The following is a 1,153,433-nucleotide window of genomic DNA, read 5'->3' as shown; positions in this document are numbered from 1 at the left end:
GAATGGACTACAACCGTCCTTAAGCTATTGTCTTAGCTCAAAACTATCCTTCTGTTCTCTTCTTTATGAAATGAAGGCTGAAAACTTGCAAACCATATTCCATTTCTCCTTCTGCCAGTCATCTATTAGACTTTTTCCATAAGGGTACTCAGAAAGAGATAAGGGACACTCATTTCTTTCTATTCCTGTCGGCTATTCCCAACAATGCATCTTTATCACAGCAGCAACAAATCACTATAGTAGCAACAGTTGGTCTCTGCAGTTTTTCCATTATATCCCAACCAATCTCATGACTCCCTTTCAGAGATGGCAACAGTAGCCAGCCTGTGCCTCATCATAAGAATTCAGAGTATCACCCTGGCAAAGCCTAATTCCAAAATTATAAGCTTTTAAAGTATATCTTCTTGGGACTCCTGGGTGGCTTAGTGTTGAGACCCTGCCTTTGGCTCAGGGTGTGATCCCGGATACCTGGGATCGAGTCCCACATCGGGCTCCTTGCATGGAGTCTGCTTCTTCCTCTGCCTGTGTCTCTGCCTCTCTCTCTCTCTCTCTCTCTCTCTCTCTCTCTCTCTCTCTCTCCCTCCCTGTGTCTCTCATGAATAAATAAATAAAATCTTAAAAAAAATAAAAATAAAAAATAAAAAAAATCTTCTCTTAGTTCCCTTGAACCTATGGATCATAGGTGCATCCTCAAGTTTTCCTTTTGCCTTTTCACTTCTCCAACACTTGGTTAACACAATCAGTTATATCATGTGTCCTCTGTTCAAATGTATTTTCTCTTTTGACAGGACCCTGCTTGATACATATTAACAGCCATTCTGTCTTAAAATATTTTCCATATTTTTCTCTTCTGAATCTCCCTTAAACATCCTTTATTCAGGCTTCCTACATTTACTCTCACTGAAAGTTTCTAGCCAGTAATCAATGACATTCATGCTACTAAATCAGTGGTCGTGTATTGGTTCTCAACTTACTTGACCTATTTATATAGCATTTGACTCATTTGCTCACTCCCATCTCCTTAAAATATGTTCTTCAATATTCCAGGATAACACATCTTTATAAATACACCATAAATATTCTCCAATCTCCATAAGATTTCACATTTGCTGATTCTTTTTTATCTCCCTGATTTCTTAATACTTCAGTTCTTAATACACAACATAGAATAGACAAGTTTGAAAAAGAAAAACAGAAAAGATAACTTACATTTACAAACATTAAACATAGTATTACTTAAGGTAATGTGTGAATACACAAAAAGATCATAGACTAGAGTCCAAAAACAGGCCCACACATATCTGGTCACTTAATATTTGACCAAGTGTCAATTTTCATAAGAAAAAAAATGGTTATTTTAATAAGTGATGGATATCTGCATGGAAAAAAATAAACATCTTCTACCTCACAACATACAAAAGTTAATTTTCATTATATCGTAAACTTAAAGTCAGGCTAAAAGATAAAGCTTCTGGAAGAAAACACGGAAGTTATTTCTGATGTTGGGTAGGGTAAAAATTTCTTGAACAAAATTTTGTTTGTGCTTTAAATGAATAAAGCATAAACAAAATATGTTAACACACCTCCATTTAAAAGGAGAAAAAACTCCTTTCATGAAAGATTAAACCACACATTAGGAAGAAAAAATATATGAATATTTATACCAGTAAATATAAATATATATCATAAATATATAATATATTTATAAATATCAATTTATATAAATCTATATTCACATAAACAGACAATACACACATATACATATATATGTGTATAAAGCAAAGGCCTTATTTCAGATATATATACATTGATATGGTTATATAAAATAGGCAAAATATGTAAACTTCCATTTCTCAAAAGAATATATCTAAATAGACAATAAACTTATGAAAAGTTAATTAATATCCTTACCACAAAAATGTTACTTTTCTCTTAGACCTTAATCCTAATATGGCTTCATGTATTTCATTTTCTGAACCATCTGATACCCTTTCCTGAGACCCTTCCATTATACCCTATAAAACTCAAGGTCAGTCACCAGTAAATCCACTATATCCTAAATCTCTGCATTTCATTTTATCCCGTGATCTGAATGAGGCTTAGATACCAATTTTATCATTCTTAAGGATAGTATCATTGAAATAAAAATTTAAAGACCTAAATAACTGAAAAGATATTTCATGTTCATGGTTCAGATGACAATATTTTAAGATGGTAGTACTCTTGAAATTGATGTATAGATTCAGTGAAATTATTCTCACAATCTCAAAAAAGTTGCCCTTTCTGGAAAAATTGGCAAGCGGATTCTAAAATTCATGTGTAAATGCAAGGGATCTAGAATAGCCAAAACAATCTTGTAAAAGGAGAACAAAGTTAGAGAGCTCACACTTTCCAATTTCAAACTTTACTACAAGGCTAATCAATACAGCATGGTACTAACATAAAGATACACAGATACACCAATGGACTAAATTGAGTCTAGAAATAAGGCCTTATATTTATAGTCAATTGGTTTTCAATAAGCTGTCAAGAAAATTCAATGGGGGAAAAACAGTCTTTCAACAAATAGTGTTGGGATAACTATATATCCACATGCAAATAATTAAGTTGAATCATTATCCCACCCCATATAAAAAAATTAACTAGAAGTGAATCATAGACCAAAATGCAACTGCTAACATGCTAAAACTCATAGAACAAAACGCAGAATTGAATCTTCATTATCATGAGTTGGCAATAGTTTCTCAGATATATCAAAACACAGGCAACAAAAGAAAAAATAAATAAATTTGACTTCGTCAAAATTTAAAATTTTTGTGTATTAAAGAAAACCATCAAGAAACTAAGAAGACAATCCATAACCAATGAAGGAAATACTTGTAAATCATATATCTTCTAAGGGTCTTATATGCAGAATATGTGAAGAACTCTTCCAACTCAACAAGAGCACAACACAATTTAAAAACTAAGCTAAGGATTTGAATAGATTTTTTTTCTCTAAACAAGCTATATAAACTGCCAATAAGCACAATGATGTTCAACCTCATTAGTCATTAGGGAAATGGAAATCAAAACTACCATGAGATACCACTTCATACCCACTAGGATAACTAGAATTAAAAAGTCAGATAAATGTTTACAAGCGTATGGAGAAATCAGAACACTCATAACGCTAGTGAGAATACATAATGGTACATCCACTTTGGAAAATAGTTTGTCCATTTCTCAAAATGTTAAGCATTTAATTATTGCTATCTTTTCAGTTTTTTTCACTTAACTATCCAGTAAACACATCAAATATAACACTTGTCTAATCCTTGGGTACTGATTACCTCCACATCCAAGCTCTGCTTACTGTCATCTTCCTTCTCACAGAAACTCAAAAATTCTATCCTCCAGTTGTAAAAAAAAAAAAAAAAAAAGCAAAAAACACTTGAAGTCATTCTTGATTCTGACCTTTCTCTAAACTCTCACATCTACCAGGACATTGAAATTGACTTTGAAAGTGCCAACTTTATAAAATATCTTGAAACCCACTAATTCTCATTACCCCTCACCTGATGCTATACTATGTAACCCAACACAGTCTTGCTAATAAATTATTGCAATCATCTTCTATCTTCTCTCTTTACTGACTCCTCCCCATCCCTTTAGTGTATTTTCTACACAGTAGTCAAAGGGATCAAGTCAAAGTCACATTTGTCCTTCTGAAATTCTGTAAGTGTCTCTGTCTGCCCAAATATAAAACAAGGGAATTTAAGATCTAAATAAATGAACTATATATATTTAATATTTCTTTTCCCAGTGAAAATAGATAAACAATTTCACTATTATATGATGGAAAACCTTCACTTTATTTATATTGAGAAAGCAGTCCTTTGGCAGTCCATAACAACTCTTTTTAAAATTAGATGAAAAGATACAGTCGACATTTATAAAGCACATTCCAAGTACATCATGCTGTGATTTTTCTTCATAATAAAAGAGATTTAAAAATTTCTTGGAATGATAAAGATTATAAAAGCCACTAATTCTTTGACTAATCATATAAATATCTGGTGATGCTTGAATGAGAAGACGGACATGGTTGAAGATAACACCTGGCCATGAATTTCAAAAAGGGCTTATACAGCTGTAAAACTAGACATTAGATCATTGTTTAGAAACAATACAAAGCATAAGCATTTTGCATTAAAAGTGCAAATATTAAACATTAACTAAGATTTCTTTACCATATTTCAAAAAGTAATTTGGAGTTCAAAAGCCTGAGAGAATTATCAATACTATATTGTTGATATATTATTAATATTCACATTTATTAAATCTAGTATAATATTTGGCATAAAAATATTTAGTAAAAATTTATTGACATTTTCTCTGCTTTCCTCTTAAAATGTCATAATAGCTATTATATATGCTCATATGCCATTTTTATAAAATCAGAAAAAATTAATTTTCTGTGTGAAGATAATCTCTTATAAAATGTGAATTAGAATTTAATTTTTCTCTGGTAAGTTGCTTTAGCACTTATCCTGGTATTTATTTCATCATTATTGCAATAAGTATTATTCCATATATCCATGAGTCTTCTAGAAGATTAGAATGACTATTTTAGACAAATGAAAATAATCTTTAAGTGTCTTTTAAAGGTTGAGAAATGGGAATTTAAAAATTCATGGAGAAATAATTAGTGGTATAAATTACCCTTTTTCTAATCTTAGATTACATTATTTTAGGTAGCATTAAGATAGGAAAAAAACAATTAAGCAATGTTATAAAAATAACTTAAAAAATAACTAAATACTGCAATTGGAGGTTATAGGGGGTGCCTGGGTGGTTTAGTTGGTGGAGCATTTGACTCTTGATTTCAGATCTTGATCTCAAGGTCATGAGTTCAAGCTGGATGTTGAGCATGTAGACTACTTAAAAAAATTAGAGGTTGTGGATATTTCTTCATAAGGGTTCAATCCCAACCCTTCTACTTTCTAAAATTGTTCATCAGTTAGTTTCTCTGAACCGCAGTTCCTCATCTTCAAAAAAAAGATAATGTTTACAATCTTAAAATTTTAAGAATAGAATTTGTGAAAGAATATTGTAAAGAATTTAGCATAGTATAACCACACAAAAATGCTTATTAAATTATTATTAAATCATTCAATAGAATATAAGCCACTACTTACAATTAAAATGTGACTGAAGGTCATTCTCAATCTATAAACAAATGAGTAGTCATTATATTACATGATTTAATGTCTGCTACTGAGTATAAATAATTTCATACTAGTCATTTTATGCATATGTGACACAATCAAAACATTATAATAGAAAGAGTCTGGAAAAGGAGTCAAAATAAAAGAGTAATACATAATGAATTAATTAAGAAAATTAATGAGTTACTCACATGAATTTAATAACTGAATTGTATTACTATCATCTCCAGGTAGCTAATTCTTTTGACCGTGAGAATGTCCTTATAAAGTATTTCCTTGGAATATTTCTGTTAGCACCTTATGTCTTTTCTCTTGTCTTATTCAGATGTCAGTGTTTTAAGACCACATTTCTTTTAAGATGCCTGGAAACGTCCCCTAAGTGGTTTTGCCATTTATCCATTGTGTAGCCTTGAGCAAGATATGAAGCTTTTTTGAACCCAGGCTTTCTCATTTTTAATAGGGAGCTCAACTGACATTCACTATTGAATTTAATATTTTATAAATGCATTGTATATTTTTTATTTATAATAATGTTTTACTGTTATTTTAAAAAATAATTTCATTTCTTTTAGATCACAGAAAAATCGGCATATGAAGGGAAAGATCATTATTAAAGAAATTCTGTTAAATATGTATGTCAATTTAAACTGTATATTCTGGGGATCCCTGGGTGGCACAGCGGTTTAGCGCCTGCCTTTGGCCCAGGGTGTGATCCTGGAGTCCCAGGATCGAGTCCTGCGTGGGGCTCCCGGCATGGAGCCTGCTTCTCCCTCTGCCTGTGTGTGCCTCTCTCTCTCTCTGTGTGTGTGTGTGTGTGTGCCTATCATGAATAAATAAATAAAATCTTTTAAAAAAATAAACTGTATATTCTTAAACACCTCACAATTCTAACAATACTGGCAAGCAGAAACTGGGAAACATTTATATGGGTTTGTAGACTCTAAGAAAGACCTTCATGGGTGGGTTCCTTTGATAAAACATGGCAAAGTTCACAATCATAGGTAGTATGCATGATCAGTTTATCTAACACTATTGAAAATTCTGGCTAGAACTACTTTTTGATGGGGCAAATTATAATCTTTATTTCTCCAACTGGGTCCCATAGACATTTGAATTTGTAACATCTATGCATAATATCCCAGGAGAGTGTAACTGCCCCACAAAAGACTTATCTGAAAAATATAATAAAATATACTTAAATATTACATATACTTCCCCAAATGTTTTTAATCACAATGCCTGGAAAAATCTTAACTAAAAACACAGTATAAAAAGTGCTTTTTGAAGCTTTTCCTTGATTTTCAAGTCAGTCTCCATATTTCTACAACTCAGCCATGTCTCTGCTCCCAGAGTCCTGCATAGAAATACATAAGATTTTCATGCTCAATTTCTTCACTTTTGTGTTGGAGATCCTATAGGAGTACATCTTTTGCTGTTACATCTTCTTTAGCAACCCGTTAAGGAAATAATGATTCATATTTTGCCTAAAATAAAAAGTTTAGATGAGAGTATAGAGTCATTGTAATAACACAAAAGAGATGGATAGTCTGACACGCTTTTCAAAGCTTATCCTTGGAAGCTCTGAATTTTGTTTTCAAGGAGGATTAATAAATGCTTTCATCTCAAAAAGAAAATTCATTGTTCTGAAGACATTTTTGTAAATATACCAGTTTGATATCATATGACCTAGCCAATATCATGAAAGTCACTGGAGATATTGTTTGGGGTGTCAGAAGATTTTCCAATGGGCTTCTCCTCTCTGTAGTGAACCTCTTCACCAACATCTTCATTAACAGTTTACTCCTAAGAAGTTTAGTTGGGAGTTTTTATCCTGCCCACCCATTATCCACAACAAATCTCTACAGAGTTGATATGGTAAACCTTCAGCCTTTATAGCAGAAGGCACTGGTACCAACACCATAGAATGAGCAAAGACAGAATGAGGATCTAGAATTAAAATCAGCAAAACACATGCAAGAATGTTATTCTACTCATGAGCATAAATAGTATATTTCTATTTTTTCCTTAGTACTTAAATAAACATGAACACGATCTAAGTGATAATCACATTGAACATGTGACTATAAAACGGACTCTCCCTGATTTTCTAGTAATCACTATTCCCTGGGTTAGGCACACCATTACCAGATACAAGGTAACGTATGATTTACTTCTGGCTATAACAAATCAGGTCTAAGTTGTTTTGCTTTTAAATATTTAATAAACTCAAATTAAATATGTGTAAATATTTGTGCACAGTTATTGGTTTAATGGCTATGTAGTATGGATGCTGGAATCACATAAAATAGTTCAAATCCCAGGTTGAGTAATTAAAAACAATGTAGCTCAAGAAAATTATTAAACTTCTCTTGTTGATTTTACCTAATAGTGTTGCATGTGTCATATGAAATAATGTATCTCTAATGTAGTAAGCACTCAATTAATTCTGCTATTGCTGTGTCATTTCACATATTAATGGGATTTTTCCTCCAAAAAATTTCTTTGCCAAGTAAATAAAATCAAACAATTGAGCATGGAAAAATAAAAATATTGATTTTTGGCCTAATCTTCTGACTCATTTATATAATAGAGAACATATATTTGCAGAAATAGTTGAACATCAAGTTACTCTTGTGTTCTTCCGTTTAAAAATAATTGTCACTTGACGTTCCTATACTTTGACTACTTTTAATAATGCTTCCATAAAGATGGGAGTGCAGATATCTCTTTAAAGATTCTAACTTTGATTCCTTTGGATATATACCCAGAGGTGAAATTGATGGCTCATATGGCAGTTCTACTTTCAATTTTTTGAGGAAACTTCCTATTGTTTTCTATATGGCCATACCAATTTATGTTCCCACCAACGGTAAAGAAGGGTTTCTTTTCTCCACATCCACACCAACACTTGCCATCTTTTGATTTTTTGATAATAGTCATTCTAACACGTGTGAGGTGATAGCTCATTATGCTTTTGGTTTGCTATTTCCCTGATAATTAGTGATATTGAGCATCTTTACATATACCTGTTGGCCATTTAACTTTAAAAAGGGAGGAAATCAAGGTGTCTGGGTGGCTCAGTCAGTTAAGCATCTTCCTTCAGCTCCGGTCAGGATCCCAGGGTCCTGGGATTGAGCCCTGCCTCAGACTCCCTGCTCAGTGGGGGAGCCTGCTTTTCCCTTCTCCATTTGCCACTCCACCTGCTTATGCTCTCTCTTTCTGTGTCAAATAAATAAATAGAATCTTTAAAATAAATAAACATTTAATTATTTATTAAGATTTTATTTATTTATTCATGACAGACACAGAGAGAGAGAGAAAGACAGAGACACAGGCAGAGGGAGAGGCAGGCTCCATGCAGGGAGCCCAATGCAGGACTCGATCCTAAGACTCCAGGATCACAACCTGAGCTGAAGGCAGATGATCAAGTGCTGAGCCACCCAGGCACCCTATTTATTTATTTTTAAAAAGGAAGGAAACCCTACCATTTGTGACAACATGGATGAACCTGGAGGACATGATACAACATGAAGTAAACCAGACTAAGAAAGACAAATATTTCATGATCTCATTTACATGTGGAATCTTACAAAGTCAAGTTCACAGTAACAGAGAGTAGAATGGTGGTTACCAGTGGCTAGGATGGGGAAAATGGGGAGATATTGGTCAAAGACTGTAAGCTTATAGCTATGAGAGGAAAAAATTCTGGAGATGTATAGCATGGTGATTGATTATAGTTAATAGTAATGTATATCCTATACTGGAAATTTGCTAGGAAAGGAGATCTCAAGTTTTCTCACCACACACACACACACACACACACACACACACACACACACACACAATTGTAACTGTGAGATAATGGTATGTTAATCAGCTTGACTGTAATAATCATTTTGCAATGTATATCAAATCATCATGTTATATATCTTAACATATATAATTTTTATTTTATCAGTCTTACCTCAATAAAGCTGGGGGGCAAATTTGCAGTAAAATTAAGTGAAAGCCTTTCTGCAAGTAACTGTGTAATTCTCTATAGCAAAGCACAAGAGAAAACCGATTAATGGGTTAAAAACTATCAAATGGGCTAAAATTATCAAATGATAACAGGAAGGAGTTGATTCACTGTAACAAATGTAATGGAAAACAGGACGGTGCATATGAAGAAGGAATTCAGGGCACCCGGAGTGGCTCAGTGGTTGAGCATCTGCCTTTGGCTCAGGTTGCAATCCTGGGGTCCTGGAATTGAGTCCTGCATCAGGCTCCCTGAAGGGAGCATGCTTCTCCCTCTGCCGATGTCTCTGTCTCTCTCTCTGTGGCTCTCATGAACAAATAAATAAAATCTTTAAAAAAAAAAAAAAAAGAAGAAGGGATTCGAGTGTGATGTCTGCAAATCCTTCATCTCTCTACAATTGTGTTATTAAAGATTCAGAGGTACAAGGAATTTTCACATTAAAAAATGTGAAAAATACTTCTTTATATTGTCTAATTTCTTTTTTTTTTTGTATTGTCTAATTTCAATCCCTACAGACTCATTATAAATTCTATTTCTATCACAAATTTCTTCTGAAGGAAGAAAAGAAAGCAATGCCTCAGTGCCTCGGCTGAGGGTCTCCTTTGTGGCAGCTGCAGCTGTCCAGCTGCCCATTGTCCTTCTGGGGCTGGAGACTCCATTGCTGCCCCTGCACCAACTCCGTGCACAAACAGACCAGGGCAGGCTACCCAGACCCCCACCCACCGTGGCCCTGCCTCACCGGGGCCCCAGGCTACCAGGCTTTCTTTTCTGTCTCCCCTCCAGCAGCCCAGCAGCATCTCCAGGCATTTTTTTTTCCTCCTTAACTAACAGTGCAGGTGCAAAAAAGTCCAGACTCTGGGGGACGAGAGGGGATGGGAGGAGAACTATCATCACAAAACAAAAGAATAGGAGGTTGAAAATCACAATAAAACTGGAAGCAAGAATGATCTTGTTAAACAGGAATTCTTCATTTATCCCAAGTTATCTGTCTTGGGATAAATTGGAGAAGTTGCCTTTCTTGGAGAAGTTGGTGTGTTCCATACAGAAGATGGGTAACAGAGGACCCCTGAGCTAGTGGGTATGTGGGGGGTGGTCTTGGGTCTAGGCTGACTCAGGGGCAAAAGAAAAAAAAAGAAAAAAAAATGGTGGGGTGACTCCAATGGTGTCTCCAATGGTGACTCCAGAAAAATCTTAAAAACAGCTTTCACACTTTAAGCCTGGGAAGGAAGGTGATATGAGCAAGAGGTACAAGACACCACTTTATCAACTTCATGCCATATGATTTCAAATACTTCTAGTACTTGCTAGTCCTAGTTTACATGGACCAAAAGATCTCAATCCTTTTCCCTACATGCAGAAATCAATCTCCTAGACCTTTAATTATTTCATTTGTCTCCTTGGAATTCCATATTAATTGTCCAAATGTTTTATTTTTTTAATAATAAATTTATTTTTTATTGGTGTTCAATTTACCAACATACAGAATAACACCCAGTGCTCATCCCGTCAAGTGCCCCCTTCAGTGCCCGTCACCCATTTACCCCCACCCCCCGCCCTCCTCCCCTTCCATAACCCCTAGTTCCTTTCCCCAGAGTTAGGAGTCTTTATGTTCTGTCTCCCTCTCTGATATTTCCTACTCATTTTCTCTCCTTTCTCCTATAATCCCTTTCACTATTATTTATATTCCCCAAATGAATGAGAACATACAATGTTTGTCCTTCTCCAATTGACTTACCTCACCCAGCATAATACCCTCCAGTTCCATCCACGTTGAAGCATATGGTGGGTATTTGTCGTTTCTAATGGCTGAGTAATATTCCATTGTATACATAGACCACATCTTCTTTATCCATTCATCTTTCGATGGACACCGAGGCTCTTTCCACAGTTTGGCTATTGTGGACATCGCTGCTAGAAACATCGGGGTGCAGGTGTCCCGGCGTTTCATTGCATCTGAATCTTTGGGGTAAATCCCCAGCAGTGCAATTGCTGGGTCGTAGGGCAGGTCTATTGTTAACTCTTTGAGGAACCTCCACACAGTTTTCCAGAGTGGCTGCACCAGTTCACATTCCCACCAACAGTGAAGAGGGTTCCCTTTTCTCCGCATCCTCTCCAACATTTGTGGTTTCCTGCCTCGTTAATTTTCCCCATTCTCACTGGTGTGAGGTGGTATCTCATTGTGCTTTTGATTTGTATTTCCCTGATGGCAAGTGATGCGGAGCATTTTCTCATGTGCATGTTGGCCATGTCTATGTCTTCCTCTGTGAGATTTCTCTTCATGTCTTTTGCCCATTTCATGATTGGATTGTTTGTTTCTTTGGTGTTGAGTTTAATAAGATCTTTATAGATCTTGGAGACTAGCCCTTTATCTGATACAGCATTTGCAAATTCTTCTCCCATTCTATAGGTTGTCTTTGAGTTTTGTTGACTGTATCCTTTGCTGTGCAAAAGCTTCTTATCTTGATGAAGTCCAAGTAGTTCACTTTTGCTTTTGTTTCTTTTGTATTCCTGGATGTATCTTGCAAGAAGTTACTGTGGCCGAGTTCAAAAAGGGTGTTGCCTGTGTTCTCCTCTAGGATTTTGATGGACTCTTGTCTCACATTTAGATCTTTCATCCATTTTGAGTTTATCTTTGTGTGTGGTGAAAGAGAGTGGTCCAGTTTCATTCTTCTGCATGTGGATGTCCAATTTTCCGAGCACCATTTATTGAAAAGACTGTCTTTCTACGAGCGGATTAGTCTTTTCTCCTTTATCGAATATTAGTTCAGAGTCCACTTTGGGGTTCTCTATTCTGTTCCATTGATCTATGTGTCTGTTTTTGTGCCAGTACCACACTGTCTTGATGACTACAGCTTTGTAGTACAACCTGAAATCTGGCATTGTCATGCCCCCAGATATGGTTTTCTTTTTTAAAATTCCCCTGGCTTTTCGGGGTCTTTTCTGATTCCATACAAATCTTAAAATAATTTGTTCTAACTCGCTGAAGAAAGTCCATGGTATTTTGATAGGGATTGCATTAAACGTGTACATTGCCCTGGGTAACATTGACATTTTCACAATATTAATTCTGCCAATCCATGAGCATGGAATATTTTTCCATCTCTTTGTGTCTTCCTCAATTTCTTTCAGAAGTGTTCTATAGTTTTTAGGGTATAGATCCTTACCTCTTTGGTTAGGTTTATTCCTAGGTATCTTATGCTTTTGGGTGCAATTGTAAATGGGATTGACTCCTTAATTTCTCTTTCTTCAGTCTCATTGTTAGTGTATAGAAATGCCATTGATTTCTGGGCATTGATTTTGTATCCTGCCACGCTACCAAATTGCTGTATGAGTTCTAGCAATCTTGGGGTGGAGGCTTTTGGGTTTTCTATGTAGAGTATCATGTCATCGGCGAAGAGGGAGAGTTTGACTTCTTCTTTGCCAATTTGAATGCCTTTAATGTCTTTTTGTTGTCTGATTGCTGAGGCGAGGACTTCCAGAACTATGTTGAACAGCAGTGGTGAGAGTGTGGACATCCCTGTCTTGTTCCTGATCTTAGGGGAAAGGCTCCCAGTGCTTCCCCATTGAGAATGATATTTGCTGTGGGCTTTTTCGTAAATGGCCTTTAAGATGTCGAGGAAAGTTCCCTCTATCCCAACACTCTGAAGGGTTTTGATCAGGAATGGATGCTGTATTTTGTCAAATGCTTTCTCTGCATCTAATGAGAGTATCATATGGTTCTTGGTTTTTCTCTTGCTGATATGATGAATCACATTGATTGTTTTACGAGTGTTGAACCAGCCTTGTGTCTCAGGGATAAATCCTACTTGGTCATGGTGAATAATTTTCTTAATGTGTTGTTGGATCCTATTGGCTAGTATCTTGTTGAGAATTTTTGCATCCATGTTCATCAGGGATATTGGTCTGTAATTCTCCTTTTTGGTGGGGTCTTTGTCTGGTTTTGGAATTAAGGTGATGCTGGCCTCATAGAACGAATTTGGAAGTACTCCATCTCTTTCTATCTTTCCAAACAGCTTTAGTAGGATAGGTATGGTTTCTTCTTTAAACGTTTGATAGAATTCCCCTGGGAAGCCATCTGGCCCTGGACTCTTGTGTCTTGGGAGGTTTTTGATGACTGCTTCAATTCCCTCCCTGGTTATTGGCCTGTTCAGATTTTCTATTTCTTCCTGCTCCAGTTTTGGTAGTTTGTGGCTTTCCAGGAATGCATCCATTTCTTCTAGATTGCCGAATTTATTGGCGTACAGCTGTTCATAATATGTTTTTAAAATTGTTTGTATTTCCTTGGTGTTGGTAGTGATCTCTCCTTTCTCATTCATGATTTTATTAATTTGAGTCTTTTCTCTCTTCTTTTTAATAAGGCTGGCTAATGGTTTATGTATCTTATTAATTCTTTCAAACAACCAACTCCTAGTTCTGTTGATCTGTTCCACAGTTCTTCTGGTCTCGATATTGTTGAGTTCTGCTCAAATCTTAATTAACTCTCTTCTTCTGCTGGGTGTAGGACCCATCTGCTGTTTTTTCTCTAGCTCATTTATGTGCAAGGTTAGCTTTTGTATTTGAGTTCTTTCCAGTTTTTGAATGGATGCTTGTATTGCCATGTATTTCCCCCTCAGGACTGCTTTTGCTGCATCCCAAAGATTTTGAACGGTTGAATCTTCATTCTCATTAGTTTCCATGAATCTTTTTAATTCTTCCTTAATTTACTGGTTGACCCTTTCATCTTTTAGCAGGATGGTCCTTAACCTCCACGTGTTTGAGGTCCTTCCAAACTTCTTGTTGTGATTTAGTTCTAATTTCAAGGCATTATGATCTGAGAATATGCAGGTGATGATCTCAATATTTTGGTATCGGTTCAGATCCGATTTGTGTCCCAGTATGTGGTCTATTCTGGAGAAAGTTCCATGTGCACTTGAGAAGAATGTGTATTCAGTTGAGTTTGGATGTAAAGTTCTGTAGATATCTGTGAAATCCATCTGGTCCAGTGTATCATTTAAAGCTCTCATTTCTTTGGAGACGTTGTGCTTAGAAGACCTATCGAGTATAGAAAGAGCTACATTGAAGTCACCAAGTATAAGTGTATTATTATGTAAGTACTTCTTCAGTTTGGTTATTAATTGGTTTAAATATTTGGCAGCTCCCACATTCGGGGCATATATATTGAGGATTGTTAAGTCCTCTTGTTGGATAGATCCTTTAAGTATGATATAGTGTCCCTCTTCATCTCTCACTACAGTCTTTGGGGTAAATTTTAGTTTATCTGATATAAGGATGGCTACCCCTGCTGTCTTTTGAGGACCATTTGAATGGTAAATGGTTCTCCAACCTTTTATTTTCAGGCTGTAGGTGTCCTTCTGTCTAAAATGAGTCTCTTGTAGACAGCAAATAGATGGGTCCTGCTTTTTTATCCAGTCTGAAACCCTGCGCCTTTTGATGGGGTCATTAAGCCCATTCACGTTCAGAGTTACTATTGAAAGGTATGAGTTTAATGTCATCATGGTATCTATTCAGTCCTTGTTTTTGTGGATTGTTCCACTGAACTTCTTCTTAAACGGGAATTGTAAGAGTCCCCCTTAAAATTTCTTGCAGAGCTGGTTTGGAGGTCACATATTCTTTCAGTTCCTGCCTGTCTTGGAAGCTCTTTATCTCTCCTTCCATTTTGAATGAGAGCCTTGCTGGATAAAGTATTCTTGGTTGCATGTTCTTCTAATTTAGGACCCTGAATATATCCTGCCAGCCCTTTCTGGCCTGCCAGGTCTCTGTGGAGAGGTCTGCTGTTACCCTAATACTCCTCCCCGTAAGGGTCAGGGATTTCTTGTCTCTTTCTGCTTTAAGGATCTTCTCTTTATCTTTGGAATTTGCAAGCTTAACTATTAAATGTCGAGGTGTTGAACTTTTTTTTTATTGATTTTGGGGGGGGGGGAATCTCTCTATTTCCTGGATCTGAATGCCTGTTTCCCTTCCCAGATTAGGAAAGTTTTCAGCTAGGATTTGTTCAAAAACATATTCTGATCCTCTGTCCCTTTCGGTGCCCTCGGGAACCCCAATTAAACGTAGGTTTTGGGATCCCTGGGTGGCAGAGCAGTTTGGCACCTGCCTTTGGCCCAGGGTGCAATCCTGGAGACCTGGGATTGAATCCCACGTCGGGCTCCCGGTGCATGGAGCCTGCTTCTCCCTCTGCCTGTGTCTCTGCCTCTCTCTCTCTCTTTCTCTGTGACTAACATAAATAAATAAAAATTTTTAAAAAGTAGGTTTTTCTTCCTCAGGCTGTCGTTTATTTCCCTTAATCTATCCTCATGGTCTTTTGTCTCTTTTTTCCTCAGTTTCCCTCTTTGCCATCAACTTGTCTTCTATGTCACTCACTCGTTCTTCCATCTCATTAAGCCTCATCGTTTGGACTTCTAGCTTGGATTGCATCTCATTCAATTGATTTTTAATTTCTGCCTGATTGGATCTAAATTCTGCAGTCATGACGGCTCTTGAGTGCTTTATGCTTTTTTCTAGAACTACCAGTAGCTGTATAATAGTGCTTCTGAATTGGCTTTCTGACATTGAATTGTAAGCCAGATTTTGTAACTCTGTGGGAGAGAGGACTGTTTCTGATTCTTTCTTTTGAGGTGAGGTTTTCCTTCTAGTCATTTTGCTCAGTGCAGAGTGGCCAAAAACAAGTTGTATTGGGAAAAGGAGAAAAAGAGAGGAGAGAAAGAAGGAAAGAAAAGAGAAAAAAAAGGAAGAAAAAAAGAGAAGAAAAAGAGAAAGAAAAAGAAAGAAAGGAAAATAAGGGTGGGGGAAGCAAACAGAAATCAAAAAGAAAAAAAAAAACACACGGGGGAGTATCCTCTGATTCTGTATACTCTAAGTCCCTTGACTTCCCCTGGAACTGGTCCGTCTCGCTGGTCTTCTGGGGGAGGGGCCTGCCGTGCTGATTCTCAGGTGTCAGCACTTGGGGGAGCTGCTCTGCCCCTGCCTGGTGCAGGGCTCAGTGGGGTTGTTCACCCCGTGAGGCCCCAGGAGGAACAGCCCCAGTGACGGGGCCAGCTCTGCAGCCCTGGAGTCAGCCCCCGCAGTAGCTCCGGGGCTCTCCGTCTGCAGGGCCTGGAGGCTCCGGGGCGGGGCCGCTGATCTGCTCAGCTTGGGGCAGGAGCGTCCTCGCTGTCCTGGGCCCTCCCGGCCTCTGCCTGTCCCGGGGGCGGGGGGAGGCCGGATCCTGGGCTGTGTCCTGGTGCCCTGGGCACTCTCCCCGGGGCGCAGGTGCCTGTTAGTGTCCCCGGGAGCCCGAGGGCATCCCCGCCCTCCTGGATCCTGCTCTAACTCCCTGCGGGCCCCTTTCCCCCGGGAAGGTTGGTGCAGCTCCTGCTCCTCCGGGACGGGGCTCTCCTGTCCTGGGGACACTCTCCCCGGCCTCAGCCCGGCTCCTCGCGGGCCCCTCCCCCTTGGAGGCCTTTTGTGTCTTTATTTCTTTCTCCTCCCCACCGTCTTCCTACCTTGATAGAGGCGCGAACTCTTCCCACTGTAGCATTCCAGCTGTTCTCTCTTTAAATCTCAGGCCGAATTCGTAGAGTTTCAGGATGATTTGAAGGTTATCTAGGTAATTTGGTGGGGACAGGTGACCTGGGGACCCTACTCTTCTGCCATCTTGCCCCTCCTCCCCTGTCCAAATGTTTTAAAATCATAAATCTAACAATAATATGAGTAATTGCATGTTAATGTTAGCAAAACTTATGTTAGCAAAAATTAAGCAAGTAAATGTCATCTCGGGAAAGTTGTTCTTTAACCTCGGCAATCTTGAAGAGTCAAGAAAATGACAACACACAAAGTCCAATTTTCAAAGATACTATCTCCAGGAATAATTATAAAATGGTCAAAATCTTTAGATCCTTCCACCCCAGGCTCATAAAGAAGTGGTTACTTCTTCCTCGGGCCTGCCTGCACTTCCATCTCCAAACTTCTGAGAATCTAAGTTCTTAGCACTTATTCATGTAAGTAAAATGAAAAGACAGCACTTAAACAGAGCTTAAATGTAAAAGATTAAAAAGATGTAATGTAAAAGATTACATTTGAGCAGAGTTTAAAAATTTTAAAATAAAAATGAAATCACACAATTTTAGGGAATACTCTGGCATCAGTGAGCAAATGATAGATAAATCAAATGGATGAATAAAAAAAAATTGGCCTTTGAAGTTTCCAAGCCACAAGGACAACTGGCAAAAATACTGTTCAACCACGTCTTTGGGTATGTACACAGGTTACTGGCCTCTGGTCTGTCCTTTGAAGACTTAATGAACCAAACATCAGCATTGTGTGTGAGGCATTTTAAGTAAGCCATTGGATTTATTTGGGGGTGAACTTAGATGTCTTGATTTTTCCTTATGTCTTTGTTTCCTTTGGCTTTTCTCTTGCTGGCAAACGACATACCTCTGTTCTTGTTTGTGAATGTCTTTATTGATTCTGTTGTCCATTTATTTTTCTTGCACTAAATTTTAATCCCTGGTATATGCTTTGAGTGAATTAGTCCTTTGTTGCCATAAATGACCTTAGTCTATGCTTTCCTTAGCGGATTTCCAATGGAAGTTGATTATACCTCCTAATATTGTCACAAGGATTAAGGAATCATTTTGTAAGCTTCTGAGTTGGCACTAAATTTCCTCTAGCATTTAAAATTCTAAAAGTCTGTTACATTAAAAAAAATCATGTCTAGATTCTGATTCTCACTGTAAAAGATATTACCACCTTATCTTATTTTTCAAGTGGTTTTATGTATTGGCATTATTTATTAAACAGTAGAGGCCAAATAACTGACACCTACCCATCATGTGCTAGATTTAAATAGATACAGAACCTTTTTGACAGAAGCCTGAATTTTTCAGAGTTTTACACCTCCATACTTATAGAAAAATGCCAGATATTCATCCACACTTATGATTAAAAATGAGTACCATAATCACAAATCTATTTAGTATAATTTGCATCTCAGCCCTAGCATCTGTAGCCTTTCATATTCTTCAACATATTTAGTTGGCTAGAATTAAGCTTGAGTTATCTACAGTTATGTGAAATTTATTTTACATGGCATGGAAGAAAATTTAAAACGTATCATGATAAATTACAGTTTATATTTTCTATTAGGAAAAACAGAATTACATTGAAGAAAAAACACTAAATATATGTATACCTGATAAGGAGAGCGCCCCATGTGGTAATGGCCAAACATCTGGCCTGCATTGGTAAATGCTTACCTTGTTTTATGGCTGACAGATAATTTATGTCATGGGGCCCATCCTGTGCCATCGCAGTCATTACCAGTTGATCTAGTCTTAAAATCTCAGTAGAGCATTCTATCTATATACAATAGTGACTGGTACTTAAGATAAAATTTTAGTTTCTTTAGCCACAAAATCATTTAGGTAAAATATCCAAGGATAATCATATTCACCAGGAACTAGTATTACTCACATGTTCAAGTCTGAATACACATTTCATTCAGTAATTTTCTTTACATTTCAATAATTCTATGTTAATTATTTGACTGTCCAAAAACAGACAAGAAAAAAAACTTAATCCTGCAACAAAACTACATCACCAACCATATATTCCCTCCCTCACCCCTCAATTTGTCTATCATACACACACACACACACACACACACACGCACACACTGTGCTTGAAATATCATTTCACTTAGGGCCCTCTTGGCCTGCTACCTGTAGCTTATTCTTATCAAGGCAATGTAATTATATATATTCTATTATCCACCCCATCTATACACAAATAGAGTTATACAATTTGTAACACTGATTGGCTCTATGAATAGTTTATGGATACAGAGGATTGTGCATCCTTAAGTAAAATTATTGACTATATAGAATTATGAATGGGGATCCTCAGATACCTGGTAATGAAGCTGTAATTATAAATTACAGAGAACTGATACCATCGAGACTATCTTTAGATCAGTGAAGCTCAAAAATTGCTGAGACATCAGTAACAGTTATAAGACTTGAAGTTCAAAGGGAGGCCATGATTGGTCACTGAATTGATTATCTGTTAAAGAAATCGAGTGCCAAGAGTCAAGAGATTGAGATGAATGAAGTGGGAATATTAGCAATATTAATAATAATTACACCTTCTATTTCATGATTACCCAATATATGTAAAACGATGATACAGTACTTCCTAGAACATGTTTCAATTCTCACAGCATGTTGGTTCTAAACCTCAGGAACTTCCTGAATAATATCTGAAGCTGGATCCTGTACATGGATAACAAGGGGAGACAGAGGGAAGAATGGTAGACCACTCCAGACTAGCAGGTAGCAGTTATAAGAAGGAAGAATCTTAAAAGTTTATATAAATTTAACTGGGTTCAGTCACATAAATCATCCAGATGTTCTCAATAACATATTGCTCTCTCAAGGTGGCATCCTTTAAAATGACTCCAGCTATGGGAGTGGTAGACACAGTGCACCTTCTAAGGACAGAGGAAAGCCTCCAATTCCCCTGGTCCAGCTCTCAGATAGTCAGCAGAAAACTAGGGCTGGAAAGGTTGAATAGATCACTTGAAGTCATGTAGTCAATATATCACAGATCTAGAATGGTCTGATGTCAATGCAGTTCACTCACCCTACTAGAGAAACAAATGACGACAGTCCAGGTGGCTCAGCGGTTTAGTGCCGTCTTCAGCTCAGGGCCTGATCCTGGAGACCCCAGATCGAGTCCCATGTCGGGCTCCCTGCATGGAGCCTACTTCTCCCTCTGCATGTGTCTCTGCTTCTCTCTCTCTCTCTCTCTCTCTGTGTGTCTCTCATGAATAAATAAAATCTTAAAAAAAAAAAAAGAATGAAAAAAATCCTCAGAAAATCATTAGTAGGTTTATGGGAAAAATTCATTCAGATGAAGTATAAGGAAGGTTTATGGCAAGGTATTAATGCCATAGTGTAATAATAAATACAAGTTAATTTATGCTGTGATAACAACCCCAAAAGCCCCAGGTATTTGCACATGATATATACTTTGCTTGAAGTTTTCATTCCACCTATGTCTGCCAGGTGAATTCCTATTCTTCTTTCAGGGCCCAGCTCAGGGTTTCTCTGCCCTAAAAATAGTCCACTCCATCCCTAGTGCACATGTAGCATGGCGATACCTCTATTCTATTCTTATTAAACAGCATCTCACCCATTTGTTTATAAGTAATTCTCATCTATTACATGTTCTGAATACAGTATCTCTAGATCATTGCCAATACTCAATAAATAATGTGTGGTTGTAGGAAGAAAGTCATCTGCATTTTATTTTATTTTATTTTATTTTATTTTATTTTATTGTTAATATTTTATTTATTTATTCATGAGAGACACAAAGAGAGAGAGGCAGAGACACAGGCAGAGGGAGAAGCAGGCTCCATGCAGTGAACCCGACGTGGGACTCAATCCCAGGCCCCAGGACCACATCCCTGGCTGAAGGTGGTGCTAAACCACTGAGCCACCCAGACTGCCCAGTCATCTGCATATTAATAGGCGATACCAAAATTTACCAAAGAGACTATATCATGAATATTAAACTATCAATAAACCAGGAAAAGTTTGAGAAAAAAATGTAGGATAGCAGGGGATGGCCATATAGGCAGTAGCTTTTTATTCTTTGTGAATACATCTAACATTTTTCCAAGTAATTTTTTCTTTTATTTTTTAAAATGCAACCCAGTCATTTTAAATTAGAGGGTCACATATTTGTGAACAAGATTGTGAGGCTAATTTCAAATTACCTTTACCTCTTAGAAACTTCTTCCTGGAAAATGAAATGTGTCAGGTTTCCCCTAGTTTATTGGAATTATTACTATGGTAAACAACGCATTTTCACACTTAGCAGCATTTACTTTCCATAGATACCCTGGAGATAAGCATATAATTTGTCCCATTTTATAGAGAAGAGAACAGGGTCAGAGAAGTTAGGCAACTTGCCCAAAATTATATGGTTGGTAAATGCCTGAAATGGGATTCAAACTCAAGACTTTTTGATGATGGAGCCATGCAATCAACAATGCCATTTTGCAATAAATGTAGTAAATAAATGTATCATACTCATGTATTCATTCTAATAAATCATCCTACCCTACATTTAATCAAGGATCTTCTCACACTTTTTTTATCCAAAGAGCATTGATAAGTTATAAACTTCAATTTTGATCACTTAGGTGACAGTTTGATGAAATTGTACTTGACAAACAGCTGGGGTTTTTTGACAAATTTAGGGCCTATGTTGGGCCTGGTGCTGCACAGTAGTTACATATCCAGAAATCTTATGACCATTCCTCCTACTCCGACTGGCACGTACCACTGCAAAGAGTATGTCCCTGAATTCTTTGGTACTTTTGGCATTGAAAGGAAAAAAAGCAATGCTTTGTTTTCTAGGAACTTCTCCTACCAAGAATTTCCTAATATCACGATGGAACTGCCAGAGATTTCAAAAATACATTTTCCTAAGTGCATATAATTGGCCCTAGGCCAGGTCTTCACAAGTATTCTTTTCTGGACTCTAATTGTATCCATCTGTGCCAAAAGAATTTTTATCTGAAGGCTCATCTAATCTCTGAATCTAGGTCATTTCTCCAAAGTCCCTGTGAAGTGTACAGCCAGGAACTTCATTCCATCATCATCCAACATAAACGGATTCTTATAGTCCCTTACAGACATATTTTTATAAGGAAATATTAAAGTGTCTTCAAAAAGTTTTTTTGGATAGAAATTTTACTGTTTATTCCAGCTTTCAGTGATTTTTCTGGACTTAGAATTTGTGTGAAAGCCCCTAACAAAAGCAAATTGCTTGTTTCAGCAACAAGAAAACCCAATGAATATACTTCGTTGGGGCACATAATTAACATAACTACTCAGTAAATCTTACCTTCCAGAGAAATCAGGATGAGTAATTACTAAAGAAAGAGTGCCCAGGTAGTTCTGCTGTGCTTGCAAACCAAACAGGCCATGCCACCTCAAAAGGATTTCCCACAAAACTTTTCATTGACATTTTTAAGAGAGTCATTTCAACCCAACCTAACACTTATTCAAAGTCCAGGCTTAGACAGATAACCCAACCTCAGACATTCTGCAAATTATTGCACAATGTTTATTCATGGACTATTTTAGTCTCCTTTATAGAGATTAGTTGCCAATTTCATGAATCTTTCTCAGTAATACTTTATTCATTCATTCATACCTTCAGGGCTAGAACTTATTTTGTAACTTTTTAAATTAATTTTTCTCAAAGACAATATTTTTTTCATCTTTACCTGGTAAATGACAACATTTCTTATTATATTTTCCACAATAATGTAAAGTACGTGTCATAGCAGAAAGGAACATTTTAATAATAAATATCATTATCCTATATCACAAAATAATAAATGATCAAAATATTGAAAATATAGAAAATAATAATGTCTTAAATTCTCATGTGTGGATGTCATACAGGATAGAAAAGAAGACAAATACATTTCAGACCCATGCCAAAACACTATTCAATTAACTAAGTGATTTTTATAAGGGACGCCTACTGGCTCTGTTAAGCAACACACTCGATTCCAGTTCAGATCATGATCTCATGGATCATGGTCAGGTGCTATGCTCAGCAGGGAATCTGGATTCTCTCTCTCTCTCTCTCTCTCTCCCCCTACCCCTCATCTGTCTCTCTCTCTCTCTCGCTCGCTCTCTCTCTCAAAATAAATAAATCTTTGAAAAAAACAAACTAAATGTTCTTTTAAAATGTGCACATATATGAAAACACAAACACCAATGGTTATAGAATAGGTGTTTAACAAATTATGTGTTTCACTATAGTATGGTTATTAAGAAGATGATTTTGGACTAATACAGACTCCAGTTCAGATCCTGCCCCCTGGAACTCATTAATCACATACCCTTGTGAAGATTTCTGAATCTCAGTGATTCCTATATTAGCCACCTATAAAATGAGAATATCACTATCTAAAACTCAAGGTTGTGGAAGAATTAAACCAATTGAGCTGATTTATATATATGAAATAGTATACCACCTGGCATAATCTACATGTTAGCAAGCAATATTTTTGTTCTAATTACATCATCATTCAGAAACAGAAGGTGAATGTGACGCTTAATAGAAGTGATAAGTAAATGCATATTTGGTATACCATCTATATATGAAAAAATAGAGAAAGCAAGAGCAAGAAGCTATGGAAGGTAATAGCACATACATTTAGAAATTTGATGATGAGGGATCCCTGGGTGGTGCAGCGGTTTGGCGCCTGCCTTTGGCCCAGGGCGCGATCCTGGAGACCCAGGATCGAATCCCACATCGGGCTCCCGGTGCATGGAGCCTGCTTCTCCCTCTGCCTGTGTCTCTGCCTCTCTCTCTCTCTCTCTCTCTCTCTCTCTCTGTGACTATCATAAATAAATAAAAATTAAAAAAAAAAAAAGAAATTTGATGATGAGAAGCCCGGGTGGCTCAATGGTTTAGCACTGCCTTCAGCCCAAGGTCTGATCGTAGAGTCCTGGGATCGAGTCCCACTTTGGGCTCCCTGCATGGAGCCTGCTTCTTCCTCTGCCTGTGTCTCTGCCTCTCTCTCTCTCTCTGTGTGTCTCTCATGAATAAATAAATAAAATATTTAAAAAAAAAGAAATTTGATGAGGCATCCAATATAGTCATGAATTTAATTTCAGAAATAAAGTAGAACGCTTTGTAAGTAATATTACCATTTATCAGAAATCACATGCAATTCTTATTTGGCAAAAGTAGATTGGTAATTTATAAATGTTTCTGACTGCATGATCTAAAACATCCATTAAGCAGATACTTTATGAAGACACAATATTGATATTTCCACAGAGTTTCTAAACTTCTGGAAGCAGTCTTGATGAGGAACATTGCCTATGGCACTGATTTCCTAGCTCTTGGCTTCTGCTGTTTTAAGTGATTGTTTTTGCAGATGGAAAATCTTGGAAAAGAAATAGAGAAAATTAAACTTCCTTCATTGAAATGTGACCAGAACAATAAGCACTGTTCTTAGGCGACCTTCATGGTTGATAAACTCAGCTGAGGGCACTTAAACTGTAGATTGGAACAATAATCCTGGACATACTTCCTCATATCAGTATGAGTTTCTTAAGAATATTGAAAACACAGAAGTAAAATGTCTGGCTTAGTATCTGTCTTAGAAAACTCCCAAATGACCTAAGGCAAGACTCTGAAAATCCAAAAATTGGGAGATATTAACGATAACAGAAAATATGTCAGGGATTATATTATTCAAGACATATGAGAAATCTTCAGTTAATAATGAGAAGGAAATTTTAAGCAAGAAAATCATGATGTTTGTTTAAGATATCTCAAAAGCACATGGGAAAAAATTATCTAGTATCTTCATTCCATAGAGAATGGTATAGTGAAAGTATTACCTTTGGGAAAAGACCTGGATTCAAATCAGAGTTTTATCACTAAACAACTAAGTCACATTGGGCAAATTAGTTAATGTCTCTGAGTCTCAGTTTCCTTGTAAGTAAGATGATAATGAAAATACTTTCCAGATTCTTATGAGGATCAATTGAAAAAAATGTATTTAGAAAACAGCTGAGAACCTGGTATAAGGCACTAAACATATGTCTGTTTCACATATCTCTAAACACCTACACCTTCAGCAAAAATTGACAGTTGTGTGAGATACACCATGTAAAATACTTCTGACCAGGGCAACAAAACCATATTATTTGGGTAATTCAGGCACTATTCATTATGTGAAGGCATTAGTTTGCTGAAGTTGGCTTTTATTGTATCTTGAGATTGGATCCTTAATATTAGGGATTTTAAAAGCCATTGTCAAACAATTGGAAACTTGAAATGGGCCCTGGTGGAAATTAGGAGATACAACAAAAAAGAGGTTTTCTGTTTGCTTGTTTGTTTGTTTTTTCTTGCTTGCTTGCTTGTTGTCAGAGATCCAGTTTACCGGCACATCACTGATTAAGGGAAAGAATGAATTCGAGGGTAACATTAGTTGGTAAAAGGAAGTGAATTTTCCTTAATAAAACGTTGAAATTTGTATTTTGGAAAATTTTTCAAGAATATTTTTAATTGACAGACGAATTGATTGATAATGTACATCTTAGTTTTGGTTCAGGGGCCTACCTTTTTACCAAGGTGCTCTGTGGAGCTTCTATTTCTCATATGACACTTGCTTTTCACTCTTGCTCTTCTGCACTAAGTGCCATTCAATTTCCCATGCTCGTCTTTGTAAGAAAAGGTATTTCTGTATTATGCTTCATTCTTTCATACGTGTAACAAATATATATTCTGTGTCAATCTTGTGCCATGCTGGGCATGAAGCCTACTTTTAAAAGAAGTCTTTTTGGAAATTAAATTTCCACAGCTCTGGTTTATCTTATTTCCTAACTTTGTATTCCACAAATGTGTGCAGTGCTAAACTTCTGGTGTATGCATTGCAAAACTGCCAGGTGCTTCTTGCCCTAGTGAGATCTCTGTTTCTGTCTGCTTCTCTCTCTCTCTCTCTTTCTCTCTTTCCCTCTTTCTCTCTCCCTGAAGCTTAATTAGAAATGCTTTGCCATGAGGTGGGGGGTGGGGGGGAGGCAATTTTTATAAAGCATATAAAAAAGAATAGCCAGCAATAATTTCCCAAAACAGATTCTGTATGTAGGACCTTGGAGTTTTCCTATTTAACAATTTTATGCCCATTATATCAGAGAATACTGGTTCTTATTCAATATATATCTAATTACTAAAATACATGAGAGTAATAAGTTTAATGAAAAGTTTAGTTTTGTATATAAGACCATGGCCAAATGCACAGAAACAATAATGTTCACAATTCAACACATGGTAAATGAGAGTAGCACATTAGAGTCTACTTCTCAAAAGTAATCTATTCTTTATAGTGATTCAGAACTGGCTAATGTGATGAGAAATTATTAACACTCAATGAACTACGATCAAATCTTTAGAACATGTCACTCAAAGGTAATATTTCCATGATGAAAAACTTGGTAACTGTCTCAGGCTGAGATCCCCAGGAAGCAGACTGAAGTGGGGATTAACAGGCAGGAAATGTATTAAGGGCCCTTGGAATTAACATCTATGGAATGAAGGGAAGGAAGTAAAGTCAGGTTAAAGAAGAAATCAGCTGTTATATAGTCAACAAAGGCTTTAGTCAATCCCAGGGGATTCTGGAGCTGGGATGACCAATGGCCCAGTCTTCAGTATATTAGTTAGATGGTGTTTGTTGGCCAGGGAAGGAAAAAGCCTTTGAGGGAGGCAAGTGAGGCTGACCACTGTGAGCACTCCCAGCAGCTAGGGCAGTAAGTCCTTCACTCCTAAATAGGGCTCTGGTTGGGGTATCACAGCGCCCATGACAGAGACTAATACAGAATTCTGAAAAAAGAAGAGTTAGATTTTTTTTTCCATCAATAATTCCAAAGGACAGGGTAAGGTAAGTATGAGTGAGCAACTGACCAACACCAGTAATTCAGACAGAATTTTTCCCAGAATTTTTCTGTGGAGCAGGATGACAGAATAGTATCTCACAGCAATTTTATCTACAAGTCTTCAATTCTGAGTTTATTATGTGGAATGAACTCCAGCATACAGTTCCCATATATGGTATTATTTTTCACAAACTTTTTATTGATTGTTTTCCTACTTCTGATCCTTCTACCAATTTAGCTCCCATTTCTTTCCTTAACTCTTCAGTTAGACTTGACATTGAGTCTTATTTTCCAAGCAACAAATATCAGTTCTCCTTTTACTGTTCAAAAAGCAAGCAGGAAAAAAAAGAGTATAGACATTTCTAAAATTGCTAGGGTGTGGATTAAGACATTACAAATAGAGAAACGCATAATTACAAATGACCACTGCTTCCCACCAAACTCTTCATGTAAGTTTACCAGAAATGAGGTAACAGATTCTATTATAGGAAAGTATTTAAATCAAGTCAGAGGTATATTTTTTTGTTTGGAATATGAAAGACACTGCATTAGTAATTTTTGTATTGTAATATGCCTAGGAACAGAACGAGTTTCCAAAAGAAGAGTAATTTATTAAACAATATGTCACATTGACAAACACTTCAATGACTTTCAATATCTATCAGTGCTATAAGTAACATTTAATCTCACTCTGTAAAGTGTATTTTGGACTTTCCAAATCATAGGAATTCCCATGCAATTTTTTGACAAATACTTGAGTATTTATTAAGGGTCTGGCACTATTCTAGGCACTGGGATAAAATAGTAAAAAAAAAAAAAAAGATTCTGTTTCAATGCAATTATATCATAGTAATGGAAGGTAAAAAATAAAAACAAGTAATTATGGATACTACTAAAAAGAATAAATAACCAAATCAGTAAACAAATAAAGTAAACACATTAGATGCAGGCTTTGCAAAGAATTTAAGTGAGATGATATGACAGAGGTGACTTCTCTAGGTTGGGTAGTCTGGAAACATCCTTCTTGGAGTGACTCCTACATTGAATGACAAGAAGGCTTTGGCTCCTCAGTGATCATAGAGAGAGCATTCCAGACATGGATAACATGCAAAGGCCTCAAGGCAGGAATACATTTAATATGTTCAAAAATCAGAAAGAAAACTAGCATGGATTGGAGCTTGGGGAACAAGGACAGAAATGAGAAGCAGTGAAGTGAGAAAACAAAGCAAGAGGCAGATCACTGTGAATTTTGTAAACTGGAGTAGGTGGAAGAAAAATAAAATAAATGGAGTGGAAAACAAAAGAAGAAAAGAGTAAACAGATGGAAGAAGTCAAGGAGAAGGGAGGAGGAAAAAAAGAAAGGAAGACAAGACAGCAAACTTTTTGGAGCCATAAAATACCACCTTTATTGGATGCCTGGGTGGTTCAGTGGTTGAGCATCTACCTTTGGCTCAGGGTGTGAGTTCCACATCAGGCTCCCCACCAGGAGCCTGCTCTCCTTATGCCTGTGTCTCTGTCTCTCTCTGTGTCTCTCATGAATAAATAAAATGTTTTTAAAAAATGCTATTGTCAGAAAGCATAAAATCTGGTTAAGGAGATAAACTCTTCATGTAACAAAAAGACAACCAACAGAATTCTGAGGAAGAATTAAATCAGACTGGGCTGGGGTACTACTGCCCTTGACTGGGACCTTCACAAGAAGTCCCATGACCACAGCATGGCCTTGGCTAGATGTCAGGGGGAGAAAGGCAGAAATAATGGAAAGACATTAATCTCACATCAAGTTATAGGCCACACTCTATGGAATCACAGGCAGTTCACAGTTTTTCAGCCCAACTTTAATTGTGTCTGGCCTCTCAACTACTCTGAAAGTCATGGGTCTTTACCTTATTTTTCTTATTATCTCTATTACTGAACAAGTTACTCCTGGAAATTATACTTTATTTATTTTTAAAGATTTACTTAGAGAGAGAGAGAGAGAGAGAGAGTATCAGTGGCAAGAGTTGACAGAGGGAGCAAGAGAATCACAAGTAGATGCCACACTGAATGTGGAGCCCAACATGGGGCTTCATTTCACGACTCTGACATCACATTCTGAGCTGAAACCAAGAGTCAGAAGCTAACTGACCAAGTCACCCAGGAGCCCCCTGGAAATTATACTTTATAGTCATAATTCACGTGCGTATACCTACAAATCTGAAATATAATAAAGTTAGACTCATAAAATCAAGCAAGAGCCATGAAGCTAGAATGTTTTGCCATAGTGGACATGTGATGATTAATATTCAGCAACGTACACTGTTAAACAGAAGGGACATTTTAGTAAAGTCTCACAGAAGTTAAAAGTAAACACTCTGTAATAGAAAAGACAGTGATTGACAGCTTGCTTATCCTCCATATTTATTGCACAAATTAATAATAAAGAAATTGTTAGAATCACCTATCGCCTTGATTCAGCTGACATTCACTATTCAACTCTGGAAATATATGAAAATACTTTCATTTCTTATCATTTTAATCTGTTAATTATCTTTGGAATTGTGCTGTCTCTCTTCTCTCTGGTTAGGCAGCTTGGTGCTTTGGAAAGACTACTTGATTAATAATCAAAAGACCTGCACACTAGCCACAATTCTGGTACTTTTTTGACAGTGGAAGAAAAATTAGTAATTTCCATGAAGCAGAAATCAAGTCTGTTTTATTAAGTTCTCAAAACCCATTAAGGACATGGATACAGAAGTTACACAATAAGTATGTGTTGTATGAATAAATGAATGAATGAAATTGCTGAATCTTCTGTACCTCAGCTTTCTCATTGAAACATGGTAATAAGTATACTACGTACCTTGACATGTCATTAGAAGTTCCTGAAAAATTAGAACTCATGCAAGAAAATCATTTTTATTATAAGCAGCACTAAAATTCAAACTCTATTTTCTTGATCTGCAGAATATTGACCTACGTCACAATGGCTCTCTGCAAGCTTCTTAACTGATTTTTCAGGTTAGTTGAAAGAGGTAAAAAGCAGAGATAACACTTTGAAAGGACTACTATATAACCCATTGTTATTTGTGCTTCATCATCTGTTATTGGAACAGAGCAAAGGTAAGGATCATTTTAATGGTACATAATCCAACAGTCATATGTACTTGGCACTGTTGTGTGTTTTTGTACTTTTATTTGAATAAAGGGGTGTCTGGTGTTCTGGTAATCAAACTAAAACAAAGTAATGAAGTCACAGTCACAATATCTGCTTCAGGATTTCCTCCTTGTAAGGTCTCTTAGTTTAAGGTTCCTGTGTCTTAATCCATACAGATTGACATTGCTCTGGATGTGTGTCACCTTTTTCTCCTCTGAATAAAGAAACCTATTTATTTCACAAAAGCCATGGAATAACCTACAAGGTGAATGACATTGAACAAAAAAATGAAGAAGTCAACATAGCTGAATGGGAGAAAGAGACACAGACAATATCCACACTTTGACTAGTAAGAATTAGATGAGAGCCCTTGGCTACTTCCCCTCTTGCACAAAAGTAACTTTGCCACCAATAATAGGAGCTATCAGATAGGAAGGCATAGGTTGTTCATTTCCATTTCAATATACTATATAACTGAAGAGTTTCAGCTGCTTTTCTTTAAAATACTCAATTAATGGAAAATAAAAACAAAAAGAAAACAATAACAGAAACCTCCTTCCAACTACTTTAGATTTGAGGACTGTAGCTAGGTGAAACTAACAATCCTCAAGATAATGTTTACAGTGACTGTATTTTGGCTTTGCAATACAGTTCCTAGCTTCTTCAGCACTTGGCCTTAACAACTTTCTGGCTCAGTAGTGTCTAAGACCCCACACAATGCAACAGAAAATCTCCAAGACTGAGACCTTAATCGTATACTAAATTTAATCTGACATTCAGAATAGACCAAGTTCATTAATTATAAATACATGCCATCAGGCAATTTAGAGCCACCTTTCTAGCTCATCCATTCAACCAATCTACTGGATTTTCCAGACAACAACTGGTTACATTAGCCACTCAGGTCTAGTTAAAATCTGCAATAACATCTGAGGCAGTCTAACTATTTGGCTAAATTAAAAAGAAACTTTCATAAATCTTGGGAAAGTTCCTTTCTAACAGATATAAAATCCTGATTGTGGCTATGCTGCTTTAGTAAAGAAAGGGGTCTTATTATGTTTACTATTCCTTTTCTTTGTTGCTCTTTCTTTTTTGGTTATGCAACAAATAGCATATTCATTTTAATAATAAGCCTTGCAAATTCAAGAAGTTTCTCATCCTACTAAGAATGACAAATTTATTGAAAGGCAATAATGTTTTCCTGCATGAATAGCTGCCATTAGTTGCTCAAGATTAAATTAGCCAAATAATTCTTTCAATGGAAATTAACTGATGATATATGGCACCACTTATGATCTTGGACTATCTACTAGAATGGGGTCTATACTAACAGCAAAGAAAAACAAGACAAATGCCACACATACTATGAAGAAAATTTAACAATGAAGTACACATCATAACAGCTATATTTTAAATGCTAAAATCATATTTAGCAAAAGACACTTTTAAACACAAAATATTCACCACTCCTTTTTAAAATGTAGGCCATCATGCTTTTTATTCATTATTTATTATTTGTTAAATTATTTATTCCAACCAACATGATCATATGGGACACATATGCTATAGATACATAGAAATTTAGCATTTTTTAAGGATTTCATTCCATAGGTAGACAAACATATACTGATATTTTCAAGGTTGAACTTAAATAAAATTAGTTCATATTTACTCAGTCCAACACAGACAAATCAAAGAATCTTAACTTCCCTGAACTAGGTTTTGAAATTTTGTCTTTAAAAAAAAAAAGATTTATTTATTTATTCATGAGAGACACACAGAGAGAGAGACAGAGAGAGAGACATAGGCAGAGGGAGAAACAGGCTCCTCTCAGGGAAGCCAATGTAGGACTCATTCGATCTCAGATCCTAGGATCACGCCCTGAGCCAAAGGCAGGCGCTAAACCACCATTAGTCCTTGAATAAAAGCTTAAAAGTTACTCTATTACTGTATTCATTTTAAGGACAATAAAAGGAGCAGTATTAAATTATTCTAGTGGATTTAGTCATAACCGAAGCAAAAGCCAGGAATGATCACAGGGAAACATTTCTCAGAGGATAATGTAATGATATTACTAAAAGTGTGGGAATCCCTATACCACCTAGATGATTAGGAAAGGGGTTATTAGCTAAGTCATTGTCTGAAACCCACTGAATCACTGGTCCCTTTGAAAAATGATTGGTCATTCTTTTTTAAAGATGGGTTTTTAAATTTAAGAGAAGCTTCAAGCAGCAGAGCTGAAAGATTAAAAGGACACAGATCTTGCATGGGTCTAGATTTCTCTACTTAGGCAAAGGATTGAGGTAAGATATCGAAATCTTTGTTTTCATAGTTTTAAGAACCCAAATCAGTCAACTCTGCAGGATAATCTACCAAGGTCACCCTAAATGCTTATATAGATTAATAATATGAATTAGGATGGGAGCTTTTACATCTGGGTGACAAAAGATAATATGTTTCCACAGGTTGCACTATTTATCAATATTACAGTTTCATTTTATAATCTCTTTCCCTGAGTCAGAAAAATATTGACTCAGTTGCTCAGTTTAAATATATTTTATGTTATTAGACTTTTAAATGAACTTTTATCTGTTATTGGACTGCTATTGTCAGATCTTTATTGTAGTATTTTTACTACTACATTAAATACACATTAAAACTGTTTTCATAATAAAGACCTATTTCACTGACTCTAGTCATGGGCCTCCCATGATCAGAAGGACCCATTTCCTTAGCTATAGAACAGCACAAGGGATGAGGCCATCTTGTTCATTAACTTATTTAACTATATCACATACCACCAAATGAATCATTTAGTCAAGCTAAAAGGACAAACAAATAATTCTGGTTTTTATAAACCACTGCTCTGAGAAAAAGAATAGGTTCTGTTACAGATATTTATAAATCTGCCTTTTTTATTTTAAATCCTAATATATAAGTATTTACTATAGAATTCACTCAACTACTCTTCTGACTGAACAATACCAACGAATTATTGTTACCATGATTTTTACATAGAGGGTATATTTAAAGCTCAATTTCACAACTTATTTTCTAGATATTACATCTGAAAATGAAAACCATAATTCTTCTTGGGCTACTAGGAGCCACAATGTCAGCCCCAGTAAGTGATTTCATGGTACAACTAAAATCATCGTGTGAAACCTTTAACAATTCCTCTTTGACCATCTCATGTTTTTTTTATTTTTTAGCTTATCCCACAGCGCCTTATGTCTGCAAGCAACAGCAATGAGGTTAGTTTCAATACCTACAACAATCTCTCCATTTTGTTTTTGCTTTTGTTTTTTAAGGGAACCCAGTGCAGAAGAGACAAAAACATTTATTTGCTAGCTCTCTCTCTCTCAAATAAATAAATCTTAAAAAAGCTGGGAAGCAGGGCCTGAGTAGTTCAGTTCGTTAAGCAAGGTAAGCATCCAACTCTTGATTTCAGCTCAGGTCACAATCTCAGGGTCATGAGATAAAGCCTCACCTCAGACTCCACTCTCAGTGGGGCGTCTGCTTGAGATTCTCTCTTCCCTTCTCTCCCTCCCCTCATGCCAGCACTCTCTCTCTCCCTCTAAAATAAATAAATAAATCTTAAAAAAAAAAAAAAAAGAAAACCTTTGTTAATTTATCCTGCATTCCTATCCACTAGCTCTTAGATCCAAATGCATTTCCAGTGCTCATGTTTATTTGGTATACCACGTTATTTCTGGAATATTATTTTGCTCCCCATGTAACTGTAAACTCTTTAAAGGCCGAGACAGTGTCTCGTATATCTTTTTATTCTAAGAGCACCCAATATAGGTGTATAGAGGTGTTTAACAGCTTAAAAATTACTGACTAAACCACTGGAATGGGCTGAAGTTGTGCAATCTCAGACCCAACAGGGGAGAGGTAAATTCCAATCTCTAATCACTGCAATTTATACAAGCCTAGTGAGAAAATACCCCTAGCAGGAAACTGATGGATCAGCCCTGGCTTGTTCTATATTTGTAGTAAACTTTGTTCTTAATAGTTTTAGCATGTGTAACCATCTTGTTTTCATATCATCTTTCCTTTTCCAGTTACTTCTGAATCTTAATAATGCTCAACTTCAGCCACTACCATTTCAGGTACCTCGATAATTATTTTAAGAATATCTTTCAACTGCCTACTTCTTACAGTACTTGGTAGAGAACAAAATGTTTCCTGATTTCATTTCTGAAATTTCCATTTTTAAGGTTATAGATTTATCCCATATATTCTAATGACCATTTGTTTGAAAACAAAAGTAAACTCTGTAATCTGATTAACATTTATTTATTGAAAACTTGCTAAGTGCCAGGCACAAATTCTCACAACTGGGAGACAGTTAAATGAACTATTTATACAAAGTCATACTCAGTTGTTAAAATATATGTATATTTAAAACCAGTCTGGCAACTGCAGAAAGCACACTCGTTATCCACTTGATTCTGCCCCATATTTTTTATGACCACTGGGAATTTAGCATTGTTCGTGCTATTTACACAGCTCATATGCACTAAGATGCTGTCCTTTTTTATAATGCAGCAATGGAATTACAGAAATTATTTCATTTTGAATTTTTCTTCCTCAGACTGATTTTAAATTCTTTTTGAAATGAAAGATAAATGCTTCCTTTCTGTTATGTCCTTCCAGGGCCCATTTAATTCATGGATTCCTCCTTTCTCTGGGATTCTACAACAGCAGCAGCAAGCTCAAATTCCAGGGCTCTCGCAATTCTCTTTATCAGCTCTTGATCGGTTTGCTGGACTGTTCCCAAACCAAACACCTTTCCCAGGACGGGTTAGTTTTGCCCAAGGAACCCAGGTGGGACAGCAGGACCCCTCACAGCCTCAAACACCACCACAGACCCAGCAGAGCCCTAATCATGTAAGTTGGGCCTCCTGTTGTTCTGGGGAGAGATAACACATGATGAATGTGAAAATGAGTAGGAATCAGTTTTAAAATAAGACAAGAGTTAATGAGAAAATTTATTCTCATAATTTGTTCTACCATCACTGAAAGTACTTTATCTTTTCTGATTTCTACATGAAAAGTACCATTTAAATCAGCTATTCTATTGTAGCCACAAGTCAAAAGTGTTAAAAATATGTCTTAGAAAAGATAATTAGGGAAATTTAATCTTTAAAGAAGAAACAATTTACATTAATGATATACATATAATAGATAACCTTTGTTGTCATAAAAGTCTTTAATAAAAATTACAAATGTGTATGGCTAGATGTAAGAAAAAGCTCTGGAATTTTATGTTAAAAAGTCAAATATAACTGGGGTGTCTGGGTGTCTCAGCCAGTTAGGCATCCAACTCTTGATTTCAGCTTAGGTTGATCTTAGGGTCGTGAGGTCCATGTGTGGAGCTCTGTGCTGAGGGTGTAGCCAGCTTAAGATACTCTCTCCCTGGGGATCCCTGGGTGGTTCAGCGGTTTGGCACCTGCCTTCGGCCCAGGGCATAATCCTTGAGTCCTGGGATCCAGTCCCATATCAGGGTCCCCGCATGGAGCCTGATTCTCCCTTTGCCTGTGTCTCTGCCTCTCTCTCTCTCTCTCTCTCTCTCCCCACCCCCCTCTGTCTCTCATGAATAAATAAATAAAATCTTTAAAAAAAAAAAGATATCCTCTCCTTCTCCATGTGCTTGGGCACTCTCATTCTCTCTCTCAAAAAACAAAGTCAAGTATAATTTTTTATGCCTTTTTTGGCAGGTTATGCCCTATGTGTTCTTCAAAATGCCTCAAGAACAAGCACAGGTAAATGAATAGAATACTATCACTCCTACAGAAAAGATGGCTATATATACTATCCAATGCTTTCTTTTATATTTGAGAATATATATACTATCCAATGCTTTCTTTTATATTTTATCTCTGACTCCTATAGCACAGCTATGAAAACTAATTATCATAATTATATCATAATCATAATTATCACTATCTAATACCGCTATTGCGAGGCTGGCATCACTTTGTTAATGTTAGGCTCACTTAATAACTCCTGAAGAAAGGACAGCTAAGGAGAGTCCCCAGAACCCCTGAGTTTCTGAAGCATGACTGCATTGGGAATTAAGAGCTCACTAAGCTGTAAGTCATGGTCCCTTTGCATGACATTTGTACTGGCATTTGAGAACTCAAGAGAAATAACATGAGCTGACTTTGCCCCACCCTACATTTCTTTCAAAGGGAGATGCATTAAACTGATAAAATATGATGGAGGAAAAAAAATATGATGGAGGTATGAAACACTTGCCACATTATTTGGTAGAGCATTCTGCTCAAAATATTTCCAGGTTCTTTTACATTTTCAATTTAATTTCATATTACAATCAAATGGTGGTGATTTCCATTAAATAAGAGACCTGAAAAAATGAATTCCAACTAGTGTGATCATGAGAGTAAAATAGAAAACCCTCTCAAGATTAGTTTCACTTAATTGACTTTATAATAGACTAGGTTCAAAGAAATAGGGACATGGATAAATTATTCACCAGCAGAATACTGATCATTTCATAAAAGATTACACCACTTGGTTCTCATGTAATCATAATTATGTATTTTTGTTCCATGCTCATTATAAAATAAAAGTTACTCCTAGACATTACGTCATTCTATGCCAGAGCATTTAGAGAGGTAGGTATATGGTAAGTGGGATTACTTCATTTTAAGGATCAGTGAATTAAATCTAAATGAGATTAAATTCCCAATCCTGATGCAAGTAAATAGCTGAGTTGGAATATAATTCTTCATCCTTCCTTTAACCACTAAACCAATGGCTCTCCACCCTGGCTTTGCATTAGAATCTCTGGTGTAATTTTGAAAATTACAAATGCCTAGACCCTACCCACACCTAATGAATCAGACCTGATGAGTAGGTCACAAATATGATTATCTACTAAAATGCTGAAAAGGCGATTTTAGTTCTTAGCCAGAAGTAAAAACCACTGCATAAAATGTACTTCTCAAACCATAGTTGCTTTTTAACTCTTATGTTTAATATAGTCTCTTACTTAATTATGCAAGGAAACAAACGTACTAAACTCTATGTATGTACTAAGATCCTCATTTTCTATAAACACATATGTATGTTTAGACACACAGGCATAAATGGAAGCCAATACATGATAATATGGGTGGTAAAGTTGCAGGTGATTTCTTTTGTTCCTTGTCCATTTCTGGATTTTCCAAATACTCTAAAAATGCTATGGATTATCTTAATAAAATGGAAATTATTAAAATCAACAAATTATTGAGGATTCACTCATTATCACAGAACTTTTTTTTTAAGATTTTATTTATTTATTCATGAAAGACACAGAGAGAGAGAGGGAGAGACACAGGCAGAGGGAGAAGCAGGCTCCAAGCAGGGAGCCTGATGTGGGACTTGATCCCGGGATTCCAGGATCACACCCTGGCTCAAAGGCAGGTGCTAAACTGCTGAGCCACCCAGGGATCCCCTCATAGAACTTTTAATACCATTCCTATAGAATACTGATTCTCAAAAAATATAGGGAAAATGTCCAGTAAGTCAGACATGACTTCTTAGGTATTCACAAAGTAAACTATACGTAAAGTTTGTATATAAAGTACACAATTTGTGTACAAAGTCCAAGGTGCCCTTTCTTAAAAGCATATTATTTTACTACTTCTTAATGTGTTTGACCAAGCAACCTTGAAACAAAGTCCAGTGTCATGTGCAATATTAGTTATTTCTTAAGTTTGACAAGGACAGCTTCATGAATTATTTTGTTTTAGATACAAATATTTGTTACTAGATATAAAGCAATTTTAAAATAATACTGACATTAGAAGATATTTTTTAAAGGTCTATGCTGATCTAAAGGAAGCTCTCATCTACTTTTCTGTTTACAAATAGATGCTTCAGTACTATCCAGTCTACATGCTCCTACCCTGGGAGCAATCTCAACAAACAGCCCCACAGTCACCTCCACAAACAGGACAGCAGCAATTTGAGGAGCAGGTACTACTGTTTGATTTTAGTCTGAGAATAGAGGAGATATGGTAAATTTTCAAAGAGACTATATGAGTATATTTACAGCAAAAGCTCATCAGCCTGAACTGATGGTCACAAAAAGATATAGTGTGTTCTCCTCACATATCACTAATTTGGAAAGACTTGAAGGCTGGATTTTAAAAGAATGAAGTCAGTGAGTGGACTTCAGCAAAATCAGTGACCAAAAGATGAATCATCTTGGAAAAATTCTAACTTTTAAAAAAGCTATCAGCATCCCTCGTGTTCTATTTACATATGGTTATCATTAAGAAAAAAATTTTTTCCGTGGTGGAAGGCACCCATGATCACTAGATACAATTAGACAACCTTAATACTGAATTTTGTGGAATTCTAGAATTCTAATATAACTTCCGGTGGCCCATACATAACTAGATTTCATTTAGTTAGAATGGAAAAAAATTGAATAGTTTATCACCACTCTAAAACCAAATTAGAGAAAACTGACAATTATGCTTCAAGTGATTGGTAGTAGTAATTCTAATTAATTTGTATTAATTTAAAGACAAAAGGAGAATTTTATTTATTTTTTATTTTGTATTTTATTTATTTATTCATGAAAGACACAGGGAGAGAGAGAGAGAGGCAGAGACAGAAGCAGAGGGAGAAGCAGGCTCTATGCAGTGAGCCCAATGTGAGACTCGATCCCATGTCTCCAGGATCATGCCCTGGGCTGAAGGCAGCACTAAACTGCTGAACCACCTGGGCTGCCCGAAAAGGAAAATTTTAACCCTAGAAATCATATGGTATTAAAAGGATGCTTGGTAATTTAACAATAACCTTTACCACCTAGAACATATGAACTTTAAAATAGGATTTAATATAATATAAAAATATATATAATTTTAAGTAATAATTTATTATAGACTTATGACAAAAATCATCACAGCAAATCTAACATATTTTCCAAAAATCTGACAGATGCCATTCTATACTCAGTTTGGATATGTTCCAGTACAAGTAGAACCTGTAAGTAATGCATACTTTTCATTTAAAAAACAACTAACTTTTGAAACAACTTGCTGTGTAACATATTAAATCAGTGCCCTTCAGACAAAAACCATCAGGAACACACCTATAGTTGAACAAAATTGGATTTATCTACTCATTGCAATGAGGGAGGACCCACGTGGGGAGCTGTGGGGTGTCTCAGTAGGATGGTGACTGGCTGTTCAAAGGGCCTGGGCTTCTGTCAGGGATTTTGGGGAGAGTTCAAGGAGTAATGGTTCACTCCGAATCGAGTATTCTCAAGAAGTGATGGACAATTGTATGTTTAAGAATTAGACAATTCTTACCTAGAACATAAGAACAGAGGGAGGCAAAGACTCCCTGACTGGTAATGAAGGAAGGGTTACTCAGATTATCCAGGATATGAGGATGCCTGCTATTTTTTGGCTTGCGTAGTGACCTTGCTTTAGACAAGATCACAAAGTGGGTTTTTTTGTCGCACTTCATCACGTGCAGACATGACTCTGTCTGATGTTGATATTCTGTAGGATTGTAATGTTTGACAGAACTCCAGGGCCTAGCAGACAATGTCCGGTAAACTCCCGATAGCACAAGCAGAGTTGTGTGTCTTATGTCAGGAGCTCCTTTTTCTCAAATCTAAATGATTATTTTTGTTTTTAAGAAACTAAAATTGAAGAAGTTGGGAATAGTGTAACTGCCTTGGATGCAAAACCCACAGATTTTATAGATGAAAAACTTAGACTTTTTTCAACTTTCCAATGTTACAGGTTATGCCAGGAGGACAGCAGCAATTAGCCCTAGATCCCGTCCTAGGCACAGCTCCTGAAACTGTTGTAATGGTAAGATCCTGTACCTCACTGTGCTAGCTATCAGAGATCAGCAACCGGCAGTCTACAGGTTCCTGCACTATTGTTCATCTTAATGGACTTTATTATTGTTTTTCCATCAACAATTATTACTCCTTCCACCTATAATCTTTTATCGGTCAAGATTCAATTTACTCAGTTCATCAATTATTCACTACTTTATATCAGATACATTCCCAGGAATTAAGAGACATCCACATTTGATGATATATATTTATAGTCATTCTATGATAGATTATAATATAAAAGATTAATAAATCATTTACTTCTTAAATCAATGTTTTGCCTTGCATCTCAATCCTGTTGCTTTATAGTCTTCCTAATTTTGATCTTGTATTTGAACCTGTAACCACTTTGTGTTCTTTCTGATTCTCCATAGCCAGCAGGAGTGATACCATACTTACAAAAAGAAGTGATAAACTTTAAGCATGCCAATGGAGGAATTTTTGTTCCTTCAACCTCACAAACACCCAGCACTACAAATTATTTTGCTCCTGCTATTGACCCAACTATTACCCCAGAGTTGATGGAAAAGAAGGTAGAGTAATCAAATATTTGTTTTATGTAAGAAATTGTTATCTAATAAAAAAAGAACTTGTTATCTAATAGAAAATATAAAGTTAGTGCTTAATTTATAAGATTCAGTCATAGAAATAGTGAGAGTTAATGATATAGTAAAATAAATTGTCTTTACCTTGAATAGGGAGGTCAATAATTGATTATTAAGAATCAATTAATTAGAATGTAATTTAACTTTGATTTAATAAGAGCTTCTTATGAATGTCCTTGTCTCACTAGGCCAAGACTGATTACTTAAAGGAACCGTAAGACACTGTCTTAATCATTCAGAGTTTTTGGTAAGTATCTGCCAAAAGGCATGCATTATGTTACAGGACACATCCTAAATCAAAAGAGAAAAAAAAACAGCTGTCAGGGGAACTATTGAAGAGGTCTTACCAAAATGAAACAACAATAACAAAAATTAGTGATTATATAATTCTACAAAGCTAATAAGAATTGTGGGACTTTAGTAATTCTTTTTAAAGATTGATTGATTGATTGATTGAGGGGTTAAAGGGGCATAGGAAGAGAATCTCATGCAGACTCCACACTGAGCCCAGAGCCCTATGCAGGGCTCATTGTCATGACCCTAAGATCATGACCTGAGACAAAATCGAAGTCTAACAGACTGAGCCACCCAGGCACCCCAGGATTTTAGCAATTTTTTAAAAAATAAAAATAAATTTCTTAGAATCACGTGTGCCTATGCGATAAATTTGGTATAAACTCTGAAAACACAAATAGTAAATATACTAGGTCCATGTAAAACACATTCTACAAACACAATGTAGAGCCAGTTCTCCTAAATCATCACTTTACCTTACAAACTAGAAGTTGTCACAATGCCAGTATATTTGTATTAGACTGGAATGAAATAAAGTCTCAAAATGATAAGAAAAATTGCACAATCACATGGAAATTGAAAATTCCATGATTCTCATATCAAACACAACCTTAATTAACTACCTGTCTTAATGGGCCAGTTGGCTGTGGGGCACATAGGTGTTTGATAGAAGGGGAGGCTAGGATAGCACCAAGAGGTAGAAAATATGCACTAAGAAGCAAATAATTTGGCCTGAAGGGAAAAGTAAAAGGTAAGAGTGTTTTGAAATATCCTCGCTGCTGCCTATGAGTCTTTGTTGATTCCTTCTTCTATAAAAAATGAACCTCAGCATTCTTCAGTTAAAAAAAAAGTCTATAAAAGTACAGAGTGAATAGATTATCACCTCTTTGGAAAAGTCTTTCTTCTGTGACATTTTGTACAATGCAAGTCAATTCAAGTTATTTAATCAGAAATACTAGGATTTCTGTATAGTGTGACCCTCATTCTATGTGACAACAGTGCCAGAAGTAATTTTCTAGTTTTTATTAAGCATTTTGGAAAATATCTAGGAAGTGTTCCAGAAAACAGTCTAATGGCATTAAAATGCACTCTTATCTTATTTTTCAGAGAAAAAGTTATGGCAGTGCCTCGGATATCATTTCAGGCCATTTGATTCCTCAATGCTAACATCAGTTCTTTGAAATATACAAAATACTCTTCTCTTGAAATTCTTTTTACTTATAGTTTTACACTCTTTAAGGAAATCATAGAAAATAATACAATCATATAAGTCTTGTCTTTACAAAATTATGCTTCATTTTAAATATCTTATCATTGTATAATCTAGAAAATAACAATGAAAATAAAGCTAATAAAGATGGATCAACTAGATCATTGTATTTGTAATGTATTAAAGATAGCTCTGGAAAATGAGAATAAAGATACGTTGTTGTTGGATTTACGAGTGTGGTGATTGTGACTAATGAATTGAAGTATGTACCTTTGACATACCATCTTATTATTACCCCCAGGGCCCATTCAGCTAGACTCCTAATGCACTTCTCCTTAGAATCAAAATTATTTGGTGGCAGATATCACGAAGTGCATGCTCCCAGTGAGACATAGCTAATAGAGAGATGGCTATTCTCACCGAAAAAATAGATCCCTAATATGTACGCTGGTTTGAGGAAGCATCATTCTGTACAGAATAGGGCACAGATTTCAGATTCCATCAGATCTCATTTTCATGTGGTTTTGAGCCTTCAGCAAGTCTCAGTATTCCCAGGTGTAAAATAGAGATAACAATACCTATCTTTTAGTACTTGTGAAGATACTACATACACATATATACATACATGTAAGATACTTGGCCATACAAAGTACTCAGAAAATGTAAATTTTTCTCCTTTAACTTGTGACTATGGAAGTACTAATTTCTCAGCTTTGGAGCTTCAACTGAAATTCTGAGAAAACTGGCATTTAATATGCTTTACATACTTGTATGCAGGTGTGTGCTGACGTGTGTGGGGGTATGCACAAAGAAAGAAAGTCGAATGTATAAATGAGTGAATACATCAATGTTAAGCATTAGGTGGTTTAAAACAAATCTGGTTAATATTCTAGGCTTTAAAGTTGATCAAAATTCCTAGAATCATACCTTCTCCAGAATTTAGTGACATTAGGACTCTGAAAACTGCTACTTTCCCTATGGAAGAGCAACCAATAATCACCTATTCTATTTTCATCTCATTTTTTCTCCTTTTCCCCTAAATTGGTGAGTTGGATATAACTCTGGGTGGCTAACTGATCTTTTAATATTGGACATGACATAAAGATTCACACATCAAGATGTCTGCTAAAGCAAGTATTCAGCACTTAGGGACATTGTGTCCCAAAATTCCAAGAGTTCACAAGGTCACTGAAAACAATTGCATGAAGTAATTCATGCTGAGGGTTTAAAAAACATTCTGGAACATAGCACACATTCAATCTCTTTAAGGAGGAGGAGAAAGAAGACAGAGACTAAAGAGAAGAGATGAGCACAACATAGCTATTCTGTTCAAGGGTGCAGTGAAGAGAAGCAGGACTCAGGGAAAACTGAAAAAACTCTAAGCATCAAAATAAAATCAAGTTAAGAGTTTTGCAATATCATGGGTTACAATAATAAGCACTGAAAATATGAGGTGGCATCCTGGTCATTAGGGGCCCAAATAGAACAAAAAGCAGAAGGAGGAACTTGCCCCTTTTTTCTGCCTCACTCCTTGAGCTGGGACATCTCATTTCATCTTCTCTGCTTATTGAGCTGGGACTTCTAGCACAGGTTCTCCTGGTTCTCAGGCCTTTGGACTGAATCTGAATTACACCATCAGCAATCCTGGGTCTCCAGCTTGCATATGGCAGATTGTAGGACTTCTCAGCCTCCATATCACGAGTCAACTCCTCATAATGAATCTCAACAAAGATATTACAGATACAAACACAGATATATAGTTCACCCTTGAACAACATGAGGGTTGGGGTGCCAACCCCCCACACAGTAGAAAATCCACAAATGACTTTGACTTCCCCAAATCTTAACTACTAATAGCCTACTGCTGACCAGAAGCCTTACTGATAACATAAGTAAGGCATATTTTGTATGTTATTGTATTGTAGTTATTGTATTCTTACAATAAACAACAGAAAAGAAAATGTTATTTTAAAAATCATAAGGAAGAGAAAATACAGTTACAGTACTACTATAAAACAATCCACATTTAAGTGGACCCACACTGTTCAAACCCATGTTGACTGAGGATCTGCTGTAGATACAGAAAACAGATATGTTATACTGGTTCAATTTCTCTGGAAAACTCTTACTAAAACACTTTGGATTCTTTTGAATATTTAATAATTTTTTCATTGTACGTTGACTTTGTAAATGATAAATAGCAGAGACTGCATTTTGTTGCATTCTTCCAAAGAATGTTGCATTTTGTGCTAACATAGTTAATATGGTGGAGGATCCACACTGGTCTTGTGGAAGCTTTTTTTTTTTTTTTAACTTATTCATATATTCATTTCACTTTTAACTTCAGTGTAACTAAGTCCTATCAACATGGCCTTTATACCTATGGGTTGCCCTTCTGGTACTTGAATAGAAAAGTTATGATATTTATCAAGCTTCTCTAAGTTGATGGAACTCTAATTCCTAACTCAGTCTCCACAGCAATAGGAAGTTGCTGAAATCTCTACTCTGCTCTTAACTTTCCAGCTATTGTTTTTCCCTGGAATCCTTGATGTCTTGCTTTGCGTAGGCATATTTTAGTACTCAGCCAAGAATTTGGGAAGACTTTAAATATCTATTTTGAGGTTTCCACCTCAGACAGTCCCTCTATTATGGGACCTCCCCACTCTGACATCCCCAAACTCTGTCCTCTGATATCTCAGGGACTATCATTTCCTCACTGAGGAAGCCCCCACCCCCATACCCTGCAGATGAAGAATGTCTATAAGGGAAAAGTAATATAAATGTAGATTTCACCTTTCTTGCTAGAGTTTAATTTCCTTAAGGTTTCTGCCTTTGGTCACTCACCATTGCTTTCCAACTGGTGTTTTTCATATTATGTCCAGAGTTTATATAATTGTGTTAGCAGGAGGTTTATGTCAATATAAACTTTTCTGTCACAGAACGTGAAAGTCTGTATTCTGAATATTTTCCTTCATAAGTATCTTTTGAATAATTTATCTTCACTGTCTCTACCTTTCTGAAGGCCATGCTCATCTTTTATGAGGATTAATATTTACCACCTCCATATATGTTCACCCTAAAACAGAGTGATCATTCAAAAATGGAACTTTGACCATGCTAGCCCCTTGCTTAAAACCATGCAATACCCTCTCATTGGGTTCTGCTTAAACACCAAACTCTTTTAATTGGTTTAAAAGATTCATTTTATTTGGTTCTGCTAATACATCAGTCATAAACCCTTTGATCATTACATTCCAACCAAAGTAACCCCTTCACATATAAAATATTCCGCGAACCCTTGATATCTGAAATTTTACACTCTGAACCTCTGCCTGGAACATTATTACTCCTCTTTCTTTTCATTTTCATATAATATCATTTCTTAGGTCTTTACTTTTTCTGGTATATTCTTTCATAAATTACTTGTATTAACTTGAATGCCTGTTTTGTAGTTCTATCATGCCCATATTCCCTTAGTCATTTCTGTTTACTTGTATTTTCTAATAAGCTATAAGTTCTAGTAAGGCATTTACAGTGCCTTTGCTACTGAGTACTATAGAGCGATTTCCATAGTGCCTTATAGTTACAGGAAAAGAAATGCCTAATAAAATAGTAAGTTAATGACTATAACTCAGTTTGAACACAACCTGGTTCTCTCCAACAATAATTTCATAACTTAAATAGTAAGAGCCAACAGCTGAGAAGTCCCATTTACTAATTCTCCGAAAAAAAAAAAGACATGAAAATGTCACCAACATACTTTGTATATCAATCATATCAATTTCTATTAAGAATCCTGTATATTTGATAGGTCTTAAAACAGTGTTTAGCATTTGCCTTCAAAAGTGTCCAATCATAAAAAAATATTTTTTGTGGCTGATCCAAAACTTCCCTTGCTCAGATCAAAGTGTATTATCTTTTTGAAAATACAGTTACTATTTTAAGTATATAAAATTAAAAGACTATCTTTGTTATATATTGTAGCCTTATGTCCAAAGGAGTTGGAATGTAACCTCTTCTGATATAAAAACAGTTTTTAAGGGATCCCTGGGTGGCGCAGCGGTTTGGCGCCTGCCTTTGGCCCAGGGCGCGATCCTGGAGACCCGGGATCGAATCCCACGTCAGGCTCCCGGTGCATGGAGCCTGCTTCTTCCTCTACCTATGTCTCTGCCTCTCTCTCTTTCTCTCTCTGTATGACTCTCATAAATAAATAATAAAAAAATAAAAATAAAAAAAAACAGCTTTTAAAATAACAGATTATATAACTATTTAAAATCTCTACAGCTGCCTTGGAATTCACTAAGTGAATTTTCCCCTAATTCATTTCATGTTACTTATGTTATGGTTAGGAACTAATCCTTCATTCCAGTTATGCAGTTTACTAGATTTGTGATCTTAGGTATCTAACTTTTTTGTTGTTTTCTTTCTTTTTTTTTAAGAGCTAAACTTCCAAGCTGCACTTTCCCAATCTGTAAAATGGGGATAATTACATAGCTTATCCCATAGAGCTATTGCAGATATAGCATATTTCATGTAAAGCATTTGTTAGCTTCTAGCACATAAGCATTTTTGACAATGTTACCTTAAATAATGTAAGCTAATAAAACATTTTCTAGCTTATACTAGGATCAAAATGATCCTTTAGGATCCTAGTATAATTAGAATCTCTATTAAATACAAAAAGCTTCTCATAGTTTAATAATTCAAGGATAAAAATAAAAGGGGGAAAATTCTTGAAATTCTGGACCATACATGGTGATCAGGTATGTACCTCAAAGAAACTAGCAGTTCAAATTCAAAACTTTTGATTTCAATACATTGCCATACAGAAAATATAATTTTTATTTAAACTTTTAAGCTAGGAGGTAAATAGGAAAAATGTTGTTACTGTTCTTTTAATGCTGAATAAATGGGTGGTTATAAAAGGTTAAATGATGTATTAAGTAAGTGGAGAGGCATGATTCAGATCCTGGATTTATGACTCTACTGGCCACTTTCTTAATCTCTGCATGAAAAACATGTGTCAGGGAAAAATGTCTATTCAGGAGGAACCACAGGCAGTATCTACAGAGCTCTGTATAGAGCAGGGTAGTAATAGCGTGTTTAGGTTCTATGCAAACATTTTAGAAAAAGTGTAATATGCATAGGAGATCATTAATTTTTAAATTTTGTATTTAACCAATATTAGTTTGATTTTGAGAAAATAAGCTACATATTTTGTAGAGGGAAAGGGAAGTTTTTGGAATGGGCTACATAAGTATATATATATATATACTTATATATATATATACATAAGTAAATATATATGTATATATGATGGAATATGGCTATTTCCATCGTTTGAGTCATGTGAATAATATCAAATTATTAATAGAATTTGGTATAAAATTTAAATTATGCTGATAAAACCATGTCTCAAGAGTTTAGGGACAGTTAATAAATGGAGATTTTTAGCTATTGGGCTTTGAGTTTCAAGCTATAGTATGATTGATAAAGAGCACAAGAAATATCCAAAGCAACTTCTGATGAGGCTAATTTGTTCACTCAATAAGTATTTCTTAGGCACATAATTAGTGCCATGGTAAACTAGGCCCATTCCAGGGAAAGTGTGGTGGTCATGGCGCTGTCTGGCCGTGACTCTGGCACTTGCTGGTGCTGACTCCAGGCATGAGAACTCTATGATCACCTTCCTTTTTAACTACCGGAAGTTAAATGTGCCATGGACATTGTGGAATTGACAACCACTCAGATTCTACAACACTGACATCTAACTTTTTTCTTTTGCAGGAACCCACAATCACTAAGGACACTTCTAGTTTGAATATATAACATTTACAGGGGCTTTGGAGATAATTCATATTGATTTGCAACCTTTCTCTTAGAAGGAAGATGTTACAGACTTTTTTTAAATTAAAAATTCCTCCTGAATACTGAATATGTACGCAACTTTATTAAAGGTTAATTTCTCACAGTTTTCAATGACCAGGAAAAAAAAAAGACTAGAAAGCCCTGAAGAATGTGCATGTATTGAATTTCTACAAACTTTGTCAGCCACAAGATGTGGAACAAGGTATTTCTGCTCTCTTATTGAGTTAATCCACTGATAAGGCTTCCCATAGTGTGGCTTAAAGTGTACATTCCCTTACCACGAATTCTAATCCTTTAATGAGAATAAGCCTATGGGTCCTTTTTTTTTTTTTTTTTTAATATATAACATTAACTGTTAAACCTGTTCCGGTAGGTATTCTCATCTCCACTTACCACCTCATCTGAGTATTATAATTGAAAAGGCACAGAGAGGTCATCTAGCCATTCCAAGATCCCCTCTGCTATCCCACAGCCTGTAGTCACTCCAACATCTCCTTGAATACCTGGAGATAAGTTTTTTTAACTTTTAACTTTTTTAACTTTTAAAAAGTTTTTCCTTACAGATTATTTTAATATTTTTGAAGTATAATTGACATATTAGTATCAGGTATAAATCTAATGATTCAATATTTGTATACACTGCAAGATAATCACCACAGTAAGTGTAGTTTCCCCATCCCCATATTAACTTGTGCAGTATACTGTGCAGTATTATTGACCGTAGTCACTCTGCTGTACATTACATTCCCATTACTTATTTTATGACTATAGACTTGTGCCTCTTGATCCTCTTCCCCCATTTTGCCCATCCTCCAATCCTCCTCTCTGGCAACCACCAAATTGCTCCATACATCAGTTATTTTGGTTTTATTTGGTTTTGTTCATTGGCTTGATTTTAGATTCCACACATACGTGAAATCACACAGTATTTGTCTTTCTCTGCCTGACTTGTGTCAGCATAATATCCTCAAGGTCCATCTATACAAGATTTCTTTTTTATGGCTAAGTAGTATTATTCCAGTGTGTGTGTGTGTGTGTGTGTGTGTGTGTGTGTGTGTGTGTGTGTGTGTGACATCTTCTCAATCCTTTTCCATCAATGGACATTTAAGTTATTTTCATATTCATATCTTGATGTATTCATTTTCTTCTGCAATCTGAGTACCCCAAAAATAAATCTAAGCTCTCTTTCACATGATGGCCTGTCTAGCTTATGATGGCCACTCACAACCTTTTCCTGGGGAAAACATCCTAGTTGCTCTTCCTTGGGTTACTCTTTCCCTTTGAAGGATACTCACATGCTGAAGATATTGCAGAGGGATTTTTGTATATATAATTTTTGTTCTTTTAGGTAAAGATGTTTTCTGTTTATTAGATTTTGTCATTTGAATTAAGATTTAGCAAGTGGAAGTAACAGCAGCTTCTACGGCCTGAATTCAGCCAGAATTACAGCTTGTTAGAGCTTGGTGAGTTGGTGTGGAGGGTGCAACCAGAAAGAGTGATTATTCCCTCCTGATACTGCTTGATTTCAAAATTCCACTACTTACATTCAGATTTAACTAACATATTAAGCCCCTATCCAGTTCCAATTACTATGTAATGTGCTTTCCCATACCTTTAGCTGAGGAACCTGAATATCTAAAGAACCTTGACTATGCTTGGCAGGAAGATGTCTCAGTCAAAACTTCAGCTCTGGTGCTCATAAAACTATCATTTATGAAGTCAGACACCATGATGAGTGTTTTTAGACATTTCATTTCACTTCATTACTGGTTCCAGAGATAATTATTTTTATATTCATTTTTTTAAAGATTTATTTTAGAGAGAATGAGACAGTAGGGGGAAAGGCAGAGGGAGGAGAAGAGAGTGAATCTTAAGCAGGCTCATGCTCAGCATGAAGCTGACAAGGGGCTGGATCCCTGGACCCTGAGATCATGACCTGAGCTGAAATCAAGAGTCAGATGCTGGGATGCCTGGGTGGCTCAGTGGTTGAGCGTTTGCCTTTAGCTCAGGTCGTGATCCTGGGGTCCTGGGATCGAGTCCACATTGGGCTCCCCTCATGGAGCCTGCTTCTCCCTCTGCCTATGTCTCTGCCTCTTTCTGTGTCTCTCATAAATAAATAAATAAATAAAATCTTAAAAAAATAAGTTAAAAAAAAAGAGTCAGAAGCTTAAATGAGCCACTGAGGTGCTCCTTGATATTCTTTATTTTCTTAAAATTACAACACTACCAAACATGCTTTCCAATAGGTTACAATCAATACCAATATATATTTACAAAATATTTTAATTATGGAAATTTAAGTTTTTTTTAAAAAATAAAAGCATAGGGCAACATTATGTGAAACAAAATGCTCTGAATATATGACACAAAAACTGAAAAGAAACCACAAATAGATGTATTTGGTAGCCACTCATCTAAAGTTTTGATGAAACTGTTGTTGCTTATTCCCCAATTTCAACATGTTGTGATACTTGATGAGTCAACCAAGTAATAACTGATCCCAGGGAGAGGCCTTCAAGCCACAAGCTTCTCCATTCCATTCACTTCTGAGTCTATAAAATAGCTGTAGTATTCCTGGGCCAGTCACTTCTCATTTCTTACAACATCCAAGAGAAGGAACGGGTTGCAAAATTTGAGGTAAGAGAGGTCTCAAATATTGTAAACTAAAGTAGATAGATAGATAGATAGATAAATAGATAGATAGATAGATAGATAGATGATAGATAATAGGTGATAAATAGATAACATATACTGTCAAATGTCAAAATTAAATTTATTGAGACTGTCTCACAATGGTTACTTGAATTTGTAAGCTTAGTAATTAAATAATCATTGTGTGTATCATGCTTTATCACTGTACACCTGACAGCACCTATTATAATGCTTCATGCTTAAAATTTATTCTTTGTGTGTGTTTATTTATGTCTGTGAGGAATGTATGTTGTGCATGTGTGTAATATTGCCTATTCTTCCAGTTTTCCTATAGAATTCTGAACTTCACTGGAATTTTAATTCCTTATCTCATTATAATTATAACATCATCTGGTATTTTTTTAATCCCAATTTGAATTTTGATAAATATGATCAAAAATAAAGACAGAGCTCAAAACTTGATTACATTTTTTCTTTTATATTTTATTCTTCTGTCTGATATTTAGGAAGCATTAAGAGGTGATGAAATCCCCAAATCACCTCGAAGCCACTCCAAAATAATAATAATATGAGCAACTGATATTTTCCTGAATGTGAAAGTTTAAATTTAAATAATCTTCAGAAAATTTTGTAATGTGTTGACCTATAATTGTATAAATACTTAATTGAGCTCATTTTTCTCAAAAACTTATTATCAATTATAACGAATATAACAATTTGTATCATAAGATAAAGAGTCTATAATCAAAATATAAAATGAAATGTTTTGGAAATGTCCTTTCCCAAATGTCAAAAATAGATCCCTCTAAACAGCATGGAATTTTTTGGGTTGCCTGAGAACCAAACCAAATTTCTGTCACTTAAATTAATTTCATAGTCATTATTACATTACTTTGAACTTCCTGATCAGTAAATAACTGCTTACCCCCACACTACCATTCTCTGTATAAACTGAGGGAGTATTTCATTCTAGAAACTACTTTTATTAGCATATGCAGAGATAATTCTAAAATGATATATGAACGTTTGTTTTTAAAGGAATTGATGTAACATAGTTATAAAGTTGCAAAGTACCTTTGATTTTATCCAAACAACAATCTGCTCCATTAACAAATAGATGGATGCCCTAAGGTTAGGTGACTTGCCTAAAGTCAAAGAGTTGTTAGTAACATAATCTGTACTACAACTAGATCTTCCAAATTTATGCTAACATTTGGCCTTTCTCTTGACTTCTAGGACATTTCTGAGTAAGATGAGAGTCCTCCTTCTGATCACAGCCATCCTGGCTGTAACAGCTGCTTTCCCGGTAAGTATCCATTTCTATATTCCAGAGTATTTATGAATTGTTTTGTCCTAATTCATGAATCCCAGGAATATTTTTCCTCCACAGATTATATTTCTACTTTATAAACATGCCTGATATCTGCCCCTTTAACATGATATTCTAGAAAATACTGTAAACCATATATTGTTCAGTGCCTAATTCAATTTCATATAGCCTGATACAGTGGTGAATTTTAAACATTTAGAAAACATATTAACACTTTTCAGAAAAATGGTTACTATAATAATTTCTGGATACTCAAATTCTTGATTTTAAAAAATGGATAGTATAAAATAAGATTAGGTAGTAGATAAATTATGTCCTTCATAGACAACATTGTGTGTTTCATCAATATGAGTTGAACTAATTTTACTGTTTGAGTTTTAGGTCTCTCAAGACCAGGAAAGAGAACAACGAAGTGTAAGTTACATTTTTGCTTTTTAACACGTAAGATTTCTGTGTGAAATATCCATACTGTGGTTAAAATTCCTTTATCTAACGCTCTCAAACTCCAGAGCAAACCTTAAGGAGTTTAGGTATTATTAGCACTCCACAGAATAGACTTCAAGAATTTGATCTTTGTTTGTAAAAAGGGAATTATATCAGCATCTCATGTAACAGTGGGACCCAAACAAACTTGAATCACTCTGTGATAAACCGGGTTATGATATTTTTGTTAGAATTATCTACGCTAATAGAAGTTCATAATTATTCATGCCTCCACTCTGCTTAATTCTACAAAACTCATTCAAGAAAAGCTAAATAATAATATTTTTTAAAAAAAAAAAAAACTTGAGAATTAGGGGCAACCCAGGTGGCTCAGCAGTTTAGCGCCGCCTTCAGCCAAGGCATGATCCTGGAGACTTGGGATCAAGTCCCATGTCGGGCTCCCTGCATGGAGCCTGCTTCTTTCTCTGCCTATGTCTCTGCCTCTCTCTTTCTCTCTGTGTGTGTGTCTCTCATGAATAAATAAATGAAATCTTTTAAAAAACAACTTGAGAATTAAGAGATGTGTATCAACTTTGATGATCCCACCAGTGACAAATTCATTAAAGAATTATTTTAGTTTAAACAATCAAAAATTTTTAAGAAAAAGAAAATAAAATTTGAAGGGGGGGTTGTTTAGGGATTTGTTTATACTACTAGAAATCCTATTATCTGAAAGGAAGAGTAGTTTTGAGGTCAAAGCTATAAACAGTGTTTAAAGATACAGAAATTGATAGAGGTATGGACAGAAGACAGAGAGGGAAAGAGGAAAGAATGAAAAGAGATAAAGAGGAGATTGCATCTAACACAGATTTGAGTAAAGAGCTTATATAAAAGCAAAAGTAGAAATCTGGTATCACCTCATCAACCCTCCCACTCCGACCTTATAGCAATTATTAGGAAAATTTGGCTATCAGTAGAAAGGTACAAAGATATAGTTTTCTTTAAGCAATTTCCTAAAGTTTTCTAAAATGATGCAAATTAAATAAATCCCTGTTCATAGTACACATAGAAAAGGTAAATGATCCTAGAATTTCTAAAATCTCTATTTAAAAGTGAAGATCCACATGTTAAAAGGCTATTTTATCTCTCTTAGTCATAAAGAGTAAAACAAGTCTTTTTAATTTCTTTCAACAGGTCAGTGGGAGTGACGAATCACCTTTACAGTTTTATGGGCCCCCTTACCAATACCCATATGGCCCATATCCACCATTCCTGTATCAAAGATATCCATGGTTTAGATATTATTTTCCTTTTCCAATACCTCTCTCTGTCCCTACACCTACTCCTCCTAATGGACAGTAAATAAGAAAGGAAAGTCCCACTACAATTTAAGATGAAATAGTGGTAAGTATACCCAGTACAAAGCATGTTTTTTAAGTAGTTGCCTGTGAATTATAATGTATCATTCTTTTAAAAATGTTACAATGTTCCTACTTATCCCTTTAAGTTACAATTTGTTTCAATCTTTTTATGTGGTAGACATTGTTAGGTCTCCACTCAGAGTTACATACTTGAGTCTTTCCATGATCAAGAGATCAGGACAGTTTGAATATCTCATTTGCTATGATGTACGAGAAATAAATCCTTTCCTTTCTTACTAAAACATTTCTAACTTTTTAAACATCTTCTACTATCATCAACATTTGTGCTTATTTGGGCTAAGTCAGAGGTCTAAAGGAGTCAAAATTTCAACCAAAGTGGACATCGCAATAGATAAACTTGTGGATCTAGGGTCTAAGGCAGATTTCAGCCTATTTCTTAGAAAATATGTATTTTTCTAATTAATATTAAAACTTCAAACCTAGCTTCTGTTGGTCATATTACAATAAAATCCTAAAGGCTGGATATCCCATGTATAATAGAGGCCCTATCATCTCATCATCTCAAAAACAAAGTTACTAGATGAATTGACGGAATGTAGACTACAGATTACATTGGGACCAAGAGGGCTGTTTTAGGAAAATAAAAACCTTTCAGCTAATGCCTACCACTAAAGGCCTCTGCCATCTTTCCTGCAACTACTAGTCTTGAGCAGAAAGTTTCCCAGTCCTTGACCCAGATTTACTTTTGAAGTGCTCTTCATAATTAAGAAGCAAAAAATGTATAAGTTCACAAGCAAGTTACCCATTTGGATTAATAACTGAGTGCTTATCATTTATTTCAGGTCACTGTAAAATTGAATGTGAGCCACTTCCCTGAAGAATCAATATTCTTGCTAATAAAATAAAAATAAATGTAATTGAAACAGCATACAGTATTCTCTTGCCAATATCCTTAATGGGCTTCTGTAGTTAATTAAATAGAAGATCATGGTTTCCTATTTTCTAAACATGCTTTACTGGGAAGAATGCAAAATACATTTTAACAGATTTTAATATACATTTCTTTTTGAGAGAGAGAGAGAGTGCATGAACCAGGTAGGGCGGGGGAGAGAGAGGAAGAGAATCTTAAGTAGGCTCCATGCTCAGTGTGGAACATGACCCTGAACTTGATCTCATGACTCTGAGATCGCAACCTGAGTTGAAATCAAGAGTTGGATGCTTGAGCCATTCATGTGCCCCCTAACACACATTTCTTGATGACTAGCTATTCTATGGAAAATATGGGGATTGAGGTGACCAAAAATTAACCAGTCCTAGGAATACCTTGAATAAAAAAAGTCTATCCAGCAGCTTATGCTGTATGGTTGCATCAATTGCATTAACAAGTGCCAAAGATTGGGATGCCTGGGTGGCTCAGTGGTTGAGCATCTGCCTTTGGCTAAGGGCATGATTCTGGGTCTGAGGATCGAGTCCCACACTGGGCTCTCTGCAGGGAGCCTGCTTCTCTCTCTGCTATGTCTCTGCCCCTCTCTCTCTCTCTCATGAATAAATATCTTTTTTTTTAAAGTGCCAGAGGTTGATTTAATTCAAAAAATATTTGAGTAATTGACCCTCAATTATTCAGTTGTGTCTGTAATTATATACTGTAGGATATAAGCTTGATGTGTTGGCAAAGGATATCAAAAATGATCAAGTAACTTCTCTAATTTCAAAAAACTGATAATGAATAAGATCCTAAAAATAGGTTCGATATCATGCTTGTGGGTTACAAAGTGCTTTTTTGAATCATTACATCAACAAATCATTACATAATCTCTGTTCAGTATATGTGCTGCCGAAGCCAGCATTACATAATCTCTGTTCAGTAATCACATTTCATATGTGGGGAAACTAAAGATCACGAAGGTCCTACAGACCTACACAAAGACCTAGTACATAGTAGAAACCCTGAGCTTCTTTTTGAATTCCTGTGCCATCAGCCAGCCTTTCTTATAGCCCCAAATGTTACACCACATTATCACCATTCCCCACAACTGGCTTTCATTCTCAAAGCACAGCTTTGATTATGGTGCTCTCTCTTCATGCAAGGTCTTTTCCTGTTTCACTATTTAAATCCAATTTATTGAGGGTCCTGGGTAGCTCAGTTGGTTAAGTGTCTGCTTTCAGCTCAAGTCATGATCCCAGGGTCCTGGAATTGAGCCCCAACTTGGGATCCCTGCTCACAAGGGAGTCTGCTTGTCTCACCCTCTTTCTTTTCCTTCTCTCTCTTTCAAGATCCAAATCCAAGATTATAACATTCATGAAAAACTTTCTCTTATTACTCTAAACAGAATGAATCACTAACCACTTTGACCTTCTTCCATTATATTTTTATTTCTTTTTTATAAATCTTATTATACTTAAATTTCTAATAAAAACATTCATTTACATTTCTGTATCCTTCTCAAGGAGACTGTAAATTCCTGTAGTACACAATAATCTAACTGTTCCCCAGTACTTAAGGGGAGTACTGGGTCCTCAGTGAATGTTTAATAAATAAAATACATTATGAAAATATTCAAATTCCTAATGCTAAACAAAAGAGCTTTTTCATATCTCTGACCTATATGGGCACATAAATTAACAGATTATTCCTCTTTGTCCTCTTTGTAAAAAAAAAATTAAAATCAGTATATCAGTGGTAACATTTCTCTTACTCAATTATTTCTCCCTTATTCAATTACTTTGCTAGTTTTGTTATTAGCAAAACAAATTGGGTAACTTTGTGTCTATCCATACCTCTACAGAAATTGTAGTGCCCATAAAATTTGAAGTCATGAATAAAATTATTTGTCACAGGACAATGCAAAAATCATAATATATATGTGTGTATATATACACACAAATGCACATACATATATATATAATTGTACATAAAATTTTATATATATATTACATGTATAATCACAGGATTTAACATTTGTGTCAGCTATGGAAAAAACAATTTCAGATATTTTAGTTAACCAAATATATATTCCCTTTCATATAAAGTAAATGCACACAGCAAAGATTTTACAAACTTCATTGAAGAATGACTTCTGATAATCGGTTTCCATAAATCTCCTGATGGACATTCTAGAAACAAACCCCTAAAGGAGGAAAAGGTAGCAAGTGGTGAAGGAAATAAACTTTTCTGCAGTAAATGACAAAAACATCCAACAAGATTCTACTTGCACAATGAGCCTCTTATTGTGTCACAATGACAATCTTTGTCCCCACAGGTCAGGAAATTAGAAAAATATCCTTTCCCTTATAATTCCTTTTACTAAGGGCAAGAAAGGGAACTGAGTTGGAAAAATTAGAGAGGAAGACAAACCATGAGAGACTCCTAACTCTGGGAAATGAACAAAGGGTTGTGGAAGGGGAGGAGGGTGGGAGGGAAGGTGGGTGGGGGGTTGGGGTAACTGGGTGACAGGCACTGAGGAGGGCACTTGATGGGATGAGTACTGGGTGTTATACTATATGTTGGCAAATCGAACCTCAATAAAAACAAAACAGAAAAAAGAAAAGAAAAATACCCTTTGAACAAAGACTACACTTCTCTACTCCAAGTTAAAATTGTTCATAGCTAACAGCCCTAACATTAATGAGGGAAACTCTGCCATGATCCATAAGTTGGCTACAAATTAAGGCCAGCCTAATGAGCCTCTTGGCATGACTTGTATAGGGAAACTGCTGTCTCTCTTGGTTATTTTGAGGTATCAGACGTTTCTCAAACATTAAATATTAATTCTTTGGTATTAACATCAGCAATCCCAGTTAAAACTATGGGAGGGAGAATAAGAGGACCAAACTATCCTCAACATAATTTGGTAAATGAATTTTATAATAATTATTTCTTGAAAACGCCAGTTTAAAATATCATTTGCTTAACCAATAGAGCCAACCAGGCACTGCTCAAATATTATTTTTAATGACATTTGGCTTCATTGGGCAAAGTAAATGAGAACAAAATATGGGAATAAAATAATTTAGAACCTGTTTCTAATGAATAAAAAACTAATATAATGTTCTCTTAATCTTAGGAATATCCTCTGACCTGAAAAACAAAAGAGAAGGTGATAAATATCTTATATCTTGTTCAGTACATAATACTTCTTATAATTTTTCATATAGAGAACCAATATCACCTGATGAGTTATTTCCTTATATAAATGGCTAAGATATCCAAGAGATAATATTTCTCCAGAATTCTACATGAATTCAGTAACATGGTAGCAGAGTTATTCTTCTGGGTAAACTTCTGGCCTAAGTTTGATCAAACCAAGGCAACTGAAAGAAAGTAGCTGCAATAGAACAAGGTGAAAAGTGAGGTAGTGGCAGCTAAAGGGCTCCTTCTTTCAATATCTTAAGAATGCATCCAATTTCTCTCAACTATCCAAGACTTAAGTAGAGGAATGAAATACAACCAGGGGCACACTGATCTCTAGCAGCAATCATTCCAAGCGAGAGCCCAGTGAGAACTGAGATCCACCAACAATCAGAGGGAAGTCAGTTCTAATGCTCTCAGGAAAATCAATCCCAGAAAACTTATCTCTTATCCACATACACTGGCTCTTCAGTGAAATAAATCAGAATTCCAGGGAAAACAGATAATATACCTGCCTACTTCTGCAGTTCTTCATGACCAGGTTCTGGCATCATCCAGAAGAAAGTAATGAATCCCATATTTTCAAGTGTATAAAAAGCTATTGAGGTGTTTATTTACTATACAGATTTCCAGGAATGCTCTTCTAAAAATTCTGACTCAATAGTGTGTGCTACATAAGAATTTGCAACTTAAGCAAGTATCCAGATAATTAATAATTTGTGCAACAAACATTTGAGTGCATAAAATATGCCAGACATTTTAACTAACTCTATGCAGTGGTGAACTTAGGTTCTCATGAAAGAAGACAGAGAATAGTACATGAACATATATAAATTTTGAAAATAATTTTATGTTGTAATATGTTATGAAAAACATAAAAAGATAAAATAATAGAGTGATGAAAAGAAGGAAAGGCCTTTTTAGAAAATGTGCCAAGAAACATCTGAGAAGACATTTAAGCTGAAATTTAAATAATATATATAAAGGAGACACTATTTGAAAAGTATAAGAGTAAGTTTCAGAGACTATGAACACAAGTAAAAAGTTCCTAATTCAGGAAAGAGTATAGTACCTTCAAAGAAAGAAAGGTTATTGAGACTGACACATAGTGAGAAAAAAAAAGTGGTGGAAGATAACTTAAGAGGGATAGAGACAATAAATCATACAGAAACTAATAGGTGCTGATAAAATGCTTGGAGTTTATCCTAACTGCTAGAGAAAGCCACTGACTTTAAGTAGGAGAATAACCATATCAGGTGTATGTTCAAAAGATAACATTTTTATAACTATGTGAAGAATGTTTGTAAGGTGACAAGAGTAAAAGTAGGGAGAACCAGAAAGTACTGAGATGGTCAAGTGTGAGATGTCAGAAGCTGGGAATGATGAGAGCAACAAATGTAAGACTACAAAGTGTTGGCAGCTTTCAGGTATATTGTTAAATAGTGCTTATAACTGTTTTAATGGCTTATTGAGGAGGGGACAAAAGATGACTCATGGGATTTTTTTGTGTGTGTGTGTGTGTGTGTCTTCAGCCACACAGAGTATCATGGCATCATTTACTAAAGAGGAAAAAGCTAGTAGAGGACTTGGTTGAGAAAAAGGATGTGTTTGGAAATCAAATACTGTTTTGTTCATATAAATGTGGGGCATCCATTTCACATGCAACTGGAGATTTGTTTTAAGAGTTTTTATTTATTTATTCATGACAGACACACACACACACAGAGAGAGAGAGAGAGAGAGAGAGAGGCAGAGGGAGAAGCAGGCTAGATGCAGGGAGCCCCACACGGGATTCAATTCCGGGTCTCCAGGATCACACCCTGGGCTGAAGGCAGGCGCTAAACCACTGGGCCACTGGGGCTGCCTCTGGATGGAGATGTTAAAGCTACTGCTGGATACCTGAATCTGTAGTTCAATGAAGTTAAGAGAATGTGTATCATATTTAAAACCATAGGAATGAGTAGGTCAACTATAAAGGTATTAAAGAGAGACAAAAGGTAGGAGAGTGGTAAACTCAGGAAGAATCCATGAAAGTTTTCCCAAATGTAGAGTCTGAGAAACATAAGAGGAACCAAAATGTTAATTAAAAGCAGCCAATAATTTGAGAGCTAAAAACAAAAGAATAAATCATTACAGGTCAGAAGGAGCAATCACCATGCCAATGGCTCCAGAGATTGATTAAGAGAAGAATCTAAACATTTCCAATGGATTTGAATAAATAGAGGTCATAGTTAACCTGGCTATATATTTTGAATGGTATGAGAGGAATAAAAGACCTATGGAGTAAATAAAGCAAAGAGTCCTAGGATCATATTGGATATATAATGCTTTACAAAACTGAGAGCTTTCTTGATTACCTTTTTTAAAAATCTGTGTTATTATAGCAAGCCCAGAAACTCTGGGATTCTAAAAGTTACTAAAGCATAAATTTATATGTGCACTAATGCCAAGGTCAAACAACACTCATTCTGGGATCCAGATGATATCCAATGTCTTCTTAGGGCCTCAAAAGGGTCTCTCCACCTATGTCCAGCAGAAAGCATTATCTCTATACATACTCTCTGCCAGCAGAAACTATGATTGTCTACTACATTCTTCAAAGTGCCCTGTTTTTAATAAGAACTATATAAGTGTGTACTGTTGATTTAAATGCATTGTGTCATATTCCATTTTGCTAGTGTTGAAAAATGTTAAGAGCATTTTACATTACTTTCCCAGAATTTTCACATACAGCAAAGTTTTCCAAAGCATACAAATTTCTGCATTAAAATGTTAATTTTCTGGTGCCTTAATTAATCATGTTCAAAGTTATGTTAGCTATTTACATTGCACCTACTATCACAAACACTGTTATATTTCAAGTACATGATAGAGTATTGACATCAGCCTGGTATTAATGAAATAGCTGAGAAATAAAATGAGATAGAAAAAAATACAATCACATGCTGTGAATACCACAAAAGAAAAGAGATAAGGTACATATCAGGTATGAAAAATGATAACAGAAGAAGGATTTGTTATGGATAAAAGAAAGCATAGGTGTCAATGATCACCATCTTATCACAAAATGATTATTTCATTGTGCTTGAAATGTGAACGTATGAACTCACAATCACATCTTACCCAGCTCCACTACGTCGTTATATAAACAGACATGATTTGGGACCTAAACAGAAAGAAGCTATAGCTAGACTAAGAAGCACTGCTGGCCCTTTCCCCACAATTCAGGGATGTTTCAGGAGTAGACTATGATCCCTGAATTGAATAGATGACGAGGTCAAGGCTAGTGAATCAGTTTCAGATTGTAAACACTCTTAAGTTTTAGGACCTTGTTTATCACTATTCCAACTTCCTGAGATATTTCACATCCATGGGAGTTCTGATCTTCCTTTTACTTTTCTTTGGAAATTACCAGAGAATCTGAGTTGCTCCAATGTAGAGTTCAACTAGTTCATCTATACCAGCCAATCAAAACTCTTTAGCTCTCTTAGACTGCCTTAGGTCAATATATACATGCGGAATACTCCGTGTCACTAGTACTCAAGTAAATGTTAGACTGTAAGTTTCACAAGGGCAAGGATCTTGGCCTGCTTTGGTTACAATTTATTCCCAATGCCTGGGACAGCACCTGAGCTAATGTAAGAACTCAACAGGGCAGTCCGGGTGGCTCAGTTGGTGTAGCACCACCTTCAGCCCAGGGCGTGATCCTGGAGACCCGGGACTGAGTCCCACATCAGGCTCCATGCATGGAGCCTGCTTCTCCCTCTGCCTGTATTTCTGCCTCTCTCTCTCTCTCTCTCTCTCTCTCTCTCTGTCTCTCATGAATAAATAAATAAAATCTTAAAAAAAAAAAAAAGAAGAAGAATAACTCAACAAATACCCAGTGTTTCAAGAAGGTCAGATTATTGTTTGAGGTAGATGGGTGACCCCACTGTAGAAATGGTTTTCTCTTGGTATAGGTAAGGATTCCTAGCATTCCCAGGTGAAATAAAATTACTGAAATATATTTTCCCACTAAAACAATATTATTAAATGTGTTCTGACGTCTGATACTTGTGAATAATACTAATTTAAATAAATTCTGGTATTTGTGAATTAAATACTCAAAAATAATATCATTCTATGGCTCTAAATCAATGACTGAGAAATTATCACATAGAAAAGAATGCCTTCATAATTTGGAGACTGACCAGTCCATAATTTTCTATCACTTGACCCTGACAACCAAAGAAAAAAGGTGTGATTAAACAGTCTATACAGAATGTCTGGTCTTAATACCCAGACAGCTTGTTTTAGCAGTTTTGAATCTCTGCCATCTTTCTGCAAACAGCAGAAGCCAATTATTCTGAGAAATAGAAAAATCTCAAGTCACTCTGTACATACTCAATAAGCATTCATTCTATGATTCTGAACACTATTCCTAACTTTCTAAGACATGAAATAGTTCTAAGAAAAAAAACAAGAATATAGGCAGAGCTACAATGCTGATACTGTTTCTTCTATTCTGGCAGTCTTACATTGATTCCTGTAAATACTTCAATCTTGCCAAGACCTCACAGCACAATTAACATTTTTTCCCCAGAGAAATGCAAACAAAAGAAAATATCCTTTTCTGAAATAGCTAAGCAAATTACTTGGTTAGCTATTTTACCAAAACAACCCCCATATTGGTGGTTTTATGATACTTACTATATATGTCAGAATGAGCTATCCCTAAAATAGAGCAATTATCCTCAACTCAATAATTTCATTTTGTATATCAAGAGTATTACCTGTATTACCAAAACCTAAAAATCTAAAATAAAATCTGATTCTTAAGAGCTTAATCAATGAACAAATGTATACTGAATGATTACACCATGAGTTTACTGAAAACTGTATGTTGCAGCTCAAATGCAAATGGCTATTTTATATTAATTAAAATATGTCACATTAGATTTAACTTGTAAGAAATTGTCCTGAGTGTATAAGAAATGGTCATTTTTCTAATTTTCAGAAACCAATAGTTGTAATTCTATAAAGAAGATCAACTAGAGCTCATAATATATGCAGTATCACTTGATATCTATGTCTTAAATGAAAAAAAAAACCTTAAAATATGAGAGTGTTGTGGTTAGCTATTTTTCATTTTTACAACAGCTTTAAATGCAAATAGGTAGGGTTACTTAAGAATACAATTAATTTTTTTAGAACTCTTCTGTATCTTTTTATGAAACATAAAAATTCATTCCTTAAAAAGTGTAAGTAGTCTTTCTGCAGGTTTTACAAATGACAACTCTATTTCCCCCTCCACATTTCATTTACTAAGATTGACCCAAAGATGACCCTACTGTGATCAATCTTTCCTTTTTGTCATCTTCCTATTCAGTGAAATGTAGGAGGAAAATAAATCACGTGAGCAAAGCACTAATACCCTTTAATAAGTCTTCAGTTATTTATCTTGGGTCTTCCCTACAATCGAGAGGCCAACTCAACCTACCGCCAAGCAAGAAAAGGTAAAGGAAAGGTAATCATATTGAAACATCCAGAGAGAGTGATTCCTTTTCACAGTAGGTGTTAATAATACCACCAAAGTTATTTTAGAAGCACATTTTCTTCCTTTATGCTTTTATTGTTAAGCTTGAATATGTCTTGGCTTCATTTTGACATTAGTTTCTAACCTAAACCTTAGATTCTGAATGATGTTATGATCAGATTTACTTTTAACTTCACTTTGGGGTAAAGGTCAAGTTTTGATACTCATAAATTACTAAAGAAAATGTAAATTCTAAAGAACAAGGTAGAGAGGCAAACCCAAACTCTTAACTACAGAGAACAAACTGATAGTTACCAGAGGGGAGGTGGGTGGGGGAATGGGTTACATAGGTGAGGGGGATTAAGAAGTGTACTTGTGATGAATACCTGGTGCTGTATAGAAGTGTTGAGTCAAAATATTACACACCTGAAACTAATATTACACCACATGTTAACTGTAATTTAAATAAAACTTTTAAAAATTCATAGAAACTAAAAAAATAATTAAAAAATAGAAAATAAGGTATTTAAGACAAAGAATCTATTTCAACAGACAGATGTGGAGAGTTAACTTTTCATCAAATGACATGTAATAATAATCCAGATTGATCCCTTAATTAATTTCAAATATAATGTTATCTTAAGGTCAAATTTTTATTTTTTATAGTATAACTATTGTTTTAAAACATGCTCTTTTGTATCGTCATGAAAGCTGAATAGTTCTACTATTTTACAAATTATTTCTATCTTACCAAGTGATGAGGGCAAATTCAAGTACTCATTGGTTTAAGTAGCTGAAAAGTTATGTATGGTCTTATCTGATTTCTGTTTATGCTAAAAAGGAAGGAATTATTATCATTTTATAGAATGTTGTGTGTGTGTGCTTGTGTGTGTATTATAACTTTGTGGGAACTGAACAGGAGTCTTATTCACCATAGAAATTTATTGTTCAGTCTATAATTTTGAAAGCTAAATCATCTATGTTCATAATACTTGCTAACACTAGATCTTAATCATTCCAACCAAAAAAAAAAAGAAATAATAATTATATGACACGCTAGGGGTATTAATTATCACTACAATGGTAATCATATTACAATTTATAGTATGTATCAAATCAACATGTGGCACACCTTAAATTTATACAGTGCTATATATCAAATATATTTCAATTAAAAAGTTAACTGTCAAGTAAAAACTTACTCTTTATGAAATTTGAATATGCTGTAGGTTGTACAGATTTGATTCCATATGAGCACTTTTCTATCCACTGATATCCCATCAACAGTTTAGTAGACAGCCTTAATCATTATCACCTGGGAATGGAGGCAAATAGAGTTTGATGTGCTTCCTCTTTCCAAGCCTGGGTCTTAACTCTGTGACCCTTTGTCATAAAACTCTGTTTGCAGGACTCGAGTCTATTACAAGTATGGCAATAACAAGAGTTATATATATCAAGTATATCATAAAGAATGCATTTTCAGGATCCACCCCCTTCCCTTCATCTTACATGTTCCCATTAGATCGATCATGGAATTACAGAATCTTAGAAATCAGTTAAACCTTCATTTTATAGATTAGAAAGATAAGGTCCAGGCAAGGGAAATTACTTTGCCAAAGTTATACAAGCAGAGGTAGGGACCGGGCTAGAACACAGTCCTCCAAAGGAATGTATAGTCACAACACTCTCCAACATAAAACCACACAGCTAGTTTCTGTTGTTTACAAAACCATGCCTAACTTATTCACCTGGCATTCAGGGCTTCTACTTTTGCTGCCCTAAACATTCTTTTCTACTTTATCTTTCCCTTCTTATAAAACACCACTCCATTCAAAATGTTTATGGATATCCCCAAGGCTTTCTTCTACACTTGAGAAGGTTTTGTCCGTATTTCTCTCTCCATGGACAAATCCCATCTATATGCCATCTCCTTCACAAAGAATTTGATGATTCTTTTAACTGAGACCTTCTATCTGCAGAAAACCACTCACGGCATTTTCCACTTTCTTTCCCCTTACACTGATTTGTGTATGTTTTAATGCTCTTCCTAAAACTGATGCTAGATGCTGGGAAAGCCTGTATCAGTCACCCTAATAATCTCGTTTGGTTTTTCTAAAGCTTACGATAAAGTTTCCACATTGGCTAATCTACCCATAAATCTGGCTTTTTTCCTCCCTTAAAGCAAAACAAAACAAAACAAAAAAACAAACAAAAAAGTCCCAAGTCACTTCTAAATTATAAAAGATCCTTTTAATTTAATTTTTTTATTTTTACTTTTAGGTGCAATGATGAAGAGATTTTTCCTAGTTGTGAATATCGTTGCATTAGCCTTGCCATTTTTGGTGAGTCAATTTCATCTAGTCAATTGTAGTAAGACTTTAAGAAAATTTTATTTAAAAGTTCTAATTATGCAAATTTTTCTAAGTGCAGTTGTACTTCATAGAAAAAAATAATTGCATACTAGCTATATTTTCTTAAAAGCAACTTATTTTTCATTTATTTTATATTACAATATTAAAGTCATGTTCTCTTATATATCCTTCTGGCTCTCAAGAATTAAGAAATCACACTTCATTATGTATAAAAATTAAAATTCTCAGAGTATACAGAAAATACATTCTGGGGGAAAAACAATAGTGGAAATATTTTAAAATTACAAAATGCTCTAAAAATAATTCCTAAAAAATAAATACATAAATCATATTTCAGATCAGAAATTACTTAAATTAAATTAATATCTTAGATCCTTTTTCTTTAAACTAAATCCTTAAAACATTAGGAACTTGGTTAAAGATTTTCCACCAGTATCAAAGACCTTAAACACATCTACTTTTAACATTCAAATATCATTGTGTCTTTTGTTATACTCCTCTCATTATGTCAACTGACTCCTCCCCAGGGATAGTATCCATAAACAATTCTATGGTTTTCAGACATTTTCTTGAATTGCATGCTGTATGTCAAAGCTATTAGACCAAGAAAAAGATTTGGCTTTTTTTTTTTTTTTTTGACTTGCTTTCATGTGTGTTGGCTTTTGCTCTGTTTCATTTTCACATTCATTCGGGGATCCCAGGCACTTATTTGCCAATAGCAAGAGCAAGAAAACAAACAGAAGATGTTATATAACCATCTCTTAGATTATACATTTTGGAAGACACTATTGCTTGTTTCATAATTCATGTATTACTAAATTTAGACTTGCTTTTAAGTTGATATCCATTAAATAATTCTATTAGGTAAATTCTTAGAGTCAAACTCTAAAAATTTGTATTATGGCTTTCACATTTATTTACTTTCATTTATTCTTTTCAATTTATTGTAGCCACCAGCACATTGCAAACCTGGGTTCTTTCTTTGAGGGACAGGATTAAAATTTAAATAAGGAAATTATTCTTTTAGGTTTATGGACACAATTCCAACTTGTGTTGTGAGGGAGGGGGAGAGGAGTTGTGGGTTCTCACATACCACCAAGTAATTTTTGGACACCACCAGAGTGTTGAAGAATCTGACTCAATTCTGACACTATCTTCCCAGAGATAGTGTCAAATTTCACAAGTTAAGGTTTCAGACCTACAAGACCTCCCACTTCAGACCTTAGTTGCAAGCCCGGGCTGTTACCTGTAGTTCTGAAGACTGGCTATAGATGGGAAGTTCCCACAACTCCCTTCTTGGGCTTGGTTAGTTAGCTAGAGTGGCTTACAGAACTTAGGGAATGTTTTACTTACTAGATTATGGGTTTATAAAAGGATATAACTCAGGAACAGTCAGATGGAAGAGATGCACAGGGCAATATATGTGGGAAGAGTTGCAGCCCTCCTATACCCTCTCCAGGAAAGTCATTCTCCTTGAATGTCCATGTGTTCACCAAACTGGAAGCTCTCCCAATTCATCCTTTTGGGCTTTTGTGGAGGCTTCATTACACAGAAATGACTTATCAGCCATTGACAACTGATTCAGCCTCCAGTCCCTTAACCTGTCCCTGGAGGATCAGGAGGTGGGATTGAAAGTCCCAACCTTCAAATCAAGTGGTTGGTTTTTATGGCAACCAGCCCCTATCCTCAGGTGGGGTCCAAACGTCATTTCATTAACATAATAAAATACACCTTCTTCCCCAAGGCACCCCCATCACTTAAGAAATTATAAGGATGGGGATCCCTGGGTGGCTCAGTGGTTTAGTGCCTGGCTTTGGCCCAGGGCGGGATCCTGGAGTCCCGGGATCGAGTCCCACATCAGGCTCCCCATATGGAGCCTGCTTCTCCCTCTGCCTGTGTCTCTGCCCCCCTCTCTCTGTATGTCTATCATGAATAAATAAATAAAATATTTTAAAAAAAGAAATTATTAGGGTTTTAGGAACATAACTGTGCCAGAAACTAGAATGAAGACCAAATATATATTTATTACAAATTGCAGTATCACATGATCCACAACTTCCAACTCTATGGCAACCTCTTCCTGAGCAACTTGAGCCTCCTCTAGCTCCCAAACACTCCTTCCCATTTTCACAAAGGCTTCAAGCCAGAGGGACATAAACAAATAATTCAAAAAAGAATGAAAATTTATACTTATAGAATTTTGGAAGTAAGGCTTCCAGGACCTTGAGGGGGCTAGCTATTGTTGGGAAAAAGTCATTTATTACTGTCTAATAAAACCTGAGTTTTGAGACTCTTCAAATGTATATTGGTGGGTCACATGCTTGAGGGATAATTGCCAACACGTATCTTGAGGGATTTAGAGGTAAAAGAAATTTCTAAAGGAATTTTTATATGTTAAAGTAGACTTCCAGGATCCTGGGGCTCAGGATCAGGGGCAATAAGGCTAAGATTGTCTTCTGCCCTGAGCAATGTATCAACATTGAGGCAGTTGAGTCTGTAGAGGAATGTCACTCTGCCTGATTCAAGGACTTGTCATTGAACTGTACATAGTAAGGAAATTTAATAATTTTTATTTTGCCTTTCTTTCTGACATCATTATGACCTCATGTCAAAAGTTTATAAAACCACTGTGAGTTTCTAAAGCTTTAAGTATATGCCTATGGAACTTGTTTTCTCTCCTGATTCCCTATACATGTTGCAATCCAGAATTAAGAAAAGTAATATAAAAACAAGTGAAAGTTGATTTAAAAAAAAAACACTATTATTTATATAACATTTATATGTTATGTGAAAGGCAATTTTTTAACCTAAATAAATCTCATAAATATCTTAGTAGGAGAGCAGAAAGTATACTCAATGCTCCTCTTATTTTTAACAATATACATTCAAAAGGCAAACAAAATCCCCCCAAAAAATCCAATGTACATTCAATACAAACTTAATATGTTATTTATATTTTTCATTTAAGCAGCTATCATGTATATTTGTTGGCATAGGGGTCTGATGATCATATTACTTTCAACCTTAAACTCTTCTCCCCAGTGTTGATTTTTAAAGATTTTAATTAGTTTATTGCTGTCACTTCTTGAGTAGTTCATAGGACTTACAGATTAAATAACCATGGAAAATGCTTTACAATATTTTACAGTATTAAAAACATGGAAACCTTTAGTCTTTAGTACAAAAGATTTATAAAACCACACACACAAAAAAACTGGACTCTGCCTAATATTTAACTTATTTCTTCTTTCTGTGAACCTCAGCAGGGTGCAGAGGTGCAAAACCAGGAACAACCAACTGTAAGTTTATTTAAATTATTTCTAACAGAGATAAGAACTCTGACGTGTAATATTATACAAAGTTCAATGATATTTAAATGCCTTACATCTAGAAATTAATAAATAAACCCCATAAAATAATCTCATAATCTTTGAAAAAAATATCACCTTAGCAACCAAATGTATGAATCAATCTCAATATTCATTTGAAAATTGTGGATTCTTTTTATAACCCAAGTCATGTGTTTTTGGTTTTCATGTTTATTTTGCAACACGAGAAAACGGTCTTAAAGTTTAATATTGGGAAAAGAGGAAAACAAATGTAAAGTTTAGTATCTTTCCTCACTGAAGACTTGGGGAAAGATCCCTCTCTGACCCATCTATGAATACTTCTCATATGTTTGCACTGACCTCTTTTTCCCAAATATGTTTGAATGAACCCATTTAAATGTGTCTCCTTTCAAGAGAAGTACTTGCTTTGCAGCATAATTTTGTTGATTTGTTTTTACTCATATGAAAAGGTCTAATGGCATATTTTTATAAATGCACATAAGAGGCACACAGAGGCAAAGAAAAATAGAAAATTCCCTAACTGAAAAAAAAAAAAGAAAATTCCTTAACTGATTTTTAGTGAATAAAATGAAGCTGAAAATAATCCAAAGTATAAATCCAGGCATCCTCTCACATCACATTATTTTACTACTCTGCTATAATTAGTTTAGAAAAAAAAAAATGTACCCTGAGCCTAATCTCTAGATAAATAAATTTGTAAAGAATTACAAATATGTGGTAAGAATACATATATACAATGTAATTATATACAAAAATTATATGAAAATATATATATGCACATATACTTCTGTGTGTGTGCTACGTTTAAACACAGTATGTCAAAGCTCTCTGAGACTTTTCTAGCTGTTGTACTTGCTATAATGCCCCACATTTACTGAACACTTTTCATACATGCCTAAACCTAGGCAACGTGGTTTTACATTATGGATTACCTCAACTAATTTGTTTGAAGCAAACATTTTGGGGACATCTGGGTGACTCAGTGGTTGAGTGTCTGCCTTTGGCTCAGGTCATGATTCCAGGGCCCTGCGATGGGGCTTCCCAGAGGGGACCTGCTTCTCCTTCTGCCTCTGTCTCTTCCTCTCTCTCTGTCTCTCTTATGAATAAATAAGTAAAATCTTTAAAAAAAGAAACTAACATTATTTTTAGTGTTTGCTGAAAATCATAAAGTGGAAGGGAAGAGGACAAATCTGTATCTTTGTAAAATAATATAGTGATTGAGTTCATTACTTCCAGTATTGTAATTAAAGTCAAACACCGAAATATGTACTTCAAAAAGTTCTGATTTAAGATATCTCTATATTCTAACCTACAATAATGCCATCTGCATAATGTATTCTTTTTACAGTGTCGTGAGAATGATGAAAAACTGTTCAATCAGAAAACTGTCAAGTATATCCCTATTCATTATGTGCTAAATAGCTTTCCTCACTATGAACCCAACTACTACCCACATAGACCAGCTGAACCAATTAATCATCAATATGTGCCTTATCCATTTTATGCAAAACCTGCAGTTGCAGTTAGGACACATGCCCAAATTCCTCAATGGCAGGTCCTGCCAAATGCCTACCCACCCACTATGATGCATCGCCCACAACTACATCCATCATTTATTGCCATTCCCCCAAAGAAAATTCAGGATAAGACAAGCATCCCTACCATCAATACCATTGCTACTGCTGAGGCTACACCTATTCCTCTCACTGAACCAAAAGTGAACACTGCAGTCACTTCAGATGCTTCCTCAGAATTCACCATCACAAGCACACCTGAGACTACCACAGTTCCAGTTACTTCACCTGTGGTCTAAAAACTCTGAGGAAACACCAAAGAAGACAACACAGGTAAATGAGAAAAAGACAAAAATAAATAGTACAGACAAGATTCATGTATTTATCAGTATAATCATAATACCTAAAATAGTATAATAGATAAATTAAGCCTATTATGAGAGTAAGCAAAATGAGTTCATTATAATTGTAATTTGGTGGTGCCATAGCATTGATATACTAGATTCTGTTCCAATAAGAAATGAAATATCTTCTTTTACAAAATACAGAAAAATTAGAGATTTTATTAGCAAACTTTATTTCAAAAATTGGAACACTCTTAGAATCTACTAGTTTTGTTTCATTCCTACTCATACACAAGGAAAGTAGAGTACCATATTATGTTAAACTTACAATTTTTCTTATTTCAAAAATAAATTTTTAGAACATTTATATAGAATATGAGGGTGAAAACATTTTAAACATTTAACCATGTTCTTGCACTCTTAATTTTGCCCTGAATCAAACAAAAGGAAGTACATTTCCATGCATTCCTTTAATTCAGACATCATTTCTGAAAGTGTCCAGGAAGCCAGGCACTCAAAATTTCTTGTATTCTAAGATGAACCCATGGGAAAATTGGAATTCCTAGTTTTAAAAGCACATATGTACTAAAGGAATACTTTCAGAATCTTAAATGTGATGCCAACATTTCCATTTATTATTTGGATCAATGAATAATGGCAAAATCTAAACTGAAATTTATGGAAAGAAATTAAAGGGAAAGATAAATAACATAGAGAATAACCAGTATGTGAATAATTTGGGGGAGAAAGTTATAAAATTTTAAGGTTCTTTGAAATAAATATTTTCAGTGCATCACATTGTCTACACGTTATATAACCTGAAATACAACACAGTGACCTGTGATACAAGGGAATAGTATTAGACCAGAGAGGGTATTTGTTTCATCTTTGTGACTTAGGCAAGTCATTGCTCTCTCTGAACTTTCATTTTCTCTTAATTTTGGGTTCTATAGGGTTCAAAGTGACAGTGCATATTGTGGAAAGATTGTAAAAATGATCAGTCTACAAAATGTATTAAAAGAATAAAATCCGTAAATGCTAAAATTTACTTTTAACCAGTATCTTGTTCTTACTAAATGGCAGAAATGTTACACAGCTATCTCAGATTATCCTACAGCAACCATATGGGACAGATTATATTATTATCTTGAATTCACAAATAAAAAATAACTGGCCCATGGATATTAAATAAATTGCCACAACTCAAAAGTTCAAAACTGGGAACCAAACCAAACCTGTCTGGTTTCAGATAGTAAAGCAAAATTACTATGCTATTTCTACACAGACTGTCTAATGCACAGAAATAGGGAAAACACATTATGGTTTTCTTAGACCAATGTATGTGCAAATTATATTATTTAGCTCTTATTTAATAGGACACATGGTAGGAAAAAGAAAGTGAGATGCTAGATAAATTTTTGACTTATTAAAATTTAGAAAATAAAATAAGAAAATTAATAGACGCAACATGAAAGCAAGTAGTAAAATTATATATTTTATTGATTCAAAATGTTACATGATTACGTTTTTAATGAAATAATCATTATTTCAGAAGTTATGAGTAAACTCATAAACTTAAATTTCTAAGTTAAAAACAGTGCATAATATCACTTATAAAGAAGCATATTAAGGACATTGTCTTAGTGTAAATATTAAGCAAAGTCAATTATTTTCAGTTACTATAAGCCAAGTTTAAATATTTAAATTTATAAAATCCTTGGAAACAGATATATGAGACAAATCACTTAAATAAGAGTCTACATGAGAACTATTAACATACTATTAGCCAAATTCCTAAACTTTCACCATTTTTTATAGGTCTTGCTGAAACCAAATGACTACTCCAAAGTCTTCCTTTGGACACTCGTCTAAATTCATTCAAGAGAGAATGTGATTTTGATGAATTTGGCTCCTTTCTCTTCTAATCTCACATTTTATGTCCAGATCACATTTAATTTTTTGTTTCTTGCACAATAAAGCAATTTGAATGCAAGCGGATCTCTTAGTTGAGGAGTCTGTGGATTATACCTCAGGGATCTTTGAAACCTTGAAATTCCAAGGGAAATTTAGTGTGAATTTGAATAAATAAGTTTATCTGGGGGCAAAGTTCATAATGTTATCCAATTCTCAAAGTGGTCCATGGTCTAACAGTGATTAAGAATGTCTTCTCTAGGATGACACCGGAACATCTAAACTTACAAGTACATCATCAGAACTAGAAAAGAACTAAGTTAACATTTTCCAATCCAAGGGACCACAAAGTGACTCTTGGGAACCCTGGAAACTACATCAGCTTCTGTAATTTTGCCATGGATCTGTGTTTGTAGTTGTGGTATCTATAGCCTGCCTGTACCAAAATTGGCTCCTGGAAATTATCTAAAATTAGCAATACTGTGGAGCACTTAAACTTAATGATAACTCTAGGGCAGCCTGGGTAGCTCAGCGGTTCAGCGCAGTCTTCAGCCCAGGGCCTGATCCTGGAGACCGGGGATCGAGTTCCACGTCGGGCTCCCTGCATGGAGTGTGCTTCTCCTTCTGCCTGTGTCTCTGCCTCTCTCTCTCTGTGTCTCTCATGAATAAATAAAACAATCTTAAAAAAAATAATGTTAACTTTAGAGTTTCCAGGGTTTCATATCTATCTGTCCAAACATAAACATGGGTATGTGCATGCACATTGCGTGCACACACACACACACAAGGAAGCTTCTGGAATTGTAGTCTTCCAGTCTACAAACATTGGTGAATACTCAAAGTCCAAAAATAGAGTTTTCCCTTAAACACATATTGCAAGGTAAATGAATGGGTTGTTCATGTGCTTGCTCCATATTTAACACATCCTGCCAGAGAAAATATAAATTACTCAACCCATACAAAGTGCTTACTGTCACCCTTCTAATATTTTTGTGAAACCCTCAACGGATGTGTTATTATTTAGGAATGATCTTTAGCCCTTTACCAACTCATTCATTCAAATTCTAGAGTTTGGAAGAGGAAGAGAGGCATGGTCAGGAGCATGGGATGGCTGGACCTCATTTGCTAGGACTATTAACTATTAATTTCTTGAAAAACAAAGCAAAAATGTGGAAGAGGTAGAATTTATTTTATTAGTTAAAAATATTTATCATCTAGTAGGTACAAGGTACTGTAAGAATTACAGTACTATATAATGATATTTAATAATAACAATGACATTTAATAATAATATGCAATCAGTATACCCTACAGACCAGTCAATATTCTATTTGTTTACATATATTTACTAAATTAATATGTACCCATGGACTACATGTTGTTGTTGCTGCTACTACTGTCGTTATGCTAGAGAAATGAAATAATTTTCCCCAAGTGGGACTGGGGTTTCAACCCAGATAGTTTTGCTTTATTTTTTTAAGAGAGAGAGAGAGCAAGAGGGGAGGGGGACAAAGGGAGAGTGAAAGAGAATCTTAAGCAGGCTCCACACCCAGAATGGTCTGACACAGGGCTCGATCTCACAACCCTGAGATCATGACCTGAGCTAAAATCAAGAGTTGGAGGATTAACTAACTGAGCCAAAAAGGCACCCCACAGATAGTTTTGCTTTAAAGTCCTTGCTCTTAACCATGTGAACACTACTATATAAGCATTTCCAATCTGGTAGGTGAAATAAAATATGAAGCATACTTTGAAATTTTTTTTAAATCTTACATATAAAGCTCTTTCACATATATTAATCTGCACCAATAATCTCTTAAAATAATTTGTTACTGCTCTTCATTTTCTATGTGTGAAAACAACTTCAAAACAGACATAGAGTAGTGAAAATTTATGGGCTTTGGATTTGGATAGAACTCAAAGTTTCAGCAAAAATTATCCTTACCGTGTGACCTTGAGCAATAAATAGAATAAAAATTAATATTTTTGATTCTTTGATATATATGTGTCAGGCTTTGTAACAAGGATTTTATAGGTATTACTTTATTCCATGTAGTACTCTGTTAGATACTATTATTATGCTCATATATAAATGAGGAAACTGAGATTCAGATTAAGTAACTTGCACAAGACCATAAACCACTTAGTAGAGTTTAGCTTGAACTCTAGCAATTTAATGCACCAGGCTTCATTACCTTATTACTAGACTATACAAACTGTAATCAGAGATATTCATTAATGTGCCATATATTCACTGGGCATTCAGTCAATTTTCATTCTTTTATCCCTAAGTTCCCTAAGTAATATTTCCAAGGACATCCATTGCTCACAAGGTAAAGTCAACTTTTATGATTTTGCTATCACCTTCCCACATCATCTCTTTTCCTTACATCCTCATATCATACACTCCAGTGACTTAAAACCTCTGGTGGCTACTTTAGCTGCACCAATTCCAACACAAGCACTTTTCTGAAGCTGCTCAAGTTCTTCTGATAATTCATTTTTTTTATGACTATAACTGCAACACATTTATTTTTTTCCTTTTTTTAATAATAAATTTATTTTTTATTGGTGTTCAATTTGCCATCATACAGAATAACACCCAGTGCTCATCCCGTCAAATGCCCACCTCAGTGCCCGTCACCCATTCACCCCTACCCTCCCCCCCGCCCTCCTCCCCTTCCACCACCCCTAGTTCATATCCCAGAGTTGAGTCTTCATGTTCTGTCTCCCTTTCTGATATTTCCTACCCCTTTCTTCTCCCTTCCCTTCTATTCCCTTTCACTATTATTTATATTCCCCAAATGAATGAGACCATATAATGTTTATCCTTCTCCGAATGACTTATTTCACTCAGCATAATACCCTCCAGTTCCATCCACGTTGAAGAAAATGGTGGGTATTTGTCATTTCTAATGGCTGAGGAATATTCCATTATATACATAAACCACATCTTCTTTATCCATCATCTTTCGATGGACACCGAGGCTCCTTCCACAGTTTGGCTATTGTGGACATTGCTGCTAGAAACATCGGGGTGCAGGTGTCCCTGCATTTCATTGCATCTGTATCTTGGGGTAAATCACATAATCGAAATCTGATTTCTTGGCTTAGAGATCATATATATGTGTGTGTGTGTGTGTGTGTGTGTGTGTGTATTTAAAGATTTATTTACTTATTTTAGAGAGAGTGAGGCGAGTACAGAGGGAGAGAGAGAATCTCAAGTAGACTTGCCTCTGAGCATGGAGCCCAGGTGGGGCTCAGTCTCACGACACCAAGACCATGATCTAAGCCAAAATCAAGAGTCAGACACTTAACTGACTGAGCCACCCAGGTGCCCCTTGGATATCACATTCTTAAGAAAACCTTTCCTGAACTTCCAAAATCAAATGACCTACTACTGTGCTACCACAATATCCTGTTTCTGCCAGTTCCTTCCCCCTTAGTACTCATCAAACACTGTTACATTATCCCTATTATCCCTATGAGCATAGGAACTCTATTCTGCCCACTACTATATCCAAGGTAAAGACTTGATACAGTGTAGGAACTAAGTAAATATTTGTTAAACAAATGAGTAAATAAAGGAATAAGTAGATTGTTAATGACTGAAGTTGAAATACCCATTTAGGAGGATTAAATAACCTAGACCTTCCTTGCTGAAATCTAAAAAAAGTAAATGTTGACTTCAGCAGTTTATTTGTGATCACAAATCAAACCACCAAAGCCAGTGATATTGTTAAACCAACTTTAAACTCAAAAGGGAATTACTACAAATCATTATCACCAATCACAGCAATATAAAAGTATAAAGAGAGAATGTTTTTATAACTTACTCTCAATTTTCAAGGAAAGAAAGCTGAATGTCAACAGAATGATAATTAAATTGCTATATCAACATTATGTATTATCTTAACTTTAGCAGACTATTTAAAAGAAGGAGATGACAGCATGTTCTCTTCCTAATATGATATACTTGAGGAGTGGCCACATGCCCATATTAATGAAATCATGACTATAAAGTCAGACTGATGAACAAAAACAGACTTAAAATATCAAGAATACTCTTTTTTTAAAAGATTTTATTTATTTATTCATGATAGACAGAGAGAGAGAGAGAAGCAGAGACACAGGCAGAGGGAGAAGCAGGCTCCACGCTGGGAGCCCAACACGGGACTGGCGCGGAACCGCTGAGCCACCCAGGGATCCCCAAGCATATTCTTTTATGTGCATATTTTATTGACTATATTGAAAAATCCCAGAAACTCTTGAAGGCAAGATTAAACTCTTATACGTTCCTATAAAATAATATTTGGCATTAATATAGCTATTTTCCATATTTAAAAATCATTCTTTTGAATCACTCATCACAAAATACCTACAACCATTACTGGGATGTTAAGACAGAACTTTAATGAATAAAACCTTTAAATATTTCAGGCCATAGAAATGATAAATTTTAAACTACTGATTTCAACTAATAGTAAAAATAATTAAAAAGTTATAAGGAATAAAATAATTTTTCTAAAATTTATCTTTGAAACATATTTCCACAAAAATACTCCATGAAAGTAATTGATGTTGTCAACATATCTGACTTTCTTTTAATCAGTATTAACCATTAACCCTTGTCAACAGTAATGATATTAAAGTTTTCTCAATCTCTCCCCAGTAGGAAATAAGTAGGAGGGACATCAAAGTATGAAAGGTTTGTTTATTGAAAGGGTGCTTACTAGTTTTAATTTGGAGACAACATCTACTAGAGAAGAATCAGCTTGGTAAAGAGAAGATAAAATCTGCCCAGAACACAGAGGAGAAACCCTCTTCTAAGGTATCTAACACAGATAAGAGTGTGGAACATAAATTTTTCATTAGACTCTGGGCTTTCCATAGTTTGGACACAAATGTAATAGTTAAACTAATCATTGAAATGATATGCTGACTGAGATAAACTGAACTTGTTTCTAATATTATACTAATTATTATGGGAACTGTTCATACACCATCAAAAGACAGAGTTTCACTTTTTCTGCAGTTTAATCAAAGCTTATTCGTATGAATTACTCAAATTCTATGGCCAAATAGCAACCTTTGATAAAATGCAAGTTAAGTAAAAATCATAAAGCAAGTTTGTCTTCATTAAGTAAAAACTTCTGTAACAGGAATGCTCCATTCTGCCTAAGACACTACTGAAAAAGTGGGTGCCAATTTCAATGCTTGCTTCAACCCTTCCAGGCCTCTATAGAAATATTGGCTTAAACATCCTAAAAGTATGAATTATAATTTTTAGCTAAAACTTTCTAAAAATAATTTTTACTTAAATAATAGGCTTTTTCTTATATTTAAAGAAGCATTATGACGTTAACCCCAATTACCCTCATATTATTAGAACTTTATAAAGGATGCAGAAAGCCCTTAGGTAACCAGCAAATTATTTAGTGATAGTACTGCTCCCTGAAAAGTCTCAATATCATGATTTACTAAAATAATTTACACTATTTACGCTATAAAGTATGGACTGTCTTTATTCTTAATTTCCTTTCTTCCTTCCTTCCTTTCTCTCTTTCCTTTTTTGCTAGAGTCTATGAAGAAAAGATGAAGATCTTCATCCTATCTATGATTACCTTGAACCTTACTACATTCTTCTTGGTAAGTTTTCAAAGCTCTTCAACAAGAAATTTTTTCCGTTTTAGAAAAAGATAAAGAGGTTCATATCAATCATATGCCTCCAAAAAAATCTTAGAGTAAAATATCATTGTGTTTGTAACCAAGATAAGGCATGTTTTGTTGCTTTAAAAAATTTGCCATGAACTCTGATTATTATATCCCTTTCTATATATTCATGTAGTGGGATTATAAAACATCAGAAGCTTATGTCCACATAAAAATATGCACAAGGATGTTTATAGCAGTTCTATTCATAAGTACCAGAACTTGGAAGCAACCACGGTGTCCTTTAGTGGTGAGTGACTAAACTGTGGTACATCCAAATAATGGAATATTATTTGGTACTAAAGAAAAATGAGTGGGCTGCCCGCCAGGTAGCTCGGCGGTTTGTCTCCGCCTTCAGCCCGGGGCGTGGTCCTGGAGACCCGGGATCCAGTCCCATGTCGGGCTTCCAGTGTGGAACCTGCTTCTCCCTCTGCCTGTGTCTCTGCCTCTCTCTCTCTCTCTCTCTCTCTCTCTCTCTCCTCTCTGTGTATTCTCATGAATAAATAAATAAAATCTTTAAAACAAAGAAAAATGAGCTATCAAACCATGAAAAGACATGGAAAAAATTTAAATGCAAATTACTAGGTGAAAAAAACCAATCTTTCTTTATACTGTATAGTTCCAACCATATTACATTCTGAAAAAAGGCAAGGTACAAAGAATTTTGGGGGCAGTGAACCATTCTATAAGATACTATAGTGATGAGTATATGCCATTACACATTTGTTAAAACCTACAGAATGTACATCAAGAGTGAAATCTAATTTAAACTATGGACTTTGAATAATGATGTGCGTATGTAAGTTCGTTGACTGTAACTAAGGTACCATTCTGGTGTGGAATACTGAAAGTGGGAGAGACTGTATATGTAGAGGCATGGAGTATATAGAAACTCCCAATACCTTCTACTCCATTTTGCTATAAACCTAAAACTGTTCCAAAAAGTAGACTTAAAATAATAAAAACAAAATTTGAAAAAAATTAAAAATGCTTACGTTTTTTTCTTTTTACTAGTGAATATTTTTAAATTCAACCAATATGACTCATGACCAATGCCACGCATTTTTAAAAATTTGCATACTTTTTTATTTGCAGACAAGTGAGAGTCTTAAAACTCATGACCAATCAAGACAAAAGCTATTAAGGCTGAATTCACCTTCCAAAACCAGAAAACCAAAGTCCTCTCATGCCCAGGCTGCACTAAGACAAGCCCAAGCCCAGACATCAAAGCAGCCATCAAGTCAGGCTCCACTTACTGAGACTCAACCAAAATCATCTTCATCAGTTTTACCAAACCAATTCCCAGTATCTAAATTTGAAAAATCTTCAACTTCCAGGTCTACATCCAAGCATTCATTATCTTCCCAAGATGCAGCAAAAAAGATCCACCTTTACTAAAAAGCAATTCCTAGCTAATAAAATTGTACAAAAACAGCCACAATCAAAATCAACTTAAAAAAAACAGAACACAATCCACAAGTCTGCATGCAAACTGATTTTGACTGGCAAGTCTGAGTCCAAAAATCCATCTCCCACCAAAACTTCTATAAAAAGGAAGAAAACTACTAAGCCTAAGCAGAAACAGTAAAAAATTATCAAGTCTCTACCCAAGCAGACATCATTTTCCCACAATATGGGAAAAGGGTCTTCAGTTGCTAGTATTACACGAAAATCAGCTGTAAAGACAGAAAAACTAAAGGCTTCCACTGCCACACTTGCACTTAAATAGACATCATCTTCCCAAGGTGCAGTAAGAAGCCCCCTGGTTCCTAAGTCTAAACGGCCAACGTCTATAGTTTCTAAGAGTGAAACAAAGAGAGCTTCTTCCAAGAGGTCTCCACCAAACAATTCACCAGGCTCCAGGTCTGCTTCAAAAAGAATTGCTAAGTCCACAGCCAAGTCTCAAGGATGCACTTCTGCCAGAAACCAGGGTCTAGCTTCCAAAAGCAAACCAAGGAAAATCAAACTTTTGCATTCTGTTAACCAGTCTCTAATAGATCCAGAATTCCTAGGTGATCCCAAGCACTATGTGCACAAATCTCATCCACCACTATCTTGTCTAATAAAATCTCCTCCATCTTGACCTCAAACTCCTGCATCTAAACCTCGTATGCCTTGTCAAAGTCAACCAAAAAAGCAGTCATTTGAGAGCTCTGTAGGGGCAGTTCCTGCATCACCCACAGCAACAACTACTGTCTTTGCAGATATTACCACAATAGCCACTGGAAATATTAATGATATTACTACTAGCATAGCTCAAATTACACCTAATGCAAAAGACCACCCTCTCACCTGCTACTACTATTTCTGCATTTCAAATCACCACCCAGTTTGCTGATACCACCACCACCAGACGAGAGACCACTATCCTTGAAGGTGACATAGCTATGGCTGCTGTAACCAGCAATACTGCTATGGCAACCACTTCTGCAATTGACATCACCACCACCAATAGTGGTACCACTACTGAAGAGACTCCTGTGACCACTTATGTGACTAGCCCCATAGCCACTACAGTGAGCACCAACAGTGCCAGTGGTACCGTAACAGACACTGCAGCCGCTGCAGAAGTTCTGAAAACTACCACAGCTGCTCCAGGAGTAAACTCATCCACCCCTGGCACTGCTCTGCTTTTGACTGATAACCCCTAAAGCCACCACTGTTACCAGTACAACTGCTGACACTGTGCCTGAAGATGTCACCAACCCTGAAGAGTATTCCTATGACACTAAAGATTATGATTCAGCCTCTGAATATGAATATGACCCAGGGTTTCCTGCAGATCCCACTGCTATCCCAGAATCTAATGCCACAGGCCTGCTACGCCTTTAACTCCAGAGGCCCCTTCTTCTAAATAAAAGGCCTCAGAACCTAAAACTGATAACACTACCCAGAACCCACAGGGGATAGCTACTGCGCATAGCCCCTGAAGATTGACCTAATACTCCAACCAATAATCAAAGGTATGAAATACTGAAGACCTGAGCAGTGAAAATACAATAATTCTTTAAGTATACTGTATTATACATTTTAGCCTTTATTCTTTGTCTATCGCCCACATATCATTTCACATATTTGAAATACCATAAGAATTGTCATTGTGTTTTTTAAAAATATTCTTTAATCTCTACACTCAGTGTGGGGCTAGCATTTACAACCCGGAGATCAAGAGTCATATGCTATACCCACTGAATCAGCCAGGTGCCCTGAGAACTGTCATTGCATCTTATTAGGATGACTGAATTCATTTTACAGCCCTCAAAACTTGACATATAAGGATAAATTTATCTTTTACTCTCACTCCAGTCTAAAAAGTCCTTAATGTCTTAAAAGCAAGAATCCCTACATCCTCATAATTCCTCTCTTAAGCAATGAAATCTCTCATTCACTTACCTTGACTATATTATTCCTCCAAAATTTATCTCTTATAGTTCAAAATAATAATTTATTAACTTGGTTAATTTCATTTTATGAAAGGAAAGAAACACTTACAAATGTTACCTATAGAATAATAGGAATCCCTTATGCAGGGTATGAGACTTCTAGGATACCAGAAAATCAGAGGCAGAGATCTCATTCAGCAAACCTGGAAAATAAACATTCTCTCTTCCACCGAATGAAAGCTGGCACTGGTAAATACCAAGAGGGTTCCAGAGGTTTATAAATATTTCTTTACACAGAAAAGACTATTTAAATTATTCTTGAACTATGAATCACTGGAAGAGCAAGAAAGACCTTCTTAGATCCAGTAAGATGCTGTCTTGCATGGACAATGTCACTGGCATCTTTGTCCAGACCACTCCTCACCACTGTAACCACACACTCATAGACTGGGTCCCACTGAGAACTACACTGAGAAATCCTGCCTTATCCTTCCCCTCCATACCATCACACTTCACTAAAGCCTCTATATCCTCTATATAAGTAGGGGCTTGATTCTCTTGTATAGGGCCTGTATGTGTCTGTGTAAGAGAGGGAGAGGAAGAGAGAAGGAGATGTGGGGGAGGGGAGTTGCTTGTCAATCTATAGCTCATCTGAAAGGCTACACTCATATTTATTATTTCCATTTCCCACCACAAATTCTTTCTTCTTTTCTACAATGTGGATTCAAATGGCATATATACAACAGTCATTTAGAATTGAAAGAAAAAGAAAGGGGCAGCCCCCGTGGCGTAGTGGTTTAGCGCCGCCTGCAGTCCAGGGCCTGATCCTGGAGACCTTGGGATCGAGTCCCACGTCAGGCTCACTGCACGGTGCCTGCTTCTCCCTCTGCCTGTGTCTCTGCCTCTCTCTCTCTCTGTGTCTCTATGAATAAATAAATAAAATCTTTAAAAAAGAAAGAAAAAGAAAGATTGTTTTTCTTATCAGGCTGAATATATTTTAGGTTTATCAATTTTTATCTTAAAAATATTCCTTCTCAGGAATATTTTACCCCACAGGAAATTTTTAAATCAGTGTATTCATATTGGATGGGCACACCTTCGTAATCTGGATTGGGATTATAAAAGCATACCAAAATTAGTAGATAAGATGTCCCTTCTTTTAACAGCCTTTGAAGATAGTTTACATGTAGGTGAAAAATATAAGGATCTCTGAAGCATAAGCTTACATTTGGATCTCTTCCATAGCTCCATGAATGCATATGTCTAAAAGATTTCTGCTGATATTCTCATTCTTAACACTTAGGAACTTTTATAGACCCAAAATGTTGTCCAAGGTTATTTACTGTGTAAATAGTTTTTAATTTAATTTTATTTTCAGATAATTGGATATATTAACACAATTTTGAGCATCTACAAATAGCAAGACTCTGTACTAAGTGCTATGACACAGTACAAAAAGGCCGCAAATAGTGACAATAGTCTAAAAAAGCTCAGACTTAAAGGTGGACACATAGAATATGTGTCTAACTAATGATGGAACAGTCCAAAACGGAAGGGGCGATTTCTTACAGACTGAGAGACCAGGGCAGTGATAATAGGAAACAAAGAAAAGTGTAGGAATAAGGTGTTCTTCGAACTGGGTCACAGGTTGAACTTTTACTTTCTTATTTTTTTCTGATTTAAAGAGTACTTTTAACAACTGAGCTAATGACTAATAAATAAAACATTTTAGAAAATAGGAGAACTCATATAAAAGTCCATATTTTCCTCCAAAACACAAAAGATCTGGTATTACAGCCATGTAATCTAGCATAACTGTCAACCACAGCAATGCTACTCAGAGTGGTCTGCAAATCCACAAATTGATACAGACCAGTTAGGAGTGAAGAATATAAATCAATGTTGTTAATGCACACAGTTGTTTTTTTCAGCTTCCTTTATCTTAATAGATTTATTCATGTTTTCATTCCTTCAAGAAATCAAGACTTTCTTGCTAACAAAAGTATTATCTTCTGGTGCAAACTCTTCACCTAATCCCTGACCCATCCTTTGAGTATCAGTGAACTGGAAGTAAGAAATGGCTACTCTTTTCTTTCTTTTTTTTTTTTTTAATTAATAAGTTTTATTAATTCATTCATGAGAGACACAGAGAAAGAGAGGCAGAGACACAGGCAGAGGGAGAAGGCTCCATGCAGTAAGCCCAATGTGGGACTCGATCTCGTGGCTCCAGGATCACGCCGTACGTAGGCCGAAGGCAAAGGTGGCTCAACCACTAAGCCACTCAGGCATCCTGGACCCCTTGTTTTCATAGAGGAGGCATGCTCTCCTCTGGTCTCCACCAGGCCTACTTCGCAGATTCATTATTAACTAGGTCCTCTAGACATTTAAACTTGTAATCCTTGCTCTTAACAATGAAATCACATGTTTGAAAAGGAAAGTAGAATTTCCTTAGAGACGATTTAGGATTGGAGTGGGACTAGTAAAGGCTTAATGGGGAAACTGAGGAAACAATTTTGTAAGATATTAAGTAATAAATAACAGTAGAACTTGATAATTGGTATATTTGGTAGGATAGAGGTGAAGAAGTAGCTTATTATATTCTGGTTTGGATGACGAGTTGGAAGGTAATACCACAACCCAAAACGGAAAAAGTCAGTTTACAAGAAAGAACTTACTTTGATTTAGACTCTACACATATCCCCTCTCTTCTAACTCTCTGAGCTAGACTGTACACCTTTGTGTCCTAAAAACTGAAAGTATGGCATTATTTCAAGTACCCATGGAGCATTTACAAAAATGAATCATAGATTAGGCCACAAATATAACTTCCTCACATGTTACAAACACAGAAATCCTACAATTGGAGACCTCTTGAATGCAACAAAACTAAAAACTAATTTTAAGTCTAACCAAAAATACCCAATTATTCTTCCAAAAGAACAAAACTGCAATTAAATAGCATTAATAAGGAATTAAAAACAAAACTGAGACTAAATAATCAAGCTAATGGGATGTAACCAAAGTTACATGAAGAGGTGAAATGCTATATTAGTATCATTTGAAGATTAATCAAAAAGCTACACTCCTACTTATTTATCAAATGAATTTCAAATAGGGTAGGGGGAATATAAAAAGAGTAAGATTTTTTTTTCTAGTTTTACTGAGGTATAATTGACAAACACAATTGTATATATTTAAAATACACAATCTGGGTGGCTCAGCGGTTTAGCACCTGCCTTTGGCCCATTCCAGGGTGATCCTGGAATCCCGGAATCAAGTCCCACATTAGGCTCCCTGCATGGACCCTGCTTCGCCCTCTGCCTATGTCCCTGCCTCTCTCTATCCTCTGTGTCTTTCATGAGTAAATAAATAAAATCTTTTTTTTTTTTTAATTTTTATTTATTTATGATAGTCACACACAGAGAGAGAAAGAGGCAGAGACACAGGCAGAGGGAGAAGCAGGCTCCATGCACCGGGAGCCCGACGTGGGATTCGATCCCGGGCCTCCAGGATCGCGCCCTGGGCCAAAGGCAGGCGCCAAACCGCTGCGCCACCCAGAGATCCCTTTTTTTTTTTTTTTTAATTTTTATTTATTTATGATAGTCACACAGAGAGAGAGAAAGAGGCAGAAATAAAATCTTTAAAAAAAAATAAAATAAAATACACAATGTCATAATTTGCTATATTCCTACATTGTGATGTGATTACCATAATCAAGTTAATTAACACATCCATCACCTCAAATGATTATTTAAAAAAAATTTATTAAGTTCAGCACTAATGGTGATGAGGGTCACATAGATTTTCACATTGTCTTGGAAGCTGACAGCACTTTTGAAAAAGAAACAATTTCTACTTCTCCAAATGGTGACAATCTCAATGATGGTTATATTTCAATATAATATATACAGTGCATAATGCTCAATCACAGTTTGAAAAAATGTATACAAGAGTATATATCAAGAACCAAGCTAGAGAATCAAATATGTAGCATGGCAGTAATTAAGAAATTGTTTCCAGTTTTTTTTTTAATTAATTTTTATTGGTGTTCAATTTACCAAAATACAGAAAAACACCCAGTGCTCATCCCGTCAAGTGCCCCCCTCAGTGCCCGTCACCCGTTCCCCTCCAACACCCGCCCTCCTCCCCTTCCACCACCCCTAGTTCGTTTCCCCGAGTTAGGAGTCTTTATGTTCTGTCTCCCTTCCTGATATTTCCCAACATTTCTTTTCCCTTCCTTTATATTCCCTTTCACTATTATTCATATTCCCCAAATGAATGACAGCATACACTGTTTGTCCTTCTCCGATTGACTTATTTCACTCAGCATAATACCCTCCAGTTCCATCCACGTTGAAGCAAATGGTGGGTATTTGTCGTTTCTAATGGCTGAGGAATATTCCATTGTATACATAGACCACATCTTCTTTATCCATTCATCTTTCGATGGACACCGAGGCTCCTTCCACAGTTTGGCTATTGTGGCCATTGCTGATAGAAACATCGAGGTGCAGGTGTCCCGACATTTCATTGCATCTGAATCTTTGGGGTAAATCCCAAATAGTGCAATTGCTGGGTTGTAGGGCAGGTCTATTTTTAACTCTTTGAGGAACCTCCACACAGTTTTCCAGAGTGGCTGCACCAGTTCACATTCCCACCAACAGTGTAAGAGGGTTCCCTTTTCTCCGCATCCTCTCCAACATTTGTTGTTTCCTGCCTGGTTAATTTTCCCCATTCTCACGGGTGTGAGGTGGTATCTCATTGTGGTTTTGATTTGTATTTCCCTGATGGCAAGTGATGCAGAGCATTTTCTCATGTGCATGTTGGCCATGTCCATGTCTTCCTCTGTGAGATTTCTCTTCATGTCTTTTGCCCATTTCATGATTGGATTGTTTGTTTCTTTGGTGTTGAGTTTAATAAGTTCTTTATAGATTTTGGAAACTAGCCCTTTATCTGATACGTCATTTGCAAATATCTTCTCCCATTCTGTAGGTTGTCTTTTAGTTTTGTTGACTGTATCCTTTGCTGTGCAAAAGCTTCTTATCTTGGTGAAGTCCCAATAGTTCATTTTTGCTTTTGTTTCTTTTGCCTTTGTGGATGTATCTTGCAAGAAGTTACTGTGGCTGAGTTCAAAGAGGGTGTTGCCTGTGTTCTCTTCTATGATTTTGATGGACTCCTGTCTCACATTTAGATCTCTCATCCATTTTGAGTTTATCATTGTGTATGGTGAAAGAGAGTGGTCCAGTTTCATTCTTCTGCATGTGGATGTCCAATTTTCCCAACACCATTTATTGAAGAGACTGTCTTTCTTCCAATGGATAGTCTTTCCTCCTTTATCGAATATTAGATGACCATACATTTCAGGATCCACTTCTGGGTTCTCTATTCTGTTCCATTGATCTATGTGTCTGTTTTTGTGCCACTACCACACTGTCTTGATGACTACAGCTTTGTAGTACAACCTGAAATCTGGCATTGTGATGCCCCCAGCTATGGTTTTCTTTTTTAAAATTCCCCTGGCTATTCGGGGTCTTTTCTGATTCCACACAAATCTTAAAATAATTTGTTCTAACTCGCTGAAGAAAGTCCATGGTATTTTGATAGGGATTGCATTAAACGTATAAATTGCCCTGGGTAACATTGACATTTTTACAATATTAATTCTGCCAATCCATGAGCATGGAATATTTTTCCATCTCTTTGTGTCTTCCTCAATTTCTTTCAGAAGCGTTCTATAGTTTTTAGGATATAGATCTTTTACCTCTTTGGTTAGGTTTATTCCTAGGTATCTTATGCTTTTGGGTGCAATTGTAAATGGGATTGACTCCTTAATTTCTCTTTCTTCAGTCTCATTGTTAGTGTATAGAAATGCCATTGATTTCTGGGCATTGATTTTGTATCCTGCCACACTACCAAATTGCTGTATGAGTTCTAGCAATCTTGGGGTGGAGGCTTTTGGGTTTTCTATGTAGAGTATCATGTCATCGGCAAAGAGGGACAGTTTGACTTCTTTGCCAATTTGAATGCCTTTAATGTCTTTTTGTTGTCTGATTGCTGAGGCGAGGACTTCCAGAACTATGTTGAACAGCAGTGGTGAGAGTGGACATCCCTGTCTTGTTCCTGATCTTAGGGGAAAGGCTCCCAGTGCTTCCCCATTGAGAATGATATTTGCTGTGGGCTTTTCGTAAATGGCCTTTAAGATGTCGAGGAAAGTTCCCTCTATCCCAACACTCTGAAGGGTTTTGATCAGGAATGGATGCTGTATTTTGTCAAATGCTTTCTCTGCATCTAATGAGAGTATCATATGGTTCTTGGTTTTTCTCTTGCTGATATGATGAATCACATTGATTGTTTTACGAGTGTTGAACCAGCCTTGTGTCCAAGGGATAAATCCTACTTGGTCATGGTGAATAATTTTCTTAATGTGTTGTTGGATCCTATTGGCTAGTATCTTGTTGAGAATTTTTGCATCCATCTTCATCAGGGATATTGGTCTGTAATTCTCCTTTTTCGTGGGGTCTTTGTCTGGTTTTGGAATGAAGGTGATGCTGGCCTCATAGAATGAATTTGGAAGTACTCCATCTCTTTCTATCTTTCCAAACAGCTTTAGTAGAATAGGTATGATTTCTTCTTTAAACGTTTGATAGAATTCTCCTGGGAAGCCATCTGGCCCTGGACTCTTGTGTCTTGGGAGGTTTTTGATGACTGCTTCAATTTCCTCCCTGGTTATTGGCCTGTTCAGGTTTTCTATTTCTTCCTGCTCCAGTTTTGGTAGTTTGTGGCTTTCCAGGAATGCGTCCATTTCTTCTAGATTTCCTAATTTATTGGCGTACAGCTGTTCATAATATGTTTTTAAAATCGTTTGTATTTCCTTGGTGTTGGTAGTGATCTCTCCTTTCTCATTCATGATTTTATTAATTTGAGTCTTCTCTCTCTTCTTTTTAATAAGGTTGGCTAATGGTTTATCTATCTTATTAATTCTTTCAAAGAACCAACTCCTAGTTCTGTTGATCTGTTCCACAGTTCTTTTGGTCTCTATATCATTGAGTTCTGCTCGAATTTTAATTAACTGTCTTCTTCTGCTGGGGGTGGGGTCTATTTGTTGCTTTTTCTCTAGTTCCTTTATGTGTAAGGTGAGCTTTTGAATTTGAGATCTTTCCAGTTTTTGAATGGATGCTTGTATTGCGATGTATTTCCCCCTCAGGACTGCTTTTGCTGCATCCCAAAGATTTTGAACGGTTGTATCTTCATTCTCATTAGTTTCCATGAATCTTTTTAATTCTTCCTTAATTTCCTGGTTGACCTTTTCATCTTTTAGCAGGCTGGTCCTTAACCTCCACGTGTTTGTGGTCCTTCCAAACTTCTTGTTGTGATTAAGTTCTAATTTTAAGGCATTATGGTCTGAGAATATACAGGGGACTATCCCGATCTTTTGGTATCGGTTCAGACCCGATTTGTGACCCAGTATGTGGTCTATTCTGGAGAAAGTTCCATGTGCACTTGAGAAGAATGTGTATTCAGTTGAGTTTGGATGTAAAGTTCTGTAGATATCTGTGAAATCCATCTGGTCCAGTGTATCATTTAAAGCTCTCGTTTCTTTGGATATGTTGTGCTTAGAAGACCTATCGAGGGTAGAAAGAGCTAGATTGAAGTCACCAAATATAAGTGTATTATTATCAAAGTATTTCTTCAGTTTGGTTATTAATTGGTTTAAATATTTGGCAGCTCCCACATTCGGGGCATATATATTGAGGATTGTTAAGTCCTCTTGTTGGATAGATCCTTTGAGTATGAGATAGTGTCCCTCTTCATCTCTCACTATAGTCTTTGGGGTAAATTTTAATTTATCTGATATAAGGATGGCAACCCCTGCTGTCTTTTGAGGACCATTTGAATGGTAAATGGTTCTCCAACCTTTTATTTTCAGGTTGTAGGTGTCCTTCTGTCTAAAATGAGTCTCTTGTAGACAGCAAATAGATGGGTCCTGCTTTTTTATCCAGTCTGAAACCCTGCGCCTTTTTTAAATTTTTTTTTTTTTTTAATTTATGAGAGTCATACAGAGAGAGAGAGAGAGAGAGGCAGAGACATAGGTAGAGGGAGAAGCAGGCTCCATGCACTGGGAGCCCGACGTGGGATTCGATCCCGGGTCTCCAGGATCGCGCCCTGGGCCAAAGGCAGGCGCCAAACCGCTGCGCCACCCAGGGATCCCAACCCTGCGCCTTTTGATGGGGTCATTAAGCCCGTTCACGTTCAGAGTTACTATTGATAGATATGAGTTTAGTGTCATCATATCTATTCAGTCCTTGTTTTTGTGGATTGTTCCACTGAACTTCTTCTTAAAGGGGAATTATAAGAGTCTCCCTTAAAATTTCTTGCAGAGCTGGTTTGGAGGTTACATATTCTTTCAGTTCCTGCCTGTCTTGGAAGCTCTTTATCTCTCCTTCCATTTTGAATGAAAGCCTTGCTGGATAGAGTATTCTTGGTTGCATGTTCTTTTCATTTAGGACCCTGAATATATCCTGCCAGCCCTTTCTGGCCTGCCAGGTCTCTGTGGAGAGGTCTGCTGTTACCCTAATATTCCTCCCCATAAAAGTCAGGGACTTTTTTTCTCTTGCTGCTTTAAGGATCTTCTCCTTATCTTTGGAATTTGCAAGCTTCACTATTAAATGTCGAGGTGTTGAACGGTTTTTGTTGATTTTAGGGGGGGATCTCTCTATTTCCTGGATCTGAATGCCTGTTTCCCTTCCCAGATTAGGAAAGTTTTCAGCTAGGATTTGTTCAAATACATATTCTGGCCCTCTGTCCCTTTCGGCGCCCTCAGGAACCCCAATTAAACGTAGGTTTTTCTTCCTCAGGCTGTCATTTATTTCCCTTAATCTATCCTCATGATCTTTTAATTGCTTGTCTCTTTTTTCCTCAGTTTCCCTCTTTACCATCAACTTGTCTTCTATGTCACTCACTCGTTCTTCCACCTCGTTAACCCTCGTCGTTAGGACTTCTAGCTTGGATTGCATCTCATTTAATTGATTTTTAATTTCTGCCTGATTGGATCTAAATTCTGCAGTCATGAAGTCTCTTGAGTCCTTTATGGTTTTTTCTGGAGCCACCAGTAGCTGTAAAATAGTGCTTCTGAATTGGCTTTCTGACATTGAATTGTAATCCATATTTTGTAACTCTGTGGGAGAGAGGGCTGTTTCTGATTCTTTTTTTTGAGGTGAGGTTTTCCTTCTAGTCATTTTGCTCAGTGCAGAGTGGCCAAAAACAAGTTGTATTGGGAAAAGGAGAAAAAGAGAGAGAAGGAAAGAAAAGAGAAAAAGAAAAAAGAGAAGAAAAAAAAGGGGAAAAAGAGAAGAAAAAGAAAAAGAAAGAAAGGAGAAAAAAGAAAAAAAAGGGTGGGGTGGAGTGGGGGAAGCAATCAGAAATCAAGAAGAAAGAAAAAAAAGCACAAAACAAAACAAAGAAAAACCAAACAAACAACAAAAAATAAAAACAAAAACAAAAAAACAAACAAACAAAAAAAAAAACACGGGGGAGTACCTTCCGATTCTGTGTACTTTAAGTCCCTTGACTTCCCCTGGAACTGGTCCGTCTCCTTGGTCTTCTGGGGGAGGGGCCTGCTGTGCTGATTCTCAGGTGTTAGCACTTGGGGGAGCTGCTCTGCCCCTGCCTGGTGCAGGGCTCAGTGGGGGTTGTTCACTCCGTGAGGCCCCGGGAGGAAGCCACAGTGGCGGGGGCAGCTCTGGGACCCTGGAGTCAGCTCCCGCAGTAGCTCCGGGGCTCTCCGTCTGCAGGGCCTGGGGGCTCCCGGGCGGGGCCGCTGATCTGCTCAGTTCCAGGCAGGAGCGTCCTTGCTGTCCTGGGCCCTCCCAGCCTCTGCCTGTCCCGGGGGGAGGCCGGATCCTGGGCTGTGTCCCGGCGCCCTGTGCTCCGGGGCCTGCGCTGTTGGATTCGCGCTCCCACTCCGCAGCCCCCTCCGCGGAGCCGCCGCCCGAGCCCCTCCGAGCTGTTCCCGGAGCCGCGCTGCCCCCTCCGTGCGGAGCTTCTTCCTCCACCCGAGCCGCCGCCGCCGCTGTGCTGCTCCCGGAGCCCCGGATCCCCGCAGCCCCGGATCCCCGCAGCCCCCTCCGCGGAGCCGCCGCCCAAGCCCCTCCGAGCTGCTCCGGGTCCCGCCGAGCGCTGCAGCCCTTAGGGAGCTGGGGGCGCTCTCCCGGGGCGCAGGTGCCTGTTAGTGTCCCCGGGAGCCCGAGGGCATCCCCGCCCTCCTGGGTCCTGCTCCACCTCCCTGCGGGCCCCTTTCCGCGGGGAAGGTTGGTGCAGCTCCTGCTCCTCCGGGACGGGGCTCTCCTGTCCTGGGGACACTCGCCCCGGCCTCAGCCGGGCTCCTCGCGGGGCCCCTCCCCCTTGGAGGCCTTTTGTTCCTTTATTTCTTTTTTTCCCGTCTTCCTACCTTGATAGAAGCGCGAACTCTTCTCACTGTAGCGTTCCAGCTGGTCTCTCTTTAAATCTCAGGCCAAATTCGTAGATTTTCAGGATGATTGGATGGTTTTCTAGGTAATTTGTTGAGGACAGGTGACTTGGAGACCCTGCTCTTCCGCCATCTTGCCCCTCCCCCCTGTTTCCAGTTTTAAACTCTCTCTTGATTTACCGACACACAAAATAATTTAATTTTCTATTGCTATAGAGAGCAACACTTTCAACCCCATTAAAAAAAAAAGATACTTGACAGATGAATCATTTGAGGAGATAATTATGGAAAACTATATAGAAACATACATTTATTTATAGTACTTAATAAAATCTACATTGATCTCCAACTTCATCTGCCAATACACTTTTCAATTTTGGGAGCCATTATTCCAAAGTTCTGTCATTCTCCAATATGAACATACAGAACATACAGCTGTAGCTGCGTATGCTCTACTATGTTACTACTACTACTAATAATAGCTAACACCTCTACAATGCTTAATATGGGCTAGTCACTGTTGTAAGTATTTGACATATATTAATTCATTTAATCCTTAACAATCCTATGAAATAAGAATTATCATTATTCTCATTTTTTTTAGAAAACTAAGGCATGGAGAAGTAAGCCATTTGTACAAGATCACACTACTAGGCAGGGCAGCAAGGATGAAACTCAAGCATGTCTGGCTCCACAGCATGTCTGACCACTACCCAGAACAGCCGCTCAATTTAAATGTTTAATTTATAATATTCATATTCTGGTATTGATTGAGATTCTCAATATTCTTCATTTTTTAATTTGTAAATATTTTTTAATTGAGTGAAATCTTATTATAAACTATCTTACTGGGCAAATAATTAGTAGAGTTTTCCATGATTCTTTATAAAGCTCAGAAAATGCTTTTGAGAACAATGACATCGAATAATTTAAAATAGTAGCTAATATTAGAAGTATAATGAAAGATGCAATCCTGCATTAGAAAAATCTATTATCATTAGAAAGTTGCAGCTATTCAATAAAATTGCAAATTGCTGAAGTTATATTAAAATACTATAAATTAGTTTGAGGCAGACAAGAAGAAGGTATGGTAGTGAAGATGAAAAGATACAAAAAGAAATGCACATTCTAAATTATTTTTTCAGGAATGGAGTAAAGAATCTGTATTAATTTAAGGTTAAGGAATGTTATTAGTATATCCTAATTTATAGACATACTATATTAACATATGCATTTAAAGGTCTTGTCATTTTTATCTAAGTATCTTCATATTATATAACAAGAGGGGAGAAACAATATTATTTCAATATTGGAATCTGTAAAAGAATCTACAAAAGTAATAGAAAGGCATAAAGAAATAGTTTTAATGATTTTTTTTCTATATTTAGGAATGATTTTTAGGAATGATTTTTTCTATATTTAGGAATGATTTTTTTTCTATATTTTTTCCAGGTCTTGTTCAAACTCGATCAAGCATTTTTGCTATAATAAATGTTTCTCAGTGATTCAGTAGCACCTGTATTCAACTTAAATGTGATATATTTTTAGGTCATAAAACTTTTCCCTGCATTTTGTCAGTGTACTTTCAAGTTTCTCAAGAATAGTCATCACTCTTTAATAAAACTTTTGGCAAGCAAATTAATCTTTGAGTGAAGAAATTTTAAACAACAAGATTAAACTAAAATTAGTATTTTATATCATTTATAATTTAATTTTAAATATTACTTGAAGCGCAATCTAGTTTATTTTCAAATTTTAGGAAATAGAAAAACAAACAACACAATTATCCTGCCACCCAGGAGAAAAAATGGTCTCCTAATCCAAATGTGTACATCTCACACTGCCACAAAATATTTTCTCTACATGTAAGGACAAGTTCTGTATCATTAAACAGCATCACAGATAGAAGGCTTCATATTATTAATGCATCATAATTTACATAACCAATTTTCTTTTTAGGTAGATATATTTTCTCTTTTTTCTTTTACTGAATAGTTGTATGACACACGTTTCTAGGATCCAAAATCATTTCTTTGGGATAAATTTCTAGACATGAAATGAATGAAGGCAACAAAACATTATACAGACATTTGTCTATAGAGATTTTACAAACATTTTATATTCTGATTGCTGATTTTTGAAAGCTATAAAGGGCTAGTGGCAACTGTAAGCAGTGAAATGGTTTGACCTAAAACTATCACATCCTTGAGATCTTGGTGTGGCAGAGACCTATTAGGAGAACATTAATATAAGCAAGATTCTCCAAGCCAATGATGGTGGCTTGGCTGAGGAAGGAAAAAGAAGCAGGACTCTAGATACTCTTTGAAGGACTTCTTGATGGACTAGACAAGGTATGAGGTAAAGAAAGGGTCACGATGATTCCCAAGATTTTGGTCTGGAAAACTGAAAAGATGGTGAAGGCTGTAATTACAGCAGGTATAGTTTAAGGGAGATCATGAGTTCCATTTTGAATACATCAAACGTGATATTTCTCAGTGATCTAAATAACAATATCAAGGACACAGTTGGATACTCAAGTCTGAAGTGTAGAAGAAAGATCAGGAATGGCAAGATTATATATTTAAGAGCTGATCCCATAGAATAGGCATTTAAACCCATGAGACTAGATAAGATCACCAAGGCAGTGATTGTAGATAGAAAAGGGAAGAGTCAAACAACAAGCTCTGGGACACTTCAATATTAAGGAGTTTCTAAATAAAACTCTAGGTTATTATTTTAGTTATTTTTATTAATAATAAATTGAATATGTTCTCTTTGATTAAATGTCTGAATCCCTTGGTGTTAACGCTAAGGAAGATAAAATAATTAAACAAAGATAAACATATAATGTTAATAAGGGATATTTTCCCACTGCAAATATTGTTAGTCAAGAGGACACCAAGTGAGAGAAAGCATTCAATACAGAAGAAATAGCTAAAGCAAAGATCAAGATATTTTTCTTAGAAAGTTACTAAACAAAACAACTTATATTTCTGATCTCTGCAGACCAGAATCTCTTCACCCACAAACCCTCTTGACTATGTCACAGTATCTGAATAACAAAACTATATGGAGAACTAATGGAGAACTAATAAGAAATAAATAAATAAATAAATAAATAAATAAATAAATAAATAAATCAAGCAAATCATATTATGGATTAAATCAGTGTGACACCCTTAAGCGTATGTGACCTTTCTAGTTTGAAACTGATGATCTCAAGTCTCATGAAGGGACAGTATTATGTATTGTTCTGCTACTAACATGTTTATTACATTGTTCTATTACCCAGCAGACATTCAAATCAGAGGCTTTCTAAAAGAAAGGTGAGTTAGAAGACATGTTCTTCCAATAGTAGAGGAATTGCCTAGCTGAAATATATTGGATCTACCAAAAGTGTTCCTTTGAAAAAGCAGGCTACTCATTTCCTTAATTAGTGCCATAATCATTGTTTTGATGTACTCTCAGTACCAGTCACAGAGCTTAAAAGAAAATGTGTTTGCTTTCTTTGAATGAATGAGTGGGATTTATTTAAAAAATGCTTTAATTATGAGATTTAGTTAAAATCTGTATTTTAACATACAAGCCAATTAAGGTAGGGATGCCTGAGTGGCTCAGTGGTCTACCTTCAGCTCAGGGCATGATCCCAGGGTCCTGGGATCCAGTCCTACAACAAGATCCCTGAGGGGAAGCTGCTTTTCCTTCTGCCTATGGCTCTGCCTCTCTCTCTGTGTCTCTCATGAATAAATAAACTCTTTTTTTTTTTTAAGGCCAATTAAGGTAAACAGGTATTAATTCAATTCAATATATAAATGGTTACATTTGTTAACCAGACCTACAAACAACTTTACAATGTATTTTATGCATTACTAAACATTCTCATTTAGATCTAAGAACATCTTATAATGTGAATTAGGAAAATTTTTTACAGGTAAGTTAAATGATCTCCCTTGGTTAACATAGGGAGTAGCAGCTAGGGTTTATACAAAAACCCTCTCATTCCAAGGACAACCTCATTTACCATCCAAGAACTATCAGAATTACTTCTTTAATGAATTTTGAAATATACTGATTTATTTTCTCACATGCATTTCCTCAGGCACAGAATTTTTTGCCATCTCTCCAGGATTGTGATTTAATATATTTTACATGTGAAAAATGGAAAATGAAAAAATAACTAGTATCCAGGGAAAGTAAACTTTGTATAATTAAAAATACATAAAGTACTTGTTAATGAAATAATTCTGATACGGACTTCCTAACACATTGACAGGAAAGGTATTCTCTATATTTTTCCAAATAAAATTATTTAAGAAAATATTTCAATACATTTTAAGCAATTGGAAGAATTCCTTTTTTTCTTCCAAAATATTTTATTTATTCATTCATGAGAGACAGACAGAAAGGCAGAGATATAGGCAAAGGGTAGTAGGCTCCCTGCGGGGAGCCCGATGCAGGACTCTATCCCAGGGCCCCAGGACCACAACCCGAGCCAAAGGCAGACACTCAACCACTGAACCACCCAGGTGCCCCACAATTGGAGAATTCTGATTGTAGTTTTCTCCTGGAATGCTTTCATACATTGATTATTCAGCTTTACCAAAAATATATACAATTACGCAAAAATAGTCTATTAAAGTCCTGAAACTTTATAGTAGAAATATAATATTAATTACTATATAATATTAAGTTACTAAATGTTATTCTTTGATAAAGATTTTCAAAACAGAATGATAATAGCCTAGAAATTGCAAGATAAATTATTAAGGAAAATCATTAATTATCACATTCTACACTAATTAAATGCAAGGATTCATATGGTCTTCAAAAAGAATATGTAAAAAAAAATCTTCTTTTTCAGGAACTATCTACTTATCTGGTTGCTGTTGTTTCAAGATTAACCTGGAGCTATCCCATCTACATGAATTGTCATCCTCTATCCCCAATAGTACCATCCATCTACCCCAGAAAAGTTAGAGGGAAAGAGAAAAAAAACTGAATTATTCTACCAAATGAAAAACCACTCAATTAGTCCCCAAAAGGCATTAAGACATTTGGGGACATTATTCAGGTTCAAAAAAAGAACAATTCTTAGGACACGGGTGGCTCAGTGGTTGAGTGTCTGCCTTCAGCTCAGGTCCGTGACCTGAGGTCCGTGGCGTCCTGGGATAGAGTCCTGCATCAAGCTCCCCAGAGGGAACCTGCTTCTCCCTCTGCCTATGTCTCTGCCTCTATCTGTGTATCTCTCAAGAATAAATAAATAAAATCTTAAAAAAAAAAAAAAAGAACAATTCTTGATCAGGATCCAGGGAAAGCATAAAAGCATAGCTACCGGGGTATCCAGTTAGATAAACCTAGCTCTAGGACATCCTTGTTCCAGATTTCTTTATAAATTTCTCTACCAATTCCTCAAGGGAAGAAAAGAGGCCCGGAAAAGTTAAGAGATCAAGTCGGGAGCACAGTGGATTTGGAGAGCTGTGATAAAAAAAAAACAATAGAAACAGTTCATTAAACTGTTCAATCCTTCACAAGAGACCTGAAAGGAATCAGATATAGATGGTGTTAATTCTAAGGAAACGAGTGTGACTACATGCAGGAACTCTGCATGCTTATCACTCTGTTTTATCAAGTTATTTTTAAATTCTGCTTACTAACTATGATAGGCAGAATAATGGCCCCCAAAGATGACTACCTTAATCCTTAGAACCCATGAATAGGTATCCTCCCTGGCAAAAGGGACTTTGTATATATGATTAAGGACTTTAAAATGGTGAGATTGTCATAGATTATCCAGGAAACATCCCTCCTTACGAAAATTATTCTTTATGAAATGTGCCTGGGCCTATTTTAGAAAACATCAAGACTAAATGCCTCGTTTGTTTTTGATGTTGATTAGATGTGTTTTCTAATTCAAATTCATCTAGGTATCAAGCTCTTCCTAGTTTAAAATCTGCAGTATTCATTTGTCTGCTTGAGCTGTAGATTGGCTGATTACTGGATACTCTGAGTAAGGATTTCTTGTTTGGTTCTCCAAACTTAGTGTTAAGAACAAGGGCATTGATTCCCTCAGCCACAAAGGACCCATGGTCACTTTTGTTCTTGGTAAGCTGGTATTCAAGTAAAAGGAGTAAAATAGTTGTTCTGTGTGTCCTGGAATGGTATGGTATGCACATCAAAAATACCTGGAAATTGCAGGGCCCATGCATTACTTTGTAATTGTGCTAAATCTTCTCTCAGTGCCTTTAGATCCACTCTCTACCTTTTCCTCTCTGCCCCCAGAGGCTCACCTGTGTGAGGTGACTCATTAAGCTCCTAACTTTCATACTTCTTGCTAGATTCAACTAATTAGTGAGTACTAAAATGGAATGAAGGGAGAAGGACATTCCCAGATTATCTCACCAGTTTCAAAATGAAATAAGAATGGATGAATGGACGAATATTTAGGTATGAAGGGCATGATATGAAGAGTGTGGATTTGAAAAAAACATGTCAATATAGAACCAACGGCACCTACATAATTCTTCTGTCAAGGAAAATATGGACAGACAATATTAACACAAAAAATGAACTTTAAATTTCTCTCAAAAGAAAAATTATAAAGTCATTTATATATTATAAAGTCATAGGGATTATGGCAAGATAATGGATTTTTTTTTATTTTACCACAAATTTTACTTTACTATAGGTAAATTTTCTTCAACGCTGTTGAATTAAGAGCCCAAATAGGGGGATCCCTGGTGGCTCAGCGGTTTAGCGCCTGCCTTTGGCTCAGGGCGTGATCCTGGAGTCCCGGGATCGAGTCCCACATCGGGCTCCCTGCATGGAGCCTGCTTCTCCCTCTGCCTGTGTCTCTGCCTCTCTCTCTCTCTCTCTCTGTGTGTGTGTGTGTGTGTCTCTCATGCATAAATAAATAAAATCTTAAAAAAAAAAAAGACAGCCCAAATCGTTCCAAATTTCTATAACTGAAATATGGTGTTTCACTACTTCAGAAACAGCACCATATTGTGTTAAAAGTATCTCTATTTAAATTCTGACTTAATTATTCATTCAACAATCATTTACTTTCTTAACTTATAAACTATTGAGTGAGATCATATTTGATCAATTCTTGAAAAGCCATAATTTTGAGGTTGCTCATGGTAATAATGCCAAGTTAAATGATGAAGACTATGAGCAAAAAGAAATTGGCATTATCAGATAATTACAAATGCAAAAGATAAAAAACATTTCACACTGAAATTAACTGAAATAAAAATTATATTTTCTAGAATTTTTATATGAACATATATATCATAATAAAGATGTCTATTTAATAGATTTTATTGTTCCCCAAATGACACTATCCCTGCAAATCCTCATCTGTTTCTGAACTGTTACCCACTATTTTTAATTAATCTGACTATAGCTTCAAAAGCTATATATCCTTCAAAAGCATATATGATATATTTATTCTCCTTTCAAATCTTCTACTAGGTAGTCACTTTACATTGTCTTGATTTTCTAAACATTACATTTTAGATCAGATAGGCAAGTTGGTCTGAAACTCCCTTCTCTAATTACTGAATATGAATCACATGACAGCAATTATTCTACTTTTTACTACATAACCTGACAGAAAAATGTCTAAGATCATGCTGTTAATACACAAGAATTTAATAAGAATATATGCAGATATTTTATATTTATTTAATTGGTGTTTAAATGTAAAATGATTAATAATATTTTGTTTCAATAACATTAAAAACTATGCAATGTATTTTATTAAATTGCATGGAAACTTGGTCTACTTTTCTAAAACTTCTTGAATATCTTTCAGTTCACACTGAACAAGGCATGAGTAATTCATAGTTTATGATGTTATATGATGTAATTTCCATGTAAGAACTGTCCTTAAAAAAAATAAATATAAACTCAAACTCAGGGAATATGCAGACCAAAGTTTTTACCTTCCAAAGTCCTTTCTACCATATTCCAATATCTAATCAAAATAAAAACCATAAATTGGAACACCTATAATACTGACTTCATAAAGGAGAATGTTATGATTAATGTTCCAGAGTAATGATAAACATAAAAGAGGAAGGAGGTCAACTTCATTATGAGTCAAATCAGTGTATCAGTAATAAGTACACATAATTTTATTAACTTTAAAGTGATTACCTTGATTTTCAGAAGAGACAATACTGTGCATTGTTATTGCATAGGCTTTATTATGGTATCGATTATCACGCAGGCACCTAACCATTCAGGTGCAGCCAAACCCTGACTTCTGATCTTCACAAGATTCTTGGAAGAAAAGGTGACTGAAGAAAGTTTGTCCAAAAGAAATGGCTAAGTGGAAGTGTGCTTTCTCTGTTAACCAGGTATCAATGGATCAAAGCCTCTCTTTTTTGTTTGTGTTATATTTCTTTCCAATAAATACCTAGCTCCTCAAGGCAGAAACTAAGTCTCTCTTGTTCCTACTGAATCCACAATGCCTCCTATAGATGGACATCCAATAAATATCTGTTGAATGAATAAGTAAATCAAAGTTGTCATTTCAAGTCCAATAATGCTTAGACTTAAATTATATTAAATACCTCTATAAATAATAAGTTATAAAAATTCAATATATGAATAAGTTATATATAATAATATTGTCATAAAGTGTTATAGAGTTTTACTATGTAAACTTAATTTACATCTTAATTTAATCCTAATAGCAACACACGCATCTTAATTTAATCCTAATAGCAACACACGCATCTTAATTTAATCCTAATAGCAACACACGCAGGTAAATAGAATGGGATTGATCTTTCTGTAGATGTGAAAATGGCATTTGCAAATAAGTCTATCAAAATTATATAGAAACAAAATGACAGAGCTAGGAATTATATCTAAACCTCCTGATCGCAAATTCAGCATTCCTTTTATCATTCTAGAATTGCCTTTAAATTTTTTTGCACTTTTTTCTAAAATACACTGATGATTTTTCACAGCTACATTTCTTCAGAATTAGTGTATTTGCCATTTGTTCTGGTATTTAGCTTAATATGGAGGAATATGTAAAAACAGTAACTAAATCAATATAAAATTAATAAAAGTGAGTATGCCTAATGGAAATTATCTATATTTCTCTCATTGCATGGTCACCTGCAATTGCAAAAGTATTTAGAAAGTAAATTACTAGATAATTTAGTATATGCTTTTCAAAATTTGGGAGCTTCTAAGTTAAAAGGTCATGAGGAAGGAGAATGGGGGCACAGCAGGATAGACATATTTCACAAATTTCCCTAATGTGGGCACTTGGAGTTTACGTGTTAAATAAATGTGTTTTAACTCAATGGAGAGAAAATTATTTATATCCTCTTATTACATTCTCTCAGACATTCATCTCTTCAATTCTATTAAACTTTGAAATAGTGAAATAAACTGCAAAAGTAAAAAAATAAAAATAAAAATAAATAAATAAACTGCAAAAGTAAAGTTGTTCAAATGCCAAATACTGGGGAACATTTGACAATATATAAATTATCCTACAACTACAAATAAGGAACTGAACCATAGTTTTCTTAAAATTAATAATATACCTACCACATTAATTTATGAATTTTGTTAACTATCAGATTTTATTATTATCTCTTCAAAGTAAAAGATAGAGTTCTTAATGTTCCTGAGTCAGAAAATCAAAAGGGCAAATATTTCAAGATTGAATTGAAATAATTCCACATGCACATTTTTTTTCCTAGCCCCCACTCCCTACCACAACCAATAGGCAAAAAGTAGGAGGTACAAAGGGAAGGCATAGTTGCCTTATTAGATGGAAGAACCTTTCAATTAGTTCTTTTTACATCAAGTCTTAGAGGCACCGCTGAGTCAAGAAGAAGCAAGTCCTGACCAAGACCCAAAGGAGACACCCCTCTCAAGGTAATTGTATGGATATGACACTGCTTCCAGGGCACTTTTACTCCATAATATCCTTTCCTTTATTAACATCTGGTTTCCCAATCAAGAAGAGCTAGGGGGCACAGATGAATTCAATTTTGGACAGGCTAGATAAAAGGCAAAATGGCAAAACCAAATGAAGATGTCCTTGAAAGATTTTGACATATAAATCTTGATCAATAAGCTTAGAAGTCAGCATAGAGATGGATGCTGTTTCCAAGTAGAGGCAGTAAATCACACAGAGACATTGCTATCCAGTGAGAGAAAAATAGGACTGATACCAGAGCCATAATATGGGTAAGCAGGGAAAAAAGAAAACCCATGAACAAACCTAAACAAAACAAAACAAAACTTCAGAGAGGTCAGAAGAATAAGGTGGTTGCGCAAAAGCCATGAGAAGAGGGAAGGACCTGGCAAAGGCAAACACTGGGGAGAATTCCATCCTGTAAGATAAGAATTAGATGGACAGTAAACACATTATTAGATAACTTGACTGGAACTGTTCCAGTAAGCAGATGGAATAAAAAAACTTTTTGCATTGAATTTTATAACAGAATATGTAAGGACCTTCGAGGAAGAAAAGAGTATCACGCGCGCACGCGCACACACACACACACACACACACACACACACACTGTGGGTGACAGAGAGATACCACTGAAGATCAATGAGAGGTGGGGTTGCAAAGCACCTTGTAAGCCACTTAAAGAATTTTTTAGGGGGGAGGCTACAGGATAAAGAGTAATGGGAAACCAGGAAAGAGTGCAACGAGGGAACTAAAATAATCAGATCTGTATTTTATAAAAATCATAGTGACCATAGTTAATTAAAAGCAGGGCTGTCGGTCAGCAAAGAAATTATTTTGGTAACCGTGAAAAAGAAAACTCAGTAAGTCAGGGACATTGAATTGATCTCCTCTATCTCTCCATATGCTAGAACAGTGCCTACTACTTAATAGGCAATAATATTTGCTAAGTTAAGGAGTGGCTCAAATAAGATGTGATACTAACTTAGCTAGGATGCTGTTGGTGAAGATGAAGAGAAGCAAAGGAATTCAAAACTCTGTCTAGAAAGTAAATAGAGATTTAGTGATGGATGGACACAACAAAATGAGTGGAAGAGTCAAGGCTGGCTTGGGTTTCTAGCTTACACTAACTACTAGGTGAATACTGTGTCATTCATTGACATGGGGACACATGGAAGAGACTTCTGTGGGGGAAGATGATGATGGAAACTGATTCGGTTCAGACCCAGATTGAAACACCAAGTGGTTTCACAGTTCTCCGATGAGTCTAAAAGGTGATCTGGTGGCACTAACAGCCACTAAAGCTGTAGGTTCCCATTGCATCATCATAAGCCATGTGCTACTAGAGACCAGCTGATTTATACTGAGCGTCTCTATGGTAATTCCTAAGACAGGTACAGGATGCCTTTATTTTCCATTTTCCTTTCAAAATATTCTGGAATCAGCGGTCTTTTTTTCCTATATACTCATCCTCATAATCCGGCATCATGGAAACATCATACACTTTCCACCCATAAAACGGTCTTATATTCAGAAGAACAATACGGTGTTAAAAATTAGGGATCCCTGGGTGGCTCAGCGGTTGAGTATCTTTGAGTTGAGTATCAGGTTGAGTATCCTGAGCCTTTGGCTCAGGGCATGATCCTGTAGTCTCAGGATCAAGTCCCAAATCGGGCTTCCTGAGCAGAGCCTGCTTCTCCCTCTGCCTATGTCTCTGCCTCTCTCTCTCTTTCTCTGTGTCTCTCATGAATAAATAAAATCTTTTTTAAAAATTAGACTAATACAGGTCAGAAACAGATTTCATATATTCAATAACTTTAATTGTGATGTGCACCTCACCTAAAAATGAATTATCAGTAGGTACAGTACATAATAAAATTTTATAAAACATTTTCAGGTAAAGGATCCTGTAGACTAAGATGTAAAAAGGTGAGGAGGAGAGCAAAAGTCAAATAGTGTCATAGAATCCCAGGATTTCATGGAGACTATCCTTCAATACAATAATATTGTGCACCATGTCCCCATCACACATGAAAGAACTGAGTTCCATAAAGCTGGCCTCTCAGCCTAACAGCACACCATGTACCTTCCTAGAACTCTCTTTATGTCACAACTGCTACGATTTTCCCAAATGATGGGATTTGGGGGGAGAGGGCAAGCAGGGCGTGTGTGTGTGTGTGTGTGTGTGTGTGTACATGTGCTTGTGCAAATAAACATGCAGTACTGCATAATGGATAGGTAAGGGATTTCTTATTACAAAACCTAATGGAGGATGAAAGTCTCCTTTTAAGTGAGAATTTAAAGAAAAATAATCATCTTATTAGCATACCAAATGGAAAAAACTGATTTTTAGTGGTTTCAAATAATGATAGTGTTTTCAAAAAATATATATAGGTATCTTCTCATTTCACATCCACATTAAGCTTAATTTTAGGAAAAAAATTCTTGACTTTTAAACTTGCAACTAAATTGTAATTTTGTATCACTAGGCAGTTTGGTAAAACCTATTCCTTCACTGTCAAGTACATAACAAATCTTTCTCTTGCTTCTTCACTTATAGGGGTAAAAAGGACAGGATGAAGGCTTTAATCCTGACTGGGCTCATCCTGGTCTTTGCCATTTGTTTCCCGGTAAGATTCTATACATCTGAATACAAGAACTACTTAAAACTGAGAACTACATTAAGATGGGGTTTGGAGTGAGATTACAGCACTGTATTTTTAAAAACAGAACAGAGTCACATGACATGAGAACAGGAACGATTACTTCTAATACTATAAAAATACGTTTATTCAAAATCACCAGAAATTTGAAGAGAAAAAAACAAAGCAAAGGGAGATGTGGAAGGGAAACAGAGAAAAAGAGGGAGAGAAGCAGAAGAGAATGACTGTTAATTGAGGTTGGTAAGGTATGAGAAAATCTCCACATACATTTGGAGGACTAGAACTAAATTTGCAAATTAATGACCAAGACTTCCAGTGTCCTTCTCGTCCATGTTCACTCACCACCTTCATTGTAAGGAGATTCCCCTGTGAGGTGAAAAATGAGGATGAATTTATCTGTCTCTCTTTTTTTTTTTTTTTTTTAATTTATCTGTCTCTCAAGTTTGTTTTTCACTCAACCTCTGAGTCTATTATTATGTTCCCATGATAAAAAACTGCAACACGTTCTTCCACACAAGACACAAACACAGTGAGAAAGAAGATAGTCTCTTCTTTTGATATCTAAAATAGACAATTATTAACACATTTGACTCATCTGAAACATGATTTGTGCAAATAGGTTTTTTTGTACCTCTTTGAGTGAGCCTTGGTATTTTAAATTTTGTGGCTTTTGCTTTACCCTTTTAAATCTCTTGCAGAGTTAAAAAAAAAAAATCTTCCTCAGGGCACTTGGGTGGCTCAAATGGTTAAGCATCTGACCCTTGATTTCACCTCAGATCTTGATTTCAGGGTCATGAGTTCAAGCCCCATATTAAGCTCCATGCTTATAGAGGAGTCTTCTTTAAAACAAAACAAAACAGGGATGGCTGGGTGGCTCAGCATTTGAGCGTCTGCCTTCAACTCAGGGCTTGATCCCAGAGTCCTGCGTTGGGCTCCCTGTATGGAGCCTGCTTCTCCCCCTTCTTATGTCTCTGCTTCTCCCTCTGTTTCTCTCGTGAATAAATAAATAAATAAAATCTTTAAAAAAAAAACTTTTTCTGCTCTTCTGACTTACATACTTACATACTCACATACTATTTTTTAGTTCCTTACATTTCTCTTTGATCAGAGCACAGCATCCACTATTTTTAGAATTACTGGTGGTCAAAAAAAAAAAAAAAAGAATTACTGGTGGTCTTCAAGTGTCTGTTCCATGCCATTTTAACCAACCATGCTTTATTCAAGAATCCTTTCCTTTTCTGCCATTACTATTATATCCCTGTCATACTGTTCCCAGAACATTTAATGCCTCAGACAAAGCTTTTCCAATCAAGAGAAACTCATTTTTGTTGCAGTTTTTAATATCCAACTTTCCAATTCAACACCAAGTATTTATTTTATATAATTTCTAAACTAGGGTTTAGGGTTTAGGGTTTCAATGAGATGCGTGTAACATGGTTGCCCTACGATGTGATTCTTTTGCCAATTCCTAAGGGAGATGATTTCATCCTGCAATTGTTAAGCAAACAACAAGTTTTAATAGATTTAATGGGGTATTTTTATGAAACCAGTGAGTTGGATTTCCCCAAATTAGATTTCTATATTTTGTTGGATTTTCTCAGTAAATACTAAAAGCATTGAAAGTAGCATTGAGGTACTTTCTCTAATCACCCACATATTGTGCCTTGTTCTTTTAAATGTATAGTGCAGTTTATTCTAAATTTATATGGCACTTAAAACCAAAGCACCTTCCAAACTAAAGAGCAGAACAGCTTCTGTAACTAAAGTGAAAATACAAAGCAATTAATTGAATGGTTCATTTGGTAATATCTTTTATTCTCTCCTCCTGCAGTTCAGTGAGAGTCAGCAATCACAGCGCCGGGCAAGAGGGAAGACAATCAATAGTCGATCAGTGCGAAGTTCCCCTGCCAGGACATCACAAAACAGATCTCCATACACCCAAGTCAATAGGAAACCTCAAATCCGTTCTCGTGCCTCTGTCTCATCTGTGCTGCCTAACAAAGCAGCCAGCCAATTATCTTTAAATTCTAGGATATCAAGTAGAAAGAAAAAAACTGTCCTGACAGCAAAAAGGCAAAGTCTACAAGTCAGGCCTAAGAAAAGTACATTAACTTCTGCCAATAAAAGGCTGACCCCCCTTTCGTCTGGTTTAACAGGACGAAATATTCCACGGAGCACAAGTAAAACTCGAAAACAGCCTAAGAAAAATCAGAAGACAACTGCCAAGAAACAGTCAAAAAGGACTGCAGTAGCACCAAAGCCATCTTTAGCTATAAAGAAAAGTCAAAATGCACCTAAAAGACCCCCGTCCACCTCTGCCAAGAAGCAGCTGAATTTCCCAAAAGTAGCTAAGGTGGCATCAAAAGGAACTTCAGCTTCAAAGAAAAGTTCACAGAAATCAAAGAAAATCCAGTCTCCACCTGCTAAGAAGAAACAGTTAAAACGACGCAAAACTAAATCAGCTCCAAAAACAGATCTAACTAAGAAGAAATCTCAAAATATTTATAAACTAACCATGTCTGTATCCAAAACACAATCTAAGTCCACGACAATAAAACGTTCCCTCAAAACTTCCTCAGCTCCAAAGAAAAGACCAACTAAATCTCGCAAGACTCCATCATCATCTGCCAAGAAAAAACAGAGTAGGCAAAAAGCAGTTAAAGCAGTCCCCAAAAACAATGTAGCCAGAAAGAAAACTCTAGGGAAACAAAAAAATAAACAGTTAATGTCAGTCAAAAAAGGGCCAGCTAAGGCAACAGCAACAAGAGCAGTTTTAAAAGTCAAAAAGAAAAATCTAACCGCATCTAAAAAGACAGCATCTACACCTGCCAAGAAAAAGCTCAATCAGCCAAGAAAAGTTGCAACAAAAAGGAAAATATCTAAAGCCAAAAATAAAGTGTCAACAAAACCCAAAAACTTTAGTGCACCTGCCAAGAAACAAGTGAATCAACCTAAAGTACTTAAATCAGTATTAAAGACACAACCAACCTCAAAAAAAATACCAAAGAAATTGAAAAGCTCCTTGTCCAAAACTGCCAGGAAGGGGTCAAATCAATCAAAAGAAAGCAAATCTCCAGCTCTCAGAAAAACTCCAGCCAAAAAGAAAAATCTAAAAAAATCTAAACCAGATGCTAAAAAACTGTTCAATGGGTCTAAATCTGCTCAAGCTGCACCAAAAAGATCTTTAGCCAAGAAGAAAATTCAAAAGAAATCTCCACAGAAAGGGCCCACAGCAGGTAAAAAAACTATGAAAATAGTTCCTGCAAAGAGTAAAGGTATAAAACCAACTAAAAAAAGGCAGCCTCCCCCTCTAACAGCAAAGAAAAGGCTAAGTAAATCCAAAAAGAGAGGATCTAAACCTCTTAAGAAAGGTGTAAATCAACTTAAACCCCTCAAAGGAAAAAAAAGACCATCTTCAACAGCAGGCAAAACTGTAAAACCAAAAAAAGGGAAATCTATACTTGTCAAAAAGAAGTTGAAATCATCTAAACACAAAGGATCTAAATCTGTTCAAAATCCACAGAAAAAGTGCCTACGTAACAAAGTAAAAAAACCATTTCCATTAAATGTACCATCTAAAGTTCATCCCTGTCTACAACCAAATCGACCACATAAGTGTCCACTGACAGCTCATCAAATCTATCCACCTCCACCAAGACCATGGCCAGGTGTCCAACACCCCCATATACACCAGCAGCAGCATCACCGACCTCATTTGCCTCATAAGCCACCCTGTCATAAACCAAAACCTCCAAAAAGGCCAACAGGAACAGAAGACAGTACAACTGGTAGCCTGACCAATGCAATCACCACGACACCTGGAGCAGTCACTAATTTAGCTTCCATCACTAGCACCACGTCCAATAGCAAAACATCTCCATCAGTTGCTCCAACTAGTGTATCTGACACTGCAACTGAGGGATCAAATGCAAGCACCAGAGCACCTGCAACTCTATCTCCAACGGCTCACACCATGGTCCATGTGACGTCATCTACTAACTCAGCAACAGATGTTGCCTCCACCACAATTGCCCCAGCATCTGTGTTGACCTCAGTGGAATCCACATCCCAAGAGTCCACTGTTTCTAGGGCTGCAACCTCCATGAACGCAGGGGCTACTTCCACCACTGCACCTGATTTTACCACAGAGGTCTCAGAAGCTGAAGCGAACACAGAAGAAGATGCCACTCTCTCAGCTACGGAGGATTCCACCACTCAAGCTGCCTCTACAACTTCAGCAAACACACCTCCTGCTACTGTTGCCACCATTGCTGCAGCCACAACCCCTACATACGTTGCAGCCACAACTGTAATACCTCCCACAACCCCAGGGATTGGTGCCACTAACTCCAGTGCTACCTCATTATCAGCTGGTGCTACCACAGCTCTTGCTTCTGCTACTACGGGAATACCCAGAACTTCTACCACTGCTTCTAGTTCTGTCACAACAACAGCTATACCTGGTGCCACTACCACAAGTGCACTAAGTCCTACAACCACCGGTGTACCTGGTCCTGCCACCGGAGCTGCATTGAGTCCTGCATCGAGTCCTGCCATCCCACCAGTGGCCGAGGCTACCACTGAAACAGCAGTTGACACAACCACTGAAGCTACTTCCCCAGTAAGCGAGGAAGTCACTGAAACAGCCGATGACACAACAGTCAACACAGCTGCCACCACAATTTCACCTAATGGATTAACGACTGGGGCAATGGACTCGACAACCTTGGAAAGAGACATCTCTCTCCCTGTTACTACAACTGCTGGATCTTCAAACTCAACACCTGTGGGGACAACCACCACTACCACAGCAGCAGCTTCTTCAACCCTAGGGCTGGATACGACCACCAGTGGTACAGTCACATCCTCGGCCTCCAGTGATACAACTGCTGCTACCAGCATAACTGTAGTAGGCGCTACCACTCCAACCCCTGTGATGGCAGCCTCCACTGTTGAACCAGTTGTGTTAACCAATGCAGGTGAAACCACTACCCAGAGCTCTGATGTTACAGCTCCAGGGGAAGAGGCCACCACTGAACCAATAGATGACACAACCACTGAAGCTGCCACAACTGCACCTGCTGAGGCCACAACTCTCACAGCTAACCCTGCATCCTCAGCAGATTTCACATCTCCAGCTGTGGGTAAAACTGGTTCAGCTACAACCAAAATATCTGGAGGAGCTACCAACACAACCACAGCAGCCTCCATAACTCCAGGGGTTGATGCCACCACAAGCAGCACCACCTCTCCTTCCATCACTGGTACCACATCTCCTTCTGGTGCCACCACAACTGTACCAAGTTCTGCCTCTACTACTGAATCTGGTGCACTGACCAACAGTGAAACCACCACCCAGACCCCTGGTGCTCCAGGTGATGAGACCACTAAATCAGCAGATGGTACAACCACGGCAGCTATCACCACTCCAGCAGAAGGTACCACAACCCGTTCAACTGACTCCACAACCTTAAAAGCAGGCACTACATCTGTTGCTACTACTGCAACAGCTGCGTTATCTGCAACCACAATTCCTACAGCAGCTAGCACTGCAACAGCTGCAGCCTCCACAGGGACTGAAACTACACCTTTAGCCCCAGATGCCACCACTACTGCCAGTATGAGTGTAGCAGCCACCACCACCCCTGCTGAACCTGCTTCTTCAACCACTGAAGCTGCAACTCCTACGGAGGAAAACACTACTGAACCTTTAGGGACAGCGGCCACTACAACTCCATCAAGCTCCACCTCCGCCACTGCACCAGAAGATTTAAGCACTACACTGGATTCTACAATGCTGGAACCTGAAACAACGGCCCCCACTGATGAGGCCACAGCAGATACTACTCTCCCTGAAGGAAGTACTGATGCTGCCACAACTCTTGCAGGATCCACTGCACCTGCAGAAGAGAACTCTACTGCTCTAGCCATCACAAGAGTAGCAGCAACGCCCATATCTGAAGCTAATACCATTACCACTGCCCCAGTGACAACCAGTAGGCTCACAACTACAGTCACCACAAATACAGCATCAACTGAAACCACCTCATAAGAAAAGCAATGCCATGGTGCATCTCAAGCATCTTGATAACAGGTAAAACACTGCATGCAAAGATTTAGATGAGGAAATTCAATAGTGCCCTATATATCTCTCAATGCCTTACTTAATAACTAGTTACTCTTGATATGTATAAGTTTTGATTTTTTTGTAATTCTATGAAAGAGAGAAGATAGTCTCTCATTTTTCATATAGGACACAGAGGTTGGAATTTTCTCAAATTCGGAATACACAGTGCCAAGACCAGGACTAGAATCCAAATGTCTTAATACTTTTTTTTTTAAGATTTTATTTATTTATTCATGAGAGACACAGAGAGAGTCACAGAGAGAGAGGCAGAGACACAGGCTCCACAGGGAGCCTGATGTGGGACTCAATCCCAGGACCCTGGGATCATGCCCTGAGCTAAAGACAGACTCTCAACCACTGAGCCACCCAGGTGCCCCCAAATGTCTTAATACTTATGTCAGAAATCTTAGAATTCTAGAATTAATCCCAACAGATCATTTAGTAGGCAACTGAGTCCTAATCAGTTTGTTTCTTTTTCAAAATAAAGATTACTGAACTCTACTACTCTAGAAACTATACATTTTTAAATAAAATTCCTGGGGGTTGAGGCGGAGTCTGATGAGGTCATAGTGTAAAAACAGATAGTATTTCAGAAAGGGAAACTGGCAAGTATACAAGCTCAAGTGCAAGAATGAGTATCACAGTCAATTGACTAAATAGTTGAACTTGATTGGACTATACCAAAAGTGTCACCTCAGTAAAGGTCAGATTGAAATGAGTGAATGTTGCTACTACTGATAAGGAAAATCCATGGAGGAGAAAAACAATTAGAAAAATTTATAAAATAAACTTTCATCAAAATAGAATACAATGAAACAACTAAGTCTAGATTAGAACCATGATCTAAAACTCTTAAGATACCAGGAGCAGATCTATTTCAGAGAAAGGATTACTGGAACACATAATATCAAATTTTTGTATAAAGATTTTTTATTTTTTTGCTTTTATTTTTTTAAAGGTGGATGAAAGTATTCTAAGTTGTAATAATGATGAAGCAGGCCTTAAGCATGGCAACTAGCCATGCTTTAAATATAGGACATCTACCTAGATATGTTTTACTTTACAATAGAATCATAAGCTGTCATGAAAATGAGAGTTGTGCTGGAAAAGGAGAGGGTATACAGACTGGAATTTATTTTATGTAATTAATATAAAATAGCAATTTTAAACCAAATAGATAATGCTCATTGGACTGTCGAAATTAATTTTATATTTCTCAACATTTTTTCTAGGTCACAATTTTCCTAAATATTAAACTTCTCACCTTAACTTTTGCCAATATTGCCTCAAGAATTGACTGCAATCACACTTCAGAAATGAGATCATTCTAGAAATTCTGCTTCTTTCACTCTCTCACTTCTTATGTGTGTTCATTTACTTTTTCAGCTTTGTTCAATAAATCATTTTGAAAATCATTTGTTCCCTGTATGTATTTTGTATCACTCTCACATGTTTGGAAATAAATGAAAAGATTAATATGCCTGTCCTTCTAAAAATGATTCCAATAATGAGCAATACTTAAACATAAGGTTGATGGAGACCTTAATATTCCCCTCAGCTTGACTAAATTTTAGACAGGTTTCTTCCTGGGACACCTGGGTGGCTCAGCAGTTGGGTGCCTGCCTTTGACTTGGGTCATGTTCCCAGGATCCGGGATTGAGTCCTGCATTGGGCATCCTGCGAGGAGACTACTTCTCCCTCTGCCCATGTCTCTGCCTCTCTCTCTCAGTCTGTGTCTCTCATGAATAAATAAATATATCTTTTAAAAAATGGACAGGTTTCTTCCTGACTCTAGACCCATCAAGTCTTAGAACAATTCTTAATTCTTTATCTCCCTCTTTGAGTTTTTAAAAGCCTCTTTCCAACTCTACAACCCAGAAATATCTTTCCTAAGGACCTAGAAGCCAAGGAAAACAGCGCCCCTATTTCCCAGTCTCTGTGGGAGGGTAGGAGCCCATTTAGATAAGCACCAACAAACACACAGTATAAATCTATGTAAAACATTTGCCAACTCAAGAATTACATAATTTGCTCTACACATTCCATTTATCAATGTATCCTCATAACATCAACTGGGTAGTTTCCCACTAGCTCATCCCAGCACTAAGAAACCTCCCACCTTTTGTTTTCTGTAGAGTTGATTATTGAAATAGTCTTGAAGTCTTCCTTGTCTGTTAATTAACTTTGTCCTGCAATATTTGCTTTGACAAGGTAAATGTGTGGAATGCAGAAACTATAAACAAAGTTTGGGTTAAAATTTCCATCAGACAAGCTCCACAAGAAGTCATAAAAAGAATGAAAAACAAGATCAGGCCGACTAACATAATCTGAAATGTCTTTCACATTATGTCTACTCTTACATTTTGGAAACTGAGAAGATATGAACAAGTATACTTTTAAATGTATAGCTAACTTTAAAAGAAAGTAATAACAAGGGAAACCCCTACAATACAAAAATAAAATGAAAATAAAATGCAGGGAGGACATGTGCATGGACTCTAAGGCCAACCTCAAGGATGTGGCTGGTCTTGGTAACCCAAGGGTTTGAATTTCAAAACCCAGAGAGAAACACAAAAGAATGGGCATTGAGCCCACTCCAGACAGTTGAAATGAAGTGTCTCTACATAAACCTGGGACTCTTAGAAAGTCACATCCTTTCACTGGATTCAAAACATTTTGATCACTGGTAGAGGAAATTGAGAAACTGCACTATACCCACTTGAGTCTGAGAAATTAAACAGAATTTAAGAGACATTGGACATAGATTGAAAGCGCCTATTTCCCTCCTAATAACATAATAAAGACAAAGGAACAGAGGCAATATTCAAAGATGGAAGGGTTGAGAATCAGTCATATCATTCACAGTTTTACGAAAATAACAAATGTAGATATTTTTATTAAACAAAGAACACACATAAATCTTGAGCTAATCCTCCCCTTGAGCAGCATCTTGGTACACATCTTCCTCAACTTATGACAGGGTTATGTCCTGGTAAAACCATCGTAAGTTGAAAATATAATAAGTTGAAAATTAATTTAATACACTGAACCCACCAAACACCAGAGCTTAGCCTAGATGACCTTAAATGTGCAGAGAAAACTTACATTAGCCTACAGTTGGACAAAGTCATCTAAACAAAGCTTATCTTATAATAAAGTGTTGAATAGTTCATGTAATTTGTTGAATAGGAAAGTGAAAAACAGAATGGTTGTATGGGTACAGAATGGTTGTAAGTGTGTCAGTTGTTTACCCTTGTGATTGCATGGCTGACTTGGAGCTGCAGCCCCTGCCACTGCCCAGCATCAGGAGTGCATCTTGCTGCATACTGCTAGTCCAGGAAAAGATCAAAATTCAAAATTCAAGTGAAGTTTCTACTGAATATGTATCACTTTTGCACCATCATGAAATTGAAAAATCATAAGTTGAACCATCACAAGTCAAAGACCATCTATGTTAATCACTCTAGTGAATTCATTAGATCAGTCCTGACCCAAGGACACCTTCTTCACAAATACACATCGCAGAAATAATGGTCATCCTGGAGGCTTTAGTACTGTCCAGCGTGTCTGTATATCTGAAGTACTCTTGAGGTTACTATTTACTTTCCAAAAGAGTAACAACAATAGCTGGCGATTCCTGAGCACGAAAAGGTCCTAAGCATTTTATGTGTTCGTCAAATGAGCATGGGGTGTTGTATGTAAGTGATGAATCACTAAATTCTGCACCTGAAACCAATATTACACTGTATGTTGCCTAACTGGAATTTAAACAGAAACTTGAAAAAGAAAAAAAAAACCAAAACTTTCAGATCTTAGTAACAACCCTATGAGGTTGGTTCTATTGCGAGGCCTTTTTTACATATAAGAAAACTGAGGCTTGGAGAGTTTAAGTATTTTGCTCAAGGTCAAACAGCTAAGAAGTGGTGGAACTAGCATTTATAAAATTAATCTATATTTAACATAAATAAAGACTGGGACACCTGGGTGGCTTAGTTACAGAGCTGACCCTTGGTTTCAGTTTAGATCATGATTTCAGGGTCCTGGGATCGAACTCTGCATCAGGATCCATGCTCAGCTGGACAGTCTACTTATGGATTCTCTCCCTCTCCCTTTGCCCCTGGCCTTTCTCACACACTTGCTCTCTACCAAATAAATAAATAAATAAATAAATAAATAAATAAATAAATGTCTTTTAAAAATTAAATAAAATAAATGAAGATTAACACACAAATATTTTTTTTTACTTAAATTCAATTTGCCAACATATAGTACATCTTTAGTTTCAGATGTAGTTTTCAATAATTTATCAGTTGCATATAATACCCAGTGCTCATCACATCACATTTCCTCCTTAATAATGCCTAACTGGGTAGTTATCCCATCCACCCACCCACCCACCTCCCCTTCAGCAATACTCAGTTTGTTTCCCAGAGTTAAGTCTCTCATGGTTTTTCTTCCTAATTTTTCTCTATTCAGTTACCCCTCCTTTCCTTATGGTCCCTTTCACTATTTCTTATATTCCACATATAAGTGAAACCATATGATAATTGTCTTTCTCCAACTGACTTATTTCACTCAGCATAAAACCCTCCAGTTCCAACCATGTCATAGTAAATGGTAGGTATTTATCCTTTCTGATGGCTGAGTAATATTCCATTGTATACATATCTTCTTTATCTATTCATCTGTTGAAGGACATCATGGCTCCTTCCAGTTTGGCTGTTGTGGACACTGCTGCTGTGAACACTGGGGTGCAGGCATCCTGTCATTTCACTACATCAGTATCTTTGGGGTAAATACCCAGTAGTGCAATTGCTGGGTCACAGGGTAGCTCTATTTTTAGCTTTTTGAGGAACCTCCATACTGCTTTCCAGAGTGGCTGCACCAGCTTGCATTCCTTCCCACCAACAGTGCAAGGGTTCTCTTTTTTACACATCCTCGCCAACATTTGTTGTTTCCTGTCTTATTAATTTTAGCCATTCTGACTACTGTGAGGTGGTATCTCATTGTGGTTTTGATTTGTATTTCCCTGATGACAAGTGATGTGGAGCATTTTTTTTTCATGTGCCTGTGGTCATTTGTAGGTCTTCTCTAGAGAAATGTCTTCTGCCCATTTCTGGACTGATTGTTTTCTGGGTGTTGAGTTTGATAAGTTCTTTATAGCTCTTGGACACTAGCCCTTTATCTGATATGTCATTTGCAGATATCTTCTCCCATTCTGTAGGTTGCCTTTTAGTTTTGTTGACTGTTTCCTTTGCTGTGCAGAAGCTTTTTATCTTGAAATCCCAATAGTTCATTTTTGCTTTTGTTTCCCCTGCCTTTAGAGACGTGTCTTGCAAGAAATTACTACAGCCTAGATCAAAAAGGTTGCAGCCTATGTTCTCCTCTATGATTTTAATGGATTTTAATGGATTCCTATCTTTCATCCATTCTGAATTTATATTTGAAAATATAACTAATTTAATTGCAGGTAGCATCTCTGACATAGAAAAGCTACCATGAGCTTTCATCCACTCAGTTGCCCAAGCTACAAATCTCAATATTATCCTCACCTTTCTTAATCCTCACCATATTCTATTGATTCTCTCCCAATTATTTTGTTGGGTTTTTTTATAAGTTATATTTTCTTTTCTTGCCCTTCATAGAGACTTACGACCTCTAATTTACACTGAGATTAATAGATTGCAAATTAGTCTTCCTGCTTCTAATCACTCTCATTCATCTTTCTCACCATTAAGGCCAAGAATGACTGAAATATACAAGGCACCACAACAGAGTATCATGGCTGCACAGAAATGAGTTCTGAGAGGTAACAGGGGATAATATTCTATAGGGCCTTTAAGAATTTAGCTTTATTTTTAGTAAGATGAATAGTCACTGGAGACTTTGAACAGACAAGTAGCATAATCTAATATTTAAATGAAACACTATACCTGCCTATAATGATAATAGAAAGTAGAAGCAGAAAACTAGTTAAAATACAAAAGCAGTAATCAAAGTGAGAACTGATTTAAATTTGGACTAGGATGGTAGTGCTGTTCCTGTGAAAAAGTCATCAGGTGCTAGATATATTTTGAAGGCAGAACCATTAATATTTGCCTAAGAATTTGAGAATATGAGAATAGCATTTGAATCAGTTAAAATAAAACAAATAATCAAGGAAGACTATGACCTGAACAACTGGAATTAATGAGTTGCTGTATTAGTTTGCACATGCTGACATAACAAAATACTTTAGAGTGTGTAGCTTAAACAATACAAATTTATGTTCTGACAGGTATAGAGGCTAGATATCTAAGATCAAGGGGCCAGCCAATTCAATTACTGGTAAGAAATCTGTCTTGTAGATGGCCTTCTGATTTTGTCTTCCATGACCCTATATCTGACGATGCACATGAAAAAGAAAAGATTTTTTTCCTTCTTAAGGCCACAAGACCTATCTAGTTAGGGTCTCACCCTTTTGTCCTCACTTAACCTTAATTATCTCTTAAAAACCCAATCTGCAAATTAGTCACACTGGTAATTAGGGTTTTGACATATAAATTTTAGGTGTACATAATTCAGTCTCTAACAGCTGTCAACAAACAAGATGAAGGAAACTATAGAAGCTTCTTTATTAGGTGGTTTTTGGAGTATATTAGAAGTTTTGTTTGGATGTAGCATCTAATTAGTTCTGTTAAATAAGAAATTGGATATAATATTCTAGAATTTAGGCTACATGTTTGACCTGGAGACATCAATTTGATAATTGTTATTATTTTTGTATTTAGAGACATGTTAGTCACAGGAGTGAGTATCCATAGAAAAGTGAAAAGATTCAAAAACTAAACCATGGAGTACTCCAAACGGTTAGGAGATAAGGAAGAATCAACAGAAAAAAAGCAAGGAGAGACCAGTGAATTAAAAGAAAGCAAGAGTATATGGTACCATGGAAATCAAGTGAAGAAATGTTTCATGGAGAAAAGCATTATCAACTGTGTCAAATGTACTGATAAGTCAAGTAAAATGAGACCCTAAAATAAACAACTTGATTCAATAACATGAAGGCATATGAAAAACTTGAAAGAATGAATTACCAGAGCAGCTTACTCAGGTAGAGTAGTGAAGGCAAAAGCCTTTGCATGTAGATTGAAAGAGTGGGACAAAGGAACTGAAGACAAGCTTTATTTAGTGATGTTGTTATAAAAAGAACAGAGAAATGGGGTATCTGAAGGAGAAAATTAAATCAAGGGGGAAAAAAAGGTCTGTTCTTTTTTTTTTTTTTTTTAAGGTCTGTTCTTATTTTTTGTTTGGTGGAAGAAAAAACATTATATCCATATGTTGATGATGATCAGCTAACAAAAAAGGGAAAATAATACAGGAAGGAGGGGATCACTGGAATGAAGTCTTTGAATGGGCAGGAGGGGTGAGAATTGGTCTAAAATGGAGGAGCTGACCTTAGGCCTAACTTTGGAGAACTTATCTGTACTAATTGGACAGAAGACAGAATGCATGAATTCAGATTATAGAGAACACAGAAATATGGTGGTTGAACTTGTGAATGTTCTCTTTTGATTTCATCTATTTTGTTTTTCATGAAATAAAGAACAAGGTCACCAACTGAGAGTGAAAATGAACAGGAGGTATTAGAAATCTGAAGAGGAAAGAAAAGCTATAATAAGATTGAGAAAGTGAATGAATTTGGATTGGTCATTCTGTTTACCAATCAGCATTAACAAGTACCTAGACATTGTGATCAAGTATGCTTTTCTCTGGGCACAAGAGCAAAGTGGATGGAGAGTTATGTTTACTCTGAATTGACGTTTTCCAAACAAGTATAATGAAGCAAGAAAAGGACAAAAGAGTTAATGGTATGTGAAAGGGAGAGATTATAGTAGTTTTTCATAAAATATGAACTGAATAAGGAGAACAGTGAAGACTCAGGGAGTAAGGAGAGTTAAAAGTTGGTATGATTCATAGACTGTAGGAATTCATGAAATTAAAGAATTGTTAGAATCACAGTAGCAGAGATAGGTTAAAAAGTAAGACATTTCTAACAGGGATCATTAGTCATGAATGGTATGTTTTAGTTGTGGCCATGAGAATGAGTGGTTAAGACAAAGTAAACAAGCATATTGGAAAAAACAGTCAAAGAACTGAGAGGACAAAACATTGAAAAAAAAACTATGTAGACACTGAAATCACCAAGAATTGAGAAAGCAGTGGTTATAAAAAAAAGTTACAGTAAGCCAAGGGATAAAATTTGTGATCGTTGGGCAGCCTGGGTGGCTCAGTGGTTTAGCGCTGCCTTCAGTCCAGGGCCTGATCCTGGAGACCCGGGATCGAGACCTGCATCAGGCTCCCCGCATGGAGTCTGCTTCTCCCTCTGCCTGTGTCTCTGCCCCCCACCCCCCGTGTCTCTCATGAATAAATAAATAAAATCTTTTTTAAAAATCTGTGATAGTTATTTTTTTGTGTTAACTTGACTGGGGTAAAGGTTGCCCAGATTAAATATTATTTCTAGTTGTGCCTGTGAGGTTGTTTCTGAATGAGAATAGCATTTGAATCAGTTAAACTCAGCAAGGTAGACGACCCTTCCCAATGTAGGCATCCATCATCCAATCCTTTAAAGGCCTGAATAATGCAAAAAGGTGCAGAAAAAGGAAGGAATTTGCCCCTTTATACCTCCTACTGCTGCCTAGAGTTAAGACATATACCATTAACTACCCTGGTTCTCAGGCCTTCAGACTTGGACTAGAATTATACACCTCAGGCTTTCCTGAATCACTAGCATGTAGATGGCAGATCATGAGACTTCTCAGCCTCCATAATCATATAAACCAATCATATAAATCTCTTCCTGTAAAAAAATAAATAAATAAATAAATAAATAAATACATATATATATATATATATATATATATATATATATATATATATAAAATCATTGGTTCTCTTTCTCTGGAGAACCATGATGAATACAAAATCTTTACAGGGGGATCCCTGGGTGGCGCAGCGGTTTGGCGCCTGCCTTTGGCCCAGGGCGTGATCCTGGAGACCCGGGATCGAATCCCACGTCGGACTCCCGGTGCGTGGAGCCTGCTTCTCCCTCTGCCTATGTCTCTGCCTCTCTCTCTCTCTCTCTCTCTCTATCATAAATAAATAAATAATAAAAAAAAAAAGTTTTAAAAAAATAAAAAAAAATCTTTACAGGAAGAGGCAGACTGAATTCAGTCTGAGTTCAGTCACTAAATGACTAATTGGATATATAGTGAGAGGTATATAATGATGCAAGAAATCTAAGCTGGTGAAAGTTTGAAAAAAGACACAAAATGGTGTGAAGCATCAATAAGGAGCAAGGGAGATTCCTGATTCACCTCTGAGTTCAAAGGTACAAGGACTATGGAAAAGCAAAGAGGCAAGACAAAAAATAGTGACAGGTAAATAAATCCATGTTTTCAGATTCGGGAAGCTAGGTTTTGGATTTCGTAAAGGACAAAGGGCACAATAAGATTAGTTTTCATGATTTCAAGGCAGATGTGTTAAGTTTGGGACTAGAAAAGGGTTGAAGTCTTAGAGCCTTGAAGTCACTCATATATACTGAGACTTTAAGACCCAAAAAGGGCCAGTCTTATGAGATGTTACTCATGAGTATAGTGACATAAGGGAAGATTTCTTTACCTCAGAGTTCCTAGGACTTCCCTAGATCTCTGTTGATCTTACTCTTGTCCCAGGCCATGGATGCTACAAAGAAGTATGGAAGTCAGACATTCTCTCTTCTTAACCCCAAACACCCCTGAGAATTCTCATTTCTGTGCCATTTTTCACACTTTTTCCTACACCTAATAAGTACCCCCAACCCAACTCCAGTCTCAAAACACCCAAACTTCCAAGCCAAGAACTTTTCAAAATTTCATTTCTTCTCTTTTGAAACCCTAAAATTATAGCCCTTTGATTATACAACTCACAGGCCAGATTTTGCTTATCTTGCTTCCCCATTATGTCACTCAGGGCCTGGAGCTGAACCTTAAAGCTAACAAGGGCTCAATTAATACTTGAATGCATAAATAAATAAATAGCAATAAATATGGTTATTTAATCTTTCCTCTTAGAATAGATCATAAATTCTTTGAGAATTACACCAGTGCTTTTTACAGATACTCAATAATACCTGTTGAATTGCTATGTATCCTCATCCATTAAACACATGATGCTGGTAAGCTTTGTGAGTCAGTAAAATAAAATAAATATTCTGTGAAAATTAATTAGGGCCATGCCTGTAAGCTTCACTTTTGCCATTTAAGAATCATAACTACATAAAGACACCAATAACCTGTTTTCTAATCTGTGGCTCCTCCTTTGATATAATTATTTTAGTATATGAAAAAGTACTGGTGTTTGCCTACTTAGGCATTACAAAGGACAACTTCCAGAAATAGTGAGTAGATCATAAACTGGAAGGTATGTGGATAAATAAATGAATTGTTCACCTCGATGAAGGGGAACAATGGATGAGAACTTCCTGGACTACAAAAAAAAAAAAAAAATCAAAGATGAAGTTTCTTAACAAAGACTTGATTTTCTTGTCCCAGGTTCAACTTTAGAAATGATAAAGCAGAATTCTAAGCTATCTCAGGTATTATAAAGATGAACTTGTGCCAGCCAGGAATTCTGAGTCTGGTGGCTTACTTGAAAAGACCTGTAAATATTATCTGTAATTGGATGAACATTTCATCCTTAAGTATGTATTACTTCACTAGCTTTCCAACAATTAACGTCAAGTACCATGAAGAACAATATTTAATGTCATGGGAATGGTATTTCTAAGCTACTAAAGTGATAACATTATAATTGTTCAACTCATGACACACTGCTTTTGATCTGAAGGTAATTATGTACATAGAAGTTTTGTACATCAATACTCTACCTGATTAAAAGAACAATCCAGGCAGGGACAGTCTGGGACATAATTTGGGGATTTAGTATTTGTTCAATGTGTAATAAAAGAATGTCAGCCATAGAAAAGTATTAAGATGAGCCAGGGGGTAAGGAAAATTGAGGGAGCCTAAAGGAAAAACAAAAGTACAAAAAGCTTGACTTTATTTGTCTTTCTACTTAGTAACACTCATATATCACAACCATTATTGAGTTTTAGGGTTACATGATATGAAAGAAGTATGCAGGGTAAAAGAAAAAATTATAATTGGCAGTAATTAAATCTTCAAATGAAGATTTGTCTTCAAATGAAAAGAAACAGCAAGCCAATTAAGTTCAAACTGAGTCTCTATTTTGTCTGATAAAAGTACTATTGTACCATGCCTTCCATAGCATAAACTGAAAGTCAATAAAAACTTAAGTTCAGATTTTTAGGAAGGATTTAAAATATACACCAATGAATCACGTCAGCAAGTGGCACAATAGGGATGATGTATTTTGGTAGATTCCATGTAAATGGACAATTAGTCTCAGTCACTGGAGTTAACAGTTGTATCAGCCAATGCTGAGTTGAACAAAGGAACTAGAAGCCTGGTTTCTATATAAATGACGTAGAAAAGAAAAGACAAAATATAACAGAGTATGTTATTTTTTAAAAATTTCTTCTCCTATATTATAAACATATTTTTCGAACACTCAATGAAACACAATTCTGTCCTTACAAAAACCACAGCCTCATAGGGTGAATCCCAATGTAAACTAATTAATGGAAATACATGTTAAATGTATGTTAAACTTTTGCTATGGAAGCAGAAGAAGGAACTTATGTTTAAAAAAAAAAAAAACAGGAAAAAAGGAAATGACACTAGAAACTAGACAGTTAATTTTTAAAAGGCTTCAAAATAATTAAAATATGAGCCTTGCCTCCTTTCAATTTAAAGATAAGATAATAGGTTCACTTCCTGCCTGAGAAATGCATGCCCAAAAGCCAAAAGACACTTCCTCTCTTTTGTTTTGGGATTAGTTCAGAAGCAATCCTTTATAGGAGAAGCTTTTACTCTTCCCATTAAAATAAAGGAAGAAGAATGAGGAGCTTGCCTTTCTTTCTGAGATTTAGACTTTGTCAGCATGGATTTTAACTTTGTGCACTGCTGAACCAGGCTTATTTGATCCAGAGTTGAAGCTAGAAGACGGCTGGAAGGAAAGGTAAATACTTGAATAAATCAGGTTTGGAGCCATTCTTTCTTCAAATATATATACTTTCTTATAAGCCTTTTGTATAAGGGACCTACTTGGAAAAATTGTAAATTCTAGCTGAATAAAGATTCAACAAATTAACTTTTGTCTAAATAGTCCTGAAAAAAAGAGCAAGAAATAGATATCAACATGAGAATAAGGGTGAATTTCTACAATGAAGTCCCTACTGAAAAATATGGTCCAAAATGTACTTTGTAAACACTTACTCCTGGATTCCCTGTAAGTTATAAAAAATAGCTAAAATTCTTTCTATTCTCACTGATGGGTTAATATTGACCGTAGCAAACAGTATTCTATCCCACATACGGTCATTTCTTTTTTATTATTTAAGATTTTTATTTATTTATTTATTTATTTATTTATTTATTTATTTATTTATGAGAGAGAACATGCACACAAACAGGCGGGAGGGCAGAGAGAGAGGAAGAAGACTCCCTGCTGAGCAGAGAGCCTGATGTGGGGCTCTATCCTAGGACCCTGGAATCATGACCTAAGCCAAAGACGTTACTCCTGGGATAATGACCTGAGCCCAAGGCAGGTGCTGAAGCACCTGAGCCACTCAGGCACCCTTGGCATATTGTCATTTCTAATAACGAACTAGATTTACTTTGGATACTGTCTATCTTATTAGCAAGCCATCATTTTAATGTTTAATTAATTAGCTAATAATATTAAAATATAATAAAAATTATTTATGATGTTTTCTAAATTGTGATTTCAATTGTCAGTGAGTTAATGTAACATAAGACAATCTTGCCCTTAGTTGCAGAGAATACCAAGACAAGATGAAGATTCTAGTGTTAAGTGTGACCATCTTGAATTTTGTGACTTGCTTCCCGGTAAGTTTCAGTATTTTGGATAACAGTATCCTTATGAAACTAAAAATTAGATGGAGGGAAAACATCGATCATTAGCTTATGTTTAATGCAGAAAGAATACTTTGCTGAACAAAATACCATTGTATTTTTAATGTTCTATTTTCCTCCCTTAAAATTAATTATATACATAATGAAGTAAAGATAACAGAAGTTATAATATGTAACAGTAGAGAATTTAAAGGGATTCTGTATACTTCTTATACTATAAGAAATTCCATACTGAAAGTCTGCTATAGGACACTTGGATTTATACTTGCAGAGGCTAATTAATCTTAATATATGAGCTGTTCCTTTTTACCTTGATACTATGTATTTCTGACTTGATTAACCTAACAACTTATGGATAAAAAAAAAAGCACAGACCTACAGAATGTTGCTTTATTTGATCAATTTAGCACTGTGACTACTGATTTCAGGTTTTTAGTAAAATATAATCAGCAAGAGGAACCTCATAAAAATGTTGTACTTCTTTCCCTTTAGTATAATGGGAATCAGGAAACACACAGTCAGACAAATTATTTGTCTGCCAAACCACCTTTGTCTGCATCAGAGAGCCACAGAGCAAATCAACTCTCATCCATCCTCAGAGCAAAAAACAATTCTGCACCTACAGATGATTCAAATAGTTACTCTGAGTCTACTGATACAGTAACAAGGCACTCTGGATCTCTTTCAGAGAGAAACCACTCAGAGACTCTTCAAGCTAGTATGTATAACTTTCCCCCATTTGGAAACGATGTACCAAGTAATCCTTCAGCTAACCAGACTTCAGCTAGCTTTGCTTACGTTGAGGGTCCAGAAGACAACTCTACTCAGGCAGAGTCTCCAATGAGCAATGTTTCACCTTCATCTGCTGCTATGCAGGATACTTCTGCTGTCAGTGTCATAATTTCCAGATTTGTACCCAATTCTGCAATAACACGGAGGATGGTGGCTGTTTCTGAGGAAAATAGCATCTCAGCACCTGTATCCATAACCACCCACCAGTATAAGTCTGATTCCATTGCTATTCCCCACTATCAGGGAAACACCAAAGCAACCCAGAGTCTTGAACCCTTCTTGCTCTCCACTAGAAGATCTAAGCCATTCTTTGCTCCTAATCATGCTGCATACATACAAAACACTAAGAATGAGTTTAGTGCCTCTGCAGACGAGAGAAACACTGCCATATCAAATTCAAACAACCTCCTTGGAACTTATACCACTACTGGTGAGGAAGAAGCAAGACTAGAGAATATATTCTTCACTGATACTACCACTCTTACGAAAGAAGGCAATACAGCTACAATTGATGCTACAGACATTCTAGAAGATTATACAACTCTGCTTGATGTTCCTGACATGGAGGATGAAAATGTAATTATAATTGACACTACTTACCTGGAAAGATATGGCAAAACTATGAGCAACTCTCCAGATGCTCCACAGAAAGACGATTCTGTTGTAATTAATGCCACAGACAAAAAGAATCACCACAGAACTACAGTTAATACTCAAATGCGTAGCGTTTCCTCTGCAAAAAATACCAATGACTTTGAATCTTATCCTATTCTGCGTACTTATAACAAGGCTGATATCAAATCTAGCATGGCCACCACTGATGCTGATGAAGCCACTTCCAATATCAATCCCATTAATACTAAAAATTCTTTTCTAAATTATAGAATGTATAAGAAAAACAATAATGCTATTAGTAATTTCAATGATACGAAGACAATGTTAGATGTAGCTAAAAATACGATGCATGCAGGGGACTTAACTTTTTCCAAAACAAATGGTATCACTTCTACAAAGCATTATGCTAACCCTAACTCCATAGCACCAACAACTAACATTAATTTTAAAACAGCTCGGCCTTCAAAGGAAAATACAATAATAGATGGCAGACATACTGTACAGATGGAAAACAGCATGACACCTAACAATAACAATATTGCTAAAGCAACTGGATCTAAACTTGATGACCCAGTAACTGAGTTCCATTCTAATATTCCTGCCAGTGTACATCTTAAACTTGATAGGAATTATTTTAAGTCTGTGAGCAATGATGAAATTGAGGAAGTCATTCCTGTGGTCCAACAGACTACAAATATGGACCAAGATGATGTAGTTACAAAGGAAGTCATCTTTCTTCATCCAGACATTTCCACAAGAGAAATTAGAAGAAAAGTTTACTCTCTTAACCCTGGTGCAGATTATGGCCAAATAGCCGGAAACAAAATCATCCTCCTTTCTGATATCCCTGATATGTTCAACCCCCTATTCAAAAATAAAATAAGGCTCTTTACAATAGACAGCAAAAACCTCATTAAAAATAGAGGTGACCATAGAACCCCCACCACAATTTCTGCAAATAACACCAGAGCCAAAATGGATGTTGAAAGAACTAGTGTGCTTAAAACAGCCAATTTCCAGAGCAATATCACTCCTATCATCACTCCCCCTGGAACTGTTGGAACCGTCTATTTTAGTGAAGACCGTGTAGCTGACATGACCACCTCAGCTTCAAAGCTCAGTTTCACTCCTTCAGATAAATCTACTGATTCTGTGGATGAAACCATTAGCCTCTCTACTAGTAATAACAATGCCAGTGGTGGTTCAGGTCCCAACCCTGAAACAGACTTTCCTATTAACAAAGGAGACACTTTTCTGTCAGTAGCTGAATCATCCACCCTAATGCCCAAAGCCCAAAATAATCAAGTTCAAAACTCCCTGCTAACTAAACATGATTCCTTGACTGATGCTTGGATATCAGATTCTGTGGCTAAAAATTCTCATCTCATTAGTGATGCCATTATGCCACGAAAATGGAAAATTAATAAAGTATCAGTAGATCCATTGAACATTCCATTGGAGTCTACTTTCCTTACAGCTGATTTCACCTTTCCCACTGACGAATACAGTACAGGTAAGGGGCCCACAGATATGACTGACAAGTCTGAACTGATGATTAATAAGGCCACCAGACCAGAAGGAAGGTCCACTGTAGCCCTTAACTCCTTGCCTGCAAAAACAGCTGGTATTCATACACAAAAACAAAGATTTAGAAGTTTGATAGACAAAGAAAGGCTTAATGAAGAATTAACTCCCTATATGGAAGTAAAATCTGCAGTGGGAGAAGATGGTATTTTTCAGATAGAAGATCTTTTACCTGAACATAATTCCAAGTACTCTGAATCAGGAAGCAGTGACTTTGAAAGGAATGGATTTGTGGCTGTGCATAGCACAAAACCTCTTTCCAAATTAAGTAGTAATATACTTACCACTGAAGTAACAGTAAGTGACAGAGACCTTACCACTCCTGAGGAAGAAAATGCTGATGTTCTATATGTCACTAAACCTGCAAATGGCAAAACACATTTTAAGACTATAGTCACCAAAGCAACAGTTAATGGTTTGAGCAAAAGTGCATCTGTGAAACAGAATGTGGAAGCAGCAGAAGGTGCTGAATTCCTTCCACGTAGCAATTCTATCCCCCAAAGTGGAAAGGATCACCACATACTCTCTAATTTATACTACAGTGTCATCACTGATAATCCACTTACTATCATCAAAGAGAACCCAAATGTTGCTCGGAACACAATGCAACATAAACCATTACTCTTCACAATGGATAATGCAGACCTTACTGATTATAGAGATGACTCTCAAACCCCTGCTGCCACCCCATCAAGCAATGCTAAAAGACTGATCAATAAAGGCAAAAGGGCTGGGACAGAAATAACAACTATCCCTCTTGGCCATCCTACTCTAGTTGATGATATTTCCAATGAGGATAAAAATACTGATGCTGTAACAGACTTGGCTTCAATAGCTTTCATCTCGCCATTAAGGAAAGGCATTCTGACCATGAATGAAGCTAATACTCATAACAATAAACCTAAGAAACTAGGAACTGACTTTACCATGTCCAGAGGAGATCCCAAGGTGTCTACAGATGATGGCACTCTATTAGCAGCTTATTCCTCTGCTTTTATGCCATCTGTTGACCCTTACAGTCATCCTCAAGCAACAAATCCTATAAAAAAGATCTCTTTGGCAGATATTATAATACCAAAAAATTTTCAAAATAAGTCTACCCCAGCAGCTTTGACAGTGGCTGTCACTGCCACTTCTCAAGGAGATGCTGACACCATGCTTTACAGTGCACAATATGAATCTAAGCACCCTTTTAAGGCAAATATAACAGTGAACTCTGAAGCATATCCTCAAAAAGACATAGGTATTATGGCAAAGGAAGAAGGTGGACTTGAAGAAAATGTGAGGAATAATGTTTATGGTACACCTATTGCAGGTGATAATGTTCCTAAAGACAACAACTTGACAGCTAAACATTCTCTTCACTCTGGTGTATATCATTCCACCAGATCCAAAGGAACAACTAAAACCACAGCAGACCAATTTGAATTTGAGAATCCTGCATCATTTTATAAGACTGAAGTCTCAAAACCTCTACTTAGAAAATTTGCTCCAGAGTTCCAAAGAAAAGTGATTGTGAGAAACAGTAATAGTGATGCTGAATATGACACATCCTTTGGTGGTGATATTCTTTATCCGATGATGAAAGAAAATGTTCCAAAAGGCTATATATTTTCCCCTGAAAGATCTACTTTTATAACATCAGATTTTAGAATTCCAATGAAAGATAATACAAACCCTGTTCTGGAAGGCACTGTATTATTAGGTAAAGGAATTTCTCACACAAATTATGCATCCTATACTGATGAACAAAGTGATCCTGGAACAGAAAAAGACCAAACTGGTACAGATAGCACAAAAAATTCTCACACAGGCATTATACCTGTGACCTTCTCCATTCCTATTCCCTCTGAAGACACAAATGTGAAAAATTATTACCATATATCTGGAACAGGTACTCCTGTATCCCTAGGATATGCAAATACATTAAGAGATGATTCTTCTATTCTTAGGCCTGAAACTACTCTGGCAAAGGAAAATAATCTAGATGCTATGGACCTGATCGTCATTGAACCTGATAAAAGTGATTCAGAGTATATTTCAAATAAGCATTCCCTTGAACTAGAGAAGGAAGAAAAGAGTTTTATTCAAAAACCTATTTCATTTATACACAGACCAAATGGACTCGAATTTCATACAACCTACCCTAAAGCTGTGGCCTCAAAGAGTCTTCTGTATAGAATAACTCACCCTGAGTTTGAAACTACAGAAAAATATCAAACTATTATTCTCAAAGAAGAAAATTCTGACTCTGATATCGTTGCCACTTTTTTCAAAGATTATACCAAAAACTTCAACACTCAACATCTGGAAAACATGGCACCCTCCCTAATGGATGCTGAGACTTCTTCCTCTGAGTTTCTAGAAAGATCATCTATGCAAGAGGAAACTATAAGTGAAGATGATGCTGTCATCATTCTCCCTGAAATTTCTGATTTGGGAAATAAAAAAATCCAGTATTTCTTTGTACCATACACAGAAACAACTGTTACCATGGGAGAGAGCAGCACATTTGGCACTGTGCCCACTGATCATGCTGAAATCATTACCCCCATAAAAAGTCAAGGTCGTTTCTATAGGAAAGGCATTTCATCCATTGTTGGTAACCCAATTGCTCCAGAGTTGGCAGACACCATCAAATCAGAAAAATCAAAAGTCAATGAAAATAAACTGGACTTAGCTGAAATGATGCCTTCACAGGATCACATGCACCTCTTGGCTCAGGATATTGCCTCTCAAGCTAAGAATATCTCCTATGTCGGTGAAGTTACTAAAGGTATCATCAAAAAAGATTCAATAGCTTCTCTTAATCCTGTTAGTGCCACCAAAATACCAACAAACGTTACCATTTCACCTAACGCCCCCACCTTTGACTCTAAGGAGAGCAATAAAAATGGTAACTCTACCCTGTCTGAAATAGATGATGTCCTGTCCATAAAATTAAAATATCTACTTATTCCTAATCAGAAAAAACCTAGAATTACAGATGCTCTTAGTCAAAATGATGATTCTTTATCTAATAAATCAGTGGACTTAGAGCCACTAGGTGAACATTCTATTATCACTGACCAAAACAGGGAAGTCACCAAGGTGCAAAGTAACCCTCAGCTTTTCTCCATGGTCTCCTCTGTTCCTCTGGAAGATCCTACTACTTCTTCAGAGAACCCTATAAATGTAGCCACTGGCATACCTACCACTGAAAATGAAGGCATTTCTGATAAAACTGGCACCATGGCCATTGCACCTAAAACGGTTTTTCAACCCACAATTCACGAAAAAGAGCAGATAAATAAAAGTTCTGACCAAGCTGTAAACCACCATATAAATAAAGCAGTTATCAATCCATCTGCTAAAGAAATCACTGCCTCAGGAACTGGGACGAATGCATTCTTTGGTAAAGATAAGGCTATTGTAGAGGATGAATCCTATAATTCTGATGCCCAAATTCCAGTAATCTTAAGAGAGGTAAATTCAGTGAACATTAGTCCTTTCATTCTTAAGCCTTATGTTGCTTCTGCTGAACATAAAGTACCCAGAACTTTAAAAGAAACATTTTACCCTGATTTCACAATGAGCACAGCAAAGCTAAGAAAGGCCAAGGCTGAGGGCTCATTTCCTCTTGGTAATGATAACTTAAAGAAGTCTGTCACAAACTCTAATAATAAATCATATCCACCTGTGAAACCAACTCTTCCTCCTACTGGTTCTGTTGATGATAATTCTGAATTTGATCCAGCGCTTGTTGCAGGAGAGAGCAACATAAAAATGACTGATGAGTCTATTATAGCTAGAGATATCATTGTTCTACCTGACAAAGAAATAATTTCACCTGACAATATTATCTTAATTGATGACATAAAGAACATTATAAATGGAAAAAGGCATGTAAACTCTATAGAAAGTGATAATGCTGCTCAATATGAAGTAATCCCTTTTACAAAGGACTTTTCAGTAGAGTCAGATGTGGTTTTTCTGGAGGATGAAAACAATCCAAATGATATAAATCTAATGACCACTGGGCTTGATAGCAATACTTTTAAATATATATCCGAGAAAAATAGCTTTTATGTTGGAGAAAAAAGAAAGAGCCTCACAACAAAAACATCTCTCTCTGTTCAAGGACTCCATGGATATGGATCTCATGATCCTTTCCCCACTGTACATGTCCCTGAGAGTCTCCCGAATGAAAATCCTGTAGAACCCAAAACTAAACAAAAATACCAAATGTTGATCTCCAGAAAAGGAAACCCTGATTCTGACAAAGATAGAACCTTTCTCAAAGATTATATTGCCAAATTCAAAAGCAAGTCACCTACAACCATGAATTACTTACCCACAGAAGGAAATAGTAAAATCTCCCCCAAGTTTCCTGATGATTTATCTCTGGAAAAGGACACTCTAAATGGAAATGACATTATCATCACTCTTCCAGAAGGCAAATGGATTGAGCATATCAATGCTACAGACCCAGAATCAACAGAAACTATGGGAGAAAGTAAGACATTCCCAGATGAAATCATTGATCTCACCTTGAGCACAACTCCAATAACAACCAAAGGCCAGCTCTCCAGGGGATATGTCACATTCACTACTCTTTCCTACCAAAGGGAACCTGAGATGTCACCCAAATCAGAATATAATCAAAATAAACATTTGAAGACAGAGAACTATAATTCACAGAATGCCACTGTTCCTTCAACTACATTCAATGTCAGCCTTAATAATAATGAACTTCCCTTTATTGATAAAAATTCTGGGAATAAAAAAAATAGAGCTTCAATATCCTCTTCACCAATGAGGACAACTCACACCGTTGGCGATACCACTGCTCTTTCACTTGAGAACAGTTATGAAGGGGGTGATTCTATGCAACCTGATGAAAATAATGATAGGTCTAAAGAACTTCCATCTCTACTAACATCTGAAAGCATCATTCTTAAGCCTAAAGTCTTAGCCAATGATTCTGTTCTAATGAGTGGTAACTCCTTGACTGACCCCTCAAAGTCAGTAGTAGTAGCATCAGAGACAGGGATTGAACACCTTGACTTCATTCATGGAACTGATATTTCAGAAAATCAGGACATTAAAATTCAAACAGATTTTCAGCCCTATCTCTTGGATTCAAATATTCCTTCTAATGATTCAGGAATTTTTACAAGGAATTCCACAGATGATGAGGCTGATTCAGCACTTCCTGTGGAAAGAGAAACTGTTAACATTTCTGAAGTTAAAACAGATGTTCAACCTCGGAGTACAATGATGAGAGTGGTTTTGCCTAGAGAAATAAGCCCCATCTCTTCTGAAATTAAAAAAATGGTTGGGCTCCCTAGTAAGGAAGACACAGCTGCTAAATTTGATTTAAATCACATTACAAATTTCATTCCAACTTTGGAAAAAACACTTCCTTCAGTCTTTGAGCCCAATGCTCTCTCTAAGACCAATAACAAAGAGGACAAACACAATATTTCTGAAGCAGGAAATTTTGTTTCAGGAGATTCAAGGACATTGAAAGATAATCCTTTCTTTGGTAAATTTAATATTTTTGCTACACCTCAAGCTCCTCCCAATACAAAAAGAATCCTTTCAGTTGATTCCACCATGTCTCTGGAAAAGACTTTAAAGCCTAAGTATAAAAACTCCTCTCCTCCTGAAGAAGATGCAGACGTAGCAGGTTTGCTTCAGAATGTTCCTACTGGATCCGATGTGCCACTATGGAAATCAATTCTTTCTCCTAATTATACAATGTCTGTGAGTTTACCTAAATATTCTGAAATTCATCCAGTTGTTAAAATAAATGAAGCTACAACAACAAACACTTATAATAATACTCCATTTGAGGAAAGAAGTACTCCGTCCTACAAAGCCATCATTTCACCTAGTACCAATACTTCAACAAAAGGCATGGTGAACACTATTTTTAATAAAAGATTTCAGATAATCACTGAATATGAAATAGTTCCTACTACAGAAAACATTTCAGACATTACTTTAGATGGTGAAAACATCTCAAATACTGAGGGTGTGATAAGCACTGTGCCTAATGAAACAACCCTTGAGTATGCCACAAATAAGAATGTACTAGAACCAAAGGAAGAAAAATATAATCCTATTATTAAGAAAACTACTCTTGTTTATGATCCCCAAATACTTAGGTCTCACCAATTCTACTCCAGTGGTGATGCCTCGGAACATTTATCTCGAGGAGCCCCAACTGAGATTAAACCTAAAGAAATACTGCAAAATTTGGTATCTAGAGAGGAACATACCAGCTCTGATCTTGATGCTATTGTTCTCAAAAGTTCCACTGACAATTCAAATTCTCAGGCTCCCAGATCTGTGACTCACCCCCCAACTCACACAAGTGAGAGTATTCACGAGTTTCTAGGCAAAACAACCTTGAAAAGGGACACTTTACAAGGAGATGACACCATCATTTCCCCTAAAGACAAGATAATGGAATACACCCTTGTTCCAGACCCAGAAATAACAGCAACCATGGTAGAGGGAAGGATTTTTCCAGATGAACCCATGCACCTCACTGTTACCACCTCTCCATTTAAAACTAAGAATCAATTCTTTAGAAAAGTCATTTCACCTGCCATATATAACACTGATGTCCAAGGTAAAGCAGACAACATCTTATCGTCCCAAGCAGACACTGTTAAAGGTAAAACTAATATGACAGAGATGCAACTCTCAACGGATGGCATTATTCCTTTGGCTGAGTTCAATGTCATCCCTAAGGACAAACTTTCTTTCATCAATGAAGATACTGAAATTTTAAACAAAAGGACTTCAGTCTCTTCTTTACCTATGAATACAGTCAACCATGTGGATGAAACCACTACTCCTTCTACTGAGAGTAGTTATGAAAGAGGTGATTCTCTGCTGCCAGAAGACAATATTAGGTCCAGGGGATTCCTACTTCTACAAATCCAAGAAAAGGCCATGTTCACTCCTAATGTGTCAACTGAAAATCCTGAAATCTCTGACCCAGTGACAAATACCTCCTTGGCTAATTCTTCAATTTTATTATCAAACACACTTAAGACAATTATTGAATACCCTAATTCTATTAATGATGGTCATAGTCCCAATAAAAATAAAACTGACCTCAGGCAGTACTCCAAGAGCTCAACAAAACTTCCCACTGGTTCCACTATTTTTTCAGACAATTCCACAAATAATGAGTTTTATTCACTGTCTTCAGTAAATAGAGAAACTACTGATGGCTCTAACACTAAGACAGATAAAATACATTCTGAACCTCAAAGAACAATCATGAAAGCCTTTTCTCCTACAAAAGTCTCTCAACATAAGGTCCCTGAAGAAAGAAAAATAGCTAATTTTTCTGATCAAGAAGCTCTAGCTGCTAAATATGATTTAAGTCACATTCCAAATGCAACCAATCTCAGAAATGCAACCATTCTCAATTCAGCTATGAAGAAAATCTTTCCCTCAGTAACTGAGCTTACTACTCTGTCCAAGAGTGACAACAATGTGGAAGAGGAAGTACACATTTCTAAACCAGGTAATTTTTTCCCAAAAGATGCAAGTACATTGAGAGATAATTTTTTCACTGCTAAATTTGATGCGACCTCTACTAAACCTCAAGCACCCCCCAAATTAAAAGGAATATTTTCAGTTGGTTCCACATTAACTCTTCCAGAAGCTTCTAGGTCTAATTATCAAAGTTCTTCTGAAGATGCTACTGGAGAAAGGACCATCACAAATACTCCCATTGGGACATATGGCCTACCACCATGGAAACCAACTCTTCCTTCTGATTTCACAACATTCGTGAGTTTATCTGAGTATTCTGAACTTGATCCGGGTATCAAAATGAAAAAAGACACTACAACAAAGACTAATAATAATATTCTACCTGGGGAAAGATATAGTCCATATGACAAAACTATTTCTTCACTTCGTATCATTCTTTCAAAAAAAGGCATGAAAAACCCTATGAATACTATTAATAACAATAAATTTGGAGATAAGACTTTTATAGGAAAAGATATATCCACTGAAGTAGTTCCTTTTACAGAATACATTTCAGAAAAGGCACATGACACCCTTTCGGCAGGGGAAAATATTCCAAATGATGAGGATATAGTAACTATTATACCTGTTGACAGTGCCCTTGATTATGTTGCAGATAACTATGTCTTTGAACTAGTGAGGGAAAGAAATGGTGCCCTAACAAGTAAGACCACACTCAGTAATGACTACAATGTACTTGAGTCTCTTTCACCCCATGCCAGTGCTGCAGTCTCTGAACATGCATCCCAAGGATCTCCAACTGATATCAAAACTACCAAAAAACACCAGAGCTTTATTCCCAAAGACAAAAATCTTAATTCTGATGATGCTACTACTGTTCTCAAAAGTTCTTCTGTCAATTTTAATAGTAAGGCTACCAGATCCATGATTTATTCTCTAACTGATTCAAGGTGGATTTTTTCACCTGAATTTCCAGGTGAAATAGTTGTGGAAAACAGTCCTCAAATTAGTGACAGCACCACCATCATTCTCCCTAAAGGAGAAAGAATGGAGTACTCATTTGTTCCAGACCCAGAATTAATGATAAGAACGGGAGAGAGAAAGATTCTCACAACTGATTCCATCAGACCTGCTGGGATCACCCATCTTACAGAATTTAAGGACCAATTCAACAGGAAAGGTATCTCATTTTCTTTTTATAATAATGATACCCCAAATGAAGCAAAACCCATATCAGCCATATTGAATGCAAATAAGCATAAACCAAACTTGGCAGATATGCCCCATTCACAGAACAATATTACTCTTTTGGCTGAGTTTAATGTCATTCCTGATGATGATCTTCTCTTCATTGGTAAAAATACTGAAAAAGCAAACAACAGAGCTTCAATCTTTTCTTCATCTATGGATAAGGCAGCCAGCACTGTGGGTGATTCCATTCTTCTTTCCACTGAAGGTAGTTATGAAGGAGGTGATTCTACATTACCTGGAGATGTTAAATCTAGAGGGTTCTCATCTCTATTAACATCTGCGATGGTTATTCCTAACTCCTTGCCTGAAAATCCTGAAACCTCTGGCCTAATAACAGATCAATTCTTATCTGAATCTGTAATAAATAGGTCAGAAATGTTAGAAAGAGCAATTGAAAATGTTGATGTCATTAATGGAGGTGATGTTCTAGAGAGACAGGTAATCAGTCAAGCTGACATTCATTCCTATCCATTGGCTCAGAATATTTCTCCAACTGGATTGATTACTTCTTCAGGTAGTACCACAGATGGTGAAGTTGATTCATTTTTCTCTCTGAATAGAGATACTCCTGAGAATTATAAAACTAAGACTGACAAAATACATTTCAAATCTCAAAGAGCAATGATGAAAGACTTATCCCTTAGAGAAGAGTCTCAAGATAGTGTCTATGAAAGAAGGAAAACAGCTAATCTTTTGGATCAAAAAAATCCAGCTGCTAAACTGGAACTACATAATTTTACAAAAACAACAGTTTTCATACCAGCTATGAGGAAAATCCTTCCATCGGGAACTGAACCCAATCCCCTCTCCAAGAGTAACAGCAATAAGGAAGATTCTTTCACTGTTAAATTTAATGCTACTTCTTTCGAACCTCAAACACCTCCCAATTTAAAAGGAATCTTTTTAGCTGATTCCACATTAACTCTTCCAGAAGATGTTAGGCATACCTCTCATGATAAAGTCACTAACACAGGAGGTTCCATCACGAATACCCCAACTAGACTACACGGTCTACGATGGAGGTCAACTTTTCCTCCTTCTGATTTCACAACATCCATGGGGACTTCCAAATATTCTGAACTTGTTCCTGTTACTAATATGGGAAAAGATATGACCAAAAAGACTGATTATAACATTCCACATGAGAAAATAATTATTCCATCTGATAAAGGTATCATCTCGCCTATTATTACCTCTGAAAAAGACATGGCGAGTACTTTACAAGGGAATATATCTGAGCATAAAGATCTTCCAAAGAGAGGGATGGCAGCTGAATATGGAATCATTTACTTTCCAGAAGACATTTCAGAACGGGTGGATGACATTTCTTCTGAAGGCAAAATCACTCCAGTATATATGGACCATACAACTATTATGTCTGATAACGGTGGTTCTGAATATATCTCAGATATACATGCCTTCGAATCAGAAGACAGAGCTAATAATTCCCTGACAAAAATGGGTACACTCATGTATGTCCCCAAGACACATATGTCTTATGCACCATATCCCACAGTTGCTGCTTCAAACAGTCTATCTAAGACAATATCTCCAGTGTTCGAAGCTAAAGAAAATTACCAAGCTATAATTCCTAAACAGGAAAACAGCATTGACGCTAATGCTATTGCTCTCAAGAATTCCAATGCTAATGTCAATACCAAAACTCACAGACCTACAACTCACTTCCTAACTGATACAAGTATAAAGTTTCCTTCTAGTTTTTCCAACAAAACACCTGCAGGAAAAAGCACCATAAATGGTAATGATGACACTGTAATTCCCTCTAATGGCTTTGACTCAGAAAATAAAATAACAGAATATTATTCCCTGTCTCCAAATGTAAAACCTGTAATTGACAGCAAGACATTCACAACTGATACCACTAATCTTGCTTTTGAAAATACTGGTAATTTTCTCAGGAGAACCATTTCACCTACCATTCATAAGACATTTACACTCAAGAGAGCAGACACTACCACATCTAGTATATCTGATCTCACTGAAGATCAAACAGGTATAGCTACAGTATCTGGTTCAAGGTTTAGTAATTTTCCTTTAGTTCGGCTTTCCAGTGATGACCTCTCCAATGTGAAAGAAAACAAAGGAGGTGGAACCAACACAGTTCTTACTTTCTTTTACCCTTTGAAGAAGATGTCTGCCAGCATGTCAAACGTTCCTGTTATTTCTACTAAGAACAAAAATAACATTGGTCATTATAGCCTTCCATCATCAGAGAGCGTCAGGTCTCTAAGACTTGCACCTATGGGACTACCTGAAATTCTCATCCTAACTTCTAAAGATTCTGCTAAAGAAACTGCAGCCTCCAAACTTATAAAAGGCACAAACGTATATTACCCAACACTGTTAATATCAGCAGCATCAGAGCCTGTGTCTATAGACTTACCTTACTTCAATAAAGGCATTGCCTCAGACGGACAAAACACTAAAAGTCAAATAGACCCAAAGGCTTTCCCTTTGGTCTATACTGTTCTCCAAGCTGATTCCACAGGTTCTTCAGACAATATGGCTAATGCCGAATCTAACACATCTGCTAGTATTGTCACCAAGAGCAAAATTTTTGATATTGATGCCTTTGGTGATCAACATTCAGAACCCAAGAAAACAACCATCAAGTTTTCTCCTCTTTTTCCTAATGAATACAGTAAACCAAATTTCTATTACACAAGGGAAATAACTAAAGCTTCTGCGATGAAAGACACAGCTGAAGTGAATCACCTTATAGATGTAAGTAGAGCAACAGGAAATGATCCGGTTATTCAGGTGGAAACAAACTCTCTAAAAGATGCTAACCTAAAGCCTTATCTTGTAAATAAAAATATCATTGATGATAATAAATCAGGTAATAAAGATGATGACATTGTCCCTGTTGCAGCGTACTCAAGCCTTCACAAGTCAAAGAATTCCCTCCCAGATGGATCTGTTCCTCAGGAAACTTACTTCACTACCAGGAACTCAAACTTGCTCACAGAAGTGATCACCATTATTCCTACTGAGAGAAAATCTTTATCTTACACAGAGATCATTCCCATGGTAGAAGAAAATTCTTGGTTGGAATTTAATTAGCCAATTTCAGCACAAAAAATTCTAAATTTCAAACTTCAGAAAGCACAAATGATACACAAGAATGCACTGTCAAGATAAAAAAATTTTACCTAAATTTCAAGAAATTTCTTTTGTAATGCAAGCTAACAAGGAGGTTGAAGGAAAGATTTTCTTTAGGGCTGATATTCTTCAGTCACATATAGAAACAATTACTCTAAAGGATATCCCTGAGAAGCCTACAAACAACAAAGAAGACATGAGTGTCATGACCCTGATATATATGCCATCTTCCTTGGAAACAAAAAAAAAAATTGACACCACAGGCCAACACATCTTTCAATTACAATTTCCTTACTTATGAACCCAACATTCCAATCACTGGAGGGTAAGAGAAAAAAAAATGTGGATCTTGCTATAATCAAATATCCAGATATAATTGCTCCCCTCACCTTCCTCCCTGTTTCTGAAGCCTGGGAATTCTCTCACAAATGAAGATATTGAACCTGAAACTTCCTCAACAACTACATTCCAATAATGATTGTATAATCACTGCACCTAAGGTTAACTCTATTTTTCCAATAAATTTATAAAATTTGAAGTTATATAGACTCCTTCAAAAGTAGGAATTCCAGTGTCAATTGGAGACACCACTTACCTCAACTGATATTTTTAAAATTGCATAAGACATATCATCTGATAAATTTCAAGATATTCTCCAGGCAAAGACAGTCTTAAGAGTATCACTATGATACTGGCATTTTCAAAGTCTGTATCTGAGGACTCTTCCTAGCCAAGTATCCCTGAAAATCATAAATTGTCAAATAACCTTCCTGAGGCCTTACTGAGACTCTTCTTTTGTTACCAGCTTCCTCCTTTTCACTTAAAAAAAATTTAAAAAAAAAAAAAGCTTTTTTTTTTTCATCGTGGAACTGAAGAAGTTGTTACTTAAATATAAACTTAATGCTTCTCTGAGAAAAGAAAATTTCTTTCCATTAGTATAGTAGACATTACAACTATAGAAGAAACAACTATTTAGATAAAATGAAACTCATCTATACAATATGATCCTCTATCCTTAGTCAAGTAATATCTTTGGTGATAATGATCTATTGGTCAAATAAGAGTCTCCTGAGTTCCCTAGAGCAGATGACTCCAGTTCCATGCTCAAAATTGCCATAATTCCAGGAGTCCTGCTAGAATTTTCACATATGCTTCCTGCTCTTTGATGGATGATACATACTCTCAATGGAAGGTATTCTCTTTAAAGTCAATGGTTTTAAGAAAAAAAAAAGATAATGGTAATAATATCCTCTATAGGAAAGAAAATACTTATTATGCTATAATCAATGTGATCCCACCTCACAGCTATATTAGTTGAAACAGTTTGGTGTTGTATATTAGTTGAAACAGAGCACAACAGTAATCCCTGAAATTAAACATAAGGTGACAAATTAAATGTTCATAAAAATGAATATTTTGCTCCTTATTCTAATATTATTCAATATATACCAAGTACTCCAAATTGACTTCCAGTGATTATACAGCTAACACTTCCAACTTTTTTTCCCCTTTTGTACATGAAAAATATTCCCCCAAAAAGGACACCAAGTCTTCTGTTTATAGCACGCCTTATCCTGAATCAAGGCTCACAAACTCTAGATAAGGAAAAAAGGAGAGGTTAAAAAACCTCCCACTGAGTTAGCCAAGTGAGAAAATGGCTTTACCTTGTGATTTCCTTTACTGCCACTGGAAATGAGTTAGAAAATAAAGAAGCTGTGCTTGTCACTAACTTAAGACATTCCTCCCCATCCCTGATACTGACAGCATTTTCCATGTCAATAAAGACAATGAAGGGGAGGTGGGGGGGGGGGTGAATGGGTGATGGGCACTGAGGTGGGTACTTGACGCGAAGAGCACTGGGTGTTATTCTATATGTTGGCAAATTGAACACCAATAAAAAAATAAATTTATTATTAAAAGAAAAAGACAATGGGACCCTCCATAGTGACATCACCTTGAAGCAAAAACATTTCTGGATAAGCTGTATCTTAAAAGGGAAAAATGCCCATCTTAATTCTACATAGAATGGTGAGATAATCTACACCAGGCCAATCAATTAAGAAAAGACACTGTAAACTTGGAAGTTGAGTCCAAATCTAATGAAGAAAAGCATTTGCCCTTGACATGGAAACTGCTACTCTGGCTGATGCCACTAACCTTTTTCAGATTTAGTTGTGTCTAAGTATGAAAATTCTCTTTCTTCTAATGACACTGGGCAAACACTAACAGTAGGCTACAATCTCCTTTCATCTAAGTAGCTAAACATTAAGAATAATAACAAAATGATGATGGCTGATACAACTAATATCATTATAGAAAACACTCCCTCTGAAACTGAAGATATAATTCTTAAAGCTAATACAGTTATTCCATACTTCAATTTTGCTTCTTGGTGAATTTTGACATATAATGCCAACTTCCTGGCTTTAGGTTGAAATAACACTCTCTGTAGAAAAATACTCCTAATGAAATTAAATCTACAAAACCTGACATTCTCATTGTTAAGCATGTTAATTCAAGAAAAAGTAAGAACTGCAATGAAGAAGAAAACTACAAAAACCCTAAAAGGCCAGTAATTTATTATCTTTCTTGAAAAAATGAGAATTCACTTTCTGAAGAAGAGAACTAACTGAAATCCCTGCTACCTAGTTACCTTTTGCAACTACATTCATGGCCAAAACTGCCATTAATGTTTTTTAGACATTTGAATACCATAAATCTCAAGAGAAGATGCTTAACCTCAAAAAAACATTGTTAACTTATTTGAAAGACAGATAACTTAAAGCTAATGCTTATAATCTCATGGCTCCTAGAGTTTTCCCCACTAACACTAAACCCACAAATACCTGGCTGACTCTGCTATGTCTGTTTCAAGTGACACCAGCTCCATAATGGAAGGTAGATCCCTTATAAAGAAGAACATGATAAGTCCAGCTATGAATGATCATTTCATAATCACAGAGGATTCTATTGTCTTTTCATCTAATACCAATAACTCTTGAAACTAGATGGATCAAAGCACAGAAACAACCTACAAGGAGAGCCTGTGCCACTGGCCCTATGGTTGATGCAACAATCACCATGATGACCAATGCTTCAATCACTATAATACACATCACTCTCCTGCCTAGGGATACCACTGGGCCCAGGGAAAGACCTGTGAGTGTGCAGAGTGCCATTTTGTCCCATGGCTGAAGATGGTTTGCCAAAAATTTATTCTCATCCTCCAACAGAAAGCGGTAAAACAACAACTGAAGCAACCATTTTCTTTGGGGCTGACAACACCATTCCGAAATCAGAAAAAAACATTACTTCGGAAGGAGACCACATTACTCCAGTAAATGACTATACCCTGGAAAGTGATTTCTCAACAACAGACAGCAAGCTTACATCTCCAAAAGAAAAACTAAAATCAGAAGATAATGTTGGCTCTCATATTATTAAATCATCAACCCATGTGGAAAAAGAAATTGCTACTCTGACAGGCATGGTAAACTCCATAGCTAATGACTCTATTACTGAAAATTTAATTCCAGTGAAAATTGGTAATATCTCATCACCAGGTGCAACTGTTTCTTTAATAGATTTTTCCACTAACATGGCAAAAGAAGATATTCTCTTGGATACCACTGACCCAGCGAATGAAGATGTCTCAATAACTTCTGAAGTCTCTGGCACATTAAAGGAAGGCACCACCAGCATTGCACACACCCCTAATCTTCCAGCTAAGAAGGATAAGCCTGATGATAACAATCATAGTTCCTCAGTAAAATCCAATGTCACTGCTAATGAGGCGGTCCAGATCACCAACTCGTCTATTCCTGAGGCTGAAATCTCTACTGCTACTGAAAAAAATTTCACTATTCCAGACATAACTGCCCTTACAGAAGAGAAAATAACTGAAATTGACTTAAGTCTTCCAGAGAATGACCTCAATCCTGTGCCTAAACTAACGGACTCTGATGAGGAAAAGTTCATCACTGTGTTTGAACTCACTACCACTGTAGAAAGAGACAAAGATAACCCTGAAGATATTCTGCTAACCGATGAAGAGTCTATGGATGAAGTCAATGTTTGGATGGAGAAAGATATCACAAATGAAGCAGAGAACCATCCCATTCTGCTCACTGCTGTGGAATCCAGATATGACTTTGTAATCCCTACATCAGTAGCTATGAACCTCACGGAGGATTCATCTACCCTGACAAATGAAGATTTGTCTGAGAATAATGCAATAGAATTTGTAACTAAGGACAGCAAGCCACTTTCAGAAACTACCCCTGATCCAGATACCCTAAGTCATGAGGAAGATGCCTTTACAACTGAAATGGGTGTCTTTAAGTTACTGAAAGAAGAACCAGATGAGTTCCTGATTTAAAAGCAGCAAAACAGATGCCACACAGAATTGAGCAACAATTCTAGACAGCTAGTTTTAACATCTAAGAAGTTTGCCCACCAAGCAAAAATCTTAATAAATTAAAGAAAGTGAGCATTTAAGGCAAGTATTCGACTCAGAAAAATGTGGATACTTAACAAAAGAGGTCGTCATTCAGTAGAATATATTTATGGAAACTTAAAAACTCAGTATACAAGAGTTCCCCGAGTACCAAAAAATTTAATTCAATTATTATCCAATTATTTATCTTAATATAAAATCCTTAATCCCAGCTTTCAGGCATATGCAGAGAGCAATAAAGAAAGCTGACTTCCTGCCTACATTTAATGATGTATGTCATTTTAGTTAACCCTTGAGAGCATATTTTAGTGTGAGTTGAAGAGATGAGAACTAAATTAACATATCTAAAAAATTATTGTAGTATTAAAAGTTCTGAGATGCTAATTCTAAACAGATTTTTTTCATGCAACCAATGATTCTCTTCTATTTAAAAATATATTTGCAATCCTCCATAAGAATTAAGGTTATTCAGTAATTTTTAGCATGTAAAAAATGTAAGAAATAGTATAGGGTTCCTGGTTCATGTTGGATGCAAACTAAGTCAAAATGATATTTTATAAACATGTAAATTTGTCAAAAACAATATTGTGTACAAACATATGAATCAATTTAATTTTCTTTCTGTAAAATTTCTCTCCTGAATTTTTGTCAATTTTTTTCAGGTCTTAAGCACTGATAACGCACTCTTCTTATGCTTTTGGTTAGCAATTCAAGAACATGTATCTTCATTCTTTCCTGACACAGACTTTTAAAATAGGTCTGTTTTCATTTTGCTGATTTTTCTTCAATAAATCTTTTGACAGCAACTGATTTACTGTGTGTAAATGTGTTTGATATTCTAGTACAGAATTCCTAAATTACAAGAAATGTAAGTACAGTTGATCCTTGAACATGGGAATAAGAAAGGCTGTTTCCCTACCAGTCAAAAACACACCTATAACTTCTGAGTCTCCCCAAACTAAGCCATTAAAAAACTACTGTTGACTGGAATCCTTACCAATAATATAAACAGTCAATTAACAAATACTTTGTGACTCTGTTATAAGCTGTAGTCATACAGCTAATAAAAAGGAAATATTATTTTAAAAATCATATAAGAAAAACATTTAGAGTATTGTACCATAAAAATCCAATATAAGTGGACCTGTGCAGTTCAAACTTGTGCTGCTCAAGGGTCAGTTGTAAAATTAAAATCTATTGTTTAAAAAACAACTTAACTTTGGACACCAAGGACAGAATTATTCTACAGAGACTCGACTCATAATTTTATTGAATTAAAATAAAAAGAAAAACAAAGCCAAAACACTGGGTAAATAGTAAATGGCATACTTGGGGGAGGGGGGGAGTATAGAGGAGGGATGTATACCATTAGATAGACTATAGACTAGAATAATTATGGAAGCATGTTAAAACCCAGAAACACATCTTAACATAAAAATTTAGTATATGGTAAGGTGAACTTCAAAACCATAAGATATGATGAGTAATTAATCTTGCCTTAATAGTTGAGTATTTGAGGAAAAATTAAGCTGCAGTATTAGGATCACACTCTAAAATAAATTCTACATGAATCAGAGACTTAAATATAAAACCATACAATAGCATAAAAGAAAATACATGTATATTTATTCAAGTGGAGTTGAGAAATCTAAGCATATAAGAAATGACAAAAAGGAGATTTATAGATTTGACACCAAAATAGGTAAATTTTGTACAAAAGAAAATCAACATAAAATTAAAAAGCAAATAATAATTCGGGAAAAATAACTGCAATATTCATGGCAGTGAAAAGGTTATTATCATCAGTCTCTGAAGAGCTCCTAAAGAGAGTGTGTTTTTTGAAGAGAAAATATTTTAAATGACAATAAGAAATAAATAATTCATGAAAAACAAATTGCCAGTAAACATATAAAAAGCCAATGATCACAGTATTCCAAGAAAGTGAAATTATTAGATATTTATTTTAAACCATTTAATAACTGAAAATGATCATTTTAAATATTCATTGTTGGATAGTGCAAATTTCTCCACCCTTTCTGGAAGGCAATGTGGAAATATATGCAACAAGCATTAAAAATATTTAAACTTTTTAGCCTATTTTGCAACTAAGAATTTTCTTAAGAATTAGAGACCATGGGGGATCCCTGGGTGGCTTGGCGGTTTGGCGCCTGCCTTTGGCCTAGGGCACGATCCTGGAGTCCCCAGATCGAGTCCCACGTCGGGCTCCTGGCATGGAGCCTGCCTATCCCTCTGCCTGTGTCTCTGCCTCTCTCTCTCTCTCTCTCTCTCTCTCTCTCTCTGTCTTTCATAAATAAATTTTTTAAAAATCTTTAAAAAAAAAAAAAGAATTAGATATCATGAAAGTAGCTAACCGTTATTATAGGCTTTATTGTGTTCAACATTTAGAATAACATTTGCTTTTCATGACAATCCTATAAGGGAGAACAATATTATACTCATTTTATAGATAAAGAAACTAAGTCAGGAAATCTATGTAACATAGCCAAGCCTCGTAGCTATTATGTAGTAAAGAAGGCTTCAAACCAGGCAGTCTTCCTGCAGAGCCCATGCTCTCCTCATCACTATGCTCTATTGGCTCTCATAGTTTTACAAAAAAAAAAAGATATTGCCAGAGGGATTCATGTAATTTTTTAAGGTTTATAAAAGAGATACACTAAAAATAATCTAAAATTCTAGTGACGTGAATGGAATTGGTTACATTTCTGTATACCCATAAGAAGCAACAGTATGCACTTTTTAAAAATGGTCTGCAAAAGAGAATTCATTCATTCATTCGTTCATTCATTCGTCTCCACACCCAATGTGGGGCTTGAACTCACAACCCTGAAATCAAGAGTCATGTGCTCTACCAACTGAACCAGCCAGGTGGCCCAAAAGAATTTAATCACATAGGGGGAAAAGGGGAAAATCACACTAAACTCCTAAATGAAATTTACACAGTGATATGTGTAACATATATATATAAATAGCTAGATACATATAATACTTTAACAGTGATCATCTCTAGGAAGGAAATGGAGGTGATTTTCATTCTCTCTGCTTTCATGCATTCCAGAATATAAACTACACCAGGGTGTTGAATGATTGTCAACACTATCAGCCAGAAAATTAGAGTGCCAATCTATATCTTCCTACACCTAATAAAAATATTAGCTAGTATTTATTTACTTTGTGTCAGACACCATTTTATTCCATTTTAATTTATAAAATATTTATTGTTTACCTACTACATTCCAAGCACCTCAGAAGCCTCTTGTTGTATGCTATAGTGAAACAAAGGACACAGCCCCTGCCATCACGGACATTAATCCACTGGAAAAGATAAATATTAAACAAATCTCAAATAATCACACATGGAGCAATACCAACTATAGATTGTAATGGGTCTTACAAACAAGATATTATTTTTAAAAAGAGAGAGAGATTATAGCTGCAGGCTTCACACAAATTTAAATCTAGAGAAGTTGTCTCTGAAAAAAGTGAGATTGAAGCTAAAGATTGAAAAATGTGAAGAGTTGAGGACACAACATGCCTAAAGCCCTGAGGCTAGAAATGTCCCAAGTTTCTCAAGGAAATGAACAGATTATGTGATGAAACATATCATTGGTTGAAAAATAACTCAAATTGAAACTGAAAAAGTAGGCAAGAAACAAATCATGTGGTGCTTGTTGAAAGCTATGAAAAGGTTTTAATAATTTTGTCCTCAAAACCACCTTAGTCCTGAGATAGGTGGCAAGCTGAATAGCATTCACTACTTTATAAACTGCAACCATAGTTCCTTTATGGACTTTGTTTAAAAAAAATAGTTTGATAGTCTCCTTTGAGATATGAGGCCCTTGAGGCATAAACTAGACTAGAACAACTTAATTAATGTGGTCAGTTAAAACAAGATAATGGGAAATTTAAGTATAAGACAAAGATAGGAGAAACACAATACCTGTGCAACTGGCTAGAGTCTAGAAAGAAGAGTGTCCAGTGTTGTATGTCAACTATACTTCAATTTAAAACACACACACACACACACACACAAATTTTAAAAACAGTGGCCAGTGAGATTACTGGTGGCCAGTGGACACCAGACTTTTCAAAAATTGGATGCTTAATAATCAATATTAAATTGCACAACTTCATAGTAAAATTTCTCCTCACCCTGAAATTTCATTAAACATGAAAGAAACAAGGACTTGAATACGTGATTCTAAGTAAAGGAAATGGTGGGCCTGAGGAGACACAGCTAAGATATGGAATTAAGGAATGGATGTAAAATGATCTTTATTCCCAAATGTACTAAATAGTGATGACCCTTGAAAGGAGTGGAGGCATACAGTGGGTGGACAGTTGGGATAGTGTCATTTTACTGATGACCAAAGTAAAAACAAAAAAGCCACTGAATCAAGATAAGCAAGCCAGTAAATGGCAAAGCTTAGCTCTCCAGATTTTTATGACTCTAAAGCCCAAGTTCAAAAGTCACATAGCTTTGTGTGAGTTGTTCAACAATCAATCATTCTCAACATTTAACCCTCCTTCTTTCTCTATTTAAACTGCCACTCCCTTCTTTAAGCCTGTCTACAATCCTGTAACTGGCAACCTACCTCTCATTTTCTTTCCCATCAATTAATGCCCCAACATCCTCACCTTTCTTCTAAAGCCCTTGACTTGCTCCTTAGGATAAAGTATAAACTCTTCAGCAATGCACACAAGCCTCTCCATGTTTTTTCCTCTGCCCAACTTTTTCTTCAACCCATCTTTACTTCTGCCCTCCCTTCACACAGTACACTCTATCTACACAAAGTACAAATGTATACTCCCTGAGAGCTGAGATCCCTGACTACTGAGCTAAAGAGTACCTAGTAGATAGGAGATACTCAATAAATGTTTATAAATGAAGAAATGAGAGGAATTAAAGTTTCCTTAATGTGAGTGACATCTGTTTTTGACCTAGCTTCTAAACTCTGCCTGCCATAAAATTTTCTTTGTAAGACATGCAGATTTTTTGTTTTACAACTCCTTTCCTTTCACGCATGTTTAAGTGAGACAGATCCCACCCCCAACTCCAGCAATGAGCTAATTACTCTGTGTCCCATACACCTTGCCACAGTTATTCAGGGATAAGCACATAAATCAATCAGAGAGGGGGGGGGGGGGGGGAATGTATTTGTGGAAAATGAGCTTCTAATAGAAACATCAATCTGGAAACATAAAGTGCAAGGAGCTTCTGGAGCCATCTAGGGATGATCACAAGGAGGCACACGGCTGAAAATAAAGCCAATGCTGAAGAAATAAGAGCCAAGAAATATAAAGAACTGAGTTATAGTCACATCATATATCAAGCCTTCATAGAATAAGCCAGGTCTGCTTATTTACCTGAGACATACATCTTCCATTTTAGTTAAATGAGTTTGGGTTTTCTGTTGGTTAAAACTGAAGCATGCTAATAACTAAGAACTCAAATAGTTTCAAATTTCTGCATCATTCTTCATCATACTCTCTGTCCCTAGAATTCTCTGCAGTTTCACATGGTAAATATTTAACCATCTTTCAAGACTCACTTCAAGCGATAGCTTCCCTAAACACCCCTAGGTATGATAACTTAATGATAACCCTACCCACCATATATATTCTTCAATAATATCACTTATAACACTTTATTGTATTTAATAAAAGATACTCCTGAATCTGAAATAATCCTATTCAGTTTCCTCTGACATAAGATCCTTCTGTCCAAAGTTCCTCTCTGTCCTAATGTAACCCCTGTTCACAATCCATGCTGTAACTTGTATCCACAGCTATCCCTACCCTGTGACATAAATCTCTTTTCCATGTCTTAAGGAATTATTGATCCAATATGAGAGAGAGTGGGAGAGAACCAGTTATAAAGTGAAAGGATTCCTGACCACAAAGAAAGACAGTTCTAAAGAGATGCTATACATAAGGATGCATTAAAGAACATTTGTAACTTCAAGGTACCAGAAAGACTGGGGAATTGGGCCAGTATGTGTGTAATATGTGTGCATTGCCCAATTCTACTTGTTGCAGATTAGAAGTAAATAAATGATACATGAATTAAATTTTGAGTATGCAGTCTATTTCCAGAAGACTACTGGTATGTTCTTTTGCATTTTTCACATACGCTTTAAAGATAACAGAAATCTAAATTGAAATTGGCATTCCCCTTTCCTCAAATTTCTTTTCTAATATTGCCTATCTCAAGCAAAAAATACTATCTGCACAGCCATCCAAGCCAGAAACTGGCACTCTTCTTTTACACCACTCTTTATCATTTTCCATGTGCAACAAAAACAAAAGTTTTCACCTCTGGGTCCTCAGGACTCCACTTGCGTTCATTCTTACCACCCTTCTTTATCTTAAGTTTTATCCTGAAAAAAAAAAAAAAAACATGTTATAGGACAAACTGATCATGCCACTTCCAGCTCCATACTCAGAATGCTCCACTGACTTTCCACCAACTTTCATATAAAATCTAAAATCCCTTTGCTATTTGCCAGGTTCTCCACAATCAGGACATGCTAACCTATGCAGCCTCATGATATGCTACTGTCAACATTCTCTCTTAAATCTCAACTAGGTAGATCCTCTGTTGGTTTCTTTAGAGTATGAAAAATGCTCTTGTCTCAGATCACTGAACATGCTATACTCCTCCTGAGACAGTCTTAAAATCCTCTAAATGTGATTTCCTCCAACCATGTAGGCTTCTATATTCTCCCATAATATTGTCTTAAGGTATAAAATATCTTGCTTAACACACCATTTTTTTTCCAAATTGCCTGTTGTATTGATTTCCTAAGAAAGCTGTAACAAATTACCACAAACTGGATGGCTTAAGACAAAAATTTACCCTCTCACAGTTCTGAAAGTTCTAAGTCTGAAATCAAGGTTTCAGCAAGGCCACTACTCTCTGAAATTTCAAGAGGAGGATCTTTTCTTCCTTCTTCTAGCTTCTGGTGGTTGCTAGCAATCCTTGATTCCCTTTGTCTCTTTTATACACACATTACCACAATCTCTGCCTCCCTTATCACAAGATATTCTCTTGTGTGTCTCCATGTTCAAATTCCTCCCCACTTATAAGGACACTGGCCATTGGATTAGGACTCTTAATTCAATATGACTGCCTCTTAACTTGGTTACATCTGCAAAGATTCCATATCTGGATAAGGTCATGTTCTTAGGTACTGGGAGTTATGAGCCCAACATATTTGGGGATGGGTAAAAGACACAATTCAACTCAAACACCTGCTTAAAGTTTGTCTTCCTTACTAGACTGTATGTATGCTTGATAAGAAGATCACATAATTTATCATCAAAACCAAAATACTTTTGAGACTGAAAGAAAGCAGTATTAATAATGATCCCACAACAACAGGCATAACCTAGAATGTCTCAAATAAACAGAGCTGATCACCCCATCCTAAGAAAAGAGATCATATCTCTGTTATCCACTGCTCACTTCTGAAAGCTTTGAACACAGGAGATGCTCAATAAATATTTATTAAATGAATCAATTGAATGAGTGAATGGTGATTTCACTTATTATGCTATGAATGCTCTCAGAGAAAAGATGATATGAACTGGATACTTCGAGATAAATATGAGTTTACCAGGATAAGAAGGGATCATTGGTTTCAAGCTGAAGGAAGCAAGGGCAAAGGCAAAACTCTAGAAGAACAGAGTTGACCCTTAAACAACACAGACTGAAGTAAGTAGGTCCACTTACATGTGTATATATATATATTTTGGTAAATACAATACAGTACTGTACATGTATTTTCTCTTCCTTCTGATGTCCTTAGTATTTTCTTTGTTCTAGCTTAGTTTAAGAATACAGGATAATAATACATATAACATACAAAATATGTGTTAATCAACTCTTTATGTTATCAGTAAGACTTCACCAGTAGACTATTAGTAATTAAATTATACATGGATTTTTGACTTTGTGGAGTGCTGGCACTGCTGACCCCCACATTGTTCAAGAGTCAGCTGTATTTAGTGTGCTCAATAATACTGAAATAAGTTTATAGCACTGATAATTTGAAAGAGAATGGTAACAACTATACCAAATTGTGACTGATATTACAGCCTCTCAAAAGCAAAAAGAACCAAACTGTGTCAAACTATGTGTATTAGTCAGGGTTCTCCAGAGAAACAGAACCAATGATGGATGGATGGATGGATGCATGCATGCATGCATGCATACATGGATGTATGTAGATAGACATAAAATTTTAAGAAATTGGCTCATGTAATTGTGGAGACTGGCAAGTTGAAAACCCATAGCACAGGTTGGTAGGTTAGAAATTCAAGTTTAGAGCTGATATTGCGATCTTGAGTCCAAAATTGACAGGGCAAGACTGCAGGCTGGAAACTCAGACAGGGATTTTCTGTTTCAGCCTCTAGGCAGAATTCCTTCTTTTTCAAGAAACTTCAGTCTTTGTTCTTCAATTGATTAACTGAAGCTCATCCACATTATGGAAGGTAATCTGTTTTACTTAAGTTAACTGATGATAAATATTATCACATTTATAAAATATCTTCACAGCAACATCTAGACTAGTATTTGTCAAGGAACTAGGCATCATAACCAAGGCAAGTTAACATAAAATTAACCATCACATCATGTGTTAGCAGCTTAGAGTTAAAATTTTACACAACAGGGGCACCTGGGTGGCTCAGTCAGTTAAGCTTCCAACTCTCAGTTTCTGCTCAGGTCATCATCTTGTAGTCATGGGATCGAGCCCTGCTTTGGACTCTATTCTGAGTATGGAGTCTCCCTCAGATTCTTTCTACCCTTCCCTCACCCCCTCCTCACTAACGCTTGCATGTTCTCTCTCTCAAATAGATAAAATCTTTTTTAAAATTTTCACATAACAGCTCATACTTCCTAAGCCAGTTTCACAGGAATTCATGGCTTTTTTGCTGGGGGGAAAATAAAAAGAATTTCAGGGTAAAATGTATTGCTGAAATGTTGGGGTGAATATGAGAATATGTATATGAAGTGTCCGTGGAGCTATATTTTCATGGAGCTCCAGTAAACGTGTCTAAGCATGAATTATTATTATCAAGCATGTTACATGCTCTATGTAACATGGTTTGGGAAATTCTGTTGCATAAAACGGGAGGCATTATAAGTTTTAAGTAAGGGGATAATACAGTAATTGTGTTTTAGGAAGATTATTTGCATAGAAAAGTAAAAGTTGGACTGGGGATACAGACGAAGCAAGAAGCAGAGACAAGAAACTACAGCAGAAATCAGCAAGAATAATTATCAATTATCAATATAAGTATATTCCATTTGTACTACTAACCAGAATGAGAATCAAATGAGGACAGTCTTAACTACATAAACTTTTTGACATGAAAATTTTACATAAAAATCTGAAAGCTCGGGGATCCCTGGGTGGCGCAGCGGTTTGGCGCCTGCCTTTGGCCCAGGGCGCGATCCTGGAGACCCGGGATCGAATCCCACATCGGGCTCCCGGTGCATGGAGCCTGCTTCTCCCTCTGCCTATGTCTCTGCCTCTTTCTCTCTCTCTGTGACTATCATAAATAAATAAAGATTAAAAAAAAAATGTTTAAAAAAAAAAAAAAAAAAGGCTGAAGCCTTAAAAAAAAAAAAAAAAATCTGAAAGCTCTAGCAAGTTGTCCCTACCCAAGTTGGCTGCCTCTCTTTAATAAGAACAAGCATCCTTGTCCTGTGAGCTGAAATCCTTACATGTTCTCTCAATCTAGAGAATTTGGGATTAGATAAAATTTACAACAAAGTCAGAAAAGCAAAGAAAGTTCATAAATATTAACTTGGTCAAAAACATTATTTATCACCTAAAGTTATGCCAGGAAATCTACCAGTTATCAATATTCAAAAATGCCTAAGACAGTTCTCTTTATAGCTTACTCACTATAATAATTAATCAAAAATTTTCTTCAACAGGAGTCAAACACACTTAAAAATATCTTGCTTCAGGAGAAAGAAAAGGCTGTGAAGATAAACAAATCTGGGTTAAAATACAGGTTTTTACAACTATGAGCTAGCTGTTTTTTCAAGTCTCAGTCTCTTCATGTACATAGTTATAATCTAGGTCTTCAACTTGATTTGGATTTTAGTTTGCCCTCATTGCAATTAATTATCTTAAAAAGCCAAAACAAATTGTGAACAAAGTGAAAACCAATAATCAAAGAGACACTGTGTCCAGCACCCTCAAATTCAACTTTAAGAGAAAAAGTCAAGACGTTCCTGTTTATTTTTTTTTAAGATTTTATGTATTTATTCATGAGACACACAGAGAGAGAGAGAGGTAGAGACACAGGCAGAGGGAGAAGCAGGCTCCATGCAAGGAGCCCAATGTGGGACTCGATCCTGGCACTCCAGGATCACGGGTCCGAAGGCCAGCGCTAAACCGCTGAGCCACCCAAGGATCCCTAAACATTCCTGTTTAATCTTCAATTCATCGCTGGGTGAATTAATGCCAAGAAGACACACCACTGTTAACTGCTACCTTGAAAGAAAAGCACTAAAATCCCATTACCCACCAGTAGACCTTCCATGTGTAAGTACATGATGTTTACCTATCATGCTGGTAATAGAATGACATTTTGGGGAAAGTAAAACTTATTGACATCAAAGCAAATATCAAATTAATATAATGCACACATTTTGTATTATTCAGTAACTGGTGCATTCCTTCTGAGCAAGATAATCACTGCAGTGCACAATAATATCGTACTTGACAATTTAATTAAAGAATTATTAGTCTTGATGTTAGCATATTAAGTTGTGTCAAAATGGTTTACTAGCTTTTTCTCATTTTTATGTCCAGAAAGGCAAGAAAAGAAGGCAATATTTGCAGCTGCACCCCAACTACTAATGCTTAATGTTGACCTCATTTTACAATCTCTAAAAATTCACTTTCAGGAATGAAGTATTTTTTCTTACAAAGCTAAAGATGAACACAAAAGAAGCTACCATCTTCAAATACTTCCTACCAGCTCAGAATTCACATTATCAAATGGTAGTGAGGCAAATAAATATAGACAGCAGTCTTAATTATGAAAGTGTTCACAGACCTAGGGCTTATAGTCAAGTTTCAATAATTACTGCTTTGTTACTAAAATGTCAAGTTCTGTAAGAAAACATCTGAAATAAAGGAAAGAAATTGACTCCAAGTATTATCTTTAAGTTATAAAGAATAAGCTTTCAATTCTTCTGATGCACAGTTAATTAGCCATGATGATTCTGAGAAAAATGAAAAGGAAAAATGTCAACTTCTGAAGATTATAACACTCCATTTTTTGCTTCAGGAAACAGTTTGGATTAGCCCAGAAGTAAATGCTAAAATAATAATAATATATTTTGCTTAGCAATAGGAATAAAATAAAAAGGATAATGCGGGGGGCGGGGGGGGGGGTATTTCTTTATAAGGCATGAGTCACCTGAACTCTTTCTCCAAGCTTCCGGACTTCAGAACCTAAGGTAAGGCTGACATTGCTGGAGAAGCAGAAAAAGGATCCCCTGTTGTGGTATCTTTTCTAAATTTTCGAAGACTTAAACCAATTTTCCTCAGACTTGGATTATATCTATTTTCTTTTCTTTTTTTTTAAGATTTTATTTATTTATTCATGAGAGACACAGAGAGATGGACAGAGACATAGAGGAAGAAGGAGGTTCCTTGTAGGGAACCCGATGTGGGACTTGATCCCAGGACCCCAGGATCATGCCCTGAGCCAAAGACAGATGCTCAACCACTAAGTCACCTAGACATCCTTGATTATGTATATTAGTGTAATCATCATAGGCTCTCCAGTTTCTAATTAGTATAATCATAAGATCTCAGACTCTTTTCCACAGAATTCCAACACACAATGCATTTGAAAGAAAATATCATAAATAGAAAATAAATGGAAATGCTTTAATAAATTCAGCAAACTACAAGTTCTATCCACTTAATATATTAGTAAAATGTTAGCAATTTCAGGAAATATTATATTAATAAAAATGGCTAAAGGGGATCCCAGTTTTAAAGTGGCTCCCTTTTAGACATGAATCTGTATCTTAGTTTTGAACATATAAAAACAAAAGTGTTTTCAATGGCAAGAACATATATTTAAGTTATGCAAGAAATCATTGAGCCTGATTTTTTAAATTTTTAATACTTGAATGTTTCCATTCTATTTATCTTTTAATACAAAAGGAAGGGCATATAAATATCTAAATGTGCTTTATATTTTGCTTGAGATTGCGATTGCTTCACAGATGAAGAAACAGTTATTAATATGGGTTTCTATTCTTCTTCCTGGGAGTACTGAGATTCGACAGTTTTGTCAAATAGATTAATCACTCCATTTTAAAAACAGAACCTGGGCCTCAGGAAGGCTAAATAATGTGACCAGGGTTTGACATCTGAAGTTCAACTCCAACGACTATTGATCCAGTGATCTTTCCCTTAAAAATCAAAAGATACCCTATTGAATAAAGTCATTAAAAGATAGTAATTCTTCATCAAATGCATTGTGGCTATCATGTTTGTAAAGCTGTAACTTAAAGATTAGAAAACAGTCACATCTGAACCTGAGATTTTCTAAGTAAAAATAATTAGCCATTAATTCCTCTACTTAGCTACTTTTCTTCTTTGGGAGAGAAATTAGTTAAGTGGTGACAAAAAATGATTCATTACTAAAATATGATATATGAATGCAAAGTTATGAAGAAAGGATAATTTTATAATAGCCCTCAGAGAACTGCAATTGGAGAGGTTTGGGTTTGGTTTGTTGTTTATTTTGCTTCTCCTTTAGATAGGAGAACCTAGCAATAATGATCATACGAAAAGAAAATAAAAAGTTTAGCAAAAATGTCAAATTTCTAACAGTTACTCAGATAATAAAAATAATACTAATGATACTATTAATATAAATATCTCATATTTCTACCTATCACATTTTTTAAGTTAACATTTTAAATTTTTTGTCTGAAGTCTTAAGTGTGTAAGGTCAAAACCATGCCAGGAGACTATTTTAATGGCAATTTCTCTATTTCTTTTCTGTGTTTAAATTATAAAACCAACAAAAGATCATAAGAATTTAATAACAAAATCCACATATAAGTTAAACCATCATGTCACACTTATTTTATATTTCACTTACATTTTCCTGTGTTGTCTATTTGGATAATGTACATACAGTATAGTATTTAAACTTTTCACTTGTGTTACTGGATAACTTAGTATGGTAGTTAAGTTTTTCACTTATCATTACAACAAGCATTTTTTAAAATTTCTATCAAGTCTTCATGATTATCAGTATCTGCATTTTTTTACCTATAAGTAACATTAAAATGACTTAAATTTTTTTTCTACTGATTAAGTTATCAAAGATAATTCTCAAGACAGAGTCTTTAGGTTAAAGGTACAAACATTTTCATCTTTTGTACATTGCCACACTGCTTTTCAAAAAAAAATCTCAATTAATAGAACTAACAGCTGTGTGTGAGTATATAAACCTCACCATCTTGATCATAATTTGGTTTTACCTTCTCAAATACCTCTTCAATAATTGTAAAATAGCAGCTCAAAAAGAAGCTGCATATGCTCTCAAGAGGAGAACTTTCTTGACAATGAGACAAGAATTATTTCTGATTACATTTTTGTCTACAACAGGTATTGCCATAGGGGTTCATTATTCATAACCTTTGCATGTATTAGTTGTACTATTCTTCTTATAAGTGATCATTTTTATTATACCATAGATACATTATATGCCACAGATATGCCTTACCATGCATGTTTTTCATTTGGTTGAAATTTAGCAAAATGAAATATTTATTTTATTCTCTCACCACCAATAAAGCATCATCTTCTGCTGCCTACTTCTAGAAGATACTAAGACATTAAAATGAAGGTTCTCATTTTGATTGCTGTCATCTTGACTTTCACTGCTTGCTTTTCGGTAAATATTGAATATCTTCACCTGTGTTTATTTTCTTATTTAGTTCTTAATCATAAAGTGTACATTCAATTTATTTTATGTCAACACAGCTTTACACCACACAAACCTTGTTTAATTTTATTTTTTTCTAAGGCTTTAATTTAATTTTCTTTGTGATCTTTTTTTGACCTTAGGATAAAATCAACATTTTAATTTTTTTCCACATTTGTAGTCCTTAGAATTCCCACATGTGTAAGCAGGATGCTGTAGTGTTATGATTTTAAATTGTGTATTCAGATTCCACTCCTGCAATAGCTTGCCTAAAAAGTCTTTGGTAAAACCTTGTTTTCTTTCACAAAAAGAAAAATGTGTGAAGAAGAAAACTGATTTTACAGAACACTATAAAATAGATTTTTTAATCATATAATGTATTTCACATGGATCAAAAAATTAAGTAATTCTAGAGATGATATATAACTTTTCAATCAAGAGCATATGCTTGCTGTCCCCTTAACATTTTTAGATTTATTTACCTAAATCTAGCACCTAAGTTACATTATCTAAAAAGTAGGCTACATTATATAACACTTAACTGCTTTTCTCTACCAAAATGACAGGTTGGCTTTTTCTTACATCAAGTTCCTAATGATATTGGTTCTATATTGGTCCCCAGGCTCAGCACCTGAGTAAACGGTAGTTATTATGATAAAAGGAGTCAAATCTTGCACTACCTGTAAACTTGTTGGCAACACACTCATGAGAATGTAGAGGGAGAAGAACACTTCTGCCTAAAGACCTCCAGAAAAATTGATCATCTTTACCCCAAGAACTGTGTACTCCAAACTGTTACAAGGTCCCTTATATTTAAAGATAACACTTAAAATTCTAAAACTGTATTCCATTCCATTACCTAACCCAACCACGTATTACCCTCAAACAAGTTCTAGTAAGTATTCTTAAAATGTCATATATGCTCTGGGTCTAATTTTTTATATATATATTTGTATTCTCCATTTCCATTTCAGTCAGCTGATGCACATAAGCAAAAAAACTCCAGGGTAAGTTTTATTCATATTTCTAATTATCTTTTTATATTTTCATTCATAATCAAAAGTCAGTTATGTCTGAAGGGTAAGGTACAGTTTCTTTTATTCACAACCTAAGGAAATGTTGAGAGTCCCTCAAGGGGAAAATTTCTGTGAACACCAAAACCTTGCTCAATTGTCTGCTTCTTTGATACATATAAATGTGCAATGGGAGTAGAGCACACAAAAAGCAAATTTTACCTAGGCTTCAGTACCACAAACTATCTACATTTGTCTGTTCAATGTAAATACCTTTCTCTTTATAAATACTAATGGCTTTATAGTAAGGAACATTTCCTATGATCCTACAAAATGCAAACATGTAGTTTCTTTTCTCAAAATCAATAGCTTTCAAAAGAAAAAAAAAGAAAATTCAGAATCATCTGGAAAGACTTTTCATAACTACAAATCCCTGTTCCCACTCCCTGCCATCTTTAATGTTCATAATCCCCATTCCATGTCACAATGGAGGTAGGCTGCACAGCAAGGTGTTTTAAGTGAAAATACTGTCACATCATTCTCTTACATCCTCCAATCTCTCTTTTGCCAATTCCAAATACTCTAAATGAATCCTTAAAAACAAAAACATTCTCCTGTTTTTAAAGATGGATAGACAGTAAAATAAACAATGCCTGGGTTTAGTGACCCAACTTATTTTGATATTTAGAAAAAAAAATTCTAAACCTACCTTGAAAGTTTATGACAATTTTGGCAACTTACTTCTCCTTCATCATAAAGTCAAGTATGAGATTATTTCTTAGAATTTATTCACTTTAAGAACTAATGTTTCATGAAGAGGCAGGGGAGTGTTGTTTTTAGACTCCCAAGGATTAGCTTCTGTCAATAAAGACAAAATGAGAAGCAAGGGCCTCAGTGGACACCCTAAGGTAATGTCATGTTAAAAGTCCATATAACTAAAGGCAATTAAAACTATCCATGGCTTTGATGTAATGAGGCTTTCACTGCTTAATTATGCACTGACTAATCTAAGGTACTTCTAGCCTTTAATGTGTAAGATTCTGTGCAAATGAGTCAACCACATGGGTTCACAGAATGCTCTATCAATCTCATATTTTGGGTCTACTAAAAAAGAGCAATATAAAGCTTCTGTAGTTTCCTTTTATTCCCTATTCAGAATAGTAAATGAATTATGCTTTTTTCCAGGATGAAAATCAGAAAAGCATGTTCCAATAGGTTCTCCAGGAAACACTAAAACACTAGATGAATAAATGCTAAACACACGTACACATACACACACACTCTTTCATGGTGAAGTTTGAGAAATACAGCACATTCTTTGGATTTGTTAAATATTCACAGCATATTATATAAATAACTCTAATAAATCCTGTAGCAAAGAAACATGTTTACTTTACCCAAATCTTTTCCACAGTTATTTGACCACCAAAATCTTTTACTACTTTGTCTATAATGGATCACATTTTGGGAAAATCTATAATAAAACTATTAGGCTTTAAGAATAGCAGAGATACTATTGTACTTTATATTTCACCAAAGGTCATAATTTAAAACTCTCTACTCGGTAGGAACACCCATCAAATTACTTATGGAATGAAATTAGAATATTGACACAAATTTAAGTGATAAAACAAATCTATTTTTAAAGCCTGAGGTCAGGCAAGTTTATGCATCCCACCTGTATAAAACAACTGTGTTTCGTATTCTCTCTTAAGTCTAGTGAAAGCTCCGAAGAATATTTTAAACTACCTAAACAGTTAAGGTCTAAGCTGTCAAGAAGATATTCTGCAAAATTCCAACGAGCTCCTGGAAGTTCATGTGGTCACTCTGTTCGTCATGAACCCCCCAGAGGCCACCATCCCCTCCACCTCCCTCACCATCCCCACATCCCACATGGACCGTCACCCAGACCTACATCGCCACCTGAGAACATTGTCTATCCTAGTTCTCAAGCACCATCAGCCCCTTTTAGTGCTCCTCCAACCATAATTTACACCACTGCCACTGTGCTGCCACCACCACCACTGCTTTCACTGCCTCTGCCCAAAACACTGAGAGTGTTGCATCCAGCACTAACAGCTTCCAGTGCCCTCCAACCTGAGGACATCACCAATGCCCTTGAAGCTGACACTACTACCCCTGCCCCAGTAGCTGACACTACTACCCCTGCCCCAGTAGCTGACACTACTGCTGTCTATCAGCAACAAGAGCTTCAGTAAATTCTACAACTGTCCAAGATTACAAATGCACCAAAGCACAAGGAGACAAAGACAAACTAAGGTAAACAATATTTTCCAAAATATTTTCTAACTAAATGAGTAACTTTAAGACATGTTGAAATAAGACCAGGGAGTTTTTCCCATATCAAAAAAAAAAAAAAAAAGTTTCTAACTCTGCCATATGAATTAGGAACTCTTAATCCTTTTTTATTTCAAAACTAAACTTGGGGGTGGGGGGCATCTGGGTAGCTCAGTTGGTTAAGTGACCAACTCTTGATGAGATCCACATTGTACTCAACACTGGGCAAGGAGCCTGCTTTAAGATTAAGATTCTGTTTAAGATTCTCTCTCTCTTCTCTGCCATTCCCCTACCATTCTTCTCTCTCTCTCTCTCTCTCTCTCTCTCTCTCTCTCTCAAAAAGAAGCAAACAAAAAACCATAAAAAACTATATTTAGTCTTGAGTTGATAAGTTCTATCTACAAACCCAATGCTAGCAAATTCCTACAAAAGAAAGATATGTTAAAAAGTCCACTAATGTGTATGCATTTGACCTTCTGTCCCCAATGCTAAAATGTGTTTTATTTTCCTGATATAATCACTCATAATTAGGGCCTTAGTAAATAAAAGTTAATTTATACTTCAACGTGTATGAAATCCCACAAAGTGCGGACTTGACATAAAGGAGTGCTCCTTTTCTTCTTTCAGGACTTACCAACTCTAATAAGTTTAGCAAATATTACAATTAGCCTTTTGAGAATAGAAATATAAACTAAATCACAGCCCAAAGAAGAACTCTCTTGCTATACTGACTGAAACATACACATCATCCTTAAGAAACATCAAAGAAATTGGAGAACATCACATATTGCTCTATTTCTTTTTTTAAAAGATTTTATTTATTTATTCATAAAATAAATGAGAGAGAGAAGCAGAGTCATAGGCAGAGGGAGAAGCAGGCTCCATGCAGGAAGCCTGATGCAGGACTCAATCCTGGGACCCCAAGATCATGCCCTGAGCCAAAGAAAGGCAGGTGCTAAACCGCTGAGCCACCCAGGGATCCCCACATATTGCTCTATTTCTAAATACAGGTTGATCCTAATTACAAAGATAAATGAGAATTATCCCAATTATATAACATAAAAAGATACCAATTGCAGAACATTTAGAATAGTTCCAACACTGTTATTACACTGAATTGTCCTTGTACTAATTCTCATTTAATACTCATAGCACGCTTGTAAAGTTGATATCACTGTCTCCCTTTAAAGATGAGGAAGCTGAAGCTATGAGAATTTATGGGACTTTCCAAAGACTACAAAATTTAAATGGCAGACTAGTCTTCAAACTCAGATCAATTTAACTCAGGAGTCCCAGCTTCCATGTTCTTTCTAGCATTCAGCCATTGTAAAACAACTGGATGGAGCTAGAGAGTACTATGCTAAGAGAAATAAGTCAGAGAAAGACAAGAACCATATGATTTTACTCATATGTGGACAAAAGAACAAAAGGGGGGGGGGAAGGAGTGAGAGAGGCAAACCAAGAAACACTCTTACCTACAGAGAACAAACAGAGGGGAGGTGGGGGGGGGGGAATGGGTGAGATAGCTGATGAGGATTAAGGAGTGCATTTGTTGTGATGAGCACGGGATGGGTAGCATATGGAAGTGCTGAATCACTATATTGTACACCTGAAACTAATATTACACTGTATGTTAACTAACTGGAATTTAAATAAAATTAAAAAAAAAAAACAATGGAAGAAGAAAGAGCTTACATACTTTTAATTAATGGCTCATGGTATTTTGTTTTGTTTTTACAGATCCTGAAAGACTGAATACTGATATATTATGATCACCATCTATCACCATTTTGATTTTAACAAAAATACAGGAAAAAAATACAAAAATAAAGGGATGTGGGTTCTTATTGTTTCTTCTTTAGTTTTGCTATACTGTACAGATTTCCAAAAATAATATGATTCATGCATTTGATCACATGTGTCGGTATCCTTTTCATTTCTTGTAGAGTGATGGAAGTATTACTGGCACTTTCATTCTTTCAGATGGTTCTATAACACGCAAGGTATGTGTCCAGAAAAATTTAAATATTTCATAGGCAAAAAAAATTATTTGAAATCACTCCATATAAGAGTCTGTTAAAATATTACAAGGCTCAGAAATGGCTTTTCTTGGTGATATAAAATACCAGTGCAGTGTTATGCTATATATTGGCAAATTGAACCCCAATAAAAAAATTAAGAATAAATTAAAAATAAAACCTATTTCAGGCTGAAATTCAAAAAAAAATACCAGTGCATTTAGTCATAACAAAATAATTACATGTAAGTAATTTGTATAAACTATAATTTATATATATGTACATATAAAGTTACATCTATGATAAAAGTTACAAAGAAGTGGTGCGAATGCAATCCTACCCTCAAAGAGATTATAATCCAATAGGACACATTTTCAAGAAATATAGAAAGAGTAAGTTAAATTTCTACAATCTACAGAGATTCTTTTTCTGAATATCTCAAACGCTATTTCTTCATCTAAAGAGGTATTTTTTCCAGGGATTGTTCAATTGATACTGTGTACCATTCATTCCATGAATCATTTCACACAGAAATATGTTAGATCAATTTCTAGTTGATAAATTAATTCATCCAAATGATTTAGTAAAATTTAGATCTAGGTCAGGGAACAGAAGAATATAAATATAAGCAATTCTATCACTTATTCCTCAAAGATTCAAGTGGTAAAGATAGAAACAAGGCAATGAACTCAAAGCTGTATAAGGAATATATAGTAAATATTATATGAAAGGCACAAACAATAATGAGCAAACAGGGGAGGAGATATTTACTCCCCTTTAGGAAGAGCAAACACTTGTGAAAAACCTATAATGGATAAGCTATTATAGGAGACAGAGATAATCACAAAATCTTGGTATTGAAGGGTTGAAAGTAACTTCAGTAGCTAAGGACACACAACCCAGTCCTGAAGGAGTAGGAAGTGAAGGTTAAGATGGTACATAACTATGATGAAGGTCACAAAGAAACGATCCCCAAAATTTAGTACTGAATTTCACTGAGGAGATTTTTTTTCCCCAAGTTTCATGGAAGACATGAAAAGGGAAGGAATGATTTTAATAGGCAGGAAAAAAAGGAGCCTCACTGCTGGATAAAAACAGCAAATACATGAAGGCAAAAGGCCAAATAGCATTCATATCCACACCCCCTAAATATTTACTAACCTAACACTATTGTGAGGCTTGCAATTCTGGGAATTCAAAAATGGATAAAATACATACCACACTGTCCAGTTGTACCTAATCCCACCAAACAAAGTTGGCCATGAATACAGGACGTATCTAGAAAAACAGATATCAGAATGGGAAGTCATCATGTTATCATGGAGCAAGACTAGGAATTTGGATTAATTCTAAAGAAAAGAATTAGGGGCACCTGGTGGCTTGGCAGGTTAAGTGGCTAACTCTTGGCTTCTTGGTTTGGGCTCAGGTTATAATCTCAGTGTCCTCTCTCCCTCTCTCACTTTCTCTCTCTAATAAATCTGTTTTTAAAATTTTTTTAAAAGAAAAGAGAATTAATATTTTACCACAGAAGACAACTGTAAACAATATCTATAGAAAATATCTTATAAACAATAAAAACACTTCACTTCTTACATGTCCGAAACTCCATTCTAAAAGCTTGACAAACAATATCATAACTCTACAAAATAATAATATTGACATTCTAGACATAGGGAAACTGAGGCACATAGAGGTTAATCAACTACCCAAGGACACATAGTAGGTTAATCAAGAGCAGGCATTCAAACCTAACTAATCTAGCCCATGTTCTTCATTTCTGCCAAAAATGTCTAGAACAACTGAAATGAAGAAACAAATTAGGGATCTATTGTGATGGGCCAGTCAGCTTTGTGTTCTGCTTATCCTGGAAACTTGTAAGGGAAAAGTTTCGTTCAAGTAGGACTGTGCAAATCCACATTAATGTAATTCATAGTGTCTTTATCATCAGCAATAGTTCAGAGCATGTTTCATTTTAATCATAAGTTCTCCTATATGTTTATTATTGTACAGTGAAAACGAGAAAGGAGGAGAAGTGAAGGAAGGAACAGAACTGGAGGGAGAAATGCAGGAGGAGGAGTGATAAATGTAGAATCATAAGAGAAACCCATACTTAAACCAGAGGAAAGAAAAGCAAGAACAGTACATAAAAAAGGAGCTATCAGAGGTGAAAGAACTAAGAAACTTTTTATAAAAGCCAAGAGTAGGGCAGCACAGGCGGCTCAGGAGTTTAGCGCCGCCTTTGGCCCAGGGTGTGGTCCTGGAGACTGGGAATTGAGTCCTGCGCCAGGCTTCCTGCACGGAGCCTGTTTCTCCCTCTGCCTGTGTCTCTGCCTCTTTGTGTGTGTGTGTGTGTCTCTCATGAATAAAAAAATAAAAACGCCAAGAGTAGAAAAAGGTTTCACAATGTTTCAACACTTTTTAAAAGAGAAGAAAAAACTAAAGTATAAGGAGCACATAAACAACAAAATGTTTAGAAACAAGTTTCAATGTTGTCCAAATCACAAAAAAGTTAAGGGGTAAAAAGTAAATGATCAACAAAAGAGGATTTGCATTAAAGAGACCAAAAGAGACAAGCTGATGGCTTGAAAAAGTAATCCAATCAAAAGCATCACTTTGTATTAGGAAAGATGAATTAGGAATTATATACAGTTGAAAATGAGAAATTGCTCAATTTTTAAAAGTTAATAAATAATAAAACTATATCCCAGAGAAAGCAGAAGGAATCAGGCTTTCTAAGAAGAAAACTGCTTCTTTACAAGGAAACAAATAGGGGATCCCTGGTTGGCTCAGTGGTTTAGCACCTGCCTTTGGCCCAGGGAGTGATCCTGGAGTCCCGGGATCAAGTCCCACATCACACTCCCTGCATGGAGCCTGCTTCTCCCTCTGCCTGCTTCTCCCTCTGCCTGCATCTCTGCCTCTCTCTCTCTCTATCTCTATCTCATGAATAAATAAATAAATAAAATCTTAAAAAAAGAAACAAATAGACTCTCACAAGTGGAAGCCAGTGATTTTTCATCCATCCTCAATCACATGGAAATGAAGTGGACTTATCATTCTCTCAGCTGTGACCTCCCAACTGGAGTAGATGGTACTAGTGTCCCTAATAATTTATTTCCACTTCCCTTATAGAAAGAGAATTTTACATTTCTACTCATTGCCAGCAGGCATGCAGGGCATCCCGTCCACATACCCCACACAGAATATACCTCCCTATCTCATTGCCAGGCTTGCACTAGGACCTGCACTGGCTGCTGAAATGTGAGCTCAAGTCATGGAATGCAAATTAAAAGCAGGAATTCCATCACACCTGCTCTCTTGCTATTTTCCTTTCTACTATAAGAGCTCCATATCCTAAATAGAGACTGTTTCTTCAACCTGGTCCTAGAATAAGAAGATACACACAATGGAGCTGCAGAAACATCCCCCCAACAGTTGCCAACATGTGACCTGAAAGATTTGTTTTTATTAGACATTAAGATTTTGGTGTGGTTGTTACTGCTGTAAAGTCAACTAGGCATAGAGACCATTGCTCTTTCAATCTTCTAAAAAACTATTCCCAATTAAATGAAGGCTGTGCCATTTAGCCAGTCCTCCTCCTTCATGTCTTCACTACTGCTGTCAATCAAGCAATGATTGACACCACTCTCACTCTGCAGAGAGTAGGATTGACAATGTTTATCCCCAGTGCCACCATAGTTCTGGGAAATGTCACAGTCCACATTGACCATCCATTAAAATCCAGGTTACTCCATTCTTTGATCTCATTTTTTCCTTTTTTTTTTTTTTAATCTCCTCATCTTGAACGATCTTTACATCTCTTCAGTTACACAAGTTACCTGGACCTTCCTATCATCACACAGATATACCCCACTCTTAAAGTCATATATCAAGACATACCTGATCAAAATATCTTTGGTCAAAACTTCCCATTCTCCCAGATATTGCACTCAGTTATTCTCTCTATAGCAACTTTTTAAACTCTTTCTATTCTCCAGTTCCTGGACCGTTTACCACCTCCTTAGAGTATCCTCTTCAACTTTCTTTCATATCCAACTTAGATTTTTATAATTCATCATTTCAAACACTAGCTTGCAAATATCTTCAACTTTTTAAAAATGTTTTTTCTAATAGCTCACAAATCTGATAAAATCCCAATCTTTAATAGAAATAATTACTTTCTCTGCATGTATATGCAATCTACCTAATGGTGCTGAGGAAAATTACACAACTTTACAGACAACACTAAAATTTGAGGCCTTGAAACTCAAAAGGCCCCTCACATCTGCCTGGCAATCCTACTCCATTTCCCATTTTCCTCTCCAATTTTTCCATTTGTCTATTGCTAATATCTTCCACATAACAGACCTATAGACTCAAACCCATCTCACTTCCAGTTGAAATATTTCTGACAATTCTTACTCATATTTTTCATGGCAGTTCCATCTGTTGTTATTTATTCAGGATTCCTGAGAAGCCCTGTTTTTGCTATTTGCCCATACTACTATTATATCCTACAGCCTGGGTTCAGTGTTAACTACATACAAACTATTCTTTTTTTCATTATCTTGTCTCACATATCTCTACTGTCCTGAAATAACCTTTTAATTTTATGCATATGTCTTAGTCAAGTTTAACCCTCTTGGCTAAATTACCAACTTCTTCCTGTAATTTTACCTGATTAATGGCATTATCCTTGACATTGTTCTCTTCTTCACCCCCCTAATACACATCCTTATATCCCTTCAAAATCTCTTGATTCTGTCCATTTCTCTGTAGTCTCATTACCACATCCTTAGACCATCTGGACAACTGTAACAGCTTTCTAGAAGGTCTTTCTTCTTCCAGTTTGACATTCCACTATCCACTCTCCATATAGCTCTAATGCCTGGAGTAGGCAAAATCAAAAATATCTGTTAAAAAAACTAAACCTGAATATGTCAATTAGGTACTGAAATCAGGAGTTATTCTTCACCTAGAACAGTGATTCTCTATTGGGAATTATTTTGACCCCTAGAGGACATTTGGCAATGTCTAGAACATTTTTAGTCATTACAGTTGAGAGAACCTACTGGCATCTACAGGGTAGAATTCAGGGATGGACAATACAGTCCTCCACAAGAAAGAATTATCTGATCAAAAATGTCAAGTGTCTAGATTGAGAAGCCCTACTGTAGACTATGTCCAATTTTAGATTCTTTAAAATTAGAAATCAAGGCAGGAATTTAGGGACATCAACGGTGTTAACTGAATTAATAGCTCCAATTTTTCACAACTCCCTTTATACAAGCCCAATGATTGCACCCTCCTGCACTGTCTCCAGGCTTCATCGTTAGCATATTTTGGCATTACGACATTGTAATGTAATTACAGAGATCTGTAAATATTTTTTTTTATTTTTATTTATTTATGATAGGCACACAGTGAGAGAGAGAGAGAGGCAGAGACACAGGCAGAGGGAGAAGCAGGCTCCATGCACCGGGAGCCCGACGTGGGATTCGATCCCGGGTCTCCAGGATCGCGCCCCGGGCCAAAAGCAGGCGCCAAACCACTGCGCCACTCAGGGATCCCTCAGAGATCTGTAAAGACATTTACACATTTCTGTTTATGTTTCTGAATTCCTCACATCACTATGAGAACATACCCAGACTACTTGAAGGCTAAGAGAGACATGTGAAATACAGCTGAACTGTTCTAGTCAAAGCTATCCTAGACCAGCCAGCCCCAAACAACTCACCAGCTGAACATAGACACTTAACCAAGCCCAGAGAAGAGCAACAAAGCCTAGTCAGACTAGGGAAACTTCCAAGCAAACATGTAGACTTACGAGAAATATTAAACAGTTACTGTGTTAAGCCATCAAGTTTTCCAGTGGTTTGTTACACAGAAATAGCTAACTAGTATACCCTAAAAATCAGTCTATATCTCCTGGGCCCATTCTTCCCTAATCAATGCCCTAAACTAGATACTACGCATATGCCTAAGTTGAGGGTTCAACTTTCTCTGGACCTCTGTTATTCTAATAATTGAGTCCTGAGTGTGGTCCTCAAATATTTCTGCCTTCTAACCACAGGAGACTGAAGTATCTTTACACAGTGTAAGGGTGGCCTTCTGGCCTTCACGTCTAATCACTAATAGCCTTTCCTTATCTTTTTCCCAAAGTATTAGTTGCTCCCAATAATAGTTTCCAGTAAAAATGGAACTATTTCCAGCCTTTAGTTGCTCACAGTATAATTTATGAAACATTTGTGTTGTAATTATCTATGATTATCTACTAACACTGCAGTTTCCTAGGACCCACCCCAAACCTAATAAATCAGAACCTCAGCCACTGAGTCCCTGTATGTTTCGGGGGGCATCCCTGTATTTTTAGTTATCACTACCTCCTAGGTACTTATCATGCACATTAAGATTTAGAACAAATGTGTGGGACCGTGAAGACGTCCAGAAGGAGATTAATGGGAAAGCTACTGAAACTGGCCTTCAAACAGCTAACACAATGTGTTCAAAGGTCATACAATTTTATCAAATTTGCAAGAGTAAGACACTTAAATTACCATCAGTTAACACTGTCTTCTCTTACTATTCCAAATTCCTCTTGGGCACACACACCTCCCCTCATATAGGTGGACTTTGAATGGCTCCGACCACTGTGTATCCATATTTCTTCCTATAAGATGACCTTGGAGTAGCTGCAGGTATTTTCTAATTATAATTTCATATTCTTTTTCTTAAAGTCAGCTTCCAAAATTACATAAGCAGTAGGTCCCTCAAAAGTTTCATCTGCCTGTAATGGAGACAACAATTTGATTTTATCATTTTACAAAGGAAAAAAATAAGCCCTTGAACTTTCCCAAGGTTCATAGGTGGCAATATCAATTCTGGGACTGAGGTCTTTCGAATTCCATCTCAGAGAACAAGACGCTATTTCCCCTCAAAATATGAAGTTGTTATTTAAGGTATTTGTACTAGCTTTTAGGCTATGACATGTAAATCTTCATTATGTTTTAGAAGACTTTTTATTTTTGGAGTCCTTAAAAAAATTATAAGTACCAAATTCTTACCAGTAGACTATGAGAAATTCTTTTAAGAATAAATCTTATTAAACAAGCCTGATATAGCCTTACTACTAATTCTGCCCCTCTCTGAGGCTCTTTCTCCATTTAAAAACAAGGATGTAGGGGCGCCTAGGTGGCTGAGTCAGTTGACCATCTGACTCTTGATTCTGGCTCATGTCATGCTCTCAGGGTCATGGAACTGAGTCCTGTGTTGGGCTCTGCGCTGGGCATGGAGACTGCTTGAGATTCTCTCCCTCAGCCCCCCACCCCTGATCACTTGCTCCCTCTCTCTCTAAATAAAAATAAAGAAATCTTTAAAAGTCAAGGTGTTAATTTTTTCACATGTCTTAATCTTATTTTGCATATTAAGTGAAAAATAAATATAACATGATTTATTAACTAACAAATGTATTTATAGTTTAAATTTTTAAAGTATTTGATCTAGTTTACAGAGAAAACATGCACACAACCATATTTAGAAAAATAAAATATGAAAAAAGGAAATATATTTTGGAAATTAAGATAAAGCCAGGACATATCCTAATATCTCTTTCTAATAGAGGTCTTGTAGGGATAACAAAATTTGTCTGATTACGTTATTGAAGTTATCAATCTAGCAAAAATGTGATTAAAGGGCAACTATATACGTATTTACAGTCACATACTGGAGACATTCTGGTTAAACTGTGAAGGTCACATTCACATTTACTGTAGAATCTGTTCTCTGCTTGAAAATGAATGAGAAATTTTCTCATGGCACTTAACAGGAAGGAAAGATACTTCTCTTAAGCAATCACTGTGATTTTATTTTATGATATTGTGCATTTTTTATCTGATTGAATTTTTCTTTTAACTCTGGCTGCTTGAAAGTGCAGGGAAAAATTTGTAACCAACTTTCTGGCCTGAGTCTGATGCAGAATCTATGCTGTACAGTCAGTTACAGCTTTTCTGCAATCTGCAAAGTCTATTATTAATCCTACCTCATTGTGCTTGACTTTTTCAATTCAATAGAGTAAGTTTTCTCTTGGGACCTAACAGTATCATTAACAATCCTACACAACAAATACTTCCACACAAAATTTTTTAAGCAATCTGTAAGTTCAATAGCATGACACATATTTAAAATGTTGTTAACCCAGAAGCCAAATCATCTACTTCTAAATAATCTAAGAGAAGCATTCATACGTTTTCCATGGGTCCAAAGAAAAGAGTTATTACTAAGGCTGCAAAACAGGACAGCGGACTTCAAATATGTTGCTGTATGACTGGGTTTAATTCTGCTAAATTTAATTACATCAGGAAAATATTTTCTTCCTGTCACATAAGTCTCTGAACTAACAATACATTAACTCCACTGTCTCCTTGAGTTTTCTGTGACCAGAAACTTGATTTTTTAAGGTAATGTTCTAGAAAAGTATTCATTCAGGATTAAAGCCATGAATTCACTGAAGATTAACTTGAGTGATTTTTCCTATTTATTAACAGATGTGTGCTTTTGTTGGCTTATGTTGCTCTAATTTTCTGTTGCTCATAACCCATTCGGAAATCATCTTTCAGTTTTGCCAATGTTCATCCTAAGTACTCCAGAGCCAATGATCCATTACAAGGTAGATCACACATGCATTCGAAACACTTGGCTATTAAATATATTGGCATCCAAATAATAAAGAAGAGATACTTATCTTTTGACAAACTGAATTATTGTCAGACGAGAAAGTAGTTTATTGAACTTTCTATGCTAATTTAGAGATAGAATCATCTTCACTATTTGGGCATTATAATTGTTCAGTAACTAATAAGGGCCTAAGGTTAGCATACCAGTAATACATTTTATTATACATAATTATGTCAGAATTTTTAAGACAGGGGGTGGGGCAAGATGGCAGAGGAGTAGGGGTCCTCACCTCACCTGGCCCCATGAATTCACCTGGATAACTTTCAAACCATCCTGAACACCTACAAATCTGACCTGAGATTTACAGAGAGAACAGCTGGAACACTACAGAGAGAAGGGTTTCCACTTCTAACAGCTAAGAAGGCGGAAAAATAAAAATAAAAATAAATTAAAAAAGAATCCAGTGGACGGGGTGGGGGGGCTGGCCATGGCGAGAGCCCCCGGGACAGGAGAGCCCCGCCCGGAGCAGCGGGAACCTCACCAACCCCCCCCCCCCACCGATTCCTCCCCGGAGAAGCCTCGCAGGGACCTGGGGCAGGGCCGGGAGGGGCCGCGAGGCCTCCAGGCTCTCGGGGTCACTCACAGAGGAGGGGGCCCAGGGAGAGCGCTGCACCCCTAGGCCAAGCTCGGGAGAGGGCTGGGGCTCCGGGGAGGCCTCGGGGAGAAACTGGGGGTCGGGCGGGTGCTGGGGGGGCCTCGGGGAGAAGCCGGGGGTCGGGCAGGGGCTCGGGGGGTGGGGGGACTGCACCTGCTGCCTTTGGGAGCCGTGGCCGCGGGAGCATGATACCAGCGGCACAGGCCCCATCCCAGGGCGCCAGGGACACAGCCGGGATCCTGCTCCCCCCGGGACAGGTGGAGGCGGGGAGGGCCCAGGACAATGAGGACGCTCCTGCCCCAGGGCCCCCAGCTGTGCAGGGCAACGCTCCTGCCCCGGGGCCCCCAGCTGTGCAGGGCAGCGCCCTCACCCCGGAAGCACCCAGGCCCCTGCGGACCGGGAGACTGCGGTGGTTCCTGGGGAGCTGACTCCAGGGCTGGGGACCTGGCCATGGCCAGTGGTGGTGTCCCTCCTGGGGTCACCCTGTGCCTGGGGGGGATGGGGCCTCCAGGGAACAAGGGCCTCACGGGGTCAACACCTACCACCGAGCCCCGCACCCGGCGGGCGGGGGGGCAGCTCCCCCAGGTGCACACACCTGAGAACCAGCACAGCAGGCCCCTCCCCCAGAAGACCTGCTGGAAGGACAGGGGAAGAGCAAGTTCTGGACCAAGCAGCACTAGGAAGCTCCAGGGGAAGTCGAGGGATTTACAGTATATAGAACCAGAAGATACCCCTCCTTCTTTTTTTTTTTTTCATTAAAAATCAATTAAATGAGATGCAATCCAAACTGGAGGTCCTAATGATGAGGGTTAATGAGATGGAGTGACATAGAAGACAAGTTGATGGCAAGGAAGGAAGCTGAGGAAAAAAAAAAAGAAAAACAAAAGATCATGAGGAAAGGTTAAGGGAAATAAATGACAGCCTCAGAAGGAAAAGTCTATGTTTAATTGGGGTTCCAGAGGATGCTGAGAGGGACAGAGGGACAGAAAGCATATTTGAACAAATCATAGCTTAGAACTTCCCTAATTTGGGGAGGGAAACAGGCATTCAGATCCAGGAGATAGAGAGGTCCTCCCCTAAAATCAATAAAAACCATTCAACACCTCGACATTTAGTAGGAAACTTGCAACTTCCAAAGATAAATAGAAAATCCTTAAAGCAGCAAGAGATAAGAGATCCCTAAGTTATATAGGGAGAAATACTATATTAACAGCAGACCTCTCCACAGAGACCTGGCAGGCCAGAAAGGGCTGGCAGGATATATTCAGGGGAATACTTTATCCAGCAAGGCTCTCCTTCAGAACAGAAGGAGAGATAAACAGCTTCCAAGATAGGCAGAAACTGAAAGAATATATGACTACCAAACCAGCTCTGCAAGAAATGGACCCTCAACTCTATGGTCAACTAATATTCGACAAGGCAGGAAAGACTACCCACTGGAAAAAGGACAGTCTCTTCAATAAATGGTGCTGGGAAAATGGGACAGCCACGTGCAGAAGAATGAAACTAGACCACTCTCTTTCACCATACACAAAGATAAACTCAAAATGGATGAAAGATCTAAATGTGAGACAAGATTCCATCAAAATCCTAGAGGAGAACACAGGCAACACCCTTTTTGAACTTGGCCGTGTAACTTCTTGTAAGATACATCTATGAAGGCAAGGGACACAAAAGCAAAAATGAACTACTGGGACTTCATCAAGATAAGAAGCTTCTGCACAGCAAAAGAAACAGTCAACAAAACTAAAAGACAACCTACAGATGGGAGAAGATATTTGCAAATGACCTATCAGATAAAGGGCTAGTATTCAAGATCTATAAAGAACTTATTAAACTCAACACCCAAGAAACAATCCAATCATGAAATGGGCAAAAGATATGAACAGAAATCTCACAGAGGAAGACACAGACATGGCCAACAAGCACATAAGAAAATGCTCCGCATCACTTGCCATCAGGGAAATACAAATCAAAACCACAATGAGATACCACCTCACACCAGTGAGAATGGGGAAAATTAACAAGGCAGGAAACAACACATGTTGGAGAGGATGTGGAGAAAGGGGAACCCTCTTACACTATTGGTGGGAATGTGAACTGGTACAGCCACTCTGGAAAACTGTGGAGATTCCTCAAAGAGTTAAAAATAGATCTGCCCTACGACCCAGCAATTGCACTGCTGGGGATTTAACCCAAAGATACAGATGCAGTGAAACATCAGGACACCTGCACCCCAATGTTTATAGCAGCAGTGTCCACAAGAGCCAAATGGTGGAAGGAGACTCAGTGTCCACTGAAAAATGAATGGATAAAGAAGATGTGGTTTATGTATACAATGGAATATTACTCAGCCATCAGAAATGACAAATACCCACCATTTGCTTCGACCTGGATGGAACTGGAGGGTATTATGCTGAGTGAAGTTAGTCAATCGGAGAAGGACAAACATTATATGGTCTCAATCATTTGGGGGATATAAAAAATAGTGAAAGGGAATAAAGGGGAAAGGAGAGAAAGTGAGTGGGAAAAATCAGTGAGGATGACAGAACATGAGAGACCCTTAACTCTGGGAAATAAACAGGGGTAGTGGAAGGGGGATGGGGTGACTGGGTGACCGGCATTGAGGGAGGCACTGATGGGATGAGCACTGGGTGTTATACTATATGTTGGCAAATCGAACCCCAATAAAAAAATCCAAAAAAAATTATCCTGAATCATTCTGTTGTGCATTTGAAGCTAATACAAGGCTATATGTCAATTATCTTCAACAATATATACATTTTAAAAAGTATTTGATGTGTGAAATAAAATCTACCTATCTAGTACAAAAAAAAATTTTAAGACAATGAAATTAAGCACAAAAACTTATAACTAAGATCAACTCTCAAAGTGGGGCTTCTTTGTTCCTACACCATCTATGACTTCAAAGAGATTTTTTGACTCCCTAAAGATTTTTAAAACACTAAACATTTAAATATTCTGTGACTTTAACAACTAGCATTATGTCTTACACCCAACAGGTATTCAATAAATGTTGAATGAGTAGATGAATTAATAAAGGAATAACTAAACTCTGTGACATGAAAATCAGAAATATTCACATCTTACAAGTTAAGGAATTGAGGCATGATGAGGTAAAATAACTTGTCCAATATTATCCAGCAAGTAAATCTGGTATTGGGCTTTGAAGTAAAATGACCTGACCATAATTTCCCTTGATTAATCTCTGCAGCATACTATAACATATAATGTTAGTTATGTATATGAAGGTTATTTAGATTTGGAAGGCAACATCGAATACTGGTTAACTCAGTATTCAGACCTGAAGTGAGCAGAGGTTGATTCATTACCATCCATGTGTAAAACAAAGATGATGACAACTCATTTCATCCTGTCATATGCTCTATGGTAAAGGCTTAACAAATAAGAGCCATAATATTATCATGTAACAATTTATAAAAAAAAAAAAAGGACAAATTGTATTATGACCTAAAATATGAAAAATTTTTCTTAAAGCCTGAGTTTATAAATAATATAAAGCTGTGGATTGTTTTTTTTTTTTACAAAATTTACTAAATGATAGTAAAGTGATAGTACAAGTCCTGAAAGGGTTGCCCAAAGCTGTAGCTTTAATGTAGATAATCACCTCAAAATAAAAATATCTGTTTAATTTCCCAATAATCAAAAACTTTAACATGTCGCCATATTTTTTGTTAAATTAAATTTCTCAAGTTAATAGCAAGCACCAATGTAAATTAATTTTTTTAAGATTTTATTTATTTATTTCAGTGAGAGAGCACAAGTGGGGGTGGGGGGGGAAGGCAGAGGGAGAAGCAGATTCCCTGACAAGTGGGGAGCCCAATGTGGGGCCCAATCCCAGGACCCTATGACCATAACCTGAGCCAAAGGCAGATGTTTGACTGAGCCACCCAAGTGCCCCACCAATGTAACTTTTTAAAATACAATATCAGACTACTGTTTAAATTCTTCATTAGCAAAAGGAAACATCCTTAAAAATGTCCATTTAAGGATCTTTCAAATAAATATCTTGCAATAATTACAGACACAGTTACGGTTGAAAAACTGCATGAATCTTGGCTACCACTAGATATTTTTTTTCTTGCTATTTTCAAATCTCAGATCAAATCTTTACCCTGGAATTCATTTTTCTCATCTTTCGAAAACATTTACTAAACTAATCCAATGTTCTATAAATGGAAGAAATAATAAATAGGACCAGATATGTGAAAATGCCCAAGTATAAAGGAGTAATACAATTTCATTATTTCAGTTGAAAGAGAAAATAGAAACATGAAACCCACAAGATATAGCACAGTGGTCCAAACAATCAAGCAATATATTTGACGTACCCTGTACATAACTGGCTACAATACTAAGTATGTGATATTTAGTAACATCTATTTAGTAATGGCCTCTAATTTTAATTCTAGGTGTGTTATTTGCAACGACATGGATGGAGCTATAGTATATTATGATAAGCGAAACAAGTCAGTCAGAGAAAGACAAATACCACATGATTTCACTTATATGTGAAATTTAAGAAATAAAACAGATGAACACAGAGGGAGGGAGAGGGAAAAAAAGAGAAGGGAAAAAGAGAAAGAGAAGCAAACCATAAAAGACTCTTAACTACAGAGAACAAACTGAGGGTTGATAGAGAGAGGTGGGTGGGAAATGGGCTAAATGGGTGATGGGTATTAAGGAGGGTACTTGTGGATGTTGTATATACATGATGAATCACTGAATTCTACACCTTAAAGTAATATTACACTATACATTAACTAACTGGAATTTTAATAAAGGATATTATGAACAACCTTACAGCAAAAAAATTATCTACTTAGATGAAATGTCCTTTTAAAAATTTATTAAATAATATAAAAAGAAATAGAAAAATAATAATTCTAGGTTTTTCCCAACAAAGTCTAGAGAGAACTTTTTATTGAGTTCAATTTTAAAACAACGTGATTTTTTAAATTTCCCACATAATGCAGCTAGCTTTTAGATAAAATTGGAAATATGGTGATAGTAACACATAACAAAAACTGACCCATTAAAATTACTTGAAATAAAACAGCTTATGCTTGTTTTTTAAAACAGAGGCAATGGTGCACCACAAGCTCTAGGTTATTTTATTAAGACAAAAAGACATTATGACTCTTTGTGTGATATGTTTCCTCAGAAAACACCAAATATTGAATGGGTCAAAGCTCCTCCGAAATGAAAAAAAAACATGCAGAAAAAAGATTGCAAAACTGGCAACAACAACTTTCCCGTCTTTTGTTTAAAGAACATCAACCCACAAGTTATTTTATCTTCCAACTTAGTCTTACCTTTATTATCACAGAAATCCACTCCAGTATATATAAGAGTTGAGATTTCTTGCTCCTTTCCCTCCTGCATTTGTCACCTAATTGGCAGGAGTCATTGTGACCAGTGGAATAATCAGCCCCAAGAATTCTCTCACACAACGGTAGGTACATGGAATATGAACTGAAGAACTCTTACTCTGAATATCAAATTGTTCTCAGACTTTCAGAGATGCCATCTTCATGGGCTTTTTATAGAACATTCATTTTCACCAAAGGAATAATATATACCTTACATGAAATTTGGTAAGTCATAATATGCATTGAATTTTAAGAAACTTTAGGAAATTCTGTATGTCAGAGTAAATGCTGGGCACTTGGAACAATAAATCCATTCAATTACTTTCCCCTATGATGTACCTTAATGCTTTTGAACTTCATATTGGCTGGAATACCAACACAGATATAACTCTGAAAGAACTATATTCTACAGTATATTTTTATTATTGGTTTTGCTTTTTTTTCTTAACTTTTTATAAAAATGTATCATAGGAAAAGGGATGCCTAAAGAAAGGACCATTTGCACATTTAATAAAATATTCACTGAAATTTTGTCCCTAGGATTCTTTCAAGATTAGGACTGTTCAACCAACACATTTAACCAATGGTCAGAACTTGTCAGAAAACCAGTCTGCATAAAGGTGTATTGAGTCACTTTCCCAGAACTCAGGTTAGCATATACTTGAAATATATTGTAAATTTAAGACCTATTGAGAGTAAAATACTTAGACACCTCTCTTTTCTCTTCCCTGATCTTTGATGTATCATATATGAATTTTTATAATTAGAAACTGCTCATCATAGACTAAAATAACTTGAATTATTGTTAAAACTAAGATATATATTATGTGATAATTTTTCTTTAAACTACATCCAACCGGGTGGTTCTTTTCCTTTCCTTATTTTTGAGATGCCCCAAGAAATTAAATTAAAAACATATGATCTAGTTAAAACATTAATACCTCAAACATAAGCCTGCAGAAATCTATAAAATAATGCAACCACTATGTAATAATACCAAGATGTTCAAATACAAAAAGGTACCATTTCAAAGTGGTTACTTCTGAAAGCAAAAACTTTAGTCATCAAAGCTTCCATTGAGTAAAACACTTTAAGAACGACCTTTTGACATTACCTCCAGTGTTCATTTACAAGTCAAAAGTGAAAACTAATTCCACCATTTTATAGTTAAATGTTATAAGCCTACCAATATTGCTCCAAAATAACACTAGGCAAATTTCTTAAAATGCTACAGTACTACTCCTGTACTAGGTCATAAACAGAGTTGGAATAAATTCCAAATAATTTTTTTTTTCTTTAAAGGAATGCTGATCAGCCATTCATTGTGCTTACTTTCAGGGGTAATAGTAAGAATGAAACCACTATGCCTGATCATGGGCCTTTTGGCTCTTGCAACATGTTTCTTGGTAAGTCTCATCAATCATGTTTTCACATTTTTCTCACAAATTTTAATTCAGATTTCTTTTTACATGTTTTAATGTTACACTTTCTTATATATTAGTAGCTATCAATCATTGATGAAACATAGTTCTAGTGCTTAAATTTAAAGTCTATTTTAATTTAAATAGGCACACATGGCTTAGAGCTACCATACTGGACATTTTTATTAATATTTTATTTATTTATTATTTATTTACAGAGAAAGAGAATGAGTGGGGGAAAGGGCAAAGGGAGAGGGAGAGGGAGAATCTCAAGCAGATTTAATGCTGAGCAGGGTTCCATCTCATAACCCTGAGATCATGACCTGAGTCAAAATCAAGAGTTGGACACTTAACCGACTGAGCCACTGGACAATTTAGATCCATGATATCAGACTGCATTATACAGACATGTATAGATGCGGGTCCTCATATATTAATAATTTCACAAGTAGACAAAACAAGTTTATTTCAAATTTTTGATCCAATATACTTAAAGACACTATATGAATATCCTTGAATATGTTTTTGATTTCACTAGGACTTTTTCCTTATCTATAAAGTGAGATACTCAAAATAAAGTTTTTCTCCACATAGGGTTCATGTATCACCTACATCAAAGTAGCCCAACTCACTTATTCAAATATAGTACTCTGGGCCTCAACCCAGAATGAATAAGGGTGTCTTAGAGGACGGAATATGCATTTTGCCATGGACTCAGGAGTTACAGACATTTATATTAACACCTATAATGTATAAAGGATCAAGTAAAGCAACACAGAAGCTCCTAAATATTCAAAGTTGCAAGAGATTTTAAAAAGCCACAGGTTTCTGGGCTTTTTTTAAGCATTAGAATCATAATTTCAAAATAACTATGGAATTAATCTCTTCTCAAACTGAAATTAATCTACCCCTGTTATTTCTACCAAGGAACTGTAAAATCTATTAAAAATCAAAAATCAAATGGAAGGGAAAAAACTTATTTTTTCAGAAGACTACAACTCCTACAAAACAGGCAATGTAAATTTATATCATTCTAAAACATGAAACAGTGCTTCTTCTCCCATCTACTCTCAGAAACTTGAATAAAAGCAGGTAATTAAATAGATCATTCAGGCAGTCTGAGCTTGACCATATTACTTCTACGTGCATTACAGATGTGACATAATTTTTGATAAACCAATTAAATATATTTAAAGGTTAGGTCTTACTGACGCGATTTTGAATATATGTCTCAGTATATAAAAGAAACACTTTATTTTAAAGGATCAGGCTTTGATTATCTAAACAATGTTTGGGTTTTTTTGAAAAATAAACCTTAGAGTTCCAATAATATAAGAAATTTAGCATAAGCAGTTTATTTTTATTATATAAAAACTGTTTAATAAAATTTAAGGTTCATTATTTTTAAAACTCTCTTAGCAAACAGGATTGAAGGAAATTTCCTTAATCAGATAAAAGTTATCCTCAAAAGGATGAGGTTGTCTTTGGGACTCAGCTCTAGTATCAGTCTGTTCTTTCCTGATCTAACAGACCGGCTGATCTTCTCCTTGCCCCATTCTGAAAGGGAGAAGAAAGGGAGCCACACAGGTCATCAAGATGTCTCCTCACTCCCACAGCATAAGCAGTTTAAATAGAAATAGGCTTTTCACCAACTTAATTGTATGAGATTCACGATGATTAATAACTACTGAAATATAGAAACACAAGGGTAGAATAGAATATCATTTGTTTACGAGAGGGTAAGTAGAACATTGAGTCTTCATTCTGTTATAGGTAATTTTCCAAATGCTTTATAGACATTAACCCACTTAATCCTCAAAACAAATCTAATAAAGGGACTACTATTAATCTTATTAAAATATAAATAAATTTAGGTTCAAGGTATCTATGTCTTAGCTGGATTGTTCATAAACCAAGTAATACAGGAAATTAGCTGCAAATACATAGCTTTGCTATAAAGGAAAGTGGTGAAAAGAGAGTGATAGCAACACAGAAGTTCCCGGTTGAAAGTGGAGTCTTTTTTAAAAAATAAATTGAACATAAATGAGGATTGTTTTCTAAAGGAAACAAGCCAGTTAAAAGCCAAATATTTAAGTGCAAGGGGAAAGGGAAAAGTGACAGAGCTCTGAGGGAATAGTTCTAAAAGAAAAGGAAATACGTAGATTTTTAATGACTTTGTGGTGTGTGCCCAGTAAAGTAGTGAAGTTTGTTTCTAATTGCTTGCATTGTTTTGGAGTAGGAGGAAAGTTATACTGGTGGGGTGGCTGAGGGCTCAGCAGCAGGTAGAGAACCTTTTTTTTTTTTCTTTTTAGAGGCAGAGAACTTTAATAAAATTGGCATAAATGTGGAAAATTATAGGCCTCTGAAGAATAAGGGTTAGTCAACCTTAAGACACTTGAAAAGATTGCAGGGCAGTGCTAAGGGACCATAAGTTTGTGATGGTACATCTGCCACCCTTGTTCAAAAACCTGGAATTAGGAATCGGGGAGACAGATGATTTAGAAGATGTAATCATAAGGTTTATGTTTTGCAAGGGCAAAGTGCCAAATGAACAAATAAAAGATGGGGGACAGCAAGAAAGAAACGCAGACATGTGTCCTGAATAAACCCTCAGCAGAGCAGGACTTGTGCTTTCATACCCTACAGCACTGGCTTAGTTTCCCCCCATTCTTCTCCCTGTTCTACCTTATTTCAGCTTCCTTACAAAGTCTGTCTTCCCAATTACATGATCCTTAGTCTTTCCTCTATCCAAAAATAATCACTCTAAATTTCTAATGTATTTGTTTCCTTCACTATTTTCCAACTATTTTCATTTCCAAAATCACTTTTCAAAAATTGTAACCACTATACTAGGTGTTAACATAACAAATAGTAGCATATAACATTTATTGAGCACAATACCTGAGCTAACCAGTACCCTAAGCACTTTATAGGTAGTGTTTCACAATAAATCTGACTCGAATCTGAGACACCTGACCCACCTGACATTTCAGACAACCTCAAAATTGTCTCAAACTTTCAGGCGGCGGGGGTGGGGTACTGCATCTTTGGAATTTTCTTCATTAAAAACCAGGGGTAGGGGGGATTCTATAACTAAACTATAAAAAGTTTTCAAAACTTTACAAAGCCATTGAAACAAAATTAAAATTATACTTAATCTTAACACCTAGAAATAAACATGACTACCATTTCTTTAAAAAAAAAAAAAGGTAGGTACTTATATGAACATCATTTTTCAGATGAAGAAAGTCTCAAAAAGGATTCAACATCACACAGTCTCTAAGTAGCAGAGGCATTAAGCTCTATCATTCTGCTTCTGTTTGGGCCATTTTGTACTGCCTTGTAGTGTAGCTACTTAGTCTATAGACTCACAAGAAGCATTTTTGCATGCCCACAGCTCCTACTTTAGCGTACGGCACAAAATAGATGCTCAATAACATGTTTCACAGTTTTTGTGCTCAAAGCCTGAAACAATCCTGAACTCTTGAATAAGATATAAGAGATAGTTTCCCCATTTGGAATTAATTCCAATGACAGGCTCTACCAAAAGCACAGAATAGGATTTTACCTACAATTTTTTTTTTTCCCATCAATACAATCTCCGCTTTCATTTGAGAGCCAAAGCATTTAGAGGGTGAAAGAGAAACTCTTACTTTTACACAGTCTGAAAGTCTATACTAAAGAACTTAGATACATATATAATAGTTTTCTATTGCTATATAACAAATTACCACAAACTAGTAGCTTTAAAAAATTCATTTATTATCTCACAGTTTCTTTGGTCAGACTCTGGCCTTGGCTTGGTTGGATTCTCTGTTCAGGGTCCCAAAGGGCTAAAAAGGTACTGTCAGAACTATATTCTTTCCTGCAGCTTAGGGTTTTCTTTTCAAATTTGCATGGCTGTTGGCAGAATTCAGCCCCTTGTTTAAAGGACTGGGGTCTCCACTTTCTAAATGCAGGCTGTAAGCATGGGGCCACTCCTAGCTCCATTTACTTCCATGTAGTCTTCTCCACATTTCTTTGCTTTAAAGCTAGTAGAAGAGCACATGCTGCAGCTTCAAATCTCTCTGACATCTGTGTCTGACCTGTAGAACCTATTTCAAAAGAACTCACCCAGTGTGGTCATGCCAGTATGTGCCAGTAGGGAGCGGGAATCCTGGGAGCAGCCTTAGCATTCTGCCTGCCACAGACAGTAGACATTTGCTTGACGTTGAAATACCCGATTAAAAATTGTTCACTTCTGTTTTCCCACAGCCCACTGAGAGTCACAGTGGTCCCAGGAGACGATATCCTTCTAGGCCACTGCCGCCTCCTCCTCCTTTTGGTCTAGGATTTGTTCCACCCCCTCCTCCACCTTATGGCCCTGGAAGAATTCCACCCCCTCCTCCACCTTATGGCCCTGGAAGAATTCCACCCCCTCCTCCACCTTATGGCCCTGGAAGAATTCCACCCCCTCCTCCACCTTATGGCCCCGGAAGAATTCCACCCCCTCCTCCACCTTATGGCCCCGGAAGAATTCCACCCCCTCCTCCACCTTATGGCCCCAGAAGAATTCCACCTCCTCTTCCACCCTATGGCCCTGGAAGAATTCCACCTCCTCCTCCACCTTATGGCCCAGGTTATTCATATCTACCTTTCCAACCAAGGCCTTATCTGCCTGGATCTCCATTCATCCCACATATTCCCTTTATTCCTGTACCCCAAATACAAACTACAACAGGCTCCATTACAACCACAACAGATGCCACTACCACCCAAACAGACTCCACCATCCCCACAACCACTGCTTCGACTGCCCAGGAGACAACCACTGCTTCGACTGCCCAGGAGACAACCAGTGCTTCGACTGCCCAGAAGACAACCAGTGCTTCGACTGCCCAGAAGACAACCAGTGCTTCGACTGCCCAGAAGACAACCACTGCTTCGACTGCCCAGGAGACAACCACTGCTTCGACTGCCCAGGAGACAACCACTGCTTCGACTGCCCAGAAGACAACCAGTGCTTCGACTGCCCAGAAGACAACCAGTGCTTCAACTGCCCAGAAGACAACCATCGCTTTGACTGCCCAGAAGACAACCATCACTTCAACTGCCCAAAAGACAAGTCAGCAGAACTTTTTAGATAAAATTATTTCATTTTTTGGATGAAAATGAGATATTCCATAAGCTCTGAGATTTGGGGATGAATAATTTTAAAAAGAAACTACAAAACAATCCACACAAATATGACAACAAAGTGAAAATAAAAAGTTGAGCCATAATATGAAACCACCAGTGTTATCATGAGTGCCAACAGTTTATCCCCCCGTTTTCCACCCCAGTGAAAATTAGTGCTGCCAGAAGCCTGGCCTTATAACATGAAGTGAAGCACATAATTAGGGAAAAATACAGTAAGATATCTAGACTTATACTTAGGGTGACAGAACTGGAAAATAGGCCCCCTTGACCACAATCCACCATACAACTACAAAACACAAAATAACATATTAATAGATATTTAAATCAAATAATCTTAGGTCTCCCCACAGCATTCCCCTGAAATATTCCTAAGTACCACCTGATCATTAATTATAAAAAAGCTTTCATATTAATCCACTCAATTCCAGAATAGAAATGTCTCTCTAGCAAATAAAAAAAAATGTAAATTAAATATGGGGCACAAGTCTTGGAATTTGACATGAAAACTCATTTTCCAAGCTAAGGAAGAGAGAGATGATTTCAGACATTAATAATAAAAGGCTGATGGCTGAGACTCCAAAAACCTTCCTTTGCTTCCAACTATTAAGGTTTTAATCAAAAGTAACGAACAAGGGGTAGTGGAAAAGGAGGTGGGCTGGGGGTTGGGGTAACTGGGGAGGGGGGCACTTGGCGGGATAAGCACCGAGTGTTATGCTATATGTTGGCAAACTGAACTCAAAGGAAGAAAGGAAGAAAGGAAGAAAGAAAGATTGATTTAAAAAAGTATTTTGGAAATGGCCTTATTATATCCTGAGAGCTATATCTTTCATACATTTTTGACTGTTAAAGTATAAAACTCCATTTTCCTTCCAGGCCACAACTACTCACATGGTCACCAGACACATGAATCAAAATTTCTCAAAGATATCTAATGTAAGCATAATTTTGTTTATATGTACTTAATGTTATCTTTAATCCCATAGATAGTTGTTGAGAATCTACTATGATACAGAATATGTTTCAGTAGTTGAGGAAGTAGCAATAAGGAAGGCAGTCAAAGTCACCACCTTCATGGAGCTTCCACTGTAGTATTACCAAAAAAAAAAAAAAGTTAACACACATATATGTAAGAAGAGAGAAGTGCTCTGAAAAATAAAGAGAGAAAGGTAAAGAGAGATTTGTTTTATAACAAATAAAACGTTGAGATAATAAGAAAGAACCTCTCTGATAAAGCAGTATTTAAGCAAAGGCTTGAAGAGTGTTAAGAAGTAAAGTATTCAGAGATCTAAAAAAAAAGAGTATTGAAGGGAGAAAGGATCCACCATAGAAAGGTCTGAAATAGCAGTGAATATTTTTTGCAAGAGCACCAGGAGAATGTCAATGTGACTCACACTTAGTGAGAAAGGAAGAGTTGAAGTGAAAAAATACCAAGAATGCAGCAGAGACAGACTACATCATAAATGACCTAGGATTTAAATTTTATTCTAAATGTATCTGAGGTCATTAGAGCTTTAAATAAAAGAATAACATTATCTAATTAACATTTTCAAAACTTCATCCCTCTGGCTGCTCTATGAGTACCACACGATAGAGCGAACAAGAATAGAGGCTATTTAAAGAATCCTGGTGAAAGGTGGGGGCTTGACTAGAGTGGAATCAAAGGTGGGGGCTTGACTAGAGTGGAATCAAGTTTGATTAAATCGAGAAGGGGAGAAGCGGGCAGACACAGAAACAGGTTAATGGTCAGACATAGAAACAGCTTAAAAATATTCAAAGTACTTAATCTGGACCTGGGTTTTAAAGGAAAAGTAATAATCTAGAAATAATTATATTCTGGGCCCAAGCAAGCATGTGAATAATGGTGTCATTTAGTGAGAGAGGTAAGACTGGAGAAGACTCAACACAGTAAAGGCTTGGAATATCATACTTCTGCACTGAATATGTTAAATTTGACATCTTTAAATTCTGTATGATTTTATATTACTGTAATAACACTATTACCACAAATTTAGCATCTTAATACAAACGCATAATCTTACATTTCTATGAACCAGAAGTCCATGAAATAGCAGGGCTCAACTACTTTCTCTGCTTGGAGTCTCACAAGTCTGAAGTCAAGGTTATTGGCAGAGCTGCATTCCTTTTTGGAGACTCTAGAGAAGAATGTTCCAAGGTTCATTAATCTTTCTTATACATCTCTTCTGCCTCACTCTTCTCCACATCTCTGACCATACTCAAAGAAATATATATACTTTTAAGAGCTCACATGATTAGACTGAGCCTACCAAAATGTTCCGGATAAGCCCTCTATAAAGATCTATATCTCAATAACATCTAAAAAGTCCTTTTGCAGCAGTATCTACATTGGTATTTGATTAAATACTAATCTTGAGGGGCACATCCTTAGAAATCGACCTATAACAATTTCTAAGTAGAGATACTTAGCAGACATGATGTAGGCAAGAGCAGAATAAATGAGAGGATTGAGTTCAACCAGGATCCCCGTACTGCCAGGGAAGAATGGCAGAAAGATAGATGGAGAAGAGGAGCTATTCAAGGAATTTGGTTATATATAAGCTAAGTTATACCACAAAGGCTGATGCAAGTTTACAAATTGGATATAATGACAGCTCAGATTTGGCTAAGTATACTCCTACTTTGTATTATTATCAAATGTGTGAACAAGCAAATAAAACAATACACAGAAATGAAGAAAATGTGGTATAAGTGACTTCCTGGCAGTTCTCTTCTTTCTTATATAGGCATACCCAAATTTTCGAAGTCTCAACAGCCAATGGAGACTGAAATATCTACCAGATCACAGAACCCAGACTTTAAACTGTTTCTGCATGAGGAGGGGTACATGAGCACTGAAAGGGGCACTATAGTGCCTTTTAAGAAATCATTTGCTGAACCAGTTATTGAACTTATCATCTATATTTTATTTCAGGGGGCCATCAAGTCAAATCAAGGTTTCCGAGCACTGAGTATGGACATGGTCCATGAGGGTATACAAGAAAACGATTATAAAACTGGACTATATAACCAAAGCTGGACAACAAAAACAAAATCTACAAAGACATGAGGAGTGTATTCAATATACTTTATTGCTGCTTGTCTTCAATTCCCAGCAATTTATATGTAACCTTTTATGTATCAGAAGAGGAAAAAACTAAAAATTACATTTCCAAGACACAGCTGCTATATCTGAATGTGATTGGATTCAATCCATTGGGAAACATTTACATGACATTTAGAAGACAGAAATAGGACAAAAGCCACCTTTTTACTGGTAGGATTACTGGCAAGCAAGAGCAGAGCTGTTAGAAGTGTCTGGCTGTTGCCTCATGGGTATAAAGCAGTTCAGCTATAATGGTAGTAGTAGCAGGTACATCTTTGTGCTCTCTGAATCACAACTATAACCGTACAGTCTTCGGGTCAATAGACAGTGGAAGCCCCGTAACTGTCACTGCTTCAATCACGCTTTCCAATGCTTACTAAAACATAGCTATCTGTACGGACTCCCTTTCTATGTGAAAGAATGGTTTATTTTCTTGAATAGAACCCTCACCAACACAAAAGAAAGACAGGAAACAAGGAATAGAGGATACAGTCAATAGATAGCAGACCACTATCTAATATTGTATTGGTAAAAGAGGATTTTAAAGAATCATTAAATAAGGACAGTAGTGAAAGGATCTGGATATGCCTGAAGACAGAAAGCAAAATTTTCTGGAGACATATAGTTTATAGTGAGTGGGATAAAGAGCATTTCTATAGGGTATTGTGAGGAAGAAGCCAGGTTTAGTTAGTTTATGATTCAAGGGAAAACCCCAAGATAGAAGAACACTTGCTCATAATAGAGACTTGACACAGTGAAAGGCTGATACAATCTCTTTAGCCCATCACCAGAAAATCATTCTCTCAGATACAAATAAAATTCCTTTATTTCAAATCTGGGACTTTAGAACCTCCTCTTTGGCCCATTTTCCTGTCTTTCTAAATTTCCCTTCCTTTCCCTCTACTGAATATCTTCTTCAATATCACTATAAATATCACAATATCAATTTATGTCCTCCTGATTTTTCAGTGTATGATTGCCATTTGGAATTTACTTATATCCATTTTCTGCCTGGATCTTAATGTTGAAAAAATTATAGAGACATCAGTGAATATTTTTGAGTTACTAATAAATTGACTACAACATTTAATACTAACTACCAAGTATTATAAACCTTTTACATGTTTGAAATTTACTGCAAAATACATATACCAAAAGACAGATTAAAATAGATTAAGTATAAAAAGTTAGCCCTTGAACAACATGAGAGTTAAGGGCACCAAGCCCCACATAGTCTAAAATCTACATATAACTTTTGACTCCCCAAAAACTTAACTACTAATAGTCAACTGTTGACTAGAAACCTTACCAATAATATAAACAATTAATATATATTTTATATGTATTATATATTATATTCTTATAAAGTAAGCTAGACAAAAGAAAATGTTATTAAGGAAATAAGGGAAGTATACAGTACTGTACTATAAATAATTTATGTAAAAGCGTATCTGTTCAGTTCAAATCCATGTTGTTCAAGATTCAACTACGTGTGTGTGTGTGTGTGTGTGTACTGCTCTACAATACAGGTTTTATATTTTCCTTCTTGAGATGAGGCTCAAAGAGCTAAAATAACTTGGCTAAGAACAAGCATCTCATTAGTGGCAAAGTCAGGATTCCAACTCAAGTAGATCCATATTCTTTACACAATGCTTACAATTTCCAACATTTCCATCTTTATCTTTTGTTATCACTAACTCCCACTGTCCACTTTCTCTGCTCCCACTCCTAGGTCAATGAAACTGCTGCAGAAGCTCAAAAACATGCTGTCTGGATAGGCTACATAATCCTGCCATTTACTACAGTAAGTCCATTTTACCTACACTCTCTTCTCTGCATTGTGAGCAGCCCAAGAGCAAAAGTATAAATCACTCATCTTTAGAAACATGCAAATTAAAATCTCAAAAATGTTGTAAATGAAAACAGAATTAAACCTCAAGCCAAAAAGATATAATAACATAAGGAAAACACCGTGTATGAAACCATTCTTGTTATCCTGAGTACACAGGACCCTTGCTAAGTCTACTTACAAGGATAAAAAAATAATCTCACTTTGGTTCCTTGTTAAGTACTCCCTATTTCATTTACTGACAGTAATGCTGGATAATGTTTACTTCATAATAGTCACCTTCTGAAGGTGCCTCTCCAAATGGCTTATGTTCTACTGTGATGTCATTCAACACTGCCAATTACAAACAATATGGATGTAGCAACATAAAGATGGTCAGGTCTTTAGAATATTTCCTATCTGTCCAACTATCCCAAGCTGCTCTTGAAGAATCATATCATTAAACAGTGGGCTTAAGAAATTCACAAATATCCAGGAAAATTCTGCACAAATATTGATCAAAGGGGCTTTTATGGAAACATTTATTCAAAAGAGTCATCTTGAGGGAATGTCAAATCGCTTAGAGAACTCTTAAAGTGAGCAGAGGAGTTTAAATGTCAATTCAGATTATAGTAGAAACTCTACAGTGTCATAGGAAAATCCACTTCCCTTTTCTTTCTGGACATACAGCTAGATTATATCTCCCAATCCTCTTTCAATGAGGTGTGACCATGTCCCTAAATTTCAGGCCATGAGATGGGAGCAGAAAGTGATCTGTCACTTCTAAATCCAGCCATAACTCTTTCCTGTATGTTCTTTTAGGATCTTTGCATTTGCATTTGTGTTTCATATCCTGAGACCTCTCCTGAAAGCTTCTAAGTTTTTATAACTCCAAACATTATCTTTCTTCCCTTAGCCTTAGGAGTACTAGCTTCTTTCTATCTCCATGGCACCTTAGTGTTCTCACTTTATCTATTCAATTACCAAGTTAATAACTTGTAATGCCTAGTTAATGATATTTGATATTAAATTCTCTTTATTAAAAATAACTGGTGTTATTTGTATCTCTTGATGGTATCATGACTGATACTGTAACAAAGGGGCTACAACATCTACTGGGCTCTATTAGCAACAATGGTCTCAGGTTCAGACCATAATGTTCAAACTCCCACAACAAAATGTTCTTCACCAAGTTAAGTGTACTTAGCATTCCCTTAGAAAGCATACAATACATGTAACAACACAACATACTTGGTAAAAGCTTGGTAGAGATTTGATGAATTTTATGCTTCCTATGTCCAACTTTGAACCTGAGATATACATGGTCATGAGAAACAAGTCTGAATATGATTGAAAAACTAAAGTTCAGAGAAGCCTTAATTCTTTATTGATTGCAGGGGAATTTGATACAGTTAGTGGGCCTTGGAGGCTGAGGCTAGAGGGATATTTTTATGGGTTTACTATGTCAATCTAAACTATGGTAACATCTCACCTGTAAATGTGATGTCTTGGACATCCGTCTTAGCAACATACTTATGGATATGTCTCCTCAACCCAGAGAAGAAAAACAAAAATAAACTTTGGAGAGGATACCAAATTAAGAAGGAAAGCAAAGGAAACCATCAACAAAACCGAAAGGCAACTACTGAATGGAAGAAGATATTTGCAAAATATACCCAATAAAGGAGTATAACTCAACACCAAAAAAATAATAAAATAAATAAAGTAATCCAATTTAAAATGGGCAGAAGACATGAACATTTCTCCAAAGAAGACATACAGATGCCCGACAGACAGACTCTGAAAGATGCTCAACATCACTCATTATTGGGGAGATGCAAATTAAAACTACAATGAGATATCACCTCACACAAAGCAGAATAGCTAGTATCAAAAAGACAAACATTAAAAAAAAAAAAGACAAACATTGGCAAGAATGTGTAGAAAAGGAAACCCTCATGCACTGTTAGTGGGAATGTAAGTTAGTGCAACTGCTATGGAAAACAGTACTGAGGTTCCTCAAAAATTAAAAATATAAATATTATGTGATCCAGTAATTTCACTACCATTTACCCGAAGAAAATGAAAAGACTTATTTGAAAAGATATATGCACTCCTATGTTTACTGTAGCATTATCTACAATAGTCAAGATATGAAAGCAACTCAAGTATCCATTGATAGATGAGTGGATAAAGAAGATGTGGGGTGTGTGAGAGAGTGCGTGTGTATGTATTCAAATATTATTCATACATAGCAAAGAATGAGATCCTGCCACTTGGAACAACATGGATGGACCTAAAGGATATTATGCTAAATGAAATAAGTCAAAGAAAGACAAATACTATATGACTTCACTTATATGAAATCCAAATAAAACAAACAAACTCTTAAATACAGACAACAAACTGTTGGTTGTCAGAGGGGAGGTGGGAGAAAGGGAGGATGGATGAAATAGGTGAAGGTAATTAATAAGTACAAATATCCAGTTATAAAATAAATAAAGGTACAGCATAGGCAATATAGTCAATAATATTATAAAAATCAGGGCACCTGGATGGCACAGTTAGTTAAGAATCTAACTCTTTGTTTCAGCTCAAGGCATGACCTCAGAGTCAAGAGATCAAGTCCCACAATGAGAGACTAAGCCCCAGGTAGGGCTTCATGCTCACAGGGGAGTCTGCTTGAGATTTTTTCTCTCCCTTTCCCTCTGCTCCTTCCCCGGCTCATGCATTCCTGTTCTCTCTCTCTCTCTCTCTCTCTCTCTCTCTCTCTCTCTCTCCCTTTCTCTCTTTCATGAATAAGTCTTTAAAAGGGGCACCTGGGTGGCTTAGTCATAAGTGTCCAACTCTCAATTTCAGCTCAGGTCATAATCTCTGGGTTGTGAGATGAAGCCAACCTCAGGCTCCTCACTCATCCTGGAGTCTGCTTGTCCCTCTCCTTCCCCCTCTGTTCCTCCCCACCTCCACCCTCTCTCCCTCTAAAATAAATAGATAGATGATAGATGATAGATAGATAGATAGATAGATAGATAGATAGAATCTTTAAAATAATATTATGTTTAAAAATGTGATAGATGAGTGACTACATCTATCATGGTGAACACTGAGTAATGTATAGAATTGCTGTATATATTGTTATATACCCGAAATTAATATAACATTGTATGTCAACTATACTTCAATTTTTAAAAAGTCTCCAGTACAAAACTCATCAATTTACATATGCCAATAAACTGCCTCAAACTACAGTGGCTTGAAACAAACATAAAAAATTATCATCTACAAGAGTAACATAAAGACACTGAATGACTTGGAGGAGACAGGGCGATGGAAAAAGCATACCATGCAAAAACACATCCAAAAGGAAGCTGACATACCTATACCAATAGCAAAAGAAATAGATTTAAAGATGAGAAGTATTATTAGAGATAAGAAGAAAAATTTTCCAAAAGACTCCACTCCAAAATTGCTAGAATTCATATAGCAATTTAGCAATGTGGCAGGATACAAAAATCAATGCACAGAAATCAGTTGAACTTCTATACACTAACAATGAGACTGAAGAAAGAGAAATTTAAAAATCAATCCCATTTACAATTGCACCAAAAGCATAAGATACCTAGGATAAACCTAACCAAAGAGGTAAAGGATCCGTACTCTGAAAACTACAGAACACTTCTGAAATAAATTGAGGAAGACACAAAGAGATGGAAAAATATCCCATGCTCATGCTTTGGAAGAATAAATATTGTGAAAATGTCTATACTACCCAGAACAATCTACACATTCAATGCAATCCCTACCATGGACATTTTTCACAGAGTTGAAACAAAAAACCCTAAAATTTGTATGGAACCAAAAAAGACCCCAAATAGCCACAGGAATGTTGAAAAAGAAAATCAAAGCTTGGGAGCATCACAATGCCTGACTTCAAACTTTATTACAAAGCTGTGATCATCAAGACAGTGTGGTACTGCCACAAAAACAGGCACATGGATCAATGGAACAGAATAGAGAACCCAGAAATGAACCCTCAACTCTATGGTCAACTCATCTTTGACAAAGTAGGAAAGAATATCCAACGGAAATGGTATTGGGAAAATTGGACAGCCATGTGCCCAAGAATGAAACTAGACCATGCTATTACACCACACACAAAGATAAACCCAAAATGGATGAAAGACCTAAATGTGAGAGAGGAATCCATCAAAATCACAGAGCAGAACACAGGCAGCAACTTTTTTTACCTCAGCCACAGCAACTTCTTACAAGACACGCCTCTAAAAACAAGGGAAACAAAAGCAAAAGTGAACTATTGGGACGTCATCCAAATAAAAAGTCCCACTCTTGATTTCAGCTTGGGTCATGATCTCAGGGTAATGGGGTAAAGCCCTGCCTGGAGCCCCTCCTGGGGCTCAGCCTGGGGTTCTGATCAGGGCTTCCCACTCAGGAAGGGTGAGTCTGCTGGAGATTCTCTCTCTGCCCCTCCCCACTGCTCCCCCCATGCATGCACGTATGTGGTCTCTAATAAATAGATGATAGATAGACTGATAGATAGATGATAGATGATAGATAGATAGATGATAGATGATAGATAGATAGATAGATAGATAGATGATAGATGATAGATAGATAGATAGATAGATAGATAGATAGATAGATAATGATAGATGATAGATAGATAGATAGATAGATAGATAGATAGATAGATAGATAGATAGATCTTTTTTTAAAATCCTGACAGAGGTATTTAAGAATACCTTCAGTGGAAGATTCATTTCTTGAATTTTCAACTTGTGGTTATATAAACTGAGTTATCTGAAAAAAGCTAAGATTAAGCAGCAGTTTCATTGTTCCAAAAAAGAATATCCTGCCCAGGTAAGTATTTATAAGTATATTTGTTAAGGATTTTGACTTTGGAATTCTAACTTTTGCTCATATTCTCAAGTATATCATTCTCTGGTGTAGTATACATGTATACATATATAATAGAATATTATTCAGCCTTTAAAAAGAAGAAAATCCTGCCATTTGCCACAACTGAATGAATCTAGAGGGCATTATACTAAGTGAAATAAGCCAGACAGAAAAAGACAAAGATTTCAAAGTTCACTTATATGTGGAATCTAAAAAGAAAAAAAAAAAGTCAAACTCTTGGAAATAGGAGAAAAGTGATTGCCAGGACTGGGGGTTGGAGAAATAGAAGTTGGTAAAAGGAATACAAATTTTCAGTTATAAAATTAGTAAGATCTGAGGATCTAATGTGACTATAGTTGATAACATTGTACTGTATAACTGAAATTTGCTGAGAGTAGAACTTACATGTTCTCACCAAAAATAAAGGAGGAGGTCAAAGAAGAGAAGGAGAATAAATACGGCATGTATTGGTTGTGTTAGTTAACTCAACTGAGGGGAATCCTTTTATATATGTATCAGATCATATACTTTAAATATCTTATAATTTTGTTATCTAAAATACCAGATGTATTTTAAGAAAAAAAATAGATCATCAATAGTAAGACTCACCACAATTTCTGGAAATGCATGTCAAGAGGAACATTCATATTGACTGCCCTGCACATTTGCATCCAATTTTGCAATCAACTGACTTTTTTGCTAATGTATTTTAATGATCTCTAAATTCAATTATAAATAGAAAAGTATCAAAGACACATATAGACAGATTTTACATTTCTATTATTCTTGTTTGACTTGGGGTTTGTAATGTTTTTAAACTGCCTTTCAAGACAGCATACTAGAAAAATCGATTTTAAGGGGGTGGCCTCATGAATATATAGCTTAGAATCTGTGGACTTCTCTTCCTATGTCACCTTCAAGGTTCATACAGATGATAGACACCGTGTTGACCCCAAGATAATCTGTCAGCATGATGGTACTTAAATTTTGCCTTCCCAGAACATAGGTGCCATGTACTTTTGATATATTGCTTAAAACTTCAATCAAATTAAGAACAAAATCTCTTTCTACAAATTCAGATACTGATGGACAACAATTGGCTTTTGGGAATCACTTGACAAAAAAAACAGATCAAGAAAAGATATACATTATACAACTCTTTTTCCCTTCAGATAAACCTAACAGAGGAATTATGTTTTTTTATTGTTAAAAAATAATTGTATTATGTTATTTTTTTACAATAGTCCAGTCACATTGACACTATCCAGGTCATGAATCTACACAAATATATTTGTTTTGACTAATTTTAACAAACATATCAAAGGTTTACCCAAGTATGTCTCTCCAAATTAGTCACCACTGGAGGCCACAAAGATTTTCCAAATATGTTATTTTCAATAAGTATTTGAACAACTATCTGGAAATTTTACTTTTCATGAAGCAAAAGTCTCATCATTTTGTTATAAAGTATCAGAAACATAACAATACTGCTGTGTGTATATATGCTGTTTCCTTTCCCCAAAATGTCAAGCACATATTTAAAAGGCTGTAGTGTTATTTATCATGTAACAAAATGTGCATCAGAATCCTTTCTAAATTCTGACTTGAAATCAAGAAAAATGATGTTGATCAATTTGACTAATCATAGATAATCACTGAATGTCTTTCAGGGGCAATATTTAAAAGTTAAAAAATTATCATTCATCTCCAGACTTGTAGTCTCTTATTGCATCTTTCAGGGTAAGTCCCCCCAGTCCTAAATACTCTTGTACACTTCTTATTAATTATAACTTCAAACAAATTTTTTATACTAATAATGTTATCTTTCTTTACATAACAATAATAAAAGAGAAATAAAAACAGAAAAAGAAGGGTCATTCATTCAAGAAACACTTAATGTTAATTGCAACTTTTGAAAAATGCTTCTTGGTTTTTGCTTTGTTTTAAGATTTTATTTATTTATTCATGAGAGACACAGAAAGAGAAAGAGGCAGAGACATAGGCCATAGAGGGAGAAGCAGGTTCCATTGCAGGGAGCCTGATGTGGGACTCGATCCCATGACTCCAGGATCATGCCCTGAGCCGAAGGCAGACAATTAACCACTCAGCCATCCGGGTGTCCCGAAAAATGCTTTTTTGAAAAGTATTTCATTAGGCTCTAGAGAGGATCCAAAAAAACATAATTCAAAATAGCAGTGATAGACTCCATAGCCAAAAACATCAGTAGAATAATATGAACCTCAGAGAAACAATAGTTACCCTAGTGTATATTGATGTTCAAGTCAGGTTTAGGGGCAGCAGAGAGAAAGGACTCAGAGTATCTTTCATTTCTTTTTTTTTTAAGATTTTATTTATTTTTTTTTATTCATGAGAGACAGAGAGAGAGAGAGGCAGAGACACAGGCAGAAGGAGAAGCAGGCTCCATGCAGGGAGCCCAACGTAGGACTCAATCCCAGAACTCCAGGTTCCACCCTGAGCCAAAGGCAGACGCTTAACTGCTGAGCCACCCAGGCGTCCCTCTTTCATTTCTTAATAACTGACAATCCACCATGTGCTGAGCCTAGTGCTAAGTGACACCAAGAATACAAATACTGAATTCAAAATCACAATCTTCATAGTACTTAACTGAGAGAAACTATTTGGGAGTCCATCTACGTTACACAATGAACAAATATATGTGAAGTTTCTTGAAATAACACAAATAGAGGAGGGGCAAAAAAAAGAATATCTGGCTTTGGGGTCACTGATCTATTACTAAAATATTTAGACTAACCATTTCAATACACTATATCCAAAACAAGAGGATAATGCCAAAAACATTTTAGGATATAACCTGTACTTAGGGACTGAAATTACATAGGCATCAGAGGAGCACTGGGTGTTTTTCTGTATGTTGGTAAATTGAACACCAATAAAAATTAATTTAAAAAAAAAAAAAAAAAAAAAAAAAAAAAAAAAAGAGAAAATGAAAAACAAATACCACACAAAAAGGACTGCTACAACTAAAACATCTTAATGGAGAGAATTTTGGATTTTCCATCTTCTCTCAAGAACTTGAACAAAAACAGGTTGCCTTAAAGCATATTTAATGATCTGACCTAGAAACTGGTTTTGACATTGTGATTCTTCAGATTGGAGAAGAAACTATTTTTAAGAGTCTAAATGTCAAACACTAGCTTTGACTAATTAACACTTGAACAAGTATTAAAAAATATCAACATTGGAAAAGAAGAAATTGTATGACTAAACAATTGTTTAGCATTCTTAGTTATTTTAGAATTATTTCCTTAACTAGTTACTTTAAACCAATGTATTCACTCACCCATTACATATTTAACTCCTACATATCCAGAACAATGTTACTTGCTGGTACTTTAACAAATCAGTCAAAGTCTCTGCTAATCCTTGTGGAACTCATACTCCATTTAATCATTCTTAATGATTTAGACTATCAGATGATGAAACTGCAGGAAAAAAAGTGCAATTACATTTGACTATGGACAGGCTGTATAATATCAAAAGCTACCACATGGGGAGTACTTATCTATGCCAGTAGTATGTTATAGAAGTGTATTATTTAATCTCCCCAGCCATCCACTGTGACCGTTATTATTAGCCTTTTTTAACAAATAAGGAAATAGAAACTCAAAATAGCCATGTTTCACTATGTTTCCAATAAGCCTTTCTTTTTAAAGGTGATTAGTCCCAGATGTAGACCAGTAAGAAGACATACTCATCATTTTTCTAAGGTTTTAAAATTCACCATTCACCACCTCTAGCCAGTGGAGAAGGGAAACTAGTGGGTTATAAGCTTGTAATGAGGAAAAGATAGAAATGATTGACAGAAGTCAGCAATCTACTGTAAAACGTGCCATTTTTCACATGATTTCTCCCCTCTTCTGCTTAGTGAAGGTCATTGTGAGCTTGGTTTCCATGCTCCTGTACCATCTGGGTTTCTCCCACCTAGGCATTAGCTGCTCAGCTTCCTCTTGATCTTCAAGTTTCTGTCCTCAGTCATTTCTTCTTCTCTCATTACTTTCTCATCTTATTGATGAGACCCAATGGTACTTTCCAAATCTGTATTCCATATTCTCCAGCTTGGAGATCTCAATCTGCATTTACAAAGTGCCATTGCTTTTCACTGTCAAAATGATTAAAAACTAATTCCGTTTTTTCTTGGTACCTTTATCTTCATTAATGACAGTGCCTATGACTTAAGATCTTAGAGTTCTGAGTCCACATCTATTCATTCAAAAACATTTACCAAGATCCTAGAAAGTACCAGAAACTGGAGATAGAAATATGAACACTATAGGGACATTGTTTTTTGTTTTGGGTTTTTTTTTTTTTTTTGAGAGTGGGGTGCTACACAAGTACAATACTACATAATATTGTAGATGATTATGGATTATTATGATAAAAGTGCTAAATAAACCAAAAAGAGGAAGAATACCTAACTGACCTCCCACTCTCCCCTCCAAAGTTGCCAGAGACAGAGAGCTGAGGAAGAAAGATACTTATCTCTTCCTTCAACAACAATAAAAAAGCCCATAATTTTAAAAAGCAGAAAAATACCAAAATAAAAAGTAACTATCACTGGGACAAGATAATGATGAAATTTGCTTTGGCAAAGCTTCACAAACAAAAATTTGGTTGTTTGCATATTGTATAAAGGCATTTGCTGTACAGTTCTTTGAATTTCCAAATTAAAGTACGAGGAGTGGAGAGAAACTACTTAAACATTTTGAAAAAAGGCAATGAACTTTCCTGGGGGATAGAAATTAGGTAGGGAAGGAGTGAAGCATTCTCAGCTAGAAGAAACACCTGGACAAAAGCACAAGGACAGGAACAGCTCCTTATGTTGAAAAAACAAGAATAGTTCTATATAATCAAAGCAAAGACACATACAGAGTGGCAAGAGATGAGAATGGAGGGTATCAGTGTCTTTTTTTTGTTTGTTTGGTTGCAAACAACAGGGATCCACTAAAGATATCTCAAGAAAAAGGAAGCCAAAGCAAGAATAAATGCAAATTAGAACTGAAATACAAACCCCGGTGGCCCTAAGACCCAGGCTCTACTTCTCTTGGCATCCCTACTTCTCTCTGCACTGCTCTCTTTACTCACAGTTTGCATGCTCCTAGTTTAGCTTGTGTGTGGCTCTTATTAACACCTCCCTTTCTATCTGGGTCCTTTCATCTTCACATTATTCACAGTTTAATTACCACTTTCTAACTAGGAAACATCAGTATTTCCTAGTTCAAGTTATAAAGAAACAGAATTTTATTAAGATCGTTTATTTTTCTTAACTTGGCAGTAGGTCAAAGGATCCTGGATAGCAAGTGGCTTGGAAGATCCTGGTTTCAATAATCTTTTAATAATCCAAATAAATGTAGCTGGAGAGAAATTAGTCATGTGACAAAAATACAGTTATAGCTCCTTCTGAAATGACTTAAGATTTTTGAGTCATCACTGATCTCTGTAAAAGAGATTCAGTTACATGTTGAAGATAGAAACCAGAATAAATAGCAAATAAAGAGTAGAGAGAGAAAATCCAGTCTAGCCTTCCCCAGTATCTGACTAGGAATGAAAAAGATAAGCTAGTGATGATAGCAACAGAGGTACATGAGGTTGAAAATGGGATTCTTTAATATATGAGGTGTAAGTTGGTACTATAGACTGAAAGAACACAGCCAGGGATTGAAAAGAGGTTGAAATGAAAAATGAAAGGTGATGATTAGCAGAGAAAATGCCCTGGGGAGGGAGGGGAGATGGATACAGACTATAGGTGAAGAGGTTGGTCATAAACAGGACAAGGAAAGAGCTGGATATAAGTGAATTTTATGGGTGTGGGCAGAAAAGTAAAGTTCTTCATTTTTGTGAAATAGAAGGCAAGATCATCTTCTATTGGGGGGTGGGAGGCAAGAGGGATAAAAAATAAATGTAAATGCTGAGAAGATAGCTTTGTAGGGGAAAGGGGAGAATAGATTAGCACTGCTGAGGAGCCAGATTAGGGCAGACCCTGTGAATCTCCAGTGTGTCTAATATTTAGGGATTTGTGGTATTCAATGTTCACCAGCCTCCAAGTAGAAATAGACAAGGTAGTTTTTTGTTGTTGTTTTGTTTTGGTTTTGTTTGTGTGTGTGTGTGTGTGTGTTTTGTTTTTTGTTTTTTTGTTTTTTGTTTTGTAGACAAGGTAGTTTGTAAAGAGTTGATCCCAAAGCTTGATGTTTCCTAGGGTAGCATATCAGAAAGACACAGAGGCAGGGAGCTGAAGGTTGCAAGGGAGTTAACAGAGTCTTCTGTCTCAAGAAAGGGACTTGTATTTTCCTGAAAAGAACATTTATTCATGTTCTTTTCATTTTAATTCCCCATTTCAACTCCATTATTTAATTCCCCATTTCAACTCCATTATGCTCATTTCAAATGCTATCTTTTCCACAAAGTAATCTTTAATCCTTTTTTGCCAAAATTAAATTTTTTCTCCAAATTGCTATTGCATCTAGAATTGTTTTATTTATCAGCTAATTCTTAAACTGTTTCCAGATCTATAAACCACAATACCTGTTAAACACAGTGCAAAATAGCTCAAATTTATAGAGTCCTTACCATAATTTACTGTGTCTGAACACTATATATAGATTACATAAAATCCTATCAACCACTACATAAGGTAGGAACTTTTTCTAGAACCATTTTTGAAATGAGGAAACAGAGGCACCTGGATGGTTCAGTTGGCTAAATGTCTGCCTTTGGCTCAGGTTATTATCCTGGGGTCTGAGATCAAGCCCCACATTGAGCTCCTACCTGTTTCTCCATCTGCTGCTCCCCCTTGCTTATGCTCTCTCTCTCTCTGTCAAATAAATAAAAATCTTTTTTAAAAACATGAATGAAATAAAGAAACTCTCTCTCTGCTGAGAGTATAAGAGAGTGTAAGAGTATGAGAGGGAGTATAAGCACCTTAGCCTGCAACAGTGGAAGGACTGGCTTTAGCCATAGACTCCAGTGTCTTACTCAACGCACTATTCTACTTCCCACAGACTTTTTACTGTATCATCCCATATTGTAGTTGAAGGATTATAGCTCCTACTAGATTTCAGATTCATGTACAGAAGTGTTCATGTCTTAAATCTGTTTCCCTTAGTCCCTAAAAAGGTAATGGAAAATAAGAAAGCATTTTCTGGTTGGTTCCACTGGAGCATTTACCTTCATTTGAAAACAAAAAATAAATGATAAAAAATAAAAGTATATTCATTAGTGTTTGAACTTTAATCAAATTTAGAAAGCTTTTTTTGTTTCTGTTTGTTTTTTTACCTCTCCAGCCCACTGAAAGTCAAACAGTTCCAAGAGAACCATATCTTCCTGGCCAGCAGTCACCATCTCCTCTGATCTATAAGCAAAGACAGGTTCCACTAGGCCTCCCTCCTCTCTATGGACTTATTATTCTATCACCTACTCCTTTTCCTTTCATTCCACCAAGGTGTGTTCTACTACCTCCTCCTTTTGGTCCACAAAGGCACATTCTATCATTTCCTTTTTTTGGTCTACCAGGGCATGTTCCTCCTCAGCATCATCATAGTCCTCCTACTCCTACTCCTTATCCACCTCCAACTCCTTCCTCTGATTCAGTACATATTCCATATCAGCCCCTACATTGGGACCTATGAGACAACCTCAATCCTTTCCAGGTAATCCGAATCCAACTTTCCAACCAAGATCTTACCCTCCAAGACCTATTAATATGTCTTGGACAATACCTTCCCAAATTCTGTATATCCTATACACTGTTTCTTTCCTAACCCTAAATCCAATCACTACAACCAAAATTGCCACTTCAGAACCTGCCACCACAACAGAAACCACTACCACTTTCACAAAATCTACCATCACAGCAATCACTACTATAGAAGCCACCAGTACAATAGCAGTCATGACTACTTCTGTGGAAACTATTACAATAGAGCCACCATCACTTCTACAGAACCCACTATAATAGCCAGCTACTATCACTTCCACAGAACCTACCACTACACCAGTACCTACCATCACTGCCACAGAACCCACCGTCACCATGACAGAAGCCACAGGTTTCTCAACCATACTTATCTCTTCAGCAATAGAACCCACCTCCACATCAGCAGCAACCACTACCATAGCATCTACCACAGCTACTACTGAAATTATAATCAACACACTCCCTGCAAGAAACTTCCAACTTCCAAACCAACTACATCAAGCAGTAAAATTTTTAAGTTTCTTGGATAGCCTCATATCCATGTTTGGTTGAAAATTGAGAAATGATATTTTCCAAACTGATCTGAGCTTTTAGTAGAAATGAACCTCATTTATTTCAATGTAACCAACTCTGATCTAACCAGAACACTAAATTTAAAAAAAGTATCTGAGCTTCCTTCAAGCCGCCTGGACAAGCCTGCACCTGCACTGATCTCCCCAGTCTGTGTGAGGAATAAACCTTTTCATATCTGCCTGGTCTGTGTGGTGTCAACAGTGTCCACATCCAAACCAACTGACAGGGTAGAAAAGGGATGGGGGTCATTCCTATGGAATGAGGAAAAGCCTGTAAAAGTGAAACTTTTACAAGTTTCATACTAAATCCATTTTTGTGTGTACTTATATAATTCTCTTTCTAAAACATCCACTCTGATTTTTGAGCAATGATGCACAAAATTCATATTTTCAAAAGAATATTAAGCAGGGAGGTTGCCTGGGTGGCTCACTGGTTGAGTATCTGCCTTTGACTCAGGTCATGATCCTGGGGTCCTGGGATCAAGTCCCACATCAGGCTCCCTGGAGGGAGCCTGCTTCTCACTTTGCCTGTGTCTCTGCCTCTCTGTGTGTGTCTCTCATGAATAAATAAAATCTTTTTTAAAAAGAATATTAAGCAGTCTTAAGAGTTTTTATGTACTTCTTAAAAGTATAAATATTCTGAAATAAATTTAATTTACAAAAAATTCAACTCATAAACTTTCCAAGAATAAATTTGAGTCATAAAATGAGTTGTTCCTTAGAGAAAGCTTATGTCATTAGACAGGTATTCCTTCCACATAATGTAAACAATGGAAAGATTCATTATAGTATTATTTCTCAAAATATAAGATCATCCATGATAGATGTTGTTCTGACTTGCATAACACCAGAAATATCACTAATACTAAAGCTGTTTTCCACTATGTTAAACTATGAGAATCCCATTTGGTAGATGTAAATCTGACTCCGGAAAAAATAATAATAATAAATAAATAAATAAATAAATATATATATATATATATATATATATACACACATACACATATATATATATAAATCTGACTGCTTCTTCACATTTCTGGCTTTTCCTGATCAATCTGATTCAAATTTTCTGGTTAGTACTATTCAATTTGATGTCTGTGTACTGGATCCTGCTCTTTTTCTGACTTCATATTGTCAACTGATCCAAATGCAACTGTGATCCTTACTTCATGATCTGGCTTGTTTTTGTTTTTTTTTTTTAATCTTGTGGTATATCTGGTGAGTGATTTCTTTCCATGACTCATCATGTCAGGATATGAAGGGCACATAACAAGGAAGAGTAAGACAGAACTTAAAGGAAATCTAAAATATGGCACAAACCTATGCAACAAATGTGTTGATGCCAAAAGATCAAGGAGTATAGCTAAGTCATAATTACTTTATAGTCATTCAAGGAAAAAATAATTTCAATCTTACTTTAAGGAATAATCAGAGCTTAAAACATCATCCATGGGTTTACTTCACTGGAAAAGCCCTATGGAATAAGAGGACCCAATGTGTACAGAAACCATACATCAAATCTCTGAGATACACATCTTACAACTGTGTATGCTACTTACATGAATGACTAGTAGGAAAATATGGGAATATAATAAAGTCCCCCATTACTGGGAGACCACATTAAATGCTAGACCAAAATTATTCCCACCTTCCAAACACTGCTTTGAAGTAAACATAAAGCAAATCCCAGATAGACAGCTAACCTTTATTTAAGAGTTTAGACTTAAACTTCGGCAATATTGTTCAAAATTGCCAATAAATCATAAAGCAACTCTGTGAAAATACAGAACTACTGGCCCTTCTACCAGTTGAACATAACTTTATACCAGGGTTCATGGCTTGTTAAGCAGGGAAAGGTAGATTTTAGCTTTCCCCTCTATTTCTGGGCATCTTCAAACAGTGAACTTACACAACTATATTTGGTAGCCTTGATATTCTCAATAATAACCAGATAATGAGTACCACTATCTCAATTCTTACACTATTGTTGACTTTTGATATCACACACTAAAACTGATGGAGAGAAAGAATATATCTGGGCTCTCTCTTTGTCTCTAAGTGCTCTAAGGAAGAGGAAATATATTTCCTTGGACACATACTGATATAATCACCTGGTCCAGTTGAGACCACTGCTGTTAGGTACTCTTCTCTACTGTCCCAAGCCCCAGTCTTGGACTCTCAGTTGTCTAGGGACAAGGAACTAATCTCTATTATTCAACCAACATAAACAGTTCCTGAAAGGAAAGATGAAGCAGTCAGTTCCTTCTCCAAAACATGGAGTGATCGATCCAAAGTCTAGAAAAACACACTCTATACACCAAAAGAGTAAATATGTTGAAAAGCCAAGAGGTATAGGACAACCTGAAAGGCTTTCTGTCCCTCAGCTAGAAAATAAGTAAGATGCTGCCATAGAACACAACAAAGACCAGCTCTCATTGTAATGAGATGCTTCTGGTAAAACAGGAAACAGCTTCAACTGAGCAACAATACTTTATGAGCCTTGAAGATCAGTATGCAAAAGGCCTGCTGATCCAGGAACAAGAAAGAAACCACTATAATAATTTCAGACATCTGTCATGTTCCAAAGAATAAAGCATTCTAGAAAGTAAAAAAAAATAATTGCCCAATTCATCCTTGAAATATGGCAATTCAAAGGTTCCCACTCCTCATGGACATAGGTAGTATTAGCTGTCTGTGACGTTAATTGAAAGAGAAGGGATTAAAATATCAAATGAGCCTTTTATTGATAAGTACAAATTGTTTCTCTAACCTCTTCTAATGTACACTTCTAAGGACATTAGCTTAAAGACAGAATTAATTTTATGGTATCTTTCTTAGTCCCAGAAAAATCTATTGGTAACATAAAAGTTCTCACCTCCCTACATCACCAAGCAATTAGATCATAAAAATATTTTTTATTTATATGAATTTTAACAAATAGATCATTTGTCTTAGTTAAGAAGTACTGGCACAAAAACAGACACATACATCAATAGAACAGAATAGAGAACCCAGCAATGGGCCCTCAGCTCTATGGTCAACTAATATTTGACAAAGCAGCAAAGACTATCCACTGGAAATAGGACAGTCTCTTCAATAAATGGTGCTGGGAAAATTGGACAGTCACGTGCAGAAGATGAAACTAGACCATTGTCTTACACCATATACAAACTCAAAATGGATGAAAGATCTAAATGTGAGACAATAATCCATCAAAATCCTAGAGGAGAACACAGGCAACACCCTTTTTGAACTTGGCCACAGCAACTTCTTGCAAGATACATCTATGAGGTACAAAAGAAAACTCCAATTCAAAATGGTAACTTTGAAAGTTTCGATACCCAGGTTTGGTCAAATTGTATAGAGTTCTTTTTGGAAGAAAAAAACAATTTCATGCAGATACTCTTTCCTAGAATGAGAAATAGTCTAACATGATACCAGTGGAAAAACAAAATGCAATAAAGAAAAACAGAAGTAAATATTGCTTAGCCCTACATAAACAGTATAAATTCAGACAAAGGAGATATACTAGGAGATAATATCCTGGAGATGGTGACCTCCTAAAGGCATGAATCTGGGAAGCCTGAACTAGATAGAAGGACAGGTAGACAGATATTTCTGTCTTTCAAATTATACTATAAACAGAAGCATTTAGCTAATTACAGGGGAAAAAGAGAATCAAGTTCTTGATTTTGAATGAGTCTTAATTGCTCTCTATTGTAAAAATGTGGCATATGTGTAGCATGCTTAGAGACATATCCTGAAAAGTCACCATCTAATTCCTTCATTCCACTGACCCCAGCATCTAAACATCCTTTTTTCAAATAATTATATTATATGGATGTCTAAATCAGCTGAACTCCCTTCTCTCCAGGGATTTTCCTTAAACAGCCGATTTCCAGACATCAAACATCACACTTTCTCTTTAAAAAAATAAAAAATAAAAAATAAACTATCTGTAATTTGAGGAAATGAGACGCCAAAAGGATAAATCAAGTTACTTGCCCAAAGCCACAAAGGTAGTAAATGGCACAGTTGAAGTTCAGAGACAGGTAGTTTGTTTCCAGAGACTGTGCTTTTTAACCTCTAGTCTATTTTTATTTCTCCCTACATAAATTCCAACAAGTCCGGAATACATACATGCTCATTAACATTTTGCAAATAGTAAAATGGTAAATAAGAATGTTATACATGTCTTTAAAAACAAACCAGCATTAAACATATCTAATGAATTTCCCCTGTCCTTTTCTTCAGGCTAGCAGTTCACAGAAAAGACAGAAGAGGATAGAGCCCAGTTAAGACACTTTCCTCTGTGGACTAACAGCTCCATGTCATCATTTCCTTTCCCTCAGGTCAGACTCATCAGATTCTATTTAATTCTATTCCGTTCAATAAACAAAGTTCTGGAGTACTCCAAAACTATTTTAAAACTTTTGCTTCAAAAACAACCAAAAAAATCTTATCAAATTTACCTGATCCACAAAGTGTTCAGAAACCCTAAAACCACATGAATTTACTACATAAATCAAGGTCTAGCACTTCCAAATTTCAGCCAATTAAACCTGCTAAAATTTTAGGAAAAAAATCTAACTCTTACCCTAGGAACAACATTCTGTAAAACTTAAATGGACCCCAAATTCCTTCCTCTAATAAAAGAAATGGTCAACACCAAATTAAACTGCCAATATTAGGTCAGCCAAACGCATCAGGACGATCAAAACTTCATGAAGTCACAGCCAAAAGGAAAAAAATTCAACAAAATAATATCTCAAATCTCACAGCAAGCTAACCAAAGAAGCCTTTAAATAATGCTAAATTAAAACAATCTAGCCACCCAAAATCTGACTCATAACTCTGTGTTCAACAAAACTACAAACAATCCAAACCACAATCAACTTAAACAGGTAAAAGAAATGGACCAACTCAAATCAAGCTATAAGTATTAGGTCCATAGAAAACTCGTGGCCAAATTTCACTCAAAAAATCATAAAGTAGGGGTGCCTGGGTGGCTCAGTTTAGTTGAGCACCCAACTCTTGATCTTGGCTCAGGTACTGACTTCAGAATAGTGAGTTCAGGCCCTGCAGTGGGCTCCAAGCTGGGTGTGGAGCCCACTTAAAAAAAAAAAAAATCACAAAGTAAAAACACAGTCACACAAAAACTGTCAAAAAACAAACTAGTCAAGGAAAATAGGCCGATTTGACCAAACACAACCTAGATGCTAAAAACTTAAGCCAAATACAGGGGTTGAAAAGAAAAGCAAACCATCAAAACATAATCACAGACCTCTCCCACTATGCTCTCAGCATTCTCATTCTGGGCAGCCAAAACCTCAGCCAAAGGGGTCTTCACTTTGGCATCCTACAGGACAAAAAACATTATTCTGTTCCACTGTATATTTGTCCATGTAATCACTAAGCTGTACATCTGCAACTAATATAACATTGTGTGTCATCTATACTTCAATTTAAAAAAGAAAAGAAAAGAAAAAATTCAACTGCCAGGTGCTTTTAACAGATCTGCAGGAAAGACTCCTTCAAGGGTAGGTACTTGGGAATTCACAAATGAAGACTTTTAAGTACAGACTCAAGATTATATCCTTAAACACTGCATTTCTAGCAATTAATGTGAAAATTTACTGATTAGAAAATCATTTCTAAATGCTCTTTTAGATAAAGATAGGATCATTAATGTTATTTTTCTAATCTTCAAAGTAGTTATTTAATAGTATAACAAAAAAATTCATGAGGTTTCATAATACTTATATTAGTGAAATCTACATGAAACCTAACTTATTGACCATCCCTTGATTTCTCTCCATAACCTTCTCCAGGCAAATAGTTATAGCATTTGTAACATTTATTATCTAAGTAGACATTAGTTCTAATATAATTCATTGTATGTGGAGTTGGCTGTTATCTTTCAGAAAATAATGGTTACATCTAGGTTACCTGTATTTGGCTAAGAATAATTCCAAAAGAGGAGAAAAAAGAACAAAAAAATCCTTGATCTCATAGGAAAAAACAGTCTTGTCCCACATAAGGTCTTACAAACAATAAAACCAAGAATATATGAAAAATATATTCTTATAAAAGACTTTCTTCTTTGGATTGTGTAAACTTCTGAACAAAAACTTATTTTCCTGATTTACCATTATATTTGAATTAAACCATGAAATTCAGAGTTGAATAGTCATGGATTCAAATACTTATTCATTCACTTTACAGGCGTATGGTTTCGGATAAGGCAATTAAAGCTTTTCCTCTTTGTAGTGTGAAGATCCTAACATCAGCCTGATTTATGACTCATCATGATTTAGTGAAGTTATTTGCAGACAGAACAGACTCACTGGGGAGTAAGAGTCTGTTAAGTGGTGACTTTTCTGTAAAACAACTAGAGCAACTGCAGATGCTATTATCCCGGGTAGAAGGTGAGATCTTACCTCCCAAATCCTTTCCAATGATAGCAATGTATACTTCTTTTTTTTTTTTTTTTTTTTTTTTTTTTGCAATGTATACTTCTAAGGTTCTTAATTCAATGGGAAATATTTTAATCATTCTGATTTTTAAAAATAATCTAAAGAGATTATTTAGACCAGCCAACCTTTAGAAAATTCACACAAACCATTTACATTTCATTCTTAACTAAGTATATAATTACACTTAAATATGATGATAGATAATTTGTTAAATCCTATGTGATTTAGCTATATATCCATTTCCATTAATATAACATTTTTACAAAACACAAAATATCAAATTTATAAAACAAAAATTTTAACTATAGCCAGTTTACCAAAAATGTAGTATTACTTCCACTATAAATATGTAAACATTGTCATAATCGTATTTCCTAACATTAAAAGGGTTCAAATATTCTTTTGTATTTCATATACTTTACTGAGTATTACATATTTCTTCTACAATTCTAATAACCATGTCTCATAAAAATTACTTTTTATACTATTCTTTTATAGCTATAATTATTCTGGGACAAATAGAGAGGATCTCCTATGACAACTAAAATAGATATTAGGAGGCACTGGGTGGCTCAGTTGGTTAAGTGTATTCTAATTGATTACTGATGTATAACAATAATTCATAACAAATCTAGAAATAAAACTTCAATTTCCATCAAAATAGAATTTGGCTTTGAAGGAAAGATCCAGTGAGGACCCAAAAAGGAAATCTTAATCCATTCATATGGAAAATACAGCCAGTGGCAAACTCCAGGATTTCATGGAAAATCTAAGTTTAAACATGTTTATTAAAAATGTAAGGTTAAAAAAAATAATAATAATAAAAAAATAAAAAATAAATAAAAAATAAAAATGTAAGGTTAATTAGTTAAAACTATAAAATTAATCTGTAATTTTAAAAGTTCTTGAAGGAAAAAGAATAACCAAGAGATTATAACCAATACAACCAAATTAATGAGTTTTTTAAATTAAGTATAAAATATAAAAAAGGTTAAGTGTAAGTATAACTAGTCATAACTAATATAAATGTGTTCAACTTCCATATTTAACTTGGGATTTTCATAGTTTTCAAAAGGATAAATTAAAAAATTATCCATTTATATGTTCTCTCCAAGATTCACAATCCTAAACAAAGTGACACCAAAAGGTTGAATATAAAAGAACAAGAAATTCTATGTTTAGACTATAAGAGTGACTAAAAGAAATCTGAGAACAGAGAAAGACAAATTTTATATATATCGTGGAATATATAAAAGCTGAACTCAGAAACAATAAAACAGTGATTACGAGGGGCTGGGGAAATGCAGATGTTGGTCAGAGTACTAACTCCCAATTAAAAGATAAACAGGTTCTGAGGACCTAATGCACCTTGTAATAATAGTTAATAATACTGTATTATAGACTGAAAATTGCTAAAAGAGAAGATCTTAAATGTTCTCATCACAAAAAAGTAATTATACGAAGTGATAGAGATGTTAGCTAACAGGACAGTGGCAATCATATTACAGTATATAAATGTATCAAAACAACACAAGGTGCACCTTAAACTTATATGGTGGTTATATCTCAATAAAGCTGGAAAAAATAAAGTGTGTTTCCTTCAGGTAAAAAAAAATTTCTGATATATCAAATAAAAAATTATGACTCTTCTCTCAAAGGCCTCATCCAATCTATCAGCAAACTTTGTTGGTTCTCAAGTACGTCTAGAATCTAACCTCTCTTGCCACACTGCATCCACCCTTGTCCACCTCAGCATCTCTGCCCCTGATAATGCATATTACTGGTCTCCCTGCTTCCATCTTTGCCTCTTTCCTGTGGTCCTCGCAGTATCATAACCACAGTTATCCTTTTAAAGCAGGAGTCAAATCATATCAATGCTCCACTCAAATTTTTCAATGACTCCTGCCTCATCCAGTAAAATGTTAGGCTCTATGGGATCTGGGCCCTGTTTGCTCTATATCATCATCTCTTTATGCTTCTTCCCTATTCACTGGTCCCCTAAGCCTTACTGGCCCCCTTGCTGGTCCTCAACCAAACTAGGCACACTTCTGTCTCAGGGTTGCTACACTTGCAGTTTTCTCTGCCAGAAATATTCTTCCAGAAACCACAGAATTCATCCCCTCACCTTCACATTTTAATTAACTGGCATTTTTCTCAACAGGGCTATTAGAAGGTGGAGGAGGGACAGTAAAGTGTCCTTCATATTGAGAAGGCATTTTGAGACAGAAAAACAAAGCAAGCACTCCAGACCATTCACACAGTTTTATTTAGGATAACTTACCGACAGGTGGACATTACAAGTGCTACACAGCTATTCTCTGCAAAGTCCAGAGCTTACCTTATAGAGTGAAGAGCATTGTGGTGAGGTTAATAAGTAGTTATCTAAAGTGATGCTTATCTGTGCACCAGAGGAAAGCTCAGAACACATTTTCCTGAATTCCAGCCAGGGCATGCACTAACCATCAAGGGGCCTGGAACATGTAGCCCTGAGGGAGGTCACTGTACAGACATGAACAAGATGAAGACAGCATTGTCAGCACTCTGCAGAGTATAGATGATGATCATATGTTTAAAATTACAGTGTCCCCTCCACTAGCACTTCTGACTATCAGAAGTGGTATATGGTATATATACCATTGTATATACGTATACCACAACTTCTTTGATAATATTACCCAACTATGTTTTTTCCACACAAGGTATTGCCTTTATTACATAAATTTAATATCACACACACACAACCTAGAAGGAAATCTCTGTGAAGCAGGGGTTTTCTTTTTTCCTTCTTTTTTTATTTAAATTCAATTAGCCAACATATACTACACCATTAGCTCCAGATGCAGAGTTCAATAATTTAACAGCTGCTTATAAACACCCAGTGCTCATTACATCATGTGCCCTCCTTAATGCCCATCACCTAGTTACCCCACCCCCCCACTCACCACCCCTCCAGCAACCCTCAGTTTGTTTCCTACGTTAAAGAGTCTTGGGCAACCCTGGTGGCTCAGCAGTTTAGCACCGCCTTCAGCCCAGGGTGTGATCCTGCAGACCCAGGATCGAGTCCCGCATCCAGCTCCCTGCATGGAGCCTGCTTCTCCTTCTGCCTCATGAATAAATAAATAAAATCTTTAAAAACAAAAATAAAGAGTCTCTCATTATTTGTCTCCCTCTCTGATTTCTTTCAATTCTGTTTTCCCTCCCTTCCCCTATGATCCTCTGCGCTGTTTCTTATATTCCACATATAAGTGAAACCATATAACAACTGTCTTTCTCTGATTACTTCACTCAGCATAATACTCTCCAGTCCCATCCACATCAATGTAAATGGTAAGTATTCATCCTTTCTGATGGCTGAGTAATATTCCACTGTGTGTGTATATATATATATAAACATATACACATTCTCTTTATCCATTCATCCATCAATGGACATTTCAGCTCTTGCCATAGTTTAGCTATGGTGGACATTGCTGCTATAAACACTGGGGTGCAGGTGCTCCCTCAAATTTTGTTTTCCAGAGTAGCTGTACCAACTTGCATTCACCAACAGTGTAAGAGGGTTCCCCTTTCTCTGCATCCTCACCAACATTTGTTGTTTTTGGACTTCTTAATTTTAGCCATCTGACTCAGGTGAGGTGGGATCTTAGGGTAGTTTGATTTGTAGTTCCCTGTTGAGCATTTTTTCAGGTATCTGTTGGCCATTTGTATGTGGGATTTCTTTCTCATATTGACTGATACAACCCAATTCTTAGAACAGAAACAAAGTAGAAATTTCATAAATACAAGTGAATATTTTTCCATTACTTTAATCTACTAGGTTTTGGTCTGATAAAATAAAATTTTAATTCAGCAAATGTAGAAGACATTGCTAGCTCTTCATCAATAAATAAATAAATAAATAAATAACCACTTCCTCTTGTCCTTGGGCACAGCTAGACATATCTCATTATCCCCTGTTATTAATTGGTCATATGACTGAGTGCCACCACATGGAATATGAGTAGAAGTAAGGTAGTCACTTCCAGGCCAAGGCTCTTAAAGGTCTGTCTACTCTTTCCTCCTCCATTTCTCTTTCATCAGCTGGATAAAGGTGTTGATGGGAGGCTAGCAGATGGTGGGACTACAAAATGAAATAAGCCAGAGTTCCTGAATCACCACATGAAATAAAGCTGCCCACTGACCTAGAACAGCAATCTTAAAGTAAATAAATAATTTTCTGTTAAGTGTGAGCCATTATATATATTGGATTCTATTTAGCATCACTCCATCTAACATGTAGAACATCTACACTGTACAATAAAGTTCTATGCAAAGTGCTATAGAACTACAGAAGATACAAAGATGAAAAAGATACCAAGTCTGCCACAAAACTAAGTAGCAGACAAACGTAAATTACTAAAAGCAAACTTACGAATGTCATCAGTGGGTAAGAATATTTTTAAATAAAAGAGAGAATATTATGAGAAAATAGATTAAGCTTAATTTTAAAAGGGGATCCTGGGAGAGTACTTAAAAGATTACATAACAATGTCTAAAAGAGATTGTATGAAAGATCTCTTTAAATGAAACTTTAAATCACAAGAGAGAGAACAAACTCAAAGAAATCCCATCAAATAGCATGCTTAGAGAAAATATGACATATACCCAAGGTCAATGACCTATGAAAATGTCAGAAAATGCTTGTTGCATGAATAAGTTTTGTCACCCCCGAAACATTTTGAAGATATAATAAAGCCAGATTTTCTTGTGCTAAATAATATCCTGGAGCAATTAAGCAATTCTATAAGGAACTCTGATTACAACACCAATGTCTCCAGATGAACAGAAGATAAGTTGAAGGCATCATCAAATATCTAAAAGTATTTGTCCAGAAAATAAAAGCCAGATCTAAACATAACTTGCATGCTCCAGCCAATCCAACTCACTAAGTCACAATATAGTTCTTCAGGAAGAATAGATATCCAAGAACAAATGCCAAGTTGCATCAGTAGCAACTACCTGTCCTTTGAGCAAAATGTCTCACTCCAGACATGATCTTCTCTGATGTCCAAATGAATCTATCAGTAAAGCTACAAGAGCCTTCTCATGGCACCTCCCTTGTCTCATTGTTCTATTTCTCCTGGGCTTGCAGATGCCTAACCACAGGGGCTGCTGAGACTCCCTGACCTCTCTAAGAGGAAAGATCCCACTCAGGTGGGTCCTTCGAACCCATGTAAAGTGGGCTTTAATATAGATCCAGGTTCAAACCCTTAAACATTATTTCCAGGGGCTAATAAGCCAGCAATGTTGTTAAGTTTTTTACATATTTACACATATCAGTGAAGAGAAAAGCATCAAATAATTCATAGTGATATTACTTATTAAGAAACCCTATCTTCATTTGCATTAGTTTCCAAGGGCAGCCCTAAAGAAGTACACTCTTCATACTCTTCAAATACAAAATTTATTGCCTCACAATTCTGGAAGTTAGAAGTTCAAATTTAAGGTATCAGCAGAGTCATGCCTGCTGCCTCTGAAACCTGCCTCTTCTAGCTTCTGGTAGCTCCAAACATTCTTTGGCTGGGGTAGCATAATTCCAATGTCTGCCTGTCCTCATATGGCATTCTTCCTGTGTCTTCATATGGCCATCTTTCTATAAGGACACTAGTCATAATGGACTATTAGAGGCTCATCCTACTCCAGTATGACTTCATCTTAAGTGATTATATCTGCAATGACCCAATTCCCAAAGAAAATATCACTCTGAGGTACTAAGAGGTAGGATTTAATATATATTACTGGGGGCACAACTCAACCTATCAAATTATTTAGCATGTATCTCTTGTCATCTTTTCCTAAAATTTTAATGCCAAATAACATTTAGTGTGGGTCACATGTATTTACTACCTGTCTTAATGTAAGAGTTTGCATTTTAGCTAATAATTTTAGGTTAATAAATGTTGACATTATTAAAACAAGACAAATCTGAATTCTAAAAAAAATTCATTAACGTAACATTAGAGTTCAAACACTTCCCAAATTAAAGCTATGGACCCATTTTTGGTAACTATGAAACTCTCACGAAAACAGAAGAGAAAATATCTCAACAGATCCTTCACTGACACTTCAATTGCAAACCACGGATAACCAGATGCAAGAAAAAAATGAAAGAGAGAAGAGAGACACCAACAAAGTATGACAGGGAACTAAATTATGGGGTACTAAACAATAATCAAAGTTCAAAGAGATGAAAGAAGAAGAAAAGTTCTACAATGCTGGTAATCTCATCAAATATGGCTTCATGAAGGAATTTCATTAAGGATGGCTTCATAAATACAACTTGAGAAGTCTCATTTTGATGGATAAGTAGTCATATATTATGTCAGATGCAGGAGAAAAAGAAAAATGACAGATCTCCAAAAGTGAAGTGAATGATAGGTATAAAAGCTATGAATAACTTTTATTTTAATTGTACATCTAATATTCCAAGTATTCCTCTACATATCTTTGAAATATAGGGAGGGGGTGCAGAATGTGACCCAATCAATGCTGCCTGAAGTTATATTTTACATTTCTAAAGTAAATTATATCCTCTGTAAGATATAATAAAATCAGGCTCAGCAAGCAGATATTAAGTGCCTGATTTGCACAATATTCTATGCTAGAAGCTGTGGCCAATACAAAGGAGAACAAGTCCTCAAGCACATCCCCGAGTCAGACAGATGTGTACATTACTATAATAAAAGATATACTGAGTATATGCAAAATAAAACAATGTACTGGGATTTACAGAATAAATAAAATAAGCTCCTATCATTAATATTTTATAATACCACTGTCATGCCTTCAATCCTTTTTACGTTCTTTTCCAATTTATACATTTTATCTTGGATAAAATGAGCATGATTATAACAGGCTTTTTTTTTTTTTTTTTAAGACCATAGGCGGAAGCCTGGGTGGCTCAGTCATTCAGCACCACCTTCAGCCCAGGTTGTGATCCTAGAGACCCGGTATCGAGTCCCACATCGAGCTCCCTGCAGGGAGCCTGCTTCTCCCCCTGCCTGTGTCTCTGCCTCTCTCCTCTCTGTGTATTCTCATGAATAAATAAATAAAATCTTTTAAAAAAAGACCATAGGCTTTCTTCAGAATTATAGAAACTTGGTGTTTTGCAACCCTTCAGGCACATAGATTACCAAAACCTCCTGAAAATCTAAGTTGGCACTTGGAAAACCTGGCACCATGAACCACAACACAACTGTTCATCAGGAAGGAAGCCAAAGGACAACTGTCAAACACAGTAAATGACAACCACCTATTCTTTTGTTCAAGCAGAACCCTTCAATCCAGTCATGACCTTCTCTTCCATCAAAATATTTCCTATCCCTAAGAAGAATGGAATAGGGAAAACAACAGGTTATAAAAACCACAATTGCCTCACTGGTTCTTCTTACTCGATTCCTTAGTCTTCACTTATTCCTAGATCATGAAGATGTTCAAACACAGTCACTGACAGGAGTAATTTGACCACATCGGGAACAAAAGATACTGCAAGAGTAAGTACTAGTAATTGTCAATAGAGGCTTTTGAAAAGACTCAGAGTCAGTTCTTTTAATTTAGGATTTTTCAAGTCAATAAAAAAAATTTCCAGGCATAGGATGAATTTCTCTTTTCTTTAAAGATTTTAATTGTTTATTTCAGAGAAAGGAGAGAGAGAGCACGCAAGAATGAGCAGGGGTTGGGGCAGAGGGAGAAGCAGGCTCCCCACTGAGCAGGGAGCCCAATGCAGGGCTCCATCCCAAGACCCTGGGATCACAACTTAAGCCAAAGGCAGACACTTAACCAATTGAGCCACGCAGGCACCCCGGAATGAATTTCTGATATGCCTTTAATGAAATTGTAGTCAATGATGCTGTTTTTACATATTTGGAATATCTGGTATATGTGGTAGGATATGATAAAGAATTCATTAAGCCCTATTTAGAAGAGCAAGTCCTATCTAATGAGTATTTCTAGACTCTTCTTCCAAACTTTTGATGTCAAGTAACTTGACTCATTTAATCATAGGTTTAAATTAATTGAATGTTTGTCTTAACATAATAGCAGAATATTGTTCATATTATTTCTACTCAGAAATTTAACTACAGCATCTATCATAGTATGGAAAGAGTAAAATTTTTAAAATATCAACTATGTAATTTGCTTACTCCATTATTCTTGTTCCATGGTTTAATTAATTTCCCAGAGAGCAGCACATAGAACTAACAAAAAATAAGACTATATTAGGGAAGAGATGCTCCCTGTCACAAAAAAAGTTTTCTTTCTTGAGAAGTTTTTGGGAAAAAAATACATTTTTTTAGATCGTCTGCAATAATATATGTTTTGCAGTTAGAAAATCATGTTTTCAAATCCTAGCTTTGTCACTTACCAGCAAACAAGTTGCTTAAACTTTTTCTTAGTATTTCTATTATAAATGAAGATAATTTTACCTACTTCCTAAAGTTGTTTCTAGAATTAAGTAACCAATGCAAATAAAACATGAGCCCATTTCTCAAAACAGTTCAGTAAATGGTAGTTACTCAGTAAATGGTGGACCTGTTTTCGAGACTGGAGACTATGTTCTCAAGACATACTGCACTAATGGGTCAGAAATCATCATCAGCTCTCAAATCCTTTAACTCTCACATCCCATGACTTCATAAAGTGAATTCCCAGTACAATGAAATATCTGCTTTAATCATACTAGCTCTTATACTACAGTAGTAGAGACAATCATAACTTAAATAATACAAAATTAAATAAATCCATTACATAGTTGCTGTCTAGACAACTAAGAATGAGCCAATTCTTGTTCTTTCAGGGAGCAGATGGGAAGGATGAAAGGGCTCTACTTGACACTGGGCCTCTTGGCACTCACAACCTGCTTCTCAGTAAGTACCACCAAGTCTACTCTGCTTTCATATATGGTTTAAAGACATTAATATGCACCTTAAAGCCATTAATATGTAATCTGAATTTTTTTTAAGATTTTATTTATTTATTCCTGAGAGACACAGAGAGAAGCAGAGACATAAACAGAGGGAGAAGCAGGCTCCACACAGGGAGCCCCATGTGGTAGTTGATCCCCAGACGGGGATCACGCCCTGAGCCAAAGGCAGACGCTCAACCACTGAGCCACCCAGGCACCCCTGTAATCTGAATTTTTTATATTACTAAGCAACTATATTTTTCGATTTGGAGGGTGAAATAAACAACTGTAAAAATCATTAATTCAACAACAAATAATTATTGAGCATCTACCAAGTACTACATACTATTCTAGACACTGGAATACAGTAATAAGCAAAATAAACAATAAATAAATACATGATATGCTAGTGGTAATAAATGTTAAGGAAAATAATTAAGCAAGGAAAGGTGATATACAGAGGGATCAGGCTAATTTTTTTTACTGGATAGCCAGGGAGCACCTCTGAAAAGATGACTGAAAACATGACTTTAAAGGAAAGAGCTGAGGGGAACAAGTGAAAGTGTGCCTGATATTTTCAAGGAACAATAAGGAGGCCCACATGACTGAAGTTGAGTTGAGAGAAAAATTAGTTTGAGATTATATCATAAAGGTAACAGAAGCTAGATCATATAATGCCTTAGAGGTCATAGTAAAAAGTTTTTTACTCAGTAAAATGAACAGACACTGGAGGGTGTTAAGTGAAGGTATGACATGATCTGGTTTATGGGTTTTTTTAAGATTTTATTTATTTATTCAAGAGAGAGACATAGAAAGAGAGAGGCAGAGACACAGGCAGAGGGAGAAGCAGGCTCTATGCAGGGACCCCAACATGGGACTCGATCCCGGGTCTCTAGGATTACGCCCTGGGCTGAAGGCAGTGCTAAACTGCTAAGCCACTGGGGCTGCCCTGGTTTATGTTTTTTTTTTAATAAATTTATTTTTTATTTTTTTGTCAACATACAGAATAACACCCAGTGCTCATCCCGTCAAGTGCCCACCTCAGTGCCCGCCACACAGTCACCCCCAACCCCCGCCCACCTCCCCTTCCACCACCCCTAGTTCGTTTCCCAGAGTTAGGAGTCTTTCATGTTCTGTCTCCCTTTCTGATATTTCCCACTCATTTTTTCTCCTTTCCCCTGTATTCCCTTTCACTATTTTTTATATTCCCCAAATGAATGAGACCATATAATTTTTGTCCTTCTCTGATTGACTTATTTCACTCAGCATAATACCCTCCAGTTCCAACCACGTCGAAGCAAATGGTGGGTATTTGTCGTTTCTAATGGCTGAGGAATATTCCATTGTATACAAAACCACATCTTCTTTATCCATTCATCTTTCAATGGACACCAAGGCTCCTTCCACAGTTTAGCTATTGTGGACATTGTTGCTACATACATCGGGGTGCAGGTGTCCCTGCGTTTCATTGCATCTGTATCTTTGAGATAAATCCCCAGCAGTGAGTGCAACTGCTGGGTCGTAGGGCAGGTCCATTTTTAACTCTTTGAGGAACCTCCACACAGTTTTCCAGAGTGGCTGCACCAGTTCACATTCCCACCAACAGTGTAAGAGGGTTCCCTTTTCTCCGCATCCTCTCCAACATTTGTGGTTTCCTGTCTTGTTAATTTTCCCCATTCTCACTGGTGTGAGGTGGGATCTCATTGTGGTTTTGATTTGTAGTTCCCTGATGGCAAGTGATGCAGAGCATTTTCTCATGTGTGTGTTGGCCATGTCTATGTCTTCCTCTGTGAGATTTCTCTTCATGTCTTTTGCCCATTTCATGATTGGATTGTTTGTTTCTTTGGTGTTGAGTTTAATAAGTTATTTATAGATCTTGGAAACTAGCCCTTTATCTGATAGGCCATTTGCAAATATCTTTTCCCATTCTGTAGGTTCTCTTTTAGTTTTTTTTTGACTGTATTCTTTGCTGTGCAAAAGCTTCTTATTTTGATGAAGTCCCAATAGTTCATTTTTGCTTTTGTTTCTTTTGCCTTCGTGGATGTATCTTGCAAGAAGTTGCTGTGGCAGAGTTCAAAAAGGGTGTTGCCTGTGTTCGCCTCTAGGATTTTGATGGAATCTTGTCTCACATTTAGATCTTTCATCCATTTTGAGTTTATCTTTGTGTATGGTGCAACATACCAGATGCTGTGTTGAGAATAACCTACATTTTGTATTGATCTATGTTTTCAGCAGATTAGTTACTATGTTGAGAATTAACTGCAGGAATTAATGATTAGAAGTGAGAGGACTAACTAGGCAGTTACTGCAGTAAAAGATACTGATGGCTTAGGGCACAGTGGTAGTAGTAGAGAGGATCAGAAGTCATCATATCCTGGTTATATTTTGAAGTACAGCCAACAAGATGGACAAGGTGGGAGGCATGAGAGAAAAGTCAAATTTGACTCCAAAGTCTTATCCTAAATAACTAGAAGGTAGAAGTTGCCATCACCTAGAAAGGGGAAGCTTTTCCCAGAAACTTGCAGAAGTCCTGGAGGTCAGAAGTTCAGTTTTGATATAATAATTATGAAATTGTTATTAAATAATTCAATTAGAGGAGCCCCTCAGTGGCACAGGCAGTTGAGTGTCTAACTCTTGGTTTCTGCTCAGGTCATGATCTTAGGATTGTGGGATCGAGCACCATGTGAGGCTTCAAACTCAGCAAGGAGTCTGATGCATTTCTCTCTTCCTTTGTCCCTTCCCACGCTCACTCACACTCTGTCTCTCAAATAAATCTTTTTAAAAAATAAATAAGATCTAAACAATTCAAGTAGAGATTTCAAGGAAGCAGTTGGATGGAAGATTCTGAGTTCAAGGGAAAGATCAAGAGGATGTTATAAATTTGTATGGTATGAGATTAAATGAGATAACCAAGGGAGTACTGATAGAGAAGACAAGAGCACCCAAGAATGAACCGTAGGCCTTACAAAACTAAGACATCAGGGAGAAAGAACCATGCCTGAGGAAATTTGAGTGCTAGTATTTATGAAGCCAACTTAAAAAAAAAAAAAAAAACTATTCCAGAAAGGAGTGATTAGCTGTGTCAAATGCTGATAACAGATCAAGTAAAATGAAGACTATGAATTGACCACTGGATTTAGCTACATAGAGGTTATTGGTTATCTTGTGAACAATGACTTCTGTGAAAGAGTAAGGATAAAAGACTGAAGAAAAGACTGAAGGGAGTTTAAGAGAGAAGTACATTTGGAGTAAGAATAGTTAACTCTTCCCAGGTGTTTTTCGCAAAGGAATGTGTTATAGCTGGTGGGGAAAGTAAGTCAAAAAAATATGTTTTTACTATAGAAAACAAATTGATGATTACCAAAGGGTGAGTAAGTAAGGGGGTGGGTGAAATAGGTGATGGGGATTAAAGAGTACACTTGCCATGATGAGCGCTGGGTGATATATGGAACTGTTGAAGCACTATATTATACACCTGAAACTAATACAGTTTTTTAACTATATTATAGGAATTAAACTAAAAAAAAAAAAAAACCAGTCTGGTCGGCTCAGTAGGTTAAGCCTCTGTCTTTGGCTCAGGTCATGATCCCGAGGTTCTGGGATAGAGCTCTGCATCCGGCTCCCTGCTCAGGGAAGTCTGCTTCTCCCTCTCCCTCCTGTCTCCCCTCACTTCATGTTCCCTTTCTCTCTCTCTCTCAACCTCTCTCTCCCTCTCAAATAATCTATTAAAAAATAATTAAAATTTAAAAACACAATATTATTTTCCAAAAAAAGAAATATGTTTTTATACTGATAGAAATATTTTTGGAGGAGCAAAATATTGATGGAGGATAACTGCAAGAGTAACATCCTTGAGTAGGAAATAGGGAGTAGGTTTTAGAGCACAAGTGAATTAGAGCAGGTTTACATAGAGAGCAGATTTATATCTTTGGTGACAAGTGGGAAGATGACAGTAGATGGGTGAAAATGTCAGTAGGAGGGTAGGTGTTGTGGAAGTTTGAAGAAGTTCTCCTCTGTTCAGTTTTCTTAGGAAAGAAGAAGCAAGGTTATCTATCAGGTGAGAATAAGAATAGAAGAGGTTTGGTAGTTTCTTAGGAAAGAAAACAAGGCAAGAATTAACTTTACAGAAAAGTAGAGGAGTGAGGACACTAGGGATTTGTCATTATCTGGCAGAATGGAATACCCACCTAGGGAATGTGCATAGAAGGAAAAGAGAAGAGATCCAAAGTCACTATACCATGCACACAGGCAACATTTAACTAGATTACCAGGTGTCCACCACTTTCTTTGCCCAATATAATCATAAGGCATAGAATTTTAGGATGAAACTTTTACTTTAGCAAAGCATTAATGTCTCTTGTTAATGGAAACAAATGAATAATTCAGCTTCATTCTTAAGGGACTCTATCTTTTCTTTTATCATTTTCTGGTTATTTTTATTATTTTTCTCTTTAGTTTTTGATATTCTACAGTTCCACTATAATGTATATAGAAAGATTTCATTTTGTGTATTTATTTATTTGGTATCAGACTTCTTAAATCTATGGGTAGGTGTCTTTTAGTAGTTCTAGAAAATTCCCAGATGTTATCTCTGAAATAATACCTCTATCCCATTCCAAGAAAGTTATGTTAGCCTAGTCCTTGTCACTCCATCTTCTATTTTAACACTTTTTATGTTGTCCATTTATTTGCTCTCTGTGTTGCATTCTGGATAACTTCTTCATATTCCCATTTTTCTCTTGAGTTGCACCTAATCTGTAGTTAAGTATGGATATATTTAAATGAGTTCTTGGTTCAATCACTGGGTTTCTTTTTTCCTTTCCTTTCACTTTTCTTCTTTTAAAATTTACCTTATTTCATGGTATTTTGTTCCTGTACATGTTTTCAAAATATCTTTAAATTTTTGTCTGATAATTCCATTATTTGGGGTCCTTTGAAGGTCTAATTCAGCTGTTTATTGTTTCTGCTGATTATTATTGATGTGCTTTTTTTCCATGTGAAGTCAATTATATTTGAATATAGGCTTCTCATTCTTTGAGACCTGGAATAAAGGTGAGTTCCTCCAGAAAGAAAATCTACATTTGCTTCTGTTAGGTGCCTGGACAAACAGCTAGGTCTGAAATCACTCTAAGTTCTTAACTTAAAGTTTCTTACATCATGCAGAATGTGAATTGAAGCTACAAAACCAAGGGAGTGACAACTTGTTTTCCAAATTCTTAGTATCAATATCCTTCTTTACTCGTACTTAATTTCCAATAAGCTGGTTTTTCTTGCTATCTTTTCTTAAACTAAGTCCATTTTGACACAATTGTCATTTCATAATATGTTTTATGTCAGCGCGGAATAATCATTCAAAAAATGTATTTGTTCCCACATTTCTTTCAAAATATCAAGTGTTTTATTTTCTGTAAAATATTTACTTATTTTGTCTGTCAAAAATAATTAGCTTTTGTCTACTCATCTTACCACTCAGTATTTAGTTCACAATAGTTGTCCTTTATTTCTGTAATTTCCCTTTCTCGCCACCCTAATACAGTGTACAATAAATACACTATAAATAAAATAGCCACCAGAACCCAAAGGTACCCAACCTCTAGTGATAAAGAAAGGAACAGTAATAATGATTACATTGCAATGTGTCTATGTCAAGATAGTAATATTCAAAGAAAATTCTAGGGACACTTGGAATAGGCACCAACCCCAGTAATTTCTCTAGCATTTCACATTTTTACCCTTACTCACTACTTACCACCTCTCCTCAGACCATGTGTTGCCACATCTGCAGAGGCTTGAAAAACTGGTTCAGAGTTGGCAGTATGAAATTTACCAAAAAGAAATTAATAATAGCAGCCAGTTTTTGTGGACTCTTATTGCATGCCTAATATATATTAACTATTTAAATGTTTATTTCACTTTTTACAAGAACCTTAAAAATAGATAAATTACTATAATTTCACAATGTATATATTATAAACCAAACCACAGACTGTTTAAAAAAAAAAAAAGTGTCCCAAGGTTGCAGAGCTGGTCAGTGTCAAAACCAGAATACTGAAACAGGTCCATGTGATTCTGTGTTTTCACACATTAACATATATAGTATTGTATCACCCAGTAATAAATTGTTCTTTATTTCAATTTTTCAAAACCAACTTGAAAAGAACGTAAGAAACATAATAAACTAACATCAATTTTTTAAAAATACATAGGAACTTAAAGTTGACTACAAATCACTTTAGTCACTAGTCAATATTAGTCAGTAGTGTAGGCAGTTATTCAAACAAGTGAAGTGAACTGAGTGCACCAACAGGGCAGCTGAGGCCTACACTAATTAGAACACACCCACCTCACAGGGCTGTGATGTTAAAAGATGATTTGATAATAGAAAGTGCAAAGAAATGATCCTGGTTTATAATAAATACTCAGTAAACACTAGCTTCAATATAAAAATAAATTTAATAAAATCCAGGAACATATTAATGGAGGACACTGAAAAAAACTGAAAATGTTCAAAAGAAAAAATTCAAGCAGGTGAATGATTTGAAAATTTTTTCATACGGCAATGGAATGGAAGGAAACAAATGATATTTAGGCTGAATAAGAGAAGTCTTAAGATGACTATGATTGCAAACTGTCAAAAACTTTTTCAATCAATGAATATTTTTGTGGCCTTTTTTTATAAAAGACACCTTCATTAGCAAAGAAGCAATAAATAGTGTATAATTTCTGGCAGCAAGGGACTACACTTTAGTGCGGTAAAAAATGATATATACAAATACATAATTGCATGTCAATGCAAAATAGAAGAGATGCCACCCTCAGAACCAGAAATCACTTTCAGCAAGAAGCAGCAGGTAGTACCTATAGTATCAAAGGATGTGTAGGATTTCTGACAAGCAAAGATGTGAACCAAGGGTTTTCAAACCCAGAGAATTACCAAAACATACAGAACTAGTAAATCAGGTCAAAAATTAAGCAAACATAATGCAGAATTTATAAGTTTAAATTACAGGGGCACCTGGGTGGCTAAGTCAGTTAAGTATCTGCCTTCAGCACAGGTCATGATTACAGGGTCCTGGGATTGAGCCCCTACTGAGCTCCCTACTCAGTGGGAAGCCAACTTCTCTCTCTCCCTCTGCTGCTCCCCCTGCTTGTTCTCTGTCTCTTTCTCTCTGTCAAATAAATAAATAAAATCTTTTTAAAAAATTTTTAATCTTTCAAAAGTTCAAATTACAGACTTGAATCAAATCATAAGGAGGTAAAATAATCAATTCAGTACTCTAAGAAAATTCAAAAATATTAATTCTGCAAAACTGTTGATTTAGAGGACGGAATGTAGCAAACTGCAAAGATTAGAGGAAGTTTCTATGAAGATAAATTACCAAGTTGTCTAGAGGATGTGCCAAGAAAGATTAAAGAGGAAGTAGTAGAGAAAAATTATTTGGACAGCTATTGTACAACAGAGGTTCTTTATATAAATATATTTTATAAATATATAAAGCATATTTCTATTTATATATTCTCTAGTAAGTAGATACTGAGTACCTAAAACACACAAGTCCCTTAACTAATGGCTCTGAATATAATTTGCTTTAGCCCCTCTATGAGTTGGAAGAATTGCAGTCTAATAGAAGACTCAGAGCTTCACATTCTAACTCCATAGCATCAGTCAGGGATACAAGATTTGGCAGGTTCTGTGACTCCAGGACAGCAGCCACCATGTGATATTCGAAGGGTCCTCCTAAACCAAAGTTCTATTCCCAATACAGCAGCTGTCTCAGAGAAGAGTTTTCCCTATCATTCAATAACAACAGAATTTTACCAATGCATAAGAAAAGCTTACTCAAGATTTTGAATCCATGAAATTTTAAATGAGGGTTAATTTATACTAAATGCTTTTCCTTTCTTTTTTTCCTGTAGACAAGTACAACACAAGAGAGACGAAATAGGCTGAAAAATAGACTACAAATGAATCCATCTGCACAAGCATCATCTTCACCTCAGCAAGTACTTTTCTTAAGGAAAAGAGGTAGAATTCCCACTCAGCTAAATCCATCTGCACAACAAAGACTTGGAGGCTCTCGAGCCTATTTAAATCCCGCTGGTCCAAAGAGATCTCCAAAGATGAAATCTAGTCAAACTTCTGCTGTACAGCAAATTAGCCGAAAACCCTCAAATTACCTGAATTTTCCAGTTAAAACAAGATCTAGAACTATCAAATTTGATGTAAATAAACCTGCCCAAAAGTTAATTAAAAGTAATAAACCTCTCATGGATACCTACACTCATTTAAAATTAGATAAATTCAAAATTCCTTCATATCAAAAAAACATGAAGCCCAAAACTAAGCTAAACTTATTAAGTAAACCAAGAATACCTAGCCAACCAAAATCTCAGTCAAAAATACCTGAACAAAATCAAAATAAACGCAAAAAAGAACAGCGTGTTATAAAGAGAAATCACCTAAGTGGGACTAAAAATCACCAAATTAGCCAACCAAAAGCTAGTCAAAAATCTGCCCATCAAAAAAGCCACCAACTCCAAAATAACATAAATATAACAGCTCACAAAAGATCTAGCAATACCAAATCTCATCTACTCAAAACTAAAATATTACCAAGGAAATCTAAATCTCTTTCCAGGGTAAATAATCAACAGAACTCAGATTTGACTAAGTTACCCGCAACTTCAACTGGTAAAAAATATAGTCAACGTCAAACAAGGCCACAAAAATTAGGTCCACAGAAAACATCTGGTAAATCAAAACTTCTAAAATACAACAGAAGTAAAGGTAAGAAGGTAAAGCAGAAAACTGGTCCAAATAAACCTGATCCAACTGGACCCAGACATGATCAACCTGGTCAACCCAAGCCTGGTCAAAAAAATTACAAACAAAATGTCAACCATCTCCCACATCAAATGAATTCAACAGCTCCCCTCAAAATTAACAAACCCAAATCTCAGCAAGGAAAAATGGTTAAAAAGTCTCCAAGAAAACCTAAGCCTCACTTTATAACCAAAGTTGAGCAAAATCCAAAAAAATCTAATTCTCCTGTAGTTTTAGTTGGTAAACGAAATGGCCAGCACCAACCTAAACCACAAGCAATAGGTTCACATAAAATATATACTCTATCAAAGCTTCATAATAATGCAATCAAGAAACAACGAATGAGTCCAACAAAGACTTCTGAACAAAAGAAAATTAACCAAAGGAAGTATCATCTAAATTCTACTAAAGAATCTGGAAACTCGAAACCTGTTGCAAACAGATCAAAAAGAACCAAAAAAGTGAAAAAACAATCTGGCCAACAGAGACCAGTGTGTAGACATTGTCCATCAGGCCAATCAAGACCTCTTCAAATATTTCCTATACAACAAAATAGCTACCAACTTTCAAATCACAGGAACTCATCAGCTCTTAAAAAACCTAGAATTATCAAATATCAGCCAGGCAAAATTACTAAAAAGTTATCAAGGAAACCTAAACCTTCCTGTGGGACAAAATTTCAACAAAAGCCAAAAGTACCCAAACGACCTTCAATTTCAAATGGTCCAAGGAAAGGTCATGGTCAAACCAAACCACAACCATTAAGTCCCAAGAAAATATTCAGCCAAGCAAAACTCCATAAAAATCCAACCATAAGGCAACAAAAGAGTCAAGTAAAAACTTGTCCAAATATTCCCAAACATCATCAGACTGGGCCCTTAGGGCATCATTTGAGTAAACCAATAAGAAAACAATCTGGCCAAAGAAAACCGAAGGCAAAAGCAACCAAGCAGAAGAAAAGCAGGAAGGCAAAGAATCCACCCTATTATTCAAGACCTCCCCACCCAGTCCCTCAATTTCATCTCCCTGGTCAACCAATACCTAGACCAAAGGTGCCCTATCCTAACCCACTTTATATTCATCTGTATAAACCCATCCAACACCCTGCCTCACACATACATTGTGGAAAGCAACTAGGTAAAAAGCACCAACTTCACCCACACAGAACTTGTCAAAAGCCAGCACTGAAACCTAAACCTGGATTTCAGCAGCAGCATCCAGGGATACTTCCTACCACACAACCTGGAAAGTTGACAACAAATCTCAATCCAAAAATTTCTAAAACTGTATCCTCGGGACCATTTTTAGTGACCACCAAAGCCTCTGCAGCCATTTCATCTGGATCAACTAGCAGAAAGCCCACCACAAACTCACTGGCATCTACCACCAAATCTTCCTCAACTTCTAATCCAACAACCACAGCCACAGAATCCACTGTTTCCACCAAACCTGTGGTTAATACTCCCAAATCCTCCACAACTGCAAAGTCAGCAGTTCCTACCAACAAATCTTCCAGCACTAATAAACCTTCTACAACTATCACTACACCTACTACCACAACCAAAGTTATCTCCTCCACCAAATCCATCGTGAACTCTATGCCTGCTGCCTTCACAATCAAATCCACGACAACTTTAAAACCTGTGATTTTCACTACCAAATTGACCACCTCTCCCAAGCCTGAAGCACCTACCACCAAACTTACTACCATCATTAACACTGTAGCTGACACCAGTACATCTGCCACTGTATTACTTAAACCAACTGAAATTCCTAGTTTCTCTTCCACTGGCCCTACTACTATAAAACCTGCCCAAATGACCAAATCCGTGGTGAAAACCACTGAATCCCTTCCTACTACCACCAAAGTCAACAAACCTACCAGCTCAATATCCATCACCAGAAGAACTCCTGCTTCTAATTTCTCAACAATTGTGGCAGAAACTACATCTCCTCTCACAAAATCAGTTTCTCCATCTTTATTAACCACCACTCCACCTGCTACTACCACTGTTTCACCTGCCAGTACAGCCACACTGTCCTCGGTCCCTGCTACAACTCTGGCAGGAAGCACTAGCACCTTAAGAGCTGCAAATACTACAAAGATGCCAGCCACAACCATAGTTTCTCTCTCGACAGCATCACCAAGACACACGTCTGCTGCCACCACAGCTGACCCTACTACATCTGCTCCCAAAGCTACTTTGCCCCCTCTCACCACAAAGGGTGTTCCCAACAAAGTAGGTATCTCTACCACATCTGTTGCTTTAACCACTCCTGCTCCCTCTGCCCTTCCTTCTTCAGTTTCTTCTACCTCCATCACCAAATCATCTCTCTCCCCCACGGCTGCTGCCACCAATCCCACATCCATTGCTGAGGACACTACAGTTCCCGTGACCACAACACAGGTTTTCACCAGCACCCCTGCTGATATTACATCTATTTCTACATCTACGGGTTTAGAAGTTGGTGACACTACCTCTGACACTACAGCCACAACGCCCATGGAAACTACTGCTTCTCTTTCTAAAACCACGGATGCTCAGTCCACCGCACCTGCTGCTCTAGGCACAACAAAATACACAGTGATCACCCCTGAAACAACCACGAATCTTACTTCCACCACTACCACTATTCCTGATATGTTGCATTCGACTACCAGAACAGACGCTGCAGCTCCACTCACCGACACAACCCAGATCACTGCAGATGAGACATCAACACCTTACTCTAGCACATCTGATGACACTACACTTGATTATCAGCCTGAGCCTCCTGACTTCACCTCTGCTGCTTCCTATACATCACCTGCCACCACACAGCCCTCCACCTCCAAAGACATTCCCTTGGCTACACCTGCTGCCACTACAGCTGTTCCTACTGCTCTTCCTAAAACCACCTCTACTACTAACACAGATCTTGTTACCACCCTGCCTGCTGCCTCAAATATTTCCACTCCTTCCAGCACCATTCAAGCTGCCACCTCCAAAGCTGTACTTCCAACCACAGCCACTGCCACCTCTATCTCTGGTGTCACTAGCCAATCAGCTTCATCGACCTCACTTGGAGCAGCAGCATCCACAAGTATCACCTCTACTACCACTAACGTGCCTCCTCTGACCACAGAGGCTCCTACCACGGTTTCTTCCACAGTCACTCCTTCCTCTGCTGCTTCTGTCACCACACAAGCTGCCACACACGTGTCTGCTCCTCTTAGCACCACACACAGGGCCACAGGTATAGCCCTCCTCCCCATGTCCTCCACTGGACCCAGCACCTCCCTTGCCAACACAACCACTGCTATTCTTGACACTTCCCCTCAGGTTGCCGCTATCACTTCTCCAGCCCCCACTCCTGCTCCTTCCACTCCAGGTGCCTCCACTTCTGCTGCCACCAGCACTTTATCAGCTTACTCCATGTCTTCTAGCACTTGGCCAGCTTTCATCACATCTCCTGCCCTCAGTTCATCAACAGCCACTGCGACCACTGCTGAAATCACTACGGGTGCTATTTCCACTACTTCATCTGACTCCTCTGCTCCTCACTCTACTACCATAGGAGACACCACAACCTCTCCTACTGACATTGTACCAAGCACCCTGCTCACCACAGATGATACGACAACACTGAGCTCTGGCATACTTGATGACACCACTACCGACTATGACCTTGACACTACCACTGCTGCCTCTGCCACCATTCACCCTGCCACAACCTCTCCAGCTCCTTCTACCACCTCAGAGCCCAACACTACCACTAATGATCACTCCAGCTCACCTGCTGCCACAAACATTTCTTTTCCCTCTTCCACTATACAGTCTGTCGCTACTACTTCTGATACCACCCCAGCTGCCACAGCCACATTTGCTCCTGCAACAACCACTGCATCTCTGACCACAACAGTAGCTGGGGTCACTAATAAGCTGGCTTCTTCCACCACAGTTGGAACACCTCCAGCAACATCCATAAGTACCACATCTGTGGCCACCAGCATTCTGGCCGTGACCACAAAGGGTGCTGGCACCGATGCTTCCACATTGATTTCCACCAAACCTACCTCTGCTCCCTTTACCACATCAGCTTCCACCTCCACTTCCCCTGCCGCCTCCAGCACACCCCCTCCTAACACAACCACTCCTGTCTCATCTACCACAGTCAGGACATTATCCTCTGCTGCCACCAGCACATCATTTACTACCATGACAACTTCTCCTTCTCCCACCACTCAGGCTGACACCACCACTGCAGCCACCATCACACCTGCCTCTACCACCCTCCCCACAGCCACCTCCACATTGACTACCACTGAGCCCATCACCTCCACTGTGGTCTCCTCATCACCTACTACCATCACTAGTGCTTCTGCTCTTCCCAGCACCTCACAAAGTGCCACTAACACAGCTCCTCCTACCAGCTCATCCACTGCAGCCACCATCACACCTGCCTCTACCACCCTCCCGACAGCCACCTCCACGTTGACTACAACTGAGCCCGTCACCTCCACAATGGTCTCCTCCCCACCTACTACCATCACTAGTGCTTGGGCTCTTCCCAGCACCTCACAGAGTACCACTAACACAGCTCCTCCTACCAGCTCATCCACTGCAGCCACTAGCACAGCTCCAGCCAGCTCAACTATTTCTCCTCCCTTAACCACCACACAGTCTGTCTCTACCAGTTCCGCTGCCACATCTGTCCCTACCACACCCACTACTACAACCTCCCCTGTCACAAATGTTGCCACCTCCACCGTTGAAGTCAGTTCCTCATCCGCTGCCACTATGACACCTGCTACAGGCACACTTGCCCCTTCTACTTCCACACAGCCACCCACCAACACAGCCCTGCTCTCTATCTCCTCTGCTATGAGCTCCATCCCTGCCACTACAATCAAATACTCCTCAACCACCACTCAGGCTGACACCACCACTGCAGCCACCATCACACCTGCCTCTACCACCCTCCCCATAGCCACCTCCACGTTGACTACCACTGAGCCCATCACCTCCACAGTGGTCTCCTCCTCATTACCTACTACCATCATTAGTACTTCTGCTCTTCCCAGCACCTCACAGAGGTGGGAATCTTCGCCAACATCTGTAAGCACTATACACATGGCCACTCACAGCACCATGGTTACTACAGCCAATCCTACCACATTAGCCTCTACAACCACTCCAGCTACTTCTACAGGCACACAGGCTACCACTGCCATGCCTGGTCTCACTACCAGGTCTGCTATTATTAGCACCATACCTACCACCACAATGACTTCAGTTCTCCTGACCACCATGTCTAGCACTTCAACCACTCCTTTCTTTAGTGTCTCATCAACACCCACCATGCCTGTTGTCACTACAGCTGCAACCACAGCAGCACCCTACATCACTTCAACTGATGCATCCAACACACCTGTTTCCACCAAAGAGATCATCTCTGACACCCCCAAGACTCCTTTGCTCACTACTACATCTGATTCTTCCACACTTGATGATACTGCCACTCCTGACACTGCAACTCCAACTATTATGACAATCAGTACTGACATCACAGATGATGACACTTCAACACTTACCCCTAGCACATTTTATGAAACTATACCTGATGGTGATGATGGCACTACTAAGAATAACACAGACGAACCCACATCAGATGATTTTACAGAAAGTCAGACTCAAACTGAATCATCATTTACTGCCTGACTACCATCGAGCACGATTTACATGGATTGAATTTCTGAACCAAATTTAACCTGAGACAAAAATCTTAGCCCTACTACTCTTTCAAACATACTAAATTTTCTTCTAACTAAAATAATGTTCATTTCTATTCTTAATATTTAAAGGAAGTTTAAATAGCATAAATGTATTTCATTTCAGTGAAATTTTCTATTGCCTATGAAATTAAGACTTAGCTTTAAATAGTACAAATCATGACTTTTTTCTCAAATCTATACCCAAAAGAAAGATTTAAGGAAATTATACCTAAACATTAATGGTGTTTGTTTTGGCGGATGAGATCTAGATACTTCAGGACTGAGACAGAATGGAATCATATTTGACCAAAGAAATTCCTATACAGAAAAATCCTATCCAACACCTCTCCCGAAACCTATCCAATTCTCCATATCACCCAATGAATTCTACAAATCCATTCTGGACTTTATAGATACCCACAAATACACAAATGTAAATCTTTAAGAAATATAAACAATTTTAAAGTAATCAAACTGCAAGCAAGTCAATTTATAAAGAAAAGTTAATAAGTAATTACTTACCAGTTATTAGTATCACAAAGAGATCCTAAGTTAAAAGAGTCTTTATCTGGGGTGCCTGGCTGGCTCAGTCAGTTAGGTGTCTGCCTTTGGCTCAGGTCATGATCCTAAAGTCCCAGGATGGAGCCCCTCATCAGGCTTCCTGCTCAGTGGGGAGTCTGCTTCTCCCTCTGCCCCTCCCCCTGCTCATGCTCGCGTGCTCTCTCTCTCTCGCTCTCTCTCTCTCTCTCTCAAATAAATTTTTTAAAAAGAGTCTTTATCCGTGAAGGTGCAAAAGCAATTATAAATGAATTAAAGGGATCCAGCATCATCACTGTTTGAAAATCAATAGAGACCACAGGAAATATAAAATGCAAACAATCTGAGCTCTCATTCACATGAGACTGGCCATAAACATGCACATGGCTGCTGTTACCCAGGGCTCATTTGAATGATAAGATTAAGATGTTGTCCAGGAAGAATAAGCTAGAAGCAACAAAAATTTAATTAAGATTAAAACTAATGTGAGAAAACTGAAGATATATTGTTGACATTTTCATTTTCTCTCTAATAATACTTAGACTCTGAAAAGATAATTTTTAAAAGATAATTTGTAGTTTTGAGGTGCACCAAGCACAGATCAGTCATTCATTAATCAAAATTATGAAATGGTTAAAGGTAACCTTTTACAAGGTGACAACATAACGCTAAAAGGAATTAAATGAATTATACATGAGAAAATTTAATATGGAGTATATATTATTCTTTACCCTACAAATTTATTTCTAAGAATTCTTATGAAAGCCAATCATTTTTAATCCAATCATATCAAAAGCACTAAAAATACCCACTATATAATACCTAATACTTATAATAAGAAAAAAATCACCTTTTCTTTTATCTGCTGGGAAGCACTGAATTTTTATTCATGGCATTTGCTTAAAGAGTTATCAAGGAGAGTATGAAAAAATAATTATAAATTCACTCCCAAAATGGGATGCCTGTGTGGCTCAGTGGTTGAGCATTTGCCTTAGGCTCAAGTCAGGGCATGATCTCAGGGTCCTGGGATCCAGCCCTGCATCGGGCTCCTCGCCAGGAGCCTGCTTCTCCCTCCACCTATGTCTCTGCCTTTCTGTGTCTCTCATGAATAAATAAATTAAATCTTTAAAAATAAAATTGACTCCCAAAGACTATGATTGTGTATCTTTCACAGATTATACATAATAGCGGCAAGCACTAAAAAATTTACTTCAAAGCCCTTTAAGCTCTTTATTAGTTAAGCATAATAAAGGTCTTGTTAAATAAACAATGTCTGTTAGCATTACCAAACAGAAGTAAATGCCTGCCACTGATAGGAAAGCTACAACCAAAAAAAAAAAAAAAAAAAAAAAAACCCTCTTTTTTTATTTTCTCTAATAAAAGTTTTAAATGACCATTTTTTCCATTTGTTGTACATAAAAGAATCTTAGAGCCCCTCCATTTTGATTAAAAGGATATGTATGATAAATTAAATGCAGTGATTAGATCTAGCCACACATAAAAACCTCAGATGCACCTCCAATACTTTCTTTACAACCTTATAACTCCTCAGTCTGGACAGATATTTGACTAGAATATATACCTGCAAAGAGTAACCTAAATATAACACATTTCCTACATTTTTCAAGTGAGGGGACAGCCAAAAAGCTTCTGAATTTGTAAACTCAAACTTCTAAAGATGTAAATTAGATGATCACATTCTACTTATTTATTTAGTTACAGTTATATATGTTTAAAATCATATGTTATATGGGAAAAGATACTAATTTTTAAATGATGCTCTTTTCTGTTCTCACATTCATATAATTTTCTTCAAACTCTTCTGTTTCATCTTTGATGCACCATGAAATACATCTCATATCATATACACACCATTTTTAATATTTTAATGCTAGTCACTCACCACTAATGTGCCACAAAACATAGTTTGAAAAACACTGCATTAAGAGTTACATTTGAGCTAGACTAATGAATCATCCAATGAGCATGGGTCACAAGCTACAAAATCCATTAACGTGTTGGGAATTTAGTTTTTTGAAAAATAACCTTTCCCCTGTTGATTACCTCTCCTTTTCATTCTAGTTTCTAGTCTTTGAGTGTGAACTGGCAAGGTTATCCTCCTTACCTTGCTGTCACGTCTCCAGATCTTGGCTAAGCAAACCTGAGTCCATTCTTCTCTGGGACTGACCTAGCACTGTAACCATCAAACCTATTTTGACCCGGATTCCAATTTCAACATTTTCAGTGCAGAATTTTCAACTACTCTTCCAATCCTAACAGCTTCTTTGTCTCACAATTAGTTGTCTTTGGCTGTAAATGGTGCCTGGACTCCAATTAATCCTGTAAAAGCCAAGAGCCTCTTCCCATGCCAAGCCAGGGCAAGTAAACCAATACAGCAAGAGAGTCCAGGGGAAAAACAAACAAACAAACAAACATGATCTACTAGAAATTAAGAAATACTCTCAACCCCTGGGACAAAAAAAAAAATCAAAATTACTTATAAAGTATCTAGAAAGTTAGGAAGAGTTGAACACTTTCAAAGCTGTTTATCAAAGAAAAATCTAGCCTTAAATATTATTAGCAAAAATAAATACGACTACAACAAACTAAAAAGCTTCTGTTCAGCAAAAGAAATAATCACAAAATAAAAAGGCAACCTAAAGAGGAGAAAAAACATTTGAAAATCATATATTTGATAAGGGGTTAATACCCAACATACACAAGAAACTCATACAACTCTAGCAAAAAAAAAAAAAAAAAAAAAAAAAAAAAAAAACAGAAAACAATCCAATTTAAAAATAGGTAGAGGAATTGAGTATTTTTCTAAAGAAGATATACAAATGGTCAACAGACACATGAAAAGATACTCTACATCACTAATCATCAGGGAAATGCAAATCTAAACCAAAATGAGATATCACCTTATCCTTATTAGGTTTTCATCAAAGAGATAAGAGATAACAAGTGTTGGCAAGGATATGGAGAAAAGGAAACCCTAGTGCACAGGGTGGGAACGTAATTTGGAATAGCCACTCTGGAAAAAAGTATGGAGGTACTCAAAATATTCAAAATATAACTACCATACAATCTAGCATTCCCACTTCTGGGTACATATCCAAAGGAATCAAAACCATTATTGTGAAGAGATATCTGCACTCCCATGTTCACTGCAGCATTATTCACATTAGCTAAGGAATAGAAACAACCTGTCTGACAATGTATGTATGAAGCAAGAAATATAAGGGGGGTGTGTGTGTGTGTGTGTGTGTGAGAGAGAGAGAGAGAGAGAGAGAGAGAGAGAGAGAGAGAGAGAGAATGTGTGTACACACATACACAAAAGAATATTACCCAATTTAAAAAGAGGAAATCCTTTCGTTTGTGACAACATAGATGAATTTGGAGAACATTATGGTAAGTGAAATAAGCCAGAGAAGGGTGCCTGGGTGGCTCAGTTAGTTAAGCATCTGCCTTCAGTTCAGATCATGATCTTAGGGTCCTGGATCGAGCCCTGCTGTGGGTTCCCTGCTCAGTGGGAAGTCTTTCTCCCTCTCCCTCCACCTCTGCCCCCTACTCATGTTCATGCTCTCTCTCTCTCAAATAAATACATAAAATCTGAATGAAAGAAAGAAAGAAAGAAAGCTAAAGGAAGACAAATACTACATAATAGCACTTAATGTGGAATCTAAAGAAAAAAATAGTTAAACTCAGAAATAGAGGGTAGAAAAAGTGGCTTCCAGAGGCTGGTGGGGGAAATAGGGAGAGGTCAGTAAAAGAGTACAAACTTTCAGTTACAACAATAAGCTCTAAGGTCTAAAGATCTAATATATAATATGGTGATTTAGTTGATAACACTATATTATATAATTAAAATTTGCTAAAAGAGTAGATCCTAAATGATTGCACAAAAAAAGATAAATATATGAGATGATGCATGTATTAATTAACTTCATGAGGGAAATTCTTACAAACTGTATAGGTGTATCAAATCACCATGATGTACACTTTAAATTTCTTACAATTATATACGTCAATTTTGCCTCAGTAGTGCTAAAATTAAAACAAGCAAACAAACTCTAGCTCTTCTCTAAATGTAGGCTCCCAAAGCTTAGCCCAGAGTGGGCAAGGCTAGAGCTCACATAGTTTACCTACTAGATGATGGCTGCTCACCTGCTACCTGCCAGACTTTGCTAGGTGCTAAAGACACAGAGGTTAATCAGGCAGATATGGCCCTGCTCCTTTGGAGCTTGTGATCCAGTCAGGAAGTCATCCAGGAAGCAAAGAATTATACAAAGTTTTAGTTACATTGTGATAGTCTATGAAAGCCTGGCAACAGTGAACTTAACCTAGTCTGGAGCTATGAGAGAAGGCTTCTCTAAAAAGTGATATTTAGGCTGAACCTTGCACTAGGCAGGAGAAGCTAGATAAAACTGAGGGGGAAATAGCCCTACACTGATATTGTCCACCTGTCCACCAATGTGAAGGCTTTTCTATATACATTAAAATACCAAGTACAGTGAAGCTCCCAGAGCCACCTTGGAAATTTCCCCATGTCACACCAATGTGATATCAAAAAGGTTCTGAGGAGCCTCTTTTTCTCTCTGGGATCACAAAACCATGAGACCAAGAACACCAGGAACACTCACTCTCCAAAGTCTACTGTGCAGGATAGAGAGCCTACACAGTTTTGTTTTGTTTTTTCCATTGCAAACTTAGGCACAAGCAGCAGTATAAATATAGTGCCACATGCCAAACTCTGTGACTGAAAGCTAAATTAAACATAGTGGTATTCAAACAAGGAAGGAACGCTGGACAAGAGGAAACTGAATATCGGCTTTGGGAGATTTCTCTAATTGATAAGATTACTTTAACAACTGTGGTTTTGAACACTTCTATTAATGGCTATGATTTTGAACAATTAGCTAGTCTCCTGGCTAGAAGTGATCCTTCTTAAATGAAAGATAAATCACTAGCTTAAAGTAAATAAATAAAACTGGCCATTGTTCTTAAAAAAACATATTAAGCTTTGCTCATAATTACTTAAACTATTAAACTTGAACATTATTTTAAGTATTAAATAGCAATTATTAGCCAATACTAATTGTTGGTTTTATTTTTATCATAATGTTTAAATTTGAATTAATGGTGAAAGAGTGAAATGTGGTGGATTGTGGGCAAAATGGCGGAAGAGTAGGGGTCCTTGTTTCGTCTGGTCCCCCTAATTTATCTAGATAACAATCAAACCATCTTGAACACCTAGGAATTCAACCTGAGATGTAAGGAAAGAATGGCTGGAACTCTACAAATAGAAAAGTGACCACTTCTTGTACGATAAGAGTGCAGAGAAGAGAAATGGAGGGGATATATTGGGAGATAAATGGTGGGAAGAGTGAGACTTTATAAACTGGCTATGGGAAAATGATATAGCCCTGGAGCTCAAAATCAGAACATTCAGAAATCTGTTCTTATGAGAGTCTTCCCTACCTGAAAGGTGTTCAGTGGTGAAGTAGGGCACAATCACAAGTGGGATAGTGGGGTCTCAATATTCTCGGAGCCACAGAAAGAACAGGGGTACTGAGCTGCCAAAGTCCTAAACATTGGAGCCAGGAAACGGATTAGGTCAGTGAGCCCTGGAGGAGGCTCAGCTTGTTTTGCCATAAACCACAAACCACAGCTGGATCAACTGACTGCTCTCTGTGTTGGGTCCCTACAACGTCTGGAACGCACCAACTCTCTGCTTTCATCTGGGAGAGGCGGAGCAGGTGTGTACTCCACCGGGTGAATGCTCTCTGTCCCAGGGCCCTGCAATGGACAGAACTGGGGCAAGCGTCTGCCTCCAGCAGAAGAGCAGAGTGGGCAAAGGCTCTCCCTGCTGGAACACTACAAATTACACAAATCAGTGCCCCTCCCTCCCCCAGAGTAAGGATCTAAGTGGGCTCCACAGGAGTTTGTAGAGTTTGGCACATACTATAATCTCTCAGCTCCAAGGATCAGGATGAAACCATTTTTTTTCACCCTCAAAAAAGGCACAGAAAGCCTTCAGGGAACAAAAGCTTACACTGAGCCCACCGCCTTGGAAAGGCGCAGTGAAACTCCACCCAGACACCTGGGAATCAGTGCAGCAGGCCCCTCCCCAAGAACAGCTGGAAGAATAGGGGAACAGCAAGTTTACTGACCAAACAGGACTGGAAAGCTCTAGGACCACGGGAAAAGTATACAGAACTTGAGGTTTTCTTTTATGATTCATTTATCTTTAAGTTTAAAATTTTCCTATTTATATTTTTCTTTTTTCCCCACCTCAACTAGTTTCTTATTTTATCAACTCCTTTTTAAGTCTTTTCTTTTTTAACTTTCATATTTTATAATTACATGTTACAGATGTATTATTCATTTTTTGCTTCCTTTCAATATATTCAATTTTGGTTTTGTACATATATATTTTTTTTTTTTTGCTTTCTTTATAATTTTGGAATTTAGTATCTTCTAACACAGACTGAAATATACTCAGGAACAAGTAGATAACCTTGTTTTGTCCACTCTGTGAGATTATATTTTCTCTCCACCTCTCCTCCTTTTGCCCCCTTTTTTTTTTTGTTTCTCTTTTTATTTGTTTTTTTTTTTTATTTGTCTTTTTTCTTTTATTTTCTAGTCCCTGACCTCTTCACAATTGTCTAGTGTATATTTTGCTTGGGTCATGGTTGATATTTTTTATTCTGCTCACTCAAACAGCCATTCTGCACTGAATAAAATGACTAGAAGGACAATTTCACCACAAAAGAAAGAACCAGAGGTAATACTCTCTGCCACATATCCAATAGATATGGATTTAAGTAAAATGTCAGAGATATAGTTCAGGATTACAATTATACAGTTACTAGTTGGGCTTGAAAAAAGCTTAAAGGACTACAGAATCTCTTAGTGTAGAAATGAGAACTAATGAGGCTGAACTGAAAATACTCTAACTGAAATGCAGTCTAAACTGGACGCTCTAACAGCTAGGATAAATGAGGCAAAAGAAAGAACAAGTGACACTGAAGACAAGCTCATAGTTAAGAAAGGAAGCTGAGAAAAGAGAAAGAAAAACAACTAAGAACCCACAAGGAAAGGCTCCAAGAAATAAGTGATAGTTTGAAAAAAAAAAATCTGTATTATTGGAATTACTGAGAGCATAGAGAGAGAGGAAAAGAAGGTATATTTGATCAAATCATAGCTGAGAACTTCCCTAATCTGAGGAAGGAAAGAGGCATTCATATCCAAGAGATAACAAGGAGCCCTTCCAATGTCAACAAAAGCAGATCAACATCCTGACATATAATAGTGAAGCTTGTAAATATCAGAGATAAAGAGAAAATCAGAAAGCAGTTCAAGACAAGAGATTCTTAGCATACAGGAGAAGAAATACTAGATTAACAGCAGACCTATCTACAGGGACCTGGCAGACAAGAAAGGGCTAGCATGATGTATTCAGGGTACTAAATGAGAGAAAAATGCAGCCAAGAATACTTTATCCAGCAAGGTTGTCATTCAGAATAAAAGGAGAGATAAAGAGCTTCCAAGATAGAAACTGAAAGAATATGTGATCACCAAACCAGCCCTGTAAGAAATATTAAGGGGGGGATCATGTAAGTGAGGAGAGACTCCACAGAAACAGAGAAAATCTGCAGAAACAGGGACTATACAAGAAATACAATGGCATTAAATTCATATCTTTCAGAGTTACTCTGAATGTGAATGGGCTAAATACTCCAGTCAAAAGACACAGGTATCAGACTGGATAAAAAAACCAAGACTCATCCATTTGCTGTTTACAAGAGACTCATTTTAGACCTAAAGTTACCTTCAGACTGAAAATGAGGGTACAGAGAACCATCTACTATGCAGATGGACCTCAAAAGAAAGCCGGGGTAGCAATCCTCATATTAGATAAATTAAATTTGAAACCAAAGACTGTAATAAAGATGAAGAGGGACACTATGTCATACTTAAAGGGTCTATCCAACAAGAAGATCTAACAATTATGAATATTTATGCCCCTAATGGGGGAGCAGCCAAATATATCAACCAATTAATAACCAAAGTAAAGAAACACATGGATAATAATAATAATAATAATAATAATAATAATATATTAATAGTTGGAGACTTCAACACTCCACTCTTAGCAAGGGACAGATCATCTAAAGAGAAAATCAACAAAGAAACAAGGGCTTTGAATGACACACTGGACTAGATGGACTTCACTGATACATACTGAACATTCCATCCTAATGCAACCGAATACATACTCTTCTCAACTGCATATTGAACTTTCTCCAGAATATACCACATACTGGGATGCCTGGGTGGCTTACTGGTTAAGCATCTGTCTTAGGCTCATGGCCCGATCCTGGGGTTCTGGGATTAAGTCTGCATTGGGCTCCCTGTGAGGAGCCTGCTTCTCTCTCTGCCTATGTCTCTGCCTCTCTATCTCATGAATAAATAAATAAAATCTTTAAAAAAAATAGACCACAAACTGGGTCACAAATCAGGTCTCAATTGATACCAAAAGATTGGGATCATTTCCTCCATATTTTCAGACCACAATGCTTTGAAACTTGAATTCAATCACAAGAAGAAATTTGGAAAGAAGTCAAATACATAGAGGTTAAAGAGCAACTTACTGAAGAATGAATGGGTCAACCCAGAAATTAGAGAGAATTAAAAATATTCATGCAAACTAATGAAAATGAAAGTATAACTGTTCAAAACCTTTGGGATACAGCAAAGGCAGTCCTAAGAGGGAAGTACTTTACAATACAAGACTCTCTCAAAAAATTAGAAAAATCTCAAATACACAAGCTAACCTTACACCTAAAAGAGCTAGAGAAAGAAGAGCAAATAAAGCCTACACCAAATAGGAGATAAAAAATAATAAAGATTAGAGTAGAACTCAATGAAATGGAAACCAGAAGAACAGTAGACAGGAACAACCAAACCAGGAGCTGTTTCTTTGAAAGAATTAATAAGATAGGTAAAACACTAGACATATTCATCAAAAAGAAAAAAGACTCAAATTAGTAAAATCATGAATGAAAGAGGAGAGCTCACAACCAACACCAAAAAAATACAAACTATTTTAAGAATGTATTATGAGTAACTATATGCCAACAAATTAGGCAATCTGAAAGAAATGGATGTGTTCCTGGAAACTTATAAACTTCCAAAATTGAAACAGGAATAAAAAGAAAACCTGAACAGACCAATAACCAGCAAGGAAACTGAAGCAGTCATTAAAAACCTCCAAGAAACAAGTGTCCAGGGCCAGATGGCTTCCCAGGGGAAATCTACCAAACATTGAAAGAAGAAATAATGCCTAACCTACTGACGCTGTTTCAAAAGATACAAATGGAAGGAAATACTGTATGTTGGCAAAATTAATTTAAATTAAAAAATAATTTAAAAAAGAAATGGAAGGAAAACTTCCAAACTCTTTCTATAAGGCATTACCTTGATCCCAAAACCAGACAAAGACCTCATCAAAAAGGAGAATTACAGACCATTATCTCTGATGAAAATGGATCCAAAATTCTCACCAAAATACTAGTCAATAGGATCCAAAAGTGCATTAAGAGGACTATTCACCATGACCAACTGGGATTTATTCCTGGGATGCAAGCATGATTCAACACACACAAATCAATGTGACAGATCATATTAATAAAAGAAAAGACAAGAACCATATGATCCTCTCAACTGATGCAGAAAAAGCATCTGACAAATATAGCATCCTTTCTTGATTAAAACTCTTCAAAGTGTAAGGATAGAGGGAACATACCTCCATATCATAAAAGCTATCTACAAAAAGCCTACAGCAAATATCATTCTCAATAGGAAAAAACTGAAAGCTTTTCCCATAAGGTCAGGAAATGACAAGGATGCCCTCTCATCACTTTTGTTCAACATAGTACTGGAAGTCCTAACCTCAGCAATCACACAACAATAAGAAATAAGAGGCATTCAAATTGGCAAGAAGTAGTCAAACTCTCCCTCTTCACAGATGACATATTTTATGTGGAGAACACAAAACACTCAATCACAAAATTGCTAGAACTCATATAGCAATTTGGCAGGATACAAAATCAATGGACAGAAATCAACTGCATTTCTATATGTTAAAATGAGACTGAAGAAAGAGAAATTAAGGAATCAATCTCATTTACAACTGCACCAAAAGCATAAGAGACCTCAGAATAAACCTAACCAAAGAGGTAAAGGATCTGTACTCTAAAAACTACAAAACAAATTGAGGAAGACACAAAAAGATGGAAAAACATTCCATGCTCATGCATTGGAAGAATAAATATTGTGAAAATGGCTATGCCACCCAGAACAATCTACACATTCAATGCAATCCCTATCAAAATACCATGGACATTTTTCACAGAGTTGGAATAAATAACCCTAAGATTTGCATGAAACCAAATAGCCAGATGAATGTTGTAAAAGAAAAATCAAAGCTTGGGAGCATCACAATGCCTGACTTCAAGCTGTATTACAAAGCTGTGATGATCAAGACAACATGGTACTGGCACAAAAACAGATACAAAGATCAATGGAACAGAATGGAGAACCCAGAAATGAACCCTCAACCCTAAGGTCAACTCATCTTTGACAAAGTAGGAAAGAATATCCAACGGAAAAAGGACAGTCTCTTCAATAAATGGTACTGGGAAAATTGGACAGCCATGTGCCCAAGAATGAAACTAGACCATTCTCTGACACCATGCACAAAGATAAACTCAAAGTGGATGAAAGATCTAAATGTGAGAGGAATCCATCAAAATCACAGAACAGAACACAGGCAGCACTTTTTTTTACCTTGGCCACAGCAACTTCCTGTAAGACACATCTCTAAAGATAAAGGAAACAAAAGCAAAAAAACGAACAATTGGGACTTAATCAAGATAAAAAGCCTCTGCACAGCAAAGGAAATAGTTAACAAAACTAAAAGACAACCTACAGAATAGGAGAAGATATCTGTAAATGACATATCAGATAAAGGGCTAGTAGCCAAGATCTATAAAGAACTTATCAAACTCAACACCCAAAAACCAAACTAATCCAGTCAATAAGTGGGCAAAAGACATGAACAGACATTTCTCCAAAGACCTACACATGGCCAACAGGCACATGAAAAAATGTTCCTCATTACCTGTCATCAGGGAAATACAAATCCAAACCACAATGAGATACCATCTCACACCAGTGAGAATGGCTAAAATTAACAAGACAGGAAACAACAAATGTTGGCAAGGTTGTAGAGAAAGGGGAACCCTCGTATACTGTTGATGGGAATGCAAGCTGGTACAACCACTCTGGAAAACAGTATGGAGGTTCCTCAAAAAGTTAAAAATAGAGCTACCCTAAAACCCAGCAATTGCACTACTGGGTATTTATCCCAAAGATACAAATGTAGTCAAACGAAGGGGCACTTGCACCCCAACGTTCATAGCAGCAATGTCTACAATAGCCAAACTGTGGAAGGAGCCTTGATGTCCTTCAACAGATGAATGGATAAACAAGATGTGAGATATACATATCCATCTCCATACACACACACATATAAACAATGGAGTATTAGGAAGCCATCAGGAAGGATGAATACCTACTACATACATCGGCATGGATGGAACTGGAGGGTATTATGCTGAGTGAAATAAATCATTCCAGAGAAAGACAATTATTGTATGGTTTTACTTAATATGTGGAATATAAGAAATAGTGCAATGGGCCATAAGGGAAGGAGGGGGTACGAAATGGGAAAATAATTAGAGAGGAAAACAAACTATGGGTGACTGTTAACTCTAGTAAACGGAGGATTGCTGAAGAGGAAGTGGGTGGGGGAGGGGTAACTGGGTGATGAGCATTAAGGAGGGCACATGATGTGATGAGCACTGGGTGTTATACTATATGTTGGCAAACTGAATTTAAATAAAGAAAAAATAAATTTGAACCAATGAATGGAACAGAAACAAAAGAAGAAAGTAAAATTTTCAGGGAATCCTTAAACTTCATTCACTAATCAAATCTTTTTAATTTGCTTGCTTTGTTACTTTCCTATTTTTTTATCAGGGCAATTTAATAGGTGGCAGCATGACAGAGGAAATAACAGAGTAAACTGGGAATCAGTGTATCAGGGTTCTAATCTAGTTTTAGTTACTAATTAAATTTATTCCGTGATTTTGAATTTTAAATAACTTAATTCTTTGTAAATAAAACACTTAGTTGACTAGGTTATTTGTAAGTTTTTCTGTTGTTTAAGGGTTCTAAGCTAATTAAATAGAAATTTACTTCCTCTTCACATCAACTCTAATCATTAATTGCTTACGTAGGATTGTTATTTCCAAAATATAGCTGACTAGATAGTCAAACAGTGGTGGTTTGTCTAATGGGAACTCAGAGAGGTATGGGTAAAAGGGTGAGGATGATTTGTCCCAAAGGGAATTTGGCAAACCTCAAAAACTTGATTGTCAATTTTCATTCTACATGAATGTCTTCTAGATTTGGAGTAGTAAAGTTGTAGAAGAGAAAACACTCTAGTTGTTTTTGCTATCAATATACTACATCCTCAAATAAGATAAACCAGAAATACCCTATTTCATCCACCATCACTACCAGGAACTGCAAGAAAATAGACCTTGATGCTGAAGAAAGAATTAAAAAAATAATAATAACCCCAGAGAAGATGTAACTACAAGTCATCCTTGCCCAATTTAGCAGACTAAATTCATGCAGTTCATGCAATCAAAAAGATTCATTCTGGACAATGCTATAAGTCAATCTGACCTAATAGACCTTTATAAAAAAACTCCATCAAACATCAGAATACAAATTCTTTTCAAAGGAATGTGGAGCAGTCACCAAGACAGATCATGAAAAGTTTTCCTTTTTTGTGGGGGATGGAGCAGAGTCAGGGAGAGAGAGAATCCCAAGCAGGCTCTATGCCCAGTGTGTGAGCCTGACATGGGCTCAATCTCACAACCCCAAGGTCACAATCTGAGCTGAAATTAAGAGTCAGACACCCAAGCAACTGAGCCACCTAGGTGCCCCAATCATGAAAAAATTTTTAAAGTCTCAATATACTAATCTTATGAGATTTGATATCATACAAATGGTCTTCTCTAACCACAAAAAAATTCAGCTAAAATTAAATAATAGCAAGATAGATGAAAAATCTCCTAAAAATTAGAAATTAAATAACATTCTTTTAAATTACCCACCTATTAAAGAATAAATCAAAGAAAAAGTTAAAAAATATCTTGAACTAAATGAAAATAAAAACACAACACATGTTAAATTTGTGGGATGTAGATAAAGCAATGCTTAAGGAAATTTCATATTAGGAAATGCTTATATCAGCAAAGAAGAAAGGTCTCAAATCAAAGATATCAGCTTCATTTTAGGAAACCAGAAGAAGGACATATTAAACCTAAAATGGTCTGAAGAAAGAAAATAATACAAATGAGAGAAAAAAAAAAAAGAAAAGGCTATAAAAATAAAGAAAATCTATTAAACCAAAAGCTACTTCTTTGAGAAGATGAATAAAATTACTGAACCATTAGTCAATCTGATCAGATAAAAAAGAGAAGACACAAATTACCAAAATCAGAGAGGAGAAAAACACTACAAACTCATCAAACATTAAATGACTAATAAGGAATATTATGATTGACTTTTGACAGGTTAGATGGAATATAACAATTTCCTCAAATGACACAAACTACCAAAGCTCACACGGGAAGAAACAGGTAAACTGAATAGCGCTATATGTATTAAAGAAATTGAATTTGTTATTTAAATATTTTCCCACAGGCAAACTACAAGCACAGATGGCTTCACAAAGAAGTTCTACAAAATATGTAAATAAGAAATAATACCAATTATTTTTTTGAGAGAGAGAGAAAGAGAGAGCAAGCAGCGGGGAGGGGTAGAGAGAGAATCTTAAGCAGACATCAAGCCCAGCATGGAGCCTGATGTGGGGCTTGATTTCACAACACTGAGATCATAACCTGAGCTGAAATCAAGAGTAAGACACCTAACCAACTAAGCCACCCAGGTGTCCCAGAAATAATACCAATTCTATACGAAGCCTTCCTGAAAATAGAAGAGGAGATAATATATCCTAATTCATTTTAGAATGCCAACATTGCCCTGATACTAAAACCAGACAAGACATTATAATAAAAAAAAAACTACAGGCCATTTTCCTTTGTGAACATAGGTCAAATCAAACAATATATAAGGAAGATGATATGTCATGAACTAGTGAGGTTCATCCCAGGAATAAAATGTCAATGTAAAAAAAAAAAAAAAAAAAAATGTCAATGTAACATTCAAAATCAACTAATGTAATTCACCATATGGAAAGATTAAAATGAAACCATATGGTCATCTCAGTGAATAAAGAAAAACCATAATTTAAAATAATTCAACATTCCCTCATGACAAGAGTAGAAGAGAATGTCCTCAAACTAATAATGAGTACTGGCAAACAAAAAAGCCGTATCTAACATAATACTATTGGTTCACAAACTGGCCCCTGGTAACACAGGACAAGGAGAGATGGAAGAGAGAGGAAGACCATTCCAGACTGTAGGTAACAGTTTTAAGAAACAAGGGAACTTATGTACAAGGCTTGTCTTATATTCAATTGAGAAGTTCTCAACAACACATTGTTCTCTCAAGGCTGCATCCTTGAAAATGGCTCCCATAAGTGCAAATGATGTGGGTGGGGAGGAATGTACATTCCAAGGACAGAAGGGTTGATGAGCTTGATTTCACAGGTCCACTCACAGGACAACCAGAAATCATGTCCTCCTCATGACCTCCTCCAACACTACAGCCCTCCTGACCTATTTTTATAACCTTCCACAGAGCTCTCTTCCACACTGTGTCCAAAGTAGTCAGCAAGGGGTTTCATTAGCATGGAGGTAGGAAGCATGGTGGCAATAATACAGACATATGCAAGAGGAAATACAGATTAAGATAATGATTCCGAATAATAAGTAACAATTTTTTCTACCAAGAGCCTTATGATCCAAACCACTGATTTAATAAGTCCCTCAGTTTGGGAATTCACTGGTGTCATGTGATTTAAAGAAGATGACACATTAGCAGACTCATTCATCAGGTATGAACATACAATTTTCTGTTTGAATAAGGTGACAAGTGCCTTCTTATGAGGCAATAATAATGTCCAAGACCATTCTGTTTGGATTACTGCTTTTCTCCTGAGAGACATCTCAGTGTTCAGTAAAGATAGGCTATGTCAGCTATCATTTAAGGCTTGCTGGGTGAATTTAGTAAAGAATTCTATGTAGCTTACAACATCCTCCAGGCCACTGGAGGTAAGAAAGCAGCCAAATTACCATACTACTAGAAAATAAAAATGCCCACCTAGCTTTGAGGACAGGGAGATTGGCAGCTTTAGAAATTTAACCTGGTTAATACATGTTGGCCAAGGGAGGCAGCGCTATTAAGCATGAGGATATGCCAGATCAGGACTTCAATCTTCTTCCCTTTCTCAATGCTGCATGTTCCATTCTAGGTATAGTATATTTCAACAAGTACAGCTTGTAGTAGGACAGTGGGATCCCAGTGAAGATTGAGTAATTCCCCTTTACCCAGAGGTATAAAGTAACTCAGCCATCCTAGGAGGACATCCCATTCCAAATTCTAGTAGACATCACCTTTACTAGACATGACAGAGTTTGGCATTCTCAGCAACATACCTCACTGACCAACAGTAAGAGTCAGACCAATAGCTGTCTCCAGCACTTTCCAAACCTTTGTGGTGTTGGGTGTCTTGGCAAGGGTCCCCAATTTTGCATACAAGGCCAGAGGCCTACTGGCTTGTCATCCAAATACATTAATGCCTAGGATATGAGGGGATGGAGAAACATTTATCAAGCAAATGGATGTCAAAAGAAAGCCAGAATATCAGACAAACTAGACCTTAAAACCAAAACTACAACAAGAGACAAAAAGAGGCACTATATAACCATAAAGGGAACAATCCAACAAGATATAAAAGTTGTAAATATTTATGCAACCAACATGGGAGCACCCAAATATATAATAAAAAATTAATAAAGGATACAGGGAGAAGCTAAGATAGTGGAGTAGTAGGAGGACCCTAGGCTTGTCTACTCCCTCAAACACAGCTAGATAAATATATTAAAGCCAGGGACCAAACACTTCCCATAGCAGACAGGAGAGCATCTGCAGACAAATGACCTGAAGGATAGAGCAGCCAAAACACAACAGCAGAGTACACAGAGAACAAAACAGAAACACTCCCTGAAGTGCCAGATCCTGGGCACTACATGACCACTTTTCATAAGGCTATTATTTTCAAAAGCAGGAGACCCAAATGATTTTTCTAACACAGAGAAGAAGGCAGAGTCTTAGACAAAATGCCAAGACAGAGGAATTTATCCCAAATGAAAGAACAAGATAATGCCACAGAGATCTAAGTGCAATAGATGTAAGCAAAATGCTTGTTGAAGAATTTAAAACAATGATCAAAGGATTCTCACAGGGCTTAAGAACAGAAAACATCAATAAGAATTTTACCATAGAGATAAGAGAGTTAAAAAAAATTAATCATAGGTGAAGAGTGCAATAAAAAAGATTGGAAACAGGCTGGATGCAATGAACAGCAGGCTGGAAGAAGCAGAGGCACAAATTACTGACCTAAAAACAAAGTAATGGAAAGTAATAAGAAAATAATAAGGAAAGTAATGGAAAGTACTAAGGAAAGTAGTAAGGCTGAAAAAAAGAACTATGCAACAAGAGAATGGACTTAGGAAACTCAGTGACAACATCAAACATAGTAACATTCATATCATAGGAGTCCCTAAAGAAGAATAGAAAGGGGGCAGATAAATTATTTGAAGAAATAATACCTGAAAACATCTCTGAACTGGGGAAGGAAATAGATATGCAGATTCAGGAGGCACAGGAAGACTCTCATCAAAATCAACAAAAGCAGGCCAACACCAAGACATATTATAATTAAATCTGAAAAATATAGTGATGAAGAAAATATCTTAAAAGCAGCAAGACTAATAAAAAAAAACCACAAGACGAAAGAAGTCCTTAATTTATAAGGGAAAACCCATAAAATGAGCAGGAGATTTTTTAACATAAATTTGGCAAGCCAGATGTCCACAATAGCCAAACTGTGGAAGGAGCCTTGGTGTCCATCGAAAGATGAATGGATAAAGAAGATGTGGTTTATGTATACAATGGAATATTACTCAGCAATTAGAAACGACAAATACCCACCATTTGCTTCAACGTGGATGGAACTGGAGGGTATTATGCTGAGTGAAATAAGTCAATCGGAGAAGGACAAACAGTGTATGTTCTCATTCATTTGGGGAATATAAAAAAATAGTGAAAGGGAATATAAAGGAAGGGAAAAGAAATGTTGGGAAATATCAGGAAGGGAGACAGAACATAAAGACTCCTAACTCTGGGAAACGAACTAGGGGTGGTGGATGGGGAGGAGGGCGGGTGTTGGAGGGGAATGGGTGACGGGCACTGAGGCGGACACTTGACGGGATGAGCACTGGGTGTTTTTCTGTATGTTGGTAAACTGAACACCAATAAAAATTAATTTAAAAAAAAAAGTCAAGTATATTCTATGCAGTTAAGCTATCATTCATAATAGAAGTAGAGATAAAGAATTTCCCAAACAAAAACTAAAGGAGTTTGTGACCACTAAACCAGTACTACAAGAAATATCAAACATGGTAAATACCAAGAAAATCAATCCAAGGACTGACGAAACAAACTGCACAACTAGTGGGAGAGAAGATGCCACATCATTGAAGGCAATCTGGACACAGTGTGAAAACAGTGACCTGAAAAACACTTAGAGGATGCATGAAAGGAAATTATTTGTTCTTCTAGGAAGGCTTCCCTGACAGCAGCAAGCATGAACTCCCCTCTTCAGGGAAAAGGGAGCTGACTAGCACCATTTCCCTTCCTCATCCCTCAGTATAAACCAACTGTAGTAAACAGCACAGCACCAACATTGGCTGCATAACCTGCTTACACCAAGTCCTGCCCCCCTGCACTCTGCTGGTACTGCTTTTCTCAGGCAAGGGTGCCTAAGTATCAGTACAGGGGGCTCTTCCCCAGAAAACCAGCACAATCCCCCACATACACCATGTCTACTGAACCACAGAGTTCTGCAAGCTTCAATTCTAGCAGAAATAGCATCAGATCTCTTTTAACAAACAGACGAGAGCACAGTTAGTTAAAATTTGCCACAATATCCAAACACTCCCCATTGCAGGCAAGAAGAAACTGCAGAGGACTGACCAAAGGGACAGGACAGCCATAACACAGCAGCAGAGTGCTTGCAGCACACACCAAAAACACCTCCTGAAGTACCAGGCCCTGAGCATTATACAATCTCTTCTTCATAAAACCATTACTCCAGGAAATATAATAAGATTTCCTAACACACAAGAGAAGACAGACCTTGACAAAATGGGAAGACAGGAATTCATTCCTAAAGAAAGAACAGGTAAAGGTCACAGCCAGGGTCCAGCTGAAACAGATATAAGTAATATGCCTGATCTAGAATTTAAAGTAGCAATCAAAAGGATATTAGCTTGGCTTGAGAAAAGCATAGGAGACATCAGTGATACCCTTACTGCAAAGAAAAAAGAGCTTAAAACCAACCAGGCTTAAATGAAAAATACAATAACAAAGATTCGAAACTGAATGGATGGAATAACCATAAGGATGGAAGAAGCATAGGAATAAATAAGTGATACAAAGATAAGAATTGTGAAAAATAATGAAGCTAAACAAAAGAGGGGAAGAAAAATTGTGGATCATGAAAGTAGACTTAGGGAACTGAGTAACTTTATCAAACATAGTAACATTCGTATCATAGGAGTCCCAGAAGAAAAAAGAGAGAGAAATGTGGGTTGAAGATTTATTTGAGGAAATTACAGCTGAAAACTTCCCTAATCTGGGGAAGGAAACAGACAACCAAATCCAGGAGGCAGAGAGAACTCCCACCAACAAAAAAGCAGACCAACATTAAGACACATTATAATGAAATTTGCAAAATACAGAGATGAAGAAAAAAATCCTGAAAGCAGCAAGACAAAAGAAGTTCCTAACTTGCAGAGGGAAGACTACTAAGGTTAGCAGGAGATCTGTCCACAGAAACTTAGGAAGCCAGCAGAAAGTGGCATGATATATTCAAAGTGCTGAATAAGAAAAATCTGAAGCCACTAATACTCTATCCAGCAAGACTATCATTCAGAATAGAAGAAGAGATAAAGAATTTCCCAGACAAACAAAAACTAAAGGAGTTCATAACCACTAAACCAGCCCTGCAAGAAATATTAAAGGGGACTCTGTGAGTGGGAAAGAAAGACCAAAAGTGACAAAGACAAGAAAGAAACAGAGAAAATCTCCAGAAACAATGACAAAACAAGTAATAAAATGGCAATAATAAAATATCTATCAAGAATTACTTTGTATGTAAATGGACTAAAGGCTCCAATCAAAAGACATAGTATGTCAGAATGGATAAAAAATAATAATAAGATTCATTTACATACTACCTGCAAGAGATCCACTTAGACCTAAAGACATCTATAGATTGAAAGTGAGGAGACAGAGAAATATTTAACATGCAAAGGACATCAAAAGAAAGCCAGAATAGCAATACTTATATCAAGCAAACTAGATTTTAAAACAAAGACTATAACAGAAGACGAAGAAGGGCATTATATAATAATAAAGGGGTTTACCCAACAAGAAGACCTAACGATTGTAAATATTTTTCCCTGCAACTTGGAAGTACCCAAATCTATAAAGCAATCAATAACAAACATGAAAGAACTCATTGATAATAAGAAAATAATAGGGGACTTTAATACTCCACTTACATCAATGGACAAATAATCAAGCAGAAAATCAATAAGGAAACAATGGCTTTGAATGACACACTGGGCCAAATAGACTTGACAGATATATTTAGAACCTTTCCTCCTAACGCAGCAGAATACACATTATTTTCAAGTGTATATGGAACATTCTCCAGAACAGATTATACACTAGGTCACAAATCAGGCCTCAACAAATACAAAAAGATCGAGATCATACCATGCAAATATTCTAACTCCAACACTATAAAACTTGAAGTCAACCATGGAAAAAAAATTTAGAAAGACCACAAATACATGGAGGTTAAAGAACATCCTACAAAATGAATGGATCAACCAGGAAATTAAAGAAGAAATTCTAAAAAAAATACATGGGAACAAATGAAAAATAAAAACATGGCAATCCAAAACATTTGGAATGCAAAAGGGATCATAGAAGGGAAGTATATAGCAATACAGGCCAACCTCAAGAAGCAACAAAACTTCAAATAAGCAACCTAACCTTACACTTAAAAGAGCTATAAAAGAACAATAAAAAAAAAAGAACAATAAATGAAGCCTAGAGCAACAGAAGAGAAATAATAAAGATGAGAGCAGAAATAAATGATTTAAAATAAAAAAAGAACAATAGAACAGATCAATGAAACCAGGTGCTAATTCTATGAAAAATTAATAAAATAATAAACCATTAGTCAGACTTATCAAAAACAAAAAAGAAAGGACTCAAATAAATAAAATCACAAACAGAGGAGAACTCACAACCAATACCACAGAAATACAAACAATTATAAGAGAATAGTATGAAAAAGTTATATATGCCAACAGATTGGGCAATTTGGAATAAATGGATAAATTCTTAGAAGCATATAAACTACCAAAACTGAAATAGGAAGAAACTGAAAACTTGAAAAGACCCACAAACAACAAAGAAATTGAATCAGTAATCAAAAATCTCCCAAGAAACAAAAGTCCAGAAGTCCAGAAGCCAAATGGTTTCACAAGGGAATTCTACCAAACATTTAAAGAAGAGTTAATACTATTCTTCTCAAACTATTACAAAAAAAGAAATGGAAGACTTCCAAATTCATTCTATAAAGCCAGCATTTTGATTACAAAGCCATAAACTTCACTAAAAAAAGAACTACAGGCCAATATCTCTAATGAACAGGAATGCAAAAACTCTTAACAAAATACTACCCAACTGAAACCAACAGTACATTAAAAGAATCATTCACCACAATCAAGTGTGATTTACTCCTGGAATGCAAAAGTAGTTCAATATTCTCAAATCAATCAACATGATACACCACATTAATAAAAGAAAGAATAAGACCCATACGATCCTCTCAACAGATACAGAAAAAGTATCTGACAAAGTACAACATCCATTCTTTGATGTTCTTGAAAAACCTTTGAAGGTTTTTTCAAGGACTGGTGGAGCTATACCCCAATAGGGCCTATATTAAAAATCCATAGCTAATATCATCCTCAATGGGAAAAACTGAGAGATTTCCCCTAAGGTCAGGAACAAGACAGGTATGTCCACTCCATTATTATTTAACATAGTACTGGAAGTCCTAGCCACAGCAATCAGACAACAAAAATAAATAAAAGCATCTAAATCGGCAAGGAAGAAGTCAAAGTTTCACTATTTGCAGATGACATGATACTCTATATAGAACACCTGAAAGACTCCACAAAATACTGCTACTAACCGACACACAAATTCAGTAAAGCCTCAAGATATAATGTACAGAAATATGATACAGGGATCCCTGGGTGGCGCAGCGGTTTGGCGCCTGCCTTTGGCCCAGGGCGCGATCCTGGAGACCCGGGATCGAATCCCACGTCGGGCTCCCGGTGCATGGAGCCTGCTTCTCCCTCTGCCTGTGTCTCTGCCTCTCTCTCTCACTGTGTGCCTATCATAAATAAATAAAAAATTTAAAAAAAAAAAGAAATATGATACAATTCTATATACCAATATTGAAGCAGCAGAAAGAGAAATCAAGATATTAATCCCTTTTACAACTGCACCAAAAACCTTAAGATATTTAGGAATAAACCTAAGCAAAGAGATAAAAAGATCTGTACTCTGGAAACTATAAAATGCTTACGAAAAAATTCAAGAGGACACAAAGAAATAGACATTCCATGATGATGGATTGGAAGAACAAATATTGTTAAAATATCAATGCTACTCAGAGCAATCTACACATTTAATGCAATCTTTATCAAAATAATCACCAGCATTTTTTCACAGAGCTGGAACAATTAATCCTAAAATTTGTATAGAAACACAAAAGACCCCTAATAGTCAAAGCAATCTTGAAAAAGAAAAGCAAAGCCGGAGACATCACAATTCCGGCCTGCAAGTTATATTACAAAGCTGTAGTGATCAAAAAAATATAGTACTAGCACAAAAACAAGACACATAGATCAAGGGAACAGAACAGAAAACCCAGAAATGGACTCACAACTATATGGTCAACTAATCTTCAACAAAGCAGGAAAGAATATCCAGTGAGATAAAAGCCTCTTCATCACATGGTGTCAAGAAAACTGGCCAGCAACAGGCAAAAAAAAAAAAAAAAAAAGAAAAAAAGAAACTGGACCACTTTCATATCCCATACTCAAAAATAAATTCAAAATAGATGAAAGACCTAAATGTGAGACCTGAAAACATAAAAATCTTAGAACATAGGCACTAACTTCTCTGACATAGGCCATGGAACTTTCTTCTAGAGACATCTCCTGAGGTAGGGGAAACAAAAGCAAAAAAAAAAAAAAAAAAACTGTAGGGATTCAAGATAATAAACTTCTGCACAGCAAAGGAAAGAATCAACAAAATGAAAAGGCAATCTCCAGAAAGGGACAAGATATTTGCAAATGACCTATCTGATAAAAGGTTAATATCCAAAATATATAAAGAACTTATAAAGAATATCCACAAAACAAATAATCCAGTTAAAAATTGGGCAGAAGATAATAAAACCTTAAACAATAAATAAATAAATAAATAAGCTCCAAGTTGAAACAAATACTATGCTTAGGAATTGTAAGACTTAAATGTAGTTAAGATTCAATTCTCTCCAAACTGGTCTACAGACCAAACACAATGCTAATCAAAATCTCAATATATTTTATTGTAGAAACTAACAAGCTGATTCTAAAATGACTGTGGAAAAGTCAAGGAATTAGAATAGTAAAACAATTCTGTAAAGGAAGAAAAACTAGGAGTTCTTATACTTCTTAATGTAAGACAATATAAAGCTAAAGTAATCAACATGATGTGGTATCACTATAAAGACAGACATAAAAGTTCAATGGAACAGAAGAGGCAATCCAGCAAGAATCCACACATACACAGTCAACTCATCTTTTGTAAAGGTACTTGTCCTTGAAACTCCTAACTCCTAAAACTAGCCCTTTAGGCTGGATACCAGTTAAGATGCAGTGCTCTGCTGCTGCCTTCCTGTTGGCCTCCATTGCCAAATGTTGTATCTATTCCTTTCTAGATCCTATATTGCTGTCTCAAAACTGTCTGTCAGGAGACTCCCTCTGGACTGTAATCCTTGGTGCAAACTGCTTACTTTATATTTATTGTCTGTGACCTTTAATGCCATTTTCTACCTGCGACACCAAACTACTTCCAAGAAACTGCAGCTGCTCCATCCCCAAAAGGCCCTTATCAGTCAATGTATCAGATCCAAATTCCTGCTCCACATGACCACCACACCATTAAGCCATCTAAGTCAACCATGCCTAGACATGCTCAGACATACAGTGGGACATATGAAATCTTTCAATCATGTTCATGTTCTCTGAAACTGGGCTCACTATACTGGTAAAGTCCATGAAAGATATTTAAGTTGCTATCATTTAGAAAGTTCTGCCTTTAAAACACCGAGCTAGTTATATTCTCCAATGACACAAGCCCTTGTACATAATTCTCCTATCCTAACACCCTGATATTATTTAGCCTGTCATGTTTTACAACTAACAAGCACAAAGATTTCTTTGTAACCTCATTGTCTCAAGGCAATCCAGGGTGAGATGTGGCTTTTCTTCAGTTTCTACTTGTACAGTGGTTCAAAATTCACTTTATCGGGTATAAATGAAATGGGTTAGTTTCTTTGGCAAAGCTCTATAAAATATCTGTGATTTTATTTTATTCAACCTGAAAACAGCTTTTGTTTGTTTTGTAGAGATTTTTGGTGCTGTGGTTCTGCATATGAATCCTACTTTGAGCTTTGTGCCAAGGTCTCTGCCAACTGCAAGTATTTCCTTTATACCTGTGACAATATTGTGAGTTAATTTCACAAGTTTAAGTGGGAAGAGATATAATGGGTTCCAAACTGAATATAAATTTCCCCACTGCGCAGAAACAAGGATGTCATGAAATAGTCTACCTGTATAACACTGTAAGTCTGTTTCTTTGGTGCAACAATTCTGGAATGCTAGCATCTAACAGTTACAAAGTAACAGCTAACATTTATTGGGAGTTTCTTGTGAGTCAAATACTACTAAGCATGTAACATGCATCATCCCATTCAATATTCACAAAAACCCCAGAGGTAAATCGCATAATCACATACATACATTACTAACGAAGAAACTAAATCTCAGAAGAGCTGAATAACTTACACAGTCATGCAGCTAGGAAGTCGGCCGGCAGAGCCCAGACAATTGAATAAATAGCCCAATAGTACATCACTCTCTACAGAAAAATACCAATCTTTTCCAGAAAATATTCCTGGGTTTTGTTTTCCTTCAAAGGACTTTTCAAACTAGGCAAACCCAAACATTACAGGTGAAATAAATTTTCTTTTAAAAGTTCCACTAATTAAAGCAGAGATAAGCAAACTCTTTCTGTAAAGAGCCAGATACCAAATGTTTTAGGTTTTGTAAGTATTTTCTGTTTGTTTGTTTTTTCAATCCTTTTAAATATATAAAAACCTGTCTTCATTTGCTGGCACAAAACCAGGCCACAGGCCACATAAGACTTAAATGCTACAGTTTACTAAATCCTGCTTTAGTAGTAAATTGGTTACTATTTTCACTAAACCTAAATTATAATATACATTTCATTCTATGATTTTTCCATAGACTCATTTAGACCTTTGCTTATTATTATTCTCTTTAAAGATCTTCTTTTGCTTCCTTTCCTAATGTTAGCAAAAAATAAAAGGAAAAATATGGATTTCCAGTATTTCCATGCAACTTTGCCCAGTGACTATCACTTTAATTAGATGTCTCCATTTTGTTTTAATTGGAAATCAGTTCTGAGAGTATCTCCTTCATAATGTTTACCTAATCTATCTTTTGGATCAAGTAGAATTTAAACACAATCTTTCTCAGAAATTGCTTGAACAAAGGATTGGGGTTTTTTAAATATTATATGAAATTGAACTTACAAACAGCTCACTATATTTAATTACACGTACTTTTAATTTTACACTTAATTACTATATTTAATTATATTTTATTTTTTATTCCTTCTTGAAAAAGAAGGAATGTTTAAAAATAATAGTTTTCAAGCAAGTTTTTTAGAAGACTATACCACATTTTTTTAAATTTTTTTAAATTTTTTTATTTATTTTTTTATTATTTATGATAGTCACAGAGAGAGAGAGGCAGACACACAGGCAGAGGGAGAAGCAAGCTCCATGCCAGGAGCCCGATGCGGGACTTGATCCCGGGACTCCAGGATCGTGCCCTGGGCCAAAGGCAGGCGCTAAACCGCTGAGCCACCCAGGGATCCCCAGAAGACTATACCACATTTTAAAAATCATCGTCATCAGAGACATCAATTGACCTTCCTCTTGTGCTCAGAAAGTGAGATTCTACCCTTTATAAACCTTCCTTCACAGGATCCGATATACCAGAAAAGTCATTTCCTCAACTATTGTTTTATTTATTACATATCTGCACTAAAATGATATGGTAATGAATACAAATGCTGTTAACCCACTACACGAGTCAATCTGAGAAATTATTTTGGGGGGTGGGGGCGCCTAATCACAGACAGATGCCAAGAATCACCTTCTCCATTCTTGCTGTAAAACGTCCACTAATCAATCCTCTCTCTACTACAGAATGACATGTATCCCTTCTTGCCCTTTCAGTCCAAGACCTTCTTATCCCATGCCTCTGTCTCCAATATAAAATGCCATCTTTAAAGTAGACTTAAAACTTCAGAAGCAGGTATAGCAATTACAAAAATAACTGTAATTTCTCTCAATGAGGAAGAGTCTTAGTGGAATGATTTACCTTAGGTTTTGCTAAATCGAAGCAAGAAAGAAAGAATCAAAATGCAATCCTGAAATCAAAAAAAGAATTAAGAAAAAAATACCTCCAGGGTTAGTTTTAGAAAACTAAATCCATAAGTACATAGCTAATACAAAAGATATAGCCATGACAAAGAAAAGATTGACAAGCTAACTTAAGTGAGAGAAAGGGAAAATACCAAATGAGATATTATACTGAAAAGTACAAATTATTTATCTAACCTTCTAGTAATAGACATGCTTAGAGAAAGCAGTATTAAGATTTCAATGTTACCATTATCCATTGTTGGTCCGCTGGCTTAGTTACATCAAGCAAAATGAGTGCCCTACAAATTTCCAGAATACTGTACTTGCTTCCTAAAACATTGATAATTATGAAGTATATGGAATTACTTTGAAAACAAAAAGGACAGATACATTTAGGATATTAGGATTGATAATACAGATAAAACAGACTGTGCTGGGAAATCAAAAACTAAAGAAGATGCAAATAATGCTTTCTTTTTCTCTTGCCTGTATAGACCTAGGTCATAGAGTCCCTGCCAAGACTAGACAAAACTGAAACGTTGCTTTCTACCACTTTTCCAGGCCAATTTTCCAGTGTCAATGCCAAATTTGCTTCCTTGTTATTTCAGATTATTTCTGTAAACCTGAAAAGACCTCCTCAAAACTCTAAAAGGAAGTCAACTCTCAAATTTAGTAAAAACAGAAGATACATTTCAAACCACAAAAATAAATCCCAAGATAACATTGATATAGTAAAAGCTATCTTAATCCGCTGATTTAAATAATTGATATTCTCTGTACTCTAATTATGTCTAAGAAGGATAAGAAAACATAAAATAATCTGAAAAATCCATGGGGTTGGCATCAGGGTAGAAAAAAGATTGGTAAAAGCCTTCTACTATGAATACTGCGTTAATGGACTTTGCTATTAACCAACATCTGATACTGATTGAATCAGGTGAGAATTTTTTTTTTCTTTCTGACAATGAAACATTTTGGTGTAGAGGTAGTAGTTTAGCGAGGAGCAGAAAATCAGCTATCATTCTGTACTCCAGAGGAGCAGAACTCAATGGGCAGTAAGCTGTTGGGGCTATCAGTTGAGTTTCATGTCACAACACCCAGTAGTAATTTAAAATATGACATAATGCTGATTTAGTCTAGATGTTGGTAATTTCCATGCATTGTTTCCAAAAACTGTATCACTGATATGGTATAATTGCTATGGTATGATTATGAGTTCCTAAAATGCCAGGCAAGTGGCTCCCACACTGCAAGAATGTTCAAAGAATAAATTATACTCATTATTTATTTAAAAATTTTAAAAGAGCTAAACAGCACTGGATTCTTATGCTTTTCCAATATTTAAAGAAAACTAAATCTTCAGGTGAGAATCAAGACTGGAAATAAATATTTCTGGAAATCTTATCAATTTCTTATCAGGTCATTACAAGTCATCAACTAAGTGAGTAAGAACTTAAGGTAGTTTGAGAATTGTTCTAATGAAGACATGGGCTCAGAAAAACTTGCTTCATATCAATAAAAATTCTACCCCACAGTTAATTTTGACCACAGCAAGCATTATGGTAAATACATATCACTGGTTACTAGCAAAAAGGAGGGAAAGAAACTGATATTATAATCTATATCCATTAACTCAATGCCATGTTAAAAACTACTACTTCCCAATGATGCCAATCGAGCTGAAGGCTTACAATTGTAAAGCACCATGTGAGACTCTTTAAATTATCTAATGTTATTCTCACAGCAATTTTGTTAGATGACACTCCTACTTTGTAGATAGGAAAATGAGGCTTAGAGAAATTAGATACCTTGCCAAATACTATATTGCTATTAAATGGAGAAGCAAAAAATCAAACCCAAACAATTTACTTCTGAACCTACCCTTATCCTGGAATCAGAAGTGAAAAAACAAACTGACTAGCTAGAAGTACAGTCACAGCTTCAAAATTGTATTCCAGTTTGATGATTTTATATAGTAGAAGTATTTAATTCGGAAATCTTTATAAAAATGGTTCTTAGGCGTCTTTCTAAAAATGTCTTATAAGACAACTGGTCTAATCATTCAAGAGATCATATCATGGGAGACAGAGGAAAATGTTTTAGAATTAAAGAAACCAGTAAAACAAGTGAGTGTAATGCATGGTCCTTATCTGAGTCCTGGTTAGAACAAAACAACTAAAATTAGTTTTGGCAAAATTCAGGAAATTTGCATATGGACTGAGTTTTAGGTTATATATGTGAATTACCAATGTCGTTGGATGTTACTGTTGTTGTGTTATAAAAGGGTTTTTTTGAAGTTAACTATTTAAAAAAATATTAATGAAAAATTTAGAGATTAGTTCTCATAATTAGCTATCATGATTTCTCAAGTATTACAGTAAATCGATCAATTAAGCATTTATAGCAAAAGGTTAACAACTGAGAAATCTAGGGAACAAGTGTATTGTTGTGCATTATATTACTGTCTGCACTTTCCTACATATTTGAAGTTTTCTCAAAATAAAAAGCCAAAATATTAATAACTACTCATATAAAAGAAGTCAATGTTTATCTTTCAGGTGTGAAACAATTGTTCTTTACCAGTATTTAGCATCATGTTATTTTTTTAATCCTCTGACCTAAGCTAAATCATCTTTCTTGACAGAGGAAAAATGGTGCTTCATCACATGAAACTGTCAGAGGGAGATCACACTGCTTACTTTGAGAAGCCAACAGGAAACTGTGGAAGATCTATTCCTTCTTGAAAGACCTGGGCCATGGTTGTCCAACTCTTCCTAGGTGTCATCATTCACTATAATACTTCTCATCAATCAGGTAAACTATTCACTGAGAAGCTCTTATTGTTACCATATTTATCAGGAAGAAACTGATGTACAAAGGACTGCTGTCAACCTGGGCAAATTACAACTATCCTCTCTTTGTTTTTGAAATCAAATTCCCTGACAGAAATGACCTTATCCTAAATCCAATAAATTTCCTATTTCCAAAAAACTCAACTGAAGAGCTATAAAACCTGAAAATTCTCTTGTCCTTTCTCCTCCTTTGCTTCCAGTTACCATCCTAAAAGGATCAGCTGAAGGCCATCAATTGCATCGAACATCCTAAGAAGAAAGAATCACACCTAGCCAGGTATACGGATATTTTAGATATGTTGGGGACTAATAATATATCTAATGTAAACTAAGCAGCTTTCAAGTTACATGCATATATTGAGTAATAGCAGTAGTTGTTATAATAGTTATTCTCCTCTCTTCTTGTGAACTGTTAAACTGTGTAATAACAGATTCAACTCATATGTTAATAGAAGAAAATATCATCAATGGGGAATATTTTTTAATCTCAAAAATAAAGAGAAGACACTCCGACAAGATATGAGGAATCTAATAATATAATAATGACAATTCCTTTCTCCACTTGGGCCAGATGGTTTTCTTCTGGGTATACTAGTACTATAATAATTACCACCACTAAGCCTTTATCATGGATCAGACATTGTGCCCAGTATAATCTGCAATATATATCATTCCAGTTAATCTTCAGTACAACCTTAAAATGAAAGTTTGCAATTCACTCAAAGTCACACAGTAAGTGGCAGAGCTGTGATTTAGACCAATTATGACTGACTCTAACACCCGTGTGATAAACAGCAGGGTTCTCTTGTGAGATGTAGTTGATCTGACAGCACACCACATTGACGTGTGCACACGAATTTACTTGCCCTAACAGTATTGTCTACATAATGATTTTACCTCTCAAACTGACATGTACATCTTGTATAAATGATCAAAATAAGAAAAATAGAAGGCCATATCCTTCCCTTATGCTCTCTTGCTACAACCTAAAGCCAAAAGTAAAATTATTTTGGAAATATCTTTTTAATTGATTAAATCTGTACTCTGTACTGACTACAATGATATTATAATGAATAAAACATAATTCCATCCTTTAGAGATTTAGAAAAGGGGCATCAAATAGAAAAACCTTCAGCAGAATGAAGTTTGGGAAAGAGTCCATTTGATAAGGTTCTTGATCCTAAGTAACAGCCTTATAACAGAGAGACAAGGAACACTTTCTTTGCTTAAAAGAACATCATAGAACACTTACAAAATCATAAACATTTACTGCTCAATAAATATCAGATTATTCGATGCTTCATCAAAAAGGGAAATTCCTAGAACTAAAATAGAAATAAGAAGGAAACTATTTTGTTCTCTTATTAAACTTCCTAAGATCCTGCCCTTCCTAGGCAATCTTTAGTATCAGTGGAAAATGCCCCTACTACAAACTAGTTAAAAGAATAATAATAATTCCTGACTCTCCTCCATTGCTTTCTCGCTTAAAGAGTGTGTTTTAGCTTGAAGTAATTTTGCCTCACCGCTACGGAGTGGAAATATATACATAATTTTTAGAAACCATTGCTGTCTTTGAAACCGTACCTTCTAACAAAACTAAGTAATTTATCAAAACGCATTCCACCTCTCACAACATCCTAATAGTGAGCAACCTTTCTGCTTTCCTCAAGAGTTAACAGAAAAAGATGAAGACTCTGACACTGCTGGCATGCATTTGTGCACTGACTGCTTGCTTCTCAGTAAGTATTCATCCAAATAACTGTTATTCTTATACATCAGTAACATTTAGTGCATATATACCTAATTGAGACTTCAAAAGTACATGTACGTGTAATTCCTATTTCCGAGAAGCTTAACATCTTTTGTTTTCTGTAAAACATAAGAAAAAGCTAATTAAAGGAAAAGGAAATGATTCATTTCAATTATGTTAATCAATATTTCCATACCACTAACTTTATCATGGGTGTGATAAGATGGAGATACAGAGAAATCAATCATATAGGGCCTCACTGGTGTAGAACATGGATTCTATTTTCAGATTATTAGGAGGTCTCAGGATGACTAGAGTGTCCACAGAGGAAGGACCTGACTCTGGGTCCAGGGAAAAAAATAAATTTCAAGGGACAAAAACTAAGGTAGAGAAACCAGGCAAGAGGCTAAGCTAAGGCAGGGCCCAGATAGAAGATGGTGGTATCTTTTACTAAATGTCAGCAATTAAAACAAAATATGAGGGTGAATTTAAGACATACTTTGATTAAGTCTACCATACCTTATGCTGCTTAGGTGTGTAGTCAAAGAAAGAAATGAACAAAAGAGTTTTGTTTTAGATGTGTTAAATTTGAAACGGCTATTAGACTTCTTCAAGGGGATGTCAAGAGGCAACTATACACTGTCTGGAGTTCAAAAAGAAGTTTAAGAGTGAAGTTTAAATTTTAAAGATATTTGAAGCCACGGGACCTTATCAGATAACTTAAGAAAACATGTAAGAAGTTTGGATATGGATAGAAAAATGAAGGAAGCATAAAAAGGGACAGGAAAGAACAGTTTTTAAAAGCAAGAGAAGATTACAAAATGGGACTCTACCTTTTAGACATTTACCATCCAGGACGCTCGGATGGCTCAGTTGGTTAAGTGTCTGCCTTTGGCTCAGGTTGTGGGTCCTAGGATCAAGCCCTTCATGGGCTCCTTGCTTTGCTTCTCCCTCTCCCTCTGTCCCTCTGCTCCTCTTCCATTTGTGTATTCTGTATAAATAAATAAATAAGTAAGGTCTTTTAAAAAAAGATATCTAGGGTCTACTGGGAAAGGAAAATTAAAATTAGTAGTGATTCAAGGGGATACATGATGTAATAAAGAACCATATTTACCTCTAAGGCTATATACCTATACATATTTGTTCACTTTTATTTTGACAAATTTGAAGAAAGGGTCAAGAAGTGAAACACAGATTTACTAAATGCCGCTGAATAGCCTCAGAATACTATGGCTATAAAAACAGATATAGAAGGCAGAAGAACTGCTAAGGTAGACAGAATTACTCTTGGGTACTCTCCTATTCCTCACTTACCACATAATATCCATTCCCCCACTATCACCAAAAATATTTTGGGCTTTACCCTGGACCCTAGTGTTGATTTCCATGATTACAGCACAAAGTGCACACAAATGGCATTCAGAAAATGTGGGTTTATGCTCATTATCTGAACATCCAGATGAATCTTTGAGCTGTAATCTATCTATAGGACTCCAATTTCCCTATGTGGAAATAGCAATAACAGTATATGCCTCATAAAGCTGCTAAAGAATAAGTAAGAACCACATGTGTTTAAAAATTGTAAAGGAGGGCGGCCCAGGTGGCTCAGCAGTTTAGCACGGACTTCAGCCCAGGGTGTGATCCTGGAGACCCAGGATCGAGTCCCACCTTGGGCTCCCTGCGTGGAGCCTGCTTCTCCCTCTGCCTGTGTCTCTGCCTCTCTCTACCTCTCATGAATAAATAAATAAATAATCTTTAAAAAAAATTGTAAAGGAGAGTACAGATGTAATAATTATGATGTAAAATTGCTATAATCTCCATTTACAAATGTAGACATATTCTCCTAAAATTTACTTTATCTCTTTGGTATTCAATTTCTTCATCTGTATAATGAGGATAATAATAGGACTTACTTTCAGGTGTTGCTAAGGAATTAAGAAAATTTACATTTGTAAACCACTTAAAATAGAGCCTGACACAAAGTAAGTGCACAAAAAGCTATGATTTTTTCTACAAAAATAAATGACAGATGTGAACAGGCAAATGAGGATAACTTAAATATGCTCTTCCTGGCTTAACTATATTTAGTATAAGTACTTCCATCCTTCAATCTAAACTCAAACCCTTGAGGGATTTTCAACTCCTCCCCCTCTCAAGCTTCCCTAATCCCAATTCTAATAAAAAAGTTATGTCAGGGCCATCCACAACTGCCAATCATAATGATAATTGGTCAATATATCTTAAGCAAACTAGTCAAACTGGTCATGTTCTGTGCTAAGCTGACATTAAAGTTAATATGACTTTAATTTGTCTTCATCAAAACATCACAGATATTATTTTGGTCATCTAAAAATTAAAGTAGCTGAAACATTTTCATATCCTAATTAACACAAATGTTAAGATTTTATTTAGTGATGAATTTGGCTTTTTTATTGTCAATTCCACACATTTGTTCATTTAGTAAATATCTAGTGGGTGCCTAGTATGTGCCAGGCATATTTCTAGGTATTGAGCAGAGATTAACAAAACAAAATCCCCACTCTCATGAAGCTAATCATTCTGATTAATCATGAATAAACAGCATTAACTATTTCAATGCATAGAAGTCATACAATCAGCCTCTGGATCTGCAATTTAATTTAATTTTAATGACTCCATAAATGGGTACACTGAGATCCAGTGAAATTAAGTGATTTGCCCAAAGTCACTCAGTATTAATGGCAGATGCAGGACAGACCCAAACCTCTCCTGATGATCGGCTGTAGTGTGTTTCAAACATTCTCTAAGACCTGGGAGTTCTTCACACCATCCTTAAACACCACACAAAAAAAGTGGCGACTGAGCTGGTGGAATTCAAGGCCCCCAATCTTGCTTCAATCAAAGCAATTTTGTGATTATCTGGATCACATATTGAATCTTGAGGAAAAATTTGCCTGAACATGTGACCTCCTTATTTTATATTAGAAAACTACTGCCCTATAATAGAGTACATCTCCCGAGAGGTTCCATGATCAGAGGAGCATCCTAGGTTCAGAGCTGCAGACTCTCATTTATATAAGAGAGCTATGCAAAAATACCAGTTATGTGGATCAAAAGCCAATATTTTACTTTATGAACATTCTCAGTTGTGAACTGAAATGTCTTGGATAATTTAATTTTTAAAACAATTAATGCTTTCCGAAGTTATTTTTAAGGCTGGGTATATCAGTCTCTGAGGAAGCTATATTAGCTGAACAACTCTGCTAATCTCTCAAAAGTTGTCACCTTTGCCTGTGCCAAACTCTGTCTCTTAAGAAAGCTTTATAGTGTGGGACGAGAAAAAGTGGTGAAGCATAGGCTGGAAAGCCATTCAGGTATACTGGGAAAAAAGATCAAGTACTGTGTGTGGAGTTGAACTAAATCAGTGTTCTCTTCAGATATGAACGTGTTTGAGAAATCATGAGAGCTACAGGTCCTCCACAGACAAAAGACAGAAACATGCAAAATTTTCCTACAATACCATAGGATTCATTGACCCCCTAGTTTCTGCAATTATAATTTTTATAATGATATAATTAAAATGTAATGGCTGGGTGCCTGGCTGGCTTAGTTGGTAGAGCATGCAACTCTTGATCTTGGGGTTGTGAGTTCGAGCCCTATGTTGGATGTGGAACTTACTTTAAATAAATTAGTTAAATATATTTTAAAAAGATAATAGCCAAAGTTCTTTTTCCAACTGAAAAAAAACTAAAAACTAAGTTTTCTTTGATGTGGAGGTCATAAAGGAAGTGGTATATTTGTTAAATTGGTTGTTTGGGATTTTGCTGTTTTGTTTTTTGATGATGGCAGATATGAAAGGTGTGATTGAGAAAAGACTCCTTAGTCCCAGGCGAATGCCTTTGAAGTTTCATGATCAAAGTGCAGCAAACAGGGTGCCCTTTTGTTCAGTCCTCAGGCAGTAACCTGATCATTCTCTACTATAGAAGAAACTATAAGCACAAAGGACAATCTAGCTAATTCTCTAGACTTGAACCCACAGGAGTATATCCGTTGTAGCTAGCGGGGAAATAAACACTTGACAAAGTGAAACTCTCTAATAGCAAGTTGTTCTTGAGATTTGGTAAAATTAGAACAATTATTCAACCCACCGCTATCTGGTTTCCATTCCTAGAGCTCCATAAATACTGCCCATCCAACATTCAGCAATAAACCCCTACTTGATAAATCAATGGGTGTTTTCAGTTCTTGCATTTTCTTTCTTTCTACAGCTCTGTGAAGGTCGGAAAAAGCAAGGGAAAATACATCACAAAAGGAATAATGTCCAACAATATACATTTGACCGCCGATTACCAACTCATCTCAAATTTCACCCTAACTGGAATATATTAATTCAAAAGCATTTAATTTTTGGTCCACACAGATACCCAAAGCTTCCAAATCCAAACAGAAGAAAACCAAAGCCGAACCGTCCCCAGCCACCTAAGTGTCCAATTAAAAATAACACCGTTGTCAACAGTAGCACCTCAGAGGCCAACACTCAAATCCCATCTTTGAGTCCCATAACTACTTCCAACAAAACTGTTACATCTCCAGGTGTGACTTCTACTAATAATGCTTCCACCATATCTCAAAAAGAAGATACCGATACAGGCCCTTCTGCAGCTACCCCATCAACACAACCTTCCCCTGCCCTGCCAGACACCACAGCTGCCCCACCTACATCCTCCCTAACTACACCAGCACCACAACTTTCCTCGACTCTACTGGACCACACAACTGCCCCAAATACCACACCTAATCCTGCCCCAAATACCACACCTAATCCTTCCCCAAATACCACACCTAATCCTTCCCCAACCACTCCTGCTTCTCCAACTTCTAAAACTACAACTGCACCCACCACCCAAACTACTACCCCAGCCACTACTCTAACTACTACTGTTGAACAAACAACCTCACCTTCCAGCCAAAATGCAAATTATCGACTCCTGCAATATATTTATGAGTTAATAAAGTACATTTATGGTATTATACCAAAGAAATAGTACATCATACATTATGAAGTGTTCTGTTGTCAGACATGAGTTATGAGTTACTTTTGCCACCAATCTCAAAGTGAAATAACAATATTCTTCAAATTTAAAGCACTATCACTAATCTTTTAATCTATTTACCTCACATGACTTATTAACAAGAAAAACCACCTCTATCTCACAAAACAAGCGCATAACTTTAATAGATCACTTTGTGGAACCTATAGAGACAGCCTACTGAGGGGGGAAAAGACATTAACTAAAGAGACAAAATTACATGGATCAGGAAACATTTATTTTTCCCTAAATGATGGAAACCATAAGGCCACTATTCTATACCCTCAACCAAGAACCCACCTGAATTGTCTAATCCCACAAATATAAAGGGATAATATCATGTCTCTCAAACAAAAACATGTAAATATAGATTAACCTGTATTGTAGGTTAATCATTGTATTACTGGTTAGAGACAAAAATTCTTTAAACAATCATCCTAAAGCCTTAAATCCAATTCCATTCCACAATATGTGAACCAAGGAAGGGAAAGTTGATTTGAAGTGAAGATTTGAAGTTAGTGAAAATGAAATCTGGCAGCCAAGCACAAACCAGGTCCCCGGCACTATGTATTTGAGAGCATATGATTGTTTAGACTTATGGTTGATATTAATTGTATTATATCTAAGTTAATTTGCATCCAATGTACTTGATTCTAGCCTCTGTGAATCACAAGAAAACTTTTTGTGTATGTTCACATGGTGGTAATAATATTTTACTATGAATTCAATTAATTTCATCTTACTAATTCAATTAATTCAATGTGAAATGTATTCAGCAGCAGAATATTTTCTAAAACTTTTAGCCATACATTTAAACGTGTTTTAAAGCAAACCATACTAAACTACTGCCCTGATGTTACGTTTGCAAAACTGTCTCTGAAAATAAACCCTGATTGTAGTCAATAGGAGAATAAAAACTATCTACTTGGCATAGAGAGATAATGTTAATTTGGGATGTGGAGGTATTTTTACTTTGTTTTACTACTACTGAGAACTCTGATGATTTTATTTAGATTTTTTGTCAAATAATAAAGACTTCTCATGGCAATCTGTTTTCACTGTGTGTATCTGCAAGCCCCTTATCACTTAGATTCTGAGAAGGGTGAAAATGAACATCTGCATTTTTGTCAACTCTACCACCAATTAGCCAATGACCAAACCATCCCCAGCCACCTAAGCATCCAGCTAAAAATAACACTGTTTTTTAGGTAGGACACTCAATATCTCTGAACACTGGGGGGTTTTAATCCTTTAAACAAAGTGGTTAATTTACTTAGATTAACTTAATCTTTACTTATTTTTAACTTACAAATACATTTCCAATCCAAATTCTGTGTTTGCCCTGTGTTTCCCAGACTGACAATAAAAGACCCCTATTCCTTTCACTTAATTCTGTTCCTTCGGTTTCATCTCAGACTAGCTTAAAAGGAACTATCAGAAAGAGAAATTAAGAAAACAATTCCATTTACAATTGCATCAGAAATAATAAAGCACCTAGGAATAAATTTAACAAGGAGGTGAAAGAACTATACACTGAAAACTGCCAGACACTGATGAAAGAAACTGAAGAAGACACAAATAAATGAAAAGATATGCCCTGCTCATGAAGTGAAAAATTAATATTGTTAAGATGTCTATCCTACCCAAAGGAATCTGCATACTCAATGCAATCTTTGTCAACGTTCTAGTGGCATTTTTCATAAAAATAGAAAAAACAATCCTAAATTTGTACGAAACCAAAAAAGATTCTGAATAGCCAAGCAACCTTGAGAAAGTAAAACAAAGCTAGAGGAATCACACTTTATTTCAAACTATATTACAAAGTTACACTAATTAAAGGTAATGGTACAAACAAACACACAGATCAATGAAACAAAATAGAGAATCCAGAAATAAACACACATATGTTTGGTCAATTAACTTAGAACAAAGGAGCCAAGAATATACAAAGGGGAAAGGATAGTCTTTTCAGTAAATGGTGTTGGAAGAACTGGACATTTATATTCAAAAGAATGAAACTGAAACACTATCTTACACCATATACAAAAACTAACTCGAAATGTATTAAAGACTTTCATATAAGACCTGAAACCATAAAACTCCTAGAAGAAGACATGGGGGTAAAATCTTTGACATTGATCTTGACAACAATTTTTTTTAGATTTGATATCAAAAAAATCAAAAGCAAAACTAAGCAAGTGACAAGCAAGTGACTAAGCAACATCAAACTAAAAAGATACACAGAAAATGAAACCATCAACAAAATGAAAAGGCAACCTATGGCCGAGAGAAAATATTTACAAATCATATCTGATAAGGGGTTAATATCTAAAGTATATAAAGAACTCCTACAATTAATAAGGAAAAAATCTGATTTAAAAATGGACATAACTGAAAAGACATTTTTCTGTAAAAGACATACAAATGTCCAATAGGTATATAAAAGTCACTCAACACAACTGATTATGAGGAAATGCAAATCAAAACCACAATGAGGGGCACTTGAGTGGTTCAGTTGGTTAACAGTGTGCCTTTGGCGCAGGTCATGATCTCAGGGTCCTGAGATGAAGCCCCACATCAGGCTCCCTGCTCAGCATGGAGTCTGCTTGTTCCTCTCCCTCTGCCCCTCCCCTCCACTCATGAGTGCATACACATGCACCTTTGATTTGTGTCAATGTGGAAGAAATATAATTTCCAATACCTGCATTCTTCCTAGGGAGAAACTCCAGGACAAGTAGAGTTGGTTGGGTCTCAGGTGCCAGGGTGATATGTCCCATCCGAAGCAGCTCAGAGCCCAAAAAATAATTGAACACATGCCACGGTCTTATATAGGGCATGGGGCAAGGCAGGTGGTGTTGTGAAGATGGGGAAACCAAGGTCGTGCAAAATCACAAGAGCAGAAGCACAGGGTCCAGACCTGGTAAAAAACTGGAATGGAACAGATTCAGAGAAAAGGAAAGAATGGGTTGAAATGCTTTGAAAATTAGACTGACTCTTGTTTTTTATAACCTTCTAGCACAAATACATGAGCTGGTCATCCTGGCTTAACAGTACAGATGTGCTGTGTAAAAAATGAAGAATTAAGATACATACACATGACCTATTTATTCCTAATCTATATAAATAGAACACACTCCCTAGATGTTTTCAGTTTTACTAATAAAATAGAACCTAGAAACTTTTGCAGTCTGTTGTTGTCTTTCAACAAAATGAAGATGAAATAAGGAAGTATTTACTATCTAAAAATGTTTTATGAGTTTGATACAGTACAGTGTGCAGTCTTTAGTACTGAATATATCATGTCTCCAAAATCTAGGTTCTAAACAGGCTATAGCTCCCAAAGTTTTGTAAGACTTCCACAAACTTAACCTATTTTCATATTCAACAATTTCATTCCTTCTCCTCAACCTGTGTCCTCCCTGAGAGAATTCCAGCCAATTTTACAAGAGGCAACCAAAGAAATATTCTCCTGTGACTTCAACCAACAGGTTAAAAATTATATAAACTTTTTAAAGAAATGACCAACAGCAAAGAACAGTGCCACCCAGGGTGGCTCAGTTGGTTCAACATCTGCCTTGGCTCAGGTCATGATCCCAGGGTCCCAGGATCGAGCCCTGTGTTGGGCTCCCTGCTCAGCAGGAAGTCTGCTTCAACCTCTCCCTCTGCCCCCACCCTGCTCAGGCACGTGCTCTCTCTCTCTCTCTCTCTCTCTCTCTCTCAGTGAATAAAAATCTTTAAAAAAAATCTTTAAAAAGACAAACGATCTCGAAGTAAAAGGGAAATGATACAGAAAAAAAGCCCTAAAACACATTTAGTGTAATTAGAGAATATTAAAAAACAAGAGAAAACTAAAAGCTTTCAAAAGAAAGAAAAAATCAGATTGACATAAGATTCCTCATTATCAATACTGAGTGTAAGATGACAATGGAGTGGTTTCCAAAGTACCGATGGAACAGAACCCAGAATTTTATATTTAACTGAACTGCCATCAGCATATGAGGCCAATAATCTCAGGAATTCAAAGACTCAAAGGCTTTGTTACACAGAGTTCTGCCATGCAATAACTGCCAAAAAGGGTTTTTAATAAAAAAAATTTTTTAAATAGAGAAAAACCCAAGAAATATTATAAGGTATATGAAGTAAAAATGGCCATATATGGTAGTAAAGTTTATACTTTTCTTTTAAGATTTATTTGAGAGAGCGAGTGAGAGAGAGAGAGCATGCACATGTGCGCAAAGGCAGGGTAAGGGGTAGAGGGAGAGGGAGGAGTGGGGGGAGGAGCAGAGGGAGAGGGAAAGGCGGACTCCCCACTGAGCAGGGAGCCTGATACCAGCTCAATCCCTGCACTCCAGGATCATGACCTGAGCTGAAGGCAGGCACTTAACCAACTGAGCCACCTACACGCCCCTAGACTCTTTTAAAACGATTTAAACATCCTTAAGAAGTTATACAATGAACAACAGTATAATCCCAAATAACATAGAAAAAAAGACAATAAATAGGAGTCAAAATTAATTAAGCAGAACACAAGGAGAGAAGAAAGAAGATTTAAAAGCCAAAGGTTAGTTCTCAGCAAAAACTAAAAAACTAATCTTTAGTAAGACAGATCAAGAGTAGAAAAGGCACAAGTTAACAATATTGTAAGTTAAAGTAATTACACATAAAGTAAATATTAAATGTGAAAAAAAATTTTTAGATTTTATTTATTTATTCACGAGAGACACAGAGAGAGAGAGAGAGTCAGAGACACAGGCAGAGGGAGAAGCAGGCTCCATTCAGGGAGCCCAATGTGGGACTCAATCCTAGGTCTCCAGGATCACACCCCGGGTGGAAGGCAGGCGCTAAACCTCCGAGCCACCCAGTGATCCTTAAAAGTGAAAATTAAAAGTAAGGTAAGACAATGCCGTGAGCAAATACATGCCCAACAATTTTTTCAAATTTACTGAATGGACACATACCTACATTATATCTTTACAGACTTAATTAAAAAGAAAAAAACTCAAGTAGTCCCATAACAATTACATAAATCTGCAATGCCTCTCTGGGATAAAGCCTTCAAGATGCCAAAAACACCGTAAAACATCTAGGAGAGAGATGGAGCAGAACCGGTGGCGATTTTAGGAAGATATTTAATATATAACAAAATAATTGTATTACTGTTTTTCAAGGTATTTAAAAAAGAGAACTATTTTGATACTAGGAGAAAGGATACTAGAGGAAGTTCTTTTTAAACAAAAACAAAAATGAAGTATGACATCTATGTACAATTTTAATAAAGGTCCATCAGTGAAACATAGAAAGAAAAAAAAAAACAGAAAAACAGAAAAACCTTTCCTCAAAGGAAAAAAGTAGCCCCAGATGTTGGATCCCGGGTCTCCAGGATCACGCCCTGGGCTGAAGGTCGCACTAAACCGCTGAGCCACCCAGGCTGCCCACCGCCCCCCCCCCTTTTTTTTTTTTTGACAATTGTGAGTCAAATGCAAGCTCTTTCAAGTAATATCAAAGATTAATTGATTCAATATGTGTTTTTTTTAAAGATTTTATCTATTTATTCATGAGAGACACAGAGAGAGAGAGACAGGCAGAGACACAGGCAGAGGGAGAAGCAGTTGGACAAAAAGTAGGTCTGCAAAATTGTCAATATATAGATTAGTCCAATTTTAGACAAACTTTTCCAGACATTAAGATAGAGAGAGGGAAAGCTCCCCAACTCAACTGTGATACCAGAGAAAGGAAAAATACAGGCTTATTTCACTCATAAAGAGATGGGGAGGGGGGAGCAATAGGATATTAATTCCTAAGAAACAACCAGATTGAGTTTCTCTTCAAAAAGAACATGGTTAAATGTGAAAGGAAAAAAAACAATCGTAAATGTAATTCAATGCATCAGAGAGATGTTAGAGACCAACTGAACATTTCCATAGATGTAGGGAAAGAAACATTTAATTAGTTAAATGTTAGCTTATTTTTTTTAATTTAATTAAATTTTAATTTTTTTAATTTTTAATTTAATATTAAATTAGAGATATAAAGGAACTTCCTTAAGCTGAATAATATGGTTTTTTTTTATATAGAAGAAAAACATCATTCTAAGTGAAAAACATTACACAATTTTTAAGTAATTGTTCTTTTTAAGCCCAAGGAGGGGCTTGAACTCGCCCCTCTAAGATAAAGACCTGAGCTGAGATCGAAAGTCAGACACTTGACCCACGGAGCCACCCAGGCACCCCTAGATGTACTTACTTCAAAGTTCAGTGTCCTGGGGACCCCTGGGTGGCTCCGTGGGTAAGTATGTGCCTTCGGCTGACGTCATGTTCCCAGGGCCTTGGGACCAGGCCCTCAGCGGGCTCCTTGCTGAGGGGGAGCCTGCTTCTCCCTCTTCCTCCGCCCTCCCCCCCTCCCCCCCGCACTTGCGCTCTCTCACTCTCTCTCTCAAATAAATAAATAAAATATTTTTAAAAAAAAATTTTTTTTCGATATTATGCAAGAGTGCTATGGCATTGAAGGGCCGGCCAGTGCTGTCAAACAGAAAAGGAAATTAGACCCAAGTACTGAAGGACAGAACTAAAACCTATTTACACATCGCATAATCATTTATACAGAAAAACTAAAATAGGGACGCCCGGGGGGGCCCGGGTTTAGCGCCGCCTTCAGCTCAGGGCGTGACCCTGGGGACCCGGCATCGAGTCCCACACCCGCTGCCTGCGTGGGGCCTGCTCGCCTCCGCCTGTGTCTCTGCCTCTCTCTATGCCACCTCACGAATAAATAAAATCTTCAAAAAAAACAAAAAAACACTAAAATACGGGCAAATTATTTAAAATGGGAAAACTGCAAGTACCTAGGGTAAGACTCACCTGCATTTCTAGATATTTTGTTTCCGTCGTCCAAGAAAAATGGACGCCGTCGTCGCCTCCGGGTAGCAAGCCCCCACCTGGGCCCGGGCAGCCGGGCCCTTTCCTCACAAACCAGCCCCGCGGGAGCGCAGCACGGCTGGCCCGCATGCGCAGAGCGAGGCCGCGCCTCGTCTTGCGCGTCACGTGACAGGCGCTGCGAGCGTGGCGCATGCGCTCTTGTTACTAGTGGGCAAACGTAGGAGGTGGCGGCTCTCCTGGCCAATCTCCTGTTACATCCTTACCCCCTGCTGCCAGCCCCACACACAGCCTGGTGGTAAATCTGGTCCTGTAGGTTATGGGGCTGGGCGCTGTTCCCAGGTGGGCTTGTTCCTCCTGATCAGGAAGCTACGAGCTGTGCCCACCCACCCCCTGCGCATAGGCAGCCGCGGCGGCAGCTCCTGTGTCTGCGGCGCCAGAGACCGAAAGAGGCGGCAGCTACCAAGGAGGAATCACAATTTGAAACAAAGTGCAGTTTACGGTAATATTAGGAAATATGCACCCAGAAATAAGTGTGAGCATCCTGAGACCGCCATGCTGGAGAGGTCTCAGGTAGGCCCCCTGGTAGGCAGCACCGGCCTCACAGGCCTCTCTGCAGAGGCCCCGGACGCAGGCACGAGAGAAGCCTTCGCAGACCAGATGGCCACGACGTCGCCTCAGCGGACACCAACTAGGTACCGCATATTTCCCTTCTCTTCCCTTGCTGCATGGTCACAGCGGGCTGCGAGCTCCATCACCTGAACAAGGTACGTAGCTTAGACGGCACAAATAGTCCCTGAGTCCTACGGGCTCGCACTCCCAAAAGCCTAAGTCACTGCAAGTGGAGTTTTAAAGAGAAAAGCTTGCCCCACACCAGAAGACATTCCCCCGAGACGGGAAGAAAAAGGAAAACCTTGAATCCCAAGCAGTGGAGAACCAGGGCCTGCTCCGCGCATATCTGTGCATTGCACAAGAAGACAACTCACCCGTAACACTCACAGGATGATTAAATCCCAACATATTTGCAGCCATTAAAGTATTTTTTCGTTTATCATAGTGGACCCAGACTTTTTAGCGAACTAAACTATCTTATCTAAAGCAATTTTCCTTGATAAGGTAATAATCAAAGGAACAGTCTTAAAATTATATGATTGCACCCTCTCAGACACATGTTAATTATGAAACAATCATAGAGTAAGGTACAGCTGGCCCTTGGACAAGGGTTTAAGGTACCAACCACTCATTTGAAAATCTACCTATAACTTTTGACTCCCCCAAAACTTAATTACTGTAAGCCTGCTGGTCACCGGAAGCCTTTCAGATAACATAAACTGTCAATTTAACATACAGTTGTGTGCTATATGTGTCATATATGGTATTCTTACAATCAGGTAAGCTAGAAAGAAGAAAATGTTATTTTAAAAACCACAAAAAAGAGAAAATACGTGGTCCATACTATACTGTACTTTTAAAAAGAAAAATCCACTGATAGTGGATCCATATGGTTTAAACTCATGTTGTTCAAGGCAAACCACATAGATATGTGGGGCCCATAAAAAAGTATTGTGTAATCTGTGTTTTATGCATTATTTGAGAGTATTCAATATTGCCGTAGAAGGCCAGAAAAACAAGCCAAATGGATGAAATCCATAAGAAGTGTTTAGCATAATAGCTTATGAAGCATCAGCAAAACATAACACGGCAGTGCCTCCTTTGATTGTGCTTCACTTTATTGCCCTTTGCAGATACTGTGCTTTTTACAAATTGAAGGTTTTGTGGCAACCCTGCATGGAGCAAGTCTATCAGTGCAATTTTTCCAACAGTAATTGCTCGCTTTGTGTCTCTGTGCCACATTCTGATAATTTTTCCAATATTTCAAAATTTTTCATTATTATTATGTTTGCTATTGGTGACCTGCAATTCGTGACTACAACTTGCTGGAAGTTCAGATGATAGTTGCCATTTTTTAGTAATGAAGTATTTTCTTTAAGGTATATACAATGTTTACACTCATGCTCTCTCCCTCTCAAATAAATAAAATCTTAAAAAAAAGAAAAAGAAAACATTAAAAATAATGCATAGTAGAATTTCTAATGAAAAAAAGAGAGTGCTATAAAGCTTTCAAGATAATTCTGACACACATCTACTCAGAAGCAGATTTTTATTTAGGTTCTTTGCACTGCATTTTTCAAAGCATTGAATTCTAGACTTTTTTTTATCATAATTTCTTAGAATTCGATTAGGCTAAAGAAAATTTTAAAGCGTTCATTTTATTTTGTTTTTAATCTGCAAGTTACTTGTCATCATTCATCCTAACATTTACTGAGCGCCCATTATGTGCCAGGCACAGAGCTGGCTCGGAGAAGAATCTTTCCCCAAAATATTAATCAAGACAGCCTTTCATTTTGAGTTCCTCTTACCCGTTTCTCTGATCTACCAGTCTATTTCTCCATAACAGGACTCCTGATTCTAAATTATAAAAGTCCAGAAACTAGTCAGATAAAGGTAATAGTCTCCTTTGATAATAGGAAAGAGGAATGAGATAAAGATGGGGGAAAAAAACAATGCTTTAAATTTTTTTCTTTTTTTTTTTTTTTACAGACTTTATTTATCTTTTAATGAGAGACACAAAGAGAGAGAGAGAAAGGCAGAGACACAGGCAGAGGGAGAAGCAGGCCCCATGCAGGGAGCCTGATGTGGGACTTGATCCCGGGACTCCAGGATCACACCCTGGGCCGAAGGCAGGCGCCAAATCACTGAGCCACCCAGGGATCCCCATGCTTTAAATTTTTATTTTATTTGTTAGTTATAACAAATACATTTTGTAAATATATTAATAATTTTAAAAAGTTTCTTTTACTGGGAGCAATGAAATTAACTATTGTTTTTATAGGTACTTAATACTATACAGAAATTCAAAATTTTTCTTGTGTTCAGTTTATTTTAAAAATAGGCTTTGGAAAAAAAAATAAAAATAGGTTTTGGGATGCCTGGGTGGCCCAGCAGTTGAGCATCTCCTTTGGCTCAGAGCATGATTCTGGTTCAGGGATTGAGTCCCCGCATCAGGCTCCCAGCAGGGAGTCAGCTTCTCTCTCTGCATGTGTCTCTGCCTGTCTTCTCCCTCTGTTTATGTCTCTGCCTCTCTCTCTCTGTGCCTCTCATGAATAATTAAACAAAATCTTTAAAAATAAATAAATAAAAATAAAAATAGGCTTTGTAGGCAATCGTAGCTGCAAACATGACCTCACAAGTAAATGTAGATCCAAACAGAACATTTGGGCCATACTAATCAAATTATCATGCCCATCTTGGATTGGTTGTAACTGTTGAATCATGACACCTGTTTTCCATTCAGTTCACCAAGTCTTATAAGTGTTTCATTATATCTCTTTTCCTAATATCAATCAGTTTTTCTCATAAACTAATCAGATGGTCTTGTATTTTTAACCCACTGAAACTCTCCATTTGGAAGGTTTTCAAATAGTTTAGAGTATTATTTTCCAAGTTTTTTAAGCATGAGAGCTTATTTAGGAGACACAAATAATTTTTGACAACAAAACTTATAGGGATATTTCTAAAACATATTTTACGGGACACATAGGTGGCTCAGTGGTTGAGCATCTGCCTTCAGCCCAGGTCATGATCCCAGGGTCCTGGGACTGAGTCCTGCATCAGGCTCCCCACAGGGAGCTTACTTCTCCCTCTATTTCCTTTCTTTTCTCTTCTTTTCTCAACATATATCTTCCCACGCATAATACCAAATTAAGCAAAACATTGTGACATGCGCCTTATTATACTAACTCAGTAGTCTACCAACAAAAAACCAATGTTCCTCAGTAAAAACATGACATACGAATGTTTGACATTTGAACCTAATTAATACCTATATTAGATACCAGTAATGCTTATTTTAATTTTTAATTAAAGACAAAGTTCTAGAATTTTCTTTCCACATTTAATTGATCATCTTACACATATCGCCAGGTGGGCTCACTCCACCCTGGAGATTTTCAGGAGGTGCAGTTAGTGTCATGACTTCTCCGAGATCCTTCAGCTTAATTTAAGAAACTTCTCTCTTCCCTGAGCACAGATGAATGAAACAAATAATGAAATATTGAACACAAGTATTAAAGCAACTTCCAACATGAAGGACAGTTTGGAGTAGTACAGAAAAGAAAAAGGAAATTCCAATACAAAGGTTATATTTAGCACAAAACCTGTAGTTTTGTTAACAGCCTCTCCAAGTTCAACAGTCGTTTGACATAGCATTAGCATTAATCAATAATTAAGATGCTTATCTAAATAAGAAAAACTTATGTGTCCCAAATGAACACATAAAAGGAACTTAAAAATATACTAAAAGTTATACTTAGGAATCACGCTTTTTTTAACTAGAAGAAATAACTTGTGAGAGTGCCTGGGTGGTTCAGTTGGTTAAGTGGCAACTTTGGCTTGGATCATGATCCCAGGGTCCTGGGTTGGAGCCCCACATCAGGTCCCTGGTCAGTGGGAATCCTGCTTCTCCTTCTCCCTCTGCCCCTCTGCCATCCTCTGCCACCCCGTTAGTGCGCGCTCTCTCTCTCTCTCTCTATCTCGATCTCTCTCTCTCTCTCTCTCTCTCAAATAAATAAATAAATAAAACCTTTTTTAAAAAACAGAAAAACTTGTGTTAATGTAACATCTCTCTGAGTTTAACTCTCCCACATAACTGTCTCCACAAATTTGGTCATTTAATGTCATAATATTATAAACAATCCACCTATTTCATTCAGTTCATTTCACTTTAATTTTTCACAAGTATTGGGTGTTCAAACATTTGATTAGAGAGTGAAGACTCTGCATCACACTGCATAAGACATTATACTGTCCCTGGAATTTAGCATGGAGCGATGGTGGAAATCTGAGATGAGTAAATAGCTCCTGTTTGTATTTACTATTCCTTTTAAGTTTGCTTACCTCGCTAATATTAAATATAAATGAACTCTAACCCCAGATGTCATTTCCAAAAAATAGACGATCTTAAATTCTCCTGATATTTTAGTTGCTCCAGAAAACATGGTGGAGACTATATAAAATATTTAAGGACAGCAAGGACACTAAGTTTCCATCACCTACAGGTCCTCTGATAGACAAACCCCAGGGAGTCAAGAGAGTTAAGAGACTTTTCATAATGAACTCTGAATGTACAATCTGTTCACCGGAAAAATATGAATCTCTATTTGCCTAAGAAAAAAATACACGTAAAAGGATGCCTGCCAATATCTACTCACAACTACCCATTGTTTCAGAAAAGATCACCAGACTTGAAATAAGTTCATCAAAAATTTTTGTATCACCAAGAGAAATCCAGCAAAGGGATTGTGTATAATCACCCATATTTTCCTACAAATTCTCCTTCTTAATCTTCTTTTTAATTTCTAGTTATCAAGAGGACGCTCATATACAGTAGCTGTATAGCAAGAAGGAGCTCCTAACAGGGTAAGTATGTGGATATTTGGAAATATCCATTCTATTTGGAAGGTACCTAAAATTCCTCAGTTTATAATAGAATTCTTAATCAAAGGTATATATAGGAAATGCCAGAAGATTGTAATTGCAAATGATCCAAAAACTGAAATGTGCCCTAAGAAAAAGAGGTGGTGAGACATTTTTTTTTTTTTAAGATTTAAAGTTTTGGGGGCACCTGGCTGGCTCATGTGACTCTTGCTCTTAGGGTCATGAGTTCAAGCACCATGCTAGGTCTAGAGATTACTTAAATATATAATTTTTTTTTAATATATATAAAATTTCAGCAACTGAATGTGTCTGAGAAAAGAGCTTTTGTTGTTTTGTCAAACAGTTCTTTTGGAACAACTCTTGAAACAAAGATGAAATGCAAATCCAAGACCTTACTGTGGTTTAATAAGTCCTGCATTATATCTCACTGCTAGCATTTCTCTAGCTTTATCTCAACCAGTCCTCCTATTGACCACTATCCTCCTGCCACACTGGACTTCTTGAAATTTAGCTGTCTGTCTGCTTCAAACCATCTTCCCATACTCATTATCTAGCTAACTTTACTCACGCTACAAATGTCTTCCCTTTGTATTCCTTACCCCCTTCAATTAGAATTGTCCCATTACATGTCTTCTCATAGCACCTGTACTTCTTCTTTACTGCACTTATCACCATTTCTAATTGGGTATTTATTTGTGTCTTTATTTAATTGCTGCTTGGCTCCCTAATTTGTTCTCTTAGATATGTAAGAATTCTGCTTTGCTCACTATTGGATTCTTCATGCACCACATAATCCTGCCATGTAATAGACTTGTAATAAATTTCCATCCAATTTTCTCTTAAATAAAATTTTCTTCCTAGAATAGCTTAATGTTCTGTAGTGCTCACTAGAACAGGTAATAGAAAGCAAACTAAGTTAGGTTTGTCAAAATAAATGTCATACTGAAAGACCTCCAAAACATCCTGTGGCATTTTTTATCTATGCCAAACATGAAGTGAACAGGAACAAAACACTTTCTTCCTTTAGATGTTTTTTTACTGTGATTTTTTTATTTCCATGATTTATTATCCCTACAAAATAAAAAATTAAATTATTTAACCAAACACTTGCAATAATTAAACATTTATGTAAATATAATCTTCACGTAGCCATTATCTCTCAAAAAATAAATGTTATTTCAAGCTAACTAACTGAACTAATTGAAATATCTGAAGTTAGAAAGTCATGTATAGGACCTCAGTCATTTCTGTGTGCAAAATCTTTAGGATTCAATTTTTTTTAAAAAAAACTTCATTTTAAAAAACTCAGCTTTAAAATGAAATAATGACTATCTTACAGTGTAAAAATAAAAACAAAAAAACTAATGTTTAGTCTATAGTAGAGCCTTATCTCAAAGAGTAGTGCACATTACTCAAATTAAAAATATAAGAGCATTTAAAATATTTGCTTCCTAACCTACCAATCCTTCTCACTCTCAACCTACGCTCCATGGAGAGACATCTATTAGTGTGGGAGGTACTTTGCCAGGCACTAAAAATACAGAGATTTGGGGGTTTTAAGTTCCAATCTAAAGAAGAAACTTACAATCTGGATGTAGGTAGGGGTGGTGTAGGAAAAAGAGTAGATAATACAGTATAGTTTATAGGACTGTATTGAGCATAATGTGAGGGCAATGGAAGGCTTAGGAGCTCTGGCAAAGTTTTAAAAGATGAGTAGAAATTACCTACTCATGGGAGCAACAGGAGGCAGAGAAGCCATTGCAGGTTCCAGGTAAGAGCAACAAACACAGCAAGAGCACGGTGTACTTAGAAAACTGCCAGTCCTTTATGCTGGCATAGCTGGCTTAAAAAAATACATTAGACAGAATGCAGAAAACCTTGCACACTTTAAGAGTTTGGATTTAGTCCTGAAGCTGTGGAAAATAAACAAAGGAGCAACATGAAGGCATTCATATTTTTGGAAGGACATTCTGGTTACAAAGGGAAAGGAGTTGAAGGAAGGATGGAAAGTAGAGTTGAGTTTCAGTTTGGAAAGTATTATATAATACATTTAGAAATGGTGAAAAACTGAACTACAGATGGGGACATAGAATAAGGCAAAAAGACAGGATCAGGAAACCTTAATGAACTGAATAGAAAAGATTTGGTCACTATTATGACTGGTGAATCCTGCTGAAATGTGTGAGGGGAATGTGAAATGAAGAAGAGTTTTGCTAAGTTAAGAGTCAAAAATGACTTTCATATTTTTCCTTTATATTAGTATGTGAATGGTAATGTTATTCAGAAACGGCTATAGAAGGACATGAGGCGGGGTGAGAGAGACACGTTACTAGTTTAGTTTTGCAGATAGTCCCTGTTGGAAATGCGAAGGGAAAATCAAGTGGAAGTAGGACATACAGTTTTGGAGCTCAGAGAGAGATGTGTTGCATAGATAGAGATTTGGGAGGCAATGGCCTAGAGCTGCTGAAGCCCCCACTTGGATGAGATTGCTCAGAGAGACACATACAATAGGAACAAAGGACCCTCCTGAATGCACTGCTTTCTCTTTCAGTTCTCTTTATTTTTTCCCCTTCCTCTGCTGCTGTGCTTTCTTTCCTTTTTTAAAAAATTTTATTTATTTATTTGACAGAGAGAGAGAGAGCACAAGCAGGGGGAGAGGCAGGCAGAGTGATAAGCATTAGCAGACTCCCCACTGAGCAGGGAGCCCAATGTGGGGCTGGATCCCAGGACCCTGGGATCATGACCTGAGCTGAAAACATACTTAAGACAAATTAATTAAGGGCAGGTCCTTAATTAATCTGCCTAATCTACTGAGCCACCCAGCTGCCCTGCTCTATTTTACCCTACACTTCTCTATCCTCTTCTCACAGCTTCCATCTCTCTGTACTTCTTACATAATATCCCATTATGAGGAACTTACTTTTGTTTTAATGATTTCTTAAATATATAAGAACCTTATGTGCCTTGTGTTTAACTTTTAAGTAGGTTCCATGTCCAGCATGGAGTCCACCACAGGGCTTGAACTCATGACTGTGAGATCCAAACCTGAACTGAGATCAAAAATCCAACGCTAAACTGAGCCATCCAGCCACCCTCATTGTGTTTAACTTTTAAAAAGGCTCAAGCAGGGACACCTGGCTGGCTCAGTCAAAAGAGCTTGCAACTCTTGATCTCCAAGTTGTGAGTTTGAGACCCACATTGGGTTTAGCAATTATTTTAAATAAATAGATAAATAAATAAATAAATTTTAATAGTGAGTGAGCATTTCAATTTCTACTTTCTTCTATCTAAAGTTAGCTAGACTAAATTGTACATGATACATCTAAACTAATCTGGGAGAACATAGGAAGAATTGCATAAAATTCTGACTCCAGTATCAGTCTTTAGGTATGATTTTTCATTTTCAACCCAAATAGGAAAATTATGATGCATTTCCTTGTTTGTGTAATATATAGCTATGATCTGCCTGGAAATGTCAGGAATCCTCATAAGATAAAAGGAGTTTTAGTTTATAGACAAGCTTTAATTGCAGGAGGAGAAATGCTCTTTCCAAAAATATCAATGTTTGAATTATTTGAGGTCTTATTTCATGAGTCTTTAAAAAAGAAAATAAAAAGTTGATCTCTGCATTTATTATAAATATTCTTCATCTTCATCATCAAAAGTTTCATTCCTATCATAAATATTGACTTTTCCAAGCTATACCTGTTGAGCAAATAAAAATTTTGCTCCAATCTTGAATCAGTGTGCCTAACAGAATAATTATTTTGGCTTTTTCAGAGAATAGCAATTAAACATGAAAATCATATTCCAAATTCTGTGGGTTCTGAGCATTTGCTTCTCGGTAAGTCCTGTTCATCACAGTGATTCCTCAGCCTTATCCAACTGTAGTAGTGGACAATGACTTGCAATTATCTTTTTAAAATTTTCACTATAGTTTGTCTTTGATTCTAAACACTGTGGTAAAGTGATGCATAATCAATATGTGATTAAAAAATACTGATTTTTGCATGGGCTTAATTAATCAACTATGAAGACAAATAGCAAAAAAAAAATGGGGGGTTACAAAAATTACTTTGGAACAATAGCACTGTTGAAACAAGAATCTAAAGTATCAAGTGACTAAAGCAGAATTTCATTTAGATATATATGCTCTAGTATAATTATTTAAGGAAAAAGCATCTAAGTGTTTTTCTTTTCTTTTCTTCTTCCACTTGTCCTCATTTCATCACATTGACAGTAGTTCAGAATTCAGGAAGAAAGCTGCTGAGGGGGTTCAGGTTTGAAAGTCTGTATGTAGCACATGGGCTAGAAATCATAGTAGAAGCCATGAATCTGATAGACCCTACATCCCAAATGTCTTCCCTAAATGTTCCCAATCCTTCTTCATGCTAACTGCAATCAGGCTCTTCCTTTAGAGCCTGGTTTCCCCTGCACCTTCCTCAAGTAGGGACTGCTTTCTTCCCTCTTCCTCACTTCACTAGACCTGTTGTGATGGCTGACCTCATTGCCTTTGATCACTGCTTCCAGCCTGTTCGTCCCTCCCACATTCTTTTTCTTTGAAGATTTTATCCATTTATTCATGAGAGTCACACAGAGAAGCAGAGACATAAGCAAAGGGAGAAGCAAGCTCCCTGTGGGATCCCGACTCAGGACCCATTCCCAAGGCCCCAGGATCATGACTGACCTGATCCAAAGACAGATGCTCAACCACTGAGCCACCCAGGTGTCTCTTCCCTCCCACATTCTTGAAAATTACTAGCTTTGAATTTCCCATCACCTATTATAGGACCCATGAGCCTGTCCAGCCTTAGTCATCAATTGACCCAGGTTGCTGATCCTCATTCCTCAAGGGTTTTAGCACTTGGCTCATTATCATTCTCTGATGTTATTCCTGTCTCAATTATTGGTAATTTCAGTATCCCCATAGAAAATCCTTCCAAACATCTACCCTCCATTGCTGATCCTACAATCTAGAAAGATCTTATTATCCACCCAACCAACACTTCATTCTTTCCAGGCCTCTCCTGTTTTGTGCACTAAATCCTCTAAGCCTATTTTGTTGTCTAACTTTCCTTTTGTCCTCACTTTTCTCCATAGCCAAATTAGAGTTCATGATCTACCAGTATTAACCCCTCCTTGCTTTTTCTTCTGTCCATATACTTTTTCACTATTCTAGATAACTAGCACCTTTCCCTCTCCTCTACACTTCCAACACCTCTTCCTCCATCCTCTTTCTCAGCTGATGAGTTAATTCCTGTTTCACCAAGAAAATAAAAACAATTAAAAATGAACCTTCACAAGTTCCTATCACCATTAGATATGTAGATATACCATATACTCTCAACCATACCTATATATTTTGAGCAGCCCAAACTCTTGCTAAGGCCAAACTTACCCTTATGCACCAGATCTCATGCCTTTTTGTCTACTGAAGGGCATCACCCCTAAAACCCCCTTTCTCTCCTCCCTTTTCTCACTCTTAACTAGATTATTCTCAACAACATGAAAGTTTGTTCTTCTACTTTAACAAAGAAAACAAAACAAAGAAAACTTCTACCAACTCCCCTCATGTCTCTCCCAGCTTCTGTCCCACTTGTGAAAAATTGTCTGCACCCAGGTGTTCTTTCTCCTCCAACTTTCTCTTACCCTCATTCCAACCAGTCTTTATCTCTACCACCCCAGCTGTTCCATTTGGCAAAGTTAATCACTTTGTCCTAGTTGAATCCCTTTCTTCATTTCCACAAAACCAGTATCCATGTTTTACTCCTACTCATGGCCATTCCTTCTCCTTTGCCTGTTCCTCCTTATCTGCCTGACCTTTAAATGTTACAATGCCTTGAAGTTCAGTCCTTAGACCTCTCCTCTTTTCTATCTACATTATCCTCTAAGTGATTTGAATCCATTTTCGTTGTCTTAAATAATATCTACATGCTGATAACACCAAAATTTAAATTCCCAGCCAGACCTCTTTCATGAATTTCAGAAGTTATATATTTAAACTCCTATTCAGCACCTATACTTGGATGTCCAATAAGCTTCTTTAACTTATATCCAAAACTGAGCTGCTCACTATTCCCCATTTTATCTAAACCCTCCTATAATCTTTCCTATGTTTATTTATGGCAACTACATCTTCCAGTTGCACAGGTCAAAATTTATGGAATTGGGATGGCTGGGTGGGTGGCTCAGTGGTTGAGCATCTGCCTTTGGCTCAGGGAGTGATCCTGGAGTCCTGGGATCGAGTACCACATCGGGCTTGGATCCTGCATGGATCCTGCTTCTTCTTCTGCCTATGTCTCTGCCTCTCTGTGTCTTAATTTTATTTATTTAAATAAATAAAATCTTTTAAAAAGAAAACAAAAATAATGGAATTATCTTTGATTCCTCTTTTTTTCCTTTGTGCCCTTCATCTTTTTCAGAAAATCTTGTGGGAGTTATCCAGAATCAACATCTCACCACCTCTACTACTCCACCCTGATCTGTACCACTATAAACTCACACCTGGCCTATTTCAGGCATTTTCTGACTGGTGTCCTTGCTTTCATCCTTGCTCCACAGTCTCTGGTCAATATAGCCAAGTTACATTATGTCACTGGTCTGATCAAACTTCCCTACCACATTCTGAGAATAAACCAAGGTATTTACAGTGTCCTCCAAAGGTCTATATGATAGCTTCCCCATCTCCCATTACCTCTCTAACCTCATCTCTTACTTTTGCACTTGCTATTCCCTTTCCCTGGAATACTTTCTGCCAAGAATTTACATAGCTTGCTCTCTTGCCACCCTTAAGTCTTTGCTCAAAGGACTTGTATCCTTTCCAGCTACCCAATTTTAATTGGAAATTACCCCATCTCAGGACACCCTTACCATCTTTATTTTACACCATGGCATTTATCATTTCTTAGAAATGATAATTATTATCATTTATATTTATATTATACAAAAAATATTATTATTATTTTGTTTATCCTATTGTCTCTACCACTAAAATATAAACTCTAATAGGCCAGGAATTTATTTATTTTTGTTCATTAATAATACATCATTAGCACTAGCAAATATGTAATAGATATTTATTAAATATTTGACAAATGATTGATAAAGATCACTCAAAGAAAGCATGTAAAATGAGATTAACTCACCCAAATTTCCTTTTCCTTCCTCCTTTCTCTTCATTTATCCTCCAAGTATATTTATTTCTTAATTACCCATGATAGGAATGACACTACATTAAAATTTTACATTAGTTTTTCTTAACTAATGAAAAATTTTAAAGATATTAAAAATAGTCAAAGGTGCTTATGACTTTCTTTTCTAAACTTAATTTAATTCTATTTGGCTTAGTGTCACTCTGAGGTGATTTTTTTAATGAGTTTGCAAAGGAATATAAACACTAATCTTTAATTTAAAAAATTTCTATTCTTGGGATCCCTGGGTGGTACAGCGGTTTGGCGCCTGCCTTTGACCCAGGGTGCGATTCTGGAGACCCAGGATTGAGTCCCACGTCGGGCTTCCAGTGCATGGAGCCTGCTTCTCCCTCTGCCTGTGTCTCTGCCTCTCTCTCTCTCTCTCTCTCTCTCTCTCTCTCTCTGTGTGACTATCATAAATAAATAAAAAAAAAAATTAAAAATTTTCTATTCTTACTTTTCATCCTCAACCCAATATCCAAAGGGATGTAAACACTATCCCTTAATACAAAAATCTACTATTCTTGCTCTTCATCCTCAGATCAATCAAAATTTTTCTCATATTATATTTTATTTAACAAATGTGTTGGACTAAGATTGTATGAAATTTTTTAAAAGCTTTGTAATAGAGAATTGTGGATGACTATAATAATATATATGAGTTCGGTTTTCAAGGTCCAAATATATCAACAGCAACTTCTTTAACTGAAACATATAATAAATAAGAGTTTATTGAATATTGTACTGCTTTTAAGCAATATGATTAATGTATCCTAAATTAAACTTCTTTTTCAGTAAAGAAAGAATAGCTTATTCAAGACTAAGTTATTCAGAGTCTGATATGTATCAAAAATTATAGACTTAAGATGACATGAGAAATAAAAAGATGATTATTTCTTCCGGGAAGTTTAAATTTATTGTAGAATCTTTAGAAGTTTATAATTTAGATAAATATTTAATTTTTTAACATGAGATCCTGATTACTATTATAGAAACAGAAACCAAATTCTACGGAAGAGAGAGAAATTAATTCAAATTGAGGGAATCTTTTAAGATTGTCTGGAAAAACAACATTGAGTACATAATGTGCATGAATGGCCAAAGGTTTCATCTTCATTTGTACCAGTAACAAGATCTTGTCTGTCTCACAAATAGATAAAAAAATAAAGGAGATTCTCACTTGTTTAAATGCATGCCTTGTCTTTTTATGAGCCAGAACCATAACTATTAGGAAAAAAATGTTATTAATTCTTTGAATTTAATATTTTGCAATAGAGATATTAAGTAGAATTGATTTTGCCTATGTCTTTCTTCAGGCCAGTCAGAGTCAAGAAAGGAATAATGGATTCAATCAAAGACGACAGTTGCATTCATCTGGTCGAAATCTAGCTCGATCACAATCTGCTAAAGCCAAGCCTCTTCCAAATTCAAATCCACCAAGATCCATCTTGTCTCAGTATCACCAAAACTTAGCTAGCCAGTCACTAAGCAGATCAACCAATTCAAAGTTACTTCCTCCTAAAAAGCAACTTCCTTTTAAGTCATCTATCCCAAAAAAACTAGCAAAACTACAAACTCATTCAAATAAAGCTAGCCAACCAAAACTAGGTCCAACTGAGAACAGTTCAAAAACTCAAAGTAGGTCTAGGCAGTCACAAGTTTACCAAAATAACTCTATTCAAAAAAGGCCTCATTTCAAGTCAACTATTCACAATAGACCCCACTCATTACATCCTGGTCAATTACGGTACTCTAAAAAACAGCCTCAAAAATCCCAATATCCTCCAAATCCATCTATTAAAAAAGTGATAAAGCCATTCAAATCTCTTTCAAATACAGCTCTTCAGCAAAAACCTCAACTAACGAAGCATAATCCTAATTCACACACTCTACAAAAAGCTAGCCTAAACAAGCCACATCCAAATGAATTTGTTAAAAGAAGAACCAGACAAAGAAAGCCTAATTCAAAAGCACTTGTCCAAAATATACCAAGCCACACCAAAACTCATCTAGAAGCACCTGGTGGAAGAAAACGTATACAGCCGCTCAATCCAAGAAAATGTCTACAACCATCTAGTCAAGGAAGACGTCCACAGTCATCTAATCGAAGACAACACCCACATCCACTTGGTCAAAAGATACCAAATCCACTAATTAAAGTACCCAGACAAGTTAAGCCTTGTATTAGGCCACACATTCAAAACAAACCTGAATCACACCACTATCATCCACATGTACCTCTTTCTCCAGACAACCCATATCCATCTCCCTTCATTCCCAGCCTGAAACCTCAGGTGCAACCAACTAGCAAAGTGGTAAGCACCAGAACCCAAGTCTTAAACACAACTCCGTTTGCTGCCATTGCCACCACAACTCCCCACTACACTCTCAGCTCCAACACAATCTCAGCTACAACCACAAACAAAATATCATCTGATCTCATCTTCAAAAGTACAACTCCTTCTGATATCACAGTTTCCAGTCCTAAAACCCAAGTTCCAGTCACCATTCCATTCACTGCTGCAACCACGTCTAATGCTCCAACTACCGAGATTTCACCTCCCCTTGTTACTGCCACTACTCTTCCTGCCACCATGCAAACAACTCCTTTTACCATACATACCATACTCAAGATGACCACTGAGTCAGGATATGAAACAACAGAACTTCCCTACAGCAGCACTAACCCTGATAATAACTACATATATGAAACTACAGAATCTTATTACTATGATGAATTTGATGTCTCTAATTCTGAAATTACAGCATCCACCTATACCACTCCAAAACCTGCCTCTACCGCCAACGAAATACCAGTTTTCTAAAGTATATTGCTGTTTAACTTCATGATTATGTCTTTTTCTTTAAAATAATTTTCCATAGTATTTAAAAAGACAATAAAAATGAAGCAAGTGAAATTATGAAGTATTTTGTGATTTCATTAGAAAAGAACACTCTAGGGATCCCTGGGTGGTGCAGCGGTTTGGCACCTGTCTTTGGCCCAGGGCGCGATCCTGGAGACCCGGGATCGAATCCCATATCAGGCTCCCGGTGCATGGAGCCTGCTTCTCCCTCCGCCTGTGTCTCTGCCTCTCTCTCTCTCTGTGACTATCATAAATAAATAAAAATTTAAAAAAAAAAAAAGAACACTCTAGTTAGTCATTCTTAACTGTTACCCTCCTTTTCCACCTCCGCCACTGAGTGCTCTGAGTCCACCAAGTGCTCAATGAGAGAATTAGATAATTTAAAGTACAAATAAAAACACTTCTGAATCATCTTTAAGACTGAAAGCTTAGCATTGGGTTGGAGAGGGGGAAGAAATTAGTAGACTTTCAGGGATTTCTTTGAAAATTGTAATTTAATTTGCTCTAGTAGAAAAGGATAAAGGAAATATTGTGACCTGCTTAAAGGTATAGTGGCAGTCAGATTAGTATTGAGTCTTATTCCTCTTCAAATTCTTCATCTATTAAAATGATAATAATGCCTTATCTTATAAAATAGTTGAGAAATTCAAAAGAAATGATGAACCTGACATAGGTATCTGGCACCACTTTAGAGTAACCATTTAGAGTAACCACTAAATGGTTGTTATTGTCAGAAGATCATGTGAAGTTATTCTGTACACCTACACATGAATTGGAACTTTCTCTGCTTTTCATTGCACATTAGCTGAGCACTTGGCAGGCATTCTTCCCGCAGTGGGACAGGTTGTTATTGATCTTGGCTTCTTTAGAACCCATTCATCTGATCTGTCACACCTTGGAAAACCAGGCTACCTTGCTCCATACAAAAAGTCAGGTAGTTCGATTAGGTAGATAGGTTCTTCAGTCCTTATTAGCTCTTGATTTTTATCATTTTCTTTAGTGTGTCTTTCAGAGATTCAATGCAAAATTGGATATTAAAGCAAAATATCACTTAGAGAATTCAGATTATATGAATTTAAGCTTCACTTTTGAGACTTATATTCTATCAAATTTGCCCTCTAGGTTGATTCTGCTTTTGAGGAAGGACAATAAAGTGAAATATTTTGGAAAAGATTTGTGTCATGTTATGTCACATGCTGTGTAAACTGGATGAAATACAGTACAGCAAAAGAAATTTTTCTAAATTTTTACTGAATTTATTTCTGAAAATAGGTGACTAAAATGTCAGTACATACATCAAAAGCACCACCAGGCACTGAAAAAAATCATTGTAGACATCTTTACCTCGTTTCTTCGAAAAATACATGTAAATTCTCCTCTAATTAGAGAGACATTTTTATTTCTGAAGACATGTCTCTCTCCTCTGGGTTATCTGTATTTAAAATGTTCTCTTCTTGGATAGTGCTCATTTAAAGTGGCAAATTATTTTGCTTCCCTTCTAGAGATTGAAGTATTTCTCTTTTTTATGTCAATCAATGAAAGATGTCTAGGACTCCCAAATTATTGATCACCATCTGGGCTTTTATCCCCATATGGATCTATATATGCCATATTAAAACCAGATCTCTCACCCTCCTGTTGGCCTCTGCCTTTCCACTGTGCTCTCTAAACTCAAGTGAAAGTCAGTTGTGAGCACAATACCATGGATTTTCAGTCTCTATTCAGAAAGTTCCTGTCATCCTATTTCCTTAACTGGGACTAGGTTCCTCAAAGTAGACTTCCCAGCCTTGACTACTTTTTTCTCATACCTCCATGAAGCACAGGACCTGGAGATAGGATGTATGGGTACCTCATAGCCATTCCTAGATTATTTCCATTCTTTTTCCCTCAAAAACCCATAATTCCCTTAAAGTGTGTGTCATCAGAGTTTACAAATACTACTCTCCCTTTTTGTAGTTACCTGTTCTGCCTTCAATCACTTCCAGTCACTGAACATTTTACTTCCCAGATCACTAACTTTTTCCCCACCATTGCTTTTTCATGCTTGGTGACTCCAACGATCACATAGGAGATTTGCTTAAAACCTGGCCTCACTTCTTTCACCTCACATCCAATGATTCTTTCCTCCTCCCTTTCCCATGGTTAAACCCTGGGAATCAATTACTGGACCTCTGCCAAATTCCCAGTTCCAAGCTTTCTATTCTGTAATCACCATCTTCTATCTTTCCAGCTCCAGTACTACCAATCTCAATAATTCTTTGGTGTATCTGGCCTTTAATCAACTCACCTCCCCAGCTGGGCCAAGGTCCATCACCTCCCTTCTGTCCCTTTTTCTCTTCTTACATAACTGTAGCCCATTAATATTATATTTTTATTTATACACGCTGAACACCTTCTTTTACGTATATGTATTTTTACATAAAACTCTCACTCTACACAAGCATAAGGTGAACTTCAACATCACTGCATATGCCCTTCTTTTCTAATTCACAAAATTCCAGGCATATATACATTATAACCAGAGTGTGATGAAACATTAGAATAAAGGACCTAAAAAAATAAAATCTATCAAGATATTCCCTTGTGTCTGTAACTTGAACCTGGTGGTTGTACCAGGCTTATTGCTTAATTTCACCAAAGGTAATATGTCCACAAATGTTGCTGACCCATGGATATCAGTCAAAAAACAAGTATAGTTTTAAACAAGAAAATAATGTGGAGAAAATAAGGCTTGGGGTTAATAATTCTACCACCTGAGTGCATTTTAAGCTATAGTATGGGAAGATAGTAAAAGTATTAACCAAACAAGATGAAAAGTAAAGCAAGATTAGAAGAGCGGAAAGAGCACCAAAGCACAAAACAAAGTCTAGAACGAGGAAAATGTCAGAGGAAATTAGCAAGACTGAGGTCAAAGCTGAAGATGAAGAAAGAAGGACAAAAAAAAAAAAAAAAAAAACCGTACACCTTTCAGTAAACCCGACAAATGCGTGGTAGTTCCCTGATGGATACAAGTGCTCGCTTGTGGGAGAGTTTACAAAATTATTTTTAGTATTGATGGTATATCCAAATGGAGATGTTCACAGGAAGCTAAAGAGCTGAAGTTGGAAAGAGAGATAAGGTTTTAGGAAAGAAAATGGAGATTCAATCTGTGTAAAGTACATAAAACCATGAGAACAGATTAGCTCCTTGAGCATTATTTGCAGAACAAAACAGGGATTGTTACTTCATAGTAACTGTTATTTTCTCACTAGCACTTACCAGAATTAGATATATTCTTAATATAATAAAAATATAGTTGTAGATTTTTTGGTATGTTTACTTGCTTTGTCTGTCTCCTTCACCTGTCTATAACCTCCACAAGGACAAAGAACATGTTATTTTCTTCTCTACTACATCCCCAGTGGAGCAGAGCTGAATCTCAAGAAATTTTTGTGGGTAGATAGAATGTAGATAGATGGATCCATGAAGAAACAACATGAGCTTTGTGGGAAACCCCTCCAAAAATTATTTAAGGCGATGAAAAATCAGCTTTCAAATGAATACATACCTAACCTGAACATCCCTTCTTCTCAGTCTTCCTGGGATAGAATGGTACATAAACTCTCCAAGGGAAAATATTGAAACAACTAGGAAATTAGGAAAACAGGATGTGCACTGTTACTCCTTCTACACCCTCTGAATCACCATCTTCTTCATTACATTTTCCTGCCAGAAGCCAAGGCTGTCTCCTTCTCTCTATCTCAGTTCTCAATCAAGATACCCAGCACCTTCTGTGGTTTAGACCCAGGGCCAAAGGAACAGGTCTACCTCAAATAAGCAAGACAAAAAGCCAAAGCCTCATGTTAATGTTGGACTCTTTATGTGATCCATACATTTCACCGAATCACAGCACTCTATGATGAAAGAACATTAAAATACATATTTAGGATTACTCAAATTTACTGTTGAATTTACTTGTTGGAAGAGGTTACCAAGGGGATATGACAACTCGTTGACCCACGAGATGGATGTGGGCCAATTAGAGACCCTTCACCCTCTCCCCTGTTCTTGAAATGTGTTTTCTGCTTGACTTTTCCACACTTGAAGCTGACTCAAGGACACAGCCTTGAGATAGTGATGGCTTATTGCAAAACCTTGACAGTGTACATAGCTAAACCCAGTTAAGATCTCTATAGAAGTTTTTAAGATCCAGGTAGGTTGGCATGGTGATATCCTTGTCTTTCAGCCACCCAAGATAAGTCCCATATGTAAGTTCCCTTATGAAAACTGCCACCAGCAGTCTGGAAGTGGCCTGCCTTTCTTTGGTTTTTCTTTGCCCTTGTATGGGGGCCAGTCTCAGATTTCACCTAGAAAGCTCCCAAGGATGAGAACCCATACTAGTTCAAGAGCACATGTCACACATGAGTGCACTTTGAAATTAAGTCACTGTTGTAAAAGCAATAAGAAAATGGCACATTTAAAGATTTAAATCAAGAACACTTTGTCTTTGACCTTCACCACCCTATCCCAAAGAAACTAAATGGGCAAATAAAACTCAGATCTCCTTCCTGACACAAAAGCAGACTAATGTCAATTGAAAGGTTAATAGACTGAAAAGACTGAAAATTCTAAATGAGCCGTTTACTATAAAGCATGGGTGTTTATCTAACCTTTGTATTAACATACTCACTGAAGATAATTGAAATGCCAACATTCTTTATTGTCAGTCCTTTAGACCTGTTTTGTCAAAGATAAGGGTTGATCTTCCTTTATATGTTAAGGAAAATCAGTATTTGCGCACATCTTTTTAGTTTTCAATTTCCATTATAATTTGGGACACCTCTATCCCACAGTTAAGATACTCTAAGGAAAAAAAAATAAAAATATAATCTAAAAAAAGATACTCTAAGGAGACAACAGATTACTGTGTTATCATATCAGATTAGTAACCATAAATCTTACCTACACAGGGATTACCAGCACATCATCTTGAACTTCTTAATTAAACTATTCATAATATGTACTTAAATAGGAAATGTCTAAAATTGTTTAAAAAGTTATTAAGTCAAGGATTTCTTATTTTTAGCATGGAAAATTTTCTCTCAACCCCCAAAGTTTTAACTGGGTGAAAGAAGTATTAGTAATAAAAGCCATTAGCAATATGTATAGTAGACCCTATCATCAACTGTGTTTTCCCCACTGAGAGTCTGGGCAAATCATGAGGAAAAACATATGGGATTTTGCAAAATGTTAGCATATCTAGCAAATAGAACTTTAAAAACTTTGAGTAGATCATGACCTACCATTTGAATTACCTATTTCAGCAAATTGTACTTAAAATAGTTATTTGTACTTTTGCATCGTTACTTTTTTCTAATAATATTTACCTTTACATTTAGCCAACCCATTCAACCCACTTTGAAATATGCAGCAGAAAAATTAAAGTCTTTCTGGTCAAATAGGTTGGAATTACCCACTAGTTATTTAATTACTTTGGACAAATTGATTCCTCTGATTCAGAAATCAGAAAAAAGAGGATAACAGTACTTAAATATCCTAGAATATACTGACACACAGTAGGTGTTCATTTAATTTTAGATCCCTTCAGCTATATATAAGTAAAGTGTTAATGCTGTTATCTATAGACTTTAATATGAAATCAAGGCAAAGCCATACATTTAAAATAATCTGAAAGAAAGAGTCAGGCTTTAGCTATATCAAGTAAGTTTTCCAAGACATGGTAAAATTTAAAAAAGCAAGTTTAAAAATAATATGTGTACCATAATCTTATGTTTTGTTAAAATATCAATGTTAATATTGTCAAAGAATTGTAAAATATGTACAAATATATATCAAATTCTTAAAAAATATCCTGAGGCACCTCGGTGGCTCAGTCAGTTGTCTGACCCTTGATCTCAGCTCAGGTCTTGATTTCAGGGTTGTGAGTTCAAGCCCCACTCTGGGCTCCATGCTGGGCATAAAGCTTACTTAAAAAAACATATCCTGAGAAGTGGAGGTGTTTATGGAGGGCTTCAACTTTCTAAAACATTATATACTTCCCTAATATCCAGATTGTTTTAAAAGTAGTTACTATGAGCATGCACTATTTTTGTGTTAGAGAAATTAATAATAAAAACAGATTTTAAAATAAAAGCATTTTAAAGAGATTCTTTTTTTGCTCATCCATCTATGACCAAAAGAAACTGTATGTAGATTCACAAAAACCAAGTCTCAAGTTAAGCTTCAATTTTTCCAGAAAATCTATTCAACCTTCTAGTTTTAATTTTATCCCTCCCAAGAAATTTCTGAAGCTATCATAAGTTCATAGTTGAAGTTCAACAAACTGCATTTATCCTATCTTTGGCAAAGATCACTTCTTTAAAAGAAATTAAGAAATCACCTAGCTAAGCCATCCTCAGAGAAAAGGAAATATAGATAATTCTATGCTCAAACTACACCCTTAGAGGCTCTAGATTCTCTTACACTTTTTTTTTTTTTTTGTCTATCCTGTGCATGTCCTGAAGTTCTATGTACTATAAGTCAATAAATATTTTGATGGTGATAAGGAAAATGATTATGATGATAATAATGATGATGACTAAAATATCAGAAAACCTGTAAATATTATTATCTTTACTATTTCACCTTTTGTTGGAGGAACCTATCCTCAGATGCTCAGTGAGTTTGTTATCCATGACTTCTGGGTACATCTGGAAAATTAACCCTTGTTTAGTTCAATAGCAAGTACCTTTTAAATTGAACTTGGATGAGGCTGTGGTAGTCTGAGAAGGATGAGGTGGATGAATGAAAAGTTTACTTATTACTGAAGGTCTTTGCATTATATTTTAGAGTGATATTGAGGAACACTAAAATTTAGATGATGCTGATCCAGGTAAGGCAGTCTTCAACATTTATCCATGCTAACTATATAAAGGACTAATTCGACATTTTGTATCTGTGTATACATCTAGACCTAGAAAAATATGAACAAGTTCCCAGAAGGTGGATACAATTCCCACTCACCAGCATATTATCATCTGTACATTCTGCCCCTGCTGTGAAAGTCTGGGTGGTGATGAAGATGGCCTTAACGTTCCACTCAGCTTGACTAGACTTTCGACAGATTTTTCTGTCTACAGGCCCTTGGCCTCCCTCTACCTGGAGCATTTACTCTACTACACTTAAAATTGCCAATTCTTTTCCTGCCACTTTGAAAACTAGACAAATTATCTCATGGTCTTTTGCCAGTTTTACAACCCAGGGAATGTCTTTCTCTAGGACCTAGGAAGCATCTCTTTGAAAGGTAATTATCCAGAATTAGAGTATCCTCGTCTCCTAATTGTCTATGGGAAAGTAGGAGCCAACCTCCTAAGTACCTAACAAGTCTAACTACCTAATGCCAATGAACAAATACAGATGGTTAATCACATTGACCAATCCTCCCCTGCTTCAATGTCCTCCAATACTTTTCCACTGGCTCACCCCAGGGCTTAAAAACCCTCCCACTCATTGTCTCAGTGGAGTTGAGTTCAATCTGTCCTCCTCTTGCAATACTTTTGAATAAAATATTCCCTGCCTGTTTAACTCTTCCCAGTGCAATCTTTCCTCAACAACCAAGTTCATATCTCTCTTAGAGAAAGCTGCTGCCCTCTCTGCTTACAATCCTGACTGTGCTGACTTCCTCCTATAAGAAACACTGCTTGAACTACATGATGTGTCTGTTGGGTCCTTCTATCCATATCTCATAACATTTGTTGGTTTTAGTTTCAGAAAAATGTAATGCAGGAAAAGTAACATTCAGGAAAAATCCAGTATGTTTAAATCAATCTATATATTTTATATAATACATACAAAAGAGCTATGATTTTGCTCACACTTAAAAATGTGATTTATTAAAAATGTGAAATTCATGTTTCAGTCATTTCTAAAACCTCCTAAAAAGCCAACATAGGACCACTGGGTGGCTCAGTGGTTGAACATCTATCTGCCTTTGGCTCAGGTCATGATCCTGAGATCCTGAGATCAAGTCCTGCATCAGGTTCCTTGCAGGGAGCCTGCTTCTCCCTCTGCCTATGTCTCTGCCTCTCTCTGTGTGTCTCTCATGAATAAATTTTAAAAATCTCTTTTTAAAAAGCAATATAAACTGATAAATTATTGAACACTACATTTGAAACTAATGTACTATATGCTGGCTTGAATTTAAAGAAAAAATAAAATAAGATTCACATTTATTAAAAAAAAATTTTAAAGCCAATCTAAGCTAAAAATATATCATTCAGGCTTACAAAAAAAAGTAAATTTCAAGTGATCATGTGCTTTGTACTTCTCAAAAAGTACCCCATAGAAGAGTGTCACATGAAAATAAATTTTCCAATCAGATAGATTTGAAGTATGTTAGAGGAGACATATTCATTTATTACAGGACTTCTGGGAGACTCGGACACACTCTGTAGTGCTGTGAACCTCCGGAAGCTTTGTAGTATGCAGCCACTCCTGAGCTTACCCTAACCATGGATCCCTTCTTTACGGAGCATCCTGTGGGAAGAGTAACTATTGACTGAAAAATGAAAAATATTACAGTCCATTCATTGCACACTTCCCATGAGACTAGCATTGCAGTGGGCATGTAAAGTTATGTGCTCTGCCCATAAGGAAATTTGCCTGTTTCAAGATACTGAAAAATAAATTTAAAGAGGCTGCTCTTGTGGCTTTTGAGCTTTAAAACCAAAGAGTAATTTGCAGTAGAAAGTCTCTGAACAAAATAATTCTAAAATATGTTTGAGTAATCTATCCTTGATATTTTAGTAGATTATCTGGTTTGGGCTTTTAGAATCAAGTTTGTTAACTACTAAGATTTAAAAAATGGAGAGGGACACCTAGGTGGCTCAGTGGCTGAGCATCTGCCTTCAGCCCAGGGTGTGATCCTGGAGTCCCGGGATGGAGACCCACGTCCGGCTCCCTGTGTGGAGCCTGTTTCTCTCTCTGCCTGTGTCTCTGCCTCTCTCTCTCTTTCTTTCTCTCTCTCTCTTTCTCTCTCTCTCTCTCTCTCTCTCTGCCTCTCATGAATAAATGGATAAAATCTTTTAAAAAAAAATAATAGATAGGTTAAAAATAATACAGTACATTTCTTATCAAGAAGTTCCAGAAATCCGATTCGGGGTCAGAAACCATTACAGAATATTGGTAAAAAGATGACTACATTTTCCTTAAAAAGTTAACTCTTTTCAGCATCGTTTTTATTTACAAATAGGCTGATCACTATTCTTTTCATTTCACTTTTTGCAGAGAATTTTATTTCTGACCATTGACAGGAAGGGAACAGGAGGTGTTCAGGGCTTGAGAAAAACAGCACACCAGCTTCTCACGAAGCAGAGCCTGGACAGAGGCATCCTCTGCTGGGAGGCTTCCTGAAGTGCAGATCCCGGTCTTGGGTGGGTGGTTTGCTTATTGGCTCATTTGCTTTTACTTTATTTGCTATTTTATTTGAGGAGTCGCTGTCTCTCTTTAAACTGTACAATCTAAAAAAAAACAAACAAACAAACACTAGAAACCTGCAGTTTAGAAGTGATAGCAAACAGCATGCTGTATCATATTTTAAGTTCTTGTGACACAGGATTATTTTCGTTTCATTCTTTAATTTGCTAATTGTATGACTAATGTACAGTTGCACCTACAAAGACATAGAAGCATGTGGTTTTGAAAAAGAGTGTGGATATCATCAGCAGAGGCTTAAACAAAATAAAAAGACAGTATTTGGACATGATTTCTGAAGATCAACTGTGTTAGGAGCAAGATTCTCTTTTCCAGAGTGAAAGCAGAAGGTCACAGATAATCTTCCAAGACAAACAGATCAATTCTAGGAACCACCGGAGGGTGGACCTATAGTCCTTTAGCTTTACCAAGGACAATAAGAAACATCCTGCACAAATGCCACAACTTTGTCAGATAGCTTTCAAACCAGTCCTAGAGAACACATGGATTTTTTACTGTTTTTCTTCTCATTTTCTCCACTTACGTTAGTATTGGGCATGTATCAGGAACAGTACTCATTAAGGATTGATAAATTTTATTTCTTCATTGAATTACAAATGTAGAAGGGGAAAGATATGCTACTTTCAACTGGCTACAGTGTGCTCCTTAGAGGAAGTAGCATTCCTTTTAGAGAAGGAACTGCTGCTTCTTTTAACACTCTTGATTTTGCAAAGATAGAATTGAGAGCTAATCTGTGTACTGGGATGTGAGCAAAGAGAGGGAAAAATTACATATTAATATATTAGAAACATCAAAATTTTCTGCTACTAGTCAGCAAGAGAGAAAGGTTGGGAATCTGGAGAGGAGTTAGCTAAACTACTCCCAGTATCATCTAATTACCATCTAATCCGTGCGTGTTCTCTAGTGAGTTTTTGAGCCCAAGGCAATACAGGAGTCCCCAGTATAACTGACTGGTAATGCTGACAGTCTGTAACCCACACATGCTTAGAACACAGACATCTGCAAACAAAAATTGAAGAGGCAGCAGTGGTAGGGGATGGAGGGAGAGAGCTCTTCACTCTTATGAAGAAGTGACCTATTATTGCTTAAAACCAGCAGCAAGAAAAAAAAAAAAACACAGCAGCAAGGAGACCCAATGAACATGTCCTTCCCACAGATGCCAATCCACTGTCTGCTTAGCCTTGGGTCTCAGACCCTAAACAGAAGACAAATACTAAGTATCTACTATGACCAAGAATAATGATAAATGTTCAGAGCCATAAAAATTTTCAATTCTATAAGGTGAAAACAAAAATGCTTGTTTTATAGAAAAAGTATTTAAAGATTAGCAATATTCCTTAATTTGCCTGAGGCAATCCAGCCAGCAAGTCCCAAAATCAGGATTTGTTTTTTTTTTTATTAATTTTTATTGGTGTTCAATTTACCAACATACAGAAAAACACCCAGTGCTCATCCCGTCAAGTGTCCACCTCAGTGCCCGTCACCCATTCCCCTCCACCCCCCGCCCTCCTCCCCATCCACCACCCCTAGTTCGTTTCCCAGAGTTAGGAGTCTTTATGTTCTGTCTCCCTTCCTGATATTTCCCAACATTTCTTTTCCCTTCCTTTATATTCCCTTTAACTATTATTTATATTCCCCAAATGAATGAGAACATACACTGTTTGTCCTTCTCAAAATCAGGATTTGAACACAAATGTGTCCAATCCTGATACCCTATTCTAGTCAGAAGAATATGCAAGTAAGTAGTAGGTCATTAATAAGTAGTACAAGGTCATTAGAAGTGGATGTTAGTGCTGTGAAGGAAATAAGCAAAGTGGTGTGATGCAAGGTGATGGAAAGCGCTTCCTTAGGCATTAGTGTTCTAAAAAAGGCCTCTCTGAAAAAAAGAAATATAAGCCAAATGGTAAAGATTGAAAAGGAACCAGCCAAGAAAACATCTAGAGATTAAGGATTCGGGAAGATGGAAAAGCAAAGGCAAAAGTTCTGACATGTTTGTGGAAAACAAAAAGGAATTCAAAGTGGCAAGGACATAATGAACCATAAGAAGACTAGTACTAGATGAAATTAACTAAATTATTTTAAGACTTTTTCTAATTTAAAAAATTTAAAACATTTAAAAAGAGTTTATAGACCATAGTAACAAGTTTATACTTCACTCAAAACTCAGTGAAAGTCTGCTAAGGATTTTAAGTAGGGCAAGACAATATCAAATATCCAAGTGGAAGCAGTGGTTAGTGAAAAAGCTATTGCAGTAGTCTATGCACAGATATTGATATCTGAGACCAGGAGGCAGAGGTAAGAACCAAGAAATTAGTTTGGAGGTTACCATATCAATTCATGTTAAAGATAACGGTGTCTAAGACGGTGTCTTAGAGTAAATCAGTAGTTCTTAACTGGGTGCAATAATGCCCCCATCAGGAGACACTTAGCAACATCTAGAGACATTTTTGTTTCACAACTGAGGGGATGCTACTGACATCTAGTGGGTAGAGGCCAAAGATTCTGCTGAACATCCTACAATGCACAAGATTGTGTCCCTTCAAAAAAGAATTATCTAATCCATGATGCCAATGGTGCCAAGGTTGTAAAACATAGAACTAGATGAGACTTGGTGGGGGGAAGAAGAGGACTACAGAAAAATCGAGAGATTTAGGATATATTTTTGAAGTAGTACTGTTGGTACACAACAAAGTGGGTAAAATAAAGTACAAATCCTAGCTGTTTGACCTGGAAAACTGGGTAGGTAATGGTGGCATTTACCAAGATGGCAATGATTTGGAAAAAACAGCTTGGGAGGAAAACAGAGTGCAGTCAAGTAGTCAGTTTGAAACATTATGTTCAAGATAACTATAGATATCCAGATAAAGATCTTAACTAGACCATTAGGTATAAGGGTTTGTGCTCATAGGAAAACTCTAAGCAAAAATATAAAATTGAGAGTTATCAGCATTTGAATTGTATTCAAAGAAATAGAATTGAGTGAGAATACAGGAGGAGGGAGGTGGGAAGAGATGAAAAGAGAAGTGAAGGGAAGACAGTGAAAGAGAAGGCAAGGGAAGAATGATTAACACTAAGCCTTGAGGCACTCTAACTTTTCTAAAGACAACAAAGAAAATTACAAGGAACAATCAGGGAGACAGCAGAAAAACCAGAAGAATGGTATCATGAAAGCCAAGAGAGGAAAGGAAAGTATTTCAAGAAAGAGGCAATGGTTGATGATACAAATGCCACCAAAAGGCTGAATAAGATGAAGACCAAATACTGCCCCTTAGCACTAGAAGAATAAGGGTCACTGGGAAGAGAGAGAAGTTTCAGTGGAGTGTGGGAATGGAAGCCATTGTAAAATGAGTAAATGGAAAGTGAAGTAACAGAGACAATGTAAACAATTTCTGTGAGAAACAGTCAAGAAATAAGGCAGCAGCTGAATGGAGATGTAGAGTCAAGAGAATTGTGCTATTTCTTAATGTGGACCATGTTAGTGTGCTGATAGAAATGATCCAAGAAAGAGAGATGGAGAGGTAGCTGGAAAAGGAAAGTCCTTAAGAAAGTAAACAAAAAACAAAACAAAACAAAACAAAACAAAAACTAACAACAGCAACAAAACCAAAACAAAAGTAGAGGAGTTGTCCACTAGCTGGAGTATTGTAACAAGAATCAAATGAGTCCAGGTGCAGCTGTGTTAAGAAGATAAGAGAGTTCCCCTAAAATGGCTTTTATTTTCTCCATGTTGTTTCAGTCCGGGAAGGTGAGGTTGTCAGCTGGAAGGAGTAGGGAAGAAGAAGGGATCAGAAGCAGGAGAATCCCAAGTGAGGATCCCAGCTAGTCTCCCGCTCGCTGGCCTGTGACTGCTCAGCAACAGGCCTGCGTGTGCAGTAATGCAAGCTCCCCACCAGCCACCACCCTGCGAACCACACCACTGTGGCCAAGATGCTAACAGGCACGGGGGATGATCACACAGCGGAACGATGCCCGGACCACCAGCCTCTTGTCAGCATGCTCACTAACACTCCGAGCCATTATGTTATGCACTCTCCAGCCTAAAATCTGTCTCTTTCCCTTCTCCCCCAACTCTTAGTAAATGACCTTGCCTACCATTTCACAGAGCAAAAAAGAACCCATCAAATTGATTCCCTCAATTTACTGCCACCTTGTCTACAAATCTATCCATATCTGTTCCCATCTTCTCCTTTATTTCTGGTCCGATGACCTAGTCAGAAACCAATTCCTCCAAGTGTGCTCTAAAGGCAAAAATACCCTGCCTTCCAGAGCCTTTATTCCTCGTCCTTCACCAGTTGGCAGTGGAAGTTTTCAAAAGGCAGAGTTGTCTACAAACATCACACCACCCTGTGTCCTCCTCGTTATCTCCCACTCTCTTCTCAGCATCCTCCAGCTCAGCTTTCACCCCATGATTCCAATTCCTCAGTTCATCATTGACCTACTTGTTGCTGACTTCAAAGGACATATTGCCGTCACTGCTGTACATGCCCTCTTAGCCACTCTCCACACTTTGATCACTTTGTCACTTGCAAAACTCTCCTACTTTGCCTTGTATAAAACCATCCTCTCCAAGTTTTTCTCCTAAGAAGCTGCTCCCTCCCAATCTCTTGTACTCCTCCTCTGTCCACACTTGATGCCTGGCATGACCGAATCTTTGGCCTCATCTGTCTCACTTTACATGACAGGTACCAAACTGACAATCTACCAGCTCAATCCTCACTGTCGGAAGGGGAGGCGGGCGGGGTGTCAGGGGGACCGGGTGACAGGCACTGAGAGGGCACTTGACAGGATGAGCACTGGCTGTTATGCTGCATGTTGGCAAATGGAACTCCAATAAAAAAATATACAAAAAAATCCTCACTGTCTAGCACAGTGTCTGAAAAATAGGAAATACCTAATAGAGATTTTTAAATAATTAGTTATAAGACCAGGACATATTTGGGCTTAAGGTAAGGGGATAGGGACACACAGTGAAACTGTCACTAAAACAAGCCCCATGGCCAGGGATTCCTCCCCATCCCGTATTGATAACCAATTAACATAAACCATCTAGTCTGAACAATTGATCAGGAAGTGAACAATTGACATTTCAGCACTTCCTCAACATGTGATGATTTAAAAAAACAATTACAGTTATTTGGAGGGGGCACCTGGGTGGCTCAGTGGTTGAGCATCTGCCTTCGATTCAGGTCATGATCCCGGGGTCCTGGGATCAAGTCCCACATCGAGTCCCCACAGGGAGCCTGCTTCTCCCTCTGCCTGTGTCTCTGCCTCTCTCTGTGCCTCTCATGAATAAATAAATAAAATCTCTTTTAAAAAGTTATTTGGAGTTTTTAATCAAGAAAAAACTACCACTAAATTACATAGACAGATGAGAGCCAGCTTAGACCTCCTAGTAAAATGTGGGTCAAATAAAACACACTGCCATCAGTTTTTTACTTTTTTCTCCTCTAAGATTTAGTGACAGTTTTTTATGTTTACCCTTCTCTCCAATCAATCCTACGACAATCAGCAAAGGAAAGCTAGAACCAAACATAGAGCGTAATCCAATTCACCTGCATTCAGTCCAAATTCATTTCAATGCAAGTCTGATCAAATTTCTGTGTTTTTTTTTCCCCCAACCAACTGAGGAGAATAAAATAGCTCCATCCTAAACTCATTCGGAAATAGTTGGTCAGCCAAGACTTGGCTCTATACAAACTTGTTCGAGGCCAGCTAATCATCAGAGGTCCAACCCATCCAAAAATTCATCCCCAAACAGTTGGCCATTCAAAATCTAGTTCTACACAAATTCATCTGAAATCAACTTGTCAGAAAAGAGTTTCCTGTCCAAAGCTCATCCAAAGGCGGCTGTTTAGACCTGGAACAACACAAATTCGTCTTAGACAAGCTGACCCGCAAAGGATTTTCTTGCCCGAAGAAGTTATTCAGCAAGGAGCTATCTCAAACCAACTCATCTAAAACAAGTTAATATACAAAAAGCTGTATCATTCAGAACTCGTCCAAAGAACAGCTGCCTCTCAAATTCATCTAAAACTAACTTATTAGAAAAATGTTACCTTGTCCATAGCAGCTCCAAAAACAGCTGTTTAGTTAAGACCTGGATGTACACAAAACTACTGAAGAAGAGCTAAGAAGCAAAGAGCCAACCCATCTAAAATGCATCCAAAAGCAGTTGTTTCATCAGGTGCAGCCTTCCTTATTGTCATCCAAGAACATCTATTAAGCAGAGAATTGTCTTGTTCAAAGTTCTTCTTATACCAGCTATTTAGTTAGCCACTGTTCTACAAAATGCTCATATGAAACCCTGTAGTCAATCAAAATCTCATCTATCAAAATATTTTCTAAAATCTGTTATTCATTTAAAAACTCATGAATCTCAATCTTGTCCAAAGCTACCTCAAAAAAATATATATCTGATTTCACCAAACTCCATCCAAATCTGCAAATCAACAGTGGCCTTGGACGAACTCAACCTTATCAAAATGAAATTTTCCCTCCTTGTGATTCTCTGTTCAAGCCCACACCCAGATCTAATGTTTTCATTTTCAAGCTCTCACCCTCAAACACAAACTACTACTAAAACTTTCATTGCTCCTCCTACCACTACTTCTGAAGCAACTTCTCCCATCACCACCACATGTGCAATTGAGCTCCAACTATCATTCCCACACTAACATCTGTTATAACCATAAACCAAACCACTCCATCCTACAACAGCCCAGAAGCTGGCATCTATGACAATTATTTTGAAACAAAGCATCTCCCTGTGATTGCATCTAACTTTAAAACATAATCTCCATGTGGCACCACAGAATCATATACTAATGTCCCATTTGACTTTGAAACTATGTATTTTCCTAATTATTTTGACAAAACTTAAAGCAACTCCCCAGTTGGCAATATTGTATGGATTCTGAAACTACATAAATTCCCAACACCCTTCCAGAACCTTAACTAATCATCACACCATCATCTGAACACCGAAATTATGAATTAATCCATGACATGGGTACTGCATCTCTTATCCCTCCCTTCAGCATCTTCATTTGTTGCCATTTGCAGGACATTCTTTTCCATTTCAGAAAATCACCTATAATCAAGCTTATTTTTTTAAATCCATAAGTATGTGCTCTTAATGTTGAGTTGAAATTTTTCTACATAAACAGAGTACAATGTTACCATAATCTATTGACCTCAACCTTATAGGATATAGAAATTTGATATAACATATTCAGCATTTCTAAAATTACATACTGAACTTTATTACCTCGAGAAAAGGGGAAATCCACTTTGTCAAAAAGTTTGGACATATTTTTCTGATGCCTAATCTGAACAAAACTTTAAAAGATTAGTAAAAACATAGTTACATTCTATTTAGTAGAATTTTAGGTATACTTAATTGAGCAGCTGTCCTTCTGACATTCACAAAAATACTCCATAAAAAAGTGGCTTTGCTGCATATTTCCAAGCACATGCCCTAATTTCCTCTGAAAGAGTATAAACTAGTCAACAATTATAAAGAATTTTGTAAATTTAAAAGTCAAGCAAGTGTTGATTCAATTCAACTGAGATTAATTTTTCTACCACATGCAGGATACTTTGCTGGGTGCTGCAATAAGCAAGACACAAAATCTTCTTTGAAGTCTAATATCCCAACATGAGCATAAATAGCAATAGCATCAGCCAAAGTAGAATAAAATAAATAAGAAAGTCACAAATTCCCAGAAGTTTTCAGAAAAGGTAAAGGCTGACGCCTAAATAGGGGAAAGTAGAAAGACTTAATGGAAATTGTAGCATATGGAAGAATCTTTAAGGCCGAAGAGAACATTGACAGCAGAGATTAAAAGTGAGACCCCAAGCAGAGGGAATAGCAGGAAGAAATGGAGAGAAACAAGAGGAAAATACACTAGGGATGTCTTCTGACCCTTAGTGCATATTTCCATTTCACCTGCGCACTGAACAGTGATCAGACACTTGCTATATTTCCCAGAAGAATTCAAGCAGGAATTCTGACTTACTCAGTTTTGTGCCCTAGCTCCTAGTACAATGCTTGGTCCAGCACAATTTAGGTTTGTGTTGAATAAGTATCATTGGAATGACCATGCATCAGGGAATGCTGACTGCAGTTTCCACTTATTCCACTTATCAAATGAATCAAATTTATTTGATTTATTCCACCAAGCTCTGGATGCAGCTAATAACCATCTTGAATCCTGTTAACACTATGGTTGAATGATTGAGTGGTGGAAGGAGAAAGAGAAGGTTTCCGGTCTGCCTTACTCTTTCATTGTCAAACAGGGTCTTAGGCTGGGATTCATAGAGACAACCTTGGTTAAGGGTAATTCCAGATCTTCCCACAACCATTGGGTGGCATGGAGTTGGGAAGATAGTACATTACTTGTCTTGAGGAAGCCTAAAAAGCTCAAGGATGACAAATCACTAGACATTTCCACAAAGATTCCTCTAAACCAGAGATTTTTAGGGCACTTTGGTGGCTCAGCCAGTTAAGCATCTGACTCTTGATTTCAGCCCAGGTCATGATCTCAGGGTCGTGAGATCGAACGCTGTGTGGGGCTGGGCATGGAGCCTGCTTAAGATTTCCTCTCTCCCTCTCCCACTGCCCCTCCCATGCTGCCAGTACTCTCTCTCTCTCTCTCTCTCTCTCTCTTTCTCTCTCTCTCAAAAATCATAATAATAAAATAAACCAAAGACTCTATCCTGACCTATCAGGAGACCCATGAAACCCCTAAAGTTTTCTGATACATAAGCATATGCACTTTTCTGAGAAGATGGTGATTCAATCAGATTCAATCAGATTCTCAAAGAAGTCCATAACCTAAAGAAATAAAACTAAAACCAATTAGAAAGATCAAGAAATGTCTAGACCTGTAGGTCTAAAAGATGTCATCTGCAGTTCATAAAACACTTTCATGAATCCTGATATCTTTAGTCATTTTAGAAAAATAAGTTACCTCACTGTTTTTGCTGATGTCTCTGTTTTATAATGATTTAGGAATTTTTTCCCTTTTGTACTACATATTTCTTGACACTCAACTCCATAATTATATTATTGTAAGTTATCTGATTCCAGACTTAAAATTTCTTGTCTAAAAAATTACTCAGCCTTCTGAATTTCCCTTGTTTATTTTGGTCAAGTCTCACAGCTCAGTTTTCGAGCTAGGGCGTGTCCCATTCTCACTTGGGGCTGGAGGCATGTCTGCAATAGGAGCTGTCAATTCCTTGAATTACCTGAAGCCCAGACAGTCACAGTGATTCAGTTCCAATGAGCTGTTCCCTAGCACTGTACTTTAGGCTGGAGATAGAGCACAAGTCTCCTCACCTAAGTCCAGAAATAATAGTGCCATAATAGTCAACTCTGCCTCCACTAAAGAGAAAAAAAAAAACTTAAGGAAGCCCCACTTTTCACACATTCATTGAGAATAGTTTCCAGGGAAAGTGAATTCCCTAGTGTCATGGGCTTCTTGAATATTTAATTTTTCCACACAGTGTGGCTACTTGAATATTTAATGTTTTACCACCACCACCAAAATGTAAGCTCATGAGGATATGGATTTTTACCCCTCCCATTCACTTTTATTTCCAGGGACTGAAACGTTGCTAGCAGAACATAGGCTGAATTTATGCTGAATTATGGGTTGGAAGAACAAGTTGATTGGATAAATGAATGAGTGAATGAATGAATGTATTGAAAGCCTCTGAGAACATAAAGTTGCTTCCCTTTCACATCCTTTAGCACTTATGCTCCACTGCTCCTCCCAATCTCATCCCCTTTCCAGGCTATTCTCTATCTCATCAATTATATTTTTTCTTCAAATCCATTTAAAACCCCATCTCTTCTCTGAAGTTTTCTTTCACCTCAACCTTGCTCCAACTCCCTGTGGCATATACCTCTACCCTTTATTCATGAACATGTGGTGACCATCTGGTTTTTTGTAATGTTATTAACATAGAAGACACTAAACGAATATAAAACAAGGCACTAAGGACTCTCCATCCAATTCAAAGGAAACATACAGTCAGGAAATAATAAGGGAGTCTTATAAGATAATGTCTAATTAAGTGCCAAAATGAGTAATAAAACAAACAAAATGGTACAGAAAGTTAAAGAATTAGGTATCTCTCCAACCCTGTCTTCCACTTCCACCTTCACTCCATTTTGTTCCAATGATTTGAAACAATAACATCATCCCTCCATACCTAGACCCTTGGATTGCCTAGATGCTCTGCTTGCCTTCTTAAAGAATTTTTTTAATCCTTCAAAACTCCAGCTTAGGGTCACCTCCTTGTTAAGCTTTTTCTGCCTTTCTGCCTCCAACAAAATTAACCATGCTCTCCTTCATACCTGTGAATGATCCTATTACTTCACTTACCAAGTATATACTAGCTAACCTTTGTGTTCCCCCTCCTAGACAGTATTCCCTTTCCTATCTGACAATAACAAAAATAAACTGAATAGTTACAGAAGAGCTTTCTGGAATGTCTCATTGTCTCAGACAATTTTCCATTGATAGTCTTTCTGGACCCCAAAACAAGCCAAACTTAAGATGGCCTTCCAAGCAAAATCCTGGCATGACACAATACATCATTGACGTGTACTTAGAAGTTGTTGAAGAGACCCAACCAACCTCCATAGAGACATCATTAAAGAGGTGTCATATCTCAAAATCTCCCCATGCAGCCTGGGGCCCTGAAAACCTATGGTGAGCACTTAGTTGTTCTTTTTTTTTTTATGACACAAACCTCAGGAGGCATTTGTGTTTTATTCAAGTTTCAGGATCTTTTTCCTTGTTGAAAATAAAGCATACCATTCAACATTTCTGGATGGCAATCAACCTTATCTATTGAAATTAAAAACATAAATATCCTTTAATTCAGCACTTCTAGGAATAAAATCTACAGAAATACTCGCACATCTGTGAGACAGGTTTTATAAGGATGTTCATTATTCCACCTTTATAATTATAAAATACAATGGAATGGATTAAATGTCCATCAAAAAGAAATGTTATGTGTCATAACATAACCATTAAATAAATGAAATAAATCTATATGTACTAACATATGAAGTTGTCCATTATTTGTAAAGTAAATAGAGTTGCAAAGCAATGCATAATAGGCCTAATTTTTAAGTATGCACAAAGCTACACATCTTGATGTTTGATTTATGTGTTCATACAAACATGACAAAACAGATACATCTGGGAAGTCATTTGGGAAGGAGATGAAGAGAAAGAGGATTGCAATTTTTTATTGTCTGCACTTTCTTTAATTGCACAAGGTATGTATTCTTGAAAAACCCTCTATTCAAATGGTAGACATTGGGTAATATAATGTCTGCAGCTAATAACTCACCTAATGAAGTGTTGGGAAATGAAAGAAACCAGATGATTTCACAGACAGCTAAGTCCTGATTGGCCTCTCAGTTGCCAGCCTCCTGGAATTGAGTTTAAATTCCTTCTACAAACTTACAACTCATCAAAGGGTAAAATTATTCACCAAGAAACTGGAGAAATCAACTGGACTTTGAATATCATTTCACCTGTACATTTTGCCAAGTGGAGAGAAAGGTAATGTTAACTGATCATATTTCAAATAGAACTTTTTAAAAAATGTCTCCTCTGAAAAGGGAAAAAATAGAGTGAAAGATTGATACTATTTTGTTACTGTAGGTAGCATTTTGAAACATGAAGACTATGATTCTACTACTTTATCTTCTAGGATCAACTCAGTCATTACCGGTAAGTGCAATCTGTCTATTTTATTATCATTTGGCCTCAGGCCCACCACCCACTGCTTGTAGACCTATCTTTCTTCCTGCACTCCATCAACACTGCTCTGTCCTGTGACCCATTCCCTTAGTTTTCTGTTTTTGTTTTCCAAGGTGAAAATGATAAACTAATAAGGTGGCAGTGCATATTTCAACATACTTAGATTTTTTTAAAAGCATCCACTCTAACATGATAGAATTTCAATTATGTTGGCAGAACAGTGGGGTAGAAACTAGGGGGAGGGGGAAGGAATGCCTTAAATTATATCTACTCAAAGTGGCTAATTATTTTACTTTCCAAAAAGAATTTAAGACTTTCTTGGTAACCCATTATGTTCTCATAACTAAAGAGGTAAACTACATTTTTTTATTTTACAAATTGGAAGCATGAAACATATAGACTATATAAACTCTAAAAAGATTACCAAATTGTGTGACTATATAAACTCTGAAAAGGGGGATCAAAGTGCACAACACCAGGGGAATATTACAAAGTGGCCAACTTTTTTTACTTAGAACATTAAAAAATATATTCACATGTAACAAGTGTTTAAAAGAAGGAGAACTAGTGTCCGAATACATACTCCAATTGTCCTCCAATATTTTATAGACACAGATGTGGGTGGTTTGGATCTCTAAATGGACTTCCCTTTGACCATTTGAGATGCTTGAGTGTGGACATAGAGAAAAAATTAGATGCAATTTTCTATGAAATAGGAGAACACAAAGAGACCATTCTTAATTGAACTCTCTTGACATGTCTATAGTCATCCACACAATCAACAAATACTTATTGAAATCTCTATGTACCAAATATTGCACTAGCTGCTGAAAATACAATGGTGAGGGGTAAAAAAAAAAAAAAAAGACATGATCCTTCATGGTGTTTGCAACGACTGTAGATACTAATAAAGATTTTTTAAATAAATGTTGTTATAAATTATAACTATGACTAGTTCTATGAAGATGAATAGGGTATCTTATGTGGAGGGGTTAGAACCAATCTCCTTTTATTTCACTCCAAATATACCAATGTCCTTCTTTAAAGAAGTTGTCTGCAAAAAATTATTTTTGAAACAAGCTAAATTAGCAATTCTTTTGTAAAATACAGATTTTTCACTTCAAACAAATTTACCAAAAAGTTCTTCGAAATAGGGTATCTTTAGTGTATTTAAATTACCATATAATTTGTGAAAACTCAAGATAAATAAAACTTTCCAGGCATACAGCCACTATCATTCAAGGTTGACTGAGGAGTTGTGTGAAGGTTAATGCAGATTGCTAAACACCAACGATATGACAGCAGCTGGCAAGTTAGTGGTGCAGGGGGTGCAGGGGGTGATACTGACATGCCTTTAAGGTACAGCAGTGGTATTTATCAAATGAAAAATCAGGACACATGGACAAGATATTTTTTATTATTTGTAAATGAGTTTATTGAATTATCATAAAGGTATAAAAAATGAACCAAATTTTAAATGTGGACACATAAAAGAGCCTAGTGATTATTTTTAGCAGATCCAAAGCTTGGAAATAGGGTACACATTGGTGATGGAGTAGAATGCATATTCAGGAGAGTGGCTGGGGTAAGTGACTTTGATCAATAAGAAAGTAAACTCAAGCAAAGACTTGAAGCAGGTGAGAGAGTGAGCCAATGTCTAGGGTAAGAATATTCCAAACAGAGGAAACAGACAGAGGTGATGTTTTGAGGCAAGAGTGAGCCCATCTGCCCAGAGATAGCAAGTATCTTTGATGGCAGCAACAAAGTGAGCAAGAGGAAGTGGGATGGGATGGAAGGTCAAAGAGATAATAGAGGTCCAGGGCATGAGGACTGTGTAGGCCATCATAGAGTCTCTGGCTGTTACTCCAAGTGAAAATGGAAGCCTATGGAGGGGTTGAGCAGAGAAGCGAAAGAACCAGACTACTGTTTTCTTTTTTTTTTTAAGATTTTATTTATTTATTCATGGGGGACACAGAGAGAGAGAGAGAGAGAGAGAAAGAGAGAGATTGAGGCAGAGGGAGAAGCAGGCTCCACACAGGGAGCCTGATGTGGGACTCAATCCCGGGACTCCAGGATCACACCCTGGCCTGAAGGCAGGCACTAAACCACTGAACCACCCAGGCATCCCAAGACTATTGTTTTCAAAGGAGCACTCTGGTTGCCATGCTGACAATAGATTGTGGGGAATGAAAAGCATGCATACATAATCTTAAACCTTAAAGGGACCTCTAAGGGTAGATAATACCAATCTTACCTCTTACAACAGAAGGGAAAAGTCCTTAGTGAAACCAGTCAGTGGCAGCTTCAAGATACAGCCAAGTCACTCAAGGGCTGATACAGTGCTGGAGGGCCATACCACTCTGCCCTCTGGGATGCAAAGGCAAACTGGAGTTGACCAGGCCAGGAGGCTTCTACCTGAATGCAGAGAAGCTGATGAAAAAGGATTTATTTATTCGAGGACTAAGAGAACTTGCAGGGATTCTGGTACAGGCTCTGCTACTTGCCATATCACCTTGGGCAGGTCACTTTGCTTCTGTGAACCTTAGTTTCCTCATCTATAAAACAAAATGATACAACTAGATAATACGGATGTCAATGACATTTTCATACCTGCAATTAGGTTATTTTTAATACACTAGGAAAATACCCAGGCCAGGGACAAAATTGAATTTCCATTACAGGAAATGACTTGTCAGGCACAAGGCAGAAGCAGGAAGCTTCATGACAATGCAGTAGAAGTTATGGCAGTTTACCTCAAGCATGGGGGAAAAGCAAATACAGAGCTAATGTGCTGACGATGTTTTTCATGTCCTAGAAAAGGAGAAAGGCAATTCCAGAAAAGAGAAGGAAGCCTAGGAATTACCACCATGTGCTCAACCCCACCTTAGATCCCTCCCCACCACACCCTTCTGCTGTGGCATTTTTCCACTCTACAATCCCATCTCCTGTCATACATGAAACTTTCCAGGGAATTAAAACTACTCCAGAAACACACAAAGCCTAAAAGCAGACATTTCTGCATTTGTGACAACTTTTTACGTCCTGGAAATAAATGGATACAAAACCCCAGACCCAACCCTGCCTCATCTAATATTTGTTATCACAGGCACAGCTCAACCCGGCTTTGGGACTTCCTCCAACGAAACTGACTCCACACCAGGCAACACTGCTAAACCAGCAACAGCCAAATCAGGTAAGCGTCTACAGTGGAGAACATCTGCAGACCAACAAAGGGAGCATGTTAAGACTAGTAAATTTAAAATCAAGATATACACCAAGTATTATGGCTGAACAAGAGAGGATGACTTTCTCTTGGGAAGAAAAAAAAGAATCAACATGCCTTTTGAAAATTTTGAGCAGGAAAAGCAAAACATCTTCATTATTTTTCTTTTTGTCTCAGTAATAATTTGGTTTAGCAACCAATAGTAAACTCTGAAAAGCAATAGCTACACCTATAGACAAAGCTTGGTCATCAATGCTCTTGAAATACTGTGACATAATCATATGTGGTAGCTGCCGGAGCCAGCAGGGATTAAGATACTTCTACATAAATAACTGCAGATTTCCTTATAACCTTTTTAAGTTCTTTTGTTACTGATGAGCTGATGTTACCATAAAATCTGTTTCTTCAAAGCATATTGAAAGACTTTTGAAATCTACATTGTCTCTTGGCTACGCCCTTCTTCCGACTCCAACCCTTGTTCTGCTCTAAAGGATCCCTTCTTACCTACACCTAAACTTTGTGAAATAGTACAATAACAGCAAAGTCTGAAGCCTTTTTTAATTTATGGACATTAGAGAACACTCAAGACAGGACCACATCTCACTCCTTAAGGAACCTGAAGCTTATACAATTTAGGGGTCCTGTTTAAGAAAAAGAACACAAAATTAGATATGTAAAATTACATATGAAAGTGTATGAGATAAGAAATAAGAGCCAATTACACATTTTTAATCTCAACACACTGCTACGATGCCTCTGAGGGCCATGGAAAAGATCAACACTGATAAGAGGTCCCAAAGCTTAACCTCCATTTACCTTCATCCTAAATCCACCTGTGACAGGAGTATAGTACTTGAGGATATCCACCATTGGCAGTGTGCTGGAAACAGACAAGCTCTGTTCTTACCTCAATTTCAATGCCCTACAGGTCTTCCCCTCTTTAAGTCTAATACCACTGACACAGATGTTCACACTGGCATCAGATCTGCAGCTGGTAAGTACCCTTAAATCATTTTAATATCCACTGTTAAATATAATACCTAATGTTGAGTATATCCACAAACACACACACACACACACACACAACACACATTCTTTGTGGATAAGTTGAAAAAGTACACAGAAAAGTCAGAGCATGGGATGCCATTCAGTATAACATTAAAAATTCCTCCTAGTAAATGGGCTTTTAGGGGAATTAATCAAATTCTCACATATTTACTGCTTTAGTTCTTCTTATGTCTTCTTCAAGGTCCTCTGTGCATTCCCCTGACATATTTTCCTCACTGGCTTCACAATGTCCACACACCTACACAAACGCTATAACTCCTATCATCATCCCAACAAGAGCAAACCAGAAGGGGTAGAAAGATCTTCATCCTTCTCAAGGACTATCTGTATAGTTGACTCTGTCTGGGAGAGGAAACATAATAAATTCCTCTCCTGATTAAGGTGGTCAAATTTAAATACAGTATTTAGGCCATATTCAGACTAGATATTTCATTGTGACCCTCACCATTTTTATGGGACTACCTATGAAGGAATTAATTTCTTTATAAGAAAGTTAGCAAAAAATCCCATGAACCATAATTATTATAGTCAAAAGGGGAAAGTGAGGATAAAATCATCCAAGTAATCCTTGAGAAAATGCGTTCATATGGGAAAAGTTAGTCCTGCACATTAGGGTTGTACCAGTAGACTAAGTAAGTCCCCGAAGTCTCTACATCTAATTCCTAATGCAATAGTATATCACATACTAGTTTTTATGTGTGAATAGTAAGTGTATACATGTGCCTTGCAAATCCTCCCTTCAAGCATATTTTGCATTTGGTAAATACATTTTAGTTTCTTGAATGTGCAACACATGGCACAACACAATGACAATCTTCTCCGTTGTCCTACAGCTAAATCCTGCTGCAGGGATGGCTTCTGGTACCCAGACCCTCCCACTCAGCCTGGGGGTACTGAACACACAACAGCAGCTGCAACCCCAAGTAAGTTCAAGACAGGAGTTCAGTTCAACTTCAGGGAGTATATTCTATCTAGAAGCCTAAAGGGGAGGAAAGAATTTTTTAAGGTTCTTACAAATTTTACCCAGAAGAGCACCTGGGTGGCTTGGTCAGTTAAGCATCAGACTCTTGGTGTCGGCTCAGGTCATGATCTCAGGGTCCTGGGGTGGAGCCCCACAGCTGGTTTCATACTCAGCATGGGGTCTGCTTGGGATTCTCTCTTTCCCTCTTCTACCCCTGCCCTCTCGTGCATTCCCTCTTTCTCTCCCTCTTTCTCTCTCTCTCTACCAAATAAATAAATAAATAAATAAATAAATAAATAAATAAATATTTTTTTATATATAAAGTTTTTATTTATTTATTCACAAGAGACGCACAGAGAGAGAGAGAGAGAGAGAGAGAGGCAGAGACACAGGCAAAGGGAGAAGCAGGCTCCACGCAGGGAGCCCGAAGTGGGACTCGAACCTGGGTTTCCAGGATCACACCCTGGGCTGAAGTCGGTGCTAAACTGCTGAGCCACCCAGACTGCCCAATAAATAATTCTTTAAAAAAAAAGTTTACCCAGAAATTTACAGAGGGATGTTCAATTAAACATAGAACATTTTTGGCAATTTGCTCCTTGATGAAAACTCACCAAGAAAGCTGAGCACACCACCCTATAACTTCTCTAAAATACATTTGTAATGAGTAACAGGAAAATGTGAGGCACTGGGGAAAACTGAAAAGTAAACAAATATAAAGGAGGAAATCGAGAGATAGCAGGATTCTTTTCTAGCTTGCTCTTTTCTATAGAAGACTTTCTGGATGACCAGAATCATCCCAAAGAAAAAAATCAAGAGATGAATTTGCATCAAGTCTAATCTTTTTCTGTGCTTGTTCCATGCCCAAGTCCCCAGTGACTTCCTAGTTCCTTCTCCCCTCCCATCATTACTGGCTTTCAGGAAACCCTCCCCCCAAAAAACCCTCTGTCACTAAGATTTAAATGGCATATGTAGAGCATCACTCTTACCAGAAGTGTTGTGTTTTAACAAAAGACAGCCCAAGATTTACCTTCTTGAAACTTCTCTAAATACCTTAGTGACTGGAGAAATACATAATGATCTCTTTACAGCTAGACTAAATTGTTTAGAGGTAACTTATTCTCTGTGACAGATTAATCCAGCCCCTGTCTTTCCCACATAATGATCTAATTTTTTGTAGAAGTGTCTTTATGTATTATATATATTGTGTGTTAATTATAGAGAATTGAGAAAATTTAGAAAACCAAAAAGAAAAATAACCCACCCGTAATCCTACCAGCCAAAACTAAACACAGCCAGCATTCTAGGGTATGTCCTTCCAGTTGTTTTTCTACACATATAAGTACATTTTTTAAAGAAAATATATTCTTACTATGTCTAGTGTTCTATAATCTAATTTTTTCACTTAATGTATTTTGAATAGTTTTTGTATTTTGAAATATTCACTTATAAAATTGTTTTGATTGTTTAATGTTCTATCATACTGCAAAAATTTGTTTGTTTGTTTTTTAAAGATTTTATTTATTTATTCATGAGAGACACAGAGAGAGAAAGGTAGAGACACAGTCAGAGGGAGAAGCAGACTTCATGCAGGGAGCCCAATGTGGGGCTCGATCCCGGGACTCCAGGATCACGCTCTGCGTCAAAGGCAGGCGCTAAACTGCTGAGCCACCCAGGGATCTCCAAAATTTGGTTTTTTTAATCAAAATTTTTGCTTCTGTAAAGAGTATTACAGTGAAAACACTTTAACTAAGTCTTTAACCATATCAATGATTATTTCCTTAGAATCAGTTCTTAGGAATAGTATTTGTGGGTCTAAAGATACACAAAAGTGCAAGACTTCTAGTACATGTTCCCAAATTATGAAACATAAATACAGCAATGAGCCAATATATTCTAATTATCTTCCTACCTCTCTGGACACCTCCAGGTCATATTAAGAGCAAGCTTGTATTAATTAGTAAATGTAATCAAAGCTGGGTGTAATTGACAAAATAATTTGAAGTTGCTTAATTTAAATTCTATATCATATGCAACTGATACTTTTCTCTGTATTTTCATTGTCCAAAATAACAGTACAAGAAACCCTATATTGCTTCATTTATTCCTCTTTGTGAAATTCTGTGACATAACTAATTTTTACATTTTACATTTTTACATTTTTACATTTTCTTTTTTAATATTGAGATGTATATAAATCAGCACTTACTTCTTACAGATATATTAGAGCCTTCACTCAAAGTATTTGCCGCTTATTTATATCTTAATAATAAAAGTGATCCTCTGAAAAAGACTAGAAACACAAGCAAGTAAAATGAGACTCTCTTTAAACATGACCCTGATGTAATCCATATGCTAACTCTCCAGCTTCAGTTTCAATTGTTACCCAGCTCTAACCTTGAAGTCCAATTTGGCACATCTTCATATTCACCGAAGAATATCCACTGCAGTCAAAGGCTTTAGTAGGCACTGTAGATGATCCTGAAGGTTCAGCAGAGAGGGTGTGACATTGCATGCTCCCCAATATGCAATAATATAAATCAATCACCATACTTAGTAGGGATTCTTCAATGTCTTCAGGATATGCCACCACCAAGTGTCCCCATATGTGACCTCCTGTGCAGCCCCAGCCCTTCCAATCCTGAGTCTCCCTATGCAGCTGACCTACATCCTCTGCCAGAAACCTGGGCACCTGTCCACAGCTCTTATTTATCAACATGAGGCCAACATGATTAAGGATGAACTCTAAAACCACAAAACCCTGGCCAAATCCCAGCTCCCTAGTTATACGTGTGTGGTCAAGTTACTTCACTCTGCGGCTCATTTTCCTCATGATTTAAAACAGGGATTAAAGTAGAACCTATTTCGAGGGCTGTTAAAAGGATTACATAAACAAATAAACATAAAGCACTTAGAATAGTACCTACCACACAGAAAACACTCAGTGTTAGCTATTTTATTTCAAACAATTCCTCCACCAAAATCTAATACAATTTTTTTCTCTTTACTGTTATATTGATGAACAACTAAATTATCTTTTATGACACTTCATATTCACATATCTGTGGTTTCCTATTTGTATCTTTTTGTTCTTTCTAATTGGCCTTTAAAGAAGAAATCTCAATTATGCTTTTTTCCAAATCCTCAGTACCCCTTCCCTTCAACCCATTTTCCCATCGCCATTCTGAAGAATAGTTGGGCTTTTTTTTGTCAGTAGCCAAGGATCTGACTGACAGTAAGGCTTTTTCTTAAATGTATGTCCTAAATATGTGTGTGTACCTTTTGGCATTATGGGTATTACTGTACAAACTATCCTGAGAAATAACAAAGTTAAGAGTCTCTACTTCATAAGACTTCTACATCTTTTGGGTTGGTTAGTGTCAAAATTCCATTTGGATAACTTTCATGACTCTATGTGAATTTCTATAAAAATAAAAATAAATTTTAAAACCCTAATTCTCTGTACAAATTCGAGATTAGTTCTTAGAGTATCAGAGCATGCCAACACCTCACCCCAATCTTTTCAACTAAAACTTCGTAAAATTTATGTGGTTATCAGTGACCTGTGAAGTAGTTCTCACTTACGTCTAAGAACTCTGCCAGTATCTAGATGATAGAATGATATTAACTGTAATTTTCTACCAGTGCTCTATTTTAACAGCAAAATATCCATCCAGATTACCATTATGAGACTAAACACATATGCTTCATTAAATCTTTGTATTTTAAAAATCCATTTTTAATGTGTCTTCTGAGATGTCATATAAAAGAAACATATGCATTCTACTATTCTTATTGCTTGTACAGTTTGGAGATAGCTTGAGACCAAAATTATTTTTTGCCCATTCTATTCAGTAACTAAATGTGCTGCCTTGGACTGATTTCTAAATCTCTCTGGGTCTAATCTGCTTTTTTCAAATTGGTTGACTTCCAATTCCCAATTAACTCTATGAGTTTCTACCTATGACTGTAGCTGATACATTGGTAACAAATATTTATTCAATGAATATTCTATACTTTTAAGAAGATCTCAGTATTTATATCATCTGCTAGAACTTATCTTTGAATATAATTTTTATTGAATTTTTCACTCTTTTTCAGATGTTACCAGTTATTGTAGCACACCTTGGAGCCCATGTAAGATTATTCTATAACGTAATTTTTATTTTATATCATCTTAGTTTGACATATGTCATCCTGCCTCAATTCACCAGATAGTTGCCAAATTTCTTATTTACTTTGCACTGTATAAACACTGGTTATGATGAGCTAACCCTTATTGAGCATTTATTATACATCAGACACTGTTCTAGGTATTTTATTATTTGTTATATACTATCTCGGTATTCATACCAACCTTTGAAGATAATATTTTTATTTCTAATTTGAAGAACAATTGGAAATACAGTTCGTCAGTTACAATCACACAGTAAATGTCATGGATGAACTAGTCAGCCCCTTAAACCATACAGCTAAGAAAAAAATTAATTAATGGGACTGATCTAATGATTAATGATTTGGGGGATTTCTTTTTCAATCTCAAATTTACTTATTAACTATGTATCTTTTCCCTAAAAATAATACAAACACCTTCTTTTCTCCTTATTTTCCTTTATGAAAGGTAATACTACTTGAGATTACTGATAAAATTACCAAGGGTCAAGATCATATAGGACCCACATCAGGTGGTAGCTTTAAATTCTGAAAGCAGAATCAGATAGAAAGTCTGTATCAATTTTTAATTCCACATCTGGGAACACAACCCAATGAAATAATCTGAAATATAGCAAAGGTCTATTTACAAATATATTAATCAAAATAATAATATGTGTGATAGAGAAAAAAATCGGGTGCAACTTAAATTTAAACAAAAGGAAAATGATTGAGTAGGTGGTGCAACATAAGAGCAAATACTTTGTGACCATTCAAAAAGTACATTTATTTGAATCTGTCACTGGTAAGGTTAAATAATAGTTGGTGTATTATTAAAAGAAAAAATAAGACCCAAATTACATAAAGAGCTTATATAAATTATATAAATAACTTCTATTATATAAAAAAGAAATGTGTGAAAAACATGTAGAAGAAAATCCATCAGGCTCTGTATGACAGGATAGTATTTTTTTCTTTGTTGCTTTCTGCATTTTCCAAGTTTCCTCCAATGTACATATATTACTTAATAGTAGAAAAATATATGTTTTAAAATTCAGAAGACTTCACATCACTCAGATCTTAGGTATTAGCAGTCCAATATCATAAAGTGACTTGAATTATCTGAAACAAGTCATAAAGGCAATTAAAATACTGTTGAAAAATTTTAAATCTCTTTACAAATTTTAAAGTATTTTAAGTTTTTAAATTATATTATACATACCTTACCTCAAATATATTAAACTTTGTCTAACAACTTGTGTTATTATTTTCCTTTTAGGGTGCTATCCTGAGCTCAGAGGAATTGGTAAAAAAAAAAAATTAAATTACTAGCATTTCAAATTCTTCTCATGCTATCACAATCCTGCTTTCTGTCACCACACAATCTCTTTTTACCACAACGCTTAAATCTGGTGTATATTATCGTAAAATGAACATTTTTTACAGATCCTTGCATTGAGATACCTTTGTCTAGCTGAGGATTTCATATCCTTCTCCAACTACTTTTCCATTAATTTGACTTAGCTTTTGTTTTCCATATGTTGATATTAGATTCTATTCTATCCAGAAGTTCAATGCATATTTTTAACTTTATATGATTAAAATCTAGGATTATCAATGATCAAAAAACATGCAATGTTGAATAATATACTTATTGGTATTTGTTGCAGGAAAAATTAATTTCTTGGCTTAAATTTTTAATATTTATGGGAAAAGTTCTAGCATTTTATCCTGACGGATGAACTCTTCCCTATACACATAAATAACTAGAAGGCTGAACCTAAATAATACTCATCTTACCATCATTAGATACTTCTGTATCTTTCCCCATAAGTCATTTTTAGAAAAAAATGAATTAATGTGATATCTAAACATGACACTGAAGAGTTGAGGCATTATCTGGGAAGACAGGTTTTCTTTTAAATCTTTCTATTATGAAAAAGGTAGAGATTTACTAGATTGTTCACAAATAAAATCAAATAATGGGGCTGTTTTTCAACACTGATACATGAAAGCCCACATTTACCATTAATAAGCCAATTTTAAGAGACACCTTCTAGATCTTTTATATATATTGCCTTTAATCCTCACCAAATTACAAACTACAGATATTTTTTAAATAAACTTTATGCCCAGTGTGGGGCTTGATCTTAACCCCAAGATCAAGAGTTGCATGTTCTGCAAACTGAGTCACCCAGGCACCCCACAAAGCGCAGATTTTTTAACCCAGGTATATAGATAACAAAACTGAGGCTCAGAGAACTTGAGCTATGTTGGTCCCAAGGTCAAGAAGTAGTAGATTCAGATCAAAAGTCATTTTTCTATCTGCTATACCAGTGGTTTTCAAACTTTTTAAAGTAAAACCCACAGTAATAGCTGTATCTTTAATGCAGCTAACACACAAACACACACACATACACACTTCATGAAATAGTATTTACCCTTACTGTATGGAATGCACTTGGTAACTTATATCTATTCTTTGTGTCTTATTTTTTAATGATAGGCCTTACCACCTTCTTTATTTCAAATCTATAGATGCCATGACCCCCAGCTTGAAAACACTGTGTTTCACTCCTGTCTCTTTTCTGGCATAAGTCTAATTCTGCCTTCAGTACCTGGTAAATCTAAGACAGTGTTTTCCAAACTTCAGTCTTGGATCACCAAATCAAGACAATTCAGGGTGCTGATAAAAATGTAGATTTCTGGATCCTGCCCTAGATCAGATCAATCAGAATCTCTCTAACAATGGAGCCTGGGAATTTAAACAAACTTCTCAGGAGGCTCTTACACAAACTAACAATTAGGAACTATGCCCAAAAAAACTGGCCTATATCTTAATTATGAGCCTTCAAGCCTTCCTATTTTATGTCAACATCACTGGAACTGAGGAGTTTCAGAGAACAAGTTCCTGCCTGAACTTTCTCCAAATCACGTTCATACTAAATTATTTCTTCTTAGGAGAAACTTATTACAGTAATATTTTCCAGGAAAAATAAATAAATATAGGCAGCAACAATGTTTATATCCAGTATGCAAATCACTGACAAACCTACACAGAAGAGTTCCTTTAAGTAACCTCAAGGAATACACAAGTTGCTGAACTGACAAGAAAAGTATTTCTGACTGAATATTCAATGCCCTCAAAAAAAATCAAAAGAAACTTGAAAACATGCAAACCATGAGATGAGGATTGATTGACTAATTAATTTTTCCCATTAATTTTTTGTCTCTTAAATTCTTTAAAAACTTCTGGGCAAAAGAGAGACTATAATTTAGGTCAGTAGCAGAGATATAGCCCAGCATAATTGTATGGATTTTCTATCTTAGTTCTACCTCCATGTACACCTGAGATGAACAAATTATTCATTATTCCTTTTCCCATGACTGGCTTGGTTCTGATTTATCCTTTCTGAGGAAAATAAAATACAGCATGGAATTAGTCATGAAACCAGCACCAGGCTTGATCAGGAGAGGGAAGCATTTCTTCTGAGAAATGCCTAATCTTTATTATTTTCTCTGACTCTACTACCCTTTCCATCTTGCATCCCTGCCCCAACTCACTGCCCTTGAAGGAGAAAAGGCTGGTTGACCAGCCTTAAAATGTGTCCTTTTGACTTTGTTTGCCTTTTCCTTTCCTCATTCCAGCCAGGGTCCCCACAAATCTTCACAGGCCTCATTTTTCAGCCACTGTTTCCTGGAGCCATCCTGCCTACCAGTCCAGCTAATCCAGATGCCCAGAATGGAATCCTTCCTGCAGGGCAAGCAGGAGGGAATCCTGCCATCCAGGGAACCCCGGAGAGCTTCTCCACTACTCCCAGCGACACAGATGATGACTTTGGAGTGACCGCCCCTGCAGGCATCCAAAGGGGCACACACACTACCCAGGAAACCACCAGTGGGCCACCAAATGGTAAATTTTCTGAGCCAGGAAAATGCTGCAGGAGTCACCGCAGAGTGGGAACAGGGTTCTTTGTCTTGCCTTGACAAATACAGATCCTAATAAAATCAGGGCTCCCTTTTACCTCATACAAATGATTCCAGCAATGTGAGGGAATATTTTTACTGGGCCACCAATCCTATTGTATCAACCCAGAAAGGAGACATTTAATTGCTGGCATTTAATAGAAAATATTTAATAGAAAATAACACATTTTCTATTGGACCTGGAAGTCTTTGGAAAGAGACTGTGCTCTCCCTTTCTTATCTCTCTCTCTGACCCCCAAACATAGACAGGTCTACAACAGACACAGTTAATCAATCATTGTACTCTTGTCCACTCACTGATCATGGATGATACACAGAAATTCTTAACATAGTATTACAAGCAGCCACTAGTAATAGTTGCAAAACTAAGCTCATTAAGCACCAACAAGCAGAGATAATCATTTAACGTGTAGGGATGTCTAGAACCCAATGTCCTTGGAAATAACAAAAGAATGATTTGATATTGATACTCTTGCTCCTAGAAAAGAAATTTGATCTCAAGTAACAATGTTTAAATCTGATATGATATGCTTTTACCTACCTTTAAAAAGTGTTTTATTTTCTTCCAGGAACTCAGTAAGCTGTTTTGAATTTTTTCAACTAAGCTGCCTTAAATGCGGTGATACATGCAAATAGATTGAGACACACTAGAGACTGTCAGAAGAAACTCTTAGTTTACCTAACTTTCTTGAAATTTCAGAAAACATATTTCTCAGAATATGTTCAGAAGAGAATAATGACTTCTGAAAAAAAAATTGAATGGATACATTTGCCTTTGAAATGTAACACTATGCCACCTTGGACCTGGAAGATATACATATTAAACATATTTTGAAACTGACCCTTTTTCTTCTTTGGGGATGGAAGGGTGGACCCTTTCAGAAATTACATTACCTCAGGACACTTAGATCTTGCTGCAGATGGAGGACTTTCTTCGGAGTAGGGATACTACAGTCATGGAGGGGATATTCAGCAATATAAGGATAAGTTCTGATTTCTTTTTTTTTTTTTTCAGGAAGACTTTTTTTTAAAAGATTTTATTTATTTATTCATGAGAGACACAGAGAGAGAGGCAGAGACATAGGCAGAGGGAGAAGCAGGCTCCCCGCTGAGCAGGGAGGCTGACAGGGGCTTGATCCAGGACCCAGGGATCATGACCTGAGCTGAAGGCAGATGATTAAGCACTGAGCCACCCAGATGCTCCTGGGAAATCTTTTTCTAGCACTTTTAATTAGTGTCACATGGCACTAATGGAAAAATAGTTTTGGAAAATTGAATCCCGATTTATTGTCCTTTGGCTGTGAAAATCAATTTCATAAATATTTACTATAGTTTTTTTCTTTTTCAGTGGGAATTTATGAAATTGATTTTTTACATATGTACTGCAATAGCAAATATATTCCTGGCAGAAAAGATCTACCCTTTAAACAAGGCACCAATGAAAACTGAAATCTCCACTTGCAACTTTATTCTCTGGTAGAATTTTCCACAGCCCAGCTTCTGGCTTTAAACAGTATATTGAGCTTTTTCCTCTACCATTACTACATATTTCTGCTTCCAAGCACCACAAGACAAGTTCATATTTCAATACCAATTCTTGCCTTTCACTCTGGTGTCCCAACATTTGATGGGGTGAGTCACTGGGGCAGTAGGGTAGGAACATTCCCAAGAGCCATTTCTGAAATGAAACAACCAGAGCAACTTCATAGTCACAAACCACATAAATATACCCCATTATACCCAAATTCAGTGTATTCCCAAATCAACCTTTCTTAGGCAGATCCCCAAAATGCCTATGATCATTTCAATGCCATTTGACACAAGACGGAATAAGATGAAAGGAAAATCAAGGTGGAGAGAGTCAGATGTTTTCACTGGTTGTGGTTAAAATATCTTACTATTTCAAGAGCTATAAAACATAAGACCCTGTAAGCAAATTACCGGCATCGTCTTAGGGCCTTGGAAGGGAACTATACAAGTTAAGAGCACTGGAGCGTAAATTTAAACTTCATTAGCTTCATCATAAATCCATCTCTGCCTTCCCACCTTTATCCAGATCTAAACATGCTCTCTGCCCTTCCTCCCCCGGTATTTTGTGAGTTTTTTTTACATTAATCTTATTTATGTCCTTATATTAAAAGGGCAAAAATGTCATAATAATATCTATCTTGTTCTAGGTGACAAATTGTTCTTGGAGCACAAAGAAGGGGGAAATAATATATCCTGAAGGCATTCTATGTGGAAAGTACAAAATATTTTTAGAAAATTGAATTCTAATTTACTCTTCACACGATAATGGATACCAAAGTCTAAAGATCATCTAGTAGAAATATATCATGAACCATATATGTAATTTAAAATGTTCTAGTAGCCACATGAAAGAGGCAAAAAGAAATAAATGAAATTAATTTTGACAATACATTTTATTTAACTCAATGTATATAAAATGTTATAATTTGACATGCATATGATATTTAAAAATTAATTATCTGTTTTAGATTCTTTTGGGAGGTTCTAAACCTTTATATTTTTTTCACGTTTTAAAACTTTATTTGCATATTTAAAAAATTGTGCATTCCAGTAATCAAAATCATTTGGACAAAAAAATGGCACTCCAATTAAACTGCATTTTAACAGCCTGCGGGATGCTCTAGATCTCACCGTCCTCCCATCCCACCCAGCTTCTTCCTTCACCAACATGCAAGTCATTTTCCTTCCCTGCCAGCCAGCCAGTCAGGCAGATGGGAAAGGCAGGCACCTTCGCCGTCAGTAGTTCTCCATTCTTTGATGTGAAAAGGGGCAGCACAGTCATTTAAACTTGATCCAGGGGATCCCTGGGTGGCGCAGCGGTTTGGCGCCTGCCTTTGGCCCAGGGCGCGATCCTGGAGACCAGGGATCCAGTCCCACGTCGGGCTCCCGGTGCATGGAGCCTGCTTCTCCCTCTGCCTGTGTCTCTGCCTCTCTCTCTCTCTCTCTGACTATCATAAATAAATAAAAAATTAAAAAATAAATAAATAAACTTGACCCAACCGCTTTGCATCTTACAAAGGTAAACAGCTAAAAGAAGTACAACAAGAAGGCATTGCGGGATGCACAGTGCAGTTGGCGCACGTCCCACTGCGGTTCGCCTGCTTGCTTCTCCGGTTCAATCGCTTCTTTCCAAGGCAGCGGATTTTTCTCTTGAGTTTCTGTCTTCTTCGATTTCGACTTCTCGAATTTCTCGATCTCAGCCATATCGGGTTTGTCAGACACGGTTGCAGAGGAAGCGGAGCGAGGCGCACGAGCGAGCTGGAGAGAGGAGAGGGACCCGCTCCGCGCTGCGGCCGCTGCCAAACCGGCTCTGAATCTTTAGAATCAGATGAGTATTTCTGCTTATATCTCAGTTTAAACCAGTTACACTTCAGGTGCTCAATAACACAGGTAGTGAGTCGCTACCATACTGAGCAGTGCGAGTCTAGATTTAAGGAAAGAGCCACAAGTTTTAAAAGTAGAACTCCCATTCAACTGATAGGAAATCTAAAGCTTGGAATACGTTGCATGTCCAAAGTCACAGAGGAGCTCGTATTTGGTGGAAATGGCATTTGAACTTGGGTTTGCATAACAAGTTATAAAGTCGATAGAAACTGATTTAAATTTCCAAAAATATAATTTAATCAGTAATGCTACAGGAAAGACCAAATCATCTTTCTTTTCTCTCTCTCTCTCAAAACAAAACAAAACAAAACAAAAAACAAAAAAAAATGATACTATAAAATTGTTGCCATATAAAAGACAAAGAAAAAGTCAGAAGTAAATAAGAATGATCTTTTCAATAAATGGTGCTAGAACTATGTTATCATATTCAAAAAAAAAAAAAGAATTTAGACACTGACCTTACAACTTTTACAGAAGTTAACTCAAAATGCACAACTATAAAATTCCTATAATATAGCACAGCAGAAAATCTAGATGACTTTGGATAGGGTGATGACTTTGTAGATACAATACCAAAAGGACTATATGAGAGAAAAACCAGGAAGTTGGACTTTCATTAAAATTAAAATTTTCTGCTCTGCAAAAGACAATGTTAGGAGAATGAAAAGACAAGCCATAGACTGGGAGAAAACAGTAGCAGAATTGAAAAAGGACAGTTATCCAAAATAGTCAAACTACTTATAAAATTCAACAGTAAGACAACAATCCAATTTTTTAATGGACAAAAAAATCTGAACAGATATCTCACGAAAAAAGCTATACAGATAGCAAATAATTATATGAAAAAGAGAAAAAGCTCAACATCACATGCATGAAATTACAAATTCAAAAAACAATAAGAGACTACTATGTGCCCATTAGAAAGGCTAAAATCCACAACACAGGTAATACCAAATCTTGACAAATGTGTGCAATAATAACAAGATCTCATTTCATTGCTGGTGAGAGTGCAAAATGGCATAACCACTTTGGAAGACAGGCTAGTGATTTCTTCCAAAACTTAACATACTCTTAAATGATCCAGCAGTTGCACTCCCTGGTATTTACTTAAGTGAGTCAAAAACTTAAGAATCTTCATACAAATTTTTATAGTAGCTTTACTCATAATTGCCAAACTTACAAACAACCAAGATGTCTTTCAGTAGATGACTGATAAACTGTGGAATATCCATATAATGAAGTGTTTATTCAGCTATTAAGCCATGAAAAGTTAAGCTTTTGAAGGAAACTTATATGCTTATTGCTAAGTAAAAGAAACCAACCTGAGAAGAATACATGGTATATGATTCCTACTAGCAGGCAAAATAATGGAAACAGTAAGATTGGATTGCAGAGGTTCAGAGAGATGGAGAGCTTAATAGGTGGAGCACAGAGGATTTTTTAGGACAATGAAAAAAACCTCTGTATCATACTGAGATGATAAATAAATGTCATTAGACATTTGTCAAAACCCATGGAATTTATAACATAAAAAGTGAACCCTAATGTAAACTATGGAATATAGTTAATAAAAATGTATCAGTGTTAGGGAGGCCCTGGGTGACTCAGCCAGTTAAGCATCTGACTCTTGATTTTAGCTCAGGTCCTGATCTCAGGATCATGAGATTAAGCCCGACATTGGGCTCTGCACTGAGTGAGAAGTCGGTTTGAGATTCTCTTCTTCTCCCTTTGCCCCTCCCCCAATGTATTCGCATGTGTGCACGTGCGGCATGCTCTCTCTCAAAATCTCCCTTCTCTCAAAATCCTCTTTAAAGAGTATCAAATAAATAAATTTACAAAATATCAGTATTCAATCATCAATTGAAACAAATGCACCCCCCAATGTAAGATATCAGTAATAAGATTCATGGTTGGGGAAGGGGAAAGAGGACAACGGGAACTTTCTGCACTTTCTGCTCAATTTTCCTGTAAACCTACAACTTCTTTAAAAAGGGTCTGTTAACTTTTTTAAGATACCCAAAAAAGCATTTGTTGGTGTTTTAAAATATTAGCCCACAAGGCTTATAAATTCATAGTTTGCTAGAAATGATCAAGCCAAGAGATAGCAAATACCTCCCCCTAGTGGTCCTGAGACGGAAAAACTAAAAGTGTATCCATAAAATAAAGGCAAGGAAAAAAGAATAGCCCTATTAGGAGAAGAAGGCACTTTTAGAAACAAATTTAGTCTCAAATCTGATAGATATCCATAAAATCCAAGTTAGAACTCACATAGGAAGAATGCTGAGGAAAGGTCAACATCTAAGGAAAATCAGAAAGTGTATAAGCAAAGTAAGTGATTGATGCTTTATACCATAGGAGTGACCTGGAAAGGAGGAAACAAAATTCCATAACTCCTCCAACTTTCTAAGTACTCCCTTGGGTAAAAAGACCCATACAGTCGGGAATGAAATCACACTAAAAGAGCCATAAAATGCAGCCTCATTCTCCCAATGAAATATTGGCAGACCTCACCAATTTGTAAACATTTAATCTAAGATGTTAGGAGCCACATTCAGGAAACTTAACAGAATTAAGCAAACATAAGTTGAACTTTTAATTATTAATATATATAAAACTTTAAATTTGTAAAACTAAAACTATGTACCTAGCATGAAATGAAAGTGGTAGATTTTAAACCACACAGGACAAATAATTACAATTATTAATTTCAGAGAAAAATTAAGAAATTTCTTGCCAACCAAGAAACAGACCCTTAACTATAAGAGAACAAACTGATGGTTACCAGAGGGTCGGTGAGTGTGGGGATGGGTTACACAGGTGATGGGGCTTAAGGAAAGCACTGTGATGAGCACCAGGTGATGTATGGAAATAGCAAATCACTATTTTGTACACCTGAAACTAATATTATATATATGGTAACTAACTGGAATTTAAATAAAACTTAAAAAGATTTTTAAATTAAAAAAGAAAGACCAACTAGTTTGAATTAAACTTCCTTTAAATTTATAACCACAAGAAAACAACACATATAAGAACATCTTATATTCCTTCTGGAATCTACTAAACATTTTTAGAACCTAAGAGCCTATACCATTTTATTTTGGTGTCCCTGTGCATCTGAGAATAGGACAATTTGAGAAGTCATAGAAAGCAATCCTGAGAAAGTTAGGACATATAAGATCACTTTCTGTGCAGATAATGCACTCCTTCCCACTACCATTTCAGGCTGTCACTGGTTTGGGTGGACAGGTACATGTTGCAGATTGCATCCTCAGTACCCTGGGAGCAACTTCCTAAAAGGCAATATGTATTTCTTAAAACTTTTCATGTCACCCTAATTCTAAGCTTCTGACCTATGTTCTATTTATTAGGTCTTTTTTTCTTTTTCAGCTGTGTCTAATCTGCAGCTAAACCTGTCTATTGTTTTCTAATTTGGTTTACTGGCATTTTCTTTTTATAAATTTTTTATTTATTTATTTATTTATGATAGGCACACAGTGAGAGAGAGAGAGAGAGAGGCAGAGACACAGGCAGAGGGAGAAGCAGGCTCCATGCACCGGGAGCCCGATGTGGGATTCGATCCCGGGTCTCCAGGATCGCACCCTGGGCCAAAGGCAGGCGCTAAACCGCTGCGCCACCCAGGGATCCCCGTTTACTGGCATTTTCAATTCTAGAATTTCTGTTTGGTTCTTTTTGAAATCTGCTATACTATATCTATAGTTTCTTCGTCCCTGACCAGTTTTTCAAGCTTTGCTTTTATCTCTTTGAATATAGTCTCAGGTTTTTCAAAGCAAAGTATAATCCTAGTTATCTTGATTCTAATTTGGTCTCTCCTATTTTGTTTTTCTTCTCTTTCTTATTCATGTGATCTTGCCTCCTATTGAATCAAGTTACCTTTGATAGCAGGTCAAATGTTGTTACTAAAAATCTTTGTAGAAACAAGGCCAGAGAATATTTTTGTTTCTTTCTGCTAGGAGCCCGGAGGAACATCAGTTTATATCATCTTCACTCAATTTGAGAGTTTGAGATTTTTCTGGTCCTCTCAGATAATAGAAAGCCTGGCTGCAATTGTTCCAGGACTTACTTCATTCTGGTGCAGCCCTAACAACAGCAGACAGTAGCTCTCCAGGGCTCCCATCTTTGGTGGGTCCTAGATTTTGACTGCTGTCCCCCTAGCCTAGCCAATCTATTAAACATGTAGGTCAGCCACTTCCAAATTTGCCACCAGGGCAAAAATGGCTCTGAATGCTGGACTCCCCTCTTTAGATTTTTTTTTAAGATATTATTTATTCATGAGAGACACAGATTGAGAGAGAGAGAGAGAGAGAGAGAGGCAGAGACCCAGGCAGAGGGAGAAGCAGGCTCTATGCAGGGAGCCTAATGCGAGATTCAATCCCAGGTCTCACGCCCTGAGCCAAAGGCAGGTGCTAAACCGCAGAGCCAACCAGGGATCCCCCCCCCCTTTAGATTTCCATCCATCTCCTGGATCTTGGCCTACTAATTCCTTATTATGTGATTAACTCTTGGATGGTTTAAATTTTTTTCAATATACCATTCATGGTTTTAGTTTTCTCAAGCAGAGAGAATCTGCCTAAACGACTTAATCTATCATTACTGAAACAAGAAATCCATTTCTAATCTTTATTTCTAACCCATTCCACAGTATCTTCAGCAGAGGGCAGATCTACTAACAATCAAAAGGTGTATACTGCTTGTCTGCACACTTAATGCAATCTCTATCAAAATATCACCAGCATTTTTCATAGAGCTAGAACAAACAATCCTAAAATTTGTATGGAATCACAAATGACCCTGAATAGCCAAAGCAATGCTGAAATAGAAAAGCAAATCTAGAGGCATCATGATTCTGGATTTCAAGCTATATTATAAAGCTGTAGTCATCAAGACAGTATGGTACTGGCACAAAAGCAGACACACAGATCAATGGAACAAATAGAAAACCCAGAAGTGCACCCACAACTATATGGTTAACTAATCCTCAACAAAGCAGGAAAAAATATCCAATGGAGAAAAGATAGTCTCTTCAACAAACAGTAATGGGAGGGGCATCTGGGTGGCTCACAGGTTAAGCATCTGCCTTCAGCTCAGGTTGTAATCCCCGGGTCCCAGGATCAAGTCCCGCATCCAGCTCCCTGTGAGGAACCTACTTCTCCCTCTGCCTGTGTCTGCCTCTCTCTCTGTGTCTCTCATGAATAAATACATAAATTTTAAAAAGAGCAAAAGTTAGTCACTTAAATTTTACCATTCATATAATAATACTCCCATTAACACTGATTAATATTTTCTAGTTACTTTTTTCTGTGCATATTTTGTGTATTTTTTTCACAAAGTTGAGTTTTCACCACAGTAGCATATAGTATTAATGCAACATGCTTTTTCCCCTTAATTATATATCATAAATATTTTCCCTTCACATTATTTTGCCCCCAAAACCCCATAGTTTTACTGTCTAAATTGTATTCCGCCTTATTAGTGAACCATAATTCATACAATCAATCCCCTAACATTTTTTTTAAGATTTTATTTCAGAGAGAGAGGGAGATAGTGAGAGAGAGCATGAGCAGGGAGGAGAGGGAGAAGCAGGCTCCCCACTGAGCAGGGACCTCAACTCAGGGCTCTATCCCAAGACCCTGGGATCAGAAGGCTGAAGCTTAACCAACTGAGCCACCTAGGCACCTCCAACCCCTTAACATTCTTAAAGCGGTTTTGTACTTTAAGAAAATCTTTAAGTATCTCTATTATCCACATAAAAAGTGAAATCGGAATTCCCTATGACTGTGAGAACATTTTGCTCCTTTTCCCTACCTGACGTTGGTTATCAGTGGGATGATATTTGGCATTTTTTCCTTTATCCTGCCCCCGTGGCTGTGATATTATATATGTGAACAATAACAGAGAAGGGATTTGGTAAGAGAAGGAAGGAAATGAGGGAGAGAGTTTTAGAAATAATATCAACTGAAAGCTAAGATGTAGTTCTTTTGGCAGTGTGAAAGGTCTCACTAGCTCATAACCTCCACCATGGTATGAGAAACCACCCCCCCCACACACCCCCGGCCCCATAAGCCCTATCCAGTGAACAATCAGATGGACTAACAAATGGCTCTGGAACCTTGGGACCAAAAAAAAAAAAAAGGGTGGATCCCTAGATTAAAAGAATCTAGAGACCATAAAGAAAATTTAGGTCCAAATGGAAAGTTTGTTTTTTCTCCTACAAAGTATAAAGCAGTATGGAATCATAAACAGTTATTTCCATGAAAAATGGAGGGACTCTTGTCTGTGAGTAACAGATAGGGTTGACCGCACCCAGGGCCCTTCTGAGGGGTGTGGGTTGTAAGACTTGACACTGACCTGAAGGACTGTCCCTTACATTCTTGTGGATACCGTGTATGTGCGTCCTCAGCTGACGTCAGATTACTCAGTAACATGCTGTCTCCCCTCACCACCTCCGGGGGATGTAGTTGTGGGGTTGCAGAGAAAAAACTCACAATGTATAATAACTATAGACACGTTTCTTTATCATTACTCAAATCAGACTTTGTGTCAGCAAGATTCTCCTAGTTAATTATCAATCATTTCCCCCTCCACGCCCCGTCTGCCCCACGCACTGTAATTGCAGTCTGATTTGCTTCTCAAAGGAATGTCTCACCAGGCTAATTGAAGCCAGTTGCACCAGTGCAATCCTCAGAAACATGCTTAGGGAAGCTTCAAACCCATGCCAGGCAAGTGGCTACTAGATGAGTCTGCTGGAAATTCTGAGCTTACACATAACTTATCTGATCAAATCTCTAAACCATTACAAAAGTATGGACATTTAAGTTTGTTTTAATCATAACGAATTATTCTAAGTGCTTTAAAGAAGTCAAATAATGGGGACTCTGTAAAATTCAGAGTACATACATGACATACACAAAAAGGAAACCACCTTATTTCACATTCTGCTTTCTTGCACCCTCTATTTTTGTTAGCGGTACCACGATATTACAGATCACCACAGCTTATAACCATTAAGACCTTTATATTACCATCTTCTCTTGCCGATCACATCCAATCAGATGCCAATGCTCTCCACATCCAAAACCTGCTTGTAAAATCATAAAGAAGATTAGATGAGATCACCTATTTAGAAAACACTCAGCAAACTCTCTGGCATATTGTAAGAATGCAACAAAGGTGGGGTGCTTGAATAGCTCAGTTGATTGAGCATCAGACAGACTCTTGATTTCTGTTCAGGTCATGATCCCAGGGTCGTGAGATCAAGAGCCCTGCATCGAGCTCTGCTCTCAGAGCTAGTCTGCTTGGGATTCTCTCTCTCCCTTTCCCTGTGGCCTTTCCTCCACTCATGTTCTCTAAATAAATAAAGGAAGAAAATCTTTTTTAAAAAAGAATGCAAAAAAAGGCTGGATATTATCATCATTATTACTATTATTATTATTATTGCATAAGGATTACCCAGTTTTCTGACCTGTAACGGCAAAAGAATTTGACTTTCCATTTTCACTTTTGGAGAGTGTAGAAAAGCTTCACTTTCCCAATTATTGGCTGAGTGCCAGCCAATAACTAACTGTGGCCTTGGAACTTAGTGAACATCCCAGAGCCTCTATTTAAATTTATAAAACAGGGATGCTAATAATGATTACCTTACAGCTTGCAGCTTACAGTTGGTGAGTATAAAGTGAGATATAAATATAAAACTTTCTTCAAAATATAAGGAAATATATAAACATGTGCTTTTTAAAAAAAATTTAAATATTTTATTTATTCATTCATGAGAGACACAGAGAGAGAGAGGCAGAGACACAGGCAGAGGGAGAAGTAGGTTCCACACAGGGAGCCCAACGCAGGACTCGATCCAGGTCTCCAGGATCACGACCTGGGCCGAAGGCAGTGCTAAACCGCTGAGCCACTCAGGCTGCCCTAAACATGTGCTGTTATTTCCATCCACTTTTTTTAACTATAAAATGAAAATAAGCAGACTGGACTATGTGATGTTCAAGATGTAACTCTATTGATTGTGAAGAGATGTTCCAGAAATGCCTATGCCAAGAGAGATTTAGTATATTAAGTAATTTTCATTCCCTAGGAACAGTGCTTTGCAGACCCGACCATGAAGGAGAGGCTATATACAGCCAAGGCCTCTGTGTTCTGTAATAGAAATGATCACTGGGCAGCCCCAGTGGCTCAGCTTCCCCTTACTAAATATTTGGGGGAGATGACTTTAGGCTACCCAAATATCCTGTTTCTCCTTAAATTTTTAGCACTAATTGTCACATCCATCCGTGGATCTTTCCAAAAGGCAAAGATAACTGTGAGATTCTAATGGTGAATTTCCTTTTCCCTCATTTCTTCTCCTTTTTTTATTTATTTTTTTTATTTTTAAAATTTTTTTTTAATTTTATTTATTTATGATAGGCACACAGTGAGAGAGAGAGAAGCAGAGACACAGGCAGAGGGAGAAGCAGGCTCCATGCACCGGGAGCCCGACATGGGATTCGACCCCGGGTCTCCAGGATCGCGCCCAGGCCAAAGGCAGGCGCCAAACCGCTGCGCCACCCAGGGATCCCTCTTCTCCTTTTTTTAAATTGGAATTCTTACCTAAGGGAAAGTTGTCCTTTCCCAAATAAACTATATTTGGTTTGTCACCAAGAGCAGTCATTCTTCCACTCTTCACATAGTTTACGATCCAAATGTCCTGGCTACCTTACAGAATTATCATAAGAAATGAATATGATAGAACATGATAAGTACTCAATGGATGTGAGTTCCTTCCCTTCCACTACCCTTTGCTTAAAGAATGCCTAGATGGCCACAATGTCTGAGCCATGCAGTTAGCACTCAATCAGCCAGAATGAACTTTATAGACATGTAACCAGATCAAATAGATTATAAGGCCCAAGATGAGCAGATTTCCTTATGGTGACATAGACTCATAGTCCTAGTAGAGTATACTATATAAAGATAATCCAAAAATGTATTAAATAAATGGATAATGGGTATTTGATGGCTGTTAAGAGGAGAGATATAAATACCCATGGGCCCTAAATAAGGATTAGTTTAAATATTCTTCCCTTATTCAGAACATTTTTTTCCTGTCTCTCTTTGGTGCAATTTCTTCTAGATAAATTTAAATTTCAATGCCAACCGATCTCTACCTAATAATTCATTCAGGTCCCTCATTAAGGTATCAGTTTTTTCGTATATCCAAACATCTGAGAAAATAGCCTTAATTTTAAAACAGGCAAATGATGGAAACAGACAATTTATAAAGATGATCTAGAAGTGGGCAATAAACATATGAAAGAAAAAACCTCAAAAGTAGAACTTCTGCAGGTTCAAGTAAAAACAAGTTACTGTTTTTGCCTTATCAGATTAAGAAAATATATTACATCAGTGCATCTCAATGGTGATGTGAGTTCAAATCACCAAAGGATTTTGTTAAAATTTAGATCCTGATTCACTGGGGCAGAGAAAGAGCCAGAGTCTGCATTTCTCATTACTTCCAAGTGATGCCAATGTTGCTGAACCTGGGGACCACACTTTGAACACTCAGCAATCTCCAACTATAATGATGAGGATTGGTGAAAATATCTGGTGCCATATGTAACTGATTCTGTTTTAGATCAGTACAACGTTTTGGAAAGTAGTTTGGTTGTGTAACTTACAGCAATGCTTCCCAGTCCTGGCTGTACATTAACATTTCCTGGCAAACTTTACAAACTATATATGCCCAGATTCCATTCCAGAATAATTAAATCAAAATCTCTGGGAGTGGGGCCTACTAATAAATATTTTCTTTTTAAAAAAAGATTTATTTATTTATTTATTTATTTATTTATTTATTTATTTATTTGCTTGTTTGTTTATTTATTTGAGCAGGGAGGGCCAGAGAGAGAGAATCTTCAAGCAGACTCCCTGCTGAGCACTGAGCCCAACTCAGTATTTGATCCTATAACCCTGAAATCACAACTTGAGCCAAAATCAAGAGTTGGAAGCTTAACCAATTGAGCCATGCAGGTGCTCCAGTAGTGAGTATTTTCAGTCAAAAGATAATATTTTACTGAATGAATAAAATTGTGATTATATGGATAATTAATGGAATGTATGTGTTAAAAATATGATGTAGGAAAATGCTGACAATATAATATTGAATTTTTTTTCATCTTTATGGAGGTGAATTAACCCATTGAACTGTAAGATATTTAAAGTGTACACTGTGGTGATTTAGTGGACATATACATTGTGAAAGAAGTCCCCCCACCTAGTTAATTAACACATCCATCACCTCACATATTTATCTTTCTCTTTCTCGTTCTTTCTCTTCTTTCTCTTCTTTCTTTCTTTCTTTCTTTCTTTCTTTCTTTCTTTCTTTCTTCTTTCTTTCTTCTTTCCTTTTTTCTTTCTTTTTCTTTGTTAAGAATAGTTAGATTTTACTTTCTTAGCAAATTTCAACTATACAATACAGTGTTATTAACTATAATCACCATGTTTTACATTAGATCATCAGATCTTACCCATATTACAGCTGGAAATTTGAACCCTTTTACCAAGCTCTCCTATTTCCCCCTACCCCTACTGGCAACTACTTTTCTACTCTCTGTTTCTGTGAGTTTGAATTTTTCTTTTTAAGACTCTACATGTAAGTGATACAGTGCAGTATTTGTCTTTCTCTGTCTGGCTTATTTCACTTAGCATAGCATAATGCCCTCCAGTTCATTCATGTTGTTGCAAAAAAGATTTCCTTATTTCTTATGGCTGAATAATATTCCATTGTGTGTGTGTGTGTGTGTGTGCATCTCACATCTTCCTTATTCATCCATCCAATATAATACTAACTGAATTATAGTATAATTTTAATTATTGACATTAACTCAATAGTTTAATTATCTAATGCCTGTATGTGCCAGGCGGTATTCTAGTAGGTGCTTGGAATAGTTCAGTAAATAATACAAAAATCCCTTTCCTTAAGAAGCCTACATTCCTCAAGATCATCTTTCAAAAATCCCTTTCCTTAAGAAGCCTGTATTATGTATACAAAGAAAAAAGTGGGGACAGCTAAATGTGAGTCAAAATTAGTTGTAAGCAATCTTTACTTTCTCCTTTAAACTTTCATGTTTCAAAATCAGAAAAGAATAGGTATTTTCCTCTAATATATTATCCACATGGTATCAAGATTATTTAGTACTCTAAGAGTGAAAATGAAATGTCATTGAAAGACTTATCCCCCCTTGGGACGCCTGGGTGGCTCAGTGGTTGAGCGTCTCCCTTCAGCTCAGGGTGTGATCCCAGGCCCGGGATTCGAGTCCCATATCAGGCTCCCTGCAAGGAGCCTACTTCTCTCTCTGCCTGTGTCTCTCCCTCTCTCTGTGTGTGTCACTCATGAGTAAATAAATAAAATCTTTTAAAAAATTATCCTCCCTTGACAATTTCAAACTCATGTTTCCTTTTTTTGGCAATTGCTTTTCCATGGCCAGAAATGTCCCCCTTTCCACATTTTATTCTGATCCTGACATGGACCTTGGACTCCCTCTGCTGGCCGGATGGCATCAGAGACGAAGACTGAACTGTGAACAAACCTGGAAAAATCATAGTACAGTAATCACCATATAGGATTCTCCCTCATTCACTCAATCCGAAGACACTGCCAGCGAGGTGCCAGAAAAACAAAAGAAGTAAGATACAACCCCGGTCCCTGAAACTCTCCTATACTTTTCTCCAGAAAATTACCAATCCCAGGAGATTTCTTGTGCATAGATTGCCTAGAGAGGATGATTGGTATGTATTCATGCTGGGCTATGAAAACAACTTACATTTCTGTGAAGATCATGGACATCCTTCTACAATATACTCTGGAATGCACTGAAATACCTAAGCTTCCATTTCCCTAAACCATAGCAGTCACCATAAGGAGACCTAGAAACTAAAGGAAGTGATCCCAAACCATGGAAGTCTAGGGTAAAAATAGGGTCAGTTGTCCCAAGAAAAGTTGAGTATGTTTTTTCCTTAACTTAGACATAAAGATTTGCATCGTCGCAAAACTATAAAATCTCACAAAATGAAAATTCTAGCACTCTGTTCTTACCCTTTTCATTACGTGACTAGTAGCTATCGATTTGATGTGGTGAGCAGACATGATATCCTAGGAATGACATTCCCGAAATGAATATTCCCTACAACTGATGTTATAGCCACAGATGTCCATGGCAAACAGTTGGGAGTTGAGCTCTCCTTAAACATCTATTAGTGAGTCAATACAACTTGCAAACTCACTGTTTTTTATCCAAGGAGTTTGATCCTTCTGAGCTGTGATAATATAATAATTACAAAGACATGAAAAACTATGATAAATGATAAAGGCCTTAGAACATTCCAATAACTTCTCAAGACTTTTTGAATAAAATCTGTAGCCTGAATTTAAAAGTCTCTACCAGTTGGCTCTACCCAACAGAAGGCCTTCTTCTTCTCCTTCAAATCCACTCTACTACATTAGTTTTAAGTATAACTTAATTCAGCCTAAGCCTTTTTCATTCTTGTATAGTAACAGAATCTTGGAGCGGAGGTGGAAAAGCCCTGTGGGTGTATTTCGGCAGTTTTTGCAGGCATTTTTAACTGACATCCCATAGAAACTGCTGCTGATGTGTAGTGTCAAGGGGCAGCTCTGCTAATTGTTCTGCAGTATACAAGGATGTGCCAAACAAGGAAGATTTGGTTCATATACTACAGGACTTTCAAACGCCCCACCAGATTTCCATGGAAGTAAATAAAACAGTTTGTATATATGAGCTTAGGAGTCAACTCTTTGATATATAACACAATGGATTTTTGTACAATATTAACATACACAGAGTATGTTAGGCCAGCTCCTTCCTTTTAATAATAAAAATAGTATACTTTGTTTTTGTATAAATTTTTCCCGGGGATCCCTGGGTGGCTCGGCGGTTTGGCGCCTGCCTTTGGCCCAGGGCGCGGTCCTGGAGTCCCGGGATCGAGTCCCCCGTCGGCCTCCCGGCAAGGAGCCTACTTCTCCCTCCTCCTGTGTCTCTGCTTCTCTCTCTCTCTCTCTCTGTGTCTATCATAAATAAATAAATAAATCTTTAAAAAAATTTTTTTTCCCGAAGTTGCTGACCATTATGGAAAATCTTGTCTCCAAATGCAAGCACCACTCATGGCATTGAACCCACTCTGTACCATCTGCATTTGTAGCTTGTGCTTGCAAATATTTTTTAGTGAAGATGTGAGATAAGTATTAACATTAATTGAAATACATGAAATGTACATTTTCTTAATAGTTCTATTACTTTAATTTTGTGGCATAATGGTTTCTTGTTACATATGTTATGAAAATTACAACTTGAAATTTTTTGAAATGCTTGCTATTCTTCAATCTCACTTTCTTTTTTCAACTTCACAACACATCTGTATTGTCCCTTAAATTGCTATTTCTTTGTTCAGTAGATCTCTAGTCTTCTGTTGACTATCAAAGCATATGGTCTCTTTGGTCCCTTTGGATATTCAAGACAGAATGTACACCTCAATGTGTCGTTTCATGATAGAATTGATTTACTGCAATATTCCGTCTTGCCTCCATCCCATGGAACACAGGGAATTATTTTGACACACATTTATAAATAAGGTCCAGCTCATTTACAAGAATACCATACTTCCTCATTTTCTCACATCAACAATCTGTAATTTGTCTTGACATGTTATCCCTGCTGCAATTAAGGTTATATCTCTCTTTCTCTTACCACATATAGACAGGTCTAGTCTGTCATTACCTACCCTCGCACTAGTTTTTATTCTATGTCTACTGTACCTCTGCTCTTTCATTTTCCTCTACCTCTTGTTCAGCATCGCTTCTAATTTTACTTCTTCTAACTCCTACCTTAGTCATTACAAGTGGTTACCAACAGTGCTCGCTTCAGCAGCACATATACAAGTGGTTACAAACATCTGACTACTTCATTTTGGCTGCTTGTGTAGTTGTGCTTAAGGACTGTATACTGAAATGCACACTACTTATACTTTTCTTCTTTAAATTGAGTAAGAACATTATATTTATATTTAATATAATCTCATTTTTTAATTGTGTAGGCATGTAGGCTATGGAATGAATTTAATTTCAGAAAAGCAAATATTTATTAGAAGAAGAAGCTTCAGGTCTGAAGAGAACAACAGGGTATGCTATTTGCCACCCCTGACCTTAGATACCTTATCCCTCCTCTCCGTCCTGTGGTCCTATCTGTTCTTCAGGGCTCATTCAACTAGACTGGTAGCTTCTAGAAGGCAAAATTATTTGCCTTTCTCTACCCCTCCAGCACATATTTTGCACAAAGTTGGAGCTCAATAAATTCAGGTTGGGTAAATAAACCAACTTTTAAACTGTACATGATAGCGTAGCTCTTGGCACATCCTTCTACTATAACACTTACCAGACCAGGGCAACCCGGGTGGCTCAGTGGTTTGGTGCCTGCCTTCAGCCCAGGGCCTGATCCTAGAGACCCGGGATTGAGTCCCATGTCGGGCTCCCTGTATGAGGCCTGCTTCTCCCTCGGCCTGTGTCTCTGCCTCTCTCTTTCTCTCCCTCTCTCTCTCTCATGAATAAATAAATAAAATCTTAAATAAAAAAAAAAAAAACACTTACCAGACCAAATCCATTCTTTATGTTTGACTCTCACAAACTGTTAACTCCTTGAGGAAAGGGACCATGATTAGTCACTTTTGTCATTTCAGCATCAGAACACACTGACTAGTTCATAGAAATCATCCAGTGAATGTTTGCGAATGACCAAACAAATACATTAATTAAATCCATGAAACAGAGCCAATGTAACTGAAGATTATGTAGAAACAACTGGATGGAATGAATGCGGTTGAGGTCACTGCCGCAGAGGAAATCCCAGAATGGAGTTCCCGTAATTTTACTTTCAGATTCAGTATCATTTTGTCATGATATCATGCCTAATTTTCAATCCTTTGTAGAAATTTCTTCTACAAGGGAATTCTTTGAAAGAAATCTGAAAGAAAATAGAGGTTAAAAAAAAAAAGATAAATCCTATGCCAGGGTTAGAAAGCTTTCATCCAACCGAGACACCTGCACCCCAATGTTTATAGCAGCAGTGTCCACAATAGCCAAACTGTGGAAGGAGCCTCAGTGACCATCGAAAGATGAATGGATAAAGAAGATATGGTCTATGTATACAATGGAATATTCCTCAGCCATCAGAAACGACAAATACCCACCATTTGCTTCAACGTGGATGGAATTGGAGGGTATTATGCTGAGTGAAGTTAAATCGATCGGAGAAGGACAAACATTATATGGTCTCATTCATTGGGGGAATATAAAAAGTAATGCAAGGGATTAAAGGGGAAAGGAGAGAAAATGAGTGGGAAATATCAGTGAGGGAGACAGAACATGAGAGACTCCTAACTCTGGGAAACAAACAAGGAGTGGTGGAAGGGGAGGTGGGCGGGGCATGGGGTGACTGGGTGATGGGCACTGAAGGTGGCACTTGACGGGATGAGCACTGGGTGTTATGCTATAAGTTGGTGAATCAAACTCCAATAAAAAACATGCAAAAAAAAAAAAAAGAAAGAAAGCTTTCATCTTCATTTGAATATGAGAAAGATGTATTTAACAGAGTTTTTAAGTCTAAATCTTGTAGTGTTAAAAATAATCCTAAGGGGCACTGGGTGGCTCAGTCCACTAAGCATCCAACTCTTGGTTTCAGCTCAGGCCATGATCTCAGGGTCCTGGGATGGAGCCCCACATGCAGCTCCATGCTCAACAGAGTCTGCTTGAGATTCTCTCCCTCTGCTCTTCCCTCTGCTCTCTCTCTCTCTCTCTCTTAAATAAATAAATAAATAAATAAATAAATAAATCTTTTAAAATAATAATAATTCTCAATGTCTGAACAAGTTTATTCTGAAAGTCATAACCACTTCTGGAAGCTTCAAAATGTCTGCCAGGCCTACATCCCCTTCTAAAAGTTTCCTTAATTCTGCTTCACATCTTTCACCCTGCATTCCTGGATACCGCTCATTGGACTAGGGATGGGTACTTTTTCTGTCCAGCAGCCTATGGAGGTGACCAGAGTCAAAAGCTCTGCCCAGGGCAGATCTCCTACGTGGACAGATGACTAACTGAATCAGGTCCTGTCAAGAAATCTACACTGGAGATTTCGGAAGAGGCAGTTAGTAGCAGCTGGATCCTTCAGAGCACCACAGACAATAGCTCCACATGGGTGACTGCCACTAGAAGAGAAAGCCAGGGTGGGGTGCCCACAAAGTCTTGAAGCTGCCAGGATATGCCAGAGTAATTACAGGGTATAGGAGGACATCCCATCTCCGTGATCCCTGAAAATGCATCTGTTCCTACTCTGCCTTCGTTAATTTAGAAGCATATTTCATCCTTAAGGTTTATAATAGTATAGGCCACATTACACTGTAAACTCTGTGAGAGAGTAGAAAGACAATTTAGCTACAGTTCTCCTGCATGCTGCAGTGAAAAGCTCTTAAGATTGAGAGCAGGCATCGAAAACCACGACGCCTTCTTAAGCAAGGCCGGTAACATCCATGAGTGAAGCCAGCCAGGTGTAAGACAAAGCAGGAGGATGCTTGCTTGCCCTCTTGCACCCCAGCTTTGGTCATAGTTATCATTCAGAAGGATAGACACTGTTTTCTGGAACTTCCAATAACACACATCCACCCAGTACATTGCAAGAGCTTATTAATATTCATTATTGTTGTTTCATATCATTTATGATATAAATGATAAGTGTTAGCAGCAGCCACACTTCTATAGGAATCATCTGGAGAAATGAAACTACTTAGCAAATTTACATTTTCTAATTCCTAAATATATATATTTATCTCACAAATGTTTTTAGGTCATGCTTTTTGAAAAATGCTGCTCCAGTTTTTTCACTGGTCTCTTAATTGAATCACAAGAACCCTAAAATTTAAGGTATGCTGACTCTACTGGTTTACTCTCTGTTAATGATAATTTCTTTGGTTTTGGGGGGAAAGATAGTCTACCCATTTCTTGGGTTTTTCTAGCCTATATTTTCCCTGGGTAATTACCCCCAGAGACATCTTCAGACATTGCCTATCAGACAGAAATGTGGATTGAATATAATGTGATCTTCTCCAAGATGGTTCAGGCCTTTAATCAGAGACTGCCAGTTCTAACCAGTACTTCCAAAACAAATCAGTAAGTTTTCTTGCCTTTGAAGGACTGGTACAAATGATGAAGTTTAGGTAAGAAATAAGCAAGGCGACTGTACCTAAAAAAGCAGTATGGCAACACAACATACAGTGCAGAACACTTATACCGTAACTTGCAACTCCACACTTCAGTGTGGTAGCAACTGTCTCTTTTTTTCCCAAAGATTGTGTTTATCTGAGAGAGAGCACATGCACACATGAGCAGGGGGAGAGGTGCAGGGCGAGGGAGAAGCAGACTTCCTGCTGCGCAGGGAGCCCTACATGGGGCTCAATCCCAGGACTCCGGGATCATGACCTGAGCTGAGCTGAAGGCAGACGCTTAACCAACTGAGCCACTCAGGAGCCTCAGAAACTGTCTTGTTTTGTTTTGTTTCCTTTAAAAAAAAATTTAGAGGACCTCAATACCAAAATGGAAGTAATTCAATCAAGAGTGTAGGCTTCCTTCTGTTTCAACAACAATGAATTAATATTGTGAATTAACATTATGAATTAATATACAACATATTCAGAGTACATTAAGGTCTCAAAGTAAATAATGCTCCATTAATCTAACCTGCTGAGATCCAGTTTCTTATGGAGCAACAGCATGATGTAGGAGCAAGGAGATAATACCATATACAAATTTGGAAGTGAGACTGAGCTGGACGCAAATTCTGACACGCTTATCAGATATATATCTTTGGAAATCGCCTTAACCTCTCAGAGCCTGTGATATCATCTCTAAGGGTGGGGATAGTAAGGCTTACTTTATAAAGTTGATATGAGAATTACATGAATAACCTAGGAAAGAACCTGTCCACTATCTATTATTGAGCAGACATTTAATAAATGGCATTTTTTCTTGTTTCTATCCCATCTTCCCCCAGAGCAATGCAAGGGTCAGCCCAGTTGCACACAGAAGAAGACAGAAGGAGAAGTGACTTGAACGTCCTTAGACACGATACTGAGGATGAAGGGTCTTTGCCCTTATGCCTTGCTGCCCCTTCATCTGAGGCAGATCTGTCTGCAGTCACCAGAGTGGCCAGATACTAGTTTATTTATTTACCAAGTCACTTATTTAACAAATACCAAGCCCTATTAAGTCAGGCTACATGTTTACGGTGGGAAAGCGGTGGGCTTTGGACTCGGACTAAATTAGAAATTTGGTTCTACAATTTACCTGCATAGCCTTGAGCTCCTTGATGCTTATTTCTATACCTAAACAAGGATCATAACAGTACCTGTCTTCTCAAGTTGTCACAGAGAACAAATATAATAATATAGGGAAAGTATGAGGCACAGAGTGAAAGTACAATTTAACAGGTAGCCTTCCCCTGCCCCCCTCATCCGATGCTAGATTTTATTACATCCTGGAAAACACAGTGCAACCAGTCAGGGATAAATATCTCCTGCTGGTTTAAAGAGCAAATACATGTGATTCATCATGTGTACTTTCTCTATATTATTTTTTGCTTGTTTTGTATCTCTCTGCACTTCTGTGTTTCAACCAGAAATGCTGAGACAACAGAAGGAAAGCAACAGGATCTTTGTCTTGTCTGAATACGAAATCCTGGCTGCTTTCTGGCAAAAGTCAGTCTTATACTTGCGGGTCAACTGGTTTCAAGTCCTGTGTTTTTACGAATATCAAACATTACCTTGCTATATCTAAAATTCAATAAAATCCTCCAATCCTGACTCTTATAGTCAGGAAACTTTTTTTAAAAATTTCAATGACGTTTAACCCAACATTTCACACATGCTGTGAAATACAGTGTCTCAAGGTCAGAATAAGATTCCTGAATCACTGGGACACCTGGGTGGCTCAGTAGTTGAGCATCCATCTTTGGCTCAGGTCATGATCCCGGGGACCTGGGATCAAGTCCCACATGGGGTTCCCCCTCATGGAGCCTGCTTATGAGGGATCTGCCTATGTCTCTGCCTCTCTCTGTCTCTCATGAATAAAAAAAGTAAAATCTTAAAAAAAAGAAAAAGATTTCTGAATCACTACTCTAATCCATGTGTGTCTAGAAATAAATGAAGTCACTTTTCAGAAATTTACTTCTCCTTGGGGTAACTGGGTGACAGGCACTGAGGAGAGCACTTGCTGGGATGAGCGCTGGGTGTTACACTATATGTTGGCAAATCAAACTTCAATAAAATAAAATAAACAAATAAATTTTTAAAAGAATTTTACTTCTCTTTAACTTAAAATTAAATCTAAATAAGTAATTATGTGAAACACAAGTTTTCGTATATATTATATAACCAGTAATGCTCTGTTCCTTGGGCTTATCAGGGAATGAGCTATCTCATATAAGTGAATTTTCAAATAAACAAAATTTACAGTGGACTCACTTCCTACTCCACTTCACCTCAACCTATTTAGAAAGGAATTCTGGAAAACAGAGAAGAAAATGGAGAAATGGGGGAGGAGGGGCAAAGTTCTGCATTTCAGATTCAAGGCAGTGTTAGGCTGAAATTAGAGGTGTTTTCAGCTGGAAATTTTTGTGGCCTTTATTCTATAGTTATTTATTTAAAACTGAAAGATTTTTAAGAATTTGGTCTTAGATGTCTCTGGGGCAAGTATAGGCCTTTAGCATTTGTCAATAAAGGGACTCAAAACAAAGAAAACAGGGAATTCACTGATACACTTGCTCTAGGTTCCAATTTTAAAGGAAGGGGCTATAGGGACACCTGGGTGGCTCAGTGGTTGAGCGTATGCCTTTGGCTCAGGTCATGATCCGGGGTCCTGGGCTCAAATTCTGCATTGGGCTCCCTCAAGAAAGCCTGCTTCTCCCTCTGCCTATGTCTCTGCCTCTGTGTGTGTGTGTGTGTGTGTGTGTGTGTGTCTTGAATAAATATAATCTTTAAAAAAAAAGAAAAGGAGGGGGAATAAGAAGAGTCTCATCATTTTCTTCTGGTTTGTTAAGCCAGCCAGGGAAGGAAAAGAGACAACTCAGGGCCAGAGCTCTTTTTATCTACGAAAACATTGCTTGTGCTCACCCTCAAAATTGATAAAGATAAAGAACTCCAATACATTCCATTATTTTAGAGACCAAACATCTATAATTCTACCTCTCTGCTTCCTAGATTAAAAGATTAAAAACACCATCTAACCTAATTGTGACAGCAAGTGACTATCACATATCTGTTTTAACAGGGGCTTCTCGGACATTAACAAACAGTAGATTCAGGCTGTGTTTTTTATGTATCGTTTTGTTTTTTATCTTCATTCTTGTTCTCAACTATTATTTCTGGTCACTATAAGTGTTTATAAAACTAGAAATATTTCTCTGTCCTTTTCTAATGATATGAATGTGTTAAAATGATGACATTTATTTGAACTATAACTCAAATTAGGATAAAGAGGAGGTAACAAAATTTCTTGTAAGTATATGGACTTTAGCACTAGGTGCTCTCTATTTTTGGTGGCTTTGAATAATTTTTTGCTTATTTCTGAGTTCTTGAATATGTTATAGATAGCTGCAAAGATAAATGACACTTGAATTAGTGAGGTATAAATCCCCTGGATAAATATTATGCTCCCCTTTGCTTGATTCCTTTCATTCTCTCACACCTTACAAATACTCAGTAAACTCTGTAAGGTTTACCTTGAAAAATATCCAGAATCTAACCATGTTTCAATACTTCTACAGCTACTGTTATGACCCAAGCCACTACCATCTCTGGCCTGGATTATTAGTATCTCTCCTACCCTGTCTTTGTGCCTCCACCTTTGGCCCCTTCAGTGTATTGAACCTGGCCAGAATAGTCCCATTATGATGTCAGATAATAATGGGCCCCTCCTCTGCTCAAATGAGATCCTACATGATTTTCCCTCTTATAACTCTTTCTCATTCATCCTTTTCAACCAACATTGACCTCTGTCACCAATCTTTAAACACAGCCAGAACAATTGCTCTGTGTACAGGCTGTTCCTCTGCCTACAATGGACTTCTACCTCATTTCTTTCTCAGATGGCCTCTTCACACTGAGACCTTCCATGGCCACCCTACCTAAAATTTCAACACACTACCAACAATTCCTGTGCTCCTTTCCTGCTTAATCCTTTCTCCTCGGAACTTATCAGATTATATTTTTACCTATTCATCTTGTTTATTGGCTATTTCGCCCACTAGCAGATGAGCTCCATGAGGGGTTTGTGTTGGATTTTGTACCTTAGTACCTAGAACAGTGCCTGGTACACACTAGATTTGAATGTGTAAGTGAGCAATTTCAACTTCTCATTTGGAATTCAAATATCCAATTAATAATTCATTTTATATATTCAGCTCTTTATCACTGAGAAATTTTAAATGTTTTGGTGCAATTTGGCTCCAGCATCAAACAGATTTGGATTGAACCCAAACTGCCACTTACTAGCTGTGTGACTTTAGGCAAATTACTTAATCTTGCTCAACTCAGTTTCTTCATCTACAAAATGTTGACAGTAATAGCACCTGCCTTGTAGAGTTGTTATAAGTACAAATGAAATAAATGTCCAGGACCTTGAACATAGAAAAGACTTAATAAATATAATCTATTATTTTCATATACATTAATTTTTAATGTATGTATCCAAATATCAGATTTTTACTCTGTAAGAATGTTTCTATAGTTAAGTCGCTCCCATTCTAATAACCTCCTTATATGACATCCCTTTAATATTTATGCTATATCAGGAATAATTTGCATTAATTGCATGCTTACAATGTACCAGACACAGTTCATTTACTCCTATGTAGACTCCTTTACTGACAATCTTTTACAGAGGAGGAAACTGGGGTACTGAATGCAGAAGTAACTTATCTAAAACATACAGCTAAAGAATCATGAGGCTCTACCCCAGCCTTACCACCCCAGCCCCCCAAGTACACATTCTTAGGAATTCAGCACTTCGTAACTCATCTTCTCTTACATGATAATACTTTTCATAAGGCTCATGCTAATTCATGTATCAATGTCGAGTATGGTTTCTCTAACTATACTGTAGAATTTTGAGGAACAGGAGCTTAGGAGTCTCTTTATTGTCATTAAATTTAATATGACAGTCTGTTCATAGCCTTTAATATGCTCTTTAACAAACTCAGCAATTAAAAGACTAACACAGAACATGTTTCCTGACTTGCTTTCCAATGATCTATACCAGAGTAAAAAAAAAAAAATTATTCGGACAGGGTAAAAAAATTCTTCAGGCAGGATAGAAAAAAAAATTCCATTTCTGCTGTAAAATTGACTCTGATGTCATCATACAGGTCAAGTTTTGAAGACCTGAAGTCATTCTATATTGGCTTGTGGTCAACACTCTCATTCATCCAAAAGTCCTTCTGAAGTGCTTTTATAATGGCTGTCAACTGCCAGATAATAATCCAAAAGAGAAATAAATGAGTCAGCATTTTAATATACAAAGCAAGCAGGTGTGTTACCTGGCAAGGTGCCTAGGGCTACTGTATCATTACACATATTTCTGCTTTATTAAATTCCTTTGTTTGTAAAGGGCCAATGCCAAATTTATTCCCTGTCAGAGTTTCCAGGTATGTGACTTTGGAATCCACCATGCAAAGGAAAAGAAATGGAAAATGAGTTCGACTTAACTCTAATAAGTATATATGAAGTAAACTAGTTACTGTGAATTATAAAGCCTTTATAGGGAGGCATTTTAACATATGTTTTTAAATGTCTATCAGAAAATTTATATCAAACATGGTTAAGAGATTGATTTGTATTTGTTATATAAGGTGTTTTATAATAAATGCTCAATGATACATAGAAACACATATAAGTTGATAAGAATATTGATTTCCCTCTGGCTAATAAGCAAAAACGTGAACAATACAAAAGTGGAAATATAGTAGTAAATAAATAGGTGAGGAAAATATTTAAACTTGGTAGTGATCAAATAAATATAAATTAAAATGCCAAGTCATGGGCAGCCTGGGTGGCTCAGCGGTTTAGCGCCACCTTCAGCCCATGGCATGAGCCTGGAGACCCGGGATGGAGTCCCACGTAGGAGTCCCTGCATGGAGCCTGCTTCTCCCTCTGCCTGTGTCTCTGCCTCTCTCTCTCTCTGTCTCTCGTGAATAAATAAAATCTTTAAAAATAAATAAATAAATAAAACAAAATAAAAAATAAAACATCAAGTCATCATCACAAGAAAAAATTTTGTAACTATGGTGATAGATGTCAACTAAACTTATCGTGGTTATCACTTGCAAAGTCAAATCATTACATATTATACCTTAAAATAATATAATGTCCCTTGTCAATTATACCTCAATCAACAACAACACAAGAGCAAAAAAGAGAAAAACACACACACACAAAACCACCCACAAAACACTGTACTATTAAATTATGGGAAAAATTAATCGGTTGAACAAATTCTGACAAGTGAACTGCTATACATAAATTGTTGGTAATATATCAACATGAATAATTCAGCAATACTTACTAAGAGTCATACAAATATGCAAGCTTTTAACAAGGAATCATATTCATGGCAAGTTATGTTAAATTAATTCAAAATATAATTTTTTAAAATATCAAGTAATTAAAATATTTATGGTGAAAATTAGAAACAATCAAAGATCAAAAATAGGAGTTTTAAGCATCAGTTTGAAGAGCTATTTCTCAGGCAATTTAAGATATAAGATTATCCCCATAGCTAATTAGTATTTATAGAGCATAAAGCCTAACATAAAACTATACTTACATGATATTCATAATGATGCTAAATATGAATCCAACATGGCACAAAAACAGACACATAGATCAATGGAACAGAATAGAGAACCCAGAAATGGGCCCTCAACTCTATGGTCAACTAATATTCGACAAAGCAGGAAAGACCATCCACTGGAAAAAAGGACAGTCTCTTCAATACATGGTGCTGGGAAGATTGGACATCCACATGCAGAAGAATGAAACTAGACCACTCTCTTGCACCATACACAATGATAAACTCAAAATGGATGAAAGATCTAAATGTGAGACAAGATTCCATCAAAATCCTATAGGAGAACACAGGCAACACCATTTTGAACTTGGCCACAGAAACTTCTTGCAAGATACATCTATAAAGGCAAGGGAAGCAAAAGCAAAAATGAACTATTGGGACTTAAGATAAAAAGCTTCCACACAGCAAAAGAAACAGGCCAACAAAACTAAAAGATAACCTAGAGAATGGGAAAAGATATTTGCAAATGACATATCAGATAAAGGGCTAGTATCCAAGATCTATAAAGAACTTATTAAACTCAACAGCAAAGAAACAATCCAATCATGAAATGGCCAGAAGACATGAACAGAAATCTCACAGAGGAAGACATAGACATGGCCAACAAGCACATGAGAAATTGTTCTGCATCACTTGCCATCAGGGAAATGCAAATCAAAACCACAATGAGATACCACCTCACATCAGTGAGAATGGGGGAAATTAACAAGGCAGGAAACAACAAATGTTGGAGAGGATGTGGAGAAAGGGGAACCCTCTTGCACTGTTGGTGGGAATGTGAACTGGTGCAGCCACTCTGGAAAACTGTGTGGAGGTTCCTCAAAGAGTTAAAAATAGACCTGCCCTACCACCCAGCAATTGCACTGCTGGGGATTTACCCCAAAGATACAGATGCAGTGAAATGCCAGGACACCTGCACCCCAATGTTTATAGCAGCAATGTCCACAATAGCCAAACTGTGGAAGGAGCCTCGGTGTCCAATGAAAGATGATGGATAAAGAAGATGTGGTCTGTATATGCAATGGAATACTAGCCATCAGAAAGGACGAATACCTACCATTTACATCGACGTGGATGGAACTGGAGGGTATCATGCTGAGTGAAGTAAGTTAATTGGAGAAGGACAATCATCATATGGTTTCACTTATTGTGGAATATAAGAAATAGTGAAGGGATTATAGGGGAAAGGAGGGAAAATGAATGGGAAAAATGAGAGAAGGTGAAAAAAACATGAGACTACTAACTCTGGGAAACGAACATGGGGTAATGGAAGGGGAGGTGGGCAGAGGGATGGGGTGACTGGGTGACGGTCACTGAGGAGGGCACTTGAAGGGATGAGCACCGGATGTCATACTATATGTTGGCAAATCGAACTTGAATAAAAAAAATAAAAAAAAATATATGAATCCAACATGTGTAAGTACTGTCAGGAAAAAAATGAAATCAGTTGGTGAGGTAGTAAAATCCTATCTAATGTCTTTCTTTTATATTTATATAATTTTTACCATCATCATGTTATTTTTCTGGTTATTATTCTTGATTATGAAATAGAGGCCACTAAAAATATGAATTTCAAAGATTGCAGCTTTCAAAATAACTTTGACTATATTATTAGCAGGCAAAAATACTTCAAATTTTATTCCCATGCTGTAAGACTATATGGTAACAAAGTATCAATAGATTTCACAAAAATTTGCTATCCGTATTTTGTGAGATTAAAAAGCAGATATAAACTTTAGCCCAAACCAACATGATAATGGGCTCTACAAAACGCTAAGTAATAACACTCAGGAGCATGGTCTTTGGAGATGGACTGCCAGCTATGCTACTAACTCTGAAGAACATAGTACCTTCCTAAATCCCAGTTTTCAGAGTATTTATTTCATGAGGTGGCTCATGAAGATGAACTAACATAAAGTTTATAAAGCATAGTAAGTACCACATGGTAAGTGGTCAAGGAAATAAGCTATTAATATTATATATAGTAGACTTTAGCATAAGATCCATGAAACCTTTATTATTCCTTATGTTATTTTAATATACAAAATCATCATTAAAAATTGGCCATCCCTGACCTGACCATACTCTTTGACCTTGTTCCTTTCCAGTAAAGCTTAATGCATGACACTCCATCAGATTCTTTCCCTAGAAAACTTAATACTTATCAATTCACTCAGTCACCAGTTACTGATTGAGCATTTGGACAAATATCCTTCCTTCAAGGCTCAGCATGAACCTATGCCCATCATGCCTGACCCCAAAACCCCAAAGAATTTCTCCAACCTCAAAAATATTATAGCATTATTTTATAGCAGAGTTTCCCAAACTCACCACTACTGACACTTCAAACTGGATAACTGTCTTTGTGAGGAGTATCCTGTACATTATAGGATGTTTAGCGGCATGTCTGGTCTCTACTTACTAGATGCCAAAAGCAAACCACCTCCTCCCCTGCCAGCTAACTGTAACAACCAGAAATATCCCTTTATCCCCCAGACATTTTTAATTGTTCCCTGTTAGGGCAAAATCATCCGTGTTTGAGAATCATTGTTCTGTAGCATTCTTATTTTAGCAGTTAATCCATGTAGGAATATCCTTTTTGATATTATATATGCTTTTTAATTAAATTATTACCGGTTTGCTGTATTTTAATTAATTATTTTTTACGTATCTCTCTTCTTTGAGTAAATAACTGATAGGCATACTGTACTGTTCTTCTTTGTGTTTTCCGATGATTGATTGGTCAGTAACATATGCTATTGGATGACTGATTCATTTTGGCATGGTGTGTAAGAGTGAAATGCCTGTGTCTAAATTCTGGCCCCACCACTCACTGACTGTCGCCTTGGGCAGCTTAGCTCAAATCTCTAGAGATCAGTTTTATCATGTATAAAAAAGAGAGAATACTATCTTCTTCATAAATTCATTGTGAGGGGATCCCTGGGTGGCGCAGCGGTTTGGCGCCTGCCTTTGGCCCAGGGCGTGATCCTGGAGACCCGGGATCGAATCCCACATCGGGCTCCCGGTGCATGGAGCCTGCTTCTCCCTCTGCCTATGTCTCTGCCTCTCTCTCTCTCTCTCTGTGACTATCATAAATAAATAAAAATTTTAAAAAATTAAATAAATAAATAAATAAATAAATTCATTGTGAGAATTAAATAAATTAATATACATAAAACACTAAAATAATGTCTGCCCACAGTAAATATGATTCAAATATTACCTATTATAATGTACATATGACATCAAAGGATGCAACTTAGTGGAGTGAGTGATTTTTGTTCCCACAGGAATGTTTTATATGGTTAAAAAAAATTTGAGAATCTATCCAAAAAATTAAAGGATCACATGCAAAGTAAAGTGTTAGGACCTATAACAAGCAATTTGTCACAATGTAGTGTATGAATGATTGCCAAATGACTGACAAAATACTTGGAATCAGAGAAAATCAAAGTGGAGTGGAATGGAGGGGGAGGAATCACAAAACAGGAAAATTTGACTGGAACTTTGAAAAACAAGCTGTGACGAGATCAGAAGAGAGTTTAGGAGAGAGAAAGATTCAATCAAAATCTCAAGAGGAGAAAAACCTTGGCATATTCTGGATGGAGTGAGTCTGGCTGGACTTGTGAGTCTGGCTGGAGCAGAATGTTGAAAAGGACCATAGGTTGAAAAAATGCTCAACATCACTTAGTGTCAGGGAAATGCAAATCAAAACCACAATGAGATACCACCTCACACCTGTCAAAATGGCTAAAATTAACAAGCCAGGAAATGACAGTTGTTGGTAAGGTTGTGGAGAAAGGGGAACCCTCTTACACTGTGGATAGGAATACAAGTTGGTGCAGCCACTCTAGAAAAAAGTATGGAGGTTCCTCAAAAAGTTGAAAATAGAGCTACCCTGCAACTCAGCAATTACACTAGGTATTTACTCCAAAGATACAAATGTAGTGATCCAAAGGGGCACCTGCACCTCAAAGTTTATAGCAGCAATGTCCACAATAGCCAAACTATGGAAAGTGCCCAGATGTCCATGGACAGATGAATTTATAAAGAAGATGTGGTGTAGATATACACCAGAATATCACTTAACCATCAAAAAAATGAAATCTTGCTCTTTGCAATGACATGGAAGGAACTAGAGGGTATTGTGCCAAGCAAAATAAGTCAGTCAGAGAAAAACAATTACATAATCTCACTCATGTGTGCAATTTAAGAAACAAAACAAAGGATCATATGAGATTGGGGTGGGGGATAAAATACGACAAAATTAGAGAGGGAGACAAACCATAAGAGACTCTTAACCATAGGAAACAAAGTTAGGGTTGCTGGAGGGGAGGCTGGTGGGGGGATGGAGTAACTGGGTGAGGGACATTAAGGAGGACATGTGATGTAACGAGCACTGGGTGTTATATAAGATTGATGAATCACTGAACTCTACTTCTGAAACTAATAATATATGTTAATTAATTGAATTTAAATTTAAATTTAAAAAAGAAAATGACCATGTGTGAGAACAAAGCAAAATTCAAAGTCCATGTTTTGTCTTATGCAATTGACATGCTCATTAGCAATCAAAATCATTCTTAAAATAGTCACAGCCAAGGCCCACAATCCAACATGAAACAGATTTGCAGCATGTTTCTTTTTCAACAAGAACAAATAATAATTCATGATTGTTTAATATTTTCTGCATACCAGGTAGTGTGCTGAGCAACTTACATTCCTTAGTATGCTTGTCTTAAATAAACTAAGTTAATGCCATCCTATGGTAGACCACATTTCACAGATTAAATAATTACTTGAGAATACTATATATATATATTCAAGTAAAGTATCTCACCCAAAGTCACATGATCAATGTCACAGAAGAGTTTAAAAGCTGTGCTGCAGCTACTGTACTGACATTTTCCATAGGATCTTCTTTCTCTGGCTTTCTCTTTGTAACTTTTTCTGTAGTACATATCCCTTTATATATCTCAGATCTTGTCATTCTGAGCTTTCTTGTTTTTGCTCTACACTGGACATAGCATTTTTTTAATTGGTGCTCTCATTTTTCTTTATAAACGTCTGGTATTGATCAGTATAACATAGTTTCCATCAGCTGAAACACTTCCTTAATGTCTATAATCACTGCCACTCATTCATATGTTCTAATTTCCAAATTTCTTTGTACTTAAAATATTTTTCATAGAATGTATTAGGATTATATTTTATATTTGTCAATTTTCTCAATAACATAAATCAAAAATAAAAAACTATTTGCTAGCTGCAAAATGAACTGGTTACAACAGTCATGATTACTATACCAATGTACAGTCTCATGTAAAATGGGAAATAAGATTGGAAATGTGAATTGAAATGTTAATTTGACTGTCTAGTTATAGAGGGTGAACTTTACAGCTTTATGGATCTTTAGAAAGTTTTTGAGTGGAGCTGGGAAATGCTAAAATCAATATTTTAGGAAGCTAAATTGGATATACAGGAAATTGGAGGAGAAAAAACTAGCAGGTAAACATCTGGAAGACAATAATCCAGGACTAACTGTAAAGGTCATTTTTAAAAGGTAAAAGTAACATCATTTGTAGTATATTAGATACTTGGCTTAAGGGAAAGCAGACTATAAGAATTCTACCAAAACATTATTATTAGCACTTTATGGTCATGCTCATAAACTATAGAAGACATACACACACATATTCCATTTCCTTAGTTAACCGAAAACTAGGAAGCTTAATCCCATGGATTCAGCATCAACCTCTATACGGAGGAAATGCCTTCCATCAGGTCCCTTCTCTACTCTCCTTGGAGCTCATAGACCTAACTGCCTTTGCTTCTCCTCCTTTAATACACACTCACACACACACACACACACACACACACACACACAGTGTCTTTGTGGTGCCATGTTTCATGTAGCTTCTCTCATACTAAGGACAATCGCCTATTTATTGAGCACCCACTGCATGGCACCTGCTGTGTCTTTATCATCTCACCAAATCTTCAAAACAAACTATAGTAGTAAATGATCATCCTTATATGAAGAAGGAAGGAAGGAAGAGATGAGGGCTCAGAGAGATTAAAGGACTTGATGAAGCACCAGAACTGGAATTAAGAGAAATGGGGAAGGTAGAGTCAAAAATAATACTTTTATTTCAGTAACATTTTGCTATTTACAAAACATATTCATATTCCTTATTTCTTTGCATCCTAAAAATATTCTGTTACCAACAGGAAATGGAGCTTTCAGGGACAATTTCTTAGATAACATTATTTGAAGATGTCAGGCCTACACTTAGGTATGAAGACATCTTTCTCCCAAAATACCAGCTTCCTTGGCGTTCCCTGTAATTGGCAACACCCCTACGTCCCTAAAGAGTATACTGACTCATCCCTTCTTAAGAAACTAATCTTAAATTCTTATCCTCACCACATCTGAAATCACATCTTTGGAAAGATAAGGAGGGACAGAGAAATAACAAAAGCAGTTAAAATTCAATCCATATCCAAGACATTCTTATCCGTTCATGGAGAGAAAACTCATCCATGTTGATGTTAGCCTTTTAAGTAACACAAATATGACTAACCTGGCTTGGTCCTAAATGTGTAAAAGTGGGTCTATCTAAGGAGTGAGATGAGGCCCGTGGACTTGATTGATTCATGGAGAATGTTTTTATTTATATCCCTCTCCCCACAGAGAACTGGGAGATGCACTAAAGATTTACCTGAAGCGGTCCTCTCAGAGGGTCCAATTTAAAATCCCTTACAAAAGCTTGGCTAAACACCAGTCTATTATCTTCAGGTGTAAAACTATCTAGGAAATTCTGAAGAAAAAATTATAACATATTCTTTATCCATCTAATATTTTCAGCTCAGAACATTATTTTTTGTTTCTTTCTGGACTATGTGTATTTAGGGTAAGGGAGGGGAGATACTTTTACTGCAACAAATATGAGGGTGAACATTTTGAGAATATCGGCACTGGGCTAGCTTTATCTGCAGATAAAAACCTGCACAAAACAGATCATGGTTAATTTTACACCTATTTTACATATATTTCCTTCAGCTCACCAAAATGATTGTCTTCAGAACTTATGTCCATTATTCCTTTACTGTCTTCCCTGAAATTGAGTTCTCTGAATAAATACAAGGGTTGGTTTACAATTAAAAATAATGAGACTCCACAGGGCCAACGTCCTTGCATGCAATAAAAGGGTGTGGGCTAATTATAGGAGCAGAGTTTATTTTTTTTCCCCGTTTTGCTTCACTTTGATTGGTGGATTGGCACTTTAAATAAAGGTTTCTGGTCTTCTCTGAATGAGAGATACAGAGCAAGTCCTAGGCATAGTCCAGAAAAAAATTTAATCTTCTTTTCTTAGAACTGTCTTGATTGGCATCACCAGGCCCTGAGAACACAGTGCATGTCAGCATTGAAGGTAAAATGTGATTTTATGATTTCCATGTGATTCCTATACGTTCTTTTTTTCTATCTCCAGGCATCTTCTTCTATAAAGAGGATTTTTATTTGTCACCAGAAGCTGAATAATACTTTATTGTAAACCATTAGCATGTTCCAGAGAAGACATGTCTAATACCCTACCAGCTAAAGAAAAGAAGACTAATCTGTAGACTTTTTTATTATTATTTGCGATTATTAGTAACACTACCTAATTTAGAAAGGTATTAAAAGACGAGCAAATCTCTTGACTAGTCAGATTTTTGTTCATGTAAGAGTAAAGAGGCTTTTCAAGTTATGGAGTAAACTTAAAGAGATAATTCATTTTAGAAAGAGGAACACTTGGGGCACCTGAGTGGCTCAGTCGGTTCAGCATCTGCCTTAGGCTCAGGTCATGATCTTGGGTTCTGGGATCAAGCCCTGCATCAAGCTGTCTGCTCAGCCACGAGCCTGCCTCTTCCTTTCCCTCTGTCTCTCCCCTGCTTGTTCTCTCTCTCTTTCTCAAGTACATGAAATCTTTTTTTAAAAAATTTAAAAATTTAAAATACAAAGACAGAAGAAAACTCAATTTTGAGACATATTTCCCACTAATACCAAAGACAATTAAAATATTCAGTTCATTCTTATTTTTAAAAATGTAGGTTTGAGCATGTTTATCTGGGTAACTGAAACCTAGAATCATATACTCCAATATACCTGCAAATAAAGGTCTGCTATAAAATAATTGTTGGTTGTATTATATTTCAAATGCATTTCAAAATTTACTCTGAGAGAAAAAAAAATTTACTCTGAGAGAAAGTAATGTGAATGATATTTAATAGACCAAATTTTTACATATTGGAAAGGATTTTCAAATTCATAGTTCATTTACAAAACGTAATACAACATTTAAAGACCACAGCACAGAAGTTGTTCCTACATGTTCATTTAGGTTGTGGCTCCATTGAAAAAAACAAAGTACTTAGATGTTTTTTAATTGTCAATTCATTCCAAAAACTAGTAAATACAAATAAGTTGTTTTGAAACATTTGGTTGTGTTTTGTTTTTGCTCTTTGAAACTGATCGTTTGCAAGAACAGAGATGTGGCTCATTTGAAATATTGTCTTTTAGCTGTTCTGAAATAAAAATTGATCTTATTTAATTCTCCAACCTAATTCTGTTTCAGATCCCACTTTTCAAGATGAAGGACCTGGTACTGATCTTATGTCTCCTGAAAATGAGTTCTGCAGTGCCGGTAAGTCAGAGTTTTGTAGATTGTACCCTAAAAGAGACATTGTTGGCTACTGAACAATACTGAAGGATATAGGCTGAAGTCCATGCATGGACTCATTTTGAATTGATCCATCGGTAGCCTTCCTACTGAGTCAAAGGTAATAGTCACCCAGAAATCAGTCTTACTATCCAAAAGCAACAAGTCAAATATATAACTTTTCTATTCAAAAAGATATTAAAGTATTCCAAAGGCAATTTTGCAGCCTTATTCCATCATTCAAGGATAAAGGACTTATGTGGCCTCCACAACATCATGACACAATTTTATTATCAACTACTTGTGACCTTTATGTAATTGAAATGGAGAAGTTTCTCCACAAAGGTTAAGTACATTTTCTTCATTTTAAGAAGAATATTTAGCCAAGTTATGATGTTATAAAACAGAGCTAAGTAATTCCATTTGAAGACAGTAACTAACCAACAGATTTGCCTGATCAGAAGAGATTATGTGGCTGAGAGCTGAAGTTTCTTAAATCAAAACATGCCATGGCAATGGGGCTAATTCTATGTTATAGGCCTACACAGTTCACTCCATCACATATTGATATGATCTCATATGAATACAATCTTCAAAATACTGTACTCCAGCCAATAAGCTATGTTTCTGTTTCCGTGAAGATTTTATTCAGCTGCTATGTGCATTTGGCAAATATGCCTTAGCACCTGCCACGTATCCAGTGATGTTCTGGGCATTGGGGGCATGAAGGTAAATATGACATGGTCTCTTCTCTAGAGGAACTCATAGTTTAGACCCAAACAAACCTTAAAATACTTCCCTGAGAAAAAAAGTTTAGCTTACTTGGGTTTTTTAAAGTTAAATGTTTCAGAGGAGGGGGAGGAAACTGATTACAAGGATAAAAATCTCAATTCTACAAATAAGAAGAGTTCTATTCCATTACTCAACATGAACTTCAAGTGAAAGAAAAACTGAAGTGACCACCCTAGCTTACCTTTGTATGATACTGACATTGGGGTCAGCCTCAGCCATCCACTATCTGTCTAATACTTTGACACTCTTGGAACCTATGCTAGACCACGCCTGTGTCAGTCAGGTCCACCCTGAGGAATACAATTGCTTAGGATTGCCACCTGACTGCTTGTCAAATTAAATGTTCTTCTCCTTTTACTTCTTTGTTGGAAATGTATCCTCTGTCCATTTACATTCATGTAAATATTGTTTATTTTTTTATAAATTTATTTTTTATTGGTGTTCAATTTGCCAACATATAGAATAACACCCAGCAAAAGATACAGTCAACAAAACTCAAAGACAACCTACCGAATGGGAGAAGATATTTGCAAATGACGTATCAGATAAAGGGCTAGTTTCCAAGATCTATAAAGAACTTAGTAAATATTGTTTAGATGAGGACTTGGAGCAAATGGAAAGCAAAGTGTACTTTGTCCTGGAGGTGGATGTGTCCAAGATACCCTATTTGTGTACTGGCCAATGGCAGGAAAGAAGGTTTTAATCTCACAGTTTCCTCAAATGCTGAACAACTTGCTGACTGCCCCCCACACACACACCCTTCACTCTTCATGTCTAACACAACTAATCTTTTCCTCTGCTTGGAGTATTTGCTACACATTTATAATTCCTTTCCAGCTATCCATTTCTAAAACTAAATTATTTAGAAAAATTTGCACCATGATTCAGAGGGTGAGATTTTACCCTTATAAAAAAGCAGAAAGTAGAGGGTAGATAACATACTCAGGAAACTGTTCCTGAGCTTCTTACTCATAAAAAAATAAATAGTCCCAATATATTTAGTGGACACTCCAATATTTGTGGTATAAATGAAGGAAGGAAGGCATTAAGAACCAGTGGCCCCAATAGTAAGGATTTCCAAAGAACCAGAGACCCTCAAAACGTACTCTAATTCTTTTTCTTCCATTCTTCATGTTTTTCTACTGGTATTTGTGCCATTAATAAGGATTGCTTTAGAAAGAAAAATATCTTAAACTTTAAAAACATAGTTTAAGTATAACTATATTTTTGACAACTTTTAGATGAACACATCAAATATAGGAATACTTGATGCTAGAATGTTTTTTATTTTTAAATATATATATCTTAGATGAATGGATAAAGAAGACGTGGTTTATGTATACAATGGAATATTCCTCAGCCATTAGAAATGACAAATACCCACCATTTGCTTCAACGTGGATGGAACTGGAGGGTATTATGCTGAGTGAAATAAGTCAATCGGAGAAGGACAAACATCATGGTCTCATTCATTTGGGGAATATAAATAATAGTGAAAGGGAATAGAAGGGAAGGGAGAAGAAATGGGTAGGAAATATCAGAAAGGGAGACAGAATATGAAGACTCCTAACTGAGAAACGAACTAGGGGTGGTGGAAGGGGAAGAGGAGGGGGGTGGGGGTGACTGGGTGACGGGCACTGAGGGGGGCACTTGACGGGATGAGCACTGGGTGTTATTCTGTATGTTGGCAAATTGAACACCAATAATAAATAAATTTATTATATATATATGTATATATCTTGGGGCAGCCCTGGTGGCTCAGCGGTTTAGAGCCACCTTCAACCCAGGGCCTGATCCTGGGAACCCAGGATCAAGTCCCACGTCGGGCTCCCTGCAAGGAGCCTGCTTCTCCTCTGCCTGTGTCTCTGCCTCTCATTCTCTCTCTATGTCTCTATGAATAAATAAATAAAATCTTTTGGATATGATCCAAAAAATATAAACATAGAGCAATAAGCTTATACATAAAATAATCTTTCACAAAAGATGACAGAGGATTTGTTGAAGCCCCCTGACTAGATGGCAAGTAAGGTTTTGCATTTGGTTTTGCTGAATGCCATGATCCCATGCCACATTCCATTAATCAGAAGCATGTAGGTTTGCCAAAAGCACAAGAAAATTGAGGCTAAGTTTGTCCCTTTTGCTTCTCCATGGGATAATTTTTAGGATACAAAGTACTCTTGGTTTTCTATTTTGTAGCTTGATTTTACTTCTTGTTTTTGATGTAACCTCCAACAAAATCAAATTTCTCTGCATTAAGATACAACAGGTAGATGGTTCATGTGGAAGCAAAATTATTAAACATGATGTTAATTCCCCAATTAATTTAAATTCTTCTTTCTTCTGCTTAAAAGCTCAAGTCAAAAGCCTTCAGCTGGTCTTTATGCCCTGAGTAGCTTTTTATTTCCAGTGTACTTTTAAGGAAGTTCTACCAGAGATCTCAGAATTATTCTTATTTCCTTCTAGGTGTTTCCTCAGCAACCTGGGACACCAGGCATGGCTAGTTTAAGCCTGGAGGTAGGTACTGTCAGAGTATTTACATATAATTTTTACATTTATATGGACCTAGTGAGAGAGAAATACCAGGAGCTGGTTCTGTTTTCCCAGCCAGAAGTCAGGGGCAATCTAGAGAAGCACCAGAGAAGTGTTATGACATTTATTAGAGCCTCATCTTATCATTTTACTGCAATTTTAAACTCTCAGATATTTTAGTCTTTAGAATGTCATCTGTGTGTGAATCAGATCAATACTTATATTTAATACCTAATATAAATTATATTTACATAATATAACTACTACATTAATTAAAACATATTGTTCTGAAGCCACAAATGGTTTATATCTATCACCTTATAGTATCTTATATGACAATGTTCCCATGAAGAAAATTTACCTTACAAAATGTAGTTGTTTATAAGAACTACTGTAAATAACATTAGCTTTGTTCTGTGGTACCTGTTTCATACCTTGTGTCTATCTTCCTGCATTTCTCATAACTAATAACACTGTTTAGAAAATCTCAGCACAATAGAAATATTCGACCATGTGAATAGAAAATATTGAGTTATGAGTAGAAAAATATGCATGAGATTATAAATTTTTCATAAGACCTTGCAAAGTGTTGTTTATATCATGACAATGTAGGGGAATCACTACTTACGTAGGCTAGAAGCTGATTTCAAATGGAAGCTAATTTCATTGAGTTATTTTTTCTCACTTTCTAGATTAAAATCAACTCAAAGCACTCTAAACCTCTTCCCATAAAATTGAAATTGACTTTTTGTTGAATTGGCAGCATTCTTGACCATTTATGCAGATTCCATCATTTTCCCCAATGTCTTTTATATTCATTATATTGAGGCCTTTTTTATTTGGAAAGGAGGTAAGGTTTATATTGTCTTGTCTTGTCTTGTTTTGTTTTGTTTCCCTGTTTGGCTGCTAGATTTATAAAAGGCAAAGTAAGTTAAGTTAGGGTGGAGGGAGAGTCAATGAAGTAATATTCTCACAATCAAATTTCAGTTTCCATTGCATGAGCTATTTTCCAATGTTTCAATGTGACCTCCTAATTTGATTAATGATTAATAAATCAAGTTCACTAACTTAGTAGCAATAACAACAATGGCACAACCACATTTAACATTTCCACTTTTCAGTAATGATTTGTGCTTATTTTTATTCAAACTGACACACCACAAACTTTGTGCTAATAATACCATATGTTGAGAAAACAGTTGTATCATACAGAAAAGGAATATTTGTGCAAACATTAACACACTTTTTTTCTTTTAATAGACAATGAGACAGTTGGGAAGTTTGCAGGGATTAAACATGCTTTCTCAGGTAACCATAGTTTCAAATATTTCTTATTGCAAGAATTAATGGTGGTGATGGTAGTGATATTAATAGCAACATAAAAATTCATAACATACGTTAGTGAATAGACATTATCCCAAATATTGGAAGAAAAAATGAATAATTGAAATAACCTAAAACAAAATAAGATCCTGGGATGGGATGGTAGGTAAAGCAATATTGAATTTTCTTGAGTAAAAAAAAAAAAATCCTATTTTGTACCATCAATTTTATTAAATGTCCCAAAATATGAGAGCTTAAAAAGCTAAATCTCAAGTAGGTTTATGGGAATATTCCAGTTGACTCAGAATGAAAAGTAAATGTTGGAAGAAAGTATTTACCCATCCATATTAAATTCACCAATGTCACACTTACTTTTGCTATCTCTACACTTTCTATGGATATTTAGAAGATGAAAACTAAGCCAATACTGAAATATAAGCATGCTTTTTTTTCCCCTGCATGTCTTTAGTATTCAAGATTTGGTTTTGGAAAATCATTTAATTCTTTGTGGATGCATGGTCTCCTCCCACCGCATTCTTCTTTCCCATGGATGAGACCAAGGGAACATGAAACTCAACAGGTAAGTTTATTGTATCAATGTGCTTGAAACTCCAAGCTTAAAACTATTCCCCTATTTGCCTTCTCTAAATTGTCACAAACTAGCTACAGACCAATAATAATAATGAACAAAAAATTATCCAAATATTAACCAATCAAAACTTATCATTGTTTTTAGTACTTAGGAAAATTTAAAATAAAGTAGTCCAAACTTTTGACCTATTTATATATTCACTTCACATAGGAAGATATGGTCTCCAAAAATGAGACTTATGTTAATGACACGAGCAATAGCAATAGGTAAAGTACCCTTCAAGATGGAAACAGACTATGCCCTGAACAATCCTCATTTTGGTCAGGATTCCCAAAATAATTTTTCAAAGGCATGTTTAAAATGATGCCAAAGCCCTGGCCAAAATATCTTGAACCCTACAACAATCAACAAATACATCAATCAGTTAACCATTATTTATTAGTTGTCTAATAAATGCATAAGCCAATTGGTAGGTTGGGAGTGAAAGTGAAACGGTTCCAAGGTTCTGATTGGGAGATATGATAAGACAACATATTACAAGGTACTACATTGTGAGGTATAGAAAATAAAAGCCACAGGAGTTTAGAGATGCACAGTAGTTGAAGAGGCAAAGCAGAGCCAGATTATTGTGAGACTTCCATACCACGTTGAGGAGCTTGAAAATGACTTAAAAAATAACAGGGAGCCATTTACCACACTTAATTTCAAAAAGGAGCAAATAAACATGGTGGTTTTAACAGGAATCTTTGATTCCAGGTGGCCTTCCACGACAAGTAGCATTACTCACCAAGCCACATTTAGTGGGACAATAAATTATGTAAAAAGTGACTTTTTCTCCACTTGATTGTTTCCAAAATGGACTCCACAATGCAGGAATTTGATTAGTATTTTACTTAATGATCCTCCCCCTTTCATTAACTCAAAAAATATATTATTTATCATGTGCCAGGCACTTGTTAGGAACCATGTTAAGTCCTAGGGCTATAAAGACAAATAAGACATTTGTCAGTGGACTGGGGGCAAAGATATATAACAAAGTATTGTAATCCAATGAGAGTGGTAGAATAGACATATCCAAGGAAACTCAGGGGTGAAATGACCATTCTATCAAGAAGTCCAATAGCTTTCCATATTCTGGAGCACAGATAGTCCCAAAGGAAGTAAGGGAGACACACCAGACTGCCCCAAATAACACTGACTGTTATTGGTGTAATAAATTGCATAATTGCAATTTTTTATGCAATGCACAATTGCATAATTGTGTTTCCTACAACTTCAAGACAATTCCCTCAGACTCTCTTGAGAGTAGAAAGTTCCTCAAGTCCTTTTGCTCTAGAAATTCTAGAGACCATAGTTCAGTGAGCTATCGCTTCCTGACACTCCTTTCAAATTTCTCTGCAGTATGAATATTCTTTGCCTGTGCATCCCCCACCTCTCCCATCGCAGCCATCCCTGCAGCCTCAACAGCCAGGACAGAAACCCTTCCTCCAGTCTGCTATTGTAACTGACATCCAGGACACCGCCCAGAAGGGGGGACCTCAGCCTCCAGTTTACCAAGGACAACCGCCCTTGCAGCAAACAGAGGGGCCAATGCTTGAACAGCAGGTGGCACCATCAGATAAGCCACCAAAGGCGGAGGTAATTCTCTGAAGTCAAATTGGTATTACCCACTAACTCAATGAAGGAAAACTGATTTGCAGAGCACATTTAAATAATCAGAACTCTCAGGCTAATATATGACAATACAAATATGTTTTTGGAGTTGACATGTCTGGGAGTAGAATATAAATATCCATTCCTGTCCTTTGCCATCAGAGCTAAGGCATGGATTCTAAAAATCCTGTGCCTGTAAAATTTAGTTTCTTAGTTGCAAAAAGATGAAAGCTTTCAGAGGAAATAGGACAGTCCAGAGAAGTCCATGGCTTCCTATCAAGATCTTTTTCAGTGCTGGAAGGATTGAGAAGAGCAATTGAGGCCACAGCACTGCATGTAGTATTTTGGATTATTATTTCTCTGTCTGATAGAGAGAAGACAATCATGTAATGATGTAAGGAAAAGAGCAGTGGAAGAAAAGGAAGGTACCATTTAACCAATATGTTACAGGCATTTAACATTACACCATATCATCCTGATTACATTCCTATAAAGATAGATATCATCATCCTTTTTAAAAAGAAGACAGGTTATAAAGACTTCGACAGGTTATAAATTTTGCTGGTATTAAGAAAAAGTAAAGTGATAGAGTCAGGGCTCAAATAAACCTGGCATGCTCTGATTCCAAAACTAATTACTTCCTACTCTGCAAAACCAAGCAAGTTCGGGGTAAACATGCCTCATCTCCCTGCCCATTCATTTGAGACAAGCCAGTGAAAGGCAATTGTTATCTCTTGGGTGTATTGCTCAAGACTAAATGAAAGTGAAAATCAGGAAACTCATTTTAAATTGTTTTATCATAGTCATAAATAAGGTAGGAGTGTGCCCAGTTCTATTTTTATGGTTTAGTAATTTTAATGTTTATCTGTAATGCAGCTACCAGGAATGGATTTTGCTGAACCACAAGGTCCATCAGTAAGTATAGATTTCAGTGAGATACTTTCTTGGGAGAAATATCTATACTTCAAGAAAAAAGAGTGAAAAACTTTCATTGCCCCATTTATCCATGAATAATGAAGTATAATGGTTTCTTTGGTTTTCTTAAATATCAAATACTTATTTGTTATTCTAATCCACCTGAAAAGGCATTTCCTATAACTCTTAGAAATGGCTGTTATGGGAGGTTTGCCTATGTTATTGCAAAAATGAACTACTAATTCTATTTTCAACCACTTCCAGGTGTTCCAAATAGCTCGTTTGATATCTCGGGGACCAATGCCACAAAATAAACCATCTCCGGTAAGTTTTTAAAAATATGTTTCTACCTACAATTTACTTAAAATTTTTTTTTGGAAAATAATGATTGTCGTATTTATATTTAGCTTTATCCGGGAATATTTTACATGTCCTATGGAGCAAATCAATTGGTAAGTCTGTATCCTACAGAAAGTATCATTTTAAATTAAATGTTATCTTAAGAGCTAAAATTATAAAATCTAAGCCTCACACAAAATAGTTCATATTCTCTGAATGCCTAAGTTGGTGACTGAAATAGCAAGGAAGCACACTTTCTATTTGAATAACTCTGGCCAGACTCGTGCACACACACACACACACACACACACACACACACACACAATGACATTTTTTAAAAAGGTACATTTTCTTTCTGGATTATCCAAATTGGCTACATTTACTCAATAATGACTCATCTCTCTACTTTATTCTTATTCTGGGCACAGCATTAATATTAAGGCTTTAGGAAAAACTAAGTGACTTTTAGCATTGTCTTGAGTAGCTAATAGGATGATAGGAATCTTCTGTAATAAGATGCACTGTTCCTTTTTGAACAGAACGCTCCTGGCAGACTTGGCATCATGAGCTCAGAAGAAATGGCTGTGAGTAATGTCTTCCAACTTTTCCTAAAATAGTGGTCCTGGTAGAACAGTCACAGATGACTTGCTGCAAGAAGCATTGGCCATGAAAGTCATTGAATACATTGCACAGAACTCAGATTATTCTATTGCAAAACCAAAAACTTGATTCTTCCACAAAGTGCAGAGACTTCCCCATGTTTCCCATAGTCATTTCTGAGAGTGACCATTCTGGAACATAGGATTTTGTTCCATTTCTTGAATATGAGCAGAAGAGAAACCTCTCTTGAAGAGGTTTGAATAGCAAATGCTTCAAACCAAAAAAGATACATGTGATTAGTACAGAGTTCCCGCTTCTTCTAGAGCAATTAACCCCTCAAAACAACAAATTCAACAGTGTTGCAAATAATTTTGACCTCAAAATTGAAATATCAAAAAGAAAAATAAAATGAGCACGTTTATATATTATGTCGTGCTTACCACAAGTGTAACCACCATCTGTCACCATACAACACTATTGCAATATTGTATGCATCAAACCAGTGTGACATTACGTATCACTGAAAGAAAACTCGCATCCCAGCATTCTTGAGTGCCTTCTGTGAACTAGATGCATAGAAAGACACTACAGAGGCAAGATAAATTAGACAAGATTTCCGTTTTCCAGGAGTTTACTGTCTTATCAATGGAAAAGATAGATACAAAGGCAGATAGTGTTAAAATTATATGATAATGAGCAACAGAGCTATGAGAGAGAAAAAGGGGAGAGGCAGTTAGCTCAGCCCAGGGGTTCATAGTTCATCCCTTGAGGAGATGATGTGAGGAGGGGACATTGAGAGAGTAGAGCTAAGGAAAGGTAGGAGAAAAGAATATTGTATCCACGTACCACCAACGCAACTGGCTGAAAATTCAAGAAAGTGTTAATTATCATCTTAACATTTTAATGAATATATTTATACTCTGCCTCTTGCTCAAAAGATTTTGCTTATGAAAAACTCACAATAAATGTAACCAAAAAATTGAAGATATAATTTAAAATGAGTTAAAAGTGTAAAAGATTCATTAATTAAATGAAATTACAAATATGCAAGTTACAAAACTGCACAATCTCTGTAAATAGCCCAAGATATTGGGTTGGACATTTTTAACAGCAAAGGCAGGAAAAGGAAACATGAACAATTCTACAGTTCTGTCTACAGGAAGAAAATATTTCCATTCTTCCAGAGAAATCAAGCTTCTTTTTCTTACACATGTTCCGAAAGAAAGAAAGAAAGAAAGAAAGAAAGAAAGAAAGAAAGAAAGAAAGAAAGAGGAAGTGTTATGTGAGGCTTCATTCATTTGAGAAATGATGTTGACATAATTCTCTAAAAATAACCCTCAACAAACTCAGCCATGGGATCTGTTTTTGTTTGGTTTTTTTGAGGATGGTATTGCCTATTTTGTCTGCTTATTGTTTTCTTAAATATAATTCAAACTACCTTTGCCCATAGCCTTTGTTCTGCCCTGTGTCCCCACTTCTGACATTCCTACGTTTTCAGCCAGACATGGCAAAGGGTCTCCATCTGTCTTTCACAGAAGTGAGCATCCAGAGAAGTCAGCATCCTCTCCTTTATGTGAAAGCCAGTTTAGTAAGAAACGTGCTTACACAAAGCTATCGGCCAACAAATTGTTCCCTATCAGTTTTTTATGATTTCTTGGTGAATCTGACCAATTATGATTGCATGGTATACTTAATAATATGTGATAACCCTATCTTTGGTCAATGGTTTTTTTCCAGGGAGGCAGAGGAAGCCCCATGGCCTATGGAGCCATGTTCCCAGGATTTGGAGGCATGAGGCCTAACCTTGGAGGGATGCCCCACAATCCAGGCATGGGCGGGGACTTTACTCTGGAATTTGACTCCCCAGTCGCGGGAACCAAAGGCCCTGAGAAGGGAGAAGGAGGGGCACAAGGCTCCCCCATGCACGATGTCAACCCAGCCAATCCAGAAAACCCGGCTCTCCTTACCGAGGTAGCACCTGGTGCCCTAGGAGGGCTTCTTGCTCATCCAAAGGACAATGATCCCAGCCTGGCAAGAGGCCCTGCAGGGCAGAGCGGGGGACCCCCCAGGGTCACCCCGGCAGACGCTGACCCACTGATGACCCCTGAATTAGCTGATATTTATGAGACCTACGGTGCTGATGTGACCACACCCCTGGAAGAAACGCCCACGGATACCACAGTGATCCCAGACACTGAGCAAACATTGATGCCAGAAAACAAGGCCCAGCAGCCCCAGATTATGCCTGACGGGTGGCATTTCCAAGAGCCCTGAGAACCTTAAGATTATCAGCTACCTTCTGTATGCACATGCTCCCCAGCTTTGTCCCCATAGTATATCTTTTTGCTAACACACTTCCTATCCTTTTGCACCAAAGGCATTAAAAATGCTAAGCATATATTAATAAATACAAGTGGCTAGAAATAGTGTAGGTCCCCTTCTTGCTTTCATTCTCTTTTTGAAATAAAATGTGTCGACCGTCTCTGTGATTTAGAAATACTATTAATAACATCAGAGCAAGTCTAAGGGCCTCTGCATTGGAAAATCACTGTCTCTCAGCTATCCTAGGCCTTACGGAATTTCTCTAACTAGCATGATACTGTTATATCCAAGAAATGTGACATTGCTTTGGAAATGTTTCCCTAAGCAAAGGCACATATTCTAAGAATGATGAGATATATCATTCAAACATTATGAAACAGGGATTGATGAGCAATCCCTGACTGGTATTACTGAGTTTGGTATATTGGATTTAAAATTCTCATTTGTAGAATATTTTATTTAATCTACTAAAAACACCTAGCCTATTTTAAATAAAGAATTTTTCTCATTGAAAATATCAGGAATTATATGTTTATTATTTACATATATTCAAATAGTTAAGAAAGGCATACTCATTCCCTACCCTTCCTACTCTTTAGCCCATTTTATTTAATTTGTTCATTCTTTCATGGAAAGTTTATGGAGTCTCTACCAATGTCCTTGGCACTGGCTAGGCAACAGGGACACAGTCCCTTCCCTCAGAGCTTACAATGGGGACTTTTGATAAGTAGACAGCCAGCCACGATTTGTTTTATAAAAACAGCCACTTTGGGCCAACTCAAGTACTTTACATATATTATCTCACAACAGCACTGCAAAATAGATACTCCCAAACCCACAGTACATGTGAAAAGTGCTATGAAAATGCCAAGCCCAGAGTGCCCCTGAGGCCACAGAAGAGTCATTTCACCCAGCCTAAGAGGCACCGGAGGGCCTGGGAGCAATCAGATGAGTTTTCTCAGAACAGTATTGAAAGCATTTGCAGAGCAAGGCCTCCAAGAGTAAGAAACCCAAGAAGAGTCAAGTGGGTGCCACATGAGAATTAGCTCATTCCTGTGAACTACACTGGAGCAAAAAAAAAGGAACCAGAAAGTGGTTGTTATTTGTCACCAAAGCTAGGTATGTGTCAGTCAGAATTATTCACCTATATTAAGAGGTTCTGAGACCAGGTCTGGTCATCTGTGGAAAGTAGCCTTCTGCCCCATTCTGTCCACCTCCTCCCCAGTTGCCTAACCAGGTCTTAGACTCAATGGAACTCAGACTCCCCTCCATCCCCTGTGGAGATTCTGCGGATGCAGCCCAGGAAAGGAGCTCTGATGCCTCCAGACCTTGGGTACTTCAGAGTCTTAGCAGGAACATACAGCTACTCCCTATTGTCTGCCTCTTTTCAGGCAGAGCTCTGCTCACCTCCACTCTGAGGCTAGAGCCAAAGGAGACCTGTAGGAGATTGAAATTCAGTGTATGTCCTGTAGCAGCTCTGACAGAAGTGCAAGGGTAGGAAAATGAGTTCCACAGTAGCCAGCAGATGCCCATTGAGATCCACCTTAGCAAGCCAGTCTCCTACTATGCGGTATGGTAAATGACAGATCTAGGTTCAACCTTGATCTGTGAGCCTTTGGAAGTGAGACTTAATCTCTCTGATCCTGTTTTTCATTTCTATAGTAGAGCTACAACCCAACCCACCTCCCGAGGTTGTTGTGGAAACTTTATGATGTAAAGTCCTCAGAGAAAATCACTGAGTCCCAGCAATTTTCTCCTTTTCTTACTGATCCTTTTTATAAAAAAGAATCCAGCAAAACAGCGGCAATGGGAAGAGAATGGAATTGTTTCCATTACCTGGTGAATTGGGCTCTCCCATTTACCCTCCACACACTGCCTTTTGGCTTCTTCTTTACAGTTCAAAGCATGCGTTTGTGAGATCACATATGCTGGCTTCCCTGGTGAGTGTTGTCCTAGCAAGGGCTCAGAGGTGGCTCCCCTACTGGCAGACTGGGAGTGTTAATGAACAGTTAACTGGTAGATCAACTTTGACAAGGGGGGTTACTGTGCTGTTGAGCCCTTGAATAACCTCTCTCCTTGCCACCATGACCACCTCAAATACTGGTCCAGTGAGTGAACACCAAGGTGGCCAGGGAAAGAGGCAAATGTCACCCACAGGAAGAGCCATCTTAATTATTTAGAATTCCTTCACCATGGTTTCCCTCTATCGGGCATTCACATGAGAAAAAATGTCTTCATAGTATGTCCTATGCAGACAGGCTCCATTCTAGACCTTCTTATTACAGATTTTCCAATTTTATCCTTTTTAAGTCCCAAACCAGCTGACCAATCTGGTACTGACACTGAGTCAGTATGAATCTGTATCTCAGGCCATCTCTCCTTCCAAACAAAATAGACAACCAGACATACCTTTTTCAATGTCCTGCCCACTGAGCTGGGTCGTGGTGCCCTGGCTGTGCACTTCCAGCTGATGCTAGAATCCCATACAGAAATCCAACCCAGGGTCACATTCTTTCCTCTCTATTAACTGATCATTGATGGGGTAGCCATCAAATTAATTTCCAAACTGGGACACTTTTGATAATGAAAAGTGTTATCATAAATGATAAATGAATATTGATAGCGGGTATAAACCACCTAGGGCAAATCAGGACATCTGTTTTATGGTCTTTATTTTATTTTTGGTTTTAGTGTTATATGGAACTCCCTGTGAAGCTAAAGGTGTGCATTGAGGGAAAGGCATCAAAGTTATAAAGGGGAAGTGCATGGAAGTCTGAACCACTTGCTTGTGCAATTCACTTGAGCCCTCCAGGTCTACTGAAGCCCAGTGTCATTTATATCATCTCCATTCACAGTGGAATGCTGCTGTTTATATTCAGTTTTATGGTTTCAAAGGATCATATATCACCGAGTTCAAGATAGGCAACTAAGCATAATTACTTGGCGCCATATAATCAGGCACATCCTCTCAGGGTCCAGTAGCAAGGCAAGAACTTCTTTTCACAAAAAGAAACTCTAAAGTTCTGTGCTATTATTCTTCCATCAGGGCTTGCCAGAGGTTCCCTACGCTCACTGATACTTCCTATACTTTAGGTCCCTGAGCCATAATGCCCAAGTGACAGGGAAGTTTATGCTACAGCATGGACCCCTTTCTTGCCCTAAATTCTACTCAAAACTGGCAGCCTTTTAAGTTATGCAGCGATATGTGTTATCTTCAAGAGACAAAGTCCACCAAGCACTGTGCTTCTCTTTTCTTGTAGGGTGGTGGAAGCTGCCACAGCTTGCCGTCCACTTTAGCTATCCTGATGTGCCCCAGGCCACCAGACCTCTAGAAATGTCAGCATCCCTGTGAAGTGGTGCAGCGTGTATCTTCCACCTTCTGGCTTGCTATTTATGCTCACCAAAGCCTATGCACTGTGCCTTCAGTGCACTAGACTGGTATGGTTTCCGATGGGATCTGAAGCTGCTCTAGCACCCTTAGGATGGTATCATGATGCAGTGTAGGAAAGCTGACATTGTCCCGAGGCGAGATAGTAAAAGTCTATATTGTCTCTGCCTTTTTTTCTTTTGCTTTGTAAGTGTATACATTTCTTTTTTAGTTTAAATTCAATTAAATTAAAAAAGAAATGGAGCAGCCGGGGTGGCTCAGCGGTTAAGCGCCGCCTTCAGCCCAGGGCCTGATCCTTGAGACCCGGATCGAGTCCCACATCAGGCTCCCTGCAGGAAGCCTGCTTCTCCCAATGCCTGTATCTCTGCTTCTCTCTGTCTTTCTGTGTCTCTCATGAATAAATAAAATCCTTAAAATAAATAAATAAATTCAATTAATTAATGTATTAATTGATTTCAGAGGTATTATTAATTTTAGAGTAGTGTTCAGTGATTCATCAGTCTTGTGTAATACCAAGCGCTCATTACATCAGGTGCCTTCCTTAATACTCATCACTCAGTTACCCCATCCCCTCACCCCTCTCCTCTCCAGCAACCCTCAGCTTGTTTCCTATGATTAAGTCTCTTATGGTTTGTCTCCCTCTCTGATTTTGTTTTGCCTTATTCTTCCCTCCTTTCCCCCATGATCCTCTGTTTTATCTCTTAATTTCCACATATGAGTGAGATCATATCATGATTGTCTTTCTCGGATTTACTTATTTTGCTTAGCATAATACCCTCTACTTCCATCCACATCATTGCAAATAGCAAGATTTCAGGATGCCTGGGTGGCTCAGTGGTTGAGCCTCTGCCTTCAGGTCAGGGCATGATCCGGGAGTCCTGGGATTGAGTCCCACATCAGGCTTCCCACAGGGAGCCTACTTCTCCCTCTGCCTATGTCTCTGCCTCTCTCTCTGTGTCTTTCATGAATAAATAAATAAAAATCTAAAAAAAAAAAGGCAAGATTTCACTTTTTGATGGCTGAGTAGTATCCCATTATGTGTGTGTGTGATATACCACATCTTCTTTATCCATTCATCTGTGCATGGACATCTGAGCTCTTTCCATAGTTTGGCTATTGTGGACATTGCTACTATAAACATTGGGGTGGAGGTGCCCCTTCAGATCACTACATTTGTATCTTTGGGGTAAATGCCAAGTAGTGCAATTGCTGGGTCATAGGGTAGCTCTATTTTCAACTTTTTGAGGAAATTCCATTCTGTTTTCCAGAGTGGCTGCACCAGCTTGCATTCTCACCCACAGTGTAAGAGAATTCCCCTCTCTCTTGTTGGCATCCTTGCCAACATCTGTCATTTCCTGATTTGTTAATTTTAGCCATTCTGACAGGTGTGAAGTGGTATTCATTGTGGCTTTGATTTGTATTTCCCTAAGGCCAAGTGTTGTTGAGCATTTTTTCATATGTCTGTTGGCCATTTGTAGGTTTTCTTTGGAGAGATGTCTGTTCATGACTTCTGCCCATTTCTTGATTGGATTATTTGTTCTTTGGGTGTTGAGTTTGATAATTTCTTTCTAGATTTTGGCTACTAGCCCTTTATCTGATAAGACATTTGCAAATATCTTCTCCCATTCTGTCAGTTGTCTTTTGGTTTTGTTGATTATTTCCTTTGCTGAGTAAAACATTTTTATCATGATGAAGTTCCATAGTTCATTTTTGTCTTTCTTCCCCTTGCCTTTGGAGATGTGACTAGCAAGAAGTTGCTGCAGCCGAGGTGACAGAGGTTGCTGCCTGTGTTCTCCTCTACGATTTTGATGGATTACTGTCTCACATTTGGGTCTTTCATCCATTTTGAGTCTATTTTTGCATACGGTGTGAGGAAATGGTCCAGTTTCATTCTTCAGCATGTAGCTGTCCAATTTTCCCAATACTGTTTTGGAGAGACCGTCTTTTTTTCCATTGGATGTTCTTTCCTGTTTTGTGGAAGACTATTTGACTATAGAGTTGAGAGTCCATTTCTGGGTTCTCTATTCTGTTCCATTGATCAATGTGTCTGTTTTTGTGCCAGTACCACACTGTCTTGATGATTACAGCTTTGAAATACAGCTTGAAGTCCAGAATTGTGATGCCACTGGCTTTGGTTTTCTTTTTCAACATTCCTTTGGCTATTCAGGACTTTTTTGGTTCCATAAAAATTTTAGGCTTATTGGTTCCAGCTCTGTGAAAAAAGTTGGTGGTATTTTGATAGGAATTGCACTGAATGTATAGATAGCTCTAGGTAGCATTGACATTTTAACAGTATTTGTTCTTCCAATCTATGAGCTTGGAATGTTTTCCATCTCTTTGTGTCTTCCTCAATTTTTTTTCAGAAGTGTTCTGTAGTTTTTAGAGTACAGATCCTCTGCCTCTTTGGTTAGGTTTATTCCTAGGTGTCATATGGGTTTTGGTGCAATTGTAAATGGGATTGATTCCTTAATTTCTCTTTTTTCAGTCTCATTGTTAGTGTATAAAAATGCAGCTGATTTCTGTGCATTGATTTTATATCTTGCTACTTTACTGAATTCCTATATGAGTTCTAGCAATTTTGGGGTGGAGTCTTTTGGATTTTCCTCATAGAGTATCATGTCATCTGTGAAGAGTGAGAGTTTGACTTCTTCTTTGCCTATTCAGATGCCTTTATTTCTTTTTGTTGTCTCATTACTGAGGCTAGGACTTCTAGTACTATGTTGAACAATGATGGAGAGTGGACATCTCTATCTTGTTCCTGACCTTAGAGGAAAGGCTCTCAGTTTTTCCCCATCAAGAATGATAATCGTTGGGATGCCTGGGTGGCTCAGCAGTTGGGCGTCTGCCTTCGGCCCAGAGCGTGATCCTGGAGTCCTGGGATCGAGTCCCACATCAGGCTCCCCAGGAGGAGCCTGCTTCTCCCTCTGCCTGTGTCTCTGCTTCTCTCTCTCTCTCTCTCTGTCTGTCTCTCATGAATAAATAAGTAAAATCTTTAAAAAAAAAAAAGAATGATATTCGCTGTGGACTTTTCATATAAGGCCTTTATAATATTGTCCCCACCTTATAAAATCATCCATATTTAATAACAAGCATTAAAACCTGATTTTTAAAATTCAAATACAATTTACTACGTTCTATAGAAGGACACAAATTAAAGACCAAATGTGGACACATCAGAGACTTGACTTGAAAGACCAAAGATGGCTCTACATGCATTGAGGATAACAACACTCAGCAGTGATTGACAAGAAAAATAGGAAAGAAAGAACAAAGATGTTTCAAGACAGTCTTCAAAGACACCCCCAAAGACATCAGGGGAAATTTGCTGGAATGATGTAGAAGCCCACTTAGATTCTGCAGTCTTCTACTGGTGAAGGAAGAGGGGCCGGGGGTTCTGTAGGGCTGGCCACACTAGAAGGGACTGCTTCTTATTTTTCTTACTGACTGGAATAGAAAGAAAGCATTTCCTGAATCAATAACTAGGTGCCATAGGTTATGCTGATTTGCTCCAATAAAGGTTCCATATCTACAGCCAGCTACAGCTGTCATCACCTGACCCAGTTTGCAATAATCCACCATGGTTTCCCATGACCCATCTACTTTTTGCAACAGCCAAACAAGGGAGTTAAAGAGCATGTGGAAAGACACCTTCCCTGTACCCGGCAAGTCTCCAGTGATGACACTAATCTCTGCAATGCCCCCTACAGGACTTGCCATCTTGTTGGGGGCATTGCAAGAGAGGGTACAGTTCCAAGAGCTTCCTTCCTCTCATCTCATTTTCATTCCATTCATGGGAGCCTACATGGGATTCTGTTGGTTCCTAGATACGTCTATTCTCCTGTACATCCTGGGACTGGAAAATTAGTATAAGATCGATCCCCTGGATCCGGACTAAGACTCCATCTCTCAGCTGATTTTTATAAGACTGAACTGGTAAACTATGAGGGCTTTGCAGGTTCAGAATCACCCTCTAATAACCTCCTGGCAGTCTGGGGATTTGTCCCTTCCTCTACTCCATCCCACACACCCTAGGAAACTGCTTCAGGTTCTTCTGGAGAAGATTTAGAGAAAATTCCATGACATATACATGTATTCTTTTCTCACAGAGACCTGATGTTCCCTCAGTTGGGGCGCTGTCAGTCTGGAAACTAGATAAGACACTATGAATCCCACTAGGTGACTAGAGTTAGGCTCAGGGAGTACAATCCTTTTGTCTTTTCGTGTCAAGAAGCATCTTAACAAAATGTCCATCTATTTTTATCCAGAAACCCATGATCTGCTAGTCATCATCACAGATCCCTGTTGGTCAAAGCTCCCTGATTACCATTCCATCCTGTGGCCTATCGTAATAATCACATACTCCTTGTCTGAAGGATAAACACCATCACATAATTTTTATGCAGTACATGAATGACTTTATTGTTACTTATATCAAGGGATGCTTGTTTCCCATTTAGAGTTGCAAAAATGAGATTCCTTTTAAAATAAAATTTTTGATGCTTAAAAAATATTAAGTAAATAGTACAGGTTATAATAAGATATAACAATCACAAAGGCAGTACGTAAATGGCTATGTACATGAATAATGTTTGGGAAAACACTAATGTAATTCAATTTTCTCATTTATGGTTGAGGATACTCAGTGCCCAGAAGAGTAATGTTTTCTTTTTCAAGTTCTAGTTGCTGTTAGAGGCTGAAAATTCCAGGCCCTCAGATGCCCCATTCAGTGCTCTCCCACATAGACCCCTCATAGCAGTTGAGCATTCATTTGAGAATCTAACAAAAACTATACATCATATTTCCTCTAAAAAAATGGAGAGAATGCATAAAATTCTGCCCCCAAAATTTCAGTGATTACACAGATGACCTAAAGTGTAATCATTCAAATACCTACCATAGTGCATGAGCTTAAACACATATTCACACTGACTCAGACTCAAAATCTGAATGTCATTAGAATTTAAATATATTTCTCTTTGGGAAAATAAGTCTCAAATACATAAAAGCTTTGAGTCCCTAAGCATATTCCACTTCCATCCGAAACTGCTCAGTACTGAAGGGTTGACTTGTACAGACAACAATGTGGTCAAGAGCCAAATGACATCCACACACACAGACTGTGCTGCATTTGACAAAGCAGAAGACCAAACCAGGAGTTTAGACAATTCCTTTCTTCCATAAGCATTAGAGACTGGAGAGAAAGCAGAAGTCCTGGCAGCATCACTGCACAGAAGCCAGACATTAGAAACACAATCGCCAGCGTTGAGAAGTGGATATTATGAGGCCACTGGTCATAACACCTTTGCTGATGCATTCAGCTCTGCCCTGCGCTTTCATCTTTCCCCAGGCTTCAGCAGCTTTCCACCCAGAGACCCACCTAACAACCAGGTTGATAATGACTTAAAGATTAGCTGCAGGGAGTGCAGGGAAGGAAATGACTGTGGGTTTTCCAGAGTGGATAAGAATTTACATTCTAATTTATTCACAAACTAGAAATGTGCAGGTAATATTTAAAGATGTTTTTGGAAAAACTGACATAAAAAAAGGTCAACCCTAGAGTTAAGTGTCTAGCACACTTTGAACTGATGTTCATTTCAATATAATTGTCTAGGACTACGTGGTCTCTGTGCAGGGAGGAGGAGCCAATCCAAGAGAACAGAAGCCATAGCAGCTCTACCAGCAACAAACTTGGCAAAAATCGAAGATAGATAGGAAAGAAGGGAGGAATTCTGATGGAGATTGTCTCTCTGTCTTGGATTTCTAAGGCTTTCTTTCATATTCAACCAGTGCCCAAATATGCCTAGGGAGCTACTTTCAAGCCAAACTTATGAGATGTAGTTTTCTCTTTAACAGTATATTCTTTAAAACATAGTATTTCTCTCTCTCTCCCTATCTTTCTCTCTCTCTCTTCCTCTCTCTCTCTTTTCAGTTTTAGAAACATTAGTACAGAGCATACATTTTTGTGGCGGGTACCATGCGGGGTCTGAGGACTGTTACCTACCCCAGTAACCTGGAAAATACATTTGGTGACCAAAGATTCAAGTGAACACCATGCATTAAGCACTGTTCTATGCATCAGGAAAACAGTAATGGACAGAATGTCAAATCTGTGGTATGGTGTCAAATAATAATAGCTCCATGATGAACACCAAAGCAGGGTGAGGGGAGAAAGAGGAAGAAGGGATGACAGTGTGGTCAGGGAGTGCTCCCTGAGGAGGTAACATTTGAATGCAATGATTTCAAAACTAAAAGGTCCTTAGAGGAAAACTAGTCATATACACACTTTTAAAAATAGAACACTGAATGCTAAATAAGTTGCTCAAAGTGACACAGAGAAGAATATGGGACCCACAACTGAAAGCGAGCCTGAATGAAGCATTTCTAGTCTGGTGTTCTCTGCTACCTTCTACCACAGTCTGAGGTACCTTCTTAGCTTTGGTGTTACACAGATAAAATAAAACACATGAATCAACCCTAACTCTATGCCCAGATTCAATTAGAACTTGAAAACATTCTTTCCTACACAAATACTGTACAAGAATATAACATAGTAGTTTGATTCCCAATTCTGTCCTTCCTGGCTGTGACCCAATTACTTAACCTCTCTGTGCCACAATTTCCTTATCTGAAAACAAAATAAAACACTCAAGGTTAAAAGAGGTAATGACTTGTACATTAAGTAGTCAATAAACACTGGGTATTGTTGTGCTTTTTAGAGCTGCTGATGTATATAATATCATCTATCACGACTACTAGAGCAATTAATAAGGTGCTTTGTATTTAAGATCTGCCTCACCTGCTAGCTAGCTCTCTACTAGATAAGCTGTCTGACGGCAGGGCAGGGCTATTTATCTTGTTTACCCCAGTGTTCCCAGACCCGAGAACAGTATCTGACTCAGAACGTGTGCTCAATAAGTATATACTAAATAAATTCATGAATTTAAAATTCATAATTACCATAGTCATTGGGAAGGAAGTAAAGCTGATGAGACTTTTGCCAGGACAAACTGCCAATGCCCACTTTGACTCAATGAGGCTTCACTAGAACTTGCTATTTGTTGTCAGAAGAGAGGGCTTTAAGTAAGCCATAGGGTGGCTTTGCATCATATAAGCAGCTTCATCTACGTGGCCCCTACTGCATACTCCCCATAACCACTTATCATAAGAAGCAACCTTAGTGAAGCTCTTTGTCTCTCCCATTATCGTTATTTGATGTATTGAACATCAAACATGGAATATGGTATCAGTTGCTAAAAATTGCTGAAAATAAAATGTGTGCTGAAATGGACACTAAATTTAAAGTCAATGCATCCAAACACTGAGCCCAATCAGCAATGAAAGCCTGGAAAAATCACCTAATCTTAGTTCCCTCCTCTACCCAATAAAGAAGTTGAATTACTAGGTTTTATTTCATTCCAGTATTTACTCAGTGCCTACTATATTCTAGGTGTTAGGGATTTAGTAATAGAAAAACAGGCAAAAGTCCCTGCTTTTATTGCAAATGAAAGACAGACAACAAAATGTAAGTTAAGAAAATATGTGTGAATTGATAAGTGCAATAGAAAAAAAAATAGAGCAGAAAGAGAATTAAGGAAGATGATGGGGTGACAATCTTCATTAGGCTAAGCATCACTGAGAAAGTAGCATTTGAGTGAAGACCTAAAGGTGAGCCATGTCAGCTCTGGGAAGAAGCATCCAACCAAAGGGCATTGCCAGCACAAAGGTCCTGAGGCAGAAGCACATTTGATATCATGATAAAGTAACAAGACCAGTGTGGCTGGAGCAGAGGAGAAGGATAGAAGACTGGAGGAGATGGACATCAGGTGAGGTCAGATCACATAAGCCTTTGTTGCCATGTAAGGACTGTCTTTAATGCAGGCTGAGAAGAGGAGTCATGATCTGACTTATATATGTAATGTATCACTCTGGCTGTTGATTTGAGAATAAAGTGAAGAGGAGCAAGAACCAGAGCAACTACTAAGAGAGTAAGAATGGATCACAGTGGATGGAGATGGTACAAAATGTCTGATTCTGGATCTATTTTGAAGGTATGGTTGACAGGATTTGCCCAGGAATCAGAGAAGGGTTTTAGATCTATGAAACTAGGAAGACATAGGCACATCCCTTCAGGTGATTCTAAATTATCTTCTGACTCTGAAACTCTATGATTTGGAGAATCTTCTTCTCTTTTTCCTGTCGTGGAAACTTCCACTCAATTAGAAACTAGTTCTTAAAAAATTAAAAATATGTGATATCTCTTTTAAACTATTTTCTCTCTTCAGAAGGCTTTGCAATAAAAAAAAATCTGTGACAAAAACTTTTCATTAAAAACAATGAAAGAAAAATGCTAATTGTTTAAAACCCCAAACTGTTCCAGTTACTTATCTTTGAACACTAAATTATGCTAGGTCCCTACACTTCTTGTGGATAAGGCAAGTACTGAATTGCTGCTGGGCCCAGAATGATCTCATTGTCAGAGGAAAGTAAAAGAACCAAGACTGGCCTTAGGGCAGACACAGGGAAAATTGACTGTAGGTGACACTCTGACTTACTAACTCTGGTGGTCTCATCAAGGGGTGCCCCTTGTGTCATTGCATGTCTAGCCCTGTGATGATGATATTGTGGAAACAGAAAATAAAGGCACACAGACCTCTGTGCAAACCCACCCTCTGTCTGTGGAGCCTCAGTCCAGATTTGTCTCTTAGTCGCCCTGAGCCTCCATCCCCACAATCATTAAATATCTACCATTCAGAGTTTGAGCAGAAATTAATATATCTGAAGTACGTAACTTTATCCCTAAGTCATATGCTAAACAAATGAGTGGCAGCTCCTTGGAATCCAAAGAGTTGACCTAACATCCTGAGGGTGGGCTTCTGGGATTCATTTGCTATGAATAGATGGGTGAATGTGTGTGGGGATGGGTAGGAAATGGAACCCACGCCATACAAAAGCCATAAGCAGAGGGCTGCACCCCGTACATATGGGCCTGTTTAGGGAGAAGAGTTTGAAATCTGTATACTGTCTCAATGTGGTTGTGTCAGTGTAGATGCTAGCATTTTCTGGAAAAAGTGATTAGATGATGTCTGGTAAGAAATGATGTGATAGACTCAACAAGTTTCAACTCACTCAATTATCTAGTCTGCTCTAACTGTTCATTTAAAAGCTGAATCACCTTGCCCATCCATCATGTACTACCCTCCCAATACCAAGAGGCAGCCTTTTGCTTTCAAGAGAAGGAAGATTTTTTTTTTTTACTTGCCATGCAATTGAACTTTAAAAAGCCATAATTTGTGTTAGTGTTTGGAATTGAAACTTCACAAACCATTTCATTTAAGTTCATATCCCACTTCATTTTTGCAGACAAGTCCTTTACAAAATCTTGGTCCTGGTATCTTGACACCACTAGTGAAAACATGCATACTGTGTAAGTCTATCCTATTTAGAGTGACATGGTTAACCACAGGCACACCTGGGTTCAAATCCCCATTCTGCCACTTAGTCTTGGGCAAGTTATTTAATTTCATTAAGATTTCATTTTTTCAATGGTAAGATATTGGTGGAAGGATCATAATACCTATCTCATAGGGTTTTGTGAATATTAGATAAGAAAAATCCTCTAGGGGCTCCTTGGTGATTCAATTGGTTAAGCAGCTGTCTTTGGCTAATGTCATGATCTCAGGGTCCTGGGTTGGAGCCCCACATCAGGTTCCCTGCTTCGAGGGGAGTCTGCTTCTCCCTCTCTTTCTGCCTTTCCTCCTTGCTTGTACTCTCTCTCTCTCAAATAAATAAATAAAATTTTTAAAAAGAGAAAAATCTTCTAAAGCATTTAGTACAGTGCCCAGCACATAGTAAGTGAGGTTATTACTTATACATATTTCAAGGTTCTATTACTATAAAAGAATGGTAATTAGGCAGGGTTTGTGGTTATTATTTTATTTCATTAATTAAATTTTTATAGCTATCTCTTCCAAAAGGTACTTTAGACAACAGCAAGAAATAGTAGTAAGGCTAGTAAAATTAGAAGGTAGGCATAAGCAGAAAAGTAGAAATAAGCTCAAATGGGGCCAGAGGTGGATTGACCATTATATTTACCAAGCACAGGGCCCTTAGAGGGGTTGTGTTCAACATAACCATGAGTTTTTATGAAATTTGCTCACAATTAGCTACAACTACTCTTTCTTTTGACTCCTGTGGTACCTCAATTACAATTCTCCTAAATTCAAATGGCATTGGAATAGCTGTGGACATTTGGGGGAAGTTGTGTTGGGGAGACATTTAATTTGAGTTTCATACAGTGTAGATAGGTGATCCTCAGTCAACTCTGGTATGTAGCTAAAATATTGCTAGCCACCTCCATGTACAAATGGCTTCTAGAAATGTTCCTATTTCCCATGCTTCTCATGCCCACTCATTCTGCCTATGACCCAAACATGCAGGACCAGAGAGCATATTGTGATAGGAATATGTCCCTGGCAGCTGACACTAGAAATATGTATGTAGAGGAGAAACAGGTCTTGAAACATACAGATGCCATGATAGAGGTCAGGCAGTTAGTAAAAATATTGTTTTTTTCCAGGTTTTGTGATGTTTGCACTATCTGTAACTGTTTTAAAATCTGAAATTTGGGGAATCACTGGGTGGCTCAGCAGTTTAGCCCCTGCCTTCAGCCCAGGGCATGATCCTGGAGTCCTGGGACTGAGTCCCACGTCAGGCTCTCTGCATGGAGCCTGCTTCTCCCTCTGCCTGGGTCTCTGCCTCTCTCTCTCTCTCTCTCTGTCTGTCTCTCATGAATAAATAAATAAAATATTTTTTAAAAATCTGAAATTTGTTGCAATTTCTTTTCTTAGCTAAACAAATATTTATTTTCTTACCTAAATTTTGTGGGCTTTTTCCTCAAAGAAAGCCTCCAAAATTGTACTCGCTTAGGTCTCGTATAATTTGGGTTCACCATTAAGCATCAAATTCAGCTGTGAGTTTCCTAGTAACCAGAATATTACATACTTATAATTATAGCAAGAGAGGAAATAAATCATCACAAAACTTATAAGAAAAGAGATCAATATTTCTCAAAGGGAAAAAAAAAAGCTATGGAATGGAAGGTCACTGATCTGGATTCTCCCAGTAGCAAAGTGACCAGAAAAATAATATATATCAAGGACAGCAAGGCTTTTCATGAAATAAAATTCTAGAAGAAATTTCCTCTGTAGACACTTCTGTATAATGCATAATAAGTAATACAGTGCAGCTTTCAACATTATCTTAGGGAAAAGTCCTTTGCTAGGCTTAAGATCGGTTTGATTAGCCCTGCTAACCTCTTCCAGACTTGCCTCTCAGCACTCTCAGCCCTGGAGTTCTTTTCCAGACATTCTAGATATCTCTAAGTTGCTGAGATTCGGCTTTCTCTTCTTCCTCCAGACTTTACCAGTGCTGTTCTTTGCATACTTTTCTATGCTCTTCTGGCTATCTTCAGCTCAGATATTCAATTACAGCTTATATCTCACTTCTTCTGGGATGCTTTCCATAGAATCGCTCTCATGTGCTCTGAACATCACCAATTTTATTCCTTACTACACGGTGTTACACCTGATATTGCAAAGTCTAGATCCACCATTGAATAAATTGCCTCTTAAAGGCACAGACAATGGTGTTCACCATTCTAACGCCACTCACTTGCACTGTGCCCAACACATACTGGAACTTAATAAAGGTAGATTTCCTGTGTCTATCTCCCATTTGTGAGCTTTAGTAAGTGTAACATAATGAAGGTGATTTTTTAAGGGAGCTAAGCTAATCCAAGTGTGGGCTACCAACTGACCCAGGGACAGACCTCGGGGTTCCCAGTAGAGTGGCTCGATAGCTCTTTTTCCAAAACTATGTTCCTCAATTATGCATTTCATCAGAACTGAACAGCAAATATTTTAGGATTCTCTTAGACTGGAAGTCCAGCCCACTGATACACTCCTCTACTGAGGAAGCACAATGTCATATGCTTGGGAATAAGACAGGTTTTTGTTAAAGAAACTGAAACACTATGAAGTCTAATGACATTCCCAAAGTCCCAGGATTGGTGAGTGATCAATCAAGAACTAGAAACTAGCTAGTCTGACTTCCTGTGATTTTTCTCCACAGTTAACTCTTGAGACACCTAAATAGAACAATGGCAACCATTGTTATGAATGGAAAAGCTAGAAAAGTTCTGTCTTCACGTTATTGCTTCAATTCAGGCCAAGGCAGCAAGGAGTGGAAGATAGAACAGGGGCTCTGGAGCCACACTGTCTAGTTTTAGCCACCTACTGGCTGTGGAACTATGAATAATTTAATTCTTCTGTATGTTTCCTCATAGTAAAATATGTGTAATAATAGAAGCTGTCTCATAGGGCTGTAGTGAGGAATAAATGAGTTAGTCCACAAAAGGTGCTTAAAACAGTTCTCAATACACAAAGCAAATGGTCAACAAATATATTATTTCTACAATGAGATGAAATCACAATCAGCTTATATGAAGTATCCAAAGTAGCAAAATATCTAACACATATGAAGGACTCAGTAGGAGTCAGGTTCTGTTCGAAAGCACAGTGTACACATTACTCAATATTTTGAACTGCAAGGCCTGTGTTCTTAGCCTCTGGGTTACATTTCCTTCTCAGGGTGAAGAAGGAAGATGAAGAACAAGACAGTCTCCTTTAGATTCTAAATCATTTCAACACTGATCTTGAGAACATACAAGAGAGTTATTATTCAGAGCTCCAAGAAGTAAACACTACCTCTGAGGGTGGTCCGAATAAATAACCACCCACCAGCAGTAACTCACTGACATCACAAAATAACTTTTGCATTTGAAGACCAAAAGCTGGACGTAAACTGGATAAATCTAATCAACTTTATGATCCCGTTCCTTTTTTTCTATATTCTATTTACATATGTTTGATTGCTCTGGGGGTGTGGGGGTGGGCCTTTGGCTCAGGTTGTGGTCCTAGGGTTCTAGGGTCAAGTCCCACATCAGACTTCCCATAAGGAGCCTACTTCTCCTTCTGCCTATGTCTCTGCCTTTCTCTGTGTGTCTCTCACGAATAAATAAATGAATCTTCTTTTAAAAAAAAGTCTTCGGGACTTTTTTGGTCAGTATTTCTGGTCAGTATTAAAACAGCTATTAAGCAAGCTCTAACCATAACCATGGGTAACATTTATATACCTATTTACTTATAAGATTTATTTGAGCTTTGTGCTATGAACTTTAAATGAATTACCGCATTAAATTCTTAGCAAACCAATGAAGGAAATACTGTTATTATCCTCCACTTTATAAATGAAGAAACTGAGGCTTTAAAAGATTAATTGGGGTGCCTGGGTGGCTCAGTTGGTTATATATCTGCCTTAGGCTCAAATCATGATCCCATGGTCCTGGGATTGAGCCCCTGCTCAGAGTCCCGGCTCACTGGGGAGTCTGTTATCCCCCCCACCGTCCCTCTGCCCACTCGTGCTCTCTCTTTCTCTCTCTCTCAAATAAATAAAATCTTTTTTAAAAGGATTAATTCACTTGACCAAGATTTTAAAACAAATCATGGAAGTTGGAGTTCCAACCCAATGCTGAGTTCTGACTCAGAAAACTTCCTTCCTCGTACCTTGTGTAGGATGAGTGGGCACCAAAGCTGGGGCTTCACATGAAGAGGCCACTCAGGAAATGTTTGTAGAATAAAACATTATCAACCATTTAATCTGCGAGAGTTCAACAACACCTCCTCTTCTCCTACGACAGAAGAGTGTCTCACATTTAGAGCCTAGGCATATGCTATTCAAATGGTTCCAGAGAAGGATGCCTGGGTGGCTCAGTGATTTAGTGTCTGCCTTGGGCTCAGGGAGTGGTCCTGGGGTCCTGGAATGGAGTCCCACATCGGGATCCTTGTGTGGAGCCTGCTTCTCCCTCTGGCTGTGTCTCTCCCTCTCTCTCTGTCTCTCATGAATAAATAAATAAAATCCTTTTTTAAAAATTGGTGGTAAGATACTTTTAAAAAAATGATTCCAGAGAGAAGTCAAGGTCATGAGTACTTAGAAGCTATGTGGCCACCAGTAACGATTTCCTAAGACACTACTCATCTCAAGTGTTTCATTCACTAGTCCCGCAGTGTTAAGAGTGTCCTACTAATAACAGTCCATAGGACTTAGCGCCACAGATGTGCTTAGAGGAGGATCTATTTGCTCTGAAAACTGCCTTTATTCCTCTGAAGTCCTTAGTAAATCATGACAAGGTATAATGTAAAGATAGTAGAATTAAAGTAAGATAAATAAATCATTATAAAGTGTAATGTAGAACGAGAGTACCTTCATGTACTGACCAGTCACTGATCATCACTCAGTACCTAATCGATGCCAGGCACTTTGCATGCATTATTTCATCTACTTCTTAGAAGAAACTTAGTACCCTTATTTTACTAAACAGGAAAGCAAACAGCTGGATATTTGTAAGAGGTTTAAACTCATGCCTGCTAACTCCAAAGCCTGGCCTCTTTCCATTATAGTAAGAAACCAAAAGACTTTTCTGTTCCTACTAGTTTCAAATCTAGGACAATGAGAGAATTTTAATAAATTGAGGCAAAAAAAAAAAAAAAAAAACATTGGGGAAGTCAGAGACCTTTGGATGATATGGGCTCTCCTTCAGGTAAAAAAAAAATGCATTTACCCCCAAATACACAAATTCATATATACAGTTTCTTACATTTACAAATCCCAGTTAGGAGGTTAAGAAGACTTGTTTTATAGACAAGAAGGGAAACACAGATTAAAATTAAAGGAGACACACTTAAAATTTTTTAAAGGCCAAATAATTAACACGATCACTCGTAGTTGTAATTGTTAAATTGTTAGGACAGAAAAAGAATTTATAAAATCAACAGAGATGATTGGAGTAAAGGGAAAAAGTCACAAAAGACTGGTTTCGAAATATTTTATCAAGTTAAGCACTTCTTCAGTGTTTTGGAAGAAAAAAAGAAACTTGATTGTTTCTTCTATCCTACTCACCACTACTAAGAATTCACCCATTCAGTAGCTCAGCTGGATATTTAAAACATTAATTATTTCATGGCCATTAACCAGCCTTGTGGCAGAGGGAACAAGGGTAAATAAAGAAAGTAATCAAAAGTAGGGGCACCTGCCTGGCTCAGTTGGTGGAGCATGTGACTCCTGATTTCAGGGTCATGGGTTCAAGCCCCACGTTGGGCCTAGAGCTTACTTTAAAAATAAAAGTGAAGTTTAGTGACAACTCAAAATAACCTAAATGGCTAAGGCCAAAAGAAAAACTCCAGTCTCTCTAAGAAGGGGACAGCAGAGGCCAGTGTCACCCAGCATCATGATTCTCATTTCACCAACATGAATACACAGTCCCCTAGGTGTCCTACCACTTGCAAATTTCATCTCAACATCCACAGAGTACAAATAGCAATATAGCTGCTACTCAGTTCCTACAAAATCCAAGACAGACAGGCATTTGCAGCAGGTAGACCTTTGTATATCTTGAATACAGACAGACTTAAAAGGTATCTAGAACCTAATTTAAAATCAACCCCCCTGGTGCAATTATATTCATTGTGGTACTAGATTCAGGGAAATGGTGGGAGGTGGATGGGAGTGCTAAGAAATGCAGGATTATTTGGCCCAAGAGGAAGGATAAAGCACCCCTGGCACCTTAGAGGAAGAGCAGCCCCCTGTGAAAGCACTGGATGAACTGATTTGCACAATCATACCGAGTAGGAACCAGTTGTTGGCATCAAATTAGAATATTCTTAATTTTTAAATGTTAGCATTGAAATAAGCAAAGATCACCACTACACATTTTTTCTCTTGTGGAGCTATAAGAGAACAGGGGAATCCAAGTACAGCAAAGAGAGCAAATTTGCTCTTATTAACGAAAAGTAAAAATTTCCCATTCTTTAGAAGTGAAAGCTTTACTATTAAAAGTCAGATTTCAAAAAACATCCATAACCTCTTCAGTAAATTTCTTGACTCATATTTTCATGAGGTTGTATCATCATGAATAGCTGAAAGTTCATTTATCATTTTGCCTATCTGATCCAAAACTCTGAAGCCCAAGTGACTCAACTATATTTGACTTCAAAAAGAACACTATGTCCTGGTAGCCTTATGTAATACAAACCAAATGAAGTCACTGAGTAGTCCATGTATACAACATTATGGCTAATTTTAATTATGTATTAAATAAATATTAATTGAATAGATGACATTACAGTATGTGTATATATTGGTCTGATTTCAATGATAGTCAATGATTTATCACAACAGGATATAGTTAATATTCACTCTTGTTCCCTAAATATCTTTGTATAAACAAAGTTTCTATACTTTAAAAACCCCAAATTCATCAAGGAAAGCATCTTCTAAATCTTACAGCTGTAAGCTCATTTTCCTGGACTGTTATTATACATAATAAGAGACTTGATTTGACAGCTCCTATAATAACACATTATAAATTTACATTGGATGTGTTTTTTTACCTTAAACTCTTGTGATGGCAAAACCATCTTTCTCAAAGCTGATTGGCTATACAGGTCTACAACAGAGCTTAAATGTGACCTTGCTATCCCAAGCTTTCCTACAGGAGGAATTTTTTTTTTTTTATTTTAAGCCTTTTTGTTACACAACATGACATCTTTATGAAGCATTTTTGTTTTATTATTAAGAAATAAATGTGTCTTGCTCCTTGAGATCTCCTTGGCTTCAGCAACTTGTATTTATACTGTAGACCAGTAAGAATATATTTCAAAGACAGGCTAACAAAGTTCAAGTAAAAGTTATTTGTTATATATTGGAGCTACTAACTGGCATCAGGTGAGTATTAGAGATTATCAGCATAAATAACAGAGTGTGAAAAATGAACTGAATTCATAGATATTGATTGACGTCCTTATTGCATTCTTTGATGTTGGTTATATAGTCATTGTCTGCATACTGATCTTCTGATAAAACTTTAAACTATGTTTATTTACTCAATTGTTTTTCTTCTAACTTTTCTTCCAACCTATTTAGATCTCATTTAATATTATGCTTTTGTACATCTCCCTGTAGAGCAGTCAAGTTTTGTCAACATTGCATTAGAAGTATCTTAAAATGCCGTTCCTGGGCCATTTTCTCTCTGATTTAGCTTTTACCCTTCTCTTAAAGCAACAAAGACTTGGCTTGATTTTGAAGCCCCTCTATTAAGGTGATAGTTGGAGAAAATAATTAACATGACATGCGCTGCCTTAGAGCTGAAGTTTTGTTATTCATTTCACTTATTTGTCTCATTTCTGTGTTTGAGTTTCTTCTCATGCCAAATCTGTATTTTTCAAAATTTTGGTGAAAAAATGTTGCTGTTTCAGTACAGGCATGGAGACTCTCTTCCTAAGCTAGATAACTTGGTGAGTATTTTAATTCATTTTTTATAATATATACAGGTACATATCAACTAAATATTAAATATTGTATGAAGTACACTTGAGAGGGTAAAACACTATTAAATGTCAGGGAGAAACAAAGATGGGATGAAAACTTAAGAACTTACATAGTCTTTGTACTCCATAGCAACCATTATGCATATTATTTTCTGTTAAAAAAAAAAAGCTAATCAGAGACTTTCATCCAATCATGAACTTTTAGAGATGGAAGGAAACTATCAGTCATCCAGTATAATATATTAACTTTACAAAAGAGAAAATAAGTGGCACTTAGTACTGGCAAAATAAAAAACTACATCTTCTTATTCAAGTGTGTAACACTATCAAAAAATCTCAGCAACAGCTACTATAGAGATTAAATGGATGATTAGGTAAGAGAGAAATTAAACGACCAAAAGTTACCCAAAATCTGGGCCATAATCTTAGAAAGTAGATTTAGAAAAGAACACATTTCCCAATATTCTCTTTGTTAGTTTCCTTGTGTTCTTGTGAGCCTATACTGGAAACACTAGCTTTAGTTGTTATTTTTAATTTTCTACAAAGTCATTATTCTAAAAATCTTAATTAACAGGAAAGGCATTTACATATTACTGCTTCCTTTGTTTAATTAAACTCTCCTGATTCTTCTGATATATAAAAGGTAATTGATTACACTTATAATTTAGGAAAATGCTGAAGTGTCCTTTAATTATATTGCTCCTATGGGAAGCAAACAGAAGGATGGCATTGGCTCAAAATACTTCTAGATGCATTTCATGCCCAGAAAAAGGAAGGAAGAACAAAAAAGACTGAGCAACTACTGGTGTCTATATGCTAGGAATTGTGTTGTATCTGATGTACCACAAAAATAAATCATTCTGATTAAAACTTTCATTCTCCTCTATTGCATATGCAAATAGTACAGAGTTTTCTTAAGGAATTACACAAGTAAATACTTCAGAAAAAAACCTTGTTCAAAGATGTAACTACAAGTCTTAATTAGACAAGGCTTGCATAAATAACTAGAGGGCGATAAATGAAATCCATGAAAACATTCTCAAACTTCACATGTAAGTTCACATTCTCAAACTTCACTTCTACTGTCTTCAATCTTTTCCTCCATATATTTAATCAAAGTATCTAGCAGAGTGATAAATATACCTTTGCCTATATTTTCCTATTTCTCTGACCAGCCCTTGAATGGAAATGATTTTTTAGATGAAATAATAATAAAAGCAATAATAAAAACAATAAAGGAAAGAATAAAAGGATAGAATTCTGGAATATTCCAGCTTATTTAATTAGTCTCTATATAATGGAATGTTGTCTATGGCATCTTAGAAAGTAGCTCAAAGTACTGGTTTTGGATTCCACCCTTACTGAAACTGAGATCATCCTGAATGGTGATTATACTCGGACATTACTATGCTGTTCTAAACCAGCCTAGCAACTAGCACCTCAAAGTCACCAATATTCATATTGTTCAGGTAAACTCCTAGTTTCTAAAGTCCATATTCCTGTGCTGTAAACCATCTCCCATCTTCTCAAGTATCAATCTTCTTTCTCTCTCTCCATTTTCTCTTTCCTTTTTAACCTGACCCTTTTCATAGTTTAGAACAGTACCAGGTAATAACTAGTAGTTTCTTATAAAGCAAAAATGGCAGCCGAGGCCCCCACCATGGTCTATTTCTGTGTTCTCCGTGACAGACAGACAGCTGGGCAGAGTGCCAGCAGTGGAATCATTTCACAGTCCAAAAATAAAATCCAGTTTTGTATTCCAGGTACCAAGTGGAAAAATGAAGATTCTCCTGGTCTTTCTAGGTCTGCTTGGTAATTCTTTTGCTATGCCAGTGAGTATCAAAATTTTTTTAGGACTTTTCTTTGTATTCTATTGTTGCATAGCTTGGAGATAATTATTGGGTTTATTTCAACTGGTGTTCTGAATTTGTCACCAATATTCTCTCACTACCAGATGCAAATGCCTCGAATGCCTGGATTTAGCAGTAAAAGTGAGGAGGTATGTATATTAATTAAGTCTCTGGGGAGAAGTTTTCCTAAGCCCTGTCCTGAGAGTCCATTAAAAAAAGGAGAACTTTCTGTTATATAAAATTTCTTACGAAAGAGACAGAAAGAGGGAAATTTGAAAGACTTAAACTCTCAAGTCAAGGCAAAGTAGTAATTTCCCCAGCAGCATACACACTTACATACTTCAATATTCCTTTCCAAGGTTAGTGTAAATATGGGTTCAAGTATAATTAATGTTCGTTTCTTTGCTAAGTTTTCAAGCCAGCAAAGATTGACATTTGTACCAAAGGTTTTCAGAAGGTAGACACATAAGCATATAGTATCTTCTACATGACTCATAGCCAACGTCATTAGCCAAATTCAATGTACATCCGAAAGGAGAATCATCTTTTCATAGAATTATCACATTCTCAAGTCAAGAACTTCAAAAGTTGAGTAGAACATTCAAAAACTTCAAAGTTGGGATCCCTGGGTGGCTCAGTGGTTTAGCGCCTGCCATTGGCCTAGGGCGCGATCCTGGAGTCTCAGGATCGAGTCCCACGTCCGGCTCCCGGCATGGAGCCTGCTTCTCCCTCCTCCTGTGTCTCTGCCTCTCTCTCTCTCTCTCTATGTCTATCATAAATAAATAAATAAATCTTAAAAAAAAAAAAAAAACTTCAAAGTTGACAAGATTTTTATTTTCTGTATTTTATTTTGATTCTTCTCAAAATAAAATTCCAACTAAAAAAATTAAAGTGACATAAGGTTTTAATCGCATACTTAATTTAAATTCATGCATAGCTAGTAAAAGACATTATGACTGCTATATGTTAAAATCAGAAATTCAACTTCTTTCTGATGATCTGTGGGTTGATTAGATAAAAAGTTTTCACTTTGTATTTTTGGATTCTTTTGGTCACAGATGATGCGATATGGTCAGTTCAACTTTATGAACTCCCCACATGTAAGTTCTGCTTTGTATTCTGACAATTTCTTATTTATACACAGATAATTACATTATAAAGTTTGTTATAGCTAATAAAGATACCAATCCAGTGTTTTAATTACAGTGTAATCATTATAAGACTTTTAGGGATCCCTGGGTGGCACAGCGGTTTGGCGCCTGCCTTTGGCCCAGGGCGCGATCCTGGAGACCCGGGATTGAATCCCACATCAGGCTCCCGGTGCATGGAGCCTGCTTCTCCCTCTGCCTGTGTCTCTGTCTCTCTCTCTGACTATCATAAATAAATTTAAAAAAAAAAAAATTTAAGACTTTTAAGGGAGAAAAGTCTCACCTGTCTCCTTACCCCAAATTTTCTTCTTATTCATTATTGTTGTTCTCTTATGTAAATAAAAATCAGTTATTAATTGCCAACCTTCTTTATATTCAAGAGAAATGGGTTCTGGGAAAAGATCACACAACATACATTCACAAATAATAAGGACAACAAATAGCATAGTAAATACTCCAGTTGTATGTGTGTGGGGGATAAATTTCATGTGGATTATCTTGAAAGATAACACTAAAATTATATAGCAATGATTTTTTAAAATAAATTTGGGTTAACCATTAGTGCTAATTCTTAGAACCAACTAATAATGAATCATGTATCAGTTGGATCTTTTGGCATAATTTTTCTGAAAAAATTACATGACAGTATAGCAATATTATGTCACTCTGGACATTTGTGGTGATCCTAAGAACCACTGGGGGGAAAGATCAAGAACTCCATCAATTTCCTCTTATTCTGTTATTCAAGCCATTCTCTTTGAAACCTTCTCACCTACCATCGTCGTCATCCTTGTCAATTTTCTCTTCAAGTATTGACTGACCTCACTCTTTCAAACTCTCATTCTCGGTTCTAGTGACTTTGCCCATGATTTGAAATTTTCATCAAGTTAATTGGCATGAAATTCTGCATCATAATGCAAGATTCACAATTTCACCTTCCATTAATCCACATGGCGTTTACAATGTATTTGTGTTATCACCCAACAGATAGCAAGATACTGATTAGTGGAGACTGGGAATAGAGACTGGTGTTCAACTAGAGTAGGAATGTTTGAATGGGAACTGACATTATAGGAGGTCAATTCATAAATTAGCTTCTTCAGATTATAACTACTTTTGCTTCCCTGCCAGCCTCAAAGTTGTGGAGATTCTGATAAGGAAGAAGGAATTAATGAAAATTCACCAATAACCAAAAACCATAGGCACCATATAAAGATGTTCATACAAAGAATTTGTATTCTCTCTCTCTTCATTATTTTTTTTCTGTTTGTCACTCCCACTTCCTTTATCTTCTTTCTGCTTTTTCTCCTTTTCTAGTTTATAACAAGTCACAGGAGTTTTGAGTTTGATGTCAACTCCTCTGTAACCTGACTTGTACACTTCTTACGTGAGTCAGTGCTTCAGAGTTAGAAAATTATCAGCCAAATTCTTAAAATGAAATTTCTCACCTAATTCTGTCTTTTGCTTTGTTTGGTTGGTTTTCTAAAAAAAAAAAAAAAAAAAAAAAAAAAAAAAAAAAAACTGAAATTATTTCCATAAGACAACATTTAAAGAAATGCTAAAGATCTGGAGGCTTCCATTGTTAACTTTCATAGAATTTTTAAGAAGTTTGGTTGAGTTTTAGAGACTAACATTAGTGGATGAATAAAGGTGGAATCTCAGCCCTTCCACAATTTGACTGTTATTTGCTATCTTTGCAGATGGCACAGCTGGGCCCCTTATATGGGAATAGTATGCCTCAGCTCTTCCCACAGTACCAGATGCCCATGTGGCCTCAACCACCACCCAACACGGGGCACCCACAGAAATCTCCTTCAGCACTCAAACGCCAAAAGAGCAAGACTGATCAAGCCCCAGAGACTCAGAAACCCCAGCCTCAACAAAAAAAACCACCACCAAAGCGACCTTTAAAGCAGCCACCACCTACCCCAGCACAGCCAGAAGAGGAAGGCCAGCCACCTCAGGTGAGGCTTGCCCTGCAAAATTCCAAACCAGAGTCAATAAGTGGCCTCAGAGGGATTTGGAGAGCTATACCATCCCCACATACACAATTTATCCAATGTTCCTTAATACAGGTACTGCTATGTATGAAAACGAATCTTTAGCTTTTACATTCTTCTAAGGTGATGCTGCACCACCTACTGAAAATCGCCTGGCAGGTTCAGCCTGCCAGCCTTTGTTTGATTAAAAGTTACCAAAATAGGGGCAGCTCAGACAGTAGAGCATGTAACTCTTGATCCATAGTCACAAGTTTGAGCCCTGCGTTAGGTATACAAATTACTTCAAAATTTTTTTTTCATTAAAAAGAAAAATTACCAGGGGACCTGGGTGGCTCAGTTGGTTAAGCATCTACCTTAAGCTCAGATCATGACCAGGGTTTTGGGGTAGCCCTGCCTCAGGCTTCCCACTTGGCAGGGAGCCTGCTTCTCTCTCTCCGTCTGCCCCCCATTCATGCTTTCTCTCTCTCTCTCAAATAAATATAAAAAAATATTTTCTTAAAAAAATGACCAAAATACTATAACCTTAAAGGGGCTATTTTTAAAATGCAGAGACAGCATGGTATTGTAACATGAAGAGTAAGGGAAAAGAGATTCAAGTTCTATCCCCAGCCCTTATTAGTTGAATGATCTTGAGCAGTCATCTTACCCTTCTGGACTCCAGGTTCCCTATGAGTAAAGAAACAATCTCTAAATTCCTTCCAGATCTATGCTTTGATGATCCCAAATATCTGAAAGGTTAACACTGCTTCCAATTCTTCTGTGTGGCATAAGTAGTCCTGACAGAAAACAAGAAGGTGTGCAAATGGTTTCTCAAGATACTATCCAGTGTGAAACTTCTAAAATGCTGTCTCTTCATCAATTAACAGATATATTTATTTATTTATTATCAGACACTATTATAGATGTAGAGAATATAAAACTGAATGAAAAGACACTCCTGGATCATTTACCAACTAAGAGATTATAGGCAAATGACTCAACTTCTCTGAACCTCAGAATCTTTAGTGGAAAGGAAATGTCTTTGGCACATGTCTTCTGTGTTTAAATGAAGATTTAATTGGTTTACCTCTATAAAATGCTCAGCACAGTACCTAGAACATAAGTGTTTAATGATACTAATACTAACTGTTGTTGTTGTTGTTGTTATTTTTATCAACTCAGGCCTAAAAGAAGGAAATCACAGTTTAATGCAAAGGGAGATGCAGACTCCCAAGTATTGAACAATTGTATTTAATAGGTTTGTTTCGTTTTCCATTTATTCTTCTCACTTCTGCATCACTGTGATTCCTGCTTTCTCTTTAGGCATTCCCACCATTTGGCAATGGGCTATTTCTCTATCAACAGCCACCATGGCAAGTTCCACACGTGAGTTTTTTTCTTTATACTAGAAGTGAAAACTAATGCTAACATGTTATATCTCAAACTGGTATGAGTTCATACTCTCTAAATGGAATACCATATGCCAATCACGTGGCATATGGCATATGGAGAGTATGAAAAAAAATCATCATATCTGTAATCATGTAGGAAAAAAATGGTTTAATGAATTTTTTACTCAGATTGGTACATGAACATTTGAAATCACCAACTACTAATAACTTAATGAATTGATTTTAAAGGATTGTGTTACTTCACTACTATCCCCCCACTTCCCTAAGAGAATAGAAAATACAAAGATTGTCTTTATTTAATGTAATGGGAAAATTGATACAAAATAGAGTTTGAAAATCGTAAGATAAGCTATGATTAGATTAAGAGCTTTCTATGATATCTTATTAGTTCTAGCCACAGATATTTCATTATAAAGAATCTTACAAGATTAATATTTACAAGAATCCTTTAAAGTTTAAAAGTATTAAAATAAGGATGCCTGGGTGGCTCAGCGGTTGTGTGTCTGTTTTGGCTCAGGGTGTGATCCTGGGGTCCTGGGATCCAGTCCCACATCGGGCTCCCTGCATGGAGCCTGCTTCTCCCTCTGCCTGTGTCTCTGCCTCTGTCTCTCTCTGTGTGTGTCTCATGAATAAATAAATAAAATCTTTAAAAAAATAAAATAAAATAAAATAAAATAAAATAAAATAAAATAAAATAGAACATAATATTAAAATTGCATCACAGGCATTAAAAATCTAAATCACAAAATAAACTATTTGAAGTAAAGAAAAGTTTAAAGGACAATTGTTGTTTAACTAACAGAAACAGCAAATATTTGATGATTTTTTAATTTGCTTATAGCATTGGTTTTTCTTGCCTATAACTCTATAGCCAAGAAGACTCTTTATCAATAAGGAACGATTCACTCAAGGAGTAAGAGTTCCTTACTTTTTTTTCTTTAAAAGAGTGACTTTTTTTTTCATTGGCCCTACTGAACTAAGTATTTATTTATTTATTTATTCCCAGTACCCTTGAACTATTGGAGTAGTTTTCTTACTGGTTACTCTGGGCATAATTTTATATAAGTATAAAGTATTTACTAACTAAGGCAGTACCAGGTAAAGATTCAAAAAGCAGGTAAACATGATTCTCATGCTCAACTATGATCCCACCCACATAGAACTTCCTGAAGGTCTGTGGGAGTTGGAATAATTTTCTAAACCTTCCCCTGAGCAAACACTCAGCCTCCAAGTTTGATTAGGAAAATAAACCTTGCTCAAATAAAAAAAAAAAAAAACTTATAGTAATAATCCAGGAGAAATTGTCAGTTTGTTATCCTAAATGTAACACAGACTCTCTAAAAATAGCATCATTATTTAATCTCTATTGTTATATGTTCTAATATGGATGTTTAGATCCTAACAGCACTCAAATCTCTCCCCCCCCCACCGCCGTGTGTGTGTGTGTGTGTGTGTGTCTGTGTGTCTGTGTGTCTGTGTGTCTGTGTGTCTCTGTGTTTGTGTCTGTGTCTGTCTGTCTGTCTGTGTGTTGGGGGTGATGGGATGGGGTGACTGCTAGGAGATGCAACCATACATAGTATTTTGAGTAGGATAATCTAGAATCCAGCTGAAGCCTTTGTATTTGCCAGTGTTCACTGATGGATTATAATTATAATAATTAGAATTAATAGATAGATTGTGAGAGCTAATGACTCAAAAGCTGAAAACTAACAATGCTAACACCCAATCACTGAGTTGGACTATTTTTAGATACCGTGAGCTGTACAAGCAAATGGCAGTATAGAATGTGGTTTTCTCTTGCATTCATTATGTTTTGCACATTTCAGAGGGTACCACCAGGTTATGGACGTCCGCCAGTCAGCAATGAAGAAGGCGGGGTGAGTATAAGTAGAGCTACATTCCCCATTAGGAATTACAATCCATTAGCCTGTGCTTTTTAATTCCTATTTTTAAAATTCAACACATGAATTTGTAGCTCAAGTGCCTGTGATATAAGAAAAAAGCTAGTAACAAAAATAAATACATCATTTCTCCTCTACATGTACTGAACTCTCTCCCTCTCTCTCTCCCTTTCTCCCCCACTCCCTCCCTCTCCTTATCCCCCTTCTTCTCTCTCTCCCTCTCTTTTTCTCTCTTTTATTCTCTGTCTCTCTCTAAGAAGGATAACCTAATAACCTTTGCTCTAGAGTCTTTGGACTCTGGACAGTGATGGAGCAACTAAAAAGCAGAGAAGGAAGGAAACACATCCTAGAAAGTTACCCCCAGAAGGGAATTAAGTAATCATCTAACTCCTTCATTGAACAAATAAACTGAAGCCCCAAAAAGGTAAATTACTATTCAACTACTATCCACTGAGTTAGTGGATAAATTGAACCTAGAGCTCGTTTGACACCCCATCCAATGGCTTCTCTACCACACCACACTAGAAGAGCCAAATGCATGTCACAGAGTGATACATTGTTAAAATATTCTAGCCCCTGTGTCATCAAAAAAGTCATTATAGTGATTGTGGCATGGAAATCCACCCCTGGAGCTTACTTCCCTTTTTTCTCCCTAAAAATATGATATGTCCTCAGTGAAATGACTCTGGAGGATGAGGGGTTGGAAAAGGGAGCAAGGAAGGAGTTAAAATAATGACATTGGAAGTAATGGCATGAGGTGCTTTTAAAAAGGTGTGCCTGGCTGGCCCAGTTAGAAGAGCAAGCAACTCTCCATCTTGAGGGCCTAAGTTTGAGTCCCACGTTGAATATGGAGATTGCTTAAATAAACAAACACACTTTAAATTTTTTTTAATTAAAAAAGTGTAAAAAATAAAATAAAAATATCCTTTTGAAACTAGAATTGCCAGATAAAAATGATTCAGATAATTGCCTGCAACCCAGAAACTGGCACTTCAAATTTTCAAAACAATAACATGAGAAAATAAAAGCATAAGGGCCCAGGCAGTTAGCATAGGCATGAAAAAGTCTGTTTTCCTCCTCCTGTCATGTCACTTAGCATAATGTCCTCAAGGTTCATCCATGTTGTCATCTATTGAAGTTTCCTTCTTTCTTAAGGCTTAGTAGTAGTCCATGGTGTATTTTGACCACATTTGCCTTTTCCAAGGTATTTACTAAGTACCAGGCACAGAGCTTTATATATGTTATCTCTTTTGACCCTCATGACAACCTATGAGATAGATATCCTTTTATTATCTTGAGTTTACAAATAATAAATATATATAAACTGACGTTAGCCCTGAATCATACTATTAATACTGGAGGAACAGGGATTTGAACCCATATCTGTCTAGAGCTCCACTCTTTAGGCCATGCCATGCTGCTTTTTATGTTATGATATGGGGTTTAGAGTTTATCTTGTAAGGTAAGGGCAACTTTAAATAATATTTAAAGGGGAAAGTGACAGAAGTTCCACCACCCCCCACCCCCAGCCTCTACTGTTCTGACGGCAGTGGAGAGACAAGATTAGACGGAAAATTATACCCGGAGTAACCAGTAAGAAAACTACTCCAATAGTTCAAGGGTACTGGGAATAAAGGAAGAGGGACAGGATGGAAGTTTAGATTTTATAGAACTTGGTTATTAATTGTCTGGGGGAAATAGAGAAAAGGAGAAACCCGGAAAACTGGGTAGATAGTGGCAAATGTTGCTTAGATATAGAATATGGGAGAAGGAAGTTTGGGGGGGGGCATAGTCCATTGCAGGTACCCATGAGATCTTCAGTGATGCAGTCTTGCTGCTTCAGCCTCAGGAGGGAGTGTCATGGGCCAGACTTATGGCATTGGGGGTCACTGATATGCATCTGTATTGAAAAAATTGGCCTGCAATAGACTGTTTGAGGCAGGTGTACAAAATGAGAAAAGAAGAATGAGAAGGAGAGAAAATGGAATCCTTTGCTAAAAAGACAAAAACCTCTCAGATTTAGGATCCAGGCCTAGGAAAAGAAAACTGAGAACTAACAGTCTGAAAGAGTACTCAAAGAGAGAACCAGAAGGGAACAGAAAGAATTAACTTTGAAGAAAAAAAGTATAGCTAATGGTTTTAAAAGAAGCATGTGGCTAATTTCTCTATTACAGTAAAAAAATTCCACCCCACAGCATGGTGGGAAACAAAGAGTAATTACCAATTTCTACCTTCTTCCCTACAGAATCCTTACTTTGGATATTTTGGATATCAGGGATTTGGGGGTCGTCCTCCTTATTATTCAGAAGAGATGTTTGAACAAGATTTTGAAAAACCCAAAGAAAAAGATCCTCCTAAAGCAGAGAGTCCGGCTGCTGAGCCCTCAGGTAATTCAACAGGTCCCGAGACTAATTCTACTCAACCAAATCCTGGAGGGAGTCAGAGTGGAAATGACACCAGCCCAACAGGAAACAGTGGGCCTGGCCCAAACACTGTGAGTAATCCTACGGCTCAAAACGGGGTTATCTCACCCGCTACAGTTAATATTTCAGGCCAGGGAGTACCAAGAACTCAAATCTCATGGGGACCAAATCAGCCAAATATTCATGAAAATTATCCAAATCCTAACATCCGAAATTTTCCTGCGGGGAGACAATGGCGTCCCACTGGTACTTTCATGGGGCACAGACAGAATGGGCCTTTTTACCGAAATCAACAGGTACAAAGGGGTCCTCGGTGGAACTCCTTTGCTTTGGAACGCAAACAAGCAATGCGTCCAGGAAATCCAATCTATCGTAAGGCTTATGCTTCTACTGCAAGAGGGAATTCTCCTAATCATGCAGGAAATCTGGGGAATGTCAGAAGAAAGCCTCAGGGACCAAATAAACACCCTATGGGAACCAGTGTCGCTCCTCTGGGTCCCAAACATGGTACTGTTGTCCACAATGAAAAAATCCAAAATCCAGGAGAGAAACCAGTAGGCCCAAAAGAAAGAATAGTCATTCCGACAAGGGATCCATCTGGCCCCTGGAGAAACTCTCAAGATTATGGAGTTAACAAATCAAACTATAAACTGTCTCCCCCTGAGAGTAATGTGCTAGTCCCAAATTTTAATTCTGTTGACCAACATGAAAACTCTTATTACTCACGAGGAGATTCCAGAAGAGCCCCAAATTCTGATGGACAAACCCAAAGCCAGAATTTGCCCAAAGGGATTATTTTAGAGCCAAGAAGAAACCCATATGAATCAGAAACTCATCGGCCAGAATTAAAGCACAGTACATATCAACCTGTATTCCCTGAGGAAATTCCTTCCCCTGCAAGAGAACATTTTCCTGCTGGAAGAAATACTTGGCATCACCAAGAAATCTCTCCATCTTTTAAGGAAGATCCTGGGAGGCAGGAGGAACTCTTACCTCCTCCTTCCCAGGGCTCTAGGGGAGGTGTTTACTACCCTGACTATAACTCTTATGATCCCAGGGAAAATTCACCATACCTTAGAAGCAATAGATGGGATGAGAGAGATGACTCTCCCAACACAATAGGGCAACCCAAAAATTCGCTGTATCCCATAAATACTCCAGAGCTGAAAGAAACAGTCCCTTACAATGAAGAGGACCCAATTGATCCAACTGGAGATGAAACTTTCCCAGGACAAAGTAGATGGGGAATGGAAGAGCCAAGCTTTAAAGAAGGTCCAACAGTTAGGCACTATGAAGGCGAGCAATATACGGTAAATCAACCAAAGGAATACCTTCCCTATTCCTTAGATAATCCATCAAAAACCAGGGAGGATTTCCCTTATGGTGAGTTTTACCCCTGGAACCCAGATGAGAATTTTCCATCATATAATACAGCTCCCACTGTACCACCACCTGTGGAGAGCAGGGGCTATTATGCTAATAATGCTGTCAGACAAGAAGAAAGCCCTCTGTTTCCTTCTTGGAACTCCTGGGACCACAGGGTTCAAGCCCAAGGACAGAAAGAAAGGCAGCCATTTTTTAACAGAAATTACTGGGATCAGCCAACAACTTCACACAAAGCGCCCCCTAGTCCACCACACCAGAAAGAGAACCAGCCCTATCCTAGTAATTCCCCAGCTGGGCTTCAGAAAAATCCAACATGGCGTGAAGGTGAGAATTTGAATTACGGCATGCAGATTACTAGGTTAAATTCACCAGAGGGAGAACATTTGGCTTTCCCAGATTTAATTCCTCCAAGTTACCCAGCAGGTCAAAAAGAAGCACATGTATTTCACCTAAGCCAGAGAGGCCCTTGCTGTGCTGGTGGCTCCCCAGGACACAAGGACAATCCACTTGCTCTACAGGACTACACTCCACCCTTTGATCTTGCACCAGGGGAGAATGAGGACACCAGTCCTCTGTACACAGAAGATAGTCATGCTAATCATGCAAGAGATACCATCTCTCCTGCCAGCAACCTACCTGGCCAAAGAAACAGCTCAGAGAAAAGAATGCCTGGAGAAAGTCAAAACCTAAGTCCTTTTAGAGATGATGTGTCCACTCTGAGAAGGAACACACCATGCTCTATGAAGAATCAACTGAGCCAAAGGGGAATTATGCCGTTTCCTGAAGCCGGTTCCCTTCAATCAAAGAATACACCTTGTCTCACAAGTGATCTTGGAGGAGATGGCAACAATGTTTTGGAAGAGATATTTGAAGACAACCAGCTCAGTGAAAGAACCGTTGACCTTACTCCTGAACAACTTGTTATTGGTACACCTGATGAAGGCCCTGAGCCAGAAGGAATCCAAAGTGAAGTGCAAGGAAATGAGGGTGACAGGCAGCAACAAAGGCCATCAAGCATCATACAGTTACCATGCTTTGGCTCCAAAATAACAAAGTATCACTCCTCCAGCACAGGAACTCCATCTAGCATCGGAAGGCAAGGCCCATTTGATGAAGAGCCGATTATGCCTACCGAAAATCCTAACTCATTGTCTAGGTTAGCTACTGGGGCACAGTTTCAGAGTATAAATGTAGACCCACTTAGTGCTGGTGAACACACTCCATTTGATTCTCTTCAATTAGGGACCAATCCACAGGACCATGTACAAGACTGCTTGCTGCTTCAGGCCTAGGGATTATTGCAACAAAACACTCTTTGGGGAAAGAAAATATGTGATATTCTACAGTGGTTCCCCAACATTCCCCGCTCCCAGACTCAGTTAATTATCTGACCCTCTTGGTGATCCTTAAGTTATCCCCATTCCAGCAATAGGCATAGTGGCCCAGGTGATGATGATGAGGTTGGGCCTCCAGGGGTTGCTAGATTCCATACTGCCACTAGTTAACACAGACCTTAAAAAGAAGCAGAAAGGCTATGACCTCCATCACCTTGAAACTTGGAAGCCACTTGTCTGGGTTGGTTTCCCTTTGTTTGTCGATTCTTTCTTTTTCTTTCAAAGTTCCATACTTGCAAAGTTCTCTGGTTTTGCAAGACAGAAAGGCAGATGAACTTTCCATTTTATGTATGGATATCTATATATCAGTATAATCCAAGTGATTGTACAGTTTTTTTCTTATGTTGGTCTTTGTCAAGCTTTTTCCTAGCTAATATTTTTCTGACATCTTTAATCTCCCACACTTCCCTCTTTATCATTTCCTTTCTCCCTTCTGTGTTTTCTTTCTGTCAAAATAGCTTCCTAACTTTCTTTCCCCATATTTCCCACCTTCTGTCACTTTTTACATACTACGCTATCATCAACCATCACTAGTCTTGACCTCTACCTTCTTCATTATGCTTTCCCCTCTTCCCATCTTTCTGTTCTGTCTCCCAATGGATCACTTGTCAATCAATCCTTTTCTTCTCTGAACTTCTCCCCTTCAATTTATCTTTTTTCCTGCTACACCATTTTCATATCTTAAGACAATGTATCTCTCTTGCTTTTTGTGTCTACTTTCCAAATTCTATGCTAGTTTTTTGATCCAGTCTAATTATCATTGTAGAACATATTTCAGAAAGAGTAAACACTGGTACCTCCTTTTGTTTTTTAACTTTCTTATGGCCTTTACCAGATAGATACAGCTTAGCCAGAGGAACACATTCAAGAAGTATGGGAGAAGACAGGCTAGTGACCTAGAACTAGCAGCCTGGAGACAAGGCTTAAGAATGTGGGGAGGGAAACCCTGCCACTCTGGGACTGAGCATCCAGATAAAAAGTGTGGGACTTGTGACACGCCATCACCAATTCATATTCTGCAGGATCTAGAGAATACGTTTTGGGAAACACTATCTTAATCAAATAAGAGAAACACTCAATGGTCAATTTTCCTTAATAGTTTAAGTGACTGTACTGGCATATGCTACTACCAACATAAAGTCTTATTTTTCATGTCCTGGTAGAATTATTTGCAGACATAGTTTCATTATATCCTGATTAAATAGTGTAAATTATTTTGTAAAGTAGAGATTTCTGTATTGCCTTGCTAGAATACATCCAGGGGTTTTGTTTTGTTTTTTAATAATGGCATTTTGGCCTACTATCAGCATATTCCTTCCTAGAGGGGAAGAATGCTCAGAATTATCTAGAAAGTTACTTCTAACTCTAAGGAGTTTCTCAGGAGAAAATTTCCTATAAGAAGATCTGAGATACTTTAGAATATACAATATTGAAAACACCAAGAGGAAAGGAATCTTGTCCTTTGAGTCTACGGAAGGTCTTGGCACAGTGTCTTGCACATAGTATATACCCAATAAATATTGATTTACCAATTTTAAAATGGCTTTCAAAACTCCCATGAAAATCCTGTGGTGTGCTTTTCCTGTGGGTAAACCATATGAGATACTGAATTAGCCATGTCATATTCTGTAGCTTTATATACTCAGCAACATTTGCAGAACATAGAATCTCAGGGTAAGAAGGGATCTTAGAGGTAGATTATTTAGGTAGATCTTAGAGGTATTATTATTTAGTCACTAAAATCCCCCCACTCACACTTTTATATTTTAATCACACACTGAAAAGTCATTAACTTTTTCTATATAAAACTGTCCCTAAAGAATTATCCTCATCAAAATAAAAGTACATTTTTGTTTCATTTTCTTTCTAAATGATCTTTAATCTAGATATGAATACTTTCATTGTAAAATCCGCATTCACTTCAATATTTCATAAAATATATGAATCATATATTTGTTTTGGCAGATGTATTGACACATCTTCACCTATGAGGCACCATGGCTTAAATTATCATCTAAGACCTCCATAATGTAAAATGTAAAAGCACAATGGGACAGAAATATCAATAGATATTGAATTTGAGGATACAGAGTGAAAAATAAGGGGAGAGGGAAATTCTTCTATAGAAAATCACTCTCTCTCATCAGCTCAGGTATCCTTGTACAAAACTGGACACCAGGCCTGAGTGACTCACAGTAAAGTGATTAGTCTGTGTGTTGTTGGCAAGTTATCAATAAACCCTAAGGTTAAGATGCCTACAGTGAAGACACAAGGCTCTGCGAGTGATCCCCTTTTTTTCTACCACCCACATCTCACTGCCACACCCCCACCTCTGTGGCAAGTTCCTATGTCTACAGGCTGTCACCTGCTGGTTCTAAAATGACTGGCTATATCCTGGTGGTGTCTTTAGTCAATAAGTAAATAGAAAATAAGAAAATGACGCCTGAGGATAACAAACATGGAAGATAATCCAAAATGAACACACACCTGTTTTACAAGCTTTTCTGTCTCATAGCCTACAATAGATTTCTCTAGAAGGTATCGGCCATAGATCCAGTTGGCTGGGGAAATCTTACACTTTTTCACTTGAAGTAGGAAGCAAAGTAGAATGATGAAATGTGGGGACAGCTACCTCTAAAAACTTGGCCTAGTCGCCATGGTCATGGAGGTTCTTTCTCTGGTTCTCAGATCCCCTGAACATGTTTTACTTTAGTCACTCATATCAGAGTCTCAACTTTATATAATTTCAAAGAAAATTCACAAGGCATGACCTTTCAGCTATTTCTCTCACTTGCTTGGCACGTCTCTGCCTTTGCTTCCCACCTGTCTCCTTCAGTCATGACCCTAAAGACCCTTAAGAAGATTCGTCTTGCCCTCAGGAAACCAAACTTTGTTTCTAAAAACCAAAAGGGGAACTAGAAATGTTGGACTTAAAATCAACAACTTTGTCCCTCCTTCACAAAACCTCAAGGATTTCATTGTGACTCAGGCCAACTTCCCAATGAAAACTCAGAAGAAAACAACACTTGATGGAAAAATAGGTCGTCACCACTTCACAACGGAATATAGCTTTTGGTTTTGGCCACCTGTTTTTCCTTGCCTCTGCACGTCACCCCCCATCCAATAATATCAGCCACTGGACCTTTTCTCTCATTTTAAATTCATAGCCAATAACATTTAGAAACAAGATTCAGCTGGTAACAAAATTTCATGCTGGCAGAGGAAAATGCTTCAAATAGAGAAGGAGGCAACCGAACTATAATTTGACACAGACAAAATTGTGAAATTGATGCAGCTGCCCTCAATGCTCCGTCACCTGCTCGGGCAAGGTCCTCTGCTCTCATAGCGCTCCAGCTCATCTGCCTGAGGACCCAGCACCCTGTCTTTCTGTGCTTCTTCAGAACTTGGACAGTAATTTCCTCTGAGTTTATCCAAATAACCATGCACAAAGCAGGTATTGGCCGTGATTAACTTGGCAAAAAAATTCCTTCCCAAACGTTGGCTAATATGCACTTGGCTAATATGCACACCCTTAAAGAGTGAAGCTAATCATTTCATATTTACAGAAGAACAATAGGATAATGGCAGGAAATTTTATTTGGATGGGACCTTGTCAGTCCCTGAGCTATAAAATCTCGCTGGCAGCTGTATCTCCAACAGAGGACTCAGGTTCTCTCTGACAGTGTCCCATGGTACGCGAGCATTACGCAAGCTTTACTGTGCACATGACTCCTGATAAGATGTAGATTTTTATTTCCTCATCTAGAATGGGGACCTTTGATTCTGTATTATGAACACTATGAATATCACCAGGTGATGATGAATTAGCTACTTGGTAGACCAAAGCTGGAGTGGCAAAATGATTGGCTATTTCCTATAAATAAGGAACAACTGCACACTCACCAGGTGAGGGACAGAAAGGTCTTGACCACTGAAGAAACTGAATATTACCAACTTGAAGGGACATGCATAAATGAAGCATGTAAGCGGAATAGAGAACACAAAGAGAAAGAGAAGCAGGCCAGTCCTACATTCACATTATGCTTCTTCCTGTCTCTCTGCATGACTCCTGTTATTTCCAGCAAGTTCCACTCCCGTTCTAATTCATTAATAAATCCTTTAAGACTACCCCAGCCCCAATATCCTCAGCTTCCCTGAGGGCTCACAGCACATCATCTTTTATATTTAATCACACATTGTCTTTTATCACTATTGCTTTTTTCTTGTGTTAGTTCTGCCTATAGAAGGAAAAAGAAAATTCCTAAAAAGTGAGGCCCACTTCTCATCCTCCTTGCATATCCCTCATAACATCTGGCACTGTGCTGAGCACAGAATGGATGCCAAATAAACATCACTTTTTCTTTAAATACATTTTATAAATGAATAGAAATTCAGAATTTCCCAAAATTTAATAATTAATTAAAAATAAAAATTAATAATGATTAATATTTTTGTAATAATAAAATACACACTCACTTTTGAATATTTGGCAACTAATGAAAAGTAAAAAGAAATAAATATTTCCTTTTAAAAAGCAAATAAAAATAACACATAATCCTACCATCTAATGTTAGTATTTTGTCCTATTTTCTCTCATATGTGTGTATGGGGAACAGGGGTCTTAAAGTAACTCCTTTATGAAATATGCTACATTTCCCTCTTCACATTATATAAGCAATTTCCATACAATTAAAAATACTGAAAGCTTCATTTTCATTGCGAAATGTTCAGAAATATACCTTTCTATCATTCCTTTTAATGCTAGATGCAAAGTTTATTGTAAATTTTCATTATCATAAATAATGTTGTGATAAATATCTTTATGCCTCTTTGTCTATTTTTTATTATTTCCTCAGAAGTGGGATTACTGAGAGAAATGGTCTGAAAATGTGTTTTAGACAGGATAACATAGTGAGAGCAATGGCTTTGGAGTCTGAGACTCTTGGGTCCAATTATAGGTTCTCCATATACTATATTTAAAATCTTAAGAAGATTATTTCATCTCTTTATATCTCAGTTTTGTCATTTGTAAAATGAAGACCGTCCTTATTTCAGAGGGCAGTTTCGAGCATTAAATGAAAGGTGTATTAAAATGCACATGCAGGGGATCCCTGGGTGGCGCAGCGGTTTGGCGCCTGCCTTTGGCCCAGGGCGCGATCCTGGAGACCCGGGATCGAATCCCACGTCGGGCTCCCGGTGCATGGAGCCTGCTTCTCCCTCTGCCTGTGTCTCTGCCTCTCTATGTCTATCATAAATAAATAAAAATAAATCTTAAAAATGCACATACGTTGTGTTTCACAAATTAACCACTAGGGGACAACAGAGGTTTCGGAAGTTACCGCTGTGGTTCCCGAAAGGCAGCCGCACCCGGGAACCTGGAGACCCGCTGCTTCCCCGATGCGTCCCAGAACTACTTAATCAGAATCTCTTGGGGTGGGGTCCAGCAACCTGTTACAATGAGTCCTCCGGGTGAGTCTCCGGGTGAGTCTCGTGCGTTCTAAAGTTTGAGAATCACTGATCTAATCCATGTTTACATTAGTCCCTGATTTGTTGCCTGGGCCGAAAGAAGAGCAAAAAACAATTCATACACAAAAGCAATTGTAATTTACAGGTTAGTAACTGCTACAACAGCTACAACAGCTGTACTGACATACATAATGTATATCGAGTCTTTTGTAGAAAAAAACGGTAAGATTGGGGGCACCTGGGTGGCTCAGTAATTGACCGTCTGCCTTTGGCTCAGGGTGTGACCCCCGGGGTCCTGGGATCCAGTCCTGCATCCTGCTCTCTGCCCGGAGCCTGCTTCTCCCTCTACCGGTGTCTCTGCCTCTCTCTGTGTGTCTCTCGTGAATAAATACATAAAATCTTTAAAAAAAACAAAAAAAAGCCTGTAAGATAGTTATTTTTATTCCCATTTTTCAATGAACTTGCCATTAATGACCTGTCATTTAGTCACCAAGTATAGTCTGTATTGGCCAGGGATTTACCCATATACTACACTGCTACCCAGAAGCCAAGACCTGGGAAATATATCAAAGGTTAATTTTCCTATCCCACTGCTTCTAGGTTAGGGAGTCCATGCATATCTGATTATGAATGTGTGTACGTTGGTATATTTGTGATTGCAGAACTGTGATTATTATTCATTTTTAATATCGAGTTATATAAAACAATTAGAAATGACAATAGTCTTAAAGTGAAAACTAACCACTTGGCTTGGGTCTACTGGCTTCTAAGGCCTTGGTACCAAGAAACATTATTCCTAATGTCAATGTAATTTTTCTCTACTGGTTCACTTAAATGGCTAACTTGTCAAGAACTATGCAGAAGGAAAACATTATCACCAATAATATTCACTATGCCTATCTTTTAAAAATATCCATTTAATTCAAATTAAAAAGAAAGAACAGAAAGTACAAAAAATAGTTGACTTTTGAGAGGTCAATGCATCGGTCACATTAACCTCAAAATGCTGCATGAGTTGTTAAGAAAATGTTATAGTGGGAATAAATGACTGCCAAAGAGCCTCTATCAATATTTGTTAAAACCATAGCAGTGATTCAGTTTTCATCACCACTTACTAAACAAGTGAACCAATCAAAATTGTTTCCTTTGGTTAAGAGTCTCATATGGCAGCAATGTCCACAGTAGCCAAAAATGATTTCTACTGAGTGTGCAGAAAAACTAAAACAAGGATGGGGAAAGAGCTGAGGAGCCTCTTCAAAAAGGGCCTTCCCCTAAAAGCTCTCACAGAGAGAAAAAATATTTTTGTAACTGTAAGAGGTGACGGATGTTACCCAAACCTATCGTGGTAATCATTTCACAATAGTCATTATGCTGTACATTTTAATTTACACAGTGTCATATGTCAGTAATATCTCAATAAAACTGGGGGTAGGGGAGGGCAGAAATGTAGGTTCCCAAGCCTCCCGGGAACTTTTCTGGTATAATCTGAAAGCAGCCCCTTGACATAGAGATCAGAGAGACTCAAGAAAGAAGCAGGCCATTCCATGTTGGTTGGTGGCAATTTTAATAATAGCAAAGGGAATTCACATACAAGACTTGCCTTGTGCAGCAGCAAGAAAACAAATCCCCAAAACCATCCATCGAATCTTAAAAGCTTATAAAGAGGTCTTAACTGGGCTTATTCCCCTATACTATCCAGGTGTTTTCAACACCACATCACTATCTCAAGGCGATGTCCTCGGGGCAGACTCCCCAAGAAGCAAGAAAGCCAAGGGGAACCGACATTCCAAAGTCAGGGGAAGGGGGGAGAAGACCCTAAGTGCCTACATCTAGCTCACAGGTCTATCAGTGATCACATCTGTTTTCAGTCACATTCCCCAACAGGAAGTCACCCATAAATTCTCATAACATCTTGAACACTGTTTGCCTTTATGAGATTCTGGCAAATGACTGTCGTTATTTATGCATATGTCTTGTCTTCTCAAGTAAGCTGTATTCGTGTTCATTCATTTGACAAATATGTATTGAGCATCTCAGTATACCAGACAGTGTGCTGGGTGCTGGGGACACATCACTGGGCAAAATAAAAATGTCCACCCTTATGGACCTTATACCCTAGTGGAGGAGAGAGGCCGTAAAATGATAAATAAGTAAATTATAGAGTCCACTAGTACATGGGGAGAAAAAAACCAGGATAAAGAAATGAGGTTTGCAGTTTTTAAAAACAGGGTGAGCTTCATGAGAAGATTAAAACTGAGCAGATGTCTGGAGAGTGAGTAGTGTTGACTGTTTTGAGGGCACTTATCACAGCTTAATCACCAAAAAATGTAGTACAGTTCCTTACATGTGATAAATATTTAATCAATGTTTACTGATTAAATAAAATTCAAAAACGTGGCTAAAACCACACACTAGATTAGTCAAGAATGGTGTGTCTTTAGTACATCAAAACTATGATTCCTACTGATACTAGAATGTCCCAGCTTTATCCCTAAGACAAAATAAAACAAAAACAAAAACCTAACACTGAATAATCAGTATGAATACAGTGGAAGTTATGTAAATTTACTGTTACCATTAAAAAAAGAGAGAAAACAGAACAATGCCTCTTCAGAAAACTGACTTTTACTAATCAGCCTCCTATTATTTTAAATCCAGAGTAAGCATTTACATTCCACATAACCTTTGGGTATATACATCAATTGTTCTTGGCTTTCTGCCCTAAGAACTCTTATGTGCCATGATCAACACTATGTTTGTCAAGAGGGACCTTGCCTTTTAAAGTTTAAATTACAAAGCTATTTCAAATATGTTGTGTATGAATTCAGTGATTAATGCATAATTATTTCATACTTACAAACTGTTCATCAGTAGTAATTTATATTTTAACTTATATACAACAAAGTTAATACGAGTAAACTTTTCAATAAATTATTTCACACAGGTATATGCTTATGAATCTATTTAATTAAGCTGTGTTAGAGAATACATATTTTTATACATATTTCATTAGATTCAGTTACAACATAGATTATTTCCAATGGGTATTTCTTATACTACCTTGATTATCAAAAACAGTTTGTATCATCTGCCACCAAACCTGTGCTATGTCAAAAGATATTTTTCTATTATCCATTTAATTACATCACTTTCAGCTCATCAGTTTCTTAAATGGACATCCTATTTTAAATCATTTGTGAATTCCCAAAATATGTTTTCCAATTATTATTTCTCTAATGAAGATATGTAACTGACCTATATTTACATATGTTTTCTCTACACAGTGATACATTTTAGAAAGAGAATAGTGTGGAAGGTGCAAAAGCTCTGGCTCTCCAAGGCAAGGCCAAAAAAAAAAAAGTGATATTTAGTTATATCTTCTGATCTTTACTCTTTGAGTTTATTATAAGTATGAGAGATTTCAATATTAGAGTGAGAACATACAGTTGAGATGTAATTTCAATAAAAATAATAATGTTACTATTCTACTGGGGGTAGTTTTATAGTATCAAAAAAACACCACGGTTTCAAATTCATTGGTAGTAAACATATTAGCTTTCTGGGCCAAAATGAAGAGCCTTTTAAGAAAAGGAGCCGTGCAGTTAGCAATGATGTAAATTAGTCAGGGTAGCAGGAATCCGGAGTCAAGGCTGTTTCCACCATCTTGGTCTGACCGCCATACATAATTGGGACCCGATTTGTGTAGCATTTGTTTCTGTCATAAGTGTAGCAGGTCTCAGTGTCTTCATCACAGAAATTGCTCTGCGAGGCAATAACTACTTGATTATCCAGCTCCACTTCTACAAGATCACATTTTTTACAGCTGAAAAATAAATAAATTCATTAGACAATCCCCATCAAATGTTGCCTCAGAATCTGAGTGACTGTTCATTCCTATCCAAAATCAGCTAGATCTGACAACGGACAAAACATAACTTCTTTCAGACCTCAGCTACTCTCCAATACAGAATAGTTTATAGGATTTTTCAATCTTTAATATATAAAAGTTAGTTGAAAGTAAACAATGTAATTAATGCTATGATAATATGATTGTTTTGTCTATACCATACAGCAACTCCTATTCTGTTAGGTTTGTTTCCACCTGTATACTGGGATTAAACAAATTTTCTATGGTGACAAGGAAAGCAGAATATCTTTAGGAAAAAGAAATTGTTTGCTGTTGGATTCCATAGCTTCTAAAGAAAATCTGCATGTTAATATGTCTGAAGTCCAATTATTTTACTATTAAGACAAACTGGCCCTTCCTGTACTAATGGCAATAATATCTTATTTAGAATGAATTTATAGCTAATTTTTATGTGATAAAGTCATAAATTTATGATATCTAATAATTAACATAGAAATTAATGCATTCAAAATCTCAAATTGTATTGGTAAATGTTTGCACCCCATATTTTCAGAAACATTCCTACTAACAAATTTAAAGTTATTAACTTCTATATCTATGTTAGCATGAAGGAAAATCGCTTACAGGTCAGACAAATGGTACACAAATTTCGTTCTCACTGGTGAGGTGGGATCAGAGATATTCTCCCTATTGTTCAGAGGAACACTAAAAAAAAAAGAAAAAAGAAATCAAAATAATGAAACAAGCAGATATTGCTATTTTTGGTAATAGGTATATTGCTGAGACAGTACCTACTATTTCATCGGGAATTTAGTACATTTAGCACTCTAAACACTCTAAAAGCACTCCACAGTAATACTACTGCTCAGATTTCACAGTAATTTGCCATATTTGAAACATTTCTCATTCAAAATAAACCTCACAGAAACTCCTCTGTCAATGATCATTGCTCTCCTGGCAAATCCCTATTTTTCCTTCAAAAACCAGCTCAAGATTTACCCTCTATATAATGATCCATTCTCACTCCTGAACAAACTCCTTCCTCTTGTTTCACTGAAGTTCACATATCTTTATTATAACAAATGCCATATCATAGTTGCTTGTCTACAGAGAAGTTGCTTCCCCAGACTACATAAATTCTTTGAGGCAAAGCCACTTATGTGTTTTCAGTGCCTTTCTAGATGTGTGGTGTGTATAATATGTTCAATATTTCTGGAATAAATGGACAGATATTATTATCCGTATTTTTGGAATGCAGAAATTATAAGCCAGAGATCTCAATGACCTACCCAAGTTCACACAACTAAATAGTAAAGCTGTAACTGGACTCGAGACCTCTTGATTTGGTGATGTTCCATGAAAAAATAAGTAACACTTATCAACTAGTTGAGGTGATTTCATTAATTTTTACATTTTTTCATATATGTCATCATTCCTCCACACATGCACCCCTCCCTACCAAGTGGCACAAAGGAAAACGTGAAGAGGGATTTAGCAGGACTATCTACATAGATATCAAGCCAAAACCTTAGATATCATCCCTGAGTTCCCCCCACCCCGTGATGATCGGTATCTAATCCATCTCACAGTTCAACTGATCCGGATTCTTGTTAATCTGTGCACTTGGTTCAAGACACCGCCATTTCTCTCCTAGATTGTAGCAATACGGTCCTTTAGTCTTGACCCCTCCAACGTATTAGTCACATTATTGCCAAAATGGCCTCTAAACTACAAGCCTGATATTCTCGGCTTAACAGTGTTTCCACAAAGAAAACAGAATAGCCCTTTGATGGCATAGAAGGCACTTCAGGATATGCCTCCACCTCTCCAGCCCCATCTCTCCCCATACCACCCTCTTTACATGCCAGCTATAAACAACCACCTGCAATTCCACAAATTTACCATGCTTTTCCCATCTCGAAGTCTTAACAATAACAAAAACGATAAGAGTTCTAACATTAACTAAGTACTTACAGTGTGCCTGGAACTAGGGAAAGCATGTTATGTGATGATCTCATAAAACCCGCACAGCAACCATTTCCTTTTCCTGGAATGACCTGCCTCAACTAGCAACCCTGTCATTCCGCACACACATTTACCCGGTTAACTCCCACTCAACCAGCTAAAAGCGTCTTCCACTACTTATTCCAAACACCCCTGCCTGACTCCCACTGCCACTCTCCCTTCACCCTCCAGGATTGGACCAGGTGCCCCTCTTTAGTCTCCTATAACATCGTGTGCTTATTCCTGCCATAGCATTTACAATACTGTATTGTAATTGCCTTTTAAATCCTTTAAAGTTCCCTATTAGACTGTAAATTGTTTCATGGCATGGACTGTGTTTTATATAAATTGTTGTATCAGCTCCAATCCTCAGTGGAATTCAGTAGAACTCAATAAATGTTTGCCAAATGAATGAATGAGTGAATGGATTTATTCTTCATTAAATTATAAAGGCTCTAGTAATATCAGAAAAGGCTTTAAATAATGAGAAAGATAATAAACACATATGAGTGTCTACTATGGGTTTTCAAACACTGTCCTAGATGCTTTTGTCTATTAGCATATTTAATTTTGTCCATTTAGCATATTTAATTCTTGCATATTTGGCAGCGTGGGTGGCTCAGTGGTTTAGTGCTGCCTTCAGCCCAGAGCGTGATCCTGGAGACCTGGGATACAGTTCCACTTCGGGTTCCCTGCATGGAGCCTGCTTCTCCCTCTGCCTGTGTCTCTGCCTCTCTCTCTCTCATGAATAAATAAATAAAATCTTTAAAAAAAATTCTCACATGAAGTCTATGTGTACATATACATACATAGATAATTATCTAACAGGTTCATGTAAGTGCTACATATCAAAAAGAGGAGTAGAGGGGCACCTGGGCGGCTCAGTTGGTTAAGTGGCTCACTCTTGATTTTGGCTCAGGTTATGATCTCAGGGCTGTGAGATAGAGCTCCCCAAAGAGCACCAGGCTGGGCATGGAGCCTGCTTAAGTCTCTCTCTTCCCTCTGCCCCTCTCCCCACCCCACTCTCTCACGTGTGTGCTCTCTAAAGAAAGAAAAGGAAAGGAGTAGAGACATAGGTATTACGTTCAAACAATGGCTAATATCAGAAAGTATCTCTGCTTACAACATGAAGAAAAAAGAAATTTAAAGTGCCACGTACATAATTCTGATGTTTCTCTCCACAATGTCTTCATTAGGATCATCGGGAGAAGGGATGATCCTGGAAGTAATCCGGGCACACTTACATTTGTTGTCAACAAGAACAGTCCTTTCTTCTTCATCTTGGGCTTGAAAGACAAAACATATTAAGAAGAAAGGGGAGAAAGGCCTATTCGTATAGTTTTATTGAGTTAATTTATCTTTTTTCAGTAGAAAAATTAAGTCTTATGATCAGTTTCAGCTTTCTCCCCCCCCCCTTTTTTTTAAGATTTTGTTTATTTATTCATGAGAAACAGAGAGAAAGAGACATAGGCAGAGGGAGAAGCAGGCTCCATGCAAGGAGCCCGATGTATGAGACTCAACCCCAGGACCCTGGGATCACACTCTGAGCTGATGGCAAAAGCTCAACCGCTGAGCCATCCAGGAGCCCCAGCTTTCTCCATTTTTGTTCTCTTTCCTAATCTAAAATGCTAAGTGGAATCTCACAGCATCATGAAGGAAATACAAATGCCCTCCAAACAAATTGTTTTCTTTTTCCCTTACACCAGTCTGTGGGAACTTGGGCTAGTTTTCACCTAATACTTTTAACAGAGGCACAGCGTTCTGAATAATGTAGCCTTGTAAAAATCAGTGCCAAATGACAAAATAATAGACTAGATTTCTCTCAGGCCAAAGTAATTATTCAAAAATGAACAAAAAATAACATCAGACTTTTAAGTCCCAGTTTGAAGTGTAACATCCTTCTTGAACTCCCACTTACACACTTTTTTTTCTCCTTAGATTGAATAAGAGTTAGGAACAGGAGAAAAAAAGGGGGGGTGGGCAGCCCGGGTGGCTCAGCAGTTTAGCGCTGCCTTCAGCCTGGGGTGTGATCCTGGAGACCAGGGGTCAAGTCCAACGTCGGGCTCCCTGCATCGAGCCTGCTTCTCCCTCTGCCTGTGTCTCTGCCTCTCTGTGTATGTGTGTATGTGTCTCATGAATAAATAAATAATATCTTTAAAAAAAAAAGTTAAGAACAGGCTCATTTGGGGGCACCTGGGTGGCTCAATGTTTGAGAATCTACCTTTGGCTCAGGTCATGATCCTGAGGTCCTGGGATCGAGTCCTGCATCAGCCCCCCACAAGGATCCTGCTTCTCCCTCTGCCTCTCTCTGTCTCTCTCATTCTGTGTCTCTCATGTATTAAAAAAAACAGACAAAAAAAAAAAAAATAAAACAGGTACCATCTTCCCCAATATAAGCCTACTTTGTGAGACCTTTAAATATTCTCCACTATAATTTTCCCAAACTTGATTATATTCTTCTTTTTCATAATAACAATCAGGTTATTATTGCATAAGGGTTCAATCAAATAAAATAATAAGTGCTATATTTATGAATATTTCTTATAAGAAATTATTTTTAAAGATACAGCATAGATAGATGTTAAGTGCTATAAATTTGCAAAAACAATTAAACAATAATAATGATGTTTGATACATTTTTGTTCTATTTTGTTTTTAAATTAAAGTTTTTATTTTTAGATCACTGTAAATTCATATGCAGTCATAATAAATACTAGAGAGAGAACCCAAGTACATTTTACCCAGTTTTTCCCAGTGGTAACATCCTGTAAAACTATAGTACAATTTCCCAACTAGAATATTGACTTTGATAGAATTTACTAATGTGAGCTTTTACTCAATGTAGGGTACTTAAACAAAAAAACTTATAACACAATACCATAAAATTAACCCATTAAATATGTTTTTTTATTTCTATAATTTTAACTAAACGACCTTTAAAATTTCCTCCGATCAAGCCTCAACTTAAAAAAATATTTAGCACATTAATCCAAGTTATAAAGGTTAAATGATCGGGATATATATAATTGTAACAGGAAGTCTAATTATTTCAGAGGTGTTCCAGAGCAGAAAGGACCTAATTACAGTATTTCAGTCCTGATGATATCAGTCATTACAAAAACACTTTAGACCATTGTTTTATACTTCTAATTGTTGGAAGTACTTTACAAGCATTATTATGGCATTATTCATAACTTTTTAATACATCTTCTGATAAAAGTGTATAGTATTGGAAAAGAAACATCAGGAATTCAATCCAAGATAATAATATAACTCTTCTTAACATTTTGAAAAGAATGAGATGACTTAAATTGTATTCTCTTTGCTGCTCCTATATTCCTAAATGTTTTTTCTTTTTTAATTTAAATTCAATTAATTAGCATATAGTGTTTTATTAGTTTCAAAGATAGAGTTTAGTGATTCATTGGTTGCACATAATACTCAGTGTTCATTTTTTCAAGTGCCCTCCTTAATGCCCATCACCCAGTTACCCCATCCCCCACCCACCTCCCCTCTAGCAACCTTTGGTTTGTTTCCTATAGTTAAGAGTCTCTCATGGTTTGTCTCCCTCTCCAATTTCATCTTATTTTGTTAAATGTTTTTCTCAATAAAACACAAACGAATGTGTAATGCCTGACCAAAAATACAGACTGAGTATGAGACTTGACTATTAAGTCTTAAATAGAAAATTTCTGTATTTTACTTATAGCATATAACTTATTTTCTTACCAGAAACCTAGGAAATAGCTATCACTTTTTATTACTATTTACTGTTATCACATAAAAATATTAGGCAGCCTAATATATCTACCAGAAAATGTACAAATACAGTTAATTCACCAGGACTTATAAAATTCTAACGTTCTCACTGACAGGCAATATTTTTCCAAATAAATCTGTTGTTATAGATTGTGCCTTGCTTTATCCAAGAGTACCTGAGACATATACCAGGTGCTCAGTAAATATTGTTAAATTTAATTTAGTTCAAACAAATAAGAAAATATACTTAACAACACATACTTGATATGAACATAATGAGTTTACTAAAAGGTGGTTCTTCAATACAGGCAAAATAGGACAGAAGTTAGGAGTGTGGGCTATAGGTCCAATAGCCTGGGTTCTACCTACCACATGTTTACTGTGTGACTGTAGGTAAGTTATTTCATCTCTTTAAATCACAGTGGACTCAACTATATGTTAGAAATATTAATAGTACCTATCCTCAAATGGTTATTGTGAGAATTAAATGGAATAGTACATGTAAAGTAGTAAGCATAATGCCTGGAAAATAGTATGTACTCAATAAATGATAGATCTTTTATATATATTTTAGGTATATAAACATGTTCATAAACATGTATTTATTATGTATAATTATAAATACTGTACATGTTTTAATACTATCATTGTGTTTAAATATTATTAGAAATTTATTATTTCTAATGCTAAATTAGTTAAAAATATATGTAAAATGACTATTCTTAATTACATCATACCCTGTTCTGAAATAAGAATAGTAAGCTCAGTGTTAGAAACAATCAGGCCAAATTATATCACTTCTAACGCATTACCCTTCTCGGTGAAAATTACTACATATTCAGAGTGTATTCCATTTTCTACATTAGTTTGAAAGGTTAACAAACAAAATAACCAAAGTTATGCCATCAAGTCATAGGCAACCTGTGTAACATTAAACATTGTTAAAGTTTACATAATAAATCTGTAGGCTCAGATCCAGGAAAGTTGTTAGAACTAATATCAGTCTCTGGGGAAGTAAAATCCCAATGCATTCCATATTGTAGTTATAGTAATTATTACTTCATTTCTCCAAAATATTTATTTAAGATACTCAAGGAGATGATTACTTATTTTCAAGATTCAATATGAATATTTATATAAGTATAGCTATCAATACTTATCCAGAAATACATATTTTCTAAGTTATAGTAGGCAAATGAATAAGAGAAAAAAAAAGAATAAAAAGAATTACAGTGAATCTTCTCTACAAAAGATCACTGCCCATATAAAGATTAAGGTATGTTAGAAAAAGCAGCCAGCTAGCTAGCTAACCAAAGCACAAACACAAATGTTTAAATCTAAAGAGCAGATCTGTGTTATATTTTTCCTTTTATGTGGGTTAATTTTCAAAATACCACATACCTGTCACAAGAACAGCCTTAACAAAAATGGCTAGGACTCCCCAGAAAAGCAAATAGTTCTTCATCATGACTTCACTTCTTTTTGAGAAACTGAAGCTAAAAAGTCAGGGTTAAGGTGTGTGATCTATAAGGAATGTGCAAATGATGGCGCTTCTGCTTTCTTAAAATAACACTCGAGGTAGCTAACAAACTAAAAACAATCACAACTGCGGTTGGAGTCTGAAATTCAAATGCTGCACTAGACAGGTTACCCTATTTTCTTCCAAAGTATCCCCCCAAAAGCCATGATTGATGCAATTATTCTTTATTTTACATTTACTGTATAATATTAAACCAAGAAGATTAATGATAATTTCAAGTAGGAGTACATTACGAATGTTTAAATAGGGGTTCTCAACTTTATTTCCTAGATAATAAAGTTTTCAAATCAAATATGTGACATTTGTTGTGCCCAGAACAGAAACTGAAGAGAAGAAGAAATTCACTTAAAGCCTTTGAATGAATAAATAAATAAATAAAATAAAATAAAGCCTTTGAAGGTCCCAACTGTATCTTACATCAACTTTTTCTCCAAGTCCTTAATTAACCAAGCTACCATATTTAAATATACATACTATATATGATATACCTAATATATACATATTCTGATTGCTTTCAGTTATTATATAAACTCAAACATTAAATTGGAATTTGAAACAGATGGATCCCAAATGTATCAGTTGCCATGGTTTAATTTTATAGCATTAAGGCAGACCTTGTGTTTGATCATCTAGTAACAGCTTTCAGAATTATAAACCCATGAAATGATTTTCATTTGAGATGCCTCAGTAGAAAACTGAATCACTACAGGATATTTTGTAACTTTTTGTCATTAATGAGTGTCAAAAAGCAAACAAACTAACAACAAACAAATAAACAAAACTCTGAGCTTTTGGACAGGGCTGCCTCAATAAGAGGATTTCCTGTCTCTTAGGCAAGGCTGGTTCCAAGAACATGTTGGTTATATATATATATATATATATATATATATATATATATATGCAACATCAAATCTATGTTACTTTTGGTTCTCAGTTCTCTAATTTTTTTAAGGGTCTCCTAGAATTTTGAGAGGCACTAAAGAAATATTTCAGGATCATAAGTAGGCAAGCAGATTTCATAGCTAACGGCAGAAGACAGCAGAATAAAAACTAATTATTAAAGGCTGGCACATAATTGCACTCTTTCAATCATGTACTGAATGTCTAACATGAACAAAGTGCCAGACACTAGAACATACAATGCTACTATACTGTCAAACTGTACTTTCATTTTAATTTCTACTACCATATAACTTAGAAACTATTTGGGGTTAAGGAAAATATACTGGATCCACATGAACAATCGTATCTATAGAGAAAAAAATAAATCTGGAAGCACATTATTTTAGTGTATGGTCAGGATGTCAAAACAACTATCAACACTAACTCTAACTGTAGTTTCTAAATGACTGATTTATTCATTCACTCTAAAACAGAGTAATTAGAAGTTAGCTGGATACTATTTTTTTTTTAAGTCATTATTTCCTTGAAAATAAACTCAAGGCTAGATTTCCTCACCAAAGCAAATTGAGTAAATCTCTGGGGACAAAATTTTCCCCTAAAACTTGTTTTGTTTTTAATAAAGCAAGTATTATTTAATCCATAGTTACTAAGCTAAAGAAAAGTTCCATAGTTACTAAGCTAAAGAAAAGTTCTATATTTGATGTTTCTATTCTTTCAATTTTACAATTTAATATTTCTATTATGCATCTAAAGGAAAAAAAAATAAAAGAGATTTACCCAATAAAAATAAGGTGTGGAAACAAAGTGGCACTTTTGCCACCAAAAAGGAATTACCCATACCTGCAATATAGGATCAGGACCAGAGTATTGCCAAGCATGGTCCAAGGATTATTTTCCCTAGAACCATGTGGAGTACTAGTCAAAATATGGATTTCCTGGCTACATCCAATCAGAATTTCTGGAGATATGACTTGTAATGTGTATTTTTAAAAGTCTTCCAGTTGATTCTAATGTAAAGTTTGAAAATTTGTAGACTAGAAGCATGAGAGGGAGGGTGATAACTAGCAGTATCATCTATTTATAGAAGACCAAGGGGTCATTAAAGATGATTTTAAAAATATAAATAGGCTTACAATGAAAATAATTCTGTTATATAGGCAAATTGGTTCATAATTTTTTAGCACTAACCAATTATATATAAATAACAGGTCCTGGTTTAATTGTTAAACCATTTCGTCTCCAGTTGTAGTTGTTTTCTTCCCACCAAAATATGTGAATAGTAGAACACTTTCCATGCAAGTGAGCTAAGTTACTGGGAGCTCAGCTACATGTTCTAAATTCTTCACCAAAAATGGTTTATTTTTCTACATTCATATATAAGATTCTTCTAATAAGAGAGTCAGTGATAGACTCATCTGGATGAAAGAGATCCTAACGTAATCTAGTCTTATCTTCTTTACTCCCACTCAGGTTTTATTTCAATTTCCTATACAGCAGACAGTCTGAGTTCAGCATTTGTTTAAAAACCATCTGAAATAGGTTGAGGCATCACTTCCTCACAGCTTATTATATATCATCACTTCCTCACAGCTTATTATATATTTGAGATACTCAAGTCATGAAAAAGACTTTATTCTCTTGGGACACAGAGAAGACACTCTCCTTGTTTTGCTCCTATCTCATAAGTGACTCTTTCTCTGTCTCTTGCTGAATTTTCCAATGAATATTGAAGTTTGATCCTCAGCCTATTCTTTTCTCTCATCCTCTCCTTAATTAACTTTATCTGATCCCATGGCTTTGACTACAGGACATGTTGTGACTTTCAAGTGCATAATTCTGGGGTAGCCCAGGTGGCTTGGCAGTTTGGCTGCCTTCAGCCCAGGGTGTGATCCTGGAGACCCGGGATCGAGTCCCACGTCAGGCTCCCTGCATGGATCCTGCTCCTCCCTCTGCCTGTGTTTCTCCCTTTGTGTCTCTCATGAATAAATAAAATCTTAAAAAAAAAAAAAAAGATTCAAGTGCATAATTCTAGACTTTGCCTTGCCCATTGAGCTCTAAACTCCTACATCCAACTTTCCATTTGATATTTCCACTTGTCTGCCTAACAAGTATCCAAAATTTAACCAGGCAAAACAGTACTCTTGATAATCAAGCCACCCGCACACCTCCAATCCAATCTTTTACTGTCTCTAGTCTTACTTATCTCAGTAAATCCACCCGGTTTTTTTTCTTTTTCTTAATATTTTATTTATTTATTCACAAGAGACACAGAGAGAGAGAGAGGCAGAGACACATGCAGAGGGAGAAGCAGGCTCCATGCAGGGAGCCCGACGTGGGACTCGATCCCAGTCTCCAGGATCAGGCCCTGGGCTGAAAGCAGCACTAAACCGCCAAGCCCCCCGGGCTGCCCTCCACCTGGTTTTTTAAGCCAAAATCCTCTTTTTTGATTCCCTTGTTTCCTTCTTCCCCATATTCAGTTTACCACCATATCCTGTTGGTTTTATTTGGAGAATATATCTCAAATTTATCTGATTCTCTCCATTTTCACTGTCACCCTGGTCCAAGTCTCTATCCTCCATCCTGGACGATTACAATAGCCTCAATCATGAAGTTATTCTTCCTTTGCCCTAGCAATGGCTACTATGGCTCATAGCTAACAAGAATAGCTAAGTATCCTAAATTCTAAAGAGAGTCAGACACTTCCTCCAAGCCTTACCAGGAGGCAAAAGAACTCAATTTATGACCATCAACCACCAACCCCAATCCTGAGCTCTCTCCTCTAGTCTTTAGAGGACATTGGAGGGAAAAGGGAAATGATATCATTGGAGTTGTTGGCTTTGTGGAAATACTAGTGTTTGTGGTAAGACACTTTCCCCCTTTACTCTTGGGAGAGGGAAATACAGGGGCCTTTTTCCTCCCCAAGGTCAAGGGAGGGAAAGATTCAAGAAAATAATTCAAAGAAATCAGGGACTCTGCAAAAAGGGAAAACTGAGAAGCAACAGAGCATAACAGCTAAGAGAAAGGATTTTGAGTCTGACTGCATGAGTTTTTTCCCAATTCATCATTTACTAGCTCTGTGAAGTTGGTACTGAGCACTCATTTGACTTCTATCTGTAAAATGAGGATAATAACAATATATATTTCATAGGGTTATTGTGGAGCTTAACACGTATTATAACATATAAAGAAGTTAGAAAAGATCTTGGCATATGGTAAGCACTCCATAAGTAGTAGTGATTATCATCAGAACCATCATCATTATGTCGGTCACTCCCTGTTGAGTTGCAGAAAATGCAAACCCAGCCTAGAGCTGTCTACTGCAGTGAAGTTTGAAGAAAGCATTCATGGGAGAACTGGACACTTCCCTTTGGGTTGTGGGCATGTAGGAACATAGAAACTGAGATGAGCTCGTGCTATATGACCATTATAAGGTATAAATGAAAATATCTTTAAAAGGCTATAATAATCAAAACAATATGTTACTGGCATAAAAAACAGACACATATAAAATAAAAAACAAATAAACAAAAACAAATACATAGAGCAATGGAACAGAATCTAGAGCTCAGAAATAAATTCACACAGATAGGGTTTACTATTATTTGACAAGGGAGATGAGAATATTCAATGGCAAAAGGAAAGTCTTTTCAATAAATGGTCTTGGGAAAACTGGATATTCATATGCAAAAGAGTGAAACTGGATCCCTATCTTCCACCACTCACAAAAATTAACTTGAAATGGATTAAGGACAAAAACGCAAGACCTAAAACCATAAAACTCCTAGACAAAAGCAGTAAAAAAGTTCCTTGACATTGGCCTTGGCAATGAGTTTTTGGATATGCCACCAAAAGCATAAATAACAAAAGCAAAAATCAACAACTGGAACTGCATCAAACTAAAATGTTTTGCAGAGCAAAAGAAATAATCAACAAAATTAAAATGCAATTTACAGAATGGGAGAAAATATTTGCAAACCATATATCTGATAAGAAATTAACATATAGAAGATACAAGGAACCAATACAACTCCATAGCAAAAAACCCAAACAATCTGATTTAAAAACGGATACAGGACTTGAACAGACATTTCTCCAAAAAAGACATTCAAATGACTAACATGTACATGAAAGGTGCTCAACATCACCAAACATCAGGCAAATGCAAATCAAAACCACAGTAAAGATATTACCTCACACGTATTAGAATGGCTATTATCACAAAGAGAAGAGATAAACGCTGGTGAGGATATGGAGTAAAGGGAGCCCTTTGCACACTGTGAGTGGGAATGAATGTTCATTGGTACAGTGACTATGGAAAACAGTATGAATGTTTTTCAAAAAATCAAAAATAGAACTACCATATGATCCAGCAATCCCACTTCTGGGTAATATCCAAAAGAAAACTGAAGGAAATTAAGCCACTGTCTCAAAAAGATTATCTGCACACCTATGTTCACTGTATTATTATTCACAATAATTGATTCACAATAGCCAGGACATGGAAACAACCCAAGGGTCCACAAACACACAAATGAATAAAGAAAATGTGATATATATGATGGAATATTTTTCAGCCATAAAAAAAAGAAGGAATTCCTGCCATTTATAACAATACAGATGGACCTTAAGGGCATGGTGCTAAGTGAAATAAGTCAGACAGACAAAAACAAATACTTACTGATCTCACTTATATGTGGAATTTAAAAACATTGAACTCATAGAAATAGAGAGTAGAATTAGTGGTTGCCGGAGACTGAGGGGTGGAAGAAATGGGAAGATGTTGGCCAAAAGGTACAAACTTCGTTATAAGATGAATAAACTCTGGGATGTAAGGGATAGGATGGTGACTATAGTTAATAATACTGTATTGTATACTTAAAAGTTGCTATTGGAGAAGTTTAATGTTCTCACCATAACAACAACAATAACTATGTGAGGTGTAGGATATGTTAACTAATCTTCCTGTGGTAACCATTTCACAATATGTATCAAATCATCATATTATACACCTTAATCAGTTACATGCCAATTATTCCTCAATAAAGCTGGAAAAGAAACAGAATACATCCAGAGTTTTTCTAACCTGGGGAAGGAAGACAACACTTAGAAGAAGTGTTAGCTTTATTTGTAATAGCCTAAAACTGGAGCAGCCTAAATATCCATATACAAATTGAATGAACAAATTGTAGTACGTTATTCAGCAATAAAAGTGAATAAACTGGGGATCCCTGGGTGGCTCAGCGGTTTGGCACCTGCCTTTGGCCCAGGGCACGATCCCGGAGTCCCCAGATCGAGTCCCGCATCGGGCTCCTGGCATGGAGCCTGCTTCTCCCTCTGCCTGTGTCTCTGCCCCTCTCTCTCTCTCTCTCTATCATAAATAAATAAATAAATCTTTAAAAAAAGTGAATAAACTATTCGTACACACAACATGAATGAAAAAAAGTAATTATTAAAAGTGAAAGAGCCAGACAAAATATTTGAAAGTATTTGAAAAAGAGTATATACTGTATGATTAAATGTGTGTGTGTGTATATAGATACACAAAATATAGAATTTGAATATAGAGACTTCATCAAGACAAAAAATTTCTACACAGCTAAGGAAACAATCAACAAAACTAAAAGGCAGCCAGGAAACCTGGGTCACTCAGTTGTTTGGGCATCTGACTTCTTGTTTCTGCTCCAGTCTTGATGTCAGGGTTGTGGGATCGAACCACCTGTCAGGCCCCACACCCAGCATGGAGCCAGCTTGTCCCTCTCCCTGCTAAGTGAAATAAGTCAGTCAGAGAAAGACATGATTTCACTCATATGTGGAATTTAATAAATAAACCAGATGAACCTCCCCTCCCAGGGAAGGGAAAGAAAGGAAAAAGGAAAAATAAAATAAGATAAAAACAGAGAGGGAGGCAAATCATTAAGAGACTTTTAACTATAGGGAACAATCTGAGGGTTGCTAGAGGGGAAGGTGTGGGGGGGGGGATTTGGTAAGTTGGTGATGGGCACTAAGAAAGGCACTGGTAGTAAGCAGTGGATGTTATATGCAAGTGGTGAACACTAAATCCTACCCCTGAAACAAATACTACACTATATGTTAATTAAATTGAATTGAAATAAAACCTTGAAAGAAAAAAATCTGAACATATATTATAAAAATAGTTGTACATTTTAAATAGTATTTTAAAAGTATATTTTAATATATTTATATTTGGTGTTATATTAAATAATAAAGTAATTTAAATAATTATAATAAAATTATAATTTAATAAAATTTTATTTTTGTATTTTATTTTTAATACAAATAATCCTAGAAAATGTAAACAAACCTACAGAGAACAGTCATTGCCTGGGAAGGGAGGGACCAGGAGAGAAGAGAAGAAGAGAAGGAACACAAGGGTGCCTAAGGAAACTTTTGGGGATAGATATGCTCATTGTCTTGATAGTGGTTACAAATTCCTGACTGTACATACATGTCAAAATTTATTGTACAGTTTAAATGTGTGCATTTCATTGTGTATCTATTACATCTCAATAAAGCTATTAAACAATTCACATCTTCAGAATTCAGTGTTTAAGTTTCATGTTAGGTTTTACTTGAATGTTCTTTATCAAGTTGAGGAAGTTCTGTCCTATTCCTGGTTTGCTAAGATTTTTTATTTTTTCAGAAATGGATATCTCACTTTTTCAAATGGCTTTTCTCTAATTATTGAGATGACCACACAATTTTTGCTTTTTTGTTAATACAGTGAATTATAATGATTTTAAATGTTAAACTAATTTGGCATTCCTGGCATAAGTTTCACTTATTCATGATGTAATATCCTTTTTATAAATTGATGGATTTATTTATTTTTTTTTAATTGATGGATTTACTAAAATTTTGCTTTGAATTTCTGCAATTATGTTCATAAAAGATATTGGTCTGAAACGGTTTCTTTTCTTCCAATATCTTTGCCTGATTTTGTTATCAGGATAATCCTAACCCAATAGAATAAGTTTAGAAGTATCTTTCCTCTCCAATTTGCTGGAAGAGTTTGTGTAGAATTAGTATTATTTTTCTCTTTAAATGTCTGGCAAATTTCACCAGTGAAGCCAGGACCTGGAAACTCTCTCAAGGCAAGAAGCTGGGGCAATTGCAGATGTCTTCACATTCGTTTCTGGTCTCTCAGAAATCATTGCCCTTTGTCCAATTTCCTAAAAATTATTGTTTCATATGTTTTTCAGGTTCTTTTAGTTGTTTCTGGTGGGAGGGTAAATCTGGACTCTGCTACTTGTTCAAATTATACTGGAGAGTTGAAGTTAAAAGTGAGTTTGGGATATAAGTTTTCACACTGAAATAGACTTTTTTTTTAATTGACTACTCTTTTTTTTTTTAAGATTTTATTTATTTATTTATGAGAGACAGGCAGAGACACAGGCAGAGGGAGAAGCAGACTCCATGCAGGGAGCCTGATGTGGGATTTGATCCCGGAACTCAAGAATCATGCCCTGGACCAAAGGCAGGCGGCAAACCGCTGAGCCACCTAGGTATCCCTAAATTGACTATTCTTTAAGCCTGTTTTAGGTTCAGAAAAATTAAATTAGACATTTAATGATAGGAAATTTCCAAAATTATTGAATCTCCTTAAATCACTATCAAGGGAAGGCAAAGAAAAATTTAATCATGGTATTTTGGAAGCAATAATATGGAGGAAAAAAAATGGTTTCATGTTTACAATTCACTAAACTATTCACTGCTCCAAATTCTTCTCTATACCCAGTCTTATCCATTACTCATTGTCTACCCAGCAGACAGTGATCTTTTCAAAAGGTAAATTAGATCATATCTGACTCAAAACCCTCTACTGGCTTCTCATTATACTTAGAATAAATTCAAACTCATTATCTTGCCTGATTTCCCATAATTCTCTTATCACTCTCCAGCTACTTACACTCAGGGCCTTTGGACTTTTTAGTCCCTCTACATGAAAAACTTTTCATATCTTTGCATGGCTGGCCCCTCATCATCATTCAAGTCTCCAGTCAAGGGTCATTGCCTCAGAGAGAATTTCCCTGGTTGTTAATCATCCTAACCAATCACTAGTCACTGTCATATTACCCTATTTTACTTTCTTCATGGTATTTATCATAGTTTGAATTTCCTATTTAGTTTATTTAGTATCTATCTCCTACCCATTAGAATAAAAGCTCCTTAATCATGGCCTTGTCTTGTTGCTCACTTGTTTCCAAGATCAAAGCACAATAATATCTAAAATCTATTGATTAAATAAAGGATGAATGGAGAACATTTTTACAAGGAGTTGAAAAGTGTAATTTTAACTGTTTCTAGCAATATTAGTCTCTTTTTTTAACAGACTTTATAGTGTCAATGTTGCTTTTTTTAAGTGTAGTCTCCAGCTATGCATACAGTAGTCCAAGTGTTATTTGACAAGTATAAAACAGCAGAAGAGTAATATTTTTCAAAAAATGCCACTTAGGATAACATTATCTCTCTTTTGGCAGCTATTACACTACTGGCTTCTAACAACTCTATAGTCAACTAAAATCCCCTTTAAAAAAAAATGCTCCTATATAGTAATAACTTCCCCATGTTTAATACTAAACAGTTGGAATTTGGGTATGAGATTCAGCATTTATCCTTAAGTTTCATCTTACTAAACTCAGACCAACACTACAACTTATTATTTTTAAGTCCAGATTCTGAAACCTAGCACATTAGTCATTTCTCTCAGCTTCAGAGCATCTACAACCTCAATACGCATGCCATTAGGATCCTTATTTGTTTAGAAAAATGTTCAATGGGCTAGTGCTGAAGACAGATTTCTTTGGCATACATCTAAAGTCTCACCTCCAAGCTACCACCAATCTGTTAATAGTCACATTTTGGGTACAGCACTTCAAGATAATTCATATAATTCCATACTATCACACAGACTGTAATTCTCCACATCATCCATAAGGATAGTATGAATACTTACCTTAAATAATCTTTCCTTAGCCCCTATTTTTAATATCATATGATTTCTCCCCTTGAAAGTCTTTCATAATATAAAAAGATCCTTGATATCCTGGCATCTTGCCACTTACATACTTAAAAGGGATGATGATATTTTTTAATAGCCTTCTTGGCTTTAAATCCAAGATGTAGCTGAATTCTATTTTCCCTTTAATGGATTAAATTCTGCATTCAGCATAACAAATTATTGTTCCCATTTGTCCTTGAACTTTATATGGAAAACAAGTTTTGGTAATGAATAGTATTGTCCAAATCTGCTACAAAAACACAGCATCTCAAATACATCACAGGATGATCAGGAACACGCCCTCTATACCTACATCTACCATATCTCTACTTTCTATACCTCTGAAATGCTAGTCAATATAAAAGTAACTTTTGAATCAACCCAGAAAAATAAACTGAGAGAAGATCCTATTAGCACCCGAGGAAGGATCTTCAGCCAAGACAAACTAACAAAAAATAATCTCCAAGAGAAGTGAACGAAGATAAAGCATTCAAAAGTGGGAAATTCTTTATGTGTGTATATACACACAATATAAGGAACATATAATTGCAACCAGTTTAATTTCAAACATCCTGAAAGTCCCAAAACATCCTGTAGTCAGAGTTCCACAAATCTGTTGTAGATAAAGTTATTCACAAAGATTAAAAAGGAAGTTTTCTAAAATGAGCTAAAGCCTTTTATCTGACTGGCAATCTACTCTTGCCCGTAAGATCATCCTGACTGGGTTGCTCTGGACTTCCCAAAACTCCTGTAAGGTACTCTCTTCTCAATTCCACAAGAGCAGATGTAACTTATCAAGGATCATTATCTGCTCTTTTTCATGGTGCCTTGGAGGCAGTGAGCTACTTTAGGATGAAGATGAACACCTCTTTCTCAGCTACTGGCTGCCAGAAACTCACTCATTTGAAGTGGACGATGAACGCAAACTTTGTACCCTTTATAAGGAGCATATCACCACAGAAGTTGCTGCTAACACTCTTGGTGCAGCATGGAAGGGTTACAAGGTCTGAATCGGTGGTGGTAATGACAAACAAGGCTTCCCCAGAGTGTCCTGACTCATGGCTATATCTACTTGCAGCTGAATAAAGAGCATTCTTGCTATAAACCAAGGAGGACTAGAGAAATAAAGGGCAAATCTGTTTGGGGTTGCATTGTGGATCCCAATCTCAGTGCTCTCAACTTGGTCATTGTAAAAAAAAAAAGGGGGGGGGGAGGATATTTCTGGACTCACTGATATGATTATGCCTCATTGCTTGGAGCCCAAAATAGCTAGCAGAACCCACAAATTTTTCAATCTCTCTAAAAAAGATGATATCTGCCTGTATGTTGTGATATAGCCCCTAAACAAAAATGAGAAACCTAGAACCAAAGTGTCTGAGATTCAACGTGTTGTTACTCCACGGGTCTTCTAACACAAACACCAGCATATTGCTCTGAAGAAACAGCATACTAAAAAAAAGTAAGAAAGAGGCTGCAGAATATGCTAAACTTTTGGCCAAGAAAATGACGGAGTCCAGAGAAAAACACCAGGAACAGACTGCCAAGAGACAGAGGCCTCGCTCTTATCTTGAGGTTCTGACGAAGAATATACTTCTAAACTCATTCCGGGTTTTGGCAATATTCAGTACTTAAGCTTTAGGGGTGACATCCCCATTTCCTTGCCTACTGTCAGGTGGAGGTTGTTCTCAGCTTCTAGATGATGACTGTATCCCTGGCTAGTGGCCTCCTTAATCTTTAAAGGTAGTAATAATGGGTCAAGTCCTGCTCTGATCTCTGCTTTTGCTTCATCTCCCTTGTTTCCAGCCAGGGAAGGTCTCTGCTTTTAGGATGTCACGTGATTACATTGGGCCCATCCAGATAATTGAGGATAAACTCCCCATTTTAAAGCCCACTCCCTTAGCCACATCTGTAAATCTCCTTTGCTATGTAACAGTTAACATATTCACAGGTTCTAGGGATTACATGCACTTGGGGTGGGGCTGGGGGTAGGGGTTGCAAGGGACATTATTTTGCCTGCCACAGAATCAAACACTGTTCCAAAAAGAAAGGAAATATCAAGTAAAAGGCTCAAGATGGGAAAGAGATTGGTTAGGTCAAGTATCAGGGAAGATGACCCTAGAACTGTAGCAGAACTACAGTAAATGATACCATTCACTTCTTTATAGGAGTAACCTTTTTTCCCATTTGAATTGTCTAAGTTTAGGATCTATTTTGAATTTTAGAATTAAGTCATTCTAAAGCTAAAAGTGGAGCATAGGTCTCCTAACTGCCAGTCCAATTTATCTGCCACAAAACTAAGTCATTATTTTTTCATATCTATGAGGAAAAATTTCTTCTAATTGAAATTTTTTAATCCTAAACATTTTTTGCTGATTGCACACAGAATTTCTTATTATTTATCTGTACCTAATCACAGCATATGTAAAACTTATATTTAGACATCAGGAGGCAAAAACTAAGTTTTAAAAGAACACAAATTATGACGAAGAAACTTTTCCCAAGTTCTTTTTAAAACTTAAAAAATTAAGACAAAAACCTGACCTCTCTTTTTTCCAACGGCTTTCCGCAGAGACTTTTAGGGTAATCTTTTGTGGTTAAATGTTTATGAGGAGAATTGCACCTGTGTTGTGGTCTGTTTTTAAATAAACTTGCACCTGCAGTGGCTTTTCATAGAACTGCTATTTGGGATGTTACATGTCAGTCGTCTGACTATAATGCAGAGCTCTTTCCTCTTACCACACTACCTTCTGGGCAGGTCCTGGTTTATAAACAGCCTATTTCTAAAAATCCATTAAAAAAGTCCAACAGTGTAGATTTCACAATAATTTCTTTAGAGATACAATGATTAACAAGATTTCCCAGAAGCCCCTCAAATAACAATATTCTCCTTTCAGTTCATGAATTCCAGTGGTCTGATCCCTTGCTGCTTTAAGGAAATTGTAATCTATTTTTGGAGGAGGCCTCTGCTCTATTCAAATATGTCTGCTTTCCTTTTCCTATACATGATTTGCTAATTCCTGTTTCAGAATCTTTTTTACTCTGTCATTCTCCTCACCATAAATTTCTTCTTCCTTTCTGTCAGTTCTTGTCAAAAATCTTAAAATCTTTAAAATTAATTCTCCTAAGTCTTCCCCACATAATGTCATTCCATTCTGTTCACTCCACTATTCTCTGTACTCATTGCTCATCTTATATCTGTCATTTTACATGAGTTAGCATATTATTTTACATTTTTATCACTTCTCTTCATGTGTGTTTAATTTATCCCTTGTACTAAATTAATGTTTTCTAAATGCAGAGAGAGGTTCATAAAGAATGGTAGCAATTGGCACCAAAGAACAGGATATGAGGAAACACCAAAGAAGAATTATAAAGAATCAGTTAGAAAAATGGATGAGAAAATAAAATTTTTCTTGCTCTAACTCTTCTATTCAGAGTTTTTATGTCATATATAAGTGCCATACTAAATCTTTTATCCCTGATAAGAAAGCATAGATTCATGCTGGAGAATATTGAGTTAATTATTTTTAAAATACCTAATGCATTCTTGTAAGACAATCATAGTAATTCTTTTGTATCTCCCTCAGAGTTTCAAATAAGCTGCTTTGGCCCAAAAGATATGCAATAATTGATTAATTCCCAACCAATTTTGCAACATTATACTCATAAATTTATCTTAATTTTAATAATTTATATAATACCTAGAACAACATAATACTTTACACTGTAGAGATATGTTTTAAGAGACACACTGCTCTATCTACCATCTTCCTACTGAACAAAGCAAAGGCTCTGAAGTCAGATTGCCTGGGTTCAAATGGGGCTTTGGTAAGTTATTTAAACTCCTTTTAACTCAATTTCATCTGTAAAATGAGCATAACCATGGTCCATACTTCATGGGATTGATGAGAATTAACAGTCGTAAAGCACCTAGGACATGCCTGCAACATATATAAAAACTCATTTAACAACTATTATTATTATTCTTTTATGTTGAGAAAAGATAGCATCTTCTTTCAGAATTACATAAATACCAAGGTATAATGGTTGGCAGAACAGTGGCCCATCTAAGATATGTCCATGTCCTAATTCTCAGAACCTATGAATATGATATTACATGACAAGAAGGAATAAAGGTTGCCGGTGGAATTTTGGTTGCTAATCAGCTAATCTGCAGATGGGTACATTATCCTAGATTATCCAGGTGGGTCCAATATAATCACAAGGATCCTTATAAGGGAAAGATGGAGGCGCGGCATCAAACACTGAAGGAGAGGCTTGAAGATCCTGCACTGCTGGCTTTGAAGTTAAAGGAAAAAGCCATTAACCAGGGCATGTAGGTAGCATCTAGAAGCTGGAAAAGGCAAGGAAACAGATTCTCCCTTAGAGCCTCCCTAGGAACACAGCCCTGCTGACACCTTGATTTTAGCCCAATCAGACCATGTCGGACTTCTAACCTACAGAACTGTAAGGATAATAAATGTGTATTGTCATAAGCCACTAAGTTTGTGGTAATATATTATAGCACCAATCAGAAATTAATTAGGTATCATTTTAGCTCATACTATCCTAGTATAAATGGGGCAACCATGTATTTTTATTTAAAAAAAAAAGTTTCTCTTTACTGGCTGGCTCCATCAGGAGAACATGCAACTCTTAATCTAGAGGTTTTGAGTTTGAGCCCCATGCTGGGTGGAGAGATTACTTAAAAATCTTTTTAGGGGCACCTGGGTGGGTGGCTCAGTGGTTGAGCATCTACCTTTGGCTCAGGTCATGATCCCAGTCCCACATTGGGCTCTCCTCATGAAGCCTGCTTCTCCCTCTGCCTGTGTTTCTGCCTCTCTGTGTCTTTATGAATAAATAAAATCTTTAAAAATCTTTTTAAAAAATTTCTCTTTAAGGCACTGAAATAAATTTGCCATTATAGTAAATATTTATGAGGTGGTCTATAAGGCCAATGCTTCTTACCTACCCCTTAATTCAAATGTTCATTCATTCATTTATTTTTTCTTTCAACAAATATCTATTGACATCTACTCTACATGGCAGGGATACAAGTGAACAAGAAAAGTTTGACCTTTAATCAGAGGGTTTACAGTTTATTGGGTAATAATAACATATATTTACATAATGACAAAGTACAATGTGCCATAGGAGCACAGATATTCAGGGGAGAGGGTAGGCAGTGTCAAGAAAAGCTTCCAAGAGGAAGGAATATCTACAGTGAGATTGAAAGACGAGTAGAAGTCAGGCAAAAAAGGGATGAATATGGTTTAGGATAAAATATAACACTGACAATTTGGAGTTGAGAGAAAACACTGCTATTCAAGGAAATGAATGTTCAATATGGGCAACAGAAATTCAGAAACTGTGTATTTTATGTTTCAACATATCCTCCCTTAAGTATCTAGTGCAATTTTGTATGCTGTGCAAAATAAAAATATTTTACATGGATGTAAATTTAGCATTATTGTATGAATTGGTTGTAGAGTAGTGATTTTGTATAGATAATTATATTATACTTGACTATTAAATATCTTTAGTTCAGTTCCTTAGCAACATAAAATAAGGTTTTTTTTTTTAAAGATTTCATTTATTTATTTGCGAGAGAATGAGAAAGAGAGAACACAAGCAGGCAGAGCAGCAGGCAGAGGAAGAAGAAGCAGGCTCTCTGCTGAGCAGAGAGCCTGATGTGGGGCTTGATCCCAGGACCCTGGGATCATAACCAGACCCAAAGTCAGACACTTAACAAATGAGTCACCCAGGCACCCATAAAACAAGTTTTCAAATATAAACAGAATATTTTCAGTTATTTACATTTATACAAAAGGAAATACTTATGTAAACACTAATGTGTTCACTATTTAAATATTGTATAGCAGAACATTAATTATAGTGGCTCATAATCACAGTGTGAAGTAATGCTCCAATATGGCAATCAGTGTAGACAGAAAGAAGTTGAAGGAAAATAATTTACAACAAATAAACAATTTTACCAAAATCACAGAAGAAAAACAGAATAAATCTGCCCCAAATTAATCAATGTGGAAACAGAACAGTCTCTGAATGATAACCTCTAACTATGCCTTATGTTTATTTGCCTATATTCTGAACACATCTACTACATCCATGCCAAAACAAGAGAGATGAAATATGGCTGATCGCTCTTCTCTTGTTTTTCTGCCATTTTGTTGGTTGAATTTCATATCATATCTATGAGCAATCTGAGTTTATAAATCTGAGGGTCCAAGTTTTTCAGCACATATTGAAAAAGAAATGCATAGGTTTTGGGGCTCTACAAGTTTTTCATTAGTGATAAAATATGTTAGGAAAAAGTAGAATAAAATGATTTTAAAAACCAACCTCAGTGTGAGACAGACTTGAGTTGAACTACCAGTTACATAACCTTGGGTAAATTACTTTATATTTCTGAGCCTCATCTGAGGAAAGAGAATAATAATAGCATCCTTCTCATTGACATAGTAAGATAATGTACTTAAAATACCTAACACAGGGTAGCCCGGGTGGCTCAGCGGCTTAGCGCCGCCTTCAGCCCAGAGCCTGATCCTGGAGACCAGGGATCAAGTCCCACATCAGTCTCCCTGCATGGAACCTGCTTTTCCCTCTGCCTGTGTCTCTGCCCCCCCACCCCCCGTCTCATGAATAAATAAATAAAATCTTTTAAAAAATAATAATAAAATAAAATGCCAGATACACAATCAGTATCTCCCAAAATATTCAATGTTAAAAAATTGATAATAGCTAGTGGAGAAAGCCCAGACAGGCATTAAAACCTGGACATGATAAAAATGCAAGTTGAGCACACATGGAGAATTTATTTAGATGTATTCGTTGTTGTTTTTGGTGGTATGTTTCACAGGATACATGTCTTAAACTGGATGTCTTAAACTTTAATAGGTTTACATTATATATTTAACTGCATTAGAACTTATTTATGAACCTGAACCTTTTAAGTTTGATACTTAATGATAGACGCTCTTATAACTGTAGTGGCAAACAGGTAGTATATTTCTTCAAGTTCATGTGTGCTAGCTACTTAAGTAAAGACAATCAAAAGTTGTTTTGTCTGTTTTCAATTAAATATCATATAGTTCCATGTTCCATCTGAATGTTGAAGACTCCCAAATGTCTTTTCTAGTTTAAATATTTTTCCTAAGCTTCAGACTCATATATTCTACTGTCAATAAACATTAGACACTTGAACCTCTTCACAGACACCTCAAATGCAGCATGTCTAAAACTTATTGTCTCATTTCCTGCACCCTGCTAACCTCTTTCCTCCTGAGTTTTCTTTTCTAGTGGGGGGGGGGTAGTTTACTATCATCTTACTCATTTGTCCAAGAAAACCTGGGAGTCACTGTAACTCTTTGTCCCTCACACTTAATCAGACACTAAATCTTATAATACCATCTCCCAAATAGTTCCTAATCTGTCCACTGTTTATATCCTTGCTCACAGGGCAAGGTTAGACACTAAATCATCACCTAAATGCTGTAACAAACTCAATACAAACAACCTACCTATAATCTTACCTCTTCCCTTTACTCCAATGATTTTCCTTTGCTCTTAGCATAGAGTTTAACTTATCTCTTAATATCAAAAATAGGTATAGACCAATGTCCCATTTGCAGAAGCTTATTAAATTCTTAGGTTGCTTTTAATAACTTCTAATACCTTACTGAAATTTAACAGAGCTCAATTTAACTCTCATTATTTGATTAGCTATTTATCAGTACTTACTATGTATAGTAACTGAGTAATTGTATTAGATATCGTAATGGTTGGAGATGAACAGTAATATATCTTGGAGGAAAGATGAGACAAGTGTATAAATATTCTTAACACAATGACACAATGAAGACAATGTTTTAAAATCCCAACATAGGAGGAGTTAAAGGGCTGTCAGATGCTAATGGAAGGAAGATCAGAGAATGCAACCTGGAGAAGATGAGATTTTAGGTGGGCCTTGGAGGCCATCTAAGAATTGAGCTGTAGGGCAGCATAAGCAAAGGCCAAGAGAAAGAAATCTCAAAAAGAAAAAATAACAATGAGTATTTTAGTTTGGCTGGATGGTAGAATTCCTCGCGGAAAATAGTAGGAAAGTAGCTGGAAAAATAAGTTGGGGCCAGATAAAGGAAAACCCTGAATATTAGGCTAAGAGCTAAGTCCTTTTTTCTATAGAGAATGAGAAATGGCTTAAAGAAAAATATTTTATCTGAACCATGTTTCAAAAGACCTTCCCCATCAAAGCTATAATTTTCATTTAATCAATGGCTACTATACAAATAATGATATCTACAAGGTTCCTTATGATAAAGAAAAACAAAAAGGATTAAAATCATGTTTGGGAAACAATTACACAGTATTTAGTTATATTAGAGTTTGGAAGGGGAAGTGTGTGTTACAATCTCATTAAATTCTTCATTTTTTAATTAAGGCCACCAAACCCAAGTCATCTTCAGTTTAAAGCTTAGAAGAGGTCATATGTTTATCCCATATTTTAGTACAAGTTCTATATTTTACTTCCAGATCACTTTTAGGATTTTTTTGTGTCTTTAAATAGATACAGTGCTTAGTTGCAAAAAGAATCTAACCTACTGGTTTCAGGGTAAGTGGTTTTTGAGAGAAAAGAAAGCAGATGGCAACTATATTTCATCTCTTCCATTTTCTTTTTTACAGTTAAAAATAATCCTTCTTTCTTTTCTGCACCCAAAAATAGCTCAAGGAGTTTCTGTGATTATGTCGAACTATCTAAAGAATTTGGTAGCATTAACATCAAGGATGCATTTTCCCATTATTACTACATATAAAATTATTTTCACCTTTACTATTTCTCTGAGCATTAAAAAAGAAAACAAAAAACAAGCTACTTTGGACAACTTCAGTCATCACAACCTACTCTGTGATACTGGCATTAAAAGTAAAAATGCATTTAACTATGAGCCAAAGTATACAAAGCCATATAATAAATATTTCATGTTTCAAATGTTACTTTTAAATTAAAAAAAAAACTGCTGATGACTGGAGAGGCAAAAAAGACACTGTGTAATTCATTGTTTTAAAGGCTGCCGTTCTGATATGCTGAGACTGAGTGTAGAAACATATTTACTCAAGTACTGACCTGGATTCTGGGGATTCAAAAAAATGACTACATGGATCTAGACTTAATGGGGCCCATAGACTTAGGGGAGGGAAATAGAGTCATAGAGCATGTAAATTAGAGGGAAAGGTTTTAGTTGAGGAGTAATCAAAGGTATGGCTGGAAAGGTTACTTTTTGGTAAAATTGAGGGAGGGTCACATATGCTGTGAACTCTTTCTTGATAGTAACTGACAGTCATTGCAAGTTTTAAAACAAGGATGTGGGATGATAGAGATGATATTCTAGGAAGGTATATCTGGTGATCCTGAATCAAATGTACAGCAGAGACTGGAAATGAGTCATAAAGGGAACATTTGAAAGCCAGTAATAGCCAAATAGTTAGCTACAGTACAGTGTGGATTTGAAGCCAGACTATCTGGGTTCAAATCTACTTCTACCACGTACTAGCCTTATGACCTCCTCTAGATTCTATGTGTCTCAGTTTCTTCAGTTGGAGATTATTATAGTACCTTCCTCATACAGCTGAATGCCTAGAGCTTGTAACACTCTTGGCACATAATAACTGCTCTCAGTGCTAGCTATTGTTGCTGTTGTTGCTATTATTATTGCTATTGCTGCACAGTCACAAGGGATATCGATTCCAGCACGTCTGGTGGTAGAATACCTTCAACACCAAGACTCATGCCTTGAATAAAGAAAGCATCCTCATATCACCCAGCCTGCCATTCACCAATCCCTATTTTCCACAGTAAGCAAATCTCCCAAAGGTCCTAGAATAAGGCAAAAGGGTATTCTGAGAAAACAAAAACCTGTTTGCCCTCATTAAGTGTAGTTTGCTAACTCCTAAGCCAGGCATCACAATAATGTAATAAATATTAAGGTTGATGATGAATTATAGTTGCCACAAATATAATGGTTAAATGTCAAATATTATTCAATATTTGTTCATTTCCTCTGGGGATCAGGTGTTTTTCACTTTATTTTTTTTAAGACTTTATTTATTTTAGAGAAAGAGACAGACCAAGAGCAAAGGGAAGAGCAGAAGGAGGGACAAGCAAACTCTACACTGAGCTCAAGCCTCATGGAAGGCTCAGTCTCATGACCCTGAGATCATGACCTGAGCCGAAACCAAGATTCAAGGATGCTTAACTGACTGAGCTACCCAAGCATCTTGTTTTTCACTTTGGTTGGTATAGGCTCATAACAAAACTATTAACCTGTCTTTTCAGAAATACAAATTTTTGAGGGGAAAAAAAAAATCTCCTCACCTAAATGGTAAATTAAAAAACTTCTAAGATTAAGCCATGGAAGGCTAGGCTAGAGGAGCTGTTGGAATCGAAAAACTGGCTTCTGAACGGTTCTTTATCAAAAAGTCTGAGAATGTTGGACTACAGCTCTCTCTCAACGCACATTGGATATTGCAACTCTTTTCTGGTCAGGGAATGTAATCTTTAGTAGAAATAATATTAGAGCAATTTGATCATTCCCATCAAAAATATTTTTCTAACTTTTCTATAAAAATATATGCATTCTGGTCCTGAAGAATGGCCATAAATTTCAAATAAGCTGCAATAAAATAAAGCAGAAAAATTGGGATTTGTGGGCTTCAGTGAAACTTAATTTTTTATGTATAATGAAAATTTAATACATTTAAAACAGGATATAATTACAGTCCCACTTAGATGCAACATTCTTTGCAGTATTTCAGAATAACAGTCCAGAAGCAATCTCTCACCCCTCCTCCAACCTCTCACAGCACTAAGTTTACATCACACATTGCTTTGTATTTTAGTAATTTGTATGTATGTCTTTTTTTATACCTGATTATAAACTCTTTGAGGGGGCAGCCCGGTGGCTCAGCGGCTTAATGCTGCCTTTGGCCCAGGGAGTGATCTTGGAGACCCAGGGTGGAGTCCCATGTTGGGCTCCCTGCATGGAGCCTGCTTCTCCCTCTGCCTGTGTCTCTACCTCTCTCTCTCCGTCTCTTGTAAATAAATTAAAAAATAAAAATAAATAAACTCTTTGAGGGAAGAGACTCTGGCTAATTCACCTTAGGATCTACATGTAGCAGCATGTAGCATACCACATGTAGCATACTACATGCTGCTACAGTTACTAAGCAGTTAATATCTGCTTAATAATAAAATCTATTAAAATTTACATTCAAAAGTGAATTCTGGGGATCCCTGGGTGGCACAGCGGTTTGGCGCCTGCCTTACACCCAGGGCGCGATCCTGGAGACCCGGGATGCAGTCCCACGTTGGGCTCCCGGTGCATGGAGCCTGCTTCTCCCTCTGCCTGTGTCTCTGCTTCTCTCTCTCTGTGCGACTATCATAAATAAAAAATAAATAAATAAAAATAAAGAAAAGAAAACAAAAGTGAATTCTGTGCTTACCATCAGAACACAGGGCTTTTATCCACACCTTTTAATTTCATCACATTGCATTTTTCTAAAATCTTCTAAAGGTTTTAAAGTGCTTAAGATGACTTTTGGCATTTTAAAAATATTCAATCCGAAACATTACTTTTCTAAAAATGTGTGTGGTCTTTCCAGATAACACTCTTTGTTCTTCAAAGAAATTGTACGTCGCTCTTAAATTTAGGATCTTTTTTTTTTTTAGAATGAATTTATTTATTTATTTATTTATTTATTTGATCTTACTGGAAGTTCAGATTCCAACTCCCTACATCTGCAGGTGTCATTAATACTAAATCTATTATATGTAATGTCTGAAAACTTAAACCTTGAATTACTCTAAGATTATAGGACAGTCCTTTCATGCTTGTAGCCCTAATAATACTTCTAAAGACAAGTCGGATGAATTCTTCTCTATTATTACCACCCTCTTCCTCAAAAAAAAAAAAAAAAAATCATGCTCTCAGTTTCTGTCATCCACCCAGCAAAACCTACCCTCTGGGAAAGGTGTGACACTGACGGACACCGAAGAGTCAAAGGGCTGTGAACAGCCTGGTGTGGGGCCCGGTCCCTGGCTTCTGTGACAGGTGTGCTCGCGTGAGGTCCCCACGCCCGCGTTCCCACGTGTATGAGTGAAATGACAGCAGTGAGAATTAGTGATCCCCGAAATCCAGTGCAGCCGGTCACCGCCCTGAGGGACGCCTGCACCAGGAGCCACCTGGGACGGACAGTGACCGAGTCCCGCAGCTTCAGTACTTACTCGTGAAACCGACACTGACTGAACGCTCACTCTGGGCCACACACACTGTAGCGGGGACCCCTCAGGGCCACAAGCCTCCGAGGAGTCCCCGGGCCCTGAGGGCCGAAGCCGGGGACCCGCCAACAGCCGCGCGGAGGCCCCGCCAGGATCCCCGACACCGGCGGCGCCACACGGGCCTCAGGCTACGGTGCCCGAGAAATGCGGTACTTGGGTGTTGCGGAGAGAACAGGCAGAGGAGAGGAGCTACGACAACTGCAGCGGCCGGACGCTCCCCGCAGACCTACGCGCGGCGCCCCCAGGCGTGGAGACAGAGCCCCCTCTACTGGCCCCGCTGCCCTCGCGCTCCCGTCAACCAGCCACGCCCAGACTCGCGAGAGTTAAGAACAGGTCCACGGAACGGAACTTCTTGTGTCTATCGTTCCTACACGGAAGGGTTTCAATTCACCGGAATCGATTGGCGTTAAAGGGCGAGAGCGAAGGGAGGGCGGTGCTCTCGACGAGACGGAGTCTGCGGGCCGGAGCGGAAGTCCTGGTGCACACGCCGCGGGGAGAGCATCCTGGGGGCCGGAAGGAGGTGGGAGCGCCCGCGGCCGAGCGGTCCGCCCGCAGGCTCCCCGGGAGGAGAGCGCGTGGCTGCTCAGGAAGCGTGTTGCCGGGGCGCGTGGCTGGTTCGCGGAGGTCGCCGGTGGCCGAGAGCCCGACTTCGGCGTAGGACTTGAGACCGTGAGTTATGGTGGGGAGATCCCGGCGGCGCGGAACGGCCAAGTGGGCCGCGGTGCGAGGCAAGGCGGGTCCCGGCCCAGCAGACGACAATGAAGACGATTTAGAATCGCCTCCCTCGCCGGGGGACTCCAGCTACTACCAGGATAAGGTAGATGATTTCCACGAGGCCCGATCTCGGGCCGCCTTGGCTAAAGGCTGGAGCGAAGTGGAGAGTGAGGAGGAGGATGGCGACGAGGAGGAGGAGGTCCTAGCCCTAGATGTTGCTGATGAGGACGATGAAGACGGAGACAGTGCGGGGGATGAAGAGGATGACGATGGTGATGGTGGGAGCTCCGTGCAGAGTGAGGTCGAGGCATCTGTGGATCCCAGTCTGTCGTGGGGTCAAAGGAAAAAACTTTACTACGACACAGACTATGGGTCCAAGCCCCGAAGCCGACAAAGTCAACAGGAAGTAGAGGAGGAGGAAAGAGAGGAGGAAGAGGAAGCCCAGCTCATTCAGCGGCGCCTAGCCCAGGCCCTGCAGGAGGAGGATTTTGGGGTGACCTGGGTAGAGGCCTTCGCAAAACCACTATCTCAGGTAGATGAGGCTGAGACCCGGGTCGTGAAGGATCTGGCGAAAGTTTCAGTGAAAGAGAAGCTGAAGATGCTGCGGAAAGAGTCACCAGAACTCTTGGAACTGATAGAAGACCTGAAACTTAAGTTGACTGAAGTGAAGGATGAGCTGGAGCCATTGCTACAGTTGGTGGAGCAAGGGATCATTCCCCCCGGAAAAGGAAGCCAATACCTGAGGACCAAGTACAACCTCTATTTGAACTATTGCTCCAACATCAGCTTTTATTTGATCCTGAAAGCCAGGAGAGTCCCTGCACATGGACATCCTGTCATAGAAAGGCTTGTCACCTACCGGAATTTGATCAACAAGCTGTCAGTTGTAGATGAGAAGCTGGCTTCTGAAATTCGTCATCTCCTCACATTTAAAGGTGATGCTGGAAACAAAGAACTGATTTCAAAAGCAAAACTCACCAAGGCCAAGCCAAAATCTGTTTCAGGGATTCCTGCTGCTGTCTCTGCTGTTACAGATGTATCTGATGATTCTGATTTTGATGAAGAAGCTGCACTGAAATACTATAAAGAACTAGAAGACAAGCAAAAGTTGAAGAGAAAGAAAGAAGAAAATAGTATTGAAGAACAGGCTCTTGAAGATCAAAATGCGAAGAGAGCCATTACCTATCAGATTGCTAAAAATAGGGGACTTACGCCCAGAAGAAAGAAGATTGATCGCAATCCTAGAGTGAAACACCGGGAGAAGTTCAGAAGAGCCAAAATCCGCAGGAGAGGCCAAGTTCGTGAAGTTCGTAGAGAAGAGCAACGTTACAGTGGTGAACTCTCTGGCATCCGTGCAGGAGTTAAAAAGAGCATTAAGCTTAAATAAAGTTTTCACTGAGCTTAATGTTTTTGGCAATAATTTTAAGATCAATAAATTTTTATTTTTATCTAGTGAAGTGATTGTATTGATACATATATAACACTAACCTTAAACTTAAAAAAAAATGGTCAACGGGGAAATTTGGATTACTGCTCAGTATTTTTTGTTCTTTATATTATTAAAGTCATATAAGAATTTGGGAGCAATACAGGAGTTCTTGGTAAGAGATGGTGTTGAAAAGAGTTGTCCAATATTGTCAAATAGTAGCCTAGGAAAATTTCACACCTGGTTGGGGAGCAACAGCCAAATTTAGAACACTTTTATAATTTTCCTTGGGAAGAGAATGCACCTTTGGAATCCTCTTATTTGTAAGATAGTCTGTAAAATAGTTCTGACAGATTTCATTTACTTAAGTGTCATTCTTGAGCAGGATACTTGTAATTAATAGGTTTAATTAAAGATTTTGTACATTGTGGTAAACGCTTAGGAATGAAGAGGAACTTTGGTTAAAAGCAGAAGAAGATATGCCTTAATTACATTAATTGTGAGCATTTTCTAATAGTCCTTAATGTGGTAAATAAGATTAAAATTCCATTTTCAATATTGTACTGGTGACTTGCAGCTGTTGCTGTTTGTACACCACATTTGCCGAAAATTCGGTAGGATTACTACAAGGTAAGAGGCAAGTTCAAGTGGTAAAAAACGTTATATTTTTCTTTAGTTATTCTGACCTTTTATAGTAGGATAGAGATGCAGAACTTGAAACTATTTGGGATGATGCCAGGGAAGAAAATGACAAGACTAGTGAAGGAAAGCACAAAAGATAAGTTTTAACTATATCATTGTTCATTAGCTATTCACTAAATATCTCTAGCTGCTAAAGATGCAGAGATGATCAGTGGTTAATACTTCTTAAACACTTGCCATGTGCCGGTTGTGCATTACCTCATTTAATTTGTACAATAACTTTGTGAAGTGTGGTACTGCTCTCTGTAGCACTTACGAGGATGCTGAAATTCCTGGAGGTTAACTTTACAAGGGACATAGGCTTGGAATTTGGAACCAAACCAGCTTAATTTGAACCTTATCTTAACCTCTGGTTTACAGCTGCCATATCAAAATTATTTTATCTTTTGTTTTCTTGTAGAGAGGTAGATTGGAAATAAAATTAATAGTAAGTGCTAAGAGACTTTTGTAAGCACTTTGATTTGTATTTAACTTTCTTACAACTTTTGTGCAGTAAATTCTATTAGCCGTATTTTAAAGAGGAAACTGACAAAAAAAACTTTCAAGGTCACATAGCTATTTAGTAGAGTTAGGATTTCAATCCAGCCTTTGAGGCTTCAGAGCCCTGTCCTACACTTCTTTTTCTGATATAGTGGGAAAAAGTACAGGTTAGGGTGCTTTTGAGTTTCTTACTTGATCTCCAACTCATTTCTTTCATCTATATGGTACAATGCTACCTACTTTGGAGAGTTGATGTAACAATGGTGAGAGTTGTGAAATCATAGAAAATACGTGTTTTGGCTCTGCGCCTGGTTCTTGGCACAGAACTTCTAAACCCTTGTTATTTCCTAAGTGATAAGAGTACGAGGAGCATTTTTTTGTTCTAATTAGGTGACTGTGTGGGCTCCTGCTTGGCTCCAGGATGGGGGCTGCTCCCCAGAAAGACCATGTCACAATTAGAAGCTTGGAATTATCAGTCCCACTCCCCAGTCAACAGACAGGGGAAAGAGGCTGTAAATGGAATTAGTGATTTGTTGTGCTTATGGGAAAAAGCCTTCATAAAATCTCAACAGTATGAGGTTCAGGGAGCATCAGATTGGTGAGCACATCCACACCCACAGGGTGATGCACTCCCAACTCCACAGGGACAGTAGCTTCTGTGCTTGGCACCCTCCCATACCTCACCATATGCATCTCCATCTGACTGTTCGCCTGTATACTTTGTCATACCCTTTTATAAGCTGGTAAACATAAGTTTTTGCAAGTTTTTCTGTGAGCCACTCTAGCAAATTAATTGGACCCAGGGAGGGGATAATGAGAACTTCAGATTTATAGCTGATCAGTCAGAAGCACAGGTAATAACTTGAACTATCCAGTAGAGTGTCAGAATTTAGTTAAATTGTACAATACACAACCAGTGTCACAGAATGGCTTAATAAAGGGAAAGCTCACATCTGGTGTTAGAAGTATTATGAGTGTAGTAGTAGTGTAAAGGAGAGAGGTATAAAACAGTTTTCCCAATTCTAGGGCAGACTAGCCCACCCAGGTTCCTAACCCATTTCCAACACTTAGCCTATGACTTCGGGTAAGCTACTTCATCTCTCTTCCTAGTTTTTTCATCTAAACTGGGAGTATTAGTAGTACCTACTTCATAGAGTTTTTATGAGGATTAGAATTATTAATTAAAGCAGTTAGAATGACTCATGTTATACAGTAATCACCTAGTGTTGGCTCTTACTACAGTGTTATGACAACACATCTCACAGGTGCCCAATGAGTTGTAGCTAGGGAACATAGAGAATAAAGTACAGTCCTATGTAAAAATGGTTGAGAAATTAATACCCTAAGTTTGAAAGAAGAGGGTGAGTACATGACTAGAGAAAACCTGGCACAAGACAAAAAGCAAGGAAATAAAGGTTAAAAAATATTTGATGTTCTATGTCAAATCCCTGCCAGATGTGTAAGTTGTGGTGAGGGAAAAAATGTTTTAAAGGAAGAAAAGCCTTCCATTTAGGAAAGTGGGAAAAGTTAAGCCTGTTAAATATTTCTCCAAATATTCCTTCGGAGACCTCACAACACATTGTAAACCTTAATTCATCTGGAATAGCTAGGACATAGATGGTGCTATCCTAATTACAAATGTAAAAAATGACCTTGCCTGATGTGAACTGATAGCTTTGTAACAAAGAAATTGCTGGATATAATATTTGCATCATCCAAATTTTGTCCTTACTCAAACATTTAAAGGCACTGAGATGCTGGGTACCATCCTAACATGGGAATAATTAACTACTCAATGTGATCACTTTACCATAGTGACTCACTTTGTGAACTCAGGAGTGTCATGGGTAACAGTTCTAATAAAAATCAATACAAAGCAACACTCTGTTAGTTCTATGTCAGCATGTTAAGTTATGGGTAACTTGAAAATAAAAATACAAACAATTAAAGTAGAAAATACCAAATTAGTGATTTACTCTACCACTAACCAACTGACTAGCTTTGAGTAGTAGTTTCTCTAAGCCACAGTTTCTTACCTATATTTTTATGAAGGAATTAAATAAATGTATCTCTTTAATTTTTGTGTAGAAAAAATGTATTTCCTTATCAGGCCTCTAACTTAATGGTCAAAGCTTTTGGCACCTGGGAAATTCCTTTTTGTGGTCTTAAAGATTAAAAAAATAGCTTAGATAACTTGAATAATTCACATAATTCACATGTACCACTGCCTGAATAGTAAATTATCTCAAAAAAATCATGTTCAACTAGAGTTCCAAATCTTTCAAACAATATTGCTTCAGGTAATTCGAATTTAAAAATTCTTTTAGTTAGTAATTTTTTCAGCACATTTGCATTTTGCCTTAGTTTAGGCACAGAAACAATTAAAAATTTAACAGCACCGAAATCAAGAAATGTTAACATGTATGTTTTAAATTTACTTAAAGTATATTTCTCAATATCAGTATTTTTAATTTAATGTAGTTACTTTAGCTATGCATTCCAGATGTTTTCTGGATTCCTTCAACTATACACTTTTGAAGAAAAATTGATTTTTTTTTTACATTTGCTTCAAAGTGAAGCTTTAAATTATAGTATTAAAAATCCACATTTTTTAAACTATAAACAAAACAAAAACCCTGGAGGAAGTGAATAAAATGGTGGGCCTTAAGAGAAACAATGTAAAAAAAATAAACAATGTAGGGTAGCAATTAAGAGTTTGACCTCTGGAGCCAGACTGAGTTTAAATCCCAGTGTCACCACTTACAATGTGTCTTTGATCTACCAGACTTCAGTCCCAATTTCCTCATGTTGAATAATGTATGACGTTAATAGCCATTTAAATAGTTAAACCAGATAGGGACACCTGGGTGGCTCAGCAGTTGAGCATCTGCTTTTGGCTCAGGGCGTGATCCTGGGGTCCCAGGATCGAGTCCCACACCGGGTTCCCGCGGGGAACCCTGCTTCTCCCTCTGCCTGTGTCTGCTTCTCTTTCTCTGTATCTCTCATGAATAAATAAAATCTTTTAAATAAATAAATAAATAAACCATATAGTAAGCATTTAGAACAGCAGCTGGCAGATAAAGTGCTTAGTGTTAATATCTTTTTTTTTTTTTTTTTTACTATTAATCATTTAAAAAAATACTTTACTGCACCTGAGTTAATTTTTTCCTTGGTTCTCTCATAGTTGCTTTACAAACCAGAATGCCTAAGGATGAGGTGGTAAGTTTTAAAAAAGATTTCTGTGCCCTACCATTACAAATTCTGATTTAGATGGCCTGGTGTTAATTCAGGGACCAGTATTTTTAACAGACAAAACAGATGATGCTGATTCAGATAGTCTATAGAATACACTTTGGGAAACATTGCCCCGGGCACACTAGTTTTAGGTTTCTCTTAGCCAATAACAGAGACATGGATGAAATTAACAAGAATGAAATATGATATATTAACATGATATATAAAACCTAACTGGTAGTTCCATGGACCTTACCCCCCAGAACTATACCCTAGGCTTAATCACATTTAACATACCACAAGTAGGTTCCTGGACTCTGAAACCAGGAGTCGTTGGGACTCAGGAAACCCTACACTAGAGAACTGTTGGCTTTTATTCACCCTTAAGCATTGCTTTAAGTGGCCTATGCTAATATATATCCCAGGAGATCATCTTACAATAATTAGGAAAAGGGATAATTCAAAATAAGTAGATGACTAAACAGAACTTTATTAGCAGCCATAATTCTTTTAGACTTATTAAATGAGCTCTTTCGGACATAAAGTTGACACTTGAACAATATGGGAATTAAGGATGCCAACGTCCCTCACCCCATGCAGGTGAAAATCCACTTATCATTTTGACTCCCCCCAAATTTAACTAATAGCCTACTCTTGACCAGAAGCTTTACTGATAATATAAACAGTCGATTAACATGTAGTTTTTATGTTACATGCATTGTATACTGTATTCTTTTTTTTTTTTTTTTAAGATTTTACCTATTTATTCATGGGAGACACACAGAGAGAGAGGCAGAGACACAGGCAGAGGGAGAAGCAGGCTCCATGCATGAAGCCTGACGTGGGACTCAATCATGGGTCTCCAGGATCACACCCCAGGCTGAAGGTGGCACTAAACCGCTGGGCCACCAGGGCTGCCCTGTATACTGTATTCTTAAAGTAAGCTAGAGAAAAGAAAATACTAAAATCATACGATAGAGAAAATACATTTACCAAAATGTACTGTATTGAAAAAAATCCACATAGAAGAGTACCTGCTCAGTTCAAAATCACATTGTCAAGAGTCAACTGTACTTAACGTTTCTAATTGCAACACGTTCAAACATACATGTAAAGGGAAATTAAGGCCAAATAACTAAGTTTATATTTTATTTCAGTCCAACTTTTCTTGATCACTTCTATTTAGGGTCCCAATGGCACAGAATTTTTATAAGATTTTAGAGGAAAGAGATTTCTGCGAACCACTAGAGTAAATCTGTAGTGTATTGTAAAAAGGAGAAATTCAAAGATGTCAACTTTGGGAGTAGACACACCGGTAGAAGAGATAGGTCTGTTGCAGTTGGAGCAATTAACTCCTTAGTTAGGATACTATGGGACCTTAAAAGAGGCATGTACTTCTTACATAAGGAAGGCAGAGAAGTTCTATTTGAGTAGAATCTTGGAGGAAGAGTGAGTATGGCAATATGGGGAATGCCAAACATTTTAAAGTTTATCCAAAGGCAACAAGGGCAAAACAAGTTTGGAAGATAATATTGGGAAGGTGGAGAGGGGTTAGATCATGAAAGACTTTAGATTGTATCCAGATATGGAGATGACAAGCAAGGTTCTTAAGAATCTAGGCAACATAATTAGATCAGCCTTCAGATAAGTCAATTACTCATTCTAACTGCTGTTGAGCAATGGAATTGGAATAGATTAAAAATAGAGGCAGGAAAACCAGCTAGGAGTCATTTGCAATGATACAGGCAAGAAAAGAAGATTTCAATTAAAGCAGAGAAAAGTCAATTAAGCAAAAGATTTGACATAAATTTATTTTTAAGATTTTATTTATTCATGAGACACAGGCAGAGGGAGAAGAATGCTCCCTTTGGGGAGCCTGATGCCGAACTCGATCCCAGGACCCCAGGGTCATGACCTGGGCCAAAGGCAGACGCTCAACCCCTGAGCCACCCAGGCATCCCTGACACAAATTTAAAAGAGAACTTGATGAATGTGTAAGAAGAGGAACAAACGGTGAATAAAAAAATAAAAGGTCAGAAAGCCGAACAACCAAATAATTTCGCAACACTACTGAGGTATTAAAATTCCAAGCTGACACAAAATATTTATAAGCTTCTCTAGCATAAGCTTGTTGAACTCTACTTCTCCACAGTAAACACAGGGATCACCACTTTGCTCTTTACTGTTAGAACTTCATAAAAAAGATATAATCATCAAACTACTAATCAAAATCATCCCTCAACTATAGACTACTTGCAAATACAGGAAAATAGAAAAATGGAAAAATACATCCATATTTCTTCCACCCAAAGAAAACTGCCACTGTTTGACCAAGGTTAAATATATTGCTGAAAGGAAATATATTTCTTAAGAGTCCATTGTAATCTCATTAAGAATACCGCATTAAGAGTAGTGCTTATAGGGGAGCCTGGGTGCCTCAGTCAGGTAAGTGCCCAGCTCTTGATTTTGGCTCAGGTCATGGTCTTGGGGTCCTAGGACTGAGACCCGTATTGGGCTCTGCACTCAGCGGAAAGTCTGCCTCAGGATTCTTTCTTTCCTCCTTCCTCTGCCCCTGCCTGCTGCTTACTTTCACTCTCTCTGGGATAAATCAATCAATCTTAAAAAAAAAAAAAGTAGCGCTTATATTTCTAAGAGTATATGAATAAAATAAACATGGAGAGGACACATATATTGACTAAGTATTTTTGTAATTAATATTTTGCAAAAATAAGTAACAGTCATCACAACCTTGTGATTCAAAAATAAAGAACAGTGGACTCTATAGAGAACTTTCACACTCAGGCTTTATATAAATAAATTTCTGTATTTTTAAAATCAGAAGTTAAATATGAAGTCTTAAATTGAGTGTATAGTTTTCAAATAAATCTTTTCCCAAGTACGACACAATGAAAAACGAACAGCTCAAGTTTAAGTTTTATTTAAATAATCTCTGCATTCAACATGGGGCTTGAACTCATGACCCTGAGATCATGAATCGCTTGCTCTTCTGACTGAGCCAGCTAGGGGCCCGGAAAACCATTATTTTAGAATCATAAGAAGCCTATACACCACACTGAAAAAGAAAAAAAAAGAAAAAAAACCCCAACCATTCCAACTGTTCCCAAGTAGTGTTTTTTTTCCTTTCACTACAGCTCTAAAAAGCTTATGCTAAAAATGCACGCATGACATTGATCTCTAAAAAGCTTTGTCATATATATAAGGGTCCATCCTTAAGATCACCAAAGGATTTCAAAAACTTACGATGGATAACTAAAAACAAAATGCAGTTAAGTTGAAACACATCTCTTTTGCTTATTCCACAAGAAAATTAATAAAGCTTAATTCTTAAAGTGGCTTGGATTTTCTCACTTTAAACAGTGACAAAAGCAACATGTTTAGGCTTGTTTTTATAATCTCAGCTTACTTAAATGTGTATAGCCGCTGAATCAACCCTTATTGTGCTAAAGCTTATGCACAATTGTGATCATATTATTGATCCAAAAGCTAAAAGCATAAGCAACTAGGAACTTGGAATACCATCCACCTTTAACAAAAAGGCTCATAAATAGTCTTAACTGTAAATTTTATTTTTTTAATTTTTTTACCTGTAAATTTTAAAGAACTCATATTTCAGCTGGTTTTCTATATTCATTACACAGCCACTTAATGACATAAAACATAAACAGAACTGCTTTTTAAAATGCAGAGAGACACATACAAAAAACCAATTATACTGCAAGATTGATTCCACAGCAAGTCAGTGTTTCTAATACCTAGAGGGATCTTGGCTAACTAGAAAGGAGAATGCTGGCAATTTAGACTAGTTAACATTTTGTACTTTAATTCGGTGTCTTTCTTGGCTGATTGTGATTTGTGAGGACTCTGCTCCTCTTCCTTCCATGGAGTCAGTATGTATTCTTGTCAGATTCCTTACTGAAACGCTGCAAAACATCCCAGTGAAGGAAATATAATGATACTTAAAATTTTCTGCATGCAAAAACAAGTTAAAAGATCCAGTTAAGGATGGATATTAGAACCATTTACTACATCTGGGATCTTTTTCTTTTAAAAGAGATTATTTATTTGACAGAGAGAGAGCACACGCATGGGGAGCGGGAGAGGGAGAGGCAGCCTCCTCGCTGAGCAGTGAGCAGGACCAGGACTCCATCCCAGGACCCTGGGAGCCTGACCTGAGGAGAAGGAAGACACTTAACCAAACTGAGCCATCCAGGTACTCCATACATCTGGAATCTTTTAGTTTTTCTTTTTTTTTTTTTTTTTTTAATTTTTATTTATTTATGACAGTCACAGAGAGAGAGAGAGAGAGAGAGAGGCAGAGAGAGAAGCAGGCTCCATGCACCAGGAGCCCGACGTGGGATTCGATCCCGGGTCTCCAAGATCGCGCCCGGGCCAAAGGCAGGCGCCAAACCGCTGCGCCACCCAGGGATCCCTCTTTTAGTTTTTCTAAGGTATTTTACAGTTTGTAATTCCTAAAAGGCAAACATGTTTTTTAAATCAAGACCCTCACCAAGACTGAAATGAAAAGGCCCAACAACCTCCCAAAATGTTAAAGACACAATGAAAAAGGGTTGTTTTTTTTTTCCCTTAGTTGAGTTACTGTAGGTTATATGCGGTTTTGCCATAGTGATAAAATATAGCTAATAATACTTTACCCTATGCCAGCTCTTGTTTTAAAGGCTTCACGTGTATTTCTCATTTAATCCCCACAACATCTCTAAAAGTAATACATCGATTTTTACAAAAGAGGAATCCTGGCTCTTGAGAATAAGTTAACTCAAGTGGGCAGCGGCCCTGGGATCAACAGGCCAGGGACATGCCCAGAGACCTAAAAGCCACTAAGAAATTGTCAGACTCCTTGAAGTCAGCTTCTTGCAAACATTTTTCAAAATACTTTTTTGTCTAAAAGTTTTGGTTAAATGTAGTAATGTAAGTTTCATGTTAAGTCTTTGAAATTCCAGGAGCGATTTTTCAGAGCATAATAACAATAAAAAGGTCTCTTTTCCCAGAGAAGCAGAACTTCCTCTATAGAGGGAAAGACAGACCAAAGAGAGAGAGAGAAGCAGGTAGGCCGAATGTCACAGGGCAGTGATTTTTAGTCGTGGGTCGGCTTGGGTTCCAGGCCAGCAGTCTGCAGCCCGACCGCAGAGCGGGGGCGCTGGGAAAGACGGGGCCGCGTTCGCGGGATCCAGCGTGAGAAGTCACGACAATAACTGGAAATTGCATTAGAGAAAGAAACGTGTACTTCTGGGAATCACTGGGCCCGTAATCATTGGTTCAAACGTTCAAAATAAAGCACCAGCGGCCAATTACTAGCGAGGCGTCAGCACAATGAGAGTGAGGACTGTCGACCTGCCACAGACGCTCGCCCTGGAAATTGTTTGGCTCGAGATGCACCTGGCGCCCCGGGGCACCGGGACTCCGGGGGGCGGCGCCCGCGCAGCCCGAGGTCTCCGCCCCGCGCACAGGAGGGGCTCCAAGGGGGCCCCCGCCCCCAGGGTCCCCCAGAAAAGGCTCAGGAATCAGAGCCGAGAGCCGACGGTTCTAGTGTGTGAAGCGCCAATGGTGCAGTTTGGTACCTGGGGTGGGGGGTGGGGGGGAGGTTCCTTTTGAAGATCCGCCTTCGCCTCTTCTCCCACCCGGGTCTCGGCCTCGGGGCCTAGTTAGGCGGCGGCGCCGAAAACCGCCGGCGGTGCCTCGCGGGCCTCCGCCTCCCGGGGGCAGGCGGCGGGCGGCGGGCGGGGCGCACGCACCTGGGGCGCCGAGGGCCGCCCGGGCCGGGTAAGGACGCGGCCCCGGACGCCGCCCCCGCCGGCTCGGGAGGGAGGGCCCGGGAAGGAGGCGGAGCGCGGGAGGCCGGGGAGGGGAGGGGCTGCCGGGGGGGGAGGGGCCGGGGAGGGGAGGGGCCGCGAGGCCGCGGGAGGGGCCGGGGGGGAGGGGCCGCGAGGCCGCGGCGGCCGGGCGGGGGGAGGGGCCGCGAGGCCGCGCCGTCGGGCGGGGCGGGGCTCCCGCTGGCTCGGGCCCCGGCGGGGCGGGCTGGGGACGGCGCGGCGGCGCCCAGACGCCCGCCCGCGGCCACGGGGAGGGGCGGCGGCGGCGCGGACCGGCCGCGGCGGCCCCTCTGCTCCCCCGCCCGGCCCCGGAGCCAGCGCAAGGCGCGAGCATGGCTGAGCCCTCGCCGCCGCCCGCCGCCGGCGCGGAAAGTTGCGGCGCGGAGCCGGCCGGGGGCGCGCAGCAGCTGCCGGGGGAGCCGCGCGGCGCTGCCGCCGGGGCCGCGGGCGCGGAGGGCGAGGCGGCGCGGTCGGAGCCCGGCTCGCCGGCGGCCGCCCCCTTCTTCCTGCTGTACCCGGGCGATGGAGGCGCCGGCTTCGTGGCCCGCCCGCCGCCGCAGCGCGCCTGGAGGACCCCGCCGTCGCCGGGCTCCCCGCTGCCCTTCCTGCTGCTGAGCTACCCGGGCGGCGGCGGCGGCGGCGGCGGCGGCAAGCACCGTGAGTGGCGGCGGGACGGGCCCGGCCGGGCGGGGCGGGGAGGCGGGGCGGGCGGGGCGGGCGGGGGCGCCGGACCGTGGACCCCCGCGTCTGCCCAGGCCGCGCGCGGGCTCCGCCGGCCTCCCCTCGGCTCGGGCTCCGGCTCGGGCTCCGGGGCCGGGCGCTCGTCCCCGCCGGCCTCCCACGTGCTCGCCGGCCCCGGACTCCGGACCCCGGGCCGGGAGCCTTCCCGGAGGCGCCGACGAGGGGGCGGCGCCCGGGGCCGCCGAGCAGGTGTGGCCGCCCCGGGGCACCGCGGGCCGCTCCCGAGCGTCCACGCCGCGCCCGGAGATGCCGCGCGGCGGAGTCGGGGCCGGGCGCGAGGGGCGGGGCGGGGCGCGCGGCGGGAGGGCGGGTCCCGGGAGGCCCCCACCTGGCAGAGCGGCCGCGGCGGCGCCTCGGGAGGCCGCGGGCCCCACCTGGTGCCCGGGGGCGGCCCAGGTTCGCCGGCACCTGCGCGAGCCGGGCCCGGAGCAGCGTGAAACCGGCGGTAACAGGACGGGGTCTCCGAGCACGGGAATGTGACCCGAGGCGCGGGCAGGGCTATGCACTGCCCCCACGATGCTGCCCAGAGCCCCGACAAGGGGACGGAACCTGGTGGGGCGATGAGGGGATCCCCTTGCAGCAGGCAGAGCTGTAGGGGTCTCTTCCATCACCAGACCAGACCCCGTGCCTGCCTGCTCTGCGCAACCAAGAGCTCGGCCTTGCCCTTCTGCCCCCTCCCATCCGTCCCCTGTGGGAAGACTGACACTAGTGGAGCATCCTCTGGGCGCCCGGGCTGCGATTATCAGGCTCGATCCTCACTTCCCTGTGGCACAGGTGTGATGCCACGTTTTCAGGTAAAGCGAAGGGATCAGCATTACTGAGTGATGTGCCCCAAGGAACAGCCTTAGAGAAGGAAGTTGACCCAGACTCCATCCCTACCCAGCACGGGCTCTCCTTGCAGACACCAGCCTTGAGACCCTGGAAACTGGTCGCACGGTTTTCCTTGCTTAGGGGCCACTGGATTCAGTCCAGGGTCACCTTTTCCCTGTTACCTAGAAAGAGGCCCCAACACTGACCACTAACAGTCTGGGCCGAAACCATAGTTTATGTGTTGGGAGTGGTCTGTTCTGATCTCCAGGTGGGAGTGTCTAGTCAAGGTAGAGATCAGTCCTTTAACTAGAGGAGTTAGAGATAAGAATATTCACATCACTTTCAGTTTTCTAAGGAAACTGCTTTCTAGTTTGTTCTTTAAGCACAGCCTCATTGTTTCTCCTTAAAATTTTATTTCTGTGCAATCTGCCTATTAGCCACATCACTATAGAGTGAAGACACTCCATTCTGTTTTTTTATAACCCTAACAGTTGTGCTACAAAATTTGACAAGAAATGTTCAACTGTTGTCTGGCGTCACTTGTTGGGATTGCCTCAATTTAGTTCATTTGACTCTTCCCCCTAGTAAAGGTTGGCTGCTTTTTTTTTATTATTATTATTTTTTGAGTATTGTTAGAAAATTAGGGCCTAAGCATGTTCAAGATCAGGAAAGGAAAACTTAAAGCTAAGGTTTCATAGTACCTGTGATCTCTTTTTAGTCTATACCTTACAGTAGTAGTGGATAATTAAAGTAGTTCTTGTTTTGAGTTTTTATTTTTACCTTGTTATATGTACTTTAGAACATACACGTGCTTGGAAAAAAGGGATACTTGTATATTCATTACAACATTTCTTTGTGGCTGCCCTGCAGAGTCAATGCAGTATTACTTCCTATGTTGTACTTGGATATCAGAACTCTGAGTCTTCTGGCTGTTAAGTCAACAACCTTAGACAAAACCGTTTTTACAAAATTTCTCATTTCAGTTACCAGGACAGTACTTGGATTCAACGTCAACACCCAGTGAATATTTGCCTCCTCAACACCCGATTTTTAACTCTTCCTAATGTATTTGCCAAAAGTGCATAATGTATAATAATTTTGAGGTATTGTATATTAAGGCATCTTTTTATTCCAGAAATCTTGACTGTATTCAGGGATCTTAAAAATTAACATTTACCTTTGAGTTCAGAGGCTTTGTTTTGAATGACACTGATAAAGAATAGCAAAAATGTGTGCAGGGGATGTAGCCTAAACTTTTCAGGGTCCATGATGTGTACTGTTTCAGTGCAAAAGCTTGCTAGATCTAATGCCCTTAAATTACTCAGCATGGGCAAAACAGTATGAAGGAAGGCTTCTGTTGTGCTTTGTTGGATCATGTCCCTTTCTGAGTCTTCCTTCGAGTGCTAATCTGCTAAATTTTTAGGCTTCTGACTTTTAAACATCCATGCCTTTTCAAAAATATTTGATTTATAAAATAACAAGTAACACATGAATCTTCTCATTGTTTAAATGTTTATGATACCAGTACACTGAGTACAAAGTGAACTTTCCTCTTAAGGGGGACACTCCCTCCCTCATTTCTTTTCAGAGGTTACCACTTTTGAGTTTAGTGAGTTTTCTTCCAGAACTTCTGCATGTATTCACAGACATGCATATATTCATATTTCTTGAGGCCTTTTCCCCCATGGTGTATGACATTCCATACCAACTTCTCATAAACTGTATATGAAAGAGCTACTTTGATGCCCTGGTGCAATACTTTTAATGCTTTTCTTTTCCATCCTAACAGTAAGTAAAAGTCTTCTCGTGGATGGATAAGATGAATAAGAGATGGCTTCTTGGTGTTGGAGGGAAGAGGCACTCCTGCTATGTGCATAGTTATCAACTTCAATTGACAGTTGCTCATTTCTTCTTCCAACTCTCAGAGCTAGAGCAAACCTTGATGTTTATGGCAATGACATGCAAGTAACCCACATGTCTGCCCTTGTCTTTTCTCTTCAAATTACAGCAGTATACGAAAAAAAAAAAGTCCCACTCAACAAAGAAGCAGCTTTCTGTATTTGTATGTGCTGTTTTTTAGATGGTGGGGAGCGGGGAGGCTAGGAGAATAGAAGAGAAAAGTGGAAAGAACTGACAGCATTAACTATGACCACCTATTTGAAGTTGAGTATACCTAACAGTGAATACTTTGGTTGAGCCATGGAAAATGCAGAGAGAATGAGGCTTCTGGAGACATTTACATATGTACTTTCTCACGGATGCACTTTAAGAGTCCCTTATTTGGGACGCGACCTTTCTCGTTTATGTATAAACGCAAGAGTAAGGGAAGAAAAATAGGTTTATGTCTAGTTTATACACATACACACAATATAAAAAATATGTAGATGTACATGTGCGTGTGTATATATTATGTGTATATGTATATATTCATTGATCATAATTTCTCTTCCACAGACATTTCTGGTTTTTGTCTTTCTTCTTTTTTCATCATCTACTAGTATTCCAGAAAACATTATACCGGGTTGAATGCACATTAAGAAAACACAAAAATACTTTCTTTTCTAAATATAGACGCATCTGCTCAAAACTAAGAGGTACCGAGGATAGGATTGAACTATCAGAACCCCAATATTTTGACCATTCATCTTTATACTAGTAGATTTTAGAATAGCAGCTGGGGTTGTGACTTTTTTAAAGACAGCTTTTTGGTATAATTGATGTAGAGCAATGTCTCAATTTACAATGCTGTAATTTACAAGCCTTCAGCTCTTTTCTAACTGTGTTAAGAATGCTTTAACTGAAAGAAAGAAAAAAAAACTGTGTTAAGAATCACTATCTGATCCATTAAATGCTATTTTGTCAAACAGCAGGTTTAAACACCCATAAAAAAAGAAAAAAAAGCCTTCAGGAATATCACATTTTCAGATAGTGTTTAATTGTAAGTTAGTGCCTACCAGAGAACTGGAGTTTAGAACTCAAGAATGAGTACGCAGGTGGTTCCCTTCCACATACCGCTGCAGGTGTGGGGACCTGAGCTGGGATGTGGGGAGCTGGGTCACACCCCTATTTCCTGTGTCCTGTGGCTAGAGTAACCTGTGTACCGCTGCTTCCCCTTCCCCAGCTGGCTTCTGTCACCATTGCTGCCTCAACTATCAGAACTCGTCTTCCCAGTCAACATCCCCCCTTCTCTTCTGTCTCCTCTTTTGCTTTACTTGCTCTTCTGGCCTGGCATTATCAAAAAGTCAGAGCATGCGCTGATTGACAAAGCAATGATTTCAGAATATCAGATGTAATCTTCAAGACTTTGTTTTCACGGCTCCCCTCTTGATAATCATAGATTGATTCTTTATACAGTTTTCTTTTTTCTTATTTCTGATCTTCACTTCATTCTGGATACTAGAGGGTCCAAAAAGGCTCTCCATTGGATGGAAGAAGTTTTATTACAGTTCTGTAACCCAAACAATTCTAAATAAAGAATGTGAATAGTAAGATAATAGTGGTACTTAGTGGCTGCCATTTATAGAATATTTTTATGTGCCATGCAGAGAGCTAAAAAGTTCACACGTATCGATACCGGTTTTTTATTTCTTAAAATTTCCAATAGGTAGAAGTGCCAATACATAAAAGTATTATAACAATGGAAACTGAAAAGAAAAAAATAGGAAAGAAAAGTAGTCCATATAGAGTTCATATAAGTAGAGGGATACAACATGTTTTTCATCAGATTACTTGATTCAGTATCTCTAAGTAATTTATCTAAATTATTATAAAATACAAAAATTCCGATAAGGTAACGTTGGATTTAGACGTTTACATTCTGGAGTCAGATTCTGTGGTTTTAGGTTAGTTTTTATCTCAAATTTTAGCACATATCAGAATCACCTGGACGTTGTACTAGCACAGATTTCTGGCCTTGTCTCCAGAGGTGTTTTGTTTATTTTTTGTGAAGTATAATTGGCATACAACATTGTATTAGTTTTGTGTGCCAACCACATAATGATTCAATATTCATATATAATACAATTTTAAAAATAAAGGTCAGAGAATGAATTGAATTCATATTCCTGTATTGTGTGATACCATAGTTCATGTTCTTAAGCACCGTTTGCTCCCTCACCAAGGCCTTGAGTAGATTTGAGTGGAAGGCAGTAAAATTCGTTGAGAGAGAACAGAGGAAAGGTGTCAAAGAAAGCAACTTTTTGGGCTAAAAGACTAGTATTAGCTTCAAAATATATCCACGTGACTTAGTCTGTCTTATGTCTTTTTCCTCTTTTGACTTTTAACAGAAATCTGTGTTCAAAAGGTATAATCTTACAAAGAAATTAAAAGAACATATTTTTATAGGTTATAGATAGTAAAAAGTCTGGGAGGAGGAGGATGGAGTGTAACAACTGGATGAAATAATGGTATTTCCTTGTTGTCTCGTATTTTTGAAAATTCCTTAAATAATTAAAAAGAGTTGCCTAAAAGACATGCTGCCTCTCTATGATAGTACAGAGGTAATGTGTAACCATCATGAGTAAAAGAATCCCCCCTTTTTTTAAGTAAGCCCTACACCCATCATGGGGCTTGAACTCAAAACTCTGAGATAGAGAATTGCATGTTCTACCGGCTGAGCCAGCCAGGCACCCTAAAGAATCCCATTTTAATGAATTTTGCAGGCAATCACAACTATTATATTTCCACCTAAACCTTATTAGCATGGAAACTTCTTCCTATTGTTGTAAAGTGGCTCAACTATGAGCTATAACATTTATTTTGGGAAGTCAGGAACATCTCATAAGCATGGTTTGAAAGGAAATGCTTTCAGGGTTTTAAAAGCAGTAGTACTTGAGAAAGTATCAGTATGCTTCTCACTCTCCTCTAGCTGCATCTGAATAATTGTGAAAGATTCAGTCTTCCTAGAACATCAGTCGCGGGGCGCTGGCCAGAGTGGGATCATCTCTGTTGGCAGGGCCCTTCTTAGTTACTGACTGGTTCTCTAGTTGCTCCATGCCAGGTAGACTTGACAAGCAGCAAGTGTCAAAGGGAGTGGCACGGGGGTGGGAGACAGAGGTGGGAAAGTTTGCAACCCTATGAAACATAGAAGAGATACTGTCAGATTGACAGCAAGAGGCGTGTAGAAAGCAGAAGTTGTTGGAGCATGTTGCCTTTTAGAATATTATTCTTCTAACTCTATTATGATTCTTCTAACTAAATCGGTTTAGGGACTCTCCAGTGACATATACATCTGTTTCCTCTGCCATTTTTATGAACTTAAGAAATCTGGTTGCCTGATACGAATGCTTGGTAAAATTCTGACCCATCTCTTCTTCCTTCCTGAAGGCCTGAGAGATGCCCCAGCATGCCCTTTGGTCACATTTTCTTTTTCCTTTCCTTTACCTTAGTCTGGTGAGCTTTCATCCTTCCTGACTTACATTTCAAGTGGTGATGGTATGGTGGTTCCCCCCACACACACACACACAAAATTGTCAATGTGGCCATGATAATGGCTAGTATTTACTGACTGCTTACTTAGTACAAAGTGCTGTGCTGAGCATTTTATTTACATTACTTCCTTTAACTCTGAAGAAGTTAATACTATATCCCCATTCATCATTGAAGAAACAGGCACAGAAACAAGTAATTTGCCAAGGTTACTCAGCTTCTAAGTGGTGGATCTGGGATTCACGGTGGGTATTCTGACCCTAAGAGTCCACATGCTCTCAGCCTCCTTCATCATCTCCCATTACTGCAATCCCATCCTAAATTAAAGGCTCCTTTTCAGACAGCAGCAACCCTCCAGTTCCTCATTCTACTCAGCAAAGCCCTATTGCAAAATGAATAAATGAATGTGAAATTCATAAGTCACCAATTTGATAGAGAAAATAGTTACATATGTAAACAACACTGAATAGCCATCTGTGTGACAGGTCCTAGGAATTTCTTAAACACCTATAATTGCCTGTTTGTCTGTTACCTTGTTCTTCATGTCTCGAGTGACTAACACATAGTAGGTGCCTTGTGCATCTTAAATGAATGAATTTGTTTTGTACAAATGAATAAAGCCTGTGTTAGAATGACTTGTTTGTTAGGGCATAAATACAGCTTGATTTGGTAAAAGTTGGGGGTTTACATGGTTAAGGTAAAGCAGGAAGGTGGAAAATACACCATTGCAAGAATGTAGAGTGCTTTGGAGTCACATATCTATACCAAGTATCTATTGAGACTCTGATATTTGGTAGGTACTATTATAAGCAGATGTGTAAAAGTGCGCAAAGCAGGCAAATTCTCAAGGAGCCCGTGATCTTTGTGAAGTTAGTTATTTAGTTTTATTTTATAACTGAGTAAATTAGGACAAGAGCCCGATAAATTTCCCAAGATCATCTATTAAGTTGCTGGCAGCTTTACATCTGTAAATCATTGCCTACTGCCACTTGGTGAAATCAGGTTTTGTCATTAAGGTAGGAGTTAGCTCTAGTCTTATGTAGATTAATTTTAACAAGTGAAAAGATTATGCATTATAATACTTCTGGTGGTGTTTCTAACAAAATAATGATAACTCAACTTCTCAGGTATAATTTTATAGTACTTACTATCTACAAAGTTAATGCTGTAGATACTATGTAGATACTATTAATATCTACAAACTAATACTGAGTCAAATGTAAACCTAAAATTGTAGAAATCTCGGCATCAGTGGTGGACATAATAGATTTTTGTCTGAGAGAGGGAAGGAAGTGAGACGGAGGGTAGTGGAAAGAACTGGAGCATGTGAAAAAATCATGATCATTCAACTGAATAATCTTATATTTTAGGGGCCCTTGTGTGGCCCCAGTTGGTTAAGCCTCAGACTCTTGATTTCATTTCAAGCCATGATCTCAGGGTCATGAGATGGAGTCCTGTGTTGTCAAGCTCCCGCGGGGCATAGAGCCTAATTAAGACACTCTCTTTCTCTCTCTCAATCTCTCTCTCAGAAAAAAAAATCCTATAATTTAGCAGAAACATCTGGACCTTCCACCAATGTCATCATGATGGTGATTTATCAAAGAAACCCTTCAATGCTAATGGCAACTAGTAAAATGAGGGGGGTATGGGGGTGAGATTTTTCTTCGTAATTGTAGAACTGTAATCAGGAATCCTTGGGAAGTAGAACTTGTGAGCTTTACAAACTGATCTTGTTGCACAAATTGATAAATTTTAAAAAGCACCATTATGTGCAGAATAGAAACTAGATAATAGGACTAGACAACTGCCTATAAAAGAAGTAAGTGAAATGGTTTCTTACCTTCAGACCTGTTAAGAAACGGCATACCTAGGGTCCCTGGATGGCTCAGTCAGCTAAGTGTCTGCCTTCGGCTCGGGTAATGATCTCAAGGGTCCTGGGATCCAGTCCTTTGTCTGACTTCCTGCTCAGTGAGAAGTCTGCTTCTCCCTCTCCCTCTCCCTTTGCCCCTCCCCTCGCTTGTGCTCTGTCTCTGTCTCAGATAAACAAATAAAATCTTAAAAAAAAAACAGAAGTGGCATATCTAAAAGAAATCTACTTCTGAAAAGTATCTAAATAACATCATTGGAAACAAAAAAAGTAGAAATAACCCATATATGCTCACCAGCATGAAAATGGGTCAGAAAGTTGTTTATATATACAATAAAATATTAACACATAATATAGCAGCCAAAAGGATAAACTATAGCTGCACACTACAATGTGGATGAATCTTTAAAAATGTAATGTTGAGTGAAAGGCTTTCATAAAGCATAAAACCCTTTCTGTAAAGTTGAAAGAAGATGAAGCTAAATACATTGTTTAAGTATCCATGTATTCATAATATTTTTAAAGCAAAGTAATGATTTACACAAAATTCAAAAGTAATTGCCTCATTACGGGAGGCAGGAATTCATAAGGAAAACAAAATTTAAGTTGTTCACCAGTTGGGCAGTGGTTTCATGGTTGTTGGTTATATTTTTTTAAGAATAAAAATTAAACACTGAAGTTAACTTAGCTATTTGAAGAAGTTCTGGAATAAGCCATTTTAGAAAATAATTCCCCCCTTCATTTATTTTTTCTGAACGTATCAAGTATTCTTAATATGCCCAACTAAGTTAGTGGATGAGGAGGGAACTTGGTAGGATGGTTATTTCCAGGTCTTTCCTGAGTGGAGGTATAGTAAATAGTATATCCTTCAGGAAAAATTTGGTTTCAGCACACAGCAGGAAAGATCTATGCTGGGTTCTCAGTTTCTCAGAAAATGACCATTATAAACCTGACCTGTGTGTAGAAGAGTAAGTGGAATATATGGTTTGTAGAGTGTGAAAGCTAATAAAGATGTCCTCTTCCCCAAATCTTAGATTTGTTGAAATTTTTATTTGGGAATTTTAGGGGGATGTTGCCTGTATTATTTTGTTTTTGCTTTTTGTTTTGTTTTTACTTTCCCTAAGTAAAATTTAAGCCTTGGGTTGGAATGCTGACATTTCAACGTATGAAGGAAAACATGGACTTTGGTTTGGGGGCATTAAAACAGATCTTGGGGGTGCCTGGATGGTTCAGTCAGTTAAGCATCCAACCCTTGATTTCAGCTCAGGTCACAATCTTAGGGTTGTGGGTTGAGATCAAGCCCTATGTCGGGCTCAGTGCTGAGCATGCAGCCTGCTTGATTTCTCTTTCCCCTATCTCTGCCCTTCCCCCTCCAAAAGGCAAATCTTGGAATCCTAGATATGCTGCTTGCTACTCATGTGATCTTGGGTCAGTTACTTGGCCCAGCTTTGGTTTCTTGATATATAAAGAGGAGATACCAATATCTGCAAACAGTATTCTTGTGAGGATATGATACAGTATTTATAAAGCACCTAAAGGAAAATAGAGACTCAAAAAATGATAGCTACCTTAATTATTTTTCCATATTGTATAACAGGGACATTGAGCATGACAAATCAGTCTTTGTCTTATAATAGTAGCTGAGTAAATATTCTTTAAAAAGAATGTGACTTCTGACTTCGACATGTGAATCTCATTTGCTTTGAATCAATTACAATGTGGAAAATTTGAGCTGTGTAAGCAGCTAGAACATAGTATTATTCAGATCATCACCTTGGATTTGAATTTCACTTAAGCCTGTTAGCTCTGTTTTAGGGCCATAGACTATATACCTCAGTCCTCCTCACAACTACCTTACAAATAGGTGCCTTTATGCGCAGGTAAGATTAAATAAGAAAAGTTTAAAAAAAAAAAAAAAAAAAAAAGAAAAGTTTGTCTCACTGATGTCTTAATGTTACCTTTACATTCTAAGCTAATATGTTTGCCTAGTTAAGACCCAAATGTAAAAGCAGCACTAAACAATGTTTAGAATTATTTTTATTAGTCTACAAATAATGTCTGTTTTCATATAAATTCATTGCTTGTGAACAATGAGTAACTGTTCATGCTGAAGACTCAAGGGTGTTTACCTGCAAGAAAGTATGCCGTAAAGAGTGGAAATACAGGTTTTCCTGCTCTCCCACAGTTCTTATTTCTGAAATGACTGCTAATACTGCCTCAAACTGATAGATAAGGGAAACTAAAGGATAGCTAATGCAGAAAGGTTTTTTCTCTGGCTTTGGGCTTCTTTCCTGGTGTCTTCTCCCTGGAGAGAAGGACCTTTGCAAGGAATGTTAACCAAGTTTCTTCGTTTATTGACCTAGATGTTCTCGTTAGGCCAGTGTGTGGTAATCAGTCCATATCTGTTCAGGGTTAGTAAATGCTTCTTGGTTTGTTGGTAAAAAGATTGTCATGGTTTGTGACAGGCTCCATTCAGGTATTGATGGACCTAGGGAATCCCAAAGCATTCAGATCTCTTTTTGTTCTCACCATTCTATATTTTAAGAATATCTTGGTGTCATATGGACAGATCGGCAGGGCTCTTTGGCATTGTGATTCTAGGAACTATTCAGTAAGTTTAATTTAAAGGTTTTAATGACTGCTTACTAGGTTTTGAAGTATTGCATAGCTTAAAGTGAAGCTATGAACTATTCCCTTTAAATTTTAACGTGTAAGACAGAAATGTGTATGGCTAGAAAGGAATCAACCTGTAATTAAATGTGAATGTGTTAAGTGAAATTTTGTGTTCAGTATCTGGATACATAAGCACTACTTCATTTGAGAAGGTGATCTTTTCTTACTGCTCCCTGCCCAGTGCCTGCATTGCTACCTGGCATGTTAGAATACTCTTAGTGAATATTTACTGAATGAGTAAATGAATAAATGAGTAACTCTGGGTCCCGATGTAGGATAATGGTGACAGAGACTTAAATAGAAATGAATAAACCTGGGATATTTTGTTTTCCTTAGTAACTTGCTGATTTTCTTCCTAATTGTAGATAATCATATACATATATGCATTTTGACATTGTGCCAGTTTGCTTTCCCTCTAACAGTATGAGAAATGCCTGTTTACCTACAGAGTCTGGTTCTTAGCCTTTTTTCTGTGAGCTCAATCTCAAATTAGGACAAAGCATTTATGAAATTTTAATATTATATTTAAATATATTATATATAAAATACAATTATAATATTCAAGGAGAATTTTCTTCTCTTAGTTCTCAGAAATCAAGGTATCCTTCTGATAAGAAACCCCTCGAATATTAATAAATCATCTTGATATATTTCTCGAAGCTATAGGTTTCTCCTTAAAACCAGATCCTTAAATAGAACGCATGTTTTTAATTGTTGAAAACATTTTCGAAGAATATTTTTATCATGCCTTATCTCCTTGTTATTTATGTGGCTCAGAAAGCAAACACCTAACTTTTTGCTACCAAGGTATTAATGTCTCACTGGATAATATAGATATGTATATGGGTGGGTGAATAGGTTGGTCGGTTTAAGAGAATATGATAATATGCCCTTATGTTAGTCTAAGATGAGAGACTTTTAAAAATATAACAATTTTATCTTCTGATTAGAAACATGATACATACTTTATGCAGAAACTTAGTATATACAGCAACATCAAAAGAGGGGAGATTACCATTGATTGGAAGAGATTTTGCTTTTTTAACATGAGGTTTTTTTCTTACACTTCTGTCCAATCTAGAAAGTCAGATTTTTGTATCTTGGAGAAGGAAATTTTAAATGCCTGAAAGTATGATATTTAACTTGAAAATCTGCTTTAGCTTTTTCTTAAAACACCACCACCCTTTAGCAGAGTAAAGGATTTTAGTAGCTAGATGTATGACGATAAAAGATTTGAGGTAAATTATGTACTTGTTAAATTAATCTGCCTCTTTTATCATCTTTGCTGTGGAGTATTACCCAGTGTTGATTGTCCTCCTATTATCCATCCCTTTTATCCCAAAGGGAGGGAATTGATGAGGATATGTGCATTGTGTTATGTCTGATCACAGTTTGACTAGCACAGTCTGGAAGTGGGTTGTACAGGATGAGAGCAGCAGCCTAATTGCTCTCCCTGCATCAGCAGCATCTATAAAGCATCCTGGGAATTGCTCGCCCTACGTTCGGAGCTGCTGGTCACATGAGCCCGGATTTTCAGTTCAGTTCATTAGTCAGCCATTTTGGTCAACACCCTGCTTACTGCGCACAACCAATCCTATTAGAACTCAGCATCCCAGCTCATCTGAGCAGATCCTGGAAGTGATTTCTGCAGTTCAGGATTTTTTTAAGCTAAATTGAAAATATTGGTTTATTTTTGGGTGGGGTTTTTTTGTGTGTGTGTTTTTTTGTTTTTTTTTTTGTATTTTTTCCTGCACAAAGGAGGATTTTTCACTTATTCATGCAGAGGCCAGTTTTTTAAAGCCAGCGAAGGTGGCATCGGCTGTGCAGAATTTAAAGCCTACAGCTCAGCTGAAAAAGGAGGGGGTAGGGAAGGGAAGATCAAAGGAGAGAAGCTAGGAGAAAACCAGGAATCCTCTTATTTTGCTATGTGGTAGGAACTGTCTATGAGACAAGATAGTATAGAATTTTTTATCTTGAGCCATTGGTTCTTAAACCGTAAGGTATTTTTCCTCGTGTTTTGTTTTAATCTCCCCCACCCCTTTCCTTGAGAGCTTTGTTCCAGAGCTTTGGATTTGGGGTTTTTTGGGCAGGAGGTTTTATTTATTTTTGTTGGGGTAAGTGTGTGCGCGTGTGTGTGTGTGCGTGTGTGTGTTGTGTGTTGTGTGTTGTGGTCCCAGCTGAGTCATCATGTCTGCTCTGACGCCTCCAACCGATATGCCAACCCCCACTACTGACAAGATCACACAGGCTGCCATGGAGACCATCTACCTTTGCAAATTCCGAGTGTCTATGGACGGAGAATGGCTCTGCCTTCGAGAGCTGGATGACATCTCACTTACACCTGACCCAGAGCCTACCCATGAAGGTATGGTCAGACCCTGTCCACTAGTATCTCACCAGCATCCTCATTGTTACAGTAGGATGGGAGGGTCAGGGAGAGGCAGGAAGAACCCATACCGTAACCTGTTAGCAACCATGAAAACCTTTCATCCTTACCTACCACCCAATTCCCCTTCTCTACTTCACGGAGGGAAAAAAATATTTTTTTTCCCCTGCCCCCTGAGGTATCCTTTCAAAAGATGCTGGTGCCTATTTAGAGCTCTTTGTCTTTAAGCCTCTAAGGAGAATATTTGAGGTCACTTACCACATTTGGCCCTAATTGATCATGAAGAAGCTATTAATATTGATTATATACTAAAATATTATAGAAAATGCAGTAATCCTTAATAGAGTAGATTAAGACAGCATGACTGTAAGATTGTACATGACATAGTTGTAACACTCAGTGTTTTACCAGAGGGCATCAGAGTATAATGTTAAACATGCTAGATATCTAGAAAATATTTGGACAAATACTATCTTTTTCTAATGTGGACTATAGATGAGAAAGCAGTTTTATTTTCAGTGACTATGAATGAATATGGACACTTAAAAAAGGATAATGCTTTGAAAAGGCTAAACATGATTAATAAGGTAACCCCAACCCATGGGATCTATTGACCATTGCTCTTTATAAGTTATTTGTGGTAACAGTGATGACCCATTTGAAATTTCCACTGTCAGTACTTTTGAGACCATTGTGGTCGCTTAACTTGTGACTTTCTCCCAGAACCTTTTCTAAATTATCAGAGGTTTTCAGCTTGTACCCCTTAGTTCTCTTAATGCCATAAGGAAGAGAATAGAGAATTTGCATAGATGTAGATATTTTTGTTTTTTATGTAGTAGCCTCTTGGCTGGTATTTATTCTCTTACTTTAAAGTAATGAAGACAAATGCTCACAAATGAGGAGAAATTCTTCATAAACATCTGCCTGGTATTTAGGCATATCTGCAGAATAGAGGGCATAAGGTAAATTCCACATAGCAGATTGGGTTAGGGAGAAGTGATTCCTTGCCCTTGACCTTGTATTGCAATCTTACCGTGACTCAGATCTTACCCTTTATTCTGAAAAGGATTTTATTTTCCCAATTGGGGTTGGCCTTGAGAAAGTTTTAGAGAGGATTAGTGGCACAGAACACAAAGTAGTCATTACGGGTGTATCTTTAAGGGTAATATTTAAGTAGTTTTTAAGACTCTTTGCATCTTTTAACAATTGGTTTGTCAGTTGGACAGCTTCCTTTGGCTCTGAGTCTCAGAATAAGAATGTGCACAAGGGTGGAAGACATCAGCTGGAATTCCATAGAATGCCAGTACTGTTTAAAACAGCCTCCGAGGGATCCCTGGGTGGCGCAGCGGTTTGGCGCCTGCCTTTGGCCCAGGGCGCAATCCTGGAGACCCAGGATCAAATCCCACATCGGGCTCCCAGTGCATGGAGCCTGCTTCTCCCTCTGCCTGTGTCTCTGCCTCTCTCTCTCTGTGTGACTATCATAAATAAATTTAAAAAAAAAAAAATTTTTTTTTAATTAAAAAAAAAATAAAATAAAATAAAACAGCCTCCGAAGGTTTGAGAAGCTCTAGGGAAGAAAAATACATTTTGAAAAGGCTACCAAGAAGTCTTTTAGTGAACATCTCATTTGCATATTTTGTTTTCAAAAATATTCTCATCCATATTGAAACTAACACAGTACTCCCTTAATTATAAAATCCAGTGTATCAATGTCTCAAAAAGAATTTTTAATAATTTTAGTACTTTGAATATGTATTTGTTTCTTAATATTCCAAGGAGTGAGCAAAAGTGAGCTGTTTGGTTAATGTAAGCATTTGTAGTGGTGCTGTACGAATCCTTCATGGGACAATCTATGATGGAAAATGTACAAGGGCTACAACCTAAACTCTTAAGTGGCACGTCCTTTGATTAAGGAAAGTAGACAAATAGGAAGTTCCCAACACCTTAGAATCAATTGTAAAAGGATGTAGAGGAAAATAGAAAAATGCTGTCACTGAATTTTGGAATTTTGCCTTAAATCAGCCAAGAGAAATGATAATTTCAAATGATTAGAAATGGAAATAATAAAAGTCTAGGCCCAGGAAGGCTTCTATAGATTTAGCAATCTAGGAAACAAGGCAGTACTTTTATAGGGCTTTTATTTCCTTATTCCGCTGGCTGAATCAAGATGTCTGAACAGTCATTTGGACTCAGGAAGTGTCTGCTTTAATATTAATACCAAGTGATAATTGTTAGGTGTAATTTAGCTCTCAGCCTTTGAGTAGTGATCACCAGGTCAGTGATAATATGAATCTCACCGTGTTGAGCACCCAGTTTCTGGGCACATAGGAGCATTCATACTATACTTTACGGCTGATTCATAGAGGGAAAGACATCTGACCACACAAATCCTGTAATGAGGCGTCCTGACTCCCACAAGAGAAAATGGGCAAAAAGCATCATATACCGCCGTAAGACAATAAGGTAGATTTTGTGTGTCCTCAGCAATAGAAGCTTTACAGTTTCCAACTTTTGTTTTCTGAAAATAGAGCTCCTGCCTCTCACTGTGCAGCCCATGGTGTAGACCTGGACCCAGAGTTTCTGACTACCTTTACCCTTAAATAGATGGGAATAGGAGCATTTGTTTCATGTTTCAGTGCTTATTGGTAGTGAAGGAGGTGATCTCTTTCTCAGTATACTTTTTTTAAAACCAGGAGGAAATCTACAAATCTATGATTGTAAGTAGATTTCCCCTAAAGACAGAAGCCTAGGATTGATTCCATGTGAGAGGAGACGGTTCAGGAAAGGCTTCGTTCTATGAGTGAAACTGGGCTGGACACTGTACCATAACTAAGCGATCATCAGGCAGACGTGGGGTGAAAGGGGGACGTTACCAGCTGGCTGAGCTGGAGGATAGATGGCAGGTAGTTAGGAGTGGTAACTATCTTATTGTAGGTTAGAAAGATTAAGTGAGATAATTGATGTAAAGCACCCTGGAGACGTTAGTTGTGTGTATAATAGTTATTCACGGAGCTGCACCATGTTCTTAAATACATTACCAATTTAATGTATATTTTTGGTTTTATAGCTAACTTTTTGGAGCAGTCTAAACTGGTTGTTTATCAGACAAACTATAGTAGAACATTATTAACTTAAATTTATGTTTTAGCATTGTCCTTCCTTGGACCACCATAAGTAAGAAAATAATTGGCTAAAAATATTGCTCAGTTATCGAGGAATACTTGTTTTCCTATTAACCTTTTAAAGAATGGGAATCCAATATCAAGAGACAGTGGATTCAGATGAGTAATTTAACACAATAAAATATACGATCATGTTATGAAGACAGCTGTAAGCTTTGAAATTACTTTTTTGACTTTGGAAACTTCCTTTTCAAATACAGATAATAAGAGACAGACTATGGAAGAAGTAATATATTGGACAGACACCCTGATTTTTGGGTGACTGTAGAGAACTGTATGTGATGGTGGACTTCATACGTGCTGCTATTGCATAACTCTGCAGTGTCCCTGGTACTTACGTTTTGCTTTACTGTTCATTAGAATAGCTGGCATTTTACTCTAATGCATAAATAAATAGCTTATATTAAACATCTGCAAGTGTAATAATGATACTGCTATATACGTAAGCATGTGTTTTGGTCTGTCTATTGATCAGAAATATTTATTGGACATCCCTTGATGCAAAGTCCAGTTTTAGAGACTAAGAAATTGATAGCCCTTCACATTTCCCAGAGGACAATCTAGGTGCAGATTATGGGTGCAGATTTGTGATCAGGTTTTTCCATTCAATAGGAAATTCTTTACTGCCAAGATATAATAGGGAATACTCTACTAATAAGATAAGTAGAGAAAAATCCCCTAAAGATGTAATGGAAAGTGTTTGTTATTCAGTGACTGGGAAGTGTCTGGTGCTGAGATAACCCCATTGAAATTTACTAATGTACTTTTAATTATTAATATCACTGCACCCTACTATAACCCCATTCTGCTTGGAGAACTGCATATGTTTTCATGTAAAAAGTGCATGTCCCATGGGGATCCCTGGGTGGCTCAGCAGTTTGGCGCCTGCCTCCGGCCCAGGGCGTGATCCTGGAGTCTGGGGATCAAGTCCCACGTCAGGCTCCCTGCATGGAGCCTGCTTCTCCCTCTGCCTGTGTCTCTGCCTCTCTCTCTCTCTCTGTGTATCTCATGAATAAATAAATAAAATCTAAAAAAAAAAAAAAAAAAAAAAGAAGCCCATCTTTTAAAAAAAAAAAAAAAAAAAGTGCACGTCCCAAAGGGCATTTTGGCAGAGAAGCCAAATGGCTATTTACCAAGAAACTTCATAGCATGAGTTCACTATATAGTCTAGTGCAGGGCTTCTAAACCTGGGTCCTTGATCCTAAAAATCATACCTAAAATTTTTTATCTGTGTATTTTTTTTCTGGAAGAAAAATCCTTAATGTCCGTTAGAACCCCCAAAGAAAACAAGTAATACTTTAAAAACTCAGTTTTTATCATACAGACCCTTTGTCCTTCATTCAACGTACATTTAAGTATCCTACTTGTAATTTATGCCCTATACTGTAATAGGTCCTAAGGTATAGCACAGTGAGCAATCCAGTCTTCTTTATTTTCTGGACTTATTGACAAGTGTAGGGTGCAGGGTGGGCTATTTCAAGCAAGTGAAATGACAGTCTTTGCAGTACAATGGTACAGAGTCAGAAATCTTATTCCAGGGAAGATTTCCAATTTAAGTAATGTTAGCTAAGACCAAAAATATGTACAAAAGTTATCTGGGCATAAAGTGGAGGCTTTGGGTATTAGGGGGTAGAAGTGGTGAGGAGGCAGTACTTTCAAAGACCCAAAGGGGCCAGAACTGAAAGATTGCCGGTATATGTTTTCAGCCCCTTTCCAAATTTCCTTTCAAGTAAATTTTCACCTTTTTAATCAGAAATATTAATAAAGCCACATACTCTATTGAGAACAAAATGTTAGAGGTAGTGATGAGATCTTTTTTTCTCTTCTGATTGTGCACAATGTTAATTTTTTAACCATAAAATCTTAAGTGTTTTAAAAGTGAATACGTTTATTATGTATATGCATTTACTCCTATACTATACTTTAATAAAATGAGTATATATTATACAATATGTGAATTTTAAAAGCCCTCCTAAATAAGACTTAGTAATAATAGTCATTTCTCTGAATTAATAGAAAAATCAAATATTACTTTTATTTTATAAAAAAGTATCAAATTTATTTTGTAGCTAGTTTCATTTTTATTTTTATTTTATTTTTTTATTTATTTTATTTATTTTTTTTTAGTTTCATTTTTAAATAAGAGCTGTTGGGAACTTTTGTAACAAAATTCTTTATCAGAAGAAGGGAAACAGTGAAAAGTTATTAAATCCTAACAGTGAACAAAATTGTGAGATTATCCATTTATAAAAGCCATGCTTAATGGCAAAAAGTTTAAAACAACTATTACTCTTAATATTGAAACCCAGTAACCTGCTGATCTGTGATCAGACTTCCTATTTTCACTTATTTATATGTGATCATTCCCTTATCTTTTTGATGATGAGCATGTATTTGCTGAGAAAATTATAAGCATGCAATGCCCAATTCTTATGTGAAACTAACTGAATCTGATGGAAAGTCAAGGCTACAATTAGTTTCATAAGTGAACATGTTAATCGTATGATGAGTGAATGATATAAATGATCTTTTTCTGCTTTTAACACAGTACCTATATACACACAAGGCATCTGGCTATTCTAGTTTTCTGTTATGATTAAATAAGCAAACAGTATTATGTGTGTTAGGGCGTAAAAGAGGGATATATGTGCTATGTTCCACAACAAAGTCTTAATTTTGTCTTTCATTTTCATTTCTACAACTACCAGGAGCTCATTATGTCACATCCAGATTCCTACACCTACTTGCAGCTTTTCCCCAAACCCATTATTCTCCCTGTACTAATTCATTCTTTATAAAATTGCTGAAGAAATCTTTATGAAAGCAAACTTTTCGTCCTTGTACAAGAGCCCTGTTTCAGGCAGCCTTGTCTATTATGTCTAGAGTACTCCTGAAAAAGGGGTGATGGGGTTGTCATGAGAGATGTTATCATTTATCAAGCCATGATTTTGTGCCAAGAACTGTTCCCTCTAAGTAATATGTATATAGTATCCCATTTAATCATTACAGTAACCGTTTGAGCCTAAGTACAATTTTCGCCCCCCTTTTACTAATTGACACTTGGGAGGGTAGTAAGTGGTAGAGCCAGGATCCAAACTCAGGCAGCCACAGTTCAACCTGCTTGGGGCACTCCTATACCAAAACTAAGTGAATGTAAGTTCAATGATAGATCTGCATGTAACAAAGGACATCTTCTCTGGTGACCTATTTCTAGCGGTTTTGTACACAGTTGATCACAGCATTGGCCAGTCTAAGTCTGGTGAACATCAAAATGAGGCCAAAGCACATCATTTAGGGCATGCTCAGTGAATGCCATCAGTTAAATCGGAGATCTTAGCTTTTATCCACTTGTTTTCATTTTCTTCTTTCCACTCATTTTTTGAAGTATATGAAAATATTACATAATTGCACAGATACTACCCAATAGCAGAAATGGCACATTGCTGAAACTGACCTGGCCGGCAGGCAGCGAGCACCTTTATGTACTAAATTTAAAATGTTTCTCAAATATTGAACCTTAGTCTTTAAAGGCCAAGTATTTTCATGCCCTTCTTTGGGTAATTTTACTTATCTAATGTTTTTTTCAAACTCCTATTCAGTCCTTCCCTATTTCAGCCAAGCTGGCTGATTCTCGCTTCACCAGGATCCTGATGATTCTTGCTGTTACACTGTTCCTTCTTGAGATTCTGCATGCTGGCATCAAATCCGGAAATGGAAGGCCCCTTGACTTCCTTCATCCACCAGACCTCCTCTAGCATGTGCAACACTCTTCATTTCCTGAATTTTGGGGTACTTTCTGTGCCACTTGGTTGAATGCATTTGGAATCATTCTCCAATGATTGATTTTAATTCATATGATTCCTCATTTATGAAATTATGTAGAAAGTTCTTTGGAGCAAAACTTTTGCATCCTTCAGAAGGCCTTATATAGTACTGTGTACTGTTTATAGTAGCTATCCAGCACATTTTGGGTGAATTTAGTAATACCTCATAATCCCAGAAAGTAGTCAGTGGTGAAAGAAAAGTAACCTTTTCTTGGAAAATCTTCCCTCCAAAATACACAATTTATGTTTTTTGAGTTTTTTTAATTTAATTTATTTTTACTCAATTATCACCTATTCCAGACTCACTGTATCTTACTTAGAAAATTGAAGTTTGGCGTAACATAGTGATTGATTATTATTGTTTTCTAACATATCCATGAATAATATTCAGTGATGATGAAAGTACAAGAATACTTGGGCGAGGGCTCTGCTGGTAAGCATATACATTCATACAGCTTTGTTGGAAATCACGTTATCACTAAGAATCAAGAGCCTCAAGAAATTAAGTTGCAGTGATTATACCAGATAGCCATCTTCAGGAAATAATCAGAGATAAAGGCAAGGCACAGTCTTATGATTTATAGTAGCAAAAACCTTAAAAAGCAACTTCAGTAACCGAACAGGAAAATGGTTCGATAAATTCTAGAACATCTATACAAAAGACACTAAAAATGATGTTGTGGGAGAATATTTAATGGCATAAGGTATTGTTTAGAATGTAATTTTTAAAAGCTGTCTCCCAAACTGCATACACTGTGGTCACAATTTGTGCTAAAGTTAAGGGTACACATTCACCACAAGTAAAACAAAATGTACCAAAAATATAAAAAGTGACTCCCTCTGGATAGTGGAATGACAGGTGGTTATTATGATATCCTTAATGCTTCTTTTCTTCCACATCTTCTACAAAAGGATATATTACCATAATCAGGAAAAGTTGCTATTTTTTTAAAGCAGAATGCTTTCTGAAGACTATAGGTGTGCAGTTATCCGACTCATATTAAGTACTTTCCGTAACAGTTTCACACATCCATGAACAGGAACAGTTGCCTAAAAGCAGAGCTGCTGCTTTGAATTTAGCTGTCAGTATCATTTGTTTGTACATCTAGTAGACGTTTTGAGTTTCCCATGTCATAGGCCTGCACTTCTTTACTGGCACACTTGGTTTTCAGAGCTGTCTGAAAGCTGGATGCAGTGCACAAGGGTGACCACAGGGCAGGGTCTGACTGGGTGTATTCCATACAGCATCTGATTTATTCCTTTCAGAAGTGTTCAGAAAATAACACCTGCATTGTTTGGATCCTGGTTTTCCCAGAATTCTGTCACTATTCTCTGCTTTCAGTATGGCACCCCTCCTTTTGTCATCTGCCCATGGTGGGATTATGGGAACATTTGCTACCACCAGCCAGGATAGCCTCAGAGGTACATTGTCGGGTTCCCCAAGTTGTGATTACGTGTGCACAAGGCACAAGGCAGTGTGTGAACTTCTGGAAGTGTGGGGGTGGTAGCTTTCACCACCACCTCCGAAGCCTACTGGGCAAAGTGCCCTGGACAAAGTTCATCCCTTCTTGTTGCTCTGCTGTGGAATAGCTTGGCTAGTCACCCTTTTGAGGTAAGTTTTGCCCAACGTTTATAAAATCCTGTCTGGGAGAGAACACAGCCGGAGCCACATGAGGCCTCTCAGCTGACTGGAGCGCTCTCCTAAAGTCGGCTTTCTCCTCCTCATTCCACTCCCTTCCCAAGCCCCTGGTGTCCACCTTAGCTACTGTTCTTAACCACGGAGATTTACTGTCTTTCCTCCCTCCTGGTGAACCTTTCTGGACCTTTCTTAGAACAGAGCTTTTTCTTAACCTTTCATTTGTGCCTTTCTTTTTTTTTTTTTTTTTTTTTTTAAGATTTTATTTATTTATTCATTAGAGACACAAAGAGAGGGGCAGAGACATGGACAGAGGGAGAAGCAGGCTCCATGCGGGGAGCCTGATGCAGGACCTGATCCTAGGATCCTGGGATCATGAGCTCTACCGCTCAACGGCTGAGCGACCCAGGTGCTGCTCATTTGTGCTTTTCTTAACGGAGTTTACAGTAACTTTTTTGGGTTATCAGCTTTCAGTGCCAGAAGGTCATTTCTCCTAACCTTTTCTACTTATATAAATGGTATATTCACATTGTAAGAGTACAGACTATGGAAGAATATCAAACACAAAATAGTAGAACTCACCTAAAGTTCAAGCACCTATTGATAACCACAGATAATATTTAGGAACCAGATTCTCTTTTTAAATAAATATATGTAGAGTTTCACTCACAGTTTTTTACATGTAAAAATCATACCATTCCTGTGGTGTGTGACCCGCCTTTTTTCCTCTGCAGTATCCTTCCACATCAGTAAATAGAAACCGGTATCACCTTTTTTGGATATGCCATAATTTCTTTGACTTCCTTGTTACAGACTTTTAGGTTGTTTCTAAATCTGGCCACCACTGACAATTATAAACATCGTTAGGTTTATAATTTGAACACTTTATCAATTTTCTTTTTTAAACGTGGAGTTTCTGGGTCAAATAGTAAAATATTTTAGTTTTTTAGACACATTTCCAAGCTGCCATAAGCATTAAAAAAATTTTTAACAGTATGGTATGTCATGAACTTTCATATTGGCTGCTACTTTGCAATTTAGTTTTGTCTTCCGCTACTGCAGTTGGTTGTGGTTTCTCACAGTACTAAAATCTGGACTTTCCAAAGGAAACAGTTGTGGTTTTTTTTTTTAAGACAATTGTGATATTTTTTTAAAACAGTTGATTTAGAGCTGCATGATTGTATTTTACCTGGTTTATTTCCTTTAAGCTAATGACAATATCCTAAGTAGAAGAAAATGAGTTTTACTGTTAAATGTGCAATGAGAAATTTCATGGTTTTCTGTGGTTACTGGAGTTTGTTTTCTGGGATGAAGAGGCTGCTGAGATTTCTCTTTTCTTTCTCCTACAGCTGTAAAATGCAGGATGTGGACTAGATTTCATTTGAGAATTCTATAGTGTCTAGTCCTGTGGGCAGCAAGCTTCCCAGTTGAAGGTATCAGAAACCTCATGATTATTTCTGCCCAGGCAAGGTGGCAGAGGGTCTACTGATGTGGGGAGGCTCCCTTTCTTCATCCCCTCAGTCCCTATCAGCCCGTGGCCTCCCTAGCCTTCCAGTGTCCCATAGCTGCTCACCTGACTTAGGAATCTATTTCATCTTCTCTTATCTCTCTAATACCAATTCCTTTTTACCTTGTGCCACAGTTACCTAGTTCTCAAGGACAGTGTCTGGATGTTTCCTTTTCGTGACTTCTGTATAAACTATACTTACTGCCTTAGTAAAATCCTTTGCTTAGTATACATACTAAATATTCAATGGCTTGGATGTTAATAACTGTATTAGGAAAGCCTGTATTTCTCTTGTATCTTTCTCCTTTCACACAGAACATTTTACTTCTAACACTTCTGGTCACCAAGTGGGTGTGTGGGGGTGGGGGGCGGGTTGAACACCAAGCAGTTTTGTGACACCAGCTACGTATCCTACAGTTTCTCAGCTCTGACTCTATCCACCTGGAGATAGTGTCACCCAAAGTTAAAGGCTCAGCCCTACAAAACTGCCTCTCCTCCAAATACTAATCACAGGTTACCCACAATTTTTATCCAAGTTGGCTACAAATCAGAGGTTCCCATGAGCTCTTTCCCCGTAGATTCAGTTATTTGCTAGAATAATTTACAGAACTTAAGGAAAAATGTAAGTTTGCCAGTTTATTAAAGTAATAACCAGATGAAGAGATACATAGGATGAGGTCTGGGAGGGTTCCAAATGCAGGAGCTTCTTCCTGGTAGATTTGGGGTATGTCATCCTCCTGGTAGGTAGATGTGTTCACCAGCTCGAAAGCTTTCCACTCCATACTACTGGAGTTTTATGAGGCTTCCTCACATAAGCATGATCAACAAACTCCATTTCTAGCCCTTCTCCCGTCTCTAAAGAAGTGGGAAGTGGGGCTGAAAATTCCAAGCTTATAATCATGGCTTGATCTTTCTGGGGACCAGCCCCCATCCAGGAGCCCACCAGGAGTCACCTCATTAGAACAGGAAATGCCCCTAGTGCTCTTATCACTTAGGAATTTACAAGGGTTCTAGGAGCCCTGTGCCAGGCACTTGGGAGGAAGACCAAGTATTTATTATAAAGCACAGGATCACAGTCACTTAATGTTACTTTTTTCAGGATCATTTGAGTTTCTTTCCTGATATTTTTGTTATTACTGTGGGGAAAAGATAGATCTTGACCTCAATTACTGGTTTATTAGAACAGAACCTCTTCGCATTTTTAAAAATCAGTTTGATAATTCCTTCACTAATTTTTATATTACTAAGCAAATGTATTATTAGTTATTTTAACAACATCTTGGCTGTTAAACTTATCATTTGGTCTGCTTATGTTGACTTGTTTTCTCCCCCATGTTTATTATTTAGTTTAGTTGGGGTTTATTTTGTTTTTTACATTACAGTCTATTTTCTTTTTTAATTATGGCAGATATACTTAGAAGAATACAGCTTGTAACCAAATGAAAATATAGGGCATGTGTTGGTTTCTTGTAAAGGTAAAGTTGACATTGAATACCTGAGGGGTGCTAAGTGCTTTAAATTAATTAGCTTTTATTTTCACAGCAGTCCTTTAAAGGGCTATTTATGATCAGTAGTTGGAGCTTCAGAAGGCTTTTCCCCAAGTAACTGTAATACACTTTTTAAATCAGAGCCGCCTAGCTTCAAGGAGACAGTGTAACTTGGTTACATTTATCTCTAAACTTGACTCTAACTTGGTTGTCTATAGTAAGGACACTCCCGAAAAAAAAGAATCTATCAAGAGAGATCTCACAGCCTGGGTACATAAACAGTGAAGAGGCACTTTGAGTTCATTCAGGCATTTCTTAATGAGAAGGAGCTTCAGCTAATTCCCTCATCCAAAGGAAAAATATGGGACTACACTGGGCCCAGGCCCCACCCTAAATCTGTATCAATGTCAAAGCCAAGGCCCCTTCTATCAGATCACACTGCCATTGCCACTGACCAAATATTTTACAATACTACCTAGTCTACTGACTTACTCATTCTTAGACCCAAAACAGAATGATAGCCGAGCAGATAGTTCATTGAACCTCCCATAAGCTATGCTTCCTAATTTGGGGCCTTTGTACAGTTCCAGCCTTGTCTCTTATCCCTTTACTTAAAAAATGTCTTTGTTCATGTGCATCTCATGAGTCTGTCAGGTGCAGCATTTCTAACCATTTAGTCCAAGTGTTCAGAGTGGAGTGACGGTCCTAATGTTTCATCACCAGACTCAGGGCACCACACACAATGGCAGGCAAATTTGGCATTTCCAAGCTATGCGACTTCTTACCTTGTCAGTCAGTGTTCTGGGTGGGAACTGAGACTGTCTGTTTAGCCAGAGTAACTTTGGAAGCTCTCTTTATTTTTTAACGTTTGCAGTGCACATTTGACATAGTTCTGATTGGTACAGGTCTGAATTCTGCATTATCTGTAGGAAAATTTTAATGCAGGCCTATCTTCTCTATTAGCAAACCTTTAGATCATTGCTCTCTGAAATTTATGAATATGTATTATATGATACAAATTAAAGTTAATATAGATTTTTAGATCGGGCAAAACATACTCAAAAGCAGCAAAATATTACCCCTAGGGACGCCTGGGTGGCTCAGCGATTGAGCATCTGCCTTTGGTTTAGGGCATGATCCCAGAGTTCTGGGATCGAATCCCACATCGGACTCCCTGCAGGGAGCCTGCTTCTCCCTCTGCCTCTGTCTCTGACTCTCATGAACAAATAAATAAAGTCTTTTAAAAAGATGTCATTTAAAAAAATACATATTACCCCTAAAAAAACTGAAATGTTCTGGGGAAAATACCAGAATTGTCCGTGATACTACCATCTTCGATTCATGTATTAGGTACTTTCCTTGTTGTTTTAATAATTTGAACATATTGCAGAGGGCATAATTTTTAAAATATTTTATGAATCCTTCTTTGAGAAGATTATAAAAGAATGTCACAGTATCTATTCTTTATTGCAATAAAATACTGAGCATGCCATGATAAGTGGAGAACAACTTTAGAAGAAGGAAATACACCTTCTATCTTTCGGAGGAAGAGGGCTCTTTTAAATTGCATTCATCACTGTGGGACTCATAACTTTAAATTTGTTTTAAAAGCGAAACAAAATATATCTGATTGAGACAGATTGGGAAACTTCTGTAGATGGGACACAGCACGGGAAAAGTCAGAGAATCCCTTATACTCGCCATGCATTCCTATCTAGAAATTCACTTTCCAGAACTCCTCTGTGCACAAGTCTTGAAGAACCTTTATATTTTGCTCTAATAATTTTGTAGACTTTTATTAGGTGACAAATACAGTTTCTAAGTAAATGTAGGCTAAAATAGGGATATTCACCATACTGACTTTCACAAGGTTTAACAAAGCAAGTCCTTGGAGTAAACTCATGTGATGGTTTGTTTATTTATTTATTTATTTATTTATTTATTTATTTATTTTAAGATTTTATTTATTATTTATTCATAGAAACACAGCTAGAGAGAGGGGCAGAGACACAGGCAGAGGGAGAAGCAGGCACCATGCAGGGAGCCTGATGTGGGACTCAATCCCCGGTCTCCAGGATCACACCCTGGGCTGCAGGCAGCACTAAACCGCTGCGCCACTGGGGGCTGCCCTCATGTGATGGTTTAGAGTACATTCTTGTAAATCTGTAGTCCTTCATGATATAAATCTGTAGTATATTGTCAGGAGATTATATTTGAAAATGATATATGGAAATATATAATGTATTTTGACACTAACTACTGTAAAATAATAATAACTAACACAGATATTGTACTTTTTCTCTATGAAACATTATCTTAGGCACCTGGATGGCTTAGTGGTTGAGCATCTGCCTTTGGCTCAGGTCATGATCCCCAGGTCCTGGGATCAAGTCCTTAATCGGGCTCCCTACATGGAGTCTGGTTCTTCCTCTGCCTATGTCTCTGCCTCTCTGTGTCTCTCATGAATAAATAAATTAAAAATATTTAAAAACAAAAACACTATCTTAGTGCTTTATGCATACATATTCACAACTGCAGAATCCAAAAAGCTCTGAAAACCGCATGTATCATAAATTAGCCTGAACGCATTTGCTGCTAAAACATGATCTGAATTTATTTGAGGCTATTTATAGTCTTTATCATATTTACTTTGAATATTCATTTATTTCCTGCAGAAATATTAATGTGCTTGATTGTAAAGTACTGCCCTAGGTCCTGTCTGATGTTTTTTTGGCCTCAGTATTTACCATTTTACCTTTCTAAAATTAAAAAAAATAATCTGAATTTCAAAATATATTTGGTTAGAAAATAATAATATGAAGGATTTGGGCCTGTGCTTACTCTTTTTTCCTCATAACAGTGCTATAGGATAGGTACTGTTCTTTTCCCTGTTTTGTAGAATGAAAAAACTGAGGAAAAAGATGAAGTAGGGGACAAGGTCACATGGCCATTAGGGGAAGAGCTGGGACATCAGCCCTAGGGATTCGGCTCCTGAGTCTGTTCTCTGAACCCCGTGATGTGTCACAAGTTAGGGATTTAATCCTGGATTTCTGTGTACTACTCCTATGCTTGGTTTTCTAATTATTAATTTCTAGGCTTTTGAATTGGGAGACAATAGAAGTGCCAAAGGTTATCGATACTTTCATTCTTCTTATATTATCTGTCCCCATGTCTGGCCTAACCAACAGTCTATATATAGCTTTCCCAAAAAGTGCTGCTTTAGTCACATATCACATTATTAGATCCTCATCTGCTTCCCTGTTTTCTGAATCTAAATTTTATCGTATTTGTATCATTTTTACACATTTTTATAACTATGTATTTATTTAACACTAGAATGTACTCTTAAAAAATCACCAAACTACATCAGAACTAAAAATTAACCAATTAAATTACAGTGATAATTTAACATACTAGTGAGAAAGCAGGACCAATGATAAATTCTTTTCCTAGGTGATAATTCCGAGTTGCTGCTTCAGACCCTTTGCTGGTGTCTGTGATAAATTTTTCAAGAAGGAAGGCTTACTGTGGACAGAATATTGTTTGCCCATTTTCTCATTTTTGTTATGCTTCTTCCTCTGATAATTTATTTTTATTTGCTGCATGTTACACATAATGAAACTCACATGATTTTGTGAGTTTGCATATGAATCTTGCAGTTGTATACAGTATAATAGCTTCAGAATTCCTGAAGGATGAAGCTAGTGTACTTTTAAAAAAATTTCTGTAGGTTCTCAAAATTTACTTCCAAATAGTCATCTTACAGCTTTAAGACACAGAAATGTCTATTTGTAATCTTCCATGTTCTTTCCTGTCCTTTTTTGCCTCACATGGAATATTCTGTGTACAAGAACATTGAATTTATAGTAAAAGGAGAGAGTACTGTACTTTTAAACTGAATAGACATCTTTATTGAATTATAAGTGACTTATTTTGTCTGTCTTCAAAGCAGCATCTTCTTTATTTTTGGTTTGGGGAAGAACTATGGGAGTGGGAAGGCTTTGGTTGTTTTAAGAAAAAAGTCACTAGTTTGTATCATGATACTTGCTTTGAATCTTAAAAGGCATTCCACATATTTTTCAGCACTGAAGTGGTTAAAATAAATGTTGAATGAAGTCAATGTTGTATACGCTTAAAGATACAAACAGTCTAGTCTTGATTTTCAATGGAAAAAAATCTTACTTTTTTATGGGATATGTTTGCTTTTTTTTAGAAAAAAAATCTTTGTTTGCTTTCATTAGAAACTCTGAAATTGTTTTAGCTTTGGAACAGATTTAATAGTCTTAGTTGATATCTCTGCTTAGTGACATATTCTTCCTTGAGTATGTTCCCAGCCCTTTTCACTGTTAATCTCTAGGTTAAGCTGAAAGCATTCTAGGAAATCTCCCTTTCAGTTATCCCTTTTGAAACCTTGTTTTTAATAGCACTTTTCTTTCTTGGCTTGCATGACATTTTATCTTTCTTTTCCTTTCTTTTTGCCGTTTGCAAAGACTCTTGGGAGGATTTGACAGATTTGGTGGAGCAAATGCGCGATGATACAGAAGGTGCGTGCCACACCAACATCTTTCAGCTTTTTTTTCCTATCTTTTTCTTTCTTTCTTTCTTTCTTTCTTTTTTTTTTTTAATTTCTAACCACCTTTTGATCGTTTTCCATAAGCCAGATTGTCAGCTTTGGTTTTATTTCCCATGGCAATAACTGGAGTAATAAAAATATTTGCCAGATTTACCATACAGGTACTTCATTTGTACAGGATTAGGCTTTTCAGAATCTTGCCTTTAAAAATCTTTCTCCTGTGGTTCCAAGTAAAGTGTCATAAATATATGTTTATGCTGTTCCTTTAGGATATTTGTTAAACATGTTTTAAGGGGACTTTATATCAAAATATATCAGGTTTTTTTTTGGCTGGTTTTTCATTTATTTGTTGGGAAGATGTAAATCTTTTTATCATTCGTGAAAATGTATATTGCTGTTAATTCCACAGTAGTCAAAAACAAACAGATCCCAGGAATCTGAAGTATCCAGTCTGGAATGTTGTTCAGATTTGTAGATTTCCATAACATTAAGCACTTGGAGCTTGGTCCTGTCATAGCATTACTTCCTGGTGAAATTACTTTCAAAAGTAGCACATGTGTTCCAAAATAGAAAGTCCCCCTAACAAGAATTGTTTCTTCTGTAAGGGGCACCTAACTTTAGGGAGCTCAAGGTAATTCACACATTTTATAATAAAAATAGAAAAATTGAAGTTTGGCTTTACTGTATCTCCCACTTTGCCTGAGTACTAAAGTGTGTCGTGTTTGTGTGCCTACCCCACCAACACCCCCACCCGGCTTGAGCACATACACATCCCCTGCCCTGCGTGCACACTGACCTTTTCATTGCCTGTGCATAGTGCATCAGCCTCCTCCTGCCTGGTCCCTGCAGCCTTACCCCTGGAAGTGTACTACCCTCCTCTCCCCACCACCAAGTTCCCCCCACCTCAGTCCAGACTGGAGCTCTGCTAAGGAACTGCTCCTTGACAGCCATGGCCCACATTCAGGTCTCCATTCACTCACGTCCTGCATTGGAGCTTAAGGCTCTTTACTTGTTCTCTACTTCTGGTGTGTTTATCGTCCTACTCAAGTGTAAAATCCTTACAGGTCTTAAACTTCTCAGTATCTGTGTGAGACCTGGGGTGGTACTGTGCTCAGTCTGTTTGGTCATACCAGGCAAGACTACTGATGCCCAGTAGTTTCTGTCGCCACTGATGCCCATTAGTTTCTTCTTCAGCACTTAACTTTGAATGAGTAAATTATTCCGAGTTTCATGTCGTTTTCTATAGTCAAGCTGTCCTTATTCCATCTCTGATTCTGCTTGTATTGTAACTAGTTACTTATAATTCAATGAAAAAAATCAGTATTACATAGGTGATTGACAGTTCATAGAGAAAGAAAAACAAAGAGAAGGGTGTGGATTCATTCAGTGAGTAGCATTTACTATTATGTTGGCTGTTGTTGTTTACCAGGTACAACACAAGTGTAAGGTTTTGATTCCTTTAATAGACTAGGTACTAAAGAAAAATGCTGCATAAAAGCCAACAAATCTATGCCTTTCTTGAAACTTCTTCCCTAGGACTCACCCTGGTAAAATTCCATTTCTTTAATACAAAGTACTACTTCAAGAATCAAGCCTAGTGTGAGAGTAAGCCGCCTCTTTTCATTTTGTTTTTGTGGGAATTTTTGTGAATGACTATCATAGATGAAATCAGAAAGGGAAATAAGATGAGTTATAACAGTATAGCACATTAAAAACCCAGAAGATGTGAACTGTCTCAATATTTTGATGATCTTAGTAGATTAGCAGTCACATGGTATATGGTAATATTTCAAGAATGTATTTACAGACAAGTCTTTCTGGAATGTAGTTTTTAAAGAATGAGGAAGGGAAATAGCTTTACTCAACTTTTTTTGTCATTTCATCCCTTTTTTATTATTATTTTCTGTTTCTCTTACCTTATTTCAGTTACATGAAATGTTAGAGTTTTACTGTACTATTATATAACTTAAGGATTTTTATAAAAATGAGTACTTGTAACAAAAATAAACATGAGTTAAGGAGTGTTGCCCACATATAGCACACTTAGCAGCTTAGGGACTGGGGTGAATCTCAGTTTCAGACCCTGAGAAAGCTGACGATGTTTGTAGGCTCAGATCTTTTCAGAAAACTTTCACTGCTGAGCTATTTCAATTCTGTTTCTCGTCTGTTATTATGAATGTGTCATAACAGTTGGTTTTTTAGTAAAGGAAGTGTTAACATTGGTTTCCAGCCTTCTGAAAATTTGCTTTTTAAAATAACAGACCCTAGGAAGTTGCAGATTTGAACTGTTGGCTTTGGGGTTTTGTTTTGTTCTAAATTTTGCAAGATTGAAGTTTTTTCTGTTGATCCAATTTCTTAAAGTGATGGTTGGTTTTACAGTCAATGTGTCTGTAACTCCTGTCTAATAGAATATGAAGTGCCTTCTTAAAGTAGAAAGTATCCTGCTTTCAACACTGATCAATTATCTGGCATCCCATCTCATTGTATACTACTAATTTGTGCCTAAAAGATTGGAAACTCACTAGAAAATTCTGAAGATTAAATGAAGTAATAAAAACACACAGTTTGCTATCTTTAGTTTCTCAAAAAATATTAAATTCTTTCTGTACTTATTACTAATTAGCCTCTGAAACAGACTGAAATTGCAATTACCCAGATTAAGCATTTCTAAATACTTAACATGCAGATATTTGTTTAGTCTTCAAAACTCTATTAATCATTTCACAGATGAGGAAAGTGAGGCCTGCAGAATTCAGAAAGGTTCTGAGTGGAATACTGCTCAGCAATAAAAAGGAACAAACTATTGATACCCCCAACAACGTGGATGAATCTCTAAGGAACTATTGCTGAGTGGAGGGAAAGAAGCCAATTTAAAAATTTACATACTATGTGATTGCATTTATATAATATTATTGAAGTGACAAAACTATAAAAATAGAAAATAATAGTTGCCAAGGGTTAGGAGAGGGTAACGGCTGGGGGGAAGGCTAGGTTGTCACCCCTGCTTCTGACCAAGCACATAGAAATCAGAGGTTCTTATTTAAGGGAGACAAGGCTAAACATAATGTTCGGTAGGTTAGGTGTATTAAAATGCATTGGTTAACTTATATTTTCAACTTACAGTGGGTTTATTGGGATGTAACCCCATCATATCTTGAAGATGTGTTATTTTATTTTATTATTTTTTTATTTATTCATGAGAGAGAGAGAGAGAGAGAGAGAGAGAGGCAGAGACACAGGAGGAGGGAGAGGCAGGCTCCATGCCGGGAGCCTGACTCGGGACTCGATCCCGGGACTCCAGGATCGCACCCTGGGCCAAAGGCAGGCACTAAACTGCTGAGCCACCCAGGGATCCCCGAAGATGTGTTATTTTAAAGGAAACTCCAAACACTATGCCTCTCCATTCCCAGATACTTCAGTATGACACCTAACAAGATTAACAATAATTTCTTAATAGTACCTAATATTTATTGAGCACATTTTCAAAGGCTGCTTGTCTCAAATATGTCTCTTTTCAGTTAGTTTGTTTGAATCAGGATCCACACAAGACTCTAAGTCTCTGGGGTTTCTTTTACTTTTTTAAATTACTTTTTATACTTTTATTATCCTCATTTTATTTCCAGCTTTTTATTTAAATTCCAGTTGGTTAATATAGAGTGTAATATTAGTTTCAGGTGAAGAATTTAGGGACTCATCACTTAGATCAACATCCAGTGCTCATTACAAGTGCCCTCCTTAATACCTATCATTTACTTAACCCATCCCCCTGCCCACCTCCCTTCCCGTAAGTCTCTAATTGTGTTGAAGAACAGCTTTATTGAGAGAGAATTCACATACTGTAAGAGTCACCACTTTAAACTATACAGTTCAGTGGTTGTTAGTATGTTTACAGAGTTGGGCATCCATCACCACAATATTTTCAACACTCTATAAGAAACCCTGTACCCATTAACATTGACTTCTGTTCTCTCTTCTCCCCAGATCCTGGCAACTACTAATCTATTTTCTGTTTTTATAGTTTTGCCTGTTCTGGACATTTCATATAAACAAAGTCATTAAATATGGCCTTTTGTGCCTGGCTTCTTTCACTCAGCGTAATATTTTCAAGGTTCAGGCATAATAGGACATTTATCAATAGTTCATCCTTGGGACACCTGGGTGGCTCAGCGGTTGAGTGCCTGCCTTTGGCCCAGGGCATGATCCTGGAATCCCGGGATCGAGTCCCACATCGGGCTTCCTGCATGGAGCCTGCTTCTCTCTCTGCTTTGCGCTCTCTCTCTCTCTCTCATATGAATAAATAAAATCTTTTAAAAAAAATAGTTCATCCTTTTTATTTCTGAATAATATCTCATCATACATACTATATTTTATTCATTCATCGATAGATGGACATTTAGGTTATTATGAGTAAAGTTGTTATGAACATCCACTTAGGAATTTTATATGGACATATGTTTTCACTTCTTTTGGGTATATACCTGAGAGTGGAATTGCTAGGTCATATTGGTGACTACAGTTTAACCTTTTGAAGAATGAACTGCCAGGCTGTTTTCCAAAGCTCTTGTACCATTTTACATTCTTGTCAACAATTGTTATTTTTTTCTTAAAATTAAAAAAATAAAATTATATCCATCTTAGTGAATGTGGACTGGTATCTCATTTGCATTTCCCTAATGGCATTTTTTTTCATGTACTTGTTAGCCATTTGCATATCCTCTCCAAGGAAATGCCTATTCAAATCCTTTGCCCATTCCTTTTTACTGGGTTATTTGTATATTCGAGATACTGGATATAATATGTAGATATCCACCCCCCCATTTCATGGGTTGCCTTTCATTTTCTTAATGATATACTTTGAAGCACAGATGTTTTTAATTTGGACAAAATCCGGTTTCAATTTTTTTATTATTCTTTTTAATCCAGTTAATTTTTTTCTGTTGCTTGTGTTTTTGGTGTCATCCAAAAAACCATTTAGTTCTGTTGTATAATCCTTTTTATATGTTGCTAGATTTAGTTTGCAAGTACTTTATTGAGGGTTTTGCATCTATATTCATATGAGGTTCAATTTCAAATTCAGTATCTTGTTATAGATTTTCTGTTTCTCAAGTTAGTTTTGGCAGTTTGTATTTTTCTTAGAAATTGTTCATTTTATCTAGGTTGTCTAATATTTGGGCATACAATTGCCAATTAAATAGTATTCCCTTATAATCCTTTTTGTTTTTATAGGGTCAACATGCCTCCTCTTCCTTCCTGATTTTGGAAATTTGAATCTTCTTTCTGTTGGTCACTCAAGCTAGATGTTTGTCAGTGTTGTTGGTCTTTTCAAAGAATCAACTTTGGGTTTTATTGATTTTTCTCAGTGCTTTAATGTGCTGCTTATTTCTGTTCTAATCTTTATTATAGCTTCCTCCTGGGGCTTTTCACTGATGTCTGTATTTATTGGTTGCCCTTGAGGAAGCAGTCTCTGAAATCATGGAATTATGATAATGCTGGAGCTGAAGAGTCATCTAGGTCAGTGTTTCTCAAAATTTAATGCACATGCAGATGACCCTGGGGTCTGGTTAAAGTGCAGACCTGATTCAGCAGTACATTGGAGCCTAAGGTTTCCCATTTCTAAAAGCTTCCAGGTGATGCCAGTGTTGATGCCAGGGCCGTATGTTCAGTGGGGAGGATCTAGTTCATTTGGTATCAGAGTCATTGGTGGGGTTTTCTAAGCCATGTTGTTTCTCTCCATTCCAGGGATACTCGCACCCCCCCACACACACACACCCACCCCTGCCTTGAGAATTGGTGCTGCAGTGAGTCATTGTGACTGATACGGGTGTGTATTGTTTCAGTAAGATGAAAGAATTATTGAACAAGCTTAACCTTCTCATTTGACAGATGAGGAAATTGAGGCCCCAAAGAAGTAAGACTCCTTGTTTGGTATCATATAGGTAATTGTTGCAAATAGGTGCTTAAGATTAATAGGTGGATATAATCTTTCTGCTGATAAAGCTTGATTTTAACAAAGTACATTAAGTGAATTTCCTTTTTAAGTTTATATAATATTTGGAATGGCATTAGGGAGACTAAATAGATATGGACATAGATATATAGGTAATCTAAGGGTCCAAAGACTCTTCTGGTTATTTTTAATTTTTTTGAAATATCCCGAAAATACTTTATTAGACCCGAAAGAGTTGCCAGAGAAAAACGTACCATTTGAATTTCCGAATGCGGGAGTACACAGGTTCCTTCATCACCTAAAAGCTGGGAATTATATTTGGGAAATTGCAACGGCTTCTCAGCTGGATTGAAGTTTCTTTGCCTAATGCTCTATTTTTATTATTTTTTTAAGATTTTGTTTTAAGTAATCTCACACCCAACATGGGGCTCGAACTTTGAGATCAAGAGTCATATGATCTACCAACTGAGCAAGCCAGGGTCTCCTTCTATTGATTATTTTTAAATGAGGATTGAGTAAAAAGTTCCTGATTCTCTTGTACAAATACGTGTCATCAGACTAGTTAAATGGTGTTTTATTACAGGATCTTTTTAGTGCTTTCATTAATTTCTTTCACTCTCAAGGACACCTCATTTTGCACCAGTTTTATACTCCAAGAAATATTACCAAAATAGTTCAAAATAGATTTATTTAGGAATTATTGGTCTTCAGACATTCTGAACACAGAGTAAGCTTTCCTTTCTGTATCTTTCCGTTAGTATGTCATTTTTAATCTCATATTAATGTTCTTAGGTATCTTTGGAAAAACTCCATATGACAATATTTGTTTCTCATATGGGATAAATTTTTGATCTGTCAGATAACCAGGAAGTTCTAAAGAGTAACTGCTTGTACATATGAATAATTCCCACCTTAACAAAAATTGGGTACAATATAACATGCTTAATTTTGACATATGTTAAGTATAACTGAACTTTTCTTTAATTATTCATAAAACATTTCAAGATTTCTCTCTATGAACATTAGTCATTGCACTAAAGAGTTAAACAGGGTCTTGGTCAGATGATGGGTTTGCAGAGCAGTGTGACTCAGTGTCACTCTTAGCTATATGACTTTGGGTTCACTTTTGTCATCACTGTTAACAAAGTGAGCCTCATTACTCTGTAAAGTTCGTTAAAATTTTCCTCATATGGAAATTAACAGTCTTGAAGAGCTATAATGAAGATCTACATGTTCTTGAAAGAACTTGGTTTGGAAATCAATTAATAGAGTTTATTATTGTAACTGGAGTTATTTTTGTACAGTTTCTTTAGTCCACTGCTCCTGCTCTCTTCCCCTACCAAGGTGCTTTGTGCCAGCATCTATCTGCTCACCAAAACATAGGACTTACTCTCCATACTTCCCTCCTTCTCTCACATCCAAGTGGTCATCAAGTCCTGAAATCCTGCCATTCTACCCCTGGAATGTCCCCCAAAGCTATTTCCCCCTTCCACACAGCACCAACTGCTCTAGTTCCACCCCCTGCCATTTCTCTCTCCAATTATTGCATTAGACCCTTACTTGCTCTGCAGCTTTGAGTTCTTGCACCCTTCCAATCCATCTTCCACACAGCTATGAGAATGGCTCCTCTAAAATTCAAATCTGTGACATAACACCTCTCATTAAAATCTTTGACTTTAAGGTAAAATCCATACTCCTTAATAAAGATCCTTAGCAGTCTCTCCTTTATCTGTTTTCCCTCATCTCTTCTCACAGCATTCACTTATATGCACCATACATTTCTGACAAGTTTTCCATTTTATTTTTCCTGTTGTACCAAGTTCTCTCATACCTGAGCACCTTTGCCTGACCTTTCATCCTGCTCCCTTCCCAGCTCTACACTTACCCCCTCATCTGACTAAATGTCTTTTGGTCCTTTAAGATTGAATTCAGGAGCACCTGGGAGGCTGTCAGTTAAGCATCTACCTTCAGCTCAGGTCATGATCCCAGAGTCCTGGAATTGAGCCCACATTAGGCTCCCTGCTCAGCAGAGAGCTTGCTTCTCCCTTTCCCGTTCCCCCTGCTTGTGTTCTCTCTCTCTCTGTCAAATAAATAAATACAATTAAAAAACAAAAAAGACTGAATTCAAAAGTCTTATTCTCTGGTACTGAAATATATGGCACATAATGATGACTTTTTTTTTTTTTTTAAGATTTATTTATTTTAGAGAGAATGCACGTGAGCAGGGGATGGAGCAAAGGGAGAGAGGATCCTCAAGCTGATTCCTCCCTGAGCACAGAGCCCTAAGGTTGGGCTCAATCCTGAGATCATGACTAGAGCCAAAATCAAGAGTTGGCCACTTAACCGACTGAGCTACCCAGACATCCCTCCTGATGATTTCTGTATATTAATTTTGAACTCTGCTACCTCTGTGAATTTGTATATTTTTGTACAGATTTTGTTTGATTTTCTGGATATAAAATCAGATCATGTGAGAGCAGTAATATTTGATCTACTCTTTCACAGGTTATATGTTTGTAATTTCTTTATCTTCTTTAATTGCATTCCTCTACCACCCTCAGGACAATGTCAAGTAATAGCCATGTTAATGGATATTTCTTAATTTCCTCAAAATGCTACAGATTGAATAAACATCTCTTATAAGCCTTAAAAAAATAAAAAGCCTTCTCCTCTGAGAACTTATGTCTACATTACCTGCCCTTTATGCATGAAAGGAAAAGGGGACCAGGTCAGGTACCTTTCTTCTGTGCATATTCCTGTAATATTTTGTGTATACTTTTGTTAGTGTTCTTATTGTAGTACATTTGCACTGCTTCTCAAACCTTTCCAGATCCAGTGGCATAGGAAATTGTATTGGACTTACATATAGCCTCCTGAAATTTTATATTAATATCACATCTAGTATCTTAGCCTTCAAAAATTATATAAAATGTACATTTGATTCCATAGAAAGGCTATAGTTGACCTAATATAAAAATATTTTAGTTTTATTTGTCCTGGAATAAAATTTTTTTTTGTCCTGGAATAAAATTGATCTTTGTCAAAGATGATAATGTTTATTGTGAAATTTCAAGTTTTCTCTGTAAGCTCCCCAGTTTTGTTCTCCAGACATCTGCCTAACCCAAGTTTGATAAATAGTAAGCACTTTGATGTCAGGAACTAGGTCTTCTATCTCTGGAATCCCAGCATTAAATATAGTATCTAATACACAGTAGATGTTCAGTATTTATTGAAAATAAATAATGAATGAACAAAAGTTCAGTTTTGGAATAATAGTGTTAAGTGTTAGCATCGTTAAACATTTAAATTTTGGATATTTTACTCATAAAAAATATGACTAATGACACTGGGAAAGTCATGCATTTTAAAAATAGTTTTCTGGCCTATACAATTTATCAAAACCTTAAAAAGAAACCTTTTATAGTTAAAATATACAGAAAGATCACATTGTAAATATTCAGCTATTCAGTGCAATGAATTTTCACACAATCAGCAATTTCACATAATACACACATATCAAAAACCAGAACAAGAACCTGCCCCTCAGGACTTCCATGCTCTCATTGTGTCACTACAGCCCTTTTTAACAGCATATGTTCGTTCTGCAAAATCATTTTATATTTGAGTACAATTTAAAACAAGTAAACTGATTGAATATTTTTTATTCCTATGACAAATTAAGTTAATGATTTAGTGATCATTACTAGTAGCCAACATTACAAAATGGAAAAAAATAATTTTAAGTACTTATTAGTAATAAAAACTATTTTCATTAGTTTGCATTAGCACTAACCAGAAAATGTAATTAAAATTATTTGCAATGCCCATACTCTTGTCTACTCTTCAACACAAAAATGATGTTAATAATAAACATTAAATAATAATTTTAGTTTTTGCATTAAATAATAATGAGCAGTAAATTCTTTTAAACTTTTATGCCTAATGGTCAAATTGCCCTGATTTTTGTCTTTTATTTGTTTAGAGAAGTAGTTCTCAATGGAGGGGGAGCCCAATTTTGTCTCCCAAGGGACAGGCACGTGGCAAGATCTAGGGCCATTTTTGCTGGTCAGAACTAGAGGGTGCTACTACTGACACCTAGTGGGTAAAAGCCTGGGTTGCTGCTAAACTTAATACACAGAGCAGCCCCCACAAAAAATAATTATCTGGCCCAAAATGTCGGTAGTACCAAAGTTGAAAGCAATATTTTCTAAAGAATGAGTGGGTTGTGTTTGGTGTAGATTCATTCCAACGGGGTATAGCAGCATACTAATAAAGTACAAGGTATTAAGACTTCAGTTTCCCTTGGTATTAGCTCATATTTGTTTATTTTATTCACCTCAGACCCCAAACAGATGTCTTGAACATTTTGTTAATGATTATAAGAAGAATGAGATGACGCAGTGTAGAAGGATAAATCCATCACCACTTTTGGCAAAAGTGTCAAATCCAGCTCTCTTACAAAATTTTCTTGCCATCTGTTGGAGGTGTTAAATAGAGAATCTAGTAGCTCTTCACAGACATTCATGTATACCCACACAGCTGTACCCCATTCCTTTCTTCCAGTGATTATGGAAGGTTAGAACCACTGGAGTGCAGGGCGCCTAGGTACTCAGTACATTAAGCGGCTTACTCTTGAGTTTGGCTCAGGTCGTGAGATCAAGTCCCCCTCGAGGTCTGCACTCAGAGTGGAGTCTGCTTAAGATTCTCTCTCTCCCTCCCCCCTCCCTCTGCTCGCTCATACTTTCTCTTTCTCTCTCTCTCTACATTAAACAAGTCTTAGAAACACTGGAATGCACATAAATGCCAGTAACAAAGTTTGAGGCTAATGTCTAATTAGGTTATTTCTCATGGTGGTTTTTTAGGGGGTAGTTCTGTGTGTCCCCTTGTGAGCTTATTCTGATCTTGACAAGTTGACCTGTCCTGAGCAAAGAGTCGCTTGAGGATGGCCTTAAAACAGATGTTGTACAAAAAAGAATTAATGACAATATATACCAATTCTGACTTTATTATAAAATACTTCTCTTAAAGTGTTACCTCAGAGAACAAACCCAGATTTATAAATTGGAATTATAAATCTACAAGTCCTTAAATTTAATGAAGAAGATTAGCTTAGAATTTGGCATTTGATTGCCGTTATTTAATTGTGAAAGCAGATACAAATGAAAACAATTGTATGAAGAAAATTAGGGACATTTTGAATAAAATAATCTGTTTTATGTTGTAGCTTTTTTGTTTTGTGGAGCATGGGTTTTTTAGTATTTTTTGTCAACCTAAGAAGAAGTCAAATAGTTCATAGATCTCTAGGCCTTTTCCAGTTTTTAAAGAATATAATATATTTGATGTTTGGGAGGATGCATTAGCTCTCGTGTCAGGTCTAGGTGTAATTCTGCCAGTTATGAACTGGTTGGCCTTGGGCTGTAAACTTTTATGGGCTTCCTTTACCACCCTAAAAGAAGGGACAATACTTAATGATAGAGTCACAAGAATTAAATAAGATAGTCATGTAAAAGAACGACCAACAAGGGGATCCCTGGGTGGCTCAGCGGTTTAGCGCCTGCCATTGGCTAAGGGCGTGATCCTGGAGACCCGGACCGAGTCCTGCATCGGGCTCCCTGCAGGGAGCCTGCTTCTCCCTCTGCCTGTGTCTCTGCCTCTCTCTCTCTCTCTGTGTGTGTGTGTGTGTCTCTCATGAATAAATAAATAAATAAAATCTTAAAAAAAAAAAACGACCAAGAGGGAAGGATAAATATTCACTGGAGTTATGGGTTCACTTACAAGTGGATTATAGTGGTCAAGAGCATGGGTTTCGGAGTCAGAGAGCCAGGGTTTAGACTCTAGCTTTGTTGTCTCTTACTGGCTGTGCCCAGGGAACCAGCTTTACACTCTTAAGCTGCATTCATAAGTTGGCACTATCACTAACTGTCTCGCCACCTGCTGTAAGGAGGGATTGAAACCATAACTGTCAGAAGCAGCCCACAGTACCTGGCACAGGCTAGGCACCAATAAGTGAAGGTAATGAGAGCCTGGTTTGTTCTGAGTTCTGTGTGGTACTTAGTCCCTCTTCTCAAATAATTTGTCACACTGTACGCTGTCTTATAAATTTGGAAGGTAATGCTAATTATTTTTAGTTTATTTAATAATGTTTAGTTTAAATAGTGTAATTAACATAAATAGTAATGCTAATAATGTAAATAGTATATTTGGAACAAAGGTTAAGTACTTTTTTTTTTCTACATTGGCTTTAATTTTTAGAGCACTTCACACCCTGTAGAGAATGAGTGTCAGGGCCAGGGTGGAATTTCAGAGACTAGTGTGAAGGTTGGACAATAGTGAGCTTATGATGGACACTCAAGGTGGTAGCAGAGGTGGTGGTGAGAATATTAAGACTGTACTCAAGGCTTGAAATTTGATAAAAATAAGTAATCTCACTTGCATCAAGAATATTCCTAAGGGAAACTGGCATCTTTTTTTTTTTTTTTAACAGCGAGTACCTGGCAGAGAATATAAAACCTAAGAGTATACTTTGGCACCACCATCTTCATTGCTGCCAAGAGACCAACAGTCCCACACAGCATTGCTTTTTGTGCTTTCGATGCTAATGTCAACACATTGACATGCTGAATTTTTAAATGTGCTGTTTCCAGTAACCATGGTCCATCCTCTCCCTCTTTGGCTATAGATCCTAATTATCTCATGGCTAACGAACGCATGAACCTAATGAATATGGCCAAGCTGAGTATCAAGGGCTTGATTGAATCTGCTCTAAACCTGGGGAGAACTCTGGACTCAGACTACGCACCTCTCCAACAGTTCTTCGTGGTGATGGAGCACTGCCTGAAACACGGCTTGAAGGGTGAGCCACAGCCCCAGAATGCAAATGTGCACACAGCTGTATTCTGGCAATACATGCTCAAAAAAAAACGTTCTTTATGGAGCCCAAGAATAAGAGACTTAAATTAATAATACTAATCTATTGGAATGCACCCTGTATGGGGACAGGGGTATGGTTGAATTAAAGAACATTCAGGGCTTACAAAACACAGATCACTAAATGCTAGAGCTGGAACAGACATCACTAGTCCAATATGGCCTTTCTGTTTGGCAGGTGGAAACAGGTGTGGAATGGGAGGTAACTTGTCCAAGGTCACACAGTGAATGGTAGAACAAGTGCTAGAACTCAGATTCCCTGATTCTTGCTTTTGTGTTCTTCCATTTAACCGTAAGCTTTTCAGGGCCAGACCTGGTCTTACTGCTTCCTTCCCTTCTCCCTCCTCAGTATATAAGAACCTGCTTCTGGATTACATATTCTGTTCCATTGGACCATTTTCTTCACTAATGCCACGTAGCTTTAAGTACTATATTCTTAGGATGTTTTATTATATCATAGGGCTAGTTATAAATTCTTTCTGAAAGAGGAAAAATAGTATTGGGAAGTGGGAGATTTTTTGATTGTCACAAAGTATTGTGTGTTCTGAATGCATGAATAGTTTTAGAGTTTCTGATAACCCAGGACTAGTTCCCTGAAAAAAAGGATTGAACATCTGAGAGAGAAGTGTATGTATGTGTTGGTGTGTTGAGGGAATGTTTATGCTGTAAAGAATATTAAAACACTATTCTGTTTTTATCACCCTAGCTAAGAAAACTTTTCTTGGACAAAATAAATCCTTCTGGGGGCCTCTAGAATTGGTAGAAAAGCTCGTTCCAGAAGCTGCCGAGATAACAGCAAGTGTTAAAGATCTTCCAGGACTTAAGTAAGTTTAGGGTTGAATTCTCTTAGGGAAATATTCTTAATATTAACTATCTCCTTGAAGACAAAAGATAACAATGACCATAATAATTTATTTCCTAACAATCCAAAAACATACTCTTATTTATGAACAGGCGCTGTTGCCAGAGAACTGCTTATATAAAATATTAAGAGAATTAATGCCTGTGAGAGATAATTATTATGAATTTAAAAGAGGTTCATATTCATGTTAAGAGACGAAACATTGTCTTATTTTTTTCACTTGTGGGATCAGAATGTCAAGAAATTCGATCTAAGGAGAGAGAATGCTAGACATGACTAAGAAAAAGAATGTGTTCAATGCTGTTTGAGAGTCAAGATTAAAACAGTTGTCAAGTGAACCTCAGGAACTGACGCGGGGACTCAGAACTCAAAAAAGAGTAGTAACCCTCTTCCCAAAGTAGACTGCTCTAACTTTGATCAGATGGAGCCCTCAATGGCCTGTGTCCACATTACTAGTATTTGGGTGCTTACATGATCCACCCTAAGTTTATAGGGTTAACCAGTGTTCATGTGCCAGAACATTTCAGTTGGGTGTCCCAGAGGTTTTGCCTTCAAACTGCAGTCTCAGTCAATAATTAATTCTTCAGAAGGCGAATTGCTAACACACCACCAGTCCCACTAGCACCCTCATCCCAGCCAGCCCCCAGAGTTCCTCGCATGGGAATGTCATGAAGGAGGTTGTAAGGAGCACCTCCCTGTGCATGTTATACTTGGCACTATGAGCAAGAGAAAGTGAATCTGTCCCACGATGGCCCCTATCTCTGCTACTTTTAGTTCTTTGGTTCCTGTGTTTCTGTAGGACACCAGTAGGCAGAGGAAGAGCCTGGCTTCGTTTGGCATTGATGCAAAAGAAACTCTCAGAATATATGAAAGCTTTGATCAATAAGAAGGAACTTCTCAGGTATGAACATCTTGTTAAACTTTGTTCTTTTCTTGCTATGTTCCTATCATATAAGGTTGAATCGTATATAAATTTGAAATTGCTACAGATCAAAAACAGTTGGTTCATGGCAATTTCATGTAGTTCAACTAATATCTTCTCCCACACCTCATCAAGAATAGATGTTTGTTACATATGTTCAGTCTGTCACTGTGGCATATATACAGGACAGGCCAAAATGTTATCCCCCAAAAAAACAAGAAAGGCTTTTGACACCTTAGCATGTACCCACACTCAGTAAGACAGGAAGTTGACATATAACATTAAATTTTAAAATAGCATACACAAATTTCCAGATGGATTATAGATACAAATGGGAAAAAGAAAACAGTAAAACTTTTAGAAGAAAATATAGGGTAGACAAAAATTTCTTGAACAAGACATAAAAAGTTCTACCTTTAAAGGAAAAAAATGGATACATTGGTCTACATTAAAATGAAGAACTTCATTCATCAAAAGACACAAGATTAAAAGGCAACCCATGGAGTGAAAGGAGATATTTGTAATATTCAACAAATGCATATTCAGGGTATGTGAAGAATTTCTTCAGGCCAGTAAGAAAAAGACAGATGAGTAAATGTAAGAGTAGGTAAAAGATTTGAACAGGCATTTCACAAGAGAAAATCAAAATGGCTAGTAAACATAAAAAGGGGGGTAGCTGGCTGGTTCAGTCAGCAGAGCATGCAACTCTTGATCTCCCAGTCATGAGTTCAGCCCCACATTGGGTGTTTTACTTTAAAAATTGATACAGGAGTGCCTGGGTGGCTCACTTGATTAAGTGTCAGACTGTTGGTTTCAGCCCAGGTGGTGGTCTCAGGGTCAGGGGATGAAGCCCTGCCTCAGGTTCCATGCTCAGCAGGGAGTCTACTTGAGGATTTCTCTCCCTTTCCCTCTGCCCCTCTCTCCACCTGCATGCGCACACCCTGTCTTTCTCAAAAAAATAAATAAGTCTTTTATATGTAAAGATACACACAAGTTCACTAGCTATCATGTAATTGCAAATTAAAATAACAGTGTGGTATCAGGACACACCTACCTATAAATAAAGCAGATCTCTGAGGCAAATTCTGAAAAACAAAATAATTTTTTAAAGACCCATTAAAGATCGAAAAATTATGCCTTGCATCTTAAATACAAATGTATGGGGAAAGCATAGGTAATCATTTCAGTGAAAATCTCATTCTGATCACTTTTCTTTCAGCTGGAAAGCTAGAGTCTAGTCATGTACCTGTTATCTAAAACAAACTATCTAAGCCCATACTTTTTTTTTTTTTTTTTACTTTTTTACTGTTGTCATAGTATCCATATTTAACTATGAGGCCAGAATTTTCTGCTTGTCTCAAGATTACATCATTGGATTCTTGAGGTTTTATTATTGGTATTCCATGGATTTCTCTTACAGTGAATTCTATGAACCCAATGCCCTCATGATGGAAGAAGAAGGAGCCATAATTGCTGGTCTCTTGGTGGGTCTGAATGTCATTGATGCCAATTTTTGTATGAAAGGAGAAGACTTGGACTCTCAGGTATGCAAAAGATGCTCAGTTACCAAGTGTGTAACTCTGAGTTCTGCTATCTCAGAATTTGGATTGATCAGATTATAAACCAAATTAAGGGAAATTCTGTGAGTCACTAGTAGGATTTTTAAAACTTTTGATGTAAATGTAAACAACTGGTTTTTCCTTCGAAGTTGACTCACTTATGTATTATGAAAGTTTTATAGAATTATTGTCTTGACGTGGTCCCTGTTTAAAATATTTTGTACAGACTAAAATACCTTCCCCCCGACCCCCCGCCCACACACACAAGCTAAAATACATATACAAGCATGGTAGTTACAAATACAGCCAGAAGGGACGCCTGGGAGGCTCAGTGGTTGAGTGTCTCTGCCTTTGGCTCAGGGCGTGATCCCAGGGTCCTGAGATCGAGTCCCTGCATCAGGCTCCTTGCGGGGAGCCTGCTTCTCCCTCTGCCTGTGTCTCTGCCTCTCTCTGTGTGTCTCTCATGAATAAATAAAATCTTAAAAAAAAAAAATACAGACTGAAGCCACTCTTTAGGTTCAGATTCTCCTTCTTTATTTTCTTGCTGAATTAATTTTGTCATTAGTTTTTTGATGCTTCACACTTCTTAGCTATAATACAGGGACAAAAAAAAAAGAGTTATCTCTATTTCATAGAATTATGGTGTGGAATAAAAAAGTACATGTGATGTACCTGGTACACAGCCTGGCACATATTAATTGCTCAATAGGTAAAGTCATTTTCACTCTCTTTCTCACCCCTTCTCTATGAAATACTACAGCAAATTTCTGTTACTTTTTCTCTGAGAAAATGGAAAGGAAGTATGATATTTTAACCTGGATTTTAAAAAAGAAATAAGCTGAATGATAATAATATAGCAGTCCTGAAAAATTTAGATATAGTACATCAGTGAAAGTTTGGAAGAATAATTACAAAATGTTACAGTGGTCCTGTCTGAGTGTTGGGACAATGGGTGTTTTGTATTACTTCCTTTTACTTACCTGTATTTTCTGAAACTTCTTCAAGGAGATGTGCTTTCTTTCTGTATTTAGAATTTTTAAAATATTATTCCTAAAAGTGAATAGGGGTTCAGTAGAAGAATACTTGAGAAAAACAAAAGAGAAAGAAACTTTAAGCCTTAAATTTATAATAAGCATTCTGTGGACTTTCTTGGAGTCTTGTGTTGACTTTCATGACCTGGTCTTCGGGTCCTATTGCCTTAATCTCGATTCATTACTTACTTTCACCCCTTTTCAAGTTCTTGATTATAAGAAAATAAAACATTAAATTTTCATCAAAAATTTCAAATAATTGTGATTCCTGGGCTCAGTAGTTGAATGTCTGCGTTTGGCTCAGGGCCTGATTCTGGAGTTCTAGATTGAGTCCTGCATCAGGCTCCCAGTGGGGAGCCTGCTCTCCCTATGCCTCTGTCTCTGCCTCTCTGTCTCTCTCATGAATAAATAAATAAAATCTTTTTTTTATTAAAAATAATAAACATAGGGGGATCCCTGGGTGGCTCAATGGTTTAGCACCTGCCTTTGGCTCAGGGTGCAATCCTGGAGTCCCAGGATCGAGTCCCACGTCGGGCTCCCAGCATGGAGCCTGCTTCTCCCTCCTCTGGTGTCTCTGCCTCTCTCTCTCTCTCTATGTCTATCATAAATAAATAAATAAATCTTAAAACTAACTAAATAAATAAATAAAATAAATAAAATAAAAATAAAAATAATAAAAATAAATTTCAAATAACTGCCATGACTTTATTACTGTTTTGAGTGCCCAGAAAGAGACATTGTATTATGCCTTGGAAAAAGTATCTGATTTTATATTAAATTCTGAAAATTCTCTCTGTAGGTTGGAGTTATAGATTTTTCAATGTATCTCAAGGATGGGAACAGCAGTAAAGGTAGTGAAGGGTATGTATGGGAAAATTAAGTTTCTTTTTTCTTTAATTTTCTTTGATAGCATTTACAGTTTATAACAGTAGTGCTTTAACAGAATTGCTGAAAGAATTTATGATAATATAGTTTTAATAGTCTTGCCAAAAAGATCTGACAGTTGTGCCTGTTAAGCCCTAAAAGAGGTTTTAGTTAAGTGATTTTCCTACTGTGAGGTTTAAGGGCTTATAAAATGAAAGGGTTTATAAAGGAATTCGGTGTTCCATCTTTTGAAGTAGTGTTTGAAAACATGGTCCTCTTAATCCAGGAGGATTGCATTTTCAGTTTTCTTAAAATTTGAAATATTAAACATGTACTGTGGACTTATGTAAAATGTTTACATTAAGGGTAATGGAGTGAAGAGTCTGTGGGAGCTCTGTACTAGTGTTTCAACTCTTGTAAATCTAAAGTTATTTCAAAAAAGTTGTTAAAATGTCCATACAGTCCTTAGAAATTAGACATCAGAATGTACCTGATACTCTTTGTAAATTTAGCAGTTCAAAGCACAATTAATCTGAAGTTCTTAACTTTGGACATTGAGCCAATACTATGTCATTTGTTCTTTAACTGTAGCAGTAGAGGTGTGTGGCCTTGATCTTACTTTATTTGAAAAGTCTGGTTCTTTAACTTGCCTGTTATAAATTAGTTGGTTCCAGAAGTGAACCTCCTGTTTCCACTCTATTTTCTCATGTAATAATAAACACTTGATCTTTATAAAAGTTTTTTATACCATTCACTTTGAAATAAAATTAGCATGGAAAAGCAAATAAATAACATCTGGGAACAAATGTTATTATACCAAAATCAGTTTAATTCAATTCCTATGATAAATGGAAAATTGTTGTTATAAGTAGTAATGGCAAAACTAAAAAGTGTCTCATTTGTGACAAGAAAATTTTTATTTTTTAAATGCCTCTGATAGATTATAATGTTACACCCTTAACCTAAGTTATTAAGGTATGTAAGCTATAACAAAGGCTTTATTAATATGGGGAATTTTTTGTTTCATTTTTTAAATGTGTCTTTCTTATTGGGGGCATTATATATCAGGTCTGTCTTCTGGTTCAGTGTATGTGTGGCACAATTTTCCTTTATTATATAAAAAGATTGAGGAAGGGGAGCTCTTGGGACTTCTAATCTTATTATTTTATTTCCAATTTAACCCCCCCAACTCTGCCTTCCACCCCAGAGATGGCCAGATTACTGCAATTCTGGATCAGAAGAACTATGTAGAAGAACTCAACAGACATCTAAAGTAAAGAATAAATACTTTTACTTTACTGGGGATTTTGTTGTGAAGGAAAGGAAGAATAAACTCATGAGCCATGAGGATTAAATTCAGGCAGTCGATACTCAACAAAAATACATAGAATTCCTGCCTGCCAGGCACTGAGCTAGGCACTAAATAAATGTCATTTAACAATTTGGGCACTTTTAGTGAAAGGCAGTATAAGATTAGTATGTAATTAATAACTAGTGATTAAATAAGTATATTCAGTTAAGAATTCTTAAACATGTGACATACACAGGTGAAAGTGGCAGCCCTCTTGGTTCATATTTTAAGACTGATCTTGGGCAAACCACTCATTGCCTTAGTACCTTTAGATGAATTGTATCATGTTGGTCCCTTGCATTTTTCATATATACATTGAATTGATAATATTAACTTACCCTTTCTTCACCATCACTACCATTAATTTACCAAATACTAAGTATTTTTCAGAACTGTCCAGAACATGAAATAGTCTATCGGTATTCTCAAGTACATTGATGTTCTTGTTATGCTAAAAACTGTTGAATAATTCAGAAAAATTTATATATCCAGTAACTCTTATTTTGTTTATAATTCTCTTATAAAGATAATTTAAGAACTATAATAGGAGTATACTGGTAGCAGTTTAAATTTTGAGTAGTCTTGGTTTCAGCTAGAAAATCCAAGAATAATTTAAGTATATTTTCTTTGGAGACAAAGAACTAATAATGACTACAGTGAATTATGGAGATGTTAGTCAAGTAAAAGTACACCTACATTTGATAGTGAAATAGAAACATGACAGTAAGTAGTCTTTAAAGTTGACTGTGCAGTGCATCAGCTCTTATTTTATCCAACAAGTGCTTATTAAATATAGACTTTAGTACCAAGAGTAAAATAGGTAGGATCCGCAGCTACTGTGAACTGTCTCAGAGCCTACAAGTCCATCATGAATTGTGGACATTTGATGATGGATAATACCTGTGATGGATGTTTACCTGGGAAGTACAGGATGTTCTATTTTTTCAAGAGAAATCATCGTGTTTTTTCTTCTCTTGATAGTGCTACGGTAAACAATCTTCAGGCAAAAGTGGATGCATTAGAAAAATCCAACACTAAACTGACAGAGGAGGTAAGTGTTTTGGAAATTCTTTGACATACAACTTAATAATGTGCATTAGTGGAAGCATATCTCTTGATACTCATCATTTGTTCATTCAGTAAACATTTGAGTACTGCTTTTGTGCCAGAACTAGACAAAGGTTTATGTGTGCATTGACTTATGTGTGCCAGATAAGCAAGCTCCCACACTCATGGGCCTTATTTTCTCCTTGACCCCAAGGAGATAGTGTAGATAACTTAGTACTGGTCAGAAGGCCAGCAGTCCCTGCTTGCCTGTCATGCTGCTTACAAGTCATGTGCTTCTGAGCACATAACTCACTTGACCTCCCAAGAGGCCCAGTTCCCTTCCTGGCAGATGAGGGTGTTTATACTTCTCCTTTCAGCCTCATAGTTACTCTGAAGATCACAGAAGAATAAATATGTGAAAACCCTTAGAAAATCCCCCAAAGTAAGAATAAAAATTAACCTCATGTTTTGCTTCTGATTAATAAAGAAATATTTTAACTCATCAGTGGCAAAACTACAAATTTTTTTCTTCAATAGCATTAGAGGTTTCTATGAAAAATCTTAAATTTTCCAGGTGGCAAAGACTTTATCTTAACTATATCTTACCTATCTTACTGATTTCTTATTATAGGAAATATCAGTATATCCTCTTATATACCATGGCATAAATTTGGTTTATATAAAACCAAATTCAAGCAGCAGTCAGGAGGATGCTGTTTAAAGAGTTTCCTTCAGAACATTTCCATTGTTACAACTTTAAAACACCTTCCTTATTACTCAGCTCTGTGGACCTCACTTTTCAATATAAATTCTTAAATTATATTAAAACTTAATGGAAATGATCCTTAGAATTTCACCCTACAAAGCTTTTGAAATAATCTGATTAGACGTTTGTACTGTGATTCTGCTGTTAGTTACTCTATTGAGGCAATATGCCCAGCAGTGAAGCATGATCTCTAGAGCGAGGCTCCTTGGGTTCATGTCCCACCCAGCTCTGGCACTTGCTAACTTTCTAATCCTGGCCAATAACTTAAGCCTCTATTTCTTGGCCTTCTCTGTAAAATGGGAATGATAAAATAATAGTAAGATTTTGTGTGAATTAAATGATAATACATAAAGACTCAGGCCAATATTTGATATACCATAAGCAGCCAGTAAATATAGTCATTAATTTTATTCCCTCAGTCACAAGACTTTTCCTCCTGACCTAGATTTATTTTATTAGCAATATTAATTTATTCATTCATGTACTTATTTTACCAGTAACATTTATTTACTTTAAACTTTGAATTTTTAGAGACAGGTAAGCCCTGTGCATAGGCTTTATAAAGAACAGATAAGACAAATCAGATCTATCTTTTCCCATTTCCATCCATTTTGGATTTAAGAGGGCCGGTAAAAAACAAAAACCCTCCTTTCCTCCCCTGAGTTCTGAACTGGTGTGATAAAATGAGTAGAATTAAACAGATGAAGATAGATAAATATCCACTTTATTATTGGTAAAGCTGAATTAGAAGCCCCACTTGGATGTACAGCCATAATTTCCTAATACTCTCTCTGATGTTAAGGTCTTGGGAGAACCTCTTTGAAGATACCTCTGGATCTAGGAAGCAGGCCCACTTGTCCAGAGTTAACTTTTTTTATGTCTTGTTAGGCCCATGGAGCAGAGAGGTATATATGGGCTTCCAGACCTGCCTCTGGGAAGCATGCATGAGCCCTGGCTCCTCTGCACTTACTCACTTAGAACAGGAACCAAACAGAACCTGTGCCCACTGCTAGTGAGGAGATCATGTAAAGGGAGACTAGCCTGGCCAAGAGGAGCCTACTGAGTGCCTTTCCTATGCTCACTCAGGCTCTTCCATCTTCTCTGTGGGGAATCAAGTTTAGCAGGTGCGGAAGAGGAATAAATGTTTCCATTTTACTTTCCATCCTGTGGAACGCCGATATAAATGTTTCCTCTGAACAGTGTACTGTTAATAACATTACCTTACCTTTACCTTTCTAGGTGCTGAAATGACTTTGTTCAATTTCAGTACTTAATGGCATCTTTTAGAGTGAGAACTTTGGAGTTCCATTTTTTCACTTTTAAAAATCATCTACCAAAAATCTTACGTAGGGTTTGTAAGATGAGTTTCAAGGCCTGAGGTGACCTCTTTATTAAACATTTTAGAAATAGGTATTGTAACTAAATAAAAGTTACCCATGAGAACACTTTTGAGGTAAACAATCTTTAAGTTAACATTTTGGTGCTGAAAAGAGTTTACACAAAAAGCAGCAATAGGAGATATTTTTTATTTTTATATACTTAGTTTAAAAATACATTTCCTGATATATTTTTATGTGGTTTGGTTAAAGATAACCTTCTCTCCTTCTAAGAATATTCAAGCCTGAAAATTATGTCCTACCAGCGGATCATGAATTATCTTACCCTATGTTTAAAAAGAAAGATAAAAGATTATTTTTTAAATTTGTTTTTCAACAGCTTGCAGTTGCAAACAACAGGATTATTACCTTACAAGAAGAAATGGAACGAGTTAAAGAGGAAAGTTCCTACATATTGGAATCCAATCGGAAGGTTAACCTTACTGGATTTATAAAATATTCCCAGAGAGTGTGTTAATGTGTGAGCAGGGGGAGGGGAGCCTCTACTCTAGAGGACTGTTTGAAAGCAGCAAGCACTTGCACATATCAAGCACACTGTTTTTACTGAGACTCCATGCAGAATCGGGTAATGATGGAGGTTATGCAGGCATGAGGCCCCGCCTACAGATGCGCCTTGGTTTCACCACCACCTCTGTCTATTGAGAGATTTCAAGCTGGTCTCACTCAATTTCTTACTGTTATATACTAATGATTTGTACTATATTTAAGTGTTAAATTTATTATATTAAATATACCACTGTTTTCAGACCATGTTACTGCTTTGTAAGAAGTGTTTATCTGGTACCAGTGGAAGTTACCACGTAAATGAGTTTTCTAGATACCTTAATCTCTTAAAGTATCAAACTCGTTGTGTATGTCTACAAAGATTTTTTGCAAACCTTTTATGTACTGCACAGTCTTTTTTTTTATATAATTTTTAAAAATTTATTTATTTATGATAGTTAGTTGAGAGAGAGACAGAGACAGAGACACAGGCAGAGGGAGAAGCAGGCTCCGTGCGCCGGGAGCCCGATGTGGGACTCGATTCCGGGTCTCCAGGATCGCGCCCTGGGCCAAAGGCAGGCGCCAAACCGCTGCGCCACCCAGGGATCCCCCTGTACTGCACAGTCTTAAGCAGCCTTAGGTAGAATATATAATTTAAAACATCATTAGGCCATTATGATGACTGAAGATCCTGATTATCAACATCGACAATTCCATACTAACTTATGATGACGCTGCTGGAATTGATAGAGCTTCTAGCACCTATACTTAAATGTTTCCAGATTGCTCTGGGTGCTTTATCTCTGCTTTAATGATCTCACTGGCATCTCTTGTTTCTCACTGCTATTTGTATTGGGGTCTCCCCACTCCTTTTTATCTGCATGCTTCTAACCTTCTGTGACCTAGGAATCCAAATTTATCCATAGTTATTAAAGTTGTTCCTAAAGAGTAATAAGCAGCAAGGGCAGCCCCCGTGGCACAGCGGTTTAGCGCCACCTGCAGCCTGGGGTGTGATCCTGGAGACCCTGGATCAAGTCCCACGTCAGGCTCCCTGCATGGAGCCTGCTTCTCCCTCTGCCTGTGTCTCTGCCTCTCTCTCTCTCTCTCTCTCTCTCTGAATGAATGAATGAATGAATGAATGAATAAAAAAGAGTAAAGCAGTGAGGCTTTGAGTGGGGACTAAAGTAGTTTTCTAGGAGTAATGTGTTTAATGTGTGGACTTTGTGAAAACCACTGTGACTGCTCAGAAGAATTTTCTGGTGACCTACTTATTTCAAGCAATGATCTCTCTGGGTGGCTGAAGACTCCAAATGTGAGATCTATGGAGAAGGAATAGACTACTATTTGAACCTTTGGCCTAATTCTATTTTACAGTGAATGCTACTTTGTTTTTAGAAGATGACTTTTAAGACTTCTTCCACTTGATTTGGTAACCTGTCTTAGGGCTTTAAACAAAATGGCAAGAAACCCAATTCTGCTGAGAATTTTTTATTTACTAAGCTGCTTCAGTTTCTTTGTTGTCTTTATTCACTGTTATACCTGTTTAATTAAATATAATCATTTTCCCTTACTAAACAGCAGTGCTATGTATAGATTTTTTTTAAATCCTTAAATATATGTACTATTTTATTTTTCTTTTTAAGGGTCCTAAGCAGGACAGAACTTCAGAAGGGCAAGCACTGAGTGAAGCCAGAAAGCATTTAAAGGAGGAGACACAGTTGCGACTGGTAACTTCACTTATGTTCTGTAGTTCAGGAACCCATTAAACATAAAGGCCCACTTAGAGGTTTGATCTTACAGACCAGGCTCAGGAAAATTAGTAGTGGTTCAGCAGATTTTTTTAGATCTAAGAAACTGTTTCTCACTCTTCCTTTTTTAAATTTTGAGTATATTTATTATGAATATAATTAGCCATAAAGACAAACTTTCATATGGTTGATTTTTACCTTCACTGGACATTACTTGCATAAAACATCCTTAATCAAGGACCTTCTTCCATAGGAAAGGCTAGCAGCTTATTGATTAATATAGTGGATTTTGCATATTGGAAAACTGTAGAAAGCTTTTAATTATGTGATTCAACTAAAATGACATCTAGGAAGCCCTTTTAGCTAAGTCTTATTAGCATGGATTTTTTTCCATATCATAATATTTACTAAAGAGATTGTTGTGCATACAGAGGCCTTCTGTAACTCTTACAGTGATAACTTTAGTTGCTTCTAAGACTTCTTCTTTTTTCTTTTTTTAGTTAATTTTCTTTATTTGAGTACTGTTCAGACACAGTGTTACATTAGTTTTAGGTGTATGTTTCTCACTCCTTTTAACCCATATCCCCTAAAATGCTTTCCCGGTCCATTTTCTGAGTATTCTCAATAGCCAGGACTTTGCTAATTTTTTTTTTTCTTTTATAGTTTGTGTTACAAGAACATTAGGTGTATGGAACCTACTCTTTTAAACTTTGTGATCCTCACTCCTACTTCAGTCCTTACTCTGCAAAGATTGTGATGTGTCTCTTTAGAGGGGGGGGGGGGGGGTGTAAATGTATAATAATGAATAATATTCCTGTGATAGATTTTATCCAAGTTTTAGTATTCCGGTACATCCCTGGTGTTTGGTAAATTAACTCCTCCTGCAATTTTGATGGTATGACAAACAAAAGACTCTCCCACAACCAATAGTGTCTCTGAAAACAGGGAGAAGCCTGAATATAAAGGTGATTTAGTTTATACTAAAAATGATCACCAAGTCTCCTGAATAGAATTTCAGATGTTCTGAGAAAGCGGCAATATAATTTTAACGTTCTTGAAATAATTATCATTTTTCTCCTATGTGTTTATGGATTAGATCTCAAAATATTTTCTATAAGATCCTAGAAATAATACATGTCTGCCTTTTAAGAAGCAATATCATTAAATCATGCTACCTGTACACAGAGGAATACCTCAATTAAGTGACACATGGGACTTAAATATCTTACACAAAATTTTCCACAGCCTTTTGTCACAATAAGGTACATGGTTGTTCAGAAGGGAAGGAAGCCAAGCAAGTAGGTCCTAGATAAGCCCTAGACATAGCATGGATACAGAAGAACCTCAGATCTTTGTATCTTTGATCATCCAAATAATGTTGCATTAATAATAGTTGAACCAAAAAGTGGTTTCATGTTAAGTTAATATAAAAATTCAGTTAGCCATATCAATCATTCCCACTTACTGAGATGTTTACCCTGGGGACCCAGAGTATCTTTTGGGTTCCTTGGGCTCTTGAATATGTCAACAACATCCAAACTGAAGAGACTTGCAAGTGCTTCATTTTATGCTGGCTACTGTAGTACTTTATGTACATTCTATAATAAGACATGACACCAGTTGTCTTACTATAATGAAGTGCCTCAAATGTGTGTGTATTTTAGACATATTAAATAGGACTATCTCTGGCCTACTAAGTTTTTCAGGTTTGTAAATTATTGAGTAAATATTTTTATATTTTTATAATTATCCTAATTACTATTCTTGTTAATATCCTTGCATTGAATGATAGCTTGTACCTATTTTGCCAAAATATTCAGTCCTGAGAGTTTTGGAATTTACACCTTTTCCTGTGGAATTTCATAGTTTGTACTTAGTTGAGGAAAGAGAATAAGCAATTTATTTACTTTTGGGGGCAGGATGTTGAAAAAGAACTGGAGATCCAGATCAGCATGAGACAGGAGATGGAATTGGCTATGAAGATGCTGGAGAAGGATGTCTGTGAGAAGCAGGACGCCCTGGTGTCTCTGCGACAGCAGCTGGATGATCTCAGGGCTCTCAAGCATGAACTTGCCTTTAAACTGCAGGTAGGGGAAATAAGGAGTAGGCTCACTAGCTCTAAACTCCCGGGGTTCCCTCTGCCCCTCTTATTCTCTAGAATCACACTTTACATACTAGAGGGAAAAGTCACATCTCATTTTGAGGCTAGCTGCCTACAAACCACTTTAGAAGTCAGACCATCATAGGATTCTGTGTTGCTGTTCTGGAAAGCTATGGCTACTTTTCAAATTTTAGTGGGAAAAGAGGTCTTTTTTACCCTATAAGATCATTTCTACACTTTAGCCTAATCTGCCAACTGAGTTATATATTCCATTAGCTTTTTTTTCATTCTTTATTTAAATTCAGTTTTTAACACCTACTGTATTATTAGTTTCAGGGGTAGACTTTGGTGATTCATCACTTGCATATAACACCCAGTGCTCATTCCATCAGGTGCCCTCTTGAAAGCCCATCACCCAGTTATCTGATCCCCCATTCACCTCCCCTCCAGCAACCCTGAGCTTGTTTCCTAGAGTCTACCATCTCTTAATGGTTGCTTCCATTTTCCTCTTATTTTATTTCTCCTTCCCTTCTCCAATGTTCATCTGTTTTGTTTCTTAAATTCCACATAAGTGAAATCATATGGTATGTGTCTTTCTCTGACTGACTTGTTTTGCTGAGCAATATTCCATTAGTTCTTATACTGAAATATAAATTGATGAGCCTTCTGATGTTCAGTTTTGTGACAAAGCTGCATATAGCAATACTAGTTTTAAAAGTTGCTTTTTATTTTTTCTCCATTTGGGAATTAACTGATACACAAATTAGTGAGCATTTCTATTTCTCAATTTCCCACTTACCATTAGGTTCAACAGGCATGTGTGATTTATTTCAGGATTTTATGTTCTGTGTACATCACTCATACTTCTTTTCCATAACAGAGTTCAGACTTAGGAGTAAAACAGAAAAGTGAATTAAACAGTCGTTTGGAAGAGAAGACTAATCAGATGGCTGCTACCATCAAACAACTCGAACAAAGGTAAAAGTGCTATTTCTTTAGTGAAACATTTTGGACTTTCACTACACGGTAGGAGGGAAGAGAATGTGTTTACGCATTTGGCAAACAAAGTGTATTAAATTCTCCCAACTTAACACCAGACATGCTGGTAGAGAGCCAGTTAAATTTTGTGTTTCTCTAAGATGTCACTGAAAACATAATTTTAAAAAACATCAGCCTCTTGAGAGGCTGTTATGAACAGCAGAACAATAACACTCTGACATAATCCCATTTCAGTGTCCTGTTGAGGGAGGGATATAGATACAAAGGATGAAAGCACTTTTAAATATGTTTGCAGTTTTTCTATTCTTCATCACTAAAGTCTTGGAATGCACTCATGCTCATGATGCCAGGATCCTGAAGGCCCTTCTCATACTTTAACTCCTTTTTCTCCTCCTTCCCATCTCCCTTGTCTCTCTTCTTTCTCCTGAGCACTTCTGTCGTGTCCACTGTCACCCCAGCCCACAATCTTAGATCTGTCTCCAGCTCTGTCCCCCTTTGGAAACCAGTCTTGAGTTTTCATCAACTTTGAGCAGCTTTTCCCGATGGGTACCTACAATTCAGTCTGCCTGAAACACATTCCTTCTCTGTGCTGCTTTTGTTTCTCTATATGACTGAAACCACCATTTTCTTCCTGGTGACTCAGCTGCCGAGAGAAATGGCTGAGATTTCAAGATTGAAGGAGCCCGGCACCTACGGTCATTCTGTGTTGACAGTCTGCGTTGCCACCTTTAACACCCACTGATGACCCTTCTTTTGTTTGAGCCATACTGCCCATGCTTGCACTTTCCCCTTCCATTGCCTGCCCTGATATTTCCACCAGTTAGAAAGGCCCTTGCTCTTCCCACTTCTTCATTCTTCAGATCCATTTTTTACACTCAGGCTCAAATGCCACCACCTCTCCAAAGCTTCCTCTGTGGCTGCTGCTCAGCTAACAATCATATACCCATTGGCCTGGTTGGAATTCCTGTAGCCATCTGTACCTTTCTGTACCATCTGTACTGCTTTCTCGTCACTTTCTGCCTCATGTTATAGCCCTTTACATATGTATCTTCTGATGCGAGTGTGAGTTCCTCAAGGTTAGTTAATGAGTTTCTAAGTTCCCTCGTTGGATCCTAATGCCATGAACATACAAGGCATCCACTTAGCAGATGCATGAATGAACAGATGAATGGATGTCTTTTATTCAGATAAGTCTTGACCAGGGAGGGTCCTGAATGACACTGCACATTAATGGTAACTCACAAGTTAATTCCAAATTAGTAAATACATTTGAAACTTCTGGTTTGGCCAACTTTAAGTAAAAAGGAATCAGTCTATCTAGAAAGCTCTCTAAGTGCGTGCTCACAAGCAGTTATATGTTTATGATTTTAACAAATTAATTTTGGTGTTCATAAATTGTGTTTCTGAAATGTTGTATAGAATCATTTTTCAGTAGTTTTTTTGACTTGGCATTTGAAGTAGACAGAACTAAAATAATGACTGACTTCAAATTTTAAGCTGACTTAATCTCTTGCTATTTTTGTCTTTCCCATTTATTCATTTTTCTCATTCCCCTTTCACTCCATTTTATTTTTATTTTACTAATTTAGTGAAAAGGATTTGGTGAAACAGGCAAAGACCTTAAATAGTGCAGCAAATAAACTGATCCCAAAACATCATTAGGCATTTTGCAGTTGGTCACCTCTCAAGTCTGAAGTACAACTTAATTGTAAAGAAAGAAATCTGAAACTTATTACATTTAAGTTCTGATTCTATATAAAATGTCACCAAAAATTGACTCTGAATTTGTTGGATTTAAAAAAAAAAAAAATTTGATATATAGGCCGTGGGTTTTTTTCTTCTTTATTTTCTCCCCAGAGTTAGAACATTTAGTATAGGTTCTTAATTAATTGCCAAATAAACTTTGAGAAATTACGTCTGAGTTGACCAATAAACAAACACACCATTAAAAAAAAAAAAACACCTAGGGATTGGACCCTGTGTGCATATATTATTGATGCCTTTACAACTCAGCCCCAGACAATATCAGATTCTAGGTGCGCTGTCTGTACCAATGAGCCTGCTGTGCCACTGTGTTGTGGTGAACTGGAGGTGACAGCCGTATGGACTTGAACTCTTCTAAAGTAGCTCTGTCTCCTAGGCCATGGCCCCTTCCCACTTTCCTTGTGTAGGTTTACCCCCCAAGCCACGGATAAGTACTTAGTATTTCACTACAGTTCTATTCTCAGTAACTAAGATTGCTTGCAACTTTTTTGCCTTAGTGACTTTTGGGGGGAAAACCCGCATCCTTACATTTCATTAAAGTACATAGAGATAAAGTTAGTGATTTAGGTAACTTATGATAACATAATAATGTGGAAGCTTGGAAAACCCTCCTAATATTTGTCATCTTCTACCTCTGCCATTTTCCTGCAATTCCACTTCCTATTTAGGTAGCTCAGAGAAAATAATTTTAATGAAAAAAACTCATCTCCTATAAAAAAACAAACAAACCGCACAACACTACACAATTTTCAAATCTATCCTGCTTTTCCTTTTGGAGTAAAGACAACAAGGTATAGACATGGGTGATGGTTTTCCACCGTCATTTCTTGCTAGAAACATTTCCTCCAGAGTTTCTATTACTTTCTGTTCCGAAGGGAGATTTGCTAACATCTCCGGGAAACTAACAATCTAATTATTAGTGAACCATTTCAGCATAGGAAATACATGATAAACTCTTTATTATTATTTAGTCTAAAAATAAAAATTCCCAGTAGATATCCATACACAGTAATTAGCAGGGCTTCTTTTTCTAAGTGACCACAGATCTACCCCTTTCTAGGCTTTACATTGTAAATAATCCTATAAATACTTGGATTTTTTTTAATGACTTTTGATTTGGGGGAACAAGCTTTACATAAGCCTTCATTCCTTCAAAAAGTTTTGACAAAAATTTTCTCACTTTGATATGATTTGCAGCATTTCAGCTGCTTAGGTGGGAACAAAGATAACCCCCCTTTGCTTCTAGCTTTTGAAACTCTTTACCTTCTTGGAAAAAAACAGAATTAAGAGAGTAAGACAGATTTCATGTGTGCTTCTGTAGATCCTTACAGACTTGAACCAAAGTCAAGTCAAAGAGCATATGACCAACCTCATGGAATAACCTGTGCTCTTGAACTTATTTTAGTTGTTATAATTTTGCACCTGTTCGTACCTTCATCAACCTTTTGTGGTGATGAATTGCCTTTTCTATGAGCGTTTGGGAAGAGTGCTCAAACACTAAAGCATTTCAAAGACTACAGATAGCATGCTTTCCAATTCTATTCTATAGAGCCCCAGATGTTTCACCTTTTAGAACATGCTTCTTTAGAGGTGCAAAGTTATGGGATATATAGAAGAAAATATTCATTAGAATTTTCCAGAGAATATGATCAGGACTCTTATATAGACCCGGTGCGAAGTTGTTTGTCCACTTAGTCACACACCACCTGGTAGGAATGGAAAAGGAAAGAGATGGCCAAACTCTGACAGAGGCTTTTCCTTTTAGAAGAACTCAAAGCCTAGGTAAGGGTTAATGTATAATGTCAGTGATTTAATATAATTGTGATATAGGGAAGGGACCAGGAAAATGTTCTAATTTCACATATAAGAAGGTAGTTGCCCGTTTGCAAGTTCCAGTTGTGTGTGTAAAGCAGAAATATAAGGTACCAAACCTATTAGGAAATAAACACAAACAAAAAAGTGGATTTGACTTTAATTACTGTGTACTTGAGGTTGGTTTTGGATATGGATTTTCTAAAAAGTGATGTTTTATTGTTTATCATCTAATGGCTGTAAACTGTAGTACTAGAATAAAAAAAAATGGAAAATCAACTTTTCCTCTGCCTGGTTCACCTTCATCTTGCTTTTCTTTTAGAATTTTTTTCTCCATCTCCCCACCCCTACCCCACCCCATTCCCGTATAATTTCTTCCCCTGTGTCCTACAAGGCTTTTTTTCCCTCTGTCTCTCCATGCCCTCTTCCTTGGGTTGCTTTATTTTGTGTTGTAAACTTGGTCTTCCTCCCCACCATGGCTTTTGTTTTTTATCACGAGTTCATATGGCTCACATCCAGATTGCGCCAGGCTGAGCGGGGCCGCCAGTCTGCCGAGTTGGACAACCGGCTCTTCAAGCAGGACTTTGGAGACAAGATAAACAGTCTGCAGCTGGAAGTGGAGGAGCTCACAAAGCAGCGGTGAAGAGAGGGCGGCAGGACCTGCAAGGGTGGTCGTGGGTAATGCTAAGGCTAGCAGTGAGAGAAGGGGGGTCCCATGATCCAGCCCTCTCTGTTCTGTCTCTGCGATGTCCTTTCTCTGGAATTAGTATCCAGGAAGCTTCACATATATCAGCATTCCCAAATCATGTCAACATGCTTTGCGATCAAAGAATTAGGAAGGTAGAACCTCAAGTCCCAGACAAATAGAAAGGAATAAGAGAATTAATAGCCAACATAACACTAATAACAGTATTCCCTACATTTTTACTGTGTGCCAGAAACCTTACAAATTACTATGTAGGCATTTTGTCCTAATACTTCCCATCAATCCTGCTAGTAGGTCACTGTATTACCCATTTTCAGATGAAATTAAAGCTTAGATGGGTTCATTTGTCCAGATCGACACAGTTCAGCTGGTAAGTGGCAGCACTTTAAAAGTCTTTCTCTGATTCCCAAGTCCTTAGCCACTCTTCCATATATTGTCTGTCAAATGAGACTCAATTCTTTGCCAAAGCCACTGACTTCAAATAAAGAAAACTTTGTTGTTCCATATAAAAGCACGTGGCTAGTAAGGACACTGGTGGCTAACAGTATAACTGGGCATTGAGGGATCACTGGGTGGCTCAGCGGTTGGGCGCCTGCCTTTGGCCCAGGGCGCGATCCTGGAGTCCTGGGATCGAGTCCTGCATTGGGCTCCCAGCATGGAGCCTGCTTCTCTCTCTGCTTGTGTCTCTGCCTCTCTCTCTCTCTGTCTATCATGAATAAATGAATAAACCTTTAAAAAAAATAACTGGGCATTGAACATTAAAGAGAGACCAGCTAAAAAAAAAAAAAACAAAAAAAAAAAAAAAAAAAAGAGAGACCAGCTAATTAAGATGAAATGGGACTACAGTGTTGATGCTTTCATATTGTTTTCTAGTTGACATTTTGTAAATACTGTCTTGTAATTATAGTAAATCCTACTAAATGTCATTCAGTTGACTACAACTCTTTATTAAGAGTTAATATTAAATACTGATATTCAGAGTGGTGACCCATAGGCACTGGGAGATCTTAAAGCACATTCTTTTTTTTTTTAACATTTTATTTATTTATTGAGAGAGTGAGCACAAGCAAGAGGAGTGGCAGGCAGAGGGAGAGGGAGCAGACCCCCCGCTAAGCAGCAGGGAGCCCCACCTGGGGCTGGATCCCAGGACCCTGAATTCGTGACCTGAGCCAAAGGCAGACACTTAACCAACTGAGCCACCCCTCAAAGTACATTCTTAATTATCTAAGAAAAATTAAACATATTGTCTATATTTTAGTGTTAGTGGTTTTAATGTAGTGTGTTTTAGCACCTTAAAACTTGATTGTTCATATATATCTGGTAACTTTTTATTAAGTATTAAAATTGAATTGCTGAGCTCTAAGAAAGGGGTTTGGCATTCTTTAGAGAATGTATGTGCAGAAATCCAAATTTTGATCCTTTTCCTTTCCTGCCCATCCCAGGCACCAGCTTGAGTTAGAACTAAAACAGGAAAGAGAAAGAAGGTTACAAAACAACAGGAGCATCCCAGGAAAGGGTTCTCAGAAGCCAGAACCCAAAATGGTAATATTTGTTATTACCCTTGTTCATTTATTTTTCGAAGCTACCTTGACGAGCCAGACAGTATGCAGATGGCAGACAAAACCCAGAGTGAACACAAGGCCTTGATTCTCATGCTACCTCTAGATACTCTCTTTAACTTGATTTCACTTGGAAAAGAGGATTCATAACCATGATTTTCAGTGACCCTCTTAGCCCTTTCACTTTAGGTTATTTTTGGTATCTTAATAGAAACTTGTGTTCCTTGGACTTCTGCTGGCTAATATATTTAATAATATGTTATAGTAATCCTTCCCAACTCTGATTTCCATTTAACAGAATTGTCTTAAATGTTGATTTGCTTCCGTATGCCTCTTTCAGAATCATGAGGATTTCAGTTTTGGTATACTCAAGGTACTTCTCTTGGGAAAACTAGAACTAGAGTTGCTTGGGAAAAAGAAAGTAATACCCCTTAAAGTGCAACAGTAGAAGTTTATACAGAACAGTCTTAAGAGAGAGACCCCCAGCTTATGCTGAGGAAGCTAAAATTGAGTGAGACCATCTCTGGGACCCAGGAAACAGGAGCCAGCCTCTTCAAATAATAAAATGAGAAGTATGGAATACCTTTTCTGTCAAAGACAAACCCAGAGGAAAAGGTAGCTTCTTTGTTTATATTATATATAGCAAAGCAGGACAAATTTATAAGCAAGAAGTTAAAATATCTAGAGAAAGAGATGCTAATTTGCTGGAGAATAGCAAATAGTCAACAGAAATTTATTATATAGTAGTCATTATTACTAATTTAAAGTGTGCAAATACTGCTCTTTTTGTAGCATGGCACCTTTATTAGTTTAGTTTAGCAAACAAAATCTAATTAGATTTACTTAAATTCTTGGCCTGTCTTACCGTGCTTTTCCAGTGAGGCCTTAAATTTCTCAATCTTGAATTGCCCTGCAGTAGGGGTTCCAGGAGTGTAAATGTTGATTTAACCTCCTTTCCTTGATACTTGAGTGGTCTGAGAACATGCATTCTATTTTCGGAGGCTGATAGATAGCAGCTCTAGGCAGACAGCAGTGTGTGTGTGCCACAGAGTTTGTCACTAAAGTTGTCCAGGCAGGGTTTACAAGCATTGGTAAAAAAGCAGTTTAGAACTTTACATTGGTCCTTCAGAATAGAAAACTCCTCAAGCTGTGTAAGTGGTCATGGCATTGTGGCAGTGGCTTGACTGAGTGTCCAGAGGATTGCAGTCTGCTAGATATGGGGGTGCTTGGTTTTATCAGTTTTCTAGAGCTCAGCTGGGATGGCGGGGTGGAGACACAGATATATAGAAGTAACTAAGATACCCCAAGAAGTAACTGGTACCTTGAGCTCACTTTGTAAATAATTAAGATATATTCTGAATTTTATTTAAGATATATTCTGAATTTTATTTGAATTACAAGAGTTAAGGAAAATACCTACTCTAAAAATCATTAGTTGCAAACTCAATCAGAATAATTAGTAAAGAAACGGCTTACAGCAAAGAAAGAGGAAAAATATCTTGAAAGTTTAATTCCTTCCCTAAGAAAAAAGCTGCTTAGTTTTTATACCTAGGCTAAAACAGTACAGGAAAAATAAATCTGCATCATCGTTTAGCATTCTGAATAATTAATAAATTGGGCTGTTTTCTTTTGGCAGGATGGGAAGCACAAAATTCAAGAGGAAAATGTTAAACTAAAAAAGCCCCTGGACGAAAGCCACAGGTGTTTGTTAATAAAGTACTAAGATAGAACATTATTTTGGGATGGTGGGAAAGAGGGGGCTTTTGATATATATTGGCAATGGCACTGGCACAGAACAGACACTGACTTGTAATATCAACACTCCAGAAAGACCTTTTGACAGGGGAGTGAATAAATCAACCAGAGAACACACATGAAACCAACCCCATTTAGTACATTTCAGAAGAAGCATAGGATCCCTTCAAGGAAGTTGACTTTTAACAAAACAAAATATTACATAGTACCACTGCATTAAAAAATGAAGGAGGTCCAACTGTATAACATTCTGGAAGAGCCAAAATCATGGAGGCAGTGGTCGCCAGGGGTTTAGGAGGTATGCGTGGATGAGCACAGAGGATTTTTTTGACAGTGAAAATACTGATATGGTACTATAATGATAGATAAATGATCTACATTTGTCCAAACCCCTAGAATGTACAATACCAAGAGTGAACCCTAATGCAAACTGCAGACTTGAGAAGTTAATGATGTGTTAATGTAGGTTCATCGATGATTATAACACCAGAGTTTACCCCTTTGCTGTGGAATGTTGATATTGGGGGGAGAGCAGGCAAAGTATATGGGGAATGTCAGGACTTACTTTCTGTTCAGTTTTGCGGTGAACCTAAAACTGCTCCAAAAATCAGTCTATCATAGCAACAGCAGCAACAGCAAAGGTTAGTCACAAGAAAGATACCATAGAGGGGATTGGAGAGAACCGTACAGCATTTTTAGCAGCTTTCCCTATCCAGGCTTTGCTGCCTCAAGAATGAGACAAGTGTGTCACTATTAGAACAAAGTAGCTGTTGCAGAAGATAAATCACACAGTCCAACAAAAGACTCATGATGCAGGTACTTGGCCTCCAAAGCCAGAATGATTTCAAAGCCTTGAAGTTTACTCCCTAAGAGAGCATGGCCTTGGTCCAGGACTAACTTTAAACTACCCTACAGGTCGGGGGGCCACAAAAAGGAGCCAGAAAGGCTGTAAAATTAATGAGGGCTTAACAGAGCTTGGAGAATCAGCCCCATTCCAGACGAAAGCCTAATCATTTACCAACAACGAGGAGTACTTTGGGTGCCAGCCTCTGATTTAGGCCTGGGGAATGTGAGACCACACACTACCTAGGTCTCTGTTGTGCTCTGCGGCTTAAGAAGTGTGTTTCGCATTCATGATCTTAAAAGTGTCATTCTCCTTGGGAAAATTGAATCATCTATTTCTCCCTTAGAGATGAGAAAACTGAGGAGCACAGAGAGGTGAGGTGGCACACCTAAGTGGTCCCTGCTTCTCAGGTCTTCTTTGTTGACATCCTTGGTCTCTGTTCTCCATGTTCTCCAGAATAGCTGCTTCTGGAGCCTGTCTTGGCCGGAACAGCAATCCTTAACCATACCCATGGGATTATGGCCCAGGGAACAGCTTGAAAACCTAGTCACTCCAGTGGTCACACTGCCACTCAGTGAAAGAGAATCTGAGCCCCTGTAGATCTGTGGTATATTATCCCCAGAACTGCGTCTCTTCTTCAGTGCTGTTCCAAATTGGGAAAATCAGGGTTAGCCCAGCCAGGTCTCAGGAAGAAATAGTTCAGCCTCAATGGGTACACCTGTGGCAATCTCATTCGTTCCCCTTACACTGATTAATTTGCCAAAGTTTACATTTTAAGAATATTTGGGAGAAGGGACTAAAACACGACCTATGACAGGTAGATTTCCATAATAGCATTACAAAACTATTAAAATGTATTGCATTGACCACTGGAGTTTTACAGGCTGGGGTACAAATGCTCAACTACTTTCTTGTTTGAAAAAAGGAACATACTAAAATGGACTCCAAGTCCATTTTTAAACAGGAACCATAACGTGGGTCAAGCATCAGATTGTAATAGATTTAACAACCAAAGTTTCCTCTCGTTGGAGATCAAGATGAACAATTTGGTCACTCCCAACAACATAAAAGAACCATAGCGTTGCTTTTTTCTGTGCTTTTGGGATGTCTATATTTAGAAATATAATAAATTGCTGTTTGCTACTGTTTTTAATCTTCATTATAGGCTGCCGTCTCGCCCCGTGGATGGACAGGTAATGGATTCTCCTGTTCACACATAGCTTGTATGAATGATGTGATTGACTTGGCCATCCCTAGCTGTATGCAGGCAGCATGGAAAGTCGGAGAATGCACACAGGCCCCTGTGGCCCCTCCTAACAATAGCCTTAACAAACAGGCATTTGCCTGAAACTGTCATCAGAAGTAGCTCAGCTCTGAGCAATTTACTACATAAACAGCACGTCTTCTTGCTTGAAATTCTCTTCGTGAGGCCTAAGAGGGCTCACTGTACCTCTTTTTCCCTTTGTTTCCCCTTCCATAAAACAGAAAAAAAAATACTTCTTGATCACTTGGAAATAAATATAAATGGTTGCAAGATAATTTGCAAATGTAATAGGATATGACAACTGCATGAGAAAGATGATAAATGTGGCCATGACTGAGCCATTCTGTTATTTATCCAATAGGTTGTAAGAAAAAAAAGCCTGCTCCTTTCCATTCTCGATGATACAGGAGGACAGGAGGAATGGAGCTTTTTTGAACTTTGTACTTCACACTCATATCCTTGAATTTTCTTTTTATAAATAAAATCACATTATTATAAAAACAAAAATAACTCCAAAGATAGTGACAGGATTACCAGAGTTGTATTAAAGTGTTAGGACCATATGTAATTTGTTTCTTTAGTTTCCAGATAGTCTATACTGTATATTAATTTTGTGACTAAAAAAATGAATATTCTGAGTTTTAGTTTTTAATATTTTGGGGGCTAAGAGAAACTAACTGGCTCAATATGTGCTTTAGGATCAGCCACTGCTCTCTGAAAAGCCACAAATATGTCAGCTGTGCCAGGAAGATGGCAGCCTAACAAAGGTAACAGTGGTGAGAACCCAAAAGCCCTTCATGGGGATTTCCCTTTAATATAGGGATCTTGCTGTGTAGACTGCAGAGTGGGGAGAAAGGCAAAGGAACAAGCATTTATAAAATAGGGATTTTTTTCTGTCACAGTAAATTCCCTTTAAAATAAATACAAATAATTTAAAGCATAAATTTGTAACTAAATGTTTTATTGAGTGCTTACTGTGTGGAATGTGCTATTTAACATGAAGAAAGTAATAAAGTGTAGGCCAAGTCCCTGTCTTCTCTCCTTTGTGCCATCAGTTTATAGAAAAACCACTTTAGGCTCAGATATTTTAAGTACATTTACACTTCTCAAAGTTACTCAAGTTGTAAGTCACAGAGCCCAGCTGCAACCTGACTTTGGCCCCAAAATCAATACTCTTCTAATGCTTCATCCTGCTTAGAACAAATCAATAGTTTCTTTTGGCAGGGGTGTGGGGGGAGATCAACCTCTGTAAAGGAAATGAGCTATCTACACCGAAACCACTTGTTTTCCCCATGGATCCTCAAGGGTCTCTGCCTGAGGACTTCCCCAGTCTTAGAGTGGGCAGCGTGGGAACGTTCAGGTACAGTAGGTGTTCGGATGGCCAGATCTTTGACCCGCTCACAGCATATCCCCCAGCATGTAATATGGTGCCCATTTCATAGTAGACGCCCAAGAAATGGGCAAATCACTGTAAGAAACAAGTGCTTCAAGGAGATAAGGAAATGGGCCCAAATTCTGAATTCCAATCCACATGCCACTATTTGTAATCATGCTGAATTTTAACAAGCAAAATTATAATATGACCTAGTCTTAAATTAGCAGAATCAGATAAAGATGAACTGCCTTTATAGAATTGGAATTATATAAATACGTCCCCAAATAAACAGCTAGTCTAATTCTAGCTTTTCTGAGGCCACGCAGAGTAACTGCAGTAGGTCAGAGGAAAATTCTTCCCAGGCTTTCAATAACAGTGACCCCTGCCTCTCCTGCACCCTCAGGAAGGTGACTTGTTTGGGAGAAAGTGGCATTATTAATGGGAAATTACCCTTCACGGCCTTCACAGCACAGGTCATTCTTCACCAGAGTGACCCACGTGCTGCCCAATGGCATGGCCACTAAAGATTTGAAGTGCTTAATAAAGAGACTAACTTCCCTACAAAGCTGTGCTCCTGCTACACTGATCTCCCAAAGGATGTGCATATAGAGCATTATAGGAAAACAGTAAGCACATCAGTGTATTAGGAATCCTGCTCAGCAACATTAACCCAGGCTACCCAGTTCTTTGCTAGGTCACTCACCCTGCCTTATATGGAGTATGCTTAGGTACTTACAAACTGGTAGCCTACCCAAAAGCGAATACAATGAATGAAACTATTCTAAAGATAAGTTATGTGTTTATTATCCTTTGGAATTCTGTTTCACCGCTTCTCTTCATTTAGATCTGAGAACTAGACAGCAAGCTTCTTTGTAGACAGAGATGGTGTGTCCTCAGATACTATCTGCACATAGCACTCATTCAGCCAACACTTGATTAGGCATTTAGGCATTGGCCATTTACTGTTATTTGGCCTTTTACATTCCATGCATCCGTTCACTCCGCTCTTCTGTTCCCCACCTAACCTCCTCTTCTCCTTGTAGAACGTGTGTAAGAACTGCAGAGGAACCTTCTGTAATGCCTGCTCAACAAATGAACTGCCTCTTCCTTCAAGTATCAAGCCTGAGCGAGTTTGCAATCCCTGCCACGAGCATCTGATGAAACAATATTCTTCCAGCCCATCGTAAGACTGGAAGCCAAGACCTGGACAAATGTCTCTACCTGTGTTAGATGTCAGGATCTCCTAGAGCCCAGAACTCAAGAATCAACTCCAGCGTTGATAGGAGTGATTTAAATCAACCAGGTCCAGGGAGAAAAGGCAGTAGTTGGGGGTGCTGGAAATTTTGCTCTTTTTCCCTAATGACTGAATAAAAGTTACTCAGTTGAGCCTCTCTCTTCTAAATCTAAACAACCCACACTGAAGGCTTTATTTTATGACGTCTTTGGAGGGGCTATTCATATTTATGCTAATAGGGATAAAACTGGGGTGGATGATAATGAGAAGGTTCATACAGATAAGAGAAAAAGGAAAATGATCATCTCTATTACATTTGCAGATTCAAGGAGAAAAGGATGTTAACTGAGATCAAAATGATGTTCTCTATTTTCCCCAGGTGCTGCTAGACAAACCTTGTTTCTTCTTCACCCCCACTGACTACCTCTTTAAAGTACCTACCAAACTGTGAACCCAAACTCAGGGAGAAGAAATTAAAGAGTAATATAAATTTTGAATGTACTTAAAACAATATAATTTATTATAGTTTCAGGACCAAAAAAAGGTCCTGGCCTACAAGTGTTTTAAATATCAGAGTAAGAGAAACATTTGCCATTTCTTCACTTAATGACTCCAAAAGTAAACATCTGCCCTTTTCAGAATGTCCTACTGCAAAATAAAAGCCAACTCCCTTCCTAGTCCTTCTCTGCTCTCCCAAGTTATAAAATTGTGTTTTAGAGATAGGGTTTGACTCTTTCAACTAGGAGGTATTGAAAGCAAAGCTTAGGTGTAAAGTAAAACAAATTTAATTTGTACATGGCTGAGAGCAATTAGCTCAGAATATTTATTAAATTTTCTTGAATGAGAGAGAACCTTAGGCTGAGCCAAGAATTAGAACTGGTAGACCAGTTTCTTGGAAAGTGTGATACTCCAATATCTCTGTAGCAAACGCTTTGGGGTAAAAGAGGGAAGTGCATTCCACAAGAAAAAAAGTGGAATGTGCTATTTTGATTATGTTACATGTGTCTAGATTGTTTGATTCCAATTAAGACCTATGATTCTGTAACTGGTTTAGAATTCTGGGGTGGAAACATCCTAGAACCATGGTACTTGATAAATTCTCCTGAAAAACGTTATAGCCTGGGAAAGAGTTGTTATTCCAGAAGTCTGGCCTGTTACATGGTGAAACTGAGCTTTAAGAGTACTAGGGAAAAATAAAATCTAATAATTCTACCCTAGATTGTTGACTGTTTTTTTTCCCATTAAATAAAATTTTGTGTGTGATTCTTCACTCTTCTTATTTTGGGCCACCTACATGTTTTCAGCACTGTTCTAGGTGCTATAGGGTAATATGGGGAATTATCCTAAATTAGCAAAAGCTATTTTGTAATTTTGAATGAAACTGAAAAGTGGCAGCTGTGTACATGGAATGTAAGGAAGAAAAATTAGCCACTTGAGATTTTATTGTGACTTACACATAGGCTATTTAGCCCTTTTTTTTTTTAAACAAAACTCCAAAAATCTCTTAGTGCAGCTGTCCACAGAACCAAGGGAACCAAGTCATGAACACCTTGACTTAACATTAGTTGCATGTTCCTTAAAAGCTGTTTTCCACTATTCACGGTAGCATCAATAAGAATACTATTCTGAGGAATAAACAACCAAAGAAGCAAAAAGACTTGTACACTGCACACTATAAAACACTGCCTAAAGAAATTAAAGATACCAACAAAAGGAAGGACACCCCATGTTTATGAATTGAAGACTTAATATTGTTAAGATGTCTAAACCATCTGCAGATTCCATGTAATCCTACCACTTCCAGTATTTTTTGCAGAAATAGAAACATCCATCCTAAATTCACATAGAATCTCAGAGGACATCCAAACAGGCAAAACAATCTTGAAAAAACAGTTGGAGATCTCATTTCTGATGGCAAAACTTGGTACAAAGCTATAGTGATCAAAACAGTTGGTAAAAAAACAAACTGTGGTACTGGCATAAAGACCTATACACCAATGGAAAAGAAGAGAACTTAGAAATAAACCTTCACATATATGGTCTAATGATTTTTGAGAGGAGTGCCAAGACCAGAGGGACTTAAAGGACAGTTTTTTTCAACAAATGTGTTGAGAAAATCAGATGTCCACATGAAAGGGGGGGTGGGGTGGGACCTCAACTATAACATCTACAAATATTAATGCAAAATTATTCAAGGGTCTAAACAAACGAGCTAGAACTCCTAGGGGAAAAAAAGGTTTGTGACATTAGACTTGGCAATAATCTATTGGATAAGGCACCAAAAGCATAGGCAACAACATGGTTGGACTTAAAAATTAACTTGTGGAGAAATCGGAACTCCTGTGCATGGTAGCCATGAAGCCACTGCAGAACAGTAGGATAGTTCCCAAAGAAACAAAACTACCATGTAATATAGCAATTCCCCTTCTGGGTATATACTATACTCAAAAGTGAAAGCAGGGACTCAAAGATACTTTATACACTTCTGTTCATAGCATTATTTACAATAGCCAAAAGGTGAAGCGACCCAAGCATCCAATTAAAGAATAAAATATGATAGGGCAGCCTGGAGGGCTCAGCAGTTTAGCGCCACCTTTAGCTCAGGGCGTGATGCTGGGGACCCAGGATTGAGTCCCACATTGGGCTCCCTGTGTGGAGTCTTCTCCCTCCGCCTGTGTCTCTCTCTCGGGACTAAATAAAATCCTTAAAAAATATATGATATATATATATATACACACACACACACACACACACACAATGGAATATCATTCAGCCTTGGAAAAATTCTGATACATTCTACTACACAGATGAACCCTGAAGATACCATGAAACAAGCCAGTCATAGGACAGCTAGGACTCCACGTCTATGAGGTCCTGAGGGCAATCAAATTCAGGCACGGTAGAATGGTCGTTGCCAGAAAGCAGGGGGAATGAGGCGGTGAATAGAGAATTTTGGTTGAAGATGAATATAGGTTGGCACACAGCTCTGCTAAAGGGTCTAGAAGCCAACACAGTAGCAGTGGGCACAATCCCATATCCAATCTTTCATTAGAAACTAAAGCTTGTGGGCAGCCCGGGTGGCTCAGCGGTTTAGCGCTGCCTTTGGCCCAGGGCGTGACCCTGGAGACCCGGGATCGAGTCCCGCGTCAGGCTCCCTGCTTCTCCCTCTGCCTGTGTCTGCCTCTCTATCTCTCATGAATAAATAAATAAAATCTTTAAAAAAAAAAAAAAAAGAAAGAAAGAAACTAAAGCTTGGTTTCTAGCACCATTCTCCACTAAAAGGAACCAGGGTTCTTTGGAGAAATGGCTGATGCTACTAGGTTTGGGACATCTTGTAATACCACAAAGTAAGGAAGTGGCATAAAAACCAAGGGATGGGGGACATTGAAGGGATATAGAAGCCAACAGAAGAGCTCCCGGTGGCCAAAGCCAAAACCATGTGAGCAAGATGATGTCTATAGAATTTTAAAGCCGAAGTACAAAATATCTGAGTCCATACCAATATAAAAGGTAAGTGACGGAGAAGCAGCACATCTGCACAGAAAGACTCCAAATGATATATGTAGCTCCTATTCTTTCAAGGAGAGGAAGCTTAACTCCCACCTCCTGAATGTGGGCTGCGCTTATTAGTAATTTGCATTATATTGAAAATGCAATTTTTAAAAGTATGATATAGAAAGAAAAAAAAATTTATAGTCACCAGCAAACACCATCTCGGCCAGGTAATCAAAATTAACGTCAGTGATGAGTCACACGGATAACATGAATCTTTGGTAAGATGTACTGAAAACAGCACCCTTGTGTTCTCTCTCCCCAGGTCCTATAACCCCATCTAACCATGAGAAACACCTCAAAATTCCAACTGAGGGACCTTTTACGAAACACCTGGCCAGTACAGTGCTCCTTAAAATTGTCAAGGTCAGGGACACCTGGGTGGCTCAGCAGTTTAGCGCCTGCCTTTGGCCCAGGGTGTGATCCTGGAGTCCCGGGATCAAATCCCACGTCAGGCTCCCTGCATGGAGCCTGCTTCTCCATCTGCCTGTGTCTATGCCTCTCTCTCTCTCTGTCTCTCATGAATAAATAAATAAAATCTTTAAAAGAAAAATAAATAGATTTCAGAAGTCACCATGTTTTTATTTATAGTATAAATTTTTCAAATAATTTCACCTAATATTTCCTCCTACAGGTCCCTCAAGTCAAATCTTAAGGACTCTTACACATTTGTTGGCTTGGGGATTTGTAAATTATTGAGATCTTTTATTCTCAACATTCCTGACAAGTAATTTTGTTCACACATTAATCACTTCTGTAGAAGAAAATTTTCTAAGCATGTCAGTCTACCAAATAAGAAATCAAGTATCTGACATGCAGAATTTCTACACCTAGAATAAAAGGCAAATTTTTTTTAAAAGGCAAATTTTATTCAAAGATAGCGTATTATCTTGAAATGTAAAATTAGCTAAAAATAGAGCCAGTGACTAATTGTAAGCATTGCTGAGGATGTCAGACTCCTAAAAATCAATAATTAAGTATGGTAAAGAGAGCACTCAGGCCTCCAATAGGTAGAGTAGAAAAGCTATACAAGTCCGCAAGCAGCAACGATGCCTTACCATTTGAGGGTGCTGCTTCTGACACAATAGCATCACTCATATTCAATTATAAAGTAAATCAAAAATAATTTTTTCTAAGTTAAAGCAGGTTAAAAATTAGTCCAATATTATAACTTATATTCCCTCAGTTGCATTCTTGAGACCAAGCAATGGGCGATATTACAGCCAGCCTATCAGAAATTGTGAATAACTCAATTTCTTTTGAACTCTTGGTTCCAAAATGTCATTGTCAAGTGACAGAAAAAAAGGTTGAGAGCCTCTTTAGTTCAGTTAGAACCAGGTATGTTTTGGGATCACAGGTCTTTGAATATATTTGTGAAATCTCACCTCTGCACTTCAGTCTATCACTTGAAAGCATCTTGGTGATCCTTGTTTCACTGAGTCCATCAATATTCTTGTCACACCTTTTCACCAGGTACTTTAAAAACCATTTCATTAGGATGACCTAATTCTGACACAAAACCTAGCAGCCATAAAAGGGGAGATTTAAGAATTGCACCACATAGGGGTACCTGGATGGCTCAGTTGGTTGAGTGTCTGACTCTTGATTTTTGGCTCAGATTATGATCTCAAGGTCATAAGATCAAGACTCACATCATGCTCCACACTCAGCATGGAGTCGGCTTGGGATTCTCTCTCTCTCCCTCTACTCCTCCTGCTCACGCATTCTCTAAAATAATAAAAAGAATTGCACCACATAAAAAGAATTTCTGTAAGAAGTAAACAAAATGAGAAAGTGCTGGGGGAGGGGTAGGTATTTAGTTAACTCATTACAAGAATATAGGGACCCTGTTAAGAAAAAAACCCAAACACAATAAAAAAAAGTGGTCAATAAACATCACAGAAAGGCAATCAGCAAAATTCAGTTTGTGGAAACCTCAACAGGTTAATCTTATTTCTTCAAATAAGGGCAAAAGAAATGGAACAGGGAACATATAGACTAAAAGAACAGACACTTCATCTTCATTAATGAAATCTCTATGACCAATAAGTTTATATGAAAAAATGTTCAACATTATCAATTGTCATGAACAGCAAATTAAAACCACAAACAGCGAATTATTACGTATCACACACAGAACGGCTAAAATTACAAGCTGGCAGCAAACGGTGAAGATGTGGACCTACTAGAACTCCTAGTGTTGTTTTTTATAAAAAAGGAGGACCACTTTAGAAAAATGAGTGTCAATTTCTAGTAGAATTAAAAATACATCAATCTTACAACTCAGGATATTCTACTAAGTACCCAAAAGAAATTAAAACATAGATCCACAAAAAGGCTTGCACAATGTTCGTAGCAACTTTATTCATATGAACCCAAAACTAGAAAAAGCCCAAAGTCCATCAGTTGTTCACCTAAGTGAAAGGTTAAATAAACTGTGGCATTTACCCACAATGGAATACTATTCAGCAACAAAAGAGGAGGAGCTGAAACATACAGATGAATCTCAAAACATGCTGAGTGAAAATTTACACAAGAATACATACTGTATGATTCCATTTAGATGAAGTTTTAGAATAGGTCAAACCAATCCATGGTAAAAACAAAATTCTAAAAGGAGGGACAGAAGTGCAGAACTTGACTGGGTAAAGAAATTTTCTGATGTGATGGAAATGTTCCATAGCTTGCTAGAGGTTATGTTACACAGTTGTACATTAACACTCATCTTGCAGTAGGTACACTTAACATTTGTTCACTTCACTGTAAATTTTACCTCAAGAAAAAAAACTCTAGTTAACAATTATGTATTCCAAAAAGCTTAAGCTTAAGAGTCAAGTAGGTCTACAACCTTGATATCAATAAAGAAAGAAAAAGACAGATTGATGGATGCACAGATAAAATGTGATGAAGAAAATATGATAAAATAGGGGTGCCTGGGGGGCTCAGTCGGTTAAGTATCTGCTTTCGGCTAAGGTCAATGTCCCAGGGTCCTGGGATCCAGCCCCAACGTCAGGCTCCCTGCTCAGTGGGGAGCCTGCTTCTCCCTGCCTCTGCCTGCCACTCTCCCTGCTCGCTGTCAAATAAATAAAATCTTAAAAAATATATGATAAAATATTACTTGTATAATCTATGTGCATGTCTAGGCATGTTTACAATTCAACTGTTCTGTATGCTTGAAATTTATTTAAAAATGTTGCAGGGAGGATCCGTGGGTGGTGGCTCAGTGGTTTAGCGCCTGCCTTCAGCCCAAGGCATGATCCTGGGGTCCCAGGATCGAGTCCCGCATCGGGCTCCCTGCATGGAGCCTGCTTCTCCCTCTGCCTGTGTCTCTGCCTCTCTCTGTCTCTCATGAATAAATAAATTTAAAAATCTTTAAAAAAAAAATGTTGCAGGGGAATCAGAATAACCAATTACAATGTGTGGATTGTTGTTTAAATCCGGATTCAAATAAAAATTTTTTAAAATTACCTTGCAGATAGATATTTGTGATAAGAAATTAGTATTTTTAGGAATGGCGGTATTTTTTAAAAGTCCTTTTTACAGAAGACATCATGTATACTGAAATAGTCAGATAAAATGATGCTATGTCTTGGATTTGCTTTAAGATTAATAAAAGGAAAATGAGTAGATGGGGATAATAAAAGGGGGGAAAAACAGGTAAAGGATATAAAGATAATTCACAGAAAATGAAATCCCAGAAGTCTTAAACATGAAATGCTACCTCCTAAGAGAATACCATCGTGGATGTTTTTAAACCTGGCATACTGGCAGACTGCTAATATGCTGTGTTTGTGAGGCTAAGGGAAAATGGGCACTTGTGTTGCTGGTACAAACTAAGAAAAAACAAATTATAGATAGGAGTTTAATTTTAGATATAAATTACAAGTGCACATACTCTGATCATTTATCCTAGAGAAATTTATGTATGTACAAAAGGACATAAATTTATACAAGGTAATTCATTTCAGCATTACAATAGCAAAAGATTGGAAACAATTTACCTGTTCATCACTAAGGGATAGATTAAATTACTTACATCCATGATTTTTTTAAAATGAGAAGATTTTATATACGGATATAAAATGATCTTTGGAATGTATTAAATGGGGAAAAATGGCATAAGAGCATGTATAGTATGCTACAATTTATATTTTTTAAAAAAATGAAGATGTCTATTAGGTACTGGTTTATCTATACAGTAAATATCACTGGATGTTTACATTGGAAACTGATGACACACCATTGCCCAAGTAGAGAAATTAAGTAGCTAAAGTACAGGATGGGAGGGAGACTTTATTGTAAACCCTTTCATAGCTCTTGAATTTTATTTCGTTCAAAAAATAAAATATAAACAAATTACCCCATCATTTATTTTCATATCATCAAGGTGTAAGAACCAAACTAAACCTTCCTATATCCCTGTCCTAAAATTCAGTAATAAAGCCACCCAACTAAAAAACTGAGCAAGAGATCTAAACAGACATCTTACCAAAGACAATACAGATGCAAATCAATATATATAAAAGATGCTCGCCATGTTAGGCCATTACAGAATTACAAATTAAAACAAGATAACCAGTGAACACCTATTACAATACCTCAAATTCAAAACACTGACAACACCCAACGCTGACAAGAATCAACTGCTGCTGCAGGAACTCTCATTCATTGCTAGTGGGAATGCAAAATGGCATAGCTACCTTGGAAGAGTTTGGCAGTTTCTTACAAAACTAAACATAGTCTTACCATATGATCCAGCAATCGTACTCCTTGGTATTTACCCAAATGAGCTGAAATCTTATGTACACACAGAAACCTACACATGAATGTTTATAGCAGCTTTATTCCCTTTCTACAAACTTCAGAATTCTAATCTGCTGAACCGAGGGAAAATGTATTCCCTACATGACAGCATTTTTTTAAAGCCTCTGGAACTGCCTCTACTTTACTGCTGAGTTACACCACTCTATAATACAGGTCCTGCCAATTGAATGTGAACCCTTGTACGTAATTTAGGGGAAACTCTTAAAACACTGCTTTTTTAAAGAGAAAAAGATATAACCCAGAGAAAAAAACCCCATTGAGAATCTGTTAGGGGGACTGTTTATGGCAAAGGATGCCGATAGGGCATGTTGACCATTAAGAAGTAGGGCCATCGCCTCAAAACGGCATGCAGCGCTAAGTAGCCTTCTCCTACTTCCTCCTCCCCACACCGGCAGAGGCACTGAGAAGAATGTAGAGCCTTCCACTCCACAGTGGACTTGGTCTCCCTCTCCACCTAGCAGAAGCCTTATTCTTCCAGGCAGAGGGACACTCTGGTTATGCTTCATTCATTCTCTGCTATCAGTGAGCACATCAATCAGATCACAATCTTCAGCAATCTTCTCCTCAGTATCTACATGTAACCTATCAGAGGTCCTCCTTGCAATTCAAGTAGCTAGCCACAGCAAGATGGGTAACCTCTCCATATCTAAACCTGCTATTTTTTATAGATTTACCACCAGAGATTATAAAGACACAAAGGACCCAAATGCAAGAGCAAAATTCACTGTCATTACTTCTTTCAATTATCATTAGCAGGTAATGAGATAATACACAACCCACTTTTGTCAAATTTTAATAAAGAGAAATATGTCTTTTGACTGGATGAAAATAAAAAATTACTTTTAATCTATTATGTGCTTTTCTTCTCCTTCTAGTAGCTACATTTTCCTTCTCAGCAATCATTCATTTACTAGCCTAAATTATGAGCTCTAACATACTGAAGGAGTAAAGTGTATGAATTCACAAGATGACTTCCCAAGAATGGCCACCTTTTGTACTGAGCACTCACTCACTAGTGTGGCAAGATACACCCTCTTCATGCTTACCTACCACATAACATTTGCATGCTTTTGCTCTCATTCTTTTCTTAGAGATGTACAAATGAAATTTATTAGCTTTAAAAGAAAGTAATTGCAAATGAATTAATTTCTCATCAATCCTATCCCAACAGTCCCTATAGAATTTTTTCCACAGCAAATTAGATACCTACTGCTATACAGAGAAAAGATCATATTCTAATAGATCACACAGCTACAGACAACAGTTCTGATAGCTTGGTACACTCAATCATATATGAAAACACATTTCTATTTAAGTAGTAATACTATAGATGTTAGGATGGTTAATTAAGTCATGTTCATATAGGATGATAAATATACAAATAAAAATTACAATTTCAATTTCTTCTTCTACTATACCAGGACGTGATGTAACAAAAATATATTTGGTTGATACACACACTCCAAAATAAATACTCTTAGGTAATCTGCAGCCTGAAACAAGCCTTCATTTATTGACTACTTACAGTACAGTGATTTCATATCTTAGCTGGTAATCAAAGATGGTTCTGTATTAAATGAGAGAACACGTCATCTCTCTTCCAGATATCACCTCTCAGAAATCTGGGCTAATTCAATTTTAAGAACTAGAATTGTATCTCCTGGTAACTATGTGGCAGTCGTCACCCTGAGAACAGGAACAAGGCAAAGAAAGTATACAGGACTTTGATTCTCCTACATAGGTGCACATAAAGTTAGTTTATTAAGGACTACATTTTGAAGCCAGCCATTTTGATCCAGTATTTAAATAACAAGCTGTTTAATATTAAAGCAGAAGATACTGTCACAATGTGACAGAAGTACAGCTTTATCCATAAACCCTTCACACAATTATACATTAAATGCTATTTTTATTTAAGCAAGGCACCCCTACCTGTTCTAAAATATGGGATGTGCTATCCCACTGAGAAAGCAAATGAGGAGACAGATTTTTTTTTTTCCTCTCAGGAGCTGGTTTAAATTCAAGTGAAGCCATTAATGTTCTTACCAGTCAGGACTGTTTTGACATGTCACTTCACAGTTTTGAGACTAACAAACACCCTTAAGGTTTACCCAAAATCAAAAAGGGGGGTAAATGTTCAGAGAACTTTCAAGTTGAGACTAGAATTCTCTCCTTAAGGATACAGACACCAAAGTCAAATGCCTTTCCACAAAGCTTAGAAAGGCAAGATGTTTCTAAAGACATAAAACTGCCAAATCGTTGTCATTTACACTCACTAATCTGTGGTACTTACTTTTTGTTTTGATTCTTTAAATTTCTACCCCTACCTAAGTAATCTAATACATCTAAAATTAAAACTACTCTGCCAAACCTTAATGGTTCAAAGGTCTGAAACTTTTCCTTGCTTTGGTGAGTATTTGGTTAAAATAAATCAGTATTTCATTCCAGAAAAGTTTTACATCAAAGCCTTAATTCATAGGCAAAAAGACAAAACTTCAAACAGAGTATCTGTAAAATGGGAGAAAGATTTTCAAGCACAGTGCTGAATAAAAATATGTAGTCTTTACATTGGGTAACACATCTCCTATGAAAACAAACTGTTTTATCATATAAAATAAAACCCAGATTTTTAAATCAGATCCTGAACAGAATAAACAAAAATTTAAATTTGTGTTTATTTTGTAATTCCAAACTGAATCTTTCCTTTTCCTTTCTAAACAGTCCACTATGTTATTTGTGTTACAAGCAATTAACCCAAAATCCCCAAATCCATTCTCTAGCAGTTGCTGCTACAAAACTGGAACTTTATATTCCACGTCCAAAAGAGATGTGCAAATGAAATGCTTCTTGCTTCATCCTGAAAATAAAATGAAAAATGTTGCGCATTTACTCAAAATGAAGAAGTGGTGCAAAATAAATAAAGAAAAGAAAAAGTGTTACCATATCATACCCTTTCCCAGACCATTTAGAATTACAAATTTAATAACTTCTTTTTTTAACATAGGCTCCCTACCCAACATGGAGCCCAACACAGGGCTTAAACTCTCACCACCGTGAGACTGAGACCTAAACTGAGATCAAGAGTTGGACGTTTACCTGCCTAAGCCACCAATCGCCCCAATACTTTTTTTTCTGACTCAGTGCAAATCCATTTAGTGACAAATCCATTAAGTTAACATAAAGAAAACTAGTTAGGCATTAGTGTGTATAGCCTGGTATGAAACAGCAGGTTTTCAGAGTTGAGCACAAAATATATTTTACAATAGATTTTAGCTAATATTTAACATGGCCAAGATTGTGGGACTTTGTATCAAAAATAGCCTATTATTGGGGGATTCCTGGGTGGCTCAGTGGTTTAGCGCCTGCCTTTAGCCCAGGGCGCGATCCTGGAGTCCCGGGATCGAGTCCCGCATCAGGCTCCCTGCATGGAGCCTGCTTCTCCCTCTGCCTGTGTCTCTGCCTCTCTCAATGTCTGTCGTGAATAAATAAATAAAATCTTAAAAAAAAAAAAAAGAAAAAAAAAACAGCCTGTGATAACTACAGTAAAGAAATGCCTCATGGGATCCCTGGGTGGCGCAGCGGTTTGGCGCCTGCCTTTGGCCCAGGGCGCGATCCTGGAGACCCGGGATCGAATCCCACGTCAGGCTCCCCGTGCATGGAGCCTGCTTCTCCCTCTGCCTGTGTCTCTGCCTCTCTCTCTCTATCTCTGTGACTATCATAAAAAAAAAAAAAAAAAAAAAAAGAAATGCCTCATGTATTTCCAAGAAATAATTACAGCTTTTTATCTCAAATACACCACTACATATAGAAAAATGATTATAATACATTAATGTGGGGAAATAAAAGATATCACATAACATTTAGTCAAGGGAAACAACATCAAGACATTTAGATTTGTCACACGTCAACACAACACTATGAAATCATGTACTTCCTAGAACAACTATTTTCATAACACTTTTTAGGAAGAGACGGTGTAGAGAATTTCAAATGTATCATTTTAAACATTTTAAGATCTTACAATTGACAAGATGGGTTTAAATTTTATAAGGAAAAAAGCCAATAAAAGCACCTTTTCAGATATTAAAGGTAAAAATAATTTTTAGGCACATAGCATGATCAATATTGGGAATGATGCCGAAAGATTCTATACAGGAAAAATACCCAAATACAATCATAATGAATACTATTTCCTAGGAGAGTTTCATTCCTTATTTTGATACTTCAATTACCTTGATTAATTTGATCATTATTAAGGGGTGCCTGGGTAGTTCAGTCAGCTGAGCGTCCGACTCTTGATTTGGGCTTAGGTCATGATCTCAGGGTCGTGGGATCGAGCTCCACAACAGGCCCTGCACAGCACAGAGTCTGCTTGTCCCTTTCCCTCTGTGTCTCACCCTGCATGTACACGCATGAGTACATGCTCTCTCAAATAAATAAATAAAATCTTAAAAAAAAAAGAATGGCTTCCACCATATTATAAATTTAGTGAGTTAATGCTTAATTTATCAAAATAATTCTCACAATTGTACCTCTTAAATTTACCTTATTATCTGGAGTCCCTGGAAGTCTTATTTTCCCTTTGGACATGAATTCAGGAACAATTCAATATATCTATGGTCTAAGAATGACAAAAGAGGATTTATTTTAAGAAACTGAAAAGGGAGAAATAATACCGTCATTTTCTCATAGTTCAAACAGCAACTCAAAACCCCTTTGTCCATTACATTTCTTAACTAAAAACAAAAACGAAATTAAAAAGCAAAAAAAAAAAGAAAATCCTACCTCTGTACAGAAATATGCAGGACAATTAGCAAACGCTTTTCATTATAATATAGTATTTTGCCCTTTTTACAGTTAATTTTAGTAGTATTAACAGAGCACTTTTCCCAAGGAAAAAGTTCGAGGCAAACTCCAAAACAGAAAAAGCCATTTGTAAGCAAAAACAGAAGTAAAAAAATGACCATAAAAACCATGGGCAGGGGGATCCCTGGGTGGCGCAGCGGTTTGGCACCTGCCTTTGGCCCAGGGCGCGATCCTGGAGACCCAGGATCGAATCCCACATCAGGCTCCCGGTGCATGGAGCCTGCTTCTCCCTCTGCCTGTGTCTCTGCCTCTCTCTCTCTCTGTGACTATCATAAATAAATAAAAATTAAAAAAAAAAAAAAAAAAAAAAAAACCATGGGCAGCACTTACGAACATGGGACCGATCCTTGAGCATAGCTGCAACAGCATCCTCATGGGTATCGAAGTGCACATCAGCTTCTCCAGTGGCCTTCCCGTTAGAACTGTATTCCATGGTGATTCTAACAGGCTTCAGTGGAGCAAAGAACTAAATGATAAACAAAAGCAACAGAATGGTAAGAGGCCCAATTTCTAGCAGTCTAAGGCTCCGCATTTTTCTTTCAGAATCTGATTCATAGACTCAAGAAATTTGTTTTTAGAAAATTCTTTAAGTAACACAGTAGTTACATTACATATCTACCATCTCTTCCGGCCTTTCTGATCCTCTTAGAACTCAAGGTTACATTTCAAATATCTGTCCACAGAAAACTTAAATATAAGTACAATAACACAAGAATTCTCAAACTTTCTTATGCCAATAAGGATTGCTTTTATCACCTCTCCCAAACACATCCTCTCCTTGTATCTAAAGAGTGCTCATCAAATAAACTACATGTCTTTTTTTTTTAATTTTTATTTATTTATTAATGACAGACACAGAGAGAGAGGCAGAGACATAGGCAGAGGGAGAAGCAGGCTCCATGCAGGGAGCCTGATGTGGGACTCGATCCCAGGATTGGTCTCTAGGATCACGCCCTGGGCCGAAGGCAGGCGCCAAACCGCTGAGCCACCCAGGGATCCCCAAACTACATGTCTTAATAAGTCACTTTTACCATTTTTTAAATCAGGTATGTACCTACTCCCCAGTTTTTTACCAGCACTACATAAAGAGAGCTACCACACCGAGTGGTTATCATTTCAAACCAAAGAAACAGAAAGTAATGCTTTAATGAGACTTTCTGACCTTTGTCTGGTTCAGGATATGATTCCTATCAGGCTTTTTGAAGCAATGAAGACAACTTTGAGGCCCCACTACTAACTGAAGACTCTAGGTTTGGAGCTACATTAAGTATATGTACTCAAATTCATGAAGTCAACATGGCTACTGTTGTTTTCCTTTCTTTTCATATATAGTGGGTCATAAAATAAAAATATTTTTAAAATTCCTTTTCTCAAATATCAGGGAATCCTGATGAAGAAGTCTACATGCATCTAAGCATTTAGGAGCACTGGGATTCTTATTTAGTGTATAACTCCTCTGTGACAAATTCCCTGAGTCTGTTTCCTAAACTCAAAAATAAGTAAGTTGAAACAGTTTAGAGAAAAACCAAACTTTTCTACTTTGAATACTAAAGCTACATCGTATTATTCTGTATTTACCAAAATCCTCTATCATTCATTATACATTTGACCTTTAAATGTAATAAAATCCACACTTCTCAGCTGAAGAAAATAAAACAAGCTTCCATAACCAAGGAGATGGCACCTTACTGTCCAGGGAGAGTTCAGAAATAGGGTATTTTCTTCTGTATCTTTCCCAAATTAATGTAAGTTCAATCTTAGAATTTTTGTTCAAACCTATTGAGACTGGATATCTTACTGCCACACACATTTATAATGTCTTGGGCATTAGCTTGGAAAGGCAATCCTCTCATGTGGACAAAATGTAGTGAAGATGTAGCTCCAAAATCAACAGCCTCTGGAAGCTTTTCTGACATCTCCTTAGGCAATTCTGAGAAGTGGAACAAAAAGCACTGTCAGTAACACAAGAGTTTCAGAGTTATTAACAGATTATAATTAGGTATGACCTTTATGTCAAAATCCTCAATTCTTCTTGAACCAGTAAGGAAGAAGGGCTTTAATTTTAAAAGCAAAAATGGTCTGAAATTTCTGCCACCTAACAGGTATCACCTGAACACCCATTAGGATTTAGTGCGAAGATTTACTGCATCAAACCATTACCAGATTACAAAAACAAACAAACAAACAAACAGATCTTTCTATAAGAACAGAGAGAAGGAAACATGATTATCAATGGAAAAAAAAAGGCAGAAGAAACTTTCTGGGTGCCTATAGGAACTTAAAAAAAAAAGAAGAAATATGATAATGGGAGTTTAAAGATTCATTTATTGAGAGACAGAGAGTGTGCACGCACACAACAGCAGGGGGAGGGGCAGAGGGAAAGAGAATCCTGAAGTAGACTCCCTGCTGAGCTCAGAGCCCAACTCAGGGCTCAATCCAGGACCCCCCAGGTCATGACTCAAGCAGAAATCAAGTGTCTGTCACTCAACCAGCTGAGTCATCTAGGCTCCCCACCATGGCATGGGTTTAAAAAGGTTTTATCAATTCAAAGATTCTACATGTTACTTTGGGCTTAGGAATCAGAGGAATTATTAAATAGATCATTTTTTTTTTACCTTAGTTTTTACCTTAGTTTAAAGGCTTTATATCCTTTTATTATATTTGTGCCACCCAGCTTTTTATATGAAATCCAACAAAAATGATTATATAAAACAAACTTTATGAAATAACTAAGGCCTCCTCCTTATATTCAAAGTACTTGACTACACTCAAAGACAGAGAAATCTTCCAACTCAATAACCTGGTCCTATAATCTAATAATTTCAACAACATGGTCATAAAAAATATTTTAAATATCAAAACATACAAGATAGACCCAGTAAGTCTCAACAATGCAGGTCCTTACCTATTTCCTTCTCACTTTCAAAAGCTGTCATGGGTCGAATATCCTCATTTACTTCATGTTCTTCAAAGGCCATTTCTGGCTCAGTTATATACTTAGCAGTAGGAGAAGATGCCATTTTCTTTCCCTTATGAGAACCAACATGTGTTCGGACTTCATTCCTTCTGCTTGGAAATATCTCTATATACCTATGTCAAAGCAAAAGTGAACAGGCACAAACAATGCAAAGTAACTTTACATTGAACTCATTTAAAATAATACATGCATACAGAATATTCCCAATAGCTTATGAAACACAAGTGTCCAAAGATAACAAATGACAGAAAAAGTAAAACTAGATATACATACATATTAGGCCATGAAAAGTACTCTTAAGAGAACATGTCATCAATGTAATCTTCCCCACATCCCCACTCAAGATAACAGCTTTCTTCATATATAATTTAAAAGTATTTTCTATTGTTTTGCTTCATGAGAACAGCTATGCAAAGACTGTGTATATCAAAATAATCTGGTAGAAGGGTTTTGTTTTTTACAGTTGGTTAACAATCTTTTGAAGCCTTACAAGTCAATTCTGTAAAAATTAGTGTCTGTATAAGATATTAAAAGTCATAGTATATGAGGAGCTAATACCCTCCAGAACTTCAAGAAGATGCCAACGAGAATTCATGAACTAAATGTCAGTTCTGACTTGCTATCTGCTTGGCAGAAGGATTATCTATTAAATCCAAGCTTCTGAAACCAATTTTTTTTCTCAATACTGCTTTTCCAAATTAGGTTAATTAAGCTTGAGTTGCAAAAATCATTTGTATTTATAGATATATAAAGATTAGATAGGCACCACTTCTTAATGTATTGAAGAGATTTATACACTGCCATAATGTTCCCACATAAAAACATTAACAGTGATGTATTTGTTCTAAGACGTATTAAAGAAAATATGAAGAGTACTGAAAGAAAATGGGAGTAGAGAGTGGTTTGCATGCACATTTTATTTAAAAAAATTACTAAAGACCTCTGAATCAATTCTATACATAGATCTTGAAAGACATGGCTTTAAAATGGCTTTTTAATTTTTAAAACTTCAATGAAGCCAAGTAAAATAGTCAGAAAGCAGCAAAATAGCAATCTGAAATTTGACACTTTTGAGTACTCTTCCAAATTTGACACAAATGAACTCATCCATCACTACATGCATCCTAATGTGATGTGATATGTAGTATACAGCAATATCTATAATGTATCCATACCAAAATGTTAACCTGAATCAATTCAAGACTAGCTTTAACTTCCAGTTTTCAGGGACATCTGGGTGGCTCAGCAGTTGAGCATCTACCTTTGGCTCAGGGCTTGATCCCGGACTTCCAGGATAGAGTCCCACATCAGGTTCCCTGCATGGAGCCTGCTTCTCCCTCTACCTATGTCTCTGCCTCTCTGTGTGTGTGTCTCTCATGAATAAATAAATAAAATCTTTTTAAAAAAAAATTCCAGTTTTCAGGAAATAATTGAAGATACAAAGGAACAAAGTGACACCAGGAAGAAGCATAAGATCAATATAAAACATGAGACAGGGGATGCCTGGGTGGCTCAGTCTGCCTTCATGCCTCAGGTCATGATCCCAGGGTCCTAGGATTGAGCCCCATATCAGGCTCCTTGGCAAGGAATCTGCTTCTCTCTCCAACCTTCACCTTGTTCATGCTCTTTTGCTCACTTTCTCTCAAATAAATAAAAATGTTTAAAAAAAAAAAAAAAGAGAGAGAGAGAGAAAGAGATTGTACAGGATGATTGACTCAGTATCTCCAAAAGTTAATTATATGTAAAAAGGGGAAGGGAGGGGCACCTGGGAGGCTCAGTCAAACGGCTATCTTTGGCTCAGGTCATGATCCGAGGGCCCTGAAATCAAGCCCCATATCAGGCTCCCTGCTCAGTGAGAGCCTGCTTCTCCCTCTCCTGCCCTCCTTGCTTGTGCTGTCAGATAAATAAAAATCCTCAAAAACTAATTAATTAATTAATTAAAATAAATTACAAGGGAAAGGGAATAAAAATATGAAGGAGAAGGGGACTTGCTCTAGTTTAAGAGAACTGCAGACATAACAATCAAATGCAATGTGTGGACCATACCCAGATTCTGGTAACTAAAAGGAAAAAAAAAAAACTCTGAAAAGACATTTTTGGTTTAAATGGGAAAATGTGGTAATAAATAGATATATTTATTATGATAATAAATTCCTGCTAATTTTGTTAGTCGTGACAATATTAGGATCGCATGAGAAAATGTTTTTTAAAGATGCATACTGAAAAAAAACAGATGTAGCAAATATAACACATGTTAATAATTTGTTAATCCTAAGTGATGGGCATTTAGCAGATCATACTATTCTACTTTTCTGTGTTTAGATAATTTTACAGTTATATTACAGTGCATTCATCAAAATGACCCAATGTAGGATACTTCACATTATTAGAATCTGCTTCACTCACCTGTTACCAATTTCTTCCCTATGTTTCAATAGGGCTTGGTTAGCCATTTCTGGTTCTTCAAACTGCACATAGGCTTCTCCTGTTTTTCTTCTCCCTCTGTAATCCATGACAAAAGTGATGTCTACAATATTCAGTCCTATGACACCAAAAAAATTATTACGAATTAGTGCTGCTAAAAGGAGCCTTTCTTATCCTTAGGAATAATACATTCATTCATATAGTAGTAATTTTTAAAATCTTATTAGTAAAATTTTATGTCTGTTTGCTAGTCGGATACATGCCTAATGGGAAGAAAATTATTATGTGGCAAAGCCAGTAACACCTACACATTTGTATTTCCAGAATATTTAGGATCCATGCAATCCATCTAAAACACACAATCGGGGATTCATGGGTGGCTCAGCAGTTTAGTGCCTGCCTTTGGCCCGGGGCGTGATCCTGGGGTTCCAGGATCAAGTCTCATGTCGGGCTCCTTGTGTGGACCCTGCCTTTCCCTCTGCCTGTGTCTCTGCCTCTCTCTGTGTGTCTCTCGTGAATAAATAAAATCTTAAAAAAAAAAAGAGAGAGATAATGCTTTTAAACTATAGAAATTGTTATTGTTTTAGACAAATACAGCCATGCTTATGAGGTTATATTCCTCAACAGTAAAATAAACCTGCATGAAATAATTTTGAAATGTGACATTCTCCTAAGATCAGCAGAATAGGTCAAAACACTTATATAAACACTGAATACCCAAGTAAAAAGTTCTCCCCTAAAGAACCTAATATAACTTCATGCAGTTACCTAGAAAAAAGGTTCATCTAAGATATAAAATGAAACAATAAGGAAAAGAAAAATGAGGCCCCAAACAGGATATAACTGAAAAAGTACCTGCAAAGAAGTCTACAATGTCTTTCTCATTGCAGCTATAAGGAAGTCCTCTCAAACGAACCACACCATCATTTACCACAGGTGAAGATTTGACCTGCAGGCTCTTCATTAAGGCATCCACATCTTCATTGTTTATCTCATACACTACAAAGAAAAACACACAAAAATTACAGAAATTTACAAAGCAAAGGAAGACACACACACACAAAAAATCACACTTGGTGAGTTATCTTAGAATGTAAAAACTAGTATTTTTAATCTTTGTGTACTTCTCTGGAGAAAATAACAAATGACATTTACTGAATATGAATATTTACTGTGTGTCAGCTGTGACTTATTTAAACATCCCAACTTGTGAGGTAAACTTGGTCAACATCCTCATTTTTATAGGTAAGAAACTGAGATTACCTCGGTGTTTCATTTTCATATCCTATAAAAGGGTGTATTCATAATATCTACTTCATTATTGCTAAGGATCAAACAAAACTGCCTTAGAAAGTACGGGCTAAAGTACTGATCAGAAAAAGCCAGAATATGACTTCACATACCTTCCACATATCGTTGTCCCATGTACATGCGATGCTTTTCTAAGGCTTTTTGCACATCCTGCTCTGACTCCATTTCAATTAAGGCATCACCTCTTCGTTTCCCATCTCTATTTAAGAGGAAGTGTATTCCATTCTCACCATTGCGGATTCTGCAGTCTAAAAATACGTGAGTAAAATCAAAACCAGAAACCAAACTTTTAACTCAATTATACGAGTCGCTAGAATGGAATCTTCCAATTCCAACAACAAAGCAGGAACCAAAATGTCTATCATATTCCTTATAGAAACCCCCATTACTGAAGACATCCAAATACTAATGAGGCAATAGTCTATAAAATTTTACTTGAAAAAGATAAGCAAACCTTAGCACATAAGTTTATGACCTCCTGATCATTAAAATAGCAAACAGGCTCAACACAGAATCTATTATGTCCTTCTCAATGCTTCTATAATCAGTTTCAAATAACATAAAGAATTAAAATATGGTTAAGTTTTCACATGTTTTCTTCTGTTATAATCATAAGAACTTCAAAATAAATCCTGTAATGATAATTTTGTTACCATAATTGAACTCTGCCCCTTTTCATTACCAAAGAAAGATCCTCACACTGCACACTTCTAATGGCAGCAGACTGAAGATGTAAAGAGCCTCATAAAATACTTGACCCACACAATGCTATGCACATTAAGGTACTCTATATTATTACATCATTTTACAATATTTAAGGTGGCATCTTCTAAAAGCCTTTTTTTGAGGGGGCACCTAGGTGGCTTAGTCAGTTAGGCATCTGATTTCAGCTCAAGTCATGATCTCAGGGTCCTGGGATTGAGCCCCAAGCTGGGTTCTGGGCTGAGTAGGGAGTCTGCTTATCCCTCCATGTCTTGCTCTCTCTCAAATAAAATATTAAATAAATAAATAAATAAATAAATAAATAAATAAATAAATAAATAACGCCCTTAAATTTTTTTTATTTTGTTTGAGGGCGAGAAAGCACAAGCTAGGAGAAGCAGAGGAAGGGAATCCTCAGGCCAACTCTCCACTGAGCACCAAGCCAGTCAGTCGCAGGGCTCAATCCCAGGACTCTAAGATCATGACCTGAACTGAAATTGAGAGTCAGATGCTTAACAGACTGAGTCACTCAGATGCCCTTTCTAAAACCCTTTTAAAAGGAAAGTTAAAAATCATAGTCAGGTACAGAACTTAGAAACCAGTCACAGATATGTAAACATTCCAAAAATGTTACTAAGGAAATTATGCCACTTGACACTAAGTGATCTTGTATTCTAAATGCATGTATTACATAAAGAGCTACACTTAACTGGTTTTGCTTTTTGATAGGTAAATACCAAAACTTCAGAGGAAAAAAAAAAACTGGTTTCTACCATGCAGTTTTAACATTACACTTTTGGATTGCATTTAAAATCTTTACACCTGGTATATGCCACAAATGGTACACATGATGTCAGTTGGTATGCACATACAACCAGTCAGAACTAGACAACTTGCCAACCACCAAATAAGATGTCTACAGTATAGTTTAACTCGGTTTCCATGAGGCTACTTTTTACTCAGACAAAATTATATATTTCAAACATACATAAAAGGTACCTGAGAAAAAGTTAACCACATCTTCTATAGTGCACGACCACGGTAATCCTTGAGCTCGAATGAGATAAACATCATCTACTTCTTCTCCTAACTTGGAGGAAGCCAATTCATACTCAGGTAGAGGTGGAAGGTCTTCCAGGTAGGTAGTTTTGGACTCCTTCCAAGAGAAATAAAGAAATGAAAAAATGCTTCTCTGACCATCTCACTTAGAAAATGTTTATTTCTGCAAACTAATGCTCTGGATGTTATTCTTAAGAGACAGTTACTATTTCAGAGGCGAGAAGTAAACTTCACAAGTTTAACTCATCCTTTTTTGGCATAAATTGTACATTCTAAAGCAACAAGCAGGTATATCCCAATGATTTGACAGGACATAAATTTTATCCAGGGCTTCTTTTTAAATTCATCAGTCCCAAATCACACCTAATAATAGTGTTTAAGTTAAAGCAGAACAAGAAGGGTCCCTTCAATTTGACAAATATAAGTGCCTCCTATATACCATGTGCCATATTAGGCCCTCATCTCAAAGAGCTTACAATCTAGACTAAGACAAGCATTACAAGACAGGATGCTTTAAGCACTACAGTCAAGATACAGATTATTATAGGAATTCAAAACAGAACACTAACAGAAGAATCAAGTCATAATAAAAGATGGGCCTCAAAGGAAGGACAGAATTTTGACAGCAATATATAAATGATAGGGCACTCCAGCTGGAGAGGTGAGAGGAAGAGGCAGTATGAACAAAAGCCCATTTGCAAAACAGCAATAATCCCATTTGGCTAAACTTCAGGGTATAATTAGGAGCCAAAGAAGATGAGCTGGCAAAAGGAACTTGGTATCATACAACAGAGAGACTTGAGTGTCAAGCTCAATGTGTCCCCTCAACCTGGCAAAATAGAGTTAATAAAAGGCATTTACCAGTAGGTAAAACTACAAGAGAGCAGGATGCATGGACAGACTAATCTGTCAACTGGTAAGTCAGACCAACTAAGTAAGGGAAAGATCATAAGAGGTGACAGCAGTAGTGTTAAGGTAACAGGCGCCTGAGACGTGCCTAAAGAACTCTATTTTACAAGACTAAGAAAAAACTGGAATTTACTAAGATTTCAATAAGCACTACAAAAAAACAGGATTGACAATGAAGAAATTTTAAAACTTGCACTCTCCTGGGCTAACAAGAGAGATGTTCCTTTGTACCATTCCATGATTTACCTTGAGACTTAAGCCTACCTGCGAGGAGTCAATGATAAATGTAAACCTCTAGCAGATGTCTTTTTACATATTTAATAAAAATGCAACAAACACAATCATTAATGTGGAAAGACAACCCAACTTTAAATCAGGTGGTTTGCAATCTATCGCTCTAAGAAGATACTTCACTCCTTTGTATGTTCCCATCATTTTCATGAAGACTTACATATAATTTTAATACTTTTTTTTTATTTTTTATTTATGATAGTCACACACAGAGAGAGAGAGAGAGGCAGAGACACAGGCAGAGGGAGAAGCAGGCTCCATGCACCGGGAGCCGGACGCGGGATTCGATCCCGGGTCTCCAGGATCGCGCCCCGGGCCAAAGGCAGGCGCCAAACCGCTGCGCCACCCAGGGATCCCCTATAATTCTAAAAATCAAGGATAAATGTGAGCAGTGTGTTAGCACCAGTAGGGAGATTCAACAGATAATCATTAGAGCCAATTTCACAGAAAATAACCGAGAGTAGCTAGTTCACAAAAGCTTATTAGAGATTGGGGGGGGGGGGGGGGGTTTGCTTGTTTTCAATAAAGGCAATATTCCCCATTTCCCCAGAATTCCGCAAGCCTCACACGCTTTCACCGAAAAGGGCAGCACAAAGTATTGGGCCACAATCCGAATCAACTGGCTCCGCCACGGGCCGGCAGAGCCACGCTCATCAGCCTCCCGGTTCCCCTAAGTTCAAGGAGAAGCGCAGGTTGAATTAAAGATAAGTAAAGGGGTCCCGGGGGGCGCAGCGGTTTGGCGCCTGCCTTTGGCCCGGGGCGCGATCCTGGAGACCCGGGATCGAGTCCCGCGTCGGGCTCCCTCTGCCTGTCTCTCTCTCTCTCTCTCTCTGTGTGTGTGACTATCATAAATTAAAATAAATAAATAAAAAGTCAAAAAAAAAACCAGATAAGTAAGACCCAAGGCCCCAGGAGCCCGCCGGTGCGAACGTGCGCTGCCGGCTCCCGGACGGCACGTGACAAGCGGCAGCGGCAGCTCCCTCCGAGCAGCGAGCGGCTGCAGCCGAGTCCCCGGAGGGCACCGACTGACGCTGAAGAGGGAGGCGGCGCAGGCCCGGTCCCGGGGCCCCGGCCGCGGCCTCACTTCCAGGCGTCCCCTCCGCCAGCGCCGCAGGCTCCTCGGCGTCGTCCCGCCGGCGGCCACCCGGGGTCCTCAGGGCCCGTCCGCCGGGGGAGGCGGCAGCGCAGAGGTGACCTTCGGCGAGCGGGGGCGGCCCAGCCCTTCCCCCGGGCCCGGCGCAGCGAGCGCCGGCGACGAGCCTCCTCCCCGCCCGCCGAGGCCTGGCGCGCCCCTCGCGGCCGGGCCCCGACGCCCCCCGCAGCCTCGCACGCACCTACCGCGGGCGGCGGGCAGCGAGGCCTCAACGGCCACGGAGCCTCGGGAGAACCGGGCAGGAGGCCCGGCGGGGCGCGGGGCGCGGGGCGCGGAGGGCGCACGCGGAGGGCGCACGCGGAGGGCGGGAGCGCGCGGCCGGGGAGGGCGCCCACGTACCTGCGAGTAGGTCCGCGCCGGGCCCGCGGCCGCCGCCAGCGACTGCGGCAGCAGCGGGGCTCGCAGCGCCGGGTAAGAGGCCGCGGCGGCGGCGGCGGCGGAGGCGGCCGCGGGGGGAGGCCCCGCCAGCCTCCCGGCGGGCGCAGGCCCGGTCTGGAGGCCCCGCGCGTGAGAGGCGGCGGCCGCGGCGGCCCCGAGCAGCAGCAGCAGGCGGCGCCGGCCCGAGACGCCCGACGGGAAGGAGCCGGCGGCCGAGTAGAAGGGCAGGCAGGCGGCGCCGGTGCGCCGGCAGCTGCTGCAGTTGCAGCCGCAGCCCCGGAGCAGCGCCCCGAGCACCCAGCGCGTCCCGGCCATGGACTCCGGAGGCGGCGCGGGGCCTGGAGGCGGCTGCGGCGGCGGCGGCGGCTGCGGCGCGAGCGGGGCGGGGGCGGAAGCCAGGGCCGGGGAGGGGCGCCAGCACATGCGCCGCGGCGCCCGGGGCAGCGGCGAGCCGGGAGGGGGCGGGGCCTCGGCAGGCGGGGGCGGGGCCGCGGCAGGCGGGGGCGGGGCCGCCCCGCGCGTCTTCCCGGGGCAGGAGACTGAGGCCCTGAGGGGCCCGGAGCGGGGACGCGCCTGGGGCAGCGACGCGGCGCGGTCCCGTGAGGCGCGGAGGGGCCGTCTCTGGAGGCCGCGCGGTGGGAGCGGAGCGTCAGCGCCCCCTCCCCGAGGCTCGAGGCCGCTCCCTTTGTCTTAAAATGAAACCCAACTTCTGTGCTGGGGCTGCGGCAGCAAACCATAAAGCCTCCTCCGGTAAGTTAGTGTGTTCGCGAGTTTTGTCAAAAGGCCGCTTGTGCAGTTTTCTTCTCCCTGAGATCAGGATCCGTCTCAGATGAATAAGCAAAAACGGAGTCCGAGAGGGAAAAGACAGAACAATCTGAAAATCCTAAAACTTTTTATTCATGAAAATTTCGAAGTACAATGAACTCCTAGAGTTTCAGAAATCGACGTTTTTCAGTCTCGTATCCGTCACCACCATCACCACCCCGCAAACACTTTTCTCTTTGCTGCAGTATTTTCAAGCAAATCCCAAATATCACGTCAGTCATCTTACACTGATCAGGACTTAAAAAAAAAAAAAAAAAAAAAAAAAAACCACGATGATTCTTGGATTAACTGTTCTGAAGTATTCAAGAAGATTGTTTGAAATTTGAGTTGTTCACTCTGGCCTACTTTTATTAAAAGGAAAGCTCAGTATTTCCCAGAAAACCCTTTCCCCACCAAAAAAGAAAAGAACAGGGGAAAAAAAAAAAAAAACCTGATTAACTTGGCTCTGTGGATTTGGAGTATCCCAGAAAGGACTTCCTCATCTGCAAGATGTAGGAATCCTAGAGATTTTTTTTCTGAACTCTCCGTTTCAAGCAGGAAAATGGGTTAGCCCGTCATGACGGATTGTCACTATAGATCATCATCTGTGAATGTGCTAGAGATTCTGCCCATTCTTGCCTCCATTTTCGTAATAGCTGAAGCCATCATCCGTAATGTGCAAATCTGAATGGATTAGCAACCTAAATACATAGAAGGAAATCTTGCAGATTATAATCAGGAGTCTACACCAAAGTATTAAAATAGGAAGCTTCAATTTTTTACCTAGAGGAAGTTGGGAGAATAGAAAAGGAGAAAATAATTGTGAACAATTGCTCATTTACCTAAGACATTTATTCAGTGCTCTTTGTGTTTCAGGCATGATGCTATGCCCTGTCCAGTCAAGTATAATAATAGGCTTACAGACCAAATATCAAAGTGATGTTTAGATTTACATATGTCTAGATTATAGAAAGAGAATAACTAGTTTTTTACATTGAAACTAATAACTTATGAAAAGGTTTTAAAAGTTGTATTAAATATTATTTGAACCCAAACAAGTGCAGCTCTGTTTACTAAACTTTCATTATGGAAACAAAAAGATTCTTGGACAAAAAAATTTGAAGAGACTGGGGTGGTGACAGTGGAGGTGAAGAGGGAAGATTGAGATTTTAGGAAGTGAAATCAATAGGATGTGAGGCCAGATTAGAGAGGTAGTGTTTTCTGCAATTGTGTTATTTGGAGTTGGGATTGCTGGATGGGGATGACTTTTCATCCCCGGGAAAGTTTAGAAATTAGTGTAGAAATATTGGAAGCAAACGAACCCCATTTTCTGTTAAGCTAGAGAAGACTGTCCTGGAAATATTTGCTTGGGAGTTGTCAGTATAACTGAAGCTGCTGGTTCGGATGAGATTGCTAGGACCAAGGTTAGAGTGAAAAGGCCTAGAAACAAGTGAGGTGCTACAACAACGAATGCTCTGTAGAGGAAAATGAACTTGTAAGAAGAGCGAGAAGGATCAGTAAGAGAACTAAGAGCAAATTAATGAAAGCCAACAGTGTTTCTCCGGAAGGAGGTAGGGAGTATCTACCAGTGTCAAGTCCTTACTAAGATCATTACTTACTTGTCAAGTGAGAGGAGAATAGGAGAAAGCGTCTTGGATTTAGTGACATGGGAAGCCTTCGGCAATCTTGTCTACAGTCATCTGGGGTAGTGATAGCAGAGGCCACAATAAAGCAGGGGTGAGGAAATGGAAAGTGCAAAATAAGTTTGATTTTGTAGGTGAGAAAGGGATAAGGCAGTAAGTATATGTCAAAAGTGGATTTTGTTTTGCTTTGTTTGGATTAAATTAGGGTAGATTAGAGCATATTGAGATGATGTTGGGAGAGGATTCAGTTACTAAGGATTTAATTGAGTAATCAAGAGAAAATAGACACAATTGATATCTGGGTTGCTAGAAGGGTGAAAGAGGATGGGTATCAAAGCTCAGGTGCAGAAGTGAGCTCTGTATAGGAGAGAGCTCCGCGGTTCCTCTAAGTAACCATAAAGCATATTGCTCTTGTGGTACTTACTACAGTACTGTACAGAGTCGTACTGACAGTGTTAACCTTCTTCTCTGACAAGAATTTATGAGGTAGAGCTAGTCTTAATCGGTGGAAGGAAGCACTGGAGATTTGGGAGAAAGTAAGGAGAGGGACTGAGAAAAACAATTCCCATTGCTAGGAAAGAATTTTCAAAACAAGTCCTCTTAGCTCTAAATAGCACATTATTGTGAGCTGGGAGAGGACCTGGAAGGATCTGATTGTTCTGATTACTAAGAAAAAAGTGAAGGAACACGTTTTATTGTCAGTGCCCCTCAATTCTCAGAGATGAACATACTTTTCTTCTGATATGCAATGAAGTTGAGTTAATCCTAAAGGTCTCACCCCACAGCCTTCTTTGCATTTGAAAGGAACAAAAAAATCATGAACCATGGATGTCAATAAGCCTAGGGTGGCAAAAGGAAAAGGAATGGAAGTGAAGTACCCTAAAGAAATGGTGCCCATTTGTGTAACCTGTGATTAAGGTGCTATTCATCATCCAAGATTAAAGGAAGAAATTTATTGCATTGAGTAGATGCAAGAGAACTTCAAGAAAGTTACTTCCAAGGAAAGACAAAGAGGTGCTTTTTATCACCACTATCACTGCTTCATTCTTTTATCTGACAAGGAAAATTGATCCACTGTTTTTTGCTGCAGTGATGTGTTTCTTAGGTTAGCTTTGTCAACTAACTTATATTCACTACTAACAAGTCCATACTAACCAATTTTTATTTCTTTCCCATACTGCATCTGGAAAATCATTCTGCGAAGGAATATAATGTACCTGTTTATGATCAACACATGACAGACTAATGAACTTCTATATACTGAAGCTTCTTCACTTGTTAAAGTTAGCTTGTTGAAATTTAGGTAGGTCTCTAGGAAAGAGAGTAGCTGATTTGTTATTTATTTTTTTTATTTTTATTTTTTAAAGATTTTATTTATTTATTCATGAGAATACACAGAGAGGAGAGAGAGAGAGAGACAGAGACATAGGCAGAGGGAGAAGCAGGCTCCACGCAGGGAGCCCGACGTGGGACTCAGTCCAGGGTCTCCAGGATCAGGCCCTGGGCTGAAGGCGGTGCTAAACCTCCGAGCCACCCGGGCTGCCCACTGATTTGTTATTTAAATGAAATGTACTATCAAGACATAGTAATATAAATAAAAATAAAAGCATGATTTATATTAATAATAGCACATTTTGCCTGTGACAAATATGAACAAGACTGGAAAATATGAACTCTATTCCTGAGGGAATTCTCAGAATTCATTATCAAACATAGTTATTACCAGGAACCAATTTATCCAGATAGATGAGGGGGTCACCAAACTAAATTCTTTGTGAATGCTGAGATGGTACTACTGTGTAAAGCTCACACTGAGGATATTTAGAAAGTGGAATAATGGGCTAGAGCATCCTCTGGCCATATTTACAAACATAAGGTGGTAATGGTTTTTACTAGTCAGCTAATTAAAAAGTAGTCACTTCAACTAACTTTTCCTTGGAGGGCAGAAGCTAGGGTGCAACCAGAGCCCGAGTCTCTGAACATCAACACAAGATGCAAAATAAACAAGTAGCCTTTGTTAATAGGCATTATTCCAAATAATCATCTCTTTAAAATAGGTAGTACATGGGGGCGCCTGGGTGGCTAAGTCAGTTCAGTATCCGACTCTTGGTTTTGGCTCAGGTCATGATCCTGCGGTCCTGAGATTGAGCCCCACACTGGGCTCCCAGGCAGTGTGGAGTCAGCCTCAGATGCTTTCTCCCTCTCCCTCCCCCTCTACTCCTTCCCACTCACTTATCTCTCTCTCTATCTCTCTCTCTCTCTCAAATAAATAAATAAAATCCTTAAAAACAAATTTAAATAGGTAGTATATGAACATAGTGTCAAAAAAAAGTCAAGCCATGCAAGATTATCCATACACACATGGACACACGAACACAGAGTAAGGTTTGCCTCTTCGCACTGTCCTCCAGTCATTCAGTTCTCAAATATACGGTTCTTGTGTTTCCCTTCAGAGATGGTCGGTGCAGTTTCCTCACTTCTAAATTTGGTAATTCCACTGTACTTGGGATTTTGACAAGTTTTCCACCTGCTAAGAAAGGGTGTTCTTTTTTTTTTTTTTTTTTTTTTTTAGAAAGGGTGTTCTGAAGCCAGTGTATTCCTAAATCGAGAGCTAAAGGAAAAGGAAATGCAAGAGACAAATGAGATCCTTGTCACAAGAAACAAAGGACACGGAAAAAAGGCATGCAAGGAAAAGGTAAATCAGCTACAATGTTTGGAAAAATAATGTTTCTCTCTTTGACAACATTGCTTAATTAGGAAAAACATAAGACTTCAGAGTCATATTCTCAAAAAATTCTAGCTAGGTCACTGTCAAGCTGTGTAATTTGGTCATTACTCAATCTTTGACCTTTTGCTTTCCTAAATTATAAAAATAAAGGTAATATTAGCTACCACATTAACTACCACCATGAGGTATCTGGTGCTTAGGAAGAACCTGATAAGTGATGTATTTTAATTTTCTTAGGTACTGTTAAAGGAAATGGTTATTGTATTTTGTTTCTTCCCTCTAGTTCTACATCGGCATTTGTTTTTAATTGAAATGTAATTGACATAAAATCACTTCAATATTTACTTGTGAGTAATGTATATAAGGATCTAAATTTGTTTTTTAAATTCCAGAATAACTAATGTACAGTGTTATACTAGTTGCAGGTATATGATATAGTGATTCAACAATTCTATGCGTTACTTAGCACTAATCACAGTAACTGTATTCTTAATCCCCTGCACCTATTTCACCCACCCCCCTGACCCACCTCCTCTCTAGTAACCAGCAGTTTGTTCTCTATAATTAAGAGTCTGTTTTTTTGTTTGCCTTTTTTAGTCAGTTATTTTGTTTTGTTTCTTAAATTCCACATGTGAGTGAAACCATCTTTCTGACTGACTTATTTTACTTAGCATAATACCCTTTAGATCCATCCACATTGCTACAGATAGCAAGATCTCATTCTCTTTTATGGCTGAGTAATATTCCATTGTATATAGTCACCACATCTATCTATTCATCTGTTGATGGGTACTTGAGCTGCTTCCATCTCTCAGCTCTTATATATAATGCTGCAATAAACATAGGGATGCATGGTTCATATATCTTTTCAAATCAATGTATTCATTTTCTTTGGGTAAATACCTAGTAGTGGAATTACTGGATCATATGGTATTGTATTTTTAATTTTTTGAGGAACCTCCATACTGTTTTGCACAGTGGCTGCACCAGTTGTATCTAAGGGTTTAAGGCAGCTTCCTCCCTAGAAAAATAAATTTCCCTGGAACAAACTCTATGGAATTAGAAAACACGGAGCTAAAGGTTAAACTCTAAGAGGGCCATCCAAGAATACCTTAGGGTCTAGGAAGATGTATACCCACTGTTCTGAAGGACATCATGGAAATGAGAATCATCACTATAAAAAGATCTTGGAAGTATATACTATATTTAGTCTATTTTCCCCATTACATGTTTTAAAGATTTTATTTATTTATTCATGAGAGATACAGAGAGAGGCAGAGACACAGGCAGAGGGAGAGGCAGGCTCCGTGTAAGAAGCACAATGTGGGACTTCATCCAGGGACTCTGGGATCATGCCCTGAGCCTAAGGCAGATGCTTAACCACTGAGCCACCCAGGCATCCCTTCCCCATTACATTTAAAACAAAGCTCTTTAGCGTACTAAAATCTTTATATCTACCTACGTATCTGTATGATATATGTATGTGTGTGTGTGTGTGTGTGTGTAAAACACATATAGGTGAATAACCTACCTACATAGTTTTTGGCTCATAATCAGTATCCAATAAGTATATATTGAATTAAAATCAGTAGATTAGTTTTATTTATATCCACATATATATGTATATACATATGTTAATGGATTAAAGAATATAGTGCTGGTTTTATAAATAACACTTCTATTTGGCCAAAAAAGTGACAAAAATTTTTTTAAATAATAGTGAAAGGGAATATAAAGGAAGGGAGAAGAAATGTTGGGAAATATCAGGAAGGGAGACAGAACATAAAGACTCCTAACTCGGGGAAACGAACTAGGGGTGGTGGAAGGGGAGGAGGGCGGGTGTTGGAGGGGAATGGGTGACGGGCACGGAGGTGGACACTTGACGGGATGAGCACTGGGTGTTTTTCTGTATGTTGGTAAATTGAACACCAATAAAAATTAATTTAAAAAAAAAAGCCAATAGTAAATTGGACATTGGATAGGACATTTTTCCATTAAATATAGGAACTTGTGTTTTGGGACGCCTGGGTGGCTCAGCGGTTGAGCATCTACCTTTGGCTCGGGGCGTGATCCTGAAGTCCCAGGATTGAGTCCCCTATCCGGGTCCCTGCATGGAGCCTACTTCTCCCTCTGCATGTGTCTCTGCCTCTCTCTCTCTCTCTCTGTGACTATCACAAAATAAAAAATTAAAAAAAAAAAGAACCTATGTTTTCTATTAATATTCATATGTGTTTTTAATTTGTTTTTAGACTTGATTTACTACAAACATTTACCAGAGGCTACTAGAAGTATACATATGGTGCCTAATCCATGTTGAGGTTACTTTTTAAAAAAATATTTTATTTATTTATTCATGAGAGACACAGAGAGAGGCAGAGACACAGGAAGAGGGAGCAGTAGGCTTCCCACAAGGAGCCAGATGTGGGACTCGATCCCGGATCATGGGATCATGCCCTGAGCCAAAGGCAGACGCCCAATTGCTGACCTACCCAGGCATCCCTGAGGTTACTTAAATGAATATAATACCATTATTATATTTGTAGGATGGCATAGGAAATGATTCACCTAGTTTATAATTCCATTCTGATTACTTGTTAAACCACATTTATACGGTTTAATTATAAAAATTATTTCACCTATTACTGTAACCACAAATTAGTCCTAAAGATTTCAAGAGAAAAAAGGGTTAACTGCAATCTATGGGGCCTGCTTTCTAGATTTTTTTCCTTCAGATAAGAACATGGCATTGTAGGGAGTCTGAGCTATCCCTAGAAAAACTCACAAAATTGCATTTCCACAACCCTCTCCCTGGCCCCCAACTCCACTCCTATTCTGCTCACATCTCTGTGAGCTCCTAAGACTCCTCTCCATTCAGAATGTGTATGATGGACTGTGTTTCAATATGTCTCCTCCCCCAATATGGTCTGGCCCTTTGAGATACTACCCTACAGTTTTTGGTTGTAGTTTTTTTTTCCCCACTCATAACAATTTCTATTGTTATCAGTTATCTTGAATGTTGACCATGAATCTGACCTTATGCTTTGGTAAGATCATGAAATTAGGAGCCCTCTATCCTGAGAGTCATTATTTTTGGAAATATTTTCTAATGCATTCTTTGTACTAGACACTGAGAAATATATAATGAAAATAATCCCTACTTTCAAGGTTCTTACATTTTAGTAAGGAATATGGGTAAGAAAATCAATAGCAGGCAGCCCAGGTGGCTCAGGGGTTTAGTGCCGCCTTCGGCCCAGGGCATGATACTGGAGACCTGGGATTGAGTCTCCCGTAGGGCTCCCTGCATGGAGCCTGCTTCTCCCTCTGCCTGTGTCTCTGCCTCTCTCTCTCTCTCATGAATAAATAAATAAAATCTTTAAAAAAGAAAAAAGAAAATCAATAGCAATTGCAATTAACACATTGCAATTACTACTATAATGAGGTATATCTGGATACCACTGGACTTCAAAAGAGGGACCTCTCACAGTCTTTTTGAATCAAAGACTATTTGAAGTGGGTTGACACCAAAGTTGGGTCTTGAAGAACACAATAAAGATTAGCAAAATGAAGAAGGGAATGCTGTCCTAGGCAGAAGAACAGTTTTTATACAACCTCAGAGGCATAAAAGGACTTAGAGAATTCAAGGAATTGCAAATGGTTTGTGGTAGCAATGCTAATATAATGGGAATTTTGAAAAGACTAATAGAAATCAGATCATTAAAAAGCCTGATATACACATTGTAAGGAACTTGAACTTTATATGGAAGATAATGGAGTACCCACTGAAATAGGAAAATGATATAAACACATTTGCATTTAGAAATTGGATTCTGAATACTATATGTTGGCAAATTGAATTTAAATAAAAATTTTTAAAAATAAAATTGAGGGCAGCCCAGGTGGCTCAGTGGTTTAGCGCTGCCTTCAGCCCAGGGTGTGATCCTGGAGACCCAAGTTCCGTGTCGGGCTCCCTGCATGGAGTCTGCTTCTTCCTCTGCCTGTGTCTCTGCCTCTCTCTCTCTCTGTGTGTGTCTCTCGTGAATAAATAAATAAAATCTTTAAAAAAAAATAATTAAAAATTAAAAATTAAAAATTAAACTGAAATTGAAATTGAAAAAAAGAAAAGAAATTGGACTTTGACCATAGGTTGGAGGAGAACAAGAGATGAGAGAGGTAGTTGTGGAACTAATGCAATAATTCACAGGGTTAAGAAGGAGTGTCTAGACTATAAGAACAATTTCAAGACCTATTTGGACTAATGATGGAAATCCTACTTTCCTGAAAGTGTCCTCTGTAAGCCTTATGGAAGCTCTGGACATGGGCTCCTAGGTAAAGGTCAAACTAAAAGAGCTGACACGTATCAAAAGTAAAGGCTTTGGGCAGCCTGGGTGGCTCAGCGGTTTAGCACCACCTTCCGCCCAGGGCCTGATCCCTGCATGGGGCCTGCTTCTCACTCTGCCTATGTTCCTGCCTCTGTGTGTGTGTGTGTGTCTCTCATGAATAAATAAATAAAATCTTAAAAAAAAAAAAAAAGCAAAGGCTTTAATCCTACTTGTTACAAACTGGGGAAACATCAAACCAAAAAAAATAATTTTTGCTATATCAGAGAACATAAAATCTTTGAGATAGAAAAAAATGCTAAGGTTATTGAGAGATTCTGATTCATGTTTGAGCCCCCTTCACAGCATCTCTGCCAAGTGAGGATCCGTCCCATGTAAAATAATTTAGGTGAGAACAATCCACTATTTCCTAAGAAAGGCCACAAACATTTGCTCTAATTAAAAAAAAAGAAAAACAGAAAACAGCAAGCTTTGTAGGGCCCTGCGAGTCAAAATTCCAGGTGCTATTCAGATTTTCTGTTGACTTCATTTTCACTCACTCTCTTCCTAAAATTCACTCCTGTGTAGTGATTTATATGTAGGATTGACATTATGGGAGGGCTGGGTTTTTTGTTTTTTGTTTTTTGTTTTTTGTTTTTTTAATGGGAAGATTGACTTTAAAGGAAGCTATTCCCTAAGTAATGTCATTTTGGGGGCCAGGAAGCAAAGCTTCTCCACCCTTAACCACCCCTGCCCCAAGCTATCATAGAGTCTCAAATCACACTATTAGCATTTCTGAAGAAATGGCACATTAAACTAAGCCACACTAGGGTGTTAATGACATATCAAATGGATTTTATCCCAACATTGGGGACCCTGGAAAGTAAAGAACCACTAGCAAAGGAAAGAGCACTAAAAGTGGAGAAGAGAAAGCAACACTGAGGCAAGATAAGTCAGTTTGCCAGTGGTCCACAGAGATGTTTAGTGGATTGCATACAAAGGACCTGGAATTTGTTCAAACTACTGTTTCTAGGGCTTCTCCTTATATTATTTTGTCTCAATAGAACTGGGGTGAATTCTTGAGCAATTCTGGTATGCAGCTAAATGTAGAAATTGCTAGCTGAGAAGCCACATTAAAAAAACAAACAGAAAACAAAACAAAACAAAACAAAAAAAAAACGCGACCCCTACCTCACATAAACACACAAAGTCATTGTCCCTATTTGCCTAGGGCCATCTTGGTTTGTTTATACAAGGCTCTTGCTTTAAAGTCTCTAAGGTAGAGGTTATGGGGAGAGTCAATGGCACATTAGGTACCTCATGAAATGTGCTATTGACTTTTTAAAAGTTTCTAAGTTTACTTAAACAACAGTGGGTTTTCAACAAGCAGCGTATGTTGATGAGTGCAAAATGATACATAGCACTTTGCTTTTAAAACTTCTTTTGGCAGTTGCAGTATATATCTCTAAGGATGAGTTTTATGAATTTGTAAAACACTAAGTCATTGGGCCTCATGATAGCTTTGTGAATCCAGTGGCAAGTTTCAGCTCTGATTTTTCTTTAGGAAATGGACAAGGAGATAAAAAATATTGTTATGGGGGACCCCTGGGTGGCTCAGCGGTTTGGCACCCCTTTGACCCAGGGTGCGATCCTGGAATCCCGGGATCGAGTCCCACGTTGGGCTCCCGGTATGGAGCCTGCTTCTCCCTCCTCCTGTGTCTCTGCCTCTCTCTCTTTCTATGTCTAAAATAAATAAATAAATAAATAAATAAATAAATAAATAAATAAATAAATAAAATCTTTTTTTAAAAAAGCATTGTTATGATAGTGCAATGACAGAAAAATGTTCTCACGATTATGGTTAAAGAACTCAGGTCAAAGACACAAAAACAATAATTAGCATTTGTTCAGCACTTTATAGTCTATAAAACTTATTTGCGTATTTGATTCTTCTGATAATTCTGTGATATTGTTAGGATAGGTGTTGAGATACCAAGTTTATACATGAAAATTTCTCAAAACTCCAAGTGTGAGGGAATTTCCCAGAGTTAATAAGAGTATTCAAAGTTTCTAAAACAGGGCAGCCCGGGTGGCTCAGCAGTTTGGTGCCTGCCTTTGGCCCAGGGTGTGATCCTGGAGACCCAGGATCAAGTCCCACATCGGACTTCCTGCGTGGAGCCTGCATGGAGCCTGCTTCTCCCTCTGCCTATGTCTCTGCCTCTCTCTCTCTCTCTCTCTCTCTCTCTCTCTCTGTCTCTCTCATGAATAAATAAAGAAAATCTTTAGGAAAAAAAAAAAAACAAAGTTTCTAAAACAATTCCAGCTGTGAGGCAGAATGTTATAAACTGGTTTTTGTTTTCTAAATAATTCTAGTAAGCTCAAAATACTAATTCAGAAATGTTAGTAGATTATACAAAGAGGAGATCTGCGCTCTGCTCTCAGCTCCCCTCTGCAGCCATACCATGAAGAGAATGACCCAGGGCCTGCTCCTCACACTGGCAGGCCTGCCTGCCTTGGAAGCCAATGACTTGGTTGATAAAGACAGTCCCTTCTACTATGACTGGGAAAGCCTGCAGCTGGGCGGGATGATTTTTGGAGGGCTCCTGTGCATCGCTGGAATCTTGATAGCCCTGAGAGGAAAATGCAAATGCAAATACAATCAGAAGCACAGCCCTTTACCTGAGAAAGCCACTCCACTCATCACTCCAGGCTCTGCCAGTACCTGCTGAGCACAGGCACTCCTGGTACCATCTCCCATGCTGTTCCCTCCCTACTTGGCGCCCTTAGCCTCCATAATGGCCTTTCACTCCAAGAAAGGCTACCTTCTGATCAGGAGGCTGTCCGAAGCTTATTTCTCTATTAAACTGTCTCATCTCCCCCCTCCAAAAAAAAAAAAAAAAAAAAAAGATTATACAAAGAGTTGTTTAATTTCTTCTGGACACATGTAATAAATAATAATAGCACTATCTTTAGGGCACCTGGATGGCTCAGTCAGTTAAGCATCTGCCTTCAATTCAGGTCATGATCCTGGGGTTCTGGGATCCAGCTCAGCAGGGAGTCTGCTTCTCCTTCTACCCGTCCCACTTGCATGCAAGCTCTCTCTCTCTCTCTCTGAAATAGATAGATAGATAGATAGATAGATAGATAGATAGATAGATCTATCTTTTATTGACCACTTACTCTGAGTTAAACACTGTATCAGGTCCATATATTATCTCCAATCCTCATAACATCCTGCAACATGTTACCTTATTTTGCGAAAGAGGAAATTGAGACTCTGAGAGACTAAGGTGCCCAATTCTTAATAACTAACAAATTGCAAAGACAGCATTCAAACTCCCATCTTTCTGATTCCAAAATTATTTTCATTACCCCTTTCTTAAAGAATACAAGGATGTTTACTTACAGTGGTCAATTTGTAGTCACTTTAGACTTATCTATATACATGTAACATTAGTTGATTCATGTATATGACCACACTTACTGAAAACATTTTTCCCCCAGATGGATTATTTCTAGGGCCTGGGCATTAGCTGGGTACTACATATAAAATGAAGAAAAAACATCCCTATATGGAATTTATAATCTAGCCTGGGAACTATATCAGTGAACAAATAACTAGAATATAAAGTGATGAATACTGCTTAGGAATATCTTCCTGTGGTAGCTAACAGGAAGTCATCATTCCCTCAGCAGTACTTTGGTGTACTAATTTTGTTTTTTTTTTTTAATAATTTTTTTAAATTTTTATTTATTTATGATAGTCACACAGAGAGAGAGAGAGAGAGGCAGAGACACAGGCAGAGGGAGAAGCAGGCTCCATGCACCGGGAGCCTGACGTGGGATTCGATCCCGGGTCTCTAGGATCACGCCCTGGGCCAAAGGCAGGCGCCAAACCGCTGTGCCACCCAGGGATCCCGGTGTACTAATTTTGAATAAGTAAAATATTAAAACCTTTAGTGAACAGCACTTAATTGATTTATTTAATATTATATAATATGCGTGTAGGTAATGGAAGAAAAGTAGACTTTTAAGAAATTCTTTTCCTTTTAGAAATGGAAATTCCACAATAAACTCAAATAGTAGGTAAATGCTGTAAAGCAGTCAGAAGTTTGTGTAATCACTGATGTGGCTAGGGTAATTTTTTCAGTATAATAGTTATAACTATGATTGTCCTCATTTTTATTCCTGGTCACATAGTTGGTTATAGCTGGTATTTATAACTACTATCAATTCCATAGTTCTTTGCCTCAGCAAACGCCTTATCTTGTCATGGTTCCTTACCTGGTAGGGTGACCTAACCTTCATCTCTGAAGGGCGTGATCCATTAGTTTTATCTGAACTAGTTTGTTGTAGTTTCTCCCTTGGCTTAAATCACAGGATGTGGGAATAGTAATAGCACTTTGAGAAATCTTACACAATCCAAACATGCTCTTCCTTATCCCCACTGGGCAGTAGTAACCCAATTTCCCCTTGGTGGCCAGGATTAATCACCATACCAAGAACAGTAACCATCTGCTTTGCTTGTTGATTCATCAGCATGAGGAGCCCAAAGTGACCAGGTAGCAGTCTCAGCTTCCACCATTATTGTGTCTTCTGGTGGAAGCATTCCTCCCTTTGGAACTAAGACCTGCATACTCACAGAACCAAAGTCATAAGGATAAGAAGCAAAAAGTTTGCTAGTGGATCACTAGGGATAATAATGAAAGGAGTCATTCCCATTTCTACTCCCATGAATTCTGTCTGTAGGAGAAAGAGCACCACCTATATTGTCATCTGGTTTGGAACATATACTGCATCTTAGAAGATGTCGCCTCAGCTTCACAAGGTATGCCATATGTCATTTAGCTGGTACCATAAATGAGTCTTCAAAAAGCCACTCCACGATTCTATGAAGTCAGTGGCTTCAGGATGAGGAGGGATAAGGTAAGATTCACAGGGTGATGCTGTGAGAAATACCATGACAGAAGATAAACCATTCCCTACAAAAATCTATGGATGGTGACTTTGACATAAACTTTATGTACAGAGAAGGAAAATCTATATATAGAGTAAGTGCCTATTCCAGTGAGAACGAAATTATTTTCCCATAATGGAAGTAGCCCAACATAATAAGCCTGTTCCCAGCTAGTGACAGATCCCTTTCAGAGAATGGTTATGTATAGGGGCTCAGTTTTGATTTGTTCTAGCAACAAAACCATATCTGGAATAGCAGCCACAGCTGGAATCACTATCTAATTGAATTTGCAATAATCCACTGTCATTCTCCAAGGTCCATCTGTCTACTACAGGCTCTCCCTAACTGTTATTTTACTGGCCAATAGGTAATGCATTGCAGATGGAATTTTTTTCTTCTCATTGTTCACATAGGCGTCTTTTTAGATGTGAACACTTTAAGAATTCTATCAAAACTAAAAGGAAAATTGGAGAGTATTTTTCTTTATTTTTTTAAAGATTTATTATTTATTTATTTGAGACAGAGAAAGAGTGAGTGTGTTGTGGGGGAGTGGTAGGGGGAGGCAGTCTTCAAGCAGATGCCCCACTGAGCACAGAGCCCAACTCAGGGCTTATCTCACAACCCTAAGATCATGACCTGAGCATAACCAAGAGTCAGACACTTAACCAACTGAGCCACCCAGGCGCCCCAAGGGAGTACTTTTCTTTAAAGTACTACTTTGGCAACCTCAGCCATAAAGGAAAAAATAAGCACTTCTATCTATTTATTAATAATAACAGTTACATTTATTGTGAACTTATCCTCAAAGCAACCTACAAGTTAGATATTAATCCCATTTGTTAAATTTGAAAACTGAGATGCAGTGAAATTAAGTGACATGGCCCAAGTCCCATAGCTAGAGTAGAGCAAGATCTTAGCCACAGAATTCTCACTCTGAAGTTCTTTCTCTTTATACTACACCACATTCTAACCCAAGAGATTATATTATTCTCTTCCTAGCACATGCTTTCATATTGCATGATATAATTTTATTAAATGGGATATAAAAAGGACGCCTGGGTGGCTCAGTGGTTGAGCATCCGTCTTTGGCTCAGGCCATGATCCTGTTCCTGGAATCAAGTCCCACATTGGGCTCCCTGTGGGGAGCCTGCTTCTCCCTCGGCCTATATGTCTCTTCCTCTCTCTCTGTATATCTCATGAATAAATAAAATCTTTTTTTAAAAAAGGGATATAAGAAAGAGGGTAATGAAACTAAAGTTGAATGTTGTCAAGGACTTTTAAACTTGTTTTTTAATACGCATTTTGAATTTCATAAATACCTTTGTAGCATTTACTCCTTCTGTGTTTTCTGTTCTTCAAGGTAAATTGAAGAGAATAATGCTAACAATTATTATGGAACTTAATTCTTATGAAGATAATACCTCTGCAACAGATTTGAAAATATGTAGTTCCCTAAATGGATGCTAGCAATTATTATTTATTGACTCTTCAAACTTTGTAATATAGAAAAGTTAAAGCATATGTAAAAGTTTCAACAGTTAATAACTCATGATCGATTTTGTTTCATTTTTTTACATATGCTCACTTCTTCTCTTACCTACTCACTCCCAGATCATTTTAAAGCAAATCTTTAAATAATTAGATTAGTTATAAGAGTATATATCTTCCCCAAATGAAAGAATTAGCCAGAAGGTTTTGATACATATCATTGATCATCAAACAACACATTGTATGAGATGGGGTCACCCAAGGTTTCATCTTCAAGATGTTTATAATACTTTCCTGAAGTGTATTTTCTCAAAATCTGGAGGTTTAGTTCCTGAAGAATATTTTTCTTAGAGCTACTAAAACAAGAGAACTGTGATCAACTCTCTTAACCACATAAAGCAGAGACTGATGATGGACCTTTAATAATGACAATGAAGTTTTTGCTAGGCCATCCAGCTAGACTATTACAGCTAATTGTGTAATGGATTAATTTTTCTAAATCTGATTAATGGAATATGAGAAGTTATTTCTGCCACTACCAGGTCTTTTCCTCAAAGAAATTGGCATGCTTTCAACTTGTTCATTCCTTTAACCTTCTATTCTGGAAACAAAGTGATGATGAAGGAAACAACAGCCAGCTTGGACCCAGAGACAAAGCCACATGCTGTAGATGGCAGAGCCTCTTTACCAGCCCCAAACCACTTATTTCTGGACTATTTGGTGAAAGAGATAAAATGACACTTTTTTGTAGGTCACTGTATTTTTTTAAAGATTTTATTTATTTACTCATGAGAGGCACAGAAAGAGAGGCAGAGACACAGGCAGAGAAAGAAGCAGACTCTCTGCGGTGAGCCCAGTGCGGAACTCGATTTAGGACCCCAGGATCACGACCTGAGCCAAAGGCAGATCCTCAACCACTGCGCCACCCAGGCATCCCTAGGCCACTGTATTTTTAGATCTCTGTTTCAATAAGCTTACACTATACCATAATTAACTAATGTTTCTTTAAAATGTTGAAGCTGAAACCAAATGAATAGATATTTTGTTTTTTTTTTTTTTTAAATAAGCACCTTTTGTTTATATAAGAAGAACCACAGGTGTGCCTGGCTGGCTCAGTCAATAGAGCCGGGAACTCTTGATCTCAGGTTGTGAGTTCAAGCCCCATGTTGGGTGTGGAGCTTACTTTAAAAGAAAACAAAAACAAAAACAAAAACAAAAAAAAAAAAAACAAAAAACTGAAGAAGACCCGTATCTCTAAGATCTTCAAGGACAGAGATTATGCCTTACCATTATTTTTTTGCCTTACCATTTTTGTATCACCAGGACCCTATCATTTTTGTATGCCTAGAGATATGTAGAAAAACTTAATAAACATATCCCAAGATATATTTATAGATAGTTATATTGTATACTTACTATATATTGCATAGTTTTATATCTTTTTGTTGTATGCTTATGTTTATATATAATAAATATATCCTTGGATGTATGTATTCCAAGGAGCTTTGGACCTTCCTCAAATTTCTCTACCAACAACATCTCCTTAAGTCTTATAACTTGGATTAATCCTATGCTTCTATCATTTCTTTCAAAAGAGAAACTATGGAAGCCAGAGATGACAGCACTGACTTCCCTAAAATCGTGACAAAAGGAAACCCTGTTCCAGCTCTGCTGTTACTCCTTTACTACTATTCTATAAGCAGTCTGGAAATAAAAACAAAGATAATTATCTGATAAAGAAATAGAAACGATGCACGTCTACTCAATTTCAATGCCTGGCTTTGTTGCCTGGTCCTTTTTTTGTCATGTGACTGCTATGAATCCATGTGAAGTTTCTGGGACACCTGGGTGGCCCAGTCAGTTGGACATCTGCCTTTGGCTCAGGTCAAGATCCCAGAGTCCCAGAATGGAGCCCCTCATGGGACTCCCTGTTTAGCAGGGAGTCTGCTTCTCTCTCTCTCTCTCTCTTCCTGCTCCTCCCCGACTTGCTCACTCTCTCTCCCTCTTTTTTTTTTCTTAAAGGTTTTATTTATTCACGAGAGACACAGAGAGAGAGGCAGAGACATAGGCAAAGGGAGAAGCAAGCTCCCTGTGGGAAGCCTGATGTGGGACTCGATCCCAGGACTCCAGGATCACGACTTCTGCCAGAGGCAGATGCTTAATCACTGAGCCACCCACGTGCCCCTCACTCTCTCTTTCTCAAATAAATAAAATCTTTTAAAAAATGTCAAATTTCCTATATGAAATTTGGCTCCGTTTGCCTAGATGTGAATAAAAGGCAGAGTTTGAATTGTAGTGATGTTGATGTAATCCATTGACACAATATGTTATTTTGTGAAAGCAGTCTTTTTTAAAAAGATTTATTTATTTATTTGAGAGAGAGTGTGTGTACCTACAAACAGGTAGGAAGAGAGGCAGAGGAAGTGGGAGAAGGAGAGAAGCAGACTCCCCACTGAGAGCAGAGCCTGATTCAGGGCTCCATCTCACAACCCCAAGATCATGACCTGAGCCGAAATCAAGGTTGGGATGCTTAACCAACTGAGCCACCAGGCACCCCTTATGAAAGCAATCTTGATATCCACTAATAATAATGCCATTTCAGTGTAAAACAAAAAAAGTGGTATATCTTTCATGCAGCTAGATAGGAACTTAAAGATAGTTCCGTATTTAACGCTAGCTGTGGGCCTGACTTTTCATTTACTAACTAGGCTATTTTTGAAAAGTAAAATTGAGTCCAATTTTTAGGAGGGTTAATCCTAAGTAGAACTCAGTTAATTATTTCTTGACAGTCACTGGTCAATTTTTATTTTTATTTTTTTTTTATTTTTATTTTTTAATTTATTTATTTATGATAGTTACAGAGAGAGAGAGGCAGAGACACAGGCAGAAGGAGAAGCAGGCTCCATGCACCGGGAGCCCGACGTGGGACTCGATCCCGGGTCTCCAGGATCGCGCCCTGGGCCAAAGGCAGGCGCCAAACCGCTGCGCCACCCAGGGATCCCTGGTCAATTTTTAAAAACTAAAACATGCTGAATAGGTTTTATTACAAAACACACACTTCAGTAAGATAATAGAATTCTATTAACATATTGAAAACTAATTAAGCTGCTTTTCTCCTTTCAGTGCACATTTTGATAAGAAGATGACTACTTTTGTCAGAAAAGAGAAATAAGTCCAGTTTTTGTTTTGCTTGTACTTTGTTACTGACATTCAAGAAAGTATATTGGGTAATTTTAAAGCTGCAATTATAAACCATATAGTTTGTTTAAAGCAACTGTAATAATTCTTGTTTGCTGCCCTACATCACGAGAGCAAACTGCTTTCAGTAGAAGCAAGGCAATTATAAGAAACAACATTTTTCTAGATAATTAGGGTAATAATTATGAAGAGATCTAATATTTAGTCACTAATTTCCCTTAGTGACTAAATATTTGAAATAGCTGCTGTGCTGTTGGAATGAACCTTAAATTCTTATCCTCCTACCAAGCTGGATGCATTAAAAGACAAAGAGGATAGTATGTATGTAGAGATCTAAGGAGGGTGTAAAAACCACAGCTAGAGAAGGAGTTTACCCATTATTTCAAAATAAATTGAGAACCCATAGCTTCTTATATGTGTATCTGAAAAATGAGCTAGTATAGTGTTTTCCAAGATTTTCAAACCTAAGTTTTTTCTTTCAAATTATTCTCACACAAAACCTAATACATATTATACAATAGGTAAGTAAGGAGTTTCCCTTTGTGGTCTGTATGTCTGGAGATAGGGAGGGAGGCAGAGATCCCACCCAATGAGTTCTTCCCCAACAGCTTCTGCTGATCCCTACAGTGTTTCTGAAAATCTGTTCCCCAGATCCTATCAATGAGAATCAAACCTACTGAATCAGCACTACTGTTTTCCCTCTGGCCAAAGGTCAAGAAAATACTATATCATATCATGGAGTATTAGGGCTAATGAATAATAAAAGCTTGCTGATTAATAAAAGTTTGTCTATTGAGGAAAATCTGGTTCACTTGAAATAGTTGTGTTTGAATACCAACCAGATACCCTTTCTTATCTGTGCTTATGTCTTGGGGGAAAAAATCCAGCAATTTTTCCATAAGTGTACAAAGGAAATACTTCATAGCATAGAAAAGTGAATTAAAGTAGAATTATCAGCTACAAAACAGTAATAATCAAAACAGTGTGGTAGTGGCATAGTGGCACCAAAACAGACACATAGGTCAATGGAACAGAATAGAGAGCCCAGAAATAAACCCACACTTATATGGTCAATTAATCTATGACAAAGGAGACAAGAATATACCATGGGGAAAGGACAGCCTTTTCAGTAAATGGTGCTGGGAAATCTGGACAGCTACATGCAAAAAAGTGAAACTGAGCCACTTTCATACACCATACACAAAAAAGAACTCAAAATGGATTAAAGACATAAATATAAGACCTGAAACCATAAAACTCCTAGAAAATATAGGCAGTAATTTCTTTGACATTGATCATAGAAGCATTTTTCTAGATATCTCCTAAAGCAAGGGAAACAAAACCAAAAATAAGCTGTTGGGACTACACAAAAATAAAAAGATTTGCACAGTGAAGGAAACCATCAACAAAAACAAAAAGTGACCTACTAAATGGGAGAAGATATTTGCAAATGAGTTATCCAATAAAGGGTGAATATCAAAAATGTATAAAGAACTTATACAAGTCAACATCTTAAAACAAAAAATCTGATTAAAATGGGTAGAGGACTCGAAGAGACATTTTTCCAAAGGCATACACATGACAAACGTACACATAGAAAAGATGCCCAACATCATTCATCATCAGGGAAATGTTTTGTTTTTTTTTAAATTTGTTTAATTTTTATTTATTTATGATAGTCACACAGAGAGAGAGAGAGAGGCAGAGACACAGGCAGAGGGAGAAGCAGGCTCCATGCACCGGGAGCCCGACGTGGGATTCGATCCCTGGTCTGCAGGATCGTGCCCTGGGCCAAAGGCAGGCGCTAAACTGCTGCGCCAACCAGGGATCCCATCATCAGAGAAATGTAAATCAAAACCACAATGAGATATCACTGTATACTTTTCAGAATGGCTAGAATAAAAAAGACAAGAAATAACAACTGTTGGTAACAGTGTGGAGAAAAAGGAACCCTCATGCAACTGTTGGTAGGAATGTAAATTGTTGCAGCCACTGTGGAAAACAGTATGAAGGTTCCTAAAAAAATAAAAAATAGAATTACCATATGATCCCAGTCATTCCACTAATGGGCATTTACCGAGAGAAAACAAACATTAAATTGAAAAGACATATGCACCTCTATGTTTATTGCAGCATTATATACAACAGTCAAGATATGGAAGCAACCCAAGTATCCATCAGTAGATGAATGGATAAGAAAAATGTGATATATATATATATAATGGAATATTACTCAGCCATAAAAAAGAATGGGATTTTTGCATATTATGACAAATGGATGGACCTGGAAGGTGTTATGCTAAGTGAAAGAAGTCAGAGATATGCAAATAGTATACGATTTCACTTATATGTGGAATTTAAAAAAACAAAACAAATTCATAGTGGGAGATACAGGCTTCCAGTTATGGAATGAATAAGTCATGAGAATAAAAAGTACAGCATAGGGAATGTAGTCAATGATATTATGATAGCCTTGTATGATGACAGATGATAGCTACTCTTGTGATGGATATAGCATAACATATAAGCTTGTTGTCATGATATTATACACCTGAAACTAATAGAACATTGTGTGTCAACTATGCTTCAATTTTAAAAATTTTAATTATTCACCGTCATAGTATGAGGAAACAGGCTAAATCAACAATGGAGACAGCTGAATTATACTTTGTGAATTTAAATGGGGGAATAACAAAATAGTAGTAAAGTCTATCTTATTTTAACAAAATCTATCATTACAGCTTCTTTTTAAATTACAAATCTGATTGGTAATCATCTGCTTAAAAATCCCCAATGGTTCCCCACTGCTCATCAGATCAAGCTCAAAACATTACCCAGGCTACAAAATTGAACTTGGTCTGATTCCAGCCAGATGTCGGAATAGCCTCAATTTCTACTGATCTGTTCCATGCACTTGTACTCCAGCAGCACAGAACTTTATTTTCCAAATACTCTGTTATGAATTTTCTGTTTTCATATTATAAAAAAACATGATCCATCAGAAAATGCTGAAAAGAAAAAAAACTGAAGTCATTTCCATAATCTCAGCATAATTTACAAAGTGGCATTTTACTTTGAAAATGAAGAAATGGAGACACAAGCCAAGGAATATAGGCAGCTTCTAGACTCTCCCCAGGGGCTCCAGAAGGAACACAGCCCTGCTGAACTTTGATTATAGCCCAATAAAACCCATTCTGATCTCTATAAAGCTGTGTTTTTTTAATCCAGGAATTTTTTACAGCAGCAACAGGAAACTAATATCATACCTTATAAAATTTAAGACACACCAGAAGAGCTTAATATATGCCTATTTTAAAATTTATTTTAGCACTAAAATCCAATGATTTCATTTGGCCCCATTGCTTTTGAGAAAGTATATTTGGTAAGTTTCACATTGCTCTAGAAATTTTACAGGTAGTATTTTATGAAAATCTTGGGTTATAAATTAAAAATAGAAGTTTATTGGGATCCCTGGATGGCGCAGCGGTTTAGCGCCTGCCTTTGGCCCAGGGCGCGATCCTGGAAACTCAGGATCGAATCCCACGTCGGGCTACCGGTGCATGGAGCCTGCTTCTCCCTCTGCCTATGTCTCTGCCTCTTCCTCTCTCTCTCTCTCTCTGTGTGTGTGACTATCATAAATAAATAAAAATTTAAAAAAATAATAAAAAAATAAAAATAGAAGTTTATTATGTAATGAAGCTGCATAATAAGAGATGTGGTATCAATGAGGGTAGGAACCATATTGATTTTGTTCACTACTGATATTTAATATCAATAGAGTGCTGGACATATGACAAGTATTCCGTAAAGGTGCATGGAATTAACTGAGTGAAATCAGATTCTTAGACATTCTTCTAAAAGAAACTTCATGAATACTCATGCATAGGTAATTATTGCGCTGTTTTAATTAGTACATGTACTAAAAGTGGGCTTTTCTCTACTGCCAGTAATGTAGGCAAATTTAAGCTCTCTGGTCTTTTTTTTGTGTGTGATACATATATAAGAGTATATAATAAAAAGAAAAGAGGTTGTAATAAAGAAATATTCATTTGTAAAGAATAAACCCTTCAAAAGGGTGTTTACTAACAAGAGTTTTAGAGCTCAGTAATTTTTCTGAAGCTGTGAGCTCTACTTCTTTGGCAAGGTATATCCATTTTTCATTTCAGCCATTTACACTGTTGAAGCAGTTTACAGACAAACAATTCTGAGGTCGGTTCACTGAGTGGGCCAGTGACTCCTTCAGGTGGATGAGCCCAACTGCTAAAATACAGATTATGTCTTTCAGATAATTGCCACTTTAACACCCCATTAACTACATAGAGAACATTGCTTTCAGGTCAATTGCATGAGTGAACTCAGATAAAGCTATTTGAGAAAGGGAACTTTTTTGAGACTTTTATTGAATAGAATATGATGGAGAATCAATAAGTAAACAAACAAAAAGCGATTTTCCTATAAAAGATGTTACAGAATTCAAGATAGTCATCCATTTCCTCTTAATTTTAGACATAACACCAAATTTACTTACTGGTTTTCAGCACAGATAAGTGGTGAATTAGCAGCAGCAAAATTGTACCACGGCCTAACAAGAAAATAGCACAAAAGAAGCATATGAAGCCATATTGTATCACCATTAGGAACCAGCAGTAGATTGTACTAGAATACCAGTGTAGGGCCCCCTCGTGGTGCAATCGGTTAAGTGTTGGGCTCCTGGTTTCAGCTTAGATGGTGGCCTTGGGGTTGTGGGATGAAGCCCCAAGTCAGCTGCAGGTTCAGTGGAGAGCCTGCTTGTCCCTCTCCCTCTGCTCCAACCTCCCTGCCCACTGACACTCTTTCTCAGTCTCATTAAATAAATAAATAAATAAATAAATAAATAAATAAATCTTTAAAGAAATTACCAGTGTAGCATAATGACTTGGGAAACTTGATTCCATTTCAGTAGATCTGGTTCAAATACCCAGCTTTACTACTTACTAAATGGTGGCCTCAGGGCAGCCTGGGTGGCTCAGCAGTTTAGCCCTGCCTTCAGCCCAGGAGTGTGATCCTGGAGACCTGGGATTAAGTTGAGCTTCTTGCAAGGAGCCTGCTTCTCCCTCTGCCTGTGTCTCTGCCTCTCTCTGTGTGTCTGTCATGAATAAATAAATACAATCTTAAAAAAAAAAAAATGGTGACCTCAGTTTCCCCATCCATACAACAGAGATAGTAATAGTAGTAACCAAGTAGTGAAAAGGATCAAACTACACACAGTGAGTTTAAAAAGTGTTCAGGTATGGTAAGTGTTAAGTAAATTTTATATTTTTTTAAATTAATCTTATTATCATATTCCCACTTATAAATAATATAATCTTAGGGAAGTTACTCAATCTGTCATGAAGTCATTACCCTGGCTCACCTCAGATGGTTGCAACAAAAATCAACAAAGTATATGTTTAGGGTCACCTGGCTGGATCAGACAGTAGAGCGTGTGACTCCATCTCTGGATCATAAGTTCAAACCCCATGTTGGGCTAGAGATTACTAAAAAAAAAAAAAAAAAAAAAAAAAAAAAAAAGATTAAAAAAAATTTTAAAGGAAATGTATGTAGAAGTTATTTTTAAGCTGTCAAATATTAAATATGTATATTTTTAAGATTTATTTATTTGAGAGCAAGAGACAGAGACAGCATGTGTGTGCTCTGGGATGGGGGCGGGGGAGAGGAGCAGACGGGGTGGGGGAGGGACAGTCAGACTCTGCACTGAGCTTGGAGCCAGACAGGGACTCGATCATAGGACCTGGAGACCACAACCCAGGAACCATCACTGGAGTTGAAATCAAGAGTCGGTGGTTCAACCGACTGAACCACCCAGCTGCCCCAAATATTAAATATATTTTTATTTTTTATTTATTTATTTTTTAAAGATTTTATTTATTTATTCATGAGAGAGAGAGAGAGAGAGAGAGAGAGAGAGAGAGGCAGAGACACAGGCAGAGGAAGAAGCAGGCTCCATGCAGGGAGCTTGATGTGGGACTCAACCTCCAGATCCAGGGATCACTCCCTGAACCCAAGGCAGATGCCCAACCACTGAGCCACCCAGGCGTCCCTTAAATATATTTTTAAAGGAACAAATCGGGGATCCCTGGGTGGTTCAGCGGTTTCGCGCCTGCCTTTGGCCTGGGGCGCGATCCTGGAGACCCAGGATTGAGTCCCACATCGGGCTCCCGGCATGGAGCCTGCTTCTCCCTCTGCCTGTGTCTCTGCCTCTCTCTCTCTCTCTCTCTCTCTCTCTCTCTATGTCTATCATAAATAAATAAAAATAAATCTTAAAAAAAAAAAGAACATTCATCCTATAATATTTTGTAACACCAAGGAGCTACAGTGAAATAGACCAGATAAAGGTGGTTGTGGTCATAATGATCTTGAAGCATCAAAAATATATTTAACTAATTTCATGCATTTAGCCAACTAATATTTATTAAGAAACTCCAAAATGCTGTGAGCTGGACCAGGCCCCGTTGGGCGGATCCTCCCTAGGACTTCTTAGTGTGATACAAAACAGTTCAAGTACTTCAAATGTAATATGATAAACATTGTAATAGACCATAGAAGTAGGAGGAAAAGTGCTATGAAAGGATACTTCAAAGAAATTTGTAGTTGAATTAAGTGAGTATTAAAAGCTCAGAAAGCACTTGCCTCTCTGGGGAAGAAAGCATTCTCAGTAGTTATGGAGGGGTAAAAATGCATAGCATGTTTAGGAAAATTGTGGAAAATCCAGTTATGTCCTGGGGGTGAGGTAGATGAGAGAGAAGCCTCAAAAAAAAAAAAAAAAAAGTGGAGCCTTGTATGATTTGCTGAGTGGTGTTTGTTTGTTTGGGTTTAACTGATACCTGGAGTTGGAGGTTTTTGTGACAAGAAATAGGAAAAAAGAATGTTATTACACATACTGGGGCACTCATAGAATCAGCAGAAGGTTGAAGATAAGATTTGGAAAACAGAAGAAAATCAAGGAACTCCCACAGATCAAAAACACACAGTACAATAGCTGTTTTTTAGTTAGAATAGATTGGCCAGAGCCCACCTCCACCATTGTGGGCAGAATGGTTCTGCAGGTTCCCTGAATAGATCTAAGTGTCCCTCGGTTTCAGTGTAACCACATCCAGTCAATGTCCTGGTTAGGAGGATGCCATTTCTTTCCTTTTCAGTTTCTGTAGTAAAAGATGGGGTACTGAGTCCTATCAAAATCAGATACAATGGCAAATACTTCCAAAATAGGAAAAGGGAGCTGGATAATTGACAACAAAAACAAAAAGCAACCCACAAAATCAATTCCAATAGTCAGCAACACCACCAAAAACCAAAAGACCAATACAAGATTTTAAATAGGCAGTGACAAGGTCAGATTCATTTGTTCAGCAGATGATGGCTATAAAATGAATTAAATGATGCAAAAGTGGACACATTGAAAAATAATGCTTTTTCCTTCTTCTGATGCCCAGGTTGATATTTGCTCTTCCCTATGACATTTTATCATTTTCTTGCATAATCAAGAACATACATATATTTCTGTTTTTTATCATTTTAGTTGCTAGGTAGATGGGATATTGATTTTTATATATTAAATTTATAGCCAGCCACTCTAATGAATTATTTTATTACTTCCAATAGTTTTTCAGTTGATTTTCTTTGGCTGATCAATTTTCCTAGTGTGGCAGCCAGAATAATGATCCCCCTCCCCCACCAAAAGATGTCCATACTCTAATTCCTAGAACCTAAGACTCTTTTCTTAGATTCTATTTTATTTATTTGAGAGAGAGAGCAAAAGCATGAGGGGGGGGCAGGCAGCAGGAGAGGCAGGCTCCCCACTGAGCAGGGGGTCCCAATAAGTGGCTCCATCTCAGGACGCTGGGATTATGACCTAAGCAAAAAGCAGAGGGTTTTTCTTTTTTATTTTTAAAGACTTTATTTATTTATTCACAAGAGATACAGAGAGAGAGGCAGAGACACAGGCAGAGGGAGAAGCAGGCTTTCTGCAGGGAGCCGAGCGATGTGGCACTTGATCCCAGGTCTCCAGGATCACGCCCTGGGCTGAAGGCCGCGCTAAACCGACCAGCCACCCAGGCTCCCTGAGGCAGAGGTTTAATCCATTGAGGCACCCAGGCTCCCTGCACCTAAGACTCTTAATAAAATATCCTCTCCTTAATCAAATTTAACCCTGAACCATCTTCTCAACCAGGTCTTGACCTTTGAACTTCCGTGTTTGTCTTTGCATTGCCCAGTTTTAGCAAGAAGTAAGTCAATTTAGCTAGGAACCCACCCTTGATATCTAATCACTCTAGATACCTGATCAAATTCCTCATCCTCCACCATTCTCCAAAGGATACCTGAGCCCCTTGGCCTGCCTTGAGTAGTAATCTTGTCAGGTTGATTTAGCCAGAAATCTGCTTTTACACTTGATGTTTCCTCTTAGAAATTTTCCATTCACTGACCCCTACCCTGCTCTCTGGCTATAAATCCCTACTTGTCCATGTTGTATTCAGTTCTACACCCTATTATTTTCCTCTATTGCAATAATCTTTTTTTTTTATTGCAATAATCTTGAATAAAACCTGATTTTAACATGGTTCTGGTGTTTCTTTGACACAATGTTGTTGCCTCATATGGCAAAAAGGATATTCAGATTATATTAAATTAGCGGTCCTGAGATGGGGAGATCATCCTGGATTATCTGGTCCAATATAATCACAACGGTCCTTAAAAGATGGAAGAGAGGCAGAAGATTCAGAGAATGAGATATGATGAAAGAAGCAACTGTTGGAGTGATAAAAAGCCATGAGTCAAGGATTGTGAACACACAATAGAAGCTGGAGAAGACCAGGAAATGGATTCTCCCCCAGATCCTCCAAAAGGAATGCAGCCCTGGAATTACCTTGATTTTAGCCCAGGGAAACCACTCTTGGACTTCTGATCTTCAGAAATGTAAAATAATACATCTGTGTTGTTTTAAATAGTTTTTTTTTTTTTATTTTTATTTATTTATGATAGTCACAGAGAGAGAGAGAGAGAGAGGCAGAGACACAGGCAGAGGGAGAAGCAGGCTCCATGCACCGGAAGCCCGACGTGGGATTCGATCCCCGGTCTCCAGGATCGCGCCCCCGGCCAAAGGCAAGCGCCAAACCACTGCGCCACCCAGGGATCCCACATCTGTGTTGTTTTAATCCACTTAATCTGTGGTAATTTGTTTTAGCAACAATAAAGAAATTGATAACGTGGTCTTTTATTTCCTCTTTTTTTTTTTTTAAACAAATGATTTAGCAAACAATGAAACAAATGTTTTAGCAACATGGTCACTAAAATTTGTTTTTTTTAAACAAATGATTTAGCAACGTGGTCACCCCTCCTCTTTTTTTTTTAACTTTATTTATTTATTCATGAGAGACACACAGAGAGAGGGGGGCAGAGACACAGGCAGAGGGAGAAGCAGGCTCCATGCACCGGGAGCCCGACGTGGGATTCGATCCCGGGTCTCCAGGATCGCGCCCTGGGCCAAAGGCAGGCGCTAAACCGCTGTGCCACCCAGGGATCCCCGGAAATTTTTTTCATGTATCAAATTTATCAATATCTGCTGTCAATATCTGTATGGATTTGGATTCTGGAGTTCTGTCAAGCTTGAGAAGGCTTTCTCCATAATGAGATTATTCTTTTTTTTTTTTTAATTTTTTTAAATTTATTTATGATAGTCACACACAGAGAGAGAGAGAGAGAGAGAGGCAGAGACACAGGCAGAGGGAGAAGCAGGCTCCATGCACCGGGAGCCTGACGTGGGACTCGATCCTGGGTCTCCAGGATCGCGCCCTGGGCCAAAGGCAGGCGCCAAACCGCTGCGCCACCCAGGGATCCCCATAATGAGATTATTAAAAAATTCTTTAATTTTTTTCTAGCATTTTTATGGATTCAATTTTATAATTAAATCTTTGATCCACTTGGAATTTAATTTAATTTAAAAAATTAAGGGAAAGATACAAGACTTTCTGATGGCTATGCAGTTGTCCCATTACCATTTACTGAATAATCTAATTTTCTTGCATTGACTTTGTGTATTTTTTGTCTATATCTTTTCTTTCTATTCTGTTCCATTGATCTAGCTTGCTTTTCAAGATTTTAAACATTGTATTTTATAATGTTTTAACATCAGATAAACTGTTCTCCCACCTCACTCTCCCTATTTTTTAGAATTTCCCTGGTTAGACTTGCACATTTCAGTTTTTCTGGGAAATCTTATCTTTTTTTTTTTAATCTTATCTTTTTTTAAAAAAACAATCTCCACCCTATTGGTTTATTTGTTGGGTGGAGAATTGCATTAAATTTGTAGTTTAATTAGAGCACTGATGTCTTCATATAATAATGTTATCTTTTCATTTATTTAAATAAAATTTTAAATTGATTTGTGCAAAAACACATTGTATGGCAATTTGAATTATAAATGCAGAAATATTTTGCCAATTGGGGACAGGACAGAAGAAAGTAGAAACATTATTATAACCAGTGCATATCAAAGCAGAGCATAATAAGGGCTATGAATTCTGCTTCTTAGTACTCTGGAGCTTTCCTGAATCTAGAATCACTCACCAGATCTCCTTGAGACCTATTTGTCCCTATTAAGGTGCCCGTTTTGAGGTTTCTTTGACATTCATTCTCCATTGTTGTTCTGTGAGATTGTACATAAAATCTATTATAAATGATCTAGTTGAATAGATTTATTATTCTTTAAAACAAAAAAAAATCCAGAAAAAGATACCTTACAATTATGTATCAGTTTACAAACCTCTTTCACTTATATTGTCTCACTTACTCTCTTCATCACCCAGTAAACTAATGAACTTTGGGGATAGAGAACTTTTAAATGTTTTTAATTTTTAAATTTTCCATTAGAACTTTTCATACACCTTATCTTTTAAATTTTAAAAATCTTTTAATTTTTTTCAATGTCCTCTGAACATGGTTGGGTGTGAATATGAAGTCCCAAAATGCTATAGTCAATCTACCACCAAGTTGAGGATGAAGCTGGCACACAGAGAAAGGCAGACTCAAGGGAACTGTAGAAAATGAAGCTAGATTGTCTGAATTAAGGCCACCCTGAAACCTTCCCAATTTTGAAACTCTATTTCCGTGAACCAATACGTTTCTTCGTTGTTTCGACCAAATATAGTTTAGTTTTTTGGTGTGTGAAACTGAAGGCATATCCTCCAATATGGCATCAATTACATTTTTACATGTATTCAAAAAATCTGAGAATAGGGCCTTAGGAGAAGAGAAGAGCATCCTTGGTTGAGGAGGGAGGGGTCTACAAAGTCTAGACAAAGAATGTTGCCTCCTCAGTCTCTGGGTATGTGTGTAAAAGGGGGTGTAGGTCAGCAGACTGATTGAAAGAGGACATAAGATAAGAGAAAAAGAGGTCAAAGAAAAATTTCATGAACTTACTAGCTCAGCTCCTTCTAAGTTGTATGAATACCTTTAGCTTGAAAGGAAACTTAGGGCAGCCCTGGTGGCTCAGCGGTTTAGCACCACCTTCAGTCCAGGGCGTGATCCTGGAGACCCCGGATCGAGTCTCACATCGGGTTCCCTGCATGGAGCCTGCTTCTCCCTCTGCCTGTGTCTCTGCCTCTCTCTCTCTCTCTCTGTGTCTCTCATGAATAAATAAATAAAATCTTAAAAAAAAAAAAAAAAGAAAGGAAACTTAGAGCATAGTCATAAACCCATGAATAAAAATAGTACTTGCTGGTTTCTATAATTAAATTTCAAATAGTACTATATAGAACAGTGTTTCTCAAACTTCAGGTTTTCTCATAATACGTTTAGATATTAGATATTTGTCATGTCTAAGTCATGTCATATTTGTCATGTCTAAGTCATGTCATGCCTAAGTCCTATTTTTACCTAGTATTTTCTTTCAAATAGTAATAATCAAAGATTATTTTGTCCCTATAGGGCTATTTGGCAGTATCTGGAAACTTCGTTTTTTTTTTTTTTTTAATTAATTTTTTTTGGTGTTCAATTTACCAACATACAGAAAAACACCCAGTGCTCATCCCGTCAAGTGTCCACCTCAGTGCCCGTCACCCATTCCCCTCCAACACCCGCCCTCCTCCCCTTCCACCACCCCTAGTTCGTTTCCCCGAGTTAGGAGTCTTTATGTTCTGTCTCCCTTCCTGATATTTCCCAACATTTCTTTTCCCTTCCTTTATATTCCCTTTCACTATTATTTATATTCCCCAAATGAATGAGAACATACACTGTTTGTCCTTCTCCGATTGACTTATTTCACTCAGCATAATACCCTCCAGTTCCATCCACGTTGAAGCAAATGGTGGGTATTTGTCGTTTCTAATGGCTGAGTAATATTCCATTGTATACATAAACCACATCTTCTTTATCCATTCATCTTTTGAGGGACACCGAGGCTCCTTCCACAGTTTGGCTATTGTGACCATTGCTGATAGAAACATCGGGGTGCAGGTGTCCCGACGTTTCATTGCATCTGAATCTTTGGGGTAAATCCCCAACAGTGCAATTGCTGGGTCGTAGGGCAGGTCTATTTTTAACTCTTTGAGGAACCTCCACACAGTTTTCCAGAGTGGCTGCACCAGTTCACATTCCCACCAACAGTGTAAGAGGGTTCCCTTTTCTCTGCATCCTCTCCAACATTTGTTGGAAACTTCGTTTTAGTTTATCATTACTGGATGTTCCTGGAATCTAGTAGATATAGGACAGTGATGCTATTAAAAATCCTAAAATACACAACATGGCCTCCCAAACAAAGAATTGTCTGGTTTACCATGTCAGCAGAGGCAAAAATGAGAAATCCTGATTTATTTATTTATTTTAAAAGATTTTATTTATTTGGGAGTGAGAGAGAGAAAGAGATCACAAGCAGGGAGGAGGGGTAGAGGGAGAAGCAGGCTCCCTGCTAAGCAGGGAGCCAGATGGAGGACTTGATCCCAGGTCCCTGGGATCATGACCTGAGCCAAAGGCCCTTACTTAACCAACTGAGGCACCCAAGCGCCTGAGAAATCCTGATTTAAATCAGTTTCTTTTGGGAGTGGCTGGGTGGCTCAGTTGGTTAAGCAGCTGCAGGCTTGGGTTGCCATTGGAGTCCTGGGATCAAACCCAAATTCCCATCTCAATAGATCAGGCTCCCTGCTCAGCATGGAGTCTGCTTCTCCTTCTCCCTTTGCCCCTCCCTCTTGTCCATGCTGTCTCTTGCTTTCTCTCTCAAATAAATAAAATCTTTTTAAAAAATCAGCTCATTTTCTCCTAAACTTCGTAATATCTAACATTTATTAAGCAACACTATATTTTGAATATTTTTCTAAATGCTTAATATGCAATGTCTCACTGAATCCACACATTAACCTTCTGTGTTAATTTACCATTAAACCTGTTTCACAAGTGAGGAAACTGAGAGTTACTTAATTTATCCAAGGTCTAATAGCTAGTAAGTAAGTAGAGGAATCTGAATAGTATGATGCTAGAGATCCTGAGCTTAACCAATGGGATCTACTTTATATTACTACTTAAATGAAAACCAGTATTACATGCTTTATGCAGTAGAAGAAAATATAAATAAATTCAGTGAGAGCACAGTGTTATTAAGCTGTAGCTGCATATTGTTGCCTACATAGAAGCCTCTGGGTCTAAAGCCTGTGGCTCTTCTTAAAACCAGAGACTTAGTGTTAAAGATATATTAGTATCAAGCCAAAACTTTCTCCTTGATATAATGAGAAGAAATGAAAATAAAGGGGAATAACTTTATTTCTTTTTTTTTTCAAGATTTTATTTATTTGATTATGAGAGACACAGAGAGAGGCAGACACACAGGGAGAGGGAGAAGCAGGCTCCCTGCGGTGAACCCAATGTGGAATTTGATCCCAGGACACTGGGATCATACCCTGAGCTAAAGGCAGACGCTCACTGAGCCACCCAGGCATCCCAGGGAATAACTTTCTTAATATGTGATCCGATATTATATAATACTGTGTTTGGGGCACCCCAGTGGCACAGCGGTTTAGCGTGCCTGCAGCCCAGCGCGTGATCCTGGAGACCCAGGATCGAGGCCCACGTCCCTGCATGGAGCCCGCTTCTCCCTCTGCCTGTGTCTCTGCCTGTCTCTCTCTCTCTCTCTCTCTCTGAATGAATAAATAAATAAATAAATCTTAAAAAAAAATACTGTGTTTGTGTGACTTAAAATCCCAACTCTTCAATAAAAAAGCCCTGGGACATTTTGATTCTCCATGAATTAGTACCTGGGTTCAAATTCTGAAATCTCCTACTTGCTACTGGTGCTATATTAGATGTGATTTAATCTCCTACTTGCTACTGGTGCTATATTAGATGTGATTTAATATTTCTCATTCATAGAACTTGGACAGTAACGTCTGTCTCAGAGGGGTGTGGTGAGAATTAAGACTCTGAGATACAGAGTCTTGCAAGATTCCTGGCAGAAAATTATACAGCATAAAATAAATATTAGTTCCCCTCATTTCCTAAAGACTCTGTGGTCTCTTTCAAGTACTGGCTTCCACGATTATACAAGCTTTCTAACAGCTATGGCAGTTCAGGCAGGCCACAGTTGGCTCAGAATATTCTAGGAAACAAAGACCTGCCTTCAGCCCTATCCAGAGTAGCTACTGAGGCCTCTTGGGAGGCACTGGCCTTTTGAGCCATGCTGTGTAGCCACAAACCACCCCTTCCCACCCCCCTGCCTCCTGTGAGGGGTGTTGATGATCCAGGGAAGATTTAAGGAAATTGTAAGCATGAAGGCCCCGTGACAGTGATTTTAATAAATGACACAAATCCCTGGAGGTTGCCAGAGGGAGGAAAGACACTGGAGAAGGAGGAGCCTTTGTTCCTTGGAACAGAGTTGTGGTTCCATCTTAATTTCTTTACACATACACCTGCTCCGATTTTAGACCTGCCATTTGACCATGCAGTCATTGAGCTATGGCTAAAGGCTGTATATTAAATATTCACAACACTATAGAATTTAGTTTGCAATTCTGTGGTATCAAATAAAGCAGAGTTCAACATAGCATTGGAACTACTGTCCGCTTGGTGGTCAGAAGAACTTTTTTTGTCTTTACACTGTGACTCTGGAATTTCTTCCCTACTCGATTCCTGATACCTTTGCTCTTCTAAAACATTGCTTTAATAAGGTTTGAGATTTCATGCCATAATTGGGGATCGTGAAAATGCAAATACAACTAGAGTTAATGCACTGACAAATTCAGAAGGTCTCCTCCCCACTAGAATATAAACTTCTTGGGGTCAGGGAATTTGTTTTGTACCCTGCTATATTCCCCAAGTGCTGACAAAAGTAATAGCATATGGTTAGTACTACTCAATATTGTTGAGTTAATAAATGAGAGTTCATACTATGGCAATCAGTTGTAGCAGTCAACATTTCCTTTGTTTACATGTGTTTTTTTCATGCTTCTGGGCTTTACATATGTGGTATTATTTTTCTTTTTTCTTTAATTTTATTTATTTATTCATGAGAGACACAGAGAGAGGCAGAGACATAGGCAGAGGGAGAAGCAGGCTCCCTGCGGGGAGCCCAATGCAGGACTCAATCCCAGGACCCCAGGGTCACATCCTGAGCCAAAGGCAGATGCTCAACCACTGAGCCACCCAGGCGTCCCCTGGCATTATCTTTCTGTAATGCCTTCTCTCTGCCTCTTACTCCTCTATCATTCCTTCTTTTTATTTTTTTAAAGATTTATTTATTTATTCATGATAGAGAGAGAAAGAGAGGCAGAGACACAGGAGGAGGGAGAAGCAGGCTCCATGTGGGGAGCCCGACTCAGGACTCGATCCCAGGACTCCCGGATCGCGCCCTGGGCCAAAGGCAGGCACTAAACCGCTGAGCTACCCGGGTGCCCCTCATTCCTTCTTGATCTGGAGAAAGTCTACTAATTCTTCAAGACTTGATTCTTTGGTAAAAGTCTCTGTGATCTTTATTTTCCTTCTCAAATTAACTCTTTCCCCAGCTGAGCTCCTTTAGCTCTTTGCACATAATCCAGTTAGATTTTGTGTTGTAATTATTTGTTTATAGGTCAAGCTCTGGCATTAGAAATGAGCTCCTTGAGGGCTGAAATCTATATTTCTTTTGTATCCTCCTCTCTAGCATGGTGACTAGTTTATGGGAGATCTTCAATAAGATCTACTGACTGAATGAATAAATCTTGCAAGTGGTCCTTTATAGTAGGGTTCCAGAAAGGTCTCAGATCCCTCATTAGGAGTGCATTACAAGACTACTTCCTTTAAATGCCTTATTTTGGATAGGAAATCTTCCTGATCATTGTGGTTTCATTCTACGACAGCCCTTGCCCTGTACTCAATTGAAATGATCGGTGTGGAAACATAGAGCCTATAAATAAGGGATCTGGAAACGGTCAAATTTCAAGGTGGGACTGATCATCCTGGGCTGCTTCTCTACAGACGCATCCTGGTTACCTTGATACTGTACTAACCTTAAAAGTAGTGATATTTTGGGAGGGTTGAAATATTTCTTCCAAGGAAAAAATAAACAGGTTGACTATCACGGACATATTCCTATTGGTGCAGTATAGAGGAATTATATTGTACAAAGGAGTAGCTCACGTCTCCAGCTATACAAGGATTGTGGCCTTCTCAGGTTGCTATGGTTGTGACCATGACAACTGTGAAAAACATGAGAGAATGCCAAGAAGAGGGTGTGGTAATGACCATAAGCAAGAAAGAACAAATGGCTGGGACTAGGGACTGCCCAGGGTCCCTAGAGTCCCTAGGCAGGGATTCAAGACCATATTGGAAGATCTGAATTCCATATTTCATTGATGTGAACCCTCAACTGCTCATAACTAATCTCTATTATTTATCCATTCTGCTTTAAGGAGGGGAATGGAGACGGGGGAAGCAGCTGAAGAACATAGGGCATAACCCAAAGGGCTGCAGCTCTTGAGAACAGGCACTATTTAATTAAGCCAACTGTGAATTTGTGTGGGTGAAAGTAACAGCTGCTGCTTCTTAGGATATTTTTAAGTTGCAGCCAGTTGGGATACTCTCCATGCCTATATATGGTCTTTCATGCTAAAGGACTTCATGGCGATGGGTGGGCTAAAAACATAGACTCTTTGAAACTGTATCATCATCTCTTGGTCTTTGACAGCACATAAGCAGCTTGCTCTTAGGGAAACCTTAGCAAGGTTAAAAGCTGAGCTGCTCATGTGACATACTTAGTAGTGATTCCTCTATCCCTCACCCTCCACATTGTTGCTAGGCCTCTTTGAGATTAAAAGAGAGACTTATTTGTTTAGTTCCCATACACTTTCAGGCTGCTTAGCTACCACATCTTGTGCACATCTTGTGCACAATGTGCACTCCAGGCAAACAAATTTTAAGGGCACACGGATTGAAGCGGCAAGCAAGCCTACCAGATTGAGCCCCCTGAGCCCATGTGCGATATGAGGCAAATGAAAACACAGCTGGTAGAGTTAATTTTAGGCTTTCTGACCTTAGAAATGTCCTATCAATTCGGGAAAAGCAGCTTTGAATAGGTTCAAAAAGGACCCTTCTCCCAATGCAGCTGCCTAGAAAAGTGGCTACATGGTCTAAGTTTAGTGGGAAAAACCAATTAATAATGGACCATAATAAACTTGATAGATCAAGAAATTCAACATTTATTTAGCAAGTGCAAAGTCCATGCAAGAAATATTTTATGATTTTTGTCCTATGAACTAAGATTCTAACACTTGTACAGAAACTAACACCTAAAAAGTTCTAAGACTGGCTTCTTGAAAACAAAAATCAATTTCGATGTCACAGTGCTTCAAAACATCACAAGTTGGTAAGCAATAACAAGAGGGTTAATAGTTTTATTTAATCATGCTGTTTATAAACATAACAGGAATTTAAATCCAAGGATAAATATGTACTATTCATTTCTTAATGCATAAGAACCAGCACTCTGGTAACCAAAATAGATGAGGTCCCTGTAATAAATACTCACATATAACATGAACTTTTCCTTCCTGAAAGTTATACAATTTTTTTAAATTTTGCTTTTATTTTATTGCCTGTATTTTCTAATGACCTATAGGATTCATAATGTTTTTTGCTCCAAGAGGCCATAGTAGACAATAAATGCTTGTTCACTGGATAAGTGATTTGCATTTCATCATTGTCTTAAATTTAGCATTCCATTGCGCGAACCTCACTTTCAAAAGAATGAACAGCTTGAAGGGGAGGGTACTGGGTAAAGTTTAGGATCAATGGAAGATTTATTCTTCTATTATAACACATTACATAAACTTTGTGTTTTGATACTTTATGGCTTTTAGTGATAAATGAATGCACTGAGACACACCAAGCTTCATGAACCAATCTTTTATACTTCCATCTTTTCTATTACATCAGAATAATATGTCCTTGAGAAACATTTATAACCATACACTGGTTGTGAATACATGTTTGTCTGTAATGAAGCAAGATATAGAGTTAAAATCTAAAGAGCATTAAAAAGGGTTAAGTTGAATTGCTAGGTATGTTACGTGGGATTGTGTAGCATGCCAAAATTCACTTAGGATATTTTCATTCTAATTTAGGTCACCCTGGGAACGGGGGTAGGGAAATGGGTTCTACTGAATTCAGATCATGCTTATTAGCTACGTGATTTTGAGCAAGTTACATACATAACCTCTTAGCATTAGTTTCCTTACCCATAAATGGGGGGAAATAACACCTAACATCAGCCTTATGGGGCAGTCTAAGGAATAAATGACATAAGGATAAAATATATGAAAAGTTTAGCAGAGTGACTAGACTATTAGAAATATTCAATATATGATAGCTATAAAAACAATCTTATGTAATAAACTAATTAGGTGGAATAATTACCACATCAATCTAGATGCTATGTAATCAAAATACTCCTGTACAACAGAATGCATTTTATCAGGTTACTAAAAGATTTGTTGCCCGGGTATACTTTTTCTAGTATATACTGTTTGGGTGTCTATTCTTTCACAGTCAGATCACATTTCTAAATCAGAAGGGATCAGCTACTCAAGAAATACTGAGGCCTAGATTTAGCCACAGAGTTTGAATTCAGCATTTCTTCTCTCTGGCATTAACAGCATTTGCTTTTACTTTTACATGTTAAAGAATATCTTAATATATAGGCAGAAAAAACTGGCCAATATGAGGGCAAGGAAAGAATGCTCTAGTCCAAAAAATCATTGTCTACATCAGCAAATTTTAAATTCCCATCATTAATAATACTTCTTATAGGACTCTTCAAAAGGAGACTTACTATTTATTTTTCTTTTTTATTATGGGAAAATTCAAAACTAAACAAGAGTAGACAGGAGAGTATAATGATCCTCATGTACTTATCACCTGGTTTTGATGGCTATCAACTCATGGCCAATCTCCTTTTTTTTTCTTTTTTTTAAATTTTATTTTGTTTATAATAGTCACACAGAGAGAGAGAGAGAGGCAGAGAGAGAAGCAGGCTCCATGCACCAGGAGCCCGATGTGGGATTCGATCCCGGGCCTCCAGGATCACGCCCTGGGCCAAAGGCAGGCGCCAAACCGCTGCGCCACCCAGGGATCCCCTCCTTTTTTTTTCTTTTCTTTTTTTTTTTTTTAGTTTATTCCTGAAAGACACACCAAGAGAGATAGGCAGAGACATAGAGAGAGAAGCAGGCTCCATGCAGGGAGCCTGATGTAGGGCTTGATCCGGGGTCTCCAGGATCACGCCCTGAGCCAAAGGCAGATGCTCAACTGCTGAACCACAAAGACATCCCAACTCATGGCCAATCTCAATCCATCTATACTCCCACTTCCCTCTCCCACATAATTTGAAGCAAATCCCAGGCATATTATTTCACCTGTAAATATTTCAGTATATATTTATAAAACATAAGGACTTTTTGAAAAAACACAATTACAACATCATCATCATAACTGGGTAAGTGGGGGCATCTGGGTGGCTCGGTGGTTGAGCATCTACCTTTGGCTTAGGGTGTGATACCAGCGTCTTGGGATCAAGTCCCACACTGGGCTCCCCGCAGGGAGCCTACTTCTCTCTCTGCCTTTGTCTCTGCTTCTCTCTCTGTGTCGCTCATGAATAAATAAATAAAACCTTAAAAAAAAATAACTGGGTAAATGGCGATCAGAAACTGGAGATATCTGGGAAGAGAAGTAAAGAAAGAACAAACTCAGATGCTTACAGGTAACACTTTGCTATGTTTATCCTCATTGGGCATATAAATTTCTTTTTGGAAGCCCATCTTATGGCTTCAAATACTTTTTTTAAAGATTGTATTTATCAGGCAGAGAGCCCGGTGTGGGACCCGATCCTGGGGCTGCGGGATCACACCCCGACCAAAGGCAGATGCTCAACCGCCCAGCCACCCAGGCGTCCCAAACACTTTTTTTTCCAAACTATCAAACTCCACTCATTGGGCCAGAGACTCGTGTGTTAGGAGAAGACTTGCCCCTCCTGTAGCACACTATCTACACTGTGTGTTCATCGGCCAGCCAGTGGCCTCAACTCCAAGCTCTAACAATGTGGGGTTTCAAATATGATTTACTTACTAAGGTCTGTATTCATGCCACTAATTCAGATCTTGACCCCCGCCCTCGACCTGCTTTGCACTGTAGGCAAAACTCTACCTGGTACCACTACTCTGCTGTCTAATGGACATCTCAAAGCAAACATATCTAAGATGGAACTTTTAGTTTTACTCCCAAATTGTGACTCATATCTTCCCTATTTCAGTAAATGGGTATTTCCATCAATTGCCAAAGCCAAAATAATAGTAGTAATCTTTGTCTCCTTCATTTCCCCAACCTCCACAATCAATCAATCACCAAGTGCTGTTGGTATTACCTTGAAATTATTAATTTCTTCTATTATTGATACTACACGAAATCAAATCACAACTGAGAAACAACTGGACTATTAGAATAGTCTTCTGGTTTCCCTTCTGACATGTTGGCCCCTTCTGGCCCATTCTCCACAAGAAGAGAGAGCGATCTTTCCAAAATGTTAATCACAGATCATGAACTGATAATTGCTGAAGCTATGTGATGGATTCATTATATTAATTTCTTCCCCTTTGTATATGTTTGAAATTATCAAATTTGAAAAACTGAAATGTTATTTGGATTATTTTATTTTACTTCTCTGCTGACTTCTCACTGTTCTTAGGATAAAATCCAAATGTCTTGCCTAGGCCTGTGAACCCCAGCCTGCCCTCTGACAACATGTCCAGCTTTATCTGATGCCATTCTTCTTGCTCACTTGCCCAGGTTATAACCTTTCAGTTTTAAGAACTCCTTAAGCTCTTTCTTATCTTAGAGCATTTGTGCTTGTTATTTCCTCTACCAGAAAATGCTCATCCCCTGGCTCTTCGCAAGTCTGGCTCCTTCTCTGTTTCAGGTCTTAGCAAAAATGTCACCTCCTTAGAGAGGCTTTTCTTAGCCACTCCATCTAAATTAGATCCTCTCCCTTCACTGGTACTATCACATTATTCTATTTACTTCCTATCTTACCACAATTTATAACTATTGTTTGTTTATATTTATATATATAATTACACTTACTTGTAAATTTGAACGAAACTTTTTATTTTAACTTTTGTAAAATATTTTATTTATTCATTTGAGAGAGAGCACAAGCAGTGGGAGCAGCAGAGGGAGAGGGAGAAACAGGCTCCCCGCTGAGCAGGGAGCCCAACATGAGGCTCAATCCCAGGGCCCCATGATTATGACCTGTGCCAAAGGCAGACGCCCAACCAACTGAGCCACCAGGTGCTTCTGAATGAGTCTTTTAAAAAGATATTTGAAGGTATATCCATACATGTTCTGTTCTATTCTTGTTATAGTGTCAATTCTTTGAAAAATTAGTAAATACAAATTTTAATCATCTTCCTTCATAAACAAAGACTTATTTTGGGGGAAGATTTTATTTATTTATTTGAGATAGGAAGAGAGCAGGAGAGAGAGAGTGCATGAGCAGGGGTTGGGGGCTAGGGGCAGAGGGAGAGGGAGAGCAGGCTCTCCACTGAGCAAGGAGCCTGATGCGGGGCTCGATCCCAGGATCCTGGGATCACAATCTGAACAGAAGGCAGATGTTTAACTGACTGTGCTCATAAACAAATATTTATAAATAAGATTTTGATCAGGAGAGTAACTTCTTGAAATTTTAAGAGGAGAGTAATATGAAATATGAATTGGTGAGGGGAAATTGTCATTAGAAACGTCTATTTGAATATACCCTTTATTTGATTCTAAATTTTCCAGTGCTTTTGAAGCTGAATAATTTTGTGACAGCCACAGTATGATTTAAATGTTTAATCTCTGGAATTATATTCTGTATTATTGACATGACACCTCTATCATTTCTAAGACCAATATATTTATTTATTTGTTTATTTACTTATTTATTTATTTATTTATGATAGTCACACACACAGAGAGAGAGAGAGAGGCAGAGACACAGGCAGAGGGAGAAACAGGCTCCATGCACAGGGAGCCCGATGTGGGATTCGATCCCGGGTCTCCAGGATCGTGCCCTGGACCAAAGGCAGGTGCTAAACTGCTGCGCCACCCAGGGATCCCAAGACCAATATATTTAAATTTTATCAGGTGTTAATTTCAGGTAGCTCTCCTTGAGATATGAAAAGAACAACTCAGCAGGTAATTTGGCAGATTCTCTCCTCTGCTGATCATTATCCTGATTCAGTGTCATAGAATTCTTCTAAACTGTGTTAGAACAAAAGCAAAGCCACATAAGCCACCTACCAAATCAGTGAGCAGATGAGAAGTGTCTGCCAGTCCTTTGAATGAAACCCCTGACATAACAGATTTTAGAACTGGAAGATATCTTACAGATCATGTAATAATCCAAGGCTCTCATTTTAACAGGGGTGAGACGGTTGTTTGAACAGGTCAACTGATTTACTCCTCCCAAACATAATTTCCTAATCTGGTTAATTCAAGGTCTTACTTTCAGAAGACCCTTAAGGAATTACGGGATCCCCGGGTGGTGCAGCGGTTTGGCGCCTGCCTTTGGCCCAGGCTGTGATCCTGGAGACCCGGGATTGAATCCCACATCGGGCTCCCGGTGCATGGAGCCTGCTTCTCCCTCTGCCTATGTCTCTGCCTCTCTCTTTTTCTCCATGTGACTATCATAAATAAATAAAAAATTAAAAAAAAAAAGGAATTATATAGTAAATTAGTAGTACCAAATCAAGATCTGGGCTTTTGTCGTAAATCCATTATTTTCACTATATTAAGATGGATTCTTCCCCTCTTCTTTCCTGCATCTTCTGAGTCTTTAAGTCTCAAATTATTCCAGTGACCTCTGCTTCTTTGGAGTTGGTGTCAAGATTCCAACATTTTCTTCATTTTTAAAACATGGTTTGATTTGCCAAAGTAATAGTGCACAAACGCAACAGAATATACTGCATATTAGTACTTCTTTTAAATAACCAACGCAAGGTGGGTTAATAGCTGCACATTATTTAAGCTTTGTTCAGATACTTTGAAAATTTACTTGTCGATTTTATTAAATTCATTTTTTATCGGTGTTCAATTTACCAACATACAGAACAACCCCCATGCCCGTCACCCATTCACTCCACCCCCCCTTTTGTTTGTTTGTTTGTTTTTTTAATTTATTTTTAAAGCTGCCGATTTTTTTTAAAGATTTAAAAAATTCACTTATTTGACACAGAGAGAGAAAGCATAAGCAGGGGGAGCACTAAAGGGAGAGAGAGAAGCAAGCTCTCCACTGAGCAGGGAGTGCAATAGGGGCTGGATCCCAGGATCCTGAGATCATGACCTGAGCCAAAGGCAGGCACCTCACGGCTGAGCCAGCCAGGCGCCCCTTACTTGTGATTGGATGATTGGATGCTTGTTGTGAGTGAAGACGGACATCTCACCTAAAATGAACGGGTTCTCAAACTGATGACGTTGTGGTAGGTTGGCTGTCAGTGGCAATGCCGGTTAAGGAAGCCTTTATGGGGCCCAAGACCACTGCAACCGCTGGGCGCTGCACAGAGCATCCCGGAGGCTGGAAATGTTTCAGTCCCCCTTGCAGAGCTTTGCATTTCAGAGTTAAGGGTTCGGGGCCAGACCTCCCAATCCGTTTAGGGATGCTCCACGCACCTGGAAACGTCAGCACAGCGGTCTTCCCAGCTGCCGAGGGCAGCCGAACTGCCTGCTGAGACGGCGATGGCCCCAGACGTCCCCTGGTTCAGGGTTTTAAGACACAACCATAAAATGTCAGGGCCCTTGAGAGCCCACCCAGATCCCTTCCCGTCTGCCGGCCGAACCACGCCCAGCCTATCGCACACGCGTTCAACCTCCTCCGGTTTCTGGGCAGCAGCAGGGACTCCGCAGGCTTCCGTCATCCTCGGAGCGCTGACAGCCGGCGCAGCTCCATCCCTCGAGGGGGGCAGATCCTCCCTCGCTGCAGGACCCCGACATCCCGGGGTAGAAGCTCACCTCCCTCCTGGCTGCTGGACCCCAGCTGGGCAGCTCGGGGCGCTCTGCCACGCCCCCGACTGGGTGCACGGGCCGCGGCGCACCGGGGGGCGGGCGGGGGCGCGAGCTGCAAAGCCGCGCGAGACCCTGGCAGCCCCGCGAGCACCGCGGGGGGAGGAGGTGGGCGCGCGCCGCTCTCGCGAGAGCTCGCGGGAGGAGGGCCGCGGGCCGCGGGGGGCGGGGGGAGGGGAGGCGGCGGCGGAGCAGCGCGAGGGCGGCGGCTGTGCTCCCGGGAGCGGGCGTGCGGCCCTTTCCTCCGCCTCCCAGGGAGTGGCTGAAGCCGGGCGCCTCTCGCTCCCGCCCCCTGTGCCTGCCGTCGGAACGCCAGGGCCGAGCAAGTTGCGCCGCGGAAGAGCCGGCGCCGCCTTCCGCTGCCCTCCTGCCCGCCCTCTTCTCCCCCGGCCGCCGCCGCCGCCGCCGCCGCCGCCGCCGCCGCCGCCGCCGCCGCCGCCCCCGCCCCCGCCCCCACGAGGCCTAGAGACCGCCGAGCCCCAGCCCACGCCGCGGCCGACATGAGCTTCTTGTTGTGAGTAGCCGGGCCCCGCGCGCCGGCTTTGTTCGGGCGGCCGCAGCTCCCGGGCCCCGCGCTCGTCTCCGGGACCCAGCCCGGTCGCTGGCGCTGCCTGGCGGCGGTCGCCCCCCCCCCCCCCCCCCCCACGCGGCCGGAGCTCCCCTGCAGCCCCCGAGGAGGCCCCGAGCCCCGACACGCCCGGCGCCTGGATGTGCCTCTCTCCATCGCCCCGATCCTCCGCTTGCCCCTCGTCTCGGGTTCGCACGCCCTGCGGGGACACCTGCTCCTCCTCCGTGGGCCTGTGCGTCGCGTGCCGGGGAGCCCCGTCCTCGTTCCGCTCGCCCGTGGCCTTTTTCTGGGTCCCGAGCATACAAGATTGGGCGCTGCACTTTTTTTTTTCTCTGTGACCTCAGCACCCTTTTAACTTTCCTCTTAGGTTTTAGGAGTGGAAAGTCGGGGTGCCAAGTCCCGTGGATGTAACACCCTTAAGGAGGCCGCTTTCGGGTCCGGATGCCCTCGAGACAGCCCGAGGTCCTGGGGTCTGCAGAGCTGCCCGCTTCCCCGCGGCGCCCCTTCTCCCATCCCAGTGTGCCCCCCTGGAAAGTTCGGGCCTTATCTTTTTAGACAACCACCGACCAGTCGGGGTGGTGTGTCCGGGGTTGATTAGGTCCGCGGGGAGTTGTTTTGCAAAGGATTTGAAAATGCCAATAACGTCCCGTTTAGGACTGGTCGTTATTTCATTCACGTATCCTTTATTGCAGACGATTTAGGGGGGATGGGCAGACAAATGGGATGGCCAAATGGGAGTATGAGGGCAGCAGACAGCCTCAGGTCGTCAGTAAATAGGACACGACACCCTTGGAATTCCTCGTTTGAAGGCTTCGTTGTGATTCACCTCTGTTTAATCTGTGGTTAGAAAGCTCATAAAAACTCGGAGATTGAAACTTGCACCTTATACTCCTTTACTGTCGTGCACAGGATAGCATTTTTCTTCACGACAATAACACTAGCAGTTCTGTCCCGATTTTCTTCTTTCCCCACCTGTAATTTTTAGTCATCAACATTGGCACTTGGATCCTGAGAATTTAATTGACCCTTAATTTCGCGTGCTCGTATGTGGAATTTTAATCGTTTTTCGAGCATTAAGCAAAGCTGTGATCACAGAACATTAACTGGCAGGTGGTGGGCTTGCTAATATTTCTCATATGCACAGGAGCCCTGCCTTGTGTCACCCTGCAGAACACATGTGAGTTGGTGAAATCTCTTTCTTAGGCTCATCCTGGAAGTTGATCTGAGTGTGTCATACAGGTGTGCTAGATAGATGAGAGGACTGGGTGACTTTATGAAGGTCTTTGCTTCCAATTTTAGCTTGAATCAAGATATCCAGGCATCTCAGCTTGAAGCTTCTCATTTAGACTATGTTTTACATTGCTTGTATTTGATTTCTTCAAGAATGTAGAAGCTGTCTTCAAAATAGCAATGTGGATGATGTCCATGATTGCCGCTGATGGGCTTGTGTCTCTTGGAACTCAGAGCTAAATTGGTTGAAGCAGGGAAGAACCATATTTGGCTGAAACTAGGGGATGGAGAAGGTCTTGGTGATATTTTCTGAATACAAATAGAATAGTATCCTATTTTTACATGGCTCAGTATTTTATAGTTACTGAAATGCAGTGCTTAAGTCCATTTCTTCTGAAGCATACAAGTTACATAAGAAAAATCCTGACATAACAAATGTGTGTGTGTGTGTATATATATATATAAATATATATAAATATAAATATATATATGGCACATTATAGGTTTGTACTCTCTGGAGCACAATTTTTCAGTTAGGTTTCATGTAGCAGTTAATACATTCTCAATATATTTGGCCCTCATGCCTGACAATCCAAAAAAAGTTAATCCAACCTTACTGGTTTTGTTTTTTGTCTACCAGTAGTTTCAAATATAAAGTGAAGACCTCATGGATAGAAGTAATTATTATCAAAGTGAAAGAACAAAGTTTTGATTATTTCATCTATATATTATTTGGTATATCTTCCTGAAGATATACACCTATTTCTGTACCAGTAGGTGAGCAGGAAAATTAAAAGTTGCAAGTTAGGAAGTAAATGTAAACATTTTCTTCTAGCTCTTGGAAGCCTACTTGTAAGGCTACTGTAAATGATGGAGCCGAGGAAATAGGGGCAATGTGAGATAGGTTTATGAAGGTGCTGACTCATAACTCCTGAGGGCTTTAAGACAGAAGGAGAGAATTATTGGTTAAGAAAGTTGTTTATTGTGCCAGGTACTGATGTAGGCACCGGGTATCATTTATGAACAAAACAGACAAAAATTCCTGTATTAGTTCAGCTTATGTTTTGGTAAGTGACCATAAACACTGAATATCAGTAAATTATATTGCATTGTAGGAGGATGTAAGTGCCATGGAACAAAGTAGAGTAGGGTAAAGAGGTTTTTTTGGAAGGGGAGATGAGGTAGATTAGGTAATCCCTAAACGGTACCCAGATAATCAGCAGCAGTGATACCTTTTATAGCTTTTGTGCAAATGCTCAGAATAAATTGTACAGCATCTATAGATATGACTGGGACAAAGCTTTGGTTGTGCTACAAATTGGCCTTTATGTATCTTCAGATTAATAAGCTAAACTCCCAAATGTACATAGGGAAACTTCACGGGAACCTAATTTAACTTTGTAGTCTCAAATCTTTAAACATCCTCAGCACCTGCTGTGTGCTAAGCATTGTGCACGATGTGGAACTCCAGAGTGGTAGACAGTTTATAAATAGTCATCTGTAATTGATGCAATACAGTCATGGAGGTCTAAAGAATATGGAATAATTTGTTTTATTTGGGCTGGAGGAAGGCTTCTTGAAATAAGTGATAGTTAATGGAATGTATAACAAGGGTTCTCTAAAAGGGTATGGGAAACTAGATTTCAGTCAGAGGAAACATCACAGAAACGTGAATTTGCTTGTGAATTGTCCATTTTCAGGTTTGTCCAGGAGGCTATGGAATTGTGGAGCTAGATGGGATCTATAGTAACATAGCTTACTCAACCTCTTTTGGGTAAAATGGCAAAATCACCGACATCAGGTTACCCGCCTAATTATTGGCTTGCGTTGAATTGAAACACAGGCCTTTTAGGGTTTTTCCTCTCTTGGCATTTTATGCACATAACATTCAGGGAAATTTAGGATCAGAGTGAGTTCTCAACGTTCATTCAGAGTACGTTGAGTGTTTTCTGTTTCTAGCATTTTGTAATTGCTGGTCTCTTCTGACCAATAGAATTTCACTGAAATATTTGACTTGGAAAAGACCAAGATATTATTTCCTAATGTAGGGCTACTTGATTGGAACAGAGTTAAAACAAATACTTGTAGTTAACTTTAAAATGGAAGTCTGGAGGAAAGGTGGTTTAGGGATGTGAATGAATATAAACCAGGTCTGTTTCTGTATAGGGAGAATCAGAGAGATCCGTTGGGAAAGGAAGGAAATACTGAGCATTATTCTAGGTAAATTCAATTTATCTTTTCTAAAAAAATAGCAATTTAGGAAAGGAGATGTAGCTGTGTTTATATGTGTCTCTGTCTCCCTCTTCTACCTCTTTCAGTCCTGCCCCCCTCACCAAAAATAACCCCAGCATCTTTGTTTTAAGGCAAGTAAGTTGACTGGAGTGCTTCAGCATCTTCACCTATAAAGGAAATTAATATTAATAATAGTAATATAATAATAAATATTGCTAAGTGTTTACCATGTGCCAGGCACTCAGTGCTTTAAATGATTAACTTAGTTCAATAACTAGCAGAAGAAGAAACTAGCAAAGAGAGGTTAAATAATTTGTTTAAAATTATGGGGCCAGTGATATAGCAGGGGTCTGAGTTTTAGCAGTCTAGATCCAACAGTCCTGCCTCATATCTATAATTGATAAAATTATATAAAAAGATAGTATTCAAAAGGCCTTGTTTTTAGAAGTCTCCCATTCCCAGGTATTAATAGCTCATACTCCTGGACTGTTTGCTAAGGGTCACCAAGAACATAATAGTGGAAGAAAAAAATAGAAGCTTTTAAATTTAAATAATACTTATAATTATTTTTGACTTCCATCTTTTAAAAAAGGTTTTATTTATTTATTCATGAGAGACACAGAGAGGCAGACATAGGCAGAGGGAGAAGCACACTCCCTGTGGGAGCCTGATGTGGGACTCAGTCCCAGGAAACCAGGTTCACGACCTGAGCCAAAGGCAGATGCTCAACCAGAGTCATCCAGGTGCCCCTTGACTCCCATTTTTAATGTAAAAATAATACACATGTTGGAGAAATCACAATATAGTGCTAAGAAAAGCGAGAAAATAAGTCACTCATAATCATTACACCTTCCAAAATAACTATTATTTGTATTCTGTGATACAGTTTCCTCATCTTTCCTGCCACGTTTCTACCACATATAGACCAGATTTTTCATTTGGGAATTTTTTTATGTCAGCAAACATCATTCTGCAATATGATTTTGAATGGCTGTTGACCAAGTGTTAACAGTTTTGTTTTCTGACAGCCTGATTTACTATGTTATGCTTTTTTGGGGGGAGAGGGAGTAGATTAAGTGTGGTCATCTTTTTAAAACTACAGTTTGAGAATTGTAGATACCTGACTGGGTTTAGTTTACTTTTCCTCTCTAATATAGAATTGCTTTTGCTTTACATTACTGAGTGCAAAATAATTACTATGTGATCACTTTTATCATTATTGATTTTTCTTTTTTTTTTTTTTTCCCTCATAGTTGCAGAGTTTTTGTACCTTTGGAGTGTCTAATATACAAAAGCACATGTAGTACTTCTTCTCAGCTGTATATTTGATTATGAGGTATTGGGACAGAATAGCTATGTGTTACTTGAAAAAATAGGAAAAAATGGTACCTTTTAGGAGCGTTAAGTCTTATAGAGAAATTTTTTTAACTCTTCTTTCCACATTTCCATTTTTTAAAATTGAGATATAATTGATATATAACATTATGTTAGTTTAAAGAGTACAACTTGCATTTTTGTTTTGTATCAATCATCTAACTTAAGGCCATCCTTCATAGCTCATTTAGTAAAAAGTGTAGCTGTGAAACCTGTTCATTTGTAGAAAGTGGTTTTTAAATTTTATTTTGAAAGATTTTCAGATTTTTAGAAAAGTTGCAAAAAATAGCCCAAAGAATTCCTACATAGTTTTTATCCAGAGACCCCATTTAGTGTGATCCAATAATGTTATCCTCAGCAAAAGGGTCCAGTCATGACTCATCCAATTTTGTTCTTCAGCCTTCTTCCAACTGAAATATTTCCTTAAGTTTTCCCTTGCCTTTCAGGACCTTGATATTTTTGAGGATTATAGGCCAGTTATTTTGTGGAATACCCTTTAGTTTGAGTTTGCCATGTTTTCTTGTGGTTAGACCTGGTTATGCATTTGGGGCAAAAATATCACAGAAGTGTTACATAGTATCTTATAGCTTCTTATGGTGCATTTAACATATGTTTGCCCATGACTGGAAGTGATCCTTTGATTAAAGTGTCTACAGAGATTCTCCAGTGTGACATTATTATGTATGTTTTTTCCTTTGAGTAATTAATATTTTGTGGGGAGGTGTTTTGAGACTGTGGAACTGTCTCATTCCTCATTTTGTTTTCACCCACTAGTTTTAGTGTTCATTGATGTTTCTTGTCTAACTTATTACTGTGATGGTTGTGTTCTAATTCTGTCAGGCTTTTACATTTATTTGACATTTTTACTGAAGAACTTTATCAGTGGAGGCATTTTGATTCCTATTGTATTTAATGATTTGTAATCTATAATTATTTATGTTGATGCTCATAGTGTTTCAGCTTTGGCTAGTGGGAGCCCTGTTCAGTCTGGTTTCTATGTCTCTCTGCTTGTCTCTTTTTCTGAGTATTTCCTAACTTTCTGGCACAAACAGGTATTTCAGATTTGTCCTACATTTTCTGTGCCCTGTACCTGGAAATGGCCATTTCTCTAAAGGTGTTTATTCTGTTCATTGAAAAATGGTATTTAGAAAACAGAATGTAGGTGATAGGTATGTTAGTACAGTTATGTTGCTGTTCCCAGGCCCTCTCAGCGGATAGTGCTAGAAAATACCGTGTCCACATACATTTACGTATATGTATATTTTTTTTCTATCTGTATGTACTGAGTGAGTTCATACTAATATCTGCAGGTCTGATCTGAGTAGCACAGGGTTCATTCTACTTTCTCTCTTCACATATTTTTCACTTTGTTAGTGAAAAATAGGCTCCCATAATCCTCAGCATATGTATTTGCTCAAACGACTGTGCATTGCCATTCTCCTTAACCTTTCCTGGCCACCCTTGTTGTGGCTCCAGCTTCCACATGTCATTCATGTCTCCGGAGCATGTGCTGGCCCCTGCTTCAGCTGTATTATGGTTGAAAGCAGACTGAGACTCCACTGTGTATGGTATGAGTATGACAGTAATCTAATTTTTTTTCCTATGAATCCTGTGTTAGGATCAAGACCTCAGAGATGTTGGAAGGATTAAAGATATTGAATGTAAAAGGCCTAGCTCAATAAATTATAGTTAAGTGCAGCAGCAATATCTAGTTCATTATTGATAACTCAGCAGTGTCATGATTGCTAGTAGCTGTTACTATTTTTTATTGACATATTCATCATTCCGATTACTTAAATCATACACAATTTCTGTAGGTTTATAATCATATGTATCAGTGCTACTTTGATTTTTCTGCAGTTAGAACTTAAAAGCAGGAGTTTGAAGGCAAGCAAATATTTGAGTAATGGTTTACCTCATAGCCAAGTAGTCTTATTATTACTATTTATGAAGGAAAGTTTGCATTTTCTTTTATTGCTACTATTATTTTATCTTTCAGCCTAAATCCTTTTGTTCTCAAATTCAAATTTGATGAGAATAGTTCAGTAGTTATAGTATTAAGTATTAGAGGAATATTTTTGTGTGTTTCTTTGTAGAAGTAGATAATGGTATGACAAATACTTTCTTAATAATCAGTGTAAATATAGAATGGGAAGTAGAAGCAATAGAGGTGAAAGCCTTTTATGGCAACTTTTCTGGTATCTTGGTGCCTCGATCATGTTCCAGACAGAGGAGCAGCAGCATGGCCTTTTTGCTCGTAGGGAAACTTTTTGCTTGTTAGTGTCCTGTTAGCTTTAGATTTTACTACTGGAAGAACTCTGTTTAAAAACTCCCCGTGGCTATAGTTTTTACTTATAGGCCAAGTTCCATTCTCCCTAATTCTTCCCCACATCCTGCCAAATATTTAGCTGGGTCTCTTATTTTCAACTCTTAAGAAATGTCACTTTTGAATCCATGACCAACAAACTGAATTGACAAAACTGTATTCTCTCAACCAGAATGAGCCAGTGTTGAAGAGTGTTGCTTGTGTCTCTAGTCTATTGTTAAGGACTTCCAAAGGGATCTTATCAGTCAGCTTGTTTAACTCTTTAATCAACCTATTGTCAACCTTGTCATTTTTTTTTTTTTTTCTTAAAGTAAACTCTACCTCCAACGTGTAACTCCAACTTTACAGACTGAGCCAGCCAGGTACCCTAAACTTGCAGTTTTTAATTTTGGAAATGACAAGCTACCAAGAACCAAAATAAAGTTTTTTGTTTGTTTTTTGTTTTTTATCAGACTATATTTACAGCCAAACTATTCCAAAAAGTACAATTCTAAGTTCCTGGTTATGTATGGGAACCAAAATGTGCCTCAGTTGAGTTGTACTGATTTTACCTTTTGCTGAAGTGGGAACATAATTTAGGTGTTGGGACTGTATTGCCTAGTGATACCTGTAAGTTCTAGAAATATCTTTATTTATTTATTTTAATGCCATTCAACATTTAGAAAAAAAGTACCACTGTCATTTTATAGCACCATTGGGAAGCAAGGCTGTAGTTGACTCTCTGGTGTCAGAAGACCACCCCTAGGACTGAGGAAATCCATATCTGTACATGATTAAAGCTCTTGGTAAGTCTACTTTAGACCCTTAAAGTGTGGGGCTTTGGGCATCACATGGGAGCATGTTAAAAATGCAAGATTTCAGGCCCAAAACCTTGAATTAGAATGCATTTTAAGATTCCTAGGTGAAAAGCATGTTCAAGTTTAAGAAGCTTTAGATAATAGCAAGTGGATGATGTCTGTATTGAGTTAAATGATTCAAAATAAGGTAAAGAAGAAAAATCCTTGGGATTCAATATTAACACTACCTCCTTTTTTTTTTTTTTTTTTCACGTTTTAAAACAACACTACCTCCTTTTTTGAGACATTCTGTGAAGCCCTGGTGCTCTTGAGCCCTGGTAGAAGCTTGACAAAACTTTAGTCAGGCTCTTGAGCCTTCTTCTAGGCTCATCTGTGTACTTTATAAATTTTAGTTTTAGCAGAGACCCTACTTGCTGAATTTAACCAGAACCCCCTTTCCCCAACTTCAATATCTGATTTAGCTTCGTCATCTACCATTGTCCCTCAGGTGATGTCTGATCACCCTGGCTTGTGTCTTCAGCAAGAATCCTGTTAGGTCAATTTAGTTAGAACCCTTCTAACCCTGATGTTTTCTCCTAGTAATTTTCTATCCACTTATCCCTATACCCTGCTCCTTGCCTCTAATTCCCACTTGCACATGCTTTATTTAGATTTGAACCCCATCTCCCCCAATGCCACTCTCTCCCACTGTAAAATCCCATTGCAGTTGTTGCTATATCTATCTCATTGTTCCTGAATAAAGTCTGCCTTACTATCTTTGACAATTGTCAGTGAATATTTTTTTTCTTTAACAGTTCTCAAGGAGTTTAGGTCCCTTGGTTGTCTTTGCATACCTGTGATTACTTTTATTAATTATTAATTAAGGTTTTTCTCCCCTTCTGAACATTGTTTCATAGATAGGGTTTGTTCGCTATTTTATTTCCCAGGGTGTTAGTACATTGCTTGGTAAATATGTCATCTACTTATCTATCTGGACCAAAGACTTTGAAACCCAGGACCACTCATTGATAGGCCACTACTCTTTCCATAACAACATTTAGGAAATAAATAAATATATATAAAGAATAGTGGCCCATGAATGAGGAGACCTAGGTTTCAAAGTCTTGGTCTGTCACCAGACGTGACTTTGGGCACATCATTTAATTTCTTAGCTTCTGTTTCCTCTGTCTACTGGGTGGAAAGTAATGCCTTTTCCATTGGGTAAATGTGAGAATTGAATGAGAATGTATATGGAAGTTTTTATAAACCAGAGAATCCTGTACAAACACTATTACTATCCTTACTCAAGAAGTTCCCCAGCCCAGTATATAAACTCTTTCTGCATTCCAAATTTATTTAGCTATCTTATAAATGAATGGTATTATTGCATAATACAATAATTTATTAGATATCTCCTGTGTCTAAAGCAAAGTGTTAGCTGGTGTTGGGAGGAGAAAGAGGTCAGGAATAATACTTGGAACACCCTGGGAAATTAAAGAGTAAAGGAAGGGAGTGGCTGGAATCCTTTGGATTTTCTTCCTGCAGTTCACTTCAATGTTTCAGGTAGAGATTGGAGTGTGCTAGCAGTGGTTGGCAAAATCCCAAGACATAGAGAACCTCTGTGATATGGTGTTTGCTTATTACTCCAGCCTCATTTGTGCCTTCCTTCCATGTCTTCCCTCACAGAGCCCAGCCATTTTATTTTATTTTTGGAGGGGGAGGGGCAGGGAGAGAGGGAGAAAGAGAATCTGAAGCAGGCTTCATGCCTGGCCCAGAGACCGACTTGATCTCACAACCCTGAGATTATGACCTGAGCCAAAACCTGGAGTCAGATGCTTAATTGACTGAGCCACCCAGGTGCTCCAATTTGCATTTCTTTCAACATGCATTTCTTCCTTGTCTGCCTGCCTCTGTAAATGCTGTTCCTGTTGTTCTGGCTGGACTGCCTTTCTTCCCACCCTCATTTTTTCAGTTCAAGAGTCAGTTCTTCTTCCCTGCCCTGTGCCCCCTTTCCGGTTTGTTACCATTTGGTACCATTTCAGATTCCTTCATGTTCCTTATTATAACCATTATCAAAAAAGAGACCGTATTTGTCCGTTTTCAGGCCTTTCTTCATCAGAATGTGTGACCTCGCAATTTCAAAAGCCGTTTTTAAATCTCTGCCACCTAGCATAGTGCCTAGCACATACTCAGTAACAAATTTTTTAAAAAATCCGTGACATTCAAGTGTTTCCTGGTGGTAGGTGGAGGTGTGAGTGATTTCTTTTATTCTGCTCTGATTTTGACCTTCAAGAGACTTGGGAAATATAAATAGGTGGCTACTGTGCACAGAAAGGTTTGGAACACCTATTTATTGGATCTGTATCTCACAATTTTGTAGAGACCTTGTTATCTTACCCTCTTTTCAGGATTGATATATGCCAGGCACATTTCCTACCTGCCACTGTAAATGGTGTTCCAGTAGTAGTGAATGAGAGTGCTTATTTCCCTTTATCCCTACCACCATTATACTAATAAGAATAATCATCAAAAAAACTTCTTGGCTTCTTAGGCTTTTCATATTAATACCAGGGAAACAAGTTGTTGTTTTTTAATTTTTTAAAAATTAAAGTGGGGCTAGAACTCATGACCCTGAATTAAGTAAGACCTGAGCTGAGATCAAGAGTTAGATGCTTGGGCAGCCCGGGTAGCTTAGTGGTTTAGCACTGTCTTCAGCCTGGAGCGTGATCCTGGAGTCCCGGATCGAGTCCCACATCAGGCTCCCTACATGCAGCCTGCTTCTCCCTCTGCCTGTGTCTCTGCCTCTCTCTCTCTCTCTTTCTCTCTTTCTCTCTCTCTGTGTCTCTCATGAATAAATAAATAAAATCTTAAAAAAAGAAAGAAAAAAAAAAAAGAGATGTTTAACTCACTGAGCCACCCAGGTGCTCCCAAAGTACACAAGTTAATGGTATGGTAAAGAGTCTTCCAAAGAATTCCACCCCCCCTTTTTTTAAAGACTATTTATTTATTCATGAGAGACATAGAGTGAGAGAGAGGCAGAAACACAGGCAGAGGGAGAAGCAGGCTTATGTAGGGAGCCTGACATGGGACTTGATCCCGGGTCTCCAGCATCACAACCTAGGCGGAAGGCTGAGCCACCCCGGCTGCCCCTTCTTTCTAATGGAATAGTTAGGGTACTTGCTTACATTACCATCAGTCTTTTTCTATAATTTAGAATGGAGCTATTTATTAATAATTGAAAATTTAAAATTAACAGTCATGTAAAAAATAATAGAATATAATTAAAATTTTTTTGTTGCTCAATGTGTTTAGCAGTCATAAAATTAAGTTTTAAAATATTAGTAACTTATTAGGAAGATATTAATTTTCTCCAAGATCTGTACAGATTATGGTCTGTAAAGGGGGATTTTACAAAATGAAATATTTTTTAATTGGATTTCTTCTTAATTATCTTTGATATTTTAATGCAGATAATAAGCTACTGATTTAATGCAAATGGCATGTTTGGGAGGCAGATGGCATACTTGGAGCTGTAAAAATGACTTATAGATTCTGGAAATAGATTTAAAGCAGCTTTTCAGGGCACCTGGGTGGCTCTGTGGTGGAGCATCTGCTTTTGGCTCAGGTCATGATCCTGGGGTCCTGGGATTGAGTCCCACATTAGGCTCACCACAGGGAGGCTGCTTCTCCCTCTGCCTATGTCTCTGCTTCTCTCTGTCTCTGATGAATAAATAAATAAAATCTTAAAAAAAAAAATAAAGCTGCTTTTCACCTATTACTTTTAACATATTTATTACTCTTCTCATGGAGTCTGATAGAGAGCTCTGCCAGGGTTTTTCTCTCTGTATTATTTCAAGGTAGAGAGTGGTTTTTTTTCTTCCCAAGGTGCTGTTGAATTTGAAGCATATGCTTTTATGAAGTGCTTATAGTTTTGAGCATTTATAGGCTGATTGTTATGAGTAAGGTATATGGTGTGACAACTCAAGGACATTTTATCATTTTATCAGTAAATACTTCACATATTTGTATATATGAGAAACCCTGATAACCTTAATGGATTTGTTCCCTTTTCTTGTGGCAGTTCTGATACATTTCACTTAGTTAAAAAAAAACTGTGGGTGATGAGGGAAGATTTTTATGATTAGTTTTATGCATTTTTTTTTCTTTTTCTCCTCTTTGGTGGTTTTCACTTATTTGTGTTATCCTTTCATAGTTTTAAATGGCTGCAGTTGACCCATTGCAGGTACTGGGAAGTATTGCTGAATCCCAGAAAATGTCATTTTTTTTTTCAGTATTAGGATTAAAGTGGCTTTTTTTTTTATTGTACCATTCCTTGAGTTTTATGTAGTCTTTTTTCTGCCTTGTGTTCCCACGTTTGATTATTATTTACACAGGAACTCTCCTGACATTACACTGGTAAATATAAGCTGCTTGTTAGCTTTCATTTAGAGGAATGATTGTCCTGTGTTTGGGTGCCGTAGTCTCATGCTTAAATCATTGGTGATTGGAAAGATGGAACCCTTGCTTCCCAACAGAAAAGGAGAATGAAAAAAAGAAATATTTTATCTGAATTTCTCTAAAGAAGAATTCAGTTTTTCTGATGACCTACAGTTGTACTCTAAAACAGTATACTAGAAAAAATAAAATAAAACCGTATACTAGAGCCTGTGTTGTCTTCTTCATGGTGTTTGAGATTTATGGTGACTTGTGGAATTGGTAAGAATGAGATCAAATCTCTGGATAATTTACAGTTTTAGAGTTGGAGAAGATTCTAGTCCAACCTCTTTTATTTTTAGATGAACCAGTTGAGACTGTGGGATCTTGTGATTTTCCATGGCTACACTTTGTCAGTTGTATAAACAAATTCTAATGAGACAAATCTTGATTACACTAAGTATTCCAAGTATCTTGTATTTTAGTTGTATTTTTTGACATTACATGATTTTTTTGCTCTTTTTAGAGTTGCTTCTTAAATATGTACAATGTGTAGCTGTGACTCAAGCTTGTATCTATGGATGGGCTTTTGCTATAAGGGATAAAGAGATGGTATGAATATATTTAAGTGGTATCAGTTTTTGAGTGCTGACTATGCACAGGGTGGTTCCTTACGTTTCTGTACATATTGTTTAGTTTTTTTTTTTTTAATATTTTTAAGATTTTATTTATTTATTTTAGAGAGAGAGAGTGAGAGGTTGGGAGGGACAGAGGGAGATGGAGAAGCAGTCTCCCCATGGAGCAGGGAGCCTAACATAGGGCTTGATACCAGGATACAGGATGTGGAGATCATGAGCTGAGCTGAAGGGAGATGCTTAACTGACTAAGTCACTGAGGTGCCCCCATATCATTTAGTTTTCAGAACCATCCCACATGATAGGTGATACAGTTTCTCTTTTCTGTAAATCAGAATGATTAAGTAGTTTACCTAAAGTCACATAACTAGTATAAGCCAAATGAGGGATTCCAGGGTACCCAACTACAAAAATCAAGATTCTGCATGAAATAGATAACGCCCCAAGTTAAATAATAAACAGTAGGGATCTTTGTGCCAGGTATTTTACTATCTGGTTTCTAATCCTGAAACAACTTCAGCATAACACTTTCTCCATTTTGTGGATGAGGCAAATAAGGCTGTAAAGAGGCTAAGTAACTAAGTCTAAGTGTCTCACTAAGTAGTAGAGGCACCATGTCATTCTAGGGCTATAGGATTCCAGTTAGCAGTCAGTGTTCTCCCATTACTCTGTGCTGTAGGCTGCTTTTACAAATCTCAAATTGATAATGTACTTAATTGATGGCTTTTGGTTTTCTCAAGAGCCATTGGTTCATTAAATTGAATCTGGCAGTTTCTAAAGTGAATGAATGTTTTTGAAACAATTTGATAGTAGAGCTAAGCAATAGCAGCCACCAGCTACTAAACCATTAGGATGAGAAGTCTCCATATATATAGGTGATTTTGGCTTTCTGATCTATGGTGTACTGTAAATATGAGGAATCATAAATATATTGCATAGTATGCTTTGATTTTAAAGATAGAACAGTTTATTAACATTTCTGTAAACAATCCATTTTATTGCCATGTTTTCATAAGCATTCACATTTTTTAAATTAAACTTTCATACTTTTAAAAATTTACTTTTGTTGGTATTATACATGCACATGATTTAATTTAGAGCTAAATAGTTCTGTAAGGCTGTCATAAAAACAACCCCTTTTTTCCTGCTTCAGGGTACAGCCATTTGAACTCTTACATCGGACTGTTTTATCTTTATCTCTAATTTTTTATCTCTAATTTGTATTGTTTCTCATTTTTTAAAAAATTTATATGTGTTAAATATTGGGTTCTTTTTTTATTGAAGTATAATTGACATACAGTATTAGCTTCAGGTGTACAACAGACTGATTCAACGTTTGTATATATTGCAAAATGATCACTAAGAGTCTAGTCAATTCATGTGTCATCAAAGTATGATACAGTATTATTGACTCTATTTCTTATGCTGTATATTACACCCCTATGACTTATTATATAGCTGTAACTTTGTATTTCTTGATTCATTTGTACTTCCCCAACCTTCCTCCCCTCTGGCAACCACCAGATGTGTCTAGGCTTTGTTTTGTTTTTTAGATCCCACACTTAACTGAAATCATGTAGTATTTGCCTTTTCTGTGATTCATTTCACTTAGCATAATACCTGTTGATCCACCCATGTTGTGGCAAATGGTAAGATTTCATTCTTTTTTATGGCTTAGTAGTAGTCATGTGTGTGTCACATACTCTTTATCCATTCATCTATTGATGGACACTTAGGCTGTTTCCATATCTTGGATATTGTACAAAATGCTGCAATAAGCATAAGAGTGCCTTATGTCTTGTCAATTTAGTAGTGTTCCCTCCCTCCTATAGATGCTCAGTAAGTGGTGGAATTGCTAGCTCATACGGTAGTTCTTTTAATTTTTTGAGGAACCACCATACTTTTCCATAGTGGCTGTAGCAGTTTACATTCCCAGCAACAGTGCATGAGGGTCTTCTTTTTTACACGTCCTCACCAATACTTGTTATTTCTTATCTTTTTGATAATAGCCATTCAGACAGGTGTAAGGTGATATCTCACTGTGGTTTTGATTTGAATTTCCCTGTGATTAGTGATGGTGAGCACCCTTTCATGTGCTTGTTGGCTATGTCTTTTTGGAAAAATGTCTATTCAGGTCCTTTACCCATTTTTTTTTTTAAAGATTTTATTTATTTATTCATGAGAGAGAGAGAGAGAGAGAGAGAAAGAGAGAGAAAGAGAGAGAAAGAGGCAGAGACACACGCAGAGGGAGAAGCAGGCTCCATGCCGAGAGCCCAATGTGGGACTCGATCCCAGGTCTCCAGGATCACGCCCTGGGCTGAAGGCGGCGCTAAGCTGCTGAGCCACCCGGGCTGCCCCCTTTACCCAGTTTTTAATCAGATTTTTTTGTTGTTGTTGTTGAGTGGTACGAGTTCTTTATGTATTTTAAATGTTAACACCTTATTGGATATATCATTTGCCCATATCTTCTCCCATTCAGTAGGTTGCCTTTAAGTTTTATTGATGGTTTCCTTTGCAGTGCAGAAGCTTCTTAGTTTGATGTAGTCCCCTTTGTTTATTTTTGCTTTTGTTTCCCTTGCCTTTGGAATCAGATCCAAAAAAGGTATCACTAAGACCGATGTCAAGGAGCTAGCCACCAGTGTTTTTTTCTAGAAGTTTTATGGTTTCAGGTCTTACATTCAAGTCTTTAATCCATGTTGAGTTAATTTTTGTGTATGATGTATGACAGTGGTCAGTTTAATTTTTTTGTATGTAGCTGTCCAGTTTTTCCAACACCATTTATTAAAGAGATTGTCCTTGGGGCACCTGGGTGGCTCAGTCAGTTAAATGATTCTTGGTTTCAGCTCAGGTCATGATCTCAGGGACACGGAGTTGAGTCCCATGTGCAGCTCTGTACTCAGTACAGAGTCTGATAATTGGTATTCTTTCTCTCCCTCTCCATTCCCCTGTGTCCCTCCCCTGGTTCCATGTGTGTATTCTCTCTCTGTCTCAAATAAATAAATCTCTAAAAAAAAAAAAAAGGTTGTCCTTTCCCCATTGTATATTTTTGTCTCCTTTGTTGTAAATTAATTTACTATATATGCATGAGTTTATTTCTGGGTTCTATATTCTATTCCATTGATCTATGTATCTGTTTTTATGCCGTTTTGATTACGGTAGCTTTGTAGGATAGTTTGAAATTAGGGAACGTGATACATCTGGCTTTGTTCTTTTTAAAGATTGTTTTGGCAATTCAGGGTTGAATTCTTGAAATGGGAGAAAAAAATATCACACTCCCTCCTATACCAAGTATATACATAGTTCTTATCCTGCCAGCTTCTCAATATGATTGGTACTTTGTAAACACTGTTGACAGTTGAGCCAAGTATGTACTGTAATTTTCTTTTTCCTTTCCTGAACAACTTTAAGCTGTCTCTGGAAATGTTTTCTTTGTACTCATTGTTCTTTTAATCCCCAATATTCCCCAGTTAATCTTTAAAAATATTTATCTTCTTTTGCTCTATTTTCGTAAGTGCCTGTTGGAGTTTTCTGACCTGCTCTAGTCTGTATTGTCTAATGGTATCTAGTGCTGTTGCATAGCTGTTACTTTTGGAATCTCTTTTCACTTTCATTCTGAGGATTGCCCCTTATATGACTTTTGGGTTGGGTTTCTTGTTTCTTGGGTATCATGTCCTTTCTCTTGGGTTTTCTTCCTTATTTTGGTGGGGCAGATCTCTAAAAACTCCCTAGACATAGTAATTGGAATGTAAATATTTTAAGACCTTATGTGTATAGAAATATATTTTATCTTCATACTTGATTTTATTTTAATTATGTCAGAGTATAGAGTTCTAGGTTGTAAATAATTTTTCCACAGAATTTTAATTTTAATTTATATGAGAGCTAAGCTCCAGCTGTTGAGAGACATCTAAATACCTTTATGATTCTTAACTCATAAAAACTAGTTTTTATTTTGTCCTCTGGACTATTGTAGAGCCTTCTCTTTATACATATAGTTCTGGAGTTTCATAATGGCATCTTTTGGTGTGGTTCTATTTTCATCCACCCAATTAGGTTGTTCAGTCTAAAAGTGCATTTTCAATTCTGGGAATTTCCTGATTTATTTCATTGATAAAGTATTTTTATGATTAAATATTTCCTTGTTATTCTGTTACATCTTTTTGGAATTTCTTTTTCTTGGATATTGGACCTCTTAGACTGGTCCTTGATTTTCTGCTTTCCATCTCTTTGTTTTGTATGCTTCGTGTCCCAAGAGATTGTTTACTTTCTATTTTTTTTATTATGTTTTTCATTTCTGCTACCATTTAAAAAAAAAATTCAAGGGTTGGGATGCCTAGGTGGCTCAGTGGCTGAGCGTCTGCCTTTGGCTCAGGTCATGATCCCGTGGTACTGGGATCAAGTTCCGCATCAGGCTCCCCCCATCGGGGAACCTGTATTATTATTTAGTTTTTTTTTTTTTTTTTTTTATAGTGTCCTGTTCTTATTTCATGAAGCATTTTTTTCCTATAAGTATTAATGTTTTTTTGGAATGGAGTAATTTTTATTCTTTTGCATTGTTTATTGTTCAAGTTGCCTTTTTTCTGTTTTAGTGTCTTCTTTCATGTTAGAGGGTTCTTGCAAGTGCCTGGTAACCCTTTGAAGCTTTCTGCTTTTATTTACAAGTAGGACAACTGAAAAGCTAATTGGAATCTGTATAAAGGGTGAGTGGTCTTTGCTGAAGGATAGTGTTTCTGCTGGGCTTTCCCTGAAGAACTCCTAGTATGAATCCTTTTAGGTCTTTGTACATGGGTGGTCAGATTTGTTAGGAAGAGCTCTTCTGATGTTTGCTTGGAGATTATTATCCTGGCTGCAAGGTTTTTAGGATTCTGATGGGGAAAGGTGCAGGGGAGGCTAGAGGTCTTGACACTGATTTTTCACAGTCATCTAATCTCCCAATGTTAGGTATGGTGCATGTGCCATAAGTGTGCCTTGCCTCCCAAATCAGACACCCTCTCTGTTTTGCCTTTTTCATAGGATAACCCTTAGCTCCTAGTCTTTTCTTAGGGTTGGGATAGTATAGAAACACACTGTGCAAATTGCAGAGGGAATTTGGATGTGTAATTTCTTAGACTGTGAAAGTCTTATTCCATCTTCACTCCCATTTCCAGAATATTCTTATTTCTGAACCCTTTGTGGGATCTGTGGTGTAAATTGGGTTGCTTCTAAGTTTAAGATTGGGTTTCCTTAGGTAGGTTAGTTACTTCAGTTATTTATTCATCTACTTTTCTAAATTTCAAAATTTTATTGTCTCTTTCATTGTTTTTGTCCTTATGGGATTATGATTTTTTTTAAAATTCACTTTATTATCATTTTTAGTAGGGAGTGGAAACTAATGTGTATTTGTAGCCCAGCCCACATCTTCAACTATCACTCTTCAAAATAGTTTCATTATAAGTTCTAATTCATTTTATTGCCATGCTCTGTTAAGTATTGACAGTTCTGTGCTGTCTCTAAGTGAAAGGAAATTATGTCTCTGTGTTAAACTACTCTGTGTTTTTTGAGTTTTGTTTCAGTGATGTATTAGTAGGTAGTGAGTCTGAAAGTCCTTTTTCCAACTAACAGGCTCAATAACTTATTTTTACAAGAAAACCGATTAATCCAAATTTGAGCTGTAAGGAACTTTTATTTATTATTTATTATCAATCTTCATTGAATTCCACATTATTCAGGTTATGTTTCTGAAGTATATTTTAGCAAATCTCATTTAAATCTTTAATGTCTTTGACTTTAATTATTCATTGGGTGAAATATATTTCCAAATCAAGAATGATCCCTTTTATTCAAAAACAAATAAAAACCAATCAGCTGTATTTGAAATTATATATATGTTTTTAAAGATTTTATTTATTTATGTTATTTTAGAGAGAGAGAGAATAGGGGGAGGGACAGAGGAAGAGGGAGGAAAATCTCAGGCCGACTTTGAGCTGATCATGAAGCTCCATGTGGGGCTTGATCTCATAATCCCAAGATCATGATCTGAGTGGAAACCAAGAGTCAGACACTTGACTGATTGAGCCACCCAGACACCCTGAAATTATATTTATAGAAGAAAATGGTTTATAACTTTTGTATTCATGTCTGTGATCTCTTCCTCCAGCTCTAATAAATAAAAGAAAGACTTTTCCCATTTTCCTGCACACTTTATCAATTTTTATAGGCATCAACATGAGCTTCCTTATTTTCTTAAGACCATTAATTTAATGCATTGAATTTCTTATGAATGCCATGGTTTTGAACTTTATTCTACAAATATGATCAAAGCTTGCTTTCTTTTAGAATCACTGTTTAATAAATGGTAAACCATAGAATATAAACAATATATTTTTTTCATTGAATAGACTGCACTTATTCATTCTGAATGTCTGTGTGGCTTTATCCAAAAGAGTACATCTATAGGATTAGAAAATAAGTGTAGAGGGGCACCTGGGTAGCTCAGCAGTTGAGCCTCTGCCTTTGGCTCAGGGTGTGATCGCTGGTCCTGCAATCAAGTCTTACATTAGCCTCCCTGGAGGGAATCTGCTTCTCCCTATGCCTGTGTCTCTGCCTGTCTCTCTCTGTCTCTCATGAATGAATGAATAAAATCTTTTAAAAAAGAAAAAGGAAAAGAAAAATAAATGTGGAGCTGATAGAAGATTTCACAAGAAAATGAATGTTGTCATTATAGCCTGAGAGAAAGGAGACAGGTTAGGACAGGAGGAGTTTATCTGGGTTTATGAACAGGTTTTAGTGCTTTTCTGAATTTCCTGTATGTAAAATATTTTGTCTCTTATATCTCTAGAGAAAGTTCATAAATGTCGTTCAGATTATCAGAAGCTCAAAACAGATTAAGAACTGGAGGCAGAAAAGTCAGTAAAGAAAAAATAATGTTTAAATGTTTTAAGTATATCTATCGTGGGAGGTGTATTTCTATAGTATGTAGCTCAGAGGTATGTCTTAGGCTAATGTTCACTGCTTTAAGTTTAGTTTTGATTTTGTTTATTGAAGTATTATTTACAGTGAAATCCTCAGACCTGAGTTATGTAGTTTGATTAGTTTATTTTTTACATTTTTTTATTTTTAAAGATTTTATTTATTCATCACACACACACACACACACACACACACACACACACACACACACACACAAAGGCAGAGATAAAGGCAGAGGAAGAAGCAGGTTCCATGCAGGGAGCCTGACGTGGGACTCGATCCCGGGTCTCCAGGATCACACGCCGGGCTGAAGGCAGCGCTAAACCACTGGGCCACTGTGGCTGCCCAGTTTGATTAGTTTAGACAAATGTGCACTCCTGTGTAACCCCTACCCTTGTCAAGACCCAGAACATTTTTATCACCCTTGAAGGTACATTAACTTTTTAAAGTAAAACCAAAGGCCATTCTTTGTAGCTCTTCGATATTAGGACACACTTCCCCTTCACTTCATGTAGTTCTGGAGAATCTATTGACTAAACGATTGCTCAGTTTTTTGTTTTTTTTTCCAGTTAAGTTCAGTGACCACAATGTGGGGCTTAAACTCACAACCCCAAAGAGTTGCACACTCTACTGACTGAGCCAGCCAGACAGCCCATAAATTTTATTTTATTATTTTTATTTCTTTTTAAGTAGGCTCTATGCCCAACATGGGCCTCAAACTCATGACCCTGAGATCAAGGATCATATGTTCTACCAACTGAGCCAGGTTAGCATCCCTTGAGTTGCCCAGTTTTAATGGGGGAAAAACAAATAGTCTCCTACAGTCTACTGTTCACACTTGCTGCTAAATTTCCCCCATTAGACAACACAGCCTTTTTTTTTTTTTTTAAGATCTATTTTATTTTATTTTATTATTATTATTATTTTATTTATGATAGGCACACAGTGAGAGAGAGAGAGAGAGAGGCAGAGACACAGGCAGAGGGAGAAGCAGGCTCCATGCACCAGGAGCCCGACGTGGGATTCGATCCCGGGTCTCCAGGATCGCGCCCTGGGCCAAAGGCAGGCGCTAAACCACTGCGCCACCCAGGGATCCCAAGATCTATCTATTTTAAAGAGAGAGAGTGCAACCACTAGTGGAGGGAGAGGCAGAGGAGAGAATCTTAAGCAGACTCCCTGTTGAATGGGGATCCTGATGTAGGGCTCAAATCCCACAACCCTGAATCACGACCTCAGCTGAAATACAGAGTCAGATGTCCAACTGCCTGAGCCACCCAGGTGCACCTGGACAACATAGCTTCTTAAACTATGATGATCTTTTAGGGGAGCAAAGCACTGAAATGACACTTCAGTACTTCAACTCCTAGGTCCTTAGAGAAATTAGGTCATGTGAATTCTTACAGTTAATCATGTTACTCACTTAATCCACAGTGGTTAATCAACATCTGATATAATGAGTGAAAGAGCTGTAATAAACTTTGCTAAAGATAGTAGTTTAAGGAGTAGCAACTTTTAGAAAGATTAACAATTATTGATCATTTATTGTATTAAAAGTAGCTTCTGAAAAAATATCCACTAAGAATAAGAGGTGTAGGACCAACACTTAAACACATGGTGGTAATAAGGGAGGACAGACTGGTTAGCATATAATTTTCAGTTTGGTTAATACAATAACAGAAGACTGTATGGACTATAGTGGTACTTGAAGGAAGGTATGGTTAATTCTTTAGGGGATGGTCAAGGGTAGTTTCTCTGAAAGATATCTAAATAAACTTATATGTGGATAATTTAGAGAATCAGTATATCAGCCAACTTCTAATTTTCCATCGATTGGTATCTTTTGGGATCCTTTAAATGGATAGAGAGACTAGAGATTTGGGAGCCCTTGAGAAAATGAATAAAAATCATGAATACAAAATTAGGTGGTTAAGTAAATATTTAGAGTAAGAAACACAATAAATTACATATTTAATAAAGCAAAGTCCATGAATATCACAAAATATAGAAAAATAGCATTTTTATTAATTAACTACCTGGTATGCCTTAATATATTTTTACTTAACATTTTTTTTGGCTGCATACTTTCTGACCTCTTGTCAACAATTTGTGAGATAGGGTTACTGTTGGCTATTCAGAGAATAGAAAGATTATTTACTTTTTCTTCTAAAGGGAGAAAGAGTCATGACTGATCAAAATGTGTTTATTATTAGTATAATTGATAGCTTTCAAGAGTTTCTGGCTTATAACTCATTTTAGTGGGAATGTCATGTACTATTTTTAAGATTATTGTCAAATTTGTGTATATCTCTACTAAGTTTCTCCCATAGGTGACATATAGAATAATATTCCTGTGTCTTTGCCAGTACTCTGTGGAGCTCATATCTAGATGACTCTGTTCCCATACACTAGTGTAAATGAAACCAGATAAGGCAGTGCTTAGGTGGTAGGATACTCCTGGAAGTTAATTCTATATTTAGAGTGGTAATACTTTCATCATACATGGAAGTGATCGAGAACTATACATATCCTGTGAAACCTAAATATATCTCCACCTCAACCTCCCTTTAGCAAAATACCCAGATACCACATTAGCCCAGGAGGAAGTGTAATGGAGCAGGAATTAGAAAAAGCAGGTTTTTTTTTTTTGGTTTTTTTTTTTTTAAGAGAAAGCAGTCTTAAGCAATTGCAATTACTTACCTTTTGCAACTTTTGTGAAAACTTAGGACCATGGGAACACATTGTTAGGACCTCCCCAGCACCTTGGAAAGGACACTGACATTTAGGATCCCTGAAGTTTAAACTGTTAGTGTCAGGGTAAATCCAATCCTACAGTCTCAGGCTGTAATTTTGTGCTTGGATGATTCTATTTGTTAATTGACTACCAAAATGTTAGTTTAAAACATAATGTGTGGGACGCCTGGGTGGCTCAGTGGTTGAGCGTCTGCCTTCAGCTCAGGTCATGATCCTGGGGGCCAGGATCCAGTCCTAGGGGCTCCTTGTGGGGAGTTTGCGTCTCCCTCTACCTATGTCTCTGTCTCTCTCTCCCTTTCTCTATCTCTCATGAATAAATAAATAAAATCTTTAAAGCAAACAAAAAAACACCCCACTATAATATGTATACCACTGTACATATGTAGTAATATCTATGTGCTATGTATGTGCTATGCTACTTTTACCTAAGACTGAACCTATTTTTATAAGCCCAGAATATGAATAGAGCAAGTGTTGCCAAGATACTGCTTTACCTTAACATTTTTTTTATAAGATTGTATTTATTCATGAGAGACCCAGAGAGAGGCAGAGACATAGGCAGAGGGAGAAGCAGGCTCCCTGCAGAGAATCTGAGGCGGGACCTGATCCCAGGACCCCAGGATCATGACCCAAGCCAAAGGCTCAACCACTGAGCCACACAGGTGCCTCACCATACCATTTTTGACCTGAGTCCTTTTATCGGTTTAGCTCAACAGACATTTAGCCAAGATCTGTTCTAACCTCTGCCTTCTGCTAGACTCTGGAGGTACAGTGTTGACTTAGAAATAGTTCTTGCTTTTGAGAAACTCATGGTATAGTGGAAAATAGATACACGTGATAGTGTCCTGTGTGAACACAGAGAAGGCTTCCTTAACCCAGTTTAGGCTATCAGGGAAGCCTACTGAGGAAAATGGTATTTGAATTAATGCTCTTGGGATGAGTAGCCATCCAGTAAGAAAAAGTTCAGTTAAAAGTATATGAGATAAGGAGGAGTAGGCTCTACCTGATTTTATTTTACTTTCTACCTGATTTTAACTTTGTACTGTTTTTTTTTTTTCTTTTCCTAGTCAGGCTGGCATTACTATAAGAATTTAATTTCCCAGCATTAGACCACAGACTTCTATATTTCGCACTGTATCCTTTTGTTTTACTGCTTTATATTTGTAGGCAAATGATAGACTGTAGGAATTGGATTGTATTTGTAGGCAAATGATAGACTATAGGAATTGGAGGTGAATCAAGTGTTAACTTGAGATCTATATCTGATATAATAAAAATTGTTCAGGGGATGCCTTGCTCATTTGATAGAGCATGTGACTCTTGATCTTCGGTTTGTGAGTTCAAGCTCCACATTGGGCATAGAGCTTACAAAAAAAAAAAAAAAGTAAGAAAGATTGTTCCATTACTGCCAAGGCTGCATACTTGTTTTTGCTTTAGAAAAAAAAAAATAATCCTATATGACAAGGAAGTGCGTATTAGCTTTTAAAGTATGATTAAATTCTTTAAACTATGAGGAGGATGTGGCAACCTATTCAGTTATTAAATATATATATAATGAATATATCACAGATGAAAAGTACAGTGTAGAGAATATAGTCAATTTTATAGTAACATATGGTGACAGATGGTGACTACACTTATTGTGGTAAACTGTTAAGTAACATATAGAATTGTTGAATTGATATGTTGTACACCTGAAACTAATATAACAGTGTATGTCAGTTATATTTCAGTAATAAAAAAAGTATAAAAACTACGTCCTCTCTCCCCTTCCCCTCAGTGGGGAGGAGTAAGCTTGTTTAAAATTGCTGAGATGTCTTGCTTTGATTGACCAGTTTTTTTTTTTAATTTTTAAAGATTTTATTTATTTATTCATGAGAGACATAGAGGCAGAAGCAGGCCCCTTGAAGGGAGTCTGATGTGGGACTCAATCTTGGGTCTCCAGGATCACGCCCTGGGCTGAAGGCGGCACTAAGCCACTAAGCCACCCAGGCTGCCCGATTGACAGTTTGTATTTATTTATTTAAAGATTTATTTATTTATTTATTCAGAAAGAGTGAGAGAGAGGCAGAGACACAGGCCGAGGGAGAAGCAGGCTCCATGCAGGAAGCCCGACGTGGGACTCGATCCTGCATCTCCAGGATCACACCCCGGGCTGCAGGCGGTGCTAAACTGCTGTGCCACCGGGGCTGCCCTCGATTGACCAGTTTTGTTTTGTTTTTGTTTTTGTTTTTTTCCCAGACAAGCTTTATTGCAAGCACCCTTGGGTGAGGTTCCACGACTCACATGGGCGGGGGGGGGGGGGGGGGGGCGGGGTCCGGGGAAGTCACACTGGGAAGGAATTGGTGATGTTCTTTTATTGGGTCGGGGTAGGGCCCTGGCTTGTGCCCAAAAAAGGTAAGGTATGTGGTGGTTAGTGAGCATGGGGCAGGGGAAGTGTGTCAGATCATCGCCAAGGCGTGGGTTCCAGTTCATATATGTAAGGTACGTAGTGCTCAGGGCACAGGGGGCGAGGAGTAGGTGATTGGCACTTCCTAAATGGGAAGTTCCTGGGTGGAGAGTGTCGGTCTCCCGATGGTGACCATAAGGCCCGTTGTGAGGGTGGCGGGAAAATCTGTCATCTTAGAGAGGGTTGGTGCAAGGTCCACCATTTCGGTGCCCCGACTTCCCTGCCGGCCCATCATTCCAGCCTCTTTTATATACTGGTGTCAGGGGGCGTTGACTTTGCTCTGGCTTCCTGCAGGCAGTGGGGCGCCGTCGTAGAGGCCATCGGAAGTGGGCAGGCGGAAATAGGGCTGTAGGAGGAGTTGGTTAACTGATATTCTGGTCATTTGTCGCAGGCACTCTTGTACATAACGTATAAGGCAGGGACCGATTAAGGTTAACAGGAGGAGTCTACAGAGGAGCCCTGCCAAGGGGAGAGGCCAGGTCACCCAGGCTTGAGGGTTTAAGCCCCAAATAGGGTCATTTTGACACCTTGCTGGGATCTGATCTCTGAGCTCCTTGACTTTGGAGGGGACTATGCCCGACTGGTTGACAAAATAGCAGCACTCCTTGTTCAGGTACAGGCATGTTCCCCCTTTTTCAGCGGTGAGGAGGTCCAGGGCCTGTCAGTTCTGTATCAGCAGGGTGACAGCAGCTAAGCTGGTGACTTGAGTCTGTAGGGCGGGGAGGGAGTCGGCTATATGTTCCATGTCTTTGTTGAGTGCCTGGGAGAGGTCGTAAAGAAGTTAATGGAGGTTCCCAGTCCCGCCGCCCCAGTTGCCACCCCAGTTGTTAGTCCTGCCCCTACTAAGGGGAGAAAAACAGCCCTTTTGCTCCGAGGGGTAGGGAATACTTGAGACGAAGAGTTGTTCAGAGGAATAGATGCTTGTGGTCGGAGACAGAAGGATGAGAGTGCAGTTTAAAGAGTCACTGGAGGTTAAGCAACAAGAGTCCTATAGGTCAGGAGAGAAAGATTCCCGAGGGGGTGCAGTAGAGAGTGGAGATGTTGTTGGTGGTATGAGGGGTGGAGATGAGGTTCAGGATCGGTATGGGAGCACCGATAGATCCAATGTGGACCGTTTTATTGGAGAAATTGGGTATAGGCCAGGATTAGGAATCAGGATCCATGTTAGTGAGGGAAGAAAAAGGAAAGCAGATCCAGCAATCTTGTCCTCCAGAAACATTTTTCCAGAGGTTGTAACTGGAATTCAGGGGGGTTAGGGTGAGCGGTTTGGTGGAGGGTGCTCCCCGTGAGGAGTCAAGATGGATCCCTTTGTATCCGGTTGTGCTTGTACAGGAGGTGTTGTACTCTCTTGAGGGAGTGGTTGCGGGAGGCCTGGTCCTGGACCCCTCCCCCATCAGAGAGTCCTATTTGGGCCAAATAGGTCCAGCAGACCTTTCCAGATTTAGGGTACTTAGTGCGGGGGATCGAAAGGTTTGACACAGCTCAGAGGTCCAGAAGGTCCTTCCCGGGGCATAGGGCGACGTGCAGAGGGTTGGGGTTTTTCCCTGGTAGCAAGATTTTGGCATAGAGGTAAAAGCCGAGAAGTAGCACGAGGTACCCGAGCCCCTCGTGCAGTCACATGACTCCGCCTGGATCGGGGGCTCAGGAGGAGTATTAGGAGGAGACTTGACCAAGCGGAGCTTGGTGGGCCCCACCATCTGGGACGCCCATTTACTGTCGGCGGGGCCGTTTAAGGTTGTCGACGTGTACCCGTGGCTGGTGGCTGGTGGCCCAGGAATTTAGCCGCAGTTGGGGGAGCGAGGATGACGGTGTGGGGCCCGTCCACCGCATTTGCAGGGGGCAGGGGGCCGGGGGCCGGGGCTGCGAGCCCTGAGGACAACCCGGTCACCTGGGAGCAGTTTCGGGGGAGGAATCTCACCGTCCTCGAGGTCGTCCGGGGCGGGGTGACTGAGTCAGCAGGAGCTCTCAGGGCCCGATGCCTGCGGATGCTACGGGGTGCGTAGTTTCCAGGGGATGCTGACGCTTTGAGCCACCTGCCGGGTTAGGCTGGATATGAAGGCGGCCCCGTTGTCCTGGAGGGTCGAGGCAGCCCGGGACGGGGAGTGGTGTGTTCGTAAGGACGGAGGCCGCGACGTCCGCCGTCTCACGGCCCTGGGGTGAGCTTCTCTCCGACCACGACAGGCCCTAAGTAAGCGTCCTCGAGGTGGGCGGGGTGGGTGGGGGTTGAGGCCCGTGGGAGGAGGAGGGAGACTGTGCCGGGCAAGGGCTCAGCCTCCTCTCGGGTTTCGGGGCCGCATGTTGAGTTTTCCCCGCCAGTGATGCTTAGGCCGCAGAGTTGCTGTAGGTCAGTGAAAATAACCAGCATCGGGATACTCCAGCTCCCTCGGCTGTACCCGTAGCTCTCAACCTGCGCCCGACACCCGGGCCGCCCCGAGCCCTCCGGAGTCGCCGGCCTGGGGAGCAGAGCGCAAGGTCGGCGGGGCGGGGCGGGGCGGGGCCTCCTGTGCCCAGACGGGCTGAGCCGCGGGCCCCCCGGGCCGCCGAGGGCTGCTCTACTCCTCCGTCCTGGCCGGAGCCGGGAGCACGGGGCTCGGGGCGGGCAAAGCCCGAGGGGACGCGGCCCGCGGCCCGAGGCCCTCCCGCCGCCCGCCCCCCCTCACCCCCCCCCCCCCCATTGACCAGTTTCTAAACCAAGGTTTAGTAGGGCGGGACTACAAAGGGTCCAAGGTTGAAAATTAAATTTTGGTATCAGGATTAGGAATTAACCCCAATCCACCTGCTACTTTTCTTTTTCAAGATTTTTAAAAATTTATTTATTCATGAGAGACACACACAGAGAGAGAGAGGCAGAGGGAGAAGCAGACTCCCCGCAAGAAGCCCGATGCGGGACTCAATCCCAGGACCCTGGAATCACACCCTGAGCCAAAGGCAGTCAACCACTGAGCCACCCAGGTGCCCCCATCTGCTACTTCTTTTGTTGCAATTAAAATCTTTTAGAGTTGTTGTACCAAATAAAGATTATAGATCAGTTTTTTTTCTTTAATATTGGGAGCAGTTGTTCCCTTTGCAGTAAGAAGTTTTTCTCCCCTTTCAACATCATTATTTAAAATTAAATAAACATAAATAAACATTTATTAGGTATCAAGCTCTGTATTAGGTACTTGGGATTCATGGGTGACTTAGACATTTATATTCTTGAGTAACTCACATCCTAGTGTAAAATGTAAACAAATAGGGAATGTTTTGAGCTGACTCTTTATGGATTAATATAAGTGTGGAAGTAAAATTGCTATGGTCTGTATGTGTTCCCCCAATTTATATGTTAAACTCCTAATGCCCAATGTATGGTATTTGTAGATGAGGCCTTTTGGAGGTGATTAGGTCATGAGAGCTCCACCCTCATGATTGGGGTTAATGCCCTTATAAAAAAAGGTTCCTCAAAACCCCCAGCCCCTTCCACATATGAAGATACAGTGAGAAGTGGGCTGGTAGCAGCCCAGAAGAGGGCCTTCACCAGTATCTGACAATATTGTCACCCTCATCTTGAACCCCTGAAACTGTGAGAACTAAACTTGTGTCGTTTATCAGCCAATCTGTGATATTTTGTTACAGCAGCCTGAATGGACTAAGACAAGGATAAAGTGAGGATTGGTGTTTTATTTATACATGTACAAATATGTATACATGCATGTAAATGTGCATATACATATAGTCATTCGTTCACTGAACAATTTAAATCTGTCCATTCCTATACTGTGCATATGTTATGTGATAGCTACCTTAAAACTTAGATGCTTTAAATGTATTCACTCATTTAATTGTCATAATGGTCCTGCCTAATTGGTGATGCCATCTCCAGTATACTATCTAAAAGAGAACAAACACAAAAATACACATATAAGGTGTTATAGGTACTTTAGGCTACAATGAAACACAAGAGAGAACGGAGTTTTTCCTGGGAGGTTAGGAAAAAATTTTATAGAAGTAAAAGAAGTGATATTTAAGAATTTTATAGAAGTATCAAGAAGTGATATTTAAGCTTTCAGGATGTTTTTTGGTTGAAATACCAGTATATTTGGAATTACTGCCAACTCAGTTTCTAGATTGATGTTCATTCTGAGCTTTGCACGTGGAAGTTTCTGTTTCTTCCTTTTAACAGTGCAGCAAATTGTATAGGATTCTGAAAATGGAATCACTGCTGTTGCATGGAAATCACCCAGACATTTGACTCTGGGCACTTCCTAGAATTACTCTTGGGGTTTCAGTACCTCTTTACTGACTAGAATAATGAACTTAGTGCTGGGCCAAAGATACCGCAGCTTGTATACAACTCAAAAGCTCAGTGGGTGATGGGAGATGAGTGATTAAACTTTAGTGTCTTTGCCTATAGCTGAGATAATGCCTTAGGTCACTTCACAGGTATAGAAACTAACTGGCCTTTGTGTGTGAAGTGCTTTATTATTTTCTAAGGATTAAATTATAAAATGTTATGGGGCATTAAATAGTGACTTGACCAACCCTCTGCTTGGTCTTATATGAAGTCACTGAATTATACTTTGTAAAGTTGTAGGTGTTGTGAATCTGCTCTATACTGAGGGGCATCCCAGTTAGCAGGTTAATATACTGGTGAAATATTCCCTAATAATGTGTTAAAGAGCAAGATGTTAAAATATGGAAAAAAAGTTTCCATGACTAAAGATGTTTTGGAAGCCCTGGGCTAAATCATAAACAATTTTTTTTTTACTACTATAGGACGTCTCACAGCTTATAAAATACTCATTTACTAATACGCTAGGGTATCTTTTGGCACTGTGCTAACCAGTGAAGATATCAAAATTATTAGTTATCTTTAGTCTGATCTTTCCTCTGAGCCTGAGTCTTATAAATACAAATGCCTACCTAGCATATCCATTTGAATGTCTGGTATCTCAAGTTAACATGTCTAAAACTCATCTCCCCAAACCTGTCTCAATAAATGACCCATCTTCTACCTACTTGAGACAAAAAAAAAAAAAAAAAACATAGGAATCCTCCTTGATTCTTCACCATTCTCCATAAATCATGAAATCCAAAAGTGAGTCTTGTTGGTTCTACCTCCAAATATTGAAATCTTTCTTCTTTCTATTCCCACCTTGAGGGTAGGGTCTTTCTTGTTCAAAGTTACATCTCAGGGCTTAAAACAGTGCTACTTACAATATAGATGATGGTCAGAATATGTTCTTTGGAAGACAGAATGCAAGAGTGGATAAATGGATGAAAGAAACTGACTTATTGAGGTGATGAGAAGCATTATTTTTTAATAAGCTTATTTTTTTAAAAAATGGAACTGTAATTCACACACCATAAAACTCATCCTTTAAACTATACAATTTAGTGGATTTTTGTATACTAACAAAGTTGTAAAGCCATCGCAACTATCTAATCCCAGAACATTTTCATCACACCCCAGAAAAAACCATGTATCATTAGTAGTCACTCTTATATTTCTTCCTCTCCAGCCCCTATTTTCTGTCTCTGTAGATTTATCTATTCTGGACATTTCATATAAATGGAGTCATACAGGGACGCCTGGGTGGCTCAGTGGTTGAGCATCTGCCTTTGGCTCAGGGCATGATCCCGGGGTCCTGGGATCGTGTCCCACATTGGGCTCATGACAGGGAGCCTGCTTCATCCTCTGCCTGTGCCTCTGCCTCTCTCTCTCTGTGTCTCATGAATAAATAAATAAAATCTTAAATAATTAATGGAGCCATACAATATATGATACTATATATTTTGTGTCTGGGTTCTTTTCACTAGCATAGTATTTTTAGGATTCACTCTTGTTATAGGAGGTATCACTGGGCATTTTCTAGGCTAGGTTTTCTAGGCTTCTCTGTCACTATCTCATCAACATTTTTTTAAATCTATTTTTTTTATTGAAGTATAAATGATATATAATATCCTCATAGTTTCAGGTATATTCTCATCAGCTTTTTAATCTTACCAGAATTCCTCAATTTCTGGTCTGCTGTTAGCTTTCTTTCTTACTTTCTAGCAATGTTAGGGATTTTTACTCCCTAACATTAATGATAGCAATAGTACCACTCATAATAGTCACTTAGAAAGACTCTTAGGCATGGGGCACCTGGGTGACTCAGTCAGTCAGTTGAATGTCAGTTGGTTTTGGCTCAGGTCATGACCTGGGGGGGTCCTGGAATCAGCCCTGTGTAGGGCTCCAGTGCTGCTCACGGAGCCTGCTTGAGATTCTCTCTCTCCCTCTGCCCCTCCCCCTGCTTGTGTGCATGCGCTGTCTTGCTCTCCAAAATAAATAAATGAATCTTTAAAAAAAAGAAAGAATGTTAGGGTTAGGCAGAAATGTAATTATTTATGTTTGTTCACATTGTTAACTTTCTTGAATGAAGATTGTCTTTTAGCCTATAGCTTTATTATTTTTAGAACATGCTCTACTTGATTTTGGTAATTTCTAACATTTTTTTGCTGGTACATATCTGTCTTTCTGAAAGCATTGTTATGTTAGGCAACCTTTAGGAGAAATTGCTATCTGGCAGGGTTTTATTTATCCTTTTTTTTAAAAAAAAGAAAGATTTTATTTATTCACGAGAGACATAAACAGAGGTAGAGACACAGGCAGAGGGAGGAGCAGGCTCCACGCAGGGAGCCCGATGTGGGACTCCATCCAGGGACTCCAGGACCACGCCCTAGGCCGAAGGCAGACACTAAACCGCTGAACCGCTGAGCCACTCAGGGATCTCCTTATTTTTCCTTAATGGTAGTTTTAAGTATTCATATAAATTAGAATAAGTGTGAGGAGGAAATGGAATTAAGTAGTTTGAAGATTGTTTTAAAAATGTGCCTAAGTGATAACTCTCTCAGTGTGAATTAGTTTTGTGTTCCATAAGTGGCTTGATTAAACTGTGCTGATTTAGGAAGAAAGTTGTTTGAAGTAATTGGATAGAAGATAATGGAAGCATCATGTAGTCTTGGGTAGCAGGTAAAAGAATGGACTTTAAAGATTTAAATCCCAGATTTAAATTCTGGCTCATTACACTCTTATAATCTTGAGCCAATTACCTAAGTACGCTTAAGCCTCAGTTTTGTTATCCATAAAATAAAACAATAGCCTGTACATAATAGAATTAAGAAGATTAAATGAGATATTGCATGTAAAATACTTCTGAGCACAAAACCTGCAGTCAATGCTAGTTAATATTAATCATCATCATTGCTATCCAGATGTAGGAGTTCTTAGCCTGAAGTTCACTGGAACTGTCAATTAACAGGTATTTATCAAGTACCCGATCTTCAGTATTGGATTAGACCTATGGCAGGAGCTACTGATACAAATAGCAGATTGGTACCTGGGGGTGGAGCAAAGAGAATTAATATTATAGTTTTTACCACAGAGTTCAGTAGTAAGGTAGATATTATTATTCCCATTTTATAGATGAGGAAGCTGAGGCTTCGTAATGTTAATAACTTGTCCAAGATAATTGACATTCTCCAGTGTAAAAATATACAGATACCTATTTTCTAACCTTTACCAGTGCCCCTGTTTTGAGTTCTCTATATATCTCCTCCCTGCCCCAATTCCTTTAGCCTTAAGATTCTCCTGTCTAAATTTGAAAGTATCAACCTCATTCATAGTTCGATTGGACAAAAAAGGGTTAAATAAAATTAAAGGTAATGATAGATGTGACAGTGTTGAGATGGTAGGAGATAATGGTTTGTGGGAATTAACCTAGGTGTCACTATGGGGGCTAATCTATTCTTTAGGTACTCAAAGAGGAAATAAATAATGCCGTTCAAATTTACAAAAGGTAGATCAAATTGGAAGACTAGTTATAAGGGAGATTTTTTCTTTTTTTAAAGATTTTATTTATTCATGAGAGAGGCAGATCCCAGGGTCTTGGGATCAAGCTCCAATCAGACTCCTTGCTCAGTGGGGAGCCTGCTTCTCCCTCTGCCCTCCTCTCTGCTCATCCTCTTTGTCTCTCTCAAATAAACAAACAAACAAATAAATAGAATCTAAAAAATATACATATATTATACACTTATATGAGGAAGTCCTAGTCATTCTTTTTTTTTTTTTTTTTTAAAGATTTTATTTATCCATTCATGAGGGACACAGAGAGGCAGAGACATAGGCAGAGGGGGAGAAGTAGGGGCTCCATCTCAGGACTCTAGGACCATAACCTGAGCCAAAGGTAGACGCTCAACCACTGAGCCACCCAGGTACCCAGTCATTCTGGGTACCTAATCATTCTTAAAAAGAATAAGTTAGATCTATTTCTATCTATACAGCCATCTCCTGGATATATTAAGTGAAAAACACGTAGTAGTATACTATAGCATGCAACAATTGCGTAAAAACAAAACAGGCCCAAGCATTCTTATGCTTGTTTAGACATAGAAATGTATCTCTCTGGTAGGATACACAAGATATTTCTCCTGAGATTCTCCTGATACACAGATTTCTTCTGGAGACAGATGATGGGGTGGGAGGACAACATACTTTTTGTTATTGAAAATGTTTGTGGGGCAGCCTGGATGGCTCAGCGGTTTAGCCTTCAGCCCAGAGCATGATCCTGGAGACCTGGGATCAAGTCCCGCGTCGGGTTCCCTGAATGGAGCCTGCTTCTCCCTCTGCCTGTGTCTCTGCCTCTCTCTATCTCTCTGTGTGTATCTCATGAATAAATAAATAAAATCTTAAAAAAAAAGAGAAAATGTTTGTGAATATTTGCATCAAATGTCTTAAAATGCCTTGTGAGATATATGCATTTGGCCTTACATTGTTATTATAAGAGCTTGTACTTATTGATGAGGACTTTTGTGTATATGCTTTCATATTTGTTCTTTTCAACTTGAGGACTCTGTCAGTTGGTCTTTTGACCTAGGAATGGGAAGCAGTATTGATCACCTCTTCCAGGGTAGGGTGGATACTGGTAAAAGTTTCAGGTAGCAGTTGAAAAAGCTGAATGTGGTCTTTAAAAAGAATATTTTAAACATATATGTTGAAATGGTTATTCTGCCTGAATAAAGCAGAAGGGTCAGAGAGAAAGAAAATTAAAGGGCTTAGGAACATTTTGGAAGTTGAATGTATGTGAAAAGAAACAGAGAAGGGAGTCCACAATTTGCAAGGAACTAAAATCACTTTATAAACATTATCTCATCTCTTAAATTGTACCCTTTTGTAAAAAGTTATTTTCCAGACTTTCAAAAAACAAAATAAAGTTAATAGATGATAATTTGTGGTTTCCTAAGTAACATAAGAAAATAGCAAAATGAGAAATAGAACCTTTTTTTTTTTTAATTTCCAGTCTAGCCTCACAATTAGGATTAGATCACCTGAGCCTTGATATAGCAAAAGCACCAAAAAAACCCAAAATATAATTTTTAAAACTTCTATGTGGTGTTTAAAGCATCATCTGGTTAAGCTGAAGAAGAGTTTCTGCACTCTAGTGTTGGTCCTGGGCCTGTGTCTAATGTTTGACATTTGGATTTGATCTGAGATCACTGGAAAACCACTGAGTGGTTTTAAGCAGAGTAGTAATGTCTGCTTGGGGCTTTTACCTTGTTAAGTAAAAATACCTGGCAGGGAGAGGAGGCAGTGTTAGAGTTGAGGAACCTCAGTTTACTCCAACTGAACACCTGAGGAGAGACTTCGGTGTAAAGGAGAATGCCATTGCCTTAGAATGAAAAATACTTGTAATTTGAATTGGATATTTGGGTTGACTGGTAGATTCTCTCAGGAATCCTCAGTACTTTTTGAAAGCGCATCAGATGACTATAATATGTAAGCAGCATTGAGAACTACCCTTTACCTTGGGGAAAACAGGAGAGTTCACGGGGTAAGCTTGGGAGAAGAGGGTAGTAAGTGAAAAGCTGTGGAGAGCTTGGAGAATATTAACTATTTTCATGTGTTCTTTTTGGAATTCCCCTTTCATATTCATAAGTTCACATGTCTGAATGTTTTGGTGATATGGATTTAGTAACATTAAACTTTACAGACTTTCCACTTACCCAGCCTTGTCTAATTCATTCTTTCTTAACTGTTCCTTTTTATATGAAGAGAAGAGGGAAGTGTTGAGAAGGATGACTGGGATATAATACAGTTGATAAGAATTTGATAGCATTAGCAGAAGAATCCACCTCTTAAAAACTCTTAAAACCTTTTCTAAGACTAGTTTCATTTGATCCATTAAAAAATGCATGTAAAAAAAATAAAAAATGCACGTACGTATCCACACAAATTCAGAAATTTGAGTAAGTCAACCTTATTAATGTCTAGCTATTTATCTGCATATGTGGAATTCTTGATTAAGATTGCTGATGCTTCCTGTAATTGGACAGAACATGTAACTTCTCTTTCTCAGTCTAGGATTTTTGTGTTTTATTGACATAAAACTGTATCTTTCATGAAGTAAATAAATTATTTGTAGTAGGATGAGAGACTTAAAATAGAGGTGAAAAGGAATGAAATGACCAAAAACAGGGATCCCTGGGTGGCGCAGCAGTTTGGCGCCTGCCTTTGGCCCAGGGCGCGATCCTGGAGACTCGGGTTCGAATCCCACGTCAGGCTCCCGGTGCATGGAGCCTGCTTCTCCCTCTGCCTGTGTCTTTGCCTCTCTCTCTCTCTCTCTCTCTCTCTCTCTCTCTCTCTCTCTCTCTGTGACTATCATAAATAAATAAAAATTTAAAAAAAAATGAAATGACCAAAAACAATCACAGAAGTACTTTTTGTTTTTATTGATTACAACCTATAATCCTGTGTCATTGATTTTATTTTTTTATTTTTTATTGATTTATTTTTTTTAATTTTTATTTATTTATGATAGTCACACACACACAGAGAGAGGCAGAGTCACAGGCAGAGGGAGAAGCAGGCTCCATGCAGGGAGCCCCACATGAGACTCGATCCTGATCTCCGGGATCATGCCCTGGACCAAAGGTGGCACTAAACCGCTGAGCCACTGGGGCTGCCCCCGAGTCATTAATTTATTGTGAAAAACTGGTTTAATTATAGCTAGAAATTCTTTTTCTCCTTAGGAGTTACAGTAGGGAATGTAAAGAAGGTTTGTAGAAGTTTTGGGTACCAAAATTGTGGCTCTAACAGTTATTTTGCTGGGATTTAATGCAGCCAGTACAGTTTAGGTCTATTTATTTGTAGACTTTAGGATCACCTCAATGTTATTTTATTCAGTAGTACAATAGAGTATATTTTGTTGAAAGTCATGCCTTAAATACTGAGGTTCTTTTGTTTCCTTTTCTGTTTATAGTGGTAGCCGCTCCTCTAAAACGTTTAAACCAAAGAAGAACATTCCAGAGGGTTCTCACCAATATGAGCTCTTAAAGCATGCAGAAGCTACACTTGGTAGTGGCAATCTCCGGATGGCTGTCATGCTTCCTGAAGGGGAAGATCTAAATGAATGGGTTGCAGTGAACAGTAAGTAGCCTGTTTCTCAGTAGATTTTACATTAGGTTAGTAGCCTTGTTGTAGGTGAGTGTTGGGTTGTTGTCTGTTCAGGGATCTAGTTAGCAACCTAATGTCACAGTATAGTGATACTTCAATCCACTTTAACCTTTATTTTATTTGTGAATATGGAATTTTATGACATCTTTATCCATCTTCAGTGGAAAAAAAATAACAGCAGCAATTAATATTTATGGAACACTAATTCTATGTCTATTATCCTTTCTATATGGATTGTTTTTATTTCATCTTTATAGCCTCATGATGTAGTTACTATTATTATTTCAGTTTAATATAGATAAGGTGAGACAGAAAGATTAGTTATTTGCCTAGGTCATACAGCTATCAAATAATGGAACCTGGGCTTAAATATATTCTAGAATTTTAGAGACTACACTTCTTTTTAAGTTTTAATTTTAATTCCAGTTAACATACAGCATTGTATTAGTTTCAAGTATACAGTATAGTGATTCAGCACTCCATATATCACTTGTTGCTTATCATAACAAGTAGAATCTACATTTTAGCCACTATACTAAATTGCTTCTTTTAGTAGCATACTCAGTTATTTGTCTGTATTATGCTTTTTTTTTAAAGGCAATTTGATAGTGATCTTATGAAATTAGTAAAATACATTTATGAGATACTCTTGTATTTTCGGGCAGACTTTAAAAAAAATTTTAAATCCAGTGTAGTTAACATACAGTGTTATATTAGTTTCAGATGTACAATAGAGCGTTCCACTAATTCTGTACATTACCCACTGATCATCAGGATAAGTGTACTCTTAATGCCCTTCACCTGTTCCATCCTCCACCACTGCTTCCTCTTTGGCAACCACTAGTTTGTTATCTATAGTTTAAGAGTCTGTATCTTGGTTTGTCTCTTTTCTTTGATTTCAGTTCTTAAATTCCATATATGAGTGAAACCATATGGTATTTGTCTGTCTTTGACTGGCTTATTTCACTTAACATTATACTCTGTAGATACGTCCATGTTGCGGTAGTAAGATTTCATTCTTTTTTGTGGCTGAGTAGTATCTCATTATATATATAATGAAATACATGTACACACACCATGTCTTCTTTATCCATTCATCTTTGAATGGACACTTGGGTTGCTTCCTTATTTTGGGTTTTGTAAATAATGCAGCAATAAACATAGGGGTGCATATATCTTTTCAAATTAGTATTTCTGTATACTTTGGGGAAATATTCAGTAGTGGAGTTACTGGACCATATGGTAATTCTATTTTTAGTTTTTTTGAGGAGCTTCCTTACTGTCTTCCAGTGGCTATGTCAGTTTGCCTTCCCACCAGCAGTGCATGAGGGTTCCTTTTCTCCACATCCTCGCCAACAGCTGTTGTTTCTTGTTGATTTTAGCCATTTTGACAGGTATGAGATGATTATTGTAGTTTTGATGTGTCTTTCCCTGATGATAAGTGATGATGAACATCTTTTCACGTGTCTGTTGGCCATCTATATGTCTTCGTAGAAATGTTCGTCTGTTCATGTGTTTTGCCCAGTTTTTAATTGGATTATTTATATTTTGGATGTTGAATTTTTTAGTTCTTTATATATTTTGGATACAAATCCTTTATGGCATTTGCAAATATGTTCTCCCATTCAGTAGTTGCCTATTAGTTTGTTGGTGGTTTTCTTTCTTTCTTTTTTTTTTTTTTTTTTTGAAGATTTTATTTATTTATTCATGAGAGACACAGAGAGAGGCAGAGACAGAGCAGGCTCCATGCTGGGAGCCCGACGTGGGACTCGATCCCGGGACTCCAGAACCACACCCTGGGCTGAAGGCGGCACTAAACTGTTAGGCCACCAGGGCTGCCCCTGTTGGTGGTTTTCTTTGCTGTGTAGAAGCTGTTTCTTTTGTTGTAGTTCCATTAGTTTATTTATTTATTTTTATTTCACTTGCCCAGGAGACATATTTAGAAAAATGTGGCTCTCCTCTATGTCAGAGACATTACTGCCTGTGCTCTCTTCTAGGATTTTTATGGTTTCATGTCTCATATTTAGGTCTTTAATCCATTTTGAGTTTCTTTTGTTTTTGGTGTAAGAAAGTGGTTCAGTTTTATTCTTTTGCATGCAGCTGACTAGTTTTCCCAGTACCATTTGTTGAAAAGACTATCTTTTTCCCATTGCATATCCTTTCCTGCTTCATCAGAGATTAATTGACCATATAATTGTGTAGTTATTTCTGGGTTTCCTCTTCTGTTCTACGGATCTATGCGTCTATTTTGGTGCGAGTACCATAGTGTTTTGATTACTATAGCTTTGTAATACACCTTAAAGTCTGGAAGTGTGATATGTCCAGCTTTGCTTTTCTTTTTTAAGATAACTTTGGCTATTCAGGATCTTTTGCGGTTCCATACAGATTTTTGGATTGTTTGTTCTAGTTCTCTGGTATTTTGATCACATTAAATCTCTAAATTGATCTGAGGTAGCATAGACATGTTAACAATATTTATTCTTCCAATCCATATCCTTCCAAGACATTCCTGTTTCTTTATGCCATCTTTAATTTCTTTCATCAATTTTATAGTTTTCAGAGTATAGGTTTTTCACCTCTTTGGTTAGGTTTATTCCTAGGTATGTTATTATTTTTGGTGCAATGATAAGTGAGATTGTTTTCTTTTTTTCACGTGAGCAGGATGCGGCAGGAGAGGAGGAGAGAGAATCTTAAGCAGGCTCCATGCCCAGGGCAGAGCCTGGTGTGGTGCTCGATCTCACCACTGTGAGATTATGACCTGAGCTAAAATCAAGAGTCAGATGCTTAAAAAAAAAAAAAAAAAAAAAAAAAAAGAGTCAGATGCTTAATTGACTTGAGCCACCCAGGTGCCCCAATGGGATTGTGTTCTTAATTTCTCTTGGAAGAAAGCATATTCATTCATAGTCAATATAAATGAATGTTGAAAACAAAAATATTAGGATTGTTATTACTATCCCAAGATTATTATTACTGATAAGTAAATTTAATAAGATTGCTAGTGGAGTCAATATAAAAATTATAAATAGCATCAAAAATGTAAAAAACCTAGGAGTAAATCCAGTGAAACATAGAAAGCTCTACTTTACAATTAGTCCTTTTTGTATTGTTCTTAAGAAATATATTTGTGGGGGCGCCTGGGTGGCTCAGTTAAGCCTCTGCCTTCAGCTCAGGTCATGATCCCAGGGTCCTGGAATCAGCCCTGCATCAGACTCCCTGCTGCCCTCTGCTTCTGCCTCTCCCTCTACTGTTCCTCCTGCTCATGTTTGTACTATGTCTCTCACTCTCAAATAAATAAATAAGATCTTTAAAATATATATGTATTTCTGGAGGTGGGTTGGGGGAGGGGTGAAATAAGCAAAGAGGATTAAGAGTACATCTTATGTGATAAGCACTGAATAATGTTTAAAATTATTGAATCGCTGTATTGTACACCTGAAACTAATATGCTTCTGTGATTGCTGTTTATTCTAAACTCACCTGTTTCTGGTCTCCATTCTGTTCCATTGGTCTACTAAGACCACAGTGTTTTCTTCATTGTGCTTTATAAATTTTAATGTTTATCTTGTTCTTTTAGAATGTGTTGTATATTCTTAGCTTTGTATTTCGAATACATTTTAACTTTTTTTTTTTTAATTTTTTTTTTTTTTTTTTGTATTTATTTATGATAGTCACACACAGAGAGAGAGAGGGGCAGAGACACAGGCAGAGGGAGAAGCAGGCTCCATGCACCGGGAGCCCGACGTGGGATTCGATCTCGGGTCTCCAGGATCGCGCCCTGGGCCAAAGGCAGGCGCTAAACCGCTACGCCACCCAGGGATCCCACATTTTAACTTTTTTGATGGCTATGGAATGGCATCCCACTATCACTGAAATTTGTAATTCCATGATTGCCAATGTCTTTTCATGTGCTTTTGACCATTTGGAAACTTCTTTTGTTAAGTGCTGGTTCAAAACTATCTCACAGGGCAGCCTGGGTGGCTCAGTGGTTTAGCGCCATCTTCAACCCAGGATGTGATCCTGGAGACCCGGGATTGAGTCCTACGTCGGGCTCCCTGTATGGAGCCTGCTTCTCCCTCTGCCTGTGTCTCTGACTCTCTCTCTCTCTCTCTCTCTCTCTTTCTCTCAAGAATAAATAAATTAGGGATCCCTGGGTGGCGCAGTGGTTTGGCGCTTGCCTTTGGCCCAGGGCGCGATCCTGGAGACCCGGGATCGAATTCCACATCAGGCTCCCGGTGCATGGAGCCTGCTTCTCCTTCTGCCTATATCTCTGCCTCTCTCTCTCTCTCTCTGTGACTATCATAAATAAATAAAAATTAAAAAAAAAAAATTAAAAAAAAAAGAATAAATAAATTAAAGAAAAAAAAACTGTCTCACATTTTTCTACTATGTTGTCTTTTTCTTTTTGATCCATAGGAATTCTTTATATATATTCTGAATTCAAAAAAAATTTTTTTGAGAGAGAGCATATGAGCGAGGGTGTGTATGTGGAGGTGGAGGGAGAGAGAGAGAGAGAATCTTTTTTTTTTTTTTTAAAGATTTTATTCATGACAAGACAGAAAGAGAGGCAGAAAGAGAGGCAGAGACACAGGTAGAGGGAGAGAGAAGCAGGCTCCATGCAGGGAGCCCGACGTGGGACTTGATCCTAGGTTTCCAGGATCACACCCCAAGCCAAAGGCAGCGCCAAATCGCTGGGCCATCGGTGCTGCCCGAGAGAGAGAGAGAGAGAGAGAGAGAGAGAGAGAGAGAATCTTAAGCAGACTCCACATTGATGTGGGGTTCCATCTTACGACTCTGAGATCATGACCTGAACTGAAATCAAGAATTGGCTGCTTAACTGACTGAACCACCTAGGTGCCCCCAAATTTTTGTTGGTTATATGTGTTGCAAAGCATTTCTCCCACGCTGTGCTGTTTTTTTTTTTTTTTAACCCTCTTAAGGGAGTCACTTAATAAACAGAGCCCCTAATTTCAGAGTAGCCAAATATTGTAATTCCTGTGTATACTTTTCATCTCTTCTTTGTAGAAGAAAGAACACTGATAAATCTAGGATTTTGCCTGAGTAAAATTAAAATTTAATTTTTTACTCATAACTGATATTTTACTTTGCAGCTGTGGATTTCTTCAATCAGATTAATATGCTTTATGGAACAATCACAGATTTCTGTAGAGAGGAAAGTTGTCCAGTGATGTCAGCTGGCCCAAAGTAAGACATGGTTCATGATTAATTCTCGTTTTTTCTTAAAAGTTCTTAGATAAGAAGAGAGTTTCTGACCATATAATTTCTCTACTTAGCATCTCCGTCAGTGGTTCACTAATGACTGATATATTAAAGTCCAGATTTCTTAGCCCAAGCTTTATTGCCCTCCTAGTATAATTCTCTTTCCTGCCTTCCTCTGTTTGCTTATGAATCTCCTCTGGTCAATCCAAACTAGATTACTGGAAATGCTTATTTCCTCCATTATTTACACTCTGAAAACCTGCACATTCCATTATTCTCTTGGATACTTTTCTTTTCTTCCCATCTCCCTCCAATCATTTTTTGGTAATATTTCAAGAAATCTTACCCATCTGCACGGCCCACATCAAATGTTTCCTTGTTTATGAAACTTTTTGATTTTTTCAGACTAAATTTGGTCTGTTTAGCTTCTTTGTCATTGTGATTACACTTCTTTGTTATAGTACTACTATTTACACGTGTCTTATTTAACTTATTAGATTCCTTCTTCGTTTAAATCCCTTTTGATGTAAGAACAGTGCCTGCCACCTAGTTAGCACTTGGTAAATGTTTGCTTGGATCAATAAATTTTTGAAACTGGATTTTATTATTTTTATGGCTGATAATAACAATGACTGCTGCAATTTATTTAGTGTTAATCTAAAATGTTAGGCCTTTCATGCATTTCATCTTTTATTTCATATAGCAACCTTATGAGGTAAGAAAAGAAATGGAGACTGAGAAAGTTAAGTAACATGTCCAAGGACCTATTATATGTAAGTAGGCAGAACCAGTATTGAAATCCATGTCTCTTTGATTGTAGTGCCAGTACTCTTACTTGCTACATACTTTAATAACAAAATATTATTTTAAGAAATATTAATTGATACTTATAAGACATAAAGACAGGGAAGTTTTTTTTTTTTTAATTTTTTTAAAATTTATTTATGATAGTCACAGAGAGAGAGAGAGAGGCAGAGACACAGGCAGAGGGAGAAGCAGGCTCCATGCACCGGAAGCCCGACGTGGGATTCGATCCCGGATCTCCAGGATCGCGCCCTGGGCCAAAGGCAGGCGCCAAACCGCTGCGCCACCCAGGGATCCCCGGAAGTTTTAATTTTTTAGTGCTTTTTTTATAAAGTATTCCTGTACCCCCATTACATTCAAGATAGAAATATCAAACCAAAACAACACTGCCCAAACTTACTCATGCTTAGGAGTGTTATCATTATAAGTTGTGACCTTAGTTTGCTAATCAATTATTGTAGAATACTTTTGGTGACTTATAAATTGGAGTGTCAGAGTCAGGTTGCTAACTACCCAGGAGATGCAGTTTTATTACTTCATAGTCATACTTTACTTTTTTTTTTTTTTTAAACCAATTCACATATTGAGCAAAGTATTACCTAGTTGGAGTTGTCTGCCTTGTCTTTCAAATTAATTCCAAACGAGTTTAGATGTTTCTTGGAATCCAGTTCTTTTAAAGAGGCCTGACTGTTTGCCATCATCAAAGATGTTGAAAAGAATATGATTTGAATATTTCTTAAGGTAATTTGTCTGAAAGAACTTATTTTCAGACTATTTCAAACTTTGAAACTTATAATAATTTTAAGTGCACAGAAAAGTTGCCAGAGAGCACAAGGAACTCCCATATCTCTTTCACAACAGATTGCCCAGTTATTAACATTTTACTGTATTTGCTTTGTCACCTACTCTGTGTGTATACTCATTAACAGTATTTTTTTCTGAACCTTTTGAGCAAATTGTAGACAGTAAGGCCTCTTTACCCCTTCATATTCAACCATGGATTTCCCAAAAGCAAGGGTACTCTTCTACATAACCAATATACAAAACCCTCCAAGTCACTCCTTCCAGTCCACAGACACCATTCACATTTCATTACTGCTTCAACAATATCTTAGTTTTCCCTTTTTGGTCCAGGATCCTATCTAGGAATATGTATTGCATTTATTTGACTTATGTCTTCAGGTACCTTCAATTTGAAATAATTCCTCAATCTTTTTCTGGTATTGCCCTTTATATAGAAAAGAGTTAACAAAGCAGACCTCTTGAAAGGCCTATATTCAAAACTGATCCATGGATAGCAACTGGGAACTTGGTTTTCAGAAGAGTTCCCACCTTCCTAACTGTTAAGACTGGCTCATAGTGCTTGAACTCTTTGTACAGACAGTATAGTTAATGCTTTCCTTCTGGGAATCTAGAATTTTATTAGGTGCCTGCCACCCAGAAGATGACTACTTGACCATCCTCAATAAATATAACCTGATTGAGTCTCTGATGAGCTTACTAGCTAGACATTATTTAACATGTGTTACCATAACTGAGTCTTGGAGGAATTTAAGTGTGGCCCTGTGACTCCACTGGGAAAAGACTCTTGGAAACTTGTGCTTGATTTTCTCTGAATTTTGCTTCATTCGTTTTTTCTTTTTGCTGATTTTGGTTTGTGTTCTTTCACTGTAAAAAATCATAGCTCTGAGTACAACTGTGTGCTGAGTTGTGTAAGACCTCTTAGCAAATCATCAAACCCGGGGGTGATCTTAGGAACCCCTGCAGAGTCTAGTCTGTCTGCTGTTTCCTTATGACCACATTCAGGCTATGCATTCTTGACAGGACACCATAATTTTTTTCTCAGTGAATCATATCAAGGGGCATATAATGTCAACCATCGCATCATTGGTGATGTTAGCCCTGATTGCTTTATCATCTTAGCATCTGCAAGGTTTCTTTACCTCTAATTTGTCATTCCCCACCCCTTTGAAATTGACTAGTATTTTATTGTGAGGTTTTCTGATATACCAATATCCTGTTCCTGTGAACTAGGGAGAATTACTGCCACTTAGAATACTGCTGTGATCACTTTCCCCACAGAAACCTTAACTAAATGGCTAGTTAGGAAGAATATACATAATTCTTCAAAGTGACAGATGCAGGCTCTTGATACTACAAAAACAAAAAATGATCTTTATTTTCTTCTTTCATCCTTTTATTCTTTCTTTCCTCTCTTCTTCCCTCCTCTCCTACTTACCCTCCCTCCCTTCCTTCCTTTTTTTATTTTGAGAATCTTAAGTTTTGTCCATTATTAGGGCTGACAAGATGCAGTGGTCATTGTGCTTTGCTGTTGTTAGCAGAAGATGCTTGGGATTTACCAAGGAGAGGCATTTGTTAGTAGCTTAGTATGGGCTCTGCGCAAGGTGTTATTAAGTGATGGCTCAGAGGATTTTGTCAGTTATTATTTGTTATTATTATTAACCAAGAAATGATGAATATTTTGCCGTTCATACCATGATGACAGAAATAAATTTCGAAGAGAATGATCTATCAAAAAAGGAATAAAAAAATCAATGTGGGCAAAATACAGTTACAGGATGAAGTCACTTAAGTAGAAACATGAAAAAAAAATGGATCAGCAAATCATAGTTCTAGACTGTAGAAGTATAAGCAGTATGTAGTTTTATTTTTCAAAAAACACTAGCATATTCAAAGTATGTTTAAAAAAGCTTCAGAATATTGGAAATGATTTTTAGGTCAACTGTGTCTGCTTTTGATTTCTGCATTTAAAAATGAATATGTAACACCTTATCACTAACAAAATGAAAAATATGATTGGGATGGAAGGCAAAAATGTTAAGATTTCTTAATATGTGGGAGAAAACATGGATGAATCCCTGTCTTTAAGTGAAAAATAATGATGCTAAAAGTTCCACCATTTGTGGTCTCTGTCTCCTAGAACGAGAACAAACAAGTCTCCCTCAGGATTTTAGCTTTAATTTAGGAAGAATCTCTTGACTGTGAAAGTGATTAAACGGTGGAACAGAATGCCACATGTTGGGGAATCTCTTGACTGTGAAAGTGATTAAACAGTGGAACAGAATGCCACATGTTGGGGAATCTCCTTTTGGAGACCTTCAAAGTAGACTTGACAGTCAGTGCTGTTGCCCAGGTTTGGCAGTAAGGTGTGCTGTTAGAATGTTTTTTCAGGTGTATTGTGTTTAGGTTTATTGTTTAGGTGTAAGAATGGAAAGCTTCAAAAAAAAAAAAAAAGAATGGAAAGCTTCCTTATTTAACCTATTTCAAGATAATTTTCATCATTTAAAGTACTCTGTATTTTTCTGTTATATTTTCTTTCACCTTTTTTGTTAGACTCACTGACCTATCATTTTGTCAGTCCAGACTGGAACTGCAACAAGGTTAGAATAACAAAATTGATTCAAAGTGGTAGAAGTAATCTTTTGGAAACTAAAAAACAAAATGGTAGTTCAGTTTAGAGATTTTTATGCTTTGGAGTTTCAGCTGTGTGCTTATTTCTTATCTTTTTTTTTTTTATTAAGATTTTATTTATTTATTCACGAGAGACAGAGAGAGAGAGAGAGAGAGAGAGAGAGAGAGAGGCAGAGACACAGAGACACAGGCAGAGGGAGAAGCAGGCTCCATGCAGGGAGCCTGATGTGGGACTCCATCCAAGGTCTCCAGGATCACACCCTGGGCTGAAGGCGGCTCTAAACCACTGAGCCACCAGGGCTGCCTGCTTATTTCTTATCTTAAAAATCAAGTTGTTTTTTGTGTGTGGGTGTGGGGGTGTGTATAAGTCTATTACCATTTTTGTTAAACTGTTTTTAGCTACTCATTTACAAGCCTCTCTCCAGTCTATTTTCCTGTATGATACAATATGGAAAGTATCTTTCATTTTAGTGCCCAATGATCAAGAACAGTATTCTTTGATACAGTATTTTTCAAGTGGTAGGTGCACATTAAATGTTTATATCAAAGGATAGTGTCTGTTAATACCCAAATCCTATCAGTATCTTTATTTGGGTTGCCATCTTTCTTCTTCTTCTTCTTCTTCTTCTTCTTCTTCTTCTTCTTCTTCTTCTTCTTCTTCCTTCTTCCTTCCTTCTTCTTCCTTTTCTTTCTTCTCCTTCCTTCCTTCCTTCCTTCCTTCCTTTCTTTTCTTCTTTCTTCTTTCTTCTTCTTCTTCTTTTTTTTTTTTTAAAGATTTTTCTGTTTTTATTCATGAGAGACATAGAGAGAGGCAGAGACATAGGCAGAGGGAGAAGCAGGCTTCTCACAGGGAGCCTGATGTGGAACTCGATCCCAGGATACCGGGATCACGACACAAGCCAAAGGCAGATGCTCAACCACTTGAGCCACCCAGGTGCCCTGCCATTTTTCTTTAAAGACATTATTTAACTCTTCAACCAAATGTACTCAGATATTGACTTATTCTCCTCTTCATACATCTTACTTTGGAGCTTCCATATTAATTCTCTTCTTAATCCAAAATTTAAAGTCTCAAATTAAAAGAATTGTATTGCATAAGGAGACATGTTTTTTGAAGGAGAAAACAACCATAAAGGTTAAAGAAGGTTATCAGAGAAGCAAAGTAGGAAGTTAGCTAGATTTTCTACTATGGCAATGTATGATTCTATAATATAAATATGCTATCTAAAGAAAAGCTTACAAAAAATGAGTTTGATGGGCTCTGCTTAGTTTGGATCATGATAAATGCAAAATAGTCCAGTAACAGTTTAAAAACCCTAAATTTAAATGCCAAATATCTTTATTTAGAGGAGATTGTTTATTTTTATTTTATTTTATTTTATTTGGAGCAGATTGTTTAAAACGTGTGTCCTGTGTACATTCATAATATACATACATATATAATTAAAAAATACACATTTTGTATGAGTATATATTGATATTTTATGTTCCTATTATCTTTCCAATACAGATATGAGTATCATTGGGCAGATGGAACAAACATAAAGAAGCCTATTAAGTGCTCTGCACCAAAGTATATTGATTACCTGATGACTTGGGTTCAGGACCAGTTGGATGATGAGACATTATTTCCATCAAAAATTGGTATAATTGTTTTGTGTAATTGGAATCCATTATTTATCTAGTTTTATATATTTCTAGAGCTTATTGGCTCTCTAGACTACTATAGGTATCAAAATATTTTTAATTGTTTACATTTAAAATTATTTTATCTCTTTCATACCAGAGTTTATCATGAATATTAAGTTAAACCTCCCTGTAATTTTAAATGACAATATCAGTGTATCTTGGATAATAACAAAATTTGGCCTGTGTTCTAGAAAAAAGAGACTGTATACTGGATAGGCAGCCAGTATCATCTGTCATGGTCATATCCATTTCTTGTTTAGGGAACAAGCTTATATTACTTATTTCCAGTTTTACAGTGTATTTGTGGCAAAGAGGGTGTTTGAGTTTATAATGACAGTGTGAATCTTACACACTGTGAAATCAAGCTAGGTGAGAAGAAACAAGATTTGAGAGGTTAGCCTGTTACCTGCTTTGAATGACTTTTGCTTTTTTTATATTTGCTCTTAAGGAAATGATATTTGCTTTCTAGTAGAAATTGTTCACATCTAGATAATTCATATGGTTTTACTCTCTAAAACTTCTTATAACGTGTTTTCTGAGAAAATTAAGAATTTGTTCTATCAACAGACAACTTTTTTAGTATATTTTATGCTTTTAGAGTTTGGAAGAAGGGTGTGGTAGAGGAGACAGCAATGTAAATAGTTGCTGTTATTATGGATTGTTTTAAACACATTTATTGAATGTCTTAACTACTTTGGAGCCTTTGTAATAAGAGGCTGTTTTTTAGGACTGCCTTACTTATATACCTCATAATCATTTTGGTTAAGTGCCTTCTCCTTTTATCTCCCATAATATATTTTGTAACTTTTTATTTTGACTGAATTTCAGGCTTTTAGAAAATTTACAAGAATTATGCAAAGAATCCCTGTTCTCCCCCCCCCCACCCCATTCTGCACTCCCCACAACTTCATGTTTTCTTTTTCCTGAACTGTTTGAGAGTAAGTTGCATGCATGATGTCCTTTATCCAAATATGCTTTAGTGTGCATTTTCCTAAGCATGATGTCCCTTTATCCAAATATGCTTCAGTGCATTTTCTTAGGAAATCACAGTATAACTATCAAAATCAGGAATTTAACAATGATACAAGAGTATCATTTAATTTGTAGATCTTATTCAGATTTTTCAAAATTTCCCAATAATATCCTTCATAGCAAAAGAAAATCTCTGACATTTGTTTGTCATGTTACTGTAACTTTTTAAAATATGGAATATGTGTACTTCATTCTTTTTTGGTCCTTCATGATACTGACCTTTTCAAAGAATATAAGCATACTATTTTATATAGTGTCCTTTCATCTTGGTTTGTCTTGTGTTTCCTTGTGATCTCTCTCTATATATATTTTAAGATTTTTTTAAAGTAATCTCTATGCCCAGCATATGGCTTGAACTTAAAACCCCTAGTCATGTGGTCTGCTGACGGAACCAGCCAAGCGCCCTGGTACCTATAATATTTTTAAATGAATGGTAGGCAATGTGATGACACTGAATCCAGTAGTATTAGGATTTGGCTTGTGTATTACCAATTTGGCTCATTTAGCCAGTGTAACAAAGGACATGGAATTTTTCATTTTTCTAGTCTGTAATTGTTTAATTGCTATAAAAGTGCTCTTATTCATAAAACAATGAGCCTCATTGAGAGGAACTGCAGCTAATTTCAGAATAAATGTAGACCTGGAGTTGTAATGAAATAATTTCCATCAAGAAAATATAAAAACATATTGCAAGCTTTGTAAACAAAACCGAACATGGTTAGTACATTGTGCTTAACGAATATTTATATTGAGACTTGATGTTAAGAAATATGAGGGTATAATTGTGAGTTTTAGCTTCATTACCATCTTAGGCATAAATCTATTTCACATTTTGAAGTGGCAGGTATATAAGAGACTTAAGGGGCTTATTCCATGGAACTTTTGAGGTTTATTTTCAGTCATGATATGTTGAGAACTTCTGAAAAGTACAGTGGGTATTTGGTAATAATTCACAAATACTTTTGAGCTTTGTCTTATTATTTTATATTGCCATTTGTTGATAAACTCATACTACCTTGTTCTTTTGTTAATAGAGAGGGTTGTTTATCTATTTATTAGGTGTCCCATTCCCGAAGAATTTCATGTCTGTGGCAAAAACTATCCTCAAACGCCTCTTTAGGGTTTATGCTCACATTTATCATCAGCATTTCGACCCTGTGATCCAGCTTCAGGAGGAAGCACATCTCAATACATCATTCAAGCACTTTATTTTTTTTGTCCAGGTAAGTTGAATTAGGAGGCCTTTTTTACTCAGTAAAACCAGTTATCTACAGAGTTCCAGGGTGAATCTCGCATCTATACTGTTAGGATAAAATTTGCCGTATCTCTCTAGCCTTTATCTTTGTATGCTTGCCATGATGATAAGGCCTTTTGTTTCTGATTCCATTGATCTCCAAGTTGGTGGCATGCCAGTCTGAAATGGATCTGAGAGGTGTCTTGCCTTGAATTTGCTTCAGTTAACAGGCTGTAATGGAGGGGCTGAGTTAGGAATCTGGCTCGTTTAGCAGGCCTGTAGATAAACTTGGTCTCTTTAGCATTCCTCCTAATCGTCTTAACCATCAATACCTGCCTACTCTAGATGTTTTTTTGTTTTTGTTTTTTTCAGCAAATTCTGTCCTGGAAATGGGCTTTGAATATAACACCTTTCCCCCCTCCTTTTAAAAACCATATTCTGAATAATTTTTAAGTTAGGTACTACTCATTATACCTGAAGAACAAAGATGTTCCAAAGAGTGTTGCTATTCCAGAGGTCCATTAGTCTTTTTTCTGACTCCAGTTGACCTCTTCTTCCTTCTCCCTTTAGTTCTCAAAGGTGTAGACTAAGAGAAGTTGGATATTTTCATTCTGCTATGATAATTAGATCACTACTAGGCAGGATTGAAAGAGGTGGAAATGGTTAAGCTGATCAGCTTTTTTTTTTTTTTTTTTGGTGGAGGTTGAGAGAGTAGATGGTAGGCAGAAGTCCAAGTTTTGAATCTGTGTTTTTTATTTATTTTTTATTAAATATATTATTTATTTGAAGGATGGTGAGCCAGAGAGAGAGAGAACCCAATCAGGGTTCTCCCTCTGGGAGGGTCAGAGGGAGAAGGAGAAGCAGAGTCCTTGCTGAGCACAGAGCCTGTCATGGGGCTCAGTCCCAGGACCCTGAGATCATGACCTGAGCTGAAGTCAGATGCCCAAAAACTGAGCCACCCAGGCGCCCCTATATGATCTTTTAGAGTGCAATGTTCTCTCTCAACTGCTACCAAATAGTAGGGGATTGATAAATACAGCATTTGCCACATCTGAGCCTATTTACATCACAAGATACTGTGACTTTCTTAAAGGTAGGTCCGTTAGTTATACAGTGACCCTTTGACTGAGTAAGAGGTGCTCTGACCTGGGCCTCACTGTTAATAGAACCCTATTCTGGCCCTTCTCCAGCTGTACTCCCCACAGTGTAAGGGACCCATAGGGCAAAGAACATAACTCCCATCCCACTGGTCTGTGCTTAGGTACCTGACACTTCAGAATTTCCTTTTCACATGGTCCCAGTTGTATTTCCAGCATGTTCACAGATCTTACCCTTGGGTCCATTCTTTCAAGGGAAGGTGATATCTCTGATAGGTGTACCTCTAGATCTAAGGGGTAGTCAGATGGCAGCTGTTTGTGAGAGTGTGTGACCATGGCGTATTTAAACCAGCCAGGTGTCACAATCCTACAGGCTGAGGCCCCTTGAAGTGCAGGGTGGAGCTGGGGGTTGGAAGATCAGGGACAAGGGTCAAGGACAGACTCTCCTCATGTTACTACTTTCCAGTGCAGAATCCTGAAGAATTTTGAGAGTTCTAAATTTGAATTTGCTTTCCTGGTCACTATGAAGGCATATTTGTCAAGGCAGGAGAATAGAATATGTTTTATTTAACAATGTATTAGCTTAATGTAAAATTTAATAGTCATGTGATATATATCAATTTGTGTTCTTAGTCCAGGTCCCACAAACCTTAGGGGTAGGTTTGCTCTTAAATACTCCCTAATGTTTCCCCTCAGGTTGGCATATGATCATGCTAATAAATGAATGAAAATGGGAACTCAGAATGTCCCACCAGGACAGAATATCAGAAGATCAGAAGTATGGATGGTTGATGTTTATTATTTATTAGCCTTACAATTTTATAGTTCAGGGGAAATCTATTCGGAACTGAACTTCAGAATGAGAGGGGTGGAATTTCTAAAGAAGTAAAAATTAAATCCAGGCTTTCTCATTTGTTTCTTATAGGATTTAATTTATCATTTGTGGACTTCACATTAGTTACGTTATTCTCATACCACATTTTATGATAGCTTGCAGATGTTAACTATTTCACTTTTCATATAATACTGAAATTTGCCTGAGAGTTTTTGGTCCCCACTTGGTTGACTATATCTAAATGATACTCAGGTTATTCCCTTTAACAAGAAGTAGCAGTGGGATTCACTTTATGCCAGGGATTACATGAAGCAGTTAACACACGGAATCACATTTAGTCTCCATGGTAATTTTATGAAGTAGGGGGATTTACTCTAGTATTGTTACAGACACATACAAACATAATATCCAAAGTGCTTAAGTGATTTGTCTAAGGAAGTCACAGAGCTAGGGAAGAGAAAAGCATTTAAAAAAAAAAAAAAAAAAGATTAGACTTTTATTTACCTTGAAAGCTAATTTCCAACAAATGTTAATAGAAAATCTGCTTTTGGAATGAGATGCAAATAATATGTTTTTACTATTTTTTCCTGCCTTATCATGCATAGGAATTCAACCTTATTGATAGAAGAGAACTTGCACCACTCCAAGAACTGATTGAAAAACTCACCTCAAAGGACAGATAAAAGGATGAAGAGCTGTTCAAGTTGTTCCTCAAATGAAGTGTGTGGAGTGTATTTGGATTTTGTTGTTTTATTTTTATCTTGGTCATTTTTGTCTTAGGTTTGGGGGGCTTGTTTGGGTCAGTTTTTCTTTATTCTGAATAAATTAAACATATTCTATTGCTAGAGGAAGCCAAGAACCATTCTCTATATATTTCATAGGGGTAAATTTTGTCTTAGTGGCATACAGTTTTTGTTTTTTGTGTTTTTTAACTTGGTTTGATTACTTGCAAATTTTTTGATAATACTGTGTGTTGAAAGAAAATGCTTACTTAATTGGATTGCTGATGGATGGGGGTCCTGTGTTGTGTAAATTGTGGCCAATTTTTGGAAGTCCCCAAAAGACTTATGTTTTTAAGTGCCTTGGCAGGCTCACTTCTGAGGTGCAAAGCACAGACATTGAACTGAACAGGGCTTGAAATACTAGGAATACTACCCAGGGCACTTACTGATGCATGTTTTAAAATATCTATGATAAAAGCCATAGTTTACCTAAATTGGTGATCTCCAGCTTTTACTACATTGAAGAAACACAGTTTGTAAAGGTGTGCATGTAGAACATAAAAAATTATTATTTTTGATATTGATGATAATTAGCAAATGCTTACAGTTCTACAAGCAGGTCTTTTTCCATCTCTTTATATCTGTGATATTGAAACTTGAGGATGTTGAAGTGTAATACCTATTGCATTTTAGCTTCTTTCTACATGTTAACTGCACTGTAGGTGTAAAAATTCAGGTTATATGTAGGTTTACCATCTTCAGAGGTGATGCTGAACTGTGAGGTTTCTTAGCAATTGCCAAATGAGCCATAAGTCTACAGAATCCCCTTCTACTTTGAAGAGGAGGGGATGGATAGGAGTGTGTGTTTGGTTAGGAGGGTTAATTTGTATGGGGAGCTATAGATGGGGTTAAGTATGGTGAGTCAAATTCGAAAAGTCTTGTCTTAAAATCCTTGAATAGAGTGGCATGAAGATTTTAACCAATTTCTTATAAACAAAGTTTTAGAGACTTCCTTTTAGGAATCAACTTCCATGAGAAGTTAAACATAAATGATTAATTTTAGGTATAGACGTTAAACATGGAATTTGAGGACTGTTTCGGGAAATTGATCACACTCCAGCATTTCCATTCAGTGAATGGAGCTGGTGTTTGCCTGTCATTTTAAAATGTTACAGTAACTTCTTTGCTTATGATAGGTCCAATTTGAAGCATTCTGACTTCTGATTTTTCCACTGTGAAAGGAAATCTTTTTCTTTGCAGTGATATCAAAGTGCTAATTCAGTAGTATTAACTTTTCCATCTTATTTGTCATGACTTTCTAGTAAATTATTCCCATGAGTAAAAAGTTGAGAAACTTAGTTTTAAAAAATAATATTAGCATTTTTCACTGTAGTTTCATTCTTGAGAAATATATTTTTCAGACTTCCAGTTTTAATTTTGTCATTTCTAGTAAATCTCTTTCCGTCAGTTTAAAATACATACCTTTTTCCTTGTAGAATAGAAATCCTGCTCTGAAATTATATAGACTAAAAATGATCAGTAGGAAAAAATCTAAAATGAAATCAGTTTGTTTTTGCCATTAACAATGAGAGCAGTGATATAATTTAGTGCCATTAAAATTATGATCATTAGGAACTGCCTTTTTCTCCATTTCATTTCTAACAATCATTCTCCAAGTACCAACAGTAGAAGTAACAGGAGAGCCTGGCAGAGGCAAATCCATTGGACATTCATTGGTAATGTTTATTGACAAATTACAGTGAGAACTAGCTAATTTCCTTAAAACAAATCTTTTGTTATCCAAACAGGTAATATCAGCCACTGTGGGTTGATTCAGAAATAAAATTTGGTGTCAAGTGATTTTGGGTCCTATTTGTTTATGAAAATGAAGCCCGTGATTTTTCAAGTAGTCTTCCATACTGCATTTGACTTTAATATCAACGCAGTAACAAAAGGGTTGCAATAGCCAAGTGTAGAAAATAGTGAAAAATTGTTCTTGCTCTTTTTAAGCCTTATACAAGTAGTACACAGTAAAAATGGAAAAGTGTTTCTATAAATTAATGTTTAGTAGTAGGCCCTACTTTCCTACTGTATGTAGATAGGAGTTTATTGTCACTGTGTCATAATCTCAGGTGCCTGCTTCTGAGTATTCCTTTAAACAGAGGTATTATTAGGAAGTAAGGAGATGTGTAAGTGTATATATGGTAACAAAGTAGAGAAGTTCTCCCAGGGAGAGGCCTGGCATTGTACATGGTGTTACATGGCTATGGGTAGCATGTAAGAAATAGCTGATTTAACAAAATGTTGCTTTGATTAGTTCCCATGAGTGTTAGTAAGATGCCCTTTATAGAATAAGGATCAAATTTTGGTTTTGCAGTGGAGTTCGCTTATAAATGTATATTGGATTCTTTCCTGATCTCTTAATTTAATTTATAAATAAGCAAGATAATGATTTCCCCCTTGTTCCTTATACAGAAATCTAAAGCAGAAGTTGGTTTTCTCATCCAAAAATAAAAGCATAAAATACAAAATAGCTAACATAGTATTATTGTGACAATGCCTTGGTTAAATGTTGAAACGAACCAAGTTTTAGGAATTATTTTAAATGATGGAGTAATGGTGGTGGAGAGAAATTAATAACAAAGAGTGAAAATCTTTCACTAAGCAGTAGATGGTGCTACTGGATTTCATTTGCTGACTTGATTATTTTGTTTCCCATAAAAACTGTGGCATTAGACTGCATTCAAACAGTAGTGTGTGTTAGTTTAGCTGGTAGAGGCTTTGGTGGTCAGTTTAATTTGAAAGATTTTATTTATTTTTTTTTTAATTTTTTTTTTTAATTTTTATTTATTTATGATAGTCACAGAGAGATAGAGAGAGAGGCAGAGACACAGGCAGAGGGAGAAGCAGGCTCCATGCACCGGGAACCCGACCTGGGATTCGATCCCAGGTCTCCAGGATCACGCCCTGGGCCAAAGGCAGGCGCCAAACTGCTGCGCCACCCAGGGATCCCTAATTTGAAAGATTTTAGATTGCTTTCCTTTTTTCATTTGTACATTCTAAAGGGTCAGCATAAAATGTTTTAGGTGGGAGAAGACAGGTTTGGTGTATAATATATCTCAGACTGAGTTACTGCCTGGCTTATCAGGAATTATAAAACACCGCAATCTCTTATCTTCAAGAAATATAGATGATGAGGATATTTATATTTTACATGTAATCACCAAACCCCAAACTGTTTTATGTATTAGCATTTTCCTTGCTTATAGGAAAATAGCAAAATGACATTTCTTTAATACTTTTGTGTACACCCTCTCTAAGAGAGGTTTTGATAGCCACTGAAATGGTAAAATATGTGAGATACAATTATTAAGTTATAGGACTTTCTTTTAAAATAAGTATGTCATACCTTAAACATCCAAATGAGAGTTGATCTTCAGAGTGATTCCTTAGGGAGCTCTATTCTTTCCAGCTATGTTTTGAAGGTATAATGTTTTTGGAACATTTTTAGAGATGCCTTGAGAATTGGTTTATGACTATGCAAGAAAATCTATTTCATCATTTTAGCGTGCATGAAATCTTTTTTGGCAGCTTAATATGTATGACCTATCTCAGTCCCCAAACCAACTCAACTTTGTTGTTTCCGTAGAACTTTAGTTCCCTAATGGTTTAGGGAAGTTCAAAAGACTGGCATAGATAGATAGATAGATAGATAGATAGATAGATAGATAGATAGATAGATAGATAAATAGGACTGGCATAGGTTCTAAATTTGCAGAAGACAATGTTTTGAGCATTGTTAACATCATTTTAATAAGGAAATATTTTCCTGATATCACTACTTTGAAGTAGACAGTATCATTTGGATATACAGGTTTTATTTAATTTTTTAAAATTCAGTTTAATTACCTTACAGTTAAATATAATAATTAAAAATCAAAATCTATCTCGTTATCTATTTTTGTTTCTTTCCCTGATAACTTTTGAATTTTATCTTCACTACCGTAGGATAGTTTTGATTAGAGATAGGAAGAAAAAATGGATCCAATATTTAAGATAGAAGTAGCTTAAGGTGACAACAGCCTTTACCTTTTAAACATATTTTCACTCAAATAAACAGTATGAATTTAAAGACGGCAGAGCATTGTACAAATTGGTAAATTTTATATAATAAGTATGCTGAGTTTTAAGCCTGTGTATCACAGATAAAATATTTAAAATTGTGTAATCATTTCATACATTTATAACTTGAAAATTTTGAATGTCTTTTTTTAGATGTGGGACCAGAAGTATATTTGTAATTTGAAAATGTGACTGCTTACCAAGGGGAAAACTTATTTTGAAACTTACTTGAAATACTAAAGAATAGACCAATTTTTAGAAATGCTATTCTGGATCTGTATTTTAAGAACCACTCCTAAAATAAATATTAGACTTTTGTCATAATGTTAAGATTCACCTGGCAATTGTTAAATTGCTGTCTTTTTCAGCTATCACTTTAATGGTGTATGAGATTAATATTTAGAGGTAAATATATGTCAAGATTTAATGGACAAGTTTAAGATACAATAATTCTGACTGCAAACAATTTTTTTTTTTAAAGATTTTGTTTATTTATTCATGAGAGACGGAGAGAGAGAGAGAGAGAGAGAGGCAGAGACACAGGCAGAGGGAGAAGCAGGCTCCACGCACGGAGTCCGACATGGGACTCGATCCTGGGTCTCCAGGATCAGGCCCTGGGCCAAAGGCAGCCCTAAAACTCTGAGCCACCGGGCTGCCCATACAATTTGAATTTTTAAGGTGTTCCTAATGAGTTAACCATAGCCTATTTTAAAGGAATAGTACTGTGTTCCATGTTTTCCACTTATAGCTGAATTGGTACTTAAATTTTGACAAAAGGGAGAAAATACAGATTAAAATATTGAATAATGCCAGTTTTGCAAATACGATGTAACCTCTTTTTCTGCATGTAATGCTATGCAATAGAAAATTTTAGATACAGTTCTCAAGATGGCCTTTTTGTGTTCTATGTTTGTCATTTCTTTCTCCTTAAATTACTTCTTATATTATTGACTTCCCATCTCCTGAACCCCATCGCACTAAGAAAACAAAACAAATAGGTTGATTTTGCAGGTCCTCTTTGTTAGTAATTCTGAGGTATTTTCTGTCAATACATTGACAGAAGTTTTGGAAGGTGCAACTTATATAAGCATTTTTGGTTTGTTTTGGTTGATAGCTTCCTTTAAATCATGTCACTGAACCTGAGATATTAATGATTTAAACTTTTTGTTAGTATTTAATTTTTCTGTTTATTATTAAATCTTGTATGTTGGTGTTTTGCGTATGTTTTCATTTTTATTTTGTTCTGAAATCCTTGTGCAGGTTGTAAAATAGATTAGTGCATTTTCATGTTAAGAACATGTTTCTCCTTAAATTGTTCTGCAGAGATAACTATTTTTAGGGAAATAGTTTTTTACAGCCACTAGATTGTATTTGTTATTTTTGTACACGCATAACTAAGTTGGTAAGGGCCCTAATCCTGTGGGGAACACTTAACTTTTGTTCTATTTGAAATTTTCCTATACATGATTCCTTAAAATTACCAAGGAACTGTCATGAAATCTAGGTTGAAAGAGAATACAATAAACATGACAAGACTTAAAGGTTGAATAGAGATCATTTCTGAGGACAAAAGTAGAATACTGCCAGTGCCATATAATGGAAGCATAGTGGCAGCATTCACACTATGTAAATATTGCAGAGAATGTGAAAGACAGGGATCTTGCTCTCATGGAGATACATAATTTTTCTCTGTTTTAAGTAGCTGGATTGGGAGAAATGGTCTAAAATATGAAATGCAACATGAACGCTATATTGAAAACTGTGCCAAGATTACTCAAATTCTGGTTATTACTGATCAGTTTAACTGCTTCATCAGTTTATTTTAAAAGGGGATACTGAATGTCAGAAAATCTGTAATATGTTTAACTGAGAGATGTAAATAATGATACAGACTTGTATGTGATGGGATGGGAAATATTTAAATTCTAGGTTTTTTTTAAAGGAAAAAACTGAATGTTTATTTAAAAAAGTAATAAATAGTTATGTTTGACAATGAATCAGACTTTTCATTACTGATTATTTTTGCTCTAGGTGTTCCCACATTATTATTATTATTTTTAAAGATTTTATTTATTTATTCATGAGCGACACAGAAAGAGAGGCAGAGACATAGGCAGAGGGAGAAGTAGGCACCATGCAAGGATCCTGATGTGGGACTCGATCCCGAGACCCCGGGATGACACCCTGAGCCAAAGGCAGACACTCAACCTGAGCCACCCAGGTGTCCCTAGATGTTCACACATTAAACACATTCCTAGAGAAATACTGTAAGTATGGAATATGTTGGACATTTAAAATTTATGTTATGCCTTTTTTAAAGATATTTATTTATTCATGAGAGACACAGAGAGAAAGAGACATAGGCAGAGGGAGAAGCAGGCTTCCTGCGGAAGCCTGGGACTCCAGGATCACATCCAAAACCGAAGTCAGATACTCAACCACTGAGCCACCGAGGCATCCTTATGCATTATTTTTTTAAAAAAGATTTGTTTAATTTAGAGTACACGCACATGTGTGCATGAGTTGTGCATGAGCCTAGAGACAGGCAGAGAGAGAATCTTGAGCAGACTTCCCGCTGAACACGGAGCTGGATGAGGGGCTCCATCCCACAACCCATGAGATCATGACCTGAACCAAAACCAAGAGCCAGGCACTTAACCAACTAAGCCACCCAAGGTTCCCTGTTAAGCATTATTTATTTTTTTAATTATTATTATTTTTTTTATTTATGATAGTCACACAGAGAGAGAGAGAGAGAGAGGCAGAGACACAGGCAGAGGGAGAAGCAGGCTCCGTGCACCGGGAGCCTGACGTGGGATTCGATCCCGGGTCTCCAGGATCGCTCCCTGGGCCAAAGGCAGGCGCCAAACCGCTGCGCCACCCAGGGATCCCCAGCATTATTTTTTATAATGTTCACAACAACCCCAGAGGTATCTCAGTGTCTTACACACCAGAAAACTGAAGCTCAGGAATTATACAAGTCACTGATTAGGAATAGGATTTAAAGACCTAAATAGGTTTGCTCTTGAAACCAGTGCTTTTTTTTGTTTGTTTTGTTTTGTTTTGTTTTCTTTAAATATTCTATTAACATGAGGATAGTTAGTAAAATAATTATATGTTGGTCTTTCTATCAAGCCTTTATCTAAAATTTTGTTTTCATTACAGACCATTAAAGAATATTAATGAACAGTATTGGAAGATCTTCATTTTATTCTGCTACCTGAGTTCCAAAAGGCAATGTGTATTTAGAGTATTCTTAGAGTATCATTATTTAGAGATATTTATGTTATGTTTAGAGGCATTTGTACCAGATCACCACAGTCTCCCAGTGTCACTAATTGGTATTTGTAGAAGAGTCTACTTACTCCTCTCTCAGTACATACCCATGTAAAAATTAACTGTCTTTTGATAATTAGATTCATCTCCCATTGTACTAAATTTAAATAGTTACATCTTCATTATGTAATATTTGGAATTATAAATTTTGGTATCAAGTTCTAAATATTCCTTTAAGCAGCTGTGTTAAATAAATACTAATATTTTAACTCCTGTTTTAAACAGCCCAATGAGAACAGTGTCACATTTTCTTGATGACTAGAGTTTACCTTGACCCACATACAGCATAATATATCTTCCTTTGATAAGGAGCTATGTAGGACTGGTGGCTATGGCCTTCTACCATGTTATTTTGCTATTGCACATGAGATTTGCCGGAAGCACCCTGACTCCCCACTCTTGCTTCTATTATTTTTTTTTAATTTTGTTTATTTTATTAACTTATTTATTTTTACAGATATTATTTACTTATTCATGAGAGACACAGGGAGGCAGAGACACAGACAGAGGGAGAAGCGGGCTTCGTGCAAGGAGCCCGACGCAGATCTCGGTCGGGGCCTCCAGGATCACGTCCTGGGCTGAAGGCGGCGCAAAACCGCTGAGCCACTGGGACTGCCCCGGCTCTTGCTTTTATATTTTGCTCTGCATTCGTGTACTTTTAGGCAATAATGAAGGTTACCAGAAGTAATTTATAACCAAGCTTACTAAGTCAATAAATACCATTTTACAGAAGTTGTTGGGCTGGTGTATACAAATGCATGGACTGTAACCACTACTTATCAATGTTCAGGGACTATTTTTTTTGCTTTTGTTCTCATTTTCTGAGTTGGTTTAGAGTTTTCTTAATAAACCTACATGTTAAAAAAAGAAAAGAACCTATATGTTATCAGTCAAGATCCTGTCTTTAGTTAATACCAGCATTCTCACAGCAGAAAAGGAATTCCCAGATTCCTTTGGTGAAGGAATGGCAGGGTGAAGATGGTAGCATGCTCACAACTGGCTGGTTGCTCCAATGCCCTGCCTTTATCTGCGATTCCAAAATCTTGGAAAACTGAAAGTATTTTCTTGAATTTAGTGCAAACTTAACCCCCGATCTGAAGTTAATAGTCTTTATCCCACTTAATATGAAATCTCTGTTTCACTGTAAATTATCTGTGTATTTAGCACCTCTGCATGATGGTGAGGGATGGTTACATAATATATGTATTACACGATTGTATTTCTTTTCTAACATCCAAAATATTTTTGCATTCTGAAGCATCTGGCTACAAGGGTGTGAGATAACAGGTTGTGGATAAAAATCAAGTAGATTAAAAAAAAAAGGTGTTATATATTTTAGAGAGAGAAAGTGAGCAGAGGGAGGAACATAGGAGGAAAGAATCTCTGCACCGAGCCTGGAGCCTAACGCAGGGGTCCATCTCATGACCCTGAGATCATGATCTGAGCCCAAACCAAGAGTCAGACATTTAACTGAGCCAGCCACCCAGGCGCCCCCAAAACTAAGGAGATTTTTTAAAAGATTTTATTTATTTATTAGACACAGAGAGAGAGAGAGAGAGAGAGAGAGAGAGAGAGGCAGAGACACAAGCAGAGGGAGAAGCAAGCTCCATGCAGGGAGCCCGACGTGGGACTCAATCCCTGGTCTCCAGGATCACGCCCTGGGCTGAGGGCGGTGCTAAACCGCTGTGCCACCCAGGCTGCCCAACTAAGGAGATTTTTAAGAGTTTTTTTTCTCTTATCTCTTCCTTGCATCATCCAAAGATCGTTTAGGAAAATGGTAAATTATGCTGAACCTGATGCCAAGAAGGCTAGGTTTCCCTTATCTACTTCATATTTTAAAGGAACACTTTGAAGCTTTGAGGAACTCAAGTTCTTACAGCCAGAGTTTGGTAGAGCTGGAATTTGAAACTAGTCTTTAATTTTCCACTGCTTAAACCTCTCAATCATGGCATTTTACTACTTTTCTTGTGTGTCTTTTGTGGAAACCACCCTTGGTATTCCCACTCCTCAACTCTAAACATCTTCATCAGATCCATATGAGATTTCTTCCTTTCCTTCTACTTTCCTGTTTGAAGGTCTCAGAGACTCACTCCGCCGTATTCCTCTCTCAGTACTGCTAATATCTGTACCATTTCATGGGTTTTCCTAAACTTGGTGTGGAATATAACACCTAGGGGCTTTTCTGGCTTCCTCACCATCTCTGATGACAAGTGTTCAGGCTTTTTTCATTTCAAAGGTCCTGCTGCTAATCACTAGGGGTTTAACAAAAGTAATAGCCATAAAATAATGGCAAAATAATTATAAGGATGTTAACAAAGAATGATTTTTGCTGTTTTTGTCCTAGAGTTCCCCATAAATTCATATTTTGATTTCTGCCTTTTTTTCTTAGAATGGATTCACCATTAAGGCCCCTTCTGACTCTACCATTAAGATGCATTTCAAGTCTGATGGTAATTGCAAGGTAAAAAAAAGAGTAAGGGGGCTTTTGGTTTCTGTAGACCATTTGATCTCAGGAACTTCTAGATTGGGTAGTGTATTTACCAGATCTTTGCCAAGATTAAAAACAAATACTGGGAATTTCTACGCTGCATCTATCCCCAGCTAGGTGAATCTTCTAGCAGAGTTCATAGCACATGGGTAGGCATTCCAAAATTCAACTTTTGTTAACTATGTGCCAGCTGTAGGGCATGCAAAATTAAGCTATCTATAGTTACGCTGAACAGAAACCGACCCAGTGTGGTAATTTCTGCAGAGATAGCATTGTAGAGGCAGAAAAATTTCCCTTCTTCCTAAAGTCTTTGCCTGGTTTATTTTATTTTATTTTATTTTATTTTATTTTATTTTATTTATTTATTTATTTATTTATTTATTTATTTATTTATCTATTTATTTATTTACTTTTAGTTTTTTTTTCTTTGCGTGGTTTAATAATTACATTGACTCAAGACAGATTAACAGGAGGAAACCAAATTTAATTATGTACATACAGGAGCTTCATAGACATATGAAATTCAAAGGAATGACCAAAGTAGGTCACTGTATCTTTTAGACAAAAACAATAAATTAGAATGGACAAGATAAAGAGGTTTGGGTTTGGAGGTCATAAATTGGGCAAGTAGCAAGGTTTTGCTCATAGGCCTTCTCAGCCCTAAATCGTGTAGTTAGTGATAAGGACGCCTTGTACACTCCCGGCACAGGGAGAGCAGCATCCACATAGATTCATCTCCTGCTTTTAGTGGGGACAAAGGAGGGGCTGAGTGTCCTTCTTTGCACTATTTCTAAAGTACCTTTATTTCTAAATTATCTATATGCCCTAGTGGCATATCTTGGGGTGGCATATTCTCTTGCAACATAGGTGAGATTCAGATCAAATGAAGAGGGGTTTGAGGGATGTGCAGTGACATTTGACTTCGTGAGTTCCCGTTCGGATCCACTGTCGGACCTTGAGACTCGGAGCTGGCAGCTTCACGGCACCTGCTCCCTCCGGGCGAACCGGGTCACGCGGGGATGTCCCGCCCCGGACTGCGAGGTGACTCTGCAGCAGCTCTTAAGGCACCGCGTGGCGCGCAGGGAGAGTGCAGCCCAGCTCCTGTGGCCTGGGTCAGCCCGACGGCCGCCCCCCGGCTGGTGGGGTGATGGCCCGGGTCAGCCCGACGGCCGCCCCCCGGCTGGTGGGGTGATGGCCTGGGTCAGCCCGACGGCCGCCTCCCGGCTGGTGGGGTGATGGCCCGGGTCAGCCCGACGGCCGCCCCCCGGCTGGTGGGGTGATGGCCTGGGTCAGCCCGACGGCCGCCTCCCGGCTGGTGGGGTGATGGCCCGGGTCAGCCCGACGGCCGCCCCCCGGCTGGTGGGGTGATGGCCCGGGTCAGCCCGACGGCCGCCTCCCGGCTGGTGGGGTGATGGCCCGGGTCAGCCCGACGGCCGCCCCCCGGCTGGTGGGGTGATGGCCCGGGTCAGCCCGACGGCCGCCTCCCGGCTGGTGGGGTGATGGCCCGGGTCAGCCCGACGGCCGCCCCCCGGCTGGTGGGGTGATGGCCCGGGTCAGCCCGACGGCCGTCCGCTGGCTGATGGGGTGATGGCCCGGGTCAGCCCGACGGCCGCCTCCCGGCTGGTGGGGTGATGGCCCGGGTCAGCCCGACGGCCGTCCGCTGGCTGATGGGGTGATGGCCCGGGTCAGCCCGACGGCCGCCTCCCGGCTGGTGGGGTGATGGCCCGGGTCAGCCCGACGGCCGCCCCCCGGCTGGTGGGGTGATGGCCTGGGTCAGCCCGACGGCCGCCTCCCGGCTGGTGGGGTGATGGCCCGGGTCAGCCCGACGGCCGCCCCCCGGCTGGTGGGGTGATGGCCCGGGTCAGCCCGACGGCCGCCTCCCGGCTGGTGGGGTGATGGCCCGGGTCAGCCCGACGGCCGCCCCCCGGCTGGTGGGGTGATGGCCCGGGTCAGCCCGACGGCCGCCTCCCGGCTGGTGGGGTGATGGCCCGGGTCAGCCCGACGGCCGCCCCCCGGCTGGTGGGGTGATGGCCCGGGTCAGCCCGACGGCCGCCCCCCGGCTGGTGGGGTGGTGGCCCGGGTCAGCCCGACGGCCGTCCGCTGGCTGATGGGGTGATGGCCTGGGTCAGCCCGACGGCCGCCCCCCGGCTGGTGGGGTGATGGCCCGGGTCAGCCCGACGGCCGTCCGCTGGCTGATGGGGTGATGGCCCGGGTCAGCCCGATGGCCGCCCCCCGGCTGGTGGGGTGATGGCCCGGGTCAGCCCGACGGCCGCCCCCCGGCTGGTGGGGTGATGGCCCGGGTCAGCCCGACGGCCGCCCCCCGGCTGATGGGGTGATGGCCTGGGTCAGCCCGACGGCCGCCCCCCGGCTGGTGGGGTGATGGCCCGGGTCAGCCCGACGGCCGTCCGCTGGCTGATGGGGTGATGGCCCGGGTCAGCCCGACGGCCGCCCCATGGCTGGTGGGGTGATGGCCCGGGTCAGCCCGACGGCCGTCCGCTGGCTGATGGGGTGATGGCCTGGGTCAGCCCGACGGCCGCCCCCCGGCTGGTGGGGTGATGGCCCGGGTCAGCCCGACGGCCGCCCCCCGGCTGGTGGGGTGGTGGCCCGGGTCAGCCCGACGGCCGCCCCCTGGCTGATGGGGTGATGGCCCGGGTCAGCCCGATGGCCGCCCCCCGGCTGGTGGGGTGATTGCCCGGGTCAGCCCGACGGCCGTCCCCCGGCTGGTGGGGTGGTGGCCCGGGTCAGCCCGACGGCCGCCCCCCGGCTGGTGGGGTGATGGCCCGGGTCAGCCCGACGGCCGCCCCCCGGTGATGGGGTGATGGCCCGGGGCCGTCCGCTGGCTGGGGGGTGATGGCCTGGTCTTTCCACCCCGCGCTGCTTCCCGCCAGCCTGTTCCGGACGCGCTGCTTGTCTTCACCGGGCGCGCCGCGAAGGCGGGTCCCCGGCGCCGGCGCCTCCCAGCGACCAGGCCCGGGAGCGCCCGCGCCCGCGCTCGTCCCCCAGCGTCGGCGGCGGCCCTGGGCTCCGCGGGCTTCCGGGACCCCCGCCCCGCGTTCCGCGCTCCCGCCTGACCCGCCCCGGCCGCGGCGGCGGAGGAGGAGGGGCCGCGGGGGCGACGGCGCGCGGGAGAGGGAGAGGGAGAGGAGAGGGGAGAAGAGGGGAGGGGAAGGAGGGGGAGGGAGGGAGGGGAGGGGGCGTGGCTTCCCCGCTGGGCGCTGGAGAGGGAGGGAGGCGGAGGGGAGGGAGGGGAGGAGGGAGAGGGGAGAGGGGGGAAGAGGGGGAGGGGAGGGAGGGGAGGAGGGAGAGGGGAGACGGGGGAGGAGGGGGAGGGAGGGGAGGGGAGGAGGGAGAGGGGAGACGGGGGAGGAGGGGGAGGGAGGGGAGGGAGGGGAGGAGGCAGAGGGGAGGGGAGGGAGGGGAGGGGAGGGGGCGTGGCCTCCCAGCTGGGCGGCCGCCCCGCCCCGCTCCGCCCCGGCCCGCCCCGGCCCCGCCCCCACCGGCAGCGGCCTCCGCGCGCCAAAATCAAACCCCGAGACCCGGCGGCCGGCGCGGCTGCGGCTCCTGGGCCTCGGTTGCGCGTCCGGCACGTTCGGCGGCGGCGGCGGCGGCGGCGGCGGCCCCACGCGCACCTGCGCCCCCTCCACCCTCCCCGGCGGATGCGCTCGGGGCCGCCACGAAGCCCGGAATGGCCACCCCGCCCAAGAGAAGCTGCCCGTCTCCCGCGGCCGGCCCCGAGGGAGCCCGCATCAAGAAAATCGCCATCGAAGGGAACATCGGTGAGGAGGCTCGGGACGGGCCCCAAAGCTGGGGGGCCGCGGCGCCCCCTCCCGGCCGCTCCCCCGCCCCGCGGGGAGGCCCCTGCAGCCGCGCCGTGCGGGTGCGGACACGGCCTCGGGCCGCTTCCCCCCGAAGGCTTCCTGCCCGGCCCGGCCCGGCCTCCTGCCCTGCCCCGCGGGTGGTGGTGCCCCGGGTCGCCAGGTCGTGCACGCCAGGTGCCTCCTCCGGTTGGCCTGTTGGGGTTGCGCAAAGGGAAGGGCTGTATTTGGTTTTGCTTTTGTATGGAGGGTGCTCCTGGGGTGCAATTTCCATACATTAAATTGCCTTTTTAGGTGTCCCCTTCAACGAGGTGTGACACACATCTAATGCTGCTTTACTTCCGTCATGATCAGGATTCAGTGCATTTCTATCACCTCGAAGTTCCCTGGTGCTCCTCCGTAGTCCGCGCCCTCTGCATTCCTTCCCCTTGCAACCACGGATCGGGTTTCTGTCTCTATAAGGTTTGCCTTTCCCCAGAATGTCATATAAATAGAATCACAGACTATGTAGCCTTTTGTGTCTCACTTCTTTTATTGACCATAATTAGATTTTTCATGTTCTTGTATCTGTGGTTCTCTTTGCTGAGTAGTGTTCCACTGCATAGATATACCAGTTTATTTCTTCCCCAGTTGTGAACATTTGGATGGTTTCCAGTTTTAACCATTATAGATAAAATGGCTCTAAATATCTGAGTACAAGGAAAGAGCTTTTTAATGACCTTAATACCGTGGAGTTCTCACCTCTTCCCCCACATCCAAGTAAACATTGGCTTATGATTCAAAGACCAGTCCTGTTTCTGTTCCTAACCCAGATGAGGGTGGACTATACCATGCATGTCATTTTGCAAGGTACGTCTAAACTTACATTCTTCTGTATTTCCTACCACAGGAAACCTATGCCTGACACTTCCTGTTCTGATAGAATTTTTTTGGCACCAAGTTGAGTACTGGCCATTCATGCATACAGCAAATGTTTTTTTTAAAATTCTTAACACATTCAAAACTCTTGAACTTCTTTAAAAAGATGAGGCAAAGCAGATGGGTTAGCAGCATTCCAAGGAGCTGAATACACCCTCAAAGAGGAGATCTTGTTGCATTGTTCCAGTGAGGCATCAGTCCCAAAAGACTCTCATTTGGTCTTAGGATAAGTTCTTTGAAGTTGAACGTGTACTAGTAGGATTCCTTCTAGCAACATACTGGATAAAGAAGAACATGTATATAGGAGGAAGTAGTTAAACAAAGCCATTTCTTTCTTTCTTTTTTTTTAAGATTTTATTTATTTATTCATGAGAGGCAGAGACATAGGCAGAGGGAGAAGCAGGCTCCCCAGCAGGGAGTCTGATGTGGGACTCGATTCCAGGACCTGAGCTGAAGGCAGACACTCAACCACTGAGCCACCCAGGTGCCCCAACAAAGCCATTTCAAAAGTAAATTTGAATGAACAGCCCCAAAGATCAATAACACAATGAATTAATCCCCTTCTCTTTTTTTTTTCCCCTTCCCTTTCTTAAATCCAGTTAAGCAACATGTCATATCTGGAAAGTTACTACTCCTTAAACATCTTTAATCTTCCCAGCACCTGAAATAATTTCCTAATATGTCACCTCATCTCTAGTGTCTTGACTAGCTCCAGAGGAGACTTAGTATATGCAAATGTAATTTTGTTATTCCCTACTTAAAATTCTCTGATTTCTCCATTATCTACACTTGAATGAGTTGCACACTGATGGCTTGCTTTTGCACAGTAGTGGCATGTGTAGATTTGGAAAACAAATTTTAATGAATTGCTAGCATTTAAAAATTTTGAGATTTCTTGTGAACATCTAGATTCTTGCAATTTCTTATAATAGCAGAAGATCTGGTAACACTGGGCCTGTGTTCTCTAAGATAACAATTTGCTAATATTTAGATGGGTTATGTTCCTTACCGCTTACTGTCTTAACACTGAAGCTTTGTCAGTTGCTATTAATGTGCTTGTACTATTGTTCCTGTCTCTTCCACCTTATTTGCCAGACCCAAATAAGTATAAACATACAGATTGCTAATATGTATGTAGAATACTATTTTGTGATTCCTAGAATTTGAACTTTAACTGGTCATTTTCCTTTTGTACTCATGTAACTTAACTTCTCATGTTCTCTGTTACTAAAATATTCCCTTGTGTTAGATTTACAGAGGCCTTACCTGCTTCTTCTCATCATAATAGTTTATAGAGATGATTTTTGGCATCATAATGCCTGCTTGACATTAGTAATTCCGTTAGGTCCCATGACTTTTTAAAGTATTAATATCTGTGACTTTTAGTTCTTGTTCTCCTTTGCTTTTATAGAATATTAATTTATTCATTGGCTTATTTTCTAGATCCTCACTTTCCCTCCAAAAGTTAAGGAACTAGATATTAATCTGATTAGGAACTACAGGTAACTATTGTTACTCTCTTTGAATTAAGGAGTAATTTTATTTTATTTTTTAAAAGATTTTTAATTTATTTATTCATGAGAGACAGAGAGAGAGAGGCAGACATAGGCAGAGGGAGAAGCAGGCTTCTGGAGGGGAGCCTGATATGGGACTCGATCCTGGGACTCTGGGAATATGCCCTGAGCCAAAGGCAGACGGACACTCAACCACTGAGCTACCCCAGGCATCCTTAAGGAGTAGTTTTAAAGAGTACCTGTTTTTGCTCTTGAAATTTTAGAGTATGACCACATAAATTTTTTCTGTTTTTAGGGACATCAGAAGAAAGCTGAATTTTTTAGCTTTACATGTTTTCAGACACTGGCTGTTGCGTGATTTTTAATGTGTTCCTTGGACTCTCTCTCTGAACATCATGTTTTCCTTTCCTTCCTCCATCTAGTTCAGTGAATGTCCATTGATCATTTTATATGCTTCCATTTACCAATCTAAATGTTCCATCAGAATCTGTGGTCACCAGTCTTTTTTCCATGATTAAATCTAACGGTCATCTAGTTAGATTCTGTGGTGATAATAGGACTTTGTATTTTGCTTCTCAGCAGTTCTCTGTTACCTTCTTATTGATCGCCTTCATCCATCCCTGTTTTTGCTTTGTGTGTGATTTAAAAAAACAAAACAAAACAAAAACAACGTATTTAAGAGAGAGGGTAGGAGAAGAGGCAGAGGGAGAGAATCTTCAAGCAGACTCCCCACTGAACTTGGGGATCCTGATGCAGGGATTGACCCACAACTTCTAAGGACCTCTAAGATCATGACCTGAGCCGAAACCAAGAGTTGGGACACTCAACCAACTGAGCAACCTTGGTGTCCCTCTACGTGTGATCTTTTAAAGTTCTGGTTTTTTTCTTCTTTTCTATTGCCTATGTAATGTCCTAGGTTTGAATATAGTCCTTCAAGTCAAAAGTAAGTTCTTTTTGCCATTTTTGGATCCAGTTTATAAGGATGAGGAAGCTTTTCCTGTAAGGTTGCAGAAGCTGTTTTTTAATATTTTAATATCTCTGTGTGTTTTTATTTACATAGGGAGAGAGAAAGAAACAGACAGAGAGAGAGAGTGAGAACACATCATGTTGACTAGAGATGGCTAATATAACCGCATTTGGTGACTTCAGATAGGAAGGGTGTGGTGGTCATCAGGAGTGTTGCCACCCTGTTACATTCTAGGTCAAGGCTTTCCTTACTATTAAGTAGAATGTATTACAAAGTAATATTAAAATAGTCAATATAATATGTCCTGATTATACCTGAATATTTCCTTTATTTTCCCTACGGGGTATCTCATTTCTATCTCACTAGAAACTAGTGAATAATCAGGGAAGCAAAGTACATACAACTTTTATTTTTTTTTTAAGGGTTAGATAAGTGCACAGAATCATGAAAGTGAAGGAGAGAAAACATGGCTATTTCTATTTCATGGCCTTTGCAAAAATGTTTTTATAATTTCTATTAGTTATTATGGCTTAATGTTGTATAGTTATACAATTAATGTCATATAGTCACCCTGTCTCATTATTAAACTCTAGGTATTAGGTGGATCTTTATATTGATTTTATAGTTCATTTGGCTGTTTCTGAGTTGGTTTTAGATAGGAAAAATTTAAACTTGTTTGTAAACAGAGAATAGAGCCAGAAGACAAAAATTTTGAAAATGCAAGAGCCTGTAATGATTGTCACTGTAGTTATAGCTTGTTTATCATGACAGTTTCCATAAAGGGGGTATTATTATTTCCATTGTATTATGAAGAAACAGGCTCAAGGAGTTTCAGTGACCTGCCCAGAATCACATATCTAATTAAGTAGGAGAATAGCCTTAACTATTTCCCACAAAGTTATCTCTAATTACTTGGTTAAAGAAAGTGTTTTCTGCCGTAACACCTTGCCCACAATTTTACCAGGTTTTATTTTATTTATTTATTTTTTAAAAAGAGATTTTATTTATTTATTCATGAGAGAGGCAGAGATATAGGCAGGGAGCTTCCTGCAAGGATCCTCATGTGGGACTCGATCCCGGGATCACTCCCTGAGCTGAAGGCAGATGCTCAACCACTGAGCCACCCCGGTGTCCCTTCACCAGATTTTAAATTCTTCTGTTCCATGGTTTCGATAAGCTAAAAAAAAGTAACAAATATGCTTAATACAAGTGGGTAGGAATTCTTTTAGTTTTCATTAAAATAAATCTGAAGAGAAAGTTTAGGAAATTGAATATTTTTGTTTTTTGTATTGTTTGCTAGTATAAATTTTGTTAGAGCTGATGACTGTTTTGGCTTTTTTCTCCCACTAAATCTCCTTCCTCATTTTTCCTTTTCCTCTCCCAACAGCCTCAGGGAAGACAACATTTGTGAATATCCTTAAACATGTCTGTGAGGATTGGGAAGTGGTTCCTGAACCTGTTGCCCGTTGGTGCAATGTTCAAAGTGCTCAAGGTGACTGTGAGGTATGAAAATAAAATTAGCTAAATAGAATAAATATCCTTTGTTTTAGAGGACCAGTGGTATTTAACCTTTTGTTTTTTGTTTTTTTCTAATAAAATTTTCAAATCTAGCTTTAAGTATCTTCATCTTCATACATAGATATGTGTATATGTGTGTGTATAAATATTCACTGACCTAAGCCCTTAAGATTTATGTACTTCATTGCATCTAAGTAGAATTTTAGGAGTTTTTAAAAATTAATTTAAAAGTTTAAAAGATTAAATTGCAAATTAAATTTCTTAGGTAGCTTTTTACATTTTGTTTAAAAACAAGCAAAAACAAAGACAAAAAAAAGTTACCCAGTAACTGAATTTTATTAGTTTAACCTTTTGAAACTTTTGTCTTAAAAGAGACAAGCATCCGTTTATTTCTTTGTACCTTTCATTCTTGCCAGACTTTCACCCTAGACACAATTGTTAATTTCCCAGCGCTTTCCATTCTACATTGCACGTAAGAAAGAAGGAATAATAGTTAAATTTCATTTTTTATTGTATGTGTATGAAGGAAAGGGATCTGATTGCTAGGACTTTCATTTCTGGAGAAATGAGACTTGAAATTGAAAGCAGCATAGCAGAAATCTTCAAAATGGAAATGTGTAACTTTTTTAGAATTGAGGAGAAGATTGGACAAAAATGTCTATTTTTTTCAAGTTTAGCTGTTGATCTGAGGAATCTGGGAATAATAATTGTGTACTTAAAATGTAAATCATTAGCAAGATATTCTATAGACTTAGGATATATGGTTTTGAATAACTAAAAATATTTTCTCACACGCTGATTTGTCAAGCATAGTTAGCTTTAGGGACACAACTTAGTACATTCTGATCCTTAGAATAATCCAGGACTAAATCTTAAAGGAACTTCCTTTCCATATGGACTCCATTTTCTTTTCTTTTTTTAAAGATTTTATTTATTTGAGAGAGAGGGAGAGAGTATAAGTGGTGGGGGGAAAGTCAGGAAGAGGGAGAAGCAGATTCCCCCCTGAGCAGGGAGCCCAGTGTGGGGCTAAATCCCAGGACCCTGGGATCATGACCGAGCCAAAGGCAGATGCTTAACTGACTGAGCCACCCAGGTGCCCTTGGACTCCATTTTCATAAGAAACTGATATTTCAGCTTGGTCTCTGGGGAAAGACTGGATTAGCCATAAGTAGAATTTTAAAGTGGGTAAATTTATTTGCTTCTTTCTTTTCAACATTTTTTAATGACCTATGATATAACTCTAGAAAAGCATATGAAACTACTTGAGTTTGAAGAACAATTGGGAAGCTAACCATAGCCAGGTCGAGAAATAGATTATTACTGATATTCTAGAAGTCCCCATTCTTCCTCAGGGCACAATATCACCTTTCCTAGGGTAACAACTCCGCTAAGGGTAATCACTCACATAAAATAATTCTTGCAATAATACTTTATTTTGCTTTCCAGAAATACTTTGACTATACATGAACAATGCATGAACATATCTCTAAAAAAATATAATTTAGTTTTGTCTGTTTTTGAATCTTATATAAATGAAATCAACTATAATCTTTATCCTCTTGCTTTTTTTACTTTGTAAGTATGAAATTTGTCCATATTGTTGCATACAGTTGCAGCTTGTGCATTTTCATTGCCATATAATATTCAATTATATTTATATCTCACTGTTTGTTTATTCTGTACCTTTGATCAATTTTTGAGTGATTTCTAGTTTAGTTTCTGTAAAAACAGCTGCATACATACAAGAGTTTCTCTAGGAATAAAGTAAAATCACTGGCTGGTGGGCTATTCGTATGATGCCTGTTTTCCAAAGTGGTTATTATCAGCTTCCTAATTTTTGTCATTCTGTTGGGTGTTTAATATTATGTTTTAAATCTGTATTTTGTTGATTGCTAATGATATTGTGATTATTTAATTAATTTATTTGCATTTTGATTGCTTTTGTGAAGTCCCTGTTCAGGTCCTTTTGTCATTTTCCTTTGAATCTTCTGTCTTCCCTCCCCTCTGCATTTTTATTTCCCAGAGTATGTCTTGTTGGCCTTTTTCACTGAAATGCCCTACTCATGTTTGCTTACCTTCAGAAATGAGAGACCTATGTTCTAAAAACACCTCTTTACCCCTCATTTTGCGGTAAACTATCAGTGCAGTTATTCTCAGGTGTTAGATAAGAACTAGACAAATTAAACCAATGTCAGAAATACACAAGAGATTCTTTTATTGAGAGAATGTTAGACTAGATTGGATTAGTTGACCTCCACTTAAGGCCCATTCTAGTTTTAATGTCATAAGCTTCTAACTCATTAAATATGAATAACTAGTTCTCTGGCACATTAAATACCTCTGCCTTTCATTATACCTATAATATGGGATGCAGAAACTGATGCCAAAAATGCCAAAAATTTTAATTTTGTAGAGAGAAATGTAATTATCAGATTCACCGAATTCGGTCAGTAAGTTCTCTGTGGAGGCCCATAATTCTCAACCAGTGGAAGGAACTCATAAGAATCCAGAGTTTTATTAGTATGCTTATAAAATGACAGACAATCCCTTGGGAAGTTTAATATGAGAAATGGCTCCTAGTTAACAATGACTGCCCTAGTGAATTACCGTTAGTGTTAGGATTATATTGACCCTTTTAGTTAGGTTCGAGAGAAGAGATTGAAAACATTGCATTAATATATGTGAGAAGACAAATTTATAGTAAGTCGGTTGTCTACCAACCCTAGAATCAGGGCCCAGGGGAATTAGTTATATTATCTTAATGACTGATATCATCAGACATTGATGCACCTTTGTCTCTATTTTCAGACTCCTGGTTTCACGGATCTGATATTCATGTTTATGGGTAGGGGCAATTTCTTCCCACGTACTAGAGTCAAAATTCCAAATTGATCTTTATAACTACCACATGGATGAACCTATACATTCATCATACAGTTTAATCTAGTCATGTTTCCGTAGTATTTCAATTTGATAACCTTAATTGGTACAGATTCTTGGAGGATAGTTTTATTTTTGTATATAAATTGGGGTCTGGTTATGATGTTGGTCCTTTGTACTTCTAGGTGGCATTTCAGACAATGTGGATAGTATTTTGGAGATAAGGTTGTGGAGTGTGAGGATGGTGGGGGACAGGTTCTCTGTATCTTTAGATATTTTCTTCTTTTATTCCAGACCTCCACTAAACTCAGGAAATGGGATTTTCTTCCTTCATCCTGCAGCTCTTCTCCCCCAGACCTGTTTCTGTTCAATTCCTCACCATTTTAGTGTGAATCACCCATGGTCTAAATCTTAATTTTGTTAGAAGGTTGTCAGTAGTGAGAAGTAGACGGTCTTCAGACCCAACCTTGGCAAGGCCAGTCTACTTGGGATGTTCTTCATTTATCTCACTCTTTGTCAGTTGCTGTAGAATTGGAAGAGTTGGATTATTGGTACCTTTGATCTCTTACCTTAGCCAGTAACTTAATTTGCACCTTTATGCTTTGCTTGCATTTTGTTTTTTAGCTGTTTTATTTATTTTTTTTTACCTGCCACCTAGTGGCTGAAATGTTGCTATACTATTGATAAACTGCACCAATTTTAGCAAAATAATGAGACAGAGTACCTAAAAAGATTATGTAGCTTTCCCTCCTTTCCTCTCTCACGATAAGATTATCTTTAAAGGTCTACCCAGATGATCACCAATCTTGGAATTGAAGCTTTATTTCAAATAGTTGCTTATTTGGTGGTTTATATTATTATTTAGGCCCAAAGCTTTGATTTAATCCCTTCCATTTAGCTTATTTTTGAGATGGACAAATTCTTAGGGACATATCTCTGCTCTGTCCTGTTTTTCTTATTGAATTTAAGTCTTAAGGGATCTTTGTTATTTTTTTTTTAAATATTTTATTTATTTATTCATGAGAGACACAGAGAGGCAGAGACACAGGCAAAGGGAGAAGCAGGCTCCATGCACGGAGCCCAACATGGGACTTGATTCCGGGTCTCCAGGATCACACCCTGCCTGGGCTGAAGGCGGCACTAAACCGCTGAGCCACCCGGGCTGCCCAGGATCTTTGTTATTAATTGTGAAATACTATTTTACTTTTATCCAAAACTTCTTACCACTAAGAAGCCACTGAAAAAATTAGAATTGTGATAAAGAAGGGATAAAATATACTTGTTTTTCAAATAACAGCATTTTTTAATAAGTCATTCTTGAAAATTAGGAATGAGTAGGAAAGTACTTTTACTTATACCTTCTGAAATATCTTGATAACTTTTTTGGCTGTTTTATGATTATCTTGTTTGGTAGATTCTGATCTTTTTTGATTGAACTTAATTCAACTCTTGCAATGTTTACAAAATTAGATTAGAATTAAAAGATAAATGATTTTGTATCTTTACTCAGTATTACTGTTTTTCACTTACCTTGACAATAATATGTGCTTTATGCAAAATAATGAAGTATTCTATCATGAAGTGAGTTATAGAATTATAGATATGAATGACAGAAACAGTAAAAGTTATCTGTTATCCCATCACCTTATCTGTATCTTATGTATAGTTGACATAGTAATTTATTATATCTGATACTGGCAGCGGGGTGGATACATAATTTTAATTTTTATTTATTTATTTATTTATTTATTTATTTATTTATTTATTTATGATAGTCACAGAGAGAGAGAGAGAGGCAGAGACACAGGCGGAGGAAGAAGCAGGCTCCATGCAGCGGGAGCCTGATGTGGGATTCGATCCCGGGTCTCCAGGATCGCGCCCTGGGCCAAAGGCAGGCGCCAAACCGCTGCGCCACCCAGGGATCCCGGGATACATAATTTTAAAAAATATACAGTAATACAGTAAAAATATACAGTAGTATTCAAACATTGTTTGAAGTTAAGAAAATATCATAGATTACCAAAGGAAGGAACTAAAACTCTCCTGGATTACTCAGAGAAGACTGCAGATCTTACTTGGCACAATAGTATACAATTTTGTGCTTTGCTTTTTTCTCTCTCATGTTTATTTCAAAGGTAATTAAAAATGTCAGAGTTTACTATAAATAATTTCTAAAGGCAACCTAACTTACATGCATGTACCAGTATTTACATAATATAAATGCCTAATAATAGTGGAATGATAGCCTATTTGCTTAGTAATGTGATAAACATCTTTGTGGTTAAATCTGTAATCCAAGTTATTTCTTTAAGACAAATTTCCAAAAGTGCAGTTAAGTAGGCCTAAGAATATAGATTTTAAAAAGTAAATATAGCTAAGCTGCTTTGCAGAGATGTTCTATCAACTTTTACATAATATAATTTGACCCTGAGGCATTCAGATATTTTTATTTGGGTCCTTTTCAGAGGGGAATGAACTGAAAAAATTACACTCAAGTTGGTAAAGATGATATACAGTGTTTTTTGGATACATTTTTAATTTGAATTTTATTCTTAATGTTCATAGTTGCATACAAAAACCCCCAGCGATTTGTAGTCTCTAAAACTTCATGCATAGAATCAAAAGAAAATATTTTATATGGGCTCTTAGATTATCCTGAAAAACTAGAAAATGATTTCCTGGCTCAACTGTTAATTTTTTAATTTGGTGTGGTTGAACTGAGACAACAGCTAACATCTTGAAAGCTATAAAACTGTACTGTAGATTTTTAAATTTTGTTTTAATTTAGGCATTTGTATTTTTAGAACAACTAGCTGGTTATTATTTTTTCAATTGGGTTATGAGTCAGAATTAGTTCTTTAAATTATTTTCATGTAGTAGACTTTGAAATTACTTTGGGCCAGAGTAAACAAATCTGGAAAATACAAATAAAAAGAGTCTTTTTTTGTGTGATTAATATTTTCATTGTGGAAAAAACACATCATAAACTTTACCATCTTAACCATTTTTAAATATATGGTTCAGTAGTGTTAGGTGTATTTACAATGTTGTAAAGCAGATCTGTTGTAAAACAGATCTTTTCATCTTGTAGAACTAAAACTATATTCATTAAACAATTCTCCTTTACCCCTTTTATTTAGCCCTTGGGAGCTACCATTCTTCTTTCTTCTATCTATGAATTTGACTACTTTATTTAATTAATTTTTAAGATTTTATTTTTATTATTATTTTTTTTAAAGATTCTATTTTTAAGTAGTCTCTGTACCCCCTATGTGGCTTGAACCTACAATCTCTAGATCAAGAGTACATGTTCCGCTGACTGAGCCAGCCAGGTGCCCCTGAATTTGACCACCTTAGATTCCTCCTTATAATTGGAATAATACAGTATTTGTCCTTTTGTGACTGGCTTATTTCACCTAGCATATTGTCCTCCAAATTCTTCAAAAAAAAGTTTCAAACTTCTCACTATATAACAAGCCCATTTCATATTATCTATGTAACCTACTTTGTTATCTTTGTGCATAGCAAATTTATCCTGTTTTTCAGATGAGCTGAGTTCACTTCTAAGGATATTATTAAATATCTGTATCAGGTAGATTTAAGGTAATGCTTCCTGCTATCATAAACTCTAAGATCTCTGTAGTTCAAAATAATAAATTTTATTTCTGAGAGAACAGTGCAATATGGTATTTAGTGGATAACGTACCATGCTGTGATGCAGCGACCCAGGCCCTTTCTAAATTGTGGCTCATCCAACCTGTAGAACAGTGCTTCAGACTTTAATGTTTATTAGAATGACCTGAAACATTTTTAAATCACATACTTGGGCCCTTACCTGCACCTAGTTTTTGACTTAATGCATCTGATGTGGGGTGGGTGCTAAAAATGGGCATTTCTCACAAGTTCCCAAGTAATGTTGCTGTTGCTGTTACGGGGACCATACTTTGTTACCCCTGCCTGGAGCCGAAATTAAGAGCTTCTGCTCTAGGATCTTGGTGTCCTTTGCTTCTAGCTGATGGAGAAAGAGAGGAACATCACAGTTGAGAGGTTTTTAGATTGAAGCCTGGAAATGGTATACATTGTTTCTGCCTTACTTTCCTTGATTAGAATTGAGTCACATGGCCATGCTCAACTACAAGGGAGGCTGGGAAATAAAACCTTGTTTGTGTCCAGGAAGAAAAGCAATGTGGCTTTAGGGAACACATAGTGGTGTTTATTTTTTAATGTAACTTAAACTCAAAATGCCAAGTTTAATTAATTTATGTGGAAGAGATCTTCAACAAATATTCTCTATTTTCCACTTATAAGGTAAAAAAGAAGTTGATAAACTTCATTTAGCTGAAAAGATTCATTTGTATGAAATATTTTTTTTCCCTGGAGGATGCTGAATAAATAGGAAAGTCAATTTATAATTAACAAAACCTTTTCAATGAAACTTAATAAATTTATTCTTTAAGCAGTTTGGGAAGGCAATTAACTACACCCTTATTTCCGTTCATCATCTGCTGAGTTTTTTCTACACAGACTTATTGTTGACAGTTAGCTTCTTGCTGTTTTATGCTTTTTTTTTTTTTTTCTTCAATTTTGGGAAGAAGATTCAGTTAATTATGTGGTTTGCGGTATGTAATTTAAACTCTGCCTCAAAGTGCCATGTGTTTGTGTGGTTTTTAGTTCTTAACTGAAACTTTGAGGTCAATATTTATACTTCTGGATTTTTTTTTTTCCCCAGAGGAAAACCACCTACTTTGAGCGTGAACTTCTAGAAAGTGTTCAGGGGTGTTTATTTGGGCTAGGATTGAGAACAGGAATTAAGCCATCATATTTTATTCCTTATATTCCTTAGGATATAAGATTAAAGACTTCATACGACTTTATTTTGGAAACCTTTAGCTTGATGTTACAGAAAAGGCTGGGGAAGCATCCTTTGCCCACCATAGGGACTTCTGAAGACAGCTCCTTGTTTCTTCCTTTTGTCTGGGACTTTAGATACATGTTTGACCCTACAGTCCACGTGGTAGATAAACTGTCTTTCTTCTAAAAACAAGAGTATTCAGGAAAGTCAGCTGTTAGGACAGAGCTCATTCTTGGTTTTCTGACAGGTAGGGAAATGATCATTCCTAGTTCACAAAGGAAGGACTTGTCTCCTAAGATGTTTTGCCTTCTGATTCTCTGGACTATGAATATGAGCTCTTCTTTGCTAAAGCAATTGCAGTTGAACTAATAATAATGGGATATGGTTCCTGTAAATGGAGGCATTAGGCTTATATGTTTGATTTGGCATATGTTGATCCTCTTAGGGATTACTGTTTGGTCATTGGAATTTAGAGAGAGGGAATATTAGGAAGTGACAGTGACTGGCATATCCCAAGGTATGTGAGATTGTCCTTTTTTGCATAGATAAAATTGGAATTGGTTTTATTTTCCTTTCTAAAATTAAAAGTTTAAAAAGGGAAGCATATGCTTAATGATAAGATTGTAGATGAAATTCAGTTACATTAAATGCTGTTGTAATAAAATTTTACATATAACCTGAATATTTATAAGCTCTAATTCAGCTACTAGTTACAATATAATCTTAGAATGCACTTTAGTTTTTCTAAACTTTTTTTTGTCAGTAAAATGGGAATGGTAATAGGAAAAATCAAACTTGTGTAAGAATTAAATAAAAAAACAAAAATGAAAGTCCATTGGGTTGGAAAGACTATATATAGTCAGGGAGTGTTTTATAGTAAGTTAAAGTACATGAGATATTTGGGAGATTCTTATACTAAAAAATTATTTATTTATCTGAAATTCAAATTTAACTGGAGGTCCTGGGTTTTGTTTTTTTCTTTCTTAATCTGACAACTCTAATACTAAAGTATCCTAATATATTCTAGTACTGTGAAAGAAAGAATATTGCCACAAAAAAGAAGGAATTTCAGTGACTTCTTTCTGTTCATCCTCTTATCTTGATTTGGAAAGTGTGGAATGGTAGGGTTTATTGACTTTGACCTATAATTGTGAAGTGGCATTAGTGAAGTGGCAGTCCTCAGATGCTCAAAATTACTTCTATGTATTTTACAAATTAGAGGTATATTTAGAATACCAGGTCTCTTTAAAAAAAATCCACATATTAAATTAGATATCCCCTAATGAACACTACTATAATCAGACTATATAAAAATCTAATAACAAAAATAACAAAAATTTGTATAGAATATTTTAATGGATATTGTGGTTGGGGGAGAGACTGGTAAATAGGTACTGCCTAGGTATCAGGAGTTTTTGAGGATTAAAGAATACTAGAAGAGACCTAAGATGACCTTGCCAATTTAATTATTTAAACACATAGTACTGGCAGCCCCGGTGGCGCAGCGGTTTAGCGCCGCCTGCAGCCCGGGGTGTGATCCTGGAGACCCAGAATCGAGTCCCACGTCGGGCTCCCTGCATGGAGCCTGCTTATTCCTCTCCCTGTGTCTCTGCCTCTCTCTCTCTCTCTCTCTCTCTCTGAATAAATAAATAAACCTTTAAAAAAAACCACACACCTAGTACTTTATGCAGAGTTGGTACTAGGCTAGAGATATGAACAAAGTAGTGAAACATTTTATTTTATTTTACTTATTTTAGAGAAGTAGAGAGGGGCAGAAGGAGAGAGAGAAAATCTTAAGCAGATTCCCTGAGCACTGAGACCAATTCAGGGCTTGATTCCAAGAACCTAGGATCACGACCCAAAGCGAAACCAACAGTTGTACACTTAACTGACTAAGCCACCCAGGTGCCCTGAAGTGAAACATTTAGTAAGCTTTTGTGATATTTTGTAAGAGCAGTAGGTAATTTCACTGTTTCTAGAGGTCAAATATTGAGAAGAATTTTAAAATTTCTAGTTACAGAATGCCAGATTCATACATTTCTGTGTCAAAAACTTGAGTAGGAGTGAAGTAATCCCATTTAGAAATTGAGCTAACAATTTGCAAACATAAGAATTTTATCTTTTGGGTCAGATCATGACTAATTTTATCTAGCATTTGATCTGTAATTATGATCACAGAGTATTATGTGGGAATGTGTGATTGCCTTTCCTCCAAAGTTTAGGATTATATCAAGAGTACATTTTGGGCTCCTGGCTGGCTCACTTGGTAGAGCATGTGACTTTTGATCTCTGGATCATGAGTTCCAGCCCTGCATTGGGTGTAAACAACAACAAAAAAATCTTTAAAAGAACTATTATATTTATCAACATGAATTTAACAATTTCGAGAAATTTTAAAGCTGTGAATGTTCATTGATTATGGAACAAAATCACACTTTAAAATTTGGGTCTAAATTTTTTTTTTTCTAGTTTTAGTTGATCCTCATACTAGTACATATAGAATTGGTAAACAAGTCTGTATATACATATTTTTCAGGATTTTGGTTCACCTCTTTTCTGATCATATCTAGTTATGTCAGCTTCTTGTTCATTTTAGTTAACTGTAGCTAAATTTGCTAAAATATAATTTACAAGTCTTCATTTGCCTTTTTGTCAGTCACAAGGAAAAGTGACTTATACAAATTCACCATTTAAATCACTTGTCAAGAAGTTGGCTCAATTTTATTTTCTCCAGAAAGCACTAGAATTTGAAATAACCCTGATAGGTATTTTTCAAATTTACTGATTATAGTAATGAAGTTCCATTTTTATAATACTTTAAAATTAGGGGTTTGATTGGACATTTTCTACATTAATTATTTAGGCTGATCAGAATATATAACTATATATTGTTATATTATTTAGTAAAGATTTATTTGAAGTAGATACTATATGTGTGAAGTTTTTAGGAAGTAAACTGCTTATTGAATCCTAGGAGTTCTTAATTATTTTAAGATATAAGGCAGCATCATTTAAAAGCTAACTTTATTTAAATAAGCAAGTGCATATACACTATATATATATGTGTGTGTGTGTATATATATAAAAATATATATGTAGTCTATGATTATTGAAGAACCAAAGACTTTTAAGTAGATCTATTAATATTTACTATGTTAGAAATTTAACTTGAAACACTTAAAAAATTTGCCAGCTAATTCATTTAAAAATCACAGTTGTAAGCCCATTACATGTTAACTAACATAAATAACTATTTTCCCAAAAAAAAGAATTTAGTGAGGAAAGTGAGATTGTTTTACATTTTGCATATCTTTTAATGTCTGACTTATTAGCAAACCTGAGTTCTCATATCTGCTTCTACATTCCAACTGTTGCAATATCATGTGTTATGTAGCATCTAGAAAATTATACATTCATAAGAGAATGAGAATGGAAAAAGGTACATTTGTTACTAAAATCTTTTTTTTTTTTTTTAGGCTTGTAGACCCCTCTCAGGATCTCAGGAACTCCTCAGGCATTACCCTGCCACACTTTGACAACCTCTGTTCTAGATAGTATCTTTAATCTGTAGAAAAAAAAAGACTCAAAAGAAATTCTATAGAAGGGCAGCCTGGGTGGCTCAGCGGTTTAGTGCTGCCTTCAGCTCAGGTCGTGATCCTGGGGTCCCGGGATTGAGTCCCGCATCGGGCTCCCTGCATGGAGCCTACTTCTCCCTCTGCCTGTATCTCTGCCTCTCTCTCTCTTGTCTCTCATGAATAAATAAATAAAATCTTAAAAAAACAACAACTATAAAAAAAAAGATTCCTTAAAAAAAACCCTGCATCCAAAAGATTAGTAATTCCACTGTGCATCACATCTGGTTTGTGTTCATATTTCTCTATTGTCTCCTAATTTTCTTATAGTTTGTTGATATCAAGAGTCAAAGTTCACATGTTATATTTGGTTGATATGCCTTTTAAATTTTAATCTATTGGTTCCTCTTCCTTTTTTTTCTTTGCAGTTTAATACTTGAAGAAACTGGGTCATTTGCTCTTGTACACTTTCCACATTCTGGTCTTGGCTGAGTGCATCTCTGTGGTATAGTTTAACATGTTTCTCAATCTCTGTATTTCCTGTAAATTTGTAGTTAGATCTTCTAGAGCTTTGATTAGATTTGGTTTTAGTTTTTTTTGGCTAGACTTCTTAGGTACTGATGTGTATTTTCTTTCACATTTCACCAGGAGCATGTCTTTTTGTGATGTCAAAATCGATTAGTCTGTTCAGGATTTGTCAGCTTATAAAATTCCCTCTTAGTTTTTCTCTAATAATTTTAGGATCTATTGCTAATTTATGCCCTAATGTAATATATCGTTCGGTGTTGGAAAGGTGATATTCTAATAATCAAGGTTGTTAGCTAAGATTCTTCAGTCAAAGAAGACCATTTCCTCTTCTACTATTTCATTAACCTGAAGTAACATTTGTAAAGAAAGGGCCAGAATAAAAAAAAGTTTTTTTCTCATTAATCTTTTGTTTTAATGGGTCTTAAAATTCTGTGACAGAATTTTGGTCAAGTGGTTTCCATTAAAAAGTACTGATTTTAAAAACTAATAACTTAGAACTGCCACACACGCACACACACACACACACACACACACACAACCAAATGGTCCACAAAACAGTGTCCTTTCCTTCTGAAGGTTTTACGATGCGTTGTCATCATTAACCAGACTTTTACTATTAAACTTCAGTGGCCCGTTGACCCAGTCCTGAGACCTTCTTCCACCACTGATTGAGACTGGGGTGCAGGTGTCGGGGATGATATTCATTCCGCCTTCGGAGCTTTCTGGGCAGACCTGGTGACTTGGCCAGCCCCAGCGGCCTTCTTGTCCACTGCTTTGATGACATCCGCGCAACCGTCTGTCTCATGTCGCGAACAGCAAAACAGCCCAGAGGAGGACGGTCAGAGAAGCTCTCGACACACGTAGGTTTGCCAGGAACCATATCAACAATAGCAGCAGCCCCAGATTTCAGGACTTGGGACCATCTTCCAGCTTTTTTCCAGAATGATGATCTGTCTTCTCCTTCAGCTCAGCAAACCTGCCGGCGCTGGGAGCTGCATGACCATCAGCACAGGTGCCTGTCGAGCACCGACCTGGCCTGGGTGGCTCAGTATAACCCCCTGAGCCGGGAAGCTGCTGCTTCCATGGGTGGGTCATTGCTGCTGTCGCCGGCCACGTTGCCACGACGAACATCTCTGACAGATGCGCTCTTGACCTTGAAGCCCACGTTGTCCCCAGGAAGAGCCTCACTTCATGGTGCATTTCCGCAGACTTTCCTTCAGTTGTAACATTGACCGGAGCAAAGGTGACCCCCGCGCCAGGCTAAGAGCACCAGGCCCGCTCGGCCCGGGGCCAGCACCGACACCCCCGGTGCTGTGGACGTGCTGGAGAGGCAGGTGCGAGGCCTGTCGGGCGGACGAGTCGGCAGGACGCAAGCCCGGGCTCCAGCAGTGTGGCCCGCAGGCTCCCGTCTTTACGGGGGACTTTCCGTCCCTGGAACCGAGGCCTGTGAGCGCTTGGCTCCAGCACGTGGTCCCCATTCCAGCCAGAAGCTGGCACCAGTGCTCCTGTGTGGGGTTGTAGCCAGTTTTCGGAATGTAGGTGCTGATTGTTGGTGTTAACAGAAGGATTCCACGGAGCCACCCCACAGCCGGAAGAGATAGGAGGAAGTTGTTAAGGAAGGCAGAATACAATTTTTTATTTTTTTTCTCTATAAATTTCCAGAATAATTAATTGGTGACCTAGCAACCTCTAAAGATGTTTAGAGAGTTTTTTCCCCCCTGGTTTTCTTTAGATTATGAATTTATAAATGTATGCCTTCCATTCACCACTCCTTTCAGATGTTCGAAGACTCCTGTCTTTTTGACAAGTGGAAGCCCTTGCCCTTGGTACAACCTCAGTAGATTTGGATAGTTTACTTGTTCCCTGGAACAAGATGTATTAAGCTCATCTTGTACATTTCTTTCTTCAGGCATAGAATCAGGTATATGACCCTAATTCCTTTCAGTGGGAAATGGTATTTAGACATAATCTGGGTGACACTTATGTTTATTTCTGCAAGCTTGTCATTGTTTATAGTCCTTTTGGTGGGCAGAGTTAGGAAAACTGTATCTTACAGAAAGGAAAATAATTCATGAGTTCTAGATGCTAGTTCAAATTCCTAAATAAGATTACAGAAATTGGAGTACCTGGGTGGCACAATTGGTTGGGCATCCCACTCTTGGTGTTGGCTCAGGTCATGAGATGGGGCTCCGTGTGGGGCCCCACATGCAGCACAGAGTCTGCTTAAGGATTCTCTGTATCTCTCCCTTTGCCTCTTCTCCTTGCTGTCCATCTCTCTCTATCTCAAATTAGAAAAAAAAAAGATTACAGAGATTTTACTTTATTTTTCATTCTGTATTTTTTTTCTTAAACTGGAAATATTGGTTCCAACAATGTGATTATGAAATCACAAAATGCTGGGGAGACCTTGCTCTGTTTTATTAAGAAGATAGGCTCCAAATGCCTTAAGGGGCCCGCTAGCTAAACAAATAAATCAGGCCTGTTGTGAGAATCAACAGGAAATATGTTAAAACGGAGGCTGAGAAAATGGAGAGCATATGTCCCACCTGATGGAAGCATGTGTGACGTGGCTATAAGTAGTTTTTACTTAGAGAAAATACAGACACAGTATTGCTTGGTTTTCACAATAAATTTTTTTTTTCATTTGAGTATAGTTAATACACTATTAATGTTACATTAATTTCAGTTGTTAGCATAGTGGATTCAACAAACTGTATCTTGAACTGTGCTCACCACAAGAATATCTACTGTCTGTCACCATACAACCTTATTACAATATCATTGACTATATTCCCTATGCTGTGCCATTTTTTCTTGTGACTTACTCATTCCAGAACCAGAAGCTTATATCTCCTACTCCCCTACATCCATTTTGCCCATCCCCCATCCTCCTCTTCTCTGGCAGCCATCAGTTTGTTCTTTGTATTTATAGATTTAATTCTGCTTTTTGTTTATTTTTTATTCATTTGTTTTTTTTCAGATTCCACATATAAGTGAAATCATATATTTGCCTTTTTCTGACTTATTTCACTTAACGTAATACCGTCTAAGTGCATATATTTTTTTGAGTTAATATTTTTGTTTTCTTCGGGTAAATACCCAGTAGTGGAATTACTGGATTATAAGGTCATTCTATTTTTAATTTTTTGAGGAAAGTCCCTACTGTTTTCCACAGTGGCTGTACCAATTAGCATTCCCACCAATAGGGTATGGAGATTCCTTTTGCTCCACATCCTTGTCAATACTTGTTATTATTTTTTATTTTAGCCATTCTGACAGGTATAAAGTGATATCTCATTGTGGTTTTGATTTACATTTCCCTGATGATTAGTGATGTTGAAGATCTTCTCATGTGTCTTTTGGCCATCTGTATGTCTTCTTTGGAAAAATGTCTATTTAGGTCTTCTTCCATGTTTTAATCAGATTGGGTTTTTTTTATGTTGAGTTGTATGAGTTTTTAATATATTTTGTATGAGTTTTTAATATATAATCCCTTATCAGATGGATATATCATTTACCAATATCTTCTTCCATTCAGTAAATTGCCTTTTTGTTTTGTTGATAGCTTCCTTTGCTTTGCAAAAGCTTTTTATTTTGTATTGCAATCTCAATAGTTTATTTTTGCCTGAGGAGACGCATCTAGAAAAATGTTGCTATGGCTGATGTAAGAGAAATTACTGTCTGTTTCCCTTTTAGGTAGTTTTATGGCTTCAGGTCGCACATTTAGATCTTTAATCCATTTTGAGTTTATTTTTGTGTATGGTATTCGAAAGTAGTCCAGTTTCATTCATTTACATGTAGTTGTCCAGTTGTCCCAACACCATTTACTGAAGAGATGTTTTTTTTTCCTATTGTATATTCTCACCTTCTTTGTCATAGATTAATTGACCATATAAGCGTAGGTTTATTTCTGGGCTCTCCTCTTCTATTCCTTTCATCTATATATCTGTTTTTGTACCAGTACCGTACAGTTTTGATTACTACAGTTTTGTAGTTTATCTTGAAGTCTAGGATTGTGATAATGTTACAGAAAGATCCAAGTTCCGCTGCTCATTGCTCAAAAAGCCAATACTCAAGATGAATTTTGATTGATAATATGAACTTTATTCAGGAGGTCCACCACCTGGGGAGAAGGTAGAGTCTTGTCCAAAAGCCGACTCTGAGATTTCTGCCTGGCCCAAAGATTTTTAAAGGAACTTTAGAGCATTTAATCTGTAAAAAGGGAGCACAGTGGTCTGTAACACTTTTTGATTGCGTGTAGACTCTGTGGTGCCAGCTATAGATATTATGGTGGTTGTGATTGGTGCCCAGGGTGGCGGGGGAGGTTGTGCAGGAGAGTTTAGTTCTGAGTTTTTCTAGGAAATAATAAACGATCTGTAGATATGCCAAAAAAGTTAACTGATCACTAGGGCTAAAGTTGCTTGCTAAAACTTACAGACTACTAAACTGTCTGGAGGGGCTGAGGCCATGGATTCAATGTGATTTTTCTTTCTCATGATTGCTTTCGCTATTCAGGATCTTTTGTGATTCCATAACAAATTTTAGGATACTTTGTTCTAGTTCTGTGAAAAATGCTCTTCTGGTTTTTGCATTTTTAAAAAGAAGATATAAATCTAGGTGTATTATGTGAAATTATTTAGCTTTTAAATATTGACAACTAATTCCAGTTTTTAAAAGGGCCAAACAAGTATTTTCTGCCATAGGCTTTTGTTTGTGACTTCTTGTGGAAAAGCTCTAAGGAACTGATGGTTAAGCTGGCCTTTCAAGTTCTTCTAGACCTCAGGCATCCTGAAGAATACCCTGGGAAAGAGCAGGAGGAAGAGGACTTAATCATGTTGATTTTGCTAATTATGATGCATTTTTTTATCTAACTTCTCTTTTGGGCTTTTTAAAAAATTTAAATAACTATTGATCATTCATTTTGCTCTTTGTTTCTTTTTTCAAATTCAAAATAGGAACTGACAACATCTCAGAAAAGTGGTGGGAATGTTCTTCAGATGATGTATGAGAAGCCTGAACGGTGGTCTTTTACCTTCCAGTCATATGCGTGCCTTAGTCGAATACGAGCCCAGCTTGCCTGTCTTGATGGCAAGCTCAAAGATGCAGAGAAACCTGTATTATTTTTTGAACGATCTATATATAGTGACAGGTATATATAAATGAGTTGCACTTGTCATTTTGGAATCATGGCTTGGAACTGCAGCTTTTTTTTTTTTTTTTTCTGTTTCCTGGTAATTAAAACAAGGCTGTTTTGAGGATTTGAAATGCAACATTACCTTTAGCAGTTTAGTAATAATGGCTAATGCCATTATTAATTATAGGGAAGTTCTAGTGTTAATTAAAGTTGCTAGCTTCCGTGGAAACTTTAAGGAATATGATAGCCATCTCATTCAGATTTGCAGAGAAGTATTTTTTTCTTCTAACCTTCTTAAAATCCTCATCTCCTCTGGTTAAATGTGGATCTGTACTCTGGACTTGCATCTTCAGCAAGATCAAAAATCTCTAAGGGGGGGATTTTTGATCCTAGAGTTACCCTGCTTATGCAAAGATTCTTTTAAGCTAGAGTTGGCTCAGAACAAATGTTCTCAAACTTTGGTCTCAGGATCCCTTTTCATTTTAATAATTATTGAAGAGCCCAAGAGCTTTGTGTCTTATTGATATTTATGTTATTAAAAATTAAGATTGAGAAATATAAAGAACATTTACTAATTTATTTAAAATTAGTAATAATAAACCTATTACATATTAGCATAAATAACATACTTGTAAAGTTATATTTTTCAAAACAAAAGAATTAGTGAGGAGGATCATTTTATATTTTTGCAAATCTCTTTAATGTCTGACTTAATAGGAGACAGCTGGGTTCTCATTTATGCTTCTGTATTCATCTGTGTGCCATGTTCTTTTGGTTGAAGTATAGCATATACAGTAATCTGGCCTCTCATGGAACCCTTGAGAAGATCTTGGGGACTACCAGGGGTCCTTAAACTACATTTTTGAGAACTGCTGGCAAAGAACATATTTCCTGTAGTTGGAGATATTCTGTTGATTTTTTTCTGCTGTCTAAGGCATTATCTGCCATGGATCTTGGGAGAATGTTCCATGTCCATTTAGTAGATTTACTTTCTCTTTTCTGTTTCTTTGTGTTTTTTGGAAAGGAATTATGTGTTGATATAGACTCTCTTTCAGGTATGTCTTTGCAGCTAATCTGTATGAATCTGAGTGCATGAATGAAACAGAGTGGACAATTTATCAAGACTGGCATGACTGGATGAATCACCAATTTGGCCAAAGCCTGGAACTGGATGGAATCATTTATCTTCGAGCCACTCCAGAGGTGAGACTCAATAAAAATTTGCTTGCTCCATTGACAATTTAATATTTAGAAATCCTTTTGGTGGCACGCAGTGAGGGCAGTTTAGTTGAACTCCACTCCCTTACTCTCTACCTCTCACATCCAAATTAGAAACTCATATCTGTGGAGATAGAAGCATTCTCTTTGTCAGCAAAGTAGAAACCCAGATTTGGCAAGTTGCTCTTTTTAGGTCTTTCTTTGTACTTCCTCAGTTTTGTTCTTCATTATTTCTTCCTAACTTTTGCAAAGTCTTTTACGTGTTACAGCTAGATTGAAATTTTGCTTGAGTGACTGCTAGAGTATAGGCATCTTGGTGTGAGACGGGGTATTTTAATTACTGTTGGATTTCCATTGCCTAGAACAGGACCTAGATACATAGTAGGAGCTCAGCAAATATTTGTGAATGAATTGCAAAGTTGATGGAGGTCTGTTTCAAGAAATCTTTTATGTCTGTTCATGGCTTGGACTGGATAGCAGCTTTAGTTGAGAAGAGACTTAGAGGGCTCTTTCCATTTTCAGTTAAGGGAGCTTACTTAAAAATGTGCCTTTCGTGATCGGTTATAATATAACTGTTCTTACTTATATATGAAGTTATGTAATGAATCCAGGAAGACCAAGTGGATGCCTTTCATAAAGCTAACCTAAATAAGAGCTTATATTTATTAAATTCTAGATTTGGTGCTTACATTCCAGTTTTTCTTTTTTTTATTCCTGTCTTCCCTAAGACACAAAGAAGGCTCTGATGAATATAAATGTCATGAATCTAGCCTGAAAGAATATTATGCTATTATTGAAGCTGAATTTTTAAAGAAACCAGGTTTCTGATTCCAAGTGATGACTTTGTTCTTTTTAATATAAAGGAAGCTTGAATTTAACATCTATTTTGAAATTTACTTTTGTTTTTGAGAATAATTTTTTTTATTTTAATTACGAAAATAGGGACGCCTGTGTGGCTCAGTGGCTAAGTGTCTGCCTTCCGCTCAGGGCATGATCCTGGGATCTGGGATTGAGTTCCATGTTGGGCTCCTTGCAGGGAGCCTGCTTCTCCCTCTGCCTATGTCTCTGCCTCTCTCTTTTTCTCATAAATAAATAAAATCTTAAAAAAATTACAAAAATAGTAAATGTCAATATAGCACATAAAGAATACTAATAATTTCATTTTGTTAGAAAGTATAGTCAGTATCTTAAAGTCTAACACAAGTCTAACTTTTATTTCATCAGTATTATTTATAATATCTTTTGATTGTAGGATCATGTAAGTATTTGAAAAGAGGATTTATAATACATTTTGAAGCATTTACATTTTACCAAGCTTATTTTGTACAATATTTTTCAAGTATGGATCCCATAAGTTTACTTACTCTAAAAGTACTATTTGGTTTAGAGTCATCAAATGATTGAAAAGCACATGAAGGGAAAAATGAACTATTTCAACTTTCTAGAAGGAATAAATGGCAATTTTGGCTAGTGTAACTCAAGAGACACAAGAGAAGAAAAATTTAACGGCAACAGGCAAGAATAATTATTCCTTGCCCCTAACCTCTTTCTTATTGTTTGCTTTTAGAAATGCTTGAATAGAATATATTTGCGGGGAAGAAATGAAGAACAAGGCATTCCTCTTGAATATTTAGAGAAGCTTCACTATAAGCATGAGAGCTGGCTACTGCATAGAACACTGAAGTAAGACTTCCTTATTCTTATTTACTATTTAAAGACCTTTAAAATAAAAATTTAATCTAAAACGTGTACAGATTTTCATTTTCAACCATTTTTATTTTAAACTAGTATTGTAAGATCTACCAGAATTAGGTGTCAATTGTGATTCTTTTTATTGTAATGAGATCCTATCCTATTTCCTTAAAATTTTTATGGCTAATCTTCCCCAGTGGTATTGATAGCATATAATTAAGTGATGAAGTAGGAAATATACCTGTGTATGTTACTTAGGTACTCTCTTTCAGAGAGAATTTAAGATAAGATACTTCAAATTTATTTTTTAGATCAAGGCTTAGGAGGTTGTATAACACAGTTGTTAAGAGCATGGATTTTGTTGTCATTAGTCAGATCTTGGGTCAAATCCAGACTGACTTGTTAGGCATCCTCTGAGCCTCAGAGTGGCTTCCCTGAGCTTTAAGTTTTCTCATCTTCAAATGCAGACATTCCTTATTTTATGTTAAGATTTTGGTTTTTGAGGATTATATGTCATAATGCCTAGCTTTATATATTTTACATTGAGATTTTTAGATATTATTAGTATATAGTAGTAAATCTAGGGAAGGAAGAAGGGGCTTCCAGATAAAGTACTTGCAGAATAAATTTAATATAAAATGCAGAATAAATTTAATATAAAATGATTGACAACATTTTGATATTCCAGAGATGGTATAAGAATAAGTTTTTAGTGTTTCTTTTTTCTTTATTGCTTTTTAAAATTCTGTTCACCTCTTTCTTTTTAAAACAGAACCAACTTTGATTTTCTACAAGAAATCCCTATCTTAATTCTGGATATCAATGAAGACTTTAAAGACAAACACGATGGTCTTATTGAAAAGGTATATTTATACAAAGACTAACATTTGTCTTGTCTAGAAAAGTGTTGTGACTTGTGGGAAAACAATTTTCTAACAGGAAAGAAAACATTATACTGAGACCGTTAAGAGCTTTAGAGGGATTTAGACTTTATTATTTTTTTTTCTTAAGATTTATTTATTTATGATAGGCACAGAGAGAGAGAGAGAGAGAGAGAGGCAGAGACACAGGAGGAGGGAGAAGCAGGCTCCATGCTGGGAGCCCGACGCAGGACTCGATCCCGGGTCTCCAGGATCGCGCTCTGGGCCAAAGGCAGGCGCCAAACCGCCGAACCACCCAGGGATCCCGGGATTTAGACTTTAGATTCTAATCCTAACTTGAGATTCTAGCTCTGTGGCCTTAGCTAAAATGAGGAGGTTCTTTTATCCTTCTGTCCCTTTATCTGTAATACAGGGATGATCACATTAACAAAAGTTCTTGCTCCCCTCCTCTCCTCTGCTGTTTCTTCTTCTTCCCCTCTTCTCTATATCATCAATCTTTAGGTACTTGAATAATGAACTACTTGTGAAATTAAATTTATCTTTTTTAACTTAATTCAGTATGAAAGATACTTGAAGTTGTAGGATAAAGATTTCATTCATTTTTATATTAAAGTCTTGAAATTAAAGGACTTTTAGTTTTGACTTTCTATGGGACCTTGTCAGTGATGAATTGGCATTGCCTGATCATTGAGTCATTGTCTTAATCAGACTTAATCTGTCTTCTACATATTTGGGAGCTGACTATATTCTGTTAATGAGTGGTGCCTGTACTGATAAAGGGACTGGAGAAAACCTATTGATGTACACTTGAGAGAGAATAGTAATGGGAATTGTATAATAAATATCCTACTATCCATGTTAATTAACTTAGTGATGATCCAAGATCTAAAGATGAAGCCACATTTTTTTTGGTTTGTTTAGTTTTGAGAGAAATTTGATTTTTTTTCTCCTTCACAAAATGTCTGTTATTTACTATAGTAGGAAGGTGACGTTCATAAATGATATATCTCAAAAATTTTGAAAATCTCAACACTTATTATTAACTACTCATATAGTTGTTTTTCCCATGATATATGTAAAGTAAAGCGTATCTGGAAAATTCAGATGACCTCTTTGTATCATAATGATGTTAAAAATATAGGATATATATGGATACCTGGGTGGCTCAGTAGATTAACCGTCTGCCTTCAGCTCCAGTCATGATCCCGGTATCCTGGGATCAAGTCTCAGGTTAAGCCCAACATTGAGCCCCACCATGGGGCTCCCTGCTCAGTGGAGAGTCTTCTCCCTCTTTTTCTGCCCCTCCCCCTGCTCATGCTCACTTGCTCTCTCTCTCTCTCTCAAATAAATAAATATTTTAAAAATTTTATTTAAATTCAGTTAATTGGGGCACCTGGATGGCTCAGTGGTTGAGTGTCTGCCTTTGCTTCAGGTCCTGATCCCAGGGTTCTGGGATTGAGTACTCCTGCATCAGGCTCCCTACAAGGAGCCTGCTTCTCCCTCTGTGTATCTGCTTTTCTCTCTGTGTCTCTCATGAATAAATAAAATCTTTAAAAAAAATAAAATTAATTAATTAATATATAATGTATTATTGGTTTCAGAGGTAGAGGTCAGTGATTCATCAGTCTTTTTTTTTTTTTTTTTTTTTTTTTTTTTTTAAATTTTTTTATTTATGATAGGCACACAGTGAGAGAGAGAGAGAGGCAGAGACATAGTCAGAGGGAGAAGCAGGCTCCATGCACCGGGAGCCTGACGTGGGATTCGATCCCGGGTCTCCAGGATCGCGCCCCGGGCCAAAGGCAGGCGCCAAACCGCTGCGCCACCCAGGGATCCCTCATCAGTCTTATATAACACCCAATGCTCATTACATCATGCGTCTTCCTTAATGTCCATCACCCAGTTACCCCCTCCTCCACACCCCCTCCCATCCAGCAACCTTCAGTTTGTTTTCTACGATTAAGAATCTCTTATGGTTAATTAGCTTCTCCCTCTCATTCTGCCCTTACCCCTGCTCATGCTTTCAGTCACTCTCAAATAAATAAAATCTTTAAAATATTTTATAAAATATATAGGATATGATTCATTTATGATACTATGAAACTAAATGAAATACAATTAAATCAGCCATTGTAATACTAACAGCCAACCAATATTTTAACTGAGTGAATCTGTAAAACCACTTTTTAACTTTATCTAATACTTATGTATTTTGACTAAGAATCGTATATAAATGTTATTGTTTACCTTTAATTAATACTAGTAGTGGGCTTTCTTTTTTTCTTATTGAAATATGTAACTGACATACAATGCGATATATAGTTTCCGGTGTACAACATATTTATTTGACAATTCTATATATTATGCATTGCTTACTACAACAAATGTAGTTACTGTTATTATGTAACATTATTACTATAAGTATTTTTTTTTACTATAAGTATTTTTAAGATATTATTTCAAGGCAACAATCTTCCTTTCTTCAGAAGAATTATGTGTCATCTAGAATTTATAGAGAATAGAATCTTTTTGCATTGTGATATTGGTTAGTTGATTAGGTTCATTCACAACTTATATGACCTTTCCTTGCATATTAACATTACAGATATGTATACATGACTCATATTTGTGCTTCAGAAGTATTATAAATTTTACATGTCTGGACCTTTCAGAGTTGTTTAAACCATCACAATTTCTAATACTTTTGGTGCTGAAGCTGCGTGTCAGTGGTCTATGTTATTATAAAGAGACTGAAATTTGTGTTATGGCTGTTATAGAACTGTATGAATCTTAGATGAAAACTTAATAACTCCTGTAATGACATTTTAGGTCATTTATCTTTTACTACTAAGATATTAATATATCTTTTGAAAATAAATACTATGGCTTTGTGATGGAGTTACTTAGTACAATTGAGGTCTTCAGCTGTTATATACTATTAAATAGAGATGGATATTAGACATTTCAAATTAGTCAAGAATTATATTAATATTTATTTCCTCCCCTCAGGTCAAAGAATTTTTGAGCACTTTGTGATTTTGCTGAAGACTAAAGGCAGCCACGTGATTCTAGATACTTCAGCTTTGTGTATCTTCATAGCTCAATATTCATACAAGTCTCTAGAAAACTCAGGTTTTTTACCATTTTTGTTCCAAGAAAAAAATTGTTTTGATGTATTCTGTATAAAAGTTTATGAGCAATTTCATTTCTTTTTGGCTTTTTAAAAATAAAGACATCGAATTATCTCTCACAACAAGAAGTCTGGAGGTAGATGGTTCCAGAGTAAGTACTGGCTGAACTACATCATGAAAGGACCCAGCCTCCTCCTGTCTTTCCCTTCTATTACTTTCCTAGGCAGGTTGGCTTTTTTTTTCTTCCCCCTGGTGCTTCTTATTTCACTGGTGAACAGTTACTTAAGTGGGAACTTTAATGTTACGTAGTAAGTGTTAGTGTGTGCCATATAAATAAATTAATGCACCGATTACAAGTTGGAAAGCGGAATTTAAGAAATCCCAAAAAAAGGATTATGAAGTTTTATTTTAAATACTTTTGATCAAGCGTCTCTCCTTCCATCTTAATTTATGTGGAAGATAAGACCACTTTAGTATTTAATCACTTCATTGATATTTATGAATGTATCTATAATTCATTAATAAAGGAGCAGGTCAGACTTTGTTCCCATTTTGTAATGGCATAACCTATCTTATAAGTAACTAATCTTTATTCTGCTTTTGTTTTTACATTTGTGGTATGGGTGAGACTTATCTTTTTGCATGGGATTTTAGAAGATTTGAGAGGAAATGATAACATGTTTCTGTATTTAAAAGATAAGTGTAAAGATTCAATTTATATGGAGCTTAAAATAGCTGCCTATTTTTTTCTCAGACCATTCTCTTAGAGTGGATATTAAACTTATAGTTAAAAGATTGGTTTAAAATATGATTGCCTTTAATTTGTTTGAGGTGAAAGTATGGTTTTCCCTAAGTTTCTTTCCATTTTTATTGGTAAAAATTTAGTGGAACATAGCAAGGGATAAGTTTTTCCATTTTATTTTTTGTCGACTCTACTGGGAGTGAGTAGTTTCTCTTCTTTACCTTTATACTTACTTGAGAGGTCAAAAGAGAAACTGAAGACAAGGTAGATTATCTTCTTAGATGCATCATCTCTTTTATCCTAGCTCTTACTTCCTTCCGTACCTGCTTTCCTTACTGTCTGGATTAATTAGGCAGCCTGCTACTTTATTATTATTTTCTGTTTTTGTTTTTATTTATTTTTTAGTAATTTCTATACCCAACGTGGGCCTCCAACTCATAATACCAAAATCACGAGTTGCACACTCTTCTGACTGAGCCAGCCAGGCACCCTGACAGCCTGCTGTTTTAAAGCTTAAATGAAAGTCACACATTTCTACTTTTGAGAACATGATCACTTTTCACTTCACAGTTTGCTTTGCTTCTCTGTAGGGGTTATACCTTCAGTTTTTTCCTCTTTTATATATTGTGTATCTTGAAAATATTATCATTTTTGTTAAATATATATTAGGAAACATGTAATAATAAAGAATACAAGGGGGTAGAATAGTTGTAATTTTTAAAACTCTGCATGGATTCATTTTAGGTCTGTAGGTAAAGGTTTTTCTCAAGTTTGCTTAGTTAAGGTGTGCAGTGTTTTTCTATGTATTTAACCTTTCTACTTGATGTTTTAGAAAAATTCTGTTTTTGAAATGAGAAGAGTCACTTTGACTTTGAAACTATCATTTTCCTTTTTAAAATGTAATTTTTTGTTCTGTGTTTTTGATAATTAAAGATGATAATTTTGTAGGTTAAACATTGTAGATGCACTGATCTTGAGACTTTGTCTCAAGTCCTATACTCACCACGAATATTGAAACCATTTCATGATATTGTATGGGGTTTTTTTTGTCTGTATTTGATACAAATGAATTTGTTTACTAAATATTAGTTTAGTAAATAAGTGTAAATCTCATGAACTGTGATGGAGCTATACTCATTGAAATGATTATATCTTTTTAAAATTAAAATTTATCCTACTTTTGAAGAAAAATTATGAATATGGTTTAAATAAATAACATCGATTCTGTTTTAAGTGAAGACATAATTTAGAGATTTTTAGTAACTTCTAGAAATGTTTGATTTAATGCCTTTTTAAAATCTGTAGAATTGAAAAAAACCTTTAAAAATTTGTTTGTTAAGATTCACAATAAAAGCTGTACCATTGGTGGGTACAAGAGTATTGAGCCTAGTGGTCTGCAGTATCTTTTTTTATCCTATTTGCCATATGAGATCATCTTACATCAGATGTAAGGACTAATTTTATGGACTAATATATGGACTAATTTTTATTGTTCGCTGTTTTAATAAGGTAATTTTAATTGTGCAAGACATTTCCTCATTCAGAGTAGTCTCATCTTTTATGTCCGAAACTGAACACATATACTGAACCCTGCTAAAAATTAGATCTCTCATATTTTAAAGGAGAAAAAGTCCCAAAGTACTTTTTATATAAAAATGTAAATGTTATTACCTCCAGAATGCTAGACTACAGACCTTATTTGGATTGTATCCGTCCTATCTCTCTCTCACTCTCTTTTTTTAATAGACTTTATTTTTTAGAGCACTTTTAGGTTCATAGCAAATTAAGTAGAAAGTAGAGTTCCCACTATACTCTTTTCTCCCATATTTGTATGGCCTTTTCCACTATCAACATCCACCACCAGAGTGGTACATTTGTTTTATTTCATTTTTTAAAGATTTTATGTATTTATTGATAAGAGACATGGAGAGAGAGGCAGAGACATAGGTAGAGAGAGAAGCAGACTCCCTGTGCAGAGCCTGATGCAGGACTTGATCCCAGCACCCTGGGATCACGCCCTGAGCCAAAGGCAGATGCTCAATCACTGAGCCATTCAGGCGTCCCGGTACATGTGTTTTAATCAGTGAACCTACACTGACACATTATCACTCAAAGTACGTAGTTTACATTAAGGTTCATTCAGTGTTGTGCATTTGTGGGTTTTGACAAATGAATAATGACATATATCCACCACTGTAATGTAATACAAAATAGTTTTGCTGCCTCCAAAATCCTCTGTGTTCTCTTCATCACCCCTATCCAACCTCTAGCCACCACTAATATTTTTATTGTCTTCATAGTTTTGCTTTTTCCAGAAAGTCATATGGTTGGAAGCATTTAGTATGTAGCCTTTTCTGTTAGGCTTTCACCTAGTAATTTGCATTTCTTTTCCTCCATGGCTTCTTTTCATGGCTTGATAGCTTGGTTTTTTTTTTTAGGACTGAATAATCTATTGTCTCCATGGATCATAGTTATCTACTCTCCTGTTGAAGGACGTCTTGCTTGCTTCCAAGTTTTGGCATTTATGAATAAAGCTGCTACAAACATCTGTGTGTAGATTTTTGTGTGGACATAAGTTTTCAGGTCACTTGGTGAATGCCAAGAAGTACAATTGTTGGATTGTATGGTAAGAGTGTTTTAGGTTTTTAAGAAACTTTGTAATGGTCTCCCAAAATGGTGGTATCATTTTGCTATTCTACCAGTAATGAATGTGAATTCCTACTGCCTGGCAACTTTGGCAGTACTTGGTGTTGTCAGTGGTTTAGATTTTGGCCATTCTAATAGGTCTATGGTTGTATCTCATTTTAATTTATAGTTTCCTCTAACTAGGGGTGGTGGAAGGGGAGGTGGGCAGAGGGTGGGGGTGACTGGGTGACGGGCACTGAGGGGGGCACTTGATGGGATGAGCACTGGGTGTTATTCTCTATGTTGGCAAATTGAACACCAATAAAAAATAAATTTATAAAAAAATAAAACATGAAAGACAAAGAAAATTATAGTTTCCTGATGACATAATATCAATCATCTTTTCAAACATTTATTTGCTATCTGTGTATCTTTGATGAAGTATCTGTTAAGGACTTTTGCCCATTTTTAAATTAGTTTGTTTTCTGGTTGAGTTTTAAGAGTTGTTCATATACTTTAGATTACAGTCCTTTATCACATGTGTCATTTGCAAGTTTTTCTCCCAGTCCAGTCCATGGTTTATCTTACTTTTTTTTTAATAGATCTTATTTATTTATTCATGAGAGACCCAGAGAGAAGCAGAGATGCAGGCAGAGGGAGAAGCAGGCTCCCTGTGGGGAGCCCGATGTGAGACTTGATCCCAAGACCCTGGGATCACGACGTGAGCCAAAGGCAGACGCTCAACCACTGAGCCACCCAGGCGTCCCTATCTTATTCTCTTGACATTGTTTTTTACAAAGCAGAAATTCTAAATTTTAGGGAAGTCTAGTTTATTAATTATTTCTCTTATGGATTATATCTTACTTTCTTATTTTTAATTAATTTTTTGTCCTATATCTTGTGTTGTTTCTAAAAAGTCATTGCCATACCCAAGGTCATCTAAGATTTCTCCTGTGTTATCTTCTAGGAGTTTTAGAACCATGCATTTTACATTTAGGTCTATGATCCATTTTGAGTTAATTTTTGTGAAGTGTGTAGGGTCATTGTCTAGATTACGTTTTTTTTTTTTTTTTTTTTTTTTTTTGTATGTGAATGCCTACTTGTTGCAGCACCAAAGATGACCTTTGTTTCATTGTATTGCCTTTGGTCCTTTGTTGAAGATCATTTGATTGATCTGCTTGTCTCTTCTTTTGCCAATACCATACTGTCTTGATTAGCTTTATATTAAGTCTTGAAGTTGGATAATCTGGTGTTTCCTGGAGGCCTGAGCTACTTAGGTTTAATAATATTTTGGAGGCTTTTTGAAGCTATCCTTATGAGGTTTTTTTTCATTTATTTATTTGTACAATGAAATTTTTTCTCATCTTCAGTTAGTTCAATTAATTTTTTTCCTTATTCATTGTAGTTCTTGCAATCTTGTCTCTAATTAGGAAATACATTAGTACTGAGATTAGTAATGTCAATTCCAGTCTTCCCTCATAAGAACTGTTCAGTTAACACCATTTTGCTATGTCTTGGGAAGTTCTATCACCTTACAGACAATCACCCTTTTTGCTCTTGGGTACAAAGGCTTTCTCTTTTCCAAAATACACTAAACAAGAATGCAATAAAAATCAATATTTAAGCATTACCATCTCAAACAAAAACATACTAATATACTTAACATTTTCTATACAGAGGTTATCATTTTGAAAATGTGAATTATGTATCAGGTTATTTTGCTCTGTATAGGTATATCAAATGAGAAGAATGTACAGGATGCATCTTCTAGGACTCTATTCTGTTATGTGTCAATGGCATTTCCATAGGTTTTGAAGTTCCCTAAATTTAGGGTTTTTTTTCTGTTGTGTTGTAAGTTTTAAGTGCAGTTCGAATGCAAGATAACTATTAGCCCCCCAACGGTGGAAAATTGATGGGGGAGAAAGCAGAATTTATCTTCCAAAGAATAATTCCTTTATTTCTTTCCTCCACTAACCACCACCATCAGGTTTTCCACTTTGGCAAGTACAATAAACCTTTTTTTAACAATATATTTTATGTAAGTCTGTATTGTTTATTGTTATAAACTTGTTCTTATTATTCAGTTGATTTTTTTTCGTATCTTGGTATATTGTATAATGGTATGTAATATTATGTAATATAATGTAATCTTGGTATGTAATATAATGTGTCCAATTAAAATTAATGGGAAAAGTTTTCAAAAAACCTTTTCCTTAGTGACCGTGCTTTCAGGAATAAAGACAGTAAGTGAGGGATAGGTATATGTAATATAAATTTGAATAAATTTTACCTAGTCTCCTCCCACCATTATTTAGATTATTGTGGCTGCAGCTCTATAATTGTATGTTTATTGACTTATAAATTCCTTTTTTATTTTTTTAAGTGGCCTCCACACCCAGGATTGGAGCCCAGCATGGGGCTTCAAACTCATGACCCTGATATCAAGACCTGAGCTGAGATGAAGAGTCAGGTGCTTAACCAACAGAGCCACCCAGGTGCCCTGAGTTATAAATTCTTAATATGATATTGATGTTCTCAGGATATATTCTATCAATGAAGATGTGGATTTGGTTCAGGGATTTCACAAAAAATTAACACCCAAGTTCTTTGGCTGGTTTTAAATTGATAAATATTGAAGTGTGGTTTTTTAAGAATTAAGTCCATCCTCAAGGGAGTTTATTAGCAATATGGCTATCCTTTGAATTTACTTAATTTTAGTTCTATGCCTAGTATATGATAAATACTATACCAGTTAGTATCCACTGCACTAGGATAAAAGGTGACCCTTAGAAGTCAACCTAGGTAATAGTACTTTGGTTTTTGGTTTAGGTTTCTTTTTTTTTTTTTTTAAGATTTTATTTATTTATTCATGAGAGACACACACAGAGAGAGAGAAGCAGGCTCCATGCAGGGACCCTGATGTGGGGCTCGATCCCGGGACTACAGGATCACACCCTGGGCCAAAGGCAGGCGCCAAACTACTGAGCCACCCAGGGATCCCTAACTAAAACCCCTGTTTTAGTTTTTATCATGAGCTTAAAAATGCTTTATATATAGAATAGTAAGTACCATAAGTAAGGTAAAAGTACCATCTAAGATATTATAAAATCCTTTCATATACCATCTTCTAGCCTTACAAGTCTGTAGTAGACAGAATTTACCACCATTTTACAGATGTGAGAGGCTAAAGAATTTCTCAAGATCCCACAAAAATTAACAAAGCGAAACAAGAATCCAAATATTTGACTTTATCATGTGGGGTCATTTTATTTAGTCAATAGTGACTCTATTTTTGCCTCTTTTTTTTTTTTTAACCTTTGCTCTTTGTATCTAAGGTCATTTTTCTTTTCTTAATTATGGGCAGTATTTAATGCCTGTTTCAAATAGCAATTTAAGAATAAAAATTTGATAACAAAAGTAGTTAATAAAGCCCATGGTTATTTCATAGTTAAATCAGTAGTTATAGTCATTTGCCACATGAGGTCATTATATACTTGATTCTTCTACTCTGGCTATAATCCAAGCAAAATTATTTTGATGGTGAGTCATTGGAAAAAGATAGGAGTTGATGAAAGGTCTTTTGTATTGCCAGGGCAAAAGCATTAATTGATTAATAAATATTTCATTGATATTTTATGTGTTCACATGTAGGGGGAAGAAATGTGCTTTTGGATTAAATATAGGCAAACAAAAGGCCTGTTAGAATTATTTTACTATAAGAAAGTCCACCATAAAACTCCCTTCTGCTTCTCTGAATATTCGGTTTAGGAATACCAGTTGTTTCTTTTATGGAATGGTACTTGGTTAATTATGCTTAACAGGTTGATAGGGAATTTAATATTCTAATGTTTACTCATTAGACTATGTGAAGGGCTGTCTTGCCAAATTGTTTTCCATTTATTTAGCACTTGTGTATACAAAGAAGCATGCATTCATTTTTATTATTCTCTCGAACTATATGGAACTCAGATGGTTATTTTTCTAGGAAAAAAGATTTGCTTAACAAAACCAAGACCAAGAAAGTGATTGGATAACAAAAGTAGTCAAAACCTGGTCTTTGATTGATCCATCTTCTGAAATGTATCACCTTTAAAAAAAAAAAAGATTATTTATTTGAGAGAGAGAGGGAGATAGCAGGTACAGTCATGTAGGGGGGGAGGGACAGAGGAGGAGAGAATCTCTAGCGGACTCTCCACTGAGTGCAGAGCCCGAAGCAGGCTCTAGCTCACAACCCTGAGATCATGACCTGAGCTGAAATCAAGAGTTGAGTGCTTAACCAACTGAGCTACCCAGGCACCCTGAGATATATCACCACTTAATGTTAATTGGCATAACTTCAAAATGTTGGTGGTGACACTGGTGCTTTGGTGGTATTGAATATATCAGTATGTCTGTGTATGTACTGTTTTTACCATCATCGTTAGTTTAAAACTAACATGGTTCATTCAGAGGTAAAGCCTCTCCTAAAATTGCAGTTTTGTCCTTGCTGTTATGGTCAGCTAGAGTAGAATCACTTTATGCTAAAAGAGTAAATTAGGAAATTGGCTAATGTTACAAAACAATTTATGTTCCACTTGGCATAGAAATGCTATTTTGTTATGTTATAAAGTGCTTAGAATACTAGCTATCTGATGTGGGAACAGCATAGCCAATATGGGCATAAGTTATCATTTTGCTGATGGTTGACAAGAACTGGTTGTTGGATTAGTTAATGAAATAAATCTGTTAAGTAATAATTAACAGACTGACCTTAGACAATTGAATATTGTCCTCTTCAGAATAGTTACTTTGAGAGACTATATGTTTATCTCAAAGATTCTGCCATTATTCAAAACCCTCTTGGATCTGAGTTTAGAATTTGAGTCATATAAAATATGATTTGGGTTCTTTTTTGTGTGACTGGATATAGTGTGTATGTGTGTTTGTTTATGACCATAAATCATTGGGGACAGTTTAGTGAATAAAATGTATAGTAAAACAAAAAAAGCCACTTTGGGCCATGAAAGATGGTAAGACACTTAGATCTCTTTTCTCGTTAAGTTTATGAAATACATATGAATGAAATTTATGTTTTTTGCTAAATCAAATGTATTGACTAATGGCAGACTCTAGACTGAATATATAACCTCTTTTAAACACCAAAACATGTCCTGTTATGTTTGCATCTGGTATGCACCGACAATCATTATTAAGTTAGAATTTATTTATAATATTTTTTAACATCACAGTGTTAATATTGGTTAAGAATACAGGGTCCTGGGCAGCCCCGGTGGCGCAGCGGTTTAGCGCCACCTGCAGCCCAGGTCGTGATCCTGGAGACCCTGGATCAAGTCCCACCTCAGGCTCTCTGCATGGTGCCTGCTTCTCCCTTTGCCTGTTTCTCTATAAATTAAATAAATAAATAAATAAATAAATAAATAAATAAATAAATAAATAAATAATACAGGGTCCTAAGACAGACTGCTGGCTTCTAATCCTGCCCCTGTCACTTACTGTCTAATTTTGGGTAAGTCATTATAACCTTAGGCAGGCAATATATTTTAATTTCCTTATCTATAAGAGGGACATAAGCAGTAGTATGTACCTATAAAGTTGTGTAATGTGTAGTATCTATAAAGCATTTAGAACAATTCTCAGTAAATGTTTTCATTCAGTGTCTTGGTGGCTAAAAGCATCTGGAAACTTAATAATTTTGTGGAATTATTAGAAACAAATGACTATATCCACTGTATTTTTTTAAGTGGAATAGTTATAGTATGATCCCCTTTCTTTCTCTCTCTCTCTCTCAATAGATGGATAGATAAGTAGTTACAGAGATAAGTCTATATCTATCCATTACTATAGATAGTATATACCTCTCTCTGTCTATATGTGTATTTACATACATATATATGTGGTATGTGTGTATAGTATATGCTTCTGTAGAGAGAGATTCACCAACCTTGTGGTTGCCTCTGGTGAGTAGGATTGGAGTGGTGGTTGAGACTCTTGGGAGAATGTCTTTGGTATAAAAACTAAAAAATTCATTGAAAATTAGGCAATCTGAAAATATTTTATTAATTTCCTACTACACACCAGGGTCTGATGAAGGAACATTTAAATTGTTAGGAATTACTCTTTCCCTTGAGGAACCTTGAAGCTATGTCAAGGGGATTAGATTGCTACCTAAGTTCTTAGCATTTCCTTTATTTTTAATTTCTGTATTTTAATTTTTGAGTGATGCTGAATATAAACATTTTTGGTGTCTTTATTAATGTTTAGAAAACTATAATTTTTCACATGTGAATATAAAAGTTCTAATTTTAAAATGTAGAAGTAGCTTAGCTTTTTGTAGTCAGATTATAAAAAATAATAAATATTTGTTATAGGAAACTCTCAGGAGAAATTTATGCTTGATATTCCCCTAACACCAAGAGACCTTCCTTCTCTTGGGAAGTAGATGAGATTAATAGGCTATGGCTTTAAGTATTGTTTTCAAGCAAAGTGCAGAAGGCTCTTTGTGCTCTTTCCTAGAACATAAGTTGCAAACAAAACAAAACAAAACCCAGAACTCTCAGTATCTATTATAAAGTCTATTTGTTTAGAAATTGCCCTTGTGGGATGCCTGGGTGGTTCAGCAGTTGAACATCTGCCTTCGGCTCTGGGCGTGATCCCGGATCCAGGATCGAGTCCTGCATTGGGCTGCCTGCATGGAGCCTGCTTCTCCCTCTGCCTGTGTCTCTGCCTCTCTCTGTGTGTGTCTCTCATGAATAAATAAATAAAATCTTAAAAAAAAAAAAAAAAGAAAAAGAAAAGAAAGAAATTGCCCTTGTTCTTTTTATTTTTGTAGAAGTGTGAAGTCTATGACTCTTCTCTTATTTGAATAAGAATATTAATATTTTTTAAAGATTTATTTATTTTAGAGAGAGTGAGCGTGAGTGGAGGGACAGAGAGAGAGAGAGAGAATCCTGAAGCACACTCACTGCTGAGTGGGGAGATCATCACAGGCCTCAATCCCATGACGCCTGAGATCACAACCTGAGCCAAAACTAAGAGTCATTATCTCAACCAACTGAACCACTCAGGTGCCCCTGAATAAAAGAGTATTATGATTAGTGTTATGAGTCTAATATTTCTGCCCTGGGTTAGTGATAAAAAGGACAATGCTCAATTCCTCCTGCACCCAAATTGTTACCCAGATGCTCCTGCAAGGGTTTGGTATGCCTTCTTTGGTGAAGCAGGACTGAATACCAGGGTAATACTTGATATTATTTAATAGGGACCAAAAGGAAAGTGAATCAAACTTTTAGTCTCTGTTGCTGTTCTGCAGTTTTATTGCAAACAAAGTAATCAAAGAAAAGGAGAGAAATACCTTCCTAATTTCATGGGTCCTAGAGCAGTATTTAATATGGAAAATTAAGCCATCTAGAAAATCGTAAAGAAAAATATAGTCTACTAGAAATTCCACTCCTTTGCACCCATCCACTGTATATACATCCTCATGTGTGTGCACATATGTATACATATATACATATACATATATATATATAGAGAGAGAAAGAGAGACCTAATTTGTACAATAGTGTGTATCTGTCACCTTTGGAGGGCTTTTGTTTACATTCAAACCCTAAACCCTGAATTCCATGTTGAAAGTGATAAATTTAGGGTTTTTTAAACTAGTATGTGATTATCAACAAAATTTATTGACACACATCTTTTATATTTAGTGAGATATACCTATACCTAACTTAATGGACATAAAACCAAAACTTTTATGAATTAGAATTTGGGTATATAATGTCTTTCCATTGGTTTATAATTTAAGACTTTTTTTTTACTTTCACCTAATTTCCAGTTGGAAATGATGATAAACCTAAAAATTTTCCATTTCTTTATAAAAGTACAATGTGCTCATTAAAATAATTTGCAGATTGCACAGATGTTCAAATAAGAGAACTCCTGGATCCCATCATTCAGTGGTAAGTAACACTGTCCTAGCAAACTGTTACCTTCCAGCTTTAGGTACTTGCATCTACAAACATTTATCTTTTTTATCAAATTGAGATACTATTGATTCAATTTTGTGTCCTGCTTTTTCCTTTAAAGTATATTGTAAGAAATTTTTTATGTCGAAGTTATTTTTGAAAATGCAATAAGTCCATAATTTCTTGATTAGATGAAATTTGAATGTACAGAAAATATAAGAAAAAAATATCTGTAATCCTACCACTGAAAGATAAGCAACTTTCACATTAGTGTTTCCTTCTGAGCTGTTTATTTGCTCCCACCTTCAAACAAACAAAACTTAAATGATAACTTAAATGCCTATAATTTTTTGTATATGCTGCTGAAGTGAGCGCATACACAAAAGTGTATATAATTTTGATAGTGAAAATAATTTTAAAAAATGAATTTCTTTAAAGAAATTTACAATTTTGTAGTTAGTATAATTAGTAAATTCATATTTTCATATTTGTAAAACGTTTACATCTGTAAAGGATCTCTAATCTAAGAGAAATTGTAACATTTTCCCATAATTGATATATGTATATTTGTACATGCTTATATATGTGTGAAACTTCAAAAGTTCAAACGTTAAATTCCATTATGTTGGAATCTTTAGGGAGGGGTGTGCTTGTGTGTGTGTAAGAGACAAAAGTAGAATCCAAAGATAGAAGATCTACCTCTTTTTTATCAGGATGGCTTTGGGCAAGCTGCAACTTCTGTAAGCCTCAGTTTTCTCATTTTTCAAATTGTAATGCTAGAACCTCCCCAAGGCACAGGCTTGTTGTAATGGGCCAAAAACAAAATCAGTGAAAAGACTTCTTAAGTTATAAAACATACAAATGTTAATAGTTATTATTCAAGATACTCCAAGAAAGAAAAAAGACAAAGGCAATTCTTGATTCCAGAAGTTATTGTCAGATTTCCTTTCAGAACAAATGGAAATTGAATATGGAAACCTTCCTGTGAGAATTACAGAATATAGCTTTGCCCTGACTTCCTCATCTTTCTTAGCAAAATGTACAAATTTTCCTGACTACATATGTTTAGATCTCAGGACAAGAGAGAATATAATTATTTTTGTACTGTTTTATTATTGAATAAGCCATGTTTATGGTACCTAGCTCTTAGGGGAAAAAAAAGAAAAAGAGCAAGAGAGAAATGGTATATCTGCCCACCACCACCTTCTATTTTTAGATTGGCTAGGAAGCCCTATTTGGCAGCCTTTGCCCATCTCATTTGGCAACTCTTGAGCCTGCATCATTCAGAGATATAAGAAGCTTAGAAGGTGGAAAACTGAATTTCTTTGATTTTCCAGACATCCTTGCTGAAAAAACATATCACCACAAGCAATTTGAAGGACACTGGCTGTAAGTAAAACACTAAGTGTTTTCATTTAGTCAGATGGGCATTTTCAGTAAAAAAGACATGATGTATTTTCACCTTTTTGCCTTAATGGGGGGTGAGGAAGGGATGAGCCTTCTGTCCTGATTTGATTTATATTCATTATCAAGAGAAATAATAATTTAGAAAAAGAAGCAAATACTGTGCATGTGCATGCATGCATACACATGCACAAATACATATTTGCTCACACATTTTTATGGCTTTTTAGAATAAAATCTTTGGAAAAGAAAAGGAAACCATATGAATGCCAAGGAAAGAAGCACAGAAACAATCTTCGAAATGTCAGACTTTAAGATTAATGTACTAAGATGAATTTGAAAGCTAAGTAAATAGAAGGTAAATAGAGATAGCTAATTTTCCATTTACATGGATAAAGAGACGTAATATACCCGTGGATCATTTTAAAATGAGCATACATGTTGGTATTTTATAGATAATAAAATTTAACCTATTGTATCTATAGTTTCTATGAAGTGTTTTGAAACATTTTTTTTGTTGGGTTTAGTAAGTTACCAAAGCTCTAATAAAAGTCAGGTTACATATGCTATGTGTTTTTTCTTTTCCCTAGATTATTTTATTGTTTTGACAATAACTTTCCTTTAACTGTTAAACTTTTCTTTAATTGTTAAATAATCGTTTTCCTATAACTGAATAATTTTATTAAATGAGTTAACAATGGTTAAGTAAGTGCTTCGTTTTCTATTATAGTTATATTGGCATTTTTAATATATGCACAATTTTTAACAAAACATATAAGAAAATTGATTTAAAGCTAGTCCTATTGCAAGTTATTTTAATTATTTTATATAACTACACCTTTAAGATGAAATTCACTTTCCCATAGCTCTTCCAAAGTTTATTATTTTCCTCCATTTTCAAAAGAGTTTGAGGAAAGCTTGTCTTGGAAGCGTAGTCTTAGTGGTAATGTAAAATAATTTTGCTTGGTAGGAAAAGCGGTGGATATATTGCTCTATTTAAATTTGTCATTATGATATTAGTGGCATATAAAGGAGAATCAATTTACAATGACTTAAATTTTTCTACAGGTTTAACTTACTTATAAAGGAAGTTCAGGGAGCATTTGTAAATTGCTTTATTGTTTGTCAAGGACCTTTACATACTCTGTCATTAAATCCTCACAATAACTGTGAGGTAAATAGTAGTATTGCTTTTAGAGATGAGATAGGTGAGCCTTTCTGAGGCTCACAGAGGTCCCAATTTGTATGTGACAAAGCTAGGATTTCAAAAGACCGGATGATTAGGAAGTGTTGTAAAAAAAGGTTGCCTACATGATGTCTGCTCTGGAAGGGATGTTGTTAAAGATCTTAGGAGGTCCTTTTAAATGCACATTTCTGTGACTTCTGTAGTTTTAGGTGGGACGCAGCATGGTGTAAGGAAGCACTTGAGAAGACCCAAATTTACTATCCTCTGGCCTTGAGCAAGTACCAGCCTCTCTTGACCTCAATTCCTTATCTATAAACAGGAACAATTTTAATAATTTACAGTGTTATTGAAAAAATGAAATGGGATAATGTAGAAAAGGACCAGGCACATAACTGCTTCATGATAGAGCTCTTGTTAATACGTATAAATCCAAATATAGTAGTCCTTAGAACATACCACAGTTACTACATTGCCCATCAGTGCCATTCCTTTGAAAGGGAGTACAGTGCTACTTATCAGTAGCTATTTTGGCTAAATGAGGAAAATGAATGGAGAATTTGTTGAGATGTTAGGAGCAGAGAAAGGGATTGCATAGAATGGAACCCATGGATATATTTTGAAGTGGAAACCAAGATCACAATTAAAAGCAATGCAGATGGGAGGAAGAACACTGCAGAAGTAAGAAATAGCTCACAACCTAGTTTGGTGGAAGGAAAGAGAATCATTTGGCTACATCCTGCGCACACCATTTCAGGACCAACCATGGGCCAGAGAAGCCTCCAGCAACTTCTGTGGTTCAGGCAAATGCAAAGTTTCAGCAGCGGAATGGAATGGCTCACATTGGACATGGGCTTTATGGTTCGATAGGCACAGGTTAAAATTTTGTCTGTGCTACTTGCTAGCTGTTGGACCTTGGACAAATTATTTGATATCCCATATCTCTTTGTAAAAAGAAGATGATAAATCCTATTTCATAGAGTTGATTCAAAGATTAAATAAGATATATACGTAAAATGTTTACTTATTTTTTGTTTTGTTTGTTGCCTCCTCTGCCAACAAAAATTTAAGATCTCTATGGGTAGGACCTTCATTTTGCCTTTGTACCTGTTGTATGTATATAATAGTAGGCCCTCAAATATTTGTTGAAAGACTAAATGAATGAACTCATCAGTGTCTGTGTGTTAATAAGCCCCTAGGCCTCACTGAATGATGTGAAGAAAATATTCCCAAGTTGCAGTAGCATTTATAAGATTTTTATCATGATCTACCCTTGTCTAAATTTCTATTACATTTATTGCCCAACCAAAATCTATTACCTTTATGGTCCAGATGTGATTAATATTTAATCACATACTGTTTTATGGCATTATCTATTTTATGTTATATTTTTCTTTTTTTATGTCATATTTTTCTAATTGGGCTGTTAAACTCATAGGGACTAGAGAGTTGTATTTATTCATCATCATCCAGTCTTGATGCTATGTTTCTAGTATCACTAGATTGGAATAAGGATATAAATTGCAAATTATTGGCCCTAACCAGGAATTTATGCTGGATCATGGTGATGTGTCATGGTAGGATTTGGGCTGAAGATGAAAATAAATTTTTTTCAGTGGTCTGCAATAGGTGTTTGTCAGATGAAAGGCTGAAAGACATGATGTCAGTGGACAAGAAAAGGACAGAAAAATTTAACGAAAGTATTTATGTTCTAATCCCAGAACAGAGAGTATGTGTTGGTAGATATTTTGAGATATATTTTGACAAACATGATGTCTCTTGCTTCTGGGTCTTTGCATATGTCTTTGCCTAGAAAATTTTCCTTAATCCCTCTTCTCCATTTGTTAATTCTCATTCCTTTCAGTTTTTAGCTTAATGTTACTTTCTCCAAGAAACCCCTGTGGTATTAACCTGAGTCTGGATTAAGTGTCTCTCCTTGAATTCTCTTAGTACTCTATACTTTCCCTTTTAACAATACATATAAAATTACATTTTAATTTTCACTTTGTGCCTACTACTAGATGACAACTCCATGAAGATAGAAGTTGTATATGTCTTATTCACAATTATACCCTAGTGCAGTGCCTATTAATAAATATATATTGAATAAGTGAATAAAAAATGACTAAAGGAAAGGGAGAAAAATTCTAAATAATAGCTTTTATTGGATGTCTGTTAAGTGATCGGGCTTTTCTGTAAGTTAATATTTAATCCTTGTGACAACCCAGGTGGGACATTTGAGTTCAGAGAACTTAACATGGTCAAAGTGATACCACTGAGATTTGAACCAGTATCTCTTAGATCTAAGTCTCTGTTCTTTTCACTTGATAATGCTACCTCTCTCATACTTTACATTTGTATAAGTTGTTACAGGCTACAAAACTTTTTTACTCCTTATGACAGCCTTGTGAAGCTAGATATTCTTTCCTATTTTATATCCACTAAATGGCATATCCATGATTTTCAAATTAGATATTCTGGATCCAGGTTCAATTCCTTTTCCATAATAGCACACCTGTCTTATTCTGGAGGATTCAAAGTGTAAAGTCTTTACAAAAATGGTTAGATGACAAAAATATAAAAACTGATAAGGAGTTTGATTCACAAATAATAGAAACAATTTCAGGTAGATGTATTTTAGCAGGGCTGCAATAAATTCTGTATTTTCCTTATTATCTTTTTTTTTCCAAGAAGAGAAAAATAAAATTAGGAATAATTCCAATTAATATTATCAAGTTCTTTCTTCTTTTTGATATCTGATTATTTCCTAGCCTCCTATTGCTATGAGCTCAGAATTCACAGGATCCTTACAAAAGATACTACTGCTGATGGGACAATATGGTGCTATTGGGTGAATCTCAATGAGCTCCTTCCCACAGCAGCCCCCCATCTTGTAGCAGTTTGTTTTGCAGTGATTTTACTTTGTGGTTTCTGGTAGGAGGGAGCTTAGTGGGTTTGCCCTGGAGGTTATTGACTCTGGCCACCCTTGGCCTATGACTTTACTTTGCTCTTTACCCTTCCACTAGAATTTACTTCTGTTGAGAAGTAAGGGGAATGAGAATAGGATAGTGGGGAGTGTTGTGACCCAGAGACCCAGAACTAAAGCAAATCACAACACCTTCCAAAAATAGAGAAGTCTTCCATACATGCAGAGAAGAAAATTTAGTGTGAAAAAGAATTAAACCTCTATTTCATTCTTCTGTCACTCATTATACACACAATAGTGTGGTAGCACCACACTATTTTAATTGGTGAAGTTTCAAAATAAATATAGTAGACTTGTTCTCCTTTTATTATTAATTTTATATTTTTAGATACAGAAATATATCTAAAGCCTTATGGCTTTTTTCTTTTTCCAGATGCACTTTAAATTCCCTAACAGTATATTTTCTTAGTCCTGCTAGACTGTTCAGCAGCTGCTCCTGGGGAGTAGGGGAGTACAAATGCAAAATCTCAGAAAGGAAAGTGGTTTTTTTAAAATATTTCAAACAGCATTTTTAAAAATCATGAAAAGATAAGCCAACAATTAACCAAAATTTTGTCATATAATCTCTTAACAAAATGTTAATTTAAATGAAGACTTTAAAACCAATGGCAAATTTGAAAATAAATTGCCCTAAAGCAAATATAATCCTAACATATATCTTGATTATCAGTTACTTTGTTCTGCCCTGTACTGTTCTGTAAATGTTTGATGAAGCCACAGTTCACTATTTACTCTTTTTTGATCTCTCCGCCAGCTAAATATATTTGTTTCTGTTTTCCTTGTGACTTTGCATTTGTACTATCTGAGATTGGAATTTTGCTGAATAGATGAGTTTTATTCTTTATGGGAGAGAAGGAGGAATGTAGATAACCTGTGTCCAAGTAGGTTGTGGTCAAACAGAAGGAGATCTCAGGCTAGTTTTTAAAAGTTGGGGTACAGTTTATATACAGTAAGCCTGTAAGTTTTAAGGAAACATTTAAAGTATGCATCTAACCACGAATCATCAAAATAGAGAACATTTTCAGTACTATGGGAGGCCCTCAGATGTGCCCTCCCTGACATTACCTACTCCTAAGGATAACCGCTATTCGGATTTCCATCACCATAAATGAATTTTGTAAAGACAGTTGTTTTTAACAGTGCTTTTCTTGGAGACATCATGAATGGGAATGACTGATACAAAGTTTGGGAATTGGGAGTAAGTTAAAATTCCTTGGGATCATGTGTATAACAGCTGTTGGGGTATCAACTGCTTCTTAAAAACAGAAATTCTCAATTTGTTCTACCCAGTTCCACATTGGTCAGAGGACAGAATTTTCCCTTAGGTAGTCATCTCTGCATAGGATGTTCAAAGTCACCACATTAAGTCCCACTTTCTCTTCACGGGACATTTTAAGGGTATCCAGGTTGGTGAGATGTTAATGTCCATAGGCAAAGGATCAATGAGGGGGCCCACACTAAAAATAACTCATCACTGAATCCTTTTCTTTGTGTTCCTGGACCTAAAAAGTTCCTATTCCCACTTTGAAAGGGCCCCCAGTCCTGGACCCCCATTCAGGTCCATTCTCCATCTCTACTTGCCCTGATCTCAGTTTCTCTTTGTTACTCTTCAGTAACAAGCTGGAAGCATATATCCACACCTTTTCTGTCTCACACATAATCTATTGGGTTTTGGGGTCTCTGTTTCTGCAGAGGATGGAGATCCTTCTGTATCAGTACATAGAGATTCGCCTTATTCTTCAAAGGCTGCATAGAATTCCATTATATGGAAGTATCCCAATTGTTCCAGTATTTTGATATTTTAAATAATGCTGCATAAATATCTTTTCTCACATGTATCAAATATATGGGATCAAATCCTAGAAGGATTTCTGAGTCAAAGACATATACACTTAAATTTTAATAGTACCAAATTGCTCTCAATAGAGCTGGTACCATTTTATACTTCTATCAGCAATGTATGTTACTTTTTATTCACATAGAAAAGCTGTTGTGTGTGTTGTGTGCTTTTTAATTTTGCTTATAGTATTTTTGTCTTGCAGGAATTTAAAATTTTCATGTATTTGAATGGATAATTTTTTAATGATTTCCAGGTTTCCACTCTATTAAAAAAAAATTCTTTCTTGTTTCTAGTGCTTTTTTAAAAAGTTTTAAACTTTAATGTACCAAAGGTTTGTTCTGATATAAAGGATATGGTGTACATTTTTAATAAATGACTAACCCAATTGTTTCTAAACCATTTACTTAATAATTTACCTTTTCTCCCAGTAATGTGCAATGTCACCTTTATACTAAATTCCCTAATATATTTATATGTATTTCTAGACCTTCTATTCTGTTTTATTCATCTGTTACTTATTCAGGGGCACCATACTTTAAATTGGTGAAGGTTCAAAATAAAAATAAATATAGTAGACTTGTTCCCTTTTATTATTAATTTTATATTTTTTAGGTATAAAAATATATCTAAAGCCTTGTGGCTTTTTTCTTTTTCCATATGCACTTTAAATGCACTTAGCTATTTTTCCAACAAATTTTTATGGTATTTCCATTAGGATTTTATTAAATTTAAATATTTAAGTTAGGGAGAATTGCTGTCTTTGTGATGTTGAATCTTCCTACTCATGAACTTGATATTCATTTTCATGTGTTCAAGGTGGTTGTGCTCCAAAGGGTGTTTCAAAATTTCCTTCATGGTTCTTGAACATCTTTTGTCATATTTTTTCCTATGTATTTTGCCATCTTTTATTGGCATTGTAAATGGGATTTTGTCTTCTTTTGTATTTTTAAATTGGTTGTTTGTACTAATCCATAAGAAGGCAATTAATGTCTGGACATTAATTTTGTCACTGTTCACATTGCTGAATTCTTTTTTCATCGTAACTGGTTCCTCCATCTTTACCTTTACATGGAAGCAATTGATAGATAATCTGTAAATTGTGATGTTTAACTCCTCATTTGCTACGTTTAGAAAAGATTTTATTTACTTGGTAGAGAAAGTGCACAAGTAGGGAGAGTAGCAGAGGGAGAGGGTGAAGCAGGCTCCCTACTGAGCAAGGAGCCCGACTTGGGGCTCTATCCTAGGACCCTGGGATCATGACCTGAGCAGCAAAGCAGACACTTTACTGACTGAGCCACCCAGGTGCCTCTCATTTGCTATTTTTATACCTAATTTCTATTGACTGATTTCATTGGCTACTGTCTCCTCCAGAACAATGTTAGATAATAATGTTCAGAGTGGTCATCCTTGAACTAACATATTTTGAATTTGTGTAAAGTGATCCACAAGGCTATAAGATATGTTTCCTTAAACCCACCACAGAGAATATGTCTTTAGAGAAGAAATGACATGAAGCCAAAATGCTCCCTGAAAGGGTATTTTATATGTTTAAATCTTTCAATTTGTTCAAGTGAATCTTTTCAGTGACACCTTCGCTGACCACCTATTTAAAATTATACTTTCCCTACCCCTAGTCCTTCTTATTCTCCTTTCCTGGCTTACTTTTCTCCATAGCATTTATCACAATTTCCCAAGCTATGTATTTCATTTATTTAATTTTATGATGTATGTTTCCCTCCACTGGAAACAATAACAGGGATTTTTACCCTTTTTTGTTTACTGCTGTGTCTCCGGCACCTAGAACAATTGACCTGGCACATAATAATGCTCAACAAATACTTCATAGATGAGACTTACAAAAAAAATCCAGGAAAGGCACTATGAGAGAGATGCACCTGCCTCTAATTAGATGACAGGATAGAATAGGAATTAATTACCCGAAGAACTAGGTGGAATTTAAAAATGTTTTGTGACATCATCACATTTAAAATTTCTGTTACATTGTCTTTTTCTCCTGTGATGAACAGGAAATGAGAGTGTTGGTATCCTAGGTGAGTCTGGGGAGATAAGGACCAGGTGGTGGTAGGCTGTGACTTGAGGCAGCAGGAATTCCCATGTAGCTCCTTGACTGGCATCCATTTTGAAGGACAAAATATTCTTCATCGGTTTTGCAGCAATGACCACAAAAGTATTTCACTAGAAAGAGAATTCATCAGGACGACTTGAGCTGCAATACAATCTTAATATTGCTCAAAACAGATGTTCTTTTGTACCTAATTTACATTAAAATTAAACACAGTAAGAGGTCTTTCTTTTACTAAAGGAATGAGAGACTTCATATCTAAAGGACACCATTTAGGCCCAGGATGTAACTATGATTATTAAGAGAAAGAAAGGGAGGGAGGGAGGGAAAGAGGGAGGAAGAAAGACAGGAAGAAAGGGAAAAAGGTTATGAAATGTAAACAAATTAGCTGGTGAAATTCCGTGCAAGTTCTGTTAGAAAATTGTTCTAGTAGCCTCAATGTGGGAAAATGAGTTTTTTTTTTTGTTTTTTCTGTTTTTTGAAAATGAGTTTTTGCTAAAAATACAGTAACTAGAAAGATGAGGTTGCTGCATGTGGCACATTTGCCTGGCCAATGCTTGGTAGTTCTAGGTTCCAGTTCTGGCATAGTGTCAGCACCTTAAAGTTTGTTCACCACAGGATAAGGATTAACCTCAACCTGGAGGACATGTAACAAAGCTCGATTCAGAAGCAAAATTTGGGGATCTCTAGCTCAGAGATGCTCTTCATATTTGTGCTATTATTAGCACCATGATTAGGCTGGATTTAGACTAGCATTTCTATTTCACCTGATGGGAAAATAGGAGGTTACTGCATTTAGACTGAAGGAAATCATGAATGTCACCCTGCTATTAACAATGTTTTCAGATAAAAATTGCAAGAGCCACATGTTATGATTTGGAGTAGATTTCAAAGCAGTCTGTTGTTCATCAGGACTAGTCTGTTCTCTCCTTGGCATTGTGATTCCTGTAATGTATTTCTTCCTTCCTTCCACTTGATCCTAGAAAGAAATAAAGGACTGACTACTTCATGAGGGTAAAGGAAGGATAATCCCATCTTTTGTCTATCATTTCAATCAGAGACAGGAATAAAGACCTTACCATGCTTCATGAGGTACTTAATATCTCCTACTTCATTTCTTACTACTTTTCTTCTTGCTCATTCACAGCAGACTGGCCTCAGCTATTCCTTGAATATATCAAGCACCTTCTTGTCCCAGAGACATTGCTTTGCTAGTCGCCCTTGATTGGGGTGCTTTCCCTTCAGATCTATTCCTGGCTCTCTCCAGCACTTCCTTAGGTCTCTGCTCATCATCTTATTAAGCAGGTGTTATCTGACTAACCTGTCTGGTAGCATCCCCTTCTTCCTGTTTCCCACTATTTCCTTTAACTTGGTTTATACTTGGTTATTATTTCTATCCCACCTGTCAAATTATATATTGTTTATAGTCTGTCTTCTTCCACTAGAATGTAAGCTCCATGAGGACAGGGACTTATTTTCTTTGCTCCTCTGTTCTCAGTACTTAGAATAGTATCTGATAAATGAAGCAGATGCTTGTAAATATTGGTTGAGTGAATAAGAGAATCTGCTTTAATCCTTGGCCCTTCAATGTACGGTTTTTCCTACACTTAATATACTTAATTCTTAGGTCTGTGGCACATGGTAATGTATTTGTTACATAGCATTAGTAGTTATTTATTTTTATAAAATGTTTTATAAAAATGAACTTAAGAAAATTAAATATGTAGGGTATGTGTGAAGGTTCTGTATGCAGTTGGCTAATGAAATTTGGTCCTGGACTTTTCAGAGTACATACTTTTAATTTTGGTTTCTATCTTTTCCTACTTATCACACTCTGCTAGGTAGACAATGATAAGGACCAAAGTAACATATATATATATATACTCAACTCTACATTATCTATCCTAATGAACAAGCTGCTAGCTGGAACTATTTTGCTTGTGTTTGTTTTTATACTTTCCCTAAGTTAAGGAGGATCAATGTTTTGGTTGAGAAAGTTTGGTTATAGGCTACATAGGGGAAGCATGTAAATAAGAAAAAAAAATGGGCTTTATAGCAGAAGATTTCATTGTTACCTGTTCAGCTTAATGATGCCTGAGAATTTGAAAGCAAGATTTGCTATGGATCATGCTCCTTTTATTTTTTCTCCTACTGCATTCCCTTGGTTTCTTCCAACAAAAATAGATAATTAAGAGTTTTCTATACAATAACAGACAAAAGAATTACTATCCTGCAAATAAGTCTAATGACTAAATATGCATTATTTAGAAAAATCAGTACAAATATATTTATGTTAACCCAGTATGAGTGCCAGGAAAATGCATGTTCAGATAGAATAGGTCTTCTTTTCATCCCAGTATTTAGAAAATCTTGGTAAGATAAGATTCTATAAGAAACCAGAAGAACTATAAGGAAAAAAGGATGTATTCTATGTAGAAAATATAGCATTAGGAAAGATTTGGATATAGGAGAACTGTGGCCCTATGAGGGGGTTCTGAAAGTTAACCAACACACTGTGGGCCCTCAAAATACATCAGACTATCTTTGTGCAGTTAGCATTCATTTATTCACTTATTTTTCATTATCAGACATTACTGGATGCCCCCTATGTGCCAGTTTAGTTTGTTTGTTTTTGTATTTAAGAATACAAAGTTGAGGAGCACCTGGGTGGCTTAGCAGTTGAGCATCTGCCTTCGGCTCAGGGTGTGATCCCAGGATCCAGGATCAAGTCCCGCATCAGACTCCTTGCGCAGAGTCTGCTTCTTCTTCTGCCTGTGTCTCTGCCTCTCTCTGTGTGTCTCTCATGAATAAATAAATACAATCTTAAAAAAAAAAAGAAAAAGAATACAAAGTTGAATGAATAATAGGACCCTGCCCTCAAATTGCTTACAGCCTACTTCAGAAGAGAAATGTATCAATCCGTAAGTATAATGAGTTGCTTAGAAATCTATACAAGATTATGGGGAAGTGGTAGAGTTCACCCCAGAAGAGAATTATCAATTCAAGCTAGGATGGGTTTGTTTGAGGGAAGCATCAGGTAGTGGAATCTAGGAAAGACTCAAGGAAAATGTCTTGCATGTCAAGGAAGAGTTGGAATGATGTTTAAAATATTAATCGATGCAAGAAAAAATACTTTGGACATCATCAAAATAAAAAATGGAGTGGGAGAAGATATCTGTAAATGACATCTGATAAAGGGTTAGTATCTAAAATATATTTAAAAACTTATAAAACTCAACACTGAGAAAACAAATAATCCAAATTAAAAATGGGCAGGAGACACAAATAGACATTTTTCCAAAGAAGACTTACATCTGGCCAACAGGCACGCGAAAAGATGCTTGACATCACTCATCATTAGGGAAATACAAATCAAAACTACAATGAGATATTACCTCACACTTGTCAGAATGGCTAATATTAACACAGGAAACCAGGTGTTGGTAAGGACATGGAGAAATGGGAATCCTCTTGCACTGTTGGTGGGAATGCAAACTGGTGCAGTCACTGTGAAAGACAGTATGGTGGTTCCTCAAAAAGTTAAAAATAGAACTACCCTATGACCCAGCAATTGCACTACTAGGTATTTACCCAAAGAATATAAAATTACTCAGAGAAATACATGCACCTTGATGTTTATAGCAGCATTATCTACAATAGCCAAATTATGGAAAGAGCCCAAATGTCCTTGACTGATGAATGGATAAAGCAGAAGTAGTATATGATATGATATATGATGGAATATTACTCAGCAATAAAAAGAATGAAATCTTGCCATTTGCAATGGCGTGGCTGGACCTAGAGAGTATTATATTAAGCAAAATAAGTCAGAGGGGTGCCTGGGTGGCTCAGTTGGTTAAGTGGCTGCCTTTGGTTCAGTTCATAATCCCAGGGTCCTGGGATGGAATCCTGTGTCAGGCTCTCTGCTCTGTGAGGAGCTTGCTTCTTCCTCTCCTTCTGCCACTCCCCCAGCTTGTACTCTCTCTCTCTCTCAAATAAATAAATAAAATCTTAAAAAATAATAAATTCGAGAAAGACAAGTACCATATGATTTCATTCATATGTGAAATTCAAGAAACAAAACAAGCGATCATAGGAGAAAAAAAAAAGACAAACCAAGAAACAGACTTTTAACTATAGAGAACAATCTGATGGTCACCTGAGGGGTGTTGAATGGGGTATGGGTTAAGTAGGTGTTGGGGATTAAGGAGTGCATTTGCTGTGATGGGCACTGGGTGTTGTATGGAAGTGTTGAATCACTATAGTGTACAACTGAAACTAATATAATGCTGTATGCTAACTAGTTGAAATTTTTAAAAAGATTTTTTAAAAATTCATTTATTAATGAGAGATACAGAGAGAGGAAGTGAGGCAGAGATACAGGCAAAAGGAGAATCAGGCTCCATGCAGGGAACCCGACGTGGGACTCGATCCCAGGTTTCCAGGATCAGGCCCTGGACTGAAGGTGGTGTTAAACTGCTGAGCCACCGGGGTGCCCACTAATTGGAATTTAAATAAAAACTTTAAAAACTGATTCAAAGGATGCCATTAAGAAAGTAAAAAGATAACCCACAGAACTGGAGGAAATTTGTGCAAATCATTTGACTGATAAGGGACTTGTATTTAGAATACATAAAGAACTTAAAGAATTTTAAAAATGGGCAAAGCATTGAATAGACATTTCTCTAAAGAAAACATACAAATGACTAATAAGGACATAAAAAGATGGATAATATCACTAGCTATCAGGAAAATGCAAATCAAAACCCCACTGAGGTAATACTTTGTACCTACTAAGATACCTATAATCAAAAAGACAGATAACATATTGGCAAGGGGTGAGGAAATGGCATTGTATTCACAAATTCTACTCACCCAAGGGGAGGGGATAATAGGGTCTGTTTACCAGGGGTGGGAATCTTGGGGATCATCTTAGAATTTGCCTACCACACTTACTTTTTACTCTGTCCAATTTTTTCTTTATCCTTTTGTTCTATTTACTGGGGGATTTTTTTTTTAATTTCATCTTCTAAAACTTGGGTTGGGTGTTTTCAAAATTTTGGAAATTTAACTTCTCAGGGTACTTTCATGTTTTGTGAGTGTTTAATATAATTTTTTAAAAGATTTATTTATTTATTTTAGAGAGAGGGGAGGGGAGGGGCAAAGGGAGGAAATCCTCAAGCAGACTTCATGCTGAGTGCAGAGCTGGACGTGGAACTCAATCTCAGGACCCCAAGATCATGACCTGAGCCGAAATCAAGGGTCAGATGCTTAACCGACTGAACCACGCAGGCACCCCTAAAATAATTTTTTAATCTAAGATAACTTGTATGTAATAACCTCTCTTATCTCTCTGAGCTTAATTATAGTTAAAAAGCTTTTTATTCTGTACTTTGTATCAACCATTTCCTCAGAATTTATTTTGTTTTGTTTTTTTTCTGTATTTTTTTAAAGATTTATTTATTTATTTTAGAGAGCAAGAGCACGGAGAAGTGGGCAAAGGGAGAGGGAGAGAGAGTCTTAAGCAGAGTCTGCACATCTCATGACCTTAAGATTACAGCCTGAGCCAAAACCAACAGGTGGCTGCTCAGCTGACTGTGCCACCCAGGCACCCCCCTGTTTGTATATTTTAGCCTGAGTTTCATGTTGGAGATGATCCTTAAATGTTTGGTGATTCTTGACTATTCACTTGTATTTAGTTTTTTTTTTTTTTTTTAATTTTTTATTTATTTATGATAGTCACAGAGAGAGAGAGAGAGGCAGAGACACAGGCGGAGGGAGAAGCAGGCTCCATGCACCGGGAGCCTGACGTGGGATTCGATCCCGGGTCTCCAGGATCGCGCCCTGGGCCAAAGGCAGGCGCCAAACCGCTGCGCCACCCAGGGATCCCTTCACTTGTATTTAGAAGAGAGTTATGGAGAAGGTAATGAGAAGCGCTATAGGTTTATATTCTTGTGGGTTTTACCATACAGTAATTGGACAGGGACCCAGCTGTTCTGTTAGGACTCAGAAATGCCAACTGCTGTAGTTTCTTCAGAGAAGAGTCCTCTAATGCCCTGCAGAGACAACTAACTGTCAGCATTCTGGAAGCTGAATGGAGGGAGGTGTCGTGGGTTCCACAGTCCAGCATGTAGAGTTTCATTTAATCCCTCATCCCTGCCCGTAGCTGAAACACAGCTGTTTTAATATCTTTAGTAAACCTGTCTTCAGCCAAGGAGGTCCCTGATGATATGGGTTGAGGAAGGGCATCTTGGCTTCCAACTTTCTAATAAAAACTCAATCTTTCTGTTTCAGCCACACTGAGGGACAAATACAAGATTAGTAGGGCATGAACTTGTACAATTTAGGGGCTCTCCTTTAAAAAGAATGCAAAATTAGGTACCGGCTCTGGTAGAGGCTGTGTAGGAGAAGAAAACTTCATTGACCTCCCTCCTCAGGTTGCCTTTCACAGGAAGCAGGGCCTTCAATGCTGCAGCGTTCCGGGGGGTGAGCAGAATGATTTCGGTGCAGCTACTTCAATCTCTGCTCAGCCAGATCAGTTTTATTTGTCCAGGAGCCTTCTACCTCCAGTTATTTTGTTACCATCTCTTCATCTCCTATTATTTTTGTTGTTGTTGTCTTTTTTTCTGGTGACTTTTTAGGAGGGAGTAAAGAAAAACAGGAGTGTTTGTCAAGTTTAACCAGAGCTTCTGTAAACTCATTGTAGAGTCGGAAGAAATCTCTGAAAGGGATTAAGCATCCCTGTAAATTTGGAGATGCTTAACCTGGATTGTAAAGAGGTTTGTGAACCTTCTCCTTTCCAAATTACATGCAGATTTTGCCTGAAAGCGTTCGTATTTGTTTTTCTGGGGCAGAGGAAGAGCTGTAGCTCTTATTAGATTCTCCAAAGTTAACATGCCTTGATACTCACAGTTGGGGAAATTGTGGTCAAGAGTGACAGACATTACACACCTCATTGATTCTGTGTCTGACAATAAAAAAAAAAAAAAAAAGCCTTGATTCTTAGTCGAGAAGTCACTGAAGGGTAGAATTTTTCAAGCTATGAGCTTTCCGACTCTGGTTTTTCTCAGTACGCTCTAGTCCTCTCTCAGGTATATAAATATGGACACGTGTAAGATCTTTGCTCTTGCTTAATGGAATGCTTTCTCCCCCCATTTAATTGTCTTCCTTTGTGAGGAAAAGTCATTTTCCTTGATGGAATGATGTCCATGATTGTAAACAAAACAGGGAGATCTCAATTTGTACCTTAGCTGTGTTTATCTTGGGTTTAGCCACCTAGAAGGCCTTTGTCTTGGTATCCTCTAAATTCACAAGGCCTCGGACACTGCACCTACATAGCCTGCTCAGCAGTGACTCATTCTAAAGGAGTAAGAGCTACAGGCAGCCTAGAGTTGGTGGGAAGGGGTAATTTTGGGGCATTGAGGCATTCTTTATTCAGCTCATGCTCTGTCCGGTTCCCATGGATCCTTGTCTGAATGCTAGGGAGAGACTGCAGATAAAATCTGAAAGGGATATTTTCATGAAAACCTCTGAACACTGGAAGCACAAAAGCATTGCTGCTTTGGGATTGTATGACACTTTAAAACTGAAATTGTGAAAAATCATTCCCTATTTTGGTGGAATTGTGATGCAATGTTTAGTTTTCAACAGCTTTAGGGTATTTCTATGGCAAGGGTGAAAGTCTCAGAGGGCTTGGCAGTCATCTTAGGGAACCAGGAAAGCAGGAAAACTGTTGTTTGGTAGCTGAGAGAATTGTGATCATCATTGCTTATGAGATACCTCCTGGGGGGGAGAGGGGGCATCTGGGGTGTTAAAATGTTTAGGCATTCCTGTTGTAAGCCTCTTATTTGGTCGTGGCAGGAGAAACATGAGACACATGCCATGTGTTAGGATACCTATAATGAAGAGAAGGGATATGTCTTTTTGTGTTTTGAATTTCAGGTATGCTATTTCATTAAGAAATCTGTAGTCAGTATGATCTCCAAGTATCACTGAACCTTCAAGTCCTAAGATGATAGAGGATTTAAATTTCACCAAAAGGATTATGTGATTTGCATGTGGATCATATTCCGCAGAGGTAAGGCTGCCAACAAGTCATCATATGGCATTATCTGGAGATACACTCCTCTGTGGACACTCTCTAAGTCTTCACTGGAATCAGTAAGAAGGTGGGAAGTGTGAGGACTGTGGGGCTGTGTCCCCCACAATGTATAAATGCTAATGATCAGCTCTCCTTCCTGTGTGATGCCAACATCAGCCTTCTCTGGGGGGATTAATATATTGATTGGCCCTCTGGATGGCAGTGACCTTCCCAGTGGGAGAAGTCTGGCTAATCCCTTAGTTTCTCTGACAGCAAGTCCGGAAGGATCCTGTTGCCAGGAATCGAAGGTAGTTGTTACCTTGACAGCAGGACTGCAGCATGCTTGCGTCTCTCCTGGTCCCCATGTGATCCTTTGCTGTGACGCTTGTGTGTTTATACCTGTGCAAGACTCAGGAAGGTAGAGACAGCCCACGTGTGTCCCATATGCCCTTTTCGGGAGGCTGGGCCCGCTGGGGGCAGTGTGCATTGTCTCTGCTGCTCTCTCAGTCATCAACAGATGGGACCCTTTAGCCAGAGGGGGAGCTCTCAGGGAGGACAGCATGGTTCCTGATATGGGCAAAAGGCTGGGTAAGTAAGCACACTTACCCTTTCAACAAGCCGACTGGCTAAAATGCTTCCCAACACAGGGCACGTGTGGGAGGACGACCCCCTTCCCTTTCTGGGTGGCCGGCGTGTTGCTGGATGTTTCTCAACATCACATCAGAATTGGCTCAGGTGTTTCCACCACCCCACCCCTCTTTCTCACTTTATTGTTTCTTACTTTATATATTCAAATGCTTTATACACTGCGCATTGCTTGAGCTACGGGCTTATAAGGGTTTGGGGGTGAATTGGGGGCGTTTCAGATTTGAGGCTGTCTCTGTGATTCCTGTTATTGCTTGGCTCCTTCTCATTTCACCTGGATTTAATACACTTAGTTGTCCTGCTGCAGGAATGCTGCCACGTCTTGTCCTTTACGTCAAGCTTCAAACTGAATTCTAGCTTTTACACAGAGTTCCACTTAAAGCAGCCTCCAATAGGACCTGTTTCTCACTGTGTGACTGAAGAGATCGTCACGATGACATATCCATAAGTGGATATATTTGGTCATTTGCAGTTTCTTCCTCTTTCCCTTCCCCCTTCCCATTCCTTTTCTTAACCAAAAATCCTCTTAGAAGATTCCATATCTTAGAGGGATGTAAAAACATTGGGCAGAATGATCTAATTCAGACTTGTGTTTTATTTTATTATGTTTTTTTATCCCCCTCTGAAGCACAAAGTCTTTCGTGAACATGCTGTGTTCTGCAGCAGCCAGTCACGGTGCCTTGGACATCGCAGCGTTTCCCACCCTGGGAGCCCAGAGGCGTTCACAACTGGATTGCTCTGCGCCCCTCCCCCCATCAGGGTTCCTGTGCAATTCTCCTCTTCCATGTACTTGTGGAAATTCCCCCACAAGACGCTTTTCATTTGTTCATGCAGAGCCCAGGCGAGAGCTCACAACCGGGGCTTCCCAAGCTGGGTTGCCACAGCTGCCAGAACTGGAAGTCTGCGGTTGCTGCTGCAGTCTGGCTGCAGAGCCCAGGGACAGGCTTGCTGCTCTTGCCTCATTGGTGCCAGCACAGCCCAGCGCTGCCATCGCCGCCTTGGTGTGGCTCTTGTCTCAGGCACCTCAGCCAGGGGAGCTTCTGCAAAGTGAGGGAAAGAATACCTCCTTGCTGTACATCACAGTGAAGACAAGGGGTTCTAGAAGGGGCTTGGTTAGTGTTAAAGCACAATGCGTTAGATAGACAGTGCTTTCTTCTGAGTTCACCTGCATTGCTTCTGCTACAGCCAGAACTTCCACCTGGAACTAATCTGGCTGGAACTCTGATGTTGCAGCTGCCTTTTGAGCCTGGTAAGCTGGGACCTTGCTGCCACCAACACCTTCTCATTTGGGATCCCTGCTAATATCTTGGCCAATTCTGTTCTTGAAAATGAAAACTAAAGTGTTTCTTCCGTCAGTTTTGGGAATGATGGGAAGTCTTGTGCCACAAAGTTCCTAAGTTGTGAGCCAGCTGTTAATTCGTATGTGCAGGGCTCAAACATGCTGCTGGAATGCCTGGGTCCCCCTCGGTTCTGCTATCAGCTCTTCAATCCACTGCCCTCCAAACCTTAGGCCCTATTGCTGAATTTACTGCAGCAGACACCCTCCTCCCTTTGGTAAATTTTCTGTTATCTCTCATTATATCTTACTTTATTTGAGGTTCCCTAAGTTAATCAGACATAATTGTATACATATAAAACCTAATTGTGGATTTGATTTAATTATTTTTCCAAGGGGATCCAGGTCTCAGGTAATCTAGTTTATGCCAATAGATTGTGTCTGTAAGAAGGATAAAGGGTGGTGGGTATCCTCTTATTCTCCCTAACTTGGGTTGTATCTGAGTCTCATCTCCAGCCCAGCCAAGGCTGTGCATTTGCAACCAGGTATAGTTCAAGTTTCAAATATTTATTTATATATAGCTCCCCCACCAATAAGACACTGTATTCTCTCATCTTCCTTTTTTTAAAAAAAATGATAAACTATTTCAAACATTCAGAAAATTATGCTGAAATAACAAACTATTTCAAACATTCAGAAATGTGTAGAAATGAACACAATACCATGTAGCCATCTCCTACATTTAACTAGTGTGAACATTTTGCCATCTTTGCTTCAGATATTTTATTTTATTTTTATTATTATTATTTTTTATATATATATTTATTTATGATAGTCACAGAGAGAGAGAGAGGCAGAGACACAGGCGGAGGGAGAAGCAGGCTCCATACACTGGGAGCCCGATGTGGGATTCGATCCCGGGTCTCCAGGATCGTGCCCTGGGCCAAAGGCAGGCGCCAAACCGCTGCGCCACCCAGGGATCCCTGCTTCAGATATTTTAAAACAAATACAATGTTACAGAAATAGTCAAAGTCCTGTACATACTTCTCCCCAGCCCATAACTCCCTAAATACCCCAGAAGTAAGCATTCCTGACATAGACTTTTCCTTCCCATCAGTATTTTATGCATTTTGTTTTTATGTGTATATCCATATCAATACATAGTATTATTTTATGGGCTTAAAACTTAAATGTATGCTATTATTCAGTAAATAACATAATCCAACTTGATATTTTCAGTCAAACTAGATTTTTCAGGGTTTTTTTCCATGTTGATACATTGGATGCAATTCATTTGTTTTTCTATTATAGTGATTATCTTTGAGAATATACCACAACTGGATATATACGTCTCTCAGTTGATAGGCCATATGGCTACTTTGAAGAAGAAGCTTCCTTGTTTTCTATTCTTCCAAATTTTGCCTTAATACCTCCAAAATGTTTCATTATTTCTTATGATTCTGATTATTTTAAAAAAAGATTTTATTTATTTATTCATGAGAGACACAGAGAGAGAGGCAGAGACGCAGGCAGAGGGAGAAGCAGTCTCCATGCAGGGAACCCGATGTGGGACTTGATCCTGGGACTCCAGGGTCACGCCTTGAGCTGAAGGCGGGCGCTCAACCGCTGAGCCACCCAAGTGTCCCAATGATTCTGATTATTGGCTTAGAATCTAGAACCCTTCTTACCTTACTTGTCTCCAGTGTTGGAATAAGTAAATTGATACCTGAATTGAAAGACGTGGCAATTTATGGACAAGAAAGGAGTACATAGTTATAAGTTCTGAAATGATGACTTAAAGATGCTCCAAGGGGAATGCCTAGCTGGCTCAGTCAGTAAAGCATGAGACTCTTGAGCTTGGGGTTGTGAGTTTGAGCCCCACATTGGGTATAGAGGTTACTTAAAATTAAAAAAATAATAATAAATAAAGATGCTTTAAGGCCTTATATGAGATTGGTACAGATGCTGTAACTGTAGTGGGAGCAAGTGTGATTTTGGCAATTCTTTCTAAACTCTAAAAACTAACCCTCAAATTATGGGTAGCTAATGGAGTTGTTTTGGGTATTAAATGAAATAATTCACATAAGACTTATAGTGAGTGCTTGGCATAGGGTGAGTATTCTGTTCATCTTCAATATGAGTGACAGTTATTAGATTATTCAAAGGTAGATACCTTTATTTTGTTAGTGGAGCCTATAGATAATTACTCTGCTTCTTGGCTAGAGCTGCCTATTTGTGTGTTCAGGGAGGGATGCAGAGGATGTAATTGAAAAGCCCTTATAGGGGATCCCTGGGTGGCGCAGCAGTTTGGCGCCTGCCCTTGGCCTAGGGTGCAATCCTGGAGACCCGGGATCGAATCCCATGTTGGGCTCCCCGTGCATGGGGCCTGCTTCTCCCTCTGCCTATGTCTCTGCCTCTCTCTCTCTCTCTCTCTCTCTCTCTCTGTGTGACTATCATAAATTAAAAAAAAAAAAAAGAGAAGAAAAGCTCTTATAATCTTAAACTTATATGGAAGATTCCTCAACCTGTGCTTCAAAGGCAAAATAGACTTTTGGATGTGTTGAGAATTCTGTATAAATTCAAGGGAATTGTTCGGTATCCTAACATCTTTTTTTTTTTTTTTTTTTTTTTGAGACAGAGGGTGGGTGGAAAATGTGGGGGAGAGGGGCAGAGGGAGAGGAAAAAAGAGAATCTTGAGCAGGCTCCATGCCCAGCTTGGAACCTGATGCAGACCTTGATCTCACAACTCTGAGATTATGACCTGAGCCGAAATCAAGAGTCAGGTGCTTAACCGACTGAGCAACCCAAGTGCCCCTCTCCTAAAATCTTCTAAGAGCATTATCTATAAAGGGATGCAAATACTGTGTTGAAATATATTCTATAAAGTAACTTCAATAATTCCAGTATACTAAATATAATCTAAAATGATCTTTTCATATGTAAGCTTACATACATGTTTACAGCCTGTTATGTTACTAGCTCCTAATAACTAGTCTTATACCTGTGTTTGAAAACTTCATGCATTATGAATAATAATGTCTGTAATAACAACTAAGATAACATGAAATTCTTTTAATTCATTTGTATAATTGTTAAATCTTTGGGGACTATATGTGCAATTACTAAGTAAGGCAATATAGAGATGATTTTCATTAAGGGATATAAGGTAATATAAACATATAAACAGGATTGAGCAGTCTGTTAAATAAAGATAATCTGGCCACCACTTTTTTTTTCAGATTTATTTATTTATTTGAAAGAGAGAGGGAAAGAAAGAGAGAGATCAGGGGATGGGGCAGAGGGAGAGAGAGAAAATCCTCAAGCCGACTCCCCGCTGAGTGTGGAGCCCACTATGGGGCTCTATCCAGGACCCTGAGACCATGACCTGAGATGGAACCAAGAGCCTGATGCCCAGCTGACTCAGCCGCCCAGGCACCCACTGGCTACAGTTTCTATACTTCATTTTAAGTATGATTTTTTTTTCTTAGAAAATTCAAGTTCTTATGATTGATGAAATCTAATACATTTTTATTTTTATATATTTCAATAGCATTATTTTTTTCCTCCATTTTCTTATAGGGACTTTTTCCTTTTAATTGACATCTAAAATGAATATTAACATCTAAAATGAGTATTTATATGTTTCAAATCTCAGTAAGAGATTAGGAGTAGGTAGCTTTGTAGAAGTTCCTGTAGAGTCTTGCTTAGACATATTTCCTATATATTTTAAAGGAAGAAATAATTGATTTTCAATATTTTTCCAATTAATGGAAATTTGCACATTGCATTACCACAGCAATAAGAATGCAAAAATCTAAGAATAGGATGCCAATAACAGAACCTAAAAGAGGGCCAAGAAGAGAAGAAATGAAGAAATTCTTATATTAATTTAGGTATCATGAGTTATTATACTCTCAGTGAAAAACTTTGAGATTCATCGAATAATTGTTATTTTTTTCTTCTTACAGATACCCATACCTGTTTCATAACCGCCTCTGGCTGTAAACCTGAACACCGATGCTTGACCTGTTGTAAGTCAGAAAGTCGTATATGGAAAAAAACAGCTTTGCATTTTAACTTCTGTCCTATCTTTACTTAAAAAAAAAAAATTAGAGGTACCTCGAGAGCTCAGTTAGTGAATCATCTGACTCTTGATCTCAGCTCAGGTCTTGATTTCAGGGTCGTGGTTAGGGACAGAAAAGCCTTTTTTTGTGTCTGTAAGCAGATGTCTGACCTTGTTCTGAATTGATCAACTGCATAGATCTAGCTTTACTAATTTAAATTCCCAGAGCTCCTCTTCTGGTACTGGTTGATTGTCAATAAATCATTGCTATTGTTGTTGATGATGAATATAGGTAAGAATGTGGAGATGCATTTTTCCCTTTGTGGCTTGATATAAAAAATTTCCTTTTCAAACCATTATAGGGAGATATCTATTATTTGTAGGTCTTACAACAGTGAGTCATTTATGCATCCTATTATAATTTGATCTAGATACAATAGTTTTTATCTTTGCGTGGAAACAAATCAGAGAGAAGTAATAAGGCAGCATTTGGAATTGTTGGCAACTTTAAATGTTCAAAAAAATGAAGTCACAAAAGCAAGAGAACAAAAGGCCTCATCCTGGCTGATTAGATGATTTAACCAGCAGTTGGTGTTGGCACCAAAACATCAACCAGACTGTTTAAAAAAAAAAAAACAAACAAAAAAAACCTTGGGGGCTAATAACTCTGTCCTCTTGGGGGAAAGATCTAAAGTATGTCCCTCATTATACCTTTCAGTACACATATTTCCCTTATGAATTTCTAATTGGAAGAAAAATATGAAGATATGACATTGTAAGAAAAACCAAGAGTGGGAAACAGTAATAAAGTGTTGTGGCCCTTGTGCAAGGGAGTTTTATCCTTTGCAATTTGGGAGGCAGTCAGAGACTCAGGTCTTGTTATCAGAGTGTCATCTCCTGTCTTCATCTAAGCATCCATGGCTCACATGTTGATGCTCAGAGGGAGAAATCCCAGGAAAAATGGATTGGAAAAGTTGCCACATTTATTGTAAAGAGATTTTGCAGTGTGTAGTGGCACATACAGGATCTTTCTCCAAACACTAGGCAGTGTGTGTCTATTTTTGGCATTACATGATAAATAGGTCTTGTGCTTGTAGTGATACAGAAAAAAAAAACCACTTTTAAGAGAATTTATATTCAGCTTTACTACTTTATGATATTTAAGGCTCCAATATTTTCATAGATGGTGCTAATCTGTTAGTACGTTTTATTACTGTGTAAGTCTCAGCCTTTAGTACATATAAGGATATGTGGTCTGGGAAGCTCTGAGTGTTTTCTGACAAATCCTCCACATGTTAATAGGGAATATTAACCACACACAGTGAGGTTAATGAAGTTCTCTATTTTCTAGGGGTGTTTTTTTACACTTTTTTTGGATTACAAGAAACTGCATTTTTGTGCATATGTTCAGCTCATGTGACAGTCTTCATTCTTTCAGGATAAGAAATGTCTCTTTCTTCTCCTGCAGTCTTCAATGAAGTCACCAGGGCCAAGTCCTACGTTTTCTAGCTTGAAAGTCTTGACTTATATTTTATGTATGTTCTATCAGTTTTCAATGGACAGGCTAAAACTTAGGCAATTGAAGGTTTTTTGGGTTTTCTTTGTTTTTGTAACCTATGGAACTGGACTTATTTCAAATTGTTGACCAGTAAGACCATATGTTAGTTTTATATACTGTATAATATGGCTTTCTGTTGGATCAGTGTAATATTTTCAGAAGAGCCTTATGAATCTAACTATGTTAGGAAAGGGTTTCAAACTTCACAGTGAGCTTTTGGGATCTGGAAAACTTGAATTTCTTTCCTACTGCTGTGTGAAGCCATTCTGCACTACTCTTGATGAGATACAATAGCCAGCAGACGGAAGCAAAACCTCTATATCCTGGGAAAGATCAATGGGCAGAGCATTTGATCACAGAAGAGCAGAAATGAGTTTCAGGAGGAATGCTAAAGGCCAGATGGCCCTGCAGAGGTCTGCCAAGATTTCAGAGGCCACAGGACAATCAAGCCAACAATTGGACTGTGCTCTGCCTATTATACAGACAGCATTAGAGCAAGGAGTACAGGTTATTTAGAAAAAAATATGTGTCCAAGATAAGAAAAAAAGTGGGAGTTTATTTATCTGCTTCCTAATAGTGGCTGGACTTTGTGACCTCTGCATCTGCTGCCTTTTGCTCTTGGCTTAGTTGCTTATTGATTGCACAGGTTCTATTTGGATGATGTTTGATTCTCACTGACTGGCCTCCTTCCCTTACATAATTACTTATTGAGTGACTGATAAATCCTGGGCGCTGTGTTAGAACTGGATGTATATAATGAATAAGATGTATATGGCTTCTGCTCTCATGGACCCTGTGGTCTAGTGGGGAAGATAGAAAATGGAACAAGTAGTTATAACAATGTATAATGAGGGATATGAAAGAGAAGGCACAAAATCCTATAGGTACACATAGCAGGAGAACCTAATGTAATTTAGAGATCAGAAAAGGTCTCCTTGGAAGGGATATGTAGGCTGAAACCTGAAGGATGAGTGGGAGTTTGCTAGTAAAGTAAGGAAATATGCCAGATGGAGAGGTATATGAAATTGTGAAATTGAGAAATAATTTGGCATAGTTGAGCAACTGGAGGCTAAAGTGGAGGGAAGGTAAGATGGAGGGCCTGAAGGGTGTCTATTTCTTTCTCTCCCTACCTGTACTCTAGGGTATGAGGCAGGAACGATAGAGGTGGGGAAAAGGTTTTGTTGGGTACAGACGTTCAAATTTGGCAGGAGAAAGTACTTTATTGGAAGTGGGAAGTATGATTCCAGAATGTGTCGTGGGAACAGAAATTGACCACAAAGGCAGAGAATTGGAGGCTGGATTAGGTTTAAATTATCTATGTAGTGTGGCTGGAAACAGTTTGAGACTCAATAGAATATGGAAGTAGCTGAGATAACCTAAGTGGTATGTGTAGAGAAAGGGGAAAAGAGTTAAAAGAGCCCCAAAGAACTTCGACATTTAGTTAACAAAGGAAGAACAGAGACGCAAAGAAGATTGAGAAGCCAGAAGGAGAGGAGGAAAGCTAGCAAATGGTGATACCAAAGAGATGACATACCAAAGAGATGACACAAAGAGAGTCCTTTCAGGGCTGGGACTTGCCTCAGGTCACAAAATGTAAGAGAGTGCCAAAAAAAGTCTAATTAAGGTAAATAATATTTTAACACAATATTAAAAAAAAACCTTAGTTAAAGCAAAAATTCGTGATGAGCAAAACATCAAACTTCTAAATAAAGACAAAATCAGAGGCTAGATTAGGTTAAGTGGCTAGATTAGCCACCTGGATGGCTCAGTCAGTGAAGCGTCTGCCTTCAGCTTGGGTCAGGATCTCGGGGTCCTGGGATACAGCCCCACATTGCTGGGCTCCCTGCTCAGCGGGGAGCCTGCTTCTCCCTCTCCCTCTGCCCTTCCCCTCTCACTCATGCTCTCTCTCTCCCTCAAATATATAAGTAAAATCTTTAAATAACTCTGTTAAAAAAAAAAAAAGACAAGATCAGGATTACTGAAGCCTCAGGCTTCAATAAGCCTCCTCAGGACACATTACAATGTTAGATTTAGAAATCTTTTATATTTAGAAGTTTGATATTTTGTTCATCTAAAAAGAGGGAGTAGTAAATTGTGTTGGGCAGCCTGGGTGGCTCAGCGGTTTAGCGCCGCCTTCAGCCCAGGGTGTGATCCTGGAGACCCAGGATCAAGTCCTACGTCCGGCTCCCTGCATGGAGCCTGCTTCTCCCACTGCCTGTGTCTCTGCCTCTCTCTCTCTCTCTCTCTGTCTCTCATGATTAAATAAATAAAATCTTAAAAAAAAAATAGTGTTAAATGTGGCTGAGAAGTCAGTAAAAAAATGGGTTGAAATGAATCCATTTGGATTTAGGGACCAGGTATTGATCCCTAAAAACCAGATATTTTCTCTACCTTGTTTTAATAAATCAAAATAGAGGTTATCTTATCTCTGCAAGCCTAATCGCCACCTCCTAAGAAGCTAAGTCTTTTTCTGAACGGAGATTGTGTAAACCATAAACATATGTTTTGTTGTTTAAAAATGTTTTTTATTGTGGTAAAATGGATATAGCACAAACTTTACCATCCTAACCATTTTAAGCGTATAGTTCAGTTATATTAAGTACCTCATAGTGTTGTGTAAACATTGCCACCATCCATCTGGAGAATTCTTTTCATCTTGCAAAACTAAAACTATATATCCAATAAAAACCTTTTTAAACTTAAATTCTATTTTGTCTGATGTAGTATAGTCACTCCTGCTCTCTTGTCTGCATCAAATGTCTTTTTCCATCCTTTTACTTTCAACCTGTTAGTATCTTTGGATCTGAAATGAATTTCTTGTAGACAACATGTAGTTGAACTGTGTGTGTGTGTGTGTGTGTGTGTGTTTTCCATTTTGGAATCTCTGTCTTTTGGTTGGAGAGTATAGTCTATTTACATTTAAAGTAATTACTGGTAAGGAGGGACTTCTGTCATTTTGCTATTTGTTTTCTATATGCCTAATAGTTTTCCTGTGTCTCATTTCCTGCGATAGTAAACACGATGTTATAGTCCAAGCCCTCCCCGGGAAGTTACAAGCCTTTAATAGTCTCCGAGTTCCCAAATAGTTCCAGCAGACAAATTCTGCCAGTGTAATTGTTTTCTGGGTGGGGAGACAGATTCCTGATGCTCTTTACAGCCTCTTTTTAGCATCTTCCCAGGATCCTCTTTCCTCACCCCTACATTTTTAACCTCAAGGTATCTTTTATGTTAACTTTAGAGTGAAGGGAGATAATTCCTTACTTTAATGAAGTCATCTTTCTAAGTTCTCTGGATAGACCCTTGTTCTTACCTAAATCCCTGGAGCAGGCATATCTGAGGGTCAGAAATGTAGGCTGGGGTGCCCGATAACTAAGTAGAATTGCTAAGAATGTCTGTCCGTGTTGACCTCTGAGAAAGAGAAGTCCATTTCTGTTTTGTTTGTAGCTTTAAAGTGAAAACAAAAACACAAACTAATTATTTGGGAGGCACGAGACTCTTATTTTTTTGGCACTAGTCTGTTTTTTAAAATAATTTGTTTCTTGACAAGTTCTTTAGTTTGAAGGACTATGCACAAATCAGTGCTCTGTACAATACAATCCCCAGATCCCTCCCTAATAAAGATGTTTATGTACATTCCTTCTCAAGTGCTCTGATGCTTATTATTTAGATTATACCTTTTGCCTTAGGCTCCAATAAAGCTCATTTTTTTTGTTCATGTACTATTTTTTATTCTAATTATTGTTGGGATACCTCAGAAGATTAGAAGTAACTTGTCACATTCCAGCCACATGCCCAAAATCTGGGGAGCTCCAGCTTCACTTCTCAGTGTGTCAAAAGTTTAATTACATTTATAAGGTAAAAAATTTTCGTTTAGGTCTCATAAACTCAACCTCTGGCCTTAGGATGACCAACTGTCAGGGTTTGGCTACAACTGTCCAGGTTTTAAATCTGAAGTACTGTGTCCTGGTAAACCCCTTAGTGCTGAGCAAACCTGGGCAATTAGTCACCCTATTTGACCTACAAATATTCCTGGACTGCTTTATTAAAGTCATTGCACACTTCCGGTTCTACAAGTAACAGATGACTTTGCTAATTTTACATGTTCATGTTCTTGCTGAATTTCTGAGGACTCTGTTCAAGGATATTGCACAGTCATGGACGGCTGGTGGTTTGGAGTGAGAGGAGAGTTAAGAGATCCTGCACTGCAACCATCTCATTTTACAGATAAAATCCCAATTGCAGTGGAAAATTTTAGCCATCTTCGTTTTACTCTGGCTGCTATGGTACTAGATTTCTGCAATGTCTTCAAACATCTCCTTCCCCACTAATTAAAAACAAATGATTATGTTGGAACATCAGCTACAGTAAAGGAAAAAGTAACATTCAGCTAGTTTTAAATTGTCCAATAATCTTTTTCTAATGCCTCTATTTGCGTCACAGGCATTTTAACTTCCCTCGTGTCTAAAGTTCAATGTCTTTCATGGATTACTCATATTATCTGAGTGTGAAGATAAATATGGTCAGGTTAATTAGCATCAATTTTAATAAGATCCCAAAGTAATTTTATACAATGCTTCCTGGAAAGAAAGAAATTAAGCTTGATAACTGAGATGATGGGATTTAAAATAGAAGCAATGCAAGGGACACCAAAGAAAATAAGCACAGAAAAAGGAGAAAGATATTGCATGTCCTGTGTGTGATATATGAACAGGTTTTCTTTTCAGAATTGCACAAAGGACCTTTGTTATTTTGCCTTCAAGGGAAGTCAGAGTCCAGTGGTTTTTCAAACAAGCAGACTGATCTTGTAGGCTTGTTGAGAATTCAAATACCTGGCTCCCATTCTTGGTCATTCTGATTCAGTAGCTCTGGAGTGGGACCGGGGAATTTCTATTTTTAATAAACTTCAAAGTGGCTCAAATGCAACTGGTCTGGGAACCACTAATCTAGGCTATTTGAAAAGGCTTTCCTATTTTTCACTTTGGGAAAAATATTTAACGGTCATTTCTCAGACTTCACTTAATGAGATGGCAGGTATCATTTTGCTTCTTTTAAAGAGAGGGAGATTGAGGAAGCTAGAGTCACATTTTAATGTAAGAATATGAGAAAATGAGGATCTTTACACCCAAGTTTAGTCCTGAAGAGTATATTAAGGTCCTGAAATAAGATCCGCTATAAAGAGGAAGGGTGAATTCCTCCAGAGGGCAAATGGGACTGTGCAAAGCCATTTGTATATTTTACATTTGGCCATAATGAAGAGACTGAGTAGGAATGGCCCTTGAAAACTGCCCAATAGTCCAGCATTTCTCAACATTAGTCTGACTTGTACTGTAGAGGTTGTCTAACCCTAATTGAGTGGAGAAGAAATGGCCGAAGTCTCTCTTGTTCACTATTCATAGTAGAAGTATCTATTAAGTGCATGTTTACGAGGCCATGTACACACATACCCACATACCCTGAAAATCCTCTGGGAAACTAATATGAAGCCCCAAGTTCTTAATTAGCAGAATAGATTCCCCAGCCCTGTCACTTAATAGTATAGCAGAAGATGTGCTTGGCAATTAATTGGATGAGCTGTAAAACTGGAATCCTGACCACTTGTGGTCGTTAAAGATCCCAGGGCACTTTCCTTATGGCAGGTGGAGTCTTAGAATAATTCCAACCCTGATAATTAAATTAGATTCTGCCCAGCTTCCGTTTACACTTTCAGTTGGACTCTGTTCCTTTTATATCTCTAATTGCAGTGAATTTGCACATTAGTAGAGAACCACTGGATTCTACAGATGATTACAAATGGTAGCAACAGCATCTCCTGACTTTCAGAGTAAGGTTTACTGGTTAGTGATCCACAGGTGTACTTTGTACAAAAGTGAATTGTTGCACTGGCATCTAACAGGACCCAGTATCACTCCTGAAAGATAAAGCCTGTTAGACATTTCAGTATATAATTAAAAATACATGTCCTAATAACGCTTATAAATCATTTTTTGGATGATATATTTCTATACACAAAATAATTAATAGGTATACTTAGCAGACTGGAGCCATATGTTTCATAAAAAAATCAAAATATAAAAAGGGCTGGTCTTAGTTACTAGGATAGGGTAGGGATACGCACAGTGAGACATGCTGGGAACCAATTTACTGGCATGGAATTTGTTGATGCAGAATTTTACTTCATGTTCTTCATTATAAACAATTGGCTCCTAATCTCCTATTACATTTTTCCAGAATGAGGTTTGGAGGGTAGTGATTATATATATATATATATATATATATATATACACACATACAGTTACATTTTTTACTACCACAAATTGTTTTGTTAATACAGATGTATTTTCAGGCAAATGAAAATCCAGTGAACTGTATGCTTACTGCAAATATAGTGCTATTATATAAGGTGAGCAAACTCTTAGACATTATTTATTTATTTATTTTTACTTATTTGTTTTTAATAGATAACACAAATATTTAATTTATTTATTTTTTTTTATTTTTTTTCAAATATTTAATTTAATTCTACAAGTTATTATTTCGTAGGTTGTTTCTGGGAATTAAAATTCTCACAGAAACATTTTTTTTATTTTTATTTATTTATGATAGAGAGAGAGAGAGAGAGAGAGAGAGAGAGAGGCAGAGACACAGGCAGAGGGAGAAGCAGGCTCCATGCAGGGAGCCCGACATGGGATTCGATCCCGGGTCTCCAGCATCCTGCCCTGGGCCAAAGACAGGCGCCAAACCGCTGCGCCACCCAGGGATCCCCTCACAGAAACATTTTTAAAGATATGAATGAAATATTATTTTCTTATTGTGGATAATAACTTTCCACACTTGAAAAGTACTTAACCCATGCTCTGTTAATAAACCAAAAAAGCTCTTTATTTGGTATGCAGATTAACTCATTCACATACAGTAAAATGTACTCCCCAGTTTATGTGGTTTGTTAACATGTTTGAGACTAAGTTCAGTTGAAGATGGTTTTTGTCTGCTTTTGTTATTGTGAAACTAATTTTCTGTTTCAAAAAACATACCTGGCTCAAAATTTCTTACCTTTCACACAAAATTGATCAACACACATATCCATACACTCTCCATCCCCCCCCCCACCCCCCAATGCTTAATACTTGAGAATTTTATAATTATTTTCTGTGCATCTGTTCTCTAACCCACAATATTGTTTCACTTCAGTTGGGTAAAAGAGGAAAAAATAAATCAGAAGGTAGATACCAGCTGGTTTTCACTGTAAGAAAACTGTTTTTATTACCTGGGTTAATAGAGGAAGAATTTTTTAAAAGTGCATTTAAGGGTGCTTATAAAAATATTTTAAGTATAAATGAAATCCTATGATGAAAAGAAGTGGACTTTTGTACTTAGAAGGTCTTTCAAAATAGCAAAAATTCTGAGCAATATAAATGGCTTGGAAATGAATCTGTCTTATGTTTGAAAAGAAAAAAAAAACTGGGTAGGGATTGTTTGTTTATTTAAATGGTAAAAATGGAAAAGCCTAAAGAAAGGAGAAAAGGGAGAAATAGTGCATCAGATTGTGTTCTTATAGCTGTTTTAATGGAATTTTGCTACAACTGGCTGATTGAAACATGTGTTCATCTTATTTTCTTCTAGAGACTTCTCTAAACTGAAAGTAATAAAAACTCCTCACACTCTGCAGTGTCAAAGAGAATGGGGTGCCATTCTCCAATGGGAGAAGTCCCACATTCCTAATGTGGCAGAGGGATCTCCCTTTCTAAGGATGAACTGCTAGCCTTTCCAAGATGGAAGAGTTCTGATGTAGTAACTACTGTAGTTCGAAATAATTTCTCATTTCCATTATGATTTCCTCTTCAATAATGCAAAATTCAAAGTTTATTTCTTACCTTCCAAACATATTTTCTAGTTGTCTTTTTGTTATTGATTTCTACCTTAATTGTTTTTGGAAATTGTATGCTCTATTTCTATTCCTTTAGTGGTTTCCCTAGAAATTACAACATGAATATTTAATTAATCAAAGTCTAAAAGTAATCAATACCTGTATTGTCTTCTTAGACAATAAAGGTCCTTAGAACACTTTAACCTCAAATATGTCATTCTTGTTTGGACAGGTGGTATTATTGTATGAGTTCATTAACCCAAAGGATATTGCTATTGTTATTTTATAAAAAGTGTCTTTTTAGATTTATCTATGTACTTACCACTTTATTTGGCTCTTTATTTCTTTTGTCTTCTTTAGCATTCTATCTAGAAGTACTTTTCTTGTGCTCGAAGTATACTCTTTAGAATTTCCTTTACTGAAGATTTATTTGTGGCGAAGTGTCTCTGTTTTTGCTTTTCTTAAAATATCTTTATTATGCTTTTATTCTTGAACAATTACTAGTTGTAGAATTCCTGTTGGCAAATGTTCTCTTTTAGCATGTTAAAGGTATAATTCCACTATCTTCTGGCTTCCAATGTTGCTGTTGAGAAGCTAACTGCCTGTTACTTATTTTTAATTAATTTCTTTCTTATCTCTGGAAGCTTTTATGATTTTTAAAATTTATTGTTTTCTTTGCAGTGCTGCTCTTTCAGTCTGAATTTCTTTTTATTTTTCCTGTTTGCTATCCGTAGAGAAGTTCTGCATATCTTCTATGAGGCAGCAGTGAATACCAGCCTGGGATCACCTTAACTGTGTTCATGGCTCCAGGTTCCTTGATCCACCCAGGTGATAATGCTCCCCTGTTTTATGAAGTTGTAGTCCTTTGGAACCTTAATTTACTGAAGAGAACTTCTCCTATTGGAATCTCATGTCCTGGGCCTTTATTTTATTCCCCTGGGTTGTCAAATGCCATCAAGGCAATACTGCTTCTGTGCTGGCTTCTCTCTCTGGTCTCTGCTTTCCTTTCAATTTTGGCCTGGTAATTGCTTAATATCTTGTAACCTCTTTGATGCTTTAAAGAAGACTGAACAAATATTTGACCTGGAAATTCTGGTTGTTTTCATTGGGAGGGTGGTCTAAATAACCCCTTCTGCCATTGTTGGAAATCAGAAAGATTTCAGCATAATTCTGGAATCAGCAAGTAGATGGAACAGAGATAATTGCTGTTGCTAAGTGGTGTAATGGTAAATTTACCATTGAGTGTTTTCGAAAGAGGACATAGAATTATAGAAATTTGATTTGTGCCCACAGAATTTTGTAAAGGCTTCAGGTTCAGAGATGCTAAATAAAGAAGAGAGTGAAGGTAAGGAGTAGGGCCTTTAAAAAGACTGATTGCCTAACACCAGCAGCAAATGACTCCTCATACTCCCCCATTAGAACTTTCTTTCCTGAAGAAATTGAACTTTCTGGGGCTCCTGGGTGGCCCAGTTGGTTAAGCATCTGCGTTTGACTCAGACCATGATTTCAGAGTCCTGGGATCGAGCCCTTATCAGGCTCGCTGCTCAGCGGGCAGTCTGCTTCTCTCTACCTCTCCCTCTGTGTATGAGCTCTCTCTCAAATAAATAAATAAATAAATAATCTTAAAATATAAAAGAAAAAAAGAACTTGAACTTTTCTAGATCTCTACATGCTGGCCTTAGTGTTTCCCTCTTCCTGTGGACATGTCCTTGCCTACCCACCACAAAGAGAAATCCATTGGTTAAAACAGTTACTATATACAGAACTTCCAACCATTTTTTAAATGTGTGTGTGTGCCACTTGTCAATATGAATAGAAACCAAGGAACAGCAAAAAATTGTAGAAAGTTTGCTTTGTGAAAGAAGAGACAGAAATAAACAAATAGACAACGTAAATACGGAGGAACAGTAATACTGCAGAGAATTTCAGAAGACAAAACAAAATTAATTTTATTTATTTATTTATAAAGAAGGAGTTTAGTTTTATTTTCTCTGTGCATTTGCAAAACACTTAGGACCAACATAGAAATAATAATAAAACCTCCTGTGAAAATTACACTAAAAAAAAAAAAAAAAAAAAAAAGACCTGAGAAGGATTAGTGCCTTAGCTCTAGGGAGCTACAGCAAATCTGATTGGTCCAAGGAACTGAAAAGATATTAGGAAGATAAGACAGAACAGGAGGTGAGAGAATTAGAAATTACTGAGGAAGAGGGCCTCGGAGTGGGCCACGAGGGGGAACTGGAGGCCCCGGGGTGAGTCTGGGTGGAGGCAGGGGCCCCCACTGGCAGCCGTAGGGTGGGGGTCATGGAGGTCCAGTGTATCCATGAGGAGGCATTAGTGGAGGAGGTCCAAGTATCCCATGTGGAGGCATGGGACCTGGGTGACCCATGGGAGATCCAAAAGGAGGCCCTCGAGGGGGCATGCTCATCGGAGGAGGGCCAGGATGAGGCATTCCAGGTGGTGGTCGGGGTGGTGGCTGCCCCCCCAGAGCCTGGGGGCCCAGCATGTGGGTGTCCTAGGCCATGAGGGCCATGGTGGGCCAACTGCATCTGAGACATCCCTAGATGGGGCGTCCCACTCGGTGGGAATGGGTGAGGCTGCGAGTGTCCATGTCCAGGATGTCTGCCCCTGGGGTTCCTGCTGATGGTGGACCGTGTCCTCCAGCCCCAGGAGGCATAGGTGGCGGGGGCATGGCTGGGGGTATCCCAGGTGGAAGGGCTCCAGGAGGCGGCACTGGGGGTGGGAAGGACCCAGGGGGAGGCATGCCTGGTGGAGGGAGCCCAGACCCCAACGATGATGGACAGGACTGGGGGCTGAAGGTGGAGGGGGTGCATCTGCAAACAGCTGATGAGGGCGGTCAGCCTGCGGGAGAGGGTCCTGGGCGGCTGGAAGTCGGTCAGCTGCCGAGCCGAGGCGCTCCCCCTCCGAGCCCTTGAAGGCACAGGACACGGTGATGGGGCGGCTTCAGAGACCCTGCCGGTTCAGGGCCTCAATAGCTGCATCCGAAGCGTCAAATGAAGCAAAATTAATAAAGGCATAACCTTTGGAGTTGCCTGTATCAGGTCCCGCATAATCTTAGGGGTTTGTAAGATGACCCCGAAGGCGCTGAAAGTATCATAAAGCAGCTTCTCATCAGTCTCTGGGTCCAGATGGCCAGTGAAAATGTTGGCCCCCACGTTCAGGTTCTTGGGAGCCGAATGCAAGACTCATACTAAGGCACATAGGTATTGCACTGCAATATGCTTGGGAAAAAGAGAAAATATTTTAAATTTCCAAAAAGAAAATTTAGATTACTTTCAAAGAGGAAGTACTCAAAGTGTCACTGAATTTCTTAAGGCAACCTATTGCTTGAAGGCAATAGAGGAGTAACTCTAAAATTTGAGAGAAAATTATTTCAAACTTAGAATTCTATACCTAACCAACTATCAATAAAACTGTTAACAGAATAAAGATTTTTAAGATGTCCAAGGATTCAAGAAATTTATCTCTCACATACTGTGAGAGAATTTCTTAAATTTATGTTAAGAAATTTATTGAGGAAGTTTTCTAGCAAAACAAAAGAAGAAACTTAAGAAAGAAGATTTAAGATATAAAATTTAAAGGAGTCATCAAGTCCCAGGGTAACTCTTTTGCCAGAGGCCTAGCATGTATTCAAATTGCAGTAAAATGCCAGAGGGCTCGGAAGGTTATTTCTCCCCATACCTCTAAGACACAGCATAATATTACTGATTCAATGGAGTTTTTAGATATAAAAATGGAGAATAATTACAATAAAGATTTTACAAGAAGGAAAAAGAAGGCAATTCGAAACTTCAGGAAAAACATGTATCCAAGAAAGAAACGTCTGTTTCTTCAGTGAACAATATTTATATGCAAATATTATTTATAAACTTATTTAAAATACAACCAATAGTGTGCTGGTAAACATTTAACAAATTACTCTAAAATACACATATATCTACATACATACATACATTTATGATGACTTTTACTTGTATAAAGGATATATATGTAGCCCACCATTTACAAATAATGAAATATACAAGACTCTTTATAGTAAGTTCTATAAAGTCATTGATTCTCACATTGTGCTTTTGTTGAGTTTTGCTGAATTCTTGGAACCATAGCTAACTTATGGTTGTGACTGACAAATAAATACACTTCTGATATGTATGTTGAATTTTCTTTTATCTTAACAGGTAAGAAAAATGAGGGGTACCTGGGTGGTCCACTCGTTAAGCATCCAACTCTTGAGTCTGGCTCAGGTGATGATCTCAGGGCCATGAGATCAAACCCTGCATCAGACTGTGCTGAGTGTGGAATCTGCTTGAGATTCCCTCTCACTCTCCCTCTGCCCCTCCTGCTTGTGCTCTGTTTCTCAAATAAATAAAATAACTCTTTAAAAAAAAGTAAGAAAAATGAAACAATGAAGACATATGTCAGAACTGCACTCATTTGCTAATGAGATAAACAACTTCTTTGCTGAAATGAATACCGGAAAAGTACTCCTTCATTTTTTGTTCTGTTCACGATGTAATGGGTAGAAATGTAATATACTTTAAGTTATACCTAAATTATTAAGCTTTTCTCCATTATTTTCCTGAGTCTAAAGTCTAGACAATTAACCGACCAATAAATCAAAGCCCAGATTTGTAATCTGCTGATTGCAACAGTGAAATGCTTCTATCATCATCAATATCAAGCTATCAATGTGCCACTGAACACAGAGTTGGGAAGCTACAGGTGGTAGCATAGCATTGTATAGTATTTCTACCATACAGTTACATTAAATGTAAGTAACTTCAACAGCATAGATAATAGCAAAATGTAGTAACATAATTAGGAAGTTTAAATTTTGATGTTCATTACTTTTTAAAAAATATTTATTCATTTATTTGAGAGAGAAAAAAAGAGAGAGAATGCTAGGGAAGAGGCAGAGGAAAAGAATATCCAAGCAGACTCCTGCTAAGCACAGAGGCTGACTCCGGGCTCAATCTCATGACCTAAGAGATCAGGACCTGAGCTGAAACCAAGTCAGATGCTTAACCAACTGGGCCACCCAGGTGCCCCTCATTATCTTCACTTTTAATATAATTTATTTAGTTATAAGTTCATGTAATTTAATTTTTAATAATGGCTACACTTAACATTTAATTGGCTTGTAAAATTCCTAAAACAATTAGCTTTTGCAAGTTGGCACAAGTAGGCTCCAACATACCCCTGGACATGGGGCTATTGTGTAGAGTGGGGGAAACTAGGTTGGAAGTGGTATAAAATAGAAAAATCTTCATTTCCCATAGTGCAAAGCAAAAATATCATGACCAAAGATGTTAAAGGCAAAAATATATTTTTCTAAAGATTTTTATATAGTCATTAAATTATTTAAATATGATTAGAGAGAGAAGGATTGGGAGGCTGAGTAGTTGTAGGGCAAGACAAAGATTTTATTAGAGGTATTTCATTTAATATTTAACCCTGGGTATGCACTAAATTAAGTTTATTATTTTTTAAAATTAAATTTATTAAATTAAACTAACCCCTGGGTATATACTCTAAAATATTAATAAGAATAAAATAAATGCAAAATATGTATTTAATAATATAGACATTTTGAAGTAGTGTGAGATGGTATTCTTTCTCATGGTAAATGGTCTTATATACTGTTCCAGATGTTTGTGTCAAATCATTATTTGGGTCTAAAATTTGATATAACTTTTGGATATTTTTGACTGAGCCATTTTGAAGTGGTATTTAAAATTTTGCCAATTTTTGGTTGATAGTGTCAATTGGGACAAATTTGAGATGTTTCTACTCTGACTGTGTAATTTGCTGCTTTCTTTTGGCAGTCACTGAGCTCTTATGGTTTTAGGCCGTTGTTGGCTCACTAAGATTTTAATTAGGCAGCTGAGTCCCATATGTTGTATGCACTGCTTTAATTTCACTAGCATGTTTATTTGTGTGGTTGTGGCATTTTAACCCCCTGCTTTCCCAGAGGACATACAGACAGTCTGGTAATTTGATATATGATGTAACCATAGGACACATACCAGTTCATCAAATGTCCTAAGCCTACCCACAACTTTAAAACCTGTCTGGAAAGTGAGTACATAGTAAATTCTGTTCATTGTCTTTTATCAGGTCAATTGCTTTTGTTTCTTTTTTCTTATTCTCATTTCCACACTACTAATTTTCATTACAACCTTTCAGTTTTGAGTTATTGCACTGGCCTCCTAACTCATCTTTCTACCTTCAAATTCCACTGTTCAATCCATCTTGGATAGCATCAATAAACTAATTTTCCAAAAGTATCACTTTAGTGTCTCTACCCTGCTCAAATATCAATTTTTTTAAAAAAGATTTTATTTATTTATTCATGAGAGACAAAGAGAGAGAGAGAGAGAGGCAGAGGGAGAAGCAGGCTCCATGCAAGCAGCCGGATGCGGGACTCGATCCTGGGTCTCCAGGATTACCCTGGGCTGAAGGTGGTGCTAAACTGCTGAGCCACCCAGGATGCCCTCAATGTTTTTTTTCTAAAGAGATTCAAACCTACTAACTCAGCCAGTAATCTCCAAAGTGAGGTGGGTAAAACCAAGGGCATGTAAAAGACAACTGGAAGAATATAGCAGAACTTTTTGTTCCTATCCCTATACTACACAAAGAAATATATATATTTTTAGGTAAAAAAGAAAATAAATGTCTCATATACCCATTGATACAAGAACTGCCTTTCAGACTGTATGTCACATGATCATACCACTCACCACTCACGATACCTGAGATATCTTGAAGTAATTAAGTTTCAAAGTAGAGTATAGCAGTTGTTCCCTTATTTTTTGGGTTAACTTCCAGCATATTTTGATGTTTTTCTATTTAGATGCATCTAGTTATGATTTATTGATTGTATGGTTTCATGGGAATATGAAAGAGGCTTAAGAAGATTTAGGAAAGAAAGCAGATTGAAGAGAATGGTAACTGCACATGTAAGAGAACAACAAAAAAAAGGTCAAGGGGCAGCCCGAGCGGCTCAGCGGTTTAGAGCCGCCTTCAGCCCAGGGCCTGTTACTAGAGACCCGGAATCTAGTCCTATGTCAGGCTCCTGCATGGAGCCTGCTTCTCCCTCTGCCTGTGTCTCTGTTTCTCTGTCTGTGTCTCTCATGAATAAATAAATAAAATCTTAAAAAAAAAAGTCAAGCTATTACTTCAGTTCTTAATGTAAATGCTTTGTAAGCCGTATTATGTAGTAAAAATAGTGCAACTAATAAGATCTGACAACAATTTGATCGAAAAGATTCAAAATTACTGAAATGACAATTTGAAACAAAAATTCATGTTCTTATATTTAACAATACATTTCACTTTAAGCATTTATTGTATTTGAGATTTTAGTTAGTGATAGTACAAAGCCATTAAATTAGCAAGATGTGTAAACTGTGCACCTAAAAAGGACATATTCCAATTTTGTGGAGCTTGAACTTCAGTTAGTTTTGGAGGATTCTTTAAGGAAAAAAACACAAAATGGTAAATGCAAAGTCAAGAGTGAAAGTGAACATTTATTTAGAGTGAGAAGAAATCACAACAAATTACTCAGCTTAAAAAGCAGAAAATACCACAAACAACATAAAATCCAGAAAAATAACAGCGTTTTTATAGATGAACTGCTGACATGCCTCTATAATAGCATCTTACTATTTTTTTAGCTACATCTTCTTTGAATACTTTATTGTATTTGTATCATAATTACTTTGTACCATAATTACTTTGTAGTATTTTCTAAAGACAAAATAGAAGGGTACTCATACTTTAGCATAAGTGATCAAGACTTGTTTTTATCATCAATAACTTGCTACTAATAGTGTTATATAGATTTTTAGGACTGTAGTCAAATTTGGAGAAACTTTTATCATGTGAATGTTTGGGCTGCAAGATTTTGGGGAGGTTAATATTTTGTCACGTAAGAAAGACTAACTTGAAATGCTCTCTGAACCAATAATACCAATTGATCAGAGCAAATTCAAATGCTTTTTTAAAAATGCCCTCATGTTGCAGTGAGCTACATAACTGTATAATCAAATTATTCTTATGCTATATATTTTGGCCTATTAAATAAACAAATGTGTAGGAGTTCTGTTATAGGAACACCTGTTCTTTAATTGTTTTGCTAAACAATTGTTTATTATTTTGCATAGCAAAACAATAAAAACCACTTTATCTGGTCCTTCCAGATTTCATCAGGACAAGATACATGCAACAGACTCTGATAGATGGCATACATAAACTATGTGACTTCACACATAGACATACCGATTGTAGTATTGCTATACAATCAGTGCCTCACAAACACAAGAATTATAACAAATTCTGTTTCATGTGACTACAATAAAGAGAAAACAAAAACCTATGATTTGTTTAAAAATGAATATGGTGACAGAAGAATTTCTAATGAGAACCCAATGGTTTGCTTATAATGTTACATATCTGATGACTGGAAGAATTTTTCACAGATAAGCTTCTGGTTCCAGAATTTCACACATTGTTTCCTTCACTTCCACATATTTTTGACACTGGGTGACACTGGCCATAGAAGAGATTCATATTGTTATATGACCTCTGATTGTGCATGTCACATCACAACCACACATGAGTCAGTAGAGTGGGCAGGAACATTCCTGGAAGGCCCTTCTACTGGGTTGGCTAGTGATCACCTAACTACACATGGAAGAGCTTAAGAATCACATAAAGACGTTCCACTAAACCCAAGCTAAATGTATTCCCAATTCTACTTCCCCTTATTCAGATCCCAAAAATGGTTGCATCCACCTATATTCCCTCTAGCACAAAGGACATATAATGGAAAAATCAGTGTGGAAAAGAACATTGTCTTAGTTACAGCCAAAATATCTTACCTCTGCAACCTTTTTAGATATATACATTGTGGGGGAAAAGCTCATGCAGGTGCACAGTCCTGCACTTAAGCTTTGTGAGCATCATGGTCCCTAACTTCAAAAAATGAAGTCAAGTGGCTACTAATATTTTATTTGTATTTAAAGCATTTGACACTTAACAAAATATAGAATGTTGCTGAGCTTAATGATAAATTCTTTTGCAATTCCTTCTTTATTTAAAAGTAAAGAAAAAATCCACTGGATATCTTTTGACATCTATGTCAGCCACTAAAGTCAATTATCAAAATAAAATGTGTAGAGCCAGATTTTGAATTGCTATGTCATAAAGTGTTATTCAAAGATTAACAAAAAGGGGGGATCCCTGGGTGGCTCAGTGATTCGGCGCCTGCCTTTGGCCCAGGGCACGAACCTGGAGACCCGGAATCGAGTCCTGTGTTGGGTTCCCGGCATGGAGACTGCTTCTCCCTCTGCCTGTGTCTCTGCCTCTCTCTCTCTCTCTCTCTCTATCATGAATAAATAAATAAAATCTTAAAAAAAAGATTAACAAAAAGGGTATTAAATCATATTGCTCTCATTAAAAATTTTTTTTTTCACAGATGACATAAAGGATTTTATACCATAAAAAACAAAGAATAAAGATATTAAAATATTATTTCATTATTTAAAATAGTTATAAATAAAATAGTTATAAAAGTACAAAATATAGATTTCTTATACATATGTGTATAGATATACATATGTATGTACATGTACACATACATACATACATATTGGGGAGTGTGCTCAAAAATCTTTACATGGGACTTAGACCCGGTGGCTCAGCAGTTTAGCGCTGCCTTTAGCCCAGGGTATGATCCTGGGGACCCGAGATTGAGTCTCACGTCGGACTCCCTGCATGGAGCCTGCTTCTCCCTCTGCCTGTGTCTCTGCCTCCCTCCCTCTCTCTCTGTATCTCTCATTAATAAAAAAATTTAAAAAATCTTTTCTAATAAGATGTACAATTCCAAATACCTGGGTATCATTGAATTAGGCATTAATGACCCTCAAAATTTGGCTCCAAAGGACTCCATCTCTTGAGCTAGGCTGAATTAATTATTCCTAGTCCCTAAAACAAGCCTTTATTTTCCTACCCCACTGTCATTATCCAGGTAAATCCTACCTCAGCTTCCAACTTGGAATATTTCCTTTTTTTATGGCTAACTCAAGTCTTATCTATCTTCAAGGATCTGTTTTTTTAAAGCTTCCCTTGACGTTTTCAGTTTTCAGAATTCTCTAATTTTGTTAAATGAATAATACTATTTTAAAAAGATTTATGTGGGATCCCTGAGTGGCTCAGTGGCTTGGCGCCTGCTTTTGGCCCAGAGCGTGATCCTGGAGTCCGAGGATTGAATCCCACATCGGGCTTCCTGCTTGGAGCCTGCTTCTCCCTCTGCCTGTGTCTCTGCCTCTCTCTCTCTGTGTGTGTCTCTCATGAATAAATAAATAAAATCTTAAAAAAAAAAGATTTATTTGAGAGAGAGAGAGACTATGGAGCAGAAGGGGAGAAAGAGTGAGAATCCCAAGCAGTCTCCGCATTGAGTGCAGGTCTGACACAGGGTCAGTCTCACAACCCTGAGAGCATAACCTGAGCCAAAATCAAGAGTCGGATGCATAACCACCTGAGCCTCTCAGGTGCTCCTTATATTTACTGTTTTAATATGTTGTTAGCACTAAGTGATAGCACACTGTAAGGCTTCTCTTTTATTGTATTATTTGTTTTAATGCAATGTAAATCATACTTTACAGCTTCTCAAAGGCAAAGGCTCCCTCTTATACTTTTGTATCCCTACAGCACCTAACACAAGTCTATGCAAATAATAGTTACCCTATGAAGATTTGTACAATCAGTACCTTTTTTGGAAAAAATCAAGTTAAGGGGAGGTATCTTTGGAGTTCATGAAACCCTCTTTGGGGGGAGGCTATGTGTGAAGGCAGTCGTAATGACAGCCTTTTTCTTCCCAGTGACACACTGGGAGAAAGTTCTTCCCTTTATACATCTATCCTGTGCTGAGAACATCATCCTCAGGATGAATATTAATTGAGGCGTATACACTAAAATCTCAAACTATGACACTAAAGGGAAAGAATGGCTTCATTTAGAGTCCCGATGTGATTAGCATATTCTCTTTCCAAATGAGATAATTTTATCTTCTCCACCGCTTACTTTTCTTATTCATCAAAAGACCATATTCACTAACAATGGCAGATGGGAGGGTGGGGGTGTGTCTGTCCATCTCCCGCCAGTTTGACATCTCTGTGGACGGAAAACAAACTGATAAAAAAAGAAAAAAATTCTGAGTTCCTTGTGAGCATCCTAGTGGAAGCTCCTTTGGGTTTTCCTTTTCAGAAGGGCACTGTACCTGTCCCTCTGTAGACGTTGCTTCTTTTTTAACAGCAGAGGTCCTCCTTGCTCAGCAGTCCTCCAGGATCGAGCAGCTACTCATCCTAAAGGCGTGAGAGAGTTGGGAACTGCATGACTTAGACGGATTATTAAAAAGCCATTGTTAGTGCTGTAACTGGGTTTATGATGTTTTTTCATCTCGACACCTGCCGACATCTAAAGGTTCTAATTAACTGTCAATCAGGGCAGAACGCTCAGCCTTGTGCCTGGAATGACTATGTGGAAGTATATGCAAATTGATTAGGTTAAAGCTAAGAAAGAATCTGTACTTTAGAGAATGAAAAGCTATATTAATCCAGGATTATCAAACACTGGTAAATGTATTATCGACTTTGTCATGATGCCAGATAGAATAATACTGTGATCTAGAGCCCAGATTTCCCGGACACCGGTAAACCATGCTGGCTCTGGCCTGAGGAGTTCTATTGGAATCTACGAGGAATAGAAAGAACCAAGCCTCACTCACCCTAATCGAGTATGTCTGGGGTCCCATGCCCATGAGATTGGGACAAGCTCTACCCTGTGCCACCCACCTTTTCCCATCTGTATCCATCTCCTACTGTGTTATCAGATGCTCCAGATGGAGCTTCCTGTGCCATTGTTAATTATTATTATTATTTTTATCTCTTCAACCCATAATGTCTCTAAATCTCCTGGCACTGCAACTGTTGTCTTTGTTGGAAAGAGATGATAGCCTTCTGAGACGGTGATGGTGGTATTTCTTTGTAAGCTCTCAGGAGCAATGTGGATACTATTCAAGTTTTAGAAAATAATAATTACGTCCTGACACTTTAAAAAAGTGAGTTTCTTTGTAATTAGTTCTAGTATTTAGGATTGCTTTGAAATTCACTAGGGTTTTTCCTTTAAACAAGACGAAAAGATTCAGCTTATTTCTCTTGTTTGGGATCCTTTGGGATGAAAAGCACTAAAGAAATGTAAGCTATTATTAATCCGCCCCTTCTCCAGGCACATGTCAACGGGGGCTCTAAAATGTATATCAGCTGACGATATATCTTGGTTCAAAGGAAGCTGCAAAATTATTTTTAAGCATGTACTTTGAATTTGCCCAAAGCCTGTCTATTTCCATGGCAATGGAAGTGGCATCCTGTGGCTAAGGCTCCTGTTGGTTTTAGCAGTTACAGCAGGTTCAGCTGGATGGATGCTATCTCCTGGATAATGCCTAGTGCTTTTCTCGAAGTGGTTTGTATAGAAAGGTTGGGGAGTGGTGTTGGTTCTGCCTGGATGCAGGGGGATGAACAGATCTTCCATATTTCCTCCAAAACTTTGCACCCTATAATATGGACTGTTGATGATTGCTCTCTCTTTTGCACTTGTTCACAGCTCTTGCATAGTGAGAAGAAAAGAAAGTCCTCATGTCTTGTCCCACATAGCTTTACCAGTTGTATGCCTAGTTGGAATTTTTATTTTTTTTTAAGATTTTATTTATTTATTCATGAGAGACACAGAGAGAGGCAGAGACACAGGCAGAGGGAGAAGCAGGCTCCCTATGGGGAGCCCCATGCGGGACTCAAACCACTGAGAGCAGATGGGATCACACCCTGAGCCAAAAGCAGACGCTCAACCACTGAGCCACCCAGGTCTCCCTAGCTGGAATTGTAAATAACACTTCCTTTACCATCGTTGCTTCATAGCTGGTGTTGACTGACCCCAACCAACCAGAAGTCATGGTCTCTGCTACCACTGTCCTCCATGGGCTATTAAGCACCTGCATGTGTGTACTTGTGTGTTGGGCACTGCAGACAGAGACAGCTCGAGACCACTCCGATGCAGGTGGACGTGTGGTGTGGAGAATGTCGTGGTAACGAGTAAGCTCTGAACACCAGCAGTCGACAAGGCCAGAGGTTTGTATTGCTTGTCAGTTACAGTAAGTTGCTTGTTGAACCTCCATGTCTACCACGATGGTGTCTGTAGAAATTTGGGCTGTTCTCATTTGGAAATGAGTGAGAGCAGTAGAGCCCTTTTGAGTTCCCTGCCCTGGAACTTCTCAGGCAGAATTTTTGGAGCCTGAGATTAATAGCCCGGGAAGCATCGAGATGTCCTCTCTCCCACTTGGACTCTATTTTCCAGGTAGCTCTGTGAGGCTGTCTTCACAGCGTGCTTCATTACCCATTCTCCCTGAAACTCAGTTTAAACAACGATCATTTATTTGCTTAAGATTCTTCAGTCTTTTACTCTCTTTGCTTTTTGGCTTTTGAGGATTTTATTAATGTATCCTCAGGCTCAGAGATTCTTTCCTCAGTTGTGTCCAGTCTACTAATAAGCCCATCAAAATTATTCTTTGTTTTGCTGACAGTAGGTTTTTCTTGTTTTTTTCTTTTTTTTTAAATCTCGGCATTTCTTTTGGTTCTTTCTTAGGATTTCCATCTCTCTGCTTACATTGCCCATCTGGTTTGCATGCTGTCTACTTTATCCATCAGAGCCCTTAACATCTTACTCATCATTGTTTTAAATTCCGTGTCTAATAATTCTAACATCCCTGTTTCTGATGATGACTCTGTCTCTTCAAAATGTTTTTTTTTCCTTTTGGTGTGCTTTGTATGTTTTTTTTTTAGTAGCTGGGCATGATATACTGGGTAAAAGAAACTGCTGTAAATAGGACTTCAGTAATGTGGTGGTGAAGTATAAGGTCAGGAGGGAGCATTCTTTTTTTTTTTTTAATTAATTTTTATTGGTGCTCAATTTACCAACATACAGAAAAACACCCAGTGCTCATCCCGTCAAGTGTCCACCTCAGTGCCCATCACCCATTCCCCTCCAACACCCGCCCTCCTCCCCTTCCACCACCCCTAGTTCGTTTCCCCGAGTTAGGAGTCTTTATGTTCTGTCTCCCTTCCTGATATTTCCCAACATTTCTTTTCCCTTCCTTTATATTCCCTTTCACTATTATTTATATTCCCCAAATGAATGAGAACATACACTGTTTGTCCTTCTCCGATTGACTTATTTCACTCAGCATAATACCCTCCAGTTCCATCCACGTTGAAGCAAATGGTGGGTATTTGTCGTTTCTAATGGCTGAGGAATATTCCATTGTATACATAGACCACATCTTCTTTATCCATCATCTTTCGATGGACACTGAGGCTCCTTCCACAGTTTGGCTATTGTGGCCATTGCTGCTAGAAACATCGGGGTGCAGGTGTCCCGACGTTTCATTGCATCTGAATCTTTGGGGTAAATCCCCAACAGTGCAATTGCTGGGTCCTAGGGCAGGTCTATTTTTAACTCTTTGAGGACCCTCCACACAGTTTTCCAGAGTGGCTGCACCAGTTCACATTCCCACCAACAGTGTAAGAGGGTTCCCTTTTCTCCGCATCCTCTCCAACATTTGTTGTTTCCTGTCTTGTTAATTTTCCCCATTCTCACTGGTGTGAGGTGGGATCTCACTGTGGTTTTGATTTGTATTTCCCTGATGGCAAGTGATGGGGAGCATTTTCTCATGTGCATGTTGGCCATGTCCATGTCTTCCTCTGTGAGATTTCTCTTCATGTCTTTTGCCCATTTCATGATTGGATTGTTTGTTTCTTTGGTGTTGCGTTTAATAAGTTCTTTATAGATTTTGGAAACTAGCCCTTTATCTGATATGTCATTTGCAAATATCTTCTCAGAAGGGAGCATTCTAATGATCCTATGATTCTGTGTTTGGATCCAATCTTTCAGTGAGTCTGTATCTCTGGACTATGAACTTCACAAGTATTTCTCAGATTTTGTTGTTGTTGTTGTTTTTGGTCCCCTTTTAGGGCAAGTATGCTAGAGTGGGCTGGAATTGGGTACTTCCCTTCTCTCATATGAAAGACTAGAAAAGCTGAATTTGGGTTATTATTTCCCTTCCTGAAAGTCAGTTGGGCTCTAATAATACCTTAGCAGGTTAACTAGTTTCTCCTGAGGGCAGGTCTTGTTAAGAACAGAGTGCTCTGGCTATTTAAAAGTGGTTCCTTTTCCTCTCTCCCTACTGGATACCTGAGATTTTTCTCCTATATTTACTATGGGAATCTGGTTGAGCACTTAGAGCTAAATCTCACAATATTGTGGGGAGCCTCCTAAGACTGGATCCCCCTGCAGCCTTTAACTCAGAGTTGTCTGTACTTAGTCTCCAGCAATTCCTCAATTAAAATTCAGATTTTCCTATCCAGATGCTGGTTCCCATGGTGGTATCTGCCTGGGAGTCTCTGCTCCAATAGTTATTCTCTGTATTCTCCTATTGATCTCTCCAATCTTGGAGACGGCAGTTTGCCTTGTGTCCTCCCCTTTCCTATGGATCCAAGAAGAGTTGTTGATTTTTTAGTCTGTTCAGCTTTTTACTTGTTCTTAGGACAGAGTGGCAACTCCTAAGATGCCTACATGCAGAACTGGAAAACTTGCTTATGATTCTTCATTTTGTCTATGACTTGGCAGGGACAGCATGATTCTGCCTCATGTGGTGTTATCTTCCAAGATGGCTCACTCACACAGCTGGCAGATTGATACTCAAGTGGGGCAGCCAGCCAAGGGCACCTCTGTTGGAAGGATTCCTGGGTTCCTCTCCATGTGGCCAGTTTGGGCTTCCTCACAGTGAGGTGGTCCACAGTGGTCAGGTTTCTTACATTTTGACTAGTTTCCCCCAGAGTGCAATAGCAGAATTGTGGACCTTTTGAAGACTTAGTCATAGATCTAACACAGCATTACTTTTGCCAGGCCTCAGGGCAGCTCAGATTCAAGGGAAGATATGACACAAGGATGTGAATACCAGGAAGTATGATTTATTGAAGGCTATCAATGTAATAACCATCCAGTTTGGCTCCCTGATTCTAGTGGTTGTCCTTGCCTTGATACCTCCTATTCTTAACTTGGTACTTTCAGTCCTCAGAATTTTAAGGTCCTGACTTCCTCTTGTCAGAACTTCCAAGGACTGAAGTCCTCCTCCCCAAACTTGATCCTCATGCAGCTACCAAATGCCTTGCTCTGCCTGGTTCTGCACAACCATTGATATCCTCCATGAAGTGTCCTGGGGACTGCCTACCAGTTTGCCTGGGCCTTCACTATATGTCTGACTCTCAAATAGAGGCCTGAATACACCTACATATACGAAACAGTGTGCCAATGAGTGTGGGGAATTGCAAGAGAAAAACGGGAATCATCTTCCCTGAAAGTTTATTTTATTCCAGAATATAGATGTTAAAAATTCTCATTTCATTATTATTTTTAATACAAAAGATATTCTATTAAAGTACATGTATATAAGCATATTCTATTGAAAGTTTAAGATAGGACCAAGGCTTTAAAGACACTTAAAGCTTAGTGTGGCTGCTCCAAACTGTACCCCTGGACTCCCATATTACTACTAGAGATTGCCTTCTCATCTTGCTTATCCTGCCATCCCCACCCAGTTCCAGATTAGACTACATTATGGCCTGGGTCCTGACTAAACGGTACTTATGATGCTTGCTGACAGTCGCTTCCCTGTAAAGGGAGAAAGCTGTTCTGTGAAGGAGGAAGAAAATACCTTGTTTCTGTGTCCTCTTTCTGGGGCCCAAATTCTGTTCTAAACTTTGCTCCATTACAACTAGACACTGCCATCTGCTCTATGTACCTCCCATGCCACTTGCTTTCTCAACCTCTCAATACCACTGATTGAGAAAACTCATTCAATACAATACTGAATGTATTAGTTTGAATAGAAGCCCTAGAGACCAGGAATTTTCTTCCTCTGTTACTGAGCATGGCTGAGAGGCTTCAGTAGTGCTGTTGGGAACTTCAGCAATTCTTCATTTTTGATTCCCCAGTATTCTGGGAAGACTCTGAAGGTTTTGCTGCCCCATAGTCTGAGTCCATTGCTGTGGACCACAGTCCAATTTCCCCAGCAGAGACAGGATGGTGCTTAGGGAGCTTGGTGGTAAATTTTAGATAGGCTCCAAGGATGCCAGCAAGTATTGTCTCCTCTGTGTATGGCAGAGGCTGGGGCTTCCAACTCTAAAAGAGCCAAGGTGATGGAGCCTCTAGGGAAGGTGGTGACATGAGGCAGTGGACTACAGTCAGTGCTTGCTGGAGATTACAGTTGTTTGAGACTCCCATGTTGAGCTGCAATAAGCCTTTAAGAAACTACAGAGGAATAAAGTTGCTCTTTAGCTTGGATCAAATATCTTCACTAGATCCTGGAGGTAAATACTTGTCTTCTTAGAGTTGTAGAGCTGTTGAACCTCAGCCTAACCAGTCTCCTGAAAGAACTTAGAGTTTTGGATTTAACTAAGACCCTCAACACTTCTGGTGTTCTTCTGACTGAGTTTCCAAACCTTCACAAGCCTTGAGGTTCATAATGCTGCAGAAATAAGAATTTGGGGGAATCACAGAATCACAGATCTTGAATCTCCTCTTTTATTTTTATTTTTTATTTTTAAATCTATGGTCCTCTCCCTTTGGATGGGTAGCTTTAGAGCCTAGTGCAACCAAGCTGTCTGTGAGCACAGGCCCAGGTGTTCATCTCAAACCTTGTTTTAATGTTTCTGAATCCGGTTTTAGTTTCATCCTAGGGTCTTCAGTTGGGCTCTCTGGGGGTAGGGAACACAGTATCATACACGTCCTTGATGACCTAGAGACCAACAGACCTCGGTTCAAGCCTGATGTCGTTAGAGAAGAATCCTCATGCATAGCTGAATGCTTTTCTCACTAATCTTTTTTTTTTTATATTCTTTTTTTTTTAAGTTTTTTTTTTTAATTATTTATTTATTTATTTATGATAGTCACAGAGAGACAGAGAGAGAGAGGCAGAGACACAGGCAGAGGGAGAAGCAGGCTCCATGCACCGGGAGCCTGATGTGGGATTCGATCCCTGGTCTCCAGGATCGCGCCCTGGGCCAAAGGCAGGCGCCAAACCGCTGCGCCACCCAGGGATCCCGCTTTTCTCACTAATCTTATGTGGGAATATATGTTTTGAGTTCTCTTGAGAGAGAGCCAGATGTTCACATGCCACTTGGAACAGATTAGAGTAGAGCTAATTTAGAGAGACCTTTAGTAATTGCAGAAAAGTCAGTGTTAGCGTGGGGTTATCTATAAACCCCATATGTGATGTACACCATCCTCTGAGGAATCATCTGGGAGGGGTCCAAAATAGATTCAAGACTCAATTATGGTTTCATATTTTCAAGGGTCGGTATATTATAAGAGCAAAGGTTCTAGTGTCAGACAAACTAGTTTGAAATACCAGTTCCTCCTGTACGAATTGTGTAACCTTGGACAAGTTACATAATCTCTTGGGGTCTCCCTTTTCTCATGTGTAAGTGTGTGGTAACAATAGTACTACCTCAAGGTGTGTTGGGTGGGCCAAATGAGATGATGTGTCTGGCATGTGGTAAGCCTTCTATAATTCTTGAAATAACAACAACAGCAGCAACAACAACAACAACAACAACAACAACAACTACCTTTTTTGTGTGCAACTTAGAGTAGGTCTGGCACGGTCTTAAGCACATTACATGTTTTACATACAAAGAGGCTATGTTACTATCACCAGACTATTGTTAGCGAACAGATGGGGAAGCTGAAACTTTTTTTCCTGAATCCAAAGCCTAAGCTCTTAGTCCTGGCCAAAGAAGAGATACAGTAGTTGTGATAGAAGCCTCCATCTTGGACCCATGTTCTGGTAACAGGATCCCTGTCATATTTTCTTCTGTCCCCACCTTATAATCCACACTGGACCTTAGTTCAGGAGTCATCCTCTACTGATTGCCAGTCCATGAAACTTTATCTGATGGCAGTTTGTTTTCTGGCCAGGATACCTGAACAGTTTGTCCAGCATTCCTCCTATGGTATAAAAAGTGATGCCTCCAGAGGTAGCTTCTTCACCTGAATGGACATTTTCATTCATTTATTCATTCATCCGATAATGTTTAGTGAACAGGATTATAAGCTTCTAGATCTCAAGATCCTTTAACCACTTTCTCTTTTAGGGCCTTCTCATAGCTTGACCAAGCCCTTATTTATCCTGACAAATAGCTCTTGACCACAACTTCATTGTTACCTTCTTTCTGCATATTTTCTGGACATTCAATACTCATAGGATTGAAAATTTTCAAGTAGTTGCTACTTGTCCCCCTTGTAAATTTGAGCTCTGAGAGCAACTCTAACCACTGGTACCATCTGAAAAAAGAAGTAGAGATGAATTAAGATGCTGAGATATGTTGTGTTAACACAGGGAAAGACTCTTCTGTGTCTGGTTTGTTCTACTCATGAGCTTAAAGGCAAAGGAGTACTTTGACAGAGTTTCATCTACAAAGTAGTTTCCTGAAATAGGCCCCAATACTTTGATTGGCAAGGGTGGCTCCTAACACACAGAGAAAATGCCCTGGAGATCTGCTCTTTTGCTGATATTGGGCTCTAATAAAATGATGGTGTTAGTTTTTTAATATGAGAATGCTCCACGGGTATATTTGCCAAATTCCTTTCTATATTTAACAGTGTCATAGCAGGGCTCCAAAAGACAGACTTCATTCATTATGTCAGTGTGGCCTTGGAATGACAAACCAAGTAGTTAAGTTGATTAATGAAGGGTATGTTTTGTCACCACTTCAAATAAAAAAAAGCTGGAGGGGTCAATAAGTGAACTCTTTCTGGAGGCCAGTGTTATCACCCCTATTAAAATATTAACACTATCCATTTCCTGGCTGCCTTACTAATCAATTTAATTTCCGTATTAATTTAATTTTAGGCCAGCCTCTTTCCCAAACCTTGCCCAGGCAAACAAGATAAACCACAGGTGGCAATCACATCAAATGGTGGTCATGGGTATTGTCAACTTTCTTGCAAAACTCTAAGCAGCGTCTATGGGAAAGAACTGTCTTTAGTAGGAAAAGAAAGATGCAACCAAGAGCACACCAAGACCTTCCATCTTTCCAGTTTTAAGGAGTCAGTGGGTTATTAAATTTCACTTAGTTCATACTATCTTCAAAGATCTATACAGTCAGTGAACAAAGTTCTCTTGAGCAAGCATTATCTTAAGGTTCACAGATTATCCAAACACTGTTTCTTCTCTGCACTGATTGTATCTATCCACCTTTGTCACAGTGATTCACACTTCTGAGCCAGTGAAAGTGTTCTGTTCTTTTCCAGGGAGGGAAGGAGGCTGATGGGGTATGTTGGGAGCCAGAGGAAAGGGTATAGTTGAAAGAAAAAGAAAGAAAGAAAGAAAGAAAGAAAGAAAAAGAAAGAAGAAAGAAAGAAAGAAAGAAAGAAAGAAAGAAAGAAAGAAAGTCAATGATTGATCCATTTTTCTCTGTTTAACCAGAAGAGATCATTTAGTTGGAAGGGAAGTGGTAATTAATCTATTTCATCCAGTAAACTGCTTCTTTTTGGGATAGTTGTGATGCTTGATTTTTTGGTTTCCCTTTTCTTGGGTTTTCCAGTAAAACTATTTTAAAACAGATTTTTTTTAACAGTTTATAACATCTAATGGTAATAAATAAAACCTGCTAAAACTTCCAGATTTATATCTCAGAGTTTCACTTCTCTTTGATCTTCAGATGTCTGTATTGAAATGCTTTGGGTTTTCATTTGGATTTGTAATGAACATCACAAACACATTGTTTTGTTTTGTTTTTTTTTTCCTCCAAAGCTGCTTCTCCTTGGCCCTAACTGCCCTATCTCATTAAATGTCATCATTTACATGTTACTATTGCTCGGGCCCCAAACCTAGGACTCATTCTCGATTTCTTTCTTCCACACTTCCCCACAATAGGACAATCCCTTGATGGTTTGCTTTCAAGATATGTATCAGATATGAGCACTTCTCATCACCTCCAGTACAGGAACAGTAGTTCCAGACACAATCAGTCATCTCTCACCTGGACTATTGTGGACTCTTAGGCTTCCACGCCTGCCCTCCTTCGGTATAATCCTATGGCCAAAGTGATCATGCAACTTCCTTGCTCAAAACTCTGGAATGACTTCCTGTTACATTTAAAATAAAATCAAAATTTCTTATCATGTCTATGAGGCTCTTATCTTTATGTTCATTTTCTGCTGTTCTTTTCCTCCTCATGCACTCCAGCCACAGGGACTCAAACATTTCAAGATTTTCCCCTCTCAAAGCTTGTGCTCTTGCACTTTTCTTCTCTTGGACTGTGCTTCCCTCATGCCTTCACCTGGCTTGCTCTCTCACTTCACTTGGATCTCAGTGAAATATCTTCAGCAATTAAAACTTTGTTTATATTTTGTTTTCCCCACTGGAAGTTATTTTTTTTAATTAATTTATTTATTTATGATAGTCACACACACACACACACAGAGAGAGAGAGAGAGAGAGAGGCAGAGCCACAGGCAGAGGGAGAAGCAGGCTCCACACAAGGAGCCCGATTCAGGACTCGATCCCAGGTTCCCAGGATCATGCCCTGGGATGAAGGCAGTGCTAAACCGCTGAGCCACCCAGGCTGCCCCCCACTGGAAGTTAATTCCAAGAGACCTTGTCTGCCTCCCTCATTAGTATCTCCAGTACCATAGAACAGCACCTGGAACATATTAGTGCTTAACAAATATTGAATAAATGGATGAATACATTTGTTTGTGTGTGTGTGTGTGTATATATATATACACACACACACACACATATATCTTTTCTGTCTATATACACACCACAGTGATGCTTTTCCTTCCTTTCCCCTTGCACTTCTCCCCTGCATGAACCAAGGACTTAGGTTTGGTTTTGTGTGGGTTTTTTTTTTTTTTTTTGACAATGTACTCTGATGGAGTGGAGTAGGAGGAGAGGATGAATACATTTGTGTGTGTGTATATTTATATACATATATACATATATATACATGTATGTACATACATATACACACATATATACATACACATATATGTACTAGTACATACATATATATAAATATGTAATAGGAATTCAACTGGAGAGAATTAACTGTATTAAGGATCAGCAAAGCTCTCAGGTCAGGGTTCAGTGTTGGGGGAATAGTAGGAGAGTGAATAAGGAGGAAAACAATACTGGTTACATAAATAGCTACTATCTAACCTTTCCCATCTTTTCATCAAAAAAAGGCTTAAACTAAACTAAACTAAAATTCATTGATAATTTATTAAGTCTAAAGCATGGGAGCAGGGAATGCAAAGTTGCATAACACATAGCTCCAAATACTTATATGGGTGTGTGCATGTGTGTGTGTGTGTGTGTGTGTGTGTAAGAGGGACAGGTCTTATTCAGAAAAGGAGAAAGGAAACTTCTTCCACAAACTGCAGGTAGTCATTGCTTTATAATCAGACCTGATGCATGGAAATGCTATAAGATACTATGCAGTTAAGAGTATAGCTCTAGGACAGAGCTTCCCAGTGACTTTGCCAGTTACAAGTGTGCCTCATGAGCAGCCTCCTCCTTTTTGTAAGACCAAAATAAACATATTAAGTGTAAAACTAAACACTACACATAAAAAAAGTGGGAAGCATTTAAGCATAAAACAGGAAGGAGGTGTTTTAGAATCCACTGAAGTAACTACTCTGGAAACTTGTGGGGGCTATTTTAGGGTATCTATGGCATTTGAACTCAATCATGGTTCTTGCTGTCCCTCTGTTTTAGGAGAAAAGAGTGCCTTGGTGACTATCCAGCCATGGCATTGAGAGCAGAGGCTGCATCCCATTTGGGGGGTATTTACCAGTATGAGTTTGGGTCTTTTTAAAGCACCTCCTATGCTCTCCTTGGAGATGATACCCAGCAGTTGGAAATGCAGTAGAGTGAATTCAACTCTCTGCAGTCAAGCCCAAGGAGTAATCTTTTTTTCTTTCCTTTTTTTTTTCTTTTGAGAGAATTACAGGGGGTATTGGGAAATGTATGGGTTTTTATTGTTTGCTCTTTCTCTCCTCTCTCTCCTCTCCCTGTCCTCTTTTTATCTTCCTCACCTCTGTTCACTCTCTCCCCAGCACTCCCTGGAGTTGGCGGTTGATGACAATCAGTGAGTAATAAGCAGTCAGAGAGATGAATTCCAAAGTCAACTGTGGGAAACTAAACCACACACCACAGTGATGCTTTTCCTTCCTTTCCCCTTGCACTTCTCCCCTGGATGAACCAAGGACTTAGGTTTGGTTTTGTGTGTGTGTGTGTGTGTGTGTGTGTGTGTGTGTGTGTGTGTGTTTGCCAACGTGCTCTGATGGAGTGGAGTAGGAGGAGAGGAAATAGGAAACAAATGGGGCTTGACTTAATCACACCAGTTAATTTGTCAGAATACCAAGTTAATTTATACCATCATGACACAGAACATCATATTTCAGGACACAGAGTTAAATCAAGAAGAATCTGACAGTTTTTAAGATAGGGTCTTTCTGGGGTGGTGGTGGCTGAGGAGTCATTGAAGCCATCTGCATTTTAGTCAGAAAAAAAGCTGTTTTCCACATTTCTAAGGCAAGATTTATTTTGGCTGGATTCTGTATGCCTGGCAAAGTACTGGTCTGGCCTGGTTGTCCTGAGGGAAGATAGAGCACTTCCAATAAGCAGTGACTCTGGAGGGAATGAGGCTGGTTTCAAGAAAACAATGAGGGACCAATGAGGGATTCCGTTCCTTCTTGACTTTGGTAGCTCAGGTAAGCAACTAGATTCAGAGGCTTATTTCAGAATGTCAGGAGGAGACTCTTGGACCCACAGAAACTGGAAAGGACTTTAAAGGTCATGGACCTTACCGCTGACTGACGCTTCTTCCTTCCTCTCTCTTTCTGTCCTCTATCTGAACAGGGACAAGGAATTTCCCAGGTCATGACATAGCATAGGCAATACTTCTAATTTCCCAGACAGCTCTGATGATTGAAAAGCTCTTCTTCCTACTGAGCCAATATTTCTTTTCTGTCTAAAATTTTCCCACTGGCCTTTCTCAGTGCTCTTCTGGGATCCTGTGAAACAAGTATTGGACCAGTGTAAAGGGAAGATGGGTTTTCAGACCCTCTAAAGGAATGAATCATTAAGGTTCTTAGTAGAAATAGCCTCAACACTTAGAGCTGGGATTAAAGAAAGTGGTTTAAGCAAGATGTACCATGAACTCAATAAGTTTAATCAGAATGAATTTCTTGAATTTCCTCACTATTAGTTCTTCAGAAGATGTCATGGAAACACTCTTTACTACTTTACTATTATTAGTTTAAAACTAAAGGCCTAAAAATAAATTCAACACTAAGAAAAAAATCATAGGCAAATTCTTTCCCCCAAATGATAAAGTCTTTTTTCTGGGATCACTTCAAATGTGATTCAGGGCCATTGGTTCAAAAAGGACATAGAAACACGACACAGCTTTTCTTTGGCAGGCAACAGGAAGTCCTAAATTTTGTGTGCTAAAAGCATGGCGTGTGATAGCATTGAAGTCCTATAGCTGGATCAAACGAGACAGGGACCTCTCAACTTTCAGGTGTGAGTCTGAAACTCTGTAACTATCCATTGGTGTATAGAGGTATTTTTTACTCAGTTTCTCATTATTTGCTCAACAATTTTTTTTAAAGATTTCATTTATTTATTCATGAGAGACACACAGAGAGAGAGACATAGGCAGAGGGAGAAGCAGGCTCCCTGCTGGGAGCCTGATGTGGGACTGGGGACTGGATCCCCAGACCCAGGATCATGCCCTGAGCAAAAGGCAGACAGACGCTCAACCACTGAGCCACCCAGGCATCCTGCTCAACAAATATTTATTAAGTACCAGTCACATGTCAGGCACAGTAGTCCAAATGGATAGAGGTGGGAGAGGGGCAATGTTCTCTTTTATCTTCCAAGGCTTGGAACTAGTTTTGTCAATTCTGCTGATAGGTTTGGATGAGATTTGCTGTTTGCTAATGGATTTTCTCTCCCTATCACCATGAAAATGCAGTGGGGCCAGAGTTTTACTGGCCTACTTTCAAGGATGGCATTATTTTTTGATTCATCAAATGGAGCCCCTAAATCCAATTAGCCATCTGGCTTAAGTTAACTGTTTATAAATTTAAGTGTGAATTCTATTATATATTAATATTACCTGCTTATACATACCTGTCTATAGCATATATGTTCATAAACCATTTTTATACTTGAATTCCCCTTAAATTTTGTGGCTGAAAGAGAAAATACATTATTAATTTTGAGTATTGTTGCAAAAAATAAATATTGAGCCCTGACAATCCTTGGAGTGTCCAAGCAGTGAATTTCTGTACACAGTGATGTTGCCTAGGGAAACAGAGAGTATCTGGGAACAGAGAAACCAAACTTGGGTTTGGCTGAGGGTGGAGGAGGGAGGTGGCCAATAAGTTCTGGGGAGAACCAAGAGCCATATGGTAAGATGTGGCTGGGAAAACAGATGCCCTTCTCATAAATGGAGATGGTCTGCAAGTTGCCTTCCTCTGGGAACCAAGGTTTGGGTTCAGCCAGAAATAGTGGTACATAAACACCCTGATTCCCTCATGTGCAGGCAGAGAACTGAGCCAGTAAATACACAGAACCTTTTTTTAGTCCACAGAAGGCGAACGAAAGCTCAGCTAAGTGTGTTGCCTAAATGAAAAGGTAAATTCAATTTGCAAAATGCTATAAAGGCCCTGCCATTTTGCAAGAATAGCAGAAAAGGTGATTTAAAAAATGAAATCCTTTGCCTATCCCATCAATTGTTTCCAACCAGCAACTCTTCAAATAGGTACACAGAGATGGGAAGAGGAGAAATGGAGGTGGGGGTGCAATGGGGCTTGCAACCTGAATTCTCCCGGAGACAGCTTGCTTTACCCGAGGTTGCTGAGCGCTCTCGGACCACTCCCCGCTTTGGCTTTAGTTGACCATGTCTTTCCCATCAGCTGTCCTCATTTTTCCTCTTGCGTGTTTTTTCTAGCTTCTCGTAAGTCTAAAAGGATGTGGGGGTCATGGTAGAAGAAGAGTCATGGTGTGATCAGGTGTGTTGGAGGGAAAATATTTTACTCCTTGCAAGTCCATGCCTCAAATTGTTTCCATATGATTCCTTTTTCATTCCTAATTGTGGGGAGATGAGGATATCCTGCACTATCCAAGACAGTAGCCACTAGCCACATGCAGCCAACCATGTGGCACTCAAACACTTGAAATGTGGTTAGTGTGACTGAAATAATTTAGTGATACATTTGAGAGGAATAAGGAGAAAATTGTACAAGAGAAGGTGCAGTAAAGAATTATTACAAGAGCACCTGGTCCTCCAAGTACAATCAACAAAGAATCTGCATAAGTTAGTTAATAATTGGGGTTAATAGAATTAGAAAATCATTAAAATGTGTATTGGACGTGGCTAATAGAAAATAGAAATGCGAAAATACAATAGTGACAAAGTCAAGAGGACAAAGATCATAATAGTACACATTATATATTCAGAAGAAACTGGAGGGACACCCGGATAAGTCAGTTGGTTAAGCATCTGCCTTCAGCTCAGGTCATGATCCCAAGGTCCTGGGATCGAGCCTCACATGGTTGCGGGATAAGACCTGCATCAGACACTCTCTTCAGCAGGCAATCTGCTTCTCCCTCTGTTCTTCCCCTCCCCTCCCCTCTGCTCGTGCTCTCTTTCTCTCTCAAATAAATAAAAAAAATCTTCAAAAAAACATTAAAAAAAGGAGAAACTGGAAAAAAAGCAGATTTATGCCAATTAAAGGAAAGATAGCTATAAATAATCAATCACTTATTATCTTTTATATTTGCGAAGGAAAATTTGATAATCCATACTATGGAAAAGATTAGTATAGAAGTCTGCTTTTGTATCATCTTTAAAACGAAAAAATTAGATTTCATCTATAATTCGTTTCATTCTTATAAATTACCAAAGGCTGGGGTATTGCTTAAGTTTTTTTTTTTTTTAAGATTTATTTATTTATTTATTCATGATAGACACAGAGAGAGAGAGAGAGAGAGGCAGAGACACAGGCAGAGGGAGAAGCAGGCTCGATGCCGGGAGCCTGACGCGGGACTTGATTCCGGGACCCCAGGATCACGCCCTGGGCCAAAGGCAGGCGCTAAACCCCTGAGCCACCCAGGGATCCCCTGCTTAAGTTTTTGAACTGTAAGTTGCAACCCACTGGTAGGTCACAAAATCAATTTAGTGGGTCACAATGAGCATTTGAAAATAGAATTATAGATATTATCAGAGTAATGCATTTCATAAATTAAGGGAAATTACTGGGTTATGCCATTTATTTTTATTATTTTGTGTGTGTGTGTTTATGTATGATACATCTGTAGTTGAAAAAGTTTGAAAGCCACCAACCTAGATAAGCCCTCGTGAACCCTTTCAAATCTGGTGTATAATGATTCTGTATATTGAACAAGTTGAGTTTCAAGATGAAAATTGTTCTGTAGGATTTTTGTAGTTTCTCCGTCTGGGAATAGCACTAGGTTCTGTTAAATGGAATTTGACTTAAGGAGTCTCCACATTGGACTGTAGAAAAAGAGCATTTAATTATTAAAGAACAAAATAAAGAATAAACACCATTGGTTTCATCTTTAAGGTATTCCTAATATATGGAGCCATAATGAAGGGGAAACTCCCATTATATGAAAATATTTCTTCTATATTTCTGCTGTATTTCTCTGTATGAACTTATTAGAATTATCCAATTGGCATTTTAGACACACAAACTAGCGTAAATGTATGATTTTTAAAAAACCTGTTTGGTATTACAGGTATTGGAAACATTTCCGTGCAATCTTTGGTAATTATAAGTATGCATAAACTTCACACATCGTGATTCTTTACAGAGCAGTCAGTATTTACAAGAATATGCATAATCTCTGCTGGCTTTTACACACTAATTTAATGAAAAAGAAGCTTACTCCATCTTTCTTTATTATGTTTCTTTGCCATTATTCATATAAACCCAGTTTTGGACATGTGGGAATAATGATGCACTGTCTTAACAGGCAATTCCGTGACATATAATTCCACAGAGTGCTGCCAAAGAAGCTGTAGTAGGGGGGGTAGGTTTCCTGATAGTCTGTTCGGCTCATTCACGGGTTGGAGACTTTGGTGAATCTGATGAAGGATTTTGACACTTTACCTCAGTTGAATGAGGTGAATATTATTGATCTGATTTCATTGTTATGATGTATTTTCACTGTGTGCTCAGCTATGTACACACCTTGTGTACACATGACATGTTTTTGGTATATCCTCATGCTCTTTGACTATTTTTACGCTCACAAGTCCTCGCTTTGGCAGCACATATACTATGCTCATGAATTTTACAAGTAAAAATTATAGGGCTTTCATCACAACTGAATCTGATAGGATTAAACATATTGGTATAAAGACAGTAAAATTATACCTTGAGAGAAGTTGGCTTATGTCCAAAGAAGCACACATCTCGTGATTCTGCAGGCAGTTGATATAAAAATACCATATCAAAAGAGAAATAACAGCCCTTGAAACACTATTAGGCTTATTCGATAGTGAAGCCACGTTGGCTGCCACTAGTACTCTTCTATGGATTTCTTGCATTGCCTCAGCAGTAGTTTTTGGCTTCGTTTTAGCAATGCTGAGGTGACGTTTCCTTTTTGCTCTGAACCCTTAACAGCTTTAACTAATAGTACGTATTCAGCTCATGCTTAGCAGTTTTATTTTTGCAAAGTGATTTATAATCATTTTTATTAGTCATTCTAAATTGAGATTTAGAATGGCATGTCATAAAGAAAATGCTTCGTGTTCGAGAAAGGAGACTATTTCTACCCAGCATTTGTCTAAATAGCGTAATTATGGCTGCATTACTCATGGATTGTTATTTATTTATTCCTTAATCTGTAGATGTAAATACACCACTCCAACCTGCAATTATGGAAGGTCTGTCTATAAACCTGACATGTGGAGTTCAACTGATGATACCTGTAAGAATTCTTAAAGCAAAGTTGAGTATGTATCTACAGCTAAAACACTATTGAAGAAAAAGGAAGTTGGAGTAATGATATAAATTATTAGATGCTAATGACAATCCAAATTTAGTAGTGTGTATAATGATGCCATGCCATTAGAAATCAGGAGAATCAGAATAATATCACTTTTATTTGTTTAAAAGTGACACACATTAATATAACACATTTTTAAAAAAATATTTATTTATTCATGAGAGACACACACAGAGAGAGAGACACAACACAGGCAGAGGGAGAAGCAGGCTCCATGCAGAGAGCCTGATGTGGGACTTGATACCGGGGGTCCGGGATCAGGCCTTGGGCTGAAGGTGGCACTAAACTGCTGAGCCACCCGGGCTGCCCCACTATAACACATTTTAATAGGATATGTATTAATGTATTTGTAACAAGAGCAAAACTGGTCATTGGAAAATACTTTTTCAGGTGATATGAATCAAGCTTGCCACTGGAATGCTTATTTTTGAGTTGGATTTTCTAGATTTTCATGTACCAAAGGACAAAAAATTAGCATAAGCAATATTTTAATGACTTTGCACTTATTACTTTAGCGTACATTATAGAATGTAATGCACAAATTCAAACTTCTGAAATTAGGAAATTTGAAATGAAATGTAATGTTCTCATTACATTAACTCAGTTACAACTTTCAACTGATTTTGTGATTATTCAAATACCTTCTAATCTTTGGATTATATGTACTTCAGTTTGCCTTCTGGATATTATACTACACATGTTAGAATCTTTATAAGTGGAGGCCTGCAGAAGGGAGAAGTAGTGAAACAGTGACCACCTTCCTTGCTTTTTGGTTATCTCAGACAATGAAAGCAATGGTAGCAAGAAGAAAACATGACCCTAAGGAACCCTAGATACCAGGAAAATGCACTCACTTGATCTAAAGCCCTATTTTCAGAATTTAAATCCGATTTTCAGACCATCAAATGATGAGAAATGGATTTCATGAAAAGTTTTCTTTCCCTGGTTACCATGGTGTTTATAAGAGAAAGAAACTGTGAACAACAACCTCGGTTTATGGGAAAAAACCCAATTAAAAAATCAGAATGCCAGGCAAACACATCCTTGACTCAGTGTGTCTCTTTTTTAGGAACGAGTAATATAAACATGTAGCCACATAGCATCTGCATAGATATTAAATATGATAAAAAGATTTACGAATGTACAACTGTGACCTGAATGAAAGGGCATGTCTAAACACAATGAATCCAATTTTCTGCTTACACTGGCAAAGAAACCAACCACTGTGCCTAAAAAAACAGTTTAGTTTTATTAGCTAAATAAACAGACTAATCAACACCACTGGTTCCCTGCTCCCACTTACCCAAAGCCTTTTGAAAAGCTAAGATGTTTCCCAAAGGCAAGCTACAGATTTTAAATGCTGAATTGAGGTTTTAAATACACAAAAATTCAAGTGATGGTTTCCATGGTGACCTTCTGCAGCCACTTACTTGGAATGGCAAAGTAACTCCCCTTCAAACATCAAATTCCTAAGTCCCTTTAGCCTTGTAGCAATGTGGTAAAAAAGAAATGGCTAGCTTTGAGAAGGGTATTTGGGATTGGCAGTCAATTCTTATGTCAGTATAGATTCTGATTCATCATCAGACCTGATTCTGGGCATTCTGCTAAAACTCCATCCTTTTTTGCCACCCATGGTGTTCTGGGTCTGGGCAGAAGTAGAATATGCATAGAGTGTGGGTGGGCCAGTAAGAGATGAGTTAGCTTGGTGCACTTTTCAGATTGCAAGTACTGAAATCTGATGTGAGCTGGAGAATAGAGTCCTGAAGTAACATGTTCCATTCTTTTCATTTGGGAGATCTTAAAAGTTCAATCTTTCTACCCAGGAAACACCTGGATGAATTTCATAGTGCCTCATACGTAGTTTATTTTAAAAATATATATCTAATACAATAACAAAATAAACATCAAGAGATATAACTAATCATAAAGGAAAAAATAGAAGTACAAAATTTGCATGTGTATATTTATGTGTGTGTGTGCGCGTGTGTAGCTATGCATCTATGCAGGACTCTCCTGTATTGCCAGATCATAATAAACAGGCCTATGTGAAAATCTGGTTAGTTTTCCCGTGCATTTGGTTTGAATTTTATGTAGTATTAGGGGTTCAAAAAAGAAAGACATAGATCTTTGCAATTTGGAATCTATCTTAATAATGGCTATCATTTATTGAATGTTTCCTATGAATCAGACCTTCTAAGCACTTTACATCTATTTAATTCATGTACTTTTGGGGCACTTTTGGCTTAGTGGTTGAGCGTCTGCCTTCAGCTCAGGGCATGATCCCAGAGTCTCAGGATCAGTCTTGCATTGGGTTCCCTGCAGGGAGCCTGCTCCTCCCTCTGCCTGTGTCTCTGCGTCTCACATGAATAAATAAATAAAATCTTTAAAAAATAATAATAATTCATGTACTTTTCACAAGTTTATGAAGTGGATACTTTTTACTAGTGTGGACACTGAGCCTCAGAGAAGTTAGGTAACATTGACCGGTCATGAGGGTAGTAAATGATGCACCAGGATTTGAATCTACTTAGTTTCAATCTAGAGTAGACAGTCTTTTTTTTTTTTTTTTTTTTAAGACTTTATTTATTTGTTTGAGAAAAAGAAAACAAGCAGGGTGGGGAGGCCCAGAGGGAGAGGGAGAAGCAGGCTCCCCACAGAGCAGGGAGCCTGACATGGGGCTCTAACCCGGAACCCTGGGATCATAAGCTGAGCCAGAAGCAGATGCTTAGCCCACTGAGCTCCCCAGGTACACTTAGAGTAGAAAATCTTAATCGGACCTCATAGCACTCCCTCTTCCTTGATGGTCTCTATTTGGAAAGGAAATAAACACCTTCCCTATTGTTTTATCTTACATAAGTGTCTAGGTAAGTGTTAACTATGGGACTGCCCCACCTCTCTGCAAAGAGATAGCTATTATAACTGTCAAATTTTGCACAATGCCATGTTTTTTGATGCTTGACAAAATTGTAATTCTACTATATATTAGCTTTTCTTATGTGGAACTCAATTTTATTTCTATAGCAGTTTAATAGAGCAAAGAGACATTCACCTTACAGATTCATAAGCCAGCTTAAACAATGAGGAGAAATGAGGGGAGGCATCAGAGCAGAAGGGAGGGGAACATAATATCATGGAGTTGAAAGGGGATATCATGAGATGGATGACAGTATAGATGAAGGATAAGAAAAAAGGTAGAAGCTTAGAAAAAAGGACAGGGCTTTGATAAAAAAAACAAACAACAGACTTAGTCTAAAGAAAGCAACTAAATGAAGAGGAATTGGCAGAAATATCCACAGACTAGCAACAGTATTTGTGGCTAGGAACATATCTTTTTTTCACATTTGAAGAGTCCAAAAAAGAAAAGAAAAAGACAACTTTGATAATTTTTTTTTGATAATTTTTTTTAAAAAATGAGCCTTATACTAATTTCTCCTTACTGGCAACACTCCTTTCATATACTGGCTAGATGTTAAAAATGAGGTTTTGATGAATTCTGAAGGAAGATCTATATTTTGGACAAGTCGGGTAATTTTAATAATAAATATTCACCTTCCAGATAAATAAAAGATCTTAAGAATGCATTATTACAAAGAAACTGTATTCCCACAGTATCCATTAGGGTTCCATGTCTGAGTGGGGATGTGTATATCAGGGAGCAGAAGGAGGAGAGAAGGGATGCCTGGGTGGCTCAGCGGTTCAACATCTGCCTTCGGCTCAGGGCGTGATCCCCGGGGGTCCTGGGATCGAGCCCCACATGGGGCTCCCTGCATGGAGCCTGCTTCTCCCTCTGCCTTGTCTCTGCCTCTCTCTGCCTCTGTGTCTCTCACGAATAAATGAATAACAAATCTTAAAAAAAAAAAAAAAAAGGAGAGAATCCAGTGTTTCCAACTTGACTTTCTTTCCCTTACGAAGACAAGACAGGAACATGAGTGAGCCATAGAGTTCTGACAGAGACAGACATCACCTTGAGCTCTTCACCACAAAGCAAATAAGCCTCTCAGGGTGCTTTATATAAACAATTTGTGCGATTTCCCTAAAGGCAAGTACAGTGTTATAGAGTGAGAAAAGGTATCATGTGGCAATATGATTATTCATTAACTTACTCTACAATAACATTTATTGCCCCATCCAAGGATCATCATCCATATCCCATTGTTTGATTTTACTGAGGGAATGATGTCAGTGGCAGGGAATGTGAAGATAGGAAAGTCATCTCCAGTTGGCATCCCATTAGGTGTAGAGGTGATAGCTCACTAGACTTTGGAAGGACAGATCTCCATCTATTTCAATGATGTCTATTGTCTAACCCTATTTGTAATTAATAAATTGCCTACTTGTATATTTATTTAATATTTATCTTTCATAGGAACTCTACTGTAAGCTTCATAAGGAAGAGACTGTATCATGTCTTGTTGACTGTTGTTTGTTCCCATTACTGAGCATAGTGTTTGACACATAAATGCTACAAATTGTTTAATGAACAAAAAACAAAGTCCACACACAAAAAAGTGACACAGAATAGGATAATGGCAGGTGATAAAAGAGGATTATAGACCCTAGGTCCACCACTGTGTGTTAGGATAATTTATTAAGACTTTTTAAGAGTTGAAGGAAGAATGACATGGTATGATGGGAGAGAATAAGGTCTGCCCTCATGGACTATTTAGTTCTGTTCTTAGAGTTTAAGAAAAGAGTAAAAAAGTATAGAAATGGATATGTTCCTCTCTTCTCTAATTTTGACTATACTTCCAAACCAATCTATTAATTGAATGTAGGATTAGAGTGAGGTTTGCATTTCCATAGGAAATAGGGGATGGATTAAATGATGAAGACTTTTCCAGTGCTTCTTTCCATGCCAAGTGGTGGCCTTAATTCAATCAATATCACTTTGAAGAGATAAATTTTTGCTCACTCAGTTGAAGATAGAATATAGATTGAGGCATTCCATATGTCTGATGGATTGAGAAAGTTATTTGAAATTACTTTGGCACTAAAATTGTGTCTTTTTCTCTCATGGTTACTGAACTACTAGTGATACCCACACTGCTACCACCAGCACTGACCGTCTACCACCACCATAATAACAGAGATTACTCAGAGAATAAATAGTAGAAATGAGTTTCAAATCCAGGAGACTCCGAAACTCATGCTCCTCTGTTTCACAGTTGTTACAAAGTATGTTTTTATCCTATAAGGAATGGGACAGTTATATTCTATTTGAGATCACTACTTTTAGGTAACTGCACAAGGATTAATCAGATCATTCCAAGGTTTTAGTGGTTTTAGTTCAAGGCTAAGCGGTAGAACACCTGAGTTCAGTTGCTGCTGACCTTGCCCTGATCCCTTGTTCATATCTTTTAAATGGAATTGTAGTTCATGAGAGTAAGTATGAATTACTAATGAATGTAGAGCATAAGGGAAAGTGGATTAGTGGATTAGCTCAGGAAAGACCTAAAGATTATTATTATGAGAGAACATTTTTACCATTATGCTTGATTTTGGATCAAGGTATCTTAAAACTTGGAAAGACCGTGGAAAATAAACGTAATTCTTTAAGACTACCATTTATGGTTAGAAGTTTTTTATGTAAGATAAGCAAGACAATACACTCAAGGACTCACTACATTTATTCATTTATTTTTTTAAAGACCTTTTCTGTTTATTCATGAGAGAGTGGCAGAGACATAGGCAGAGGGAGAAGCAGGCTCCTCACAAGAAGCCCGATGTGGGACTCAGTCCCGCATTGGAATCACGTTGTGAGCCAAAGGCAGATGCTCAACTGCTGAGCCCCCCAGGTGTCCCAGGACTCACTACATTTAATTGATATTTCAATTCCATTTTTTTAAAACCTATTCTATTGACTTTGTTGTAAACTACCTTTGGTAATATTCTTTTTCACTAAAACAATGTTCCTAAAATTGTTCTTTCGTTATCAGTAATGATTCAATCTTTGGCAGAGACTATGGGGTCAGGGAACTAGAAATCTGAATCATATAGGGAGAAGGTAGATTATTTTTTTTTAGCAGGTGATTGGTAACACAAATGGGAATAAGTAAAACTTTCAAGCTAGGTTGACCACATCAGATTTATTATTTGGCCATAGAAGTAGGCAGGTCATTAAATACTTTATAAAGTTAATCTTTTAATCTACTGTTTATCTTCACTTTTGCTTAATCATGAGAATGGGCAGGGTGTGGGCTTTATCTTTTGTCACTCCAATTTTATTAGGTTGTTTAATTTTAGTGAAATGGGAGTGTCCACTTCATTGTGTGTGATATTAGTGCCTCTGAGAGGTATACCCGCTATTAGCCACATCAGCTGTCAGTTTTTAATTTAGATGTAGCTACACAAGGTAATAGGATGCTTTGCTAAATATTCTGAACTAGTGTTTTCACACCTCCCTCCAACTCTAAAATACTAGACATAGGCTTTTAGTCTGTTATTTTCTGCAGTGGTGTCCCAGAGTAGTTTTGTAGCATTCCAATCATTGGTGTAATACGATAATTGACTTATCTCAGTCTGCTGTAACACAAGAGGTGGGTTGAATGAGGGAGCAGGGTATAGTCTGTGATAAAACAAAACAAGAGGTATAAAGAAAGACATACTAAGAAGATTTGAAAGGCAGATCTTTTCATAAACACGATATTCCAGTATGTTTTATTAACGTAGCCTGCCTTTAGTCTCAACCAGGGCTTGGCAAAGTGTGGCCCTCTGTGGCCAAATGTGGCCACACCCATCATTTGCATATTGCCTACAGCTGTTTTCTCACAACAATGGCAGAGTTGAGAGTGGTTGAGACAAAATACATGGCTGGCAAAGTAAAAAACATTTGCTATCTGACTCTACAGAAAAAGTTTGGTAAGCCCTGGCTAAAACTAATTTCTTATCCTATTTCTTATTTGGCAGACATTCATGAAATATAACAAGTCTCTAAATTCAAACTCTTCAGCGAACAAAAAAATATTTGTTTTAAAGTTGTTGCAGTACATATTTAAAAAAAAAATGACATGACCCTATGAGTCCCTAAATAAAAATTTCCGTACGGCAACTGAAACATTCTAAGGCTGTAACTTCTGATTATGTTGGTTTATTTCTTTGGAAAGAGATGAAAAAAAAGCATAAGCACATGTAATTACCAGTTTTTAGGGGCTTCCAAAATGTTAGCACTCTCTTTTTTAAAAAAAAAAAAAAAAGATTTTATTTATTCATGAGAGAAGGGGGGGTGGTGGGCAGAGACACAGGCAGAGGGAGAAGCAGGCTCCATACTGGAAACCCAATTTGATCTTGGGTCTCCAGGATCACACCCTGGGCTGAATGCGGCACTAAACTACTGAGCCACCCAAATCTGCCCAAATCTTAGCAGCTGAAGGCGGCGCTAAACTACTGAGCCACCCAAATCTGCCCAAATCTTAGCAGATTGGTGCTCTAAATAGAGCACCAATATTGTTATTACCCATATGGGTGTAATAGTGAAGGTCGAAGTAGAGTCAATAGCCTTGAGTTCAATTTATTTTGCCCACATCAGACTAAAAGTTTCATATTGATTACGGATTTGCCAGGGTAATCAAAACTTATTGGATCACTAAGGAGTAAAATATGGTCAAAGACCAGCACTGTCAGAGCCAGGAAGCAGTGGCCAAAGTAACTGCTACCTCTGGGGATGTAATTTATTGTTAGTGCTTGCTAAAGTCATCCATATGATTTTAATAAATATTTCTAGTTGTTGTAAAAGCAAAACAAGTTGACTTTATTCACTTACAGGATAACAGGTACTAATGCTTAGGAAAATAATTTACTTTCAAACTTTAGTATGTTGTGGTTAAATAATTTTCAAATCAAAGTATTATTTCAGAAGAAATATCCTAATATCCAAGCCAAATTCTCCTATTTCATACTTTTTGAAAGAAAAGAGAAAATATTGACTGTTAAGAAAAGAAAAAATGGAGATTATTTCTGAAAACAAAACAATTTTGTGTTCAAATTCCCTGTCACACCTAGGGATTTTAATCCATAAGAAGTCTTTTCTATTTGTAGCTCCACTCACATAACTTAGAGATAACTGCAGGAGACCATCTTATGGAACGTAATGGAAATCGTAAGATTTGAAATGTAGATATGTACATCAGGGTTATAAAATTGGTTTCATTTGACACTAGTTGCTTATCAAAAATACGTACTTTACTATCAAACTTAATTTTACCAAGAAGAATTAGTTGCCAAATTTATGTTCGAACTTCAGAATCCTCCCGTAGTCACCACTAATATGGTTACTCAACCGTCATTTGAGTAAGTAAAATGATACTTAGTTTAAGAATTTTACTTGGAGATTGCATACTCCACTTAGAATTTAGTGTTGAACTGTGTAAGCTGCATATGGGTAGGATTATAGCTTAAATGTATTTATTCTCCAAATGTTTGTTTAACTGGCTAATCTGGTAACTATCACTGCTTAGCAAACTACCCAAACATTTTCCAGCTTACAATAATCATTTCGTTACGTTCATGGATTCTGTGGGTCAGGACAGGGCACAGCAAGATGGCTTGTCTTTGTTCCTCAGAGTCTAGGATTTTCATTGAGAAGATGCGAAGGCTGTGGTGGTTTGATGGCTGGAGGCTGGGATCATCTGGAAGCCCCTTTATTCACGTGGCTGGAGCCTATGTTGGGAAGACTTGGAGACTAGAATTGGCAACTAGACTGCCTATAGGTGGCTTCTCCATGTGGTTGCTCCAAGTGGCTTGGCTTGGAGCCATAGATGGCAGCTTTAGGACAATTGGATTTCTTACATGTCAGCTCAAAGCTCCAAGCATGAGTGCTGCAGCAAACAAAGTGATAGCTGCATCATCTTTTATGACTAAGCCTTGGAAGCCATACAGCCTCACCTCCACTATGTTCTTTTGGTCAAGGAGTCCCCAACCCACCCAGATTCAAGGAGAGGACAATGGAGACTCTACCTCTATATAGTAGAGTGGTAGGGTCACATTGAAGAAGAGGTTGTGGGAATCAGAGATGTTGCTAAGACCCCCTGTGGGAAATACAATCTGCTACATGGCCAAAGAAGTGGGGACACAATTAGAAAATATAAGTGTTCAGTGAAATGTTAACTGAAATGTTTTTGTGATGTTTATTACAATTAGATATCTAAAAGTCATCTCAAACCTATTATTTCAAAACAGTAAGAGTACTGTTTTCCCTTCAAACTGAAAGAGTGATTTTTGTCTTCTTCAAATCTGGTCCTTCTGATATGTCTCCCTCATAGAAGACTTGGGAGTCATCCTTGATTTTTCTTGTTCTTTCAACTTTTCCATCTAATTTGTCTACTCCCCTCAGTTCTAGCTCCAAAATGCCTCTTAAATTCATTCACTTCTCTCCATCTTCAGTGCTCTTCCCTTAATACAAGTCATCAGTACCTCTCCACTCCATTCTCCATTTCATAGTAAGAATGAACTTCCCAATCCTAAATTTGGTTATGTGATACCCTTGTTTAGAACTCCTCAGTAGCTTCTGATTGCTCTTCTAGAATATGATGTTAATTTTTCCTGTGACCTACAAATCCCTGCAAGATCTGGTTCTTGCCTTTTTCGCTAAACCTTCTCTTATACCACTCTCTCCTTTTCTTTTCTTTTTGTTGCACTCTTTTGTTTCACTCTTTTGTTGAAGAACATAGATCTTTGGTTCTTCCACCCCCAAGAGTTTTTGAACCTGCTGTTCCCTCTGCCCGGAGTGCTTTCCCTACAGCTTTCTGCAAGGCTAGCTCATTTAAAGTCAGCTGTTACCTCCTCAAGCCTTCTCTGACTATCCAGTCTAAAGTATTTCTATCTTGTTACTCTCTCAATTATCATGCTAATTTCTGTAATAGAACTTATTGTTCTGTATATTGTTTACTTGTTTGTTACCTCTCTTTCTAACCAGAATTTGAGCTCCCTGAAGGCCTTATCTGTTTTGCACCCTTGTTTCTTCAGGACTTCGTTGAAACTTTTGTGTAATAGACATTTCATGTTTTGAATGAATAAATGAAAGATTGTTTAAAGCAAGGAGAAATTATATGTTTATGTCTAATTTCTCCTGAAAATGTACTTACAGCTAAAGCCCATGACTGACCATGAAAGATGATTTTTACATTAATAACCACAGAAAAATAAAAACTTACCGTTTTTTTTTTTTTTTGGTTCAATGTGACCCTTCAAGGTAGATCTTTCTATATTTGAGGTTGTAATTATCATTAACTAAACCTAAGCCTCATTTATTCATTCAGTTTTTAGTGAGAACCTCCTGTATGTATGGGATTACACTAGAGGAGGTGAAAAATGTAAAAGTGCATGACACATTTCCTATTTTCATATAGCTGACAATTTTGTGGGGGGAAAGGAGGAAAATAGACCAAAAGCCTCATTACATTGAGATGGTCCAAGTGACAGATAAGTGGCACTATCTAAATGCTACCAGTATGGAGGAGAAAGAGGTCTTCTGTGCTAAATGAATCAGAGAAGATAATATTGATTAAGTAGCATTTTAGTTGGATGTTTTAAATATAAGTAGGCTTTCCATAGATGAAGAAGGAGATCAAATAAAGAAAGACATTCCTGGTAAAATAAATTGGCATGAGCTAGAAACCAGGACCAAGAAAACACAACGCGTATTTGGATAATGGTGAGAAGTCTGGGTTGCATGGAGCATCAAGCTGTGTGTGGGATCAGTAGCAAACATAGCTGGTTGAAACCAGGTCATGAAAGGCCACTAACTCCAACCTAAATAACTTGGACTTAATTCAACAGCTGATGAAGAACATTGAAAGAGAGTGTTTTTTATCGGTTAGGGGAAAGCAGGAACTTAATCAAAATAATCCTGTTTTGTGTGCAGTTTAGATTGAAAAAAGGGAGTGTGAAGAGGAAGGGTGTGGAAGTAAGGAGTACAGACTTTGTCCCTCATGGACCAAAGACCTTGTAATTTCACCTTTTCCATGTATCTCCCTAGAGGTAGATTGAGGAAGCATGGTATAGTGGAAAGAGCAGGGTCTTACGTTTAGTTTCAGAACTCTAGCTCCATAGCTGGTATTTGTATGATCTGAGGTGAATCGCTTGCCTTTTCTGACCTCTGTTTCCTTAATCGTGAAATAAGGATCATTTTTATCTTATCGTACAAGGTTTCCGTGAGGGTTAGGAAGTTCTTGACAAATGATAGCTATTGCTAATTATTGAATGCAGCATTGAATTTATTTGTTTACAGTCTTTTAGCATTTCACTGGACTACTTCCATTTGCCTTGATGAGTGGTCTGCCCCAAAGGAAGAATGTGAAAGCAGTTTGTTAGGACAGCACCACTATACCTAGTATGTAATCTCTTCAGTATTCTCTGAAAAATCACCTCCATCCACTTGATTACCCTGCTCTTTGTTCCAAATAGTAACTGCAGCATCAGCAGAAACTTTTGAAGAGTTGTTTCTCTAAATGGAATGTCTTTTACTCCCGCCAGGATAGACAAAGTGTTAAATAAGTGCTCAATACATATTGTATTTTAATTTAATCAAAGAAGCAGTAATAGCATCTGAGGGCCACTGGCTGGAGCAGAGAGATCTGTCTAGCACTCCTGCTTCTGATTTCTTCCATTTGCCTCTTATTCCTTCTTTTTCTTTAGGGTTTATTTTAATAACTTCCTTGGACTAAAATGTCAGGCTATTGGTTCCAAGGCATTACTAAACCTATGCAGAAATGTGAGTACCAAGAAATGATTTGGAGTTAGTTACCCTGGATCAAAGTTGCCAAAGTACTCACATGGCAAATTGAGAGGAAAGGAGTGTAGCTTTCAGTAATATGAAAATCACCTTTCTCTTCCAATTTCTGATTTACCATTACATATGCTAACACACATTTTCTGACACATTTTTGCTACATACAAATTTTTGAGTTTAAGCAAGTAAGAATTGCTGAAGGAAACATGTGACCTGTTTCTGTGTAATCCTGGATGAGATGCTGGTTTTTGGTAGAGAGATATAAGGTCTAAAATTTAACTTAAGGATGAAGACTGCTAGTAGCAGGCCCAGGTCCTAAATAACAAAACAACAATAACAGTATCAGAATACCAAGAAAAATATTTCCTTTCCCTACATATTTTAATATGAAAATCAAAATGTCAATGGGGAAAAGCATAAGCAAATATCATGGTTTATCGGTCCATGGAAGTTATTAATGGCCTTCAAACATGTATGTTTGCATCTCTATTGTGTGTCCTATAGGGATGTGATTAAAGTTAAAAGAAAACACCACTGAAAATCTCATTTACAGTAGCTGTGATGAAAAAGTAGCCATGTTAAAAAAGAAAATAATACCAAAGTGTAGTGTCCTCAGCTTCCAAAAATTCTGGTTTTGGATAGCTGAGTTTTCAGAAGTATATCCAGGTGTTGGTATTAATATATATGTGCTGCTGTCAGATTTGGTTGGAATCGGAGCAGTAAATGGAATTCAGCTGTCACTTTGTGGGCATTTGCCCAACAGTTAGTTAGCTCTTCCAGATTAGATGTTTAAGTTCACAGAGAAAGACAAACCCTCAATTCCAAACTTCCTCAAATTCTGAGGAAATCTGAAACAGTTGATATGTATGATAAGGTATGGGTTCTGATATTCGTATTGTTTTTTTTTTTTTTTTTTTTTGATATTGGATAATGCCACAAAGGGGGTTATTATGAAGACTGAATGAGTGAGTTCATTTATGTTAAATTATTAAAATAGTACCTGGAGCATGGTAATGACTATGTGGGCATTGCTATTTTTTTTAAATGATACTTTATTTTTTAAAATTCATTTATTTGACAGAGAGAGAAAGAGAGGAAGAGAGAGAGTCCAAGCAGGGGATGTGGCAGGCAGAGGGAGAGGGAGAAGCAGACTCCCTGCTGAGCAGGGAGCCCGTAGTGGGGCTTGATTGCAGAACCCTAGGATCATGACCTGATCCCAGAACCCCAGGATCATGACCTGAGCTGAAAACAGATACTTAACTGACTGAGCAGGTGCCCCTAAAATAATACTTAATTTTAAAGCAATCTCTAAATGCAAAGTGGGGCTTGAATTTATAATCCAGATGAAGTCACATGCTCTACCAACTGAGCCAGCCAGGCACTCCAACATTGGCTATTCTGATCACAAGTATTAGTACTGTTAGTGGGGTAGTCAATATTTCCATTGCCAGATAGCAGAAACTGTCAATATAGACCCTATTCCATATGAATTTTCACCAGCAGCAGGGCAATTCTGGAATTGTGCTGAGATAAGAGGCCAGTAGCTATCAACTGGACTTAGAAAGATGGCACCAGGGCAGCGCCGGTGGTGCAGCGGTTTAGCGCCCCGCCTGCAGCGCAGGGCGTGAATCTGGAGACCCGGGATCGAATCCCACGTCGGGCTCCCTGCATGGAGCCTGCTTCTCCCTCTGCCTGTGTCTCTGCCTCTCTCTCACTCTGTATCTCTCATGAGTAAATAAAATAAAATCTTATAAAAAAAAAAAAAAAAGAAAGAAAGAATGATAATACCAAATCCAGATCCTACCACTCCCCCTTTTTTTTCTGGCTAGAAACTTGTGTTAAAAATATGCCAAGATATTAGCAGTCTTCTCTGAAAGAGGATATTTCTCACTGCTGTTCTATTTTCCTCTATTTTACAAATTTTAAATAATGAAACTATATTAGTTTTATAATGGAAAAAAGCGACAGATTTTCAGTTTTGAAAACCACATAGCCATCATCAGAGGTGCAGCAAGATGCCCAATAAAATATTATTTTAGGATTTTTGTACTGATTTTATTTGCCCAGGTGCAAGAAAAGCAGAAATACCCTTTTGAAGATCTTTTTGTCCCATGACACTGATTTGAGGTGGGCAGTGAGCACAGTTGGCCCTCAACAGTATCTAATAACTATGAAGAGGCTCAGAGGCTCCAGCCCTGCCAATGGTTTGTAAGAATATCAATCTAATTGTTTATCAGAAGAGTTTCTGTGTAATTATGGTACTTAGTCATATGGAGAAATAGCTCCAAGATGTAAATGGAATTATTTATGTATCTTAAATTCAAAAAAGAACAAAGGATACAGTGAAAAGTCTTCCTGTGATCACATAATTTCCTTTCCTGGAGGCAAATAGTGTTTTCAATTGCTTATGTAGCCTTCTGAGACATTTTATGCACATGCAGATGAATACATAGATGTAGTCTAAAAGTTCTTGTTTCAGAAGAATGATATTATAGGGAATATGTGGAATCTGAATTTATCTTAATGGAAATATTTTGTGGTTGACTAAACCTCTCTAGTTTTAATGTTCCAGAATGAGTGGATATAATCATTCTATGAATAATTACCGAGTTCCTACTATGTGCAAGGCAGCCTGCCAGGTGTTGTTTGTTGTGTCAAGTTGCCTTTAAAATTTTTCATATTTATGCATCTTGTTATTCTGATCTGTGTGCTCAGACATCGCCACGTTAGAGAGGCTTTCCCTAACATCCACCTGAAAGTAGCTCTCTCTTGTCCTCTCATTGTGTTTTATTTCTTCCAACGCTAGGGTGATTCTAAATCTCCCTTTTGAGAGTAAGGGGGGGAATGGTGTTATTAAGACCCATGGATTGGGGATCCCTGGGTGGCTCGGGGTTTGGCTCCTGCCTTCGGCCCAGGGTTGATCCTGGAGTCCTGGGGTCGAGTCCCACATCAGGCTCTCTGCATGGAGCCTGCTTTTCCCTCTGCCTGTGTCTCTGCCTCTCTCTCTCTGTGTGTCTCTCATGAATAAATTATTAAAATCTTAAAAAAAAAAAAAAAGACCCAGGGATAACAGGGGTAAACTGCAATTGTGAACTGGGATGCTTGGCCCTCCTATTCATAGCATTTGCTACGTCATAGCATTCTGTATTCTAAGGAAATGGAAATTTTCTTGTTATTTACTTATTTGTGAGCTCCATGAAGCAGGACTTCAGTCTGCTTGTTCTAGGAATCCATCACCTAGAAGAGTCCTTGACACATAGTACGTAGATTCTTAATAAATATTTGTGGATGAAACAGATGATCCCGTTATGCTCCGTGTTCTGTGTAGAACTGAGCATTCTTTGGTCAGCAGTGAGTAATTGAAAAGCCATAAAGGGCATATTTTCTCAGAATATTTCCTCCCTTAAGATAGGGGCAAAAGGAGCCAACTTTTAAAATTCAGATTTTAATCTTGCAGGATCTCCTGTAAAGAAATCAGTCTGGCAAATGTACACTTGAAGTGTCAACTTTTTTGTGACTTTCAAGGAGACTGAGGCGCTATGGCCTCCATGATAGGCCTGGTCTGGGGAACAGACCAGTGGGACAGGAATGGTCACGGTCCAGGTTGATGCAGTGGTGGGTTAATCTGTGGAAAACCTGCCCCCATGTAATGGAACAACTGTGTCCACGTGACTCAGTTAAGAGCAACTTTAGAGCAGCCTGCCATCTGGGCTTATTCATCCCCTGAGGAGGCGGGGAGGCCAGAGGGATACAAGGAAACAAGCACCTTTCTATGCCTGGGAGATGGCTGATGTGGACACACACATACACGCGTGCACGCACACACACACACACACACACACACTAGCAGAATCCTTGGGGCCCCAAGAGTCCGTTCTGGCAGAGAAGCTTGACATAATTCTCTACTATCTTACCTAAAACCAGACCAATCTTTTCAATCAGGGGGTTATAGGTGCAGTAGCTTGATTTAAATTTTCCTTTCCAAATAGCGAGGCCTGTGTCCTATGTTATGCCACTCATGGGAGAATTTCTGTAGGAGGAAGAGGTTGGAACTCTGGCCCAGGGTTATTAGGCAGAGCTTTCATAATGAATGTGTCAATACCATTCCTGAAAGATTTGCATGTTTCTCTCACAAACATTCTCCAAATTGTATTAAAGAAAAATATTCTGGTGTCCTATTAGAGTCATTATTATTATTTAAGAAAAAAAAAATCTCAAGCCCCTTGATTTTACTGCTGAGGGAACTTAGGCCCAGAAAGATTGAAAACTTGCCTTCCTTGACATTAACGGAGATAGGCTCCTGTTTTTAGAAGTCAGAACTTCTCCTAATATTTGACTTTAGGTTTGTGTTTTTAAAAATGACAGTTGGATACATTGAGAGTTTAGTAGTTTAAGCTATGAGGCAACATATGACACATGTTTAACCAAATAGAATTATTTTCCCCAGCTCATTCCATGTGGACAGCTCACAAAAACTGTGTTCACTTTTTTTCTTTCCTCATAGGAAAGGGGTGGTGATTTTTATACCTCAGATTTGAAGGAGGGAATATAGATTATAAATCTAGGTTGGCTGAATTTATTCAGGAATTTGTCAGATTGAATATGAAATTCCTAGAGTGTAAATGAAGCAAAAATGAGGCCTTTAAGTGATCTCTTTGTCTTTATCTATATCCATCTTCAGTTTCATCCCAGGCTGGTTCCAGGATGAGAAGAAAAAGTGGTTTTCTCTTTTGTTACTCTTACATCATGAGGGGTTGACGAAATTGGTTACGGAGCGGCAGTTTTAGTGATCATTCTACTGCAATGTTGTTTCATAACAAAACACCTGCAACTTAAAACAAACGTCAGCACAAAGAAAACTATTGTGTACAGCAAAATGTTTGTCAAACTTCTACCAATGAGCCCCATATTTAAAAAGAACCTGATACTGAGAAATAATTCTGATTATTCTTTGAAGTTTGTAGTAGTAGGATATATCTGCTGCTGCCTTTGTGTTTAGGCCTCCAAATGAAATGTGTCTGATCACTCAATAGTAGCAGGACTCACAAATCTAACTATTATATTTGGAGGTCTCTTCATTATTTCATTTCATTAGAAAAGAAAAAGAAGGTGAAAGATATCACTGACTGTTTATTCTGGAGTTATTAAAAATTATAGCAAGTGCTTTACAGATAACATTTGGTGATAATGCATCACTCTCCTTATTATATGAGGAAACTTAAATACAGAAAAAAAATCTTTCTTAAATACAGAAATTTTTAAGTACAAAAATACAGAGGTGTGGCTTGAGGAAACACTTTATGGTAATAATCCTATCTGCACATCACCTCTGCACCCCATTTACTTTGAATAATTAACAAAGGGCCTATTGGTTGTATTAATTTACCACAGACAAATTTCTTGTTTTAGAATCAAAGAGTGCCATGCTTATACATGACCAGGAGCGCCTGGACTGCCTGTTCCCGAACTTCGTCCTCATTCTTGTCGGGCTTTATGCGGTCTGGAGGTTTCATCACCTGCTGCCACTAGATGGTGCTTGTCATTGAAACAAAGGTTCCTTCTCCCATCTTGCTGTTTTCTTTCTGTGCCTATTAGGACCTTGGCTGATACGAAAGAAACTTGATTGATAAGCTAAGTAGTGCGAGGATATTCTAGAAGGTCATTTAGTGCAAAGAGTTATTGATTAAAAAATAAATCCTTATCAGTAAAGATCACTTAGGCCGTTTTTAAAATTCCATTAATTTTTCTGTTCATTCTCTTTGTCACCAAGCTGTGAGAACCCCAAAACAAAAAGAACAAATAAATCTTTCTCTGGGCTCATGGGAATCAAGGGACATAACTCAAGTTTTATGATAGGTGAAAGAAAGATCTCAGGATTCATTGTCCTCACCCAGAATAGCAATAGCAAAGGTGACCACATGCAGAGTTAACAAGAAAAGTTAATCAATGACCTTTTAGAGGAAAAACACATGTATCTCAATTACTGGACAATAATCAATAGGAAAGGAAATGGAACATGCTCTTTTAATTGTGGGATAGCAAACATCAAGTAATGAGAATGATGATAACAAAGGTTGTTGGCTCTTTGCCAGAGATAACTCTTTTTCTCATTAATTTAAGGCACACACAAATCCTCAGTGCTCTAATTACCCCCTGCCTCTCGCCCCACACACCAATTTTATACCCCTTTCAGGGTGAAGTTGTGCCAATCTCAATAGTGAAATGCTTCCAGGGCTTACCTTGGTTTGTGTGAAGGATGATTTAATATATCTGCAGCAGAATTTTAGAAAACATAAGTTTCTTGCACTTTTCCTTTCCCAAATGTTCACCAACGCTGACCATTCATGGCTGGTTCACGATTATAATGAGAAATTGCCAGCTATGTTGAAATACATAATCCACAGTGTGAAAAACTGCTGAACAGCAGTGTCAAATTCTTAATACAAAAGTGGCTTCCCTTTGCTTGTGAGCTTACTTTGGGGTTGCTGATTCTTGCTAACTGTGTGCTCAGGGATTGAAAGTTAATTTTAACGTTAGTCTGAAAACAAAATGTAAGTACGTAGGCACCAGTGTTAAGGTTAATTTCCCCCCCCAATCCTCGGTTTTGAATTTCCCATGTCACTGCAGTGGGTTATGTAGAATATGTGAACATATATGCGAGGTGGATGTCACCACAGCTGGACACATGACATCAGTACATTTTAATCAGGCAGCATACAGCTTTGGGTGGTTCCTGGCACCTTCTGATCACTGACTGAGGATTTTAAATATATGCCTTTTTTTTCTTCTTTAAATACCTGCTTTCTAAGCACTGGTGAGGTACAGTGGGCCTCTTCCAGTTTTAAGCACTAGAAGGAGAAGCTTCTGTCCCTGTTATTTTCCCTCCCCCGGAGGTCTTATTAGGTATTGCCTAGTATTGGAGAGGGATTTGGAACGGGGAGCAGGTAGTCTCCCGGTATGCGAAGTTATTGTTCTTGAGTATTATGTGTTTTGGTGGCTACTGCTGAAAATGCAGTTTAGTCAGTGACTTCCACACGTATTATTATTATTTTTAAATTTATTTATGATAGTCAGAGAGAGAGAGAGAGAGAGAGAGAGAGGCAGAGACACAGGCAGAGGGAGAAGCAGGCTCCATGCACCGGGAGCCCGACGTGGGATTCGATCCCGGGTCTCCAGGATCGCGCCCTGGGCCACAGGCAGGCGCCAAGCCGCTGCGCCACCCCGGGGTCCCTTGCACACGTATTGTACATAAAACACGTAATAATAGGAAAGTCCTAAGGGCTTGCAGCGTATACGTGGTGGTTCAAGTGCGTTAAGCGGCTCCCGAGCAGTGCACGGGCCTGCCCCACGGCCTCTTGGTCTGTTCAGGGTCCACTGAAGCGCCGGCCCTACTGGGCTGGGTCACCGATGCATCATGAGGATTATTTGCTCAGCAAGGGGTGCTCGAACCTCAATAATCAGCCTTGGGAGCAGCGCAGATACAAGCCCCCACTTGGACGGCTCCCGAGGGCTGCCCTGGAGGGCTCAGGGGACGAGGCCGCGGAGGGCCCGGGGCCCGGGGCAGGCGGGGTCGCGCCCCCTGCAGAGCCGCGAGCGGAGGTGCCCCGAGGCCCTCCGGGGAGCCTCGCGGGGTCCTGGGGCGCGAGGGCCGGCGGCGGCCGCGGTGCCCGGGGCGGGGGGAGCGGGGGGGAGCGGGGCGGGCCGGGGCGGCCGGGGCGGGCCGGGGAGGGCGCGCGGGAGCCGGGCCGGGGGCGGGGCGGGGCGGGGCGGGGCGGGGCGGCCCCGGGCTCCGGCTCCGGCCCCGGCCCCGGCCCCTCCCCCCGCGGGCCGCCCGGGCGCCTGACGCCGAGCCGGGCCGGGCCGGGGCGGCGGGGCCGGGCCGGGCGGCGCGCGAGGGCAGGGGGCAGGGCCGGGGGCCGGCCGAGCCGCGCGCGGCTTTAAATATGGGTCGCGGGCTCGCTCTCCGCGCAGCCTCCCGCGGCCGCCGTCGCCCTGCCCCGGCCCGCCGGCTCCCGAGGGGCTCCCCAGGGGCTCCCCGCGCACGTGCAGGCGCCGCCGCCGCGGGGGGCGCAGGAGAGCGGACGCCCCGTGCTCGGCCCCGCGCCCGCGCCCGCCCCGCGCCCCGCAGCCCCGCGCCCCGCGCCCCGCGCCCCGCAGCCCCCGCCCCGGCGGCCGCGGCCGCCCGACTCCCGGCGTCACGCTGGAGCAGCGACGGAAGGCGGACCCCGGGAGGTGAGCGCGGGCGGGCGGGCGGGCGGGATCCCGGCGGGGGCCGCGAGCGGAGGGCCCCGGCGCAGGGACACGCGTGGACGCGGCCCGGGCACCTGCCGCGACACCCGCAGGCCGGGGGGGGGCGCTCGGTGCTCCCGGCGCGGCTCCCCGGAGCGGGCCAAGGCGGCGCGCACAGCCGCCCGCGAGGGCTCTGCGGGGCCGAGGTCGGACCGGGACCCCCGGCGGGGCGGGGACCGCTTTCCCCTCCGCTTTCCCCTCCGGCGCACGGCCCGGCCCCTGCCAGCCCGGGGCCACGGCCACCGGAGAGGCAGCGCTTGGGAGCCACATCCGCAAAGCGCAGCGGGCCCGCAGGGGAAGAGAAAGTTCCCCAAGAACAAAAGAACAACGACGGCGACAACAACAACAAAAAAACCCAAAACCCACAACAGACCCCGACCTTGGCCTGAAAGATGGAGAGGGGCCTCCCATCCCGGCTCGGCCGGGGCAAAGCATCCCCCCCCAGTCCCTCCTGAGAGTTTTGTTCTCCATCCCGCATCCCTCGTCCCTCGTCCCTCATCCCGCATCCCTCATCCCTCGTCCCTCGTCCCGCATCCCTCATCCCTCGTCCCTCATCCCTCATCCCTCGTCCCTCATCCCTCATCCCTCGTCCCGCATCCCTCATCCCTCGTCCCGCATCCCTCATCCCTCGTCCCGCATCCCTCGTCCCTCGTCCCTCGTCCCGCATCCCTCGTCCCTCATCCCTCGTCCCCTCCCACGGCCCAACCTTCCCGGCGTGACTCCCCGCCGCAAGCTCCTTGCAGCGTGACGATGCGGAGCGCCTAAGCCCCTGCCCGGCCTCCCCCACCTCCCCCCCCTCCTCTCCTGCTCCACTTTAGAGCTGGAGAAAGTTGCTCCTAATGGGAAATAGTGAGCCCTGGACTCTGCCGACGCGCGTCGTCCTGAATCCGGGAGCAGCTCCCTTCCGAGACACCGCGTTGGTACAGTGGCCTCCCCCACTTACTGTCTTTTCTCGTATCTGGGACTCGGACTTAAGCTATTTCCCGAATGAAAGTGTACATTGCCCATTAGGGTTTATTTTTAAATTTTGATTTATTTTTTCTTTATTTTGATTTGAATATAGCTTTTTCAGTGCGGTTAAGCCGGTGTTCAGTAGCGTCTTAAAACCAACGTGATGTCTCTGGAAAGGCACCCGGGAGCTCTCCTTCTAGCCATCGCATGAGCCTTTAAATAATTCTCATCATCCTAGCACTCAGATTGACGTTATTAGCACAACTTCATTCAAAGCAACCGCGTCTGCTTATTTTTTTCTGTAGTTTTAATAACAGAAAAAAAAACTTTTACTTTCATTTTAAAGTTAAATATAGGGATAGGAATCTGTTCTCTTTCTATGAAAGCTGGAAATGGAATTGTTTTGACTTTATCTCAGAGTCTCCGGTGGGATGACACAAGAGCTCCCACGTGTACGAGCAGAAAGAGGAGAGGAGTACTCACTCCTCAGAGCTGTGCAGGCACAGGGCACTTATAAGACTGGGGGCGGGAGGGATAAGATCGGATATTTGGATAGTTCCAGGCCTGTCTACCTTTGAGAAAAAAAGGAAACTAAGCAGCCCCTCTCCCCCAGAGTGTTTTCACAATGAGGTTTTTAGTGTCATTTACTGTGTTGAGGTCGTTCTGGAGACTTAGGAACTAACCTGTAAGGCACCTTAGCCAGTGAAAGCGATGGGCTGTGCTCTCAGTTTGTAATGATGTATCTTTCAGTTTATCTTCTCAGCAGAAACTCACTTTAAGTGTTTGTAGTGTTACCATTTTAATCTTTTAAAGGGTTAGGATGAATTTGGAGTTGACAATAATGTGTGAAAAGAATACAGGCAATCATTTAGAGAACAAAAAAAAAAAAACCCAATACAAAACATGTGATAGAAATCGGGTGCACTTTGGGACAACCTCCAGTGTGGTCTGATGGTAATTTCATTTTTCACAGAGCCCTGGCAAGTGCAATTTTGAGGTTCTGATCCTTTGTTCTGATAACAAAAACGACAGCCTGGCCGGAGCTTGCATGGTAAAGAAGTAAAGAAAAACACGACACTTAAGGAAAGGGAGTGCACGTTAGAGGGTGAATCGTGCAGATAATCAGGTCCCTTTGCTTGCCTCTGAGGGCGCCGCTCGGGTCGAGGGAGAGCGTCCTGCGGGAGCTCCCTGCTCCTTTAGGGAAGCGCGGCCCTGGACTCATCTGCTCCGGTCTTGGAGGTTTCTTGTGTTCCACTTGTGTAGCAGCCGTACAGTTTACGATCAGGGTTGATGGCAGGATTGAGAGTGGAAAGAAAGAACTGAGAAGAGAATCTAATGACGGTGAAAGTTTCAATGTACTTTTTCCTTGATTGCTAAGTGGAAAGAATCAGGGTACGTGACTTGATGGGACAAAGTAAAGCTCTAAGCAGAACACATATCTCAGTTCTCACTGTCGATGCAGTTTCTGGGGCCAACCTCTGATTTATGAGACGTATGCCTTTTGGGGGAGTCATTTAGCAAAACGGAGAGTGTAGAAACATCCAGGAAGTTAGCAAGACTTTAACAAGTGAGGTCTTGCTATCTTCAGGATTTTTTTTTTTTCATAATGCCGGAATTTTAAGGGATGGGAAAATAACATTTCTTTCATATAAGGTCAGGGGTAAGTTGTATTCCAAATATATTTTGCCTTTCTCCTGATTGCTCTACATTGATATGTTTGAGTCACAGAGTAGAAAATATGCTTACTGTCCTTCTAACATAAAGATGGTATTTTATATGCCTGTGGTGCATGCCTTGGTAATTTTTCCAGTAGTGGAGATGGTTTTTCCTAACCTACCCTTTTACTCATTTCATTTGTATGATGTGTACACACACACACACACACACACACACACACACAAACGTGCACATACACACACATACTACTCTTGTAGAGATGACTGATTTTATTTTACCCAAAGCCGTATTTATGACTGTCATAATGATTTTGTGACAATGACTTTGTTACATTTCTCTAGTCTCGGCAGTACAATGGCATGTCAAACAAGGCATCAAAAGGATGGGCAGCTCCAAATGGTGATGGATTTACTTACCTGGTGTGGCAAAGAAGAGATAAAGTTTTGCTTTTCCAGTCTTTTCATGATGTTCATAATCTTATTCCTTATTGATCTTACTTGCTTTTGAATTAAGTTTTATATTCAAAAAAGATGATCATATGTAGAAATAGGCATGGTGACACCATATATATCTGCAGTTGTTTTCATAAGCCAAAATCTCGTCTTGTTCTTCTTCCCTGCAAATTAAGTATATGTAAAGGATTGTTATACTCGTTGAAAAAATGAGGAAACTAGGCACAGAGAAGTCTTTCTTTCTTTCTTTCTTTCTTTCTTTCTTTCTTTCTTTCTTTCTTCTTCTTTCTTTTCCTCCCCCCCTTCTCTCTCTCTCTCTTTTAGTATGATTTCTTAAACTAAAAGAAAAATTATTGGTGGAGGTGGGGAATGAACCTTTTTGAACTAATGATACCTATGTATTGAGTGAGTGTCATCAAATGAATAACTGTTACTTTAGTCATAGCTGAAGATACTAAAGCAGAGAAATGTTTTTCTTGGTTTGAAGGGATGGTTCTGGTCCTTGTTAATGATTCTGCTCTGCAGCAGTGCCCATGTGCCTCAACTTTATTTCTTGTCCATTGGTGCCAGGGGGCATTTCATTAGTGAAGAATGTTCTGTTTGTGTGGAGCGTTTTTAGTTCCAGTTTTTAAGAGTTAACTTTTGTTTTTCATGGAGAGTAATACAAAAAGGAGTTATGTGCAATTAGGATGTTAAAAGAAATAAATAACCATCAACAGATATTTTGGGATTATTGTGTAGAAAAAGGCTTATCCTCAGTTTAACTTGAATTTTTGTTTTAGAATGATTAAGACAGTTTTAAACAAAACTTGTAGTAGTATACTTTTGGGGGAGTTTAAAAATCAAAATTAATAAAAATACATAATGAGAAAGGAATATATTGTCTTTTAGAACTGATGGAATGTTCTCTGAGTAATACAACTAGAAAAGTTCTTCATGATGTCTTGTATAAGAAGTCATTGGTTTCTTTTATTTTTTTTGGAAGTGTATTTATTGATTGATCACGTCCTTTATATTATTTGCAAATAAGTAAACTTGTGGGATCTGACCTTTTGCCTTAGTTAGTTCCAGCTTTGGCCTGGAGACTAGTATTCAAGATAGGGTCTGGTAACAACTTCATCTATTTGGAACCCCTATATTTGGCATATTCTTCAGAAAAAAAAAAAGCCTCTCAGCAGGCAAGATAAAGGGTTACAAAAAGACATACACTGAAGAGGATTCACTTTACTCATAGGAGATCCCTCAAAATCTGTTTACTCCTAATTCACAGTTCTAACGTGACTGGTTATAGCATTTCTAATCCCACAGCAAACACTGAATTACACATGAAAAGACAGGACTGGTCTGATTTTGGCAGCTATGTGGCTAACGTTGAAAAGTGCCAGGGCGGGAAAAAGTGCCAGGGGTAGTAAAGGAAGAGTTAGACCAAGTACTAAAAGCAGATGTAAGAATTCTAGCAAACACAGTGGTAAGGACTATATTAGGTGTTTCCAAATAGGTCTCTTCTCTCTTCTCCCTCCCTTCCTCCCTATATTTTTCTTCCTTTCTTTTTGCTCTCCTACCTGCCCCCACTTCCTATCTTATCTAGGTATCTATGTATATATGTATCTATCTATCTAATGTTTTGCATTCCAGCTATATCACCTATTAATTGTGTAATCTTGAGTAAATCAAAGTACTGCTCTTTTTTTAAAAAAAACATTTATTTGACAGAGAGTGCATGCACAAGCAGGAGTGGGAGAGGTAGAGAGAGAGGGAGAAGCAGGTTCTTCACAGAGCAGGGAGCCCCATGTGGAGCTCCATTCCAGGACTATGGGATCATGACCTGAGTTGAAGGTAGATGCTTAGCTGACTTGAGATATAAAATGTGTAGAGAAAGTGTGCATGTCATTGAGATATAAGGGAGTGGTTTGGTGATTTATCTAAATAAATACACTAAGGACAAGATATAGACCATTGTCAGCAACTGGAAGTCCCCTATCTTTCCCACAAGTCATTATTTCCACAAAGATAACTTCTCTCCTGGCTTCTGAGACTATAGGCTATTTTTATCTATTATTGAACTTTCTTTTTTTTTTTTTTTCCAAAGTTTTTGTTTATTCATAGAGACACAGAGAGAGAGAGACAGAGACAGAGACACAGGCAGAGAGAGAAGCTGGCTCCATACAGGAAGCCTGACCTGGGATTCGATCCCAGGTCTCCAGGATCACACCCCAGGCTTCAGGCGGCGCTAAACCGCTGAGCCACCAGGGCTGCCCTGAACTTTCTACCAGAATATATGTTGTGTATCCTTGTATCTGACATCTTTTGCTCAGCACTGTGTTTGTGAGATTCACTAATGTTTTGTGTGTAGCAACACTTTATTGTTATTGTTCTGCAGTATTCTGCTTTATGAGAATGCCACACTTTAGTTAGGATTTTGGTCTTGATGGTATTTGGCTAGTTTCTCATTTTTGGCTATAATCAATAGTGCTGTTATGAACATTATTACATGTCTTTTGGTAGTCATGTTGGAATACTAGATAGTGCCTTCTTTCAATCCTACTTGCATCTTATAAGTGTTTTGGCTTTTCCACATCCTTACAAACCACTGGTATTATCTTTTTTATTTTAATCATTTAGGTAGATGTATAGTTGTATCCCATTTGTGGTTTCAATTTGCATTTCCCCAGGTATCTTTTGTTCCTTTTCATATGTTTATTGGCCATAGTCTTCTGTGAAGTACTCGTTCAGGTTTTTTGCTCATGAATTTTTTGTCCAGTATGTTATCCCAAGTAAGAAAGATTTTAGTATCTGGGAAGTAAACTTTTTTTTTTAATTATTTGTTTAAAAAACTCAGATAACCATGCACACTTATTCACTGGTGTTTCCATATAATAAGTAAGATAATGGGTGAAGTTATTAAGAACACTTTGAACTTGTGTACATCACAGACTGGATCTGTGAAACCCTGTCCTTAAAAAAAAAAAAAAAAAAGCACCAACTTTAACACGACACTCACAAACATGCAGAACTTGTCTTCAGGGCTTAACATAAAAGTAAAGAATTTTGCAATTTAGAATTGCCCAGTGACCAAGAGAGATATGCATTTGGAAGATACGGGTTAAAGACCCAGCTCTCTTACTTGCTGGTTATTTGATTTGGGGAGTTAAAAAAAAAATCATCTTTCTTTCTGTTTTCATTATTAAACCGATTGTAAAACCTAGCTCATAGAGGTGTTAGGAAGGAGGAAGGGAGTGATTGTTATGCAACCTTGTACAGAATTGTAAATGACTATACATATGTTAGTTATTATTGTTGTTGTTGTGTTCTACAACATTCCTTATTCTTGCATTGAATTGTGCCAGCACTGAGAACGGTTCCTGACATATTAATAAATGGTTGTTGGCTGAATGAATGAACAACACTTAAGTGTCTTTTTTGAGCTGTTCCTCTGAGTGATCCAAACTCAGAAAACATTTTTTCTCTTGGATTTTTACTTTTTATTGCTAAAGTTGAGTTGGGAACAGAGTTTATTAAACATCAGCATGAAAAATTGAGTCTGATAGCCAGCAGTTTGAGATCACCCGTTTCACTGCATCGCTCATATCAACTTTATGCCCCAAGTAACACACACAGGACCTGGAGAACCCTTGAAAATGATTACAGTGCTCTTCACCTCATGGGTGATCCCTGAAAGCTTACACATCGAATATTTTTAGCCTCTATAATTAGAATGCTGGCCAACGATTTCCAGATTTAAAATATTGTCATGGCGTCTCTAGTGCTGATACCTTGGAAACCATATTTCATGAAAAATGGAATGTTTAAGGATGAGTAATAGCTGAAAACTGGGGCTTGTAGAGAGCCTTCTCAGCTTAATATGGATAAGGCATTTCCCATATATGTTGATTATAATGTCAAAAGCAAACTTCTAGAGTAAACCTTATAAACATTTGTGTAAAGCAACAATTGAAAGGTCTGATTCTCCAGGACTGTTTGACTTTGACCTCTATTTTCTTTATCTGAAAAGGGGTTTAGGCCAAATATTTATTTCTAAATTACATATAACTAAACTTTGTATGATTTTTGTTTTCGAGAGTTATAAGACAAATAATAGGAGGTATCCCCTTGCAAAATCAGGCCTGCCGCAGAAGGAACTTGGATTTTGATGTGGAAATCTAATTAATCTTTTTAACCCACAGACTGATTTTCCTTTCCTTTTATTTGATGGGTTTTGTTGTTGTTTTTCTTTTGAGAGCCAGTGGTGGTCTTGATTGATTGGCTTTTATCATTTAAATATAACGGTTTTGCTGTCCTCAGAGTACTGAGTATATACCCTAGTACCTCAGAATAAAATAAGTCAGTCTGCATTTTTGAGGATGTTTACTTTTTAGGTAGCATCTCTCATATATGCTTAACCCAAATGTGGTTGCTTTCGCGTGCTTCAGTGGAACATGGAATCATCTGGTATAGTAGACAGCTTTTGTTTTCTGTTACAGACAAAATGCTATGGAAAATTGAAATAAATACCAAGGGTAATTATGGTGAGCCTTGTTAAACTACTGTTTTAAAAACAGTGAATTTCAGAAAACATCCTCTGTTCTGGGTGCTTTCATTCCTGTGAGAAGTTAAACTGGGTCGTTATAAAACAAAAGCATCCAGGCCTGTCTGGGGATTGCTGTGTTAAATGCTGGAAGCAAGGCTCCTCCCTTTGGTCTCTACTCGGCCCTGGAGACTTTCAAAAAACATTGGTGCTAGGACTGGATTGAGGGAAGAACAACTATTTAAGGAATAGGATCATGACAATAATATCTAGACCGTGGGCCTGGGATTAGCTCTTCCATCTCTCCCACTCTTCAGCTTGGAAATGGTACCTCAGTGGCCCTATGAGAATCTTTATAATGTCTTTAATACAAACCAGGTTTTCGTACCTGCTCCCTGGCATGATCACGAAGGAAGTTCTGAAGAGCATGATTTGGGGAACCGCGTTTGCCGGGGGTGAGGACTCGGTGGGTTCCTCAGTCCACAAGAGGGTTGAGTGGACCTTGAGTGCTGATGGCTGCCCCTTGGGGAGCCTCCCTCCAGGGTCCCATGCTCTGCAGCTGCAGGGAGGCCTCACGGGAGAGCTGCTGCAGGGATGAATGCCTTCGTTCCTTTGACCTCCAGAGACCGCGTCCTTAGGAATGTGCCAGGAGAGCTCACCGTGTCCGCAGAGGAGGGCCTCGTGGTAGGAGCTGCTGAGCTAGTGAGCACAGTCGCCTTCAGAAAACTGCTGCGCGTGAACGCATTAAGCAGAAGCACAGGGCTCACCCGCTTGCACTTTTTACAAGTTGAGCTCCTCCACCAGGGAAAAGAGAGAAGGCCATGTCTTAAAAGATTTAGATAAATGGGATCAGATAATTTCCCCTGAGAAATACATTAAGAAATGAAACAAAACACTCATCTAAAAACATCAGAAGAAAATATGGTTCAGGCACTCACAGGTTTTTAGTGTCCAAACTTTAGGCAGGGAGCTCTGCATTTTCACCACTTTATTGCTCACGGCTCTGCACGGCCCTTTCTATCACCTGTGGTCCTACACTGCGTGCTTCCTCGCTGTGGCATGTGTGGCGGAGCATCTTTGGTGGCTCTTGCAGTGGCTAGCATATTTTATAGAGAAAATCCTTATTTAGTGGAATGATAGTCACTTAAAAACTCTGGATAAATCAGAGATGCCCAGTCATTATACCCGGTTTTATTTGAACTCTAATTTGTCTAGAGGTATTTCTCCAGTGTAGTAACTCTGATTGCTGCTGTCAAGTCTCTCAAATATTTCCTGTGGAATTTGTCATAAAGTTTGAAATCCAGTACTTTGGGGATGTGTGTGTGAAACTTTGTTTTTAGGGTCTGTGATGTGTTATATAGTTCCTTGGAAAACTTAACTAACTTTCCTATTTAGATAGAACTATATGTCATCTGTTCTCTGAATTGGACACAATTTTATTTACTATTTTTTTGAGATTAAAAGTGAGTTGTTATTGGTGAGGATGTGGAGAAAGGGGAACCCTCTTGCACTCTTGGTAGGAATGCAAACTGGTGCAGCCACTCTGGACAACAGTGTGGAGATTCCTCAAAAAGTTAAAAATTGAACTATCCTGTGACACAGTACCCAAAGAATCCAAAAGTACTGATTTAAAGGGATACATGCACCCCAATATTTAAAGCAGCATTTTTTACAGTAGCCAACTTATGGGAATAGTCCAAATGCCTATTGACAGATGAATGGATAAAGAAGATGTGGTATATATATATATATATACAATGGACTATTACTCAGCCATCAAAAAGAATGAAATAAAAAAAAAACAAAAAACAAAAGAATGAAATCTTGCCATTTGCAATGACATGGATGGAGCTAGAGACTATTATGCTAAGTGAAATAAGTCAGAGAAAGACAAATACCATATGATTTCACTCTTATGTGGAATTTAAGAAACAAAACAAATGAGTGAAAGGGGAAAAAAAAAGAGAGAGGCAAACCAAGAAACCAAACTCGTAACTCTAGAGAACCAGCTGATGGTCACCAGTGGGAAGTGGGTGAGTGGATGGGTGAAATATGTGATGGGGATTAAGGAGTGCACTTATGATGAGTACCAGGTGTCCTATGGAGGTGTTGAGTCACTATATTGTACACCTGAAACTAATATTACACTGTATGTTAGCTAACTGGAATTTAAATAAAAATTAAAAAAAAAATAAGAGTGAGTTGCTAGTCCTTATTTTTTTTTTTAATTTTGAAATAATTACAGGCTCACAGAAAGCTGCAAAACTATAGTATAGTTTTCACACAGCCTTCCCCCAACTTTCCCCAATGAGTATTTCTTTTAAGGTTTTAAAAAGACATTTACCTAAAAAGATTTATGAGGAGTTGCGATTTTTATGCCTTCTCTGAATAATATATAGTAAGAAAAAAAAAGACTATGTAGTAGGTATTGTAAAAAATTCAGAATTAGACACATCTGGTGTTTTCTGGGTTACAGTTAGAAAGATGCTCCTGTGGTAGACAAGGGAGAAGAGTCATTTATTCGTTTATTCACTTCTGTCAATTATGTGTTTGCCTCATTCAAATTTTTTAATGTTGATTGTATTTAATTGGGAAGTTTTGAGTCCAGATATTCTCAGAAAATCTCTAAAAGATATAAATGAGGGCTATAGAATTCTTTTATGGGATGCCTGGGTGTCTCAGTGGTTGAGCATCTGCCTTTGGCTTGGGTTGTAATCCCGGGGTCCTGGGAATGAGTCCCACATCGGGCTCCCTGTAGTGAGCCTGCTTCTCCCTCTGCCTATGTCTCTGCTTCTCTGTCTATGTCTCTCATTGATAAGTAAATAAATCTTAAAAAAAAAAAAAGAAATCTTTTATGGTACTCTTATTAGGATACCATGATAATAACTGGATTTTATGCAAAGGTGAGAGGATATCATTGTACTAGCTATCTCTATGTTAGGTGTATCCCTTATAATATACATGCCTTACAATGTATGCAAATGCACAACAAATTGAGACATTTTAGAATAGATGTTTTATTTATTATATATACATTATAATATTTCCAGTGAAATGTCAATATGTTTCACTGTTCTTTACATTGATAAATATTACATTTGAATACATTTTTAAGTTCAGTTATCACATCTTCATAGGTATCTTCTAATGCTGTAAGTTTATGTTCATTTATGTGTCTGAACCTTATGCTGTATTACCTAGAATGTTCCCTCGGAGGTATAGGTCTTACACCTTGAGACAGACATACCTGCAAAGGTCTAGAGAAATGCACTGCATATCATGGGAATACAGGCTCTTTCAGAGGACAGAGAGAAGATGGTCTGAATGCTTATAATCTTCAGTAGTGAAGTCTGAAAGGAGCTCTCACAGCCTAATGTTATGAACACTGTACTCCAAATCCAAGAACATCAGAACTAGGAGGACCATTTACAACTTTAAGAAATAAGTTTAGCATGAATCAGTTTAAATTTATATCATGGGTAATGAATGTGAACAGTGTTTCACTCCACAAGAAAATCGCTTCTTCAAGAGGAGAGGGTCCAGAAGAAATCTTTGGGTAGATTAAGTATTCATAAAATGATAAAGGGAATATGGATGGTGTTCTCTCTTTACCCAGGCTTTCTCACATAACTTTGCTTATGTCACTTACCATTTTGTAGAATAATTTCTTGTTCTTTGATATCGCTGAATGTTGGCCTCTAGTATTGTGGGTTTGACTTCATGCAATGTTGCCTATAAAGTTTACCTGCCTCAGCTATCTTATTTCTAGACCTTGACCAGAAGGCACTAGTATAAGTGCATTCTTACGCATGAGGGTAAAAAGTGATCAGATAACTTAGACCTCCTTGTAAAATTTCCCTGAATCTAGACCACACCTTGGTGCTGATAAAATGAAATTGGATGTTATTTCTGAATGGAAACCAACACCTTTGGGATAATTCCACTGATCTGAAATAGTTTGCTTTTTCAATTAAGCAAAATATATTTTATTTTGTGCAGGTTTAAAAATCATTGTGTTGAGGATCCCTGGGTGGCTCAGCAGTTTGGCTCCTGCCTTCGGCCCAGGGTGTGATCCTGGAGTCCTGGGATCGAGTCCCACATCGGGTTCCCTGCACGGAGCCTGTTTCTTCTTCTGTCTGTCTGTCTGTCTCTCTCTCTCTCTCTCTCTCTCTCTGTGTCTCTCATGAATAAATAAATAAAATCTTTAAAAAAATCATTGTGTTGGATAGCTTTCTTAGGTGTAATATTATACTCATAAATTTTTTTAAAAAATTATTTATTCATTCATAAGAGACATGGAGAGAGGCAGAGACCCAAGCAGAGGGAGAAGCTCCCTGTAGGGAACCTGATGTGGAACTCCATCCCAGGACACCGGGATCATGCTGTGAGCTGAAGGCAGATGCTCAACCACTGAGCCACCCAGGTGTCCCTATACTCATAAATTAAATAGAATTTGGAAAGTCCAATGCCATATATTTCTGTTTGACCCACAGCTTTTACTTCTGTTATAGAAGGACTCTGGTATTAATGGGCTTGAATAACACAGTGTCTTTTATATAAAAACCCAGAGCAGCAGAAAACAACAACAACAAAACAGGCTAGAGCATGTGGCCCAATCTTCAAGCAGGTTGCTGCTTGAGTTAGTAGCTGGTGGAATAATGTCTTAGTTCTGTAAAGACAGTGAGGGATCCATTTCTAAGTTGTGTGTCCATATACAGGGCCTATAGAACTCTGATGACTTGGGAACTGTGAGGGGATGGTGTTAATACTTGAAGTGTGGGCAGTAGGTACCTTGAATTTCAGAGTCTGTAGAATCAAAGAAGAGGAAATAATATTCTTATAAAGGAGGCTGTTTCCAGGAAATTGTGAATCTGTCTGCTTAAATTGCAAGAGTGGTCTATTTTTTTTTTTTTAAGATTTTATTTATTTATTCATGAGAGACACAGAGAGAGGCAGAGACACAGACAGAGGGAGAAGCAGGCTCCATGCAGGGAGCCTGATGTGGGACTCGATCCCAGGACCCCAGGATCACACCCTGAGCCAAAGGCAGACATTCAACCACTAAGCCACCCAAGTGTCCCACGGAGTGGTGTATTTATCTACTGTAATTAGAGTGTATTTAATTGAATTTTGCCATAATTGAAGCTTACTCAATTAAGTATCCAGACTAAAATTGTCTTAAAATAGGTTTCTGATGTACATCATTCCAAAATAGATTGCACTTTCTTCTTTCTTAACAAGATATTGAATTTACTTTCCCCTTTGGCTCATCTCTCTTGTTCATCATTATGCAGTTCCACAAAGCTCTTAGGGCTTGAGATGTGTGAAGCTGTTGCTCCTACACCAGGTGTTCTGTATTTTTGTGCCTTATCCATTGTTTCACTTATGTTTTATGTTGTAAAGAGGGTGTCTTAGCTGTTCCTAAACAGGCCTGAGGGTCTCCCTCTTCTTTTACATGATGGGCAGTGATCCCTGAGGTATCTATTTTCATGAGTTGAACATGAGGAAATGTGAGTCTGGCCCAGAGGTGGGCGAGAGGGAGAGTGAGAAGAATTATGCTGGCTGCTCCCTTTGGTCCCCTAGAGAGGAGGCCTTAGTTCTCCTGGGAGAGAGGCTGCAAGACAAGGCTGAGGTAGTGGGAGAGGTGGGCTCTGAGAGGGCTGCTTTGGGGTGCAGGTGGCAGGCAGAGTGTGGCTCTGGGGTGATGTAGTCTGTGACTGTGCTTGTGTGCGAACTTGATGGGAAGGCTTGGAGCATTTGGGGACCTGGAGAGAGTGTCCTGGGCAGGGAGGTGGGGTCCTGAAGTCTTTGGCCGGCAGCGAGCAGCCCGAGTAGAAGGACACGAAAGGACTGGTGATGGGCACGGGTGACAAGCCCAGGAGGGACTGGGGCTCTGGGAGGGGGCCGGGAGGCAGCGGTCACCGTCGCTCCTGAGACCTTGGTGCCCCGCCGCCTTGGAGGCTTGTGAAACTCCCGCAGGAGCTGCTTTGGGGTGGCGGCCTCCTGGCAGGGTTTCACCGAGCTGGCTCTGAGCGGCATGGACCGGAGCTCGAGTGCCCACGTGGGCGACCCGGCTGGTGCTGTCTTGGTGAGGTCCTCCGGGGAGCATATTCTGGCGTGACCGCGGGTCAGGTGGCTCCTGTGCCCAAGACCATTCCCCGAGCAAGACAGCGCCAGGTGGCGGCTGGATGGATCCTGACGCTGGCCCTGATTCTGGCCCTGACCTTGGCTGTCACCCTGGCCCTGAACCCTCACCCTGGCCCAGGCCCTGCCCCTGATCCTGACCCTGGCCCTGACCCTGGCCGGGAAGCACCTGCGTCCCGAAGGGAAGATGCAGGCCGTGCGCCTGACACCTGCCGGCTCCGTGGTCATGACTCAGGTGACTCCGCGCTTGCAGTTTTTCGTGAAACCCTCATTTTTCTCCTGGGGTTTCAGTAAGTGAATATATGTGAAATGCTTAGAAAAGTCTGTAGCCCCTGGGAAGTATGCTTCAGGCGTTAGTTATTATGCTCATGCCTAACTTCAAGGGCGCTACCTTTCCCTTATAATTCTTTTGATTCACGAGTTTGACGGTGAATGCTCTCATTATTAATTTTTCTTCTCTAATTTTCTTTGCAAGAGAAAACATCTGACAATATCTTAGTAAGAAATAATTTGAGGTACCATTTTTTTTAGTAGTATTTGCATTTTTAGTTTTTACCAGAAGAAAGATGCCAAAAGGACTAATCACTGATGTTGAAATTTGAAGGATTTGGACATGTGGTGAATGAAATTTTTAGGTAGGTATGTATGTGAGTTCTTAGGCTCCTTCAAAGTAACTTACATAAGGATCTTCTAAATTTACAGGGAGTGACCTCTCTGCTGAGTTGACTTGAGGAATCATTCAGTAAAAGCATTTCATGACCAGGTGATAATGTCCATCTGAGAAGGTCCTTGGAGTCTTTCTTCCACTTCAGTTCTAGAGCTGAGTGTTGCAACATACAATCAATAAATACAACATTGCCCCTTAATTAAATTCCTTCATTTCTTAAAAATTTCAGAATCATCCTTTTTCACTATTTCAGCATATAAATTAATAAATATAGAGCAGATCACCTGGAGTGTTTTAGAAATTTGGTTTAGATTCAAAGTAATGTTCTCATGGAGGCTCAGTCCCTGCCAATTCATTTCTTACTCAGTTGGGGACATGTCTAGTTCCTTTGGACAGCTTTTATCTCCTTCATATTCACATGGATGGAAAACATTTAATTTGAAATGACTCCCTACCCCCATATGGCAATTGTATCATATTTTTCATTTTTAAGGAACTATCTGATAGTCCTGTTAACATTAAAGCAGACATAGTTACTATGTATGCCCCCAAATAGTTCTTTAAAATGTAAAATGTGGGCAGCCCTGGTGGCTCAGCGGTTTAGTGCTGCCTTCGGCCCAGGGCGTGATCCTGGAGCCCCCGGATCGAGTCCCTGAATGGAACCTGCTTCTCCCTCTGCCTGTGTCTCTGCCTCTCTCTCTCTCTCTCTCTCTCTCTTTTTGTGTCTCTCATGAATGAATAAATAAAATCTTAAAAATAAATGTAAAATGTGCCTGTTCCTTCTGTTTGTACCAGTAGCCCATTGTTGGCACATCCTAATAAAGTCAGGAGAGCAGAGAAGGAAATACTATGACACCTCCTTTGAAAGAATTTTCTTAAAAAAGTCTTTTCTGGGGATCCCTGGGTGGCGCAGCGGTTTGGCGCCTGCCTTTGGTCCAGGGCGCGATCCTGGAGACCTGGGATCGAATCCCACATCGGGCTCCCGGTGCATGGAGCCTGCTTCTCCCTCTGCCTGTGTCTCTGCCTCTCTCTCTCTCTGTGTGACTATCATAAAAAAAAAAAAAAAAAAAAAATTAAAAAAAAAAAGTCTTTTCTGGATCCATTTTCCTCTTTAGGTTTAGATTGCTTATAGATATTCCCTTCCTTCAAAGTAAGGGAGATCTTTAATGGAAAACCATTATCTTTTTTTTTTTTTTTTACCATTATCTTTTTTTAAGAATAAAAAATTTATCTGCATATTTATTATATAATGATCCATAGAAGATGAAGATTATATCATATATATATATATATATATATATATATATATATATATATGGTAAATATCAACCTGAATCAATGAGAAGATTTATTTATTTTTTAAAAAGATTTTTATTTATTATTCATGAGAGACAGAGACACAGGCAGAGGGAGAAGCAGGCTCCATGCAGGGAACCGGACACAGGACTCTATCCTGGGTCTCCAGGGTCATGCCCTGGGCCGAAGGCAGCACTAAACCACTGAGCCACCCAGGGAATCCCCAATGAGAAAAATTTCTTAGCTGTTTTGGCATTAAACTGTTTCGAGTAGAGCAGCCTATTGTGGGTTCTCTGCAGAATTCCATAGTTACATTTGTCATGTGAGCCAGGGGCCTGATTGAGATCATCCTGCTAAAACAACCAGCAGGGCTCCCCGCGCCCCCTCCCCCTTATTGAGATTCAGAATGTTGAGCACATTAAGATTTCACTTCCACATTTTTTTGGGGGGTGAGATCTTTGGAAGTTGAATATGGATAAAAGATTGAAGGTTGACTAATAGATATGTAAAAGGTATTAATTTAAAGTGGTAAAAACCATCTTATAACAAAACCTTTCTAAAAGCAATGATGACTTTTAAAACTGTGCATTTTGAGATTAAAATACATAAACCCTCTTTTTAGAAAAATGTTTTTGAGCTCCATCTAATGGGTAACAAGTCCCACATCCAAGAAGATTATGTCAGTACAGCTTTTAATTTTCAAAACCATGAAATTATGATTTTCTATATATGATCTTTCACTGTGGGGGGATATGAAGTAAAAAAATAATATTTGGGACAAAATTATGTATTGCTTCCAAAATGGACAGAGATGTGAATGAGTTCTACTCTTGTGTATTTAATCCAAATTGACCACAGTTATTGTGGTCTGCTTTGCAGAGTGTAGCCTGCTAGTGACTTTCCATTTAAAAACCACTTAATCACTTAATGCCTCTTTTTTTTTTTTTTGCATGGATGCAGGTGGGTTTTTAAGTGGATTTTAGTTATACTTTGGTGAGAAAAATTTCAATCTTGGGTCATTGTTTTGAGTTTTAAAGGGAAAAATATAGATAAGAATATATTATAGACGGGGAAAAATTGTCTAAGCAAATAATTTCTATTTTAATAGAATAAGAGGGGTGCCTGGGTGGCGCAGTCAGTTAAGTGTCTACCTTCAGCTCAGGTCATGATCCCAGGGTCCTGGGACTGAGCCCCATGTTGGGCTCCCTGCTCAGTGGGGAGTCTGCTTCTTCCTTTCCCTCTGCAGTTCCCACTGCTTGTGCGCTCTCTCTCTCTCTCTCTGTCAAATAAATAAATAAATAAATAAATAAATTCATTCTTTAAAAAATAAATAGAATAAGTTATTACTTTCATTTAGAGCATTAATCAAGGTTAATCAGTTCTTAGATTGTTTATCTAAATTTATACATGTAGTGTAATGCAGCTGTGGACACTTCAATAAATATGCTTTCTTAAATGATAACTAATACAGTAGAAGCACATTACACTAGATTTTAATTTCACAGTTTTACAAATGAAATCATTAGTAAATTCACTGTTTATTTTATTACTTAAATAAAAGGCAGAAGAGGAATGATACCTACTATGCATATCACTGTAAATTCTGGCAAAACAGCATTATTAGAATTTATATTTCTCTGAAAATTAAGTACTAGTTTTTTACTCAGAGGACACTTAAAGGTTGACCAAAAGGAAGGAAAGTTCCATATGGGTGTTGGTTGTTTGGTCTAATGGTCTAAGTGAAATGGAAAAAGAAAGCATAATCTTATACTCAGTTTCCAACAGTAAACCTGGTGAGTTCACTTTAACTGTGGTTTGCTGAAAATTGATGATGATTTTTAGCACTTAGCTTCTTATCTCCAAAGTACTTTCCAAATGTTGAATAATTAATTGCCACAGCCCCCATGTGGGGGGTAGAATAGCCAGCATGTCTTTCTGTTTACCAGAAAACCATTAAGGCAGAGTCTGGAAATGTTGAGTTTTATTTTTAGAGGTTTCTGTGTTTTCCAAGGTGACCAGCGTTTTAAATACTGTCCTGGTTTCCAATCACAGGGTCATGGGAAAAATTACCAAGGATGTTGAATACTTGAAACCTTTCTCTTCCCGTTGTTTCCCTGCAGATTTTACCCTTCATCTCACTTCTGCATGTTCATCATTTGCAATATACTTTAAAAAATGGAATATTAAGTATTAGTAAGTTTACTCTCTGCAGTTTATATGATCTCTTCTCACCTGGTAAGTTGAGAATTTGGAAAGCCTGGTGGAAGGACAAATCTAAGTGGCAAAACAGTTGCATTCTGAAATAGGATTTAATAAATCAAAGGACTTACTCTTTCACACAGTAGTTTTTGTAACTTCAACTTAATCTTGGAGTCTGAGGAATAATCAATATAGACTATATATTTGCTTGGTAGTGTATTATAAACAGTTGAGCTATGTGACATTTATGGAGGACAAACTTACATTAAAAAATTGGATTAACAAGAAAGAATATGAGAGAGGCTTAGTTAGACAAAATAAGTTTAAAGTGGGTAATTGAATGCTGGAGTTAATAAATCCAAAAGAAGTTTAAGAAGAGAGAGGTCATGATCGAGGGTGTGACAAGAGCCTTGGGAAGGTAGGTGGGTAGAATTTATGAGATTGGTTCCGGTGGTGACTGTGGCCTACCAGATACCTACATTAGCTAGGTCAATTCCTGACTTGTTTCTGTTGCCAGCATCAGGATGTCTGCTGATTAGCTCTCTGGAGAGATGCAGGATGAAGTCACCCTAGCAGATGCAGAAGGCTGTCCATCCCTCAGGTTCTCAGCCTTTGAAATAGAAAGAGCCAGTGCTTTTCTTTGAGATCCCTTAATCCCTTTGTGCCTTGAGAAACACCAGATAATAAAGAGGATGCTATGGTAATTATTTTTGATGAATGCTGAGTTTCTTTGCATATGATTAACGTCTTTAAAGGCAGAGTAAGGGGAATCCCTGGATGGCTCAGCAGTTAAGCGCCTGCCTTTGGCCCAGGGCGTGATCCCGGGATGGAGTCCTGTGTCGGGCTCCTGGCATGGAGCCTGCTTCTCCCTCCTCCTGTGTCTCTGCCTCTCTCTCTCTCTCTATGTCTATCATGAATAAATAAATAAATCTTAAAAAAAAAAGGCAGAGTAGAGTTTGATTCTTCTTGTTGTTTCAAGGAGATGAAGTCCTAGAAATCAGAAGTATTGGTTCACACTTGTCTACTTAATGCAGGAGGGGTAAGTTCTTAATCTTCAGGTCTGGAGTCCACAGCAGGGCTCTATGGGGCTCATGAGCCCCCTGGATATCGTATATAGAATTTGTGTGCATATATGTTTTTGGAGGAGTGCATCCAAAGTATTGATGATGTTGCTAAAGCTCTGACATGCACAAGACTTTAATGTTTAATATGGACTAGTGTCCTTTAAGAATGTTTACTTAAAACCCTCCGAATAACAGAACAAAATATAATTTCCAGCTGTCTAGTTCACCAAAATCTGGATGGAAAGGAAGTGAGAGCCTATCAGCTCCAGGATATCACCTCTAAAAATCTAATGTTTTTATATTATCAGAGACATCAGAAAATGCAATGATGCAATCAAAGCCAGTGAACATGGTTATTTAACTACAGTACATTAAATTTAGAAGGGTAACGATCAAGTCCACCTTATCTATAATCAGTCATGGGGCTTTCTTACTATCAGATCTGAAGAAGGTGTGCCCATAAGGATAAAGCATTTATACAATGTAGCTTACTTTCAGACATGAGATGTTTTAATAGCATTTTTGTGGGAAACTGCTCATTGAAATGTGATAGAACTTGTAGGAGAAGTAGAGGGAATTCTTTGCCTCTATATGGTTCCTTTTATAAGCAGTGTAGTTGTTTTCCTGAATATTTGTAGATTAATTAATTTTTTGTAAATAATATTACATTTATGTGAATTTTTTCAAGTAAGGCCTTGATTACAGCTCATTAGGGGAAACTTGATATTTAAAGAATACTGCAATGTAAGAGAATTGATAAATACTAGTACAAAATAAGACCAAAATATTAGTTTTTTTTTTTTTAATGTGAATTCATGGTTGGCTTTTGGGGGACAGGAATTCAATAACCTCATTAAATTATGGCAACATTTCCACAATGGACATAACAATCAAGACCCAAAGAAGTTAAGCTGGGAATTTATCAAAATTTTAAAACTTTGCTATTAAAAAGACGCATTTAATAAAGTTAAAACTGCAGGCTTTAAAAAAATAATTACATAATCATACATCCATTTTATTTTGAGGTTAAAATCCATTGTTCATCAGATTCTCAAAAGACCCATGGCCCCCCTAAAAGTTAAGAATCATTAGCTTATAATGCCAGAATCTTATATATGCTTATCTAAAAAGAAATCTTCTACAATTTTGAAGATTTTGCTCATCTTTAGAAATTTGAAGACAAGTCATTGATAAGGAGCAAAACAAAATTGAGTTCAAAATTATTAAGGGCTGCTGTGATGTGAATGTGTTCCCCTCAAATGCGTATGTTGAAATCTTAACCCTCAAAGGTGATATTAGTAGGTGGAGCCTTTGGGAAGTTTTTAGGTTAATGGGATCTGTGCCCTCTAAGAGATCCCGCAGAGCTCCCTCAGGTCTGCCCTGTCACTATACGGTGAGAAGTCTGTGACTTGGAAGATGGCCCTCACCTGGCCATTCTGGCACCCTGTTCTAACATTTCCACCATTCAGAACGCTGAGCAACGCATTGTCTTTAAGCTCCTTGTCTATGATATTCGGTTTCAGCAACCTAAAGGGACTAGGGCAAGGGTTAAAAGTTCTGGAAATCTATTGCACAACAATGTGAATTTATTTAATACTACTGAACAGTACACTTAAAAATGGTTAAGGTGGTAAATTTTATGTTATTTGTTTTCTATCCCGATTAAAAAAAAAGTGTTTAGGGCTGAGTATGGTGCTTGATAAATATGTATTAGATTTGACATCTGTGGGACGCCTGGGTGCTGCAGCAGTTGAGCGTCTGCCTTTAGCTCAGGGCATGATCGGAGTCCTGGAATTGAGTCCTGCATGAGGCCCCCAGCAGGGAGCCTGCTTCTCCCTCTGCTCCTGTTGCTGCCTCTCTCTCTGTGTCTCTCATGAATAAATAAATAAAATCTTTTAAAAATTTTGACATCTGTATAAGAAGATAAGCAAGAAAGATCAAACCAGTAACAATTAACTGAGGGTCAGATATTGAATATATGGGTTGAAATCTATGGGTAATCCATAAATCTCATTATGACAGTAGTTGGAAGCATTTTACCTATTTTACCTATAGCACCTTCATTTTGATTACTTTAAAAAAAGTAGGTTTCTTATTTTAGTGATGGGTTTGGGCTTCATTTCCTCTTGCTGTGGTTATCTACTGGAGGCAAATCATGCAGTGGTTAAGTATTCAGGTCTGGCATCATAGTGGATGGCCCTATTGCATTGCCATTTATGACTGTGGTCTTGGGAAAATCACTTGACATCCCCATGTCCCTCATCTATAAAATAAACAGAGCAGAATTACGGATCCCATAGGGTAGTTGTGGAAAATCAAATGCTCTAGTGTATATTGACAACAGTGTCTGTCTCATGGTAAGGACTTAATAATTGTTAGTTTATTACTACTTTTGGAGTGATGTCTGCCAATAAGTTAGATAAGGTAGTACAGGCTGAAAGGACACAAAGAAGAAACAAAGTGTTGGCTGTATTCCAAACACTATAACTATCCCTTGAATAAATGAGAATTGACAGTTTATGTTACTGACACTAGTCTGAAGTCGCACGGAGATTTTTCATTTGATTTAATATGCCTAGACACATGGGTCTTCCAAATAAAATATTTCTAAGCTTGTTAAATCAGAAATACAAAAATTAAAAAAAATCTGTAATCATGTTTTTTTTTTTTTAAAGATTTTATTTATTCATTCATGAGAGACACACACACAGAGAGAGAGAGAGGCAGAGGCACAGGCAGAGGGAGAAGCAAGCTCCATGCAGGGAGCCTGATGTGGGACTCGATCCCCGGACTCCAGGATCATGCCCTGGGCCGAAGGCAGGTGCCAGACCCACTGAGCCACTCAAGGATTCCTGTTACCATGTTTGAAGATAAATTTACAGGATATGTTTCCATGTCCTTAAAGGAAATTAAATCTATAGGTACAAATCACTATTGATTTTAAATATGATCTCCCCTCAGTAGGTGGGCATTTAGCTTTCTTTTGTGCACGCACACACATGCAGATGACTTTTAAACCTTGAAATCAGATCATCCCCCAGTGAATAAGCTTAATTTTCATCTTTCTGTAGTGGTAAAGGAAGGTCTGAAGTGGTAAAGGAAGGTGTAAGTGGGAAGGTGATGCAAACTTTGCTACTTCACATTTACCTTCATGATTGACTTCTTGGCGGTTAAGAGGCTTTGCATTTCTAAGAACTTCATGGAAGCTCTTTTTTTAATGTAGAAAAAGTTGATGCTTGAGTTCTGTTTTCTCTCTTTTCATTTACATCTGAGTTTAAGAAAATTTCAAAGGCTTTCTTCCATTGAGAAATTAAAAATAATATGATGTAACCAGGTTAATCTTATAGACATCCAGATATGTTTTTGGCTAGTCATATCTCCAGATTTAAAAAAGATTATTGGAAATAAAATCTAATATTACACAGTTTATCACATCATATTAAAAGGACTGTATTGTATGTGGAAGCAAAAGTGGTTCCTTTTTTTTTGTACCAAAATCTTGTGATCTCATTTTATTTGTCACTATGGTTTTCTTTACTCTTATGGTCCTTGCTTTCATTATCATCAGCTGGAGTCTTCTGTTTTAAATCACCTTCCTGTTTACGATTACCTGAAAAGCAAGGTAACCTAGTTGAGTTGGATTCTAAGATGCCTGGATCTGTTTCCCAGGTTGTTTGTATCATCTCTTGAGGATCCTGGGTGGAATTCAGATAAACCTCACGTAGGTCTAGGGTAGTTGGGTGACCAAAAAGATGTGACCAAAAAGATGAATCATTTTTCAGCTTTTTTTCCCCTGGAGTTTTCAGACTTGAAAATGACTAGTAATTGGTTGGAATATTTTTATGACAAGTGAGTTTAGTAATATTGGTAACCTTCTGATCTTTAGAATGGTCCTATGCTCTTTATGCAATGCTAAAACTCTTCAGAAAGTCTGTGTTGGGGATGCCTGGGTGGCTTAGATAGTTAAGCGCCTGCCTTTAGCTCAGGTCATGATCCTAGGGTTCTGGGATGGAGTCCTGCATCAGGCTCTTTGATCAGCGGGGAGCCTGCTTCTCCCTCTGCCTGCCGCTCCCCATGCTATCTCTGACAAATGAATAAAAGCCTTAAAAAAAAAAAAAGAGGGAAAGAAGGAAAGTCTGTGTTGAATATTTCCTGCTCTTGAGGTTTAGTCTGCATGATCAATATAAATATGGCCTAAGTGACTCTATATGACATGAGCACATATTTATTTTTCAGTGCTCGGTATAATATGCAAATTAGAAGGACCTACACTATATGTGCTATTGGACACAATATATTTTTACTTTTGAAATTTTTATTTAGTAGGCATCTCTTGTTTTGAGCATTGTATTGGGATCTTGGTAGAAAGAAGACGCATGGCCCTGCCCCCTCTAATGCCTAACAGCCTATTGGGGGAGATAATTCAGACACATTTAGAAAGTAGAATGCTACAACGATGCTGTAGAAACAGGTTCAAGAGCATGTAGGGTAATGAGGTACAGAGGCAATTTTTCTTTACCCCTCTTTTTTTCTTCTTCTGAATACAATGCTGAGATCACACAGCTTCACATAATAAAGATGTATCATAAGATATGGGTAGCAGTAAAATCTATGTAATACATTTTGGACATTCGAATGTTCAAATGCAAGATTATCTGTGAATGTGTCTTTCTACCTCCGTAGCCTGTAATCTCTTCAGTGAAGTGGTCAGATCTTATATCTCTGCTCTTTGGTCTGCCATAGGGTAAGTCCTCAATAAAAGTTGCTCAAGTGGATGGACCTGGAGAGGTACAACTGCAGCAGTGAAGATGAAAAATAATAAACAGTATTGGATAATGAAAGTTCCAAAGAATTGCCTGAAAAATCTGAACAGACTTTATACCAAATGTATGACAAAGATAACTCACATTCAGAATGTTTTTCTTTGTAATTTATCTTGGGAACATTTATTCATTTGCAGATCCACGAGCTCTTTAGATTGCTTTCAAACAAGATCTTTGTATGTCAAGGTGACTGCATCATATACTTTTCCCACAAAAACACCTTCACAAAACAGGCTTTCATAATTACCTTCCCTCTTTTTTTTTTTTTTTTTTTACTCCTACAGATTTTCGGCTTTGGCTGATGATTTAAAAAGGATTTATAGTTTATTTGCTTTTAACAATAAAAAGACATAGTGATTCTCCTGTGATTCTATACCATGGCAAATTTAGATCTGTCATTACATGCTTTATTATAAAATAGAGAAGTTTTTATGTACCACCTCTGAAACTCCACAGTTTGCAAAATGGTAACAGCAAAATGGTACTTATATCATTGCTAATTTTTTTTTAAATCAGGGGGATGGACATTTTAGGCCTGTAACACAAAATATTAACATTTAGTTTTTGCCTATGTTTTTGAGAATATACCAGCAGAAACTAGCAGCGACCTTAATGTTGCTGCATTCTGAAGTTTTAAAAACGTGGGTATTTTTAGCACAGCTTCCTGATAAACGGGAGCTTGAACCTGAAGAGATGGAACCCTACCTTAGTCAGGTAGACTGACTTTTATAAATCTGTTGGTAAGAAGGTGACAATTTAAAGTCATGTCCTCTATAATTTGAGAGTAAACACACAGTAACAGTAGCTCTTGGATTTATTCGATGATAGTGTGTGTGTGTATGTGTGTGTAAAGAGCTTATAATGCCTCATGGATTTTATGAGCACCCCATAGTATTCTTAGGTCTGAGATTGTGCAAAAGTGAGCTTTGTCTCTTGTAATCAAGGAAACAGATACAAGAAAGCAGAGGTTTTTTTTTTAGGGTCACTTAAGTTAGGGTGGTAGGAGTGACAACCAGCTTTGTGGATGTGACCACTGCAGTGCCTCATCACCAAGGAAGTCAGCCAACTGTTAGGATGTCTCATTGGCCATTTAGAGAGACAACTTAGATGCCATGTAAGAAAATCTAACCTTCCAACCTTTGCATGTACAAGTGTGTCTGCCCTCAACGAGTTTGTCTTCCATCTGAAATAATAAATTCAGGCCTCATTCCAAAAATATCTGATTCTTCCCTGAAATTTTGAGGTCCATATCTCTATTATTGTTATTCTTTATTTCGAAATATTTTGGATTTTGCTTAGATCCTATGCACTGACCTTTGGTTTCTCACTTGGTTAAATTCAGGGTTAGTTTTAATACAGTCGCCATTCTGTGTTTAATCTTCAGGATTAGGAATAGATCTAAACAGAATTGTGCCTGACTGGAAAAGCAGGAAGGAAGAGGCCCATGATACCATCATGTCATCATCATCCTTTAAAGGAATGTAGTTATAACCTATCATGATACCTTTGATGACAAGACCTCATTGAATACACATCAATATATGCATTATAACATATCAGGGTCTGTTCATAGTATGGGCTGTTGAAGGAAAACACAGTGAAGAAAACTCCTCTGGGACTAAGCAGAAGGTTGGGGTTGCCCTTGCTTGGAGCCAGAGGGTGGATACCAGTTCTGACATGCACTGGTCAGAGGGACTCATGAGTACTGAGAGAGAGAAGCCAGGGGGTCCCTGAGACCAGAATTGGGTTCTCAGGGCAGAGCTACATTGGATTGGAGAACTATGGAATGTGAAGATGTGAGGCAGAGGTTGGCACTCACTACGTGAATGAGGGGTGGTGGCCTATATTTTAATATACATAAACTGTGAGTGTGCACATGCACGTGCATGCCTGTACACAAAGGCATGCATGTATGATTAGGATACTAGGTACAGTTTTGGGCAGGTCAGGTCACATGAAAAACTGGGGTGGGATAGATATTCGGGAGCTAAGCAGAGTGATTTTGCCCGAAGTCAAAGCTCCTCCAGTGTTGGGGGAAGTTTTCCAAAAAATGAGAACTAAGTGTAAAGCCTAATGACCTCTCAGAATTTTCTGTCGTCTGATGTGCGCTTTGTTGTTGGCTTGCGTGTAATTTGTACTTGCTTTTATTTTCATTACTAGTAGCAATCCTGAATTTTGTCTCTTAAAAGACTGGCCTGTGACTGTAGCTCGTGACCTGTTATAAGGAGCTAGTAAGGCAGGTAGGGGTGTCTCTGTTCTTGTTTTTGGGATTGCAGACACAAGGGACTTCCACAAGCTGGTGGGTTTGAAGGCAGGGACTTCTTTTGCCACCACACAGGCCCATCTTTCTGGGGATTACTGAGTTTTCACTGCACACCAGTTGCTTTTCATAAACAGCCATTCCTGTGGCTGTCTTTGGGATTGTGCACCTGTGTATCCACAGATGTCATGAAAAATGTCAAGGTAAGAGGGAAACCCCTTTCTTCTCTGCTCCCCACTCAGGCTGTCCCCTTGTAGTATGTTTGTGACTATTCAGTTGGCACTAATGCTTCAGTCATTTTTTTTGGTGTGGCCTCCTGGCATCCAGATCTATCTTAGTACATTTTGTGAGTGGCCTGTGTGGAGAACTGAACTGTCTGGGGCTCCTTCTTTGATACAGACTGATCCCGTCCTGAGGGCGTACAGATGCCTTTAGCTGTGGCCTCCTAACTTGGTTTATACAGCCTTATATACAGCACTTGAGAAAGTGTGTCATCCTCAGCCTGGGGTGATGCTGCCCAACAGCTGTAGGAGAAGTAATGGCCCCTGTGGGGAGGGAAGAGGATTGAGAGGGAATGGTGATTCACACTACTCCAGGCGCATTGTGGATTTTCTAAGCTGTTAGCATTTCTTGGTCAAGGAATTGGTGAAATGCTGGATACATTTACTAATGTTTCTGAAGCTTTTTCACGTCATAGAATACTTAGTAAGTAATAATATTTGGACGGCACTCTGGGTAAACAATCCAGACATCTTGCGGCTGGAGGTCACTGGCCTGGGACTCTGGCTGTGTCTGGCCCTGCCTGGTAGTCCCCAGGAATGGGGAATGGACCTCTCAGTCCACCTGTAAGTATTCCCAGCACACTGATCAGAATGATCAAGATTCACAGTTGACATAGTAGCAGCTTTATCCAGTGAAGTAAATTCTATGCTGGGAGCTTAGGTAATGATTTTGTTTCTCCTGTGATTTCTTTATGTTCTTAGAACCTCCTTTGGTCTGAATTGTGTTATCTCTAACCCAGACTCAATATGATACCTACCTTGTTAGCTGTTAGGCACGTTGAAAAAAATAATTTGTGTGAACTCTTTGAGCACCTTGAAAGTGTATCGTAGCCTGTATGATACGGTGGTATTACAAAATTTTGAAAGTATTTTGTCCACCCTCCTGTCTTCTACTTGGTCCTGTTGATTGTACAGAGTAGATGAAAACAACACAGATGGGCTTGGTTTTTTAATTGTTTTGAATTCATTAATTTGCTTTTGACTGCTTTTTTTGGTTTATTAAGAACTTTGTATTCTGGTTCTGTCCAAGGTGCAGATGGTCATGCTTTCAAAACACCGTATTGTCATAATAGCACCCATTTAAAATAATCAATACACTGCTCCCAGTTTCACCATTTTCAGCACCATTGATTTGGTCCTTGAGGAGAAGGTGATGCTCTTCCCTGATACTCTGGGTCTGATCCTCCAGGAACCCCCATCCACTTTGTATCTTTCTTAGGTTACTAGGGAGGGAGAACTAGACAAATGAACCCTGTGCTGGGCACATTCGCAGCCCATAGGGGATGGCAAAGGTGTTCGAGTCAGACAGTTCTGAGTGTGAATTTCCATCCTTCCCTTTTTAGCCTCTGTACCCTCAGGCATTCTCTTTATGGCTCCCAGACTGCATTCCCTCCTGTGTGGAATGTAGCTGGTCGTAACTGCAGGGAGTGTGTGTTGTTGTGAAGATCATAAGTGAACCATCTATAGGGACCAGCAAATAGTAGGTACACAACAAAGTGTGTCTGTGATTATCATTATAGATAATTTCTTAGTGTCATATAGAGTCAGTAGTGTTACTATAAACTACCAAGTTTGTTATTTCTATTTTAGGAAATTATTAATTTCAGAAAATTAGTTCTTACCAAAGATATGTTAGTGAAGACCCTAGGATACCTTCTTTTCACCTTTATTTTGTTGCTTTTACCCCTCAGTCACGTCCATCCTTAAATTTTCTTTTATTCTGACTTAACACATTAACTTTTGGGGTCATTTTTAAGTTTTTTCTTGGTCTACAAGCAGGTCGGTGTTTCACAGTGTGACCACCTATCAAAAATACTCTGCTGACTTATTTCTAGTCCTCAGCCATGTTCCCAGTTAGCCCTCTGAGTATTATCAACAAGTTGTGAATTTTGACCTCTGGTATATCAAGAGGTACAAGCTTGATGAGTTCTTTCCTTGATGCCCCTGTACTTTCTATAAAGTTAGGAGAGGGAAGCTTCCCTCATCCTTTGTTTTTAGCTCCTACTCTGGACCTCGTAAGCTTAGAAAAAAAACTTTAGCAGAACTACCTGGTAGTTCTGAGAAGGAGCCTGGCATGGGAGTGCTAGCAATAGGCAGAGCTGGGTTTGAGTTCCATCTTGGCCACTTGCTAGCAGTGTAATGTTCATAGACTTGTGCCTATCTGCGAAAAGTTAAGGACCCTGAGCATAATAGTGCCAGCTGTGTGTGTTGCCTGCAGCTCTTTGCCAAGCATTGAGCATACAGAATACTTTGTTCACAATTAAACAATGTTGGGATTACTAAACCCATTTATCAGATGAGGAAATTGAGACCAAGACTTAATAACTTGAATTACATTCCTTTTATAAAAAAAGTCTTTGCTAGTTTTTAAAAGGCAAGTTTGTGAGTGGGACAAGGTTGGGAGAATCAGAATTAGACGAGAAATTTTAGACTTGCCCAAACATCAGCATTTAGAGTGTATTAGACTTATCTTTCCTGAGACTGAATAATAAGATGTTTCTTCTAATGAGTGAGTGGTCAGTGCTAATGCCAAGCAGTGCCCATCAATAATGTAATGAAGCAATGAATGAGTTGGCTACCAACAAAGTGGCATTTATATAGCTTAGTGAGTAGTTTTTATGTGTAGATGCTCATTATATGCTTGCCTTTCAAAGCCCATCGTAAAGAAAAATGAATCTGTGAACCTAACAGAGGCAGGTAACCCTAAGCCGGTCATCACTTCCATTTGGTAGAAGAGTGCCATCATTTGCACTAAGCTGGTCTTTCCTGGTGTCGACTGTTGGTTTTGCAAAACTGTGAGTACTGGCAGGAAGGCTGACAAAACAGACCTGGAGGTCTCTGTCAAGGCTGGAATGTGATGGTGATAGTCTGACTTGCACTGTTTTGGCTCTTTCCCCTTCAGCTCGGCTGCAACTGGTAAGTTGGGAGGACTATGAAAGTTCAAACAAGGGGAGATTGGACAGAAAGGAAGCTAAACTTAAGACTCTTCTTGGCAGGGGGAATTTTTCCTAATATTCAAATGAAGACATAGGTTTTCCTTTTTAACTAATGGTTTGAGAACTCGATTCGAGTTGGTAATAGTTTGCAAGCAAGTCCCAGAGGTTCAGAGAAGGGATGTTGTGACTCAGAGCAGGTCTTCAAGGATGAATTGATGTTTTTACTTTGGTCTTTATGTGTCATGTGTTTGTCCAGATGATTGATTTTTGAAATAAGGAGCAAATTTTTTTGCATTTGAAACAAATGTAAAAAGAATTGCCTTAGAATATAAGTGTACGTCGTTTCTTCTTGGGGTAGGTTTGTCTCAACCCAACTGATTATAGTTAATTTTATTTGTGATTATCTGTTAGAGATAACACTAGTATTTATCCTCTGATTGCCGCTATTCGTTTGATGACCTTTCTAACCAAATGCATTCTGCTTTTAATTTGTTTTTGGAATGCCATCATTATATATGGTTGTTTGGAACTCAAACTGTGTTTCTCCATAGGAAACAATGTTAGAGTGATGCTTTGGGTTTCATTGAGCCCAAGCAAGTCTGTTTCATCTGTCATATACCTAAAGTGATCCTTTTGGCATTGTACTATTATTAGTTGATTTTAATACTATTAGTTGATAACATATATGGTTCTGTCACTTAGAGACTTTTTTTCCCCTGGTCAACTCACTTATATCTTTAAATCTCTATTTCATCAATTGTACAATGGGGATATTAATACCATTTATCTCATGGACTGATAGTAAGGTTCAAATATTGTCCAAGCAAAGCACTTATTATATTAGCTTATGTTATTATTACTGTAATTTGGCCACATTTGTAGTCAGTTGATTTTTGTGAGTTGGCTTTGTAACGTAACCAAAAATGTAATAATATTTCTTTGGGAAAAATTGGTATCCTGTATTTGGCAAGAAGGGAAGTATGGTGTCACCGAGAACACCCTTCCTGTGCTTTTCCCTTTGACCCCATCAATGTCTAGCAACAGAAGGACTATGATGGTTTTTAGATGCTTTTTGTTCTTCCAGGGTGCCAGAGAAAGCTCACTGTCTCAGACACAGACATCATGTATTTGTACGTACAGGCAGTCCTGACTTTTCATAGGTTCAGCTTTCATACAAACCATACTTGGATATATGCGAACCCCCATAATTCACCTTTTGCATTCTGCTGGTGTTTTTTGGTATGTCTGCTAAGAAGTGGAGGGGCATTAGCAATGACTTCTGTTTGACTTTGCGCACAGCCAGTGGTGCAGTGTTGTCAGCATCGCCGGGCTTATGTGCACCTCTGTGTTTGTTGCCGCAGGTGTTAGAGTGCTCCGTTGCATTTTCCAGTGCAATTTTACACAAATAAGGGGAGAAATTAAAAGTGCTGATGCTAATACTAAGAAACATAGGTCTCATAAGCTTTGCTTGTTTTGACTAAGATGGACAGGATGAGCCATGCCAGTCAACCAAGTACTTGTTGGATTAAAGCCTATATATTAAGAAGGACAAGAGAAAAACATGTTGAAATGCCTAATACACACTTTTATTAATTATGTCTAAAATGAAGCATATGAATGTGGTTTTAGAGTTGTTTTATTCTTTAGATACAGAGCTATCTTTATAACATGTAAATATATTTGTTGTGACTTTTGGATTATACTTGTTTTCTGGAATGCATTGGCAGAGAAGAAGAGAGGCTTATATAGAATAGTTTTAAAATTTTTTTTAAAGATTTTATTTGGGACGAATAAAATCCCAAGGAGCCTGGGTGGCTCAGCGGTTGAGTGTCTGCCTTCAGCTCAGGGCATGATCGGGCTCCTTAGAGGGAGCCTGCTTCTCCCTCTGCCTGTGTCTCTGACTCTCTTTTTGTGTCTCTCATGAATCTTTTTTTAAAAGAGATTTTATTTACTTTGAGAGAGAGAGAGAGAGAGAGAGATTACAAGCAGGAGTGAAGAAAGAGGGCAAAGCAGTCTCTCCCCTGCTGAGCAGGGAGCCCGATGCAGGACTTGATCCCAGGACCCCAGGATCATGACCCGAGCTGAAGGCAGATGCTTAACCAACTGAGTCATCCAGGTACCCCACAGTTTTAACGTTTTTAGAAGGCATTTTATTTTGGCAGATTTGAAACATGAACAAAGAAAGAAAGAGAAGAAAATAGTACAGTGAACTCCTATGTACCTATTACCCAGCTTCAACAATTACCAACACGTTGACAGTCTTGTTTCATATTCTTCCTCCAACCCCTTTTCTTGCTGGAGTATTTTAAAGCAAATCATAAATCATACCATTTCACCAGTTAATAAATATGTCAGTGTTTATTTCTAAGAAATAAAGACATGAAAAAAAGTAACCTCAATTCATTATCATACCTGATCAAATGAACAGTTTCTAAGTACATCTAATAATTAATACTCAGATTTCCTTGATTGTCTTAAAAACATTTTTAAAACAATTGATTTGTTTGAATACATATACTGCATTTGATGATTAAGCCTGTTGGTTTTTTGTTAGCTACCAGGTCAAAGAAGGTTATTTTTAGGTTGGGGAGTACCATACTCCTGCAGGGTTGGCGGCTACTGGATAACAAAGGAAGCCACTAGAGCCAAAGAAGCATTTATTCCATCCGTAGGCAAGAGATGGCAAGCCAAGGGCATTTCCCCTCAAAATACAATAAGCATAACTATGGAATTGGCAGTCTTCCTATGTCCTTCCCATTCTTTTTAAACATTTTTTTCTTTAAGCAGGGTGTGGAGCCTGACATGAGTTTGAACTCATGACCCTGAGATCAAGACCTGAGCTCAAGACCTGAGCTGAGATTATGAGTCAGACACTTAACTGACTGAACCACCCAGACTCCCCATATGTCCTTCTCATTCTTATAAAATTAATCTAGAAAAGTTATTGTTAAAAACAGCTTCAAATGTGTTCTTTATTATTTAAAGCATAGATTTGAATCATAGGTGTCAAAAAGCCATCAATAAATCAATTCCATGCTATTCTCCCGATATCTGCCTATTAATCATCTGCTTTGACATCTTCTAACATTGCTACTGCTCTCTCTGGGGTCAGTTTAGGTAGACAAGGATTCAGGTGGCAACTGCTTGAGTCATGAACTCCAAGGCTAGTTAGCAGAAGTTAATAAAGATTGTATGGATACAGGATGCCAGGTGGCCTTAGTTCTGAGCACTGATGCATTGCTCAGTACCTTTGCAAAGCTGGCATTAGTGTGCAGATACTGGACACTGGGGTCAGCCTTCTGTGGTGTGCTGGTCTACCCATGGCTCTGCAGACACAGGACTGGGTCAGCTCTGGCAAAGCTGTCATAGGACCCTGACCCACAGTCCCTGCCTGTAACTGCTCTGCTACATTCTGAGTGGAACGATGTTCCAAGAAGGACCTTGCTGGAAATGTTTATATAATGACAAAGATTTAAAAAGTAAAGAAGACCGTAAGCTTGAGGAAAAAATCACTTCTGTTCAGAACAGTTCAGTGGTTAGTTGCTCAGAGTAAATGTCAAGCCTTTAGAACAGCCTCCCAGGCCACGCAGCCTGCCCTTTCACTGCCTATACATCTCTGACCTTATCTTCTATCCTCCACGTTCACTCAGCTTTAGCCACTTGTCTCCTTGATGTTCCAAGAATCTGCCAGGCTCTTTCCTGCCTCAAGGCCTTTTCATTTGCTCTTCCTTCACACACTCACTTCCTCACCTCCTTCAGGAGGTCTTTACTTAACTACCATTCAGATATTCCCTAAGTACCTATTTAAAACTGCCCCCTCCATATCCCGCCCCCATCCCCATCCTTGGCCTACCAGCACATGCTAAATCTCTTTCTTGCTTATATTTCCTCAGAGGAGTGTCACCTTCTATAGTACACAATTTACTTTTAAATTTTGTTTATCATCTATTTCTCACCATGAGTTTATCCTTAGTGCCTAGAATAATGCCTAGTTGTAGTAGACACTCAAGAAATTGTTTAAATGAATGAATAAATGAGTTAAACTCTGGAAAATTTGATCACAAGTATACACAGAAGGATTCCTTGTGGGAAATGAAGGGCACACTTTGAACAACCTTGTGGAGAAAGACCCTTCAGTAGGGAACAAAGAGTAGAGATGTGTCTTCATTATTCATGTAACAGTGAAGTGTGCTCATAAAGCTCATAAACAGAAAAAGTTGTTTTTCTGTTTAGTGGCATAGCCCATATGGTAAGTGATGTACCCTTCTCACATTTGTTACAGTAGATCCTTGGCATGTGTGAACCTAACAATTGTGATTTCAGCTCTTTGTTGGCGGCCCTGAATGGTTATATGGTGTAGACGCTGCTTTATAGCAGTGCATGTGGTGAACTGTGTGGATGGTGGGCCCAGACTGAGCCTAGTGGATGGGCTACCTCCTGCATTGCAGGTCATCCTGGTTGCTTTCTTTACCCTGAGAATTGAGAAACTCGTAAAGTTATACTTGACTACATGGTGTATCAGAAATTATGCTACAGGGATATTTGTGAATTTGAGTATTTGCAAAATTAGGTTGGGAGAGACAATGTTTCATGAATGTCAAGGGTCTGTATGGTCTAAGGGTGACCTGGTTTGTCTTTCACCAAAAGTCTGTTTAATATTTGTGATTCCAGGTTCCTAAAGGTTTAGAACAGATTTCAAAACAGCCAAAGAGAGGCAGCATGATAGATAGTGGCTAAGAACACAGAACTGTAGGCCTAGACTGCCTGGGTTCACATTCTGACTCAACAGTTACTAGCTGGATGACTTTGGGCAAGTTACTTAATATCTCTGTGCTTAAGAGATAATGAAGACAAAAATGGTACATACATCAATGGATTGTTGTGAGAATTAAATGAGTTAATAACACTTGTCTAGCAGTTACAGCAGTGGCTGGCAAATAGTAAGCTCAACCTAAGTGTTTGCTAAGTAAGAATAGAGGCATTTATTTGGGAGGCATGTTAGAGGATGCTTAAGTCTTTGGCCAGGAGGCACACCAAGAGAGGGAAAGAGGTGAGAATAATTGATGTAATTTGTAGACATATTTCAGTTAACCAATATTAAAAAAAAAAACCTTGAAGGTAGTGCCTAACAGGCATGGATTATTTAATTATACAGGAATAGAGTAGAGTGGGTGAAATTGTGGATTGCTTTAGATGGCCTGCTTGGTCTTCTCATATCACATTGTACTGTGTGATTTGTGGTTAATTATTTAATGTCAAACTTTAAGTCTAAGATGGGTTTGTGAAAAGTACTTACCTCATGGAATTGTCATGAGGATTTAATAAAAAAATCATTGTAAAGTGCTTAGCACAGTACTTGGCATGTGTAAGTGTTTAAAAATGGGACTCTTTTTTTTTTTTCAAATTAATGGATGATGAGAGTTCCTAATCTCAATTCCTACATTGTTATAGGTGTTGAAATCTTTTGGCTAAAAGTCTAAGGCCTATTCTGTTTCTGAACCAGTCAGACAAAATTTCACAGCGTTGAGAAAGAAATAATGCGTGCTTGATGGTAGCTAACAAGAACTCAGCCAAATGCTAGGAGCCTCATCTCCACCAGTGGCTGTGATGGTTGAGGACGGAAGATGTGAGCAGTATGGCTGCCACATTGGGTAGAGGTTGGCACCTTTCCCTAGAGTCAGCTCTGGGTGTTAGAGGTTGGTAGGTCAGGGGCTGTGCCTGACCAGTGCCATCCAGCTGACTCCCAGTGCTGTGTCCTAGAACGAACTCCTGCTCTTGAGTCTCTATTCACCTGTCAACCAGGATCTTACTAGAGGTCATGGTAAAATCCACAATAAATGTATGTGAAATCATCATCTAAAATGAAACGTATGACAAATCAAAACCACAATGAGATACCACCTCACACCTGTCAGAATCTAAATCTAATCTAAAATTAACAACACAGGAAACAATAGATGTTGGTGAGGATGATGAGAAAGGGGAACCCTCTTGCGCTATTGGTGGGAATGCAAACTGGTGCAGCCACTCTGGAGAACAGTGTGGAGAGTCCTCAAGAAGTTAAAAATAGAGCTACCCTATGACCCAGCAATTGCACTAACATATTTATCCAAAGGATACCAAAATGCTGATTCAAAGGGGCACGTGAACCCTAAGGTGCATAGCAGCATTATCTATAATCGCCAAATTATGGAAAGAGCCCAAATGTCCATCAGCTGATAAACAGATGAAGAAGTGGTATATATACACAAGGAAATATTACTCGGCCATTAAAAAGAAATGAAATCTTGCCATTTGCAACAACGTGGATGGAGCCAGAGTGTATTATGCCAAGCGAAATAAGTCAGAGAAAGACAAATACCATATGATTTCATTCATATTTGGAATTTAAGAAACATAACAGATGAAAACAGGGGAAAGGAAGAAAAAATAAGATAAAAACAGAGAGGGAGGCAAACCATAGAGACCTTTAACTATAGAGAATAAACTGAGGGTTGCTGGAGGGGAGTGGGTAGGCAGATGAGCTAAATGGGTGATGGGTACTAAGGAGGGCACTTGGGATGAGCACTGGGTATTATATTTAGGTGATGAATTACTAAATTCTGTCCCTGAAACCTATAGTACACTGTATGTTAACTAACTTGAATTTAAATTAAAAAATGAAATGTATGAATTAACTGTGGATATTAGTTACCTGTGCTATTCCTGTACCAATTACCATAAATAATTAACATTGACTGTGTATAAATGTAAAGTTTGGCTAAAATTTCCAGTGCTCAAGATTTATATTGACATTTTAAATCCTAATTTCCTCTTCAAGTAGCTACTATGAGGGTCTTTATTGGTTTACCTAAACAAGTTTCAGAATTTTATTTGTCTAGTTACAGGTCTCAGGAACAAAATTGAACTTTCTTTATAACTTCTTATACTTCTTCAAGTTTTTTTTTTCTTAAGATTTTTTTTATTTATTTGAGAGAGAGCATGAGCAGAGGGAGGGGGCAGAGGGAAAGGAAGAAGAGACTCCCTGCTGAGCAGGGAACCAGATGTGGGGTTTGATGCCAGTGGATCCCAGGACACTGGGATCCTGACCTGAGTCAAAGGCAGGCACTTAAATGACTGAGCCACCTAGGTGCCCCATTCTTCAGGGTATTTTTAAAGCAATTTAAGCTGCAGTTTATTTTTAAGTTTATTCATTTGTACATTCATTGAGCAAATATTTTCTTAGAATCTTCTACAAGGCAGGTCCAGGTGCCTCTTAACTTTGTAGTTTAAACAGATGGGGAAATTCTGATTTGAATTTCATTCTGCCTTTACATATTTCAGTCTAGTTATAGTCTCTGTGAAGGGTTAAGTTCTTAAATTAGCCAATAAGGAGAAGAGTAGATATTTAAAATCATACTTAAAAAATACCTTAATTCACCCACAGACATAACATCTTTCAGAGAATACAACATAGCCCTTTTCTTCTTGTTTTGGAACAAATCACTGTTTTCTTTAGTTGAATACCAAACCATGTAATTGGAAGTTTGCTCATGTATATTCGTTTTTAAATATTTTATTCATTTATTCATGAAAGACACACATACACACAGAGAGGCAGAGACACAGGCAGAGGGAGAAGCAGGCTCCATGCAGGAAGCCCAATATGGGACTCGATCCTGATACTCCAGGATCATGCCCTGAGCCAAAGGCAGATGTACTTAACCGCTGAGCCACCCAGGCGTACCTCATGTATATTGCTTGAAAAATACTTTTAGGACCTTTTAAACTTAGAGACGCATTTAGTACCAAACATGTACCTACCCTCAGTGTACCCTTTCTTCATTGGTTGGTTCATTTGTTCATTCATCAGCATTTAAAGAGCACTTGGAATATATAGTGACTGTGCTTTACACTGGAGTTAAAAAGAGCATGGAAAGATGATACCTGCTCTCAAAAGAGTTCATAATGTGGTGGGGATGACATGTCCAAGTGCAGTCGCGTGAGCTTCAGCGATAGTGACAGCGTAGTGTCGTACGTGCCATATGAGAAGCAGACAGGTTCAGGGGGCTGCTGAGAACAGAGGAACACCATGGCTTGGTAGTCTCTTCAGGGCATGGTGTGGCATGGGGGATGACAGGAGCTAAGTGTGACAAGCTCGTGACAAGCCTTAAATTCCATGTCGAGCAGTTTGGACTTCATCTTCAATATAATTAAGAACCATTGAATGATTTTTTTTCCATTGAATGATTTTTAAAAGGAGAGTGATACCAAATGGTATTTTTATAAATGGATGGGTTACAGGAGAGTGGGTTCAGAGCGGGAGACGAGTTAGAGCCCGTGGGTGGGAGGGCAGGTAGGAAGCCACCAATCACATATTGACTTCTAAGCCTGAACATACTGGAGTGTCCCTCAACTCACAGCTGTCTTGCAGGATGGTTTCTAGCTATAGATATTCCCTCTCCCCATATTACCCTGAGGTTTATCTTCTTCTGTTGGCTCTGCCATCTTTATTCTGTGGCTGGTTGGGCTCTGGCTTTTGGCTGAAGACCTGGCAGTGGTGAGGAGGAAGGGAGAGAGGAGAGACTTGCCCAAAGCTGCCCTTCTGGTTTCTCACATGGAGTATCCCCAGCCTTTTCAGCTTGCCTTCACCTTCTCTTAGGACCTTTCTGATTTTCACACCAGAGCATATGAAAAAGGGCAATTGAAGGTTAAAAGAATTGAGAAGGGAGCCTTCTTTCCCTGCCCCCAACAGTAAAAACTGAGAAAGCTTTCAAAGGACAAGGTGCTGAGTATCTGCATTTAGAGGAACGCGACCATTCTGTTCTTCAGGTGGAACTCTGGTCAGAAGCAACACACCGTGGTTGAGGAAGCGCATGGGAAGGCCCACTAAAAAAATTAAAGAGGGTGTGGCTGTGGGGTGCAGGCTAAATCAGGCGAGTGTTCTGAGGGAATCGTGGAAGTCATTCCCTTCTTTGCACACTTGATGCCCTGTCTGGTTACTTCTCCCTTCATCTATCACATGCCCTGAACCTCCATATCTTTCCTCACCCCCTAATTCCTGTGTCCTCTCTGCTACCAGTTCTTTTCTTGTCCTTTGTTGCTGAGTCTGCTGCAGCCTTTCAGAGCTCAGTCAGCAGTCTGGGGACAGAGAGTATAGCAGACCTTGCCCCAACATAGAAAAGATGGGACACAGGAGTTGGGGCCTTTTGGTGACGATCGTAGTCTCCCCAGGCGACACCCTCGTGCATTTGCTCTTAGAGACCGAATTAAGGCCTTGGGGTCTGTAGGACTTGATTCTCTGGTACTTTCTGGGCCCTTAGGGACCTTAGAGTTAAATTCAACTAAAATTAATTGAATTTATCTACTCCAGGAACTTATTTAATTCCTTGAATGTTATGAAGTATTTTTAGGCTCATTTTAAAGGCCACTGGAGTGCGATGGAAGCTGACGTTACGGAGTTAGCACAGAGCGCATCTGGGACTTGTGCTGGCCGGCCTGCTTCTGCATAGATGTAGAAGGGCCAGTCTTGGTATGTGACCATCATAAAAATTGTGCTCCAAGGGGACATTTTTTTAAAAGAGCAGATTCGTAAATGAGCTTTTAGTTTTTTTTGAAATTTTTGTTGAACTGTTTATAGATGCACATGCATATTTGAGAAATAATACAGAGAGATTTCTTTTTTTTTTTTTTTTACTTTATTTTTTTTTTAATTAATTTTTATTGGTGTTCAATTTACCAACATACAGAAAAACACCCAGTGCTCATCCCGTCAAGTGTCCACCTCAGTGCCCGTCACCCATTCCCCTCCAACACCCGCCCTCCTCCCCCTCCACCACCCCTAGTTCGTTTCCCCGAGTTAGGAGTCTTTATGTTCTGTCTCCCTTCCTGATATTTCCCAACATTTCTTCTCCCTTCCTTTATATTCCCTTTCACTATTATTCATATTCCCCAAATGAAAGAGAACATACACTGTTTGTCCTTCTCCGACTGACTTATTTCACTCAGCATAATACCCTCCAGTTCCATCCACGTTGAAGCAAATGGTGGGTATTTGTCGTTTCTAATTGCTGAGTAATATTCCATTGTATACATAAACCACATCTTCTTTATCCATTCATCTTTTGATGGACACCGAGGCTCCTTCCACAGTTTGGCTATTGTGGCCATTGCTGATAGAAACATCGGGGTGCAGGTGTCCCGACGTTTCATTGCATCTGAATCTTTGGGGTAAATCCCCAACAGTGCAATTGCTGGGTCGTAGGGCAGGTCTATTTTTAACTCTTTGAGGACCCTCCACACAGTTTTCCAGAGTGGCTGTACCAGTTCACATTCCCACCAACAGTGTAAGAGGGCTCCCTTTTCTCCGCATCCTCTCCAACATTTGTTGTTTCCTGCCTTGTTAATTTTCCCCATTCTCACTGGTGTGAGGTGGTATCTCATTGTGGTTTTGATTTGTATTTCCCTGATGGCAAGTGATGCAGAGCATTTTCTCATGTGCTTGTTGGCCATGTCCATGTCTTCCTCTGTGAGATTTCTCTTCATGTCTTTTGCCCATTTCATGATTGGATTGTTTGTTTCTTTGGTGTTGAGTTTAATAAGTTCTTTATAGATTTTGGAAACTAGCCCTTTATCTGATATGTCATTTGCAAATATCTTCTCCCATTCTGTAGGTTGTCTTTTAGTTTTGTTGACTGTATCCTTTGCTGTGCAAAAGCTTCTTATCTTGATGAAGTCCCAATAGTTCATTTTTGCTTTTGTTTCTTTTGCCTTTGTGGATGTATCTTGCAAGAAATTACTGTGGCCAAGTTCAAAAAGGGTGTTGCCTGTGTTCTCCTCTAGGATTTTGATGGACTCTTGTCTCACATTTAGATCTCTCATCCATTTTGAGTTTATCTTTGTGTATGGTGAAAGAGAGTGGTCCAGTTTCATTCTTCTGCATGTGGATGTCCAATTTTCCCAGCACCATTTATTGAAGAGACTGTCTTTCTTCCAATGGATAGTCTTTCCTCCTTTATCGAATATTAGATGACCATACATTTCAGGGTCCATTTCTGGGTTCTCTATTCTGTTCCATTGATCTATGTGTCTGTTTTTGTGCCAGTACCACACTGTCTTGATGACCACAGCTTTGTAGTACAACCTGAAATCTGGCATTGTGATGCCCCCAGCTATGGTTTTCTTTTTTAAAATTCCCCTGGCTATACGGGGTCTTTTCTGATTCCACACAAATCTTAAAATAATTTGTTCTAACTTACAGAGAGATTTCTTGTACACTCTGCCAGTTTTTCCCAATGTCAGCATTTCTACAACTTTAGTATAATATCAACCACCAAGATATTGGCTGATATGATCCACTGAACTTACTCAGATTTCCTCAGTTTTACTTAGCCTCATTTTTTCTTTTTTCCTAAAGATTTATTTATTTATTTTAGAGGGAGGAAGAGACAGAGAGAGAGAGAGAAAGACAGAGAGAGAGAGAACACACACGGGGAGGGGGGCAAAAGGGGAGAGAGAGAGAATCCTTAAGCAGACTCCCTGCTGAGTGGGGAGGTGGGGAGACCAATGAGGGGCTTGAACCCAAGGATGCTGAGATCAGGACCTGAGCCGAAATCAAGAGTTGGATGCTGAGCTGACTGAGCCACCCAGGCGCCCCACTTACCCTCATTTTTCTGTGTATTTGTATGTATGTATTAAGTTCTATATAATTGTATCGCTGTGTGGATCCATGTATCCACCACCGTAGGTAAGACACTGAACAGAGCCAATTTCACAGGATCCCTCATGTTGTTCTTTTATAGCCACAAACACCCTCCTGTCCACCGTCCCCCCCCCCCCCCCAGTTTCTACCCCTGGCCACCCTAATCTGTCCTTCATATCTAGAATTTTGTCATTTCAAAAAATGTTACATAAATAGGATCATACAATACATAGCCTTTTGGGATTAGCTTTTTTCACTCAGCGTGACCGCCTGGAGATTCATTTAATTTGTTCTGTGTATCATAGTGTGCTCCTTTGGTCACTGAGTGGTAGGTATCCATACTTGGTTGAATCTTTCACCTGTTGAGAGGCGCCTGGGCTAATTCTAGCTTTTGGCTATTACGAATAAAGCTGCTGTGAACCTTCATGTCCAGGTTTCTGTGTGACCGTAAGTTTTTGTTTCTCTGGGATAAGTGCCCAAGAGTACAAATGAACTTTTAATGCAGTTCATAAATCCAGATTTATGTTTGGCATGATCCTGCCCTGGATTACATTTTCACCTTTTATCCAGTCTGCAGCCTGATTCCATGTGGGGCTGTCACCCATTTCTCCCTGGCCCTGGGCCTGTGTAAATTTCCAGACTGATTAGGGCCCTCCTGAACTCCGAGGAGGGGGTTTGCTTTGCTTTGTTGCTGGCTGATCTCGGGGAGTTGCCTCTGGCCATTGGTCATGCCTGTCAGGTCTGTTGCATTGATGTCTCTTTACCCCAACGTTCATGTCCAGAGCTCCAGCGGCTTCCACAGTGACACCAACAACTGCCGTCTTGTCTCTTCCTCCCTGGGGAGCGGAAGGCCCCTGGGAGACCCGTTGAAGTGTGGACCCAGCACGTTGCAGCCTTTCTTCTGCTCTTGCCCTCCGCTTCCCTGTAGTGAACACGAGTTGCCAAAAGGTGGCACTGCTCCTTGCAGCCACTGCTGTCGCTTGCCCCTGTCGCCTGCCTACGCTTTGGAGACTCGATACTGTTCTTTAATTGTGTGTTGTAAGTGTGGAAAGCAGATTTCCCAAAACCACAAAGGCACCAGTAAAACATTGTGCAGTTTAAAAAAAATTGAAAGAACATATCATGCTTGCAAGTGGAGCGTAATGAAAATGGTTCCCCGCTTCTTAGAAATGACTTGAATAGGGAATAGAATCCAGAGATGTGTGTGTGAGTGTATAATTTTAGATGTCAGGACTGATTGTTGCTTTCTGTGTGGCTCCTGAAGAAGACCTGTGAAAATGCTGCTTTTGCCTTCCCTCTGTTCTAAGACCAGCAAAGCAGGAGGGACAGCCCGCTTTGGAGCTCCGAGACTTGCGATTGGCACCTCTGGGTCCTGAGTGAAGGCCCCTATGCATAGGCTGAAGATAGACTTTTCACGGCAGCAATGGCTAAAAATAACAAAACTCTTTACTTCTCAGTATCTGTCTACTCCCCTGTGTGCGTCACTTTGGTGTGTATGAGGGCATGTGTATAAAGAACTGTTTAAACATTTGCTGTGCACTGGCAAGCTGTTGTAAAGTGCGAGATTATGGGGTTCATTAGACGTTGTAAACAGATCAGACTAGTGAGGATAAAGTAGGGTGGGTTAGAACACGAGGCTAACTAATGCACTTGTTTTCTGCCTGAGCAGAAGGAACCGTCATGGTCAAACTCACGTAGGGACGTGCAAAAACTGGAGCTATTCTGCGCCCCAGGATGCCATTTGGAAAATGGGCAGAAAGGCCCGGTGTGGAGGGTGTGGAGGGTGTGCAGGGTGTGCAGGGTGTGGAGGGTGTGCAGGGTGAGCAGGGTGTGCAGGGTGTGGAGGAGGAGCGTGAGCTGGCCGTGGGATTGGGGCTGCCAGCCCCGGAGCGGTCCTTCACGCGCAGCCTGCGTGCCAGGGTTGGACGGTCCATCTTGGCCCCGGGAGTCTCAGTGTTGCTGCTCCTGTGACCCTGCAGCTCACGACACGGCGAGGGCGCAGGTGGCTCCCCCTCAAGCCGTGACCTTCTTGCTAGTGCATCCTTTGGCAAAAGCCTTAGGTTAAGAGGGAACTCGCTCTGTATAAAGTCATGACCCTGAAACCAGATGCTATTACCATAGAGACGGAGGCGCCGCAGGAGGGATGGGATCGGGGAGGCGGGAGGGCAAGTGAGGCGAACCTAGAGGCCAGCACCCCTGAAGACCTTCAACCTTTAGCAGCGCGGGGACAGGCAGGCTTGCGCTCTGCGGCCCGGGTGCTGGCAGCCTGCCACCTGCTGACTGGCTGGGCGGCAGCTGCTTGCGCGGCGCGGACTAGCTGGGGAGCACGTTGGCAGTTGGCGAGGGCTTCGGGGGTGGGAACTCACAGGGGTGGAATGTAGATGGGTGCCCGGCGCCCAGTGGCTGGCAGTTTTGCACGAATGTTTCTCGTGCCGGGCTTAAGTCACCCTTACAAGCCTGCTCAGTGATTAGGCCCGGCTGGTGAGAGCTGCTCATTTGGCAGCGGGTTTGACATGTGTTGCGGTGAAATCATGTTAGTGTCCCAGGATAATGGAGAATAGGAGAAAGCCCCACGTTGGGTGTGGACTTTGGAGGAAGGGGTCCGACTTCTGCTGTCAGAGCCACTGTTAAAGGAAAGCTGCATTGGCCCTGGGTGGATCTTATACTGACTGGTATGACCCTTATCCCCGTGATGCTGGTGAGAAGCTTCCAAATCTATTCTGAACTTTGCCTCATGCTGGCGATGTGAGCAACCCAGGGAGCTGTTTAGAAGCATGCTCCTTCCTTTCTTTGTTTTCAGCAGAGGCAGCTTGTGTGAAAGGGACACGTTGCAAATGGATTTCGGGGGCCCGATTAGGGATTAGATGAGTTAATTTCTTCCCACTGATAAAAAGGAAAACTGGTCGGGTCAGCCCGTCATGTCAAAAGATATCTCTGTCTGACTAATAATAGCAAGCGATTGCTGAGAGGCCTTAGGAGGGGAAGGCAAATCCAAATACTCGATGTTTGTTAGTATGAAGATGGGAAAAAGTTGTAGAATCCCTGTGCTTGGTGCAGGACCCTGGATGCACCTTGCCTTTTGAGGAGGAGAGGGCTGGTCTGGGGAAAGGCCACTGTGGACCTGCAGGTTTTATATTTTCAGTTTGTGGCAATCTCTCTTTTTCCGCTTCCTACAGGGAAGAGGCTGCTTGCAGATGCTTTGTATTGTCTGTCAGAAAGAACTAGGTTTCTAATTACTTGCTATGTATAGTCTTGGAGGGAATGTGAAATATGTATCAAAGAGCCAAGGAATGCACCCATCATTATTCTCATGAACTCAGAGGGAGCATAGGATGGTGCTTCAATTAGGCTGGATGGTTACTCAGCCTAGGAAGAAGGCTCTCTGGTTATTAACATTTCTTTGGTCTCTTTTAGTTGTTACTGATCTTTCTCCTTTACTTCTGCTTTAGTTCTTGGTTGCGTACAGTTTTGGGAGGGGCTTAGGTGCAAAGGCTAAACCTTTTATTTAGGAAATGTCTAAAAAGTTGATGAAAGACTTTAAGATTAGCTTGATTGTGCTGGGGTGCAGAAATGATGTTCTGTAGGAAACTCTGTTGTATTCTATAGATTGATAAGGCGGGAAAGGGTTTGTGCTGAGAAGTGTGGCCTAACATACTGTTTGTTTTCCAAAGGGGAGTCAGTCCTGTTGACGTGCTTGCAGTAGTACAGGCTTCCAGGATTCTGTTGTGCTTTTCAGGTCTTTAAAAAAAATTCCCCCATTAAGCTGCCATCCTTATGTATGTCTATAAATGCCATGTGGCTGATGACTTCTTGCTCTTTGGACTGACTCTCCCAGACAAGTCCTCGAGGAGGCAAGTGTGATTGACGCAGATCCCCTAATCTGTCGTGTTCATCACTGTGTCTCCAGGGCCTAGCAGTATGCCTGGCACCTAGTCAATATTTGCTGAGTGGATGAGGGAAGGAAAGAGAAGAAGACTAGATCTAATGGATGCCCTCTGAGTGTCCAGCACTGTGTTTGGTATGTTTCAGGTGCTGTGGTCATTGTGGCCAATGACCTCCATGTTGCCACGTTGAATTTTCACTTCTCTGTCTCCATCTTTCTTAGCCTCTCTGTAGCAGTGCTTCCTTGACATCACTCTTTCCTGGTTTTTCCTTTGCCTCGGACTGCTTTTGTCCTTCTGCTCTGCTTATAATTGTTGACATGCTTCAGCATTTGATCTTAGGGCTACACCTCAATTTCTGTCTTTTCTTCCTGGATGACCTCATCTAATAATGGCTGCAGATTACCAGCTTCATTCATTGATTCTCCAGCTCTAGGTCCCCAAGCTCCAGACTTGGACATTTAGTTGTAAGGCTCCTTTTGTATATATAATAAACATCTCAACCATAAAGCGGCTGGAAAAGAACTGTTGATTCCTTCCCCAAAACCTGTTTCTTCCACAGCCTTTCCTGGGTTCCTAAAATAGTTTCCTAGTTTCTTTGGTCTCCTGATTATCCACTTTTCACATACCAGCCAGAGGGAGTCTTTAAAAAGGTAAAACAGCTCAGGTCACTTTCCATCTTAAAATCTTAACTGTAATTAGTAATACTGTATTGCATATTTGAAAGCTGCTAAGAGGGTAGATCTTAAAAGCTCTCAGCCCAAGAAAAAAATCTTGTAACTGTGTGGCGACAGATGTTAATTAAACTTATTATGGTGATCATTTTGCAATATATATAAAAATTGAATCACGTACATCTGAAACTAATATAATGTAGTATGTCAGTTTTACCTCAATAAAACAAAACAAAACAAAATTCTGCAGTGGCTCCTGTAACACCTAAGATTTTGTCTGCTTATCATGGACTGCATGGACCTGTTTCCTCCAGCATTGCCCACTACCATTGGCCTTCTCTCTGTCTAGCCTCACTGACCTCATTTCCTTCCTGGAACATGCTAAACTTGTTCCCACTTAGGGCCTTTGCACTTGCTGTTCCCTTTGCTTGGAATGCTCCCTGCCCTCAGATCTTCAAATACCTGGTTCCTCCCTGTCATTTCTGTCTCTACTCAGATGTCACCTCCTCAGAAACCTCTTCTGAACCACCTTATGCCAAGCAACCCTTGCCTCATTTTATTCTGTGCAGAGCATTTAATGCTATCTAAGAGTACTTTGCTCATCTATTTATTATTGGTTTCTTAGGAATTTTGTCTGTCTTGTGAATGAATGTATTCCCCCTCCTTCTGAGGAGTGCCTGGAACGTAGCAGACATTAAATATTTGTTGGGTTGGTAAATTATGTGTATCATTTAATCTTCCTGGTAAATGATTTGACTTCTCCAGTCTTCAAGGCATTTTCTTTTCCACCATAATCCTGATTTCCCATATCTTACTTGCTTTTAGTTTTATATTTTTAGTTTGAGTATAGAGGAGGAAAAAAATATATATCAGGATGAAATTGCATACAAGACCCCTATCCCTAAAAGAAGATGTTATGCAAGTGTCCAAAGGTAACAAGTTTCCTAATGGCATTGTCTACCAGTAAAGTTTGGGGTAAGAAGAAAGAAGAAAAGAATAAAGGAAGGAAACTTATCTTTATTGACTATGTAGTAGGTGCAAGGCACAAAACTGAGTGTTTTCACGTTTGTGAAATTCAAAGCAATCCTGCAGTGTTGATACTGTTACCCCCAATTTCATTGGTGGAAAAACTGAGGCTCAAAGAATTAAATACTCTGCTTCAGGTGATACATTTATTAAATGGTAGTGCTAGATTTTTAAAACCCAGGTCTACCTGACACTCAATTTCTGACTTTTTACACTCAGATGGTTGCTTTGAAAGATGGATATGCTCTTAAAATAGAAAAGAGGAAAATGTGAATTCAGCACATATCCACATAGATTATAACAAATATCTGAAGCACAAGAATAAGTTATACGGACAATATGGAAAACAGACTTACAATATTCAGTGCCTGAGCACATAATTGGATGAATAGAATACAGAGTGAACATTTGGTTCTCTGGCAGAGCTTATGTACGGTATGACATAGAGCAGCTGTCTCCAGAGAAAGTTCTTTGTTTCTAGACCGGTGCGACACAAGCAGCATTTGAGCAATTCGGGATTTTTTTCTTTCTGCTTTCACTATAAATAGAGTTCATGGAATTCTGCATGTCAAAGTTAATGCAGTGAAAAGAAGTCACAGAATTTGGCAATCAACCTTAACTCATCCTATAAACTAAGAAACATGTTTGGCATCAGGGGCCGTAAAAACACTGTCATTACTTGGATGGATTCTGAGGTCTTATTTAGCATATGAAATTGCAGAGCAGATCCTATTATGTAAGGAGGCAGGAGGACAGACAGCATAATGTGGCTACAAACTGAAGAACTTTGTGCCCTTCAGGGAAGAGTTAACAGGACAGGTATACACAGAGATGTGTGATAGGAACGTGGAAAATGAATGAATGGGTGGCATATATACATGACTGTTGCTGGAGCTGGGTTGCTGGATAATCCTCAGATGTCAGATTTCCGTAAGGCCAACATGTGACTCAAAGCTTGCCACTCAACAGAGAATACTGGGCTGTGCTGGTATTAAGAGGCTGGCTGGAAGCTAGGCTCCCACTGTGCACTAGCCTAACTCCCTGTGGTTTGCTGTGTGTGGGTGGGTGCGTGTGTGTGTGCGCGCGCGCGCGTGTGTGTGTGTGTGTGTGTGTGTGTGAGGGTATACATTTTTATGCAGTGGGTGTTTAAAGAGCTAAGCACTGAAGCTGGATTTCCACAAACGATCATCACGAGCACTCCAGACAAACCAAACTTCCTCTCTTGGTATTTTTTTTTTTTTTTTGCTTTCATCTTTTCCCCCCTGCCTTTTTGCAAATCCCAAAGGGAGAGCCCCCAGCATCCAGCCTATAGGATTGAGATGATTTTCTCTCACCTGTCCATGTGGGTGCCCTCTCAAGGTTAGAACTGAAGCTATGTGGGACCGGCATATTTTCAAGCACCAGATGAGAGGAGCTGCGTGAAGGAGTAGCAGACACCAAAGGAAGAGTGACTCTGCCCTGTTAACATGAACAGCAGCCTGCAGGTTAACCTGCCCAGAAGCTGGGCTACTTCAAGTGGCTCACTCCAGGAGAAGTCTGAGCATTCTTTTTTTCTTTTTTATTACTATAGGATGGAGGATGAAGCTGTCCTGGACAGAGGGGCTTCCTTCCTTAAGCATGTGTGTGATGAAGAAGAAGTAGAAGGTGAGCTTAATGGGTCTGGGGAAGTATATATTCATATACTTATGTCTTTGTAGATGATACCACTCATACATTGCATATAGCTATATTTTTGAAGTTAAAAACTAAAGCTTTTCTATGGGGTTTTATTAGTCTGCACATTTTTGCTTCAACACAGAAAGTAATTTTAAGAACTTCATTGAGCCATTAGAATCTGAATCAGTGTGGTCCTGCATGGTTAAAAATAAGGGGGGAGGAGGTGTCTTACTTTTGAAGCAGGTGCCTGTGTTAGCTGTGCCTTTATGTCAAAAATAAATATTTTGCCAGATAGTTACCACCTTGTAATGACTAATTCAGAGAGGCTGCTAGATTTATATAAATGTATTTGGCAGCATCTTCTAATATTCTTTCTTGTAGCTTGCAGGGTAGAGAAACAGATGTTACAGAAGGAGAATGATATCATTGTTGCAGGAAAAATGGGTATAAACTGAGGTTATAAAGAGGGGTAATCATGGATGAACTTCAGTGAGGAAACGATGGACATTTTTTACTTAAAAAACCTTCAGGACCTCTTTTGTTAATGTTGCCCAGTGCCTGTTAAAAACCAAATATGAGTTAAATTTCAGTTGGTGCTATCATGCTCTCAGTGTGCCTCTCTTCTCTTGTCTTTTGACTTATCAGTAATGTGGGAACAATACTATTTGCTTGATAGTGAGAAGACAGGGCTCAATTAATATTTATTAAAGTGATTAGGTGAAGGCATCACAGATATACAAGATATTATTATTTACAATGAGATTTAAAAAAAATCAGAGTTGTAGACAATACTCATCAAGTTAAACGAAACTTGCAAGTGAACTGTGTCATATATTCTTCCCTTTAAAATCACCTGAGAGACAACTTGTATGTGTTTTGGAAACTCTAGTCTGATTGGTGCTGTTTGGCAAACATGTAATGCTTACCAAAAACTTGGACTAGTGGGGTGGAGGGTTTGGAAGAAAAAGGGTGGGTATTGCATGTTCTGGAGTGATTCTTCAACCAGACTGAACAGCAGGTCCTGGGTACGTGATGCCTCCTCATAACTCCTAGAAGAGTTGGAATAGTATGGCCATCATGACGTTTCTTATGTTTGCATACTAGGTTTCTTCTAACTGTGTAGTCCCCTCGCTCCGCTCCCCCCCCCCCATTTCCCTCCTTCCCTCACTTATGCTCTTGACTCTGAATAATGAGAATTTGATGCCTAAGTTTCTTAGGAAAAAGGAAACTACAGTATTTTCTTTTATATTGTTTTATGGGTTCCTTGCACTTTTACAACATGACTGTGGGAAAATGTCAGGTTAGTGTGGGCAAAATAGTAAAACTTCTGTCTTAAGATTCTTGTGCCTCTGGTGTTAAGTCTCCACTGTGGTGACTGTCACTGCTCCAGTGTCAAAGACGAGGTGAAAGTCTTATAGCATATGAATGTAAGAAATATTGTAGATTGAATGAATATATACTTTTGAGACAATTAAAGCAGAGAAATCAGTGAGAAGGTTTGGGAATGAGAGGTACTCTGTGTGTGTGTGTGTGTGTGTGTGTGTGTGTGTGTGTATGTGTTTTCCTTGAGAATAATGTTCTAGCTAAGTTCACAGGAGATGTAAATCATTTCTTGAGTTTGTAAGGTCTGTAGGATTGACAGCACTCTACTGCAATAGGATATTATACATGCGTTTCTTAAAGCTTTGACTAAGAAGTTTATTTCCTAAAGTATTTCCCTTGATTTTCAAGCACAAAATTAAAATAACAATGTAATGAATAGCATACAAATATGTAGTCAAGTTTCTCTAAGAAGAAACAAAAAGACAACAAAATATGGTAGAAACATCTGTAAAATTGTTTGGCTTTGTGATAATTAAACTTGCCACATGGATATTGTGTATTTTTGTATTCTGATAAGACTTCTGTTCTAAGATTATCTTTCATGTTGATTGGAGACTGAGCTGATTACACTTTTTTTTGAGGCATATTTAGCTAGTTGCCTGTTACTGAATTTTGGATAGTTGCTTTTGGTGCCATTATTTGGTGGAGAATATTCAACAGTGCAAGCTCTTCTATAGTACAAGTTCTTTCTTTCTTTCTTTCTTTCTTTCTTTCTTTCTTTCTTTCTTTCTTTCTTTCTTTCTTTTGAGAGAAAGCTTGAGCAGGGGAGAGGCAGAAGAAGAGAGAGAATCTCAAGGAGACTCCATGCTGAGCATGGAATTGGACATGGGGCTCCATCTCATGACCCTGAGATCATGACCTGCACCAAAATCAAGAGCTGGTCCTGTAACCAACTGAGCTACCCAGGCACCCCTACAGTAAAACAAGTCTTGAAACTACAGTTAGGGACTATTTATTTCTAATTTAGTGCCCTCTTAGTTGACCCTCCCATTTTTCTTACCTGACTTTATCTGGTGGGAGTGGGATCACTTAGATATTATAGCAACTCCAGTTAAAATATAAAAAAGTTGAAATAGTTGGGTTTATGGCTTATTCATGGTCTCAGTGGTTGAGAGTGAAAATTATCAAGACCTCTAATAAGGATTCATGGTTTGAGCAAGAATGTCTTCCACAAGGACACGAGTCCATCTCATATCTTTAACTGCATAGAGAAGGGTGTATTTAGAGGAAAACAAACTGTTATCTTGTTCTGAAGTAGTTTCTGGTACATTTATGGCAGAAGTAAGCGCTCCATTTTTAAGGATCAGAAATCCAAAGGGCAAGGAGCTGGAACACCTTTCATTTATTTTATCAAATGTTTCCTTTGATCCAGGTGGTTCTTTCTCTTGCTCCTAGGATAAGCATGGCTAAAGCATAATGCAGCACACTTGGCAAAAGAAAACTTAAAATTCTGTTTTTTGAAGTAATTTGCACAAATAAGATAAGAGATTGAGTGTGACTAAGGTCCAGTAGCTTTAGTTACTTTGAAAGGGTCCTGCCTTAAAAATTCTTCTGAGGGTCCCTTAATTTGTGATAGTCGGATTCAGCTCAGCCTGAAGGTGAGAAGAACTAGATGCTCTCTCACGGTGCCTTCTCTGCCAGAGTTCTGTGGAGAGGAGGGAGACTGAGACTTCCGTCCACGCCCCCAGTTCACCTGGTTCAACTTCACTCTCGGTGGGTGGCATGATGCTTAATCCACGGTCTAAAAACTCAATAGAAAACCATCGACTGCAGAGCTCACTAAGAATAGAGTGAGTCAGAAGAGGAGTCATCTTCTGTTTAAATAATGAATTTATGTGGGATATATTTAAAGACCTAAACCTCATTTTCACATAATTTCCTTCATGTACATTTGTGTTAATCATTTAAAGAGATACTCTTTAAAGAAGGTGACCAAGCGCCAATTTTAATCTTTAACATAAAGAGAAGCTTTTATGTCTGTTCTTCCACTGGTTATTTTACATCTGTGTCTATGTCTATCTGTAGTTTTATAAAGTTAACATTTTTTGTCATGGAGGGGCTACTGTGGATTAACTCATTTAAAACTTTCAAAGTTTCAGATACTCATACTTGTTTCTATACCAAAAGACTCCAGCTCCAGCCCAGGCAGTTCCACAGAATTGGTCTGTAGAAGACAAATTGACGTTACCAGATGACCCAGAAATGCTGGCCATGAGGAACAACACTAAATTTTCATTTCAAACGCACTTAGGGGAAATTGCCAAATTTTATTGGGTGAACCAAGGTTGAGATCGGAAGAAAGAGTCTCATGTAGCTTTTTCCAACTAGGAAGTCCTATGGATGTTTTATCCTTAAAAACCCAGCCAAGATTTTGGATCTGTATGATATAAACAGATTACTTAATATTCTCATATTTTGCAATAGGGGAAAAGAGCAAACTCCACCTTATCCTTTGAGATAAGGCCTTGGCTCTGTAGGGCTAGGTAACTTCCCAGCAAGCCTTGGCAACTCTGACTTCATGAGGAGGGGCCTTTTCTTAACATCAAGTCTAACTCAGGAAGCATAAAATGCAGCAAGACAATATTGGCTGAAACGTGTCTCCATTTCTGAAGTGTGATCAGTGCTCTCACAGCTATTATGATCTATTGTGGTGGTTTTCCTCTTCCATTCAAAACGAAGTCTAGAAGGAAGTGCGCTCCCATCTGTCCAAATGGAAGAATACTTTTACAAATTCCCATGTATACTGATGGACATTAAGAGAGAGAATTGTTAAAAATTCATGGAGTTTATGGGAGGATTCTTTTTAGGGAAACAAAGGTAGAAAATTAGAGCAGAGTCTGGAACAGAATAGGTGTTTGCTAAATATTTGTTAAAAGGAAGAACTTAATACACGAATATGTAACATTAAGTAAAGCATATGCAGAATTACTTTATATAATCCTCTAAAGACTGTTTAAATTTTTAGTCAGAAATTTGGTTCCCTTAAAAAAATCTTCTTTGTTTGAAGATTCTGTTTATTTATTCATGAGAGACACAGAGAAGCAGAGACACTGGCAGAGGGAGAAGCAGGCTCCCCATGGGGAGCCCCCTGGGGGAATTGATCCCAGGATCTTGGGATCCCAGGATCACGACCTGAGCCAAAGGCAGATGGTCAGCTACTGAGCCACCCAGGTGCCCCTCCCTTTGTACTCTAATCAAATGAAGCAACATAGCCTCTAAAGATCCTGTCCTTGCTATTACCGCTATTTGATTTTGCAGAGATCATTGACATATTTATACATATTTATGTTGTTTATATATCTATATTGAGAAATTAAAGAGGCCCCTAAATCGTGTTTGCATTTTTCTTTTCTACCCCCCCCCCTTTTTTTTTTTTTACCCTGTCTTTCGAAGAGAGAGACTAAACTAATGAAACCACGATGTTTGTGTTTTTGGAGGTCAGGATCTCAACATTTTACAGACATGAAATCATAATGACTTAACCCTATTTTTCACTAGAGGATATCATGATGACGTATTTATGTGTATCGGAGGAGGTAGTATTCTAAAGAAAAAGTGGGGCTGGGTGGACATTTGTTAATAATTACAATGGTAAAAAACGTAATTGCCGAGAAGGAGTGAAGGAAAACCTATCGGATGGGAAGGGAGGGGCCAAGTTGGAGCTGGGGCTATTCTGAGCGCTGGCTATAAGTGTCCGGTTGCATTTTGCTGACCTCTTCTCTGGTGTTCACTCTGATTGCTCAGAAACTGTGTGTACAGAGGAAACACTCAGGCAAATATTGCTGAAGGAAAAGCCTTCTTAAAAGAAACCTGTATCCACCCATTGGAGAGCTTTAAAGAAATGTGGTGAGGTGTGTAAGGGTTGGTACTTGAACAGCAAGTTGGGTTTCCCAGAGCAGGTTGTGCCCATATAGACCCCTTCTCAGCGCTCTGCTTCTTTCTCATCATGGCCTCAGCTGAAAGCCCACCAGAGTCCCTAAAAGCAGACAACACTTAGCTTAGGAGCTCTTTGACACCTGCTGTATCAGTGAAGTTAAATATTTGCACATAGATTTCTTTAGCTTCAGGGGGCTCTGAGGGTAATTCCATGGGTTTTGAAACTGGAATCAGACATTCCTTCCCAGAGTTTTCCAGTTGTAGAGAGTTCCCTGGTAGTACGGTATGTGCTAAAGTCCTCTTGAAGACACTTTCTGTCCTAGGTGTCCACATTCTTTTTACACAGTAAACCATAAGAAATTGAACTTGGTAGTCGGTTGTGTTTTGCAAGGATCTAGAAATTCTGAAATGATATACCTGCGGCAATTTTTGTCTATAGGTTGAGTTTCTTTTTAGAGGCTTTTTATCTGGTCATATTTTTGAAACTCATTGTTTGATACTTATTTTGGGGACGTATTGTTTGATGCGCTTTTTGGTCTCATTTTTTAAGTTAAAATGATTGTTGAAGTTGTTAAAGCAGGGTGGCTAAGCATCAGTGTGGGAATAAAAGTTTTAAAACTTTTAACTAATCTCTTTGCCGAATCATTACATAAGTGAAGGGAGAAAATTACAGTTTGGATTTTGGGTTTCTCGCTCTGTAAAATGGGAATAATAGAATGTGCCATTTCCCATAGAATTGTTTTGATAATTATCAGAAATTATGTTGCTGCTGAACTGGGCATTGGGAACAGGAGTGCTTTATACTGCACCGCTTTCTATACTTCTTCTTTCTGATTGATACAGTTTTCACCAATAATTTTCAGTGATTATCATTCCAAAAATTGTAATTGGCCTAAATGTTTTTTATTTGCTTAATTCATTTTTACCAACACCTATCTTTTGCCTTCCTAACCATACTTACCTTTTGCTTCTTGCATTGGAAAAGGCAAGATAGAATGGTCAAGTGAAGTTTCCCAAGACCTACTCTCTATTTCTCTTTGGACTCATTCTGGCTCTCTTTAGGTTCTGGGTGTGATATCTGGTTTTCATGATTAAACTACTCTGATACATATCGCCCCTGATTTGTAAATTTGTCTTCTTTCACAAGTAGAGGCATTTTAACTATAATTGTATGCAGGTTAAAATAAAGTGTGTGCCCACTGTCTAATGAAGCCTGTAAAATTGCTTCCTCTGGAAAACACATATAAAGTGTATGGTATTTTCCCACCAATGAAGAGGATTCAGGGATTGTGATCAATCTAATTATTGATCTACATCACATATATAGAATATATATATGTATACATATATATATATATTCTGTGAAATGTATATATTCTATGAGATGTCTACATTCCTCCTCCCCACCCAACATGAACTAGAATAATTCTGTTCTTTGTTGGTTATTATATAATTTAGGTACCAATTAGATGAGATTATGCAATAGTATAGAAATAAACCTGAGCTAAATATTTCCCCATTTTTGTCATCACAAGATTCAAAATCATTAGGGGAATTGAGAATTGGGTCTGACGGGGGAGAATAGAGTAAAACTAGGATAAAGCTGAATAAAGCTCAGTTGAGGCTCTCTCATTGCTGTGGTGAGCTTCTTGGTGGGATTTTATTTTATTTTTTAAAATTTTATTTTACTTTTTTGGCTGATAGCATTTAGGGGACTGAGGTGAGGACCTGCCATGACAGGAGCTCACAGGAGGTTCCAAGCACTTTGCCCCTAATGCTGCTGATTGCCAGGTGGGATGAGGTGAAGGTAGGGAGGGTGGTGAGTGACATGCATTGAATCAGCAGTATAGGTGACTTAAATAACTCCCTTCTCTGAATAGCTGCAAAAGCTTTTAAATCCAGTTAATTGTTTTTACCTTTCCATGGAGTTAGAATTAGAAGGCAGTACTGACTGTATCCAGTGTGTTCACCTTTCTTTATACTCTGCTGACTTTGGAAGGAGAATAGACCCTACTTAAGCCTCTTGAGACATTATTTTACTGACTCTTTTCATGGTAGAATGCTCAATACCGTTTAGCAGGCCGAAACTTCTGGGAAAAAGTAGGTTTCGAATTTTATTAATATTGGCCATCATATCAGCTTTAGAGGGCCAGAACTGTACATTTGTAGTTTAGTTAAATCACCACGCCACCTTTAGGTAATTATTCAGTTTTCAACAAATAATTCTATTCTTACCGAAAAACAGAAAAAATGCCTTGGATGCAGAATGAAAGCTCATAATTGAATCTGATAGATACATATATTCAGCAAATTAGATCAGTATTTGATTGTTCAGGTATTTCTATCCAGTCTGTGCCATGGGTTGGAGAACCAGGAGTCTTAGAACCTGTTTCTATTTCTGTCTGTGCCCTCCCTTTGTGGGTGACATGAGGCCACTCATGCTTATATGGTTACATTTCCTTTATGCAAATGGCAGTTAGTAATCTATCTTTTTTTTTTTTTTATTTATGATAGTCACACACACAGAGAGAGAGAGAGGCAGAGACATAGTCAGAGGGAGAAGCAGGCTCCATGCACTGGGAGCCCGACATGGGACTCGATCCTGGGTCTCCAGGATCGTACCCTGGGCCAAAGGCAGGCGCTAAACTGCTGTGCCACCCAGGGATCCCAGTAATCTATCTTCTTATCCAGCTACCAAAGATGCTCTGAGGATTCTTGGATAATATGTAAAAAATACTTTGATGTTGGCAGTAAGCCATTGACAAGTTACCTAATTTCTGAATGTCAGTTTGTTCTACAAAGAAATAGCATTTGTGCCTCCCTTATCTCCTACTTTCACAAAGAGTATAAGTAAACTAATTTGAAATCCCCAGGATGAACCCTATAAATTTAAGATACCATCTCCCTTGGATATATTCCCTGCCTACAATTTATTACCAGTGGTTGGTACTTTCTTGCCAATGGTTGCTGTGATTCCAGAATGCTCTCAGGCTAAAGGTAATACAACAAGTTAGTTGATTAGTATCTATATTAATTCTTTTTACTAACTTTAAAACTGAGGCAAAGCGGTTTATTTTTCTTTAAGTTTATCAAAATGTTAAGAACAATTGCAGATATAAACTCAGATATGTTACTTTTCCAGGCTCATATGGCTCCTTGAACATGATAAAACATTCTGATTAAGGCCACAGTTATTGTTCAGTCAAATAAACCAGTCATTATCTAAGCACGAGTTTGGCTGATATGATAATTTAGAGAGTATATCATGTATATGGGTGAGTGTATGTGGGAAACAGAGGTATATATTTCCCATAGAGTGACATTAAGTTGAACCCTAAAGGATGAGGTGAGAGTGGCCTGAGGTGGATAGGACCCAGTTAATGCATGGCCTTTTATGCTACTCGAAAGATTTAGGATTGTACTGAGTGTGCACTGGGGAGCCATTGCAGAGGGTTTTAAGCAGGAAAGCGACCAAACAAAATTTGCATTTTAAAGAAGATCCCTTTGGCTGATACATGGGGGAAGCATTCCAGGAGGACTGAGGTTGAAGTGGGGAGACTGTTGCTAGGATTCAGTTGAGAGATTATTTTGAGTCAGACTACAGTGGGTACCAAGAGGTCAAGACAAATGGGTTGAATTGCCAGGATCTGCTGATGGACAGAGGCTGCAATGGGAGTGATTGCTTCTGGATTTCTACTGTGAACAATTTGGGAAATTCATATGCCATTTTGTGGAGGCTTGAGGACTGTTCCCTCTGGAGCCAGTAGGGAACTTGGAAAGGGAGATGGATGAGAACTGGAAGAAGCACCTGGAAGAACAGGAAGTGGGAAGAACTGGGGAGAGGAGGATGATAAGTGTCGGAAGAGCTCATGAAAAGGCGAGAGGAAGAAGAAACAGCCTGGTGGGCCCCACTTTTGTAAGCTTTTCATTTGGGGGATGAGCACCACGCTGAGAAAGTGTCCATGTCCTTGTTATTCCGGTTCCTGTCAGTGTTGCCACAAATCAATCACTTTCACCTCTCCAGGCTCCTCCATTCATCTGTGAGGTGAGAATGTTGAGCTGTATTTTTTCTAAGATCCTTTTGAGCTCTAAAATTCTGTAACCATTCTAAATATTTTAATTGATTGAGTGTAATGGAGCACATAGAAGGAAAGTCTAAAACTTTTTCTACCATTTCTAGAAGTGATCAGTGGTGATCAGTGGAGGACAGATGTCATAGCCAGAACATCTTCATATTTTAGGGCAGTTTATGGAACCTAAGGGTTGTGGATTTAAACTTGTAATTCTAGGGGCACCTGCATGGTGCAGTCAGTTGAGTCCTCAACTCTTGGTTTCAGCTCAGGTCATGATCTCAGGGTTGAGAGGTTGAGCTCCCACTCTCCCCCCCAATCAGGCTCTGGACTCAGTGGGGAATCTGCTGGAGATTCTTTTCCCTCTGCCCATCCCCCAGTTCATGTATGCACATGTGTGTGTGCGTGCTCTTTCTCTCAAATAAATAAATAAATAAATCTTTAAACTTGTCATGCTATAATTATAAGAGAGAAGCATTTTCAGAGACTCCCTGATCCCCTTTTTTCTTCTAGGTAGTTACAAACTTGAAAGGAGTAATTTTTTTTTTTTTGGTCATGTTTTGCAGACAGTAGAAAATGGGAGGAATCGTGGTAGTGGTGGGCTGGCATCATGGGAGTGGGAAAGTGGTAGAAGAAACCTTACCTATCTAGGAGCCCCAAGGATTCCAGTCTTCACATTATTAACTGGCTATTTGGCTTTGATTGCCTCAACTGGCAAATGAAATTGAACCATGTAATGTTTAAGGTCATTTCAACTCTAAAAGTATAATTATGTGCTCCTGTGTCAGTGAATGCTGTCTTCTTTTCTGGATGCATGTGGAAAACCATAGCCATGGAGATTCTGAGATTGGTCTTATTCAGGCTAATTTAAGTCACTTGGAGCACTTTCTTCGTCATTGTTTCAATCTTACAGCATTATCCATCTCTCATTTCCCTGTGTATAGGTATGTGAGAGGAGGGAATTATGTGAACTAATATTAAATATTTGATACCTGATTGGCCATGAGTGCATTAACTATATGGTGGATTATCTGTCTATAGCAAGTAAAGACTATTCTTCCTATTGCCTAGCCAGGGTTTAGGCCAGTGTTAAAAGGGAAGCCATAATAGAGTTAGAGATGGACAATGTGGGTAGGATGAAGAGTGTGAATGTGTGCATTTATGTGTCTGTCTCAGCTGCCTCTCTGGCTGCAATTGCAAATCCAGTTATCAATGACAATTGGATTAGCCATTGTTTTCTCTCTTCCAACCCCGTTTCCCATTCAGTTGTGCAAATGGTGACTGTAAAAGAAATAATGGAAACTGTCAGTTCTTCGTGATTGGATCATGGGTGGATTTTGTTTGACAGTATGTGTAGTTCACATTAAAAAATCACTAGGTCTTTTTGGGTTCTCGGGTGTCAGGATGAGTGGAGAGATCATCTCTTTCTGTTGGGTGTTTCTTCTTCACTCTTAGCACTGCTCTACCTGGCACTGGCCTTCCCAGGTCTTTTGGTTCCAATCTATTCTGCTCAATCAAGTAAAGGGATAACAGCTCATGAGGGTTGGCACATACTGCGTGAACACTCTGGGTGAAACTCTACCCAGAACAGGGTGGGGATTGCCAGGCACGTGTTTCTGGGCAGGAAGAGGGAAGATTGAGGTTATGCAGGGTGTTGCCTCTGTTGAACATTGAAACCCTGTGTAATGACTAAAGCACCCCACTGAAGGGCAAGTTACGCTTGGTCTAATGTTGGCTCTTTTGTCCTCAGGAGTGCCTTTGCTAGTGGAGGGGATTTACAAGTTGTTATCAGGGTTCAAAGGTGATGGGAATAAGAAGACATTGTGCTCTGTATTACCCTCCTTGGAAAGGGAAGGGAAAAGGAAGATCAACACTTGTGTGGCACTTTTGTGTATTGTCCATGGCAGGAGACATTTTATTGATATGATTTGATTTGGATTGTCCATAAAAAATGACCTCTCCCTCTCTCTTCTCCCTATATATGGAGACTATATAGATATCTCTGTATATGTCTATATATTATATCAATGTAGATATAAATATAGAGATATAGATATAGATTATATTTTATGTCTACAGATGAAAAGAGATTTTGCTAAAGCAAAGTTAAAATTACTTGGGAGAGTCAACTTTTTAGAGACTGTGAAGTACTTCAGGGTTTGGAGTTTATGAAAAATAAGATGACTTTTAGTCTTGTTTACTCATTAGGTAGGTTTCTGTATTACCTTTCAGTGCTTGTTCTAGCCTAGATATTTTAAAATAATTGATGACTACTGAACATATTAAAGTTATATTTCGTTAAGAATATTTGGGGTGCCTGGGTGGGTCAGTGGTTAAGCGTCTGCCTTTGGCTCGGGTCATGATCCCCAGGGTCCTGGGATTGAGTCCCTCATTGGGCTCCTCACAGGGAGCCTGCTTCTCCCCCTGCCTATGTCTCTGCCTCTTTGTATTTCATGGATAAATAAATAAAATCTTAAAAAAAAAAGGGTATTCACTAATTCAAACTTTTTATCATGCTAGTCACTTTTTGCATCTTATTAGCTATTAATAATGGTAATATAATGGAAATTAAATCTTAGTGTGTGGTCTTCCAGTTCTCTTTACCTAAAGACTATAATTAGAACTTTGCTAGAAATCAACACTTAAAAGACAGGTGGAGAAGTTTCCTGAGCTAAAGGACAGGAGGTTAGTTGGGTAACCATAGCTTGACTCCCCTTCAAGACCTTTTTCCTGTAGCTATTTGTTCCTGCCTAGAGATTGTAATCATCATCATCATCATCATCAAATATTAAATATTAAAAGCACTATACTTAGTAAACAGCTGATAACAAGCTAAGATTTCTTATCAGTCTCGCTTGGGGAACCTCAGGTTGCCTTAAGGTTTTCTGGGAGGCTTTCAATAGACAAAATTCCCATGCAGTTCAGTGAGAAGAAAAGTATTTCCCTGTTTTTCATCGTTTGCACTGGTTATTTGCTTGCATGCCTAATCTTAAGTGTAATTGGTAGCATTAATATTAAAAGAGATTATTCATCAGGATTCAAAATTATTTATAAATAAATTACATAGGCAATATATAACTTCCTGTTAATAAACATATGCATGATTATTTTTTCTTTTTTCTCCTTTTTTTTTTAAAGATTTTATTTATTCATGAGAGGCACAGAAAGAGAGGCAGAGACATAGGCAGAGAGGGAAGCAGGCCCACTGAAGGGAGCCTGATGTAGGACTCGATCCCAGGACTCCGGGATCACGACCTGAGCCGAAGCCAGATGCTCAACCACGGAACTGCCCTGGTGTCCCTATCTTTTTTTTTCTATGTGATAAGTGACTCCTCTCTAAAATACAAAAAGAGAAATCATGCCTTGTTTTGTGTAGTAATATATGTTTGAAATATGGACCTTTATGCCAACATTTCATCAGGGCTGACTTTCCCCTTGTTAATTGCAAAATTGTATCATGCTCTTTGAAGAGCATTTTCTTTTCATGAGCTGGTATTTATGCCCCAGTAAATTAGCAGTTACTTGGATTATATCTTATTAGAGCTGCTTATGGACACTCCTATGTGTTTGTGAGTAATAAGCTAACAAATTACTTGTATTTCATTTATTAAAGTATTTTGGATTATATGTACTGATCTGTATTTTTAAGAACATGTAACAATTTTATTTTTTTCTTCCAAGATTTTATTTAAATTCAAGTTAGTTAACATATAGTGTAGTATTGGTCTTAGGAGTAGACTTTAGTGATCCATTACTTACCTATAACGTCCAGTGCTCTTCCCAACAAGTGTCCCCCTAGTGCCCGTCATTGTTTGAGCTCGACCCACCTCCCTTCCAGCAAAGTGTCAGTTACACAGCCTCTGTGCATCTGACTGGAGGTTCCCTGAGCCTTGGTTCCTTTGCCTATACAATCATTAACATTTTTTTTAAAAAAGATTTATTTATTTATTTATTCATGAGAGACACAGACTGAGAGAGAGAGGCAGAGACGCAGGCAGAGGGAGAAGCAGGCTCCTCATAGGGAGCCTGATGCAGGACTCGATCCCAGATCCCGGGATCATGACCTGAGCCAAATGCACGTGCCCAACCACTCAGCCACCCAGGCATCCCAGCCTGTACAATTAGGATAATAGTGTTTAATTTGTACAGTTGTCATAATTGCATGAGGTAATGGATATAAGAGATCTAGCTAGAACCTGACACATTTGTAAGTATCCAACAAATAGTTACTCTCATCTGTATGTACAGTAAACACAGTAATATGTTTCTTAAAGGAGCTAATAGATCTATCTTGCATATAGAGGCATATGGTCTTTAACTGTCCATCCCTTTCTAGAGTTTGAGGTTGGCTGGCATAAAACCCTTTTCTGGTTTGATAGGTTTAATTCTACAAAATTCTAAATCATCCTTGGTAATGTCTGTGAAAACCTCTTTAACTCGAATGGCTGTAGAGTTACTAAGTTACTAAGTGTAAGAGTTCTCTGTTGGTCTGAAAACATGATAGCAACTATCAATGACATTAATTTAGAACTATTTCAGGAATTGGAAGAATTGGACATGATAACGTCACAGTACTTCTGCTTTCAGCTGAGGTGGAGCAGGTGAGGATGGGAAGATACAGGCATCACCTAGTGATAATTTCTGACATTCAGAGATAACTAGGAAAACCATACTTTCTTCCCAGTAGTATTGGCTGTAGGATGGATTATGAGATATTCCCAAGACATTTAGAGTTTGTTAGGAACTTACACCATCTGTCAGAGAAAGGTATGTAGGGTATTTATTTGAACACATGATACTGAGGCCACTGCCAAATCAAGGACTGAATGCCCTTTGACTCATACCTAAATGAACTGTCAAATGTAGATTTCAGTAGTTTTAGTTTATGCAATTTTAGTAGCAAAAATGCAAACTTTATTTTAATAATATTTAAAACAAGCTTTTTCTATTTGAGTATAGTTGAAACAATAACCTTTTCTTATGAATTATAGCTATTTAAAAAATTGTTGCTTCTGAAGAAGTTTTTGGTGAAACTTTGGAAACAGTCTTCGGTGAAATTTCTAGGGGAGGGATTTTATTTTATTTTTTAAGTCTAAAATTCTCTTCAAGTTAAGCAGGTAACTGTCCCTGATTCTTTCAGCATCTGCAGTTTTGTAGACTCTTGCTGGATTGGAAAGCTTGTCTGTCAGGTTTCTCATTTTTTATTTTATATATGAAATAATACTATGCCGTCAACCTTTGTAGATTTCCTAAGTGCTTGCTGTCGTTTTTATGAGTTACAATTTTAAAAATAGCCATCATTCTTCATGACAGATCTCTGAGACAGAAAAAGATATTTTATTGAAAATAAATATTGAAATCCATCTATGAGATTCTTAACAATAGTATATTTTCATCAGTAATTCTGCTTCCTGAAGACAGGTATTCTGTGGGAGCAGCAAGAATGCTTCCATTTGAGCTCATTTTACTTTCAGTATTTTTGTTACTTGGCATGTACAGCTTATGAAATATTTGGTGATCATTTTGAGAAAGCCTTCCCCTTCACTCTCCAGGGCAAGGGTGTCTTGTTCTCCTCCCCTGGGCAAAGAAGCTGACATGGAGAGTGACGGAGAAGTAATTGATGAAAACACAGCACCTTCCCTGAGTTCCGGTTTATTTAACTTCAGGACCGGGCTCTTTCTCTTCTCCCTGAACCCAAGACAGAAAAGGAAAATTTAGTTACTGGTAATGTGTGAGAAGAAAAGGAGGGTGCTTTGAGTTTTGCCCAGTGTCATGATCTCCTTTGGCAGCTCTTGGAAAGCAGGATCTTCTTCACTCAGGAAATATGCTGTTCTGCTGTGTTGTAAGGGTTCCCGCAAAAAAGTCATGGCTATTTGGGTACCAGAGTATTGTAGCTTCCCAGAGGCCATCACTGAGAGTATCAAAAATGCTTAAGAGTGGTTATATGGAATGGGAGTGGGAACAGAAAGTGCACTACTGGATTGGTGGAAGTATTCTAAAATTGATGGTGATGGTTGCAGAACTCTGTAAATAATCCCCAAATCATTGAATTGTATCCTTACAATGTGTGAATTTTATGACATGCAAATTATACCTCAATAAAGCTGAGAAAAAACGTCTGAAATTTGGGGTGTCTTGCAAGGAACCACAGTTCAGCTTGGTATTTGAGCTGCAAAGAGCATCATCATATCTGAAAGCTTCCCCACTTGTGTGAAAGTGTGTGATAAAGTGAGTGAGGTGTGTGTGTATGTGTGTGTGTGAGAGAGACAGAGAGAGAGAGAGAGAGAGAGAGAGAGAGAGAGAGAACCTGAGGCAGGAGCTAGAAGAGATGGGGATAAGCTGAATCTTCTTCATAGGGGTGGGGTGGGGGACGGCATGTGATCACGATGTGAATAAGATGACACCATATTTGTGATGTTGCACCTCCAGTTAGGTCCCAGAAGTTAAGGTAGTCTCCTCTCCATGGGCTTTGAAAGCTCACTCTCTGAATCACCCACCCTCTTGGTTAGGTTGACAACAAAAAGAGTTTATAGTCAGAAATCTTATCTTAGAATCCTATCGACCCATATAAACTGTCTTTTAAATGACTTATCAAAGACACTGTGCAGATTTGGGTAGATACATATAAAGATCTTTGTGTGTAACATCAATTTGACTAATATAGCTTAACTGCCTTTTTTTTTTGCTTAGTTGCCATTATTTAATAAGATATAGAAAATATTTAATGTGATAGGTTTTAAAATTTTCCAATTTCTTAATTTTTTTCATGACGTTTTCCTAATTCCTGAATGAAAGCAACCAAGCTCTCAGTGTTTGATTTACTGAAGAAATTGGTTGGCTTTGCTTACATATATTGTGTGAGTTGAGATAAAGCTGCAGGACTCCCTTGGTAACTGGAGCACAGGAAACAATTGACACTGTTTCTTAATTCACATTGTTTCTGAGACATTTCCTACTTCCTAGTATAATATAGCTTTCCCATGAGAACAATTTGCTTGCAAATGGTTAGACATGATAAATTTCTCATTGGCACTCATTCTGTGAAGAGAATTTCACTGTGCTTTGTAATAGTTGAGTTGGTGTGTGTGTCTATGTGTGTTGAGGGGAGTTTTATACTTTATATAGATGCCTCCAACTTCATTCCAAATACCAGATTTTTTTGGAATGCTAACCCATTCATTTAGGGATCTGCATTCCTTAGTTGGAAGCTTTCTCTTGAAGGAGCATATAATTGTTTTAATCCTTCCAATTTAAGGGAACATCCCTGTGAATTATAGTGTTTTTAGATATGCCTGATGGGTTACTGTGGAAAGTAACTCACAGTAGTTTATATTAGACGTACTGCATGTATATGTATTGCATGTTAGGTGTGTGATATTATCTGTGGTATTGTAAAGTGGTCATCAAGGAGTCATTCCAGAATAGGAAATGGGAAAGATGAGATAATCTAATCTAATTTGCAGTTAAAAAATTTTTTTTTCACATTTCTTCCGAGATAGTGGTTCCCACATTCAGAAGTTATGCTGTATATAAAGTGAAAGTAAAAGTTTCCCATTTTTTTTAAAGATGTGGAACTTTGAGTTCCTTTTTTTCCCCTGTCTTATCAGATTTTGTAAAAATAATACCACTTGTCAGTTTTGCAGCTTCTTCCATCTACAGAACTAAAAGCTTTTCACAATCTTTTTTCCTCATGCCCTTCTCTTCAAGGCAATTTTTGCTGGGCTGGGTTTATTTTTATCATTGCAACAACCAGTTTTTAGAAACTTTTGGAAACGAAAAAAGAAAAATGAGAATGGCACTGTAACTGACATTCATTTTAGCTGTTTCCTAGTGTGAACATTTGAGTATTTCTAAAATCTTCTCTCCAAGTATGTCTTATTTTTTCTCAATTTGTCCCAGTTCTAAGTCTCTATTCTGCTGATTTGGTTAAAAAAAAAAAAAAGAAAGAAAAAAAAAGTTTTAATGCAAGAGCTTATCTGCAGCAGAATGACTTCTTGAACTTTGAGTTAGATCTTTATTTTTTTGCTGCTCCCAGACCTCCTTTTTCAGTACCCTGAAGAGGACTCAGGAGGGTTAGAACTGGAAAGGTCTCCGGGGATCACCCAGTGTAAGCCTCTTGCTATACAAATGACGAAATTGAGGCCCAGAATGGTTAAGGGACATGCTCAAGGTCAAATAGCTAATTGATGACGGAGGTATGGCTGGATGAGGGATTCCTGATTTCTGGGTTGGCATTTCTTGGCTTCCCTAAACTTTTAAAAGGAGTCTATCTGAGTGGCACTGGAGTACACCCTCACAGAATCCTAGCGCCAGCCAATGGATTGAATTATACTCTAGCGAACTGAAAATTGGGAAGAGATTTTATTTTTCCAGTTTATTTGTCAAATATAAAATGGTAATGAGTTCATAGACATTTTCTTCTGACCTGAGGAGCTTGTGAAATTTATATGCAGCCGAGAATGTGATTTGAAATGACTGATGATCTGTGACCTTTCTTAGGCCACCATACCATCTACATTGGGGTCCATGTGCCGAAGAGCTACAGGAGAAGGAGACGCCACAAGAGAAAGACAGGGCACAAAGAAAAGAAGGAAAAAGAAAGAATCTCTGAGAACTACTCTGATAAATCAGATGTGGAAAATGCTGATGAATCCAGCAGCAGCATCCTGAAGCCTCTCAGTGAGTACTCTCTGGGTGTTGCTGCCTTTCACCACCTCACTCCTATATCTTTGGGAAAGACATCTTTTAGGGTCTTGTGACTAATGGGAGGGGCACAATGGTAGTGGGGTGGTCTCCTCTAAAATATAGTGTCAGTGGGACTCTTTTTTTTTTTTTTTTGTCCTAGCAGGTTGTTCTAGCAGGGAATCTGGTAGGATTCTGAAAAGATCTGAGGAAATTTAGGCATGCTTGTGTATTGTACATTTTGACTAATGAAACAGGGCAGAGTGTTATAGATGGTATTTAACTATAGGAATCAATAGTAAGGAAGACTCAAAGAAATTTTTGGATTGCTTTTGCTTAAAATAGGTTATATTAAGACAGTAGATCAAGATGAGAACTATATATACATATGACATTGATAGGGTTATAGATGACATTTAACCAGGTTGTGGGCCAGGTTGATGATTTGAAAGGGAGGAGTGGAAAAACATCCTGTAAGCCAGAGAAGAATGTAGATGGATACAGTTCTTGAAACGTTGAGGATATTAAATATCATACATTGGATAGAAGCGTTATTAAGAACAGACTAATAGGAATTCAGAGAACAAACACTCAAGGATTCAATTGATAGGGTGGACTGTATGTTTAGGTATATGCATTTGTTGCTTTTGCTTCTTCTGATGTGGAGAATATTTGGCTATCTGGGGAGCTTTGTGGCTGAAGTGAGAATGAATATGTGAAGCAGGGAGAAGCGATAGAAACACATGCCAATTTTGGGAGATTCCCCAACAGGAGCTACATAGTGACAGCTTTTCATGTTGGCAGAGCTCTGTACATTCTTCATCTTTTCGCTACAGTTGCAGAAATATGGAACCTGCAATAAAATGCACCATGGGTGGCACAGATAAAGATCTGGCTCAGTCATTGCAGGTGATGAGAGGCCAAATTAGAATTAACAGCTCAGGAGTGTTGAAAAGTGAATTTACAGAGTTAAATTAAAGACGGCGTGAAGTGTGGTGATGTGAATCTGTGAATCTTGTAGTCTCACTACCGAAACTGAGCAGGTGGCTTCGAAGCTAGTGAAGTACTATCTGAAGAGGAACAGTACAGATGGACCACCAGATTAGAGAGCAAAGGTTGGAGGAAACCTTGGAGATAGACCACAAAATTAAAACTTAAACATATTAGAATAAATGTAAGACAGAAAGGATCAAAGGGCAGGATATAAGAATTCTGTGCTTTTTGTCAGAATGTTGGGGAAAAGCCTTTCTGAAAGGAATCCTTCATATACCGACTAAAATAATGGGGTCGGTTTCAAGCAAAGTCCTTGGGGGCAGCCCGGATGGCTCAGTGGTTTAGTGCAGGGTGTGATCCTGGAGACCCAGGATCGAGTCCCGCGTCGGGCTCCCTGGAGGGAGCCTGCTTCTCCCTCTGCCTGTGTCTCTGCCTCTCTCTCTCTCTCTCTGTCTCATGAATAAATAAAATATATTTTTAAATAAATTTTTTATTGGTGTTCAATTTGCCAACATACAGAATAACACCCAGTGCTCATCCCATCAAGTGCCCCCCTCAGTGCCCATCACCCACTCACCCCCACCCCCCGCCCTCCTCCCCTTCCACCACCCCTAGTTCGATTCCCAGAGTTAGGAGTCTTTATGTTCTGTCTCCCTTTCTGATATTTCCCACACATTTCTTCTCCCTTCCCTTCTATTCCCTTTCACTATTATGTATATTCCCCAAATGAACGCGAACATATAATGTTTGTCCTTCTCCGATTGACTAACTTCACTCAGCATAATACCCTCCAGTTCCATCCACGTTGAAGCAAATGGTGGGTATTTGTCATTTCTAATGGCTGAGGAATATTCCATTGTATACATAAACCACATCTTCTTTATCCATCATCTTTCGATGGACACCGAGGCTCCTTCCACAGTTTGGTTATTGTGGACATTGCTGCTAGAAACATCGGGGTGCAGGTGTCCTGCTGTTTCACTGCATCTGTATCTTTGGGGTAAATCCCCAGCAGTGCAATTGCTGGGTCGTAGGGCAGGTCTATTTTTAACTCTTTGAGGAACCTCCACACAGTTTTCCAGAGTGGCTGCACCAGTTCACATTCCCACCAACAGTGTAAGAGGGTTCCCTTTTCTCTGCATCCTCTCCAACATTTGTGGTTTCCTGCCTTGTTTTTTTTTTTTTAATTAATTTTTATTGGTGTTCAATTTACCAACATACAGAAAAACACCCAGTGCTCATCCCGTCAAGTGTCCACCTCAGTGCCCGTCACCCATTCCCCTCCAACACCCGCCCTCCTCCCCCCTTCCACCACCCCTAGTTCGTTTCCCCGAGTTAGGAGTCTTTATGTTCTGTCTCCCTTCCTGATATTTCCCAACATTTCTTCTCCCTTCCTTTATATTCCCTTTCACTATTATTTATATTCCCCAAATGAATGAGAACATACACTGCTTTCCTGCCTTGTTAATTTTCCCCATTCTCACTGGTGTGAGGTGGTGTCTCATTGTGCTTTTGATTTGTATTTCCCTGATAGCAAGTGATGCAGAGCATTTTCTCATGTGCTTGTTGGCCATGTCCATGTCTTCCTGGGTGAGATCCCTCTTCATGTCTTTTGCCCATTTCAAGATTGGATTGTTTGTTTCTTTGGTGTTGAGTTTAATAAGTTCTTTATGATCTTGGAAACTAGCCCTTTATCTGATACGTCATTTGCAAATATCTTCTCCCGTTCTGTAGGTTGTCTTTGAGTTTTGTTGACTGTATCCTTTGCTGTGCAAAAGCTTCTAATCTTGATGAAGTCCCAATAGTTCATTTTTGATTTTGTTTGTTTTGCTTTCATGGATGTATCTTGCAAGAAGTTACTGTGGCCGAGTTCAAAAAGGGTGTTGCCTGTGTTCTCTAGGATTTTGATGGAATCTTGTCTCACATTTAGATCTTTCATCCATTTTGAGTTTATCGTTGTGTATGGTGCAAGAGAGTGGTCTAGTTTCATTCTTCTGCATGTGGGTGTCCAATTTTCCCAGCACCATTTACTGAAGAGACTGTCTTTCTTCCAGTGGATAGTCTTTCCTCATTTATCGAATATTAGTTGAACATAAAGTTCAGGGTCCACTTCTGGGTTCTCTGTTCTGTTCCATTGATCTATGTGTCTGTTTTTGTGCCAGTCCCACACTGTCTTGATGACCACAGCTTTTTAGTACATCCTGAAATCTGGCATTGTGATGCCCCCAGCTATGGTTTTCTTTTTAAAATTCCCCTGGCTATTCGGGGTCTTTTCTGATTCCACACAAATCTTAAAATAATTTGTTCTAACTCTCAGAAGAAAGTCCATGGTATTTTGATAGGGATTGCATTAAACGTGTAAATTGCCCTGGGTAACATTGACATTTTCACAATATTAATTCTGCCAATCCATGAGCATGGAATATTTTTCCATCCCTTTGTGTCTTCCTCAATTTCTTTCAGAAGTGTTCTAGTTTTTAGGATATAGATCCTTTACCTCTTTGGTTAGGCTTATTCCTAGGTATCTTATGCTTTTGGGCGCAATTGTAAATGGGATTGACTCCTTAATTTCTCTTTCTTCAGTCTCATTGTTAGTGTATAGAAATGCCACTGACTTCTGGGCATTGATTTTGTATCCTGCCACGCTAACAAATTGCTGTATGAGTTCTAGCAATCTTGGGGTGGAGGCTTTTGGGTTTTCTATGTAGAGTATCATGTCATCGGTGAAGAGGGAGAGTTTGACTTCTTTGCCAATTTGAATGCCTTTAATGTCTTTTTGTTGTCTGATTGCTGAGGCTAGGACTTCTAGTACTATGTTGAATAGCAGTGGTGAGAGTGGCCATCCCTGTCTTGTTCCTGATCTTAGGGGAAAGGCTCCCAGTGCTTCCCCATTGAGAATGATATTTGCTGTGGGCTTTTCGTAGATGGCTTTTAAGATGTTGAGGAATGTTCCCTCTATCCCTACACTCTGAAGAGTTTTGATCAGGAATGGATGCTGTATTTTGTCAAATGCTTTCTCTGCATCTATTGAGAGGATCATATGGTTCTTGGTTTTTCTCTTGCTGATATGATGAATCACATTGATTGTTTTATGAGTGTTATAAATAAATAAAATCTTTAAAAAAATTTAAAAAGTCCTTGAAATGCAGATAAAAAAGGTCATAGTTAATACTCTGCATAGTTAATACTCTGCACCCCTTTGCCAAATAAAGTGCTACTGTTTATCTCTATTTGCTGTCTGTTTGGGCAAAGCCTGTGCCAGAACCATAGGTGCTCTCCCCTGTGTATGTGTGTGTGTGTGTGTGTGTGTGTGTGTGTGTTATAAGAGAGAGAGATATATATCTGACGCTTTCCCTCCCTCTGTCTCTAAGTCATCTCTCATTTTGCAATGTAGGAACAAGAGCGTATCGTCACTGTAAATAATAAAAAGGTGAGAGATGCTCACCTAGACGAGTGGGCCAAGGGATTTTGAGATAATTAGGTACCAGCTTTTCAGGAAGGGCAACAGAAACAATGCCAGTAACACTCAGATAGGTAAAAGGGTACGAACAGATCAGAATGGTACTGAGACTAAAAGTGCATCAGTCATGGGAGCATTCAGGGACCAGTTAGAGCACAGCTTGTAAAAGAAACAAGGCAGTCTATTCTCTTTCCCTCTGAGGCCTCCTCCCTGAGGGAGTACTGCATTGTGTTGTACACTCAGTTTCTGAGAGGGTCCTATGGAGAGACTATTGTTAGGGACCAGGTTGTTCAGTGATCATAAGAAAATTATTTGTAAATGTACATTTTATAGTTAGTTATTTTCTTGCCAGTAAATAAGTTATGCTATATATATTGACGTATTTGACGTATTTGACATGTGTTACTCATTTTTTTTAAAAGAGCATTGCTGATTTTATTTATTTGTTTATTTATTTTTAGAGGGAGAGAGAGCGACCGAGAGAGCAGGGAAGGGGCAAAGAGAGAGGGAATGAGAGAATCTCAAGCAGGCTGCATGCCCAGCACAAAGCCCAATTTGGGGCTTGATCTCATGACCCCGAGGTCATGACGTGAACTGAGATTAAGAGTTGGACGCTTGGGTGCCTGGGTGCCTGAGTTGGTTGAACATCTGTCTTTGGTTCAGGTCATGATCCCGGGATCCTGGGATTCAGCACCACGTCTGGCTCCCTGCGCAGCGGGGTCTGCTTCTCCCTCTGGGCTTCCCCCTACTCATGTTCTCTTTTTCTCTCCCTCAAATAAATAAATAAAATCTTTAAACAAAAAAGAGTGTGCTGCTTAACCAAAGAGTTGGATGCTTAACTGAGCCATCCATGCACCCCAGTGGGTCATCCAATTTGATATCAAGGTCCCTTTAGAAATTTGTATTTTCTCTACTGCTTATCATGGAGACTGAATGGATGGGTAGCTGGTTTATATGGAACTCTTGTATGTGAAAGTCAGAATTTTTGCACCCAGATATAGAAAAGCATTTAAGCCTAGGTTTTTGGGGAAGCTACAGGGCTCTGGCATCAACATGACAATAAAATCCTTATGGGAAAACTCACTGAAATATCTGCCTAGTATACCATTACTGTTTCTCAAGAACAACCACGCACAGTTTCTGTTATTCTTGGATCCAGGGTGTTTGAGTTCCTTATGCACATACAGGCATACCGTGTCCCATAGATCAGATTCCTGCAGGAGCCTGACATATCAGGTGATGCTTGTAACTTCTGGAAAAACCCTGTATATAAATAGAGTAACTTGATGAGAGTCATCTCTGATTTTTTCCTTGTTTCATCCTCATATACAATCCATTGGTTCTACTTCTAAAATATATCTGAATCTGTCTATTCTTTTTCAGTTTAGCTGCCACATTCTGGTTCAGAGAATCATCATCTCTTGCTTAGACAATTGCAACAAGCTCCACTCTTCACATCTTTACCACCCAGAGGCAACAAGAATCATCATAAAGTACAAATTGGGTTAGGCTCTTCTTCCCCTGAAAATTTCCTCTTATCCTTAGAATAAAATCTTGATTGGGCATCTTGGCCCACAGGGTCTCACCAAGTCCTGTTATGTGTCATCCTCTTCTTACTCACTTTACTTCAGCCGTGCTGATTTTTCAGTTCATTGTTGCCTAGACCTTTTCTGCCTCAGGGCCTTTGCATATCTAATCCTGTCTTCCTGGAATGGTCACCCCATTTTTGTCCTGGTTAGTTTTTCTTTCTCTTTGTGTTCTAGCTTTCAAATGTTATGGAGACAGGCCTTTTCCTATGACTCTATCTAACGTAGGTTCTCCAATGTCACTCTTTCTCAGCTCTTTCTGTCCTTCCTAATACATGCTCCAATTTGTGATTTTGTGAGCCAGCAGCTTTGTCTTGTGCTGATGCTTGATTATTAGCTCTGTGAGTGATAGGGTCAGATTTGACTTGTTCACTATGTTATTTCTGGCATTTGGCACAGTGCCTGGCACATAGTATGTGCCTAATAAATTGAAGAGTAATTGAGTGAATGGATTACTACCGCAGAACACATAAATATTGCTTTTATTGGTCTGAATATTTCGCATTAACTGATAAAGAGCTAGCTGATTTTCTTGTTTTTAATTCTTGCACATTATCTTTGTATTTCCCTGCTCTGCCTTCTTCCCTTGCTGCATAAAATCTGGTCCTAACTTTTAATTATTCCACTTTGGAAAGTGCCTCATTATTTCAACTATTGCTAAAGTGGTATTTTGGTTTTGGGTAGATGACTCCCGAGTGTGTTGAGTTGCTTGTCGCCCACAGCTGATGGAAGAAATTCATCCACAGGGCACATGGATTCATCATGTACACTTAAAAATGCTTACTATTCTGCACAGAATTCAGGCAGCTCAGCTTCAGAAGCCATGTTAAAGAGGCATGGAATTCAATAATGAAGGGAATTTAGAAGAAGAAATAAGCCTAGTATCTTCCAGGATTTAGGCACATCAGCAGGATGACATAATTAATAGGTTCATTTGGCTCTTAATAGAGATGCTGCTTCTTTTCTTCATGGCTCCCATGTCAAGGCAGGGCTTCTAAAAAGTGAGTGTTTTGATTCCCACACATCTGGAGCCTTGAGGTGGAACTAGATTTGTTTCTCTGAGCTTGGCGGCAGCCCTGAGTCCTTACACAGCTGTTCTTCCCACTGTGGTGTCCGAGCTGCCGGCCCAGCTTGGGACACTGAGAAGGAAATGCATGTGAGAAGGTGTGGTTCACTGAGCAACGGGGAGAGAGCCTGGGAAAGAAGAGTGAAATGGAAGAGCAAGCAAGAGGAGAGACAAGGGAATGAGGAGGTGGTGTGGAGTGGGTGGTGGAGAGAAAAGTTAGATTGTGCTCTTTCTTAAAAATAATCCTTTTTGCCTCCTCCACCATGCACATTTTTTTTTTTTTAAGTTAGCAGCTGCCATCCTCTGAGGGTTGCCCAGAAAGTGGGTGGGAAGGTGGTCTTTGATGAGATAGGCCCTAGAAACACACCACAACTTCCCACCACAAATGGTTTTGACCTCTGAACTTCTCATTTTGTTAGTGTCCTGGGATATTTGTGGGGGAATCACATGCCACTGGGATTGCAGAGACTCTGAAGATGTGTAAAATGTTAGGAAACAGCTACAAACAGAATATCCTGCTCAGCATATTGGTCTGATGTGTAATATATTTTTTGACAAGCTTGAACATGCATCAGTGCTTGGAGGGGCCAACTGCTTCTCACATGTATGACATGCCTGTTGTGGAATCATATTGCGAGGTATGTGCATATAGACACTCATTCAGTCTTGTGGTATTCTTTTTTTTAGCTCTTTGGATATGTACCAGAACTGATGGATTTATGCTAGTGAACATTGTTCTGTGAGCTGGGAACAATGGATGCCAGTTGGTGGTCCAGTTATATTCAGGAAACTGAAACAGAGAAATGGGGAGCTGCTTTTGTTTGCTGCTTCCGGGTAAATGAACAGAGTAACTGTTCATAAGAGCCAAGATTATTTGGGGTTTTGTCATTTGACTTCCCCTTTTCCCACCCCTCTACCTGACTTCATTCTTTTTTTTTTTTTTTAATATTATTTATTTATTTGACATAGAGAGAGAGAGAGAACAAGCAGGGATGGAGTCCCACATAGGCTTCCCTCGTGGAGCCTGCTTCTCCCTCTGCCTGTCTCTGCCTCTCTCTCTGTGTCTCATGAATAAATAAATAAAACCTTAAAAAAAAAAGAAAAGGGATGTGTGTGAAATGAGGTAGATTCTGTCCCCGTTAAGAGACAAAACACAGCACAAAAGAACTATGTGGTCTCTTTCACCCTCTTCTCATTTTTTTTGTCTTATATAAGTAGGAGGAAGTACTTTTCTTTAGGTCTGAAACAAAGGCTCTTTATATTTAAAAAGTAATTTGAAAACAAACTTTTTAGAAGGGGCACTTGTGATGTAATTTTACTGAGAAGGCAGTGGTTAGGGACACATATTCAAGCCAGATTGACTTTGAATCCCAGCTCATATCAGCAGTGCAACTTTGGCAAAGATACTTAACCTCTCTATACTCTAGTTTCCTCATTTGTGAAAAAGAGATAATCCTAGAATTTAATTCGTATGGGACGCCTGGGTGGCTCAGTGGTTGAGCTTCTGCCTTTGGCTCAGGGTGTGATCCCACCGTTCTGGGATCAAGTCCCACATGGGGCTCCCTGCATGGAGCCTGCTTCTTCTTTTTCTTTTTTTTTTTTTTTGATGGAGCCTGCTTCTACCTCTGCCTATGTCTCTGCCTTCTCTCTGTCTCTCTCATGAATAAATAAATAATAAAAAAATCTAAAAAAAAAAGAATTTATAGTGTTCTAAGGATTAAATGAGTAGTGCATCTGGTTAACAATGATGGTTAGCAATTATTTTGAATTACTCTGAACAAACTCATTTTCCCCATCCATTATACATAGGTAACGCCAAAAAGCTTCAGACTAAGACTTTGTAGAGATTAATATCCTGTGAACACTAATCACTATTCTTTATGCTTTTCTGAACTTTTCTACTACAAATTCCCGCTGACTATTGCTTCAGCATGGCTCCTCGATCTCAGTGGCGTCATTGAGAGAACTAACCTAACTTTAGTCTCTTAACTTGCTAGTGGGTGTCACCTGGATGGTGACTGGTAGGTAAAAGGACCAATGAAACAAGGCTTTCAAGGGGCAGCAGAAGTGACTCTGCTTACTGACTCTGTTCTTGATTTTCATCCACAGTTGGGATTCCCAGTTCTGGGTCCCTGCAAGTAAGTGGGCTGTTTGCTCCTTCATGAGAAGGATCTCTTTCTGGCTCTTTGTGTTTCTCAGTGAGACTAGTCCAGTGAATGGCTATTGGGTGGGACAAGTCAGCAACTTGAAGGCAGTGTTGTACAGAAAGGAAATGTGTTTAGCATATTTGTGTTTTTGGTGGCACTGGGTTGGCTCAGCAAATGTGGTGTTTTGTGTGGTACAAATAATTGCTGTTTATTCCTCTGTGACGCTGGTGAATATAGGAGGAATGTGTCATGGCGCTTTTGTCTTCTTTAACCAGTTAAGCATATACATCTCTCAAGGATCTTTGAATTTCTGAAATTCAGTTCTCCTGAAGTCACCTTGAAGTGCCCTTCGAATGGCAGTTCTTACACTGTGGAAGGGTGTCCTTTCTTGTTACCTCTGACTATTCTATGACAATAGTTATTCCGTTTTATCCTGCCATAAGATGTTATGAATAGTGTGTTTACATGTGTCATGGGAGAGTTGATGTTGTTTCTATATATAGTGACTCATGAGTTCAGGAGGCCTCTAAGGGTTCTACTGTGTTCCAGGTGCTAGGGGACTCTGGGCTAAAAGGAGGTTGTGATTTGGGATGGAAAACAGAGGAAACCCCAGCAGTGTGTGGAAGTTAAGATGTAAAATATACTTTAATGAAGTGAGTGGGGGTGTAAATGACTGTCTGCCATAGGCATTACCACTTAAGCAGAAGGCAGGACGTGTGCTATGGTTTAGGTTCAAGTTTCTAACACAGGAAGCTTGGGGGTGTGAGTATATTTGTGAGCATGTGTGTGATTATTGGAATTGTGTGGAATATTGGAGTATTTCTTTTTAGTTGAGTATAGTTGACACATCATGTTACAAGATTAGTTTCAGGTGTACAACATTAAACACCTCTATATGCTATGCTGTGCTCAGCACAAGTGTAGCTACCATCTGTCACTATGCAACACTATTACAACATCATTGACCTTATTGCCTGGTAAGGATCTTCCTGAAATGGTATTCTGTTTAGGAAATTTCTCCTATTGAAGAAAATAGTTCTTAAAGGACTACATGTGTTCTTGATACCAGGGATTTAGATTGCAGCCTTTATGAGTTTGAACTGTTGATGCAGTAGTAGTTGGGATGAGGGACCATTGAAGGCCATGGATATATTCTACAAATAAGTTCTCTGGAATTCTTCCATGACCACAATCTGGAAGCAGGAATGTTGGGTTCTTTTAATAACTTTCCCATGCAAGGGGAGTGTTACTTGATTTTTTATCACATTTTTATGAAGGTGTTGTGAGCATAGAGTCCCTACTATCCTGGTTGCCTATATAATCAAAATCTCAATTATTCTTGACTCTTTCCTGTTCTTTTTCTTCCATAGCCAGCCACTTACAGAGTCCTATTGGTTTTTCCTTCACAGCCTCTCATGTCTGCCCTTTCCTTTGAATTCCTAAGGCAACATCTTATTTGGGTTTTCAGCCTTCAGATTCTTCTTTGAAATAGAAGGGACTTTTTTTTCAGACAAGGCTGCCAGATATCTTAAATGCTCTTTATCTTGTCTTTCTTTAATTAAACAAGCAAACAAACAAATAAGCAAAATTCTTCTAGAGCTCATTACTTAAAGCAGGTTTCTAACTTGGGGTGCTTACACATTAAGAGTAAACTGACAATGTAATGGAGTTTCCTCTATTATTTTTACTATCTTAAGTTGCTTAATGAAAATTATAGGTTTACTCTGTTTCTTCAAGGCCTTAAAGACTGCATTTGTACTAACTCATAACAGCTTTCCCAGTTTTTGAACTCCTGTGGCAAGTATCACCTACATTACATGTTCTGGTACTTAGGTTGGTAATGCTTCCCATACTGACTTGCCTGTTTCATTCAAGTGTGTGCCATCTCTCCAATAGCATCTTTAGAGCTTCAAGGGCAGGAGCAATATCTCATACTTATTTTGAGTCATTTTCTGAAATAGCATATCCTTTGCATGGATGCATAAATAAAATGTCCAGAAATTACCAATTAGTTTAAAATATTCCAGTCTGTCTGAGAAAATAAAAACTGAAGAGGAAAGGTTATGTGATTATTCAGTATTAACAACTACTTTAGTTAAAAAAAATGCTACCCCTTCAACCTAAATCTTACTGAAGTGTGATTAAAATAGAAATCACCAGTGTTGTGCAATAGAGTGAGTTGAATGATGGTGAAATGACAAGAGAGAAGGCCAGGAAAAGTGATCTTGCTCATGCCATATAGTTCTAAAACTTTGTTTTGCAGTGACTAATTAGCACATAAATAAAATAGAAATTGTCAGTGTTTTCAAAACAGAAATGAAAGTGCTACCCTGCATGTACTTTTCCTCAGGGGGAAATATTAAAATTTTTGAAAATATGCATGTTAATGTAAGCATGCGAAATATAATTTAAGATGACATTTCTATAAAGAACCATATAGCATGTTGAGTTGGAATAAGCCTGCCTCTGCTTATGACTATTCATTTAGGATTCTTATTCCACTGTGATGAGTGAGGATAGTATGTAAAAGAGGTTACTTAGGATAGTGAGATTTGTTAATTACTGAGTGTGTCATCAAGGCTGTTTGTGGACTGTCTTACACAGGGAATCTTAAGAGTTGTTTATTTGTGTGTCTCATGGATAAACAGATTAATCTATGTTGCTGCAGAGGTGAACTTAGATGGCCTTTGTACATCCTTCTAGAATTAGAATTTAGTGATTTTGAAACAAGAACATCCCTGAAACTCATTATTCTGTTGCTGTTTGTCATTTAAGCAAAATTCCATTAAAAAAAAAAAAAAGCAGGATGCACTTGCTATGCTTACTTAAACCTACTACTAGTAGAGGTGTTACTGTGATACAGCACTCAGTATTAAAATTATTTTTTATCAGTTACCAAGATTTTATCACAAAGGCCACAAAAGAAGGCAATTCTATTTAATTGCTTCTGCTTCATTTATGAGGCTTTGGGAAGGGATAATTTAGGTGTAATGGAAAATGTGACTTCTGAAGGCAAATTCACAATAAACATGTGGGCCATATAGCTAGCTGTGTTTGTTTAAGACCCAAGTTGCTTTCAGTAGAAAATAGGCTGATTTCTGTTGCCAACGCATGGGGATAGCAACTCCTATAACCATAAACTCACTACAGATTCACCCAATATCCAGAACACATGCATGAGCAACTATAAAATCTTAAATCAATTTTTGTCTCTTATTTTGTTACTTCTTGTGAAACTGCTGAGAACCCCAAACAAAAACCAAGGAAACAAACAAGCAAAAAATTTCAGAAAGGCTTTTGGATTATTATGTATTGATGTCCACACCCAAAAACAATGAATATTCTCTCTTGTTAGTCCAATTCTTAAATGTAGATTTTGAACAAAAGATAACTTTAGTTTAGAAGAATTAAAGGGTGATAACTGGTATTCTACTGGCCACTTCATTTAGATCAAATGCTAATCAAAATTTTTGGAAGTATGTGTGTAAAGTGTTGCTCAAGGAAACTTTCCTACTCTTTGCATGCTCACACCAAAACTTGGAAGGATTACAGATTTTATTCCCCCATGAAACTGGCTGGAAATCTGTCTACACTGCATTCTCTTTAAGCTCCCTTTCTTATTTTGTGGTTCCTTCTGACATTTGTAAAAACATGGGGGTAAATAAAATGGGGTAAATTTGAGGAGCTTCTTTGCATATTTTTGTATAGAGGCGCATGTGCCAGAGACGCTTTTCTCATTTTGGGGGAGGTGGCGAGAATGCACTGTCTTTAAGAGTGGGAATGGGGACATTTGTTTTAGTAGAAGGCTCATACTAGTTTAGATGAAAAAGAAATCAGTCAAGAGCAATGTATAAGAAAGACCAAGCTGGAGAATATAGTTTTTTCTAAATAACAATTCAGTTTTCAAAATGTCATTGAGTTCTGTATTTTGGCCAGTTGTGGGAATGGGGGGAGGACACACATGAAGGACACTGAAGGTAAGAAGAGACAGAGGAGATGACGGATTATCAGAAAGAGGGAGTGGAGGAACCCTCACTATCAAGAAAGGCAGTGAGATCAAAGAAAAGCAGAAAAATCCCTGGGCTGGTGGCAAAGGGTGACATGTCACCACCCCTCAAAGTAGAGCCCTATCACCTTAGCAGGACCAGGTCTCTCCATAGTCTCCTCAAACTAGTTTTGAGTAACCTCTGCCTGACTTATCTTTAGTTCCCTAGGGGTAGCTTTTTCACTATGATTATGTAATGATTACAGTGATTCTGTAACTAGCTTCCTTTCATTTTTATATTATATTTCTTTTTTCATATTGGTTTTAGAGTCCTCTGTACAAGGCGATCCTCTTTGTAAGAAGTTTGGGGCTTGTCTTGTGGCTACAGTAGTCTTTTTCTTAATATTTGTTTTTGTTTTGGTGTGTGTGTGTGTGTGTTTATACCAGAGCACCATTGTGTAAATAAAATAATTTTTAATATTCTAAAAATGTTATTTTAAGTATTCTCTATTCTTCTAGCTCGTCACTTATTATAACTCTGCAATTCAATTTATGCTCCTTATAAGAGATTACCCCCAGGGATTTGATCAGCCACAAGACAAAACTGGAGGAAGTTACTTACTTTATACCGAGGCTACCCTTAGTGTCCACACCAAATCCAAGTCTGGCCTCTTAGTAATCTGCCTGATGACAGTGGAAATTCAGAGTGAGGCAATGGGACTTTTTTGGAAGACAGCTGGGTCTAGGGGAATTTTTGTAAGCAATGAACCATTCTTTAATTGAAACCACTGGATGTGGTTAGTAGTTTATTTTAAAAACACCATATGTTAGTCCATTCCTATACACTGTGACAATCATAGTTAATCAAAAGCTGCTTGTGACATTCCTGCTCCGTGTTCATAAAAGAGTGGCTTGCTTCCTTGAAATCCTGAACTCTGTGCCAAATGCCAACATGTTCACAATTGCAGTTTGGCTCTTATAGGCAGTTGTGTAACTTTTTGAGTATGTGGTAGGTTTTTATTTATTTTTGTCACTTTCACTAATTTGTCATATTCTTAAATGGAAAAATGTTTTCTCAGCCTTTTGTTTGGTAAACAGTGACTTTTATTCCTTTCTCCATGGTTCCCCTGAGAGGAAATAAGCTCATGTAACTGCTTTTTCACCCTCCTTTCTGGCCACAAAGCCACGCGAATGCATGATCTCATTGAGACATGATCTATTCTTATGAAGCATAAGCTTGTAAGCTTGTCATCATCCTTCAGGGTGCTTGGGCAGGCACCCGGTTAGCCACCACGATAGGGTGAAAAGAGAGATGCAGCCACATCCGTGATCCTGCAGTGCAGTAGAGTGTAAGTCAGTTCATTTCATTTAGGTTTAATTCATTTTGATCCAATCCAAGAAATGTTTATGGACTACTTCTTCTCAGTTGTAGTCCTGGACAATGGGCCTGCAGAGATGAAAATTTCATGGAAAAACTGACAGTTTAGTAGAGAAAATGATGCCAATCAGGCAAATCTAGGAGAATGTCAATAATTGCTGTTGTGGAATTATACACAAGGTGGGATAAGAGCATAAAGGATGTGCCTAAATTAGGCAGTGGGAGTGTGTTAGGAAGTAATGAAGGGAGGGTGAGGAGCTGCCCCTTCATTCAGGCGTAGACCAGCACAGATGGTGAGCAAGCCAAGGTGCTTCCCCCAGAACATCCCTTCTCCCTTCAGAAGGAAGGAACATGGTGGTTTTCTTTGTACTTAAATAACTGTGAAAGTCCATTTGGGGGGACTCTGCTTAGTAGTCTGTCTGATGTTCGTTTTCTTTTTCTTCTTTATCCCCAGAATCCCAATTTTGTTCATGAGAGCATTGTGACAGCTAAAAACCTTGATTTCCTTGTGCCTAGAGATGGCCATGTGACTCGGCCTGACCAATAAGATGGAAGCTTAGGTGTCGTTGGTGGTGCTTGGGTGAAATGTATTATTTTCTGATGGAAAGGGTTAGGAGGCTGACACACATTTTAATGGGTATGGTGAATTAATACTTTAGTTCAATTATTTACTTTGTAAATAGTAAAAAATTGTCATATGATTTTTACTTCCAGGGTGGAAGACCTGGTATCTCTTAACTCTGTCATTATCACTGGAGAGCCTGAGTAACCCCTTATAGTTTCTAGGTTGATCTGTTTATGTTTGTTTACCCTTTCTCTTTCTCTTCTTATCAAGGAAGATTACAAGAAATAATAAGAATGAATTTGTGTATAAGTAGCTTGAATTTCTTTGTCAAATGTTGATAATAATAATAAAATTAATATTTATTGAACATGCATTGTCGTCTAGGTCCTCTGCAGGTACCCAAAATATCTAACTTTATTTATTTTTTTTTTTTCCAAAATATCTAACTTTAGTTTTCCTCATCAAAGTCCTCAGAAGTTGATGTCCTCTTTTTGGGGTTGAGCACATTGAAGCTTGCAAACGTGAATGACTCACTGGGCATTACACGGTTGGCAAGTAGAATTACTGGGACACTGAGGTCTCTTTGACTCCAAGCAAAGGCTTATAACCATTGCACTACAGTGATTATGAAAAAGGTTGGATTGGGCTTTTTCACAGTTTTATGCTAGAGTGAATGAAACTGGAAAGACATTGTACACATCCACATTCCATTTGTATTGACAATATTGATTCTTACTGATCCAAAACCCGCACAAATAAATGTTAACTTGCATGTATGGTAAGTGCTGTAGTTGAGTGTGGCCTATGGTACTATAAAATCTAACAGTGAGAGCTGACCAAATTAGAGAGACCAGGAAATAACTGAAGTCTCTGAGAAAGCCATGCTTGAGTTGAGTTCTGAAGGATGAGAAAGAGAAATGTGGTAAATGTTGAAGATAAGAACAATACAGTAGGTAAAGAGCATAGGACAAGGCTCTGTGCCCCTAGGAGGCATGATGAGCCTAAGTACTTTTGTTTAAGACATGACATCAACACTGCCTGAATATGGGGAGGCCTCACTGAGAAAAATTTCGACTAAAAAAATAATTTCGGGGGCACCTGGGTGGCTCAGTTGGTTAAACGTCTGTCTTCGGCTCAGGTCATGATCCCAGGATCCTGGGATGGAGCCCCGTGTTGGGCTCCCTGCTCAGCGTGGAGTCTGGTTCTCCTTCTCCCTCTGGCTCCGTGTGCTCTGTCTCTCAAATAAATAAATAAGTCTTTAAAAAAGGATTTCATGTTTTTTTGGACTAGTATTTGAGAAAATGAAAGATACCAATTTCAGGTTAACAATTAGGCACATACAATGCCAAACGCACGGAGGTAAGTTAAAGCATCAATTTTTAACCTAAGTTTAAAAGCAGAACTTTCTGCTTTCCAACTTCACATTTTGTTCCCAATGCTGTTTTATCTTCTGGATCACCTCTAACTTCTGCTTATGTGACATTACCTTCTTTTCTGCAAATACTGCTTCCTACTATATCAGTATGTCAAAGAAAGCATTTGTTTATGAGCCGTGAGTGCGTCTCAGCAAAAGCTTTTGGCGTTGGCAGGAGAGGTACATTCCTACCTTCTCTGGTGGCTACATGACCGTCTGTTTTGACGTAGTACTCTATTGGCAGTCAAGATCATCTCCTGAGGATACCAGTTCTACAGTTTAGAATACAAAAGGGTAGAGGGGCAAACCATTCTGGGAGAATGTTTCAGGAGCATTGACTTTAAATTATACACATGCCTTTTCTATCTGTCACTCACATGATGTAAGGAAGAGAAGGAGGATTGAGTGACAGGGTCAAGAGGATAGAAAACCTCAGCCCTGCTTCTGCTTACTCAGTGATTCCCTTCCAGGGTGACTTTACATATATCACCACAGCGTGGAAGGGTATCTTACCCTGACGATTTATACTGTGGTTTTGATTTATTACCTTTTTATGTCAGAGCCAGGACAAGAAGAGAAGTGTCTGATACAAAAGGAGATTTTGTTTGGCCGGAAGGATTTTGAAAACTTTATATACTAAGGACATCAGTGTATTTTTGCTCACTGTACTTTTGAAATCTGTGATCAGGAAATGTGTATATTCCCTAAAAAGAAATCAGAAAAGGTCCCAGGAAGGCCTTATGACTACAGCAAAATATATATTTTTATATCGCTTTTCATGTTCTCACACTTTGCCTTTTCTCTCTTTGCCTCATGTTGCATTTTTTCTATCAAAGTTATTTTGGATGGCATTGAAAGTTTTCCCCTGGGCCCTCTGTACACAGTTCAAAGGGCATTCAGAGAGTTGAGTAAGCTGAGTTGACTATACATTGCAAAATATTTTATTTTTGTATAGTGCTATATAACTTATAGAGGTTTTTATACACGATATCCAATTGTGCCATAACTCTTGATGCAATTAAAGCAAGCATTATTCCTGTTTTAGGAATACGAATCAGAGGCTTCTTCCGCAGGCTAACAACCTGCCTGAGGTCACACATCCTGGACTGGAGGAGTCAGGATTAGCATGGGGTCTTTGGACTCCTGCTCTGGCTTCCTTTATACTGTATCACGAAGCTGTAATACTGGAGTGGTTGGGCTGAAAATGAGCATTTGATCGGGTGCAATCAAGTCCTGGAGGATTCCATTATTCATTTCTCCAAAGCTCGGTGTATTCAAAATTAGAAAATTATAGCTATGAATAGTTGTTTTCCACTTGATTGGTCTAAAGTCAACTGAATCCTAGAGAAAAATCCTTTGCAAGTGGGTTGCCTTGGAAATGGATGAGCCTAGCAGTAGAATAACTTTTACTGTATTTGAAATTCCAGCAGTTTAGGTGACAGTTGTGTCTTTCTGAAGAGTGTGGGCGGATTCTGAACGGGCTTTCCCATTGCTCATCAGCCTGGCCGTCGGTACTCTCGCTAGCAGCAGTCACTCATTTTCACAGATGTCTTTTAAAAATCTTTTTTGATTGTTGTTTCTTTCCTTTCCTTTCTTTTCTTTTCTTTCTTTTTTTTTTTTTTGAGTTCAGAATATGTAGAAGTAACTTCTTTTTGGCATATCGCACCGTTTGTCCTTGCTGAGCAAATAGTTGATGCTAGGAGATGCATACTGACTTGTGTAGGAGCCTGCCACATTTGTAGAGTACTTTAGACTTAATAAAGGGCCGTCACTTCCAGGATAAATGTTTGATGACCTTGTGAAAAATCTAATGTCCATTTTAGTATTCCTTTCTTTTACAGATAAGGTAAAGCAAGATTTACAAAAGCAGTATTACACAGTGGTCACGACCACAGGCTGGGAATCTTGCTTGGGTTCAGATCCTCGTATACCTTACTTACCAGTTTTTTTTTGTTTGTTTTATGGTGAGCAAGTCACTTGACACTTCTCAGAGAGTCTCAGTTCTTAAAATCTATAAAGTTGAGAAAGGTGCCTGTACTCATTGGGTTGTAAGGGTTAAGTGAGTTCTGCGGCTTCCACAGGATACTGGCAAATAACAAGGCTCAGTGTCGAGTACTTATTATTAAGTGACTTGATCATATTCCCACATTATCAGTGAGCAGGGTTGAGACTTGAACCCATGGCCTTCAACTCTCCCCCTACCTCATCTTTTCAGCAGCTTCCTTCTCTCCTCCACTAGCAGGTAGCTGCTGCCCTAAGTTTTCAGTGAGGGGGATGGGGTTTTTAGAATAAAAGACTTCAAGATGCTCAGAGAACATTTGAACTCCTGGAATAAGTTGGCGAATTATTCTAAAAATGGAGTAACACCTACCCTCCCTATTATTAAAAGCTGCTTGGTTCTAGCCCAAATTTAGCTTTTTAAAAAATCCCCCTCTCTGAATTACATTAATAGTATATGAGTCCTTCTGGATGTACCAGTTGATGTGACATATAAGGTGTCATTGGGAAGGGATTAAGGGGAGTGGTTGGAGTCCCACATTGTAAACTCCCTTGCGACCCACAGCCTGCTCCTGTGATGGATCCTGTGAGAATGAGGGTGCAGCTCACAGGCTCGTGAGGAACAGACCACAGTCTCATTTGCACTGTTCTTTACTCAGATCAGCTTAGATCAACGGCCAATTAACTTGGCTTGAGTTATTACTGAATTAGAATTGTTCCTTGAAGTGTTTACATTTATTTCCATTGTGCCCTCTTCTTTTTCTGGTGGGTCCTGCTGGAGCTTTCTAGTGAGCCTAGCTAGTGAGCATGGTAGCTGCTTCTACCCCCCCACCCCCCACCCCGCATACACATCTCCCATGTTTGCCTGCAGGGGTCCTCAGTCCTGAACCATATGTGTATGTGCATGTGCGCGTGTGTGCACATGTGTTCTCACTCCTGCAGACACTCACCCCTTCTCAGATGATGAAAATAGTAATATCTAGCCTTATATAGCACTTGACAGGTGACAAAACACATTTGTATATGTAAATGAATCTGAAAGGTCTTCAGAGCTCATTGTTCCTACTTGACATGAGAAACTATAGATCTGAAAGGCTCAATGAATTGTGCAGAGAGAGAGGGTAAATGTAAGAAATAGTTAGGACCTGAAGGCCTCAAGTCTGGTACTCTTTTCCTAATACTTAAATCAATATTTTCCCCTTGACTGAATTAATTAGCTAGTTAGTTAACAGCTTCTCACGCCGTACAAAAGATTTAGGTGTCTTGTAGTAATTAAGTAGGGGTGAAAATAGATGTTAAAACCAGGGAGAATGTTCAGTATGCAGAACCACTAGTACTGATGTGGTTACTAGAGTTGAATTTATTTTATCTCTGAGCTTCCTGGCAGCCAAGATAAGAGAGGGAGAGGGAGAGGGAGAGGGGGAGGGGGAGGAGAGAGAGATATATATATAATAGGTTACATATTTCTTATCAATAAAAAAAGCATGCTTAAAGGAAAATAGGATTAGTATTGTTTCACTTGAGCCTTTAGATAAGGGGCAATAAGAATAATGGAAGATAATGCCCTCAACCAAATTTTATAGCTGTATAATAACATAAAAATGTATTGCAAGGAGGCTGACATTTGTTGGGTTCCTATTGTGTGTCAGGCTCCATCTTAGGAACTTTGTAATGTATGCTTTATTTTAAACTCTCATAAACATTTAATTATTACAGTAATGATACCTTTTAAAGGTATCATTATACCTTTTGATGATGAGGAGACTCTGCCTTGAGGAATTGATATAACTTCCTCAAGGTCACACAGCTGGCAAGAAATAAACCTATAGTAAGGCCTAGACCTGGTCTGATGCTGGAACCCATGCTCTTCGTACACTATCAGGCTGTTACAATGTTTTAAGAAGATAAGTATCTAGAATCAGGTTTACCATCTTCTCGTGGTTCTGTGTTATCCAGGGATATGTTTTTAGGGGATCCAGATTAGAGGATCATCTGTAAGCATTTCTTCTCTTATCCAGGCTTTAGTAGGAGGTGGGTAGTAGAAAAGCTCCTGTTCTATTGCTGCTTGACAGTCTTTTCCTAAATTAGGGATCATGGTTATTTTTTGTTGTTGAATGGTACACACTTATTTAAGTTACCATCTTTAGTCTTCCCAGCAGTCCAGTGTGGAAAGTGCCATTATTATTCACATTTTGCAGTTGGAGAAAGTGAGGCTTGCTGAGATTAAATGACTCACAAAGGATCACAGCTGCTCAGTAGCCAGATTCAAATACAGGTCTCTTTGGCTCTAATGAGAGCTCTTGTGAGTCTCTTGTTAAGGAAGTGGTAAAGTCATTAATCTCCTGGGAAAGCAGAGATCCTAATCTAGATTCTTCTCTGAAATGAAGACCATTCCACTTTAGCGCTGAGATAGACTGCAGGGATACCACCAGCAAGTCTGAATTTCCTGGAAAGGCAGTTGGGTCACCTTTGGCATATGTTCAAACTTTAGTGTGTAGAATTTCACATCATGGATCATGAATAATATGACTTTGATATGGAGAATTTTCAAAGAAGATGTTCCTGATAGTTTTCACACCTATGGGAGAACCTTAAAAATGTTTTAGTGGATTTTATTTTATGGGGTCCCTGAGGGGGAATGAACTACTAAATATTGGCGTGTCAGGAATTGATATGAGTAAGTTTAATTTTGGAAAATGCAGCCAAATGTAATGATTTTAGTTTAGAATAGTTAATACAGAATTGTTCTGACAGTTCTTTAATACCATGATCAATTATGTAGGTAAAGTCACTTTCATTTTGTGATTATTCTAATAGTAATAACCACCACTTTCGCCATCACTATGGTAAGAATTCTTAACATTCACTGAGTATTTTTCTGAGTGCTTGATAAGTAGTAACTCATTTAATCCTCATAGCAAGCCTATGAGGGAGGTATAATTATTAACTCCATTCTCTAGATGAAGAAACAGAGAGAGTTGAGTAAGTCACCCAAGGCAGACAGCTGATGAATGGCTTGTGCACTGCACCAGTCTGCTCTCTGTATGGTGAATTGAATAAAGGAAATCATATTCCTTTTCTGTGTTGCAGGTTACAAAGCAACCAGTTCATATGCAAGACATTTTAAATCCTTAAAAATAGAAATTAGTAATCGGGGCAGAGATGCAAAAAAACAGTGTAAGATTGCTAGCTCACTTAGGAGGAGACCACTTTTGCCCAGCCTAATCCTTATTGTGGGGAAAGAATCAAATGATGGGGAGGCTCCACTGAGCTCATGTAGTTTGGTTCAATCCACAGAATCAAAAGCTGGTTAAAAGCCTAGAAAATTCAATCTTATGGCATTGTTGTTGACAGGTATCTTCACAGGGTAGGGCACATTGTTTCAAGGACTGATAGTAGCGTACTTTTGCCTAAAATTCACCTGTTCCTTGAGCTGAGTTTTGGATTGAGAATTCTAGATGTGCATGCTGATCAAGAAAAAACTGGCATATCATTTTGAAGGAATAGTTAAGTGATAAGAAGTCTGCAGGTTTGAGAAGTATATTGGTTAAGCTTGAATGCTGAAATCAGATTGACTTGATTAGATGTGTGGCTTGAGCCATTTTACTAACTTCTCTTAAGTGTTAGTTTTCTCATCTGAAAAATGGGGATAATACTACCTAACTCAGAGTGATTGTGATGATTAAATGAAGTGATCAATATGAATTGTTTTGCCTATCACCAGCAGATTATAAAATTTGAATAAATATGTGCCATCCAAGATTGCCCGGCAACTCAGAATGGGGTAATCTATGTTCTGAGTCCACTCAAATAGAATTAGACATGAAGAATTAGAGCAGTTTGGCAAGGAATGGGGGTCACCAAATAGAATATTCCTGGGTAATTTAGGTGTCAGAATTTGTGTTCTTATATGCAGTTAGCACCCTTGGAGAAGTTTGAGGCTCTAATTAGCAAACTCCGTAGAATTTCTTTTCAGCCTGAAAGGGAGGAGGGTGGACTGTGGTAAAGTGGGGAGGGCTCTGAGCTGGTACAGAAGCATTCTAGTCTGGCTATGCCACTCACCAGCTCTTTAACATTGGGCACTTTCTTGATGGTTTTGGGCTTCAATCTACTGAGCTGTGGAATGAGGGTTTTGTAGAGGTAATCTCTAAATTTTCTTCAGCTCTCACATTTTACTGTAAATTAGGTTTTATGAAAACTAGATAAACTAATCAGTTAAAAGTTGTCAAAAAGAGCTTTTTTTTTTTTTTCAAATAGTCACAAATAAGAAGAGAGAGAGAGAGAGAGAGGAAATAAATAAAACAAAATAAAATAAAAAGTCTGAAGTAGGTTGCTAGATTCTGTGTTTTATTCCAGGGTGTCCCTTAGGGCCAAATGACCCTTTATTGTCTTTCCTTGATTCCTTTGGAGAAATGTCCTCAGCTCATTCACAGGCCGGGGATCTTTTGCTTCCTTCCTTGATTGAAAAAAATGCTTTAAAATTCTTTCACAGCAACAGCAGGAGTGGCCCCAAAGGATGCAGGCACAGGAAACGCCTTTACTTCGATGGTTGCCAGAGGCAGTCTTTTCTGAGTTGCCCTGAGCTGTCACCAGAGTGAATATATGAATGAATCAAATGAATAGGGAAGATAAGTCCAAATAACAGAACACTGTTTTGTTTTGTTTGTTTTGTTTTTCTTCCTCCCCAAGAACAATTCTGTCTTGAGCAAAGGGTCATTTAGACTGGAAATGTAGTTGGCACAGTGCCTTGAAAAGTTTTGTCCTTGAAAAGTTTTGTCCCTTTCTTTCTACAATTTTTCCTGAAGCATTTTCCTTTCATTTGTGACTTATTCCAACTGGCTATCATAATTTTCCCTAAAATGATGGTGACAGGGAGATGATTAAATGAAAGTACATTCTAGAACTGATTTTCCGCCTTTCAAAGTTTCAAGATAGTAAGATTTTTCTCTGAAATTTAGCTCTTCTTTTTCTCATAGTGCCTTGAGGGCAGTAGTAATGGATGGGAGAGGCTGACATATAAATTACACAGTTAAACCTCCACATTTAATGTATCAGGTGACTGAGGAAAAGTGATTTGGCCAAGGTGGCCTGAAGAGTTAATCTAGGCCTCTAGCATTCAAACAAGTGTTTTCTCTACCATATTTCCTTCCGGTATTGGGCAGCAGTTTCTAATAACTTGAATTTCCACCAACATCAGAGCTTTAGAAGGGTGGAAAAATTTTCCTTCTTTCTTCAGAAAGAATGAGGTTGAGGGTCAAATCCATGAGGATGTGGCTGCCAAATTCTTCTGAAGCTAAGAGACACTGGAAGAGCAAAATGAAAGCAAATGGGGGTAGAACTAGAGCTTCCAAGGCAGTTAGTGATGGAGTGAGTTCTAAGTTCAGGTGGAGACCTTTCCAAGGGGAGGGACTGTGGCATTCAGTCTAGAATGATCTGTGGCAATTCAAACTAGAATAATATAGTTTTTTAAAAAGAAACTTTATTTTGAAAAAAAAAATTTACGAGAAGTTGCAAGAGAGTATATACAGGTCCTATGTACCTTTTACTTCATTTCCTGCCATGGTTACATCTTATATAATAATAGTGTAATATCAAAACCAGGAAATTGACATTGGCATGCTATAGTATGTTATATAGTTTCATGTCATTTTATCACCCCTGTCTAAATTGACATAACCACCACCACAAACCACGAAGACCTTCCTAGGGCTTCTTTTTTATAGTTACAACTTTCCCTTTCACACCCTCCTCAACCCTTGGCACCTACTAATCTGTTTTCCACTTCTATAATTTTGTCATTTTTCATGAATGTTATATAAATGAATCATACGGTATGTGAACTTTTTAGATTCGTTTCTTTTTAATCAGTGTAATGCTCTTGAGATCCATCCAAGTTGTTGCAAATTGTTTTTTTATTGTTGAGTAGAAAACTATGGCATAGGTGTATCACAGTTTAACTATTTACCTACTAAGAGACATTTTGGTTATTTCTATTTTCAAGTTATTACAAATAAAGCTACTGTGAACAATCATGGCCGTCATTTTATTTCTGTGAGATAAATGCCATGAGTGCACTTGCTCAGCTGTGTGTTTAGTAAATGTGTGTTTAGTTTTTTAAGAAACTGCCGAACTATTTTTCAGAGTGGTTGTACCATTTTGCTTTCCTATCAGCAATGTATGAGCAATCCTGTTTCTTTGCATCCTCACCAGTATCTTGATGGGGTCACTACTTTTCATTTGGATTGCCTAATTTGTGTATAGGGATAATCTTAACTGGCATTTTCCTAATGGCTGGTGAGGTTGGATATATTTTCATATTCTTGTTTGCCCTTTTTTATATATACACTCTTTGGTGGAATGTCTTTGTATATTTTACCCATTTTTATTGGGTTATTTTATTTTTTTTTACTATTGAGAGTTCTGTATATATCCCAGGTATGAGTTGTCTGATATGTGATTTACAAATTTTTTTCTCCCAGCCCATAGTTTGTCTTTTCATTGTCTTAACAGGGTCTTTCACAGAGCAAAAGTTTTAAGTTTTGATGAAATCTAGTTTGTCAAGTTTTTTTCTTTTACGGGTTTTTAAATCATGTCTAAAAACTCTCCACTAAGTCCTAGTTCTGATGATTTTTCCCTTTGTTGTTACTTAAAATCAAGAAAATTTTACATTTAAATCTGTGATCTATTTTGAGTCACATTTTGTATAAGGGGTGAGGTTTAGGCCAAGGTTTGTTTTTAAAATTAATCTTTTCCTTTAACAGTTATTGTCTACATCAAAATGTAGGTGTAATAAGTCCATGCAAAGTTGTTATGTTGTGTACTTTTTATATTAGACAATATCTCCTGCAGAGAAGTGGGTGCTGCAAAGAAATAAAAAGGAAGAAGTTAATATAAATTTGATACCTTGTTTTCTGAGGGGTGCTACTGAATACTTAAATAAGTGAGAGTTAGAAGATACCAAACAGAACAGGAATCTAAAGAACTATTACGTCTCCCATCCTAAATTTTATCTCCTGATTGCTACTTGAATGCATTGTCCTTGGTTGGGAGTTGGACGACAAAACAGGCACTGTAGCTTGTGTTTGGCACTGAGGTCCTGCAGTGGGCCTGGAGTCACAGTGCAGGGCTCTACTTAAGGTCTGCAAGGTGGCATTGGAGTCTGACTTCATATTTAATACAATGCTGAAGAATGATTAGGTAAGATGAGTGCATCTGAATTTTGTTCTGAGGAGAACATCATGTAGAAGAAAGAGCAGCAAGGTGATATCAAGAGGCCTGGATTAAATATTTGCCAGACCTGTAATAAGTGTTTTATGGCTTCCTGTAACTTAGATAATCAATATGAGCTCCAGGGTCTTGGTCCCTAGCTGATCTCTTCCAGATTCGTATTTCATAGTTCTGTGAAATTTCTTTGTGAAATGGCAGCATTTTCTCTTGTTGAGTTGGTTACGATTCGGCATTCATTTTCTCTTGATTAGAATATAAAAGCTTGATATGAGAAATGATAATTGAGTAGAGCATTTTTAAAACTGTAATGTGTTGTGGAAATGCCCCCTTTGACATATAGAATATGTATTGTGTCAAGCATTTCCATGTATCTAATGCCACAGTGATTAATTGATTGATTCTCTCTCAGAAATATTTGCCACATTAAATATTGTGTGTTGGAGTTGACAGTCCATTAGAAATATCTTAGTATTGCCAATGATATGCAGTTTGTTGATTTGTCTTGAACAATACACAACATCAGGGATTAATAGTAAGGGGCATTTGCCTTATTTTCTCTCTTTTTTGTTTCCCTTTAATTTCCTGAGTGAGATGACTGCATGATGCACGTTATTTCATTCTTAGATTTCTTGTTTCACAATATCAGTTCTTGCTCAGTGGTACAAGTTCTGAAAAAGAGCGGCTTTTTAATGAACCCTGTTAAAAAACCTTGAAAAGTTTACTTTGGGGTTATAACAGGAAAGTAATGGAAAAACTATCTGAGCTCTTAGGAAAGAAAAAGCTGTGGCTTGGTAAAGTTACAAGTGGGCTCAGTGGAAAACCAGAATACAACCCATTTGGCCAGTGTATTGTAGTGTATAGCAAACAAACAAGTAGCTGCATTAGGGGGAAAAAGCAGCCCTAAAGCTGATTTTAACTGGACCACGACCATGCCACTCAGTATAAATGATTGAAACACCCATGACTGGTGACTGGATTTTTCAAATATGCAAAGAAAATGACACCAATACATTTAAGCTGAGGTCTAATATCTAATAGACTTGGTTATAAATATGATGAGCAAAATTTTATTATGTAAATACCTACCCAATGCCCTGCCACTCTGTCTTTCATGACAACCTAAAACTGTTGCTCTGGCTCTGTGCAGCAACAAACAATGACCATGGCTCTGCTGATGTGTTTTATATTTCTTTAATATCTTTATGACCTTCATCCTCTCTCTCCTCCTCCCCTGATCCTTATTTCTCTTACATTGTCTTGGGAAACCTTTTAATGAAAACCTCATTTCTATCTTTGATCTTTATGTGCCTTTTTATGGTGATGTCTCCTGGGATAAGAGGATGATCTAGGTACAGAGTGTCTTTAGAAGCTGAAATGTGTGCAGTCCTGACATTTGACTCACAGAAGGAGCTTCTCAGAATCACACAGACTGAACTAGTTCTGCCTCAATTGCTTTGAATGTCTTAGTCTTTGTATGTGGGCAGGCAGCAGAATCTCTGCAGGACCTGGTATGAAGGCCACTCTTGTCTTATAAGTGCAAGTCCATGGTCTCTGTATGTCATTTTCAGGGAAGAAAATTTTAGGCTGTTGGGAGAGTGGCTTTTGAGTCAACATTATTGCTCTGTCATCCCCACTTTCTTTTCTTAAGATTCATGCCTGTTGACCACCAAACTGTACCTGTTTGTTAATAATTTATTGCTACTTACAGAAATCAGATTGGGTCCGGAACTTTGATTACTCTTCTTCTACAAAATTTCCACTGGTTTTGTATGTGTTCCAGGTCTTAGGGAACTTCTGTGCAGAGTTCAGTGTAAGCTGATCCCAGGCTGGTCCACGGTGTCATCCTTTCAGACCCAAGTGAGCTTTTTATAGTCCTCTTCCTGCAGGTCCCTCCTTCTTTTACTTTTTTATGCTGAAGGAGGAGAGTGAACAATCATCTCATATTTTCTCAGTAGTGAGCTTTCAGGAATAGGGTCCTTTTCTTCTGTCTTTGTCTTGACTTATAAAGTCTGTAAACTTCTGTTGGAAACTTAACCCACGGTGATAAGGGTAATAGGAGTAGTGCTAGTAGTAGTATGATGTCATAGGTAAAAATAAGCCTCTATCAGTTATATTCCCAGAATGGAAATAAAGGGCTTCTACTTGTAATTCAGCCTGGGATCATTTTAGATGTTATACTCTTTGCCAGATTCATTACTACTCCTTTCATGGTAGAAAGAGTTGGTTTCTCCCAAAATATTTTTTGAAGAATTTGAGCACAAAGAATTTAAAGGCCAGCTATTCTCTCTCTCATCAAAGCAGAAATCCTTGTGACGATTTTTCCAGCTGACCATAATTCACACTCCTAGGGCCAGAGAGCTCGTTGCTTGCACTGTGGTCCATTCCATTTGTGGACAAATTTAATTGTTAAAATGCCTTTCATTACTTTGGATCAGAGTCAGCCTTCCAGTGGTTTTTGACCCTTTGGTCTTAATTGTGCCCTTCATAATACAATTAATCCCTTTTCCTTTTCTCACATGATAGCCCTTGAAAATAAGAAGGAATTGTAAAATCTCTTAGCTTTGGGTGACTCGATGTTTCTATAAGCTTATTCTAAGTTTCCAAGTCATTGCTAACAATGTCAAATAGAATAGTGCGTTACTTCTCTGAACTGGTTGTGGTTCATCAGTCAGCTCTCTTTGTGTTTACATCTTTCTGAACCTTTGCCTTTAAATGAAGACAATGACCCACTTATACATCCTGGTCTTGGAACCTCTTTGCTCCCATGAGTGGTTTTGCTTCTCATTCTTTTCTTGTATATTTCTGTCTTCTTATACTTTGAGTTTTCTTCTTATATCCAGTTTCACACTAGTCCTCTAGTCCTCTTTGGTTTTCTGGTGTTTCCTGCTTTAGTCCCTTTGGGTAAATACTACCAATCTACATCTCTCACTCATTGATATCCAGACTGGTGCCCTCAGTGGGGAAAATGGTTAGACCATTGTGTAGTTATAGAGTGATACTCCTTGGAGTATGTTTCCCAGCTGACATCCTGCAGCAATAGATTACAGATGTACTGAAAAATGGATCTTTGCAGTTCTTGGGTAGCTGGGCAGGGCCTTAGTGGACCCAGGTGTCAAGTAGTTTTATCTCTCTACTTGAGTGTGACATACAAATGTCATTCTTTGTTTACTCTATGAGGGACCAAAGCCTTAAGCGCTTCTTCATAAGGTAACTACTAAGTAAGTTAGTTATGGGGTAAGGTTAGATATTTTGCTTAATTTAAGTTTAATGATGCTGTGGTGATGATTCCAATTTGGTTAGTATTTCTGTATCTCAGTACAGCATATTTTTTTTAATGATTACAGTTTTATTATAAAGGATACAAATCAGAACCAGCCAAAGAACCAGACACAGGTCTGGGCACATCCCAAATGCTGTTTCTTTGTCCTCAGGGATGCATGACTCTCCCAGCATCTAAGTGTGACTACACTAAGAGAGTATTGCCAATTCTTAAATCTCCAGCTCCCCTGCCCCTGAGGAAGTGGTGGTGGGCCTTTCTTGGGGCCTCCCCCCCAATCCCTCCCATAATGCTGTCATTTAATCAGAAAAAGAAATGAGGCTATTTTGGTATAGCACATTCTCCGTGAACCCATACTGGTTCCTGGTAACCTTCAGGCTGAAAGAACTGGTGTGAATGTGACTAAGCACTGTCAGCAGTATTCTGAGTGGAGATACTCCCCACAGGTTCACCAGGAGAGTGTGAAGGCAGATTGCCTGTGTTGATTATAATCCTCTCATTAGATGTCGCTAGCCTCAAAAGATGGGTGGTTGTGTTTCAGGCAAGTTCAGTGAAGGCTGGGGCTTGGTGAAGCCTTGGAACTTGAAGTATGCTGATTTTTAACTTTTGTTGAAAGAGTTGGCACAAACAAGTGTGCAAGTGTTAAGGGGAAGCAAATGCCAGTATCTGGAGCACAGGGAAACCGGACTATTGAATAATGACCAGCTGTAAATCAATGTTTATATTACTTTATGAAATGTCATTGAAAAGATGTATGAAAGAGAAAAATCTTGATTTTTTAAAAATCTTGTGTACCCCATCCATTTCAAAATTTGTACTTTGATTAAAATTTTGGGGTGAGATCTATTTCCTCCTTTTTTGGGGTGGGGGAACAGTTTTCCATAATGACAAGTACTAACTGTGCTTATTTGTGATTTTTTTTTTGTAACAAAACTTTGAGGCAGAAGTTCTCAAACTTGATTGGATGCCAGACCTCTTGGAGTCTTGTTAAAAATTCAGATTCTTGACCTCACTCCCAGAGATTTTGACTAACTGGTTGGGGTGTTGCTCAGAAGTGTCTTATAAAAGCACTCTGTTTGCATTCTCTTGCAAGTGGTCAGAAGACTGAGCACTGAAAAGCATTGAATGTATAAGTTGATGCTTTCCTACTTACCTACTTTCCTACTTAGATGCTTTGTATTGTATTGTCAAAGGATCATTTGCTTTGGAGACTTCTGTTTTTCCCCTCGTGTGTGTTTCTCCTTGTGCCCTACTGAGATAGAGAAACACTAACCAAACTGGAATCATCACTAGCAGTTTCTATGACCTTGTGCAAAGTCAGGTCAAGCATTATATGTTGCCTTTGGTTATAGCATCTGGGAAACACTCGGTTTATTAAGTTGAGCAGAATAATGTTACCCTCCTTTTGTGTATACCTTTTGTGTATAGATATACCGTCAAGAAGTATTTTCACTGACAACATCTCATCAATCTTTGTAACAATCTTGTGCACTTAGTATTGTTATTTACATTTTATGAAGTAGAAAGTTCAAGGTTATGAATAAATGGTAGAAGTGATACTCTTACCTATATTATTTTTCTTGAAAATTAGGCAGGATTTATTATGTGCCAGGGACCATGATGTACATTCTGTTTATCCTCTCTTAAAAAGAGTGTGAAATAAACGTTATTATTTGTATATTCACAACCTTTTCTTTTTAATTGGCTCCAGATGAGGTTAAAAGTAACAGTAACTTCTTCAGGTCATGCCCTTAGTGAATGGCAGAGCCAAGATTTCAGCTAGGTTTGTCTGACACCAAAGTTCATGCTCTTACCCTGGGTAGGGTGAAGGCAGATTGCCTGGGTTGATTACAGTCTTCTAATCAGATGTCTCTGTTCTCAGAAGGATGAGTGGTAGTATTTCTAGGCAAGTTACCAGTGCACATTGCAACAAGTTGCCCATATGCATTATACAAAGCCATACTACTATAACTCACCCTGGAAAGAACAGAAAGTAACAGGGAGATCTAATTAGAAGGAAAGTATATATTCAAAGTATAAAAATTAAAACCAAATAAAAGGAAATTGTCCATTTTTAGAAAATTTGGTAAAAAGAACATTTTATAGTCTTCAGTCACTGTGAAAGTACAAAGGGTGAGAAAGGCTTAAGTCTTGGTCTACATACATTCTAATAATGTTAGCCATTCTTCCTGAAGAAGCAATAGAATTGTCCCGTGTTTTATTGGCTTTTGGGTGTCATTCAATCTTTCCTTTATGGGATCATATTTTCATTACTAATACCAACTGGCATTTAACCCTTCATGTTTATGCCTTTGGCAGTGATCATGTCTATATCTTCAGTGTACAGTATGGCCTTAGTGTTTTAAATCAGAAGTTTGCTTTCATCAGATATATCTTATGTTGTGCTAGGGCTTCCCTCCCCCCACCCCTGCCCTGGATAAGTTTCATTGATCTTGTACTTATCCTGGGTTTCTTTATGAAATTTGAAATTAAAAATTTTGGTTTTGGTAGTTTTGGTTGTAATCCAGTGATCAGTTTTAATACAGAAAAAATAAACAAAATGCTTAATTTTTTTTTGTTGTTGTTGTTCTGTATCCTACTCTGAACTATGGACCAAAACAAAGTATTTTCTATTTACGAAATTTCACCAAGATTCAGTGTGAACAAATGACTTGAAGCATCTTTTTTTTTTTTTTTTTAAATCTAAAGTCAAGCTTTCATCATGTATAGCTTGTATTATTTATTACTGATCGTGACAAAAATTCCCAGGATCTGATATATCCTGATATCTTTTAATTCTCTATCTACCAAAGTACATTTAGGAACTGTCCATATCCGTCTGGCTTTTAATACTTAATGATGTCATATTAATACCTTTTGGTTTTGATAGTCTAAGGGACTGTGCCATAAAGAAGCAGCATTCAGAAAGAGTCTTACTTAAATTCATTGTATCTTGCGTGGTGCCCTAATTGAAAGCAATGAGTGGAAGATCTGGGATACATCAGTTTAGGCCTGTGTTTGCTAAATGTTTCTCTTTCAGTCAGAGTCATTGAAAATGTCAGAGGCCTTGCTTTCTAATGGATACAGACCATGCAGCTCTTGATGATTTGGCTTGAAAACAAGGAGTCAGGAGTGCAAATGCAGGGTAGCGCCTCTGTAGGAGCTTTCAAGGGCATCTTGAGCCACCAGGCCAATATCCTCACTTGAGACATCTTGCATAGTTCAGTTATTTATCCAATTAAAAATCTCCATGGAGATGCTATACAGAGTATTCTGCTTTTTCCCTCACTCCATTCTGAGTAAGAGAAAGTCAATTCTAATCGTCTCTCTTTCTCCTTTGTATGGCTGACATCAGAATATGTATGACTGTTTATATCTTTCATTCAAATGCAGGTTGCTTCTTGATTTCTGGGTGGCTGGTGGAATTATATTCTAGGTTCTCAAACTCCAGGGACTTAAGGAGAGGCCTAGGCTGACCTTGAAAATAGGCTTTCTTATGCCTGTGAGGGTAGCACTAAGCAAAGTAGATAGGAGAGCCAGGCTTCCAGTACAGGCAGGAGCAAGTAATTAGGTTAGGTAAGAAATCATTCCTTTTCTTTTTAGCAAGTAGATGAGTTAAAGTGGAGAGCATAAGAAAAAAAATAAAGTTAATCTGAAGAGAAAAAAGGTCTATAATGGAATATTGTAACACTTTTTATTGAAGAAAATTGTATCTCTTTTGACTACTGGTTGAAATGTGCATTGAATGTGTAGTATTTCTTATAGGATCTGGATATAGGATTATGATGTTGACCAAACATGACACTATTTATAATTAACAACTAGTTAGTGGATAACTGCTGATCATGTACAGTACAGAGCACCAAAATGTTATAAATGTTTTTCTACAAGCACTAAAATATTATTATAAGTAAGAGATATTCCTTGTTTCGGAGTTTTGTAATCTAGCAGGGATAAAGATAACATGTACATATGACACAAATTGACATCACTTGCCAAGTAGCATATCAATAAGTGAAAAGAACATAGCGTGAGTTGAATATTTAAGTATCAAGCAATTAGGGGAGAGGTGGTAAAGATATGGGGATAAGGGAAGAAGGAACTGAATTTTGAACTGGATAATAAAGAAAGAGAGAAACATAAATTGGCAAATAGAAGTGAGGATGAAGAGTGTGAAGAAAGGTGTGCGAGGACACAGATTTGGAAATGACAATAAGCAAGTCATAAGTGGTGGTTCTTAAACACATTGGTTTGGTCAAGATGAAACTTCCATGGCTATTGATAATTTGTGATTAATTTTATTAGTGATTTGATGGAGCAGACAGTAGGAACATGTCAGGTTCTGAATGTATACAATGTGCTGAAATTGATAGATATGGTAGTTATTTAGGCAGCAGTGTTCATGATGGATTGGAGTGGTAGAACTAGAGGTGGGAAGAGTGCTAGGGGGGCGTTTTGTAATCCAGGTATAAGATAATGAGGACTTTGTGTGGGGGTGCTGGGAAAGTCTCAGGGGGTGGGAATAAATGAGCTCTGTCTTTGTGATGTTACATTGTGGATGTCAGGGGTCATAGCCTGAGATGACCAGTAACTGGTCAGTTACTGGATATGGAATAGATGGTCAATAACTGGATATGGAATCACAATTAGAGATGTCAAGCCCTAATGGGTGATTTTGGAGGCATCTATGCAAGGTGATAGCTCATTTAGTGCTGGTGTAGGCTTCATAGTGATGAATACTGAGGGAAAAATGCAGAGAGCCAAGTTCTGAACCTTCAAGCTGTTGCCAGCCAAGCGGGTGGAGGCAGACAAAAAGAACAGTCAGCAAATGAGACAAAGAGGTAGTAGAAGAACACAGAGAACATCCAGGGAAACCATGCGAGGAGAGAATTTCAACAGTGCTAAATGAAGCATAGAGGTCAAGGGGATTGGAGGCTTGAGAAAGGCCTATCAGATTTGTTAAGGGAAAGATCTTTGGAGACTCAGAAAAATGTGTTTCCAGTAAGGTTTCAGTGGAAAAGTGCATCAGGGATTTTTCTAGGTACTCTGCCATGACAAGATTAGTGTTTAATAAATAATCCCTTCTATAATTGCTTTAGCACATATGACTGGGTATCTGGGTCTTCAATATTTCAAGAAAAATTATGAGGTCACTTGAAGGAATTGAGGTTAGAGTTATGGTATACCTACAGACTGATCAAGTGATTTGATGTGTTGTTATGTAAGAGAGAAACTTTCAAAGCTGAACTGTTGGACTTACTTGGGTTCATAAGATCATATTTGGCTCTGGGGAAAATCTGGGGGAAAATGTAAAACCCAAGCAGTATTGGAGAGCATCATCATGGATACTGTTATTTGGTGTATGCTAATAGCTGATCCTGAAGTATTTGTCACAAATGTTGTATTATGGAAAATAGATTAAAGTTTATAAAAATAATTAATATTAATTTACATGGAAGTGGAGTCACCAAAGAAATTTTGGTCAGACTGAATCAAAGCTCTACATTTAATGACATATTATTGATGCTATGTCGAAAGCACATAACCATTTTATAAGAAATATCATCAGTTTAGTTGAATAAATGGAGGTGCAATTGTGTTAGATATGGTGAAGAACTTGAATTTTAAAAGGCAGCAGAAACTTTTTCATGACTCAGAGGGAGAAAATGGTAGAAAGAAAAACTTTTTAATCTGTCTCCTTTTCAACTAATTAGTGGTGGTCTCCTTTATATTTATAAAACCTGAAATTATAGGTATAAGATGATCTAATTTGGATGTAATTATATGAAAATGTGGTGCTTTTCTGGTGAATTAAATATGTGATATGTGATTTTGAATATTTTATAATCATATTACAAAAACTAATTGAGAATGGATGAAAGTATAGATGGGTTTTAAATTTTTTTATTTCTTTTAGCTCATTTTTTGTTATGTTCCGGTGGTAGTTGCCCAGAACTAACGAGGGGCTAAATATAGCTTGCCTATAATTGAGGATTTAATGTTTCTATATTTTTTCATGTCTCTTCTAGTAAAACATGAATTTCTTGTGCTGCTTCTCTAATATGAAATATACTGTTTTCTAGTGCTCTATATAATATAATTTAGGTAGGTGAACTGGAAACTGTGCTTTAAACTTGGATTGCATGGGAATATGAAAATTTTCTGCTCATCTCTTCCAGTTAATACTTGGCTGTGATGCATATGGTGGTGTATTTCTTCTTGATTTCCCAAAAACTGCTGTTTATTATAGGATATATAGTGAATCGAGCCAGTAATTTTCAAAAGGTCTCATAACTTTCTACATTTACTTATTTGAACTCCATCTTATTACTAGAAAGAACCAAGGTGACATATAGTTATTATAGAAACTAAAAGAATACAAAAAAAAAAAAAGGTAAATAAATGAGAAACGAAAGGGGAAGGAGTGATAGAGACTTCTGGAATCAAGAAGAACAAATAGAAACCATTGAGCAGTCATGGTCATCTGGTATATGTGGGCTTCACTTTTGTTATTAAGTTTTCTTCCAGCTGGGGAAAAATACAAAACTTGATTACTTACTGAATTTATAGGCATAATGAATTAAAAGCCATTTGCTTAGGAGAAGCAAAAGTGTCGCCAACACAGAATCCAGAAAGAAATAAAGAGGACTTTATAGAATACAGTGAAAGATACCTTTAACAGCATAGTGATTGGAGACCAGTTAGGTTCCCTAAGCTCCACTGGGCTGACTTTGCAAGTCCACAGATGGCTGGTCTTATGTGAAAACCTCCTTCTTCAAAGTCAATTGAATGGTGGCTCTTAAGGATCAGTTAGATAATTCTCTTGGTACTTACACTGAGGGTAACTTCTTTTTCTTTTTACCTCATGTGTTTTGGGCTTTCAGGCATCCATTATATATAACCCAGGACATATCCCTGGCACTCTTTAAGTTCTGAGTCTTTGCATAGAAACTCATTCAAGTATGAGTTTTCTTTTACTGTGAGCCAGTAGAAAGGGTGAGCTTTCATGAATTAATGAAGGAATTAGGTAATTATTACACAATTGGTTTTGGAGTACATGATAAATTTCAAGTAAAAAGTTAGCTTCCTCAGTTACATAGTGGATATAAAGGAGAACTTAACCTGACAGAAATTTCTGGAGATAGTTTACATGTTTCCTCCAGAACCAGGAAAATATTAGTAACTACCATAAATTCTTTCTGGAAGAAGGTGTAACATTCGGAAAAATTAAGCTCGATGGCAGTAAGATTTCTGTGAGATTAAGAGAGAGGCAAATTCTCCACTTAGGAAAGGTTTCCTTTGTCAAGCTGTCTAATAAATAGTACAGTGGAACAGATTTCCCTGACAGGTATGAAATGCATCTTTATTCTAGAGTGGCCTGTTCCTTGTTATTTCCCTTGGCACGTGATTAAGGTTGTTGGTGACTTTGGTAGACTCATAGTAGATCATGGATTGATGTAAGTTCATGTTTGGATGCTTTACATTGGTTGGAACCTGACTGGGGGGAGGAATGTATGTCAACAACTGGCCTTGAAAGAGATTAAACACATTTGAATTTTTTTTTTTTTTTAATGGCAGTAGAGTGGGTAGTAATCTTTCTTTTGCAGTGAGCTAGCAAGTGTGGCCTGTTAGGAGAGCATTCCTGTACACATGATGAATCAGAGACTGATTAGCTGTAGTTTAAGTAAGGCATGTGGAAACTGCTTGTGAGGGAGATTTTGCCATTAATTATAGAAGATACACATGCCACCTATTTAAGGACTAAAGACAGATTATTCCTTACCAAACTTAATTCTATCTCATTTTATATTCTCTTTTAATTTAAACTTTAGGACTAGCTGCCTTAAAAGTCATTGGCTTTCTTCAGCCAATGATATATAAAGAATGAATGGAACCCGCAGTTGTTACAAATATTATGTTTACAGCTATATTTAATTTGAAACATCACTGGTCAAAAAGATAGTTTTTTTTTTCCTCCAAAAATGTCAATCTTGTTCTATAAAATGTTCTTTACAACTCATTACTTTTTGGAGACTATTTATTTTCCTTTCTACAGTTTTGAGCATTTAGGTATGCTAGAATTATAAAATATGCTTATTCTGGCTTTAAGTTTTTAGATATGGAAGACTGAGGGAAAGAAGTTTAATGATAGAAGTGGGGAACAGAACTCACTTCTGTAGGAAATAATTGGAGACAAAGGACTAAAGTTTAGGAGCATGGTGGTTGTAGATGTAGATTTATGAGTTATGTATTTTACTTCAAAAATATTTTTCTTACTGTAAAAGTGGTATATATAAGTACTAAAGAAAATATAATTAATATTGATAAGCAAAAATGGAAAACATAGCAATTATATAGGATTTGTAGTCATTAATATTTTAGGTATAGTCTCCTAAGTTTGTATATTAAAACATATTTTTTATAAAAATTATATCATACTATAAATACTATCTTCAAAGTCTGCTCTTTTCTCCTAACAGTGTCTCAGTGAACATCTTTTTAGATTGTTATGTAGTTTTATAACAAACCCAATGTTATTTTTAATGGCTTATTGTAGAGATGTACTATAATTACTTAAACCATTTCCCTGTTTTGGAGTTTGGGTTCTTCCTCATTTTGGTTACCATCAATAGTGCTTTATCAAACATTTCTGTTGTTAAATCTTTGAGCACATCCATGGTTATTTCTTCAGGATAAATTCTAAATAGTAGAATTGCTGGGTCAAGGCATAAACAGATCTGAAAGTTTTTGTCACATAACATCATGGTTTTTATCCACAAAACCTGTGTCTATTTACTGGATGGTCAGTGGTGTACAAAGAATATATCAAAATGGCATCCTCTTTCGAGGTAATAGCTGAAGCTTTGTCATTATGATGTAATTTGGAATGATTGGCAGTTTGGCTTAGCAGTTGGGACCTCCTTTTGGAGGTAAGCATTCTTCAGCTCCTACTCTATTGTATCTGGTAATATTTTAGTCTGACTCCTTTCTGAGGCAGACTCCTCATTACAAATTAAAACCAAATTTCTGGGTCAGTCATGGACTGTGCAATGGGAAAAGCTCCTCCTCACACCTGTCTTTCTTTGAGATTCTTCTCCCTCACAGCTATCCACCCAATACTCTTATCTTGCTTAGAGTTTGATTCATTTCACATGAGACTCCAGTACACCAACTGGCGACTGTTGCTCTGCTTCTGTACTTAGAAATGGAGAGGGATCTTCTCTTGATTCTATGGGGGCAGTTTAGACCCTGGCGCTGCAGATAATACCCTAGGTATTAATGTGGTCACTCTGGGCTGGTTTACCTTTGGTTTAGAATATTCAGATCCTTTGTAATAGCAATATAAGAGATTTTCAGGGGCTTTACCTTGATTTTCCCAAGAGAGGAGGCAATCGTGGAACTGAATTCCTTTTCATGATTCTTCACCATTGATTGGAGAGGAAATGGAGAGGATTGGAGAAGGTAGTCCCCTTCTGCTTTTTCACTTTGAGAAAGCCTTAATAATGTCATTTACCTTAAATCGACGTGGGCTTATCTATGGCAGCAGCTGCCCATTTCTAAAGTGTTGTGTCCACTCAGAGATTATTCTAGGTTTTTGGTGGTCCTGATTTGAACCAAATCTTTCTAAATTTATTTTGTTTTTTCATTTTCTTCTTTTTTTCTTTCTTCTTTCTCTCATACAAATAAAACTTGTGTTTTTATTTCTGTAGTTCAAACAACATGGAGCAAGAAGCAATAAAATAGAATAAGTAATGGAGCAGAAAATCAAAGCCTGTCTTCATTCTTTTGCTGTCAAGTTCCCTCTCGGGTTTTCTTTCTACTCCCTTCTCTTTGGATTTATATGCATTTAAATGCATACATAAAAAGAGATTAACTTGTGTTTTGCATTAGATATAATTAGTAATTGACCTACCTCAGTGTAACAATTGATGAACTATGAGTCTAAAATTCCAATTTGTACCTTTTGGTAACATGCAACATTTCTTTGTTATAAGAAATGTCTGGATAAATGGCAAAGCTCTGGGCTCCTTGAGTTTATTTTATTCAGAGTTGGTCATATTTTTTGTTTTGGGGACATTAGTTACCTTTAGATATATTAGACTAACTCATAATTTTTAAGTATCAAAAAAGTTGGAGAGACTGAAATATGATTTGATGTTTTTTACTGATTACATGTACTATCCTTTTAATATTTTCCTAATTTTATTTATCTTTAAAAAATATTTTATTTATTTATTCATGATAGATACAGAGAGAGGGGCAGAAACATAGGCAGAATGAGAATCAGGCTTCCTGCAGGGAGCCCAATGCAGGACTCCATCCCAGGACCCCGCTGAGATCATGACTGAGCCAAAGGCAGACACTCAACCACTGAGCCACCCAGGTGCCCCAATATTTTCCTAATTTTAAAAGTGGCTTACTTATGTATGTTTAGCATATCATGGAGTTGCTAATTGCAAATAATTCTCCACTTACTACACATACTTGAAAAATTTGCTGTCTCAGGTTAAAAGGGAGAAATACTCTGTCCTTGTAGATATGTCATTTTACAGCCATATCAATTTGCCTTATTGACTGGGTGATAGGAAGTAAAATGCAGAAAATAAATTATTTTCATCGGATATTACTTTGTTCTGGATTTTAAAGCATTATTGGCAAAAAATATCCCCTAATCTTTTATTAAAGATAAAAGACAAGCTCATACAAAGTATAGGTTGTTCACAAGACTGAGAAATATTGGAAATATGTCTTGGCTCAACTGCTGGCCACCCTTGAGAGCCAGTGTAATACCCAGTGGCTCAGCTTAGTTGTATTCAGGGGCAAGAGACATTGTGAGGTTTCCCATGTGTTGGGAGGGGGCCCAAGACAAAGAGGTCCTTGTAAAACTCAGCTAGAGATTTGGCTGTCGGACAGAGTCCTTGAAGAATCTACGTTAACTGTGCTTTGCCCGGTGGCATGCTGCTACAGACCCTGTGCTGTAAACCATCAATATCATGGAATGAGGTGGCGTCTTCAGGTAGACATGCTGAGCCCCTTTGGCTTTCTGATCCCATTATTATCCCTGATACGATACTGGAGCTACCCTTGCAGCATCATATGCCTTTTTTGCAGAATCATATCACACGTTAATTGTTAAAAACTGCTTACTCCTTTTGTTTTCTCATGTGTGGTTGTTTATGTAGAAGATGATTATTTATCCTTACATATACTTGTCTGGTTTGTCCTATGTGTGTGTATATATATGACATATATATATGACATGCACATATATATACACTGTGCATGTATATATTGATATGCACATATATATAAAAATACATACTTTTTAATATATTTATAAATAAAGTAAAATTTAACAATTTGTTAGTTTCTCTTGTGACTGTAAAAAGAGCATAGTATTTGAAATCAGAAGATCTGGCTCAAGTTCTGCTTCTGCCACTTAATAGTAGTATCAGCTTCTGAGGCTTTGTTTCCATTTCCCTTTTCTATCATAGTTGGGAATTGTGAGTCTTAAATGAGAAAACGTATTTAAGAGCACTTTGTGAATAAAATCAGACCACTTTCTTACACCATACACAAAAATAAATTAAAAATGGATGAAAGACCTAAATGTGAGACAGGAAATCATCAAAATCCTAGAGGAGAACACAGGCAGTAATCTCTTTGACATTGGCTGTAGCAACTTCATACTAGATATGTCTCCTGTGGTAAGGGAACAAAAGCAAAAATAAACTCTTGGGACTTCATCAAGATAAAAACTTCTGCACAATGAAGGAAACAGTCAGCAAAACTAAAAGGCAACCTTCGGAATGGTCTCCTATATTTGCAAATGACATATCTGATAAAGGGTTAGTATCCATAATATATAAAGAACTTCTAAAACTCAACACCCAAAAACCAAATAATTCAGTTGATAAATGGGCAGAAGATATGAATATTTTTCCCAAAGAAGACATCCAGATGGCCAACAGACATATGAAAATATGCTCAACATCACTCATCATCAGGGAAATACAAATCAAAACTACAATGAGCTATCACCTCACACCTGACAAAATGGCTAAAATTAACTGTATAGGAAACAACAGGTATTGGCTAGGATGCAGGGAAAGGAGAGCCCTCTTGTATTGTTGGAGGAATGCAAACTGGTACAGCCACTCTGGAAAACAGTATGGAGGTTCCTCATAAAGTTAAAAATAGAACTACCCTATGATCCAGCAATTGCACTATTAGGTATTTAAAGGACACAAAAATACTGATTTGAAGGGATATATGCACCCCAATGTTTATAGCAGCATTATCAACAGTAGCCAGATTATGGAAAGAATCCAGATGTCCACTGACTGATGAATAGATAAACAAGAAGTGGTATTTATATACAATGGAATATTACTCAGCCATCAAAAGAATAAAATCTTGTCATTTGCAATGATGTGTATAGAGCTAGAATGTATTATGCTACATGAATTAAGTCAGTCAGGGAAAGACAATATCGTATGACTTTACTCATATGTGGATTTAAGAAACAAAACAGATGAACATTGGAGAAAAAAAGGAGAGAGGTAAACAAGGGAACAGACTCTTAACTATAAAGAACAAACTGAGGGTTGCTGGAGGGGAGGTGGGCAGGGAGTTGGGGTAAATAGGTGATGGGGATTAAGGAGGGCACTTGTGATGAGCACTGAGTATTGTATGTAAGCAATGAATCACTAAATTCTATACCTAAAGCTAATATTATACTGTATGTTATTGAACTAGATTTTAAATAAAAATTTGAAAGGAAAAAGAAGTTTTGTAGTTTTACATTTTACATTTAAGACAATGATCCATTTTGTGTTAATTTTTCTAAAAGAGGTAAGGTTTCAATAAAGATTCATATTTTGCCTGTGGATTTTCAATATATGACATATTTATTTTTTAGCTTAAAAATTTTAAAAGATTTTATTTATTTATTCAAGAGAGAGACACACACAGAAGCAGAGACATAGGCAGAGGGAGAAGCAGGCTCCCTGTGGGAACCTGAAGCGGGACTCTATCCCAGGACCCTGGGATTATGCCCTCAGCCGAAGGAAGACGCTCAACCACTAAGCCACCCAGGTGTACCCAAATATTAGTAATGAATGTTTCATCTTAGGGAAGACCTATAAACTTAATATACTCTTCTTTGGTGGTTAAAAGACATATTTGTATAAAGGCTACTGTTAAGGAGTGAAAAATCACAGGTGTGCTAATTTTGTACTGGAGTTCTGCAGGCAACTTTGGGTTGAGAAAGGAGGAGAAAGAGAACAGATATCAGTAAAGGCTTAGCTTTTACACAGCCTGGTGAAAAACTGCATTTTGAAGGATTGAGTTTAATTGTTAAGGTTGATAGTGTTTTACTTTTACATTGATGCTTAAATAGTAGCATTTATCAAATTTTGAAACAATATTTTTTGTGAGTCATCAAATGCACCATAAATGATTAGATGTGTATTATGCTTTTCAGAGAAATTTTCTAGCTATTTGAGTGGAAGTGAGAGTCCTTTTTTTACACAGCAAACAGTATTGGACAGAAGATTCAGAATTTCCTAAGATGAGTTTCACATCCCAGAAAATGTATTTCCTCAGTTGGACACTGGGGCCATCTTCAGGTTAGAACGTGTCAACAGAAAATAGTTCGGGTTCAGATATGGGTAGGTTCTGTGTTTCTCAGTTTTTGGACAGACTTCTGATTTTCATTTGGGACTTGGTTTTCATCTATCCAGTCTTGTAGATGAGTGGCCAGTTTCATTTCATCCTTTGGCCTCATTCAATTTATTTGTTGTTTTCATTAGAAACTCAGCTTTTCTGATGAAAATGTTATCTGGGGTTTAATTTTAGTAAAATCTTATTAATTTTCTTTATTAGTTCAGCTATTATGTTTATTTTTATAACACCTTTTTGAAGCAGAACGTCTCACAAACTAGATGTTCATAATATGAGTATCATTTATATTTCCAAAGAGAAGTTTTATTCTGGTTTTGAATAAACCATTGAATTAGTCAAGTTAAGAGATTAGTTTTTGTTATCTGTGAGGCAGAAAAGTGGTAGAAGGATATGTGACTTCAGCCAACTGGCACTGACAAGCTTCCCTGTTGTCTAGGTCATAGGAAATTAGGCATTTGGAGACAGGTGCTGAGGAAATGAGTTACACTTACTATGATAAGTCTGACACATTCCCAGTTTTATTTTCTGTATTTGGTGGTTGGTGCTTTTGTGATATAGCAAAAGATGGTATAGCTTAATAAGATACTATTTATTTCAGTTTGAGGTAGGAATGACATTGATTATTGTAGATTTGAGGAGGAGGCACATAATTTGATTTCGTAGGTGTTGTGTATTTAGTTTTCTGGGCTTTGAAGTGGTGGTGATTCCCCCTTCCCCCCCTCCCCGGGTCTTAGCAAAGGAAATATCCTAAAACTTCAAAACAACCAAATTATTGATAAAGTGTGTTATAGTGGTAGAAAGAGCTATGTGCTGAGAATTATGAATTTAAAAAATTGTCTCTGCTAATGATTTGCTGAAAATGGGCATTTAATGTCTCTGAACCTCTTTTTCTTGTTTATAAAATGCTATTTTTGTATAACTCCTAAGGTCTCTTCTTGATCTAAAATTCTGTGACTTTATGCCTCTTCTCTATGACTGCAGTGATTGATTCTTTCCACAGAGTAGGGAGGTAACGGATACTCCTTATCAATGAAAACAGCCAATTTTGTTGGAAAAGGAATGTGTGGAAGTGGACCTGTGGGTCTTGGATCTGACTGCATTGCTTGTAGCTCACTCTTTTTGAAATGTAGTACCTGCATAGTGGGCTCTTGGCTGTTTGTTTCTTCCCCTCCAGGTATGCTGAAATTCTGGAAGGTAGGCACCCTGCTTGAATGCATAGTTTTCAGCGACCTGTTTCTAGAGAAGACATTTGTATTTCGATTGTGACCTTTAGTGGTGATGGTACCCTGGTCTTCCCTGTAAGACCCATAGGTAACACTACGATTGGGAGTTTGCAACCTTATGGGAAAGGAGGATGGTGCCATGTTAGGCCTAAATAAGGTGTTTTGCATTTGCAAAACATCATACACTCTACCTAAACATAGATTTTGGTAAATGGATTTTAGATGGCTTTTCCAATTCCATCATGTTTCCTTAAGCATTTTCACTTTTTGCAGTAATCATTTTTCCAGTGTTTACAATACATTCTGTTATAAATGAGATTTATCATCTGTCAAAAAGAAAAGCATAAGAATCAGGCTGCGACCACCTTTCTCTCTCTTTTTAAAAGCTTTTATTTATTCATGAGAGACACAGAGAGAGACAGGCAGAGACATAGGCAGAGGGAGAAGCAGGCTCCCTGTGGGGAGCCTGTTGCTGGACTCAGTCCTAGGACCCTTAGATAATGACCTGAGTCAAAGGCAGATGCTCAACCACTGAGCCACCCAGGAATCCCACCTTTTTTTCTTTTAAAAGTAATTTCCATCAGCAATTCTTTTCCTTTGCATTACCATCTCCTGTGAATGCATTTCAGGAACTTGAAGGACATAATAAGTATAAATCTGTGGACTGAGCAGAAGGGAAGAGAGAGAAATGCTAAGATGGAATAGGAGGGCAGTAGATCGATTATTCATATAATGCTTCTTTGGGAGTAGAGAAAAGCAGATTCATTGTTTATAGTAAAATTTAGCCCAAATGGCATCTGCACAATGGGAAGGTCTATTTCAGAGCAATGCAATATGCCTATTAGTGTTTCAGACAAGTCTCTGTTTCTCTGTCAGAATGTTTGCCGGTGACTTTGTTGCTCAGACCTCAAGGTGCTTTTTGTCTCCTAATGTCTTTCCCATAGACCACTGCTGGAAAAACAACCCTTCTAGCATACATGGACAAAAAGCATCTGTTTATGATTCATCCTGTCCGCTTTTCGATTCTTTGATTAGGAATCACAATTGCTGTTACTATTAGCAGAGAGAATAAAACAGAAGGCCATAGTTAACCATCATAATCCAGGATCAGAATCCCAAGGCTGTGTGTGACTTTGAAGCCTACTTGTTCTTTCTCAACACAATTGATGTTATAACATCCAAGATAGGTTTTTTTATTTCCTTTTCTTGTTTTTCCCTCCCCCTTTCATCTTCTACCTTCCTTTCCTATCCATCCCCTCTACCTTCGTCCCTCTCTCCTTATATCCCCTCTTTCTTTTCCTTCCTTTCTTCCTTCTTCACTGTATTTAAGTACTTGTAAGAAAATGGGCAACAACACTTTGTTTTGCTGCATCTTGTGATCTCCAGATTCTGTCATGAACATCTGTCACGTGCGTGTTATATTCCTGGCTCCATGCTAGGCCCATTCCTGTGCATTGTCTCATTGAATCCTCAGCGGTCCTGTGAGAAAGCGGTTTCATCCCCTGTTCCATCGATGAGGAAACTTTGGCCTGATTCACAGAGCTGGTATGTGGCAGAGCCTGAATCTGAAATTAAGTCCTCTGGATCCTTCCTCTACTGGGTAGGAATGCTGTTTCATTTTGGAACTGCTTTTAGAAAAAGAGCCACACCTTAGTATGGAAGCAAGGCAGCTGTGAATAAATGAGTACAACATGAAACTAGACTCTGGTTCCAGATTCCCCAATGACTGAGTTGGCCTTGGGCACGTTTCTAAACTTTGTACTTCAGAGTCCTTTTTAAATAAGGTTAGTAAAAAGACTTCCTAGAAGAATGTTAATCTATAGGTATCTCTTTTCATTGTGGAATCTTCTGTTTATCTTTTTAATTTTGTGGAACACTCCAGAACTCCTAGTCAGGAGAGAAATTCCAACATAGTTGTCTTTATAGCACAGCATTTCATAGAAGTATTATTATCTAAATTGATTGTTAACAAATGTGCTGAACCATTAGTCAAATCTGGTTATTAGTTAATGGGCCATCAATACTTAGTTATTGACTACCTGCCGTGTGACGGACAGTTTATATTTATTATCTCATTTAATCCTTTTATCATTCCTATGAGTTCTCTTTCAAGTTCACAGATGATAAAAATGAGGCTCATGAACCCATAGAAATAGAGAGTAGAATGGTGGTTATTAGGAGCTGGGATGTGGAGAATGGGGAGATGTTGGTCAAAGGGTGCAAACTTGCAGTTAAAAGAGGATGAATAAATTCTGGGGATCTGATGTACAGCATGATGACTGTAGTTAACAATACTATATTATATACTTGAAAGGTGTTAAAAGAGTAAATCCTAATTATTCTCACCACACACACACACACACACACACACACACACACACACGGTAATTATGTGAAGTGATAGAGGTGTTAACTAGCCTAATTGTGATAATCATTTCAAAATGTGTACTGATATCAAATGATTACATTTTGTACCTTGAACTTACACAATCTTATATGTTAATTCTATCTAATACAGTCAGGAAAAAATGAGTCTCAGAAGAGTTAAATAAATTCCTCAAGGTCACATTCTGGTAGAAGGTGGGGGTGATAATTGGATCTCTGAGAGCACAAAAATAGTACAATGGTTATTAGTGTGGGATTTGGAGTTAGATTTGAGTCTTGGTGTGTCTCTTACTAGCTGTGTAACCTTGGACAAGTGACTTGACCTTTCTAAACTTTCAGTTTTAGAATGGGTTTCTTCAGCATACTCTTCTGAAAATTAAATTGCAGATATGCATACCCTGAAAATGGTCTAACAACAGAAATTGAAGTATGCAGTCGCCCTGCCGACAATGATTTACTATGTCAAATGAGAGATGAAGCATAAAGATGAAATGGGAACAAAATTTTATGTTTCATAATGTATGGTAAAGTGTGAAATCATGCAGTTTTAGCCAAAGAGAAGATGCAGGTAGTATATTAGAACTTTTGACTAGGTGGGGCTGGGGTATACAAACTGTTTTCTCATCTTTGCCACAAGTGTACTGTGAATCATAGAGCAAGTTATTTCACTTCTGCATCCCTCTCTCTGTGTTTCATTTGTTCACTCATTCATGAAACATCTGTTGAGAGACAGAAGTGTGCTGAGGCACTACTAGGAAGCTAGGTCCTGGACAAGGAGCTGAGACTTGCTCTCTGTTCCCAGAATGCGTCATGGAACTTAGAATATCTTGGAAGAATAGGCAGACATATGAGGATTTCATTGTAATGCAGTGTGAAAAGTGACACACTAGTGCTTGAGAGACATACACAGAGTCCTGTGGGTACTTACAGAAGACATTGATGAAGTCTCTTTGGAGTCAGGGAAGGGCTCGTGAAAGATGACAGTTGAATAAGCAGTGAAGATGAGAAGGGACTTTGTCTTATTCATCTTTATGTTAATATTTCCCAAAGCATGGAGCGCAAGTGCAGTGCCTTCCTACATAGTAGGCCCTCACTAGTGGATTGGATACTGAGTTATAAGCCTGACTTGTTTTGAAGATCCTTCCTATGTTTTTGGTCAATGGCTATTCTATTTCTGACAAACACAGCTCAAGTCTGTAAGTCCCTCAGTGTCAGAGCAGAGGCTCTGAAGTTAGACTTTTCAGTTTCAGTTCCCATCTCTGCCACCTATCAGTCTTTGACCTTGGACAGGTTTACATCTCTGTGCCTCAGTTTCCTCATCTAAAAAATCTACATAATATGGTCTTGGCATTATTAAATGGGAAAAAATCAAATGCAGAGAATTTAGAATGAGGACTACACATAAAGAGTAGTAACCACTTACTAGATTATCAATTTGTATTTTTCATTTACATATATCTTTGCCCTGAGTTTATCAGTGATGCTGTTCCACAAATACTCATTGTCAATTGCTAAAATAGTACTTTTTCTGTATATTTTCTGATTGACAGAGGACAAAAAGAGAAGGTGACTTATTTTAGGAAACAGGTTGCTTATTCATGGCCTGTTCTTGCTGTAAAGCTCTGATCATAAGTTTCTGGTTAACGCCACAAGGAACTCACATGTATTTTGCTAATTACAAGTCATGTTTCTTGGCGGCCCCTTTTACTGTTAAAATGACCTCCAGATTTGGATTTTTCTTCACTCCTTATTAATGGTTAACAAACTGTTTAAGGCACAGCAGGAAAGCCAAGTAAGCCTGAAGCGTTTAGAAAATGGCATGTGAATTAGTTGTAAACTGTTTCAGTAAACATTAAATGGGTGGCAATTACTTAAAGTGATTGCCTAGGTTTCATTAAAGTATTTAAGATAAAAAATATGTGCTTAATACTGTTTTAATTATAAGGAACTCATTAGAGTAGCTTCAATCTAGGGTTTACCAAACCAGCCTAATTCTTAACCTCACCTAGGGTTTCTCTTAAAAAGACAGATTCCTGACTCACCCCTCTTCCTTCATATCTACTGAGACTCAGGAACCTCGTAATCTATATTTTGAATAATCTCAGGTGAATCTGATGATCAAGATTGAAAAATACAGCTCAGGTGTTGTCTGGCTAAAGGCCTGCCTTAAATTTTCCTTGCAACAGTTGGAAAAACCACTTAAAGATACTTCAGTAAAACTGATTATCAAGGGTTAGCAGTGGTGAATGTAGAATGAAAAGTAGCTAAGAAAATGGAAGTCTTACCTCTGGATTACCTTCCTAAACTCATTGACATCAGAAGCAATACCACTGGATGCTGGACTATAGCAGGAAATGCTATATATTTAGATTTGCCACAGTTTTTTTTTTAGGTAGGTGAAGAGTATACATGAAAATAAGGTAATCTTGTAAGATGTTGCCTAATAACTGAAAGTGGTGCATTTATGAACGGAGTTGCAGAAGAAATGCTGAGTGCTGAGTGCACCTTTGAGGGAAGGTAGCCTTGCCACGGACGGTTGGAGATGAACAGCAGGAAGCTACATTCTCAACATGTGTGCGGCCAAGAACACCCAGATGCTGAGCTGCAAAGAGCAGTCCACTTGAATAGGTGTTTACAACTACCAATCACAACGCTACAGATGTCTTCATCGTGGTAAGAACTGCTGAATACCCTCCCTTCTTGCCCCCACAAACTATGGCATTGCCTACACAGCTTTCTAAAATACACACCTGCTCTTGCCACTTCCTGCTTGGGGCTCTCAATACTTCCCTATTGGCACCATAGGATAGAGTCTAAATGCTTTATCAAAGTATATAGGACCATTCATGACTTATATCTATTTTTATAGTCTCCTCTCCTCTTACCATGCTCTGTGAGATGGTATGTTGAGATATAGACTTCCAAAGTGCTTTAAGGAAAAAAAAAACATTATTCTGTTATAGTCCCTAGCATAGTGCCTAGTAGGGGCTCAGTTCACAGTAGGTGCTTAGTAAGTGCTTATTAGATGAATGAATAAATCAAAAGCACTTTGCACAGTTACTATAATTATCTGTTTACATGTCAGTTTTTCCCTTTCGAGATATGAGCCCACCCGGAGCACTATAGTGTGTACGTAGTTCCTGGCACATCAGAGATACTTATTACAAATTTGTGAATGAATTAGTAGCTTGATAGGATCACAGATTACAGGTACTTTGCATATTCATTGTCAGTCCTTAATTATCCATGCTATTTAAGGCAGATTGGATAAGTCAAGCATATTAAATAATAGCGCGTTTGATTTTCTTGGAATTTATAAAATTATCAAGCCAAACAATGACTGTCTGAATCTTGAGAGACTGGGAATTTGGCTGACTTTTTAGGTTCCTCCCTTTCCCATGGAATTCTTTGTTTTTCTCTGTATTCTATGTTCAATTGCATCAAGCTTAAGATTCCTTATAAATACCATAGATTAAGGCAGAGCTGACCTGTCCCAACTCACTCTGTTAATAGTTCACACCTCACCAAGGTTGAGAAATTGAACTGTTTAAGGACTTTGGCTTGAGTTGAGTTTCCTGGGAGAACAAAAATAGATAAGAGATATTGAATGTCATTATATTACTTTATCAGAGTTAATGTTTGTCGGATCATTGTCGGATGTCGAGCCATTGCAAAGCCAAGCTGCAGGCATTGATTTAGAGCTTCTTTAGTAGAGGCAGAGAAGACTTCCTTTTCAGAGTGGGCTCCAGTTGCTCCTAGGATTGGGTAGATAAGCATATAATATTTATGTGAAACATCACTTTTACTTGGATATTTGCAAGGAAATATTTTTATAATAAAACAGAATTATTAATTTTAAATGTGAAATCCATGAGAGTCTTTAAAGTTTAAGGATGGAGATTTACAGAGAGATTTTGACACTGGGTAGATGCCTCAGTTTTCTCCTCTGATTAAAGTTTGGAAGAACATGCACATTAGAGGTTTGTATTGTGGAAGATTTAATGACCACAGCGTAGGCATTTTGAACTTAAAGAACACATCTGATGATAAAGCCCTTGAAAGTCTTAGTTTTTAGATTTCATCACTGAGGACCCTGAAGTTCTCTCTCACTTGCTTCTTGAGCATGAAGGGCTGTGGTACAGTCTTTAGCTTTACTTTGTTGCATGAAAAACCATTTTGGAACCAAAGCTTCAGAGAAAGAGATGCTTTCCTGTTTTTGAGAACAAGTTAAATTATGAACTGCTTTATTTAGAGCCAGTTGGAGGTAGTATACTGCTGGCAATTCCAAACCATTTAAAAGCAAAAGTTACGGTTATTAATTTTTGAAGCCACAAAAGCATGAATCAACATTATAGCAGTGTCAGTATCTCAGTAGGAACTGTTTTCAACTGAACTGTGGCAGCAAAATAAATGTTTGCAGATTGTTTTGACAAAATGTCATCTACTGGGCTTCAATTTATTCTCCAACAGCCTTGCTTTTGAAACACAGTTACTGCACTTGAAGTAGAGAAGAAAATCCTCCCTCTGAACCTTTCTGGGCCTTAGCAAAGAACTCTGTTTGCAAGCATTTGTAATGCAGATCTCCAAATGTTTTCAATAGAAACCAAATATGTTGCTAAGAGATGTGCGGGTAAACCTCTGTTTGGCATATTTCACCATGGCGGAGATTAGGGAAATGGGCCTGTAAAGCAGAGTGGTCAGCTGGTCACCACAGTGGTACGGGCCATTTTAAAACACAGGTCATATGTGTTTTTAAAGGTCTCTAAACAGGGCTGTAAAGTGGAAAGGTATTTGTTTCAGCTAATGTATTGCATTATTATTCTAAGCATTTATTGACCCTTGACAGTCTTAAAAATTATAATGTTCCTTAGCGAATTTTTACAGGATACTTTTTTTCTTTTAAACTTCTAAGATTTTATGAGGGTGTGTATGCACTGTTAGTTGATTTTATTCTTATTTTTCAGTGTACATCCATCGTAGTAGCTTAGGCCCATGCAAACCCTAGGGTAGTTTTATTCCTGGAGTGAATACTTCTTATTTATTTATTTTTTATTTTATTTTTTAAAAAATACACATTTTGAAAGTTGTTTGATGAGCTTGAAAATAATTTTCCAAAATAGTTGCATCAGTTTTACACAAAACTCTGCTTGTGTTTGTTTGCATGTCCTCTGACTCTTAAACAGATCTGTAACCTCCAAAGTTAAAACTGACAAGTTTATAGGCTAAGTTATTTGAACTCGGCAATGGATTTAGACAGCTCTTAAAGCCATTTACAATCAGAGGAAAAGAAATGAAAAGGAATAGAATGGATGGCTTGTTGAAAAGTAAAGGAATAACAGCTCAATCCTAAGCTTAGTGTAGGAAAATTTTAACACTCATTGGAGGGCATTTGGTAATATATAGTGCTTGGTTACTTTACAGAAAAAGATAATCATTGTTATCAAGATCTCAACATCTCTCACTTTCAAAGAGTTCAAGTCAATGGCCAGTTATGTTTTTGAGATATGGAGCATGGGTTCTTGAAGGGAGCCCTGTGTTCTGAAATAGAGTAGACATAGAAATGGAGCGGAAGCATGCTGTAGTAAAAGAGTATAGACTTCAGGGTCAGACAAATCCACAACTGCCTGCTAAGTCTAGATCCTTCCATTACTGGATCTGTGACTTGGATAATGTATGTAACTTCCTGGAACATGTTTCATTTGAATGTTGGCATAATAATAGGTTATAGGAGTATATAGAAGTATTTCTTAAAAAAGATAATATATGTTCCCAGTAGGTGCTGTTTACTGATGGATGTCCGTATTGAGTAATATTTCTAATCAAGTGCCCAAACTAACACAAATATTACAGTTTAAAATGCTTGGCCACAAAAAATAGAAAGCAAGCTAACAACTCCTCAGTAACCCTGTCTTAGTAACTATTTGAAGCAGCTTGTGAGTGGTGATCAGTTGGGAAAAGAATGAAGCCTTTTGATAATGGATGATAGAAATATAAATTTTGGAAGAAAAGACTGTAGTGGTTGTGTAGTCCAGTTTGCTAATATGTGATTATATCCTATATAAGATTATAAGACAACTGATTGCTCTCAAAGTCTTTGAGCATTTGAAATAGGACTAGATTCCAGATAGGAAAGAAACTCACTTTTGAAGGAGTTTGATTTTGGCATGTGAAAAGATGCATTTTTTTTACTCAACTTAGATTCCACAATCAGAGGCAAATTAACCAATTGTCATTCATGGTGGGACATACCAAACAAACATTACAAAACTATTTTAATTGTAGTTGATGTTTTTGAAGTGAATCCTTGGACATAACCATCTATATGACTTGGATGAATCACTCTATAGGAGAAAATTTAGTGTCGATTGATTTAATGTCCAAATAATGAAATTTTTAATGTTCAGGCCTATTTTATATTAGGGGCCAGGGGAAAATAATTAGGAATTGACTTTCAGTATCCTTTTTAAGGGAATCATTTAGTAAGATCAAAAAGTAATTATTTAGTGACATTTTTGGGTGTGTTTTAAAGTAGGATTAAATGAATATAACATTATAAGAACTGGGCATTGGCCAACTTTTTTTTTTTTTTTTGAGTATACAAGGCAAAGTTTATTTCAGAAGTTCTGAGTTTATTTATTTATTTATTTATTTTTCAGAGTTTATTTAATGATGATAATTTATTTTTACGTAAACTGACAATGGAATCTGTAAAAATATTTGGGCTCTTGAAAAATTAAGACTTTTAAGAAACCTGGTTAAGGACTGATTTTACATGTTTTATTATTTATTTATTTATTTTTTAAAAAAGATTTTATTTATTTATTCATGAGAGACACACAGAGAGAGGCAGAGACGCAGGCAGAGGGAGAAGCAGGCTCCATGCAGGGAGCCCAATGTGGGACTCGATCCCGAGACTCCAAGATCACACCCCGGGCCAAAGGCAGGCGCTAAACTGCTGAGCCACCCAGGGATGCCCCTACATGTTTTATTTTAACATGAATTTTGTTCTATTGTAATAGAGAATCCCAGTTCCTAAAAATCTGTCTTAGGCAAGAATAGAAACTGGGTGAGCCTTTCTTAGGGTATAACAGTCTTCATGTGTGCATAGCTTTCCTGCAGCTCTGAGATAACCGATGTTGTTAAGTATTTATTGGGTAACTCTAGGGTTGCTGATTGTGTATTTGCTTTGAAGACAGGCACAACTTGAAGAGACAAAGTAGACGGTTGTCAGTATGACTGACTGTGCTCTACACAAAATTCTCACATTCATTGCTTAGTCAGTTACCCTTGTATCACCACACATTCTTTTTATCTGTGAGCCATCATGCATGCCTTTCCCTTTCTGTCTTTGGAAATCCCCATCCTTATGCTTTATTCTTCTTTCGGTAAAGTCTCAGCTTTTTAATCATCTTGAGTACTTAGTGCTTACTTAGGTCTCTGGAGTTGGTTATGTGCCTTTACCAACTGTAGGTCACTGTCACAGAGGTTTATTTTTGTTGCCACAGTTGATGGTAAATTCATTGAAAAAGGAAGAATAAATATCTTCATTCATTTTGCAACTCCTTTATGTAGCTGGTATCTAAATACTCTTAGTGCTTACTACACATCTTGGACTAAATAATAGGAGACATAAAGGGTATTTGCTCAGGATCGTTTTTTTCCCTCCAATCTTTGCATTTGAAAATCTGTTGATACTCTTTCTCAAAGGAAAGATGAGATCAAAAGTGACAGAATGAATAGTACATTAGTAGGTCATTTACTATAATAGCACTGTCTCATATCTCTGAACAGGTTTTTGTAAGCCAGAATTACAAAATTCAATTCCACCATCCATGGATGTGCTTTGCAATCTCTTCTTTCTTCCGGTTGTTATTAAACATCAACCAGATGAGGAAGCTGAGTCAGAGGGCAAAGAGGGATTTGCTCAGATGGAGTTGGAGCTGAGCATGGGATCTGGGTCTTACAGTTCTGAATCCATGACTCCAGCCATGATTACTGTTTATTTAGAGTCATGTTGTCTTGAGTAAATTCCTTGTGCTATCACTAGACAGGAGAGCATAGAAAACCCCATCTGAACAATGAATGCTCCTTAACTATAAAGATCCATTTCTTCTGAAGTTGTGAGAACCAGTTGCTGAGGACATTTCACTAATCACTTGAAGGAGCATGTCAACCTATCAGCAAAGTTTGTAGGGTCTTTAGTATCTTATGTGAGTCCTTCCTAAAATTTATTGAGAAGACTTCCCCATCATGCCCCCAAACAACACTACTTCTTTAGTTCATTTTCACATTATTAAACAACTTTAGTATTTATATTTAATATTTGCCTTGACCTTTAGGTCCTACTGACTTGGTAACTTGACCTTGATTCATTCTTCCTTCTGTCCCTTTAGGTTTGCTGTTTATATTTCCTGGAGTTGGCATGTATACTTTGACTTTTCTCACTTTTTAGGCCCACAGCACCTTCTGTTGCCTTCGTATGAGTTCCCTCTCTCATTCTTTGTATCTTTCTATATCTGAATCCTAATGATCCCAGTTTGCTAGTGGCTTTTTCCTGCATAAGGAAGGCAGCAGAGGGATTTGCACAGTTTTCAGGTGAATGCCCAGTCTCTGCTTTAGAAGGCTGCTAAAACATTTTCTGAGCATAGTTCTAGGAAAGATAAATTTGAGCTTATGTAGTTCTAGAAAAGTAAGTAACTTAACTTGGTTAAGTTGACAAATGTTATTTCTAAACCAGCTTAAACAAATTTGTGATTAATTTAAAGAAGGAGTGGTCTGGGAAGGTAAAGAAACTCTTAAGTTTTATGATTGATATTTAATTAATTGGAAATTCTGCATCCAATTAAGGAATAGCCATGCCTTACACCTCACCACAAGTTTTAGAAGTGACTAAATTCTCTGCCTGTCTTTTATGAACAGGAAGCTGTTAATAATAAATCTCTTTTGAAGTGGCGCTCATTTACTTTCCCTGATAACAGAGGTTATCTCCAGATGATTCAAAGTGTTATGTATAGGTTCTTTATGTAAGGGATTAAGAAATGTTAGATGGGAAAATTATAGTGAAAACATATTTTGTTGAAAAGGGCGATTCCTTTACTTTTATTGATATTACCCTGTGAAGTACAGAGATTGTTCATACCACATCTTCATAGGAAATCAGTCCCTAACAAGCCCGCTAGTGTTCCTCTATTTTAAAATAGTTCCAAAAACTAAGCTGATTCCATCTTATTGTTTATTGAAAGTGGATTTAGCAAATCCCTGTTGATATTTTGGGAAAGCATTTAATGAAACAGCATGAAAATTTAGTTGTTTGCATTAATTAGGCTCTGGTCATTAATATCCCATTTTTGTACATTGAACAAATGTACAAGTACTCAACCTGAGTAGTTGAACTCAGGTTTTACAAGTGGTCCTTTAGATTCTGGTGTGATTTTGAGCTCAGTGCTGGCCAATGGACATGTGTTGCTGGTTGACTTCCCTACTACAGTATTTTGGGTAGATAAAGCCAGGTAAATGAAGAATTATGTTGTCTGAGAACACTGAAACCAGAAATATCAAGTGGATGGTGTTGGAGAACTTGTTAAATAATTTTTGTCTTTACTGAGAATTTAATTAAGACAGGTTAGGACTTGTTGCCACTAATTTTGGATCCTCAACTCAGAGCAGACTTTTTTTTTTTTTTTAAGATTTTATTTATGTATTCATGAGAGACAGAGAGAGAGAGAAAAAGAGAGAGAGAGGCAGAGAGAGAAGCAGGCTCCATGCAGGGAGCCTGATGTGGGACAGGATCCTGGGACTCCAGGATCGTGCCTTGAGCCGAAGGCAGTTGCTAAACTGCTGAGCCACCCTGGGATCCCCCAGAGCAGACTTAAATAAAGCAGAAAAGCTTGTTGTAGAATCTTATTAACATTTCTGTATTATGTCCAGAGTTTTATCAAAATCTTAAAAAAAAATCTATGTGTGAGGAATGTCACCATTTTTTCTTTAGAAAGAACCAGCACCTATGTAATGTTTCCTTGATTCTTGCATTCTTCGATCTCTCCTTTTAAAATGGGATTATATTCTGAATCACATTTTCCCTTTATTGCTATCCAGGAAGGATGGATAGGATTTTTTGGTAATGTTGGGATGAAGTCAGACATCCTAAAGATTCCTTAAGGCTTGCTGCCTTTATATTCTTATGCATTTTGAAAGAGAGTCTGCAGGAGGGAGGAGGTCTTTGCTTGTGGAGGCATCTAATGACAGCATTAGCATGGTAGTTGTGATACTAATTTTGGAACAATAAATTTAGCTACTTTTGTATAGAAAGTAGTGGCACTTGAGCAAGTCTGTAGAGTTTATTTTGAGAATCTTGAAGATTTCCTAATGTTGATGAAAATTAGGTCTGACTTTAGAAACCTCAGGGTATAAATTGTGCTATTAATTGTTCTGAGTTGAACCTGGAGAAACTGCTGATATGTTCACTCTTAAGCGGAGTGATTCATCATATAAACCTTATCATGGACAGCTCTGGCAAAGCAAAGAGAAGTGAAGTAGGGAGTAAGAAATTAAAGGAAAACAGAGATGAGAGCTGTGACATGCATTAGGAACTTTGAGGTCTTTTAGGAAGAGGTTGCTGGGTAGTCTTATTCTTTACCATTTTAATGGGTGAGTTCCTACTTAGAGAAAGCATCCCACCTTTCCATGCTACCTACATGAAGCCCCTTCCTACTGTCCACATTCTTTTGCACCCATGGGATTATCTTTAGAAATGTGTGGCTCCTCAGTCTGCTAGGTTTCAGATCCATGGCCAGTCCTGTTAAATGGTTCAGAATAGGCAGTTGGAGTCCCTGGGCAGCAGTAAATATAATACTGGAAGACTTTGTTTTGGACATTTGTTAAGAAAGATAATTGAGAATCTGCAGTTTCAAGTATTGCAGGGAAGTGTTTGGCACTAATTTGACATGCCAATCCTTGAGTTAGCAATTAAAGATACCGTAATTCATTTATTTTCCTTATAATAATGACATTAATGTTAATTTTAGAAAATTTGTAAATTACACGTAAACACAATGAGGAAAATAAGAATTATCTAGAATTCCATTATTTAGGGATAACAATTGTTAACATTTGGTATACATCCTTCTGATTTTTTTTCGTATGTGCTATGTAAATCAGTAAGCTTTTGGGTTGAGAGTGCTATACACTCAATTATAACTGGAATAACTAGGCAGGAATTTATTAAGAATTTATTGGTTGACTGAAGTAAAGTCTAGTATAGTCAGCTTTTTGGAGAAAGTGATTTGATCTGAGCAGAAGACTAGAAAAAAGCTAAACACAAGAATAGAAGTTAATTCTTATTCAGATACATAAGGCATTAGATAACTTGTTAAGCTTAATATCATGGTAGGTAAATGTGAGGAGATGGAATGGTCATAGGAATTCTTCTTCCTTACTTGAGTCCTTTTCTTTTCTTCTGGAAATTTCCTGATACCTGGTAGGTGTCCAAAGACATAATTTAGGACTTAAGCAGAAGCCAGACAACACAATGAACTCTGTACTGACTTACCAAATCCACATTTGTCTGTCATGGTATTTCATCCAGATCTCTTTGTCACTGGCTTTCTTTTCTTTTCTTTTCTTTTCTTTTCTTTTCTTTTCTTTTCTTTTCTTTTCTTTTCTTTCTTTTTTCTTTTTTTTTCTTTTTTCTTTTCTTTCTCTTTTCTTTTCTTTTCTTTTCTTTTCTTTTCTTTCTTTTCTTTTTTTTTTTTTACCACTGTGCTGCTTTGGTGCTCAGGGCCCGAGTCCTAGGGAACTTTGGGAGCTGAATGCTTTTGCAGACAGAGGTCATCAACAGTGGGGCTGGACCCACAAGGATGAGTATGTGTGAAATATCCCTTGGAGACTGGACAGGCACTTTGCAGTTGAATGTATTAGTGGGCATGCAGTCTTGTAATATGCAGCTGGGGCAGAGTGAGTGAAATTGGTTATTAGTATTTCTCTGAGCCTGTCCTTCCTTCAAAGGCTCATGAATACCATGCAAAGCTGATTAAATGAAATAGGGAAAATGGTACTATGGGAAGTAAAGTCCAGGAAAGAAGTAAAAAAGTTGAGTCTCATTTAGTTAGTTTAGTTATTGTATTAACCTGTGAGGGTTGCCATAGCAATATACCATAGACTGGATGGCTTAAAAAATAGGAGTTTATTTCTGACTATTCTGGAGGCTGAGAATTCCAAGATCAAGGTTCCAGGTGATTTAGTTCCCTAATGAAGGCCCTGGCTTGCAGATGGAAGCCTTCTCATTGTATCTTTACATGGTGGAGAGAAAGAAGAAGCAAGGTCTCTGGTGCTTCTTATAAGGGCACTAATCCCATCATGAGGGCCCCACACTCATGACCTCATCTAAACCTAATTACCTCCCAGAGCCCCATCTCCAAATACTATCACAATGAGGGTTAGATTTCAGTATGTAAATTTTAGGGGACACAATTCAGTCTGTAACAGTGACTTGATTTAGGTCACTATTGAGGATGTTTTAAAACCTAAAATGATTGATGGGAATTTTGTGTCTTTCTGGTAGAGATTCTAGAAATATTGAAATAATATTAATAATATGATTAAATTGGAATAATTAGTAAAAGACTTGGCAGACCAAAAAGTCTGGAATTTCACAGATAAAATTTGACTGCTACAACCATCACTGAGACTGCTTCTGGGGAAATGGCTTAGTACCACTTAAAAAACACATATTAGCACTTACAGGGAGCTTTTTAAAAATTTTCCAACTTACTATGTTGGCAGAAATTATGAAGGAGGGAGACAGAAGAAGTTGGGGAATGTAAGGGCTAACACCCTTTTGTTTTAAATAATTTTCTGTATCTTATGGCTATGACTCAGATCCTGATAACATTTTTGTAATGTAAACACTAGGTAAATTATTTTTCTGATTATTTTGAAGACGAAAGGCTAAGGACACGATATTTTCCCAAAATGTCTCAGCAAACTCTGGTTCTTCTCATTTTCTGCCAGCTGAAATTGAACTTACTCTGGTTCTAAGATAGCTTGGCAGTATTCTGAAATTCAGGCTTCTAGCACTGTTGACTTTCTATAGCTGAATAATAATGTCATGGCATATTAAGGATAATTGTGATAATTGACAGCTTTTCATGTGTGGGAGCTTATTAATACATGGATACCTAAGTATTTAAAAAATTATCCATCTTAATGCATGCTATTTGGCTGTTTCAGTTTCTTAGCTAATTTGAAATAGAAAAAGTAACCATCTAATTTACCTGTCTAGAGCTTGCCAGTGTGTAAATCAGTAGTCATTTTCTGGATTTATTGAGGTAGAGCTAGGGTTAAGGCATGGAGAAAGTCTAGATGCCTTGTATAGATCAATCCAAGAAAATCTGTTTGCTACAAAAACAGGTTTTTTGATGCAATTAATTTGAAGATGCTAATTCGTGAATGACTAATATGAGTTAGCTCTACTGCAGCCCAATAAAATGGAATCACAGGCATCTATATATCAGGACTATTTTTGTTGCAAATGACAAAAATAAAATTTCCTTAGATTACTTTAAGCCAAAAAGGAATTGTCATATATGGTTGAGAAGTATCTGACTTCAGACATGGCTGAATCTAGGTGCTTACATAATGACGTCACGAACCTTTCTGCCTTGGTTCTTCCATGTTTACTTTATTCTCACACATGCTCTTCCCTTTGAGTTGCAAGATGCCATCTGCACTCAAAGCTCTTATCACCATCTTAGCACCTTAGCATAAAGTGGAAATTTATTTCCTGGAAGTTCCAACAAAAAAAAGGCTGACACTTATTTACTCTGATTGGCCTGGAATAGGTAAAAGGTCCTCTTAAAAATTAATTATTATGGCCAATATTTGTGATATTCTCATTCTCCAGGCCTGGGTCATAGGGAATAATTCATCCTCATTGGACTTCAAAGTGTAAAAATGGTTCTTCTGAGGAAAGTGGGATGCTGTTATCAGAAAAAGAGATGAGGCGTGCCGAGTAGGCAAGAGTTTAACAGATAGCCACTACAATGCATGTGTGTGTTTTAAAGATTTATATATATGTAACTTTATTTTAGGGATTTCTCATTTCTTACAGTAATGAATGTGAAATTGAAATTTGATGATTTTATATATACATTCAAGTGTATTTTTTAGATACTATAATGGTATCTAGATGCTTAGATAAATTGTGGAAGTTTTAGCAACCATGGCGTTGATTTACAGACTTTTAACTCAGAATGGAGAGAAATAAATATTTAAAATGATAACTGTATAAACCAGTTGGTGATAGCACATTGGTGACTTAAAGAAATAGGAATTTCTTTTTATTAAAAAAAAAAGATTTATTTATTTATTTGAAAGAGAGGGTAGGGAGAAGTAGAGGGAGAGAAAGAATCTCAAGTAGATTCCCTGCTGAGAGGAGAGTCCGACTCAGGGCTTGATCCCACAACTCTGAGATCATGACAGGAGCTGAAATCAAGAGTTGGACACTTAACTGACTGAGCCACCCAACTGCTCCAGTTAATTCTTTTTATAGTTTCTTTTCAGAGCTAAGACTATACCAGATGGTAAATTTTGCCAAGGAGAAAATACAAAATCCCTAAGTCTTCATTTAACTCACAGAAGAGAATTTGCATGTAAACTTGTCATGCTCAGTATGAATTGTTCATTATGATCATTATTTCTATTAAAAAGATTTTTTTATGGTAGCCTGTAGGGTGGCCACAGTGGGATGTTTTCTAGACCAAAAACAGAAGGGCACATTCACCAACTGCCTTTTGGTGGATAATGAGCCAAATGTTCAGTTAATTTACGTTAGGACTATTTCATATGCCATTATGATTTCTGCCTCTTCTGAAATCCAGTAGCACATTTACTGTCTGTATTGTTCATATGGCTCTCTCTCTCTTTTTTTTTTTAATGAGATCATCTTTTAGAGAGTGGTGGCTTGGCAATAACACAAGTAGGCTTGAGGTTATATCACTTAATACTTGTGTGATCTTGGGAAGTCCCTTAGTCTCTAAAATACTGTTTCCCTGTTTGTAATATGAGTAATACAAGAGATTGGTAACAGTAGATATTTCATATTTTTATGTAAAACAAATGATATAATAAGTGAAGGGCACTTACTACAGTGCCTGGTACAGTGTAACCATTCAAAAACAGTAGTAATTGTATATTACATATTTATTGATAGAATATTTCCCATTGTCCCTTGAGGACAGGGACCTTATCTTAAAAATACTTTGTGTACTTTCAACAAATACCATAGTGTCTCTTACACTAAAAACAAATAAATAATAATTATCAAAATGAGAGTGTAGAACTATACTTCAAGCATTGCTAAGCCTCAGGGAAGCAGAGGAAAGGAGCAAAGAAAGATTTTTTTTTTTGCATGAGAAACTGGGATAGAATAAATATTGTAGATTCTAACCATTCATTTCCTTACTTATTCTTTTATCCATTCTTTTTTTGTGTAACTTCACTGTGCACAAGGTAGGGACCAAGAGTAGTTTAGGTAAGTGAAGAACCAGGTGGTTGCCTTAGGGAAGGTGCAAAGATAAAGTACAGCAGTGGATAAATACACAAAGTAGTAGATATTAAATGTCTTAATAGAAGTGCAGATTAAATGTTGTGGGACCTCAGGGTCCCTCAGGAAGAGATTGCATCTACCAGAGGAAAGTAGCTTACTTCAGGTGTTCATCCCTTTATTTGTGGCTTACTCAATAGGAAATGGTGACTGTGTTTTTGGTCACTGTGCAAATAATGGAAAGGTGGATTAAGGGAAAGGATGGAATAAGGACAGTTTCCAAAACTTAGTTATTTTCCATTTCAGAGCTCTTACTGTAAGCTTTCTTTTTGCATATGGTTTTGTTTTTGTGTACTTGAAAATGTCCAAAGTTTATTCATCCATATCTAATTCATTAATTTAATATTTCGAGTGATGATAAGTGCATGGTACTGTGTTGTTCTTTAAGGAAAGTACATAGGCAGACCCTGTCCCAGGAGCTTGGTGATTATTTGGAGAGAGGTCATATCACCAAAGGTTAGGCAATAATGACCAGGTTATATACTTGTTGGTGCCTAAATGATAATTTAGACAAAGTGAGGTTATGGTTTGAATAAAGAAAAAATTCACATTTCTGTGAATTGTTAATAAAGGTTCTTAGAAAAGATAGAATTTTCAGTTGGGCCTTGGAAATTGAGTCAGAGTTAGGTAGAAAGGAGAGAAAAGACTATAAGAGATGGGAAAGATGAAAAAAGATCTGAAAATGAACAGGTATATTCTCTAATTTCTTTCTTTCTCCCTTTCTCTCTTTCTTCCTTTTCTTTTTTTTGGTTGTTTCTTTATTGATTGACATTTGGGCTTCTTCCAAATTTCAAAAAATGGTGCCACATATACTCTTGGGTCCATCCCCTTGTTCAGGATTAATTTCTAGAAGTGGAAGTTCTGAGTCCAAACCCAGAATACTTGATTTTTCATTGATACTGCTAACCTACACTTTAAAAAGTTTGTATGAACTAACAAGGCAGAAAATGCTATTTCTTTGAATACCTAACAATTAAAATCTTTGCTAACATGACAGGTAAAACATGTTTTAATTTTAATTTTTAAATTTTGTGATGTTTAGTTTCTGACTTACTAATTTTGGTTTCTGGCACTATCCATTTTCAACTTATTACCTCTTTGAAGTTTTAATTTTATCCATAGCTTATTATTGGATTACTCTTTTTTTTTGTAAAGAGCAGCCTATTTTTCTATCATTGCACTGTCCCATGGAATCTCACCAAAGATCAGAAACAGAGTTTTTAGAGGTCTCAGACCTTTTCTTTGAACCTTCAAAAACATAGTCTCTGCTTCTCCCTCCGCCTGTGTCTCTGCCTCTCTCTCTCTCTGTTTCTCTCATGAATAAATAAATAAAATCTTAAAAAAAAAAAAAAAGGGCAGCCCCAGTGGCTCATCGGTTTAGCACTGCCTTTAGCCCAGGGCCGGATCCTGGAGACCCGGGATCAAGTCCCACCTCAGGCTCCCTGCATGGAGCCTGCTTCTCCCTCCGCCTGTGTCTCTGCCTCTCTCTCTCTCTGTTTCTCTCATGAATAAATAAATAAAATCTTTAAAAAACAAAAACAAAAACATAGTCTCCTACATGTTTTTTTACTATCCATATGGAATGTACTAGAGTTCTCAACTACTGCTTTCCTAAGTGAACAGAACTTTTTTTCGGGAGTGTGATATGCAGAGAGTAATTCATAGTTCCTATTTTGATCTCATTTTCTTTTAAGGTCTGAATTCTAGCTCTTTTGTGTATTTATTTCTGACCTCTGGACCAATCTATCTAGCTCCTATCTCTATGAGCCCTGGTTTCAATTCATGGTATCAGGGGATTTTCCCACTTTCGTGTCTTTGTAGATATGTAGGTGATAGGTAGATAGGCAGGTGACCATCCTTGATGGGCATTCAGAGAGCGATAGCAAGAAATGTTTCACAAATAGTATCTGGTATAATCTAGTTAAGATTAATCTTAATTGTAGTCTAGTTAAGATTAATTAATTAATAAAGACATTGGCTTAGAATAGTTATCCTTTGATCTAAAGTCAACAAAAGTCTTTTTTCCTTTTTTTTTTTTTAAAGAATTTATTTATTTATTCATGAGAGACACAGAGAGAGAGAGAGAGAGAGAGAGAGAGAGAGAGAGGCAGAGACACAGGCAGAGGGAGGAGCAGGCTCCATGCGGGGAGCCTGATGTGGGACTTGATCCTGGGACCCCAGGATCATGCCCTGGGCCAAAGGCAGGCACTAAACCACTGAGCCACCCAGGCATCCCAAGTCTTTTTTCCTAATATTAAAATATGTAATTGGAGGGCAGGGGGAGCAACTTGAGATAAATCAGAAAACACCTTCACATTAAGCATTCTTTTTATACACTTCAAATTTCTACTTAATACTTTTTTCCTCCCGGACATCAGAAAGAACACTTGGGTATTCTGGAAGAAGCTTATATATCTCCAAATCATTTTCTGGAAGAAAAGTGTTATTTTCAAATGTCTGCATGATCCCTGTCACCAGTAGTTTGAGATGGCCTGGCTTGTTTGTGGCTTCTTTATACACAGAACTGTCTCCCACTGTCCAAACCATGTCCACTTTCTTTGTTAATTCTGGTTGGTTAATAAGTTTTTTTTTAATTTTTTTAAATTTATTTATGATAGTCACACAGGGAGAGAGAGAGAGAGAGGCAGAGACACAGGCAGAGGGAGAAGCAGGCTCCACGCACCGGGAGCCCGACGTGGGACTCGATCCCGAGTCTCCAGGATCGCGCCCTGGGCCAAAGACAGGCGCCAAACCGCTGCGCCACCCAGGGATCCCATGGTTAATAAGTTTTAAGGCATAATCCAGACTTTGGCTAGAAAATAAGCTCCTTATGGAGGTCCCTTGAGTTTTCTCCTGAGAACTAAATTAATTCTGTCCTTTAAAAGTCAGTTCTTCTAGGGAAGAGCAAGTCATGTCTTCCTTCCCATAATCACAAAATTCTTCTTCCCTCTACTGAGGTTGTGGTCATTCTTGGGAAATACCTGAATTCATTCCTGAATGGGGGCCAGGGTAGGTTTCTGTTCTTGCCTATGCCAATGCTAAACTGGGACACAGTTAGCAGATGAACTGTGACAGCAGCAATGAACACCTCTGTGCTTGCTTGTGGCACTGGGATTCCTGGCTGAGGTTGGTGCAGAATGGAGCAGGTATGTTCTGTTACAAAACACTTCTGGGGGGACGCCTGGGTGGCTCAGTGGTTAAGGTCTGCCTTTGGCTCAGGTCGTGATCCTAGAGTCCCAGGATCAAGTCCCACATCGGGCTCCCTGCATGGAGTCTGCTTCTCCCTCTGCCTGTGTCTCTGCCTTTCTGTCTCTCATGAATAAATAAATAAAATCTTAAAAAAAAAAAACAAAACACTTCTGGGTTGTTGTGGGAGAAAGGTTGGATGCCCAGATTAGGGCCACAGTGACATGAAAGGCACCCTGAGAGTTGATTCTCTAGCCAGGTAGGTGTCATTGGAGAGGTGTCCTCTCACATGCCATCTTTGATTGATGGACAGTGGCTGCTCTGAAGCCAAGTTCAATCTCAGCAGGAATGGATATGATGCTGTGTAAGTGCTTATATGCTGTGGTGTTGGTGGTGGGAGTGGGTATGGCAGCAGTCCTGCCACATATTATTTGCCTTCCTTCTTGTCAGTACTGGGGATTTGGGAACACTGGGTCTCTCCAGCCATCATAGACTCTATGACATTGTCACCCTGTGGTAGATGCTGGTCAGAGATAACCACACTTACGTAGGGCCTTCCAGGAAATTCTGCAGCTACTCCGGGGGGAAAAAACAGCCAACCCCCCACCTCTTGCCCAAACCCCAAAAAGACATTCTAACCAGAGGGTAGAATAAAAAAAGAAAAAAATCAAGGCAGATGAGAGGCTTTAACTTGGCTTTGATCTATAGGCCTTCTGTTCTGACAAAGGTGATTGGATTAATTGGACAGTTTTTCTCTCTGTCCCTCGTTTCCTGCCTCCCTGTCACCCTCTCTCATTTTTCTCCAGGTTCTCTTTTATGATGCAACTAGGTTAGTTATTACTTAGAATCATCATCTAGTCATCTGTAATATAAGTTGATTTTGTGATGCTTTCTCCCCCCCCCCCCCCCCAGGTATTAAAGTGAGACTAAAGAGGATTCATTATTTCCCCCTGTTATCGGCCGTTTCCCAGAAAGCTACACCTGTGTTCTCATTACCAAAGCTACTTAATTCACTGAAGTAACACATGCAGAACTTTTGACTTTTTTCTTTCCTATCTTATATGTTCTCAACATACAGGGGCTCTCAGGGCCAAAATCTGTGAGCGTTTTCTTTCTTAGAAGCGAGGCAGGTTTTGCTAGTAAGGGCTGGCAGTTTTTAAACTCATTTAAACCTTGTATTTTACCTACGATAATGGTCACCATCACCATATTGTTCAGGTGAGGAACTTGAGACACAGAAAAGTTAATTAACTTGACTCAGGTCATACAGCATGTAAGTAAGTAGCAGAGTTTGGATTCAAATGTAGGCAGTTTGGTTCCAGATTTCTATATGCCTAATTTCAGTGCAGTGCTGGGTCTTCTGTTTAGCTCATTTCCCATTTTATCAAAAGTTATGGGGAAAAAATGAATTCCTGATATCCTTCATTAGGGAGACTCCCACTCTTCATATCTTTGTGTTAAGAATGATGTTAGAAATTGGGAAGGGTGTTTGCTGGCTATGGAGGATTTCAGGTCTATATTTACATTACAGTTGCTGTGGCCTCTTCTAATTCCTGGGGAAGCTTAGGGGAGCAAGCTAGTTTGTGACACAGGATTTTGGAATTTTATCCCAAAGGGATTATTACACTGGTTGCTCAGAAGCTGTATTTAATATGCATAAGACAGCTTACCCATGAGACTCAAAGAGTAAAACCTAGAGGTAAAGTCACAGCCTTCTATTCTATTATGTGGAAGCCACAGCTGAATCTCTGATAAGCAGTGAGTTGTGCTTTCCTAACTTGAGGTTGCTGGATCTCAGAGTAATGCTCCACGGATCAGAGCTGAACAGAAACATGTTCTGCTTCTCTGCAGGAGAGTCTCTTTTCTAAGGAGGAGGAAGGTTGATTCATCTCTGTTAGAGGTGGGGACTAACTCATTTCACGTTTTTAGAAATGGACAAAAAATTGATTCTCTTCATGTAGATTTTTTTCTTCCACAGTAGTTCCACCTCAGGGATCCTTGATGTTGAATATTGATCTGTGATTGTCAGTTTGGTAGGGTAACCAGTAGGGTAAATAACCACATTTTAAGTAGTGTGAATACTCTGCTCCTGAGAAGTCAGCCAGATTCCAAATTCTGTGCATCATTTCTTGCCTTCCCATCATTTCTTTCATGACTTCCATGATATTCTAAAATAATTACACATTCCATTTCTTGATTGGGAAGGCATTGAAAGTATTTTTACACAAAAGTTCTGGAACTTTAGGTATTTTTTCCCCCAGAGATGATAAGAAACTTCAAAGTCACCTTTTTTCTAATTACAGGAATTAAACATCCCGTATCCTATATTAATATATATTCAATTATCTTATTTGAATGTCCTACAAACACAGAACAGTTTGTAGATTTTTTTTGTTGGTTTATATACTAATTCATTCATTTACCCAATTAATTATTCACTAACTAATTGGTTAACATTTGTTGCCCCTCTTATAGCATGTACACTTGAAAGAACAACGATCTTGTGAGGGTTTTTGCTTTATCTTCAAAGCCTGAAACAAAGCCTATTTAGAGCAAAGACAGTACTCAATAAATATTGCTGAATGAATGCGTGGATGAATTGTGCGTATTTTGGAACTGACAGAAAAGTGAAAGGAAGAAAATAGAAGCCGTAGAAACTGTATAACATTTATAAAACATATTTATAGGCAATCCTTGCTTTGGATGGTAGTGCCAGGCCATAAATATGACTCTTCAAGCTGAAATTATGCAAAAACAATCCTAATGATCAATGTGAAAGGTTACTATTTTACTTTGACCTTTAAAAATTTTTGCCAAATCATTAAGAATTCTCTTGCTGTTGATTATAAAGGTATAGGGAAATGAAAATAGTAAAACTAATATTTAGTATATTCTAAAACATCAGAAACATTGAGATTAAAGTGTTTTATTTCTTTGTGAAGTCTTACTAGAAGTCATTTGAATAATGCTTGTCTTCTTCCTGTTGTACAACTTATGAAATAGAGTGAGCATCTATTCTATGCCCGGATGAATTGCATACTCCCTCCTAAGTTTGGATCAACTTCCAATTTTCTCCTTTGTGCTTTCCATGTCAAGAAATGTCTCTGAGAGTTCCTTTAATGTGAAGCGCTTTTTTTTTCCTTCTTTTTTTTTCAGCATCACTTCTTTATCATTTTGGTCCAACCATTTTTCCTTATTTATGTTGCTAAGTTTGCCTTCACTGTGTGCTTTTTCACTGTTATCCAGATTATCTCACATGGTAAAGCAGCAGTATGGTCAACATTCCCATGGGCAGCTCTGTCTTCTATAAATCCATTTACGTCTGACACAGATTTCATTTCCACTCCACCATATCACTTTTGTTTTTGTCTTCTACTTTCATTTCTGTTGGTCACTTCCCTCTTGTGACATGAAGGCAGCATGGGTACACTTTGCTGTCTGTACATGAACTGGGTAACAAATGTGCAGTGACCAATCACTTCACTGACAGATTTTGCAAGAAACATTATTATTGGTCACTGACCACGAGGCATGTATGTTATTTACATAGGAATTTATGGACTGAAGAGCTGGCAGCGAAATTTGTACTTTATACAATTACTCCACTAATATACTCTGCTAACTGAAATTTAAACTGTATTGTTGGGGAACTGGCGTTTTTTGAATGGCAGTAATTGAAATTCATGCACATTGGAACCATGCACGATGAGGGTTCCCTCAATATGGGACTTTATTTTGTGGATATATGTGCATTTTTTTCTTCCTAACATGGGATCACTTTATTCATATGACTTTGCAATTTTATTTTTCATTTGATATTTATGTGTGAAAAATGATAATTTTGATTTCACATTTTATAACTACATGGTGACTTACTGAACAGTTATATTATTGTTTATTTAACCAGTCCCAGTCCTCCTTTTTGGATGTTTAGGCTTTTTCTATTTTTCTCAATTATAAACAGTGTTGCAGTGGTCACCTCTGTCTTTGAGGTAACAACTATTATTTATTTGAAATGAATGTCTTTCTAGTGGTAGAATTACTGGCTTACATGATATTTACATATTTATTTATTTATTTATTGGAGCTTGATTTGCCAACATAGAGCATAACACCCAGACATGATATTTACACATTTATTTATTTATTTATTGGAGTTTGATTTGCCAACATATAGCATAACACCCAGTGCTCATCCCGTCAAGTGCCCCTCAGTGCCCGTCACCCAGTCACCCCATCCCCCCGCCCACCTCCCTTTCCACTACCCCTTGTTCGTTTCCCAGAGTTAGGAGTCTCTCATGGTTTGTCACCCTCTCTGATATTTCCCACTCATTTTCTCTCTTTTCCCCTATAATCCCTTTCACTATTTTTAATATTCCCCAAGTGAATGAGACCATATAATGTCTGTTCTTCTCCGATTGACTTACTTCACTCAGCATAATACCCTCCAGTTCCATCCACGTTGAAGCAAATGGTGGGTATTTGTCATTTCTAATGGCTGAGGAATATTCCATTGTATACATAGACCACATCTTCTTTATCCATTCATCTTTCGATGGACACTGAGGCTCCTTCCACAGTTTGGCTATTGTAGACATTGCTGCTATAAACATCGGGGTGCAGGTGTCCTGCCATTTCACTGCATCTGTATCTTTGGGGTAAATCCCCAGCAGTGCAGTTGCTGGGTCGTAGGGTAGTTTTATTTTTAACTCTTTGAGGAACCTCCACACAGTTTTCCAGAGTGGCTGCACCAGTTCACATTCCCACCAACAGTGCAAGAGGGCTCCCCTTTCTCCACATCCTCTCCAACATTTGTTGTTTCCCGTCTTGTTAATTTTCCCCATTCTCACTGGTGTGAGGTGGTATCTCATTGGATATTTACACTTTTAAAATGTTTCCATATCCTTCCAAATTTTCCTTCAGAGAGATGTTCCCAAATATTTAGGCTTCTACCAGTGACATAAATTGAGAGGTGCTGGTGCATGTGTCCTAAGTCTCTGGCAACAGTGGGATTATCTTTTTAAATTTTTTTTGCTATTTTTGTAGGTAAGACATGTATCTTATTTTTTTTAAAGATTTTTATTTATTTATTCATGAGAGACACAGAGAGAGAGAGAGAGAGAGAGAGAGAGAGGCAGAGACTCAGGCAGAGGGAGAAGCAACATGTATCTTATTTTAATAATTAGTTTTGATTAATAGGTTGAATATTTTTTTATGGGTTTGTAGAATTTTTTGATCTGTGGAATTTCATTCTGTCCTGTATTATAGTAGTTTTTAGATGGTAGGGATTTTCTTGTTTTGTTAGATTATTTGGGTACATATATTTCTATAATTTATGTGTGTATTTATATATGTGCACATCTGTGTGTATATGTGTATACACACATATATCTGTGTACCTGGACTACACTCACATGTATGCACCATTTTTTTTTATCCAAAGATTTTATTTATTTATTCATGAGAGACACAGAGAGAGAGAGTAGAAGAGACACAGGCAGAGGGAGAAGCAGGCTCCTGCTAGGGAGCCCAATGCGGGACTCGATCCCAGGACCCCAGGATCACAGTCTGAGCCGAAGGCAGATGCTCAGCCTCTGACCACCCAGGTGCCCCTGCATACGCCATTCTTGGTTTTACACAAGGATTATAAAAAGTATCTGTGGGCCTTAGTTTTATAATATCATTATTTTGCAAATTTTTTCCTTTCCTTAAAAAAAAAAAAAGAAGGGGCAAATAACCAATAACTCGAGGGAAGTTCTAGTTAATTTTTCATTACATGATTTTCAGAAGATGGGGTCAAAAGGAGCTAGTAGGGCATTCAATTATGTGCTTCAGTGTCAGAAAAGATTTTTTTCCTCAGGTGTACAATATTTTACTTAGGCTTGTTTTTCAAGTGCATTGAAGTGTGACTAAACATTTTTGGGTACTGCCCTTATGTAGAGAAGAGGCCCCATCTTGTTAAATATTCCTTCATCAACTTTGCACTTAGCCAGTTACCAGCAGTGAGGCTCCTGTGAGGGCATGAGCTTTAGGCATTGGCCAGAGGGAAGGTGGGTGGGAGGCGAGGGCCTGGGGGAACTCAGGATTGGGATGCTCTGTTGCCCCCTCCCACTGCTGTAGAAAAAGTGGTTGGTTCAGGCTGGTTTCTGTCCAATAATTTTGGATGGGTCATAAGTGGGGAAGGAGGGAAGGTCATGCGGTTGGACCTCAGCTCATCTGAGGGCTAAAGGTTCTTTGTCACACAGCACACAGAACTGGAGCCTTGTCCTGGAGAGTGGTGGCGAGCTGAGACATAGTGTAGGACGAAGATACAGAGAAGGGCTTTGAGTTCTTTTTGTGTGTAGGTTGGTGATAAAAGAGGCTCAGCAAAGAGGATGTCCATGGAAAACGTGGCAGGGAAGTCCAACAGCCTTGGGGACAGAGGAAGAGCTCGAAGCTATACTTTCCTCAGGGTTGTCCAGCCTGTGTTTAACCGTAGTATTTTCACTTCTGCAGTTTCTCCTGCCGCAGAACGTATCCGATTCATCTTGGGCGAGGAGGATGACAGCCCAGCACCCCCTCAGCTCTTCACTGAACTGGATGAGCTGCTCGCCGTGGATGGGCAGGAGATGGAGTGGAAGGAGACCGCGAGGTGAGGCATGGCTGGCTGTGCGGTGGCGACCTGGGGAAGCAAGTGCAAGGCAAGGTCGTTGTCTGTGGGCGCCTTTCTCTCACCTTCACACTTTGAATAACTGAGGAACGTCATGTTGACTGTGTTAAGGAATAAAAGGAATTTTTTCTCTTTTATACTGATGTGGATGCAGGACACCCTTTATTTCACTGCTAGAGCATTGTTACATTGATTCACGTTATTACAGTTTTACCCTTTTTAAGGAATTAGAAGTAAATCTCCATTCACATGCTATTTAATTGTAAAATATATATATATTTAGAGATTTTATTTATTTATTCATGAGAGACCCAGAGAAAGAGAGGACAGAGACAGGCAGAGGGAGAAGCAGACTCCCTTTGGGGATCCTGATGCGAGACTAAATTGCAGGGCCTCAGGATCATGACCTGAGCCAAAGGCAGACACTCAACCACTGAGCCAGCCAGGTGCCCAATAGTAAAATATCTTAAAGAGAGAAACTCAAACACCGAAACATGATAGCTTAGAGATATGTGTCCACAGTTTCTACATGCCAAGGTGTCTGGTGAAATCATGTCTTATTTGTTGTTAGCATTTATTAGCATCCATTTACAGTTAGCAGGGAGGTTGCAAAGACAGTGTTTACCAACAAACTTGAATTATTCCAAGTAGAAACCTGTCATCTTTTAAGTATCCACAAAAGCAAGAACAAGGTTCACTTGAACTTGGAGTATAGAGACCTGAGTTCAATTTCAGATTCTGTTATCTGTTAGCTGGATAGCACTCAGTTTCTCAGAACGTTGATTTCATAATCAATAAAAAGTGGATAATAATCTACTACATATAATATATATGTATGCAATATAAGGTATGTAACATATGTAAATGTAGTATTATTTAATATTTGTCTGATTATGTCACAGATATTTATATGCATGCCTATATGTATATATGTGTATATATATGGAAATACCTTGTAAATTGTTAAGCACCACCGAAATATCTAAGATTTCATTAATCTCATGGTAACAGAGCTTTTCTTTCTTTCTACATATAGGTTATTTACTCCATGCCTATCTTCTAGGACGTAGAACAATTATGTAATAGAAAGAATTCGATATAATGCAGTTACTAGTCTCATTGTCATACTTGCATGGAGATTCAATATATTTCCCTTTCACAAGCAAGATAATGTCGAGATACACCTTCTATAGTCTGCAACTTAATTCAAATAAAAATCAGCTGGTGTTTTTTGAATGCATAGTATATGTCAGGCAGTAATGAAATACTGGGAATAAAGATGTGAGCAAAAGAAACTCACACATAAATCATGGTATCTTACTCAAGTTTCAAGTGTGTTCAATGTAATATCTTTACAATCTGAGGAATGAGGCAAATCAAATCCTTATTGTAGCTTTGGGTTTAAAATAAGAGCAAAAGAACTGAAGGCCTTCTTCTGTGGATTAGATGGAAAAGAGATATGTCTGTTGTTCCACGACTAGCTAGGTCATTCTAGAGTGAGAAAGAAATATATTTTTTATCATCTATGATTAGTAAAAGTTGATGAGATGTAAAGAACCACTAACTCAATGGTCTTTTCTTTTTTTTTTTTTATTTTATTTTATTTTTTTTTTAAATTAATTTTTATTGGTGTTCAATTTACCAACATACAGAAAAACACCCAGTGCTCATCCCGTCAAGTGTCCACCTCAGTGCCCGTCACCCATTCCCCTCCAACACCCGCCCTCCTCCCCCCTTCCACCACCCCTAGTTCATTTCCCCGAGTTAGGAGTCTTCTCTGGATGAGATTCTTTTGAGAATTAAAGAAAGAACTTTTATTTTCTGGGACATATCTTTTTCTTAAGTTTATCTACTTTTAGTACGCTCTACACCCAATGGTGGGACTTGAACTCATAACCTGAGATCAGGAGTTCCATACTTTTCCACCTGAGCTGGCCAGGTGCTCCATTTCTGGAGCATATTTTATTTTTTATTCTTTTTTTTTTAAAGATTTTATTTATTTATTTATTCATGAGACACACAGAGAGAGACAGAGACATAGAGGAGAAGCAGACTCCCTGCTGGGAGCCCAGTGTGGGACCCGATCCTGGGACCCTGGGATGACGCCTTGAGCCAAAGGCAGAAGTTCAGCCACTGAGCCACCCACGTATCCCTCTGGGGCATATTTTAAAAGCTTCATGCATCATATCATTTGTAATCAAATGTTCATCAAGTTAATTGGATTTTTTGGGTAATTTTTGTTTAGTTACTGAGACTTATGCTCTGTAGGTTTATGGGTTTATTATTATTGTTGCACTCCTAAGTACTATTGAATGTCTTTAGCCACTTAGGATTTTTAATAATAGAGAAGCTTCATAAATTAGTTTGTTTGATAATGATAGAGTAGCTTTTATTTCTCACTAAGAATTTCTAGGTAGTTTGGCCTTGTGGAAACATCTACTTTAAAAGAAAGTTCAATGGAAAAAAAAGTTTAGTAGAATCCATTGATAATTTCATATCTTCCAAAACTTAAACTGTGCCCAGAGAAGAAAATCATTACATTTTACTCCTGGCCGTCCCAGTAGCATTAAAAGGAAAAAACCTAATCTTAAATATGTTATTTTCCATTTGCTGGATAATTCTAATATGCAGACCCATGTTTTACCTCTTCGGTTAATATTTTCTCCTTATCAAAAAGCCATCTGTAGCATGTTTCTGCTTCTCTACCTTTGATGCTCCCCCTTGGAGCTCTTCATTCTTGTTCTTTCAAGACCTCTTTCCATGATACAGTAATTCTCATTCCCTTCTCTTAGTTCTAATAACCTGGATATTAAAAGTGCTACATAAAGTATACTTTTGGTTCATAAAACATCCTCCAAAAAAAAGACTTTCAAAGTAGAATCTTGTACTAGTAGCTCCATTTCATTCTTTCTTTTCCTTCTTTCTAATAGGAAAAACAAAAACAATGAAAATTGTACTGGTGCAGCCTGAACTGAGTGTTGGGGAGATTTTGGTCTAGTCTTGGCTTTGTTGCTGACTGGCTATTTCACTATGGGCCAGTGCTCATGGAATCTTCCTGAGCTTGAGTGTTCTCTTCTATCCAATGAAGGATACTGGGTTGCATCTCTGTAATTTCATGTATAGTTTATAGCTCTAAAATTCCAGACCTTTGTATATGCTAGCATAGTCAGTCAGTTGTGGCCAGAAGAGCTACTTTGATTCATACTATCTTCTTGAAATTCTGTGTGAGTGCCTATCATAGAGTAGAATTCAGGTGTAGCTTCCTGCTTTTTCTCTCAGTCCAAGGCAGACTATATTTTATATGATCTTTGGTCTCAGAAAGGTGGAGAGGTGACAGTTCACTGTGTAGGTGATTCAACATTGAGTGAGGTGGACATAGTACTTTCATGTAAGATTCTTGAAGATTAAGATAATTTTGAATACTTTATAATACTTAAAGTCTTTATTTCCTCAAGAATTCACGTGTCATTTTTGGTGATGTCATTAGTCCCCAAGAGACTGTACTGCTGGAGAGAATGTGTGGTGGGAGTTTACCATGTGTTGGCAGTGGGAAGAAACATACTCATACCAGTCTACACTCTACGGCTTCTGTATAGGACTTGCTACAATTACTATCGGTTAGTTAAATGTAAATGTGATATTATTATTTTCATTTTGTCTCCTTAATTACAATAATTCTTCCAACTGAGGACCATCATGTCTGCCTTTCCCTATTTTACTCCCACAGCTTCACTGTGCTATGTAGTATTTGTTGAGTGTGAGTAGTTGAGAACTGATTGCTTTAGAAATAGCTGTTCTAAATATAATACTTTCTAAGGTATATTCCTTGACCAAAGTTGGAATTCTGTGATAGTTTATCTCTTTCTGACTGATGGACTGCTGAATGACAGACCGAAGGTACCTAGCACACCACTGACAAAGCTCATAAGAAGACCTATGTTTGAAGTTTCAGCCTAATTCATTAATATGCTGCTGCCATCTACATTAAGTTCTCTAGCCCAAACTTTTGTCCTTATATGATTGAAAATAAATGAATAATAATTGAAAATAAATAATAATAAATAATTGGATGGCTAATACACTTCTAAAAATAACATGTCTAAAATGGAGCTTCTGATCTACCTGCCTCAGATCTGTTCCTCCTGCAGAGTTCCCCACCACAACGAGCAACTCCATTCTTCTAGTTGCTCAAGCCCAAAACATTGGCATCTTCCTTGACTTCTTTCTCTACCCTCATTACTTGATCCATTGGCAAACCCTATTTGGTTTACCCTCAAAGATATTCAGATATTCAGAATTTCACCACACCTCACATTCAATATTGCCACAACCTAGATGCAAGCCACCATTATTTCTCATCTAGATTATTTTAAATGCTTCCTACTTAGTCTGTGTCTCTGCATCTGCCCTTACCTACCTCATGAACAATCTACCACGATCTCTTTGTTCTTCTACTTTTCTCCCCTTTGTTCACTCGCTGGCCAGTCATGCTTCTGTGCCAGGGACATTGCACTTGCTGTTTCCTCTGTCTGAAATGCTTTCCTTGCTACACTCCCCCGTTTCTTCATGGTTCATTTTCTCACCCCCTCAGGTCTTTATTCAAATATTACTTTCTCAGTGGCTGCCCCATCTAAAATTGAAACCATCCCCCAATACTCTCTAACCCCCATCCTTCATTATGTTTTCCTTGACACTTATCATCATTTATTTATTTATTTATTTTATTTATTTATTCATAGACACAGAGAGGCAGAGACATAGGCAGAGGGAGAAGTAGGTTCCCTGTGGGGAGCCTGATGTGAGGCTCAATTCCCAGGACCCTGGGATCATGCTCTGAGCCAAAGGCAGACACTCAACCACTGAGCCACCCAGGTGCTTCAACACTTATCATCATTTAGCATATTGCATATCTTGTTATTTTCTCTTTCCAATAAAATTAAAGTTCCATGAGGGCAGAAAGTTTTGGCTGTTTTGTTCATCACTATGTCTCTAGTGCCTTCAACTACCGGGTATACTGTCCACAGTCAAGAAGTATGTGTTAAGAGAATTAGCTCCACCTAAATCCTGTTGGGAAGTTAGAAGGTGATTGTGCCTCCAGAAATGATTCAGAGTTTTACTAATCTCTAGTTCCTGCAACATACCCTGCTTAAGAACATTTTTGCAGTAATTTCTGATTGCCACTTATGATATCCATTTTCTAGAGATGATAGGATTTTTTCTGCCATTAAAAATTCTCAAACCTATCAAACTAATAAAAGTTTAATACTTAGAAGGGATTGATTTTATAAATGAAAATGTGCAATGAATATTATTCTGGCTAACTTATAAATTTGAGATCTTTGCTTTTTTTGTGAAAACTCCGATTCATAGACTGTTTTATTCCACAGAGAACTAATCCACTAGACTTCTCCAGCTTAATGTAGTTTCTACTGTGAGCCCACAGCCCCACAGGACACAATACCACCCCTTTTAATATTCTATACTTTTTAGGTAGCTAATGATTTGATTTGACCAAAAATATCCTACATTGATTCTCAACATTACTGCAGCTTCAGTTTTAGTTAGGAAGTTCGGGTTATGCTCTGTCTCAAAAAATAGAGAATGGTTTCAGTAGTAGGAAAAATATCCCAATTTAAGTCTTGGAAGGCACAGTAGTCATGTAAAACTATGAACAAGGGAAGTCTTTATTTATACGAAGTTTGAAGTTCAGCCAACTCCACCACCACCACCCCTTTTTTCCACATCTTTCCCTTGCTTTTCCCCTTTCCTATAAATTAGAACTTTTAATTTTTATTGGCTCTTCCAACATAAAGCACAAATTAAAGACTGGGCAAAGGATAGGATGATTAGACCTGAGAAATGTGTATGATCAGTGGAATGCAGAGAATACTCTTTCTTTAGAGAGTATTCCTGAGTGTTAGGTAAGTACTGACATTCAGTAATACAGCAGTGATCACAGTGGAGAATTTGGTATTACTGAAGAAGTCTATGCTCTTTGTTAAGAATTTCTAGGTGGCTAGGCATTAGCTGAGAGGTTCATGACACAAACTAGTGAAAGAATAAGTTCATGGTCCAGCTTTGGTGTTGGCCCAAAGCCAGGATCAGGGGCTACTGCTCTTCCCTACCACCCTAAGCTCTTTATTTCTTTGAGACAGCGCTGTCTCTGCAAAAATGGTTATTGGCTCTCTGTCTTCCTTCAGTGAATATTCAGATGGCTAATGTTGGATTTCGCTGTTATAAGAATATATGTTAAAGGTCAGTCCAGTGTGATTCAGTTTTTTGTTGCCAAACCTGGGTAAAAAGGAAGACCGTCACAAGTTCCAACAAAACAAGCAGCCAACAAAGGAAAAGGGCATTGATGTTTTACTTCTAGCAGGACAGCACAAATGAGCACCCATCTGTGTTTCTGCTTGGCAGACTGACCCAGCCTACCTCTGGAAAACCTGATTACAGGGCATGACCATCAAGCACAGACATGCATACTTACCCTGGGGATTTGGAAAGAGATTGTCCTTTTCCCAATCTACACCAACTTCTCTGTCTTTTCTCTGCTAGATTACTTTGGGACATTCCATTTCAGAACAAGTTTATTTCTTCTGTAAGAAAAAGGCTAAAGGAAATGGAATCTAATCATCTACATAATTACATGTAGTTACATATACTGCTTTGCAGTAGCTTTCACAGTTGATCTAGAAATCGAAGAGTTCTTTTTAAAAACATAATTTATCCCAGATACACACTAGCATTGGCTTCTTTTATGTAATGAGGCACTTACTAGTTAGCAAGAAATATATTACTTTAATCTTATGTAGTTAGGTTATATTCTAGGGCAAAAGTCATGTCTATTTTCCACTGTAAAATTGGTATGTTTTTAAGTTAGAGGTCTTGTCTTTTTAAAATTATATTTAATCATATGATTGGAAAGTTGCAAAATTCAGTGATTCCCAGTGGGCCTTCTTTTTCTTTAATAAACGAGTAAAATGCTATTTGGTTGGCAGTCACTCAAGGTGCATTAAACTGAGCATGCTGTATTCTTCTTCATCTAAGACCTTGAAATAAATGAACTTTACCTAATAAACTCTTCTTCCAAGGTTACAACAGTTTTGTAATTGCAAGCATTTAAAAACTAACTTCTGAAATTAATTTTCTTGTGACATGTCATGTACCAAGACAAAAGGAAAAGTAGGAAACTTATTGCAAATATATTGTTATTCACAGTCACTATAAAGGGTAGATAGTAGCTTATATAGAATGTTTTACAGTAAAAATGTCTGTTTTTTTTTAATAAAGTGTAATTACAAGGTTTTAAGGCACCTTAACAAATTCATTGGCACTTGGGTAGGCTGAACTTTGGTACCTTTGCCTTAGCCTTTTCTTTAATGGGTTCTCATTTGAATTGAGTAATTTTCAGGTTTTTTTCAAATTTGTCCTTGATATGTGATGAGTTAGACATAGCATGTGTAGTTTCTGGAATGAAACTGCATGCAAGCAATCTGTGTAAGTGGGAAACCCACATAAAACTTTATGTCTGAAAGCATACGTTGGAAGCATACTCCATTCCTTGAACAATCAGAGCAATACATTTTAAAGGAATTTAATAGTCATTATCCCAGAGTTTCCCTTATGTTGTTAGCTGTGCTATGTTATGACATCATCACAACAGTCAATATTTACTAACCTCAGAGTGAAAAAGATGCTAAACTGAAGTATGAGATAATACTTATCCCTTAGGAATGTAGATTCTAAGGAACTTGCTAGTTTTGAGATTTTACATTTTCATTCCTTTATGATTAAATCTTGACCTAAAGGACTGGTGTATGCCAGGAGGGTGAGTAATGCTATTCCATAAATCCAAGCTGGTTGGGATTTATGATTTCTAAATATACTGTTAAGACCTGTTTAAAATCATATTTAAGTCTAGTCAGCTTACCTACAATACAAACTGTGGAGAGGAATGAAGCTAAAGATTGGTCACAAAAGAATGTAGTCATTTTGCTCCTTTTTGTTTTTTAAAGATCTGTTTACTTATTTGGAAGAGGGCGCCCACACACATGAATGGAGGAGATGGCAGAGGGAGTGGGAGAGAAGCAGACTTTCCCCCTGAGCCTGGTGACTCAGGGCTGGATCTCACAAACCTGAGATCATGACCTGAGCTGAAACCTGAAGTCGGACGCTTAACCAACTGAGTCACCAGGTGTTTTTTTTTTTTTTTTTTTTTAAGAAAATTTTATTAAACTTACATAGTTTGGACAATTGAGAAAGATGGCAGAAAAGACCCATTCTCACATATGGATGTATTTGGTAGTACTGACAGGAAGGGGGTTTCATTGAGTAGAATGAAGAAGGAAGTGAAGGTTGTATAAAACACTCCCATTTACTGAGTTTCTAGCTGGCCTTTGTTATTTATCTTGGGTTTAATTTATATCCTATGATCTAAGATTTATCTCTCAGCTAATAAGACTTCTCTCAAGAATCAAAACAGGGAGTCACTACACTAGAGATAACATCCTTATATGTAATCCTGAAATGGTTTTATATACTATAGAAGCTTTTAATATACTAGAGTCTTATCTTGAGTAATAAATTATGACATCGAATGTAAATGTGACTGACTGTAATGTACATCTGAAATTAGTAGGATATAATTAATTATTAATTAATTATACATCAGTTATACTTCAGTAAAAATACTCTTCAAAAATTATTTTAAGTTTTTATTTTAATTCCAGTTAACACACAGTGTTATGTTAATTTCAGGTGTACAATATAGTGGTTCAACACTCCATATAACTCCTAGTGCTCATCATGACCAGTGCACTCCTTAATCCCCATCACCTATATCACCTATTCCCCAAATCCCAATTTTTGAAATAGTTTAAAATTATTTTTAAAATACATGATTTATGTAACAGTTATCAACAAACATGGTTAGAGATTGTGTGAGCAAGCCTGAAAAGATAATATACCTAAAGTTAACCAATGTAATATACACTGTAAAGTGATTACTCTTGAAATAACCCCAGTCACCGTTTATCTTTTTGGCAAATCCATAGAATTCTTTAAGAGTATGATGTAAAATTGTTATTTTTCTGCCCTTTCGTTCTATTTCTGTGGAACTAATAGCAACCAAAGGGAAGAACTATTAATTTAATTACACACACACTCATGTGAATATTAAGGGTCTTTTATTCTCTCTTGGAATGTTTCACAACTACTTTTATAGAAAGACATGAGGTCCAGTTCTGAAGTTTTAGAATTTTGGTGGTGATGTGGGCTTTTTAACTTGTGAAGAAAATATGTAAAAATCTCCACTGTTTACATTTTGGGGGGATACAGAGGAAAGGAAGAGGGTCTGGGAGTTGAGGGTGAGATTGGAGAGAAGGTTACCATTGACATGTGGGAGCCCTTCCCGAGAGGAGTGCATACTGAGTCTCTGGATATGGCTAAATACTCTGGATCACATGGGTATTGGGCTTGATTAAAATTCTAAAGTTTCTTTGACTCTGTGGCTGATCTTTTGATCTGCGTTCACTCTTGGTTCTACTAATGTGTTTTCTTGCCTCCTCTGGGGGTGGTGAGCAGTCTATAAATAATATCTTATGTAGAGCTTCCTCTGATCTCTGCCCTTTGTTCTCTTCTTTAGTGAGCTAGGTGAGCGTTTAGCTTTTTCTAGGAAAACATTTTTCAATTATTAAACCTTTGAGTGAAGAATGTAGGAAAACAATTTTTTAACCCCCTCTGTATCTTTTTCAATATCTTTCAGAAGATTTGAAGTGAGAGAAAGAAGCATTTTTTATTTTGGGTCATAATGAATAGCAAAATGGTGATGCTTTTGTGTTCTCCTTTACCAGTGTAGAGAGAGTCTGTATGAGCAATACATGGGATATAAAGACTGTCAAATGTGTTTTGTTTTCATTTCCATTAAACTTTTAAAAAGTTGCAGTATATCACTAAGTTATTGAAGTATCTGGAAGTCTTAGAAAGAAGGAGTTATGAAATTGGTTTGTTTATTCCATTGTTAAGGTTGATAGGAGATCTGTTATTGGAATCGATGTGTTGTTCCCTGAACTTGTGTATTTTTAAACGCATGTGGAGTGAGACTTGAAGGGTAAAGCTCCCATTAGAATCTCAGTGAGAATGGAACGTGTGTCATCTGAGAAATACAAGCTGCACATGCTGGCCTTCTTTAAGTGTTAAAGGGAAATTTTATATTCATCCAAACACTTCATACACCATGTTTTTCAAATAATTAAGATAAATATTGGTTTATAACTGATATTTCAACTTATATAAACTTGCCTTGTGAAGTCACAACAGAATTCTCACAATGGTGGTTATTTTTACACAGTGTGGGCTTTCATGGAGAATTTTGAAATGCACATTTTTCCTATGTTATTTTAAAAATTTAGCAAAATAATCATTCTTCAGGATTTCATGGTTACATATAGACAGATAAAAAACCAAGAATCCTTTGGATCATTTTGGTTTATTTTCTTTCTCTCTAACACCAGGGGAAGGAGAGTCTAGTGACTCTGTTTGGTATATTTATAAAGGTAATGCAATTAATGATATAATAAGCTTTTAAGACTCCACCAAATGAGACATTTTGGGAGTGCTGGTGGGGGTGGAGATGGAGGGGTTGATGTAGCTATTTCCAGAGGAGGTTGGAATACTTTTAATTGCTGTTCACTAATCTCATGTTCCTAGGTGGATTAAGTTTGAAGAAAAAGTGGAACAGGGTGGGGAAAGATGGAGCAAGCCCCACGTGGCCACATTGTCCCTTCACAGCTTATTTGAGCTAAGGACATGTATGGAGAAAGGATCCATCATGCTTGACAGGGAGGCTTCTTCTCTCCCACAGTTGGTGGGTAAGTATGTTGTTTTAAGTTTTTATCATTTCTTTAGCTACCTGTCCGTGGGTCTCCATTAAAGCAGATAACTTCTAGTGTAAACAGAGTTGAATATTCTACATTTATTTTTGCTCTTTTTTATATTACAAAAATAGTAACATTTTTTTGCAGAAGATTTGGAAAATACAAATATTGAGAAGAAAGTGAAAAAAATCTTCCATCATACTTTCATAGCCATTGGTACCATTGTGGCATGTTTCCATCCAGCTTTTGTTTCTCAGTCTTCCCTCTCATGCTTTTAATTTTTCATGTTATTTTTTTATTGGGATCATAATGTGTATATGTACAGAGTTGCATTCACTTCTACCTTGTAAGGTTAATATTTTTAATGTAGGCTTCCCCCCTGCATCCTTGGTTATTTTAAAATGGAGATCTGGGGAGGGGACTAGATTTCTAGAACTCTGACCTTGGACATTTGCACTAACCTTTTCTGGTCCTTACTTTCATCATCTGTAAAATAGGGGCCTTAAGTCCTATCTAAACAGGAAAATCATCTAGTTGCTGGGTTGGGGCTGGTTTTGTAGGTGGAAGTCAAGATGCTTTAACTGTATGTCAGAAAGGTTGTGTGGGACAAGAGGCTGGCAGACCCTGGTGGGCTAGTGACTGATCATGTCACATGATGATGATCATCAATCTACAACCATCACCAAGTCACGGAACCTCAAGGTGCAGGGCAGCATTGGTATCTTTGGTAACTAGTGTTGGTTAGTGAATGTGAGTGTACCATGTTGAATATCCGGGACACACATTACTACATTTCCAAACAGGGGTATTGTTTTCATTTTCTAACAAAAGCCTGGCCTGAACTGCCTTATTACCCTTTGGATCTAGATGTGCTAAAGATTATGTTTTTCTCAAAAAAGAGTATAGGGGCTCTGTTTGGCTTTCCTAGGAAAATTCAGGAACTAGATGACCACTGGACCTGTATGGATGACCACACTTTCCCCAGGGCTCTGCAGGGTACCTAATTTGGGATTGTGGGGAAGAAGTGGTGGATTGCAGCCCTGTAGAAAGTGATCAGTGTAAAATTCTTGTGTAATTTCAGGTTTACTACAAAATTTCTTTGGATATCTATAGTCAAAAGGCTTATCTATGGCATCTGTATTTGTTTGTTTTAATTGACAGTGGGAAAGCTATAGCATGTGTATGGAAGAAAAGATTAGTTGTCGAATGAGGCATGTATCTTACTGATGTGTATGTATCAGATTCTTCTTCAGAGAACTGGTTAGTTCCATTTGCAAAGAAGTCCCATACATTTCATGAACTTGAGGTGTTTAAAGTGTCAGTGGAGAAGGGGTAAGGGCTAATGTGAAGATACTGGATGGACAGAATTAACTAGTTCATGCAATAATTATTCAGCAGTATAGTATTCAGCAAATAATAGTGGGTGTGCTTGAGCTTCTGCGATGTGCCAGTCATTGGAATTAGGTTTGCAAATCGGTCACTTTGTAGATGGGATAAGTTACAAATCCACATCCACATGGTGGGAAGATAATGTAGGAAATAATCTCTATGTAGAATTTTTCATATTTGACAAGGCAAGTTAGCTGAAAATGGATTTATTATTGTGCCCAGGGAAGATCAGCCCATCTCCAAAGACAGAAGCAAACAGAAGGGATAGTTTTCTGGGTGATTTGTTTTATTGCAAGGGAGTTTGTTATTAAAAAAAAATCGTGGTTACAAAAAATCTGTCCAGTTTTGGAGTGAGAATTGCAATTTCTGTGTGTTCCGACTTTAAGAACTAATCTGGAGCAAAGATGTCTGAAATTAGACAAATTGAAAAAACAAGTCAGAATGCATGAATGCTGGGTAAAATGGAAGTTAAACTTGTGACTGGGCAAGATATAGGCAATCTCAGGGGAGTATATGTATTGTGGCTTAAGGGTCACTAGAAAGGTTCCAATATTAAGAAAGAAGAACTTGGGCTTTTCTGTAAAACTGTCTTTGGGATCTTTAGTATCAGAAAGAGCCATCTTAAGGAGTTTCTGCTCATCAGCAATTGGCTAATCTTTTCCATTCTCGAGAAGACAGAATCCCACTTTATATTGGAGCTTTGTTAGCCAATGGCCAGAGAAAGAGGTTCTGGTATTCACTAGATTTAAGAAAGGTTTATTAAGCGTGTTAAATTCTCACTTTAATGTTCCATTACTTTTTATTATCAGTTGTGGACTTTTTTCTCTAACCATTCCTATTTACTTTTAAAAATGTCATTATATTTTAAAATTAGATACCTAACCAGGTCACTTGGAAGTACTGTCACTCTCATTCTAGAGCTGATAATACATAAAAACAATTCAAGGCAAAAAACACACATTAAAAGCAGAAGGAGGAAGGAGGGATGGATGGAAGGAAGGAAAGAAAGAAGGGAAGGAGGGAGGGAGGAAAGGGATCAGATTTGCAGGAATGGAGAGAGTATGTTTGAAAGAGTATAACTGAAAAAAATATTTAAAAATCCTCAAAGAATCAAAACCTTACAGAGGATTAAAACACATGAAGGCAAAAAAAAAAAAAAAGCGCGCCCTAATTTCATTTTAAATGACAGAAATGGCACAGTGACTTGAAGGGTTGTGGTCATTATTTATTTAGTTATTGAAAAATCCTTTTCTAGCAGAGGCTGAAGTGGTTGTTTTGTTTTGCATCATGCCAATAATTCAGAGTTGAGAATTATGTACAGCTACATCTCTAAGGTGCATCTACCCTCCACCCCATTCTTATCTCCACAAAAGAGAAGAGAAATAAATAATAGTGGGTGTGATCATACAAACAAACAATAGCGTGAGTGATTTGTATCTTCCTTGCAGTGCACCTGCTCCTCCTGCTCCGTGGCCTGTCTCTGAGAGGCGGCCTCCGTCTGCAGGTGCAGACTGTCACCACGTGATTGCTTAAGCAGGTGCTACTTCTCATCTTTACACGCAGCTTTCAGCCTGATCCTGATTCTCCTTGGGATGTCTCCATGTTTTCTTTATGAAGAACCCCTTTTGAATGTTAATAAAAAATTTTATCTTTAAAGCAACTAAAGGGATAAAACAATATTTTCATGGATTATTTTAATAGCTTGATTATTACTGTCATTGTTATAATCCTACAATTAAAGAATGTCATTCCTACATGGAGGCAAGTGCATGAGAATTTTCCTGCCCTCCTAAATTAAAAGAAATTATAAGCCACCTCAGGTATTTTATTATGATGGTGAGTGGGTTAGGAAAGTGTAGCTCTATTTTTGGAGTTCTCATTTTTATATTTAAAGGCATTCCTGAGCTGTGCATGTTGGCAGATGTGTTAGTCATGTTGTTTCTTGCTTTTAACACCTTTTATATTTTCAAAATGGCTATGTATTTATTTTTTATCACAAAACTAATGAACATTCATTTTTAAATAATCCAGAAAAATAGAACACACAAAAATAAAAATACCACCATTTACAGTTACCCTCCCAGCAGTTTTTCTGCACATCTCTATTTACACAAATGAAATTTACACAAATGAAATTTATTTTACAAGTGGGATCATACTATATATAACACTTTAATCTGCCCTTCTTAACTTAAAAACATGAATTTCTTTCCATGTGATTAAACATAATTGCACATATCATTTTAATGGCTGCAAAAATATTTAGTAATCTATTACTGAGCATTTAAGTTGCCTTTCTAATGGTGAAATATTCAAAGAGTTTGAACATATTAAAGGGTTTTATGTCATTTGCTAAATGGCTTCAAGTAAGGTTGTACTAGTTATGGCTGCCATGCTCAGTCTATGGGGTTCCCTGTGGCACCCAGCCTTCATATCAGTGTGGATTGCTCTTTTACATTTTGCTACTTTGATAGGTTTACAAAATCTCACAATTGGTGACATTTATATAAATTTACTTAAATTGCCCTTGTTAGTCCTGAACAAGTCCTGAAGTTTAATATTTCTTGGGCCTTGTATTTCTTTTAAAAATGTTTCTCACTTTTGATCATTTTTTGGTTGCATTCTCCATTCTTTTGGTTTGCAGAAGCTCTGGATATAGCAACAAAATAATATATTTTTTTGGTCCAGAGCTTCCTTTTTTAAATAAAGAAAAATACTGTATGATATGGAAAAAGATATGAATTATGTGTTAGAAAAACCTGGTTTTACTTAGTGGGGGGTTGTTAGGCTACCTCGGAGGGCAAGTCACCTCTTTTGTCTTTTGCCCTCTCTTTTCCCATCTGTACAACAAGAGGTTGCAAACTTGGTGTTTCCTGAGGTTTCTTTCAGCTCTGCTCTTATCTACAGTTGGCACGTTCTCTCCTGATTGGTAGTGTTTGTGGAATTTTGAACACTGAAGGCTTAATTTCAGTGTAGCTGTGAAATGTTACTGCCCCCACTTTCCTTGAAAGGTTTTGTAGTTTGTGCTTAAAAAGATCGCTGTAATGTGGGCCGTTTTATGGAAACTTAATGAAGGGCATAAGCCACACAGATGTCTTAACCTGTTCTAACCGGTGATTTCCAGGCATTAGGAACAGAGGGTCGGCTGTGTGTATGTACAGATAGGTTTGAGATTACAAGGGAAGGCAAGTGTAGAGGGAGGCCCTGCCAGGAAGGATAGATAAGAAACACTTTAATCCACAGCCCTGGAATTATAGTAGGAGCTTGATAACATGTGCCTCAGATATGCTGGGGCTGTTTGTTTATTTTTATGGTTCTTCTGTAAAATGGACCTTCCACATTGAATAAGACTTCAAGGGAAAGTAGAGGAGTTGCACCTAATTATTTTACTGTGGAACAGATCAGTAATTATAGGATCAGTTCTGAGAGTTTCACTGAGAAGGGTTTGTGCAGTTAAAAACATTCAGAGCTAAAGGCCACTCTCAAACCAAAACATTCCTATGGGAGAAACTCTTCCTGCCTTGCCCAAGCTCCCCCACCAAGTGGCCCAGTGTTATGTGACATTTATAGCATCTGTGTTAGACATGGGATGGAAAATCCGGATTCAGCCTCTGCGTGGCTCCCAAGTAGTTGCTTGTATACTATGTAAGTTGTCAGTTTCTAGCTGTAGGCTGTAAGGCAGGTTCTGCGAGTACTTGTGATTAAGATGGTCTTCTGGGAGGCACAGTTGTGACCCAGCAGAGCCCCTAGAATATTTGTAACTTCTTTTAGGAGATGCTGTTATCCTACCAGTTCCCATCACTTTTTTTTGGTCAGACTTTTGCAAGAGAAGAACTTTTGTTCTCATCTCCACTTAAAAAAAAAAAAAAGATTTATTTATTTATTTGTGAGAGAGACCCAGTGGGTACAAGCAGGGGGATGGGCAACAGGAGAGGGTGAGAATCTCAAGCAGACTCCACGCTAGCACTGGACCCTGATGAAGGGCTTGATCCCAGGACCCTGAGATCATGCCCTGAGCTGAAATCAAGAGTTGGACACTTAACCACTGAGCCACCCAGGTGCCCCTCTCATTTCCACTTTTGTATACTGGGAAGTTTGCCCAAGGGGAGAATTTTGAGGTGTGCTAGATGCACTCATATACCTGAAAAGGTAGGCGTGGGATCCACTCATTGTTCTGGTTCTGTGCAGGGGGTGAAAGCTCCACCTGTGTACAGTGGATGAAGTAATCTCCTGCCTTGTATAGTTTCTGTTATGATTTGGCCAGAACTCTATTCTGGACAGAGGAAATGTCGACCTGTTATGTGATGTTAGAGAAGGATGCACCAGGCTACTTTATGCCATTCTGCTGACATGCTGGACTTGGGAGCAAGAGGATTTCTTCTTTTGGAGTAAAACTTGTCCTTTAGCAGAGTCACCCGTGGAGCAGTTTCTATTAAACACAGTTATCTTTTTCAATTAAAGCCATTCTAAAAACAAGAACTAATAGAAATTACAACTTTTTGTAGTAAGACTGAAATTTTATATTAAATTCTGGTCACTTTATATTTTAAAATGATTACTGGAATATATTGAAAAGGCTTTTGTTGGATCCAAAGAATAGCCTCCCTTTTTAGAAAAGATGAAGGCATAGTTTTGTACGTTAGTGTTTCTTTCATTGGATTGATTGGTGTTCAAATAACCTGATATGGGCAACAGTATTGTTTTCCTTTGTCCTATTTTAAGGAAAATATATCATTACAGAAGGATTGGGAAAACATCTAAAAAATTAATAATGTCATTATATTAAATTTTGCATATCTCTTCAAGTTTTTAAAATATAATTTATATTTCTGGCATACTTGCTATGATAGAGCACATGAAATTTTTCTAATCTTTTTTTTTACCTAATTGAAAAAATGTAAATTACTGACTTACTGTATTACTCATAGAAGAATGTGATTAATGTGAATTCACTATTAACTGGGATTGGATAAAAGAGGACAAGATGATTCTTCCTCTCCAAACATATAAATTCATAGTGGAATATTTATCTCTCTCTCATTAACACCAGGATCTTTGTGTCCTGTATCTTTATCCTTCATACAAAGGGGAAAGTTGAAAATTTGGGGAAATAGCATATTGATAGTAAGTTTGAAGGTAATGTCCATAAAATCAGAGTAAAAAATTAACATTGTGATCTTATAACTTAGTTTTGCTTTTTGTTTTTGTTTTGCTTGTTTTTGTATCAGAGATGATTGTTGACCATCAGATTGAGACAGGCCTATTGAAACCTGACCTTAAGGATAAGGTGACCTACACTTTGCTCCGGAGGCACCGGCATCAAACCAAGAAATCTAACCTTCGATCCCTGGCTGACATTGGGAAGACAGTCTCCAGTGCAAGTAGGATGTTTACCAACCCTGATAATGGTAATGCAGGGCCTAACAGCTGCCCCGCTCTCTTTCCTGTCTTACTCACCTTTACTCCATCTCACATCATCTGTTGTTTTTACCCCCTCCATATTTCTTCTTTCCTCAAGTTCATATGCCACAGCCATTTCCTAATGACACTTACCCAGTTGGGCAGGTCTGCAGTCCTGTTGGAAAGATTTCAGCAGTTACTAAGGCTGCAGATGCCAAGATGCCTTGCTTGCTCCATATACGTCTATTCTGATTGACTGAGATGGTTTGGTAATGTCACTATGATGAAACAACTGAATATTTCAGAGGAGTCATCAAATTTGTTTTTTGACTATATCAAGGAAAATACTTTTGACTTGGGGATGTGTAAGAATACGGAGGATAGACTAAGATAGGATAAAAGCTCTGAATTCTAGTATCATAGAGTATTTGCTAGGTATGGGAGATGGTGTCTACTCTATAAATGACTATTTATCCAAGTAAGGCTCAGTATTACATTTGTTACTTAATAAAGTCTAGGCCTACAAAAAGAAAGAAAAAGAATCATCTACTCTTTTGTTATATAAAAATGATGGTTAGATGTGAGAATAATTATTCAAGGTGGTATACTACCCCATTATTTAGTAATAGGAAAGGCACCGTGTCTTATTTATGCTTTGTTGCATTTAGCAGTTTTCTGTAAAGTATCTATCTTTTGTATCATTGTCTTTATTTCAAATAAATTTCATGGTTGCCTATAATCTGAGAAGGGAGAAGCTAATTTCCAGGAAGAATGGAAAATGAAACCATGACGGGAAGTATTGCTAAGCACCGGGCTGGTAGAACCGGGTCTCTCTCATCCCACCCTGGTCTTTTTTAGTACAAGAGAAATGAGTAGGTAAGGGAGCATCAAATTCGTTGCCTTCATCTGTACTTTCAGAATAGCATAAAAATATTTTGCTGTGGAAAAAGTGGACTGAATGAATTGTATAAACTGAATTCTAACTTGGTCACTCCGTTTCTGGGAATTGAATTTTCTGACTTGATATTAAAACGAATTGTTGGCTCGAAGGGAGCATACTATTAGCAAATTTTCTCTGGTGTATTTTTGAACCATTCCATTATTGTAGTTTCTTAATGAGTCGTTAAGTAGCACCAAATGAAAAGTTCAGTTTTATTGAATGACTTCTACATTGATTTAACTGCTACCATAATTTTTTTAAAAAGCAAAACAATTTATAAATAAATACTTAAAATAGAAGTGCTCCTTATGAAAAACACTCACAAAAAGAAGAATCTAATCTAGAATATTCCTACTACAGTTTTGATGGTTCTATCATTACCTGTCATATTGCTGCTGATGGGAAATGTTTTATTTCTTGTATATGTCCTTTGTTTCCTTTTTGTTTTTTCAATTGTATTTTTGAAGGGCTTAATGGCTGGAAATGTTACGGGATGAACAGTGGGTTACAACTGATGTCACAAATACTTCATTTTAAAAGCAGCCCCTGTTCTTTAAATTAGGGCAACTGAAGTAAAAATCTGTCTTTTATGTTTTTTTTTTTTTTAAGGTTTTATTTATTTGAGAGAGAAAGGGAATGAGGGAGGGGGAGGGGATAGGGGAAGAGGGAAGGAGAGAGAGAGAGAGAGAGACAAGCAGACTCCCCGCTGAGCAGGAAGCCTGATATGGGGCTCTATCCCAGGACCCTGAGATCATGGCCTGAGCCTAAGGCAGATGCTTGACCAACTGGGCTCTATCCCAGGACCCTGAGATCATGGCCTGAGCCTAAGGCAGATGCTTGACCAACTGAGTCCCTTTTATGTTTTATTTTTTATCCTCTTCTTTATTTAAATGAAATTCCATGATTTGGAGATTAATTTTTTTTTATCATGAAGTTGGTACTTATTGTTAAAGAAGCAAGACACTGCATTGTTTTCAAACATTGCTATGTTTGCAAAGAGAAGCGGAGTGGAAATGGCAGCGTAAGGGTGCCTTCTGCCAGTTTGGTCTGAGCTTTGTTTTCATGAAGTGCCAGGCAAAGTAGAAATTAAGAACAGATGGATCTTGTAGGCCAGTACTTTGTGCTTTAGGAGAAAGTATTTGGATGTGGAATACAACTGATAAGTTGACATCATCCAGCATTCAATCTTTTATCCTATCAGTAGATCTTTGTACTTCAGAGCAAAGTTGAAATTGCCTTTGTCATTCACCTTTCACTTGTGAAATGTTATATATGCTGGGCAGAAAGCAAGTAGGGAGGGCAGTCAGTTCTTCCTTTCCAGCTCTTCAGCTGATCAGCTTACACCCTGAAGCGTGGAATATGATTAGGCCTTATTAAACATGTTATTATTGGCCTTTGTGTTACTTAACTCCTTTTAATTATCCAAAGGTGAGATTTGACTTTGAGAGATTCTATAGTAATGCCTTTCATGTACCTCTAAGGTATGTTCTTATAAATTATCAGATGGCAAATTTTTGTTTTTTTAAAGACACTTTTTCTTACTTGCAAGTTTACACAGTTACCTCGATATGTTAGGGTTTAATTACTTGATATCTTTAACAACTATGAAATGTTCTTAGAATAAATTTCTAAGACAAAGAATTATATAATTGTGGCTACTATTTTAATAAATGAGAATCTTATATCTATTGTTGGAGCTAGATTCTAACACTGTATCTGCATGTAAAATCTAGATAAACCTCAGCCACTTTAATATTCCAGTATAGGCTAGAGATTAGACATTGCTTGCTTTAGTTATGATAGCAACAGTGCAATTAATAGCTGAAATTATGGAGATACTTTAGGATTGGGATTTTTTTCATTTCCCAGTGGTGTGCTGGAGCTACTTCTATTTATGCACAAGAGCCAATCAGGAATTTTGCAAGCCAGTTGTTTAAACACAGCTACTATTAAAAATTAAATTATGTATACACACAATTAAATAGTGATATTAAAAACAAAGATAATTACTCAAAATTCATCATTTCCTACTTATTTTATTGCATTGTACTGGAGTTTATACTCTTCAGGTTATCTATTGTGTATATATATGATGGAAATACTATAAATTGTTATGGAGTCACATCTTCCCAACTCTGTATTCAGTGACTTCATTTTGGTAGCTTAAAATAAGCTGTGGTGGTAGCATTTGCACCATCGAAATCAGTGAATTCAAATCAGGACTTGATTTATTGTTGCATCATTTGTTTATAGGCTTTAAAAAGTGACGGAGAAAATGCTAATAATGCAGATTAAATTTAAGTGTACAGTGTCTATGGCCATTGTGTAGTCAGTTTGAGCTCTTAACAAATTACCATACACTGGGTGGCTTAAACAATAAGCGTTTATTTCACATAGTTCTGGAGGCTGTGGAGTCCAAGACCAAAGTGCCACAGATTTGGTTCTTGGTAAGGGCCCTCTTCCTAGCTTGTAGATGGTTGTTTTCATTGTATCTTTTACATGGCAGAGGGAGCTCGATCATCTTTCTCCTCTCTCTTTTCATAAGAGCATTAATCCCATTCATGAAGGCTCTGCCCTCATGATCTAATTTCCTCTCAAAGGCCCCATCTCCTCCTATCATATTGGGTGGAAGGGTTAGGATTTCAACATATGAATATTGGGAGGAGATAGAAACATTCAATCCTTAACAGCTTTTAAAATGTGAAAAGCAGAAAGAATCCATCCAGTAAATACCTGGCCAGTATTCAAAAATTATTATCCAGTTTTAGCAAAGGAGTCACCACATCATTGAGGAATGAGTGAAGTCTGACATATGTCTTCATTGTTTCACTTTTGTCCTACTTGTTAACATATATGATAATGGATGTTCAACATGGATGTTGCAACTATGTTTGGTTTCCAGTTGCAACAACAAGTTGGCTACTGCTAAAGGAGTTTGGTAAAAATTAACAAAAGCATTCTATGAGAATCAATGGACTATATGCAATATACAACAGAGTATTATATGTTTTATTATTACTTATATGTGTGCTGCCTGTCCTTTATATCAGTGAAATTTACTATGCACACACACACAAAAATGCTTTTTCTCTAGAGAGCTGGTTTTCTCAAACATTTATTATTAGCAGCATACCCATTAACAGCCCACCACTGTCTTTCCATAGCTAAAGATTAACTCCCATTTTTTAGGGTTCTGATGTAGCTTTGGGTTCAAGATAATTTAGTGTTTTAAAAAAGAAATGAAAAACATTTTTAATTGTAATAAATCAGGAAAGAATCAGGCTAGCTTCCAAGATGTTAATTATGATGAAATTACGACTTGTCTGAGGCATCTGTGAATTTTGATAGACGTGTCTGCCAGGTACTAAATTTTAGGCAAGTGATATAATTTCCCAATATATTAATTGAGGTGTTTCTGTGGAGTTAGTGTTAGGTTTCCATTTCCTCTGGTGTTAGATTTCCCTTCATCCACTCTTTTTCTTACTATTATTTTAGTTTAAGCCGTATGAAATTGCCATTTTGTAGGTAAAATAAAGTTGACTGTCAGCAATTTCATAGAGTTCAACTTAATAATTTGGTTTGAGATATGTAGGTAATCTATATTATTGCAGTTTACTATGAAAGAATGACATGTAAACCTAGGAACTTTCCTTGGTAGTATTTAAAAATCAAGTAAGATATATTTAATTTGCTTTTTATTAGAAAGTAAAAACAAAGTTTATACTTGATTGGTATGTATTCAAAATTTTTAGTAAGATGTTTATGACAAGGTTATCTGATAACTGTTTTAAAGAATCATGGTTTGTAGGATGATCTAAAAACATCATTTACCACTTAAATGGATAGTTTTGATATGTAGTGTCTAAGCTTATAAGAGATGAATGAGACCTGATTTAAGGACAAAGACCAACTAGGAACCTTAATTTGAGTACTCAGCTTGTACTACCTCTGGAAATTTGGGCAGTGCCATCATCAATTTGTCCCTGGTTTTTTTCTCCCTGGCTTCTTCATTTTCTTACCCCTACACTATTATAGAAACTTTTTCCTGGGATCCCTGGGTGGCGCAGCGGTTTGGCGCCTGCCTTTGGCCCAGGGCGTGATCCTGGAGACCCGGGATCGAATCCCACGTCAGGCTCCTGGTGCATGGAGCCTGCTTCTCCCTCCGCCTGTGTCTCTCTGCCTCTCTCTCTCTCTGTGACTATCATAAATAAATAAAAAATTAAAAAAAAAAAAAAGAAACTTTTTCCTTACCCTTCATTGTCTGTGAGTATGCATGCCCTTTACTGCAGTGACTTTGGTTATCCAGTTAAACCTAGACTACGAATGTCATTTTTTTCCCAATCCAATTTTATGACCCCATTTTTCTTTAGTTTTTTTTTTCAACAGAAAGTTAGAAATATAATTTAGTACTTAGTTTCCATGCCTGTAAAACAGAGATAAGGAAAATTAAATGAGATAATATATGTAAAATGGTGACTGGCATGTAGTAACGAAACAAATCACTCCACAAAACACAATTAAGGAGGAAAAAATCTCATATTGAATAAGTGGTTTGTGGAATGATATTTGTTCTGTAGCTTATTATTTGGGGAGAGATTCAGGATGTAGTACTGAGTTATTTCTTCTGCTCTTTGATACTGGTAGCTAATACCAAATGGGATATGAGAGAGGAAGAAGCCCTTTCCCATCACAGCCCCTTACAAAGAGTCTTTCTCCCTCATTCATTTTACTCTTTGCTAAATGACTATCAGGGAAACCCTAAACCACACTGAGAACCCAAGAATATAGCTATTCCGGCAGGTAGATGAGGCGTGAGGAGAGGTGTCACCTCCAGAGCCAGGGCAGCTGGTTCTTAGGCCTCACACTGCTTCCCCCAAGTTTTTCCTGGTGCCCTGTGGCCTCTTCTGTATTGATAAGGACCCATGGCTTGTTCCTGATTGAGCCTCTGGGTTTTCTCTCCAGTTTGGCACTTTTTTTTTTTTCCTGTCAGATAAGAGAAATGTGACCTACTTGCTCCCATCACTTGTTGCCATCACTTACTTTCTCCCTGGATCCTCTTTTCATTGTTACCAGGCAGGATGCTACTTCCTCATTAGCTCTCACACTGCTTCTTCTGACATAAGCACACAACAGCTTTAGATATTTTAAAAAGTGTAGTCTAGTGCTGTTACCTACAGTAGTATAGACTGTAGTTAGCAACAGAGAACAAACAATGGAAAGAAATCAATTTTTTTTTGTTAATAGTAATTCTAGGCTCCATTGAAATGTAAGTGGAATTAGCTAGGCTTTTGTTGCTTTGGATCTGATTTGAGATTAGGCATATTCAAGCTATTTGGTTTGGATGTTAGATCAAGCTGCCTAGATACTGGCACACAGTAGATCTGGCTGGGACCACCGCCAGGTTTGGCAGCTTTCTCAGTCCCTTTAGAAATTCTTAGCTTTTGTCTGGGTTTTGGATTCTGGTTTATCCCAATTGTTTCTGGCTGGGTTGTTCTACTTTGCAGCCTCCCCCTTCCCTGTTCCCTTGAATTCAGACCTGGTCCCTGAATCAATGGGTAGGGCAGGCACTTCCCTGACTTCCCTCAGATGTTCTGCTCCTCTGAAGCAGGCCATCATGTTTCTCCAGTTCTGAGATGGATCAATCAACATTTTGTTTCTCAGGCTCACATCACCTTAAAATGAGAGTCCTCTTCCCAGGTGCCTTTCTGCATACAATCAATTCTCTCCAAAATCCAACAGCACACATCCATCTGTTTTGTTCAGGGCTCTAATTCTGCGTTCATTTGCACAGCACAGATGAGTGTCCTGGCCAGAGCCCAGTGAATGATCAAGCTTTTCTCAGCCTTAGATTTTTTTTTTAAAGATTTTATTTATTCATGAGAGACACACAGAGAGAGAGGCAGAGACATAGGCAGAGGGAGGAGCAGGCTCCACGCAGGGAGCCCGATGTGGGACTTGATCCTGGGACCCCAGGATCATGCCCTGGGCCAAAGGCAGGCACTAAACCACTGAGCCACCCAGGTGTCCCTCAGCCTTAGATTAAATTAACCAATCCATGGAAAGTTTCTAGAAAAGTGCTTCAATATTATTCCTTGATAATGGTAACTTACTAAAAGCAGTATTTCTAATTCATCTATCAGATACCACTCTTAGTTTCTTTCTCTTCCCTAGGCAGGTGACTGATCTTCCAGATTTATAATATTCAGATCTTTTAAAAAAATAACACATTTTTTTCCCAATAGTCTTTGTCACCCAGGTATTTGGTAGTCTGTTCTGCTGTTCATGGTAATGAAGAGTCAGGCTTAAGGGATATAACACAAGTATTTCATTTTTGCTTTATAATCTTCTTGGAGACATGGTGCCATCTTTTCTAAAGGCTTTGTTCTAGTCTTGGGCTAATATTTAGTAGTGTGTGACTTTGAGCAATTTATATAATATCCTTGAACCTTGATTTTTTTTTATACCTGTAAATAACGATAGTTATACCATCAGGAGTAGATGAGATATTTTTGTGATAAGTATTTAAGAAGTATAATGTGAGATACCACTGTAAGGAATGGCTATTCAGAAATATTTAAAGGAGAAGATCTAATGCCTTTCATATTTAAAACCAAGGACAGAGACTCAATTCACCACCATTATTTTGTATTCTGTTATTTTTTTGTGCCTCTCAATTTTTTTCTCCTACTCCTTCAAAAATGAAAACATTCTTGGAGTTTTACTTTTAATACTGTGCTTTCACTATCACCTTTAGAGATGCCAAATAATACCTAATGAAAAAAAATACCTAATGAGGTGTCACTTTTTGGCTGTATATTTTCAATTAGGATATAAAGATTGATCAATATATCTGAGTAATGACAATTGTTATCTATCAATAAATAATATATAACAAGATGTTACCATGAAATAAACATATTTTTAAATTTTATTACTTGCCAGTCCACAGCCAGGGTTATAGATGGAGTAATGGAATGGAATAATTCTCTGTGTCATACCCTACTATACAGGGAAAAGTGATATACTTAAAGGGCCCTTAACTGATTTTCTGCTGCCACCCCTGGGTAATTGTCTTCCTGGAGATACTTGATAGAGTCACTTTTGTGAAGTCCTATTTTCCCCAGCCTCATCTTTCTCTAAAGAGGAAGATCTGGGACCACATCCTGGTCTCTATAAAAGACAAATAGTAAAGGAGAGGGAAGGACAGGAAAGTGTGAAAAAGAAAGGAATGGGAGGAGGAGATGTGAACACTGGACTTTGGGAAGATCTTGTCTTCCCAAAAGAAAAAAGAAGGAATAAAATTAATGTCTGCCAAGAATGATTAAGCATGCCTCACCTACTCAAGCCTAGTTTTGGTACAAATAGCAAAGGGCAAAAAGATTTGTTCAGGTTTATGAACCCAATATCTTAAAAATCACATTTTGATTTTCAAGTTGAATTAAATTAGGGCATGGTTTCTGTCTTTGGTGTTTTCTAATACCTTACTGAGCAAAAGATGCTGAGCAAAAGAAACATCATTCCATCATTGATATTAATGATAGTAGCAACAATAATATCTCCTATTAATTGAGCACTTATATACCAGGCATTGTCATCCATGATGTTTCTAATGTATATATCATCCATTTGCATATGAAAAGCCTGAGTTCAGAAATGTAAAATAATTTGCCTAAGCACTAAAAGATGGAGGAGCCTAGTATGTTTAATAACCATATGCTAATTAAACTGCAAAGGGTAATGAGCTTCTTCAACCATAATTATTTCCCACACCTCAGTTGAGTCCAAGTCTTTTATTTTGTGTAACCTTGTGATGTTGAGGAGATCTGGAAGTCAACCTGTGTATTGGTTATATAGGCAGTTGTATAGGCAAGGTCGTATAGGAAGGAATACACTCCAAACTTGGCAGTTGGGTGTCTTTTTATGGGCTTTCCAAATGGAGATTTCTAGACAACATATTTCATAGGTTTACAGGTGAAATGCAGCTATCCTCTTGTGTTGAACTTTTTGACTAAATAATTGTGGAATGCATTATACATGCTCAGTGACTACTTTTTAAAAGTTTTTATTAAAATTACAGTTAGTTCCCATATAGTGTAATATTAGTTTCCAGATGACTATCTGAACATACAATATTGCAATCCTAAAAGAATGCTAAAAGTTGAACATGAGTAGAATTTATTTTTTCTTAATAGGATTGTTAAAAATGCATTTTGCTAGAGAGATATTTTTAGTTTATATGCATGATTCAACTAGGGACACCTTCACTTGAGCAGATTGGGGTTGATGGTTTTAGACAGGTTGATCTCAAGGGTTATGTGAAATCAAAAAACTCACCACACTATTTTCTACAGTCTAGATATTGGAAACTATCACTCTGAAATGTTTAGAGCTGTAGATCTTTAGATCTTTCCTCATCAAGTCACAATAATATTAACCAATTTCTACCTTGTTTATGCCTGGAGTCGGGCAAAAGTGATTTAGAAGAGAATGTGTAAGATGATAGCAAAGCCAAGTTGTTTATTTTGTAGCTTAAGTGCAGAAGAAGTACAATGGAAGTATTTTCTGGGAAAGGCGTACGTACTATGTCATTATCATGGTATAATTATAGAAAGTTCGGCTCCAGCTTTGGGAAGGACTTTTCAAAATTGTATACTTGAAAAATTTGTGTAGAGAAAAAAACATAACATGAAAGGGTTACGGAATTTGTATTTCTTCCTGCACAGAAGTCCACAGAGGGTCCAACAAATCAAAATGTTGGAATTTGCCAACATAAGTAATGGATGCTGTGAGCCTCCCAGTTTTCATGAGAGTAAGCAGCCAGATGGCTCCAATCAGCTTTGCTAAAACACAGGTGCCAAGTCTCTATGGGCAGTTTCATTTTTCATGCCTGTCTTTGGAGCCAGGTTCTTTGCTGGTGTGTGTGCCAGGCTTCATTCCACTGTCCCCTTGATGGTGCTGCTCAGCGTCATTGGAGGCTGTATCTGCAAAAAGGAGTTTCCAGCTTTCACTCCCCACAAATAACACACTGACATCTTGGGAGGAATAGAGGAAAGAGAAGATGTTGGAGAAAGTTAGTTATCAGCACCTGAGTTTTAGAGCAGCTGCTGCCCTCTTGTACACACTTTCCAGGTAAGCCCTGGTATCAGTGATAAAGTTTGGGTAGCTGCACACTGCTCAGAAGCTGAAGAATGTGGACGTTCCTTTGAGTTTACTTTGTACTTGTCACCTCTGTCAGTTCTTACTGACCTGGAATTTCAGTCGATCCTTGCTCAGGCCTTGATAAATGGCTGGAGATGTCCCACATCTCTCGTTTCCTTTAGCTAAGTCAGCTGGAATATTGACTCCTTAAGCAGATCACTCAGCTGTCAAAAGAAATAGGAGGTGAGACTTGGTCATTGTGATAGTGTATGTTTCTAATTGCCTCCTTCTTGACAAAAGTAATTTTGGAATAATCTCAACTGATTCATTTCCCTTTTTTCATTTTTCTTAGTGCAATAAAAACTTGCAAAGAAGTTCAGTTATGGGAAACAATTAAAAATTCAGATTGCAAAGAGAAGACATCAGATTTGCCTCAAACAGGTGCTGGCACAGATGGCCTGCTCACAAGTCCTGGCTTTATTTACAGCTTTTAAACACAGACAGATAAATTGACAAAAATGTTTCTAGATTTTATAATGTGCTGAATGCCCAAATTTGGCCATAAACTTACATTAATTTGTAAATGATTCCATTCAAAATTTGACCTCCCAAGTCACCAATAGCCTTAAAAAGACGATTTGTCTGCCTGGTTATTTGTATACTTGTGTGAATACATTATCTAATCTTTGCTTTTGGTTGGATATGCTTTGTTGCCTTGATTATTTACTATCTCTCGTATTAAAATTCTCTTAAATTGTATGTAGTCTGATGGTTAGATATTTCCTACCTCATTGTTCCTTGAAGGACAATTATGCTGCCTATTTTTTACTAGTCTTGGACTGAAGTATTTGATGAGAATAGCAGAATAGATGACGTGAAGCCCAAATGAAATTATCTTGAAGCAGAAGTTTGTGATGCTCTTCAGTTGATGAAAAATATCTAGAGGAACCATACTATGTATTGAGCTTGCATCGTTAATCTGTCTTTGATTTGGTCTGAGATTTGGCATGGATGTGCTGAATATTAAAATTATAGTAAAATAAGTATTAAAGGGTACCAGAAATTGAGCATGCATTTCTGAATTGGTTTATATTAAGGTGTTGATTCATCTGTATCTCAGTCTCATATTTCTAAAGGGCTGAAAAACAGAGGCAAACCTAGAGTTCTGTGTTCATCAAGGAAAATATTTCAGAAGTGGAAGTATGAAATGTTGCTTTCTGCCTTTCTGTACAAGATCCACGGAAGGGTCTGTAGGGTAGATCATAAGAAAGCTCCTTACTAATGCCCCCTGTGCTTTACAAAACTGTGTGTAACTTCCCTTTGTGTGTGCTTTTGTGGTGCAAAATTATTAACGGTCTTGATCTTACATCTTAAGATTAGCATTTGTTATGTAAATCTTTCTTCTGGATACAATCCATGTTTGTGTATCAGAACTGAGCAGATCATTCAGTGGTACTTGGAGAGCTATAGTGATTGAATGTATTTTTTTCAAAGCCTTTTCATTATGTGTTGGGATTTGCTCTATCTAAGGGTCACGGGAGGGGGTATGTGTGTCAATGTAATATGTCACTGTTCTTCTTTAACTCGCTTGTGTGATTTGCTTTAGTATTTTTTCTTCTTAATTAATGCTTCCATCCTCATCCTTGCTGTGGCTGCTCATGTGTCCTCCTCCTCCTGTCTTCTGCTTCTGACACTAAAGCCCGCAGCCCGCTTGAGAACTCAGTGCCCTGCCTAGCAACCCGCACCTTGGACGATGACCCCCGAGTGCGGCGCACTCCCAGCGTGGGATGGCTAAGTAAGTCCGTGGCTGGGGAGGGCAAGGATGGTGGCGATGGTGGGATGTGGGGGGGAGGGCACAAAGGCTGGGCTCATGGTCACTGAGTGCAGGGCATCCTCAAGAATGCCTGAAAGGAGATAAGCCTTATAGATTCCTACAGTTACTGATTTTTCCTTCTACCGCCAGGGAGTAACAGCAATAATGTATTTTCTGGGTCATCTGCCATCCTGAATTCAAGCTGAGTACCTTGGAAGGCAGGGGAAAGAGTTCCAGACTCAGGGTGAGAGGCCTGTCACAGGTAGCGCTCCCTTCATAGAATGCATCTTGGAGCCTAGGTTTCCTAACGGGGGGTGGCAGTCAATGAGGGGTGGGAGTCATGATGCCGGACCTCTTCCTTCAGAAGATTGTGAAGAAGATCACTTGAGATGAGATCTCTAATCAAAAGCATTCAAGTGTTGGGGAAGAGGAAGAACTTACTAGGTTAATGGTCTTTAAAAAAATTCAGATTCTCTTTATGTGTAAGAGGCAGTAGGCTCCATGGATATAAGTTAGAATCTTCTGGGTTTTTTTCTTTATTTAAATAAAGAGTTCATCAAAGAGACAGGATTTATTATACCTAAATCCAAAAAAGAAAAGAACATGCACGAAAAACTACATGGACTTTTTTCCAAATTTGATTATATGTGATACACATTTCTTTCAGTTGTCAAGAAGCCCATCCACAATGACATCATTAGGCTTTTAACTGTTTATTATCATCTTTCTTATAATAAACCCATTGATTTATGCTTTTTATTAATTTAACAGGAAATTTCACTTTCCCGGGAAGATGAGATTTCTTTCTCATGTCTTAATGGGGGAAGTTTTGGCTCATCTTAAAATAGTGTGTGTTGCACTACATGCTTCCAGGGCTTTTCTTGGAGTTAATTTGATGTTTTTGGAAACTCTTTTGATAATTTCTGTGTCCATAGAGATAGAAATGTATGTGCTGTGTGTTACTACATGCCAGGCACCGAGAGAGGCAGGGAGTATTTAGAGATAAATGAGTCCCTGTCCTCAGCGGACTGCCTTTCTAATGAAGAAGGCAGGACACAATGGGTAAAATTGTATAAAATGTTAAGTGAAATGACTGAAAATCACATGCACACACTTAAGATTATGGAAATATCTGCTTGGCCTGGGAGTTGTGATGGTAGAAGAGGCTTCTGGAGGAGATGATTTTAGGGCTAAATCTTTAAAGGCAAAGTAGGAGTTGGATGTTGGGAGACTAGGACAAAGGGACCCTTATTCAACTCAACCTTGTAATGATTGCTCCTATGTCTACGAAGCTTGAATATTTATTCTTGAATAATAATAAAAGTTGCAAACATTAACTTCTTAACTTTTCAGTAATAAACCCTGAGCTAAGTATCTTATGTGATACCATTTAATTTTCTACACCATCCTGTGAAGTGGCTATTGTTATCCATTTTTTAGAGATGAATACATGGGGCTTAGAGAAGTTAAGTAACTTACCCAAATGATACAAATCTCAAATGTCTAGGGCAGGTGTTGAACTTCCTTCTATGGTAGTTTCATGAGTAATATCTCTTTTTTTTAATTTTTTTTAAATTTTTTAATTTTTTTTTCATGAGTAATATCTCATTCACTTAAAGTACAGGAGATTCACATGGTTATATTGCCAAAAAAGTAGGCTGACTCCACTATGCTATGATGTTCTAACACTCACATGATTTTCTCTGCAAGTATCATACATTTATTCCTTCTAATAATTTTTTTTTTTCAGGGATACCTCTTCGGGAAAAATACATTTAGGTATGAAGTTTAGTCATTGATGGAGTTTGGAATCAGGCAGGATTGGGTTTGAATCCTTGCTGGCTTCCTGACTTTGGGCAAGTTACTTCTCTACTGCAAATTTGGGTTTTCAACCATAAAAGTGGGTTAATCTTACCAACATAGGTTCGTTGTGAGAATTAAATTAGAATTATGTAAAGTGTTTATCATATTTCACAGCACTCAAAAAATCCAACATTACCGTTACTAGCAAAGTGCTTATCGGAATTGCTCAAGAAATTATAGACCTTTTATTCTCTGAAAGTTTTATTTTTCCATGTCAGGGATCTAGATTATTGCAATATCGTTGTGGATAAAGCATCAAGGAGATTGACCAAAACGTTCAGCTTGTTGATGATGGAAATACATCAACTAGTTGGAAATCAACTTTAGGTCACATCCTGCCTGGGTCAGTCCTTTTAAGAAAACACATTTTAGTCATGAGAGAGGATTCCTCTTATTGTCTATTTATATGATATATTCTCTCCTTAAATAAACAGCTTTAATTCGTAATCTCAGTCACCCTCCCAGGGCTCCCTATTATGTACCACATCAATTCAATACATTTAATATACACATATAGATGGTCTGCAGCTTAATGATAGTTCAGCTTACCATTTTTCTACTTTAGGATGGTGTGAAAGTAATACACGTTTAATAGAGACTGTACTTTGAATTTAGATCTTTTCCAGGCTGGTGATACGTGGCACAATACTCTTTCATGATGCTGGTCAGTGGCAACGAGCCACAGGCCCTTTCAGCCATGCAATCACGAGGCAAACAACCACCACACATGTAACCATTTTGTACCCATAAACCATTCTGTTTTTTACTTTCAGTACAGTGTGTAATAAATAATATGATATTCACCATTTTGTTAAAAATAGGCTTTGTGTTAGATGATTCCATTAGATGATACAATAGGCTATTGTAAGTGTTCTAAGCACATTTAAGGTACACTAGGCTTGATGTTCAGGAGTTTGGGTGTGTTAAATGCATTTTGACTTACCATATTTTCCATTTATGATGAGGTTATCAGGATATGACCCCATTGTAAGTTGAGGAAGATCTGTAATACATAATAAAGATGTGCAAAGTGATACTAAATTCTGCTGGTTGTACCTACCTATCCAATTTCATTTTCATGTCTTCCCAGTAAGAACCCCTAGTCTTATCAGCTGTTCTTTTTCTTCTGGCTTATATCATGGTAAGTTCTACTTCCATGCTTTAGTTGATTCCTCTGCCCTTCCAGGAATGCCTTTTCGAGTATTCCTATCCAAAAGTATTTAGTAGGGTCCAAATGAAGTGCGGTTCTCATGGATGCAGAAGATCTTAAAATTCCATAGCTCCTATTATCTGTGTCTCACCACCGGAAGATTTATAGTGTATTGTTTTATGTCCTCTGTTTTCATTGTTTGTATTTTTCATTTCAGCTATGTAAAAAAAGCTCCTTTAGGGCAGGGGGTGTAAGTCATGCTCTTGTGTCTCTTTCAGTACAGTGTAGATACTTGAAACATGGGAATTGTTCAGTAAACATTGATCAATCCTTGATTCTCCATCATTTCACTTAAAGCAACCAACAGCCTCATTTTCACTGGGGCCCATCTTGACCATAGTAAACTATGAACCAGAAATAAATATTGTTTACCTGCAAAAACTGTTTACCCATATCTCTACTCATCCAGGTCTGATGAATTTGGTTATTTTAGTTTGCTCTAATATAATATAGAATTATTTTTCACAAACACTGTCAAAAATATCAGCTAAAGAACAGACTTCTGAACAAGGTTCCATTAATTTAATCTTTCAGTTTTCTTAGCAAGATATTTCCAGGCTTAGTGTAACTTGAAATAACTACCTTTTAAAAAAAAGCTACATTTAAAGTTGCTTTTGGGGCATAAGCTCTCATCCTTTTTACATTGTGTGCTTCTTATCTTAGTTGTCACCTGAGGCAGATATGAGTTTACAGCTCTTATCCATTTCAAATGCTGCCAATGTATTGAATTAGAAGTTGGAACAAAACCAAAAAATGATTTCCTCTTATAGATCTTACTGGCAGGTCTGAAACCAGCCTGGGCTACTGAGAACAAAAGAAAAGCTTTCACCTCTCCTTTTCTGGACAAGTTAATACCCACCTAAATGCTTTGCCATTACTGGAGCCTAGGAACATACTATGTCTTGGAAGATTCCAGAGTGGCTCTTCACTGTACACGCTTATCTTTAAATTCAGTGTGAGACATCTAACAACTGGTATCTTCTGAGCCCTTAGAAAATACTTGCGTCCTTTTGCTGTTATTGGCAGTCAAGATCAGCTGCGTCAGACTCTTAGGTCTGAACTTTAAAGAAGAAAATGAGGTTTAGGGCTTTTTCCTGCCATCTTTTGCATATTCCAGCATCTGTCTTCACTTTGCTCTTTGTGTTATGTCTGCCTGTCTAGTTTGTAAATCTACCAGGCAAGGACCTCTTGGTCATGTTCAATGTTTTGTTTTGTAGGTTCTTATCCAGTGTTTGATATTATCACCATCCTTAAGCATTAATATTAGATCATACTATTTTTTTTGTAGTTTTCTTTTTTGTTTTTTTATGAAACCACAGTGGCATAACTGTAGATTCTAGTTTCATCCTACAACCAGGTTACGCAGTTAACATTAGAATTTAAATAAATGAATTGCAAATGGGACCTTTTTTTGCTTTTTTTAAAAGAAATTTTAAAAATTTCCTTTTGGGTATTTCTGGAATTAAGCAATTTGAAGTCTTTCATCTGTTAGAAAGTTTACTGACTAAATAAAAATTGTAATTTTCTTGGGCTCTAGAGTTTTCTTAAAAAGTTCTGAAACTTCTTTAGGAAAGTAGTGAACCCAGAGAGTTCACTTTAACAAATTCAGGTCAACAACTGTTAGCTGAGCTTGCTCTTTTCTCATTCTGTAGTCCAATTGGAGAGAAGGAGATGAGGGAAATTCACAGGTAACAATGATTTGAGAGAGGCAATGGTAAGTATCCCTAGAAGACTTTAAAGACAGACCAGTTTATCTACAGTGTGTATCACAGATGCATGCACTACACTCTCTGGAAATGCTTATCAGAAGACTGGATAGTGGGGCATAAAGAGAGAATTGGGAAAATTTTTTTTCTTAGAGGAAATAGACTTCCACTTTTTTTTTTTAACTGAGGTATAATAGACATATATTAGTTTCAGGTGTACAACATAATGATTCAATCTTTGGATATATTGCAAAACGATCACCACCATAAGTCTTGTTAACAGCCATCAGCACGCATAGTTAAGTATATTTTTTCTTGTGATGAGAACTTTTAAGATCCTCTCTCTTAGCGACTTTCGAATATGCAATATAGCATTATGAACTATAGTCGTCATGTTGTACATGACATCCCCATGACTTATTTATTTTAATTTTTGACTTATTTATTTTCTGGCGGGAAGTTTGAACCTTTTGACATCTTTTACCCATTTTGCACCCCCCACCCCTACCCCACCTGTAGCAGCCACCAGTGGGTTTTCTGTGAGATCACTTCACTGGATCTTAAAGGTTGGGTTGTACTTCCACAAGTGGAGGTTGCAGGAAAAGTAGGATGAGACGTTGAAAGGTTGTGCTAGCTGAGGGAGAAGTAGAAAAGCAAAGTTGTTGAGAAAGCATAAAGAAGGAGTTTTTGTGAGGTCGAGTAAGTGGACACACTTAATTAGCAGAGAGGGCAGGAGAACGGAATATGTGGGTGGTAAGGTGGCAAAATAATTGAGCCATTTTGTGGAAGGTCTGTGAACAGTTTTTTAGCCTGGAGGTAGATTGGTCAGAGCTGCACGTCAAGGAAATTAATCTGCCAGGGGTTATTTGAATGGAATAGAATGGGAAGCACTTGAGGTAGGGAGAGAGTCAGGAAGGGATCACAGTGGACCAGATGGAGAGAGTGAGGATCTGGGCTTGGATTGTGACTGTGGGAATGGAAAGGAGGGGATCATGCAAGAAATGTTAGGGATGGCATCTGTAGGACTTGGCAGCTAATTGCATGTTAGGAGAGAAAGAGATAGGAATCCAGGATGCCTCAGGGTTTGAGCTTGCAACCAGGGAGCTAATAGGAAAGCATTTATGGAAAAAGGTGAGGGGATATCCAGGAGCACCACGGTGTACATATCTGTCCCTGTCGTGCATGCTGCAGCTATCTTTGGAAATATAGTTCACTAGGAGATTTTTAGATGATTTATCATGGGTCAAGATTCTTATAGATTTCTGCTTTGTTATCACATTCTCACTTTATTTTGTTGAATCCATCTAAACCTTTCTCTCGGGTGCAGAATCACTACTACATCTTAGTTTTCCTTAGGCAACTCATACATTTAGAGCATTTTTATCTTGATTCCAGGCATTTCACCTTCCATCCCTCTTTCTACAGCAGGTTTAAGATGTGGGTCTGTTCTTGACTGGGAATCTTATTTGGGTCATTTATTGTGTCATTCTCACAAATGTTTTTGGTCTTTTAAGAGGCAAAAGGAAATTTAAGTAAAGCTTTCAAAATTTCCTCATGGTAACTTTTTAAAAGACTAAGAATTAAATCTTTCAGCAACCTGACATCAACCATCAGACTTTTTAGTTAACAAAAGACATTCAAAAAACTTATGTGGTATCCAAGAATGAGTTACAACATTCTTCAAATAGAGACAGTTCTAACCACTGTTTTTTTTTTTTTTAAACAATGAGAGTTTGTTACTATTTATTGGAGCTTCTGAAAGAAGTCTCATTAGGTTTTTCATTGATATCTAGTATTTACAGTGAGCTAAAGTATATGCTGACTCTAGAAGCCTACAAATGGAATCAAAGTGGAGAAAGAATAAAAACTTAGAAATTCGGTTGTATTTCAGAGTACTGGGGCCTTGGAAGAGATTTCAAGAGGCACAGATTTGGAAAAATTTTGACAATGTGCTGGAATTATAAAATACATTTTTTTCCCCACCAAGGAGGGTTTGGGATTTGTGAGCATCAGACTTGTACTTGGCAGTATGGTAATATGCGGAATATGTTCATAATCAAACTCTTCCTCTCATCACCAAATCTGTCCCCTTTCCTGACCTTCCTGCTCCTTATTTTCTCTCTCTTCCCCTCTCTGCTCAGTGAACCACTAAATCTGTTAGATGTTACCTCTGTAATGTTGCATGCCTTCCTGTCATTCTTTTTATTCAGGTCCTTTTTTCCTCTTGTTGAGTCTAATCCAGTAGCCTGTCATCTGGGGTCACTGCTTATAGTTGGGCACCTGCAAACACCTCCTGTACTTTGCCTTCCAGTTAATCGTATCATACCTGGCTGATAAGTTACCTCCCCTGTGGAAATAGTCGGGGACACCTCAGTGGATCTCAAACAATATCCAAACCCCTAGGCCTGGCACTGAAGGCCCATTGCCCAGTGACCTAAATTTGATAAGAAGCATTTCACACTACTGTGTTTCCCTTTATTTTCACTACATTCAGGAGCTACTTGCTATTACTTGAATTTACTGAGTGCTTCCCTCTGTTAGTGTCTTTGGCGTGAACATTTTCTTTATTTGGCATTCTCTCCTTCCTCTTGAAACTTTCTGTCAAAACCCAGCTCATCCTTCAGTGCCCACATTCTCCGTGAAACCTTCCCAATCTGAGATACTCTCTAGTGACCTTGAACTCTAAAAGCGTCTTTTTTGAGATTTCTCACATGTATCTCATTCTGTTTTAATAGTATGTACTTACTACCTCTATTGGCTGTACTTCTTTTTTTAAGGGTAGGACCCAAGTCTAATTTGTTTAGGTATCTTCTATCACAGGGATGGATAAACTAAGACCCATGGACCAGATTTGACACTTGCTGCCTAGTTCTGTAAATAAAATTTTACCGAGCCAAGCTCAGTAGTTTATATATTGGCTGTGGATGCTTTTATACTACCATAATAGTATAGTTGCAATAGAGATTTGTGGCCCACAAAGCCTAAAATACTTATTATTTGCCACTTGATACAGGAAAATTTTTCTGACCTTTGCATTATAGTACTGGTTTTCAAAATGGGGATTGGAGAGCCCTGGATATCCCTGAGACCCTTTCAGACGGTCTTGGGATTTTCTTTCTATTAGTCAACCAAAATAACATATCTCAGTTTATTGAACACAGAAGGAGACATGAGAATCCAGATGTATTTCATTAAGCCATACATTAAAAAGATTTGTAAAAATGTGAAATAGTGGTTTTTTGCTAATTTTTTTACATTGGAAAATAGTTATTTTTCATAAAATATATTACTTATGTTAATATACAATGGGTTTATGATGTAATTTTAAATCAATAAATATTTTAAAAACTTTAGTTTTAATTCCTAATATGCTAAATATTGATAGGTATAACTCATATAAACAAATACTCTTAATTTTTAAGTGTGTAATGGTATCTTGAGACTAAAAAATTTGACAACTGCCGCTCCATTGTATCTAGTGGAATGCCTTCTACAGAGCAGTAAGTCAATAAATGTTGAACAAATGAATGCATAATGCATTGATTAGGCATGGTGGAATGAGGATGAATTGAGGTGGAATGAAGAAGAGTTGGTCTTCCTGATTTTCTTTGCTGTTTTCATGACAATTAGTAAGTCAATCAAAAATCCATGGGCTGGATTTTGCTACAGTGACAACTAACCCCCAAAGTGTCTAAGTTATTTAACACCATGGAAGCTTCTTAGTCATATTACTCTATGTCTGATGTGGGCCTTGAGGAAGTTCTGCTGATCATTGTTGGTCAGCATCTAGGCTAATGGCAGGCTTCTCTCAGTCTGTGCTTTCACAATCACTGTGGCAGTAGGAAAGGCTTATGGTGACTGACTCACAGGCCTCCTCTTCAACTTCGGACCAGCAATGACACATATTACTTTCACTCACATTTCATTTGCCATAGTGAGTCATGTGTCCACAACTTACTTTAAAGAATTGTTATCCTACATGGGCCCAGAAGGTAGAGACTCAGAAATATTTGGTGGGCAGCACTAATGACTACCACCCAGTTATAACAGAAATTGTAGCCATGACTTTGAAGTGTGTCCTTGGCAGTGCTGAGAGAAATGTGAAGCTACGTAAGGCCAGTATACAGCAGATCTGTCCTCCTGTGTACTCTTCTTGGTGGAGGATGAGGGCTTCTCTCATAGTGAGGAAAGCCTGAGGTTACCAGTTCAAGGTCTACTGAAACCACTGGGGCTGTGGTTTTACAGGAGACTTCTGAAGCAGACTAGATTAATTTGAAACTGATGGAGAGTATTTCATGCCGATATACAATAAACCACTTTTATTAGACCAAACAATGTCTGGATTTAATTCTTGGAGACAACTGAAGATCTGACTACTTGAATTAGTATGGCTGTACACATGTGAGTGAGGGGAGGCCAGAGGAAAAACAAATGCAGTATGTCAGCTGGAGATATCAGTTTCAAAGTTAGTAATGAAATTTCTTCTTGGCAGCAAACAGTAGAATTTTACTTTGATGAAAATTGCTGGCAGAATCTTCAGAAATATGGCTTTTCTTTCTGTGGTAAACTGAATGTTTATGGTGTTTATAGTTGTTCTGGTAATTCAGATACCAATTCTCCTCTGAATGCATCCTCCACCTCAGTCGCTCCTCATCCGCCCCTCATCAGGCCAAAAGCCCCTGTAATCTTTGGACTCCTCCTTATCCTCCAGCTGTACCCTCTGGCTGTTTTCCTTATTCATTTCTGCCCTTCTGTGACTCTCCATTGCAACTGCCCTACTTCAGATTCTCATCATCTCTTGTGTGAACTATTTCACTTTCCTCCTATTTTCCCAGTTTTTTTTCCTTACCCCCCTTTAAATCCATCACTCATTACTGCTGGAAGGACCTCTCTAAGTCTCAAGTGCAAACATATCACTCCCTTTGCTCAAAAACCTTTAGTGACAGTTCTCCATCTTTTATATGCTCAAGCCCAAGCTCCTTAGCCGGTTGATATTTAGAAGATCAAGTCCAAGTTCTCTAATCTGTGAGATGCCCCCTGACTTGCTATCTGCCCAAGTCTCTAATCATCCCTGACATTTCCACTCTTGAACTACAGGCTCCGGTAATATTTGGATTCTCATATTCTTAGGTTCTATGTCTTTGAGTCCCTTTCCCTTATTCATGCTGTTCCAGCTACTGTCAATTGATGTGGCTAAATTTAGCCTATCCTTGAAACTCTTGCTTCTCCCAGGATACTTTTTTAAAAAAATCATATCCCTCTTTTCTCCTTTTCTCTTCATCTCACCAAAGCACCCCTCCCCCCTTCCCCCACATTGCTTTATCATCACACCATGATACAAGTATGTTTCCTGCATGATTGCCTAAGTGCTCAAGGAACCTGAACCACATTCATCTTTGAATCCCCATTGCCAAGCACAATGTGACACTTAATAGATGTTCAATAAATTTTAGATTGGACTAATTCATCCACCTGACTCTTGCATGGGCATGTTACTGGCTAAACATGGATTGTCAGTTACACTTGCATTTCCTTTGTCTTGACTGGATTGCTATGTCCTCATTAGGTTGATGTGAAAGATAGTCAATCTAAAAACAAATGAGAGGAAATAGAATATGTAGCATCTACTTAACTAGAATGTGTAGTATCCATTTGCCTATGATGATGGGTACTCTTGGAAGGAATGATGATAAACTTCAAATTTGTCTATATTTTCTTATTTGTAAGACTTGCTTTTTTTTCTTTCTTTTTTTTTTTTTTTTTTTAAGATTTTACTTATTCATGAGAGAGGCAGAGATACAGGCAGAGGGAGAAGCAGGCTCCCCACAAGGAGCCCAATGCGGGACTGGATCCCAGGACTCTGGGATCATACCCTGAGCCAAAGGCAGACACTCAACCACTGAGCCACCCAGGCGTCCCTTCTTTTTTCTTTTGTAGTGAGAGATGGTGATGGTGTAAGGAACTATTAATGGGCCATGAATTGTGATTCTTCTTGCATAGATTGACATTCTTTTGTAGAAAACTGTGATTTGTTAATCACTCAGGGCATAATAATGCCCAACACACAAACACTTAACAAATATTTGTTGATTAAAGGAACAATTAACCAACACACAAACACTTAACAAATATTTGTTGATTAAGGGAACAATTAACCTTAAAATAAGAAAGGACTGAAAAGAATATGGAAACTTAGAGCATGAATGATTTTTCTGTATTTGTCAGGTTATAGTCTTCCCATCAAAACTAACCAGCCTCAGTAGCATGAGGGAGGCTCTGCTGCTTTTCTGTGGCTGCTGATAGTAGTAGAATTTGAGAACTGCATTCTTTGGCTACCTCCATTTCCTACTGACTAGGTCATCTATCCATGGTTGACATGCCCCCAATAAGGCAATTATGACTACTATGAGCTGATATTTATCCAATCTGGTGCTGGTGCTTTGGAACAAATGAGGACTCTTCTTCCTCACCCACTTGATGTTAGGTGTGACCACATGACTTGGCCTTGACCAGTGAAATGTGAGCAGAAGTCATGGGTGTCATTCCTGGGGAGAGCTTGAAGAACCAGTACATTCTCTAGTTTCATTTTTCCTTCAAACCAGCAGCATTCCAGGAAGTGGCTGTTCCATGCATTTAGGTCCTGGCCTGAGGACAGAGATGTAGAACCAAGCCCCAAGCCAATCCACAAGGGACATTATCCTGAGAAGTAAAGCACTGTTGTTTTAAGCCATGAGATTTTTGAGGTGGCTCTTTCACTGTACCCTTGCCTATCTGGCAGAGAGAGTATTTGAGGTCACCCAGTGAGGGACCAGGGTTTGACCTCAGGTGTGTAGATGTCAGATGGTACAGTTACTTTTTATTTCTGTCTCTGCTTCTCATTCTCTCTGCCTTTAGGTCTCCCCGCTCTCAGCAACATATAGTGCTCTTTTCTGCTGACAAGAGGTGTGGACACTGATGACTCAGAGTTCTGTTGTTTCAGGTCAGAAAATGAAATCCCCGGTGTGTTTCAATGAGAGGCAACAAGTCAGCATTCAGAAGTGTAATTTTTGGGGATGGTTCTGTTTTCTAAAGCCCATTCTTATCAACCGCAGGAAGCAGCTGGAGCATATACACTTATGGGCCGTGATCAGCTTTGGCCTCAGGAAGAGCCATGCACTGATGGGTTCTGCAAGTAGTAACCATGGTTACAAATCAACGAACAGTCTTGTTAGGCAAATATAGTAGAGGGACTAGTATCAGCATCCTTTCTGAGGGGGAAGAACAGGAAAAATTCAGTTATAATGGCAAGTTTTCACCCTAGTAAAAGTTATACTTTAAAAAAAATGGATTCTTCCAGCACATGTGTAAGCTGGGGTCTGGATTTTAGGAATTCCTGTAGGTGTCAAGGTTGAACCATTTCCCCAATTTCCAAAGGACATCTATGAATGATTTTTGTCTGTGTTTCTAGGGAAGAGCCTAGAGCCTGTATGAAAGTGGCATTTCCTCTTAAGCAGCTGGTAGCTTAGGCTGTGTAGACTGACTGTTATTATTAGTTGTAATAATGTCAGTGATAGTCGTGACTGTTGTCTTCAGTAAGAATGATTATTATTACCTTGGATCGGGAGAGTGCCTTTCCCTTTAGTGGTGATAATTTTATTCTATCCAGTTACAGTGATAGAGTTTTGGGGTGTTGTTATATTAATTCATTCAAATTGTCAATTCATTCCCTTAAATATTTTTATGTACCACTCTTTTGCCAGTGTTTTGCTAGGTGCAGGGAAAATACAGTGAAGAAGGCAGACACAGTCCCTACCTTTAGACACCTACTAGTCAGGCATGTTTCCCAGGAGGAGGATGATATTTGTGATAAGCTGATTCTCCTGAGTAGAGGGGGCGGGGGTGCTTATAGAAAGAGTGGGTCATCCCTGAAGGGGAAGAATGAGCACCTGGAGACTATCTAGGAGGTGAGCAGACAATGAGGGATCTGACTCAGCCATAGGATGGTGATTAGAGAAATCAGAGAAAGGGCAACTTAACTGGTTTATGTGGGCTGGCTTAATACAAATATGTAAGCAAAAGCAGACTTTGCTTTGGTTCTTTCGAAAACAGGCCCTATGGGCAAACATTTTAGGAAAAAAGATACTGACTTCACACTGTAATGTTTGAGATAAAGATTTGAATGTAGTTTTTATTTTTATGATTCAGTGATTCATGAATTTCAGTGATTTTCTAAAAGATTAATGATCTGATGCAAGTTCAGGCTGGTAAAGCCCTGTTGGCAAGGATTTAGTCCCATCTCTCTTATGTGAGGATGCAGGATTTTCCCATTAAGGGACTTTTGTTTGCCAATTTGGGGGAGGGGATGAGAGCTACAGGGACCAATTCCTCAGTGCTCTATAGAGAGTGTGAAAGGAAAAGCAAAGGCCTCTAATTATGAAAATGTATGGTTAAGCCTGGAAATATATGATGTTGTATATTATTTCTAAGAAGTTATGTGTATTTAAATGAAAGCCAGCTCTTTATGAGCATGTGTGTGCTTTGGTTGGCATATTCTATTTCCTTCTTTTTTTTTCTTTTACTTTTTTAAAAGTAAGCTCTATGCCCAGAACTCATGACCCGTAGGTCAAGAATCACATGTTCTACTGACTGAACTAGCTGGGTACCCCAGCTGTTTCTTGATTCATGTAGATGCTGCTACTTACCTGGAAAATTAAGGTGGTTTACTGCATATAAGAATGAGCTTTATTACAATGAAATAGATTGCTTAATTATGTGGCAAGTTTCCTGTCATCAAAAGTATATAAACAGGTATTAGGAGATTATGTCTGGTGTTATAGAAGAAGAACTGCTTGATAAAGTTGTTCAGATGATCAGGCAGTCCTTTAGCTCTGTCATTCTGTGATCCATGTCGATAATAACATACCCAGTCTTCCAGATTATCTACCCTGTGGGGCATTTAAACTTATTATATCTACCCTCTGCATTATATCCTTGCTCCAGAGATAATGCATAACTGTGAGAAGATTGTAGTCGCACTATACTAAAGAAGTTTCTGAAGCTAACGTTTTGACACTGATTCAAATTATTTCTGATATGAGTTTCTCATTCCCTGCTGCTTTTTTCTTCATTTTGGTTCAGCAGAAAATGGGTTTTTTAGAAAGTACCTTTGCCCACTGATTTAAACCATCTTTAAACAGCATAACTAGACCCAGTGAAGCATTCTTAGAGTCTCTGCATTTTTTTGTTGTTGTTGTTTGAACCTTCCTGTATTTTACCACTTTCTTTTTCCCCTCCATACCACTTCAGTGGTAAATATAGAAAGGAGTATATTGCTCTCATATCAGAATGACAGGTCTAGAATGAACTAAGATCAGAACACATTAGAGATTACCTAAAGAACCTTCTGTCATCGTGATGTAGCATACAAAGTAAGGGTGGTACATATCACATAGTTTTCCCAAGTAAATAATTACTAATGACCTCTGTGCTCAGGGAGGCACCTCCCACATTTGCTAGACGCTAACAACTTTGGTTTGCCTGAGGTTGCTGCATACCCACGATGGGATGAATAACAGCTACAGTTAGGCCTCAGTCCTCATCTCCTGAGTGGACTCAGATAATTCCAACCCTCAGCTGCCACCTCTCAATTCTCTGAACTCATCTCCTTGGACTGGAAAAGTATGGATGGTGGGATTCTGCTGTGGCAATTGTATTTCAGTTTCCTGGGGATCTTGAGGTCAGAGAGGATTTATGTCCATGATTATAGGCCAAAGAGGAAAAGAAGAAAATGAACACCTATTGAACATCTGTGCAGGACATTTGCTCATGGGTTCCCTTGCTTAATCCTTGTAGCTATCCTATAGGGGATTATTATTATTCCATTTTACAATCTTTTGTTAATCTAACTTTGTCTAACTTGCCATGCTGATGTAAATTATCTCTTGGGTTCCTTTTATATTTTTCCTTATGAACCCATTAAGTTCATGTGGAGAGGTAAGGTGTGAGCTACCACCTTGTACTGCCCTCCCCCCATCTGCAGGCCAGTCAAAAAATGCTGGCTGTGGCCGTTGGCATCATGCAGGTCAGTGTCATGGAGTTAAAGAACCCCACCCTTGTGGTTTCTTAGAACTAGATGTGATTTAGGAGCCGGATGGTATCAACTCAGAACTGCAAGTGTCTCATCTCAGCTTGGGCTTTTCAGTAAGAAGGAAATCCTGGGCCCATCTTAATTCTCGTCAGGACTCTCCAGAATAACTGTAGGATCGCTTGAGGCCTTGCAGCTACCACATCATTTGGAACCTAGATACCACTTTCACTGAACTCATCATAAACCTCTCCACGGGGGAGAAACCGATATGAGCAAATGCACAACCAGGAAAGGTGTTGCACCCTTCCTTTGCTCTTCATCAGATTTGTAGAACTTAAATGTGGAGAGTCTTCAAGACCACTTACGTGATAGAGGCCCTGTGGGCCCAGAGATGTTGGTGCCCTTCTTTCCTGGTGGCTGTTGGGTTGTGGGCGACTTGTGATTAGCACCTGTATAATGTGTATCAACCAACTGGGTGTGCATCAGCAAGGCCATGAGGAGTTACTACTTGAGGAAGCCGATTTGCATGGCTCTTCTTCAGGTCACCTTTGGTGAGCCATAAATAGAGCAGTGAAGAGAGGCTACATTTGTAACTGGAGGACCAAACAATGTGTCTATCTCTTAATTAATCTTTTAAAGTTTTAGGGGCATTTGGGTGGCTCAGCCAGTTAAGCATCTGATTTGTGGTTTTGGCTCAGGTCATGACCTCAGCATCATGAGATCGAGCCCTGCATCAGGTCCCATGCTCAGCACAGAGTCTGCTTGGGATTCTCCTCTTCCTCTGCCCCCCTCCACGTGAACACTCTCTAAAATAAATAGATAGTAATAAAGTTTAATATCTGTGTCTATGCCTGCGTCTGTGTCTGTATCTAAATCAACATTGATATTGGCATCCATGGCTATGTATTTATTTGGATGCAGATGTAGGACTATGCTAAATGGCTTAATTTTTCTGCCCATACTTTTTCCTTTTTTTCTGCATAGACTTTTCAGGTGTAAAGGTTTTTAGTGACTAAAACTATATATTAGAATCTTTGGTATTTGAGACAGAGCTGTCAAGAAAAATTTCCCTTGCCATAATTTTAAAAATATGTGTAAATATTATTTCATGGGGCATGTTAAAACTACTTAAAATTGATTTTGAACTCTTAAAATTTTGATTTCCATGTTTATATTAAAATTTGACTAAATCTCCCAACATTGTCTACTCCTTAATAAAGGCTCAAATTGGGACCCCTGGAGTGGCTCAGAGATTACCACCTGCCTTCAGCTCAGGGCGTGATCCTGGAGTCCCGGGGTCGAGTCCCACATCGGGCTCCCTGCCTGGAGCCCGCTTCTCCCTCCGCCTATGTCTCTTCCTGTCTCTCTCTGTCTGTATCTCTCATGAATAAATAAAATCTTAAGAAGAAAAAAGGCTTAAATTAATTTCAGGTACTTAGATATAATAATAGTAGCTTTAACTTTATTATAGATATTTTTATTAAAGTATAATGTGCAAATGGTTATGAAATTGAAGAAAAGCATAGGACTTCTAATGAAAAAACAAGCTCCTTTGCTTCATCTTCTTTGTTCTAAGACCTGTCCATTTAACAACCACTTTTAATTCTTTGAATTGTCTCTAAATTTTCTTTTTGTAGTTTTTTCGTAGTTACCTTCGTATCTCTGTATACTGGGCTTATCTTGCTATTTCTGATTAATTATTCTTAGATATTGTTTGTTGGTTTTACCTGCTTTGTACATTTTTCCTCCCTCCAAATAGGTTTGTACCATTATTCTTAGTTCCATTATTATTTATATTTGTAGTTTTAGGTAATAAGCCTATGCATTTTTGTTTGGTTAGTTGGTTGGGGCTTTTTTGGTAGTAAGTATTGATGGGATCTTTTGACTACTTACCTGATGAGAGAAGGAGGTGAGCTTCCCTACTCTTCTTGCCCCTCTCCTCACTACTTCCACTTCCAGACTTCTGTTATTGGTACTTCTTTTTTTTTTTTAATTTTTATTTATTTATGATAGTCACAGAGAGAGAGAGAGGCAGAGACACAGGCAGAGGGAGAAGCAGGCTTCATGCACCGGGAGCCCGACGTGGGACTCGATCCCGGGTCTCCAGGATCACGCCCTAGGCCAATGGCAGGCGCTAAACTGCTGCGCCACCCAGGGATCCCCAAAAGTATTTTTTTTTTAAATCTAACTTTTTTTTTTTTTAAGTCTAACATTTTGAAAGTATCCAGGAAGAGAGAGGGAGAAACTCATTTGCTGAATCCTATAATAAGTTGAACTGGTAGTCTTTTAAAATTATTTTAAATATTGACACTTCATTAATTTAGAGAACCTCTCCATTAATCTGAATTAGCAAAATTTTACTATATTTTGGATCTGATGTCTACATAGATATAAGAGAGTATGTCCCACATATGGAATTAGACACTGGTACCTGTGCTTGGAAAGATGTGCCTGCAGGAAATTAATGAACTTCCTCCTTAACTTGGCTCGAGGACATTTAGTAAGATGACTTTGGGTCATTGCCTATTTGCAATGAAGGCAATGAGATATTTGTTTACTTCTGACATAATCTGCTGTTGGTCTTCTGTACTTTTACTAGTCAGCATAGTCTTGCCGATGGTTATGTTTTTTTCTGTTTGTAGTTTTTTGATATAAGGTCACAAATTATTTTATATACTTCCTTCTGTGTGCTTTGGACAGAATGACTCTTTGTAGTTTTATATTATGTGTGTTTGTGTGCATGTGTGTGAGGCACAGAAAAGGAAGTATTATAGAATCACAAATACCGTATGTAATCACAAGAACCACAGATGCCTTGGAGTACTTTATGTGGACTTTACTATTTATATTTAGTAAGTGTCCTAGTCCTTGTTTGTTTCGGAGTGTTTCCTCAGCTGAATAGAGATTTTTTAAATGTCTTTTTAATTTGTGTGTGTGCCCAGAGAAAGAGAATGAAATTTTTAAAAATTAACTACTTGTTTTAGGTCATAATAAAAATTAAATATCCACCCTGAGTATTACTAGAACAGGAGTCGCTATGATTAGAACATTTTGCTTTTTGCTGGTTGAAATTTAAAAAGAATTAGAAGAGATGAACCTTGCATATTTGGTGTTGAGATGCCTAAGACCTAACATTGAGTTTTGGGAAAAGCCCACAGAATAGTAATAAATAAGAAAACAGAGAATGGGATCAGAGAAGTTGAGGTCAGATAGATTATCTACAGGCAGGTTGACAGCAGAGGTCTCAAAAGGGTAGAGAATGATCTTTAAAAGACTAGAATAGCATTTGTGAGGATTTATTGGCGTAGCTGTTCTGTGTGTTGTTTGGCTTCTGCACACTTGCAGTCTCTCCAGAAGATGTCTTCTCCATTACCTTTGTCCCATACGTTAGAGATGACTTCAGCTTGTGGTTGGCACTTGGTCACGATACTTTGATACTTACCTGGATCTTTTGATGTCTTCTTCCTTCCTCTAAATTTGCTTTACTTCCCAAGTCAGTCACATTCTTTGAGTTATTTCAGTTCCCCCAAACTTCTCTCTGCTCTTCTCTTTCACTGAGGTCCAGCCACTCTCCCTTATTTCTCCTCTCATTTTCACCTCCTGATCCTTCCTTCACAGGGGGTTTCTCTTTTTTCCCCTTTATTGCTTCTCACGTCTGTTCCCACTGCTGACTGACAGGCTGTTAGTCAGTTTGGCAGAGTCTTTTCACTCTGTTAGTTCTGGGCCAGCTACAAACTTCTTCCATATTTACTCTACGGCTTTCCAAGTCTGAGGGCTCTTGGAGTGTGCACACAGCATCTCCCTTCGTAGGAAATGGACTTTGAACAGTAGTGTTTATAAGAGTAACTCCAAATGGAAGTAAAATGATACCCAGTTGCTATTATCCATTCATTCACAAATATTTATTAAGTGCCACTTAGTGCCAAGCTCTGAGGCTAAAACTGAATAAGACGAACCTAGGGCTTTGACTCTGGGCTCTTGGAGTTTATATAATATTAATCATGAACAAACAACAAAAATTTTCTAAACAAAACAATTAAAAATGAAATAAGTAAAAACATCCAAACTGATTTTCTCTTAGTAATAAAATTCTTTCAAAGAACTCCTTCTGATGATATTTTTAACTTTCTTTCATCTAATATTTGCAATTGAAATATTTCTGTATTTTATTTGAAGGTTGGGAGTAAGAATGGGTTGGAGGTCTTAATGGCAGTTGATGTTATTATTATTTTTAGTGGGGACAGGTCTTGATATTTTGTTGCCATGGAAGACTAGGAAACTGGGGCCCCTGAGTGGCTCCGTTAGTTCAGTGTCCACAACTCTTGATTTTGGCTCAGGTCTTGATCTCAGGGTTGTGGGATCCAGCCACATCAGATGCCACACTCACTAGGGAGTCTGCTTGAGATTCTTTCTCTCCCTCCCCCTCTGCCCCCCTACCCCCAGTCATGCACTTGTTTGTATTTTCTCTCGTTCTCTCTTTCTAGATAAATAAATAAAATCTTAAAAAATAATAGAAGACTAGAAAACTGGTCTGACAGAATCTAAGCTTCTCTTTTAGCCATTTTTTCTAGACTTTCTCCAACTCATTGCTAGAGTCCTAGTTGATTTATTCTGCTTGTCCCCTTATATTCCTATTTTTAGTAGTTGAAATGGGAAGAAATTGCTGTTGGATTAATTTGAAATATGGTAGAAAACCAATATGGAAATAATGGAGAGTTGGCTGTATGTACATAGTGGAATTTTACAAATACTTGGCTACGATTATGAGGTAGGACATTCAGAAGCATGTGGCATTATTGCTTTTATATTTACATTGCTGTTGCTTTTAGCACTCTTTCTCCTTCATCACAGAGCTGTAGTTTGGGGCTACTATTTAATCACAGTGGCAAACAGTAGCTGAGTTGAGTTTTCCCCGCCTTTTTCTCTTTATGAAAATGAAAAAGTAAAGAAATGTATACTCTATTTCTGGGAATAGCTAAACTGGAAATCAAAAACATTTCTGCTTTAAATATTCTTTATGATACTATATTGCACATAACTGGCATGGAAATAGAGTATATTCTTTGTGGTTGAATATTAAATTTTCTCTTTATTAGAAATGGTGAAGTTTGTGTCTTAATTTTAAATAACATAGGCCATTTTTTTCTCAGAAGCAATGGGATTGGTATTAAGAGATCCAGATTTAAATTATAGTTTACTTGCTGTGTGACCATGAACTTAACTTCTTTGAGGTTCATTTTGTTTATGTGTAAAGTGGTAATAGGAATAATACTAACTTCAGTGAGCATTATATGAGCATTAAGTAAATAATAATGTAAGTTAAAGTACTTAGTACTTAAAAGAATTAGTTGCCCCTTAATCTTAGATATGGATGATTTCTAGTAGAGTTGTTATGTCAACAAGGGGGGGAAAGTGTATCAGCCACTGGGGTACAGAACACGTTAGCATGCATTCTTCTAAAACTACATTTATTATTAGTTTTACGGTCAAAAACAGTTCAAATTAGATCCATACCTCCAAATTTTCTGACATGGACACCCAGATTCCCTTATGTCTGTTATATGTAAGTTACCTTAGTTATTTTTCATGCTAAAAATAATATTTAATTAAGAATAAAATATCCAGTTTATTTCATATCCAAGGTGATCTTTGTTTTAGCTTGTTCTTAGGTTCTCTATTGCTTCATGGTAAACGTATTAGGTGAGGAAGTTTATGTGTTAATTGCATTACATACATATTTACATTTTTATCTAAGGCGTACACATTTAAATATCTTCCTCTTCCAACACTGTAGTTCTCATCTCTTTCCATTGTATCTAATGGATACAATCATAAAGGACTTTATGAATTGCTACATGTGTGCTAAAGAATAACAATGATTTTCAAAGTTAGTACAGAATGCAATTAATTTTTATGGAAGACAGTGTGTACCTGCCAAGTGTGTACTTTCAAAATGAAATTGTTTTTGATTGTGTGAAAATGCCTAAAATGTGATTCTCCAAAGCTTTCTTTTTCTTATGGCCAGAAAACAGTGATATAATTTAAATTAATTATAATTATGTACCTGAAGCTGATTCTTTTTCTTTTATAGAAGTCAAACTTAAAAAAAAAAAAAAGTTTCTTTGGATCAAGAGAAGTTATATGAAATTTGTGTGCCCTGGATTTTGATGGAAAGGGCCGACTAATGGTAGCTTTGAGCAGAATGAATCCCTACTTGTGCAAGAAGTAGTGTACTCAGAAAAAAAAAAAAAAAAGAAGTAGTGTACTCAGGGTACTCTTGGCATTTCACCTTTTTGGTACAAGCTGACATTTTCTCTTACTAGCGCCACTCATTCAGGATTGCATGAGTTTGCATTATAGGCTCAAACTGTAAATAGAGAACGTCGATTTATTCTGATAACGTGTCTTATTGAATGTCAGGTGCAAAATATCTACAATAGAATGTTGTTAGGGATCAGTAGCATAACAGCTTTGTGGGTTTGCTAAAATGCCATGCACAAATTTCTGATTCCGGATATAATTGGGTTTGTAATCTCTTTTTGGCTCTTGTCCTTGTCTTCTTTGATTTGAGTGATATGTTTCTGGAAAAGGCTGATTAAATAATGAGTTTCCAAATTATTTATTTATTTGATTGTGCAGGTGAGGATTTAGAGGAATAGCCAAGCAAGACACTTTCTGTGTGTTGATGTGATGAGGTTGCTAATTTAATGATTTCTTGAGATACAATAGTTTGGAGCAGTGGCTTGAAGGAGGGCAAGGCTATCAGAACTACCCCTCTGCCTACTTCAATTTATATATTTCTTTGAATTCCAATTCTGACTGGGACACATCCTCTTCTTAAGATAACTGGTTTATTTAGAGCAGTGGTTCTCAAACTTTAGCATGTTTCAAAATTACTTTAAAGGTTTGTTAAAACCTCATTACTGGGCCCCAAACCCAGAGTCTTGATTATATTGTAGTTCCCCCTAATCTGCAGGACCTATATTCTGAGATTCCCAGTGAATGCCTGAACACTATATATACTGTTTTTCCTATACACACATACCTATGGTAAACTTTACTTTATAAATTAGGCACACTAAGAAATTAACAACAGTAACTAATAATCAAATACAATTATAACAATGTACTGTAATAAAAGTTATGTGAATGTGATCTCTCTCTCTCTCAAAATACCGTACCGAACTCCCCCTTCTTATGATGTGAGATGATAAAATGCCTATGTGATGAGATGATGTGAGGTGAATGGAGCAGGCATTGTGTCGTAGCGTTAGGCTATTATTGACCTGATGATTTGTCAGAAGGAGGATCACCTGCTTCTGGACCACAGCTGACTAGAGGTAACTGAAACAGCAGATAAGGGGGACCAGTGCATTTAGTCTAGGTTAGTCCCAAAGAGTTGTATTTCTAGTAAGTGCTCAGGTAATACTAATGTTGTTGGTCCGGGCATCATACTTTGGGGACCACTGCCTTGGGAAGCACTTGTTTTTGTTTTGAGGTGTTTGGGCTCAGGGGTGGGGAATTTGCTAGGAGGGAGGTGGGAAAACAGGGGAGCATGTTTATCATCTTGCTTGGGGTTTACCTAGAAGTGTTGACTTCTGGATTCCTCCATGTATTACAAAGTTACACCTCAGTGATGCTGTTGATATTACTAATCACTAATAAAAATGAGAATCAGATAATGGTAGGAGGGACAGTAGATTTGGTTTTCTTAACATTTGCCTACTTTTCCCCATCTGGTTCCTGCATCTTCCTTGAGCCTGTGCCTTCTTTGGACATCCCCGCCCCCCTCAAGTACAAATACAGCCATACTATCATGAGAGAAATGAGGAAGCAGTATATGAAGTTTCTTGGAAAAGTTGTGACATCAGTCAAGATTACCATTGTAATAAAAACTTCACTAATTTGGCTTCTTCCTATTTAGATTTTGCAGCAGTAGGACAGTACTTTGGCTAAAATGTACCTTTGTAGTCTTTATAGTTTCCAAAGCAAATTGATGAATTTAGGATATTGCCCCGAAAATTTAAAGCACTTAATGAAACTTCTTTCACATTATTTCAGGACTGCCACTACATCAATTGGTTTTATAATTAGAAATCAGTCTTATTTATGAATATATGTAAGTTATTTTTAATTCGTGGTGAGGATTGCCATGGCTTAATTGCTTTAAGAATATATAGTTCAGATTTCCTCACTTACGCAGGTAGAATATTCACCCAGTTAGTCCAAATAACTGCTTTTGCTTTTAATGTAAGGTGTAGAATTATAGCTACTCATCGTTTCCTATTGCTTTCAAGCCCAGCATTATTTGAGAGCATTCACGTTTGTACCTGGTGTCTTTTGTTTTGAGTGCATGCTAGAAACCTGGTATGTAGTTCAAAGAAGAAAATGTGGCCTTCAAAAGGTTTTTTAATTTTGCTCATAAAGCAGTTTTTCAGATGTAACTTTCCTTTGAAAAATGTCCTGTGCTCAAATTTTCCTAGAATAAAATGTCCCACCAGGTAAAGGGTTTAAGAGATCTAGGCCATGCTTACTCAATGAAATGCAGCAGAGTGGAAAATATCCTGTCTTGTCAGCTCAAGAAAATTATGATTTTTCTGATTTAGTAAAGACAATTATACTATTAAAAGAGCTGCTTTCATATAGACATTAAATTATTAGGAATAGATTTTAGTCTGTTAAAATTATGTATTGAAGTTTCTATCTAAAGGAATTGAAGTCTATAAACTAAAAAGTAATTTGGAAGCCAATGTGAAGCTGTGTTCAAACTTTGGTGCTTGCTTTTCAACCCTTGTCCTTTTGGTGTGAAGACCAGCCTGAGTCAGATCATTGAGGATTAATGATGAATGCCTTACTCAGCACCCTGCAGGGACTGGGTCAAACACCCTGGCTTTGAAAAGTTACTCTTTTGCTTAGTAAGCCCAGAAATTTCAAGTCCAACTGCAGAATGAACAGAATGTTATTGTTTTGATTAACATAGTCTCCTTGAAGATGGCTATCACTCTTTCAGATGTCCCTCTTCTCTTTTTTGTGTAATGGGGTCTAAAGTCATTGTCTGGATTGCCAGTTGACTTGACCTACAGCCACTGTATTGCCTGGGAGGTTGGTTCCCATCAAGTATTCCTGATGAAACCCATTCCTTAATATGAATAAGAAGATTGGCCCATCAAGGGAAAAGAAGGGATATGCTTATATTAGTCTGGCAAATGGGAATGCAAGAAGTGAGGGGCCTGCTCTAGTATTACTTTGACACAAAGAAGAGGGATTCTGGATCAGATGCCCACTAAGGAGAAATCTTCTTGATTAAAGTGTTAGCTAGAGAAGGGAACACAGATGGGTTTTCAGGGTGAGTGATACCTAGGAAGGACTGCAGAGGCCTGGAGAGAGGAAGTCCAGGCCTATAGTCTGTGGCCATCTCTGCTGATGTGAGGAAAGAGGCCATCTCTATAGGGGGTAGGAAAGGGTAAGGATACGAGGTACTATGTAAAGGGCAGTGACGAAAAGTAAGCCAAATGAGAGTAAATCCATTTTTATGCTTATTGTTTTAGATGTTTCTTTCAAAATTTAACTCATCTTGAAATGAAGCCAGGTAATAAGACTTAAACATGGTATTTAGGATTTTACATACTTTTCATTTAACCATCTTTGTGCTCCAACCTGTACTCTGGAAAACTCTTCAGGAGAATCCCAGTGGAGCTAAAGCATCTTTGCCATCCTCATCATCATCTACAAGTGTTTACGAAGTATACAACCAAAGTCTTGTGTTTTTTAAAAGAAGTCTTTAATTAGGGTTCACCTTTGTTTTTTTTCAGGTAGCCCAGCTATGACCCATAGGAATCTGACTTCCTCCAGTCTGAATGACATTTCTGATAAACCAGAGAAGGACCAGGTAAGCAAAGAAATCACTGATATGTGTAGATGGTTTTTTTTTTTGTTTTTTTTGTTTTTTTTTTTTGCATATTATCTGAGGGAAGGGAAAGCACTATGTGAAGGGCTTTGAAGTTCAAAGATAAGAATTGGTCTTCACTTTAACCTTCACAGATGTATTCTCTTGGGCATTTTAAGTCTTGGAGCTATAGTTGTCTCCGCTCTAAAATAGTAATAATAATCCCTACTGCAGGGTTATTGTGAAGATTAAAAGAGATAATTTAAGAACAAGTGCATTGATAAATTATAAAGGTTTAAGAAATACTCGCATTGGTTAACTTTTGGGGGCTGCATCAGATAAAGGTAATGATAGCTTTGTTGGCTGTATATGTTTGTCTATTAAAACATAGTAAGTAGCCTATTTGACATGAAGAGCAATTAGGTTTTGAATCTTGATTTACTTAATTTTTAAAAAAGATTTTCTTTATTTAAGAGGGAGAGAGGGAGGAAGGGAGGGAGAGAGAGAAAGAGAGCACAGGGGCAGGGGGAGGGAGAAGCAGACTCCTGCTTGCTCTTAACCTGAGCCTAAGGCAAATGCTTAAGCCACTAAGCTTCCCAGGTGCTCCCAGGTGCTCCTTGATTTACTTTCTCTTAAGAAGAATATGGTAGAATCTGGGCCATTTTTTTCAGTCGAGTGGGTATCTGGACATAGAAAATAGTGACTGGGCATAATTTTGTACTTTACATTAAAGAAAAAATGAGTTACTTTGGACTAATTGGGTGAAAATTCCACCTGAATAAATAAATCTGAGTTATATATTCTAAGGCAATGGAGACTTACGACAATGTGCCTCTTTCATGGGCAGCACTTACAGTAGTGACAGAGGTTTATAGGTCTTGGTAAATTCTAAAAGGTACAGGAAAGGTGAATTTATGTTCCTTCTTGTGAAATGGCTTTTGGATTCTTTCTCCTTCCCTTCACCAGCAACACCCTATTTGGGCCTTCATCATCTCAGACTGGATTTGCTAGAGAAGCTTTGCAACTAATCCCTTGTCTCTGTTTTCTCCTATTTCAATGACATACTTTTCCTATAATTGCCCTTATGTTTCTCTCCTGAATTAAGTTTAGAGTGGCTTCCCATCAAGTGAAGTTCAGATTTCCCTGCCTGACTTTCAAGATTCTCCGAAATCTCCTGTTGTCCTTCTTATTTTATTTTGTGTTTTTCATAAGAAGAACTCTCTTTGGTCAGGCTTAATTACGCCCCTTACATTGAGATTGATTCTTGATTGCTAGAGCTGCTCTCCCTTCATATGCTAATATGGATAGCTCTCCTCCCTTGTATTTGCCTCCCCCTTGAAGTGACCGGAGAAGATAATTTAAATATTGGATACACTAAAACTCAATCCACTAGGACTTGTTTAGAGTTGCCCTCAAAACTATTTGGCAATTTTGGCTCCATTCAATATTTACCAGTAACGTTCTGTTTCTGTGGTTTGCCAAGGGCTTTGATACTGGATAAGGTAGTGCACTTGATACAGGATAAAGCAGAGTTAGGAATATCTGGCTGGTTGACAGACTTTTTTGAAAAAGAAAACAAAACAAAACAAAAAACAAAAAAACACAACTTCTTTTATTATGAACAGTTCTCCTGCTAGGAATTTGCCAATAAGCAGCTGGCAAATGCTGGCTAAGAGAAATTTCTTACCTTTTTGAGTGTCTTCAGATCTGGGCATAGGCAGAAGGAATTTGATGGCTTAGGATGCATATTACATAAGCTTTTGATTCCAGTGTTAGATGAAATATGTTGGAACATAATGATTTGGGGGTGTTGATTTTGCTATAAAACCTGTGTGATTATAGTACTTGAAACCAGAATCTTTGATGCCTGTTATGAACATCTCATATTCATTGAGGTTCATCTTAAGAGAAACCAGGAAGATTTAATTCAGGAGTTTTGTTCTTTTTGTTTTCAATGCTGGAAGTGAAGGTTGATGAATATATCATTAAAAAAAAAAGATTTTATTTTTTTTGAGAGAGAGAGAGAAATACTAAGAGTGCAAGGAGGAGGAGGAGCAGAGGGAGAAGGACAAGCAGACTTGACACTGAGGGTGGAGCCCCAGGCGGTTCCATCCCAGGACCCTGACTGAGATCACAACCTGTGCTGAAACCTAGAATCTGACACTTACCCAGACGCTTAACCCACTGAGCCACCCAGGTGCCTCTATTTTGTATGTTTAACAAAACAGAATATATCATTTTAGGAGCAACTGTCCATCTACATTGTATCTATTATAGTACCTGCAGTTAATCCAATGAGTTCTTCATCCCACAAAGAGGAAGAAACTTCCTTTCTTTGCTTCCCACCAAAGAGTTTGAAAAGTTTTGGAACTGACCCATGATCTCATCTACAGCCAGAGGCAAATTAGAAATTCAAAGTAATATTTTTCAGTTTCTGTACATACTATTTTAGTACTTCAAATACAGAAGTCTCTGGATCATTTTAGGTTGAGAAAAAAAAATGGGTTTGTAAAGAAGATAAAGCTATGGCAAAAAAACACACAGACTAAACTCAGGCTTTTATTTTTTAACCTTTTTTTTTTTCCTCTGTTTGGGTAGGAAGAAAAGGTTGCCAGCCTCAAATTTGTTTTGAAAAAGCTTTTATAATTAATTAGCCAATGTCCTGGAAATGATCTTGGCAGCAAAGTCAAACTTGTTCTGTATGCTTTTCCAAGTTGGCCCCAAAAACTTCCATCCGACTGGAACCGAAGTTTCTGATTGACTGATTATTGTGCCTGGCTACGATTTGAACAGTTGCAGGGGTGCCTCTCCACCTCCTGGAGCTATATAACTTCCCAGTAGCACAAGAACTCTGGGTTTAACATTCAGAGTTATGAAGAGGAGCAGAATTTCTTTGACAGCAATATAGTGACAAAATTTGAGGGCATATTTTTTATGAGATTCTGTTTTGGGAAAACAGAAGAAACAAATCTGTGGACTGCACTTTTTCTCTTTGGCTCTGCCAAGCCTATGTACTTAGGATTTCAGTAGCGGCTGCCTTATTGAAAAATAGCTCAAAATAGTTAACAGCAGAGGAGCGTAGCCAAAATTTAGGTGATTCAATGCTTCAACAATATTCCAACTTGGATGTTATATTTATTAAGGAGAAAAGCACCTGGGGAGAAGTAGATCAAAAAAGAAAAAACACATCTGGAGCTCATCTACTTGTAAATCTACATAAATAATCTCTTCTATTTTGTTGCTAAGGACAATTTTTTTTTCATTATCCAGTTACCTTTCCCATTTACCTTAGATTGATTTGTTTTTCTGTCTCCTTTTATCCCTTTTCTGTTTTAAAAAGAAAAAACTTACAAGCACAATGAGTGCTTGTCAAATGCAGTGGCTTCGTTCTGATTTGCATTTGAGTATAAAATCAGCTGTGAGAATATCTTTTTTATCATTTTACTTCTTAGCTTTAACTCTAGTAGAAGTACCATGCCAAGTGGTACAATGACTTTAAAAGGGCTTGACGTTTTTTTCAGGTTATCAGTAATAGAATAACTTCTCACAATTACATGATCAACCTTCAGTGAAATTGCAGTCTGGAGACTACAGTGGATGCAGTAGTTGTAGAAATACCTTGCAGATTCTCAGGGAGACACTGCTCATATAACCTTGTACCTTCTTATCTAGTTATCACTTTAGCTAGCTTAGCTGAGAACCTGTCTATAGGTCTGCTGGTGGAACTTGGCCAAGGTTAATTTCTAAAGTGTATTATAATCATTTTTGCCTATTGCCTATTATCTCCCAATGTATTTGCCTATCTAGATTTCTGTTTTTGAAATCCCTTTTTTGGTTTGTTTTTTGCAGAGATAGACCTGGATTTAAATATTTTGTCAGAGAGTAAAGGATGAAACCATTAAAACCATGTATAATTTTGAAATTGCTAAGCCATGACTACTTAAAATAAAATCTAGAAAGACACATTTCGTGATCAAACAACCCCTAATCCTTTTCTTACACATTTGTAATATGAGAAGGAGTCAGCTAAATTCAGCTGAGATGATTTCTTCATCGTTTTGAAGGTTTCCTACCTAAGGCTCACATTAAGCTTCCCTTTGCATTAATAGCTATTTCATATGCACAGTAACAGAAAAATACGATAGCATCTCCTTTTCTTTTTCACAGCTCAGCCAGAAAGCCCTCTAAGTCATACCAAGCACTGGGTGGTCCCGCTTCCCTCCTCAGAGAAGGTGCTGTGGTTCAGAAAGGCTCATATTTTCTGAGGTTATAATACTTGTCTTTAGCACATTTTTAGGGACCATTGAAACACTGCAATGTTGGGAAAACTCCAAATGGAATCACATCTGTGAAAACCTGAGAACAAAGGCATGTTGTGAGGAGGTGGTTACATTGTTAGATGTCATTAGTCACTCTGGTTTGAGCTTCCCTGTGGTTCAGCGATGACAGCTTTTCTTCAGCCAGGTGTCCTTAATGGGACTGGTGCAGCCAGTGCAATGATTATCTTTGGAGTCTCTTTCAAAGGGCGTGAGCTAGCCACTTAGATAATTAACAGGACTGAATTTTGTTATCATCTTTTCTACAAGAAATTTGACCTTATATAGCTTCCTTTTCCTGACACTCTCCCATATTCTTAAAGAATTAACAATCAGTGGTTATTAGTAGTGTTTGAGAAGTGATGATATACTGATTTCAGAAACCTCGTGTCTCATTGAAAATTGGGGCAGTTGAATTTTCCCATTTTCATAATGCTTTCATGAAAGCACTTTCATGAAAGCTGTTTATTTGAATCAGAAGACTAACGTTCATTTAGAAACAGGTGCTGTGTCAGCTTGAAAATGAAGGAGATTAACCTGTCTGAAGTAAACTAAACTCTATCTTGTATTTCAGGTAAAGAAAAGGGGAGTTTATTGTCAAATTTAGGATTGTGATTTTAAGTACTTGTGAGGCTGCAATAAATTTGAACTTTTAAATCACCCCATAACTGTATGCTGCTGTGATTTGAACTAATTCATTCATTCAGAAAGTATATTCTGTGCTAGAAAGTGTTCTTGGAGGTAGATATAGGGTTCCAGAGATGAATGAGACATAATTTTTTTGACTATAAAGCTCCCATGCTTTTGAGGACTGGTAGACAATAAACGATAAAAACAAGTAAACAAATGAATAGTGTGATTTCACACAATCACAAGTACTGCCTTGAAAATATAGCAGGGTAATGCGAAGAGGTACAGGACAGCTATTTTAGGTAGGAGGTTTAGCCAGAAAGAAGATACGGGGGAAGAGGCTTCTAGGTTAAGCAAAAATCAAGAGTAAGACTTTGAAGCAGGAATGAATGTGATGTATCCAAGAAATTGGAAGAAGAAAAAATAAGTCTAAAGTGGTTGGAGCAAAGGTAGCAGGTGTGAAGTAGTAGGTGAGGCCAGGGAAGTTATACAGGGGCACCTTTTAATTTTTTTCTAAGTGCAGTGAGACACTGTTTTAGGAGTTTTACCTGGAGAGTTGTATGTACTGATTGACATTTTAAAAAGATCACTGAAGGGCAGCCTGGGTGGCTCAGCGGTTTAGCGCCGCCTTTCACCCGGGATGTGATCCTGAAGTCTTAGGATCGAGTCCCACATCGGGCTCCCTCCATGGAGCCTGCTTCTCCTTCTGCCTGTGTCTGCCTCTCTCTCTCTCTCTCTCTCTCTCTCTCTGTGTCTCTCATGAATAAATAAATAAAATCTTAAAAAAATATATAAAAAAATAAAAAAATTAAAAGATCACTGAAGATGCTGTGTGTTAGAATAGAGATATTTGCCAGTGTTCTGGATCCCCTGGGGGTGTTCCTATGATTAAGCATTGGATAAGCACCACAGTGCATTTAAACTCTCAGCTCTAAAGACCCAATAGCCAGTTTCTTAATATATTTACCATAGATATCAAGATCTTATTCCTGTCAGTGAGGGAAGTTCTTCTGTTTCACAAAGTATTTTAAGAAAGAAAAAGTTTCTGGGGTGCCTGGGTGTCTCAGTGGTCGAACATCTGCCTTGGTTCAGGGCATGATCCTAGGTCCTGGGATCAAGTCCCTTCTCCCTCTGCCTCTCTCTCTGTGTCTCATGAATAAATAAAATCTTTAAAAAAAAAAGAAAGAAAAAACGTTTTCTATTAATTAGGCTACATTATTAATATTAATAAAATACTAAACTATTTTAATGCACCAGAACTGGACATAGGCCACTAAGAGTGGTGAGACTGAGCTTTTGAGTGATTGCTTCTCCACCTCCAGTTCTCCTATTAATGTTACTGCTGGCTGACATCAGACAGGTCACGTGGGTGTAACAAATGACTCATGTAACCTTCACTGGAGGCCTCTCTGAAGAAGTGACAAGCATCTTAGTCTTTATTGTTCAGAAAGGAGGATTAGTGTGTAGGAACAGGACAGAGCAGCCGAGTGGGGATCTTGGGCCCCACTCTTACCTGTCCCTGTGAAGAAGTCCAGGAGAACTATAGGGCATTTCCATATTGGACATTTAATAAAAGGAGTGGAAGGCTTCATGTCTTAAATAATTAACTGGCATATTTTATATTTGATGGCACTTTTTTATTTTATATTTTATATTTATGGCACTTTTCCCCCTCTCTTCAATAGGTAGCATTCTACCTGTATTCCAATACCATGAGTATTCTTAATATATTTAAGAGAGTCATAGAATGTCATCAACAATTATCTTTGATGGGTATCTACTCTCATGTCACATGTTACCTATTTCTGAATATGACTTCATTAAAAAAATAAACAACTTTTTTCCCTTGAAAGTGGCAAATTGTTACACAATCAGAAAATAGCAATGCCTGTGATGAACACGCTAAGAGCCTGGTTAAAAAAACCTTTATAATAGTTGTAAATATATACATGGAGTTATTCTTTATGTACTACAGTAACATTATTACTTGTACATTTTTTAAACTTTAGCTTTTTTCTGATTCAAAGGCATACAAAATTGCTGTAAAAATTCAAACAAAGCAAATATGAATAAAATAGTGAAAATTCACAAATTCTCACCCTCAAAATAACCATTATTAGCAGTTTGGAGAGTCCTCTAGATTTTTCTTATGCATAAACATTATACACTTATTTATATAAAATACAAACAGGATCATAATGTTCTGTAGCTGGATTTTTTTTTTAAGCCTAACAATGCCACAGACATCTACCTTATTCTTTTGAGAGGCTGTAGTCCACATATTTTATTTAAAATCATATTTTATTTAAATGATATTCTATTATAGATATTTAGTTATTTTCATTTCTTTGCAATTACAATCAAGCTTTTAAGAAAATTCCTTATGGTAATTTTTTTTTTTGCATTCTTTAGTGAGTATTTCTGGAGGAGAAATTTTTATAAGTGGAATTGCTGGCTCACTGTGTATTGCCAATTACCTTCCCAAAAGATTATACCAATTTGTGTCCTAGATTTTTTAAACACTTTAATAAATCCTCCTCCACTACTGGGATGCTGTATGCCAATCAGATTTGAGTTTTTCCTTTATGATTCACTCCAGTAAAAGCTTAGCGACTCCAGTTGCTAAAATGAAAAGAATCTCAGTCCCTAGCATCTGCCTCCGAGATCACTTTGGGGGCTTTTTTCAGAAGCTTAAAATATTGAGGATAAAACTGGGTTTATTCTGCCAGTCTAATTGGATCTCTGAGCTGGCTAATCCTGTCTTCTGAGGTTAAGAGGTGAGAAGTACAGTGACAGCCGACTTGGCCACCTGTATGTTTCTTATTGCTTCTGCTGAAGGTGTTGCTTTCAAAGAAATCCTTCCGGCTTTGTGGAAATTTCCTTGGCAACCAGGAATGGCTTCATCTCAAAGGCCCTTCGTGGTGGTCAGCATTTGGAATAAAAGGAAAATTGCAAGAAGAGTTGGTTAAGTATCCTCTTTGAAGCACTGTTCAACACTCTTTTGCAGCTTTTCTCTGCATCTTCTTCCTCTCCCTGATATCCCACCTCCATGGGAATTTTGAATGAACTTACATCCAGACTATAAAGTTAGTTAAATGAAAAGTTCATGCCGTATGTGGAAGTGCTTTATTAGGGACTTTGAAGGAGTGTTGTTGTCTGGGATAACTAATAAGGAGATCAGCAAACCATTCTTTACATGTTAGGGAGTATTTGCAGATTTTGCTCTTTCTTTATTTCCCTCTCAACAGGGAATGCCTGCAGAGTAGATTTGCCAAGAGGCCATTCCATGGGAGGAAATTTTTCTTGCTCTTCTTCAGAAAGAGAAGGGCTCCCCACTGTTTTCCAGCCCACTTGTCTGATTGATCCAGTGGCTAGTTGATTTATTTGCCTCAGCAGAATCTCATGACCTTAGCAGTCACCAGCAGAGCTTCCTGATTTCTCCATGTGTTACCACCAATGGTCTGGTTTCACTCTCTAGAACTGAACTGAAATGGAAACAACCATCCTTTCTTTCCCTTCTGCCTCCATGTTAAAAGAAGAGCAGTAATTTTTTCCTACAGTCTGAAAGACAGTAGTTAATTATGCCAAACTGGCATTATTGCCTCATCAGTATTCTATGCATACACATATGAAAGGCGAGAGAGTAACAGAGTCATTGTATAGGGAGCCATTGTAATAATTTTGAACTTCAAAATTATCTGCACTGTTGTTGATGCAGGGGGCTTTACCTGATTGTATTGAGTCTATTCCCCTTTAAAGAATAATTAATAATAATTAACAACAACTAATATAGTTAGGCATTCACAGTAATGCTTCAGAGCCGATGTGATCAACCCTGTTTTACATACTGGCAAACTTGAGGCAGAAAGAGATTAAGTAATTTCCTCAAAGTTAAATAGCATCTAAATAGTAGAGCTGCATTGTGGCCCTGGAGCCTCTCCTCTTCTTAATGAGTACAGGGATTTTACCTATTTGGATTAGGGTCTTTTCTAGGTCCCAAGGCACAGGTGTCAAATTGATAGTTAATGCCCTTCTGTCTGTTGTTGAGGCACACATTTTGCTGAATAGGCTAATCACCAGAATTACTACTAAATAAACCAACAATTTAAAAAAATCTGAAGGATCCTGTGGTGACCAGATGTTTGTGCTTCCACAGTGGTTAGAAGACTCAACCAGTAGTAGTTTGTTGTGTGACCATACTCGAAGTGGTGTTGGTGGAGGTCAATGAGAGAAGGCTGATATAATTAAAAGTGTAATAGATGATCTTAGATTGTGAGTCTATCCAGCTGGAGAGACCAAATAAACTATGTAGTGCTGACAGTAAAGTGCAGCAGTCCAGTGAGAGACAAGATAACTGTGTGGACCAGAACCATCAATCAGAGAGAAACAAGGGATTTTAGAAGCATCTTTCCATTTTAGAGAACATAAAGAACAGGAGATAAGAGTTTTAGCTAAATAAAATACTCTTCTTTGGAGAAAAAAGTAAGAAATGGGGGAAATAAATTGGGATGTAACTATCTGCAGTTTAACCATACAAGTGAATGATTTAGTTTATCCAATAAATGGAAACTACTGTGATTTAAGATTCTTTGAAATCATGACCCCCAAAGCTCCCAAATTTAATGAAATACAACCAGATTTCAATTTTTTTTTAAATCATTGGAGTTTACTTATAGAATTAGCAAAAGTAGATTAGTTAGCTTGTTGATTTGCCCATGTACTGTGGTGGATGCTCACTTCATTTACAGATCCTTACTTGTGCTTTGCTGAAACACCCCATGGTTCCTTGACTTTCAGGTTGTTTGGTATTCATTCTCACTATAGATATGTTCACCTTTTGACCATAAGTGTGATAGATACACATCATTATAACTTTCATATTTTTTTCTGGTAAGAGGAAAAGCAATTATTACTGATTTTTTTTTTTATGAAGATGATTGCAGGAGTAGCTTTAAAGACTTAAATAAGCATGTTAAACCTTAACTGCTATGAATCGTAGTTTCCTGTTTCATAATACAGGTCTTATGATTCAGTCTGAACTGCCTCCTCCACAGGGTTGTTGTGAGAAAAGGAACATGCTTAAAACTTTAAAATACTATACAAATTTAATTATCGCTGTCATTTTCATTATTTAAATGTGCTACTGGTTTTTATTTTTGGTTGGTTTTGCAGTAAGATTGGTGGGATGGAAGTCAATTTCATTTCAGATTTCATTCCTTACCTTTCAAATTTACATTGCTAATTTGGCTCTTTGGGGTTTCATACTCAACTTTTGCACTCCACTGCTCCGCCTGCACTCTACTGAAATGTGTCTGATTGTCCTTCTGTGAATATTATTATTGCACGCATATTTCCATCAGACCCAAACGTCTCTTTTCTTCTCTGCTTTTCCAAGTCCTACCTCTTCTTCAAGACCCGAGTTAAGTGCTACTTTTTCTGTACGTGCATCCTTGAACATTCTGGCTCACGTTAATTACTCCTTTTGTGAATTTCTGACACCACCTGGCACTTACAACTCATTTCACATGGATGCACTTGTTTGCTTTTTTTTTTTTTTTTTTTGCTATTGTTTTTTATATGTATGTCTCATCTTCCTGTGTGCAGAAGGGAGGCAGAGGCAGAAGGTTTTACTTATTTATTCAGGAGAGACAGAGAAAGAGAGAGGCAGAGACACAGGCAGAGACACAGGCAGAGGGAGAAGCAGGCTCCATGCAGGGAGCCCGACACGGGACTGGACCCCGGGACTCCAGGATCACACCCTGGGCTGAAGGCAGGCACTAAACCCCTGAGCCACCCAGGGATCCCTGTTGATGATGATTAATCAAGAGTGAATCAGCTTCCATCTAGCCTTTCTTGAGACCTTTTGTTGTGCCCAGGATTGCGAATCCGAGCAGTTTTGGGCACAACACTTTTCCATTTTAAAGGCTGAGAAATTGAGTATGAGAGTTTCTCAGAGAAAGGTGATTTCTAGAGTATTGTTACCTTTTTCTTTGGTGACTTTAAAAATTAGTATTTCTTATGATCACTGATAGAATATTTCATTAGGTTAACCAGTTGCTTGAAATGAGCATTCTTGCCCATCTCGTACATTTAAAGTTTCTTTCTTTCTTTTTTTTTGGCTAGGACAATTATGCAAATGCTAACATTTCAAATATAGTTTGCTCTTTCATTTGTTACAATCCATTTACACATTTTTCTCATAATGAAAGCTCAATAGAACATAGTTAACTGGCTGATTGACATAGCTTAGAGAAAACATCAGTTCTTTTTTTTTCCCCTTTATTTAAAACAAAGTGTAGTGTGGCACAAGGACATATTGGAAAAGCCAACTGTCAGCACAGAAAGATGTTCTATTGCAAGATGACATGATATTGCTCAGTTTTCCCAGGCATAGCTCCTTTAAATTATGGACTATCCAACATTCTACTTTTAGATATGAGCTACTTCACTTTGTATGAAATTAGTGAGAAATTAGGGGTAAGGCATATCAAATTTGGAAAGAATTTATTATTGACTGGAATTTATTATTAAATTTACAGTTCCATACATTATTATAACCCTGTTTTGCTTATGCATTTTTCTATAGTTTAGATTGCCAGGACAGCATTTAGGGTAAAGATCCAAGTATATTATTGAAAATAAGAAAGAACAAATCAAGTTGAAATTCATGTATTAGGATGACTTGTTTCAGAAAAACCTTTGGTCAGAGTGAAATGTTGATCTTTTCTCCTGGTGTTTTTATTGCATTACTCATTGTTTCACAAATGAAACTTACTGGTAAAGCCTGTTTCAGTATCAGTTTATTTGTGATCTTGAGAAATAAACAAGGGGAATTCCAGAAATTTCAATAAGTAGTCTCTATATGATGGTTTTGTGTGAGGAAAAACTAGGTACATAATTTATTGCCTTGTTGAATTATGATCTCTAAAAAGGCGTCCTCAGACACTGCACCTAAGAAAGAAAATCTTGTTTAGAAAAATAACAACTGCTACTAGTATTTAAAATAGTTGTGGGGACACCTGGGTGGCTCAGCGGTTGAGCGTCTGCCTTCGGCTCAGGGCATGATCCTGGAGTCCTGGGATCGAGTCCCACATCTGGCTTCTTGCAGGGAGCCTGCTTCTCCCTCCGTCTATGTCTGCCTTTCTCTCTGTGTCTCTCATGAATAAATAAATAAAATCTTTAAAAAAATAAAATAAAATAGTTGTGAAACTCTTTCTAAGTGTAGGATTCTCATGGAGTTGTCATCAGGGGGTCATGAAAACCTCTGTAAAAAGTGTCAGGAAGGGATTTTCTTGGGATGATGGCAGTGCCGTTCCTATGCACCCCACGTCTTCATAGGACTCTGCAGGAAGTCCAGCTAACGCAGGAGAGTGTGATGAATTCTTTTGAAAACCCTGGATTCATGTCACATTTTGGTTTCTAGTTATACTTCTAAAAATTCCTGTGGTTTTTCATTTTTAAAAGCTGTATTGAAGTAGGACAACATGCAGGTTTTATTAAAATAAAAACCAGAATAAATGAAAATGAAAGGCTTTTAGAAGATTCTCCCTTTTCTAAAATTATAGTACAGACTGTATGCTCCTGTCCATATATATTCTCTAGTCTGTGCTTTCATGGTCTATATTATGTGTTATGGGTTGTATTGTCTCATTTTAGCTGTGCGTTCTTGATCTAAATCCCCAGTTTGTAATTTCTCAGTATGGAAGGACTTGGAAAAAAGGATTCAATAAAAGGGATGGAAGATTTAGAGTAGTTTTATCCCACCAGAATTTTCTGGATAGTAAGTGTGTTTTGCTTGAAGTAGTAGCGAAGTCTGGGTTTTATAATCCCAGAGATGTTGGTTTAAATACTAGCTTCCTTACTAGCTGAGTGATCCTGTGCAGGTACTTAACACCTCTGAGCCTTAAAAGAGTGAGTAGAAACCTTACCTCTCTGGCCTTTTGAGATAATGTGTGTGAAGTACACCATGGAGAGAGATGAGGTGCTTGCTTTCTCCTGTCTCCCTGTGAGTAGCGCAGTAGGATAAACCATGAAATAAAGCCGTCACTGGAAAGTGGAGCAGGTAAAATAAGTGAAGCAACATACTTTTGACTTTTGATGAGATTCAAGAGCAAGTAGCAAAATAGAACACTGGGGTATTTTAAATTTTTATTAGAATAGCTCTTAATGTAGAATGATTCTATATTATATAGCTCCTATATGAGCATACACGTGAAATTTTGTAGCAGTGTTTTCTTTTTCCTCAAAGTAACAGGCTCCTAGACAGTTGATAGTACGTTAAGAATTGCTTTGCGTTCACACAGACCATTATGGTTTTTCAATCTGAGAGTGTAGAAGACTGATCTTCACTACGAGGAAATCTAGAAAATACAAGTCAGGCTTTGCACTGAAGGAGAGTGCCAAGAGCTCCACTCATGGCTTCAAGCCAGTTGGTGGCTGCCCAGCGCCTTTTCTGAAGAACCCAGGATCCCGAGCATAGCTTTTAAAGCCCTGCACTGTCCTGCTTAATTCCTCTCTTCAAAGTCATTTTTCAAGGTTCTCTCCCTCATTGGCTGTACTCCAACCATACGAAAGTTCTTTTAGGTCTGTGAAGGTGCCAGTCTGCCTGTGCCTTGGGGCCTTTGCATGTGTTGTTTCCTCTGACTGAAATGCTCTTCCTGCCCAGGCAACTGGTGTTCACTCATTCCCCTGTAAATGTCACCTCTTCAGAGAAGTTTCTGGTGACTTTCCAATCTAGGTTAGAGACTGTGGTTGTAGGGTCTTGTTGCACATTGTGCTTTTCCACCATGATACCTACTACAACTGTCATCGAATAATTGCTTGTTTTAGTTTTTGGTCAGATGCTTGTCTTCACCAATAGGCTATTCACTTCAGAATTGCAGAGATGATGTCTGGCAAACAATGGATCATGAGTCACAGACTGCCAGTGGCCCAAAATGGTTAAGCTAAGAACAGTTAACAGTTTTAAAGTGTTGTTTAAAAGTAGAATTTGTGACAGAGACTGTATGCTACTTGCAAAGCCTAAAAATACTACTATTTGACCTTTCAAAGAAAAAGTTTGCTAGCCTGTGATCTAAATCATTGCTATGTACGTTAAATAGAAGAATTTAGATAAATTTTTGACCACACTTCTGAGCAGGCCACCTGATTGTAGTAAGCATTCGTAGAGTTTGTGATAATGTTATAAGCACTTGGATGAGCAGAGAGCTGTGTGATCATCATAAGGGTTTTAGCTGGAGAAAAACTATAAGTATGTGGATTAATAACCAATGTAAATATGAAATGCCTTGGCATTTTTTAAGCTTGTAGTGCTCCATTGAGCAGATTTATTAGCAAATTGGATTAAGACCCAATGTATGCTTATCAGGGTCTCAGAGGACACAAAATCAACAAGATTAGCTATCTACATTTCAAATCCTAGAATCAAGAGGAGAATGGTCTTGAGGCTGAAACCACAAGGAATTTAACAAGAGCAAAGGTAAATCATGCAAATTCAAAACATGAAGTGAATAAAAACATACGAAAAATCCTGCTTTATTTGGATAGAAAGTTTATGAGTTTCATCAGAATTACATTTTTCAAAGGTGACCATTACTCAAAAACAATTGAGGGGATGTGGTTATGGTAACTAGGATGGTGAGATGCCTAGGCAGTAACCTCATGAGAATAATTGAAGTAACTTTTCCAAAACTCTTGGGGATGAGAAGACTTGAGGGGTAGGAGGGTCATGAAGTTTGCTTTATGGTGAAAGGAGGTAGTTGCCATGGGCATAAAATATAATAGTAGGTGCATGTTTCATGGAGGCAGTTTTTATTTTAATATATAGATGAATTAGATAGGTAATAGGAGTTTACCACTAATTTATTTATGAAGCTTTTATCAAGTCCTCCTTTTCACAGAACACTGTATTGGGGTTCAGGACTGCAAAAATGAATAGGATGCAGTCTCTGCCTTTTAGTTCTGATGACAGACTGTGAGATAAATCTGTAAATTAGGTAGGGAGGTAGATGTCTTTGTGAAGAGAAGGTAGTATGAATTTTGCCAGGGGCTGGTGAGTGGCCCACTGTAACATTTGGGTAGTGTTTGAACTGAATGCTTTTCCTATAGTGTTCAACAAGAAGAAAGTGACTATATGTTAGGACTATAAGTCATCGGGTGGGAAATTGGACTAGAGAGTCTTTGAGTTCTTTTAAGATTTTATGATTTGATAAATGTCAAATGAATGGCACATGGGGATTCAGAAATTCAAAATTCAAAAAAGAGGTGGAACCTAGCCCTGGAACTAGGGAGCAAGGGATAAATGAACCTTCAGGCTCAATATTCATGTCAGCTAACGTGGTCATAACTTCCTGGTGCCCTGTCAGAACCCACCAGGTGCAAGTGAAGAACTTCTCAAGGAAACTCTTGAATAACTGTTGTCTGCTCTTGTGTCAGAATTTTATTTCCCATTAAAAAAAAAAAGAATTTTATTTCCCTCAATTCTCTTTATCCACTTCTTCCATATTTTCTATTGTTCTAATTTGGTGCATGTTCTCAGAGACCTCAGTGGAGGGTACATTAAAAAAAAATCTGCTAAATAAATAATAGCATGACTACTACAGATTTAATTATAGCTATACAGCTGCCTGTTTAAAGTGTTCTGCTGGGGCCATATGGTCCCTTGTACATCTCAGCCCTGGAAGGACCTGGTTTAAATGTTTCCCAGCTGACAGTATTAAATTCTCAGAGAACTGCTAGCAGTCATTTGGAAGTCAATAGATGGTATGCTTCACCTCTGTTGTCTCTCTGGGATGGACATTTTATTGACAGTTTCTTATTAGACTCCCAAGTAGTCAGATATTAAAGCACCCCCTCAGGTCTTAAGAGTATGTCTACTTGTTAGTTTTGCAGGCTGGTTTTTGTCACTACATTTGATGTGCTAAGCAGAAAGTACTTCTATATTTAACAACTTTCACTCCCTAGCTTTTCAAATACAGTATTTTAGTGGGTGATTATTTTAATTATTTTCTGTCGTGGTGGTGTAGGGGAACAGAAGTAGAGCGCTCAGGAGAGGGCATCTATTGTGTCCTTGTTGCTTCTAGGAGTGTGACCTTGAATGAATATTTAGATTCTATGGGTCTCCGGAGAGCCAGACCTGGGCCCTTCTAGATCCCTTTTAGTTCTCAGATTCTGCAAGAATCATCTAGGGAGCATGTTCTTGCCAGTGACAAGCATCTAGCATAGAGGGATGCTCTTTTCATTGTGGCATTCTGTGTATCTCTTTTCCTAGTACAAATTTCCCATTCCTTGGACCACAGAAAGCTTTCAGTATGAACTCTGTATACAGAGGCCTAAACCTCAAAGAGTAGCAATTTTGGCCTTTGTTACATACTTTTTCAGTTTAAAGACTGTGTAATGCAATGGTTTTTATGTTTTTTCCATGTCAACAATCCATTTAGTTTGTGATGAAATCATAGTTACTTTCACCAGAGAAATGCACAATAAATGTGTAAGCACAAAAACTTGTATATAATTTCAAAGTGCCCATGGACCCCCTGGATTCCCACTGGGGATCCCAAGTTAGAACCACTGCTCTGTGCTTTGACAAGAGTCCTGCGTCTTCCTTCTTGTTCTGAGTGAAAGGAACTGCAGAGGTGAGGTTGAAGACAGAGAAGTAGAAGGTTGAAGCCTGAGGCACCAGCTCCGAGGTCCACAGGGTGTGAAGAGCAGAGCCTGGCCAACTCCTGGTCTGCTCTGGGGTGGAGCGCATGGTGGGGGGGGGGGGGCAACATTTTCTCAGCTTCTGTCCAAGAAAAGTACACTGCATCAGTGTTTGTTGAGCCATTAACTTCGTTGAGTACATTACCTGTGATGATCACACCATCCCACTTTCCTTGCCTTGCACTTTTTGCTTTTAAAAGAGCAGTCAGAGGGATCCCTGGGTGGCTCAGCGGTTTAGCGCCTGCCTTCAGCCCAAGACATGATCCTGGAGACCTAAGATCGAGTCCCGCATCGGGCTCCCTGCATGGAGCCTGCTTCTCTCTCTCTCTCTCTCTCTCCCCCTCTCTCTCTGTCTCTAATGAATAAATAAAATTTTTTTTAAAGATTTTTTTAAATTTTTTCACGAGAGAGAGAGAGAGAGAGAGAGAAGCAGGCTCCATGCAGGGAGCCCGATGCGGGACTCGATCTTAGGTCTCCAGGATCATGTCTTGGGCTGAAGGCAGGCGCTAAACCGCTGAGCCACCCAGGGATCCCTAAATAAAATCTTTAAAAATCAATAAATAAATGAGGCTCAGAGAGGAGCAAAGTTAGGCACAGCCAGACCCAACAACACAGGAAGAGAACTTGTGCCCCAGGGCAGGTAGGGACTAGGCTTGATCAAAGGGGCAGTTCTTGTCATTGGACCGGTTACCTGCTAAGGCAGGAAGGCCACGAATTAGCACAGGTGGAGGCTCTAACCTAGATTGGTCATTAAAAAAAAAAAAAAAGAGCAGTCTGTGTTTTCTATTAGCTGCCTGTCTGAGATGTGAGCAGAGGAGAATACACATGAAATAGTTCCCCTTAAACTATAATTTTCTCTTGAAGTCATTAACCCTGTGATGCTAATTTTTGTTTTGTCTTCATTTGATTGTTCCCTCTGCAGCCCCTCTCTCCCAATGGCAGCTGGAGATTGTGGGGCAGAAGGAACAAAAGAAACCCTATGTTTAGGATCTTTCTTTTTGGAGTAGGAGAGGGAAGACTAAACACAGATACTGCTTTTTAGATATTAATAGGTAGGGTGAGAGAAGTAAAGCATTTAAGGTTTTTTTCTTCTTCTTGCTGAAAACATGGTCATTCAAGGACAAGTGTGTCGTTTTGAAGGAATGCAGATAAAATGGCCCTGTTATTGTGAGGAATTATGTTTGTTTTACTATATAGCTGCACTGATCCACCCACGTTCATGTCAGCCTCCCATTTATTGATCTTTTAGCCTTACCATGGGGAATGTATCTCTGCAGCCCTCTTTAGTTAAAAGTCATGCATCTGTAAACTTGGTAGAATTAACTTGCCTACAAAAGTACTATACTGGTTGGATATATGTACTTAAGTCTACAATATAAACTGGGGAAGAGATTTCTTCCTAAAATTCAGAAAATTGTATCTGAAATTATTATTTTTTTGTATCTAAAATTAAATATGGTGCCAATCTTTTTCTTTATTCCTTTGGGAGAGAAAAATTTTATTGTGCCAGTAAACTCTTTCCCATATATTCTAGGGTGATATTAAACCTCTAAAAAAATAATGATTGTTATCATTCTGTTGCTGAGGTTAAAATAAAATCAAACTTTAGCGTGCAGGTATTTTTTATTGCTCAGCAACATTTTTAGTGTTGAATCTTAGTATTGGTGAAACATTTGTTTTTGATGTTTGGGAGAATTGGACATTTGGAAAAATATAGTCCTAACGTTGTGTTCTAGATTCTTCCTTCTAGACTCTTCCTTCTCTTTCACTCCCTGTTTCCAGGCATTCAACAAGTCCTGTATGTTCTGCCTTTTAATGTTTCTCAAATCTCTTTTCAATATGATGTTCATCTGTCCCCACTGATATTCTCTTGGTTCAGAGCCTAATAGATTCCTCCATTTAACACATTTTGTGAGGGGTCTGTTACTTGCTTAGCATTGTGCTTAAACGTGTTCAAACATCATTCATCTATTCCTCTTAATTCTATGATAGTGGTCATTAATTGTCCCCATATTATAGATGAGGAAACTCAGCTTAAAGAAATGAAGTCATTTGCTCATTGGTCCACAACTAGGAGGAGGAAGGACTGAGGTTTGCTTACAGCTCCAGCCCCAAAGCTTATTCCTTCTCTCAACCTGGATTTAAAACAGCTGAAGAACAATCTCTGAGCTTAGCATGGTGAAGCTCGGACTCGGGATAGACAGGCTTCGGTTTGAATCCTTGCTCTGCCTTTTCTAGTTTCATGACCTTAGGTTGTATAATCTCTCTAAGTCTCATTGCTGTATCAGCAAGTTACCACAGTAACTTGCTGATACAAATGTGGTGAGAATTTAATAAGATAACTCATGCAAATTTCCTGGTCTGATACCTGGCCTGAACCATTGATTAAAAAATGTTAGTAGGGACACCTGGGTGGCTCAGTGGTAGAGCATCTGCCTTTGACTCAGATCGTGATTCCAGGGTCCTGGGACTTAGTCTTGCATCGAGCTCCTCACAGGGAGTCTGTTTCTCCCTCTGCCTGTGTCTCTGCCTCTCTCTCTCTCTCTCTCTCTCTCTCTCTGTCTCTCATGAATAAAAAAATCTTGGAAAAAATGTTAGTAACCATTAGTATTACTCTTAGTAATATAAAAATCATTATTGAAGGCCATTGTGTCTCTTGGTGATGGTGCTTTCGAATGCGGTTTTATTAAATGGAGATTTGAAATTTTAAATTAAGAGGTAATTCAACATGCAGCTATTCTCCAAAAGCAGGACTTCCTTTTAAAATTTTCCGGATAAATCCCAGAGAAGAGTAGGACTTTAAGGCACTTTAGTAGGGATTTTTCTTTTTTTTTAAGAAAACAATGAATGGTGGCTACTAAGCAACCCAATATAAAAGTTATTTTTTTCATTGACCTATGTTCCTAAGTTTTAGAACCAGTAAAATCTCTTTGTTTCTCACCAGAGACTTTACGTTTGTTACCACCAAATGGAGCACCTTTTCTGGGCCTTCAGTGGCCTCACCTGTATTTGTGTGGAGTATAAGGACACTACAACAGAGGTGTGATCACATAGATTCTGGCATTTAACATTTAGTAAACACTGCAAGGCCATGCCCTTATAAGGCACCAGGGGAACAAAGTGGAATAATACATGCTTCCTTTTTATTGGCTATTTTATTTACTTTAAAAGTATTTTATTTATTAGAGAGAGAGAAAGAGCATGTGCTCAAAAGGAAGGGTTGGGGGGCAGAGGGCGAGGGAGAAGCAGACTCCTCACTGAGTAGGGAGCTGGATACAGGGCTAGATCCCAGGACCCTGGGATCATGACCTGCGCTAAAGGCAGATGCTTAACTGACTGAGCCTCCCAGACACCCCTCTAGGGTACTTTAGAGCCCTTTATTTATTTATTTTTTATTTTTTAAAAAGATTTATTCATTTATTGGAGAGAGAGAGCGGGGGAGGCAAGAGACATAGGGAGAGACTCCCACAAACAGACTCCCCACTGAGTGTAGAGCCACATGCAGGGCTTGATCCCACAACCCATGAGATCATAGACCTGAGCAAAACCAAAAGATGGATGTTTAATGGACTAATCCACCCAGGTGCCCAGAACCATTTTCAAAGGTGCTTTTCTAATAAAACTCACAGCCAAGTCCATCAGTGCATGCATTGTGATAAGTGTAATCACAGGCTAGGGCCTGCAGTAGAACAATGTCAGGGAAAGTTGGGGGCATCGAGGTCAGGCTTACTCTCCTTGTAATTCTTCGGTAGAGTTTGGAGGCATAAGTTGTATTTAACATCTAAGGGACAGGATAGGGAGGGCAGGCATCCATGCAAAGGGCATTTCCCACCAGATAGATTAATGAGTATTTCAAGTGTCCTACCTTAATGCATGGAGCAGGTGACCTGCTTATATGTACAGTGAAATTCATGACACAATAAAAAGGAGGAAAAATAACTTCTAAAAACATTATCTAACCCAACTAGCACCTGGAGTTTACAGATTCTTGATTTACTTAAATACATTTTAAGGTGCTGTTCTATTTGGATTTTCTACCTTCCTTCTCTCTCTCTGACCCATTTTATTTTTATATAATTAAATCCTGTTAAGTGCTTTAAAATGTGGTCAATTAAATTTTTTAAAGATTATCTATATAGAGCCTAAGCTATCTTAGGTGCTTGACTTTAATGTTCTGTGTAAGAGGCTTAGAAATTTCAGAGCACCATCTTCTCAGTTTTAGGTAGCAAAAATATATATTAGAAATATAGAGAGTTCATAGTCAAGTGGACATAGTATAGTGAAGTGGACAGAGCCTTAAAAGTTAGAATTCATGCCCTAGCTTGGGCATTTAGCTGTAGGAATTTCATGAAGTCCTTCAGTGTCTTGAACTTTAGTTTCTTTTACCTGGAAAATGGTTTAATAATATATTTCTTGTAAGCATGACGTAAGAATTCAAGTAAGGTAGTAAATATGGAAGTATTTTAAAGACTAAATATCTATAAGCATATTGACAGTATGATTTTTTAATGATGTAAGACATATGAAAATGTGACTAGAGATTTTGACAAGTTAATTTTTAAACTAGGTCAGTACTTGAAATTTCATCCTATTTAGGAAATCAGAACTAATGGATTGTACTTAATGTTATATTTAGTTTAATAGCCATTTGTGAATGTGCTGCTTTGCAGAATCATTTGCATTAATGGTGGTAAGATGTCTGTATTTGGAAGGAAAAATTAGAAAATCAGATTTTCACCCTAAAGGGACTGTTTTCATTTTGTATTTTAAAAAATGGAATAAATGAAAGGGCAAGAGTGTTCACAAAGTAAAAGCATGTAGCCACAGAGCCTTTGGCATCTTGTCTTAGTTAATAACTTTGTACTCTTTCTTGTGTATGTATGTTATACACTCTGGATATCTTGATAATATCATAAATGTTCAGTTCTAGTAACATTAAAAGTGCCTAGATTCTGGATTCTGTAAGTGATCAAACAATTGCTCCTTTTTCTTTTGTTTAGGCCTCTTAGACGTTGGGGCAATAGTTTTTAACTTTAGACTTTGGAAATATTCTTCTCAATCACAGCTTGAAGATAACCTAAAAGGCAATCAGAGCTTCCATTAAAAAACAAAACAAAACAATGTGTGTAGAAATTATTCCAGTAGCTCTATTACACCAAAAAAGTCCCACAAATTAGCTTAAGGGATGAGTAAAGGATATCTTCATGGAATGGAAAAGTTTTAAGATGATTTTTCTTATGTGGTCTTGAAATAAAAAAGCAATACCTGGTTAAGCTTATGAAACAGTGATTCTTATCTTTTTCCTCCTTCTTCCATTTCCTAGTTGGGCAACCACACAATTGACAAGAAAGAAATGAGATTTAGCAGTGGAGTGCTGGGATATGTTTGAGAGATGATGTTTGTCCAGGCTGTTGCTGTTCAGAAACACCAAACACTTGTCCTCAGTGCAATACTCTCTTTAGAAGATCATCAAGGGAAGTGTGGACACAGAGAAGCAAAGGCCAAGAATCCTTTTATTACTGGCCAAGGCTTTGGCTGCAAACCCCAAAGTACAACCCTGGTGAATTAGGTAGAGCCTTCTGCCTCATCTGGGTAGTTGTAAAGAGCAAAGAAGCAAAACAAGCTCCTTGTTCTAGGAAGGAACACAAGAGTAGGCCTGCTTTTACACTGGGAACCCTCAGTTACAAAGGCCAGCATAGAGCTTTTGGTGAGAATAACTATTTTCCCCATACCTGGGGGACAAGCTGGTGCAGGTTGATTGACTTTTTTTTGTGTGTGTGTATATTTTTTTTTATTGGAGTTCGATTTGCCAACATTTGGTATAACACCCAGTTATACCAAATGTTCATCCTGTCCAGTGCCTGTCACCCAGTCTCCCCAGCCCCCCACCCACCTCCCATTCCACTACCCATTGTTTGTTTCCCAGAGTTAGGAGTCTCTCATGTTTGTCTCCCTCTCTGATTTTTCTCACTCGTTTTCTCTCCTTTCCCCTATAATCCCTTTCACTATTTTTTATATTCCCCGTATGAGTGATTGACTTTAATTTGACAATTTGAGATCAGCTCGCTTCTTCTCTGTATGTGGCATGAGAGGACTGCTGGAAAATGGGGAGGAGGATGGGACATAGGGACAGTCTTCAATTAACCATAAAGCCAACTGTAGGCAATACCCTAGTTCCCAGCCATTACTCCAGGATTCCTGGAGTTTGAGACTAGAAGTCTGCTCCAAGTAATTAATACACGTAGCTCTCAGTAGGTCAAATATATTTCAGAAATTATTCCAGGGATTCATTTTCACAAGGCTACTTTTCTTGATCTGCTTATTCATGCCAACACTGTTGGAAGCTAATTTTAACCTGAGGACAGTATACTTGTTTAAGTTATATTATATTCACATTGAGTAGTGGGTTATTAATGGCATATATACTAATGGAAGATAAAGGCAGGTGTATATCACCTCACACATAACACAGTCAGGTAGTCTCCCTGATGTACAAGATAGGAAGAGTGAAGACAAAAGGGAGGTTTACTTTTCATGTTGGAGAACCAAAAAGAATGGAGAAGGAGTAAGCCCCATATTTTTGTTTTTTATATTGCTAGGTATTTTACTGCCTGTCTCTTCCAATCTTTACAAAAGCCTTTATAAGTTAGGGCTGTGGAATATGGTTTTAGTTTTTTTTTAATATTTTATTTATTAATTTATTCATGAGAGACAGAGAGAGAGAGGCAGAGACACAGGCAGAGGGAGAAGCAGGCTCCCTACAGGGAGCCTGATGTGGGACTCGATTCCAGGACCCGGGATTACGCTCTGGGCCGAAGACAGGTGCTCAACCACTGAGCCACCCAGGTGTCCCTGGTTTTAGTTTTTAACTGTCCTTGATTCCCTTTAAGTATTTTGTGCCAGGGGAGAACTACATGTAAGCCAGAGTTGCAATGAAATAATAGTTTATTTATTAAGAAACTCATTGTATAATTATTTTATTAAAGTAAAATATGTGTGTGTGATTTATATATACAGACATATATAAATCATAAATTACTTAATGATTTTTCACATTGTGAGCACATGTGTATAATTATTACTCAGATTATGAAATAGAACATGTCTAGCATAGTAGATTTTCTTTGTCATGATTTCTTCTCTTATTTTTATTATTTTCTTCTTTATACCTTGTGTTTCATTTTTTGTCTTATTCTCACTTCCTGAGATAATATATTTAGATCATCAAACCTTGGCTTTTTTTCTTTTGCAATATTTGCATTTATGGCCCTGTATTTTACCCAATGCACTGTTTAACTATATTTTACAAATTTTGATACGTCATATTTTCATACTATGAATAATACTGACTTTAGTAAGTCAACAATGCATGTTTTAATATTGAAGAAATCTACTTTGTTTTTAAAAATAATTCTGAAATTCTCCAGGTTGTAATCAATATTTAAAAAATACTAAGTTATTTCAGAGTGTGTCTGATACTTACAATATGTAGCTCTCCTTTGTTTCTAATTTTTTTTTTTAATCCCTTGGGTCCCAGTCATTTGATTTTATCTACTAGTATGCCTAGTAATTCTGATTGAATGTCAGATATAATATGTACATTGTAGAGATGATTTGATACTCAGGATGATATTATCTTTCAGTTTGTTTCTTTTGCTTTGGGATGGGCTTTAGGTGTGGGGCAGGTCACCTTAATATTCAGTGTAGAGTGAACTGATTGGAAGCTGGGTTTCAGTTTCTTTGTGGATTAGTCAATTACTAGTTTGCCCTTAAGCCTGGGTCTTGTCCTTTAGCGGCCCCAACTAAATGCATGGCATGCTTGTCCATTACTTTGAAACTACTGAAAGCTCTCCTCAATTTCTGAGCTCTGCAGCTATTTAAGAATCATTAAATTCCTTTAAAAGGAAATCAGAGCTGAATTTAAGCCTCACCTCTGAGTTTCCTTTTTCAGGGGTATCGGTACCTCAAGTTTTTAATGCCACTGTAACTTTCTGATGCCTTTAAGCAGATTGCAAATTCTTCAGTTTTTCTTGCTGGAAGGGTTGATGTGGTGCAAGCTAGTTTACCATAGCTGAAAGTGAAGTCTCTTAGAAACATTTTTTAGGTTGGACATTTTTAGTTCGCTAAATACACAGCTCCAGGCCTACAACCACCCACACAGACTCTAAATCCTGGGATTCATAGACTTAAGAGACATGTGTTATGATAGAGAAATGTAGTTGAGCCTATGAAATAGATTCTGAGTCTCCTTGCCTAACCAGCCACATGGATGAAGATGTAGAGTCGCTCTCTCTCTTTAAATCCATTCACTTGTCTTGCTTATAGGAGAAAACAGCTTGCTTCTTGTCTTCGAGGCACTGTAACCTTCCCATTAAAAAAAAAAGTACTTGGGCAGCCTTGGTGGCTCAGCGGTTTAGCACCGCCTTCAGCCCAGGGTGGGATCCTGGAGTCCCAGGATTGAGTCCTACATCAGGCTCCCTGCATGGAGCCTGCTTCTCCCTCTGCCTGTGTCTCTGCCTCTCTCCCTCTCTATGTCTCTCATGAATAAATAAATAAGATCTTAAAAAATAAAGTACCAATGAATTTGTCAAACTCTACTTCATCAAATTGGCCATTTTTCCTCTAAGATGTAGAGAAAGGGAGTGGCCAGAGGCAGAATCCCCACTCTGGTGAGTGAGAGCACTTTTTTCCTAGTCTAATAGTTAATAGTGTTTGCATATGGTAAATGAATAGATTTATACTCAAGTAGCATAAATAATTTACTAAGATATTGTTTGACCTAGGCATTCCCTCATACTTACTTTTGAGTTCCTTGAATCTTCAAGGTTCTACAGCATGGATATATTTTCCAGAGCCATATCTTCGGCATTGCTCAAGAGTCAACCTCAGTGAAATTAAAATATAGGGTGACCATATAATTTTTGTTTAGCACAAGACACTTTTGAGAATGAAAGAAAGTAATATTAATATCAGGACAGTGGGGTAAACTGGGACTATCATAAAGAAACTGATAGGTATGGTGATCCTACTTTAACACATTTCTTTGCAGTGCAAGGACATGATCCAGGAATGATCTAATGATTTTGAGCTTAGCAAGTGGATTTGGGAAGGAATAAGAGCTAGCAATTTTCAAAGAGATTGGAAGGGAGGAAATCAGCAAGAAGAAGAGAAAATAAGCTAAGAAGAAAAAAAGAAAGCTAGGAAGGAACCCCAGTAAGAAAGCCAGGAATAAACTCTTTGCCCAGGAAAGCAGGTGGATGTTAGCAAGTAGACATGAATCATTAAGCAGGGTGAATTGAAAATAAGCACAGTTTGGAAGATTAAAATTATCCTCATTGAGAGGAGAAGAGAATGTATGGAATTGGGTAGCACTAGGTGTAAACTGTATAAAGAGAAAATATCCTCAAGTTTATATGATTTTTAAAACATCACTTATAGTAAGGACTTTGAACAGCCCATAAGTTCCATTCTAACAGATCAGATTCAAATGACAACTAGGAGTACTCCTGGTTAAAAATGACACTTCAGGGATCCCTGGGTGGCGCAGCGGTTTAGCGCCTGCCTTTGGCCCAGGGCACGATCCTGGAGACCCGGATCGATTCCCACATCGGGCTCCCGGTGCATGGAGCCTGCTTCTCCCTCTGCCTGTGTCTCTGCCTCTCTCTCTCTCTCTCTCTGTGTGACTATCATAAATAAATAAAAAATTATTAAAAAAAATGACACTTCATATCATAGCAGATGCACGTATTTTAACATGCGCCAATAAAGGCAGACAAAAAGAAGTAGTGTTTAAATGACTAAGTGGCTGACGAATATTATGATAGTCTGGACCTACTTACCAGGTAATGTTGTTGGTCTGAGGGTGAAAATAAGGATAGTAGAGGGCACAATATTAATCATATAGTCATCCCAGGCAGTTAACACTGGTTAGTAGTTAGTAGTGGGTGCATATACAAAACCTGAAATCTCCCTTCATAGAAGATGGCAGGAGAATGTAGGACCTGAGTAGAAGATTGACTTTTCAATTAGCTATAGATGATGCATATCACTTGTGTGAGTAACTTTTCTATCATCTCGCAGAGCTATCATTGTTTGTAACCTATCTCTTGCATAATCAGTCCACTTGTTCTGCTCTATCCAGTCATGATCTCTAGATTCTTGGCATGCTAATACTGTGATCACTAAGTTGTTAGAACACCACTCAGAAAGTAAGGAAGTTTAAGAAATTTTAAAAATGAGCCTATATGGCAGAGGTCAAGCCATAGCCTTCTGAGCAATTATAGCAAGCTCTTTGGAAGAAAGAAATACAGCTAGTATGAAAGGAATCTGAAATGCACACATCTGGATTCACAGAGTTGTTGATGTTCCAGTTGTAGCTACACATGGCAGCCATTTGAAGTCTATTTCTTTGAGATAAAGGTTGGCTAAAGGAATTTGTATTCATTCTTAGTTGACCTTGCATAAAATCCAGGCTGTATATCCCTTAGAGAAGTGACTAGTGATCTATAGGAAAGAAATGTCAAACTTTATCTTTAGAATTCAATCCAGATGAGTGTTTTGGGTAATTTTCAACCTGATTTGAAAACCTTAGTCCATTCTTGCTTTCATTATCTGTTATTGTTCTTTTATTTATTTATTTATTTTTTTAAATTTTTATTTATTTATTTATGACAGTCACACACAGAGAGAGAGAGAGGCAGAGACACAGGCAGAGGGAGAAGCAGGCTCCATGCACGGGAGCCCGACGTGGGATTCGATCCCGGGTCTCCAGGATCGCGCCCTGGGCCAAATGCAGGCGCTAAACCGCTGCGCCACCCAGGGATCCCTGTTATTGTTCTTTTAATTCTGATTATTCTTCACCTTTTTGCTTAATGTTTATAATTTTTTCTTAGAGTTGAGTCTGTCTGTTCTCTGCAGTGCCCACCACCAGGCCTTGAACGTTATAGGCATCCATAAATTTTGAAGGGAATTAAATGGAGTTGAGGGTGGATTTTAAATGGAAAGTGAGAAAATTTGTTCAAAATAACATTTTAAAATCTGTTTTCATATCATAATGTGCCTTATTTATCTCCTAATCGGAGATAAAGCATTTCTAGGCATCTAGGCATAGTCAAGGCTCTGAGAGTTTCTGTACTACAGAAACATTTAATCTGGGATGCCTGGGTGCCTTAGTGGTTGAGCATCTGCCTTCGGCTCAGAGTGTGATCCCAGATCGAGTCCCATATCGGGCTCCCTGCAGGGAGCTGGCCTCTCCCTCTGCCTATGTCTCTGCCTTCTCTGCGTCTCTTATGAATGAATAAATAAAATCTTTGAAAAAATATTTAATCTTATTTAACTTAGTATTCCTCAATTTATTTGACTAATACATTTTTGCAAAGGGTCTGGACTCTTCAGTAGACAGAAATTGATTTAAACCCAACATGGAATTTTCTGGCTACATAAGAAGTAAGAATTCTTGATGAGTTCACAGAATGGAGAAGCTGCAGGGCCTCAGGACTTGGAACCTGGGACTCAGCAATCTCTCTTTTCATCCATTTTTCTCTCCTGCTTTTGTCTGTTATCTTTTGGGTGCTGACCTCATTCAATCCTAGTGTGGACAGTCCCATGACAGGCCCTTTCAACATGGAGGGGAACAACCTCAGGTAAAGGGAAAGTGTTGATTGTTATACAACCCAAATATTGGTAAATATTAGTTTCTCAAAAGGATTTGATTCCTGCCTGAGTCACACATCCATCCCTTGGACTAATCACTCATATCAGCACAGGAATTTACTAAGATTGGCCATATCTAGGCCTTTTGTCCATTTAGATGGCCTGGTCAGTGATTATGTCCAGAACCTTTAAGAGAGGAGTTTGACCAGCTTATTGGGAAGAGCAGAAATAATAACCACCATGCATTCATTCATTCATTCACTCACTCATTCATTCAATAGATGTTTATTCAACCTTTCTCATCAGGCACTCTTCATGGCATTAGAGATACAATACTGAAGAAAATAGATGGATATTTCTACCTTCATGGGACCTTTATTCTATGGGGAGTCAGATAATAATGATGATAAGTAAAACATGGCATGTTTGACTATGATAAGTACAGAGAAGGAAAAAATAAAGCAGGGAAAAGAAGTAAAAATAATTACCTGCCTAACTTGATAGAGCAAAGAGTCTGCTGAACAGAATGGAAAATAAAATCAGATTATTATAGAGCTGTTGGTAATGAGAACTCTCCAGAAAGAACCTGAGGAAGATGATTGTAGCAGTGATATTTTATTAGGCATTTGTACCACTTAGCCATACTGTACTCTGTGTTAATAGAAAACAGTTTATTACTGCAACTTCCTTAGGTGATAATAATAGTTTTGGCAATTTGATGTTTTTAGACCCTTCCCATGGCTGCTCTTTCACTATTTATAGAATCAAACAGATTTTTTTTTAAATATTAACATTTCTTGGAGGACTAATGGTATAAACTTTGGAAAATTCCTTACTGCTTAGAAGTGGTCATGTTCCTAAAACATCTAAATATCTTGCCTTTGCTTTTTTTTGTTTGTTTCCACTAAATTATTAACCCTGATGTACTTGCTTTTTGCCTTGCAGTTTTCTTCTTATATGAAGTACTAAATTAAAGAAAAAAAATTCTACAAAAATGCTAGTGAAAGTGATGGAGTTTTAGGGCTCACGTCTCATGTCACTTTATTTTCCCCAATTAAAAACTCTGTAAATGGGGACACCTAGGTGGCTCAGAATGTAAATCATGTGAGTCTTGATCTCAGGGTCATGAGTTCAAGCCCCACATTGGATATAGAGCTTACTGAAAAACAAAAAGAAAAGAGAAAGAAAACTCTGTAAGTAGAAATTGTTACTATAACCTCTATAACTTTTTTTAAAAAAAATTAATGGAGAAAATTGAGTCATGTCTGCAACTTCCCATCCCAGCAGTAATCCATGGCAAAAAGTACTGAATTCACTGGTAACTTTTGACCTAAGGGGAAGGGCATTTATATTAATATTAAGAATATATCAGAGGTCTGTGCCTTTCATATGGTCCTGCAGAATTCTCATCTCCAACATCCACAATCATTGAATGTTTTCTTTGAGCTGTGGGAGGTGTTTCCTACTCACTGAAGAGTGCTTGAATAGGTACTCTTCTAAGTGGGAATTGGAGAAGGCAAGGAGAGGGACGAAGAACACCTACAAGATAAGCTTTCCAAATAACTGTAAGAAGCAACTTTTACTCCCCAAGAAAACCACTTTATACCTTTACTCCTCTCAAATTCCCATATTCCCTTCCCCTTTCCTTCATCAGCTCACTTTTCAGTTATCCTTTCCATAGTTCAGGGTTGCTTGAGCTGTTTTTGTGTCTGTCCCCTGTGTCTTCTACAACAGTAATATGTCTCATTAATATTCCAAAGTGTTAGCACACTTGCCATTTAAAAGAAATTCTCTATTTTATGTTTTCCTTTGCCTGTATTCCTATTCCTTGCCTTTTCTTGGTAGCAACATTTCTGAAAATAATTATCTCTGCTACCTGTCTCCACTTCTTCACTTCCCATTCTTCACTGGGCACTGTGGTGTCTACTGTAACTGCTCTTGTCAAGATCACCCAGCACCTTCATCTTGACAAATTCATTGATTCATTCTTGTTTCTCATCTTATTTGAACTTTCAGCAGCCTATGACTCAGCTAATATACTTTCATCATTGAGCTCTTTCTTCACCTGATTGTTGGCATATCTTGCTTTTCCTCCAACCTCACTGGCTGCTCTTTGAGGATGTCCTCTGCCTAGATCTCCTCCCATTCCTATAAAGATAAAATGGCCCTGGATTTAATTCTTATCCCTCTTTTCTACATTCAAGATGTCATCTGTCTCATGGTCTTAAATTCTGTTTACGTGGTAATATCTTCTAAATGTGTCTTCCTACTACACCTTTCCACCTGGATTTTTAGTAGGCAAGTCCCACCTAAAACATCCCAAACTCCTTACCATGGCTTGCAAGGCTCTTACCACCGCCCCCCCCCCCCCCCGCCACTAGCTACGTAACTTCTTTTGCTATTTCCTCTTCTTTTCTTTTTTTTTTTTAAACATTTTATTTATTTATTCATAGAGACACACAGAGAGAGAGAGAGAGAGGCAGAGATACAGGCAGAGGGAGAAGCAGGCTCCATGCAGGGAGCCTGATGTGGGACTCGATCCCAGCTCTCCGGGATCATGCCCTGGGCTGGAGGGGGCACTAAACTCGCTGAGCCACCCGGGCTGCCCTCTTCTTTTCTCCTTTAGCTCCCACTACAATTACCTTCTTATTATACCTCACTCTCTCTCTCTCTCTCTTTTTTTTTTTTTTGCCTCAGAGCCTTTGCACTGCTGTTCCCTTTGCCTAGAATGTTCTTTGAGAAGATCTTTGCGTGGCTTGTCCCCCTATCCAATGTAAGGTGTACTTCTTCAGAGGCTTTCCCTGACCACCCTATCTAAAATAATACCCTCTAACCTGTTTTATTTTTCCTTCTTAGCACTTCTCACTACTTTCAATCATATTTTATTTCTCCCTTGGTGAAAAATGACCCAAGGAATATAATTTGTTGATCTATCCCTGTGTCCCTAGGGGTTAGTTAGGTCAATTCCTGGCTCATAGTAGACTCTCAACGTATGTTTATTGAGTGAGTGAATAAATAAATGAATTGTTTTATACATAAACATTGTTTTATATGTAAGTCATGTGACTGTATCCTCAATATTTTTGAATTCAAAGTACAGAGTAATGTTTATTATGATAGAATGATTAAACATAATAGAAAAATGGCTAGCTAGAGCCTGTGTATTGACTCATATAAAGGAATTTCCTTGAGTGATATATGCAGTGTCTCTTGTTTCCTTCTCTGGAAATAAGTTGTGTTTTCTGGGTTCTTCCCATGCAGCTGAAGAATAAGTTCATGAAAAAACTGCCACGTGATGCAGAAGCCTCCAACGTGCTTGTTGGGGAGGTTGACTTCTTGGATACTCCTTTCATTGCCTTTGTTCGGCTCCAGCAGGCAGTCATGCTGGGTGCCCTGACTGAGGTCCCTGTGCCCACAAGGTAAGCTGCTCCCTGACCTGCTGGGGTCTACAATGTGCTTATAGGGAAGTCTTGGCTAGATAATCAATAGAATGAGGATACATCATATTGGAAAGGTTTAATCTAAATAATGATTTAGCGTATTTTTATGCTATCAAATCACTTGGCACTGGTATATTAATTATAATAATTAATTGGGTCATGTGCTAGTTTATTCTTAGTATAACTAAGAATACTTAGTTAATTCTCACAATAATATGTGTTTTTTAAAGTTTATTTATTTTAAGTAATGTCTAGACTCAATGTGGGGCTTTAGCTCACAACCCTGAGATCAAGAGTTGCACGCCTCTCTGACTGAGCCAGCCAAATGTCCCTCTCATAATATTTTTAAAGTCTAAACTATAGGTGTATGGATTTTATAGATGAAGAAACTGAGTCTGAGAATTTAAGGAACTTGTCCAAGGTCTTACATATGGTAAATATTTCAGAGGACTGAGTTCCTTTCATTTGCTCTATGTTTTATCAGAAAATTGGTAATAGGTACACACATGTATTTTCATACACAAATGTATATATGTGACTATGTGCATATGTATACACACACACATAAAAATACCATTAAGCTGAAAACTTAAATTTGCACTCTTTTACTGTTATGTATTGTATCACATAAATTCTTTTAACCCATATTATGGTTATTACAATCACATCCTCCCTGCACTGCATGGCACGTCTGGAGGCATCCAGTTTATTGGCCTTGCACCTGAGCTCCAGAGTTAGAAGCTAGACTTTCAGAGTGCTGTCAGTGAACAGAAGTTAGCACTTGACTTCAACTTGTGCTGAAGAAGAGTTTAAAGAGAAGTTAGTAATCTTAAGGTTGACGTCATAAAATTATCATGTGACTAGGAACTTTTTTGGGGGGATGCTTTTTGTGGGCCCAGTGCAAGGACAGGTAACTTCTCTCTCTTTCAGGTTTCTCAGGTGAGCAGGAAGGGCTGTGAGTCCTCCTCAGTGATCTCAGATGGTCTTGGCATAATAAACTGACAGAGACACAGGGACCCAGGTTTGCTTTGAGCCAAGTTAAGGAAAATCAGAACATCATTATTATGGCCTCCTGATTCATAAATTACAGGCTATTTTTTCATCATATGGATATTTTCTCCTTATTTTTATATTTCTTAGACACTTAAAATAAGAATGATACTAGTCACTGGTCACTGGACAAATGGCAGAGGAAAGGAAATGCTCATGGATTATTCAATTAATGGGATTGTCATGATTTGTGTTTTCTATAAGTTAGTTGTTCACTTGAAAACATTCCAGCAGAGCTTTGCAGTTCTATCTGAGCAATCACCTGGCGAACTGCTAGCTGACTCAGATCATGGCTGAGGTCCAGCTCTTGTACCCCTATGGCTTTGTTTATGTCTCTTTGGACTAATTTTGCTGGGGCTTGAAAGAAAAAAGCATGCCAAGAAGTGCTAAATTGCTCTTGCATTTTCATTTTTCTTACACTTTTTCTCTCGAAGCTACAAGTAAAAAATATTTTAAAGGGCTTTTTATTTAACAATAACATGAGTTCATTGAGTAGCAGATCATGACTGTTTGTGTATCCCTCTTATCATCTGCTCCTGTCTGGCTCATTCTTTTCTTCTGTACAGGAGAGCATTACTAGCCTAGAGGGTAAAACACAACATCATTTGAATTAACAAAAGGAGCCTGGCAATTCAAGGAAATGTAATTCAATAATGTCATAAAACTACTTCAGGGCAATAATCTGGACAATATACCCAAGCATGTAACATTTTTCCGGGAAACAGTTTTATCCATTTGCTGTCCTCTGGGCCAGTGCATGCTATAATCACTGAGCAGGGAGCCTCATTAGCCTTTGTGTGTATGAGTGATGTGGGGCCATTTACAATGGCTGCATCCTGCGAAATCCAATCAAGGAAATCCCACAAGGAACGTGGTGGTCCACGTGGAGGACTGCCTCTGTACTCAGCAGTGTGCTTTCACGCACTACCCTGTTGTACCGCAGGGAGACTTGGGAAGTTTGTTTTTGTGGACATTTGGCAACGGTCATTTTTCTTTTAGAAGGTGGAAGAAAGTTATGCTCTGATATTTAGTATTGTTATTGTTGTGATTTATAATAAGCAGTATTACTGCCATGCACCTCTTATGAAGCACGGATCCAGCAGCTCCCCGTGTGTAGTGTCCACAGGTTTCTCTGATTACCCTGTTATGGGCTAAATGTACTTGAGCTTTGTGCCTGCACCTGGCCTAGTGCCAGCTGGGTGGACGTTATCTGCTTAGGGTCCCTTCTTGCCACCCATGTGAAGGCAAACCGTTCTTTGCCATTTGATGACTTGGTAGGATGTGCTGATTTTTCCCAGCATCTTGCAGACATTTTGCTTGCCATCATCTTTTATCTGTCCCCAGAGGTGCCACTCCTCCATACTTCTGAGTGATGTAGGGGATGAGTATTATTACTCCTATTTCACAGGTGAGAGATGGTGGCGAAAGGAGGATTCATAATCAGCACTAGAAATAGAACTGCAGATTTCTGACTCTGAAGCTAGGCTTTAGGGAGAATCTGAGGAGCTACTTAGAATGGATTAAAACAAAATACTTTAGAGTTTTCCCATGAAGAAAAATAAAAGCCCCTGATCAGTTTGTTTTTTTCTGATTTTGATTTTCACATTTAAGACCAATATTTAGTCAGTAAATTCTAGTCCCCTGAAAATGAGAATGTTTGCTCCTTTCGTATCACTGTAAGTTCATATGTATTTTATGTTATAAATGATGATTTGCCTGAAAGAAGCAGTTTGTGCATACTTATCAAAACCATAGAAAATCTCACTATTAGAGGGATTGAGATGGAAGTCCTGCTAGTTCAATTCTGTCTTGTCCCACAGTCCAGTGGCTAGCTGCTATTTACTGTATGTAATGTGGTTGTTTCTGGTGGGTTTGTGGTCCTCACGCATCTATAGTGGAAGCTGCAGTTTAGCCATAATTTCCAAAGCCGCTAAATATGAATAATGGCTTATTTGATTCACTGCTGTTTTGAGAGCTGGGAGTAAAGGATTGGTGCATGCTGAGTTTATTCTAGAAATAGCTGAGATATATCAGGAAGGAGGAGGGTGCATATCCTTTCTGAAAAGATCGAGTGGTTTAGGAAGGCTTGGCTCTTCTTCTGGTATTATGCTCTGTTTCTGCCTGTAATTATTTTGTGAATGTGAGTATAGGCCATTGGTTCCGGACAGAGATCATCTGGTACTTATTTTCATTATGGAGAATGCTAGAGGCATCCTCCTCAGGCATAATTAGTATGTGAAAAAGCTCACAAGTGTAGAGAAGCCTCATGAAGATTCTTGAGACAGCCAGCACTGTTAAAAATTCTATGACTTTATTTCTAGTTATGAGTGAATAAAAAGAACTCAATAACATAAATTAATTTCGTTTCCCCAGCTGTCAACACGGTCTGTGCCCTTCCAGCCACACAAATGTAATATTTACCCCGATTTGTTAATAAAGAAAAAAGCTTCTGGTTAAAAATAACATCTGTCCATTGACAAAAAACAGCTTGGGTCATGAAAGGAGTTTTCAGTATGTTATAAAAGCTGAGTTTGGCAAGACGTACTTCTATCATGGAAGTTATAACAGCTTTTGCTTCTTCAGGGTAAAGGGGAAAGAACATGTTTTAGGCAGAGGGAACTTCAACTTCCCTCTATTCTGTGTTGCTAGTTTTCTAGATCCCTCATCTCCGTTTCAACAATGCAATCCAAATTAGGGGCTTTTTAAGGGTTTCTGTTCCTATAGGTGAAGTTCTTGACCTGAGGTGATGCTTCCTTCTACCTATAGATAGAGGCCAGATTTCTTCTCTGGATCATTTTAAAGGGTTGAATTTATCAAATGGTTCTTGACTGGAGTAATGGGAAAATTTCCCTGATATGATTTTATTTCTATTTGGCACCATTAAAGAATAAACATAAGTGTTAATAAATACTTATTATATATGATATATATGTGGTTATCCAGGAAAGAGAAATTATACCTTGATATCTGAAGTTACTGTAACAATGTAATTCTCATAAATTGGGTTTATTGCTGTAATATCTATTCTAGTCACTATTAGTCTGCTACTTTCATTCATTCTTTGGTCCTATTTAGCAGAGACCAGAGTAGATATTTACAGAAAATGAATGCCCTCCTCTCATAAGGCTTTAAGTTAGAGGCTCCATTACTCTGTCAGCCCTTGGGATAGTTACCCATCCTCTGCCAAAGTTTATATTTGAGGACCACTGATAACTGAGCATTTGTCTCACTTTCTAACAAGATAGTATTTTGGCTTTGTTGCCATATAGCCAACCTGATCATTAATTCATGTGTCAGTTGAGAAACGTGTATTTCCATAATGTGTATTTGTAAACCATAATCGTGATGAAGATGCTAGGGCAAGGTGGGAAGAGGTACAGGGTGGTTCTGAAAAGATCTTAGATACTATGCCTTACTGAAAAACTAATATTTAGACACATTAAAATAACAAAAAAATGGTGGGTAAAGGCAACCCATGATTCAAAATGTGTCCAGTAAAGGATCCAGGTGTTGGATATGTTCTCTTGCTGCACTACATCTGCCCCCTTTGCCTAAAAACTATGTTCTTACTAAGTGCCCTGAGAGCTGGCCATTTCTAGACAGGCAAATAGGATTGAGAAATGTGGCCAGTACTGTAGGTGCTCCTTATGCTCCTTAATTGGATTTATATTTTGCTTTAGTGGTTAAATGTTTTTTGCTTATGTTGCACTCAAATCAGACATCAGCCATTTTAGTAAAGTACATTTTAGTGTCATAAAGAAGCACTTTATAATACTTGAGGTAGTGGTATATAATTTAGGTCCAGCTTCAAACAAGGAAAAATTCTAGTTTCATTTGAACTTCACTATTAGAAGAACTAAAATCCACTTTTAATAATGACTTCCTTCATACTTGAACAGACTTTCATGCCTGCTGATTGCTTTTGCTTTTTCATCTACTGTGGTAACACTTAAAAGCGAGTGTGCCGCCTCATGCCAGACCTGGTTTCTAAGCAAATAAGTATTGAACAGTTTTATGGTTATTTGGGTTTAAAATTGAAGCATTCAAACTTTAAGTTATTTTCTTACATTCTTAGTTTCTGGTTGTTTTCCTTTCCCCTTCAGATTGAATTTTATAATAAAAAAAATTATTTATTCAAGGACCTTTTAGAACAGACCCTAACACTTTGGAGAGTACTTGCTGTCAACCCATTTTTTATTTAAAGTGAGGTGTATAAATAAATGAGTAAAAAGAAATTTTATTAAGCAAGACCCATAATAACCCTGGTCCCATAAAATTTCACCTAGGATTTCTTGACCCAGCTAAGTATCAACATCTTTCACCAAGGTGACCTATGGCAGTCATAGGTTGGGAAGGTAATATTAGGCAGAATTGTTTGCTGAAAAGAACAGGACGTGAGAAGGCCTATCTACTCTCTCTCATTTACTAGGCACAGTCTTTGGCTCATCCCTTGATCTCCTTGAGTCTCAATATCCTCACCATTAAACTGGAATGGGATACCTGTCCTTATTGCAAAAGAGTATATGCAGTTTAAATGAGCTGATGAATATGAAAAGCTTTGCAAGCTTTAAAAAGCTGAGCAAATGTGATGTCATCATTTTTGATGCTCTTATTGTCTCCATGTTAGGTAAGACATGGTCATAAGCAAGGCGGATATGTATCCAGTGTTCCCTTTTATATATTGTTTCTTATTCAATTACTGGGTTTCTTCCTCTCTCCTTGAGACACAAACCTAAGTGGGGATAAGGCTCGTTACTGCAAATTCCAGGACCTCCTTACTGTGGAGCAATGCGTGTACATTATCAAGAAAACAAGTTTGGAAAGGAAAATGAGGACACTCACCAAAGAATTTTAACTGCCTGTGAATGATGCTTTATTTTGAATTTCTCTCATATTTCTCTCTCTCTACTTTGGCTGTCAGCATGTGGCTTACTTGTAGAGGACTTGCTTTTTGCTGACTTCCAGTCACTTGTGAGCAGAAATATTTCTTAAAAATATGGAGAGAATCATTTGTCACTGCTCATATTGAATAAGGAAAAGTCAGAGAAATCTGAAGATGTACTAAGTCTTTCTGGTTACTGTACTTAATGGGTTTTCTCCAAAGATTCTGAAAGTCAGTAGAAATGGAGAGAAAAGAAAATTTAGAAAAAAAGATTGAATGACTCCCAAAGTGAAGTTCTCTTGCTCAGTGAGAAACTTCTCAGGGTTTCCATGGTAAATTCTTTCTTGCCTCCAAAGAAACAACAATTTGTGTTTCACTGTAGTGTGAAAGACCATCTTTTGTGTTACCGAGAATATTACCTTTGTTTTAAAGATGAATTCTAGACCTATACTTTTTAAAAACTAGGATAGATGTGTCTCAGGTTAATGTATATTAACTTTGATGAAATGTGTTTTATAGCTTTTTCTTCTTTCCTCTTCCATTAGGTTCTTGTTCATTCTCTTGGGTCCTAAGGGGAAAGCCAAGTCCTACCATGAGATAGGCAGAGCCATTGCCACCTTGATGTCTGACGAGGTAGGCGATCTGGAACATGGTGATCTGTGAATGTTCCACTTGTATAGTTTTCATACTGTGAATTGGCTGTCACAATTTATTCAGTTAGAATTATGTGGTTACCAGCCTTCTTTATGACATGAGGCACAGCTTTCTTGGCAGATGAGCTGATATCTGCACAGGTTTTCAAAAAATAAATTTTATGTTGGAATAAAATATGGTTTCCTTTCTTTTTCTAAGCATTTGCAATTCTTAAAACTGACATATGTTAAATATTCTTTAAAAAGTTCAAATCACTGTATTAATTTAAACTTTATCTCTTAAAATGTTTTATATATTCATTCTGGGAGTGCAAGCATCCATATATCATATTGTTTCAGAAATAATGGGTTCTATAAAGTAATGCATAATAAAATGAATCATGCATTTTTTCTTAGATATCAGAAAGTACCTGTTTTTTATGGTCTTCTTATCTTGCAGGAAAGAATTATACACACTCTAAAATGCATTAGCAACTGTTACTGCAGAGTATCTAGTACTTTGGCAGTATAACCTTACTCTCATAACAGCTTGAATGTTGTTACACACATTCTAGATATGATGAAACCCTTAACCCTAGTCTCAGTAGGAGAAATACAAGTAGGATATGGGATCACTGATTTCTGCCTCTGTGTCTTTTTAGCTTACTGTTTTTCCAAATGTTTCACTTTTGCTTTATTACTTGATTTGTTAGCTTCTCCAAGTGCTAAGTGGAGAATAGGGCATTTAGTTCTGGAGGTTCTTTTTGGTGATTATTCAGATGGTTACTTAACGTGGGACCAAGAGCGTTAATGCATAGCTTTGCTGGTTTTCCCCCTTGAGGCAACAAAACATCTCAGGGGGCTCTTTGATTTATTTTTGTGTGTTTATATTTTCTTAAAAAAAATCATTCCTCCTAAGATGTAACAATTAGAAATGCTTTAAGCTCTAAGTGACAGAAAATCCTGATTTATAGTGGCTTAAACTACTTGGGGTTTGTTTTTTTTTTTTTGCTCACATATCAGGAAATTTGGAAGTAGGTAGTTACTAGAGTTGATTTAACTTAACTGCTTAATGATAAATCAAGAGCCAAGGCTCTTGCTTGGTGGTCTTAAGGTGGCTACTGCAGTCAGCTCCAGCCATCATCCCTTCTGTATTCAAGGTAGGAAAAAGGGGGCAGGAATGTAAGCTGTATTTGTCTGTTTTAACAGGTATTCTAAAGGTTTCCAGACAGCTTTTTTCTTTTATCTCATTGGTCAGAACTGTCAATCCTTATCTGCCTGGGAAGCTGGAAAAGTGACCCTTTGACTTTCCAGCCTCTCTTGTAGCTGTACCCGCCACAGATGAGGTGCTGGCACTTTGTGCTGCCCTACTCTCAATCTCATAACCCTCAGACCATTACATGTTATTTGTTTGACAGCTTTTAAAAATTCTTGTCGAAGACGAGATTTAGTAGCGATCTTTAAGAATAGGTAAGAATGTTAAGCAGGAGCCATCTTTTCTCCTAGAGACCAAAGAATGAGGTATGAAAAGGTAGAAAGGACTTGCAGATCATCAGCTAGGTTAGAAGACTGGAATGATTGGCACAGAGGATTATGTACATTCTGGAAGCTCCTTCTTTGGATATCCATATCAAAGACATGAAGCATTGCTACCAAGGATGGCTTAGTTATTGCCTTGTTTAAAAGGTTAGACAGATGATCACCTGCTTAAAGCCCTTTGCTTTTTGTGTTACCAGTATAACTTAGATTTTTCTTCATTTGATAGCTAGCATTATTAGTGCATTTGAGAGTTGCGGTGTTAGGGTCTTATTAACCCTATCTTAACACTCAGCTTGAACTTTTCCTTTTTGATATACCAGCAATGGTTTGTCCCAGTCATTTGCATTTCAGAGAATGACTTGTATATTTCTCCAAACCATTTTCATCTGGCTTCCACAGCAACTATAGCAGTAATGGCACATGCCAGTGAGAGATGAAAGGCAATGTTGTGTTACAGTATTGATTTAAAAAAAATATATATATATATATAAAAGAAACACAGCTGTTTTCTCATGCCTCTACTTATATTCTTTGGGTTCAAAATCAGAATACCAAAATAGTTTGGGACAAGCTGATAGGAAATATGAGAATATGATTATATTAAATATATATTAAATATTAAAGTGGCTCGACATTCTGTGAGGCATGTAGAGAGTTCTCTTGTTGGATCAGTGTATCTCTTATTATCCTCTAGGTGTTCCATGACATTGCTTATAAAGCAAAAGACAGGCAGGACCTGATTGCTGGCATTGACGAGTTCCTGGATGAAGTCATTGTCCTTCCACCTGGGGAATGGGATCCAGCAATCAGGATAGAGCCTCCCAAGAGTCTTCCATCATCTGACAAGAGGTAAATTATCAGGCAATTGGGGTGTTTCATCCATTAGAAGGAGGTTGTATTCAGAAAAGGAAATGGGGTCATTATACTATCCTAATACTGTGTTTTCAGGTTCCCATTTAAATTGATGTATTCTCTCAAATGAATCACATATGTGCTTTGGTTTGACATTTCGTTGACACTGTAAAGTGAATGTTGTATGCTGTTATTTCTTCAGTGATTGCAAATTAGAGATCTCAGATTATGATACTGGGATACATTATAGATTTTTGGAGGATGTGTTGGGGACTTTCCATACATAAAGAAACATTGGTTTACCCAAGAGGAGTCCCTATAGATTTAAGAGGCTATTGGGTAAGATAATTTTGGAGAAGGCATTTTTTTGAAAATCTGTTATTTTTCAAGTGAAACAGTGTACCCCTTGTACAGTATACAACACACTCAGCTTTTTATTCAACAGTCACTGTCTTCCCTCCAAGTAGAACACTTTAAGAATTGTCTGGTAGGGTGGCAGAAGGATGTAATGATCTTTCTCCCAAAGGTTTTCAGTCCATCTCTTCATTAGTGCATGACACAGCTAAGAAGCAGATGAATAAAATGGACTAATACTCTCTTGGGCTCTGTTGTCTTGCTTAGAAAGAATATGTACTCAGGTGGAGAGAATATTCAGATGAATGGGGACACCCCCCATGATGGAGGCCATGGAGGAGGAGGAGGGGGACACGCGGATTGTGAAGAATTACAGCGAACTGGACGGTAACTGATGGATTCTTTTGCCATTCATGATGAGGAGCTATTTAGATCTTAATTTCCTTTCATTTTCCTATCAGCATTTGACTCACTGGTTTGTGCATTTGTTCAGCCAATGTGTGTGTATGTGTGTGTGTGTGTGTGTGTGTGTGTGTGTATAGATAGATTAGTTGCAGGGGTGGGGGTTGGGGTGAGGGATGCAACAGTAACTTAAAAAAGCCCTTGTATTTTGGGTCTTCCTTGGTAGTAGTGGGAGACAAACAATGAGAAAATGAACAAATGATTATCTGAGGAAAACTAAAGCAGAAGTACAGAGTTTGGCGATGGGAGGAAGGTATTCCAGTTTAAATAGGTCCAAGAAGGCCTTATGAAGAATTGCAGCATTGAGGAAAGTCCTGAAGGAGGTGGAGGAAGACCCAGAAGATGTGGAGGCGGGGATAGGGGACAGCAAAGTGCCTGGTATGTGCTAGGTTGGCATCTAGGCCATGAAGTGAGGGAAGAGGCGTCTGAGAGAAAGTTAGCAGGACTGCAGGTGGTGTGAGTGAGTGGCGGGAAGGCAGTCATGTGCCAGTCTTCCCTGTTTGGCTTCTGTGATCCCATCCTTTCCCTGTACATTGACATGCAAGTGCACAACATGTTACAGAAATGAGGAACTCTCAGGTGATGGTCTCCTGAGCCTGCAGTTGGAGAATCAGGTTTCCCAGATTGCCTTTGTAAATCTCCTAAGTAATATTTTAAATAGGATGCTTGTGTTATGAAGATAGTACTTTTTAAGGACATTGAGGGTTTTTTTGAAAGCACCAAGCTATGTTTTTTTAATATGCAATTAAATCTGAATGAAATGATTTTATTGCTCTGATACCCGCTTGGGTTTCTCTCTGACATTAAAGGCACATTATTTCTTTTTTCTTAAAGAATAGAGAACACAAGACCTCTCCCCGTATTTTTTTTCTTAATAGTTCTTTACAAACTATTTTTAATAGGAATATCCTTTTCCTTTTCTATAGATATGAGTTCTGGGATTCAGCTCTTATTTAATCAGGCTGGACTTTCATGCTTATATAGTTCACTTTTTTCCTGAATGCACTGCGTGTGTACAGCATGCCCAGTCCCATGCTCAGCCCCGTGCATACTGAGAAAACTGCAGTGGGGCACCGGATGCAGCGAGGGCCAGCAAGCCTTCCCCGCCACCATCTACTCTCAGCCCCAGACAGTCCTGATAATGTATGATAGCCTACGGTAGAAATCTGAACTCTGAGTGGAAGGTCAGAACTTCAGAGAGCTGCTGAGTTCTGAGGGAGGACCACCTACGCAGCAGGAAGGGTGTGAGGAAGGCTGAGAGGTGACGTTTGGTTGGGAGGGTAAGTTGACTGATGCACAAACAAGACCGCTGACTACTAATGTGCAGAATGGGGCCAAGCTTGCAGTGCTCTTCCACCACATACCGGCACAGCTTCCTCCCTCATTCCTTCGGAACTTATCCCAAAGTCACCTGCTCGGGAGGCCTGTTCTGGCCACTCCAATATATTAAATATTTGCTTCTCTAGCACTTAATAGCCCACTTAATTTTTCCCTTGATTTTTAGCGCCATGAATTTTACTCATATTGGCTGTCACCCATGTAGAAAGTGGAATCCCTGGGGGCAGGTGTTTTTGCCTGTGTTGTTCACTGTTGTGTCTTCGGCACCTAGAGTACTGCTGGGCATATTGCAGGTGCTTAGTAAACACTGGTAGAATGATGAGTGGGGCTGAAAAGGAAACTGTGGCAAGATTATAAAGGGCCTTCCATGCTTGGCTCTCACGTTTGGATGTTTTTCTTCAAACAGTGAGAAATTTTCATTCATCTACACAATTCACTCTCATCTAGAAACCAACTGTCTGTTCTTTAGGGAATGTGACACCCAGTTTAGTGACCAAGACAGAGACAGATAGAAGAAAATGTATTGTTCTACAGTTTTCTGGTTTTATATCCAAAGTGGTTAAGTAGAGCTTGTTGATTCAGACACTTTGAATACAAATTCTTTGTGGCTTAATAAGTTATCTCATGGTTAATTTGATGTCAATTTGTTTTACATTGTCACATTTTTGCTTTCTCCCTACGCAGGTTCTGTGGTGGACTAATTAAGGACATAAAGAGGAAAGCACCATTTTTCGCCAGTGATTTTTATGATGCTTTAAATATTCAGGCGCTTTCAGCAATTCTCTTCATTTATCTGGCAACTGTAACTAATGCTATCACTTTTGGAGGACTGCTTGGGGATGCCACTGACAACATGCAGGTGGGTTTGGTTTGGGGGAAGACACAAATAGTACAGCCCAGATTGCCTTCCTCACCCCTATAGCTCAGCTAGAAGCAGATGGCCTTTCAGTTACTCAGCGTGATTTTCTTTCTTTTGCTGGATGCTGCATTTTACTTTGCTTCTGGCCTGCTGCTATATTTCCAGCATTTTAGTAATTACAAAAATAGCTCGATGAAATCTGGCTTGAGTCACAAGTGGGGAAAAGAAGGGAAGGAAATGAGGATATACAATTCTATTTGGGCAAAAGCGTATCAGCTGCTTTAATTTTGTGCAGGGCACCAGGTTTAGCTCTTCTACTTACTACCTTGTGTGCACGGACCATATTCTGTGAAACTTGATGAACACACTCTTTCTGGGAATGCATGATTAGCTTCATTTTACACATGAGCAAACAGTCATCAAAAAATTGAGTGATTTGCTTGAGGTTGGATTTGCATATCTATCAGTAGAACTCAGCTTTAAGGAATGTAAGTTAAGAGTTGTTTCTCCTGTTCTTGAATATGCCTGTCATTAAGCTGTAAAGACCCTGGCTTGACTTATTTTGTACAAAGCACAGTTTGTTGGTTACTCTGCAGGTGCTATTTGCCTTCCTTTTGTATCAGTAACAGCTAAAGTTTTAGTGCTAGAAAGGATATTTTGGGTGCCTTCTATCCATCAGAAAAATATAAACAAAGCTAAGAAAAAATAAGCATTGTGCTAGGTGCTGAATATAGGGTAATGAGTGAACTTGCTATTTTTTTTAAAGGTTTATTTATTTGAGAGAGAGAATGAGTGAGCATGGGTGGGGGGAGGAGCGGAGAATTTTCAAGCAGACTCCCTGCTGAGAACGGAGCCCTGAGACCCATGAGATCATGACCTGAGCCTAAACCAAGAGTCAGACGCTTACTGACTGAGCCACCCGGGTGCACCAAAGCTGGTATTCTTGTGAAAAGAATCAGATTCAAGCCCTTTTCAAGCCCCGTCCTTCTACTTCAGTACTTGTTACCGATTAACCTATGTGACATTCATCAGTGCTGCCAGCGAGCTTATTAAAAAAAAAAAATACAGGTGATTCCAAAAGATTGCTTTTCTTCTACCTTTGTTTTCTCTGTGCAGTCATGTTTTAGGTTCTACCAAAACACAAAAAAATTGAAACAGAGACTACGTATGACATCTTTGTCAACCCGAGTGAAAAGGGAGAAGTTACTTTGAACAACTGTATTTATTAGTCTGTTAAGAGCATTTTTTCCTTTCAGCCCTTATTGTTGCATAGCACATGAATCCAAAACGTAGAGGCTTGGAACAGGCGTTTTACACTTCCTGGGGTTTCGGAGCCTGATGGACTTGTCTAGGGTGGTTCTCTCTTTGGGCCTCTTACGTTTGTAGTGAGGTGGCAGCTGAAGTTGGAGTCCCTGCAGGCTTTTTAATTCATGTGTCTGGTCCCTGGATTGGGATGTCTGGAACATTTGGGGACTAAGGACTCTGAACATGACTTTTCCACGTGGCTAGTTTGACTTTCTCACAGCTGGGGACTGTGATGACCCCTGAGAGCGCATGCTCTATCAGAAGGGGGCACTTGCCACTCAACTTTGCTTGCTCCCATGTGAATATGTGCTCAGTATCACTTCATTTTCTGACTTTCAAAAAGAGACCAAAACCTCAAATTCTTATGGGAAAGCTAGTGATTTTTAAATATTGGAAACTAATTAACATTGAAAAAAGTAATATTGTGCTGGCTAGAATGCACGTATGTGTTATGTTCCCAGTGAGACACCTGCAGTGTGGGGAGTGAAACAAAGTGTGGTCCGGTGCAGAGATGAGGAGTATGGATAGGCTGTTCCTCCCTGTTCTCCTCATTCATAAAGACAGGAATGAATGCAGTCAACCTTAACAGTGATGTCAGTAGTAGTATTTTTATAAGTCTGATCTGTATCCAAATTGGCCAGTTATTCTTCATCCAGATGAGAGCCTAAGGAATACTACATCAGATCATTCAAGAAAACTAGTGGAAAAGAGAGCTGTGGGGAAGCACCCTAAGGCCAGCATGAAGAACATGAACAACAGGAAGCCATGCTAACAAAATAAAAAAAAGCTGTGATTTTGAGAGTGGCAAGAGAAACCTTTCCCTGCCTTTCAGAATACATGGGGACTTCCTGTGCAGATGATTTTTTAACACATAGTTTTCCATGAAGGTTCTTTTCATCGAGATGGAGAAATTGCGACACTTCCTATATGTTAGTTTCCTGCCTTTTTAAATTGAATTGAACCCCTTTCCAACCTCGTAAGCCTTCGCTTTAAAACACCACATCTGAGATGAGGAAGAAATCTGTTCAGATCTATTGTTGGCCCTCCTATGTGAATTAATTTCCACATGTGCACATTTTGGGGAAAGTAAAGGATTCTATTGTGTAACATATGTGGTTCTCATGAGTATTTCATCTGTGATGAATGTTATGGGAAAGGCCTTGCTGATGGAGTATAAGCAGTTTTCTGAGTTCTACAGACTTTCAGAGAAGCAAATGCTTTCAGCGTGTCTGGATGTTAGGTTGTCCACTCAAAGGATCTTTTGCTGGATGTCACTCCTAGGAGATGACTTAATTCAAAGTATCAAATTCAGACCTACGAGGATATTTGCCAGACATGTTCTGCTTACTTTATTAATAGCTTTTGTAACCTCTGTTGATTATTTCACTGAAACTGTGAACTCAACATTTTAAAAGTCTTTGGAAATATCGAAGAGCATATTTTTCTCTCACTTCTGGTCTTTTCCTTTGAAAAAATGTATTGGCAAAATACCGCAATTTGGTACTTGTAGAAGTCACAGTAGGTGGTGGAAACATAAAAGGGATAGAAAATTAATGATTGTTAATATATATTTGTTGAACTGAATAGTCTATTATCTGTTTCTTTGGGGCAAACTAATGCTATTAGTGGATGGGTGCATAGATCTAAGTGCTGGATTTATAGCTCTAGAATGATCTAGAAATTAGTGTGCACATGCACACCCATGCACACTCAATAGTTTTAGAGTGGTTTTACATATCCCAGTATTTTAATAGGAAGCACTGGTACAATGACTGAAGGTACTACCATCACTACTTGCGATGGTAGATGACTTAAATGAGTATTTCTATTGGTTGTCTATTTTAAGGACTAGAGAGTAAGGTAACTTAATATGTTGAAAAGCATCTCAGAGCATGTACTAGAACATACAGACGTTTTGATGCTCTAGCAGTAGAAATCTTAACTTGGCATTAGGATGAAATATTTTGTGGATTTGGTGTGAAGTCGCAGATCATTTCCCAGGTCCATGGCAGAAGTTGATTTATTCCTTTGCAAATATTTATTGCATGACTACTGTGTGGCAGACGCTATTTTAAGTGCCGGGGGTACAGATAAGTGACCAAGATAGATAAGAACCCCTATTCTGATGGTATTTACAGTCTAGGATGTTGATAAGGCATTCTTTTTTCTATGTCCCGAGGAGATGCCAATAGTGGTATGTAGTGGGCTTATTTAGAGGGTGGTCCTCTGCATTTATTTGACTTTCTAAACACTAGATCAAGACTAAGCAGGGCATTGGCATAGCTTGAAGTGATCTTCAATTATATCACATACCTTTATGATGTGGCAGCGGGTTATTCTCAAAAGCTGTGCTTTTGAACAAGTAGCTCAAATGAGTCAAATGAGAATAGTGTCCTTGCTTTTAAAGGCAGGCAGCTCAGAGATGGTTCACGTAGGGCCTTTATTGTCAGGCTACAAATAGACATGGGTGCTGGTACAAACATGTTGTGAAAATACAGATGAGTCACTGCACTGTTGTTGTCTAAGCAGACTCTTCTGCCAGCTTCTGTGCAGGAGGTCTTGCCTGCTCTAAGACAGAAATTTACATTTACGCATTTATTTCGGAGCTAAAAAATATGTATGTAATATTAATTATAATGAATATTAATCATAATAAAATAAGTGCGTGTTTAATATTCCTGCAAACACACTTGTGTATCTGTCCCTACATCATTAGAAGCAGATCTTGGGAGCCATATTGATCATTTTCCATGGACCTAAGTTCAGAATGAAAGAATTGAAGCTATGATGGCTCCAAATACTATCAATTTATAATGGCAACATAGATGACTGCACAAGTTTCTCAATTTGGCATACACGTTTGGGCCATCAATCCTTCTCTGAGAGGACTCCAAGGCTTTTGGCGGGGGTCTTCATGGATTCCTTAAGTGTAGACAATTAAAAATTTAGCTTGGGCCTCTGTGGTGACTGAATTGCTTTGCCAGGAGTTGACCTTAGATTTGTCCAAGTAGGATCCAGCCCCGGGTTGAGCCTATTTCCTGTTCCTGTTGTTCAACAACAAAAGACTAGAACATATGCTTTCTGAGACCCAGGAATTATGCAACACTTTTATTCTTTTTCTCAGTAGGTCCCACTGTAATAATGCTCTGGTCTCCTTGCCATGCTATGAAGTAAACAAAGGGTTTTCAGCCTCACCATCCTAGAATTATATCCTTTCCAAAACTAAACTCTGTGACCATGGATGCTAACTCACTGTACCGTATTTATATTCTTGGTTGCCAAGCAGGCTTACTGCTCTGTTCATTTAGATACTTCTGATTAAAATGTTAAACATTGATTTAACAAATATTTGTAGATAGCTTAGTCTATGGGCAAGATGCTTTGTGGCAAGTCTTTGTGTTTTTAAAAGTTGTTTTTAGCTTTATGACACAGAAAAATCTTTTCACTCAAATCAACATTGTTGATTGTGAATGACTGAACATAGTCTAGAATGAAGAAAGTCATTTTAATTTCTTTCCCTGGAGTAAATATAATCCTATTTTCACAAACCTTTTAGCAAAAGGATACAGTAAGACTTTTAGAATTCTGTGAATTTTGTGATATTTATGGAGCCTAACGGAGCACATTTTAAGGAAATTTGTCTCATAATAAGGAACATTTATAGCTGGCATCTCCAAATTTGAAGCTTTATTTTAACATACTGCTGTGCTGAGAATATTTAATCAATCTGCTGAGGTTGTAAATGTATCATTTCTTATTCACATATGATATTCCTCCGTAAGAGAGACGCTTTTTTATGAAGTTTATCATGTTTAATTTATGACAGCAAGATTAAAGAAAATTGATAATTGCCTCATTATAGTGAAGACGACCGTTTAGTAATTTCAGCTTACCTCAATGTTGCGCTTTGTCACCAAAATGCATTTCTTTCTTGAAATGGAAATGTAAGGTGACATCTTAATCTGCCTGAAAGTGTCTTCCAGAAAACTGTGACAGTCTTAAAAAGTTAAGTAGAGATAGTCTATTGGAATGATATAGTTGGATTGTTTTGGTAGGCAAAAAAAAAAAAAAAAAAGGGTATTTCATGTCAAAGTAAGGGGCTTGCATTGCTTTCTTGCCTCCAATGTGTATGCTGGCTATTCTTCTCCCAGGAAGGAACTTAACAAAATAATTTGCGTCACTTCATGTACAAGTTCTGAATTAAGCCTGTTTGATTAAGGTTAAGCCAAATATAACCAAATTTTTCACTTACCAGAACATATTTGTTTCTTTTTTCCCCACTGAAAGACATTTGTCAACTCTGTTTTCTTGGTGATTAAAAAAGGATAGTGATTTGGGCAGGCTGATGATCCCAAATGTTGTGACATTCTAAAACTATTTTGTGTTTGTTTTGCAATTATTTTGAGTTATCTTTATTTTAATAAGATATAATTATGCATTGTAGAAAATTCAAACAATGCAGGAAAAACTACATAAAGGGTAAACTTGCCCTTAAACTCATCACTCAGAAATAACCATTATTAACATTTTCATGGACATCTTTCACACATTTTGCAATGCATGTGTAAATAGATAGGTTGATGTATAAGATTTTGTATAAATGACATTATGCACTTGCTGTTTCATAACATGACTAGTGTTTAATGGAAGTTTTTCCACTTCGGTATGGATCTTGAACATTATTTTTAATGACTACATCTATTTATACACATGATAATGCATGTCCTATAATTTACCTAATAAATTCTCTATTAGTACATTTTCAGTTTTCCCAAATTTTCTCATTTATAAGCAAACTGTAGTGCTTAACCATGTTTTCATTCTTTGTAATTATCTCTTTAGAGTAAAATTCCTAGCAGAATGTTTGTAGGATATGCTTATTTTATTTTTTATATTTGTTTTAAATTGCACTCACAAAGGTGATACCAATTTATATTTCTGCCAATAATGGACAAGACTGTCCACTTGTATGCACTCTTGCAAAAACAGGATTTTGTCCCATATTCTCATTTTTGTCATTTGGTGGGTTGAGGATGATAGCTTATTCTTACTCATTTCAAATGTCTTTGATTTTTAGGAAGGGTGAGTATTCTTCCACATTTTTATTGACTATATGTCTTTGTATTTGTGTCCTTGGCATATTTTCCCTTTAGGTATTTGTTCTTTTTTCTGATTGGCTCATAAGAACTCTTTGAGTAATAAGGATATTTTCCCCTTTCTTGTCAGAAATATCATGAATCTCTTTGTCCTAGATCTATCTTGTGTCTTTCCACCTTATTCATGATTTCTTTTACCATACAGGTTTTAATTTTTGTGTATTCAGAATCTTCAATCTTTTATAGTCTTTTTATTTTCATTATATATTTAGAGAGATTTCCCCACTCCAAGATCAGAAAAATATTTACCCACCTATCTTAGTACTTCTATGTTTTCATTTAATTTTTTTATCCATCTGGAATTGATTTTTGTGTAAGGTCATACTGGCATTTGATGTTTGGGCACTTCAAATGATCTAGGTACGTATTAATAGCTCTTCAAACAAAAAAAATATCGTAAAGCCTCCCATTTTGCCTATCCATCCTATCAGACATGGAATTGTGGCTCTTTGCTGAAGGCTTTAGCTCATACTTTTCTTCAAGCAAGGAGCTACTTCATCTTTCAGTCTTCTCTCTTTCTTCAGTTCTTGCTGGGCAGCGTAAACAGAAATCCTGTTCATGATGACAAAGCACTTTTAGGCAGAGTAGATGGCAATAAGGATTTGGGAGCTGTAATCTGTCAGGACAGAAATCACTGATTTATTGGCTGTAGCTATACAGGTGAAATAAAAAAATGAGGGTTGGATATCCAATCTTCTTCCCCAGTGTAGATGAATGTCTATGTAAGTGGACCTTAACAAATGCTAGCAAGTAGTTCTTATTTTGAAAGAGGAAAGGAGTTTTTCTAATGGGTGCATCTCAAATTTGAGCCATATGAGAATCACCTGGCAAACTTTTAAGAAACTACTGACTCCAGGTCTAATCTTCAGAGATCTTGAGTTAATTGTTCAAGATAAAGGTAAAGAATCATTATTTTTTCTTTAAAAAAAAAAAAAGCAGAAATAAAAGCTTCCTAGTAATTGTCATATGGCCCAAATTTGATTTAGAGAGTTGTATCATTTCTTCACTTATTTTTAATCATGTGGCTTGGCTTTATGCTGGGGACCTGACATCAAAACATCGGATAATTCAGGTCTGACTACCTATTTCTATTGACCATGTTTAAATGGCATTAGGCTGCATCATTTTTCTTGGCTAAATTTCAGATGCAAAAGACTCAGCTTGAGAAATTTAATTTTATTATTCATCATTCTACACAGTCCATATAAATTACCACGAGCATGGGCTGAAATTTCTTTTTATGGTTAGAAACAGTTTAGTTTCTTTTAAAAAGCTTGAAATTTTACAATTAAGTCTGTGAATACTTTACCATTTACTGCCAGCAAAATATTTTATTTTCCAAGTTTTACTTGGTTGAAAATTGTCAAAGATAGAAAATTTTTGTTTTCTTGGGCAGTTGTGCCACTTTTCTCCTGTTTTTGCCATCCAAACTCCCTAGATGGTTGTGATTATTATTCTAAATAATGGATTTCTTAATAAAAAGGACATAAAACAAGAAGCGTCATTCTTTAGTGTCATATGAAGATGCTAAATTGCAGTAAAGTCAAAGTTGACAGCATAAATTTTTAATTTTTAATGTTTCATCATCTTTTCAATGTGCTTGTTTTACATTAGTGATGACAGGGATGATGGCCTGGCAGCCCTTGTCACAGGTAGCTCAAAGACCTAAAATGCTGGTGTTACCAATTATGGTTGATTTTTTAAAAAAAGAAGATTTTATTTATTTATTCATGAGAGACAGAGAGAGAGAGAGAGAGAGAGAGAGAGAGAGAGAGAGAGAGAGAGGCAGAGTCACAGGCAGAGGGAAAGGCAGGCTCCATGCAGGGAGCCTGATGCAGGACTTGATCCTGGGACTCCAGGATCATGCCTTGAGCCAAAGGGAGGCGCTAAACCACTGAGCCACCCAGGGATCCCCTGTTTTGTTTTATTAAAAGAATTTTGTTCCTATAGTTTGACTTCTTTTATGCTTTATTTTTCTATTATGGGACTTGTGCTGATTTTCTTGGCTGTTTTGTAAAACAGGGTTTAACTTCATATCCTGGTGGAAGCAGAGTGATGTTCATAAATTGTTTTGGATATGGGTTTTGACTTTACGGCAGTAAAATAAAACAAACTCTTCTGTTTTGTTTTAGTTGATTCCATGTGTTTAGTAACACAAGGAATGAAAAGAAGCAATTTTCAATGGCTCTAGTGTTGTCCCCCAGGCTTCTGTTGATTTGGTATTTGCTCTGGGGAATATTGAAGATCTAAAGAGTGTTTTTTCCCACATTTCCTCTGAGGACTAATCTTTTTTTCTTTTCACATCACTCCTTTCAATGTTGTCTCTCCATCTTTTCCTTCTTTTGATGAAAAGAAATAATAGAGGCAGACTGGAAAAAAGGGGATGAGAAGCAGCGAGGGAAAGCAAACCTACTTTTTATTGTATCTCTATTTTTAGCTTTTTATATATTATCATCTTTCTTAGTCCAAATAATTTTCCTGTGAAATAGCAATTTATTCGACAGAAGAGACAATTAGAGTGTGGAGAAGTTGGTGACTGGCGGACCTGAGATTTAACTCAGATATCCCTGACTCCAAGACATGCTGTTTGTGCTGAGCCACCTGGGAGAGTTGTTGGAAATCATCTGAGTTCAACTTCCTATCTTACACATAAACAAATACATTATGTATACGTTACTATTCATAAAACACGTGTTCTATATCGGAGACTACGCCAAACATTTTACACGTATTATCTGATATGTGTACCGTTTAAGACATAGATGAACTTGCTTAAAGTCATTGACTGAGTGAAAGGTATAGTCTAGAGTCACTTTGAGATTTGGTTAAACTACATCAACTCCACTTCTCTCCATGAAGAAACTAAACTTGGCAAGCTTTAAGTGACCTTCCCAAGATCACCAGCACTTTGGTGACAGAACAAAGTCTACACTCTAGATTTCTAACTGCTGGTTCTTTGCTCATTCTTGTCTTCAGGGGTTGATGATACTTGATCAGGAATGGAAGGACATGAAAGCCTAACCAAACAGCACTGGAGCACTTTGTCCCACCAGATTCTGTCACACATATTCTCATGAACTAAATGAGAAATAAGAGAGGCAGGAGAAATCAGGGTTAGCAGTGTCTTTATGAGTTACAGCTATTAAAAATACACACACACACACATATTATTTTCCTTTTTTTATATTCGTGAATCCTGAATATAATAAATCAGAAAAGGGGTTTCTTATAAATTTGCCTTATAAATTGCTTCAAATTCTAGTTAGTTCAACTGAAGTTATTCATTGCGTGAGATTATTTTTAAAGTTTCTTATTATCAAGAGTAACATATCAAAATGTGGTGAAAATAGCTCTTTTTCTCAGAAATGCTGCAAGTATCTCTACGTTTAAGCAAGTTTCCAGTGCAGTGTATGTAATAAATCACCTGTCTCTGTTTCAAAATTGCCAGCAACAGAATGGAAACCGCAGCACTAACCAAAAGATCAAGTACTGAAATAAAAATAATCTCTCTTTTAAGAGTCACATGGTTTCCATAAATCACAGCCATTTTCTGGAAGAAATTCGTTGTTATCTTTACTGAGTGAGCAATAACGGCTGTTGACCTTTGATTAAATGGAAGTGAGGGTATGATTTGGGTATTTCTTCTTCAGTTCCTCTGGTGTTTCCTGCATGCCTACAGAGCACATGCAGGGCTAGTGCAAAGCTTGTTGAGAGAAAGAAAAATAGGAGGGCCCCCAGAGACCTTGTGCTTGCCCTCAGAGAGATTAATAGCAATGTCAAATCAAGTAGAGGATTCTTTTTTTTTTTTTAATTTTTTTTTCAAATAGAGGATTCTTAATCTCGTATTTCTGACTTCCTTCATGTTCTCTCTTTCGCTCAGGCTGTGTTGTATTTTGATCACGCAGTAGTAATAAGAAATAGGCACTTTTCCATGCTTGATAGAGGATGATACAGTAACTTTGCCTGTCAGATATATCCAGAGTATGGCTTGTCCTGCCACATGGAGCACTCCACTCCTACCCTTTCATGTTACACACACGAAAGTAAGTTATAGAGAGAAAGATCTAAATGAAAAGACATTAAAAAAAAACCCAAGGTCAATGCACAGAAGGTGAAAAACTGCATGTCCAAGAATATTCCAGCTGAAAGCATACCTTTTATCCTTGCTATGGGTGAGGCAGTAGTTGGATCGGTACCATACTCCATACACTTGTTCCACATTGAATGTGGATTTGTCCATATCATTTAACTCTCCTGAATCTCAAATACCTTCACATGTAAGAGATCGAAACTATTTGTTGAGCACAGGGGAGTCTCTTCTCTGCATAAATGCAACCTGGTTCTGCTAGCCTTGCTGGTTATTCTTCATTCTGTCCCTCTAAAGAAGAATGAGGTGGATACACTGATTATGTCTGGAATGACTATAAAATAATGAAGTGACATTCTTCAGTCATGTAGTAGGACTCACATCTATGGAAACCGCGTCCCTTCCTGCCAGCCTTTCAACCTAGACTTCTTACATCGGAATAGTTCTGGATTGTTTCAGAATATGGATACTCACTATGTGAGAAGCCAGTCTTATTTGTCAACCCTTGTGATTTTTTGCCCTTTCTCCACTCAACCCCATTATTACATAGTGCTGTTCTAAAGAATTTTTAACTGTTTTCTGAATTGAACTCTACCGTTCAAAGAGGAGGATGTGCTATTGCCAGTGTCATTGTAAGGAGCCATTGCTGGCTCTGAAGCAGTGTGAAAAACATTTTGAGTAATCATCATAATAAGGGTCTCTTAGGATGGCTTTTTAAATGACTATAGCACTTAGTGTATTTAAGTTCTGAAAGTTGATTTTTCTCATTTTGATATGTAAACTTTTATTACTTAAAAAAGCATTTTTAAAATTTGAGTATAGTTGACATAGAATGTTACATTTGTTTTTCGTGTAGAAGGAACATAGTGATTCAACTGCTCTACATGTTATATTGTGCTCACCATAAGTGTAGCTACCATCCCTCAAAATGTGATGCTATTACAATATCACTGAATGTATTTCCTATGTTACGCCTTTTATTCCTGTGACTTATTCATTCTATAACTGTAACTTGATTTAAAAACAATTCCTTCATGATCATTTCATTATATTATGTGATAAGTGAATGAAAGTTGCCGGAGAACTGTTGGGGCAGTGGAAAGAGGTGGATGTCGGGTGACAGGTAGATAGGTTAAATGTTTGGTGGGGGCTGGGGATGACTGAGCTGTGTTTCAGGTTACCCAGAAATCCATTCTGCTCCAAACAGAGGGTGGTTTAGATTAAGAGATGGCTTGTTTTATGTAAACATAAATCATACTTTGATGCACATACTTTAACTTATTGCACATACTTTAACTTATTATTCAGTTGAAGAGGGAGATCTTTTTGGTACCATTTTATTTTAATATACACATATAGAGATCACATAGTTTTGCTCTCATGTAAATTAATCTACCATTAAATATATATATATATATATTTGTGTCTTTTAAAGCTATAGAATATTTACTAACTTGAAAAAATTTTATATTACAAGATTTATGGTCTAGATGTATACACTTATGTATAAATAAAAGGACTCTGTCATCTTTTTATATTTAAAAAATCATCCCTTGATAGAATACTATTTCAAGCTTAGAAAGGGATCCTCTTACTTTGTGCTTTTCTAACTAAAGTTCAAACTGATGAAAAATAGAGGAAATGGGCTAGTTTGCTATCGTCTGAGATGTTGGTCCCAAATGACATCATTAAGAAAGTTAGGATAATCTTATAAATCAGTGATGCTTGATGGTTCATGTTTCCTTGTTCTTGTTAGGCTAAAGGAAAATAATGGGTTGAGTTTCCAGAGATACAACTATGGGGAGGTGTGGCCACAAAGATTTATTTACTCATGTTCCTACATATGTATTTCCTCTAAAATAAATTAAAGCTCTTCTATAAGTTTACATTGGACAAAGAGTATGTAATTAGAATTTTTTTTTTGGAGTTGGTGTCTTAGAGATTGCAGGATAAAGGGCAACTAACTTTTTTGTCCCGCTTTGCTCCCCTCTCAAATCTTTCCTTTAGAAAAATAGCTTTTGTGTATAAAATGCAACTACTTATACATACCTATTATGTGCAAGTGAAGTCAGGCTGAAACAAACACCATGAAGGTAACCATGAAGAGAAAAACATCACCAAAAGTACGGAATCACTTCTACCCACTTGGTGGTATTACACAGTATGATTTAACATGCAGAAGCTTCGATTAATATTTTTAGGATGGATCAGAGTCACCTTTTGCCTTCTGTAGTCAACCACCAGTCATTATAGTTACAGGAGTTCTTTGGAGCAGGTCAGCCCTTGGAGTAGGGAGGGATGACTAAATCTTACAGTGAAATAAATGGTAATATTTATACTGGTAAGAATCTTAATTCCTCATGTCTATTTGCTATGTTTGCTATGGCCCTCATAATAGCATATTCATGTGCTTAATTTCCCTAGTGACATCACACATGGGAAGAAAAAAGACGTGTTTCTCTTAACAGCTTTATTTTCTTTCTATTAGGGTGTGTTGGAGAGCTTCCTGGGCACAGCTGTCTCTGGAGCCATCTTTTGCCTGTTTGCCGGTCAACCCCTCACTATTTTGAGCAGCACAGGACCTGTTCTAGTTTTTGAGAGGCTTCTATTTAATTTCAGCAAGTATGTATATACATATCTAATTATAAATTAGGATGGTTTGATCGTAGAACATTCATAGTCTAGACTGAGTGTAGAATAATAATTAGATCAGTCAGCATATGGGAATTTTAAGATGTAGGTTGAAAGGCCCTTTGGGATTACGTATTCCAACACTCATTTTACGTTTGATTCAGCTGAGGCCCATATGGCATACTACGTGCTTCTCTCATCATCATTCTCTGCCCCTGTAGTCTTGCTTTGTGCCTCAGGGGCTGCCCCATGTGGATTGCAACACCTAAACTCCTTTGCCTGCTGGCTTCTTGGGTTTAGTAGTGCATCAGTAGGACAGGAAGGGAGAGAGGTAGGGGTGTGTGTCTACCTTTCGGCACCTCACTGGCCCTGCTTTAACACAGCAGTCTGACAATAGCTTGTTCCCTGACTGTAGCCCCTGTAAGGTGGCTCCTCTGTTCTGGTTCTAGCCTCTCCAGGCTCTGATGACTCTATTTCTTCCTTGGTCTTTTCAAGCCAGGAGGTAAAAATGGCTTCCTGATTTTGCTAGTTCCTGAGTACCTTGCCATTCTCTGTTACTGACACCTTTGTAAATAGCCCATTTATTAAGTTTTCTTCACAATTTCCATTTGAGAATGCCTTCTATTTCCTGCCATGATCCTGATGATGCATTAGAAAAATGAAATGTCTCGTTCAAGGTCACATGGCTCATTAATGAGAGACTAGTGTCTCCAGTGATCCACTGCTCCTAATCCTGTTTTCAGTGTTGTTGTTGTTGTTGTTTTTTAAGATTTTATTTATTTATTCATGAGAGACACGGGGAGAGAGAGAGAGGCAGAGACACAGGCAGAGGGAGAAGCAGGCTCCATGCAGGAAGCCTGACATGGGACTCGATCCCAGGTCTCCAAGATCAGGCCCTGGATGGAAGGTGATGCTAAACTGCTGAGCCACCTGGGCTGCCCTGATTTCAGTGTTCTTAACTAAAGATACATCTTAAGAGTCAACTGAGTAATAACATTTGTTGAGTGCTGATCACGTACCAAGATACCAAGTATTATCCTACGTATATTGCATGGATTCCCTCATTTGAGTCTTGTAGCAATACTGTGAGGTGTAGGGACCATACCCTGTTTTATAGATGAGAAAACAGGCAGAGAGAGGGTGAGTGCATTGCTGAAGCATCCATCATCTGTTGTTTGTAGGCCTGGAATTTGAATTCCTGCTGACTCGGGAGCCTATGCCTCTTATGGAATCACTAGACACTCCCAATGGACATAACGACAATGATATCATATTTTCTTTTAGAAGTTGATGGATCATTTTAAGAAGGAGAAAAATCAAGTTAAGCGAATTATCCAACTGGCCACATTAGCACACAAATAGATTCAAAATCAAATGGAGAAAAAAAAAAAAAAAGACAAAATCAAATGGAGTATTCTGGCCTCTTTCTAATGAACTTGATACCTCTCAGAATTGCCTATCCCAGCAGTTCTCAATCCTTAGGCAGATTGCAGAATTTCACATGACTTGCTGACATTCCTTGTTGGAATTTCCATATTCTTATATTGTTATACATTTTTAAGAGTTTATTATTGGAAATTTTATTACCTACATGATACCTCATGGACTTAGGTACTGGCATAGTAGCCTTTGAAATTGTGTGTGCCATCAAAAAGAATTATGAGGTAGAAGAAGGAATGAGGATTTAAAACTAGTGTTTTGATATCAGGAAGGGAGACAGAACATAAAGACTCCTAACTCTGGGAAACGAACTAGGGGTGGTGGAAGGGGAGGAGGGCGGGGGGTGGAGAGGAATGGGTGACGGGCACTGAGGGGGACACTTGACGGGATGAGCACTGGGTGTTATTCTGTATGTTGGTAAATTGAACACCAATAAAAATTAATTTATTAAAAAAAAAGAAAACTGGGTTGAGAACGTCAGCAAGGGTCTTATGAAAATTTAAAGTTTGAATTTTAAATAATATGAATCTTCTGTAGCTCATCACTACAAACTCTTCCATCATAATTCTCAGAAGGACATTGGAAAGAATTCTGTTTGTGTCAGTTTATAAAAAGTTAAACCGTTTTTATATGTTTAAGAAAACATTGTGTGAGACAAGAAAGCTCTTGTGGAAGATGAAACAAGCATGTACTATAAACAGGAACAAACATGTGCAACCTTTGCAGAAAGATTTATTGGATGCAATGTGATCAGAGTTTTAATATACAGAAAATGTTTGCATCCCAGTTTACTTTAGATAATTGTAGGATAGAGGTTATTTCCTTTCACTAAGCAAGTTCCTTTCTCACTTTCCCTTCTGTTTCATCATAATTGGTAATGTAAACATAGTTCCAAGTGATTTATTTGAAAACAGTTGTAAAGCAACAAGAAACACTTGAGAAACTGTGCTTTAAATTCATCACCAAGTAGCATGTGGTGCTTATGCGGCAAACCTTAGTATTTTATTCACAATGCTGTATCATTTGCTTAAATATTAGAATAACAGTGCTAATATTTTGTCTAGAGACATATTATTTGTGTAGATCACTATTTCTCAGAGTGTATTTCCTCAACTTCTAGTCCCATTTTAGTTATTCAATGGACAAAAAGCTGCTGTGATCCCAATAAATCTGGAAAGTGCTGTATATTTTATCTCCCTCCCAGTAATTCACTTTACACTTTCGCTTACTAAGGAATCTGAGAAATCCTTCGGTAAAGAAACTGGTCTAGTCTGTCTTGCCCAGATTTTTCCCCAACATATTTTACCATTTTTTTTAGAAGTAGATAAATCCTTGTTTTGTAGCTTCAGTGGACTCAAACATAAACTCCACAAAATCCACAGATGTCCTTCTAACATGGGATACAGTTTTAATGTTTGCCCTATAAACTGGAGAATCATAAAGGAATATGAAAGACATATTGTCACCTTTTAAAATTCATGACAGAACAAAGGAAAGAGCTTACAAGTTTCCAAATGACAGTTGTAGTTTTATTTTCCTAATTCTGCAGCCTCCTTTGCACTGTTTTCACACATTCTAAGCCAGTAACAGAGAGTTAGATGCCTTTTCTTTTTCTTGAGTGAGGAATCTGAAAGAAGTTTGCCACCATGGTAGCCTCATAATTAAAGTTGGAGTCTAACCTGCAGAATTGTCATTTGGTCATTCAATAATTTTTTCCTTCTATTCTTTGAACAATTTACTTAAGGGTTTTCAAATGATTATTTTCTTCTATTACTGGATTTATTCATGTAGTTTTAGGGAGTTTATATTTGGCATTGGCTAAACATTAATTTCTGTAGCATGTTTCAGATGAGTTCTTCAGTTTGTACCTTGGTTCTATGCTGCTTAGAAACAAACTATAATTCAAAATATCTAGGAACACAGTGAAAGCATAAGTATGTAAACCCATTTTTTCATTTGAATTCACAATAGTTTCTTTTGTCTTTCCTATCATTTCCTGTTACTTTGTATAACTTAATTGCTATTTAAACTTGGCACTAAAGGGACTGATAATCTTATTGGATGTAATATTGCCATTTTATTGTAGTCATTACTGTTGATCAACTTGTTTTAAAAAGTTTCTCATCTCTTATTCCTCTTTCTTATTGCTGCTGTAAACATCACTTTTACAATGAAGTGCCATGGGTTTTAGTGATTTTATTTGGGTTTATCTTATAGAGCTACTTTGAGAGTATTTAAGTATTTTAGAGGAGCTATTTTGGTATATTGTTTAGATCCTAAGATTTAAGTTTATACATGCAGTTTTTTTCCTTTGTACTCAAACTGAATGTTCCTAACCCTTAGCTAGTTATTGGATTTGTTTCTCATCCTGTCCTGTAAACATCAATACTCTCAGCAACCATTAGCATTCCCAGAACAAATCAAGATTGTCCTAACTTCATCCTGTTAAGGAAGCTAAAACTAGATAATTGTTAAAAATTTTTATTTTAAGAAAAAAGTTTGCTGGCTCAGAAGTACTGTTTCTTAGCTCTATTGAAACTTGACTCATTCTGTGATAATGTAAATTATCTCAAATTCCTAGAATTTAGCTTTCTCTATAGTCCATTTATCTCACAAAGACATGCACAGGATTAAGCAGTGGGGTTCCAGATGCAAAGGAAACTATAGGAGAATGCAAAAGTTGTCTTCAGAAAGATTCCAGGAAATCCATAGGTGATAACTTTCTACCCTAGTGTCAATAATATCCTGCTTTGGTAAAATTTATGTGATTTGGTGAAAAGAGGGAAACAAAGGACAGTGATTTTTTTTAAGGTCCACCCTAAATACAAATCAGGTAGGGGAATGATGGTGTAAATTTTTTAAAGGACCAGTCCAGGAATGTAGAGATTTGGTTTCTGGTTCAGTAGAGTTGATGTTCCAGTTCAAGTTCAAAGGGTGTCTCCTGTAGAACCAAAAAGAGGCGTGTTCTGGATAAAGTCCAAATGCAACCTACTGGAGAAAATTTCTTGCTGGGGTTGGCAAGTATTTTACTTTATTTGGTTGAAGAACTTGATGGGATGAGTTTCACCCACATTATGGAAAGCCATTGCTTTATTCAGAGTCTACCAACTTAAATGTTAATTTCACCAAAACCACCCTTACAGAGACACCAAGAGTCATGTTTCACCGAATATCTGGGTACCACGTGGTCGAGCCAAGTTGGCACATAAAACTAACCATCACAGTATATAAGGAACTTGTAATTATAATATTATGTAAAATTTTCACTCAGAATCTCCTGGCTCCCTGTGATGGCTCATAGGTCATGTCAGTAACTGTTTCAAATCCTAAGCCACATAGGCATACCTTAATATACCTTAATTCATCTAGCAAGTTTTCACTGGAAACCTGTATGTCAAGCCATTGTGTTAGCTTAGAGAATTTAAAGTTTATTCTAAGATTAGTGTGAAGCCATCAAAAAGTTTTAAATGGAGGTGGGGGATCTTATTTACATTCTAAAAGATTAGTTTGGCTGGGATGTGGAAAATGACTTTGGTCAGGGCAAACATGGATGTCCATTAAGGACTTATAATTAAGCAAATACTTCTTGGTGGCCCAAACTTGGTGGTGGTGAAGATGTTGATGTCATTCCTTTAGCAAAGTATTAAAATATATCACTATCAGAAATCCATTGTTTAAAAGCAAGACTGTAGAGCTTCAAGCATGCAGGATCCTTGATTTAGACTTTTTTCTTGTAGGAGAAATATGACTACTACTATTTGCTTTTTCATCACAAATGATGAGAAAAAGATACTATAAGTAATCTTCACATAGTTTTAAAAGAATCAGTATGGAATGGTAAAATGTCAACACTTGACCCATCTTTTCCCAAATGTGAACTAATTTACTTATAAGAAATGGGAGAGCCTTCAAAAAACAATGGCATACTCTGATGGAGGCAGCTTATTCTAAGACTGCTGTGGGATAGGAACAGACAAAAAACAAGGTGGTGGCAAGATGCTTCACACACAACTTTAGCAGGAAGATATGTCTGTGCACATGCTTCTTGAGAAGTGGTTGCATCTGGCTATTGCATGGCAAGACAGCCTTTCTCGATCTGACTACAGTATACTAATCCTATTTATCCTTAATTGCTTTGAGTTTTTGCTGCAACTCCATTTGTCCCCCCAGCCAGAATTAGTTGTTCTTCTGGGATACTCTGTGGGAATCTTTAGACATCATGTAGTATTTTATGGTGTGATTATGTTTATCAGTTTGTCTCTCTCAGTAGACTGCAATGAGGTGGGGTCAGAGACTATATTTATCTTAGTGTTTTCATTAACCAGTAAAGCTCACAAACATTTATTGGGTGCATACTGGGTATCAACATGACACTTTCTTTTTTTAAAAAAGATTTTATTTTAATTTATGAGAGAGAGAGAGAGAGAGAGAGAGAGAGAGGCAGGCACAGAGACATAGGCAGAGGGAGAAGCAGGCTTCCTGCAGAGAGCCCGACATGGGACTCCATCCTGGGTCTCCAGGATCACGCCCCGGGCTGAAGGTGGTGCTAAACTGCTGAGCCACCAAGACTGCCCTTCCAAAGTGTTTATTTTATAAACTCCATTGAGGCAGATTTTCTGAATGAGAAAATTGAGTTATTTACATACAAATGGTATGACTACTTTTGATATGCCATTCTTAAACTTCTAGGATTATTTCTTTATGGTAGCATAATAATGTCACTAGATCACACCTTCAAACTTAATATTTTCTGGATGAAACTAAGACTAAGCTTTATATCTAGAGGCTAAAAGTGAGTGCTTATTTTGAGCAATCATTCTGAGGTCATTGGGCAGTTTTCTATTATTCCTTGAGTTCCATGGAGGAGGAGGAGTCTAAATACCTTTCTTTCTTCTTTCCAGGGACCATAATTTTGACTATCTGGAGTTTCGCCTGTGGATTGGCTTGTGGTCAGCCTTCCTGTGTCTCATTTTGGTAGCCACAGATGCCAGCTTCCTGGTTCAGTACTTCACTCGCTTTACTGAAGAGGGCTTCTCTTCTCTGATTAGCTTCATCTTTATCTATGATGCTTTCAAGAAGATGATCAAGCTAGCTGACTACTACCCCATCAACTCTGACTTCAAAGTGGGCTACAATACTCAGTTTTCCTGTGCTTGTATGCCTCCCGACCCAGGTGAGGACATCATGCTTAGTATTTGTGCTTACCCTGTGTTTGGAGAAAGGAATAGGCTCCATGCATGCAAATTTTTATCATGATCCTCAGGAGAAGGTTTTTATTTTCTCTGGGAAACCATCCTGCTGAATTTGAAATCTCATCACCCAAGGTATCTTAGCCATGTGATGCAATCAGGAAGTGAAACCAGAAGCTCTGAAATGTGAACATAATTAGCTCATACTTAGAAATTAAGTCAAACTGTAGTATTTGCAAAGAAATTTAGTGTACATTATTCTTGAAATTATCTGATAGTTGAGGGAACCAGGTACAAATATTAACAGATACAAGGACCAGACCAACTCAGTAGTCCTCTGAACTTCTGTGCCATATTTTGCTGTTTCCTTATTACTATAGGAATCTCTTCCAAAAGTCGAAATAGATAGTTGTAAGCTTTTAGAAGAAACAAGGTACTCATTCACTGTATATAATTTGAAGCGTGAAAAAAAAAAAAAGATTCAGAGTGGAGTCACCTAGTGGTAAAGTAGAGCCTTATAGTTCATCTGTGCTAGAAAAGGTAAATAAGAAAAGAAAAGGAAAAATGAAAGAAAGAAAAGAAAGAGTGTTATGCTCTCAGGGAAGATTTACATTCTGGAGTTCAGAAAGGCATAAAAGTAAAAAGTAAGTTCTGAGTAAGGAATATGATTCTACACATCTTAGCACTTTAATATCCATCTTGTCAAACCTGGGTCAGCATCAGGACTTGTCCCCCATAAAGTGCTCAATTTGGTCTTTGGGTTTTTTTTTTTTTTTGAGTAATGCATCATCATTTTATAATATGAAAGGCATTTGGGGAGAAAAGATTCACAATGGGGAAAGTTGTTTTATATTTGCTCTGGGAGGATGAGAGGTAGACATTTGTGTCAGACTAATTATAACTAATGGTGATGATGTTAGTTATCCCAGGTCATGCAATTAGCTACAGGTCATTGTCCCTTAGAATAAATAAAAATTCACGTACACTCCATGCTCTGACAAAGATCTTGTAGCAGCAGGAGTACAACAGTGTACTGAGGGCTGTATAAACCTGAGCATAGATGTAGTGGGGCACGTGTATGCAATGTGTACTTCTACTTAGAGATTCTGAGGAAAAACCTCTTTTATTTTCAGACTTTATTTATTTGTTCATGAGAGAGAGACCCAGAGAAAGGGAGAGACATAGACTCAGAATCTCTAAGTAGAAGTACACATTGCATACATGTGCCCCACTACATCTATGCTCAGGTTTATACAGCCCTCAGTACACTGCTGTGGGACTCGATCCCAGGACCCCATGATCATGCCCTGAGCCAAAGGCAGATGCTCAACCACTGAGCCACTCAGTCATCCCTGAGGAAAAAAACTCTTAATTACAGTAAAACAAACATGGATGGATTATAGACTAGGAGGCAAACAAAATGATTATGAATTTAGAAATGAAACAAGAGGCTACAGAGAATTTTAATGCTTCTGACAGGCTGTGTCAGATTGCTCTCACATATTTTGGTGTCGTATCTGAATTCTTCTCTGCCACTTTGGTGGAGAAATTTTAGAAGACCTGCATACATCTTGAGTAGTAAGAGACAAGAGAAAATTGGGTCAGTCAGTAACACTGAGGAAGAGATAGGGCATCGTTGGGTTTTGTGCTCATGGATTCTTTTGTCTTCTTTAAGAATAGTAAACACACATTAAAACAAAACACATGCTTAGGGACGCCTGGGTGGCTCCGTGGTTGAGCATCTGCCTTCGGCCCAGGGCGTGATCCTGGAGTCTCAGGATCGAGTCCCACATCGGGCTCCTGCGAGGAGTCTGCTTCTCCCTTTGCCTGTGTCTCTGCCTCTCTCTGTGTGTGTGTCTCTCATGAATAAATAAATAAATCTTAAAAAAAAAAAACACATGCTTAAAAAGTGGAGATCGGTATAATGCGGAAGTTTAAAGATTCAGGCAACATGAAAGACATATGGGTGCAAAAACTTATTGTTAAAATATATACCGATTACAAATATTTCATAACTTAAAAACTGCTTGAAGGGCGCCTGGGTGGCTCATTTGGGTAAGCATCTGCCTTTGGCTCAGGTTGTGATCCCAAGGGTCCTGGGATCGAGTTCTGAATTGGAGAGCTGAGAGCCTGCTTCTCCCTCTGCTTCACTTTCTATCTCATGAATAAATAAATAAAACCTTAAAAAAAACTGCATAGAAGAGAGTAAGCACTCGATACATTATAGATACTATCATTAGGGTCAATTAAATATGCTTGAAACACAGATGTTACCATTACATAACCATGTAGAACTTCTCCTAAAAGAAAAAGGAGGTTATCCTCCATTGTGGACCTTCAGGAGAAGTCCATACTATGCATGTTCAAAATATTGGCTCACAGATGTATTTAACTGTAGGATTTTTGAACTTTCCCCTTCACTTATTTCTGTCTTTATTGATATGTAAGTATTTGTTTATAAAAAAAAGTCTGTAATCTGACTTCATAGGCAATTTTGAGTAGTCATTCAACAAAGTTTTCTAAAGGAAAAAAAAAACTTTCTCAGTTGTTTTAAGGTTTGAGGTATTCATAAAGCCCAATGAGGGCTTTGCCAGCACACCTGGAGCAAAGAAGATCTACCTACCCGAGGCTAATGGAAATTGGTGCTCCTTGTTTTAATTGGATGCTGGCAGAGAGGGTAACATGAAGCCAAGGAAGACATATTTGAATGGTTTTAACCATGAAAATATATAAAGATCTTACATGTAATTTTCCTTTCAAGAAGTATCATTGTTTTCTTTTTCCTTCCTCCCTCCCTCCCTCCCTCCCTTCTACCCCTCCCCTTCCTTTTTTCCTTCCTTCCTTCCTTCCTTCCTTCCTTCCTTCCTTCCTTCCTTCCTTCGTTTATTCATTCATGAGAAACACACGTAGAGGGAGAAGCAGGCTCCCTGTGGGGAGCCGGATGCGGGACTTGATCCCCGGACCCAGGATCATGCCCTGAACCGAAGGGACACTCAACCACTGTGCCACCCAGGGGTCCCAGGATCATTTTTTCTTATAAAAGTTATCTTGAGGCTTGAAACATGCACAGTGAATAGTAGCTGAAGGTGGAGATAGATAGCTTTGCCTTTGACCTGTTTTCTCTAGCTTGTATAGAAAGTCTGTCTTGGAAGAACTCTGACAATTCCTACTACCTCTAGGTGGTACCAGTAAAGCAGTATAGCAGGGATTTGAAGTCAGAGAATTCTGTATTTAAGTCCCAGCTTGGCTACTAATGCCCTATGTGTGACTTTGGGCAAGTTCCTTTTCCTGAGGAAGCTTTGCCTCACCTTCCTCATTGGTAAAATGGGGTTAATAATAGTGTGTACCTTATAGAATTGTTATACTGCGTGGAGAAAATGAGGTATTTCAGACAAAGTACTTAGGACAGCTTCTGATAAGTAATTGTTAACTGCCATTGTTACTGCTGTTATTATTTATTAAAATTTAAGGTTAGCAAGTATGAATGATAGAACCAACAAACCAGTCTTCTTCATCCCCCTTCTAAGCAAACATTGTTGGGCAGTTGGCTTATTCTGCTACAAGATTGTTGGTTGCACCCTGTATTTTTAGAGTTGTCTAGATGAAAGGCACCTGTGAAGGATGTGTATATGATTGTGAAGGATTATTTTAACCTATGGAAATAAAATCTGTTTCTGGTTTGGAAAAGGCAAATGGATATCTCGATTTTCATGCAATCTCATATTTTATAAAACCCCTTAAAATGAGTGCTTGTGTGTCTCTCTCATAGCCTTAATATTTTTTGAGAGAAAACTATATACCACCATAAACTTAGTACTTCATGATAACAAATTGAAAAATGATAGTTAGAGAATAATACAGTTACACGTACAGCTACGGTAAGTATTCTAAAGACAACAAAAGCCTGGCCTTTCATCACAACATGCACTCCTAATAAAAGAATTCAGTCAATGAGTCAATAATATTTAAACTGGCGGGTGACTTGTTTTTCAACACTGGGACAGTATGTAACAGTGAACCAGAAACTACACAGATGGAGTCATGATCCTGCAAACTGAGAAATGATTTTACAGGAAGGGAAATAGGGGTCACTTAATCACTAAGAAAACTCTATTCATGGTCACAATAATATTGTTGAGTTTTTTTGTGCTTTGAGAAGACAATTTTTCCTCCTCTTCTTCTTCCTTATTTTTCTTGTCCTCACTTGCTTCTGTAAATCTCCATCACTTCCTGAGTTTCAATTTATTCATACCTCTTTTTCTCCTTTCATTTTGCCCCATTTGTTGTTCAGGCGCCAAAGTCATGGACTTACTTAGGCTCTCACTAAAGAACTAAGAAAGCTCAGGTGCAAGTGCTAAAAGGAAAATTAGCCAGGGTGGATACATGGTTTTTGTGCTAAAATGTCCTTTTCTTAGAGTAGCTATTAATTGATCTAGTAGAGGTTATATTTCCCCATGTGCCTTGATGCTTATATAGCAAAGCTGTATAAAAAAGTGATTCAGTTCATAAGCCAATAGTAAAAATCAAAAAATATCCAAATGATAATTCACAATTCTACATTTCATCACCAACATCCCAATTTGGGAAACAGTTGGGGTGATAAAGTATAAACAGTATGTGCTTTGGAGTAAAGGAAAGTGAGTGTGAATTTAGCTCTCGCTAGCAATGCGACCCTGGACTAAGCTAATTACCTATTTTTTTTTTTTTTTTATGACCTGTGAGCTGGGTTAGTAATTGTATACCTACTCTGAGAAGTTATTATATGGGTTTAATGAAATAGTATACATAACATTGTGTGACACCTAAGTAAAAATTTGTTCTTTTTCTCATTGTTTCATAAAAGATGAAACAGCCAGTTTTATCTTTCAGTTGCATTCTTTAAAAAAAAAAAGATTTTATTTATTTATTCAAGAGAGACACAGAGAAAGAGGCAGAGACACAGGCAGAGAGAGAAGCAGGCTCCATGCGGGGAGCCTTATGTGGAACTCGATCCCAGGACCCTGGGATCACGACCTGAGCCAAAGGCAGGCACTCAACCACTGAGCCACCCAGGTGCCCATTTTAGTTGTATTCTTTTAAAGAGGTTCAAATTTAATTTTCCCTGTGATTTTCCTAGAGAAAGATACTAACTAGGTTTTTCCTGGAAGCCTAATTAACAACTAATGTGCTGTTGTAGATAAATATAAAGCACTGCACTGGACCCATATTTAAAGAGAAAAATGTTAAGGAGTTCAGTATATAATAGATCACTTAATATTCCACTGAATCTCAAATCTACAAAAGTGTTATATACTGTTTATAATCATGTAGAAGGCTTTAAAGTCCTAGAGGTGAAATGTTTAGTTCTTTTAAGGGGATTTGGTCTAATTCACTCAAAAACATAAATGAAAGAATTTTGTTATGAACTCTGCTCTATCCTTTTCCCCTTCTTTCCCTCTTTCTCCTGCTCTTTTGTCTTTCCCCTTCTGCTATCAACAAAAATTTATAGAGGATCTATTTCATTTCCTTTTAAGAATTGTGCTACTTGGAACGAGGTGGACTACACATATCATACACACACCCAGCACACACATACATACCTATACACTATACACTACACCATACATGCACACCACGCTGTATACACCTATACACTATACCACATACACCTATACACACAAACCCTTATGCACCATATTGCACACACACACACACACACACACACCTGTTCATCACACAAATGCACACCACACACATCACACTACTCATACACCACACACATACCTATACATCACACACATACTCCTGTACACACATGCTGCTATATACCACATCATACACACATACACACCACACACACACCACATGTACCTGTACACAAACACACATACATATACGCCATACTGCACACACACTATACTACACACAACTATATACCACACATACAGACACCACACTACACACACCTATACATCACACCGCACACGCATACCACCCTGCACACACACATCTTAACACCACACACACCACATCATACACACTTACACACTCCACCACACCACACATACACACACTCATACACAGCTTTTTATAAAATGTGTTTTTAAAATGGTGTTAATTACTTTTTGAATGAATGAGGTCAGGTTTTCATTTGACCTATGCTTTAGAAATACATTTCCACTTTGATACCTGTGTTCATTTGCCTAATGTGTCAAGGTTGCAATGACTGTACTCTCTAGGGCATATTAATATTTTAGAAAGGGTCAAAATAAATTTTCCTACCAAGTGAAGTGTGGTTTTGTATCTGGAGGGGAAAGAAGCCTTGCTAAAAATGATAAACAAATTAGAAAAGCAAGAAAATCGCCTCAAGGGAATAGATACTATGCTTTATTATTAACAGAAGGGATATGTTTTATTGATACATTGTTGACTGTTCCAGGGAGAGCATGTTTAATAATTGGTGAACGATTAAGAGGAATAACTCCTTTCTCAGGCACTGAGACATTTTTATTTCTAGTATCTCGCTTTCTCCCTGGTATAAAACTGTAAGACCAAGTCAAGTGATTGAAGTAGCCATGGCTTCCATTTCTAGACCTTTGTTTTATTCACAGCATGAGGAGACTTCCAAATACTCTAAAATGGTTGTCACTAGAGTAGAATTTCATTACCATTTCCTTCTATATAATTTTTCTATTATCGTCATAAATGCTATGCACCAATATGTTGCTACCATTAAAAAGAACTACTGGATTGTGTCTCCTGTGGTCCCATGTTATAGTCAATATGTGTTTCATAATTAGAAAGCCCATTAAAAGAAAATTAGGAAATAAAAGATAAAATTAGGAAATAAAAGATAATCCTAATTTATCTTCCATGACCTGCATCATATTCTATGCAATTATGTTTTTATTATGTACCATTCCCTTTTTGGATTATAAGTAGGTTTAAATCATAGACTAATGGTTAAACAGAAAGTACTAGGCCTTCTGATATAGGACCACTCAAGCTTTGCATTTGCAAGGAGACTCTACCAACTAACTGACATTTAATCATTCACGGTAATATGGCCTTTTGAGAAAACCATAGGAATTTGAAGCATCCATCATTATAGTTTTCTTTTCCTCTCCTAGACTAATATTTTAGCAGTTTCTGTATAATACTTGCAGGAATCAGAAAATGGGAAGCAATTAATTTGGATAATTACCAGACCTGTGTAATTCTCTAGCTCTGCATTTGTATGAAAACAGATTTGAAAACGTATCCATAGTAATGTCTATACACATCTGAAATGTAATGATGAGTGGCTATGGAAGAGAAGGTTTTTTTTGTTTTGTTTTGTTTTGTTTTTGTGAAAATAATGGCTAAATACATCCCACTTAATAGCAGATAGTAGCTCAACTTTTTGACTTCCAGTGTGGTCTCATAGATGCACATGTGAGAAAGTGTCCGTGGGTTGGAGAGTGTCATAACTTAAACTTGTTTAGTTGCAGTGAAAACCTCAAGCATGAGTTTTGGTAAAAAATACTTAGGAAAATGAAAAGGGTAATAACAAGAAAAAATGAAGAACATTTTTCTATTAATTTTATTTGTTTTAAGGCTCAAGGCTGAGATAGTAGCAGGTAATTTCCCTAAGAGATATTTCCTCCAAAGTTTTCTTCATTCACCTGGTCATCCCTCCAAAGATCATTTTTGCCTTTTATTGATCTAGACATTAAAGCATAAATATTTGGTTTTATTAAGAGGAGTTCACGTGCTGAAATTACCCAGGACCCTTAAATAAGGATGGTGTGACCACGCAAGCAAGAAACTTACTCAAGTTTTATTCCGTATCTGTTTTCCAGTTACTCAGTTTATTCAGATTTGCTTATGTAGAATGGAATAAAACAAACTTTCATTATCATGGAGAATACTCTTAAATTTTTTTCTTATTCAGACCAAGTTAACCAATTCTGCATTATTGTAATCCTTTTTTTAATAAAGATTTTATTTATTTATTCATGAGAGACAAAGAGAGAGAGAGGCAGAGAAAGAAGCAGAGGGAGAAGAAGGCTCACTGGGGGGAGCCCGATTTGGCACTTGATCCCAGGACCCTGGCATCACACCCTGGGCCAAAGGCAGATGCTCAACTGCTGAGCCACCAGGCGTCTCCATTATTGTAATCGTAAGAAGCTATGTTGTGGAATAGGTTCAGATTTGGCTAATATTTAAGCACCATCCAAGTGTCAGACATTTTACTAAAGGATTTTAATACACTATATTTCAATATATTATATTGTATTATTATAATATAGATGTATGTAATCATCACATAAACCTCGTAAGGCAGCAAACCCTTTTTACCCCCAGGGGTGAAGTTTTGCTTTCTCCAGGTCATAAAGCTAGTAGTAACCTTAGCTATCATCTATTTCAGTTTTACCTGCTACTGGATACTGTGCTAACAGCTTTGCCTACGTTGTCTTATTTGATCTGCATAGTAACCTTATGAGGTAGATTGTTTCAAATCCAACTTTGCGAATGAAGGACCTGTGGTCAAGAGCAGTGAGGTGACTTCCTCAAGATTATGTGGTGAGGTAGTCTGGGGACATTATGCTCCAGAAGGTGGCCAAGCTAGAGGTATAGCTCAGCTTTCTTAGCACTCCTGTCTCTAACTTGTGATGTGGTGGTATGTTAAAGCAGACAGATTTCTGTCTTGATGGCCATTTGTTGCTCATAGTTGACCATGTAGCTTTCCTGCAAATTCCTAATGTTACAGTTCCTGCTGTGTAAAGCAGAGGAATCATGGGGTAGTTCCAGGTGCCAGGTACTAGAGAATAAGGAAGGACAACCTTAAAATTGAAATTGATATTTCTTATGCAGGAGGTACACTAACATTGACACATGGATGTCACCATTTTTTTCCTGCTCGTGGCTCCTGTACTCTGTTCTTTCTGTAGATCTCTCATTAAACATGGAGGGGGAAAAAGTGAGCTTAAGATAGGAGTACTCACAGGCACATTTAAAAATGTCTGCTGACTGACAATGTTCGTTCCCCTGTTCCAGAGGATCAGCTAGAATTTGATACATGGGAAGGAAGATCAAGGGGTGAAAATCCAAGGACCATAAAATGAACAACCTGTGAAAACTCCCTGAAACCAAGTATGGGACACAGACTGTCCCAGTGACAAGAAGCTAATTCTACATTAGCCAGATTCCTAGGGCAAAGACTTTCTTTGTTTCCTAAGCCATGGTACTAAGCAAATAGCGAAGACCAACAGAGTGCAGTGTGTTTATGCTTTTCTATTTGACTTTATCAGAATCCTAATTAAGGATATTACAAATTCCATATACATAGATCATTCTACACTTGGTTGCCAAAATACTTGCATTGTATGTATCTGGATCCAAAGGGTGACTAGTGGTTCTCGTAGACCAAACTCCCAATTGGAATTGATCATTTTCTCATCTGTGAGCTTAAAGAAATTTACTTTTAATATTACTTATGGACCCTACCATATTCTGCCAATATATATATATTTATGGAAGTGCTTGTTTATATATTTATTTTGAAATTCTCTTGAAGCAGCCACATACTAAAATAAGGCAGAGGTGGACACTTGACGGGATGAGCACTGGGTGTTTTTCTGTATGTTGGTAAATTGAACACCAATAAAAATTAATTTAAAAAAAAATAAAATATGCAGAATGAAACAGAAAAAAAAAAAAAAAGGAAAAATTTACTGTCCTTTTGATTCTAGTCTTTTGAGATTTTGAGAGCCAGTATGCCTTAATAGCTTGTCTGAAAGGAAAATTGAAAAGATAACTGGAGGGTATTATGCTGAGTGAAATAAGTCAGTCGGAGAAGGACAAACAGTGTATGTTCTCATTCATTTGGGGAATATGAATAATAGTGAAAGGGAATATAAAGGAAGGGAGAAGAAATGTTGGGAAATATCAGGAAGGGAGACAGAACATAAAGACTCCTAACTCGGGGAAACGAACTAGGGGTGGTGGAGGGGGAGGAGGGCGGGTGTTGGAGGGGAATGGGTGACGGGCACTGAGGTGGACACTTGACGGGATGAGCACTGGGTGTTTTTCTGTATGTTGGTAAATTGAACACCAATAAAAATTAATTAAAAAAAAAAAAGAAAAGAAAAGATAAAGGAATTTAGATGAGCAGAATTGATGTGTATCTAGAACTTGAAAGTAGTTACTGAAAGTTCAGATTGGCTTCACTTGTGGTCTTTATTATCTGTCATTCATTTCACATACACACACAAAAAAGGAGGCTTGGATATCTTTTTCCCTCACTTCTGCTCCTTGTTTTTATACAGAAAATTATGTTGCAAAAAGACCTTCACTCTTATGACAGGAAGCTCATAAAATTGCATTAAAGAATCTTGCTTGGGAGGAAGAGCAGCTTTCCAGACACCATCTAAATAGAGCCTGTGATTTCATATATGCCCTTTTCTTTCAAATGCTCAGACCAGTCAGACAAATCAGTGTGCAGTGGAGATTCACATATCCACATCATCTGACATTGGAGAGTGTTATCCCACCTTGAATTCTGTGGTTACAAAAATAAAATACTGGGTAGGAAAAGAAAGAATGCTGAACAAGATTTTAGTACCAATTCTACTTTTGGTTGACTCCACAATCCTGTGCAAGAAACTTGGCATATCTTGCTTCAGGGTCCCATTCAACATAAAATGGGTATGAAAATATATCTGTTACATGCTCTCAGGAGTTTTTAAATGAGCAAATGGAATAATGTAAGAAAATATACTTTAGGCTTTAAAAAAACAAAATAGTAATGAAAATCTAGGTTTTGTTAATAAAAAAGTACTAACATCTTCTTCCTTTTGGGAATGGATTCATGTTTGGCTTTTTTTTTTGTTTGGGCCAAGCATCCTTTTAGCCTGTTTTGATTTTTTCCATGGCCTGCACTGAAACAGAAAAAGAAAATAATTTGCACATGTGCTTGTTTTACTGTGGAAATAGGGATGCCCTAGCAGCAGCTAGCTTTAGATTAAAAGTTTAACGATTCCAGAACTTTCAAAGATCAGAGTGGATTCTAAAATTGAGAAAAGCCAGGGCTCAGGCTAAACATTTTCTCCCCTTTGTTTTCCTTATTTTATTTCTTTTGCCTTTATCTGCTCTCATTCATTTGTAGTCATTAAATGGTCCCTATTTTAGCCTCATTTATTGATAGTAAAAAAGTATTTTTTCAGCTCTTTTGAAGTATAATTGACAAAAGTGTGATATATTTAAAGTGTACAGAATAATTTCATATATGCATACAGTATGAAAGGATTCCCACCAAGTTAATACATCTATCACCTCACTTATTTATTCTATTTTATATTATTTTATTTTATGAACAGCTAAGGCCTACTCTCAGAAAATTTCGATTATGCAACACAGTATTATCATCTATAGTTACCATGCTATACATTAGATCCTCAGACCTTATTCCTCTTATAATTTAAAGTTTGTATCCTTTTATTAACCTCTTCCTATTTCTCCCAACCCCTGGCAACCACCGTTCTACTATTTATTTCTATGAGTTGTACTTAATTTTTCTGTGAATTTTTTAAAGATTCTACCTATAAGTATTTGTCTTCGTCTGACTTATTTCACTTAGCATAGTGCCTTCCAAGTTCATCCATATTTTTGCAGATGGCCGAATTTCCGTTTTCTTAAGTTGAATAATAAATATTTTTGAGTTCCTATTAGTTAAGTGCCAGACTGAGCAGATTCTGGGGAAAAGCAGTGAACAAGACATGTTCTTTCTTCATGAATCTTATATTCTCAATTTCAGCAATCAAATAAATCTGTTTGTTTCTCCTTAAGAGCTTATGCAGGTAAGACCTAAAATATGATGAGGTAAAAAGATAGTAAAGGGCTTGGGGGCAGGAGGGCACAGGCAGGAGGGGAACAATTAATAATTAGCAATTTGGATGTTAAATGTGACACTCAAAGATGAAAACGTGTCATTTTACAGTATTTCCATAAATCAGGGATATTCTCTTAGTAAAAATTTATTTTATGACACATAAAGCTTCATGTAATAGGAAAAAGGTTTACCTGATTAAAAAAAGGTTAATTATAGGGTACTTTTAAAATAGTTTTAATTTTAGCCACATTTCATTTTAAAAAATGAAATATTTCCAAGAGGAGGGTTGGTTTAATAAGTAAATTAGGTTTCTTTGAAAGTAGCCTCTTAATAAACCTATAACTCATGCCAAATTATAATAATTTTTTAAATTAGAAAAATGTTTATTCCCATATTTATATAATTTATTATGTATTTGAAAGATTTTTTGTTTTGTTTTCTCACATTTTGCAAAGATATACTTTCTCACATGCAGTCCAAATTACCAAGAATCCCAAACTGGTTAATTAGTGAAATTCCATTTTGTGAGATTTGACTATACATGAAGCCCATGATCAACTTACTCTCTTACTAACATCCATTTCTTCCACTAAGCAAAATATATTGCGTATCTGTTAGTAATGGTGAAGTTTTTTTCTTTTTTTTTCTTTTTTGAACCCTGAAACAAATTGTAATACCATTTTCTTAAATGTTTGCCATTGTTTCTTATCAGATTAGAGTACAACAGATATGTCTGAATCTTTGGTAATTCTTATCTAGGTGAAAGGTGAATATAATTATAATAAAGAAAAATTCATTATGCTTTATGTTATTGTTGAAGACATATTTAATACTTAGCTTTTTTAGATTTTGAGTTATGCAGTTAAGTCATTTTTATTTTATTTTTATGGTAAAAGATTGTCTTTTTCTTACAGTTAATATCTCAATATCTAATGATACTACATTGGCTCCAGAGGATTTGCCAACTATTTCTTCTGCTGACATGGTGAGTTAATATTTCAAACTGCTTGTATATGGTATACTCTAATTATAATATTCATAACATGATGGTTCCTACCCATCAACAATCTGAGTGTGAATACAACTTTAATAATCAGTGGTAATGGAAGGATGGAAAAAAATACTTTCCTTGCGCTAGACAGTTTTTTTTTCTTTTTAAAAAAACTCAAGTGAATTTTTATCCCTATAACATGCTTTTTAAATCTGCTTAGGAATTTAACTACTATATCCATTCATTGTCACCTTGAAATATTTTCACAAGTGAAGAAAGTCGAAAAACGAGAGCATGGTATCCTCTCTCTGTTTTTAGAATGATTAAGAATTCTTCTGACTACCAAAGAGTGTTGTGTTCTCCTCAGCAAGGGTGATTACAGCAGGACATTTCCCCTGTCACTTAGAAAGCACTGTGCCTCTGTCACATGATATCCTTTCCCATGGCTTGTAACCAAGGATCTTTAAGAGACTGGAACTAAGCTTTAAAAATGAACTGTTTTGCATGGAAGGTCACACACTGGAAGGAGACTTTTGTGTTGGAGAAAAAGGGGAAAGTGCTATTTCAGGCTTCTAATTGTGTTCCTTCTACACTGGATATGGAATCTTACCAAAGAATATCAATCTCTCAGTTATAAAGACAGAAACCATAATACCTTGTATTGATAGGGTGCCCATCTCTCAGGAGCCCAGAACACTTCTGCAGATATTATGCAGCGAGTGCCCACAACTCCCTTTCAAAGATGATGCTTTTTATCTTCCCTGGACAACTCTCACTTGACCCTAATTCTCTCTTGCTTTCATATTCTGTTGCTCCCTTGACTTCTTTCCTTACTGGTAAAGTCCTCTCTGATTTTCTCCAAACTTTGCCTGACTATTTATGTTTGATTGTGTATGTGTGTGTGAGTGTGTGAGTGTGTTTGTGAGGAGAGAGTATATATGTTTTAAATGCCACATACAGAAAAGAGATCAATTTTCAGTCTTTGAGTCAGCCAGTCTATTGCCTAAAAGAACTTGATTAAAATACAGAGAAAAACAGTTCCTTCTAGACTTGAAATAATTTTAATTAAAGTCTAATTAAAAATTTAAAATACTATGTAATTAATTAAAAATTTAAGTTAATTTGCAATTAAAAATTAATAAAACACGTCCATTGACTTAAAAAGAGATTATTTCGGACTTAATTCCTTTTGTAACTAATCAAGGAAAGCTTTAAAAATTAATGAATTTTTAAGCCCTGTCTTTGGGCAAATTCTAGAGCGATTCTAGAAATTGACATGTAATTATAAGATGTCACTATAAGATTTACGGAAAACAAATGGAAATTGTGATTGACTGCTAGTATGACTATTATAAAAGACATAAAGGCACAATAATGATTACAATTTAGCTATCATTTATAGGGCATCTACTAGAGACTAGGTGTTTTACCCATGTTATTATCATTAACACAAACTACCATGTATAATTCTGTTCATTTTATAGATGAAAGAAAATGAAGCTTTAGAAGGTAAATAACCTTTCTTGCTCTAGGTCATGTAGCCATAAATTATTAAATCATAGATTTGAAATGAAATCTGAGTGGTTCTACGACCATTTCTAGCACGCCATGATGCATGTTTGCAGAGAGAAAGGTTTACACTTTCAGTTCTTATGCATGTCTATACTCCAGAAGTCCCCTCATGTGTGCATCAGTTACATACCTTACTTAAAATGTTAAGTTGCTATGTTCAGCACCTCTAGAGAAGAAATTCGGAAAAAAATGTGTGTATGTAATTATGAAGGACTTTTTCTACTATGAATTAGAACTCTTATTCTATCCTTCATTTCTTCTTTTCTATCCATTTCAATGCCTTCAGGTATACTTTGCTGATACACACACACACACACACACACACACACACACACATATAATTTGTATATATACAAGATCCAGAAATGAGTATTAAAGAGGTAATATGATTTATTTTTACCAGTAATAATTACCATTTTTTGAGCACCTACCAAGGGCCAGGTTCTTCACATTGTCTATTTATTATGTCTGAGTTATTATGTTACCTATATTTAAAAAAAATTTAATTTAAATTCAATTTAGTTAACATATAGTGATTATTAATTTCAAGGGTAGAATTTAGTGACTCATCAATTTCATGTAACACCCAGTGCTCATTGCATCTCATGTCCTCCTTAATGCCCATCACCCAGTTACCCGATCCTTTCACTCAACTCCCCTCCAGCAACCCTCAGTTTGTTTCCGAGAGTTAAGAGGCTCTTATGGTTTGCCTCTTCTCTGTTTTTATCTTATTTTTTTTCCTTCTCTTCCCCTATGTTCATCTATTTTATAACGTTACCTGTAATATACGAATGAAACAGAAGCTCAGAGAGGTTAACTGTTCTCTCAAAGGCCATGTTGTCAGTATCTGTAAAATCAGGAGTTGAACTCCGGGCTTTCTAACTCCAAAACCTGCCTATTTTCATTATTTGGGGAAGCAGAATAGTGTTTCCTGTAGAAGGACTTAAAAAATACTGAGTTCTTATGTCATACTGTCCAGAGTCAACTTCAGGGATCCACTAGTTCTCAGTTTCCCATTTGTAAAATAGTGATGATAATAGTACTTTATCTCACTGATGCTATAAAAGTCAAATGAGTAAGCAGGTGGGATAAAGCATAGTGGCTGGCACATACTTATTTCTCAGTTGGGTTAGCTAATGTTAATATTCTCTTTAGGTATTATTATCATTCCACTAAGTCCATGTTGCCACCACAACTTAGGTTGGTAGAGAAAATAAACTGGATGCCAAACTGGTCTGACAGTCAACTGGGCCCTCTCTCTGTTCAGCCATGCTAGCTCTGCTACCCTCAGTCTTTCCTGGGACATACAGTTAAATCCCAAGGATTTAATTTCCATCTTTTATTCAGCCATAATTAGAGAAAGTACCGCAAAAGTGACATGTAACCCTGGGGCACCAGCAAGACTCCCTCTCACAAGGCTCTGGGAACACTGTCAGAGGAGGGAAAGCTCTTTCTCTTCAGCTTCACTAGCATGAAGACAACTTTTCTACTTCACAGGAATATGGGTGTGTTTTCAGGAAGAATGTACATTAGAGCATTTAGGCTGACTGTAACTCTAGAATAACCATCCCTCAAGATAAAAAGGCAGGTTTTCTATTATTTACACTCGTTGTTGGACTCACTGCGTTTTTAAAGCTTCTGAGCTTCAAAGTTTTCCTGTAGACTTATTGGTAGGCATATCCCTTCAACCTGCAAAAAATTTTTTGAAAGGTCCCTCTAAAACGTTGAGACCAGCCACAACTTATCCGTACTGTATCAGCACACTGAGTCTTAGGGTCTGCTGGCTTCCACTTACAAGCTCTCAGAGAGAGAGAGAGAGAGAGAGAGACCAGATTTCACAATCTGACATTGAGGCTTCTCCAAGGAGGTGATTGAATGGTTTAGTTACTTTTTGTTTTTCACATTAGATTCTTTTTTTTTAAAAAAAAATGTTATTAAATTTGAGGTGTACTTTAAAACCTACAGTTCTTACATGTCCATTGCAGTGAGTTTTGACATTTTATAGACTCATGTAATCATTACCCAAAGCAAGATACATATAGAACATCGCCATTATCCCAGAAAGTCCCATGGGGAATGCTCTTTGTTTTGTTTTATGCCTCAGCTTCGGAGCCATGGGAGATCTTTCTTTGCTCAACTGCTCTGCCCTAGCCTTCAAAGGGAAGATGCCTTCAACTCTTCAGAGAGTGCTAGAATTCCACAAAGGGGTTTTCCTCCACTCTCTTGCCCTGCTTCCCATCTTAGGAAGATGACTTGTATTTGGTAGAGACTCTGTGTCTAAGGGGGGGATTTCTCTCAGCTCTCTTATCAAACCTCCTGCCTTTTCTGTACAACCTGTGTACTTGGCAAAGCCCATGAGAAAGTTTGGTGGATGGATAAAGGCTCAGCCTAATGCCTAGGGCTCCTTGGAATTCTGATCTGTCACCCCAGTCTGCATGCAGCCATTAAACACTCATTGAATATTTGGCTTATTTTGCCCCATCTCCATCTGCATTGGGTTTATCTTCCATGTGCCACTCTGGCATGCATGAGGTAGCCATGGATTTCTTCTCTTTCATGAAGGTCGTGTAATTTTTAGAATTTATTTAAGTTTCTTTATATCTTCATGTCTCTGGTGGTTTTTTGAAAACTATGATTTTATGCCTTATCCATCTTGGTTGGATAGTTTAGAAATGACTCCTTTCTCTTTTTTCTTTTCTTTTCTTTTCTTTTCTTTTCTTTTCTTTTCTTTCTTTTCTTCTTTCTTTTCTTTCTTTCTTTCTTTCTTTCTTTCTTTCTTTCTTTCTTTCTTTCTTTCTCTTTCTTTTTATTTAAATTCCAGTTAGTCAACATACAATATAATATTGGTTTAAGATATATAATATAGTGATCCACCACTTCCATACAACACCCAGTGCTTATCACAAGTGCACTCCTTAATCCCAATCACCTGTTATTTAAGCTATCCTCCCCCTCCACTTCCTCTCTGGTGACCATCATTTTTTGTTCTCTATAGTTAAGAGTCTGTTTCCTGCTTTCTCTCTGTCTCTTTCTCACCCCTGTTGCTTACTTGTTTTGTTTCTTAAATTCCACATACAAGTGAAATAATATGGTATTTACTTTTCTATAACTGACTTATTTGGCTTAGCATAATATACTGTAGTTCCATCAATGTTGTCATAAATGGCAAGATTTCATCCTTTCTGATGGACAAGTAATACTCCATTATATATATATATGTAGCTCATCTTTATCCATTTGTCAGTCGATGGATACTTGGACTGTTTCCATAACTTGCCTATTATAGATAATGCTGTAATAAACATTGGGGTGCATGTGTCCCTTTGAATTAGTATTTTTGTATTCTTTGGATAAATACTTGGTAAGATAATTGCTGAATTGTAGCATAGTTCTATTTTTAACTTTGTGAGAAACCTCCATAGTGTTTTCCAGAGTCACTGCGCCAGTTCACATGCCCACCAGTAGTGCAAGAGATTTGCCTTTCTCTACATCCTCGCCAACATTTGTTGTTTCTGGAGTTGTTAATTTTGGCCATTCTGACAGGTGTCAGAATTGTGGTTTTGATTTATATTTCCCTGATGCTGAGTGATATTGAGCATCTTTTCACATGTCTGTTGGCCATCTGTATGTCTTCTTTGGAAAAATGTCTATTCATGTCTTTTGCCCATTTTTAAATTGAATTATTTGTTTTTGAGGTGTGAATTTGATAAGTTCTTTATAGATTTTGGATACTAACCCTTTATCAGGTATATCATTTGCAAATATCTTCTCCCATTTTGTCAGTTGCCTTTTAGTTTTGTTGATGTTTCCTTCACTGTGCAGGAATTTTTTATCTTGATGGGGTCCCAAAAGTTTACTTTTGCTTTTGTTTCCCTTGTCTCAGGAGACATACATATCTAGATAGAAGTTGCTATGGCCAATATCAAAGAGTTGCTATGGCCTGTGTTCTCTATGATTTTGATGGTTTCCTGTCTTACATTTGGGTCTTTAATCCATTTTGAATTTATTTTTGTGTATGGTCTGAGAAAGTGGTCCAGTTTCATTCTACTTTCTATGTCTTAATCACAAGTAGAACAACCAATTAGTTTTGATATTTCACAATAACACATACAATTATAGACAACTGCAGCTCAAATGTGTTCTTTAGATCATAAAGTAAGATTGTGGATTACTGCAAATCTGGCCTACTTACTGCAGGGAAAGAAAAACCTGAATGAGTACATTAACCACTTAACCTTGAGACTTTTATTTATAGCATTACCTTCATTTGTATATATTTTAAAAGGCATATATTTTACTAGTTGATACCTAGGGAGAGCAATATAGAATCTTTCATTTTTATTTATTTTATTTTTTTGCTTATTATGTTACCCATTGAAGCATATCATGTCTACATGGAGATGCTGTTAATCATGGAACGAAGAACTATTATAGTCTCATAAATTCTGCTTGGCAGTCAGACATGGAAGCAAAAGTGCTTTGATTTGATGTACCTTCAGGGTGATTTTAGGAGTAAGCATTCATTTTCATGGGAAATAGAATGTCATATTAATCTTCTGGTGCATAACATCTTTGTGATTTTCTCTCACCGAGAAAGTCAAGTGTTATTCTGTCCTTAAATCCCCTTGAATATAACATGTTCCTACTTTTAAAAATATTATAGAAAATTTAAAACATGCAGTAAAATATGGAGAATAGTACAGTGAAACCCCATATACACATCACCTAGTTTCAAGGACTATCAACAGTCTGTTCATCCTCTCTCACATACATATCCCCCACTTTTGTCTTTGGGAAGGATGCTGTAGAATTTTAAATTTTAAAATTCAATGTCAGTATACCTTGTACTTTTAAGATTTACAAACAACTCCATTCGAAGTAAACAAAATAATTCTCTAGAAAATGAGATCCAGCAATATAGATTGATATCTCTTTTTCTTGAGATTGACCACAGTTAAGATCCTTCACATCTTGGTCCCATTTCTCTTACACCTTTTTTTTACTGCTCATTTGTACAATCGATCTGTTTTGGCTCACCTCGTCCACTCACTGCTAGTTTCTCCACATGGTGAACATCCAATAAATTTTGAAAGGACTTACCAGATAAGCGAAGGAAGCATTGTATATACCTGAATCAGCATCTTTGCTCATCTTCCTGTGTAATGCTCTATCTCTTTGTTTGTGCCAGTGCAGAAAAAAATATATATCCAAAGCTTTCACTTTTATTTTTTAAGATTTTATTTATTTATTCATGAGAGAGAGAGAGAGAGAGGAGAGAGGAGAGAGAGGCAGAGGGAGAAGCAGGCTCCATGCAGGGAGGCCGATGTGGGACTCCATCCCGGGACTGTCACGTCCTGGGTTGAAGGCAGGTGCTAAACCACTGAGCCTCCCAGGGATCTTCAGCTTCTCACTTTTATTTCCTTTTCTACTGACTTTTGTTACCCTCTCTGTCATTCTTTTTTAATTTTGTTCTCCTGCCACTCTTCTTTCTACACTTTGGAATATGAGTGTTCTACAAGGACCTTGTTCTACAAGCCTCTTTCAAGGCTTAGCTTAAATTTTGTTTTCTCTATGCTAAATGAAACCAATCAGTCCTTTTTCTAATCTGCTGATCTCTGTACCATTCATTTAGACAGTTCTTTTACTGCCTTGCATTATTAATTACTATTTAAGTGGACATATTTTATTTCTCCAAGGAAACTTTTAAAAATTGTTTTATTCTTCTTTATTGCTCCCTTAACACTATCTCAGTTCCTTTATTTAATCAGGACCTAGTGTATTTTCTGTTTTCTTTTGGCGACATTTTCTATTTTCCACATGCTGCTGTTACTCAGAGTGGCCTATATGTAATTGAAATAGCAACTGCAGAGTTAGCAAACAAAACAAAACAAAACATAACCAAGGGTCCCAGTTACATTTGAATTTCTGGTAAATATTGAACAATTATTTTAGTATAAATATGTCCTATATATTGCATAGCTCATGCTTATACTAAAAATATTATTCACTGTTTATCTGAAATTCAGATATAACTAGGCATCCTATATTTTATTTGGCAACTTCATTTTATTTATTTTTTTAAATTTAAATTCAAGTTAGTTAGCATATAGTGTAGTGTTGGTTTCAGGAGTAGAATTTAGTGATTCATCATTTACATATAACCTCCAGTGCTCATCCCAAGTATCCTCTTCAATGCCCATTGCCCATTTAGCCCATACCCTCACCCACCTCCCCTCCAGCAACTCCCAGTTTAAGAGTCTCTTAAGGTCTGTCTCCCTCTATTTTTATCTTATTTTTCCTTCCCTTTCCCTATTCATCTATTTGTTTTCTTAAATTCTACATATGAATGAAATCATATATTTGCCTTTCTCTGACAGACTTATTTCACTTAGCATAATACACTCTATTTCCATCCACATTTTTGCAAATAGCAAGATTTCATTCTCCTTGATGGTTAATATTCCATTATATGTATATGTGTGTATGTGTATATGTGTATATATATGTGTGTATATATATGTGTATATATTCATATATACACACTCTACCTCTTCTTTATCCGTTCATCAATAGATGATAGATGGACATTTGGTCTCTTCCATAATATGGCTATTGTCGATAGTGCTACTATAAACTTTGGGGTGCAGGTGCCCCTTTGATTCAGCATTTTTATATTTTTTGGGTAAATGCCTAGTAGCACAATTGTTAGGTAATAGGTAATATATTTAACTTTTTGAGGAACCTCCATACTGTTCTCCACAGTGGCTGCAGCAGTTTGCATTCCCACCAGCAGTGCAAAAGACCCCTCTCTCTACATCTCCTCGCCAACATCTGTTGTTTCCTGAGTTGTTAATTTTAGCCATTCTGACAGGTGTGAGGTGGTAGCTCATTGTGATTTTGATCTGTATTTCCCTGATGCTGAGTGATGTTGAGCATCTTTTCATGTGTCTGTTAGCCATCTGGATGTCTTTGGAGAAATGTCTGTTTCTCTTCTGCCCATTAAAAAAAAATACTTTATTTATCTATTCCCGAGAGACACAGAGAGGCAGAGACACAGGCAGAAGGATCATACCCTGAGCTGAAGGCAGATGCTTAAGCACTGAGCCACCCATGTGTCCCATCTTCTGCCCATATTTTAATTGGGTTGGCTTGTCTTGTTTTTTGGTATTGAGTTGTGTAAGTTCTTTATATATTTTAGATACTAATCCTTTATCAGATATATCATTTGCAAATATCTTTTCCCATCCCATCCATCCTTTTAGTTTCCTTAATTGATTCCTTCACTATACTTCCTTTTTATCTTGATGAGGTCCCAGTAGTTCATTTTTACTTTTGTTTCCCTTTCCTCTGGAAACATGTCTAGCAAGAAATTGCTGTGGCCGAGGTCAAAGAGGTTGCTGCCTGTTTTCTCCCGTAGGATTTTGATGCTTTCCTGTCTTACATTTAGGTCTTTTGAATATATTTTTGTGTATGGTGTAATAAAGTGGTCCAGTTTCATTCTTCTGCATGTTACTGTCTAGTTTTCTAAGCACTGTTTGTTGAAGAGACTTTTTTCCACTGGATATTCTTTACTGCTTTGTTGAAGATTAGTTGACCATAATGGTTGAGGGTCCATTTCGGGCTTCTCTACTCCATTTCAGTGATCTGTATGTCTGCTTTTGTGTCAGTACCACACTGTCTTGATGATTACAGCTTTGTAATACAGCTTGAAGTCTAGGATTATGATGCCACTGTTTTGCTTTTTGTTTTAAGTATTGCTGTGGCTATTAAATTATTTGTTCTACCTCTGTGAAAAATGCTGGTGTTATTTTTATAGGGGTTGCATTGAATCTGTAGCTTGTTCGGGGTAATATGGACATTTTAACAATATTTGTTCTTTCAAACTATGAGCATGGAATGCTTTTTCCATTTCTTTGTGTCCTTTTCAATTTCTTTCATAAGAGTTCTATAGTTTTTAGTGTACAGATCTTTTACCTCTTTGGTTAGGTTTTTTCTTAGGTATCTTATGGTTTTTGGTGCAATTATAAATGGGATTGATTCCTTGATTTCTCTTTCTACTGCTTCCTTACTGTTGTATAAAAATGCAACAGATATCTGTATGTTAATTTTATATCCTATGACTTTGCTGAATTCATGTATTATTTTATAGCTATTTTTTGGTGAACTCTTTTGGGCTTTAAATGTAAGGTATCAAGTTGTCTCCAAAGAGTGAAAGTTGGCTGCTTTGCCAGTTGGGATGCCTTGTATTTCTTTTTGTTGTCTGATTGCTGAGACTGGCACTTCTAGTAGTATGTTGAACAACAGTGGTGAGAGTGGACATCCCTGTCATGTTCCTGACAGGGAAAAGCTCTCAGTTTTTCCCCATTGAGGATGATATTAGCTATGGGTCTTTTGTATATGGCCTTCATGATGTTGAGGTATGGTCCTTCTATCCCTACTTTTGTGAGTATTTTTATCAAGAATGGGTGCTGTATTTTGTCAGATGCTTTTTCTGCATCTTTTGAGAAGATCATATGGTTCTTTTTTTTTTATTATTAATGTGGTGTATCATGTTAATTGATTGATGGATATTGGACCACCCCTGCAGCCTAGGAATAGATCCCACTTGATCATGGTGGAAAAATCCTTTTAATCCTTTTAATGTACTGTTAATAATTTTTGCATTCATGTTCATCATGGATATTGGTCTGTAATTCTGTTTATTGGGGTCATTGGTTTTGGAATCAAGGTAATGTTGGGCTCACAGTTTGGAAGTTTTCCTTCCATTTTTATTTTTTTGGAATAGCTTCAGAAGAATAGTTATTAATTCTTCTTTAAATGTTTGGTAGAATTCCCTGAGAACCCATTTAGCCTTGGACTCTTTGTTGGGAGACTTTTGATTACTGATTCAATATCTTTGCTGCAATAATTTCCTGTTTCTTTCCTGTTTTAGTTTTGGTAGTTTATGTGTTCCTAAGAATTATCCATTTCTTCCAGATTGCCTAATTTGTTCACATATATTTTTTAATAATATTCTCTTATAATTGTTTGTATTTCTTCAGTGTTGGTTGTGATCTCTCCCTTTCATTCATGATTTTATGTATTTGTGTCCTCTCTCTTTTCTTTTTGATAAGTCTGGCTAGGGGTTTATCAGTTTTGCTAATTCTTTCAAAGAACCAGTTCTAGTTTTGTTGATTTGTTTACTTTTTAAAATTTCTGCTCTAATCTTAATTATGTCCCTTCTGCTGATTTTAGGCTTTATTTTCTATTTGTTGTTCTTTTTCCAGGTCCTTTAGGTGTAAGGTTAGGTTGTGTACTTGAGGCTTTTCCTGCTTCTTGAGGAAGGTCTGCATTGCTGTATATGTCCCTCTTATGACTGCCTTTGCTGCAACCCAAAGGTTTTGGACTGTCATGTTTTCATTTTCATTTGCTTCCATGTATTTTTTTTTTTTTTACTTTTTCTTTAATTTTCTGGTTAACCCATTCATTCTTTAGTAGGAATTTTTTTTTTAGATTTTATTGATTTATTTATGGGGGTGGGGGGAGGATGAAAGAACAAGCACATGAGCCAAGGGAGAGTGGTGGGGAGGGTAGAGAGAGAGGGTGAAGCAGGCATGGGGCTTGATCCCAGGACCCTGAGATCATGACCTGAGCTGAAAGCAGATGCTTAATTGACCATCTAGGTGCCCCTAGCAGGATGTTCTTTAACCTCCATGTATTTGTTATTTTTGCAATTTTTTTCTTGTGGTTGATTTCCAGGTTTCATAGCACTGTGGTCTGGTAATGTTTGATATGATCTCAGTCTTTTTGTACTTTTTTTTTTTAAGATTTTATTTATTTATTCATGAGACACACAGAGAGAGAGAGAGAGACAGAGAGAGAGAGAGAGAGGCAGAGACACAAGCAGAGGGGGAAGCAGGCTCTCTGGAAGGACCCCGATTCGGGACTTGATCCTGGATCCCGGGGTCACGCCCTGAGCCAAAGGCAGATGCTCAACCACTGAGGCAGCCAGGTGTCCCTTTGTACTTGTTGAGACCTGATTTGTGATCCAGTTTGTGATCTCTTCTGGAGAATATTCTATGTGCACTCGAAAAGAATGTGTGTTCTCCAGCTTTAGGATGAAATACTCTGATATATCTGTTAAGTCCATCTGGTTCAGTGTATCATTCAAAGGCCTTGTTTCCTTGTGGTCTTCTGATTAGATGATCTGTGCATTGCTGTGAGTGAGATGTTAACATTTCCTATTATCATTGTATTATTATCAATGAGTTTCTTTAAGCTTGTCATTAATCAATTTATATATGTGGCCACTCCCAAGTTGGCAGCATAAATATTTACAAGCTTTAGGTCTTCTTGTTGGATAGACCCCTTTATTATGATATAGTGCCTTCTTCATCTCTTATTACAGTCTTTGGTTTAAAATCTAGTTTGTCTGATGCAAGTGTGGTCACTCCAGCTTTCTTTTGATGTCTATTAGCATGATAGATGGTTCTCCACCCACTCACTTTCAATTTGAGGGGTCTTTGGGGGTTTAAAATGAGTCCCTTGTTAGCCGCATATCTATAGGTCTTGCTTTTTTATCTACTCTGATACCCTCTATCTTTTGTTTGGAACATTCAGTCCATTTACATTCAGAGTAATTATTGATAGATATGAATATAGCCATTGTACTACCTGTAAAGTTGCTGTTCCTGTAGATTTTCTCTGTTCCTTTCTAGTCTTTGTTTCTGTTGGTCTCTCTTTCCCACTTAAAGGGTCTCCTTTAATATTTCTTGCAGAGCTGGTTTAGTGTTCCCGAACTCCTTCAGTTTTTACTTGTCTTAGAAACTCTTTATCTCTCCTTTTGTTCTGAGTGATAGCCTTGCTTGATAAAGTATTCCTGGCTGCATATTTTCCCATTTAGCAGATTGAATACATCATGCCACTCCTTCTTGGCCTGCCAGCTCTGTGTGGACAGAGCTGTGTTTACCCTATGGTTAAGGACCTTTTGTCTCTAGCTGCTTTCAGAATTCTCTGTCTTTGTATTTTACAAGTTTCATTGTGATATGTTGTGGTGTTGACCTGTTTTTGTTGATCATGAGGGGAGTTCTTTGTGCCTCTTGGACTTGAATGCCTCTTTCCTTCCCAGATTAGGGAAGTTGTCAGCTATAATTTGTTCAAATAAACCTTCTGCCCTGTATTCCCACTCTTTTTCTGGGATTCCTATGATATAAATTTTATTGTGCTTTGTGGAATCACTGAATTCCCTAGGTCTATATTCATGATCTCATAGTTTTCTTTCCCTCTTCTTTTCAGCTTCATTATTTTCCATAATTTTATCTTCTATATCACCTATTGATCCTCTACTTCTTTTTTTTTTTTTTTTTTGATCCTCTACTTCTTAATCCTTGTGATTACATCTAGTGGATTTTGCTTCTCGGTTATAGCTTTTTTTTTTTTTTTTTTTTTTTTTTGGCCTGACTATTTTTTTTTTTATCTCTGCCACCAGGGTTTCTCTGGTGTCTTTTATGCTTCTTTCAAGTCCAACTAGTATTCCTATAATTGTTGATCTAAATTCTTGTTCAGACATATTGCTTATATTTGTTTTGAGCGAATCCTAGACTGTGATTTCTTCTTGATCTCTCTTTTGGGAAAATGCCTCCATCCTGCCATTGTGTCTTGGTTACTGTCTTTTGCGTATTATGAAAGCTTGTTATGTTTCTTGCTCCTGAGAGTAATACTCTATTAAGAAGGGGTCATACACTGTCCAGGGCCTGGCTCTTTAGGAAATATTTCTGGTGTATGCTGTGTACACTCTGCTCCTGTGTTTTGGCTGCTCTTTCCCACAGGGCAGGCCCCTACAAAGTTCCTCACTTACATTGGGGAGTGTTTGTACCTTTAATTAGGTGTGCTTTGATTTGTTTGTTAAGATTACCCTTATTATTATTATTTTTTTAAAAAAAGGCTTGATCCAAGAAAAAAAGGAAAAAAGAACAAAAAAGCAAACAGATGAGCAAAAAACTATAATCCTGACCAGAACGAACGAATGAATGAATGAATGAATAGAAAGAAAGAAAGAAAGAAAGAAAGAAAGAAAGAAAGAAAGATAGATAACCTGGTAACCTGGTCCTGTTTTTATTAGAACTGAAGCTGACACTTTGGAGCACTTATGATCAGTGGACTTGGTACATGCAGTGGCTGAGTTGGTCCTCTGGGAGGGAGGCCCACAGCATGGGTTCACAGTCAGACCTGCCCTGGTAAAGATGTTCCTGCTGGGCGCAGGGCAGGCAGAATTTGGTATATAAGAGACTCTAGCCTCCTCTGGAGCTGCTGTTTTTCTCTCTGAAGTCTGACTGTGCTGGTTGGGGGAGTGTGCTGGTGGAAGACGGCATTGCCTTGCCCTCTTGACTATGCTGGTTGGGGAGGGAAACCTGTGGCTGCTGCTGTTCAGGAGGCTTTCACAGAAAAGCAAACAGTCAAGGCATGGACTACTCTTCTGTCCTGGAAGATAGCTTCATAGTGATGTGCCCAGCACTGTTCTGTCCCAGGAAAGCAGTTACATGGCACACACCACACACACACACACACACACACACACAGTGGCTAGAGTCAATTATGACAATCAGTGAAAAGCTGGGACTGGGTTATCTGCCCTCTGTGTGCACCTCTGTCCCCTGCTGTTGAATGGCCACTCAGAGGCTCCCAGCAGGCCTTTTGTCCCCGGAGAAGCAATATACCCTGTTCCACATGTACTTCAGGAAGGTGATCTATCTCTCCCAGGGTGACCCAGGGGATCCCCTCACCACAGCATGCGCTGCTCTCTCTCCTGCTCTCTCCTCTCTCCCTGACTTCACTCTATGAGAAGCACTCCCTCCTTTGTGCAACACTGAAGCTTTTCTCTCCATTCACATCTCCGGACCTCACACGTTCTCTCCATCCAACTGTGCAGATTCTTTTCTGAATCCTCAGATAGACTTCTTAGTTGTTCACAATGTTTTGATGTTGCTCTAGCTGTGTTCAAGGGACCAGGCAAGCCTAGGGTCCCCCAACTACTCTGCCATCTTAACTCCTCCCTTTTTGGCAACTTTCAATTTAAAGTTTATTTTACTTCAATTTTGTTCTCCAGATAAATAGGGTAGATAAATTGGTAGGCATTTTCCTTGAATATATTAAACAGTTGGATCTTGATGAATGATTTCAGTTAACTAAAATTTCTTTGGGAGCCTGATGTATCATAAATTGAACCCTGCTTCTGTCTTGGTCTGTTCTTCTTTCCTTTTTTTTTTTCAGTGACACACAGTCCCTTTGGTCTGCATACCCTATACTTCTGTTACTTCTTGCCTTTACCCATCTCTGGTACAAAGAGTTACCAAAGCCCTAGTCAGTCTCTCTCTCTCACATAATCTTTCGTTTTCCTTTCCCCATTCTTTTTTTTCCAGCATGCCCTCCTTCCTTCCATTCCCATAGCTGGGTTCTTTCTTATCCACCATAAACACTGCAGAAGTCTTCATCAGCCCTAAAGAACTTGCCTTGATCTTGTTGTAGTCATAAGCTATAGCCTATTTACTATCCTATTTCTTGAAAAAATAGTCTGGGATTACTTTTTCAATTTTTTCATCTCACTTCTCAACTCAGTTCTCTCCTTTGAATCTCCCTCCAGTGTTCAACATTAGGAGTTTTCAGTTAGTTTTGAACATGTTAAATTTGAGGAAAAAAAACAATGGATTTTACTGTCTTCATCCTTACTCATCTTTGCAACACTAGACTCTCTCCTCTTTCCTCCACATAGGACCCTTTCCTCCTCCCTTGACTTTCAACATTCTTGTGTACCTTTCCTTTTACACAGTATTCTTATAGCATTTTTATAATCTTTTGGGATATCTCCCTTTATGTTGGTACCTTAGATGTTTTACACTCTTCTCCTTCCTCTAAGTTGATGTCTTCAAACCTGACATCTCTTCTAGATCCAGGTCTCCAGACCCATTAGACATCTCTCTGTGCAGAAGAACCACAGTGTTCTTGCAATGGAAAGTTATAAGCATCATGAGAAATAGAGATAACATGCTCTGAGAGTTCTGACAGAGGAGACTTCTGAGATTACATTCGTTCCCTCTTGTTTTGTTCTTAAACTTTTGATGTAAGCAGTAAATTGTGATGTATATAATTCTGCATGGGAAATAAAGATCAAAGCCATAGGTGGGTAGGGATCACATATAAAGAATAAAGGACAAAAGCTGTAAGACAAAAGCCTCCTGAATGAAGCTCAGGGAAGAAAATGGCTTGTATAAGTGGTTATGGGTAAGATGTAGTCCTATTTGGAATGTTGTTTTTTTTAAATTTTAGGATATTGAGGTGGCTCAGTTGGTTAAGCGTCTGCCTTTGGCTTAGGCCATGATCCCGGGGTAGTGAAATTGAGGCCCACATTGGTCTCTGATCAGCAGGGAGTCTGCTTCTCTCTCTCCCTCACCCCCCCCCCCACTTTGCTCATGCTCTCTCTTCCTCTCTCTCTCAAATAAATAAATGAAAAATTTTAAAACTTTAAAAAAAGATTTTATTTATTTATTCATGAGAGATGCAGAGAAAGAGAGGCAGAGGCATAGGCAGAGGGAGAAGCAGGCTCTCGGCGAGGAGCCTGATGCAGGACTCAATCCCAGAACCCCAGGATCACGACCTGAGTGAAGGTAGACACTCAACCACTAAGCTACCAAGGTGCTCCAATAAATAAATTTTTTTAAAAAATTTTATTTTTAAGCAATCTTTGCACCCACATGGGGCTCAAACCTACATCCCTGAGATCAAGAGTCACATCTTCTATCAACCGAGCCAACCAGGCACCCCTAGTTCTGGATGCATTTTGAGATAATTTTTTGCCATAATGTGACATGTGAGACAGAGAGGAATTAACAATGACTTCAAGGTTTTCTGTTTTTAGAATCTAAAAGGATGAAGTTGCTATTAACGGATATGGGTAGGGTCCTAGGGGGATGGAATTTAAAGAGGGATTAGAAATCAGTTTTCAACATGTTAAATTTAAAATGCCCCTGAGGATTCAAACAGGATGTAGTTTACCAAGAAGTAGTTATAAAACAATGAATCTTTCCTTGATTTGGAGAACATTTGCTGATGAGTTGAAAATTATTGTTAGTCTTGGGATCGTGACTTTGCTCTTAGAGTGAATGTGGTTGACATACAAAGAGAATGTCTATTATGAGGATGGGATAATCTCACTTATAACAGCACCAGAGCAGATTTTTAAAGCTTCTTTGCATCATTGCTTCCTTTGAGATTCTAATGACATCTGTGGTTGCTTTTCCCAGAGACATACTCACGCACACAATGTCTTACATGATATTTCAGGGGATCAGGGATCTCTTTTTTCAGGTCACTTAACATCTATGCTGGATATGTCCAACGCAATATTGCCCTCTTTTAGAAGCCCGTGTTACTTGACTACGTTTTCCACCATAACTTACTGAGTGAGATCAGAGTGGTTTGCATGTGTACAGGAGAGTACTCTTCTGTATTGTGGTAATAGTGACCTTCATAGTACTCTTTCATCAGACTCCCTGCTGATCAGAGACCAATGTGGGCCTCAATTTCACTACCTCGGGATCATGGCCTAAGCCAAAGGCAGACGCTTAACCAACTGAGCCACCTCAATATCCTAAAATTTTAAAAAAACAACATGCCAAATAGGACTACATCTTACCCATAACCACTTATACAAGCCATTTTCTTCCCTGAGCTTCATTCAGGAGGCTTTTGTCTTACAGCTTTTTTGGTGATATGAATGTTGCCTGAAGTCCTAAGGAGTAAATCTTCACTGATATCTGCTTATATGGAATAATAACACTGAAATAACACAAATAATATGGGTACCTGGGTGGTTCAGTTCGTTGAGCGTATACCTTTGGCTCTGGTTATGATCTTAGAGTCCTGGAATGGAGCCCTGCATCAGGCTTCCTGCTCAGCAGGGAGTCTGCTTCTCTCTCTTTCCCTCTGCCCCTCCCCACCACTCATTCTTTCTCTCAAATAAATAAATAAAATCTTTAAAATTTTCTTTTAAAGATTTAAATTTAAAATTTAAAAGACTTAATTTAAAATAATTTTAATGATTTTATAGATCTTCAGTGATACTTAAATAAAACTATTTATTCGCTAGATTTAAACTTATGGGAGTGGGAAACTATATATATATATATATATACACACACACACACATATCCTGAGATATCTGTGCATGATGCCTAAAGCTTTTATACTAAAGTCCTTATATAGTTTGGAGACTAACTTGTCTGTATGATGATTCAAAGAATTATTTGAGGCTTACAAAATAGTGATATTGGCATATTAAGTTGATGTAAATGAGAATACATATCTATCATTTTTATGTACATATGTATTGTTTTTTGCCTCATCCTCAATCTTTGTCAGAAAATCAATAAAAATTGCCTGTTGGGATTGTCTTAACACAGCTTGCTTGTTTGGGTTATAAAGAAGAAATCTGTTGATATTAAAGTGCTAAAGTGATATTATGGTAAATTTTTGCTGATCTTAAAGAAATCTCTTGCCTATCATGACCTCTAAACTTTAAATGTGTTCTGCTAAAAACATCCAAATGCAGAAATCTGAAAAACAAGATGAGACATGATTAATTACCTCTCAGAAGAAGAGTCTGATAAAAGAATAATTATGTAATTCAGCTGTTTATAAGTTGAAGCTTAATACTGAAAAAAAGATTTCAGGGAACGATCCAGGTTTTATGTTTTATTGACTTATGTAAGCACTTTACCTATTGAGCTCTATAAAAATATGAACTCTTTCTGGTCAGAGATTCTTCTTTTACATGTGTGATCTTTTATGACTAGGTTACTTACATCACAAAAATTCATTGAATAGTAAAGGATATTGATGATGTGTCTGGTGTGAGGTAGAACTAACTCTTGCCCCAAAGGACAGGAGAAATTTATCTTTCCATATTTATTTGCCAGGTATTCTCAAGTAACTCTCCTGTTAGCACATGACATACTCATTAGCCCTGGACCAAAGAGGAAGTCCAAGACCACGGCAATGGCAGATTCAGTGTCCGATGAGGACCCACTTCCTAGTTCATAGACATCCTTCTTCTCATTGTGTCTTCATATGATAGATGAGACAAAGCAGCTCTCTGGGGTCTGTTTTATACAGGCATGAATCTCATTCATGAAGGTTCCTTTCTCATGACCAAATCACCTCCCAAATACCATCACACATGATTTCAAAACATTGAGGGGGAATTTTAGTCAGCACCCCCATTAGTGTTGATCTGTACGTGGCTGCAAGAAGGCATAACATTTTAGGTGAGGTAGCTCTTATGTGACTGAAGACAGTTCTGTAGAGAAGGAGGCAGGTATGAGCTGGCAAGCGCTTAAACTCTGAGCAGCTAGGGGATGAGTGCCCTGACCTCATCCACTATGTAAGCAGAAGAATTCTCCTGCATATTAGAAACAGAAAATAGGAACAGGCGTTAGCTGCTATAGAGATACTGACAAGGGGTGCCTGGGTGGCTCAGTTGGTTAAGTGTCTGCCTTTGGCTCGGGTCATGATTCCAGGATCCTGGGATCCAGCCCCACATCGGGCTCCCCGCTCAGTGGAGAGTCTGCTTCTCCTTCTCCCTCCCCTTCTCTCCCTACTTGTGTTCCATCTCTCTGTCAAATAAATACATAAAATCTTGGGGCACCTGGGTGGCTCGGCAGTTAAGCGTCTGCCTTTGGCTTGGGGCATGATCCTGGAGTCCTGCAATCAAGTCCCACATCGGGCTCCCTGCTTGGAGCCTGCTTCTCCCTCTGCCTATGTCTGCTTCTCTCTGTGTGTGTCTCTCAGGAATAAATAAATAAATAAATAAATAAATAAATAAATAAAATCTTTAAAAAACAAGTATTTACAACATGATAGCAATTCATGAGATAGAAGAATATTTGAAAATTGACTCATGAGCTTGAGCTCATATAATATAGGAATAGATTAGACATCCTCCACACAACTCCATAGCCCATTACAGCATATTCCAATACTGGATACTCATGAAGCTGACCTGGAGTCAACAAGAACAAAAGCTATATTTTATCAGGGTATGCAACTGAAACCATCAGCATTTTTATAGTTTAATTCCTTAAGCCACCAGTCTCTAGTTATTTAGAAAAGAAATAGCTCTTTTGTAAAAGTGCTGGGTAAATTCATGGTTAACCTAGTAAAACTTTTAGAGAGCATTCACCATAGGGCCATCAGCTTGAATCCAAAGAAGCTGTGCACTGCAAAGGAAGTAGTTTTTGAACAACAAAGGTGTTTCAGAGAGTCTCACATTTTGGATATTAGTGTGTCTCAGTTTACTCTCAGGAAGGGTGACAGGAAAGAACGACTTTGTAGTTTGCTTCTGTTGAACAAATGGATGATTGTAGGACTATAGATCAAACTAGGTAAGGGATTGCATCATTTTCATTGTATTTTCAATAATTGCTAGCCTCTGGCCTCCCTTACCTGTTATTGCATTAACACTTCATCAAGTTTCACCCTCCAGTAGTTACCTGCCAACTGTTCTACAGAGACTTTTAGCCTAATCCCTACATAACCCTTCAAATATCAAATGCTGCTTTTGATGTATTGATGTTCTCTAGAAAAATTTTCATGTTTTTCTTTTTTAGTACCATAATGCTACCTTTGACTGGGCACTTTTGTCAACGAAGAAGTGTTTGAAATATGGAGGAAAGCTTGTGGGGAACAACTGTGATTTTGTTCCTGATATCACACTCATGTCTTTCATCCTCTTCTTGGGCACCTACACCTCATCTATGGCTCTGAAAAAATTTAAAACTAGCCGTTATTTTCCAACCACGGTAAGTATCTGAGCTTTAAATAACTTTCACTGAATTTATACTGTACCAACAATAATACAGTGTTACAGAATGAAAAAGTCACCTGTAATTCAGCTTTCACAATACAGTCTTGTGCATTTAAAAATTGATTTCCAGTCTTTTTCCATATGCATATTATGTATTTTTAACCTAGTTGCAGTCGAGCTTTGAAAAGCCTTCCAAAGATTTTGCTCACATAATTCTGTCATAGAGTCTATCATAATTCTTATTGTACTGAGGGAAAAGGTGGGATGTATTCTAGCATCTACAAATGCATGAGTAAGGAAAAGACCCTTTAAATTCATAGTTTTAAAGTACATAAGCAAAAACTCTTCATATTAGCAGGAGTTTTGATGTAGGATTTCTTATTCATGAGCTGTACTTTGGTAATTTAGTAGTTGAATTATGGGCTGTGGGAGTACACTTAAACTGTGTTGTTACACTGGTATTGGGATAAGATATGAGCGTCATCTGAGCCAAATTTTCCTTCCCATAATGATGAATGCCATAGTAGAGAAAAACAGATAATTGAGCTGGGTTGTACAGACATCCTGTCTCCCGTTAATATGCTTGGGTGAACGTAAAGTCAAAACTGTGGTTCATGGACAGACTACAAGATAAGACCAACATTTAGTTAATGGCATTTTGTTTTTTAAGCTGCAGAGTGAAACTAAGATAATCCTTTGCTTTGCAGTTCAATTCTCAGTGTTCAGGATGTTGATATTTCCCAGGTAATCTTGATTATACTTGATTTTTATCAATGAGCTGCTCTTTGCAGCTGGAATCTCATGAAATCTCTCCCCTTGTGTTTTGTTTTTGGAAAGATTTTAGTAGACATGAGATGCAGTTGCTGAAATACCTTTCTTTCAATTCCTATGGAATGAAACATAATATATCCACTTTAACCTAGGAATTTTTTTACTTTTTCTTATAAAAATTTGTTTTTCTTATAAAATTGGAAATTAAGGGAAGTGTTAATAATTGTTTTTAGTCTGTTTGGGCTGCTACAACAAAATACCAAAACTAGGTAGCTTGTAAACCACAGAAATTTATTTCTCATGGTTCTGGAGGCTGGGAAGTCCAGGACCAGGTACCAGCAAGGTTGGTTGAGGGCCCTCCTCTTGGCTCATAGCCAGTGCCTTTCACTGTGTCCAGTGTCCAATCATAGAGGAAGGGCTAGGGCTCTCCATGGGGCCTCTTTTATAAAATTATTAATCTTCTTGGGGACGACTTCTTCCTTGCTACTGAGAATTTTCCTTCTTAGTTATTAATTCATTAGACCTCTCTCTCTCTCTTTCTGTCACACCTTGGGAATTATTACCCTTTTTATCTCTTCCACTTGCCAAAGCCTGAAATTATATAGACATAGCGGGTAAAAAGTAGAAAACTTGTGAAGCAGATGTAAGTTGTAATTTGCAAAATAAACTTGTTTCAGCCTTAAGATGAATAGAGATCATCTCAACTACCTATGTAGGCATCACCTTTTTCTTCCAGCGATAACTCCCAAATTGAAAACAAACTTAAAAGGAATTTTCACTTTATAAGAGCACAAGCAGGTCATGTCTCAGGGTTGATAAATGCTGCTAAGAAAGTCGTGAGCATGTGAAGACAGAATAATGACAGCATTTCCAGTTATAATTCCTATGAAGAGGTTTCTTAGCATAGTTTACAATTGTGTATAGCAACCATAAAATAAACAGGGAGGAGAAAATATATGTGACTGACTTCTAAGGAGCAATGTTGAGGTGTGTAGGCTTTCAGACCGTTATTTCTCCTACTCACTTTATATTTACAACTAAATAATAGCAATACATACATAAATTCATATGTGCACGAGTAGCAAGAACATCTTTTTTTTCTCTCTCATTTGCCAAAATATAGTTGGATTGAAACTCTCATTTAGAAAGGTGATCTCCATAGATAGAAAGCAATAGGTTTATAGATTCTTAGGCTTATGTATTATGTTCAATTAAAACGTGTATGCTTAAACACAGTAAATTGGACAGTCCTTGATTACTGTGACAACAATCAAGCCAATTGTCACTACTTCCTCTCTCACACAAACAATTCACATGAAATCACTAAAATCTCAAAATGCTAATGCTGGATGACAGTGCCCTTGTCATACAAAATATCCTGTTTTCCTTTAGCCTGGCCAACCATTTCTCTCTTGCACTCTCATTTCTAAACATTTGTATGTTAGTCAATTAAGACTGTAAACTGCTGGAGAACTGCTTTACTTCTATATTATTCTTTACATCAATTAGCACAAGGCTGGACACAGACTAAGTAGTCCATACTGGATGACTAGTGGAGTGGAGTGAAGTAGGGATAAATGCTGCACTTGGTGGAAAAAGCACAGATGTGAGAACCTGGAGGCTGTAGATTGTAGTGCCAGCACTGCCATTAACTCACAGTGTGCCCTTTGATAGCTAACTGTGGACTTTCGTTACTACACCCATAAAATGAGTGCTCAGCTAGAAGACAATTAACATCCTTTTAAGCTCTAGTGTTGTGTAATGTTAAAGAGAGTTTGCTGACTCCATCTCCTAAATTAAATGAATTCTCCATTTTAAGCTAGAGCTTATAGCAATGAACAGGACTTACAAATTAAAAAAAAAATAATTATTATCTCCATCTTTATGCAGGTCTGATTTAGCACTGCTACCAGCCTCTCACTGTGGATGAGCCACAGTTGTTATATAGCAAATTCAACGTGTGGTTTTTCTTTCCACATTTGAACATTCCTGTATTCTTTATCTCAGCTAATAATATCACTTATCCTCCCAATCACCCAAATCAAAATCTCAAATCATATTCGGTCTATCAATCTATTCTCATCAGGAAACATTATACACTCAGATGGGGTGACTTGAGGGGTTTACTAAAAGCATTATTTATAGAAGTGCATTTAGGTTTAGGGGGCCCACAAGGGAGAGTGTAGTGTCCAGTGCTCATACTGTGGAGTTATTATTATCTATCCTTGGCCCAAAGGTGTTGCAAAGGGAGTGGTTTGCTGGAACCCAGAAGAGTCTCAACCAAAGGGTGAAAAACACTGTCCTGGCAACTGCAGTAACCTTGGGCTGAGGGATGTAGCTAGCCTGAGGCAGCCTCCCAGCTATGGGAATAAATACTTTGATCTCTCTTTTCCTTCTGATGGCCTTCCCAGGCTACTCCAGGCTAAACCCAGCTAGAGAGCAAGAGAACCTACTGCAAACCACACAGTCCGTCTCCCAAGGCAGAGAGCCTGGTGACAAGGAGTTCAAAATAGATCTGGTGTGACAAAAGATGATACTCATTGCAATTGCCTAAGTTTTGTTTCGTTTTGTTTTTTAAACAAATTAAACTGGTCATGGTCCCCTCGGTTATCCTGCTCTAGTCTCTTTCCCTTATACTTAGACTTCTATTCCCCTAGTTTAGCCAGTCATTACCTTGGCCAAGACCAGGGTCAGTTATCCATTCTTCTCTCCCTTAGGAAGCTAGTTGTAATCCATCAGTGTGAGCACTTAAGGCAAAAGAGTTTGTTATCCTGTGTCTATCAGGAAGTTAATTTGTATATTGGGCACATCTAGAGAACCCTAATGCTGAGGGGAACATGAATGGAATACCAGTACTTCATTGCCTGTCTTCTTTGTGCTCTACATTCTTTTTAGAGGGGTGTATCAGACTGTTACCCCATACAGTTACTCGTCTGCTACATCAGCCTCAAGTCTTTAGTCAAAGGCTTTTGGCATCAGAGCTTTCTGTAGGAGCATCACAGCATCATCTGTGATCTTCTGTGGCAGATGGCTGGCTCAGGGTGTGGACATGAAATGTTCTTCCAGAGTGCCATACCAATGAGTGATCATATGCATGCAACAGAGATGCCATCTCTGTATATGTGCTGGCAAAATGAAAGCAGTGGCTTAGAGCAGAATTGTGATTAGTAGTAGTAGAACTCATAAAGCCATATATCCTCTGAATTGGGCAAAATTTATTGATACTTTGATAGTCAAATATGGTATGGCTGGCTGATATACATATTTGGTATGAAAATGTCTCTCTTAAGGAACTACTTAATTTCCTCTTTTCCCTGCATTAGAATAAGTAACAGTTTTGACCCTCACATGAATTGATGTAATAGTAAGATTTTTTTTTTTTTCCGAGAGGGGAGAGAAATAGAGGAGGGGCAGAAGGAGAGGAAGAGAGAGAATCTAAAGCAGGCTCCATGCCCTGCCGAGGTGGAGTTTAATCCATGACCTTGAGATCATGGCTGAGCTGAAATCAAGAGTCAGACACTTAACTGACTGAACTACCCAGGCGCCCCAAGATTCTTTTTCAATATGCCTCCTGATTGTTATTGTCAGTTAAATAAATACCAGATAACATCAATAGCTGTGACACTTTCTACACTTTATTTAGATGACACTTGAGCAGAATGTTCTTTGATGTCCTTTAAAAAAAAAAAAACAGTATCCTATAATTAGTATATTCATTCCATATTGAAAAAATATTGTGACCCTAATGTGTGCTTGATACAATACTGGGTGGTAGGGGTACAAAGACCGGTAATTCATAAACCTGGCCCCTAGTAGGAACTAAATATATATTGTTGAATAAGTTAGATTTCTGGGTTTTCAAATGTGTGTGACTCATTTTGATCCTTCTGCTCCATTCATGCTTACTATCTTCTGTGGAATCACACTTTGGTGCTTTCCTGTCACCTAAGTAAATTGATGGTGGTCTTTGAGGAACTGGCTATATGAATAAGAAAAAAGTATAGGGCTTCAGGAATTTTAGTGGAAATATAATGAGCATTATAGTTGGGTGATACATTTAGTCTTCATCCGTGTGGAACACAGACTAGAATTCCACAATTTACTATATTTTTGACTCCATGACTTTTAGTTGACATTTTGGCCTGTGACCATTCTATTAAAGTTAGATGTTTTTAGTTGATAAAGAAAACCTTTATAAGAATCAGGTGACATCCTTTCTGTTTTCTTTTTCTCCCAGAAACTCTCTTGATGAATGCTAAAAACTTTCAAACTAAAACAAATAATATATCCAAAAATTAGTAAATAATAGGCATGTATTCTCTGTCCCATTCTAGTGTTAGTAATACTGGGTGACATTTGGCTGGCTTTTGCAGAAACAACAGACCACATCATGCCATTGAAGCTCATTCAGAAAATGACTTTGTTGATAGTGAAAGGGAATCAGATTTTCAAATTCTTGTGTTATTTTGTACCAAGGAAAGTGATTTTCGAAGTCAAATTTGTTTAATCCAAAATTGATTTTCATATGTTTTTCTTAAGAGTGACAAGGGGATATTTGATTATAAGTACAACTCAACCTCTTAAACTTTTAAGAAAGATATAAATACTTCAATTCTTATAGATATATGACCAAAAAGGCAGTCAACCTGAATTGAGCCCTAAGAAAAATAAGTCTGGGAGCACAGATCTGCCCAGTGTTTTGTGAGTGCTTAAACGGTGGCACAGAAGCAATCTGTGGACAATAATTTTGATCTTGGTACTTTGTTGGTCCTAAACACTTTCACCTTACTTGCCCATCATAGAAAAGTCACCAGCATTGAAATCCACTCATTAACACAAAATGGTCTCCTACTCAATTTTCAAATAGTCTTATTTATATATGTGACTTAATTCTTTTTAAAATTTAATTTTTGTATCTTAGTATTATTATAAAACCAATTTTTAATTCCTAGAACTTTTTTTTAGAGATAATTTATTTATTTTAGAGATAGCACAGGTATTCAGTGGGGTGGGGGTAGGGGAGAGCCAGAGGGAGAGGGAGAACAAGAATCTCAAGCAGGCTCCCCATGGAGTGTGGATCCTGAGCCAAGGCTCAGTCCCAGGACTCTGAGACCATGACCTGAGCTGAAGTCAAGAGTCAGATGCTTAATTGACTGAGCCACCCAGGCACCCCGGCACTCTTTATTATAATATTTTCTGTGGGGATATGTCAAGAAGACCCTATTTGAGGGCAAAGAAATTTTGATAATTGAGTCTTAGTCATTGCATTTCCATGTTGGGCCTTTGAATACCATCTAGTCCAATACTGCCTCTTATTTCTGACAAGTGGTCATCTGTGGGCTGCTTGAATGCTTCCTAGGACAGGAACTCCTATCTCTGAGGGCATTCCTGATAGATACACAAATCTTCTCTGCCACACCCTCTGTCCATGGAGTCTGCCTTTGCCCTCAGAGGCTCCACAGAACAAGTTTGTCTTTCTTGCCTGTGACAGATTTCACATATTTGAAAACAGTTTTCCCCACAACTTCTCAAGGGCTACCATTGTTTTTAATGCAGTGTGTTTTCTGGAATCCTATTCCTCTGGTACCCATTTCTGGATCAGCTCCAGATTTTCACTATCTACTTAGAATATAATGTCCAGATTGAGACACAGTATGTCCCATGTAATTTGATCATTTGCTTCTGGCACACACTTACTAGGTTTGTTTTGCTGTTGTTCTGCTGCTCAGTTTTGAAGCAGGATGCAGGAAGAGGCCCGAGTGGGCTGAAGTCTCACTAGCATTCCTGCTGAACCACTTTGTAGGCCTACACCCCTCTGTTCCATGCTTGGAAAAACAATTTTTTTAAAGGTAGACTTCCATCGGGAAGCTCTAAGAACCGCCCAGAGGAAGTGCCCAATCCAATTCCCTTCTTTGTTCCCCAAATCTCTGACTCTAGAATTCACAGCATTAAAATCCTGGAGTCTAAATCAGACTTTCCTTTTATTGAATTCTAACTATAGTGGGCATTATTGACTCAAAGTACAGTGTATTATGATTGCTACACTGATATCAGTGCTTATTTCTTTTTTAGTGCTATGCTTTGGCTCCTGGGGGGGGGGGGATCAAATTTCAAAATTCTCATAGTATTTTGTACTTTTTCATGATTGCCAAAAGGCACATATTCGTCTGGTATACATATTTGTCTGATATACTTTTTCTCATCTACATTAAATGCTTTTTTTACACTGTTTAGTGGTTTCCAAGCACCACCATCGTGAGAGGAATTGACATCATGAACTAATACTTATTGAGAACCCACAGGGTGCCTGCTGCTGTACTTATCTCTGTAACAGCTCCATCCATTGAGAGCAGCTCTGCAGGCTCACAGCCTGTTAATTTAGGAGCAGCTGCAGCCCTCACAAAGTGAAAACCAAATGTCTTCTGGGGCTTCAGAGAAACCAAATTCATTTTTTCCCCCTGCAAATTAACTAGTTTCTCCCTGCTGGTGTCTTCATAATTATGACTCTCTTAATAATTAATAAGTACCATCCTTCATGAAGAGTATGTTTATAGTAGATTTATTAGGTTGTTTTTGCCCCAGAACAAGAGAACAGTGTATGGTTATTTGAATTTCTCTTCCCATCCATGTAATATCTTCTTTGCTTTGATAGTTTAAATATTTAAGGTTATTTCTTATTGTTTCTTATTTGATTAGTTGAGAAATTTTATAATTAATTATGCAGAGGACAGAAATATTTTTCTTCTTTTCATTTTTATAATTAAAAAATGGTAAACAAAAATAAAAGAGCTTGGGGCACCTGGGTGGCTCAGTCGGTTAAGTGTCTGCCTTCAGATCAGGTCATGATCTCGGATCCTGGGATTGAGCCCCACATCGGCCTCCCTGCAGGGAGCCTGCTTCTTCCTCTCCCTCTGCCTGCCACTCCCCCTGCTTGTGCTCTCTCTCTGACAAATAAATAAATAAAATCTATTTAAATAAATAAATAAATAAATAAGCTCAAAACCAGTCTGATATAAAAGGATTTTAGTTGAAACACACTTTTTTTTTGCCTTATTCATGAATGGAGATAGGAATTGTCTTACATTTTAGCACATCTGTGTATCATTAAAAAAACAAAAAAAATTTTTTTAATAGCAAGCCCTTGCTATATATGAATTGTCTTAATTTAGTTTAACTTAGATTGTCATAGTTTATATTCCTAGGATATTGAAGTTGGACCTTGGAGGGACTTAGTATTTGACTGGAGGGACAGCCACAAATTATATCTGTCCAAGGTAGATTTGAAGCCCTCGAATCCACAGGATTGTGTATGAAATCTTGTGAAAACCGGTTTCTCACGAAAACCTTGGCACTTCTAATCATTAGCAATAAGAGCTAGAAAGGAATTAAGAACTATGAGTTTCTAATTTCATTTCTTTATATATTGGCACAAAAAAGGTTGTTGTTTTAGAGTTTTTGCAAGAGCTTAAGTTTGATGAAAATGGAAAGTAAAATAAACAAAAAACATGAAGGGGAATTCATGTTTGTTTTTTTTTTTCCTAAATGTGCTTGGAAATGTGAGAATGACCTCAAGAGAGTGATTCTTATCTCCTTAAAGTTAAAGCTCTTGTTCACAGGTCCTAGAGTGTATCTAGTAAAAGCTGTATTTACTCAGCACTTGACATTTTTAGGGCACTTTATAGTTCTACTGTCAGTTTTCCCTCGTTCAAATTAAAGTTTAATTTTAGTATAAGGTAAGACCTGAACAATCTTCTAAAATAGCACCCTGACATGCTTTCTCCAATTAGAAGATTTGGAGTTGAATACAAAAGTAGCCTGGGAAAAATCAATTTCCTTACTATGAAGTTTAAACTGGACCCAGTGTCTTAGAAATGCATGTCTGATGATAAACACTCTCCAGGAGTGATTTCTGCTGTACCTGAACTGTACTGTACAATTTAAGGGAAAGGAAGGGGAAATAGAAGTGAATATTTTATATGGAACATATCACCCTGGCTGTGATTTTTAATGAGGTTAGGCAATATTATTAATAAGGTAGCTTTTTTCCCTACAAATTTTAAGAAATGTAATCCTGAATCATATTAATAGTTGTCTTTTTAGCTACTTTTATACTCATGATATAATAGTATCATATTTGATAAGAATACCATTGCTGAGGGTTTCTTCCAAATATATAATATTTTGCCCACATATGTATTTGGATATATTTCTTCCATATATATTACATGCATCAATTTAGGAAACTAATAACTAAACTAAAAGATAATCTATTTATATTAGTTTCCTATGGCTCCTATATCAAATTACTATAAATATGATGGCTTAACACAACACAAATTTATTGTCTTAAGATCTGGAGGACAGAAGACTGAAATGGGTCTCAATGTGCTAAAGTCAGGGTGTTGACGGGGCTGTGTCCTTTCTGAAGGCTCTGGTAAAGAATGCATACCCTTGCCTTTTTCAGCCTGTAAAGGCGACCTGCATTTCTTGGCCTGTGGCCCCTTTCTCCATCTTCAAAGCCAGAAATGGCCAGTTGAGTCTTTCTCACAGTGCATCACTCTGTCACTGACTCTTCTGCCTCCCCCTTTATTTTTGAGAATCCCGGTGATTACATTGGAGCTACCAAAATCATTTTGGATCATTTCCCCAATCCCAAGGTCATTTGATTAGCAGGTTTAATTGTGTGTGTGATCTAATTCTCTCTAGCCATGCAACATTACATACTCATAGATTCCGGGAAGCAGAACCTATACATTCTTGGGGAGGGCATTATTTTGCCTATCACATTATGTGACCTAAATTTTAACATGATTATACTCAATTACCCTGACAATGGACTGAAGGGGGCAAGTACAGAATCAGAAAGATGAGATAAGAAGCAGGAAACCACAGAAGATAAAATGGTGTCTTAGACAAGGGAGCAGTGGAGGTGGTGAGAAGTGATAGCATCCTGAGTACATTTTGAAGGTAATTTGCTGACCTATTAGATGTAGGATATGACAAAAAGAGAAGAGTTATGCGGGTAGTTAAAAGTTTTTGGCCTAAGAAATAGGAAAAAGTAAGTTGCCATTAACTAAGAGCAGTAATTAGAGCTTCAATGTTCAGTTTATGGAAAGCTAAGAATGCCTCTTCTCCTAACTAAAGAAGCAACATGTCCCAGGTGTCTGGTAGTGGTTCCAGTCATACAGGTCTATTCCCTAGTGGGGCTAGGGGTACACGCCCCCTGGGGCTCCCTGCCTAGGAATTAAAGATTGGATTCATTTGCTACTCCCTACTTCAATTCTGTTTATGAGGAAAAGGAGAAGCACTGTCCTTTAAATAGCCATCTCCCCTCCACTCCTTTGAACAACTTCTAGTGTATCTAAATTGTCAATAAATTGGATTTGCTGGATAAAAACTGGAGAAGATGAAAAAAAAAAGAAATAACTTATTTTTTGCCTTTGCAAAAAGACCGCTGGTCTTCCAGTGATTTGTAACCTACTGGACCAGAAAGAATATATTCATCAACCTGTGTCATATGGCCATCTTTGCCAGACCATCCTGAACTGCCTGTGTCAACACTTAACTAACACAAAACTTAAGAGATGGGAGTTTCCTCTAGTACTGAGCCCTGGGAAACATCCTTTTCCTGCAGGGATTCCAGATACTTCCAACCAAAATTAGTTGAGTGGCAGTTCCATATTATTACTGGGCTTTTATATCTTGTTTCTTGGAATTGATGATTCCTTCTAAAGACCTCCTGATGGTAGATTATTTAGTTATTCCAGTGGTTTCTGCAGCCAAAGAGGCCTCATGGAACTTGAAATAACAACGGTTAACATACATTAGGAGAGTTTATTATGTTCCAGATGTTATGTTAAGCACTTTCGTGGCTTATCTTATTTAATTCTTATAACAAACTGATGAGATTGTAGGGATTATTTTGGCTACATTTTGCAGATGGAGTAATTGAAGCTAAGAAAGCGTAGATATTTACAGATAGGAAATAAATGTGTTAGAGTTCCAACCCAGGTCACCTGACTATAGAAACTGTGCTCCTAACCACTGTACTCTATTTTTCTCTCCAGATTGATCCCTGCCATCTTTTTGTGCTTGACATTATTGTATGATTGGTATTCACTTGCCCTTAACATAGCCCATAGATGGCTTTCTGTTTCTTTGTGTCTACTTCTCAAGAGAGCTAAACCTAACAGAACCCAGCCCTTCAAAAGGGAAAGGAACTCCTAGCCAAAAGGCCATCTCTCATCTTTCATCTTGCTGCTAGTTAGGACCCAAGGCTCCTGGCCCTGGTCTAGAACAGAGCATGGTCCTGGCCTTGAGCATGCCCAGTCCTTGCCCAGTCCTTGGGCAGTCCTCCCACTTCTCAGTTCTGTTCCTGCTGAACATCTAACTGCAATCTTCCCCGTGCTACAGAGCTGTGTAACCACTCAGCCTCCCCCTGATCTCGCTCCATCTAGCAGTACCAGAGTGCTGACTGCTTGCCTTGAGGAAACTGGATAACTGCAGAATCCACCTTGATTGGTTTAGAAGCAGGTGTTTTTGAGTATGTGACATTCATGAAGACACGGTTTGTGTCCATGTTGTTCACTGTGGTATCTCTAGTGCCAGTCAAAGTAAAGGCATTGAGGAAATTCTTGTTGAGTGATCACATTATGTGCCACCATATGTACATACTTACGGGGTAGCAGGCGTCTGTGCTCTAGCAGTGCTCCGAGGCCATTGTCAATGCCACTGGATACTGCAGAGGAGCCACCAACAGTCTCAGGCTCCCCTACTGACTCTAAAATGACCATTCTTGACTCACTCCATGGGAAAGGTTTGGGGTCAATGCTATATCCCATAAGCCTCAGCCCTTGTCCTGATCAGAGGTAGATACTTAGAAAGCTTCAAGTTTGTCAACTAATGGCAACCGTGTTTAAGAAGCGGTAGAGAGGAGTTGCCCCACCTACAGGAAACTTTAAGCACTAGCTAGCCTACAGTGAAAAATATTTTCTTTGATAAAGGTAGTGATATCATATTTCTGTCTTCATCACTTCATGTTTCTCTGAGGTCTTGAGTCCACTCAGTCACCTAGAACTTGGAAGCACTTTCCTGCTAGATTCTCAGTGTTTTCAGGTTACTTTATGCAGTTATCTTGCCCTGTACACACAGTGCTATTTCTCAAATAATATAAATCTGTATTTTTTGTGTAGATTTTCACAATATGCCTTGAGACTTCATGCTTATCTAGATACCCTCTATGTTGCACACAGGAAGAGTGTACAGTATTTTAGGAATATATTATTTATGATTCCCCTCTCCTGCCTACACACACACACACACACACACACACACACACACACACACTGATTTGTTCTGTGGGATTAGATTCTTTCTGGTCAGAAGAAAATGTGATGCAAAAACAATTTGAAAATAATCTCTGTGCAATGTGACACCTCCTTTAATATGCTTGGTGATGCTGTTACTGTAGACTGCTAACAAACACAGAATTCTTTGTGTTCATTTCCAACACAGGCAAATATATTAATCCAGTGCTAAACAGTCCTTGGTTTCCTTTTTTATTTTTTCAGGCAAGAAAACTGATCAGTGATTTTGCCATTATCTTGTCCATCCTCATCTTTTGTGTAATAGATGCTCTGGTAGGTGTGGATACTCCAAAACTAATTGTGCCAAGCGAGTTCAAGGTAGGTGAAAGTCTATTTTCGGTCATACCTTGGACTCTGTAGCTTTCTTTCCTTTCCCCTGTTGTAGTTTGTTGTATGTTTTTGAATTAGTTTCGTGTGATTATCTGTTTTTTTTTATCTCAGAAGTGGTCCTTTGCTAGGTCCATCTATATGCTTTGTCTATTTCTTCACTAAAAGGCCTGATTAGGATCCACTGCAAGGTTCACATTATATTAATTTTTATTGAAAATACAAATTCTGCATTATATTTTTAGAGTATTTAAGATGAGCCAAGTATTTTCATATAACTTCTCACCTTGATCCATGTAATAATTCTAGGATGTAACATAACTATCATCACCTCGATTTTATGTTGATGTTGGAATTCATAAAGATTAAGGAAAATGCTCAAGATTATATTACTAATTCAGTGCTCTCTTCCTGCTACCAAACCACCTGCCATACACACAGATGTTTGTATGTAATGTGCATTTGGATTATTACAAAGAAGATCTAAGAATTATTCATTTTATAAATCTGTTAGTATGTGCAGGCCTTAATGGATAAAATTTACATTCCAGTCATTGATACATCTCTCTCCCTAATTTTTTTTTATGTTTTTCCCTTATTTTGTAGAACACTCCTAGCCTCTCTTTCCCCATCACTGGGGCCATATAGTTGCTAAGAAAAGTTGAACTAACTACAGTTTTAGCTTAATAACTACTTCATGAGGAAGGGATATCTGTGATGTAGCAAACAGATTATCTCTGCCATCACATATTCATTTAAGAATACAAAGATAAGTTTTCAATCATTCAATAATTAGTTCACTTAAGTTAATATCAATTGAATGCTTGCTTTGAGTTAGGCCCTTTAGGGGGGATTTGAAAGGCACTGATGAATAAGAGGAAGTTCCTTCCCTTCCAAGTTCTCAACCTGATAATGGTAGTAAAATGAGGATAGATACAGTGATGTAGTTATGAGCAGAGGGAGACGGAAGACAAATATCTTCGGAGAAGTGAGACTTTCTTTGTTTTTAAATGTATTTTTTTTTTAATTTTTATTTATTTATGATAGTCACAGAGAGAGAGAGAGGCAGAGACAAAGGCGGAGGGAGAAGCAGGCTCCATGCACCGGGAGCCTGATATGGGATTCGATCCCGGGTCTCCAGGATCGCGCCCTGGGCCAAAGGCAGGCGCCAAACCGCTGCGCCACCCAGGGATCCCAAAGTGAGACTTTCTTGATAGTAAATGTAGAGAATATAGTTCATAGTATTCTGTTTTAGTTCATTTGCATTATTTAACATTAGGAAAAGGAAAGAAAAATGTTTATTTCTGTAGTAGAGGTGTGATCTGACCAAGGTTAGATGGAGAACTGGAAAAATAATCATATTTTTCATTTTTGGTAGTATTTCTGAGTATTTAACCAGTTATTCTGGCTCATTTTTTATATGAACAAGAAAGACTAGAGTTTTTAAGCAAGCTCATGTATAACATATAAAAATATTTGTCACTTTTTCTATATTATGTGAAACGATTACAATTTGGCAGTTGTAGAAGCAACATCAGTATAACTGCAAAAATTCATGGACAAAATTCACTGTCACTTTGTAATTTCTTGCCTGTGTCCTTACTATTATATTTGGGTTTTTCTTATGGCTGCCTCTTAACTTAAATCTCTGTTTTTCCTCTTAAGTCCTTATCTTAGATCATCCTAACTGCACAATATGGCATTTACCTGTTTCCCCTCAGCCTCTATTCATACCCTCCTTCGTTTAAAATACTGCCGTAAGAATAACCACCTTTAGGAAGTTTTTGGTAACTGATCTTCATTTAACCTATCAGGGAGACCGTTTCTGTTTCTGGCTATGTTGGCTCTCCAGAAATAAAATTGTCTCTCTCCCGTTGAGTTTTCAGCAAATAGTATGTACTAACATACTGTTTTGTATTAACATGTTTTGAAAATATTCTCTCTCCTCTTCAAGCCAACAAGTCCAAACCGAGGCTGGTTCGTCCCACCATTTGGAGGAAACCCCTGGTGGGTGTACCTTGCAGCTGCTATCCCTGCCTTGTTGGTCACTATTCTGATTTTCATGGACCAGCAAATCACAGCTGTGATCGTAAACAGGAAAGAACATAAACTCAAGGTAAATGGTCAAGATGGTGGTTATCATTGCCTTTGATTTTCTTTGCAGTACTTGAAAATACTAATTTATTCAAAACCAAGACCTTTTTGTTGAGAGTTAGATTCTAGCTAATGTTCTTTATGACATGGCAGGGTCACAGAGCACTTTGTGTTGACATGGGTCCTTGGTGTAACACTTTAGGAAGACCTCATTTAAATCTGAAAAAGTTGAAATCCTGTTTCCTTCACCACCAAATAGAGCTATATAAACTGTTTCCCAATCAGCCTCTCTCATTCTATTTCTGATTTTAATATGCTACCTGTCGCTAATGAAGACAATAACAATTTTTCTGACACTATTGAGATAAAAACAAATGTATATTTGTTTTTAATCTCTTGACTTGTTGAGCTACAGTAATAGATTTTCTGCTGTTGAACCAACCTTGCAACCTGGTAGGATAGAGTTCCTTTTATACATAGCTTTTATATATGTATAATAATTATTGCATAATTATTATTATAATGTATAATATATAGTATATTGTTATATATATATGTATCTAGTCCGACTTTTGCATCTCTAACATTGGCTCTCGATTTTCTTTCTTACTGTGTCCCTGTCTGATTTTGGTATGAGGAATATATTATCCTTATAAAATGAGCTGGGAAGCATTTCTTCTATTCCACTTCTATTCCATTCTCTGAAATAGAATATAACCTTCTCTTTATCTTGTGTAACATGCCAATTATCTTTTCTTTGAATGATCAAACATGCTTGTAAAACTATCTGGGCTGAGTAGTTTTTGGATGGAACTTGTAAAACTGATGATCAAAATGTTCTAATGGTTATAAAACATTCATAATTTCTATTTTTCTATCTTAGAAACTTATACTTTTCTATATTTTATTCCATTTTCCTAGTATTTTCAAATTTATTAATATGTTGTTTATAGTATTTTGTTATTTTCCTAATATGAATCTGTTATTTTCCCTTTAAATTCCTAATGTTGTTGACTTGTGCTTTTTATCTTCCTTGATCAATCTAGCCTGAAGTCTGTTCATTTTATTAGGCTTTTTTCAAAGAAGCAGTTTTTTACTACCGTCGATTTTTTTGTACTATCTCATTGTTTTCTGTTAATATTTCCTTATTTGTTTTGAAGCCATGTTAAGTATCTCCACACTTGAATTTAGTTTATCTTTTCAGTGAATTGAACATTTTATGTGACTCTCTTTGTTTCTAGTAATACTTTATGCCTTAAAGCTTATTTTATTTTGTTCTAATAAAACTAAGGTAACTTAATTTTCACTTATCTGATACATATTTTTCTATTCTTTTACTTTCAGTATACCTTTTGTCTTGTGTCTCCTTGTAAATCACACAGAGGATCCATCTTTACAGTCTTTTCTCTTAACTAAAATATTTAATCCAAATGGATAGTGGCGGCTAATAGATTCGGATTAATTTTTACCACATTATTTTTGTTTTCTACCTGCCTAACTTTCCCTGTGTTTGTTCTTTTTTATTCTCCTTTCTTGCCCTCTTTTAGGGTGATACTATTTTAATTTTTGTTGTCTTCATTCTAACTTGTTTTCTGTTAATTTGGAAGTTACATACTTTATCTTCTCTTAGTGATTATGTTGTATATTTTAATATCCGTATTCAAGTTCTGAAGTTAGCATGTTTATCTTTCTGCTGAAAATGCTATGGCTAAAGAATGCTTTAATGTCGATATTCCTTTCTGAGTCATATGTTATCATTGCCCAGATTTGATTGCTACCTGGATTTTAAAATACAATTAGATGTGGTCACTGTTTTTAGAATTATATACAAGTTTTACCATTTTCTTTTCTTTTCTTTTTTCTTTTCTTTTCTTTTCTTTTTTCTTTCTCTTTCTTTCTTTCTTTCTTTCTTTCTTTCTTTCTTTCTTTCTTTTCTTTTCTTTTCTTTCTTTCTTCCTTTCTTTCCATTTCAGCCTTTTGTTTTGGAATATTTTTCTTTAGAATACATTATTTCCCTTAAACAGTTCTTATTCACTAGGCTTAAAATTTTTTTCTGTACTGATCTTTGGGTGGTGCATGATCTCATTTATGTTTGTCTAAAAATGTTTTTGTTCACCCTCATTCTTGAGAGGCAGATTCTCTGGATATATAATGGTAGATTGAAAGCTCTTTTTTTTTTTCAGCATGTAAACGCTATTTTCCAATATTTTTCCATTATTTCTGACTCATAAAAGTGAACTGTCAATATAATTTTCATTCTTTTATAAGTAATCATTCTTGTCTTTTGGATGCTTTTATTATCTTCTCTTTGGTCTTTATTCTGAAGTTTTACTATAACTTGTATCAGCATAGATTTCTTTTTATTATATTTTGGATAATTGGGTTTCTAGTCTTTTATTAATTATTAGATTTTATCAGTATTCCACAATTTTATCAAGTCTGACTCTTTCAATTTCTAGTACACTCTTACAGAATTCTGAATAGAAATTTTATTGTATATCCTCATCTTGTGCTCCATTTCTATTAATCTGCTTTTGGTTTTGGGATTTTTATTTTTGCTTTTGTTTTACATTTCCTGTCTTTTGGTGCCTGTGTTATATTTTGGGTAATTTCTTCAGATCTTTCTCCTTATTAAATTCTTTCTTCTGTTGTTTCTATTCTACCAACAAACCAGCTGATGAATTTTTCCTTTCAAGAATTATACTTTCTCATATTTAGAAGTTCTTTTGTTCTTTTCCAAATCTTCCTGTTCAGTTTTGATAGTTCTGAACTTCTTTATTATTTTTCCATACACTCTTTTATCTATCTTTTATACATTTACTGTCTTTGCAGGTTGGATTTTGAACCTTTTTTCTTGGCTGACTCTTACTTCTGGTGTCTGTCTTCCTTGTGTATTTTTTTTTTTTAAGAGAAAAAGTTATGAGCTAATCTTCCTGTGCAAATGCTTCAAAGCTTTCCAGAGAAGTTTATTTGCTGGGAGGTATAGGAGAGTCCAACCAGCCAAGGAACACTTTACTTTTATTTATTCCTATAAAAATATTTCACTGTGGAAAATTTTAAATGTATATAGCTCCAGATGTTTATCACCCAACTCTAACAATTATCAACTCATGGCTAGTCTTCTGTCCTTTAAATCCCCATCTTCTTTATAATACTTTAAAGTGTAGACAGCATTTCATATTATCCATAACCTTTAGAGTATGTACTTCTAAAGAGAAGATCTGGGTTTTAAAAATTTGTTTATTTTAGAGAGAGAGTGTGAGAGAGCGTGGGGGCAAGGGCAGAGGGAAAAGGAGAGACAGAATCTTTAAGCAGACTCCGCACTGAGTGGGGAGCCCAATACAAGGCTTCATGGCAAGACCCTGAGATCGTGACCTGAGCTGAGATCAAGAGTCATCTGCTCAACCTACTGAGCCATCCTGGTGCCCCAAGATAAGCTCTGTTTTTAAAAGCATGACCACAACACCACTATCAGTCTGAAAGAAGTTAATATAATTCTTTAATATCAACTATCCAGTCAATACATTAATTTACAAATGTGTTGTAGATATAATAAAGTTTAAAAATAAAATTTATTTGATTAAATCAGGATCAAAATTCATTTCAAATATATTCTTAAATCTTTCATAAACTTTTAGTCCATAGGCTTTTCTCCCCTTACCCTTCCTCAGTCAATCTGTTTGGTTTCCCTAGTGATTTATTTGTTGAAGACAACCAGTTTATTTTTCAGTTTATCTTTTGCCATGTCACAAGCCACCTGAAAACTTAGTGAAAACAATTCATTACCATCTCTTACATTTCTTTGGGTTGACAGGGTTCAAATGGATAATTCTTGCTTTAAATCTCTCCTGAATTTGTAGTAGTGTCATCTGAAGAATTGACTGGGCTGATTATCCAGGACAGCTTCTTTATTCATTCCCATGTCACACATACTTAGTACTTTGATATTCCTTGATGTGTCTATATGGATTAGCCTTCTTGCAGCATGGAAATCCTGAGCTATTTGTAGTTAGTACAGGGAAACTGACTTTCCAGAATTAAGAGGGAAAGATGCAAGGCCATATCATGGTTACACCTGCAACTGGCACAGCCAATTCTTTTGCTATTGTTGATGGGTCAAAATAGTCCTAGGTCCAGCCTCCTTTGAATGGGGTGAGGAAGGGCTCCGTTGTTTGATGGAGAAATGGCAATTTTACACTGTAGAAAAGTGTGCAAGTTAGGAGATATATTTCCAGTTGTTTCTGTAAAATAAAATCTGCTATATTTGGGAGTGCCTGGGTGGCTCAGTTGGTTAAAGGTCCAACTATTTTAGTTAAGGGCATGATCTGAGGGTCCTGGGATCCAGCCCTGTGTCTGGCTCTGCACATAATGGGGAGTCTGCTTGAGGATTCTCTCTCTCTCTCTCTCTCCACCCCTCCCTCTGCTCTCTTCCTCTCTCAAATAAATAAATAAATCTTAAAAAAAAAATCTGCTGCATTGCACTGTAGAATTTGCCATAGTCTAGTCTAGATCATGATGTTTGTTTCCCTGTAGTGTCATTTAGCATGCACTTTTGATTCTATATTTTCTTTAAATTGGTCATTGGATCCAGAAGTTTGATGAAGAATAGTTTTGTCATTTTATGTCTATATCCCTTTATTTTTGAGGGTAGATTGGCAAGGCCCTCAGGACAACTTTACACTATACTTTTGACTTAAGGTTTTCTAGACCATAGAGATAATGTGAATTCCAACTTCAAACTTAATTGTACGTTTATAATTAGAAATATCTTTCAAGATTCTTTTTTTCTTACAGCTTTATATCTAGAAGCAAGGCCTAGAGTTGCATATATCCCCACTGTCTTTCTCCCTAGAGTGTCCTATTTCTTAGTTGGCCAACTGAGTATGCTGTGTTTAGAGTATCCTAATTTCATTTCAAGGGATGTCTTTCATTTATACCCTTTCTCCCATATTCCTAGAGTGGTCTTCTGTCCCTAGAGTTCAGATGTTCATTCTAAATCCAGGTCCTAAGGTCTCTGAGGGTGGGCCTAATCTCCAGGGCTTACTGATGCCATAGATTCACTCTTTCTTGTTACCATTGTTTTTTCTCTCCAGTTGTTTCTTTTACTTTCCGGTAGACAAGCCATGATTTCTAAAAGATATTTTCTTTCTTTTTTCCTAAAGATTTTATTTATTTATTCATGAGAGACACACAGAGAGAGGCAGAGACCCAGGCAGAGGGAGAAGCAGGCTCTATGCAGGGAGCCTGATGTGGGACTCGATTCCGGGTCCAGGATCAGGCCCTGGGCTGAAGGTGGCACTAAACCACTGAGCCACCTGGGCTGCACTAAAAGATATTTTCTATATCTGTTAAGCATTGTTAGATACTTTTTACTGGGAGGATTTCAGTTTGATTTAGTTTTAAAGGCTGGAAATTGATGATAGCTAATATATTTTATTCTGAAAAGAGGAAACATTTTAAATTTTGATATAATAGTTGATCTATATATATAAATTTGCTGTGTGTCTTTGGAGGTAAATTCTTCTTCACTTTTGTTCATTTTCTTATTAATAAAATTCCAAATTTCAAGTTTAGCAAATTTAGAATTTATAAGATATATATTTTTTTAATACTTTTTTTAAAGTAATCTCTACACCCCATGTGGGGCTCGAACTCACAATCCCAAAATCAAGAGTTGCATACTCCACTGACTGAGCCAGCCATGCAATCCTGATAAAAATATGGAATTTTTAAAATTCTCCTATTTCCTATAGAAGACATGGGAAAATAAAGACATACTAGGATTTACCTCTTAAAATAGGAATTGAGTATACAGAAAATAAGTTTTCATCACTTTAGGAATTGCTTATTTAAAATAATTTCTTTGAATGACAGTAGTTACAGAATAAGTGCCAATCTTTTGACACAAATCTGTGGAGATACATCATGGATGAAAGACTTTTTACTCTGAATATTGTTTTATTCACATTTTGTTAGGAAAGGTGGCTGTGGAATGTGAAAATTGGAGATCCTGTCTAAAATTAGAAGGCCCTAACTGCTATGAAATTGATTCAAAAGAGAAACCTGAAACAGTGAGAGGGATGGAGGCATTATAATATTAAAAACAGCATGTTTTGGGATGGCATTTGCTTTGGCTAGGTGTCAAGTGGCCCTGGCTGGCTGATTGCTCTGTTGGAATAGGATCTACCTTTCCACTCTGTTGAACAACTCTGCCATTAATGTAGGAGCGCCAAACCACTTGGCTTTTCTTGGCTATCATTTTGGTTAGTTATGTCCCACATTATCCCTGCAGAGCACTCAAAAGCAAACCAGGTTCAGCAAGGTCATGACTTCTCCAAGGTTACTTCCTAAATTATTGCAGAGGCAGTCTGAGCTTCAAACTGCAGAGCAAGGGATACTTCTCACAAGGAAGATGATTTTAAATATGTGGGAGGGAGAAATAGTTTAGGATAGGTATCTAGAAATAGAGATAAGTTGGTGTATCAATAAATTTTCTGATATCTTCTGTAGTAAAACTCTTAATTTGAGGTCATTTTATTGGATAACTCCAAAATTTGGCTTGTTTTATTTTTTCTTTCTATTCCTATTATAACCTTAAATCCAGTCCTCTTATTTCATGTCTAGACTTTTCTAACTGTTTAGCCATGAGTTAATAATCAGTTTCCCTTGCTTCATTTCAAAAGCAGTAATTTTTTAAAGTGTCGTTCTTATATGTCAGTCCTATATTTCTAAACCTTTGCCTTCTAAACATTTGCCTCTTGAAGAAACTCTATTTGCCTTAACCTGGGATTTAAATCTCTTTGTGATATTTTCTCAACCTAAATTTAGAATAATGCTCTTCACATACTATACAATGCTCAGATCAATGGATTTTTGGTTTCTCCTCAAATCTGTTAGCATTTCCTGCCAGTTATTCTAACTCTGTTCTCCATTCCTCGATGATTACCACTTACCAAAACCCTTCCCATCTTTTAAGAGCATCCAGATATGAACATATCAGTGTAGCCTTCACTCCTAATGTAATTTCTTTTGTTCTTATTTTTGCTCTTACTATATATGTATCACTCTGTGGCACTGGTCACATGATATCTTGCATGGAGGTTAGGTTGTATAATTACCTTATCTCCTTTTCTGGCCCAAACATTTTTGAGGCAAGGACATGGTTTAGTTCTTTCTCCACCTCTCTTGTGGCCCATCACAATGATTTCCATATGGTAGGCTCAGTAAATACATATTAAAGAATTTGGTTATCCTGGACCTCATGGTTGTCAGAGTTGTTGTACTGTGTTAGACAGGTGATAGCTGAAAACATGTCAACCCATCTCCAGTTCTCGTAGTAAGTGTCATATTATTCAAAGCCCTGTTTAGATGTCATCACAGCAGGAAGTTTTTGTGGGTTCACTCTAGACATTGTTGAACAGTTTATCCTCTGTACTTTGGGTGTCTTTTCCAAGTATATTTCTCTTTGAATCTCTGTTTAGAGTGCATTATAATTTGTGTACAAATCTGAGTCTCCTCATCTGATTGTTAGCTCCTTGTGGGGAGGAATTATGTCATGGTTCTTGGTGACAAGAACCATAAACCAGCTTATTGTCTGGATCGTGGGGCACTCCTAGTATGAATGTTTATTCTGTGTCTGTGCATGTGTGTGTACTTCTCCTGACCCTTTTTTATCATCTCTTTGCCAGATACAAACGTTAGGCAGTAGATTAGTCTTTTTTCTCCTGTAGATCTTGATTTCTGTGGGTTTATTCCAATTGACTTTTGTTCTGTATTAGCAAGGCATATACAATACCAAAAGAAAGTAAAATTTCACTTCCTGTCCTGCTACTTAAAACAATCTCTAGTTTCAAAAAGTAGAACATCCTTTAGATTTATATTCACAAAGACAGGACTTTTTTAAACTTTAAAGGACATACATAACCTTTTGAGCATTTTTTGAGTCCTTGCTATGTATGGAACACTTGTGTTAGTTGTTAAAGATAAGAATTGTTATGGTTTCTGCTCTGAAGGAGTTTATTGGATTTTTCCCTATTCACCCCTTAACTCCACCACCAAGGTTGGGATTGACTTGATTTTCTTTGTGCCTTGTGTCTTACGCATACAATAAATTATTTGCTTCCATATCTGGCTTCAAATAATAATATCTAAACCCCTTAGGGGCACATATTCTGTTTTATTATTTTATCTAACTCAAGGCCTAACATAGTATAGGGTGTTCAATGGGTGCTTATTAAATAACAGTTTTCCAAGTAAAGATATGAGCAAGTGCAAGGGCCCCAGGGTGGGAAGGAGCTTGGTATGTTGAAGAACAGATAACAGACCAGTGTAACTGGAACAAGAGGAATTAGTGATGCATGATGAGGTCAAAGGGCGTAAGGCCAGATCACGTAGAACAAAGGTTCTCAACTGCAATTCTTTGTTTGTCGTGGCTGTCCTGTGTATTGTAGGCTATTTAGCAGCATCTCTGCTCTCTACCCCCTAGATGCCTCTCTTTCCCCTAAGTTGTGACAAACAAAAATATTTCTAGACATTGACAAATGTTCCCTATAGGGCAAAATAGTTCCAGAAAGAAACAGCGATATAGAACCTTACAGACAATTTTACTGTGTTTTATTTTGGATGGAAACAGGAAGCCACTGGAGGGTTTTGAGCAGGGAAATGTCATATAATAATGGAGATTTTTAAAAGACTACTCTGTAAGGAGAGTGGGCTGTCAGGGACAGGACTGAAGCAAGGACTTCTATGGTGAGGACGGCAGTGAGGGCCGAGGGTTGCTAAGTGATGTCAAGGAGGCAGGGGAATTTGAGCGGGACCTTGAAGAGAGAGAATGGACTTAAACAAATGTCAAGACTTAGAAACAGGATACCAGTTTGAAGAGTAGGGTGGAATGTGCAAGGCATATCTAAGGAATGATGAGGTTTCAGGAATATTTGTGTGCCCCTATCATACTATCACATGAGGAGCATCTCAGCATGGCAAGCCAGGTGTTCATTATGACCAGTTCTGTCCTGTTTGTCTTGCTCATCTCCTGCTGGCCTTCCCTGCTTCCTCAACATTCCAGCCTGGATGGATGGTACCAGCACTGCATTTAAACATTCTTGCTAGCAGCATTAAAGTTGGGTGGGAGAGGTGCCAGAGTGGGAGTGGGTGGAGGGGAGTGGTTAGGAGGCCCCTGAATAATCCAAGTAGGAGATTATAAAATCTGCAAAAGGCAATGGCAATGGGGAGGAAAGTGTAAGGAACAATTCACATGCTATTTTTGAAAAATGCTGTTGTCTATATTTCTTACAGTACTGTTTCTATTAAAAGTTCCAATATTTGAATACTATTTTTATTCCATCTGATTCTACTTATTCAGATACCTTTTACTAAAAGAAACATCTTAGGGTTGGCTTGTTTTCATATATATAGGTTTGTTTTGCAGGAACAAAGTCTCTAACATAACCATTTGGGCTCTGGGTCTTTATGGCAATAGTTGGAGCACTTTGAATTTTTTAGGATAGCTTTTACTATTCTAGTCAGTAAATATGTCTCCGGTGTTCACTGTATGTAGGATACTGTACTAGATAGACATTGTAAGCCTCAAACATTGAAATTTGGCAAAATAAATTCATTACTTTTCCCTCTTTGGACTCACAGTCTCCTTAATCTGTCCCATCTGTCCATTGTCCTTCCCCATCCTATTACTTTAGTTGGAACTGTGCTATCTCCGGCCTGGACTATGGCAATGCTGTCACATCCATCCTCTCTGCCTCTAGTCTTGACCACTTCCAGTATATCCTCTGCAAACCAACAGAGCCATTCTTCTAAACAGATATCTGATCATATCACTTGCCTCCCTTAAAAGCCTTCAATGGTTTCTCTTTGCTCTTATGATAAAAATTCCAAAGTCTTTAGCAAAACATTAAAGTTCTTAACTTCTGTAGCCTTGTTTCCTACCTCTCCCATCTCCTCCTATGCATCAACTCTATTTCTTTTCTCAAAATGGTGGCGTATTTGCCTAGTTTATTTCTCCTACTTCTCCATATCTTGCCTCCCAGATGCTTATGGCTCACATTTTAGAACTCAGCTTAAATACCACCTTCTATGAATACCATGTTTGACTTTGGGTTTAGTACTCCTTCTGCATGGCACCTTACCATGCAAGCTCACCCCAAATATAGAACACAATAGTATTGCAAATGCCTATTGATTTGTTCAGCTCTAACACTACATTGTAAGCCATTTGAGGACAACAATTATATATTATCTATTCTTTTCCTTTTAGGATATAGCAGAGTGCCATTGAATGGTATTCATTTACCCAACAAACATTTATCTGGAGTGTTTCCTCTATGATGGGCACTGTACCAAGTTCTGGGGGTTCAGTGGTGGCGAATAAAAACATACATGGTCCTTGTTCTCATTACAGCTTCTGGTCCGTGAGAATGAGAAGTATAATTCAAATAATCATGCAAAATATGACATTGTAAATGTGGCTAGTGCTGTGAAGGAAGGAGATGGTGCTTTAAGAATCTATAAGAGAACGTTTGACCTACTTTAGGAACTATAAGGAGTTCCTAAACTGGTGGAACTTACACTGATTTTTAAAAGCATTAGTAGGAATTAGCTAGATGAGGCTAGATTCCATTTTGGCACAGGAATCACTATGTAAGTACAGGCTTTACAAGAGAAGTAACCTGACAAGAGTGAATGCCTGATATAATCCAGTGTGGTTGCCCTGAGAGATGAAGAGTTGAAGATGGAGAGGGAACCACACAGAGGCAGACCTGCCAGGGCCTTCAGGTCATGTTGATGATTTCCCCCTCCTCTTAACAGTATTAAGAAGTCTCAACATGGTTGAGGGAAAGGAAGACACTTTTGAAGAGAATGATGTCAGGGCACACAGTAATTATGTATCTATAATTATTTTCTCCCAGAGCCTTTATTTATTTTGGTGGTTTTGCATAGTTTCCTTTGTATTCTACTTTCTGAAATCCTCATTTCACCCTCTTTGTATTATGTGGCCCCTTTTTGCTAGTCTCCAGGATATCTTGTTCAAAATTGTTTTTGTTGAAATAGAGCAAGAAAGCATGGAGTTGGCTCATGGTAGCCTACATAACTTTTCCCACAACTCTTCTTTTGACCCATTGATCTGGGCAATGTGTACATCCTTAGTTATTACAGTTTCCTTGATGCCAAGATTTGGGAACCCTGTCCATTAATTACCATGATGGTACCTCTAATATAGTCTTGAGTGGTTTAGTCTATATAGGGCTTAAAACTGACATTTCTAGCCGTTGTCCACTGCCCCCCCCTCCAGGTGATTCACATTTCTACCAATTAACAAATCTAGTTTTAATTTTTTGTATGGCTGATTAAGAGTCTATATTTGCTGCTCAGAAAAATGTATACATGCTATTTGTGGTTCGTTTTTTGGTAAATGTTAATTGAGAATTGAGTATGCTCCATGAACTCTACTTCAGTATTCAGGATAGTCTAGTACCAAAGACTGATAAATACACACATAATTTCAAAACAGTGTGATGAGTGCTGTGGTGAAGGAAAGTGTAACGCAATAGTGGAACATAGAAAAGGAAATATAACTTAACTGGACTTCCCCATCTCACTTGGCTTGAGGCAAGAAAACTAAAAGAAAATAGAAAGGCTGATTTAAGTCTTAAGGTTGAGTAGGACTGATTCAAGGTAAAAGGAAGGAAGAGTAGACATTATTCCAGGGAAAGGGTACTATATGGACAAAGACACAAAGGCATTAGTATGAAAGATACATTGAAGGAATTGTATGTGATTGAAAGTGGCCATGATACAGGATCTGGGCCGGCGAGAGGTGAAAGATGAGGCTACAGATGTGAACAGAGGCCAGATCATGAGCGGTCTACAGCAAGGACATAAGACATGTTCACAGGCGATGAGCAAATCCTATAGATTCCACCTTAAAGTGTAGTCAGAATCCAAACACTTCCTGCCATTCTTGACTGCTAACACTCCAGCTATAAATGTCACAGTTTCTTGTATGGATTATGGTAGCAACCTCCTAACTCGTCTTACTGTTCTTGACTTTCTTTAGTCTGTTCCTAACACAGCAGCCATAGTGTTTAGAACATAAGCCAGTCATGTCACTCCTCCATTTAAAACCCTCCAGTGGCCTCCATTACACTCAGCCTACAAGCCCAAATTCTCATAGTTCTACTTTGTACTTAGTACTATTTAAGATACTGTATAGTCTACAGTTTACTTATGTTGTTTATTGTTGTCTCAGTAGAATGGAAACACCTTGCATATGGGAATTTTTGTCTGTTTCATTCACGGATATGCCATTAACACCTAGAATTGTGCCTATTAATAAATTGGTAGTAATATTTGTTCAAGGAATGGAATGATTGAGACCCAGATATATCATGATACTCACCTCCTTAGTAATTCTTGAACAAGTTTATTTCAGCTAATCTCCACCCTGTGCTCTCCTTTCCCTTACCATATCCCACTCCCAATTCAAACCCTATGGTTTCAAACCATTTGTACTGAAATGAACTGCTTTTATGAATATATATTAACCTTTGTCTCCCAAGGAGGCTTTTGTTCATAGTCAAATGTGGACAGAGTCAGTATATGCTTTTCTTTCTTGTGTCAACCCTTGCCTATGATGAGTTCTCTGAGAACATGATTAGACCTATGTTTGTGAGCCAGCAGTGAAGTCTTGGCATTTCAGTGAGAAGAGAGCAGAGTTCTAACTAACTGTAATTGGATCTGCATGATAACAGTCACCAGGTTTCTAGTATAAATTACATTCTCATTTTTTAAAGGCAACATCTCCATTCCCTCAGATTGGTCATATCCTGGCTCATGGTGTTGCTGCTTCATGCTGTGAAATTGGACTGCTCTATTTTCTCAGGCTCCGTAGGGGTATTAAGCATTTGGTTTCTTCATAAATAGAGCAGAGAAATATAATCACAGAATAACATTGCGGACACATTTAACACTATTTATATAGTGAGTAAAAGAGAGAGACCTTTTGTTACATCGTCTGCTCTTCCAGTCAATAAATGGTATTGTGACCATTGGACAGTGTTTGAAATCAGCCTCTTCTGATGAAGGGTGCATTAATTACCTTGATGATCATGTTGAATAGGTTATTGAACAATTATTTTCATATACTGTGAAAGGTGAGAAATCATCTTATGCCTACCTTCTCAAGGTTGCTTTCAGATCTCTGGTCTACATATGCTGAACACTGTCTAGGTGAACAACTTCTTGCTAGACAGTCAAACAGAGAAGGATTAGTGCCTGCTTTTAAGGTGCTTTTTGTGCTTGTATTAACAATAACCAGTACCACCACAGCTATCATAACTGTTTTCTGAGCTCCTACTGTGCAACAACCACTACCTTTTAAGTTCCTGTAAGATGTTTTGCCTCTGTTTCTTCACTGAATGGTCATAATAGTGCTTCAAAGTAGGTGTCTGTCTCCATTTTTCTGATTACAAAATTGGATACAGAGAGGATAACTAACAAGCAAATGATACGTAAGCTGCGACCTCAATCAAGCTAGAGGAGGTGTCATGTGGCAGCTCTGTGTTTAATTGCTAGGGGGATAATATGAGGAAGATAAAGTTCTCTTACTTGAAAAACTTACCTTGAAGTAGATATTTTTAGCAAGCCATGTGAGTTGAGGTTTTTTGGTAATCTTAATTCCCATCTGGAAATTGGACAAGATGAGTAATTTTTTTCCATATGATTTTGTTACCTCTTTGTACAGAAAGGAGCTGGATATCACCTGGATCTCTTTTGGGTGGCCATCCTCATGGTGGTGTGCTCTTTTATGGCTCTTCCGTGGTATGTGGCTGCTACTGTCATTTCCATTGCTCACATCGACAGTTTGAAGATGGAGACAGAGACTTCTGCCCCTGGAGAACAACCAAAGTTTCTAGGAGTGAGGTACGTTAAGTCAGAAGAAAATGGCAAAACACATCATGCCATGTCAATGTGTCATCCATAGGAAATGGGAAGAATGGGAGGAGAAAAGGCTGGTGATGATTAATTTATTCCTGTACTTGCTGTTCCAGAAAGGACTAAATTTTCCTTAAAAAGTCTTCAATAATTTTTCGAGTTCACTTCTTATTTTACATAAAACATTTTTGATTAATGAAGGCTAAATGATGCAACATAAAAGCACAAACAGCTCATTCATTTTCTTCATCATGCAGCTTATTTCGGTGCTGTGGTACTTACTCTATCACAATCCTGTGTAAAGGCAAAACCCTTTAACCTTTCAGCTTTGCTGAGACTCCCCAAAACTCTTGAGCCTCCTTGTGATTTTTAAGATTCTACAAAGGGAAAGGAATTCTTATTTTCCAGTTCATTTTCTGTCCCCATAAGCACTGAGAAACCTTGACCTCCAGCTGTTAAATTTGGGTAGCCATGAAGGACTTGTCCAAGACCTTTATACTTTGTTGAATACTTTTTATAGCAAACCCTGCTTCTAAGTGCTTGAGTGCATAGCTTGCAGGACAGAGCCGTTGTTTCCCACGCCACAACAGTGGGTGATTCTTTCTTGGGGGCTGGGGGAGGGGGTGTTGGATGGGAATCCTATTTATTAAAAAGTACTCTTGTTGTTGTAGATTTGGAAATTAGACTGATGGGATTTATTGCACTTATGAAATTTCCCTGAGCTGTTTGTTAATTAGAATGCAGGACAATGTAATATCTGTCTCCTGTGAAAGAAGGTGTAATTACACAACAGTACAGGTCATTTAAAAAATAAGGGCTTCAAAGAGGCCAGGAATTGATGGACTAAGAGCAAGTGACATTATTATTATTATTATGATGATGATGATGATGATGATGATGATGATGATGAAAGGAGCAAAGGATTTAACAGAATCACTTTATCACTTTTCTCTTGAATTGAAATCACATTATACAATAGTTTTAAGAGAATTCTATAGTTATGTTGAGCTTATATGCTGTCCTTGAGGTATTAATTTCTATAAGATATCAATACATCTGCTGTTTTCGTCAAACATTAATTTGGTCAATGGATAATCTTTTTGGAAGGTGAAAAGACAAGAGCATATTTATAAAAAACAAGAGGTAAATTGGTAATCTTTTTATTTGGTTTTAGGGAACAGAGAGTCACTGGAACCCTCGTGTTTATCCTGACTGGTCTGTCAGTCTTTATGGCTCCCATCTTGAAGGTAAATATGTGAAATATTTACCTCTTTCTCCTCCTCAGTACATTGACAGGTAATGTGAAGAGTAGAATTCCTTATCTGCAAGATTCTCATCAGTTCTGGAACACACTGAAGCAGGGGTCAGTAGAATGAGGACTTGAGGACTTTAAAAACTTTCATTTTGATGTCCTTCTCACTCCTTCACTCCTTCTATTATTAGTTATTATTATTATTATTATTGTAGTTATTTGATTGAACCACATTAAATTACCAGTATTTAGGTTTTTTGACCTATGCAAATGGCAGTTCCACACAATTTAGTCAATTGATTTGCCCCTCCTCACTATGTTTCTTACTCCCCTTGTATCCCTTCTTCCCATTATTTTCCATTTACCTGTTCCTAAATCCTGCTTCCACTGCCCCCCATGCACATGCACACAGCAGACTCCTGGATAACATGATCATTTTGTAACTTTTCTCCATTCTTTATTATTGCTGACTGCATTTCTATTTTCTTTGAATCAGAAGGCCTGGAGAATAGAGTAAAATTACTGATTTCTGACAAAAACCTTTAGAAATGAACTTCTGAAGAAGAAAAAAAACATATGGTAGATTTTTTAGAAAGTCAAGAGTCAAATATGTAGCTTTGATTGATGGGGTGACTATCTGCAAAAATAGATGAATACGAACCCTATGAGAATACCTATTTAGAAGACGAGATAGGGTTAAAAGAGCAGGTTTAACTTTCATGGAGCTTCCATTTCTTTTTTTGTGACACAAGCATTTTCTTCTTCTATTATACAACAATACTGGTCAATTATTGATAATTTGTATTTGATACTCTGCACCACAGTACATACAAAGCATAAAATTACCTATATAGATCTAGAAGCTATAAACATCCACTGTTAATATCCTTTCAAATTTGTCTCTGAAAATTTTTGTGTATTTTATTTATTTTTTAAAAGATTTTATCTATTAGAGAGAGAGCACAAGCAGGGGGGAACGGCAGGCAGAAAGAGAAGGAGAAGCAGGCTCCCCAGTGAGCTGGGAGCCTGTTGTGAGACTCGATCCCAGAACCCTGGGATCATTACCTGAGCTAAAGGGAGACTCTTAACCGACTGAGCCACCCAGGCACCCCAATTTTTGTTTATTTCTCAACAGTTCTCATTTTTCAGATTTTTAAGATGCTTAACTATACAATACAAGTGATGGAGCAGTACATTTTTGTAAAAAATTCAAACAAGGGATCCCTGGGTGGCGCAGCGGTTTAGCGCCTGCCTTCAGCCCAGGGTGCGATCCTGGAGACCCGGGATCGAATCCCACGTCAGGCTCCCTGCATGGAGCCTGCTTCTCCCTCTGCCTATGTCTCTGCCTCTCTCTCTCTCTCTCTGGGATGACTATCATATATAAATTTAAAAAATTAAAAAAAAAAGAATTCAAGCAATACAGAAGTACACAGAAGGAAAGGCAAAAGTCCTCCACTTCTCTCAAGCTGGCACATTTATAAGTCAATTGCCATTCAGATGAATTTGAGGAAAGTGAAACTATAATTTCTTAGCCTATGATTAAGACTGGTTTTGCCCCTCAGAGTATTTAGATGAACACATACATTATGCATAAAATACTTGGTAAACAGTTGAAAGATTTAAATATTCATCTCTTATCCCTGGTTTCCACAATGTCAGTTAACTGGCTTAATTAATTTATGACAGGAATCATGAAGGAATATGCATTTCACGTACCATATAGGAAAATAAAATTTAAAGTAACCTCAAAAAAGTTGTTTCTGGTCACATATGAAGAACCTTAAGAGAGTCTGGGTCTTAACATTTTTCAGGGACAGAGGGAAATCTATTATCCCTTTTGCCTAAACAAAGCAAGTTGTAGGGTAGGTTTGAAGTTGAGTTTCATAGCATCAAATCCACTACCAAAAGGTTTTATGTTCCTTTGTTGCCCCACGACACCAGCACATCAACTGGTGGAAAAGTCTGACAGCTTTCGACCACACAGGCAATAGAACCTCATCTGGACAGATCCATTTTTAGAGAGGTCATTGCAGGCATTTATGACCTCATGTTATGGGAGGATATATAGGAATGAATTTGCCCCTGGGTTCCTTAAAGGTGGGCTCACATGACACAACTGCTGAGTTTTTTATGGGGTCTCTTAGTGCTTAGCTACTAGTAGGGCATAATAGAAATCTTTTCATCTGTTCAGATGAACCCTTTAGCCCATCAGCCCCCACCCATTTTTTCTTTTATTTTTGTGTTATGTCTTTTCATCAACACAGTGTAAAATCCTAACTCATAAAACTCAGATGTGTTTAAAAGCTTTTTTTTTTAGCTGAGTAATCGTGTATGATCCCAAAGGGACACAGAGAACAGATACTGTATAAATTGCTATTTTTAGGAAAAGATGCAAGACTCACATTTTCAACAACGCCTCTTCCTAACTATTTTCTAACCCTGCACCCAAATGTGGCTGCAGAGGAATTAAAGCTGAAAGCCCCTTTATTCTTTATTTTGCAATGATTCTTTTTGCAAAGCACCTGAGTATTTGCAGGAACAGATTAGAATATTGAGAAAGGAGCAAGAGAGATGTAAGGGATCAATGAGCATGAGCTTGCTTTTCCTTTTGACCTTCCTTAAGTTCACCTTTGTTCAGCTGCTAAGGTTTATAATTATGGGTATTTCCGTCTGGCAACTTTGAGTCAGTGCAAAGAGTCATCGTAAGAATTAGTGAAAGGGGCACCTGGGTGGCTCGGTGGTTGAGCATCTGCCTTTGGCTCAGGTGGTGATACCCAGGTCCTAGGATTGAGTCCCACATCAGGCTCCCCGCAGTGAGCCTGCTTCTCCTTCTGCCTCTGTCTCTGCCTCTCTCTCTGCGTGTGTCTCTCATGAGTAAATAAATAAAATCTGGGATCCCTGTGTGGCGCAGCGGTTTGGCGCCTGCCTTTGGCCCAGGGCGCGATCCTGGAGACCCGGGATCGAATCCCACGTCAGGCTCCCGGTGCATGGAGCCTGCTTCTCCCTCTGCCTGTGTCTCTGCCTCTCTCTCTCACTGTGTTCCTATCATAAATAAATAAACAAATAAAATAAAAATAAAAAATAAAAAATAAATAAATAAAATCTTTTAAAAAAATCAATGAAAAAGGTGGTCCAGAAAACATTTTCACTAGGCAGTGTTTGTGCCCAAAGTGTGGGAAATGAAATTGTTTTATTACTATAGCTTCCAACATATTGTGGGAAGCCTAGATTTCAAAACACCAAGAATAAAATAGTCCAGCATTCACAATTGTGATTCCAGACTTTGATGAGTAGAACTATTCTTTACTTCGGGAATCATCACATTAGCTCATTTCAGATCAAAACCTTCTTACCATTGAAATTGGGTAACTTAGAAGCATTCACCACAGAATTCTTGGTAGTTCCTGTAAAAAGTCAATACAGGAAGCAGCAGATGAGAGTATAGTTTAACTAACACCTAAGTAATGACCAAGTAAGAGTCAGGATTAACAATTAACCTCAGAATTCACACAGAAAGAGAGGTATCAGGGGTTACTTAGGAGGAGGGAATCTTTTTCTTCTACCATTTGACTTATGTGTGTTTTAAAAGAACAGAGGACAACTTTAGAGAATGCTTTTACTTAAGAATCGGCCTTTGAAAGGCAGATCAAATGAACCGGGATCAAGAGAAATATGTGCCTTTCACTTTTTAAAAATGACACGGCTCAACGCCTTCCCTGCCCAACCCCCCCAGTCCCACAGGTCTAGGGGCCTCAGATGTCATTTTCTCCCTGCTGTAAGCAGGGTGGGTACTTTTCTCTGTGCCTCCTTATGGAGGCTTACTTTGATTTGACCTTGCCGAAGTCAGTCTTTTTACATGGAAAAACATAAGGAGCAATAGTGTGTTATAGCTTTAAGTTCATGGGGATACCCTGTGACCCTGGCCAGCTGCACTCATACATGCCTCAAACCCCATCACTGATTGAGTACGGAACTGTTTGGAAACAGGAAGCACTGGCTTCCCAGGCCAGTTAAGCAGTTTAGATCTGGGTCTCTGCAGCAGAAACCCTGCCTGTGAAGCTAGTGTTCTGCATGAGGATATGAGGGGAGACCACAGGGCAGCAGCAAGGTGAAAGACTATTCCTAGAGCTTACTTTTTTTTCGTTCTTTTGACAAACTTAAGAAATAAAGATCAAGTCAAGTTCACTGCTGCTTCTGCTGCCTTTGCTTGAATTAGTTCATCTTTAACGTGAGGTGTAGCCAAAATTTGTCTTTCAGGTTTGTTTAGGGTTCTGAAATGTGGAGGCTAGCACTGAATTTCTATCTGGCAAGCATTTGTGGAGCTCCTACAGTGTGCCCCATGCTCTGCTCAGTAACAGGGAACCAAGGAGAGATGGTAGTGAGGATGATGATGGTGGTGGTAATAGCGGCTCCCATTTATTGGAAGTTTGGCATTAGATCAAGAACTCCTCACAGACTGTTTTTGTTTAGTTGTCCAATAAAACCTATGAAAAATATATGTATAATTGCATTCATCTTACAGATTAAAAAAAAATGTATAAATGACTTGCCAACTCACAAAGTTCTTAAATGGTAGAACCAAGGTTTGAACTCAGGCAGTTCTAACTCCAAAGCCTGACCTCATAACCATCGTGGTTTATTGCCTTTTAAAATAAAACAGTATTGCCCTCAAAGAGCTCATTTACTTTCATTTCCCATGAGATGATCTTCCCCAGCTTCTTTGATCCAATTTCCAGTTCTCTTATGTAAAGAGAAATGTGGCATTTTCACAAACTCTTCATCATAAGCGACTCCATGGTTTCTTCAGTGACTAGGGACCAGATTGCAAGTCGGCAGCTTCCTTATGGTTCCAAATTTTTAAGGCTTAAAGGCATTAGAATGTGATTTTAATAATGTGTTCCTGGAGACAGTTGTTATAATAGAAAGGACAATATTGTAGAGCATATAGAAAACCGAGGTTTCGAGTCGGACCTTTGCAGCCATCATTCTGGCCTCTACTCCTCCTGCCCCCACCCCCTCCCACAGAAGAACCAGAGGGAGCAGTGCTGGGCAGTTGCAGGCTTCTCTCTTGCCAGTGAAGGTCCTGATGCTAATAATGACATCAGTACCACGTTGATCATTTCTTGAGTATCTATTATGAGCCAGTCCCTGAACCAGATCTTATATATTATATAATCTTTATTGTAGCCACCATATAGGTGAGAATACTGAGGATAAACATTGACAATTCAGAGTTCCGCAACAGGTATAGTCAGAATTGGAACCCAGAGGTGTCCAACTTCTGTGCTTCTATACTCTTAATCAGTACCTCGTTCTGAGTTTTACACACGCATGCACACAGGCACATACACAATGGTTATTATCCTGCTGGGAGGCCTCACTCCTGTACTGAATTCTGCACTGTGGGCAACTACCATCTATCTTTCTTATTAAATTTATCCTTTTTTTTTCTTATGGGAATATTCTAACACTATCAGGAAATCAAAACGGAGGGCCAAGTAAAAAAGAATGGAACTACATTTGTCAGAACTTAAAAAATTTGGTGACATAGTCGGAGTATGCTAAATCTTCACCGACTTTAATATAATTTTCTATCTGGCTGTAGAATCAAGCATTTACTTTTTCATTTTTAATGTTTATTAAAAGCATAGTTTTTATATTGGGCTTTTTGGTTTTCTGGCTATATTTATTTATATAATTTTATTTGCATAATTTGATAATTCTTGAAATACCTTTAATCTTAGTATACCTTGAGTTTTTTGTGTTTTAATTTCTCCGTCCTGCTTTATAAAAATGCCTACCTGCTACTGCTATGTATGCTATGCTAATTTAACTTAAAATAGGATCACATCTTTTTGAAACATTCTTCTTTTTCTTCCTTTGTGAAATTTCCATTGTGATGAATGATTCTATTGTGATGGATTTTTAAGGATTGACCTTTTGACATACTCCTGAACCAAATCCAATAAAAAATATCCTCTAACCCAGTAATTCTGTCAGATTTCATCAAGATTTCCAAACTCAAAGATTTTTAGTGAGACACACTGCACTATCTTAAAGAAAATGGTGCATTTCTTAAGATGTTTGTATTACATTGAAAGTGACCAAAAATTTGAATCAATAGACTTCCATATATGTGCTATTTTCCTTTTCGCCAAAGAATTTTTTTTTTTTAAAAAAAACATCATCATCTCTAAAGCTGTTTTCCTACCCATACACCATTCTGAGTTAATGGTACCTTCTGATTTTATTTGGTGGTAGATTTGGTGAAATCTGGCATAAATTCAGAGAGCATAGACCTCAACACCATGGTACAACTTTCCTTCATTCTGATGCTAGAATTACATTAGAGAAAATATTTAGCTAAATTTAGAGTAGGGGTGGAGCTAAGGCTCAGTATCACCTTTGTGATTACCTTCTTTCAAGCCAGAAAAAACACTTTATTCAGATTAAAAGTATCTACTACAGGATTTCTAACTACTTGGCCAACTCTAAGAGAACTATACTTCTCTTTTCCCCTTCTGCCTTTCTTTCCTTCCCAAGAAATTAAAAATGAAATGACAAGAAAGGAATCATCATATATTAAAGAAAAATGAGAGTGCCTTTGCCTGCAAAAGATATTTTTAAAAATTAAAAAATGAGTTAAAGCAGTGAGATGGTTTCTTTGTTGGTTATATTTTGGTCAATTTGTACAGAGGAATGGAAATATGTACATTCTACAGGAAATAAAGGCACGTGTCAAAACTCAAGTGGCTTGAATGTGATGTGCTCACCTCTTTGTGGTGATTGTAGGGTATTACAGCACACTTGGCTTCCCCAACACTCTTACTGTTGTTCCTCCTACCTTCTCAACATTCAGTGTTCAATAATTTTTTTCTGAAGTCAAGATCAAATTAGCTATGTTACAATTACTAGTTTTTTCTAGAAGAAGAATGTGATATTTTATGTGACTGAAGATATGTATTACATATAAATTTAACAATTCTTGTAGTTAGCCAATAACAATTGGAGATAGTCATGACATATTTTGAATTTACTGATTCTCCAGTAGTCACCACAGGATTTCAGACACAGAACTGTTTTAGGTAATTCCAAGGAAAGACTGATAGAAATTGTGTTTCATTTAAAACATGTCATAGTTCTTTAAAAATTACTCTGAAATCATACTGTTTCCTGGCTACAAAGCCTCCTTTATGTAGATTTGGTAAGATTGAACTTAATTGATTGTGGTTTTTGAAAACTGAAATTACTTGGACTTCTTTTCAAAATCCAAGCTTGAGAACCTTTTGTTGTTCAAATAAAAGCCTTCCCAGAAACAGAATCATCCTTGAGTTGCTTAGTTTCTAGAGTACTAAGGACATTTCAAAGGTGTAGGAATAGATAAAACATAAGGAACATTGCATTGGAACTTCCCCATTCTTAAAACACTTTGTATTATTGTAAAAGACTCTGGCTAATTAATTCATGAAAATGTATTAATTCGCTTTTTAAAAATGTGTACTACTGCATGTGTGTAATTAATTGCTTCCGTATGCTCGATGCTCCTTTCAAGCAGTGTTCTCATTAGTTAGTCCTCTTAATATTCCTGAGAGGAAGAAAGGGGACAGCCGTTTCATGTTTGCTTAATTGAAAGAGGCATTTACACACCAAGCTGATAGATCATTTGGCAAAAATTATTAAGGAAGAAATCAACAGACTGTTGGAAAGGAACTTGGTCTCAGGAGCGAAGCAACTGTCTACCTTTCTCTACCTCTCAGTTCCTGCAAACATCTGGTTTACATAATCATTCCTTTGGGGAAAGGGAAACAAACTTTTTTTCCCCATTAAAAAAATTTTTTTGAGGTCATACATGCTCATTGCTTTAAAAAAAATGCAGGCATCAAATAAAAGTTGAAAGTCTCCCTCCACTTGTTTCAAGTATAGCTTAGAAGTTTATCAGCGATGAGTAAAGCCCACTAATTAGAGGTCCCTGTATTATTATGTCCTATTGTTTACTTTCAGATTTGGCCTTTATTTAAATTATCCTTCTTTATTACTGTTTTTATTATTGTTGTCTTTAACCTTTCTCCTTTTTTTCTTTCTAGTTTATCCCCATGCCTGTACTCTATGGCGTGTTTCTGTATATGGGGGTAGCGTCCCTTAACGGTGTACAGGTGAGTTTTCCATAGCAGTCTAAGTATAGTCTTGGTTTTTTTCTAGTAGTAAGAGTAGTCCAGTAACAAATCTTTGGCAAAAAGTGCTACTCATTAACTACTGGATTTTTAAAATGTGTATATTTACAGAAAACAAACAGATGGTTGCCAGAGGGGAGGTAGGTGGGGGGATGGGTGAAACCAGGAAAGGAGATTAAGAGTGCACTTATCATGATGAGCACTGAGTAGCATATAGAATTGTGGAATTTTTTTATATTGTACATCTAAGAATATATAGCACTGTGTCATAGATAGATAGGTAGAGCATTTGTTTTCTACTTTCTCTGCTTATTTATGATTTAATTAACAAAATTAATTTGTGCTAACAAACGCTGTCAAATATACCCATTCTTGAAATAATCTGTTAAAGGTCATTTAACTAAGGAAGTGAGAGCTATGATCCTTTCTTCCTCCTTCCTCCCTTCCCTCCTTCCTTCTTTCCTTCCTTCATCTCAAGAAGGAAATCAAACCCTTTCAGGGTGTTCCTCAGGATACTGTTTATCCATTTGCCTTTAAACTATACTAAGAACAGGCTATTATTTGATTTGCTTTTCACATGGCTGAGATCAGTGATCAAAAGTTCTGCACCAATAAAAGAATAAAGTCAGTGTGGTTTAGTGCTACTTTTGTCCAAAACTTCAGCTATTCACAATTTGGGTAGAACCGGCCCCTTTAAAAAAAAAAAATCACCAGGAAAAACTTTGTGAGGGACTTTGTCTTTCAATTGAGGTTTAATTTAATTGGCACCAGGAAACTGGAAGTACTTCTGCTGCTTTCTGGCACCTTGTTAATTGTAGCCTTATTTAGCACTTACTAATGTTTTAATGGGAAAAGACTGCATGTTCTGTGACCATCATAAGAATTTATTTAAACCCCTTCATAATAGTCCTTGCCTTTCATTTATTGAATTTAGATTAATTTGGTTTTAGAGTCAGATAGAGCTGGGCAGGTGGCCAGACCCCCAAAAGCAGAAAAGGCTATTTTATTTTTCCCCTGTTTAGGTCCCCTCTGAGTAAAATTCTTCACCATTTGGATATTTGTCACAAAATACAAGATAGTGTTGGTGGATTGGACTAGATGAATGTGAATGGGGGCTTAACTGTGCCTGTGAAACTTTGGGCAGTACAAATATGTAAAAAATATTTTTACCTGACTTTGTAAATATTCCTTTTTCCTCTAAATGAAAAAAATATGAAACTAATATGGCTCCCAAACTAATAGTTTTTTGTTGTCGTTGTTGTTTTGGGTTTTTTTCCTTAGGAGGTCTGTCTAGATCAGAAGTTTGATTTATGTGTTCTAGGGGCTTCACTAATGGTTGGAGCTCAGCACGTGTTTATTAAATTAAATAGAAGACAAAAAATCGCCATTTCATAGTGATGGGGGAAAAAATCCTTTGCTAAAGGCACAGCCAGTGATTTCTTAAATTCTGCAGTGCTGTTGTCCCTCTTGCCTTTTCTGTTGACTCTCCCACTTTTAGACCTTTTGGCAAGATTTGACTTAGCAAAAAATGTTGTAACCCAATCTTTATAAACAGCAAGACCCCTTCCAGTCAAAAATAGGCCTAGAGGGAGAAAGAAAGTTTGTTGCATAGGAAACAGCTTCCAAGAAGCTTGTCTGTTGTAGTCTAGCTTTTTGTACATTTCTCCCTTTCCTTTGGAAAGAAAGCGGAGATATTATGCCAGAGTCTTATTACTTAATAATTCAATTCAGCAGATATTCACTGAGTATCTTTGATTTAAAAGATCCTAGGGTAGTTACCTAAATATCATTCTTCTCATCATCCATGTAAACTCAGCAGTTAATCTTTGAAGCAGGGCACCTGGGCACGGAGGGGCATGGCAGCCAGTTTAGTACCTGTTTCTGCACAACACTGTGACAGCCTCTCCTAGATTCAAATATCTAGTTGTTGGACACTCTGAAACTCATTGTAATCGTCATATGGCTTTTCTTTGAAAAGAAATGATAATGAATTGCTGAATGTTATTAGTTAAGTCGTGCCACAGATAAATGTGGAATTTATGAAAATATAAGTGCATTCCCATTTTCAAATTGGATACTTCCTTTGTATCCTTGAAACATCCCTGAAATGTCTAAAGTAGCACCTTCTCTTCTTCCAGTTAAGGTGACTGAAACAGAGAAAGATACATGAGTTAGAGGTTTTCCTTCATTTTTTTAAAGATTTTATTTCTTTATTCATAGAGACACAGAGACAGAGAGAGAGAGAGGCAGAGACACAGGCAGAGGGAGAAGCAGGCTCCATGCAGGGAGCCCGATGTGGGACTTGATCCTGGGTCTCCAGGATCACGCCCCGGGCTGCAGGCAGCGCTAAACCGCTGAGCCACCGGGGCTGCCCAAGGTTTTCCTTCATTGTGAAACTATTCATAAGATTCTCTCTCTGGAAGAGACTCAGATAGTAAAAAAGAGATGAATACCTAGAATTTATATTTGGCTTTGTGACTTCATTTTTGGTGGCCACTATATCTCATATATCTGCATAATATTCTATGCAAAGTAATAGGATTTGGAAGATTCCTAATATGTTCTTACTGTGCTGGACTAAATTCCTGTGTTCCCTGACCAGGGTCCTCTGCAAAGGACACTGCTTGCCTAAATTATAGAATATAAATCACTGGTCATTAGTTAGGCATTGTGGAAATGGGTTTGTGTAATCAGTTCTTGAAGTAATACAATTGTCCTCTCATCTCCTTTCCTCCCCAGTTCATGGATCGTCTGAAGCTACTGCTGATGCCCCTGAAGCACCAGCCAGACTTTATCTACCTGCGCCATGTGCCCCTGCGCAGAGTCCACCTGTTCACTTTCCTGCAGGTGCTGTGTCTAGCTCTGCTCTGGATCCTCAAGTCAACTGTGGCTGCTATCATTTTCCCAGTCATGGTAGGGACTTCTTTATTTGAACCTACCTATGAAGTCATACCAATGTCATTTGTCATTGTAATATAGAAGACACATGTGTCTTTTCTGTGTGGTTCTCATTTTTTCCAGCTTTGGCCAAATAATTTTGATTTGATTAGTTGTAATTTAAGGTTCCCACGTCTATGGTCATGTGCAAGAAAATGCACATGCATACACTTGATGCAAGTCACCAAGCCAGCCTCAGGTCTATCTGTCTATCCCACAGCTTTAGAAACAGAATTTTCATATACAGACATAGTTTATTCCTTATAAAACTCCTCTTACTCTTAGCCAGAGTTATTATTTTATCTTATGTATATTTGTTGTTTGTATTTTTTTCTCCAAGGAAGCAGGAAAAGAATGATGTAAAATACTAGTGATATTTGTAGAGTCATATCTTTTTTATGATCGTCCCTTCTATCTCCTTTTTTTCCCCTTAAACTCTATCCACTTACTGAAAAACACACTGAGTGTGAGAAATGACTCGTATTTGCCTATTGATATAGTCTACCTATTAGTTTTGCTAAAGACAGGAAAACAAAGTTTAGACCTGGGTAAATATTGAAATATGTCCAGTAAATCACTTACTGCTTGTGGTAAATAATAATTTAAAAATGCATTCCCTTTATAAAGTATTTTTTATCTTTCTAGAGCTCTTACTTGATCACAAAACAATAATGTCGTATCAGTAGGGCCGATGTTGTTAATTTCTCTAGGAGATGAAGAAACGGACATAGAGCATGATGAGGATAAACACAACTGTTTAATTTGAGACAAAGTCATGACTCTTATATATCCTAGTGCATACTAATTTTACTCTTGAGCAAAGGCATCTTGGATGTACCTTTAGAAGTTACTCTTCAAGGGCAATTCATAGAATCAAAGATATATATTTTAAGAATACTGATTTTAGAGGCAGACAGCTGGGGCCCTTTATTATATTTTTTTTCCTTACCTGGCTTTGTGATCTTGGATGACATACTTAAGTCTCCAAGCCTTGATTTCCTCAGTTGTAAGATGGAGATCATAATATCTACTTTCTGAGTTTGTGGTGGGAATAAATGAGAAAATACTGCCTACGAGTTTAGCACAGCCTCTGACACACTGTATGTTTTCTGGTTGTAGTAGTGCTGGAAGTTGCTCCGTAGATAAATGTCTTTAGCATACTCAAGTACTGCCTCATTACAAGTTAGTTCTTTGTAGATGTAACATATTGTACATTGTACAGATTTTCCTGTTTTTCAAAAACCCGTATACTGTTTTAATTTTGAATAATTATAAACCATATGCAGGTTGTTATTTTTTATCTTTAAACTCTCAGTCATTTTATTAAAATTCTGACATGGAAGAAAATGGTTTAAAAAATAATTTCACGTTGACATTCTAACTGAATGTGATCATACATTTCAGTGAACAAAGTAAGTTTTACTTCAGACTTTCATGACCCACTTTTCCCATAAAGAAAATGTTTATGGTCCAGCTAATATAAATCCATATAAGCAAGATGAGTTCTATCACACTCTAGCCTTATACATGATAGATTTCTACTGCCTTTCATAGAGTGGTATCAATACTTATGACTTCATCTGACTTTGTTTCTTTCATACTTTCTATATTTATCCTTTCAGATCTTGGCACTTGTAGCTGTCAGAAAAGGCATGGACTACCTCTTCTCCCAACATGACCTCAGCTTCCTCGATGATGTCATTCCAGAAAAGGACAAGAAAAAGAAGGAAGATGAGAAGAAAAAGAAAAAGAAGAAAGGAAGTCTGGACAGTGATAATGATGATGTAAGGAACTTTCCAAAATTCCAAAGTAAAGCTAAAGAAAGAAACGTGAAAAAAAATATATGTGAAACGTGTGTGTGTGTGTGTGTGTAAAATCCTTTATGTGAGATATATGGCTGAGTTCCAACAATATTCACCTGGCTGTGTGACCTGTCAGTCTTCACCTTCCTTTGCCCTTCATTTTCTTTCTTTAGTTCTTTATATTTTCCAAAGTTTTTCTGTAGCCGTTAATATACTAATAGTGATAAAATGACTTCCCAAAAAAAAAAAAAAAAAAAAGGCCCGCCACATCTAAATAACTCTAATTTCCCATATCTCGGATAAAAATGAAATTTGCTTCATAATGTTATAACTGTATCTGGTTCACTATTGGTAATCCAGGATTTAAATTTGAGATAATAATTCAGTTTTATGTAATTTTAAGCCTGATGTGGACAAATACCTGTGACTTCACCTCCTGTGATCTATGTTTTCATTGGAGTAGGCTTTCAACCAAAGTTCTCTGCTCTTGTACTTCTCCTCACATTGAACTTTGCCATGATTTAAGGTAATTTCTCTGTAACCCTTTAATGAAAAGAAAAGGCAATTGGAGCTTAGGTTTTTGTTTTTGTTTTGTTTTGTTTTGTTTTTACATAATTGTAGTAGTCAGTTCTGTAGTCCAGGTGACCCTCCTGCAATTGGGTGATTAAGTTGAGAAATAAAATTATTGCCCTTTTTTTTTTTTTTTTTTTTTTTTTTTAAATTTAGGAGACCATTTCACAGGTGCTCCAGTAGGGTTCTGTAATCAGAACTAGGGGAACAGCTGGGATTATTTAATACACACATGGGTTTATCTCAGTAGCCTTTTGAAAGGACTGCCAAAGTGACATTTCCTAGGTGAAGATTTGTTGTGGATTTTACTCAGTGCAGTATCCCCATTCTAATTGGATCCCTTGGTATACAGGCTTAAAGTGGGAGTATAGTTAGGTTTTGGTGTCTACTCTGTACTTGATCATTTTGATTGATCATGCATACTTGTCCTTACTTTGATAAGAGCTCTTTATAGTACATGTTTTTGTTCCTATTTTACAGGAGAAAATTTAGATTGAGAAATGTTAAGTCATTTTTCTAAGCGTATACAACCATAGTGGCAAAGCCAAAACTCCAATCCAGGCCCGTCTGGTTATTTCCAGCTGGTCAGGCTGTCTGATTGTATTCTTTGTGGAGAATTTAGAAATAGTACAGTGAGGGAAGGCAACAGACAAAATTGGATTTCAGATAAATTGATCCAATAAAAAGAGGCTAAATATATGAGGTACATTTAGCTAAAGAGAAAAAGAGTCTCGGAGCTTTTGTGACTGTCATCATCCATCTTCAGTGAGAACAGGTGTATAGATTTTATGTTTCCAGGGATGACAGAAAAAGAAGCTGTGTTTGAATTACAATACAGATTAGGGTACACTGTTAAAAAGAATGATATGTTTAGGTGTTGAATAGAAATCAAAATTTGAAATTAATTTCTAGACCACTCAAGAAAAAAGGAGAAAAAAAGAATGGCTGAAATATTGACATAAATAAAGTAATATTTCATCTTGAATTTTCAAAACAAGTATGGCAGTTTATGTACATGGACACCAAACTTAAACTTTACTACATATTGCTAATATATGAACTAATATTATAGAATTCTCATCTCTAATAGTTTTTAAGAAAAAAAAATAAAATATCAACTATTGAGAATTTTTAAATTTGTGTTCTCTGGTGTGAAAAGTTGGATCAAATGAGCTCCTGAGAAGTTCTTCTAATTCTTGTTTCAATTTTTAATAAATTGTATTTTATTTAGACAATTACATTAATGATATCTACCATTTCCAGCTCTGTATTTCCAACAGATTTCTTGAAGATAATGTGTGATACTTGTTTTTTTTTCTTTTCCTTTTTCTCTTCTTCCTCCAGCCCCCTTCAAAAAAACAAGCTTAAGTATTTGTCTTAGTGAACTCAAGCAGGCAATTTAGAGTACATGTGTATAATAAGTTCTCTGTGTTGAGCTCATTATTTGGGGGCTCTATATTTGGAGGGTGGCTCTCCTAGTGTTCAGCTGGTAATCACGATGCTGGGGTCCATGTATAAAGAGAGCCACACAGGGGCATGGTGGTTAGAGAACTTTAATGAGCAGAAATAGTGAAAATTATGGCTTGCCAATATTTTGAGCCACTCAGTCATTTTTGGATTTGCCTGGTAGGCTATGATTAAGGGTTGGCTTCCAACCTATTCATCTATAAATGCTATTATTTGGGGGAAATGTTTGAAATACTGTGATTAAAATTTGTCCTTCTTGGCATCCTCATAAAGGTACATGCATGTGGCATCTTCATTTTTTTCAATATAAATGCAATATCTTATTCCTTTAAAATAATTTTGTGGCTTATTACTCTCTTCAGATTCACCTTAAAAGATTTTCAATGTATATAGAGTCTGTATGTTAAGGTTTATTTTTTCTTTATTTTCTTTGACCTCTAGTTCTTTTTTCTTTTTTTCCCCTCCCATCTTTTTGCTAAAGGCTATTCTTTGGTACTTTCAGTTAAGGGATGGATTTGATCTTTTCGGTCCAAACATAGACTTGTATTCAATATAATGAATTCTTTAAAAAAGGAAGGTGGTAATCCTATGAAAATCCCCTATAGTTTTGGCTTAGGTGACCTGTTTTTTCAAACAGCCCCATGAATAGCCTGATTTTGTCATTTTATTCTGGTTGTGATTCTTCTCTGCTTACATGACAATCATAGATACCTATACCTTCCTTTTGATTTTTATTTTTCTCATGTTTTGCTAAGTTTCAGATATCTTTGGGAAAAGCAAATTGAAATGAACCTTTAATGTAAACTAGTTTTAATACAGTATTAAAGTAAGGGGGGGGGGTAAGTTATTTTCAACTGTACATCGAGGGCTCCTTGATAGTGAATATTAGTCTTCTACCTGTCTTTGACGGAAAGTCTCAGACATGGAATCAGAAAGCATAAACGAAAAAAGAATTTCAAGACCATGTTATAGTTGAGGAAGTTTCCTAAATTTAATCTTTCACATCAAGATTATACACTTTACCCTACAGCAAACCCATAAATGTTTGCTGTTTGTGAATCCAGCTTATAGAAAGCCTTATAATTGTTTTAATTTGTAGTGATCTCTCTTTGGTGTGTTTCTAGTTTTAATTGATTTATCTCATTAACTCAGAAGCGTGGAAAGCAAATGTGAGAAAAATTGTGTAGAATTTGAAAAGTTAGCAAGTAAGAATGATTATATCAGAGTCCTTCTTAGTGTAAATGCTAATATGATAGCCTTGAGCAATAATGGGGGGTAGGGAGGGCTGTATAGTAAAAACTTTCTAAAAACTGTTGTACATTTCTTTCACAGTCTGACTGCCCATACTCAGAAAAAGTTCCAAGTATTAAAATTCCAATGGACATCATGGAACAGCAACCTTTCCTAAGTGATAGCAAACCTTCTGACAGTGAGTAGAACTAACCTCTTGCATGTCTGCTCAAATATGGTTTGCACGTGCGGAGAAAAAAACTTTAGAATTGTCATTTACATGAACGTTCCCTCTATTTTCTTTTCTGCTTTTCCATTTGGAGATTTACACTTAATTACTATAAAGTCTCATTTTTACATTCCTTGAGCTTAACTCTTCTTCCTTTGATCCATAACCTTTTAAGTTTTTGTTTGGTAGTGTTTTCTCTGATCCAAGTTATCACCAGTTTCTTTCGATTGCTAAACTCGTAACCATGTTTTTAATTGACCCCTCCCCCCCCCACTGGTATTTAGAATTGCAGCCTATAGTACTACATCACTGTCTGTTTCTGTTTGCTTTAGCCAATGACCAAATGAGCTCAAGAGAGAAATTGCATCATGAGCCTCTAAATAATCAGTAAATCAATTTTCATATTCAGCATTTGGAATAATTATTATTTTTAATTAAATTAGCAATCATAGGGTGTCTGGGTTGCTCAGTTAAGTGTCTGCCTTCAGCTCAGGTCATGATCCTGGAGTCTGGCGATCGAACCCCATGTCGGACTCCCTGCTTGGCGGGAAGACTGCTTTGCTGTCTCCCTCTGCTCCCCTGCCCCACATCCCACTCATGCTTACATGCTCTTGCTCTATATCTCTCTCAAATAAATAGGTAAAATCTTTTTTAAAAAATAACAAATAAATAAAATAGTAATAATAAAATATTAATAGAACTTTTTAGGTATTACTTATAAAATATACGCAGTTTCTTCCTAATTTCTTTATTCCTTTTCTGCTGTTTCAAAAACACCTTTTTAACTGGACTGGTCTTTTTGGGCAATAGCTTGGTGGCTAAGGTGTAATGGTTTCTGACATATCTTTTCTTCTGTAATTGAGTTAACAGGCCACTTGAAAAAGGGAAAACCTCTGTAGTAGTGAATATCTCAAGCTTTTCCAATAGCAAGTAGCAATTGCTTCCAAACTACTTTCACTTTGGGTTCTCATTTGAAGAAAATATATTCTTTTAGATCCAGACTCACTTCAAAGTGTACTAATCTATTATGGCGAAAAGGATAGTTGAGAAACTTTTATTTCTGTTTGACAATGCCAGTTCAACTTCAGTAAGAGGTTACCAAGAAAAGTTTGAAATGCATGACTATTTATGAAAAATAGATGTATTACTTATCTGTTGCTATGTAACAAAATACCACAAAACATAACAGCTTAAAACAACAAATATGTATTATCTTATATAGTTCCTGACATTCAGGAATTTAGGAGCACATGATTTAGGTGATTCTGTCTCCAGGTCTCTCAGAGAGAGACCTTTTGACTGGGACCAAGCTTGAAAACAACTGGAACTGGGATCTGCTTCAAAGTTCATACAGAAGGTAGCAGTTGTTCAGTTCCCTGGCCTATGGGCAGGGCTATACCCATAGGGCCCCCTCATGATGTAGTTTCCCCCAGTGAGAACAGAAAGAGAAACCAAGATAGAAACTGCTGTCTTTTATAACTGAATCTCAGAAGTGATGTGCTATCACTTCTTTGCTATATTCCATGAGTCACACACAAACCAACCCTGGTCCAATATGAGAAGGGGTTACACAAGGACATGGATACCAGGAGGCTCAGGGAGCATTGAGGGGTAATCTTAGAGGTTGGCTCACTGGGTTTAAAGAACAGTCAAAGCAATCTCAGCTTTGGTGCCAGTCAGTAACCTATAACTTGTAACTGAGGTTCATTTCTTTTCAGTTCTGTCAGGAGGATTTAGTTAATACTTCTTTTTTGAATTCAAGCTCTTCAAACCATATCCTGGCTTCATTTTTCCTTATATTAACACTAGAGCATGAATAGCAAAACGAAACTGCGAAAGGGACACAGCACATATGTCTTCTGTTGGCATCATGACCTGGTATAGCCCTTCTAAGCAGAGTTTAAGGCTACTTAAAAAATAAAAAATAAAAAAGCACCACCAGTTAGAATTTGAGGTTCATGGAAAAAGTTTATGGCAAATCAATTATTTAATGCTAGTTGTTATTCATTCTCTCAAAAGCCCCTTAGAAGGTTACATGGAAAATTGACATAATATTAGCAATTTACTTAAGCAAAATATCTTTGATCATTCTAACTGAAATCTTTTCTAATGTCATATTAATCTTTTATAATCCATGAAAGAACAAAATAGTAGAGGTACAGGATAATTAAGTTCCTCTCAATCTCTTTCTCCCTCACGAATAACAGCAGGACAAAACTGTAGATGCTAAAAATGAAAGGAAATCCAAGGGCAAGACTTAGGATATTGAGTAGATCCTCTAAAATTGATTGGCCTACTAGCCTTTCACGGATAAAAACAAAGTGGTCCATCCCAGAACACCTAGAAAAAATGAAGCTAACAGATTTTTATCTTCATCATATTACTTAGTTTCTTAGCTTAATACAATGTCTCTTGAAATTATCTAGGGGCCCCTGGGTGGCTCAGTCAGTTGAGCATCTGACTCTTGATTTGGGGTCAGGTCATGATCTCAGGGCTGTAAGATCGAGCCTCGCTCTGCGCTCAGCCAGTGTCTGCTTGTCTCTCCCTCTGGTCCTCCCCCTGCTTGCATATACTCTGTCTCTCAGATAAATAAATAAATTTTTTTTTAGAAAAAGAAAAAAGAACTTGTCTAAATTTGTCTCTCTCTTTCCAATTGTAATGCATCAATTTTTATGAACATTTTTATTTTTACTCTAATTTTATTCATTACCAAAGGGCAGTTTCTGATTTAAAGAAATTTTTCTTTTCCAGGAGAAAGATCACCAACATTCCTTGAACGCCACACATCATGCTGATAAAATTCCTTTCCTTCAGTCACTCGGTATGCCAAGGTAAAGGACAGCTCCGTGTTTTACATTGCTCTGTGGGATGATTGCCCCACAGAAATGTAGTCCATGGCGGATTATTGGCAGAACACCTTGTTTTCCTTCCTGTCTACAAGCTATCTTAAATTAGTTACCCAATCCCCAGACCTCACCCCAGCTTTTATGTAGAACATATTTGAAAAGACCTACTATACTTAGAAGTAATAGAAACTTTCAGTATCATTAAGGTAAAGCCCAGGATCAACGTTTGCTTTTATCATTTCTGACTTAAGGGATAATCACTGTTTTCTGGCAGCTCTCCAGTAGTTTTCTCCCTCATTTTAACACGGTTCTAGACATTTGACATCCTCCTTAATCTTCCAAAAAGCAAAATCTCTGAACATTTTCTTCATGTACATCTGTTAGTCTTTTAATTTCTGACAGTATCACCTACCTGGCAGTCCTCCTTCTTGATTTTTGTGGTGGTGGGTTTTTTTAAATCTAGGTATGAAATTTTTACTTGAATATCTATTTTGTACATTCATCCCATTTAAAAATATTTGTTTTTAGTACAAGGAGAGTAGATAAGTATTTAAAAGAACAGAGGACGTGTTCAGCTTCTGTATAATGCATATACATTTGACAGGCAAGAAAGAGAATCTGATTTACTTACTATTTCTTTTCTCTTCTTTTTTCTCTTTTTCCTCTAGTCCTCCTAGAACTCCGGTAAAAGTTGTGCCTCAAATTAGGATAGAACTTGAGCCTGAAGACAATGATTATTTCTGGAGGAGCAAGGGAACAGAAACTACATTGTAACCTGTTTGTCTTTCTTAAAAGACTGTTTTTGTTGTTAACATTCTTGGGTTTTGTCTAGTTGTTTATTTTTTAATTTTTGTTTTGTTTTGGTTTTTGATCATTGGCCAAATAATATAGCACTCACTCTGCTTCTCTCTTGCATAGGTAAAATCAAGACAATAGTGCACTGTTCCTTAAAACATATCAGAAGAATCCCCTTTTCCTTTCATATTTTCAGATGTTCCTCTGACAACCAAATTCCTTTGTCGCTCAAGACACGCACAGACCCTGTCCTTTTCCTTTATTGAGCAGAGGGCAAAAGTATTAAGGATTTTGTAACACCTTTTATTAAAATATTGAAGGAACTTACAACTTTGGCTTTGGAGCTGTGCTTCTGGCTTGTATGTCTGTCTGGGAGAACAAGCCCTGACCACCAGGCAGCGCCCCTTCTTGCTTGTGGAGCTCTCCAGGACTGGAAAAAGTGCTGCTATGCTACCTTGCTCTCGCTTGTAAGCCCTAATTGTAGAGTTATCAAAAGAAGAAAAACTAAAGGTACTTTACTCCCTGTAGAGAAACTATTGCCATCATTGTAGCAAGTGCTGGAATATCCCTTTTTTCCTATGCAACTTTTTTTAACCCTTTAATGAACTTACCTGTTAAGTACATTGAAGAATATTTTCTTCGTAGATTTTGTTGTTTAAATTATGGGGCCTAACCTGCAACTTATTTTTTGTCAATTTTTTAACTTTTTTTTAATTACTGTAAAGAAAATGAATTTTTTCCTGCAGCAGGAAACATAGTTTTGAGTAGTTCTACCTCTTATTTGTAGCTGCCAGGCTTTCTGTAAAAATTGTATTGTATATAATGTGATTTTTACACACAAATACACACACACAAATACACGATCTCTAGAGTAAGCCAGAGGGCTGGATCAGATTAAAAACACCATGTTTCTAAGCATCTATTTTTCCCTTTCTTTAAAAGAAATTTGCTGTTCTATGAAGAGATTGGGGGAGAAGGAGAAGCTCCTATGTAATGAGAATAACTGATGTTTTGATAATAGTAATATCCGGGCATAGATGCTGATTGTATTACCATGTCGATGTCCTATGCAGTATTGTTAGATTTTTTTTTTTTCATTTTGAAATATTTGTGTTTGTGTACATACTCTGTGTGTGGCTGGTGTACATATGTGCAAAGTTGGAAAGAGACAGAGTGAAGGTAGGCAATGGGCAAAGTTATCCAGCCTCTTGTGTCAGTTTTCATAAAACCCAAACCATGTATGAAAAATTATCAGAGGTCTAAGGGACTTACTATTATGTAAATGAGGGTAAATATATTTTATTGGCAGATACCGTCATTGATCCAAGAGCTCATATTTATAATACAAAACCCATAGGAATATTAATAGATAATTTACACCTCTATACAGTGTTTATGAGAATGCAGATAGATCTGCAGAGGTATATGAGGTATATATATATGTGTGTGTATATATATACACACACACATTTTAACAATGCTCACACATGGTTTTAGGATGGAAAGGCAATTATTCCTTATGATTGGGACATTTAGAATATTTATACATATGTGTGTACATGTATTTCAAAGCACCATATTGAAGATTAGAAAAAAAAGAAAATTAAGCCTTTATTAACCAAATTTAGCATGTTATTTAAATGTAATGTTTTTAATAGACTGCATTATGTATTATGAATCTGCATTAAAAACATTTTAAATGCTAAAGCCATGATTTTGGATTTATATAGACATATTTGTAGTATATCTAAACTAAATATATATAACTAAAACAGATTGTTGGAGGAATACCAGAAGCAGGATGAAACCATGTATTTTGGTTTCATAATATGCACATAGTAACTCCTACTCATTCTTACATTAATTAAATTATAATTCTGTCCTCTTAACATTTTGATTATAAAAATTTTATTATCCTAAATTAGCTGTTACTTTTATAGTATCTGATAATCTTAAAGCTTTAAATTTTATACAAATTAGATATAAATGACCTGCAATTTTTTCATTAAAATGAAAGCAGCAAATTACATGTTATTTGTTAAAACCTCACATGCCAAGTTTTGGCATCAAATTTGTACTTAATGCTATCCTTAAAATGATTATATAGTCTTGTTTTTTCATAATATAAAACTATAAGAAGTCTTTTTCTTTTTCTTTACCAAGGGAAGCATCAATAAAATGTCTAAGAGCCACACATAATAAGTTTAGTCTAACCTATGATCTTGTTAAATTAAAGACATTTTTGTTCACTTTTATAAAAGCCCTAGATGTAATACTTTATTTTTCTGATCATGAATCAAATATTTGAGGATTTGTGCCTCTCTCCATCTCTTTCAAAGAATTCCTAAAGGAACTTAACTCAATATTTCAGCCTTTGAGTAGATCTAAAAGTTACCTGCACCTCCACTGATGATCCATATTCTGTGACAAAAGGTTGAAATTCATGATATGAATGCAGAACAGCACCTTCCATTTGCTAAAAGTAACAGTTAATATCATACCTTTTCAATATTTTGGAACCCATTTTAAAAAAAGGTTTTAAAAAATCATTACTTTCAGAGGAACAGAAGTAGTTACCAAACAAGCAAACAAAATCTGAAGTCCATACAGAGCCACCAAATAAATTATCTGTATTCTAACTGAATTTACTCATTTTCTGAGAACTAACTAGATTTTTTTGATGGTTTTGTTTCTATGTAAACTGGACGCACAGAATACAGTACAATGGCAATTTTTTTTTTTACTCAGTCTCTTTCCCTGATGTGAATACAGAGACATGAAATATTCAAGTTGTTAGAAGAACAAGACTAAGTGTACACTCCCAAGCTGTCAAGAAGGAGTCCTGTGATTATACAAACTTACTGTTGAAGAGATCAGTAGGCCAAGAGTTGACCTTATCAAAGGAGCATAAAGGCCGTAGGTTTTGCATTTGAAAGAAAATCTCTTGGAGACACTGTTTTCCTTGATAAAGATCACTCTTTTCTACTGTGTGAGACAGTTACGTGGAATCCTAACTATTTTCTCTACCATGCACAGTGGTGATCCTGCCTCTTCTTCCAGTCAAGCAGTGGAGTAGGGGGTGGAAGATGGAGGCTTAAAGATGTACAAAAAAAACCCCAAAACATAAACCCTCTCTAATCAGCCCCCACCTCAAAGAGTAGGGGGTGAGGAGAAGTGATTATCTGCTGTGAGTAGAATTTGTGTAAATGTCATGCACATGCACCAACCCACACACAGAGTAAATCTTTTATCAGCTCTATATTGCTGTTTAATGCAGAGAATGATTGTCTTCCGAGTTTTTAGTTCTTTTTTTTAAACTGTGTTAAAGTACTTGAAATGTATTGACTGCTGACTATCCTTTAAAAACAAAACAAAACCATTTGAGTTGTATTACAGAGGTTGACATTGTTCAGGGATGGGACAAAGCTTTCTTCAATTCTTTTCATACCACTTAATGATTTTGGTGCAGGCACTTGATATTTTCTTATTTATTCCATGATATTTCACATCCACCATTCACAGCATGAGCATAAAGCCCAGTGGCACCAAGTGGCTGAATACAATCAAATGATATTTTATAGCACTTGACTGTCTGAAGGACCTTGGGAGTTTTCAAATGATGATTTCATTGAGCTTCATTGCAGCCTGAAATAAAAATGTTGTATGATAGATGCTAACAGTCAAGTTGCATTTTGACTGGAAATTTTGATATGACCTATTTCTTAGCTCATTTCTCTGTGCTCTATGGGTACATACAAAAATCCTGAATTCTGTTTCCCAGGCAGATCATTGCAACTCAGGGCTAAAGTCATCCAGTGAAACTTTTAGAGCCAGAAGTTAACTTTGTCCCAGTCCCACAATGTGAAAAGAGTGAATAGTGGCCTCTTTTTAGCCATTTTCATGGCTGGTACATATCTGTACACCTTACTTTTCAGAATTAATACGCACTTTCAGATATTCTTATTTTTATTCTCTTAAGTCTTTATTAACTTTGGAGAAATGATGCATCTTTTTATTTTAAATGAAGTAGATCAACATGGTGGAACAAAGATAAAGAACAGAAAACATTTCAATATATTACTAATAATTTTTTTCCAATATAAAACCTAAAATTCCTATAATATTATAGTATTTTACAGTTTTATGAAGCTTTCTATTGTGACTTTTATGGAATTAAGAGATGAAGAAGATGAGATATTTTAGCATTTATATTTTTCAAAATTAAATGTATACTTAAAATAAAGTAACTTTATGCATTTATGAGTGTCTAGTGCTTCTGTTCAACTCTTCAAATAATTATAAAGTGCCTATTATTTTACTCTTTGGGTGTTATAGGAAATACAAAGATTTGAGTAAATTAGAGTCTCTGACTTCAGATGGCTTTTTAAAACTCCAGGTAGGAGGATAAAATAAGTGGCCAAATTACATGAAATAAGAGATTGTAAGAATTATCTATTCAAGTATTGATGAAGTAGTATCATGCAAGATGCAAGGATTCAAAGCAAAAAAAAAAATGTCCAACTAAGAACAGTGGAATAATAACTGATAAACAGATAAAGTAAATGTGGTATAGCTATACAATGGAATATTAGTCAATTATCAAAAAATGAAATCTTGCCATTTGCAATAACGTGGATGGAGCCAGAGCATATTATACTAAGTGAAATAAGTCAGAGAGATACAGATGCCATATGATCTCACACATATGTGGAATTTAAGAAAGAAAACAGGTGAAAGTATGGGAAAGGGGGAAAGAAAAAAGGAGAGAGGTTAATAAGCCATAACAGACTCTTAATGATAGAGAACAAACTGAGGGTTGATGGAGGAAGGTGGGTGAGGGGCAGGCTATGGTTGAAAGATATTAAAGAAGGTACTTGTGATGAGCCACTAAATATGAGTGTTGTATATAAATGATGAACCACTGAATTTGACTCCAGAAACCAATATTGCACTGTATGTTAACTAACTAGAATTTAAATAAAATTTTTGAAAACGCAATGGGATGTTTCATTGAAAAAGTAGTGTTGTTATTCTTTTTTTATAAAGTTAGTGAAGGGGATCCCTGGGTGGCACAGTGGTTGGCGCCTGCCTTTGGCCCAGGGCGCGATCCTGGAGACCTGGGATCGAATCCCACGTCGGGCTCCCGGTGCATGGAGCCTGCTTCTCCCTCTGCCTGTGTCTCTGCCTCTCTCTCTCTCTCTCTGTGTGTGACTATCATAAATAAATAAAAATTAAAAAAAAAAATAAAGTTAGTGAAGTATAAAATGCCATTTTCTTGAAACCAAGATGATACATACAGTCATGCGGGCTGTGTGGTACAGTTGGTTAAGTGTCCAACTCTTGGTTGTGGCTCAGGTCATGATCTCAGGGTTGTGAGATCGAGCTCAGCATTAGCCTCTGTGCTCAGTGCAGAGTCTGCTTGAGATTCTCTCTCCCTCTGCACCTCCCCCTGCTCATGCTCTCTCTCTCTCTCTCTCTCTTGCTTGCTCTCTATCCAAAATAATTAAATCTTAGAAAATTGCTAAGCATTGAGCACTTGTTAAAAAGAATTATTCAAATGAACAAAATCTTGGTATGGTACTCCTCAGAAGATACATAACATACTTCTTCCTGCTGGACCTAACCAGGCTTCCATGTATTATTTACAATTCTCCAGGAAACTTCAGTTCAGCCCCAAGTTATAATCAGAGAATGGTGGTTGGTTGAGGCAGGCAGGGAACAAATGAAGGGGATAAGAAGGAACCATTGGTAGCAGTAAAAAGTACACTGAAAAAAAAAGGTAATGAGACAGAGACATTGACTAGAACAATCTTTCAACCTGGCAATTGAATATAGAGGCAATAGCTCTGATAGTGGTAGTGGTGTCGAAAATGGGGTTTGGATCTTATTCCTGAGCTGGAAGAAGCACAGAAGCCACACTCAGAATACATAATAATATGGAAGAATCTGATTAATATTTCAATGTACCCATAGAGAAGTCTAAATATTGTCATGTATAACAATAACTAAGTCAAGAAATTAGGATCAAATTGTATTTATGTTATGGGGGGAAAAGGGGCACTTCAGCAGCTCCTCATTATGTAACTTCACCTGCTTGACCTACCTGAGAATAGGGAAGTAAAGTGCTGAGGCCTCTGAACTACCAAGCTATGTGTCTCAAGGTCTAGGTACCACAGCTGGAACACCATAGTTCCGAAAGAAGAACTCAAATCCTCCCATGGAATCTATTTACACTTATTTTATTCAAAATGCTTGAATAGGTTAAGCTTGGTCATCTGTGGCTTTCTCAGAACATAGGACCTGAGAAATAACAGAGAAAGTTACTGATAGGAAACTGAGTTAGCAAGAATTAATAGCTTCAACCTGGTAGGAAGAGAGAAGATATTTTTACAACTATAAAATATACTTAAGAATTTAAGAATCAGGCTATTTAGAGGGCACCTGGGTGGCTCAGCTCTTGACCTTGAACTTGTGAGTTCAAGCCCAGCTTAAAAAAAAAAATCAGACTATTTAGTACAGATGCAAGGATACCACAAATCTTAAAGTCAAATGTATTGGTTTTATATTGAAATGATTACATTGATTACATGTCTTGCCTGTTGAAAATATATACTCCTTATTCTGCCTCCAGGATAGTTTTCTTCTTTTTTTAATATAAAATTGACTTCTATACAAATTGGTAAACTGAGATTTCTTCAAGACTCCATTTAGATGATGGTAAAGGAATAAAAAAAAGTTACAGAATGTGGCACAGGTAGACCAGAGACAGCCCCAGATTCTAATGATGAAGGCAAGTACATGTTTGGATGATAAAGCAGACTGCAGGAAGCTGCAGCTTAAAACATGTACAGAGGAGGATGCAGTCAAGGCCATGGATGGCCAAGAGAATCTCAGTAAGTCCCAGACTCAGACATTGCAGGTAGGGTCAGGGATGGGAATGGGAAGTGGGCGGGCTGAGAATGGGTATTTACAGGATGTATGTGTATATATGTAGCACTCCCTCTCCTACCTCTGCCTGTCGATCAGCCTGATGCCTAGCTTTTATCTTTAGGTTAAAAAAAAAAATCAGAGAGTTCTTAAGATAATTGAACAAATTGCCTTGGGAAAAAGTGGGAACACTTGTTTGTTTGTTTGTTTGTTTTTAAACCATCCTCATCTGACATTAATGAAGAATTACCCTTCAGTACACTGAGGCAAGGCCTGAGAGTCAACAAAACTCACCCATAGGCAAAAAGTTCCCTGTCCAATATTTTTTTCTCATTCTAAAATGTGGAGTTATGTATGAACAATAAGAATCACAATACATTTGAGGAAATCCTTCAAGCATTATTGAGAAAGACAAATATTAATAGAAAAAAATTAATCCTATGAAAACAAGTATTTCAAAGACTAGAAGAGAACTTAAAAAAATAATTGTAATTTGCTTTATGCTTGAAAAAACACTATCTATACAAAATTTGAACAGGATCATTTGAAAGAAAACAAAGAATAAGAGAACACTTGGAGATTTAAAGTACCATTCCCAATGTTTTTTTTTTACAAATTACAGAATAGTTGGAACATAAAGTTTATAAAATATCCTCAAATAGAGAATCAAAAAGAATGTGTAGGAAAAGGCACGAGGTATTCATCTATAAAATAAATCTTTTCAGAAATGAAGGTAGATACACATCTCCATATATAAATCTGAATGGGCAGAACAATAAATAATTATATACACGTAACATTGTGGAATTTCAAATAACTAAGAATAAAAACTTCAAAATGCAAGAATAAAAATATCTTAAAATTGTCCATAAAAAGAGGCCACATACTGAAAAAACAAAGATTACAATCCTTTCAACAGCAAAATTGGATGCTACAAGATATAGTGCAATGTTGTAAAAATTTCTGGAGGAAAATGATTTTAAACTTCCTATTTTTTAAAAGACTTTATTTATTCACGAGAAGCAGAGAGAGAGGCAGGGACACAGGCAGAGGGAGAAGCAGGCTCCCTGTGGGGGGCCCAATGCGGAACTTGATCCCAGAACCCAGGGATCATGCCCTGAGTCAAAGACAGACACTCAACCACTGAGCCACGCAGGTGTCCCGATTTTAAACTTTCTAGATGCACTAGCCTATTAATAAAGTGTAAGGCAGAATGAAATATTTAGAAACCAAGAAATTCCAAAAGGTTTACCTTCCCAATTAGCTGTTCTTAGGCTAGGATATAGAATAGGTATATTCTTAGGCAAGAATATACCTCAAATGAGTCAAGTGAGAAAGAAAGTCACAAAAAACAATCAACCCAACCTTGTTGAATAGTAAAGTCCCAGAATAATAGGTGTGCATCAGGCATAGAGAACAACCAATCAAATCTAAAGTAGAAGAGTGGAAGACTTTGGGAAAGGACATAGAAAAAGTATCCCATGGAATGGCTAAAATGACTGGAAATTTGAAAAACTTGAGTAAAAGATGAGGACATTGAATAAAGGGCAATTCGGAAATTCTGGAAAAATAAAAGTTGTACAAGAAAGTCATGGTCCAAATATTAATAAACCAAATTGGAATAGAAAGTAGCAGATTTCAGGATTCCTGGGTGGCTTGGCGGTTTAGCACCTGCCTTCCGCCCAGGGCGTGATCCTGGAGTCCCTGGATCGAGTCCCATATCAGACTCGCTGTGTGGAGCCTGCTTCTCCCTCTGCCTGGGTCTCTGCCTCTCTCTCTCTGTATCTCTCATGAATAAATAAATAAAATCTTTTTTTTAAAAAAGTGGCAGATTTCAAGGAAAAAGGGCACTAGATTCCAATAAGGAGTAAGAATCTGGAAGATATTGAGGATACGGTAAAGAAGGCATATGTTTATTTTCTCAAAGAGGAAACAAAAGCAATCAGAAACTCTAGGAAAAATTTTTTAAAAAAATACTGTATGAGCAGTAAATACTCCAAATATGTAGTTGACTCATATTTTGAGCTATTGATGGAATATAAGGGAAGAGAATTTACTTGAACTTGACATTTTCCTTTGAGTGCCTCAGGTGTAATTACAAGGTATATGTAATTATATCCCACTACTTGGGTCTACTAGAATATTAATGTAGTCATAATATTAATATAGAATATTAACATAGTCATAATAATGGAAATATATTTTTTTGGTTTCAACATTCAAAAAATCTTAGGGAACCAGATTCCAATGGGATTACCTGTGACCATGTAAAAGGCAGCTGACAGAAGGTTGGGCCATAGGAGTGAAAAAGAAAAGATGGAGAGAAGTGCAAGGACACTGTGTCCATCAGCAATGTGTTTGGACAAACTAATCACTTTTATTTGGGCTTAAATAGTCTGGCATTAGATAGTGTAGGTGCGGGCAGAGCTGGCATCTCTGTAATTCTCTTGGTTGTTGCATTTATATCCAAAGAGAGCTGTGACATTTACAGAAACATCAGAATAGGAAGAAGCAAGTAGAAACAAAAGGTTTCCTCTTAGCAAGGGCTTTGCCTTTGTATTGGGGAAAGAAGCTCTGTCCAAAGGAATTTGATTAGCATCTTCTGGAGGTTAAGCTAGGGTTGGAGCTGACCCTTCCTGAGCTCAACATATCTCAGTCTAGTACCTAAACAAATTGGAGGTGGGGTGATGCGGTGGGAAGAATGGTAGACTAAGGTGAGATAGCACCACAACATGTTCTGTTTTGAAAACAGACATGTCCAATATCGGGAATGTTCTTGTCTTCTTTTACCTGATTTAACCTGACTTTGTATGTCAGGCTGACCTGCTAAAACTTTAGCTCAGTTGGGATTTCAAACATTGAGATTCAGTGATAGAATTGTCAAGGGGTACATAGGTTAAGCATTAGCAGTTATGGAGCTTCAGTTATTGATTAGGTTTCTCAACGGGCAGACACAACTGCTGACTTGGGGTAGAACTACAAGTAACTATGAATTAGTAGATTAGGGACTATATAGGCTGTTTTTAAAGGATCAGCTTTTTGAAGGGTGAGACTGTGCGAGATACTATGATTAGAAAGTGCTGAGTCTATTTTCGATGCCATGATATACATATCCTCCTACTAAATATGTAATTTAATACAAAATGTATCTTTTTATATAATGCTTCTAGAATACCAAGTGAGCTGACATCCACCATATGAGTGTGAGTTAGGTTTAACATTTTAATATCTATTTATTGTCTAAGATGGGAGACTTGAATGTTCCGTTAACAAGTTGCAAAATGATACTGTTGGGTTATTTATGAATCTTTACGAAGGGTAACTGGTAGCCTACATTTTCTTTGATTGCAGTGCTTAAGAAATCAAACAGATATTTCAAATACTTGGAACAGCTGAGTATGTGGTGACTTATATGGGAGGATGCAGTGGTTAAGTGTCAAGACTTTGGAGTCTTGCAAACCCTTCTGAGTCTCAGTTTCCCATCTGTAGACAGAGGTAATAGTAATACAGTATTTATCTCCTAAAGTGGTTGTAATGAGAAATGCATGTAAGATATTTAGTTCAGCACCTGTCAGGAATTGTAGCCCTGTTAGTCATCTTTCAGCAATTCAAAGTAATAATAATTTGAATAAAGCCTGAGCTGAACTGTATATGCATGATTGCTGAAAAGCTGTTTCCAAGCAAATGAATACTTAAGATTTTCATGGAGAACTTCTGAACTGTGTGAGAATTAGCTGTTCAGGGATCCCTGGGTGGCTCGGCGGTTTGGCGCCTGCCTTTGCCAGGGCGCGATCCTGGAGTCCCGGGATGGGATCCCACGTCGGGCTCCCGGCGTGGAGCCTGCTTCTCCCTCTGCCTGTGTCTCTGCCTCTCTCTCTCTATGTCTATCATAAATAAATAAATAAATCTTTAAAGAATTAGCTGTTCAGTTAATTGAATTTTCCAACATTTAAAAGCACTTTCAGAGTGACTGTCACCATAGAAACAATTAATAGACTAATTATAAAGCTCCCCATCTATTTGTTAAAGTATATTCCATGAAAACTTCCACTGGGCAATTATTTATTTAACAGTCACTTATATGGTCTCACTATGTGGTAGACGATGTTCCCAATGCTTTGCAAATATTAATCTGTCCTCATAACAACCCAACACGAGAGGTACCATTATTTTTCCATGTTATAGTAAAAGAAACCAAGGGATAGAGAGATTAAGTGACTTGCCCTCAATTACTGTCATGCTGCAGGTTGCTTCTCAGCACTTCAGAACCCAGGCTCTCATTCTAGGTGTGTTGGGGGCTGACCGTCAGTGTCCCTTACCTAATCCAGGACATCTCTGAAACCATTCCAGCTACTGAGCAACCATGGGGATCAGCTGAAGCCTCTGTTGCAACTATGTCATACTCTAACTTATCCTTCCACTCAGTTGTGTTCTCTTATTCTGAGTATTCATCCTAAGAGCTCCTTCCAATAAGTCTCCTGCATGGAAATCTCTGCCTCAGAGCCTGTTTCCCAGGAGCTCAACCTAAGACAATCATATATCTAATAAGTGATAGAGCTAATTGGGATAGGCTAGCTCCAGGATCTCTCCTCTTAACCACTAAGCTGTGCTAATACATAATAACAATTCACTTTATTTATTTTTTTATATTTTTTTATTTATTCATGAGAGACAGAGAGAGAGAGAGATAGAGAGAGAGAAGGAGAGGCAGAGGGAGAAGTAGGCTCTATGCAGGGAGCCTGATATGGGACTTGATACCAGGTTCCCAAGATCACACCCTGGACTGAAGGTGATGCTAAACCGCTGAGCCACCCGGGCTGCCCATTTTGCTTTAATAATATACTTTGTAAAGTAAAAGTTTTTACTTAAGAAATATCCTATAAGACAGATTTTTTAGTAATCCATTTTTCTTGCATATTCATCCAGGCAAGGCTATTGATGCTGTTCCTTTTCTGAATAAATATTCTGAGATATGTTAGCTCTGTTATACCTCAGATCCCACTACAGTGACAAGCCAATGGACTCAACAAAGGGCTCTCTGACTAAGATGATAAATACATTCCTTTAGTGGTAGTTTAGAAGCCAATAGATGGGGAACCAGCTCTACAGTTGAAGCTCTTCAAATCCTCTTAGGCACTCAGGACTTTTGAGTTTCTATGACACTATGAGAATAAATTCAGTTTTCCAGTTTAAAACAAGCACAGACAATGTGCTGATGGTTATTCTACTCTCTTAGAGTAGGTTTTCCATCTCTTGTGCAGTTCATTAGGAATACTTCTTGATCCCAAGCCAAAGTGGAAATGTGTTGAGCTAAGCTTCCACAGGTCCCTTCCCCAACCTCGGTGATGTCATGAGAACACAAGAAATCAAGCCTAACTCCCCCAACACTACATTTTAGAACTTATTCTTGTAGCACAATAGAGAGTCTCACGTTCTCAACCAACAGCTGAAGCATCTGTCTGGTCAGGTGAGTGTACAGGACTCAAGTATATCCTTTAGCAAGGCTCCCAACGAAGAAGAAAAGCCCTATCAGTTAGCTTGGGAAAAATTATGTTGAGGAACAAAGGCTTCAAAAACTCACAGGATTATAACAACAAAAACAAAGGTTTGTCTCTGATTTCTACAACAAGTCCATTATAGGTTGGCTGCAGCTCTGCTGCATGTCATATTTGCTTCATGATCCAGGTTGATGGAAATCCCATCCATAGGTGGATATAGCTGAATTCATGGCAGAGTGAAAACAGAGCACAAGAGAATCATGGATAACTTCTGCTCATAGTACCTTGTGTCAAGCAAGTCACATGACCCAGCCTGAGGTCAACAGGGAGAGGTACGTAACCCTTCCTCAGAGAAAGAGAAATGAAGAATAGTGTAAGATGTAATTTAGCATGGTTCCAAATTTTATTCAAAAATATTTGCTTCCCTCCCAGAGCACACAATATCCACTCAGTTCCCTCCCAGAGGAGAAAAAATCCAAAAGTTCAGGAATAGCATCAAAATGAAAGTAAACCATTTTGGAATTGTCTACTATATCAAGCCTTAGTGTGGCTTCTCTTCATTAAGACACCTATAAATCCAGAAGTCAGTGATAGAAGACAGGATAATTCCAAGAAATATTCCCTTTCAGAAAGAGAAATAATGAGAGACATGAAGCAATTCTGAAATCACATAGGGTAAATGTTTCAAGAATGATCCCCCTGCCCTCCGAGAATAAGGAACACTCCTTGATTGGCCCCCCCTTCTGTTCTCAGAATGTAAGCTCCCAGGCTGTTATCCTCTGTGGCTCTTGGCTCTACACCGTGGAATATTTCTCTTTCTCTCTTATCCTTCTTGGCCACAAGAATATGTCCTCCTTGGGGGCTATGCCTACTTTCTCAGCCTATTTCTATTATATACAATATTGGGGACCCCAAGGGTCATTTTTAGTCAAGATTAGTCACAATGATATTTAGTCCCAACTAGTACAATACTCTCAGAATTAGGCTTGTTTATTAATTTGATTCCATCCAGCTTCATGTGCCTATAGCCTCATCCTCAATTCTTTTCAACACATGCCTCTTTCTCTAAACTTAATTACAGATGACTTTAGCTAATCAAGTTCCCTGGAGTTGGGAGGTCAACTCATCCACTTAATCTCTTATCCATGAGCTATTTTATTCAACTGAAAGGACTCCATATTAATTAATTCAAAAGTTGTGACAAGGAATATAATGGCCATATATTTGATTTGGTTCTTGAAGTGAGGTTAATTTTATTTGCCCTTTTGTAGGTCAAATGCCCTCTCAGTTTTGACTTTTATGTTTAGGGAAGAGAAACAAATATATCTTCCAATTCTATTCCCTTTCATCTCTGATTGCAAATTGACTCTTTTTATTAAATCAATCTCTGTCTTGTAATCTATAAGAAGTAGGGTGTGCCACTGATTTTATTTGCCAACCTCTATACCTAAATCCAAAGGTCACTCCATTATATTAACTATCTCCCAACTAAATGCAAACAACAGTCTTAACAAATGTTTTGCCAATGCATAATATGGATTGTCATCTCTCCGGACTCCATTAGCAAAGTTTCCTTATTGCCTACTGGCTGGCCCCTGAACTAATGTGACATAGCTTACTTGGTTTTTGTTAGGGTAGAGGTAGTATTGCATTTCTAGGTACCAGTTTCTACATAAACCATTTTAGGCTAAATAATGCTATACCAACAACTTAAAAATCTCAGTGAATCTTAACATCAAAGATTAATTTCTCAGACTACTTATCAATATGGTCCTCCACAAGGTTGTCTTTATTCTAGAACCTAAGTTGAGGGGGCAACCTCTATTTAGATACTGCCAGTCTTGTGGTAGAGGGAAGAGAACATCTAAGAACTTCTGCTCACAGGTAGCCCACGGTTCTTCCAATCACTTTTCATTGACCAAAGCAAAATGATGTGGCCACGAATGGAAGTGGTAAAGTACAATCCTCCTAGATGGAAGAGGAACATAACTCTGTAAATCTATACAACCTATAAATCAGTGAAGTCTCACAGCTATAACTTCATTGGCTCTATAATAGGAAGTTAGGGCGAGACACATTTTATCTATCCTATAAACATATGTTGTAAAATTCTCTTGCTTTGGCTAATCAGTAACAAAAATATAATCTATGGGGTCAGAAGATCAATTGATAAGGTGGTTCTTACTGAAGATTGCTAGCAAAAGCACAATTTTGCTTATTTCTAATGGAATATTTTTACCAAGTGCAATTCCTATTTCTAATGTAAGATAACACACACACACACACACACACACACATATATTTATAACTTGTTTCATCATTTCTATGATGTCTTTTTATGGCTGAAGCATACAGTACACTAAATTTAAGTATTCAGTACAAGGAAAACTTACGTTTGTATATATCTGTGAAACCACCATTTAGATCAAGATATAGAATATTTTCAAAATTCCGAGAGGTACTTTTGTAAGTTTCTCAAGCAATACCCATCCCATCTCCTGTGTGTAACCACTATTCTGACTTTTGTGACCTTTGGTCACCTTAGTTTTGTCTATTCTTAAATTTCATGTAAAGAGAATCATATATACGCTCTTCTGTTTAGCTTCTTTGGCTGAACATAGTATTTATGAAAGCCATCCATGTTGTAGTATGTATCTGTAATTTGCTTTTTTTTTTAGTGCTGTGTAATTTTCCAGCATGTGGGTTACTTCCAGTTTTTTAAAAAGATTTTATTTATTTATTCATGAGAGGCAGAGAGAGAAAGAGGCAGAGACACAGGCAGAGGGGGAAACAGGCTCTCCGATATGGGACTCGATCCCGGACCCTGGGATCACGCCATGATTCAAAAGCAGATGCTCTACAGCTGAGTGACCCAGGTGTCCCAGGTTACTTCCAGCTTGAAGCAATTATGGATAAAACTGCTATGACCACTCTTATATGTGGTTGTGTGTACTCTAGACACTAAAGTATAGACCAAGGAATGGAATTGCTAAGAAATTTCCCCCAAGTCTGTGGCTCACTTTTTCATTTTATTAATAGTGTTTTTGAAGAGTGAAAGTTTTCAACTTTAATGCCAGTTTGTTGATTTTTTTCTTTTAGATTTTGTGCTTTTTGTGTTTTATATAAGAAATCTTTACCAAACCCAAGGTCACTAAAATTTTAGAAGTTTTATAATTTTAGCTCTTACTTTTAGTTCTATGGTCTATTTCAAGATAGATTGTGTATATAATATGAAGTACCAGTCAAGGTTCATTATTTTGCATATGGTTATCCAATTGTTCCAGCACCATTTGGCAAGTACTATTCTTCCTTCATGAAATTTGTTTGCATCTTTGCTAGAAATCCATTGACAATATGTGTGGGCATATTTCTAGACTCTTCATTCTGTTCTACAGATCAATTCATCATTCTTGACACAAATAGTATACTATCTTGATTAGTTTAGCTTTATAATAAGTCTTAAAATCAGGTAGGTCATGTCTTCCAACTCTATTTCAAAACTGTTTGGACTATTCTTAATCTTTTGAATTTCATGTATATTTTAATAAGCATGTCAATTTCTTTTTTTTTTTTTAAGATTTTATTTATTTATTCATGAGAGACACAGAGAGAGAGAGAGACAGAGAGAGAGACAGAGACATAAGCAGAGGGAGAAGCAGGCTCCCTGTGGGGGAGCCTGTTTTAAAACTCAGAAAAATATTTTATTTCTCTTTTTAGAAATTTACATGCTGGGGCACCTGAGTGGCTCAGTGATTAAGTGTCTGCCTTTGGCTCAGGTTGTGACCTGGGATTGAGTCCCACATCCGGCTCTCCACTGGGAGCCTGCTTCTCCCTCTGCCTACGTCTCTGCCTCTCTCTCAGTGTCTCTCATGAATAAATAAATAAACTCTTCTTTAAAAATCACACCATGCTGAATCTATAGGAATTTGATTCCTAGTTATACATCCAAGAGACATTGCTGCTCATGTGTACCGGACACATGTACAGGGAGGCCCATATCGGTATTGTTTATAATTAATCCCAAATTGATATAATAATAATACCAAACAAAACTACCATCCATTAATATTAAAATAGATAAATATATTCTATACATAAAAGGAAATGAACAAACTATATTATATTCATCAATGTATTAGGGTGCCCCAGATAAATAGGACCAATAGGATGTGGAGAGAGAGGGGGAGTGGGATTTATTATAGGAATTGGCTCACAGGATTATGGAGGCTGACAAGTTCTGAGATCTGCAGAGTGAGTTGACAAATCAGAGACATAGTAGAGTCAATGGTGTAGTTCCAGTCCAAGTACTCTACCTAAGGACCAAGAGAGCTAATGGTATATTTCCAGCCTGAATGCCAGCAAGCTCAAGACCCAGGCAGAGTCAATGTTTCAGCACGGGTCCAAAGTTAGGGGAAAAACCAAACAATAAGAATATCATAGCTCGGGCAGCCCTGGTGGCCCAGCTGTTTGGCGCCGCCTTCGGCCCTGGGTGTGATCCTGGAGACCTGGGATCGAGTCCCGTGTCGGGCTCCCTGCATGGAGGCTGCTTCTCCCTCTGCCTGTGTCTCTGCCTCTCTCTGTCTGTCATGAATAAATAAATAAAATCTTAAAAAAAAAAGAATATCCTAGCTCAAAGGCAGACAGGAAGGAGTTCTTACTCACTGGAGTGTTAGATTTTTTTTCCATTCAAGCCTTCAACTAAATGGATGCAGCCCATCAGCATTGGTGATGGCAGTCTGCTTTATGTAGTGTACCAATTCAAATGTTAATCTTATCCAGGAACATCTAGAAAAATGTTTGACCAAATGTCTGGGCATCCTGTGGACCAGTGAAGTTGACACATAAAATTAACCATCACAATTAACATAAATCAATCTCTCAAATAGTATGTTGAAGGAAAAAATCAGTTATAAATAATACTGGTATGAATCTGTGTCTGTGGATTTTTAAAAAGGCAATATAAAGTATATTTTGAGGGATATGTATATACTTGACATAATGGTAAAAGAAGTCTAAATATTAGAATTTTAGTTACCCCTAGAGGTAAGGGAAGGGAATATGAATCAGTGGTTTCCTTCTATAGTACTGGCAATTTCTTAACCTTGGTGGTAGCTACAGAATGTTTATTTTTATAACTCTCTTTGATTTTAACCTTGGTAGTTGCTATAGAATATTTATTTTATGATTATTTTATATTATATAATTGTTCTTCATAAATATTTTTCATATATACACAAATAAGCATATATGTATGTGTATATGTTATACATATTCCTTATGTAGGATACTTATCACAACAACAACAAAGGAAAAAATGGTTCCTACAAGTTTTGTGGGCATATACTTGTGGTGTTGTGTTGTGAGATTCATTGTAAGGGGGGCTGACTGGACCTCTTATGCTGGGAATTTCAACCATCACTACACTACTTGTGGGTCTTTTCTTTTGGTTTATCCAGAAAGAGTTCCTCCAACTTCGCTGATTGTGCTCTGAGAGACAAATAAGGATGGGGTTGGGAGGTCTCAAAATTTCATGAAGAATCTTTTATTTAATTAATCTTGTTTTCAGTCTGAAACTCCCTCAACTAAGCCTACAGTTCCCAAGCCCAGAGTTCTTTTGGTTGAACTTCTCTGGGGAGTAAAACTCCAGTTCTGTGCTAGTGTGGGAAGGATACTTGTCTGGATGTATGTGGTGTGGGAGGGGAACTAGGATCAGTTTATCATATGGCCGGTTATCCACTCTTCTCTTGTTGGCCTATCTTCACTTCCATTTTTCAGAGGTAGCTTGTTCCTCTAATTCCAAGTCTTCCTGAGTTTCTGTGATGACCAGTTGGCTTGCTTCTTCTGTATTTCTGCCACTGCTGGCTTACTTTTTATTTCTTATATTTACTTTTTATATTTAAGAGTTTATTTTTATTTTTCTTTGTTTGTTTAGACATTTTCCAGTTGATCAGTTACTTTCCAGCTTCCATTATTTTTTGACTGTTATTTCTTCTACATTTCTTCTTTCCTTGTGCTTTTATCTCAGGTTATAAACACACTGCAAAAACTCCACAGCCAGTGTTCATATCTTGGTTAATAAATACTGTTCTCCCATAAAATGAGGCAGGGCTCACTGATAAATGGTTGATTCTAGGACTGGTGCATGGATAATACAATGTGATCTGGTGGCATCTTGTGCCAAAAAAGCAAGGAAATGCTAAAAGAATATAAATAAGGGGGTCTGTCACAAAGGCCATAGGAGATGACCAGAAAGAGCTCCCAATGGCCAAAGCTGGAACATCTGAGCAACAAAGTGGATACTGCAGTATTGGATAATGACCTGAAGTTAAATTTATTTGTCCCAACTGAAATAAGTAAATGAGGGAGAAGGAAAAATCATCCTTACAAAATTATTCTAGTGGTATGTGTAGACACTCTTCCCTTGAGTGTAGAGTGGACACATTGACTCTTTTGCGAAGAAGAAAGTAAGAAAAGCAAGACTTAGCAACTTTGCTATACTTGGCAGATGCTACCTTAACCTAGTGACGGGGTTAGCATCAGCGGTGCTGCGTCAGGTTGATACCATGTATCTCTGATGTGATGCAACAAAGACACTTCATGTCTGTGATTTTCTTCACCCAATTTCATAATTCCAATTCAATTGTGAAAAAAACACCAGAAAAGCCTAAATTGAAGGAGTTTTACAAAATACACACGGTCAATTCTCTTTAAAATTGTCAGTCATGGAAAATAAGGGAAAACTGATAAACTCACAGAGTGGAGCAAGCTAAGGAGACATGACAACTCAATGCAATGTCGTAGCCTGAATTGGATCCTAGAAGAGAAGGACATTCACAGAAAAAAAATGGTAAAATAGGACTAATGGTTGTTGTTTACTTAATAATATTACACCAATGTTAACTTCTCAGTTTTGATAAATGTACCATGGTCATGTAAGATGTTAATATTAGGGGAAACTATATTTTTTTGTAACTTTTTTTTTGTAAATCTAAAATCATCCCAAAACAAAGAGTTTATTTAAAGAAAATCCATGTAGAGGAGTTCCAAGAGGGTAAATCCTGGCAAAGTCCTCCCTACCCTTCAGGACTCAGCTGAACAGTGACTGCCATGGGGATGTGTCCTCTAACTTCCCCAGGCTCAGGGTTTCCCTCACACCTTGTACTTACCTCCTTTAATAGGATGTATCGCATCGTCTCCCCGGGAGACTGGGCAATCTCAAGGGCAAGGACCAAGAGCTATTCATCATCACATTGTGTTTGGTATCTGGCAAAATGCCTCTGGAAGGTATATGTGCTTTAATAAGTACATGTGTGTTTGAGCCAAGTTGGTTCTGAAGTAAGCACAGCCATTTCAATGAAAGAAAGTGAAGAAAACCCACCAATTTCCTTAAAAACCAAGTTCCCACTGGAATATTCCTTTCTGTTTACTGTTTGCTCCAAAACACCATATATTTCTTTGGAAGTGAAATATAGTCCCAGACCATCGCATCAAATTGTAGGGAACTATAGCAACCGGAGCTAGATAATGTGATGAAAAGCAAAAATTTAATTGGCTTCGTTCCAGTGACATTTTCCCTGGTGGTAAACTATGTACCCTGAGAAAAATCCCCCTCCTTGTTATGAGGGGAATTATGCCTTTAAAAGTAAACCCCAATCAAATGATGTTTAATGAGCCAGAGATGTAGGAAATATTTGACATTGGTAGCCTCTTGGTGTGGTGTTTTATCTTTGCTAGCTTCTTTTCCATTAAATGATCAAAAAATTACCGTGACTTTATTCCTATAGGCTGAAAATTAGCCTGCTGAGCTTGAGCTCAAATCAGATTCTGATGACTAAGAATTAATCTATTTTAGCAGAAGCATGTCTAACAGAAATCAGTATAGCTCTTCTCTGTCACGGCAGAGCAGTGGCTGCTGTCACCAGTGATTGATATGCAGTAGCCAAATGTGGCAATCATTCAAGTCTGAGCGTCTTTGTTCTCTGGCCAGTATTGATCACATTTTGTTTTCCCAGAGTACATCTGTTCACATGCACAGCTTTCACAAGGTTAAGGAAACCTTCACTTGGAAGGTTAAAAAGAAGTGTTTTAAGAAGTATTTGAATCCCTTTGGAATGACTACTGGTAGCAGCGATTTTCCAACCCCGACTTTGTGATTCTGGCTGACTCCAGTTATTTTGAGAGATGGCAGGAAGTTGTTATTATTTTTAAATTCAAAGTTTAAATCTTTTAAATTCGTTTGTATTTTAGTACATCACAGGGAAAATGGCAAATGATAAAACGGTAGGATAAAAAACTGTAACTCTAGGGGCGACTGGTTTTGGCTCAAGTCGTGATCTCAGGGTTGTGAGATCTGGCTCACATCTGGCTCCGCACTCAGCAGGGGCTCAGAGAGTCGGGCTGGAGATTCTGTCTCCCTCTGCCCCTCTCCCCCCGCCATGCACATGCTTTCTTTCTCTCTCCCTCTCTCCCTCTCTCCCTCTCACTCCCTCTCTCTCTCTCTCTCTCAAAAAAAAAAAAAAATCTTTTAAAAAATGAATTCTAAAGAAGCTACACATAGGAGCTATTTATTCACAATGTATTCAGCATTCATTTGTTAAATACAGACCTTTGCTAGATACTGTGGCATATGCTTAATATAATCGGTGGATAAAAGAGCTGCCATCCTTACTCTCCTAGGGCTTCCAGTCTGGAGGGAAAGAAATGTAAATGATGCCCCTGTTGGATTTGCACTTGCTCTCATTACTGCATTTATCTACTGATGAATAGCGTTTCCCGTGCTTCAGTCAGAGACTCACTTTTAAACATGTCAAGATGTGAATACACATCTTAGAGTTGGTCAAATAGAAGTTGATCTATGTCGTATGACTTGTGGGTTCTGCCGCTTTAAAATATCTCTTCAATCCAGTCATGACACTGTCTAACTTCCCTGGATTAATAATTCTTTTTAAAACACAAATATTCTTAGGAATATTACAAACCGTTTCTTTTATAGTGTCTCCCTCCACTCACCTGCGTGCACCTTCCCCTCAACCAACAGTCTGTGCCCTGGAGTCATTCCTTCTGCCTCCAAATCCTTTCCTTCTAGTCTATCTTTTAACCAAGGCCCATATCAAATGCTACCTCTTCTATGAAGCTTTCCCTGATATCATTTTTTATATTAGCCTTATTTATATTATATATTTGATATCTAATATGTCTTGCCTTGTATCATAGCAATTAGGCAATTGATATATTACATTTAATGTGTATCTTAGAAAAGAAGAAAAGTATGAAATCAATGATCAAAAGATTTAGCCTCAAATAGAAAAAAGAGTAAACACTAACTAAATAGAAAGGACATAATAAAAATGGAAAACAATATAATTGGAAACTGAGAAACATTGGAGAAAATTGACAAAAACCTAGAGCTGATTCTTTGAAAGGATCCAAACTGATCATTCTCGAGGCTAGACCAATCATGAGAAATAGAAGAGTGAGTCTCAATAGACAAGAATATTTAGAAACAACTTTATGCCAACAAATTCAACAATTGAGATGAAATGAGGAAATCCTTTGAAAAACATAAGTTAACTAGTAAAGTAGAGACCTATTGTAATGGGACATTTTCTCATTTGGTGCTTCTTTTACTGTTTCCTTTGTGTTTGGTTCCTTACATTGTTAGATTGTAATTATAGCAAAAACGTTCTAGAAGTTATTTACAGTCCACAGTAAATTTTGTCCTGTTACATCATTTGTGTTACATTCACCATTATTTACAATTCAAACTGCCTCAGAAGTAGCTTCTTTTAGTATTTTAGGGATAAATTCTCTGTTACAAAGTTTATACTACTTGTGTTCTCAGTGCAAATGATACACTGAATTAGGTAGTCATTAAGTCCAGAAATGTTATATCACCGTGATTATCTCAAACCACAGAGAAAAGCCTGCAGAGACATGATTCATATACAGGACGTCTATACGGAGAGAAATTTCCCTTCCACACTGTTAACAAGCTTCTCTTCTTCATCTTCACAGACAGCAGGAGAGTCATTATTACAATTCTAGAAGAGATGAGTCCTGCTGATCTCCGTGTTCCTCATCTGCCATGGTTCCTTGGTTAAACACAACAGGGGAAATATGCCCACTCTTGCCACTTTTATTCAACATAGTATGGAAAACCTAGCCAGGGCCACTAGGTGAGGAAAAAGGAATAAAATGCATCCAAACAGGACAGGAAAAAGTAAAACTGTCTGTTTGCAGATGGCTTAATCTTGCATATAGAAAACCCTAAAGACTCCACCCCAAAACTTCTAGGACCCCAAAACTTCAGTAAAGTTGCAGAATACAAAATTGACATACAAAAATAAGTTGTGTTTCTATATATTAATAATGAGCTATCTGAAAAGGAAATTGAGAAAATGCTTTCATTTACAATAGTATCAAAAAGAACAAATACTTATGAATAAATTTAACCAAGGAGGTAAAAGATCTGCACACTGAAAACTTCAGGTCCATGATGAAAGAAATTAAACAAAACACAAACAAATGGAAAGATATTCCATGTTCATGGATTAGAAGACTCTACACTATCCAAAGCAATTTACAGATTCAGTGCAATCTCTATAAATAAAAAAAAAACTCAATATCATTTTGTACAGAAATAGAAAACAACTTTTCTAAAATTCATATAGAGGCACGTGGGTGGCTCAGTCAGTTAGGCCTCTGTCTTTGCTCAGGTGATGATCTCAGGATCCCTGCTGTGGGGCTCCCTGCTCAGCGGGGAGTCTGCTTCTCCCTCTGTCCCTCCCCACCACTTATGTGCTTTCTGTCTCTGCTCTCTCTTTCAAATAAATAAATAAAATCTTAAAAAAAATGAAATTCATATGGAACCACAAAAGGCCTGACTAGTCAATACAATCTTGAAAAAGGACAAATCTGAAGACATCACATATCCTATTCAAAAATATATTATAAAGCTATAATAATTGAGAAATTTGTATCCAGCCTAAAGATGGGCACCTAGACCATGGAACAGAGTAGAGACTAGAAGTAAATTCACACATTCATCTTCAACAAGGGAACCAAGAATACACAATGGGGAAACGATAGTGTCTTCCACAAATGGTGCTGGGAAAACTGGATATCCACAGGCAAAAGACAAAAATGGACCCTTGTCTTCCACATAAAAACACATGGAAATTGACTGAAAGGATTAAAGATTTAAACTTAAGACCTGAACCTGTAAAACTCCTAGAAGAAACATACAGGAAAATCTTTATGACACAGGCTTTGACAATAATTTCATGGATATGACTGACACCAAAAACATAGGCAACCAAAAAGCAAGCCTAGACAAGTGGATACAACAAATTATAAAGCTTTTGTGAATCAAAGTAATTGACACGGCAAAAAGGCAACCTACAGAATGGAAAAATATTTTTTCGATATCTCTAATAAGGGGTTTATTTCTATTTTCTTAATAAATTTATTTTTTATTGGTGTTCAATTTACCAACATACAGAATAACTCCCAGTGCTCATCCTGTCAAGTGCCCCCCTCAGTGCCCGTCACCGACTTCCCCCCACCCCCTGCCCTCCTCCCCTTCCACCACCCCTAGTTCGTTTCTGAGAGTTAGGAGTCTTTATGTTCTGTCTCCCTTTCTGATATTTCCCACAAGGGGTTTATTTCTAAAACATATAAGGAATTTCAATAACTCAATAGTAAAAAATCTAATAACTAAATTTAACAAATGGACCAAAGATGAATAGATATTTATTCAAGAAGACATACAAATGGCAACAGTTATATGAAAAGATGTTCAGAATCACTAATTATCAGAAAAATGCAAATCAAAACCACAATGAGTTAAAACCTCACACATATTAGTTGGCCACTATTGTACACTGTTGGTGGGAATGCACAATGGTACATCTATGAAAAGCAGTATAGAGTTTCCTCAAAATACTAAAAATAAAACTACTAGATGATCCAGCAATCCCACTTGTGGGTATTTATCCAAAGAATTGAAATCGAGATCTTAAGAGACATAAGTGCTCTCATGTTCACTGAAGCACTATTCTCCATAGCCAAGATATGGAAAGCCTAAATGCCCATCAACAGATGAATGATAAAGAAAATGTGGTATATATACAATGGAATATTATCAGCCTTAAAAAAGAAGGAAATTCTGCAATATGAGACAACATGGAAGAACTTTGAGAACATTATGCTAAGTGAAATTAGCCAGTCACAGAGGGACAAATATTGCATAATTCCACTTATATGAGGTATCCAAAAATAGTCAAACCATAGAAGCAAAGAATAGGATGGAAGTTGCCAGAGGCTGAGAGAAGGAGGAATGGAGAGTTGCTAATCAGCAAGTGTAAAATTTCAGTTATACAAAATGAATTCGTTCTAGAGACCAATGTACAACATGGTGCCTGTAGATAATGAGGCTGTGTGGTACACTTAAGAATATGATAAGAGGGGGACGCCTGGGTGGCTCAGTGGTTGAACGTCTGTCTGCCTTTGGCTCAGGGTGTGATCCTGGAGTCCCAGGATCAAGTCCCACATCAGGCTTCCTGCATGGAGCCTGGTTCATATATTAAGTGTTCCTAAATATATAAATAAATGAATAAATAAATAGGCAGTTATAAATGGTGAAGAATAATAAGAACACAGATTATATAGTATTTACTATGTGCCAGGCACTCCTCTGAGTATTTTCCAATTACAACTCCTTAATCCTCATAACACCACCATAAAATAGTATTATCCCTCATTTTAAAAATGAGGATTATAGAAACCCAGAATGATTGCATTAATTGAACAATTATCAAAGTGGTCGAGGAGAGGAAACTGAGATTCATTCCAAAACTGGAAACAGGATTCTGGCCAAGAAAGATTAGTACAGGTGGGGTCTCAGCAGCCAGCAGAGACAGGAGAGAATCACAAGGAGAAAGTAAGCTGTATCAGGAACAGAGTCAGACAAGACTTCTCAGCTGTGGCAGAGGCCGAGACCTGACGGAGGATGATGCCTGCTGCTTTCTCAGACTGAATGCCTCAAAGGTCAGCAACCAACAATCTTCTACGTCCCAATTAGATGTCTGTTATATTTCCCTCATTTTCCCTTTCTGGTAAGTGTGTAGACCTCAGGACTGGGTACACGGGTGTTCACATTGTCTCTTCTTATTAGCTGGAGTTCATTGCTCCCTACCTCTAAACCAAACCCTAACCCTAAGCCAAAAACCTTAACCCTAACCCTAACCCAAATCTTAACCCTAACCCTATCCCTAACTGTAACCATAACCTAACCCTAACTCAAGCCCTAACCCTAACCCTAACCTAACCCTAGCCGGAACTGTCACAGAAGTGGCCGTGTTAACCCTTAGTCTCACAGCACCCCCAATAGGGGATATAAGAAAATACAAGGGTAGATGTAAACTGTGATTCCCAGACTTACCCGAATGGCCTAGTGCCAAGGAAACATACACAATGTCTTCCTGTTCTAGGCTTCTGAGACATAAGGTGGGAGGGAGGCAAACTCACATTTCAATTACTTCTCACTTCGGATGAAGGGCAGCTTGGGCCATCCTGCTCCCACTCATTTTGTGTGGAGTGGCTCCCACAAAATGCAGGATTCTGGGGGCAGATCTAGAGTTAAGAATAAGATCAATGAGGCAGCAACAAACTGGGTAGCTCAAACAAGCAATAGTTTCCCTCAGAAAGATGTCATTTAAAAGCTAGAATGATCAGACTTTGAATTAGTTTGGGTCTAAAAGGGAAAAGAATGTCGGCATGGGAGCTCCCCTGAGGTAGACAATTTCGAGATTAGTTGGGGCAACACAAGTAGGCTTTAATACTTTTCATTTATTCTGTCCAACAAATATTTGTCTGGCATTTGCTGTGTGAGGAGACTTCTCTGTCTGCGAGGGGCTTACAGTCTAGCAGGGGAAGATAGACCTGAGCACACAGTGTAGTAATGGATATTATCTTTGCTCTAAGTGGGACTACTTCATCTGGCCTAAAGGAGGCTAGGAAAGCTTTCTGTCTTTGCTCATAAATCCAGAAGGCGAACACAAGTTCCTGATTCCCAGGTCTACAAGTCTGCTAGTGTATATGGCCATTTAAACATAGATCTTGGAGGGGCACCTGGGTGGCTCAGTCAGTTAAGTGACTGACTCTTGATTTTCGCTCAGGTCATGATCTCAGGGATGTGAGATCTAGCTAACCCAAGGTGGGTGTGGAACCTGCTTGAAAGTCTCTCTCCCTCTCCCTCTGCCCCCTCCCCACTGGCATGTGCTCTGTCAAAGGAAGAAAGAAGAAGAAAGAAGAAAGAGAAAGAAAGAAAGAAAGAAAGAAAGAAAGAAAGAAAGAAGAAAGAAAGAAAGAGAAAAAGAAAGAAAGAATCTTGAAAATAAAATTTCCTGGACTATCTCTAGGCCCATGGCCACTATTACAGCCCTCACCCTTGCCCACCTTCCCCAGCACCTTCTTCCATAATTCTCCTCACTCCCACCTAATTGCCATGCTCTCTGTCTGATTAGTTAGGACTCCTACTGAGGAAGGGACCTTTCTGATAACCAAACCCCCTTCCAACCTATATTCAGGGACTCTATTAATCAATTCCCTCTGTTTTATTAGTGACTTTGCATTAAGCTTCGCTAATTGCAAGATTTGGAAGTGCTTCAGAGTGGTCACATTGTTGGCTCTCTGTGTGTTCCTTGCCTTAAAAGACGGGACTGTTTTTGCTTTTCCCAGCAGCTTGAGAACTGGTATCTTTGTGGTTTTGATTCTGCTGAAAGAGACATGGTATACTTTTCCAATCATTTGTTCCAGCCCATTGTTCCTGATTTCTACAGTTCTCTTCCAAGCATCAGTGATCACCTGTGGCAAGACAAAGAGGACATCTGCATGGTTTATCACTCCGATTAACCCCGTTGGAATCTACTCCAGAAGTGACAAGGTGACAGGACTCAGAGGGACTCTTCCTTGCCTTGAGCACTCAGGCTCAATATATAGGTAACTCTCAGAGGTGTCGTGTTCCATCATTTCATGATAATCATTCTTGTTCTGAATTGCAAACCATCCCCTTAAACCCACCACAAATACTCCCCAATTCGAGGCAATACAGGCCTATGACTGCCGCTAACCATCACTTCCTTCATTTGCATGTGGTTTTCTCATTAGGAAGCCCCTACAATAGGAGCTGGTATTGGGGCTGGAGTGACTCAGGGTTGACTATGTGCAGAGCAGTTTTGATGGACATTTAGCTCCACTTGGTCTGTTCTTGGCTCCTCTATTGTGATGAAAGGGTACAAATGAGTCTGCCTGATGCTTCTCTTCCTTTCTGAGTCCTGGCCGGCAGGCAAAATGCCTCCTGAATTTTATGATCAACTCTATTTCTACTGGGTGACGTTGAAACATTTCCCCCTTGTCTAGAGCAGAGATTCCACCTCTGACATGTTCTTCCCAGAAAATTGCTGGGAGTCTGTGATTTACTCTAGCACTTACTCTCTATTGTTACCCTCAACTGTAAAAGAGTTGAGACTCTGAATAAATGGCATGTTTTTAATATAGCCAAACACCACTACATTTACCTTGAAGGCTGTTTTCTTAAAATTTTTAGATAACTAAAACTTATAAAGCATTTAAATCATTTGCCTCTGCTGAGAAGCGCCCAGTAGTAGTAAAAGCTCTGGACAAGGGGTGAGGCTTGGATTTGAAA

The 1,153,433-nt window shown here is 37.7% G+C and overlaps 14 protein-coding genes, 2 long non-coding RNA genes and 4 pseudogenes across 57 annotated transcripts; 13 read left to right on the top strand and 7 right to left on the bottom strand.

Annotated features, from left to right (window-relative positions):
• Nucleotides 1-32,893: 32,893 nt before the first annotated feature.
• Nucleotides 32,894-40,529, top strand: ODAM (odontogenic, ameloblast associated). The gene is made up of 10 exons (XM_072743493.1): nucleotides 32,894-32,944; nucleotides 33,033-33,074; nucleotides 33,888-33,935; nucleotides 34,483-34,716; nucleotides 35,547-35,591; nucleotides 37,711-37,815; nucleotides 38,788-38,835; nucleotides 39,603-39,674; nucleotides 40,081-40,239; nucleotides 40,500-40,529. The coding sequence occupies exons 1-10, from the start codon at nucleotides 32,894-32,896 to the stop codon at nucleotides 40,527-40,529; spliced, it is 834 nt and encodes a 277-aa protein (XP_072599594.1).
• Nucleotides 40,530-65,402: 24,873 nt separating this feature from the next.
• CSN3 (casein kappa) lies at nucleotides 65,403-70,649 on the top strand. The gene is made up of 3 exons (XM_026003478.1): nucleotides 65,403-65,456; nucleotides 68,753-68,785; nucleotides 70,185-70,649. The coding sequence occupies exons 1-3, from the start codon at nucleotides 65,403-65,405 to the stop codon at nucleotides 70,647-70,649; spliced, it is 552 nt and encodes a 183-aa protein (XP_025859263.1).
• A 71,350-nt stretch (nucleotides 70,650-141,999) lies between these two features.
• Nucleotides 142,000-143,190, top strand: CABS1 (calcium binding protein, spermatid associated 1). Its single transcript, XM_026003504.1, has one exon. The coding sequence runs from the start codon at nucleotides 142,000-142,002 to the stop codon at nucleotides 143,188-143,190; it is 1,191 nt and encodes a 396-aa protein (XP_025859289.1).
• A 132,473-nt stretch (nucleotides 143,191-275,663) lies between these two features.
• LOC140596086 (uncharacterized) lies at nucleotides 275,664-291,059 on the top strand. The gene is made up of 4 exons (XM_072743479.1): nucleotides 275,664-276,227; nucleotides 280,882-280,938; nucleotides 284,737-284,800; nucleotides 289,463-291,059. Exons 3-4 carry the CDS (start codon nucleotides 284,753-284,755, stop codon nucleotides 290,969-290,971), a joined length of 1,557 nt encoding a protein of 518 aa, XP_072599580.1. The 5' UTR covers nucleotides 275,664-276,227; nucleotides 280,882-280,938; nucleotides 284,737-284,752; the 3' UTR covers nucleotides 290,972-291,059.
• Nucleotides 291,060-312,186: 21,127 nt separating this feature from the next.
• Nucleotides 312,187-325,658, top strand: AMTN (amelotin). Its single transcript, XM_026003481.2, has 7 exons — nucleotides 312,187-312,240; nucleotides 315,377-315,463; nucleotides 316,422-316,487; nucleotides 317,395-317,484; nucleotides 321,621-321,656; nucleotides 322,951-322,977; nucleotides 325,320-325,658. The coding sequence occupies exons 1-7, from the start codon at nucleotides 312,187-312,189 to the stop codon at nucleotides 325,656-325,658; spliced, it is 699 nt and encodes a 232-aa protein (XP_025859266.2).
• A 34,791-nt stretch (nucleotides 325,659-360,449) lies between these two features.
• Nucleotides 360,450-372,750, top strand: AMBN (ameloblastin). Its single transcript, XM_026003477.2, has 11 exons — nucleotides 360,450-360,464; nucleotides 361,650-361,718; nucleotides 364,989-365,039; nucleotides 366,315-366,362; nucleotides 366,847-366,957; nucleotides 368,371-368,607; nucleotides 369,499-369,537; nucleotides 369,802-369,861; nucleotides 369,945-369,989; nucleotides 370,416-370,460; nucleotides 372,214-372,750. The coding sequence occupies exons 1-11, from the start codon at nucleotides 360,450-360,452 to the stop codon at nucleotides 372,748-372,750; spliced, it is 1,257 nt and encodes a 418-aa protein (XP_025859262.2).
• A 20,790-nt stretch (nucleotides 372,751-393,540) lies between these two features.
• Nucleotides 393,541-407,018, top strand: ENAM (enamelin). Its single transcript, XM_026003468.2, has 8 exons — nucleotides 393,541-393,594; nucleotides 395,391-395,459; nucleotides 395,582-395,626; nucleotides 396,536-396,577; nucleotides 398,326-398,589; nucleotides 399,928-399,990; nucleotides 401,843-401,893; nucleotides 404,163-407,018. Exons 1-8 carry the CDS (start codon nucleotides 393,541-393,543, stop codon nucleotides 407,016-407,018), a joined length of 3,444 nt encoding a protein of 1,147 aa, XP_025859253.1.
• A 7,115-nt stretch (nucleotides 407,019-414,133) lies between these two features.
• Nucleotides 414,134-424,048, bottom strand: JCHAIN (joining chain of multimeric IgA and IgM). The gene is made up of 4 exons (XM_026003517.2): nucleotides 423,619-424,048; nucleotides 419,618-419,744; nucleotides 417,079-417,159; nucleotides 414,134-416,409 (listed from the first exon to the last, which is right to left on the bottom strand). The coding sequence occupies exons 1-4, from the start codon at nucleotides 423,683-423,685 to the stop codon at nucleotides 416,205-416,207; spliced, it is 480 nt and encodes a 159-aa protein (XP_025859302.1). The 5' UTR covers nucleotides 423,686-424,048; the 3' UTR covers nucleotides 414,134-416,204.
• Nucleotides 424,049-445,737: 21,689 nt separating this feature from the next.
• Nucleotides 445,738-448,202, top strand: UTP3 (UTP3 small subunit processome component). Its single transcript, XM_026003516.2, has one exon. It carries the CDS (start codon nucleotides 446,708-446,710, stop codon nucleotides 448,130-448,132), a length of 1,425 nt encoding a protein of 474 aa, XP_025859301.1. The 5' UTR covers nucleotides 445,738-446,707; the 3' UTR covers nucleotides 448,133-448,202.
• A 10,515-nt stretch (nucleotides 448,203-458,717) lies between these two features.
• RUFY3 (RUN and FYVE domain containing 3) lies at nucleotides 458,718-530,078 on the top strand. Of its 15 annotated transcripts, none has more exons than XM_072748819.1 (19): nucleotides 458,718-459,093; nucleotides 488,467-488,520; nucleotides 501,176-501,349; nucleotides 502,130-502,247; nucleotides 503,085-503,186; nucleotides 504,628-504,751; nucleotides 506,597-506,658; nucleotides 507,869-507,934; nucleotides 508,994-509,063; nucleotides 511,542-511,634; nucleotides 513,349-513,432; nucleotides 515,373-515,540; nucleotides 516,435-516,532; nucleotides 520,649-520,768; nucleotides 522,278-522,377; nucleotides 524,031-524,110; nucleotides 526,159-526,186; nucleotides 526,956-527,024; nucleotides 528,676-530,078. In XM_072748819.1, exons 1-19 carry the CDS (start codon nucleotides 458,769-458,771, stop codon nucleotides 528,817-528,819), a joined length of 2,079 nt encoding a protein of 692 aa, XP_072604920.1. In that variant the 5' UTR covers nucleotides 458,718-458,768; the 3' UTR covers nucleotides 528,820-530,078. The 15 variants fall into 15 exon arrangements, 14 of the variants coding, with proteins under 14 accessions (XP_072604920.1, XP_072604921.1, XP_072604922.1 ...); XM_072748820.1 differs by having other exon boundaries at nucleotides 458,719-459,093; nucleotides 524,031-524,095; XR_011999866.1 differs by having other exon boundaries at nucleotides 458,728-459,093; nucleotides 520,649-520,807; nucleotides 524,031-524,095.
• On the bottom strand, nucleotides 518,406-526,487 carry LOC140597874 (uncharacterized). The gene is made up of 2 exons (XR_011999871.1): nucleotides 521,653-526,487; nucleotides 518,406-521,608 (listed from the first exon to the last, which is right to left on the bottom strand). It is a non-coding gene; the product is annotated as an uncharacterized lncRNA (long non-coding RNA).
• A 4,684-nt stretch (nucleotides 530,079-534,762) lies between the features above and the next one.
• On the bottom strand, nucleotides 534,763-553,703 carry GRSF1 (G-rich RNA sequence binding factor 1). The gene is made up of 10 exons (XM_072748827.1): nucleotides 553,274-553,703; nucleotides 550,522-550,678; nucleotides 548,913-549,068; nucleotides 548,365-548,508; nucleotides 547,492-547,627; nucleotides 545,014-545,198; nucleotides 543,917-544,038; nucleotides 542,439-542,574; nucleotides 541,788-541,863; nucleotides 534,763-540,099 (listed from the first exon to the last, which is right to left on the bottom strand). Exons 1-9 carry the CDS (start codon nucleotides 553,625-553,627, stop codon nucleotides 541,814-541,816), a joined length of 1,440 nt encoding a protein of 479 aa, XP_072604928.1. The 5' UTR covers nucleotides 553,628-553,703; the 3' UTR covers nucleotides 534,763-540,099; nucleotides 541,788-541,813.
• MOB1B (MOB kinase activator 1B) lies at nucleotides 552,793-661,271 on the top strand. Of its 12 annotated transcripts, none has more exons than XM_072748831.1 (8): nucleotides 552,793-553,345; nucleotides 558,332-558,454; nucleotides 567,553-567,631; nucleotides 634,025-634,191; nucleotides 639,327-639,420; nucleotides 645,182-645,315; nucleotides 647,452-647,615; nucleotides 650,164-652,811. In XM_072748831.1, exons 2-8 carry the CDS (start codon nucleotides 558,442-558,444, stop codon nucleotides 650,239-650,241), a joined length of 729 nt encoding a protein of 242 aa, XP_072604932.1. In that variant the 5' UTR covers nucleotides 552,793-553,345; nucleotides 558,332-558,441; the 3' UTR covers nucleotides 650,242-652,811. The 12 variants fall into 12 exon arrangements, 9 of the variants coding, with proteins under 9 accessions (XP_072604932.1, XP_072604934.1, XP_072604930.1 ...); XM_072748829.1 differs by lacking the exon at nucleotides 552,793-553,345 and adding an exon at nucleotides 553,888-554,062; XM_072748830.1 differs by lacking the exon at nucleotides 552,793-553,345 and adding an exon at nucleotides 556,673-557,062.
• LOC112923684 (FXYD domain-containing ion transport regulator 4 pseudogene) lies at nucleotides 565,070-565,674 on the top strand (annotated as a pseudogene).
• Nucleotides 575,337-577,532, bottom strand: LOC140597873 (uncharacterized). The gene is made up of 3 exons (XR_011999870.1): nucleotides 577,421-577,532; nucleotides 576,975-577,028; nucleotides 575,337-575,454 (listed from the first exon to the last, which is right to left on the bottom strand). It is a non-coding gene; the product is annotated as an uncharacterized lncRNA (long non-coding RNA).
• LOC112923732 (small nucleolar RNA SNORA62/SNORA6 family) lies at nucleotides 592,892-593,036 on the bottom strand (annotated as a pseudogene).
• Nucleotides 661,272-663,759: 2,488 nt separating the features above from the next.
• On the top strand, nucleotides 663,760-694,969 carry DCK (deoxycytidine kinase). 2 transcript variants are annotated; one of them, XM_072748835.1, is made up of 7 exons: nucleotides 663,760-664,002; nucleotides 668,828-668,943; nucleotides 685,830-685,939; nucleotides 686,980-687,127; nucleotides 688,710-688,825; nucleotides 689,607-689,697; nucleotides 692,722-694,969. In XM_072748835.1, the coding sequence occupies exons 1-7, from the start codon at nucleotides 663,912-663,914 to the stop codon at nucleotides 692,746-692,748; spliced, it is 699 nt and encodes a 232-aa protein (XP_072604936.1). In that variant the 5' UTR covers nucleotides 663,760-663,911; the 3' UTR covers nucleotides 692,749-694,969. The 2 variants fall into 2 exon arrangements, with proteins under 2 accessions (XP_072604936.1, XP_025859290.1); XM_026003505.2 differs by having other exon boundaries at nucleotides 685,746-685,939.
• A 10,452-nt stretch (nucleotides 694,970-705,421) lies between these two features.
• On the top strand, nucleotides 705,422-1,129,560 carry SLC4A4 (solute carrier family 4 member 4). 16 transcript variants are annotated; one of them, XM_072748813.1, is made up of 27 exons: nucleotides 705,422-705,563; nucleotides 727,640-727,702; nucleotides 834,528-834,601; nucleotides 852,442-852,621; nucleotides 924,297-924,432; nucleotides 935,158-935,318; nucleotides 941,942-942,121; nucleotides 978,662-978,738; nucleotides 1,010,295-1,010,452; nucleotides 1,016,951-1,017,038; nucleotides 1,019,271-1,019,425; nucleotides 1,020,050-1,020,169; nucleotides 1,022,267-1,022,441; nucleotides 1,035,478-1,035,611; nucleotides 1,041,962-1,042,233; nucleotides 1,055,015-1,055,085; nucleotides 1,075,302-1,075,493; nucleotides 1,087,840-1,087,953; nucleotides 1,089,917-1,090,078; nucleotides 1,103,813-1,103,991; nucleotides 1,105,178-1,105,250; nucleotides 1,113,340-1,113,408; nucleotides 1,116,166-1,116,339; nucleotides 1,117,986-1,118,147; nucleotides 1,121,535-1,121,631; nucleotides 1,124,413-1,124,492; nucleotides 1,125,176-1,129,560. In XM_072748813.1, the coding sequence occupies exons 2-26, from the start codon at nucleotides 727,689-727,691 to the stop codon at nucleotides 1,124,454-1,124,456; spliced, it is 3,261 nt and encodes a 1,086-aa protein (XP_072604914.1). In that variant the 5' UTR covers nucleotides 705,422-705,563; nucleotides 727,640-727,688; the 3' UTR covers nucleotides 1,124,457-1,124,492; nucleotides 1,125,176-1,129,560. The 16 variants fall into 16 exon arrangements, with proteins under 16 accessions (XP_072604914.1, XP_072604915.1, XP_072604907.1 ...); XM_072748814.1 differs by lacking the exon at nucleotides 705,422-705,563 and adding an exon at nucleotides 722,080-722,338; XM_072748806.1 differs by lacking the exons at nucleotides 705,422-705,563; nucleotides 1,121,535-1,121,631 and adding exons at nucleotides 723,401-723,644; nucleotides 953,891-953,986 and having other exon boundaries at nucleotides 941,942-942,094.
• Nucleotides 739,293-750,186, bottom strand: LOC112923628 (splicing factor 3B subunit 4 pseudogene; annotated as a pseudogene).
• On the bottom strand, nucleotides 916,932-917,542 carry LOC112923626 (dihydrofolate reductase-like; annotated as a pseudogene).
• Nucleotides 1,129,561-1,153,433: the final 23,873 nt, after the last annotated feature.

Source organism: Vulpes vulpes, chromosome 2 (assembly GCF_048418805.1).
Source record: "Vulpes vulpes isolate BD-2025 chromosome 2, VulVul3, whole genome shotgun sequence".
NCBI lineage: Eukaryota > Metazoa > Chordata > Mammalia > Carnivora > Canidae > Vulpes > Vulpes vulpes.
This window is presented reverse-complemented; position numbering and strand designations above follow the sequence as displayed.

Bases quoted from the DNA above. Each gene is read 5' to 3' on its own strand.
- SLC4A4 (XM_072748804.1), top strand. From the start codon at position 834,091: ATGCAGTGGGTGTTTAAAGAGCTAAGCACTGAAGCTGGATTTCCACAA. The intron at 834,602-852,441 runs GTGAGCTTAATG...GACCTTTCTTAG, and splicing joins TGATGAAGAAGAAGTAGAAG to GCCACCATACCATCTACATT. The intron at 1,075,494-1,087,839 runs GTAAGTATCTGA...TTATTTTTTCAG, and splicing joins GCCGTTATTTTCCAACCACG to GCAAGAAAACTGATCAGTGA.
- AMTN (XM_026003481.2), top strand. From the start codon at position 312,187: ATGAAGACTATGATTCTACTACTTTATCTTCTAGGATCAACTCAGTCA. The intron at 312,241-315,376 runs GTAAGTGCAATC...TTGTTATCACAG, and splicing joins GATCAACTCAGTCATTACCG to GCACAGCTCAACCCGGCTTT. The intron at 322,978-325,319 runs GTAAAAAAAAAA...TCCTCATTCCAG, and splicing joins TCCTGAGCTCAGAGGAATTG to CCAGGGTCCCCACAAATCTT.
- RUFY3 (XM_072748819.1), top strand. From the start codon at position 458,769: ATGGCTGAGCCCTCGCCGCCGCCCGCCGCCGGCGCGGAAAGTTGCGGC. The intron at 506,659-507,868 runs GTATGTATGGGA...CTTCCACCCCAG, and splicing joins AGCAGTAAAGGTAGTGAAGG to AGATGGCCAGATTACTGCAA. The intron at 526,187-526,955 runs GTAATGGATTCT...TATGTGCTTTAG, and splicing joins CTCGCCCCGTGGATGGACAG to GATCAGCCACTGCTCTCTGA.
- JCHAIN (XM_026003517.2), bottom strand. From the start codon at position 423,685: ATGATGAAGAACTATTTGCTTTTCTGGGGAGTCCTAGCCATTTTTGTT. The intron at 419,745-423,618 runs GTATGTGGTATT...TTGTCTTTCAAG, and splicing joins TAAGGCTGTTCTTGTGACAG to CCCAAGATGAAGAAGAAAGG. The intron at 416,410-417,078 runs GTAAGCGATTTT...TTTATTTTTCAG, and splicing joins GTGTACCATTTGTCTGACCT to CTGTAAAAAATGTGATCTTG.
- ENAM (XM_026003468.2), top strand. From the start codon at position 393,541: ATGTTGCTGTTTCAGTACAGGCATGGAGACTCTCTTCCTAAGCTAGAT. The intron at 393,595-395,390 runs GTGAGTATTTTA...TTTGTATTCCAG, and splicing joins TTCCTAAGCTAGATAACTTG to GTACCAAGTGGAAAAATGAA. The intron at 399,991-401,842 runs GTGAGTTTTTTT...TGCACATTTCAG, and splicing joins CACCATGGCAAGTTCCACAC to AGGGTACCACCAGGTTATGG.
- DCK (XM_026003505.2), top strand. From the start codon at position 663,912: ATGGCCACCCCGCCCAAGAGAAGCTGCCCGTCTCCCGCGGCCGGCCCC. The intron at 664,003-668,827 runs GTGAGGAGGCTC...CTCTCCCAACAG, and splicing joins CGCCATCGAAGGGAACATCG to CCTCAGGGAAGACAACATTT. The intron at 689,698-692,721 runs GTATATTTATAC...TCCTCCCCTCAG, and splicing joins ACGATGGTCTTATTGAAAAG to GTCAAAGAATTTTTGAGCAC.
- UTP3 (XM_026003516.2), top strand. From the start codon at position 446,708: ATGGTGGGGAGATCCCGGCGGCGCGGAACGGCCAAGTGGGCCGCGGTG.
- GRSF1 (XM_072748827.1), bottom strand. From the start codon at position 553,627: ATGGCCGGGACGCGCTGGGTGCTCGGGGCGCTGCTCCGGGGCTGCGGC. The intron at 549,069-550,521 runs GTACCTTTTATG...ACGTATTTTTAG, and splicing joins TGTGGTTAACTTTTTCTCAG to ACTGCAGAATCCGCAATGGT. The intron at 545,199-547,491 runs GTGAGTGAAGCA...GCTTTGACATAG, and splicing joins AGGGAAGAAATTGGTAACAG to GTATATAGAGATATTTCCAA.
- CABS1 (XM_026003504.1), top strand. From the start codon at position 142,000: ATGGCTGAAGATGGTTTGCCAAAAATTTATTCTCATCCTCCAACAGAA.
- LOC140596086 (XM_072743479.1), top strand. From the start codon at position 284,753: ATGAAAATCATATTCCAAATTCTGTGGGTTCTGAGCATTTGCTTCTCG. The intron at 284,801-289,462 runs GTAAGTCCTGTT...GTCTTTCTTCAG, and splicing joins TTCTGAGCATTTGCTTCTCG to GCCAGTCAGAGTCAAGAAAG.
- ODAM (XM_072743493.1), top strand. From the start codon at position 32,894: ATGAAAACCATAATTCTTCTTGGGCTACTAGGAGCCACAATGTCAGCC. The intron at 37,816-38,787 runs GTACTACTGTTT...AAAATCTGACAG, and splicing joins AGCAGCAATTTGAGGAGCAG to ATGCCATTCTATACTCAGTT. The intron at 38,836-39,602 runs GTAAGTAATGCA...CCAATGTTACAG, and splicing joins TTCCAGTACAAGTAGAACCT to GTTATGCCAGGAGGACAGCA.
- CSN3 (XM_026003478.1), top strand. From the start codon at position 65,403: ATGAAGAGATTTTTCCTAGTTGTGAATATCGTTGCATTAGCCTTGCCA. The intron at 65,457-68,752 runs GTGAGTCAATTT...GAACCTCAGCAG, and splicing joins CATTAGCCTTGCCATTTTTG to GGTGCAGAGGTGCAAAACCA. The intron at 68,786-70,184 runs GTAAGTTTATTT...TTCTTTTTACAG, and splicing joins AAAACCAGGAACAACCAACT to TGTCGTGAGAATGATGAAAA.
- MOB1B (XM_072748831.1), top strand. The intron at 567,632-634,024 runs GTATGCCATATG...TTCTGTTTATAG, and splicing joins TGTCGCCTCAGCTTCACAAG to TGGTAGCCGCTCCTCTAAAA. The intron at 639,421-645,181 runs GTAAGACATGGT...TTTCCAATACAG, and splicing joins GTGATGTCAGCTGGCCCAAA to ATATGAGTATCATTGGGCAG.
- AMBN (XM_026003477.2), top strand. The intron at 366,958-368,370 runs GTAAGTTTATTG...ATTTCTCTGCAG, and splicing joins GGGAACATGAAACTCAACAG to TATGAATATTCTTTGCCTGT. The intron at 368,608-369,498 runs GTAATTCTCTGA...TCTGTAATGCAG, and splicing joins ATAAGCCACCAAAGGCGGAG to CTACCAGGAATGGATTTTGC.